A 1,153,433-nucleotide genomic window follows, 5' to 3' on the forward strand; every position below is an offset into this window, starting at 1 on the left:
ACAGAATATGGAAAGGTACACCACTCTAAGATTCAGGAACACTGTTAGCAAGGCAGAAGAGAAAAAGTCACTGGTGAGCCAAAGTCCAAAGGCTGGGCCCACTCTTAGAGAGAGCAGAGCACAAATGCGCCCAAGATCACACAGTTGCACTAGGCTTAGAAAGTCTTGTAGAGGGTTCAAAAAGAGTTTAGAGAGGCTTTAGGAAAGTTTAGCCAGGGTGTCCCAGACTAACCCAGGTTCGAAAGCCGGGGGCTAAATCTACCCCGTACAGTCGGTAGCAAGGGAAGCCAGGCGGGACACGGTACCTTAAGTGGGAAGGATCCTCCAGCGGTGGCAGTTAGGTTAGGAAATTCAGCCTAAACACAGAATTCTCCCTAACAAGGTGATGCAGGCTATCCCCTGAAGAGCTGGCTCCTCAAACCTGTACGGAACCCACAGAACAGGCACGAAGAGGAATACAATCGAGCACATACCCGTACCTGCATCGGGATCGAGCATACTTTTGGCCTTTTGAAGTCACGGTTTAGGTGCATTAGCAGGTCTGGTGGCGCTCTCCTGTATGGCCATGATAAGGTGGCCAAGATCACCATGTCACGTGTCATGCTGCACAATATGTGTATCAGACGGAATGTGCCACTGCCCCCTGAGGTTGATATGGAAGCACCTGATGAGGATGATGATGGTGATGAGGACGGAGGTGAAGGGGATGCAGGTCTTGCAAGAGGGGATGGGCAGGAGGGACGTGCTGTGAGACAGCATCTGATCAACCAAATATTCTGAGGAACATGTTTTGGTACTGTCATATGGATATGTGTGTGTAGTAATGCACTGGTGTATATTTAGAAGCACAGAATGGACCCTGTCGCCAATAAAGTACCCATACACAATGAAGAAGTCCAAGCCTGTGTTTTGTCCAAACACCAGTGTATTAAGTAACGGAAAGAAGAAAAAGTGCATGTCCCCAAACATCCCACCACCCTTCCACCCACCCCCCACAACAGAACCATAACACCCTTCCACCCACCTCCCACAACAGACCCATAACACCCTTCCACCCACCCCCCACAACAGACCCATAACACCCTTCCACCCACCCCCCACAACAGACCCATAACACCCTTCCACCCCCCACAACAGACCCATAACACCCTTCCACCCCCCCACAACAGACCCATAACACCCTTCCACCCACCCCCCACAACAGACCCATAACACCCTTCCACCCACCCCCCACAACAGACCCATAACACCCTTCCACCCACCTCCCACAACAGACCCATAACACCCTTCCACCCACCCCCCACAACAGACCCATAACACCCTTCCACCCACCCCCCACAACAGACCCATAACACCCTTCCACCCCCCACAACAGACCCATAACACCCTTCCACCCCCCACAACAGACCCATAAAACCCTTCTACCCACCTCCCACAACAGACCCATAACACCCTTCCACCCACCTCCCACAACAGACCCATAACACCCTTCCACCCACCCCCCACAACAGACCCATAACACCCTTCCACCCCCCACAACAGACCCATAACACCCTTCCACCCCCCACAACAGACCCATAAAACCCTTCCACCCACCCCCCACAACAGACCCATAACACCCTTCCACACCTCCACAACAGACCCATAACAGACCCATAACACCCTTCCACCCCCCATAACAGACCCATAACACCCTTCCACCCCCCATAACAGACCCATAACACCCTTCCACCCCCCCACAACAGACCCATAACACCCTTCCACCCCCCAACAACAGACCCATAACACCCTTCTACCCCCCCACAACAGACCCATAACACCCTTCCACCCCCCACAACAGACCCATAACACCCTTCCACCCCCCCCCACAACAGACCCATAGCACCCTTCCACCCACCCCCCACAACAGACCCATAACACCCTTCCACCCCCCACAACAGACCCATAACACCCTTCCACCCCCCCACAACAGACCCATAACACCCTTCCACCCACCCCCCACAACAGACCCATAACACCCTTCCACCCCCCCACAGCAGACCCATAACACCCTTCCACACCTCCACAACAGACCCATAACAGACCCATAACACCCTTCCACCCCCCCATAACAGACCCATAACACCCTTCCACCCCCCATAACAGACCCATAACACCCTTCCACCCCCCCATAACAGACCCATAACACCCTTCCACCCCCCCACAACAGACCCATAACACCCTTCTACCCCCCCACAACAGACTCATAACACCCTTCCACCCCCCCACAACAGACCCATAACACCCTTCCACCCCCCCACAACAGACCCATAACACCCTTCCACCCACCCCCCACAACAGACCCATAACACCCTTCCACCCCCCACAACAGACCCATAACACCCTTCCACCCCCCACAGCAGACCCATAACACCCTTCCACCCACCCCCCACAACAGACCCATAACACCCTTCCACCCACCCCCCACAACAGACCCATAACACCCTTCCACCCCCCACAACAGACCCATAACACCCTTCCACCCCCCACAACAGACCCATAAAACCCTTCCACCCACCCCCCACAACAGACCCATAACACCCTTCCACACCTCCACAACAGACCCATAACAGACCCATAACACCCTTCCACCCCCCCATAACAGACCCATAACACCCTTCCACCCCCCCACAACAGACCCATAACACCCTTCCACCCCCCACAACAGACCCATAACACCCTTCCACCCCCCCCCACAACAGACCCATAGCACCCTTCCACCCACCCCCCACAACAGACCCATAACACCCTTCCACCCCCCACAACAGACCCATAACACCCTTCCACCCCCCCACAACAGACCCATAACACCCTTCCACCCACCCCCCACAACAGACCCATAACACCCTTCCACCCCCCCACAGCAGACCCATAACACCCTTCCACACCTCCACAACAGACCCATAACAGACCCTTAACACCCTTCCACCCCCCCATAACAGACCCATAACACCCTTCCACCCCCCATAACAGACCCATAACACCCTTCCACCCCCCCATAACAGACCCATAACACCCTTCCACCCCCCCCCCACAACAGACCCATAACACCCTTCTACCCCCCCACAACAGACTCATAACACCCTTCCACCCCCCCACAACAGACCCATAACACCCTTCCACCCCCCCACAACAGACCCATAACACCCTTCCACCCACCCCCCACAACAGACCCATAACACCCTTCCACCCCCCCACAACAGACCCATAACACCCTTCCACCCCCCCACAACAGACCCATAACACCCTTCCACCCCCCCACAACAGACCCATAACACCCTTCCACCCACCACCCACAACAGACCCATAACACCCTTCCACCCCCCCACAACAGACCCATAACACCCTTCCACCCCCCCACAACAGACCCATAACACCCTTCCACCCCCCCACAACAGACCCATAACACCCTTCCACCCCCCACAACAGACCCATAACACCCTTCCACCCCCCCACAACAGACCCATAACACCCTTCCACCCCCCCACAACAGACCCATAACACCCTTCCACCCCCCCACAACAGACCCATAACACCCTTCCACCCACCCACAACAGACCCATAACACCCTTCCACCCACCCCCCACAACAGACCCATAACACCCTTCCACCCCCCCACAACAGACCCATAACAGACCCATAACACCCTTCCATCCCCCCATAACAGACCCATAACACCCTTCCACCCCCCCATAACAGACCCATAACACCCTTCCACCCACCCCCCACAACAGACCCATAACACCCTTCCACACCTCCTCAACAGACCCATAAAAGACCCATAACACCCTTCCACCCCCCCATAACAGACCCATAACACCCTTCCACCCCCCACAACAGACCCATAACACCCTTCCACCCCCCCACAACAGACCCATAACACCCTTCTACCCCCCCATAACAGACCCATAACACCCTTCCACCCCCCCATAACAGACCCATAACACCCTTCCACCCCCCCATAACAGACCCATAACACCCTTCCACCCACCCCCCACAACAGACCCATAACACCCTTCCACACCTCCTCAACAGACCCATAAAAGACCCATAACACCCTTCCACCCCCCCATAACAGACCCATAACACCCTTCCACCCCCCCACAACAGACCCATAACACCCTTCCACCCCTCCACAACAGACCCATAACACCCTTCCACCCCCCCACAACAGACCCATAACACCCTTCCACCCACCCATAACAGACCCATAACACCCTTCCACCCACCCCCCACAACAGACCCATAACACCCTTCCACCCCCCCACAACAGACCCATAACACCCTTCCACCCCCCACAACAGACCCATAACACCCTTCCACCCCCCCACAACAGACCCATAACACCCTTTCACCCCCCCACAACAGACCCATAACACCCTTCCACCCCCCCACAACAGACCCATAACACCCTTCCACCCACCCACAACAGACCAATAACACCCTTCCACCCACCCCCCACAACAGACCCATAACACCCTTCCACCCCCCCACAACAGACCCATAACACCCTTCCACCCCCCATACCAGACCCATAACACCCTTCCACCCCCCCCATAACAGACCCATAACACCCTTCCACCCACCCCCCAAAACAGACCCATAACACCCTTCCACACCTCCTCAACAGACCCATAAAAGACCCATAACACCCTTCCACCCCCCCATAACAGACCCATAACACCCTTCCACCCCCCCACAACAGACCCATAACACCCTTCCACCCCCCCACAACAGACCCATAACACCCTTCTACCCCCCCACAACAGACCCATAACACCCTTCTACCCCCCCACAACAGACTCATAACACCCTTCCACCCCCCCACAAAAGACCCATAACACCCTTCCACCCACCCCCAACAACAGTTCCTCATGTGTCTGCCATGTTTGCATTGGCCCATGCATGCATAAGAATCGCCATAAACCCCCTATTGGCCATTATCTGCAGCAGCATTTGGAGGAGGAGCAGACATGCGCCTGGTGGTGCGTGTTGAGCGGCGGAGGGGGCTTGTCTGCGTTCAACCGACGGATGACGACGTGGCAGACTGTCCTGGGAGTGTGAAGTGGTGGTCCATTGTGTCAGCTATTCGAGTGAGGGCCTGCCTTAGCCTAGCTATCTCTTCACAAAGCCTGTCAGCACAGGCCTCCATCTTCTCACTGGAGTGCCTTGACGTCTCCACATTATCCTCCCTGAGATGGGCAGCCTCCTCAACATGCTGGCCAACCAGCACAGTAAGTTCCTGTTGACGCTGCCGGATGGTGGCCAGCTCAAGGGCAGTGCTGGGTGATGGTGTAGTGGCTGCTGTGCCCTCAGATGCATCCATGACAGCAGGTGAAGCCTCCATGGGCGACATTATGTTGTCCTCACCAGTGACATCAGACCCAGGTGTCTGGAATGGTGCTGGCTCAGGAGTTGTAGGGGGGGTTGGGGTGTGCATCTGCATTGTGCCAACTGTTGTGTCCTCAAGGTCAGATAGGGGGGCAGTGGCGGCTGCCTCTCCTGCGGAGCTTGGCACAGATGAATGTGGGCCCTCGGTGGCTGGTATTTGTGGTTGTGGGTTCGCCTGCGGTGGGGGGGCTCTAGCTGGTGGTGTGGCTACTTCAATCCTGGCAGTGGCACTCCTCCGAAGCTTCACACTCATCATGTGGCACCTTCCCCCCTTGCCCCTAGATGTCGTGGGGGTGTCCTCAGAGTCCTGTGCCCTTGGTCTCTTACTTGTAGGCGGTGCCTGGGATGCATTTGCGGCATCCTCACCATCTGTATGTGAGCCTGTCAGGGACGAGAAGGGGGATGGCATTGGTTACGTTTCTATGTACATCATGCAGGATACATCAATAATGCAGTTGTGGCCATTGCGACTTAATAGTTGTGGATGCAGGTGATGTGTCAGTTCAGTGCCTCATCCATGCAGGGTTGTGTTTGGCACTTGTCTATGGTGATGTGTGCATGTGTGTGTGTTTGGGTCTGACACTGCCATGGGCAGGGATGGATGCATGTGTGGATGTGTGTCCATGCATGAGAGGATACTGGGCTCGCATTTGGGGGGAACAGTAGATTCACATAGCATCCTGTCATGTGTACACTCACCTCCATCCGAAGTGGTTCCCACGCCTAGCTCCATAGTGCCTACTCCCTCAATGGATTCCACTGCGATTAGGTTTGCACAGGTCTCCTCCCATTCAGTCTGATGGGTGAACCGGCTCCACCTTCAGTGGCTATTCGGTGGTTTTCGGAAAGGATGCCCCTCACCCGCAGTCTGAGGTCGTCCCACCTTTTCCTGCACTCACGCACTATGCGGGTGCTGGTGCCCACTGCACTGACTTTAACCGCAACTTCTTCCCAGATGGCCTTTTTTTTCAGTAGTGTCGGCCGCCGCATGTCGTTGGCAAAGACAACCTCAGCATTGTCAGCCAGGGTCTGGGTCAACATGTTCAACTCCTCTGAGGTGAATTTTTCTTTGTGCTGCCTGTCAGTGCTTTTTTTAAATGCCTCGGGCATGTTGAAGGTGTCCCGGATGTTTTGCAACAGCAACCTACTCAAAACAGGTCCAGGGGGCAGTGGATGGCAATGGATTGTGTTTTTAAAGATGGCCGCCGTGCTCTTTCCCGTTCCTGTGCGATGACGCCATTTCCGGTTCCGCAATTTAACAGTCACCGCTAATAGCGGTGACCGCTATTTGCATGCAGCGTGAGGGCGGAGGTGCTATCTGCACTTTCATCGAGGGCGGTAAGTGACTTTTTGGGGTCTTTAGCGGCTTGGCGGTAGAGTCATTACCGGCATGGCGCTATGCTCGTGTCCGCGTACTCGTAATGGTATGCTATTAGCGCCCTCTTGCGAGGGCGGACCCGTTAAGAGCGCCATGCCGGTAATTTGAGATTTTTACCACACAACGTGTAATGAGGTCCATTAACAGTCAAAGGAACACCACAAATCATGTCCAAGAGTGGGAGAAAAAGAGTCTCACTCTTGGCAGGAGAAAAAAACAAACTCCAGAAAGCTGCTGGGGGACTCACTAGGTTAGGAAATTCAGCCTAAAGAGAGGATTCTCCCTAACACTCACCCCCCCCCCCCCAGAATAAGAGACAGGAGGATTTAATCCACTCCTGGATGAATCTCATACTTCTAGTCGATGACATACATCCTAGAGAGACCATCAGCATTTTGGTGGTGACACCCTGACCTGTGCTCAATGGTGAAATCAAACCCTTGCAGGCAGATTGACCATCTCAATAGTTTTGGGTTTTCCCCTTTCATTTGCATTAACCATCTCAAGGGTTGGTGGTCAGTCTGAATGACAAAAGTAAAACCATACAAGTATGGCCTAAACTTCTTCAGAGCCCACACAATAGCAAAACACTCTCGTTCAATGGTTGCCCACCTTGTTTCAGGATCCTTCAGTTTTCTACTGATGAAGCAAATGGGGTGCTCCCTACCTTTCCCATCCAGTTGACTGAGGACTGCACCTATTCCTACATTTGAAGCATCTGTTTGCACAATGAAAGTTTGGTGGTAGTCAGGAGCTCTGAGTACTGGGGCTTGGCAAAGAGCCTTTTTCAGGGTTTCAAAGGCCTGATTGCATTCCTCATTCCACCTAACCTTTTTATTTTTATTTTTTTTTTATTTTGTTTGGCTGAAACAGTTCAACCTTTCAAAATATTATTCATTACAACATATATGATTAAATACTTTTTACATAGTTTGCAACAATTGATAATCTTTCTCATTAAAAATATACATATTGATAGACATAGCAAGTTTAACCAATATTAAAATTAAGTTGTTCTCGATTTTCACAAAAATAATTAAACAAATATTAGCGAAACATAGATTAAAAAACAAAAAACGAACAACCTATATTTTAAGAGAATTCATAAAATTGTTAATTAAACATAAGAAAAGAATTTCAAGGCAAGACTGTTTTTATGAATTGCGTAAGAGTGATATGAATGGCAGTTCGATTGCTCGTCATTAGTAAGCTCCATATTTGATTTGAGGAGTGATCGCAGTTTAATTGCAATAAATTGCGAAAGTAGTGTTTGCGTAAGCCATTCAAAGCCGGGCAATCAACCACTATATGTGCTAATGACTCTAGTTGTTTATAGTCTTTACAGAAACAACAGAAATTTTCATTTTTTGAAATTAGACCACGTCTTGCCAAAATTTGATTTGTTGGCTGAAGATTCAGACGCATTCTTAGCATTTCTGCACGTACGTAATGTGATGGAGACTTTAAGAGATAATTGGCCATTTGTTTGAACTTCTTATGTGGAAAGAGATTTAAATCAAAATCCACATAATTTGAACAAAGTTCTTGTGTTACAATCCAGTAATGCCAGTATAATCTTTTTTTTGCTTGATCAGGGTTTGTAAGTAGCAGGTCAATGGAGATGTCAGCATTTACTAATACTTTCAAAATGTCTTTTACCCATTTTTTGGGAAACACATTGTTGGAAGAGCAGATGTACATTGCAATTGGGCCTATTAAATTCTTGGTGTTAATTTCTAACAGACATTTGCGATAAAAGTTACAAAATTTCCAAAGGACTAGTGCAGATAGAGAGATGAGGCCCAATTCATACCTCAACATACACATAGGAGTACACGTAGGTAGACAAAAAACTGTTTTCCGAAAATTCCCTTCATGTCTGTCCCAATAAATTCTTGATTGTGGAAGCAGTGTTTCAGCTCCATAGATTAGAATAGGAACAACTTTTTGATTAAAAAAGTGACAACATGAGCTGAGGTAAATTTACCATACTTATGCAAGATAATTTTTGCTTGAGATATAAGAGTCATGGATTTTGCTTTCAGGGTATCATTATAAATTTGATTTTTCACAGTGCCAGAAAATGGTAACCCTAGATATTTATAAAAGGGTACAATCTTTAAAGGGGCTTTCTGCAAATACTCAAATCATGCCCAAGAGTGAGGGTAAAAGAGTCTCACTCTTGGCAGGAGAAAAAAAATAAACCCCAAAAATCCAGCAAAGCTGCTGGGGGACTCACTAGGTTAGGAAATTCTGCCTAAACAGAGAATTCTCCCTAACACTCGCCCCCCCCCCCAGACTAAGGGACAGGAGGATTTAATCCACTCCTGGATGAACCTCATACCTCTAGTCGATGACATACATCCTAGAGAGTCCATCATCATTTTGATGGTGACACCTTGACCTATGCTCTAGGGCCCAAGCAAAGGTTTTCCTTTGTAAGCTATATGACCTACAAGCCCTTGGAGGAACATCAGTCTTTTTAAAGTTATAGGGGATCTGGTTGACCAGTCCCTCAGAAGTTGTTACATCTTCTGAACCTGTGTTAGGATTTTTCAAGGGGTCCTTATAAAGGATTCCCTTAGATCTAGAGGGGCCTCCAAGGTTCCTCATCACCACTCTTGTGGGAGCAGGTTGGGTCTTAGGCCTCTTGGTTGGAGGGGTTGGGGTTAGGCAATGTACCTGCTTCCCCTTCCTCTTAGATCTAACCTTACCTACTTTAGGAGTTTCCCCCCTAATACTAGGATTTGAGTTGGGGTCTTCAGTAGAAGGTCCAACAGTCTGAAGGTTTAGCCTTAGACTTTTCTTTCCTGGTTTTCCACCAGCACTGAGAATTACCAGTTCTCTTAGGCCTAGGTAGGGACCCAGTAGGTCTATCCACCTCTTCCTCAGAAGCAGGGGGGTCACAGACTCTGAAACTGGGGGAACAATGATGGAGCTTGGTTGGGGCTCCCATATCCCTAATGTACTAGCCTGAAATGTGCCTGGGTTAGAGGTCAATTTACTAACACCAGGGCTTGTAGTGGGGGTATCAGTAGAGGTTCCCACAGGCTTAGAGGTGGCCTCTCTAGCCAATTTAGTTAGGTTCTGGTTCTCCATACTGGGAGGCCTGGGGGTATGTGACACTACTCCTAGAGTTCTCAGGTCATTCCCCAACATAACTTTCCCAGGCACCTCAGTCTGAACACTGACAGGAATCCTCACTGTCATGTTGTTACACTGAATGAGGGCTGGTAGAATAGGAACCATCTGGACAGGGCCTCCAGACATCTTAGTGGGACCTTTGGGTGCTCTTGCCACATCCTCCGGTTGAAAGAAGCTTTCATCCACTACTGTTCTGCTGGCCCCAGTGTCTCTCCTGGCAGGAGTATCCTGGCCATTGACAAGAACACTGTCCACATAATACACCTTAGAGTTAACAGGTAGGGAGTTATACACAACCCTATTCTGGGGACTAACCAGACCCATAGGCTCTAAGTTTACAGTTGCTTGAAGACCCAAGGGTTCTTCAGCAAAGAGTTAAAAGTGGGCACTGGCCATCTGTACTTCATCCTCAGGGGTGAAGGCTAAGGAGACTGTGCTGATCCCTGCCGGTTTACCCTTGCATACGGGATCCCCTTTGATATGATCAGTAGCCTTACAGATATAGCATTGTCCAAATGCTCTCTGAAAGGGTGGCTTGTTCTGACCTCCTTATGGTTGTTGACCAGAAGGTACACTAGCCTGATTCGGTTTACCCTGGGGCTTACCCTGGTTGTTTTGTTGTTTGTGGCCCTCTTTGGTAGGGGAGGTATTAGAATTCTCTGGATTCACTTTAGGTGGCTGCTTTCCCTCATCCTTTTTCTGAGTGACCCCTAAATCCTTGTGAGTGGCCCTGTTGGCAACCCACAAGTCAGCAGCCTTATCTAGTCTTCTGGAATCTAGTTCCTTTGAATCAGCCAAGTGCTGTCTGAGCTCAGGAGAGCAGGCATCATAAATCGACTCCAACATTAAAAGATTTTTCATACCTTCATAAGTGTTGACCTTGTAACCCTTAATCCATCCCTCTAAGTTTTTCAAACATTCACTCACTCAGGTAGCCCAAGGGGTACCATCATGCTTTTTGAGGGTTCTAAACCTCTTAAGATACTGGGAAGGGGTCTTCCCAAATCTAGCTATCAGAGCTAGTTTGACACATTCATACTCTTTCCTATCCTCCTCCCCCAGCTCCATTACCACATCAGTTGCAACAGGGGGAAGCCTAGAGAACAACCAGGTGAGTAAGTCATTTCCTGTGATGTTCTGGAGCCCATGATTATATTCAAACAGAGACAACCAATCCAACACATCCAACTTAGGCTCATACATAAGAACCAATTCTTAAGGCATCCGGTGTCTTTTAGGACTGGAACTTCTAGAGGAGCCAGAGAGAGAAGCATTTTTGACAGATATTTTCTTCATTTCTAGCTCATGCTTGAGCTCCATTTCCCTTAGCCTTAGTTCTTGATTCATTTCCTGATGTCTCTGTTCAGCCTGAGTATTCAGTCTCTTAGAGAGAGCAGAGCACAAATGCGCCCAAGATCACACAGTTGCACTAGGCTTAGAAAGTCTTGTAGAGGGTTCAAAAAGAATTTAGAGAGGCTTTAGGAAAGTTTAGCCAGGGTGTCCCAGACTAACCCAGGTTCGAAAGCCGGGGGCTAAATCTACCCCGTACAGTCGGTAGCAAGGGAAGCCAGGCGGGACACGGTACCTTAAGTGGGAAGGATCCTCCAGCGGTGGCAGTTAGGTTAGGAAATTCAGCCTAAACAGAGAATTCTCCCTAACAAGGTGATGCAGGCTATCCCCTGAAGAGCTGGCTCCTCAAACCTGTACGGAACCCACAGAACAGGCACGAAGAGGAATACAATCGAGCACATACCCGTACCCGCATCGTGATCGAGCAGACTTTTGGCCTTTTGAAGTCACGGTTTAGGTGCATTAGCAGGTCTGGTGGCGCTCTCCTGTATGGCCATGATAAGGTGGCCAAGATCACCATGTCACGTGTCATGCTGCACAATATGTGTATCAGACGGAATGTGCCACTGCCCCCTGAGGTTGATATGGAAGCACCTGATGAGGATGATGATGGTGATGAGGACGGAGGTGAAGGGGATGCAGGTCTTGCAAGAGGGGATGGGCAGGAGGGACGTGCTGTGAGACAGCATCTGATCAACCAAATATTCTGAGGAACATGTTTTGGTACTGTCATATGGATATGTGTGTGTAGTAATGCACTGGTGTATATTTAGAAGCACAGAATGGACCCTGTCACCAATAAAGTACCCATACACAATGAAGAAGTCCAAGCCTGTGTTTTGTCCAAACACCAGTGTATTAAGTAACGGAAAGATGAAAAAGTGCATGTCCCCAAACATCCCACCACCCTTCCACCCACCCCCCACAACAGAACCATAACACCCTTCCACCCACCTCCCACAACAGACCCATAACACCCTTCCACCCACCCCCACAACAGACCCATAACACCCTTCCACCCACCCCCCACAACAGACCCATAACACCCTTCCACCCCCCACAACAGACCCATAACACCCTTCCGCCCCCCCACAACAGACCCATAACACCCTTCCACCCACCCCCCACAACAGACCCATAACACCCTTCCACCCGCCCCACAACAGACCCATAACACCCTTCCACACCTCCACAACAGACCCATAACAGACCCATAACACCCTTCCACCCCCCATAACAGACCCATAACACCCTTCCACCCCCCCATAACAGACCCATAACACCCTTCCACCCCCCCACAACAGACCCATAACACCCTTCTACCCCCCCACAACAGACCCATAACACCCTTCTACCCCCCCACAACAGACCCATAACACCCTTCCACCCCCCACAACAGACCCATAACACCCTTCCACCCCCCCACAACAGACCCATAACACCCTTCCACCCACCCCCCACAACAGACCCATAACACCCTTCCACCCCCCACAACAGACCCATAACACCCTTCCACCCCCCCCACAACAGACCCATAACACCCTTCCACCCACCCCCCACAACAGACCCATAACACCCTTCCACCCCCCCACAACAGACCCATAACACCCTTCCACACCTCCACAACAGACCCATAACAGACCCATAACACCCTTCCACCCCCATAACAGACCCATAACACCCTTCCACCCCCCCCATAACAGACCCATAACACCCTTCCACCCCCCCATAACAGACCCATAACACCCTTCCACCCCCCCACAACAGACCCATAACACCCTTCTACCCCCCCACAACAGACTCATAACACCCTTCCACCCCCCCACAACAGACCCATAACACCCTTCCACCCCCCCACAACAGACCCATAACACCCTTCCACCTCCCACAACAGACCCATAACACCCTTCCACCCACCCCCCACAACAGACCCATAACACCCTTCCACCCACCCCCCACAACAGACCCATAACACCCTTCCACCCACCCATAACAGACCCATAACACCCTTCCACCCACCCCCCACAACAGACCCATAACACCCTTCCACCCCCCCACAACAGACCCATAACACCCTTCCACCCCCCCACAACAGACCCATAACACCCTTCCACCCACCCCCCACAACAGACCCATAACACCCTTCCACCCCCCCACAACAGACCCATAACACCCTTCCACCCCCCCACAACAGACCCATAACACCCTTCCACCCACCCACAACAGACCCATAACACCCTTCCACCCACCCCCCACAACAGACCCATAACACCCTTCCACACTTGAATGAGACCGAAGGTTTAGATCCAGGTCGCTGAATGGATGGAGTATCGGGGCTGAGTGGTGCAAGTAAGGGCCCTTTTAGTATCGGTAACGAAGCAAATCTGCTCATATACGCATCAACCTCCTTCCTAATTTCTGAACGACAATTCGCCAACATCTCTTGTTCGTGTTCAGTCGATGTGCAAGGTTGAGACAATTTTGGTTCTTTTAATGTGGAGCATTCGGCAGTCAAAATCGCAGTTTTTTGCACTGGGGTTTGTTTGTCGCTGGGTTCAACAGCCAGTGAGGGATGAAGCACTTCCAGACTCGCTTGGTGTTTTTCATAATTTTGGACTGCGTGGACCAAATTGTCCAAAGGTGCATATGAAACTGGGGGTGCAGAATTTTCAGTTATGGAGTCAAGTTTTAGTTTGCGCATTTGACTTAGTTGCGTATACTTTTTTGTAATAGCGCAGGCCGTTTGCTGACTGTGCTTGTTAGGGAGAGTAAGCTTGTTGAAAAATTGCTTGGAACTTGTTGGTACACCAACTTCAGTTTTCTTTAAATTTTTAGATTTTTTTTTTTACCACCTCTGAATTTTTCTTTTTTAGTTGGAAATTTTTCTCAGAGGATAGAGCTTTAGGGGGTAATTGAGATGTAGTTTTAGAAAAAATGGTGTACGGTTCAGGAATTCGGTCACTCATGGACTCCCCACCTGCACCTTTTTCAGGAACAGGCGCAATCTCTCTGATGACCTGGCCAATATACGGGAGAGAGCACAATATACCTGAATTGTCTATGGTGATGGGAGACAATTGCATTTCTGTTTGGGAGTGCAGATTGGACATTTCTAATGCATTCAGTGGTACTTTTACAAAAGGACTATTAGGAGCCATGGTAGAAGTCATGGTGGCAACAGACACCAGTTTGAGCGGATTTACACAATTATCAACTGGTACTGTTGGCAGCACAATAGGCTCATTAGTCATCGGCCGTTGATGCGCCCAAAGAATTTGGAGCTTCGCCTGCCAAGCTAAGATAGATAACAACTGCGCACCCTGTACATCCATTTTAGTATTCAATGTGTTAAACAATGTGATGATAGTTTGTAGAGTTAAGCTCATTGCTCCCAAAGTTAGTTCAACTACTTTAGACACATTTTGTAATGGTTGGGGCTTTTCAGCTGAAGGGCATTTGCGAGGAGTGGGAAATAGAAAAGAGGAAGTTACATTAGATTTCGTATAACCTCCATTTGAAAACATTTTAGGTGAGAAGGAAAAATTTCCAAGTGTTTCTTGTACCGTGAAATCAGAACCAGGGGAAGGTAGGTCAATCACAGCTACATCCCCTAGGGATTTTACTGAAGTGGGACTGAGTTTAGTATCCGAGATTTGAGCTATGGATTCCCCTCTTAGAACTGTGCTGTCAGACAAGGAAGCATGTAGAGTGGTGCTGCACCCCGCTTGATTATGACTAATTAAATTTGGGGGAGGCTGTAAAGTGGCTTTAGAATTTTTCAAGGTGGAGCTTTGAGTTGCACAGTTCGGATAAAAGGAGCGTATATCTTGGGTGCTTGGAGTTTGTTTCAGTGAGTTAGTTACAGGAAGAACAGTACACTTGTTTACAATGGGAAGCTTTGGAGGTTCTACTCTGTCTAGACGGGGTGTCGAGACACATGGAACAGTCTTGGCTTGTATTTTGCTGGAATTGAACAATGCACTTTGTAAGGGAGGCATCCCAGTGCGAAGTGTATGAAGATTTCGTTTCATTTAGGATAAAGATTAGGCAAGAGCCCGTAATCAAAATGTTCCTAAAAACTAGATTCTATAAGTGTTTAACACTCACAGTTTGGGGGCTCTCACAAGCTCTTTTTGTAGATGGAAACGAGAGCAATATTGGTAAAGAATTGACCGCTAGCCCGCTAGTCCGCGACGCTGCGGCAAAGCGGGACTTCACGGGGCTTCCACGTGTGCGCGCGTGCGGTGCGCGCGGTTCCTGTTCTTATAGACCCGCCTTCCAATCAAGAGTAAAGGCTATACAACAAAAAAAATTAAACAAATATAAGTGTCAGTGCACTTTTAAATTATCTTAAAATTATCTTGAAAGTCAATGTGGTGAGTTAATTCACCTCCTGGTTGTTGCAGTCCAAATAGCAGAAAATCAGCTTGCAAGTGAGTAAGTAAGGCAGCAGAAAAGCGACTCCGGGCAAAGCGGGACTTCACGGGGCTTCTAACCTTTTTAGGGAATTTAGGAGAGGAGATGACATTCAGCGGAGAAGCTACGGACCCATAGTTCTCAATGAAATTCCTGTAATACCCAGTGAGGCCTAAGAAGGCTCTCACCTGGGTCTGAGTAGTAGGTGTTGTCCAATTTTGCACAGCTTCAATCCTACTGGGCAAAGGCCTTATTTCTCCACCTCCTACCTCATGTCCAGGGTAGACCACTTTACTCTGTCCAATCTGGCATTTACTTGCCTTTATGGTCAGATTGGCCTTTCCAAGAGCCTGCAAAACATATCTCGGGTGGTCCACATGTTCTTCCCAGGAATTGCTGAACACTGCTATGTCATCCAAGTATGCCATGCAGAAGTCCTCCATCCCATTCAGAACCTGGTTTACCATCCTTTGAAATGTAGCAGGTGCATTTTTCAATCCAAAAGGCATAACCTTAAACTGGTATAAGCCAACAGGGGTAGAAAATGCAGTTTTCTCCTTGGCATGGTCTGTCAGGGCTATTTGCCAATAGCCTGACGTCAAGTCAAATGGCCTGAGGAACCTGGCTGCACCAAGTCTATCCACCAAATCATCTGTCCTTGGCAAAGGGTGGGCATCAGTCTTAGTGACTGCATTAAAGGGATGGTCTAGTAAAAATTTTTATTTTAAAAATAGATAGGCAACATAAAAAAAAAAATACTAGCATTCTCCGTTTTAAAACTTCCTATGTAAAATGTTGAGCTATTCAAGCTCAAAATTCGCAAAAGCAAGCACATGGGCGCATCCATTTTGTGAAATGGAGGCCCTCCTGTGCTGGCTTTTGCTTTTGCGGCACTAATGAAGGAAAAGCCAGCCAGCTGTAGTAAACAAAAGCTACCGCTGGGCGGCTTTCCCTTCATTAGTGCCGGGACTCGGAGGACGCGGACCAGAGACCAGAGCAGGAAAGCTGCAGCTGAATCCCGGTAAGTGCTATTTATTTTCTTTTTAAAAATAAGCACTAGCTGCGGTTTTTTTCTAAGTTTTCCGGGCTGGAGGAGCTAAAAGTAGAGTGAGAGCCTTTCCTTAGTCTTCTTGAAACTCAAGTGACCAGCCAAAGGAATCTCATGGGCTAACTGCAAGAACTGTGGTCTGTTCTCTTGGGGTACTACAAGTCGTTTGTTAACAGGATCCAGATCTCCAATGAGTTCCTGGCCTTCTACTAGCTCTTCTTCAGAGTCTAGTTCAACCACACAGGGTTGTACCTCCCTCTCAGACTCAGCTGGAGGGGGAGTTACTGGTGTAACTTTGGACAACCTAGGGGAAGTCCTTGTTGGCTGCACTGGAGTGGTGGCTGTGAGGTTCTTTTTAGACATTTTAGGTTTCCCTTTTCCTTCTAGTTTCTTAAAGACAGCAGCTGACATCTCCAGTGGGCAGGAGTGATCTCTTTCTTCATCATCTCCTTGGGAGCACCTCTCATGGTTCTCTCCCTTGCAGGTCTGGTTAGCTCTTGTAACCTTTTACTAGGAGGTCTGGGGGTATGTGACACTACTCCAAGAGTTTTTAAGTCATTACCCAGCAGAACCCTTCCTGGCACCTCACTTTGTATGCTGACAGGTATCTTCACAGTCATGTCATTACCCTAATGGCAGGAGTCTCCTGACCATTCACCTGGACACTGTCCTTATAATACTCTTTAGTATTATGTGGGATAGAATTATAGACATCTAAGTTCTGTTGTTCCCACAAACCCAGAGACACTAAAGAAACACTGGCTGAGACTCCAATGGGTTCATCAGCCAGCAATAGAAAGTTTCCACTTGCCATTTGTACTTCCTCCTCTGGAGCGAAGGCTAAGGAGACAAGCTGGACCCCTGAAGGTTTACTCTTACATCTGGGATCTCCTTTCACATGGTCAGTAGAGCCACAAACAAAGCATTTACCAAATGCTTTCTGGAATGGTGGCTTGTTCTGACCTCCTTCTGGTTTGGCACCAGAAGGTACACTAGCCTGATTTGGTTTCCCGTGTGGCTTACCCTTTTGCTTTTGTTTGGGGCCCTATTTGGAATTGGAATGATTAGAATTCTCTTTGGAGTCCTTTTTTGGATGTTTTCCCTCATCCTTTTTCTGAGTAGCCCCAGAATCCTTGTGAGTAGCCCTGTTGGCAACCCACAAGTCAGCAGCCTTAGCTAACTTCCTGGAATCTAATTCCTTTGAATCAGCCAAGTGCTGTCTGAGCTCAGGAGAGCAGGCATCATAAATTGACTCCAACATTACAAGATTCTTCATTCCTTCATAAGTGTTAACTCTGTAACCCTTAATCCATCCCTCTAAGTTTTTCAAACTTTCACTCACCCAGGTAGCCCAAGGGGTACCAACCTGCTTTTTGAGGGTCCTAAACATCTTAAGGTACTGGGAAGGGGTTTTCCCAAATCTAGCTATCAAAGCTAGTTTCACACATTCATAATCCTTCTTATCCACCTCCCCCAACTCCATTACCACATCAGTTGCAACAGGGGGAAGCCTAGAGAACAACCAGGGAAGTAATTCATTCCCTGTGATGTCCTGGAGCCCATGATTATACTCAAACATTTTTAACCAATCCAACACATCCAACTTAGGTTCATACATACCCACTAATTCCTTAGGCATCCGGGGTCTTTTGAGACTGGAACTCCTAGAGGAACCAGAGGAGAGAGAAGCATTTTCCACAGACAACGTCTTCATTTCTAGTTCATGATTAAGCTCAATTTCTCTGAGTCTTAACTCAGCTTGCTTCTGCTCAGCCTGGGCATTCATTCTTCTGAACTCTAGCTCTTGGTTTCTTTCAGATTGAGCAATAAAACGTTTGTACTCTAATTCAAGCTTCATTTTTTCAAGTTCAAAATAAGCAGGGTTACATGTAGGACCTGGTATAGGCCCAGTCGGTACAGTAGGTAAGACAGACAGAGGCTCAGAGTGGCTAACTTCATTAGGTTCACTTTCCTCTTCTGACTCATTATCAAGACTTTGATTCAGATCAATACCATCACTGTTTTCTACATTTGCTGGGGGGGTAGATTCCTCTGTACCACTCAGACTTTGGTTTTCTAACAATCTTTCTATAAGTTCTATTTTCTTGCCCTTCTCAGAGAGATTCTTATGTCTACACAATACTTTTAAGCAATCAGCAGTTTTGGCAGACAATGATTCTAGGGTATAGCTCTCCATAGCAGACATAGTTAGAAAATCATCTTTTTAGTGCTAAACCCTGTGGTTAGTTGTCCTAAAGTGTTCAAAAAGTACTCTAGAGTGTATACTGAATACAAATCCCACCACTGTACACCAGTGTTAGGCAGAAACCTGTGCAGTTCCCTCTGGGACCACTGCAAAAGATTTAAGACTACAGGTGTTTGGCAGTAAACCCACTTGGTTGCAGTCTGTACCACACAGATTCACTTGGTAGCTGTGGCTGAGCAGTCAGACTTTCCTCAAGAAGAGTTAGGCAGTATACAGAGTATTCACAATAGGTCAAAAGAACACAGTAGAACAAGTAAACACTGACCAGAGCTTGGTGTAAAAGAGATATACTTATTTATTTAAAACCACATCTAGTAAAACACACAGGCACTAATGTTAAGCAGTTCAAAAACATGGTCACTAAAAGATATACACTCCCTTAAAAGAATATTAGACAAGTCTTAAGTAAAGCCCCACTTATTTTCAGACAGCGGTGAGCGCTTAACGCAGATGGCACTCTAATAATTCATTTTAAAAGGGAGAGAAAAGCAGAGTATCATTTGAAACAGATCCCAACACTTTCACAAGAACACAACAAGAGAGGAAGGCAAAGTAAAACCGTGAAGTTAGAGTTCAGAAGCTCGGATCCACTTTAAGAGGATCAGAACGAAATGTGTCCAAGGTCACACGGTTGAAGTGCACAAAAGTCTCGAAAAGGTTCAGAAAGAGTTGGACCAAAAGAAAGGGACCAGTTAGATGGTCAAGGCGGCCAGCCCAGTCCAGAAGGTTAAGGGATTATTATTACCTTGTAGCAATCTTTAGAAAGGGAGGCCTAGCGGACACAGTACCTTAAAGTGGTGAGAATACTCCAGCGGGGGCAGTTGTTCCTGGCAGCGGATGCAAGTCGGTGCTTCGTCCGGGGGAAGAGAGGATCTCGTCGGGGAGGAAGACAGGAGTCCGTTGCACTGCCAGAGAAGAAATCAGCCGCGGAGTTCTCAGGTAAAAGGAGCGGTCCTTTTATTCGGGGTCCATTGGTAAGTGGCTATCCGGTTGCCGGGGTGCTTGGCATGGGCAATTCGACCACAAGACATCCTGGGATGCGAGGAAAAGAAGGTAAACTGGTTGCGCCAACCAGTCAGGGGAAGAAGCCTCTCCAGCCGGGAGATCTTCTCTGTCGTCGGGAAGTGGTGAGTCGGTTCTGCAGGGCTCCACCGGTGATGTCGTCGTGGCAGGTCGGCTCAGCTTCTCCCTCGTCGGATTCTCAGGTCCTGTGGCGACTTCTGAAGTTCCAGTCCCCAAAGCCCTGCTTTTATGCAGCACACCTCCATTCACTCAGCCTAGCTGTCAATCAAACATGCTAAGTGGTGAGCCGGGCGGCTCACCACTTGGGCCATTCACACCAGAGTGCGACTTGAGTTACCAAGGTAACTCAGTCCAGGGTGCCTAAATCCCCTCCCACACCCCCTGTGGTACCCAGACAGAGTGGCACCGCTTTTGGAGGCTTGTGTGGAGAAGCCCGCCAAAAAGTGGAACAAAGGGCTCGACTTGGGTTGGAGTCACAGAAGAGAACACAAACGCCATTTTAGAATCGAGTCCTGGCAAAAAATACCAACTGGCAAATTAATATTAAAATAATAAACCGGCGGTATGTTCGAGGCTATGAGAATTAAATAATTAAAGTTGGTAGCCTCGAACAATGGGAAAATCCCATAGGGATGTATTCGCGGTCGAATATAAAAAGTGGTATCCACTGCCACCAGCCAAAACTCGATCAGGGGGGGACGGAGACGTGCTCCCTCGACTAACAGACCCCGGGGCAATCGAATTGCCCTGACCAGTACATCCACAATATGATGGTTTGTACTGGTTTCTGTTAATAATTTGGGACTAGTAAAGCCAATGGTGACTTTACATGCCCTGGGAGACAGTAGTCAGTCCCAGGGTATGGAGTCTGTGGTGGGGTGTCACTATGACACCCCTGTGTCACTGCACGGAGGGTGCTGTGTAACACACATAGTAAAAACACATGAGACCCTATGGAGTAAAGGACCCCATAGCCCATAAAACACATTAACAGTCAAAGGAACACCATAAACATGTCCAAGAGTGGGAGAAAAAGAGTCTCACTCTTGGCAGGAGAAAAAAACATACTCCAGAAATCCAGCAAAGCTGCTGGGGGACTCACTAGGTTAGGAAATTCAGCCTAAACAGAGAATTCTCCCTAACACATTCCATTCATAATTTACTCATAACTTACTTCTGCAGCGTTCACCAGGTCTCTCGATTCGTTAGGTTTTCAAAATACCTTGCTTCTGTTTTATGCGGTACTCACAATTTCTCATTATCGCTTTCGTTTTTTTTCTTCAAAAGCACTTGTTTCGACATTCCAAAAGTGCTTATATATTTTATTGCAATTGTCCTCAACCAGATGTTGTTTTTCTACAGGAAACTATGTGCCAATCTCCCTTCACAATTGATCGTTTTTTTGCACACATTCAAGAGGCAACGTGTGGTCTACTGGGATGACCCTCGGATGGCCTAGCTCTTTTAATAAACACAGTTTGCAAGTGTGTTTCAAAACTGATTAGTAGGTCTCCTGTTCTCCTGGCTGTTGAACTTATCCCAGATGAAAATCCTTCCATTGTTGTTTTGTTGGTATGTATCTACTGGAATAAGTTATCCACTCCTCTTAATCTTATTTTAGATGAAATGAATCTTTTACTGGAGTCAGCCATAGCAGCCAATCCTTCGGTTAAAATAATCGTTGGTGGAGATTTCAACGCCTTTTGTTACAACGTATTGCTCCACTCTAAACATTTGACACCAAATCACTCGGTTTCGACAAAAAGAAACGGGCAAATTTGGTTAGACTTTTTTTTAGAATGGGACATCCAATCCCTTCCCTTTAATTTGAAACCCTATAATTATACTTGGCATAGGGGTAATCTTAAAACTCTTATTGATTTTTTTTTCATTTCTTCTAGTCGTTATCCATACATTGCCCCTGCTAGTATTCTAAATCCGGACCTTGGTGATCACATGATCATTAGATTGATCTTACGTCTACCTTTTGCCGTTTCTCCGGAAATCCTAGCTTAACATTGCTTGAACCGGATAGACAGTCTTTATCTGTACGCTGGAACTTTAAATGGTGTCAAAAGTTTTTGAAAAATATTGCGGCTGACTGTAAAATTATTACTAGCTTAGATGGAAGCCGTCTGTCACTGTTGGCAATTGAAGCCAGCAATATGTGTCGTATTCATTTTCATTTAACTAATTTGGCCTTAGAAAATCAGTTGCAACCTTCTCGGCACATTCATATAATACTGCACTTGCTGGCTTAAAGAAAGAAAAAAATCGTATTATTAAAGAGTTATTAAGATCCAACCTTCGCTCTAAAATTACCTTTGAATGCCTAAGGAAAATCAAGCAGACCTATAAAAACAAAATAAAAAAGTTGAAAATTTCACTGTATATAGCTGATAATCAAAACATATTTTATCATTTGCTAAAGCATGATTCTAGACAAGTATGGTCGACTTTGCGCAACATAAAATCAGACCATAAGCCTGAAATTCATTCTGTTATTCCTGCGGATGTTTGGACTGGTTAAATTAAGCAGAAATATCAGATGCCGGAAAGTTTTGCCTTTCTTAAAGGTTATCAACCTAAATTAGTTCTTAGTACACAATCGAGATGGACCATATGTGACATCATTGATGCAATAGGAAAATTAAATAACTCCAAGGCCCCTGGCCCCGATGGGCTGCCTCCATGTGTTTATAAATCAGACCCTTTTTTTTGGGCACATATTTTGGAGATACGTTTTGACTTAATTTTGCAGACAGGGATTATTTCATCATCTTGGTGTTCGGCCCAAATTATTACTATTTATAAGAAAGGCCCCCCTGATCTTCCAAACAACTACCGTTCTATAGCAATAACTGACGCTTCTTCAAAATGTTTCTCGTTACTGCTTTTACAGGAGCTACAAGCCTTTTTTGACAACCATGCCCGACTGTCTGCTTATTAGGTGGGCTTTCAAAAACAAATAGGCTGTCCTCTCAATGCCACGATGTTAGCTCATCGCCAAGCACAAACATCCAATTCTCATATGGGGCCAGTATATATGGCCAGCTTGGACCTTACAACCGCTTTTGATAGCGTGATCCGTGAAGTTTTGTGGACTAAAATGATACACCTTGGTATCCCTCCTTCTCTGGTTGCCCTGATTGCCCTTTTGCATCAACACACTACCTATCCCATTCGCCTAAATCGCAATGGAGCACTCAGTGAAGCGCTCTCTACTGAAATAGGAGTTAAGCAGGGATGCAACATGGCAGCAGTCTTATTCAATCTCTATTTGCAAGGCATAGACATGCTTTGGCAAGACCAAGTTGTTTCCCCCGCTAAATTGGGGCCTATCAAGCCAGACTGGATTGACTTTGCTGAACATCTGCTATTCTTTGACAGAACCCCTTTTGGCTTGCAAAAAAAACTTGACCTATTTGATGTTTTTGCACTGGCTAATAATTTAACCGTTAATCCTGCAAAGTCATTTATACTAATATTTGCAAGTGGTCGAAGCAAGCCGGTTAAATATTCATGGTCCTTACATGGGATTGCCCTCACTCTTGCACCTCTAATTCGGTACTTAGGTTACCCCCTCAGCGGCACCTATTCTTTAAGTATGTGGAAGACCTACCTTAATAACAAAACTAAAATGTTTACTTCTCAGATGAAAATAATTTACCACAAATACTGTTTGTATTCATTACTTCCGATCATTCTGTTCTACTTATTAAAAGTAGAACCGATTCTTCTTTACTCATATGTTCCTACGAAATTGATGTATTTTTAGATGCTCTACAGGGCAAAATGTGGAAGACTGTTTTAGGCTTAGCCCAATCTATCCCGAATGTTATCATATGCCATGAGATTAACATACTTCCATTGTCTCTAAAGAGAAATTGGAGAAACATCAAAAATCTCATAAAAATGATCACTCCACCCAAAAATACTTTATATGTTGAGCTCAACAAAATCTTGGATAATCCATGTATTTGATCACTTAAAAAAGCAACTGACAAACTGAAATCAATTCTCGAACTGATTAATGAAACTCTTGAGACAATGGCTATGCTCCTTCCTGCTCAGAAGAAAAAATATGAAATTTTCCATTGGTGTATTATGTCTGACACAATAGGTACTTACTCATCCTACCATGAATATAATGCATTCCGTAGGAAATGGGAGGATCGACCAAAAAACTTAATTCAATTCCCCTCGTCAGTGCGAAGGAACACATACCTTCGTCTTGGATTAAATCAACTACCGACCCTCTCAAAAACGAATTACTGGAATCGCTCAAAGGGAATTACTGATATTGGTTGCTGCCGATTCTGTGCCTCCGTTGAGGTCAAAGAAATGCTTAAACATTTAGTAATACATTGTTCACATTTTGCTGCGCCTCGAGCTCTAATCTTTGAGTTGAGTCCTCAGTGTCAAACATATATTACCATGGAATCGTTTTGGAAACGTTGTATGGGAGGCACTAGCCTGCGTCTCACCCTTCGTTAAATTGATTGACCTTCTCGCAATTATTGAACCAAAATTCTATGAATTTCTATTACCAATATAGAGTGTGTGAATAATCTTGTATTTGATCTGTATTAATTCTGTTTTATGGATTGTAATGCATTTGATTACCTGTATTTACTGATTTAGTTATTTCTTTTAGGGTCCTGTGTACTCAAAAAAGTAGAATTTATTGTTTTTCCTAAATCTTAGATGCTCTTAAAAAATTGCACTTCTGCTAACAAATAATGAATGTTTGCTTTGGGCTTGAACTCATATCTATTATGGTTACTTAATTCTTTCATATGGAATGAAAACTCAATTGATGCTTATCTTTGTAAATATGATCTAACATTCCCTTTTTTAAAATTCAGGAATACTCTGTTGTTCGCTTATTTTTGTTTTTATGATTGTTTAAATAAAGTTTTGTATTTTATGTCTATTCTCAATTTTTGTAAAGGTTTTTAATTGTAAATAAACCAAATACAAATGAAAAAAAGTGCTTATAACAATCTCCCATTAATTCAGTAGCTAAGACAGAGTATTTTGAGCTCACTGCGTGCCCAGTCATGAGTGTTTTCCTTGTATCACTCGCTAGCTGTGTAAGGCAGCTCCCTTCGGCTTCTTGTCTGCTTCTCACACGGCAGTCTGGCTTCCCGTGTCTCTGCTCTTCCTCTGCGGTGACGGAAGAGAGCACCCCTCACTCTCTTGCCATGCTGTGGCCACTGGTGTGTCTCTGCGCCCACATCTCATGCTGTGTGCACCCAATGGGGAGGGTTGACAGGCCTTCCAGGCCGTCTCGTGGCAAGCCACTGCCATGGCGTTCTGACACTGCTCTCGGCTCCCATGCCTCTTGCTCTCTAGCCAGCTTCTCTCCTGCTCAGGTTGGCAACCCACTTCTGGGTTGCTTTCCGTGCTCTCCCTCTTGCTGTGCAGCCAGGCTTCTTATAGCTATGGGTATTGCCAAAGCCAAGTGCGTCATTTAGTTCAACTGCCTGACCTTTCTGAAACTTAATAGTTGGACATGCCTGGCTATTCCAACGGTGTACTTCCACAGCCCTCTTCTTCTTCTCAGTGCTAAAATGGTGTTTGGGGAGGTTTGGAAAGGAAGTACGCATTACTCTGTGCTGTCTCCTACTTGTTTTGGTACTTGACTGATGTGTGTCTGTATGAACAACATATGGTGAATATGGAGTTCTCTGGCCTAAATGAGGATGTGTCCTTCTAGTTGGTCTCTTTCTCGTCCCAGTATTGAGGTGATAATTTTGGGGGACATTTTGGAAGGAAAAAAACAGAAATGGCTGACAATCGCCTATGAAGGCTTGAGGGATGGCTGATTCATTTTGGAAAGGGAATGGGGATACCATGTCTCACCAAAGATGTCCTCTCCCCACGTTCCCTCCACCCAGGTGATCCTCCCTCGCATATCCACCCTGAGAGTCGGAATGCATAAGCAAGGCCCTTTCCCTGGCCACCTGAGATGAGGATTCCAGGGGAGAAGAAGTGAGGATGCCCTCGCGTTCCTCACACCTGTTAGTTACCTCCTGAATACAGCACCTCCAAACACCTCCAAACATGTATTATTGAGGAGATGCTGAATAGACGGACGCTGGATGAACAACCACACAACAATAATATCAGTTGTAATGACAGTATTAGCACAAAGAAATTCCTCATGGAAAGATATTATATGAGGATCCTTCAACTAGCTCAAATGATACTTATAACACAGGTGAAGGGCAGAGAAATACACTATCTGAATCCAAAATTGAAGATTCTCGGCTAAATAATAACCAAACTGTGTATTTAAGGAAAGTACGTTTCTCCCATGAGCCAAGCCTGATATTGCAATATATTTTTGAAGCTGATCGGCCTTGGTCACTTAATAGATCATACATTTTAGTTTGTTCTCAGACATTCCTGAATTAAACCTAATTACTTCAGCAGATATAAAACTGGTAGACTATATTCATGCATATAGATTCGACTATGTTACACTGGTGATTCCATTATCTCTGGTAAGAGCACTAAAAGAAGCCAGAGCTCTCCAGAAAAGGGGCTTTGATATTTTTAGGTATCAACATGTCGTCTCTAATGAAGAAATTGGAATTTGTAAAATGGAGAAAAAAAAGTGTGCCTGAATACAAGAGAGATGAAAGAAATTGGAATACTCAAAGATATGCAGGAATGGGGAGTATTGGCTCTTTCGTTAAAGGACTCAATATCACAACTGAATGCGCTATGGAAACCACTTCCGCACAAATTGTAACATCCGTATAGTAACATGGAATACTAGAGGAAATTCACACCTTACATTAAATCAAAAAGTTTGTGAATCCTTGGTGCTATATAACATAATTCTACTGCAGGAAACATGGGCAAGAGGTCTCATGGTGTGGGATGGATTTGAGATCCTGAGTATACAAGCAAAATCGGGAATTAGGGATCGCCCCAAAGGAGGGCTTGCCATGGCATTTCGCAATGACAAAACATTAATTGTGGAATCAGAAGTTCATATCCTTGTGACATCTAAGATACAAACTAAAGAAGGAATAGTGTTCCTTGTGATAATTAATGCGCGCATTGCTCAAGTGGATTGCCTAAGTGGCTGCTGTCTCACTGTCTAGCGAGCTAGCGGGAAGCGGGGCCCCTCCGACTGTGTAACGTGGTTGTCGGCAAAAGTAAGGTGTTTTAAAAGTTCTGTATAATTGCTTACATGTATACATTGAAATCTAATGTGCCCAATCTAATGGATTTATTTCTAACCAGTGTTTCAAATTCACTATCTATGCCTAATATAATTTCACCTCTTAAGATTTCTAGAAAACGTTGTCCTAAAGCTCTCCAACGTTTGCTTTCGTTATCTACGGATATTAGGTCTTTTTATGAAAATTACCCAAAACAATGCAGACAGGCAGCAAAGCAAGCCCCCGAAGCCGTCATTTCTGCTTGTTCCACTGGTGAAGTTATCCTCTGCCAATACTGTAAGAAGAAGGGACGACCCAATAATCGTGTCGCCTTGTGGTGTAAAGGATTGCTCTATGCCCGTGGTGCTGTGTGGGGTGTGACGATACTCCCTGAGCAGTTGATTGAGGGCCTGCTCGAACGGTTTGTTTTGGATGTGAGCAATCTGTAGTGTTCTTTTGATGTTGGTCATGAATCTTTCGACCATGCCATTTGCCTGAGGCCATCGGGGAGTTATCTTTTGGTGTTGGAATCCCATGTATCGTGCAAACTTCTGGAACTCGTGGCTTATGAAGGTGGGGCCATTGTCTGATTTTATCACTTTGGGGATTCCGTATGCTGACAGCATCCGGTCGAGGGCGGGGATGACGCTCGATGTTGCACTGCTGTCCACGAGCTGGGCGTCAGGGTATCTCGAGTGTTCATCCATGAGTACCACGACGTGAGTTCCGTCATTCAATGGTCCGAACAGGTCCACAGCTAGTTCCTCCCATACTTTAGTGGGCAGCGGTGACATTTGTAGCGGATTTGGGTGTGGCGGCGGAGCTACCTGTGCACATATGTGGCATCCTCCTATGATTGTTTCTACTAGGTTGTCGAACTGCGGGAACCACACCTTCTGTCGGAGAAGCCGCTTCGTGGCTGCTATCCCGTGATGTTCTTCATGGGCCAGGTGTATCGTCCTTTCCCGGAGTGCTCTCAGAATGACGACCTTGCACCCTTTTAACAGTACCATGCCTTCCACCACTGTCACTTCGTCCCGGACTAGATGTAGTCCCTTGACTTCTTCCTTGACTGCGTCTGTTTCTGTCTTCGCTTGCTGTCTCATGAGGGTCCTTTTGTCCGTTAGAAGGCAATGTCTGACGATGCGTAATGCGGGGTCGGCTTCCGACTGCGCTGTTATCTCTGCCCATCCTATGGGTAGCGGCTGTAGGTGGTGAATGACATAGTTGATGTACGCATCTGCGATAGAGGGTTGAGATGCCGTGGATGCCGTAGGGTGACGAGAGAGATAGTCGGCGGGATTGTCCTCCTTTCCGGGCTGGTGCTTGACCGTGAACTGGTAGTCTTGTAGCCTCAGACCCCATCTGGCTATCCTTGGTGGCATGACAGCTTTGGGATTTCCGTAGATGGTCAGGAGGGCCTGGTGATCCGTGACTATTGTGAATCTCTTGCCAAAGAGAAACAGGTGAAAATATTCGCAGGCCCATACTACCGCCAGGCTTTCCTTTTCCACCTGGGAGTAGGCCTGTTCTGTGGTCGTCAGGCTCCTGCTGGCGTATGCGACTATGTGAGCGTTTTGCGAGTCCTCCGGATCTTTTTGTGTCAGGATGGCACGAGGCCTACTGGGCTGGCGTCTACAATCACTTTGGTGTTGCGCCGAGCGTCGTAATACGCCATGTCTTCTGCCTGTGAAATGGCGCTTCTGATGGCTTCGAACGCCTCTTGACACTCCTTTGACCATACGAACGGCGTGTCCTTTCGCGTGAGCAGTCGAAGGGGGTTGCTGACCGTTGCATAGTCCTTCAGATATCTAGAACAATATCTGGCTAGGCCCAAGAATGAGCGTAGGTCCGTGGTGTTTGTGGGGGGGGTGGCAGAGTTTAGCGCTTCCACTTTTTCCGGGTCCGGCCTCATGCCTTTCTCCGAGAAGATGTGACCGAAGAACCTCAGCGACCCCTTGGAGAATTCGCACTTTGCCTTGTTTAGCGTGAGGCCGGCCTCTTCCATTGCTTGACATACTTTGTGTAGCGCCCTGTCGTGTTCTTCTTGCGTTTTGCCATATACCAGGACGTCATCTGAATAGTTCAGACAGTTTGGTATGTGTCGAATTACTTTGTGGATCTCTTCCTGGAAGATCTCGGCCGCCGACGAGATACCGAAGCTGAGTCGTTTGTATTGAAATAATCCCAGGTGGGTGACGAACGTGGTGATGTATCTGGATTCGGCTGCGATTTCGATCTGGTGGTATCCTTTGGTTAGGTCCAGTTTTGAAAAGACTCTTGATCCGTGTAGAAGGTGGATCATGTCAGTGATCCTGGGCGCCTGGTGCCTCTCTCTGTCGATGGCGGTATTGGCTCGTCGCATGTCGACGCACAAGCGGATGGACCCGTCCGGCGACTTTTTGGGGACTGGGACAATGGGTGAGACCCAGGGGGTGGGCCCCTCCACTGGTTCAATAACGTCCATCTTGATCAGTTTGTCCAGTTCTTCTTCCACTTGTCTTTGGATGTTGAATGGAATGCCACGGTAGTGTTGGGCTACTGGTTTGACGAGTGGGTCTATGTGCAAGTGTACTTTCCGGTGTTTTAGTTTTCCTAGGCCGTGAAATAGTTTAGGGAATGTCTGTTCAATTGTATCCGGCTTGGCAAAGTACTTGTGGGCCATCAACTGATAGAGGATGTGTACTAGGCCCATCTCCACCGCTGTCCGGAAGCTTAGGATGCAGCCACTGTCTGCTTTCATTTTAAGGATGTGCAGTGGGATTCTCGCGGAGTGCTGCTTGTGAGAGCACCACGCTGTTATGGTGCCCTTGCACGGTAGGGGCGTCGTGGATCCATATGGATAAATGTCTATTTCAGCCTTCTTGATTTTTGGAGGTGGAGTTAGTGCTTCATAGGTTTGTTCATTTATGATATTCACCGTGGCCCCGGTGTCTATAAGGAATTTCACCGGCGTGTTATTTACGGTCAAAATGAGTATGGGACTGTGCTGTGTGGCTGACGTATTAGTCTTGACAGCCCATACATAGCCCTTTTTCCTTTGGTCATCCCCTGATGACGGAGTGTCGCTGCTGGTGGGGGATCGCGTTTCAATGTATCGGACGTATCGTCTTCTGTGGGAGCGACGTGTGTCCTCTGAAGAGCGCCTATCGTCCCTAGAGTAGTGGCCGGATCTGCTGCTGTCCTCTCTTTTTGTCGGCTTCCTGTCGCTCTCTCCTCTGGGTTTGGGCGGGCTTTGCCGGCTGTAACGGTGTCTGTCTAGAGTTCGGGGTCTCCCCGGTGCAGTCATGGGGGCGTTCTTGCACGTGGCCCTGAAGTGGTCCATGCCACCACATGCCGCACACTGTTGTCCTAGGGCCGGGCAGTCCCCGACGTGCGGATATTCATACCCACACTTGTAGCAGGTGGCCTCTGTGCGTCTCCCGCTCTGGCTGGGGCTTGTGTATAGTTTGTTGACGGATTCTGCGGGTTCCCCTAGCTGTTGTATGGAGACTTTCCCCAGGTTGTCTAGTTGTGAGTCCACGGCGGCCTCCATGCGAGCCAGTGCTAGGATCTCTTCAAGTGACCTTTGTTTTTGCAGGAGCTGTTTGCGGAAAGGTTGCGAGATGCAGCCTGCGATCACTTGCGATCTGAGGGCTTCTTCGTTTGAATACCTATGGAATTCGCAGTGTTTTAGTTTTATGCGCAGGCGCATCACGAAATTGTCGATGGATTCGCCCTTTTCCTGCCTGGTTGTGTGAAATATATGGCGTTCGTAGTCGACGTTTGTGTGTGGGGCGAAGTATTCGGATAGTTTGGTGTGGAGTTGACCATAGGTTACTGTGTCGACGTCGAGTAACTCTCCGGCTGTGTCTCTCACTGCAGGCCCAACCGCCATGAAGAGGGTGTTCTTTAGTCTTGCGTCATCGGTAAGTCCTATCGCCCCCGTGTAAAATTTGAAGTCCCTGAGCCATATCGTCCAGCGGGGCCCCAGGTTCGAGGTGTCTCTGATTTCAAAGGGGTTTGGCATGTGAATCACCTGCGCTGCTTCAGTGTGAGGGGGCTGATTGTCGCCACTCCCTGGCGCGGCCGCTGCGGTGCTTGCACCTCCCGTGGAAGAGGCGGGCGTGCTAGCCGTGTCCGACATCTTACCCGCTTGCCGCCGACCGGTGCGCCTTTATCGGTGGGGTGTGCCAGCGCCTCTTTGGTGGCTGTGGAGCTGTGCCTGCCGGTCCTGCCCTTGATGAGGCTGTGGTGCTATGGTAGCCGTTCCCGTGACCCTGACGTGACAGTGGGGCAGAGTTTGCGGCCGTGGGGCAGTGTCTGCCGGTTCAGCAGCACCCCTGCTGTGGTCGTGGGGGCGTCTGTGCGTGTGGTCCAGCGCAGCACCCCTGCTGTGGTCTTGGGGGCGTCTGTGCGTGTGGTCCAGCGCCGCTGTCGGCGATTTGCAGCTACCAGCTGTCGTGGAGGTGCGCCGACGCGCCGAGCCGCACGATTGCGGGCCTCCCTACGGCACACGTGGGCCGTGTTACCTCGTCGCCATTGCCGGGCCTATACGCGGCCACGGACATCAGGTGCGCACCTCGCGCGCGCGCCTCGCGGCGAATGATACGCGGGAGCCGGGGTAACAGAGAACCTTCTTTATTCAAGTGAACGCGGCAACTGCCGAACTCCCTCCCCGCCCCTCCCCTTCCCCCGACGTCACGTCCTGGACATCTTAACGTAACGGCCGCAACGGCGGCCGGCCCACGCATAACGATGCGGGTGGGCTGACAGAATCCACAGAAATGTTGGATTCAGTGCTTGTCTCCGCATGCACTAATTGCGAAATGAAATCAACGTCGTTGGGTGTTCCTTCGGTTTTACACAAGGTGCAAGCTCACTTCCATCTCTCACATTAGTGCCCACCTGTACAGTTCAAGCCCAGCACATTTTGAGAGAAGCTTATAATGGTTTGGTGGTATCCAGGCATTGCATCAAATACATAGTTTCGGATGCAAAAGTTTAGAAAATAAATGCATCGAAAAAATTATTTTTTTTTGTAGGTAAAGTTTTTTTTTACTATGATAGGTTTTAAGGGGTAAAAAAACAGGGGCTGGGGGGAACCCCCCCATTAAATTCTTTAAAAAAAAATATGCATTTTTTCGATGCATTTTTTTTCGAAACTTTTGCATGTGAAACTTTTGCATTCAATGCAATCACTAGGAACCGGCTTGGTTATAGCTGGCGAAGTGGACGATGATGCATTAGCTTTTATGGCTACGACTAATATCTCGCCACATGTCTCACCGTACATTATGTACATGTGTTCCAACACGGCGATTTGATACAATTGTATGACGTTACAGATGACTCTAAAGTCATCAACTCATCTTTTCATGAACTTAATCAGCCGCTTGGCTCTTCACATCCATCTCATCTTGATCTCTCTAAATCTCCATCTGTAGATGACAAAACAACGTACCCCTCCCCAGTTAATTCACCATCTTTTATAGCCCCAACTCTGCGGTACTCACAATTTAATGGACCTGATATGTCTAAACAATTTTTCATACAAAACCAGCAGTCACAGCGCTTCTGTTTCCCAGAAGCGCCTGCTTTGACTAATACCTTGAGGGCAATGAATACGGCACTACTTTCTTTAGCTAGGCTCTATGAAACACTGAATCAAAACTTATACTCACAGTCTCACTTATTGCTTAAATTATCGGAGACTTCTGAGCACACCCAGTCAGCTCAAAAGACCCGTCTACACTCAAGTGTCCCTGTTATACATTATTTTAAAGACTAATCTTTGAGTTCTGTTGGGGCAAGACGAATGAGAACACAATCTCAGACTTGGCTGCCGCTCCAAAGAAAAAAGTTAGCATTACGGCTGATAGCCCTGTTGCCATTAATACAAAGACGACAGGACTTATTATAAATCAAGCTACACCTACGGCTGAAACAGTGCAGACTACTTTACTTTCAAACACTACTTCGAATGTTGACAACTTTAGTCAGGCCACAAAATTACCTTCAACAGAAGTCTCTAAGTCATTTCCTAGTCAATTGGCAACCCCTGATCAAAGCATTTCGGTATGCTCAAATAACCGTTTTGACAAGTTTAATAAAACAAAGCTGTCAACTATCAATCTTTCAAAGAACAACATTTGTCAAACCAAAAACGCTAAAGCATTAATTATGAAAAAGGTAGCAGTTCAAAAGCAGAAAACAAAAACAAGACGTTTTATAAAAATCTTATCCACTCCACGAAAATGCAAATTCTCACATCAGGCCAAATTGAGTAAAAGAGTAGATGTAACAGTCTGAAATGTACCTTTGACAATGGAACATCCTCTAACACATAAACCACTTGATGATCTTGTAGCTCTGTCTACGTCGTTGAGTCTTAAAGATCCTAGTGAGACCCAGAAGCACCTTTTGGGCCATGATGGCACTCTTTCTGATACATCATTAGCAGTAGGTCATCCCACTATAGAACAAATGAGAGAAGGGATGAAAACTACTCTTAATGAGTACATTCTTCACTCACAAGAAAAAATGTTGGGGAATGAAGCAACCACCAGGCGGTCACTAGTTGTTCATCGTACAAGCTTATTTTGAAGGGTCCAGTTGCAACCACCTTACAAAAATCATTCTCAAGCAAACCTTCCCAAACAGTCCATTTTGCAAACAGTCCAACATCTCTTTTTCAAAAGATGACCTCAACCAAATCTAAGCTGGTTCCTACGAATTATAAATCTGAAATGTATGTTATGTTATTTTGCATTTATATAGCGCCTTATATACCATTGGTATGGTCTGAAGGTGCTGGTAGGTTGAACGCCCTTGGGAACTGAAGTTCAGATCAGTAGAGAGAGTAGAGAGAGTCCGAAGGTGCGTGTGAGCACCGGGTATGTGTGCAGCTCGTGCAGTATTCGTGTAATAGCTGCTTCTTAGCGGTAGGTGTGGTGGTTGAGAGATCAGGAATATGTGTTCGTTCTGGCAGGATTTATCCAGACCGGATGTGGCTGCGTTAGGCCTGAGGAGAACGCCTGGCTGGGGGGGGGGGGGTGTGTAACCAGCAGTGTTTACTTAGAATGATGTGGAGTGAGCGGCGGATGTTGGTATGAGAACAGTTATACCGAATGGTCTCATAGTATCTCTGTGTTCTAGTTGAGTGGTGAGGTAAAGGAGAGAGTAAGCGGGGTTGTGTGATATGATGGGTTATATGCTCAGTCAAACGTTCTCTGCATTCCAAACCATACTATATATGTCACGCAATTCTATGCGTTCCAGTCCGTTCCATGCACTTCTATCCACTCCATGCACTCCAGCCTGGTTCATACACTACGGTCGGTACCACGAACTCATGTATTCAAGTCCGCCCCGTGCGCTCCAGTCCTCCCTGCGTACTCCAGTCTGCCCCACGCATGCACTCTTGTCTGCCTACGCATGCACTCCTGACTGCCTCATGCTCCACGCATTCAGCAGCTCTACGTACTCATCCATTCTACGCACTCATCAGTACTGGATGCAATCTGTGTTCGTTTGTTCTACATTCTCATCCGCTCTACACAGCACGGCCGTTCACTCTGGGCACTCGTTTGCTCCAGGTACTCATCACTTTATGCCCTCACACGTACTATGCATTCACCTGTTATACGCACTCACCTCCTCTACGCACTCTCCCCCTCTACGCACTCACCCCCTCTACGCACTCACCCCCTCTACGCACTCATCCCCTCTATGCACTCATCCCCTCTATCATAACAGCCTGTTATCTTGGAATACAAGAGGTCATAGGCATTTTATCAATGCGGATACACCTGACCTCTTCAAGTATGACATCATTGTATTCCAGGAAACCTGGCTGAGAATTGATCCCATCTGGGATGCATATAAGTTGGTAACAGTCCCGGCCATACTCAATCCTAGAGGTCGCTCGATGGCTGGACTTCTTATTGCAGTTAAAAAGGCCAACCATTTCCACCTCACCTCGTTGAAATCTCCATCAGCTTATATGCAGGTCGTTAAGGTCGTACATCATCAGTATACTTTGGGTATTGTCAAAATGTGGCAGAGCTCGTTTGTCTCCAGATAGATTTTTTGAACATATTCAAAACATCCTGGATGAACTTTTACTAGATGAAACCATTAGTTATACTTTGTTACTGGGGGATTTAAATCTCCACTTGTTACATGATTCCATTCTCATGGACATGTTGGAAAAAAGGAGATGGCTCAACCTCGTGGCTGATAGACATTTTTTCATTTTAGATGGCTCTGTTCACGGTAATATTCCCACTCAATATACTTGGTGTAGAGGTTCACAACATGCTATATTGGACTATATTTACAGCGATAATAAATATATTGATCTGATAGATTCTTTAGTCATTATTGAAAAAAATAGTCTAAGTGGCCAGAGTCAACTTCATCTTTCATGGTCATGACCGGTTTACCTTTATACAAAGCCTCTCAGCTCTATTGAGTGTACACGATTGTCAATAATGCAGGCAACCGAATTAAAGGGAATTTCACCAATGTAGCAGGTAATCACAGAGCCATCATGAGGGCCTAAGGAAATGACACCAGGTGTGAACAAGGCTGCTATGTGTCTGCCATGCAATGTTTCAGACAAAGGGGGGCGCCCGATGAACATCACATCAATAAGTCGCGGCATGTTTTTGATCCATCGATAAAACACCAAAAATCGTTATTACGACAAAAGATCCGTAGCTTACACTCTCATTCGGCTCCCTCTAGAACACTTCAAATTAAATATCTGAAATCAGCATATAAGAACTGGCAGAGGAGCTGAAGAGCTATTCAGTACCTGAACGATGGTTCCCAGATGCTGACTCAAATTTTGAATAAATCATCAGCTGGCGTTTGGGCTCTGCTGAATACAGCCCTACATAAAATTCAGCATGCAGTGCAAACCAGTTCCATATCAGAACCTGCATGGCGCGAATATTATGAGAAGGTCTATCGGACGCCCTTTCCTGAGCTGAGGGTAAACTGGGATTCTGTGCATAGTCTTCACACTTTTTTTTTTTAAAGGACGATATTGTCCACTGTATTACAAAACTCAGATGGTCACGTGCCTGTGGTCTGGACGGCTTGCATAATACAACATTAAAACAAAACCTGCAGTTCTGGGCCGCAACTTTAAATGATCTCTTCTTGTTCATTATGAAATCTGGCACGGTCCCATTGTCCTGGAGAAAATCTATAATTCTGCCCATTTACAAAAAAGGCTCCAGATCTGACCCACACTCTTATCGCCCAATTGTTCTGCTGGACTGTCCAGGGAAAATGTTCTCACGGCTTGTCCTAGCCAAGTTCAATAAATGGCTTTCCATTTCAGAGTTAAGAGACCCATTTCAAACGGGCTTCGTGCCAGGTGTGGGAACGGAAATCAATCTGGCCTCGCTGACAGCAATATTAGATCACGCTAAACAGACCAAACAGCCCATATATGCAACCTTTATAGACTACAGTACGGACTTTGATTCCGTGCCTAGAGAGATACTATTCAAGAAATTGACGGCCGCTGCATGCCCTCAGCATATCCTCAAGTGAATATATGAATTTCATTATCAAACTAGCATTCAAGTTTGTTTAAACCATGAGGGTACACTTTAGAAACATAATTTCGGACTCTCCGCGGTTGCAAGGTTTTGCCATAAAATGGTTATTATACGCAGATGAAATGATATTACTTTCAAAGACTCCTAAAGGCCTGCGTTCAATGTTAACAGCTTTAGACATATATGTAAAGATCAATTGTATCACAATTAACACGACAAAAACCCAAGTCATACAATTTGGCTCTTCCAATCAACAAACAACTGTTCTGACTTGAGTGTCGTGTAGACCGATGAGACCTCCGTCCCCAAGTGACGCACAGGGGAACTAAAGAAACACGCTGTACGACCTTTGAGGCCACAGGTGGGAGATGACTCCCCAGATCCACGGAACCTCTGGAACACCGATGCTGCTGTCAAAAAGGAACGAGGTTAAGTACCAGGCAACTACAATACATATACAGTATAACAAGGATCTAAAAGGTCTTACCTATCGGGTGTTAGGAAAACCCAGGAAACCTAGTAGAGGTTCGAGACTCTGATGATGCGGCAGTCCCTGAAATAGTAGGACCGCAAGATAGCGTGGATGTAGGAACAGCCACCTGTAGGAGTGAAGGCGTGACTTGAATCCCCAGAAGGGAAATGGCGTAGGAGTTCAGTGAAGTACCAAAGGATGATCCAAAGACAAGTCAGGAAGTAATCTAAAGTCCGGCAACAGGTAAACAGTTCCAAGCAAAGGTACAAGGGGTATCCGAAGGAGTCCGAGGTAGAGTTCCGTGATCAAAAGGCAACAGTGGAGCAATGCGTAACGCCAAACAGAGTCTGAAGACAGCTGAGAAGCAATGAGTGTTCTGTCTCTCAGATCTTTATACTGTGCGTCTCTGGGTCATGTGACGTTTCTGGGTCACGTGACGTCCACCAAGGTCGCGTGAGGAACGCCACTCTGGATCACGTGATCGACGTGGAGACGTAACACCGCCCCTTCTGCTGTACGTTCTCCAAGGCAATTGCCAATGCAGAAAGGGTTGCAATCGAGCCCGTACACCATAGCTGGTACGGAGTTTCCGGTCCTTTGGGTTCACCGAATCACCTGAGCCTCGAACCGTGGGAGGAGATGTTGGGGAAATGTGAGCAGTGTTCTGGTGTGTAGCGGACTGGTGTGCAGAGGATCGCCTAACATAGCCCCTCCCCAACAGCCCACGACCCCGTGGGCAGGACGGATGATCCCTATGGAAGCGGGCCACCAACCGAGGGGCGTCCAGATCCAAGGTGAAAACCCAAGAACGCTCCTCCGGGCCGTAACCCTTCCAATCCACTAGATACTGGAGCCTACCCCTAAACCATTGGGACCCCAAAATGGCCGACACCTCAAAGACATCAGGAGAGGCTAGGGACACCGGCGCAACAGGGGTACGGAGACGGACAGAGTCGGGACAAGGCTTGAGGAGGGAGACATGAAATACAGGATGGATACGCCAAGAACTAGGAAGCACTAGACGAAACGCCACCGGGTTAACAACCTGAGAAATCACATATGGGCCGACAAAACGAGGCAGCAATTTCCGGCAACTCACTAGGCGAAGATGACGTGAAGACAACCAGACCTGAGAACCCACCACCAAAGGAGGAGCAGCTAGACGTTTTCCATCCACACGGGCCTTCATAGAAGCCTTTGCTTCAGTGAGATGGACCACAGTACTAGCATGTATAGCAGACAGATCCCTAAGACATGTCATGGCCGCAGGATTCGAAGAAAGAGAAGCATCGGGGACCGGCAAGACCTTGGGATGTTGGCCGTTGAGGGCGTAGAAAGGCGAATAACCTGTAGCCGAATGAGCCGCGTTATTATATGCGAACTCAGCAAGCCGTAAAACGGCCAACCAGGAGGTCTGGTGTTGCAATATAAGGCAGCGAAGATACTGCTCCATGGACTGATTCGTCCTTTCAGTCTGCCCATCAGTCTCAGGATGATAAGCCGAAGAATACCTGGTATCAATGCCCAACAATTTAGTCAACGACCTCCAAAAAGGAGAGGTGAACTGTGATCCTCGATCGGATATAATGACCGAAGGGAGTCCAAATAACATGAACACGTGTTCAAAAAACAAGTCCGCCAAGACCAGAGCCGAAGGAATACCCTTACAAGGAACAAAACGAGCCATTTTAGTGAACGTGTCCACCACTACCCAGATGGAGTCAAAACCTTGTGACTTGGGGAGGTCGGTAACGAAATCCATAGACAGTGTATGCCAAGGTCTGGGAGGTACCGGAAGCGGAAGTAGCAACCCAACCGGTCGGCTTCTCCGATGTTTAGCCTGAGCACACACTGCGCACGAATTGACATAACACTCCACGTCGCGCTTCATAGAGGGCCACCAACACCAGCGCTTGAGAAGATCTAAAGTGCGCTCCTGACCGGGATGGGCATTAAAAGGAGCATCATGAGACCACTCAAGGGCCAGATTACGAGTGTCAGGTGTGGGAAGGAACAGATGTTCCTGCACGAAAGGCACACCATCAGAATACACGGGGTCCCATTCTCGCAACTGTTCGGAATGAATGCTAGTCCAGGATCGGATCGAGTCTAATAATGACAATGAGGGTGTACAGAGGCAAATTACATGACTCTTTCCGAGAACAGTGTCGGGGAATGTTGGCAACTGGACCCCACCTGGGGAACGTGACAAGGCGTCTGCTTTACCATGTGAGGTTCCAGGACGATGCGTAATATGAAAATCAAAAGAGGAAAAGAAAAGATGCCACCGAACCTGTCTGCTATTAATGCACTTCAATGAAGCCAGATCCTGTAAATTACGATGATCTGAGTATACAGTGATGGGATGTTTAGCCCCCAGAAGATGATGGCGCCAAACACGAAAGGCGTCCATGACAGCCAGGAGTTCCTTCTCCGTAACGGTGTAGTGTGTCTCAGTACTGGAGAACTTACGGGAATGGTATGCCACTGGATGTAATTTGCCTGTTGTAGGACATGATTGGGACAATACCGCACCGAGAGCAAAAGAAGAGGCATCCGCCTCAACTATGAATGGAAGATCAGGGTTGGGGTGTTGGAGCACCGGTGCGGTAGTAAAAGCGTTTTTCAAAGCCTCAAAAGCCTCCTGATGTTCTCTTTGCCAACGGTAGGGTACCTGAGGGCTGGTCAGGGCCGTGAGCGGGGCAACAATTGTGGAAAAGGAGGAAATGAAACGCCTATAGAAATTGGCGAAGCCCAAAAAGGACTGCAATGACTTGAGTGTTTGAGGTACTGGCCACTCTAAGACTGCTCTGACCTTGGAATCGTTCATGGATAATGCTCCCGGAGTAATGTGAAATCCCAGAAACTCAACAGACGTTTTATGAAACTGACATTTCTCAGGTTTGGCAAATAAGGAATGTTCTCTGAGACGGGATAATACCTCTCGGACATGTTTTACATGGTCATCAAGGTTACGAGAAAAGATCAAGATGTCGTCCAGGTACACAACCATGTATACATCCAAAATAACCCTGAATATGTCATTCATAAAGCGTTGGAATGTGGCCGGGGCTTTACACAGACCAAAGGGCATGACTAGGTATTCATACAAGCCGTAACGAGTACAGAAAGCAGTTTTCCACTCATCTCCCTCGCGAACGCGTACTAGATTGTATGCGCCGCGCAGATCAAGCTTGGTGAAAACAGAAGCATGTGATAAGTGGTCCAGAAGGGGTGTGATAAACGGAATTGGATACCTATCCTTTTTTGTGATGGCATTAAGACGTCGATAATCCACACAAGGACGTAAATCCCCCTCTTTCTTAGGTACAAAAAATATAGGGCTTGCCGCTGGTGAAGTAGAGGGGCGGATGTGTCCTAAACGAAGGGCGTTCTGTACATACTCTTTCAATGCTAGTTCCTCCGAAGGAGATAAAGAATAAATCCTGCCCAAAGGAATAGAGGAATCAGGGATTAATTCGATTGGACAGTCGTATGGTCTATGCGGAGGTAGTACCTCAGCAGAGCCACGATCAAAAACTGATTCGAATGCTTTGTACTTCGATGGTATCCCAGACACCAACCCCCCAACTGTATGTGGAGTCACAAGCTCAGATCCATCAACACTCAGCATGAGTTGAGCTAAGGCTCCCAAAGCCCGAGAAGGAGTATCAGTTGTTTGATGGGTCGGGAGACAATAATTCTGACAGATCTCGGATTCGAAGAGCACAGTGCCTGATTGCCAATTAATCAATGGATTGTGTTCACGTAACCATGGTATCCCTAATATGATACCGAATTGAGGTGTGGTGATTAAGTCAAAACTTAAGGTCCCTGTGTGAATATCTTGTATGGTCAACAAGAGAGGCGCAGTTTGGTGTCTAACAGGACCAGAAACTAACTCAGAACCATCTACGGCTTGAACAGGTTCAGGTCGGGTTTTTACCACTAAAGGTAGATTGAGGGAATGGGCTAACGCAATGTCTATGTAATTTCCAGTGGCACCTGAATCAATGATGATTGTGACTGCATGAAGAAGACCTGTAGAGGGACATAGAGTAGCGTTTACAGAGACGGGTTGAACCCGAGCAAAGGCAAGAGAGGTACCCGGAGATGGAGACTGAACACTCGACCTGCTCTCCGGATCTAAGGTCGAGCTGTCCGAAAAACCTGACTCTTCTTGGGACGTCGAGGACACTCTTTCACATAATGTCCCGTGGTGCCACAATAAAAGCAGGCATTATCCACCCTTCTACGTTCCCTCTCCGATGTTGTAATAGGGCTACGTTAACCTCCCACTTGCATAGGTTCTTCCGTACTGGAAGCCGGAGTACTGGCAAGTGTAGGATGGGAAGAAACCCCCAACTCGGCTCTACGCTCCGATCGTCGTGCATCTACTTGTAGTGCAAGATCAACTAGTTCCTGATACTGAGTGGGCATAGAAGGGATCACTGCTAAAGCGTCTTTCATTATGTTACTCAACCCTCTATAAAAGACAACTGCCCGCTTGTTTTCTGGCCATGATGTTTCAGCTACTAATTGATTGAACCAGGTGATGTATTCTATCAAGGTCCTTCTACCCTGGGTTAGTTCTAACAACTCCAGATCCCTAGACTGTGCCTTGTGTCGGGTATCAAATACTCGAGACATTTCTAGAACCAACAGATCAAAGTCATAAAGGACTGGGTTATTATTCTCCAACAGAGGATTAGCCCAAGCGGCAGCTGTCCCGGCTAAATGGGAAAGGGCAAAGGCGGCTTTAGCAGTGGAAGTAGGAAAGGACAAAGGTCTGCACAAAAAATGTAACTTGCACTGGTTAATGAAGGTCCTGAATTTCTTGGGGTCACCTTGAAAACGTTCAGGAGCGGCCAGGGGGGAAGGGGTTGGGAGGATCACCGGAGTTGGGACTATAGTATTAGTCAAGGAACGAGGTTCAGTACCAGGCAACTACAATACATATACAGTATACCAAGGATCTAAAAGGTCTTACCTATCGGGTGTTAGGAAAACCCAGGAAACCTAGTAGAGGTTCGAGACTCTGATGATGCGGCAGTCCCTGAAATAGTAGGACCGCAAGATAGCGTGGATGTAGGAACAGCCACCTGTAGGAGTGAAGGCGTGACTTGAATCCCCAGAAGGGAAATGGCGTAGGAGTTCAGTGAAGTACCAAAGGATGATCCAAAGACAAGTCAGGAAGTAATCCAAAGTCCGGCAACAGGTAAACAGTTCCAAGCAAAGGTACAAGGGGTATCCGAAGGAGTCCGAGGTAGAGTTCCGTGATGAAAAGGCAACAGTGGAGCAATGTGTAACGCCAAACAGAGTCTGAAGACAGCTGAGAAGCAATGAGTGTTCTGTCTCTCAGATCTTTATACTGTGCGTCTCTGGGTCATGTGACGTTTCTGGGTCACGTGACGTCCACCAAGGTCGCGTGAGGAACGCCACTCTGGATCACGTGATCGACGTGCAGACGTAACACCGCCCCTTCTGCTGTACGTTCTCCAAGGCAATTGCCAATGCAGAAAGAGTTGCAATCGAGCCCGTACACCATAGCTGGTACGGAGTTTCCGGTCCTTTGGGTTCACCGAATCACCTGAGCCTCGAACCGTGGGAGGAGATGTTGGGGAAATGTGAGCAGTGTTCTGGTGTGTAGCGGACTGGTGTGCAGAGGATCGCCTAACCACAACATGCAATAACTGGAATCTCCAAGGCACAAAAATACAGATGGTGCTTCAATATAAATACTTGGGTGTTATGGTTAGCAACCAGATACAAGATAAACCTTATGATGAAACTATGCAATCCAAATTAGCAACAGCCATCTCCCAAACAAAAATCATTATTAGGAAATAATGCACATTTTCTTTAAGTCCAATCATCACCTATTACAAGCAGATAGTGATCCTTGTGTTGCTGTATGGAGCTGAAACAAAAAAGATGGAAACCAGATTCTTACTGGACTAAACTCGAGAGCAAGCATTGGAAGAAAGTCTTACGTCTGCCAATGTCAGAACCCATTTCAATTGTGAGACATGAATTAGGCTTAATTTCTTTATCTGCCATGTATAAATGGAAATGATATGCCTTATATCGCAAATGTCTATTGAAAGAGTCTAATACCGGGTTGTTCCTGATATTATCCTCGTACTTGCAAACTTCTGATGATACATTTCTTAAGGAATGGAGATCTAAGACCTTGGAAGTTCTGCATGACGCTGATATTTCTATCTCTCTGTTGTCGTCTAATCTGGAAAAAGCAAAAAAAAAAAAACTCTGGGAGTTCGACTGGATATGTTCAAGAGCAGAATGCATGACCTATAAACAATTTTGTGAAAATCCATTTACATTAAAAAGAAACTTGGTGTCACAACCGCATGTTTACTTAAATCTCCTAGTATGCAGCATCGTTTTAGTTTGGCTTGTGGCCTACTAAAGAATTGTTATGTAGACGCATGTTAATACCCAAGTCTGCAAGCTCATGTCGATTCTGCCGATTGGAAACTGAAACTTTGAAGCATTTGCTAACATCCTGTCCTACCTGTCCTCTCATAGAAGGTTGTATTTTAGATGTTATCTTGAAGATTTTAGAAACTCAACTGCACAATTGATATGGTTATATCTGTTTCACACAACCAGAAAATCCATCAATTATGCCACTGTAAATTGTTTGCATAGTTAAAATCTAGACATTACTGTCCAAAAAGAATCTGATGATACGTAAGAGCTATGGTTAGTTATGACCCTTTATGTGTGCGAAAAGAGTGGTAGACAAAATTACATTTGGTTGTTCTTAGTTTTTAATTGGCACTTTGTTTATGTGTATATTTTATTATTAAATCTTAGGAGGAAGTAAATTGTAATGAACATATGGAAAACGATGACAAATCATCAAACTGAAATGAATTTTGGATGTTATATGTATATACTATGTTGAAAGGTTGGATTTTATCTAGCCATAACAACTAATAATAAAAAAAAAAGATAAGTAACATATATTGGAATGCATTGGAACATAGTGACAGTGAACTGGAAGAGGCTATCGAGAAATTGGATTTTGTAATAGATGGGTGGATGGGGTTGAACCCTGGAGGTCTTATTATTCTTGGAGGTGATCTGAACGCTGACTGCAATATGTCATACAGTGAATTAGCATGGGTAAAGAACTCCAATGGCGACCGTAATTCCAACGATAGAAATAGAAAATACAGAGGCAGTCTATGGTTTACGCTAACGAAAAGCTGCGGCTTAAACATGATGTATAATCATAAACCAACTTGGCAGGCAAGAGGTGAATCCTCAATAATTTACATTATGTTTGTCAGTGCAGATTTATATCTTAGAGTTGATAATATGGAGGTTATTTTTGCAGACTTTAGTGATCATGCATTGCTCTCTTGTATGTTGCCCTGGTCAAAGTTCTGCTACAATTCACTCATCGATTGTGAGAATGTTGAAATTAACATTAAGGGTACACGTATTAAATGGAACTTGGGTAAGATCAAAAAATTCAACACCATGATGTTATATGAGTATGAAAGTATGAAGTTAGAAAGTAAACTTACAACCTATACATCGGACACATTCAGAATGTGTTGCGTAAACACTGTACAAATGAAGTTACAATACTAAAATGAAGACCTAAACACATTCATAGATTTGATCTGGAAACAAAGAACTGTAAAGCTATACTAAGTAAAGAAATTCGCTATATAAAAAAACAAAGTTCTAATAACGAGTTTATAAAAATACAAGTAAAAAGATGTAGGCAAAGATATAAGAATTGGTCTATTAATCACTGAGCTACAATTCAACAAAAAGACGCAGAAGTTTTGTTCTCTACCTTGAAAGATGCAAATTTCAGCTCTCTTTGGTCATTGATAAACAGTACAGAAACAAATACAGCTAGCAATAAATCCAATCAATACTGTGGTGTGGACAGAGCATTTTGAAAATCTATATAGACAATCAGTAACAGTACCTATAGTTGTCGAAACAAATAGGAAATGGAATTTAGACATATTGGTTAATAATATAAAGGGATTCATAATGAAATCCAAAGCATCCAATAGCCCGGGACCAAACATTTGTCTTTTGTGACACTGAAGCAGAGTGTAGATTTATGGGCCCGAATTCTGCACATTCTCTTTAATGATGTGCTAGAAAAGGAGAAAATACCCATACCTTGGAGCACGTCTTACATACAGCCAATATTCAAGAAGGGTAATAGAATGTGTCCCACCAACTTTCGCCCGATTTCATTGATGAATGTTGAAGTAAATATCTTTTCCTCCATAGTATTAGAAAGGCTACTGTTGTGGATTAAAGATAAGGATCTACTTGACGTTAGACAAATAGGGTTCAAAAAGGGCATTGGCACGGATGCTGAGGGACTGCTAGTGACTCAATTGCAACGAAAGGCACAAATAAAGGGCCAAGGGGTGTTATATGCTGCATCAATGGATTTATTAGTGGCTTTTGATATGGTCAATAGACCAACCTTATGGCTGAGAGTTAGAGAGCTGGAGATAGATCTTGCCCTACTTGACATATTGGGGAATCTTTACTCAAACACTGAGATCTGTGTAAGATTAAATAATGAAGGTCTAATGTCAAATCCAATTAAGGCTAGGAATGGCCTAAAGCAGGGATGCATGCTCGCTGCAGTTCTATTTAATCTCTGCGTATCTTCTGCTGGGTCACATTTGGATGGAAGCAAACTGGTATCACCAAAGCTGGGGAACTTTCAGGTACAATGGATAGCTTATGCAGATGACTTTCTGCTATTCGATAATACAAAAATCGGATTGCAGCGACTTATTAACGCATTTGCTAAGTTCATAAAGGACTTGAAATTAAAAATAAATGCAACAAAAACGGTTATAATAAATCTTGGCCATAGTTCTAAAAAAAACAGCTACACATACATGGCATTGCGAAGGTATACAAATCAAACAGGAATAAACCCTGAAATATTTAGGATTTACATTTGCAAGTACTCGTACAAATTATTTTATTAAAAATTGTTTGAAGTATAAGGCATTCGACGCGGCTAAACAATATCAAATCATTGAAAGGAAATATGGAAGGTACTCGTTTTATGCTTGCATTGAATTTTATAAAAAGAAAATAATTCCTCGCCGTAGTTATGGTTTAGAGTTTCTCCCGGATACATTATCATCATAATTAGGGACAATTGAAGCCATGATATGGAGAAATGTGCTGTTCTTTATGCCAAAATGTATCCCATTAAAAATAATTTGGTATGAGCTAGAATTGACCTCTCTTGTATGCTGTATGCTGTGGTAGAAAGCTGCCTTATTAAGGAAATGTATGACTTGTGAAAGTAATAATTTTTCTGAGGCTTGTGGAATCTGCTTAGATCACATGCTGTGCATAGGCCGACATCTAGTGGAAGCTGCGGAGTATTACAGTTTGTTTTTCGAAACTTGAAAAGGTGCGTCGAACTAGGGCGTGCCAGTAATACTATCCCTAGTTTGATGTCCACTGTACCCATGATCCCTCACGTGTGTTGGACCCTCAGATAGTTTTTTTCCGCAATACTTGTCGGAAGCATTGTTGCGTAGTTCCCTGGCTTTTAGCCATTTATCTTAAAATTATCAAAAAATTCCCCGTTCTCCAACCCTACGTCGAAGATCGCCGAAGATCGACATCGGTACTCAAGACTGAGGAAGAACAGCCGTCGGGACTACACAACAGACGTTGGGCCTTGGAAGGCCTCTGGCCTCGGCCCGGGCCTAGCAAGGCCTCTGGCCTCGGCCCTGCAAGTAGGGAGAGTGGGGAGTGGACATACACACACACACACTCCATTTCCTACATTTACCCACCCGCTGCCATATAATAACATATGGAGAGTACTCCATTTAAATTCTGCCCGAAGTGCAACCGTAAGTTCCCCTGGGTAGATAGACATAACACCTGTAACATGTGTCTTCCAAGGGACCACCCCGACGCAAATTGTAGAGCCTGTAAGCTCTTCAAAGCCAAGACACTTAAGGGCCGCTCCACCAAGAGTTGGGCTCACTACGCCAGGCAACTTGAGGACATGGACGCAGAGGGTTCCTTCAGCGATGGCAGCAACGTCACTGTATCGGATGGCGAGGGCACAGGGGTGATGTCAGGCACCCAAGCGCAAGGCCCCGACCTCGTAGGACCGACCGACCGACGGGTCAGTTATGGGGACAACACCCGGCGGCAAGAGCGCTACCCACACCGCTTCCACTAAACACCCTCTCCCCTCCTGAGATTCAACATGCGTGTCGAGTGATATGAAAAAGAAGGCACAGAGAGAGCGGTCCGCCAAATCGGTGTCCTCTGGACGTTCCAGGTCACGGTCGCCCCACAGCAACCATCCACAATTGCTAAGAGTGCCACACTACCTAAAGTCACGGAGGTATGGTCATCAGAAGACGATTCTGACCTCTACCCCCAGGCAGCATGTTCAACGGCTACTCCGGTAGCTCTCTCGACGTCTGTTCTGAGATTCCATGCCCCACTGCCAAGACTCCTGAATCTCGGGATCCCTCCTCCGAATCTCGATGCCAGGCGACGAAAGATTCAGCAAAGTGCAGGGGTCAGGAAAACATTCCTCTACACATGGGAAAGGGGAGAAACAACATAAAAAAACCTCTGAACACCAGGTTCAGAAGGAAAAACATCCCAAGTCTCTAGAAAAGTCCAAGGCCCCTGACCCTGTCACTAGGCCAAAAATGGTCCCTCCCACTGCCCAGGATATGGGATTAGAGGAGGAACCACAGCAGGAAAGGGTTATTATCAGTTCCAAGGAATGGAACTCGAAAGACATTGACAGAGTAATGAGGAGAATGTCTTTTTTTTCTAGATTTTTTAGAAAAAGACCCTAATTACTTTCAGAGCTATCACAATACCCCTGCTACCTCTGCCCCTTCGGGATCCAAAGACCCTCAACCTCCTTCTAAAAGACTCCATACTGAGACTCCAGTTCAGGGGCTGATTTCCGACCCTTTCAGTGTTGAACCTTACCAGCAGTATGGTGGGGATGAGGAAGTACAAATACTAGGCGATCAGACCGAGATCGATTACTATGGAGATGATGAGGACCAGGAAGAGGAGGAGGAAGACGAGGCGGAGGCCTGTAGTCTCGACTCCCCTATTCCCAAGGACACCCCGGTGAATGACTCACCGGTTGACAATCAGGCTTTGCTTAATGAAGTTTTTGCCAAGGCGGCAGCCCATTTCCAAATTGACACTCAGGGGGCCTAAGAAGAGAGAGATTTTGCAGCCCCAATTCTAGGGGATAAAAAACCCCTTGACCAGGCTATCCCCATTCTTAAGTCTATTCAACGCAGAATCGATCCTTCTCTGCTCACCCCTAATCTTACCCGGGCATTTAACCCACAAATAGAAAAGTTATTCAGGGCAGCTCCCTCCGACCCACTATATATGAGGTCAGCTAAAACCCAACTCATTAGTGGTTACAACCACCATAAAAAGAGCGGGAACACCACTAGCATCTTCAGAAGCTCCCCCGGACAAGGAGAATAATGGAATATATGGGCTAGGAAGGAAAGTGGCATCCACGTCGGCATACCCAGCACGTATTGCCAATACCACCACTCTGCTGGCGAGCTACAACTGCCACCAATGGGAACAGGTAGCTGCCCTCATTGCCTCTGCACAGGGGCGTTGCTAGGGGGTGCTAAGGGGGCTATAGCCCCTGATCTTTTGGTTGTAGCCCCGGATAGAATCTCAGCAGCTACAGCCAAAACACTAGCTAGCCCCCAGTCCCAACAGTTCTGACATCAGCGTAGCCCCAGGTCTTTTCCAGACCTAGCAACTCCCCTGCCTCTGCACCAGAACCTCTAAAGAGCCAGTTGGCCCAGATTGCATCGGAAGGAAGATTAGTGTCCGGATCCATTCTCAAGGCTAACTTCGATGCAGCAGACAACGCAGGGATGCTGATAGCAGAAGCCACTGTAATTAAAAGACACGCTTGGCTAAGGCAGTCGGGGTTTAAACCCGAGACCCAGGCCACCCTCATAGACATGCCGGTAGAGCCTAATGTCCTGTTTGAGAAAGCGGTGGAGGAAGCGCTTAAAACAGCTAAGTATGAATATGACACCTTAAAGTCCCTTGGCCAGTTAACTAATAAGCCCACTAGCCAGTGGGGAAATAGCAATTTTTGTCGCTCTCGTGGGCAAAATTCCCAGAGAGGGTCACAGTACTACCAGAACTAAGGAGCCTCGTGAGGCGGCAACCAACAAGCTACCCAGGGTTTTGCCAGAGGTCAAAAGAGGGGCCGCGGTAGGGGGAGAGGCAGCCCATGTAGAGGTGCTACGTCTCCCAATAAACAACAGTGACGTTCCGCTCCGGGTCCCTTCCCATGCATCCCCAGTAGGGGGCGCATTTCCATCTTCACCCACGCATGAGAAGGGATCACTTCGGACAGATGGGTGCTGTCCACAGTGTCTGCGGGATACTGTAATCGAACTACTGGAGCGCCCCCGCGACCATCCTCCAAAACAGAAGATACACTCCTTGGAACACCAAAGAATCCTCCTAGAGGAGATCGCCATTCTTCTTGCAAAGGACGCAATAGAACTCGTCCCGGGCAACCAGGTAAACAAGGCTATTTATTCAACTTACTTCCTTGTGCCAAAAAAAGATCTAACGATGCGCCCAGTATTAGACATACGCGACAAACAAGTATGTCAAGCCACAAAAGTTTCACATGACAACACTCCAAGAAGTAATCCCCCTACTAAAAAGAGGAGATTACATGGCAACATTGGATATGAAAGATGCTTATTTTCATATTTCCATGCCTCCAGCACACAGAAGATTCTTGCGTTTCAAAGTAGACAGCCAGCACTACCAGTTCAAAGTGCTGCCCTTCGGTATAGCCTCGGCTCCAAGGGTATTCACCAAGGTACTGGCGGTGGTGGCGGTGCACTTACGCAGGGAGGCAATCCCAGTGTACCCTTACTTGGACGAGTGGCTCATCACAGGGGAAACCTCTGTAATTTGCAGATCAAACATTCAAAGAACTATAAACCTCCTCTTCCAATTGGGCTTCTCAATCAACGAGAAAAAATCAAGCCTGGTGCCAAACACCTCCAAACAGTTCCTAGGAGCTGTCCTAGACACCAAAGAGGGGTTGGCGTTTCCGTCAGAGGAAAGAATTTGGAATCTGTTACTGCAAATTCCTCAATACCAGTCTGGTCGATAGATAAGGTTGCGCAAAGCGATGTGTTTGCTAGGCATGATGGCATCATGCATTTATCTGGTTCCCCACGCGCGCCTGCGCGTGCAACCCATGCAGGAATGGTTGGCGAAACAGTGGTCTCAGGCAAGTGGTCAGTGGGATGATCTAGTGGTCGTTTCGCCAACACTAGTACAGAGTCTTCGCTGGTGGACAAGAGAGAATCATGTGAAGGAGAAACCCTTTTACGATCCAGATATACAGGCCGTAGTCACAACAGACGTGTCCCTGCCAGGGTGGGGAGCACACCTCCTTCACCACACAGCTCAGGGTCTCTGCTCATACACAGTGGCGCAGAATCACATCAACGTGCTAGGACTTCTGGCAGTCTTCAGAGCGCTTCGGGCGTTCGAGCCCCACCTATCCAACCTGTCAGTGCAGATCCTAACAGACAGCACGGCGGCTATGTTTTACATAAACAAACAAGGGGGCACTTGTTCGCCAAATCTGTCCAGGCTTGCCCAGATAATTTGGATATGGGCACTCAGACGGAACATTTACCTATCGTCTCAACATGTTCCAGGGGATCTCAATTCACTAGCGGACGCTTTGAGCAGAAATCCCCTTCCAGAAGAACACGAATGGCGTCTACACAAAGAAGTCGTAGAAGATCTCTTCTCTCAGTGGGGTATTCCCACTATAGACCTATTTGCCACAAACGAAAACAGACATTGCCCAGAATTCGCATCCAGGTTCCCCTAGCCAGGCTCCAAGGGTAACGCGCTATGGATGAACTGGTCAGGGATGTTTGCCTATGTTTTTCCACCAACCCCTCTGATGAGGAAGGTGGTCAACAAGATACACAGGGAATTGATGACGCTCATCCTAGTTGCTCCTATGTGGGCGAGACAACCATGGTTCCCACACCTGCACAAACTGGCAGTGTTTGCGGCCCCATCAGACTCCCGTGCTGGTACAACCTGCGCTGCCAGCACGAAGGAGAAACAGTGCATCCTCAACTGAACTCGTGGAACTTGGCAGCATGGCTCCTGAAGTCATACATTTCGGCCATCTCAATTTACCCCAGAGATGTATGGATATCTTAAAGGAATCAAGAAAACCTAACACAAGGCACTGTTACTTTGATAAATGGAAAAGATGTGTTATTTGGTGCCAAAATAAACAAATCAACCCAGTGGATTGCACTCCTTCCAATATTGTTACCTACATGCTCCACTTACTGGATGCAGGGTTGGTATTTAATTCACTTAAAGTACACCTGGCGGCGCTGTCAGCCTATACCACCTCACATAACAAGGTGTCATGGTGGAAGGTGCCAGTTGTCAAAGCCTTTATGGAAGGGATAAAGAGACTCCACCCTCCAATTTCTAACCCACCACCAGGGTGCAACCTTAATGTGGTACTTGCTAAACTCATGGGCCCCCCCTTTGAACCCATGCATAAACCTAGTCTCAAACACCTTATTTATAAAACTGCCTTCTTAGTAGCCATTACATCCATAAGAAGGGTCATTGAAATTCTAGCTCTGTCAGTGCAGGATCCTTTCTTTACTGTCCATAAGGATAAACTGGTTTTACGGACTCACCCTAGGTTCTCACCTGTTTATTCCTAAATTCCATGTTAACCAGTCCATTGAGATACCGGCTTTTTCCAAGAACCCAAAAGCTCTGCTGAGGTGAAACTACACACACTAGATGTGAGAAGAGCGGTCCTCTACTACGTAGACAAGACCAGACCGCTAAGAAAGACAGATCAACTGTTTGTCTCCGTAGCTACAGGCAGAGAAGGAGATCGCGTCTCTAAGGGTGCCATCTCTAAATGGATAGTCAAATGTATCCAGCTGTGTTACTCCCTTTCAGAAAAAAACACTGCCTTTTACGCCAAGGGCCCACTCTACAAGAGGTACTGGGGCCACTCTGGCTTTCATTGCAAATGTACCCCTTGACACCATTTGCAAAGCAGCTACATGGAGCTCTATTCACACTTTTACTCAGCACTCCTGCATTGACACTCATTCCAAGACAGATATTCAAGTGGGACAAGCGGTTCTAAGACATTTGTTCGCTCATGACCCTTCTCACATCCCACCTCCTTCTGCTAACACTGCTCGCAAATCTATGCACAGCATGTGATCTAAGCAGATTCCACAAGCCTCAGAAGGGATACAATACTCACCATAATTGTATTTCTGATGCTTGTGTCTTCTTAGATTCCCATGCGCACGCCCTTCCTCCCCTCTCAGAGAAGGCGCATGGATGCTTGTAGTCTTATCTATCTATCTGAGGGTCCTACACACGTGAGGGATCATGGGTACAGTGGACGTCACACTAGGGATAGTATTACTGGCACGCCCTAGTTCGACGCCCCTTTTCGAGTTTCAAAAAACTGTAATACTCTGCAGCTTCCACTAGATGTCGGCCTATGCACAGCATGTGAATCTAAGCAGATACAAGCATCAGAAATACAATTACGGTGAGTAATGTATCCCATACAGGATGTTTATGGAAGACAATACTGGGTATTTTAGGAGTATGCTTTATGATGGAGTGAGGCAAACATGAACTTCTCTAGGATTGTCTATACAAATTTTAATAAGGAAACCAATGAAAGTAAAACATTTGATAATGGCATTTGACTGGGTAGAGAATAACTCTAAATTGTTAAACTCTAGGATGTATTGCCAAACTGTGTCGTTTTGGAAATGTTTCCCCGAGCCAGAACCATATATATTAAAATATCCTGCTCACTCAATAGGAAATTGAGTAATGAGATACAGATCAAATGTGCTAAACACACAGGAAATTCTAAATATCAGATATCCAACAGCAGGCGAAAACAAATTCTGTAGGCATTGCCTGATATCAGATGAAAAAGAAACTTTATACCATCTTCTGCTAATGTGTCCTAAATTACTCTAAAAGAAACTGGAATACTTTGCGCAGTTCGTAGTGACTACTTGCCCAGTGAATAGTGAACTTATGGTACGAAATGCTTAATGGAAAATTAATGCCAATAAAAATAAGAACATTGGCATTTTAAAAAAATGTTTGTGAATTGGAATAGATCATTTTATTTGGAGGATAGATAAGCCCTTTATGTACATCATTTTGTCTTCCTTACTCTAATAAGAGAGCTGGATGCGGGTACAGGTTTCATGAAATTAATGAATTAAAGTAGTATGGGATTTTAGTGTCTTAGATGACTAACTTTGTAATAATCACATTTTTAATGCAACACATCAATTAGGATCGATTTTTTGTATAAATTGAAGAAATAATTTTGATGATGTATTTTTAAAATGAGAATTTGAAAATGTGTAAATTTAAAACTGTATATGGATAAAATGTTGTTGTTATTAAGTTTTGTAAAGGTTTATATAAACCAAAAACAAATAAATTTAAAAAAAAATGTATACTGTTAGCCATTAGCCCCAAAATCATGGCAGGGACAGGGATTACTCAAATCCGAAGACACCACCATCAACAGCACAGCTCATGTATCAGCTCTGCTCGATGCTCTAATGCTACCCTCCCAACTTGCAGTGTGAAAAGTGCAAAGCGCATACAAAGGGGGAACGATCTAGCGGCCAGGGGAAATGTGGTGGCAGATGAGGTAGCGAGAGCAACAGTATTACCAGAACAGCTCCAGGAAACCATATCAATATTTGAGAAGGAGGTAGACAGACAAAAGAATCAGGCACATGAGCGTAACAACTAGCAGGGCGTGGCTAGTAAGTCAGAGTAAGAGAGGTGGAAAAAGACAAGTTGCGTTCAGGACAAAGAAAGGATCTGGAGGGAATTTGGGAAGCCAGTGGCCCCCACTGGAACATACTGGCATTTAGCGAGAGCAGCACATGGTATTTCCCACCTGGGGGCAAATTAAATAAAAGTCCATCTATAAGGGGGGGGTGGTACACACCAGCCATAGGGACAGTTGTGAGAACATTATAGAGCGGCTGTGTCCTCAAGCCACCAGCCCAAACCAGGGAAATTGGTTAAGGTACCCACGGCAACACATGCCTTGCCCCCAGGGCTTTTTCATGCCCACCAAATTGACTTCGTTCATGTGTCCAGGACAGCGGCTGCACTTATGCGTTGGTGGTAGTGGATGGGTGGTGGCCTACCCCAGTGACAGAGATGACTACATTATGGTTGCTAAGAACTTGTTGAGAGTTCATTCCCAGAGAGGGGATTGTGGGCCTTTACTGACAGTGACCAGTGTCCTCACTTTGCCGAATGAACTGGTTAAAGCTGTGTGTGTGCCAAGCTCTGAACATTGATAACCATATGTATGACCCTCTTGGCCTCAATCAGGTGGGCATGTGGAACTCAGAAATGGTGAGCTCAAACTATAATTGGTGAAAATATGTGCGCCCACACACAGCTATCTTGGGTGGATGCCTTACCGCTCGTCTGTATATGAGACACGCCTCTAATTGCACTGTGGAATTATCCCCATATCAAGTTGTGTTGGGCAAACCCATAAGGGTCCCAGGGGATCTGCCCCTGTACAGCCCCTACCTTTGCCCGTGTCAGAGGGGGTGATGCTATGGTACTTTTCTGGATTGTCTGCTGTGTTAAGTTCTTCTCATCTAATGTTCTAGGATAGCATGCTGGTACCAGCGCGCGAGCCACTACACGATCTGACGGAAGGGGACCTAGACTACGTCTAGGAGAACAGCTGCAAGAATTGTCTTCAGCCCAGGTAGAGGGGCCCCGTTCCTAATCTTCTGACATCTCATATCTTTGTGAAACGCGCAGGATTCCCAATCTTTATACACAGCTCTCACATGAAGCGCTACCATGGAACTAGTCCTCCTCTAAACCCAGAGTATGTGCCATTTGGACACAGTTCTGCCCTCCAGGAGCACTTAAAAGGATATGCATCCAGATTCAAACTGTGTCCACCAATTAGGGGTGCAGGCTAAACTACCAAGACAGTATACATCACTTATTTGCTCCAGTCGAATGTCCAAGGTAGGGTCGGAAGTAGAAGCGTATTTTGAGTATTTTCCAAAGCACAACAGGGGCCAGGCTGGGCAGCACTGGCAACAATCTACAGGGACCATGCTGGCCAGCAGTGGGAACAATCTGTAGGGACCAGGCTGGGCAGCACTGGGAACAGTCTACAGGGGCCAGGCTGGGCAGCACTGGGAACAATCTACAGGGACCAGGCTGGGCAGCACTGGGACCAATCTGTAGGGACCAGGCTGGGCAGCACTGGGAACAATCTACAGGGACCAGGCTGGGCAGCACTGGGAACGATCTACAGGGACCAGGCTGGGCAGCACTGGGGACAGTCTACAGGGACCAGGCTGGGCAGCACTGGGAACAATCTGCAGGGACCAGGCTGGGCAGCGCTTGGATCAATCTACAGGGACCAGGCTGGGCAGCACTGGGAACAACCTACAGGGACCAGGCTAGGCAGCACTGGGAGCAACCTTCAGGGACCAGGCTGGCCAGCACTGGGAACGATCTACAGGGACCAGTTTGGGCAGCACTGGGAACAATCTGCAGGGACCAGGCTGGGCAGCACTGGGAACAATCTGCAGGGACCAGGCTGGGCAGCACTGGGAACAATCTGCGGGGACCAGGCTGGGTAGCACTGGGAACAATCTACAGGGACCAGGCTGGGCAGCACTGAGAACAATCTGCAGGGACCAGGCTGGGCAGCATTGGGAACAATCTGTAGGGACCAGGCTGGGCAGCACTGGGAACAATCTGCAGGGACCAGCCTGGGCAGCACTGGGAACAATCTACAGGGACCGCCTGGGCAGCACTAGGAACGATCTACAGCGACCAGGCTGGGCAGCACTGGGAACAGTCTACATTCTACAGGGACCAGACTGGGCAGCACTGGGAACAATCTGCAGGGACCAGGCTGGACAGCACTAGGAACAAACTGCTGGTACTTTTTCACCTTCAAGCCCCTCTAGAGGAATATCACAACTTGAGCACTTTATTTCATGTGCCTCTTTCAGCACTAAAGGTTTCTGGAGATTCAGACCCCACCTATCAGCAATCACTGTCACTATCAGCTGTCACTCAAGTAGTACCCCAGCTCACTGCCCATGTACGAGTCCTGCTCCCAGGCCACCCTGCAATGCAAGAATCCCACCTTCCATTTGTCTAGGGGTGGCACTTTTTGCAACTGCCTTCACATTCGGGCCAGAGTATATCATTTACTGTGCGTTCTCATTTCTATCTTACATGCAGTAGGGGCTCCCAAGCACCAACCCCTGTTCTGGCACCTCCCGTCATTAGGGACCTGACACCTTTAGCAGGTGCCCACCTCATCCGTGAGCAGGAGGGCACCTGCCCCAAGCATCTGCATCTGTGCCAATTCGGTTGCTGGATAAATGGTCACCATGGGCAGACAGCAATTAACCATCCCTGCAAGATAGCAGAGTGTGCTGGCAAGGAAGGAAAGCCTATTTAACAAAAAGAATGGACACATACATATTCAATAGACATACCATGGTACCCTCAGAACTCAAACCCACAATCCACCAGCCACTTAACAAATATGGGCTGTGCATGACCTAATTAATAACATATGCAACACATCTTCTAAAAAGTCAAGTTTTAATTCAGTTAATAATTCATAGCACAAGTATCAAAAAACATTTAAAAAAACACATATACACCACATAAAAGTATACAATGTAAAAAGTAGTTTTTCCACCACACAGAGTCAAGTTAATCAGTGCTTGAAACAATAAAATCACAGTAGCAACTTAATTTCCTCTTGCTTCCCACTGTGTGAACACAGCCCAACTTATATAAGTTTCTGTCCTTATTGTTGTAAATAACTGGACATTCTTCAGGGGCAGAAATTTGTCTTGTGCATTCTGTAGGTTTTCCTATTCTTTCTTTCCTTTACAATTCCGGTTCCTATACCTGAGGGTACACACAAACATATACTACTTGGGCATTTTTGGTTAATTCACTAAACCTAGCCATCCCTAATCACCACTAGGGTGCAACAAGCATACAAATAATAATATACCTGTGTAAGACCTGGCGGGCGGAACGACACCCGCCCGCACAGTTTCATGGAAGCCCCCAGCACCGTTATTAACGGGGCCAGTGCTTCCGTGATCCCCATTCCCATATAGGACTCCACGGGAATGGGGACTTCCAAAATTACCGGCGCCTTACTTCCCGGCCACCGGGGTTGTAATACCCTGATGTTACCGGGAAGTCAGGCACCAGTAATTCATTACGAGTCCGGCGGCAAGGCACCGGTATCACCGGCAGGCTTACTGCCAGACCCGTAATGAGGCCCCATGTGAGAATATGTCACAGCTATTCTCAGGGTTTTCACAGCCCCGCGATATACGCGGGACCTTGAAGAGAGGAGAAAGCGTACACATACGCACTTTAGAAAGAATTGGGGCCAAGCGGCATGGCTACCTCCAAACTCGGGTCTGGGTCCGGCAAAAGGGGATTTACCGGACCATTCCAACCTTGGAGGGCCCGGTAATTCTCTTTCGCGGGACCCGGAACTGGTACATCCCCATTTGAGCCCATATAGGGCTCAATGGGAATGGGGAGGATGCTAACAACAGGCCCGTTAATGACGGGCCCGTTGTTAGCATCCTGGACTGCTAGCAGGTCCCGCTCTGCACGTCTGGTCTGACCAGGCATGCAGAGCAGGACCCGCTGCAGACCGCGTAATGTGGCAGCCCGTAATGAATGGTGCCAGTCCCTTACCGGCACCGTTCATTCCGTGGCCGCCTACATTGTTATGAGGCCCATTGTCCCAGACCTGGGAGAGAGGAGAGAGCGTACACGTAGGCACTTTAGAAAGAATTGGGGCCAGGAGCGCAATTCCCAGACATAGGGCCTCATTACGGGTCTGGCGGTAACCGTGCCGGTAAAACAGGCAGGTTGCCGCCATATCCATAATGAATTACCGGTGCCTGACTTCCCGGTAACACCGGGGTATTCCGACCCCGGCAGCCGGGAAAGTCAGGTGCTCGTAATTTTGTAAGTCCCCATTCCCATGGGAATGGGGACCACAGAAGCACCGGCACCACTAATAACAGGGCCAATACTCCCGTTAGAACTCTGCTAGAGGGTGTCGTCCCATCTGGCAGGTGTAACCCTGGCGGGCTTGACGGCACCCGCCCGCAGAGACGTGGTGTGCTGGCCCGGAAACAGCGGTGCCCGCTCTTACCAGACCAGCACACTCATAATGAGGCCCATATATAGAAAGCCTTGTTGACTGCGTTCATGAAAGGATGCAGTACTGCGCGCTTTCATTTGATTTCAGGCTTAACTTATTAGAATAGGTATTTCAATCGTGATCTATGCAGGCTGCACGGATTTGCATAAATCCTAACAAATAAACTGAATCCAAAGACTAATGCGGCTTGCTAATGTAAACACAACCACACATTAAATCTTTATCATTGTCAATGTATTCTCAATTGCAAACAAAGACGACTTACTGGGTCTCCTTTACATCTCAGAGACAAGAAACGTGTTTGTAAGCAACCATTTAGGATAAACCATTTATCTGTGATAACCAGCCTCTAATCACAACAACACAATCCTTGAATCAGTGATTGTGCTAATACATGCTCTCTCCAGTAGCCAACACGTGTTTCCCCCAGCAGCCACTTTCTTTTTCATTTTTGAACTGCATTTTTATTGGCGATTTGTGAGTACGACAGAGAGCACATGGGATCGAGCAAGCATAGCATGTACACCGATAATCACATGGCATTAAAACAAGCGGAATATACACAGACTTTGTATAAAATACAGGATGTGTCTGCAATTCCCGGAGTTAACTATATATGCCATTTCAGGTGTCTCTGGGGGTTCATTGGGGTGAGGGGGCATCTGGTAGTCACTGCTGACTGGATCCAGTAGTATTGGAGCAGATCACCTCCAGTGTCCCCGTGCCCGGGCTTCCATGTAGTGGGTGTAAGGAATTTCCCTTCGGTGTATAGAGCCGCCAGTGCTCTATATCCCAGACTGGATCCGGCAGTATTGGAGCAGATCACCTCCAGTGTCCCAGTGCCCGGGCTTCCATGTAGTGGGTGTAAGGAATTTCCCTTCGGTGTATAGATCCACCAGTGCTCTATATCCCAGACTGAATCCGGCAGTATTGGAACAGATCACCTCCAGCGTCCCCGTGGCCGGGCTTCCATGTAGTGGGGGTAAGGAATTTCCCTTTGGTGAATAGAGCCGCCAGTGCTCTATATCCCAGACTGGATCCGGCAGTATTGGAGCAGATCACCTCCAGCGTCCCTGTGCCCGGGCTTCCATGTAGTGGGTGAAAGGAATTTCCCTTCGGTGTATAGAGCCGCCAGTGCTCTATATCCCAGACTGGATCCGGCAGTATTGGAGCAGATCACCTTCAGCGTCCCCGTGCCCGGGCTTCCATGTAGTGGGTGTAAGGAATTTCCCTTCGGTGTATAGAGCCGCCAGTGCTCTATATCCCAGACTGGATCCGGCAGTATTGGAGCAGATCACCTCCAGCCTCCCCATGTCCGGGCTTCCATGTAGTGGGTGTAAGGAATTTCCCTTTGGTGTATAGAGTCGCCCGTGCTCTATATCCCAGACTGGATCCGGCAGTATTGGACCAGATCACCTCCAGCCTCCCCGTGCCCGAGCTTCCATGTAGTGGGTGTAAGGAATTTCCCTTCGGTGTATAGATCCACCAGTGCTCTATATCCCAGACTGGATCCAGCAGTATTGGAGCAGATCACCTCCAGGGTCCCCGTGGCCGGGCTTCCATGTAGTGGGGGTAAGGAATTTCCCTTCGGTGTACAGAGCCGCCAGTGCTCTATATCCCAGATTGGATCCGGCAGTATTGGAGCAGATCACCTCCAGCGTCCCCGTGCCCGGGCTTCCATGTAGTGGGTGTAAGGAATTTCCCTTCGGTGTATAGATCCGCCAGTGCTCTATATCCCAGACTGGATCCAGCAGTATTGGAGCAGATCACCTCCAGGGTCCCCGTGGCCGGGCTTCCATGTAGTGGGGGTAAGGAATTTCCCTTCGGTGTACAGAGCCGCCAGTGCTCTATATCCCAGATTGGATCCGGCAGTATTGGAGCAGATCACCTCCAGCCTCCCCGTGCCCGGGCTTCCATGTAGTGGGTGTAAGGAATTTCCCTTCTGTGTATAGAGTCGCCCATGCTCTATATCCCAGACTGGATCCGGCAGTATTGGAGCAGATCACCTCCAGCCTCCCCGTGCCCGAGCTTCCATGTAGTGGGTGTAAGGAATTTCCCTTCGGTGTATAGATCCACCAGTGCTCTATATCCCAGACTGGATCCGGCAGTATTGGAGCAGATCACCTCCAGCGTCCCCGTGGCCGGGCTTCCATGTAGTGGGGGTAAGGAATTTCCCTTCGGTGTATAGAGCCGCCAGTGCTCTATATCCCAGACTGGATCCGGCAGTATTGGGGCAGATCACCTTCAGCCTCCCTGTGCCCGGGCTTCCATGTAGTGGGGGTAAGGAATTTCCCTTCGGTGTATAGAGCTGCCAGTGCTCTATATCCCGAACCCTACCATCTTGATTGCACCGCCCCATCCCATGTTGGTCCTAGTTCTGGAAATGTCCACAATGGGAGCCACCTATAGTACGGACGGGCAGCCCCTGTGAGGGCAAATATTGCTCGCCAAGCTTTCAGTGTAGAGGAGACTGGATCAAATGGGCAGTTGTCTTTGTAGTGTTGGTCCAGCAGTAGTGGCTTAAGATCTGAGTGACCTGCTGTCAATGTTTCTAATTTGACATGGGGTGGAGGATCTTCCGCCACATACCAGTATGTGGTGAACTGGGCCTGGGCAGCTATCCAGTATAGTACCATATTGGGGGCTGAGAACCCTCCTTTCTCGTATGGGAAGGCCATCTCCACCCATTTCTCTGGACCACTCCGGAGTGCCACAGAAATTGTGTAAAGGAGTCCCTGCATCCTGGCAAAGTATGATTTTGCCGGCCACATTGGGACATTGGTAAACATATACAATATCTTAGGTAGTAAGGTCCTTTTTATTAGGGAAAGCTTGGCCACGGCCGATAATGGGGGTTACATGTCTTTATAGCAAAATATTGTATATTGAATGCACATTTCTCGAATAATTTATATTTAAAACTTTTATAGTGAATTTTTCTTTTGGGGGGTCCCTCCAAACCCCCATTTCCAACCCCTAAAAACACACCCGACCGTTTCCCAAAAACATGTAACCTTTTACTGCACCTTTAAATGCATTCACTATAAAGGTTTTCAATAGAATCTTATTTTATATATGGGCATTCAATATAAACAATTCGATATAAACACTGTATACCGATAATGGGATAGATTTCCATCTGTTGAGATTATTTACCACATGAGTTATGATTGCTTCGTGATTGTCCCGTAGCAAGGAAGTGCATGTACTGGAGACCACCACCCCCAGATATTTAATGTGGTCGGGGGACCATGGGAGAGGGAAGGAGCTGCAAGGCTCACCCGTGTTGTCCGTCAGTGGAAAGATTTCTGATTTGGAAAAGTTAATGGTGAAGCCGGAGAATTCCCCAATTCGTTTGATGTCATGTAAAATTGGGTCCAGGTTTGTATGAGGTTCTCTCACATATAACATCACATCGTCAGCATACAGGGAAATTATTTTGGGAGGGCCCGCAAATCATAAGCCAAGTCTGCCGTGGCGTTCTCTGATAAACTCTGCCATGGGCTGAATGACCAGGGTGAAAAGGATTGCGGAGAGAGGGCAGCCCTGTCAAGTGCCTCTTTCTAGTAGGAACTGTTCTGATATGCATGAATTAACCAGTACTCTAGCTAAGGGCTGTGTGTATAACAGTTTAATATATTGTACCCTGGCCAGCCCGAACCCCATCTTTCTGAGAACCACTAGTAAATATTCCCAAGAGACCATGTCGAAGGCCTTTTGAGCATCTATAGTCACTGCGATATCAGTAACCTCAGGATATATTCTGGCCATGATGTCAAATAGCCGCCTATTATTGAGAGCTGTAGATCTTCCAGGAACGAACCCAGCCTGATCACAATGAACCAGATATGGCATCAGTGGGAGAAGACGGTTGGCCAGGACTTTGGCGTATATTTTGGTGTCACAGTTCACAAGCGAAAGGGGCCTTTAGGAGCCACACTCATTGCTGGGCTTATCAGGTTTTAGAAGTACTGGGATAACGTCCTCACGGAGCGACTCAGGCAGAATAGAGTCACAAAGTGATTCCACCCAAACCTGGAGGAGGTTGGGGGCCAACACTGTCACATATTCTTGATAAAACTCTGTAGTGAGACTATCCGGGCCTGGAGCTGTCCCTTTGGGCAAATTGCTGATTACCGCCATGATCTCCTCAAATGTAATGGGGGCCTCATGTTCCGCCCTAGTCTGAGCATTAAGGCATGACATTGGGATATCTTCTAGCAATGACTGAAAAGCTTGTTCCCCTCTTAACAGGTCTGTAGTGTTTTGCAGAAGTCATGGAATGTCCCGACCACCTCAGCATCTGTCTAATATGTTTTACCCCGCTCATCCAGAATACAGTCCACCTGGGTCTGCCATCTCTCTGCCTGCACTAGTCTCGCCAGAGTTTTACCTGGTCTGTCGCCCTGACTGTATCTTCTAGCCGACTGCAGGTGGGAGAAATAATGGATTTCCCTCTGAGCGTGTCTCAAATTTTTCCAATTCCGTCCGCATTTGTACTATCAGCTGGGGATTTGGGGAACTGGAGTATTCAATCCAGAGCTTTTTAAATCTGGCTTCAGACTCCCCAAGTCCTTCCTAATACTTTTGAGGACTCCAGCTACTCTCACACAGTGCCGGTGCATCCATCCTCCCCATTCCCATTGAGTCCTATGGGACTCGAATAGGAATGGGGAGTTACTTTTCCCTGGTCCCCGTGATGTTCTTTTGCCCCACCAACCCCCTCCCTGGTCCCCCAGTATGTTCCCCAACCCCCTCCCCAGGCCCCCATGATGTTCTGTTGCCCCCCGCCCCGCTCCCTGGTCCCCTATGATGTTCTGTTGCCCCCATCCCTGGTCCCCCGTGATGTTTTGTTGCCCCCCCACCCTTCCCTGGTCCCCCATGATGTTTTGTTGCCCCCTTCCTGGTCCCCTGTGATTTTCTGTTGCCCCTTCCCCCTCCCTGGTCCCCCGTGATGTTTTGTTGACCCATCCCTGGTCCCCCATGATGTTCTGTTGCCCCCCACCCCTCTCCCTGGTCCCCCGTGATGTTTTGTTTCCCCCCACTGGTCTTCTGTGTTGTTTGTTTACACCCCCCCCCTGTGGACTCCCTTGTCGTTCGTTTGCCTCCCGCCCTCCCCTCCCCCCCACTTCTATACCACTATAGGACTTGATACATTAAGGTTTACCATCACCGTCCTGTTGCCAATGCTTGGATTTGACTTTCACTGACTCAATGATCTTGGTGCTTCACCCCTCTCATTTCATCTTGTGCTCAGTGTGGCTCTGAATCATGCTGTGCCCTTCTGCATCTTGAATCCAGGCCTGCATTTACTGTTCTCTTGCAACATTTTTTGTGTTTTTATTGACTTTGGCAACTGCATTCTCCCTCCCCTCCTGCTTCTCTACTCTTTTTCTCTGTTTACTGTCCCTCTCCATTCCTCCCTTTTTCCCTTCTCCCTCTCCCCCCCACCATTGTTCTATGCACTTATTCTATCTGAATTGTCCTTGGACCTAGTATGATAGCAACAATGTCTGTCTCCTCCCCCTCCCTTTACTTGTTTCTCCCCCCGCCCCCATACTATCTGAAAAGTCGTAAGGCCTGGTACGATAGTCGCTTGTTTTGTTCCTCTCCTCCATCTCATCCCTATCCCGCTCCCCTCTTGTTATTCTTCGGCTTTACCAGAAATGTTGTCAGGCCTGGTACGGTAGTCACCTTGCTAGGCCATAAAGACTGCATATGGAAACTAAGGCACAATAACCATATACAAAAGTGACACGTCAGACACGAGGTTCATTTTCCAAACAAGTCTGGTTTATTTCAAAGTATTCTCAGTCGGCCGACCGGGTCTCAACGTCTCGAAACGTGTGTTCCCAGACCCCCTGACACACGAGAGATCGAACAGCGCACAAGCAGCAATATATATACATTAGACATAATCTTTGCGAAAGGCAATTCGATCCGCCCACATACATGTCATACAGGCTAGGGTTCAGTGATTGACAATTATGACACGTTATGACAAGTCTTCATTCAGTCTAAACATAGTTATTCTAGCAAAGGCAGCACAGACAGCTTTCTGTTATGGGGAACATGGAGCTCTAGCTCGGCAAAGATATCATGTTTTTAGCAGGGAAACATTCCTTACTACGTTATCTGTGTGTTTCAGTTCATGAGCTAAGGGTCAGACAGTTCTGAAGCAGAAAATACCACTCTCCACGAAGGACCACCGCTAAGAGGATATAATTCATTTTGAACTGCCTTTTTACTACAGCGTTTGCAAGACAAGCCGGCATCTGGACTACTGATTAGATGCGGCTTCTGCTCCACTTCAAGGACTTAGTCAGAGAGAAAAACAATGTATTTCTGCACAGTTTGACATTCCTATCTCTGTTAGTATTTCAGCATTCAGGCCGTGGCCTCGCACTGTGTGTGAGTTTGAAGCATATAATACATTTTGCAAAGCGTTTTGACAGAAAAGAAAAATGCAAATGGCCGACATTTCACAAAATGGACGCCCTCTGGTTACATTGACGATTCTAGGATTGCGATGTTTGTCACATGATGCGATTGGTTTCATGCCAACATACTATACATACTATAGGGTTGTTTCTGGTCTAACAACCTGTCTGTCCCCATTTCCCTCCCACCCTTCCTTATCTGTGTTTTAGCTCTTGCACTATCTGAAATTTCGCCAGGCCGAGTATGATAGTTGATTTCATATTCTTGTTGTTCATGGCCTGTAAGAATGTCTTGTATTTTCCCTTGTTCCCTCCCTTGCCTGAAGCGCTTTGAAACACATTGTGTAGAGGCGCTATACAAATAAACCATCATATCATATCATGAGCTAACTCAATTTGAATGTCCTGTAGTGCCTTTAGCACATCTGCTAAAGGGGAGGATTCGTCTCCATTTGGCTTGGATGATAAAAGTATCCCTTTATGGGGGTGGATAATTATGTCAAAACACTGATAGGAAGAGAGTATCGACATTCTCCCCCGAACCACTGAAGCCGAAATAGATTCGACCCAAACACTGTGGTTGGCACAGGCTCCTGAAGTCAAACTACAGGGCACCACGTGGCAGCCAATGGGGGAAGCGGGAATAGGGAGAGGTTGTGGATGGGAACGGGGAATTTAGGGAAACCGAAAAGAGGTGAAGGGTAAATGCAATTGGATAGGTATGGGGGAGTAAGGGGAAAAACACATGTACCAAGAAACACCTTATCCTAACATAACTGTGACCTGACTAATCTCCTAAAACCTGATTGACTCTATACCATACTCAGACTCTTACAAGGTATACTCTCAACCTTTGGCACGAATCTTAGACATATAGCATGGAAGCAGGATGAACAATGAAAGACGTGAATTAGTATATAAAGCAAGCTGTATGGAAAACACACAAAGGGAGGCTTTCCCAAAATGAAGACACAAACACATGGCCCGTAGGGCAAGCAAATATGGCACAACACATAAATGAACAAATTAAAACTTGTAGACTAATTGGCTCTGAGCTGTACTCAAGGAGTACACTGCGTGTCTTGTTCAGGAACAAACACACACATCCTCTTAGATTGTGCGGGACCTCTACAACCTGCAGCGGACCCTCACTCCCCTTGTCCAATCACCAATAATATGAGCATAATTCTCGAGTTCAAATCCCCAGAAACCAAAGTCCTCCGATAGCAAGGGAGTGCTACTGGTGCTTTTCCCCAAATCACACGTGCCTGCCACCAATTAAACACAAGACACGCAGTCTACTTAACTGAGGGTGCAGGAGTCCCACAGGACTGCCCGGACCAGAAGTGGACCGGCGAAATCTCAGGAAGCGTGTCCTGTCACCACTGCGGCCCGGTGCTGAAATTTAGCTGGAACTGCCTTTGGAAGTAATATACGAAGGCGTCTTGGGGCAACGCTTTTTAGTGTAGTGGGATGCTTTGTACATATCGTCTGCGAAGTGCATGCTGCAGAGGCGGAAACGATTGCCCCTCACGTCTTCCAAGACATCCTTGGCTCTGCTTTCAATCTCAGACAATGGAAATCCGCAATTTGAAAGCCATGTTCTTATTAAATCTAAATCCTTTGGAAATACATGCAGGACTGTTCCAGGAGTTTTGACACGGCTCACAGTAGGGCAATCAAAAATGATACATGAAGGCATTTTTGAAATGTCCGTAAGATCTGTTAAAGAAATCTAAATAATTATTCAAATTAAAGTATCAATGTGAGCAAAGCAACGATCACATAGCTTTGTTTGTAAACTTTTTTTTACCTCTGTAACCTTGTCTAATTATCATAGCAATGAAATTAGTCAGAACTCATTGTTATACCGCAAATTGTAACGTATTACTAGTCCATTCAATAAACTTTGATCCACCAAAAGAAAACATGCGTTGAAAACATGGACTACGAAACATGACATTCTGATACAATGGTCAGTAATGAAATGCGCTAATTCCAGAGATCAAAATACATAAAACGTTCAATGATGGTGCACTCTTAGAGATAATGTACACCATATTCTCATTTTAATTTGAGCATAAAGCAATAGAAACTTACTGAGCAGCAATCGATGAAACTACAGAACGAAATAGTTGACCAACCCTTGCTTGGACAAGCAGCTTTGTATAGCATTTGTTACTAGACCTAAATAGAAGTGGGTGAATTAGAAGCATGTGTGTGTGTGTGCCTGATAACAAGTAGATCGAAGGTGATATACCATGTTAATTGCAGAGATGTTTCCTAGGTAACCATAAAGGGATTTATAAAGGCTTAGAAAAGTGGATCTGTATGTGAAGGTGTGAGGTTTTCATTGACACCCACCAAGCCTTGATGCCAATGTTTGAACTCATACCCATCCACCGAGCCCCCACAGGAGCACGCGGTCATTGGTGCGAACTGCCATTGATAATGGATGGGGATGGATGGGCATGAGAGGAGCGCAATAGGCCCAGAACAGTGTTCAAGGGATACATACATATGTTGATTACATGGATGGGTCTTCAAAGAAGTGTCTGGAGACACTGGTTCTGGGGAAGTCATGTGGACAATGGTAGCAGTGCGGTAAACCCCCTTGAGGTGTACATGGTATTCAGCACCTTTAGCGTCCCCATCCACCAAGCCGCCTCGGGAGCGCATGGTCATAGGTGCAAACTGCCATTGGTACTGGAGGGGGATGGATGGGCGTGAGGCGAGCTCAAATGTCCCGTAACAATGTTCAAGGGATACATACATATGTTAATTGCAGGATCGTATGCATAGATTTTTTAGACAATTGAAATCTTGATGGGGTATGTGCACTTGCATGTCAAAAAAGGGATCGGAAGGGCATGGGGGAGGAGACAGCTAGGAGAGAGTTAACTGCTTTTAACATTGAAGCTTCACCAGAACAGTCACATTAGAATGTGTAAAGAAGTTAGAAGCCCCCACACGAGTAAGTCTGCCCCTGCCCTACAGTCTATGAAGTTAGCCCCTCTCCTGAAATTTGAAGGATTACCCCCCCTGTAGCAAGTGGCTGTGCTCAAGCACTCCGTGATGATGCACCATGTTGGGCGGAGGTGTATGGGGCAGCACCAAAGAGGGAGAGGCACGAGTGGTGCGCCAGACGAGTTGAGAGCGTGAAGCAGACCAGAAAGGAGCACTAAAGCCTGGCTCCTGATCCTTATTCATCTGGGTGCTGTATCCTTTGTTTAGGTGATAAGAAAAGATACCAGCATGATTTGTATAGCATTTGTTACTGGACCTGGATAAAAGTGGGTGAATTAGAAGCATGTGTGTGTGTGTGAAACAGGGGCATCACATTGACGACGAGGACAGAATCCTCTAACCCTGAACAAGTTCCACACGAGCAATGCATGGAGCGCAACCTCCACCAGCATTTCTACCAAGCCCAGGAAATCCTTCCATTCCCTGGAACACAATGCTTAAACTGTTTGACATATACTTGGAAGCACTGAATGGGGCGGAATATGCTAATGCTCGGAAAAAGGCCATGCTGCTTATCAATCTAGGCGTAGAGGGTCACAGGATATTTGAAAGCCTAAGCGTATTCACAGCAGCAAACACAGATGGGGCACTGGATGTGTTCATGGAAGCAAAGATGCACATGAATATGAGGTTTGTGGAAGCCCCCAACATAATGTTGTTAGGGAGAATTCTCTTAAAAGGCTAATTTCCCAAACCTAGTGAGTCCCCCAGCAGCTTTGCTGGATTTTTGGGGTTTGTTTTTTTCTCCTGCTAAGAGTGAGACTCTTACTCCCATTCTTAGGCATGATTTGAGGTATGTCTTTGACTTTGTATGTGTTCATGGGCTATGGGATAACCTCTTTTTACTCCATAGGGCATCATCTGTTTTTCTGTATGTGTGGTACACAGCACCCTCAGTGCTGTACCACAGGGGTGTCACAGTGACCCACAAACATAGACTCCATACTGACTACTGTCTCCCAGGGCCTGTAAAGTCACCATTGGCTTTACTAGTCCAAAATTGTGACCAGAACCAGTACAAACCATCATATTGTGGAAGTACTGGTAAGGGGTAATTCGATTGCCCCTGGGTCTGTTTTCGAGGGGGCACTGTCCAGTCCCCCCTCGTCGAGTTTCTGGCTGGTGGCAGTGGTTAGCACGCGAAATATTCCTTCGGAATATTTTCTATGGGATTTTCCCATTGATTTTAAACGCACCACTTTTTTGGTGCAATGTTAAAGATACCGCCGGTTTATTTATTTAATATTAAATCCCCGGTTGGATCTTTTTGCCAGAACTCAAACTTAAAATGGCGTTTGTGTTCGTCTCTGTAACTCTTACCAAGGTCGAGCCCTTTGCTCCACTTTTTGGCGGGCTTCTCCACAGAAGCCCTCCAAATGGTGCCACTCTGTCTGGGTTCCACAGGAGGGTTGGAGGGGGGAATAGGCACCCTGGACTGCGTTACCTCGGTAACCCAAGTCACACTTTTGTTTTGCCCCTTTTCAAATGTAGTGCTGAAAGTCCCTGTAACCCATAACTGGTGTCCTGACGCTAAATCCCTGCAACACAAAACATTTACCTGCTATCCTGCCCCCATTCCGCAACACAGTACCTGCACCTGGTGTCCTGCCTTCCACAACACCAATATCTATAGCCTGCCTTGCCACCCCCTTTTATGCAAAAACAATACCTGGCATCCTACCTCACTATCGCACAGAACCACCAACCAGTACCTGTCATCCTGACTCCCCACACAGGCCTGGTATTCTGCACATCCCCTCTTTGCTAAACTCTTTACCTTCTCCCCATTTGCTTGCAGGCTTCTCTCAGCCCCCTCCTCACCTTCCCCTTTTTCTCTCCCCTTCTCACCCATAACACCTGATGAGGTCACCAAGACCGTCTGCTCTATGAAAGTCAACTCCAAACAGGTGCTTCCCTGCTCCTCTAGAACTGTCAATGACAACATTGCCTCTCTCGCTCCCTCCTTTGCTGAGTTCTGTAACCACTGTTTCACCACTGGTTCCTTCCCCCTCACCCTTCAAGCATTCCTACACTGATTGGCCCAGTGGTGAGCCGCCTGGCTCACCACTTAGCATGTGTGATTGACAGATAGGCTGATGAATGGGGGTTTTTATGCATAAAAGCAGGGCCTTTGGGACTGGAACTTCGGAAGTCGCCACAGGACCTAAGAATCCGAAGAGGGACGAAGCTGAGCCATCTGCAACAATGACATCACCGATGAAGCCCTGCTGCAGCTACCTCACCACTTTCCCGACGACAAGAGAAGATCTTCTGATGGACGAGTCTTCTTCCTCTGAGCTGGTGGGACAATCCAGTTCACCCTTTCACGCCTTCCAAAGATGGCCCTTGGTCGAATCGCACATGCCAAGCACCCCGGCGGTCGGATAGCTAAGCTCACCACTTTCGACTGCGAATAAAAGGACCGTACCTTTTAATCGGGAACTCTGCGGCTGGTTTCATCCCTGTGCAGTGCAACAACTTCAAGTTTCCTCCTCGACGTGTGTCCTGCCTGTCCTCCCTTTCTACAGATTGCAAAAGGTGACCCTTAAATCCTTTGCTTCTAAACTGGGTTGCCTCCGGGCCGTCTAACTATATCTTTTGACTCACCCCAACCTCTTTTGAACACTCTGCAAAGACTTTCAGTGCACTTTAAACCGTGTTGGGAACTGTTTTATTCTTTGCTTTGCCTTTTCTCTCCCTTTTTAATCGAAACTATTGGAGTGCCATCTAGGGTAAGCGCTCACTTCTGTCTTAACAAATAGTGCGCATTAGCCCTGACTTGTCTGATAGTTATCAAGGGAGATGGGTATATTTTCTATGACTGTGCTTTAACTTGCTTTTGATTAAGAGTGCTGGTATATGCCTTAAAGTGTGTTTTAAATAAATACTTCACAGGATTCTGCCTAACAAATGTTACACCAAACCAGATTCTACTCCAGGAAATAAGGCCTTGCAGAATCCATGAATGACTTTGTAGTAGTGCTAAGAGAATTGGCGATACCTGTGATTTCTGAAATACAGATGAAGAGAGTTAGAGACACGTTGGTGATGAACGGTAGGGATATGAAACTACAAAATGATAGCAGCAAGGAAACTGACACTTGAAGAAGCTATAGCTTAAACAGTAGAGAAGACAGCAGTAAGCAGAAAGACGGCAGCGAAGAACATGCTGAAATCATAATGATGTCAGGGTCAGCAAAGGCCAAGAATCATACAGAGTTAAAGAGCAGCAAGCAAGCCACTAAATCACAAAAGCGATGAGAGGCAATAAGGCGTTTCAGGTGTGATGACGATAAAAAATTTAGCAAATGACAAAAACTGTCACAACAGAAGACGTGCGGTAGGCTGGAACATTGGTCATCTCACTCTAAGTGCTCTACATTCAAGAAATGTCGGGAAGTACGTGTTTTAGCTGCGTCGTTGACGGACTCAGAAGAAGACGTCCCAGAGGCACCAAACATCTTGGTTAGGCATGCCATTAAGAAGAGGTTCAAGTCAAAACAGTATTGTGATGTGATGGTCAATCAAGGGAAAGTTTCTATGCTGGCGGATTCAGTGTCGTATCTCGCGATCCTTCTGGTGGAACTGCTGCAAAAGTGCGCACATCCAGATACTCTGTGCCTCAAACCCTTGGATGTGAAGACAGGTGTATATGGTGGCAATATGATCACGTTGATAGGGTACACCAAGGGCAAACTGACATTCAAAGGGAGGTACACAACGAAGAGGGAGTATGCGACAGATGTCGGGGACCCAACCGTTGGGTGGCATGAACAGAGAAGCCTCAAAATTAAATGGTATCCCTGGAAAGGGGAAAGAGTTTACGTTTTATTAAGCTATACCATGGAAGAGATTCTACAGTATCGCGAGGAGATATTCTAACAAGGAACAGGTCGAATTAATACATGTACACATCACATTATATTGAAGGACACATGTCTCATGAAGCTAAAGATGAGGCCTATCCCGGTCATGGCAACGAAAGAATTGTAGGGTTTACTGAACGGCATGGAAGCAGAAGGTACGATTGAAGCGGTGCAGGTGACTAACTGACTTAGCCCTGTGGTCCTCATGAAAAAGAAACAGGGAAGCTTATGCGTTGATCTCAGAAGCCTGAATAAATAATTGTCACAGACAACTATTCTTTACTGAACATTTCCGAACTCATGCACATCATAGGGGACGCCACTGTGTTTTCAAAGCTGCATATGAGAAACACATATCACCAATTACCTCTTCATGACAGATGTAAGCAGTGGACCGCATTTATAATGCCTGTCGGAGGGTTCCAGTTGACACACATGCCATTTGGGTTGGCCTCAGTGTGAGGAGTCAGGAAAGAAACTCGGACACAAGTCCGCCATGACTTTTGTTAAAGACTTTCATTGAAAATAAAAAGGGTTTGGGGAAATGCTCTAAGGGGAATTTCCCTACCTAAACCAAATGTAAGGATCTGTCTATGTAAGAATGTCCAAACAAAACTGTCCAGTGTCCAAGGTTCTATTCTGACTCTCACACTATAAACGTAACTCTAAGGTGAAGATGAAAATGTATTTAACATAAATGTGGTTTAGAAAAGAGTTCATAAAGAAAGAATAAATGGCTCTAACACAAAAGGTTCCTTGAGGATAAAGGACCTTGCTCCAGAGGGTGGTGCCCTTCCCCTGGATTTTTCTTTCCTCGCTGTGATTTTTCAAACAACAGTTCTTTGGGCCTACTTTGGCAAACAACACTTGCACACAAAATTGTCTGGAATGGTAATATTGTCTCTTTCAGCACATCTGGTATACTTTTCTGCCAGGTGGTGTTGGTCTTTCTTGGTTAACACAATCCTGTTTCGCAGTCCTTATACTTCTTCTCAGGACTTCTTTAATGTAATCAACACAATCCTTTAATTGCCTGGTGTACTCTCTAGCCAGGGTTTCTGGTTCACACACTTGTAATTGCCTGGTATACTCTCCTGCCAGTACTTCTGTTCTTTCACGGTATTTGCCCGCTGCCAGAGTTGCATATACATTTTCTAAGATAATCAGGATTGGCTATTGCTTCATGGCCTCATCTACTCCACAGGTTTTCTCTCTCATCCTTTCCTGATCCATGTGTTTAGTGTTCCCTAATTGCTTGATCCCTCCAATGATTTAATTGAGAGTAACTCTAGGAGTCGAAGACATAAATAGTATGATCGCCATCTTAGATCAGGCAAGTTCGCTGTGGCAGCTGGGTGGTTCTGCAGTTCTCCTCCCTGTTCCGATGGCAACTGACTCCCTCTAACATGTCTTGTACATTTTCTCTGCCCTGTTGCCTCTGCTCACTTCCTGTTCTCTGCATCCATTTTCGAAATAGCACCCCTGACGAAAAAAATGGGACAGGTTGCCAGACCTGCTTAATCGCAGGTTTTGTCCTTGAGCCTCTGGGTTTTCATGCTCTTCTCCGGGAAGAGTATAAAACCTTTGGGAATTTTAGGGCTACAAAAAAATGCAGCAGCTGTCTTCCCCCAACAGGGATAAACTGGTGCCTTTAAAAGAGACACAGTGCATTTCACTCAGGAAGCAAAGGCCCAATGGCACACTCCCCAACCCCCCGGTCTTAATGGTCAATGATAAGAACTGAGGGTGTCATTAGACATTTTTGATCAAAAGACCAAATCAAGCTCCTGTGAAATAGCCAATGCTGTGCCTTATTTAAAGACAACAGCATTTAAAGTGTCTCATGTGTTAATTTTGTGTTTTTAATTGACACAAAGAATGAGGTGTTTACATGTATACAGAAAGTAACATTGCCTTCACCCTGGCTATAAATAAGCCGGGTTCCTATAAGCAGGCGATTTATCACAGTATCTTTGGCTGTAAGACTTGAAAGAACTTTTGCAAAACCTAAAAGTACTTTTTTTTAGACTTGCATTTCTATGATTTCTGGAACTTGTATTCCTGCATTAATGGGGACCTCGGACGGGGGAGCTCCAATTATACTGTTTTTGCTTGACATATTTCTTTGAGGATTTGTATATTTGTCAGGCTATTTTATTATTCTGTGCTGTTCAAGGTTAGGCAAACATTAACATGTACCCCTAACAACTAGACCTGAGAATATATGAGACCAAGCGCTTAAGCTGTAGACCCGTTTCAAATCACAGCGAAACCACATACTACAGCGTGTGATCCTGGGCAAGTAATTGTATCTCCTTGTGCCTGATCTAAGGAGTTTTAATGAAAAATGTGTACGCTCTGCTTTTGTGCTGATAAGACGAAGGTGTGTGCAGTGTTTTAAAGGGACTGGAATATTTATACTGACCCAGGCAGAAATCCATCAGAGATGCTGAGAGTAAATTACGATTGCTGCCTTCTTTTTTTTTCAGATGTGTACCTAGTAAATGTTGTTGCGGCGTGAGTGTGTGTGGAGGGCTTTGATGGTGTGCCCCTGGCATCACGTGTGGAGGAATCAGTTCTGCGTCACCTGGTATTATATATGCGCGCTCTCCAGGCCATTGCGCAGGGGACTCCCCTCTACTGCATGCCACGGTGCGCTATGGAGGGCGAAGTGGCTGCGGGGTGGACTACCCCGTATACCACCTTCAGGGGCCCTCAGGAGTGCGTCCCTCGCACATCGCCTCCCCACAGGCACAGCGCTCCCCTCCCCTCCAGCAGGTTGAACTCTAGTAGGGCCCCCGCTGCTACGTGAGCCCACTGCGCATCCTTAGAACACGGTATCGCGCTAAACCCGCTACTGGGCGTGCGCAACAGCGCAACCAGGATGCGCACAGAGGTAACACGGGCGCTCGGCCGAGCTGCCACCTGGAGCACCCGCTACTGGGCATGCGCAACAGCGCAACCAGGATGCGCGCAGAGATAACACGGGCGCTCGGCCGAGCTGCCACCTGGAGCACCCGCTACTGGGCATGCGCAACCAGGATGCGCGCAGAGATAACACGGGCGCTCGGCCGAGCTGCCACCTGGAGCACCCGCTACTGGGCATGCGCAACAGCGCAACCAGGATGCGCGCAGAGATAACACGGGCGCTCGGTCGAGCTGGCACCTGGAACACCCGCTACTGGGCATGCGCAACAGCGCAACCAGGATGCGCGCAGAGATAACACGGGCGCTCGGCCGAGCTGGCACCTGGAACACCCGCTACTGGGCATGCGCAACAGCGCAACCAGGATGCGCGCAGAGATAACACGGGCGCTCGGCCGAGCTGCCACCTGGAGCACCCGCTACTGGGCATGCGCAACAGCGCAACCAGGATGCGCGCAGAGATAACACGGGCGCTCGGCCGAGCTGCCACCTGGAGCACCCGCTACTGGGCATGCGCAACAGCGCAACCAGGATGCGCGCAGAGATAACACGGGCGCTCGGCCGAGCTGGCACCTGGAACACCCGCTACTGGGCATGCGCAACAGCGCAACCAGGATGCGCGCAGAGATAACACGGGCGCTCGGCCGAGCTGGCACCTGGAACACCCGCTACTGGGCATGCGCAACAGCGCAACCGCCATTATGCGTATGGTAATAACACGGGCGCTCGGCCGAGCTGGCTCCTGGGAGGACCCGCTACTGGGCATGCGCACAAGCGCAATCATGATGCGCACAGTGATAACACGGGCGCTCGGCCGAGCTGGCTCCTGGGAGCACTGGGCATGCGCACAAGCGCAATCAGGATGCGCACAGTGATAACATGATCGCTCTCCCGAGCTGGCACTCGGGCACCCGCTACTGGGCATGCGCACAAGCGCAACCGCCATTATGCGTATGGTAATAACACGGGCGCTCGGCCGAGCTGGCTCCTGGGAGGATCCGCAACTGAGCATGCGCACAAGCGCAACCGCCATTATGCGTATGGTAATAACACGGGCGCTCGGCCGAGCTGGCTCCTGGGAGGATCCGCAACTGAGCATGCGCACAAGCGCAACCGCCATTATGCGTATGGTAATAACACGGGCGGTCGGCTGAGCTGGCACATGAGGGGGAGAACACAAGGCGGGCGACGTCCTAGTTCCTTATTGAACAGGGTTTTGTGCTCTGGAGGGACTGCTATTCTGTCATCAATAGTGCTTCTTTAAATTCTCAAATAACCTTAAGTTATTTGAGCATCTCCTGGCGACTAGGGCCGCATCATGTGATTAGTGCACCATGCCCTTGTGATTAGTGTCTCGCATTCTGCGCAGCCGCAGTGCGGGGCTGGGCGCTCATTGCTCTCACAAGCTCTGGGGTTCCTCATCTCCTTCTTGTTCCATCTCTCGGAAAACTGCAAGAGATCTTTGAAGGAAAACCAGCAAGAATCACTAAGGTGAAATCCATCCAAGATCACAAGAGTGAAATCCACCCAAGATCACTCAAGTGAAATCCATCCAAGATCACAAGAGGGAAAATCACTGAGGTCAAATCCATCCAAGATCACAAGAGTGAAATCCACCCAAGATCACTCAGGTGAAATCCATCCAAGATCACAAGAGTGAAATCCACCCAAGAATCACTAAGGTGAAATCCATCCAAGATCACAAGAGTGAAATCCACCCAAGATCACTCAGGTCAAATCCATCCAAGACCACAAGAGGGAAAATCACTGAGGTCAAATCCATCCAAGATCACAAGAGTGAAATCCACCCTAGATCACAAGAGTGAAATCCACCCAAGATCACTGAGGTGAAATCCATCCAAGATCACAAGAGGGAAAATCACTGAGGTCAAATCCATCCAAGATCACAAGAGTGAAATCCACCCAAGATCACTCAGGTGAAATCCATCCAAGATCACAAGAGTGAAATCCACCCAAGATCACTCAGGTGAAATCCATCCAAGATCACAAGAGTTAAATCCACCCAAGATCACTCAGGTGAAATCCATCCAAGATCACAAGAGTGAAATCCACCCAAGATCTCTCAAGTGAAATCCATCCAAGATCACAAGAGGGAAAATCACTGAGGTCAAATCCATCCAAGATCACAAGAGTGAAATCCACCCTAGATCACAAGAGTGAAATCCACCCAAGATCACTGAGGTGAAATCTATCCAAGATCACAAGAGGGAAAATCACTGAGGTCAAATCCATCCAAGATCACAAGAGTGAAATCCACCCAAGATCACTCAGGTGAAATCCATCCAAGATCACAAGAGTGAAATCCACCCAAGATCACTCAGGTCAAATCCATCCAAGACCACAAGAGTGAAATCCACGTAGGACTACCGGGGAGAAATGCCTAGACACGGCTCAGATGAGGTGAGTTGTCTTCACTGTTGTTTAATTGTGGATAAATGTCTTTGCTGCCAACTGGACTCCTGTCACAAGAATCCCTTTCAGCCATTGCCACTGCCCTTCAGAAGTTATGGATAAGAGAGATGAGGGAGCCAGTGACTTCACAGGTAGAACTGAACCAGAGAATATGATATGGTATTTATAGTGCGCCTATCCACAAGTGTTTCAAGGCGTGGCGAGGCAAGGGAGGGGAAACACAGGGAAGACAGAGACAGCAATCCTGTTAGACCAAGTGACATAGAGATCGCGCAAGTGCGCGGGAACGGGAAAAGTGCAGGGGGAAAGGGGGGAGTGCAGTGCAGTACATAGGACAACAGTAAAATAAATGGAGACAATAAAAACAAATAAATAATAAATAAAAGTGCGGCCAGCTGGTGGCAGGTGCACAGGTAAGTGCAGACATCAGGTGTCAAGTGCTAGTAGGGGCTGTAGGGATACAGAAACAGTCCCCAAGTGCAAGGGTTGCCAGGGGGGCAGTGCACACGTGCAACTGGCGGGGACGGGACCTGGGCCCGAGATTAAAGGGTAGCCAGGTAACCAGTTTCAGATTCAACTGGGAGATCAGCAGGGGAGAGGAGGAGAGAAAGCAGAAGCAAAGAGGAAGTTCTTAAGATGCTTCCGGAACCAGAGATGGTTCTCCTCAAGTTCCAAAGAGGCAAGGAGGCTGTTCCAGAGGGAGGCCTCAGCAGAAGAAAGAGATCTACCACCAACTCGCTGTTTAGAGAAGCAACTAACTCTGAGGGAGTTGGAAGCAGATGAGCGAAGAGCTTGAGTAGGAAGATATTTAGGAAGAGAGAGTTGAAGGTATTGAGGCCCCAGAAGGCCTTGTGGACAATGCAAAGGTGTTTGAACTTAATCCTGGCCGCCACTGGGAGCCAGTGCAGAGATTTCAGTCCTGGTGAGATACGATCCCTGGGCTGGAGGCCAAGGACAAGTCTTGCAGTCCTGTTTTGGATGAGTTGCAGAGGGCAGAGGGTAGAGGCAGGCAGATTAAGAAAGAGGCTGTTGCAGTAGTCCAGCCTAGAGAGAACCAGAGCTCTGGAGACAGTGAGCTTCTGGGGAAAGGAGAGGAAAGGAAGAATACCTCTGAGGAGTTGCAGTGGTAGTGTGACTTCTTAGAGACGTCATAGATGTGAGGAGAGAAGGAAAGTGTGGAGTTGAAGATGACCCGGAGGTTTATAGCCTCACAGGTGGGAGCAGGAAGAGGGCCAAGAGAGGCCGGCCAGAGAGTTATAGGAAAGGAGGGAGCAGGAGTGCCGATGAGGAGAATCTCAGTCTTACTGGCATTAAGTCGGAGATCATTGGCGGCACACCACTCCTGGATGGCAGACAGACAATCCGAGATGAGAGAGGGAGAAGAGGTGGCAGAAGGGAGCCTGAAAATTAGTTGAGTGTCATCCGCATAGCACTGAAAGTTGGGACAGAGAGTGGCAATGCAGTGGGCAAGAAGTGCCAGGTATTGGTTGAACAGCCAGGAAGAGAGGTTAGACCCCTGGGGAACACAGCAGGTAGAGATAGAAGAGAGGAAGGACCCAAGTTGGACCTGGGAGGGTCGATCGGAGAGAAAGGAGGTTAGCCAATCCAGGGCCTGATCGGTGATACCAAGGTTATCACAGAGACGGTTGAGCAGGATGGCATGGATGACCGTGTCAAAGGCAGAAGAGAGATCAAGTAAGATGAGGACACATGGGGTGTTGCAATTAAGGTTGGAGAGCAGGTCTTCACGGATGTTCAGGAGAGCAGTTTCCGTGCTTCTGGCAGCTCTGAAGCCAGACCGATGGTCATGGAGACAACTAACAGTTTCAGAGTGAAGATTAAGCTGGGAGATGGCCAGCTGTTCCAGGAGTTTGCCTAAGAAAGGAGTGATGGAGATTGGACGATAGTTAGCAGGGCAGCAAGGGTCGGCATCAAGTTTCTTAAGAAGAGGGTGCACAAGGGAGTGCTTCAGGGGGGAGGGGAAGACTCCAGTGGCGAAGGAGTGGGTGCAGAAGTCAGCCAGCGCAAGAGCCATGGTGTCAATGTGGTCCTTGATGGTTTTGGAGGAACAGGGGTGAACCTGTTTTGACAAGACTTTCAAAGATCAGACTTGTCTAGAAACCTCGTCTGAGGAAAACAGGGGAAAAGCAGAGAAGAAGGGGGGAGAGGTGGCCGAAGAAGGGCCAGAGGAAGAGCATGGAGTAGTGGCAGTAGGGGGAGAGGAAGAGCATGGAGTAGTGGCAGTAGGGGGAGAGGAAGAGAAAGAGTACAGAATGTCCTGAGTTGGATTGAGTTGAATGAGAAGCCAGGGCCATGCAGAAGGCCTGGGAGGGGACAGGAGAGGTAGCGACTGCAGCAGGATTGGCCAGCTCCTTGCAGATTTTAAAGATCAGCCGAGTTGTTAGATGCCGCAGAGACGTGGGCTTGGATGTGGGCTCTCTCCTTGGTGCGGACGGAGAGCCGGTGTTGCCTTTCGAGCAGGCGACAGGCCAGTTTGTCAGAGGATGTCCCGAAAGCATGCCATTTCCTCTCAGCCACCCTGCACTTGCGTTTAAGGGTGACGAGGTTTGAGTCGTACCAAGAGTTGCACTTGGCTTTGGGCTTCAAGTGGATCCTCATGATGGGCAAGAACATTGAGAGTATCAGATATAGCAGACTGGAGCATGGAAAGGGCTGTGTCAGGGTGTGAGTCAGCCAAGGGGGGAAGCAAAGGGTGAGAAAGTGGCAGCGAAAGCCTCAACTGACACACGCTTCATGGGACGGATAACCGAGAAGGTAGGTGGCAGTGCTGGAGTTGGCTTGGCCTGAGGGATAGAGCGGGTGAGATGGGAGGAAAGGAGAAAGTGATCACTCCAGGAGAGAGGAGTGGTGAGAGGGATCGAAAGGGGAAGGTCTGGAGAGATCAGAGCATCCAAAGTGTACCCTGCAGAGTGAGTTGGGCCAGAGGGGAGACTTGAGAGTGAGAGGGAGTCGCAGAGGTCAGGAAAGAGTCGAGTGGGAGGACAGGAAGCATCTAGGTGGATGTTGAAGTCTCCAAGAAAGAGGAGTTGAGTGCTTGAGACCAGGAGGGAAGAGGAGATGTCCGCTCACTCAGAGAGGAAGGTGGAGGTCTGACCACGTGGCCGATAGATGGTAGCCACAGTAAGGAAATGGCCAGGAGAGAGAGAGAGCCTGCAGACGAGGCATTCGAAAGAGGAGTAGGAAGAGTAGGATTCATGGAAGATCAGGGCTACACCCCCCCCCGAAACTGTTGGATCTGGGCGCGGAGAGGATCTTGTAGCCATCAGGGAGGAGAGTGTCAAAGCTGGTGACAGAGCTGGCTGTGAACTGTGAGACCGAGGACATCGAGGTCAAGTTCCTCCAGGAAGCGGCAGACGTCAGAGGAGTGTTTGACAGCTGAGCAAGAATTTAGAGTGGCAATATGAAGAAGGTTGCCATCCTTGAAAGACTTCCGGGGAGGGGTGCAAATCAGAGGTAAGCCCTGCAGAGGTGTAGAAGCAGCCCGATGGGGGCAGCAGAGGAAGGAGGAGAGGGCCAGGTAGCCAAGGGGGAGACAGCAGGGGTAGGCGAGGAAGACATGGAGGGAGAGAGGGGACAGCAGGAGAAGAAAGGAAATTGATGAGGCACGGGAAGCGTCTATCAAAGAGGAGAAGGTTGGCTTGAGGGCCTTCGACCAAGACGATACCATTCCAGTAAACATTAATGATGACCTTCGAGGAGTGGAAGTAGGCCAAGAGGGCCTCCCACTGGGTGCCACCTGTAATGGGAGAGGAAGAGAAGGGAGAGAGCACAGAGACCAAATGTAGAGTTCATAGGTCTGGCGAGGGAACGACAAAGAGGATGTCGGTGAAAGTTTGCCTGGAGGAGGCACTAGTATAGGTGTCAGCGATAGGGAGGCCTGGGTTGGAGACCAGGATGTCCTTTTTAAACTTCTTCCTACCAGATTTAGTGAGGAGAGCAGGGTAGTCAATAGAGAAGCAGTTAGAAAAGATAAAAGAGACAGAGAGCACCATAGAGTAGATAGGGAGTGGGAAAGGCGAGAACACTAGGGAAGGACACAGGGCAGTGAGCAAGCAGATGAGAAAGAGGGAGATGAGACAAGCTGACAATTGGACAATGCGATTTTTTTTAAATACTTTCAAATGCAATTTTAAAAACAGGAGAAAAAACACATCTAAGTTTGAAAGTCTGCTATAAGGACAGGTTTGCAAGGTAGAGGGAGGTTCTATACCTAACCCGGACCACTCCTGCCTTACTTAGTAGCTGCCGGCTGATGTCTGGCGTCCCCTGCTGACACCTGCAGACACTAGCAGGAGCTGTCTCTGTAGGAGCCGCCCTTAGCTAGAGGGGCTGCCGAGCAGAGGGCTGCCCTGTGAAGGTCAGTTAAGACCAACTATAGGACCAATCAGGACACAGGGGAGGGATTGGAGGAGGATGGAGGGAGGCAGTGGGAGCGGGGAAGGGGAACAGGAGCAACGGGGTGGAAACAAGGGCCTAGGGCTCAACCAGGAGCACTGAAAATGCTCACAAATCAGTCCCAAGTGGGTCAACAATGCACAATGCTCACCTGCAATGCCGCGTGGTATGGCTTGGCTTTAATAACCAAACACGAGCAGAAGACCCATGATGTCCTTCCTGCCTGTCTCTCGCAACACAAAACCCATACCTGGCATCCTGGCTTCCCACCCAACAACACCATATCTCGGAGCTCTTTTTACCTCAACTATTGTGAGACGGCACTAGAGTCCTTTTTTCCCTTGAATTCTGGGGCTTGAAGTTTTGTCTTGCCCCTTTTCAAATGTAGTGCTGAAAGTCCCAGAATCCAAAGAAGGACTGGGTGAGTTGCGTAAGCAAATTGCAATGGTACACTTGAAGGCCCTGTAACCCATAACTGGTGTCCTGACTCTAAATCCCTGCAACACAAAACAGTTACCTGCTATCCTGCCCCATTCCGCAACACAATACCTGCACCTGGTTTCCTGCCTTCCACAACACCAATATCTATAGCCTACCTTCCCACCCCCTGTTACGCAAAAACAATACCTGGCATCCTGCCTCACTGTCCCACAGAACCACCAACCAGTACCTGTCATCCCCTCTTTGCCAAACTCTTTACCCTCTCCCCTCTTGCTTGCAGGCCTCTCTCAGCCCCCTCCTCACCTTCCTCCTTTTCTCTCCCCTTCTAACCCATAACACCTGATGAGGTCACCAAGACAGTCTGCTCTATGAAAGTCAACTCCAAACAGGTGCTTCCCTGCTCCTCTAGAACTATCAATGACAACATTGCCTCTCTCGCTCCTTCCTTTGCTGAGTTCTGTAACTACTGTTTCACCACTGGTTCCTTCCCCTCACACTTCAAGCACTCTCTTGTGCATCCCCTCCTTAAAAAAAGCCGCCTGTGGACCCTTCCTGCCTGCCCAACTACCGTCCTGTCTCCACTACCTTCTTCTTGGGTAAACTTCTGGAGAAGTTGGATATCTCCCAACTAATCCATCACACTGATTCTGTTGGCTGCCTCCATGACCACCAGTCTGGCTTCAGAGCAGCCAGAGGCCCAGAAACAGCTCTCCTGAACACCTGTAATGACCTGCTCTCAAACCTTCACTCCCACTCTCCTTCTGCCCTTATTCCCCTCGATCTGTCCTCTGCCTTTGACACAGTCAATAATTCCATCCTCATAAACCGGCTCTGCGATACCCTGAGTATCACCGACAGGGAACTGCATCGGTTGACGTCTTTCCTCTTGAATCGGCACTCCCAAGTGCAAATGGCCCTTTTTCTCTCCTCTACCTCACTCTCGGCCTGCGATGTCCCTCAGGGCTCTATCCACTCGCTGTGGCTTTTCAACATTTGCCTGATGTTTGCAGTGTGGATGGGCATCCATTGTTACTCCCTTGGACCGTCATATTCTTTCTCACTCATTTACAGATCAAACGCTACATTTGTAAATAGAAAACAGAGCACAAGCTAAAAAGGAACCATTGCGACATAATTGGCTGGAGTTACCCTTGGAGTCCCGAGGAGAGTCCAGTCTTCTCCAGTCTCCATTGGTTTTTTTCCTTTTGAGGAGCTGCAGGGTCGTTGTGCTTCACTTTGACACCCCTAGGAGTGATTTTGCTGGAAAACACTACTGGAGTGCTGTACCTTTAACAAACAGCCCCTCCTATATAATCTGACTCTGGGCATGGAGCCCCGAGGAGAGTCCAGTCTTCTCCAGTCCGCTCCATGGATGCGAGCGGTGAGGTGAGACACTTGTGGGCTGATTCGACTCGAATATCGAGTCCTGTCTGTACTGTATTGTTTACACGAGACCCAATCAATCTATCATGCAGAATATTGTGCAAATTGTGGCTGCTGAATTTGGGTCTTACGTTGTGGCTCTTGAGTGCGGTAGTAAAGGTGCGCGAGGCAACGCCATTCTTGACTCCTCTGCACGTTTACCTAATTCCGGGTAACTATCAATGACAATATTGCCTCTCTCGCTCCCTCCTTTGCTGAGTTCTGTAACCACTGTTTCACCATACAGTGAAACATACTTATTCTGTGAGACATTACAACTTCATCGTGAACGATGGTAAACACTATAATGCCATTCACAAATGGCCCACTCACGCGACAAAGACTCAAAACGCTTTCAGTCACTGATGTCTCACTATCCCTTGCTGACAACCCGGATATTGACGTAGAACTGAATGCTGTTGTAACCGGCACCCGAGAGACATCCCAGAAACATGCAACACCGGAACTGAACAATGTAGAGTATTTAACCGAGGGGGACGAAGCAGTACTAGCTGTATTGATGGACCTGGCGATGGAAGGAAATATGTTTGAGTGCCCCTCCCCTAAGGGAATGGCTAATGCAGAAATGCGAAATACGTCAGTTCCTTTTGAAACCAACGTCGATTTGCATCTTTTGAATGTCTCGATTACAAATAAGGCTGACTCAAAAACAACGGAAGGCAATGCTTCTTTTTATTTTTTATTTTTATTTATTGTTGTTTTGATCATTAAAACCTGACCTTTCAACATATCATTACAAATTTTAAAAAAGAAAAAAGAAAAATATATAAAGATAAAAATATATTACATTCAATTTTACAATATTTCATAATAAACAACTGTCGAATCTTTATGCAGTTATTACATACATCACTTTTCGAAATTATAACATAAAATTAAAAGATTTATCACATCGCTCTTTCTTTAACATCGTTAATCTCTGATAATTTAAATTTCACTAATTTTTAAATAATTCACCTTCAGATTTTGCACATGATTTGGACCTGATTCACTCTCAGAGTTAAATAACATGAGATACATATAGTTGTTACATCTCTTCTTCTTGAACAGCATTAATCTCTGGTAACCTAATTTTCAATGAATTTAGATAATTCACAAGCGCATACCTTAATTGTTTTGAATGTCCTCTAAATAATATTAACCATAATTCATCATGCATAACCACCGTCTTGTTGATCAAGTGCTTAAAATAATTTATTCTTGATGATAAAAGACTAACACATTCTACCACTAAGTGTTTCATCGTTTCTATCTGTTTATGACAGAATCGACAAGTTTGAGCAGATGTCTTCTCCCATCTAAACAGAATCTCTCTTGTAGGCCAAATGTTCAATCTAAAGCGCATGAAATATGCACGATGTCTCGGATTTGGAGATTGTCTTAAATAAGTTTCTATATGGCCTTGTGCTTTTAAGGCAAAAGGATTCGACCCGAATTTAATTATTTTCATGCATGCATCACGGGTTTTGATCCAGTCGGATTCCCACAACTTAGTTTTGGCTTTATTGGGATTTTCGATAAGCAAGATTTCAGAGACATCAGCTCCTTTCAAGAATTTTCTAGCAGAAGTACGCCATTTCATTGGAAAGATTTAATCTGATAACAATAAGTAGCTAGATATGATGTCAAGTAGCCCATTAGTACTATCTTTCATGATACATTTTCGATATAATAAACAAACCTTCCATTTATACACAGTGTAAAGGGATATAAGCCCCAGTTCGTATCTAATGATAGAAATAGATTCAGAATTTGGAAGCATGAGCGATCTTTTCCGAAACTTGCTTTCATATTTAACCCAATATGTGTATGTTTGGCATATCTCGGCTTCAGAACCATACAAAATGGTAGTCACATATTTTTGCTTGTAAAATATAACCATAGGGTCAATAGAAAATTTGCAATATTTTGCCCGGATTATTCGTAGTTGAGATAGTGCACTCGAATGTTTTAGTTTTAGGCGATGTTCCTGCATTTTATCGGACAATTTGCTAGCCACACAGACCCCCAAATAGATGTATGATCTTACAAGCAGCAAATCAGTGCCTTGAAGCTGCCAACGACATGTTTTCTGACCTCTATTAACTCCAAATTGCATTACTTGAGTTTTTTTAGTATTAATGCTAATACTATTACGTTTAGCATATATATCTAATGCATTTAGCAGATTACATAAGCCAATGGGCGTTTTGGACAGTAACACCATGTCATCGGCGTTCAAGAGCCACTTAATTGCTACACCTTGTAATTTCGGAGGATCAACAATCAGCCCCTCAATACTAGTGCCAAAATCCAAAAGAAAGTAATTAAACAAGGCGGACGCTAACAAGCATCCTTGTTTCAGACCCCGAGTGGTCTGTATGGGTTCGGACAAGAGGCCCTCGTTGTTCAGGCGAATAGAGATTGAGGTGTTTGAATGTAATTGAATTATCCATTTTAGGATATGCCAGGGGCACTTTAAATCCATCAATTTTTTAAATAACAATTCCCTTGGGACCAAATCAAAAGCTGCCCTAAAATCAACAAAAGCCATATAAATTGGCTGGTTGCGTTGGTTGTTCAGGTGAATAATAGCCTTTAAAGTGATCAAATTGATGGCAGTGCCTAACCCTGGAACAAACCCAGTTTGAAAAGGATCTCTGTAATTGAGTTGATTTAACCAATGGTTAAACTCACCTAGGATCAAGCGGGCAAACATTTTTCCCGGACAGTCAAGCAAAGCAATGGGTCTATATGATGCTGGATTTGTCCTGTCTCCTTTCTTGAATATGGGGAGAATAATTGATGTTTTCCAATTCGCGGGCACTAAACCTGTTAACATAATGTGTTGAAACATATCAAATAGAATGTCTGACCACAAATGTTTATTTTGATTATCATGGCATTATGTAGCCCATCTGGTCCGGCAGCTCTGGATACACTCAATTTAGACATAAAAAACAGTATATCCTCGCGGCCAACATTAACAGTATGATTAGCTGTAATGTTATCCCAGGTTATGTCAAGATCTAGGAAAGGCGAGGTGTATATATTGCCATAGAAATCATTCCAAGATTCTTGGGGGATGGAATTCACCTGTAATGAATGTTGGTTTTTAACCGTGGTGTTATTTAACAGAGCCCATATTCCTGCCGATGATTTGAGGATGATTTGTTTCAACATCGCCTCCCCATCGAGTTGGTATTGGGAGGCACGGCGATGTCTAAGCCAATTTTTATACTCCTTTTGTAATCGTTTGGTCTGATCTTGTTTAGAGCCCGGGACAAGAGTGTACCCATTTGATAGCCTCCTAACAAGCCTTCTCAATTCACTCTTCCTATATTTTACTTCTAAATCGAAGGCATGACGATGAACCTGGGTGGAGCCTTTAGGACACGCCCTCTGTATTGAAAAGCGCTGTATGGCATGTACATAACAACCACTAAGACATTCATTATTACCAGTATACTGTTCCCACAAGGTATCTCTGAGCTGACATAATTTTCTGTGAGTCCATTTTAATCGATTACCAGCATTATTAATGTATAGATTAGTCACATTCATATTCTGAGGGAGTTTCTTCGTTTCAGCCCAATCATATTTTAGATGTAGTAAACTATGATCACTCAGAATAGTTGGTTTAATGGATAACATAGTTATATTATTCAAAAAAAGAGTATTAACAAAGATGTAATCCAACGTTACATGGTTTTTAACATTATGCCATGTAGGTTTAGGAGGTACATCCCCAGGTATAGATCCATTAACCATTACAAAATTGCAATCAGCCATTAGAGTTAACCAGCGACGTTCATCAGACATGGGACTCGAGAGATTAGGAGCTAAGAGGTGAAGATTCAGATCCCCCATTATAAACGTGTTGGTAATGGTAACATCTAATAATAATTGATCAAGGATCATGATCAAAGTTTCAAAGAAAACCTTCGAGGATATATGTTTTTTCCCCCAATAGATGTTTATCATGGCATAAAAGCTTTCTCCAACATGAAGCTTTACATACTGAAAGCAGGGTGACGGTGATCTGTGCCAAATAATTTCAATGTTCTTATTCTTTCGGAAGGCCATGAGAAGCCCGGCCATAGGTCGTCCCTTCACCGGCTCTATGGCTGGTACAAAGATATTATATTGATCCCATGTTGGTGTATCGCGAAGCCATGTCTCCTGAAACACTAGTATATCAAACTGGAAGAGGTTGTTGTTTCCATTATTAATAAAGTGTCTATGACCTCTAGTGTTCCAAGAGAGTAGACTAACAGATTCCATCTTCTGGGATGGTTACGATCTCAAATTGTCACTGTCACGGGTCCATAGATTATGTGCAGCTGCTGCCTCCGAACTTATGGAGGCTATGTTGTCACCATACATTCGACTTTTAGGATGTTGATTATTGGATTGTTTCAGATCATCATGGAGCACATCTTGTGATAGTAGAAAGCCCAAATTATAAAAGGCAGTCCGAGCCAGCCAGAGCGTGTTTAAAACCACTCTTGATTGTACATATAAACGTGCTTCTGTTAGATCTTGGTCACTAGTAAATTCAACCAAGCTAATATCAGCTGATGTTAAATCTTCGAGAGCAGCGATATCAGCACAGATATTCAAAAAGCTGGCTCGATTAAGGTAATAAGTGGGGAATGGGTGACCACAACATTTTATAAGAAGGCGATGGTGATTTTTAAATTGCGATTTACCAGCAAGTCTAGATGACCCTGGGATATGCTCACTCTGTTTGCTCATAGGTAGCATGATAGAAGATGATGAACCCCTGATTCACACATCCACAGTGTCCTGTGCTGTTATTTTTTGAAGTTTCTGAGGTCCATGTAACAAGGGTTCAGTTCTGGGTATTGCCCTTTGATAATCCTGGGCAGTTAGATCAATTTTACCCAGTGAGCCCTGGTTAACTGACCTACAGTTTGTGTAAATGCTTCATTTTCTCTAGTATATCTTGCGAAAGAAGCTTGTATCTCCTCACGCAAATCTTGTAGTATCCCATCAGCACAAAGCGCTTGCATTTTATCATCTTGCAGGTGGGTAATATTCGTTTGTTTAATCTTATTCTCATTAGTTGGCGCAATGTAACGCTGTACAAGAGCTTCATTGACTTTAATCTGTTTGTCAAAAGAGGCTCGTAGTTCAGCTCGTAAATCGTGTAAGATGTCATCAGTAGTACTTGAAGCATTTTCAAAAACAGCAGAGGATTGAACTCGATCAGCACATAAGCTCTTAGCCAATGTCCTTTCTTCAACAGATGGTGGTTGAGGACCCCTACAATTGCAGACTGGGATATAGTTGCCCCATTTTGAGTCTGAATGCTCTGATCTAATGGATTTAGAGATAATGTTGTTACACTATCAAGCAAATCATCAAGTGGTTGATATTCTAAAGCATCTTGTGTAGTCTGATTTTCAATGTCTATGCTCAATTTTTGTTTTTTCCTGACTGATGTCACAAGTCTAACAGCTTTCTTTACTTTTAATTTAGAACTTGTATTGACAAATGGTAGACACATTTTTGGTTCAAGTAGAGTTTGACCTAAGATGGACACAGGAAGAGCTTTCAAGGTACTGAATATTGGAGCAAATGATACACCTTGTACTTTTGGGATTATCCCGATCGGCATAAGAGGTGCTGACTGGATAGAAACTTGTGGAATTGGAGGCAAAATACTCTGTTCTTTTGTCATTACCTCAGAAGGATTGATAGGCACTAAATGAGCTCCAGCATCAAGGGTGATACTTGAGACTGACTTTATATTTGGTATTGAATTTGACGGCAAGCCTACCATCACATCTGGTGCATCACTTGTATTTGTTTGCATAGATTGATTTGTCATCTTGAGTATAGTAGAGCGAGATGTCAGAATGCGTGCCTTCTGTTCTTTTTTAAGAAGCATGTGTAACACATGTAGTTCGCTATTCTGGCAACGCATCTTTTCATCTAATGATTCGTAAAGCTTAGCCAAAGACAATAGGGCGGTATTCATGGCACTCAACGTGTTGTTTAAAGCTGGTGCTTCAGGAAAAGAGAACCTATTTTCTTTAAATGGCATCTGACTATCACGAATAAAATAAGGATGACTAGTATCAGGTTCTATGAACCTGGTACGTCTAGGTGTTGGGGCCACAAAAGATGTATTTGAGATTGATGATGGAGATTTGTCGAATAAGACCGGAGATTTGTATAAATCAGGATTCTCAGTCTCAACTGGTGGGGTGGTATTTAGCTTTTGAGCATGATCTATACACTCACTTGTATGGATGTGTGAGTGATCAGCCAATTGGATCAGATCACCCGTGTTTGAGCAAATATACATTATGTCAGGTGTTGCGGATTCATGAGGACTGGATGCTAAGATAGATGCTAATGTATCATCTCCAGATTCACCAACCGCTGTCAATTTAGCATATTTAGTTCGTAGTAACTGCTGAGCTTCAACAGAGCATAAAGGTACAGGGGGGGTGCATACGGTTTAGCCGCTACAGTAGTAACTGCTTGTGATGTGCATGTTTCGCCTGATGTATAGGCTAATTGAGGCATCCGCTACTTCTGTTCTCGCTTGTTGAAGTTGAACACTAGTAATACATGTTTTTGAGGCAATCACATCCATCTCCAAGTTGGTACTTAAGGGCACTGAATTTATTACAGACTCTTTAGAGACAGGAATTATGGGCGGCGAGGCTCTGCACAGAACTGTAGTGTTAGGACAGACCAAGTGCTGAATAATGGCCGTCTCAAACACATTAGGGCAAATCACCTGATTGGCCATAGCTAGCTCTGGCGCCGAGGAAACAGTTATTGACAACAGAGTTTTTTCCATTTGTAAGGTCATTGCTGAAGTTTTTTCTGATCCTACAACATCTGTGATGCAATAGGAACGAATATCCACATTAAGAGAAGTCGCTCGTTTCCTCTCTTTATTTTCTTTAATTCTTTTAGTGATCAAGGTCTTTTTAGGTAAAGGTGGCACTAGGTTATACGTATTAGCTACAGACTCAGGCATTCCCGCTTTTAGCGAGTTGATTTGACGTGACATAAAGAAAGATTGTATAATTCTTCAAATAAGAACACAGGTATATTATAAAGTAAAACCTAATAGGATCAGTCCTTCAAAAGCAGGAAAGCGTGTCCAGCAATGTGTTTGTCCGACAAGAATCCTCTGGCAACCCGGCGAGACACAGCGAGACAGGAAAGCACTTAGCAATTCACTTGTGCAATTCGCAAAAGGATTTTAACTTTCTCTTTTCGTAGTTTGCCACAAGAATCCCAACACAGTTAAATAAGATTGATACACAAAACCACTTAAAAAAATAAAGACAACTTTAACTAATAAATTAATTAATAATTAAAAAAAAAAAAGCAAGAGCCACGACCCAATCAGTAGATAGTTTCACAGGTGGAAGTCAGGCAGCTTCCCGTGCCGCGGGAAAAAAGTCTGCTCGGCGAAGACTCAGCTGTTCTACAAAGGCGGCAGAGTTCAAGAGTTCAAAACACAATCCTTAATGCAGGAGCATTCAGTCCCAGCAAACAGTACTTTCTTGTGCTTTATGTTATTCCCGGATAGCCACAAGTTGCCCAGGGGAAGCAATCCGGCCAGACAGCCAGGCAACAAAGCAGCAAACCGCCAAACAGTGAAAAGAAAATTTTAAAAAAAATTCACTTGCCCTTCTCACACTCGAGCTTTCCTTTTATAATGTAAGTTCTGGCACGCACGCCAAAGCCGCCAAACAGCTACAGATTCGCACAGCCCTTCTGCCACAGGGCTTTCGCCGCAAGGGTGCACCAGGTGTCCTAATGAGCTCAGCTGCTACACACGTGACATGCGAGTCACTGGAAGAAAAAAAAAAAAGAAAAAGTTTGTGTGCTTTTTAAAAGTAAAGGCGTCCTTTTCACCTTTCACTTTTTCTGAAGTTCTGAAGTTCCTGCCGGCTGCAGGGTGGAGCAAAGGAGACTGCTTCTTGCTGCCCACTTACTCTCCGTTCGCTCGCCAAACAATCCAATAAGTGAAGCACAGTAGAATGAATAAATAGGTCACACTGCCGCCACAGCTAAACAGATTCGCACAGCCCTTCTGCCACAGGGCAATGCTTCACAGCAGGATGAGAAATCGGAAATGGAAACAAACACAGTGGCAAACCCATGAGGGTGTCACCCCTTAAAAGAAGAAGATGCAGATACCAAGAGAACAAATGAAATACCAATTGAAAAGGGAATGAATAATTTCAAGCTCGAGCTATTCCCTCCCGCCAGTCAAATGGGAAATGTCCCAAAAAAAGAAAGCTATGCTGGCAAAACAACGATGGCACAGGAAGCATGATCAAAGAATAAAATGCAATGATGCAAGGCTCTCTGCTTTTCACACACCAAGCGCGCGTGCAGCTCGACTTTGACTCGACATAACGGAAATCGAGTTACTTATGTCGAATCACGAAAAGAGAAAAGATGTCTTTTTGAAAACTAGGAAAGCGCTTTACAACATAACAACAGGATAGACTAATGGAAGAAGCAACTTAACAATCATGAGACATACCAGCGAAACAAAATGTAGAACGGTTTCCTTGGATATTGGAGGTGAGGGAAGGGTGAGAAGGAAGGGAGAGGGGGTAGTGAAGGGAAGGGGAACAAGATTCAATTATGTGTCATGGCCACTGGTTATTGGCCAGTTACTTCACATCCTGCAGGGTCCCCATGGACCCAGTCTTAGCGCCTTTGGCACCAAGCTCATTATAAAGTGTGCTTTGCACACAAACTGTCGAAGGCATGTGCATCTGGCCAGGGCGGGGCCCTAGCAATGCATGGAAGGCACGTGCAGAAGGTAGGAGGAGTGGCAAGGTGGGGCATCAGGGCGGGGCCTAAAGGGAGTGGCTGGGCCCAGGCTATATAAGCCGGCCCCATCTGCATGCTGGTGCTTCGCGTTAGTCTGCTATAGCAGCATAACGCTTACTGCCGTTCAGAAGACCTTATCTGTTTCAGCACGTGTATCCTCCGACTCCGGAACCCTCCAGCATCTTACCTTGAGGTCAGCCAAACCATTGTTTCACTTCTGCAGCTACGCGTGCATCTTACCTGAGTCAGCCACGCCAACACTTCACTTCTGCAGCTACGTGCGCATCTTACCTGAGTCAGCCACGCCATCGCTTCACTTCTGCAACTATGCGCGCATCTTACCTGGGTCAGCCGCACCATCGCTGGAAGCGCTGCTATCGCTTCACTTCTGCAACTACGCGCGCCTCTTACCTGAGTCAGCCGCACCATCGCTGAAAGCACTCCAACGCTTCCCCCTTCTGCAGCCACGCGCATATCTTACCTGGATCTGCAGCCCCTCGAGAGTGCCGCCCGGCATCCTTACAAGTCCCGAACTTCAATCAACACAGGATCTTCTCCCGACGCACCATCCTCAGGGATCTTCATCTCCGGCCGCATGTAGGAGTTCGGAAACCGCCCATCAAGCACCGATCAGTTGCACCTTAAGGGGAAAGGAAAGACAAGGGTAGCACTTGCATAGACTTTCATCCTCTAAGCAGCGAGCTTCAGGTAGAGGCCACTTACCTCTGGTAGCTCCTCCGGAGGAGACTTTGTCATCACACGTTCCAGGGTCATCTTCATACCTAAACGAGAGAGAAAGGACAATATTTGGTTACGGACAATAATCATGGAGGAAGATTAACACAATCAATACGAACAATAATCATAGTTACAAAACTTACCTTTACGACGGAATGGTCGCAGCCGGTCTGGACCTTCACGCCAAGGACCAGTGACACAAATAGGTCCATCTACAGCGCCCCTGCTGGAAGAAAGCAGGACAGAGAGCTCATCTTTCAATCAAAACAGGTGAGCCTGCATGGTCAAACTCTTGCTCACAACTATCTGAAACAAAAGGGTTGAGGGGAATCCCGACGTCGCCACGCCATTTTCACCATCTCTCATTCCCTCTCAGGAGCAGAACCAGTATCCTGGATCCTCGATAATGCAGTGGCTGGGGGAGAGAGCTGATCCACGGGAGCCAGGTCCAGGGAGGGCTCCAACCGCGCCCCAACACCCCCACGGAGAACAGGTGAGCGTAACAGAACGCGAACCCATTCCGAATCTCTGCCTGGGCATCATGTATGCTTCAGAGACTGATCAGTTGGCCCAATTGTTGGGGGAACTAGGAGCTGAAGTACATGCCTCCAGACAAGAGACTAATTCGTTAAGAAGGGATTTTATTGTTGCACGAGCAAGAACCGACGAACTGGCAAGGCAGGTACTTCAAACACATGCAGGGCAAGTTCCGTTATCTGGAATCGCCCCAACCCCTTTGCCACCATCACCACCAGTGCAAGTGGTGCTCCCAGGGGCTGCACCGTTGGCTCCACCCGAACAGTTTACCGGCAACCCCAACAAATATGCGATATTTATGAATCAATGTCACATGCACTTTATGTTACGGGCCCCCATATCTAAGCCAGAGAGGGAAAAAAGGAGGCAACAACAGCTTTGTTTTTATTGTGGCAAGGCTGGACACTTTCTGTGAGATTGCCCAACAAAACCCCCCAGGAAAACTGTAGGTGCAACCGACAGTAACGATAACGAGCAAGACCAGGCTTCGGCTCCGGAAAACTCCAGTGCCCGACAAGGGTAGGGGTCCCCTTGTCGAGCGAAATAAAGAAAGCAGTTCAGACCTCACACCTAGTCATTCCGGTACTTATAGTTCACCCTCAGCAACCATCAAGGGTACACGTCTTGAGGCATATATCGACAGTGGAGCAGTTGGTAACTATATTGATCAGGATCTAGCTGCACGAATAGGCCTTCCTCTTCAGCATAAATCGCAGGCGGAAAACGTAACTGCAGTGGATGGCTCTCAACTAGCCTCTGGACCAGTAACGCAACACACCGAAAAAGTTATGCTGATATGTCAGGATGGTCATCGAGAAGACATCTCATTTGATCTTATTGGAGCACCACAGTTCCAGATGATCCTAGGAATGCCATGGCTGGAGGCCCATAACCCCAGAATAGACTGGAAAACACGAGTGCTGACCTTTCCGCAAGAATGCGCCAAAACCTGTTATCCTAAGAACTTGCAGAAACCCAAATCCAAAGCAAAGGCACTTCTGGCTCTTGCGAGCACCTTGCCCCCAGAATATCTGGACTATCAGGACGTATTCCAAAAGGAACAAGCGAATATGTTGCCCCCGCATAGACCCTATGACTGCCAGATCGATCTGATACCCGGGACCCAAATCCTGTGCAGTCGAATATATGCCTTGACAGAGCAAGAAAATCAACACCTACAAACCTACCTAGATCAGTACCTGGTGAACGGATCTATTCGTCCATCTATGTCCCCTGCATCCTCAGTGCTCTTCTTCGTACCCAAGAAGGAAGAAGACCTCAGAACTTGCATCGATTACAGGGCTTTGAACCAAATTAGGGTTAAAAATAGGTATCCTCTACCACTCATCTCAGAACTACTCGGCAAGGTAAAGAGCACTCGGATCTACACGAAGCTAGACCTCCGGGGTGCTTATCACCTCATATGAGTTAAAAGTGGCGACAAGTGGAAAACAGCATTTCGGACCAAATATCGACTTTTTGAGTATCAGGTGATGCCCTTTGGGTTATGCAATGCACCAGCGGCATTTCAGTTCTTTATGAACGATGTACTCCACGAACTATAGGAAGTCTGTGTTCTTGTTTGTTTACATCGACGATATCCTCATTTATTCGCAGTCCAAGGAAGATCATGTGGGCCATGTAAGAGCTGTGCTGGAAAATGGTGTCCAGTCATTTCGTTGAAAGACATTTGGTCGAAAGTCAAATGGTCGACGGAATTTGGTCGAAAGCCAAATGGTCGAATTTCTTTTTTATTTATATATATATTTTTCAGGTTTTCGTTTAGGGAAAAAAAGGGTTTTTTAGAAAAAAAAGGGGGTTGGGGGGTGGACCGCCCCAAAAAAAAAAAAAGGTAAAAAATAAAATAAAAATTCGACCATTTGGCTTTCGACCAAATTGTGTCGACCATTTGTCCTGTCGACCATTTTTTTTCGACAAAATGACTGGTAACCCTGGAAAAGCTCTGTCAGCACCGATTGCTTGCCAAACTGGAAAAATGCTCCTTCCACGTCGTGGAGGTCGAATTTTTGGGATTTATGCTTATTCCACAGGGTGTTCGAATGGACACACGCAAGGTTGGGGCTATCCTCAAATGGCCTTCCCTGACCTCTACAAAAGGGGTGCAAAGCGTGTTGGGATTTGCTCATTTTTACAGACGGTTTTTTACCACAATTCTCTCAGATCGTCCATCCGATCACATCCCTTCTAAAAAAAGAATAAGAAATTCTTATGGTCCGCTGAAGCGGAGAGCGCTTTTCAGGAATTGAAACAAGCCTTCACCTCGGCGCCTGTACTTCAACATCCTCGACCAGATCTACCCTATGTGGTTGAAACGGAAGCCTCCAGTATTGCCATGGGAGCCGTGCTATCGCAAAAGGACCCTGAGACGGGGCAACTCCATCCCATAGCATTTTGGTCTCATACATTTTCAGCACCCAAAAAGAACTATGCAATTACCGACAAAGAACTCTTGGCAATCAAAGGAGCCTTCAAGACCTGGAGACACTACCTGTTAGGGGCCAAACACACAGTTACTGCTATTACTGATCACCGTAACCTTCAATATTTAAAAACAGCTAAAGCTCAGTCCTCACGTCAACTCCGCTGGGCTTTATTCTTTGTGAGTACGATTTTATAATAACCTATTGACCAGGAGTGCATAACAGAAAGGCAGACGCCCTATCGAGAATGGGAGAGGACCAAGACGCCTTCAACCAAGTCGACCCCATTGCCATAATCCCCGAAGAACGGATTCAACACCAGATCGCCGTAACTACCTGCTGGGAAGACTTAAAAATGTATCCCCAGAGTCAGATGGACCAGACTGCCCAAAAGGAATGGTTGAGTAAGGGGGATCAATATTCTATCAAAAATAATCTGCCATACTTCCAGGGAAGAGTATATGTTCAAGACAAGGAAACACGCACCAAAATAATAGCGAACTATCACGAGTCATTGGTGGAAGGGCACCTTGGAATTGCCAAAAGACTAGAGCCAAAATCCATGCCAATTATTGGTGGCCCTCTTGGAGGAAGGATGTAACCCAGTTTGGTACCACTTGCGGTGTCTGCGCACAAAACAAAGCCCAAAAACTAAACCCTGCAGGGCTATTGAGACCATTAGGAGTACCACTGACACCATGGCATACTTTGTCACTGGACTTCATTACTGACCTGCCACCCAGTGATGGGTTTAATACGATATTGGTAGCGGTAGATCTATTCTCCAAGATGGCACATTTTATCCCACTGAAAGGACTTCCCACCGCTGCTACTCTGGCCACAGTATTTCTGGAACAAATCATTCGACTACATGGTTTCCCATCTGTACTGGTTTCTGACCGGGGAAATCAGTTTATTTCGGCCTTTCGGAAAAGATGTTGCAATATAGCCCAAATTGACCTCCGTCTTTCCACGAGCCATCACCCCCAAACCGATGGTCAAACGGAAAGGACGAACCAGACGCTGGAACAATACCTGAGATGTATGTTGCAACAAACAGGGGAGTCCTGGAAGAACATTCTCTGGTTAAGCGAATTCGCATACAATAACTCTAATCATACAAGCACCGTGCAGACCCCATTTTACACAATGAATGGTCGACAACCAAGGACATCTTCTTTGGATCCCCTTGACGAGTTGGAGATGCCGGCTGTTACATCATTGCATAATATAATCACTTAAAGAAGCCACGAGAACTTGAACCGTGCTAAGGAGCAACAAAAGACATTTGCAGACCGACATAGGAGAGAGGCTCCACAATATCACATTGGGGATAAAGTGTGGTTGGCATCCAAACACATTCCATTAAAAGGACCCTGTGCCTTTCGGCCACGATATCTGGGACCATATCCGATTAAGGCCATCATAAACCCTGCGGCCATGAAATTGGATTTACCAGCCAATATGCGAATCCACCCAGTATTTCATGTCTCTCTTCTAAAGCCAGTGAAACCAGACACACAAATTTCAACACCACCTGAACCGGAGGTTATCGCAGGGGAACTTGAGTATGAGGTAAAAAACATTCTGGACTCGAAGAAAGTACGCTGGGAACCAGCCGAATTTGTCCATGCTCCACGACTCATCAAACAATTTCACCGGAACAACCCCACCAAACCGGGACCAGAGGGAAGGACAATCCTGAGAAGGGCCTTGAGGGGGAGTGCTGTCATGGCCACTGGTCATTGGCCAGTTACTTCACATCCTGCAGGGTCCCAATGGACCCAGTCTTGGCCCCTTTGGCACCAAGCTCATTATAAAGTGTGCTTTGCACACAGACTGTTGAAGGCACGTGCATCTGGCCAGGGCGGGGCCCTAGCAATGCATGGAAGGCACGTGCAGAAGGCAGGAGGAGTGGCAAGGTAGGGCCTCAGGGTGGGGCCTAAAGGGAGTGGGTGGGGCCTAAAGGGAGTGGCTGGGACCAGGCTATATAAGCCGGCCCCATCCGCATGCTGGTGCTTCGCGTTAGTCTGATAGATCAGCGTAACGCTTACCGCCGTTCAGAAGACCTTACCTGTTTCAGCACGTGTATCCTCCGACTCCGGAACCTTCCAGCATCTTACCTTTAGGTCAGCCACACCATCGCTTCACTTCTGCAGCTACGCGTGCATCTTACCTGAGTCGGCCACGCCATCGCTTCAATTCTGCAGCTACGCGCGCATCTTACCTGAGTCAGCCAAGCCATCGCTTCACTTCTGCAACTACGCGCGCATCTTACCTGGGTCAGCCGCACCATCGCTGGAAGCGCTGCTATCGCTTCACTTCTGCAACTACGCGCGCCTCTTACCCGAGTCAGTCGCACAATCCCTGGAAGCACTGCTATCGCTTCCCCCTTCTGCAGCCACGCGCATATTTTACCTGGATCTGCAGCCCCTCGAGAGTGCAGTCCGGCATCCTTACCAGTCACGAACTTCCATCAACACGGGATCTTCTCCCGAGGCACCATCCTCGGGGATCTTCATCTCCGGCCGCCTGTAGGAGTTTGGAAACCGCCCATCAGGCAACGATCAGCAGCACCTGCAAAGGGAAAGGAAACACAAGGTTAGCACTTGCATAGACTTTCATCCTCTAAGCAGCGAGCTTCAGGTAGAGGCCACTTACCTCTGGTATCTCCCTCCTCACACGTTCCTGGGTCATCTTCATAACTAAGGGAGAGAGAAAGGACAATATTTGGTTACGGACAGTAATCATGGAGGAAGATTAACACAATCAATACGAACAATAATCATAGAACAAAACGTACCTTCACGAAGGAATGGTCGCAGCCGGTCTGGACCTTCATGCCAAGGACCAGTGATGCAACAAGGTCCATCTACAGCACCCCTGTTGGAAGAAAGCAGGACAGAGAGCTCATCTTTCAATCAAAACAGGTGAGTCTGCATGGGCAAACTCTTGCTCACAACCATCTGGCACGAAAAGGTTGAGGGGAATCCTGACGTCGCTACGCCATTTTCACCGTCTCTCATTCCCTCTCAGGAGCAGAACCAGTATCCTGGATCCTCAATAATGCAGTGGCTGGGGGAGAGAGCTAATCCACGGGACCCAGGTCCAGGGAGGCCTCCAACCGCGCCCCAACGCCCCTACGGAGACCAGGTGAGCGTAACATTATGTGATATAAGGTCAAGTGGATGTGAGAGGAAGGGAAGGGAAGGTATGGGAACAGGGGAGAAGGGGATTTGCAGCCAACTTTGGATGTATCGCATGTAGTGGACCAGAGTAAGCCCTTGAAATTAAACTACGATATTTTTGTGTCCAATCCAGGACAGAAAAAAAAGATGAAGCAGAAACAAGAGGTTAAGCCCAAATCAAAAAAGAATCAAGCTCAAGGGCCTTCCTGAGACACCTGACACTACCAGTGAAATCATCCAAAAAACAACAAAATAATACAAATAATGCCCTGGAAACAACACACAATATGCCCCAGAGCTCAACGAAAATCATGGAACTGGTGCACATGGTACCAAAAAACAGCCTTAATTGCGCAGAATGTTCCAGTCCAACAGGTAAAAGACAGTGAGACAACTCAGTCACCGATGAGTAGAAATTAGCCAAATATGAGCTCTTTGATAGTCATCGACCAGTATGACGACGATGATCCAGGAGATGTGATGATAAACTATCTGTCCTGTGAAGATATAACAGACAACGACTTTCAAGACCCCATTGCGGACTATTCATGTGAAGATGTGTCTAATGACAATCTAGAAAGTACGTATGGAAACAGATCAGAAACCATCGATCTAACTTCCAATGACGAAATTTCAACCTTGGTAACCATCTCGTCCAATAGCCCTAACCAACCAAACTCAAGAAAGAAAGTAAAGAGAACACAACTGACACAGCCCAAATTCATCGATCCTAGGAAGAAACAAGTGGAGAATATAATACAGATACAACGAATATCTGAAGACAACGAAGGTCTGATATTAAACAGACCCAACATAATACACTTGTTGCGTGTGATACCACAGCTGAACTCTATGTGTTCAAATGACAAACTAGTACAGTTCCTTGATGAAGACGCCTTGGACGACGTATGGGTGGATTTCCATGATAGAACAATAATGGTAAATATCCTGAGACATGATAACTCATTACATCAATTAGGCTTCCTTTTCACACAATACATCGATCATCAGGCTGACGAAACAGAGTCCAGCAGGAGATTGAAACCTGAACGAGACCCTGACCCAAATCAAGTAACAAGAGGTGACAAAAATACAACTCCACAGCCATCTCATAAAGGAGAAGAGAGAAAATGGAGTAATTACCCATATGAAAGAAAAGTGATTACGCATTCCTCCAAATACCCGATATGGAGAGACATGGATTACACGGATGTGCCACGACTTGAAGCAAGGACCTCTAACCATTAACAACTAATTGGAGAGTGGCTACGAGATCTCAATGTGCTCATGGAATTTGCGAGGTCATTCTCATTTTCATCAGAATAAATCAATTTTCAATCCCTTCCAGATTATCTGTCTACAAGAGACATGGCTGATGCAACAACCGGTATGTGAAAATGACCTTACTTTTATGAATCCAGCGCTACAAGGACAGAAAGGTCACCCTGCAGCCGGTCTCCTGACTCTGATAAGAGTAGACACGAATTTTGAAATCATAGATAACAGTAATGTGAACCCTTGGTTCCAAATTACCACCCTGAGTTATCAACCTGCGAGCCTTGAGGCAGAAATAGAACAACCGAGAAAAAGACGCTGACAATTATGAACCTATATTGGAATCCACTGGCGATAAATGATGAGGTTTTTATAGATGCCGTATTTACGGCTATTGATGACGCCACTGGCCGCTTTCAAAAAATGGAATTCATTATATGTGGCGATTTAAACTTACATCTTAATGATCACCAAGGGAAATGATTAGATGATAGCTCTCTTGCTCGTAGGGCAAGATGTTGGATCAAAGATATGGATTCCCGACATCTTTCGCTCACAACTAAACCCTTGAACACCAAAGGGGAAATGCAGCTGACCTGGTCGAGAGGTTCCTCTTCGGAAATCATCGATTATATCTATGTCTCTCAAGAGATTAAAGAAAATCCTACAAAAATTGACACCATCTATTCCAACAATAGTGACCATTGGATGCAACATCTAACCTGGTCAACAATATATCAAATAAGAGCAAAACTGTCTCTGCCACAAGTAGAATTGGATGGAAGACTAACGAGATTGCGTTTAAACACCAACCACATAAGCTCATTTTCTGAAACCTTCCTTGTAACACAACGGACTGGAATGGTTAAGTTAAACTATGAATGACTTTTAAGCATTTCCAGCAAAAAACTATTTGTAAGAGCAATCCACGCCTGCAACACCTTCATAGTTTTATCACCAGCGAAAAGAGAAGAAAGCAGAAATGCGCAGGAATATCAAAATTATCATCAACAGCAAGGAGGAAAACAAGCAAACGTTGATCAAGCGGGAGAAGCATAGGTATACAAATTGGAGCAAAAACAACAGATTCCTGCTAGCTCAATATGATGCAGAAAAAAGGCTTGAAGCTTTGAGAGCTAGAAACACCATAAATCAATCGAACATCCTAAATCAATGCGACAACATCAACGCAAGATTAATCTCAGATGTTTCTGAATCCATTTGGATTGCCCATTTTACCGAATTATACGAAGTGCGAGACTCCATTTCGAAGGTGGATTTGGGGAAGTAACTGGATAAATGGACACTCGAGCATAACCAAAAGGATATTTCTGCAGTTATATCCAAGCTAAATATGTCTCGCGTCCCTGGCCCTGATGGACTATCCAACACGCTCATTGAACAGAATCCCCAACACTGGACTAAATTTATGCATGCAATTGTTCGATTTGATCTCAGAACTAAACACCATACCTCGAACATGGCAATCTGCAATTCTTGTTCCCATCTTCAAGCACGGCAACAGAAAACAGCCGAATAACTATTGCCCAATCGCCCTGCTTGACCCGCTTGGGAAAGTTTTGGCTTCATACCTATTGCAAACGTTATCTAATTGGGCTGTAAAGAACCATAGGCCAGCAAAAAGACAAACTGGTTTTGTTAAAAAGGTCGGCACCAATCTCAATTTGTTCTTATTAAACCTCTTAAAACAAGAAGCCATCCAAGAATAAATTCAGATATATGCCGTCTTTGTCGATTTGAAACTTGCCTTTGACATGATCAGTAGACAAGCACTTCGGACTAAATTGAAAGCTTGTGGATGCCCCTCAGAAATTTTGGAGCCAGTCAAACTATTATACAGTAACACCAGTATTCAGATACGTATGACGGCAGATGGTATTGTTTCTGTACCAATTACAGCATTGAATGGTTTGAAACAAGGCTGCCCTTTGGTGGCGATACTTTTCAACCTTTTCACTTCTGACTTTGATGAGCATATGAATGTTCCGACCCGAAATTTGCCGAAAGTCAATGCTACTGCACTGTCACAGATGATGTATGCAGATGACATTGTGATTTTTGATAAAACACAGCGTGGTCTGCAGATATGCTTGTACCAAATGGAAAATTACATGACCTTGAACGAATTAAAGAACAATACTCAGAAAACACAGATCATGCTGTTAACCAAGAAACGGAGGAAGTTGAAATTTGCCTGGTTTCTACAGCATAATAAACGTATGCAGGTCAACACCGTGAAATATCTGGGTGTATGGATCATCCAATCCAAATCCGAGGTAGAATGGTCCATGCACCTTAAATCCAAAGCATATGCTCTGGCCAGACAAGGCAATTTTATCCATAGAAAATACGGAAAGTATTCACTGAAACCAGTGCTAACTTTTTTTCGACAGAAAGTGGTAGCAATCTTAACCTATGGAGCCGAAGCTATGATTAGCCTTGACCCTGATATATGGCAACAGTTAGAAGCCATATTCTGGCGCAAGGTGTTATCATTACAACCAACGTTCCCTATGGCAAGTATCTGCTACGAGATCGTACACAGTCACTGCAATCCATCGTAATGTGGAAACATCTTGATATGTATCGGAAAACCCAGAACGATGATCAAGTCCGAGCAATGGAGATTCTCTGTAATAACCCAGGAACAACTAAGAAAAGTGTACTGAACAACTTCAAAAAGAAAATGGAGCTTCAACTTGAGAAATGTTGATTCAACGTCTGCAGTATGCGAAAAAAAGAATAATGTTAAATGACTGGATACATACAATGCAAGCCAAGACACAATAACGCATGAATCTCAACTGTAATGCGGAAACTAGATTGATTAACCAGCTTCTGAATTATCTGAATTTGTTCCCAGATAAAGACATACAAGATCTATTTCTGCGACTACGCCTCAATTTGCTGCCAGCAGGTGAATGGTTGGCTAAAACTAAGCAAATACCGACTGCACAGGCGTATTGCAGGTTTTGCAAGGATCCAGAACATACTGGATCCCTTTTTCATGTAATAATGGAATGCAAGGAACTGACGGACAAAAGAAATTCCCACAGAGAAATGTATTTGAGACTCACGATACAGTTGGACGCAAAAGACCGATGGGACCAGATCCTGTTAGGCAATAACAATAAATTGATATACACGATCATCCAATTTTGGAGAACAATCATAAAAGAAGACATAAAGCCATAGGATACAAGTCATTGGACCCTGTTCTAATATTGTTTTAATAAGAATATGTAATTCATGAAATGTATAGAAATGAAAGGTTTAGAAATAAAAACATTTTAAATAATAAAAAACATTTACCTAGCCCCACTTGCCCACTTGATCTCCACCTTCTCTCCTCATTTCCAGTGCTATGCTGATGACACACAGCTCTCCTTTAAGCGTTCCTCCTCTTCCTCCTCCCCCTCCTCTCTCAATCCCGACTGCCTGACTGCTATTCAGGCATGGTGTGCTGGAATGATCTCTGCCTTAACCTCAGTAAGACAGAGATCCTTCTCATTGGGAGCCCTACCCCTCCTTTCCTCCTACACTCTGGCCACCCTCCTTGGGCCCCTCCCCTCACCCTTGCGTGAGGCTTAAAACATGGGTGTCATCTTCAACTTCTCTCTCTCCTTCTCACTTCATATCGCTGACCCTGCCAAGAAGGCCCACTATCAGCTTCACCTCCTCCAGAGGCATTCTCCCTTTCCTCACCTTACTGCAGAAACTCAATGGCTCTCATTACGAGTCCAGCGGTAGCTGTGCCGGTAAAACCGGCAGGTTGCCACTGGACTGTTAGGGATTTACCGGCTCTGGACTTGCCGGAATTAACGGGGCATTACAGCCCCGGTGATCCTGTAAATCCGAACCCGGCGTTCTGTAACTTCCCATGGAATGGGAAAGTGGAAACACTGGTGCCGGTGTTTCTGCATCTGTCTGCGGCTGGTGGCATTAACCCACAAGGTCAGACTGGCACCGGACCGGCCTGGTCGGACGGGCTAACTTGTAATGAGGCCCAATGTCTCCAGAGCTCTTGTTCTCTGAAGGCTTGACTACTGCAACAGCTCCTTCCTTGATCTGCCTGTTTCCTCCCTCCGTTCTCTTCAACTAATCCAGAATAGGACTGCAAGACTTATCCTTGGCCTCAAACTCAGGACCACATCTCCCCAGCCCTAAAATCCATCCACTGGCTCCCAGTGACTGCAAGGATCAAATTCAAGACCCTCTGCAACATCCACAAGGCTTTCTGGGGCCTGGGAACTCTCTACAGCTAAGCCTGTCCCCTAGATACCTCCCTGCTAGAGTCCTCTGATACTCTAGCTCCAACTCTCTGCAAATTAGATGTTTCTACAAGCAGAGAGCGGGGGTTAGATCTCTCTCCTCCGCAGGTACCTCCGTCTGGAACGGCCTCCCTGCCCCTCTCCGACTTGAGCCAGATCTCCTTAAGTTCCGAAAGCTTCTCAAGACCTTCCTTTTGTCCTCCTCCTTCTTTCTCCCCCTGTTGCCTGTGTCCCTTATGAGTCTCACCAGGGTCAGGGAGTCCTTTTCGACTAGTCTCCCCCTGCATCCCTGCCCTCGGGCACCCTCTCCTGACTAGCCTTCCGAAGCTGGTTCACCCCTGCTTGCCCTATTGACACCTGCACCTGTCCTCCTGGGCACCCTATAACACTTGGCCAGCCTCTTGGGCCCCCTCCCTCCAGCAGTTCTCCTTTCACCCTCTCCCTATCCCTCCCTTCATCCTGATATGCCCCTTCCCCCTGCACTTCCTGACGCTGCACTTGCACGATCCAAATGTCACAAGGCCTAGTAGGACAGTTATTGTTTTTTTCTCCACTGTCCCCCACTCCCTCTTTTGTTTTGTGGCGCCTGGAAACACTTTCTGCTGTATAGGTACTGTGAGGAAGGCTTGGTATCGAGCAGTAGACACAGACACAAATGATACACGTTTTATAAACCTTTTTTTACGAATTTGTTTGGGATGATAGAATTCCTAAGGTGCCCTAACTCTAAAATACGAGTAACCTTCACCATTAAACAATAACACATATGTCTCCAAGTCAGTCTGGTCAAAATAAAAAGGACTATTCTAAGAAAACCTAACATTGCCCTTCTTCTCAACATAACAAATGTGTTAAGGGAATACAAAAAGGAAAATAGTGTATCAAAAATAAATGTCAGAATGGTTTCTGCTCCAACTCCCTTCCCCAGGTTCAACCCCACAGTGTCTAGAAAGTCTCTTACTAAACAAAGGATAGGTGGATGGCACAGTTCTATCAGTCTTGCACACTTTGGCTTACTGGTACAGTTCAACAGTTCAATCTTAGGTTTTCAACCTCTGGTAGTTCACTCACTTCCTTAGGCTTCATCCATTTTACCATCAATACTCAGTTCATATGCTCTCAATTTCTCACAGTTCTGCACAGGCTTCCCTCTGTCGGGCTCAAGTCTGTCTTGTTTCACTTTATCACACAATTTCTCACAGTTCTGGACAGGCTTCCCTCTGCCGGGTTCAAGGCAGTCTTGTTCGTGGGGGTTCTCTTCCCCATGCTTTATCCAAGATATCTTTCACTGTTGAAGACTTTCAAAACTGCAAGGAATTTACATAGACGTCGGCATGACCACTTCAATCTGTCTTTCAATATTCACAATCCACACTCATCCTGTGACACTAATACTTTTTGGTACTTATAATTCTCGCTTTCTTTATCTGCCCTCTTGGTCTGTTCAAAAGTTTGTGTGTAACACCAACACCTCTTGGTATTTCTTTTCCCCCAATGCCTCTTGGCACCTGTAGTTCTCTATTCTTCTTGGCCTTTTCCAAAGTTCATATTCAGCACCAATAGTTCTTGGGATTTCTTTCCCATTAATGATTCTTGGTACTTGCTGTTCTTATATTTCACTTTTGCCCTCTTGGCATATTTCACAATTCACAACTTCTCTTTCAGCACCAATGCCTCTTGGTACTTGTAGTACTTATTCTCTTTTACTTGCCTTTTTGACCTTTTAGTTCTCATATTTTATTTTGGCTCTCATGGAATATTTCACAATTCACATATTAAATGTTCCTCTTATTCAACTTTCTTTCCTTTGATCTCTGCTTGTAATATCTTTCAAAAGTTCATAACATTTCACAGAGACTTTCCAATATGCGACTTCCTCTTGCGTGACCACTCTGCTACATTGCATCCTTTTCTTTTAACAATTATCCTCTTCACTCGTGTTTTATCGGCACACGCACAACCTTCAACTTTCAAATCACAGTCACTTTCTCTTTAACATAAGCCAGAGTGTTGTTGCTCTAAAACTCACCGGTTGTGCTGAATGACTTACATCTTTTTCCTGCACTTCAAGGTTGTTACCAGCGCCTCGTCTGTGTAACGCTCACCTGATTCCCGTAGAGGCGCCAGTCTTGACTGGGCGTATACCGTATCTTCAAAGGTGATGTGTAACACACGGCTGGCTCTTTGGGCTGGACCTCTGTGCACTGTATGTCTGACTCGAAGGGTAAAATGTCTTAGGTAAGTGAACGCCGTGCACTCCATCTGCCTCGGGGCAGGGTGCTGTAACCAGTTTCTTCACTGGATAAGGGGAGCAGGCCTCTTGACTTCAGAGGACTGCTGTCCGTCGTTTACTGCACGAACGGTAAGTTTCGAGTAATTCTAATGTCTTTAAAGTCTTTAGTAATGATGTCTCTTGTTTTGCAGGGTTCCGGCGATGTTGGATGACGGGCTGAAGTGAGTTGAAGATGGAGCCCGTGTGATGAATAGAAGCGCCTGGAAGCACGTAAGTAAGCGCTTGTTGCCTGCTTCACGATGCGCTCTAACTGTCTTTTTATTTTGCAGGTACAAGTTCGGAGCGGCTGCAGGGTGCCGGAATACCCACTGGGTTAGATGTTGAAAGGAGTAATGGCACGTGAGTATTAAAGTTCCCCAATGTCTTTAAACGCACCTTGTTTTGTCTTTCAGATGCGGGATGCAGCGCCGAAGGCCTCCGGAGCGTGCGAAGAGTTGGTAAGCTTTTGTCTTTCAGATGCCGGAATGCAGTGTAGTTGGTAAGCTTTTGTCTTTCAGATGCCGGAATGCAGTGTGAAGACCTCCGGAGCGCACGAAGAGTAGGTAAGCCTTTGTCTTTCAGATGCCGGAATGCAGTGTGAAGACCTCCGGAGCGCACGAAGAGTAGGTAAGCCTTTGTCTTTCAGATGTCGGAATGCAGCGCGAGGCGTTGGTGACAGCCGATGGACCAGGTAAGTGAAGAGCTGTCACTGAAGACCGTAATGCTAACCTGTTCTTTCTTGTCTTTATAGGTGTTGCTGAAGACTGGATTCAGGATGGTAAGCCTTTTTCCTTAGGCCCAGGATCAGATGCAGAAGACATGATGAGCGTTCTGCTGCAGAGGATGCAGAATAACGCAAAGCAAGATTCATCCATCGGGTGTGGTTTAAATAGCCTCCTGTAGTGCTTAGGTGTCTCCTTCCACAGCCACGCCTAGGTAAGAAAAGAGTTCCTGCTTTCCAGAAGAGTTCCAGTGTTCTGAACCTAGGGAGTGGCTCCTGCCCCACCCAACAGGAAAAGTAGCTCCAAACAGAAGAGGATCAGAGGCTCAACTGGCAGGCAAGTAAGCAGCATGGTCTGCTGCAGGTAAGTCCACCCAAGCATTATGAGCCCGGCGCTTCCAGCGCTGGGACTGGGCATATTTATGAGCCTGGTGCCACTGGCGCCAGGACTGGTTGGCACTCGGAACCTGGGTTATGGATCTGCTTCCAAGGGAGTTGGGAAAACCCTGACCTTTTGGAAGCAGAGATCATGACAGTCTGCTTCTCTCAAACTCTGCCGTTCCCCCGGCATGGTTGCGGGCCAGCCCTGGCACCTGGATGATTTGTTTCCTCTGCTCACTCTGCTCTGCTTTTTGAACACTCAAAGCTTCCCGAAAACTTGGAAATCTTGCCTGGCTTGCTGTCAATCCTCTAAATTGTTGATCAGCCCGTTGGCCTTTCAACTCCCTTGGCCTGGTTCGCATCAGCCTCGGAAGAGCTGTTCTTTCTCGTACCCAGCCTCGCTGAACGTGTGCCTGCGTGCATCACCTTTTATTTTCAGAGGGAGTCTTAATAAGTGGCAGGTGTACATGATTAGAGCTACGTGCCTGACTCTGCCTGGCCTCACTACATGGACAGGGCCAGTGCAAGTCAGGGGAGGCAATCCTTCTGACCTCATTCCTCATCTTCCTTTGTGCAGTACATTTGTCAAGACAAAGTGTGGAGGACTTATGGGAGTTGTAGTTTCCCATAAAATAAACAGGGGTAGGGGTTGGATGGGTTGTGGAAAAAGGGGGATTCCATTTCTCACCACTGGGTGCTTCTCCCCCACCAACTGAGGACCCTCTACCCAGGTGATCCTCCCTCGCTTGTCTACCCCCAGGGTCGGGATCCAATATCGATGGCCTTTCCCTTTCCACCGGAGTACGGGATTCCGGGGGGACTAGGTTGTGAAACACCCTCCGGTTTTTCACAGTGGCATACAAATATCTAATAAATACATAAAATAAATAAACCACTTTGCCAGACACAGCCTTCTGCAATGAACATTTTGCTCTTGGCATGTATCATAAATACATTGTACCCGTACTTAAAGGATAGTTCCGGGACTTTTTTTTTATTGTCCCTACGGGTCGGCCATGTGTTTGTAAGCATAAATCGGTAGATCGTAGGAAACTTTCCTATGGACCTTACCCGACTTTTCGCCCATTATCGCACTCGAAATCAGCCTCCATTTTGTGATAATCCTATCATTTCGCCGCATCGACCTGGCTCACCTGCCTTTGCGGCACTAAATCAAATCCCCCGCCCCTGAGCCTGACATCAGCAGACGCGTACTGCCCATTTCAAGCACGTCTCGTGTCAACAATCGCTGCGCCTCAGCTATTGACGTGTTGCCATGGAAATGGCAGGACGCCTCTTTCCCCAATAAGTATAAACAGACCGTTTCACAACATACAGCAGCAGATTTTCGATTCCATTACTCTCTCTGTGTTACTTTGAGTATTCTGTGACTCGTTTCAGTGCTCTGGTCAGCTACCTTCGCCGCTTGTAGCCCGTGTGAACACCTGTACCATCTCTGTAAATTATTTTACTATCTTTACCGCACAATGGCCACAATAATGCCGTATATGTACGAGCCCGAGTACACCGAGGAGGAACTACTGGAAAGGCAAGCACGCGAAAACGATGGGGATTCGGACGGCAGTTGGGAGGACCAGTCAACGGATGAAGAGCCTGGACCATGTCGCATGGACGGCGTCTCCACCTGGTGCACGTGCAATCGGTGCGAGCTAATGCCAACTGAGGAGGAGAACTGCTGCTGCCGTGAAAATTCCGGGTGCTTGGCCTACATTTCGGAAAGCGAGCAAAGTCTGCAGGAAGGCGAGCAAAGTCCGCAATGCATCACCGAGCTGCCAGAGTTCAGGGAAGCCTGCCTCTCACGGACAGTGTTGAGGATGATGATGGTGCTTATGCACGAACTTCGTGGCACTGTTCGTCCGCGTAATCCGAGTAACGAGTAAGTATACTCTGTTTGTGATGTCAGTGATGCCACCACTATTTCATGGTCGTCTCCCACATATAAAATTACATTTACATATCATTAGAACGCATGTAAATTGGTTCCATATAGTGCATTTTCTAGATATAATTTTTTTCTAAGAAAAATGACATGTGTTACCTGAATCGACATTGATAAAGTTTGGTCAGTTTAATACAGTTTGCATCTTTTTTTTTTCACAGGTGGTACAGGCTGGTGGCCTATCGTTGCTTCACTTGGTGGCTTCACGGGAGGCTCGGACACCGCGTTCGGAGAGTAATACCTGCCTGTGCGGTACTTGCCATTAGACAACATTTCCCCAGTGACAGTGGACAATACCGCGGATTTTCCCTCGATGTGCTGCAACCTCAACTTTACAATGTGTAATGTTTATTATTTATGTTTAATTAAAATCTAAAATAAAGCCCAACATATATTTTAACAATGGTTGTTTTGATTTTTTAAATGAATCTAGTGTGTCTCCGTTGAATAGCCTTCCAGTGCCTTGTCTTGTCACACCACATGTCTCCGGCCAGCATCCTCCCTCACGCTGGCCGCACACCTTCAATCCACATAACCGTTGAACCCATATATGCAGCAGTCATACATATATTATTTTGTGGGTTGGCATCAAGCGTTGGCAATAAAAAGCTGTTGGATTTTATTGATACAAAACATGGTTATAGGTAAATAATAAATATGGTTGATCATAATAAATCCTCTTTTTGGGCACCGGGTACAGAGATGACCCCCATATATTCTCCTGGGAGGGTGAGGTATTTATAAACTCACCCCCCTGCCTTCCATGTAGTAGATCCTGCAGCCATCCTCTTACATTCAGTTAGATGGCCTCTCCTTGGTGAGGCCCTGCGGCAAACGGGTCTTGTCTGCACGACCACCGCCCCAATCCACCCCCGCCCTATCAAAGGCAGTTCGCACCGGGGTACTTGTGCTGGCAAGTGGAGCTGTCAGGGAGCGATAAAGGCCAAGAGGTGCCAAAGACCATGTACACTTCAAAGTAGTCTATAGAGCATGGGTTGTTGTTCCCATGTCTACCTCCAGACCCCGTGTCTCCTGCCAAGCATCCCCCCTCACGCTGGACGGCCCCCTGCAATCCACATAAGTGTGTCTCCATTCACGAGTCTTCCTGTGTCTTGTCTGCACGACCACCGCCCCAATCCACCCCCCGCCCTATCAAAGGCAGTTCGCACCGGGGTACTTGTGCTGGCAAGTGGAGCTGTCAGGGAGCGATAAAGGCCAAGAGGTGCCAAAGACCATGTACACTTCAAAGTAGTCTATAGAGCATGGGTTGTTGTTCCCATGTCTACCTCCAGACCCCGTGTCTCCTGCCAAGCATCCCCCCTCACGCTGGACGGCCCCCTGCAAACCGCATAATGCCACGACATATACACGTCATTCATTCACAAACACACCCCTGTTTCGAATTCTTTATAACCCACTTCATATTTCTAATGAGAACTTCTTTGCGCTTTGCTAGTCAACCCGTGAAGGTGCTGGTTATCTGCTCTTCGTCTCTGTGAACTTCCGTGACCACTTTGAGCAAACTCGTCAGTTTGCAACCTGTGAACTGGTCCCTGTTCTACGACAAGAAACTACTCTGATCCCTGCATCCAACTGTTTGTTCGTCAAGGTAAGTCCATGTACCATAATCATTTTGCGCCCAATTTTTTAATTTATATCTATTTGCTAGTAGTCATCAAATTGCATCCATGTTTTCTTTTCGTTCACGACAGTACATGCAAGGAACTAGTCACATGTTCTGAGTTTAGTCAAATTACTTTTTCTATTTTTTGAAAGTTATTGAAATACTTATCCGCATGTGAATAACGTGTATAGTTCCAAGAACCAAAACGGACCTTGCATTGAACCTTTTATGTGTCATTTAATGTTTTAACACATTGGTATTCATAGAGAATTGTTGATCTTTACTTTTCAGAACTTTCCATAATGCCTGCCTGTTCCATTGGCGGTTGCCCTTCGAAGACCCATAACAAATCTGAAGGTACTATAATGCATGTTTTCCCTAAGACAATAGATCAGATAAGAGAATGGGTCCGATATTGCGGATATCCAGCCTCTGAGATAGAAAGTAGAGTCCTAGAAGTCTTTGCGGACAAGAGGGGTGATCGATACCGCATCTGCAGCAGGCACTTTAGCCCAGACATGTACTCCACATCATTGCTAATAAAGAAGAAAACACCGCGAGCGAGGCGAAAATTGCTCTCAACCGCTATTCCCACTCTATTCGTCCACATCCCTCCACTGGTGAGTCAAGTTTACGTATTTATCTCTCGGCATTGCGGTAGTGTGTAGCATTAGCTAACAATAATTTCCCCATTTATGTATCCACTCAATATGAAGGCGGAAGATTCTCCATCCGTGTCGTTATTGCAGTCATCAGCCACTTCAAGCGCCTATCGGGTAATCTTACTTGGCTATTCTGACACTGACTTGTTTTAGGCATGTAAATCAATAGTTTTAATTGATCGTGTAATTATTTTACCTAATGGTACACCACAGTACTCGTCCTCTAGTCTTTGTTTTCAGTTATAATTATTGTTATCCAAAATAATGCAAGTACTGTCTTTCAGGGAGATGCTGAGGAGTCCAACGCATTGACGACAACCGTAGATGTCACTCAGATGCTCGAGGTACGTTTCCGGACAGTTCCATCGATGAAGATCATCAGATCTTGCATTCTTGTAGCGTGATTGTTACACACAATGTTTCTTTCGTTTTTAGCCATTGGTATGTCCTTCTGTCGTCGCCCTCCTATGTGTCTTCTTTTTTCAATATTGTGTTCATTACTAATGAAAGTCCTATGTTTCAGGGAGTCGATGGAGCATTAGTCCAAGAAGAAGGGGGAGCATGCAGTTACGGGTCGGCGCAACAGCTTGCAGAAGTGTGCACCGCAGTTACAGCGTCCCTTGATGTTCTTATGCATTTCGAGGTATGGATACTGACAGATCAATCATGCGAGATCAAATGACGTGATTACATCCGCTATACTTCCTTCTTTATTAACGCAAGTACTATGTTTCAGGGAGCTGACGGAGCTTCTTCAACAAGAACATCACCCCTAGTAGTTGATGCAGATCTCTGGGTGGTGACACTTCCAACGATGGAGCAAATCGAATCATATTTAGATATCCATTATTTATTTTAGACAACTGATCATTTGTGCAGGTCTATTTAGATGAGCCGTTGACGCCTGCAGAAAGTTTTTGTTCTTTTAAACAAAATAGAAAACCATACTAATGCAATTACTGTGTTTCAGGGAGTTGCTGAAGCGTCATCTTCAATAATATCATCAATGGAAGTCTATGCGGAGCCCGAGGTATGGATCTTGGCAGTTCAATCTAACTAGATCAACAATGCGTGAACTATTGTCGTTTGAATGTTCTACACAATGCGTTCATTCGTGTTTTGCTATTGAGATGTACGTATGGGTATTGGTCCCCAAGTACATTTTGTGTTTTCAATATTATTGTACATACTAATGAAAGTTCTATGTTTCAGGGAGTCGATGGAGCCTCAGTGAGTGATGGATGTGCTTATCATGAAAATATAGTCGTTGCAGCGCAAGAGGAAGTGGAGACATGCACACACGAGTCGGAGCAACAGCGTCCAGATGTTGAAGTTCGAGGCAAGAAAGTTTCAAAGAAAAGAAAGCAAAAGAAGGTTAGTGTCCTGGTCACTATATTATGTTGTTTTTCAATACTGTAAGTTGTGTTTAAACTGAACATCCCTTTTCTAATCTGTCCTCTAGTTGCGAGTGGGTGTAAGAACTAGATCTACACAGACAGTGAAGCGAACGAGAGATGTTGCTTGTCAAACCTTTTGGCAGGGACTTGAGACTGGAGATGCATCGTGCCAATGGGAAGAATATGAAGTGATTGACAACGGAGCTATACCACCACCAGCCATTGATAGTGAATGTCCTCCTGGTAGTTTGGATGCAGTCGGAGATCAATTCACAGAATCCACACCCGCAAAAAATAAGAGCGCGCGAAAGTTGAAGACATTGTTTTTTTCTCCCATCTCCGGACAAGGAACAGATGTTGCAATGGAAGAGAATGAAGTGGACGACAATGAAACACCATCAATATCACTCAGCATAGCGGAAGACGATATCAGAGATTGTACCTTTCATGCGAGTGACATGTCCTCAACGTTACAGGCCGAACCAGCTGGGATGCAGAGTGACAGTATAAGGAAAGAGGCCAAATTCATTGTATTCGATAGCTGTTTGATGGATATTATTATGATGATGAAATGTGGGCATTGGGTTGGTGGGGAAGTATGTGGGGAGCCATTGATTAATGTGACTCGTGCAATTCGAGGCACTAACCTTAAAATACATGCCACCTGTACACAATATCATCCGTTCGCATGGTCTGCACAACCCATGCTGGGGCAACTGCCAGCAGGCAATCTACTTTGTGCAGCGGCCGCACTTTTTAGTGGTTCAAGTTTTAAAAAGTTACAGTATTTCTTTCAGTTTGTGGGAATCCATTTCATTGCGAAAAGTCAGTTCTACAAATACCAAACCGATTATCTATTTCCAGCCATCAGCGAAGCTTGGAGAATGGAAAAAATGTCAATGGAAAGTACATTCGCGGGCCAACGCTTCAGGCTAGCCGGTGATGGACAGTGCGACAGCCCAGGATTTTCAGCCAAGTACTGCACCTACCACTTTCAGGACATGGAAAGTAAGAAAATTGTGAGTTCGGTGGTCGTGCAGGTGTCACAAAGTACATCCTCAGTGGCCATGGAGAAAGTTGGCTTTGTAGCATCATTGCAAGAACTACAATCGCGGGGAATGGTGATCGACCTGATAGCCACGGACAGACACGTTTCAATTGCCAAGACAATGAGAGAAGAGTACAAAAATATAAATCACCAATTTGACGTATGGCATCTTGCAAAAACAATCAATAAAAAATTGTCGGCTGCAGGAAAAAAAAAAGATATGCAAGGTATTTCACAGTGGTCCAAGTCAATCAGCAACCATCTTTGGTGGAGCTCAAAAACATGTGAAGGGTCGTTGGAAATTCGACTGGAAAAATGGCGGTCAGTAATGTTGCACTGTAGCAACGTACATCGATGGTCGACAAATGAGCATTTCCACAAATGTGAACATGGCCATTTGTCCACAGAGGAGGCACGGAAGAAGAAGTGGTTGATTCCTTCATCACCCACTCACAAGGCCATTGAAAAGATTGTATTTGATAAAACTATAACAAGAGATTTGAGGGGACTCACGGAATTCTGCCACACAGGAGATTTGGAGGTGTTCCACAATATGTGCCTAAAGTACAGGCCCAAAAGATTGCATTTTGGCATGGAAGGCATGATAAATCGGACTCTTCTAGCGGTCTTGGCACATAACCATAATGTTGGCCGTCAACAAAGTAGGACGACCGGAACTTTAGGGACGCTTCGCTACAATAAGGCCTTCACTAAAAGAAGTAAACAATGGGTGATCAAACCAGTGTTTGAGGATATGCAATATGAGTTTATTGAGAGACTTATCGTAGATGTCCTCGATAGGCACATACATGGAGTGGTGAACAAACCTATGCAGGGGACAACTGCATTGCCACCCAACATTGCCTCTGTTCCATGTCCACCTAAAGCAGAGCTCATTGAGAAATACACATCACGGTTTAAATGATTGTAATTTGATTGTCTGTTCTCTCGAGTCTCCTCATGTTGCAGGCCCATTGCAATTAAACCAAACAGTAATATAAATCATTTTTACAAAAATTATAGAATGTTTCCGTATTACAAACACATGGCCGACCCATAGGGACAATAAAAAAAAAGGCACGCATACAAGATGTCCCTAAAACTAACTGCAGCTAACTAGAAATGTGTGCTCGCTCAAAGTGAAGGTCAGCTGCTTTGATGTTTTGCTCGGGTGGCGGAACGGCCCACGACCCAATATAAGGTTCTATTGTGATTTGACCTTGACAGGCCGGGACCATCCTGAAAGACTAAGAAAAGATAATGAATAAAATTTCAGAAACGAAACGATGAGCCACGTTCATTAGAAGAAGTAACGTCGGCAAAGAAGGAGTGGTGTTTCGGGTCTGCCCTACACAGAGACACAATGGAAAATGCAAATATAATGTAAGTAACTTTTGATGAGTTTATACCGCAATTTCATTACTATACAGTGGCTTTAAAGACGGGTTCAGTTGTACTTGTTCGTTCTATGTGGCATATTGTTTTCTACCGCGCACTATCTTGAGGAGAAACATCTGCTTTTACTGAAGCACCTCAAAACCTTCCTCTTTGCTTCTGCTTTCTCTCTCCCTCTCCCCTGCTACAACTGGTCCACTGTCTGCGACCTCGGTCCTGGGCCCTTCCACTCTCCACCTGCACTGCCTCCCTGTCAACCCCTGCACTGGGGGACTGTCTCAGTATCCTACAGCCCCCCCTTCCCAGCACTTGTTCTGCACTTACCTTGCACTTGCCACCAGCTGGCCCTATTTATTTATTATTTTATGCTACTTACCTTGTACTCCACTCCCCCCCCCTCCATGCCTCGCCACGCCTTTAAACACTTGTGTACACCCAGTAGCGCTGTCCTCGCTATGAAATGAATAATTTTAATAAGGATCTGATGGTGAGACTCATTTCATTTTTTATGTTTTTAGGTACATCATTCACTACTGTCTGTGTCACGAGTACCAGACACCGGCGGACGGCTTCTACAGCCGCCAGTTGCTTCTCCGCGTGAACAACGTTACCACCCTGGCCATTTTATGGGACGATCGCCAAGTACAAGTATGCCCTTACGCGGTACTAACGGTTAGATGCAACATACCTACCGTTGTGGTGGCCTAGTGCCTCGTTGTTGGAACAGCCATGCGATTATCAGTGCGACCGAAGAGCTTATTTTTATCGTAAACCAACACCCTGTGTACTGCACACGAACATCGCTTCCCTCAAGACGAACTAATTTGGATCGAGAGCAAAGAAAAATGCAAATCGCTGAATATTCTCTAAACATTTGATGTCCAATAAACGTACTTTGCCAAATGTACAATCTTGCCGTTTGCTTTTAAACCACGGTTTCACATTCCGAATTGTGGCGCTGTATTGTGAGATGCTCTAAGACCCTGTGTACAGCAAAGGACCATCGCGTTCCTCAATACGAACTTTTTGGAACGTGAGCAAATAAAAATGTAAATCGCTGAATATTCTCTAAACATTTGATGTCAAATAAATGTACTTTACCACATTTACAATCTTGCGGTTTGATTTCAAAGTACAGTTTCATATTCCGAATTGTGGCGCGCTGTATTGTGAGCTGATCTGTGTTGATTTCCGGGGTCTGTGTGGAGTCGCGTAGAAGACGCCTGGCCGCGTTTGCCTACGCAACTCAGTCACGTCACGGATAGAGGCGGGGAATATGAATGTTTTGATAGTCTGTTTCAGGGGCGGGGGATTTGATTTAGTGCCGCAAAGGCAGGTGAGCCAGGTCGATGCGGCGAAATGATAGGATTATCACAAAATGGAGGCTGATTTCGAGTGCGATAATGGGCGAAAAGTCGGGTAAGGTCCATAGGAAAGTTTCCTACGATCTACCGATTTATGCTTACAAACACATGGCCGACCCGTAGGGACAATAAAAAAAAAGTCCCGGAACTATCCTTTAAGAAGGGTGACGGGTTGTATCCTTCTAATTATCCTCCCATTGCCCGGCTAGACTTGGCCAGTGAGATGTTTGCTTCTGTGGTATTAGGAGATTTATAGTCGTGGGCCATCAATTCAAGTAGATTGACCGAGTCTCAGGTTGGATTTTGCAAAGGTGTGGGTACGTACGCCAACGACATTATCCTTTTTCATCATCAATAAACTTTCATTTGGTATAAAGCCTTTAAGTACACACATTCATACAATAATGCAAGTTAAGAGATTGTGTGCCAAACTAAAATTTGCAAGAGAGGGAAAAACCTATTAGTAATAATGATAAAACTGCATTAGAATTAATACAATTTTATATTATGCATATACGCTATAAAAAGAAACTGACATCATAAAACCCAACATAAGAAGAAATACGTTGGTAATACCAGGCTAGAGGTTGGTGAGTTGAAAAGCACGCCAATCATTCCAAGAGGAGAGCCAGGCTTGCACTCCTGAGCCTGTCTATGTGAAAATATCATGAATCACATTGCTTCCAGAGGGGGAATGTTTCTGAAACCCCAGCATTAACAACCATGCTCTGTGCGTATACCTCGCTGTGGCAACTATAACATGAAACTGCACAGACTGGCTTAAGAGATTCACTGCCTCACCTGTGTGTCGAATACCGACTTCACTCATCACCGGCTATAAATAGAGGCGTCTCTATTTTAAAGTCATTGGGCAGATTAACAAATAATGTGTCACGGTTTTGCTTACTGCCCCACACATAGGACACGCTCAAGAGCGAGTGCAGACCATGACTTGGTGAAAGATGCTATTTACAATATCCCCATTCTCAGACGTATGAACAATGCTCGTTCAAATGTCAAGATGAACATTATACCCGACCGTCATCTGTGGAGTTGAATAATCTTGCCCTAAAAAGTGTTGCTTTCATCTCATGTTGCTCCCTTGCTACAGTACTTGCTTTCTTTTTCCCGTTTGGTACATCGGGTATGTCCATGCATCACTTGCTCCTAATAAAAGGAGGGCCTTTTTTTTTACATGCGTCACCCACTTAGAGCTGTTTCCCACCTTCAGAGACTTTAAATGGGTTAGAGCATCTCAGCATTTCTCTAGATCCACCGTTTTCCAAAGTCTTAGCCAATACAGAGCAGGCTTGAGGGCTACTTGCTCACTAACTGGAATAGCGTTGAATTCCAAGTGAACCAATGTAGTTGGAGCACTTTTCGGGAGGAGTACCAGTTCTTTCAGTAATTTGTGTTCGGATATGTGCAACCTCTCAATGAAAGCATAGCCCCAAAGCTCATAGCCATGGGTAGCTGCAGGTAGCACTTGCCTGTTATCATTCTAACCGCTACCAAGGATTGCATTGCCCCACTATCATTTTCCAAAGTGATACCTACCTTAAGCATCTGCTGTGACCAACCACAGGACTTATGAAACCGAATACCTAGGTAGTTGAAGGGTTTGACTTCATCCAATTTAAAATCGTTGACATCAACTAGCAAGGGAATAGGCTTAGAGAATTGCGGCTTAAAGGTTTTGTCTGTGTTTAGGTCGAGGTGCAAATCTTTAAACGTAGACAGGAGAATGTGTCAGGACTTTGTCAAGCCTTGGGGGCTAGTGGCCAGGCTGACTGCAGCATGAGCATAAATAATGCTGGATATTTGAAGCCATCCTGGTGCAATCTTGGCACTCCCTCACCCAAGCATCTCTAATCTCCTGTAAATATATCCTTTTTGACACAACTCCCCTTAGGTTGCAGTGCAAGTTGATGGCCTTGGCAATATATGTTGAAAGAAATAACCTTATCATTAAGACCAAAAAGTCTAAAATGTGAACCTTTGCCAACTCTGCAAGATGAACTAATTGTTGTTGGACTGTAGCCCACAATTCTTCATTAGCGGTGAAGGAATGTATATATTTATGTTCTGTTTTTTCTATTTCTGAAAATGAACAGCCATTTTTTTGCCATGATTAGGGTGAAGGATATTCCTATAATTGCTAAGATTAAAAGCATTAGAAGAAAGTACTGTAGGTATTGCTCCTCAGTAGTGGACAGGAAGAAGCGTTAAGCGGAAGAAACTCCCAAACGATTCATTTTAGAACAGCTTGATCCTTCAGACAGAGAATTATTGAACAAACCAAATGTTATCAGCTTGCTCCATGAGGTCCCTCACCCGAGATTACTGACATCGAGGGATACTGAGAGTCTATTTTCATAAAAGAGGACAGAACAGACATTGGTCCACTTGACTTAAGATCTACTGCTATTGTGAACATCCTCCTCACTGAAATAGACTTGCTGCCGTCTATGGGATATGATCTTATTTCAAGATCTACTTCGGACGAGTGGTTATATAATGACCTGATGTTGCCGCCTGATGGGGATTGGGTGTTAGGGGTCCAAGGTCCATTCAAGATTACCTGTGCGGTGGGACTGCAGGGCAAGAAAACAGTAGAATTCCTAAATATTGACAGAGCGATTTGTGAAAACATTACCATTGATTGGCTGTGGCTCCCGAGAACCTCGCTAGAAATCTCTGGAAATTGGGTGACTGGAGAACTGGGCTTAAGACGACCATGGTGAATCTCGTTGCCTTTCATTATTGATTTGGAATACTTGGGGCTTCAATCGATTTTTGGGAGCACCAGAAACGTTGAATCAATTGCTGAGGAATTATTTAATTTGTTTGCATCAAAATATGGCTTACGACTAATATTAGCGTGGATGGTTACACCCTAGTTCAGCAACTGGCACCCTCCAGTTTGAGTAGTATGACATCAGGGGGTTTAATAATTGCACTTAAAAATACAATTGTGAAAAGCTATTCAATTATATCTGATGAAGATCATGGCCTACCGGCTGTTAAAGTACTTCTAAAAGAATCAATCTTGGTTCAACCTGTGCTCCTCATTGATGTCTATTGGAACACCAGGCTTTTAAATATTGGGACTGTTTAGAGTAAGCTGTCTGATATATTTGAAACTTTTTTTTAGGGTATTGGGAAGGTCTACACATTATTTTAGCGGGTGATCTTTATACTGAATTTGCCCCCAATTTGTTGGAAGGTCTCACACTGAAAAAAAAGAACTGTTGTAGATGGGAAAAGGTGGAGTGATTTCTTTCGATAACTGGAATTTAAAAATGGCAAATGGTTCTATTAGGGGAAATGTTCTGGCACATCTGACTTGGAAGAATGGGGGGAAAACACTCATGCATTAATTACCTGATTTTATCAACAGCTTTATTTGAGATGTGTGAAGAGGTTAGAGTTATGGAATCTTCCCTAACTTATCGTAATAGGATTTCCACAAAGTTTAAGTGTGTTGTGTCGACAGTTATCAATGAAGCTTACGCTGACTTGGTGGTATATCATGGTGGGACCGGAATTGCTATAAGTGTAAGGCATTTTATGAAGTTTAATAACAGGATTCACACCTTCTTTTGTGATACCACCTTGGCCGTTAAGTGTGAGCTTATAAACACTGAGCCCTTCCAGATTTATATTGATAGGCTTGAAATTCATAACTCGCACCCTATGAAAAGGTTCATGGATGTTACTCATATATCTGATATGACAATGCAAGGCCGGAATCATGCTGCTAATCTCAGTCGAGACAAAGTCCTGCAACTTTGGGGCCCTTGTCAGCGACATGTCTAGACCGCAAGAGTATGTCCAAATTAATCCCATTTCAGAGGGGACATGAAAGGTGCATTTCAATGCCCTCTATAGAAATTCAGATCAAAGGAGTAAGAGAGGGATGCATCCTGGCCCCCCAGCTGTTTTGTATATGTATAGAAGAGGTCATTAAAACATTGCTCTTGGAAGATTCCACGAGAAGGCTTTCTGGACATGCCAGCTGGAAAAGGGCTTTGTCAAACTGGAAAAATATAGTGGGGGGCCCATTCATTCTCTCAACAGACACGTCAGGGGGGAAATAAGCCCAGCCTTGGACCTCTATACGAAACTACCTTTGCTCTTTTTGGGGATTGATCACCTGGGGGTATGTAGATACCAAGAGTCTGTTGTATAAAATAAGTTCTTAAAGAATCTTCTCCCATTATCACATGGTACATCCAGTGCCTTAATCCACTTATAAACAAAATTGTGCCCCATTGATATTCTGGCCTCAATGAAGCCAGTTCTATACTGGCTACGATTATGGCATATCCCGCAGCTTGAAGCTTCTAGGAACGAGTTGATCCATGTGATGAGTCTAGTGGGGGGTATGAATTTGGCTTGGGTTGTTCATGTGAAAAAAGGCCTGAATTATCTGAATGAGCACGACCTAGGGCTGCGCCCTACGCAGATTAACAAAGTCAAGTCCATTCGAATTAAAAGTAAGTCACTTTTGGCTTATTATAGGAAGAACATGATGGACTTGTGCTGTAACTGGAAGTTGACCCCCAGTTATTTAGGGACTCAAACGTGCATTTGGTTCTGAGAAATATCTAGATTATGTCAATCCACCATTTGCTCGTGCCTTATTCATTAACTGGGTAGATTGGGTAGATTGGGTAGCCAACCTCAGTTGCCAGGTAGACATCCTTGCCAACACGCTTTGCCGATGGTCGGACCACCATATAATCTCCATCACCATCTCGCCTCTTGAGATTACCACACATGCGCGTCCCTCCTTGTCCTCAGCTTGGACACGCAGTTCAGAAAATCTCAAGAGGGATAGCATCGCAGCTCTACTGCAAGCTCTACAACCCCAACTCTTGCACTCCAATGACCCTTCTACACTGGCTGATCTTTACACAAGCCGGCTACTGTCTGCAGTGGTTGCAGTTGCCCCACTAGCTCCTAGAAAATCCCAAAAACCAAACATGCCAACTCCTGCTACACCCCAGAGCTCAATGAGCTGCGTAAATCTAAATGAAGCCAACTGGAAGAAAACACCCACAGTACCCCTTAAAATAAAATTCGCTGCAGCAGCGAAACAATACAGACAAGCAATAATTTCTGCAAAATAGACCATCTGCAATATGAGAATTGCCAATGCACAATCAAATACCTGTGAGGTTTTCACAATTCTGAGGGAATTAGAATCCCTGACTACCCCCCCTCCCATCATCATCAAAGATGATGCCTGGTGCGGTATGAGAATCCCTAGCTAACCCCCCCCTCCCATCATAATCAAAGATGATGCCTGGTGCAGAATTAGAATCCCTACCTAACCCCCTCCCATCGTCATCAAAGATGATGCCTGGTGCGGAATTAGAATCTCTACCTACCCCCCTCCCATCGTCATCAAAGATGATGCCTGGTGCGGAATTATAATCCCTAGCTAACCCCCTCCCATCGTCATCAAAGATGATGCCTGGTGCGGAATGAGAATCCCTAGCTAACCCCTCTCCCATCATAATCAAAGATGATGCCTGGTGCGGAATGAGAATCCCTAGCTAACCCCCCCTCCCATCATAATCAAAGATGATGCCTGGTGCTCCAAAATTCAAACAGCTATGATGGAGAAGCTTGAGAACCTACACAATAAAATCCACCACTAACTATCCTTGATCAAATGCACCTCTGTTCTCCTGCCTTCACGCTACCCAGTGACCTCACCTGAGACCAACCAACCCCCGTTGTTTCACTTTTCCACCATCACCCATACTGAAGTAGCCTAGGTTCTCAAGGGCCTGAAACCCTCCAGATGCAAATGCGACATTTGCCATGCATCTTTTATTAAGGACTGCATGGACGAACTGATCCCATTCATCATGAAATTCATTAATGCCTCATTCTCATTAACCTATGTGTTAGCCAACCTCGAAGAAGCATGGGTACTCCCCACTGTTCATAAAACCCTCCCTTGATGCGGCAGTCCCCAACAACTATTGGCCCATCACCACTGTCCCATTTCCCTTAAAAATTCTGGACAGAGCTACATATATACAGAATCAACAATTTCTGGAAACCCACCACATCTTGGGCGTATGACAATCTGGATTCCGACTGGGCCACAGCACGGAATTCACCCTCCTTGACCTTATAAACCAGCTGGATGAGATCAGAGACCAGGGAAACTCTGTCCTCCTCCTTCTCCCAGATCTCTCAGCTGCATCCGATCTGGTTGATCACCAGATCCTTTGCCAACACTTGACCGCAGCATGCTTCTCGCCTGAAGCCACCGCTTGGGTGGTTTCCTTCCTTGAGGACAGATCCATGAATGTTTGCCAAGAACCACAGTGCCCCACCCTCCCTCATACCTGGCTGAGTGCCCCAAGGTTCCTTTGTGTCCCTGACGCTCCACAACATATTCACCAGACCCCTCTTCGATCTACTTGAATCCATGGGCATATCCTACACAAATTATGCTGATAACACACACACACACATCCTCCTACCTCTGTCTGGCAACTACCTTGAAGACACCCGTGCAATAAACAATGTTTACACCATAATTAAGGCATGGATGGCCACTCACCGCATCTGTCTTAATGTGGATAAGACAGAGCTCCTCCTGGTGGGGCCGCCGGCCACAATCAAGAATCTAGATGCCCAATGCACATCCTTCTGTATTGACGGCATCCAAATCCTTGTTTCATCTTCAGTGAAAACCCTTGGCATGTACCTCGACACCACGCGAGAGCTCACACGGCAAGTGAATGCGATTGCCTCGTCCTCGGCACACACAACTACATTGATTAATGCCACCAGGCCCTTCCTCTCCCAGGACGGTTGTCTCACTATTGCTCATGCAATCATAGGATCAAGGCTGGACTACTGCAATACCCTATTTGCTGGCACTTTCTGCCAGAACTTTGCAAAGTTCCAGGTGATCCAGAACAATACCATTAGAGCCGCTCTAAATATCCCAAGATGCAACATATCTTGGCTGCTAGGAAAAATGTCCACTGGCCCCCAATCAGAGAGCGCATTATCTTCAAGTCACTTTCCGTTATGCACAGATTGCCCCCCCCCACCTGACCCAGAAAATCATATGGGATGAGTCGAGCACAAACTACTGAAACCGAAATTCGAACGCGTTTAAAGCTGGTGGTGCCTGCCTCCTTTCCTTCACAACAAAACAGTGCAACTTGCTTCCCTCTGCCCTGAGAGAGGAGACATCCTACCGGGTCCTCAGGAGATCACTAAAAACCTGGCTATTTGCATAAATACACAGGGTGGGGTGCATAAACCTGCCTTGAACACTGAACACACATCCCTATGATCGCTTTTCCGCATGTGTAACTGGATTTGTAACAGCGACTTGATGTCCACGGGTTTAGTGCAGTCTATAAATGAAAAATAAATAAATAAACTTCAGATTGGGCACACTCAAGCTGGCCTCCTCTACAAGGCCATGGGGGATACAGGCTTCAGGTAAATGTCCCCTCTTTGAGGAGACAATACCACACTTGTTGTTCTTCTGCTCTGAGACAAGGGCTTTGAGAGTATGTTATCTTGAACCCCTTCTGAGACTTGCAGGGATACACACCACCTCCGATGCCATGGAACTTTTCAGACGAATGATGATGTAGAAACTGTACATAGAGTAGTCAGATGTATCCATCGTGCTTGGCTACTAAGGGCCAAAGAGTAAACCTGGATACAACTTAACAAGGGAAATCATGCTGCAATGTATTCGATAATGGTAAGACTAGACGTGGGGGCTGCAAGTATCTCTCCTCCTCGTACTTGCCCTCCTACTATTCTGAGGCTATGATGTTCTCAACCGAGGTCCATTTGTATATCAAGTCCTAACCGAATACACAAATTGGGCATAGGTTGGAAGGTTTTATATGTATGAATGTGTGTCTCTCGTCTGTGAACCTGGGTAGAGACCGAGAAAAATAAAGATCTTGAATAGGGTCTATTGGACACCTGAACGACTGTACAAACGTTTCTGGGTTTGCTCCCATAAGGTGGGAATGTTGGAACATATGATTTGGTAATGTATTGGGTGAGATCCGTCTGGGGGAAAGTTTGTGGAATTTTAAACAATGTTTTGAGAGCCTTTTTGGATTTTGATTTTGTAACTCTTAATTCTGGGAGACGATGAAATGCTAAATGGCTTATGTGAAACATCAAAAAAATGGCTTTTCAGAGGATTAATGATGACCAAAAAGTTAATACTGAGAGTTTGGAGTGAGAAGAACTGGTTGAATGAAATGCTAAAACTTGCTGATATGGAAAAAGTGATATATAATCACCAGAAGGAGAGGGCTCTGTTCTAAGATATTTGGGGTAGATTTTTAGATCTGCATTGACACTATATTTTGTTTTTGTGGGTGTGGGTTTTGAATCCGTACTATTGTAAAATGTATACATTGTTAATAAAAAAAGGCAATAAAAGACAAAAATAAGCATAGGTATTGTCCAGGGGGGATTATGGAGATGAAGGAGTCCAAAATAGTCCACGATGGGTGCCAATTGGTGCGAGAGTGGCACAGTCATGACAAATGCGTTGATGAAACAAGATCCGGCGTTATGGGCACAAATTCTTTTGATATTATTCTCCTCCGTGATTGTTACTAAATCTTACCTGCCCTCTTGAAAAAAATCTGTAGTAATCCCCATATTTTTATTTTTTTATTTTTTATTGAATTTAGCTGAATTTAATCAACTTCTTTCAAAATAAAAACTCATTTATACACGAATTACAACACATAAAAATAATTAAAAGATAAAATCATGAAAAAAGATAAAACAGTTAACATATGACATTCGCATCCTATTACAATTAACTAAACGAGGACCTCAAATTACACAATAACATATACAGATTATAGTTCCATTCTGGGACACAATGAATTCAACCCAGAGATGACAACAGCACATAAGTTAGCTGGTTAAATTAGCACATAAAATGTTGAGGACCTCAATTGTACTTGATAATACACAAATACCTGGAAGTGAATTTGATTAATTAAATTCAAGAAAGCAGTAATTTTCAAGATTTACACAGACTTCAATTGGTATTACTCATTGTTCTAAGTTTAATGCATTCAAAAAAATGATTGTTGCCATTCTTATACTAATGCTATTAGTTGCAAAAATAGCAATCCATCTGTGTTCATGTCTCATGTGACAAAAATATGTCAGATGTTTTATGAAATGAATTTGCCTTAAATACATGAGGTCTGGGCAATCAACTAGAATGTGTTGTAAGGTTTCTACAATTGCCAGATTTTTACAGAAGTGACACCCTTTAATTTCAGGATCAATCAACTTTCTTCGTACCTGAACTTCTCGGGTCGCACATAGATTGAAGCGGAAACGTAAAATTGCGTTCCTGATAGAGGGAGATGGAGTTTTACAGAGATAAGAAGCCATTTCTCTGTATCGCTTAGGGCCAAACACAGATGAGTCAAAGTCTTTATACTTCAGACATGCGGATCTAGTGTCGATCCAATCCATCATCTAAAGCTTTTTCTTTGCTCTGGCCGGATTAGAAACAAGAGTCTTAATGGAGATTTCGGCATTTAACATTATGGTCAAGCTGTTTTTGAGCCAAGTTTTGGGGAACTCGTGGGGAGATGGTAACAGACATTTGCTAAACAAGCTACACAAGCGCCAGTTATACATAGCCATTAGAGATGTTAAGCCTAATTCATATCGAATCATGACCCCAGGGGTACATTGCGGGAGTTGAAGGATTGCACGCCAGAACCTAGCTTCTAGTACGTTCAAAAAGGCTGGGCGCATAACATTGTAAGTCTCTATACCATACAATATAGTTGGAATGACATTCTGAATCCAAAAAATAAGTGCTGGTTTAATAGAAAATTTACCATATTTATACATGATAAGTTTTGTTTGACGTATAGCAGCAGTTAGTTTGAATTCAATTGTAATTAATTGAGAATGAAGGGACACCTGACCATCAATTATGAGGCCTAAATAAACATAATTTGGAACCACCTCCCGGCTTATATGTTCAATTTTCCACTCCATTCTACATCTGCGCATGCCTTTTGGTGCGTACACAACAACTTGTGTTTTCGTGCTATTTATCACCAATTAATTGTGTCTGAAATACTTACACAATGCTGTCAAGAGGTTTTGAAGCCCAATGGGCGTTTTTGAGATTACCAAAGTGCTTTCACCTCAATGTTATGCAACTTAGGAGCATCCGCACGAACCACGTCAAAGACCCTTCGGACATCATTGATGAAAAAGTTAAATAAAGCCGAGGCTAGAATGCATCCTTGCTTTAGACCACGTTCCGTGGGCACTGCTGTTGACAATATCCCTTCTAAATTCAATCTTATAAATACCGAGGTATTTGAATGTAAAGCAAAGATGATATCACTTAAAGTTGAGGGGCAGTCTGCCTTTTTCAGTTTGTTCATGAATAACAGTCTTGAGACTGAATCAAAGGCAGAATGCAGATCAACGAACGCGAAATATATAGGTTGTTTGGAACTTTGCGCACAATGTTTAATGGCATGCAGAGTGATTAAATTGACCGCAGTACCCATACCAGCTACAAAGCCGGTTTGGGACGGATCACGCTGATTTACATTAACTGTCCACTGATTGAACTCTTCCAGCACTAACCGATTAAAGATCTTACTAGGAGCATCCAGAAGAGCAATTGGACGATAACATCTAGGATCTTTACGATCTCCTTTTTTATAGATGGGTACTATTAGTGATGTAAGCCATGATTTGGGTATTGTTTTGGTTAATAAAATGTGATGAAAGGTGTTATTTAATATAGTCGCCCACTCTTTTGGATTTTGTTTGAACATATAGTTCATGAGACCATCTGGTCCAGCCGCCCTAGAAGAAGACGATTTATTTATGAAGTCATGCACTCTGTCAGAGGTACAGTTCAAAGACCAACATGTAGATGTTCTATTGGTGTATTTAAAATCAATCATTTTGTTGTCTGTATATAATTTTGAAAAATGCGTTACCCATTCGGTTTCTGAGACCCCGTTTCCTTGAATCTCTACTTGAGAAGTAGAATTACATTTATTCAAAAGTTGCCACACCTGTGCAGAATTTTTATTATTGCAGGCAGACAGGAATTTTTCACTATGAATTTGGAAAAATTGGGCTTTTCGGGAAACGCGTCCAATTTCGATAGACACATCTTACTGTTTTAATGGCTTTGAGCTGCTCAAGCAGGGGCAGTTTACGTAATCTGCGTATTTCTTGCCTTAAGGCAGTTTTACGTTTTTGTAACATAAAGTCAAAGCCATGAATATGAGTGCGTGACGGCCCATTTTTAGATGGTAAAATATTTCTAAATGTGTCCAACACATCAACATATGATTCAAGATCATTAGTACTTTGATGTTTCAAAATAGCACTATTTAAAGAAGACAGGCTTTCGGGCGACCAACGAAAGCGATTTTTGCCATTGTTGATTGACACCATTTGTTTGGACCACTTTTGAGGTGGAATTGTAGTAGGATTTAAATTGGACCAATGCCACGAAAGGAGATGGTGATCACTACAGGTTTGGGTAAGAATCTCAAATTTGCTAACATTCACAAATAAGCTGTTACACACATAAATATAAGCAATTATGGAACCAGAGTCACCCCTCCTCCATGTCTGTTGGGGCGGAATATCACCCATGATGGCCCCATTTGCCATCTTTAAATTTAAATCTTCAACAAACATACTCCATCTCCGACTTGCGTTGCACACGCCCTTATTATTCGTCGGCAGGCATCTAAGATTCAAATCACCAACCAAAATCGTACCTGATGTCTTATGCTGGGCAATTGTTTCAAAGACCAGAGATGGAGCATGATAAAAAGCATCATCAGTAATGCCAGCTGGATTACGATAAAGATTGATGAGCGCATATATTTGCGATCCATGCGTGATCTTGACCAATTGAATAAATCTGTTTGGTGAGAGGCATTGTGCAATTTGGAAGTCCCTACTGGACTTTACTGCCACTAAAAGTCCTGCTGTGGGTCTACCTTTACCTGATGTAACTGCAGGCAGCAGGATAAGGGCATGATCATCCCAACTAGGTGCTTGTAGCATCCACGTTTCCTGTCAAAGCTGTTCAATTGATCATGAGAGGCCCATTGAAGATGTGAGAAGCCTCTTGTGTTCCAACTTGCCTATGACACTGTCTCGCTTTTGTTAATTTTTGGTGTAGTAATCCCCATATATAAAAGGGTGATAGAAACATCCCTTCTAATTATTGCCCGATTTCATTAATTAATTGCGTTTGTTAAATCTTTGCTTCAATAGTTTTTAGGGGAACTGGAAGCCTTGGCCGCCTCTTCGGCAGATTACAGAAATATCAAACCAGCTTTCGGCGGGAACTGTCTACTACCTTAAATGGTTTTGTTGTCGGCTGTCTGCAGGAGAAGGCTGGATAGGCAGGAGCTGTATCCATTTATTTGGACTCAATTGAATATTCCCAGGCTTTTGACTCTAGAAATCCTTCCTTTCTTCAGTGAAAGCTGAAGGAATGGCAAATTCTGTCTGCATTACTTTGAATTCTGGTGCATCTTCATGAGGACAGTTTGCTGCAGGTAAGATTGAACAGGTTCGGGACACTAACTAGATGTTTTGTGACTTTTAGAGGACTTGGGCATGGTTGCATCCTATCCCTGTGCCTGTTCAAACTGTACCTTGCGGATTTAGGAGAACATAGACTATGTACAAGCTTTGCCCCACCCAGAATATTGACATTGTTGGTCCCACACTTGACATATGCGGACAACGTCTAATTACTGGACAATACGCAGATTGGCCTCCAGAGGCAACTGGACGCCATTCAAAAATATTCTTATAACAACAAATAACTAAACAATGGAAATAAGTCCAGCATGATCTGATTCAGTGGGAACAGAAAGGTATGGGGTTTAAATGGGAAGTGAGGGACTAGGCGCTATCCCCCCGTGTACCCTCCAAGTCCTGTGTTACGTATCTTGGATTCTAACTAGATGCGTTTCTTAGTAAAGGAACCCTGTCAGCCCGGAGTCTGGCTAAGGCTGACCAGTTAGCCGCACAAATTAAAATAATTAGTAGTAAGTATTGTCACTTCTCCATCTGCGCATTGATACAATTCTATAGAATGAAAGGTATTCCGTCTCTCCTTTGTGGCATGGCGATTGCTATTACTCCAAGGTCGCTCCATTGGGGAAGGTGGAAGCGAGACTCTGGAGAAGAGCGCTGGGGTGACCAGATCGTCTCTCTATATCGGCCCTTCGTTTTGAATTGTGTTTGGTCTCCTTGAAATGTCATTTGGACTGGAAAGTCGTGACATTGTATCGGAAATGATTGGACCCGCCAAGGGGCTCATTATTTTAGGATTTGTTGAATGTAATGCTGAGGTCGTATTATGGGCCCTTAATCATTTTTAAAGGTCATGCTGAGACAATTTTGTTATCTTGTCACCAGATAGTGAGCAACTTGATTAGCAATCCTGACACGGTTACAAGGAAACTATTTGAGTATGATTGGTAGTAACTAAAAATAAAATGAGTTCCATGAAGTTATACAAAGGCTTGTCACTAATGAACAAGCATTTGGGTACTACGCCATTGTACCTTAAAAAGTTCCCTTATACCTATTGGCAGAGCCAATTTTTGAGATGTCCACAAAATCTTTTGTGAACGGAGGAGATTTGCCGAATTAAGTCAAGTGTGGGGAATAGATTGTGATGCTCTTCATCAGTTAGATGCATGAATTTGGCGAAATATGTACATAACCTGTTATATCTAAATACAGAGGAATTTTATCATCGATTAACTAGTGGGGAGGAGAAGGGTTTGACAATTGCAGCAATTAAGTTATTTCCTTGTGCAGGTTGCCCTTTAGGTGGGGGTTTGGATTTGAGCCCTGCAGTTGTGTGTTGTCTTTATTGGTGAGGAATTAAGAATGTTTTTTTAAAATTGTACTTATGAGCATTTATTAATGTTTATAATATGTTAATAATATTGTATAATATTTGTATTTTGTTTATGCTTGTCAGTAATTGTGTGTCTGGTTATCTATGTATAACCAATATCACAATATAAAAAAATAAATATTGTTACAAGGCAGAGGGAAGACACAGCTGCTGACACCACAATAAAGTGAAAGGGTTTTATTAAGCAAAGGTGAAGCATAAGGCTATTGCATGGAAATTATTTCTGGATGTCTGTCGCATAGACGTTTTTGTGAAACATATTATATGTGAAGGACAACATTTAAAATACATACAGAAAGTTCCAGACAGGAATGTTTCCTGCTTAGTGATTTCTAGATCTCTGTTATCATCTGGGGACCACAAGGCCTCTCAGCCTCTCTCAGGATTTTAGGGTTTTCTTATAGGGGCTCTCCTTCTCTCTGTTACTTACTTCCTTCTTCTGGGGCCAAGAGACTCATCAATATATTACACATCCCATCTTCTCTGGATCAAAGTCACTCTCTCTTTCTTCACTGCACCAACCCCCTCACTGGAGTGCAAGGACTCTCTTGTTCTGGTACACATCCCCTCTTCTCGGGATCAAAGTCACTCTCTCTTTCTTCACTGCACCAAGCCCCTCACTGGAGTGCAAGGACTCTCTTGTTCTGGTACACACCCCCTCTTCTCGGTTTCAAAGTCACTCTCTCTTTCTTCACTGCACCAACTCCCTCACTGGAGTATACCCCTCCTCTGAAGTGCAAGGGACTCTTTTGTTCTGGTACACATCCCATCTTTCTCGGGATCAAAGTCAATCTCTCTTACTACTTCTCAGCCCCCTTTCTCTTGGATCATGAGTCTCTTTTTTCTGACCTCAAATGGCTCTGCAGACCTCTCTTCTGGAGTCCCAGGTGCTCACCTTTTCCTCACAGGTAGACACCCCTTTTCAGGGGCTCAGTGGGTTCTTTCCCCCCTCAGTGAAGCACACGGTGCTCAAGGAATTCCCCTTCAATGGCGCTCTCCAACTTTCTCAAAGAACTGTTCTCCTCGGCTCAGAGACACTGGGCCTAATTACAAGTTTGGTGGTAAATCTGTCAAATGGAATTACTGTTACCGCCACTGGATCCCGCGGATTGGTGGTAGGCAGCGTAAGTCCCCATTTTGTGGAGGCCATACATTGTCACACTTAGACAGTAATACTGACGATTTTGCAATTTCTGGGCATTACCGCTGTATTTTCCAGCACCACCATACTCTTAGTGTGACCCACTGCCTGTGTATGTTAGCCTCAGTTGTAAAGCGCTCACCTCTTTCTCATTGGCTGAGGCAGACTTACGAAGTGGCTGGTTAATTGGCTTCCTATTCCAAGCAAGTGGAGGGAAGTCTTTAAAGGCTTGCTGCCATTTTGTATTTCTTTCAGTTTGGCTTCCATGCAGGAGCGGGTGTTTGCCTGCCGCTCTGCTCCTGCCTTGCTTCCTAGCTGTTCCCTTGCACGGAAGTTTGTTTTGTGGATTTCTGGTGTTGCAATTCCATCATAGGGGACAGAAAAATCCTGTAGTAAGTTACCACCTGTCAAAATCCTTTTTCCTTTCGGCCAGGGGAAGGAGGTATTTCTTTGTTTATATGCTGCTGGGATGGAAGAATTTGGGATAAGTTATTTTTTTTTGTTCTTTCTTTGGGGATCTGCACCTATTGACAAAGGGGTCTCTCTGGATGTGCCAGTGTTTCCCCATATCATATCCCTTCCTGAATACGTGAAAGATATTAGAGAATCCTCTCTGGGCCTTGTATCTATAAACCTGAAGCAATTTTAGAGATGCGGTCCCAAAACGCTGATGTTTTGGGACCTGGTAGTTCTGCACTAATTGCTCTTTCGGGGGTTCGTGAACAGCTCAGGGCTGGTCCCGTCAGTCCTACTCTCAGACAGACTGGGAGCCAGATACGATGCTGCACTGTGGCTTTGTCACTATATCCCCACATTACTTTCATAAAGTTTGATAAAATTAAAATTGTTCCTGCTTTATTATATGGCTTGGAAGCACAAATTGGCCATAGGTTGGAAGGTTTTATATGGAAGCATGGACTCCACTTACCGCAATTATTACTGGTTTCCATACTCTGTTAGGAACTTGAACTGATTTTATGATTCTGTGCAAATGTACTAAAATCTTTTAGATCTGTCAAAACACTCCTTATATTGTGATAAAAAAAAAGAAACAGCGTGCAATCGAGTTGCAGCAGTTACAAGGCGTATAGCTTTGAATGTGTCTTTACTTAATAAATTGCGTGTTGACGAAACGTTATTAGTGGCTGAACCCATGGAATTAAAAAGCAAACTCTAGGACCTAGATTGGTGTGACAGGAAAATGAGTATTAGTATTGACTTTTCAGAGAATATGCCGTAAACAAAGAGGACGTCTGCGATTTAATATAATCTGATTTTCCTCTCCTTCTTTAGGTTGTTATATCTTAGATTTCCTTTTGACCTTATACCTGTTCTAGAAATACTGGGTCCAAGAAGAAATATTGAATACCATCAACAAACATGCAAATTATGCAGAACACCTAATCACTCAGAGCCCACGATCCATCTTTTATTAGAATGTGATCGTTTTATGATGGGTGACCAAATATCCTTAATTATTTCATTGCTTAGATCTTTATTTAAATTGTATGAATAATTTCTGGATTGTTGTTGTGATTAGAAAGATTTGTGGACAAAATCATACCACAAACAAATACGAAAACATACACATTTACATAGTGACCGTAGCAGCTTGCCTGAAGGACTGAACGATGCAATTTAGAGGGGTAATGAGGGTCAATACATATTCAATGTTCAATTGTTGTACCTTTCAATGGGCATACATAAATCTCATATCTGTGTAGAAGGGGATGAGAGCAAGTGCAGCTGCATAATTCACACATTATTAAGATCATTATCAAAGCATTTACAACGCTCTCTTGCAGTACCCAAAACATGTGTGTTCCACTTGAATATAAGTGTGAATCAGTCAAATCTTTGTTTAGCTCGCTTCCACATTCAGGGCTTCGCCATGCATTTTGGTGGTGCAATCACTCGGGTAGAAACGCAAACAATACGTGAACAAGTTTTATACCAGCAAGATACATGTTTGCTCTGGACACCAGTGATCTTCTTGCAGGATAGGGGTTTGAATTCCTGTAGTGCCGGTTAGGTACTATGCTTTGTTACCCCCTTTTCTCACACTTGTGTGATCAGGCGGTTACAGGCCTATGTTTCAGCCAGGTGTTGGCTCCATACGGAAAATAAGCTGGATCCAACTCTAATCATGTGAAATGCATGCAATCGACTGCAGGAGCCTGTGACTCAAGAAGGAGGGCCAAGGGTGTGGCCAAGATTGTGAGTGAGTGTGACAATGACTGAGATCTGTGACCAAAGAGTTCCAATACCCTGCTCCCGAGATTCCACATGCATCTCTGCCAGCTTATCCCTGCCTTTCTGACTGTAATCTCTTTTCTGAGGGGTTATTTGGGGTTTCCTGTTGATTACCAATCTGTTTTTTTGCCGGTCTGCATCTAGAGTGCCCTGCCTTTGTGCTGTAGTCCTTTGTTTGTTTTTGGCTGTTATCCTTTCCCCACCCAACCCCTTAGCAACTGGCTTAGGCAGTCAGGTGTCTCTTTGATGGCGGACATCTCTCCCCTCTTGCCTCTGCCCTCTCCCATCCACTTACATCCATTTTCTGCCCCCCACTCCCTCCTGCCCGCCAATTTGGTTCTCAATGGTCCGTGGCCCACACGTGACCGGTACTGCTGCATTTCAGAGGCCCTTCCTTGCCCAGGCAGCCAGCAGCTAAGGGCCAGAGGCAAAGGGCAGCTCCCCTCTGGACAGCTCCCATCCCTGTTTGCCTCTGTTCGCCCATGGACGACCGGCGGAGCAACCTACAGCTACAGCTAAGGTAAGGTGGCACGAGCAGTGACCACAGCCATTACTGTGCACAATTAAAACCCTGCCACTTCTACACTACCACATATCATGGCACTGTATAGATCACCTGCATCCCGCCTAGATAACCCGATAGATGTATTGGGACCTATCTGTGTGTCGCACTTAGATGGATTGTTGGGGTAGGAAATATATCGCACTTGGATGGACCGCTGGGGGTGAGAAATGTATCGGACTTAGATGGATCATTGAGGGTAGAAAAAACTTGCCATTCTGCATACTCGCGCTCAAACACTGAACTAAACACAACCATACCTCTACCACACCACAAATCGCACACACTTCACAAAACCCAACATGAAACCAAACCATGCACAACAATCATACCTCAACACCACCTGATGGCTACCAACCGAAAATGCACGAACACTCAGTGACCGTTTATTCTGAACTCAGGCTGCCAACAGCAAATCAAAGCTCTCTTGCTCTTCTCCCTCTCAATCCCACCAATAAACACCCAACCAACACTCCTTGCATCGCAGATCCACCTGAGCACCAAGAGACCATGGAAGTGGCAACAGTGCGCGGCAGAAGACCCTGTAACATAACATAACATGCATTTGAATCAGACATGGGTTGCTCTGACTGCAGCAGCTTGATTTGTGGCCAATATCTATCAGCAGAGCTGGCATCATGGATGGCACCTACGGTGCCCTTGCTCATGTCCTCTAAGATGGTGCTAATGGAGGAATAGTGAGGGCAGCAGAGGTGATTTGGCGAGGAAGGGTGTGATGGTCCGGCTTGCAGTACAGCTATTGGCAGAAAATATCCAAAGCACATGAGCGATGAGGCCGTTCATTTCTGAGAAGGAGTAGGGAGGGGCATGTAGGTGGCTGGTATACGCCTCCACCTGTCGGGGATTGTGCAGAGTCTGCTGATCGGCACCAACCCCCTTATCCAGCAGTATTGTTTCCGAAACAAGAGTTTGGGAAATGCAAGGGACCTAATGATTTTGTCTGACCAGCAGCAGCTTTTTCAGGGGATGTTGTGTACTATGGGAGCAGCACCTCACCCCCTCACCCCCTCATGTGTACTGTACAGATCCACTACTCAAGTAGATCATCAATGGTTTTCTGATTTAACCGCCGTCGCCTCCAAAAGAGTCTGCATGTACCCACATAGAGAGATCACAAGTCTGCACATTCCCCTGGCACGAGAAGTCTGGTTGATTTGTTGTGCTAGTTATGTGCAGTGGTCACAACTGTGGAAGGGTTAAAACACTTTGGAGAAGGCCTGGTCTGTACTGGTGCACTTCTGTGGCCCCAAAGTGAGTGGGGCCTGAAGAAATCCACGTTCCAAACACTGATCACTTTGCGATGATAGCAGACAGTGAAAGAGAAACCCAGCCCCTCTGAGGCAGGGTGGAAAGGGAGGCCGTCGTCTTTGGGCTGGGAACTTCTAGATAAATATGAGGACTTTGGCATTTGTTTTTATTTTAATTTTTAATGTGGAATGGTTAAACAAGCAACCTTCCACATATTAATACAAAGTTACCAATATTATAAAGTATGCAAATCTTAAATTATTATTACAAAAATACATTAATACACAGCAGGACAATGTTTGGATAGAATGTGTGACAAATCCAGGGGATTCTCCAAGGGGAAACCCCCCCCTTTTGGGACCAGGCAGGTAAGCCAGATAAGCCTAACACCCCCTAGGGGACAATCCAAGCGGGATCCCACTTCGGGTGACACCCCCATTCCTCCTTAGAGGACAGACCATTCCTTAACAGGGATATTTGTTATTCTCCCTTGCCCCAGGCAGGTAATGTCTTCATGGGTTATGTGTGGATTACACAAGACAACTCTGTGAATATTCATACTGAATTTGCTGTTGTGGTTTCTGACCCTGTACTGTCTCTTCATGAAGCCCCAGACCATTGGGATGTTTTCCCTGCTTACAGGAAGGAACAAAAAGGGCCTGAGAGATTCAGAGGCCTGCTCAGGAATGTAGAAAAGGGCCTGTCCCACTTCGAGGTGGAGCCAAGAAGGAGTCCCACTCAGACGGCGTGGTGCGTGGAGGAGGAAGAAAGCCCCCGGAGCACTGCTCCCTGGAAAGAGGTCAGGAGATGGAAAAACGCAGGCCCGCTGCAAAGAGAAGAGACACGACTGCCCAGAAAGTGGTCCACCAGCACCTGCTGGAACCAATGCCGAATTTGGGGAAACAAAAACGCCTGGCAAGTGCCACAGAAGACGAAAGAGAAACCTGAACCATGCTGCTGCCTCCACCGAAGAGACTGCTTCCCCTGACGGAAGCCGCTACAGCAAACCTGGTATGCAGGGTGTTCTGGGAAGCTGGAGATGGGTGGACAGGCCCAGCTATACCTCATGGAAGGGTGAGGAACTGGAGATGGGTGGACAGGCCCAGCTATACCCCATGGAAGGGTGAGGAACTGAAGATGGGTTGACAGGCCCAGCTATACCCCATGGAAGGGTGAGGAACTGAAGATGGGTTGACAGGCCCAGCTATACCCCATGAAAGGGTGAGGAACTGAATAGCCCAAGAGGGGCTGAGAGACTGAAGAGGGGCTGACAAAGTGAATTGCTGAGAGGGGCTGGAAACTCGAGCAGGGTTGAGAGACTGACAAGCCCAAGAGAGCGGAAAGAGCAACTACTACAAAAGGAGGGGGGGGGGTCAAACCTGAGACTCTGGGTGGGTTTGAGCATCTGTCTGGCCCAAGCGGGCCACCATCCAATTGATGCCAGGAGGAGGGGGGGTTCTGAATCCTGAGACCCCAGGGAGGGGTAGGAACCAGACGGGAGTCTCAGTCATATGGAGACAGTGGGCCTCATTTCGAGTATGGTGGTAAGGCAACAACGGCGCCGGTATCACTACCAGCACCATTGTTACCGTACCGCCATACTAGGACTTCTGCTCGCCGGTGCCCTAGCAGCCACCTGGTCTAACCAAGTGGCCGTACCGGCACCCGCGAACAGAACATGATGGTAGCAACAGTACTGTTATGAACGGTACCGCTGCTACCATCCTCCCCATTCCCATTGAGCCCTATGGGGGCTCAATGGGAATGGGGATCTACCGGCACTGGCACCCGCGCAAGGGGAATTACCGGGTCCGCCGAGGTCGGAATGGCCCTGTGATTCCCCTTTCGCGGGTGCCGGAGCTGAGTTTGGGGGTAGCCATGCCGGTAAAACCGTAATAAGGCCCAGTGACAGGAACTGTTATACCCATTGGATCTGAACTGTGTAGGGGGCCAAGAGACCAAGAGACATTCTCTATTCTTTCATGCATTGGGCGGGAAGCCCTGAGCAGAGTTAGCAATCAGCAATGAGGGTCAAAACCCCAGAGACATTCGCTGGTGATAAAAGGGGTTTCTTGCTGAGGCTGAACAGCCTTGTGTAATCCAGAGACAGTGCAGTGGGGGTCAGCAACCAGCCACATGCTAGTCATTTGGGCAGAAGAACTGGGCGGATATATTTTTTGTTCAGATTAGATGTTTTGCTTTTTAGGGGATGGGCCCAGGATCAGGTTACTCTAGGTTTCTAGATGGTGGACACACTTTGTGTTGTATGACATCCTGAGGTGCACCCCTTTTTGAACTCTTTTCTTTCTTTGAGCATAGGGAGCCAAAGTGTAGGGTGAGTATAGGATGACGAAACAAAATAAAAAAGTAACTTTGCCCGGGCTGGTGCCAGGGCTGGTGTTGGTGCCCGGGCTGGTGCCAACGCAAAATAGGGAGACCATGGATGGAACCCAGGCTAGTGCCAATGCAGAATAGGGAGACCACGGATGGAGCCGGGCTGGTGCCAATGTAGAATAGGGAGACCACAGATGGAGCCTGGGCTAGTGCCAACGCAGAATACGGAGACCACGAATGGTGCCCGGGCTGGTACCAATGCAGAATAGGGAGACCACGGATGGAGCCCAGGCTGGTGCCAATGCAGAATAGGGAGACCACAGATGGAGCCCAGACTGGTGCCAATGCAGAATAGGGAGACCACGGATTGAGCCCGGGCTGGTGCCAACGCAGAAAAGGGAGACCACGGATGGAGCCTGGGCTGGTGCCAATGCAGAATACGGAGACTACGAATGGTGCCCGGGCTGGTACCAACGCAGAATAGGCAGACCACGGATGGAGCCCAGGCTGGTGCCAATGCAGAATAGGGAGACCACAGATGGAGCCCAGACTGGTGCCAATGCAGAATAGGGAGACCACTGATTGAGCCCGGGCTGGTACCATCGCAGAAAAGGGAGACCACAGGTGGAGCCTGGGCTGGTGCCAAGGCAGAATAGGGAGACCACGGATTAAGCTCAGGCTGGTGCCAATGCAGAATAGGCAGACCACGGATGGAGCCCGGGCTGGTGCAAACGCAGAATAGGGAGACCACGGATGGAGCCCGGGCTGGTGCCAACGCAAAATAGGGAGACCATGGATGGAACCCAGGCTAGTGCCAATGCAGAATAGGGAGACCACGGATGGAGCCGGGCTGGTGCCAATGCAGAATAGGGAGACCACGGATGGAGCCGGGCTGGTGCCAATGTAGAATAGGGAGACCACGGATGGAGCCGGGCTGGTGCCAATGTAGAATAGGGAGACCACGGATGGAGCCGGGCTGGTGCGAATGTAAAATAGGGAGACCACGAATGGAGCCTGGGCTGGTACCAACGCAGAATAGGGAGACCACGGATGGAGCCCAGGCTGGTGCCAAGGCAGAATAGGGAGACCACGGATGGAGCCCGGGCTGGTGCCAATGCAGAATAGGGAGACCACAGATTCAGTCCGGGCTGGTCCCAACGCAAAATAGGGAGACCACGGATGGAACCCAGGCTAGTGCCAATGCAGAATAGGGAGACCACGAATGGAGCCGGGCTGGTGCCAATGCAGAATAGGGAGACCACGGATTAAGCCCGGGCTGGTGCCAATGCAGAATAGGGAGACCACGGATTAAGCCCGGGCTGGTGCCAATGCAGAATAGGGAGACCACGGATTAAGCCCAGGCTGGTGCCAAGGCAGAGTAGGGAGACCACGGATGGAATCCAGGCTAGTGCCAACGCAGAATAGGGAGACCATGAATGGAGCCCGGGCTGGTTCCAAAGCAGAATAGGGAGACCACGGATGGAGCCTGGGCTGGTGCCAACGCAGAATAGGGAGACCACGGATGGAGCCCAGGCTGGTGCCAAGGCAGAATAGGGAGACCACGGATGGAGCCCGGGCTGGTGCCAATGCAGAATAGGGAGACCACGGATGGAGCCCAGGCCGGTGCAAACCCAGAATTGGGAGAGCACGGATGGAGCCGGGCTGGTGCCAATGCAGAATAGGGAGACCACGGATGGAGCCCGGGCTGGTTCCAACGCAGAATAGGGAGACCACGGATGGAGCCCAGGCTGGTGCCAACGGAGAATAGGGAGACCACGAATGGAGCCCGGGCTGGTTCCAATGCAGAATAGGGAGACCACGGATGGAGCCCGGGCTGGTGCCAAGGCAGAATAGGGAGACCATGGATGGAGCCCAGGCTGGTGCCAACGCAGAATAGGGAGACCACGGATGGAACCCGGCTGGTGCCAATGCAGAATAGGGAGACCACGGATGGAACCCGGGCTGGTGCCAATGCAGAATAGCGAGACCACGGATGGAGCCCGGGCTGGTTCCAACGCAGAATAGGGAGACCACGGATGGAGCTTGTGCTGGTGCCAAGAGACATTCTCGTGAAATTGCATGACTTTGCAGTTAAGGAGAAGATTATGAAGTCGGCAACCGCAAAGGGGAAGGGCTCTTTCCTTGACTGCAGCTATTTCTTGATGTAGTACCAGCCACACTTGCAAGTCATCTAAAAACACACGCTTATAATGGATGAATTGACAACAGGTGTTTTTATCCCATTAGATTGTACTGTACATTGAAAAACAAAAAAGTCATAGGCTTCCCTGAAGAGGGTGCCACCTCCTGAAATAGGCAAACAGGAAGTGGAACCTGCGTTTCGTTTTATCTCTGCATTTCAAAGCACCTAGTGTATTTTTCCTCTATTTGGTTATGAGATTGGTTTCGTGAGTGTGGGGGGGGGGGTCAATGAGTAGAGACATTTTTTCAATCATTGTATGCTGCATTTGCCTCTTTTAACTTATAAAAAAGGTGGGTTAAGACTGATTGCATACCCAGAGCAAACCCTGTCCCCCATATGCACTTTGCCCTGAGAAGGATTTCTGTCTGTATTCCCCTGGTTTTAGCCTGGAGAGTGTTGCGGCCAGTGCAGACTGTAGAGTTCTAGAAGCTTTGGTGGCCCAGCCCAGAGGAGGCCTATGCTAACGAGGAGTATTATTAAGGGAGAGCAGGGAGGAGCTAGAGAGATCCAGCAGAACGGGAAAGGATTCCCCCGGCCGATCATGTGGAAATGCAGGTGAGGAAGCTCGCGCAACCCTTGACAGTAGGCTTGCATTTCAAGGATTGCCTTGTGTCCCCTCTGTGCTCATCAGAGAGGGGTCCACACATTACGTTTCCATATCCACCCTTGCAGCACAGATCTGTCCGGTTGGAGCCACCTGAGAGCGAGACTGTCAGGGGTTAGACTGGGCAGAGCCTCTGGAAGGACATTGGCACACAAGGGAGGCAGGTGACAAATGACTGGACAGTTGACTTTTAGAAGCGATGTACTGGACTTAACAGGCACCTGATATGTGGAGTGTTATGATCTTGATGGTCGTGCAGATTAATGAATGCCTCCGTCCCCAAGTACCACACAGACAACTAATATACAGTGCCTGTGCAGTCTTTGAGGCCACAGGTTGGTTGTGAGCCGTCAGGTCTGGAACCGGGAACTGCCAGAAGGACCCCTTGAGCGCTGTAAGGCAATGAGTGGTTATCAGATAATGTGCGCTTTATACAATGGATACCCAGCAAGAAAACAGAGCACCTCTTACCTAGGAGTATGGGAAATGGCACCCTGATGTAAAGGATAGCGGGACCCGGGACAGAGGGCTTGATGAGCTTCCCGTAGCAGAGGGTGGATGTTTAGTATTCAAGACCCTGCAAAGTGGCACACAACGTGGTTTGTGGCAGTCCAGGTTATGCAACCAGGCAAACGCCTAGCAAGAGGCCAATGGCCAAAGTTACTGAACCAAAACGAAATCCGTGAGGCAGTCCAATCCAAAAACCGAGGTCGGGTAACAAAATGCCAGGGTGAGACAGGTCAATCCAGTAAACAAATCCAAGGTCTGATAACGTGTAGATCTGAGGTTCAAGATGCCAGGAGTAGACAGAGCAATCCAGTAGACAAAATCCGAGGTCGTAGAAACAAGGTCCAAGCAAGTGAACAAGAGCCGTACAGTCCTGAAGGATATCAGCTGTGAAGCAACGCTATCGTTTTCTGGACGCTTTTTGAACCAATGGTGATGCGTCGGAATGGTCACGTGATGCGTGTCAGATGATGCGGTTACACAAAGCGTTGTCGTCACGTGATGCTTGATGTTTCTAGCCCCCTCACGTGACGCGTGGATCTTCGTGGACAATATGGAATGTTGCGGGCCACCGGGAGTTTCCATTGCAATTGCCAGCGATGAGAAGGCTGGTAAACACCTGGTCTGTAAAACAATGTCCTGGTATAACGGGTGGGAGGACGCAGCCTCCGTATGCCTGAGTGTGCATGCGGGATACCCTGATGATTGTTTTGGACTGTAGAGGGGTTAACACGTGTACCCGTGGGTTGTTTAACAGGGACAGGGCGTGCTGTGGGAAGCGTGACATGGAGAGCATGAGAAGGCTGGAGAAGTGAGCGGATGAGTGGAGAGCATGAGAAGGCTGAAGAAGTAAGCGGAAGAGTGGAGAGCATGAGAAGGCTGGAGAAGTGAGCGGAAGAGTGGAGAGCATGAGAAGGCTGAAGAAGTGAGCGGATGAGTGGAGAGCATGATGGGCTGGAGAAGTGAGTGGAAGAGTGGAGAGTATGAGAAGGCTGGAGATGTGAGCGGAAGAGCGGAGAGAATGAGAAGGCTGGAGAAGTGAGCGGAAGAGTGGAGAGCATGAGAAGGCTGGAGAAGTGAGCGGAAGAGTGGAGAGTACGATAAGGCTGGAGAAGTGAGCAGAAGAGTGGAGAGTATGATAAGGCTGGAGAAGTGAGCGGAAGAGTGGAGAGTATGAGAAGGCTGGAGAAGTGAGCGGAAGAGTAGAGAGCATGAGAAGGCTGGAGAAGTAAGCCGGAGAGTGGAGAGTATGATAAGGCTGGAGAAGTGAGCGGAAGAGTGGAGAGTATGAGAAGCCTGGAGAAGTGAGTGGAAGAGTGGAGAGCATGAGAAGGCTGGAGAAGTGAGCGGAAGAGTAGAGAGCATGAGAAGGCTGGGGAAGTGAGCAGAAGAGTGGAGAGCATTAGAAGGCTGGAGAAGTGAGCAGAAGAGTGGAGAGCATGAGAAGGCTGGAGAAGTGAGCGGAAGAGTGTAGAGTATGATAAGGCTGGAGAAGTGAGCGGAAGAGTGTAGAGTATGAGAAGGCTGGAGAAGTGAGCGGAAGAGTAGAGAGCATGAGAAGGCTGGAGAAGTGAGCCGGAGAGTAGAGAGTATGATAAGGCTGGAGAAGTGAGCGGAAGAGTGGAGAGTATGAGAAGCCTGGAGAAGTGAGCGGAAGAGTGGAGAGCATGAGAAGGCTGGAGAAGTGAGCGGAAGAGTAGAGAGCATGAGAATGCTGGAGAAGTGAGCAGAAGAGTGGAGAGCATTAGAAGGCTGGAGAAGTGAGCAGAAGAGTGGAGAGCATGAGAAGGCTGGAGAAGTGAGCGGAAGAGTGGAGAGTATGATAAGGCTGGAGAAGTGAGCGGAAGAGTGCAGAGTATGAGAAGGCTGGAGAAGTGAGCGGAAGAGTGGAGAGCATGTGAAGGCTGGAGAAGTGAGCGGAAGAGTGGAGAGTATGATAAGGCTGGAGAAGTGAGCGGAAGAGTGGAGAGCATGAGAAGGCTGGAGAAGTGAGCGGAAGAGTGGAGAGCATGAGAAGGCTGGAGAAGTGAGCAGAAGAGTGGAGAGCATGAGAAGGCTGGAGAAGTGAGCGGAAGAGTGGAGAGCATGAGAAGGCTGGAGAAGTGAGCGGAAGAGTGGAGAGGATGAGAAGGCTGGAGAAGTTAGCGGAAGAGTGGAGAGCATGAGAAGGCTGGAGAAGTGAGCGGAAGAGTGGAGAGCATGAGAAGGCTGGAGAAGTGAGCGGAAGAGTGGAGAGCATGAGAAGGCTGGAGAAGTGAGCGGAAGAGTGGAGAGCATGAGAAAGCTGGAGAAGTGAGCGGAAGAGTGGAGAGCATGAGAAGGCTGGAGAAGTGAGCGGAAGAGTGGAGAGGATGAGAAGGCTGGAGAAGTGAGCGGAAGAGTGGAGAACATGAGAAGGCTGGAGAAGTGAGCGGAAGAGTGGAGAGTATGAGAAGGCTGGAGAAGTGAGCGGAAGAGTAGAGAGCATGAGAAGGATGGAGAAGTGAGCAGAAGAGTGGAGAGCATAAGAAGGCTGGAGAAGTGAGCAGAAGAGTGGAGAGCATGAGAAGGCTGGAGAAGTGAGCGGAAGAGTGGAGAGCATGACGGGCTGGAGAAGTGAGCGGAAGAGTGGAGAGCATGAGAAGGCTGAAGAAGTGAGCGGAAGAGTGGAGAGGATGAGAAGGCTGGAGAAGTGAGCAGAAGAGTGGCGAGTATGATAAGGCTGGAGAAGTGAGCGGAAGAGTGGAGAGTATGAGAAGGCTGGAGATGTGAGCGGAAGAGTGGAGAGCATGAGAAGGCTGAAGAAGTGAGCGGAAGAGTGGAGAGGATGAGAAGGCTGGAGAAGTGAGCAGAAGAGTGGCGAGTATGATAAGGCTGGAGAAGTGAGCAGAAGAGTGGCGAGTATGATAAGGCTGGAGAAGTGAGCGGAAGAGTGGAGAGTATGATAAGGCTGGAGAAGTGAGCGGAAGAGTGGAGAGTATGAGAAGGCTGGAGAAGTGAGCAGAAGAGTGGAGAGTATGATAAGGCTGGAGAAGTGAGCAGAAGAGTGGAGAGTATAATAAGGCTGGAGAAGTGAGCGGAAGAGTGGAGAGTATGATAAGGCTGGAGAAGTGAGCGGAAGAGTGGAGAGTATGAGAAGGCTGGAGAAGTGAGCAGAAGAGTGGAGAGCATTAGAAGGCTGGAGAAGTGAGCAGAAGAGTGGAGAGTATGAGAAGGCTGGAGAGGTGAGCGGAAGAGTGGAGAGTATGAGAAGGCTGGAGAAGTGAGCGGAAGAGTGGAGAGTATGATAATGCTGGAGAAGTGAGCAGAAGAGTGGAGAGTATGAGAAGGCTGGAGAAGTGAGCGGAAGAGTGGAGAGTATGATAAGGCTGGAGAGGTGAGCGGAAGAGTGGAGAGCATTAAAAGGCTGGAGAAGTGAGCAGAAGAGTGGAGAGTATGAGAAGGCTGGAGAAGTGAGCGGAAGAGTGGAGAGCATGAGAAGGCTGGAGAAGTGAGCGGAAGAGTGGAGAGCATGAGAAGGCTGGAGAAGTGAGCGGAAGAGTGGAGAGCATGAGAAGGCTGGAGAAGTGAGCGGAAGAGTAGAGAGCATGAGAAGGCTGGAGAGGTGAGCGGAAGAGTGGAGAGCATTAGAAGGCTGGAGAAGTGAGCAGAAGAGTGGAGAGTATGAGAAGGCTGGAGAAGTGAGCGGAAGAGTGGAGAGCATGAGAAGGCTGGAGAAGTGAGCGGAAGAGTGGAGAGCATGAGAAGGCTGGAGAAGTGAGTGGAAGAGTGGAGAGCATGAGAAGGCTGGAGAAGTGAGCGGAAGAGTAGAGAGCATGAGAAGGCTGGAGAAGTGAGCGGAAGAGTGGAGAGCATTAGAAGGCTGGAGAAGTGAGCAGAAGAGTGGAGAGTATGATAAGGCTGGAGAAGTGAGGTAACAGTTCATCCTCGGCCACAAATAGGTGTCTGATTACCCATGCAAGTTCCACTTTGCCACTTCCTGAGCTCTGCATGTGGCTTCTCTCCCACCAAGATTTGAAGCATCCTTGAGTCTGTTCCCTTAAATGTGCATTGCAAAAGGATATGATTTATCTAAGATCTGGAAAGTGCAGTAAATGTGTGAGGGGGTGGAAGTGCATTACACTGCTGCAGTGCAAAGTACCTTATCATTAAGAAAAGCTTTTGTGAGATACAGTTCTCGAGTGTCTTTTAAGTTCAAATATACCGGTCGTCGTGCAAGGAGTTACATACACAGAAGGACCCCTGTCCACCCATCATGAAATTGATTGCCATCACCTGTTGGGATATTTACTTGCAAATGACTTTGTTCTAGATAATAATGTTCGGACGTGTGATGGTAGTAAAAATGGGAGGGACGTGCTATTTTTAGATTAATGGACATTCTTTGTATACTGTATTTCACTGGAGTAAATAAATAATTTATGTCACCTTTTCTGCTGCTGGTGCAGGTCACCTTTCATGACACTCCTGCCTATTTCTCAGAAGAGGAGTGGACAGTTTTGAAGGAGTGGCAGAAGGAACTGTACAGGAATGTGATGAAGGAAGTTCACCAAGCTCTGCTATCTCTGGGTAAAGTTACACTCCTGATCTTTAATAAGCGTTTCATTGGAATGTGTGTCTGGTTGCCTTGGACTCTCAGAATGGATTCTGCAGTTCAGTCTTCTAAATCTGTATTTTAAATAATTAAATGATTGTATCATGCTCCTGATAGAGCTTTTGTGCTGGTGAGTCACAAAGTTCTATATAATGATGATAATGATGTGTTATTTATATAGCGCCTTAAACCAAAGCGCTTTACAGAGCACATATTTACATACAATATCACCCAACCGAAATTGGTACTCATTTATCGACCTCGGAAGGATGAAAGGCTGAGTTGGCCTTGCAGGGATTCGAACCTGCGACATGCAGATCACGCTCAGATCGCAGCAGCAAGCGCTCAACCCGCTGAGCTATCTTACCAGCATATAATATATAATTGCAGCAGTGCTCGTGCATCTAGACCCCCCACGATCCCCTACTGAGTAAGTCTCAACCGCCCCTCACCCCATCTCACTGGGCATCCATGTCCACCGAGCTCTCCCAGCGGTGAACGTCACGAAAAGCTCCTCCCCTCATGAAGCATGAAGTCACAGGCATCCTGTTTAATGCCCGCTCCGTAGCAAGAAACAGGCACAGCATCTTTGACCTCTTATCCTCTGACAATCCCGACCTAATTTTTATCACAGAAACCTGGTTCTCTGATGATTTTGCACCAGTCACGCACAAGTCCTTCCCCCCCCTGGCTACTCACTTATCGCCCATAACAGACCTTCTAGAGGTGGCAGAGTGGCAATCCTCTACAAACCTCATTTCTCCATCTCACTCAACGAAACCCAGACATGCAATGCTTCCTGTGAATCCCTTCTAGTAAAACTCTTGCTACCATCAACACTCACCCACAGCTTCCTACTCATCTACAGACCTCCTGGATACGACAGACATTTTGCCAACAATCTCTGTGACTCAACCGCTACCATTCAGGTAAATCACCCAACTCTTAAACTATTGGGAGACTTAAATATCTGGGTCGATGTGCCCAACAACCCAATGACACAACCTCTGGTTGACATTCTTGATACTCTCAACCTCTCCCGACATACACTGTTCCAACTCACTCAGGTGGGCACACTCTTGATGCGATCTTCAGCTCCTATGACCACGTCTCTATATCCAGTCCCAAACCGCTTATCTGGACAGACCACTCTGCCATCCCTTTCTCTATCCACACACCAGCCCCCCCTTCCACAGCTCCCCCTGCTCCCACTCTTGATCACAAATGCTGGAATGAAGGTACTCCCTGACCTAGCTGAAGCCCTGCTACTCCGTCCCCTAGCATGCTGTACTGTGGTAGACCCTTAACCATTGAATCCTTTGACTCCTGGCTTAAAGAATCACTAATTCCGCACACCCTCCTCTCCCCGCAGCCTCACGCAAAGAACCGTCCCTCAAATGGTTCACGCCCCACTTGAAGACAGACAGTCAAAAAACAAAATTACTCTCTTCAACGCAAATGGCGAGCATCTAAAACCGATCTCAGCAGATCCATGCTCGCCCTCCACCACTGCAATTACTAATGCAAGATCCAGAGGCCAAAAAGGCCTACTATAGTAAACACATTCTGAACTGTGGCAGCAGCAGCAAATAACTCTACAAGAGCATCTCCGAATTCGTGAAACCTACTTGCACATCTGTCCAAACCACTCCCACACAAACACTCTGCGACTCCGTCTCGCTACATTTCAACAACACCGCACTTAAAAGGATGGCAACCCGTAACACCACATTTTCCACCCTCACCCCTTGCCCTACATCTACCCCTCCTGATCCCGTTGCCCCGACGGCCACTATGCCAACCTTTGACCTCTTCCAACCCATCTCGAGAGATGAGTTCCTAGACCTACTATCTGGAAACAGACCCTCCGGATCCCCCCTCGACCTCTGCCCTGCCTCTCTTCTGAAAGAAATATTCTCCTCTACTTGCACAGGAGAACATGCAATATCCATACTAAACAACTCCCTCACCTCTGGCACCTTTCCAGAAGCCTTTAAAATAGCGCATGTCAAACCGCTTCTAAAAAAGGCATCCTTCGACCCCTTGACCCTAAGAATTACAGGCCGATCTCCAACACCAGTTTTCTCGCGAAACTCATTGCCTGGACTGCGTACTCCCAGCTCAACTACTTTGTAGAATCCAACAAACTCCTCGACCCCGCACAATCAGGCTTCAGACCGCGCCATGGAACAGAAACCACTCTGATCTCGGTCTGGGATGATCTCAAGGTCGCGGCAGACTCAGAGGGTTGCGCAGCGCTGATTCTCCTCGATCTCTCCGCAGCCTTTGACACCGTTAAACATTCAATCCTCCTTGTCCCCCTCCACTCCCTAGGAATCCATGGCTCGGCACTCAAATGGATTGCCTCCTTCCTCAGCAACAGGAAACAAATCGCCTTCCTCTCCCCATTTGTCTTCAGTGTTCACAGCGCGAGCAGTTGAGTACCCCAAGGCACCTGCCTCCCTGCTCTCCTTTTCAACCTCTATTTTACCACTCTACCAGGTATCATCCGCACACGCAACCTCTCCTGTTACAACTACACCAATGATACCCAAATTATCCTAGGAATTCCCAAAACAAGCACCAACCCGCATCCCGACCTTGAAGCATGTCTCAGTGATATTGACTGATGGATGACAAGTCCTTATAAAATCACAAATACAAAATACATACAAGTAACCACCTCCTTCTGAACCCAGATAAAACTGAAATGATGGTGTGCGGCAATATTGGCCTTCTCCCTCAACCACTCCCATGGCCCCACTCTCTTGGCACCCCCCGACTCCGTCCAAAATAGTCAAAAACCTTGGGTGGACTATGGACTCAGGCATAACCCTCTCCCGTCAGATCAATAATGTATCAAAATCCTGCCACTACCACCTCAAACTCCTTAGACGCATTTTTCCTTACCTCACCTATCCCAACAGACTCGCTGCTGTTATCTCTATTGTTATGTCGAGACTGGACTATGCCAACTCCTTAAACCTAGGAGCACCGGCATACCAATTTAACAAACTCCAAAGACCCCAAAACGCTGCCGCCAAGCTCCTTCTAGCCCTGGGACACAGAGACCACATCTCCCCCGCTCTCCGCACCCTCCACTGTCTCCCTGTTAGACGAAGGACCACCTTACCTCCCCTCACGCACCCTACTAGTGATTCCAACCTCCAATTCTGCCAGGATTGGAGGATCCGCCTTCTCAATCTTGGCCCCAACTCGCTCCCCCCACACATTCGATACACCCATGATTACATGGCCTGCCGCAAAGCTCTAAAAACCTGCCTCTTTCCATAATGCCGATTAAGACCATCTAAAGCCACTGAGACCTTGCAACCAGCAGACAAATGTTCAAGGAGATACCGAGCAATGTCACCACTGGAAACGACTGGAATGTCACTAATAAGGCCATTCTAACACAGCAATCGCAAAACGCGTAAATGAAATCTGGAACAGTGGGCTCCTAAGACTAAAACCTCCACTCCAGACACTCACCTCTCCTATCACTATGCTCACTCTCTACACCAACACACAATAGAGGGCAGCTACACCCCTCAATCAATTTCGGCCTAGCTGCTCACATATGAACAACACCCCAACATCCTGCTAGAACGCAGCTATACCCCACGAAACATCGGCCCAGCTGCACACATAAGCATCCTACACAGGCCTAACGCAGCCAGAATCCAGTCTCGGAGACCAACCTCCAGAATGCATACATTCAGCTGATCTCAATACTACCACACCTAATGCTAGGATGCAGCTACCATCAGGCAATCGCATCAGCTGCACACATAATCGGTGCACCCAAGCACCCTATGACTCATCACTCTCTTGACTGACCTGGACTACAGTCCCCAAGGGTGTTCAACCCACAAGCGCCTTGAGGTCATACCAATGATATATAGAGCGATATATACATTCCTAATAACAATAGCATAACAGAACAGTGGAGGCATAAGGAGGCTGATGAGTGAAAAGAGATAGGCTGCACTTATCACGGCTGCTAAGAGAGGAGGTGAAGAGGGACTGTACAGCTAGAAAGGGGCAACAGTGCAGGTATTGTGCCAGAGAGGAAGCCTAGCAGTGGCCACCCCCCAGGGCGGATAGGAGGCAAAATGCAAGCACAAAATGACAACCGGAAGCCTCCCAAGGTCTTGATATTTATTAGATGGAGTAAAATGAGTGGCCCTTGATTAGGACAGGGCCCTTGATTAGGACAGGACTGCAGTTTTCATGGACAGGGCCCTTGATTAGGACAGGGCTGCAGTTTTCATGGACAGGGCCCTTGATTAGGACAGGGCTGCAGTTTTCATGGACAGGGCCCTTGATTAGGACAGGGCTGCAGTTTTCATGGACAGGGCCCTTGATTAGGACAGGACTGCAGTTTTCATGGACAGGGCCCTTGATTAGGACAGGACTGCAGTTTTCATGGACAGGGCCCTTGATTAGGACAGGACTGCAGTTTTCATGGACAGGGCCCTTGATTAGGACAGGGCTGCAGTTTTCATGGACAGGGCCCTTGATTAGGACAGGGCTGCAGTTTTCATGGACAGGGCCCTTGATTAGGACAGGGCTGCAGTTTTCATGGACAGGGCCCTTGATTAGGACAGGGCTGCAGTTTTCATGGACAGGGCCCTTGATTAGGACAGGGCTGCAGTTTTCATGGACAGGGCCCTTGATTAGGACAGGGCTGCAGTTTTCATGGACAGGGCCCTTGATTAGGACAGGGCTGCAGTTTTCATGGACAGGGCCCTTGATTAGGACAGGGCTGCAGTTTTCATGGACAGGGCCCTTGATTAGGACAGGGCTGCAGTTTTCATGGACAGGGCCCTTGATTAGGACAGGACTGCAGTTTTCATGGACAGGGCCCTTGATTAGGACAGGGCTGCAGTTTTCATGGACAGGGCCCTTGATTAGGACAGGGCTGCAGTTTTCATGGACAGGGCCCTTGATTAGGACAGGACTGCAGTTTTCATGGACAGGGCCCTTGATTAGGACAGGACTGCAGTTTTCATGGACGGGGCCCTTGATTAGGACAGGACTGCAGTTTTCATGGAAGGGGCCCTTGATTAGGACAGGACTGCAGTTTTCATGGACAGGGCCCTTGATTAGGACAGGACTGCAGTTTTCATGGACAGGGCCCTTGATTAGGACAGGACTGCAGTTTTCATGGACAGGGCCCTTGATTAGGACAGGACTGCAGTTTTCATGGACAGGGCCCTTGATTAGGACAGGGCTGCAGTTTTCATGGACAGGGCCCTTGATTAGGACAGGGCTGCAGTTTTCATGGACAGGGCCCTTGATTAGGACAGGGCTGCAGTTTTCATGGACAGGGCCCTTGATTAGGACAGGGCTGCAGTTTTCATGGACAGGGCCCTTGATTAGGACAGGGCTGCAGTTTTCATGGACAGGGCCCTTGATTAGGACAGGGCTGCAGTTTTCATGGACAGGGCCCTTGATTAGGACAGGGCTGCAGTTTTCATGGACAGGGCCCTTGATTAGGACAGGGCTGCAGTTTTCATGGACAGGGCCCTTGATTAGGACAGGGCTGCAGTTTTCATGGACAGGGCCCTTGATTAGGACAGGGCTGCAGTTTTCATGGACAGGGCCCTTGATTAGGACAGGGCTGCAGTTTTCATGGACAGGGCCCTTGATTAGGACAGGGCTGCAGTTTTCATGGACAGGGCCCTTGATTAGGACAGGGCTGCAGTTTTCATGGACAGGGCCCTTGATTAGGACAGGGCTGCAGTTTTCATGGACAGGGCCCTTGATTAGGACAGGGCTGCAGTTTTCATGGACAGGGCCCTTGATTAGGACAGGGCTGCAGTTTTCATGGACAGGGCCCTTGATTAGGACAGGGCTGCAGTTTTCATGGACAGGGCCCTTGATTAGGACAGGGCTGCAGTTTTCATGGACAGGGCCCTTGATTAGGACAGGGCTGCAGTTTTCATGGACAGGGCCCTTGATTAGGACAGGGCTGCAGTTTTCATGGACAGGGCCCTTGATTAGGACAGGACTGCAGTTTTCATGGACAGGGCCCTTGATTAGGACAGGACTGCAGTTTTCATGGACAGGGCCCTTGATTAGGACAGGACTGCAGTTTTCATGGACAGGGCCCTTGATTAGGACAGGACTGCAGTTTTCATGGACAGGGCACGCTGATTTGCATTGGGTTGTTCCTCTCAATAGCTAAATAAGGTGTTGAAATTGTGCTCGGGGGTAGATAGCAAAGTTACAAAAATTCCTATCACGCTTTCCTACCCAGAGACCTATAACAACTGATGAATCCCACAGTGACACTGACATATGTCATGTCTGTTGCCCTCTGCAGGCCTCGAAGCCCAGGAGGGGACTGCTTTTAAGGCGAGGTGAGACCGTTTTGCATACTATTGCTTCTCTCATGGTGCAGCTGCAGGGGGGGGGGGCAAAAGGTGCATCCAACCCATCACAGCTGTGCCTTATTGTATTTGTATTTGTTTATAGAGGGAGCAGTAATCGGCTGTCCTGCACCGGGAGTCGTACAATAGAGGGAATTATGTTGAACAGATTGAGCAGTTAGTTGAGGGGAAGAAATAAAACTGTGACCGAGGATGAAACAAGACACAGATGGAGAGGGTGGGATGAGTACACGTCCCTATTTTCACAGATGGCACCAAGAACGCCCAAATCCTGAAGACAGTTCAAGGACCACCTCTCTCAATCTCATCTAGCGACAGGGGTTTTCTCCATAACCCAGGACTCCGTCGATGGCCGCTAGAGATTGATAACCCCTACTATCTCATTTCTGTTTAATAATTATTATTTATAAAATGTTATTTTTATTGTTTAAAGCCCAGACCTAGCTTGAGGGCAGCTGTAAGGGAGGCATGGTATCAAGAATAGGCAGACACAAGTGATCACAGTTCAAGGGTGTGTAAGGAAGGCCTGGCATCAAGAATAGGCAGACACAAGTGATCACAGTTCAAGGGTGTGTAAGGAAGGCATGGCATCAAGAATAGACAGACACAAGTGATCACAGTTCAAGGGTGTGTAAGGAAGGCATGGTATCAAGAATAGGCAGACACAAGTGATCACAGTTCAAGGGTGTGTAAGGAAGGCATGGTATCAAGAATAGGCAGACACAAGTGATCACAGTTCAAGGGTGTGTAAGGAAGGCCTGGCATCAAGAATAGGCAGACACAAGTGATCACAGTTCAAGGGTGTGTAAGGAAGGCATGGCATCAAGAATAGACAGACACAAGTGATCACAGTTCAAGGGTGTGTAAGGAAGGCATGGTATCAAGAATAGGCAGACACAAGTGATCACAGTTCAAGGGTGTGTAAGGAAGGCATGGTATCAAGAATAGGCAGACACAAGTGATCACAGTTCAAGGGTGTGTAAGGAAGGCATGGTATCAAGAATAGGCAGACACAAGTGATCACAGTTCAAGGGTGTGTAAGGAAGGCATGGCATCAAGAATAGACAGACACAAGTAATCACAGTTCATGAGTGTGTAAGGAATGCATGGCATCAAGAATAGACAGACACAAGTGATCACAGTTCCAGGGTGTGTAAGGAAGGCATGGTATCAAGAATAGACAGACACAAGTGATCACAGTTCAAGGGTGTGTAAGGAAGGCATGGTATCAAGAATAGACAGACACAAGTGATCACAGTTCAAGGGTGTGTAAGGAAGGCATGGTATCAAGAATAGACAGACACAAGTGATCACAGTTCCAGGGTGTGTAAGGAAGGCATGGTATCAAGAATAGACAGACACAAGTGATCACAGTTCAAGGGTGTGTAAGGAAGGCATGGTATCAAGAATAGACAGACACAAGTGATCACAGTTCCAGGGTGTGTAAGGAAGGCATGGTATCAAGAATAGACAGACACAAGATCACAGTTCAAGGGTGTGTAAGGAAGGCCTGGTATCAAGAATAGACAGACACAAGTGATCACATTTCAAGGGTGTGTAACGAAGGCCTGGTATCAAGAATAGACAGACACAAGTGATCACAGTTCAAGGGTGTGTAAGGAAGGCATGGCATCAAGAATAGGCAGACACAAGTGATCACAGTTCAAGGGTGTGTAAGGAAGGCATGGCATCAAGAATAGGCAGACACAAGTGATCACAGTTCAAGGGTGTGTAAGGAAGGCCTGGCATCAAGAATAGGCAGACACAAGTGATCACAGTTCAAGGGTGTGTAAGGAAGGCATGGCATCAAGAATAGACAGACACAAGTGATCACAGTTCAAGGGTGTGTAAGGAAGGCATGGTATCAAGAATAGGCAGACACAAGTGATCACAGTTCAAGGGTGTGTAAGGAAGGCATGGTATCAAGAATAGGCAGACACAAGTGATCACAGTTCAAGGGTGTGTAAGGAAGGCATGGTATCAAGAATAGGCAGACACAAGTGATCACAGTTCAAGGGTGTGTAAGGAAGGCATGGCATCAAGAATAGACAGACACAAGTGATCACAGTTCCAGGGTGTGTAAGGAAGGCATGGTATCAAGAATAGACAGACACAAGTGATCACAGTTCAAGGGTGTGTAAGGAAGGCCTGGCATCAAGAATAGGCAGACACAAGTGATCACAGTTCAAGGGTGTGTAAGGAAGGCATGGCATCAAGAATAGACAGACACAAGTGATCACAGTTCAAGGGTGTGTAAGGAAGGCATGGTATCAAGAATAGGCAGACACAAGTGATCACAGTTCAAGGGTGTGTAAGGAAGGCATGGTATCAAGAATAGGCAGACACAAGTGATCACAGTTCAAGGGTGTGTAAGGAAGGCATGGTATCAAGAATAGGCAGACACAAGTGATCACAGTTCAAGGGTGTGTAAGGAAGGCATGGCATCAAGAATAGACAGACACAAGTAATCACAGTTCATGAGTGTGTAAGGAATGCATGGTATCAAGAATAGACAGACACAAGTGATCACAGTTCCAGGGTGTGTAAGGAAGGCATGGTATCAAGAATAGACAGACACAAGTGATCACAGTTCAAGGGTGTGTAAGGAAGGCATGGTATCAAGAATAGACAGACACAAGTGATCACAGTTCAAGGGTGTGTAAGGAAGGCATGGTATCAAGAATAGACAGACACAAGTGATCACAGTTCCAGGGTGTGTAAGGAAGGCATGGTATCAAGAATAGACAGACACAAGTGATCACAGTTCAAGGGTGTGTAAGGAAGGCATGGTATCAAGAATAGACAGACACAAGTGATCACAGTTCCAGGGTGTGTAAGGAAGGCATGGTATCAAGAATAGACAGACACAAGATCACAGTTCAAGGGTGTGTAAGGAAGGCCTGGTATCAAGAATAGACAGACACAAGTGATCACATTTCAAGGGTGTGTAACGAAGGCCTGGTATCAAGAATAGACAGACACAAGTGATCAAAGTTCAAGGGTGTGTAAGGAAGGCATGGTATCAAGAATAGACCGACACAAGTGATCACAGTTCAAGGGTGGGTGTGTAACGAAGGCATGGTATTAAGAATAGACAGACACAAGTGATCACAGTTCAAGGGTTTGTAAGGAAGGCATGGTATCAAGAATAGACAGACACAAGTGATCACAGCTCCAGAGTGTGTAAGGAGGGCATGGTATCAAGAATAGACAGACACAAGTGATCACAGTTCAAGGGTGTGTAAGGAAGGCATGGTATCAAGAATAGACAGACACAAGATCACAGTTCAAGGGTGTGTAAGGAAGGCATGGTATCAAGAATAGACAGACACAAGTAATCACAGTTCAAGGGTATGTAAGGAAGGCATGGTATCAAGAATAGACAGACACAAGTGATCACAGCTCCAGGGTGTGTAAGGAGGGCATGGTATCAAGAACAGACAGACACAAGTGATCACAGTTCAAGGGTGGGTGTGTAAGGAAGGCATGGTATCAAGAATAGGCAGACACAAGTGATCACAGTTCAAAGGTGTGTAGGGAAGGCATGGTATCAAGAATAGACAGACACAAGATCACAGTTCAAGGGTGTGTAAGGAAGGCATGGTATCAAGAATAGACAGACACAAGTAATCACAGTTCAAGGGTATGTAAGGAAGGCCTGGTATCAAGAATAGACAGACACAAGTGATCACAGTTCAAGGGTGTGTAAGGAAGGCATGGTATCAAGAACAGACAGACACAAGTGATCACAGTTCAAGGGTGGGTGTGTAAGGAAGGCATGGTATCAAGAATAGGCAGACACAAGTGATCACAGTTCAAAGGTGTGTAGGGAAGGCATGGTATCAAGAATAGGCAGACACAAGTGATCACAGTTCAAGGGTGTGTAAGGAAGGCCTGGCATCAAGAATAGGCAGACACAAGTGATCACAGTTCAAGGGTGTGTAAGGAAGGCATGGCATCAAGAATAGACAGACACAAGTGATCACAGTTCAAGGGTGTGTAAGGAAGGCATGGTATCAAGAATAGGCAGACACAAGTGATCACAGTTCAAGGGTGTGTAAGGAAGGCATGGTATCAAGAATAGGCAGACACAAGTGATCACAGTTCAAGGGTGTGTAAGGAAGGCATGGTATCAAGAATAGGCAGACACAAGTGATCACAGTTCAAGGGTGTGTAAGGAAGGCATGGCATCAAGAATAGACAGACACAAGTAATCACAGTTCATGAGTGTGTAAGGAATACATGGTATCAAGAATAGACAGACACAAGTGATCACAGTTCCAGGGTGTGTAAGGAAGGCATGGTATCAAGAATAGACAGACACAAGTGATCACAGTTCAAGGGTGTGTAAGGAAGGCATGGTATCAAGAATAGACAGACACAAGTGATCACAGTTCAAGGGTGTGTAAGGAAGGCATGGTATCAAGAATAGACAGACACAAGTGATCACAGTTCCAGGGTGTGTAAGGAAGGCATGGTATCAAGAATAGACAGACACAAGTGATCACAGTTCAAGGGTGTGTAAGGAAGGCATGGTATCAAGAATAGACAGACACAAGTGATCACAGTTCCAGGGTGTGTAAGGAAGGCATGGTATCAAGAATAGACAGACACAAGATCACAGTTCAAGGGTGTGTAAGGAAGGCCTGGTATCAAGAATAGACAGACACAAGTGATCACATTTCAAGGGTGTGTAACGAAGGCCTGGTATCAAGAATAGACAGACACAAGTGATCAAAGTTCAAGGGTGTGTAAGGAAGGCATGGTATCAAGAATAGACCGACACAAGTGATCACAGTTCAAGGGTGGGTGTGTAACGAAGGCATGGTATTAAGAATAGACAGACACAAGTGATCACAGTTCAAGGGTTTGTGAGGAAGGCATGGTATCAAGAATAGACAGACACAAGTGATCACAGCTCCAGAGTGTGTAAGGAGGGCATGGTATCAAGAATAGACAGACACAAGTGATCACAGTTCAAGGGTGTGTAAGGAAGGCATGGTATCAAGAATAGACAGACACAAGATCACAGTTCAAGGGTGTGTAAGGAAGGCATGGTATCAAGAATAGACAGACACAAGTAATCACAGTTCAAGGGTATGTAAGGAAGGCATGGTATCAAGAATAGACAGACACAAGTGATCACAGCTCCAGGGTGTGTAAGGAGGGCATGGTATCAAGAACAGACAGACACAAGTGATCACAGTTCAAGGGTGGGTGTGTAAGGAAGGCATGGTATCAAGAATAGGCAGACACAAGTGATCACAGTTCAAAGGTGTGTAGGGAAGGCATGGTATCAAGAATAGACAGACACAAGATCACAGTTCAAGGGTGTGTAAGGAAGGCATGGTATCAAGAATAGACAGACACAAGTAATCACAGTTCAAGGGTATGTAAGGAAGGCCTGGTATCAAGAATAGACAGACACAAGTGATCACAGTTCAAGGGTGTGTAAGGAAGGCATGGTATCAAGAACAGACAGACACAAGTGATCACAGTTCAAGGGTGGGTGTGTAAGGAAGGCATGGTATCAAGAATAGGCAGACACAAGTGATCACAGTTCAAAGGTGTGTAGGGAAGGCATGGTATCAAGAATAGGCAGACACAAGTGATCACAGTTCAAGGGTGTGTAAGGAGGGCATGGTATCAAGAATAGACAGACACAAGCGATCACAGTTCAAGGGTGTGTAAAGAAGGCCTGGTATCAAGAATAGACAGACACAAGTGATCACAGTTCAAGGGTGTGTAACGAAGGCCTGGTATCAAGAACAGACAGACACAAGATCACAGTTCCAGGGTGTGTAAGGAAGGCATGGTATCAAGAATAGACAGACACAAGTGATCACAGTTCAAAGGTGTGTAGGGAAGACATGGTATCAAGAATAGACAGACACAAGTGATCACAGTTCAAGGGTGTGTAAGGAAGGCCTGGTATCAAGAGTAGACAGACACAAGTGATCACAGCTCAAGGGTGTGTAAGGAAGGCATGGTATCAAGAATAGACAGACACAAGTGATCACAATTCAAGGGTGTGTAAGAAAGGCATGGCATAAAGAATACACAGACACAAGTGATCACAGTTCAATGGTGTGTAAGGAAGGCATGGTATCAAGAATAGACAGACACAAGTGTTCACAGTTCAAAGGTGTGTAGGGAAGGCCTGGTATCAAGAACAGACAGACCCAAGTGATCACAGTTCAAGGGTGTGTAAGGAAGGCCTGGTATCAAGAACAGACAGACACAAGTGATCACAGTTCAAGGGTGTGTAAGGAAGGCCTGGTATCAAGAACAGACAGCCACAAGTGATCACAGTTCAAGGGTGTGTAAGGAAGGCATGGTATCAAGAACAGACAGACACAAGTGATCACAGTTCAAGGGTGTGTAAGGAAGGCCTGGTATCAAGAACAGACAGACACAAGTGATCACATTTCAAGGGTGTGTAACGAAGGCCTGGTATCAAGAATAGACAGACACAAGTGATCAAAGTTCAAGGGTGTGTAAGGAAGGCATGGTATCAAGAATAGACAGACACAAGTGATCACAGTTCAAGGGTGGGTGTGTAACGAAGGCATGGTATTAAGAATAAACAGACACAAGTGATCACAGTTCAAGGGTTTGTAAGGAAGGCATGGTATCAAGAATAGACAGACACAAGTGATCACAGCTCCAGAGTGTGTAAGGAGGGCATGGTATCAAGAATAGACAGACACAAGTGATCACAGTTCAAGGGTGTGTAAGGAAGGCATGGTATCAAGAATAGACAGACACAAGATCACAGTTCAAGGGTGTGTAAGGAAGGCATGGTATCAAGAATAGACAGACACAAGTAATCACAGTTCAAGGGTATGTAAGGAAGGCATGGTATCAAGAATAGACAGACACAAGTGATCACAGCTCCAGGGTGTGTAAGGAGGGCATGGTATCAAGAACAGACAGACACAAGTGATCACAGTTCAAGGGTGGGTGTGTAAGGAAGGCATGGTATCAAGAATAGGCAGACACAAGTGATCACAGTTCAAAGGTGTGTAGGGAAGGCATGGTATCAAGAATAGACAGACACAAGATCACAGTTCAAGGGTGTGTAAGGAAGGCATGGTATCAAGAATAGACAGACACAAGTAATCACAGTTCAAGGGTATGTAAGGAAGGCCTGGTATCAAGAATAGACAGACACAAGTGATCACAGTTCAAGGGTGTGTAAGGAAGGCATGGTATCAAGAACAGACAGACACAAGTGATCACAGTTCAAGGGTGGGTGTGTAAGGAAGGCATGGTATCAAGAATAGGCAGACACAAGTGATCACAGTTCAAAGGTGTGTAGGGAAGGCATGGTATCAAGAATAGACAGACACAAGCGATCACAGTTCAAGGGTGGGTGTGTAAGGAAGGCATGGTATCAAGAATAGGCAGACACAAGTGATCACAGTTCAAGGGTGTGTAAGGAGGGCATGGTATCAAGAATAGACAGACACAAGCGATCACAGTTCAAGGGTGTGTAAAGAAGGCCTGGTATCAAGAATAGACAGACACAAGTGATCACAGTTCAAGGGTGTGTAACGAAGGCCTGGTATCAAGAACAGACAGACACAAGATCACAGTTCCAGGGTGTGTAAGGAAGGCATGGTATCAAGAATAGACAGACACAAGTGATCACAGTTCAAAGGTGTGTAGGGAAGACATGGTATCAAGAATAGACAGACACAAGTGATCACAGTTCAAGGGTGTGTAAGGAAGGCCTGGTATCAAGAGTAGACAGACACAAGTGATCACAGCTCAAGGGTGTGTAAGGAAGGCATGGTATCAAGAATAGACAGACACAAGTGATCACAATTCAAGGGTGTGTAAGAAAGGCATGGCATAAAGAATACACAGACACAAGTGATCACAGTTCAATGGTGTGTAAGGAAGGCATGGTATCAAGAATAGACAGACACAAGTGATCACAGTTCAAAGGTGTGTAGGGAAGGCCTGGTATCAAGAACAGACAGACCCAAGTGATCACAGTTCAAGGGTGTGTAAGGAAGGCCTGGTATCAAGAACAGACAGACACAAGTGATCACAGTTCAAGGGTGTGTAAGGAAGGCCTGGTATCAGGAACAGACAGCCACAAGTGATCACAGTTCAAGGGTGTGTAAGGAAGGCATGGCGTCAAGAATAGACAGACCCAAGTGATCACAGTTCCAGGGTGTGTAAGGAAGGCATGGTATCAAGAATAGACAGACACAAGTGATCACAGTTCAAGGGTGTGTAAGGAAGGCATGGTATGAAGAAAAGACAGACACAAGTGATCACAGTTCAAGGGTGTGTAAGGAAGGCATGGTATCAAGAATACACAGACACAAGTGATTACAGTTCAAGGGTGTGTAAGGAAGACATGGCATCAAGAATAGAGAGACAAGTGATCACAGTTCAAGGCTGTGTAAGGAAGGCATGGTATCAAGAATACACCGACACAAGTGATCACAGTTCAAGGGTGTGTAAGGAAGGCATGGTATCAAGAATACACAGACACAAGTGATCACAGTTCAAGGGTGTGTAAGGAAGGCATGGCATCAAGAATAGACAGACACAAGGGATCACAGTTCAAGGGTGTGTAAGGAAGGCATGGTATCAAGAGTAGACAGACACAAGTGATCACAATTCAAGGGTGTGTAAGAAAGGCATGGCATAAAGAATACACAGACACAAGTGATCACAGTTCAATGGTGTGTAAGGAAGGCATGGTATCAAGAATAGACAGACACAAGTGATCACAGTTCAAGGGTGGGTGTGTAAGGAAGGCATGGTATTAAGAATAGACAGACACAAGTGATCACATTTCAAGGGTGTGTAACGAAGGCCTGGTATCAAGAGTAGACAGACATAAGTGATCACAATTCAAGGGTGTGTAAGAAAGGCATGGCATAAAGAATACACAGACACAAGTGATCACAGTTCAAGGGTGTGTAAGGAAGGCCTGGTATCAAGAACAGACAAACACAAGTGATCACATTTCAAGGGTGTGTAACGAAGGCCTGGTATCAAGAATAGACAGACACAAGTGATCACATTTCAAGGGTGTGTAACGAAGGCCTGGTATCAAGAATAGACAGACACAAGTGATCACAGCTCCAGGGTGTGTAAGGAAGGCCTGGTATCAAGAATAGACAGACACAAGTGATCACAGCTCAAGGGTGTGTAAGGAAGGCCTGGTATCAAGAATAGACAGACACAAGTGATCACATTTCAAGGCTGTGTAACGAAGGCCTGGTATCAAGAACAGACAGACACAAGTGATCACAGTTCAAGGGTGTGTAAGGAAGGCATGGCATCAGGAATAGACAGACACAAGTGATCACAGTTCAAGGGTGTGTAAGGAAGGCATGGTATCAATAATAGACAGACACAAGTGATCACAGTTCCAGGGTGTGTAAGGAAGGCATGGAATCAAGAATAGACAGACACAAGTGATCACAGTTCAAGGGTGTGTAAGGAATGCCTGGTATCAAGAATAGACAGACACAAGTGATCACAGTTCAAGGGTGTGTAAGGAAGGCATGGTATCAAGAATAGACAGACACAAGATCACAGTTCCAGGGTGTGTAAGGAAGGCCTGGTATCAAGAATAGACAGACACAAGTGATCACAGTTCAAGGGTGTGTAAGGAAGGCATGGCATCAAGAATAGAGAGAGACAAGTGATCACAGTTCAAGGCTGTGTAAGGAAGGCATGGTATCAAGAATACACCGACACAAGTGATCACAGTTCAAGGGTGTGTAAGGAATGCCTGGTATCAAGAATAGACAGACACAAGTGATCACAGTTCAAGGGTGTGTAAGGAAGGCCTGGTATCAAGAATAGACAGACACAAGTGATCACAGTTCAAGGGTGTGTAAGGAAGGCATGGTATCAAGAATAGACAGACACAAGTGATCACAGTTCCAGGGTGTGTAAGGAAGGCCTGGTATCAAGAATACACAGACACAAGTGATCACAGTTCAAGGGTGTGTAAGGAAGGCATGGCATAAAGAATACACAGACACAAGTGATCACAGTTCAAGGGTGTGTAAGGAAGGCATGGTATCAAGAGTAGACAGACACAAGTGATCACAGTTCAAGGGTGTGTAAGGAAGGCATGGTATCAAGAGTAGACAGACACAAGTGATCACATTTCAAGGGTGTGTAACGAAGGCCTGGTATCAAGAGTAGACAGACATAAGTGATCACAGTTCAAGGGTGTGTAAGGAAGGCATGGTATCAAGAATAGACAGACACAAGTGATCACAATTCAAGGGTGTGTAAGAAAGGCATGGCATAAAGAATACACAGACACAAGTGATCACAGTTCAATGGTGTGTAAGGAAGGCATGGTATCAAGAATAGACAGACACAAGTGATCACAGTTCAAGGTTGGGTGTGTAAGGAAGGCATGGTATTAAGAATATACAGACACAAGTGATCACATTTCAAGGCTGTGTAACGAAGGCCTGGTATCAAGAACAGACAGACACAAGTGATCACAGTTCAAGGGTGTGTAAGGAAGGCCTGCAATCAACAATAGACAGACACGAGTGATCACAGTTCAAGGGTGTGTAAGGAAGGCCTGGTATCAAGAACAGACAGCCACAAGTGAGCACAGTTCAAGGGTGTGTAAGGAAGGCATGGCATCAAGAATAGACAGACACAAGTGATCACAGTTCAAAGGTGTGTAGGGAAGGCCTGGTATCAAGAACAGACAGACCCAAGTGATCACAGTTCAAGGGTGTGTAAGGAAGGCCTGGTATCAAGAACAGACAGACACAAGTGATCACAGTTCAAGGGTGTGTAAGGAAGGCCTGGTATCAAGAACAGACAGCCACAAGTGATCACAGTTCAAGGGTGTGTAAGGAAGGCATGGCATCAAGAATAGACAGACCCAAGTGATCACAGTTCCAGGGTGTGTAAGGAAGGCCTGGTATCAAGAATAGACAGACACAAGTGATCACAGTTCAAGGGTGTGTAAGGAAGGCATGGCATAAAGAATAGTCAGACACAAGTGATCAGAGCTCCAGTGTGTGTAAGGAGGGCATGGTATCAAGAATAGACAGACACAAGTGATCACAGCTCCAGGGTGTGTAAGGAGGGCATGGTACCAAGAACAGACAGACACAAGTGATCACATTTCAAGGGTGTGTAACGAAGGCCTGGTATCAAGAACAGACAGACACATGTGATCACAGTTCAAGGGTGTGTAAGGAAGGCCTGGTATCAAGAATAGACAGACACAAGTGATCACAGTTCAAAGGTGTGTAAGGACGGCATGGTATCAAGAATAGACAGACGCAAGTGATCACAGTTCCAGGGTGTTTAAGGAAGGCATGGTATCAAGAATAGACAGACACAAGTGATCACAGTTCCAGGGTGTGTAAGGAAGGCATGGTATCAAGAATAGACAGACCCAAGTGATCACAGTTCAAGGGTGTGTAAGGAAGGCATGATATCAAGAATAGACAGACACAAGTGATCACAGTTCAAGGGTGTGTAAGGAAGGCATGGTATCAAGAATAGACAGACACAAGTGATAACAGTTCAAGGGTGTGTAATGAAGGCATGGTATCAAGAATAGACAGACACAAGTGATAACAGTTCAAGGATGTGTAAGGAAGGCCTGGCATCAAGAATAGACAGACACAAGTGATCACAGTTCCTGGGTGTGTAAGGAAGGCATGATATCAAGAATAGACAGACACAAGTGATCACAGTTCCTGGGTGTGTAAGGAAGGCCTGGTATCAAGAATAAACAGACACAAGTGATCACAGTTCCTGGGTGTGTAAGGAAGGCCTGGTATCAAGAATAGACAGACACAAGTGATCACAGTTCCTGGGTGTGTAAGGAAGGCATGATATCAAGAATAGACAGACACAAGTGATCACAGTTCAAGGGTGTGTAAGGAAGGCCTGGTATCAAGAATAGACAGACACAAGTGATCACAGTTCCAGGGTGGGTGTGTAAGGAAGGCATGGTATCAAGAATACACAGACACAAGTGATCACAGTTCAAGGGTGTGTAAGGAAGTCATGGTATCAAGAATAGACAGACACAAGTGATCACAGTTCAAGGGTGTGTAAGGAAGGCATGGTATCAAGAATAGACAGACACAAGTGATCACAGTTCAAGGGTGTGTAAGGAAGGCCTGGTATCAGGAATAGACAGACACAAGTGATCACAGTTCAAGGGTGTGTAAGGAGGGCATGGTATCAAGAATAAACAGACACACGTGATCACAGTTCAAGGGTGTGTAAGGAAGGCATGGTATCAAGAATAGACAGACACACGTGATCACAGTTCAAGAGTGTGTAAGGAAGGCATGGCATCAAGAATACACAGACACAAGTGATCACAGTTCAAGGGTGTGTAAGGAAGGCATGGCATCAAGAATACACAGACACAAGTGATCACAGTTCAAGGTTGTGTAAGGAAGGCCTGGTATCAAGAATAGACAGACACGAGTGATCACAGTTCAAGGGTGTGTAAGGAAGGCCTGGTATTAAGAATAGACAGACACAAGTGATCACAGCTCAAGGGTGTGTAAGGAAGGCATGGTATCAAGAATAGACAGACACGAGTGATCACAGTTCCAGGGTGTGTAAGGAAGGCATGGTATGAAGAAAAGACAGACACGAGTGATCACAGTTCCAGGGTGTGTAAGGAAGGCATGGTATCAAGAATAGACAGACACAAGTGATCACAGCTCCAGGGTGTGTAAGGAAGGCATGGTATCAAGAATACACAGACACAAGTGATCACAGTTCAAGGGTGTGTAAGGAAGGCATGGTATCAAGAATAGACAGACACAAGTGATCACAGTTCAAGGGTGTGTAAGGAAGGCCTGGTATCAAGAATAGACAGACACAAGTGATCACAATTCAAGGGTATGTAAGGAAGGCATGGTATCAAGAATAGACAGACACAAGTGATCACAGCTCCAGGGTGTGTAAGGAAGGCATGGTATCAAGAATAGACAGACACAAGTGATCACAGTTCAAGGGTGTGTAAGGAAGGCATGGTATCAAGAATAGACAGACACAAGTGATCACAGCTCAAGGGTGTGTAAGGAAGGCATGGTATCAAGAATAGACAGACACAAGTGATCACAGTTCCAGGGTGTGTAAGGAAGGCATGGTATCAAGAATAGACAGACACAAGTGATCACAGTTCAAGGGTGTGTAAGGAAGGCATGGCATCAAGAATAGACAGACCCAAGTGATCACAGTTCCAGGGTGTGTAAGGAAGGCATGGTATCAAGAATAGACAGACACAAGTGATCACAGTTCAAGGGTGTGTAAGGAAGGCATGGCATAAAGAATAGTCAGACACAAGTGATCAGAGCTCCAGGGTGTGTAAGGAGGGCATGGTACCAAGAACAGACAGACACAAGTGATCACATTTCAAGGGTGTGTAACGAAGGCCTGGTATCAAGAACAGACAGACACATGTGATCACAGTTCAAGGGTGTGTAAGGAAGGCCTGGTATCAAGAATAGACAGACACAAGTGATCACAGTTCAAAGGTGTGTAAGGACGGCATGGTATCAAGAATAGACAGACACAAGTGATCACAGTTCCAGGGTGTTTAAGGAAGGCATGGTATCAAGAATAGACAGACACAAGTGATCACAGTTCCAGGGTGTGTAAGGAAGGCATGGTATCAAGAATAGACAGACCCAAGTGATCACAGTTCAAGGGTGTGTAAGGAAGGCATGGTATCAAGAATAGACAGGCATAAGATCACAGTTCAAGGGTGTGTAAGGAAGGCCTGGTATCAAGAATAGACAGACACAAGTGATCACAGTTCCAGGGTGTGTAAGGAAGGCCTGGTATCAAGAATAGACAGGCACAAGTGATCACAGTTCAAGGGTGTGTAAGGAAGGCATGGCATCAAGAATAGACAGACACAAGTGATCACAGTTCATGAGTGTGTAAGGAAGGCATGGTATCAAGAATAGACAGACACAAGTGATCACAGCTCAAGGGTGTGTAAGGAAGGCATGGTATCAAGAATAGACAGACACAAGTGATCACAGTTCCAGGGTGTGTAAGGAAGGCATGGTATCAAGAATAGACAGACACAAGTGATCACAGTTCAAGGGTGTGTAAGGAAGGCATGGCATCAAGAATAGACAGACCCAAGTGATCACAGTTCCAGGGTGTGTAAGGAAGGCATGGTATCAAGAATAGACAGACACAAGTGATCACAGTTCAAGGGTGTGTAAGGAAGGCATGGCATAAAGAATAGTCAGACACAAGTGATCAGAGCTCCAGGGTGTGTAAGGAGGGCATGGTACCAAGAACAGACAGACACAAGTGATCACATTTCAAGGGTGTGTAACGAAGGCCTGGTATCAAGAACAGACAGACACATGTGATCACAGTTCAAGGGTGTGTAAGGAAGGCCTGGTATCAAGAATAGACAGACACAAGTGATCACAGTTCAAAGGTGTGTAAGGACGGCATGGTATCAAGAATAGACAGACACAAGTGATCACAGTTCCAGGGTGTTTAAGGAAGGCATGGTATCAAGAATAGACAGACACAAGTGATCACAGTTCCAGGGTGTGTAAGGAAGGCATGGTATCAAGAATAGACAGACCCAAGTGATCACAGTTCAAGGGTGTGTAAGGAAGGCATGGTATCAAGAATAGACAGGCATAAGATCACAGTTCAAGGGTGTGTAAGGAAGGCCTGGTATCAAGAATAGACAGACACAAGTGATCACAGTTCCAGGGTGTGTAAGGAAGGCCTGGTATCAAGAATAGACAGGCACAAGTGATCACAGTTCAAGGGTGTGTAAGGAAGGCATGGCATCAAGAATAGACAGACACAAGTGATCACAGTTCATGAGTGTGTAAGGAATGCATGGTATCAAGAACAGACAGACACAAGTGATCACAGTTCCAGGGTGTTTAAGGAAGGCATGGTATCAAGAACAGACAGACACAAGTGATCACAGTTCAAGGGTGTGTAAGGAAGGCATGGTATCAAGAATAGACAGACACAAGTGATCACAGTTCAAGGGTGTGTAAGGAAGGCATGGTATCAAGAATAGACAGACACAAGTGATCACAGTTCAAGGGTGTGTAAGGAAGGCATGGCATCAAGAATAGACAGACACAAGTGATAACAGTTCAAGGGTGTGTAAGGAAGGCATGGTATCAAGAATAGACAGACACAAGTGATAACAGTTCAAGGGTGTGTAAGGAAGGCATGGTATCAAGAATAGACAGACACAAGTGATCACAGTTCAAGGGTGTGTAAGGAAGGCCTGGCATCAAGAATAGACAGACACAAGTGATCACAGTTCCTGGGTGTGTAAGGAAGGCATGATATCAAGAATAGACAGACACAAGTGATCACAGTTCCTGGGTGTGTAAGGAAGGCCTGGTATCAAGAATAAACAGACACAAGTGATCACAGTTCCTGGGTGTGTAAGGAAGGCCTGGTATCAAGAATAGACAGACACAAGTGATCGCAGTTCCTGGGTGTGTAAGGAAGGCATGATATCAAGAATAGACAGACACAAGTGATCACAGTTCAAGGGTGTGTAAGGAAGGCCTGGTATCAAGAATAGACAGACACAAGTGATCACAGTTCAAGGGTGGGTGTGTAAGGAAGGCATGGTATCAAGAATACACAGACACAAGTGATCACAGTTCAAGGGTGTGTAAGGAAGTCATGGTATCAAGAATAGACAGACACAAGTGATCACAGTTCAAGGGTGTGTAAGGAAGGCATGGTATCAAGAATAGACACAAGTGATCACAGTTCAAGGGTGTGTAAGGAAGGCCTGGTATCAGGAATAGACAGACACAAGTGATCACAGTTCAAGGGTGTGTAAGGAAGGCATGGCATCAAGAATACACAGACACAAGTGATCACAGTTCAAGGGTGTGTAAGGAAGGCCTGGTATCAAGAATAGACAGACACGAGTGATCACAGTTCAAGGGTGTGTAAGGAAGGCCTGGTATCAAGAATAGACAGACACAAGTGATCACAGCTCAAGGGTGTGTAAGGAAGGCATGGTATCAAGAATAGACAGACACGAGTGATCACAGTTCCAGGGTGTGTAAGGAAGGCATGGTATGAAGAAAAGACAGACATAAGTGATCACAGTTCCAGGGTGCGTAAGGAAGGCATGGTATCAAGAATAGACAGACACACGTGATCACAGTTCAAGGGTGCGTAAGGAAGGCCTGGTATCAAGAATAGACAGACACAAGTGATCACAGCTCCAGGGTGTGTAAGGAAGGCATGGTATCAAGAATAGACAGACACAAGATCACAGTTCAAGGGTGTGTAAGGAAGGCCTGGTATCAAGAATAGACAGACACAAGTGATCACAGTTCCAGGGTATGTAAGGAAGGCCTGGTATCAAGAATAGACAGGCACAAGTGATCACAGTTCAAGGGTGTGTAAGGAAGGCATGGTATCAAGAATAGACAGACACAAGTGATCACAGTTCAAGGGTGTGTAAGGAAGTCATGGTATCAAGAATAGACAGACACAAGTGATAACAGTTCAAGGGTGTGTAATGAAGGCATGGTATCAAGAATAGACAGACACAAGTGATAACAGTTCAAGGGTGTGTAAGGAAGGCATGGTATCAAGAATAGACAGACACAAGTGATTACAGTTCAAGGGTGTGTAAGGAAGGCCTGGCATCAAGAATAGACAGACACAAGTGATCACAGTTCCTGGGTGTGTAAGGAAGGCATGATATCAAGAATAGACAGACACAAGTGATCACAGTTCCTGGGTGTGTAAGGAAGGCCTGGTATCAAGAATAAACAGACACAAGTGATCACAGTTCCTGGGTGTGTAAGGAAGGCCTGGTATCAAGAATAGACAGACACAAGTGATCACAGTTCCTGGGTGTGTAAGGAAGGCATGATATCAAGAATACACAGACACAAGTGATCACAGTTCAAGGGTGGGTGTGTAAGGAAGGCATGGTATCAAGAATACACAGACACAAGTGATCACAGTTCAAGGGTGTGTAAGGAAGTCATGGTATCAAGAATAGACAGACACAAGTGATCACAGTTCAAGGGTGTGTAAGGAAGGCATGGTATCAAGAATAGACAGACACAAGTGATCACAGTTCAAGGGTGTGTAAGGAAGGCCTGGTATCAGGAATAGACAGACACAAGTGATCACAGTTCAAGGGTGTGTAAGGAGGGCATGGTATCAAGAATAAACAGACACACGTGATCACAGTTCAAGGGTGTGTAAGGAAGGCATGGTATCAAGAATAGACAGACACACGTGATCACAGTTCAAGAGTGTGTAAGGAAGGCATGGCATCAAGAATACACAGACACAAGTGATCACAGTTCAAGGGTGTGTAAGGAAGGCATGGCATCAAGAATACACAGACACAAGTGATCACAGTTCAAGGGTGTGTAAGGAAGGCCTGGTATCAAGAATAGACAGACACGAGTGATCACAGTTCAAGGGTTTGTAAGGAAGGCCTGGTATCAAGAATAGACAGACACAAGTGATCACAGCTCAAGGGTGTGTAAGGAAGGCATGGTATCAAGAATAGACAGACACGAGTGATCACAGTTCCAGGGTGTGTAAGGAAGGCATGGTATGAAGAAAAGACAGACACGAGTGATCACAGTTCCAGGGTGTGTAAGGAAGGCATGGTATCAAGAATAGACAGACACACGTGATCACAGTTCAAGGGTGTGTAAGGAAGGCCTGGTATCAAGAATAGACAGACACAAGTGATCACAGCTCCAGGGTGTGTAAGGAAGGCATGGTATCAAGAATACACAGACACAAGTGATCACAGTTCAAGGGTGTGTAAGGAAGGCATGGTATCAAGAATAGACAGACACAAGTGATCACAGTTCAAGGGTGTGTAAGGAAGGCCTGGTATCAAGAATAGACAGACACAAGTGATCACAATTCAAGGGTATGTAAGGAAGGCATGGTATCAAGAATAGACAGACACAATTGATCACAGCTCCAGGGTGTGTAAGGAAGGCATGGTATCAAGAATAGACAGACACAAGTGATCACAGTTCAAGGGTGTGTAAGGAAGGCATGGTATCAAGAATAGACAGACACAAGTGATCACAGCTCAAGGGTATGTAAGGAAGGCATGGTATCAAGAATAGACAGACACAAGTGATCACAGTTCCAGGGTGTGTAAGGAAGGCATGGTATCAAGAATAGACAGACACAAGTGATCACAGTTCAAGGGTGTGTAAGGAAGGCATGGCATCAAGAATAGACAGACCCAAGTGATCACAGTTCCAGGGTGTGTAAGGAAGGCATGGTATCAAGAATAGACAGACACAAGTGATCACAGTTCAAGGGTGTGTAAGGAAGGCATGGCATAAAGAATAGTCAGACACAAGTGATCAGAGCTCCAGTGTGTGTAAAGAGGGCATGGTATCAAGAATAGACAGACACAAGTGATCACAGCTCCAGGGTGTGTAAGGAGGGCATGGTACCAAGAACAGACAGACACAAGTGATCACATTTCAAGGGTGTGTAACGAAGGCCTGGTATCAAGAACAGACAGACACATGTGATCACAGTTCAAGGGTGTGTAAGGAAGGCCTGGTATCAAGAATAGACAGACACAAGTGATCACAGTTCAAAGGTGTGTAAGGACGGCATGGTATCAAGAATAGACAGACACAAGTGATCACAGTTCCAGGGTGTTTAAGGAAGGCATGGTATCAAGAATAGACAGACACAAGTGATCACAGTTCCAGGGTGTGTAAGGAAGGCATGGTATCAAGAATAGACAGACCCAAGTGATCACAGTTCAAGGGTGTGTAAGGAAGGCATGGTATCAAGAATAGACAGGCACAAGATCACAGTTCAAGGGTGTGTAAGGAAGGCCTGGTATCAAGAATAGACAGACACAAGTGATCACAGTTCCAGGGTGTGTAAGGAAGGCCTGGTATCAAGAATAGACAGGCACAAGTGATCACAGTTCAAGGGTGTGTAAGGAAGGCATGGCATCAAGAATAGACAGACACAAGTGATCACAGTTCATGAGTGTGTAAGGAATGCATGGTATCAAGAATAGACAGACACAAGTGATCACAGTTCCAGGGTGTTTAAGGAAGGCATGGTATCAAGAATAGACAGACACAAGTGATCACAGTTCAAGGGTGTGTAAGGAAGGCATGGTATCAAGAATAGACAGACACAAGTGATCACAGTTCAAGGGTGTGTAAGGAAGGCATGGTATCAAGAATAGACAGACACAAGTGATCACAGTTCAAGGGTGTGTAAGGAAGGCATGGCATCAAGAATAGACAGACACAAGTGATAACAGTTCAAGGGTGTGTAAGGAAGGCATGGTATCAAGAATAGACAGACACAAGTGATAACAGTTCAAGGGTGTGTAAGGAAGGCATGGTATCAAGAATAGACAGACACAAGTGATCACAGTTCAAGGGTGTGTAAGGAAGGCCTGGCATCAAGAATAGACAGACACAAGTGATCACAGTTCCTGGGTGTGTAAGGAAGGCATGATATCAAGAATAGACAGACACAAGTGATCACAGTTCCTGGGTGTGTAAGGAAGGCCTGGTATCAAGAATAAACAGACACAAGTGATCACAGTTCCTGGGTGTGTAAGGAAGGCCTGGTATCAAGAATAGACAGACACAAGTGATCGCAGTTCCTGGGTGTGTAAGGAAGGCATGATATCAAGAATAGACAGACACAAGTGATCACAGTTCAAGGGTGTGTAAGGAAGGCCTGGTATCAAGAATAGACAGACACAAGTGATCACAGTTCAAGGGTGGGTGTGTAAGGAAGGCATGGTATCAAGAATACACAGACACAAGTGATCACAGTTCAAGGGTGTGTAAGGAAGTCATGGTATCAAGAATAGACAGACACAAGTGATCACAGTTCAAGGGTGTGTAAGGAAGGCATGGTATCAAGAATAGACAGACACAAGTGATCACAGTTCAAGGGTGTGTAAGGAAGGCCTGGTATCAGGAATAGACAGACACAAGTGATCACAGTTCAAGGGTGTGTAAGGAAGGCATGGCATCAAGAATACACAGACACAAGTGATCACAGTTCAAGGGTGTGTAAGGAAGGCCTGGTATCAAGAATAGACAGACACGAGTGATCACAGTTCAAGGGTGTGTAAGGAAGGCCTGGTATCAAGAATAGACAGACACAAGTGATCACAGCTCAAGGGTGTGTAAGGAAGGCATGGTATCAAGAATAGACAGACACGAGTGATCACAGTTCCAGGGTGTGTAAGGAAGGCATGGTATGAAGAAAAGACAGACACAAGTGATCACAGTTCCAGGGTGCGTAAGGAAGGCATGGTATCAAGAATAGACAGACACACGTGATCACAGTTCAAGGGTGCGTAAGGAAGGCCTGGTATCAAGAATAGACAGACACAAGTGATCACAGCTCCAGGGTGTGTAAGGAAGGCATGGTATCAAGAATAGACAGACACAAGTGATCACAGTTCAAGGGTGTGTAAGGAAGGCATGGTATCAAGCATAGACAGACACAAGTGATCACAGTGCAAGGGTGTGTAAGGAAGGCCTGGTATCAAGAATAGACAGACACAAGTGATCACAATTCAAGGGTATGTAAGGAAGGCATGGTATCAAGAATAGACAGGCACAAGTGATCACAGTTCAAGGGTGTGTAAGGAAGGCATGGCATCAAGAATAGACAGACACAGGTGATCACAGTTCATGAGTGTGTAAGGAATGCATGGTATCAAGAATAGACAGACACAAGTGATCACAGTTCCAGGGTGTTTAAGGAAGGCATGGTATCAAGAATAGACAGACACAAGTGATCACAGTTCAAGGGTGTGTAAGGAAGGCATGGTATCAAGAATAGACAGACACAAGTGATCACAGTTCAAGGGTGTGTAAGGAAGGCATGGCATCAAGAATAGACAGACACAAGTGATAACAGTTCAAGGGTGTGTAAGGAAGGCATGGTATCAAGAATAGACAGACACAAGTGATAACAGTTCAAGGGTGTGTAAGGAAGGCATGGTATCAAGAATAGACAGACACAAGTGATCACAGTTCAAGGGTGTGTAAGGAAGGCCTGGCATCAAGAATAGACAGACACAAGTGATCACAGTTCCTGGGTGTGTAAGGAAGGCATGATATCAAGAATAGACAGACACAAGTGATCACAGTTCCTGGGTGTGTAAGGAAGGCCTGGTATCAAGAATAAACAGACACAAGTGATCACAGTTCCTGGGTGTGTAAGGAAGGCCTGGTATCAAGAATAGACAGACACAAGTGATCGCAGTTCCTGGGTGTGTAAGGAAGGCATGATATCAAGAATAGACAGACACAAGTGATCACAGTTCAAGGGTGTGTAAGGAAGGCCTGGTATCAAGAATAGACAGACACAAGTGATCACAGTTCAAGGGTGGGTGTGTAAGGAAGGCATGGTATCAAGAATACACAGACACAAGTGATCACAGTTCAAGGGTGTGTAAGGAAGTCATGGTATCAAGAATAGACAGACACAAGTGATCACAGTTCAAGGGTGTGTAAGGAAGGCATGGTATCAAGAATAGACAGACACAAGTGATCACAGTTCAAGGGTGTGTAAGGAAGGCCTGGTATCAGGAATAGACAGACACAAGTGATCACAGTTCAAGGGTGTGTAAGGAAGGCATGGCATCAAGAATACACAGACACAAGTGATCACAGTTCAAGGGTGTGTAAGGAAGGCCTGGTATCAAGAATAGACAGACACGAGTGATCACAGTTCAAGGGTGTGTAAGGAAGGCCTGGTATCAAGAATAGACAGACACAAGTGATCACAGCTCAAGGGTGTGTAAGGAAGGCATGGTATCAAGAATAGACAGACACGAGTGATCACAGTTCCAGGGTGTGTAAGGAAGGCATGGTATGAAGAAAAGACAGACACAAGTGATCACAGTTCCAGGGTGCGTAAGGAAGGCATGGTATCAAGAATAGACAGACACACGTGATCACAGTTCAAGGGTGCGTAAGGAAGGCCTGGTATCAAGAATAGACAGACACAAGTGATCACAGCTCCAGGGTGTGTAAGGAAGGCATGGTATCAAGAATAGACAGACACAAGTGATCACAGTTCAAGGGTGTGTAAGGAAGGCATGGTATCAAGCATAGACAGACACAAGTGATCACAGTGCAAGGGTGTGTAAGGAAGGCCTGGTATCAAGAATAGACAGACACAAGTGATCACAATTCAAGGGTATGTAAGGAAGGCATGGTATCAAGAATAGACAGACACAAGTGATCACAGCTCCAGGGTGTGTAAGGAAGGCATGGTATCAAGAATAGACAGACACAAGTAATCACAGTTCAGGGGTATGTAAGGAAGGCATGGAATCAAGAATAGACAGACACAAGTGATCACAGCTCCAGGGTGTGTAAGGAGGGCATGGTATCAAGAATAGTCAGACACAAGTGATCACAGTTCCAGGGTGTGTAAGGAAGGCATGGTATCAAGAATAGACAGACACAAGTGATCACAGTTCCAGGGTGTGTAAGGAAGGCCTGGTATCAAGAATAGACAGACACAAGTGATCACAGTTCCAGGGTGTGTAAGGAAGGCATGGTATCAAGAATAGACAGACACAAGTGATCACAGTTCAAGGGTGTGTAAGGAAGGCATGGTATCAAGAATAGACAGACACAAGTGATCACAGTTCAAGGGTGTGTAAGGAAGGCATGGTATCAAGAATACACAGACACAAGTGATCACAGTTCAAGGGTGTGTAACGAAGGCCTGGTATCAAGAATAGACAGACACAAGTGATCACAGTTCCAGGGTGTTTAAGGGAGGCATGGTATCAAGAAAAGACAGACACAAGTGATCACAGCTCCAGGGTGTGTAAGGAAGGCATTGTATCAAGAATAGACAGACACAAGTGATCACAGTTCAAGGGTGTGTAAGGAAGGCATGGTATCAAGAATAGACAGACACAAGTGATCACAGTCCCTGGGTGTGTAAGGAAGGCCTGGTATCAAGAATAGACAGACACAAGTGATCACAGTTCAAGGGTGGGTGTGTAAGGAAGGCATGGTATCAAGAATAGACAGACACAAGATCACAGTTCAAGGGTGTGTAAGGAAGGCAGGGTATCAAGAATAAACAGACACACGTGATCACAGTTCAAGGGTGTGTAAGGAAGGCATGGCATCAAGAATACACAGACACAAGTGATCACAGTTCAAGGGTCTGTAAGGAAGGCATGGCATCAAGAATACACAGACACGAGTGATCACAGTTCAAGGGTGTGTAAGGAAGGCCTGGTATAAAGAATAGACAGACACAAGTGATCACAGCTCCAGGGTGTGTAAGGAAGGCCTGGTATCAAGAATAGACAGACACAAGTGATCACAGCTCAAGGGTGTGTATGGAAGGCCTGGTATCAAGAATAGACAGACACAAGTGATCACAGTTCAAGGGTGTGTAAGGAAGGCCTGGTATCAAGAATAGACAGACACAAGTGATCACAGCTCCAGGGTGTGTAAGGAAGGCATGGTATCAAGAATAGACAGACACAAGTGATCACAGTTCAAGGGTGTGTAAGGAAGGCATGGTATCAAGAATAGACAGACACAAGTGATCCCAGTTCAAGGGTGTGTAAGGAAGTCATGGTATCAAGAATAGACAGACACAAGTGATCCCAGTTCAAGGGTGTGTAAGGAAGTCATGGTATCAAGAATAGACAGACACAAGTGATCACAGCTCCAGGGTGTGTAAGGAAGGCCTGGTATCAAGAATAGACAGACACAAGTGATCACAGCTCAAGGGTGTGTATGGAAGGCCTGGTATCAAGAATAGACAGACACAAGTGATCACAGTTCAAGGGAGTGTAAGGAAGGCCTGGTATCAAGAATAGACAGACACAAGTGATCACAGCTCCAGGGTGTGTAAGGAAGGCATGGTATCAAGAATAGACAGACACAAGTAATCACAGTTCAAGGGTGTGTAAGGAAGGCATGGTATCAAGAATAGACAGACACAAGTGATCACAGTTCAATGGTGTGTAAGGACGGCCTGGTATCAAGAATAGACAGACACAAGTGATCACAGTTCAAGGGAGTGTAAGGAAGGCATGGCATCAAGAATAGACAGACACAAGTGATCACAGCTCCATGGTGTGTAAGGAGGGCATGGTATCAAGAATAGACAGACACAAGTGATCACAGTTCCAGGGTGGGTGTGTAAGGAAGGCATGGTATTAAGAATAGACAGACACAAGTGATCACAGCTCCAGGGTGTGTAAGGAAGGCCTGGTATCAAGAATAGACAGACACAAGTGATCACAGTTCAAGGCTGTGTAAGGAAGGCCTGGTATCAAGAATAGACAGACACAAGTGATCACAGCTCAAGGGTGTGTATGGAAGGCCTGGTATCAAGAATAGACAGACACAAGTGATCACAGTTCAAGGGTGTGTAAGGAAGGCCTGGTATCAAGAATAGACAGACACAAGTGATCACAGCTCCAGGGTGTGTAAGGAAGGCATGGTATCAAGAATAGACAGACACAAGTGATCACAGTTCAAGGGTGTGTAAGGAAGGCATGGTATCAAGAATAGACAGACACAAGTGATCCCAGTTCAAGGGTGTGTAAGGAAGTCATGGTATCAAGAATAGACAGACACAAGTGATCCCAGTTCAAGGGTGTGTAAGGAAGTCATGGTATCAAGAATAGACAGACACAAGTGATCACAGCTCCAGGGTGTGTAAGGAAGGCCTGGTATCAAGAATAGAAAGACACAAGTGATCACAGCTCAAGGGTGTGTATGGAAGGCCTGGTATCAAGAATAGACAGACACAAGTGATCACAGTTCAAGGGTGTGTAAGGAAGGCCTGGTATCAAGAATAGACAGACACAAGTGATCACAGCTCCAGGGTGTGTAAGGAAGGCATGGTATCAAGAATAGACAGACACAAGTAATCACAGTTCAAGGGTGTGTAAGGAAGGCATGGTATCAAGAATAGACAGACACAAGTGATCACAGTTCAATGGTGTGTAAGGACGGCCTGGTATCAAGAATAGACAGACACAAGTGATCACAGTTCAAGGGAGTGTAAAGAAGGCATGGCATCAAGAATAGACAGACACAAGTGATCACAGCTCCATGGTGTGTAAGGAGGGCATGGTATCAAGAATAGACAGACACAAGTGATCACAGTTCCAGGGTGGGTGTGTAAGGAAGGCATGGTATTAAGAATAGACAGACACAAGTGATCACAGCTCCAGGGTGGGTAAGGAAGGCCTGGTATCAAGAATAGACAGACACAAGTGATCACAGTTCAAGGCTGTGTAAGGAAGGCCTGGTATCAAGAATAGACAGACACAAGTGATCACAGTTCAAGGGTGGGTGTGTAAGGAAGGCATGGCATCAAGAATAGACAGACACAAGTGATCACAGCTCCAGGGTGTGTAAGGAGGGCATGGTATCAAGAATAGACAGACACAAGTGATCACAGTTCCAGGGTGGGTGTGTAAGGAAGGCATGGTATTAAGAATAGACAGACACAAGTGATCACAGCTCCAGGGTGTGTAAGGAAGGCCTGCTATTAAGAATAGACAGACACAAGTGATCACAGCTCCAGGGTGTGTAAGGGAGGCCTGGTATCAAGAATAGACAGCCACAAGTGATCACAGTACAAGGGTGTGTAAGGAAAGCCTGGTATCAAGAATAGACAGACACAAGTGATCACAGTTCAAGGGTGTGTAAGGAAGGCCTGGTATCAGGAATACACAGACACAAGTGATCACAGTTCAAGGGTGTGTAAGGAAGGCATGGCATCAAGAATAGACAGACACAAGTGATCACAGTTCAAGGCTGTGTAAGGAAGGCATGGTATCAAGAATAGACAGACACAAGTGATCACAGTTCAAGGGTGTGTAAGGAATGCATGGCATCAAGAATAGACAGACACAAGTGATCACAGTTCAAGGGTGTGTAAGGAAGGCATGGCATCAAGAATAGACAGACACAAGTGATCACAGTTCAAGGCTGTGTAAGGAAGGCATGGTATCAAGAATACACCGACACAAGTGATCACAGTTTAAGGGTGTGTAAGGAAGGCATGGCATCAAGAATAGACAGACCCAAGTGATCACAGTTCAAGGGTGTGTAAGGAAGGCCTGGTATCAAGAGTAGACAGACACAAGTGATCACAGCTCAAGGGTGTGTAAGGAAGGCCTGGTATCAAGTATAGACAGACGCAAGTGATCACAGTTCAAGGGTGGGTGTGTAAGGAAGGCATGGTATTAAGAATAGACAGACACAAGTGATCACATTTCAAGGGTGTGTAACGAAGGCCTGGTATCAAGAGTAGACAGACATAAGTGATCACAATTCAAGGGTGTGTAAGAAAGGCATGGCATAAAGAATACACAGACACAAGTGATCACAGTTCAAGGGTGTGTAAGGAAGGCCTGGTATCAAGAACAGACAGACACAAGTGATCACATTTCAAGGGTGTGTAACGAAGGCCTGGTATCAAGAATAGACAGACACAAGTGATCACATTTCAAGGGTGTGTAACGAAGGCCTGGTATCAAGAATAGACAGACACAAGTGATCACATTTCAAGGGTGTGTAACGAAGGCCTGGTATCAAGAATAGACAGACACAAGTGATCACAGCTCCAGGGTGTGTAAGGAAGGCCTGGTATCAAGAATAGACAGACACAAGTGATCACAGCTCAAGGGTGTGTAAGGAAGGCCTGGTATCAAGAATAGACAGACACAAGTGATCACATTTCAAGGCTGTGTAACGAAGGCCTGGTATCAAGAACAGACAGACACAAGTGATCACAGTTCAAGGGTGTGTAAGGAAGGCATGGCATCAGGAATAGACAGACACAAGTGATCACAGTTCAAGGGTGTGTAAGGAAGGCATGGTATCAAGAATAGACAGACACAAGTGATCACAGTTCCAGGGTGTGTAAGGAAGGCATGGAATCAAGAATAGACAGACACATGTGATCACAGTTCAAGGGTGTGTAAGGAATGCCTGGCATCAAGAATAGACAGACACAAGTGATCACAGTTCAAGGGTGTGTAAGGAAGGCATGGTATCAAGAATAGACAGACACAAGATCACAGTTCCAGGGTGTGTAAGGAAGGCCTGGTATCAAGAATAGACAGACACAAGTGATCCTCAAGGGTGTGTAAGGAAGGCATGGCATCAAGAATAGAGAGAGACAAGTGATCACAGTTCAAGGCTGTGTAAGGAAGGCATGGTATCAAGAATACACCGACACAAGTGATCACAGTTCAAGGGTGTGTAAGGTATTCCTGGTATCAAGAATAGACAGACACAAGTGATCACAGTTCAAGGGTGTGTAAGGAAGGCATGGTATCAAGAATAGACAGACACGAGTGATCACAGTTCCAGGGTGTGTAAGGAAGGCCTGGTATCAAGAATACACAGACACAAGTGATCACAGTTCAAGGGTGTGTAAGGAAGGCATGGCATAAAGAATACACAGACACAAGTGATCACAGTTCAAGGGTGTGTAAGGAAGGCATGGTATCAAGAGTAGACAGACACAAGTGATCACAGTTCAAGGGTGTGTAAGGAAGGCATGGTATCAAGAACAGACAGACACAAGTGATCACAGTTCAAGGGTGTGTAAGGAAGGCCTGCAATCAACAATAGACAGACACGAGTGATCACAGTTCAAGGGTGTGTAAGGAAGGCCTGGTATCAAGAACAGACAGCCACAAGTGAGCACAGTTCAGGGGTGTGTAAGGAAGGCATGGCATCAAGAATAGACAGACCCAAGTGATCACAGTTCCAGGGTGTGTAAGGAAGGCATGGTATCAAGAATAGACAGACACAAGTGATCACAGTTCAAGGGTGTGTAAGGAAGGCATGGCATAAAGAATAGTCAGACACAAGTGATCAGAGCTCCAGTGTGTGTAAGGAGGGCATGGTATCAAGAATAGACAGACACAAGTGATCACAGCTCCAGGGTGTGTAAGGAGGGCATGGTACCAAGAACAGACAGACACAAGTGATCACATTTCAAGGGTGTGTAACGAAGGCCTGGTATCAAGAACAGACAGACACATGTGATCACAGTTCAAGGGTGTGTAAGGAAGGCCTGGTATCAAGAATAGACAGACACAAGTGATCACAGTTCAAAGGTGTGTAAGGACGGCATGGTATCAAGAATAGACAGACACAAGTGATCACAGTTCCAGGGTGTTTAAGGAAGGCATGGTATCAAGAATAGACAGACACAAGTGATCACAGTTCCAGGGTGTGTAAGGAAGGCATGGTATCAAGAATAGACAGACCCAAGTGATCACAGTTCAAGGGTGTGTAAGGAAGGCATGGTATCAAGAATAGACGGACACAAGATCACAGTTCAAGGGTGTGTAAGGAAGGCCTGGTATCAAGAATAGACAGACACAAGTGATCACAGTTCGAGGGTGTGTAAGGAAGGCATGGTATCAAGAATAGACAGGCACAAGTGATCACAGTTCAAGGGTGTGTAAGGAAGGCATGGTATCAAGAATAGACAGACACAAGTGATCACAGTTCAAGGGTGTGTAAGGAAGGCATGGTATCAAGAATAGACAGACACAAGTGATCACAGTTCAAGGGTGTGTAAGGAAGGCATGGCATCAAGAATAGACAGAAACAAGTGATAACAGTTCAAGGGTGTGTAATGAAGGCATAGTATCAAGAATAGACAGACACAAGTGATAACAGTTCAAGGGTGTGTAAGGAAGGCATGGTATCAAGAATAGACAGACACAAGTGATTACAGTTCAAGGGTGTGTAAGGAAGGCCTGGCATCAAGAATAGACAGACACAAGTGATCACAGTTCCTGGGTGTGTAAGGAAGGCATGATATCAGGAATAGACAGACACAAGTGATCACAGTTCCTGGGTGTGTAAGGAAGGCCTGGTATCAAGAATAAACAGACACAAGTGATCACAGTTCCTGGGTGTGTAAGGAAGGCCTGGTATCAAGACTAGACAGACACAAGTGATCACAGTTCCTGGGTGTGTAAGGAAGGCATGATATCAAGAATAGACAGACACAAGTGATCACAGTTCAAGGGTGTGTAAGGAGGGCATGGTATCAAGAATAAACAGACACAAGTGATCACAGTTCAAGGGTGTGTAAGGAGGGCATGGTATCAAGAATAAACAGACACACGTGATCACAGTTCAAGGGTGTGTAAGGAAGGCATGGTATCAAGAATAGACAGACACACGTGATCACAGTTCAAGGGTGTGTAAGGAAGGCATGGCATCAAGAATACACAGACACAAGTGATCACAGTTCAAGGGTGTGTAAGGAAGGCATGGCATCAAGAATACACAGACACAAGTGATCACAGTTCAAGGGTGTGTAAGGAAGGCCTGGTATCAAGAATAGACAGACACGAGTGATCACAGTTCAAGGGTGTGTAAGGAAGGCCTGGTATCAAGAATAGACAGACACAAGTGATCACAGCTCAAGGGTGTGTAAGGAAGGCATGGTATCAAGAATAGACAGACACGAGTGATCACAGTTCCAGGGTGTGTAAGGAAGGCATGGTATGAAGAAAAGACAGACACAAGTGATCACAGTTCCAGGGTGCGTAAGGAAGGCATGGTATCAAGAATAGACAGACACACGTGATCACAGTTCAAGGGTGCGTAAGGAAGGCCTGGTATCAAGAATAGACAGACACAAGTGATCACAGCTCCAGGGTGTGTAAGGAAGGCATGGTATCAAGAATAGACAGACACAAGTGATCACAGTTCAAGGGTGTGTAAGGAAGGCATGGTACCAAGCATAGACAGACACAAGTGATCACAGTGCAAGGGTGTGTAAGGAAGGCCTGGTATCAAGAATAGACAGACACAAGTGATCACAATTCAAGGGTATGTAAGGAAGGCATGGTATCAAGAATAGACAGACACAAGTGATCACAGCTCCAGGGTGTGTAAGGAAGGCATGGTATCAAGAATAGACAGACACAAGTAATCACAGTTCAGGGGTATGTAAGGAAGGCATGGAATCAAGAATAGACAGACACAAGTGATCACAGCTCCAGGGTGTGTAAGGAGGGCATGGTATCAAGAATAGTCAGACACAAGTGATCACAGTTCCAGGGTGTGTAAGGAAGGCATGGTATCAAGAATAGACAGACACAAGTGATCACAGTTCCAGGGTGTGTAAGGAAGGCCTGGTATCAAGAATAGACAGACACAAGTGATCACAGTTCCAGGGTGTGTAAGGAAGGCATGGTATCAAGAATAGACAGACACAAGTGATCACAGTTCAAGGGTGTGTAAGGAAGGCATGGTATCAAGAATAGACAGACACAAGTGATCACAGTTCAAGGGTGTGTAAGGAAGGCATGGTATCAAGAATACACAGACACAAGTGATCACAGTTCAAGGGTGTGTAACGAAGGCCTGGTATCAAGAATAGACAGACACAAGTGATCACAGTTCCAGGGTGTTTAAGGGAGGCATGGTATCAAGAAAAGACAGACACAAGTGATCACAGCTCCAGGGTGTGTAAGGAAGGCATTGTATCAAGAATAGACAGACACAAGTGATCACAGTTCAAGGGTGTGTAAGGAAGGCATGGTATCAAGAATAGACAGACACAAGTGATCACAGTTCCTGGGTGTGTAAGGAAGGCCTGGTATCAAGAATAGACAGACACAAGTGATCACAGTTCAAGGGTGGGTGTGTAAGGAAGGCATGGTATCAAGAATAGACAGACACAAGATCACAGTTCAAGGGTGTGTAAGGAAGGCAGGGTATCAAGAATAAACAGACACACGTGATCACAGTTCAAGGGTGTGTAAGGAAGGCATGGCATCAAGAATACACAGACACAAGTGATCACAGTTCAAGGGTGTGTAAGGAAGGCATGGCATCAAGAATACACAGACACGAGTGATCACAGTTCAAGGGTGTGTAAGGAAGGCCTGGTATAAAGAATAGACAGACACAAGTGATCACAGCTCCAGGGTGTGTAAGGAAGGCCTGGTATCAAGAATAGACAGACACAAGTGATCACAGCTCAAGGGTGTGTATGGAAGGCCTGGTATCAAGAATAGACAGACACAAGTGATCACAGTTCAAGGGTGTGTAAGGAAGGCCTGGTATCAAGAATAGACAGACACAAGTGATCACAGCTCCAGGGTGTGTAAGGAAGGCATGGTATCAAGAATAGACAGACGCAAGTGATCACAGTTCAAGGGTGTGTAAGGAAGGCATGGTATCAAGAATAGACAGACACAAGTGATCCCAGTTCAAGGGTGTGTAAGGAAGTCATGGTATCAAGAATAGACAGACACAAGTGATCCCAGTTCAAGGGTGTGTAAGGAAGTCATGGTATCAAGAATAGACAGACACAAGTGATCACAGTTCAAGGGAGTGTAAGGAAGGCATGGCATCAAGAATAGACAGACACAAGTGATCACAGCTCCATGGTGTGTAAGGAGGGCATGGTATCAAGAATAGACAGACACAAGTGATCACAGTTCCAGGGTGGGTGTGTAAGGAAGGCATGGTATTAAGAATAGACAGACACAAGTGATCACAGCTCCAGGGTGTGTAAGGAAGGCCTGGTATCAAGAATAGACAGACACAAGTGATCACAGTTCAAGGCTGTGTAAGGAAGGCCTGGTATCAAGAATAGACAGACACAAGTGATCACAGCTCAAGGGTGTGTATGGAAGGCCTGGTATCAAGAATAGACAGACACAAGTGATCACAGTTCAAGGGTGTGTAAGGAAGGCCTGGTATCAAGAATAGACAGACACAAGTGATCACAGCTCCAGGGTGTGTAAGGAAGGCATGGTATCAAGAATAGACAGACACAAGTGATCACAGTTCAAGGGTGTGTAAGGAAGGCATGGTATCAAGAATAGACAGACACAAGTGATCCCAGTTCAAGGGTGTGTAAGGAAGTCATGGTATCAAGAATAGACAGACAAAAGTGATCCCAGTTCAAGGGTGTGTAAGGAAGTCATGGTATCAAGAATAGACAGACACAAGTGATCACAGCTCCAGGGTGTGTAAGGAAGGCCTGGTATCAAGAATAGACAGACACAAGTGATCACAGCTCAAGGGTGTGTATGGAAGGCCTGGTATCAAGAATAGACAGACACAAGTGATCACAGTTCAAGGGTGTGTAAGGAAGGCCTGGTATCAAGAATAGACAGACACAAGTGATCACAGCTCCAGGGTGTGTAAGGAAGGCATGGTATCAAGAATAGACAGACACAAGTAATCACAGTTCAAGGGTGTGTAAGGAAGGCATGGTATCAAGAATAGACAGACACAAGTGATCACAGTTCAATGGTGTGTAAGGACGGCCTGGTATCAAGAATAGACAGACACAAGTGATCACAGTTCAAGGGAGTGTAAGGAAGGCATGGCATCAAGAATAGACAGACACAAGTGATCACAGCTCCATGGTGTGTAAGGAGGGCATGGTATCAAGAATAGACAGACACAAGTGATCACAGTTCCAGGGTGGGTGTGTAAGGAAGGCATGGTATTAAGAATAGACAGACACAAGTGATCACAGCTCCAGGGTGTGTAAGGAAGGCCTGGTATCAAGAATAGACAGACACAAGTGATCACAGTTCAAGGCTGTGTAAGGAAGGCCTGGTATCAAGAATAGACAGACACAAGTGATCACAGTTCAAGGGTGGGTGTGTAAGGAAGGCATGGCATCAAGAATAGACAGACACAAGTGATCACAGCTCCAGGGTGTGTAAGGAGGGCATGGTATCAAGAATAGACAGACACAAGTGATCACAGTTCCAGGGTGGGTGTGTAAGGAAGGCATGGTATTAAGAATAGACAGACACAAGTGATCACAGCTCCAGGGTGTGTAAGGAAGGCCTGCTATTAAGAATAGACAGACACAAGTGATCACAGCTCCAGGGTGTGTAAGGGAGGCCTGGTATCAAGAATAGACAGCCACAAGTGATCACAGTTCAAGGGTGTGTAAGGAAGGCATGGTATCAAGAATAGACAGACACGAGTGATCACAGTTCCAGGGTGTGTAAGGAAGGCCTGGTATCAAGAATACACAGACACAAGTGATCACAGTTCAAGGGTGTGTAAGGAAGGCATGGCATAAAGAATACACAGACACAAGTGATCACAGTTCAAGGGTGTGTAAGGAAGGCATGGTATCAAGAGTAGACAGACACAAGTGATCACAGTTCAAGGGTGTGTAAGGAAGGCATGGTATCAAGAACAGACAGACACAAGTGATCACAGTTCAAGGGTGTGTAAGGAAGGCCTGCAATCAACAATAGACAGACACGAGTGATCACAGTTCAAGGGTGTGTAAGGAAGGCCTGGTATCAAGAACAGACAGCCACAAGTGAGCACAGTTCAGGGGTGTGTAAGGAAGGCATGGCATCAAGAATAGACAGACCCAAGTGATCACAGTTCCAGGGTGTGTAAGGAAGGCATGGTATCAAGAATAGACAGACACAAGTGATCACAGTTCAAGGGTGTGTAAGGAAGGCATGGCATAAAGAATAGTCAGACACAAGTGATCAGAGCTCCAGTGTGTGTAAGGAGGGCATGGTATCAAGAATAGACAGACACAAGTGATCACAGCTCCAGGGTGTGTAAGGAGGGCATGGTACCAAGAACAGACAGACACAAGTGATCACATTTCAAGGGTGTGTAACGAAGGCCTGGTATCAAGAACAGACAGACACATGTGATCACAGTTCAAGGGTGTGTAAGGAAGGCCTGGTATCAAGAATAGACAGACACAAGTGATCACAGTTCAAAGGTGTGTAAGGACGGCATGGTATCAAGAATAGACAGACACAAGTGATCACAGTTCCAGGGTGTTTAAGGAAGGCATGGTATCAAGAATAGACAGACACAAGTGATCACAGTTCCAGGGTGTGTAAGGAAGGCATGGTATCAAGAATAGACAGACCCAAGTGATCACAGTTCAAGGGTGTGTAAGGAAGGCATGGTATCAAGAATAGACGGACACAAGATCACAGTTCAAGGGTGTGTAAGGAAGGCCTGGTATCAAGAATAGACAGACACAAGTGATCACAGTTCGAGGGTGTGTAAGGAAGGCATGGTATCAAGAATAGACAGGCACAAGTGATCACAGTTCAAGGGTGTGTAAGGAAGGCATGGTATCAAGAATAGACAGACACAAGTGATCACAGTTCAAGGGTGTGTAAGGAAGGCATGGTATCAAGAATAGACAGACACAAGTGATCACAGTTCAAGGGTGTGTAAGGAAGGCATGGCATCAAGAATAGACAGAAACAAGTGATAACAGTTCAAGGGTGTGTAATGAAGGCATAGTATCAAGAATAGACAGACACAAGTGATAACAGTTCAAGGGTGTGTAAGGAAGGCATGGTATCAAGAATAGACAGACACAAGTGATTACAGTTCAAGGGTGTGTAAGGAAGGCCTGGCATCAAGAATAGACAGACACAAGTGATCACAGTTCCTGGGTGTGTAAGGAAGGCATGATATCAGGAATAGACAGACACAAGTGATCACAGTTCCTGGGTGTGTAAGGAAGGCCTGGTATCAAGAATAAACAGACACAAGTGATCACAGTTCCTGGGTGTGTAAGGAAGGCCTGGTATCAAGACTAGACAGACACAAGTGATCACAGTTCCTGGGTGTGTAAGGAAGGCATGATATCAAGAATAGACAGACACAAGTGATCACAGTTCAAGGGTGTGTAAGGAGGGCATGGTATCAAGAATAAACAGACACAAGTGATCACAGTTCAAGGGTGTGTAAGGAGGGCATGGTATCAAGAATAAACAGACACACGTGATCACAGTTCAAGGGTGTGTAAGGAAGGCATGGTATCAAGAATAGACAGACACACGTGATCACAGTTCAAGGGTGTGTAAGGAAGGCATGGCATCAAGAATACACAGACACAAGTGATCACAGTTCAAGGGTGTGTAAGGAAGGCATGGCATCAAGAATACACAGACACAAGTGATCACAGTTCAAGGGTGTGTAAGGAAGGCCTGGTATCAAGAATAGACAGACACGAGTGATCACAGTTCAAGGGTGTGTAAGGAAGGCCTGGTATCAAGAATAGACAGACACAAGTGATCACAGCTCAAGGGTGTGTAAGGAAGGCATGGTATCAAGAATAGACAGACACGAGTGATCACAGTTCCAGGGTGTGTAAGGAAGGCATGGTATGAAGAAAAGACAGACACAAGTGATCACAGTTCCAGGGTGCGTAAGGAAGGCATGGTATCAAGAATAGACAGACACACGTGATCACAGTTCAAGGGTGCGTAAGGAAGGCCTGGTATCAAGAATAGACAGACACAAGTGATCACAGCTCCAGGGTGTGTAAGGAAGGCATGGTATCAAGAATAGACAGACACAAGTGATCACAGTTCAAGGGTGTGTAAGGAAGGCATGGTACCAAGCATAGACAGACACAAGTGATCACAGTGCAAGGGTGTGTAAGGAAGGCCTGGTATCAAGAATAGACAGACACAAGTGATCACAATTCAAGGGTATGTAAGGAAGGCATGGTATCAAGAATAGACAGACACAAGTGATCACAGCTCCAGGGTGTGTAAGGAAGGCATGGTATCAAGAATAGACAGACACAAGTAATCACAGTTCAGGGGTATGTAAGGAAGGCATGGAATCAAGAATAGACAGACACAAGTGATCACAGCTCCAGGGTGTGTAAGGAGGGCATGGTATCAAGAATAGTCAGACACAAGTGATCACAGTTCCAGGGTGTGTAAGGAAGGCATGGTATCAAGAATAGACAGACACAAGTGATCACAGTTCCAGGGTGTGTAAGGAAGGCCTGGTATCAAGAATAGACAGACACAAGTGATCACAGTTCCAGGGTGTGTAAGGAAGGCATGGTATCAAGAATAGACAGACACAAGTGATCACAGTTCAAGGGTGTGTAAGGAAGGCATGGTATCAAGAATAGACAGACACAAGTGATCACAGTTCAAGGGTGTGTAAGGAAGGCATGGTATCAAGAATACACAGACACAAGTGATCACAGTTCAAGGGTGTGTAACGAAGGCCTGGTATCAAGAATAGACAGACACAAGTGATCACAGTTCCAGGGTGTTTAAGGGAGGCATGGTATCAAGAAAAGACAGACACAAGTGATCACAGCTCCAGGGTGTGTAAGGAAGGCATTGTATCAAGAATAGACAGACACAAGTGATCACAGTTCAAGGGTGTGTAAGGAAGGCATGGTATCAAGAATAGACAGACACAAGTGATCACAGTTCCTGGGTGTGTAAGGAAGGCCTGGTATCAAGAATAGACAGACACAAGTGATCACAGTTCAAGGGTGGGTGTGTAAGGAAGGCATGGTATCAAGAATAGACAGACACAAGATCACAGTTCAAGGGTGTGTAAGGAAGGCAGGGTATCAAGAATAAACAGACACACGTGATCACAGTTCAAGGGTGTGTAAGGAAGGCATGGCATCAAGAATACACAGACACAAGTGATCACAGTTCAAGGGTGTGTAAGGAAGGCATGGCATCAAGAATACACAGACACGAGTGATCACAGTTCAAGGGTGTGTAAGGAAGGCCTGGTATAAAGAATAGACAGACACAAGTGATCACAGCTCCAGGGTGTGTAAGGAAGGCCTGGTATCAAGAATAGACAGACACAAGTGATCACAGCTCAAGGGTGTGTATGGAAGGCCTGGTATCAAGAATAGACAGACACAAGTGATCACAGTTCAAGGGTGTGTAAGGAAGGCCTGGTATCAAGAATAGACAGACACAAGTGATCACAGCTCCAGGGTGTGTAAGGAAGGCATGGTATCAAGAATAGACAGACGCAAGTGATCACAGTTCAAGGGTGTGTAAGGAAGGCATGGTATCAAGAATAGACAGACACAAGTGATCCCAGTTCAAGGGTGTGTAAGGAAGTCATGGTATCAAGAATAGACAGACACAAGTGATCCCAGTTCAAGGGTGTGTAAGGAAGTCATGGTATCAAGAATAGACAGACACAAGTGATCACAGTTCAAGGGAGTGTAAGGAAGGCATGGCATCAAGAATAGACAGACACAAGTGATCACAGCTCCATGGTGTGTAAGGAGGGCATGGTATCAAGAATAGACAGACACAAGTGATCACAGTTCCAGGGTGGGTGTGTAAGGAAGGCATGGTATTAAGAATAGACAGACACAAGTGATCACAGCTCCAGGGTGTGTAAGGAAGGCCTGGTATCAAGAATAGACAGACACAAGTGATCACAGTTCAAGGCTGTGTAAGGAAGGCCTGGTATCAAGAATAGACAGACACAAGTGATCACAGCTCAAGGGTGTGTATGGAAGGCCTGGTATCAAGAATAGACAGACACAAGTGATCACAGTTCAAGGGTGTGTAAGGAAGGCCTGGTATCAAGAATAGACAGACACAAGTGATCACAGCTCCAGGGTGTGTAAGGAAGGCATGGTATCAAGAATAGACAGACACAAGTGATCACAGTTCAAGGGTGTGTAAGGAAGGCATGGTATCAAGAATAGACAGACACAAGTGATCACAGTTCAAGGGTGTGTAAGGAAGGCATGGTATCAAGAATACACAGACACAAGTGATCACAGTTCAAGGGTGTGTAACGAAGGCCTGGTATCAAGAATAGACAGACACAAGTGATCACAGTTCCAGGGTGTTTAAGGGAGGCATGGTATCAAGAAAAGACAGACACAAGTGATCACAGCTCCAGGGTGTGTAAGGAAGGCATTGTATCAAGAATAGACAGACACAAGTGATCACAGTTCAAGGGTGTGTAAGGAAGGCATGGTATCAAGAATAGACAGACACAAGTGATCACAGTCCCTGGGTGTGTAAGGAAGGCCTGGTATCAAGAATAGACAGACACAAGTGATCACAGTTCAAGGGTGGGTGTGTAAGGAAGGCATGGTATCAAGAATAGACAGACACAAGATCACAGTTCAAGGGTGTGTAAGGAAGGCAGGGTATCAAGAATAAACAGACACACGTGATCACAGTTCAAGGGTGTGTAAGGAAGGCATGGCATCAAGAATACACAGACACAAGTGATCACAGTTCAAGGGTCTGTAAGGAAGGCATGGCATCAAGAATACACAGACACGAGTGATCACAGTTCAAGGGTGTGTAAGGAAGGCCTGGTATAAAGAATAGACAGACACAAGTGATCACAGCTCCAGGGTGTGTAAGGAAGGCCTGGTATCAAGAATAGACAGACACAAGTGATCACAGCTCAAGGGTGTGTATGGAAGGCCTGGTATCAAGAATAGACAGACACAAGTGATCACAGTTCAAGGGTGTGTAAGGAAGGCCTGGTATCAAGAATAGACAGACACAAGTGATCACAGCTCCAGGGTGTGTAAGGAAGGCATGGTATCAAGAATAGACAGACACAAGTGATCACAGTTCAAGGGTGTGTAAGGAAGGCATGGTATCAAGAATAGACAGACACAAGTGATCCCAGTTCAAGGGTGTGTAAGGAAGTCATGGTATCAAGAATAGACAGACACAAGTGATCCCAGTTCAAGGGTGTGTAAGGAAGTCATGGTATCAAGAATAGACAGACACAAGTGATCACAGCTCCAGGGTGTGTAAGGAAGGCCTGGTATCAAGAATAGACAGACACAAGTGATCACAGCTCAAGGGTGTGTATGGAAGGCCTGGTATCAAGAATAGACAGACACAAGTGATCACAGTTCAAGGGAGTGTAAGGAAGGCCTGGTATCAAGAATAGACAGACACAAGTGATCACAGCTCCAGGGTGTGTAAGGAAGGCATGGTATCAAGAATAGACAGACACAAGTAATCACAGTTCAAGGGTGTGTAAGGAAGGCATGGTATCAAGAATAGACAGACACAAGTGATCACAGTTCAATGGTGTGTAAGGACGGCCTGGTATCAAGAATAGACAGACACAAGTGATCACAGTTCAAGGGAGTGTAAGGAAGGCATGGCATCAAGAATAGACAGACACAAGTGATCACAGCTCCATGGTGTGTAAGGAGGGCATGGTATCAAGAATAGACAGACACAAGTGATCACAGTTCCAGGGTGGGTGTGTAAGGAAGGCATGGTATTAAGAATAGACAGACACAAGTGATCACAGCTCCAGGGTGTGTAAGGAAGGCCTGGTATCAAGAATAGACAGACACAAGTGATCACAGTTCAAGGCTGTGTAAGGAAGGCCTGGTATCAAGAATAGACAGACACAAGTGATCACAGCTCAAGGGTGTGTATGGAAGGCCTGGTATCAAGAATAGACAGACACAAGTGATCACAGTTCAAGGGTGTGTAAGGAAGGCCTGGTATCAAGAATAGACAGACACAAGTGATCACAGCTCCAGGGTGTGTAAGGAAGGCATGGTATCAAGAATAGACAGACACAAGTGATCACAGTTCAAGGGTGTGTAAGGAAGGCATGGTATCAAGAATAGACAGACACAAGTGATCCCAGTTCAAGGGTGTGTAAGGAAGTCATGGTATCAAGAATAGACAGACACAAGTGATCCCAGTTCAAGGGTGTGTAAGGAAGTCATGGTATCAAGAATAGACAGACACAAGTGATCACAGCTCCAGGGTGTGTAAGGAAGGCCTGGTATCAAGAATAGAAAGACACAAGTGATCACAGCTCAAGGGTGTGTATGGAAGGCCTGGTATCAAGAATAGACAGACACAAGTGATCACAGTTCAAGGGTGTGTAAGGAAGGCCTGGTATCAAGAATAGACAGACACAAGTGATCACAGCTCCAGGGTGTGTAAGGAAGGCATGGTATCAAGAATAGACAGACACAAGTAATCACAGTTCAAGGGTGTGTAAGGAAGGCATGGTATCAAGAATAGACAGACACAAGTGATCACAGTTCAATGGTGTGTAAGGACGGCCTGGTATCAAGAATAGACAGACACAAGTGATCACAGTTCAAGGGAGTGTAAAGAAGGCATGGCATCAAGAATAGACAGACACAAGTGATCACAGCTCCATGGTGTGTAAGGAGGGCATGGTATCAAGAATAGACAGACACAAGTGATCACAGTTCCAGGGTGGGTGTGTAAGGAAGGCATGGTATTAAGAATAGACAGACACAAGTGATCACAGCTCCAGGGTGGGTAAGGAAGGCCTGGTATCAAGAATAGACAGACACAAGTGATCACAGTTCAAGGCTGTGTAAGGAAGGCCTGGTATCAAGAATAGACAGACACAAGTGATCACAGTTCAAGGGTGGGTGTGTAAGGAAGGCATGGCATCAAGAATAGACAGACACAAGTGATCACAGCTCCAGGGTGTGTAAGGAGGGCATGGTATCAAGAATAGACAGACACAAGTGATCACAGTTCCAGGGTGGGTGTGTAAGGAAGGCATGGTATTAAGAATAGACAGACACAAGTGATCACAGCTCCAGGGTGTGTAAGGAAGGCCTGCTATTAAGAATAGACAGACACAAGTGATCACAGCTCCAGGGTGTGTAAGGGAGGCCTGGTATCAAGAATAGACAGCCACAAGTGATCACAGTACAAGGGTGTGTAAGGAAAGCCTGGTATCAAGAATAGACAGACACAAGTGATCACAGTTCAAGGGTGTGTAAGGAAGGCCTGGTATCAGGAATACACAGACACAAGTGATCACAGTTCAAGGGTGTGTAAGGAAGGCATGGCATCAAGAATAGACAGACACAAGTGATCACAGTTCAAGGCTGTGTAAGGAAGGCATGGTATCAAGAATAGACAGACACAAGTGATCACAGTTCAAGGGTGTGTAAGGAATGCATGGCATCAAGAATAGACAGACACAAGTGATCACAGTTCAAGGGTGTGTAAGGAAGGCATGGCATCAAGAATAGACAGACACAAGTGATCACAGTTCAAGGCTGTGTAAGGAAGGCATGGTATCAAGAATACACCGACACAAGTGATCACAGTTTAAGGGTGTGTAAGGAAGGCATGGCATCAAGAATAGACAGACCCAAGTGATCACAGTTCAAGGGTGTGTAAGGAAGGCCTGGTATCAAGAGTAGACAGACACAAGTGATCACAGCTCAAGGGTGTGTAAGGAAGGCCTGGTATCAAGTATAGACAGACGCAAGTGATCACAGTTCAAGGGTGGGTGTGTAAGGAAGGCATGGTATTAAGAATAGACAGACACAAGTGATCACATTTCAAGGGTGTGTAACGAAGGCCTGGTATCAAGAGTAGACAGACATAAGTGATCACAATTCAAGGGTGTGTAAGAAAGGCATGGCATAAAGAATACACAGACACAAGTGATCACAGTTCAAGGGTGTGTAAGGAAGGCCTGGTATCAAGAACAGACAGACACAAGTGATCACATTTCAAGGGTGTGTAACGAAGGCCTGGTATCAAGAATAGACAGACACAAGTGATCACATTTCAAGGGTGTGTAACGAAGGCCTGGTATCAAGAATAGACAGACACAAGTGATCACATTTCAAGGGTGTGTAACGAAGGCCTGGTATCAAGAATAGACAGACACAAGTGATCACAGCTCCAGGGTGTGTAAGGAAGGCCTGGTATCAAGAATAGACAGACACAAGTGATCACAGCTCAAGGGTGTGTAAGGAAGGCCTGGTATCAAGAATAGACAGACACAAGTGATCACATTTCAAGGCTGTGTAACGAAGGCCTGGTATCAAGAACAGACAGACACAAGTGATCACAGTTCAAGGGTGTGTAAGGAAGGCATGGCATCAGGAATAGACAGACACAAGTGATCACAGTTCAAGGGTGTGTAAGGAAGGCATGGTATCAAGAATAGACAGACACAAGTGATCACAGTTCCAGGGTGTGTAAGGAAGGCATGGAATCAAGAATAGACAGACACATGTGATCACAGTTCAAGGGTGTGTAAGGAATGCCTGGCATCAAGAATAGACAGACACAAGTGATCACAGTTCAAGGGTGTGTAAGGAAGGCATGGTATCAAGAATAGACAGACACAAGATCACAGTTCCAGGGTGTGTAAGGAAGGCCTGGTATCAAGAATAGACAGACACAAGTGATCCTCAAGGGTGTGTAAGGAAGGCATGGCATCAAGAATAGAGAGAGACAAGTGATCACAGTTCAAGGCTGTGTAAGGAAGGCATGGTATCAAGAATACACCGACACAAGTGATCACAGTTCAAGGGTGTGTAAGGTATTCCTGGTATCAAGAATAGACAGACACAAGTGATCACAGTTCAAGGGTGTGTAAGGAAGGCATGGTATCAAGAATAGACAGACACGAGTGATCACAGTTCCAGGGTGTGTAAGGAAGGCCTGGTATCAAGAATACACAGACACAAGTGATCACAGTTCAAGGGTGTGTAAGGAAGGCATGGCATAAAGAATACACAGACACAAGTGATCACAGTTCAAGGGTGTGTAAGGAAGGCATGGTATCAAGAGTAGACAGACACAAGTGATCACAGTTCAAGGGTGTGTAAGGAAGGCATGGTATCAAGAACAGACAGACACAAGTGATCACAGTTCAAGGGTGTGTAAGGAAGGCCTGCAATCAACAATAGACAGACACGAGTGATCACAGTTCAAGGGTGTGTAAGGAAGGCCTGGTATCAAGAACAGACAGCCACAAGTGAGCACAGTTCAGGGGTGTGTAAGGAAGGCATGGCATCAAGAATAGACAGACCCAAGTGATCACAGTTCCAGGGTGTGTAAGGAAGGCATGGTATCAAGAATAGACAGACACAAGTGATCACAGTTCAAGGGTGTGTAAGGAAGGCATGGCATAAAGAATAGTCAGACACAAGTGATCAGAGCTCCAGTGTGTGTAAGGAGGGCATGGTATCAAGAATAGACAGACACAAGTGATCACAGCTCCAGGGTGTGTAAGGAGGGCATGGTACCAAGAACAGACAGACACAAGTGATCACATTTCAAGGGTGTGTAACGAAGGCCTGGTATCAAGAACAGACAGACACATGTGATCACAGTTCAAGGGTGTGTAAGGAAGGCCTGGTATCAAGAATAGACAGACACAAGTGATCACAGTTCAAAGGTGTGTAAGGACGGCATGGTATCAAGAATAGACAGACACAAGTGATCACAGTTCCAGGGTGTTTAAGGAAGGCATGGTATCAAGAATAGACAGACACAAGTGATCACAGTTCCAGGGTGTGTAAGGAAGGCATGGTATCAAGAATAGACAGACCCAAGTGATCACAGTTCAAGGGTGTGTAAGGAAGGCATGGTATCAAGAATAGACGGACACAAGATCACAGTTCAAGGGTGTGTAAGGAAGGCCTGGTATCAAGAATAGACAGACACAAGTGATCACAGTTCGAGGGTGTGTAAGGAAGGCATGGTATCAAGAATAGACAGGCACAAGTGATCACAGTTCAAGGGTGTGTAAGGAAGGCATGGTATCAAGAATAGACAGACACAAGTGATCACAGTTCAAGGGTGTGTAAGGAAGGCATGGTATCAAGAATAGACAGACACAAGTGATCACAGTTCAAGGGTGTGTAAGGAAGGCATGGCATCAAGAATAGACAGAAACAAGTGATAACAGTTCAAGGGTGTGTAATGAAGGCATAGTATCAAGAATAGACAGACACAAGTGATAACAGTTCAAGGGTGTGTAAGGAAGGCATGGTATCAAGAATAGACAGACACAAGTGATTACAGTTCAAGGGTGTGTAAGGAAGGCCTGGCATCAAGAATAGACAGACACAAGTGATCACAGTTCCTGGGTGTGTAAGGAAGGCATGATATCAGGAATAGACAGACACAAGTGATCACAGTTCCTGGGTGTGTAAGGAAGGCCTGGTATCAAGAATAAACAGACACAAGTGATCACAGTTCCTGGGTGTGTAAGGAAGGCCTGGTATCAAGACTAGACAGACACAAGTGATCACAGTTCCTGGGTGTGTAAGGAAGGCATGATATCAAGAATAGACAGACACAAGTGATCACAGTTCAAGGGTGTGTAAGGAGGGCATGGTATCAAGAATAAACAGACACAAGTGATCACAGTTCAAGGGTGTGTAAGGAGGGCATGGTATCAAGAATAAACAGACACACGTGATCACAGTTCAAGGGTGTGTAAGGAAGGCATGGTATCAAGAATAGACAGACACACGTGATCACAGTTCAAGGGTGTGTAAGGAAGGCATGGCATCAAGAATACACAGACACAAGTGATCACAGTTCAAGGGTGTGTAAGGAAGGCATGGCATCAAGAATACACAGACACAAGTGATCACAGTTCAAGGGTGTGTAAGGAAGGCCTGGTATCAAGAATAGACAGACACGAGTGATCACAGTTCAAGGGTGTGTAAGGAAGGCCTGGTATCAAGAATAGACAGACACAAGTGATCACAGCTCAAGGGTGTGTAAGGAAGGCATGGTATCAAGAATAGACAGACACGAGTGATCACAGTTCCAGGGTGTGTAAGGAAGGCATGGTATGAAGAAAAGACAGACACAAGTGATCACAGTTCCAGGGTGCGTAAGGAAGGCATGGTATCAAGAATAGACAGACACACGTGATCACAGTTCAAGGGTGCGTAAGGAAGGCCTGGTATCAAGAATAGACAGACACAAGTGATCACAGCTCCAGGGTGTGTAAGGAAGGCATGGTATCAAGAATAGACAGACACAAGTGATCACAGTTCAAGGGTGTGTAAGGAAGGCATGGTACCAAGCATAGACAGACACAAGTGATCACAGTGCAAGGGTGTGTAAGGAAGGCCTGGTATCAAGAATAGACAGACACAAGTGATCACAATTCAAGGGTATGTAAGGAAGGCATGGTATCAAGAATAGACAGACACAAGTGATCACAGCTCCAGGGTGTGTAAGGAAGGCATGGTATCAAGAATAGACAGACACAAGTAATCACAGTTCAGGGGTATGTAAGGAAGGCATGGAATCAAGAATAGACAGACACAAGTGATCACAGCTCCAGGGTGTGTAAGGAGGGCATGGTATCAAGAATAGTCAGACACAAGTGATCACAGTTCCAGGGTGTGTAAGGAAGGCATGGTATCAAGAATAGACAGACACAAGTGATCACAGTTCCAGGGTGTGTAAGGAAGGCCTGGTATCAAGAATAGACAGACACAAGTGATCACAGTTCCAGGGTGTGTAAGGAAGGCATGGTATCAAGAATAGACAGACACAAGTGATCACAGTTCAAGGGTGTGTAAGGAAGGCATGGTATCAAGAATAGACAGACACAAGTGATCACAGTTCAAGGGTGTGTAAGGAAGGCATGGTATCAAGAATACACAGACACAAGTGATCACAGTTCAAGGGTGTGTAACGAAGGCCTGGTATCAAGAATAGACAGACACAAGTGATCACAGTTCCAGGGTGTTTAAGGGAGGCATGGTATCAAGAAAAGACAGACACAAGTGATCACAGCTCCAGGGTGTGTAAGGAAGGCATTGTATCAAGAATAGACAGACACAAGTGATCACAGTTCAAGGGTGTGTAAGGAAGGCATGGTATCAAGAATAGACAGACACAAGTGATCACAGTTCCTGGGTGTGTAAGGAAGGCCTGGTATCAAGAATAGACAGACACAAGTGATCACAGTTCAAGGGTGGGTGTGTAAGGAAGGCATGGTATCAAGAATAGACAGACACAAGATCACAGTTCAAGGGTGTGTAAGGAAGGCAGGGTATCAAGAATAAACAGACACACGTGATCACAGTTCAAGGGTGTGTAAGGAAGGCATGGCATCAAGAATACACAGACACAAGTGATCACAGTTCAAGGGTGTGTAAGGAAGGCATGGCATCAAGAATACACAGACACGAGTGATCACAGTTCAAGGGTGTGTAAGGAAGGCCTGGTATAAAGAATAGACAGACACAAGTGATCACAGCTCCAGGGTGTGTAAGGAAGGCCTGGTATCAAGAATAGACAGACACAAGTGATCACAGCTCAAGGGTGTGTATGGAAGGCCTGGTATCAAGAATAGACAGACACAAGTGATCACAGTTCAAGGGTGTGTAAGGAAGGCCTGGTATCAAGAATAGACAGACACAAGTGATCACAGCTCCAGGGTGTGTAAGGAAGGCATGGTATCAAGAATAGACAGACGCAAGTGATCACAGTTCAAGGGTGTGTAAGGAAGGCATGGTATCAAGAATAGACAGACACAAGTGATCCCAGTTCAAGGGTGTGTAAGGAAGTCATGGTATCAAGAATAGACAGACACAAGTGATCCCAGTTCAAGGGTGTGTAAGGAAGTCATGGTATCAAGAATAGACAGACACAAGTGATCACAGTTCAAGGGAGTGTAAGGAAGGCATGGCATCAAGAATAGACAGACACAAGTGATCACAGCTCCATGGTGTGTAAGGAGGGCATGGTATCAAGAATAGACAGACACAAGTGATCACAGTTCCAGGGTGGGTGTGTAAGGAAGGCATGGTATTAAGAATAGACAGACACAAGTGATCACAGCTCCAGGGTGTGTAAGGAAGGCCTGGTATCAAGAATAGACAGACACAAGTGATCACAGTTCAAGGCTGTGTAAGGAAGGCCTGGTATCAAGAATAGACAGACACAAGTGATCACAGCTCAAGGGTGTGTATGGAAGGCCTGGTATCAAGAATAGACAGACACAAGTGATCACAGTTCAAGGGTGTGTAAGGAAGGCCTGGTATCAAGAATAGACAGACACAAGTGATCACAGCTCCAGGGTGTGTAAGGAAGGCATGGTATCAAGAATAGACAGACACAAGTGATCACAGTTCAAGGGTGTGTAAGGAAGGCATGGTATCAAGAATAGACAGACACAAGTGATCCCAGTTCAAGGGTTTGTAAGGAAGTCATGGTATCAAGAATAGACAGACAAAAGTGATCCCAGTTCAAGGGTGTGTAAGGAAGTCATGGTATCAAGAATAGACAGACACAAGTGATCACAGCTCCAGGGTGTGTAAGGAAGGCCTGGTATCAAGAATAGACAGACACAAGTGATCACAGCTCAAGGGTGTGTATGGAAGGCCTGGTATCAAGAATAGACAGACACAAGTGATCACAGTTCAAGGGTGTGTAAGGAAGGCCTGGTATCAAGAATAGACAGACACAAGTGATCACAGCTCCAGGGTGTGTAAGGAAGGCATGGTATCAAGAATAGACAGACACAAGTAATCACAGTTCAAGGGTGTGTAAGGAAGGCATGGTATCAAGAATAGACAGACACAAGTGATCACAGTTCAATGGTGTGTAAGGACGGCCTGGTATCAAGAATAGACAGACACAAGTGATCACAGTTCAAGGGAGTGTAAGGAAGGCATGGCATCAAGAATAGACAGACACAAGTGATCACAGCTCCATGGTGTGTAAGGAGGGCATGGTATCAAGAATAGACAGACACAAGTGATCACAGTTCCAGGGTGGGTGTGTAAGGAAGGCATGGTATTAAGAATAGACAGACACAAGTGATCACAGCTCCAGGGTGTGTAAGGAAGGCCTGGTATCAAGAATAGACAGACACAAGTGATCACAGTTCAAGGCTGTGTAAGGAAGGCCTGGTATCAAGAATAGACAGACACAAGTGATCACAGTTCAAGGGTGGGTGTGTAAGGAAGGCATGGCATCAAGAATAGACAGACACAAGTGATCACAGCTCCAGGGTGTGTAAGGAGGGCATGGTATCAAGAATAGACAGACACAAGTGATCACAGTTCCAGGGTGGGTGTGTAAGGAAGGCATGGTATTAAGAATAGACAGACACAAGTGATCACAGCTCCAGGGTGTGTAAGGAAGGCCTGCTATTAAGAATAGACAGACACAAGTGATCACAGCTCCAGGGTGTGTAAGGGAGGCCTGGTATCAAGAATAGACAGCCACAAGTGATCACAGTACAAGGGTGTGTAAGGAAAGCCTGGTATCAAGAATAGACAGACACAAGTGATCACAGTTCAAGGGTGTGTAAGGAAGGCCTGGTATCAGGAATACACAGACACAAGTGATCACAGTTCAAGGGTGTGTAAGGAAAGCCTGGTATCAAGAATAGACAGACACAAGTGATCACAGTTCAAGGGTGTGTAAGGAAGGCCTGGTATCAGGAATACACAGACACAAGTGATCACAGTTCAAGGGTGTGTAAGGAAGGCATGGCATCAAGAATAGACAGACACAAGTGATCACAGTTCAAGGCTGTGTAAGGAAGGCATGGTATCAAGAATACACCGACACAAGTGATCACAGTTTAAGGGTGTGTAAGGAAGGCATGGCATCAAGAATAGACAGACCCAAGTGATCACAGTTCAAGGGTGTGTAAGGAAGGCCTGGTATCAAGAGTAGACAGACACAAGTGATCACAGCTCAAGGGTGTGTAAGGAAGGCCTGGTATCAAGTATAGACAGACGCAAGTGATCACAGTTCAAGGGTGGGTGTGTAAGGAAGGCATGGTATTAAGAATAGACAGACCCAAGTGATCACAGTTCAAGGGTGTGTAAGGAAGGCCTGGTATCAAGAGTAGACAGACACAAGTGATCACAGCTCAAGGGTGTGTAAGGAAGGCCTGGTATCAAGTATAGACAGACGCAAGTGATCACAGTTCAAGGGTGGGTGTGTAAGGAAGGCATGGTATTAAGAGTAGACAGACATAAGTGATCACAATTCAAGGGTGTGTAAGAAAGGCATGGCATAAAGAATACACAGACACAAGTGATCACAGTTCAAGGGTGTGTAAGGAAGGCCTGGTATCAAGAACAGACAGACACAAGTGATCACATTTCAAGGGTGTGTAACGAAGGCCTGGTATCAAGAATAGACAGACACAAGTGATCACATTTCAAGGGTGTGTAACGAAGGCCTGGTATCAAGAATAGACAGACACAAGTGATCACATTTCAAGGGTGTGTAACGAAGGCCTGGTATCAAGAATAGACAGACACAAGTGATCACAGCTCCAGGGTGTGTAAGGAAGGCCTGGTATCAAGAATAGACAGACACAAGTGATCACAGCTCAAGGGTGTGTAAGGAAGGCCTGGTATCAAGAATAGACAGACACAAGTGATCACATTTCAAGGCTGTGTAACGAAGGCCTGGTATCAAGAACAGACAGACACAAGTGATCACAGTTCAAGGGTGTGTAAGGAAGGCATGGCATCAGGAATAGACAGACACAAGTGATCACAGTTCAAGGGTGTGTAAGGAAGGCATGGTATCAAGAATAGACAGACACAAGTGATCACAGTTCCAGGGTGTGTAAGGAAGGCATGGAATCAAGAATAGACAGACACAAGTGATCACAGTTCAAGGGTGTGTAAGGAATGCCTGGCATCAAGAATAGACAGACACAAGTGATCACAGTTCAAGGGTGTGTAAGGAAGGCATGGTATCAAGAATAGACAGACACAAGATCACAGTTCCAGGGTGTGTAAGGAAGGCCTGGTATCAAGAATAGACAGACACAAGTGATCCTCAAGGGTGTGTAAGGAAGGCATGGCATCAAGAATAGAGAGAGACAAGTGATCACAGTTCAAGGCTGTGTAAGGAAGGCATGGTATCAAGAATACACCGACACAAGTGATCACAGTTCAAGGGTGTGTAAGGAATGCCTGGTATCAAGAATAGACAGACACAAGTGATCACAGTTCAAGGGTGTGTAAGGAAGGCATGGTATCAAGAATAGACAGACACGAGTGATCACAGTTCCAGGGTGTGTAAGGAAGGCCTGGTATCAAGAATACACAGACACAAGTGATCACAGTTCAAGGGTGTGTAAGGAAGGCATGGCATAAAGAATACACAGACACAAGTGATCACAGTTCAAGGGTGTGTAAGGAAGGCATGGTATCAAGAGTAGACAGACACAAGTGATCACAGTTCAAGGGTGTGTAAGGAAGGCATGGTATCAAGAACAGACAGACACAAGTGATCACAGTTCAAGGGTGTGTAAGGAAGGCCTGCAATCAACAATAGACAGACACGAGTGATCACAGTTCAAGGGTGTGTAAGGAAGGCCTGGTATCAAGAACAGACAGCCACAAGTGAGCACAGTTCAGGGGTGTGTAAGGAAGGCATGGCATCAAGAATAGACAGACCCAAGTGATCACAGTTCCAGGGTGTGTAAGGAAGGCATGGTATCAAGAATAGACAGACACAAGTGATCACAGTTCAAGGGTGTGTAAGGAAGGCATGGCATAAAGAATAGTCAGACACAAGTGATCAGAGCTCCAGTGTGTGTAAGGAGGGCATGGTATCAAGAATAGACAGACACAAGTGATCACAGCTCCAGGGTGTGTAAGGAGGGCATGGTACCAAGAACAGACAGACACAAGTGATCACATTTCAAGGGTGTGTAACGAAGGCCTGGTATCAAGAACAGACAAGACACATGTGATCACAGTTCAAGGGTGTGTAAGGAAGGCCTGGTATCAAGAATAGACAGACACAAGTGATCACAGTTCAAAGGTGTGTAAGGACGGCATGGTATCAAGAATAGACAGACACAAGTGATCACAGTTCCAGGGTGTTTAAGGAAGGCATGGTATCAAGAATAGACAGACACAAGTGATCACAGTTCCAGGGTGTGTAAGGAAGGCATGGTATCAAGAATAGACAGACCCAAGTGATCACAGTTCAAGGGTGTGTAAGGAAGGCATGGTATCAAGAATAGACGGACACAAGATCACAGTTCAAGGGTGTGTAAGGAAGGCCTGGTATCAAGAATAGACAGACACAAGTGATCACAGTTCGAGGGTGTGTAAGGAAGGCATGGTATCAAGAATAGACAGGCACAAGTGATCACAGTTCAAGGGTGTGTAAGGAAGGCATGGTATCAAGAATAGACAGACACAAGTGATCACAGTTCAAGGGTGTGTAAGGAAGGCATGGTATCAAGAATAGACAGACACAAGTGATCACAGTTCAAGGGTGTGTAAGGAAGGCATGGCATCAAGAATAGACAGAAACAAGTGATAACAGTTCAAGGGTGTGTAATGAAGGCATGGTATCAAGAATAGACAGACACAAGTGATAACAGTTCAATGGTGTGTAAGGAAGGCATGGTATCAAGAATAGACAGACACAAGTGATTACAGTTCAAGGGTGTGTAAGGAAGGCCTGGCATCAGGAATAGACAGACACAAGTGATCACAGTTCCTGGGTGTGTAAGGAAGGCATGATATCAGGAATAGACAGACACAAGTGATCACAGTTCCTGGGTGTGTAAGGAAGGCCTGGTATCAAGAATAAACAGACACAAGTGATCACAGTTCCTGGGTGTGTAAGGAAGGCCTGGTATCAAGACTAGACAGACACAAGTGATCACAGTTCCTGGGTGTGTAAGGAAGGCATGATATCAAGAATAGACAGACACAAGTGATCACAGTTCAAGGGTTGTAAGGAGGGCATGGTATCAAGAATAAACAGACACAAGTGATCACAGTTCAAGGGTGTGTAAGGAGGGCATGGTATCAAGAATAGACAGACACACGTGATCACAGTTCAAGGGTGTGTAAGGAAGGCATGGCATCAAGAATACACAGACACAAGTGATCACAGTTCAAGGGTGTGTAAGGAAGGCATGGCATCAAGAATACACAGACACAAGTGATCACAGTTCAAGGGTGTGTAAGGAAGGCCTGGTATCAAGAATAGACAGACACGAGTGATCACAGTTCAAGGGTGTGTAAGGAAGGCCTGGTATCAAGAATAGACAGACACAAGTGATCACAGCTCAAGGGTGTGTAAGGAAGGCATGGTATCAAGAATAGACAGACACGAGTGATCACAGCTCCAGGGTGTGTAAGGAAGGCATGGTATGAAGAAAAGACAGACACAAGTGATCACAGTTCCAGGGTGTGTAAGGAAGGCATGGTATCAAGAATAGACAGACACACGTGATCACAGTTCAAGGGTGTGTAAGGAAGGCCTGGTATCAAGAATAGACAGACACAAGTGATCACAGCTCCAGGGTGTGTAAGGAAGGCATGGTATCAAGAATACACAGACACAAGTGATCACAGTTCAAGGGTGTGTAAGGAAGGCATGGTATCAAGAATAGACAGACACAAGTGATCACAGTTCAAGGGTGTGTAAGGAAGGCCTGGTATCAAGAATAGACAGACACAAGTGATCACAATTCAAGGGTGTGTAAGGAAGGCATGGTATCAAGAATAGACAGACACAAGTGATCACAGCTCCAGGGTGTGTAAGGAAGGCATGGTATCAAGAATAGACAGACACAAGTGATCACATTTCAAGGGTGTGTAAGGAAGGCATGGTATCAAGAATAGACAGACACAAGTGATCACAGCTCAAGGGTGTGTAAGGAAGGCATGGTATCAAGAATAGACAGACACAAGTGATCACAGTTCCAGGGTGTGTAAGGAAGGCATGGTATCAAGAATAGACAGACACAAGTGATCACAGTTCAAGGGTGTGTAAGGAAGGCATGGCATCAAGAATAGACAGACCCAAGTGATCACAGTTCCAGGGTGTGTAAGGAAGGCATGGTATCAAGAATAGACAGACACAAGTGATCACAGTTCAAGGGTGTGTAAGGAAGGCATGGCATAAAGAATAGTCAGACACAAGTGATCAGAGCTCCAGTGTCTGTAAGGAGGGCATGGTACCAAGAACAGACAGACACAAGTGATCACATTTCAAGGGTGTGTGACGAAGGCCTGGTATCAAGAACAGACAGACACAAGTGATCACAGTTCAAAGTTGTGTAAGGACGGCATGGTATCAAGAATAGACAGACACAAGTGATCACAGTTCCAGGGTGTGTAAGGAAGGCATGGTATCAAGAATAGACAGACACAAGTGATCACAGTTCCAGGGTGTGTAAGGAAGGCATGGTATCAAGAATAGACAGACCCAAGTGATCACAGTTCAAGGGTGTGTAAGGAAGGCCTGGTATCAAGAATAGACAGACACAAGTGATCACAGTTCCAGGGTGTGTAAGGAAGGCCTGGTATCAAGAATAGACAGGCACAAGTGATCACAGTTCAAGGGTGTGTAAGGAAGGCATGGCATCAAGAATAGACAGACACAAGTGATCACAGTTCAAGAGTGTGTAAGGAATGCATGGTATCAAGAACAGACAGCCACAAGTGATCACAGTTCAAGGGTGTGTAAGGAATGCCTGGTATCAAGAACAGACAGACACAAGTGATCACAGTTCAAGGGTGTGTAAGGAAGTCATGGTATCAAGAATAGACAGGCACAAGTGATCACAGTTCAAGGGTGTGTAAGGAAGGCCTGGTATCAAGAATAGACAGACACAAGTGGTCACAGTTCAAGGGTGTGTAAGGAAGGCATGGTATCAAGAATAGACAGACACAAGTGATCACAGTTCAAGGGTGTGTAAGGAAGGCATGGTATCAAGAATAGACAGACACAAGTGATCACAGTTCAAGGGTGTGTAAGGAAGGCATGGCATCAAGAATAGACAGACACAAGTGATAACAGTTCAAGGGTGTGTAAGGAAGGCATGGTATCAAGAATAGACAGACACAAGTGATAACAGTTCAAGGGTGTGTAAGGAAGGCATGGTATCAAGAATAGACAGACACAAGTGATCACAGTTCAAGGGTGTGTAAGGAAGGCCTGGCATCAAGAATAGACAGACACAAGTGATCACAGTTCCTGGGTGTGTAAGGAAGGCATGATATCAAGAATAGACAGACACAAGTGATCACAGTTCCTGGGTGTGTAAGGAAGGCCTGGTATCAAGAATAAACAGACACAAGTGATCACAGTTCCTGGGTGTGTAAGGAAGGCCTGGTATCAAGAATAGACAGACACAAGTGATCACAGTTCCTGGGTGTGTAAGGAAGGCATGATATCAAGAATAGACAGACACAAGAGATCACTGTTCAAGGGTGTGTAAGGAAGGCCTGGTATCAAGAATAGACAGACACAAGTGATCACAGTTCAAGGGTGGGTGTGTAAGGAAAGCATGGTATCAAGAATACACAGACACAAGTGATCACAGTTCAAGGGTGTGTAAGGAAGTCATGGTATCAAGAATAGACAGACACAAGTGATCACAGTTCAAGGGTGTGTAAGGAAGTCATGGTATCAGGAATAGACAGACACAAGTGATCACAGTTCAAGGGTGTGTAAGGAAGGCCTGGTATCAGGAATAGACAGACACAAGTGATCACAGTTCAAGGGTGTGGAAGGAGGGCATGGTTTCAGGAATAAACAGACACACGTGTTCACCGTTCAAGGGTGTGTAAGGAAGGCATGGTATCAAGAATAGGCAGACACACGTGATCACAGTTCAAGGGTGTGTAAGGAAGGCATGGCATCAAGAATACACAGACACAAGTGATCACAGTTCAAGGGTGTGTAAGGAAGGCATGGCATCAAAAATACACAGACACAAGTGATCACAGTTCAAGGGTGTGTAAGGAAGGCCTGGTATCAAGAATAGACAGACACGAGTGATCACAGTTCAAGGGTGTGTAAGGAAGGCCTGGTATGAAGAAAAGACAGACACAAGTGAATACAGTTCCAGGGTGCGTAAGGAAGGCATGGTATCAAGAATAGACAGACACAAGTGATCACAGCTCAAGGGTGTGTAAGGAAGGCATGGTATCAAGAATAGACAGACACAAGTGATCACAGTTCCAGGGTGTGTAAGGAAGGCATGGTATCAAGAATAGACAGACACAAGTGATCACAGTTCCAGGGTGTGTAAGGAAGGCATGGCATCAAAAATACACAGACACAAGTGATCACAGTTCAAGGGTGTGTAAGGAAGGCCTGGTATCAAGAATAGACAGACACGAGTGATCACAGTTCAAGGGTGTGTAAGGAAGGCCTGGTATGAAGAAAAGACAGACACAAGTGAATACAGTTCCAGGGTGCGTAAGGAAGGCATGGTATCAAGAATAGACAGACACAAGTGATCACAGCTCAAGGGTGTGTAAGGAAGGCATGGTATCAAGAATAGACAGACACAAGTGATCACAATTCAAGGGTGTGTAAGGAAGGCATGGTATCAAGAATAGACAGACACAAGTGATCACAGCTCCAGGGTGTGTAAGGAAGGCATGGTATCAAGAATAGACAGACACAAGTGATCACATTTCAAGGGTGTGTAAGGAAGGCATGGTATCAAGAATAGACAGACACAAGTGATCACAGCTCAAGGGTGTGTAAGGAAGGCATGGTATCAAGAATAGACAGACACAAGTGATCACAGTTCCAGGGTGTGTAAGGAAGGCATGGTATCAAGAATAGACAGACACAAGTGATCACAGTTCAAGGGTGTGTAAGGAAGGCATGGCATCAAGAATAGACAGACCCAAGTGATCACAGTTCCAGGGTGTGTAAGGAAGGCATGGTATCAAGAATAGACAGACACAAGTGATCACAGTTCAAGGGTGTGTAAGGAAGGCATGGCATAAAGAATAGTCAGACACAAGTGATCAGAGCTCCAGTGTCTGTAAGGAGGGCATGGTACCAAGAACAGACAGACACAAGTGATCACATTTCAAGGGTGTGTGACGAAGGCCTGGTATCAAGAACAGACAGACACAAGTGATCACAGTTCAAAGTTGTGTAAGGACGGCATGGTATCAAGAATAGACAGACACAAGTGATCACAGTTCCAGGGTGTGTAAGGAAGGCATGGTATCAAGAATAGACAGACACAAGTGATCACAGTTCCAGGGTGTGTAAGGAAGGCATGGTATCAAGAATAGACAGACCCAAGTGATCACAGTTCAAGGGTGTGTAAGGAAGGCCTGGTATCAAGAATAGACAGACACAAGTGATCACAGTTCCAGGGTGTGTAAGGAAGGCCTGGTATCAAGAATAGACAGGCACAAGTGATCACAGTTCAAGGGTGTGTAAGGAAGGCATGGCATCAAGAATAGACAGACACAAGTGATCACAGTTCAAGAGTGTGTAAGGAATGCATGGTATCAAGAATAGACAGACACAAGTGATCACAGTTCCAGGGTGTTTAAGGAAGGCATGGTATCAAGAATAGACAGACACAAGTGGTCACAGTTCAAGGGTGTGTAAGGAAGGCATGGTATCAAGAATAGACAGACACAAGTGATCACAGTTCAAGGGTGTGTAAGGAAGGCATGGTATCAAGAATAGACAGACACAAGTGATCACAGTTCAAGGGTGTGTAAGGAAGGCATGGCATCAAGAATAGACAGACACAAGTGATAACAGTTCAAGGGTGTGTAAGGAAGGCATGGTATCAAGAATAGACAGACACAAGTGATAACAGTTCAAGGGTGTGTAAGGAAGGCATGGTATCAAGAATAGACAGACACAAGTGATCACAGTTCAAGGGTGTGTAAGGAAGGCCTGGCATCAAGAATAGACAGACACAAGTGATCACAGTTCCTGGGTGTGTAAGGAAGGCATGATATCAAGAATAGACAGACACAAGTGATCACAGTTCCTGGGTGTGTAAGGAAGGCCTGGTATCAAGAATAAACAGACACAAGTGATCACAGTTCCTGGGTGTGTAAGGAAGGCCTGGTATCAAGAATAGACAGACACAAGTGATCACAGTTCCTGGGTGTGTAAGGAAGGCATGATATCAAGAATAGACAGACACAAGAGATCACTGTTCAAGGGTGTGTAAGGAAGGCCTGGTATCAAGAATAGACAGACACAAGTGATCACAGTTCAAGGGTGGGTGTGTAAGGAAGGCATGGTATCAAGAATACACAGACACAAGTGATCACAGTTCAAGGGTGTGTAAGGAAGTCATGGTATCAAGAATAGACAGACACAAGTGATCACAGTTCAAGGGTGTGTAAGGAAGTCATGGTATCAAGAATAGACAGACACAAGTGATCACAGTTCAAGGGTGTGTAAGGAAGGCCTGGTATCAGGAATAGACAGACACAAGTGATCACAGTTCAAGGGTGTGGAAGGAGGGCATGGTTTCAGGAATAAACAGACACACGTGTTCACAGTTCAAGGGTGTGTAAGGAAGGCATGGTATCAAGAATAGGCAGACACACGTGATCACAGTTCAAGGGTGTGTAAGGAAGGCATGGCATCAAGAATACACAGACACAAGTGATCACAGTTCAAGGGTGTGTAAGGAAGGCATGGCATCAAAAATACACAGACACAAGTGATCACAGTTCAAGGGTGTGTAAGGAAGGCCTGGTATCAAGAATAGACAGACACGAGTGATCACAGTTCAAGGGTGTGTAAGGAAGGCCTGGTATGAAGAAAAGACAGACACAAGTGAATACAGTTCCAGGGTGCGTAAGGAAGGCATGGTATCAAGAATAGACAGACACAAGTGATCACAGCTCAAGGGTGTGTAAGGAAGGCATGGTATCAAGAATAGACAGACACAAGTGATCACAGTTCCAGGGTGTGTAAGGAAGGCATGGTATCAAGAATAGACAGACACAAGTGATCACAGTTCCAGGGTGCGTAAGGAAGGCATGGTATCAAGAATAGACAGACACAAGTGATCACAGCTCAAGGGTGTGTAAGGAAGGCATGGTATCAAGAATAGACAGACACAAGTGATCACAGTTCCAGGGTGTGTAAGGAAGGCATGGTATCAAGAATAGACAGACACAAGTGATCACAGTTCAAGGGTGTGTAAGGAAGGCATGGTATCAAGAATAGACAGACACAAGTGATCACAGTTCAAGGGTGTGTAAGGAAGGCATGGTATCAAGAATAGACAGACACAAGTAATCACAGTTCAGGGGTATGTAAGGAATGCACGGAATCAAGAATAGACAGACACAAGTGATCACAGCTCCAGGGTGTGTAAGGAGGGCATGGTATCAAGAATAGACAGACACAAGTGATCACAGTTCCAGGGTGTGTAAGGAAGGCATGGTATCAAGAATAGACAGACACAAGTGGTCACAGTTCCAGGGTGTGTAAGGAAGGCCTGGTATCAAGCATAGACAGACACAAGTGATCACAGCTCAAGGGTGTGTAAGGAAGGCATGGTATCAAGAATAGACAGACACAAGTGATCACAGTTCAAGGGTGTGTAAGGAAGGCATGGTATCAAGAATAGACAGACGCAAGGGATCACAGTTCAAGGGTGTGTAAGGAAGGCATGGTATCAAGAAAAGACAGACACAAGTGATCACAGCTCCAGGGTGTGTAAGGAAGGCATGGTATCAAGAATAGACAGACACAAGTGATCACAGTTCAAGGGTGTGTAAGGAAGGCATGGTATCAAGAATAGACAGACACAAGTGATCACAGTTCCTGGGTGTGTAAGGAAGGCCTGGTATCAAGAATAGACAGACACAAGTGATCACAGTTCAAGGGTGGGTGTGTAAGGAAGGCATGGTATCAAGAATAGACAGACACAAGATCACAGTTCAAGGGTGTGTAAGGAAGGCATGGTATCAAGAATAAACAGACACACGTGATCACAGTTCAAGGGTGTGTAAGGAAGGCATGGTATCAAGAATAGACAGACACACGTGATCACAGTTCAAGGGTGTGTAAGGAAGGCATGGCATCAAGAATACACAGACACAAGTGATCACAGTTCAAGGGTGTGTAAGGAAGGCATGGCATCAAGAATACACAGACACGAGTGATCACAGTTCAAGGGTGTGTAAGGAAGGCCTGGTATCAAGAATAGACAGACACGAGTGATCACAGTTCAAGGGTGTGTAAGGAAGGCCTGGTATCAAGAATAGGCAGACACAAGTGATCACAGCTCAAGGGTGTGTAAGGAAGGCATGGTATCAAGAATAGACAGACACAAGTGATCACAGTTCCAGGGTGTGTAAGGAAGGCATGGTATCAAGAATAGACAGACACAAGTGATCACAGTTCAAGGGTGTGTAAGGAAGGCATGGTATCAAGAATAGACAGACACAAGTGATCACAGTTCCAGGGTTTGTAAGGAAGGCATGGTATCAAGAATAGACAGACACAAGTGATCACAGTTCAAGGGTGTGTAAGGAAGGCCTGGTATCAAGAATAGACAGACACAAGTGATCACAGCTCAAGGGTGTGTAAGGAATGCATGGTATCAAGAATAGACAGACACAAGTGATCACAGTTCCAGGGTGTTTGAGGAAGGCATGGTATCAAGTATAGACAGACACAAGTGATCACAGTTCAAGGGTGTGTAAGGAAGGCATGGTATCAAGAATAGACAGACACAAGTGATCCCAGTTCAAGGGTGTGTAAGGAAGTCATGGTATCAAGAATAGACAGACACAAGTGATCACAGTTCAAGGGTGTGTAAGGAAGGCATGGTATCAAGAATAGACAGACACAAGTGATCACAGTTCAAGGGTGTGTAAGGAAGGCCTGGTATGAAGATCAGACAGACACAAGTGATCACAGCTCCAGGGTGTGTAAGGAAGGCCTGGTATCAAGAATAGACAGACACAAGTGATCACAGCTCAAGGGTGTGTATGGAAGGCCTGGTATCAAGAATAGACAGACACAAGTGATCACAGCTCAAGGGTGTGTAAGGAAGGCCTGGTATCAAGAATAGACAGACACAAGTGATCACAGCTCCAGGGTGTGTAAGGAAGGCATGGTATCAAGAATAGACAGACACAAGTAATCACAGTTCAAGTGTGTGTAAGGAAGGCATGGTATCAAGAATAGACAGACACAAGTGATCACAGTTCAATGGTGTGTAAGGACGGCCTGGTATCAAGAATAGACAGACACAAGTGATCACAGTTCAAGGGAGTGTAAGGAAGGCATGGCATCAAGAATAGACAGACACAAGTGATCACAGCTCCAGGGTGTGTAAGGAGGGCATGGTATCAAGAATAGACAGACACAAGTGATCACAGTTCCAGGGTGGGTGTGTAAGGAAGGCATGGTATTAAGAATAGACAGACACAAGTGATCACAGCTCCAGGGTGTGTAAGGAAGGCCTGGTATCAAGAATAGACAGACACAAGTGATCACAGTTCAAGGGTGTGTAAGGAAGGCCTGGTATCAAGAATAGACAGACACAAGTGATCACAGTTCAAGGGTGGGTGTGTAAGGAAGGCATGGCATCAAGAATAGACAGACACAAGTGATCACAGCTCCAGGGTGTGTAAGGAGGGCATGGTATCAAGAATAGACAGACACAAGTGATCACAGTTCCAGGGTGGGTGTGTAAGGAAGGCATGGTATTAAGAATAGACAGACACAAGTGATCACAGCTCCAGGGTGTGTAAGGAAGGCCTGCTATTAAGAATAGACAGACACAAGTGATCACAGCTCCAGGGTGTGTAAGGGAGGCCTGGTATCAAGAATAGACAGCCACAAGTGATCACAGTACAAGGGTGTGTAAGGAAAGCCTGGTATCAAGAATAGACAGACACAAGTGATCACAGTTCAAGGGTGTGTAAGGAAGGCCTGGTATCAGGAATACACAGACACAAGTGATCACAGTTCAAGGGTGTGTAAGGAAGGCATGGCATCAAGAATAGACAGACACAAGTGATCACAGTTCAAGTCTGTGTAAGGAAGGCATGGTATCAAGAATAGACAGACACAAGTGATCACAGTTCAAGGGTGTGTAAGGAATGCATGGCATCAAGAATAGACAGACACAAGTGATCACAGTTCAAGGGTGTGTAAGGAAGGCATGGCATCAAGAATAGACAGACACAAGTGATCACAGTTCAAGGCTGTGTAAGGAAGGCATGGTATCAAGAATACACCGACACAAGTGATCACAGTTTAAGGGTGTGTAAGGAAGGCATGGCATCAAGAATAGACAGACCCAAGTGATCACAGTTCAAGGGTGTGTAAGGAAGGCCTGGTATCAAGAGTAGACAGACACAAGTGATCACAGCTCAAGGGTGTGTAAGGAAGGCCTGGTATCAAGTATAGAGAGACGCAAGTGATCACAGTTCAAGGGTGTGTAAGGAAGGCCTGGTATCAAGAATAGACAGACACGAGTGATCACAGTTCAAAGGTGGGTGTGTAAGCAAGGCATGGTATTAAGAATAGACAGACACAAGTGATCACAGTTCAAGGGTGTGTAAGGAAGGCCTGGTATCAAGAATAGACAGACACAAGTGATCACAGTTCAAGAGTGTGTAACAAAGGCCTGGTATCAAGAATAGACAGACACAAGTGATCACAGTTCAAGAGTGTGTAAGGAAGGCATGGTATCAAGAATAGACAGCCACAAGTGATCACAGTTCAAGGGTGTGTAACGAAGGCCTGGTATCAAGAAAAGACAGACACAAGTGATCACAGCTCCAGGGTGTGTAAGGAAGGCATGGTATCAAGAATAGACAGACACAAGTGATCACAGTTCAAGGGTGTGTAAGGAAGGCATGGTATCAAGAATAGACGGACACAAGTGATCACAGTTCCTGGGTGTGTACGGAAGGCCTGGTGTCAAGAATAGACAGACACAAGTGATCACAGTTCAAGGGTGTGTATGGAAGGCCTGGTTTCAAGAATAGACAGACACAAGATCACAGTTCAAGGGTGTGTAAGGAAGGCATGGTATCAAGAATAGACAGACACAAGTGATAACAGTTCCAGGGTGTGTAAGGAAGGCCTGGTATCAAGAATAGACAGACACACGTGATGACAGTTCAAGGGTGTGTAAGGAAGGCATGGCATCAAGAATAGACAGACACACATGATCACAGTTCAAGGGTGTGTAAGGAAGGCATGGCATCAAGAATAGACAGACACAAGTGATCACAGTTCAAGGGTGTGTAAGGAAGGCATGGTATCAAGAATAGACAGACACAAGTGATCACAGTTCAAGGGTGTGTAAGGAAGGCATGGTATCAAGAATAGACGGACACAAGTGATCACAGTTCAAGGGTGTGTAAGGAAGGCTTGGTATCAAGAATAGACAGACACAAGTGATCACAGTTCAAGGGTGTGTAAGGAAGGCCTGGTATCAAGAATAGACAGACACAAGTGATCACAGCTCCAGGGTGTGTAAGGAAGGCCTGGTATCAAGAATAGACAGACACAAGTGATCACAGCTCAAGGGTGCGTATGGAAGGCCTGGTATCAAGAATAGACAGACACAAGTGATCACAGCTCAAGGGTGTGTAAGGAAGGCCTGGTATCAAGAATAGACAGACACAAGTGATCACAGCTCCAGGGTGTGTAAGGAAGGCATGGTATCAAGAATAGACAGACACAAGTAATCACAGTTCAAGTGTGTGTAAGGAAGGCATGGTATCAAGAATAGACAGACACAAGTGATCACAGTTCAATGGTGTGTAAGGACGGCCTGGTATCAAGAATAGACAGACACAAGTGATCACAGTTCAAGGGAGTGTAAGGAAGGCATGGCATCAAGAATAGACAGACACAAGTGATCACAGCTCCAGGGTGTGTAAGGAGGGCATGGTATCAAGAATAGACAGACACAAGTGATCACAGTTCCAGGGTGGGTGTGTAAGGAAGGCATGGTATTAAGAATAGACAGACACAAGTGATCACAGCTCCAGGGTGTGTAAGGAAGGCCTGGTATCAAGAATAGACAGACACAAGTGATCACAGTTCAAGGGTGTGTAAGGAAGGCCTGGTATCAAGAATAGACAGACACAAGTGATCACAGTTCAAGGGTGGGTGTGTAAGGAAGGCATGGCATCAAGAATAGACAGACACAAGTGATCACAGCTCCAGGGTGTGTAAGGAGGGCATGGTATCAAGAATAGACAGACACAAGTGATCACAGTTCCAGGGTGGGTGTGTAAGGAAGGCATGGTATTAAGAATAGACAGACACAAGTGATCACAGCTCCAGGGTGTGTAAGGAAGGCCTGCTATTAAGAATAGACAGACACAAGTGATCACAGCTCCAGGGTGTGTAAGGGAGGCCTGGTATCAAGAATAGACAGCCACAAGTGATCACAGTACAAGGGTGTGTAAGGAAAGCCTGGTATCAAGAATAGACAGACACAAGTGATCACAGTTCAAGGGTGTGTAAGGAAGGCCTGGTATCAGGAATACACAGACACAAGTGATCACAGTTCAAGGGTGTGTAAGGAAGGCATGGCATCAAGAATAGACAGACACAAGTGATCACAGTTCAAGTCTGTGTAAGGAAGGCATGGTATCAAGAATAGACAGACACAAGTGATCACAGTTCAAGGGTGTGTAAGGAATGCATGGCATCAAGGATAGACAGACACAAGTGATCACAGTTCAAGGGTGTGTAAGGAAGGCATGGCATCAAGAATAGACAGACACAAGTGATCACAGTTCAAGGCTGTGTAAGGAAGGCATGGTATCAAGAATACACCGACACAAGTGATCACAGTTTAAGGGTGTGTAAGGAAGGCATGGCATCAAGAATAGACAGACCCAAGTGATCACAGTTCAAGGGTGTGTAAGGAAGGCCTGGTATCAAGAGTAGACAGACACAAGTGATCACAGCTCAAGGGTGTGTAAGGAAGGCCTGGTATCAAGTATAGAGAGACGCAAGTGATCACAGTTCAAGGGTGTGTAAGGAAGGCCTGGTATCAAGAATAGACAGACACGAGTGATCACAGTTCAAAGGTGGGTGTGTAAGCAAGGCATGGTATTAAGAATAGACAGACACAAGTGATCACAGTTCAAGAGTGTGTAACAAAGGCCTGGTATCAAGAATAGACAGACACAAGTGATCACAGTTCAAGAGTGTGTAAGGAAGGCATGGCATCAAGAATAGACAGACCCAAGTGATCACAGTTCAAGGGTGTGTAAGGAAGGCCTGGTATCAAGAGTAGACAGACACAAGTGATCACAGCTCAAGGGTGTGTAAGGAAGGCCTGGTATCAAGTATAGAGAGACGCAAGTGATCACAGTTCAAGGGTGTGTAAGGAAGGCCTGGTATCAAGAATAGACAGACACGAGTGATCACAGTTCAAAGGTGGGTGTGTAAGCAAGGCATGGTATTAAGAATAGACAGACACAAGTGATCACAGTTCAAGGGTGTGTAAGGAAGGCCTGGTATCAAGAATAGACAGACACAAGTGATCACAGTTCAAGAGTGTGTAACAAAGGCCTGGTATCAAGAATAGACAGACACAAGTGATCACAGTTCAAGAGTGTGTAAGGAAGGCATGGTATCAAGAATAGACAGCCACTAGTGATCATAGTTCAAGGGTGTGTAACGAAGGCCTGGTATCAAGAAAAGACAGACACAAGTGATCACAGCTCCAGGGTGTGTAAGGAAGGCATGGTATCAAGAATAGACAGACACAAGTGATCACAGTTCAAGGGTGTGTAAGGAAGGCATGGTATCAAGAATAGACGGACACAAGTGATCACAGTTCCTGGGTGTGTACGGAAGGCCTGGTGTCAAGAATAGACAGACACAAGTGATCACAGTTCAAGGGTGTGTATGGAAGGCCTGGTTTCAAGAATAGACAGACACACGTGATGACAGTTCAAGGGTGTGTAAGGAAGGCATGGCATCAAGAATAGACAGACACACATGATCACAGTTCAAGGGTGTGTAAGGAAGGCATGGCATCAAGAATAGACAGACACAAGTGATCAAAGTTCAAGGGTGTGTAAGGAAGGCATGGTATCAAGAATAGACAGACACAAGTGATCACAGTTCAAGGGTGTGTAAGGAAGGCATGGTATCAAGAATAGACAGACACGAGTGATCACAGTTCAAGGGTGTGTAAGGAAGGCCTGGTATAAAGAATAGACAGACACAAGTGATCACAGCTCCAGGGTGTGTAAGGAAGGCCTGGTATCAAGAATAGACAGACACAAGTGATCACAGCTCAAGGGTGTGTATGGAAGGCCTGGTATCAAGAATAGACAGACACAAGTGATCACAGTTCAAGGGTGTGTAAGGAAGGCCTGGTATCAAGAATAGACAGACACAAGTGATCACAGCTCCAGGGTGTGTAAGGAAGGCATGGTATCAAGAATAGACAGACGCAAGTGATCACAGTTCAAGGGTGTGTAAGGAAGGCATGGTATCAAGAATAGACAGACACAAGTGATCCCAGTTCAAGGGTGTGTAAGGAAGTCATGGTATCATGAATAGACAGACACAAGTGATCCCAGTTCAAGGGTGTGTAAGGAAGTCATGGTATCAAGAATAGACAGACACAAGTGATCACAGTTCAAGGGAGTGTAAGGAAGGCATGGCATCAAGAATAGACAGACACAAGTGATCACAGCTCCATGGTGTGTAAGGAGGGCATGGTATCAAGAATAGACAGACACAAGTGATCACAGTTCCAGGGTGGGTGTGTAAGGAAGGCATGGTATTAAGAATAGACAGACACAAGTGATCACAGCTCCAGGGTGTGTAAGGAAGGCCTGGTATCAAGAATAGACAGACACAAGTGATCACAGTTCAAGGCTGTGTAAGGAAGGCCTGGTATCAAGAATAGACAGACACAAGTGATCACAGCTCAAGGGTGTGTATGGAAGGCCTGGTATCAAGAATAGACAGACACAAGTGATCACAGTTCAAGGGTGTGTAAGGAAGGCCTGGTATCAAGAATAGACAGACACAAGTGATCACAGCTCCAGGGTGTGTAAGGAAGGCATGGTATCAAGAATAGACAGACACAAGTGATCACAGTTCAAGGGTGTGTAAGGAAGGCATGGTATCAAGAATAGACAGACACAAGTGATCCCAGTTCAAGGGTGTGTAAGGAAGTCATGGTATCAAGAATAGACAGACAAAAGTGATCCCAGTTCAAGGGTGTGTAAGGAAGTCATGGTATCAAGAATAGACAGACACAAGTGATCACAGCTCCAGGGTGTGTAAGGAAGGCCTGGTATCAAGAATAGACAGACACAAGTGATCACAGCTCAAGGGTGTGTATGGAAGGCCTGGTATCAAGAATAGACAGACACAAGTGATCACAGTTCAAGGGTGTGTAAGGAAGGCCTGGTATCAAGAATAGACAGACACAAGTGATCACAGCTCCAGGGTGTGTAAGGAAGGCATGGTATCAAGAATAGACAGACACAAGTAATCACAGTTCAAGGGTGTGTAAGGAAGGCATGGTATCAAGAATAGACAGACACAAGTGATCACAGTTCAATGGTGTGTAAGGACGGCCTGGTATCAAGAATAGACAGACACAAGTGATCACAGTTCAAGGGAGTGTAAGGAAGGCATGGCATCAAGAATAGACAGACACAAGTGATCACAGCTCCATGGTGTGTAAGGAGGGCATGGTATCAAGAATAGACAGACACAAGTGATCACAGTTCCAGGGTGGGTGTGTAAGGAAGGCATGGTATTAAGAATAGACAGACACAAGTGATCACAGCTCCAGGGTGTGTAAGGAAGGCCTGGTATCAAGAATAGACAGACACAAGTGATCACAGTTCAAGGCTGTGTAAGGAAGGCCTGGTATCAAGAATAGACAGACACAAGTGATCACAGTTCAAGGGTGGGTGTGTAAGGAAGGCATGGCATCAAGAATAGACAGACACAAGTGATCACAGCTCCAGGGTGTGTAAGGAGGGCATGGTATCAAGAATAGACAGACACAAGTGATCACAGTTCCAGGGTGGGTGTGTAAGGAAGGCATGGTATTAAGAATAGACAGACACAAGTGATCACAGCTCCAGGGTGTGTAAGGAAGGCCTGCTATTAAGAATAGACAGACACAAGTGATCACAGCTCCAGGGTGTGTAAGGGAGGCCTGGTATCAAGAATAGACAGCCACAAGTGATCACAGTACAAGGGTGTGTAAGGAAAGCCTGGTATCAAGAATAGACAGACACAAGTGATCACAGTTCAAGGGTGTGTAAGGAAGGCCTGGTATCAGGAATACACAGACACAAGTGATCACAGTTCAAGGGTGTGTAAGGAAAGCCTGGTATCAAGAATAGACAGACACAAGTGATCACAGTTCAAGGGTGTGTAAGGAAGGCCTGGTATCAGGAATACACAGACACAAGTGATCACAGTTCAAGGGTGTGTAAGGAAGGCATGGCATCAAGAATAGACAGACACAAGTGATCACAGTTCAAGGCTGTGTAAGGAAGGCATGGTATCAAGAATACACCGACACAAGTGATCACAGTTTAAGGGTGTGTAAGGAAGGCATGGCATCAAGAATAGACAGACCCAAGTGATCACAGTTCAAGGGTGTGTAAGGAAGGCCTGGTATCAAGAGTAGACAGACACAAGTGATCACAGCTCAAGGGTGTGTAAGGAAGGCCTGGTATCAAGTATAGACAGACGCAAGTGATCACAGTTCAAGGGTGGGTGTGTAAGGAAGGCATGGTATTAAGAATAGACAGACACAAGTGATCACATTTCAAGGGTGTGTAACGAAGGCCTGGTATCAAGAGTAGACAGACATAAGTGATCACAATTCAAGGGTGTGTAAGAAAGGCATGGCATAAAGAATACACAGACACAAGTGATCACAGTTCAAGGGTGTGTAAGGAAGGCCTGGTATCAAGAACAGACAGACACAAGTGATCACATTTCAAGGGTGTGTAACGAAGGCCTGGTATCAAGAATAGACAGACACAAGTGATCACATTTCAAGGGTGTGTAACGAAGGCCTGGTATCAAGAATAGACAGACACAAGTGATCACATTTCAAGGGTGTGTAACGAAGGCCTGGTATCAAGAATAGACAGACACAAGTGATCACAGCTCCAGGGTGTGTAAGGAAGGCCTGGTATCAAGAATAGACAGACACAAGTGATCACAGCTCAAGGGTGTGTAAGGAAGGCCTGGTATCAAGAATAGACAGACACAAGTGATCACATTTCAAGGCTGTGTAACGAAGGCCTGGTATCAAGAACAGACAGACACAAGTGATCACAGTTCAAGGGTGTGTAAGGAAGGCATGGCATCAGGAATAGACAGACACAAGTGATCACAGTTCAAGGGTGTGTAAGGAAGGCATGGTATCAAGAATAGACAGACACAAGTGATCACAGTTCCAGGGTGTGTAAGGAAGGCATGGAATCAAGAATAGACAGACACAAGTGATCACAGTTCAAGGGTGTGTAAGGAATGCCTGGCATCAAGAATAGACAGACACAAGTGATCACAGTTCAAGGGTGTGTAAGGAAGGCATGGTATCAAGAATAGACAGACACAAGATCACAGTTCCAGGGTGTGTAAGGAAGGCCTGGTATCAAGAATAGACAGACACAAGTGATCCTCAAGGGTGTGTAAGGAAGGCATGGCATCAAGAATAGAGAGAGACAAGTGATCACAGTTCAAGGCTGTGTAAGGAAGGCATGGTATCAAGAATACACCGACACAAGTGATCACAGTTCAAGGGTGTGTAAGGAATGCCTGGTATCAAGAATAGACAGACACAAGTGATCACAGTTCAAGGGTGTGTAAGGAAGGCATGGTATCAAGAATAGACAGACACGAGTGATCACAGTTCCAGGGTGTGTAAGGAAGGCCTGGTATCAAGAATACACAGACACAAGTGATCACAGTTCAAGGGTGTGTAAGGAAGGCATGGCATAAAGAATACACAGACACAAGTGATCACAGTTCAAGGGTGTGTAAGGAAGGCATGGTATCAAGAGTAGACAGACACAAGTGATCACAGTTCAAGGGTGTGTAAGGAAGGCATGGTATCAAGAACAGACAGACACAAGTGATCACAGTTCAAGGGTGTGTAAGGAAGGCCTGCAATCAACAATAGACAGACACGAGTGATCACAGTTCAAGGGTGTGTAAGGAAGGCCTGGTATCAAGAACAGACAGCCACAAGTGAGCACAGTTCAGGGGTGTGTAAGGAAGGCATGGCATCAAGAATAGACAGACCCAAGTGATCACAGTTCCAGGGTGTGTAAGGAAGGCATGGTATCAAGAATAGACAGACACAAGTGATCACAGTTCAAGGGTGTGTAAGGAAGGCATGGCATAAAGAATAGTCAGACACAAGTGATCAGAGCTCCAGTGTGTGTAAGGAGGGCATGGTATCAAGAATAGACAGACACAAGTGATCACAGCTCCAGGGTGTGTAAGGAGGGCATGGTACCAAGAACAGACAGACACAAGTGATCACATTTCAAGGGTGTGTAACGAAGGCCTGGTATCAAGAACAGACAAGACACATGTGATCACAGTTCAAGGGTGTGTAAGGAAGGCCTGGTATCAAGAATAGACAGACACAAGTGATCACAGTTCAAAGGTGTGTAAGGACGGCATGGTATCAAGAATAGACAGACACAAGTGATCACAGTTCCAGGGTGTTTAAGGAAGGCATGGTATCAAGAATAGACAGACACAAGTGATCACAGTTCCAGGGTGTGTAAGGAAGGCATGGTATCAAGAATAGACAGACCCAAGTGATCACAGTTCAAGGGTGTGTAAGGAAGGCATGGTATCAAGAATAGACGGACACAAGATCACAGTTCAAGGGTGTGTAAGGAAGGCCTGGTATCAAGAATAGACAGACACAAGTGATCACAGTTCGAGGGTGTGTAAGGAAGGCATGGTATCAAGAATAGACAGGCACAAGTGATCACAGTTCAAGGGTGTGTAAGGAAGGCATGGTATCAAGAATAGACAGACACAAGTGATCACAGTTCAAGGGTGTGTAAGGAAGGCATGGTATCAAGAATAGACAGACACAAGTGATCACAGTTCAAGGGTGTGTAAGGAAGGCATGGCATCAAGAATAGACAGAAACAAGTGATAACAGTTCAAGGGTGTGTAATGAAGGCATAGTATCAAGAATAGACAGACACAAGTGATAACAGTTCAATGGTGTGTAAGGAAGGCATGGTATCAAGAATAGACAGACACAAGTGATTACAGTTCAAGGGTGTGTAAGGAAGGCCTGGCATCAAGAATAGACAGACACAAGTGATCACAGTTCCTGGGTGTGTAAGGAAGGCATGATATCAGGAATAGACAGACACAAGTGATCACAGTTCCTGGGTGTGTAAGGAAGGCCTGGTATCAAGAATAAACAGACACAAGTGATCACAGTTCCTGGGTGTGTAAGGAAGGCCTGGTATCAAGACTAGACAGACACAAGTGATCACAGTTCCTGGGTGTGTAAGGAAGGCATGATATCAAGAATAGACAGACACAAGTGATCACAGTTCAAGGGTTGTAAGGAGGGCATGGTATCAAGAATAAACAGACACAAGTGATCACAGTTCAAGGGTGTGTAAGGAGGGCATGGTATCAAGAATAAACAGACACACGTGATCACAGTTCAAGGGTGTGTAAGGAAGGCATGGTATCAAGAATAGACAGACACACGTGATCACAGTTCAAGGGTGTGTAAGGAAGGCATGGCATCAAGAATACACAGACACAAGTGATCACAGTTCAAGGGTGTGTAAGGAAGGCATGGCATCAAGAATACACAGACACAAGTGATCACAGTTCAAGGGTGTGTAAGGAAGGCCTGGTATCAAGAATAGACAGACACGAGTGATCACAGTTCAAGGGTGTGTAAGGAAGGCCTGGTATCAAGAATAGACAGACACAAGTGATCACAGCTCAAGGGTGTGTAAGGAAGGCATGGTATCAAGAATAGACAGACACGAGTGATCACAGCTCCAGGGTGTGTAAGGAAGGCATGGTATGAAGAAAAGACAGACACAAGTGATCACAGTTCCAGGGTGTGTAAGGAAGGCATGGTATCAAGAATAGACAGACACACGTGATCACAGTTCAAGGGTCTGTAAGGAAGGCCTGGTATCAAGAATAGACAGACACAAGTGATCACAGCTCCAGGGTGTGTAAGGAAGGCATGGTATCAAGAATACACAGACACAAGTGATCACAGTTCAAGGGTGTGTAAGGAAGGCATGGTATCAAGAATAGACAGACACAAGTGATCACAGTTCAAGGGTGTGTAAGGAAGGCCTGGTATCAAGAATAGACAGACACAAGTGATCACAATTCAAGGGTGTGTAAGGAAGGCATGGTATCAAGAATAGACAGACACAAGTGATCACAGCTCCAGGGTGTGTAAGGAAGGCATGGTATCAAGAATAGACAGACACAAGTGATCACATTTCAAGGGTGTGTAAGGAAGGCATGGTATCAAGAATAGACAGACACAAGTGATCACAGCTCAAGGGTGTGTAAGGAAGGCATGGTATCAAGAATAGACAGACACAAGTGATCACAGTTCCAGGGTGTGTAAGGAAGGCATGGTATCAAGAATAGACAGACACAAGTGATCACAGTTCAAGGGTGTGTAAGGAAGGCATGGCATCAAGAATAGACAGACCCAAGTGATCACAGTTCCAGGGTGTGTAAGGAAGGCATGGTATCAAGAATAGACAGACACAAGTGATCACAGTTCAAGGGTGTGTAAGGAAGGCATGGCATAAAGAATAGTCAGACACAAGTGATCAGAGCTCCAGTGTCTGTAAGGAGGGCATGGTACCAAGAACAGACAGACACAAGTGATCACATTTCAAGGGTGTGTGACGAAGGCCTGGTATCAAGAACAGACAGACACAAGTGATCACAGTTCAAAGTTGTGTAAGGACGGCATGGTATCAAGAATAGACAGACACAAGTGATCACAGTTCCAGGGTGTGTAAGGAAGGCATGGTATCAAGAATAGACAGACACAAGTGATCACAGTTCCAGGGTGTGTAAGGAAGGCATGGTATCAAGAATAGACAGACCCAAGTGATCACAGTTCAAGGGTGTGTAAGGAAGGCCTGGTATCAAGAATAGACAGACACAAGTGATCACAGTTCCAGGGTGTGTAAGGAAGGCCTGGTATCAAGAATAGACAGGCACAAGTGATCACAGTTCAAGGGTGTGTAAGGAAGGCATGGCATCAAGAATAGACAGACACAAGTGATCACAGTTCAAGAGTGTGTAAGGAATGCATGGTATCAAGAATAGACAGACACAAGTGATCACAGTTCCAGGGTGTTTAAGGAAGGCATGGTATCAAGAATAGACAGACACAAGTGGTCACAGTTCAAGGGTGTGTAAGGAAGGCATGGTATCAAGAATAGACAGACACAAGTGATCACAGTTCAAGGGTGTGTAAGGAAGGCATGGTATCAAGAATAGACAGACACAAGTGATCACAGTTCAAGGGTGTGTAAGGAAGGCATGGCATCAAGAATAGACAGACACAAGTGATAACAGTTCAAGGGTGTGTAAGGAAGGCATGGTATCAAGAATAGACAGACACAAGTGATAACAGTTCAAGGGTGTGTAAGGAAGGCATGGTATCAAGAATAGACAGACACAAGTGATCACAGTTCAAGGGTGTGTAAGGAAGGCCTGGCATCAAGAATAGACAGACACAAGTGATCACAGTTCCTGGGTGTGTAAGGAAGGCATGATATCAAGAATAGACAGACACAAGTGATCACAGTTCCTGGGTGTGTAAGGAAGGCCTGGTATCAAGAATAAACAGACACAAGTGATCACAGTTCCTGGGTGTGTAAGGAAGGCCTGGTATCAAGAATAGACAGACACAAGTGATCACAGTTCCTGGGTGTGTAAGGAAGGCATGATATCAAGAATAGACAGACACAAGAGATCACTGTTCAAGGGTGTGTAAGGAAGGCCTGGTATCAAGAATAGACAGACACAAGTGATCACAGTTCAAGGGTGGGTGTGTAAGGAAGGCATGGTATCAAGAATACACAGACACAAGTGATCACAGTTCAAGGGTGTGTAAGGAAGTCATGGTATCAAGAATAGACAGACACAAGTGATCACAGTTCAAGGGTGTGTAAGGAAGTCATGGTATCAAGAATAGACAGACACAAGTGATCACAGTTCAAGGGTGTGTAAGGAAGGCCTGGTATCAGGAATAGACAGACACAAGTGATCACAGTTCAAGGGTGTGGAAGGAGGGCATGGTTTCAGGAATAAACAGACACACGTGTTCACAGTTCAAGGGTGTGTAAGGAAGGCATGGTATCAAGAATAGGCAGACACACGTGATCACAGTTCAAGGGTGTGTAAGGAAGGCATGGCATCAAGAATACACAGACACAAGTGATCACAGTTCAAGGGTGTGTAAGGAAGGCATGGCATCAAAAATACACAGACACAAGTGATCACAGTTCAAGGGTGTGTAAGGAAGGCCTGGTATCAAGAATAGACAGACACGAGTGATCACAGTTCAAGGGTGTGTAAGGAAGGCCTGGTATGAAGAAAAGACAGACACAAGTGAATACAGTTCCAGGGTGCGTAAGGAAGGCATGGTATCAAGAATAGACAGACACAAGTGATCACAGCTCAAGGGTGTGTAAGGAAGGCATGGTATCAAGAATAGACAGACACAAGTGATCACAGTTCCAGGGTGTGTAAGGAAGGCATGGTATCAAGAATAGACAGACACAAGTGATCACAGTTCCAGGGTGCGTAAGGAAGGCATGGTATCAAGAATAGACAGACACAAGTGATCACAGCTCAAGGGTGTGTAAGGAAGGCATGGTATCAAGAATAGACAGACACAAGTGATCACAGTTCCAGGGTGTGTAAGGAAGGCATGGTATCAAGAATAGACAGACACAAGTGATCACAGTTCAAGGGTGTGTAAGGAAGGCATGGTATCAAGAATAGACAGACACAAGTGATCACAGTTCAAGGGTGTGTAAGGAAGGCATGGTATCAAGAATAGACAGACACAAGTAATCACAGTTCAGGGGTATGTAAGGAATGCACGGAATCAAGAATAGACAGACACAAGTGATCACAGCTCCAGGGTGTGTAAGGAGGGCATGGTATCAAGAATAGACAGACACAAGTGATCACAGTTCCAGGGTGTGTAAGGAAGGCATGGTATCAAGAATAGACAGACACAAGTGGTCACAGTTCCAGGGTGTGTAAGGAAGGCCTGGTATCAAGCATAGACAGACACAAGTGATCACAGCTCAAGGGTGTGTAAGGAAGGCATGGTATCAAGAATAGACAGACACAAGTGATCACAGTTCAAGGGTGTGTAAGGAAGGCATGGTATCAAGAATAGACAGACGCAAGGGATCACAGTTCAAGGGTGTGTAAGGAAGGCATGGTATCAAGAAAAGACAGACACAAGTGATCACAGCTCCAGGGTGTGTAAGGAAGGCATGGTATCAAGAATAGACAGACACAAGTGATCACAGTTCAAGGGTGTGTAAGGAAGGCATGGTATCAAGAATAGACAGACACAAGTGATCACAGTTCCTGGGTGTGTAAGGAAGGCCTGGTATCAAGAATAGACAGACACAAGTGATCACAGCTCCAGGGTGTGTAAGGAAGGCCTGGTATCAAGAATAGACAGACACAAGTGATCACAGTTCAAGGCTGTGTAAGGAAGGCCTGGTATCAAGAATAGACAGACACAAGTGATCACAGTTCAAGGGTGGGTGTGTAAGGAAGGCATGGCATCAAGAATAGACAGACACAAGTGATCACAGCTCCAGGGTGTGTAAGGAGGGCATGGTATCAAGAATAGACAGACACAAGTGATCACAGTTCCAGGGTGGGTGTGTAAGGAAGGCATGGTATTAAGAATAGACAGACACAAGTGATCACAGCTCCAGGGTGTGTAAGGAAGGCCTGGTATCAAGAATAGACAGACACAAGTGATCACAGTTCAAGGCTGTGTAAGGAAGGCCTGGTATCAAGAATAGACAGACACAAGTGATCACAGTTCAAGGGTGGGTGTGTAAGGAAGGCATGGCATCAAGAATAGACAGACACAAGTGATCACAGCTCCAGGGTGTGTAAGGAGGGCATGGTATCAAGAATAGACAGACACAAGTGATCACAGTTCCAGGGTGGGTGTGTAAGGAAGGCATGGTATTAAGAATAGACAGACACAAGTGATCACAGCTCCAGGGTGTGTAAGGAAGGCCTGCTATTAAGAATAGACAGACACAAGTGATCACAGCTCCAGGGTGTGTAAGGGAGGCCTGGTATCAAGAATAGACAGCCACAAGTGATCACAGTACAAGGGTGTGTAAGGAAAGCCTGGTATCAAGAATAGACAGACACAAGTGATCACAGTTCAAGGGTGTGTAAGGAAGGCCTGGTATCAGGAATACACAGACACAAGTGATCACAGTTCAAGGGTGTGTAAGGAAAGCCTGGTATCAAGAATAGACAGACACAAGTGATCACAGTTCAAGGGTGTGTAAGGAAGGCCTGGTATCAGGAATACACAGACACAAGTGATCACAGTTCAAGGGTGTGTAAGGAAGGCATGGCATCAAGAATAGACAGACACAAGTGATCACAGTTCAAGGCTGTGTAAGGAAGGCATGGTATCAAGAATACACCGACACAAGTGATCACAGTTTAAGGGTGTGTAAGGAAGGCATGGCATCAAGAATAGACAGACCCAAGTGATCACAGTTCAAGGGTGTGTAAGGAAGGCCTGGTATCAAGAGTAGACAGACACAAGTGATCACAGCTCAAGGGTGTGTAAGGAAGGCCTGGTATCAAGTATAGACAGACGCAAGTGATCACAGTTCAAGGGTGGGTGTGTAAGGAAGGCATGGTATTAAGAATAGACAGACACAAGTGATCACATTTCAAGGGTGTGTAACGAAGGCCTGGTATCAAGAGTAGACAGACATAAGTGATCACAATTCAAGGGTGTGTAAGAAAGGCATGGCATAAAGAATACACAGACACAAGTGATCACAGTTCAAGGGTGTGTAAGGAAGGCCTGGTATCAAGAACAGACAGACACAAGTGATCACATTTCAAGGGTGTGTAACGAAGGCCTGGTATCAAGAATAGACAGACACAAGTGATCACATTTCAAGGGTGTGTAACGAAGGCCTGGTATCAAGAATAGACAGACACAAGTGATCACATTTCAAGGGTGTGTAACGAAGGCCTGGTATCAAGAATAGACAGACACAAGTGATCACAGCTCCAGGGTGTGTAAGGAAGGCCTGGTATCAAGAATAGACAGACACAAGTGATCACAGCTCAAGGGTGTGTAAGGAAGGCCTGGTATCAAGAATAGACAGACACAAGTGATCACATTTCAAGGCTGTGTAACGAAGGCCTGGTATCAAGAACAGACAGACACAAGTGATCACAGTTCAAGGGTGTGTAAGGAAGGCATGGCATCAGGAATAGACAGACACAAGTGATCACAGTTCAAGGGTGTGTAAGGAAGGCATGGTATCAAGAATAGACAGACACAAGTGATCACAGTTCCAGGGTGTGTAAGGAAGGCATGGAATCAAGAATAGACAGACACAAGTGATCACAGTTCAAGGGTGTGTAAGGAATGCCTGGCATCAAGAATAGACAGACACAAGTGATCACAGTTCAAGGGTGTGTAAGGAAGGCATGGTATCAAGAATAGACAGACACAAGATCACAGTTCCAGGGTGTGTAAGGAAGGCCTGGTATCAAGAATAGACAGACACAAGTGATCCTCAAGGGTGTGTAAGGAAGGCATGGCATCAAGAATAGAGAGAGACAAGTGATCACAGTTCAAGGCTGTGTAAGGAAGGCATGGTATCAAGAATACACCGACACAAGTGATCACAGTTCAAGGGTGTGTAAGGAATGCCTGGTATCAAGAATAGACAGACACAAGTGATCACAGTTCAAGGGTGTGTAAGGAAGGCATGGTATCAAGAATAGACAGACACGAGTGATCACAGTTCCAGGGTGTGTAAGGAAGGCCTGGTATCAAGAATACACAGACACAAGTGATCACAGTTCAAGGGTGTGTAAGGAAGGCATGGCATAAAGAATACACAGACACAAGTGATCACAGTTCAAGGGTGTGTAAGGAAGGCATGGTATCAAGAGTAGACAGACACAAGTGATCACAGTTCAAGGGTGTGTAAGGAAGGCATGGTATCAAGAACAGACAGACACAAGTGATCACAGTTCAAGGGTGTGTAAGGAAGGCCTGCAATCAACAATAGACAGACACGAGTGATCACAGTTCAAGGGTGTGTAAGGAAGGCCTGGTATCAAGAACAGACAGCCACAAGTGAGCACAGTTCAGGGGTGTGTAAGGAAGGCATGGCATCAAGAATAGACAGACCCAAGTGATCACAGTTCCAGGGTGTGTAAGGAAGGCATGGTATCAAGAATAGACAGACACAAGTGATCACAGTTCAAGGGTGTGTAAGGAAGGCATGGCATAAAGAATAGTCAGACACAAGTGATCAGAGCTCCAGTGTGTGTAAGGAGGGCATGGTATCAAGAATAGACAGACACAAGTGATCACAGCTCCAGGGTGTGTAAGGAGGGCATGGTACCAAGAACAGACAGACACAAGTGATCACATTTCAAGGGTGTGTAACGAAGGCCTGGTATCAAGAACAGACAAGACACATGTGATCACAGTTCAAGGGTGTGTAAGGAAGGCCTGGTATCAAGAATAGACAGACACAAGTGATCACAGTTCAAAGGTGTGTAAGGACGGCATGGTATCAAGAATAGACAGACACAAGTGATCACAGTTCCAGGGTGTTTAAGGAAGGCATGGTATCAAGAATAGACAGACACAAGTGATCACAGTTCCAGGGTGTGTAAGGAAGGCATGGTATCAAGAATAGACAGACCCAAGTGATCACAGTTCAAGGGTGTGTAAGGAAGGCATGGTATCAAGAATAGACGGACACAAGATCACAGTTCAAGGGTGTGTAAGGAAGGCCTGGTATCAAGAATAGACAGACACAAGTGATCACAGTTCGAGGGTGTGTAAGGAAGGCATGGTATCAAGAATAGACAGGCACAAGTGATCACAGTTCAAGGGTGTGTAAGGAAGGCATGGTATCAAGAATAGACAGACACAAGTGATCACAGTTCAAGGGTGTGTAAGGAAGGCATGGTATCAAGAATAGACAGACACAAGTGATCACAGTTCAAGGGTGTGTAAGGAAGGCATGGCATCAAGAATAGACAGAAACAAGTGATAACAGTTCAAGGGTGTGTAATGAAGGCATAGTATCAAGAATAGACAGACACAAGTGATAACAGTTCAATGGTGTGTAAGGAAGGCATGGTATCAAGAATAGACAGACACAAGTGATTACAGTTCAAGGGTGTGTAAGGAAGGCCTGGCATCAAGAATAGACAGACACAAGTGATCACAGTTCCTGGGTGTGTAAGGAAGGCATGATATCAGGAATAGACAGACACAAGTGATCACAGTTCCTGGGTGTGTAAGGAAGGCCTGGTATCAAGAATAAACAGACACAAGTGATCACAGTTCCTGGGTGTGTAAGGAAGGCCTGGTATCAAGACTAGACAGACACAAGTGATCACAGTTCCTGGGTGTGTAAGGAAGGCATGATATCAAGAATAGACAGACACAAGTGATCACAGTTCAAGGGTTGTAAGGAGGGCATGGTATCAAGAATAAACAGACACAAGTGATCACAGTTCAAGGGTGTGTAAGGAGGGCATGGTATCAAGAATAAACAGACACACGTGATCACAGTTCAAGGGTGTGTAAGGAAGGCATGGTATCAAGAATAGACAGACACACGTGATCACAGTTCAAGGGTGTGTAAGGAAGGCATGGCATCAAGAATACACAGACACAAGTGATCACAGTTCAAGGGTGTGTAAGGAAGGCATGGCATCAAGAATACACAGACACAAGTGATCACAGTTCAAGGGTGTGTAAGGAAGGCCTGGTATCAAGAATAGACAGACACGAGTGATCACAGTTCAAGGGTGTGTAAGGAAGGCCTGGTATCAAGAATAGACAGACACAAGTGATCACAGCTCAAGGGTGTGTAAGGAAGGCATGGTATCAAGAATAGACAGACACGAGTGATCACAGCTCCAGGGTGTGTAAGGAAGGCATGGTATGAAGAAAAGACAGACACAAGTGATCACAGTTCCAGGGTGTGTAAGGAAGGCATGGTATCAAGAATAGACAGACACACGTGATCACAGTTCAAGGGTGTGTAAGGAAGGCCTGGTATCAAGAATAGACAGACACAAGTGATCACAGCTCCAGGGTGTGTAAGGAAGGCATGGTATCAAGAATACACAGACACAAGTGATCACAGTTCAAGGGTGTGTAAGGAAGGCATGGTATCAAGAATAGACAGACACAAGTGATCACAGTTCAAGGGTGTGTAAGGAAGGCCTGGTATCAAGAATAGACAGACACAAGTGATCACAATTCAAGGGTGTGTAAGGAAGGCATGGTATCAAGAATAGACAGACACAAGTGATCACAGCTCCAGGGTGTGTAAGGAAGGCATGGTATCAAGAATAGACAGACACAAGTGATCACATTTCAAGGGTGTGTAAGGAAGGCATGGTATCAAGAATAGACAGACACAAGTGATCACAGCTCAAGGGTGTGTAAGGAAGGCATGGTATCAAGAATAGACAGACACAAGTGATCACAGTTCCAGGGTGTGTAAGGAAGGCATGGTATCAAGAATAGACAGACACAAGTGATCACAGTTCAAGGGTGTGTAAGGAAGGCATGGCATCAAGAATAGACAGACCCAAGTGATCACAGTTCCAGGGTGTGTAAGGAAGGCATGGTATCAAGAATAGACAGACACAAGTGATCACAGTTCAAGGGTGTGTAAGGAAGGCATGGCATAAAGAATAGTCAGACACAAGTGATCAGAGCTCCAGTGTCTGTAAGGAGGGCATGGTACCAAGAACAGACAGACACAAGTGATCACATTTCAAGGGTGTGTGACGAAGGCCTGGTATCAAGAACAGACAGACACAAGTGATCACAGTTCAAAGTTGTGTAAGGACGGCATGGTATCAAGAATAGACAGACACAAGTGATCACAGTTCCAGGGTGTGTAAGGAAGGCATGGTATCAAGAATAGACAGACACAAGTGATCACAGTTCCAGGGTGTGTAAGGAAGGCATGGTATCAAGAATAGACAGACCCAAGTGATCACAGTTCAAGGGTGTGTAAGGAAGGCCTGGTATCAAGAATAGACAGACACAAGTGATCACAGTTCCAGGGTGTGTAAGGAAGGCCTGGTATCAAGAATAGACATGCACAAGTGATCACAGTTCAAGGGTGTGTAAGGAAGGCATGGCATCAAGAATAGACAGACACAAGTGATCACAGTTCAAGAGTGTGTAAGGAATGCATGGTATCAAGAATAGACAGACACAAGTGATCACAGTTCCAGGGTGTTTAAGGAAGGCATGGTATCAAGAATAGACAGACACAAGTGGTCACAGTTCAAGGGTGTGTAAGGAAGGCATGGTATCAAGAATAGACAGACACAAGTGATCACAGTTCAAGGGTGTGTAAGGAAGGCATGGTATCAAGAATAGACAGACACAAGTGATCACAGTTCAAGGGTGTGTAAGGAAGGCATGGCATCAAGAATAGACAGACACAAGTGATAACAGTTCAAGGGTGTGTAAGGAAGGCATGGTATCAAGAATAGACAGACACAAGTGATAACAGTTCAAGGGTGTGTAAGGAAGGCATGGTATCAAGAATAGACAGACACAAGTGATCACAGTTCAAGGGTGTGTAAGGAAGGCCTGGCATCAAGAATAGACAGACACAAGTGATCACAGTTCCTGGGTGTGTAAGGAAGGCATGATATCAAGAATAGACAGACACAAGTGATCACAGTTCCTGGGTGTGTAAGGAAGGCCTGGTATCAAGAATAAACAGACACAAGTGATCACAGTTCCTGGGTGTGTAAGGAAGGCCTGGTATCAAGAATAGACAGACACAAGTGATCACAGTTCCTGGGTGTGTAAGGAAGGCATGATATCAAGAATAGACAGACACAAGAGATCACTGTTCAAGGGTGTGTAAGGAAGGCCTGGTATCAAGAATAGACAGACACAAGTGATCACAGTTCAAGGGTGGGTGTGTAAGGAAGGCATGGTATCAAGAATACACAGACACAAGTGATCACAGTTCAAGGGTGTGTAAGGAAGTCATGGTATCAAGAATAGACAGACACAAGTGATCACAGTTCAAGGGTGTGTAAGGAAGTCATGGTATCAAGAATAGACAGACACAAGTGATCACAGTTCAAGGGTGTGTAAGGAAGGCCTGGTATCAGGAATAGACAGACACAAGTGATCACAGTTCAAGGGTGTGGAAGGAGGGCATGGTTTCAGGAATAAACAGACACACGTGTTCACAGTTCAAGGGTGTGTAAGGAAGGCATGGTATCAAGAATAGGCAGACACACGTGATCACAGTTCAAGGGTGTGTAAGGAAGGCATGGCATCAAGAATACACAGACACAAGTGATCACAGTTCAAGGGTGTGTAAGGAAGGCATGGCATCAAAAATACACAGACACAAGTGATCACAGTTCAAGGGTGTGTAAGGAAGGCCTGGTATCAAGAATAGACAGACACGAGTGATCACAGTTCAAGGGTGTGTAAGGAAGGCCTGGTATGAAGAAAAGACAGACACAAGTGAATACAGTTCCAGGGTGCGTAAGGAAGGCATGGTATCAAGAATAGACAGACACAAGTGATCACAGCTCAAGGGTGTGTAAGGAAGGCATGGTATCAAGAATAGACAGACACAAGTGATCACAGTTCCAGGGTGTGTAAGGAAGGCATGGTATCAAGAATAGACAGACACAAGTGATCACAGTTCCAGGGTGTGTAAGGAAGGCATGGCATCAAAAATACACAGACACAAGTGATCACAGTTCAAGGGTGTGTAAGGAAGGCCTGGTATCAAGAATAGACAGACACGAGTGATCACAGTTCAAGGGTGTGTAAGGAAGGCCTGGTATGAAGAAAAGACAGACACAAGTGAATACAGTTCCAGGGTGCGTAAGGAAGGCATGGTATCAAGAATAGACAGACACAAGTGATCACAGCTCAAGGGTGTGTAAGGAAGGCATGGTATCAAGAATAGACAGACACAAGTGATCACAATTCAAGGGTGTGTAAGGAAGGCATGGTATCAAGAATAGACAGACACAAGTGATCACAGCTCCAGGGTGTGTAAGGAAGGCATGGTATCAAGAATAGACAGACACAAGTGATCACATTTCAAGGGTGTGTAAGGAAGGCATGGTATCAAGAATAGACAGACACAAGTGATCACAGCTCAAGGGTGTGTAAGGAAGGCATGGTATCAAGAATAGACAGACACAAGTGATCACAGTTCCAGGGTGTGTAAGGAAGGCATGGTATCAAGAATAGACAGACACAAGTGATCACAGTTCAAGGGTGTGTAAGGAAGGCATGGCATCAAGAATAGACAGACCCAAGTGATCACAGTTCCAGGGTGTGTAAGGAAGGCATGGTATCAAGAATAGACAGACACAAGTGATCACAGTTCAAGGGTGTGTAAGGAAGGCATGGCATAAAGAATAGTCAGACACAAGTGATCAGAGCTCCAGTGTCTGTAAGGAGGGCATGGTACCAAGAACAGACAGACACAAGTGATCACATTTCAAGGGTGTGTGACGAAGGCCTGGTATCAAGAACAGACAGACACAAGTGATCACAGTTCAAAGTTGTGTAAGGACGGCATGGTATCAAGAATAGACAGACACAAGTGATCACAGTTCCAGGGTGTGTAAGGAAGGCATGGTATCAAGAATAGACAGACACAAGTGATCACAGTTCCAGGGTGTGTAAGGAAGGCATGGTATCAAGAATAGACAGACCCAAGTGATCACAGTTCAAGGGTGTGTAAGGAAGGCCTGGTATCAAGAATAGACAGACACAAGTGATCACAGTTCCAGGGTGTGTAAGGAAGGCCTGGTATCAAGAATAGACAGGCACAAGTGATCACAGTTCAAGGGTGTGTAAGGAAGGCATGGCATCAAGAATAGACAGACACAAGTGATCACAGTTCAAGAGTGTGTAAGGAATGCATGGTATCAAGAATAGACAGACACAAGTGATCACAGTTCAAGGGTGTGTAAGGAAGGCCTGGTATCAAGAATAGACAGACACAAGTGATCACAGTTCAAGAGTGTGTAAGGAATGCATGGTATCAAGAATAGACAGACACAAGTGATCACAGTTCCAGGGTGTTTAAGGAAGGCATGGTATCAAGAATAGACAGACACAAGTGGTCACAGTTCAAGGGTGTGTAAGGAAGGCATGGTATCAAGAATAGACAGACACAAGTGATCACAGTTCAAGGGTGTGTAAGGAAGGCATGGTATCAAGAATAGACAGACACAAGTGATCACAGTTCAAGGGTGTGTAAGGAAGGCATGGCATCAAGAATAGACAGACACAAGTGATAACAGTTCAAGGGTGTGTAAGGAAGGCATGGTATCAAGAATAGACAGACACAAGTGATAACAGTTCAAGGGTGTGTAAGGAAGGCATGGTATCAAGAATAGACAGACACAAGTGATCACAGTTCAAGGGTGTGTAAGGAAGGCCTGGCATCAAGAATAGACAGACACAAGTGATCACAGTTCCTGGGTGTGTAAGGAAGGCATGATATCAAGAATAGACAGACACAAGTGATCACAGTTCCTGGGTGTGTAAGGAAGGCCTGGTATCAAGAATAAACAGACACAAGTGATCACAGTTCCTGGGTGTGTAAGGAAGGCCTGGTATCAAGAATAGACAGACACAAGTGATCACAGTTCCTGGGTGTGTAAGGAAGGCATGATATCAAGAATAGACAGACACAAGAGATCACTGTTCAAGGGTGTGTAAGGAAGGCCTGGTATCAAGAATAGACAGACACAAGTGATCACAGTTCAAGGGTGGGTGTGTAAGGAAGGCATGGTATCAAGAATACACAGACACAAGTGATCACAGTTCAAGGGTGTGTAAGGAAGTCATGGTATCAAGAATAGACAGACACAAGTGATCACAGTTCAAGGGTGTGTAAGGAAGTCATGGTATCAAGAATAGACAGACACAAGTGATCACAGTTCAAGGGTGTGTAAGGAAGGCCTGGTATCAGGAATAGACAGACACAAGTGATCACAGTTCAAGGGTGTGGAAGGAGGGCATGGTTTCAGGAATAAACAGACACACGTGTTCACAGTTCAAGGGTGTGTAAGGAAGGCATGGTATCAAGAATAGGCAGACACACGTGATCACAGTTCAAGGGTGTGTAAGGAAGGCATGGCATCAAGAATACACTGACACAAGTGATCACAGTTCAAGGGTGTGTAAGGAAGGCATGGCATCAAAAATACACAGACACAAGTGATCACAGTTCAAGGGTGTGTAAGGAAGGCCTGGTATCAAGAATAGACAGACACGAGTGATCACAGTTCAAGGGTGTGTAAGGAAGGCCTGGTATGAAGAAAAGACAGACACAAGTGAATACAGTTCCAGGGTGCGTAAGGAAGGCATGGTATCAAGAATAGACAGACACAAGTGATCACAGCTCAAGGGTGTGTAAGGAAGGCATGGTATCAAGAATAGACAGACACAAGTGATCACAGTTCCAGGGTGTGTAAGGAAGGCATGGTATCAAGAATAGACAGACACAAGTGATCACAGTTCCAGGGTGTGTAAGGAAGGCATGGCATCAAAAATACACAGACACAAGTGATCACAGTTCAAGGGTGTGTAAGGAAGGCCTGGTATCAAGAATAGACAGACACGAGTGATCACAGTTCAAGGGTGTGTAAGGAAGGCCTGGTATGAAGAAAAGACAGACACAAGTGAATACAGTTCCAGGGTGCGTAAGGAAGGCATGGTATCAAGAATAGACAGACACAAGTGATCACAGCTCAAGGGTGTGTAAGGAAGGCATGGTATCAAGAATAGACAGACACAAGTGATCACAATTCAAGGGTGTGTAAGGAAGGCATGGTATCAAGAATAGACAGACACAAGTGATCACAGCTCCAGGGTGTGTAAGGAAGGCATGGTATCAAGAATAGACAGACACAAGTGATCACATTTCAAGGGTGTGTAAGGAAGGCATGGTATCAAGAATAGACAGACACAAGTGATCACAGCTCAAGGGTGTGTAAGGAAGGCATGGTATCAAGAATAGACAGACACAAGTGATCACAGTTCCAGGGTGTGTAAGGAAGGCATGGTATCAAGAATAGACAGACACAAGTGATCACAGTTCAAGGGTGTGTAAGGAAGGCATGGCATCAAGAATAGACAGACCCAAGTGATCACAGTTCCAGGGTGTGTAAGGAAGGCATGGTATCAAGAATAGACAGACACAGGTGATCACAGTTCAAGGGTGTGTAAGGAAGGCATGGCATAAAGAATAGTCAGACACAAGTGATCAGAGCTCCAGTGTCTGTAAGGAGGGCATGGTACCAAGAACAGACAGACACAAGTGATCACATTTCAAGGGTGTGTGACGAAGGCCTGGTATCAAGAACAGACAGACACAAGTGATCACAGTTCAAAGTTGTGTAAGGACGGCATGGTATCAAGAATAGACAGACACAAGTGATCACAGTTCCAGGGTGTGTAAGGAAGGCATGGTATCAAGAATAGACAGACACAAGTGATCACAGTTCCAGGGTGTGTAAGGAAGGCATGGTATCAAGAATAGACAGACCCAAGTGATCACAGTTCAAGGGTGTGTAAGGAAGGCCTGGTATCAAGAATAGACAGACACAAGTGATCACAGTTCCAGGGTGTGTAAGGAAGGCCTGGTATCAAGAATAGACAGGCACAAGTGATCACAGTTCAAGGGTGTGTAAGGAAGGCATGGCATCAAGAATAGACAGACACAAGTGATCACAGTTCAAGAGTGTGTAAGGAATGCATGGTATCAAGAATAGACAGACACAAGTGATCACAGTTCCAGGGTGTTTAAGGAAGGCATGGTATCAAGAATAGACAGACACAAGTGGTCACAGTTCAAGGGTGTGTAAGGAAGGCATGGTATCAAGAATAGACAGACACAAGTGATCACAGTTCAAGGGTGTGTAAGGAAGGCATGGTATCAAGAATAGACAGACACAAGTGATCACAGTTCAAGGGTGTGTAAGGAAGGCATGGCATCAAGAATAGACAGACACAAGTGATAACAGTTCAAGGGTGTGTAAGGAAGGCATGGTATCAAGAATAGACAGACACAAGTGATAACAGTTCAAGGGTGTGTAAGGAAGGCATGGTATCAAGAATAGACAGACACAAGTGATCACAGTTCAAGGGTGTGTAAGGAAGGCCTGGCATCAAGAATAGACAGACACAAGTGATCACAGTTCCTGGGTGTGTAAGGAAGGCATGATATCAAGAATAGACAGACACAAGTGATCACAGTTCCTGGGTGTGTAAGGAAGGCCTGGTATCAAGAATAAACAGACACAAGTGATCACAGTTCCGGGGTGTGTAAGGAAGGCCTGGTATCAAGAATAGACAGACACAAGTGATCACAGTTCCTGGGTGTGTAAGGAAGGCATGATATCAAGAATAGACAGACACAAGAGATCACTGTTCAAGGGTGTGTAAGGAAGGCCTGGTATCAAGAATAGACAGACACAAGTGATCACAGTTCAAGGGTGGGTGTGTAAGGAAGGCATGGTATCAAGAATACACAGACACAAGTGATCACAGTTCAAGGGTGTGTAAGGAAGTCATGGTATCAAGAATAGACAGACACAAGTGATCACAGTTCAAGGGTGTGTAAGGAAGTCATGGTATCAAGAATAGACAGACACAAGTGATCACAGTTCAAGGGTGTGTAAGGAAGGCCTGGTATCAGGAATAGACAGACACAAGTGATCACAGTTCAAGGGTGTGGAAGGAGGGCATGGTTTCAGGAATAAACAGACACACGTGTTCACAGTTCAAGGGTGTGTAAGGAAGGCATGGTATCAAGAATAGGCAGACACACGTGATCACAGTTCAAGGGTGTGTAAGGAAGGCATGGCATCAAGAATACACAGACACAAGTGATCACAGTTCAAGGGTGTGTAAGGAAGGCATGGCATCAAAAATACACAGACACAAGTGATCACAGTTCAAGGGTGTGTAAGGAAGGCCTGGTATCAAGAATAGACAGACACGAGTGATCACAGTTCAAGGGTGTGTAAGGAAGGCCTGGTATGAAGAAAAGACAGACACAAGTGAATACAGTTCCAGGGTGCGTAAGGAAGGCATGGTATCAAGAATAGACAGACACAAGTGATCACAGCTCAAGGGTGTGTAAGGAAGGCATGGTATCAAGAATAGACAGACACAAGTGATCACAGTTCCAGGGTGTGTAAGGAAGGCATGGTATCAAGAATAGACAGACACAAGTGATCACAGTTCCAGGGTGCGTAAGGAAGGCATGGTATCAAGAATAGACAGACACAAGTGATCACAGCTCAAGGGTGTGTAAGGAAGGCATGGTATCAAGAATAGACAGACACAAGTGATCACAGTTCCAGGGTGTGTAAGGAAGGCATGGTATCAAGAATAGACAGACACAAGTGATCACAGTTCAAGGGTGTGTAAGGAAGGCATGGTATCAAGAATAGCCAGACACAAGTGATCACAGTTCAAGGGTGTGTAAGGAAGGCATGGTATCAAGAATAGACAGACACAAGTAATCACAGTTCAGGGGTATGTAAGGAATGCACGGAATCAAGAATAGACAGACACAAGTGATCACAGCTCCAGGGTGTGTAAGGAGGGCATGGTATCAAGAATAGACAGACACAAGTGATCACAGTTCCAGGGTGTGTAAGGAAGGCATGGTATCAAGAATAGACAGACACAAGTGGTCACAGTTCCAGGGTGTGTAAGGAAGGCCTGGTATCAAGCATAGACAGACACAAGTGATCACAGCTCAAGGGTGTGTAAGGAAGGCATGGTATCAAGAATAGACAGACACAAGTGATCACAGTTCAAGGGTGTGTAAGGAAGGCATGGTATCAAGAATAGACAGACGCAAGGGATCACAGTTCAAGGGTGTGTAAGGAAGGCATGGTATCAAGAAAAGACAGACACAAGTGATCACAGCTCCAGGGTGTGTAAGGAAGGCATGGTATCAAGAATAGACAGACACAAGTGATCACAGTTCAAGGGTGTGTAAGGAAGGCATGGTATCAAGAATAGACAGACACAAGTGATCACAGTTCCTGGGTGTGTAAGGAAGGCCTGGTATCAAGAATAGACAGACACAAGTGATCACAGTTCAAGGGTGGGTGTGTAAGGAAGGCATGGTATCAAGAATAGACAGACACAAGATCACAGTTCAAGGGTGTGTAAGGAAGGCATGGTATCAAGAATAAACAGACACACGTGATCACAGTTCAAGGGTGTGTAAGGAAGGCATGGTATCAAGAATAGACAGACACACGTGATCACAGTTCAAGGGTGTGTAAGGAAGGCATGGCATCAAGAATACACAGACACAAGTGATCACAGTTCAAGGGTGTGTAAGGAAGGCATGGCATCAAGAATACACAGACACGAGTGATCACAGTTCAAGGGTGTGTAAGGAAGGCCTGGTATCAAGAATAGACAGACACGAGTGATCACAGTTCAAGGGTGTGTAAGGAAGGCCTGGTATCAAGAATAGGCAGACACAAGTGATCACAGCTCAAGGGTGTGTAAGGAAGGCATGGTATCAAGAATAGACAGACACAAGTGATCACAGTTCCAGGGTGTGTAAGGAAGGCATGGTATCAAGAATAGACAGACACAAGTGATCACAGTTCAAGGGTGTGTAAGGAAGGCATGGTATCAAGAATAGACAGACACAAGTGATCACAGTTCCAGGGTTTGTAAGGAAGGCATGGTATCAAGAATAGACAGACACAAGTGATCACAGTTCAAGGGTGTGTAAGGAAGGCCTGGTATCAAGAATAGACAGACACAAGTGATCACAGCTCAAGGGTGTGTAAGGAATGCATGGTATCAAGAATAGACAGACACAAGTGATCACAGTTCCAGGGTGTTTGAGGAAGGCATGGTATCAAGTATAGACAGACACAAGTGATCACAGTTCAAGGGTGTGTAAGGAAGGCATGGTATCAAGAATAGACAGACACAAGTGATCCCAGTTCAAGGGTGTGTAAGGAAGTCATGGTATCAAGAATAGACAGACACAAGTGATCACAGTTCAAGGGTGTGTAAGGAAGGCATGGTATCAAGAATAGACAGACACAAGTGATCACAGTTCAAGGGTGTGTAAGGAAGGCCTGGTATGAAGATCAGACAGACACAAGTGATCACAGCTCCAGGGTGTGTAAGGAAGGCCTGGTATCAAGAATAGACAGACACAAGTGATCACAGCTCAAGGGTGTGTATGGAAGGCCTGGTATCAAGAATAGACAGACACAAGTGATCACAGCTCAAGGGTGTGTAAGGAAGGCCTGGTATCAAGAATAGACAGACACAAGTGATCACAGCTCCAGGGTGTGTAAGGAAGGCATGGTATCAAGAATAGACAGACACAAGTAATCACAGTTCAAGTGTGTGTAAGGAAGGCATGGTATCAAGAATAGACAGACACAAGTGATCACAGTTCAATGGTGTGTAAGGACGGCCTGGTATCAAGAATAGACAGACACAAGTGATCACAGTTCAAGGGAGTGTAAGGAAGGCATGGCATCAAGAATAGACAGACACAAGTGATCACAGCTCCAGGGTGTGTAAGGAGGGCATGGTATCAAGAATAGACAGACACAAGTGATCACAGTTCCAGGGTGGGTGTGTAAGGAAGGCATGGTATTAAGAATAGACAGACACAAGTGATCACAGCTCCAGGGTGTGTAAGGAAGGCCTGGTATCAAGAATAGACAGACACAAGTGATCACAGTTCAAGGGTGTGTAAGGAAGGCCTGGTATCAAGAATAGACAGACACAAGTGATCACAGTTCAAGGGTGGGTGTGTAAGGAAGGCATGGCATCAAGAATAGACAGACACAAGTGATCACAGCTCCAGGGTGTGTAAGGAGGGCATGGTATCAAGAATAGACAGACACAAGTGATCACAGTTCCAGGGTGGGTGTGTAAGGAAGGCATGGTATTAAGAATAGACAGACACAAGTGATCACAGCTCCAGGGTGTGTAAGGAAGGCCTGCTCTTAAGAATAGACAGACACAAGTGATCACAGCTCCAGGGTGTGTAAGGGAGGCCTGGTATCAAGAATAGACAGCCACAAGTGATCACAGTACAAGGGTGTGTAAGGAAAGCCTGGTATCAAGAATAGACAGACACAAGTGATCACAGTTCAAGGGTGTGTAAGGAAGGCCTGGTATCAGGAATACACAGACACAAGTGATCACAGTTCAAGGGTGTGTAAGGAAGGCATGGCATCAAGAATAGACAGACACAAGTGATCACAGTTCAAGTCTGTGTAAGGAAGGCATGGTATCAAGAATAGACAGACACAAGTGATCACAGTTCAAGGGTGTGTAAGGAATGCATGGCATCAAGAATAGACAGACACAAGTGATCACAGTTCAAGGGTGTGTAAGGAAGGCATGGCATCAAGAATAGACAGACACAAGTGATCACAGTTCAAGGCTGTGTAAGGAAGGCATGGTATCAAGAATACACCGACACAAGTGATCACAGTTTAAGGGTGTGTAAGGAAGGCATGGCATCAAGAATAGACAGACCCAAGTGATCACAGTTCAAGGGTGTGTAAGGAAGGCCTGGTATCAAGAGTAGACAGACACAAGTGATCACAGCTCAAGGGTGTGTAAGGAAGGCCTGGTATCAAGAATAGACAGACACAAGTGATCACAGTTCAAGGCTGTGTAAGGAAGGCATGGTATCAAGAATACACCGACACAAGTGATCACAGTTTAAGGGTGTGTAAGGAAGGCATGGCATCAAGAATAGACAGACCCAAGTGATCACAGTTCAAGGGTGTGTAAGGAAGGCCTGGTATCAAGAATAAACAGACACAAGTGATCACAGTTCAAGGGTGTGTAAGGAGGGCATGGTATCAAGAATAAACAGACACACGTGATCACAGTTCAAGGGTGTGTAAGGAAGGCATGGTATCAAGAATAGACAGACACACGTGATCACAGTTCAAGGGTGTGTAAGGAAGGCATGGCATCAAGAATACACAGACACAAGTGATCACAGTTCAAGGGTGTGTAAGGAAGGCATGGCATCAAGAATACACAGACACAAGTGATCACAGTTCAAGGGTGTGTAAGGAAGGCCTGGTATCAAGAATAGACAGACACGAGTGATCACAGTTCAAGGGTGTGTAAGGAAGGCCTGGTATCAAGAATAGACAGACACAAGTGATCACAGCTCAAGGGTGTGTAAGGAAGGCATGGTATCAAGAATAGACAGACACGAGTGATCACAGCTCCAGGGTGTGTAAGGAAGGCATGGTATGAAGAAAAGACAGACACAAGTGATCACAGTTCCAGGGTGTGTAAGGAAGGCATGGTATCAAGAATAGACAGACACACGTGATCACAGTTCAAGGGTGTGTAAGGAAGGCCTGGTATCAAGAATAGACAGACACAAGTGATCACAGCTCCAGGGTGTGTAAGGAAGGCATGGTATCAAGAATACACAGACACAAGTGATCACAGTTCAAGGGTGTGTAAGGAAGGCATGGTATCAAGAATAGACAGACACAAGTGATCACAGTTCAAGGGTGTGTAAGGAAGGCCTGGTATCAAGAATAGACAGACACAAGTGATCACAATTCAAGGGTGTGTAAGGAAGGCATGGTATCAAGAATAGACAGACACAAGTGATCACAGCTCCAGGGTGTGTAAGGAAGGCATGGTATCAAGAATAGACAGACACAAGTGATCACATTTCAAGGGTGTGTAAGGAAGGCATGGTATCAAGAATAGACAGACACAAGTGATCACAGCTCAAGGGTGTGTAAGGAAGGCATGGTATCAAGAATAGACAGACACAAGTGATCACAGTTCCAGGGTGTGTAAGGAAGGCATGGTATCAAGAATAGACAGACACAAGTGATCACAGTTCAAGGGTGTGTAAGGAAGGCATGGCATCAAGAATAGACAGACCCAAGTGATCACAGTTCCAGGGTGTGTAAGGAAGGCATGGTATCAAGAATAGACAGACACAAGTGATCACAGTTCAAGGGTGTGTAAGGAAGGCATGGCATAAAGAATAGTCAGACACAAGTGATCAGAGCTCCAGTGTCTGTAAGGAGGGCATGGTACCAAGAACAGACAGACACAAGTGATCACATTTCAAGGGTGTGTGACGAAGGCCTGGTATCAAGAACAGACAGACACAAGTGATCACAGTTCAAAGTTGTGTAAGGACGGCATGGTATCAAGAATAGACAGACACAAGTGATCACAGTTCCAGGGTGTGTAAGGAAGGCATGGTATCAAGAATAGACAGACACAAGTGATCACAGTTCCAGGGTGTGTAAGGAAGGCATGGTATCAAGAATAGACAGACCCAAGTGATCACAGTTCAAGGGTGTGTAAGGAAGGCCTGGTATCAAGAATAGACAGACACAAGTGATCACAGTTCCAGGGTGTGTAAGGAAGGCCTGGTATCAAGAATAGACATGCACAAGTGATCACAGTTCAAGGGTGTGTAAGGAAGGCATGGCATCAAGAATAGACAGACACAAGTGATCACAGTTCAAGAGTGTGTAAGGAATGCATGGTATCAAGAATAGACAGACACAAGTGATCACAGTTCCAGGGTGTTTAAGGAAGGCATGGTATCAAGAATAGACAGACACAAGTGGTCACAGTTCAAGGGTGTGTAAGGAAGGCATGGTATCAAGAATAGACAGACACAAGTGATCACAGTTCAAGGGTGTGTAAGGAAGGCATGGTATCAAGAATAGACAGACACAAGTGATCACAGTTCAAGGGTGTGTAAGGAAGGCATGGCATCAAGAATAGACAGACACAAGTGATAACAGTTCAAGGGTGTGTAAGGAAGGCATGGTATCAAGAATAGACAGACACAAGTGATAACAGTTCAAGGGTGTGTAAGGAAGGCATGGTATCAAGAATAGACAGACACAAGTGATCACAGTTCAAGGGTGTGTAAGGAAGGCCTGGCATCAAGAATAGACAGACACAAGTGATCACAGTTCCTGGGTGTGTAAGGAAGGCATGATATCAAGAATAGACAGACACAAGTGATCACAGTTCCTGGGTGTGTAAGGAAGGCCTGGTATCAAGAATAAACAGACACAAGTGATCACAGTTCCTGGGTGTGTAAGGAAGGCCTGGTATCAAGAATAGACAGACACAAGTGATCACAGTTCCTGGGTGTGTAAGGAAGGCATGATATCAAGAATAGACAGACACAAGAGATCACTGTTCAAGGGTGTGTAAGGAAGGCCTGGTATCAAGAATAGACAGACACAAGTGATCACAGTTCAAGGGTGGGTGTGTAAGGAAGGCATGGTATCAAGAATACACAGACACAAGTGATCACAGTTCAAGGGTGTGTAAGGAAGTCATGGTATCAAGAATAGACAGACACAAGTGATCACAGTTCAAGGGTGTGTAAGGAAGTCATGGTATCAAGAATAGACAGACACAAGTGATCACAGTTCAAGGGTGTGTAAGGAAGGCCTGGTATCAGGAATAGACAGACACAAGTGATCACAGTTCAAGGGTGTGGAAGGAGGGCATGGTTTCAGGAATAAACAGACACACGTGTTCACAGTTCAAGGGTGTGTAAGGAAGGCATGGTATCAAGAATAGGCAGACACACGTGATCACAGTTCAAGGGTGTGTAAGGAAGGCATGGCATCAAGAATACACAGACACAAGTGATCACAGTTCAAGGGTGTGTAAGGAAGGCATGGCATCAAAAATACACAGACACAAGTGATCACAGTTCAAGGGTGTGTAAGGAAGGCCTGGTATCAAGAATAGACAGACACGAGTGATCACAGTTCAAGGGTGTGTAAGGAAGGCCTGGTATGAAGAAAAGACAGACACAAGTGAATACAGTTCCAGGGTGCGTAAGGAAGGCATGGTATCAAGAATAGACAGACACAAGTGATCACAGCTCAAGGGTGTGTAAGGAAGGCATGGTATCAAGAATAGACAGACACAAGTGATCACAGTTCCAGGGTGTGTAAGGAAGGCATGGTATCAAGAATAGACAGACACAAGTGATCACAGTTCCAGGGTGTGTAAGGAAGGCATGGCATCAAAAATACACAGACACAAGTGATCACAGTTCAAGGGTGTGTAAGGAAGGCCTGGTATCAAGAATAGACAGACACGAGTGATCACAGTTCAAGGGTGTGTAAGGAAGGCCTGGTATGAAGAAAAGACAGACACAAGTGAATACAGTTCCAGGGTGCGTAAGGAAGGCATGGTATCAAGAATAGACAGACACAAGTGATCACAGCTCAAGGGTGTGTAAGGAAGGCATGGTATCAAGAATAGACAGACACAAGTGATCACAATTCAAGGGTGTGTAAGGAAGGCATGGTATCAAGAATAGACAGACACAAGTGATCACAGCTCCAGGGTGTGTAAGGAAGGCATGGTATCAAGAATAGACAGACACAAGTGATCACATTTCAAGGGTGTGTAAGGAAGGCATGGTATCAAGAATAGACAGACACAAGTGATCACAGCTCAAGGGTGTGTAAGGAAGGCATGGTATCAAGAATAGACAGACACAAGTGATCACAGTTCCAGGGTGTGTAAGGAAGGCATGGTATCAAGAATAGACAGACACAAGTGATCACAGTTCAAGGGTGTGTAAGGAAGGCATGGCATCAAGAATAGACAGACCCAAGTGATCACAGTTCCAGGGTGTGTAAGGAAGGCATGGTATCAAGAATAGACAGACACAAGTGATCACAGTTCAAGGGTGTGTAAGGAAGGCATGGCATAAAGAATAGTCAGACACAAGTGATCAGAGCTCCAGTGTCTGTAAGGAGGGCATGGTACCAAGAACAGACAGACACAAGTGATCACATTTCAAGGGTGTGTGACGAAGGCCTGGTATCAAGAACAGACAGACACAAGTGATCACAGTTCAAAGTTGTGTAAGGACGGCATGGTATCAAGAATAGACAGACACAAGTGATCACAGTTCCAGGGTGTGTAAGGAAGGCATGGTATCAAGAATAGACAGACACAAGTGATCACAGTTCCAGGGTGTGTAAGGAAGGCATGGTATCAAGAATAGACAGACCCAAGTGATCACAGTTCAAGGGTGTGTAAGGAAGGCCTGGTATCAAGAATAGACAGACACAAGTGATCACAGTTCCAGGGTGTGTAAGGAAGGCCTGGTATCAAGAATAGACAGGCACAAGTGATCACAGTTCAAGGGTGTGTAAGGAAGGCATGGCATCAAGAATAGACAGACACAAGTGATCACAGTTCAAGAGTGTGTAAGGAATGCATGGTATCAAGAATAGACAGACACAAGTGATCACAGTTCAAGGGTGTGTAAGGAAGGCCTGGTATCAAGAATAGACAGACACAAGTGATCACAGTTCAAGAGTGTGTAAGGAATGCATGGTATCAAGAATAGACAGACACAAGTGATCACAGTTCCAGGGTGTTTAAGGAAGGCATGGTATCAAGAATAGACAGACACAAGTGGTCACAGTTCAAGGGTGTGTAAGGAAGGCATGGTATCAAGAATAGACAGACACAAGTGATCACAGTTCAAGGGTGTGTAAGGAAGGCATGGTATCAAGAATAGACAGACACAAGTGATCACAGTTCAAGGGTGTGTAAGGAAGGCATGGCATCAAGAATAGACAGACACAAGTGATAACAGTTCAAGGGTGTGTAAGGAAGGCATGGTATCAAGAATAGACAGACACAAGTGATAACAGTTCAAGGGTGTGTAAGGAAGGCATGGTATCAAGAATAGACAGACACAAGTGATCACAGTTCAAGGGTGTGTAAGGAAGGCCTGGCATCAAGAATAGACAGACACAAGTGATCACAGTTCCTGGGTGTGTAAGGAAGGCATGATATCAAGAATAGACAGACACAAGTGATCACAGTTCCTGGGTGTGTAAGGAAGGCCTGGTATCAAGAATAAACAGACACAAGTGATCACAGTTCCTGGGTGTGTAAGGAAGGCCTGGTATCAAGAATAGACAGACACAAGTGATCACAGTTCCTGGGTGTGTAAGGAAGGCATGATATCAAGAATAGACAGACACAAGAGATCACTGTTCAAGGGTGTGTAAGGAAGGCCTGGTATCAAGAATAGACAGACACAAGTGATCACAGTTCAAGGGTGGGTGTGTAAGGAAGGCATGGTATCAAGAATACACAGACACAAGTGATCACAGTTCAAGGGTGTGTAAGGAAGTCATGGTATCAAGAATAGACAGACACAAGTGATCACAGTTCAAGGGTGTGTAAGGAAGTCATGGTATCAAGAATAGACAGACACAAGTGATCACAGTTCAAGGGTGTGTAAGGAAGGCCTGGTATCAGGAATAGACAGACACAAGTGATCACAGTTCAAGGGTGTGGAAGGAGGGCATGGTTTCAGGAATAAACAGACACACGTGTTCACAGTTCAAGGGTGTGTAAGGAAGGCATGGTATCAAGAATAGGCAGACACACGTGATCACAGTTCAAGGGTGTGTAAGGAAGGCATGGCATCAAGAATACACTGACACAAGTGATCACAGTTCAAGGGTGTGTAAGGAAGGCATGGCATCAAAAATACACAGACACAAGTGATCACAGTTCAAGGGTGTGTAAGGAAGGCCTGGTATCAAGAATAGACAGACACGAGTGATCACAGTTCAAGGGTGTGTAAGGAAGGCCTGGTATGAAGAAAAGACAGACACAAGTGAATACAGTTCCAGGGTGCGTAAGGAAGGCATGGTATCAAGAATAGACAGACACAAGTGATCACAGCTCAAGGGTGTGTAAGGAAGGCATGGTATCAAGAATAGACAGACACAAGTGATCACAGTTCCAGGGTGTGTAAGGAAGGCATGGTATCAAGAATAGACAGACACAAGTGATCACAGTTCCAGGGTGTGTAAGGAAGGCATGGCATCAAAAATACACAGACACAAGTGATCACAGTTCAAGGGTGTGTAAGGAAGGCCTGGTATCAAGAATAGACAGACACGAGTGATCACAGTTCAAGGGTGTGTAAGGAAGGCCTGGTATGAAGAAAAGACAGACACAAGTGAATACAGTTCCAGGGTGCGTAAGGAAGGCATGGTATCAAGAATAGACAGACACAAGTGATCACAGCTCAAGGGTGTGTAAGGAAGGCATGGTATCAAGAATAGACAGACACAAGTGATCACAATTCAAGGGTGTGTAAGGAAGGCATGGTATCAAGAATAGACAGACACAAGTGATCACAGCTCCAGGGTGTGTAAGGAAGGCATGGTATCAAGAATAGACAGACACAAGTGATCACATTTCAAGGGTGTGTAAGGAAGGCATGGTATCAAGAATAGACAGACACAAGTGATCACAGCTCAAGGGTGTGTAAGGAAGGCATGGTATCAAGAATAGACAGACACAAGTGATCACAGTTCCAGGGTGTGTAAGGAAGGCATGGTATCAAGAATAGACAGACACAAGTGATCACAGTTCAAGGGTGTGTAAGGAAGGCATGGCATCAAGAATAGACAGACCCAAGTGATCACAGTTCCAGGGTGTGTAAGGAAGGCATGGTATCAAGAATAGACAGACACAGGTGATCACAGTTCAAGGGTGTGTAAGGAAGGCATGGCATAAAGAATAGTCAGACACAAGTGATCAGAGCTCCAGTGTCTGTAAGGAGGGCATGGTACCAAGAACAGACAGACACAAGTGATCACATTTCAAGGGTGTGTGACGAAGGCCTGGTATCAAGAACAGACAGACACAAGTGATCACAGTTCAAAGTTGTGTAAGGACGGCATGGTATCAAGAATAGACAGACACAAGTGATCACAGTTCCAGGGTGTGTAAGGAAGGCATGGTATCAAGAATAGACAGACACAAGTGATCACAGTTCCAGGGTGTGTAAGGAAGGCATGGTATCAAGAATAGACAGACCCAAGTGATCACAGTTCAAGGGTGTGTAAGGAAGGCCTGGTATCAAGAATAGACAGACACAAGTGATCACAGTTCCAGGGTGTGTAAGGAAGGCCTGGTATCAAGAATAGACAGGCACAAGTGATCACAGTTCAAGGGTGTGTAAGGAAGGCATGGCATCAAGAATAGACAGACACAAGTGATCACAGTTCAAGAGTGTGTAAGGAATGCATGGTATCAAGAATAGACAGACACAAGTGATCACAGTTCCAGGGTGTTTAAGGAAGGCATGGTATCAAGAATAGACAGACACAAGTGGTCACAGTTCAAGGGTGTGTAAGGAAGGCATGGTATCAAGAATAGACAGACACAAGTGATCACAGTTCAAGGGTGTGTAAGGAAGGCATGGTATCAAGAATAGACAGACACAAGTGATCACAGTTCAAGGGTGTGTAAGGAAGGCATGGCATCAAGAATAGACAGACACAAGTGATAACAGTTCAAGGGTGTGTAAGGAAGGCATGGTATCAAGAATAGACAGACACAAGTGATAACAGTTCAAGGGTGTGTAAGGAAGGCATGGTATCAAGAATAGACAGACACAAGTGATCACAGTTCAAGGGTGTGTAAGGAAGGCCTGGCATCAAGAATAGACAGACACAAGTGATCACAGTTCCTGGGTGTGTAAGGAAGGCATGATATCAAGAATAGACAGACACAAGTGATCACAGTTCCTGGGTGTGTAAGGAAGGCCTGGTATCAAGAATAAACAGACACAAGTGATCACAGTTCCGGGGTGTGTAAGGAAGGCCTGGTATCAAGAATAGACAGACACAAGTGATCACAGTTCCTGGGTGTGTAAGGAAGGCATGATATCAAGAATAGACAGACACAAGAGATCACTGTTCAAGGGTGTGTAAGGAAGGCCTGGTATCAAGAATAGACAGACACAAGTGATCACAGTTCAAGGGTGGGTGTGTAAGGAAGGCATGGTATCAAGAATACACAGACACAAGTGATCACAGTTCAAGGGTGTGTAAGGAAGTCATGGTATCAAGAATAGACAGACACAAGTGATCACAGTTCAAGGGTGTGTAAGGAAGTCATGGTATCAAGAATAGACAGACACAAGTGATCACAGTTCAAGGGTGTGTAAGGAAGGCCTGGTATCAGGAATAGACAGACACAAGTGATCACAGTTCAAGGGTGTGGAAGGAGGGCATGGTTTCAGGAATAAACAGACACACGTGTTCACAGTTCAAGGGTGTGTAAGGAAGGCATGGTATCAAGAATAGGCAGACACACGTGATCACAGTTCAAGGGTGTGTAAGGAAGGCATGGCATCAAGAATACACAGACACAAGTGATCACAGTTCAAGGGTGTGTAAGGAAGGCATGGCATCAAAAATACACAGACACAAGTGATCACAGTTCAAGGGTGTGTAAGGAAGGCCTGGTATCAAGAATAGACAGACACGAGTGATCACAGTTCAAGGGTGTGTAAGGAAGGCCTGGTATGAAGAAAAGACAGACACAAGTGAATACAGTTCCAGGGTGCGTAAGGAAGGCATGGTATCAAGAATAGACAGACACAAGTGATCACAGCTCAAGGGTGTGTAAGGAAGGCATGGTATCAAGAATAGACAGACACAAGTGATCACAGTTCCAGGGTGTGTAAGGAAGGCATGGTATCAAGAATAGACAGACACAAGTGATCACAGTTCCAGGGTGCGTAAGGAAGGCATGGTATCAAGAATAGACAGACACAAGTGATCACAGCTCAAGGGTGTGTAAGGAAGGCATGGTATCAAGAATAGACAGACACAAGTGATCACAGTTCCAGGGTGTGTAAGGAAGGCATGGTATCAAGAATAGACAGACACAAGTGATCACAGTTCAAGGGTGTGTAAGGAAGGCATGGTATCAAGAATAGCCAGACACAAGTGATCACAGTTCAAGGGTGTGTAAGGAAGGCATGGTATCAAGAATAGACAGACACAAGTAATCACAGTTCAGGGGTATGTAAGGAATGCACGGAATCAAGAATAGACAGACACAAGTGATCACAGCTCCAGGGTGTGTAAGGAGGGCATGGTATCAAGAATAGACAGACACAAGTGATCACAGTTCCAGGGTGTGTAAGGAAGGCATGGTATCAAGAATAGACAGACACAAGTGGTCACAGTTCCAGGGTGTGTAAGGAAGGCCTGGTATCAAGCATAGACAGACACAAGTGATCACAGCTCAAGGGTGTGTAAGGAAGGCATGGTATCAAGAATAGACAGACACAAGTGATCACAGTTCAAGGGTGTGTAAGGAAGGCATGGTATCAAGAATAGACAGACGCAAGGGATCACAGTTCAAGGGTGTGTAAGGAAGGCATGGTATCAAGAAAAGACAGACACAAGTGATCACAGCTCCAGGGTGTGTAAGGAAGGCATGGTATCAAGAATAGACAGACACAAGTGATCACAGTTCAAGGGTGTGTAAGGAAGGCATGGTATCAAGAATAGACAGACACAAGTGATCACAGTTCCTGGGTGTGTAAGGAAGGCCTGGTATCAAGAATAGACAGACACAAGTGATCACAGTTCAAGGGTGGGTGTGTAAGGAAGGCATGGTATCAAGAATAGACAGACACAAGATCACAGTTCAAGGGTGTGTAAGGAAGGCATGGTATCAAGAATAAACAGACACACGTGATCACAGTTCAAGGGTGTGTAAGGAAGGCATGGTATCAAGAATAGACAGACACACGTGATCACAGTTCAAGGGTGTGTAAGGAAGGCATGGCATCAAGAATACACAGACACAAGTGATCACAGTTCAAGGGTGTGTAAGGAAGGCATGGCATCAAGAATACACAGACACGAGTGATCACAGTTCAAGGGTGTGTAAGGAAGGCCTGGTATCAAGAATAGACAGACACGAGTGATCACAGTTCAAGGGTGTGTAAGGAAGGCCTGGTATCAAGAATAGGCAGACACAAGTGATCACAGCTCAAGGGTGTGTAAGGAAGGCATGGTATCAAGAATAGACAGACACAAGTGATCACAGTTCCAGGGTGTGTAAGGAAGGCATGGTATCAAGAATAGACAGACACAAGTGATCACAGTTCAAGGGTGTGTAAGGAAGGCATGGTATCAAGAATAGACAGACACAAGTGATCACAGTTCCAGGGTTTGTAAGGAAGGCATGGTATCAAGAATAGACAGACACAAGTGATCACAGTTCAAGGGTGTGTAAGGAAGGCCTGGTATCAAGAATAGACAGACACAAGTGATCACAGCTCAAGGGTGTGTAAGGAATGCATGGTATCAAGAATAGACAGACACAAGTGATCACAGTTCCAGGGTGTTTGAGGAAGGCATGGTATCAAGTATAGACAGACACAAGTGATCACAGTTCAAGGGTGTGTAAGGAAGGCATGGTATCAAGAATAGACAGACACAAGTGATCCCAGTTCAAGGGTGTGTAAGGAAGTCATGGTATCAAGAATAGACAGACACAAGTGATCACAGTTCAAGGGTGTGTAAGGAAGGCATGGTATCAAGAATAGACAGACACAAGTGATCACAGTTCAAGGGTGTGTAAGGAAGGCCTGGTATGAAGATCAGACAGACACAAGTGATCACAGCTCCAGGGTGTGTAAGGAAGGCCTGGTATCAAGAATAGACAGACACAAGTGATCACAGCTCAAGGGTGTGTATGGAAGGCCTGGTATCAAGAATAGACAGACACAAGTGATCACAGCTCAAGGGTGTGTAAGGAAGGCCTGGTATCAAGAATAGACAGACACAAGTGATCACAGCTCCAGGGTGTGTAAGGAAGGCATGGTATCAAGAATAGACAGACACAAGTAATCACAGTTCAAGTGTGTGTAAGGAAGGCATGGTATCAAGAATAGACAGACACAAGTGATCACAGTTCAATGGTGTGTAAGGACGGCCTGGTATCAAGAATAGACAGACACAAGTGATCACAGTTCAAGGGAGTGTAAGGAAGGCATGGCATCAAGAATAGACAGACACAAGTGATCACAGCTCCAGGGTGTGTAAGGAGGGCATGGTATCAAGAATAGACAGACACAAGTGATCACAGTTCCAGGGTGGGTGTGTAAGGAAGGCATGGTATTAAGAATAGACAGACACAAGTGATCACAGCTCCAGGGTGTGTAAGGAAGGCCTGGTATCAAGAATAGACAGACACAAGTGATCACAGTTCAAGGGTGTGTAAGGAAGGCCTGGTATCAAGAATAGACAGACACAAGTGATCACAGTTCAAGGGTGGGTGTGTAAGGAAGGCATGGCATCAAGAATAGACAGACACAAGTGATCACAGCTCCAGGGTGTGTAAGGAGGGCATGGTATCAAGAATAGACAGACACAAGTGATCACAGTTCCAGGGTGGGTGTGTAAGGAAGGCATGGTATTAAGAATAGACAGACACAAGTGATCACAGCTCCAGGGTGTGTAAGGAAGGCCTGCTCTTAAGAATAGACAGACACAAGTGATCACAGCTCCAGGGTGTGTAAGGGAGGCCTGGTATCAAGAATAGACAGCCACAAGTGATCACAGTACAAGGGTGTGTAAGGAAAGCCTGGTATCAAGAATAGACAGACACAAGTGATCACAGTTCAAGGGTGTGTAAGGAAGGCCTGGTATCAGGAATACACAGACACAAGTGATCACAGTTCAAGGGTGTGTAAGGAAGGCATGGCATCAAGAATAGACAGACACAAGTGATCACAGTTCAAGTCTGTGTAAGGAAGGCATGGTATCAAGAATAGACAGACACAAGTGATCACAGTTCAAGGGTGTGTAAGGAATGCATGGCATCAAGAATAGACAGACACAAGTGATCACAGTTCAAGGGTGTGTAAGGAAGGCATGGCATCAAGAATAGACAGACACAAGTGATCACAGTTCAAGGCTGTGTAAGGAAGGCATGGTATCAAGAATACACCGACACAAGTGATCACAGTTTAAGGGTGTGTAAGGAAGGCATGGCATCAAGAATAGACAGACCCAAGTGATCACAGTTCAAGGGTGTGTAAGGAAGGCCTGGTATCAAGAGTAGACAGACACAAGTGATCACAGCTCAAGGGTGTGTAAGGAAGGCCTGGTATCAAGTATAGAGAGACGCAAGTGATCACAGTTCAAGGGTGTGTAAGGAAGGCCTGGTATCAAGAATAGACAGACACGAGTGATCACAGTTCAAAGGTGGGTGTGTAAGCAAGGCATGGTATTAAGAATAGACAGACACAAGTGATCACAGTTCAAGGGTGTGTAAGGAAGGCCTGGTATCAAGAATAGACAGACACAAGTGATCACAGTTCAAGAGTGTGTAACAAAGGCCTGGTATCAAGAATAGACAGACACAAGTGATCACAGTTCAAGAGTGTGTAAGGAAGGCATGGTATCAAGAATAGACAGCCACAAGTGATCACAGTTCAAGGGTGTGTAACGAAGGCCTGGTATCAAGAAAAGACAGACACAAGTGATCACAGCTCCAGGGTGTGTAAGGAAGGCATGGTATCAAGAATAGACAGACACAAGTGATCACAGTTCAAGGGTGTGTAAGGAAGGCATGGTATCAAGAATAGACGGACACAAGTGATCACAGTTCCTGGGTGTGTACGGAAGGCCTGGTGTCAAGAATAGACAGACACAAGTGATCACAGTTCAAGGGTGTGTATGGAAGGCCTGGTTTCAAGAATAGACAGACACAAGATCACAGTTCAAGGGTGTGTAAGGAAGGCATGGTATCAAGAATAGACAGACACAAGTGATAACAGTTCCAGGGTGTGTAAGGAAGGCCTGGTATCAAGAATAGACAGACACACGTGATGACAGTTCAAGGGTGTGTAAGGAAGGCATGGCATCAAGAATAGACAGACACACATGATCACAGTTCAAGGGTGTGTAAGGAAGGCATGGCATCAAGAATAGACAGACACAAGTGATCACAGTTCAAGGGTGTGTAAGGAAGGCATGGTATCAAGAATAGACAGACACAAGTGATCACAGTTCAAGGGTGTGTAAGGAAGGCATGGTATCAAGAATAGACGGACACAAGTGATCACAGTTCAAGGGTGTGTAAGGAAGGCTTGGTATCAAGAATAGACAGACACAAGTGATCACAGTTCAAGGGTGTGTAAGGAAGGCCTGGTATCAAGAATAGACAGACACAAGTGATCACAGCTCCAGGGTGTGTAAGGAAGGCCTGGTATCAAGAATAGACAGACACAAGTGATCACAGCTCAAGGGTGCGTATGGAAGGCCTGGTATCAAGAATAGACAGACACAAGTGATCACAGCTCAAGGGTGTGTAAGGAAGGCCTGGTATCAAGAATAGACAGACACAAGTGATCACAGCTCCAGGGTGTGTAAGGAAGGCATGGTATCAAGAATAGACAGACACAAGTAATCACAGTTCAAGTGTGTGTAAGGAAGGCATGGTATCAAGAATAGACAGACACAAGTGATCACAGTTCAATGGTGTGTAAGGACGGCCTGGTATCAAGAATAGACAGACACAAGTGATCACAGTTCAAGGGAGTGTAAGGAAGGCATGGCATCAAGAATAGACAGACACAAGTGATCACAGCTCCAGGGTGTGTAAGGAGGGCATGGTATCAAGAATAGACAGACACAAGTGATCACAGTTCCAGGGTGGGTGTGTAAGGAAGGCATGGTATTAAGAATAGACAGACACAAGTGATCACAGCTCCAGGGTGTGTAAGGAAGGCCTGGTATCAAGAATAGACAGACACAAGTGATCACAGTTCAAGGGTGTGTAAGGAAGGCCTGGTATCAAGAATAGACAGACACAAGTGATCACAGTTCAAGGGTGGGTGTGTAAGGAAGGCATGGCATCAAGAATAGACAGACACAAGTGATCACAGCTCCAGGGTGTGTAAGGAGGGCATGGTATCAAGAATAGACAGACACAAGTGATCACAGTTCCAGGGTGGGTGTGTAAGGAAGGCATGGTATTAAGAATAGACAGACACAAGTGATCACAGCTCCAGGGTGTGTAAGGAAGGCCTGCTATTAAGAATAGACAGACACAAGTGATCACAGCTCCAGGGTGTGTAAGGGAGGCCTGGTATCAAGAATAGACAGCCACAAGTGATCACAGTACAAGGGTGTGTAAGGAAAGCCTGGTATCAAGAATAGACAGACACAAGTGATCACAGTTCAAGGGTGTGTAAGGAAGGCCTGGTATCAGGAATACACAGACACAAGTGATCACAGTTCAAGGGTGTGTAAGGAAGGCATGGCATCAAGAATAGACAGACACAAGTGATCACAGTTCAAGTCTGTGTAAGGAAGGCATGGTATCAAGAATAGACAGACACAAGTGATCACAGTTCAAGGGTGTGTAAGGAATGCATGGCATCAAGAATAGACAGACACAAGTGATCACAGTTCAAGGGTGTGTAAGGAAGGCATGGCATCAAGAATAGACAGACACAAGTGATCACAGTTCAAGGCTGTGTAAGGAAGGCATGGTATCAAGAATACACCGACACAAGTGATCACAGTTTAAGGGTGTGTAAGGAAGGCATGGCATCAAGAATAGACAGACCCAAGTGATCACAGTTCAAGGGTGTGTAAGGAAGGCCTGGTATCAAGAGTAGACAGACACAAGTGATCACAGCTCAAGGGTGTGTAAGGAAGGCCTGGTATCAAGTATAGAGAGACGCAAGTGATCACAGTTCAAGGGTGTGTAAGGAAGGCCTGGTATCAAGAATAGACAGACACGAGTGATCACAGTTCAAAGGTGGGTGTGTAAGCAAGGCATGGTATTAAGAATAGACAGACACAAGTGATCACAGTTCAAGAGTGTGTAACAAAGGCCTGGTATCAAGAATAGACAGACACAAGTGATCACAGTTCAAGAGTGTGTAAGGAAGGCATGGCATCAAGAATAGACAGACCCAAGTGATCACAGTTCAAGGGTGTGTAAGGAAGGCCTGGTATCAAGAGTAGACAGACACAAGTGATCACAGCTCAAGGGTGTGTAAGGAAGGCCTGGTATCAAGTATAGAGAGACGCAAGTGATCACAGTTCAAGGGTGTGTAAGGAAGGCCTGGTATCAAGAATAGACAGACACGAGTGATCACAGTTCAAAGGTGGGTGTGTAAGCAAGGCATGGTATTAAGAATAGACAGACACAAGTGATCACAGTTCAAGGGTGTGTAAGGAAGGCCTGGTATCAAGAATAGACAGACACAAGTGATCACAGTTCAAGAGTGTGTAACAAAGGCCTGGTATCAAGAATAGACAGACACAAGTGATCACAGTTCAAGAGTGTGTAAGGAAGGCATGGTATCAAGAATAGACAGCCACAAGTGATCACAGTTCAAGGGTGTGTAACGAAGGCCTGGTATCAAGAAAAGACAGACACAAGTGATCACAGCTCCAGGGTGTGTAAGGAAGGCATGGTATCAAGAATAGACAGACACAAGTGATCACAGTTCAAGGGTGTGTAAGGAAGGCATGGTATCAAGAATAGACGGACACAAGTGATCACAGTTCCTGGGTGTGTACGGAAGGCCTGGTGTCAAGAATAGACAGACACAAGTGATCACAGTTCAAGGGTGTGTATGGAAGGCCTGGTTTCAAGAATAGACAGACACAAGATCACAGTTCAAGGGTGTGTAAGGAAGGCATGGTATCAAGAATAGACAGACACAAGTGATAACAGTTCCAGGGTGTGTAAGGAAGGCCTCTTATCAAGAATAGACAGACACACGTGATGACAGTTCAAGGGTGTGTAAGGAAGGCATGGCATCAAGAATAGACAGACACACATGATCACAGTTCAAGGGTGTGTAAGGAAGGCATGGCATCAAGAATAGACAGACACAAGTGATCAAAGTTCAAGGGTGTGTAAGGAAGGCATGGTATCAAGAATAGACAGACACAAGTGATCACAGTTCAAGGGTGTGTAAGGAAGGCATGGTATCAAGAATAGACAGACACGAGTGATCACAGTTCAAGGGTGTGTAAGGAAGGCCTGGTATAAAGAATAGACAGACACAAGTGATCACAGCTCCAGGGTGTGTAAGGAAGGCCTGGTATCAAGAATAGACAGACACAAGTGATCACAGCTCAAGGGTGTGTATGGAAGGCCTGGTATCAAGAATAGACAGACACAAGTGATCACAGTTCAAGGGTGTGTAAGGAAGGCCTGGTATCAAGAATAGACAGACACAAGTGATCACAGCTCCAGGGTGTGTAAGGAAGGCATGGTATCAAGAATAGACAGACGCAAGTGATCACAGTTCAAGGGTGTGTAAGGAAGGCATGGTATCAAGAATAGACAGACACAAGTGATCCCAGTTCAAGGGTGTGTAAGGAAGTCATGGTATCAAGAATAGACAGACACAAGTGATCCCAGTTCAAGGGTGTGTAAGGAAGTCATGGTATCAAGAATAGACAGACACAAGTGATCACAGTTCAAGGGAGTGTAAGGAAGGCATGGCATCAAGAATAGACAGACACAAGTGATCACAGCTCCATGGTGTGTAAGGAGGGCATGGTATCAAGAATAGACAGACACAAGTGATCACAGTTCCAGGGTGGGTGTGTAAGGAAGGCATGGTATTAAGAATAGACAGACACAAGTGATCACAGCTCCAGGGTGTGTAAGGAAGGCCTGGTATCAAGAATAGACAGACACAAGTGATCACAGTTCAAGGCTGTGTAAGGAAGGCCTGGTATCAAGAATAGACAGACACAAGTGATCACAGCTCAAGGGTGTGTATGGAAGGCCTGGTATCAAGAATAGACAGACACAAGTGATCACAGTTCAAGGGTGTGTAAGGAAGGCCTGGTATCAAGAATAGACAGACACAAGTGATCACAGCTCCAGGGTGTGTAAGGAAGGCATGGTATCAAGAATAGACAGACACAAGTGATCACAGTTCAAGGGTGTGTAAGGAAGGCATGGTATCAAGAATAGACAGACACAAGTGATCCCAGTTCAAGGGTGTGTAAGGAAGTCATGGTATCAAGAATAGACAGACAAAAGTGATCCCAGTTCAAGGGTGTGTAAGGAAGTCATGGTATCAAGAATAGACAGACACAAGTGATCACAGCTCCAGGGTGTGTAAGGAAGGCCTGGTATCAAGAATAGACAGACACAAGTGATCACAGCTCAAGGGTGTGTATGGAAGGCCTGGTATCAAGAATAGACAGACACAAGTGATCACAGTTCAAGGGTGTGTAAGGAAGGCCTGGTATCAAGAATAGACAGACACAAGTGATCACAGCTCCAGGGTGTGTAAGGAAGGCATGGTATCAAGAATAGACAGACACAAGTAATCACAGTTCAAGGGTGTGTAAGGAAGGCATGGTATCAAGAATAGACAGACACAAGTGATCACAGTTCAATGGTGTGTAAGGACGGCCTGGTATCAAGAATAGACAGACACAAGTGATCACAGTTCAAGGGAGTGTAAGGAAGGCATGGCATCAAGAATAGACAGACACAAGTGATCACAGCTCCATGGTGTGTAAGGAGGGCATGGTATCAAGAATAGACAGACACAAGTGATCACAGTTCCAGGGTGGGTGTGTAAGGAAGGCATGGTATTAAGAATAGACAGACACAAGTGATCACAGCTCCAGGGTGTGTAAGGAAGGCCTGGTATCAAGAATAGACAGACACAAGTGATCACAGTTCAAGGCTGTGTAAGGAAGGCCTGGTATCAAGAATAGACAGACACAAGTGATCACAGTTCAAGGGTGGGTGTGTAAGGAAGGCATGGCATCAATAATAGACAGACACAAGTGATCACAGCTCCAGGGTGTGTAAGGAGGGCATGGTATCAAGAATAGACAGACACAAGTGATCACAGTTCCAGGGTGGGTGTGTAAGGAAGGCATGGTATTAAGAATAGACAGACACAAGTGATCACAGCTCCAGGGTGTGTAAGGAAGGCCTGCTATTAAGAATAGACAGACACAAGTGATCACAGCTCCAGGGTGTGTAAGGGAGGCCTGGTATCAAGAATAGACAGCCACAAGTGATCACAGTACAAGGGTGTGTAAGGAAAGCCTGGTATCAAGAATAGACAGACACAAGTGATCACAGTTCAAGGGTGTGTAAGGAAGGCCTGGTATCAGGAATACACAGACACAAGTGATCACAGTTCAAGGGTGTGTAAGGAAAGCCTGGTATCAAGAATAGACAGACACAAGTGATCACAGTTCAAGGGTGTGTAAGGAAGGCCTGGTATCAGGAATACACAGACACAAGTGATCACAGTTCAAGGGTGTGTAAGGAAGGCATGGCATCAAGAATAGACAGACACAAGTGATCACAGTTCAAGGCTGTGTAAGGAAGGCATGGTATCAAGAATACACCGACACAAGTGATCACAGTTTAAGGGTGTGTAAGGAAGGCATGGCATCAAGAATAGACAGACCCAAGTGATCACAGTTCAAGGGTGTGTAAGGAAGGCCTGGTATCAAGAGTAGACAGACACAAGTGATCACAGCTCAAGGGTGTGTAAGGAAGGCCTGGTATCAAGTATAGACAGACGCAAGTGATCACAGTTCAAGGGTGGGTGTGTAAGGAAGGCATGGTATTAAGAATAGACAGACACAAGTGATCACATTTCAAGGGTGTGTAACGAAGGCCTGGTATCAAGAGTAGACAGACATAAGTGATCACAATTCAAGGGTGTGTAAGAAAGGCATGGCATAAAGAATACACAGACACAAGTGATCACAGTTCAAGGGTGTGTAAGGAAGGCCTGGTATCAAGAACAGACAGACACAAGTGATCACATTTCAAGGGTGTGTAACGAAGGCCTGGTATCAAGAATAGACAGACACAAGTGATCACATTTCAAGGGTGTGTAACGAAGGCCTGGTATCAAGAATAGACAGACACAAGTGATCACATTTCAAGGGTGTGTTACGAAGGCCTGGTATCAAGAATAGACAGACACAAGTGATCACAGCTCCAGGGTGTGTAAGGAAGGCCTGGTATCAAGAATAGACAGACACAAGTGATCACAGCTCAAGGGTGTGTAAGGAAGGCCTGGTATCAAGAATAGACAGACACAAGTGATCACATTTCAAGGCTGTGTAACGAAGGCCTGGTATCAAGAACAGACAGACACAAGTGATCACAGTTCAAGGGTGTGTAAGGAAGGCATGGCATCAGGAATAGACAGACACAAGTGATCACAGTTCAAGGGTGTGTAAGGAAGGCATGGTATCAAGAATAGACAGACACAAGTGATCACAGTTCCAGGGTGTGTAAGGAAGGCATGGAATCAAGAATAGAGAGAGACAAGTGATCACAGTTCAAGGGTGTGTAAGGAATGCCTGGCATCAAGAATAGACAGACACAAGTGATCACAGTTCAAGGGTGTGTAAGGAAGGCATGGTATCAAGAATAGACAGACACAAGATCACAGTTCCAGGGTGTGTAAGGAAGGCCTGGTATCAAGAATAGACAGACACAAGTGATCCTCAAGGGTGTGTAAGGAAGGCATGGCATCAAGAATAGAGAGAGACAAGTGATCACAGTTCAAGGCTGTGTAAGGAAGGCATGGTATCAAGAATACACCGACACAAGTGATCACAGTTCAAGGGTGTGTAAGGAATGCCTGGTATCAAGAATAGACAGACACAAGTGATCACAGTTCAAGGGTGTGTAAGGAAGGCATGGTATCAAGAATAGACAGACACGAGTGATCACAGTTCCAGGGTGTGTAAGGAAGGCCTCGTATCAAGAATACACAGACACAAGTGATCACAGTTCAAGGGTGTGTAAGGAAGGCATGGCATAAAGAATACACAGACACAAGTGATCACAGTTCAAGGGTGTGTAAGGAAGGCATGGTATCAAGAGTAGACAGACACAAGTGATCACAGTTCAAGGGTGTGTAAGGAAGGCATGGTATCAAGAACAGACAGACACAAGTGATCACAGTTCAAGGGTGTGTAAGGAAGGCCTGCAATCAACAATAGACAGACACGAGTGATCACAGTTCAAGGGTGTGTAAGGAAGGCCTGGTATCAAGAACAGACAGCCACAAGTGAGCACAGTTCAGGGGTGTGTAAGGAAGGCATGGCATCAAGAATAGACAGACCCAAGTGATCACAGTTCCAGGGTGTGTAAGGAAGGCATGGTATCAAGAATAGACAGACACAAGTGATCACAGTTCAAGGGTGTGTAAGGAAGGCATGGCATAAAGAATAGTCAGACACAAGTGATCAGAGCTCCAGTGTGTGTAAGGAGGGCATGGTATCAAGAATAGACAGACACAAGTGATCACAGCTCCAGGGTGTGTAAGGAGGGCATGGTACCAAGAACAGACAGACACAAGTGATCACATTTCAAGGGTGTGTAACGAAGGCCTGGTATCAAGAACAGACAAGACACATGTGATCACAGTTCAAGGGTGTGTAAGGAAGGCCTGGTATCAAGAATAGACAGACACAAGTGATCACAGTTCAAAGGTGTGTAAGGACGGCATGGTATCAAGAATAGACAGACACAAGTGATCACAGTTCCAGGGTGTTTAAGGAAGGCATGGTATCAAGAATAGACAGACACAAGTGATCACAGTTCCAGGGTGTGTAAGGAAGGCATGGTATCAAGAATAGACAGACCCAAGTGATCACAGTTCAAGGGTGTGTAAGGAAGGCATGGTATCAAGAATAGACGGACACAAGATCACAGTTCAAGGGTGTGTAAGGAAGGCCTGGTATCAAGAATAGACAGACACAAGTGATCACAGTTCGAGGGTGTTTAAGGAAGGCATGGTATCAAGAATAGACAGGCACAAGTGATCACAGTTCAAGGGTGTGTAAGGAAGGCATGGTATCAAGAATAGACAGACACAAGTGATCACAGTTCAAGGGTGTGTAAGGAAGGCATGGTATCAAGAATAGACAGACACAAGTGATCACAGTTCAAGGGTGTGTAAGGAAGGCATGGCATCAAGAATAGACAGAAACAAGTGATAACAGTTCAAGGGTGTGTAATGAAGGCATAGTATCAAGAATAGACAGACACAAGTGATAACAGTTCAATGGTGTGTAAGGAAGGCATGGTATCAAGAATAGACAGACACAAGTGATTACAGTTCAAGGGTGTGTAAGGAAGGCCTGGCATCAAGAATAGACAGACACAAGTGATCACAGTTCCTGGGTGTGTAAGGAAGGCATGATATCAGGAATAGACAGACACAAGTGATCACAGTTCCTGGGTGTGTAAGGAAGGCCTGGTATCAAGAATAAACAGACACAAGTGATCACAGTTCCTGGGTGTGTAAGGAAGGCCTGGTATCAAGACTAGACAGACACAAGTGATCACAGTTCCTGGGTGTGTAAGGAAGGCATGATATCAAGAATAGACAGACACAAGTGATCACAGTTCAAGGGTTGTAAGGAGGGCATGGTATCAAGAATAAACAGACACAAGTGATCACAGTTCAAGGGTGTGTAAGGAGGGCATGGTATCAAGAATAAACAGACACACGTGATCACAGTTCAAGGGTGTGTAAGGAAGGCATGGTATCAAGAATAGACAGACACACGTGATCACAGTTCAAGGGTGTGTAAGGAAGGCATGGCATCAAGAATACACAGACACAAGTGATCACAGTTCAAGGGTGTGTAAGGAAGGCATGGCATCAAGAATACACAGACACAAGTGATCACAGTTCAAGGGTGTGTAAGGAAGGCCTGGTATCAAGAATAGACAGACACGAGTGATCACAGTTCAAGGGTGTGTAAGGAAGGCCTGGTATCAAGAATAGACAGACACAAGTGATCACAGCTCAAGGGTGTGTAAGGAAGGCATGGTATCAAGAATAGACAGACACGAGTGATCACAGCTCCAGGGTGTGTAAGGAAGGCATGGTATGAAGAAAAGACAGACACAAGTGATCACAGTTCCAGGGTGTGTAAGGAAGGCATGGTATCAAGAATAGACAGACACACGTGATCACAGTTCAAGGGTGTGTAAGGAAGGCCTGGTATCAAGAATAGACAGACACAAGTGATCACAGCTCCAGGGTGTGTAAGGAAGGCATGGTATCAAGAATACACAGACACAAGTGATCACAGTTCAAGGGTGTGTAAGGAAGGCATGGTATCAAGAATAGACAGACACAAGTGATCACAGTTCAAGGGTGTGTAAGGAAGGCCTGGTATCAAGAATAGACAGACACAAGTGATCACAATTCAAGGGTGTGTAAGGAAGGCATGGTATCAAGAATAGACAGACACAAGTGATCACAGCTCCAGGGTGTGTAAGGAAGGCATGGTATCAAGAATAGACAGACACAAGTGATCACATTTCAAGGGTGTGTAAGGAAGGCATGGTATCAAGAATAGACAGACACAAGTGATCACAGCTCAAGGGTGTGTAAGGAAGGCATGGTATCAAGAATAGACAGACACAAGTGATCACAGTTCCAGGGTGTGTAAGGAAGGCATGGTATCAAGAATAGACAGACACAAGTGATCACAGTTCAAGGGTGTGTAAGGAAGGCATGGCATCAAGAATAGACAGACCCAAGTGATCACAGTTCCAGGGTGTGTAAGGAAGGCATGGTATCAAGAATAGACAGACACAAGTGATCACAGTTCAAGGGTGTGTAAGGAAGGCATGGCATAAAGAATAGTCAGACACAAGTGATCAGAGCTCCAGTGTCTGTAAGGAGGGCATGGTACCAAGAACAGACAGACACAAGTGATCACATTTCAAGGGTGTGTGACGAAGGCCTGGTATCAAGAACAGACAGACACAAGTGATCACAGTTCAAAGTTGTGTAAGGACGGCATGGTATCAAGAATAGACAGACACAAGTGATCACAGTTCCAGGGTGTGTAAGGAATGCATGGCATCAAGAATAGACAGACACAAGTGATCACAGTTCAAGGGTGTGTAAGGAAGGCATGGCATCAAGAATAGACAGACACAAGTGATCACAGTTCAAGGCTGTGTAAGGAATGCATGGCATCAAGAATAGACAGACACAAGTGATCACAGTTCAAGGGTGTGTAAGGAAGGCATGTCATCAAGAATAGACAGACACAAGTGATCACAGTTCAAGGCTGTGTAAGGAAGGCATGGTATCAAGAATACACCGACACAAGTGATCACAGTTTAAGGGTGTGTAAGGAAGGCATGGCATCAAGAATAGACAGACCCAAGTGATCACAGTTCAAGGGTGTGTAAGGAAGGCCTGGTATCAAGAGTAGACAGACACAAGTGATCACAGCTCAAGGGTGTGTAAGGAAGGCCTGGTATCAAGTATAGAGAGACGCAAGTGATCACAGTTCAAGGGTGTGTAAGGAAGGCCTGGTATCAAGAATAGACAGACACGAGTGATCACAGTTCAAAGGTGGGTGTGTAAGCAAGGCATGGTATTAAGAATAGACAGACACAAGTGATCACAGTTCAAGAGTGTGTAACAAAGGCCTGGTATCAAGAATAGACAGACACAAGTGATCACAGTTCAAGAGTGTGTAAGGAAGGCATGGCATCAAGAATAGACAGACCCAAGTGATCACAGTTCAAGGGTGTGTAAGGAAGGCCTGGTATCAAGAGTAGACAGACACAAGTGATCACAGCTCAAGGGTGTGTAAGGAAGGCCTGGTATCAAGTATAGAGAGACGCAAGTGATCACAGTTCAAGGGTGTGTAAGGAAGGCCTGGTATCAAGAATAGACAGACACGAGTGATCACAGTTCAAAGGTGGGTGTGTAAGCAAGGCATGGTATTAAGAATAGACAGACACAAGTGATCACAGTTCAAGGGTGTGTAAGGAAGGCCTGGTATCAAGAATAGACAGACACAAGTGATCACAGTTCAAGAGTGTGTAACAAAGGCCTGGTATCAAGAATAGACAGACACAAGTGATCACAGTTCAAGAGTGTGTAAGGAAGGCATGGTATCAAGAATAGACAGCCACAAGTGATCACAGTTCAAGGGTGTGTAACGAAGGCCTGGTATCAAGAAAAGACAGACACAAGTGATCACAGCTCCAGGGTGTGTAAGGAAGGCATGGTATCAAGAATAGACAGACACAAGTGATCACAGTTCAAGGGTGTGTAAGGAAGGCATGGTATCAAGAATAGACGGACACAAGTGATCACAGTTCCTGGGTGTGTACGGAAGGCCTGGTGTCAAGAATAGACAGACACAAGTGATCACAGTTCAAGGGTGTGTATGGAAGGCCTGGTTTCAAGAATAGACAGACACAAGATCACAGTTCAAGGGTGTGTAAGGAAGGCATGGTATCAAGAATAGACAGACACAAGTGATAACAGTTCCAGGGTGTGTAAGGAAGGCCTGGTATCAAGAATAGACAGACACACGTGATGACAGTTCAAGGGTGTGTAAGGAAGGCATGGCATCAAGAATAGACAGACACACATGATCACAGTTCAAGGGTGTGTAAGGAAGGCATGGCATCAAGAATAGACAGACACAAGTGATCAAAGTTCAAGGGTGTGTAAGGAAGGCATGGTATCAAGAATAGACAGACACAAGTGATCACAGTTCAAGGGTGTGTAAGGAAGGCATGGTATCAAGAATAGACAGACACGAGTGATCACAGTTCAAGGGTGTGTAAGGAAGGCCTGGTATAAAGAATAGACAGACACAAGTGATCACAGCTCCAGGGTGTGTAAGGAAGGCCTGGTATCAAGAATAGACAGACACAAGTGATCACAGCTCAAGGGTGTGTATGGAAGGCCTGGTATCAAGAATAGACAGACACAAGTGATCACAGTTCAAGGGTGTGTAAGGAAGGCCTGGTATCAAGAATAGACAGACACAAGTGATCACAGCTCCAGGGTGTGTAAGGAAGGCATGGTATCAAGAATAGACAGACGCAAGTGATCACAGTTCAAGGGTGTGTAAGGAAGGCATGGTATCAAGAATAGACAGACACAAGTGATCCCAGTTCAAGGGTGTGTAAGGAAGTCATGGTATCAAGAATAGACAGACACAAGTGATCCCAGTTCAAGGGTGTGTAAGGAAGTCATGGTATCAAGAATAGACAGACACAAGTGATCACAGTTCAAGGGAGTGTAAGGAAGGCATGGCATCAAGAATAGACAGACACAAGTGATCACAGCTCCATGGTGTGTAAGGAGGGCATGGTATCAAGAATAGACAGACACAAGTGATCACAGTTCCAGGGTGGGTGTGTAAGGAAGGCATGGTATTAAGAATAGACAGACACAAGTGATCACAGCTCCAGGGTGTGTAAGGAAGGCCTGCTATCAAGAATAGACAGACACAAGTGATCACAGTTCAAGGCTGTGTAAGGAAGGCCTGGTATCAAGAATAGACAGACACAAGTGATCACAGCTCAAGGGTGTGTATGGAAGGCCTGGTATCAAGAATAGACAGACACAAGTGATCACAGTTCAAGGGTGTGTAAGGAAGGCCTGGTATCAAGAATAGACAGACACAAGTGATCACAGCTCCAGGGTGTGTAAGGAAGGCATGGTATCAAGAATAGACAGACACAAGTGATCACAGTTCAAGGGTGTGTAAGGAAGGCATGGTATCAAGAATAGACAGACACAAGTGATCCCAGTTCAAGGGTGTGTAAGGAAGTCATGGTATCAAGAATAGACAGACAAAAGTGATCCCAGTTCAAGGGTGTGTAAGGAAGTCATGGTATCAAGAATAGACAGACACAAGTGATCACAGCTCCAGGGTGTGTAAGGAAGGCCTGGTATCAAGAATAGACAGACACAAGTGATCACAGCTCAAGGGTGTGTATGGAAGGCCTGGTATCAAGAATAGACAGACACAAGTGATCACAGTTCAAGGGTGTGTAAGGAAGGCCTGGTATCAAGAATAGACAGACACAAGTGATCACAGCTCCAGGGTGTGTAAGGAAGGCATGGTATCAAGAATAGACAGACACAAGTAATCACAGTTCAAGGGTGTGTAAGGAAGGCATGGTATCAAGAATAGACAGACACAAGTGATCACAGTTCAATGGTGTGTAAGGACGGCCTGGTATCAAGAATAGACAGACACAAGTGATCACAGTTCAAGGGAGTGTAAGGAAGGCATGGCATCAAGAATAGACAGACACAAGTGATCACAGCTCCATGGTGTGTAAGGAGGGCATGGTATCAAGAATAGACAGACACAAGTGATCACAGTTCCAGGGTGGGTGTGTAAGGAAGGCATGGTATTAAGAATAGACAGACACAAGTGATCACAGCTCCAGGGTGTGTAAGGAAGGCCTGGTATCAAGAATAGACAGACACAAGTGATCACAGTTCAAGGCTGTGTAAGGAAGGCCTGGTATCAAGAATAGACAGACACAAGTGATCACAGTTCAAGGGTGGGTGTGTAAGGAAGGCATGGCATCAATAATAGACAGACACAAGTGATCACAGCTCCAGGGTGTGTAAGGAGGGCATGGTATCAAGAATAGACAGACACAAGTGATCACAGTTCCAGGGTGGGTGTGTAAGGAAGGCATGGTATTAAGAATAGACAGACACAAGTGATCACAGCTCCAGGGTGTGTAAGGAAGGCCTGCTATTAAGAATAGACAGACACAAGTGATCACAGCTCCAGGGTGTGTAAGGGAGGCCTGGTATCAAGAATAGACAGCCACAAGTGATCACAGTACAAGGGTGTGTAAGGAAAGCCTGGTATCAAGAATAGACAGACACAAGTGATCACAGTTCAAGGGTGTGTAAGGAAGGCCTGGTATCAGGAATACACAGACACAAGTGATCACAGTTCAAGGGTGTGTAAGGAAAGCCTGGTATCAAGAATAGACAGACACAAGTGATCACAGTTCAAGGGTGTGTAAGGAAGGCCTGGTATCAGGAATACACAGACACAAGTGATCACAGTTCAAGGGTGTGTAAGGAAGGCATGGCATCAAGAATAGACAGACACAAGTGATCACAGTTCAAGGCTGTGTAAGGAAGGCATGGTATCAAGAATACACCGACACAAGTGATCACAGTTTAAGGGTGTGTAAGGAAGGCATGGCATCAAGAATAGACAGACCCAAGTGATCACAGTTCAAGGGTGTGTAAGGAAGGCCTGGTATCAAGAGTAGACAGACACAAGTGATCACAGCTCAAGGGTGTGTAAGGAAGGCCTGGTATCAAGTATAGACAGACGCAAGTGATCACAGTTCAAGGGTGGGTGTGTAAGGAAGGCATGGTATTAAGAATAGACAGACACAAGTGATCACATTTCAAGGGTGTGTAACGAAGGCCTGGTATCAAGAGTAGACAGACATAAGTGATCACAATTCAAGGGTGTGTAAGAAAGGCATGGCATAAAGAATACACAGACACAAGTGATCACAGTTCAAGGGTGTGTAAGGAAGGCCTGGTATCAAGAACAGACAGACACAAGTGATCACATTTCAAGGGTGTGTAACGAAGGCCTGGTATCAAGAATAGACAGACACAAGTGATCACATTTCAAGGGTGTGTAACGAAGGCCTGGTATCAAGAATAGACAGACACAAGTGATCACATTTCAAGGGTGTGTTACGAAGGCCTGGTATCAAGAATAGACAGACACAAGTGATCACAGCTCCAGGGTGTGTAAGGAAGGCCTGGTATCAAGAATAGACAGACACAAGTGATCACAGCTCAAGGGTGTGTAAGGAAGGCCTGGTATCAAGAATAGACAGACACAAGTGATCACATTTCAAGGCTGTGTAACGAAGGCCTGGTATCAAGAACAGACAGACACAAGTGATCACAGTTCAAGGGTGTGTAAGGAAGGCATGGCATCAGGAATAGACAGACACAAGTGATCACAGTTCAAGGGTGTGTAAGGAAGGCATGGTATCAAGAATAGACAGACACAAGTGATCACAGTTCCAGGGTGTGTAAGGAAGGCATGGAATCAAGAATAGAGAGAGACAAGTGATCACAGTTCAAGGGTGTGTAAGGAATGCCTGGCATCAAGAATAGACAGACACAAGTGATCACAGTTCAAGGGTGTGTAAGGAAGGCATGGTATCAAGAATAGACAGACACAAGATCACAGTTCCAGGGTGTGTAAGGAAGGCCTGGTATCAAGAATAGACAGACACAAGTGATCCTCAAGGGTGTGTAAGGAAGGCATGGCATCAAGAATAGAGAGAGACAAGTGATCACAGTTCAAGGCTGTGTAAGGAAGGCATGGTATCAAGAATACACCGACACAAGTGATCACAGTTCAAGGGTGTGTAAGGAATGCCTGGTATCAAGAATAGACAGACACAAGTGATCACAGTTCAAGGGTGTGTAAGGAAGGCATGGTATCAAGAATAGACAGACACGAGTGATCACAGTTCCAGGGTGTGTAAGGAAGGCCTCGTATCAAGAATACACAGACACAAGTGATCACAGTTCAAGGGTGTGTAAGGAAGGCATGGCATAAAGAATACACAGACACAAGTGATCACAGTTCAAGGGTGTGTAAGGAAGGCATGGTATCAAGAGTAGACAGACACAAGTGATCACAGTTCAAGGGTGTGTAAGGAAGGCATGGTATCAAGAACAGACAGACACAAGTGATCACAGTTCAAGGGTGTGTAAGGAAGGCCTGCAATCAACAATAGACAGACACGAGTGATCACAGTTCAAGGGTGTGTAAGGAAGGCCTGGTATCAAGAACAGACAGCCACAAGTGAGCACAGTTCAGGGGTGTGTAAGGAAGGCATGGCATCAAGAATAGACAGACCCAAGTGATCACAGTTCCAGGGTGTGTAAGGAAGGCATGGTATCAAGAATAGACAGACACAAGTGATCACAGTTCAAGGGTGTGTAAGGAAGGCATGGCATAAAGAATAGTCAGACACAAGTGATCAGAGCTCCAGTGTGTGTAAGGAGGGCATGGTATCAAGAATAGACAGACACAAGTGATCACAGCTCCAGGGTGTGTAAGGAGGGCATGGTACCAAGAACAGACAGACACAAGTGATCACATTTCAAGGGTGTGTAACGAAGGCCTGGTATCAAGAACAGACAAGACACATGTGATCACAGTTCAAGGGTGTGTAAGGAAGGCCTGGTATCAAGAATAGACAGACACAAGTGATCACAGTTCAAAGGTGTGTAAGGACGGCATGGTATCAAGAATAGACAGACACAAGTGATCACAGTTCCAGGGTGTTTAAGGAAGGCATGGTATCAAGAATAGACAGACACAAGTGATCACAGTTCCAGGGTGTGTAAGGAAGGCATGGTATCAAGAATAGACAGACCCAAGTGATCACAGTTCAAGGGTGTGTAAGGAAGGCATGGTATCAAGAATAGACGGACACAAGATCACAGTTCAAGGGTGTGTAAGGAAGGCCTGGTATCAAGAATAGACAGACACAAGTGATCACAGTTCGAGGGTGTTTAAGGAAGGCATGGTATCAAGAATAGACAGGCACAAGTGATCACAGTTCAAGGGTGTGTAAGGAAGGCATGGTATCAAGAATAGACAGACACAAGTGATCACAGTTCAAGGGTGTGTAAGGAAGGCATGGTATCAAGAATAGACAGACACAAGTGATCACAGTTCAAGGGTGTGTAAGGAAGGCATGGCATCAAGAATAGACAGAAACAAGTGATAACAGTTCAAGGGTGTGTAATGAAGGCATAGTATCAAGAATAGACAGACACAAGTGATAACAGTTCAATGGTGTGTAAGGAAGGCATGGTATCAAGAATAGACAGACACAAGTGATTACAGTTCAAGGGTGTGTAAGGAAGGCCTGGCATCAAGAATAGACAGACACAAGTGATCACAGTTCCTGGGTGTGTAAGGAAGGCATGATATCAGGAATAGACAGACACAAGTGATCACAGTTCCTGGGTGTGTAAGGAAGGCCTGGTATCAAGAATAAACAGACACAAGTGATCACAGTTCCTGGGTGTGTAAGGAAGGCCTGGTATCAAGACTAGACAGACACAAGTGATCACAGTTCCTGGGTGTGTAAGGAAGGCATGATATCAAGAATAGACAGACACAAGTGATCACAGTTCAAGGGTTGTAAGGAGGGCATGGTATCAAGAATAAACAGACACAAGTGATCACAGTTCAAGGGTGTGTAAGGAGGGCATGGTATCAAGAATAAACAGACACACGTGATCACAGTTCAAGGGTGTGTAAGGAAGGCATGGTATCAAGAATAGACAGACACACGTGATCACAGTTCAAGGGTGTGTAAGGAAGGCATGGCATCAAGAATACACAGACACAAGTGATCACAGTTCAAGGGTGTGTAAGGAAGGCATGGCATCAAGAATACACAGACACAAGTGATCACAGTTCAAGGGTGTGTAAGGAAGGCCTGGTATCAAGAATAGACAGACACGAGTGATCACAGTTCAAGGGTGTGTAAGGAAGGCCTGGTATCAAGAATAGACAGACACAAGTGATCACAGCTCAAGGGTGTGTAAGGAAGGCATGGTATCAAGAATAGACAGACACGAGTGATCACAGCTCCAGGGTGTGTAAGGAAGGCATGGTATGAAGAAAAGACAGACACAAGTGATCACAGTTCCAGGGTGTGTAAGGAAGGCATGGTATCAAGAATAGACAGACACACGTGATCACAGTTCAAGGGTGTGTAAGGAAGGCCTGGTATCAAGAATAGACAGACACAAGTGATCACAGCTCCAGGGTGTGTAAGGAAGGCATGGTATCAAGAATACACAGACACAAGTGATCACAGTTCAAGGGTGTGTAAGGAAGGCATGGTATCAAGAATAGACAGACACAAGTGATCACAGTTCAAGGGTGTGTAAGGAAGGCCTGGTATCAAGAATAGACAGACACAAGTGATCACAATTCAAGGGTGTGTAAGGAAGGCATGGTATCAAGAATAGACAGACACAAGTGATCACAGCTCCAGGGTGTGTAAGGAAGGCATGGTATCAAGAATAGACAGACACAAGTGATCACATTTCAAGGGTGTGTAAGGAAGGCATGGTATCAAGAATAGACAGACACAAGTGATCACAGCTCAAGGGTGTGTAAGGAAGGCATGGTATCAAGAATAGACAGACACAAGTGATCACAGTTCCAGGGTGTGTAAGGAAGGCATGGTATCAAGAATAGACAGACACAAGTGATCACAGTTCAAGGGTGTGTAAGGAAGGCATGGCATCAAGAATAGACAGACCCAAGTGATCACAGTTCCAGGGTGTGTAAGGAAGGCATGGTATCAAGAATAGACAGACACAAGTGATCACAGTTCAAGGGTGTGTAAGGAAGGCATGGCATAAAGAATAGTCAGACACAAGTGATCAGAGCTCCAGTGTCTGTAAGGAGGGCATGGTACCAAGAACAGACAGACACAAGTGATCACATTTCAAGGGTGTGTGACGAAGGCCTGGTATCAAGAACAGACAGACACAAGTGATCACAGTTCAAAGTTGTGTAAGGACGGCATGGTATCAAGAATAGACAGACACAAGTGATCACAGTTCCAGGGTGTGTAAGGAAGGCATGGTATCAAGAATAGACAGACACAAGTGATCACAGTTCCAGGGTGTGTAAGGAAGGCATGGTATCAAGAATAGACAGACCCAAGTGATCACAGTTCAAGGGTGTGTAAGGAAGGCCTGGTATCAAGAATAGACAGACACAAGTGATCACAGTTCCAGGGTGTGTAAGGAAGGCCTGGTATCAAGAATAGACAGGCACAAGTGATCACAGTTCAAGGGTGTGTAAGGAAGGCATGGCATCAAGAATAGACAGACACAAGTGATCACAGTTCAAGAGTGTGTAAGGAATGCATGGTATCAAGAATAGACAGACACAAGTGATCACAGTTCCAGGGTGTTTAAGGAAGGCATGGTATCAAGAATAGACAGACACAAGTGGTCACAGTTCAAGGGTGTGTAAGGAAGGCATGGTATCAAGAATAGACAGACACAAGTGATCACAGTTCAAGGGTGTGTAAGGAAGGCATGGTATCAAGAATAGACAGACACAAGTGATCACAGTTCAAGGGTGTGTAAGGAAGGCATGGCATCAAGAATAGACAGACACAAGTGATAACAGTTCAAGGGTGTGTAAGGAAGGCATGGTATCAAGAATAGACAGACACAAGTGATAACAGTTCAAGGGTGTGTAAGGAAGGCATGGTATCAAGAATAGACAGACACAAGTGATCACAGTTCAAGGGTGTGTAAGGAAGGCCTGGCATCAAGAATAGACAGACACAAGTGATCACAGTTCCTGGGTGTGTAAGGAAGGCATGATATCAAGAATAGACAGACACAAGTGATCACAGTTCCTGGGTGTGTAAGGAAGGCCTGGTATCAAGAATAAACAGACACAAGTGATCACAGTTCCTGGGTGTGTAAGGAAGGCCTGGTATCAAGAATAGACAGACACAAGTGATCACAGTTCCTGGGTGTGTAAGGAAGGCATGATATCAAGAATAGACAGACACAAGAGATCACTGTTCAAGGGTGTGTAAGGAAGGCCTGGTATCAAGAATAGACAGACACAAGTGATCACAGTTCAAGGGTGGGTGTGTAAGGAAGGCATGGTATCAAGAATACACAGACACAAGTGATCACAGTTGAAGGGTGTGTAAGGAAGTCATGGTATCAAGAATAGACAGACACAAGTGATCACAGTTCAAGGGTGTGTAAGGAAGTCATGGTATCAAGAATAGACAGACACAAGTGATCACAGTTCAAGGGTGTGTAAGGAAGGCCTGGTATCAGGAATAGACAGACACAAGTGATCACAGTTCAAGGGTGTGGAAGGAGGGCATGGTTTCAGGAATAAACAGACACACGTGTTCACAGTTCAAGGGTGTGTAAGGAAGGCATGGTATCAAGAATAGGCAGACACACGTGATCACAGTTCAAGGGTGTGTAAGGAAGGCATGGCATCAAGAATACACAGACACAAGTGATCACAGTTCAAGGGTGTGTAAGGAAGGCATGGCATCAAAAATACACAGACACAAGTGATCACAGTTCAAGGGTGTGTAAGGAAGGCCTGGTATCAAGAATAGACAGACACGAGTGATCACAGTTCAAGGGTGTGTAAGGAAGGCCTGGTATGAAGAAAAGACAGACACAAGTGAATACAGTTCCAGGGTGCGTAAGGAAGGCATGGTATCAAGAATAGACAGACACAAGTGATCACAGCTCAAGGGTGTGTAAGGAAGGCATGGTATCAAGAATAGACAGACACAAGTGATCACAGTTCCAGGGTGTGTAAGGAAGGCATGGTATCAAGAATAGACAGACACAAGTGATCACAGTTCCAGGGTGCGTAAGGAAGGCATGGTATCAAGAATAGACAGACACAAGTGATCACAGCTCAAGGGTGTGTAAGGAAGGCATGGTATCAAGAATAGACAGACACAAGTGATCACAGTTCCAGGGTGTGTAAGGAAGGCATGGTATCAAGAATAGACAGACACAAGTGATCACAGTTCAAGGGTGTGTAAGGAAGGCATGGTATCAAGAATAGACAGACACAAGTGATCACAGTTCAAGGGTGTGTAAGGAAGGCATGGTATCAAGAATAGACAGACACAAGTAATCACAGTTCAGGGGTATGTAAGGAATGCACGGAATCAAGAATAGACAGACACAAGTGATCACAGCTCCAGGGTGTGTAAGGAGGGCATGGTATCAAGAATAGACAGACACAAGTGATCACAGTTCCAGGGTGTGTAAGGAAGGCATGGTATCAAGAATAGACAGACACAAGTGGTCACAGTTCCAGGGTGTGTAAGGAAGGCCTGGTATCAAGCATAGACAGACACAAGTGATCACAGCTCAAGGGTGTGTAAGGAAGGCATGGTATCAAGAATAGACAGACACAAGTGATCACAGTTCAAGGGTGTGTAAGGAAGGCATGGTATCAAGAATAGACAGACGCAAGGGATCACAGTTCAAGGGTGTGTAAGGAAGGCATGGTATCAAGAAAAGACAGACACAAGTGATCACAGCTCCAGGGTGTGTAAGGAAGGCATGGTATCAAGAATAGACAGACACAAGTGATCACAGTTCAAGGGTGTGTAAGGAAGGCATGGTATCAAGAATAGACAGACACAAGTGATCACAGTTCCTGGGTGTGTAAGGAAGGCCTGGTATCAAGAATAGACAGACACAAGTGATCACAGTTCAAGGGTGGGTGTGTAAGGAAGGCATGGTATCAAGAATAGACAGACACAAGATCACAGTTCAAGGGTGTGTAAGGAAGGCATGGTATCAAGAATAAACAGACACACGTGATCACAGTTCAAGGGTGTGTAAGGAAGGCATGGTATCAAGAATAGACAGACACACGTGATCACAGTTCAAGGGTGTGTAAGGAAGGCATGGCATCAAGAATACACAGACACAAGTGATCACAGTTCAAGGGTGTGTAAGGAAGGCATGGCATCAAGAATACACAGACACGAGTGATCACAGTTCAAGGGTGTGTAAGGAAGGCCTGGTATCAAGAATAGACAGACACGAGTGATCACAGTTCAAGGGTGTGTAAGGAAGGCCTGGTATCAAGAATAGGCAGACACAAGTGATCACAGCTCAAGGGTGTGTAAGGAAGGCATGGTATCAAGAATAGACAGACACAAGTGATCACAGTTCCAGGGTGTGTAAGGAAGGCATGGTATCAAGAATAGACAGACACAAGTGATCACAGTTCAAGGGTGTGTAAGGAAGGCATGGTATCAAGAATAGACAGACACAAGTGATCACAGTTCCAGGGTTTGTAAGGAAGGCATGGTATCAAGAATAGACAGACACAAGTGATCACAGTTCAAGGGTGTGTAAGGAAGGCCTGGTATCAAGAATAGACAGACACAAGTGATCACAGCTCAAGGGTGTGTAAGGAATGCATGGTATCAAGAATAGACAGACACAAGTGATCACAGTTCCAGGGTGTTTGAGGAAGGCATGGTATCAAGTATAGACAGACACAAGTGATCACAGTTCAAGGGTGTGTAAGGAAGGCATGGTATCAAGAATAGACAGACACAAGTGATCCCAGTTCAAGGGTGTGTAAGGAAGTCATGGTATCAAGAATAGACAGACACAAGTGATCACAGTTCAAGGGTGTGTAAGGAAGGCATGGTATCAAGAATAGACAGACACAAGTGATCACAGTTCAAGGGTGTGTAAGGAAGGCCTGGTATGAAGATCAGACAGACACAAGTGATCACAGCTCCAGGGTGTGTAAGGAAGGCCTGGTATCAAGAATAGACAGACACAAGTGATCACAGCTCAAGGGTGTGTATGGAAGGCCTGGTATCAAGAATAGACAGACACAAGTGATCACAGCTCAAGGGTGTGTAAGGAAGGCCTGGTATCAAGAATAGACAGACACAAGTGATCACAGCTCCAGGGTGTGTAAGGAAGGCATGGTATCAAGAATAGACAGACACAAGTAATCACAGTTCAAGTGTGTGTAAGGAAGGCATGGTATCAAGAATAGACAGACACAAGTGATCACAGTTCAATGGTGTGTAAGGACGGCCTGGTATCAAGAATAGACAGACACAAGTGATCACAGTTCAAGGGAGTGTAAGGAAGGCATGGCATCAAGAATAGACAGACACAAGTGATCACAGCTCCAGGGTGTGTAAGGAGGGCATGGTATCAAGAATAGACAGACACAAGTGATCACAGTTCCAGGGTGGGTGTGTAAGGAAGGCATGGTATTAAGAATAGACAGACACAAGTGATCACAGCTCCAGGGTGTGTAAGGAAGGCCTGGTATCAAGAATAGACAGACACAAGTGATCACAGTTCAAGGGTGTGTAAGGAAGGCCTGGTATCAAGAATAGACAGACACAAGTGATCACAGTTCAAGGGTGGGTGTGTAAGGAAGGCATGGCATCAAGAATAGACAGACACAAGTGATCACAGCTCCAGGGTGTGTAAGGAGGGCATGGTATCAAGAATAGACAGACACAAGTGATCACAGTTCCAGGGTGGGTGTGTAAGGAAGGCATGGTATTAAGAATAGACAGACACAAGTGATCACAGCTCCAGGGTGTGTAAGGAAGGCCTGCTATTAAGAATAGACAGACACAAGTGATCACAGCTCCAGGGTGTGTAAGGGAGGCCTGGTATCAAGAATAGACAGCCACAAGTGATCACAGTACAAGGGTGTGTAAGGAAAGCCTGGTATCAAGAATAGACAGACACAAGTGATCACAGTTCAAGGGTGTGTAAGGAAGGCCTGGTATCAGGAATACACAGACACAAGTGATCACAGTTCAAGGGTGTGTAAGGAAGGCATGGCATCAAGAATAGACAGACACAAGTGATCACAGTTCAAGTCTGTGTAAGGAAGGCATGGTATCAAGAATAGACAGACACAAGTGATCACAGTTCAAGGGTGTGTAAGGAATGCATGGCATCAAGAATAGACAGACACAAGTGATCACAGTTCAAGGGTGTGTAAGGAAGGCATGGCATCAAGAATAGACAGACACAAGTGATCACAGTTCAAGGCTGTGTAAGGAAGGCATGGTATCAAGAATACACCGACACAAGTGATCACAGTTTAAGGGTGTGTAAGGAAGGCATGGCATCAAGAATAGACAGACCCAAGTGATCACAGTTCAAGGGTGTGTAAGGAAGGCCTGGTATCAAGAGTAGACAGACACAAGTGATCACAGCTCAAGGGTGTGTAAGGAAGGCCTGGTATCAAGTATAGAGAGACGCAAGTGATCACAGTTCAAGGGTGTGTAAGGAAGGCCTGGTATCAAGAATAGACAGACACGAGTGATCACAGTTCAAAGGTGGGTGTGTAAGCAAGGCATGGTATTAAGAATAGACAGACACAAGTGATCACAGTTCAAGGGTGTGTAAGGAAGGCCTGGTATCAAGAATAGACAGACACAAGTGATCACAGTTCAAGAGTGTGTAACAAAGGCCTGGTATCAAGAATAGACAGACACAAGTGATCACAGTTCAAGAGTGTGTAAGGAAGGCATGGTATCAAGAATAGACAGCCACAAGTGATCACAGTTCAAGGGTGTGTAACGAAGGCCTGGTATCAAGAAAAGACAGACACAAGTGATCACAGCTCCAGGGTGTGTAAGGAAGGCATGGTATCAAGAATAGACAGACACAAGTGATCACAGTTCAAGGGTGTGTAAGGAAGGCATGGTATCAAGAATAGACGGACACAAGTGATCACAGTTCCTGGGTGTGTACGGAAGGCCTGGTGTCAAGAATAGACAGACACAAGTGATCACAGTTCAAGGGTGTGTATGGAAGGCCTGGTTTCAAGAATAGACAGACACAAGATCACAGTTCAAGGGTGTGTAAGGAAGGCATGGTATCAAGAATAGACAGACACAAGTGATAACAGTTCCAGGGTGTGTAAGGAAGGCCTGGTATCAAGAATAGACAGACACACGTGATGACAGTTCAAGGGTGTGTAAGGAAGGCATGGCATCAAGAATAGACAGACACACATGATCACAGTTCAAGGGTGTGTAAGGAAGGCATGGCATCAAGAATAGACAGACACAAGTGATCACAGTTCAAGGGTGTGTAAGGAAGGCATGGTATCAAGAATAGACAGACACAAGTGATCACAGTTCAAGGGTGTGTAAGGAAGGCATGGTATCAAGAATAGACGGACACAAGTGATCACAGTTCAAGGGTGTGTAAGGAAGGCTTGGTATCAAGAATAGACAGACACAAGTGATCACAGTTCAAGGGTGTGTAAGGAAGGCCTGGTATCAAGAATAGACAGACACAAGTGATCACAGCTCCAGGGTGTGTAAGGAAGGCCTGGTATCAAGAATAGACAGACACAAGTGATCACAGCTCAAGGGTGCGTATGGAAGGCCTGGTATCAAGAATAGACAGACACAAGTGATCACAGCTCAAGGGTGTGTAAGGAAGGCCTGGTATCAAGAATAGACAGACACAAGTGATCACAGCTCCAGGGTGTGTAAGGAAGGCATGGTATCAAGAATAGACAGACACAAGTAATCACAGTTCAAGTGTGTGTAAGGAAGGCATGGTATCAAGAATAGACAGACACAAGTGATCACAGTTCAATGGTGTGTAAGGACGGCCTGGTATCAAGAATAGACAGACACAAGTGATCACAGTTCAAGGGAGTGTAAGGAAGGCATGGCATCAAGAATAGACAGACACAAGTGATCACAGCTCCAGGGTGTGTAAGGAGGGCATGGTATCAAGAATAGACAGACACAAGTGATCACAGTTCCAGGGTGGGTGTGTAAGGAAGGCATGGTATTAAGAATAGACAGACACAAGTGATCACAGCTCCAGGGTGTGTAAGGAAGGCCTGGTATCAAGAATAGACAGACACAAGTGATCACAGTTCAAGGGTGTGTAAGGAAGGCCTGGTATCAAGAATAGACAGACACAAGTGATCACAGTTCAAGGGTGGGTGTGTAAGGAAGGCATGGCATCAAGAATAGACAGACACAAGTGATCACAGCTCCAGGGTGTGTAAGGAGGGCATGGTATCAAGAATAGACAGACACAAGTGATCACAGTTCCAGGGTGGGTGTGTAAGGAAGGCATGGTATTAAGAATAGACAGACACAAGTGATCACAGCTCCAGGGTGTGTAAGGAAGGCCTGCTATTAAGAATAGACAGACACAAGTGATCACAGCTCCAGGGTGTGTAAGGGAGGCCTGGTATCAAGAATAGACAGCCACAAGTGATCACAGTACAAGGGTGTGTAAGGAAAGCCTGGTATCAAGAATAGACAGACACAAGTGATCACAGTTCAAGGGTGTGTAAGGAAGGCCTGGTATCAGGAATACACAGACACAAGTGATCACAGTTCAAGGGTGTGTAAGGAAGGCATGGCATCAAGAATAGACAGACACAAGTGATCACAGTTCAAGTCTGTGTAAGGAAGGCATGGTATCAAGAATAGACAGACACAAGTGATCACAGTTCAAGGGTGTGTAAGGAATGCATGGCATCAAGAATAGACAGACACAAGTGATCACAGTTCAAGGGTGTGTAAGGAAGGCATGGCATCAAGAATAGACAGACACAAGTGATCACAGTTCAAGGCTGTGTAAGGAAGGCATGGTATCAAGAATACACCGACACAAGTGATCACAGTTTAAGGGTGTGTAAGGAAGGCATGGCATCAAGAATAGACAGACCCAAGTGATCACAGTTCAAGGGTGTGTAAGGAAGGCCTGGTATCAAGAGTAGACAGACACAAGTGATCACAGCTCAAGGGTGTGTAAGGAAGGCCTGGTATCAAGTATAGAGAGACGCAAGTGATCACAGTTCAAGGGTGTGTAAGGAAGGCCTGGTATCAAGAATAGACAGACACGAGTGATCACAGTTCAAAGGTGGGTGTGTAAGCAAGGCATGGTATTAAGAATAGACAGACACAAGTGATCACAGTTCAAGAGTGTGTAACAAAGGCCTGGTATCAAGAATAGACAGACACAAGTGATCACAGTTCAAGAGTGTGTAAGGAAGGCATGGCATCAAGAATAGACAGACCCAAGTGATCACAGTTCAAGGGTGTGTAAGGAAGGCCTGGTATCAAGAGTAGACAGACACAAGTGATCACAGCTCAAGGGTGTGTAAGGAAGGCCTGGTATCAAGTATAGAGAGACGCAAGTGATCACAGTTCAAGGGTGTGTAAGGAAGGCCTGGTATCAAGAATAGACAGACACGAGTGATCACAGTTCAAAGGTGGGTGTGTAAGCAAGGCATGGTATTAAGAATAGACAGACACAAGTGATCACAGTTCAAGGGTGTGTAAGGAAGGCCTGGTATCAAGAATAGACAGACACAAGTGATCACAGTTCAAGAGTGTGTAACAAAGGCCTGGTATCAAGAATAGACAGACACAAGTGATCACAGTTCAAGAGTGTGTAAGGAAGGCATGGTATCAAGAATAGACAGCCACAAGTGATCACAGTTCAAGGGTGTGTAACGAAGGCCTGGTATCAAGAAAAGACAGACACAAGTGATCACAGCTCCAGGGTGTGTAAGGAAGGCATGGTATCAAGAATAGACAGACACAAGTGATCACAGTTCAAGGGTGTGTAAGGAAGGCATGGTATCAAGAATAGACGGACACAAGTGATCACAGTTCCTGGGTGTGTACGGAAGGCCTGGTGTCAAGAATAGACAGACACAAGTGATCACAGTTCAAGGGTGTGTATGGAAGGCCTGGTTTCAAGAATAGACAGACACAAGATCACAGTTCAAGGGTGTGTAAGGAAGGCATGGTATCAAGAATAGACAGACACAAGTGATAACAGTTCCAGGGTGTGTAAGGAAGGCCTGGTATCAAGAATAGACAGACACACGTGATGACAGTTCAAGGGTGTGTAAGGAAGGCATGGCATCAAGAATAGACAGACACACATGATCACAGTTCAAGGGTGTGTAAGGAAGGCATGGCATCAAGAATAGACAGACACAAGTGATCAAAGTTCAAGGGTGTGTAAGGAAGGCATGGTATCAAGAATAGACAGACACAAGTGATCACAGTTCAAGGGTGTGTAAGGAAGGCATGGTATCAAGAATAGACGGACACAAGTGATCACAGTTCAAGGGTGTGTAAGGAAGGCTTGGTATCAAGAATAGACAGACACAAGTGATCACAGTTCAAGGGTGTGTAAGGAAGGCCTGGTATCAAGAATAGACAGACACAAGTGATCACAGCTCCAGGGTGTGTAAGGAAGGCCTGGTATCAAGAATAGACAGACACAAGTGATCACAGCTCAAGGGTGCGTATGGAAGGCCTGGTATCAAGAATAGACAGACACAAGTGATCACAGCTCAAGGGTGTGTAAGGAAGGCCTGGTATCAAGAATAGACAGACACAAGTGATCACAGCTCCAGGGTGTGTAAGGAAGGCATGGTATCAAGAATAGACAGACACAAGTAATCACAGTTCAAGTGTGTGTAAGGAAGGCATGGTATCAAGAATAGACAGACACAAGTGATCACAGTTCAATGGTGTGTAAGGACGGCCTGGTATCAAGAATAGACAGACACAAGTGATCACAGTTCAAGGGAGTGTAAGGAAGGCATGGCATCAAGAATAGACAGACACAAGTGATCACAGCTCCAGGGTGTGTAAGGAGGGCATGGTATCAAGAATAGACAGACACAAGTGATCACAGTTCCAGGGTGGGTGTGTAAGGAAGGCATGGTATTAAGAATAGACAGACACAAGTGATCACAGCTCCAGGGTGTGTAAGGAAGGCCTGGTATCAAGAATAGACAGACACAAGTGATCACAGTTCAAGGGTGTGTAAGGAAGGCCTGGTATCAAGAATAGACAGACACAAGTGATCACAGTTCAAGGGTGGGTGTGTAAGGAAGGCATGGCATCAAGAATAGACAGACACAAGTGATCACAGCTCCAGGGTGTGTAAGGAGGGCATGGTATCAAGAATAGACAGACACAAGTGATCACAGTTCCAGGGTGGGTGTGTAAGGAAGGCATGGTATTAAGAATAGACAGACACAAGTGATCACAGCTCCAGGGTGTGTAAGGAAGGCCTGCTATTAAGAATAGACAGACACAAGTGATCACAGCTCCAGGGTGTGTAAGGGAGGCCTGGTATCAAGAATAGACAGCCACAAGTGATCACAGTACAAGGGTGTGTAAGGAAAGCCTGGTATCAAGAATAGACAGACACAAGTGATCACAGTTCAAGGGTGTGTAAGGAAGGCCTGGTATCAGGAATACACAGACACAAGTGATCACAGTTCAAGGGTGTGTAAGGAAGGCATGGCATCAAGAATAGACAGACACAGGTGATCACAGTTCAAGTCTGTGTAAGGAAGGCATGGTATCAAGAATAGACAGACACAAGTGATCACAGTTCAAGGGTGTGTAAGGAATGCATGGCATCAAGAATAGACAGACACAAGTGATCACAGTTCAAGGGTGTGTAAGGAAGGCATGGCATCAAGAATAGACAGACACAAGTGATCACAGTTCAAGGCTGTGTAAGGAAGGCATGGTATCAAGAATACACCGACACAAGTGATCACAGTTTAAGGGTGTGTAAGGAAGGCATGGCATCAAGAATAGACAGACCCAAGTGATCACAGTTCAAGGGTGTGTAAGGAAGGCCTGGTATCAAGAGTAGACAGACACAAGTGATCACAGCTCAAGGGTGTGTAAGGAAGGCCTGGTATCAAGTATAGAGAGACGCAAGTGATCACAGTTCAAGGGTGTGTAAGGAAGGCCTGGTATCAAGAATAGACAGACACGAGTGATCACAGTTCAAAGGTGGGTGTGTAAGCAAGGCATGGTATTAAGAATAGACAGACACAAGTGATCACAGTTCAAGAGTGTGTAACAAAGGCCTGGTATCAAGAATAGACAGACACAAGTGATCACAGTTCAAGAGTGTGTAAGGAAGGCATGGTATCAAGAATAGACAGCCACAAGTGATCACAGTTCAAGGGTGTGTAACGAAGGCCTGGTATCAAGAAAAGACAGACACAAGTGATCACAGCTCCAGGGTGTGTAAGGAAGGCATGGTATCAAGAATAGACAGACACAAGTGATCACAGTTCAAGGGTGTGTAAGGAAGGCATGGTATCAAGAATAGACGGACACAAGTGATCACAGTTCCTGGGTGTGTACGGAACGCCTGGTGTCAAGAATAGACAGACACAAGTGATCACAGTTCAAGGGTGTGTATGGAAGGCCTGGTTTCAAGAATAGACAGACACAAGATCACAGTTCAAGGGTGTGTAAGGAAGGCATGGTATCAAGAATAGACAGACACAAGTGATAACAGTTCCAGGGTGTGTAAGGAAGGCCTGGTATCAAGAATAGACAGACACACGTGATGACAGTTCAAGGGTGTGTAAGGAAGGCATGGCATCAAGAATAGACAGACACACATGATCACAGTTCAAGGGTGTGTAAGGAAGGCATGGCATCAAGAATAGACAGACACAAGTGATCACAGTTCAAGGGTGTGTAAGGAAGGCATGGTATCAAGAATAGACAGACACAAGTGATCACAGTTCAAGGGTGTGTAAGGAAGGCATGGTATCAAGAATAGACGGACACAAGTGATCACAGTTCAAGGGTGTGTAAGGAAGGCTTGGTATCAAGAATAGACAGACACACGTGATCACAGTTCAAGGGTGTGTAAGGAAGGCATGGTATCAAGAATAGACAGACACAAGTGATCACAGTTCCAGGGTGTGTAAGGAGGGCATGGTATCAAGAATAGACAGGCACAAGTGATCACAGTTCAAGGGTGTGTAAGGAAGGCATGGTATCAAAAATAGACAGACAGAAGATCACAGTTCAGGGGTGTGTAAGGAAGGCATGGTATCAAGAATAGACAGACACAAGTGATCACAGTTCAAGGGTGTGTAAGGAAGGCCTGGTATCAAAAATAGACAGACACAAGATCACAGTTCAAGGGTGTGTAAGGAAGGCCTGGTATCAAAAATAGACAGACACAAGATCACAGTTCAAGGGTGTGTAAGGAAAGCCTGGTATCAAGAATAGACAGACACAAGTGATCACAGTTCAAGGGTGTGTAAGGAAGGCCTGGTATCAGGAATACACAGACACAAGTGATCACAGTTCAAGGGTGTGTAAGGAAGGCATGGCATCAAGAATAGACAGAAACAAGTGATCACAGTTCAAGGCTGTGTAAGGAAGGCATGGTATCAAGAATAGACAGACACAAGTGATCACAGTTCAAGGGTGTGTAAGGAATGCATGGCATCAAGAATAGACAGACACAAGTGATCACAGTTCAAGGGTGTGTAAGGAAGGCATGGCATCAAGAATAGACAGACACAAGTGATCACAGTTCAAGGCTGTGTAAGGAAGGCATGGTATCAAGAATACACCGACACAAGTGATCACAGTTTAAGGGTGTGTAAGGAAGGCATGGCATCAAGAATAGACAGACCCAAGTGATCACAGTTCAAGGGTGTGTAAGGAAGGCCTGGTATCAAGAGTAGACAGACACAAGTGATCACAGCTCAAGGGTGTGTAAGGAAGGCCTGGTATCAAGTATAGACAGACGCAAGTGATCACAGTTCAAGGGTGTGTAAGGAAGGCCTGGTATCAAGAATAGACAGACACAAGTGATCACAGTTCAAAGGTGGGTGTGTAAGCAAGGCATGGTATTAAGAATAGACAGACACAAGTGATCACAGTTCAAGGGTGTGTAAAGAAGGCCTGGTATCAAGAATAGACAGACACAAGTGATCACAGTTCAAGAGTGTGTAACAAAGGCCTGGTATCAAGAATAGACAGACACAAGTGATCACAGTTCAAGAGTGTGTAAGGAAGGCATGGTATCAAGAATAGACAGCCACAAGTGATCACAGTTCAAGGGTGTGTAACGAAGGCCTGGTATCAAGAAAAGACAGACACAAGTGATCACAGCTCCAGGGTGTGTAAGGAAGGCATGGTATCAAGAATAGACAGACACAAGTGATCACAGTTCAAGGGTGTGTAAGGAAGGCTTGGTATCAAGAATAGACAGACACAAGTGATCACAGTTCAAGGGTGTGTAAGGAAGGCATGGTATCAAGAATAGACAGACACAAGTGATCACAGTTCCTGGGTGTGTACGGAAGGCCTGGTGTCAAGAATAGACAGACACAAGTGATCACAGTTCAAGGGTGTGTATGGAAGGCCTGGTATCAAGAATAGACAGACACAAGATCACAGTTCAAGGGTGTGTAAGGAAGGCATGGTATCAAGAATAGACAGACACAAGTGATAACAGTTCCAGGGTGTGTAAGGAAGGCCTGGTATCAAGAATAGACAGACACACGTGATCACAGTTCAGGGGTGTGTAAGGAAGGCATGGCATCAAGAATAGACAGACACACGTGATCACAGTTCAAGGGTGTGTAAGGAAGGCATGGCATCAGGAATAGACAGACACAAGTGATCACAGTTCAAGGGTGTGTAAGGAAGGCATGGTATCAAGAATAGACAGGCACAAGTGATCACAGTTCAAGGGTGTGTAAGGAAGGCCTGGTATCAAAAATAGACAGACACAAAATCACAGTTCAAGTGTGTGTAAGGAAGGCATGGTATCAAGAATAGACAGACACAAGTGATCACAGTTCAAGGGTGTGTATGGAAGGCCTGGTATCAAGAATAGACAGACACAAGATCACAGTTCAAGGGTGTGTAAGGAAGGCATGGTATCAAGAATAGACAGACACAAGTGATAACAGTTCCAGGGTGTGTAAGGAAGGCATGGTATCAAGAATAGACAGACACACGTGATCACAGTTCAAGGGTGTGTAAGGAAGGCATGGCATCAAGAATACACAGACACAAGTGATCACAGTTCAAGGGTGTGTAAGGAAGGCATGGCATCAAGAATACACAGACACAAGTGATCACAGTTCAAGGGTGTGTAAGGAAGGCCTGGTATCAAGAATAGACAGACACGAGTGATCACAGTTCAAGGGTGTGTAAGGAAGGCCTGGTATCAAGAATAGACAGACACAAGTGATCACAGCTCAAGGGTGTGTAAGGAAGGCATGGTATCAAGAATAGACAGACACGAGTGATCACAGCTCCAGGGTGTGTAAGGAAGGCATGGTATGAAGAAAAGACAGACACAAGTGATCACAGTTCCAGGGTGTGTAAGGAAGGCATGGTATCAAGAATAGACAGACACACGTGATCACAGTTCAAGGGTGTGTAAGGAAGGCCTGGTATCAAGAATAGACAGACACAAGTGATCACAGCTCCAGGGTGTGTAAGGAAGGCATGGTATCAAGAATACACAGACACAAGTGATCACAGTTCAAGGGTGTGTAAGGAAGGCATGGTATCAAGAATAGACAGACACAAGTGATCACAGTTCAAGGGTGTGTAAGGAAGGCCTGGTATCAAGAATAGACAGACACAAGTGATCACAATTCAAGGGTGTGTAAGGAAGGCATGGTATCAAGAATAGACAGACACAAGTGATCACAGCTCCAGGGTGTGTAAGGAAGGCATGGTATCAAGAATAGACAGACACAAGTGATCACATTTCAAGGGTGTGTAAGGAAGGCATGGTATCAAGAATAGACAGACACAAGTGATCACAGCTCAAGGGTGTGTAAGGAAGGCATGGTATCAAGAATAGACAGACACAAGTGATCACAGTTCCAGGGTGTGTAAGGAAGGCATGGTATCAAGAATAGACAGACACAAGTGATCACAGTTCAAGGGTGTGTAAGGAAGGCATGGCATCAAGAATAGACAGACCCAAGTGATCACAGTTCCAGGGTGTGTAAGGAAGGCATGGTATCAAGAATAGACAGACACAAGTGATCACAGTTCAAGGGTGTGTAAGGAAGGCATGGCATAAAGAATAGTCAGACACAAGTGATCAGAGCTCCAGTGTCTGTAAGGAGGGCATGGTACCAAGAACAGACAGACACAAGTGATCACATTTCAAGGGTGTGTGACGAAGGCCTGGTATCAAGAACAGACAGACACAAGTGATCACAGTTCAAAGTTGTGTAAGGACGGCATGGTATCAAGAATAGACAGACACAAGTGATCACAGTTCCAGGGTGTGTAAGGAAGGCATGGTATCAAGAATAGACAGACACAAGTGATCACAGTTCCAGGGTGTGTAAGGAAGGCATGGTATCAAGAATAGACAGACCCAAGTGATCACAGTTCAAGGGTGTGTAAGGAAGGCCTGGTATCAAGAATAGACAGACACAAGTGATCACAGTTCCAGGGTGTGTAAGGAAGGCCTGGTATCAAGAATAGACAGGCACAAGTGATCACAGTTCAAGGGTGTGTAAGGAAGGCATGGCATCAAGAATAGACAGACACAAGTGATCACAGTTCAAGAGTGTGTAAGGAATGCATGGTATCAAGAATAGACAGACACAAGTGATCACAGTTCCAGGGTGTTTAAGGAAGGCATGGTATCAAGAATAGACAGACACAAGTGGTCACAGTTCAAGGGTGTGTAAGGAAGGCATGGTATCAAGAATAGACAGACACAAGTGATCACAGTTCAAGGGTGTGTAAGGAAGGCATGGTATCAAGAATAGACAGACACAAGTGATCACAGTTCAAGGGTGTGTAAGGAAGGCATGGCATCAAGAATAGACAGACACAAGTGATAACAGTTCAAGGGTGTGTAAGGAAGGCATGGTATCAAGAATAGACAGACACAAGTGATAACAGTTGAAGGGTGTGTAAGGAAGGCATGGTATCAAGAATAGACAGACACAAGTGATCACAGTTCAAGGGTGTGTAAGGAAGGCCTGGCATCAAGAATAGACAGACACAAGTGATCACAGTTCCTGGGTGTGTAAGGAAGGCATGATATCAAGAATAGACAGACACAAGTGATCACAGTTCCTGGGTGTGTAAGGAAGGCCTGGTATCAAGAATAAACAGACACAAGTGATCACAGTTCCTGGGTGTGTAAGGAAGGCCTGGTATCAAGAATAGACAGACACAAGTGATCACAGTTCCTGGGTGTGTAAGGAAGGCATGATATCAAGAATAGACAGACACAAGAGATCACTGTTCAAGGGTGTGTAAGGAAGGCCTGGTATCAAGAATAGACAGACACAAGTGATCACAGTTCAAGGGTGGGTGTGTAAGGAAGGCATGGTATCAAGAATACACAGACACAAGTGATCACAGTTCAAGGGTGTGTAAGGAAGTCATGGTATCAAGAATAGACAGACACAAGTGATCACAGTTCAAGGGTGTGTAAGGAAGTCATGGTATCAAGAATAGACAGACACAAGTGATCACAGTTCAAGGGTGTGTAAGGAAGGCCTGGTATCAGGAATAGACAGACACAAGTGATCACAGTTCAAGGGTGTGGAAGGAGGGCATGGTTTCAGGAATAAACAGACACACGTGTTCACAGTTCAAGGGTGTGTAAGGAAGGCATGGTATCAAGAATAGGCAGACACACGTGATCACAGTTCAAGGGTGTGTAAGGAAGGCATGGCATCAAGAATACACAGACACAAGTGATCACAGTTCAAGGGTGTGTAAGGAAGGCATGGCATCAAAAATACACAGACACAAGTGATCACAGTTCAAGGGTGTGTAAGGAAGGCCTGGTATCAAGAATAGACAGACACGAGTGATCACAGTTCAAGGGTGTGTAAGGAAGGCCTGGTATGAAGAAAAGACAGACACAAGTGAATACAGTTCCAGGGTGCGTAAGGAAGGCATGGTATCAAGAATAGACAGACACAAGTGATCACAGCTCAAGGGTGTGTAAGGAAGGCATGGTATCAAGAATAGACAGACACAAGTGATCACAGTTCCAGGGTGTGTAAGGAAGGCATGGTATCAAGAATAGACAGACACAAGTGATCACAGTTCCAGGGTGTGTAAGGAAGGCATGGCATCAAAAATACACAGACACAAGTGATCACAGTTCAAGGGTGTGTAAGGAAGGCCTGGTATCAAGAATAGACAGACACGAGTGATCACAGTTCAAGGGTGTGTAAGGAAGGCCTGGTATGAAGAAAAGACAGACACAAGTGAATACAGTTCCAGGGTGCGTAAGGAAGGCATGGTATCAAGAATAGACAGACACAAGTGATCACAGCTCAAGGGTGTGTAAGGAAGGCATGGTATCAAGAATAGACAGACACAAGTGATCACAATTCAAGGGTGTGTAAGGAAGGCATGGTATCAAGAATAGACAGACACAAGTGATCACAGCTCCAGGGTGTGTAAGGAAGGCATGGTATCAAGAATAGACAGACACAAGTGATCACATTTCAAGGGTGTGTAAGGAAGGCATGGTATCAAGAATAGACAGACACAAGTGATCACAGCTCAAGGGTGTGTAAGGAAGGCATGGTATCAAGAATAGACAGACACAAGTGATCACAGTTCCAGGGTGTGTAAGGAAGGCATGGTATCAAGAATAGACAGACACAAGTGATCACAGTTCAAGGGTGTGTAAGGAAGGCATGGCATCAAGAATAGACAGACCCAAGTGATCACAGTTCCAGGGTGTGTAAGGAAGGCATGGTATCAAGAATAGACAGACACAAGTGATCACAGTTCAAGGGTGTGTAAGGAAGGCATGGCATAAAGAATAGTCAGACACAAGTGATCAGAGCTCCAGTGTCTGTAAGGAGGGCATGGTACCAAGAACAGACAGACACAAGTGATCACATTTCAAGGGTGTGTGACGAAGGCCTGGTATCAAGAACAGACAGACACAAGTGATCACAGTTCAAAGTTGTGTAAGGACGGCATGGTATCAAGAATAGACAGACACAAGTGATCACAGTTCCAGGGTGTGTAAGGAAGGCATGGTATCAAGAATAGACAGACACAAGTGATCACAGTTCCAGGGTGTGTAAGGAAGGCATGGTATCAAGAATAGACAGACCCAAGTGATCACAGTTCAAGGGTGTGTAAGGAAGGCCTGGTATCAAGAATAGACAGACACAAGTGATCACAGTTCCAGGGTGTGTAAGGAAGGCCTGGTATCAAGAATAGACAGGCACAAGTGATCACAGTTCAAGGGTGTGTAAGGAAGGCATGGCATCAAGAATAGACAGACACAAGTGATCACAGTTCCAGGGTGTTTAAGGAAGGCATGGTATCAAGAATAGACAGACACAAGTGGTCACAGTTCAAGGGTGTGTAAGGAAGGCATGGTATCAAGAATAGACAGACACAAGTGATCACAGTTCAAGGGTGTGTAAGGAAGGCATGGTATCAAGAATAGACAGACACAAGTGATCACAGTTCAAGGGTGTGTAAGGAAGGCATGGCATCAAGAATAGACAGACACAAGTGATAACAGTTCAAGGGTGTGTAAGGAAGGCATGGTATCAAGAATAGACAGACACAAGTGATAACAGTTCAAGGGTGTGTAAGGAAGGCATGGTATCAAGAATAGACAGACACAAGTGATCACAGTTCAAGGGTGTGTAAGGAAGGCCTGGCATCAAGAATAGACAGACACAAGTGATCACAGTTCCTGGGTGTGTAAGGAAGGCATGATATCAAGAATAGACAGACACAAGTGATCACAGTTCCTGGGTGTGTAAGGAAGGCCTGGTATCAAGAATAAACAGACACAAGTGATCACAGTTCCGGGGTGTGTAAGGAAGGCCTGGTATCAAGAATAGACAGACACAAGTGATCACAGTTCCTGGGTGTGTAAGGAAGGCATGATATCAAGAATAGACAGACACAAGAGATCACTGTTCAAGGGTGTGTAAGGAAGGCCTGGTATCAAGAATAGACAGACACAAGTGATCACAGTTCAAGGGTGGGTGTGTAAGGAAGGCATGGTATCAAGAATACACAGACACAAGTGATCACAGTTCAAGGGTGTGTAAGGAAGTCATGGTATCAAGAATAGACAGACACAAGTGATCACAGTTCAAGGGTGTGTAAGGAAGTCATGGTATCAAGAATAGACAGACACAAGTGATCACAGTTCAAGGGTGTGTAAGGAAGGCCTGGTATCAGGAATAGACAGACACAAGTGATCACAGTTCAAGGGTGTGGAAGGAGGGCATGGTTTCAGGAATAAACAGACACACGTGTTCACAGTTCAAGGGTGTGTAAGGAAGGCATGGTATCAAGAATAGGCAGACACACGTGATCACAGTTCAAGGGTGTGTAAGGAAGGCATGGCATCAAGAATACACAGACACAAGTGATCACAGTTCAAGGGTGTGTAAGGAAGGCATGGCATCAAAAATACACAGACACAAGTGATCACAGTTCAAGGGTGTGTAAGGAAGGCCTGGTATCAAGAATAGACAGACACGAGTGATCACAGTTCAAGGGTGTGTAAGGAAGGCCTGGTATGAAGAAAAGACAGACACAAGTGAATACAGTTCCAGGGTGCGTAAGGAAGGCATGGTATCAAGAATAGACAGACACAAGTGATCACAGCTCAAGGGTGTGTAAGGAAGGCATGGTATCAAGAATAGACAGACACAAGTGATCACAGTTCCAGGGTGTGTAAGGAAGGCATGGTATCAAGAATAGACAGACACAAGTGATCACAGTTCCAGGGTGCGTAAGGAAGGCATGGTATCAAGAATAGACAGACACAAGTGATCACAGCTCAAGGGTGTGTAAGGAAGGCATGGTATCAAGAATAGACAGACACAAGTGATCACAGTTCCAGGGTGTGTAAGGAAGGCATGGTATCAAGAATAGACAGACACAAGTGATCACAGTTCAAGGGTGTGTAAGGAAGGCATGGTATCAAGAATAGACAGACACAAGTGATCACAGTTCAAGGGTGTGTAAGGAAGGCATGGTATCAAGAATAGACAGACACAAGTAATCACAGTTCAGGGGTATGTAAGGAATGCACGGAATCAAGAATAGACAGACACAAGTGATCACAGCTCCAGGGTGTGTAAGGAGGGCATGGTATCAAGAATAGACAGACACAAGTGATCACAGTTCCAGGGTGTGTAAGGAAGGCATGGTATCAAGAATAGACAGACACAAGTGGTCACAGTTCCAGGGTGTGTAAGGAAGGCCTGGTATCAAGCATAGACAGACACAAGTGATCACAGCTCAAGGGTGTGTAAGGAAGGCATGGTATCAAGAATAGACAGACACAAGTGATCACAGTTCAAGGGTGTGTAAGGAAGGCATGGTATCAAGAATAGACAGACGCAAGGGATCACAGTTCAAGGGTGTGTAAGGAAGGCATGGTATCAAGAAAAGACAGACACAAGTGATCACAGCTCCAGGGTGTGTAAGGAAGGCATGGTATCAAGAATAGACAGACACAAGTGATCACAGTTCAAGGGTGTGTAAGGAAGGCATGGTATCAAGAATAGACAGACACAAGTGATCACAGTTCCTGGGTGTGTAAGGAAGGCCTGGTATCAAGAATAGACAGACACAAGTGATCACAGTTCAAGGGTGGGTGTGTAAGGAAGGCATGGTATCAAGAATAGACAGACACAAGATCACAGTTCAAGGGTGTGTAAGGAAGGCATGGTATCAAGAATAAACAGACACACGTGATCACAGTTCAAGGGTGTGTAAGGAAGGCATGGTATCAAGAATAGACAGACACACGTGATCACAGTTCAAGGGTGTGTAAGGAAGGCATGGCATCAAGAATACACAGACACAAGTGATCACAGTTCAAGGGTGTGTAAGGAAGGCATGGCATCAAGAATACACAGACACGAGTGATCACAGTTCAAGGGTGTGTAAGGAAGGCCTGGTATCAAGAATAGACAGACACGAGTGATCACAGTTCAAGGGTGTGTAAGGAAGGCCTGGTATCAAGAATAGGCAGACACAAGTGATCACAGCTCAAGGGTGTGTAAGGAAGGCATGGTATCAAGAATAGACAGACACAAGTGATCACAGTTCCAGGGTGTGTAAGGAAGGCATGGTATCAAGAATAGACAGACACAAGTGATCACAGTTCAAGGGTGTGTAAGGAAGGCATGGTATCAAGAATAGACAGACACAAGTGATCACAGTTCCAGGGTTTGTAAGGAAGGCATGGTATCAAGAATAGACAGACACAAGTGATCACAGTTCAAGGGTGTGTAAGGAAGGCCTGGTATCAAGAATAGACAGACACAAGTGATCACAGCTCAAGGGTGTGTAAGGAATGCATGGTATCAAGAATAGACAGACACAAGTGATCACAGTTCCAGGGTGTTTGAGGAAGGCATGGTATCAAGTATAGACAGACACAAGTGATCACAGTTCAAGGGTGTGTAAGGAAGGCATGGTATCAAGAATAGACAGACACAAGTGATCCCAGTTCAAGGGTGTGTAAGGAAGTCATGGTATCAAGAATAGACAGACACAAGTGATCACAGTTCAAGGGTGTGTAAGGAAGGCATGGTATCAAGAATAGACAGACACAAGTGATCACAGTTCAAGGGTGTGTAAGGAAGGCCTGGTATGAAGATCAGACAGACACAAGTGATCACAGCTCCAGGGTGTGTAAGGAAGGCCTGGTATCAAGAATAGACAGACACAAGTGATCACAGCTCAAGGGTGTGTATGGAAGGCCTGGTATCAAGAATAGACAGACACAAGTGATCACAGCTCAAGGGTGTGTAAGGAAGGCCTGGTATCAAGAATAGACAGACACAAGTGATCACAGCTCCAGGGTGTGTAAGGAAGGCATGGTATCAAGAATAGACAGACACAAGTAATCACAGTTCAAGTGTGTGTAAGGAAGGCATGGTATCAAGAATAGACAGACACAAGTGATCACAGTTCAATGGTGTGTAAGGACGGCCTGGTATCAAGAATAGACAGACACAAGTGATCACAGTTCAAGGGAGTGTAAGGAAGGCATGGCATCAAGAATAGACAGACACAAGTGATCACAGCTCCAGGGTGTGTAAGGAGGGCATGGTATCAAGAATAGACAGACACAAGTGATCACAGTTCCAGGGTGGGTGTGTAAGGAAGGCATGGTATTAAGAATAGACAGACACAAGTGATCACAGCTCCAGGGTGTGTAAGGAAGGCCTGGTATCAAGAATAGACAGACACAAGTGATCACAGTTCAAGGGTGTGTAAGGAAGGCCTGGTATCAAGAATAGACAGACACAAGTGATCACAGTTCAAGGGTGGGTGTGTAAGGAAGGCATGGCATCAAGAATAGACAGACACAAGTGATCACAGCTCCAGGGTGTGTAAGGAGGGCATGGTATCAAGAATAGACAGACACAAGTGATCACAGTTCCAGGGTGGGTGTGTAAGGAAGGCATGGTATTAAGAATAGACAGACACAAGTGATCACAGCTCCAGGGTGTGTAAGGAAGGCCTGCTATTAAGAATAGACAGACACAAGTGATCACAGCTCCAGGGTGTGTAAGGGAGGCCTGGTATCAAGAATAGACAGCCACAAGTGATCACAGTACAAGGGTGTGTAAGGAAAGCCTGGTATCAAGAATAGACAGACACAAGTGATCACAGTTCAAGGGTGTGTAAGGAAGGCCTGGTATCAGGAATACACAGACACAAGTGATCACAGTTCAAGGGTGTGTAAGGAAGGCATGGCATCAAGAATAGACAGACACAAGTGATCACAGTTCAAGTCTGTGTAAGGAAGGCATGGTATCAAGAATAGACAGACACAAGTGATCACAGTTCAAGGGTGTGTAAGGAATGCATGGCATCAAGAATAGACAGACACAAGTGATCACAGTTCAAGGGTGTGTAAGGAAGGCATGGCATCAAGAATAGACAGACACAAGTGATCACAGTTCAAGGCTGTGTAAGGAAGGCATGGTATCAAGAATACACCGACACAAGTGATCACAGTTTAAGGGTGTGTAAGGAAGGCATGGCATCAAGAATAGACAGACCCAAGTGATCACAGTTCAAGGGTGTGTAAGGAAGGCCTGGTATCAAGAGTAGACAGACACAAGTGATCACAGCTCAAGGGTGTGTAAGGAAGGCCTGGTATCAAGTATAGAGAGACGCAAGTGATCACAGTTCAAGGGTGTGTAAGGAAGGCCTGGTATCAAGAATAGACAGACACGAGTGATCACAGTTCAAAGGTGGGTGTGTAAGCAAGGCATGGTATTAAGAATAGACAGACACAAGTGATCACAGTTCAAGGGTGTGTAAGGAAGGCCTGGTATCAAGAATAGACAGACACAAGTGATCACAGTTCAAGAGTGTGTAACAAAGGCCTGGTATCAAGAATAGACAGACACAAGTGATCACAGTTCAAGAGTGTGTAAGGAAGGCATGGTATCAAGAATAGACAGCCACAAGTGATCACAGTTCAAGGGTGTGTAACGAAGGCCTGGTATCAAGAAAAGACAGACACAAGTGATCACAGCTCCAGGGTGTGTAAGGAAGGCATGGTATCAAGAATAGACAGACACAAGTGATCACAGTTCAAGGGTGTGTAAGGAAGGCATGGTATCAAGAATAGACGGACACAAGTGATCACAGTTCCTGGGTGTGTACGGAAGGCCTGGTGTCAAGAATAGACAGACACAAGTGATCACAGTTCAAGGGTGTGTATGGAAGGCCTGGTTTCAAGAATAGACAGACACAAGATCACAGTTCAAGGGTGTGTAAGGAAGGCATGGTATCAAGAATAGACAGACACAAGTGATAACAGTTCCAGGGTGTGTAAGGAAGGCCTGGTATCAAGAATAGACAGACACACGTGATGACAGTTCAAGGGTGTGTAAGGAAGGCATGGCATCAAGAATAGACAGACACACATGATCACAGTTCAAGGGTGTGTAAGGAAGGCATGGCATCAAGAATAGACAGACACAAGTGATCACAGTTCAAGGGTGTGTAAGGAAGGCATGGTATCAAGAATAGACAGACACAAGTGATCACAGTTCCTGGGTGTGTAAGGAAGGCATGGTATCAAGAATAGACGGACACAAGTGATCACAGTTCAAGGGTGTGTAAGGAAGGCTTGGTATCAAGAATAGACAGACACAAGTGATCACAGTTCAAGGGTGTGTAAGGAAGGCCTGGTATCAAGAATAGACAGACACAAGTGATCACAGCTCCAGGGTGTGTAAGGAAGGCCTGGTATCAAGAATAGACAGACACAAGTGATCACAGCTCAAGGGTGCGTATGGAAGGCCTGGTATCAAGAATAGACAGACACAAGTGATCACAGCTCAAGGGTGTGTAAGGAAGGCCTGGTATCAAGAATAGACAGACACAAGTGATCACAGCTCCAGGGTGTGTAAGGAAGGCATGGTATCAAGAATAGACAGACACAAGTAATCACAGTTCAAGTGTGTGTAAGGAAGGCATGGTATCAAGAATAGACAGACACAAGTGATCACAGTTCAATGGTGTGTAAGGACGGCCTGGTATCAAGAATAGACAGACACAAGTGATCACAGTTCAAGGGAGTGTAAGGAAGGCATGGCATCAAGAATAGACAGACACAAGTGATCACAGCTCCAGGGTGTGTAAGGAGGGCATGGTATCAAGAATAGACAGACACAAGTGATCACAGTTCCAGGGTGGGTGTGTAAGGAAGGCATGGTATTAAGAATAGACAGACACAAGTGATCACAGCTCCAGGGTGTGTAAGGAAGGCCTGGTATCAAGAATAGACAGACACAAGTGATCACAGTTCAAGGGTGTGTAAGGAAGGCCTGGTATCAAGAATAGACAGACACAAGTGATCACAGTTCAAGGGTGGGTGTGTAAGGAAGGCATGGCATCAAGAATAGACAGACACAAGTGATCACAGCTCCAGGGTGTGTAAGGAGGGCATGGTATCAAGAATAGACAGACACAAGTGATCACAGTTCCAGGGTGGGTGTGTAAGGAAGGCATGGTATTAAGAATAGACAGACACAAGTGATCACAGCTCCAGGGTGTGTAAGGAAGGCCTGCTATTAAGAATAGACAGACACAAGTGATCACAGCTCCAGGGTGTGTAAGGGAGGCCTGGTATCAAGAATAGACAGCCACAAGTGATCACAGTACAAGGGTGTGTAAGGAAAGCCTGGTATCAAGAATAGACAGACACAAGTGATCACAGTTCAAGGGTGTGTAAGGAAGGCCTGGTATCAGGAATACACAGACACAAGTGATCACAGTTCAAGGGTGTGTAAGGAAGGCATGGCATCAAGAATAGACAGACACAAGTGATCACAGTTCAAGTCTGTGTAAGGAAGGCATGGTATCAAGAATAGACAGACACAAGTGATCACAGTTCAAGGGTGTGTAAGGAATGCATGGCATCAAGAATAGACAGACACAAGTGATCACAGTTCAAGGGTGTGTAAGGAAGGCATGGCATCAAGAATAGACAGACACAAGTGATCACAGTTCAAGGCTGTGTAAGGAAGGCATGGTATCAAGAATACACCGACACAAGTGATCACAGTTTAAGGGTGTGTAAGGAAGGCATGGCATCAAGAATAGACAGACCCAAGTGATCACAGTTCAAGGGTGTGTAAGGAAGGCCTGGTATCAAGAGTAGACAGACACAAGTGATCACAGCTCAAGGGTGTGTAAGGAAGGCCTGGTATCAAGTATAGAGAGACGCAAGTGATCACAGTTCAAGGGTGTGTAAGGAAGGCCTGGTATCAAGAATAGACAGACACGAGTGATCACAGTTCAAAGGTGGGTGTGTAAGCAAGGCATGGTATTAAGAATAGACAGACACAAGTGATCACAGTTCAAGAGTGTGTAACAAAGGCCTGGTATCAAGAATAGACAGACACAAGTGATCACAGTTCAAGAGTGTGTAAGGAAGGCATGGCATCAAGAATAGACAGACCCAAGTGATCACAGTTCAAGGGTGTGTAAGGAAGGCCTGGTATCAAGAGTAGACAGACACAAGTGATCACAGCTCAAGGGTGTGTAAGGAAGGCCTGGTATCAAGTATAGAGAGACGCAAGTGATCACAGTTCAAGGGTGTGTAAGGAAGGCCTGGTATCAAGAATAGACAGACACGAGTGATCACAGTTCAAAGGTGGGTGTGTAAGCAAGGCATGGTATTAAGAATAGACAGACACAAGTGATCACAGTTCAAGGGTGTGTAAGGAAGGCCTGGTATCAAGAATAGACAGACACAAGTGATCACAGTTCAAGAGTGTGTAACAAAGGCCTGGTATCAAGAATAGACAGACACAAGTGATCACAGTTCAAGAGTGTGTAAGGAAGGCATGGTATCAAGAATAGACAGCCACAAGTGATCACAGTTCAAGGGTGTGTAACGAAGGCCTGGTATCAAGAAAAGACAGACACAAGTGATCACAGCTCCAGGGTGTGTAAGGAAGGCATGGTATCAAGAATAGACAGACACAAGTGATCACAGTTCAAGGGTGTGTAAGGAAGGCATGGTATCAAGAATAGACGGACACAAGTGATCACAGTTCCTGGGTGTGTACGGAAGGCCTGGTGTCAAGAATAGACAGACACAAGTGATCACAGTTCAAGGGTGTGTATGGAAGGCCTGGTTTCAAGAATAGACAGACACAAGATCACAGTTCAAGGGTGTGTAAGGAAGGCATGGTATCAAGAATAGACAGACACAAGTGATAACAGTTCCAGGGTGTGTAAGGAAGGCCTGGTATCAAGAATAGACAGACACACGTGATGACAGTTCAAGGGTGTGTAAGGAAGGCATGGCATCAAGAATAGACAGACACACATGATCACAGTTCAAGGGTGTGTAAGGAAGGCATGGCATCAAGAATAGACAGACACAAGTGATCAAAGTTCAAGGGTGTGTAAGGAAGGCATGGTATCAAGAATAGACAGACACAAGTGATCACAGTTCAAGGGTGTGTAAGGAAGGCATGGTATCAAGAATAGACAGACACGAGTGATCACAGTTCAAGGGTGTGTAAGGAAGGCCTGGTATAAAGAATAGACAGACACAAGTGATCACAGCTCCAGGGTGTGTAAGGAAGGCCTGGTATCAAGAATAGACAGACACAAGTGATCACAGCTCAAGGGTGTGTATGGAAGGCCTGGTATCAAGAATAGACAGACACAAGTGATCACAGTTCAAGGGTGTGTAAGGAAGGCCTGGTATCAAGAATAGACAGACACAAGTGATCACAGCTCCAGGGTGTGTAAGGAAGGCATGGTATCAAGAATAGACAGACGCAAGTGATCACAGTTCAAGGGTGTGTAAGGAAGGCATGGTATCAAGAATAGACAGACACAAGTGATCCCAGTTCAAGGGTGTGTAAGGAAGTCATGGTATCAAGAATAGACAGACACAAGTGATCCCAGTTCAAGGGTGTGTAAGGAAGTCATGGTATCAAGAATAGACAGACACAGGTGATCACAGTTCAAGGGAGTGTAAGGAAGGCATGGCATCAAGAATAGACAGACACAAGTGATCACAGCTCCATGGTGTGTAAGGAGGGCATGGTATCAAGAATAGACAGACACAAGTGATCACAGTTCCAGGGTGGGTGTGTAAGGAAGGCATGGTATTAAGAATAGACAGACACAAGTGATCACAGCTCCAGGGTGTGTAAGGAAGGCCTGGTATCAAGAATAGACAGACACAAGTGATCACAGTTCAAGGCTGTGTAAGGAAGGCCTGGTATCAAGAATAGACAGACACAAGTGATCACAGCTCAAGGGTGTGTATGGAAGGCCTGGTATCAAGAATAGACAGACACAAGTGATCACAGTTCAAGGGTGTGTAAGGAAGGCCTGGTATCAAGAATAGACAGACACAAGTGATCACAGCTCCAGGGTGTGTAAGGAAGGCATGGTATCAAGAATAGACAGACACAAGTGATCACAGTTCAAGGGTGTGTAAGGAAGGCATGGTATCAAGAATAGACAGACACAAGTGATCCCAGTTCAAGGGTGTGTAAGGAAGTCATGGTATCAAGAATAGACAGACAAAAGTGATCCCAGTTCAAGGGTGTGTAAGGAAGTCATGGTATCAAGAATAGACAGACACAAGTGATCACAGCTCCAGGGTGTGTAAGGAAGGCCTGGTATCAAGAATAGACAGACACAAGTGATCACAGCTCAAGGGTGTGTATGGAAGGCCTGGTATCAAGAATAGACAGACACAAGTGATCACAGTTCAAGGGTGTGTAAGGAAGGCCTGGTATCAAGAATAGACAGACACAAGTGATCACAGCTCCAGGGTGTGTAAGGAAGGCATGGTATCAAGAATAGACAGACACAAGTAATCACAGTTCAAGGGTGTGTAAGGAAGGCATGGTATCAAGAATAGACAGACACAAGTGATCACAGTTCAATGGTGTGTAAGGACGGCCTGGTATCAAGAATAGACAGACACAAGTGATCACAGTTCAAGGGAGTGTAAGGAAGGCATGGCATCAAGAATAGACAGACACAAGTGATCACAGCTCCATGGTGTGTAAGGAGGGCATGGTATCAAGAATAGACAGACACAAGTGATCACAGTTCCAGGGTGGGTGTGTAAGGAAGGCATGGTATTAAGAATAGACAGACACAAGTGATCACAGCTCCAGGGTGTGTAAGGAAGGCCTGGTATCAAGAATAGACAGACACAAGTGATCACAGTTCAAGGCTGTGTAAGGAAGGCCTGGTATCAAGAATAGACAGACACAAGTGATCACAGTTCAAGGGTGGGTGTGTAAGGAAGGCATGGCATCAATAATAGACAGACACAAGTGATCACAGCTCCAGGGTGTGTAAGGAGGGCATGGTATCAAGAATAGACAGACACAAGTGATCACAGTTCCAGGGTGGGTGTGTAAGGAAGGCATGGTATTAAGAATAGACAGACACAAGTGATCACAGCTCCAGGGTGTGTAAGGAAGGCCTGCTATTAAGAATAGACAGACACAAGTGATCACAGCTCCAGGGTGTGTAAGGGAGGCCTGGTATCAAGAATAGACAGCCACAAGTGATCACAGTACAAGGGTGTGTAAGGAAAGCCTGGTATCAAGAATAGACAGACACAAGTGATCACAGTTCAAGGGTGTGTAAGGAAGGCCTGGTATCAGGAATACACAGACACAAGTGATCACAGTTCAAGGGTGTGTAAGGAAAGCCTGGTATCAAGAATAGACAGACACAAGTGATCACAGTTCAAGGGTGTGTAAGGAAGGCCTGGTATCAGGAATACACAGACACAAGTGATCACAGTTCAAGGGTGTGTAAGGAAGGCATGGCATCAAGAATAGACAGACACAAGTGATCACAGTTCAAGGCTGTGTAAGGAAGGCATGGTATCAAGAATACACCGACACAAGTGATCACAGTTTAAGGGTGTGTAAGGAAGGCATGGCATCAAGAATAGACAGACCCAAGTGATCACAGTTCAAGGGTGTGTAAGGAAGGCCTGGTATCAAGAGTAGACAGACACAAGTGATCACAGCTCAAGGGTGTGTAAGGAAGGCCTGGTATCAAGTATAGACAGACGCAAGTGATCACAGTTCAAGGGTGGGTGTGTAAGGAAGGCATGGTATTAAGAATAGACAGACACAAGTGATCACATTTCAAGGGTGTGTAACGAAGGCCTGGTATCAAGAGTAGACAGACATAAGTGATCACAATTCAAGGGTGTGTAAGAAAGGCATGGCATAAAGAATACACAGACACAAGTGATCACAGTTCAAGGGTGTGTAAGGAAGGCCTGGTATCAAGAACAGACAGACACAAGTGATCACATTTCAAGGGTGTGTAACGAAGGCCTGGTATCAAGAATAGACAGACACAAGTGATCACATTTCAAGGGTGTGTAACGAAGGCCTGGTATCAAGAATAGACAGACACAAGTGATCACATTTCAAGGGTGTGTAACGAAGGCCTGGTATCAAGAATAGACAGACACAAGTGATCACAGCTCCAGGGTGTGTAAGGAAGGCCTGGTATCAAGAATAGACAGACACAAGTGATCACAGCTCAAGGGTGTGTAAGGAAGGCCTGGTATCAAGAATAGACAGACACAAGTGATCACATTTCAAGGCTGTGTAACGAAGGCCTGGTATCAAGAACAGACAGACACAAGTGATCACAGTTCAAGGGTGTGTAAGGAAGGCATGGCATCAGGAATAGACAGACACAAGTGATCACAGTTCAAGGGTGTGTAAGGAAGGCATGGTATCAAGAATAGACAGACACAAGTGATCACAGTTCCAGGGTGTGTAAGGAAGGCATGGAATCAAGAATAGAGAGAGACAAGTGATCACAGTTCAAGGGTGTGTAAGGAATGCCTGGCATCAAGAATAGACAGACACAAGTGATCACAGTTCAAGGGTGTGTAAGGAAGGCATGGTATCAAGAATAGACAGACACAAGATCACAGTTCCAGGGTGTGTAAGGAAGGCCTGGTATCAAGAATAGACAGACACAAGTGATCCTCAAGGGTGTGTAAGGAAGGCATGGCATCAAGAATAGAGAGAGACAAGTGATCACAGTTCAAGGCTGTGTAAGGAAGGCATGGTATCAAGAATACACCGACACAAGTGATCACAGTTCAAGGGTGTGTAAGGAATGCCTGGTATCAAGAATAGACAGACACAAGTGATCACAGTTCAAGGGTGTGTAAGGAAGGCATGGTATCAAGAATAGACAGACACGAGTGATCACAGTTCCAGGGTGTGTAAGGAAGGCCTGGTATCAAGAATACACAGACACAAGTGATCACAGTTCAAGGGTGTGTAAGGAAGGCATGGCATAAAGAATACACAGACACAAGTGATCACAGTTCAAGGGTGTGTAAGGAAGGCATGGTATCAAGAGTAGACAGACACAAGTGATCACAGTTCAAGGGTGTGTAAGGAAGGCATGGTATCAAGAACAGACAGACACAAGTGATCACAGTTCAAGGGTGTGTAAGGAAGGCCTGCAATCAACAATAGACAGACACGAGTGATCACAGTTCAAGGGTGTGTAAGGAAGGCCTGGTATCAAGAACAGACAGCCACAAGTGAGCACAGTTCAGGGGTGTGTAAGGAAGGCATGGCATCAAGAATAGACAGACCCAAGTGATCACAGTTCCAGGGTGTGTAAGGAAGGCATGGTATCAAGAATAGACAGACACAAGTGATCACAGTTCAAGGGTGTGTAAGGAAGGCATGGCATAAAGAATAGTCAGACACAAGTGATCAGAGCTCCAGTGTGTGTAAGGAGGGCATGGTATCAAGAATAGACAGACACAAGTGATCACAGCTCCAGGGTGTGTAAGGAGGGCATGGTACCAAGAACAGACAGACACAAGTGATCACATTTCAAGGGTGTGTAACGAAGGCCTGGTATCAAGAACAGACAAGACACATGTGATCACAGTTCAAGGGTGTGTAAGGAAGGCCTGGTATCAAGAATAGACAGACACAAGTGATCACAGTTCAAAGGTGTGTAAGGACGGCATGGTATCAAGAATAGACAGACACAAGTGATCACAGTTCCTGGGTGTTTAAGGAAGGCATGGTATCAAGAATAGACAGACACAAGTGATCACAGTTCCAGGGTGTGTAAGGAAGGCATGGTATCAAGAATAGACAGACCCAAGTGATCACAGTTCAAGGGTGTGTAAGGAAGGCATGGTATCAAGAATAGACGGACACAAGATCACAGTTCAAGGGTGTGTAAGGAAGGCCTGGTATCAAGAATAGACAGACACAAGTGATCACAGTTCGAGGGTGTGTAAGGAAGGCATGGTATCAAGAATAGACAGGCACAAGTGATCACAGTTCAAGGGTGTGTAAGGAAGGCATGGTATCAAGAATAGACAGACACAAGTGATCACAGTTCAAGGGTGTGTAAGGAAGGCATGGTATCAAGAATAGACAGACACAAGTGATCACAGTTCAAGGGTGTGTAAGGAAGGCATGGCATCAAGAATAGACAGAAACAAGTGATAACAGTTCAAGGGTGTGTAATGAAGGCATAGTATCAAGAATAGACAGACACAAGTGATAACAGTTCAATGGTGTGTAAGGAAGGCATGGTATCAAGAATAGACAGACACAAGTGATTACAGTTCAAGGGTGTGTAAGGAAGGCCTGGCATCAAGAATAGACAGACACAAGTGATCACAGTTCCTGGGTGTGTAAGGAAGGCATGATATCAGGAATAGACAGACACAAGTGATCACAGTTCCTGGGTGTGTAAGGAAGGCCTGGTATCAAGAATAAACAGACACAAGTGATCACAGTTCCTGGGTGTGTAAGGAAGGCCTGGTATCAAGACTAGACAGACACAAGTGATCACAGTTCCTGGGTGTGTAAGGAAGGCATGATATCAAGAATAGACAGACACAAGTGATCACAGTTCAAGGGTTGTAAGGAGGGCATGGTATCAAGAATAAACAGACACAAGTGATCACAGTTCAAGGGTGTGTAAGGAGGGCATGGTATCAAGAATAAACAGACACACGTGATCACAGTTCAAGGGTGTGTAAGGAAGGCATGGTATCAAGAATAGACAGACACACGTGATCACAGTTCAAGGGTGTGTAAGGAAGGCATGGCATCAAGAATACACAGACACAAGTGATCACAGTTCAAGGGTGTGTAAGGAAGGCATGGCATCAAGAATACACAGACACAAGTGATCACAGTTCAAGGGTGTGTAAGGAAGGCCTGGTATCAAGAATAGACAGACACGAGTGATCACAGTTCAAGGGTGTGTAAGGAAGGCCTGGTATCAAGAATAGACAGACACAAGTGATCACAGCTCAAGGGTGTGTAAGGAAGGCATGGTATCAAGAATAGACAGACACGAGTGATCACAGCTCCAGGGTGTGTAAGGAAGGCATGGTATGAAGAAAAGACAGACACAAGTGATCACAGTTCCAGGGTGTGTAAGGAAGGCATGGTATCAAGAATAGACAGACACACGTGATCACAGTTCAAGGGTGTGTAAGGAAGGCCTGGTATCAAGAATAGACAGACACAAGTGATCACAGCTCCAGGGTGTGTAAGGAAGGCATGGTATCAAGAATACACAGACACAAGTGATCACAGTTCAAGGGTGTGTAAGGAAGGCATGGTATCAAGAATAGACAGACACAAGTGATCACAGTTCAAGGGTGTGTAAGGAAGGCCTGGTATCAAGAATAGACAGACACAAGTGATCACAATTCAAGGGTGTGTAAGGAAGGCATGGTATCAAGAATAGACAGACACAAGTGATCACAGCTCCAGGGTGTGTAAGGAAGGCATGGTATCAAGAATAGACAGACACAAGTGATCACATTTCAAGGGTGTGTAAGGAAGGCATGGTATCAAGAATAGACAGACACAAGTGATCACAGCTCAAGGGTGTGTAAGGAAGGCATGGTATCAAGAATAGACAGACACAAGTGATCACAGTTCCAGGGTGTGTAAGGAAGGCATGGTATCAAGAATAGACAGACACAAGTGATCACAGTTCAAGGGTGTGTAAGGAAGGCATGGCATCAAGAATAGACAGACCCAAGTGATCACAGTTCCAGGGTGTGTAAGGAAGGCATGGTATCAAGAATAGACAGACACAAGTGATCACAGTTCAAGGGTGTGTAAGGAAGGCATGGCATAAAGAATAGTCAGACACAAGTGATCAGAGCTCCAGTGTCTGTAAGGAGGGCATGGTACCAAGAACAGACAGACACAAGTGATCACATTTCAAGGGTGTGTGACGAAGGCCTGGTATCAAGAACAGACAGACACAAGTGATCACAGTTCAAAGTTGTGTAAGGACGGCATGGTATCAAGAATAGACAGACACAAGTGATCACAGTTCCAGGGTGTGTAAGGAAGGCATGGTATCAAGAATAGACAGACACAAGTGATCACAGTTCCAGGGTGTGTAAGGAAGGCATGGTATCAAGAATAGACAGACCCAAGTGATCACAGTTCAAGGGTGTGTAAGGAAGGCCTGGTATCAAGAATAGACAGACACAAGTGATCACAGTTCCAGGGTGTGTAAGGAAGGCCTGGTATCAAGAATAGACAGGCACAAGTGATCACAGTTCAAGGGTGTGTAAGGAAGGCATGGCATCAAGAATAGACAGACACAAGTGATCACAGTTCAAGAGTGTGTAAGGAATGCATGGTATCAAGAATAGACAGACACAAGTGATCACAGTTCCAGGGTGTTTAAGGAAGGCATGGTATCAAGAATAGACAGACACAAGTGGTCACAGTTCAAGGGTGTGTAAGGAAGGCATGGTATCAAGAATAGACAGACACAAGTGATCACAGTTCAAGGGTGTGTAAGGAAGGCATGGTATCAAGAATAGACAGACACAAGTGATCACAGTTCAAGGGTGTGTAAGGAAGGCATGGCATCAAGAATAGACAGACACAAGTGATAACAGTTCAAGGGTGTGTAAGGAAGGCATGGTATCAAGAATAGACAGACACAAGTGATAACAGTTCAAGGGTGTGTAAGGAAGGCATGGTATCAAGAATAGACAGACACAAGTGATCACAGTTCAAGGGTGTGTAAGGAAGGCCTGGCATCAAGAATAGACAGACACAAGTGATCACAGTTCCTGGGTGTGTAAGGAAGGCATGATATCAAGAATAGACAGACACAAGTGATCACAGTTCCTGGGTGTGTAAGGAAGGCCTGGTATCAAGAATAAACAGACACAAGTGATCACAGTTCCTGGGTGTGTAAGGAAGGCCTGGTATCAAGAATAGACAGACACAAGTGATCACAGTTCCTGGGTGTGTAAGGAAGGCATGATATCAAGAATAGACAGACACAAGAGATCACTGTTCAAGGGTGTGTAAGGAAGGCCTGGTATCAAGAATAGACAGACACAAGTGATCACAGTTCAAGGGTGGGTGTGTAAGGAAGGCATGGTATCAAGAATACACAGACACAAGTGATCACAGTTCAAGGGTGTGTAAGGAAGTCATGGTATCAAGAATAGACAGACACAAGTGATCACAGTTCAAGGGTGTGTAAGGAAGTCATGGTATCAAGAATAGACAGACACAAGTGATCACAGTTCAAGGGTGTGTAAGGAAGGCCTGGTATCAGGAATAGACAGACACAAGTGATCACAGTTCAAGGGTGTGGAAGGAGGGCATGGTTTCAGGAATAAACAGACACACGTGTTCACAGTTCAAGGGTGTGTAAGGAAGGCATGGTATCAAGAATAGGCAGACACACGTGATCACAGTTCAAGGGTGTGTAAGGAAGGCATGGCATCAAGAATACACAGACACAAGTGATCACAGTTCAAGGGTGTGTAAGGAAGGCATGGCATCAAAAATACACAGACACAAGTGATCACAGTTCAAGGGTGTGTAAGGAAGGCCTGGTATCAAGAATAGACAGACACGAGTGATCACAGTTCAAGGGTGTGTAAGGAAGGCCTGGTATGAAGAAAAGACAGACACAAGTGAATACAGTTCCAGGGTGCGTAAGGAAGGCATGGTATCAAGAATAGACAGACACAAGTGATCACAGCTCAAGGGTGTGTAAGGAAGGCATGGTATCAAGAATAGACAGACACAAGTGATCACAGTTCCAGGGTGTGTAAGGAAGGCATGGTATCAAGAATAGACAGACACAAGTGATCACAGTTCCAGGGTGCGTAAGGAAGGCATGGTATCAAGAATAGACAGACACAAGTGATCACAGCTCAAGGGTGTGTAAGGAAGGCATGGTATCAAGAATAGACAGACACAAGTGATCACAGTTCCAGGGTGTGTAAGGAAGGCATGGTATCAAGAATAGACAGACACAAGTGATCACAGTTCAAGGGTGTGTAAGGAAGGCATGGTATCAAGAATAGACAGACACAAGTGATCACAGTTCAAGGGTGTGTAAGGAAGGCATGGTATCAAGAATAGACAGACACAAGTAATCACAGTTCAGGGGTATGTAAGGAATGCACGGAATCAAGAATAGACAGACACAAGTGATCACAGCTCCAGGGTGTGTAAGGAGGGCATGGTATCAAGAATAGACAGACACAAGTGATCACAGTTCCAGGGTGTGTAAGGAAGGCATGGTATCAAGAATAGACAGACACAAGTGGTCACAGTTCCAGGGTGTGTAAGGAAGGCCTGGTATCAAGCATAGACAGACACAAGTGATCACAGCTCAAGGGTGTGTAAGGAAGGCATGGTATCAAGAATAGACAGACACAAGTGATCACAGTTCAAGGGTGTGTAAGGAAGGCATGGTATCAAGAATAGACAGACGCAAGGGATCACAGTTCAAGGGTGTGTAAGGAAGGCATGGTATCAAGAAAAGACAGACACAAGTGATCACAGCTCCAGGGTGTGTAAGGAAGGCATGGTATCAAGAATAGACAGACACAAGTGATCACAGTTCAAGGGTGTGTAAGGAAGGCATGGTATCAAGAATAGACAGACACAAGTGATCACAGTTCCTGGGTGTGTAAGGAAGGCCTGGTATCAAGAATAGACAGACACAAGTGATCACAGTTCAAGGGTGGGTGTGTAAGGAAGGCATGGTATCAAGAATAGACAGACACAAGATCACAGTTCAAGGGTGTGTAAGGAAGGCATGGTATCAAGAATAAACAGACACACGTGATCACAGTTCAAGGGTGTGTAAGGAAGGCATGGTATCAAGAATAGACAGACACACGTGATCACAGTTCAAGGGTGTGTAAGGAAGGCATGGCATCAAGAATACACAGACACAAGTGATCACAGTTCAAGGGTGTGTAAGGAAGGCATGGCATCAAGAATACACAGACACGAGTGATCACAGTTCAAGGGTGTGTAAGGAAGGCCTGGTATCAAGAATAGACAAACACGAGTGATCACAGTTCAAGGGTGTGTAAGGAAGGCCTGGTATCAAGAATAGGCAGACACAAGTGATCACAGCTCAAGGGTGTGTAAGGAAGGCATGGTATCAAGAATAGACAGACACAAGTGATCACAGTTCCAGGGTGTGTAAGGAAGGCATGGTATCAAGAATAGACAGACACAAGTGATCACAGTTCAAGGGTGTGTAAGGAAGGCATGGTATCAAGAATAGACAGACACAAGTGATCACAGTTCCAGGGTTTGTAAGGAAGGCATGGTATCAAGAATAGACAGACACAAGTGATCACAGTTCAAGGGTGTGTAAGGAAGGCCTGGTATCAAGAATAGACAGACACAAGTGATCACAGCTCAAGGGTGTGTAAGGAATGCATGGTATCAAGAATAGACAGACACAAGTGATCACAGTTCCAGGGTGTTTGAGGAAGGCATGGTATCAAGTATAGACAGACACAAGTGATCACAGTTCAAGGGTGTGTAAGGAAGGCATGGTATCAAGAATAGACAGACACAAGTGATCCCAGTTCAAGGGTGTGTAAGGAAGTCATGGTATCAAGAATAGACAGACACAAGTGATCACAGTTCAAGGGTGTGTAAGGAAGGCATGGTATCAAGAATAGACAGACACAAGTGATCACAGTTCAAGGGTGTGTAAGGAAGGCCTGGTATGAAGATCAGACAGACACAAGTGATCACAGCTCCAGGGTGTGTAAGGAAGGCCTGGTATCAAGAATAGACAGACACAAGTGATCACAGCTCAAGGGTGTGTATGGAAGGCCTGGTATCAAGAATAGACAGACACAAGTGATCACAGCTCAAGGGTGTGTAAGGAAGGCCTGGTATCAAGAATAGACAGACACAAGTGATCACAGCTCCAGGGTGTGTAAGGAAGGCATGGTATCAAGAATAGACAGACACAAGTAATCACAGTTCAAGTGTGTGTAAGGAAGGCATGGTATCAAGAATAGACAGACACAAGTGATCACAGTTCAATGGTGTGTAAGGACGGCCTGGTATCAAGAATAGACAGACACAAGTGATCACAGTTCAAGGGAGTGTAAGGAAGGCATGGCATCAAGAATAGACAGACACAAGTGATCACAGCTCCAGGGTGTGTAAGGAGGGCATGGTATCAAGAATAGACAGACACAAGTGATCACAGTTCCAGGGTGGGTGTGTAAGGAAGGCATGGTATTAAGAATAGACAGACACAAGTGATCACAGCTCCAGGGTGTGTAAGGAAGGCCTGGTATCAAGAATAGACAGACACAAGTGATCACAGTTCAAGGGTGTGTAAGGAAGGCCTGGTATCAAGAATAGACAGACACAAGTGATCACAGTTCAAGGGTGGGTGTGTAAGGAAGGCATGGCATCAAGAATAGACAGACACAAGTGATCACAGCTCCAGGGTGTGTAAGGAGGGCATGGTATCAAGAATAGACAGACACAAGTGATCACAGTTCCAGGGTGGGTGTGTAAGGAAGGCATGGTATTAAGAATAGACAGACACAAGTGATCACAGCTCCAGGGTGTGTAAGGAAGGCCTGCTATTAAGAATAGACAGACACAAGTGATCACAGCTCCAGGGTGTGTAAGGGAGGCCTGGTATCAAGAATAGACAGCCACAAGTGATCACAGTACAAGGGTGTGTAAGGAAAGCCTGGTATCAAGAATAGACAGACACAAGTGATCACAGTTCAAGGGTGTGTAAGGAAGGCCTGGTATCAGGAATACACAGACACAAGTGATCACAGTTCAAGGGTGTGTAAGGAAGGCATGGCATCAAGAATAGACAGACACAAGTGATCACAGTTCAAGTCTGTGTAAGGAAGGCATGGTATCAAGAATAGACAGACACAAGTGATCACAGTTCAAGGGTGTGTAAGGAATGCATGGCATCAAGAATAGACAGACACAAGTGATCACAGTTCAAGGGTGTGTAAGGAAGGCATGGCATCAAGAATAGACAGACACAAGTGATCACAGTTCAAGGCTGTGTAAGGAAGGCATGGTATCAAGAATACACCGACACAAGTGATCACAGTTTAAGGGTGTGTAAGGAAGGCATGGCATCAAGAATAGACAGACCCAAGTGATCACAGTTCAAGGGTGTGTAAGGAAGGCCTGGTATCAAGAGTAGACAGACACAAGTGATCACAGCTCAAGGGTGTGTAAGGAAGGCCTGGTATCAAGTATAGAGAGACGCAAGTGATCACAGTTCAAGGGTGTGTAAGGAAGGCCTGGTATCAAGAATAGACAGACACGAGTGATCACAGTTCAAAGGTGGGTGTGTAAGCAAGGCATGGTATTAAGAATAGACAGACACAAGTGATCACAGTTCAAGGGTGTGTAAGGAAGGCCTGGTATCAAGAATAGACAGACACAAGTGATCACAGTTCAAGAGTGTGTAACAAAGGCCTGGTATCAAGAATAGACAGACACAAGTGATCACAGTTCAAGAGTGTGTAAGGAAGGCATGGTATCAAGAATAGACAGCCACAAGTGATCACAGTTCAAGGGTGTGTAACGAAGGCCTGGTATCAAGAAAAGACAGACACAAGTGATCACAGCTCCAGGGTGTGTAAGGAAGGCATGGTATCAAGAATAGACAGACACAAGTGATCACAGTTCAAGGGTGTGTAAGGAAGGCATGGTATCAAGAATAGACAGACACAAGTGATCACAGTTCCTGGGTGTGTACGGAAGGCCTGGTGTCAAGAATAGACAGACACAAGTGATCACAGTTCAAGGGTGTGTATGGAAGGCCTGGTTTCAAGAATAGACAGACACAAGATCACAGTTCAAGGGTGTGTAAGGAAGGCATGGTATCAAGAATAGACAGACACAAGTGATAACAGTTCCAGGGTGTGTAAGGAAGGCCTGGTATCAAGAATAGACAGACACACGTGATGACAGTTCAAGGGTGTGTAAGGAAGGCATGGCATCAAGAATAGACAGACACACATGATCACAGTTCAAGGGTGTGTAAGGAAGGCATGGCATCAAGAATAGACAGACACAAGTGATCACAGTTCAAGGGTGTGTAAGGAAGGCATGGTATCAAGAATAGACAGACACAAGTGATCACAGTTCAAGGGTGTGTAAGGAAGGCATGGTATCAAGAATAGACGGACACAAGTGATCACAGTTCAAGGGTGTGTAAGGAAGGCTTGGTATCAAGAATAGACAGACACAAGTGATCACAGTTCAAGGGTGTGTAAGGAAGGCCTGGTATCAAGAATAGACAGACACAAGTGATCACAGCTCCAGGGTGTGTAAGGAAGGCCTGGTATCAAGAATAGACAGACACAAGTGATCACAGCTCAAGGGTGCGTATGGAAGGCCTGGTATCAAGAATAGACAGACACAAGTGATCACAGCTCAAGGGTGTGTAAGGAAGGCCTGGTATCAAGAATAGACAGACACAAGTGATCACAGCTCCAGGGTGTGTAAGGAAGGCATGGTATCAAGAATAGACAGACACAAGTAATCACAGTTCAAGTGTGTGTAAGGAAGGCATGGTATCAAGAATAGACAGACACAAGTGATCACAGTTCAATGGTGTGTAAGGACGGCCTGGTATCAAGAATAGACAGACACAAGTGATCACAGTTCAAGGGAGTGTAAGGAAGGCATGGCATCAAGAATAGACAGACACAAGTGATCACAGCTCCAGGGTGTGTAAGGAGGGCATGGTATCAAGAATAGACAGACACAAGTGATCACAGTTCCAGGGTGGGTGTGTAAGGAAGGCATGGTATTAAGAATAGACAGACACAAGTGATCACAGCTCCAGGGTGTGTAAGGAAGGCCTGGTATCAAGAATAGACAGACACAAGTGATCACAGTTCAAGGGTGTGTAAGGAAGGCCTGGTATCAAGAATAGACAGACACAAGTGATCACAGTTCAAGGGTGGGTGTGTAAGGAAGGCATGGCATCAAGAATAGACAGACACAAGTGATCACAGCTCCAGGGTGTGTAAGGAGGGCATGGTATCAAGAATAGACAGACACAAGTGATCACAGTTCCAGGGTGGGTGTGTAAGGAAGGCATGGTATTAAGAATAGACAGACACAAGTGATCACAGCTCCAGGGTGTGTAAGGAAGGCCTGCTATTAAGAATAGACAGACACAAGTGATCACAGCTCCAGGGTGTGTAAGGGAGGCCTGGTATCAAGAATAGACAGCCACAAGTGATCACAGTACAAGGGTGTGTAAGGAAAGCCTGGTATCAAGAATAGACAGACACAAGTGATCACAGTTCAAGGGTGTGTAAGGAAGGCCTGGTATCAGGAATACACAGACACAAGTGATCACAGTTCAAGGGTGTGTAAGGAAGGCATGGCATCAAGAATAGACAGACACAAGTGATCACAGTTCAAGTCTGTGTAAGGAAGGCATGGTATCAAGAATAGACAGACACAAGTGATCACAGTTCAAGGGTGTGTAAGGAATGCATGGCATCAAGAATAGACAGACACAAGTGATCACAGTTCAAGGGTGTGTAAGGAAGGCATGGCATCAAGAATAGACAGACACAAGTGATCACAGTTCAAGGCTGTGTAAGGAAGGCATGGTATCAAGAATACACCGACACAAGTGATCACAGTTTAAGGGTGTGTAAGGAAGGCATGGCATCAAGAATAGACAGACCCAAGTGATCACAGTTCAAGGGTGTGTAAGGAAGGCCTGGTATCAAGAGTAGACAGACACAAGTGATCACAGCTCAAGGGTGTGTAAGGAAGGCCTGGTATCAAGTATAGAGAGACGCAAGTGATCACAGTTCAAGGGTGTGTAAGGAAGGCCTGGTATCAAGAATAGACAGACACGAGTGATCACAGTTCAAAGGTGGGTGTGTAAGCAAGGCATGGTATTAAGAATAGACAGACACAAGTGATCACAGTTCAAGAGTGTGTAACAAAGGCCTGGTATCAAGAATAGACAGACACAAGTGATCACAGTTCAAGAGTGTGTAAGGAAGGCATGGCATCAAGAATAGACAGACCCAAGTGATCACAGTTCAAGGGTGTGTAAGGAAGGCCTGGTATCAAGAGTAGACAGACACAAGTGATCACAGCTCAAGGGTGTGTAAGGAAGGCCTGGTATCAAGTATAGAGAGACGCAAGTGATCACAGTTCAAGGGTGTGTAAGGAAGGCCTGGTATCAAGAATAGACAGACACGAGTGATCACAGTTCAAAGGTGGGTGTGTAAGCAAGGCATGGTATTAAGAATAGACAGACACAAGTGATCACAGTTCAAGGGTGTGTAAGGAAGGCCTGGTATCAAGAATAGACAGACACAAGTGATCACAGTTCAAGAGTGTGTAACAAAGGCCTGGTATCAAGAATAGACAGACACAAGTGATCACAGTTCAAGAGTGTGTAAGGAAGGCATGGTATCAAGAATAGACAGCCACAAGTGATCACAGTTCAAGGGTGTGTAACGAAGGCCTGGTATCAAGAAAAGACAGACACAAGTGATCACAGCTCCAGGGTGTGTAAGGAAGGCATGGTATCAAGAATAGACAGACACAAGTGATCACAGTTCAAGGGTGTGTAAGGAAGGCATGGTATCAAGAATAGACGGACACAAGTGATCACAGTTCCTGGGTGTGTACGGAAGGCCTGGTGTCAAGAATAGACAGACACAAGTGATCACAGTTCAAGGGTGTGTATGGAAGGCCTGGTTTCAAGAATAGACAGACACAAGATCACAGTTCAAGGGTGTGTAAGGAAGGCATGGTATCAAGAATAGACAGACACAAGTGATAACAGTTCCAGGGTGTGTAAGGAAGGCCTGGTATCAAGAATAGACAGACACACGTGATGACAGTTCAAGGGTGTGTAAGGAAGGCATGGCATCAAGAATAGACAGACACACATGATCACAGTTCAAGGGTGTGTAAGGAAGGCATGGCATCAAGAATAGACAGACACAAGTGATCAAAGTTCAAGGGTGTGTAAGGAAGGCATGGTATCAAGAATAGACAGACACAAGTGATCACAGTTCAAGGGTGTGTAAGGAAGGCATGGTATCAAGAATAGACGGACACAAGTGATCACAGTTCAAGGGTGTGTAAGGAAGGCTTGGTATCAAGAATAGACAGACACAAGTGATCACAGTTCAAGGGTGTGTAAGGAAGGCCTGGTATCAAGAATAGACAGACACAAGTGATCACAGCTCCAGGGTGTGTAAGGAAGGCCTGGTATCAAGAATAGACAGACACAAGTGATCACAGCTCAAGGGTGCGTATGGAAGGCCTGGTATCAAGAATAGACAGACACAAGTGATCACAGCTCAAGGGTGTGTAAGGAAGGCCTGGTATCAAGAATAGACAGACACAAGTGATCACAGCTCCAGGGTGTGTAAGGAAGGCATGGTATCAAGAATAGACAGACACAAGTAATCACAGTTCAAGTGTGTGTAAGGAAGGCATGGTATCAAGAATAGACAGACACAAGTGATCACAGTTCAATGGTGTGTAAGGACGGCCTGGTATCAAGAATAGACAGACACAAGTGATCACAGTTCAAGGGAGTGTAATGAAGGCATGGCATCAAGAATAGACAGACACAAGTGATCACAGCTCCAGGGTGTGTAAGGAGGGCATGGTATCAAGAATAGACAGACACAAGTGATCACAGTTCCAGGGTGGGTGTGTAAGGAAGGCATGGTATTAAGAATAGACAGACACAAGTGATCACAGCTCCAGGGTGTGTAAGGAAGGCCTGGTATCAAGAATAGACAGACACAAGTGATCACAGTTCAAGGGTGTGTAAGGAAGGCCTGGTATCAAGAATAGACAGACACAAGTGATCACAGTTCAAGGGTGGGTGTGTAAGGAAGGCATGGCATCAAGAATAGACAGACACAAGTGATCACAGCTCCAGGGTGTGTAAGGAGGGCATGGTATCAAGAATAGACAGACACAAGTGATCACAGTTCCAGGGTGGGTGTGTAAGGAAGGCATGGTATTAAGAATAGACAGACACAAGTGATCACAGCTCCAGGGTGTGTAAGGAAGGCCTGCTATTAAGAATAGACAGACACAAGTGATCACAGCTCCAGGGTGTGTAAGGGAGGCCTGGTATCAAGAATAGACAGCCACAAGTGATCACAGTACAAGGGTGTGTAAGGAAAGCCTGGTATCAAGAATAGACAGACACAAGTGATCACAGTTCAAGGGTGTGTAAGGAAGGCCTGGTATCAGGAATACACAGACACAAGTGATCACAGTTCAAGGGTGTGTAAGGAAGGCATGGCATCAAGAATAGACAGACACAAGTGATCACAGTTCAAGTCTGTGTAAGGAAGGCATGGTATCAAGAATAGACAGACACAAGTGATCACAGTTCAAGGGTGTGTAAGGAATGCATGGCATCAAGAATAGACAGACACAAGTGATCACAGTTCAAGGGTGTGTAAGGAAGGCATGGCATCAAGAATAGACAGACACAAGTGATCACAGTTCAAGGCTGTGTAAGGAAGGCATGGTATCAAGAATACACCGACACAAGTGATCACAGTTTAAGGGTGTGTAAGGAAGGCATGGCATCAAGAATAGACAGACCCAAGTGATCACAGTTCAAGGGTGTGTAAGGAAGGCCTGGTATCAAGAGTAGACAGACACAAGTGATCACAGCTCAAGGGTGTGTAAGGAAGGCCTGGTATCAAGTATAGAGAGACGCAAGTGATCACAGTTCAAGGGTGTGTAAGGAAGGCCTGGTATCAAGAATAGACAGACACGAGTGATCACAGTTCAAAGGTGGGTGTGTAAGCAAGGCATGGTATTAAGAATAGACAGACACAAGTGATCACAGTTCAAGAGTGTGTAACAAAGGCCTGGTATCAAGAATAGACAGACACAAGTGATCACAGTTCAAGAGTGTGTAAGGAAGGCATGGTATCAAGAATAGACAGCCACAAGTGATCACAGTTCAAGGGTGTGTAACGAAGGCCTGGTATCAAGAAAAGACAGACACAAGTGATCACAGCTCCAGGGTGTGTAAGGAAGGCATGGTATCAAGAATAGACAGACACAAGTGATCACAGTTCAAGGGTGTGTAAGGAAGGCATGGTATCAAGAATAGACGGACACAAGTGATCACAGTTCCTGGGTGTGTACGGAAGGCCTGGTGTCAAGAATAGACAGACACAAGTGATCACAGTTCAAGGGTGTGTATGGAAGGCCTGGTTTCAAGAATAGACAGACACAAGATCACAGTTCAAGGGTGTGTAAGGAAGGCATGGTATCAAGAATAGACAGACACAAGTGATAACAGTTCCAGGGTGTGTAAGGAAGGCCTGGTATCAAGAATAGACAGACACACGTGATGACAGTTCAAGGGTGTGTAAGGAAGGCATGGCATCAAGAATAGACAGACACACATGATCACAGTTCAAGGGTGTGTAAGGAAGGCATGGCATCAAGAATAGACAGACACAAGTGATCACAGTTCAAGGGTGTGTAAGGAAGGCATGGTATCAAGAATAGACAGACACAAGTGATCACAGTTCAAGGGTGTGTAAGGAAGGCATGGTATCAAGAATAGACGGACACAAGTGATCACAGTTCAAGGGTGTGTAAGGAAGGCTTGGTATCAAGAATAGACAGACACAAGTGATCACAGTTCAAGGGTGTGTAAGGAAGGCATGGTATCAAGAATAGACAGACACAAGTGATCACAGTTCCAGGGTGTGTAAGGAGGGCATGGTATCAAGAATAGACAGGCACAAGTGATCACAGTTCAAGGGTGTGTAAGGAAGGCATGGTATCAAAAATAGACAGACAGAAGATCACAGTTCAGGGGTGTGTAAGGAAGGCATGGTATCAAGAATAGACAGACACAAGTGATCACAGTTCAAGGGTGTGTAAGGAAGGCCTGGTATCAAAAATAGACAGACACAAGATCACAGTTCAAGGGTGTGTAAGGAAGGCCTGGTATCAAAAATAGACAGACACAAGATCACAGTTCAAGGGTGTGTAAGGAAAGCCTGGTATCAAGAATAGACAGACACAAGTGATCACAGTTCAAGGGTGTGTAAGGAAGGCCTGGTATCAGGAATAGACAGACACAAGTGATCACAGTTCAAGGGTGTGTAAGGAAGGCATGGCATCAAGAATAGACAGACACAAGTGATCACAGTTCAAGGCTGTGTAAGGAAGGCATGGTATCAAGAATACACCGACACAAGTGATCACAGTTTAAGGGTGTGTAAGGAAGGCATGGCATCAAGAATAGACAGACCCAAGTGATCACAGTTCAAGGGTGTGTAAGGAAGGCCTGGTATCAAGAGTAGACAGACACAAGTGATCACAGCTCAAGGGTGTGTAAGGAAGGCCTGGTATCAAGTATAGACAGACGCAAGTGATCACAGTTCAAGGGTGTGTAAGGAAGGCCTGGTATCAAGAATAGACAGACACAAGTGATCACAGTTCAAAGGTGGGTGTGTAAGCAAGGCATGGTATTAAGAATAGACAGACACAAGTGATCACAGTTCAAGGGTGTGTAAAGAAGGCCTGGTATCAAGAATAGACAGACACAAGTGATCACAGTTCAAGAGTGTGTAACAAAGGCCTGGTATCAAGAATAGACAGACACAAGTGATCACAGTTCAAGAGTGTGTAAGGAAGGCATGGTATCAAGAATAGACAGCCACAAGTGATCACAGTTCAAGGGTGTGTAACGAAGGCCTGGTATCAAGAAAAGACAGACACAAGTGATCACAGCTCCAGGGTGTGTAAGGAAGGCATGGTATCAAGAATAGACAGACACAAGTGATCACAGTTCAAGGGTGTGTAAGGAAGGCTTGGTATCAAGAATAGACAGACACAAGTGATCACAGTTCAAGGGTGTGTAAGGAAGGCATGGTATCAAGAATAGACAGACACAAGTGATCACAGTTCCTGGGTGTGTACGGAAGGCCTGGTGTCAAGAATAGACAGACACAAGTGATCACAGTTCAAGGGTGTGTATGGAAGGCCTGGTATCAAGAATAGACAGACACAAGATCACAGTTCAAGGGTGTGTAAGGAAGGCATGGTATCAAGAATAGACAGACACAAGTGATAACAGTTCCAGGGTGTGTAAGGAAGGCCTGGTATCAAGAATAGACAGACACACGTGATCACAGTTCAGGGGTGTGTAAGGAAGGCATGGCATCAAGAATAGACAGACACACGTGATCACAGTTCAAGGGTGTGTAAGGAAGGCATGGCATCAGGAATAGACAGACACAAGTGATCACAGTTCAAGGGTGTGTAAGGAAGGCATGGTATCAAGAATAGACAGGCACAAGTGATCACAGTTCAAGGGTGTGTAAGGAAGGCCTGGTATCAAAAATAGACAGACACAAAATCACAGTTCAAGTGTGTGTAAGGAAGGCATGGTATCAAGAATAGACAGACACAAGTGATCACAGTTCAAGGGTGTGTAAGGAAGGCCTGGTATCAAAAATAGACAGACACAAGATCACAGTTCAAGGGTGTGTAAGGAGGGCATGGTATCAAGAATAGACAGACACAAGTGATCACAGCTCAAGGGTGTGTAAGGAAGGCATGGCATCAAGAATAGACAGACACAAGTGATCACAGTTCCAGGGTGTGTAAGGAAGGCATGGTATAAAGAATAGACAGACACAAGTGATCACAGTTCAAGGGTGTGTAAGGAAGGCCTGGCATCAAGAATAGACAGACACAAGTGATCACAGTTCAAGGGTGTGTAAGGAAGGCCTGGTATCAAGAATAGACAGACACAAGTGATCACAGTTCAAGGGTGTGTAAGGAAGGCCTGGTATCAAGAATAGACAGACACAAGTGATCACAGTTCAGGGTGTGTAAGGAAGGCCTGGTATCAAGAATAGACAGACACAAGTGATCACATTTCAAGGGTGTGTAAGGAAGGCATGGTATCAAGAATAGACAGACACAAGTGATCACAGTTCAAGGGTGTGTAAGGAAGGCCTGGTATCAAGAATAGACAGACACAAGTGATCACAGTTCCAGGGTGTGTAAGGAAGGCATGGTATCAAGAATAGACAGAGACAAGTGATCACAGTTCCAGGGTGTTTAAGGAAGGCATGGTATCAAGAATAGACAGACACAAGTCATCACAGTTCAAGGGTGTGTAAGGAAGGCCTGGTATCAAGAGTAGACAGACACAAGTGATCACAGTTCAAGGGTGTGTAAGGAAGGCCTGGTATCAAGAATAGACAGACACAAGGGATCACAGTTCAAGGGTGTGTAAGGAAGGCCTGGTATCAAGAATAGACAGAAACAAGTGATCACAGTTCAAGGGTGTGTAAGGAAGGCCTGGTATCAAGAATAGACAGACACAAGGGATCACAGTTCAAGGGTGTGTAAGGAAGGCCTGGTATCAAGAATAGACAGACACAAGGGATCACAGTTCAAGGGTGTGTAAGGAAGGCCTGGTATCAAGAATAGACAGACACAAGTGATCATAGCTCCAGGGTGTGTAAGGAGGGCATGGTATCAAGAATAGACAGACACAAGTGATCACAGTTCCAGGGTGTTTAAGGAAGGCATGGTATCAAGAATAGACAGACACAAGTGATCACAGTTCAAGGGTGTGTAAGGAAGGCCTAGTATCAAGAATAGACAGACACAAGTGGTCACAGTTCAAGGGTGTGTAAGGAAGGCCTGGTATCAAGAATAGACAGACACAAGGGATCACAGTTCAAGGGTGTGTAAGGAAGGCATGGCATCAAGAATAGACAGACACAAGTGATCACAGTTCAAGGGTGTGTAAGGAAGGCATGGTATCAAGAATAGACAGACACAAGTGATCTCAGTTCCAGGGTGTGTAAGGAAGGCATGGTATCAAGAATAGACAGACACAAGTGATCACAGTTCAATGGTGGGTGTGTAAGGAAGGCATGCTATCAAGAATAGACAGACACAAGTGATCACAGTTCAAGGGTGTGTAAGGAAGGCCTGGTATCAAAAATAGACAGACACAAGATCACAGTTCAAGGGTGTGTAAGGAGGGCATGGTATCAAGAATAGACAGACACAAGTGATCACAGTTCAAGGGTGTGTAAGGAAGGCATGGTATCAAGAATAGACAGACACAAGTGATCTCAGTTCCAGGGTGTGTAAGGAAGGCATGGTATCAAGAATAGACAGACACAAGTGATCACAGTTCAATGGTGGGTGTGTAAGGAAGGCATGCTATCAAGAATAGACAGACACAAGTGATCACAGTTCAAGGGTGTGTAAGGAAGGCCTGGTATCAAAAATAGACAGACACAAGATCACAGTTCAAGGGTGTGTAAGGAGGGCATGGTATCAAGAATAGACAGACACAAGTGATCACAGTTCAAGGGTGTGTAAGGAAGGCCTGGCATCAAGAATAGACAGACACAAGTGATCACAGTTCCAGGGTGTGTAAGGAAGGCATGATATCAAGAATAGACAGACACAAGTGATCACAGTTCAAGGGTGTGTAAGGAAGGCCTGACATAAAGAATAGACAGACACAAGTGATCACAGTTCAAGGGTGTGTAAGGAAGGCATGGTATCAAGAATAGACAGACACAAGTGATCACAGTTCAAGGGTGTGTAAGGAAGGCCTGGTATCAATAATAGACAGACACAAGTGATCACAGTTCAAGGGTGTGTAAGGAAGGCCTGGCATCAAGAATAGACAGACACAAGATCACAGTTCAAGGGTGTGTAAGGAGGGCATGGCATCAAGAATAGACAGACACAAGTGATCACAGTTCCAGGGTGTGTAAGGAAGGCCTGGTATCAAAAATAGACAGACACAAGATCACAGTTCAAGGGTGTGTAAGGAAGGCATGGTATCAATAATAGACAGACACAAGTGATCACAGTTCAAGGGTGTGTAAGGAGGGCATGGTATCAATAATAGACAGGCACACGTGATCACAGTTCAAGGGTGTGTAAGGAAGGCCTGGTATCAAGAATAGACAGACACAAGATCACAGTTCAAGGGTGTGTAAGGAAGGCATGGTATCAAGAATAGACAGACACAAGTGATCACAGTTCAATGGTGGGTGTGTAAGGAAGGCATGGTATCAAGAATAGACAGACACAAGTGATCACAGTTCAAAGGTGTGTAAGGAAGGCCTGGCATCAAGAATAGACAGACACAAGATCACAGTTCAAGGGTGTGTAAGGAAGGCATGGTATCAAGAATAGACAGACACAAGTGATCACAGTTCAAGAGTGTGTAACAAAGGCCTGGTATCAAGAATAGACAGACACAAGTGATCACAGTTCAAGAGTGTGTAAGGAAGCTGTGGAGTGACTACGGAAAGTCTGGAGCATAGTATCGATGGAATGGATCACATATGGGATATAAGGGGACAGAGACAAGTTCCGCCAAGAGTGGGGAAAGGTGCTGGACTACCTACGGGGAGATTACTTGATGCAATGGTGCCCCCAAAACCTGAAGATTTTGGACATAATGTAAAAAAACGAAATTTTCTTTGGTGTCACAAGAACTGGTACCAATAATGCTTCAAACTGCAGGTCGGGGGGGGGTGGGGGCTCAAGGGGGGGAATGGTTGATGTTTGTATTTTGGAAAATGCCAATAAAAATAAAGTAAAAAAAAAAGAGTGTGTAAGGAAGGCATGGTATCAAGAATAGACAGCCACAAGTGATCACAGTTCAAGGGTGTGTAACGAAGGCCTGGTATCAAGAAAAGACAGACACAAGTGATCACAGCTCCAGGGTGTGTAAGGAAGGCATGGTATCAAGAATAGACAGACACAAGTGATCACAGTTCAAGGGTGTGTAAGGAAGGCATGGTATCAAGAATAGACAGACACAAGTAATCACAGTTCAAGGATGTGTAAGGAGGGCATGGTATCAAGAACAGACAGACACAAGTGATCACAGTTCAAGGGTGTGTAAGGAAGGCATGGTATCAAGAACAGACAGACACAAGTGATCACAGTTCAAGGGTGGGTGTGTAAGGAAGGCATGGTATCAAGAATAGGCAGACACAAGTGATCACAGTTCAAAGGTGTGTAGGGAAGGCATGGTATCAAGAATAGACAGACACAAGCGATCACAGTTCAAGGGTGTGTAAAGAAGGCCTGGTATCAAGAATAGACAGACACAAGTGATCACAGTTCAAGGGTGTGTAACGAAGGCCTGGTATCAAGAACAGACAGACACAAGATCACAGTTCCAGGGTGTGTAAGGAAGGCATGGTATCAAGAATAGACAGACACAAGTGATCACAGTTCAAAGGTGTGTAGAGAAGGCACGGTATCAAGAATAGACAGACACAAGTGATCACAGTTCAAGGGTGTGTAAGGAAGGCCTGGTATCAAGAATAGACAGACACAAGTGATCTCAGTTCAAGGGTGTGTAAGGAAGGCCTGGTATCAAGAGTAGACAGACACAAGTGATCACAGCTCAAGGGTGTGAGGGTGTGTAAGGAAGGCATGGTATCAAGAATAGACAGACACAAGTGATCACAATTCAAGGGTGTGTAAGAAAGGCATGGCATAAAGAATACACAGACACAAGTGATCACAGTTCAATGGTGTGTAAGGAAGGCATGGTATCAAGAATAGACAGACACAAGTGATCACAGTTCAAGATTGGGTGTGTAAGATAGGCATGGTATTAAGAATAGACAGACAAAAGTGATCACATTTCAAGGGTGTGTAACGAAGGCCTGGTATCAAGAACAGACAGACCCAAGTGATCACAGTTCAAGGGTGTGTAAGGAAGGCCTGGTATCAAGAACAGACAGACACAAGTGATAACAGTTCAAGGGTGTGTAAGGAAGGCATGGTATCAAGAATAGACAGACACAAGGGATCACAGTTCAAGGGTGTGTAAAGAACGCCTGGTATCAAGAATAGACAGACACAAGTGATCACAGTTCAAGGGTGTGTAAGGAAGGCATGGTATCAAGAATAGACAGACACAAGGGATCACAGTTCAAGGGTGTGTAAGGAAGGCCTGGTATCAAGAATAGACAGACACAAGGGATCACAGTTCAAGGGTGTGTAAGGAAGGCCTGGTATCAAGAATAGACAGACACAAGTGATCACAGCTCCAGGGTGTGTAAGGAGGGCATGGTATCAAGAATAGACAGACACAAGTGATCACAGTTCCAGGGTGTTTAAGGAAGGCATGGTATCAAGAATAGACAGACACAAGTGACCACAGTTCAAGGGTGTGTAAGGAAGGCCTGGTATCAAGAATAGACAGACACAAGTGATCACAGTTCAAGGGTGTGTAAGGAAGGCATGGTATCAAGAATAGACAGACACAAGTGATCACAGTTCAATGGTGGGTGTGTAAGGAAGGCATGGTATCAAGAATAGACAGACACAAGTGATCACAGTTCAAAGGTGTGTAAGGAAGGCCTGGCATCAAGAATAGACAGACACAAGATCACAGTTCAAGGGTGTGTAAGGAAGGCATGGTATCAAGAATAGACAGACACAAGTAATCACAGTTCAAGGATGTGTAAGGAGGGCATGGTATCAAGAACAGACAGACACAAGTGATCACAGTTCAAGGGTGTGTAAGGAAGGCATGGTATCAAGAACAGACAGACACAAGTGATCACAGTTCAAGGGTGGGTGTGTAAGGAAGGCATGGTATCAAGAATAGGCAGACACAAGTGATCACAGTTCAAAGGTGTGTAGGGAAGGCATGGTATCAAGAATAGACAGACACAAGCGATCACAGTTCAAGGGTGTGTAAAGAAGGCCTGGTATCAAGAATAGACAGACACAAGTGATCACAGTTCAAGGGTGTGTAACGAAGGCCTGGTATCAAGAACAGACAGACACAAGATCACAGTTCCAGGGTGTGTAAGGAAGGCATGGTATCAAGAATAGACAGACACAAGTGATCACAGTTCAAAGGTGTGTAGAGAAGGCACGGTATCAAGAATAGACAGACACAAGTGATCACAGTTCAAGGGTGTGTAAGGAAGGCCTGGTATCAAGAATAGACAGACACAAGTGATCTCAGTTCAAGGGTGTGTAAGGAAGGCCTGGTATCAAGAGTAGACAGACACAAGTGATCACAGCTCAAGGGTGTGAGGGTGTGTAAGGAAGGCATGGTATCAAGAATAGACAGACACAAGTGATCACAATTCAAGGGTGTGTAAGAAAGGCATGGCATAAAGAATACACAGACACAAGTGATCACAGTTCAATGGTGTGTAAGGAAGGCATGGTATCAAGAATAGACAGACACAAGTGATCACAGTTCAAGATTGGGTGTGTAAGATAGGCATGGTATTAAGAATAGACAGACAAAAGTGATCACATTTCAAGGGTGTGTAACGAAGGCCTGGTATCAAGAACAGACAGACCCAAGTGATCACAGTTCAAGGGTGTGTAAGGAAGGCCTGGTATCAAGAACAGACAGACACAAGTGATAACAGTTCAAGGGTGTGTAAGGAAGGCATGGTATCAAGAATAGACAGACACAAGGGATCACAGTTCAAGGGTGTGTAAAGAACGCCTGGTATCAAGAATAGACAGACACAAGTGATCACAGTTCAAGGGTGTGTAAGGAAGGCATGGTATCAAGAATAGACAGACACAAGGGATCACAGTTCAAGGGTGTGTAAGGAAGGCCTGGTATCAAGAATAGACAGACACAAGGGATCACAGTTCAAGGGTGTGTAAGGAAGGCCTGGTATCAAGAATAGACAGACACAAGTGATCACAGCTCCAGGGTGTGTAAGGAGGGCATGGTATCAAGAATAGACAGACACAAGTGATCACAGTTCCAGGGTGTTTAAGGAAGGCATGGTATCAAGAATAGACAGACACAAGTGACCACAGTTCAAGGGTGTGTAAGGAAGGCCTGGTATCAAGAATAGACAGACACAAGTGATCACAGTTCAAGGGTGTGTAAGGAAGGCCTGGTATCAAGAATAGACAGACACATTGGATCACAGTTCAAGGGTGTGTAAGGAAGGCCTGGTATCACGAATAGACAGACACAAGTGATCACAGTTCCAGGGTGTGTACGGAAGGCCTGGTATCAAGAATAGACAGACACAAGTGATCACAGTTCAAGGGTGTGTAAGGAAGGCCTGGCATCAAGAATAGACAGACACAAGTGATCACAGTTCCAGGGTGTGTAAGGAAGGCATGGTATCAAGAATAGACAGACACAAGTGATCACAGTTCAAGGGTGTGTAAGGAAGGCCTGGCATCAAGAATAGACAGCCACAAGTGATCACAGTTCAAGGGTGTGTAAGGAAGGCATGGTATCAAGAATAGACAGACACAAGTAATCACAGTTCAAGGATGTGTAAGGAAGGCCTGGTATCAAGAATAGACAGACACAAGTGATCACAGTTCAAGGGTGTGTAAGGAAGGCATGGTATCAAGAATAGACAGACACAAGTGATCACAGTTCCAGGGTGTGTAAGGAAGGCCTGGTATCAAGAATAGACAGACACAAGTGATCACAGTTCAAGGGTGTGTAAGGAAGGCATGGTATCAAGAATAGACAGACACAAGATCACAGTTCAAGGGTGTGTAAGGAAGGCCTGGTATCAAGAATAGACAGACACAAGTGATCACAGTTCAAGGGTGTGTAAGGAAGGCATGGTATCAAGAATAGACAGACACAAGATCACAGTTCCAGGGTGTGTAAGGAAGGCCTGGTATCAAGAATAGACAGACACAAGTGATCACAGTTCCAGGGTGTGTAAGGAAGGCATGGCATAAAGAATACACAGACACAAGTGATCACAGTTCAATGGTGTGTAAGGAAGGCATGGTATCAAGAATAGACAGACACAAGTGATCACAGTTCAAGGGTGTGTAAGGAAGGCATGGTATCAAGAATAGACAGACACAAGTGATCACAGTTCAAGGGTGTGTAAGGAAGGCATGGTATCAAGAATACACAGACACAAGTGATCACAGTTCAAGGGTGTGTAAGGAAGGCATGGTATCAAGAATAGACAGACACAAGTGATCACAGTTCAAGGGTGTGTAAGGAAGGCATGGTATCAATAATAGACAGACACAAGTGATCACAGTTCAAGGGTGTGTAACGAAGGCCTGGTATCAAGAACAGACAGCCACAAGTGATCACAGTTCAAGGGTGTGTAAGGAATGCCTGGTATCAAGAACAGACAGACACAAGTGATCACAGTTCAAGGGTGTGTAAGGAAGTCATGGTATCAAGAATAGACAGGCACAAGTGATCACAGTTCAAGGGTGTGTAAGGAAGGCCTGGTATCAAGAATAGACAGACACAAGTGATCACAGTTCAAGGGTGTGTAAGGAAGGCATGGTATCAAGAATACACAGACACAAGTGATCACAGTTCAAGGGTGTGTAACGAAGGCCTGGTATCAAGAATAGACAGACACAAGTGATCACATTTCAAGGGTGTGTAACGAAGGCCTGGTATCAAGAATAGACAGACACACGTGATCACAGTTCAAGGCTGTGTAAGGAAGGCATGGTATCAAGAATAGACAGACACAAGTGATCACAGTTCAGGGGTGTGTAAGGAAGTCATGGTATCAGGAATAGACAGGCACAAGTGATCACAGTTCAAGGGTGTGTAAGGAAGGCATGGTATCAAGAATAGACAGACACAAGTGATCACAGTTCAAGGGTGTGTAAGGAAGGCATGGTATCAAGAATAGACAGACACAAGTGATCACAGTTCCAGGGTGTGTAAGGAAGGCCTGGTATCAAGAATAGACAGACACAAGTGATCACAGTTCAAGGGTATGTAAGGAAGGCCTGGTACCAAGAATAGACAGACACAAGTGATCACAGTTCAAGGCTGTGTAAGGAAGGCATGGTATCAAGAATAGACAGACACAAGTGACCACAGTTCAAGGGTGTGTAAGGAAGGCCTGGTATCAAGAATAGACAGACACAAGTGATCACAGCTCCAGGGTGTGTAAGGAAGGCCTGGTATCAAGAATAGACAGACACGAGTGATCACAGTTCAAAGGTGGGTGTGTAAGCAAGGCATGGTATTAAGAATAGACAGACACAAGTGATCACAGTTCAAGAGTGTGTAACAAAGGCCTGGTATCAAGAATAGACAGACACAAGTGATCACAGTTCAAGAGTGTGTAAGGAAGGCATGGTATCAAGAATAGACAGCCACAAGTGATCACAGTTCAAGGGTGTGTAACGAAGGCCTGGTATCAAGAAAAGACAGACACAAGTGATCACAGCTCCAGGGTGTGTAAGGAAGGCATGGTATCAAGAATAGACAGACACAAGTGATCACAGTTCAAGGGTGTGTAAGGAAGGCATGGTATCAAGAATAGACGGACACAAGTGATCACAGTTCCTGGGTGTGTACGGAAGGCCTGGTGTCAAGAATAGACAGACACAAGTGATCACAGTTCAAGGGTGTGTATGGAAGGCCTGGTTTCAAGAATAGACAGACACAAGATCACAGTTCAAGGGTGTGTAAGGAAGGCATGGTATCAAGAATAGACAGACACAAGTGATAACAGTTCCAGGGTGTGTAAGGAAGGCCTGGTATCAAGAATAGACAGACACACGTGATGACAGTTCAAGGGTGTGTAAGGAAGGCATGGCATCAAGAATAGACAGACACACATGATCACAGTTCAAGGATGTGTAAGGAAGGCATGGCATCAAGAATAGACAGACACAAGTGATCACAGTTCAAGGGTGTGTAAGGAAGGCATGGTATCAAGAATAGACAGACACAAGTGATCACAGTTCAAGGGTGTGTAAGGAAGGCATGGTATCAAGAATAGACGGACACAAGTGATCACAGTTCAAGGGTGTGTAAGGAAGGCTTGGTATCAAGAATAGACAGACACAAGTGATCACAGTTCAAGGGTGTGTAAGGAAGGCATGGTATCAAGAATAGACAGACACAAGTGATCACAGTTCCAGGGTGTGTAAGGAGGGCATGGTATCAAGAATAGACAGGCACAAGTGATCACAGTTCAAGGGTGTGTAAGGAAGGCATGGTATCAAAAATAGACAGACAGAAGATCACAGTTCAGGGGTGTGTAAGGAAGGCATGGTATCAAGAATAGACAGACACAAGTGATCACAGTTCAAGGGTGTGTAAGGAAGGCCTGGTATCAAAAATAGACAGACACAAGATCACAGTTCAAGGGTGTGTAAGGAAGGCCTGGTATCAAAAATAGACAGACACACGATCACAGTTCAAGGGTGTGTAAGGAAAGCCTGGTATCAAGAATAGACAGACACAAGTGATCACAGTTCAAGGGTGTGTAAGGAAGGCCTGGTATCAGGAATACACAGACACAAGTGATCACAGTTCAAGGGTGTGTAAGGAAGGCATGGCATCAAGAATAGACAGAAACAAGTGATCACAGTTCAAGGCTGTGTAAGGAAGGCATGGTATCAAGAATAGACAGACACAAGTGATCACAGTTCAAGGGTGTGTAAGGAATGCATGGCATCAAGAATAGACAGACACAAGTGATCACAGTTCAAGGGTGTGTAAGGAAGGCATGGCATCAAGAATAGACAGACACAAGTGATCACAGTTCAAGGCTGTGTAAGGAAGGCATGGTATCAAGAATACACCGACACAAGTGATCACAGTTTAAGGGTGTGTAAGGAAGGCATGGCATCAAGAATAGACAGACCCAAGTGATCACAGTTCAAGGGTGTGTAAGGAAGGCCTGGTATCAAGAGTAGACAGACACAAGTGATCACAGCTCAAGGGTGTGTAAGGAAGGCCTGGTATCAAGTATAGACAGACGCAAGTGATCACAGTTCAAGGGTGTGTAAGGAAGGCCTGGTATCAAGAATAGACAGACACAAGTGATCACAGTTCAAAGGTGGGTGTGTAAGCAAGGCATGGTATTAAGAATAGACAGACACAAGTGATCACAGTTCAAGGGTGTGTAAAGAAGGCCTGGTATCAAGAATAGACAGACACAAGTGATCACAGTTCAAGAGTGTGTAACAAAGGCCTGGTATCAAGAATAGACAGACACAAGTGATCACAGTTCAAGAGTGTGTAAGGAAGGCATGGTATCAAGAATAGACAGCCACAAGTGATCACAGTTCAAGGGTGTGTAACGAAGGCCTGGTATCAAGAAAAGACAGACACAAGTGATCACAGCTCCAGGGTGTGTAAGGAAGGCATGGTATCAAGAATAGACAGACACAAGTGATCACAGTTCAAGGGTGTGTAAGGAAGGCTTGGTATCAAGAATAGACAGACACAAGTGATCACAGTTCAAGGGTGTGTAAGGAAGGCATGGTATCAAGAATAGACAGACACAAGTGATCACAGTTCCTGGGTGTGTACGGAAGGCCTGGTGTCAAGAATAGACAGACACAAGTGATCACAGTTCAAGGGTGTGTATGGAAGGCCTGGTATCAAGAATAGACAGACACAAGATCACAGTTCAAGGGTGTGTAAGGAAGGCATGGTATCAAGAATAGACAGACACAAGTGATAACAGTTCCAGGGTGTGTAAGGAAGGCCTGGTATCAAGAATAGACAGACACACGTGATCACAGTTCAGGGGTGTGTAAGGAAGGCATGGCATCAAGAATAGACAGACACACGTGATCACAGTTCAAGGGTGTGTAAGGAAGGCATGGCATCAGGAATAGACAGACACAAGTGATCACAGTTCAAGGGTGTGTAAGGAAGGCATGGTATCAAGAATAGACAGGCACAAGTGATCACAGTTCAAGGGTGTGTAAGGAAGGCCTGGTATCAAAAATAGACAGACACAAAATCACAGTTCAAGTGTGTGTAAGGAAGGCATGGTATCAAGAATAGACAGACACAAGTGATCACAGTTCAAGGGTGTGTAAGGAAGGCCTGGTATCAAAAATAGACAGACACAAGATCACAGTTCAAGGGTGTGTAAGGAGGGCATGGTATCAAGAATAGACAGACACAAGTGATCACAGCTCAAGGGTGTGTAAGGAAGGCATGGCATCAAGAATAGACAGACACAAGTGATCACAGTTCCAGGGTGTGTAAGGAAGGCATGGTATAAAGAATAGACAGACACAAGTGATCACAGTTCAAGGGTGTGTAAGGAAGGCCTGGCATCAAGAATAGACAGACACAAGTGATCACAGTTCAAGGGTGTGTAAGGAAGGCCTGGTATCAAGAATAGACAGACACAAGTGATCACAGTTCAAGGGTGTGTAAGGAAGGCCTGGTATCAAGAATAGACAGACACAAGTGATCACAGTTCAGGGTGTGTAAGGAAGGCCTGGTATCAAGAATAGACAGACACAAGTGATCACATTTCAAGGGTGTGTAAGGAAGGCATGGTATCAAGAATAGACAGACACAAGTGATCACAGTTCAAGGGTGTGTAAGGAAGGCCTGGTATCAAGAATAGACAGACACAAGTGATCACAGTTCCAGGGTGTGTAAGGAAGGCATGGTATCAAGAATAGACAGAGACAAGTGATCACAGTTCCAGGGTGTTTAAGGAAGGCATGGTATCAAGAATAGACAGACACAAGTCATCACAGTTCAAGGGTGTGTAAGGAAGGCCTGGTATCAAGAGTAGACAGACACAAGTGATCACAGTTCAAGGGTGTGTAAGGAAGGCCTGGTATCAAGAATAGACAGACACAAGGGATCACAGTTCAAGGGTGTGTAAGGAAGGCCTGGTATCAAGAATAGACAGAAACAAGTGATCACAGTTCAAGGGTGTGTAAGGAAGGCCTGGTATCAAGAATAGACAGACACAAGGGATCACAGTTCAAGGGTGTGTAAGGAAGGCCTGGTATCAAGAATAGACAGACACAAGGGATCACAGTTCAAGGGTGTGTAAGGAAGGCCTGGTATCAAGAATAGACAGACACAAGTGATCATAGCTCCAGGGTGTGTAAGGAGGGCATGGTATCAAGAATAGACAGACACAAGTGATCACAGTTCCAGGGTGTTTAAGGAAGGCATGGTATCAAGAATAGACAGACACAAGTGATCACAGTTCAAGGGTGTGTAAGGAAGGCCTAGTATCAAGAATAGACAGACACAAGTGGTCACAGTTCAAGGGTGTGTAAGGAAGGCCTGGTATCAAGAATAGACAGACACAAGGGATCACAGTTCAAGGGTGTGTAAGGAAGGCATGGCATCAAGAATAGACAGACACAAGTGATCACAGTTCAAGGGTGTGTAAGGAAGGCATGGTATCAAGAATAGACAGACACAAGTGATCTCAGTTCCAGGGTGTGTAAGGAAGGCATGGTATCAAGAATAGACAGACACAAGTGATCACAGTTCAATGGTGGGTGTGTAAGGAAGGCATGCTATCAAGAATAGACAGACACAAGTGATCACAGTTCAAGGGTGTGTAAGGAAGGCCTGGTATCAAAAATAGACAGACACAAGATCACAGTTCAAGGGTGTGTAAGGAGGGCATGGTATCAAGAATAGACAGACACAAGTGATCACAGTTCAAGGGTGTGTAAGGAAGGCATGGTATCAAGAATAGACAGACACAAGTGATCTCAGTTCCAGGGTGTGTAAGGAAGGCATGGTATCAAGAATAGACAGACACAAGTGATCACAGTTCAATGGTGGGTGTGTAAGGAAGGCATGCTATCAAGAATAGACAGACACAAGTGATCACAGTTCAAGGGTGTGTAAGGAAGGCCTGGTATCAAAAATAGACAGACACAAGATCACAGTTCAAGGGTGTGTAAGGAGGGCATGGTATCAAGAATAGACAGACACAAGTGATCACAGTTCAAGGGTGTGTAAGGAAGGCCTGGCATCAAGAATAGACAGACACAAGTGATCACAGTTCCAGGGTGTGTAAGGAAGGCATGATATCAAGAATAGACAGACACAAGTGATCACAGTTCAAGGGTGTGTAAGGAAGGCCTGACATAAAGAATAGACAGACACAAGTGATCACAGTTCAAGGGTGTGTAAGGAAGGCATGGTATCAAGAATAGACAGACACAAGTGATCACAGTTCAAGGGTGTGTAAGGAAGGCCTGGTATCAATAATAGACAGACACAAGTGATCACAGTTCAAGGGTGTGTAAGGAAGGCCTGGCATCAAGAATAGACAGACACAAGATCACAGTTCAAGGGTGTGTAAGGAGGGCATGGCATCAAGAATAGACAGACACAAGTGATCACAGTTCCAGGGTGTGTAAGGAAGGCCTGGTATCAAAAATAGACAGACACAAGATCACAGTTCAAGGGTGTGTAAGGAAGGCATGGTATCAATAATAGACAGACACAAGTGATCACAGTTCAAGGGTGTGTAAGGAGGGCATGGTATCAATAATAGACAGGCACACGTGATCACAGTTCAAGGGTGTGTAAGGAAGGCCTGGTATCAAGAATAGACAGACACAAGATCACAGTTCAAGGGTGTGTAAGGAAGGCATGGTATCAAGAATAGACAGACACAAGTGATCACAGTTCAATGGTGGGTGTGTAAGGAAGGCATGGTATCAAGAATAGACAGACACAAGTGATCACAGTTCAAAGGTGTGTAAGGAAGGCCTGGCATCAAGAATAGACAGACACAAGATCACAGTTCAAGGGTGTGTAAGGAAGGCATGGTATCAAGAATAGACAGACACAAGTAATCACAGTTCAAGGATGTGTAAGGAGGGCATGGTATCAAGAACAGACAGAAACAAGTGATCACAGTTCAAGGGTGTGTAAGGAAGGCCTGGTATCAAGAATAGACAGACACAAGGGATCACAGTTCAAGGGTGTGTAAGGAAGGCCTGGTATCAAGAATAGACAGACACAAGGGATCACAGTTCAAGGGTGTGTAAGGAAGGCCTGGTATCAAGAATAGACAGACACAAGTGATCACAGCTCCAGGGTGTGTAAGGAGGGCATGGTATCAAGAATAGACAGACACAAGTGATCACAGTTCCAGGGTGTTTAAGGAAGGCATGGTATCAAGAATAGACAGACACAAGTGATCACAGTTCAAGGGTGTGTAAGGAAGGCCTAGTATCAAGAATAGACAGACACAAGTGGTCACAGTTCAAGGGTGTGTAAGGAAGGCCTGGTATCAAGAATAGACAGACACAAGGGATCACAGTTCAAGGGTGTGTAAGGAAGGCATGGCATCAAGAATAGACAGACACAAGTGATCACAGTTCAAGGGTGTGTAAGGAAGGCATGGTATCAAGAATAGACAGACACAAGTGATCTCAGTTCCAGGGTGTGTAAGGAAGGCATGGTATCAAGAATAGACAGACACAAGTGATCACAGTTCAATGGTGGGTGTGTAAGGAAGGCATGCTATCAAGAATAGACAGACACAAGTGATCACAGTTCAAGGGTGTGTAAGGAAGGCCTGGTATCAAAAATAGACAGACACAAGATCACAGTTCAAGGGTGTGTAAGGAGGGCATGGTATCAAGAATAGACAGACACAAGTGATCACAGTTCAAGGGTGTGTAAGGAAGGCATGGTATCAAGAATAGACAGACACAAGTGATCTCAGTTCCAGGGTGTGTAAGGAAGGCATGGTATCAAGAATAGACAGACACAAGTGATCACAGTTCAATGGTGGGTGTGTAAGGAAGGCATGCTATCAAGAATAGACAGACACAAGTGATCACAGTTCAAGGGTGTGTAAGGAAGGCCTGGTATCAAAAATAGACAGACACAAGATCACAGTTCAAGGGTGTGTAAGGAGGGCATGGTATCAAGAATAGACAGGCACAAGTGATCACAGTTCAAGGGTGTGTAAGGAAGGCCTGGCATCAAGAATAGACAGACACAAGTGATCACAGTTCCAGGGTGTGTAAGGAAGGCATGATATCAAGAATAGACAGACACAAGTGATCACAGTTCAAGGGTGTGTAAGGAAGGCCTGACATAAAGAATAGACAGACACAAGTGATCACAGTTCAAGGGTGTGTAGGGAAGGCATGGTATCAAGAATAGACAGACACAAGTGATCACAGTTCAAGGGTGTGTAAGGAAGGCCTGGTATCAATAATAGACAGACACAAGTGATCACAGTTCAAGGGTGTGTAAGGAAGGCCTGGCATCAAGAATAGACAGACACAAGATCACAGTTCAAGGGTGTGTAAGGAGGGCATGGCATCAAGAATAGACAGACACAAGTGATCACAGTTCCAGGGTGTGTAAGGAAGGCCTGGTATCAAAAATAGACAGACACAAGATCACAGTTCAAGGGTGTGTAAGGAAGGCATGGTATCAATAATAGACAGACACAAGTGATCACAGTTCAAGGGTGTGTAAGGAGGGCATGGTATCAATAATAGACAGGCACACGTGATCACAGTTCAAGGGTGTGTAAGGAAGGCCTGGTATCAAGAATAGACAGACACAAGATCACAGTTCAAGGGTGTGTAAGGAAGGCATGGTATCAAGAATAGACAGACACAAGTGATCACAGTTCAATGGTGGGTGTGTAAGGAAGGCATGGTATCAAGAATAGACAGACACAAGTGATCACAGTTCAAAGGTGTGTAAGGAAGGCCTGGCATCAAGAATAGACAGACACAAGATCACAGTTCAAGGGTGTGTAAGGAAGGCATGGTATCAAGAATAGACAGACACAAGTAATCACAGTTCAAGGATGTGTAAGGAGGGCATGGTATCAAGAACAGACAGACACAAGTGATCACAGTTCAAGGGTGTGTAAGGAAGGCATGGTATCAAGAACAGACAGACACAAGTGATCACAGTTCAAGGGTGGGTGTGTAAGGAAGGCATGGTATCAAGAATAGGCAGACACAAGTGATCACAGTTCAAAGGTGTGTAGGGAAGGCATGGTATCAAGAATAGACAGACACAAGCGATCACAGTTCAAGGGTGTGTAAAGAAGGCCTGGTATCAAGAATAGACAGACACAAGTGATCACAGTTCAAGGGTGTGTAACGAAGGCCTGGTATCAAGAACAGACAGACACAAGATCACAGTTCCAGGGTGTGTAAGGAAGGCATGGTATCAAGAATAGACAGACACAAGTGATCACAGTTCAAAGGTGTGTAGAGAAGGCACGGTATCAAGAATAGACAGACACAAGTGATCACAGTTCAAGGGTGTGTAAGGAAGGCCTGGTATCAAGAATAGACAGACACAAGTGATCTCAGTTCAAGGGTGTGTAAGGAAGGCCTGGTATCAAGAGTAGACAGACACAAGTGATCACAGCTCAAGGGTGTGAGGGTGTGTAAGGAAGGCATGGTATCAAGAATAGACAGACACAAGTGATCACAATTCAAGGGTGTGTAAGAAAGGCATGGCATAAAGAATACACAGACACAAGTGATCACAGTTCAATGGTGTGTAAGGAAGGCATGGTATCAAGAATAGACAGACACAAGTGATCACAGTTCAAGATTGGGTGTGTAAGATAGGCATGGTATTAAGAATAGACAGACAAAAGTGATCACATTTCAAGGGTGTGTAACGAAGGCCTGGTATCAAGAACAGACAGACCCAAGTGATCACAGTTCAAGGGTGTGTAAGGAAGGCCTGGTATCAAGAACAGACAGACACAAGTGATAACAGTTCAAGGGTGTGTAAGGAAGGCATGGTATCAAGAATAGACAGACACAAGGGATCACAGTTCAAGGGTGTGTAAAGAACGCCTGGTATCAAGAATAGACAGACACAAGTGATCACAGTTCAAGGGTGTGTAAGGAAGGCATGGTATCAAGAATAGACAGACACAAGGGATCACAGTTCAAGGGTGTGTAAGGAAGGCCTGGTATCAAGAATAGACAGACACAAGGGATCACAGTTCAAGGGTGTGTAAGGAAGGCCTGGTATCAAGAATAGACAGACACAAGTGATCACAGCTCCAGGGTGTGTAAGGAGGGCATGGTATCAAGAATAGACAGACACAAGTGATCACAGTTCCAGGGTGTTTAAGGAAGGCATGGTATCAAGAATAGACAGACACAAGTGACCACAGTTCAAGGGTGTGTAAGGAAGGCCTGGTATCAAGAATAGACAGACACAAGTGATCACAGTTCAAGGGTGTGTAAGGAAGGCCTGGTATCAAGAATAGACAGACACATTGGATCACAGTTCAAGGGTGTGTAAGGAAGGCCTGGTATCACGAATAGACAGACACAAGTGATCACAGTTCCAGGGTGTGTACGGAAGGCCTGGTATCAAGAATAGACAGACACAAGTGATCACAGTTCAAGGGTGTGTAAGGAAGGCCTGGCATCAAGAATAGACAGACACAAGTGATCACAGTTCCAGGGTGTGTAAGGAAGGCATGGTATCAAGAATAGACAGACACAAGTGATCACAGTTCAAGGGTGTGTAAGGAAGGCCTGGCATCAAGAATAGACAGCCACAAGTGATCACAGTTCAAGGGTGTGTAAGGAAGGCATGGTATCAAGAATAGACAGACACAAGTAATCACAGTTCAAGGATGTGTAAGGAAGGCCTGGTATCAAGAATAGACAGACACAAGTGATCACAGTTCAAGGGTGTGTAAGGAAGGCATGGTATCAAGAATAGACAGACACAAGTGATCACAGTTCCAGGGTGTGTAAGGAAGGCCTGGTATCAAGAATAGACAGACACAAGTGATCACAGTTCAAGGGTGTGTAAGGAAGGCATGGTATCAAGAATAGACAGACACAAGATCACAGTTCAAGGGTGTGTAAGGAAGGCCTGGTATCAAGAATAGACAGACACAAGTGATCACAGTTCAAGGGTGTGTAAGGAAGGCATGGTATCAAGAATAGACAGACACAAGATCACAGTTCCAGGGTGTGTAAGGAAGGCCTGGTATCAAGAATAGACAGACACAAGTGATCACAGTTCCAGGGTGTGTAAGGAAGGCATGGCATAAAGAATACACAGACACAAGTGATCACAGTTCAATGGTGTGTAAGGAAGGCATGGTATCAAGAATAGACAGACACAAGTGATCACAGTTCAAGGGTGTGTAAGGAAGGCATGGTATCAAGAATAGACAGACACAAGTGATCACAGTTCAAGGGTGTGTAAGGAAGGCATGGTATCAAGAATACACAGACACAAGTGATCACAGTTCAAGGGTGTGTAAGGAAGGCATGGTATCAAGAATAGACAGACACAAGTGATCACAGTTCAAGGGTGTGTAAGGAAGGCATGGTATCAATAATAGACAGACACAAGTGATCACAGTTCAAGGGTGTGTAACGAAGGCCTGGTATCAAGAACAGACAGCCACAAGTGATCACAGTTCAAGGGTGTGTAAGGAATGCCTGGTATCAAGAACAGACAGACACAAGTGATCACAGTTCAAGGGTGTGTAAGGAAGTCATGGTATCAAGAATAGACAGGCACAAGTGATCACAGTTCAAGGGTGTGTAAGGAAGGCCTGGTATCAAGAATAGACAGACACAAGTGATCACAGTTCAAGGGTGTGTAAGGAAGGCATGGTATCAAGAATACACAGACACAAGTGATCACAGTTCAAGGGTGTGTAACGAAGGCCTGGTATCAAGAATAGACAGACACAAGTGATCACATTTCAAGGGTGTGTAACGAAGGCCTGGTATCAAGAATAGACAGACACACGTGATCACAGTTCAAGGCTGTGTAAGGAAGGCATGGTATCAAGAATAGACAGACACAAGTGATCACAGTTCAGGGGTGTGTAAGGAAGTCATGGTATCAGGAATAGACAGGCACAAGTGATCACAGTTCAAGGGTGTGTAAGGAAGGCATGGTATCAAGAATAGACAGACACAAGTGATCACAGTTCAAGGGTGTGTAAGGAAGGCATGGTATCAAGAATAGACAGACACAAGTGATCACAGTTCCAGGGTGTGTAAGGAAGGCCTGGTATCAAGAATAGACAGACACAAGTGATCACAGTTCAAGGGTATGTAAGGAAGGCCTGGTACCAAGAATAGACAGACACAAGTGATCACAGTTCAAGGCTGTGTAAGGAAGGCATGGTATCAAGAATAGACAGACACAAGTGATCACAGTTCAAGGGTGTGTAAGGAAGTCATGGTATCAAGAATACACAGACACAAGTGATCACAGCTCCAGGGTGTGTAAGGAAGTCCTGGTATCAAGTATAGACAGACACAAGATCACAGTTCAAAGGTGTGTAAGGAAGGCATGGTATCAATGTTAGGGAGAATTCTCTGTTTAGGCTGAATTTCCCAACCTAGTGAGTCCCCCAGCAGCTTTGCTGGATTTTTGGGGTTTATTTTTTTCTCCTGCCAAGTGTGAGACTCTTTTGCCCTCACTCTTGGACATGTTTGGAGTGTGTTTCTTTGATTCTAGATGTGTTGAATGGGCTATGGGGTCTTTTACTCCATAGGGCCTCATGTGTTTTTGTGATGTGGGTTACACAGCACCCTCAGTGCCAGTAACCCAGGGGTGTCCTAGGGACCCCCCAACATAGACTCCATACCCTGGGACTGACTACTGTCTCCCAGGGCATGTAAAGTCCCCATTGACTTTACTAGTCACAAATCCTGAACAGAACCAGTACAAACCATCATATTGTGGACGTACTGGCTGGGGCAATTCAATTGCCCCGGGGTCTGTTAGTCGAGGGGGCACGTCTCCGTCCCCCCTGATCGAGTTTTGGCTGGTGGCAGTGGATACTACTTTTTTTATTCAACCGCGAATATTTTCCTATGGGATTTCCCATTGTTTTAGGCTACTACCTTTATTTAATTATTTACGGTAGCCTCGAACATACCGCCGGTTTATTTATTTATTATTAATTCTCCGGTTGATATTTTTTGCCAAAACTTGATTCTAAAATGGCGTTTGTGTTCTCTTCTGTGACTCCAACCCAAGTCGAGCCCTTTGTTCCACTTTTTGGCGGGCTTCTCCACAGAAGCCCTCCAAAGTGGTGCCACTCTGTCTGGGGTACTTAGGAGAGGTGGAAGGGGATTTAGGCACCCTGGACTGAGTTGCCTAGGCAACTCAAGTCGCACTCCATCCTGATTGGCCCAAGTGGTGAGCCGGCCGGCTCACCACTTAGCATGTTTGAGTGACAGCTAGGCTGAGTGAATGGGGGTTTTCTGCATATAAGCAGGGCTTTGGGGACTGGAACTTTAGAAGTCGCCACAGGACCAAGAATCCGACGAGGGAGAAGCTGAGCCGACCTGCTACGACGACACCACCGGTGGAGCCCTGCTGAACCGTCTCACCACTTTTCCCGACGACCGAGGAGATCTCCCGCCGGAGAGTCTTCTTCGCTTTCCTGAGGCATCCCGTGGCCGCCTTGCCTGTGCCAAGCACCCCGGCAACCGGTATACCACGTTTTACCGCAACCGCGAAGTAAAGGACAACCCTTTAACCGGAAGACTCTGCGGCTGGTTTCTTCCCTGGCAGTGCAACGACCTTCATCTTCTTCTCTACAGGGAGATCTTCTCCTTCTCTGACCGACGTCGAGACTTGCACCCGCTGCCAGGAACAACTGCCACCGCTGGAGGATCCTTCCCACTTAAGGTACCGTGTTCCGCCTGGCTTCCCTTGCCACCGATTGTACGGGGTAGATTTAGCCCCTGGCTTTCGATCCTGGGTTAGCCTGGAACACCCTGGCTAAACTTGTCTGAGCCTCTCTAACTCTTTTTCTGAACTCCCTGCAAGACTTTTGCAAACTAAAGTAACTGTGTGATCTTGGGCGCATTTGTGCTCTGCCTTCTCTAAGAGTGGGCCCTGCCTATTGACTTTGATTCCCAGAGACTTTCTCTGCTCCTGCCTTGCTAAAAGTGTTCTTAAATCCTTAGAGTGGTGTGTCTTCATATATTCTGCCTTTTTCTCTCCCTTTCTCAAATACTTATTGGAGTGCCATCTTTAGTTAAGCGCTCACCTCTGTCTGGAAATAAGTGGTGTTAACTAAGACTTGTCTAAATAAGGAATAAGGGTTGGGGTTTTCATTAATAACTGTGTTTAGAGTGTTTTATAATAATAGTGCTGGAGTGTTTCAATCTGTGTGGTTAAATACATAATTATATACTTTGATAACAAAGCTCTGGTCAGTGTTTGCTTGTGCTATTGTGTCTGGGTACCTATTGTGTATACTTTACATACTTCCTAACTCTTCTTGTGGGAAGTCTGACTGCTCAGCCACAGCTACCAGGTAAATCTGGGTGGTACAGACTGCTACCAAGTGGGTTTACTGCCAAACACCTGTAGTCCTAAATCTTTTGCAGTGTTCCCAAAGGGAACTGCACAGGTTTCTGCCTAACAACTCCTCAAACATCTGTGGCTCAAAGATATGTCCTACTAACAAAGGGTAAGTCACCAAACATCCCATGGCTCAAAGCTATGTCCTACTAACAAAGGGTAACTCATCAAACATCCCGTGGCTCAACGCTATGTCCTACTAACAAAGGGTAACTCATCTAACATCCTGTGTCAAAGCTATGCCCTACTAACAAAGGGTAACTCATCAAACATCCCATGGGTCAAAGCCATCTCCTACTAACAAAGGGTAACTCATCAAACATCCCATGGCTCAAAGTTATGTCTTACTAACAAAGGGTAACTCATCAAACACCCCATGGCTCAAAGCTATGTCCTACTAACAAAGGGTAACTCCTCAAATATCCCATGGCTCAAAGCTATGTCCTACTAACAAATGGTAACTCCTCAAACATCCCGTGGCTCAAAGCTATGTCCTACTTACAAAGGGTAACTCATCAAACATCCCGTGGCTCAAAGCTATGTCCTACTAATAAAGGGTAACTCATCAAACATCCGGTGGCTCAAAGCTATGTCTTACTAACAATGGGTAACTCCTCAAACATCCCGTGGCTAAAAGCTATGTCCTACTAACAAAGGGTAACTCCTCAAATATCCCATGGCTCAAAGCTATGTCCTACTAACAAATGGTAACTCCTCAAACATCCCGTGGCTCAAAGCTATGTCCTACTTACAAAGGGTAACTCATCAAACATCCCGTGGCTCAAAGCTATGTCCTACTAACAAAGGGTAACTCATCAAACATCCGGTGGCTCAAAGCTATGTCTTACTAACAATGGGTAACTCCTCAAACATCCCGTGGCTAAAAGCTATGTCCTACTAACAAAGGGTAACTCATCAAACATCCCAAGGCTCAAAGCTATGTCCTACTAACAAAGGGTAACTCCTCAAACATCCCGTGGCTCAAAGCTATGTCCTACTAACAAAGGGTAACTTATCAACCATCCCGTGGTTCAAAGCTATGTCCTACTAACAAAGGGTAACTCCTCAAACATCCCGTGGCTCAAAGCTATGTCCTACTAACAAAGGGCAACTCATCAAACATCCTGTGTCAAAGCTATGTCCTACTAACAAAGGGTAACTCATCAAACATCCCGTGGCTCAACGCTATGTCCTACTAACAAAGGGTAACTCAGCTAACATCCTGTGGCTCAAAGCTATGTCCTACTAACAAAGGGTAACTCAGCTAACATCCTGTGGCTCAACGCTATGTCCTACTAACAAAGGGTAACTCATCTAACATCCCATGGCTCAAAGCTATGTCCTACTAACAAAGGGTAACTCAGCTAACATCCCATGGCTCAAAGCTATGTCCTACTAACAAAGGGTAACTCAGCTAACATCCTGTGGCTCAAAGCTATGTCCTACTAACAAAGGGTAACTCATCTAACATCCTGTGTCAAAGCTATGTCCTACTAACAAAGGCTAACGCATCAAACATCCCATGGCTCAAAGCTATGTCCTACTAACAAAGGGTAACTCAGCTAACATCCTGTGGCGCAACGCTGTGTCCTACTAACAAAGGGTAACTCAGCTAACATCCTGTGGCTCAACGCTATGTCCTACTAACAAAGGGTAACTCATCTAACATCCCATGGCTCAAAGCTATGTCCTACTAACAAAGGGTAACTCAGCTAACATCCTGTGGCTCAACGCTATGTCCTACTAACAAAGGGCAACTCATCAAGCATCCTGTGTCAAAGCTATGTCCTACTAACAAAGGGTAACTCGTCAAACATCCCGTGGCTCAAAGCTATGTCCTACTAACAAAGGGCAACTCATCAAACATCCTGTGTCAAAGCTATGTCCTACTAACAAAGGGTAACTCATCAAACATCCCGTGGCTCAACGCTATGTCCTACTAACAAAGGGTAACTCAGCTAACATCCTGTGGCTCAACGCTATGTCCTACTAACAAAGGGTAACTCAGCTAACATCCTGTGGCTCAACGCTATGTCCTACTAACAAAGGGTAACGCATCAAACATCCTGTGGCTCAACGCTATGTCCTACTAACAAAGGGTAACTCAGCTAACATCCTGTGGCTCAACGCTATGTCCTACTAACAAAGGATAACGCATCAAACATCCTGTGGCTCAACGCTATGTCCTACTAACAAAGGGTAACGCATCAAACATCCTGTGGCTCAACGCTATGTCCTACTAACAAAGGGTAACGCATCAAACATCCTGTGGCTCAACGCTATGTCCTACTAACAAAGGGTAACGCATCAAACATCCTGTGGCTCAACGCTATGTCCTACTAACAAAGGGTAACTCGTCAAACATCCCGTGGCTCAAAGCTATGTCCTACTAACAAAGGGTAACGCATCAAACATCCTGTGGCTCAACGCTATGTCCTACTAACAAAGGGTAACGCATCAAACATCCTGTGGCTCAACGCTATGTCCTACTAACAAAGGGTAACTCAGCTAACATCCTGTGGCTCAACGCTATACAATGAAACTCACTGAAATGAATGCACTGCTCTTTCATGATGTGGAAGATACTTTAGATTGTGTAATGGTAGAAAACTTTAAAAAGAGTTTGGTTGCCCTTATTAAGGACAGACCAAACTAGTGAAGCTTGAGAAATCATCCAATCAGAGACTTGCCATCGCGACAGATTGTCATTTGCAAAAATTCTTCCTTTGGGCTTTCAACCCAAAACAGAGAATCTTTCTAACAATCTGTCCTGTCGCATTAATGGTCTGCAATGTTTTCAGGTGATACCCTTGGGGCATCTTTATTGTATTTATTTACTTATTTTATCTGACATTTATAACAGCGCACCAAACCCTCAGGTATCAGGGCGCTAGTTACAGGAAGTGTGAAGTGACATTCTTCAAAGTGCAGGAACATGCATACAGGTGATAAGTGTGAACCATAGTCTGGGAGAAATGCCGAATTCTACGGGGGCTACCCATTTTATACAGATGTACAGAGACAATCAGGTAGCTTCATAGACTGGCAAAGCCGCATCTCTTGGTATGGGGGGCTACATCAGGTATACAGTTATAGGAAGCAATCAGATTGGAGAGACAAATCAAGTAGGTGCATGGACTGGCAAAGTAGCGCCTCTTAGTACGGGGAGCTACATCAGGTATACAATTATAGGAGGCGATCCGATCGGAGAGACAAATCAAGTAGGTGCATGGACTGGCAAAGTAGCGCCTCTTAGTACGGGGAGCTACATCAGGTATACAATTATAGGAAGCGATCCGATCGGAGAGACAAATCAAGTAGGTGCATGGACTGGCAAAGTCGCGCCACTTGGTACGGGGAGCTACATCAGGTATAAAGTTATACGAAGCGATCCGATCGGAGAGACAAATCAAGTAGGTGCATGGACTGGCAAAGTCGCGCCTCTTGGTACGGGGAGCTACATCAGGTATACAGTTATAGGAAGCGATCCGATCGGAGAGACAAATCAAGTAGGTGCATGGACTGGCAAAGTCGCGCCTCTTGGTACGGGGAGCTACATCAGGTATACAGTTATAGGAAGCGATCCGATCGGAGAGACAAATCAAGTAGGTGCATGGACTGGCAAAGTCGCGCCTCTTGGTACGGTGAGCTACATCACGTATACAGTTATAGGAAGCGATCCGATCGGAGAGACAAATCAAGTAGGTGCATGGAATGGCAAAGCCGTGCCTTTTGGTACGGGGCTACACCGGAATAAAGTTATAGGAAGCGATCTGATCAGAGAGACAAATCAAGTAGGTGCATGGACTGGCAAAGTAGCGCCTCTTGGTACGGGGAGCTACATCAGGTATACAGTTATAGGAAGCGATCCGATCGGAGAGACAAATCAAGTAGGTGCATGGAATGGCAAAGCCGTGCCTTTTGGTACGGGGGGCTACACCGGAATAAAGTTATAGGAAGCGATCTGATCAGAGAGACAAATCAAGTAGGTGCATGGACTGGCAAAGTAGCGCCTCTTGGTACGGGGGGCTACACCGGTATACAGTTATAGGAAGCGATCCGATCGGAGAGACAAATCAAGTAGGTGCATGGAATGGCAAAGCCGCGCCTTTTGGTACGGGGGGTTACACCGGTATAAAGTTATAGGAAGCGATCACATCAGAGAGACAAATCAAGTAGGTGCATGGACTGGCAAAGTCGCGCCTCTTGGTACGGGGAGCTACATCAGGTATACAGTTATAGGAAGCGATCCGATCGGAGAGACAAATCAAGTAGGTGCATGGAATGGCAAAGCCGTGCCTTTTGGTACGGGGCTACACCGGAATAAAGTTATAGGAAGCGATCTGATCAGAGAGACAAATCAAGTAGGTGCATGGACTGGCAAAGTAGCGCCTCTTGGTACGGGGAGCTACATCAGGTATACAGTTATAGGAAGCGATCCGATCGGAGAGACAAATCAAGTAGGTGCATGGAATGGCAAAGCCGTGCCTTTTGGTACGGGGGGCTACACCGGAATAAAGTTATAGGAAGCGATCTGATCAGAGAGACAAATCAAGTAGGTGCATGGACTGGCAAAGTAGCGCCTCTTGGTACGGGGGGCTACACCGGTATACAGTTATAGGAAGCGATCCGATCGGAGAGACAAATCAAGTAGGTGCATGGAATGGCAAAGCCGCGCCTTTTGGTACGGGGGGTTACACCGGTATAAAGTTATAGGAAGCGATCACATCAGAGAGACAAATCAAGTAGGTGCATGGACTGGCAAAGTCGCGCCTCTTGGTACGGGGAGCTACATCAGGTATACAGTTATAGGAAGCGATCCGATCAGAGAGACAAATCAAGTAGGTGCATGGACTGGGAAAGCCACGCCTTTTGGTACGGGGGGCTACACCGGTGTAAAGTTATAGGAAGCGATCAGATCAGAGAGACAAATCAAGTAGGTGCATGGGCGGGCAAAGCCGCGCCTCTTGGTACGGGGAGCTACATAAAGGTATGCAGATGCCCAGGGGACAAAGCAGGTTGGTTACGGTCACGGTTAGATGCATGTTCGGCATTAGAATACAGGTCGGATCGGGTAGGGTGTAGACGAATTAGAATGCATACACCGCACTAAAGTGTGTGGCAGGTCACTTAGGTTACATTTGGGTAAGATTGTAAGTTATGCGGGTTAGGAAAGCAAGAAAGTCAAGTAGGCTGCCCAAAGGGCAGGTTCGCAAATGCGGTATTTGAATGTGAGAGATCAGTTCAGGTGTATTAGCAACTCCATTCGTCGCAAGTTGGGACGCAATACGTAGGTAGGCAGGGGAATGATCTACACTGGACATGTATGGAATTCTATGTTGCAAGTCATCTGATTGTGTATTCATTGTTTTAATTCAATCAATTGCTGATCTTACCCTATTACTTTGATTATTTTATGGAAAGGTTGTGTTTTTGCTTTCGGAAATAAACTTGGATTGATTGCAAGATTTCCCAGGGAGCAAGATCTAGCAAGATGCCAGTCTGGGCTGTGAAATGCCAGCAGTACCTGGCACTGCCTGGCATGTAACTGACTCCTGTCCACGGCTACTGATCTAGAAAAGCAAGCCGGCCTGCTGGGAAATCTGTCCGCATATATCCCACACAAACAGCCATCAAGCCAATCTTTCTATACACGCTCTGGCGGACCCGGCCTCAGGTCAAGTACTCACAAGTATTCACGTCACCTGACGTGTCGACCGCCCAGGGTCACTAGGATTATTTCTACAAAACATTGTCAAGAACAGGAGAACACCCCTTCTCCTCCAAACATGCAACAGTCAATTCACGAGAAAACCAATTCTGAGACCCAAATAATATGGTCCTAAAAAACTGAAAGTGCACGCGGTCTTCCCTGCCAAGTAGGCACACTTTACAGAGATGGGAGCTAAAGAGTAGCCTTTTCAATGGCAACATTCCCAGCCTATGCTTTGCATACAGTGATCTCTCACAGGCGTGGTTATACTGTCCATGTGCTCTTCCTTGCCTAAGGTTAGTTTGCATAGTGCGCATTCCCTTGCCTGGGCCGTCGATGTTACATTGGTCTTTGAGCCAGTATTTATGCTTAACCTGCGCCTTCCTCTGCAGATGGATTCATTCTGGGTTGGGCTATAGTTGCAGCAAGCCCGGCGAGCTCGTTCTTTCCTCACAAGCACACACCGCCGAATGCTCCTTCCACCTGGCTGCAGCAATACACCGCGCATGGCCTCTCTGTATTTAGACAATTCAGGGTTAGCCCAAAGACGTATCCAATATAAGGTGGGTCTATAAGGTGGGTCTGCTGGCCAATGCATCTGCCACCAGTGGCTGCGTTCATCCAATGTGGAGAGGCATATTCGGGGTGAACATAAGCCCAAATATCGGCTCCATAAAGAGCAACTGCTGTTGCCTGCGCATTATAAAGTATAAAGGTAGGGAGACAGTCCGACACCGCCAAACGAGCGGGCTAGTTTTAACAGGATGTTGCTTCTTCTGTCCGATGTGGTCACTTCCTTCTCTACCTGTGCAGACCATGTACCTTTATTTGTAAATCTAATACCCAGATAGTAGCTTGCCTATAGTCAGCCTGAACTTGGGGCACTTCTTGCTATTAGCCGGACAGAAGGCTTTGGTCTTTAAGATGTTCATTCTAAGGTCACTGTCGATGCCAGCCTGCATGGAATACACCAACTTGCCTTTTTAGACCTGCTGGAGTTTTGGAAATCAAAATGGCATCGTCGGCGAAGAGCAAGAGGGGTATAAGGTCAGAATCCATTCTTGGTGCTTCCGTTACTTCCTGAGATAGACCAAGAATCAACTTGTTGATGTAAATAGAGAATACTGTGGGCGCCAGTACACAACCCTGATTGATGTCAGTGGGGCGGGTGTGTTCCCTACCAAGTTCTACCTTGCCTTCCTGGTGTTACCTGTGTACAGACGTGTGATGGAACGCAAAAGGCCTGCCGGTGTACCATTATCTGCTAGCTCCCACCAGGGATTGTGATGTGGAACTCAGTCAAATGCAACCGTGAGGTCAATACAGATGGTGTAAAGTTCAGTTTCCTCAAGGCTACTTATCTTTAATGGATCAGAAAAAACCTGAAGCCCTGGTCCACTGTGCTCAGACCAGGATGCAAGCCTGCTGGCAGGTGACTCATTTCAGATGACTCCTTTGCCCATGCTGCCAGGTGTGACAGAAGTGTACGTGCAAACATTTTTCCATTAGCATCGAGCAGTGATATAGGTCTAAAATGTGTGGGATTGCCCCTCCCCCTTTCTTGTACACAGGGATTATGGGTGCTTCAGTTCATGATTTGAGTGCTTGACCAGACACAATAACTGTGTTATAGATGGCGCATACAGCTGTGGCCCAAATGTCAACGTCCTTCTTAAAGAGATCAACAGGAATTAAAATGCAACCTGGTGCTTTGCCTGCCCTCTGGGCTAGAATGGCCTCTTTCACTTCACAAATGGTAAGGCATAGATCGACAACAGCGGGCCTAGGGGTTCTTTGGAGATAATCGATGTGAATGTACAAAGCTGGGCGGCTTCAGATGCATAAAGGTCTGTCAAATGATCTACCGATACCTCTTCGGGAATACTCCCATGGGCACATATTTCAAACACAATATAAGCGTCAACACAATGGGGATCATTTTGCCATGTGTCGGAGCATAAAAGTAAAGCATAACATTTTTACACTTTACCTACATGCCTAAGCACCGTTCCGAGGCAAGGAGGGCAGCAATGCGCAGATAGCATCTGCGCTTTGCTTTCCTCCTCCGGTTCCGGAGAGCATTTGGTTTTACGCGTGCATGAGATTTTCATTCAGGCGTAAAATAATCAATTCCAATTACATCCGCCTCTCACTAGCACCTGTGAAGGAAAGGTGCATTACATTGGAATCCATTGTAAAATGCTGCCTGCAAAGCATATTTGTAGAGAGTGTTTTATTTCTCCCAAAGCCGAGAGTAAAAATGCGATTTCACCTTCATTTACTCTTTACGTTTACACTCTGCTTTGGGATTGTTTAAAATTGTTTGCAGGAGACCCGTAACACGTAAGTGCAAGTGTTTGTGGTCCCCTGCGTGCATTTTACTTAAACTGACCCCAATGTGTTTCGGCTAGCCAGGAGCTAAGCTTCCTTTTCCTCTCCAAGTAGTGCAGCCTTCATCAGGATGTATACACTAGGTGCCAATGAATGATTTGCCATGTATCAACTTTTCTACGGTATCTCATTGCTCTATACTGAAAACAAATGGATACATCTCTTGTAATGTGTGTGCTGCATGTGCAAACATCTAACTCTTAGAAGTGTATGAATTGTGGCGCCAAACTCTCTGCACCAATTAATCACAGGTCCATATCATCTTCTCAACACCAGAATCTGTTACTAGTGCCCAAATGAAAATGAAGCAATTTGAAACTTGTTACTACAGTGAATTGACTATTATATGAGTTGATGAACAGGGGCTCTCTGCAGTACTTGACCATGGTTTATATAAAATCCACAGGAAAAGCAGAAAGAGTTCCCAACAGGAAGTTCCTTTGTGAGGCCTCTTAGGTCGTGGCATGTCACTCTGCCTGACAAAAAAACAGACGACCGTGGCCCTTCTGGTCGCCATTACCCGTTGGGAATTCTTCAAGTTTTTCCACAGGCATTTCCCATCGGAACACACCGTGAACATCGCTCTTTCTCTCCAATCCACAATTATAGGCAGAGGAGAGGAGAGGAAAACACATACCGTTCATCTGTCGGAAGTGGCCACTTGGAGGTGGTGCGTCTTGATGTCCGTATGCCTCCATGAGTGCTTTCCTCTAATCTCTTGTTTGAGTTATCGGAGGCAGCAGAGGAAGATGAAGCTCTCAACGGTTCTCTCACAGCTCGACACGGGCCGCTGTGTGCCAGCAACTGCGGCAGAGATAAGGTGGAGGAGGTCATCACTTACCACTGGCCTGCCGCTATGCTGTTTTTGTGGCCCGTATTCATTTAACACCTATTACTCATCACCAGTTTACAGGAGACAGGAGGCAAGCCTTTGATAGTGGTGAGGCATGCAAGGCATTCTAAACGGGCTAACGGGCACATAGGTGTCACAGCGGAGGTGGTTGTGGTAGCTGTGTGAGACCGCAGAATGTGCCCCTGTGTAGGCAGAGTGCTGTGTCTTTTGGGGGTTTAATGTGCATTACCTGCACTTTGTGCGCTGTATATTTCCCAAAAGACCTGTACTGTCATATTTTTAAGTACATTCTTCTTCTCACTTTTTTTTTTGTTGTTTTTTTACATATTGCCTAATACAAATTTTGAAACCAAACAAGTTGTTACATTTGGCCCATGGCAGGCCAAATGCAACATGTATGGTTGGTAATAGGTTTAACCTAAATGAGGTATTCTCCCTATTTTCTGTTGTCGGGGGACCAATTTTCAAATGGGGAATTTCAATTGAGCCAAATACAGAGCACGAAAAAATGGTTGCCCCTTTCTATGCTGACAGAATATACGATAGGTGATGTTTTTACACAATCTTACATTTGCATAAACAAAGTTACTAAATCACAGCCTCTGCTTGAACGTCTCATCATTAGACCACATGTTGTTGTTAAAAACAAATGTATTTATTGATCACAAAAGAATTTTTAATAGTCACCAGACATTTTTTCATAAAAATATATATGCATATTGTCCAAAAATCGATACACACATTCTCTTTGGTATTAAAAAACAAACAATTCAAAAACCTATAACTGGCACATGTTGTGCCGGAGTAAAGGATGTCATGTATATTTCTATATATACACACTTAGATCTCATAGGAGCACAACAAATGAAACAGAGAGATAAAGAGACTGTTCTTGTTTCAAATCTCATTTAGATCATCGACATGTTTCGGCCAAAGATTACATTACACACTATCTCTAGTGTGTTTTCCTTCTGATTATGTAGGCCTTCTTCAGGACAACAATACGTCTTCATATTAATTGTTTACTCCTGTATACCCCTTTAATTGCTGGTCAGGCACAGTATTTTTTTGTCTGCTATCAGCATGAAGGTGAGAGAATCTCCACATAATTAGAGCGGAAATGCTAATTTGTTCTAGGACTTTATCTTGTCCAAATTTCAGGGCAATGTTCAGTACCTTTTTTTCTTTTCCCCAGAGAACAACATAGAAGTATTCTCCTTATTTCCTTTGAGTATTTTAGTAAAATGCTTCCAAAAGTTTTCCTGAAGTCTTGTATACGAATGACAATCCTTCTATATCCACACACGTCAGATGGCCTAGATGGATAATCCTGGGTCACCCTTCCGGATGTTGTCTAGCTATTTGGTTAGTTGTAATGATTAGTTGAGTCACAGTGTTATCGTTGGGCGGCAGAGTGGTGATTTCCACTGCCAGATTCACAACACTGTGACTCTGCTAGTTGATTAATGGGCCAGAGGTCCAAGAAGCGGGGGTAGCGGCTTCTTCTCCTCATGTCTGCTTAAGCTGTTAGTACCGCACCCGATGGAGGCAGGCAAACATTCGAGAAGGGTCTGTACCGGAAAGAGGGGTATCCGGGGGTGGAAAGCCATCTCCCCACCGACACTGAGTGCAACAGTGAAATCTTTGGAATACAAGCCAGAGTGAACCGATGGAGAGAGGCTAATATTCGAGAGGGGTCTGAGCCCGGAAGAGCTGGACATAGGGCAAAGAATCATCACCCCAAGTGCAATCCTGAAGGAAAATGTTGTTTGTTATTTGAGCCTATCAGGTCCTAAGAAGCAAGAAAGTCAGCCACCGAAGGTCCTGATATCGATAGGAACTGTTTGTGGATCTAAGCCCGGAAGATGGAGATTCAGGTGTGAAAAGTCATCACCCAATGTACATGCTGAAAGGAACTTTTGTTTATTGTTTCGAACACATCAGGTCCTCGGAGGACAGAGACTTTTTGTAGAAACGAGACTTAACCACCGACGGTCCTGATATCTGAGAGCGGAAGTGTTGTCTCGTGCTGGAAAAGCTTAAGAGTATGCTGTGCTCAGGATTCCCACCTTGTCCCGTGCTCAAAACATGAGGAAGGGAGACCCCAGTCTACCACATCCTGACTTATCATTTATGAACACTTCTTTCGTTTTTATGAACACAATTCCGCACTATTTTTGTATTTAGTTGTCAGGATTGGCAATTTTCTTTTAGTTTAGGCTCTTTTATTTTGACGCCACTACGACTGCCTTATCATGATTTGATGGTTGTAGCTTGCTCCCATCTTAGATTTATGTTTAGATTGGGCGTTTTTCCATCCTGCATACAGTTTAATAAACACTCTTCAACTGTGATCTCTTGTATCTGCCTATTCTTGATACCATGCCTCCCTTACACTGGTTATTAGTGACTAGGGACTCCTGCAAGGCTAATTCATCAAAGGTGTTTTAGAAACTGAAGTAATTCCAAGATGTCCACCATGTAGACTTTTCTTTACTTTTCAGTACCTGTGGTGGAAGGGTTCTCCCACTCCAAGATGGCCGTTGCTTAAACTGCCTCTTCCTGTCACAAGGCTTTGTAGAGTATTTAAGTAGCTAGTGACAGGACGATTGTGTCACAACTCTGGCTGCTGCTAGATTCCTCATTGATTGATTATTTGTTGGTCTTTGACGCTCAAGTCATCGCTTGTCCATAGTCCACAGCTTCTCTTCCTTGTGCTTTTTACTGGGGGATTTATGTCCCTGTGAGCCATGTGCCTACTTCTTTTCTGTCAGTGATTTGCCCCCATGTCTGCAGCTGCAGCGGTCTTGCTCTTGCTTCCCTTAACATACCCATTGTCTTGTTGCATTTCACCCTTTGCAGCATTTGTGCCATTTTCTGCTGGGTTTAAAGTGTTTTTGCCAACATTGTTTGCCACCATCTTCAGGGACAGGGGGCCTTTTTTAAAATAATTGTGCCGTGGTGTCGTCCAGCATATGCCACATGGTAAATAACAGACCGTTCTCTTTGTAGAAGGGCAATTAGGAGATGAATAATGTGTGTTTTTTTAATTTTATTAACAGGTCCACTTATTGTCACCACTGTCTTTTCTCTAAGAACCAAGGAAAAGCAAGACTTGAGTCCCACAGACAGCCAGGAGGCGGCGAGGATTCACGGTATGTTGTGCATTAGGATTTACCAGACATTTCCTCGGTAGTGCTCACCCTCTGGTCCTCCACCATTACCTCCACCCACCCTGGTTGGAAATAGAGAACGTGTCAGGGGAATTTCATTGATGGCTGGATGACAGGAAGCTGGTAGGTGACCTGAGGGGAAGAGGTGAGGCGGGAGGGATAGACTGAAAAGTGATGGAAAGTAAGGCTGTCGGGGAGCGAGGGGTGACTGAAGAAAAGAAAGCAAAGAAGGAACTAAGTGATGGGACTATGAAGCAGGAGCGGGAAACAGCACATGGTACTCATGACCGAAAGGGACCCAGTAAATTGCATGATGGGAGGCGGGGCCTGGTGACAATGAATCTGCGGAGGAGAGATGGATGAAGCACAGATTCTGCCACAGAATCGCAATCTTGAACCAGATTGTACTCGTGTCACAGATGACATAAGAATCACTCTGATACTCAAAGGTTCAAGAGATTTTATTTGAATTTGTGTGGGCACTCTAGCCCACCCCTCTCTCATCTACTCTCGAACCGCCTCTGTAACCAAAGTGTCTGTAACTCCTGTTTTTTTAAATAATTATAATACAGCCTAATCATTGCTTTTTATACAATTCTCCACAATTTAAAAGCTTCCTTCGCAATAATCGAATTAATCCAACAAACTGGCTCCCACGTGCATAGCTCACGAAAGAACATCCACACATGCATATATCTATAATGAAAATGGTCCCAACTCATAAATCATTACAATATTAATAACCGGTCATTAGCCCTTATCCACCCTGATCTAGTTCCATTAGCATTCACCTTGCCCCTTATCAGGGTTTTAATTATCAAGCACATCCTAGTCCTTTGATATATAAGGGATATCGGATTATATGTCCCAAGTGTATCTACTTCTAGTTGCTAGTAGCGTCTCTCTCCTATCGCTAGCAGGGATTTGTGTTTCAATTCATTCCGGTATTGCGCAATCTGCAGGTTTACTCTTCTTTTATCACGTGTATTCTCACGACTGAAACATCAAGAGTGTCCACCAAGTTGAATTGTATTCTTATATATTCCATACAGAGATGTGAGTTTGGGAATTCCTAGAGATACAACACTGGCTGATTTGCGAGGGCACGATAGCCAGGTGCGTCCAGTTCTGTTCTCTGGCCGTTTCTACTAGGTTATATTGTCCCCTAGTGATGCTTAGAAGATAACATCTAGCTGTTGTTTCCAGGATGTGCCTATTTTAACAATATTAGCACAAGTGGCTTTGTGATTCTCCAGCATGGGGTCTGGCATGGATTCACATGCTCATGAATATTCCCCGTTGTCAAGCTGGGAATCCTCGGTAAAAGAAAAAACTGTTTAGTTTCTAAACTGTATTTCTCTTATAAACCAATCACTGAGCTCTGGGTCATACTGCCTCCAGCCAATGACTGCCCTCTACCTAAGCCCCTCCTCTGGCAGCCATCTTCAGATTTTTACTGCATGTTCAAGTGTTGGGAATCCCCGTGCTTCGCTCTTCGAGCTTTTTGCTGCGTTTTTCATTTTTTGAGAGTTAAACTCTATTTTTCAGTAAATCGAGCCTGTGTGCTACATCGATCATCCTTCTGACTAACGGGAACCTATTTTTCAACCCCCCTCAAGGTCTGTTTTCGTCCAGTGTTCTTCTTAGAGGCTTCCAGAAGATTCTTCAGGCCTACACCGCGTGGATCATGTTAGACGAGAAGGACGGCGCTTCCCCCTTCAAGCTGTGCTTGCTCCGACTGCCGTTTGCGGAATTTATACATGGACGACAAGCATTCCCAGTGTCTGTACTGTCTGCACCCGACACATAAAGAGGAAGATTGTGTGTTTTGCTGTGGCTTCTCGAAGTGCACGTTGAGGGATCGACATCACCGGTTGGAAGCGTGGCTGCAGGCCAAGGCCTCTGCACCGGGTGGTACCCAGGGGCATGCCTCTCCTGGATCTGGGAAACCTGAGCAGGCTTCTAAGTCCTTTCAGGGTGCCCCACCTGTGTGGGCCCAACACAAGGCCAAGCACTGCGAGTCCGCTTCTGTCGGGGTCGCCGCTGCTGTGGGTCCCACAACGGGCAGGGCACGATCGTTGTCCCCATCTGCATCGATCTCCAGTTAACGCTCTGCTTCCTCATCCAAGAGAAAGTCGGATAACCTGGGTAAACTGAGGGAGAACCTGGAGAAGACCAGGCAGGAGAAGGCCAAGCAGGGTACGGTGTCTGACCTACCCGCAACGGAGAAGGCCAAAGGAGACAAAGGGTCCTATCCGGCCACCAAGGAGAAGACCAAACAGGACAAGGCTTCCAAAACGGCCGTGAATGGCAAGGCCAAGCAGGACAAGGGGCCGACCTTTCTGTGAAGGCCCTGGGGTGCCAGGCGAGATCGTCACCCTCCCTCGAGGTGGTGGTGGCGTCGCTTTCAAAGGCCGTAGGGGCGGACCTGCAGAGAGCCCCGGCGACGGCAAGGATGACCCTTCCTCCCAGGAGGGAGGCTTCAAACAAGCCCATTCAGAAGACCCCGGAGAAGAGGATGCCGGACCTCAGCCCGAGACCGACCCCTCTGGAACTGAAGAAGCGGGGAGGGGCATTGACGGCCTTCAGGGAACGGACATTTCTTCGGCTGATGAGGATGAGATAATTTCTGTCCATACCGTCCATGAGGGCAAGGACGATGAAGGAGATGCCGGGGACTTGCCCCACGACGGGGCCGACAATGATGGCAACGACTACGGCGATACCGTTGATGGAGGCGACGATGAGGGGCCTCAGGATGACAAGGGCCCAGGCCCTACCCCTACGTCCACAATGCCGCCTAGATGCCTTTCACTGGAAATCCTCTCAACCCTTCAAACGCTGGTTTCCGAGATACAGAGAAGCATGCCCGCTCCTCACTCAACGCCAGTGCCGGTCGCCCCGTTGACACCGGGGGAACCGCTGGCCAAGAAGAGGAAGAGGCACCTGATGCCTCCATGTCACCCTTCACCTCCTCTCCACTGCTCCTCCTCCCCCCTCCAAGGGGAGACGGAATCGGACACAGCAACGACCGGATGGGGAACCTCCCGTCGCCTCCGTCCAGAGCCTCTCCTCCAGACGAGATAGGATCTTTCCATGCAATGATCGCCCAAGCATCAGAGCTTTTCCAGCTCACACCGCAGGAGAAGAAGAAGGAAGGCTTCTTATATCAGCGCCGGGAGGCGAAGAGGAAGACCATCCTTTCGGTCCCTCTCCTGGATGATGTTTGGGTTTAAGGACTGGCTCTGATGAAAAACCCCTCTACAGCCCCAGCGAAGAGAGACCGGCTGGAGAAGAAGTACAGGGTGCCGGACTCTGCACCCAAGTGTTTGCGGTCTTAACCGTCACCGGACTCGGTGGTGTCGGCGGCCGCCAGAAAGAAATCGTTGAGTTCGACGTCTTCTGCGTCGTCCACCTCTCCGGACAACGAGTGGAAGAAATTGGATTCGATGGGTAGAAAGGTTATCTACTCGGCGGCGACGAGGGTCAAGGCTGCCAACGACCTCGCTATCGTGGCCAGATACGACCGGGAGCTTTGGTTTAAGCTATCTCCACTCCTGGACTACCTCCCCGACGACAAGCGGGTAGAGGCTTTGGATATCCTTCAAGAAGTCAATGTGGCGTCACATCACGCCATCACGGCGGCCATGGACATTGCAGACGTGGGGTTCCTCCAGATGGGAAACAGCATCTGCCTTCGCCGTCGTGGCTGGCTCAAGGCCACCAACTTTAGGCAGGAGGTCCAGACAAGGGTTCAGGATATGCCCTTTGACGGGGACAACCTGTTCGGAAAGGCTGTAGATGAGTCTCTCCAGGCCATCAAGACGGACACAAAGACGACACATGCCGTGGGCATGCTACAGCAATGACGGCCATCCTTTCGTTCCTCAGGAGGGAAGTCTAGCCGGTCTTCGAGGGGTTTCGGTAGGGGCTCCTCCTCTTACCGCCAGCCCTCACGCTCCTCGACCCAGGAAGCCAACAGGGGCCGCTCCAAGGCCTTCAGGGGTGGATGATGTTGTTGTCGGGGACCGCAAGGCAGCCCGTCAATCTCCAAGCAAGAGTGAACCGGCCAGGATGTCGAGACCCCACCCGTGCACCCCGGTGGGAGGCGGCTGACGAGCTTCGTCAGCGTGTGGAAGACCATCTCCACTGACCATTGGGTGCTGGGCGCTCTCACCCACGGACACACACTAGAGTTCCAACGAAAGTGTCCCCAAATACCACTGGTGGCTGCTGCTGGAGGTTTGGGCCATGTTAAAGCAAGAGGCGATAGAGCTAGTTTCAAAGCGGCTCCAGGGCTCCAGAGTTTACTCAAGGTACTTCCTTGTACGAAAGAAGACCGGGGAATGGAGGCCCGTTCTCGACCTACGACGACTGAACAAGTATATAAAGTCACAGAAGTTCAGAATGGTCACGCTTCAACATGTGCTCGGCCAGCTGGAGGAGGGAGACTTTCTGTCATCGTTGGACCTAGAGGATGCTTACTTCCACGTCCCCATCCACAAAGGGCACTGCAAGTTTCTGCTCTTCGTCGTTCAAGGGAAGCATTACCAGTTCAAGGCTCTGCCCTTTGGACTGAAGTCGGCACCCAGAGTCTTCACCAAGTGCCTGGCGCCGGTGGTGGCCCATCTATGACTGCAAGGGATCCACGTGTACCCTTACCTGGACGACTGACTCATCCGGGCCAGGTCGAAGGACATCGCCGTCGATCACACGGCGAGGACCGTCCGGTTGCTGACAGAACTGGGGTTCTGACTCCATCGCAGGACGTGCTGTTCCTGGGTTCCAGACTCAGTGCGGTGGCCTGCCTGGCATCACCTTCGGAGGATAGGATATTGGCCATCCTAGGCAAAGTGCAAAGACTGTTGGCACTCAGAGTCGCCACAGTGAGGACGATCAAATCTCTTCTCGGCATGATGTCGTCATGCATATACCTTAACCGGCTCTGCAGGTTGGCGATGCGCCCTCTACAGGAGTTCCTCAGCGCCCTTTGGGTCCAGGTGTCCGGAGGCTTCCAGGACAGGATCGCGCTCGACAAGGAGGTCCGTCGGGCGATAAGGTGGTGTGGTGTGTGCTCCAATATCACCGGGGGCACGGATTTCCATAGCTCCCCGTACCAGGAGACGGTCACGACGGACGCTTCCCTGGAAGGATGGGGAGCTCACACCGGATGTCTTCATGCCAGAGGCCGGTGGCTGCCTGAGGAGAAGATATTGCACATCAATGTCCTGGAACTAGGGGCAGTGTTTTGGGCCCTCAAGTCGTTCCTGCCGTCCCTCAAGGGCAAGGTGGCGAGGGTCTTCACGGACAATACCACCACAATGTTTTACATCCGGAAACAGAGGGGCACCAGATCCCCGGCGCTCTCCAAAGAGACGCAAGACTTGTGGCACTGGGCCGTCACCCAGGGGATGTTCCTCATTCTGTTTCACCTGGCAGGAGTAAAGAACACCGTTGACGACTCTCTCGGCAGGGAGCTGCGCTCTTGCCACGAGTGGGAGCTTTGGCAGGACCAAGTGGACAACCTTTTCCTAAAATGGGGCAGTCCCCAGATCGATCTGTTTGCGACAGCAACGAACACCAGGTGCCGGAGGTTCGCCAGCAGATTCCCCCAGCGGGGAGCCTGGGGGACGCATTCTCATTCCCTTGGGAAGGCCTGTTTCTGTATGCGTTCCCTCCGTTGTCGGTGCTTCTTCGAGTCACCAATCAACTCAGACGGTACCGGTGCAGGATGATCCTCGTCGCACCAGCGTAGCCGAGGCAGATCTGATACCCGGATCTTCTCAGCATGTCGGCGTCCCCTTCAGTCAAGTTGCCAGTGGTCGCAGATCTTCTCGCCAAGGAAGGAGGTGCAATTCGGCACCACGACCCGGGGTTGCTGAACCTGAAGGCCTGGCTCCTGCAGCGTTAGAATCCGTTGGCTATGATCTTCCGGCGGACTGCAAAGAGATTCTCGCCAAGACCAGGGCGTCATCTACCTTAAAATGCTACCGACACAAATGGAAGCACTTTACTATGTTGTGCCGTGCAAAGAAGATTAACCCTCTGAGGGTCACGGTCCCTCAGGTATTGCCATATCTACTGTCATTGGCTAAATCGGGCTGGCTCACGCCTCCATCAAGATTCATCTGGTGGCTATCTCCTGCTACACCAGATCTCCGGGACGGTCTTCTCTGTGGTCTCACCGTCTGGTCAAGAAGTTCATCAAGGGACTGTTCCACTCGTTCTCGCCGGTGAAGGCTCTGCCATAGGAGCTAAATGTGGTACTGACTAGGCTCATGGGAGCCCCATTCGAACCTATGCATTTTGCTCCGCTCGAGTTTCTGTCATGGACGACAGCTTTCCTTGTGGTCATCACCTCTGCAAGACAAGTAGGTGAGATCCAGGCCCTGTCATGCAAACAGCCTTAGTTGACTTTTCATGAAACGAGGGTGCTGCTGCGGACGCACCCCTCCTTCATGCCCAAGGTGCCGTTGCAATTTCACCTCAACGAGCCCTTGGTGTTAACTGTGTTTTTTCCGACACCTTCATCGCCGGCTGAAAGGACTTTGCACTTGCTGGATGTGGCTAGAGCACTGAAGGTTTATGTGGCCAGCACAAAGAGTTTCCGGAGAACTTCTTGTGAACCATGGGAAGGCCCTGTCCAAGGCTTCCATTTCCAGGTGGCTCTCCGGCTGTATCACTCACTGACATCGTTTGGCAAACCGACCACTGCCTGGCCATCCGAGAGCCCATTCTACCAGAGCGATCGCTGCTACAACGGCGTTCCTGTCTGGTGTGCCCCTGCTGGACATCTGCAGGGCTGCTACTTGGAGGTCGACACACACATTCATGGAATTCTACTGCGTCGACAGGGATTCCAGGTAGGAGTCCAGAGTCGGCCAAGCAGTGCTGTGCAACCTGTTCGCTTGAAGGTGAGCCTGGTGAGGAGGTAAGAGATTGCTTCTGTTGAGCCTTGCCACCTCCCGTGGTTGTGAACATGTGTACTGCTGTGTATTCTTTATTCATAAGCATGTGAATCCATATCATAAGCATGTGAGGCCATATCTACTACTGCAATCCACTTTTAATATATTTTACGAGTCTTCTGAGTAACTATAGACCCTAATTATACTTTTTATTTTATTTATTTTTTTAGGTTACGCCCCCTTTTCAAAAAAACTTTTAAAACCACTAGAGCGCGCGCTCCTGCACGTGCGCTCCGAGGAAGTGGTCTGGAAGTGGCTGTCTGCTGTGTCTGCTGTCTGCTGGGGAACGCTGCTTCACAAGACATTGCTTCAAAGGACTTCAAAGGACTTTGCTTTAAGCCTGGCTCCCTTTTCAAAAAAACTTTTAAAACCACTAGAGCCCGCGCTCCTGCGCATGCGCTCCGAGGAAGTGGTCTGGAAGTGGCTGTCTGCTGTGTCTGCTGTCTGCTGGGGAACGCTGCTTCACAAGACATTGCTTCAAAGGACTTCAAAGGACTTTGCTTTAAGCCTGGCTCCCTTTTCAAAAAAACTTTTAAAACCACTAGAGCCCGCGCTCCTGCGCATGCGTTCCGAGGAAGTGGTCTGGAAGTGGCTGTCTGCTGTGTCTGCTGTCTGCTGGGGAACGCTGCTTCACAAGACATTGCTTCAAAGGACTTCAAAGGACTTTGCTTTAAGCCTGGCTCCCTTTTCAAAAAAACGTTTAAAACCACTAGAGCCCGCGGTCCTGCGCATGCGCTCCGAGGAAGTGGTCTGGAAGTGGCTGTCTGCTGTCTGCTGGGGAACGCTGCTTCACAAGACATTGCTTCAAAGGACTTTGCTTTAAGCCTCGCTCCCTTTTCAAAAAAACTTTTAAAACCACTAGAGCCCGCGCTCCTGCGTGCGCGCTCCGAGGATGTGGTCTGGAAGTGGCTGTCTGCTGTCTGCTGGGGAACGCTGCTTCACAAGACATTGCTTCAAAGGACTTCAAAGGACTTTGCTTTAAGCCTGGCTCCCTTTTCAAAAAAACTTTTAAAACCACTAGAGCCCGCGCTCCTGCGCATGCGCTCCGAGGAAGTGGTCTGGAAGTGGCTGTCTGCTGGGGAACGCTGCTTCACAAGACATTGCTTCAAAGGACTTCAAAGGACTTTGCTTTAAGCCTCGCTCCCTTTTCAAAAAAACTTTTAAAACCACTAGAGCCCGCGCTCCTGCGCGCGCGCTCCGAGGAAGTGGTCTGGAAGTGGCTGTCTGCTGGGGAACGCTGCTTCACAAGACATTGCTTCCAAGGACTTCAAAGGACTTTGCTTTAAGCCTGGCTCCCTTTTCAAAAAAACTTTTAAAACCACTAGAGCCCGCGCTCCTGCGCATGCGCTCCGAGGAAGTGGTCTAGAAGTGGCTGTCTGCTGTCTGCTGGGGAACGCTGCTTCACAAGACATTGCTTCAAAGGACTTTGCTTTAAGCCTCGCTCCCTTTTCAAAAAAACTTTTAAAACCACTAGAGCCCGCGCTCCTGCGCGCGCGCTCCGAGGAAGTGGTCTGGAAGTGGCTGTCTGCTGTCTGCTGGGGAACGCTGCTTCACAAGACATTGCTTCAAAGGACTTCAAAGGACTTTGCTTTAAGCCTGGCTCCCTTTTCAAAAAAACTTTTAAAACCACTAGAGCCCGCGCTCCGAGCAAGTGGTCTGGAAGTGGCTGTCCGCTGCTCGCAGCACAGCAGGACAGCCTGTTAGGTTCAAACGTTGTATTCTTGTGGAAGCATTAAGCATTAAGCAGTTTGAACCTCGTATGCTGCAGTCATACTGTTTGTTCCAACACGGAAGTGATTGTTTCGCTGTTCTGCTGGCAAGCGGTAAGCCTTTTGTTTTTCAAATACACGCACAGGCTGCTTTTGCCTCGGGCTCTTACCTCTTCTGACGTTTATTTAAACAAAAGCGGCTGTCCATTACATTGTTTAATTCGCATGAGTTGCGTGAGCCGTAATGTGGACACGGCTCCTATGAGAGTATTTTGAAGATAGTGAAGTGAAGTGTCACTGGTTCACTGGTTTACGCCTTAAAGTTGTCTTTGTATTGGGTAAATAATTTTAAATGTGTAAACTGCTCACCGTCACTGTTAACTGCTGTTGGGGGCGGGTCAGAGCCCCCACGCGGTCCCGTAAGCCCCTTCACCCAAGGACTCACACGGGCACCAGTCCTTCCAGTTCGGGCTTCCCGGTCGCTCTGCCGCGGCCGGGAACGCCCCCTTTATTTATACAAACTGCGGCGGCGTGATACGTCACGCCGCCGCGTGCGCTCATCATCGGGCGGCGCCACACTCCTCCTTTTCCGGGAGGAACAACAGAACGCAATAACATTAACTTTATTAACCAGAAAATCACACATCTACTTTAAACGCTACTGCACACCCAAATAAAGAAAAGACCCCTTTAATGTCATCCACCCAGATCTGCTCACCCCAGTTCACTAGCCATCTGTCCCACGACATATTCGCTGAGGTAGGCAGGTTTCCCTCGCCCAGCCCTCTGGGGGTACCTCCTGCCTACCTCCGGCACGTGACGTGCTTCCGCCGCCTCTCCCCAGACGGGGGATTCGGGCGCCGCTTCATAGAGGCCTCCGTCAGCCGGCGTGTCTGGTGGATCCGATTCAGGTGGGGTGTCAGTTCGTGGATCACCCAGCTTCTTGAAGAAGCTCACGTTTCGGGTGACAGCTGATCGTCCATCCGAGGCCGTTACCATGGACCCCTTCACCGCCACTACATCCAGGGGCTCCGGTTCATAGGGGAGTGATAGCTTCCCGTGGGGGTGTCGATTACGGATGAGGACCTCATCCCCTAGTTCAAGTCTCTGAGGGCGGAGACCCCGGCGCAGGTTTTCTTGTTCAATTCGGACTCGCCTTTGAGCCTCTACCCGCTCATTATCGATGACCCCCGGTTCTTTCTCCCCAACTTCCGGCAGCAGCCCCCGGGGGCATCTCTTGAATAACACCTCTGCCGGAGCCACTCCCGTGGCTGCATGTAGGGTGGTGCGGTACACCCGAAGGAACTGATAGAGGGCCCGTTGTAAAGATTGGCCCTGCCCTTGAGCAATCCGGAAGGTTTTGTTTAGGGTCCGCATCAGTCTCTCTGCATCCCCGTTCGCTCAAGGCCACAGGGGGGATATCTTCCGGTGTTGTATTCCGCAGCTCTCCAGCAGCTCGGAGAATCGCTCACTTTGGAAGGGCGATCCATTGTCGGAGCATAGGGTGTGGGGAAAACCATGGGCCGCAAACATTTTCTCCATCGCTACCACCACATGCTCAAAGGCCACTGAGTCAACGAACTCCACTTCGGGGTATCTCGAGTATTCATCCACTAGCACCAGGAAATGGGTACCCACTGATGTCGAGCCAAAGTCGGCGTGGACGATCTCCCACGGCCTCGTGCCTCGGGGCATGGCCTCAATGGCAGGTTCACGTTGCAGAGGGGAGGCCGCCTGACACCATACGCAGGCCGCCACAAAGTCATCCACCCTTTTCTCTAACTCTGGAAACCAGACCTTTGAGCGGAGCCGCGCCTTGGTCTTGGCGGCGCCCTGATGTCCATGGTGGGCGAGATGGATCACCTCCGCCACCTTTGCCTGTGGGACAACAATCCTGTCACCCCGGAGCAGCAGCCCAGAGTCCGAGAACGACAGCTCCTCCTTTACCTTCCACAGCTGCTCCAATACTGTTTTGGCTTCTTGCGTGCGTCCGGCCCCTGCTTCGAGGATGGACTTCCACGACCCACTGTGCATTGAGTCTTTTAGAATTCGAAAGCACTCGTCCTCAGCTGCCGCAGCCTCCAACTCCTCTAGGGACATCGCGTTTGGTGTTGCCGCTTCCACCACCATGCGAACATGACTGTCCGCTTCCTCTCCGCAGGTGTCATATCCCTCTCCCCCGCACACGCCCGGGTGACGAGATAGATAGTCCGCGGCATTGTTGGCCCCGGGCCTGTACACCAGGGTAACAGAATATTCCAGGAGGGCGAGCATCCACCTCTCGATTCTCGCCGGTGGTTTCGAAGAGGAGCCCACCAGGATCGGAAGCAGTGGTTTGTGGTCAGTAACCACTGTCACCGGGCGTCCCAGGACGTAGAGCCGGAAGTGCCTGCAGCCCCACAGCACCGCCAAGGCCTCCCGCTCGATCTGGGAGTACCTCTGTTCAGTCTCAGTGAGGGCCTTGCTAGCATACGCTATAGGTCGAACACTCCCGTTGCGGTCCACCTGCGTCAGCACTGCTCCCAACCCGAAGGGACTTGCATCGACCACGATTTCAGATTCTAATGCTGGGTCGAAGAATGCCATCGTGTCCTCCGCTGTGAGGGCACCCTTAATGTCCTCGAAAGCGGCTTGTTCAAGGGGGCCCCACTGCCATGGTGATTCTTTCTTGGTCAGCGCCCGGAGTGGCTCAGATCTCGACGCCAAGTTCTGGATGAACCGCCCACAGTAAGTTACCATCCCCAGGAAACTCCTCACGTCGGTCACCGACTCGGGGGCTTTCGCCGCCTTGATGTCCTGGACCTTTTTCGGGTCTGGCGACACCCCCCCCTCCTTGAAGATGAATCCGAAAAACTCGATGGAGGAGCGCATGAACTCACATTTTTCCCGGTGAAGGGTGAGGCCCAGAGCTTGGAGTCGTTCTAAGGTCTTTCCCAGCCTCCTCATGTGATCCACTTCAGTTTTGGCGAACACCAGGATGTCGTCGCTAATGTTAAGGACGCCCTCCAGGTCTGCTAGCGCGCCCCTGATGATATTTTGGAACACTTCAGCGGCAGACGACACCCCGAAGCTCAACCGCTTATATCGATACAGACCCCGGTGGGTGGTGAAAGTCGTTATGTACCGGGAGTCAGGATGAAAGACGACCTGGTGATAGCCAGCTCGGAGAAAAATCGAGCCCCTTGAACATCCGCAATGATGTCATCAATCGTCGGTGTAAGATGCCGCTCCCTTCTGATCGCTTTGTTCGAGAGCCTCATGTCCACGCATATGCGCACTGAGTCAGGTTGCTTGGGCTTTCTGGCCACCACGATCGGGGACACCCAAGGGGTTGGGCCTCCCACTTTCTCGATGATATCCAGGCTCACCAGATTGTCCAGCTCCTTATCCACCAGCCCCCTCAAGTGAAAGGGTACTCGCCGGTGTTTCAGTGCGATGGGTTGCACCGACTCATCGATGTGTAGTCGAATGGGTTCCCCCGTCATCTTTCCGATGCCGCTGAAGAGGGCAGCGTACTTGTCCAGGAGGTCATGTATATCCTCAAGGTGGACGGAGTAGGCGAAGCTCACGATCCCTAATGCCTCTGCAGCTGCACAGCTGAGCAAGGTATTACTGCTCACCGGGGTCACGTAGAATCGAGCCTTAATGTGTGAGCCCTCATGTTCCACGTCAGCCACGAAGGCACCGTCCAGCGGTATCGGTTCCTGGCCCCCAAACGCAAATATGCGGGCTCTCGGTGTGGCCAGACCCGGGAGGGGTTTTAGAGAGTCAAAATGTCCTCTGGCCATCACATTGACGGAAGCACCAGTGTCCACGAGCACCGGGACTGGGGAGTGGTTGATCTCCACTACACATCTTGGCTGTCTCCTGCTTTTCCTTTTGAGCGTTTCTACGCTGGAGACAAAAAAAACGTTCTCTTCGTCTTCCTCCTCAGCTCCTTCCGCCTGGGGCTCGACCTCACCCTGCTCCACCTGGGCTACACTGGGCGGTTGGTTCTGGCGCGGAGTCCACAACCGTGCCTGACCCCTCGGCACCATCACTGGCATGGCCGCACGACATACCCGCGAGAAGTGATCGGCCAGCCCACACCTCCCGCAGGTTTTTCCGACCGCAGGGCACTCTGTCATGTGGGGGAGGTCATATCCGCACTTCTGGCACGACTCCCCACTCCTTCCTGCCCTGTCTCGGGGTCCTCCACCTGGGCGTCTCACACCTCGGCCACCTCGCCACAGCACACACACTTCCTCAGGCCTCCCCGACCGAGACCCTGCTTCCATCTTGCTGGCTCGGGCCTCCGCTACCTCATGGCATCTGCCCAGCTCCAGTATGCGGGGCAGCGTGATGCCTGGCTCTCTCAGGACTTGCCTCCTGAGCTTGCCAGAGGAGCATGCCTGGATCAGCATCGTGCGCATCATGTCGTCTGCGTCTCCCCATGCACATCCGAGGGAGAGGCGGCGTAAGCGACCGTAGAAAGTGTCCAGTGTTTCCTCTTCCTTCTGCTTAGCCGACAGCATAACGAACCTCTCATAGTCCACGTTCGCAAGGGGGAGGAAATGCGCGAGGAGCGCCGCCTTGGCCGCATCGTAGGAGTTATTGATGGGAGTAAGTGATTCAAATATTTCCTGGACTGCCGGTCCGGCCGAGTATAGCATGGTGGCAATCCGGCTGTCGTCATCCGTCACCTGAGCAGCCCTGAAATACATGTCGAGGCGACTCACCCATCTTCTCCATCGGGGCCCCATGCTCGAGGGTGGGCCCGATGCATCGAACTCAGGAATGGGCTGCAGGGCGGCATGGGCCGCAGGTGCGCGTGCTTGGGCCATGATGGGAAGCCCTGGTTGTCCAGGCAGAAGTCCTGCAGGGGCCTGGATCACCGGTGGAAGGACAGCCTGTTGTTGAGCAGCAGGCTGGCCACGATCGCGGGGACGCGACGCAGCTGCACCACCACTGTCCGAATCATCAGAGTCACCCATGGGTTTGAGCGCACAGGCACCCCCTACCTACTGACCTGAGGGCCGCAACTCAAACTTCTTCCTCTCCAGGCACCCAACTTGAGGGAGGTCTCTAGGCAGGGCACCAATGGAGGCACAACATGCAGCCAAACCTGATGATGAAGGAGCCAGCGAAGAAACCACAGCGCTTTGATGATGAAGGAGACAAAGAGAAAGCAGTGAATTCCCCTTGTCAAAGTCCACATAGGCCTGGGGGTTCCAAAAATTGAGCCTAGGCACTGGATGGGCCTGTACAGGCCCTGTGATGTTGGTCCTTCTTCTGGCTTTCACACGACGTAAGAGTCCCAAAATTGTGTAAAAATGCACAAAACCAGCATGGGCATGCAGGTCATAACTCCCACTTCCAATTTTTCCAAAAATTAGGCCCGTGATGTACTCACGCTCCAAATCGGAGCCTTGTGAAGTTTCACGGCCTACAAGACAAAATGGCCGCCGGCCGCGTGTGCGTCCCGCGACCCGGCATGAAGCGAAGCGATGCTTCGTTCCTCTTCCATTCAAAAATTCGGAATAAACAATTTCACCGCCGGGCCCGGGTCTCCCTCATCACTCGTCGCCACTGTTGGGGGCGGGTCAGAGCCCCCACGCGGTCCCGTAAGCCCCTTCACCCAAGGACTCACACGGGCACCAGTCCTTCCAGTTCGGGCTTCCCGGTCGCTCTGCCGCGGCCGGGAACGCCCCCTTTATTTATACAAACTGCGGCGGCGTGATACGTCACGCCGCCGCGTTCGCCCATCATCGGGCGGCGCCACAACTGCTAACGGTTGACCAGTAATATTGTAATCCGGTTGTTTAAGCAGCTCTTTTGCTTTTCGGTTTCGGTGCTTTGGTGCTTTGTTGTGTGTTGTGCGTGTTTGGGGTACATAATTGCTGTTATGCTCAGTGACACGAAGGAAAAAAAAACGGAGAAAAACTAGCACTTTTTATCTCTCTTTACAATCAAGCAATCGGGCATCTGCTTCACAGTGCACCTTATATCTCATCTATATCTCATTTTCTTTAGTGTTTGTTTCCAACTAATACGTCGATATGGATGATTATGAAAAAGAACTTGTTATGCATAAAAATCTGCGTAACCGTCGCATTTTTGTTCCCAAGACAATCTCGCGCCCTAAAAAAGGTGCAATTCAGGGTAACTCAATCAATGATTACTTTGGGGAACGCCTCGCGCACCCTCTGAAGCTGAGGTTGTTGAGATTGCCTCCCTCCCCATAGCATCAGTTGCCTTGCTTTCAGAGATAACTAGCGAGCTGGGCTGTCTTAGTGCAAAGTTGTTATGTGATGTGTTGTGTGGTCCTACGGCAGCCCATTTCGATTTCACTGAAGGTGGTGTAATTCATAAAGACCTCAATGCTGCCACTAGCATTCCAAGCATATTTAATCCTAAAGCTATTGATTTTGTACCTAATGTATCTTTGCCCAGCGAGCTGCAAATACCGTCTGTTAGTGCTGAGTCGTGTGCTATTAATGATAGTGATGGACCTCACGGCAATGGGTGCACTGCTGCAATTGTACTTAGGGAATTTAATAGTTCAACAACAGGTGCTACTGCTATTGATATATCGAATTCTGAGTTAATAGATTTAGAAATCGAGTATCTGGGCATTGACCCAGAAATGTCTATAGCTGATGCAGCTGCCACTCCTGTGTACTTTACCCCGCCATCTAAGATGGTTTTGGCTCCACTGCCTGATGTTAAAGAAGCCATTAACATTGAGTCAGTCTCTATGCACGCCTCGGAGTATAGCACACATTTGCCACCTGTTTTCAGCTTCACATCCAATGGACACTCTTCCCAGAAATGTGATTACAGATCCTGGGGAAGGCTCATGTGACAATGAAAATGATGCAGAGACCAGGATGAATTCGGATCACGTGTTTACTGCCCTTGAAAATCTACTTTCTATGTTACTAGAGAAGTGTTCACATCTAGAAACAAAATAGATGTGCAATCATTGCTCATCCATACTAGACTGAAAGAGTTATGCTGTAAACAATGCGCAAAAACGTGTGTGCTGCCACATGCAACTTCTTCCACAGTAGCTAATTAGAAAAAAACGACTAAAAAATGCATTGATATGAATGCTGGAAAGAAGCCTATTTTAGCCAAAAGAAAACCTTTAACCGAGCCTTTATGTATAGCAAGAGAATAGTGAAAAAGAAAACGTCTTCACATTTAGACTCCAATGCAGCTGAAATCACTGGTAGTCATGCTGTTGCGTTACCACTAGTAATCACCCCTGCTGATGATGACACACAAAAACAAGTGGGTGCTATCATAAAAACTGCAGTGCCTCAATGCAAAACTACTGATGCTGTGTCTGACTTAATTGGTGTATTAGATGAGTCTGTGGTCCATGTAGCCAAGGTTAACACACCAGTGCAGAAGCAGCTATGTGTGGCAGCGTCTGCCCAAAATGACGGTAATGCAGCAGCGTCGGTGCAAACGACTCTGCCCGATGTATGGGTGTTGAAACATTCTGGCAATGGAATACCTAAAAGCTGCACTAAGGAAGTAACTGCTGTTGGAATGATGTCCGCATTACAAATCACCCAAGTGCACATAGACGCATCTCCCCTCCCGCTGAATCGCTCAGCAATACTGAGCATATTCAAATCCATCGTGCCATTACGAGTAATCACATCCAATGATATTCGTCTAGTTGACCAGTTAGAAATAATAAACAAATATACTTCTAACATATGCTTTGAGGCAGAAGGCACTTTGAACTATGTTTTGAGCAATGAGGTGGATCTATTACACATGGGCTATGCTGTACATAAAGTAATGATACCAGCTGTAAAATCTAGAACCAACTTAGTACAGCAAAAGCCCACCCTTACTGTCCCGTATGTCCCACCTCAATTAATCCAGGAACAAGACTCAATAGTGGAAAGTGGGAATAGACTAGCAACCCATGGGTCAAGACCACCTGTTCCTTTTATAAGAAATCCCTTTGCAGTGAATATGGTTAATGGTGGCACTGACGACATTCCGGAAGGATATTGGCAATGGCTACCACTGTCTTTTAAATCCCACTTCGCGAAATCTCGTAACTGACTGCCCTCTTTACAATTGTTATACTCGTGGAACACGAGAGGCTACTCTCATTTATTCGAGGCAGGGGGCCTTATTGAACGTATGTCAATTTTTGTTGTGGCACTCCAAGCAACTTGGCTATCTTCTGAGATTCAAATAGATGACAGAAGTACCGTACATCAGGTAGCCACTAAGGGCCCTCTTTGTCGTCCATAAGGGGGATTGTTGATATCGGTTCAATCACCATGGAAGATTGTTAAGCTTCCTTAGTCTACTCAACATGTGTTAGTTGCTAAACTAACCTGGTTATTGGAAGTCATAATAGTTATTAATGTCTACGATGCACCCAATATGGTCCATACAACTGAAAATGTGTGTACTGTAGATGCTGTTCTTAAGATGTACAGTAATCGCCACTCTATCTGGTTACTAGGCGACCTGAACGCTTAAATTGGTGACCTTAGTAATAACCCTGAGACTAACGACGGGTTGATGCGATCAGCAAACATCCAGGAATCTAACAGACAAGGTTGTGAAAGGGCTAATCTCATCAATAGCCACTGTCTTGTCATACTAAATGGCCACACACCAGGTGATGCTATGATGAAATTTACCAGGGTTGAAGGAAGATCAGCTGCCATTCTCGATTACATAATCACTAATAATTTGGGCCTTGATTCCATAAGGGACATAGGCATCGTGGAACGTGAAGAAAGCGATCACCTTCCACTATGCCTTTTGTTCACTCTCCCGGGTAAATGTGATGTTGGGAACGACCACGATGATAATGGGATGATTTATGTGAATGAAGGAAATAACAGAATAGTTTGGCATGGTCGTAACCTTGAGAATGTCACCCATGTTGTTTCCAATGTGTTACCTGTGTTCATTGAGGAAGGAGCCTCGTGCCAAATGACTGCAAGCACCATCCTGTCCCAATTTAGTCTGCTAATGAAGAAAATTCGAGAACATGTATGTGAACGTAGGACCCATAAATCTGCTGGCGAACGGAGTAATATTATGATACCTCGAAAGATGGGCATTGATAATATAACTAGAGAAGCAAAGAAGCATCTCCGTAATGAAATTAGAATGGTAGTGAAGCAAACTGGTCCAATACTATCTGTCCAGGATGTTGCATGTCACATTAAAACACTCAAAACGGATTATAAAAGGTGGGTTAAGTTACACAAAAGAGAAACTGAAATACAATTATGGAAAAAAATCGCAACAATGGCTGTGTCTAATAACAACCAAGGCATTTGGCATCTTCTTAGAAAACATAAAAAACGTGATTTGTCAATAAATTGTATTTCAGAGGATACATGGGCCTTATACATCGCAGAAACATTGGGTGAAACTGAATTATCCAATAACACCCTCCCCCTACCGGAAGCTTTATGGGATTGTAATATATCTTTATCTGATACCATTAAGATCATTGACAAATTGAAAAATTCTCGGGCAGCAGGACCTGATGGTGTTTGTAATTTAGTAATTAAAAAACAACCTGCTCTATGGGGTGCAGCATTACTATTGCTATTCAAACAAGTTGGTAGGCTTGGTGAGATTCCGCCATCGTGGAAAACTAGCCATGTTCTGATGGTACATAAAAAAGGATCCTGGGACAATCCGGCTAACTTTAGAATGCTAGCCATGCTTGATGTATCTTCCAAAATCTTCACTAAAGTTTTGCTCCAGGAATTGAATGAATGGATCGCCGCCTCCAACATATTACCCTTAAATCAAATAGGTTTTCGCGATAAATCCAGTTCCACGCACAATCTTCTGCTACTTACATCTGCTATTGAGCATGCTTGGGCCAAGCGGCATTTAGACGTATATTGTGCCTATATTGACTTCTCCGCCGCATTTGATACCATCTTACGTACTAAATTGTGGCAAAAACTTAATTCATGGGGAATTCCACAAGGTCTTTTGAGGATTTTGATGCTGCTTCATACCGATACCTCAGTAAGAATCAGACTTAATGCTGCTGGCAGATTATCGAAAAATATGGCAACCTGCTGTGGGGTGAAAGAAGGTTGCATGATAGCGGCTATCCTCTTCAATCTTTACCTATCGGACATGATGAATGCTTTCAATCTAATTAATGCTAATCCTGTGAAAGTTAAAGGTGTGAGTGTTGGTTGGCTCGCCAACATATGCTTGATTCCCTGGTTTCTTACTCTGCTGCTAATGGCTTGACTATCAATATCGATAAAAGCAAAATTATGGTCTTCTCAAAAAAACGAAGACCTAAGCGTTATCTGTGGAATTTAGATTTAAAAAAATTAGAACAAGTAAAGTCATACAAATATCTTGGTATTATTGTTGACGAGAAGCTTACTTGGGAATCCCAATGGTCAGCACTTAAGAATCGGTTTATTGTGTCCACAAATGCCTTGAGTACCTTTATCGGTCGTAATAGCGGTTACTCTGCTATATCGGTCATTAACATCTATTTGGCCAAAATATGGTCAATGATTTTATATGCTGCGGAGATATGGGGTCACTCCTTTGTCAACCGCATGGTAGTATTTGAGGCTAAATTATTGAGGAAACTATTACGGCTACCATATAACCTTAGCGTTGACTACCTGTATTTAGAGTTTGCAATCAAAGGTATCTGGTGTGCCTATACATGCCAAAGCGTATTGTCTTATGAAAAGGCGGTCAACCTAGCCAATAACACGATTATTGTCCCGTATGTGCAAGCGTACCTTCGATTAGAAGGTAATATGCTTCTTGGTACCCTTGGTACTATACAACGAACTTATAGAAAGTGGTTGCCCGGGAGTACTCCAGGAATGTTAACGATTGCTGCTAAAAAAAGAGTCATTAAAAAGAAAGTGTTTGAGCTTTGGAATGAGCAAAATATAATCAATGTTGCCTCAAAGTCAAATAGTGGTCCTTATCTTGAAGAGTATTTAACTAGAATCACGCCTCCAAAATATATTGTGGCATATCCTAGCACCAGCACTTTTCGCACATATCTTGTAATGAAATTTAATATGACAAATGCATTGGCAACTAAAGGTGATTTACTTGGTATCTCAAAGGAAATGAGAAAATGTCGCTTATGTGGTAATGATGTTTACGAGTCACTTTACCATTTAATAATGAATTGTGAAAGCTTGACAGCGATTAGAACTAAATCTTTTAAATCTTTTAATAATGCAATTGACATGACCGACACAACTGAATTATAGATGTCTTTAATGCATGGTAACGATATTAACCTAATATATTATTTTGCCATCTTTTATGTAAAGATTGCGGCAATCTTAAAATGTATTGAATGATGATTTTTATATGTATGTATTGGATCCCATATTTTAGAACTGTGTATTTTTAGCCTCTGTATTGATGATTTTTGTATATGTTGTATGTCTTTGTGTTATACAAAGCCCTTTGGCTAAAAGTATATCTAATCAATAAATAAATAAATAAATAAGCCCAGAGGACCACGTATGCCCTGAGGATCACATAAGCCCAGAGGATCTTATAAGCCCGGAGGATCATATATTCCCTGAGGATTTTATAAGCCCGGTGGACCATGTATCCCCAGAGGATCATATACTCCAGGAGGATCATGTAAGCCCTGTTTACCACATACTCAAAATGACCATGTTTGAGACAGGCATGGCATCAGGAGAGATGACACAGACAACAGAAATATATTTTTAGCAAATCTTTATTATTATAATAATTATAATTGTTCTTTTATAACATGCTTAATTCCAACGAGTGGTTTCTAAGCGTGGGATCGGGATTCAAACCTGTGTTTCGATGCATTGGGCCTCATTACGAGTCCGGCGGTAACCGAGGTGGTAAAACCGCCTGGTTACCGCCGGACTCGTATTACCATTCCGCCTCCGTGATTCCCGGAATTACTGGGGCATTACAACCCCGGTTTCCCGGGAATCACGGAGGCGGAATGGTGTTAATCCCCATTCCCCTTGAGTCCTATAGGACTCAATGGAGATCATGGAAACACCGGCAGTATCTCGTAATGCTGCCGGTATTTCCTCGTCCGCCTGCAGGTGGGAGGTGTTAAACCCGCCAGGTCAGACCTGGCGGGAACATCACCTCCCGCCTGCAGGGGTCGGGATCAGGCGGTCCGGAAACAACGGTGGCGGCGGGTTTACCGCCACTGTTATTTCCGGACCGCCTGAATTGTAATGAGGCCCATTGTCTTGCTTCCAAGACAAACGCATTGCCCCTGAGTTATCCTTCCTCCCCTTATTAATGGGGGGATGATGGTGTAACACCTAATTAACCCAATGCTATGACAGGATTTCCCTGCCTAAATAAATCTAAGGAAAGTCCATGTCAATGTGTCCAAAGCAAAAACAAAGTCAGTCTGTCTCAAAACCTATGCTTGCCCTCACAACTACAACACATCCAAAATGTCAGTGTTCCAAAGTAAGTGTTCAAAGAGTGGCAGTTTAAGTTCCTCTTAAGTTCTTTGTTTCATGTTCAACACAGTTCCAATGTAACCTCTTTGCAATAAGGACTGAGCAAGTTCTGAATTTACCTTCTGTAGATTCACATGTATTACAGTTCGCATCAGATGAAGGTCTTGAAGCTCCCTTCCCGGAAGTTCAAATGTAACAAAATGTTCATACAACACTGTAGTCCTGGTACTCCCTTCCCCAAGACAAATATTCTCCAGCTTTTTCTCTCAGAGTTACCTTCCCCACTTTCAGCAGTTGACTTGTTCCTTCAATTCACAAGTTCATAAGAGAAAATGGGGCTTGCTTGTTCTTTCCTTTGGTTCACTTCATCAAAGGTTCATGCCTCTTTGCTGCTTGTCAAACCTTTAGTGGTTTCTGGTCTAGGCGCAGGTGTGAGGCCGCACGGCCCACCCATCACAGGTCACGCAACCAACAACCACATATCTTGCTTGTGATTTCAGTCTTGATGTTAGCAAGGTTGACATTATAATTATAATTGGTTATTTATAAGGTGCTTAATACCCAGAGGTTTCTAAGCACGGACCCGGGGATCAAACTTGTGTTGTTCCACGTTGTGTTGCTTCCAAGGTGAGCGCGTTGCCCCTGAGCTATACTCCCGATGGGTAACATATAGGTCTAGGCATAGTTGTCAGACCACACGGTCCACCTATTACAGGTTACACAACCATAAGTTTCCCATAACTGATATTCAATGGCAAAGAAAACAGGTTTTTACTTTTTTAGCTCTTTTGGTGATTCTCTGGCAGTATATATACACTTTCAGTTATGCATGCTCACACAGCCCCTCTTATCAAGTTTGATATTCATTTTGAAAGTGTTCGCTTTGTGGGTTCAACAACCCCTCTCATTATATTCAGCATTCAATATATGCAAGTTGAAAATGATTCAGGGACTGCAACCCCTTTCATTACGTTCGGCATTCAATCTATGCAAGTTGAAAGTCATTCGGGCTCAGCAGCCCCTTTTTTGGAGTTCCCCAGAGTTCAGAGTGTCCACAGACACTTACCTGGCTGCAGCTCTTTGCCAGGTGCCTCAGTTGAAGCACACCAGTCTTAGTGGTGTGTTCTAACTCTGCTCCTTCGCAGTGTTAGTTCTCCGCCTCCCCTCTGAAGGGCTCCCAGTACTGCACGATACTCTCGGCAGGACTCCTGGGATGTTTGTCGGCTTTCCAGCATCTCGGCTTCTCGCCCCTCTCCATAACCTTGGATTCTCTTCTCCATATGACACAGTCACAACTTCTGCATCTCCTGCACCTCTCTCTCTGTGGTTCTGAACGCAACTTTTTAATTGCTCCCTGATTGCTAATGGGTTGCAGGTGTAACAAGGTATTCCTAATTGCATGACCTTGTGTAAACCCATTAGTGTGACATGCCTGATCTCCATGGCTATATGCCTCTAAACCTCTCTTCTTTGTCACAGTACCAGAGTGGTTTTTACAATAGGAAATCTTCATTGCTCCTAGTTGCCTCTTCTTCCCAGTACTCAAGAGAAATGTATAGTGGATGATGGACTGTGGTTGGCAATAGCCCATTAAGGCTAAGAAAGATGAGGGTAGGTTAATGTCAGGAAAGGGGGGGAATACCATGTCTCGCCATCAGGTACCCTCTCCCCAATCCCCAAACACCCTCCTCTCAGGTGATCCTCCCATACTTGTACACCCCCAAGGTCGAGATCCAAAAGTGATGGCCTTTTCCTGGCCACCTGAACAGAAGATCCCAGGGGAGTACAGGTGAAGTATCTTCAGGCTTCTCACACATGCCACACGTGTTTCACCATGTCGTTTAGCCATCTTCCTGCATTCTCAGTTCAGGGAATTCCATACATTCTGAGCCCTTTCTTGGTCTCTGGCTTGGGGGTCTCAGGCAAAGTGGCGCTGTTGGGATCCTGGCCAGCTGTGAGGGGTAGGACTATCTTTCCCCAATCCACATTCCAGCAAGGGGAAGTCTGTTGCTGGGCAGGTGTGGGGCAAGACACTGTCGGGATTGAACATCCCTTGTCAGCTTGAATGGTGCAGATCCTTGCCATTGGTTGGCTGGGACAGCCCCCAGACCAGAATGTTTGAATGAAAGGAGGAGTCCTGTGGCCGTTCCCCAGATCATCAACTGGATCCAAGACGCTGAAGAAGAGGAGCTATGTACTGTAGACCCAAAGACTACTGTTAAAAATGACCAGCATTGCCGACAGCCAAGTACTAGTGATATGATATGATATGAGTGAAGCACTGCCTCTCTCCAACAAACCACTGAAGGCCCTTGTTAGTGCTTCACCCCATGGGCTGATGGGGCCTACTAGTCCGGACACATGCATGGGAAGCCTACCACCAGTAGCCTTTGTTAGTGTTCAAGAACTCTCCTGTGAGCTGACAAGCTTCATCCATGGCATCTCCTGTGCACTGGTCACCGTCCCAAGTTGCAGCCTGGGGCTTTGCAGGCCTTTAACGTGTGGCATAAAATAACCCCTGTAGCTACTGCTCTAGTTCATGACGCGTTTCCTTGTCATGATCCATCGATCACGCCGCTTCTGGTCTTCCTAGTCCCTGGCACGTCGGGGGTTACTCGCTGTAGTACACCCAACATGGCCGTATACACGGAACGCTGTCTATCGACCTTTACGTCCTATGCAGCACGTTCTATAAATTAGCCACTCCCCTGTGGTTCCGCACGTCTCAACACTACCGATAGCTGTGGCTTGACGTGTGCCGTAGTTCGCATTCGTGGAACTGTGTTGCTTCCTGGTTTCGGACTTTCCTCCTACTCTTATTCCTTCTCCCTTCCTTGATCCTGTTCTTCCCACGTTCCGCGCAGACCGCCTCGAGTGCTGCCTTCCTTCCTAAGTTTACTGGAGTTTCCCTTGATCCCGGACGAAGAAGGTGAGCGAATCCTGGAATCCGAAGACGGCCGAGCGGGCTTGTACAAGACCCGAACAGCACGGAAGAAAACCCCGGCAAAGGATTCCGCAAAACAATGAAAACAGGTGAGAAAAGGGGAAACCTGTGTCAGATTGAGACGCCACCTGACCGATCTCGATACAGACATGGAAACGGCCGTCCAGGATCTTATGAGTGGCATGCAAGAGCTGACGACCGAAGTGCAAAACTTAAAGGCAGAAAACGCTGCGTTAAAACAATTGGTGTTATCCTGTGATTCCGCCACGAAGGAGAGTGTAATACTGGGCGGCGTTGTTGACAAGTACGACGGTTCAGCAAAGAGCCTTCGTGTATTCCTAGATTCCTGGTTGGTCCACTTTACATTTAAGCCTTATTATTTTTCTACACCCAGGGCCAAAGTGGGCTTTATTATCTCGCATCTTTCCGGGAATGCCTTGACCTGGGCCACCCCATTGGTTAACGCTGGGGATGCTCTCCTGGATGACTACGACGGCTTCATAGAGGCCCTTAAGACCATGTTCGACCGCCCAGAACAGGTGTACAGTGCCCAGGAACGTATACTCGACTTCCATCAGGGTACCCAGGATATGCTCTCGTATGTCACACGCTTCAAAGAGCTGGCTAAAGAAGCAGATTGGTCCTCTGAACCTTGTTTTACTTTATTTCAAAGAGGGCTAAACGAAGACATCAAGAATGAACTAGCCAAAGTGGCACGCCCAAGTTCCTATCAAGCCCTAATGGATCTCGCTCTACAGATTGACTTTCGCATTCAGGAAAGAAGGGCGGAGAAAATGAAAAGCAAGTTACCACTCAAGAAGAACCCCATTGGGATACCCTCGAATCCCGAAGGCATTTCTAGTCCTAGCAACGATCCTGAACCTATGCAATTAGGGGCCTTCCGTGGACCCATATCAACCCAAGAAAGGATGCGAAGGATCCATACCGGATTATGTATGTATTGTGCATCTGACAAACATTTAGTAAGGTAGTTCCCGATTGCCCCCCCCACGGCGCTCGGGAAACGCCAGCTCCCGATCCTAAATGGAGTGCAGGTTCAGGAGAGAGATGTCTGATCCACGTCTATTCCATCCTTGAACTCTCCTGGACAAAATTCCTTGGTAATCTTACAGGCCTTCTTGTCACCATCCAAGAAAGAAATATACCCCATCCTGGCTCTGGTGGACTGTGGTGCTATGGGACTATTTATAGACCAAGAATGGGTGCTAAAACACCATAACCCTTACGAATCCCGGACTATCATGCAACCTGTAGAACAATTGATGGAAGACCCCTTTCTTCTGGACCCATAACCCTTCAGACCAAGGAGATCGAGCTTGCTATAAACCACCATCGAGAAAAGATAAACTTTGACATCATCAAGTCGGCCCATTACCCAATGGTTTTGGGAATGCCCTGGCTTCAAAGACACAACCCGTATATCAATTGGGCAGCGGGATCCTTTTTTTTTTTTTTTTTAAATATTTTATTGATTTTATATTTTGGAAAAACACACAACACAATACAACTGTTAATTATTTACAGAAAACACAAAAGAAAATACGAGAAAAGAGAAGAAAAAAAAAAAGAAAAAAAAACTCCCCCCACCCCCTATCAAGCCAGAGCCGGCTCCCTTGTATCCTCAGTCGGGGCACCGTCAGGAGAAACATTGTCCGTAGGCACATCTTCCGAATTCTCAGATTCGTCCAAGCCCTGTTGTGGGTTGGTCATAGAGGCCACCAATTGTCGCCAGGCCAGCAAGGGCCCTATCTCCTCCTCGCCCCCTCTAGTGACCGCTTCAAACCATATCACGGATTCAGCCTCCGCCCACCTCATAAGTTCCGCCCACCATAGTTCCACTCTCGGCCTGCTAGCCGATTTCCAGTTCATGGCAATCCTGCGTTTGGCCAGAACATATGCCAGGTCCCTCAGCTTGCTCAGGTGCCTAAGGTGTCTGGGCCTGGGGAAGATCCCAAGCATACAAGACCAGGCAGATCCCACGTCCAACACCACTCCCCCACTTGCGAGCTTCATCTTGACCTCCTCCCAAAATCTATACACTTACGGGCAGGCCCAAAACATATGTAGCAACCCAGCTTCCACCTCCCCACACCTGGGGCATTTTTGAGTGATCGAGCCTCCGAACCGTGCGATCTTCTGGGGAGTCAGGTAGGCCCTGTGAGTAATGTAGAACTGGAGTTGTTGGAGCCGTGCATTTCGGGACACCTTTTTATGATATCCCAGGACCCTCTTCCACTGACCCTCCGTCATGAGTCCACCCATCTCCTCCTCCCATTCATGCCTCAGTTGGGGCAACTCTTTCCCAGCCTTCGTTCTGAGGAGTTCGTATATCCGTGATATTTCATGCTCACCCACTGAGACATCATACATAGTCTCAAGGGTGGCATCAGGATCATCTGCCAGTGCCGTCTCCGGCCATCTCTTTCTTACTCGTTTTACTAGCCTGGCATAGGTGATGTACTGGCCTCTGTGCACCCCCGTCTCATCCTGCAACTTTTGAAAGTCCAGCGCCTCCCCCTCCCTCCATATGTCCCCAAGCGTGGCCAGGCCCACCGGCTCCCAGTGCCTACGGACAGAGTGAAACAGTTGGGTGTCGTTTTTGCACAGGGCCACCAGCGGGACCTGCCAAGATAGTGGTTCTGACTCCCCCATCAATTTCCATGTTCTGTGCCAAACCTCCCATCCCAACCTCAATAGCCGCCCTCTTCCCGTCAGTTTATTCCTTTGTAGCCACACCACCTCTCTCAGGAAGTATGGGGCCGCATCCTCACGCAGCAACCTAGATTCCGCCGAATCTTCATCAGACAACCACCTGGCCACATACAACAGTTGTCCCGCCAGATAATATAGTTCGAAGTTGGGCAAGCCTATACCCCCCTTCTCGTACGGATTCTGGAGCTTCCACAGGGCCACCCTATTCCTGGAGTTACCCCACACGAAGCCCCTACACATACTATGAAGTCGTACGAATAGGCTCTTAGGGATCAAATACGGGACGTTCACGAAGAAGTGCAGGAGTCTGGGAAGGACCACCATTTTCAGCAAAGCCGCCCTCCCCATCATGGACAGGGGCAATCTGGACCAGAATGTCATGCTGTTCTTGACCCCCTCTATGGCTCTCTCTGTATTATGCTTGTGTACCGCCTCAGTCCGGTGGTAAATATTTACCCCCAGGTACCTAAACGTGTCGGTCCGCCATGGTATTGGCAACGCAGGCAGCCTCTCCAACGGGACGTCCCTGTACCCGCCCAAAGGGAACAGGCTAGACTTCCTGGGGTTCACTGATATGCCCGAGAGGACAGCGTAATGATCCAGTACTTCCAGTACGTACTGCAGGATCTCCTCCGGGTAGCGTAGGTACAACAGCATATCGTCCGCATAGAGAGATATTAAGTGGCTGCCGCTGGCAGTGTTAATGCCCACCTCTCCGTATTGTTGCCGCAGGCATATCGCCAGCGGTTCCAGCGCAAGTATATATAACATGGGTGACCAAGGGCATCCCTGCCTGGTCCCCCTTCTAAGTTGCCAGGCATCCGAGACTGTGGCCCCAGTCTTGACCCTAGCCACCGGGCTGCTATATAGCAACTGGACCCATCTGATATAACCAGGGCCCACGCCGTATCCCTGCAGGGCCGCTTTCAGCCAAGGCCATCTCACTGAATCAAAGGCCTTGACCGCATCCAGCGACACTACCGCCATCTCGCCCGTGTCATCCTTAGTATGGTCAATAACATGGTGCAGCCTCCTATGGTTATCACTGATATTCCTTCCTGGGACATATCCCGTTTGATCCGGGTGGATCAGCTTGCCAATCACCTTCTTCAACCTGTTGGCCAGCACCGCCGTGAGTATTTTGCTGTCCTGGTTTAGCAAGGACAGAGGTCTATAAGATCCACACTCAACAGCCGGCTTGCCTGGTTTCAGTAATGGGACAATCATGGCCTCACGGAGGGACAACGGGAGTTCTCCCTGTTCGTACGCCTCGTTAAACAAGGCCAGCAGTGGCTGCAGCAGCTCCTGCACGTACACCTTGTAAAACTCACCAGGCAGGCCATCCGCTCCAGGTGCCTTACACGTGGGGAAGCCCCGGATCACCACCTCCAGCTCATCAGAAGTGATAGGGGCGTCCAGTTCCTCCCGCTCCAGGTCGTCTAGGGTGGGCAGACCAATGTCTTCCAGTGTGTTCAGGATGTCCTGGCTCCTGTCCTCCCCAGTGTCCTCATACAAACGTTTGTAGAACCTGAGGAATTCCTCGTTCACCCCATCCTGAGTGTTGCGAAGACCACCATCCTCACCACGGATCTCATGAATAACCACTCGGGGGGACTCACTCTTGTACAGCCAGGCCAACAGTCTGCCTGGCTTGTCGCCCCCCGCATGCAGCCGCTCGGTGTATTTCCTATGGTTCAGTCTACATAGTCGGTCCCACAGACCGCTGCACGCCACCTGAAGGTCTCTCATCCTAGTCTTGTCTACCCGAGTGGCATTCTCGAGACGAGCCAGGCTCTCCAGTTCCCTTTCGGTGTCCTGAAGCTCCCTCCCGATACCCCCTTGAAGTCCCTTGGATTTAGAGATGGCCACTCCGCGCACCACTACCTTAAAGGCCTCCCTCAGAGTTCCCGCAGAACGCACACTACCCGTGTTTATCTCAAAATATTCCCCGATGGCAACCCTCAGGTCTTCCCGGAATCCCTCATCCTGCAGTGCCTCCGACCGGAGCCTCCATGTGGGGACCCGAGGCCTAGGGGGTTGGTGTCGCCACTCTACCACCAGGGGTGAATGGTCAATACTCGAGCTTTGTATTCCGCCTCCACTATTTCGCCCGCTATCTCGGCAGTTCCAAACACATAATCCAATCTCGTATATGAATCGTATGGCGCCGCATAGTGCGAATACTGCCTCTCCGTGGGGTGGAGTCTCCTCCACACATCTACCAGTCCCAAGTCTCCTAACAATGTCTCGAGCGCCTTGGCCGCCGGCGACATTTTCCCTTTGGTGTCAGCGGACCGGTCGATTTTGGGATCTAAGACGCAATTGAAGTCCCCACCCCACACCATCGCACCCCCTACCAAGGGGCCGAGTTTGCCATAGAGGGATCTAAAGTAGGCTGCAGTATCATGGTTGGGGGCATACAGGTTGAGGATGTGTACTTCCCTGTTCTCCAGGAGTCCTGTTATCGCCACCATTCTACCCTCCGGGTCCACTATCGAGTCGAGCACCCGGAACGGCACGTGTGGCGCCGCCCAGGTGATGACCCCTCTAGCATACGCCGAGTACGTGGCACCCACTACCTTTCCCTTCCACTTCCTCATGACCACCTCCAATTTCTCCCTGGTGAGGTGGGTCTCTTGTAGCAGGGCTATGTCTATCCGCATCCTCTTCAGGTATAGCATTACTTTGTTTCGCTTGAGGTAACTATTGAGGCCTCGGACATTCCAGGTAACTATGCGAAGGCTATCCGATGCCATCGGTTTGGTCTGTATTCAGCCCCGCCCTCCCCACAATACCCCCTTTATCTAACACTCCGCCGGCTCTTCCGCCCTTGATCCCCATCCCCCCTCCCTGTTTCCCAACTACACACCACAGCAAACAGCCCCTCCCATCCCAACAAAAGCCCAGCTCCATCCCTGGATCTCAGGCCCACCCGCGTCTGGTCTTATCCCGTTAACCAGGAATAGGACCCCGCGGGGCGTCGCCGATCTAACAGCGACCTAACTAACTAGATATATTACTATTGGGGACAAAGGAAGCCTCTTAGAGCTCCCAATCAAGTAACCACGGGTAGGCACGCCCAATGGGCCAGCCAGTCAGCACCACATCATACGCATCACATACCGTACAAATGACTATATTCAAGTCCCAATGTCTCGGCCCCATTGCCCCAGGCGGCCCAGCCATAAGCTACTTATCTTCCGTAGTCTCTGCCTGGATGCCCGATTCTTGAGGACTGCCCAGCGTGTCTAGCCAGTCCATCGCTTCAGTTGGTGTTTCAAAAAACAGGGATCTGCTTCTGTAGAAAACTTTCAATTTGGCCGGGTAGAGTACCATGTAGCGATGGCCAGCTTCACGAAGTCTCCTTTTCACCGCTCCGAAGTGCATCCGACTCCGCTGTACTTGTAGCGTGTAGTCAGGGTAGGCCGTGATCTTGGCCGATCCTCTGTCAATCGTACCCCCTTTTCGAAAGAATTCAAGAATCTTTTCGCGATCTCGGTAGTTCAGAATTTTCGCGATCACCGGCCGCGGGGGGGCCCCAGGAGGCGGCCTCCTGGTTAGGGCCCTATGAGCTCTCTCAACTGCAAACCCCTGGGTCAGTACCCCGCCGGTAATCTCCTGCAAAAACATGGATTCCACAAATTCTGTGGGGTCTGGCCCTTCAGTTCCTTCAGGTAGGCCCACGATACGAATATTGTTGCGTCTGGCGCGTCCCTCCGCCTGCTCCGCTCTGTCCTCCAGGTTGCCCACCCGTTGCACAAGGGCATGTAGTTCCTTTTTATGAGCAGCGCAATCTGCCGTGTTCGTGGCCGTCTCCTTCTCGAAGGTCCCCGTGCGCTCCGAGACCGCCCTCAAATCCAGTCTAAGCAGATTCACCTCCTCCTGGACGGCACCGATCTTGAGGTTTAAGCCTTCCTGTAGCTCTTTCATGGCGAGGCCCAACTTGGTCTCCCATGACACTTTTAAGTCCGCAATCGCCGCCAGCACCTCCTGTAACGTGCCAGGTGACTCCGCGGTCGTCACGGGGGTCTCTTTGTTCTTGCCTCCTTCCGCCCCTGGGGGGGACTTGGCGTAAGCCTCCATCGTGGGCTGTTTGGCCTTGGGTTTCACACCTCTCGTGGTCATAGTGTTGTATGAGGCGGGCAGGGGCCCGTCCCGCGAGGCACCGAGGGGGAGTCACGCCACACAATGCCCAAAGCCTGACCCACCACACCATGGGGCATCCAACACGCCCGGAGCACCCCAACCTCCAGGCCCACGGTCCTGTCGTCACAGCCACATCCGTTCGGCTCTCCCGCTCGCTGGGCCACCGTGCGTCCTAGGCGGCGCTCATGTGTTTTAGTTTCCAAGCAAAGGGACCCAAGGGTCCTGCACTCGTGATCGCGACACTGACTTCATGATCCTCGGTGTTCGCAACGTGTCGCCGCCATTTTGTCTTGTCCGCCTGCTCAGGGCTCGTCCCAGTCAATCACATTTATTTCGGTTTCTAAGCCTTCCAGACGTCCCAAACTTTCACCGGGTGTAGTGGTGGCATTCACACACCTGGACATCAATTTCCAACGTCGGCCGGCCCCCGTGGACGTACCCCTCCATCAGGATCAGAACAGGATCAGCGGAGCTCCTCCAGAGTGCGACCTCTTACATGGCCGTCCAAGCCACGCCCTCGGCAGCAGGATCCTTGTTCCTGGGTTCTAAGTTTTGTATGTCCCACTGCTTACTTCCGGACCTTGATCCTACACCATCGGAAGGACTTCCTACAAGCCATCAAGGTACAATCTCAGTCTCAAACATCATCCGGGTTCCGGAGACTTACCAGGAATATTCTGATGTTTTCTCCTCTGCCATTGTTCAGGCATTACCTCCCCATAGATGTTCTGATCTTGGTGATCCGCCTTGATGGTCGTGCAGCTATAAACTACCTCCGTCCCCAAGTACCGCTCGAGCAGGTAAAATATACTGCCCTAGCAATCTTTGAGGCCACAGGTGATGAGTGGCGTCGTCAGTCAGATACCGGGAACACCGGAAGGACCCCTGAGTGCTGTAAGGCAAAGGTTAGGATCAGGTATACTTTGAACAAGAATGGCAGTGCAAGCAGACAAGGAAAAATGACAAAGCTTACCCTGGGGATGATAGAACCGGTGGGAAACCTGAATAGACAACAAGGGAAGACCAACAGCAGGCTGGGATGTACTGCAGTTCCTCCAACTCACACCTGCAGCCAGAGCGTGACCAGATAGCAAGTCAATCCAAGGTGCAGGTGGTGATCCCCAAATGACTCAGGAGGCAAGCGTGATAGACAGGAATTGTGTTATTCGTAGTTCGCCAAGACAAAAGGGTAATCCAGAGCAATTCCAGGGCCAGAAAGGGGGGTCAAGAGTTCCAAGGGTCCAGAAGATACGTCGAATCCAAAGGGAAATCCAAGACAAGTCCAAGTAACGTTCCGTGGTCGAATTCCAAACTGTAGCTAGGAGAAGAAGGGTAATGCCGAACAGGTCTCTGGTAGAAACAGCTGTGAAGCGCTGAGTGTTTCCTCTCGGCTCCTTTTGAAGGAAAGTTAGATCACGTGACAAGGCACGTGACCGCACAGGAGCGTCACGTGAGGCCGGACGCCATCAGTGATTGGTTTTTGTCCAATGTGGACGCCGGCGTCGGCTACAGACGAAGAACCCGTGACTAGTCACGTGATCGTCTGAGCGATACGTGTTAGGGAGAATTCTCTGTTTAGGCTGAATTTCCTAACCTAGTGAGTCCCCCAGCAGCTTTGCTGGATTTCTGGGGTTTGTTTTTTCCCTCCTGCCAAGAGTGTGACCCTTTTCCTCTCACTCTTGGACATGTATGTGTGGAATTCCTTTGAGGTGTCAATGTGTTCGATGGGCTATGGGGTCTTTTACTCCATAGGGTCTCATAAGTTTTTCTATGTGTGTCACTCTGCACCCTACGTGTCGTGACACGGGGGCGCCCTAGCAGGTCCCCCCACCATAGACTCCATACCCGGGGACTGACTACTGTCTCCCCGGGCATGTAAAGTCACCATTGGCTTTACTAGACCTAAATTTACTAACAGAACTAGTACCAACCATCTTATTGTGGACGTGCTAGTAGGGGTAATACGATTACTCCTGGATCTGTTACTCGAGGGGGCACTGTCCCGTCCCCCCTCGTCGAGTTTTGGCTGGTGGCAGTGGAAACTACTTGTTATGTTCGGCCCCGAGCATAACCCTATGGGATTCGTCCCATTGTTGAAGATTGATACTGTTTTTCGTTAATCTCCAACGTACCACCGATCTACTTATCTTAAATAAGTTTATCGAGTGGTATTTTCTGCCAGAACTCGGGTTGAAAAATGGCGTCTGTGTTTTTCTCTGTGACTCCGAAACCAAAGGTTGAGCCCTTTGTTCCACTTTTGGCGGGCCTCTGGACAGAGACCCGCGAAGGTGGCGCCCTTCTGTCTGGGTTACCTCAGGGGTGTGGGAGGGGGTTTAGACACCCTGGACCGAGTTGCCTTGCCAACTCAGGTCGCACTCTGGAGTGATTGGCCCAGGTGGTGAGCCTTCCCGCTCACCACTTAGCATGTGTTGATTGACAAGCTAGGCTGAATGAATGGGGGACGTCTGCATAAAAGCAGGGCCTTTGGGACTGGATCTGCAGGAAGTCGCCACTGGACCTAAAGAATCCGACGAGGGTAACGCTGAGCCGACCTGCACGACAAAACCTCCGGTGGAGCCCTGCGGAATCGTCTCACAATCTCCCGACGACAGAAGAGATCTCCCTGCCGGAGAGGCTCTTTCCCTGGCTGGTGGGAACAACCAGTCTTCTTCTTCTTTGCGCTTTTTGGTCGCCCAGGACGCAGTGGTCGAATTGCCCGTGCAGAGCACCCGGCAACCGGATAGCCACTACTCCTGCATCGTGATCGAAAGGTGGTGCCTTGTGACAAAGCACTCCGCGGCTGGTTTCTTCCCTGGTGGTGCACCGGACATCTTCTCTTCGACGACGAGAGTATCTCTTCTCTTGGCCAAGACCCGTCGTGCATCCACCACCAGGAACAACTGCCCCCGTCGGAGCTGTCTTCCCCCACAAGGTACCGTAAACCGCCTGGCTTCCCTTTTTGATCGGTTCGTGTGAGGTATCTGATTCCTCTCCGTTCCGTTGGGTTGCCTCCAATCTTTATTCACTCTTTGTTCTGAACTGGTTCAACCTGTCGCTAAACAATTTGCTAAACAAGACTTGAGTGCATCATCCGTAGAGACTTTCCAGGACATCGTGCCTTGCCTCTCACCGAGTGGGCCTGGCCGCCGAACTGTATGATCTAGTGTGATTAATGCTTTCTTGCCTTGCATTTTTACCCGCTTCAGTACGAACCGTGTTGACTTCGTTACCTGCCTTTCTCTTCTCTCCCTTCCTCACTAAAAATATTCGAGTGTCATCTGGGTTTAGGTATACACCTCTGTCTGAAAATAAGTGGTGCCGTAGAACCTAGAGTTGTCGATATAGTGTTTCGGGGGGTTGAGCTTTATTCCACCCTGCAGAGTAATTGTATTTTGATTTGTTTGCCGTGGTTCACTTTAGTATTTTTCGTAGACATTCTGTTATTAATAAATAACTTACTATCTTTATACTAAAGCCTGGTTGCGTGTTTACTCGTTTTGCTGCGAAGAATTACCCTATCTTGTATACTCCCTATACTGACCAACTTTTCTTGAGAGAAGTCTGACTGCTCAGCCACAGCTACCAATTGGATCTGTGTGGTACAGACTGCTACCAAGCGGGTTCATCGCAACACCTGTAGTCCTAAATCTTTTGCAGTGGTCCCAGAGGGAACTGCACAGGTTTCCGCCTAACACTGGTGTACAGCGGTGGGATTGGTATCGAGTATACAGTTTAGAGTGTTTTTCGACGCTGTAGGACGACTAACCACAAAACGTTACAAAAGCAACTTTCAAAAAACATGTCTACAATGGAAATGTACAGCCAAGAGTCTTTGTCGGATAAAAATACTGAGAGTCTGCGAGCTCTCTGTAGACAAGAGAATCTTCCTGTAAAAGGCAAGAAGTTAGAACTGATAGAGAGATTGCTGGCGAACCAAAGTCTGGGTACTGGTTCAGAGGAACCAAACTCTCCAGCAACTGTAGATAACAGTAATGGTGTTGATCTGAATCGTAATTCTGATGATAGCGATGAAGAGGCTGACGAGGACGGCGAGGCTAACGAAACTGTCTCACCTGTTCCTCTACCTGCCTTACCAACTGTGCCTACGGGGCCAATACCAGGTCCCACAAGTAACCCTGCTTATTTTGAACTTGAAAAAATGAAGCTCGAATTAGAATATAAACGGTTCTTGGCTCAATCTGAACGAAACCAAGAGCTCGAGTTCAGACGAATGAATGCCCAGGCTGAGCAGAAACAAGCTGAGTTAAGACTCAGGGAAATAGAGCTTAATCATGAGTTACAAATGAAAAAGTTGTCTATGGAAAATGCTTCTCTCTCCTCTGGTTCCTCTAGGAGCTCCAGTCCCAAAAGACCCCGGATGCCGAAGGAATTAGTGGGTATGTACGAACCGAGATTGGATGTGTTGGATTGGTTGAAACTGTTTGAATACAATCATGGGCTCCAGGACATCACCGGGAATGCGTTGCTTCCCTGGTTGTTCTCTAGGCTTCCTCCTGTTGCGACGGATGTGGTAATGGAATTGGGGGAGGTGGATAAGACGGATTACGAAAGTGTGAAACTAGCTTTGATAGCTAGATTCGGGAAGACCCCTTCCCAGTATCTTAAGAGGTTTAGAACCCTCAAAAAGCATGATGGTACCCCTTGGGCTACCTGGGTGAGTGAAGGGTTGAAAAACTTAGAGGGATGGATTAAGGGTTACAGAGTTGACACTTACGAGGGTATGCGAAATCTTTTTATGTTGGAGTCGATTTATGATGCCTGTTCTCCTGAGCTCAGACAGCACTTGGCTGATTCGAAGGAATTAGATTCCAGGGCTCTAGCTAAGGCTGCTGACTTGTGGGTTGCCAACAGGGCTACTCACAAGGATTCTGGGGTAACTCAGAAAAAGGACGAGGGAAAACAGCCTAAAAAAGACTCAAAGGAGAATTCGAATAACTCACATTCCAAAGAGGGCCCCAAACAAAACCAGAAGGGTAAGCCACCGGGAAAACCACAGCAGAATAGTGTGTCTTCTGGTGCCAAACCGGAAGGAGGTCAGAACAAGCCACCATTCCAGAAAGCATTCGGGAAATGCTTTGTTTGTGGCTCGACTGATCACGTGAAAGGAGATCCCAGATGTAAGGGTAAACCTTCAGGGGTCCAGCTTGTCTCCTTAGCCTTCGCTCCAGAGGAGGAAGTCCAAATGGCAAGTGGAAACTTTCTACTGCTAGCTGACGAACCCATTGGAGTCTCAGCCAGCGTTTCTTTAGTATCTCTGGGGTTGTGGGAACAACAGAATTTAGACGTCTATAATTCTATCCCCGATAATACTAAAGAGTATTATAAGGACAGTGTCCAGGTGAATGGTCAGGAGACGCCTGCCATTAGGGACACTGGGGCCAGCATAACTGTGGTGGATAAATCGTTTTTTCAGGCTGAGGATGTTGCTAAGGCACCCAAACGCCTCACCAAGTTAGCTGGAGGGCCTGTGCAGATGCTTCCCCAATTACCAGTTCTCATCCAGTGTAACGACATGACTGTAAAGATACCTGTCAGCATACAGAGTGAGGTACCAGGACGCGTACTGTTGGGTAACGATTTAAAAACTCTCGGAGTTGTATCGCATACTCCCAGACCTCCTAGTAAACGGTTACAGGAGCTAACCAGACCTGCAAGAGAGAGGACCCTGCGCGGTACTCTCGGGGAGATGATGAAGAAAGAAATCACTCCTGCTCCATTGGAAATGGCGGCCGCTGTCTCTAGGAACACAGAAGTCAAAGGGAAACCTAAAACTTCTAAACCGAAACCAACAGCCCACATTCCGATGCAGCCGACACGGACTTCCCCGCGGTTGTCCAATGTCACACCCGTAACTCCACCTCCAGCTGAGGCTGAGGGGGAAGTACAACCCTGTATGGTAGAATTAGACTCTGAAGAAGAGCTAATGGAAGGCCCGGAACTCATTGGAGATCTGGATCCTGTTGACCATCCTGAGCTGCAGTCGTTACTGGCAGAAGGTGGACCCAGCAGGGCAGACTTCAGTAAGGGACAGAGAGAATGTCCAACTCTGGAAGGTCTTCGCCGTCAGGCAGAAACTCAGGCTGAAGGGCAAGAGCCTGGGAAACATAGGTTGCACTGGGAAGATGGCCTCTTCTATAGTGAACCGACCGAGTCTGCACCTGGAGACTACAAACGCCTTGTAGTACCCCAAGAGAACAGACCACAGTTCTTGCAGTTAGCCCACGAGATTCCTTTGGCTGGTCACTTGAGTTTCAAGAAGACTAAGGAAAGGCTCTCACTCTACTTCTATTGGCCAAAAATGGGGGCCGAAGTAGAAAAGCACTGCAGAAGCTGCCATACCTGCCAGATCTCTGGTAAGGTTGGGTCCAAGAATGTGGCACCGTTAGTGCCTCTTCCCGTTGTGGGAGTCCCATTTGAGAGAGTAGGGATTGATATCGTTGGTCCCCTTGATCCTCCAACCTCCTCAGGCAACAGGTTTATACTTGTTGTAGTAGACCATGCTACTAGGTATCCTGAGGCAATTCCTATGAGGACTGTTACAGCTCCGGCTGTGGCTAAGGCCCTCCTTGGTATTTTTACTAGGGTCGGATTTCCTAAGGAAGTTATCTCTGACAGGGGGTCAAATTTTATGTCCCACTACATGAAAGCCATGTGGAAAACCTGCGGAGTAACTTACAAGTTCTCAACGGCTTACCACCCACAAACCAATGGGTTGGTAGAACGGTTCAACCGAACCATGAAGAGCATGATAGGTGCTCTAGAAGAACCCCTTAAGCGTAAGTGGGACCTTCTATTGCCATGCCTTCTTTTTGCTTATAGAGAAGTCCCTCAGGAGGGAGTAGGCTACTCTCCCTTCGAACTGCTCTATGGTCATCCCGTCAGAGGTCCATTGGCCCTGATTAAGGAAGGGTTGGAGAGTGCTCCTTCCCCCAAGCCAGTCAGAGTGACTGACTACGTGATAGGTCTCCGGAGGAGAATGTCGCACCTGATGACAGAAGCAAGCGATAACTTGAAAGCTGGACAAGCATTGGTCAAGCACTGGCACGATCAAAAGGCTAACATGGTTGAGTTCGCTCAAAACCAGCTTGTTCTTGTTATGATCCCCACAAGGCAGAGGGCCTTGCAAGATAAATGGATGAGACCCTACCGAGTAGTGGGTAAGCTCGGTGAGGTTAACTATCTGGTGGACTTGGGCAACCCCAAGGAGGCTCCGACAGTCTTTCACACCAACCGACTTAAAGCGTATGTCTCACGACCTGACGTAGGAGCGTTGCTTCTAGCATCGGTCGAGGAAGAAGAAGAGAGTGAAGCTCTTCCAGATCTCCTCAGAGGCCTACCGTTAGATGAAAAAATTGAAGGAGTAAATCTCTCCTCCAATCTGACACCCGAGCAACAAGAAGAGTGCAAGTCTATGTTGAATCAGTTTGCCTCCCTGTTCTCGCTCTCACCAGGCTTGACCCCTTGGGGCCAACACGAGATACTCACTGGTGACTGTCTGCCTGTCAAAAGCAGAGGATATCGCATGTCAGAAAACGTAAGACCCCACATCAAAGGTGAGGTCAGCAAGATGCTTGATCTCGGGGTAATAGAGCCCTCTACTAGTCCATGGTCTAGCCCAGTTGTGTTAGTACCAAAGGCCGGATCTAAAGAACTTAGATTCTGCGTGGATTATAGAGCTCTTAACGCAGTCACCACGACTGATGCCCATCCTTTGCCAAGAACAGATGAGTTGGTGGATAAACTTGGCGCCGCCAAGTTCCTCAGCACATTTGACTTGACGTCAGGCTATTGGCAAATAGCCCTGACCAACCATGCCAAGGAGAAAACTGCATTTTCTACCCCCGTTGGTTTATACCAGTTTACGGTAATGCCTTTCGGACTAAAAAATGCACCTGCTACGTTTCAACGGATGGTAAACCAGGTTCTAACCGGGATGGAGGACTTCTGCATGGCATACTTGGATGACATAGCAGTGTTCAGCAATTCCTGGGACGAACATGTAACCCACCTGAGAGATGTTTTGCAGGCTCTTGGACGAGCCAATCTGACCATAAAGGCGAGTAAATGCCAAATTGGACAGAGTAAGGTAGTCTACCTTGGGCATGAGGTAGGCGGTGGAGAAATAAGGCCTTTGCTCAGTAAAATTGAAGCTGTGCAAAATTGGACAACACCGACTACTCAGACTCAGGTGAGAGCCTTCCTAGGCCTCACCGGGTATTACAGGAATTTCATAGAGAACTATGGGACCATAGCTTCTCCACTGAATGTCATCTCCTCGCCCAAATTCCCTAAAAAGGTTAAATGGAACGAGGAGTGCAATCAGGCGTTTGAAAACCTGAAAAAGGCTCTTTGCCAAGCCCCAGTACTCAGAGCTCCTGATTACCGCCAACACTTCATTGTGCAGACAGACGCTTCCAATGTAGGGATAGGTGCCGTACTCAGTCAACTGGATGGGAAAGGTAGGGAGCACCCCGTTTGCTACATCAGCCGTAAGCTGAAGGATCCTGAAACAAGGTGGGCAACAATCGAAAGAGAATGCTTTGCTATCGTGTGGGCTCTGAAGAAGTTTAGGCCGTACTTGTATAGTACTACTTTTGTTATTCAGACTGACCACCAACCCTTGAGATGGTTAATGCAAATGAAAGGGGAAAACCCAAAACTACTGAGATGGTCGATCTGCCTGCAAGGGTTCGATTTCACCATTGAGCACAGGTCAGGGTGTCACCACCAAAATGCTGATGGTCTCTCTAGGATGTATATCATCGACTAGAGGTATGAGATTCATCCAGGAGTGGATTAAATCCTCCTGTCCCTTAGTCTGGGGGGGGCGAGTGTTAGGGAGAATTCTCTGTTTAGGCTGAATTTCCTAACCTAGTGAGTCCCCCAGCAGCTTTGCTGGATTTCTGGGGTTTGTTTTTTCCCTCCTGCCAAGAGTGTGACCCTTTTCCTCTCACTCTTGGACATGTATGTGTGGAATTCCTTTGAGGTGTCAATGTGTTCGATGGGCTATGGGGTCTTTTACTCCATAGGGTCTCATAAGTTTTTCTATGTGTGTCACTCTGCACCCTACGTGTCGTGACACGGGGGCGCCCTAGCAGGTCCCCCCACCATAGACTCCATACCCGGGGACTGACTACTGTCTCCCCGGGCATGTAAAGTCACCATTGGCTTTACTAGACCTAAATTTACTAACAGAACTAGTACCAACCATCTTATTGTGGACGTGCTAGTAGGGGTAATACGATTACTCCTGGATCTGTTACTCGAGGGGGCACTGTCCCGTCCCCCCTCGTCGAGTTTTGGCTGGTGGCAGTGGAAACTACTTGTTATGTTCGGCCCCGAGCATAACCCTATGGGATTCGTCCCATTGTTGAAGATTGATACTGTTTTTCGTTAATCTCCAACGTACCACCGATCTACTTATCTTAAATAAGTTTATCGAGTGGTATTTTCTGCCAGAACTCGGGTTGAAAAATGGCGTCTGTGTTTTTCTCTGTGACTCCGAAACCAAAGGTTGAGCCCTTTGTTCCACTTTTGGCGGGCCTCTGGACAGAGACCCGCGAAGGTGGCGCCCTTCTGTCTGGGTTACCTCAGGGGTGTGGGAGGGGGTTTAGACACCCTGGACCGAGTTGCCTTGCCAACTCAGGTCGCACTCTGGAGTGATTGGCCCAGGTGGTGAGCCTTCCCGCTCACCACTTAGCATGTGTTGATTGACAAGCTAGGCTGAATGAATGGGGGACGTCTGCATAAAAGCAGGGCCTTTGGGACTGGATCTTCAGGAAGTCGCCACTGGACCTAAAGAATCCGACGAGGGTAACGCTGAGCCGACCTGCACGACAAAACCTCCGGTGGAGCCCTGCGGAATCGTCTCACAATCTCCCGACGACAGAAGAGATCTCCCTGCCGGAGAGGCTCTTTCCCTGGCTGGTGGGAACAACCAGTCTTCTTCTTCTTTGCGCTTTTTGGTCGCCCAGGACGCAGTGGTCGAATTGCCCGTGCAGAGCACCCGGCAACCGGATAGCCACTACTCCTGCATCGTGATCGAAAGGTGGTGCCTTGTGACGAAGCACTCCGCGGCTGGTTTCTTCCCTGGTGGTGCACCGGACATCTTCTCTTCGACGACGAGAGTATCTCTTCTCTTGGCCAAGACCCGTCGTGCATCCACCACCAGGAACAACTGCCCCCGTCGGAGCTGTCTTCCCCCACAAGGTACCGTAAACCGCCTGGCTTCCCTTTTTGATCGGTTCGTGTGAGGTATCTGATTCCTCTCCGTTCCGTTGGGTTGCCTCCAATCTTTATTCACTCTTTGTTCTGAACTGGTTCAACCTGTCGCTAAACAATTTGCTAAACAAGACTTGAGTGCATCATCCGTAGAGACTTTCCAGGACATCGTGCCTTGCCTCTCACCGAGTGGGCCTGGCCGCCGAACTGTATGATCTAGTGTGATTAATGCTTTCTTGCCTTGCATTTTTACCCGCTTCAGTACGAACCGTGTTGACTTCGTTACCTGCCTTTCTCTTCTCTCCCTTCCTCACTAAAAATATTCAAGTGTCATCTGGGTTTAGGTATACACCTCTGTCTGAAAATAAGTGGTGCCGTAGAACCTAGAGTTGTCGATATAGTGTTTCGGGGGGTTGAGCTTTATTCCACCCTGCAGAGTAATTGTATTTTGATTTGTTTGCCGTGGTTCACTTTAGTATTTTTCGTAGACATTCTGTTATTAATAAATAACTTACTATCTTTATACTAAAGCCTGGTTGCGTGTTTACTCGTTTTGCTGCGAAGAATTACCCTATCTTGTATACTCCCTATACTGACCAACTTTTCTTGAGAGAAGTCTGACTGCTCAGCCACAGCTACCAATTGGATCTGTGTGGTACAGACTGCTACCAAGCGGGTTCATCGCAACACCTGTAGTCCTAAATCTTTTGCAGTGGTCCCAGAGGGAACTGCACAGGTTTCCGCCTAACAATACGCGATCGGGTTCTCCCGTGCGCGGGAGCTGGAGCCGATGACCCCGGAGCCGTCGGGCATGGATGAGACGCCAGGGCAAGCGCCAACACGGAAATGGGCAGAAGGAGGTGGTTCTGCCCCCTCTGACATCCCACCTGCCGTTTCTTCCCCGTTGATGTGGGTGGTGGGTATGGGAACAGATGGTGCTGGGTAAGTGTTGGGAGGAGGGCAAGATTGAGGACGTGACAATAGACCTGAAGACTGTGCTATAGAAACGGAACCTTCCGCGGTGATTCCCTTAGGTAGGATGTTCATCCTATCAGAACCTGAAAAGCAAACCCTTTGAGAGTACCTGGACACAAATCTTGCAAATGGCACCATACTACCGTCTAAATCCCCAGCAGGGGCCTCCCTGTTCTTTGTTCCTAAGAAAGACACCAAGGAACTCAGACCGTGTCTGGATTATCGAGGCCTAAATCAGTGCACCCTTAAGGAGCGCTATCTGTTGCCCTTGATCTCAGACATCCTGGAGGCAGTAAGGGGCGCAGTTGGTTTTCACCAAGTTGGATCTCAGGGGTGCCTACCATTTGATCCGTATCAGGGCAGGAGACAAGTGTAAACCAGCCTTTAGAACACCCTTTGGGCATTATGAATACTTGGTCATGCCCTTTGGACTTGCTAATGCCCCAGCGGTCTTCCAACGTTTCATGGATCAGGTGTTCTCAGACATGCTGTTCCTTTTTGTGATTGTCTACCTCGACGATATTCTAATATTCTCGAAGGACCCTCTCAAGCACGAAGAACATGTTAAGGCAGTGTTACAACGGTTACGCGAAAATAAGCTCCTGGCAAAACCCGAGAAATGCATCTTCCATACTTCTACTATTCACTACCTAGGATTTGTCCTTACTCCAGATGGCATCGGTATGGATCAATCCAAGGTTAAGGCTATATTATCCTGGTCTAGTCCCGCCTCTGTGAAACAGATACAATCTTTTCTGGGCTTGGCTAATTTCTATAGGAAGTTCATACCTTCCTTTTCCGAGATAGTCCAACCAATGATTGCCTTATTAAAAAAAGATGTTCCCTTCCTTTGGACCATAGCCCAAGAGGAAGCCTTCCAACAGTTAAAGTCTGAGTTTACACAAGTTCCCATCCTGGCTCAGCCTGATGTCAATCGACCATTCATAGTGGAGACAGACGCCTCCAACTACGCCATTGGAGCCGTTCTAAAACAGCAATTCGAGGACAGGATGGAACATCCCATTGCCTACCTTTCACCGACATTAACTCCTAGTGAAACCCATTACTCTGTCTTAGAAAAGGAACTGCTAGCCATCCGTCAAGCCTTCACAGAGTGGTGTCATCTACTCCTAGGAGCCAAACATCCCGTCCAGGTCCGCCCGGATCATTGAAACCTACAAGTTTTGCAGGCCTTGGAATGTAGGAATAGCCGTCAAGCTCGGTGGGCCTTCTTTTTTGCCCAATATCAGTTTCAGATTCACCACGTTCCTGGAACCCAAAATCTAATAGCTGACGCCCTCTCTTGACGTCCAGACTACGAACCTCCGGGAGATCGGACGTATCCCAAGATGTTTCCTCATACCATATTTGTAGCTCAAGCAAACAACCTCCTGGAAGATATTCGCATGCAAACTCAGACTTCGGAATTCTGGAAGGGACTTTCAGAGAAGAATCAATGGGACTTGAGAGTCAAGGACGTATACTTGTTCAAAGATACTAACCTGGTCATCCCCACACAGAAACTACAACAAAAGATAATAAACCTCTGCCATGATACTCTTCATTCCGGTCATCGTGGCATTTTGAACACCCACCGTCTAATACAAAGACAATTTTGGTGGCCCAGGACGAAGACCGACGTACAACTGTACATTCAATCTTGTTCCGTCTGTAATCAAAACAAACATGATAACCAGAAACCAGCAGGTCTCTTATTACAGCCTACACCACCAACAAGACCTTGGGAAATCATCGCTACAGACTTCATCGTGGAATTGCCGCCTTCCAGAGGTTATACCACTATCATGGTCACCATTGATCTGTTCACTCATATGGCTCACTTTACCCCTCTGTATAAAAACCATCCTCATCAGAACTTGCTGGAATCTTCCTGGAACACATCTTCCGACTACATGGACTTCCTTCCAAGATCATATCGGACAGAGGACCACAGTATATCTCTCAGTTTTGGAAACACCTCTGCAGGATACTAGGGATCCAACGAGCCCTTTCCTCGGGATATCATCCCCAAACCAATGGTGCCACAGAACGAGTAAATCAAACCCTTGAACAATATCTTCGTTGTTTCTCTACCAAAGTCCAGGATGATTGGTCACTTTTAATACCAGTGACCAAATTCGCCTATAATAATTAGGACCATTCGGCTGTTAAGACCAGCCCTTTTTTCTGCAGCCAAGGATTCCACCCTTCGGTCTTACCTTCTGTTCTTCCGCACCCTACACCAGTTCCAACTGTCGATTCCTGGATTGAAACACTCATCAATGTACAGAGAGAAGCCAAGGAACATCTAGAAAGAGCACAAATCCAAACCAAGCACTATGCAGATTCAAGGAGAAGTCCAGGGCCTTCTTACTCTATTGGGGATAAAGTATGGCTATCCTTGAAACTACTGCCTCGACATCTCAGACCGAATAAGTTGGCTCCCCGGTATTATGGGCCTTTCTCTATAAAAGAAATGATTAATCCTGTGGCCTTTCGACTCCAACTCCCGGACTCCTGGAAGAAGATGCATACAGTTTTTCATAAATCTCTATTGAAGCCTTTCAACCAAACCACCCGGACTAATCTTAGACCTAGTCCTTTGATTGTCAATGACCAGCTGGAATATGAAGTTTCGCGAATTTGTGACTCCCGATATAGACGAGGCCAACTTCAGTACCTGGTGGAATGGAAGGGCTATCCACCCAGTGAACGTACCTGGGAACCAGCCTCAAACTAAATTCCCCCAGATTGCTCAGAAGGTTCCACCGAATACATCCAGGTAAACCCGGTGGAACGGGTTTTAGAAGGGGGCATGCTGTCATGATCCATCAATCACGCCCCTTCTAGTCTTCCTGGTCCCTGGCATGTCGGGGGTTACTCGCTGTAGTACACCCAACATGGCCATATACACGGAACGCGGTCTATCGACCTTTACGTCCTATGCAGCACATTCTATAAATTAGCCACTCCCCTCTCAATGCTACCGATAGCTGTGGCTTGACGTGTGCCGTAGTTCGCATTCGTGGAACTGTGTTGCTTCCTGGTTTCGGACTTTCCTCCTACTCTTATTCCTTCTCCCTTCCTTGATCCTGTTCTTCCCACGTTCCGCGCAGACCGCCTCGAGTGCTGCCTTCCTTCCTAAGTTTCCTGGCGTTTCCCTTGATCCCGGACAAAGAAGGTGAACGAATCCTGGAATCCGAAGACGGCCGAGCGGGCTTGTACAAGACCCGTACAGCACGGAAGAAAACCCCGGCAAAGGATTCCGCAAAACAACGAAAACAGGTGAGAAAAGGGGAAACCTGTGTCATTCCTTCCTGAAGCTGTGTTGTTTTTCTCCACCATAAGTGTCGCTTACTGCCCCCTGGTGAGGGCTATCTTTGCTGCTGCCAGTCTCTATTGTGTCCTGGGGACTCCAGCCATGGTGGGCCCTGCTGTCGCTGCTGCCCTGTGGTGCATGGCATATTCTGCTTGAAGACATCTGGAACTGGCTCACTTGAGCGCGGATCCACCATCTATCAGGACACAGAAACCAGAACCAGCCACTGCACCCCGCGGATACTGTACTCCTTGAAACTGGACAAACAGAAGAAGCAAATGAGCCTGGCGATTCTTTGGACCACAGGCGTGGTTCCTCAGACAGTCATAATTCGGGCCAGGAACTTGCATACCTGTCTCCACCTCCCCCTGCCATAGCCAGTAAATGGGCTTAATATCTACTCCATAACTCTCCTTTGCCTGGTTGTGATTGGTGAAGTTCTGGCGAAAGATCGCCACCAGAGGTAAACGCTAGTGTGGTGTGAATATGAGAGTACCCCTAAACTGTTCTTACCTACCATCAGTCCTTTAAAGTGCATTTCTTCTGGAATTAGTTCTCACCTGTTGGCTTTGCCACTACTTATTCTGTGGCTTTTAAGACTTCCAACTCTGCACACATGTACTGACCTGGGCCATTGACGCTGTCGGAGGCACTAGACCTACTTACCTAGCAGGGAAAGACGTCTTAAGTTAGATGACTTATATTTAAATGAAAGGGTGTGTGTTTTAAGTGAATTGTGCTGTTTTTCTTCACTTTACTGCCTATAGATTTGCTTGTTTAAATATTCTTTAACTTTTGCTACTGTTGTACCTGTAAAGTATAGGTGATCTCACTTTGAGGTCCCCCAACTGTGTGCCTGTGTTTGTAGTGTGATTCAGGGATAGATCTAATAAAGTTTTCTTGTCCTCCTGTGAGGCTTGAGTTATTGGGATGTCCCATGTTGGGTCCACCACCCCCATACTTCCTGAAGTCTGCCTTACTGCTCAGTCCACAATACGGTGATAGTTTGGCTAGACCCAAGTGTTCAACTAGGGTGGCCTCTTTGAATCCTCTCACAAGGCTGTTTCTCAAAATAAAGCCATCTTAAAACTGGCCTGTATCTAGGGAAAGGTGCCTTTGGTCACATTTTGAATTTTTTCTAATTGTTTTCATCTCGCCTCCTGTATCACATATCAGATGTTAACTGTACTGATTTTTCTTTTCTGAATACCGACATTTGTTTAAGAAAAGATGAAGACCCAACTGCAATTTTTATTCATGATCTTGGAGACGGCATCAGAGGATGGAGCATGTACCCAGACACTGGTGAGTTACCAGTAGCCCTTCTGAAGCTTGGATTGAGTGGGCAAAGACCCCTTCACTGCAGCGCATGCCTGATCCTGATAGCATGCATTGCTGGCCTTGCGCATTTAGTCATCTCGTCTGAGCAGCTTGCAAACATTCTTGGTTTGTTGCATGTTTTGGATTGTTCAGCTCACTGTCTCTACTTAGCATGTTTCTGTGCTCCTGGTTTTCTGCATGGCTGTGGGTAGGTTCAGATCATTATCTCTACTCCCCATGGTTCTGTGCTCCTGGTTTCCTGCATGTCATGGGTAGATTCAGCTCATGATTACTACTCCCCATGGTTCTCTGCTCCTGGTTTCCTGCATGTCATGGGTAGATTCAGCTCATGATCTCTACTCCCCATGGTTCTCTGCTCCTGGTTTCCTGCATGTCATGGGTAGATTCAGCTCATGATCTCTACTCCCCATGGTTCTCTGCTCCTGGTTTCCTGCATGTCATGGGTAGATTCAGATCATGATCTCTACTCCCCATGGTTCTGTGCTCCTGGTTTTCTGCATGTCTTGGGTAGATTCAGCTCATGACCTTTACTCCCCATGGTTCTATGCTCCTGCTTTTCTGCATGTCTTGGGTAGATTCAGCTCATGATCTTTACTCCCCATGGTTCTGTGCTCCTGGTTTTCTGCATGTCATGGGTAGATTCAGCTCATGATCTCTACTCCCCATGTTTCTGTGCTCCTGGTTTCCTGCATGTCATGGGTAGATTCAGATCATGATCTTTACTCCCCATGGTTCTGTGCTCTGGGTTTTCTGCATGTTTTGGTAGGTTCAGCTCATGATCTCTACTCCCCATGGTTCTGTGCTCTGGGTTTTCTGCATGTCTTGGTAGGTTCAGCTCATGATCTCTACTCCCCATGGTTCTGTGCTCCTGGTTTCCTGCATGTCTTGGTAGGATCAGCTCATGATCTCTACTCCCCATGGTTCTGTGCTCCTGGTTTTCTGCATGTCTTGAGTAGGTTCAGGTCATGATCTCTACCCCCTATGGTTCTGTGATCCTGGTTCCCTGCATGTCTTGGGTAGGCTTGGCTCATGATTTCTACTTACCATCGTTCTGTGATCCTGGTTCCCTGCATGTCTTGGGTAGGCTTGGCTCATGATGTCTACTTACCATCGTTCTGTGATCCTGGTTCCCTGCATGTCTTGGGTAGGCTTGGCACATGATCTCTACTCACCATGGTTCTGTGATCCTGCTTTTCTGCATGTCTCGGGTAGAACAGCTCATGATCTCTACTTCCCAAAGTTCTGTGCTCCTGGTTTCCTGTATGTCTTGGCTAGGTTCAGCTCATGTTCTCTACTCAACATGGTTCTGTGCTGCTGCTTTTCTGCATGTCATGGGTAGGTTCAGCTCATGATCTCTAATCCCCATGGTTCTGTGCTTCTGGTTTCCTGCATGTCATGGGTAGATTCAGATCATGATCTCTACTCCCCATGGTTCTGTGCTCCTGATTCCCTGCATGTCTTGGGTAGGTTCAGCTCAGGATCTCTACTCCCCATGGGTTTGTGCTCCTGGTTTCCTGCATGTGATGTGTAGGTTCAGCTCATGATCTCTACTCCCCATGGTTCTGTGCTCCTGGTTTCCGGCATGTCATGGGTAGGTTCAGCTCATGATCTCTACTCCCCATGGTTCTGTACTCCTGGTTTCCTGCATGTCTTGGTAGGTTCAGCTCATGATCTCTACTCCCTATGGTTGTGTGCTCCTGGTTTCCTGCATGTCTTGGGTAGATTCAGACCGTGATCTCTAGTCCCCATGGTGCTGTGCTCCTGGTTTCCTGCATGTCATGGGTAGGTTCAGCTAATGATCTCTTCTCACTGTGATTCTGTGTTCTTAGATTTCTGCATGTCTTGGTAGGTTGAGCTCATGATCTCTACTCCCCATGGTTCTGTGCTCCTGGTTTTCTGCATGTCATGGGTAGATTCACCTCATGATCTCTAATCCCCATGGTTCTGTGCTCCTGGTTTCCTGCATGGCATGCATAGATTCAGATCATGATCTCTACTCCCCATGGTTCTGTGCTCCTGATTCCCTGCATGTCTTGGGTAGGTTCAGCTCAGGATCTCTACTCCCCATGGTTCTGTGCTCCTGGTTTCCTGCATGTGATGTGTAGGTTCAGCTCATGATCTCTACTCCCAATGGTTCTGTGCTCCTGGTTTCCGGCATGTCATGGGTAGGTTCAGTTCATGGTCTCTAATCCCCATGGTTCTGTTCTCCTGATTTCCTGCATGTCTTGGTAGGTTCAGCTCATGATCTCTGCTCCCTATGGTTGTGTGCTCCTGGTTTCCTGCATGTCTTGGGTAGATTCAAACCGTGATCTCTAGTCCCCATGGTGCTGTGCTCCTGGTTTCCTGCATGTCATGGGTAGGTTCAGCTAATGATCTCTTCTCATTGTGATTCTGAGTTCCTAGATTTCTGCATGTCTTGGTAGGTTCAGCTCATGATCTCTACTCCCCATGGTTCTGTGCTACTGGTTTCCTGTATGTCTTGGTAGGTTCAGGTCATGATCTCTACCCCCCCATGGTTCTGTGATCCTGGTTCCCTGCATGTCTTAGGTAGGCTTGGCTCATGATTTCTACTTACCATCGTTCTGTGATCCTGGTTCCCTGCATGTCTTGGGTAGGTTCAGCTAATGATCTCTTCTCACTGTGATTATGTGCTCCTAGATTTCTGCATGTCTTGGTAGTTTCAGCTCATGATCTCTACTCCCCATGGTTCTGTGCTACTGGTTTCCTGTATGTCTTGGTAGGTTCAGGTCATGATCTCTACCCCCCCATGGTTCTGTGATCCTGGTTCCCTGCATGTCTTGGGTAGGCTTGGCACATGATCTCTACTCACCATGGTTCTGTCTCCTGCTTTTCCGGATGTCTTGGGTAGGTTCCGCTCAGTAGCTGTACTCCCCATGGTTCTATGATCCTGGTTCCCTGCATGTCTTGGGTAGTGTTGGCTAATGATCTCTACTCACCATATTTCTGTGCTCCTGCTTTTCTGAATGTATTGGGTAGGTTCAGCTCATGAGCTGTACTCCCCATGGTTCTGTGATCCTGGTTCCCTGCATGTCTTGGGTAGTGTTGGCAAATGATCTCTACTCACCATGGTTCTGTGATCCTGCTTTTCTGCATGTCTCGGGTAGAACAGCTCGTGATCTCTACTTCCCAAAGTTCTGTGCTCCTGGTTTCCTGTATGTCTTGGGTAGGTTCAGCTCATGTTCTCTACTCAACATGGTTCTGTACTGCTGCTTTTCAGCATGTCTTAGGTTGGTTCAGCGGATGATCTCCACTCCCCAAGGTTCTGTGCTCCTGATTCCCTGCATGTCTTGGTAGGTTCAGCTCATGATCTCTACTCCCCATGGTTCTGTGCTCCTGATTCCCTGCATGTCTTGGGTAGGTTCAGCTCAGGATCTCTACTCCCCATTGTTCTGTGCTCCTGGTTTCCTGCATGTGATGTGTAGGTCCAGCTCATGATCTCTTCTCCCCAAGGTTCTGTGCTCCTAGTTTCCGGCATGTCATGGGTAGGTTCAGCTCATGATCTCTACTCCCCATAGTTCTGTATTCCTGGTTTCCTGCATGTCTTGGTAGGTTCAGCTCATGATCTCTACTCCCTATGGTTCTGTGCTCCTGGTTTCCTGCATGTCTTTGGTAGATTCAGATTGTGATCTCTAGTCCCCATGGTGATGTGCTCCTGGTTTCCTGCATGTCATGGGTAGGTTCAGCTAATGATCTTTTCTCACTGTGATTCTGTGTTCCTAGATTTCGGCATGTCTTGGTAGGTTGAGCTCATGGTCTCTACTCCCTATGGTTCTATGCTCCTGGTTTCCTGCATGTCTTTGGTAGATTCAGATCGTGATCTCTAGTCCCCATGGTGCTGTGCTCCTGGTTTCCTGCATGTCATGGGTAGGTTCAGCTAATGATCTTTTCTCACTGTGATTCTGTGTTCCTAGATTTCTGCATGTCTTGGTAGGTTGAGCTCATGGTCTCTACTCCCCATGGTTCTGTGCTCCTGGTTTTCTGCATGTCATGGGTAGTGTTGGCTAATGATCTCTACTCACCATATTTCTGTGCTCCTGCTTTTCTGAATGTATTGGGTAGGTTCAGCTCATGAGCTGTACTCCCCATGGTTCTGTGATTCTGGTTCCCTGCATGTCTTGGGTAGTGTTGGCAAATGATCTCTACTCACCATGGTTCTGTGATCCTGGTTCCCTGCATGTCTTGGGTAGTGTTGGCTAATGATCTCTACTCACCATATTTCTGTGCTCCTGCTTTTCTGAATGTATTGGGTAGGTTCAGCTCATGAGCTGTACTCCCCATGGTTCTGTGATCCTGGTTCCCTGCATGTCTTGGGTAGTGTTGGCAAATGATCTCTACTCACCATGGTTCTGTGATCCTGCTTTTCTGCATGTCTCGGGTAGAACAGCTCGTGATCTCTACTTCCCAAAGTTCTGTGCTCCTGGTTTCCTGTATGTCTTGGGTAGGTTCAGTTCATGTTCTCTACTCAACATGGTTCTGTACTGCTGCTTTTCAGCATGTCTTAGGTTGGTTCAGCGGATGATCTCCACTCCCCAAGGTTCTGTGCTCCTGATTCCCTGCATGTCTTGGTAGGTTCAGCTCATGATCTCTACTCCCCATGGTTCTGTGCTCCTGATTACCTGCATGTCTTGGGTAGGTTCAGCTCAGGATCTCTACTCCCCATTGTTCTGTGCTCCTGGTTTCCTGCATGTGATGTGTAGGTCCAGCTCATGATCTCTTCTCCCCAAGGTTCTGTGCTCCTAGTTTCCGGCATGTCATGGGTAGGTTCAGCTCATGATCTCTACTCCCCATGGTTCTGTATTCCTGGTTTCCTGCATGTCTTGGTAGGTTCAGCTCATGATCTCTACTCCCTATGGTTCTGTGCTCCTGGTTTCCTGCATGTCTTTGGTAGATTCAGATTGTGATCTCTAGTCCCCATGGTGATGTGCTCCTGGTTTCCTGCATGTCATGGGTAGGTTCAGCTAATGATCTTTTCTCACTGTGATTCTGTGTTCCTAGATTTCGGCATGTCTTGGTAGGTTGAGCTCATGGTCTCTACTCCCTATGGTTCTATGCTCCTGGTTTCCTGCATGTCTTTGGTAGATTCAGATCGTGATCTCTAGTCCCCATGGTGCTGTGCTCCTGGTTTCCTGCATGTCATGGGTAGGTTCAGCTAATGATCTTTTCTCACTGTGATTCTGTGTTCCTAGATTTCTGCATGTCTTGGTAGGTTGAGCTCATGGTCTCTACTCCCCATGGTTCTGTGCTCCTGGTTTTCTGCATGTCATGGGTAGATTCATCTCATGATCTCTACTCCCAATGGTTCTGTGCTCCTGATTCCCTGCATGTCTTGGGTAGGTTCAGCTCAGGATCTCTACTCCCCATGGTTCTGTGCTCCTGGTTTCCTGCATGTGATGTGTAGGTCCAGCTCATGATCTCTACTCCCCATGGTTCTGTGCTCCTGGTTTCCGGCATGTCATGGGTAGGTTCAGATCATGATCTCTACTCCCCATGGTTCTGTACTCCTGGTTTCCTGCATGTCTTGGTAGGTTCAGCTCATGATCTCTACTCCCTATGGTTGTGTGCTCCTGGTTTCCTACATGTCCTGGGTAGATTCAGATTGTGATCTCTAGTCCCCATGGTGCTGTGCTCCTGGTTCGCTGCATGTCATGGGTAGGTTCAGCTAATGATCTCTTTTCACTGTGATTCTGTGCTCCTAGATTTCTGCATGTCTTGGTAGGTTGAGCTCATGATCTCTACTCCCCATGGTTCTGTGCTGGTTTTCTGCATGTCATGGGTAGATTCATCTCATGATCTCAAATCCCCATGGTTCTGTGCTCCTGGTTTCCTGCATGTCATGGGTAGGTTCAGCTAATGATCTCTTCTCACTGTGATTCTGTGCTCCTAGTTTCCTGCATGTCTTGGGTTGGCGAGTAGGTTATCTCTTCTCGTCGTGGTAAGAGAGCTCTTAGTTTGGAGATGGTTTTTAGGTTGGAGAGGCATTAAGCACATCCAATTCTCCAGCAGGGGTCTAGCATGGATTCACGTGCTCACGAACATTCCCTGTCGTCAGGCTGGGAATCTTTAGTAAAGAAAAAATAAGTCTCAGTTTCATTTCGGAACTGTTTTTCTCCTAACAACCAATCACTGGTCTCTGGGTCATACTGCCCCCAGCCAATGACTGCCCTCTACTTAAGCCCCTCCTCAGGCAGCAATCTTCAGATTTTTACTGCATGTTCAAGTGTTGGGAGTCCTCATGCTTAGCTCTCAAGCTTTTACTGCATTTTGCATTTTTTGAAAGAGTTTCACTCTATTTTTTCAGTCAATCGAGCCTCGCGCTCCACCGATAGACCTTCCAATTAACAGAGGCCCGTTTTTCGAATTCTTCAGCACCCCTCAAGGGCGAATTTCATTGAGTTTCATCGTGGAGGATTCCAGAAGTTTCTTCAAGGCCTACGCCGCGTGGACATGTCGGAAGAAAATAAGGATTCGGCTCCCCTTTTCAGGATTTGTTTTTCCGAATGTGGTTTGCAGAATGTCTTTTTGGACGATAAGCATTCCAAGTGCCACTACTGCCTGTACCCGCACCCAACGCACGTGGAGGAGAACTGTGCGTTTTGTCAGGAGATGGTTCCCCGCACGCTGAAAGATTGGCATAGGCGGCGCAAGGAGTGGCTACAGGCCAAGGCGCCTGCTCTGGGTGGGTCCCAGCAGCATGCCTCCACTGCTCCGAAGAAAGCTGAGTGGGCTTCTAAGACCTTTGAGGGAACTCCTCCCATTGGGGCCCAACAGAAGGCTAAGCACCGCAAGTCCACTGCCACCGGGAGAGCCCTTGCGACAGGCTCCTCAGCGCCCAGGGCGAGTACGGCGTCATCAGCGGCATTGATCAACAGCCAACACTCGGGATCTTTGTCAAAGAGAAAATCAGACCATCCGGGCAAGCTCAAGGAGAAGCCCAAGACTGGCCCAATGGAGAACGCCAAGGGGGAGCAGGGTGCTGACTCTTCCCATAAGGAGAAGGCCGTGGGTTCGACCAAGACCGTGAAGGGCCAGGTACATCCAACGATGGCCCAACCTTCCATCGAAGGGGTGGTGGCGTCCCTCGCGAAGGCCTCTGTGGCGGAGCCGCAGGATGCAACCCTGAAGGCAACAGTATCCCTGCCTGCGAGAAGGGAGTCCTCTTTTAAGCCCATAGAGAGGACACCGGAGAAGAGGATGCCGGTCATTTCACCGAAACTGTCCCCCCTAGTCGCAGAGAAAGGTGGTGTGGGTGGTAATGCTCCAGGGCACTGATATCTCCTCAGAGGAGGAGCTTACAAGCCTCCAGACCACCCAGGAAGAGCAGTACATCGAGAGCAGGCCCTAAGGCAAGGATTCCGACAAGGGCGACGATGAAGGCGACGACGAGGAGACCGACGAGAAACAGCAGGGCGGCGAGGGCGTGGATGTCCAGCCTACACTGCAGTCACCAGCTCCACCTTCGCCTCCATCACCACAGCTGCCTCAACAGCCACCTGGAGATATCTCGGCGGACATTCTCTCAGTTGTGCACACTCTGGTCTCAGAGATCCAGACGAGGATGCCTGTTGCACCGGCGGCCCCCCCAGAAGCGCCTTTGCCGATGGGGGAACCACCGGCCAAGAAGAGGAAGGTTCCCCCTCGACCCCCTTGCCACCCATTGCCCCCTCACCCATACAAGGGATGAGACGGATCTGGAAACGGCGATGACGGGCACTGGCACGGATGATGACGGCGGGTTAGGGGACCTCCCGTCTCCACCGCACAGATCTTCACCACCTGATATGATCTCCAGGGCATCAGAGCTCTTCCAGCTTGTCCCTGAGGAGAAGAAGAAGGAGGGATTCCTATACCAGTGCCGCGAGGCCAAGCGGAAGACCGCCGTTTTGGTCTGGCTGCTGGACAACATTTGGGACTAGGGATTGGCCCTCATGAAGAACCCTTCCACGGCCCCGGCGAAGAGGGACCACTATCAGAAGAAATACAGGGTGCCAGACTCTGCGCCCAAGTGCTTGCTGACCTAACCGTCGCCGGACTCTATGCTATCGGCAGCAGCCAAGAAGAAGGCTTTGGGCTCATCCTCATCGGCAGCCTCCACCCCTCCGGACAGCAAGGGGAAGAAGCTGGATGCTATGGTGATGAGTTATCTCTTCGGCGGCAACGATCATCAAGGCCGCCAACGCTCTCGTCATCGTGGCGCGTTACGACTGGGAGATGTGGTTCAAGATCACTCCCCTCCTGGACTTCCTTCACGACGACAAGAGGTCGGAAGCTTTGGAGATCCCGCAGAAAGGCAAGGTGGCGTCGGACACAGGATTCCGTAAAATGGGTGTTTGCCTTTGTCGACGGGGTTGGCTTAGGGCCACCAATTTTCACCAGGACGTTCAGTCGAGGGTGTTGGACATGCCCTTCGGCAGGGACAATTTGTTCAGGAAGACCGTGGATGAGTCTCTTCAAGTCATCAAGGCGTACACAGAGACGGCTTGTGCCTTGGGCACGCTTCAACAGCGACGGCCGTCCTTTCGGACTTCAGGCGGACAATCCCAAGGTTCTAGCAAAGGTTTCGGTGGAGGTGCTTCGTCCTACCGTCAGCCTTCCCGTTCTTCGGCCCAGGAGTCCTACAGGGGCTGCGCCAAATCTGGAGGAGGAGGTCGTTGTCGCCAGGGCCCCCAGGGTGGCAATTCGACGTCAAAACAGGATTGAACCGGCCGTGGCGTCAGGCCCTCACTGTTAGGGAGAATTCTCTGTTAAGGCTAATTTCCCAAACCTAGTGAGTCCCCCAGCAGCTTTGCTGGATTTGTTTTTGTTTTTTTTTTCTCCTGCTAAGAGTGAGTCTCTTTTCCTCCCACTCTTAGGCATGATTTGAGGTATGTCTTTGACTTTGTATGTGTTCATGGGCTATGGGGTAACCTCTTTTTACTCCATAGGACAACATCTGTTTTCCTATGTGTGTTACACAGCACCCTCAGTGCAATAGCACAGGGGTGTCATAGTGACCCCCAAACATAGACTCCATACCCTGGGACTGACTACTGTCTCCCAGGGCATGTAAAGTCACCATTGGCTTTACTAGTCCAAAATTGTGAACAGAACCAGTACAAACCATCATATTGTGGAAGTACTGGTAAGGGGTAATTCGATTGCCCCTGGGTCTGTTTTCGAGGGGGCACTGTCCAGTCCCCCCTCGTCGAGTTTATGGCTGGCGGCAGTGGTTACCACGCGAAATATTCCTTTGGAATATTCTCTATGGGATTTTCCCATTGATTTTAAACGCACCACTTTTTGGTGCAATGTTAAAGATACCGCCGCTTTAATTATTTAATATTAAACCTACGGTTGGGTCTTTTTATAATAATAATAATAATAATAATAATTTGGCATTTATATAGCGCTACAAACCCTCAGGTATCTGAGCGCTGCTTATTTCCCACGGTGTGTGGTGCTCATTTATCGACCTCAGAAGGATGAAAGGCGGAGTTTGGCCCTGCCGGGATTCGAACCTGCGTTAGCAAGCTCTGCACAGATGTTAAAGCGAGCGATCTACTCGCTGTGCCACTTGACCGGCCAGAACTCGGTTCCAAAATGGCGTTTGTGTCCGTCTCTGTAACTCTGACCAAGGTCGAGCCCTTTGTTCCACTATTTTGGCGGGCTTCTCCACAGAAGCCCTCCAAGTGGTGCCACTCTGTCTGGGTTCCATAGGAGGGGTGGAGGGGGGAATAGGCACCCTGGACTGCGTTGCCTCGGCAACCCAAGTCGCACTCTACTCTGATTGGCCCAGTGGTGGGCCACCCGGCTCACCACTTAGCATGTGTGATTGATAGCTAGGCTGATGAATGGGTTTTTTTCTGCATAAAAGCAGGGCCTTTGGGACTGGAACTTCAGAAGTCGCCACAGGACCTAAAGAATCCGAAGAGGGGAGAAGCTGAGCCATCTGCAACGACGACACCACTGGTGGAGCCCTGCTGCAACAAACTCACCACTTCCCCAACGACAGAGGAGATCTTCTTCCAGGAGAGCCTTCTTCCCTTTGAGCTGGTGGGACCAACCAGTTCGCCTTTTTCGCCTTCCAGGACGTCTCGTGTTCGAATCGCCCGTGCCAAGCACCCCGGCGGCCGGATAGCCATGCTTCACCACTGACCGCAAATAAAAGGGATGCACCTTTTAATCGGGAACTCCGTGGCTGGTTTCATCCCTGGCAGTGCAACGACTTCCAGCTTTCTTGCTCGTCGAGATCATCTCTTCCTCTGGTCGAAGCCACGACTTGCACCCGCTGCCAGGAAAAACTGCCACCGCTGGAGCTTTCTCACCATTTAAGGTACTGTGTCCCGCCTGGCCTCCCTTTCAACGGACTGCCCAAGGTGTCCCCTAAATCCTTGCCTTTCCAACTGGGTTGGCCCCAGACCTTCTGACTTTGCCTTTCTGAACTGGTCCAACCTCCTTTTGACATTTTCTGCAAAGACTTTGAGTGCATTTCCACTGTGTGATCTTGGGCACATTCAACCTTGCTCTCTCTAAGAGTGGGCCTGGCCTATGAACTTTGGCTCTACAGTAGACCCTGCCTTTCCTGACTTGCTGTGGTTTCTTAAAAGTGTTGGTACAGTGTTATTTCCCTGCTCTGCCTTTTCTCTCCCTTTTTAACGAATTATTGGAGTGCCATCTAGGTTACGCGCGCACCTCTGTTTTGCTAATAAGTAGTGTTTTAACCTAGACTTGTCGAATAATTATTTAGGGAGGTGTATATACTTATAGTGACTGTGTTTGAACTTGTTTGATATATTAGGGCCAGTGTATTTTCATAAAGTGTGTTTTAAATAAATAATTATATACTTGTGATACCAAAGCTCTGGTCAGTGTTTGCTTGTCCTACTGTATTTTTGGCCCTATTGTGTATGCTCTATATACTGCCCTACTCTTCTTGAGAGAAGTCTGACTGCTCAGCCACAGCTACCAGGTAAATCTGGGTGGTGCAGACTGCTACCAATTGGGTTTACTGCTTACTCCTGTAGTCTTAATCTTTTTGCAGTGGTCCCTAAGGGAACTGCACAGGATTCGGCCTAACACCCACCCATGCACCACGGTGGGAGGCCAGCTGGTGAACTTCGTCAGAGTGTGGGAGACCATCTCCACCGACTGTTGGGTGCTGGACGCTCTCACCCACGGACACACCCTGGAATTTCAACTGTAGTGTCCCCGAATGCCGTAGCACAATAAACAACGGCTTTAAAGGAAGGAAGTCATTCAAATGATATGTCAAACGTGAAAAAACTGAAACAGAGTTAGAGCATATGCTAACATTCCAATACAAAAGAGAAGGGCCACCCGGCTCGGCGTATCTCACCCTAGAGAAGAACACCATGTCCCTGGCAGGGGTGCCTGTCCTTGGGTGGCGCGTGATGTAACGCCTATCTAACAGATATAGAGGCGAGAACTGTCCCTCAACCTTCTATACTAGTGGCAGTGTCTGAGGCAGACAGAATGGTCCAATGAGCAAAACAGTAAATACAAAACTTCTAAAAATGGTGCTCTCCAGAGTGGTACAACAGTATTCCACAGAGCTGTGGATTAGATTCTGTGACTGCTGTGATCTTAAGCTTCAGTACAACCTGAGGAGCAGGTCAACTGTTTATCTTCCATCCAAAGTGTTCATATTTAATACAGCCCGTAGGTCACTATGTTTGGGGTGCAAAACAGTCCGGCTGGAGAACCCACTGGAGGGTAAAGCAATAAAAGCAGCCCGAGGGCTGGGGGGGGGGTAAAAAGCTCTTGTAAAAGGCAGCTCACTCGATAGTGTAGAGTGTGCTACAGCAAGCAATTTTGACAAACACTAAGTCTCTCTGTTGATGGAGGAGAGATCACAAATGGGTCATGAGAGCCCTCATGACCGAAAGGGGTCGACCGGTTTCAATGGGATGGGTCAGTGCAGCCATCTTCTTCAGGACCGTATTTCACAAAACAGGTTCAGTTGTAAGAGTTCAGGGAATGATGAACTGAGGAGCAGTGCTGCGGTCTCCTGCATGGAGACAAAAGAAAGGGGGAGGGGGGAGAAGAAAGGGAAGGGGTCACGAGTAATAAGCAACAGAAAATTACTGCTGATGTGGGGGTGGAGATCTACATGCATTGGAGTGAGCATGCGGAAGGACCAAAGCTGCTTAGGTCAATATTTACAGGATAGGTGGGGGTGCCTGAGCACCTAATGAGAGTAAGCCCGCCGTCATGGGGGAGAGAAAGGGGGTGCAGGGGGTGGGGGGAGGGGTGGCTGAGCAAAAAGAGGCCGCCAGATGGCTATGGCGTGCAAGAAAGATGTGCATGGGGAAGTGCATGAGGCAAAACCCCCAAGCGCAAGTGCATAGGGTGTGTGGGGCAGAGCCTGTTTGTTAGGCAGTGCGGGCGTGCCCACTCGGGATCCCAGGGGTGAAGGGACCAAGGGTGCAGGTAATCAAGGCCATACCTGCTGGTCCGCGTCAAGTTTGAGGAGCAGAGAGGCGTTTGTTGGAAAGGAAACGCTCAATTGACCAAATGCAATAACAGGAAAGCTGCGGTGCAGTGCACGCTTTCAGAACATCTGTGAAAATACATGAACGAGTCATAAACTACATGGCTGGATCCAAAGAATGGGTGAATGGGCAAAAGGGACCCGGTGGGCCGTACCTGCATTGGTCTGGTAAGGGAGCTCCTTGTGCGCCGAGTGCTGTAGAGGTGTACAGCTCATCAGTGGCGAGTAAAGGAAGAGTAAGCCCTCTCGCCTATAAAAAATACGCTCATACTGGCGTCGTGGTGACGTGACTGGAGGCCCCGGAGAAGGCTTCAGTGTAGGGCAAAGAAGCCCCATCGCCTGTCGAAACAAGCGGAGAACACACTTGTTTCTGAAGCGGCCGAATGGTCCCTGAAGTTGTTAGTGGTTGCCATGGAGACGTGGGTAGGGCCGGGGAGGTGAGACCCGGTGGCCAAGGCCCTAAGTGAAGGAACACAGGCAAGCCGGCGAAGCCAGCCTCTGCTGTGTTAACGACACAAAGTGCCGGTGGCAAGGGCAAAAGTAAATTGAAAAGCTCAGCGGTGCGGGGAGGGCGGGGGAGAAAGGGAGAGAAAGGGAGCCCATGGCTCAGACGTGTGGCATGAAACCTCCATGGGGGCCAATGCAGGAGGGGAGAGGAAGAAAGGGAGCAGCAGACCCATACCCAGAAGATGGTGAGAATGGGGAGTGGGGTGGCTGACTGGGCGGGTGTGTGTTTCAACACCTGGGAAGTTACGTCAATACAGCAAGTTCGTGCCACTGGATTTGTTCGTTAAGGCCTACTGTGCAGGTATTAAGCCTAAAAATCCACATCTGTTCTTTTCTGAACAGCATGTTGTGGTGATTACCGCCTCTGCGGGGCGGTGAAACCTTCTCCAGAATTGTCCACTGAAAGTCATCCGCAGTGTGTCCATGGGATGAGAAGTGAGATATTAGGAGTGCTGTGAGCTTGTTGGTTCTTATGCATGATTTATGCTCAATCATGCGTGTGCGGGCAGGCCTAAAAAAATCCCTGAATGCCGCCAGTGGCCCAGTAGGAAAACCACATCCCCCAGCTTCTGTTGGAGGTGCGGGCCATGCTAAGAAAGGGTGCGATAGAGCTTGTCCCAAAGAGGGTACGGGGCTCCGGAGTGTACTCTGGTTACTTCCTCGTCAAAAAGAAGACCAGCGGATGGAGGCCCATCCTAGACCTTCGTCGTCTAAACAAGTATATCAAGTCCCAAAAGTTCTGGATGGTGACTCTTCAGCACGTACTCGGACAGCTAGAAGAGGGGGACTTCCTATCGTTGCTGGACTTGGAGGATGCCTACTTCCACATCCCCATCCACATGGGGCACCGCAGGTTTCTGCGCTTCGTGGTTGAAGGGCAACATTACCAATTGAAGGCCCTTCCCTTCGTACTGAAGTCAGCGCCAAGGGTCTTCACCAAGTGCCTGGTGCCAGTAGCGGTGCAGCTGCATCTACGAGGGATCCACGTCTACCCATACCTTGACCACTGGCTCATCCGGGCAAACTCAAGGGACATCGGCGTCGACCACACAGCAAGGACCATCCGACTCCTGACGGATCTGCGGTTCTCGGTGAACTATGCAAAGTCCTGCTTGACTCCATCGCACAACGCACTGTTTCTGGGGTCCCGACTCAACACAGTGTCGTGCCTGGAATCTCAACCGGAGGAAAGGATAGCCGCCATCTTGGGCAAGGTGCAACGGCTGTTGGCACTGAAGGTCGCCACAGTGAGATCCATCAAGTCTCTACTCGACATGATGTCGTCATGCATCTACTTCATCCGGCTATGCAGGCTGCGGATGCGTCCACTACAGGAGTTCCTCAATGGACGTTGGATACAAGTGTCAGGAAGCTTCCAGGACAAGATGAAGCTCGACGAGAGTTTACGTTGAGCGATACGTTGGTGGGGCGTCCGCTCACATCTGTCGGAGGCGTGGATTTTCAGACCCCACCGCACCAGAACACAGTCACGACGGCGCTTCTCTGGAAGGTTGGGGTGCCCACACCAAAAGTATTCACGCAAGAGGCCTGTGGCTGCCGGAGGAGAAGACGTTGCACATCAATGTTCTGGAGCTGTGAGCAGAGTTTTGGGCCCTCAAGTCCTTCCTCCCGAACCTCAAGGGCAAGGTGGTGCGGGTCTTCACAGACAATACTACCACTATGTTTTACATCAGGAAGCAGGGGGGCACCAGATCCCTGTCACTCTCCAAGAAAGAACAGGACCTATGGCACTGGGCCGTAGCCCAGGGGATGTTCCTCATCCCGTTTCATCGGGCAGGAGTGAAGAACACTGTCGCCGACTCTCTCAGCCGGAGCTGCGCTCTTACCACGAGTGATAACTTCAGCAGGACCGAGTGGATCACCTGTTCCGCAGATGGGGCAATCCCCAGATCGATCTGTTTGCGACAGTGACAAACACCAAGTGGCAGAGGTTCGCCAGCAGGTTTCCCCAGCCGAAGAGCATGGGGACACTTTCTCCTTCCCCTGGAATGGCCTATTTTTGTATGCATTCCGTTGCCGTTGCTTCTTCGACTCATCTATCAACTCAAACGGTCCCGGTGCAGGATGATTCACGTCACACTGGCGTGGCAGAGGCATATATGGTACCCGGGCCTTCTCGGCATGTCAGCCTCCCCTCCAGTTGAGTTTCCAGTGGTCGCAGAGCTTCTCGCCAGGGAAGGAGGTGCAATTCTGCACCACGACTCAGGATCGCTGAACCTGAAGGCCTGGCTCCTGCATCGTTAGAGTTCGGGGGCTACGATCTCCCCGCGGACTGCAAGGAGGTTCTTGCCAGGGCATTGTCTACTCTAAAAGGCTATGGACATAAATGGAAGAGGTTCGCCGTTTTGGTGCCGTGAAGATCGATCCTCTGCGTGTCACGGCTCCGCAGGTATTGCCGTATCTGCTGTCATTGGCCAAGGCTGGATTGGCCTATGCATCCATCAAAGTTCATCTGGCGGCTATCTCCCGCTACACCAGATCTGCGGGACGGTCGTTGTTGTGGTCACACCGTCTGGTTAAGGAGTTCGTCAAAGGACTGTTCCGTTCATTCCCGCCGATGAAGGCTCCAGCCCTGGCGTGAGAACTCAATGTTATGCTGACTAGGCTCATGGGTACGTTCGAGCCTATGCATTCAGCGCCACTGAAATCTTTGTCGTGAAAACAGATTTTCTTGTGGCCATCACCTCCGCATGACGAGTGGGAGAGATCCAGGCCCTCTCTTGTAAACCACCTTACTTAACATTCCAAGAGACGAGGGTGGTGCTATGGACGCACCCCTCCTCCAGAATTGTCCCTGGACCTAATATGATAGCAACCTCGTCCGTTTCCTCCACCCTCCCATTACTGTTTTTTTCCTCCCCAACCCCCCCTCCAGCAATATCTGAAATGTCGTCAGGCCTAGTATGATAGTCGCTTGTTTTGTTCCTCCCCTCCCTTTCTGCACCCCTCTCCCTCACCTTTTGTTTTTCTCCGGCTCTACCAGAAATGTCGTCAGGCCTAGTACGGTAGTCGCCTGTCTGTTTCCATTTCCTTCCCACTCTCCCCTTCCCTTCCTTATCTATGTCTTAGCTCTTGCACTGTCTGAGATGTCGTCGGGCCTAGTATGATAGTTAATTTCACATCCTTACTGTTCATGGCCTGTAAGAATGTCACTGTATTTTCCTTTGTTCCCTCCCTTGCCTTGAAGCGCTTTGAAACACATTGTGTATAGGCGCTATATAAATAAACTATCATCCTATCATATCATGCCCAAGGTGCCGTTGTACTTCCATCTAAACAAGCCCTTGGTGTTACCTGTATACTTCCCAACGCCTTTGTGCCCGGGGGAGAGGACTCTGCACTCGCTGGATGTGGCTAGAGCTCTGAAGTTCTATGTGGACCGCACAAAGAGTTTCCGGAAGACGTGGCAACTTTTTGTGAACTTTGGCCCTGTGAACCATGGGAAGGCCCTCTCCAAGGCTTCCATTTTCAGATGGCTTTCCGGCTGCATCATGCATTGTCACCGGTTGGCAAACTGACCGTTGCCTGGCCGTCCGAGAGCCCATAAAACCAGAGAGATCGCTGCAACTATGGTGTTCCTGCTTGACATCTGCAGGGCTGCTACGTGGAGGTTGACGCACACCTTCACAAGATTCTACTGCGTCAACAGGGATTCCAGGGAGGAGTCCAGAGTCGGCCAGGCAGTGCTGCGCAACCTGTTCGCTTGAAGGTGAGCCTGGTGAGGAGGTAAGAGATGCTTAATGTTGAGCCTTGCCACCTCCCATGGTTGTGCATGTGTGTACTGCTATTTATTCTTTATTCATGAGCATGTGAATCTATGCCAGACCCCATGCTGGAGAAGGAACAAGTTACTTACCTGTAACTGTTGTTCTCCAGCATGGTTCTGGCATGGATTCACATGCGAACCCTCCCACCTACCCCTCTGCGGCTCTTCTCTTGGTCCTACTGCCACTTTACGTGCTACCAAATCTGAAGATGGCTGCCAGAGGAGGGGCTTAGGTAGAGGGCAGTCATTGGCTGGGGCAGTATGACCCAGAGACCAATGATTGGTTGTTAGGAGAAAGACAGTTCAGAAGTGAAACTGAAATTGATTTTTTCTTTACTGAGGATTCCCAGCCTGACGACAGGGAATATTCATGAGCATGTGAATCCATGCCAGACCCATGCTGGAGAACAACAGTTACAGGTAAGTAACTTGTTCCTTATTCCCAGTTTGTGCATAATAGGTGAAGTGTGGGATCATGATGGTGGTTGGGGTGAAGGGAATATAAGATGTGACATGTGTGTGATGCAATGCGGGGAGCAAGCGTTCTTGTTAGTTTGTGATAAAAGTTCTCCTGAAACGGGGTGGCCTTTTATTCCTGGGGTGGTTTTGGTAAATGCTGGGGTGTGATTATTCAAGTGTATGTGGTGGTGAGGCGGAAATGGGGCGGTAAAGAAAGTGGTTACCATGAGTGTTCTGTGTCAGGGTACAGTGGTCGTCACCAGATGTGTTGTGGTCTCATCCAGATGTATGGTGAAAGGTGAAGTGAGGCTGATGGGTGTTATTGTGTGTCTAAAGCATGATGTGGCCACATCGGAGCGGGTCCTGTAGGGAGACTGGGGGACAGCGAATGGCTTCCAGAAGAAGCTATTGGCTGCGCGATGCAACGGCTGGTGGTGGAACATGGTAGATCTCACAGAGGCCACTTCCCACCTACATCAAGCTCCTCAACCACCCCGTCAGGACAGTTTGCCAGTTAAAACCCATTAAGAGATGCGTTATGTAGGCAGTATGGAAGCATGCCCTAGATCAGATACCGAGGAGACATTTATTCAAGGCACCAGGGGAACATGGCACCCCAGTTTAAGTGGACTATCACGAGAACCAAAGCACATGAGTTGAGCCTGCAGCTCTCCTTAGGCATGATCCGTTTACCTACGCGCAGAGCCAACAAACCCCACACTAAGCGCCTGAAGGCTAATTAGGCCCAGGAGTGGAGCATGGATGGGAGTCCCCAGTGAAACAAACTGACTGTAGTGGTGCAGAGTGGAAAAGATGTTAGAAAGGAAACATCACTATTAGTGATAAAGGGAGCTGGAGTGTGGGAGCGCCAGAGCACCATCTGAGTTCTGCTTGGTTTAAAGATGGCGGACAGTGTTTTGGCACTCTCGGCCAGAAGAAGCATAATCACCAAAACTGCTAGAGCACATGGACCATTAGAAAATGCGTCACACATAACTTCAGTAAGAGAAAGAGGGGCAACATATGGAAGGGAGGTAGGTCCCCGGGATCCTATCCAATACCCTGAGCAAAATCTAAGGAGAAAAGGGCAGAGGCAATCCCAGACCTTATCGAGGTATTTGAAGGCAGAAGGCTGTTGAATGCCAGTCCAGGTAGGTGATGTGTTAGCTGGAGAAGAGAATAGCCAATCAAGCCAGACCTTCAAAGAACATCTAACGCAAAGAGAGAGGTGCAATGAGCCTGCAGGGGCTACAGCCCAGACATGGTGGGACTCGTGACTTCACCAGGGTTGGGGAGAAAGTGAAGCTCTGCTACCCTGATGAGGCTGGGGCCTTGCAGGTGCTAGGAATCTTGAGAACCTGGAGAGTAGTCTTGAGTGGTCTCTAGGCCAGGAGGGTAGCAATAGCTGCAGCCTGAAAAGTCCCCAGCTGTGGGGAGAAAATGCTTCCTGTGCCCATTCAAGGGGCCCCAGGGCAGGAGAGCGGCAATGTAATCCTATGCCCATTGAAGGTGCCCCATAGCAGGAGAGTGCCAATGCAAAATGCGGTGTCCAGTTAAAGGATCGAATACAAAAGGTTTGAATGCAAAAGGTTAGAGTCAATAGAATCGAAAACAAAAGGTTGGAATTTTTTTTTTATAATATATATTTTTTTGGGGGTTTTACCACAAAAACGGGGGTTGGGAGGGGACCCCAACCCCCAAAAAAATGAAATGAAATGAAAAATTAAAAAAATAAATAAAATTTCAAACCTTTTGTTTTCGGTCCTTTTGATTCGAACCTATTGTATTTCGAACTTTTTGATTAGAACCTTTGACCTATAACCATGCAATCCTATGCCCATTGAAGGTGCCCCAGGGGAGGAGAGCGGCTATGTAATCCTATGCCCATTCAAGGGGCCCCAGTGCAGTAAAGTGGCAATGTGATTCTATGCCCATTGAAGGTGCCACAGGGCAGGAAATGGGCAATGTAATCCTATGCCCATTGGAGGTGCCCCAGGGCAGGAGAGCGGCCATGTAATCCTATGCCCATTGGAGGTGCCCCACGGCAGGAGAGCGGCCATGTAATCCTATGCCCATTGAAGGTGCCCCAGTGCAGTAGAGTGGCAATGTAATTCTATGCCCATTGAAGGTGCCACAGGGCAGGAAAGGGGCAATGTAATCCTATGCCCATTGAAGGTGCCCCAGGGCAAGAGAGGGGCAGTGTAATCCAATGCCCATTGAAGGTGCCCCAGTGCAGGAGAGCGGCAATGTAATCCTATGCCCATTGAAGGTGCCCCACGGCAGGAGAGCGGCAAAGTAATCCTATGCCCATTGAAGGTGCCCCACGGCAGGAGAGCGGCAATGTAATCCTTTGCCCACTGAAGGAACCCCAGGGCAGGAGAGTGCCAATGTACTCCTATGCCCACTGAAGGTGCCCCAGGGCAAGAGAGTGGCAGTGTAATCCTATGCCCATTGAAGGTGCCCCAGGGCAGGAGAGTGGCAATGTAATCCTTTGGCCATTGAAGGTGCCCCAGGGCAGGAGAGTGGCAGTGCAATGCTATGCCCATTGAAGGTGCCCCAGGGCAGGAGAGTGGCAGTGCAATCCTATGCCCATTGAAGGTGCCCCAGGGCAGGAGAGTGGCAATGCAATCCTATGCCCATTGAAGGTGCCCCACGGCAGGAGAGTGGCGGTGTAATCCTATGCCCATTGAAGGTGCCCCGGGGCAGGAGAGGGCAATGCAATGCTATGCCCATTGAAGGTGCCCCAGGGCAGGAGAGCGGCAGTGTAATCCTATGCCCATTGAAGGTGCCCCAGGGCAGGAGAGTGGCAATGCAATGTTATGCCCATTGAAGGTGCCCCAGGGCAGGAGAGTGGCAATGCAATCCTATGCCCATTCAAGGTGCCCCAGGGCAGGAGAGTGGCAGTGCAATGCTTTGTCCATTGAAGGTGCCCCGGGGCAGGAGAGTTGCAGTGCAATCCTATGCCCATTGAAGGTGCCCCAGGGCAGGAGAGCGGCAATGTAATCCTATGCCCATTGGAGGTGCCCCAGGGCAGGAGAGCGGCAATGTAATCCTATGCCCAATGAAGGTGCCCCACAGCAGGAGAGTGGCAATGTAATCATATGCCCATTGAAGGTGCCCCTGGGCAGGAGAGCGGCAATGCAATCCTATGCCCATTGAAGGTGCCCCGGGGCAGGAGAGCGGCAATGTAATCCTATGCCCATTGAAGGTGCCACGGGGCAGGAGAGTGGCACTGTAATCCTATGCCCATTGAAGGTGCCCCAGGGCAGGAGAGCGGCAATGCAATGCCCATTGAAGGTGCCCCAGGGCAGGAGAGTGGCAGTGTAATCCTATGCCCATTGAAGGTGCCCCAGGGCAGGAGAGTGGCAATGCTATGCCCATTGAAGGTGCCCCGGGGCAGGAGAGTGGCAATGTAATGCTATGCCCATTGAAGGTGCCCCAGGGCATGAGAGTGGCAGTGTAATCCTATGCCCATTGAAGGTGCCCCGGGCAGGAGAGTGGCAGTGTAATGCTATGCCCATTGAAGGTGCCCCAGGGCATGAGAGTGGCAGTGTAATCCTATGCCCATTGAAGGTGCCCCGGGCAGGAGAGTGGCAGTGTAATCCTATGCCCATCGAAGGTGCCCCAGGGCAGGAGAGTGGCAATGTAATCCTATGCCCATTGATGGTGCCCCATGGCAGGAGAGTGGCAATGCAATGCTATGCCCATTGAAGGTGCCCCAGGGCAGGAGAGTGTCAGTGTAATCCTGTGCCCATTGAAGGTACCCCATGGCAGGAGAGCGGCAATGTAATCTTATGCCCATTGAAGGGGCCCAAGGGCAGGAGAGTGGCAATGTACTGCTATGCCCATTGAAGGTGCCCCAGGGCAGGAGAGTGGCAATGTACTCCTATGCCCATTGAAGGTGCCCCAAGGCAGGAGAATGGCAATGTAATCCTGTGCCCATTGAAGGTACCCCGGGGGTGGCAGGAGAGTGTACAATGTAATCCTATGCCCATTGAAGGTGCCCCTGGGCAGGAGAGCGGGAATGCAATGCTATGCCCATTGAAGGTGCCCCAGGGCATGAGAGTGCCAATGCAATGCTATGTCCATTGAAGGTGCCCCGGGACAGGAGAGTGGCAATGTAATGCTATGCCCATTGAAGGTGCCCCACGGCAGGAGAGCGGCAATGTAATCCTATGCCCATTGCCGGTGCCCCACGGAAGGAGAGTGGCCATGTAATCCTATGCCCACTGAAGGTGCCCCAGGGCAGGAGATTGCCAATGTACTCCTATGCCCATTGAAGGTGCCCCTGAGCAGGAGAGTGGAAATGTAATCCTATGCCCATTGAAGGTGCCCCAGGGCACGAGCGTGGCAATGTAATCCTATGCCCATTGAAGGTGCCCCACGGCAGGAGAGTGGCAATGTAATCCTATGCCCATTGAAGGTGGTCCCACGGCAGGAGAGTGGCAATGTAATCCTATGCCCATTGAAGGTGGTCCCACGGCAGGAGAGTGGCAATGTAATGCTATGCCCATTGAAGGTGCCCCGGGGCAGGAGAGTGCCAATGTAATGCTATGCCCATTGAATGTGCCCCAGGGCAGGAGAGCGGCTATGTAATCATGTGACCATTGAAGGTGCCCCAGAGCAGGAGAGTGGGAATGTAATCCTGTGCCCATTGCAGGTGCCCCACGGCAGGAGAGTGGCCATGTAATCCTATGCCCACTGAAGGTGCCCCAGGGCAGGAGAGTGCCAATGTACTCCTATGCCCATTGAAGGTGCCCCAGGGCAGGAGAGTGGCATTGTACTCCAATGCCCATTGAAGGTGCCCCAGGGAAGGAGAGTGGCAGTATAATCCTGTGCCCATTGAAGGTGACCCAGGGCAGGAGATTGGCAATGTAATGCTATGCTCATTGAAGGTGCCCCACGGCAGGAGAGTGGGAATGTAAGGTCTTGCCCCAGTAGGAGTGCAATGGATCCAGAGCAGCAGAATCCAGAAGAATCATGTGCCTGCTGAAAGCAGCTGACCAGGCCAAGCCATGAGCATAATGGCTGCTTTAAATCCCCTGAGAATGTGAGCGAAATGTATGACACTTTCAAGGTGTGACAACTCTGCCCATCACTTGGTTACCATATGGAATGGGCCACTGGACTAGGAAACGATGTCCTTTTAGATTAGACCCTTGCACCAGATTGATAACTCCTCCATTGTCAATAGAACCTTTGCCGGTGATGGTTGCCCCGTAGCCCTGTGGGAATACCGCCAACCCTTCCTTTTTAGGTGGATAAGGCTGTTGGGCTTACACTTGTGTCGCAAGCGTTCAGTTGTATCAACCTTGTGACAGAAGGCGGTCAAGGATCAGTTTGTCTTGAGTGGCGTGTGTGCTGGCATGGTGGAGAGAGAAGCGGGCAGGGGAGATAGGGATGTAAGGGAATTGGGAAGGATTGCTGAATGAGAATGGGAAAGACGGAGGGAGGTAGTTGTCTTTTGCAGTGTGTTTAAAGCAAAGCTTATTTTGATGCAGTTTATAGCTCTTGTACTATGTGTTTACAGTATTGAGAGGACAAGGAATACACTAGAGTGAAGCTGGTAAAGAAGACACACAGGACTTAGGAGGGGAGGATGGAGGGAGGGCAGAGGGCATAATCTGCCCGTGGCATTACGGCTGCTTCTGGGTGCTTCATTCTTTCTTCTCTCTAATCCTGTACAGTAGGCAACACAGTTACTGATCCGGGGGAGCCGCTAATAAAGAGAGAGGAAAACCTACATCTGACCCACCCTCCATATGCAGAGGCAAGAGTGACCGGCAAAGACTGTCTCAGCTCAGGGCCAGGTACGGCATGTGTGGTATGCAAAGTCCCTCGACCGCGTCTGCTCCAATTCCCAATGCAAGGATAATAGTAATCTTATGCAAACCTCCAAATTAGACCAGGCAATTGTTTATAATTTTAACTTTTGCATTTTTAACGCTTGAATTCACTAACACATCTATTCCACAAGATGTTTGTAGCCATGTATTTCAAGCAATAATTCTGTTTGTTGGGTGCACCACACTTTCATTGCGTAATCATAGAAAGGCGTATGGCCGTTTTGTAGATTGTCTTTCGAGGTCACATGTGTCCTCTGAATAGATGTGAGCACAGATTGTGCCTGAGAAGACATTTCCTAGGAAGCACCGTTGCACCAGAAGAAAAGGTTCACTATCCTAAAAGGTATGATTGCCTGAAAGAAACAGACGAACCACACCTGAAGAGTGTTACACGCTTGAACAGTTCATCAATAGGTCCCTGTGCTATTTAGGAGACATTCCTGTAACCTTTACAATTTAAACATGTCACTGCTTTTATAGGATGTTGTTGTTTTAAACATGTGTAATTAATTTCTGAATTTTAACTATCATTACAATTTCTAAAGCACTGAACAATTGTTAACATGTCCTTGACGGTTTCTTTGAGGAAAGGTGAAGACCCAGCTTCACTTGGTCCTTGTGGAGAGGAAGCGGAAGGAAGGAGCTCGGAGCTAGAGTTGGGTGAGTAAACAATGACGCTGAGAACTTCATTGTGAGAAGGGGACTTTCCCTTTCACAGAAGGTTTAATTTTGTCCTAAGTGGAGATATGACTGGTGTCACTCACTTGGCAATCTCTTCTCACTACCATGGTGCGAGAAGAGAACTCCTGATAACTTGCATGTCTTGGGTTGGCCAGTTGCTGGCCACCTCTCACCATGGTTTGACTTGTTAAATGTCTTGGGTTGGGCAGTTGCTGGTCACCTCTTACCATGTTTTGAATTGCATGTCTTAGGTTGGGCAGTTGCTGATCACCTCTCACCATGGTTTGATTTGCATGTCTTGGGTTGGGCAGTTGCTGATCACCTCTCACCATGGTTTGATATGCATGTCTTAGGTTGGGCAGTTGCTGATCACCTCTCACCATGGTTTGATTTGCATGTCTTGGGTTGGCCAGTTGCTGGTCACCTTTCACCATGGTTTGACTTGCATGTCTTAGTTTGGGCAGTTGCTGGTCACCTCTCACCATGGTTTGACTTGCATGTCTTAGGTTGGGCAGTTGCTGATCACCTTTCACCATGGTTTGATTTGCATGTCTTGGGTTGGGCAGTTGCTGATCACCTCTCACCATGGTTTGATATGCATGTCTTGGGTTGGGCAGTTGCTGGTCACCTATCACCATGGTTTGATTTGCATGTCTTGGGTTGGGCAGTTACGGTCACCTCTCTCCATGCTTTGATTTGTTGCATGTCTTGGGTTGGGCAGTTGCTGGTCAACACTCAGCACTGTTTGATTTATTGTATTGGGCAGTTGCTGGCCACCTCTCACCATGGTTTGACTTGTTAAATGTCTTGGGTTGGGCAGTTGCTGGTCACCTCTCACCATGGTTTGACTTGCATGTCTTAGGTTGGGCAGTTGCTGGCCACCTCTCACCATGGTTTGACTTGCATGCCTTGGGTTGAGCAGTTACTGGTCACCTCTCACAATGGTCTTGGCCAGTTGCTGGGGGCCTCTCGCCATGGTTTGACTTGCATGTCTTGGGCAGTTGCTGGGGGCCTCTCACCATGGTTTGAATTGCATGTCTTGGGTTAGATAGTTGCTGGCCACCTCTCACCACTGTTTAATTTGTTGCATGTCTTGGTTCGGGCAGTTGCCGATCACCTCTCACCACGGTTTGACTTGCATTTCTTTGGTTGGGCAGTTGCTGGTCAGCTGTCACCATGGTTTGATTTGTTGCATGTCTTGGGTCAGGCAGTTGCCGATCACCTCTCACCACGGTTTAATTTGTTGCACGTCTTGGGTTGGGCAGTTGCCGATCACCTCTCACCACGGTTTAATTTGTTGCATGTCGTGGGTCGGGCAGTTGCCGATCACCTCTCACCACGGTTTGACTTGTTTGTGTCTTTTGTTGGGTAATCCATGATCTCTTTTCCTTGTGCTACGGGTGCCCCTGGTTTGTTGCTCTTCTTGAGGCGTTTAGTGATCTGTCATCATCTCAGGTAGGTTTAGTGACTAAAAGTTTTAGAAATCACTCTCCAGGTATGTTACATTTCTAAAGCGCACTGAAAGCAAGCATCCCCAAAAGGCAGTACTTTCCCGGCAATGAGAGGCAATAAAGGACACACCCCAGGAGGGAATGAGACCACGACCAAGTGCGGGTGAATGTAAAGGGTTTTATCTAATAAAATAGGGCATGCAAAGGACTCTGCAAGCTCCAAGAGTGCTCTGTCTGACAATAGCAAAGACAGTCATATTTATTACACAATCACGTCACAAATCATACACGCTATAGGGGGCATATAGTCTCAGAGATTATGTGGCGTCGACTATGCTATAAGGGATGCAGTGATGAGCGGCTCCAGAATTGGTGGACATCCGCGTGGTGCCAACGTGGGGTGGATGTGTCAGCTGGGCTGGCCGGGGTGGAGCTGCCAGGCCAGGCGCAGTCAGTGTCGTTGATTGATGGCTGCACTAACATTCTACCCTTGTGGCCACACACACACACAACCACGCATCCTTTAGACGATTCCTGTTGTCCTGTAAATCCTACAATATGTTACTCTAAGAAATAAAAGGAGACCGGAGAAACAACATGCAACGTGAAGCTTCACCAATACATCAGTGCACTGTTACTTTTGACCTGTTGACCGGGTGTCATAAGCCTGGGCGTCTGGTCTAAGGGCACAAGGTGAGCGGCCCTTGTCGTTCTGTCCCGTTAGATGTGGTGAGGAATTACTTTATGATATGTTAGTCCAGGGTTGAATATCTATCTTCAAAGCCCATTAACTTGGGGTGAACTGGAGTACTACTGGATCAGCGAGGGTGCACTTCGGGCCCCTAGAGGCGGTGGGGTTTAGAACCAGGTTGTAAATAATTCATTAAGCCGACCATGGTGGCCTCGGATATGGGGCAGGTGAATACTTGAAGCGGGTCCAGCAAAAGCCTTGGCAGGAGGGGGAGATGGCCTTGTGGCTATGCGCAATTGCAATTCTCTGTGCCTGGGCTGCGCCCTATACCACATGAGGGGACAGTTAATAGAATTAGTAATATTAGGATGATTACACATTTCTATTGTTTATACATTCATATACTACTTCATATGCGACTATGAGAGTCTGGCAGTGTCACATATATCACATAACATTAGTTGAATACATTTTAGTAATTACATAAGGCAACAGTTGGATAACACATGAGGTAGCATCAGGTTGGGTTGTGTACTCAGGGGCATAGAAGCAATACCTTCATTTGTGATTGTACATTTGCATTCTTGTTCATAACACTTAAACGTGTCCCACTGTATGACATACAAGTACTCTCAGTAATGCTTTTTCACCTTCCTTTGTACATTAGCAGCAATCGTTAGTTAGCACTAGGTGGGCTGTATCAAGCCCTTTCATTGAGTCTTCAAGGCACATGGTGTCTTACAACGGGCTGAGGTAATTCTTGCTTTATCAGTACTGTAAACTTTTATCCCTTTCCCACCACCCGTGTTATAATTTACGCAACAACTCTGTGAATCGTTATGCTTTGGTTTGTGGTTGACACTTCATTTGGGGGACATAGGTAGGGGTTCATACAGGGAGGGTATTGACACCATATATTTTAAACATTAGGGGTTAGATTCTGGGTCGAGGCCTGTTCAATTGGGATGGTTCTTGTTATTTTCCAGACTTGAACTGCGAGTCAAGTCACTTCGGGGAAAGTGATGTACTGCAGAAGGTAAATGATACAGTGTTTGTTCTGATATTTGTTTGTGTCTGGTTGCTCGTGAGAACGGGCCTCCAGCGGATCTGCCATGGGGTGGAGGCGCAGGGGGAGTGCATGGCTCCCTGCACGCAGTGAGCGGGGGCCAAGCTGCAGCTTTTGCAAGCAGGCTTTTTCACTGGGGTTTTGGTTGCTTCTATCTAAAATGGAGTATTGAAGCTTTTAAAATGGTGTCCGTGGTATGTTATAGTACAATCTGATTGGCCCTGTGTGTCGATCAGCAGCCACCCTGCCACCTGAGCACAGGTGCATGGTGGGCCTCTGACGAGCCACGAGCCTCACGCAGGTGGGGCATGTCGGGGAGGGGGTCCTATAGACCTATTCTCCCATACAGCACTCTAGGTTGGATATCTTTTTAAAAAGCACCCTCCAGGTGTGATAGCTTTATAAACACCCTCCATGTGTGGTAAATGTATTAGGCACCTTCCATGTTTGATAGCTTGTATTAAACCCCCTTTAGGAATGATAGCTGCAATGGCTTTATAACGCATCCTCCATGTGTGGTAAATTATAAAGTGTGCTCCAGGCTTCATGTCTTTATAAGGTGCCCTCCAGGTTTCATGGCTTTATAAAGTGCCCTCCAGGTTTCATGGCTTGACAAAGTTTGATACCTTTTTTTAAACCACCCCCTTAGGATTGGTAGCTGTAGAAAACACCCAGCAGTTGTGGTAAATGTATAAAGCACACTTCATGTTTGATAGCTTAATCTGTGAAACCAGGCTGCACATCAATTGTGTGTGATGGCAAACAGAGACAGATTTATTGCTGTCTTGCAGTACAAGAAAACCAGCATCCTGCGTCTATCATGAACGTACCCGCCCTCCAGACCCCTCACCTTTATAGGTCGCTAATCAGATGACAGATTCGACACCTAAGAACATTCTGGACATCATCGCTTGGCCTTCCGGTAGAAATAGCTTGCTGCCCGCAAAGACAGAACATCCTTTCATTACATCTAGTCCTTCAACATCAACATGTAGTTACTTCGTCACGTGAGAAGTCTTCCTTGCACGCTTCCAGGCCCGTGGCTTAGGCTTCCCCGCTATCATGTAGTCATCTATGCTCTCTGAGCGATCCGTTGTCTGTACAGGGCATGAGCTTAGTTTAGTGTAGTTTAGTTTATTATTTGTATAGCGCCTGGTCCTGGGGCATTCAGGTGTTTAGCATGGTTACAAAGTAGCAAAAATATTACAGACATGGTAAACATAGGTAGGCATTACAGAAAGTATGGACATTATAAAAAAAACAGTTGCTGCTAATATGCACATTATGACTTATAAACAAGGTTTGAAATTGTGCAGATTATACAGGCAGTATGCACATTGTGTGCGTTTTAGACTTCTTTAGCCAATAACCAGGTTTTGGCACTGTGTCTGAAACTGTAATAGGATGGTTCAGATCTGAGATCGGCTGGAAGTGAGTTCCAGAGTTTAGTGGCAAGCACAGTGAAGCTAGTGCCGTCTGCTTTTTGAAGCTTGAATCTGGGGATATTTAGGCAATGTGTTTGGGCTGATCTAGTTGGGCGGGATGGGGTGTGGTGCGTGAAGTTGTTCGCTAGGTATCTAGGTGCTTGGTTGGATAAGCATTTGTGTGTGAGAGAGAGTGTTTTATACTCGATTCTCTGCGGTATAGATAGCCATTGGCAGGAGTGTCTGGCATCAGAGATGTGCTTGTGTTTGGGTATGTTCATGGCTGCTCTTAGTGCGTTATTTTGGATAACTTGGAGCTTGTTAATGTTCTTTTAGCTGGTGCCCAGGTAGAGAGCGTTGCAATAGTCGACTTTAGAGAGTACAAGTGTTCTGGCTAAAGTGGTGCAGTTGGAGGTCGAGAGGTAAGGTCTGCTGGCATTGATGAGCTTACATGTGTAAACTGTGGCGGATGAGATGGCATTGATTTGTCTTGTCAGAGTAAGGAAGGAGTCAAGGTAAATCCCAAGAGTTTTGACGCTGTTGGAGACAGAAATGTTGTTGCCGTCGATGGTGAATATCAGGTAAAGTTTGTCGAGTCTGGATTGGGAGCCTAGGAGAAGAAGCTCAGTCTTGTCGTCGTTGAGACAGAGACCATGTTTGGCCATCCATTCTTGGATAATGGAATAGATGTTGTTGAGTACTGTATTGTCAGTAGAGTAGCCACCTGTTAGTGGGATGAGTATTTGAGTGTCTTCTGCGTAATTCGTGTAGATGACACCCAAATGGTCCTGTATGTCGAAGAGAGGTTTTGTAAACACATTGTATAGTGTAGGGCAAACACAGGAGCCCTAGGGGATGCTGCATGTAACGGGGGCTGGTTCAGCAGAGGCTGTGGAAGAGAAGACCCTCATGGATCTATTGTTCAGGAATGACTGAATCCATGCATTGGCTTTGTCAGAGAATTTGGCTGCTGAGGTTAGATGTTTGCAGAGAATATCATGATTTACCAAGTCAAAGGCGGCCAACAAGTCAAGGAGGAGAAGGAGGGCTAGTTTGCCGTTGTCTTTGAGGTTGTCCATTTGTGTCTTGAGATCTATCAGGGATGTTTCTGTGCACGTGTTTGGGGCGGAAGCCTGATTGTCCTAGTCCTAGCAGGTTATTTTTCTCTAGGTGGTCCTGGATCTGCCGGTAGGCAGCTCTGTCCAGGATTTTCAGGAGGAAGGGCACAGTAGTAATGGGTCTGTTGTTCATGGGGACACTGGGGTCTAGCGTGGGTTTCGTGAGTAGAGGTAAAACCCAGGAGTCCTTTAGGTTGTTAGGTACTGTACTGGATGTGAAGGATGACTTTATAAGAGATGTGATGAAAGGGGCAAGATCTTTGGCCGCGTCTTTGATAACTGGCGCAGGGCAGATGTCACCTTGGCATTTGGAGGGTTTCAGAGAGATAATTATGTCTTCAACCTCTTTGGTAGTGATGGTGGAGAATTTGAATAGGTTGTTATCATCCGATCGTAAGGTGTGGGTGGGGGAGATGGGGTTGTCAGTGAAGGTGAGACTTAATTTCTTCGTCTCATTTTTGGCTTGTAACATAGCAATTTTGCCAAGGAGTGCTTCTTGTATGTTGGTGCACCAAGAGATGTCTTTGGTACATGTGTCTGGGATGGGAGATGGGGACACGAGATCTCTCAGGATATTAAAGAGCTCTTTGGTGTTGGATTTGGCATTGCATATTCTCTCATTGTACATGTTTTTTTTTGTTTGGATGATAGCTGACTTGTAGATATTGAAGGCTAGGGAATAGGATGTTTTGTTATTAGCGGAAAGAGACTGTTTCCACGCCGATTCAGCTTGTCTTTTGTTTTTGTGCAGAGTGTCAGGAAACTGAAGTAGTGGGAACCTGCAGGAGTGAAGCTGGCCCACCTAGCCCCCTAAGCTTGCCTGCTCAACAATCCTGCTTCTTTAAAACTATTGGCCAGGCAAACCCAAGGGGAAAGGGGAATGGAGAAAATAACAAAAGACAAGAACTCCCACTGCAGGTACTTCAGACCGTCTTCTCAGAAAGTTTTGACTGAGATGGGATGTTCCTAAAAAGGAAATACAACTTTAAATAAATCAATCTTCTAATCACTACTGACTACTCTCTAGATTATATTTTCTCCATTTACATTTACCTGTTGCCTAAGCTTGATTTGCCAATAGGCTGCCTCAGGAAGATGTATGTTGACTGTAGATACTCTTAGCGATATCTCTTCTATTTGTCTTTCTGCTCTCTTGATCTCTTTTAATAAAATATACCCAAAAAATATTGTTGTTACTATTGTCTATTATACCTTTTGCCGTATGCTCTAGGAATCATATACTCTATAAATATGTGTAGATAATTACCTTTTGTATTCTGAAGAATCTTTGTAAAATATTCAGCTGTAAACTTTTTATACTCCAATTTCACATACGGAGTGCTTTTCAATAAATGTCTCTTGCTACACATGTATTTCTTCTGAATACTCTCTTAAAAAACAATTGCTCGCAAAACGCTGCGTAATCAGGCTGCAAAACGCTGTCCTTAAATAGATTTCTCTTCCGTTACGAGCAACAAATAAAAAATGAGGAAAACAATGAAAATCCAAAATGGCCGCGACGCACGCGCGACGTCGTTAGGTCCGTTCCTCTAAAGCGCGCTTGCAAATCCACTGAAATACGCGACGCAGGCTCGAAAACCAAACAAACCTGAAGTTAGTTAAATATATATTAAGAATTAGGTTAAATGTTTTAAACACGACAATACGAACCGCGCGCCTTATTAGTATTAAAGAAAAGATAAAATGTACACAAAAATGAATTGCTGAACCTTCTTAATATATTGTTCATTAAAGATTCCTTGACTATTTCTTAATAAATAATATAAGGATTCTATTGTTCAAAAAACGAAATGCTCAATTGAAAGTGTTTAAATAATTAACTTTTCAAAATTATTTGAGTCTTCACTTAAAAATTCAGAAGTCCACTTAGCTTATCAATGTTCATGGAACTTGACTCTTCTCTGGCTCAGCAACTGAATCTCACTGGAATTCTTCTTCTGCAGACTTCTCCTGTTACTTAACTACAATTACTACTATATTATTGGAACTCTTAAAAGGATTTTACTCTCCTTAAAAATGAAACTTTAAATGAATTTTACTGGAGCTAACCAATATGTGACCTACTCTGAAGCATACTTTAATGAAAGGCAGTTGAGAATTGTTATTAACATTCTAATGACATCACAATGCTGCATGCTGTGAACTGAACCAATCACTGTTGTGAAAATGTTCCACCATCTTGGCTTGGGGGCATTTAATATTTCTAATTGAAAGTTAGTTAAGGGAAATAGAACAAACTAAAAGAAATGCTCTATTCACAAAACAGAATTTATTTAATATTTCAACCACCTTCCCTTTCTAACTTTCCTGGAATGGTATTTGACATACCCTATTCTCCTAAGAACCTTGTCAAAGTGAGGTACACAATGTGAGAATCTGACACAGAGTTTTTAGTTCAGGAGTGAACCAGGAGTTGAGATGCAGGCGTGGTTTGGCTTTGTAAACACAGAAGCGTGGGTGGTGGCCATGTAAAGACGAACATTTAGATATTTCGATTATACTCTTTTCTAAAGTGTTATAAGCAGAGAGAAAATAAAAACTGGTCACATATGAAGTTCCAGTGGTGATGTCTTATTAAACTATTTAAATAATGTACACAAGACAAAGAGATAAATATATTTCTGATGTTTGTTAATCTGCTTAGAATCACATGCTGTGCATAGGTCCGACATCCAGTGGTCACTGCGGAGTATTGCATTTTGTTTTTCGTCGTCGAAAAAGGGGACGTCGACAAGGCGTGTCTGTAACACTATCCCTATAGTGACGTGCGTTGTACCCACAATCCCTCACGCGTCGAGGTCCCTCAGATTGTTTTTTTCCACCCAGTTTCTGGTCGCCTCTATGCGGAGCTCCTAATGAGACATTGCAAAATAGTTTTCTTCGACCTTTGGTCGTTTGTTGTTAATATTAGAACATAGATCCCTCCCTCGACGCATCGCGTTTTCTCCGCCGAGCAAGATCTTCGACGGAAGGACGAGCGGAGAGGATCCCTCGGCGCTGTCGAACACGTGGCCTGGCCTCGCCGGCCTTACACAGTAGGGAGAGTGGGGTTGTGTGGTCTTTCCTTCTCTTTGAGAATGCCTTTCTCTTTCCCCTCCCTCTCTTTCGAGGTCGTAGTCACACTTCTTGCCCTCAGCTATGGAGAGGACGCCATTTAGGTTTTGCCCGATTTGCAAGGGTAAATATACCTGGAAAGATGAGCACAAACGGTGCAACCATTGCTTACCCCTTGATCACAAAGAGGACGGCTGTGCGGCCTGTAAATTACTAAAGCCTAAAAGACCGCAGGGTCAAAAGGTGGGCGGCCTACGCTATGTCGAGGTCTGACTCCTCGCCCACTGCTGCCGCCGCCGAATGTGATGAGGACGGTGACTACACGGCCTCCATAGCGGAGGTTGTAGAGCTCTCAAAGGAGCGTTCTCACTCCTCGTCGTCCGTCCCCGGCCCCGACAAGCCCAGCTTATGGGGGTGAACACCCCGGCGACAAGGACGCACACGCAAAGGCATCTAAACACATACCCCCCGGCACGCATTCGTCGAAGACGAAGGCAGCCACAGTGCCAACGGGAGCGTCGGGCCCACCGGCACCTTCCGCCGACCGTAAGGGTTGTCAGCCCTCCCCGCCACAGCCTCCGCGACAGGCAACTGGGCATTCTAAAGATAAGGGCGCTTACACCAAAACCTCCGGCGACGTGCCTCGTAAGAGCGCTCACGTCTCCAGCAAGGACTCGACGAGCAAGGACTCGACGCGGCATAGCGCGACGGCGACCAATCCCTCGGAAGGGAAGCTGATCGCCGAAAGCCTCGCGCGCATTTCATCTAAGGACGGCCAGTCACGTACGGCAAGTGAGACGCCGAAGACCGCGCACAAGACCAAAGATACGCCGAAAACGAGTCAGGACAGCTCCCGCTGCCGACGGAAAGCCCTAGCCAGCTAGAAGGCTTCTCCGAAGGCGAGGGTTCGCTTTCTTCGCATTATGGGACAGAACAAGACGAATACAGGAGGAAGAAACTCCCTTTTCATTCCCAGAACGCCCTGGCCGGCCTCAGTGGACCCTTGAAAGGTTCCAGACCTGTATGGACAAGTTGGACAGATTCATGTCCATTACAGAAGATAGAACACCTAAAAGACCTAGGGAGGTACTCTTCGAGAGTCCAAGGGCTAAATACCTGAAGTTGTTCTACAACCCCCTTCAGGAGGATATGACCTCTTACGACCTCACCGAAGAGGACACTCACTTCCAGGAGGAGTCCTTTATTGATGAAGATCAACAAGAGGAAGAAGTCTTCCATGAGGACACTAATATAAGTGAGGAAGGGTACGAAGAAGACCCAGTTGAGGGTGACCCAAATCCCTGGCAGTCACCATCAGGGTCTATGGAGCCAGACATTATAGACATCAGGTCTCCTCAGACCACACCAGTCAGGAACCCTTCGCCAGTTGACGATCAGCCCACCGTTAATGCGCTGCTGAGGAAGGCAGCAGCACATTTCGAGCTTGCAACTAGGGAGGTCACCCCAGACATTGACTTTGTTGAAAAAATTATCAAGGAACAGCCTCCCGCCAGCCAAACTATCCCATTACTCGCCACCGTGAAGAGACGAATCAACCCGTCACTGGCCACCCCTGCACTAGTGAGAGGGGTTAATCCTAGAATCGAAAAATTGTTCGCACCCTCTCAATCAGACCCATTATATATTAGGGGTCACTCAATCCCGGATTCCTTAGTGGTTACTAACACTAGGAAAAGGGCCGGGGTTCCGCTCTCTACCAGCGAAGCACCCCCGGATAAAGAGGGGAAAAAGCTTTATGCCCTAGCCAAGAGAATTACCACCTCGGCAGCATTCTCAACTAGAATTGCCAATAATAACACATTGCTGGCCAGCTATGCGGATGCGCAATGGGGGAAGCTTAAACAAGACATCGAAGAAGTCCCTGAACCCCTGAAGAGTAGATTGCTGGCTGCAGCTAATGAAGGGTCTCTGGTCAACCAATGCATCGTTAAGAATACCCTCGATGCAGCGGAAACTGCTGGCCGCTCTTTGGTACAAGGAATTTTGCTAAAGCGCCACGTCTGGCTTTGCAATTCCGGATTTAAGGCGGAAACGCAAGCGGCGCTCATTAACAAGCCTATTGAAGAGGCTAGCCTCTTTGGAAGGGCAGTGGACGACGCATTAGAGAATGCAAAGAAAGAATTTGACACCATAAAGACCTTGGACCAAATCTCAAAGCCCCCTAACAGGCGGGGATTTGGCAACAAGCGTTCTTTTCGTGGACAACGACAACAACAAAATCAACAGAGTCAATATTCTGCCAACAACTACCAAAGTAATACTGGCCAGTACAACCAGAGAGGTCAACGCTGTGGCAAGGGGAGAGGCCGGGGTTCCACCCCTAGAGGCTCCCAAGCCACCAATAACACTAAGTGACGCGAAGATTCGTGTTCTCTCCCATGCATCGCCGGTCGGGGGCCGGTTAACATCCTTTCTTCCAGCATGGGAGGGAACAACATCAGAACGCTGGGTACTATCCACCGTAGCCCGCGGCTACTGTATAGAGTTCAACAGTTCCCCAACATACAAACCCCAGAGGGGACGACGCATGACACCAGAACACCTGGCCATCCTTCTACAAGAAGTGGACCAACTGCTGCAAAAAGGAGCTATAGAGGTCGTGCCTCTATCTCAGGTAACAAAGGGTATTTATTCAGTGTACTTCCTTGTACCCAAAAAGGATCTAACCATGTGCCCTGTATTAGATCTGCGCCCAGCGAACAAGTTTGTCAAATCCCAAAGGTTTCGTATGATGACTTTGCAGGAAGTGATCCCACTGTTATCTCAGGGAGATTACATGACAACACTGGACATGAAAGATGCATACTTTCATATTTTAATGTTGCCAGCGCACAGAAAATACCTCAGGTTCATGATAGAGGGCAAACACTACCAGTTCAGAGTGCTACCCTTCGGCATAGCATCTGCACCAAGGGTATTCACGAAAGTACTGGCAGTGGCAGCGGCCCACCTGCGCAGGTTATCCATCCCAGTATACCCTTACCTCGACGACTGGCTCATAACAGGGGACTCTTACGAGACATGCTTCTCAAACACCAAAAAGACTGTAGACCTTTTGTTCAAACTGGGCTTCTACATCAACGAGAAGTCCAGCTTAGACCCCAGCCAAGTCAAACAATTCCTAGGGGCTCTAATTCGAACAAAGGACGGCCTCGTCTTCCCCTCCAACGAGAGGGTCCAGAACATGCTGTTTCAGATCCCCCAATATGTGGCAGGTCGAGTGGTGACGTTGCGCAAAGCAATGCGCTTGCTAGGTATGATGGCGTTGTGTATTTATTTGGTACCTCACGCGCGACTGCGCATGCGTCCAATGCAAGAGTGGCTCAACAGCCAGTGGTGTCAGGCCAGCCGGACAATGGGACGATCTAGTGGTGGTCTCGCAGGCCTTAGTTCTCTCGCTGCGGTGGTGGACAAAGGAAAACCTGGTAACAGGGAAACCTTTTGCCACACCCGCAGTGGAGGCCACTCTAACCACAGACGCATCCCTCACAGGATGGGGGGCTCACCTATCCCATCAGACTGCTCACGGAGTGTGAACTCCAAGCGTAGCATCCAAGCACATAAACCTACTGGAGCTACTGGCGGTGTTCAAGGCACTAAAAGCCTTCAAGAACACCTACAATGGAAGACAGTGATGGTCCTTACAGACAGCACCACAGCCATGTACTACATCAACAAGCAAGCGGTCTGTCCAAGCTGTCCCAGAATATATGGAAGTGGGCTCTCAAACTCAACATGTTCCTACTGTCGCAACATGTACCAGGGAAACTCAATCTGCTAGCAGACGAACTCAGCAGAGACTTTCCTCTGCCCGCAGAGTACAAATGGCAGTTGCACAAAGACATCGTTCTCGACGTCTTCACACAATGGGGATTCCCCGAAATAGACCTGTTCGCAACTCTGGAGAACTCACAATGCCAAAGTTACGTCTCCAGGTACCCCCAGAACCAGTCCAAGGGGAACGGTCTGTCGATTCAATGGTCAGGGAAATTTGTTTACGCTTTTCCCCCGACTCCCCTTCTCAACAAGGTTGTACACAAAATGCACCAGGAACAAGTTACCATGATACTAGTGTCCCCAATGTGGGCCCGGCAACCATGGTTTGCTCACCTGATGGAGATGTCTCTATCTCCCCCAGTGAAACTTCCCTGCTCGTACAACATGCTGTCACAAGACAAGGGCAGGACACTGCATCCATGCCCTCAGAACATGAACTTGGCAGCCTGGCTCCTGAGATCATAGAATTTGGACATCTACAACTCCCGCAGAGATGTATGGACATCCTCTGGGAAGCCAGAAAACCTAATACTCGCCACTGCTATTCTGGCAAGTGGAAGAGATTTCTCATCTGGTAAAGAGGAAGGAGCATCAACCCAGTTGACTGCTCTCCCACACATATTGTTCTGTACCTGACCCAGGTTTAGTGTTCAATTCCATTAAAGTCCACCTAGCGGCACTTTCTGCATACACCACTTCCCAACTTAAAGTGTCGTGGTGGAAGATCCCAGTTATCAAAGCCTTCATGGAGGGGGTAAAAAGAATACACCCTCTGATAGCTAACCCAGCTCCCGGATGGGACCTAAATGTGGTACTTACCAAACTCATGGGCTCGCCTTTTGAGCCCATGCACAAGGCAACTCTTAAGGACCTCACTCTTAAGACTGCTTTTCTAATAGCTATCACCTCCATTAGGAGAGTAAGTGAACTACAGGCTCTCTCTGTTCTAGACCCCTTCGTAACAGTTCACAAGGATAAGGTGGTTCTACGCACACACCCTAGGTTTGCACCGAAATTCATCTCGAAGTTCCACGTAAACCAGTCAATAGAACTACCAACGTTCTTTCAAAACCCTTCCAACTTGGGAGAAAGAAGTCTGCATACACTGGATGTACGCAGAGCTGTCATGTTCTACATGGAAAGAACCAGGCCACTGAGAAAGACTAATCAGTTCTTTGTCTCGATGGCAGCAGGAAGAGAAGGAGATGCAGTCTCAAAGTCCACTATATTTAGATGGATTGTTCAATGCATCACCCTCTGTTACACTCTTGCTAAGAGAGAACTACCCTTTAAGCCAAGAGCACATTCTACTCTAGGCACTGGGGCATCCATAGCATTCATTGCAAATGTTCCCCTTGAGTCCATCTGCAAAGTGGCTACCTGGAGTTCTGTGCACACCTTTACAAAACACTACTGTCTAAATGCACACTCTAGATCTGACTCCCAGGTGGGACAGGCAGTATTAAAACATCTTTTCTCTACTGTTCCTTCTCATAACCCACCGCCAACTCCGGGTACTACTCGCTAGTCTATGCACAGCATGTGATTCTAAGCAGATTAACAAACATCAGAAGACAATGCATTACTTACCGTAAAAGCATTTCTGATGGTTGTATCTGCTTAGATTCACATGCGCCCACCCTTCCTCCCCGCACGGATGGAAGGAACATAGACATCTTTCTACATCTCTCTCTCTTTTCTGTACTCACTCACGTATAGAAGGCTCCCTCAGGGCAGAAAAAATACAAACAGAGGGACCTCGACGCGTGAGGGATTGTGGGTACAACACACGTCACTATAGGGATAGTGTTACAGACACGCCTTGTCGACGTGCCCTTTTTCGACGACGAAAAACAAAATGCAATACTCCGCAGTGACCACTGGATGTCGGACCTATGCACAGCATGTGAATCTAAGCCGATACAACCATCAGAAATGCTTTTACGGTAAGTAATGCATTGTCACATCCTTTCTGAGCAAAACCACAAATCAGTTGCAGCCAGGCACAGATAACTGGTATCTGCAGGAGGGGCTATGAAAGCTGTAATGCTTTGATGTTTTCCAAATGCTTCATTTCATCTCGGCCCGAGGAAGTGGAGACATTACACGAACGCTTGCAAATATGCAAAATATATGACTTTGTCAGCCTAATTAAGGTATTGACTCATTGTTTTCTTCTGGATCAACATTCTATTCAACCCTTGGCTAACACAGTACAAACAAACAGAACTATATATATATATATCCAAAGTCAAAGGTCAGGGACAGCTCCCAGTGTCGCCTCTATATATATAACGAACTAATGCTATAGCCACAAGTAAACCCTATAATTGAGAAATCCTTCTTCCTCCTACGGGCAGTAAAAAGGATTCCTCTCTTTCACCCACAAAACACTCACCATCATCGCTCTCATATCCAGAGTAGACTACGGCAACAACCTATACTTAGGAATGCCAGAACGACTCTTAGAAAAACTCCAACGCATCCAAAACACTACACCAAGACTCCTGCACAAACTACTATGAAGAGAACACATTACTCCAGCACTGAAAATGCTACACTGGTTACCAATAAAACAACGAATAAAGTTCAAATCAATGTGCATAACGCTTAGAGCAATCCACGGCCCAGGGGCAGGGTTCCTAAAAGAGAAAATAAACGTCTACCGCCCAACAAGACAATTCAGATCAAGCCAAGACATCTGCTTAGAACCAAACCCATACAACAAAAGAAGATTTGGAGGAATATCGTTCTCTCACCTGGCTCCAATAACCTGGAATGAGCTACCAAGAAACATACGTAACACAAAAGATCTTCAATTCAGAAAACTACTCAAAACTTGGCTCTTTGCCCCAGAACCAGAAGGAAACAACCAGGAAGCATATACGCAGCAGGAAAGAAGAATCCCAGAGAGTCATTATTGAACACACAGATGTTTATTCTGATCAATAGACATCTCAGTGGTACCGCCACCAATCTCCCTGGCCAGAGTGAAAAGGAGGTTCTTCATCGAATGTCCCTTTAATTCACTTCAGATGGGTGAATTATTGCCCATTAGCAAAGGATCCCAATAGGGATAAAGAAGAGACAAACCACAGAGGTGGTGAGGTGATGGCCGAAAGAAAGCTGTGTATATAATTCATATTGTTATTTTATGGGGGCTGAAAGGTGCCCACAGAAGGCACAGACGCCATCAAAGATTCTTGCCACCTATTTATTGAGCACCTCAACGATCAGTCTTCAAAGTAACATGAATTCCTTTGCGAACTGAACCTCGTTCTTAAACGTTCTTTCAGTTCTCCCATCCAGGGTGTGTCACTAAGCCCAGTCCGGACATCTTTTTCACCAGCGTACCAAAGGACCTCACTATAAGTTGGGGGGTGCGGCAATAAATTGGCGTTAATGCAGCAGTACACTGCATTACCGCTGCATTATTGCACCAGCCAACTATGCTTTTGGCAGTGGGGTGGTGAAAATGCCTCATTGCCACCTACAAACAGCCATTTTGGCAGAATTACCGCAGGCAGTAATTGATAATGATTTGTTATTTACAACATTCCTAATCCTGTTTAGATGTGACGGAAGCTAGAGTTAAGAATTCCATCTAAATGTGGCACATGCTAATATTCACAATCCTGTCTAGATGCGATGGAAGCTAGAGTTAAGAATTCCATCTAAGTGTGGCACATGCTAATATTCACAATCCTGTCTAGATGCGACGGAAGCTAGAGTTAAGAATTCCATCTAAATGTGGCACATGCTAATATTCACAATCCTGTCTAGATGCGACGGAAGCTAGAGTTAAGAATTCCATCTAAGTGTGGCACATGCTAATATTCACAATCCTGTCTAGATGCGATGGAAGCTAGAGTTAAGAATTCCATCTAAGTGTGGCACATGCTAATATTCACAATCCTGTCTAGATGCGATGGAAGCTAGAGTTAAGAATTCCATCTAAATGTGGCACATGCTAATATTCACAATCCTGTCTAGATGCGACGGAAGCTAGAGTTAAGAATTCCATCTAAGTGTGGCACATGCTAATATTCACAATCCTGTCTAGATGCGATGGAAGCTAGAGTTAAGAATTCCATCTAAGTGTGGCACATGCTAATATTCACAATCCTGTCTAGATGCGACGGAAGCTAGAGTTAAGAATTCCATCTAAATGTGGCACATGCTAATATTCACAATCCTGTCTATATGCGATGGAAGCTAGAGTTAAGAATTCCATCTAAGTGTGGCACATGCTAATATTCACAATCCTGTCTAGATGCGATGGAAGCTAGAGTTAAGAATTCCATCTAAGTGTGGCACATGCTAATATTCACAATCCTGTCTAGATGCGATGGAAGCTAGAGTTAAGAATTCCATCTAAGTGTGGCACATGCTAATATTCACAATCCTGTCTAGATGCGATGGAAGCTAGAGTTAAGAATTCCATCTAAATGTGGCACATGCTAATATTCACAATCCTGTCTAGATGCGATGGAAGCTAGAGTTAAGAATTCCATCTAAGTGTGGCACATGCTAATATTCACAATCCTGTCTAGATGCGATGGAAGCTAGAGTTAAGAATTCCATCTAAGTGTGGCACATGCTAATATTCACAATCCTGTCTAGATGCGATGGAAGCTAGAGTTAAGAATTCCATCTAAGTGTGGCACATGCTAATATTCACAATCCTGTCTAGATGCGATGGAAGCTAGAGTTAAGAATTCCATCTAAGTGTGGCACATGCTAACATTAATATTCTATCTAGATGCGGCTCAAGCTAAAAGTTAAGAATTTCATCTAAGTGTGGCACATGATAACCCATACCTCCCAACTTCTGCTCCTATCCTATCAGCAGCCAGTGGGCGTCTTGGTGGGAGGTGAAGGGAGAGAGGTAACAAATCCGTATCATGGGAATTATGATAATATGTAGGTGTCATGAGCCCTATCTCTTGACAATTTCCAATCTAAGAGGGAACTTGCAAGAAAACAACTAGGGAGAGAGACCAGGAGAGCTGCCTTATCAATCATGGCACCACCTTGCCAGGAGAACAAAGCTAAACCAAGGCCTACCTAGAAGGAGGGAGTAAAGGAGACCCAGGGACTTTGCTTGGAAATCTGTGTGCCCTATCTGAGAGAAGACTGTGGCTGGAGAGACCTGGCTGATGGATAGAGGCTTGAGGTGTGATCTGCCTGCCTGAAAGATAGTCTTAGGATCTGGGGGGCCTCCTGAGCTAAGAACAGAGATCTCCCATGTAAGTAGATATATCCCAAAGCTATCAATTGTGTGATGAGCTACCTGCCTTAATACCGTTCCCTTAGTGAGTGAAGAGGGGTGGGGGGGGGGGGGCAAAACTGGGTAGACCCAGTCCATTTTGAACTAAAAAGTTAACTCAATGAATTCTCTATAGAAGAACGCTCTATCCAGTTACATTGAATTGTGTTGGAATCTGTTTACCCCTTACCTTTGCATTGGTGGGTGCTCACCATTAGTGGGAGGGGGATGAAAGTGTGTATACCCTTAGCACAATTAACTCAAAATATAATTTAATTAGAGTGCTACTTCTGGCGGAAAGTTCTGCAATTCCCGAACTCGACTTCAACTGCAGCTGTCAGAAGGGAATTGGGCCTTCTCTCGTTGAAAGCAGTCAAAGAGGCAGGAGAGATGTCCCTGTTCAGGAAAGTGCTTTTCTCTGAATCTCCACCACTTTACAACATGATAAAATCAGAAATGAATCAAGGGAGCTGCAAGGCTTTGACAGCATGGGTCGCCAAACTAAGAGAAAGCCTGGTAAACATCGCATGCACAGAAGATACACTGATCCAGAATCCAACGAAAGTCAAAAAGAAAATGGACCAAGAAGACTGGATCGAAACCCAAGCAATCGCCGCAAAAAACAAACTACTGGTACACCTTCCTCCCCAAGCAACAAAACTTCATTCAACGACTGAAATCGTGAAAAGGTTTCCGGACAAAGCACTGCGCCTCACGTTCCTAAGGACCAGGCTGAACCTACTGCCGACTAATGAAGTGCGGGCGGTCAGGGGGCTTTCCACTTCAAACCATTGCCGCCTATGTAAAAATCCAAACAAAATGGAGTCAGTGAAGCATCTCTTGCTAAAATGCACAAAGACTATTAAATGGAGAAGAGCGTACCTAAGACCGATACTTAAACCATTCATTTTGTTTGAAGAAGAAGTGTGGTGGTCCCGGCTTATGAGTGGTTCAAAAACCTCATGGTCCATAGCAACGGCAAAAATTCTAAGGGCTGCCCTGGAAGAATGTGCTAAACAAGAGTCAGACCAACAAACTCAACAGACTAACTAAATACAAAGACTGATCCAATGGACCTAATACAGCGAAACCAATTCAGAACACCGAAAGTCAAAGCAAGATTCGGGAGAAAGAAGTAGAGAAGATAAGATAAAGATAAAGACAATAAGGAAAAAGGAGCTCATCAAAAACTCTCTTCTTTGCAAAATCATAAAAATGATAAAGGCAAATAAATAATAATAATTAATTCCTATAGGGTCATTTATCAAGGGGTGAGGTTTTTGTCAAAATGTGAAATTGGCAAAGGATTATCCCAGTGCACTGTAAATGACTCAGGTCTGAAATGCAATTGGGTAACCCTGCTGTTCAATTGAATGTGCTAGTGTCCCCAAAACGAAAATCCCAACACCTTGCATTCTCTTTGAAAACAAATTGTGCAAAACGAATGTTCCCTTTCAGTCCAAACCAGAATCCCAGCGCCTTGCATTTTCATTGGAGTGGTGCAAAACAAAATCCCCCCTTTATTCCCTTGCATCCCAAATCAGAATTCCAAAACATAGCAATTTACCTAAATGAAAAGCCCAACACGATTTTCTGTTGTATTCCCACTCCCTGTACCTTGCCTTCACATCAGAGGGGTCATATCTAATTGATGCTTGGACGGTGGGGGTTGCGGGGAGAAAGGAGGATTATGCCAAACTAAGCAATCATTGTGTGTTTTGTATTTTTCCTATTGGTTAATTTGCAAGACATCTGATGTAAACTATGACGGCAAACTTCAAAATTTTACCTGTGTCTTATAGCAAACTGAAAGTCCTTTAAACCTATATCAGTCACTTGGTGCAAGACATTTCAATTGGTTACATTGTGTGGTGCCACAGCCTTGGTGGTTGATGTTTTCTTGTGATTGCCTATGATTGTTTGCAAAAACCTAAATAAATATATATTTGTCCTATACGGCAGCTTGGTTCCTAGCTGGTTGATGATAAAGAGGGTGTTTTGACGTAGGGTAGGATAGAAGTGGAGGCCTCACTAAAGTTGAATCTATAATGCATTTTGTTGTGCGCCACCCTGCTTTGCTTGGGGGGTGGGGCAGGAACTCCCTGAATTGAGAGTGACTGTATAATAAACCGTGACATTCAAGGGTTGGCACGCGATAACGATCGCAGGGAGATACAATGGTGCTTTCCACAGCACATTCAGTCTGCAGTGGCACACTTGAGGATCTCCAGCAGCTGCCAGTGGAACACCCTACAACAAACGTCCACGCATCATGAGGCATGTCAGAACAACACATGCCAGCTTGGCTCTGCGTAACACTTTTTCATTTTAATTGTGCCCAACGAATAATCATCAAGCCTGTCTCAATGTACATGCCAGCATGGCCCTAAAAAACACACCTTCACAACAAGAATACGCGTCAGCCTTGCCATAGGCACGTGCACTCATACGCACACTCACGCAAAACACACCTTCACAACAAGAATACGCGTCAGCCTTGTCATAGGCACATACACTCATACGTACACTCACAGCGCGAGTAGGTGCCCTTCAAACTACCTGCCTCGCTTGTTCCTCCACTCCCGGTCACCAGCCCTACTTCTCAGGAGCCTGCAAACAGGAAATGGGAAGTCCTGGCCTGCAAAGAAAAGCTTACCACCACCCAATTCTGACGAACTCTGAGCTGTGCCTCGGCATTTGTGTTACTGCTTGCATAATGCCAGGACTTTACTACACCCTGAAAATCATGAAACCATCTCTGGGCCTGCTGCATGCCCAACAAGTGAAAATTGGCCTATGCTTCTAAGATTAACTGATAGACTCCAAAACCAGCCCCTACTTTGGACTAAAAAAACAGACAAACAAATGGCAATTTGGCTTCAACCCTGAACCGAATGCCCGCTGGGCCAGTCTATGCCTGGACGGGGAAGGGTCATTTTGACAACTGCTGGCTTTTCTCCTGTGAGCAGTAGTGACACCCCAGACACGTTGTTCTATCTTGCTGTGCATCATGGGTAAGGCACTTGGACTTTAGGATGCAGATGTTAAAGTGAATGGAAGGCTGAAATAATCACTCCTAGTTTGTGATTTTCTGATTCATGGGAGATATTGCAAATTGTATTATTTAGTCCAACGCTCCTGGCGCTAATTCTGGTGGGAGTGTTTTAATTGCTGTTTCCGCCAAGGCTTCGGTGTGCTTCGCCCGAGGAGCAGGAGCAGCCAGCGTACCGTGCTCTTGCCAGAGGTTGCTGCTGGCATTATGCCCTTCGGAGTATTCCATATGAATCACGAAATTGAGGCTTTAGGATTAGCTTTTTTAATTAAGACATGAGATACTACGTTGGCCATGCAGTTAGCATAGAATGTATAAACTGTTAACAAACAATATTTGTGGACATTGTTTTCTGAAATAGTTTCAGACCCTGAGAAAATGTGTAATGGGTCAAATCCGAGCTTAGGGTAGAATGTGTGTCAGTCTTCTATTGTTGGATCCAAGACACTCATGTCCTTAAATTATTGGCTGTGTAAAATAGGTCTTCTTGTGTTTGAGTATCTGACTCGTGCCATCAGTGCATGTGCAAAAGAACATAAGAGTTTAACAATTAAATGAATATTTTGCATTGATATTAATTTGTGGTCTAGTGAATTACTTTCCCCTCTATGTGTTATTTAGAAAATTGACATCGTATTTGTACGCAACCTGTTTAATTGAGCATAAAAAAGATCAGCAACTGGTGCTGTATTCCTATAGGTACATTTTGTGTTTTGCTGATCACAAATGTCAGTATACAGCATTGATGTACCTGTTTCTGATGGAACGATGTATCCATGTGATTACAGGGCATGCTGATATCCCAGCCTTCGACGCGATGAGCTTCAAAGAGGAGGCTAATGCCTATTCCACCAAGGTCCGTGTACCAGAGACCAGGGGACCTGCAAGTGAGTAGAACTGACAGATTGCCTTAAATTACTGTCCTGTCCTTCTGGCATGCATTGCATTCTTATATCATATTCGATCTCTCCATGCATACATTCTGAAGGGACCTCTCATACTGCTTGACAATGTCTCACAGTTTTTGTATCATCCCTTCCTGAGCACACCTGCTCACCCAAAGATCCTGTATCTACAAGGCATAGGGATTTCCCCCAATTACAGACATAAATGCTACAGGAGTGAGGGCATATAATGGTCTTCTAGCTACCCCAGGCACTGCAACCATGCTGCATCTTTCTTTCATTCAGCAGAGCAACAGGGATTGAGCTAAACCATGCCACATCTTTCATCCGGCAGAAAAACAGGAATTGAGCCTAAACCATGCCGCATCTTCCATCCGGCAGAGCAACAGGGATTGAGCCTAAACCATGATGCATCTTTCATCCAGCAGAGCAACAGGGATTGAACCTAAGCCATGCCGCATCTTCCATCTGGCAGAGCAACAGGGATTGAGCCTAAACCATGATGCATCTTTCATCCAGCAGAGCAACAGGAATTGAGCCTAAACCATGCTGCATCTTTCATTCAGCAGAGCAACAGGGATTGAGCCTAAACCATGATGCATCTTTCATCCAGCAGAGCAACAGGAATTGAGCCTAAACCATGCCGCATCTTTCATTCAGCAGAGGAACAGGGATTGAGCCTAAATCATGCCGCATCTTTCATCCAGCAGAGCAATAGGGATTGAGCCTAAACCATGCAGCATCTTTCCTCCAGTAGAACAATAGGGATTGAGCCTAAACCATGCCACATCTTTCAGTCAGCAGAGCAACAGGGATTGAGCCTAAACCATGCCGCATCTTCCATCCGGCAGAGCAACAGGGATTGAGCCTAAACCATGATGCATCTTTCATCCAGCAGAGCAACAGAAATTGAGCCTAAACCATGCTGCATCTTTCATTCAGCAGAGCAACAGGGATTGAGCCAAGACCATGCCGCATCTTTCATCCAGCAGAGGAACAGGGATTGAGCCTAAATCATGCCGAATCTTTCATCCAGCAGAGCAACAGGGATTGAGCCTAAACCATGCCGCATCTTTCATCCAGCAGAGCAACAGGGATTGATCCTAAACCATGGCACATCTTTCATCCAGCAGAGCAACAGGGATCGAGCCTAAACCATGCTGCATCTTTCATCTGGCAGAGCAACATAGATCGAGCCTAAACCATGCTGCATCTTTCATCCAGCAGAGCAACAGGGATTGAGCCTAAACCATGCTGCATATTTCATTCAGCAGAGTAACAGGGATTGAGCCTAAACCATGCCGCAGCTTTCATCCAACAGAGCAACAGGAATTGAGCCTAAACCATGCTGCATTTTTCATCCAGCAGAGCAACAGGGATTGATGCTGCATCTTTCATCCAGCAGAGCAACAGGGATTGAGCCTAAACCATGCCGCTTCTTTCATCCAGCAGAGCAACAGGGATTGAGCCTAAACCATGACGCTTCTTTCATCCAGCAGAGCAACAGGGATTGATGCTGCATTTTCATCCAGCAGAGCAACAGGGATTGAGCATAAACCATGCTGCATGTGCCCCATGTCTGGCCAGGCAGCGCTGCAGCCAGAGGGCCTAATCCTGGACCACTACCCGTACTGCATGTCTGATCAGGCAGTGGGCCTAATCTTGGACCACTACATGTACTGCATGTCTGACCAGGCAGTGCTGCAGCCAGAGGGCCTAATCCTGGACCATTACCCGTACTGCATGTCTGATCAGGTAGAAGGCCTAATCCTGGACCACTACTTGTACTGCATGTCTGATCAGGTAGCAGGCCTAATCCTGGACCACTACCTGTACTGCATGTCTGATCAGGCAGTGGGCCTAATCCTGGACCACTACCCGTACTGCATGTCTGAGTCTGATCAGGCAACACTGCAGCGAGAGGGCCTAATCCTGGACCACTACCTGTACTGCATGTCTGACCAGGCAGCGCTGCAGCCAGGGTGCCTAATCCTGAAATACTACCTGCACTGCATGTCTGATCAGTTTGCACTGCAGCGAGAGGGCCTAATCCTGGACCACAACCTGTACTGCATGTCTGATCAGGCAGCGCTCCAGCCAGAGTGCCTTATCCTGGACCACTACCTGTACTGCATGTCTGATCAGGCAGCGCTGCAAGGAGCTGGCCTAATCCTGGACCACTTTCCCGTACTGCATGTCTGATCAGACAGCAGGCCTAATCCTGCACCACTACCTGTAGTGCATGTCTGACAAGACAGCGCTGCATCGAGAGGGCCTAATCCCGGACCACTACCTGTACTACATGCCTGATCAGGCCTGTAGTGCATGTCTGATCAGGAAGCGCTCCAGCCAGAGGGCCTAATCCTGGACCACTACCTGTAGTGCATGTCTGATCAGGCAGCACTGCAAGGATCATGCCTAATCCTGGATCACTACCCGTACTGCATGCCTGGTCAGGCAGCGCTGCAGCCAGAGGACCTAATCCTGGACCACTACCTGTAGTGCAGGTCTGATCAGGCAGCGCTGCAGCCAGAGGGCCTAATCCTGAAATACTACCAGCAGTGCATGTCTGACTAGGCAGATCTGCAGGGAGAGGGCTTAATCCTGGACCACAACCTGTACTGCATGTCTGATCAGGCAGCGCTCCAGCCAGAGTGCCTTATCCTGGACCACTACCTGTACTGCATGTCTGATCAGGCAGCGCTGCAAGGAGCTGGCCTAATCCTGGACCACTTTCCCGTACTGCATGTCTGATCAGACAGCAGGCCTAATCCTGCACCACTACCTGTAGTGCATGTCTGACAAGACAGCGCTGCATCGAGAGGGCCTAATCCCGGACCACTACCTGTACTACATGCCTGATCAGGCCTGTAGTGCATGTCTGATCAGGAAGCGCTCCAGCCAGAGGGCCTAATCCTGGACCACTACCTGTAGTGCATGTCTGATCAGGCAGCACTGCAAGGATCATGCCTAATCCTGGATCACTACCCGTACTGCATGCCTGGTCAGGCAGCGCTGCAGCCAGAGGACCTAATCCTGGACCACTACCTGTAGTGCAGGTCTGATCAGGCAGCGCTGCAGCCAGAGGGCCTAATCCTGAAATACTACCAGCAGTGCATGTCTGACTAGGCAGATCTGCAGGGAGAGGGCTTAATCCTGGACCACAACCTGTACTGCATGTCTGATCAGGCAGCGCTGCAAGGAGCAGGCCTAATCCTTGTACACTTCCTGTAATGCATGTCTGATCAGGGAGCAGGCCTAATCCTGCACCACTACCTCTAGTGCATGTCTGATCAGGTAGCGCTACAGGAAGAGGGCCTAATCTGTACTGCATGTCTGATCAGTTAGCGCTGCAGGGAGAGGGCCTAATCCTGGACCACTACCTGTAGTGCAATACTGATCTGACAGTGCTGTAGAGAATGGGCCTAATCCTGGAACCCTACCTGTATTTCATGTCTGATCAGGTCTGTAGTGCATGTCTGATCAGGCAGCGGGGCCCAATCCTGGACCATTACCTGTACTGCATGTCTGATCAGACAGCGCTTCAAGCAACGGGCCTAATCCTGGAACACTACCTGTATTGCATGTCTGACCAGGCAGCAGGGCCTAATCCTGCACCATTACCTGTAGTGCAGGTCTGTTAGGCAGAAACCTGTGCAGTTCCCTTAGGGAGCACTGCAAAAGATTTAAGACTACAGGTATAGCAGTAAACCCACTTGGTAGCAGTCCGCACCACCCAGATTTACCTGGTAGCTGTGGCTGAGCAGTCAGACCCCCCTCAAGAAGAGTTAGGCAGTATGTAAAGTATACACAATAGGTACTCAAATACAATAGCACAAGCAAACACTGACCTGAGCTTGGTTTCAAAAGTATATAGTTATTAACACACATAAGTTGAAATCACTCTCCAAATTATAGTAAAAACACTTCAAACACAGTTAAAATGAAAGCAGTTTTAACCCTTACTCCTATCTAGACAACTCTAGGTTAACACCACATAATTAAAACAGAGGTGAGCGCTTAACGTTAGATGACACTCTAGTAGGTTCAAGGAAAGGGTAAAAAGAAACAGAAATGGGTTAAACACACCACTCTAAGGTCTAGAACACTTGCAATAGGCTCAAAGAAGCGCAAAGTCACAGGTGAGTAAAAGTTACTAAGCAGGGCCCACTCTTAGAGTAGCCGGAGCGAAAAAGTGCCCAAGATCACACTGTTATTAGGGATTCAAAGTCTTGCAAAGAGTTAGAAAGAGTTTAGAGTGATTTAGAAAGTGTAGCCAGGGTGTTCCAGGCACTCCCAGGTTCGAAAGCCGGGGGCTAAATCTACCCCGTACAGTCGGTGGCAAGGGGAGCCAGGCGGAACACGGTACCTTAAGCGGAAAGGATCCTCCAGCGGTGGCAGTTGTTCCAGGCAGTGGCAGCAAGGCTCGACGTCGGTCAGGGGAGAAGAAGTTCTCGCTGAAGAGCAGAAGAAGAAGGTCGTTGCACTGCCCGGGAAGAAACCAGCCGCGGAGTCCTCCGGTTAAAGGGTTGTACCGACTTTCGCGGATAGGGGTAAAAGTGTGGTATTCCGGTTGCCGGGGTGCTTGGCACGGGCAAGGCGGCCACGAGGTACCTCGAGAAGCGAAAAAGAAGGTGCAAACTGGTTGTCCCCACCAGTCAAGGGAAGGAGCCACTCCGTTAAGAGTTCTCCTCGGTCGTCGAGAAAAAGTGGTGAGACGGTTCAGCAGGGCTCCACCGGGTGGTGTCGTCGAAGCAGGTCGGCTCAGCTCTTCCCTCGTCGGATTCTTGGTCCTGTGGCGACTTCTGAAGTCCCAGTCCCCAAAGCCCTGCTTTTATGCAGCAAACCCCCATTCACCCAGCCTAGCTGTCACTCAAACATGCTAAGTGGTGAGCCGGCCGGCTCACCACTTGGGCCAATCAGGACGGAGTGCGACTTGAGTTACCAAGGTAACTCAGTCCAGGGTGCCTAAATCCCCCTCCACCCCCCCTAAGTACCCCAGACAGAGTGGCACCACTTTGGAGGGCTTCTGTGGAGAAGCCCGCCAAAAGTGGAACAAAGGGCTCCACTTTGGGTCAGAGTTACAGAGGCGAACACCAACGCCATTTTAGAATTAAGTTTTGGCAAAAAGTCCCAACCGGAGTTATAATAATAAATATATAAACCGGCGGTATGTTTAAGGCTACCGTAAATAAATAATTAAATGTGTTAGCCTAAAACAATGGGAAATCCCATAGGGAAATATTCGCGGTCGAATATAAAAAGTAGTTTCCACTGCCACCAGCCAAAACTTGATCAGGGGGGACGGAGACGTGCCCCCTCGACTAACAGACCCTGGGGCAATCGAATTGCCCCAGCCAGTACGTCCACAATATGATGGTTTGTACTGGTTCTGTTCAGGATTCAAGACTAGCAAAGTCTTTGGTGACTTTACATGCCCTGGGAGACAGTAGTCAGTCCCAGGGTATGGAGTCTATGTTGGGGAGTCCCTAGGACACCCCTGGGTCACGGCACAGAGGGTGCGGTGTAACCCACATCACAAAAATACATGAGGCCCTATGGAGTAAAAGACCCCATAGCCCATTTAACACAAGGTTTCACCAAGAAAACACACTTCAACATGTCCAAGAGTGAGGGTAAAAGAGTCTCACTCTTGGCAGGAGAAAAAAAGAAACCCCAGAAATCCAGCAAAGCTGCTGGGGGACTCACTAGGTAGGGAAATTCAGCCTAAACAGAGAATTCTCCCTAACACTCGCCCCCCCCAGACTAAGGGACAGGAGGATTTAATCCACTCCTGGATGAACCTCATACCTCTAGTCGATGATATACATCCTAGAGAGTCCATCAGCATTTTGATGGTGACACCCTGACCTCTGCTCAATGGTGAAATCAAACCCTTGCAGGCAGATTGACCATCTCAATAGTTTTGGATTTTCCCCTTTCATTTGCATTAACCATCTCAAGGGTTGGTGGTCAGTCTGAATAACAAAAGTAGAACCATACAAGTATGGCCTAAACTTCTTCAGTGCCCACACAATAGCAAAGCATTCTCTTTCGATAGTTGCCCACCTTGTCTCAGGATCCTTCAGTTTCCTACTGATGAAGCAAATGGGGTGCTCCCTACCCTTCTCATCCAGTTGGCTTAGAACTGCACCTATACCTACATTGGAAGCATCAGTTTGTACAATGAAAGGTTGGTGGTAGTCAGGAGCTCTTAATACTGGAGCTTGGCAAAGAGCTCTCTTCAGTTTTTCAAAGGCCTGATTGCACTCCTCATTCCATTTTACCTTTTTAGGGAATTTGGGAGAGGAGATTACATTCAGTGGAGAAGCTATGGTCCCATAGTTCTCAATGAAATTCCTGTAATATCCAGTGAGGCCTAGAAAAGCTCTCACTTGGGTTTGAGTAGTTGGTGTTGTCCAATTTTGCACAGCTTCAATCTTGCTGGGCAAAGGCCTTATTTCTCCACCTCCTACCTCATGTCCAAGGTAGACCACTTTACTTTGACCAATCTGGCACTTACTGGCTTTGATGGTCAAATGGGCCTGTTTCAGAGCCTGCAACACATGTCCTAGGTGGTTCACATGTTCTTCCCAGGAGTGGCTGAAGACTGCAATGTCATCCAAGTATGCCATGCAGAAATCTTCCATTCCAGCCAGAACTTGGTTCACCATCCTTTGGAATGTGGCAGGTGCATTTTTTAGTCCAAAAGGCATGACCTTAAACTGGTACAAGCCAACTGGGGTTGAAAATGCAGTTTTCTCCTTGGCATGGTCTGTCAGGGCTATTTGCCAATAGCCTGACGTCAGGTCAAATGTGCTGAGGTACTTGGCTGCACCAAGTTTATCCACCAACTCATCTGTCCTGGGCAAAGGGTGGGCATCAGTCTTGGTGACTGCATTCAGAGCTCTATAGTCCACACAGAATCTCAAGTCTTTGGATCCTGCCTTTGGTACTAACACAACTGGGCTAGACCATGGACTGGTAGAGGGCTCTATTACCCCGAGATCAAGCATCGTCTTGACCTCTCCTTTGATGTGGGTTCTGATATGTTCTGACATTCTGTACCCCCTGCTTTTGACTGGCAGACAGTCACCAGTGAGTATCTCATGCTGGCCCCAAGGGGTCAAGCCTGGTGACAGTGAGAACAGGGAGGCAAACTGATTTAACATAGATTTGCACTCCTCTTGTTGCTCAGGTGTCAGGTCTGGAGAGAGATTGACTCCTTCAACTTTTTCATCTAAGGGCACACCTCTGAGGAGATCAGGGAGAGATTCACTCTCTTCTTCCTCTGCAGCTGAAGCTAGAAGCAAGGCTCCTACATCAGGCCTGGAGATGTATGCCTTTAGTCGGTTGGTGTGGGAGACTCTAGGAGCTTCCCTGGGTCTGCCCAGATCCACCAGATAGTTGACCTCTCCAAGTTTTCCCACAATCTTGAAGGGTCCCATCCATTTGTCTTGCAAGGCCCTCTGCCTTGTTGGGAGCATAACTAGAACTAGCTGATCTTGAGTAAACTCAACCATGTTAGCCTTCTGGTCATGCCAATGTTTGACCAGAGCTTGACCAGCTTTCAAGTTGTCACTTGCTTCTGCCATCATGTGTGACATTCTCCTCCGGAGACCTATCACATAGTCAGTCACTCTGACTGGCTTGAGGGGAGGAGCACCTTCCAATCCCTCCTTAATCAGGGCCAATGGACCTCTGACTGGATGGCCATAGAGAAGCTCAAAGGGAGAATAGCCTACTCCCTCCTGAGGGACTTCTCTATAAGCAAAGAGAAGGCATGGCAGTAGAATGTCCCACTTTTTCTTAAGGGGTTCCTCTAAAGCACCTATCATGCTCTTCATGGTTCTGTTAAACCTTTCAACCAACCCGTTTGTCTGAGGGTGGTATGCTGTTGAGAACTTGTAAGTAACTCCACAGGTTTTCCACATGGCTTTCATGTAGTGGGACATAAAGTTTGATCCCCTGTCAGAGATTACTTCCTTAGGAAACCCAACCCTGGTGAAGATACCAAGGAGGGCCTTAGCCACAGCCGGAGCTGTAACAGTCCTCATAGGAATTGCCTCAGGGTACCTAGTAGCATGGTCTACTACAACAAGTATAAATCTGTTGCCTGAGGAGGTTGGGGGATCAAGGGGACCAACAATGTCAATCCCTACCCTCTCAAATGGGACTCCCACAACTGGGAGAGGCACTAAAGGTGCCACATTCTTGGAACCAACCTTACCAGAAGTCTGGCAGGTATGGCAGCTCTTACAATATCTATCTACTTCAGCCCCCATCTTTGGCCAATAAAAGTAGAGTGAGAGCCTTTCCTTGGTCTTCTTGAAACTCAAGTGACCAGCCAAAGGTATCTCATGGGCTAGTTGTAAGAACTGTTGTCTGTTCTCTTGTGGGACTACAAGGCGTTTGTAGTCTCCAGGTTCAGACTCAGTGGGTTCACTGTAGAAGAGGCCATCTTCCCAGTGCAACCTATACTTCCCAGGCTCTTGCCCATCAGCTTGAGAAGCTGCCTGGTGGCGGAGACCTTCCAGAGTTGGACATTCTCTTTGCCCCTTACGAAAAGCTGCCCTGCTAGGCCCCCCTTCTGCCAGTAAAGACTGCAGCTCAGGATGGTCCTCAGGGTCCAAATCTCCAATAAGGTTGGGGCCTCCTTCTAGCTCTTCCTCAGAGTCTAGCTCAACCACACAGGGTTGTACCTCCCTCTCAGCCTCAGCTGGAGGTGGAGTTACAGGTGTAACTTTGGACAACCTAGGGGAAGTCCTTGTTGGAAGCACTGGAGTGCTTGCTGCTGGCTTTTTCCTAGGGGTCTTGGGTTGCCCCTTTGCTCCTGATCTGGTAGTTACTGCAGTAAGTTGCTCCAGTGGGAGAGGAGTGATTTCTGTCATCATCTCCTGAGATAGCCCTCGCAGGGTTTTCTCTCTTGCAGGTCTGGTGAGCTCCTGTAACCTTTGGCTAGGTGGTCTGGGGGTATGTGACACAACTCCAAGAGCTTTGAGGTCATTACCCAACAGCACCCTACCTGGCACTTCACTTTGTACACTGACAGGTATTTTTACAGCCATATCATTACATTGGATGAGAACTGGTAACTGGGGACACATCTGCACAGGCCCACCAGCTAACTTGGTGAGGCATTTGGGCGCCTTAGCAACATCCTCTGCCTTGAAAAATGATTCATCCACCACAGTTATGCTGGCTCCAGTGTCCCTAATGGCAGGAGTCTCCTGACCATTCACCTGGACACTGTCCTTATAATACTCTTTAGTATTATCTGGGATAGAGTTATAGACATCTAAATTCTGTTGTTCCCACAACCCCAGAGAGACTAAAGAAACACTAGCTGAGACTCCAGTGGGTTCATCAGCTAGTAATAGAAAGTTTCCACTTGCCATATGTACTTCCTCTTCTGGAGCGAAGGCTAAGGAGGCAAGCTGGACCCCTGAAGGTTTACCCTTACATCTGGGATCTCCTTTCACATGGTCAGTAGCCTTACAAACAAAGCATGAGCCAAAGGCTCGCTGGAATGGAGGCTTGTTCTGACCTCCTTCTGGTCTGGGACCAGGAGGTACACTAGCCTGATTTGGTTTCCCTTGTGGCTTACCCTTATAGTTTTGTTTGGGGCCCTCTTTGGAATTTGTAGTATTAGAATTCTCTTTGGAGTCCTTTTTTGGCTGTTTCTCCCCATCCTTCTTCTGAGTGACCCCAGAATCCTTGTGAGTGGCCCTGTTGGCAACCCACAAGTCAGCAGCCTTAGCTAGTTTCCGGGAATCTAATTCCCTGGAATCAGCCAAGTGTTGTCTGAGCTCAGGAGAGCAGGCATCATAAATAGTCTCCAACATAAACAAATTCTTCATACCTTCATGAGTGTTCACCTTGTAACCCTTAATCCATCCCTCTAAGTTTTTCAAACATTCACTCACCCAGGTAGCCCAAGGGGTACCATCATGCTTTTTGAGGCTCCTAAACCTCTTAAGATACTGGGAAGGGGTCTTCCCAAACCTAGCTATCAAAGCTAGTTTCACACATTCATAGTCCTTCCTATCCTCCTCCCCCATCTCCATTACCACATCAGTTGCAACAGGGGGAAGCCTAGAGAACAACCAGGTGAGTAAGTCATTTCCTGTGATGTTCTGGAGCCCATGATTATATTCAAACAGAGACAACCAATCCAACACATCCAACTTAGGCTCATACATACCAATCAATTCTTTAGGCATCCGGGGTCTTTTAGGACTGGAACTTCTAGAGGAGCCAGAGAGAGAAACATTCTCAACAGATAATTTCTTCATTTCTAAGTCATACTTGAGCTCCATTTCCCTTAGCCTTAGTTCTTTGTCAGTTTGAGCATTAAGTTTCTTATACTCCAATTCTAGTTTCATTTTCTCCAGTTCAAAGTACTGAGGACTAAATGTGGGACCTGGTAAAGGTCCAGTAGGTACAGCAGGTAGAGCAGGCAGAGGCCTAGGGGGGACAGTCACAACAGCCTCACCCTCCTCTTCTGACTCTTCCTCAGAATCATCAACATTTTGCTCCATGTTAACTTCAATACTGTCATCTACAGTTGCTGGAATGGTAGGTTCCTCTGAACCATCACCCAGACTTTGGTTAGCTAACAATCTTTCAATCAGCTCCATTTTCTTGCCCTTAGTCAGGAGATCCTTATGTTTACAGAGCACTCTTAAACAATCAGCAGTTTTGGCTGCAAGGGACTCTTGACTATAGCTTTCTATAACTGACATGTTAGAGGTTTACTTTTATAGTGCTAAGCTTTGTGGTTAGTTGCACTAAGGTATTCAAGCACAATAAAATGTATACTCAATACAGATCCCACCGCTGTACACCAGTGTTAGGCAGAAACCTGTGCAGTTCCCTTAGGGAGCACTGCAAAAGATTTAAGACTACAGGTATAGCAGTAAACCCACTTGGTAGCAGTCCGCACCACCCAGATTTACCTGGTAGCTGTGGCTGAGCAGTCAGACCCCCCTCAAGAAGAGTTAGGCAGTATGTAAAGTATACACAATAGGTACTCAAATACAATAGCACAAGCAAACACTGACCAGAGCTTGGTTTCAAAAGTATATAGTTATTAATTTATTAAACACACATAAGTTGAAATCACTCTGCAAAATATAGTAAAAACACTTCAAACACAGTTATAATGAAAGCAGTTTTAACCCTTACTCCTATCTAGACAACTCTAGGTTAACACCACATAATTAAAACAGAGGTGAGCGCTTAACGTTAGATGACACTCTAGTAGGTTCAAGGAAGGGGTAAAAAGAAACAGAAATGGGTTAAACACACCACTCTAAGGTCTAGAACACTTGCAATAGGCTCAAAGAAGCGCAAAGTCACAGGTGAGCAAAAGTTACTAGGCAGGGCCCACTCTTAGAGTAGCCGGAGCGAAAAAGTGCCCAAGATCACACTGTTATTAGGGATTCAAAGTCTTGCAAAGAGTTAGAAAGAGTTTAGAGTGATTTAGAAAGTGTAGCCAGGGTGTTCCAGGCACTCCCAGGTTCGAAAGCCGGGGGCTAAATCTACCCCGTACAGTCGGTGGCAAGGGGAGCCAGGCGGAACACGGTACCTTAAGCGGAAAGGATCCTCCAGCGGTGGCAGTTGTTCCAGGCAGTGGCAGCAAGGCTCGACGTCGGTCAGGGGAGAAGAAGTTCTCGCTGAAGAGCAGAAGAAGAAGGTCGTTGCACTGCCCGGGAAGAAACCAGCCGCGGAGTCCTCCGGTTAAAGGGTTGTACCGACTTTCGCGGATAGGGGTAAAAGTGTGGTATTCCGGTTGCCGGGGTGCTTGGCACGGGCAAGGCGGCCACGAGGTACCTCGAGAAGCGAAAAAGAAGGTGCAAACTGGTTGTCCCCACCAGTCAAGGGAAGGAGCCACTCCGTTAAGAGTTCTCCTCGGTCGTCGGGAAAAAGTGGTGAGACGGTTCAGCAGGGCTCCACCGGGTGGTGTCGTCGAAGCAGGTCGGCTCAGCTCTTCCCTCGTCGGATTCTTGGTCCTGTGGCGACTTCTGAAGTCCCAGTCCCCAAAGCCCTGCTTTTATGCAGCAAACCCCCATTCACCCAGCCTAGCTGTCACTCAAACATGCTAAGTGGTGAGCCGGCCGGCTCACCACTTGGGCCAATCAGGACGGAGTGCGACTTCAGTTACCAAGGTAACTCAGTCCAGGGTGCCTAAATCCCCCTCCACCCCCCCTAAGTACCCCAGACAGAGTGGCACCACTTTGGAGGGCTTCTGTGGAGAAGCCCGCCAAAAGTGGAACAAAGGGCTCCACTTTGGGTCAGAGTTACAGAGGCGAACACCAACGCCATTTTAGAATCAAGTTTTGGCAAAAAGTCCCAACCGGAGTTATAATAATAAATATATAAACCGGCGGTATGTTTAAGGCTACCGTAAATAAATAATTAAATGTGTTAGCCTAAAACAATGGGAAATCCCATAGGGAAATATTCGCGGTCGAATATAAAAAGTAGTTTCCACTGCCACCAGCCAAAACTTGATCAGGGGGGACGGAGACGTGCCCCCTCGACTAACAGACCCTGGGGCAATCGAATTGCCCCAGCCAGTACGTCCACAATATGATGGTTTGTACTGGTTCTGTTCAGGATTCAAGACTAGCAAAGTCTTTGGTGACTTTACATGCCCTGGGAGACAGTAGTCAGTCCCAGGGTATGGAGTCTATGTTGGGGAGTCCCTAGGACACCCCTGGGTCACGGCACAGAGGGTGCGGTGTAACCCACATCACAAAAATACATGAGGCCCTATGGAGTAAAAGACCCCATAGCCCATTTAACACAAGGTTTCACCAAGAAAACACACTTCAACATGTCCAAGAGTGAGGGTAAAAGAGTCTCACTCTTGGCAGGAGAAAAAAAGAAACCCCAGAAATCCAGCAAAGCTGCTGGGGGACTCACTAGGTAGGGAAATTCAGCCTAAACAGAGAATTCTCCCTAACAAGGTCTGATCAGGAAGCCCTGCAGGGAGAGTGCCTAATCCTGGAACACTAAATGTACTGCATGTCTGATCAGGCAGCACTGCAACGAGCGGGCCTAATCCTGGACCACTACCTGTAGTGTATGTCTGATCAGGCAGCGGGGCCCAATCCTGGACCATTACCTGTACTGCATGTCTGATCAGACAGCGCTTCAAGCAACGGGCCTAATCCTGGAACATTACCTGTATTGCATGTCTGACCAGGCAGCGCTGCCGAGAAAGGCCTTATCCTGGAACACTAAGTGTACTGCATGTCTGATCAGGCAGCGGGGCCCAATCCTGGACCATTACCTGTACTGCATGTCTGATCAGACAGCGCTTCAAGCAACGGGCCTAATCCTGGAACACTACCTGTAGTGCAGGTCTGATCAGGAAGTGCTGCAGGGAGAGGGCCTAATCCTGGAACACTAAATGTACTGCATGTCTGATCAGGCAGCAGGGCCTAATCCTGGACCATTACCTGTAGTGCAGGTCTGATCAGGAAGCGCTGCAGGCAGAGGGCCTGATCCTGGACCACTACCTGTAGTGCATGTCTGATCAGGGAGCGCTGTAGGGATTGGGCCTTCTCTTGGAACACTACCTGTACAGCATGTGTTATCGGGTAGTGCTGCAGAGACTGGGTCTAATCCTGTAACACAAGCTGTACGGCATGTCTGATAGTGCAGAGCTGTGGAGAACGGGCCTAATGCTAGAACACTAACCGTACCACATGTTTGATTGGGCAGATGAGCAGGGAGGATGCCTAATCTAAAGTCAATATCCATACTACAGGAATATTTGGACATAATAGCAGAGACCAGGCCTAATACAGGAACACAACCCATATTCCATATCTGATTGGGCATAGCAGCATGGAGCAAGATCAAACTGGGAACCCGAAATGTGCCACACGTCTCATTGGTATGAGCGGCAAGTTCAATTTGGGAAACCCGAACTGTGCCACACATCTCATTGGTATGAGCAAGTTCAAACTGGGAACCCGAACTGTGTGACACGTCCCATTGGTATGAACTGTGTAGGGGAGGCATGGTATCACAAGTATGACTCTGACACAATGCGTACAATTTATAAAACCTTTATTGAAATTGTTGGGGTTTGTGAAACTCCTATTTTGCCCTATAACTAAGATGGGAGTAGTCTCGACCATCAAAAAATAAATAAGGCAGGCCTAGTGGAGTCTGTCAAATCAAAATGGCCTATGCTCACAAAACCTAATGTCTGCCCTATCTCTTTTACTGAAAAGTGTAAAAAGGTGAAATGTATGCAAAAGGAAAAATCAGTGTTCAAATAAATAAATGTGGTTGAACCAGCTCTCCTCCTCACATTAAACCTCACGGAGTAAGGCTGTCCCCGTAGGAAGGATGACACACTTTGGCTCGGCTTCCAGCATAATAAACAGTTCCAAAACGTGGTTCGAGGCCCGTCTGGCCTTCCACGTTTAAGTCTCTTTTCTTGACTTACAAAATAATGTTTCAATCAAAAAGTTCACAAAGTTCCCCCTCTGTTGGGCTTCAACCTTTCACCACACAGTTCTCGTAGATCCTCCTCTGCAGGACTCAGACCTCTCATGATAAAGTTCAACAGAAAATGGCAAGGGGGGGCTCCCTTCCCCAAGCTTATTTCACTTCAGGTCTCCCTCTGTCGAGTTCGGACCACTTTCGGATGTCAAAGGCATTCGAATGTGCATGGCTTTCTTTACAGACCACTGCAGGACCACTTTGACTCAAAGTTTACAGTTCAACTTTCACTTTACCGTTCTCTAGTAGTTAAACTTCTTTATTTCACTTTTGCTGTTCATAAGCTTTGTCGCTTCAAACAATTTACTTTTCACTGAGACATTCGAGTGGGCTACTTTCTTTCGCCGGACCACTCTGTGTCTTAGTATCGCTGTTTTCGTAGCTCTCTATTGCTTCAAAGTTCATTCACGTGTCTATCTTTCCTCGCGTTTCATTAACACGCGTGGCACCTTCACTTGCGATACAATATTCCTACTTCAAACTTTAACACACACCGGTCTTTCAGGTCGCTTACCAACTCACTGGCTGTGTGCGTCTCTTATTGGTTTTGCAATTCCCAATTAACGAGTCAAGGTTAGCACCACAGGCTTGGCCTCGCCAACTCTGCCGTTCACCCTGGAGGGTCGTTGGCATCCTTGAAACACAATGCAGTCTTCACTTGTGGGATCTGGTCTTCTCCATATGTTTTCCGCGGCCTGTTAGAGGCAACTGCCTCTGGTAGGGAACACTTGGGGGTTTTCGACCCACTGCTTTCGCCCCTTGGTCTGTCGCTCCGCTCCCGTAGGTTTGCCTTTGTCCCGGAGGTTCTGCTCATACTCGTTTTTCTGCCTTGCTCAAAGTGTGTCTGTCATGACAGGGTTGCTTGAATCCGCAGGAGCTGATGCTGATCCCACAGGCCCTCTCCAGACGTTCCCTGCTCAACCTCTAATCTACAGCTGAGTCGAGAACCCCAGGGAAGGGAAAAGGGTAGTGGATAACATAATAAACTACAGACCCATCTGGGTCACAACCTCCTGACCTGGTTCTGCATCTGTTGTGAGAGAAATACACCTGATTACTAAATGTTCAATTTTGCATTTTTACAAATTATATATGTACTCTCTCTTTAGATTAAATAACTCTCTATTTACCTGTTTTACCTCGTCTAACAACGCAGAGGTGCTGTAAGCGTTAGCTCTTTCTTCTATTCAGTAATATTCTCATAAGTTCTATTTGTTAAAGATAACGTCCTTGAGTGAAGAATCCTAACTAACTACCTCTAACTAACTACTGGGTTGCAGAAACAACAACTTTTCACATCAGAATGTGTATCCTCTCTTTGGTTCAAGAGTTCAGCAATTTTTCTGCTTGTATTTTGCTGCTTAGCATTTTTATGAATCAAATTTGGCTCTAAACAAATTTCCTGAAGCTAAGTGTAGTCCTCTTTCTTTATGAAAATGAATACAAGGATATTGCGGCCGAGAAAGGAAACGCCTCCGTCGGTGCACTGCAAGTTAATACTGGCTAGAGGCTTCTCATACTCATTAGCAGGTATTCATCAACCTCCCCTTTTTACACTCTAACTCAGGGGGACCGCTTACTGCTGGCGACCCGCAATTTTGTACATGCGCATAACTGTTGAACGCCTGCTGCTGTTCCTCTACCACCCTGCAGCTCTTATTGCGCACGGAGCCAGAATGTATCAGCTTCCCATTTAACTCTGTCTTAGGGGAACCGCTGACTGCTGTCAAGCAATAACATAGTACGCGCGCATGAGCCGACACTCGCTAGCTGCTGTCCCTCTAACAGCCCGTAGATTCTCTCATGCTCGAAGTCAGTACACACTGCCTGCTGCCCTCAAGTATACTACTTCAAAGAAACGCCAACAAAACCTTAATGAATTATTTACAAACGCGTGGTTACAGCGATTCCGCTGGACTTCTCAGTAACCAGGCTTCTCAAAGTACATGCTGTGAAGCTGACATTCGCTGCTTACACTCGCACTGCTTATTGTAGAATCTTGAAGTTGCAAACAACTTTCTGAAGTGAATACTGATCCGCTGATAAGCCATTGACTACAGAACTTCCGAACAGTTTCCATGAACCCTGCAGCGTTAACCATTCACATTAGTCTTTCCTTGCAATTTTAACATTTATTTATAACTGCTTCGCTCCCACCTATGGACTTCTGAAAATCACAAAAACCCTCTATCAGCTCAGCTTCTTCCTGTAGCCTCCTTCTTAAATCATGGACATCTTCTGTTGCACTCTTCTTACTTCTGTAGTTGAAACTCTGAGCTCGAAATTGGGTCTAAGTTAAGAAGCTTAACTATATTACAACCTGCCAAACGTCTATGCAAGAAAGGCAGTTAAAGAACACTGAGTTCAAGCTAGATGCTCCAGGCTATTGTTCTCCCAACCAATCAAACCAGTCCTCCCCACCACCATCTTGACTTGGGAAACCCTTCACACTTATAATGGTGAAAAAGGGAATGAGAATCCAACTAACACCTGACACCTTTCCTAGAAGTAAAACATCCCCCCACCCTATGAATTACCACTGGGCACCTACTAGACTTAACATACCTCACCCCAAGCTTCCTTCCAACCCTGACAGTGTCTTTAGGGACTGCCTTTTATACGTGTGAAGAGACCTAATTGGTATCAAGTGTATGCAGTTAGAGTCAAGGGCCTGACTTTGCCTGACCCGATTAGCAGGACATGTCCAGTACGATGTGTGAAAGTTAATGTTGGAACTCTCTGTCTACCTCTTCCTCGGCCCAGTGTTTGTGTAACAGGGAGGGGGGACCTCGGAGCATCCTAAAACATAGGATGGGTTGGATAAACAAAAAAGGGGAGAATACCGTGTCTCACCATTGGCTGTCTCACCCCACCCTCCGAAGAACCCTCACCTGGGTGATCGTCCCACCCTGGTCCATCCCAGGGTTCGGATCCAAAGGCAATGGCCACCTAAGAGAGAGATCCCCGGGGACTAGCGGGTGAGACACCCTCTGGTTTCTTACATACCCTTCCCCTATGCGATGTAGCCTCATCTGTTTCACAGGGAAACCTGGAAAGGAAATCGACGTTCCCCTGTTTATTAACCTTTTGGTGTTCCACAGTGAAACAGTAGGGTTGCAGGTCTAAGAACCATCGCATGACGAGGGTTAGAGTCCTTTTGTTGACTTATCCATACTAAAGGTGAGTGGTCGGTGACAAGTTTGAACTTTCTCCCTAGAAGATAGTACATTGATGGACGATTGCCCATTTAATGGCAAGGGCCTCTAATTCCAATACAGAGTAGTTCTTACCACGTGCAAAGAGTTTAGGACTAGTTAATAGGATGGGATGTCCTAATCCATCATCTATTTGTGATACAACTGCTCCTAACCCTATGAGAGAGGCATCAGTATGTAACACAAATGTTTTTGAAAAGTCTACTACTTTTAGGAATGGGTTCTGACACAAGGTTTGTTTTAGGATGTTGTAATATGCATCATCCTCATCAGTCCAATGAATTTTCTGGGGTTCAGCATTCCTAAGTTTGTTAACCTGGCTGTTCTATCTGAGAAATATGGGATAAACCTGCGGTAATAGCCAATAATTCCTAGGAATGCCCAGAGGTTCTCTTGGTCTTGTGACTGGGGGCATCTAGGATGGCTTTCACTTTTTCTTGCTGGGACTGGACACTGCCATTCACTACAGAGATGCCTAGGTATTTCAAGGCAATAGAGCAAGCTTACATTTGGATGGATTGCCAGTTAATCAGGCCTCTCTAAGGGTCCTCATAATAGTAGAAATATGAAAAGATGGTCTTCCCAAGTTTTACTATAATATGATATGATATGGCATTTGTAACGTGCCTATTCACAAGTGTTTCAAGGTGTGACGAGGCAAGGGGGGGAACAAGGGGAGACAGACAACGATCCTACTAGGCCAGGTGTCTGTCAGATCGCGCAAGTGCAAGGGTAGAGGGGAAGGGAAAAGTGCAGTACAGGATTAGTAGAATACAAGATAAATAATAGGGCCAGCTGGTGGCAAGTGCAAGGTAAGTGCCGGGAGGAGGGGCTGTAGGATACAGAGACAGTCCCGTAGTGCAGGGAGACAGTGCAGGAAGAGTGGCTGGGCCAAGGACCGAGATCGGTGAGTGTCCCAGTTGCAGATTCAGTGCAGGTTCAGTGATTATAGCAGGGGAGAGAGGGAGAGAAAGCGGAGGCCAAGAGGAAGGTTTTGAGGTGCTTCCCGAACCAGAGATGGTTCTCCTCAAGTTTCAGGGGGGCAGGAAGGCTGTTCCAGAGGGAGGCCCCTGCTGCGGAGAGAGATCTACCCCCAACTCGTTGCTTGGAGAAGCTGCTGACTCTGAGGGAGTTGGAGGTGGATGAGCGAAGAGCTCGAGAAGGAAGATATTTAGGAAGAGAGAGTTGAAGGTATTTTGGCCCAAGGCCGCAGAAGGCCTTGTGGACAATGCAGAGGGTTTTGAACTTAATCCTCGCAGACACTGGGAGCCAGTGTAGTGATTTCAATCCTGGAGAGATACGGTCCCTGGGCTTAAGGCCAAGGACAAGTCTCGCAGTCCTGTTCTGGATGAGTTGCAAAGGGCGGAGAGTAGAGGCAGGCAAATTTAGATAGAGGCTGTTACAGTAGTCCAGCTTCGAGAGAACCAGGGCTCTAGAGACAGTGAGATTCTGGGGGAAGGAGAGGAAAGGAAGGATACCTCTGAGGAGGTGTAGCTGATAGTGTGACTTCTTAGAGACATCAGATATGTGAGGAGAGAAAGAGAGTGTGGAGTCGAAGGTGACCCAGAGGTTTTTTGCCTTGCAGGTAGGAGCAGGAAGAGGGCCAAGGGAGGCAGGCCAGAGAGCTGCAGGGAAGGAGGGAGTGGGTGTGCCGATGAGTAGAATCTCAGTCTTACTGGCATTAAGGCAGAGGTTGTTGGCGGCACACCATTCATGGATAGCAGAAAGACAGTCAGAGATGAGGGAAGGGGAAGAGGAGGCCGAGGGTAGCCTGAAGATGAGCTGGGTATCGTCCGCGTAGCACTGAAAGTTGGGACAGAGAGCAGCGATGCGGTGGGCAAGAAGTGCCAGATACTGGTTGAAAAGCCAGGGGGAGAGGTTAGATCCCTGGGGGACACCACAGGTAGAGAAAAAGATGTCAGAGAGGAAGGACCACAGTTGGACCTGGGAGGGTTGATTGGAGAGGAAGGAGGTCAGCCACGCCAGAGCCTGACCAGTGATACCCAGGTTATCATGGAGACGGTTCAGCAGTATGGTGTGGTTGACAGTGTCAAAGGCAGAAGAGAGAACGAGCAAAATGAGAACACAAGGGGTGTTGCAGTCAAGGTTTGAGAGCAGGTGCTCACGGATGTTCAGGAGAGCAGTTTCCGTGCTTCTGACTATGTCGTCAATATAGGCCCCACAGAAAATGGATTGGGGCTGTAATATCCTGTCCATAAGTCGTTGGAAAGTGGCTGTGCCCCATACAGACCAAAAGGAAGGACTTTGAACTTGAATAGTCCCAGGGTGTTGAGAAAGCAGTCTTTCCCTTATTAGGTCGATATACCGGGATCTGCAAATATCCCTTGGTTAAATCTAGGGTTGATAGGAATGTGCCATTTCCAGGTTTATCTATTAACTCATCGATGCGTGGCATAGGATACATTGAAGGTGGAGATGGCGTTAACCTGCCTAAAGTCTATGCAAAACCTCTAAGAATTATCGGGTTTAGATACCAACACAATAGAGGAGGACCATATACTTGAAGAGGGCTCGATAATGTTTGCCTTCAGCATTTTGTTAACTTCCTCACTCACTATTTGTTTCTGTGCTTCTGCAAGTCTATATGGTTTCAAAAGGACCACTTTTCTCTTTGTAGTTCTGATATAATGATAAGTAACATGTAGTCTCCCTGGTTTCTCACAGAATATATTGGGGAATGCCATAATAAGGTTGTTCAAATCTTCTTGTTTCTGTCTAGATAATTCTTGGGGGAATAAGCTCAGTATTGTCTATCTCCTCCGGTACAAACAAGACAATATTGAGGAGGTGGCAGCAGATGTATTTTCTTTCCACTCCTTTAGGAGATTTACATGGTAAAGGTGGGTTTTATGCTTTCTATCCGGTTGGGCTATTTTATAGGTACACGTTCCTGTTTGCTCAAGCACTTCATATGGGCCATGACACTTTGAGACAAGTTTATTTTCAGATGTAGGTAAGAGGACTAATAACTTCTGTCCTACTGAAAAATATCTTAAATTCACCTTCTTGTCATAGGTAGACCTCTGTGGGGCCTGCGCTTTCTCCATGTGAGTGTGGAGTAGACTCTGGACGGGTTTCATGTGCTCTCGCAACTGGGTAGCTGTCTGTGAGAGGGTAATAGGTGCCTCTTCTCTCTCTTCCCAGGTCTCCCGGAGCATGTCTAGGACATGTCTTTGTTCTCTACCGTAAAGTAATTCAAAAGCAGAGAATCTGGTGGATGGCTGAGGGGTCTTTCTTACTGCAAATAGGACCCATGGGATCATGTGATCCCAGCCCTTCCAATCCTCATCTACCACTGCCCCTCAAACATTTTAAGGGTCTTGTTAAATCTACCAATCTGTCCGTTTGGGGGTGGTAAACTGAGGTTCTTAAGGTGTTAAGGTGTAGTAATTCCTTGACTTCACCCATAAGTTTACTCATGAAATTGGATCCCTGATCCGTTATAATTTCCTTGGGGAAACCAAGCCTAGAAAAGAATGGTAGTAGGTGTTTTAAAATTTGCTGGGTTGTGTTGTTTCGCATGGGGAAAGCATCTGGGTACCGGGTAGTGTAAATGATTACGAGAACATATTTATTACCAAGTCTAGAGGTTTCCAACGGTCCAATGATATCCATCCCAATTCGGGAGAAAGGGATTTCTATTATAAGTAAGGGGTTTAGAGGGGCAGGTAAGGGATTATGTGCGCTGGTTTTCTGGAATATTTCACATGTCTGAATGATGTTCTTTATAACAGCAAGCATGGATACCTGGCCAGTAGAATTTCCCACTGATGTGAGCTTGGGTTTTAGATTGTCCTAAATGTCCCCCTGTGAAATAAGAATGTGCAACATCTAGCACGATTTTACGATTGGTTTTGGTAATTACTAAGTTTTACTTAGGCCTTCTCTGGAGCTTTCCTTTCTATATAATAATTCCTGTTTCAGGAAGAAAAAGGGGCTCCCCTTTTCTTGTCCTTCTCCCTCAGGAATCACTTGTGAGTAAGCCTCTGCAAGTGCGGGAACATTTTGCCAGGCGAAGGCTAGATCGGGAAGGATGGAAGGTTCTTCTTCCCTCTTTGCCTCAGTGATAGATGTTTTATCAGCCTCTCCAAAGCCTAAACTACCTCTCTGTTTCCTCTGGTTCACTTTCTTCCTTAAAACAGGGAAATGGAGCCTTCTCAAGAATTCCCTGTGCAATTGTGTCCCCACAGTTGTCCCCACAGTGTATTTCAAATGGAGTTTTATCATGGTTCTGTAAGGGAACCTTTATGTCTCCCCGAAGGTCTGGATCAGTGATACCTGCATCTAGACCAAACTTCCAGGCCAGGCTAGATTTTGGGGCCAATCTTCTATAACAACCCGCAGGAGGTATTCAGACTAAGTCCGTGGGAATCATCCCTCTTCTCCCTGGAGGGATAGTGACTTCTCTGCTGCTGCAAATATCAAAGTCTATGAATTCTTTTGTGTTGGTAGAGAGGTCTGAGGCTCTGTGACTAAGGTTCTGGAATTTTAGGGTCCCCCAATTTGTCTCAAATGAGTCGTATCCCACTCCTGTCACCATATGTAGGGTACGCATGGTATCACAAGTAAGACACTGACACAATGGGTACAATTTGTTAAACCTTTATTGAAATTGTTGGGGTTGGAGAAACTCCTATTTTGCCCTATAACTAAGATGGGAGTAGTCTGGACCATCAAATAATAAATAACGCAGTCTTAGTGGAGTCTGTCTAATCAAAATGGCCTATGCTAACAAAACCTAATGTCTGCCCTAACTCTTGTACAAAAAAGCATTGATATGCAATAGGATGTGCCCCACTACATCAGTTATAAAAATACCTTAGGTTCAAACAGGCTAGTCCCCTGTGCATGATCAGGGGCACGGGAGGGGTTACTCGATCACCCTGTCTTGTTAGATTCGGTGAGGGATGGTATTACGATCTGTTAGTACAAGGGTGGGCGCCCCCCTTTGGGGGCCATAAACTTGGGGTTAGCGGGGATACCAACGGGCCATGGGGGGCATGTAACTGGTGCCTGAGGGGCGGTGGGATTTAGGACCAGGTAGCTCATAATTCATGGAGTCAGGCTGCAGTGGCCTTTGACATGGGGGAGGCGGATGTTTGAGATGGGTCCAGCAGGCTTGGGAGGGGAGGCGAGGCTGTGCTGTTCGAACACCAGCTATCTCTGGCGGGCCTGGGCAGGGGGAGGGGAGATGGCCTTGCCGCTCTGTGCGCGGCTCCCTGTACAGGGCAGTGTACTGTGCCGGGGGTGAGGGGCGAGTAACAACACATGGGGTCTCTAAGATGTTTTACACACATTTGCATTAGAAGGGATACCATTTTAGTACAACATTTCATATCTACAGTTGACATACGAACATGAGGTAGCGTTAGGCAGGTTTGTGTGCAAAGAGGGCAAAGCATATTATTGTATGGTTCCATCATTGTAGCCAGTCTTCATGTATTTTCACATTATAAACAATAGCTATTGCACATTACTCTTTACTCACTCGTCTCCATATTAGCAGCAAACGTTAGTCAACAAGAAATATATTACAAAAATGGTTTCTACACATTACAAGGGTTCTCGGGGTGGACGGGGGTGTGGGGCGCCACCCAGTCTAATGCAGGGGGCTCGGTGCAGGGTCAGGGCAGGCAGGTTTGAACCGGCTTCAGTTACTTCCTAATGTTTCTGGTCATGGCTGGGGCAATGATGTACTGCGGAAGGTTAACTGTTACAGTGTTTATTTTGTTGTTTGTTCGTGTCTGGTTGCTCGTGAGAACAGGCCTTCAGCGGATCTGCCATGCGGCGGAGGGTGGGGGAAGTGTGGGCCTCTGCGAGTGCGGTAGAGTGTGGGACAGGCTGCAGCTTTCAGTGTGTCCTGCCTGGGTTACATCTAAGCGCTTCTAACAAAATGGAGTTGTCTTAATACAAGATGGCATCTATGCTATGTCACATAACGTGGTTGTGCAGCCTCATGTGTCGGTCCGCAGCCGCCCTGCCGCCTGGGCCTGGGGGCAGGTGGGCTGCCGACGAGTCATGAGTCTTCACCTGGGTGGGAGATGTAAGTGGGAGGGGGTCCTATTGACCTGTCCTCCCCTACATTTCCCCCCTTACGTTACTTAAGTAAAGTATACCTTAGCTCCCCCAGCCGCTCGTGCTCCTTCTCATTTAACACTGCCTCTTCCCAGGCCGGTGACCCTTTTATTGGCATCCAAGCTCTACAAACCCCCCCCGGAGGCTTTCCCCCCTTCTAGCGTACTCATCTGGTGTGCAGGTCATATATATATACATCCTCCATCTCCCTCCAGGTCCACCCATACCTCTGTATACCATTCTAATTCTAGGGGCTCTTTTATTGTGGTGTGATATAACCTGTCCACTATATCCCCATCATAATATATAGGTACCAGTCTAGATTTGGGCTCAGAATTCTCACCAGTTTGTACGTGTGCTTCCTGTTGCATTTGTGCCCCTTCTCTGGCGTTGCCCATTGTCACCATCATCATTGCTCCATTGGGGGCTGTATTTGTGCAGCATCGAAGACCCAGCTGGCACACGCAAAAAATCACAAGCAAAAATATGATGAGGGGCATCAGTAGTTTGAATGCAAGCCCCATCCAAGAAGGCACCCATGAAAAAATGTTGTCGAACCATGTGCTCGAATCTGCACCGCCTTCTTTCTTCATGCGCTCCCCTAGGTTGTGTACTGCGGCGATGACGTGCGACAGCGTTCCATTATCGGCATCTTCAGAAGGTACAAAAGGGCAACAGGCACTTCCGATTTTTCGGCAAACACCTCCATCCATCGGCGTCAACAGGTCTAAGACATATCTGTTTTGCATTGTCATTAGTCTCCGAGCCCTCAGCTCCACCTTGATCACGTTGAACCCTTTTTCAGTGTCGTTAGCCAGTTGGATCAGCTCCCAACGGGTTATCTGCAGCCACTTTGCGTTCGTTCGTGCCTGAATTCTTGGGATGAGGTAGGCGAAGAAGGTTTCGGCTGAACTGAATAACCTATACCTATCTGGGATCTGTGCCAGGAGTTCTGAGGAGGCCCGTGATATGTAGTTTGACGACCTCCATTTTCTGGATACGATCCCTTCAGTGTTCCCTTCTGACAGGGCGTACAGTGGTGGCTCTTCAGTGGGAGGGGTGTTGGCTGCTGCTCGGGTCATTGTCCTGCCCCTTCTCCTATGTGGCTCTCCGGGATCACCATTAGAGCTGAGTGCAGTGTCGCCAGGGAACACGTGCCCCTCCATGATGGTGGGAGGTGCATGTATGCCCATTTGCCACAGACCCAGTAAGTGTCCATCAGTGCTGCCGTCCCCTTTTTCATGTCTGGGATTATGAGGGTTTTGCTGCAGTTCATGTTTCTTCCCATGTCGATCTTTCCTTCTCCTAGGAAACAAAGTTCATTTGAGATCTCTCTCTGCAGCTTGAATGGTTTTTCTATGGTGCTCACCCAGGTCAATTTAGCTACGTGTTCTGTCCAGACTGTGGTGCACGTTTTCTCAATCCATTGCAACTTTTCGGTCGGTAACCCTCGCAATGCTTCGGCCTTGCATGTCACTACATCGTCTTTCCATTTATTTTCAGAGAATAGTGTTCCCTTTATTACGAAAAAAGGTTATTTCAAACGCACCACTCCTTTGGTTCTCGAGTAGCAAGTTTTCTCATTTTGCAGCATTTCGAAAGATACCGTGTGTGCCTGAAAGGTGTTCTTAATTCTGCACAAGGTGAGATGAAGGAGACATTGGGCATCTGTGAGAGGCAATTCTTGTGGCATTAAAACTTTAGGTGTGCCTGAGGCATGGGGAATCAGTGCGCACACATAGCAACTTTCATTAGTGGTTTGTTTAGCTGTGGAACTCTTGTCTGCATACCATTTATTCGATTGGTGTGGGTGCCTGGGATCTTCTATTGTATCTAGCCCCAGGCCAGAGTATTCGTCATATTTCTTCCTACCCACCTCCCTCCTTCTTCTGCTGCTTTTAAGATATGTTTTCGCATTCCTGGCTACATGCAGTAGGGTCTCCCTTTCCCCCGCTCCCCCCTTTTCCCACTCATCATATAGAACCATAAAATTGTTAGTCATTTCCGTGTTTTCTTTCATCCTATCTCTGGTGTAATCATTTTCTATGGGAGGATCGGTTGTCGTTGTGGGCGGGGTGGCAGTGGTATCGTATAACCATGATATAACTGAGGGATGCCGGTCGTTTAGCTTATGTACACTGAAATTCATAGCATTGTGTTGGGGCTCTGGAGGGGTGGTTGACTTGTCGTTGGTGTCATTCTGGCGTATACCAACTGGAAACCATCCCATATTAAATAATTACCCTCCTTAAATGGTTTGCTTGCATTTTCCCTGCTGGTTCCACTACCTCCCCTCTCATTTATCTCAATGCAGATAAATGCTGTAATCCAATAGATCACCAGGCCAAACATGAGTATGAAAAATATGATTGCACAGACAGTCAAACCGCATTCATATGAGTATGTACGTAAATCAAGGTTAATAATTCTACTCCTAGCGTCCCTATTGCTAATTGTTGCAGGCTGCCTGTTCGTTGCCATGGTTTCTCCTATATGTTAAAACATAAAAGGCAGATTAAGCATATAATTACATTCATTTTTGCATTTCCAACTTTAGAGTGGGAAGAGAAAGCGGCAAAGAAGACAAGAGAAAATAATGCAAAACTTATAGGGCCTCATTATAAGTCGGGCTGAACGGGTGAAACAGCGCCGTAAAAGGTTGCGGCGCCGTTCATCCCGTTCCACCCGATTCCGAGTTCCCCTCGCGGGACCCGTTCTGCACGTCTGGTTTTACCAGACGTGCAGACCGTGTCCCGTGGGGGGAGGAGGGAGCAAACAACGGGCCATCTCGTAATGGCCCGTTGTTTGCTCCCTCCCCCATTCCCATTTCAGCTCTATGGGGGCTGAAATGGGAATGGGGATGAACCGTGTCTGTGTCCTCGAGTGAGGAAATACCGGACCATCCGAACTTGGAATGGTCCGGTAAGTCCTCATTCCGAGGACACGGACACGGATGAGGAAATGCCGGCAGCCATGGCGCAAATAGAGTCATGGCTACCGGCATTCCTCGTAATGAGGCCCATAGTGTTTAAATTAGGGTATTAAGAGTTGGGCAATTGAAGGAGAGAGAAAGAGAGAGAGAGTCTTATCATTTTCATTTACTACTCTTTTACTTTTTGCTGTAAACATCGTTATTACACATTGCTTATGCAGTAAATCATACATGTTCATTGCCAGTAAGAGATATATACATTATTTTTTTATTATTATTATTATTTTTTTTCCTGACGATTACTCCTCTACCCTTGTGTAGTTTCCCTGTCTGGGTTCCCTGCACTTTCTGCTGATCCCACATTGTCATAAGCTTTTCGAACGTCTGTTAAATATATCCAATACCTCAAGCCCTTCACTTTTACTGCTGTGGGCGTGCAAAACACTACTTCATATGGGCCATGAAATCTTGGAGCATTCCACCTACGAACGAAACTCCTGACGTAAATCATCTCACCTGGGTCTAGCTGACCTGCTGTGTTTCCTTGTTCTGCTGTAGGTGTTTCATCCTCCCCCTCACTTGTGAATGGCGCAGCCAGTTGTTTTGCTATCGTACGTGCTGCTTTAGTGAGTTTTGTTAGGTACTCGTTGAACTCCTCTCCCAATACAGTGGCACTTCTGTGTGCATCCGAATGTCTGCGGAGAGGTGAGTTTGCTGTGTGCATTCGTCTCCCTGTCACAATCTCATGTGGTGACAGATGGTGGTCTTTGCTGGGCTGATTTCTCAGCTCGAACAAGGCCAAGGGGAGGCAATGCACCCAATTCTTTTTAAGGGTGAAGCACAATTTTGAGAGTCTTCCCTTAAGTAGTCTGTTTATTTTTTCTACCACACCGTTACTTTGCAGGTGAAAAATCAAGCATAATTTATGTTTGATTCCTAGCATTGACGTTACTTCTTTGAAGAGATCGTTCACAAAGTGCGTGCCGTTGTCAGAGCGAATCACGTCACAAATTCCCCAGCGGGGGAATACTTCCCGTACTAGAAACTTTGCGGCGCATTTGGCATCTGGGCAGGCACAGGGACCTGCCTCCACCGATCGTGAAAAGGGACACACTACCACTATCATATACCTTGCTCCGTTGCACCTTTCGCCCATATCTGCATAACCTATATGCAGCTCTCTGAACGGACCTACCGGCTTGGGTAGCGTTCCTCTCAGTGTCCTTAGAGTCATGCCGGAATTGTATATCTGGCACGTTATACATTCCATTGTCAATTTTGAAAGCTGTTCTTGTAACCCTGGAATGAACCAGTGTTCCTGTATCTCGGCGGCAATGTGTTGTTTTGCATTATGTGCTGGGAAGTGCAGCTGTTGCAACGCTATTTCTAGTAGTTTGGTTGGCATAACTACTTTACCTGTGTTGTTTTGTCGCCATAGTAAACCAGTAGCTGACTGGCTACACCCGCTTTTTGTCCACAATTCCTTTTCTTCCTCTGTTGTCCCTTCCTGTAGCTCCAATATTTGGGACACTGGCATGGCATTGTACCCGTCTGGAAAATCGTTCTCTGATTCTTTCCGCACCACGTACTCACCTGTTCTTTCTTTTGTTAGGTATGACGCCTCTTTGGCGGTTGCGTCCGCTGCCGCATTTCCCAAAGATACAAAGTCAGTGTTGTTGGTATGGGCCTGGCATTTCACTATTGCTACCATGGTAGGTTCCTTCAAGGCTTCTATGAGTTCTTTTAGTAGTTCAGCATGTTGTACAGGCGAACCGTCTGCTCTGTTGAACCCTCTCCTTCCCCACCTGGTGAGCCCTCCATTTACTGTTGTGGCCATATATGCTGAATCTGTGTAAATGGTGACTGCACACCCCTTTGCCACAAGTAAGGCTTCAATTAGTGCTATGAGTTCTGCTGCCTGTGCAGAAAAATGGGCGTGCAGTCTCTGTTGTATTAGCACTTCGTACTCACCTTCTTCCAGTCGTACGACGGCCACCCCCAAGTGTTTCTCTCCAGTTTCTGAATTTATGGAAGCTGACCCATCTATGAAAAATATTTCACCTTCAGCTAATGCGTTTTCACTTACTACTGTCGCCCCATTTTCCTCTCCTTGATATGTTGCGCAGTCATGTGCTTGTACATCTTCCACAGTGCATGGTTCTGAAATAAATCTAGCAGGGTTGACCACTTTGCATCGTACTACATGTATATTGGCACTGGACAGGATTACCTCGTATGCAGTTGCTCTCTGAGTTGTTAATGTGCTTTTTGATCGCTCCAGTATGGCGAACAATGAATGTTCCACATACAGTGTCAGTGAGCACCACATTACTATGGTGGCGCTTTTCTCTATGGCGAACGCGGCGGCTGCGAGGGCCTGTTCGCATGCGAAGTGCCCCTGCATCACAGCATCTAGTGTTCCACTGTAGTATGCCAGAGGCTTGTGTCCCAATGATGTTTTTTGTGTCAAGACTGCAGTCACATGAGTGTGCCTTTACAATGTGAGAACAGGTAAAACTTGCGTTCATAATCTGGATTCACGAGTACTGGCGTGCTTGATATGAGTTCTTTGAGTGAGGTGAATGCATCGCACACTTCTGAATCCCACTGAATCTCTGTATTTTCTTTTTGTGCTTCTTTGAGTGCCTGAAGCAATGGGCGGGTATATGCTGCGTAATCCAAAATCCAGGCACGGCAATAGTTGCACATCCCTAGGAATTTTTGCATATCCTTCACCGTTTTTGGCCTTCCTACCGCTGAGATGGCTGCCACTCTGTCTGGGATAATTTTCTTGCCGTCTTTTGAAATTAACTGCCCTAGGTACAGCACCTCACGTTGACAGTATTGCAACTTTTCTTTGTCAACCTTATACCCCTTTTGGGCCAACAATGTCAATAGGGCAATGGAGTCTTTTCTACATTCTGCTTCGTTTTTACTGCAGATCAACAGATCGTCCACGTACTGGATTATCGTGCTGTCTGCTGTCATGTTTCCAAGATCTTCATGCAATATTCTGTTGAATATGCTGGGGCTTTCACAATAACCCTGGGGCAATCTGCAGTGTTCGTACCTCCTCCCCCCCAGGGTAAATGCTGTCAAGTATCTACACTCTTCTGCAAGTGGTATGGAAAAGAATGCATTTTTCAAATCCACCACTGTCAAGTGTGATGCTTCTTTTGGGATACTACACAGAATGGATGCAGGGTTCGGAACCAAAGGGAACTCTTTCTGAATGATGTCATTTAATGGGCGTAGGTCCTGGATCATCCTCCAGGCTCCTCCTTTTGCTTTTTTGATTGGGTAAATACATGTGTTACACAGGGAGTTTGACGGTACTATTATCCCTTGTGTCAGTAGCGCATTGATCGTTTCTTTTATTCCTTCCTCTGCTTCCCGGGACAGGGGGTACTGTTTTACTCGGGGCAGTATTGCCCCAGGTTTGAGATAAATTTTCACCGGAGTGACTCCGTGCAGCAGCCCTACATCATGTGGGCCTGCTGTCCACAACTGCCAGGGCACCGATTGCATGTCATCATTGAAAAATGACGGTGGTGCCCCCACTACCGCCATTAACTGTACTGGCACCTCTCTCTGTTGTATCATTATTTCACAAGGGATGGCTATTTCCATGATTATTTCTCCATCACTTTCTGAGTCAGTGAAAAGCTCCTCATCTGATAAATCTTGAAGTACAATGTCGGCATTCATGCATAATACTGTGCTCCACTCACAGCCGTGTATGTCCATTGCAATTACAGCTATCCTTTTGGCTGCAATTTGTACTGAATGTATGTCTAGTGACATCACTGTCCCTGGCATTATCTCTGGGTGGGCTATTGGGCAGAAAACAAATTCTGCTGGTACCCTCCACTCCAGTTTTTTCGACTCTGGAACCACCCGGGCCAATGTTTTTAACCCATGAAGGAACATGTCTGGATTCACTGGTATACCACGCACCTCTGGGCACGTGGCTCGTGAATATATCACTAACATTACTCGCATTGGACACATTCCTGGTGTCGAACAGACAATTCCTCCTCTTTTGGTGAACGAAATAGTCATGTTAAGCTTGCTAAGGAGATCCCTCCCCAGTAGATTGACAGGGGACTGTTCATAATACAATAGGGGGCCCTCACTGTCTTTCCCCCCACTGTCACATCCAAATCTTCTGTGTAAGGAACTTCGACCACCGCCCCAGAGAACCCCTGCGTCTCCAATTTACGATTAGATAGCGGAAACCGGCCTTCACGTATACATGATTTCTCGGCTCCGGAATCTACCATAAAGATGAATTGTTTATTTCCTATCTCTGCCCCTATCAATGGTTCCTCGCTTGCATTGAAGGTTGTCGATAGGATTGGACACGCGAGTGCTCTCTGTGGGCTGTCCTAAAATGGGTGCCTTGTTGTACCCCCTTGACTGAAAACATTACCTGAAACCACCGCTACTCCTCCATATGGGGCAGGTGCGCCGTTTGATGTTGTGGTGAAGGGGTTGTTTTGTGTGTAGGGGAGGTGCTCGCTACTTTGTGGGTGTTATTGTACATTATGTGGACATTCCCTGTATTGCTCTTGTCCTCTTTGAGCTTGATGTTCCCTTCCCCCGTCCCGGGGCAATCCGTATGGGCTCCCTGGATGGGGGTGCCCTTAATACTGGTCGTCTTGGTAATCTGGGTTTGGTCTGCTTCTACACTCTCGTGAGAAATGTCCACACCTCCCACAATTCCAGCAGTTCCCTTGTCCCCCTCTAGGTCCTGCTCCACCATTTCCGCCATTACCCCCGTATCCCTGTCCACTTCCCCTACACCTTTTGTACCCACCTCTTCTGTTGCTGGGGTACCACGCTTGCCACTGCGGACCTCCGTAATCCTCCTGTCCATTCCACTGTCTTTGCCCGTTGTCTGCCCAATTTGCAGCCGTCCTCCCCTGTATAGCTACCACTCCCTCCTCCTACTCTGTATCTCTATCATGTGGGAGTGCTGCTACAGCTGCGGCGACCTTCACCAGTTTCGTCTGTACTAGCTTGGCCTCATCTGCCAGCCTTTTTTGTGCCACTTCCTTCTCCCTCTCCCTGATTCTTTTGCAATGGTGCACTATTATGCTTTGTATTTCCGGCCACCCCTTCGCCTCAATCCCTGCTATTTTCTGAAACACTTTCGGGAGCCCCCTCTTTATTATGAAGTAAAATAATGATGTTGATTGCTCATACGGTGTATCCATTTCAGCTCTCCACATCTCCTGCATTCAAAAAATGTAATCCATAACCTCTTCTCCATCGTGCATAGTGCATTGCATTACTGACTGTAAATCCGGTGTGTCTGGCAATGTTTCTCTTAATGCGTCCCAAACTCACCCTCGCACTGTATTGAAAGCTGCGCCATAATGTCTGTCACTATCCAATGTTATTCCCGGGAAACCTGCTTTTGCCCACACCCGGTCCGATTGGTCACCCACTGCTGACACAAGTAGACTTTTTAAATCTCCTATTGCCAAGGGCACCCCTGCAGTGTGTTTCTCAAAGGCATATATCCACTTGCTGGCCCCCCTGACAACGGAGGCAAAGATTTTAATAAATTTGCCTTATCCATCTGTGCCCAGGGTATGTAATTTGGTCTTCCCGCCCCCCGATGTATCAGTAGGAGTTGTAATCGTCCCTTACTTCCTTTTCCAATACTTACCTTTGTTCCTTTCTTCCCCACCATGGCTATCCTTCCCATCCTGTTCCTCAATCTTCCTGTCCTCTCCTGTTCCATTACTCTCCCCAGCGGTGTCTCCCCAAACTCTATTGAGCTGCCTCCTGCAGCCATTCCCAACCTCCCATCTTCTTGCTCATCTTCCTCTATTTCACACCATAACTCTTCTCTTCCATCACCTACCACTTCTCCTCCCTCTGTACTTCCTCCGGTATTGTTTGTTCCCAGTTCTACTATCTGGGTGGGCTCCTCTTGTATCCTGAATAGTATCTCCCCTTTCTTCCACCTTTCCTCATTTGACTTATCTAATGTGTGAGATCGGGACAATCGTTCTGATTTTGTCGTACCGTGCTCACCTTGTTCGCATATGCTTTGTATCCTTGACAACTCTTCTCTGGCTATCGAGAGCCTTGCGTCTAAGTCTTCTGTTAACTTACATATATTTACTGAAGGGGTACTCACCTGTTCATTTGATCGGGGGCAATCATATGGTGGAGGTGCTGTTGGCCGTGCTGTAGGGGCAGGGGTACTGGTGGGCACATATGAGGGATCACTATACCCCTCAGCGGGTGCAGGCTTGTTCAAGAGTGGGTACAATCGGGTTACCTCTACCACTCCCTCTTTCCCCCCGCCCTCCTTACCACTCTCTGCTCTTGCTGATGGGGTGGCAGTGAGGGCAGGTTGATCGAGAGTGGTGTCTTGTTTCTTTGGTGGGGGTATTTCCTCAAATAATCGCCATAGATCTAGTATTTCTCTTCTGTTGTGAAAGTGTTTTCCCTTGTATTTTATGTATATGCAGGTGGCTACCATATCCAAAATGCTTTTATCAAATGACCCTCCTCGTGGCCACACCTGGGGGAGACCTGCTCCCTTCAGTTCTGTAACCCACTGATCATGCTACTTAGTAATTCTTTCTGCATACCCCGGTAAACTTCTACAGATGTGCGCTAACGGTGTTTCCGCCCCCATTTTTAGACCTGTGTTATTCTATCCTCTTGAGTCACTCCCTTCAATCACAACACGTGTGTAACTACAACTATGGGGCTGTTCTAACTGTCAAATCCTCACGATCAATTTAATATAAAAACAACTTCGTCGAATCTTACCAGGTCACACTTACAGCGACCATTTCACCTGGAAATCACTTCAATCACTGATAATTTATATATAGACATTTAATTGTAAAACCCATAAACACACTGTGCACAACACACAACAGACATTCACCATATATCAACTTACACGCATAGCATCTTTTACCCTCCCTGCCTGACTCTTCGCCTTTCTCTGCGGCGATGCCCAGTGACCCTCACACAACCCTCCCTTTCTTTTTATATATATATATTTTTTTTTCGTACACGGACTTGTTTTACCTCTAATAGAAAAGAAAAGAGAAAGAAAAGCTAGTTCTAACTTATTTTTTTCCATGTCTCTCTATTTAGACACCCTCAAGTTATTCTTCTATGGTTTCACTTATTCCCAGCTCTAGTCAAGATAGCACTACGTGGCGCCGCCTTCTACCCCCTTACAGAGATAGGTTCCCGTCCTGTTTTACCTTTTTCACTTTCGTATCCTAATGGCCATATGCAAAGAAAGAGAAAGTATTTAGAAATTAGAAGTCCCCTCTATGTTCCCAACTTATTTACCCTTGTCCTCTCAATTATTCTCTCTTTTAGTATCGCTCGCACTTAGTACTCACGTGCCCGTCTTGATCCGAGACCCTCCGGATTTGGTCCGTCCAAGCGGCGCAGCCTCGCACTCAATGGCCCTACCCGGCTCCGGCGAGCGGTACTAAGGTTTTTTTCAAACGGGACCCGTACCCTCTCGCCCTAACTGCATGCGCACGACTCTGCGTACCAGTTGCCATAGGTGGGCGGCTCTGTTGAGCGGGCGCGCCGTGCGTCTCCACTGCGACCGGGGCCGTCTCGTGCCAAGGGGACAGTTTAAGAATTTAAGAAAAATAAATCACGTCTATGGGGTCACCACTGAATGTAAGCGTCCCCAGAAACACACCCCCCTTAATGAGAGGCAATAAGGACACACCCCGGAAGGGAATGAGACCAAGACCAAGTGCGGGTGAGATAAAAGGGTTTCTTTATCTAAGTCAATATAGGGCATGCAAAGGACTCTGCAAACTCCGAGAGCGCTCTGTCTGACAATAACAAAGACAGGCCTACTTATTTACAGAAATGACGTCATGGGTGACACAAGCTATAAGGGGCACATAATCGTAGGGATTGGGTGGTGATGCCTAGGGGGTATACATTGTCGCCAGTTGCTCCTTCAGGATTGGGGGACGTTGGTGCAGTGCCACGTAGGGTGGAAGGTCAGCTGGGCCCATCGGGGTGGAGTGCCGGGCCGGACATGCCTTGTAGTCATGATTGGTAACTAAACTAACATTTGCCCTTGTGGCCACTCATTCACACCCATTCGTTACACTTCATGCTTCCGTTGGCTTGTATGCACTGACCTTAGATCAATAAGCAGACAGGAACATTGATATGCAATAGGATGTGCCCCACTACATCAGTTATAAAAATACCTTAGGTTCAAACAGGCTAGTCCCCTGTGCATGATCAGGGGCATGGGAGGGGTTACTCGATCACCCTGTCTTGTTAGATTCGGTAAGGGATGGTATTACGATTCGTTAGTACAAGGGTGGGCGCCCCCCTTTGGGGGCCATAAACCTGGGGTTAGCGGGGAGACCAACGGGCCGTGGGGGGCATGTAACTGGTGCCTGAGGGGCGGTGGGATTTAGGACCAGGTAGCTCATAATTCATGGAGTCAGGCTGCAGTGGCCTTTGACATGGGGGAAGCGGATGTTTGAGATGGGTCCAGCAGGCTTGGGAGGGGAGGCGAGGCTGTGCTGTTCAAACACCAGCTATCTCTGGCGGGCCTGGGCAGGGGGAGGGGGAGATGGCCTTGCCGCTTTGTGCGCAGCTCCCTGTACAGGGCGGTGTACTGTGCCGGGGGTGAGGGGCGAGTAACAACACATGGGGTCTCTAAGATGTTTTACACACATTTGCATTAGAAGGGATACCATTTTAGTACAACATTTCATATCTACAGTTGACATACGAACATGAGGTAGCGTTAGGCAGGTTTGTGTGCAAAGAGGGCAAAGCATATTATTGTATGTTTCCATCATTTTAGCCAGTCTTCATGTATTTTCACATTATAAACAATAGCTGTTGCACATTACTCTTTACCCACTCGTCTCCATATTAGCAGCAAACGTTAGTCAACATGACATATATTACAAAAATGGTTTCTAGACATTACAAGGGTTCTCGGGGTGGGCGGGGGTGTGGGGCGCCACCCAGTCTAATGCTGGGGGCTCGGTGCAGGTTCAGGGCAGGCAGGTTTGAACCGGCTTCAGTTACTTCCTAATGTTTCTGGTCATGGCTGGGGCAATGATGTACTGCGGAAGGTTAACTGTTACAGTGCTTATTTTGTTGTTTGTTCGTGTCTGGTTACTCGTGAGAACAGGCCTTCAGCGGATCTGCCATGCGGCGGAGGGTGGGGGAAGTGTGGGCCTCTGCGAGCGTGGTAGAATGTGGGACAGGCTGCAGCTTTCAGTGTGTCCTGTCTGGATTACATCTAAGCGCTTCTAAAAAAAATGGAGTTGTCTTAATACAAGATGGCGTCTATGCTATGTCACATAACGTGGTTGTGCAGCCTCATGTGTCGGTCCGCAGCCAGCCTGCCGCCTGGGCCCGGGGGCAGGTGGGCTGCCGACAAGTCATGAGTCTTCACCTCGGTGGGAGATGTAAGTGGGAGGGGGTCCTATTGACCTGTCCTCCCCTACATTTACAAAAAAATGTTTCAACCTAAAAGTTCACAAAGGTCCCCCTCTGCCGGGCTCAGAGCTCTCATGATAAAGTTCAACACACACTTGCAAGAGGGGGTGTAGGGAAGGCATGGTATCAACAGTAGGACAGACGCATGTGACCACATTTCAAGGGTGTTTATTGAACCTTCGCAAGGGTGTGATAAACACCTATCTAAACCTAAATCTACAGATGGGAGCAAGCTACGACCATCAAATAACAATAATACAGTCATAGTGGGGTCTTGTCAAAATAAAAGGGCCTATACTAAAAAGAACTATTGGCAATCCTTACCACTAATTTATAAATAGTGTGGGGTAATGTTCATAAAAAAGAAAGAGGTGTTCACAAAATGATATGTCAGGATGTTCGGCCCGTTGGCCTCCCTTCCCCACGTTTTCAGCATTGGGTAAGGTGGTTCACCCGAGCAAAGCACAAACTCTGGCTTCTGTGGCTTGAGGATACAGTTCAATTTCGAGCATCAGGACCTTCTGTGTCCAAGTCTCTTTACTTCTTAAAAAGTCTCTTGACTCAGAGGGCCTGATGTACAAAAACAAGATGCAAAAGTTATTTTCTTTTTACAAGTATTCAATTTGGCTGTTCACCCTGACTCCCCCTCAGCCGGGCTCAGATCCCTTTAAAAAACAACAGTTCCATGTTGGATCCCCCCTTCCAGGCTCAGATCCCCTTATTACACTGTTCAGAGAATTCTTTGTTGGGTGACTCACGGTTCACCTTGGATCCCCCTCAGCCGGGCTCAGAACCTTTCAAAACAAAAGTTCAACGTAGGATCCCCCTCTTCCAGGTTTAGATCCCCTTATTACAATATTCAGAAAATGCTTTGTCGAGTGACTCACGGTTCACCTCGGATCCCCATCAGCCGGGCTCAGATCCCTTTCTTTTACTCAATTAGTCCCCCTCTGGCAGGCTCAAACCAATTGTGGTGTACATTAAACTATCAAAGACTTTGAAATGTGCACAGGGTTTAGCTTGACCCGTTGCAGGACCACTTCTATCTCAAGATTTCCTTTTCTCACATTCAGCATCAGTTGGATACCTAACAGAGACTTTCAAATGAGCACCCACGTGGTGCCAGACCACTCGGTCTATGGTATCTTTTCTTGGCCTACCAAAGTTCACTTACTCCTTTGGTTTCCAATTATATTTGTGTCGCTCATCACTTACGCCTCACACACTGTTCTCTTTATGCAATGTTGCTGCTTGCAATCTTGGTTCAAAACACTGGCTGGTTTGGTATCAGTCTCTCTGACTCACTGGCTGTGCTGTCTTTACAGACACCGCTTTGTTGTAGGAGCCAAGGACAGTACCACAGCGGTAATCACTCCTCCGCTTTGGATATCGACACGGGAGAGCCCTGGGTACCTCCGACAGACTGTGCTGGTTTTGATCAGCTTTAGTTCCTGGTCTTAGGTTTCTTACTTTCCAAGCCTCGCGAAAGTAAAGGTCTTTAAAGGTCAAGGGTACTTCCCTCCTTGCAACCCTCTATGGTCTTGCCGTCTTTCTCCTCATATTAAACTGCCATCTTGGAACTGTTGTTTCCTCGTGTTCTTTGCCTCAATCAGAATGTGCTTTCGTGCTCCGCCTTTTATCCATGTGGGGAACTGTGTTGGAAGTCAGGTGTGTGTAATAATTCGTAATTGCCTGACCATGGGACATGTCAGGTCAGGGCTCTGGTGTTAGTCTGTTGTCGCTCATGGTGAGCTGTCCATGAGATAATGCTCGTGTCGGGAAAGGGGGCTGGGGTTTAGTTCCTAGGTATCCTACCTGGTAGGATGGGGAAAAGGTGTTACAGGGAAGGGGATACCGCGTCTCACCCTCCGGTGTCCCAATTCCACTCCCCGAATACTCCTCATCCAGTTGAACCTCCCGCACTGGTCCACCCCCAGGAACTCAATCCAAAAGTGATAGCTGTGTCCTGGCCACCTGGAGGACAGATCCCTGTGGATTAGCGGTTGAGACACCTTCAGGTGTCTCACAGGGGTTCCCTTCCCCAGGCTTATTTTCTTCCTCTTCTTTCCATCCAAATATTCCCAAGCTTTATCCTTCCCTTCCTTCTTAAATGGCTCAGGCAATATACTACAGTTCCCATAAATCCCCTTATTCACCTCACGATCCCTTCTGTTTTGTTTTACATCCCTATTACTTTCCCTCATTACATCAACCTTCCATAATCCTTTCCGTAGAATATTCGAATACTCCAAGCTCTTATTTTTGTTATCCAAATACTGTTTTTCAGACATATAATGTTAAACCTGTACACCTGACATGTCCTAACCCGTGGGCCAGGTAAGGTCAGGCAATTGACTCAAATCACACACACCTGATGGCCCTTCCCTTTCCCCACAGGAATAAAACATGGAGCTGGAGAAAGCAAGGAGAGTAATGTGAAGGCGAACACGAAAGACAGCACACGAAGACGGCTAAACTAAGGTGGCAGTTCCAACAAAGGAGAAAGGCAGCGGGAGATGAGAGGGAGGCGAGGAGAGAAGGAACCCTGCCCTTTTTGCCCCCGACCCACGAAACCATCATCAAAGGCAATCTGAGACTGCGTACAATAGCCCCATTGTCAGGCTACAGGTGTCAGAGTTACGCAGGGCCTGCCTATGCTGATAGGCAGGAGCGAAGGAAGCTCCCATGCCTGTGGTACCGAACTTGACTCCAGAGAAGCTGAAAGGCCAAGCTGTTTAACATAGCCGGTGAGTCGAGGGGAGAGCCCATAAGCACCGTGCTGTGTTGAGGGAAGATCGCAAAGTGGAAATGTTTGAAATAAGATAAATGAACTTTAAATGAACTGTTTGAACTGAAAGGGGGAAGCCAGCGACAGAGAGGAAAAGGCACCATGTGGGTGTTAGTGCAGGAGACTCTGGCTGAGCCCCATATTGAGAAATGACAGCAACCAGAAGGCCGTAGAGAGGGCCTGCCAAAGAGGAAGCAAAGTGGTCATACGTGAGGGTTGAGCAAAAGCCCTGTACAACTCAAAAGTCTTTCATCCACAAGTTGCAGAGGGAATTGAATCCTGCTGGTAAATGAAAGTAAAGAAAGGGACGTAAATCCCATGAACAATTGAGCTAAAAAAGCAAGAAAAGAAAGGCAAGTGTGAACCCGGAGGAGGGAATGCAGAGGGGGAGGGACGAAGCCTAAAAGTCCCAAGAAAGAGAGTGGTGAAGTGAACCCAGTGAAGGAAGGTCCACCAAACCATTCTTGAGAAAGACATTAAATAGTTGAGAAGGGTCCGAGCCCTGCGGAGGGAGATCAAGGGTGAAGCTAAACTCAGCACTGACAGTCAAGAGAGCTCCAAGCCCGGCACGAGGGAGATCCAGGGGTGAAGAAACCAGAAGGCTGCCAGTCGAGATGGATCCGAATTCGAAGGAGGAGATCCAAGGAGTTAAGCTATCATCCAAAGATTCAAATGAGCAAGGTTCGGCCCCAGAAGAGGGGGAACCCAAGAGTAAAGTCTATATCCCATTTGAATTCTGAACAAACTTTTCATTTGATAAAGGAACTTCGAGTGGATTGTGTCCCCCTTCCAGCTTTAGCTGCTTCGGAAAAATGTTCTCGGCAGAGGGTGCCGTGCGTCGATGTCGTCGAGTCAATGGTCCCTCGAAGGCCTCCGTCGAGGGTGACGTTATCGGGTATACAAGTAGCACGCACGGCGCCCGTTGGCCTCAGTTCCATTTTTCTGCGGTGCATGTTGCTTCGGAGATTAGGTGCGCCACGAGTTCTGTGAAACGCAGTGAATATTACTGATATATATCGATATGTCCTCGTCATGGACGCTGACTACGACCCCACCATCGGGTTTCAAAAAATGCAAATCTTGCGGTTCGAAAAGGTCCATCACGGACCCGCACCGAGAATGCCTGTGGTGTCTCGGGGAAGGCCACGACATGGAGGCCTGTACGAAGTGTCAGGCGATGACGGGGAAGCCTTGCGAGAGAGGAAGGGAAAACTACAGGTAGGTCGTAAATCTGACCGGAAAGCCTCTAGCGTCGAGTCGAGGTCCCGTGAGGAGAAGTCTCCTCGATGCAAAAGGCATTGGTCCAGGTCCCGAAGCGATTCCCATTGCTCGTCGTCTTCGACGAAAAAATCGAAGAAAAGACGCCACAGGTCCCACTCCACCTCGTCCTTGGACGAATCCCCAAAAAGAATTAAATGCCCCACAAAACATTCTTCCTCCGAAGAGTGGGAAGCATTCAGAGTTAAAATGATGGAGGTGTTTGAGAAAGCAAAGCCTCGGTCTGCGCCTTCTTCGGAAGCCGGCCGGGAGCGTCATCGCTCCGACACTCGCGCGCCCACGTGCCTAGGGGATCGAAGAAGGAAGGATCGAGAACCTTCTAGGACTCCGAGCGAGAAAGACCGCTCGAGTCGAGTCAACCGCTCGAGGTCACCGACGCCGTCTGAAACCCAATGCACCTCGAAGGGCAAATCTTCGAAGAGCGCCTCGACGCCCTCGAAGCCAGCTCCGTCGACGACCACTATTCTGTCGACGCCATCAACGCCTTTGTCGACATCGACCACGAAGCCCTCAGCGCCAAAGGTTCCAAAGCCTTCAGGTCAGCCAACTCAACCAGAAAAAGGAAAAGAGAAGGCTGCACAGCCTGTAATGCCTTCAGGGTCCACTAACACACCTCTCCCACCTCTCCCAGAAAAGGATTTTAAACCTCTTCCTAGGAAGGAATTTTTCAAGTCCCTGACCTCAATTTCTGAAGAACAGGAGAGATCTGATGAGGAGAATGTGCCTTTTGGACTGGAATATGGTACTCCAAATGTCACAGAATGCCTGATTTCTGAAGAAAGCAGGATGAGGGACCTGGTGGAATCCTTACATAATGCAAGTGGCATTGATACATCTCCTGAAACAGATTTTGGCAGACAAGATCCAGGAGAGCATGCCAGTCCCTCATACCGTCAACTAATGACAAAAGTGGTTGATTATTTAGGATGGGCTAGACCACCAACCCAATTCATCCAGGATGATTTGACCGATATATTGGACCATGGTCCCACCGAAGATCCAATCCTACCCTTCCATGTAGCCTTGCAAAATAAGGTGGCCAAAAATTGTGAGACTCCGGATTCTATTCCTCCAGTGAATAAATCCCTTACTTCAAAATAGCACTTGCCAGTAGCGACCGCGGCTACCTGTCTAAACATCCCACTCCTGAGAGTCTGGTGGTACAGGCAGCCACAGCTTCAAATAAAATGGCGTACCCTTCTATCCCTCTGGACAGGGACGATAAGCGTGTGGATGGCTGGGCATGCAAGGTATTTTCAGCTGTGAGTATGGCGTTAAAATCAGCCAACTCCACATGTGCCTTGGCAAAGTTTTCGTACACTCTGTGGGAGTGCATTGCAATGGCGGCGGAGCACATACCAGAAGGGGATGAGAGGGAAGGATTCCTAGCCATTGTTAGAGATGGAAAGGAAGCCATGCAGGAATCCCTTCAATCTGGATTGGATACTGCAGATAGTGTGAGCAGGTCCATGGGTACTAGCACGGTAGTACGCAGATTTGCGTGGTTACGGAAGTCGGGTTTCGCACCAGACATACAGAACCGCCTTCTGAACATGTCCTTTGACAGGTCTCACCTTTTTAGCAGCAAGGCTGACGAGAGCCTTGAGAGGTTGCAGACCTCAAAAGCAGCGGCCAAGTCTTTAGGAGCTGCTATTAGGCAACCTCAGCCTTTTCGTGCACCAGGACAATCTTGGAGGGGACGATCCTATCGTTACTACTCCTCATATGGAAAGGCGAGAGGAATGGCCAGTTAAAGGGGCCAGAGAAAGGCCACTCGTGGTGGACGAGGAAAACGTGCAAAGCCAGCTCCAGCTGCAGCCTCTTTGCCATCAGTGGCAGCAGCAACCGCCACAAAACACTTTGAGGACTTGCATCACAAGACACCTGTGGGAGGCAGGCTGTCACAGCATCTGCAAGAATGGCAAGCCATTACTTCAGATGCTTGGGCTCTAGAAATAATAGCCCAAGGTTACTGCCTTCCTTTTCTAACGCAACCTCAAAACAATCCACCAGGGAGACACCCTTTGAAGTTTTCAGACCCGCTCCTACAGCAGGAAGTTCTAACCCTGCTGGAGAAGGGTGCTATAGAGCCAGTACCTGTAGCGGAGAGGAACAAGGGATGGTACGCCCCGTATTTTTTGATTCCCAAAAAGGATGGAGGACTGAGACCCATCTTGGACTTAAGAAACTTGAACAAGTTCCTCAGGAAGGACAAGTTTAAGATGGTCACTCTTTCTCAGATCCTTCAGGCCCTTCAACTTCAGGATTGGTTGGTGTCATTGGACCTCCAGGATGCTTATTTTCATGTGCCACTCCATCTCAAGCACAGAAAATACCTGAGGTTCGTAGTTGTCGACTCACACTATCAGTTTCGAGTTCTGCGATTCGGATTGACCTCCGCCCGAGGGTCTTCACCAAGCTAATGGTAGTGGTGGCAGCGCACCTCAGGAGAGGGGGGATAAACGTCTACCCCTACCTGGACGATTGGTTGATCAGGGCACGTTCTGCCGATCAAGCACTGGATCATCTGAAATTCACCTGCCACTTCCTCCACAAACTGGGCTTCTCCCTCAATTTCAAGAAGTCACAAATGACTCCTTCCCAACAGCTTCAGTACATAGGAGCTGTATTAGACAAATCCTTGGGAAAGAGCTCGCCTCCCAAGTCGAGGGCTCAAGACATTCTTCAGAAGGTTTACAAATTCCAAAATGCCCAAAATCTCCAGGCCTACGACTTCTTAAGGTTACTCGGCCTCATGGCATCCTGCGTTTTCCTAGTGCCAGAGGCAAGCCTGAGGATGAGATCCCTTCAATGGGCTCTAAAGACTCAATGGTTCCAGTTCTCAGGTCAAATGACGGATTTTCTTCAGATTCCAAACAAAGTTTGTCAGGATCTTCTGTGGTGGACTTGCACAGAGAATATCCTAAAAGGAGAGCATTTTTGGCAACCATGGCCGGAGATTACAGTAGTGATGGACGCCTCACTCATGGGGTGGGGAGCTCATGCCAACGAACTGACAATCAGCGGTCGCTGGTCTCCATCGGAGTCCAAACTACACATCAACCTTTTAGAGCTGATAGCAATCAGACTAGCGCTGATGGCTTTTCTACAATCTGTCAGAGGAAAAAATGTCTTGATAATGACAGACAACACAGTGGCCATGCATTATCTGAACAAAAGAGGAGGTATAGGGTCACTACCTCTATGCAGAGAGGCAATGCAGCTCTGGTATTGTCTGGTATTGGGCAATTCCAGAAGGAATCTCATTAACGGCAGTACATCTAGCCGGGGAGGAGAATATGATGGCCGACGCTCTGAGCAGGCAGAACACGGTGTCCCACGAGTGGGAACTGGCTCAGGAAGTCATTCAAGAGATCTTCGCCCTGTGGGGAACCCCTCAAGTAGACCTATTTGCGGCCAGAATCAACCGGAAGTGCGAAAGGTATTGCTCAAGGGAATTTCCCATGAGAGTAGCCCTAGGGGACACGTTCGTGGTGGAGTCGAATTTCCCACTATTATACGCGTTCCCTCCGATTCCCGTCATTCCTCAGGTCATCAGGAGACTGAGACGGTTCGGAAGCCGCATGATCCTAATTGCCCCGGATTGGGCCAGGAGAACGTGGTACCAGGACCTTCTAGACATGTCCATCTGTCCCCCGGTACGTCTTCCTCAGAGAGAGAACCTTCTCTCACAAATGGAAGGTCAGGTTCTCCATCCAGAGGTCAAGACTCGCAACCTTTTCGCTTGGTATCTGGAAGGCTAAGATACAATGATTGGAACCTTCCAGGTGACGTCATGGAGGTGTTGCTTTTGGCAACAAAATCTCTATACCGTTGCCGTTGGAAAAAGTTTTGCAGCTGGTGCAGAGAAAAGAATGTTGATCCTTTTCTAAGTTCTATTCCGGAAGTACTGTCCTTCCTTCTGACCCTAGCACATAGAGGTCTAAATGTTGGGACCATTAAAGGTTATCTTGCAGCGCTTTCCATCTTCAAGCGCTCGCCGGAAGAATGCTCCTATTTCAAAATTCCTTTAGTAGTACAATTCTTAAAAGGACTCACCAATGTGTTTCCTCCTTATCCTTTCCAAGTACCAATTTGGGATCTTAATCTGGTTCTAAAATTCTTAATGTGTGCCCCTTTTGAACCCATGCACACTTGTCCATTAAGATTACTGACATGGAAAACTGCTTTCCTAGTTGCTTTAACATCCACAAGAAGAGTGAGCGAATTGCAGGCACTGTCTTCTGGGCCACCCTATACTGTGTTCCATAGGGACAAAGTAGTATTAAGGGTTAAACCCTCATTTTTACCTAAAATTGTGTCTGATTTTCATTTAAATCAGAAAATCTTTCTACCCACATTCTACCCTCCACCTCATCCTAGTAAGGAGGAGGAAAGATTGCACAGGTTGGACCCGAGAAGAGCTCTAAGCTTTTACATTTCTAGGCTCTCCAAGCTTAGAGTGGATAATCAACTTTTCATTGGCTACACCGGAATGAAATTGGGTCAATCAGTGTCAAAACAAACCATATCACGTTGGATTGTGCTTTGCATTTCAGAATGCTACAGATTAGCAGGGAAAGACCCACCAGAAGGCTTAAGGGCCCATTCCACCAGAGGCATCGCCTCTTCGACAGCCCTTCAAAGAGAGGTGTTCCCATAAAATCCTATTGTGAAGCAGCAACTTGGTCTTCGCTGCATACCTTTTCAAAATTCTATAGTCTGGATGCGTCCCAGAATTTTGGTAAAGCAGTACTATATTCAGCCATTTAAGGGTATCAAAAATCTACTAGCAATTATCGCCAAAACTAATCTCTCTATGAGAATTACCTCAACACCCGAGATTAAATCTTGTGAGTGACTATCCATCAAACTACCTACAGCCAACTCCCAAACACTAAACATCCATCTCCTCTATAGACTCCCAGGCCCGATCAATACCTTCATTGAAGACATTACTACTATTATCTCTGAGAAGCTCAAAAACTCTTCACAAACCCTAGTACTAGGAGACTTCAACTTAGGTTATGACGATATCAATGATCACCAGGCTACTTCTGTAGCTAACATGCTTACAGAATTAGGTTTCACTCAGAAAGTAAACACCTCCACCCATGCCAAAGGGAGAACTCTCGATTGGATTGCTAGTCACAATTGCAACCTCGCCATCACATCTATCTCCCCTCAAATATGGACTAACAACTACCTAATCTCCTTTGCCTCCTTCAGTCCAGGCACCATCCCGTGTAATCTAAAGGAATCCTTTGAAAAAACAAACATTAGACCCCAATATACCCACCAACTACAGGCCTATCACCACGGTGCCTTTCCTCCTAAATTTTTTAGATGTGGCAGCATACACCCAAATTCAAAACTTCCTTGAGGTGAACTTATTTTTAGGCACTCGCCAATCTGGTTTCCGACCACAACATGGCACAGAGACAGCCCTTATCGACCTAAAGACCCAAATAGATTCATTAAGAGATGAGGGAAAATTAGCACTTCTCCTCCTATTAGACCTCTCAGCTGCCTTCGACCTGGTAGACCATAGAGTCCTGTGTAATCACCTTGACACAGCAGCCCACTTCTCTAAAGAAGCTATAGTCTGGATACAGTCTTTCCTTAGCGACAGGACTATGAGGGTCTTCTCCCCATCAGCCGCAGCAGACCCGATACCTATTACTTGTGGAGTGCCCCAAGGCTCATGCGTCTCGCCTACACTCTACAATATCTTCACCCAGCCACTCTTTGACAATCTTGACAATATGGGTATCACCTACACCAACTACGCAGACGATACCCAGATTCTCCTACCACTTACCTGGGATTATGGAGAAGATCTGGCTTTGGTGAACAGAGTCTACAGCATTGTCCAGGCATGGATGGCCAACCATGGCTTATGTCTGAACGATGATAAAACAGAGCTCTTCATCTTGGGTACTGCAGCTCGCATCTCTAAACTCAACCTTAATTACTCGGCGTTCATTATTGATGGGAATACTATCAAAGTCGTCAGAGAAGTAAAAACCTTAGGCTTTTACCTAGATTCAACTTTATCTTTTACCAAACAGGTAAACTCATTGGCCTCCTCTACGGCCTACACGTGTAAATTAATACGAGCAGGAAAACAATTCCTGTCAGTTGACAGTTGCTTAATCTTATCCAGAGCCCTTATCTTATCCAAACTTGATTATTGTAATGCTCTCTACATAGGGGCAAACAAACAAACCATCCACAAAATACAAGTGCTCCAAAACAATGCTCTGAGGGCGGCTTTAAGCATCCCTAGAAGAGTACACATATCTGAAATAAGAAGGAAACACAAATGACTTTCCACTGGAGAAAAAAATAATCTCAAATCGGCCTCCCTCATCCACAAAAGTTTAAATAACAAAGCCCCTCGTTACCTCACAGAACGTTTTATCAGAAAAAATTCCATTAGACCGCCTAGAATAGCCAACCCCAACTGCCTACAAGTGCCAAGATTTAAACGGTCCACCATTAGAGGGTCCAGTTTCCCAGTCAGGGCAGCACAACTGTGGAACTCCCTACCACACACACTCAGATCTGACCAAACATTTACAAAAATTCAGAAAGAACAAAATTAAATGGCTCCTAGAGAAAGATATGTAACCCACACTCTTACTCTTCTACTGCTCTAACCTAGCCTTGCCTGCATGTAATGTATTTTTGACTTAGATCTTCTAATATTTAAATGCTGTTTTCTATGACATGTCGTTCACATATTCTACAATGTACTATACTGTCATACCCTCACCCTGTAACGCTGAGGAACCTGTTTTTACCTCTGCTCCGTAACATCTGTAACTAAGCTGTAAGTTCTCTTTTCACCTGCACCCTGATACCTTTGGGTCCGGTGCGCACAACAAATAAATAAACAAACAAAACTCCCTCCTCCAGAGAATTGTCCATACTGCTTTGATGAGGAATACGTTGGAGGACACAATCCACTCGAAGAACAAGTTACTTACCAACTGGGAACGTTCTTTCGATTGGATGTTCCTCCAACGTATTCCTCATCGCCCTCCCAGCCTACCCCTCTGTAGAGTTTTCCAGGTTATTGCCACTTCAACTCTCGCAAGGCTGATACCTGACTACCGGCACAATCTACATAGTAGAACAAGAGTGAGGGGGAAAAACAGAACTGAGGCCAACGGGGGCCACGCGTGCTACTTGTATACCCGATGATGTCACCCTCGACAGAGGCCTTCGAGGGACCATCGACTCAACGACATCGACGCATGGCGTCCTCTGCCGAGAGCATTTTTCCGAAGCAGCTAAAGCTGGATGGAATACATCTAAGCTGAGGAATATGTTGGAGGAACATCCAATCGAAACAACGATACCAGTTGGTAAGTAACTTGTTCTTTGTTTTTGTTGTGGGACCACTTCAGGCCCTAAGGCAAGAGACTCTCCAAGGAATCAAGACTTAGCCATTGATGATCCTGAGAACTGGCATTGAAGCTGTTGTCTCGTGCTGTAGAAGTCCGAGACTGTCTGCCCTTGGAACTATTGTCTCTGGCTAAGGGCGCCCCAGATTGTTTTATCTTGGAGCTGTCTTCTTGTGCTTGTGAAGCCCGAGACCACCGACTATTGGAACTGTTGTCTTGTGCTGGTGTAACCCGAGACCTTTCCAAGCTCCAACCTTACCACATGCTTATAACATGGGGAAGGGAGACCCAAAACCACCGCCTCATGACTTATTATTTAAGAACACTTCTTTGTTTCTTGAAAAATATCCCACACTCTTTTTTTTGTACTAGCTGTGAGATTTGGAAATAGGTTTCTTAGTATAGGCCCTTTTAATTTTGAGTTGACACCACTAGGACTGCCTTATTTTATCATTTGATGGTCGACATATGTCCCCATCTTAGATTTAGGTTTAGATCGGGCGTTTTTCCAACCTGCATTTCAGTTTCATTGTTTATTAAACACCCTTGAATTGTGATCACTTGTGTCTGTCTTACTTTTGAGCACCATGAGTTGCTCACATCACTTTCCCATTCTCTAGGAGTGAAACTTATTTATTTCACTTTTGCTTTTCATACGCTTTCTCGCTACAAACAATTTACTTTCATTGAGACTTTCGAGTGGGCTACTTTCTTTCGCAGGACCACTCTGTTACTTAGTATCACTGTTTTCGCATCTGTCTTTTACTTCAAAGTTCATTCACAGGTCTGCCTTTCCTCGCGTTTCATTCACACGCGTGCAGCCTTCACTTGTAATACAATGTTCCTACTTCAAACTTTAACACACGCCGTTCTTTCCGGTCACCTGCCAACTGTGAGAGACCAGAGGGTGCTTCACATACTGATCCCCATGGATTTATCATTGAGGTGGCCAGTACACGGCCATCGATGTTGAATCCAGTTCCTGGGGGTGGACCAGTGCAGGAGGATCACCTAGGTGAGGTATCCTCTGGAAGTAGGGTAGGGGCACCCAATAGTGAGACACGGTATCACCTTCCCTTTAAGACCTCTTCCCCATCCTACTAAGCAAGATCTGCTGACTTTCCAACGACCCCCCTGACCCCCTTTCCATGTAAACACTGATGAGGAAGAGAGGGATTGGGAGGATGAAGATTACTGACAGAAAACAGTCACAGAAAATCCCTCCTCCTCCATTCTCCTCCTTGAAAACTTCCCCTCTGCCCTCTCCACTTCCCCTCCTCCCCCCCACCTTTTCCCACTCCCCTTTCCACCCCCCCTCAGTTAATTGCTCTTTATACTGTTTTATTGAATGATTCACGATGTAAATTTTGCTCCCATTGTTAAATGTTGTTGTTATTCTGTATTTTGTTGTTCCATTGTACAGCGCCTTGGTGTAAAGCGCTCTATAAATAAATAAATCTATCAATCAATCAAAATAGACTCTTCCCCTTTGACAGCAGAATGTCCCAGTAATGAGGCCAGGCAAAGTCAGGCCTCCCTTTTTAACTACTCACACCGGACTCTACTTTACTCTGCCAGGAAGTATAAAAGGTGGAGCAGGAGAGCACACTTTGACCAAGCTGGGGATGCTGGAAGGTGCCGAGAAGCCAGAGGAAGACCACGTGAGCTGCAGGGACCCTGGGAGACCTGGAGGAGAAGAACATCGACCAGACACTGGCCCTCTGAGTACAGGGGAGGCTGCAGTGTGGAGAGGGAACTGTACCTCCAGAAGGCAAAACCAGGGCAGCTGGGGTTGCCTGGTGGTACCCACAGCAGAGCTCCTCCCCTGGGCCAAGTAGGCGAGCCCAGGTCTCTGAGCGGTAGGCGGCGAGACCCTGACATCATTTCAAGCTCCCCTTTTAACTCCTGCAGCTCCCAAAGCCAGAGAATACCATTTTGGGAAGCTGTGAAGTAGGAGCAAAAATAACTGGGTGCATTCTGGGATGAAGTCCAAAGACATTCTATGTTTGGAAGATAAAAAGAACTTGACGAAGGGTCCGCACCCAGCAGAGGGAGACCATTTGAGCAAGGCGATGAGCCATATGTAAGTCCCATAGGGAGTGGCAGCGAACTGCTGGCCTGCAAGTGAAACCTGGTGAAGGCCCTCCTGCGTGGCTGAACAAAGCAGGGAAGAGCTGTGGCTGCGGGAGCATCGTCTTTGGCTCTGAGAACAAAAGCCGCAGATGAAAAGGCTTCACGCAACTGGTGAGTAAAAAGCAACTGTGAGATACCAGTTTACGTTGGAAGTGAAGGCTGTGAGCGGCTAGAGTGTTGCAAAGTGAACAATTCATTTGAACTTTCCAAATTGAGAAACACAAGTAAATGCAAATGGCGAGAGGGACTTTTCAATTGAAGTGAAAAGAAGGCGATTCAGAGATAAGCTGCTGCAGAGTGGCCTGGCACCCGAGGGGGTGCCCAGACGAAAACCTCTGACAAAGGCATCTCTGAGAAAAGAAAAAGAGTTTGAAGTGGTCATGCAAAGGTCGCAGTAAAAATCCCTTTGCCCGGTCGAAAGTCTTGGAACTTACTAATACCCCAAAGAAAGCTAGAAGAGTCATAGTGGAAGGGACTTCCCCCGCTTGAGCGAGAAGTGAACACTTTGAGCCTGGATGAAGGGAACTTGTGTGAACGGAAGAGAAGAACCGAAAGGGATCTGAGCCCGACTGGTGGATCCATGATCCAATGATCCATGATCCAAGCCCGACTGGGGGGATCCGTGGTCTGAGCCCGGCTGAGTGAGATCACTTGTGTGTTCTGAAGAAAGGGGAATCCGAGCCCGATTGAGGGAAATCCTGATGTGAAATAGAAAGAGGAAAAGGTGAGAGCGCTGAGCGAGACCTAGAGAAAAGAACTTTCAATCAGTATATTGTTGTGTATGGAATAAGACATTGAAATACCAAGAGGCTTAAAGAGAAATTAAAGGATGCTATGCTATGAGATCCTGGTATGCCTTAGAGACTGCCTCCTTTTAAGAAGAAGTCAAAGTGTGCTCCAGGTGCTACACTGTTCTGCCATGTCGCGTGCTGAAACGTGGGGATGGGGAAGTTACAGTTCAGCAGTCCTCAACTACCAAGCCCTGTGGACCTTTCATTTTTTACTCACTGTTTCTTTATGCACGTCATCATCCCACACCCTTTTGTTCTTTAGAGTAAGGTATGGCAATAGGTTTATTAGTATAGGCCATCTTTGTTTTGACACGACACCACTACGACTGCGTTATTATTATTTGATTGTCGTAGCTTGCTCCCATTTGTAGATTTAGGGTTAGGTAGGCGTTTATCAAACCTCTTTTTTTTGGAATTCAATAACCACCCTTGAACTGTACTTTTTGTGTCTGTCATACTTCTGGTACCATGTCATCCTTACACAACTCACCGGCTTTGTGCGTCTCTTCTTGGTTTTGCTGTTCCCAATTCACGAGTCAAGGTTGGTACCACAGGCTTGGCATCGCCTCCCAAACTCTGCCGTTCACCCAAGAGGGTCGCTGGCGTCTTTGAAGCACAATGCAGTCTTCACTTGTGGGATCTGGCCTTCTCCACGTATCTTTTGTGGCCTGTCGGAGGCAACAACCACCAGTAAGGAACTCTTGGGGTTTTTGACACGCTGCTCTCGGCCCTTGGTCTGTCGCTCTGCACCAGTAGGTTTGCCTTCATTCAGGAAGCCCTGCTCGTACTCGAGTTCCGCCTTGCTCAGAGTATGTCTTTGGGTTTTGCCTTTTATTTGTGTGAGGAAAGCTAATTGGTATCAGGTGTATGCACTTAGAATGAAGTGCTTGACTTTGCCTGACTCAGTTAGTGGGACGTGTCCAGTACGATGTGTGAAAGTTGATGTTGTTACTCTCAGTCACCCTCTTCTTCGGCCCAGTGTTTGTGTAAAAAGGGTTTTGGGGGAGTTGGGACCTTGGAGGATACTAAAATAAAGGATGGGTTGGATAAACAAAATAGGGGAGAATACTGCCTCTTACCATCGCAGCCTCACCCCCACTCCCCGAGGACCCCTCACCCAAGTGACCCTCCTGCACTGGTCCACCCCCAGGTTCTGGATCCAAAGGCAATGGCTGTGCCCTGGTCACCTTGATGACAGATCCCCGGGGACTAGCGGGTGAGCAGGGAGTTAAATTTGGAAAACCCAAACTGTGCCACACATCTCATTGGTTTCTGGAAAACCTGAACTGTGCCACACATCACATTGGTCTGAGCAAGTTAAAACTGAAAACCCGAACTGTGCTACATGTCTCATTGATATGTGCAGCAAGTTCAATTTGGGAAACACGAACTGTGCCACACTTCTCATTGGTATGAGCAAGTTCAAACTGGGAACCCGAACTGTGCCACCCGCCTCATTGATATGAGCAGTGAGTTCAATTTAGGAAACCCTAACTGTACCACACGTCTCATTGGTATGAGCGAGTTCAAACAGGGATCCCGAACTGTGCTTTACATCTCATTGGTATGAGCTAGTTCGAACTGGTAACCCGAACTGTGCCACACATCTCATTGGTGTGAACAGTGATTTCAAACTGGGAAACCCAATCTTTGCCACACATCTCATTGGTATGATCAAGTTCAATTTGAGAAACCCGAACTGTGGCACACGTCTCATTGATATCAGCAGCGAGTTCAAACTGGGAAACCTGAACTATGACACATGTTTCATTGTATGAGTGAGTTCGAACTGGGATCCCGAACTGTGCCACACGTCTCTTTGTTGTGAGCAGTGATTTGAAAATGGTAAACCCAAACTTTGCCACACGTCTCATTGGTATCAGCAGCGAGTTCAAACTGGAAAACCCAACACATGTTTCATTGGTATGAGCAAGTTCAAACTGGGATTCCGGACTGTGCTACATGTCTCATTGATTTGAGCGAGTTTGAACTGGGATCCCGAACTGTGGCACACATCTCATTGGTGTGAGCAGCGACTTCCAACTGGGAAACCCAAACTTTGCCACACGTCTCATTGGTATGAGCAGCGAGTTCAATTTAGGAACCCGAACTGTGCCACATGTCTCATTGGTATGAGCAGCGAGTTCACTTTGTGATACCTGAACTGTGCCACACATCTCATTGGTATGAGCAAGTTCACAGACTGGGATCCCGAACTGTGCCACACGTCTCATTGGTATGATCGGCGAGTACAATTTGGGAAACCCGAACTGTGCCACAAACCTACCACTTCTCCTATGGGGCAGATCTGCAAGAAGCAAGCCTGCACCAGGAAATCTACCCGTGCCGCTTCTCCTATGGGGCAGATCAGCAAGAAGGAAGCCTGAACTAGAAACACACCAGTATTGCTTCTCCTATGGGGCAGATCAACACGAAACAAGCATAAACCAAAAACCCTACACATACTGCTACTCCTATGGGGCAGATCTGCAAGAAGCAAGCCTAAACCAGAAACCCTACACATACAGCCTTTCCTATGGGGCAGATCAGCCAGAAGCATGCCTGCACCAGAAAAACTACCCATACCACTTCTCCTATTGGGCAGATCCAAAAGAGGCAAGCCTAAACCAGAAACCCTACCCATAGTGCTTCTCTTATGGGGCAGATCAGCAAGAAGCAAGCCTGCACCAGAAACACTGCCAGTACTGCTTCTCCTATGGGGCAGATTGGCAAGAAGGAAGCCTGAACCAGAAACACTACCCGTACCACTTCTCCTATGGGGCAGATTGGCAAGAAGCAAGTCTAAACCAGAAACCCTACCCGTACCGCTTCTCCTATGGTGCAGATCAGCAAGAAGCAAGCCTGAATCAAAAACACTACCTGTACCGCTTCTCCTATGGAGCAGATCAGTACGAAGCAAGTTTAAACCGGAAACAGTACCAGTACCGCTTATTTTAGGGGGCAGACCTAAACCAAAAACACTACCAGTACTGCTTCTCCTATGGGGCAGATCATCAAGAAGCAAGCCTGAACCAGAAACACTACCCGTACCACTTTACCTATGGGGCAGATCAGCAAGAAACAAGCTTAAACCAGAAACAATACGCATACTGCTTCTCCTGTGGAGCGGATCAGCAAGAAGCGTGCCTGAACCAGAAACTCTACCCGTACCCCTTCTCCTATGGGGCAGATCAGCAAGAAGCAAGACTGCACCAGAAACACTACCAGTGCTGCTTCTCCTATGTGGCTGATCAACAAGAAGCAAGCCTGAACCAGAAACACTACCAGTGCTGCTTCTCCTATGGGGCAGATCAGCAAGAAGCAAGCCTGAACCAGAAACCCTACCCGTCCCACTTCTCCTATGGGGCAGATCCTCAAGAAGCAAGCCTGAACCAGAAACACTACCAGTGCTGCTTCTTCTATGTGGGAGATCAACAAGAAGCAAGCCTGAACCAGAAACACTACCAGTGCTGCTTCTCCTATGGGGCAGATCCTCAAGAAGCAAGCCTGAACCAGAAACCCTACTCATACCTCTTTTCCTATGGGGCAGATCCTCAAAAAGCAAGCCTGAACCAGAAACACTACTAGCGCTGTTTCTACTAGGGGGCAGATCAGCAAGAAGCAAGCCTGAACCAGAAACATTACCAGTGCTGCGTCTCTTATGGAGCAGATCAGAAAGAAGCAATCCTGGACCAGAAACACTACTAGCACTTATTTATTTATTTATTTATTCGCATTTGTTTAGCGCACAGGCAGCCCAGAGGGCATCGTGGCGCTTGTTACAGATATGAACATGACTTGTTGTACATACAGTGAAGTCATTACTTAGTTGCAAGAGAAGAACAGTAGTTACTGGAGAGGAGGAGAAGAGAGGAGAGGAGGAGGAAAGAGTAAGCTACACGAAGGAAGGGGAATTAGTTAAACAAGGTGGTTTTCAGTTTCTTTCGGAAGGCAGTGAGAGAGGTTTCTGCTCTGAGCGTGCTAGGTAGTGCGTTCCATAGCTTGGGGGCAATGTAGGGGAAGCTTATTCCACCTGCTCTAGCTCGTTTGATGCCTGGGACCCTAATTTGGTTGGTGTGGCATTGCCTAGTTGGTCTGGTGGAGTGAGATCTGGCTAGCGTATCAGACAGGTATGAGGGTGCAGACAGGTTGATACATTTGTGTGCAGTGGTAAGTATTTTGAATGTAATGCGCTCTTTGACAGGTAGCCAGTGTGCTGCCTTTCTGGCTTGCGCGATGTGGTCCCTTTTTGGTATATTGAGAGCTGCTCTTAGTGCATTATTCTGTGTTATTTGGAGTTTATTGAGATTGGAGTTGGAGGTGCCAGCCAATAGCGCATTACAATAATCTAGTTTAGCTCCAATGGTGGCTCTGGCAATCTTTGGTTAGAAAAGGTTTGATGGCATTAATGAGCTTAGTGCTCAGGGCGGAGGCAGAAACAATGGAGTTGACTTGCTTGTCCATGGAGAGTGAGGCGTCAATGTGGACTCCTAGTGTTTTAACAGAAGGTAGAACTGGGATGACACAATGGTCTATGCAGAAGTTGGTGTAGAGTGGGTCGAGGTTTGTGAGAGTGGATTTTTAACCAAGGATGAGGATTTCGGTCTTATCTCCGTTAAGACATAGGCCGTTCGTGGCCATCCATGCTTGGATGGTGGCATATATATTCTGGAGGGTGGCTGCGTCCTGATGGTAGAGACCTGGGAACGGGAGGAGCACTTGGGTATCGTCAGCGTAGTTGGTGTAGGACGGTGATCCCAAGTGCATCCAGTTTATCAAAGAGAGGTTTGGTAAAAAGATTATAGAGGGTAGGAGCCGTACATGAGCCCTGAGGGACTCCATACCTGATGGTGGTAGGCTCTGCGTTAGCTATATTGGAAAATACTTTCATCACTCTTCCTTCGAGGAAGGAGGTGATCCAATTTGTGGCTTGTTTGGAGAAATGTGCGGCCTGAGTGAGATGGTTCGTAAGGATGGCATGATCGACTAAATCAAATGCCGCCGAGAGGTCTAGGAGGAGCAGAAGGGCCGGCTTGCCTTTGTCTAAAATTAGGGTAATTTGGTTCTTCAGATCTAGTAAAGCGGTTTCCGTGCCATGACCTTTGCGGATTCCGGACTGTCTTTTACCTGGGACAGCGTTGTTTTCCAGGTAGGACTGTATCTGCATGTGTGCAGCTTTGTCTAAGATTTTTAGAAGAAATGGAACCTGGTAGGTGTTTCTCCTAGGGGGCAGATCAGCAAGAAGCAAGCCTGAACCAGAAACACTACCCGTACCACTTCTCCTATGGGGCAGATCATCAAGAAGGAAGTTGTAGTATGTGGCTTAGTGACTCTCTTGAGTGGGAGGCATCCAGTGCAGAATGTGGAACATGAAGGGCTGTGTGTTCCGGGGATGACTGTTACGACACAGATTGGGAGCCCAAACTAGAAAGATGCCTCTGTACTGCTCTCCTTTGTTGTCTTTCTAACTTGCACTGTACTTTGCTTCCTGAACAATAAAGCAGTTCTAACCTCCACCTACCAGAGTTTGGTGTGCTTCCTGACTTGCCACCTGATGCCTGGATACTACATTTTATGGCAATGAGTTGGCTAAAAGTACCCATGATATGATGAAATGTGGAGCCAGGATGTGACGAGGGACGTGGGTGATCCAGTGCTAGTACTGCTTGTGATAAGTGCTCACAGAGTTGCTGCAGATCCAAGTGTCCATGGAGCACGGTCTGGGTACCAGTAGTAGCCTGCTGTGAAAGGACTGCGTAATACTGGAACAGGAGGTATGCATCAGTATTTGGAGGGACAGAGTGTGCCGAGAACAGCAAGAAGAGGGTTATGAGAGGGACCATTGGGGCTCTGGCTGCTTGCATTCCACAGGAGCCGTTGGTGAGCAGAGATCCCCACTCAGTCTCAGAGCATATACATGAATGACGATGTCACACTGGAGCTGCAGGGTATAGTGGTCACAATCTTCTAGAATGCCATGCCTGTGGTGAGTGTTAGAGGTTCCATACTGACAAGAGGGACAGGAGATATGAGAGGCTCCAACAACGCGCTCGATACGCGCTGACAGCACGGCATGTTTATGGGAAAGTACATTTGTATTTGTATTTATTTGTGTTTTATACAGCGCCTTAAGCCAGACGCTGTACAAAGAATCAAAGTGGTACAATAAAGATCAATATCAATATCAATAAAAGCAATCTGTCATATCAACCAGGGTGAAGCAAATGGGACTTCAATGATTTGCGAAATAAAGAATAAACAGAAATAGAGCAAAGAGAATAAGGAAGAGCATTCCAGTGTAGGGGAGCCAAGAGGGTAAAGGACCGAAAGCGCGACTGAGCACAAGAAGGGCATGGAACTATGAGAAGAAATTGAGAAGAAGAGCGGAGAGATCGGGAGGGAGTGTAGAAAGAGACCAAAGAAGAGAGGTCGTCAGGTGCAAGACCATAAAGAGACTTGAAAGCAAGGCATAGAAAGTTAAATTTAAGTTGAGATTGGAAAGATAGCCAGCCAAGAGCAGAAAGGGAAGAAGAAATAGAGTCACGAAAAGAGAGAAGACAAAGAAGATGGATAGAAGCATTAAAAACTGATTTCAGGGGAACAAGTGGAGTAAGTGGAAGACCAAAGAGCGCAGTAGAAAAGTCGTGAGAAAATTAAGGAAGATCTGAACATTTTAGCGGCTTCAAAAGTCTTTCCGAATATTGTACAAATGGAAGCGACAGACACGCGAGCACAGAGAAATATGGTGGTTAAAGGATAAAGCAGAATCAAAATAGAACCCCAAGTTGCGAGCAGTGGAGGAAATAGAAAGCTGGGATGGGGGAACGAACCAAAGGAGGGAGGTGCAGGAGAACGAGAAGGAACAGTGTTAGCAGGAAAGAAAATAACTCAGTTTTAGCAGTATTAAATGTAAGATATTGAGTCGACATCCAAGATTTAATAGCTAATAGACAAGCAGACAATCTGTGGTGAACATCAGAAGAAAAAGAAAGAAAAAGCTGAGTATCGTCATCATAAAAATGGTGTGATAGACCAAACAAAGAAATAACCACGGCGAGAGGCGAAGTATAAAAGGAAAACAAGAAAGGACCCAGAACAGACCCTTGAGTAACGCCATAGGCAAGCGAGAAAGTGTCAGATGATGTTCCGGCCCAAGAAACAGAAAATGTTCTTTGGGACAGGTGTGACCGAAAACAGGAGAGGACAGGGCCAGTAAAGCCGAAGGATGAGAGAAAGGCCAGTAGAAGAGAGTGTTCAACAGTATCAAATGCAGCCGAAAGATGTAACAAAATAAGAAGAGATGAGTGTTTAGAAGAACGTTCAGTGAGTAAAGAATTCAGAACTGAAAGAAGAGCAGCTTCAGTGGAATGACAAGGAGGAAAGCCTGACTGAAATCACAGAAGAATAGAAGAATTAGATACAAAAGTAGAGACTTGCCGTTCAAGTAGTTTAGAGAGATAAGGTATTAAAGAAATAGGGCGAAAATTAGAGACATGCTCCAGTGCCCACAGCGCTGAGGAAAAGAATGGAAATCCTTGCTGGATGGTGAAAATGCGGATTAGAGGCAATCTTTTCTATGAGGACAATGCATGCATGTTCATCTACGGAAGCGTGATCTCGGTAGTCTTTCAACTGCTTTGCCCCCGTGGAGGTGAGGTGTACTTTGGAGTTCCACACTAGAACCATGGAAAACTAAACAAAGTGTGCAGCTGTTTAAGACAAGGAACAGAGCGCCCAGGGCGAGCGTTCGTAGCAGAGACATTATTTACCTTGTCTCTTTCTTATTTCTTCTTTATTGAGTGCGCACTGTCAACACGATGCGATACGTAGCTGCACGGCCTGCTCTACATTCTAACGGCATGCTTATACACTACACCTCCTGTGTTCTTTTTCCCTACTTGGGATTAACATGCTTTTGCGGGTCGGAAAATGTTGCTATGATGTGTCTACTGTAGTGAGTAATTAGTTCATCATTTCAAGAGTATGGGAGTGAGTTTTAAGTTATGGCGATTACAAAAGCTGTTTATGGATTCCCAGCAACAGCTTACAGTTTATAAGTATCTTGTGTGTAATGCATTATAAATTAATGTTTTGTGCATAATGCATTGTATAGAATGCTGATGCCTTGCTGATGAGCTGGAGTGCTAACATAGGCAGAAACACTCATGTTTCTTTTCTACATCTAGGAAAGGTCAAAGTTATAAGAGAAAAGTATGGTTATTTACACTGATATGTAATGTGGGATTACCGAGAATTCGAAAAAATATTCTGTGATGGGGCACTAACCAGGTAAAAAAGTCCAAATCGTAATAAAATATGTAGATCAATTGAAAGCAAGCGTCTCCCATAAGCCAGTAACCCCCCTCAGTGAGAGGCAATAAAGGACACACCCCAGGAGGGAATGAGACCAGGACCAAGTGCGGGTGAAGTAAAAAGGTTTTATATAAATTGGTATAGGGCATGCAAAGGACTCTGCAAGCTCCGAGAGCGCTCTGTCTGACAATAGCAAAGACAGTCATATTTATTACAAATATACGTCATGCATCCTGTAAGCTATAGGGGGCACATAGTCTCTGGGAATGGGTGGTGTTGACTAAACTATAGGCGATGTATCGAAGAGCTGCTCCAGGATTGGTGTACATCTGCGTGGTGCCAACATGGGGTGGACAGGTCAGCTGGGCTCGTCGGGGTGGAGCTGCCATGCCGGACGCGGTCTGTGTCAATGATTAGTGGCTGCGCTGACACTTTGCCCTTGTGGCCACACACACACACATCACTTTATACATTTCCAGTTGTCCTGCAAATCCTACAATGCATTAATCTAAGATCAAGTGGGAGACAGGAGAGACAGCATGCAATGTGAAGCTTCACCAATACATCAGTGTACAATTACTCTTGACCTAATGACCCGGTCTCTTAAATCCAGGTGTCTCGTCAGAGGGCACGGGGTAAGCTGCCTTGTCATTCTATTCTGTTAGATGTGGTGAGGTATTGTTCTACGACATGTTAGTACAAGGGTGAATAACTGTCTCTATGGCCCGTTAACTTGGGGTGAACTTGAGTACTATTGGATCAGTAAGGGCACATATCTGGCCCCTCAAAGGCGGTGGGATTTAGGACCACATAATTCACTTGGCCAAGCCATGGCGGCCTCTGACATGGGGGAGGTAAATACTTGAAGCGGGTCCAGCAGAAATGTCGGGAGGCGAGGCTGTGCTGTTCGAACACCAGCAAGCCCTGGCAGGCCTTGGCAGGAGGAGGGGGAGATGGCCTTGTAACTCCAAGCGATTCTGTATTCACTGGGCTGCACAATATACCCTCAGAGGGGACAGATGCTAAAGTCAGTAGCATTAGGATGATTACATATTTCTATTGTTTACAAATTCGTATATTTCTTCATTCGTAACAATGGAGGTTGGCAGTAGCACACGCGATACATAACGTTAGTTGAACACATACTGATAATTCATAGGACCGACAGACGAATAACAAACGTGAAGTAGCGTCAGGTTGGGTCCTGTACTCAGGAGCATGGAAGCAATATGTTTATTTACATTTTCGTTTATAGCAGAAACTAGCTCAACACCCTTGAGGACCGTCATGCACTTTTAAAACGTGTTTCACTACATTATACACAAGCATTCTATGTATTGCTTTTCACTTTATCCTTTGTACATTATCAGCAATCATTATTTAGCACAAGGTGGGGCCTATCGAGAGCTTTCATTAAACCTTCAGGGCACATAGTGTCTTGCGGCGGGTGGGGGTCATCCTTGCTTTGATAACTTTATACAGTTCATCCCTTTCTAACACCCATTTTATCATTTACAAACAACCCTGTGAACCGTTGGGATTTGGTATGTGTAGTTAGCACTTCGTCTAGGGGATCTGGGCAGGGGTTCATGGAGGGAGGTCATGGACACCATATATTTTAAATGTTGGGGGTTAGATGCAGGGTCGGGGCTTATTTGATTGGGATGGTTCTTGTTATTTTCCAGACCCCGGCTACAAGTCAGGTCACTTCTAGGGCAGTGATGTACTGCGGAAGGTAAACGATACAGTGTTTGTTCTGATACTTGTTTGTGTCTGGTTGCTCGTGAGAACGGGCCTTCAGCGGATCGCCCATAGGGTGGAGGCGCGGGGGAAGTGCATGGCTCTCTGTGCGCGGTTAGTGGGGGCCAAGCTACAGCTTTTGCATGCAGGCTATTTCGCTTGGGCTTGGGTCAGTACATCTAAAATGGAGTCGTGGCGTTTCCAAAATGGTGTCTGATATGTTACACTACGGGTCGTGTGGCCTTGTGCGTCGATCAGCAGCCATCCTGCCTCCCGGGCCCAGGTGCATGGGGGACCGCTGATGAGCCACGAGCCTCACGTAGGTGGGCAATGTGGGGGAGGGGGTCCTACAGACCTATCCTCCCATACATTTCCCCCCTTTCGTTACTTAAGTAACGAATACTGTAACTCGCCCAACCTCTGGCGTTCCTTCTCATTGGCAACCGCTTCATCTCATGCTGCTGTTCCCTTTATTGGCATCCAGGCCCTACATACCCCTTGAAGACTCTCCCCCCCTCCTGGCATATTCGTCCGGTGTGCAAGTCATATATATGCATCTCCCATCTCCTTCCAGGTCCACCCATACCTCTGTGTACCGTTCCCGTTCTCGGGGCTCCTTTATTGTGGTATGGTACAATCTGTCCACTATATCCCCATCATAGATTAATGGCAACATTCTATACTTGGGTTCAGCGTGCTCACCTGTTTGTACTTGTGCTTCTTGCATGATCTGTGCTGCTCCTCTAGCGTTGCCCATTGTCACCATCATCATTGCACCATTAGGCACTGCATTTGCGCAGCATCGGAGACCTAACTGGCACACACAAAAAATCATGTGTAAAAATACCACGATGGGCATCAACATTATGATTGTCAGCCCCAGCCAGGATGGTACCCAGGAAAAAATGTTGTCAAACCAAGTGCTTGTGTCTGTTCCACCTTTGTTCCTCATTCGTTCCCCCAGGTTGTGCACCGCTACAATGACGTGTGATAATGTTCCATTATCCGCATCTTCAGAAGGTACGAATGTGCAGCACGCGCTCCTGATTTTTCGGCAAACCCCTCCATCCATCGCCGTTAACAGGTCTAGGACATACCTGTTCTGCATGGTCATTAGCCTTAGGGCCCTTTTTCTCTACCTTGATTACATTGAACCCTTCTTCAGTGTCGTTGGCCAGTTGGATCAACTCCCATTTTGCGTTGGCTCGCGCCTGGATACTCGGAACTAGGGAGGCAAAGAACGTTTCAGCTGAATTAAACAGCCAGTACTTGTCAGGAATCTGTGCCAACAGGTCTGAAGAAGCTTTGGATATGTACTTGGACGATCTCCGCTGTCTTGATATCACGTCTTGCGCATTGCCCGAGGACAGGGCGTACAATGGTGGTTCTTCTGTTGGTTGTGTATTCTGTGCACGATGGGCAGCTGGCACTCCTTTTCCTCCGTCGATATGGCTCTCCGGGATTACCATCAAAGCTGAATGCAGCGTTGCCAGAGAGCATGTGCCCCTCCAGGATTGTGGGAGCTGCAAGTATGCCTGTTTACCACAGACCCAGTAAGTGTCCATGAGTGCTGCTGTCCCTTTCTTCATGTCTGGGATAATGAGTGTCCGATTGCAGTTCTTATTTGCACCCATGTTGTTTTTCCCCTCGCCATGGAAGCACAGTTCGTATGAAATTTCTTTTTGCAATTTAAACGTTTTTTCAATGGCGGTCACCCAAGTCAGTTTTGTGATGTGTTCCTTCCAAACTGGTGTACAAGTTTTCTTGATCCATTGCAGTTTCTCTTCTGGCAGTCCTCGTAGCGCTTCAGCTTTGCATGTTATTACTTCATCTTTCCACTTATTGTCCAAAAACGATGTCCGTTTAATCACGAAAAAAGGTTCTTTTAAACATATCACTCCTTTGGTTCTCGAATAGCAGGTTTCTCGTTTTGCAGCATTTCAAAAGATACTGCGTGTGCCTGCATAGAGTGAGATGAAGGAGACACTGGGCATCTGCAAGAGGCAGTTCTTTAGGCAGCAAGACTTGTGGTGTGCCTGAGGCATGAGGAATCAGGGAACAGACATAACAACTCTCATTAGTTGTCTGTTTAGCAGTGGAGCTCATATCCGCATACCATTTATTTGACTGATGTGGATGTCTAGGGTCTTCTATTGTGTCGAGGCCTAGGCCAGAATACTCGTCATATTTGTTCCTCCCCACCTCCCTCCTTCTTCTGCTACTTCTAAGGTGGCTTTTCACATTTCTTACTGGTTGTGGTATCATGGCCTCTCTTCCCACGCCCCCCTTTTCCCATTCATCATATAGAGCCAAGAACCTTTCTGCCATCTCTGCATTTTCTTCCTTCCTATTTATGGGGGGGCCAGGTTCTGCGGATGGATTAACTTCTGGTGTGGGCATTGTGGCGGAAGTGTCATATAACCATGATATAACAGAGGGGTTACGATCATTTAAACCATAGACATTGTATTCAATGCATTATATGGGGGAGTTGGCCGTGTGATTGGCCTGTTGTTGGTATCATTTAGAGGCTGTACATGAGTAGGGTTTGTATCATAACCCCATATAAGCTGAAACCCATCCCATATCAAATAGGCCCCTTCTTTAACCATTTTGTTCTATTCCCCAGATTAGTTCCATTCCTTCTTCCCTCATTCATCTCGATAGAGATGAATGCAATAAACCAGTAGACGACAAGGCCAAACAACATTGTAAAAAATAGAACAGCGCACACAAACAATCCACACTCATATGAGTATCTACGTAAATCAAAGTTCTCATTAGTATTTCTAACTGCCCTAACATTATTCGTTGCGGGCTGCCCGTTCGTTGCCATGGTTACTCCTATGTTAAAACATAAAAGTGCATTAAGCATACAGAAACAGTTCTTTTTAGCATTTTCATTACATGGTGAAAGTTGGGGAGAGAGGGAAAGAGGGAGAGAGAGAGAGTTTTCAATATTGATAGTTCAACATTATTTACAGTTTTAATGTTCCATAAACCCATTTAGTGCAGTTTACTTTCTTATTATCATGCATTATGGTGTTCATATGTAGGATGTATTCGTTTCTCTCTTCTCTTCCTTTATTGTGACATTTCTGTTGTGGTTTGTACTTCTTCGTCTTGTTCTGGTGTGACACTATCATAGGCTTTTCGTATGTCTGTTAAATGTATCCAGTATCTCAGGCCCTTCACGTTTACAGCTGTCGGCGTGCAATACACTACCTCGCATGGGCCGTGAAATCTTGGGGCATTCCACCTACGCACGAAACTTCTTACGTACACCATTTCTCCTGGCATTAACTGACCTGTGGGGTTCTCTTCTGTGGTTCTTATTTCCTCATGTTCCTCCTGTCGTGTAAACGGTGGTGCAAGCTGTCGTGCTATCATGTAGGCTGCTCTGATGAGTTTTGTCAGGTATTCATTGAATTCTTCGCCTAGGACAGTGGCACTTCTGTGGGCGTCTGAATGTCTGCGGAGTGGGGAGTGTGGTGTGTGCATGCGCCTTCCTGTCACTATTTCGTGTGGTGACAGATGGTGGTCCTTGCTGGGCTGATTTCTCAGCTCAAACAAGGCCAAAGGCTGACAGTGCACCCAGTTTCTTTTAAGGGAGAAACACAATTTTGATAACCTTCCCTTCAGGAGGCCGTTGATTTTCTCAACCACGCCATTGCTTTGCAGATGATAAATCGAGCATAGTTTGTTTAATTCCTAGCAGAGCTGTAACTTCTTTGAAGAGGTCATTGACAAAATGTGTGCCATTGTCCGAGCGAATCACGTCGCAAATTCCCCAGGGCGGAAATACTTCCCTCACCAAGAATTTTGCAGCGCACTTGGCATCTGGATGTGCACATGGCCCTGCTTCGACCCACCTTGAAAATTGACAAACTACCACTATCATGTACCGTACTCCATTGCACCTCTCTCCCATATCTGCATAATCAATATGCAGCTCTCTGAAGGGGCCTGTTGGTTTTGGTATTGTTCCCCGCAGTGTCCTTAAGGTCTTTCCTGAATTGTATATCTGTCATGTTGTACACTCCATTGCCAATTTTGATATCTGCTCCTGTAACCCTGGAACAAACCAATCGTCTTGTATCTCTGCGGCAATATGTTGCTTCGCATTGTGTGCTGGAAAGTGTAATTGTTGGAAGGCTATTACCAATAGTTTGACTGGCATCACCACCTTTCCGGTGTTATTTTGACGCCATAAGAGATCTGTTGCTGACTGGCTACATCCCCTTTTCTCCCACAAACAGAGTCACGGAGCACCCCATCACTATTGTTGCACTTTTTTCAATGGCGAACGCTGCGGCTGCGAGAGATTGCTCGCAAGCGAAGTGGCCTTGCATGACTGCGTCTAGCGTGCCACTGTAGTATGCTAGGGGCTTGTGTCCCAGGGATGTTTTTTGTGTCAGTACTGCTGTCATGAGGATCCCTTTACAGTGGGAGAACAGGTAGAACTCGCGCTCGTAATCTGGGTTCGCGAGCACTGGTGCACTTGAGATCAGTTCCTTGAGAGGCGTTAAAGCAGATCAATTCATAGGCTTCTTAGAAAATCTCTCATTTGTATTTCTGGTGCACCAGGGTTATGTCTCGAGGCCACCCGAGATTCCAAAGATAAGAGCAAAAAAAACAACAAACACCAGGTATTGCTACCTGATGACCCTGGTGTGCACTCCTCACAGGATATGTGATCCCAAAAATAATTCTAAAAATTGCCTCGGGGTAATTTCCCTTGGCAAAATATTCTTTCACTTTTTCATTATATTACACATACACTTGCATAGTAACTGAGACCCACAGTGTATATTGCTTTAAAAATTGCATTTTATAAACTAAACCATTTCCATTCTAATGATTAAGCAAAAACCACACATTGCTAAGTGCTTGTGTAGGACCAAGGGAATTTTCTTCAGTATATAAATCAGACAGGTACGTACATTTCCTTAATTCAAACCAACAACAGTAGTGTTCATGTTGGGGCCAATATGTCAAAAGATCAACCCAAAGGCACATAATACACACAGTTCCGTTACATATACATTTGTGTCAATTTAAAGGTATGAATTGACAATTTCAGGTGATCCAAAAACACTTCTTTACGAAATTAAAAATGCTGACGCGTTTCGGATCTAACAAAATCCATCTTCAGGGCTAGAAGTGTTAAGTTCCATATCGTGATTAAACTTTGTGATCCTACAAAAATGAGAATAACCTTGTTATAGTCTTATTTCGGGTACAAGAGAACCAAAATTACTATATAGAGTATAATTATATAATTGCGGCACTGACATGTTCTTCAAAAGGATGGGCAGGATAAAAGTGTTCCTACCTGCACATTAAAGTAATTGAATTAACAATATGGTTTCCCCAGAGACTACTCTTAAAAGATATGAATTGAACTACTGATAAAACATAAGTACCCGGTCAAGGACTTGTGCCAACCTTCCGGGTAGTGACAAAATACAGAGGGCACCGCACACTATGTGTACTCTAAAGTGTAAGAAATGAAAGGGACAGATGTTCGTAAACCTTTCCAATCTCGCAGACCTGTAACAGCAGCTGTTCATTTCCAGACCATACTGTCTCATATCATAGATAATACATATATGTCAGGAAGTTCTGATTAGTTGTACTTGGGGATTATTACAAGGCGGTCATATAGATCGTGGCACGCCTCCAGAGAGTGCCATCATAGATGTCAAAATGAGTTTTAAGAAGAGGTATATAACCTCGGTGGAGTCAACTCTACAAAAGATTAGATTGTTAAGCAAATCGTCTCTAGGTGCCGCTCCGGTGTTAGTGTTGATCGGCATCCCCACAGGGATAAGTAATTATATCATTCATAGATGCCCGTTCGTATGAGCCCGCTTACCTCGTAGGTTAAACAAGTCGACCGCCGAGCCGCCCATCCTCAAGACGAGCCCCTCGGCTGCCGACAATGTTTATGGTGTCCATGGATGAGAGGCCCGCGCCTCACCCCAATGAGTGAGGACTAGTCCGAGCATAGCAGGCACACTCCTGAGCATGCGCTGTATGCTCGGTGTGCATTAATGATATGGTAATCTGATGTCATGACATCAATAGGTATTAAATGGTGTGTTTGCATCAGAATTGAAGCCTGATGCCTTTGGAGCACACGGTATTGTGAATTTACAATGGATCATAGTAAATCCAATTAATATTGGCGCACGCGCGAACGGCGGGGCAAGAGCACTGTTGCAGATAGAATTCCGCCAACTTCGCTTAGCACCACCAATCACATATAAAGATTTTAAAGTTGCTTGTGGTGAGTTCAATAAATATTGACACATGTGCGAATGGCGGGGCCAAAACGCAGCAGCAGGTAGAGACTCGCACACTACGCTTTGCCCCAATGATCGCACATTTAGCTTTTTGGATTACCGAGAATTATCAGATCACAAAATGACAGAGGGAGAAAGAAAATGAAAGTTATTTTAACTTTCGGTTTCCTCTCCCACAGCCATTTCAGACTACCCGCTCCCACCCACCCCTTTGCTTACTTACCTTCTGGCGACACACAGTGAAGTGTGCTACCGCCTCACCATTCCCCTGCGACGCCGGTTCCCTTCAAGCACATGGATGAGAACCGGTGTTAGGAAAGATTTCCCATAGGTGCAATTTTCCCTCCATTTATGAACCCTCCAAACTATTTGTTTTTGTTTGGCTTACCTAACCTGACTTTTTCCAGTGGAGCCCAGCCTACAGCTGCACTCCTGGGCTTTTCCTCATCTGTTATGGGGAAACAGACATGTTCATCCGACTGTCAGTACTGGGAAACTATGTTTCCCTTAGTCTTTGGCTATGTTGCCATTTCTTGGTAACTTTTTGTCTATGTGCCAAGTACCTTACAGTACCGCACTTAGGGGTTCTTTTGTTTTATGGCCCCAGAAACCCTGTAAGGAGTTTCTGGTGATTGTACAAGTGTGCCTAGGACAAACTGGTGGCAGCAGTTTACTTTTATTGTATTTTTACTTCTTTTCAAGGAACCATATCTCATTTACCGCGTTTGGCTCAAGACTGTGGCCAGTGCCAAAAATGGCCATTCCACAAAGTCTTTTGTTCTGTCTTTTGGCCATTTTGTCCCTTTGCCTTCCCCAGGTCGAGCCAACCTGGGCTTTCCTTATTTGGGCATGCAGCCTCCCAAGAAAACCGCAACTTTTGCAGGCTCCTGCATGTCATGTGTGCTAGTGCCCAGAAAGAGGAGTGGGACTGTCTAGTCCCAATCCACACTATGGGTGCCTGTATGTCTGGTAAGCCTGAATGACTGGAACCACTGTGGGCCGTGATTGGCCCATGCCTGGCGTGCATGCAAGAGAGCAGATGTTCCATTGGCTATCCCAGATTTGAGCATGAAACGAACCTTGGATAAGAGAAGGGGCTTTGCATCCATTCCAGGTCGATGACCTGAAGTTCTCTCCGAACTACATAAGGAGCCAAGTATCCTGGAACGCTAAAGCAGACCCGTGGAACCACCAAAGACGTGCTGGAAGGTTTGGCACCCTGATCCCGCTGTTGTCCCGTTGGACCCCTGTTTTTGCATCAATCACTGAAGGCCTATAAGGCGCTTCGACCCATTGGAGTAGTGTCAGGATTCCATGGGTTCCCAGATTTCCAATGAGACATTACAGTAGAAAAACTGCATTAAGAAGATTTAAGTAAACATTTGTTTTTAGTCTTTCTCATCTTACCTTTAAGTAGGAGAATTGTTGGAGTGATGTTTGGGTTTAAATGTAGGATTTTAATATGCCAATTTCTAAATAAGTTTCCTTAATAATCTTATATACAGGAAGTGCCAATTTCCCCAAACCAAGATGGAGGTTCTGTTCAACACTAATGATTGGAGGAGAAGTATTGTGAGGTAGTTTGGAACATTCTTCAACATTCTAAACCGCCTTTCATTCCAGTTTCCTTAGAGGAAGGTTGCAGTTTTAGTAGCTCAGATAATATTCAGTATTTATATAGTTTAGTATTCTTTTAAAAGAAAGTCTAGAGTGAAGAGATAACAGAGAAGTCTTCAAGAGGAAGTCATCTTTTCAACAAGGACTCTTACATTTTTACAGATGAATCAAGCTAAGTGTTGGGAGTGAAATGTTCATAGTTTTGAATTAATTCAAGAAGAAGTCATTTTTTATGAACTAATCACAAAAAAGAAAACTGTTTATCCGCATTGATAAGGAACTTTAATCTGTGCTCTACTGTCCACGTAGTTAGAATCTATACGAGCGTTACGTTTCATTTTTTTTTATTTTTGTCGTGACACATGTTCAATTCACTATTGAAATAGTTAGGTTAGTTTCTATTGGAAGTTCTAGTTTATTGTGAGTGAGGCATTAGCATTTATTTAGTTTTATTATATTTGAAAGATTTACTCATTAAGTGCTTCTTAGTGAAGTTATTGTTTACTTGCTCTTGCTATTGCGCAGTTGAATTTGTAGCTAGAGTAAAGGACCCGCAGGCATGAGTTACGTGCATTCAGTTTCCAGAATCCTGTATTTCCTGGTTGCGTAGTACGAATTAGTTTTCTTAACGGTTCGGTCATTGGCGAAGTTATTTGATGAGTGTGCAGTCTATGAAGGTTGCGGCTTGTCGTGAATTGCAGCTTGTTTTGTATTCGCGGTTCCATTTAATTCCAAAAGGATTCGCGGGCTTCAGTTCTTCTTCGTCCTGTATGCGCGTAGCGTCGCGTGCATCATATCTGCAGCAACTCGTTTTCCAGAGCACAGAGTCAGTTAATTTTCTGCAGAGCTTTGAACAGGAAAGTGAAAAGACACTCTAGACTTGAAATTACTAATTATACTTCTTTCTCAGTAAACTTTAGAAACTTTGATTCTCAAGCAATTCAATTCAGTGTTCAGCAAGTATAAGAGTCAAGAGAAAACTCAAGAAATTCTATGCAAAGGAAAATAAAGAATACTACATAAACTATATTAAGAAGAACATGTAGAAGAGCCTATTTTTCTATATTGATTGATGCAATTAATGCCTATCAGCAATCGGGCATAGGCAGCAGGTATTGTTAGAATCTAACATTAGTAAGAGAAGACTACACTTTAGAATAGAGTACGTTGTAACCCGTGTGTTCTTGTGTTTAGATTTCCACAGGCACCACATCACACTGATGAATCATCAATCAATCCAGCTCCAGTGAAGTAATCATCTAGCAGAGTCTAACTTCTTGGGAGCCAGTGTCTGAGAGCCAGTGAAGATCTGCAGTTGTTATTTTCTCCTCCATTCCCCTTTCCCCTTGGGTTTGCCAGCTTAGTAGTTTTATCAATTAAGAGATTATTGAGCGGGCATACTTTGGGGGTCTGGTGGGCCAGCATCACTCCTGCAGGGAGAATCAAGACTGGACCTTGACAAGTAGTGGCAACAACTACTCTCAGCACCTCCTGATTACCCTCCCAAAGAGCCTCATCGGAAGTGTTCCTGGGCCATCCAGCGAACTGACCAGCTCGAACCCGGGATATCGCATAGGAGCGCCGCCACCCCGAGTCACCAGCTTGTGGTCCTGGGCCCTCTCCCGCCACATTTCGTAGTCCTAGCTGCTCTGGGTCGCGATTTGAGTGTGCCACGCTGCAAGCATTTGCGGTTCCTGTGTCACCCTGCTGTGGGGACGGTCGTTGTAGGAGTCTTACCTGCCTGCCCCCCTGTGCCCTAAGACGTGCTGCACTGGAACTGTCCTCTTTTCTTCATCAAGAGCTGAGAAAAGGCTGCTGTCCCACCACGGATGATCGCCCAGTTCTGCAGCCTCTGAGAGCCGAAGTGATGTGCAACTGCAGTGGTTGAACCTACAACCGACCTGGCCTAGACTGGTAAAGTTTGTCCCGGACTATGTCGACGGTCGGTGAGTACTTGTATCACTTACCGGTGGCCCCCTGTCTCAGCCATTGTTCTTTACGCATGACAATCCCTACAAAGATACTCACCTTAGCTGGGTTAGCCTGCGCTCCCTAGCTATTCCCAAAACTCGAAAGTCCCTTGCTTGCAAGGGTAGACCCTCCTCGAATAGTGAGACACTGTTCTTCACTACCTCAAGCCCCTTCCTGAACTGCTAGAGCTCTCTGAAGAGGACCTGCTTTCTCTCATTATGCACGACCGCGCGTTTTCAACGCGCTACTGTACTTTTGAGCACAATGCTCCCCACTTCATAGGGCTGGACTGCTTAAGTTAGGGATCGATTCTGAAGAACTGCTTAATGCTATGTTTGTGTAACCTACACTTCTGTTGCAGGTTGTGGCTTTGTTTCCCCATTACTGCATTAGGCAAAAAGTAACTTTATATATTTTAAATAGTGAAAGGCGTGTGTGGTAACTGTTTTATATTACTGTGGTTTATTCGTGTTTAATTATTGAGGCCTATAATAAATGTATATATTTTTTATATACACTTGTCTAAGTGTATTCTGTGGAGTTTTACTGTATGTGCTGATTTTGGGCTTCCGATCACTCTCACCCCTCCTGAGACTGTGATTGGTCTGGCTTGTACAGAAGGTTCCCCTGTTCCACTAAACTACGGTGGCCTCCTAAACTTCTCGCTACCACGTCAGAGTTTAGAAATCCATCTTGACAGCCGGCGCCGCAGGGTCCTTTCCTTTTTTTTTTTTGCTTGTCCCCCACTTTCCTTTTTATGGAAGCGGGGGGGACCTTGATCGACATTTTTTTCATCTGTTCTTTTTTCTAACACCATTTTCAGCGTTTTCTCACTTTCATTTTATTTCTATAATATTTGTACGGATTCTGTAATGTGTATGCTGTGATGTGCAAAATGCAGTTATGCACATAAGAGTATATGGCCCTCATTACGACCCTGGCGGTAAGTACCGGTCATTACCCGCATGGCGCAATTACTGTGTCCGTGCTGGCAATAGACCGCTAAAAGCGGCCCATTACGAGTTCGCGGGCACGAGCTTTGCCCCATGCCAGTAATGAACTCACCGCCATGCCACAGAAGCCCGAAAAATCCCCCTTTCCGGCATCGTATGCAGTGGAAATAGCACCTGCGGCATCCTAGCCATCGGCATTAGCGGTCACCTCAAATAGCGGAAACCGCTATTAGCGGTGACCGTAAATAAGCGGAACCGGAAGTAGCGTCATCGCACAGGAACGGGAAAGAGCACGGCGGCCATCTTTAAAAACACAATCCATTGCCATCCACCACAACCAAGAGCCATCTGACCCCCAGAACTCCCACACACCTCAACCACCACATGTCTGAATTTAGGATGCCAAAAGTTGTCAAAAAAACTGGAGATTGGCTGCGCCAGGAGCGCTTCTCCAGAGAGGAGCTCACCATGTTGGCTGAGACACTTCAGGAGCATGCAGACGTGGTGTTTGCAACTGACATGTCCCGACCAGCGCTGCTGTATAAAAAGCAGATTTGGGCATTGGTCGCCCAGAGGGTCAGTGCTGTCGGCACCACACCCCGCACACCAAAACAATGCCGCAAGCGATGGGACGACCTACGTCTACGTGTGAGAAGCATACAGTCGGCAAACCAAAACCTTGGGATGGCAACTGGTGGAGGTGCAGAGTCGCCCCTAAAACTCCAACCATGGGAGGAGATATGTGCCTCCACCATAGGCACCGAGTCAATAGAGGGAGTCGGGGACATGGAGAGAGGAGCCCCGTCATCAGCCGATGCAGGTAGGTGTCTCTAATCAAACAATGCCAATACCGCCACGATGATGTCCAGATGAACTGACAGTGCAATGATGTATATCAGGGTCCACCAGACACATAAGCACAAGACTGCCTACAGGCAGTGCAGAGCATCACCTTGTCCACATCCATGATGCACCCCATTTGTGTTGCAACCCAAATGCCTCCATGCATCACCCACCCAAGAGTGAGACAACCTGTATGTCACTCCCCCAATGTGACTCATCTACCAATCCATATCAATGCAGCCACCCCAATGCATGCTCAATGCCCGTAGACCCATCACTAACCCTCTCCCTCCTTTGATCCCCCACAGGCACACAATCAGACAGCGCTGATGAGGACACCGTTGCCACAACAGGGAAGAAGGCCAGGGCCGAGGAGGGACAACACCGCCCCTCCACTGCAAGAGGCATAGGCCAACCGCCACGACATCAGAAGGCCAAGAGCACACCACAGGCCACAGCACCAATGTGCTCTACGTCCCCCACTATGGCACCCACAACAGCCAGCATCACCCAAGTGTCGGCGGCAGAAGGGACTGCATCGGCTGCAAGCAGCACAATTGGCGAAACAGCTGCCGATGACGAGGAAGGGGATGTGCTGCATGTTGCAACTCCCCCCACTGGCCCCCTGCATTCCCCACACCTGTCCCCATGCAGCCTGCCCGACACCAGCAGGCACGGGCTATCTCCGGCTAACTCATGGCCAGCAACTCCCAGCCCCACCCCAACTGTGCCCGAGGAACACAGTATTTCGGGAACCCCTCAAACATCCAACCCAGCATATGTGCAGAACTGGCCGCAGTGCGGTACGGACTGTCTGAGATGGTGGCAGCAATGCGGTACATGCATCCATCCGAGCAACCAAGTACATCCTCAGCTGCTAGTTCCGCCAGGACCAGCCCCGTGCGCAGGTCTGGCAGGAACCTGCGCCGATCAGACAGGGGGGCACCTGGTGCTGGAAGAGGGGGATCCCAGTAGGCACAGCCTTGCATACTGGTGCCATGTGGTCCACTGGTGGACAGTACTGCACACCATGTGTTGGGGAGATGAGGGGGGAGTGGGTGTGTTGGGGAGTTGAGGAGGGAGGGGGGAGTGGGTGTGTTGGGGAGTTGAGGGGGAAGGGGGAGTGGGTGTGATGGGGAGTTGAGGGGGGAGGGGAGAGTGGGTGTGTTGGGGAGTTGAGGGGGGAGTGGGTGTGTTGGGGAGTTGAGGGGGTCAGGGGGGAGTGGGTGTGTGGGGTGGAGGGCTTGTTCACTTAGTTATGCTTCTTCAATACACATTTTGGTTACTCATAATTCACATGTGTGGACGTTGCTTATTGTGTACGTGTGCTTTATTGGTTAACAGACTACAGTGTCCATGTCCCTGACACACCCAGTGCCCCGAGTGCCATCTCCATGTAACACCCCCCGTCCATGTGTGCTAGAAACATTGGTTGATCGGAGTCTGACGCCTGGAACGTCCCCCCTGTGCATCGCTGCCTCCCTGAGGTGCTGCCCCATCCCCACCCTCACCCTGTTCGTCAGGTGGTTGCAGTTCAGCGTCAGGGGGCAGGGGTACATTCCGTCTGATGCACGTATTGTGTAGCATGACACATGCCATGACGATCTTTGCCACCTTCTCATGGCTGTACAGGAGTGCCCCACCAGACCTGCTGAGGCCAAATGTCTGCTCAATCACCACACGGGTTCGTGTATGGGCACGATTGTAGTCCTCCTCGTGCCTGTTCTGTGGGTTCCGGACTGGGGTAAGAAGCCACCTCTTCAAGGCATAGCCTGCATCACCTACATGTGGGCAACAATGTATGTGTAAGTTATCACATCATATTTGACCTCATTAAGTGACACCATGGCATGCATTTATTTCTTAATTTCAACCCCAATTCCATGCATGAATGGAGTCACACGATGTGACTGCTATGTGTGTACACCTCTTATGGACTGGTTTGCATGCCATCAACTAGTGGGCGCAGGGGGGTCCAGTTCCTTGCCAGTGCCCATGCACTGTGTTAGTCCACAGCGGTTGTTTCTGTGATCTGGCAGATGTCCAGTAATTTGTATGCTTTCATCCTGGCACCGTTGATGTCAGCCTCATGATGATCTCACTACGCACAACAAATGGTGTCATGCAATTCAGTTGGGCCTCTGTGACAGGGTAGTGGTGATTTGATGTATTTAACCCTCATGTGACTCCTTTGTACGCAGTAATGGGGGACTGTCCTTTCAGTTGATGGTGTTTGGTGCTGTGTATTGGCTATAGTCATTGCTTGTAGCTGCATTTTGTTGAGGGGGATGCGGTCTGATTTGGTACAGTGCACATGCAGATGGCTGTGGTATGGTTGTGACACTGCTTCATTTACATGGTAGGGCTGCTTACATCTTGCATTATTTGGTCAGGTGTCAGCTCCAGTCTGGGCTGATTTGGGGCTTGAGCATGGTCCATTCTCTCAGGCACTTGCAGCCAGGTGAAGTATGCACCTCTCCCCCCCCATCTCAGCCAGGTGAAGAATGCATCTCTCCCCCCAACTCAGCCAGGTGAAGTATGCATCTCTTTCCCCCCCCATCTCAGCCAGGTGAATTATGCATCTCTTCACCCCATCTCAGCCAGGTGAAGTATGCATCTATACCTCAATCACCTACCCACATCACATTTCCATTGGCAGAACATGCGACTCACAGAGAACCCAGGATCTCTGCCCTGCATGTCGCTCTATGTAGCGTGGTATCGTGGAGTTCCGCAGGACCATTGAATCATGGTTTTGATCCGGGGAATCGGGCACAACAATGCGTGATGATCCTGTTTGAGTCACATACCATTTGCACGTTGATTGAGTGGTATAGCTTACGGTTGCGGTACGCTACCTCCATGGCATGTGGGACCACCAATTCAACATGGGTGCAGTCGATGGCGCCAATGCAACCAGGTATGCCGGCCAGTGAATGGAAACCTACTTTGGTGTTTGAGATCTCCTGGGCAGACCGTGGTAAGGAAATGTGGTCGTCTGTGTGCTTGAGGAGGGCATCAAGCACTTGGTTCAGCGTACGTGAGAATAATGGTTGTGAAATGCCATTCAAGTGCCCCACTGTGTGCTGGTAGGTGCCTGTGGCCAGGAAGTGGAGCACAGACACTACCTTCAGTAGGGGTGGAATGGTGGTGCGTGTTTCAATCAGGCTGACAATGTCGTCATGTATCATGTCAACAATGGTGGTGATGGTGTCCCGGTCCAGACGGTACAGGGTGTGGATCTGCTCAGCGGTTAGGTTGAATGGACTGGCTCTGATGGGTGGGATTGGGGGCTGCCTGCGTGGTGCCACTGGCTGTGCTGGTGGGGCATGCTGGCCCTGCCTTGCCCTCCTTCTCCTCCTGCGTCTCCTCTGTGCTGCCTGTTGTTGTTGTTGTTGTAGCACTTCCACTGCAATCGGGTCCTCCAGCCCCAGCATTGCTAGTAGTATTGGAATCATTGTGGAGTGTGACTGGGTGTGGGAAGGGGTGGGGTGTGCTCCTTTTGTGCTTGCCCAGTCTGTATTGCCTCCACCTGTGCTGATTGAGAGCACCTGTGGCAGTTGGGAACACTGCACATGGCCGTTTACGGGTGGTCCGCGATGGCGGTATTTGCACCATGGCGGTAAGGTAGTTTACGGCCTTCACAAGGGCGTTAATTGCATGTCCGTGTGACTCGTAATGTTCCCCACTTGGCGCTTTTACCGGCACCGTTAATTACGGTGCCGCTAATAGCACTTTATCAGGTCATAATCGGCCGGAGCGGTAAGCGATGCCGGTAATCCTTTACCGGCATCGTTTTTCACTTACCGCCAGGGTCGTAATGAGGGCCTATGACTATATTCTAAGAAGAAAAGTGAACGTACAGTATGATGTGCAAAATTGAGTCATACATTTGTAGTACCTTAAGTCAATATCTCAAAGGAAAGATTGTTTAGTAAACCAAATGTAGCATGTGTGCCTATAGGGGGATTGCATAATAGAGTATGTTGCTAACTATTTTATAATTATTGCTTGAAGTGGTGACTGATCAACACTGCTTTCTTGCAGTACTTTACATTTTAAGGTAGTGACTGATCACCTCTATTTTAAATTAATGCAAGTGATGAGTAAAGTAGCTCCCTATTGGACTCCATGGAATGGGGATTACACCCTTACTGGCACAGATAATGTGGCGGTAATTCTGCCGGACTGAGTGCCAGTATCGATATTACCATTTGCCGGTATCCTGGCTGATTTACCGCCAGGATACTGGCAAAGTTGTAATGGCCCCCATTGCCAGGTGCTGTATTTCTGCATGTTCTTTTCTTACTGATAACAAATATCATGACTATACAGTATTTCTGTAGCTACGTTTATTGAACTGATCACGGCATGTGATTACAGGACATGCGGTTACCACACCAATTGACAGGATGTGTCTTAAAGATGAAGATGCCAATTCTGTGGATCCTAATGAATCGGAGATGGGGAGTCCTGCAGGTGGGTAGAAAGTACTTACCTGCTTAATGTATCAGTGTCCCTCCAGCATGCTTTGTATTCTAGGGTAAAGACTGATCTCTGTATGATGAAGCCTGCAGGGGCCTTTAATACTGTGCCATGTTAGTGGCCTCACTTTGCAGGTACCCCGGTTCACCAAAGAGACCTTTAACTGCAAGGTACAGGGCTGCACCCCGATTACAAACAGGGACAATTCCAGAGGGTTCTTTAAGATGATCAGCAGGACCAGGTATGAGGGGGAAAAGAATGGGGTCCTGCCTACACCTGGGTCTCTACCTATGCTGCATGTATCATCCAGCAGCCTAACCCTGCAATACTGGCCATTCTGTATGTCTGATTGGGCAGACCAGCGGAGAGTGAGCTTAATCATGGAACGCTACTGGTAGCAAATGTCTAATTGAACAGGGCAGCGGGGGCTGAGTTCAAAACTGGAACACTGTTATTGGGCAGAACATCCCGGAGCAAACCAAGTCTGTACCTAGATACTCATCCTTATCCAAGGAGACTATGATAAAGATGTAGAATTGATCAATAAAATGTATTTAATTATACAAACTTGGATGGCCACACATGGATTATGCCTCAACGACGAAAACACTGAGCTCTTAATAGTCGGGTCTACCAATAGACTGAACAAAATCTCACCTCAATATAGCTCTGTCACTATTGATGGAATCAAGATCAAGATCGCTAAAGAAGTAAAAACATTAGACTTTTACCTGGATTCTGCACTCAATCTCAACAAACAAGTAAATACTACAGCCTTTGGCAACCAGCTACAATTGTAAACTTTTCTACACATGCAAACAGTTCCTGACCACAGACAACTGCACCACGATTGCACGTGCATTAATCCTATCCAAATTGGATTACTGTAATGCACTATACCTGGGCACTAGCAAACACAACTCTAATAAACTCCAGAAACTCCAAAATAATGCCCTAAGGGCTGCATTAGGCATTCCCAGAAAATAGCATAGCAGAGCAGCATATCTTCCAACAAAAGACGATCTGTCAATTGGCTCGCCATAACAGACAGAATTAAATTCAAAGCATTCAACCTAACTTACAAATGTCTCACCAACAAGGCACCTATATATTTGACAGATAGATATACCAAACATACATCGGAAAGACCTATCAGAAAGGCACAAGAAAATAGCCTTAGAGTACCCAACTTCAAACTTAGAAACACAGGAGGAGCTAGCTTTCCAGTCGTGGCAGCTCAACTCTGGAACTCTATACCTGACACCTTAAGGGCGGCACCTTCTCTCCACTCCTTAAAGATTAATGCTAAGCACTGGCTGCATTCTTGCGACCAGTCATCTTTCCAGATCTATGAACCTAGATGCCCCACAGCATTACCCACCACTCTGTATAATACACCTTTGAAGCATATATTGTATTTATTCTGTACAAACCCGTAAATGTTCCACCTTATTGCGATGTAACCCCACCTGCAACTTTGAAAATTGTAAATGTCCCTTTTCTGTTTACTTACTTATTTTGATGTACCTTTGAAATGTAACCTTTGTAAAGCACCCAGATGCCGAGGGCCCGGTGTGCACTATAAATAAATAAACAATACATTACTACCCATTCAACAGATTTGATAAGGCAGAGCAGCGGGGACAGTGCCTGAACTTGGAATGCTAGCCGTACTGTCATGTGATCAGAGCAGCAGGGACTTAGTTCAGAACCAGATCACTCTTATTGGGCAGAGCATCTGGGAGCAAACCAAGTCTGTGAGTGTGACACTACCCATTCTTTTTTTAATTTTTTTTATTGTAACATACAGTTTAGTACAAACTTTTATTACAAAAGCAACACAGTCCTTATTCCACATAATCTTTGTTTCGGTTTGTGTTCATCCCTTATTCTTCCATATGCGGGATTACATATTGATACATCCAATCTTAATTTACAATTAGCCTAAGATTCTATCTATGTAGTTAGCCACAGAACAAGTTAAATGCACAGAACTCCCACTCAATATGCGCCACCACCAGTCATCAAGATTATCATTTAGCGGATCAAATTTGCCGAGATGCAAAGTTCTCAGATCTCGCAGTTTAGTGCAATCAACTATTAAGTGTCTTATATTTTCAGTTTCCTCCTGACAGTATCTATATAAATCATCTTTGGTGTCACGGTCATGACGCAACATCAGCATTTCCTTCGTTTTAATGGCGTTCACACGTAGACGCAATAAAATATTGCGATGGTGACGTGAGGGAAATTGTATCAAGTAATTCGGCATTTTGTTTTTGGTCGGTCCTAAATTTAGGGCTGTTGGTAGACCTTCTAGCTTGTCCAGATTTTGGATCCATGCCCATTCTTGCAGTTTTCTTTTTGCTATTTGTGGTTGTTCTATTAATGTCTTGCGAGTTATCTCAGCCGCTTGTAGCAGCATCTTTATTCTTTGCACCCATTGCATCAGGATGGTCTCGTTGGGTGCGTGGTGTGTTCTGCAAATATTGCATATGCTGGTTCCAAATCATTTTTCGATAAAGAGACATTGATTTCCATATAACATTTACATACAGTTCTTCCAGAGCAAGTTCATGCCTGATAATGATAATGGAAATATATTTTGGTAGCTTCAGCACTCGCCTCCAAAATGAACCTTCCAGTTTTGCCCAGATTGTATAATCCAGATTCCACCCTGCTTCTGCGCTGAATGTTAATGCTGGTATCACCTTTTGTAGGTAGAAGGTGCGTATAGGTAATAAGGTGAATTTTCCATAGAGATTGTGGATTATGGCTCCTTGTATGGCCAATATTTTAGTTCGCTTCACGATATCTTCCATCCAACTCCATTCTCTTATGGATTTGCTAACTTGTACACCCAGGTACCTTATTTCGTTGATTTCTTCTATGCAGGTGTTTTCAATAAGCCAACGAAAACTTTAATTCTTTTGACCTTTCCGTGGTCCAATTTGCATGATTTTAGTTTTTATGACATTTATCTTTAATTCGTTGTCATTCATATACTGCTGTAGCTTTGTCAACAGGCGTTGTAGCCCTATTTGTGTGGTATCCACCACTCCTAGATCATCAGCATAAGTCATGCAATTGATGGGATGCCCGTTGATCTTCGGCGGGAAGCATCTCACATCACTCAAAAACTCTGGCATATCAGCAATAAAGAGTTTAAATAGGCAAGCTGCTATTGGACAGCCCTGCTTCACTCCTTTTTGTGTATTCAATGGTTCCGATAGTTGACCTTGTTCATTTATATTAATTCTAATTGTTGTTTTCGTATGCAGAGCTTTGATTGGTTGCAAAAGGCCCTCCGGACAATTCCATTTTTCTAGTTTTTGCCATAGCAGTTTGCGATTGATAGTATCGAAGGCTTGATGTAGGTCAATAAACGCTAGAAACAGGTTTGACCTTTTATCCAAGGCATTCAATTTTAACAGGTTTACCAGGGTTAGGTTGATTTCGGTTCCGACACCTTTGGTAAAACCTGTTTGGCGTGGATCAATTATTCCTTTCTTAGTTGCCCAACTTGTAAGTTTCTGCTGTAAACTATTTGCGAATAGCTTCCCAATTGTATCAAGTAGGGCAATCGGGCGATAGTTGGCAGGATCAGCCCGATTGCCCTTTTTAAAAATTGGGACTATTATAGCAGCAGTCCAAGATTGGGGTATTGCTCTATAAACCACAATTTTTGCGAATAATCTCTCAATGAAAGTTGACCATTCTTGTTTATGTAGCTTCAGCATCATATTAGTAATGCCGTCGGGCCCTGCTGCACGTGAGTTATTCAGTTTTGTAATTAGAACACTAATATCTTCTTCTAACACTATGCAGTCCCAAATTGGCTCTACTGCTTCAACTGCTTGACTTGTTGTTAGGTTGTTCTGGGTAAAGACTTTGTTATAATGTTTTTTCCAGTCACTTTCCGAGACGCCACTGGCCACCTTTCCTGTCTGATTAGTAGTGCATTTGTTCAATATCCGCCATATTTCTCTGCAATTGTTTGTTTTGATTAGTCCCAACATATCCTCTCCTCGCTCTTGGTCCCGCAGAGAGGCGAAGGACTTTATCCAATTCCGATATTTTTGCCTCCTTTTTTTGATTTTATCTCGCATCCCTATTCCTCCTTCAGATTTTATTATACGTATCTCTCTATTGACCTTCCTTTTTTCTTCATTTACTTTCTTGCTCGAATCATGTCTATGGTCTTTGTTTGTAGCTTTTTGCCATAGCGATCTTGATTTCTGTTCTGGGAGCAATGGGAGGTAGTTTACGGATTTTTCCTGTCCACTATTTAATTTTAGGAACTCCTTAGTCAGGATGACAATCTGATTATTGGATATTCTGAGTCTATTAGAACCATTGTTTATCTCCAGATTTTGCTCAGTTCTTACAATGTTATTTTTTTTTGGTAGATTCATCGACAAAACCATTACATCGTGGTCGCTGTTTTTTGTCGGAATTGTTCTCAACTCTACAATTTCATGCCAGAAGTGATTTGATGCCCAGATGTAATCTAGAGTCTACTCCAAACCCATATTGTGCCAGGTCTTCTTTGGTGGTATGTCACCCATCACTTGCCCATTTACCATGTCACAATCACGTGCCTCCATTTCAATTTCCCAAGTGCTTCTTCTGCAGCAATACAATGGCTGTTTTTTCAGAGCCTTTTCAATGCGATCTCCATTTGTGTTGTACCATGATATGTTCATATCTCCACATGTTATAATAATGAGGTCATGATAGATGTGTTGATATTTATCTATGATCTCTGTTACTGATGACACACATTTTCCTGGATTTATCTGGGCTGGATTCCAGTATAAATTCATCAACAGCAAATGGTGCTCATTCAAGGATGTTTCTACTCGATGTCGCAATAGCGTACTTTGGACAAAAATATTCGGATTTTCTACTTCAAGTACTTCCCAATTTATCCCTGCTTAAATCGTTGTTATTAGGCCTGAGAAAGGTCGACCCTTGGAATTTTTCCCTGCGGGATTTAACATGGTCACATATCCATCTTTTACTGGTCGACTCCTCAACCATGTTTCTTGAAGACATATTGCAAGATTATTAGTCAAGTCCACAGGGAACTCGTCATACAGGTGCTGAAAGCCTCGTGTGTTCCATGATATTAGGGAAAGCGATGTTTCCTCTGGGAGTTGTGTTAGCTAATGTCTATTCACACCACGATTTATTTTTCCAAGTTTTTGTTGTGTCTTTGAGGCACTGGACAATGTTTGTCTTAAGTCCTCTCTATGTTGTTCTTGTGAGGTCCCTTTCGGTTGTGTCTGACCGTCTTTAGTATTGTTTTCTTGTGATTCAGTTGTTACTTCTGCAACCTCAAAGGCCAACATCAGCAACTCTTCTTTGGCAGACAGTATTGTTTTCCGTACTGCTAGCGATTTTATATGCAAATACACTCGATCAGCTTGGTCTTCTGAAATGTATTCGACGATTGCAATGTCATGTGAGGACACGGTGCGCAGCATTGGGACCGAGTGTAACAATCGGACCACGTTCCCTCGATTTAGATTCACATCATTTTCATCGTCAAATACATTTGCACCAAGAATTTTCATTTTTGTTTGCTTGGAATCCATTGCACTTTGTTGATTGCATATTCTTTCTTCTTTCTGTCTCTGTGCATACGTTAATTTAGGATTCAATTTTGCTGTTGATTTCTTGTTTGTTTCTCCGGGCACTAGATGTTTGCTTGTGTCCTTATGGGTGTGAATGACCACGGATGGATTCTTCGATTGTCTTTGATCATCTATGAGAGCACCATTGCCCACAGTTTTTACTTTAGGATTTGCTTTCAGGGTCCAGAAATTACGGCTGGATCTTACCGCCAGACTATCGCGGCTCATTGACTCATTACTATTTGACAGACAAACCTCCTGATCTTCATCCATATCATTGACCTCATAGTCAATCGAATATGTGGAGAGATTGCATAGGTCTTCTGAAGACGATATCGAATGGGTAGAATGTTTCTCTGAATCCAACCTCTGTCGTTTTTTTTGGTTTGCTATCCATGCTGTGGGCTTAGGTATGTTGCCTAATTTTTGGACACCTGCTTGACTAGAATTCACCGTCTCGTCCTTTTTCGCCCTTTCGAATAGACTCGATTTCTTTGGTGTAGTCAAGTTACGAATGAGCTTTCTTGAACTACTAGTCGGCTTCTTTGCGGGGCAGTTTTTCTTTTTCTCCTTTTTTTTTTATGTGTGTTTGAATCGATTCTGGCTTCGTCCTGTTTCAAATTTGTCTTTGACGTAGGTACATTTTTGGCTGCACCGGTGAATATCCCAAACGACGTTTTAGAGCAATGTGCTATGCTTGAAGGATGGTTTCCAGTTGCTTTATCAGGGATTATTTTATCATTCATTTCGGTACTTGTTGTTTTTCTGTGTGCGTCAATCGACATCGGTGGTGCATGATCACAAACTAAAATTATCCCTTTCCCAGCTTTGAATGTTATTTCGCTGATTCCCAAGGCTTCAGTGATGGTTGTTGGACAATTCTCCGGATATCCAGTATTTCTTCCTGGAGCTGCGATTCCAATCTCTGTAGGGATAACATCAAGTTGTACCACTGGTTTCTCAGTGCTCGATTGCTGGAAATCAGTTGTCGAGCCAACTGTAGGCCTACAACTGGCCTCAGGTCCTGGCACATGGTTGTAGGTCATGAGGGTTGTCACTTGTTTTAAGCACTCAATCATAACATCCAGCAGTGATTTCTTGTCCATTGTCTCACTTGCAGCTGAATTGTTGGCTTTGTTGAACCACGAAGTTATGTTAGGTTTTTCTTTATCTAATCGATCCAGCAACAACTTATTGTTGCATTCCAGTTTTAATAACTTTTCGTTCACGTGTCCTAACAATGCCCCATTATTTTGAACGGCTTTGTGTAAACTCTCATATAATTTAGTGAATGGCATTAACGCTAACGAAGACGCTGCAAGAATGTTATTGTGAATCTGTATTGAAGCCGCTACTGATAGATTTGATTTCATCGCTGCAGATGCCTCCTTTAGTACATGTGTAAGATCAATGTCATTTATTGTATTAAATTGTTCATGCTCGCTTTGAGCATCAGGTCCCACAGATCCATGCGCAGAATGTTCTAGCCCCGTCTCCTCGATCCGCGGCTTTGGAGTTGAGCAGTGCGATATGTGCCTTAGTAAGTTTTTGTTTTTAATTGATGAATTTACTGTAGGTTCCTTTGCCAAAGATGTAGATTGTCCAGGCCGTGCGTCTATTATTTCTTTTGACTGTAACACCTGTATTTGTGGTCGTTGTTTTATCAGAATCTCATGTAAATTTTGTAACCTACTACTTTCTCCTACTTTGTGTATTCCATCTGTGTTTCCGGCCAATGTTTTTTTATTTGAAGACACAAAACTTTCAGATAGACGTTCCTTCATGGCCTCAAAATCAACTCGGAGGCGTTCAGTTAGTCGTGCCTCTCGCCCGGCTAAGTCTAGCCCCTGAAAGTGGCCGGTTTCTTCTGTACATGACTGGTTCAATGGCAATTTTGAAGGTAACCCTATTACACTATTGCCTGTGTGATTTTGTATGGAAATCATACAATGGTCTGACCCTTTTTCTGTACGTACAGTATGAGATTGATGATTTCGTTTATTTCCTTCCGTAGTGGTTATCAAAGACGGCAATTTTGTCTGTTTCTGCATTGCCAAGGGAACCAATTTTTCTTTTCCTTTGGTTTGCTGTAACGGTGTAACATTATCCTTTTTTATAACAGGAAACATGAATTTTATCAGTCTGGTTTCCAAGTCTCTTGTATGGACTTCCATCTCCAAAAGCTCAGTGTCTGTAATGTCAAACGGGGATTGAAAGGCACACATATTTACCTCAACAATCTCCTCGTCTATTGATGAAGCCTTTTCGATGTTGTCATGATTGTCTTTCGCAACCTCCTCCTGTTCGAGGAACTCTCCCACAACTGCAGCCTTATCTCGTGCCGCAGCGAGCGGGATCTCCATCCCAGCCCCTGTGGCACTCTCAGCCACAGAAGCAAGAGCCTCGCCGCCTTCAGCGCCTGAAGCCGGTGGAATCCCGCCGGCCGCGCCCTCTGCTGCAGCGGGGGGCGCTCTCTCCTCGCCAGCCGCGTCTCGCTCGGCCGCGAGTGAAGCCTCCATCTCAGCCCGCAGTGCACTCGCGGCAGCGGGCACACAGCACCCGCAGTCGCCGCCACCGGAGGGCGGAGGGACCCTGCCGTCTGCACACGAGACCGCGACGGGGCCAACCGCCGCCACGTCCGCACGTCCGGTCGAGACCTCCGCCCGACGCGCAGCGCACTCGCGGCTGCCGAGGCGCGGTCCCTCCGTCCTTGGCCGCCACCACCAGACCCAGGCGAAACCTCCATGTCAGCACACGGAGCATTTTCTGCTACATGGGTAGGATCGCTATGTGCGAGTGAAATTTTATGAGAATGTGCCACATCTTTCACTTGCTGATTTACTTGTACTTGTGCTTGTGTTCGGACTTTGGGCCTCATTACGACTCAGGCGGTAAGGGGTTTACGGCAGCGTAAACAGCGCCGACCCTTACCGCCTGATTCCGAGGTCCCTTAGCGCCATGGCGGATTTAACACCTGCTTTTAGCAGGTGTTAAAATCCATGGCGCTAAGGGACCATGTTGTTAATTACGCCACCGTAATTTACGGTGGCGTAATTAATGCCTTCCCCACTCCCATTATGCCCTATGGGGCAAAAATGGGAATGGGAATGGGGAAGGGTAAATGGGGATTGGGGACTTACCGCCCCGCTGACCTCGGAATGGGGCGGTAAGTCCGCCAACCACCATGGCGTAAACGTAGTTTACGCCATGGTGGTAAAGGTACGACCCAGGCGGTAACTTACCGCCTGGGTCGTAATGAGGCCCTATATCTTGTCCATTGCAATGCATACTGGATGTTTTTGACAGCGGAATTTTACAAAGTCCTGTTGACACATTAAGATGAGCAGGGTAAGCAGGACATGGCAGAACGGTGTCACATGAGGGGAGGGGTTGTAATGAAAGTTGTAATGAAAGTTCTGTGCAGTCCAGTCCTTGAATACAGTCTGCCTGACCCTCTATCCCTCCTCTTAGCCAGTCATAGCCACCCAAAGCTCCTAGTGTCTCCTAATGTCTCAGACTGTGTCATACCATTTCCATTTTTTTGATGTAGAGTTCTGTTTGGTGGACTTTCACGCAATTGTAGCGATTGTTTTAACATGGAACGTGTCTGAGGGCCGAGGTCGGCCATGATTTTATTGCTCTTGCCTCCTTCCTCTACGTCCCGCTGCGGACTGCTGCAGACTGAACTCTGCGCCCGAACTCCGCGCGCGCTCCGCGCTCTTCAGGAATATTTAAGGGCTGTGGGGGTTGTTTTTCCTTAAGGTGAAACACTCCAAAAACACAATGTGAACGTATCCGGCACTAGTAGCTGCAGCTCCTCACACCACCAGCGCTGCTGCAGACTGAACTCTGCGCCCGAACTACCCATTCTACAGGTTTGATAAGACAGAGCAGCGGGGACAGTGCCTGAACTTGGAACGCTAGTCTTGCTATCATGTGATCAGAGCAGCGGGGACTTAGTTCAGAACCAGATGACTCTTATTGGGCACAACATCTGGGAGCAAACCAAGTCTGTTAGTTTAACACTACCCATTCTACAGGTTTGATAAGGCAGAGAAGCGGGGACAGTGCCTGAACTTGGAATGCTAGTCTTACTGTCATGTGATCAGACCAGTGGGTCCTGCATACTGAAAGAGAAGCCCAGGAGCGGCAGCGGCCCTGTGCCACTGGCAGCGGCCCTGTGAGTCACGGTGAAGCACACCGCCGTTGCTCTCACTGGCACACGCGCCTCTCCTGGTCTTCTCTCTCAGTATGCAGGACCCACTGGCAGGGGCCCTGTGAGTCACGGTGAAGCACGCTGCCGTTGTTCTCACCGGCACACGCGCCGCTCCTGGTCTTCTCTCTCAGTATGCAGGACCCACTGGCAGCGGCCCTGTGAGTCACGGTGAAGCACGCCGTTGTTGCTCTCACCGGCACACGCGCCGCTCCTGGGCTTCTCTCTCAGTATGCAGGACCCACTGGCAGCGGCCCTGTGAGTCACAGTGAAGCACGCCGCCGTTGCTCTCACCAGCACACGCGCCGCTCCTGGGCTTCTCTCTCAGTATGCAGGACCCACTGCCAGCGGCCCTGTGAGTCACGGTGAAGCACGCCGCCGTTGCTCTCACCGGCACATGCGCCACTGCTGGGTGCTTTTGTGCTCTGCTTTTTATCCGTGTGGGGAAGTTTAATGGAAGTCAGGTGTGAGTAATTGCCAGTAATTGCCTGACCTCTCCTGACCATTGTAGTGGGACATGTCATGTATACTGCTCGGGTGTTAGTCTGTTTTCTCCCAGAGCGGGCTGTCGGGGTGAAAGTGTTTTGTGTAGGGAAGGGGGGGGGGAGTTCGTAGAGTTCCCACTTATCCTACCTGATAGGATGGGGTAAAGATATTACACGGGTGGGGGATACTGCATCTCACATGCAGTGTCCCACTCCGACTCCCCGAAGACCCCTCACTCTGCTGATCCTCCCGCACTGGTCCACCCCCAGCCCCCAGGGTCTGGATCCAAAGGCGATGGCCGTGCCCTGGTCACCGGAGAGAGAGATCCGCAGGGACTAACGGGTGAGACACCTTCTGGTTTCTCACAACAGACAAGCGGAATTAGGGTGCTATGCCTGCTCAGGGAATTGACAGCAATCCTCCTCACATTAATCACAGAGGTGTGAGCCAGGCACATCCCAGCGGTAAAGAACATAGCAGCTGACGCTCTCTCTCGTTTATATTGGAAAAAGTTCAGAGAGACAAGTCCAGACGCCAACGAGAGGATGATCCCATTCAGAGAGCAGCTGTGGGATGCATTTGGCAGGATTTGACCTCCATTGTCGGTACGGCCCTCGCCCTTAACATAGAGAAGAGGTACAAGGCCTGTTGGGACACGTTTAAGATCAAGAAAGGTCTGGAGGGGGAGCATGAAAGGGTGCCAGTGAGATCATTCATCGGCCGGGTCTGGCGCACCCACAAATCCAGAGCGTGGAGTGCATACCATTTGGCAGCGATTGCCTATTAACACAAACTGTGGGGGGTGTCTGATCGAACCAAAGAGCTTTACGTAAGGATGGCAATGAAAGGATGGGCAAGGCAATCAGGAAAGAAAGAGGATGCAAGGCGCCCCATAGACAAGACATAAAGCTGCAGGGCATACTCAAAGGGCTGGGGCAGGTTTATAGAGACGCATATGGGGCATTAATATTCGGAGTGGCCTTTTTCATGGCGCTCTTCAGGCCTTTCAGGATCAGCAAGCTGGTACCAGTCAACAAAGAAGGGGGGGGGGAAATAGACTTCCTGAAGAAAGAGGATGTAGCAGTTTCAGGGGAGACAGCACAACTACACCTGCAGAGAACAAAAACGGACCAGACGGGAAAAGGCAAGTCAATAGTGCTATACTGCATAAAGGGCATCCCGTGCTGCCCGGTGTGTCAACTATCGAGATACTTGGCAAGAAGACCCTGCAGCAGTGGCGGGCCCTCCTATAATTGTATGCAGATGACTCAGCATTGAGCAAGTTTCAATTTAAAGGGGTGAAGGAGTTGGCACTCAAACATAAAGGGGTAACTGAATAAGTCTTCAGGACCCATTAATTTAGGATCTGGGCCACCACGTCAGCCACAGGAGCGGGTATGCCTCCGGAAGGCATTAAGAGAATTGGAGGTTAGAAGTCGAACTGTTTTAACAGATACATGAGAGTGGACAATGTATGATGAGACAATGTCGATCGTTGTACACACCTCTTCCCCCCCTCCCTTTTCCCCAACATGCAAGACCAAGAAGTAACAGAAGAACAGTGTGGGTAGTGGGGCACTTGTTTGTGACAAGGGCCAATGCGAGGTGGACAACTCAAAGGGAGGAAATGACCACACAAGACTTTTTTTTAAAGTGTTTTATTGGTTAATTAAACCATTTCACACAGTATCAGAAATAATAAAAATGAACAGAAGAGTACATAATTAAGAACAGTACGGAATTATAAAACTTGGGTTGTACCGAAAACACGTAACAATTACAATTTACACATTACACATTACACATTACACATTACACTTTACACATTACACTTTACACTTTACAATTTACACATTACACATTACACATTACACATTACACTTTACACTTTACACATTACACTTTACACATTACACTTTACACTTTACACATTACACTTTACACATTACACTTTACACTTTACACATTACACTTTACACATTACACATTACACATTACACTTTACACATTACACTTTACACATTACACATTACACTTTACACATTACACTTTACACATTACACTTTACACATTACACATTACACATTACACTTTACACTTTACACATTACACTTTACACATTACACATTACACATTACACTTTACACTTTACACATTACACATTACACTTTACACATTACACATTACACATTACACTTTACACATTACACATTACACTTTACACATTACACATTACACATTACACTTTACACTTTACACATTACACTTTACACTTTACACTTTACACTTTACACATTACACATTACACTTTACACATTACACATTACACATTACACTTTACACATTACACATTACACTTTACACATTACACATTACACATTACACTTTACACATTACACATTACACATTACACATACTAAACATAAGAAATCATCAAGACGTTCCTAGTACCACTACAAACAATGTATACAGTTCAATATTAAAAGGAACTCCTTTGAGTAATGCATTTCGCCCCTAGGTATCAGGAGCTATTGCAGCATCTCCTGGATTTTTGTCCACATTTGGTAAAGCATAACATTTGTCATAGTTGTTCTGCCAGAGTAAAGAGAGACCCATACACAATCAAAAGTAAAGTGTACTATTTCATATTTACGGCCAGCATAGGCTTGTTTATAGATTTCCACTAGCTTAGAACAGGAGGTAAGTAAGTGCCTGGGGGTTAGAACCGCTACTTTACATAGCCTGCAGAATCTCTGCGCATATGGGTTCCCTACCCAGGCCCCAGTCCGGGATAATGTGGGGAGCAGATCTAAACTTAATTTAATTATAAACCTACGCACCCTTACATCATATGACCTAGTGAGATAGTCACAGTGGACATTCATTGATAGGGCCTGCTCCACATAAAGTTGGTATTTTCTAAATTTGCCTAGATGGTAAACATTAGCATTTCTATCCCAGGTCTCAGCCTTCTTTTTCAGTTTCATTTCACTGACCCCAAAGGGGTCATCAGAAGAGGGCTCGAAACCTATTTCCTCCATATACTGATATACATCACACACCCATTCCCCAATTATGCGACATGGCAAATCCTGGGCCTCATTACGAGTCCGGCGGTAACCGTGCCTGAAATTCCGGCAGGTTAGCGCCGGACTCGTATTACCTTTCCTCCTCCGTGATTCTCGGAATTACTGGGGCATTATGACCCCGGTGACCCGGGAATTCCGGTGGCGGAATTTGGTAAATCCCCATTCCCATTGAGTCCCATAGGACTCAATGGGAATGGGGAAGTGGAAACACTGGCACCATCTCGTGATGGTGCCGGTGTTTCCACGTCCGCCTGCAGGCGGGTGGTGTTAAACCCGCCAGGTCAGACCTGGCGGGAATGACACCTCCCTCCTGCAGTACTCGAGATCACCCGGTATGGAAACAACGGTGGCAGCGGGTTTACCGCCACCATTATTTCCATACCGGGTGACTCGTAATGAGGCCCAATTAGTCTTTTTAATTTTTCTTGTCCACCATACGAAGGAAGAAAATTCTCATCCTTATTTTTAGTTGGGTTTCAAGTGATCTAAGTCCCAATTCACAGTTAAAGACCTCGATGGAGGTGTTTCCCGGAAGCCCTAGGGCTCTTTTCCACAGTTTCCCGACCCAAGATCTTTCTTTATTTGTAAAAACCTCAAATCTCTATGTTAAACACGGAATAATGCAGGTTTTATATAACTTTAACAGGGCCTCAATGGATCTTCCCATATTCTGTCTAACCAGATTTAATACAGTGTCAAATCGACACTCCACTTTTTGTCTTACATAGTTTTCAAGAGCCTTTACCCTCAAAGTATTAGAAATATGTACACCTAGATAGATAGATATATATATATATAAATCGACCACTTCAATATCTTGCTTATCCATCGTCCAATTCAAATGTATTTTCCCCTTTTTCTTTGCATCTATAAGCATTATTTTAGTTTTGCTATAATTAATACTTAGGTTATTCAGCCGTGAGTACTCACATAGGCTGTTCATCCTGCGCTGGAGACCAATCGGGGTACGATCGATCAGTAGGGTATCGTCAGCGTAGGCAAGCCAATTTATACATTTGTTACTGATCTTAGGCGGAAAAGAACGAATATCCTTCATATGGTATCCCATATTTGCTACATGTAGGTTATAAAGATTAGTGGCCAAGGGGCATCCCTGTTTTAACCCAAAATTGGTTTTGATTTTATCACTGAGAAAGCCTTCTTGGTTTAATAGCACTTGAGTCTCAGTGTCAGTATAGAGCTCTTGGATAAAGTGTAGGATAGTTGGATTCAACTTCCACTCACTTAGCTTTGCCCACAGTCTCTCCCTATCAACAGTGTCAAAGGCACTCTGATAGTCGATAAAACATGAATAAAAAGCGTCATCTTTTCCATTCGTGCATTGACACATCAGAAAGACCAGGGCCTATAGGTTGGATAAGGAGCCCATGCCCTGTCTAAAGCCCGTTTGAAACTTAGGCAAAAGGCTGGAATGTGTAATCCAAGATTTCATTTCCCCTAATAGTATCTGAGAAAATATCTTCGAGCATGCATCTGTCATTGCCAGGAGTCAATCATTTTCAGGATTATCCCTAGCACCTTTTTTAAACACCGGAATTAAGATAGAAGCCTTCCAGCTCATAATAGCGGGATAATAGCAGTGTTTAAGATATTCGCAAGCAGGTGGGCTAAAATAGGCCCCCAGTATTCTGGTTTATGTTTATAAATTAAATTGGGGATCCCATCAGGGCCCGGAGCTGTGGGAGGTTTCAGCTTCCGAATAATCCTTTCCACCGTCTCAATCTCCACATCAAGCATGTCCCTTACCTCACTTCTTCTATAGGCTTTTCAAGTTGTGTTAGCAATATTAGCTTTATAGTACAGGCACCTTATGTGTTTAATCCAATTTCTTTCAGAGATAGGGTTCACTTCTGGACCTGTTCTTAAGTCACAGGTTATGTGAGATTTATAGAAGCTCCAGAATTCCCGGCCATCAGCAGAGTGAAGAACTTTGTACATGTTAAACCATTGGGCAGTACCCAAGCATGATTTATGCCTTTTGACGAAATTCTTATAGTTGGTCTTTATTTCAATATTTCTTTTTTTCTCCAAAGGGCTTCCAGACCAGTTAGTTTCTTAATTTTTTTCACAGTACTAGTACATTTTTATTTCTCTTTCGCTATCACTGAATCATAACATTTTTTCCTATGTGTTGTGTTAACTCTAGGGGGCTTTCCCTAATTTTGAATCAAATTGTTAGCATTCTCAGACAACCCGAAAAACAGTTCAGACGATACCTTTTCCTTAGCTACCCATTTAGGACAAAATGAATCAAAGAAAGCAGTGTACCTTTCCATATTTTTTACAGACCAACAAATCCGATTACCTGACAAGTTAGCCCTTGCTGTGCCCAGAATCGTCGTTTTCGTCTTTAACAACAGTTCAATGGTGATTTTTTTAACCATGTGATCACTTGCTGTAGTCGGAATTATCTGCAATTTGCCCATCAATTGGCACATTGCAAAAGGAACAACGACATAATCGATCCACGATCTACAATTCCTGGCACTCCAGGTATATGGATGACCACCAAAATCCCAACTTTCGGGGAATAGTTGCAACAGGCCATTGGAATTAATAGGGATTTCCCAAGGGTCCTCATTGCCAACCACTTCCTCAGCCGCAATGGCAAAAGTAGCATTATTGTTATTGACCACAAGTTTGACATTTTCAGTAACCTTTTTTTGCTGGAATCTTGCATAATTTAGATCAACCAGAACTATAAATAGAGCCCCAGAGTCCATTTTTGTCCATTCGCACAGTATCTTGTCTAATTCAGAGATCATTTGTAAAGAAACTATATTGTTGGGTGGCTTGTAGATGTTAATTATAAGAGTTTTCTGGTGCTGGTCACCAATTGAGCACTCCAGAATACCACCCAATATATATGAGTAGGGCGGGAACTGTTTAAATTCCAAAAGGGGAAGCTCCGATCTGACCCCCAGCATAAGACCACCTGAAGGTCTTCCAGCAATACTGCGCCTTTCCCGGCGTTGAATAATTTGGTAGCTATCCATTTTAAATTCTTCCAACATACATGGCTCCTACAATGCAAAAATGTCTGCTTCTAATAGGAAGATCATCCCCACATGATTTGATATAAAGGAATTGAAACCCCTAGTGTTCCATGTAATACAATTTGGAGGACCCCCCGTCCATAGCATTGCTTCATTCAACTGTTACTCAAGACACATCTTGATTACCCAGGGAGGCGAGGTTGGCCATACCTAGGATGGTTTCTCTGAGACCCCCTAAAAGTTTGTAGTACTACCTTTTCCAAGTCCATGTCATTATTCATTATAGCGGTATCATTATTCAGTTTTAATTTAGGAACTGTTGGAGCAATCTCTCTTCTATTCTAGATGCTTCATAACCCAGTTCCACAAGTTGTGGTGTGTATGATAGAATGCATTCAGTGACAATTGGGGACAGTAGATGGACAATAGCCCATTTGGATTCATAGATCGACTTAGGCACTTCTACCCTTGTTAGATCATTGGTTTTAATAGCCCGGAGGTCAGAAAAAGTTCTAATACATTTGATCTAGTGAGAAAGGGACTACATTCGAGGAAAACATATCTCGGATTTAAATCTTCCTAGAGCCCAGATTCGGATCACATAATGGGCCTCATTACAAATCAGGCGGTCCGGAAATAACGGTGGCGGTAATCCCGCCGCCACCGTTGTTTCCAGACCGCCTGATCCCGACTCCTGCAGGCGGGAGGTGATGTTCCCGCCAGGTCTGACCTGCAGGCGGACCAGGAAACACCGCCAGCATCACGAGATGCTGCCGGTGTTTCCATGATCCCCATTCCCATTGAGTCCCATAGTAACAAAAGTGTGTTGCGCAGTTTTGACAATCATGAAGTAGAATTGAATTAGTCTGATTACTGTTTATATGTAATAAACCTGCTGCCTTTTAAGCCACAAATAATGTGCAGGCATGAGACTCATACAGGAGTGTGGGGAATATGGAGGAACAAGTGGCCAAGTGCCCAGGTTATTGCCGTGTTTGTGTGTGTGTTTAGGAGCTCTATATAGACCAAAACAACAGCAAGCTCTGCCATTAACAAAGCCAGTGTTCAGGCAGCCACATGTACTACCAGGTCTGCATGTTTGTCTGGTCCGAGCCGAAGGCCCAAGCCACAACCTGTAGCGCATGTTTGATCTGACAGAGCTGCGGCAGCGTGCCTAATACAGCGAGGAGTAAAGAGCCCGCGGTACGGCAAAGGCAGCAATGATCTGAATATAATGGTAGTGTTGCAGCACTGTCATGCAGCTCCTTATTGCATGCTCCGACTACTCATCCTCCACTCCTCTTATGCTAAATACAGGGAAGAGGAACAGACAATGTGCCAAAATACCCAGAATGGACATTGACTAAGGGTATGGAATGTTTCAATGGATGCACTGATTAGGAACAGAGGATAGCACAGGGCCAACATGTTGGTCTTGGAAGCAAGACCATGCAGAGCAACAGAGGTTTCAATCCCGGATCTGCGCTTAGAAACCAAACTCGGGTATTAAGCGCGTTATAAAAAAACAATAAAATAAATAGGAAACAGACTACACACGACAACATGGGACAGATGTAAAAGCTAACAGAATATGTGTTATTACTTTAAATGGCACTGATGCCACAGAGAGAAGATGTCAGTGATGCCACAGAGATAAGTGTTAGGCAGAATCCTGTGCAGTTCCCTTGGGGAACACTGCACGAAGATTAAGACTACGAGTAAGCAGTAAACCCAATTGGTAGCAGTCTGTACCACCCAGATTTACCTGGTAGCTGTGGCTGAGCAGTCAGACGTCTCTCAAGAAGAGTAGGGCAGTATATAGAGTATATACAATAGGACTAAAAACACAGTAGAGCAAACAAACACTGACCAGAACTTTGTATCAAAAGTATATAATTATTTATTTAACACACACTTTAGAAAATACACTAGCACTATATAGCAAAACAAGTTCAAAACACAGTCAGGTAAAGTATACACACCTCCCTTAATAATTATTAAACAAGTCTAGGTCAAAACACCACTATTTGTCAAAACAGATGTGAGCGCATAACCTAGATGGCAATCTAATAATTCGGTTAAAGGGAGAGAGAAAGACAGTTCATGGAATAAAAACAGTTCCCAACACTTTTATAAGTTCTTAGCAAGTTAGTGAAGGCAGTAAACACGGTAGAGCCAAAGTTCATAGGCGAGGCCCACTTTAAATGGAGCAAAGCAAAATGTGCCCAAGTTCACACAGTTTAAAATGCACTAAAAGTCTGTGTAGAATGTTCAAAAGAGGTTGGGGTGGTTCAAGAAGAAAAGTTAGAAGGTCTGGGGGCCAACCCAGTTGGAAAGCCAAGGATTTAAGGGTCACCTATAGCAAACCGTGGAAAGGGAGGCCAGGCAGGACACAGTACCTTAAAGAGAGAGGACGCTCCAGCGGTGGCAGTTGTTCCTGGCAGTGGTTGCAGTTCGTGGTTTCGACCAGTGGAAGAGAAGATCTCGTCGAGGAGGAAACTTGGAGTCGATGCACTTCACAGGGATGAAACCAGCCGCGGAGTTTGTTGGTTAAAAGGTGAGTTCCTTTTATTCGCGGTCAAAGTGGTGAAGCTTGGCTATCCGGCCGCGGGGGTGCTTGGCACGGGCGATTCGACCAAGAGACGTCCTTGAAGGTGAAATGGCGAACTGTTTGATCCCACCAGCTCAGAGGAAGAAGACTCTTTCAGCAGAAGATCTTCTCTTGTCATCGGGAAAGTGGTGAGGTCTTTGCAGCAGGGCTCCACCGGTGGTGTCGTCGGTTGCAGATGGCTTCAGCTTCTCCCCTCTTCGGATTCTTAGGTCCTGTGGCGACTTCTGAAGTTCCAGTCCCAAAGCCCCTGCTTTTCTGCAGAAAACCCCCATTCAACAGCCTAGCTGTCACTCACACATGCTAAGTGGTGAGCCGGGCGGCTCACCACTGGGCCAATCAGAATAGAGTGCGACTTGGGTTGCTAAGACAACACAGTCCAGGGTGCCAATTCCCCTCCCCACACATCCTGTGGAACTCAGACAGAGAGGCACCAGTTTGGAGGGCTTGTGTGGAGAAGCCCGCCAAAAAGTGGAACAAAGGACTCGACCTTGGTTAGAGTTACAGAGACAGACATAAACGCCATTTTAGAAAAGAGTTCTGGCAAAAAGATCCAACCGGGGCATTTATATTAAATAAATAAACCGGTGGTATCTTTAACATTGCACCAAAAAGTGTTGCGTTTAAAATCAATGGGAAAATCCCATAGAGAAATATTCCAGTGGAATATTTTGTGTGGTAACCACTGCCACCAGCCAGAAACTCGACAAGGGGGGACTGGACAGTGCCCCCTTGGAAACAGACCCAGGGGCAGTTGAATTAACCCCTTCCAGTACTTCCACAATATGATTGTGTGTACTGGTTCTGTTCACACTTTTGGACTAGTAAAGTCAGTGGTGACTTTACATGACCTGGGAGACAGTAGTCAGTCCCAGGGTATGGAGTCTATGTTTGGGGGTCACTATGACACCGCTGTGTTACTGCACTGAGGGTGCTGTGTAACACAATTAGTAAAACAGATGATACCCTATGGAGTAAAAAGGCTACCCCATAGCCCATGAACACATACTAAGTCAAAGACATACCTCAAATCATGCCTAAGAGTGGGAGGAAAAGAGTCTCACTCTTAGCAGGAGAACAAAAAAGAAAATCCAGCAAAGCTGCTGGGGGACTCACTAGGTTTGGGAAATTAGCCTTATAAGAGAATTCTCCCTAACACTCCCCCCCACAGACTAAGGGACAGGAGGATTGAATCCACTCCTGGATGAATCTCATACCTCTAGTCGGTTATAAACATCCTAGAGAGACCATCAGCATTTTGGTGGTGACACCCTGACCTGTGCTCAATGGTGAAATCAAACCCCTGAAGGCAGATTGACCATCTCAATAGTTTTGGGTTTTCCCCCTTCATTTGCATCAACCACTTCAAGGGTTGTTGGTCAGTCTGAATGACAAAAGTAGAACCATACAGGTATGGCCTAAACTTCTTCAGAGACCACACAATGGCAAAACATTAATGTTCAATTGTTGCCCACCTTGTCTCGGGGTCTTTCAGTTTTCTACTGATGAAGCAAATGGGGTGTTCCCTACCCTTCCCATCCAGTTGACTAAGGACTGCACCTATACCTGCATTAGAAGCATCTGTCTGTACAATGAAAGTTTGGTGGTAGCCAGGAGCTCTTAGTACTGGAGCTTGACAAAGGGCTTTCTTCAGGTTTTCAAAGGCCTGATTGCACTCCTCATTCCATTTGACCTTTTTAGGGAACTTAGGAGAGGAGATCACATTCATTGGAGAGGCTATGGTCCCATAGTTCTCTATGAAATTCCTGTAGTACCCAGTGAGGCCTAGGAAGGCTCTCACCTGGGTCTGAGTAGTAGGTGTTGTCCAATTTTGCAGAGCTTCAATCTTACTGGGCAAAGGCCTTATTTCTCCACCTCCTACCTCATGTCCAAGGTAGACCACTTTACTCTGTCCAATTTGCCATTTACTCACCTTTATGGTCAGATTGGCCTTTTCCAGAGCCTGCAAAACATATCTCAGGTGGTCCACATGTTCCTACCAGGAATTGCTGAACACTGCTATGTCATCTAAGTATGCCATGCAGAAGTCCTCCATCCCGTTCAGAACCTGGTTTACCATCCTTTGAAACGTAGCAGGTGCATTTCTCAATCCAAAAGCCATAACCTTAAATTGGTATAAGCCAACTGGGGTAGAAAATGCAGTTTTCTCCTTGGCATGGTCTATCAGGGCTATTTGCCAATAGCCTGACGTCAAGTCAAATGTGCTGAGGTACTTGGCTGAACCAAGTCTATCCACCAACTCATCTGTCCTTGGCAAAGGATGGGCATCGGTCATTGTGACTGCATTAAGAGCTCTATAATCCACACAGAATCTCAATTCCTTGGATCCTGCCTTTGGTACTAACACAACTGGGCTAGACCATGGACTGGTAGAGGGCTCTATTACCCCGAGGTCCAGCATCTCACTGACCTCTCCTTTGATGTGGGATCTCACATGTTCTGACATTCTGTACCCTCTGCTTTTTACAGGCAGACAGTCACCAGTGAGTATGTCATGCTGTCCCCAAGGGGTCAAGCCTGGTGAAAGTGAGAACAGGGAGGCAAACTGATTTAACATAGATTTGCACTCCTCTTGTTGCTCAGGTGTCAGACTTGAAGAGAGATTAACTCCTTCAATCTTTTCATCCAAAGTTAGGCCTCTGAGGAGATCAGGGAGAGGTTCACTCTCTTCTTCCTCTTCTGCTGAAGCTAGAAGCAAAGCTCCTACATCAGGTCTGGAGACATAAGCCTTTAGTCTGTTGGTGTGGAAGACTCTGGGAGCCTCCTTGGGATTGCCCAAGTCCACCAGATAGTTCACCTCTCCAAGTTTACCCACAACCTTGAAGGGTCCCATCCATGTGTCTTGCAAGGCCCTCTGCCTTGTTGGAATCATAACAAGAACTAGCTGGTCTTGAGTGAACTCAACCATGTTAGCCTTTTGATCATGCCAATGCTTGACCAAAGCTTGACCAGCCTTCAAGTTATCACTAGCTTGAGCCATCATCTGTGACATTCTCCTCCGGAGTCCTATCACGTAGTCAGTCACTCTGACTGGCTTGGGGGAAGGAGCACTCTCCAACCCCTCCTTAATCAGGGCCAATGGACCTCTGACTGGATGGCCATAAAGACGTTCAAAGGGACTATAACCTACTCCCTCCTGAGGGACTCCTCTATAAGCAAAGAGAAGGCATGGCAGTAAAAGATCCCACTTTTTCTTAAGGGGTTCTTCTAAAGCACCTATCATGCTCTTCATTGTCCCATTAAACCTTTCTCATTTGTATGAGGGTGGTATGCTGTTGAGAACTTGTAGGTAACTACACAGTTTTTCCACATGGCTTTCATGTAGTGGGACATATAATTTGACCCCCTGTCAGAGAGTACCTCCTTAGGAAACCCAACCCTAGTAAAAATACCAAGGAGGGCCTTAGCCACAGCCTGAGCTGTAACAGTCCTCATAGGAATTGCCTCAGGGTATCTAGTAGCATGGTCTACTCCAATAAGGATAAACCTGTTGCCTGAGGAGGTTGGAGGATCAAGGGGACCAACAATGTCAATCCCTACCCTCTCAAATGGGACTCCCACAACTGGGAGAGGCACTAAAGGTGCCACATTCTTGGAGCCCACCTTACCAGACGTTTGGCAGGTATGGCAGCTCTTGCAAAACGTATCCACTTCAGCCCCCATCTTTGGCCAATAAAAGTAGAGTGAAAGCCTTTCCTTGGTCTTCTTGAAACTCAAGTGACCAGCCAAAGGAATCTCATGGGCTAGTTGCAAGAACTGGAGTCTGTTTTCTTGAGGGACTACAAGTCGTTTGTAGTCTCCAGGTGCAGACTCAGTCGGTTCACTGTAGAAGAGGCCATCTTCCCAGTGCAACCTATACTTCCCAGGCTCTTGCCCATCAGCCTGAGAAGCTGCCTGGTGGCGAAGACCTTCCAGAGTTGGACATTCTCTTTGTCCCTTACGAAGGTCGGGCCTGCTGGGTCCACCTTCTGCCAGTAAAGACTGCAGCTCAGGATGGTCAGCAGGATCCAGATCTCCAATAAGTTCTTGGCCTCCTACTAGCTCTTCTTCAGAGTCTAGTTCAACCACACAGGGTTGTACCTCCCTCTCAGCCTCAGCTGGAGGTGGAGTTACAGGTGTAATTTGGACAACCATGGGGAAGTCCTTGTTGGAAGCACTGGAGTGCTTGCTGCTGGTTTCCTTCTAGAAGTCTTGGGTTTCCCCTTTGCTTCTGGTTGTTCAGCTATAGCAGTAAGTAGCTCCAGTGGAGTAGGAGTTATATCTTCTTCTATCATCTCCTTAGGAGAACCTCTCAAGGTTTTCTCCCTTGCAGGTCTGGTTAGTTCCTGTAACCTTTTACTAGGAGGTCTGGGGGTATGTGACACAACTCCAAGAGTTTTCAGGTCATTTCCCAACAGAACCCTTCTTGGTACCTCACATTGTATACTGACAGGTATCTTCACAGTCATATCATTGCACTGGATGAGAACTGGTAACTGGGGACACATCTGCACAGGTCCTCCAGCTAACTTGGTGAGGCATTTGAGTAGCCCTAGCATCCTCCCCTGCCTTGAAAAAAGATTCATCCACCACAGTTATGCTGGCCCCAGTGTCCCTAATGGCAGGGGTCTCCTGACCATTCACCTGGACACTGTCCTTATAATACTCTTTAGTATTATCTGGGATAGAATTATATACATCTAAATTCTGTTGTTCCCACAACCCCAGGGACACTAAAGAAACACTGGCTGAGACTCCAATGGGATCATCAACCAGTAGTAGAAAGTTTCCATTTATCATTGGTACTTCCTCCTCTGGAGCGAAGGCTAGGGAGACAGTGTGCACTCCTGAAGGTTTACCCTTACATCTGGGGTCCCCTTTCACATGGTCAGTAGAGCCACAAACATAGCATTTAAAATACCTTCACGAATGGTGGCTTGCTCTGACCTCCTTCTGGTCTGGGACCAGAAGGTACACTAGCCTGATTTGGTTTCCTTTGTGGCTTACCCTTATGGTTTTGTTTGGGGATCTCTTTGGAATTAGGATTATTTGAATTCTCTTTGAAGTCCTTCTTAGGCTGTGTCCCCTCATCCTTTTTCTGAGTTGCCCCAGAATCCTTGTGAGTATCCCTGTTGGCAACCCACAAGTCAGCAGCCTTAGCTAGCTTCTTGGAATCTAATTCCTTTGAATCAGCCAAGTGCTGTCTGAGCTCAGGAGAGCAGGCATCATAATTTGACTCCAACATAACAAGATTTCTCATTCCCTCATAAGTGTTCACTCTCTAACCCTTAATCCATCCCTCTAAGTTATTCAAACTTTCACTCACACAGGTAGCCCAAGGGGTACCATCATGCTTTTTGAGTGTCCTAAACCTCTTAAGGTACTGGGAAGTGGTCTTCCCAAATCTAGCTATCAAAGCTAGTTTCACACATTCATAGTCCCTCCTACCCACCTCCCCCAATTCCATTACCACATCAGATGCAACAGAGGGGAGCCTAGAGAACAAACAAGGAAGCAACTGATTCCCTGTGATGTCCTCGAGCCCATGATTATACTCAAACATAGCCAACCAATCTAACACATCCAACTTAGGTTCATACATACCCACAATCTCTTTAGGCATCCCGGGTCTTTTGGGACTGGAACTCCTAGAGGATCCGGGGAGAGAAGTATTTTCAACAGACAATTTCTTCATCTCCAGCTCATGCTTGAGCTCCATTTCTCTGAGCCTTAGTTCCTGGTGCTTTTGTTCAGATTGGGCACTAATTCTTTTGAACTCTAACTCAAGTCTCATTTGTTCTAGTTCAATGAATGCAGGACTTAGTGTGGGACCTGACAAAGGTCCAGTAGACATAGCTTGAGGAGGCAGAGCAGGCAGAGGGGCAGTGGGGACAGTTACATTGACCTCACCTTCCTCATCTGTCTCTACAACAATACTTTCAACACTTTGATTCATATCAATCTCATTACTGTTGTCCACATTTGCTGGGGCGGTAGGTTCCTCTGAACCACTACCCAGACTTTGGTTTTCTAACAATCTTTCTATCAGTTCCATTTTCTTGCCTTTTACAGGAAGATCCTTATGCCTACAAAGAACCCTTAAACAATCAGCAGTTTTTGCAGAAAGGGACTCCTGGCTGTAACTTTCCATAGTTTGACTTGTTTAAAAAAATAGCTTTTACAGTGCTAAGCTTTGTGGTTAGTTGCACTAAAGTATCAGAAGCACTCTAAAATGTATACTCAATACAAATCCCACCGCTGTACACCAGTGTTAGGCAGAATCCTGTGCAGTTCCCTTGGGGAACACTGCAAGAAGATTAAGACTACAGGAGTAAGCAGTAAACCCAATTGGTAGCAGTCTGTACCACCCAGATTTACCTGGTAGCTGTGGCTGAGCAGTCGGACTTCTCTCAAGAAGAGTAGGGCAGTATATAGAGTATACACAATAGGGCCAAAAACACAGTAGAGCAAACAAACACTGACCAGAGCTTTGTATCAAAAGTATATAATTATTTATTTAAAACACACTTTAGGAAATCCACTAGCACTCTAAATCAAAAGCAAGTTAAAACACAGTCAGGTAAAGTATACACACCTCCCTTAATAATTATTAAACAAGTCTAGGTCGAAACACCACTATTTGTCAAAACAGATGTGAGAGCGTAACCTAGATGGCACTCTAATAATTCGGTTAAAGGAAGAGAGAAAGACAGTTCATGGAATTAAAACAGTTCCCAACACATTTATAAGTTCTTAGCAAGTTAGTGAAGGCAGTAAGCACGGTAGAGCCAAAGTTCATAGGCCAGGCCCACTTTAAATGGAGCAAAGCGAAATGTTCCCAAGATCACACAGTTTAAAATGCACTAAATGTCTTTGTAGAATGTTCAAAAGAGGTTGGGGTGGTTCAAGAAGAAAAGTTAGAAGGTCTGGGGGCCAACCCAGTTGGAAAGCCAAGGATTTAAGGGTCACCTTTAGCAAACCGTGGAAAGGGAGGCCAAGTGGAACACAGTACCTTTAAAGTTGAGGAAGCTCCAGCGGTGGCAGTTGTTCCTGGCAGTGGTTGCAGTTCATGGTTTCGACCAGGGGATGAGAAGATCTCGTCGAGGAGGAAACGTGGAGTCGATGCACTGCACAGGGATGAAACCAGCCGCTGAGTTCGTCGGTTAAAAGGTGCGTTCCTTTTATTCGCGGTCAAAGTGGTGAAGCTTGGCTATCCGGCTGCCGGGGTGCTTTGCACGGGCAATTCGACCAAGAGACGTCCTTGAAGGCGAAATGGCGAACTGGTTGATCCCACCAGCTCAGAGGAAGAAGACTCTTTCAGCAGAAGATCTTCTCTTGTCGTCGGGAAAGTGGTGAGGCTTTGCAGCAGGGCTCCACCGCGTCGGTTGCAGATGGCCTCAGCTTCTCCCCTCTTCGGATTCTTAGGTCCTGTGGCGACTTCTGAAGTTCCAGTCCCAAAGGCCCTGCTTTTATGCAGAAAAACCCCCATTCAACAGCCTAGCTGTCACTCACACATGCTAAGTGGTGAGCCGGGCAGCCCACCACTGGGCCAATCAGAATAGAGTGCGACTTGGGTTGCTAAGGCAATGCAGTCCAGGGTGCCAATTCCCCTCCCCACACATCCTGTGGAATCCAGACAGAGTGGCACCAGTTGGAGGGCTTCTGTGGAGAAGCCCGTCAAAAGGTGGAACAAAGGACTCGACCTTGGTTAGAGTTACAGAGACGGACACAAACATCATTTTAGAAAAGAGTTCTGGCAAAAAGACCCAACCGGGGCATTTATATAAAATAAATAAACCGGCGGTATCTTTAACATTGCACCAAAAAGTGGTGCTTTTAAAATCAATGGGAAAATCCCATAGAGAATATTTCGGTGGAATATTTCGCGTGGTAACCACTGCCACCAGCCAGAAACTTGACAAGGGGGGACTGGACAATGCCCCCTTGGAAACAGACCCAGGGGCAATTGAATTAACCCCTTCCAGTACTTCCACAATATGATTGTGTGTACTGCTTCTGTTCACAATTTTGGACTAGTAAAGTCAATGGTGACTTTACATGCCCTTGGAGACAGTAGTCAGTCCCAGGGTATGGAGTCTATGTTTGGGGGTCACTATGACACCCCTGTGTTACTGCACTGAGGGTGCTGTGTAACACACATAGTAAAACAGAGGATACCCTATGGAGTAAAAAGAGGTTACCCGATAGCCCATGAACACATACAAAGTCAAAGGTACATCTCAAATCATGCCTAAGAGCGGGAGGAAAAGAGTCTCACTCTTAGCAGGAGAAAAAAACAAACCCCAAAAATCCAGCAAAGCTGCTAGGGGACTCACTAGGTTTGGGAAATTAGCCTTATAAGAGAATTCTCCCTAACACTAAGACGTACACAAAACAAACCTAGGCACAAGCTGAAGTATGAACAAGGACCCACCTCTGCTCATGACTATCTAAACTCTGCCTCAAATCTGCCCAGTTGGAGGTAACTGAGGGATTAAAATGCTTATGGCTGCACAGGATAAAGGAAGCTTTAAAAGGTCCTAATAAGGGTCTGTTGTGCCTAGTCACGGCAATATTGAGGGATTTTCTGGGCCATGACTACCCAATGGTAATAGTTATTGTTAAATATAAATGTATAGAGCGCACATACAACTGAGGGTTTCTTAGCACCTGGTACTGTCACAGATTGCCTCATACATCCACAGGCAAAGAGACCAGATTTAGCAGTGCTTTAATGAACTTTAAAACCACTGCTCTGGGAAGGCCGGGATGGTGGAAACTGAGGGGGTCCCTGTGGCTCCCTCCTCCCCAGTCCAGGCATCCCTAGTCTCCAGAGTGTTGCCCAATGTATTCTAAAGCCCGGCAACCCCTACTGTCCAGCTTTTTCTATTCTGGAAGGGAAAACCTTTCTTGCACCAGCTTCTTCACCACTTAGGGCAACTCCCTTGAAGTAATTCAGGGTCTCCAGTTCCCTGCTATCCCTCTCTCCTTCACCTCTTAGGGCATCACCCTTGAAGTAATTCAGGGTCTCCAGTTCCCCACTATCCCCCTTTCCTTCTCTTCACCCCTTAGGACACCTCCCTTGAAGTAATCCAGGTTCTCCAGTTCCCTGCGATCCCTCTCTCCTTCATCCCTTAGGGCGTCTCCCTTGAAGTTATTCAGGGTCTCCAGTTCCCTGCGATCCCTCTCTCCTTCACCTCTTAGGGCATCACCCTTGAAGTAATTCAGGGTCTCCAGTTCCCTGCTATCCCTCTCTCCTTCACCTCTTAGGGCATCACCCTTGAAGTAATTCAGGGTCTCCAGTTCCCCACTATCCCCCTTTCCTTCTCTTCACCCCTTAGGACACCTCCCTTGAAGTAATCCAGGTTCTCCAGTTCCCTGCGATCCCTCTCTCCTTCATCCCTTAGGGCGTCTCCCTTGAAGTTATTCAGGGTCTCCAGTTACCTACGATCTCTCTCTCCTTCATCCCTTAGGGCGTCTCCCTTGAAGTTATTCAGGGTCTCCAGTTACTTTCTATCTCTCTATGTCTTCACCCTTTCATTATCTTCTTCCCTCCAATCCTTTGTGCCAATCTCTACCCAGCCTCCAGTACTTTCTTCAGCTCCTTCTCTTCTCAAGTCAGCACCAGATGAGCACTTCCTCCTGGCTTCACTACATACTAACCGAGTGCCATTACACCAGCCCCCCTCAGGTTTAATGGGACTCGTGTATGGTATGGGGATTAGCTGCCAGGCTTCCCTCTAGGGGTGGCTTACATCCCCGGTGTGGCACTTGATATTGGCTAATCTCCCCGTCTGGTGGGTCCTTCTTCCTGACACACCCCAGCCCTGCCTCCCAGCCCCTCTTTGTGGTAAGGGAACTCTGGTGCGGCTTAGGAAGAGAGAATGTGAGAGTTGAGTTTTCTGCACCTAGCCGGATCGCCAGTGCTTGCTAGAGGCAACGTCAGGAGCTACATCCACAATATTGGACTTCCTAACTATCTCTTGCTTTCTTTTTAAGTAGATTCAAGAACAGTTTCCGGTACCTGAGTGAGGGGGGCCGAGTGTACATGCGCTGCTGGCTCTGCAAGAAAAGTACTTCTCAATTCCTTTAAAGGGCTGAAATAGCCACAGTTATGCCAGGCATATGCCGGGGCGAATGGCCATGGTAGGGCAGCGTCTGTGACTAGCAGGAAAGGCGAGCGTGCTAACCAGTCAGGTCCCCAAGCACACATCGCCATTAACAATCCAGGACAGATGCAAAGAGGTTTTATTTGCTGCCTTCTGCTCAACAGCCTAAAAACAATGAAACTTTTGTCCAGTTCGACCAGACACTGGTCAGCGGCAGGCTGACCCGACATATCCATGCCAGGTATCCCTGCATTCTCTCACTGATTTCGGTTTCGGCTCCCCCTTCCTACTGCTGCTCCATCTTCTTCCTAAAGGTTCTCCAGCACTGTTACTGGCAATTGCAAAACTCATTCAAATGAACGCTGTGGGTCGTGTCCTAGCCCTAGAGATGGCCTGGGTTTCTACTCTCGTATTTTCCCAGTGCCCAAGAAAAAGCAGGCTGGCCTGAGGGTAGTGGTGGAGCTCCCTTTCTTTAACCTTTTTCTTCCCCTAGAAAAATTCAAGATGGCAACGCCAGCACAAATTGCAGAATTTCTGCATGTGTGGGACTGGATGTTTTCTATGGAAATAAAGAACACTTATTTGCATGTACCAATTTGTTAACCACACCAAAAATACCTGTTTCTCCATAATGGACCAGGCTTTCCTCCAAAAGTCGGAGCTCTGGCCAACTCTGAACGTGACCTTTTATCGGCTTCAAATTAGACACTGCAGCAGAAAAGGTGTTTCCTACCTAAGAGAGAAAAGCAGACATATTCACTGCATCCTCTCATTTCCTCAGCAGGCCCAGCACATCGGCTTGCTGGTTTCGGAGGCTGCTGGGCCTTCTGGCCTCTTGCATCCTCTCATTTCCTCAGCAGGCCCACCACATCGATTTGCTGGTGTTGGAGGCTGCTGGGCCTTCTGGCCTCTTGCATCCTCTCATTTCCTCAGCAGGCCCACCACATCAGCTTGCAGGTGGCGGAGGCTGCTGGGCCTTCTGGCCTCTTGCATCCTCTCATTTCCTCAGCCGGCCCCGCACATCAGCTTGATGGTGTTGGGGGCTGCTAGGCCTTCTGGCCTCTTGCATCCTCTCATTTTCTCAGCAGACCCAGCACATCAGCTTGCTGGTGTTGGAGGCTGCTGGGCCTTCTGGCCTCTTGCATCCTCTCATTTTCTCAGCAGACCCAGCACATCGGCTTGCTGGTTTCAGAGGCTGCTGGGCCTTCTGGCCTCTTTCATCCTCTCATTTCCTCAGCAGGCACACCACATCGGCTTGCTGGTTTCAGAGGCTGCTGGGCCTTCTAGCCTCTTTCATCCTCTCATTTCCTCAGCAGGCCCACCACATCGATTTGCTAGTGTTGGAGGCTGATGGGCCTTCTGGCCTCTTGCATCCTCTCATTTCCTCAGCAGGCCCACCTCATCAGCTTGCAGGTGGCGGAGGTTGCTGGGCCTTCTGGCCTCTTCCATCCTCTCATTTCCTCAGCCGGCCCCGCACATCAGCTTGATGGTGTTGGAGGCTGCTAGGCCTTTTGGCCTCTTGCATCCTCTCATTTTCTCAGCAGACCCAGCACATCAGCTTGCTTGTTTCAGAGGCTGCTGGGCCTTCTGGCCTCTTGCATCCTCTCATTTCCTCAGCAGGCCCTGCACATCCGCTTGCTGGTGTTGGAGGCTGCTGGGCCTTCTGGCCTCTTGCATCCTCTCATTTCCTCAGCAGGCCCACCACATCAGCTTGCAGGTGGCGGAGGCTGCTGGGCCTTCTGGCCTCTTGCATCCTCTCATTTCCTCAGCCGGCCCCGCACATCAGCTTGCTGGTGTTGGAGGCTGCTGGGCCTTCTGGCCTCTTGCATCTTCTCATTTCCTCAGCAGGCCCCGCACATCAGCTTGATTTATCGGAGGCTGCTGTGCCTTCTGGCCTCTTCAATCCTCTCATTTTCTCAGCAGGCCCAGCACATCAGCTTGCTGGTGTCAGAGGCTGCTGGGCCTTCTGGCCTCTTGCATCTTCTCATTTCCTCAGCAGGCCCCGCACATCAGCTTGATTTGTCGGAGGCTGTTGGGCCTTCTGGCCTCTTGCATTCTGTCAGTTCCCTTTGCTATACTCAAAATGAGGCAGATCCAGCGCCATCTTCTGCAGCACTGTTTGAAGGAAACGGGCAATCAGCGGGATACAATTTCCATCCCTTTTCACTTGATGTGGGATCTCCTTTGTTTACAAGAGTCGCAGAATCTTTTGGTCGGTGCCCCATGGAAGGCTTTTACCCATTTAATGGTGATTCTCATAGATTAATTGCTGGCAGGCTGGATACTACATTACAAGGGATCTCAGTGAAAAGCCTACAGTCAGGGGAGCATCTTTCCCTGCACATCAATGTTCTGGAACTAAAGGCCATCTTCAACGTGATCATCTTCAACGTTGTTTCTCCCAAACATTCAGGTTAGAGTAGTGCCTTTGCGTAGAACGCACAACTGCTATGTTTTCGGTCAACGAGAAAGGGTGTACGAGATCCTCTGAGCTTTGTCACCTGGCAATACTACTCTGGGAGTGGGCCTTTTTGGGAGCGGCTCACATACCAGGAGATCAAACGCAGTAGTAAATGGACTGAGCAAGCTCAATGTGGGGAACCACGAGTGGGAGCTCAGTTCTTTCCATCTATATGGGGACTCTTCTCTCTGGAGCTCTCTTTTTTTGTGACAGAGGGGAATTCCAAATGCCCATCATTTGCATTGTGGATGGGCCGACCTTAAGTCTCTTTGGGATGTGACCCTGTCAGGATTCCATGGTTTAGTTTTAGAATTTAAAAAGCACATAATTACAAAGGCATCCCATGGTACATCTCTAGAATTCCAAAAGTATTTACTTACAGAAAACACTCACTTAAAAGGTCCATGTAAAGTTCACTTTTAGAATTACCAAATAACCATTTTAAATGAAAACATTTGCAATGTGATGTTTGGGGTTATGTTCTGGATAAAATTTAGACTATGTAAATTTCCTTAATGAAACTAACAGGAGGCCTTTGTTTCCCCAAGGCAAGATGGAGTTTCCTTTCAGCAACAATGATTGGAGGAGATGAATGGTGAGGTTGTTTGGAATTCTTGCTGGAGTTCTAAACTGCCTTTTATTTGAGTTTCATTAAAGGTCACAGTATCTGTAGCTCTGTATATTTGTTAATTTTAGTAACTCAGTAAGCTTAGAACCAGAGACTAACTTTATGTGAAGTTAATCTACAAAAGATGCCAATGTAATTTGAGTCATTTTATGAAGCAGAAGGCAGAAGACTGAAGAAGCAAGCTAAGTACTCTTCTGAACTTTCAAGGACAGTATATTTTTATATTTATTTAAATATTCAGAACTTTAAAACAAAAATAATTATTTCGGAGAAGATTTTAGTTTCAAGAAATTGTTATTGAAGATTAATTGAGCAACTTTGAAATTTGCAATTGTGCGCGCGTCATTACAGAACTGTCTTGGTAATGCAGAGTGCGTGTGTTGTGATTTAACATATGCGCATGTTAACGTATTAACAGTAGCGTGGGTTATGTAGACAAAAGTTACATTCTGCGATCCAGCAAGCAGTGAACTTTAGATTTAAATGCTAACCCAGTTGTCGTTTTATTTAATAAGTTCCTTGCGGTTTCCTTCGTCTCGCGTACTCACGTATTCCTCGTTCGGGCTTCATTCGAGGAAAGGACCTTCGCACATCATCTACGTACCACGCGAGCGTCGCAAGCGTCTTCAAGTCCATCAAAGGAACTTTTGAATCTAAATAAAATTAACTCTTAGCCGCCGGCTGTTGGAAAGTAATTTATATTATATGAAGCACGGAAGAAATCCAGTTTATTAATAAATATAGAGTAGTCAACCAGAAAAGGAAAGAAGTTTAATTTGAAGTCATTCTTAAATATTATTTCTAAGTTAACTTGCATAAAATTAGAATACTAAGTAAGCAGAAAGTTATATTACAGTTTAATTGCGAGTAGAAATGAAAGAAGAGATATAAAGACAATTTTTCAAGACATTTTGCAGGAGAAACAGTTTGAACATACAATAGAAGACATAATAGAATGGCTTTGTCAAAAAGGGTAGATCTCTGGGACTGGTTGTAAAATGATGAGCACTTGAATACACTTAAAAAATACCAGTGTGTACATTACATGCTATATTCATTTAAGAACACCCAGAGCTACTTAAATTTGTGCCCTTCTAGTAGACTTAGATGTTTTCTCCTTTTGTTGAGAATAGATCATTTAGCTGTCCTTGCTAACAAAGGTTGTTATAACCAACTGACAACAGAAGATAGATTTTGTCAGATGTGTAAGAACACCCAAATCATGGAAACAGCAAAATATGTATTGACTGTGTGTGCCCTTATGCTAAAAGTATACCGTCTGCACTATAGTAATCACATCCATGATATGGAAACTATTGAGGAACCTATGTTTTGGTATTATTGTGTGAACTCAAATAGTCTAAAGGTACACGTGGCAATGTACAATATATGGCTCAGGATTGAAACATTGCTAGGCATATACATCTAAGAACTAAGCAACTGTTTATAGCGATTTGCCTGTATTTTTGCACTATACCTACATAATCATTTGTTAATTATTATCCTTTGTAACTGCTTTATATATTTTTTTCTCTTGGATGCCTCTCTATATTAGTCAATGACACTTTTTGATATTAATTTATTTAAAAAATGTCTTCAGATAATATGGGATACCGTATGGTATTTAGTTTTAGTTTTATGTGATTTTATGTGCTTTAAATTTTCAATTTTTTTGTTATACATATTTTATATAATCATGTGAAAGGTTTATGTATTAACTGTAACGCATTATTAAATACATTAGATAATAGAATTTCATCACTAATAAGAAAGAGAGAGAGAGAGAGTAATCTTCAACTTAAGTCTCTGAACAGTTATTTAAAGAAGATAAAAATTGCATCTGAACAAAATCAAACAGAAGCTAATTACGGCGATCTGTCAAACACGATTGATTGTTTCCAAATATGGCAAATGTTCTATAAAAGCTGCCATCACATATTGAAATCAGAATGTAGCAGCAACTATCCTCTATGGGCTAGAAACCCAAATTATTCCACCAGGATTTTTCAACTCATTAGAAGCGAAGTTCTGGCGTGCCATTTTACATCTCCCTCAGTGTATCCCTGGAGTGTTGATTCGTTATGAATTAGGTTTAATTTCATTAACTGCTTTACATAATTGGTGCTTATGTGCCTTACTTCGTAAATGCTTGCTATCTTCATGCGATAACTCTACATTATCTTCCATCTCTAGTTATTTACTGAACTCAACTGAAGCATTTCCAAAACAATGGTCCACAAATATTTTAACAATTATGGTGAATGCTGATATATCACTTGATATCCTCGTGTCTAACCTAGAGCGAGCAAAAAAGAAATTATATTTGATGGACTGGATTGATACTAGAGCTAAATGCCTAACATACAAAGACTTTGACTGTGCAATATTCAGACCAAAACGTTATAGAGACACTGCATCCTATTTACGTTTGGCTCCCTCTGCTGCCACCAGAACTGCAATTTTACGTTTGTGGTTCAATATTTGGCCCACTCGTGAGGTTAAAACAAGAAGAAAGCAAATTCCTCCTGACCTCAATTGGTGCAGGTTTTGTAAAAATGTAGCGATTGTCGAAACGCTGCAACATGTAATAACAGATTGTTCAGCTCTCACGAATTTGAGAAGATCTCATTTTGTAAATCATCTTGCGTATTTTGCACAAATTGACCCTAGAACTAGATGGGTCGCCCTGGCAGCTACCGAATGTATGAGCATCAGACTTGCCTTTATTAACTTTTTAAAGGCTTTGAATATGGAATGAAAACAAGGAAAAAAAAAAGGGGGCAGTGAGGTATATTTCTATTTTTTTTTTTTTTTAAATAGTGTGCCTTGGAATTATGACTCTTAAATATCTCTGAAACAAAACAAAAAAAACTGTGTCGCCGTTCTTAACTCCACTAAGATAAACTCGTTTTATCTTTAAAAAAAATGTATTTGTGTATTGACATATTAATTTGTAAATCAATAAGAATGTCTTTTTCTTTTTGGAATGTAAACATTTTGTTTGTCTTATGGTTCTGAAATTATAAGAATGTATAAATTGAAAAAGTTGATGTAATTTCAACTATATTCAATAAACAATCAAAAAAAAGTTTGTTTTATGTGATTTTATGTGCTTTAAATTTTCAATTTTTTTGTTATACATATTTTATATAATCGTGTGAAAGGTTTATATATAAACTGTAACGCATTATTAAATACATTAGATAATAGAATGTCATCACTAATAAGAAAGAGAGAGAGAGTAATCTTCAACTTAAGTCTCTGAACAGTTATTTAAAGAATATTTACAGAAAAAGATCTCTGATATAAAGTTACTGACCAAGCAGCTACTGTAATTCAACAACTACTGAATTCAACTGCAACCAATTAAGAAAGCCTATCAGCAAGCAAGCATAGGCAGCAGGTACTCAGGAGCAGGGTGGCAAATTATAAAGTAATGAAAGAAGTAGGTTGAGGTTGAACAGATAGTAACATACAACTTGTTGTCTTTTAGATTTCACAGACACTGAGGCAGCTACTCCATTACCAGAGGGCATCAGTGAGAGCCAGTGAAGATCAGTATTTTTTTATTTTCTCCATTCCCCTTTCCCTTGGGTTTGCCAGCTTGGTAGTTATTTCTGCTAAGAGACTGTTAGGCAGGCAGACCTGGGGGGTCTGGTTGGCCAGCATCACTCCTGCAGGAAGATTCAAGACTGGACCTGACAGATAAAGATTGATTGGAACAATGGGACGTTCTATGCTTTTCCTCCCACTCCTCTTCTGCAGAGAGTGCTCAGCAAATTTGAGATTTCTCACCATTGCTCTGCGATATTAGTCGTCCCATACTGCCATAAAACATGTGTTTTTCTTTCACCTGCTTCATCTAGCCAAGAAAGGCCAGATTTTCTGTCAACCAGATGAGGACCTTCTTTAACAGCAGGGGAGAGGTGCTCCACTTAGCAGTCTGGTTTCTAAGGAGTTAATAAGGAGCCGTTTAAGTTTATCTCAAGATAGCCTGAGAGTCCTCCAAGCTGCTAGGACATTTTCCACCTGTTCCCAATATTAGAGCAAGTGGAGCGGTTTCTGCCCTTGGGCTTCAGATAGGAATCTCCTCTTGCTCAGAGAGGTGTACAGATTGACGCATTAAGAACGTACTTTGCAGCCCAAAAAGTGTAGAGCAACTCGATGAGTGGATTCTCTCCTCAGTGAATCCCATAGTCAAAAGACATCTGGAGGGATTGCTTAAACCTTTTCCACCGGTCATGAAGACTCACCCAAAGACTGTAAGGCAACTTACCAAAGGCTTGCGGGAGCAGAAGAAACAATGCTGAAGGACCGCCGCGAAGCCTGACATCAAGAGGGAGCGGCTGCAAAGGGAACCAGTGAGTTGGCAGAGAGTGAATGCTGACCCTGGGGCGCTCCGCACATGAATGCTGTCACCAGATGATCATTTTGAATACCGAGCAATTGAAAATGCAACAGTAAACTTTAATGAATGCCGAAAAGCTAAAGAAAACAAATTTAAGTGGCAAAGAAGAAAGTTCCCTTATAAGGGAGTACAAGAGGGGGATGTTGACAACCAGTACTATCCACAGCCAAGAGGCTGTCAAAAGACTTTGGGAAAACTACCAGTGTGTTAAGCCTCTAACTAATACTACCCACATCCAAGAGACTATGGGCATACCATATCAAGACAACCACTGGGAAAAGCTCATAACCATCATTACCATCAGCCAAGAAGATGTGAGACACTTTTAATAAAGTAACCAAAGGATAAACCCTCTTTTCAGAGATATTCCTTTGGGAAAGTCTGTATCTCACATTGCCAACAGCCAAGTGAAGGTGAAACCATACCTAAAGGTTTGTGTGGAGAATACTGGACTCAACATTACCACCAAGTTTGAAGTTATCACACAAAATGTATATAATCACGCTGCGCCAAACAATGGGTTTTTAGAATGCATAGTTATGCATAGTTTAATGGTAGATCGGATCATCCTGACACGTGTTTCGAGAATGCCTCCTCTTCTGAGGCTGATATATAGACAGTTTATATAAAACATGAATTGTGTATTCAACAATATAAAGGTTAATCAAAAACAAAATTGACAGACCCAATTGGGTAGCACAACAAAAAGTGTACCAAGGGCTGGTGCAAACTGAATCATATTACAATTATTAATACAACAAAATGTAATGCATCAACATAAATACGTACCATTTAGGTAAAGCAAGAGAAAAGAGAAAACGAAAAATGGAAGACCTGTTAGTCTATTTCAAAACTCATTTAAATCAATGATCAGTGTTGCGGTGTGTCACATCGTTACAAGAAGTAACCAAAATGCAGAGTTACCAATTCCACTAGTCTGATTTCTTGTGTTATTTCCCAAAATATAGAAAATAAGAAACAAAGCCAATTAGCATCATTAATTACAGAGCAAACTATATAAGTCCATTAGCACTTATTATTGACTCTCACTTGATAGATAAGATCGTAACTTACCATCACAAATATTTTAAGCAATAGATTTTTACTCCAAATTATCTGTAAATCAAAGTATCACGTCAAATTCACTCATAAATTGCACCCGTGCTGCTGCATTCCGTATTGCCTTAGAACTTATTAAATGCCAGAAAGCTTTGATTCCTACCACTCTCGTGCATTAGCAACACCTCTTTAGTCAGTTTCTCTGATATACATCAGCATTTGCCAGAGCACGATTCCACATGTTATCCAGACACCCCGATTGTGTTCAATGTTGACAATTGTTGCAGATAGCCAGGCAAGGAAAAGGAAAAAAGGGGAAGAAGAAAATCCCAGACGGGCACCTAATTACTCATTATTCCACCAATTACTGCTAAAGCATCCATACAATCTCTCCAGGGACCATACTCAAACTCACAGCCATCTTACTCACCAGCCTTTCGGCATCTGTCAATTTCGCAGAAGAACACGCTGTCGTATCTCCCTCATTTGTTATACTAAAGCTAGACTGTTGGTAACTGCACTGTTGCACATTGAACACAATCGGGGTGTCTGGATACACATTGATTTACAGATAATTTGGAGTAAAAATCTATTGCTTAAAATATTTGTGATGGTAAGTTACGATCTTACTCAAGTGAGAGTCAATAATAAGTGCTAATGGACTTATATAGTTTGATCTGTAATTAATGATGCTAATTGGCTTTGTTTCTTATTTTCTATATTTTGGGAAATAACACAAGAAATCAGACTAGTGGAATTGGTAACTCTGCATTTTGGTTACTTCTTGTAACGATGTGACACACCGCAACACTGATCATTGATTTAAATGAGTTTTGAAATAGACAAACAGGTCTTCCATTTTTCGTTTTCTTTTTTCTCTTGCTTTACCTAAATGGTACGTATTTATGTTGATGCATTACATTTTGTTGTATGAATAATTGTAATATGATTCGGTTTGCACCATCCCTTGGTACACTTTGGAGGTCATTACGACCCTAGAGGTAGCCATGCCGCTATTTGGGGGATGGCTACCCCCATTACGGGTCCCGGGTTCGGGTTCCTGGAATGGGGAAATACCGGGCCATTCCGACCTTGGAGGGCCCGGTATTTCCCCATTCCAGGAACCCATCCCCATTCGAGCCCTCATAGGGCTCAATGGGAATGGGGAGCATGCTAACAACGGGCCCGTTAATGACGGGCCCGTTGTTAGCATGCTGGTCTGCTCGTGGGACCCGCTAAGGACGCCTGGTTAAACCAGGCGTCCTTAGCGGGTCCCGCGAGGAGACCTAGTAATGAGGCAGTAGGGGGTTAACGGGGCTGGCAGCTCTACTGGCCCTGTTAACCCCCTACCGCCAGTAATGACCCCCTGTGTGTTGTGCTACCCAATTGGGTCTGTCAATTATGTTTTTGATTAACTTTTATATTCTTGAATACACAATTCATGTTTTATATAAATTGTCTATATATCAGCCTCAGAAGAAGAGACATTCTCGAAACACGTGTCAGGCTGATCCGATCTACCATTAAACTATGCATAACTATGCATACTAAAAACCCATTGTTTGGCGCAGCGTGATTATATACATTTTGTGTGATAGTGTTCTTGAACTGTGGAGTGTACGGCAATACGTCACACCATACTAATCGCCCGCAGCCTTATAATAAACAATTATTGAGACTGATTGCAGGGCTGGGTGTCTCTGTCTTTCCTTGCTCTATAATCTTTCAAGTTTGAAGTTACTTGTAGGATTCTTTTCTCCCTGGCAGGTGAGTATACCAGGAAAGGGCTTATAGTGGTTAGTCCTGGCAGGCGAGTGGACCTGGAAAGAAGATAGTGGTTTGATATCTTTGGTAGAAAGATATGTGGAAATAACCTTTGTTGAATTGAAAGAATTAATGTACTGTATAATTTGATTGACAAGCAGCAGCAGTACTGAAACAAGTAGCTTTTTGCTATCCTGACAAAAGTGTTTTATTTCAAAAAGAAGTGTTAAAAAAGATTGAAGTGCTATCTTGACAAGAAGTTGTTTCTCTGAAGAAAGTTTAACAGAGTAATGGAACATTTGCAATTGATTTTGAACCTGTGGTTTGGGGTAGAAATTCAATCATTCTTTCAAGAGGGACATTGTGGGAGACATTGGGCCACATTATGAGTATGCCGGTCCGGAAACAACGGTACCGGTAAGCTTGCTGGTACCGTTGTTTCTGGTCCGCTGTTAGGCGGAAACCTGTGCAGTTCCCTCTGGGACCACTGCAAACGATTTAGGACTACAGGTGTTTGGCAGTAAACCCACTTGGTAGCAGTCTGCACCACACAGATTCACTGTTGGTAGCTGTGGCTGAGCAGTCAGACTTCCCTCAAGAAGAGTTAAGCGGTATGTGGAGTATACAAGATAGGGCAATTCTTCACAGTAAGACAAGCAAACACGCAACGAGACTCAGTGTAAAGATATTAAGGTATTTATTTATAACGAAACATCTATCAAAAACACTATGGCACTATCACAGCAAACAAATCAATCACAATTACTCTACAAAGAAGAAACGATCAATCCCCCTAACAATATGTCGACAAGTCTAGGTTATTCCGGCACCACTTATTTACAGACAGAGGTGTATGCCTCAACCTAGATGGCACTCTAATATTAGTTTAGGACGAGGGAGAAAAAGAGGCAGGTTACGAAGTCAACACAGTTCAATACGGTACGGGAAAAATGCAAGGCAAGAAGACAAGAACCACAATAGATCATAAAGTTCAGAGGCCAGGCCCACTCGGAGAGAGGCAAGGTGAGATGTCCCAAAAGTCTCTTCGTGGAAATGCATTCGAGTCTTTGTAGCAAATGTTTATCGGCAGATTGAACTAGTTCAGAAAAATACGTGAGAAAGCTTGGAGGCGACCCAACGGAACGGGGAAGATTAAGACACCTCTCTCGAACCGATCAAAAGGGAAGCCAGGCGGACACGGTACCTTGTTGTGGAGGGCAGCTCCGGCGGGGGTAGTTGTTCCTGGTGGTGGATGCACGTCGGGTCTTTGCCAAGAGTAGAGATGATCTCGTCATCGAAGAAAAGTGAAGTCCGGTGCACCACCAGGGAAGAGACCAGCCGCGGAGTGCTCCGTCACAAGGCACCACCTTTTGGTTGCGGTACAGGGGTAGTGGCTATCCGGTTGCCGAGGTGCTCTGCACGGGCAATTCGACCACTGCGTCCTGAGGCGAATAAAAAGCAAAGGGGACTGGTTGTTCCCACCAGCCAGGGGAAGAGACTCTCCGGCAGGGAGATCTCCTCTGTCGTCGGGAAGTGGTGAGTCGGTTCCGCAGGGCTCCACCGGAGGTGTCGTCGTGCAGGTCGGCTCAGCGTTACCCTCGTCGGATTCTTAGGTCCTGTGGCGACTTCTCAAGATCCAGTCCCAAAAGCCCTGCTTTTATGCAAACCCCCATTCATTCAGCCTAGCTGTCAATCAACACATGCTAAGTGGTGAGCGGGGAGGCTCACTACTTGGGCCAATCACTCCAGAGTGCGACCGGAGTTGGCAAGGCAACTCGGTCCAGGGTGCCTAAACCCCCTCTCACACCCCTGTGGTAACCCAGACAGAATGGCACCACTTTGGAGGGTCTCTGTACAGAGCCCGCCAAAAGTGGAACAAAGGGCTCGACCTTTGGTTTAGGAGTCACAGAGACGAACACAGACGCCATTTTACAAACCGAGTTCTGGCAGAAAGTACCATCCGATAAACTTATTTAAGATAAGTGGACTGGGGATACGTTAGAGATTAACGAGAAAAAGTATCAATCTCCAACAATGGGACGAATCCCATAGGGTTATGTCCGGGGTCGAACATAACAAGTAGTTTCCACTGCCACCAGCCAAAACTCGACGAGGGGGGACGGGACAGTGCCCCCTCGAATAACAGATCCAGGGATAATCTAATTACCCCTACTAGTACGTCCACAATAATATGGTTTGTATTAGTTCTGTTAGTAAATTTAGGTCTAGTAAAGCCAATGGTGACTTTACATGCCCGGGGAGACGGTAGTCAGTCCCCGGGTATGGAGTCTATGACGGAGGTCCGCTAGGACGCCCCAGTGTTACGGCACGTAGGGTGCGGTGTAACACACATAGAAAAACATATGAGACCCTATGGAGTAAAAGACCCCATAGCCCATAGAACACATTGACATTCAAAGGAATTACACACATTCATGTCCAAGAGAGGGAGAAAAAGAGTCTCACTCTTGGCAGGATGGAAAAAACAAACTCCAGAAATCCAGCAAAGCTGCTTGGGGACTCACTAGGTTAGGAAATTCAGCCTAAACCGAGAATTCTCCCTAACACTCGCCCCCCCCCCAGACTAAGGGACAGGAGGATTTAATCCACTCCTGGATGAATCTCATACCTCTAGTCGATGACATACATCCTAGAGAGACCATCAGCATTTTGGTGGTGACACCCTGACCTGTGCTCAATGGTGAAATCAAACCCTTGCAGGCAGATCGACCATCTCAATAGTTTTGGGTTTTCCCCTTTCATTTGCATTAACCATCTCAAGGGTTGGTGGTCAGTCAGAATGACAAAAGTAGAACCATACAAGTACGGCCTAAACTTCTTCAGAGCCCACACGATAGCAAAGCACTCTCTTTCGATTGTTGCCCACCTTGTTTCAGGATCCTTCAGCTTGCGGCTGATGAAGCAAACGGGGTGCTCCCTACCTTTCCCATCCAGTTGACTGAGTATGGCACCTATTACTACATTTGAAGCATCTGTCTGCACAATGAAGTGTTGGCGGTAATCAGGAGCTCTGAGTACTGGGGCTTGGCAAAGAGCCTTTTTCAGGTTTTCAAAAGCCTGATTGCACTCCTCGTTCCATTTAACCTTTTTAGGAAATTTGGGCGAGGAGATGACATTCAGTGGAGAAGCTATGGTCCCATAGTTCTCTATGAAATTCCTGTAATACCCAGTGAGGCCTAGGAAGGCTCTCACTTGGGTTTGAGTAGTCGGTGTTGTCCAATTTTGCACAGCTTCAATCTTACTGAGCAAAGGCCTTATTTCTCCACCTCCTACCTCATGTCCAAGATAGACTACCTTACTCTGTCCAATTTGCCATTTACTCACCTTTATGGTCACATTGGCTCGTCCTAGAGCCTGCAAAACATCTCTCAGGTGGGTTACATGTTCTTCCCAGGAATTGCTGAACACTGCGATGTCATCCAAGTATGCCATGCAGACGTCCTCCATCCCATTCAGAACTTGGTTTACCATCCGTTGAAACGTAGCAGGTGCATTCTTCAATCCGAAAGGCATTACCTTAAACTGGTATAAGCCAACGGGGGTAGAAAATGCAGTTTTCTCCTTGGCATGGTCTGTCAGGGCTATTTGCCAATAGCCTGACGTTAAGTCAAATGTGCTGAGGAACTTGGCGGCGCCAAGTTTATCCACCAACTCATCTGTTCTTGGCAAAGGGTGGGCATCAGTCTTGGTGACTGCATTAAGAGCTCTATAATCCATGCAGAATCTAAGTTCTTTAGATCCGGCCTTTGGTACTAACACAACTGGGCTAGACCATGGACTAGTAGAGGGTTCTATTACCCCGAGATCAAGCATCTTGCCGACCTCACCTTTGATGTGGGTTTGTACGTTTTCTGACATGCGGTATCCTCTGCTTTTGACTGGCAGACAGTCACCAGTGAGTATGTCGTGCTGGCCCCAAGGGGTCAAGCCTGGTGAAAGCGAGAACAGAGCGGCAAACTGATTCAACATAGATTTGCACTCTTCTTGTTGCTCGGGTGTCAGATTGGAGGAGAGATTTACTCCTTCAATTTTTTCATCTAAAGGTAAGCCTCTGAGGAGATCCGGAAGAGCTTCACTCTCTTCTTCTTCCTCTGATGATGCTAGAAGCAACGCTCCTACATCAGGTCGTGAGACATACGCTTTAAGTCGGTTGGTGTGGAAGACTGTCGGAGCCTCCTTGGGATTGCCCAAGTCCACCAGATAGTTGACCTCTCCGAGTTTACCCACAACTCTGAAGGGTCCCATCCATTTATCTTGCAAGGCCCTCTGCCTTGTTGGGATCATAACGAGAACGAGCTGGTCTTGAGCGAACTCAACCATGTTAGCCTTTTGATCGTGCCAGTGCTTGACCAATGCTTGTCCAGCTTTCAAGTTATCGCTTGCTTCCGTCATCATGTGCGACATTCTCCTCCGGAGACCTATCACATAGTCAGTCTCTCTGACTGGCTTGGGGGAAGGAGCACTCTCCAACCCCTCCTTAATCAGGGCCAATGGACCTCTGACGGGATGACAATAGAGAAGTTCGAAGGGAGAGTAACCTACTCCCTCCTGAGCGACTTCTCTATAAGCGAAGAGAAGGCATGGCAGTAGAAGGTCCCACTTACGCTTAAGGGGTTCTTCTAAAGCACCTATCATGCTCTTCATGGTTTGGTTCAACCGTTCTACCAACCCATTGGTTTGTGGGTGGTACGCTGTTGAGAACTTGTAAGTAACTCCGCAGGTTTTCCACATGGCTTTCATGTAGTGGGACATAAAGTTCGACCCCCTGTCAGAGATTACTTCCTTAGGAAACCCGACCCTAGTAAAAATACCAAGGAGGGCCTTAGCCACAGCCGGAGCTGTAACAGTCCTCATAGGAATTGCCTCAGGATACCTAGTAGCATGGTCTACTACAAGTATAAACCTGTTGCCTGAGGAGGTTGGAGGATCAAGGGGACCAACAACGTCAATCCCTACTCTCTCAAATGGGACTCCCACGACTGGGAGAGGCACTAAAGGTGCCACATTCTTGGAGTCAACCTTACCAGAGGTCTGGCAGGTGTGGCAGCTCCTGCACTGTTTTTCCACTTTGGCCCCCATCTTTGGCCAATAGAAGTAGAGAGAGAGCCTTTCCTTAGTCTTCTTGAAACTCAAGTGACCAGCCAAAGGAATCTCGTGGGCTAACTGCAAGAACTGTGGTCTGTTCTCTTGGGGTACTACAAGTCGTTTGTAGTCTCCAGGTGCAGACTCGGTCGGTTCACTGTAGAAGAGGCCATCTTCCCAGTGCAACCTATATTTCCCAGGCTCTTGCCCTTCAGCCTGAGCTTCTGCCTGGTGGCGGAGACCTTCCAGAGTTGGACATTCCCTCTGTCCCTTACTGAAGTCTGCCCTGCTGGGTCCACCTTCTGCCAGTAAAGACTGCAGCTCAGGATGGTCAACAGGATCCAGATCTCCAATGAGTTCCTGGTCTTCCCTTAGCTCTTCCTCAGAGTCTAATTCTACTACACAGGGTCGTACCTCCCTCTCAGCCTCTGCCGGAGGTGGAGTTACGGGTGTAACTTTGGACAACCGCGTGGAGGTCCGTGTTAACTGCACTGGAATGCTGGCTGCTGGTTTCGGGATAGAAGTCTGAGGTTTCCCTTTCGCTTCTGATTTCTTGGAGACAGCGGCCGACAATTCCAGTGGAGCAGGAGTGATTTCCTTCTTCATCATCTCCTGGAGAGTACCGCGCATGGTCCTCTCTCTTGCGGGTCTGGTAGCTCCTGTAACCGTTTACTAGGAGGTCTGGGAGTATGCGATACAACTCCGAGAGTTTTCAAATCGTTACCCAACAGTACCCGTCCTGGTACCTCACTCTGTGTGCTGACAGGTATCTTCACCGTCATGTCGTTACACTGGATGAGAACTGGTAATTGGGGAAGCATCTGCACAGGCCCTCCAGCTAACTTGGTGAGGCGTTTGGGTGCCTTAGCAACATCCTCAGCCTGAAAAAACGATTTATCCACCACAGTTATGCTGGCCCCAGTGTCCCTAATGGCAGGAGTCTCCTGACCATTCACCTGGACACTGTCCTTATAATACTCTTTAGTATTATCAGGGATAGAATTATAGACATCTAAATTCTGTTGTTCCCACAACCCCAGAGATACTAAAGAAACGCTGGCTGAGACTCCAGTGGGTTCGTCAGCTAGCAGTAGAAAATTTCCACTTGCCATTTGGACTTCCTCCTCTGGAGCGAAGGCTAAGGAGACAAGCTGGACCCCTGAAGGTTTACCCTTACATCTGGGATCTCCTTTCACATGGTCAGTCGAGCCACAAACAAAGCATTTACCGAATGCTTTCTGGAATGGTGGCTTGTCCTGACCTCCTTCCGGTTTGGCACCAGAAGACACTATTCTGCTGTGGTTTTCCTTGTGGCTTACCCTTCTGGTTTTGTTTGGGGCCCTCTTTGGAATTTGAGGTATTAGAATTCTCTTTTGAGTCTTTTTTAGGCTGTTTTCCCTCATCCTTTTTCTGAGTTGCCCCAGAATCCTTATGAGTAGCCCTGTTGGCAACCCATAAGTCAGCAGCCTTAGCTAGCTCCCGGGAATCCAATTCCTTCGAATCAGCCAAGTGCTGTCTGAGCTCAGGAGAACAGGCATCATAAATAGACTCCAACATAAAAAGATTCTTCATACCCTCATAAGTGTTCACTTTGTAACCCTTAATCCATCCCTCTAAGTTTTTCAACCCTTCACTCACCCAAGTAGCCCAAGGGGTACCATCATGCTTTTTGAGGGTTCTAAACCTCTTAAGATACTGGGAAGGGGTATTCCCGAATCTAGCTATCAAAGCTAGTTTCACACTTTCGTAATCCGTCTTATCCGCCTCCCCCAATTCCATTACCACATCAGTCGCAACAGAAGGGAGCCTAGAGAACAACCAGGGAAGCAAAGCATTCCCGGTGATGTCCTGGAGCCCATGATTGTACTCAAACAGTTTCAACCAATCCAACACATCCAATCTCGGTTCATACATACCCACTAATTCCTTCGGCATCCGGGGTCTTTTGGGACTGGAGCTCCTAGAGGAACCAGAGGAAAGAGAAGCATTTTCTATAGACAACTTTTTCATCTCTAACTCGTGATTAAGTTCTATTTCCCTTAGTCTTAACTCAGCTTGCTTCTGCTCAGCCTGGGCATTCATCCGTCTGAACTCGAGCTCTTGGTTTCGTTCAGATTGAGCCAAGAACCGTTTGTATTCTAATTCGAGCTTCATTTTTGCAAGTTCAAAATAAGCAGGGTTACTGGTGGGACCTGGTATGGGCCCCGTAGGCACAGCTGGAAAGGCAGGTAGAGGAGCAGGGGAGACAGTTTCGTTAGCCTCTCCGTCCTCGTCAGCCCCTTCATCGCTATCATCAGAATTATGATTAAGATCAGCACCATCACTGTTATCTACATTTGCTGGAGAGATTGGTTCCTCTGAACCAGTACCCAGACTTTGGTTTGCCAGCAATCTCTCTATTAGTTCTAACTTCTTTCCTCTTACGGGAAGATTCTCTTGTCTACAGAGAGCTCGCAAACTCTCAGTATTTTCACCTGACAAGGATTCTTGACTGTAAGTTCCCATCGTAGACATGTTTCTGAAAGTTGCTTTCTAGTGCTAAGTTTTGTGGTTAGTTATCCTAAAGTGTCAAAAAGCACTCTAAACTGTATACCCGATACAAATCCCACCGCTGTACACCAGTGTTAGGCGGAAACCTGTGCAGTTCCCTCTGGGACCACTGCAAAAGATTTAGGACTACAGGTCTTTGGCAGTAAACCCACTTGGTAGCAGTCTGCACCACACAGATTCACTGTTGGTAGCTGTGGCTGAGCAGTCAGACTTCCCTCAAGAAGAGTTAAGCAGTATGTGGAGTATACAAGATAGGGCAATTCTTCACAGTAAGACAAGCAAACACGCAACGAGACTCAGTGTAAAGATATTAAGGTATTTATTTATAACGAAACATCTATCAAAAACACTATGGCACTATCACAGCAAACAAATCAATCACAATTACTCTACAAGGAAGAAACGATCAATCCCCCTAACAATATGTCGACAAGTCTAGGTTATTCCGGCACCACTTATTTACAGACAGAGGTGTATGCCTCAACCTAGATGGCACTCTAATATTAGTTTATACGAGGGAGAAAAGAGGCAGGTTACGAAGTCAACACAGTTCAATACGGTACGGGAAAAATGCAAGGCAAGAAGACAAGAACCACAATAGATCATAAAGTTCAGAGGCCAGGCCCACTCGGAGAGAGGCAAGGCGAGATGTCCCAAAAGTCTCTTAGTGGAAATGCATTCGAGTCTTTGTAGCAAATGTTTATCGGCAGATTGAACTAGTTCAGAAAAATACGTGAGAAAGCTTGGAGGGGACCCAACGGAACGGGGAGGATTAAGACACCTCTCTCGAACCGATCGAAAGGGAAGCCAGGCGGACACGGTACCTTGTTGTGGAGGGCAGCTCCGGCGGGGGTAGTTGTTCCTGGTGGTGGATGCACGTCGGGTCTTTGCCAAGAGTAGAGATGATCTCGTCGTCGAAGAAAAGTGAAGTCCGGTGCACCACCAGGGAAGAGACCAGCCGCGGAGTGCTTCGTCACAAGGCACCACCTTTTGGTCTCGGTACAGGGGTAGTGGCTATCCGGTTGCCGAGGTGCTCTGCACGGGCAATTCGACCACTGCGTCCTGAGGCGAATAAAAAGCAAAGGGGACTGGTTGTTCCCACCAGCCAGGGGAAGAGACTCTCCGGCAGGGAGATCTCCTCTGTCGTCGGGAAGTGGTGAGTCGGTTCCGCAGGGCTCCACCGGAGGTGTCGTCGTGCAGGTCGGCTCAGCGTTACCCTCGTCGGATTCTTAGGTCCTGTGGCGACTTCTCAAGATCCAGTCCCAAAAGCCCTGCTTTTATGCAGAAAACCCCATTCATTCAGCCTAGCTGTCAATCAACACATGCTAAGTGGTGAGCGGGGAGGCTCACCACTTGGGCCAATCACTCCAGAGTGCGACCGGAGTTGGCAAGGCAACTCGGTCCAGGGTGCCTAAACCCCCTCTCACAGCCCTGTGGTAACCCAGACAGAATGGCACCACTTTGGAGGGTCTCTGTACAGAGCCCGCCAAAAGTGGAACAAAGGGCTCGACCTTTGGTTTAGGAGTCACAGAGACGAACACAGACGCCATTTTACAAACCAAGTTCTGGCAGAAAGTACCATCCGATAAACTTATTTAAGATAAGTGGACTGGGGATACGTTAGAGATTAACGAGAAAAAGTATCAATCTCCAACAATGGGACGAATCCCATAGGGTTATGTCCGGGGTCGAAGATAACAAGTAGTTTCCACTGCCACCAGCCAAAACTCGACGAGGGGGGACGGGACAGTGCCCCCTCGAATAACAGATCCAGGGGTAATCGAATTACCCCTACTAGTACGTCCACAATAAGATGGTTTGTACTAGTTCTGTTAGTAAATTTAGGTCTAGTAAAGCCAATGGTGACTTTACATGCCCGGGGAGACGGTAGTCAGTCCCCGGGTATGGAGTCTATGACGGAGGTCCGCTAGGACGCCCCAGTGTTACGGCACATAGGGTGCGGTGTAACACACATGGAAAAACACATGAGACCCTATGGCGTAAAAGACCCCATAGCCCATAGAACACATTGACATTCAAAGGAATTACACACATTCATGTCCAAGAGTGGGAGAAAAAGAGTCTCACTCTTGGCAGGATGGAAAAAACAAACTCCAGAAATCCAGCAAAGCTGCTGGGGGACTCACTAGGTTAGGAAATTCAGCCTAAACAGAGAATTCTCCCTAACATCCAGCATACTCCGAGTTCTGGGGGCCGGTGCCCTCCCGCCTGCCAGGTCTGACCTGGCGGGTAGAACGGCACCCGCCCACAGACCTTGGCGGTAGCACCGGCACCATTCTGAATGCTACTGCCCTCTCCATTCCCATTCCCATTGAGTCCAATGGGACTTAAATGGGAATGGGGAGTAATATTTTCCGGTGCCCGGGAATGGGCAATTACCAGGTCCACCTGGGCTGTAATGCCCCAGTAATTGCCCATTCCTGGGCGCCGGAAAAAAAAATGCCTCCGGCGGCCAGGTACCGCCTAAGTCATAATGAGGCCCCTTAATTTGTTTTGAGTTATCAACCAACTGTGGTGAAAAGGACATTTGTTGTATCTCTGAAAAATACTTTTCTATTTGAACCAAACTTTTTCTGAATCGGAACTATAATTTAAGTATTCCTGAATTGATCCAGGGGAGGGGAATACAATCCTGGTCCCAAGGAGTGATTTCAAGAACATTTGAGTTTGAATTACAAGACGGTTTTGTTGTATAGTGCTTGGGATGGATGTAGAAGCCCGGTGATGTACGAGAGAATGGTATGGTCTGAGTGAGGGAATGCTTGGGATGGATGTAGAAGCCTGGTGATGTAAGAGAGAGTGGTGTGGTTTGAGTGAGGGAGTGCTTGGGATGGATATAGAAGCCTGGTGATGTAAGAGAGAGTGGTGTGGTTTGAGTGAGGGAGTTCTTGGGATGGATGTAGAAGCCTGGTTATGTAAGAGAGAGTGGTGTGGTGTGAGTGAGGGAATGCTTGGGATGGATGTAGAAGCCTGGTGATGTAAGAGAGAGTGGTGTGGTGTGAGTGAGGGAATTTCTTGGGATGGATGTAGAAGCCTGGTGATGTAAGAGAGAGTGGTGTGGTGTGAGTGAGGGAGTGCTTGGGATGGATGTAGAAGCCTGGTGATGTAAGAGAGAGTGGTGTGGTGTGAGTGAGGGAGTGCTTGGGATGGATGTAGAAGCCTGGTGATGTAAGAGAGAGTGGTGTGGTGTGAGTGAGGGAGTGCTTGGGAAGGATGTAGTAGCCTGGTGATGTAAGAGAGAGTGGTGTGGTGTGAGTGAGGGTGTGCTTGGGAAGGATGTAGAAGCCTGGTGATGTAGGAGAGAGTGGTGTGGTGTGAGTGAGGGAGTGCTTGGGGTGGATGTAGAAGCCTGGTGATGTAAGAGAGAGTGGTGTGAGTGAGGGAGTGCTTGGGATGGATGGAGAAGCCTGGTGATGTAAGAGAGAGTGGTATGGTGTGAGTGAGGGAGTGCTTGGGATGGATGTAGAAGCCTGGTGATGTAAGAGAGAGTGGTGTGGTGTGAGTGAGGGAGTGCTTGGGATGGATGTAGAAGCCTGGTGATATAGAAGAGAGTGGTGTGGTGTGAGTGAGGGAATGCTTGGGGTGGATGTAGAAGCCTGGTGATCTAGGATTGAGTGGTGTGAGTGAGGGAGTGCTTAGGATGGATGTAGAAGCCTGGTGATGTAAGAGAGAGTGGTATGGTGTGAGTGAGGGGATGCTTGGGATGGATGTAGAAGCCCGGTGATGTAAGAGAGAGTGGTGTGGATGTGAGTGAGGAAATGCTTGGGATGGATGTAGAAGCCTGGTGATGTAAGAGAGAGTGGTGTGGTGTGAGTGGGGGATTGCTTGGGATGGATGTAGAAGCCTGGTGATGTAAGAGAGAGTGGGGTGGTGTGAGTGAGGGGAATGCTTGGGATGGATGTAGAAGCCTGGTGATGTAAGAGAGAGTGGTATGGTCTGAGTGAGGGAGTGCTTGGGATGGATATAGAAGCCTGGTGATGTAAGAGAGAGTGGTGTGGTCTGAGTGAGGGAATGCTTGGGATGGATGTAGAAGCCTGGTGATGTAAGAGAGAGTGGTGCGGTGTGAGTGAGGGAGTGCTTGGGATGGATGTAGAAGCCTGGTGATGTAAGAGAGAGTGGTGTGATGTGAGTGAGGGAGTGCTTGGGATGGATGTAGAAGCCTGGTGATGTATGAGATAATGGCATGGTCTGAGTGAGGGAGTGCTTGGGATGGATGTAGAAGCCTGGTGATGTACGAGAGAGTGGTGTGGTGTGAGTGAGGGAGTGCTTGGGAAGGATGTAGAAGCCTGGTGATGTAAGAGAGAGTGGGATGTTGTGAATGAGGGAGTTCTTGGGATGGATGTAGAAGCCTGGTGATGTACGAGAGAGTGGTGTGGTGTGAGTGAGGGAATGCTTGGGATGGATGTAGAAGCCTGTTGATGTAAGAGAGAGTGGGGTGGTGTGAGTGAGGGAGTGCTTGGGATGGATGTAGAAGCCTGGTGATGCAAGAGAGAGTGGTGTGGTGTGAGTGAGGGAGTGCTTGGCATGGATGTAGAAGCCTGGTGATGTAAGGGAGAGTGGTGTGGTGTGTGTGAGGGAATGTTTGACATGGATGTAGAAGCCTGGTGATGTAAGAGAGAGTGGTGTGGTGTGAGTGAGGGAGTGCTTGGGATGGATGTAGAAGCCTGGTGATATAAGAGAGAGTGGTGTGGTGTGAGTGAGGGAATGCTTGGGATGGATGTAGAAGCCTGGTGATCTAGGATTGAGTGTTGTGAGTGAGGGAGTGCTTAGGATGGATGTAGAAGGCTGGTGATGTAAGAGAGAGTGGTGTGGTGTGAGTGAGGGAGTGCTTGGGATGGATGTAGAAACTTGGTGATATAAGAGAGAGTGGTGTGGTGTGAGTGAGGGAGTGCTTGGGATGGATGTAGAAACCTGGTGATGTAAGAGAGTGGTATGGTGTGAGTGAGGGAATGCTTGGGATGGATGTAGAAGCCTGGTGATGTAAGAGAGAGTGGTGTGGTGTGAGTGAGGAAATGCTTGGGATGGATGTAGAAGCCTGGTGATGTAAGAGAGAGTGGTGTGGTGTGAGTGAGGGATTGCTTGGGATGGATGTAGAAGCCTGGTGATGTAAGAGAGAGTGGGGTGGTGTGAGTGAGGGAATGCTTGGGGTGGATGTAGAAGCCTGGTGATGTAAGAGAGAGTGGTATGGTCTGAGTGAGGGAGTGCTTGGGATGGATATAGAAGCCTGGTGATGTAAGAGAGAGTGGTGTGGTGTGAGTGAGGGAATGCTTGGGATGGATGTAGAAGCCTGGTGATGTACGAGAGAATGGTATGGTCTGAGTGAGGGAATGCTTGGGATGGATGTAGAAGCCTGGTGATGTAAGAGAGAGTGGTGCAGTGTGAGTGAGGGAGTGCTTGGGATGGATGTAGAAGCCTGGTGATGTAAGAGAGAGTGGTGTGAGTGAGGGAATGCTTCGGATGGATGTAGAGGCCTGGTGATGTAAGAGAGAGTGGGGTGGTGTGAGTGAGGGAGTGCTTGGGATGGATGTAGAAGCCTGGTGATGCAAGAGAGAGTGGTGTGGTGTGAGTGAGGGAGTGCTTGGCATGGATGTAGAAGCCTGGTGATGTAAGGGAGAGTGGTGTGGTGTGAGTGAGGGAATGTTTGGCATGGATGTAGAAGCCTGATGATGTAAGAGAGAGTGGTATGGTGTGAGTGAGGGAATGCTTGGGATGGATGTAGAAGCCTGGTGATGTAAGAGAGAATGACATGGTCTGAGTGAGGGAGTACTTGGGATGGATGTAGAAGCCTGGTGATGTAAGAGAGAGTGGTGTGGTGTGAGTGGGGGAATGCTTGGGATTGATGTAGAAGCCTGGTGATGTAAGAGAGAGTGGTGTGGTGTGAGTGAGGGAGTGCTTGGGATGGATGTAGAAGCCTGGTGATGTAAGAGAGAGTGGTGTAGTGTGAGTGAGGGGGTGCTTGGAATGGATGTAGAAGCCTGGTGATGTAAGAGAGAGTGGAGTGGTGTGAGTGAGGAAGTGCTTGGGATGGATGTAGAAGCCTGGTGATGTAAGAGAGAGTGGTATGAGTGAGGGAGTGCTTGGGATGGATGGAGAAGCCTGTTGATGTAAGAGAGAGTGGTGTGGTGTGAGTGAGGGAATGCTTGGGATGAATGTAGAAGCCTGGTGATGTACGAGAGAGTTGTGTGGTGTGAGTGAGGGAATGCTTGGGATGGATGTAGAAGCCTGGTGATGTAAGAGAGAGTGGTATGGTGTGAGTGAGGGAGTGCTTGGGATGGATGTAGAAGCGTGGTGATGTAAGAGAGAGTGGTGTGGTGTGAGTGAGGGAGTGCTTGGGATGGATGTAGAAGCCTGGTGATGTAAGAGAGAGTGGTGTGGTGTGAGTGAGGGAGTACTTGGGATGGATGTAGAAGCCCGGTGACGTAAGAGAGAGTGGTGTGGTGTGAGTGAGGGAGTGCTTGGGATGGATGTAGAAGCCTGATGACGTAAGAGAGAGTGGTGTGGTGTGAGTGAGGGAGTACTTGGGATGGATGTAGAAGCCTGGTGACGTGAGAGTGGAGTGGTGTGAGTGAGGGGATGCTTGGGATGGATGTAGAAGCCTGGTGATGTAAGAGAGAGTGGTGTGGTGTGAGTGAGGGAGTGCTTGGGATGGATGTAGAAGCCTGATGACGTAAGAGAGAGTGGTGTGGTGTGAGTGAGGGAGTGCTTGGAATGGAATGAGAAGCCTGGTGACGTAAGTGAAAGTGGTGTGGTGTGAGTGAGGGAGTGCTTGGGATGGATGTAGAAGCCTGGTGACGTAAGAGAGAGTGGTGTGTTGTGAGTGAGGGAAGGCTTGGGATGGATGTAGAAGCCTGGTGATGTAAGAGAGAGTGGTGTGAGTGAGGGAGTGCTTGGGATGGATGGAGAAGCCTGGTCATTTAAGAGAGAGTGGTGTGGTGTGAGTGAGGGAAGGCTTGGGATGGATGTAGAAGCCTGTTGATGTAAGAGAGTGTGGTGTGAGTGAGGGAGTGCTTGGGATGGATGGAGAAGCCTGATGATGTAAGAAAGAGTGGTGTGGTGTGAGTGAGGGAATGCTTGGGATGGATGTAGAAGCCTGGTGATGTAAGAGAGAGTGGGGTGGGGTGAGTGAGGGAATGCTTGCGATGGATGTAGAAGCCTGGTGATGTAAGAGAGAGTGGGGTGGTGTGAGTGCTTGGCATGGATGTAGAAGCCTGGTGATGTAAGGGAGAGTTGTGTGGTGTGAGTGAGGGAATGTTTGGCATGGATGTAGAAGCCTGGTGATGCAAAAGAGAGTGGTGTGGTGTGAGTGAGGGAGTGCTTGGCATGGATGTAGAAGCCTGGTGATGCAAAAGAGAGTGGTGTGGTGTGAGTGAGGGAGTGCTTGGCATGGATGTAGAAGCCTGGTGATGTAAGAGAGAGTGGTGTGGTGTGAGTGAGGGAATGTTTGGCATGGATGTAGAAGCCTGGTGATGTAAGAGAGAGTGGTATGGTGTGAGTGAGGGAATGCTTGGGATGGATGTAGAAACCTGGTGATGTAAGAGAGAGTGGTGTGGTGTGAGTGAGGGAGTGCTTGGGATGGATGTAGAAGCCTGGTGCTGTAAGAGAGAGTGGAGTGGTGTGAGTGAGGAAGTGCTTGGGATGGATGTAGAAGCCTGGTGCTGTAAGAGAGAGTGGTGTGGTGTGAGTGAGGGAGTGCTTGGGCGGCTGTAGAAGCCTGGTGATGTAAGAGAGAGTGGTGTGGTGTGAGTGAGGGAATGCTTGGGATGGATGTAGAAGCCTGGTGATGTAAGAGAGAGTGGTGTGGTGTGAGTGAGGGAATGCTTGGGATGGATGTAGATGCCTGGTGATGTAAGAGAGAGTGGTGTGGTGTGAGTGAGGGAATGCTTGGGATGGATGTAGAAGCCTGGTGATGTAAGAGAGAGTAGTGTGGTGTGAGTGAGGGAATGCTTGGGATGGATGTAGAAGCGTGGTGATGTAAGAGAGAGTGGTGTGGTGTGAGTGAGGGAGTGCTTGGGATGGATGTAGAAGCCTGGTGATGTAAGAGAGAGTGGTGTGGTGTGAGTGAGGGAGTGCTTGGGATGGACGTAGAAGCCTGGTGATGTAAGAGAGAGTGGTGTGAGTGAGGGAATGCTTGGGATGGAGTTAGAAGCGTGGTGATGTAAGAGAGAGTGGTGTGGTGTGAGTGAGGGAGTGCTTGGGATGGATGTAGAAGCCTGGTGATGTAAGAGAGAGTGGTGTGGTGTGAGTGAGGGAGTGCTTGGGATGGATGTAGAAGCCTGGTGATGTAAGAGAGAGTGGTGTGGTGTGAGTGAGGGAGTGCTTGGGATGGATGTAGAAGCCTGATGACGTAAGACAGAGTGGTGTGGTGTGAGTGAGGGAGTACTTGGGATGGATGTAGAAGCCTGGTGATGTATGAGAGAGTGGTGTGGTGTGAGTGAGGGAATGCTTGGGATGGATGTAGAAGCCTGGTGATGTAAGAGAGAGTGGTGTGGTGTGAGTGAGGGAGTGCTTGGGATGGATGTAGAAGCCTGGTGATGTAAGAGAGAGTGTTGTGGTGTGAGTGAGGGAGTGCTTGGGATGGATGTAGAAGCCTGGTGACGTAAGAGAAAGTGGTGTGGTGTGAGTGAGGGAATGCTTGGGATGGATGTAGAAGCCTGGTGACGTAAGAGAGAGTGGTGTGGTGTGAGTGAGGGAAGGCTTGGGATGGATGTAGAAGCCTGGTGATGTAAGAGAGAGTGGTGTGAGTGAGGGAGTGCTTGGGATGGATGTAGAAGCCTGGTAATTTAAGAGAGAGTGGTGTGGTGTGAGTGAGGGAAGACTTGGGATGGATGTAGAAGCCTGGTGATGTAAGAGAGAGTGGTGTGAGTGAGGGAGTGCTTGGGATGGATGGAGAAGCCTGGTGACATAAGAGCAAGTGGTGTGGTGTGAGTGAGGGAGTGCTTGGGATGGATGTAGAAGCCTGGTGATGTAAGAGAGAGTGGTGTGGTGTGAGTGAGGGAAGGCTTGGGATGGATGTAGAAGCCTGGTGATGTAAGAGAGAGTGGTGTGAGTGAGGGAGTGCTTGGGATGGATGGAGAAGCCTGGTGATGTAAGAGAGAGTGGTGTGGTGTGAGTGAGGGAATGCTTGGGATGGATGTAGAAGCCTGGTGATGTAAGAGAGAGTGGGGTGGGGTGAGTGAGGGAATGCTTGCGATGGCTGTAGAAGCCTGGTGATGTAAGAGAGAGTGGGGTGGTGTGAGTGAGGGAGTGCTTGGGATGGATGTAGAAGCCTGGTTATGCAAGAGAGAGTGGTGTGGTGTGAGTGAGGGAGTGCTTGGCATGGATGTAGAAGCCTGGTGATGTAAGGGAGAGTGGTGTGACGTGAGTGAGGGAATGTTTGGCATGGATGTAGAAGCCTGGTGATGTAAGAGGGAGTGGTATGGTGTGAGTGAGGGAATGCTTGGGATGGATGTAGAAACCTGGTGATGTAAGAGAGAATGGCGTGGTCTGAGTGAGGGAGTGCTTGGGATGGATGTAGAAGCCTGGTGATGTAAGAGAGAGTGGTGTGGTGTGAGTGAGGGAATGCTTGGGATGTATGTAGAAGCCTGGTGATGTAAGAGAGAGTGGTGTGGTGTGAGTGAGGGAGTGCTTGGGATAGATGTAGAAGCCTGGTGATGTAAGAGAGAGTGGTGTAGTGTGAGTGAGGGACTGCTTGGGATGGATATAGAAGCCTGGTGATGTAAGAGAGAGTGGAGTGGTGTGAGTGAGGAAGTGCTTGGGATGGATGTAGAAGCCTAGTGCTGTAAGAGAGAGTGGTGTGAGTGAGGGAGTGCTTGGGCGGATGTAGAAGCCTGGTGATGTAAGAGAGAGTGGTGTGGTGTCAGTGAGGGAATGCTTGGGATGGATGTAGATGCCTGGTGATGTAAGAGAGAGTGGTGTGGTGTGAGTGAGGGAGTGCTTGGGATGGATGTAGAAGCCTGGTGATGTAAGAGAGAGTGGTGTGGTGTGAGTGAGGGAATGCTTTGGATGGATGTAGAAGCCTGGTGATGTAAGAGAGAGTGGTGTGAGTGAGGGAGTGCTTGGGATGGATGGAGAAGCCTGGTGATGTAAGAGAGAGTGGTGTGGTGTGAGTGAGGGAGTGCTTGGGATGGATGTAGAAGCCTGGTGATGTAAGAGAGAGTGGTGTGGTGTGAGTGAGGGAGTGCTTGGGATGGATGTAGAAGCCTGATGACGTAAGAGAGAGTGGTGTGGTGTGAGTGAGGGAGTACTTGGGATGGATGTAGAAGCCTGGTGGCGTAAGAGAGAGTGGTGTGGTGTGAGTGTGGGAGTGCTTGGGATGGATGTAGAAGCCTGGTGACGTAAGAGAGAGTGGTGTGGTGTGAGTGAGGGAGTGCTTGGGATGGATGTAGAAGCCTGATGACGTAAGAGAGAGTGGTGTGGTGTGAGTGTGGGAGTGCTTGGGATGGATGTAGAAGCCTGGTGATGTAAGAGAGAGTGGTGTGGTGTGAGTGAGGGAGTGCTTGGGATGGATGTAGAAGCCTGATGACGTAAGAGAGAGTGGTGTGGTGTGAGTGAGGGAATGCTTGGGATGGATGTAGAAGCCTGGTGACGTAAGAGAGAGTGGTGTGGTGTGAGTGTGGGAGTGCTTGGGATGGATGTAGAAGCCTGGTGACGTAAGAGAGAGTGGTGTGGTGTGAGTGAGGGAGTGCTTGGGATGGATGTAGAAGCCTGGTGACGTAAGAGAAAGTGGTGTGGTGTGAGTGAGGGAATGCTTGGGATGGATGTAGAAGCCTGGTGACGTAAGAGAGTGGTGTGGTGTGAGTGAGGGAAGGCTTGGGATGGATGTAGAAGCCTGGTGATGTAAGAGAGAGTGGTGTGAGTGAGGGAGTGCTTGGGATGGATGGAGAAGCCTGGTGATGTAAGAGAAAGTGGTGTGGTGTGAGTGAGGGAATGCTTGGGATGGATGTAGAAGCCTGGTGATGTAAGAGAGAGTGGTGTGGTGTGAGTGAGGGAGTGCTTGGGATAGATGTAGAAGCCTGGTGATGTAAGAGAGAGTGGTGTAGTGTGAGTGAGGGAGTGCTTGGAATGAATGTAGAAGCCTGGTGATGTAAGAGAGAGTGGAGTATTGTGAGTGAGGAAGTGCTTGGGATGGATGTAGAAGCCTGGTGCTGTAAGAGAGAGTGGTGTGGTGTGAGTGAGGGAATGCTTGGGATGGCTGTAGATGCCTGGTGATGTAAGAGAGAGTGGTGTGGTGTGAGTGAGGGAATGCTTGGGATGGATGTAGAAGCCTGGTGATGTAAGAGAGAGTGGTGTGGTGTGAGTGAGGGAATGCTTGGGATGGATGTATAAGCCTGGTGATGTAAGAGATAGTGGTGTGAGTGAGGGAGTGCTTGGGCTGGATGGAGAAGCCTGGTGATGTAAGAGAGAGTGGTGTGGTGTGAGTGAGGGAATGCTTGGGATGGATGGAGAAGCCTGGTGATGTAAGAGAGAGTGGTGTGGTGTGAGTGAGGGAATGCTTGGGATGGATGTAGAAGCCTGGTGATGTAAGAGAGAGTGGTATGGTGTGAGTGAGGGAGTGCTTTCGATGGATGTAGAAGCCTGGTGATGAAAGAGAGAGTGGTGTGGTGTGAGTGAGGGAGTGCTTGGGATAGATGTAGAAGCCTGGTGACGTAAGAGAGGGTGGTGTGGTGTGAGTGAGGGAATGCTTGGGATGGATTTAGAAGCCTGGTGACGTAAGAGAGAGTGGTGTGGTGTGAGTGAGGGAGTGCTTGGGATGGATGTAGAAGCCTGGTGACGTAAGAGAGAGTGGTGTGGTGTGAGTGAGGGAGTGCTTGGGATGGATGTAGAAGCCTGGTGACGTAAGTGAAAGTGGTATGGTGTGAGTGAGGGAATGCTTGGGATGGATGTAGAAGCCTGGTGATGTAAGAGAGAGTGGTGTGGTGTGAGTGAGGGAGTGCCTGGGATGGATGTAGAAGCCTGGTGACGTAAGAGAGAGTGGTGTGGTCTGAGTGGGGGAATGCTTGGGATGGATGTAGAAACCTGGTGATGTAAGAGAGAATGGCGTGGTCTGAGTGAGGGAGTGCTTGGGATGGATGTAGAAGCCTGGTGACGTAAGAGAGAGTGGTGTGGTCTGAGTGGGGGAATGCTTGGGATGGATGTAGAAACCTGGTGATGTAAGAGAGAGTGGCGTGGTCTGAGTGAGGGAGTGCTTGGGATGGATGTAGAAGCCTGGTGATGTAAGAGAGAGTGGTGTGGTGTGAGTGAGGGAATGCTTGGGATGGATGTAGAAGCCTGTTGATGTAAGAGAGAGTGGTGTGGTGTGAGTGAGGGAGTGCTTGGGATAGATGTAGAAGCCTGGTGATGTAAGAGAGAGTGGTGTAGTGTGAGCAAGGGAGTGCTTGGGATGAATGTAGAAGCCTGGTGATGTAAGAGAGAGTGGAGTGGTGTGAGTGAGGAAGTGCTTGGGAAGGATGTAGAAGCCTGGTGCTGTAAGAGAGAGTGGTGTGGTGTGAGTGAGGGAGTGCTTGGGCGGATGTGGAAGCCTGGTGATGTAAGAGAGAGTGGTGTGGTGTGAGTGAGGGAATGCTTGGGATGGATGTAGAAGCCTGGTGATGTAAGAGAGAGTGGTGTGGTGTGAGTGAGGGAATGCTTGGGATGGCTGTAGATGCCTGGTGATGTAAGAGAGAGTGGTGTGGTGTGAGTGAGGGAATGCTTGGGATGGATGTAGAAGCCTGGTGATGTAAGAGAGAGTGGTGTGGTGTGAGTGAGGGAATGCTTGGGATGGATGTAGAAGCCTGGTGATGTAAGAGATAGTGGTGTGAGTGAGGGAGTGCTTGGGATGGATGGAGAAGCCTGGTGATGTAAGAGAGAGTGGTGTGGTGTGAGTGAGGGAATGCTTGGGATGGATGTAGACGCCTGGTGATGTAAGAGAGAGTGGTGTGAGTGAGGGAGTGCTTGGGATGGATGGAGCAGCCTGGTAATTTAAGAGAGAGTGGTGTGAGTGAGGGAAGGCTTGGGATGGATGTAGAAGCCTGGTGATGTAAGAGAGAGTGGTGTGGTGTGAGTGAGGGAATGCTTGGGATGGATGTAGAAGCCTGGTGATGTAAGAGATAGTGGTGTGAGTGAGGGAGTGCTTGGGATGGATGGAGAAGCCTGGTGATGTAAGAGAGAGTGGTGTGGTGTGAGTGAGTGAATGCTTTGGATGGATGGAGAAGCCTGGTGATGTAAGAGAGAGTGGTGTGGTGTGAGTGAGGGAATGCTTGGGATGGATGTAGAAGCCTGGTGATGTAAGAGAGAGTGTTGTGGTGTGAGTGAGGGAGTGCTTGGGATGGATGTAGAAGCCTGGTGATGTAAGAGAGAGTGGTGTGGTGTGAGTGAGGGAGTGCTTGGGATGGATGTAGAAGCCTGATGACGTAAGAGAGAGTGGTGTGGTGTGAGTGAGGGAGTACTTGGGATGGATGTAGAAGCCTGGTGACGTAAGAGAGAGTGGTGTGGTGTGAGTGAGGGAATGCTTGGGATGGATGTAGAAGCCTGGTGACGTAAGAGAGAGTGGTGTGGTGTGAGTGAGGGAGTGCTTGGGATGGATGTAGAAGCCTGGTGACGTAAGAGAGAGTGGTGTGGTGTGAGTGAGGGAGTGCTTGGGATGGATGTAGAAGCCTGGTGATGTAAGAGAAAGTGGTGTGGTGTGAGTGAGGGAATGCTTGGGATGGATGTAGAAGCCTGGTGACGTAAGAGAGAGTGGTGTGGTGTGAGTGAGGGAAGGCTTGGGATGGATGTAGAAGCCTGGTGACGTAAGAGAGAGTGGTGTGAGTGAGGGAGTGCTTGGGATGGATGGAGCAGCCTGGTAATTTAAGAGAGAGTGGTGTGAGTGAGGGAAGGCTTGGGATGGATGTAGAAGCCTGGTGATGTAAGAGAGAGTGGTGTGAGTGAGGGAGTGCTTGGGATGGATGGAGAAGCCTGGTGACGTAAGAGAAAGTGGTGTGGTGTGAGTGCTTGGGATGGATGTAGAAGCCTGGTGACGTAAGACAGAGTGGTGTGGTGTGAGTGAGGGAAGGCTTGGGATGGATGTAGAAGCCTGGTGATGTAAGAGAGAGTGGTGTGAGTGAGGGAGTGCTTGGGATGGATGGAGAAGCCTGGTAATTTAAGAGAGAGTGGTGTGGTGTGAGTGAGGGAAGGCTTGGGATGGATGTAGAAGCCTGTTGATGTAAGAGAGAGTGGTGTGAGTGAGGGAGTGCTTGGGATGGATGGAGAAGCCTGGTGACGTAAGAGAGAGTGGTGTGGTGTGAGTGAGGGAATGCTTGAGATGGATGTAGAAACCTGGTGACTTAAGAGAGAGTGGTGTGGTGTGAGTGAGGAAGTGCTTGGGAAGGATGTAGAAGCCTGGTGCTGTAAGAGAGAGTGGTGTTGTGTGAGTGAGGGAGTGCTTGGGCGGATGTGGAAGCCTGGTGATGTAAGAGAGAGTGGAGTGGTGTGAGTGAGGAAGTGCTTGGGAAGGATGTAGAAGCCTGGTGCTGTAAGAGAGAGTGGTGTGGTGTGAGTGAGGGAGTGCTTGGGCAGATGTGGAAGCCTGGTGATGTAAGAGAGAGTGGTGTGGTGTGAGTGAGGGAATGCTTGGGATGGATGTAGAAGCCTGGTGATGTAACAGAGAGTGGTGTGGTGTGAGTGAGGGAGTGCTTGGGCGGATGTAGAAGCCTGGTGATGTAAGAGAGAGTGGTGTGGTGTGAGTGAGGGAATGCTTGGGATGGATGTAGAAACCTGGTGACTTAAGAGAGAGTGGTGTGGTGTGAGTGAGGGAGTGCTTGGGATGGATGTAGAAGCCTGGTGACGTAAGAGAGAGTGGTGTGGTGTGAGTGAGGGAATGCTTGGGATGGATGTAGAAGCCTAGTGACGTAAGAGAGAGTGGTGTGGTGTGAGTGAGGGAGTGCTTGGGATGGATGTAGAAGCCTGGTGATGTAAGAGCGAGTGGTGTGGTGTGAGTGAGGGAATGCTTGGGATGGATATAGAAGCCTGGTGACATAAGAGAGAGTGGTGTGGTGTGAGTGAGGGAATGCTTGGGATTTCAGGCAGTTGGAGAGCCCTGCCTGGGTGATGGGAGCCTGTGGTTCTCACAGTGACATCTTATTGTAACCAAATGCATCCTGAATAAAGTAACTTGCGGGAATCTACCTGATGTCTTGACGATCCTGCTTTACTTTAGGTTTGTTGAATCAAATGTCAGCCATATTTTCCTTGTATCATTTTGTTGTATGTGTAAGTGGGAGGGCCAGAGATATTTTGGAAACCAGGTTATTTTTCTTTAGTTTTAGTTTGCTAGGCAGGGACCTCTCTATTACGTTAGGAACAGTTAGGCATTTACCAAAACCCATTTTTATTTTAGAAAAATGGCAAACCTGGCGAAAACGTTACCTTTGTTTCTTTCTCGCTTTTCTGTTCCCTCACACTATGCAGAGGCGAGCCTCTGACGTGACCACATCCTGGATGGGTGGAGTCACGCTGCATCGTGGAGCTACCAGTGGTGTGGAGAGACCGAGACGCGGAAGGGAGATGTTGGGAGGCTGGCATCCAGAAGTGCATCATTGCAGAGGCGAAGATGGGAGAAAGACTGTCTTACCTGGTGGCGTGACCACGCTGCAGCCGTGGTGGGGCTGGGGCCCGCGAACAAATGCTGAGACCAGGGAACGACGGAAGAACACATTTTCCGTTCTCAGTACGAGAACCTAAGAAAGTGCTGAGACGGGCAGAATCGGGAAAGCACTTACTTGAGAGATGCTGAAGAGAGTGAGAACTGCATGGTCCCTGCTGAGATGCCGCTCCAGTGGAGCTCACCCGAAGGCAGGGAAGCTACCAGGGTTGCCCAGGGTGGAGGGAGGTGAGCCGAACAGAGCAAGACCAGAGAGAGAAAAGCAAGTGGAGTAACACCACACACCGGTCAGTCAGACCCCCAGAGAGATAACACCAAGCAGGGTTGTGGGAGCCCTAGAAACCCTAATGTTGGATGTGGGCAGAAGCCCAAGAGCTAAAGAAGTCAGAGGACCAAGGAATCTATGGAGCCCTAGTGAAATAGGTGAAGCATTGCAACATATAAGCAAAAGGTAACCTGGAGGGTTCAATCAGTCAAACCAGGAACAGGAACAAGAGGAACGTGGAGGCTTCTTTCGTATAAAACTAGTAGAAATAAATCAACAGAATTCGCAGAGAAAGATTAAGGGAATCATCCCTCCACTTCAAGAATTTGAGAGATTTGATTTTTGTAAAGCCTTGAATTGTTCCTTGAGGAATTTAAAGAACGATATGGGAATGTTTCTTTCATGAACTGTCAAGAACGAACATTGGAACTGTGACCTCAACTCGACCCGAGTAAGATTGGTCTGACGAAGCCTGAGCTGAGGTTATGTTGCTCTGGCTTAATTTTTATGCTGTTTTCTTAAAGTGGTAGCGCCAGATAGTGAATAGGTTTTGGACTGAGCTGCATTTTTGTTGTTTTGACAAAAGACAAGGACCTTAAGTTTAGTTGCTAGGAAGGGAAATCCCTCTTAGCAATAGGGACCGATGGGCGTTTTTCTTTTAAGTTAAATAAACACCATTGACACGATGTCCTACAGTCAGACTCCTTCTGGTTCGCCATACCATGACCAAGCTTCTTTCCTTGATCAGGCCTAATGTGTGTGTGCGGATGGGCACGGGGACCCAGCAAGAGAGGTATCCCAGAATAGAGGATCAGAAGCAGAGGACAAGAGATGGTGAACAAGAGAAAAAAGAAAGAATTGCACAGGATGCTTGAATCCCCCAGGACTGTGAGTGACTATGAGACTAGGAATGAACCTAGATGGAGATTTGACGTCTAAAAAGACTTGAACTATTACAAGCATGGGAAGCCATCTTGAATTCACTGAAGTTTTGCCTTGCCTTTTTCTTGATTTGGCCCAACCCTGTAACTAGTCCTAAAAAACCTTTGCTGAACTAAATGTTGTGTCTGCTCAGCTTCAAGACAGTGGGAAGTTAAACAAAGTTAGTTAATCAGTCTGTGTGTCATTATAGCCGATAAGATAGCTCAGCGGGTTGAGCACTCGCTGCTGCGATCGATGTGTGATCTGCAGGTAGCATGTTCGATTTCAGGCAAGGCCAACTCATCCTTTCATCCTTCCGAGGTGGATAAATGAGTACCGACTTCAGTTGGGTGATAGTGTATGTATACACATTCTATGTAAAGCGCTTAGGCGTAAGCGCTATATAAATAACACCTCATTATCACTATCCCTCTGGTTTTTTAATTTTTATTTATTGTTATATTCTAAGTAAAAAACTCAAGCCTTAGCGATTACCACATTACAATCAAATATAAAGCAAAAGATCCATTAACATTTCACAAAAGAGATCAAACAATAAATCAACAAGTAATCCAGTAAAAATTAGCACAGTCCTGTTCCAAAATAAAAACAATTAGAGGGCACCTTTGGTGTTGTCCAATTATTCCCATTACACATAAAAGTCTTAATAGTATACATCTAAGAATGAAAAAAATGTCATCCAATATATATTTAAAAAAACGAATACAAGAAAAGTGCAGATTAATCAATAAAAGCTTTACAGACTACTTTGTTATTGAACGCTTATGTTATCTCTTATATTATCCCAATTCTACCCACTCTCCCATGACACAATAGTGCCATCTTTAAGTCAAAACTGAAATGTGGTGCGAAAGCATGCCACTGTAATCCACCCGCCCTCTATCGCCCTTCCGTTAGCTGACCCCTTGCCCCGCCTAGACGCAGTACGAGGCCCACCCACCCTCTCATTCAAGCAAACAAATCCACAGACCCGAAAACAAAATGTAGAATTCTCAGTCCCCCCAATAAAGGGCATTGTCCTTGAGTCTTGAATGTTCTCCTCTCCCAAAATATTCCAAATCCATTTAAAAATCTAAAGACTAAGCAGATGACGTTCCATCTCGTCCAGAGGTCGGCCAAATGAATGATAAATGTGTTTTTGCTCTGTCTTGTTACAGAGGCAACTTTGTTGTATAACTTTTACAAAGAAGCAACATTGTGAAACATGTTTTTAAGAAACATATATTCACTTCACTGTAATAGTTTTCAATTGTTTTTTAAAAATAAAATGTTTGCTTGGCTCCTTGGATTCAAATTATGGCACTTTGTTGAAACCTCCTGAATGCTTTACTTGAAATATTTCTAAATGTATTAAAGTGTACAAGTATTATTGTCTTTGCATGTTACTCTTTATTTCTGCTTCTATACAATTGAATGTGATATGAATGTCGTGGCAGCAAAGTTGACTTCGGATTAAGACTTGAACCTTCAATTTTTTTCAGAGTGTTGTACAATTAAAAACTTGTGATAGAGAGGAGGGAAACGTTATATATAACATTATTTTAGCAATATCTTTATAGTGAATGCCCTATGATAAGCCTTGCCTTACATGGAGAAAATGGGGCACTTATCGTGATATTTCCTAGTCACCCCCCATTGCAACGTAGAGCCAGGGATGGAGACATACCACTTGGTTTGTGCTCATTGTTATATTTTTTAATTATTGCAGAATTCACTCAGCAAGTATGTTTTATTTCCTGGATGTGGGACGGGTCAAAAGTGTTTGTTTAAATGTATTGTAGCAATAAGCCTATAGACAATATTCATATTTCAGAATTGTAATTTTTATGACAAATGTAATGTGGTGGCCATGAGGCACATGGATAACGTTTGATTGTGCAGTCTGTTAGTGACAAGTGGTCTCTAGATGTCACTGGTCTACATTAGGTCGACTGTTTTTAGGCTGCACGAGGAAATGAAATAATATCTGTAACCTTTGATACTTTCAACAGGAAATGGAGTCCTTATGAAAACTGAGAGTTTGCTACTGAACCTTAGAAGATGCACAGACTGCGATCAGAGCTTTATGAATCACTCCCAACTCGTGCTGCATATGAGGGTCCACATGAAGGAGAAATCATTTATCTGCAGTGTCTGCGGGAGGTGCTTCAATAACAGGCCAAGTCTAGTCATTCACAGGAGATCCCACACCAGCGAGAGACCATATAAGTGTACAGAGTGTCACAAAAGCTTCAGAAAGAGCGTGCGTTTATACAAGCATCAGAAAATCCACACTGGAGAGCGACCGTACCAGTGTACAGAGTGTGGGAAAAGCTTCACTCAGAGTTCATATTTATGCCAGCATCAGAAGACCCATACTGCTGAAAAATCATACCATTGTACGCAGTGTGGGAAAAGCTTCACCCAGAATTCATATTTGTCCCAGCATCAGAAGATCCATTCTGGAGAACGATCATACCAGTGTATGCAGTGCGAGAAAAGATTCACTCATAGTTCACATTTGCAAACGCATCAGAGGATCCATACTGGGGAGAGACCATTCCACTGTAGCGAGTGTGGGAAAGGTTTTGCTGAAAGGTCACATCTGTACCGCCATATGAGAATCCATACAAACGAGAAGCCCTATGAATGCAACGAGTGCAAAAAAAGATTCAGCCACTCCACAACTCTGAGCAACCACCAGAGGATTCATACTGGGGAGAGGCCCTATGAGTGCACAGAGTGCAAGAAAAGATTCACCCATGCCTCAACCCTGATCCACCATCAGAGAACCCATACAGGGGAGAAGCCCTATGAATGCACCGAGTGCAACAAAAGCTTCAGTGACCCTTCATCCCGGAACAGGCATCAAAGGAATCATAGTGTGAGAATGACTATGATTTCACTGAGTGAAATGAAAGCTTCAGAAAGCTCTCAACCCTGAGCAGGCCCTCTAGGTGTCCATAATGGAGAGAACACAGAGCGTGGTAAGCACTTCAATAAAAAAGATTACATATCAGGGCACTCTAGAGGTCCAACGGGGAGGAAAGATTAAGAGGTTGCATCTGTAACATCATCAGAAGATTCAGTCCCAGGAGTGCACAGAGTGTGGGAAATACTTTAACCCTTTGAGTGTGTGAACCTCTGAAAGTCCTGCCATGCCCTTGTTGTTCATACGTTCCTGAGACTTGAGGAGGGAAGGTTATGATGAAGGAGGCAATATGGGGAGCTTTTCCTGGCTACCCCCAGCAAGCCATGGATGAGGGGCAGGGGCTTGCCACATAGTGCCATCAACAGCCTGTGCTTTACAGGGTTCCAAATGTGTGTCCTATACCCACGTTCAAGCCATTTCACAGGGATAACTCTTCCAGAAAACAATTGGGATGCTAATACAGCCCCCACTCTTTCCCAAACTTGGCAGAGAGATGCTGTGGCTCCGAGATGCTTGATTGGCTCCGGCCCTGGAGTGCATGCACAGGAGCAGTACACTCGGTGTCACACCGTACATGTTTTCTGTTTCCCAGACAGTGGACTGACTAGCTAGCTCCTTAGTATGCAGCACTCTGGTATGGCACGCCACATAACACTGGAGTAGGATGTTGTAGGTGACATGGAAGAAGGTAGAGGAGGGAGATATATTCAGGCAATGGCATAAAAAGCTACGGGCAAGAGAAGGAGGAGAGAATTGAGGAGGAGGTTGTAGAAAGGAGCGTGTCAAATCCCGAAATGATTTCCATCTCAGAAGGAGTTAAAGAGAGAGGAGTGAAGCCTTAGTCTGCATGGGGTTGGAGGAATGAGTATGTGGAGAAGCAGCAAGTAAGTGCAGGTGAAGCGTGAGGAGGGGAAGAAAAGAACAGGAGAAGTTGTTAGCTTAGGTATTAGCACGTGGTGAGATGTCAGAGAGGAAAATGAGCGGTCTGGTGTTCAATAGAACCAGCACCCTTAGGGTGGGAGGTGGTGAGATGCCTAGAGATGGCTCTGTGGGAACTGGTTTCCTCCCAGGTTCTGCAGTGCCTTCTTGAGAGTCCGACCCAGTCTTGATTCCCAGGAGATACTTAATTAGTGACGATCATGGTCGAGACCAGAGAAGGAGGGATAGTGTCCACCAGCAAGGCAAGACGATCAAGTAAAGCATGAGCAAAGACTTCAACGAGACTGTGAGGGCCCAGCGAGGGGCCGGATCAGCCATCAGGGATTTTCTAGGACATTTGTGCTAAGAACAAAGCATCTCATTTTGGTGCTCTGAATTTTGTTAACTTTCCCTTGACCCAACATGTACATAATCCCAATAAAGCCCTTTTGGACCATACTGCTGGTGTTGTACCCTTTTTTAGAGTCCACTTGACTTCAAGACAGGGCGCATAAACCTCTACCCCACCTCCTAAGTTAGGATGTGCATGTAAGCCCAGTATTAAGACCATAGATATATGTCCTTAGGACACTCAAAGGGTTAATCTGCCATTAATCCTGGCAGATGTTCTGGATCCCACCTAAGCAAAACTCATTGACAGAGGTTTACAAATCCATGCAAAGAAAACACGAATTTCTCTGTTTACAGACCACATGCTGCACTGTCAAAATCCCATTACTGACTCCGCCCCCACTTATACAGGAGATTTATAACTTTGGGTATTTTGCAGGCCTCTGTATCAATTGGGACTAATCAGAATGAATACCCATGAAACACCTCACCTATCTGGCCACTGTCTCGTTTGGGCTTAAATTACACCAGGACTCTGTTAGATATTTGTCATGCAACCCAGAAAAACTATGTAAAGTCACGTGTGTCAGAAGTTCAGATGAACAGAGTCTGGGAAGGTGGGGGAATTACGCAGTCGCTGTCCACGATTGCACTGATTTCTCTATTCAACCTACCTTCATTTTACATGAATATAGAGTCTGTGAAGATGGGGAATTACTCAGTCACTGTCCACGACTGCACTGATTTCTCTAATCAACCTACCTTCATTTTACATGAATATAGAGTCAGGGAAGATGAGAGAATTACGCTGTCACTGGCCACGATTGCACCAATTTCTCTAATCAACCTACCTTCATTTTACATGAATATAGAGTCAGGGAAGATGAGAGAATTATGCTGTCACTGGCCACGGCTGCACTGATTTCTCTAATCAACCTTCCTTCATTTTATATGAATATAGAGTCAAGGAAGATGGGTGAATTACGCTGAACTGTCCACGATTGGGCCAATTTCTCTAATAAAAAGACCTACATTTTACATGAAAATAGAGTCAACGAAGATGGGTGAATTACGCAGTTACTCTCCATCATTGCACCAATTTCTCTAATCAACATGCCTACCTTTTAGCTGAATATAGAGTCAACTAGGATGGGTGATCTCGCAGTCACTGTCCACGATTGCATGGATTTCTCTAATCAACATACTTACATTTTAGATGAATACAGAATCAAGGAAGATGGGTGAATTACACAGTCACTGTCTACGATTACACCAATTTCCATAATCAACATACCTACATTTTAGATGAATACAGAGTCAAGGAAGATGGGTGAATTACGCAGTCACTGTCCATGATTGCACTGATTTCTCTAATCAACGTACCTTCATATTTGCAGATTTTCCAAAATGTGCCAGTCACCCCTCCTTTAAACAGGGGTCAAACTTTCAAGTTGCAAGCTACTAGTCAGGCATACAATGTCACTCCCTCCCTAAATTGTTCACATACACACAGCACACCATTTCTTACTCACCAAAAGACAGTTATCACTAGCTTATGGCCAGTGGCAAGTGCACATGTTGAGGCCTCCTTTAAAGAACTACTTTCTAGGCTTATTTGAGCTGGCAAGTAGCCTACAGAGGCACTTTGCACCCTGAATGCACCCCATCCTCTGGGAGGGATGGGATGCTGGTAGTCCCTGACCTATGTCTACTATCCCATTGTGCATGCACAATCGTGCCATTTTTGTATGATTCCACACATGATTACCCCCAGGGCTCCAATACAGGGGCAGGTGCTCCCTTGGGTTACTTGTGCACACAATGTCAGGAAAAGATTCAAGCCCTTTACACAACCTGGAAAGCCACTTGTGATTAGTTAAAGCTGCAGCCGGGTTGGTCATGTACACACCCAGCTTCCTCCGTTCATTATCCGTGGGTGCGAGGTGACATTTATGTGTGCCTTGACAGAGAATATACTGCAGGGGGTATTATCGCGCTTGGTGACGTTGCTGGAAAAGGTGGTAGACTCATTGACTTAATGGTTTTATTTCTGACTGCAAAATACCTGATGATCAACTTGCCAGTCTTTTTTCAAGTGACTAAAGCCTCCTTGCAGGTCTAGTAGATCACTGTTCTTAGAGATAAACCACACCGATTCTGGAACCTTTATAGCTTGGCGTAGAGACCCTCTGTTCTGACTTTGCATGAGCCAGGTGGGAGGCATATCTTGGACAAGCAATCACCAGCGAGGATTTATAGCTGGCATGCTGCCAATCCAAGGCAGCCTTTAAGAACTAGACCTAAACGGCTACATTGGAAGTTCCTCCGCAGATTTATTTTGCACCTTGCATGCTGTGTTGTATCTGCCCTGACATGCTTGATGCATGCAGTCGATGTGGCGCAATAGCGGCAGGTTTCCTTCACTTCGCCTGGGAGCGGTCCATAATCGCTGAATATTGCTCCTGTATATTATCGGCTGCGGCAGTACCTTAGCCCCCTGTATTGCTCCTGTTGTATTGTTACAATAGAACTACTTAGCATAGATCTACCATAGGAGGGAATGGCAGAATAGCCATGTCCTGGCTCAAAGCTACCCCTCCCCCTGACTCGCGGCACTTGACATTCTGTGATGACATTCAAGACGCATGTTGTAACTTGATTATACATGCACCCACTCTCTGGGCATTCTTGAGAGATTGTGTTACTCAGTGTGTTCCACATGTACATACAGTTTGATCTTGATTTGTTCTGGCCATTATGCTTGGCCAACAGTATGAATGTGTCGTCAAGATTGTTTGACCATCCCTTACTTTCATGTACCTGCATTGTTGTGTGTTATGTATTTTATAAAAAATCATTCAACATTTAAATAATACAAATTACAGGAGTTACAGAACGCTGTAGTGCGTCTTCTCCGCCTCGTCAATAAAAAACAATCACATCACCCCGGAGCTCTGCTCACTGCACCGACTGCCAGTGTCCAGGTGAATAGAGTTGAAGACCCTGCGTATGACCCATCAGCCAATGAATGCTTCAGGAGCTCTAGCCCTTTAACACAAAGTAACTTCCTACACCCTCATACGTGCATCAAGATCATCCAAGGCCAATCTGGCCTTGGCTCCAACAATAAGGGAACAACCTTGTGGAGGCCGCTCCTTTTCTTTGCTGCTGTTCTAGAGCTCACTACTCGATCAAATCAGTGAAACCTTGCGCAGATTTAAGAAATGCTGCTGTGTATTGATGTTCTTAGCACTGTAATAAAGAAGCAAGTCCAATGCGGTATAAAGGAACGCACTTACCAACTGTGAGAGTAGCACTGTAAAAGGGGAGGGGGGCTCTTTCTGATTTCTGTGCAACAGAACCCATAATAAAACGAATCCATAAATACAGGGGCACAGGTAAGCAAATCAAACTTAGTGGTATAACGAAACGCAGTAAATAGACCTTAAAAGCTTGCTTTGCAGAAAATGTGTGTTAGTATTTTGTGTGCGGAAAAAGCCGCTGTGGCTGGTGATTTAGTACTGAGTCCGCGATCCAGGCCAGTGCTGAAGGAAGTGTACAATGGTTGTTATTTTTTGAGGTCACAGATTAGAGCTCACGGGTTCTGCCAATGAATAATGAATGCATGACCATTTTATAATTCAAAATCATTTATGAAATAATATTTTCTATGGATCCGAAAAGAACCATAGCGGTTTCAAATTGCCCCATATCACATTTTCCCCGGGAAACAACATTTGGGTAGAAGTACATCAGTGATTCAAGGCTCTGGTTTTGACATGGTGGAGGGCTCTTCTCGTGAGAATCAGGAGGAGGCGACCAGTGCAGTTGATTAAAGTTCTGCTGGTCGTCTCAAATGTTTCAATGAATTCATTTTGTGCTGCAGGAATTTGGGGTGGATTGTGACAATGTTCGTGGACCCAATTGTTGAACGCAATGTATGCTTTTCTATTAGGGTCCAGAGTGTGAAGTCCAATCAGCTTCGTGTGGGGAGATTTTTTCATGTTACATTATCACAAATACTAATTACTTGCATTGTATAAAAGTTCTAGATTTAGTGGCGTTTGACAGCGTCTATTCATGCAGGTTTGTTCCACGATCTGTTTGAATTTGCTGTCCCAGCTGTGTCTGGGGCCCTGAATAGAACTGTGTTACTTCTTGCACCGGCGTGCACTCCTTTTTGACTACTTTCGTAATATTTTGGTGAGTTTTTTCGAGGCGACCCCCAACACATTTTTGGAGGACCCAGTGAGATTTCCCAGCATTTCGACCACGGCGTGAGAATTCAGCAAAGTGCAGGACAGCGTTCGTTGGCCAGTACTAAGAGCTCAAGCAAGAGGAGGTCCGTGGACGCAGAGTTCCCGAAGGTCCACCTTGTGCGGCGCTGCCTTCCCTCCGACTGAAGTGCAGGCCTTTAAAGGGAGACTCTGAGGTCGAGAGAAGTGAAGAATCTCACAAAAGGATATGTGAGTGTACCCATGCACAAAAGCGCAAGGGGCGGGAGGTATTATTTCTTGGTGTATAGGACGCACCCTCATTAGGGTTGGAGGGCGATTGATTGTAGTAGTCTTATATGTTAGGTCTGCTGTTCTGTCTGGTGGCGCATCTGCCTTAGAGCAGAGGGTTGCGTAGTAAGTGGCAACCTTGTTAGACAAGAGTTGCGCATAGTGCATGCAGTTAGTATAGTTGCGTCATTTTATTTTCTTGGGTGAAGAATTCTTTTGAGGGACATGCACACACGTGTTTTGGTTACATGTCTTGCCATCGAATTATTTACATCGAAAATAAAATCCATCGAAATGTATCCATCTAAATGTTTTCCATCGAAAAACTATTAATACAATTGAAAGTCCATATTCATCCAAACAAATTAATCGAAAATGACTGCAGGTTCGATGAATCACCGTGAATTATTAGGAAAGGACCCTATACAAGCACGTCAAGAGAAGTGACAGTTGCTACTATCGGTGCTTTCACATTTGCCGACTATCCAGTGAGACGATAGTAAATAAACCGGAAAGCGCTTTAGTTAATAACTTTTGCAAATAATACTGGTAAATTATTCATTTATAATAAAAGTTTTAGCATTAGACAAGTATTATACTGCAATAACTGTAAAACGACGTACTGTAAAAAGTATTTCTCTTTCATTTTCTAGTCAGTCGAATTGACAGAATGTATTGATTTTGTGGTTTCAAAAATGGGAAAGAATCAACTGGCATTTAAGGGCTATACATGTAACAGAGCAAAACAAATGAACGAGAAAATATACTAGAAATGTACTGAATATTTCACAAACAAATGGAAAGGCAGGACAGTCACGCATGATGGTGATAAAGTGATTCATCAAATGGAACACAACCACTTACCGGATGGCACCAAAATTATGATTAAAAAAACCATAACTCAAATGAAAGAAAGGGCAAAAGAAAATATAGGTGAGGCAAGTGGATCAGTAATAATAAGTGTGTGCCTAACTCTTGCTTTTCATGTGGCTGCTCAAATGCTGCAAATTAAAACATTGCAACGACAAATAATTAAACAATGACAAGTACAAACGAAATTTTCCAAAACACCAGAAACATAGGCACAAATCAAACTACCACCAGAATTAAAAGTAACGGAAAATAATGATAACTTCGTATTGTTGTATAAAGAAATAAACCATAAAAAATTAAGGATATTTGGCACATCTCGTAAAATGGAATACTTAAAAAACTCCCAAGTATGGCACTTGGATGCAACATTCAAAATGTGTCATAAACCTTTTATGCAATTTTACAGCATTCATGCAATGATTGAAGAGTCTCTAATTCCTTTGATATATGTACTAATGCCAAGCAAGTCCGAAGAAATGTATAAACACATTTTTAGATTAATTCAACAAAACATTCCCCCAAAAACACCCCAAATCATAATTCTGGATTATGAGATACAACAACTCACGGCATTTAATGACATTTTCCAATCATGTAGAATCCAAGGCTGTTTTTTTCACTTCACACAATCAGTTTGGCAGAAATTACAGAACATTGGGATGCAATCAATGTACATTGAAGATTTAGATTTCCAACACAACATCAAATTATTATTCTCATTAGCGTTTGTACCTATTAATCATGTAGAGGACTATTACGAATACTTAATGGTATCACAGTGTTTTAAAGACAATGAACAATACTTGGAATCACTGCTAGATTATTTTGATAGTAATTGGATCGGACAATTAACGAGAATTGGGTCAAGAAGGAGATCATGATTTGACAAAAAACGATGGAATTGCTATGAATCAGTATTAAATGGACATGCCAGAACAAATAATAAAATAGAAGGATGGCACAATGGACTAAATCAATCCTTCAAAACCCATAGTCCAACATTGTGGTCTTTTCTAAGACACTTAAAATTGGAACAAGAGAAGCAGGAAATGCAAATAGCCCAAGTTATATCAAAGGAAAAAACACAAACACAGAGAAAAAAGTATAGAGACGCGGACGAAATTGAAACCATGCATACAGGAATTCAAAAAACAAGACAAATGAACCTATTTAAACAGTGTTGCATTTAATATAAAATGTTAACATAACCAAAAAAGAATTTACCACGGCACTCTGGATACCAAGAATGTTGGTCAAAAACCTGTGATGAACAATCCAAACAACCATAATCGAAATAAGAATCCACGAAAAAATTAATAAATGGCATGCCAATCCACGGAAAAGGAACAATATTCCAATAAAACTACAGAACGATCCCCGAAATGAAATCCCAAATCCAGCAAAATCCACAGGCAAATCCACAAAATTGAAATCAAATCCAGGCAAAATCCACAGGTGAATCGCGAAATAGTTGCCATAATCCAAGAGAAATCCACAGGTGAATCCAAGAAATCAAAACCAAACTCCATGCGAAATCCGGGGGTGAATCCACGAAAATAAAACCCAGGAAAACATCTGAAGAAAACAGCAACCCAAGGTGTAGAAAAATGTTTCCCAAAAAACAAATCCACAGGAAAAAAGCCATTCTGAAGAAAAAGTAAACAAGAACTCCACGAGAAACCTCCTATCCGTAAAGAAGAACTTCCAAAATGGCGATTACGTATTACGTACAATGGAAACACATTGAATCCTATGGGTAAAATGACCAACACATCGACACCAAGAGGCGAAAAAATATATGTACATTTCTAAATACAGTTATTATATAATATATATTAATGAACAATGAATTAAATAGTTATATAAGTTAAAAATCCTCATTATATTCATTATATGTTACAATGTTTTAGTTACAATTCTATAAAAATACATTCTATGAAAGTTATATTCGATGGTATTGCAATTCAATTAATAAAATTCGATTGATAATCATTCTATGAAAATTATTTCGATGGAAAGACTGCATAGCACGTGTTTTGTGAGTAGCAGTAGTTCGTTTTATTATTGTGGAAATTGAATGTAGTATTCGTTTAATATTTGGCTGTGGGAAAAATCAGAAGAGCCAGAGCCGAAATAACGTGTAAATAGCACAGAGCCACGTAGCGCGAGTAATCGATGCAGTTGATAGAGAGGAGGAGTAGCCCTTTTTTCTAAAGTACTTACAAACGGCTTTGTTGTTAAGATGGTGGGCCTGGGGAGAAGGCCATTTCTGTACTAATACGATATAACAAGGCAGGCCTGTGGAGAAGGCCATTGTGTGCAAGCACTGAGTGCGAGGTGTGAAAGGGGAGGGCCTATAGAGAAGGCCAGCGCAAAGGAAAATAGGGCAATCGAGTGAAGTGGTAAGTATAAAATTGAGCGATTGTGACTTCCTGAGCAAGAGTGAGAGTTTAAAGGCTTAAAGGAATGGTGCGGTCAGGAATATTATTGTCCCTATGGTTCGGCCATGTGTTTTTAATCATACGTTGATCGATCGTACAAACATTTCCTATGCACCTTACCATAGTTTTCGTCTTTTATACACAAGCGAAATCAGGCAGCAGAGCGCGGCCATCTTGTGATAATCTTATCAGTTGCCGCATCGCCCAGGGTGGATTGCCTTTGCGGCACTAAATCATATCCCCCGCCCTTGAGCCTGACATCACCAAATCATTGATATTCTCTGCCTCTCTCCGTGACGTTACTGGGCAGCGTAGCCAAACGCGCCCAGTCGTCACCTACGCGACTTGATGCAGAACCCAGAAAACAACACACATCATCTCACAACACAGCGCAACACAATTCAGAATATGAAACTGTACTCTAAAAGGACACAGCAAGACTGTACAATGGGTAAAGTACATTTATTTCACATTAAATGCTTCGAGAACATTCGGCGATTGACATATTCAATAAAAATTGAACTTTTTCTTTGCACTCGATCCGCAAATGTTTATCGTGAGTCACGCGCTGTTCCTTTTGGGTACACAGGGTGTTCGTTTTGGGTAAATGAATCACTTTGGTCGCACAGTGAATTGCAAGGCTGGTGCATCAACTTGACATGTAGCTGCAGCTGGCGGTTGAAGAAACCATCGGTCGGGGTCTGGAATAGATGACAATCGCAGAATGGCAGGATGTACCTGTTTGCAAAACATAAAAATAGAAATGTGTCTCAGTAGCCGATCTTTATTACAATGAATCATTTTACTTATTAGCACAGATGTGACACAATGTGAACCGAGAGAACACAACGTGGAAAGTACTCCGCTTTTCGCTTCCGGGGATAGTGCAATGGAGTATGTTCAGCTCTAAACGTAATGCGTAAACCGAGGCAACAATTCGAGGTGCACAATGTAATGATTTATTAGGGTTGAACCAGGGGGAAACGAGTGGTGGTCTACAAGCGTGTCAACGCTGGACTACCCACGTGCCCGGTAGAAAGACCAGCACACAAAGGTTGTACTTGCGCTTCATTGCAATATGCCACACAGAACGAACGAGTACAATGTAACACAGCAATAACAGTCAGCTATTGATATTTGGACTAGTTCTGGTATAAAATCGTCTAAAGAGAAACTTACTTTATATTCGGCATTTCCATTCTCTTGGCGTAATGCAGAGCGTAACGCAGACTCCGTTCGTGTCAATGATTTTTCATAAACTGAGCTGACATGTAACTAAGTCCAGTTTTGGAATGGACAACCTTATCATATCTTACGTTACTACACCCCTCCTTCAATTCAATCCCTTTCGCAATGGTCCCTGTCTCTCAAGGTCAAAAAACAATAGAACCTTATACTGTGTGTGCGACGCGTGGGCCTCCCCAGCTCCCAAGCAAAAATTCCAATCTGGTGACCTTCACTCACAATGAACATACATTCTCAGTTTGCAACATCTCGTGTCAACGCATCCATGAGAACTGGAATTGTGAAGCACGGGCCCTGGAGGAAAAAATTAGGGGCTGTCACTGCTCACTGTTTGTGGCGCTGCTGAGGGGTAGGGGAAACTTGACAATGACCGAATGCGCCCTATTCCAAAATTGTAGTCGAGGAAATACAAAAACGGAGTCAAAGTGTGTCTAGTAATAGCCCCACCTCTGCTTATCTCACGGCCTCCTACCCCATGGCATGTTTTCACATTCAGTACTTCTTGCGTGCCTAGTATCTTATGTAGCCTAGGTCTCATCCCTTTTGTGTGACGAGCAGTTATTCAGCTGTTTGGGGAACTGTTTGGCAAGGCAACTGCCGAAACCCAAAGATTCTTACACACTGTTATCCATCGGGCCCTACCACGATAAATGAAGGTCCCACAGTAGCTCGACGAAACTGTGAAATGTGAAAGCACAGTGTTACATTGTATGGCAATCGTAAAAATTGTACTATTCGAAAAAAAAGGTCAAAGAGGATAGATTTCAAAAGAGAAATTGCATACTTTATTTGAACACTTCATAAAAATATTTTTGGCAAAAATAAAAACAGATGGTAATCATTTGTACCGGGATTTGAACTGTTCAACGAGCTCTGCTTTGGGTGGACATGGCACGTTGGCAATGTTTTGTGGCAATGTATGTGTGCTCTGAACAAAATTGCGCGCAATTCCATGAGTTTGCATCTCTAAGACATTAATAATAAGATATTTAACAAAATCGAATTCCATTTCCTCATATACTGGCTTGACCACCCATTTTTTGCTTCTTTTCATAAAGGCCATAGTGTAGCGAAGCATCCCTAAGTTTCCTGCAGTCCTAGATTGTTCACGGCCTACATTCTCATTATGCGCTAATACCGCTAGTAATGTCCTATATTTCATCCCTCCGATGCCAAAATGCAATCTCTTTGGCCTGTACTTTAGGCACATATTGTGGAACACCCACAAATCTCCTGTGTGACAGAATTCTATGAGTTCCTTCAGATCTCTTGAAAGAGTTTTATCAAACACAATCTTCTCAAGTGCTTTGTGTGGAGGTGAAGATGGAATCAACCACTTCTTCTTCCGTGCCTGCTCCGGGGACAAAGGGCCATGTTCACATTGGTGGAAATGTTGGTTTTCTGTCCAGTGGTGAACGTTGGAACAGTGGTGCATTAGTGACCGCCATTTTTCCAGTAGAATTTCCACAGACCCATCACATGTTTTAGAGCTCCACCAAAGATGGTTGCTGAAAGACTGGGACCACTGTGAAATACTTTCCAAACCTTTTTTTTTCCCTGCAGCCGAGATTTTTTTATTGATTAATTTGGCAACATGCCATTCATCAAATTGATGTTTAATATTTGGAAACTGCTCTCTCATTGTCTTGGCTGTTGAAACATATCTGTCAGTGGCTATGAGGTCGATTTGCATTCTCCTCGATTGTAGATCTTCCAGTGATTTTATAAAACCAAGTTTCTCCATGGCCACTGAGGATTTACATTCGGATACCTGCACGACCACCGAACTCACAATATTTTTACTTTCCATGTCCTGAAAGTGGTATGTGCAGTACTTAGCAGAAAATCTGGGGCTGTCACACTGTCCATCGCCGGCTAGCCTGAACCGTTTGTCGGAGAATGTACTTTAAATAGACAATTGTTCAATTTTCCAAGCTTCACTAATGACAGGGAATAGATAATCACGTTGATATTTGTAGTACTGCGTTTTAGTAAATTAAATGGAGTCCCACAAACTGACAGAAACTGGATAACTTCCTAAAACTAGAGCCACTGAAAAGTAAAGCTGCTGCACACAGTAGATTGCCAGCTGGCAGTTTCCCCAGCATCGGTTGAGCGGACCATTAAATTGTTTTATGTAATATTTCACAGGTGGCATGTATTCTGAGGTTACTGCCTTGTGTTAGACGAGTCACATTCACCAATGGCTTCCCACATACTTCCCCTCTCACTGAATGCATACATTTCAGCATCTTTATAATCTCCATCAAGCTGCTGTCGAATACTATGGCCCTCATTACGACCCTGGCGGAAAGGGTTCTACGCCAGCGTAATGCATGGCGTACCTTTCCGCCAGACTACGAGTTCCCGTAGCGCCATGGCGATTTATACGCCTGGTTTTTCCGGGCGGAAAAATCCATGGCGCTACGGGACCTGTTGTTAATTACGCCACCGTAATTTACGGTGGCGTAATTAACGCCTTCCCCACTCCCATTATACCCTATCGGGCAAAAATGGGAATGGGGAAGGGTAAATGGGGATTGGGGACTTACCGCCCCGCCTAGGTCGGAATGGGGCGGTAAGTCCGCCAACCCCCATGGCGGAGTTGGCAGCTCTGCGCCATGGATCATGGTGCAAATTGCACCATGGTCCTCCGCCAGGGTCGTAATGAGGGCCTATGTATTTGGCCTCCATTATTAGACTGTCATCCTGCATTAATGTTGTTTCGGACTGAACCGTTCTGGACATATCAGCCAAACTGGACATATTATATACTGGATATACTCTGTCATTTCAACATCTGTTACTTGACGGTGAATAGGAGAAAACATCAATGTCGAATGCTTTTTGGGTGTCATTTTTTTGGCGGGTGTCGATTGTGTCAAGTGCTCTGCGACTAATGTAAAAATATCTTCTATATATTCAGTTTCATCTTCATCTGGTGGAGCAGGCGCATTGTAGCAATGGTCCAAAAACACTTTGCTGGATTTGCCGGTCACATTAAATTCATTTTCTGGCCATTGGACGAAGGCATCTCGAGTGTGAACACGCTGCACCTCAATTAATAGTTCCTCCATGGTGAAAACAGTTTGGCAAGAAGCATCTCTCATTTGTGTCGCTGTCTGTGTCTACATAGTCTGTACTCCATCGGGCAACTACAGGACAGATAGGAAAAAGGATGTTCAATGTAAATCCAACATACAGTATCGTACAATTTACATTTAAAAAAGCATATAATGAAGGCCTCAGCACAAAACAATTGCTAAAAATAGAAACTGTTTATAAATAACCTTATTTTTCTTTCTTTTCGTTGAAACCTTCTTTACTCTAACATCACCAACAGCAAGCTGGTGCACCGACTCAGATCCACGTGCCTCCCTTTCAATATACGGATCTTGTATATATCCCTAGAAAAGAGTATCCATTTAAAATAAGTAATTTGTATTACAAATAAAATTACACTGACTTTCTTTCATTAGAGGGTACTGTCAGTACCCATACCTCTGGCTCTGGCTCAGGATCAACTACAAAGGATGTTGTAATTGTAGAGGACACTCCAGCATCTCCCTGAAACACAGTACTTGCATTAATAAGGATGAAAAATATTGGAAATTGAACACACACATTGGGACGCGGACAAAGGTACATATCAATAGCAAACCACAAAAGAAACATTGTGTAAAAGAATTAGACGATACGTAGATATGATCACATTATCTCAAATTCCATGCATAAAACAAGTCTGGAACCGAATAGCTAAGTAAGATTACATGATACACGCTCGAAGTGGTTGATGACTCCAGGCAAGACATGGATGTTGAATCTTGTTGCTTCATATTCGGTGGATAGTCATGGAGTTGTAAAGGGAAAGTATTATTTGATTTAGAAATGCTAATATTAAAAATTGGCATGTAAGGAGACCGAATACAAGAAAATTATGCTTATGTAAATGCATAATATAGCATAGTTATCTGTGCCCATAAATCAATTTTCTATGAGGGTTCTAAAAACAAGGACTGATGTTTAGCAAAATGGTCATTATTTAAAAAGCTATACAATCATATAAATATCGAAAGTATTATAAGTGACATTTACACCTAAAATACCAATCAATCCATTTGGTTACCTGCACACTACCGCAAGGCCTAAAGCTAAATCCGGAAGCAGGACTCACCTGTGGCGGCATGTGAACGAATAAAGTCGGAATAGCGTTTGGGAGCAATTTTCTAGTCGTTCTCAGTTGATTCTTCTTTGTGTACAAGGATGTGTCGTACATATTCGGGTTAAAGTACAGGCTGCAGATGTGGTATCGATCACCCCTCTTGTCCTCCAAGACTTTTTTGTCTCTACTTTCAAGCTCTGCCGGTGCATATCCGCAATATCTGACCCATTCTCTAATTCGATCTACAGTCTTAGGGAATACATGCATTGTAGTGCCTTCAGATTTGTCATGGGTCTTCGAAGGGCAACCGAAATCGAACATGCATTGTTGTAAATTCTGCAAAAAAAAGGTCAACATTATTCGAAATTTACTTTGCATAAAAATGTGAGAAAGAAGGAATTAGACCATACATTTTCAATGCAAGCTTTGTTTTGGTCACCACAGCAAAACCAGTGCAGCGTGGGCGGCTGTATTATAGGATAACTTTCATAAACAATTCATTGATGTGATGAAAATCAGAACATGTTACTCAACCTTTGAATGTACTATCGTGCATGAAAAGGAAACATGCTTATATTATAGACACGGTCCGCGAAGGGTGCAATTCGATGCCAATTGACACTGATGAAAATTGATATATCGATAACATAACAAATGAAACTCAAGTCAATAGCAATGAGACAAATGAACATAGCACTACTGAGTATGTTAGTTCGAATAGATAGAAATTTACAGATGAAGGAGATATGATTAGGATACATGTCCTTACCTTGACCAACAAACAGTTAGATTCAGCAAGCAGAGTAGTTAGTGGCAGGAGAACAATCGAGATGTTCACAGGTAGCACACTGACGAGTTGACTCGCAGCGATCACAGAAGTTCACAGATAACACGACGACAAGCAAGATGAGCATCGGTCACCGGGGTTCTCAGGTAGCACGTTCACGAGTTCACTTGCAGTGCTCAAAGATGTTCTCATGATAAATATGAAGTTGTTTATAAAGAATTACAAAAAGGGGTGTGTATGTGAATGAATGACGTGTATATGTCGTGGTATTATGTGGATTGCAGGGGCGCGGCCTGCTTCAAGGGGAGCCTGCCTGGAGATACGGGGTCTGAGGAGGGCATGTGAATAATGCCCCCTGCACGAAAGATAGCTTTGAAGTGTACATGGTGTTTGGCACCTTGGCCGTTCGTGCCCCTGACAGCACCTCTTGGCAGCACACATCCACTGGTGCCAACTGCCTTTGATAATGGAAGGGGGGTGGATGGGCCTGGGGCGTGCAGGCAAGGCACCGGAACACTGCTGAATGGAGACACACTTATGTGGATTGCAGGGGCGCGGCCTGCTTCAAGGGGAGCCTGCCTGGAGACACGGGGTCTGAGGAGGGCATGTGAACAATGACCCCTGCGCGAAAGATAGCTTTGAAGTGTACATAGTGTTTGGCACCTTGTCCGTTCGCGCCCCGGACAGCACCCCTTGGCAGCGCACATCCACTGGTGCCAACTGGAGAGGGGATGGATGGGCCTGGGGCGTGCAGGCAAGGCACCGGAACACTGCTGAATGGAGACACACTTGATTCACTGAAAAACTGAAACAAGCATTGATAAAAAATATGTTGTGTTTTATTTTGTTTCTTATTTTGATGGCACACAACTACTACACATTGTAAAGGTCTGGTTGCAGCACAGTGAGGGAAAATACCCTGTACTGCCCGCTGTCACTGGGGAAAGTTTCTCTAATGGCACCAACGACACAGGCGGGTATTACTCGTCGAACGCGGAGTCCAAGCCTCCCATGAAGCCACCATGTAAAAGAACGATAGGCCACCAGCCTGTACCACCTGTGAAAGAGAAAGATACAAACTGTTTTTAAATGACCAAGATAAGTGTATTAAACCTTAGTTGTCAATGACAATTCTTGTATCCAATGGCATTTTTGCCAGGACAGATGCTACCTCGACACTGCACAATATTGAATGACTTTTATACGACTATTACTAGAGAATTGCAAGACTAAATTGATATGACAATGATATATTGAAGTTATGACAATATAGGAGACAACCATGAAATAGTAGTGGCCTAACTGACATCACAACCAGAGTATACTTACTCGTTACGTGGATTACGAGGGCGAACTGTTGCATGAAGTTTGTGCATATGCACCATCAAAATCCTCAACACGGACCGTGTGAGGCAGGCTACCCTGAAGTCTGGCAGCTCGGTAACGCATTGCAGGCGAGGCTCGCCTTGCGATATGTAGGACAAGCATCCAGAGTTTTCTCTGCAGCAGCAGTTCTCCAACTCGGTTGGCATTAGCGTGCACCGATTGCAGGTACACCAGGTGGAGACGCCGTCCATGCGACTAGGCTCAGGCTCTTGATCTGTTGAATCGTCCTCCCAACTGTCGTCCGAAGCCCCATCGTTTCCGCATCTTTCTCTTTCCAGTAATTCCTCCTCGGAATACTCGGGCTCGTACTGGTAGGGCATTATTGTTGCCATTGTGTGGTAAACAAACGAAAATAATTTATAGCGATGGTACTGGTATCTGTTCGGACGGGCTACAAGCAACAAAGGTAGCTGACCAGAGCACAGAAACGAGTCACAGAATACTCAAAGAAATACAGTGAGAGGAATGGAATAGAAAATCTGCTGTTGTGTGTTGTGAAACGGTCTGTTTATAGTTATTGAGGAAAGAGGCGTCCTGCCATTTCCATGGCGACACGTCATTAGCTGAAGCGCAGAGAATGTTGACACGAGACGTGCTTTGGCGTTGTGAAATGGGCGGTACGCATTTTGTGATGTCAGGCTCAGGGGCGGGAGATATGATTTAGTGCTGCAAAGGCAGTCCACCCAGGGCGATGCGTCAACTGATAAGATTATCACAAGATGGCCGCGCCCTGCTGCCTGATTTCAATTGTGTACAAAAGACGAAAACTCCGGTATGGTGCATAGGAAATGTTTGTACGGTCGATCAATGTATGGTTAAAAACACATGGCCGAACCATAGGGACAATAATATTTCTGACCGTACCATTCCTTTGAAATAATAAGGGAAAGGTGAGAAAATGGAACAGAAGAATATTTTAATTAAAAAAGGATTAAGGCTGGAACAATAAAGTCCTATTGGATGGATGCCCCATTTAATCACATGTGCAGCAAATTGCCCAATAATGTGATAAATATCAAAATACCATTTCGAGTGGGTACACGACAAAGTGAGGAAGTGTTATAAAGAGTGGCCCGGGTAGGGATTATACTCTGCAGCTACCTACAAAGGAGCAAAGCCTACAAAGAGCCAGGATATTCTAGGGCTTTGAAAATTGTACCAAGACAAGGAAAAAGAGACAGAGAAGGGGAAGGAGGAGGATGAGCACAGAAGTGCACCGCCCACTCCCTATATGCTATATCTGTTATTAAAACCAGCTGCAGGGTTCTACAAATCTTAAACGAGTGTCTCAAGACAAGGAAGGAACACAAAAAGAAAGAGGAGGACGACACAAGCATTATTAGCAAGGACAAGAAACGAAGGAGGAAATATTTAAATGACATTAAAAAGAGCATGCAGCAGCAACTTGACAGTGTGTTCAAGGAAGCAGAAAAAGCAAAGGAAAGGGAAATAGAGGAAAAAGGAAAGGAATAGAAGAAGGGGGCCAACAAACGGGTGGACAGCGGGACGCATAGCGTTTAAAATAGACATTTGGGGACAGGACTCAGACCATAGTGAAACTGATACAGCAGAAGAAGGGCACACCATATCGGACTGGGAAGATAGCGGTGACAGAGATCATGGGGAAGACGAAACAGACACGCACAGTTTGACAGAAAGGAGACTGGACAGGAGAAGAAATCAGAGAGAGGAGGAGGAAAGAGAAGAATCGCTGGGTGACTGGGGAAATAGGCTTCGGAGCAGGAAAACCAGAATAATTGTAGCAAAGAGACCACAACATGGTAATAAACGTAGAGCACATACCCAGAGGCCCCTGTTGCAGAAAGCATGGGGTGAGATACATTACATACCATGGCAGACAATGGACAGGCACAATTTAGTTTACAGTTTACCTTCATTAATGGCGGGAACCAGCAAGTGGATTTATGTTTTTCAAAAGGAGACCACGGGAATCCCATTGGCCATAGGAGACATAAAACATTTATTGACAGTATTGGTCGGGGAGAGAAGTGACAAAATATGGCAACAGGCCTGATTCACAGTGGTAAAATTAAGCTCTAATATACACAATGGAGCACCCTTTAACAACTATCGCGCACATGTTTGGAAGGCTGTAAGAGAGCTGTATCCAGATATGTCAGACATGGGTTCTATATTGGCTCGTAAAATGAAGCCTGATGAGGACCCTGCGGAATGCATATGATCTATGCAAGAAATTTGGACACAGGAAAATAAACAGTCATGGGACAAATACATACCCTTGTTTTACCACGTTCTAGTGAGGGGCCTCCACTCAGATGTGCAGACCTCTTTAGAAAGGATAGTGGGAATCGAGGCAAAGGGTGGCTTGAGATGCAGGCCACAATTGTACACTATTGCAAAAGGAAGCAGGAGACGGATAAGGAGACAGTTGATGATGCTACAAAAGCAGAAAACAAATTAGTTCAGAAAGAAAACGTGAAAATACATATGGAAGGAGCAGTACTCAGGGCTAGCTGTTGTTCCACAAGCTCAGCAAGGAGGGCTTCCAGCGGCCGCAGTAATGCAGCCAGGAGGTTACACTCATGTGCCACCCAACCAGCATTGGGGAACGGTACAGATGCAGCAGCAACCCACATTCATAAATGTGCTGCAGCCAGGGGTCATTCACGTAGGTGGAGGCAATGGATACATGGGGCAGTATCAGACTGGGAGAGAATACTATTCACATGGAAGGGGAAGGGGATACAGGGGAATGATGCCATGTTTTGGGGTACAGTGCTTTGTGTGTGGGAATTTTGGACATTTTGCATGAACATGCCTACTTATTGCACAGGCAGGTCAACAACAGCAGATATACATGCAGCAGACTCCTCAACAGGTGCAGGTAATGCCACAGCAACAGCAATTACAGATACAGCCCACAAAAACACAAGGTATTGCTACCCAGGGCCAAGTGCAGGTACAAGGTGGGCAAATGTCAGGACCTCAAGGTACAGTGAGCGAACTTCAGGCACCAGTACAGACACAAATCCCTGAAGGGGTAACAATATTGGGACAGATTACTGTGTCCCAACACCCTGGAGTGACAGTGGTGTGAGGTAACCCATTTATGTCATCCGCAAACACATTTTCCCAATAGGGGATGCCCACAGGGAGTGCGAGTGTGTCCTGTTCTATCAGTAACTGAAGTCCCTCAGGAGGAACCAGTGGTAGCAGTTCAGATAGGACTTTCCTTTCTTATAGATACTGGAGCAACTAGATCATGTATCAAGGAAGAAGGATTTCCATTATCTATTAAAAGTTTGAACACACAATGCTTTTCGGGGACAATTTTGAAAGTTCCTATGATAAAAGATTTACCCTTGACAATAGGGAAACTGCATATTGTAGCACCTTTGCAGTACTCAAAAGATGCCCCCATCAATATTCTGGAGAGGGACCTACTCAGCAAATTGAATTTCACAATTTCATTTTCAGAGAAAGGGATGTTGTGAACCACACCCGGACTGGAATGTATCTAGCTCGGGTGGCAGTACTGATGCATGCGATGCACACAGCACAATGAGAGGGTTACCCACACACATAGAGGTGTTTGTGTACGGGGTACACATGTTGGGATGGTTGCCAGGGCTTGAGGAAAAGGTGCTTCGGCTGACTGACACATTTCTGTTCAGGCCTCAGTGTCCCTCCACCGTTAGCTCAGATGCACACACTCTACTGTACTTAGAGGAAGTAGTGGTCCGAAACGACATGATTATACTGGTTGCCACTGATGAGAACAACATGGAATGTCGCTCAATATTTCTGTATTGATCCCACACTGACATTGACAGGAGTAAGTGACAAGGAGTTGTTTGCAACAAAAGACAATGAAGAAGGAGAGTTAGTGTTCGAGCATACCTTGCCCAGTACATATAAAACAAAGGGCAGTGTCTCAGATGTCTCAGATAACTAAAAAGAGAGCACAATATTTTCAGGAAGATTTGGAAAAGGTGCTCAAAGGTTTGCAGGCAACAGGACCCCACGATGTAGGAATACTTAAAGGGGCTGGGGCAGTACACATCACGTTGAAAGAAGGAGCACTATTGCCACGAGTAAAGCAGTACCTACTTTCTCGAGAAGCAGATGAGGGCATATACAAGACACTGCATGCCCTGTGGCAGCAAGTCAAAATACAGAAGAGTTCATTAACTTGGAACAAAGCAATCTATCTACTAAAGAAAGCAAAGGGAATGACGTGGTGTTTTATACAGGAGTTACACCCTCTGAATGATATTATTGAGGCAGTGTATCCATTGGCCCCCAACCCTGCAACGATTCTTTTGAACGTTTCTGCGGATGCACACTATTTCACAATAGTTGACTTAAAAAAATCCTTTTTCTCCATTGCACTACATCCAGATTTCAGGTATCTCACTGCCTTTACATATCGCCTGACACAGTTTGTACATACTAGAATGCCTCAGGGGTACTGCGAGGGGCCTAGCATCTTCAACAGAGTAATACAAATGGACTTCAGCAATTCTCAGGTCGCTAGTGCAGTAATACAGTATGTTGATGTGTTGGTGTGCAGCCCGACAGAAGAGGAGTGTAGAAGGGACTCAATGACACTACTGACTTTGCTAGCAGAAAAAGGATACAGAGTGGACAGGGAGAAGTTGCAATACTGTCAAAAAGATGTGGTGTACTTGGGGCAGATTGTGTCAGATGATGGGAGAAAAATAACACCAGAAAGAGTGGAGGCCATACACAAGACTCCACAACCAAAAACAGTGAAAGAGATGCAGCAGTTGGGTTTTTGATTACTCCACATACACCAGGCCATTGTTGCAAGCACTAAAAGAAGCACAAAAAAACAAAACACACATAGAATGGACAGCTGAAAGCATAGGTGAGCTAAAACACAAGTTAGCACATGCACCAGAGTTAGCAACTCCCAATTACAAAGAAAGGTTTCACCCGTAATCACATTCAGATGGAATAGTAATGACAGCAGTACTGACACAGAAAAAGGGAAAGGGACACAAGCCACTTGCATATTACAGTGGATTGCTGGATGCAATAATGCAGGTACATTTCCCATGTGAGCAGGCACTTGCTGCTGCTGCTGCTGCATTTGCTATTGACAAGGCTTCCACGATACCTATGGGGTGCTCAGTAGTTTTGTATGTGGAACATGCATTATTTTCAATACTGGAGAAAACAAAATCACCACTGACAACTCAGAGATCTTCAGGGTATGAGGTGATACTAACCAACCCAGCAATAGAAGTGGTGAGATGCAGGACAATAACCAAGCAGAGTTCATTGCGCAGAGAAAGTAGAAGAAGGGGATTATGTACATGACTGCATAGCATGCATAGACAGAAGTGAAGGTAACCCCCTGGTTAAGGAAGTCTTCGAATGGGGGCATGATTTTTATTGATGGTAGTTCCAGCATTGACCAGACCATGGAGCAAAGGCATTCTGGTTGCGCAGTGGTGGGGCATAGATGAGAAATACACAAAGTGGAGGATTTAATAGTGTACTCACAGACACGACTGCCAAAACATGACTCTGTAGAAGCAGCAGAGCTAGTGGCCCTGATTGAAGCACGAAACTTGTCACAGGGCCAAGCAGTAAACATCTTCTCTGATTCGGCCTATGTGACCTCTACAGTGCACTCAGGGTTAGCAAGATGGGAAAGGAGAGGGTTTAAAAGAAGTGATGGTACTCCCGTTCATCATGCAGCATTACTGAGTAAACTACTAGAAATGTTACCTCTCCCAGTAGAGTTGGCATCAATAAAGTACAAAGCCTATACAGGAGGGCAAGATTTGATCTCACTAGGAAACAAAAGAGCATACACAGCAGCAAAGGAAGCAACATATCTGCCAGAGGGGCCACATGTGCTGTACCCTGCGAGGAAGACAACCCCTAATAGCAGTACTGAAAGTGAGCAAAGAGAAAGATGCATTGCCAGAAAACATCAAAGCAACACTAATATTGCAGATACTTTAGTTGCAGGGAGAAGCATCAGATGCTGAAAAAGAATTGTTGAAGAGGCGAGGATGTTCTTTGTCCCCAACTGACCCGGTTTGGCTGCATGATAGCACAGGAAAGGTTGTCATGCCGAACAAATTATTACAATTGGCATTGGAACAGCTTCACTACCCTACCCACGTATGGAAAGAAAAGAGCATGTGGCTGCAGGAATAAGTGAAGACTGGCTTGTTCCAAATCTGTATGAATATGTCACAGAGTATGTAAATAACTGCATGACCTGCCAGACATTTCTGCCAGGTCACACATTGAGAGAGAACATTGCCGCGAACGGAAGGCCCCTTCCGGCACTTGCATATTGATTATGTTAATATGCAAGAGAGGTGTACTTCTTACACGTACCTGCTTGTAGTATTGTGTCCATTCTCACGTTGGCTTGAGGCATGTCCAAGTGCCCATAATGACACCCGCTCTGCTGCTACATTTCTTGTGAGGGAGATGTTCCTGAGGTGGGGTATTCCAGATGAAATTAGTTCTGATAATGGGCAGCACTTTGCTAACGATTTAATAAAGGAGATAACGACACTCCCAGGGATAAAGCATAAACTATGGGGGTCATTACAACCCATGCGTTAACCATGGTGCTATTAGCGCCAGTATTTTTCTGATTGCGCCATGGTGGATGGCGGAATTACCACCCCATTCCAACGTTGGCGGGGTGGTAATTCCCCATTCACCACTGGCTCTTCCCCATTCCCATGTTTGCCCCCATAGGGCTCAATGGGAATGGGGAAGGCGGTAATTACTGTACCGCAAATTGCGGTACCGTAATTACCTCGAAAGTTCCTTTGCGGGTTCCTTCCTTAACGGCTGGTAAAACCAGCCGTTAAGGTAGGGACCCGCAAAGGGACCTCGTAATTAGGCGGTAAGGGGTTAACGGCGCCGACACCTTTTACGGCGCTGTTAACCCCTTACCGCCTGGGTCATAATGAGGCCCTATGTCATCAAATAGCTTGTATTCGACTTATCATCATTCACCATAACATGCATATACAGAGAATCACTGTAATAAAATAAGAGACAGTACAAGGATCATGTGCAACACAATGCAAGGATAAAATGACTTAGGTGAAATGGCAATTCATCATTTGAGTCCCAATACTATGTGTTACAATAGTAAATGGTCAAACACCTGAAATAAAGTCCCCCTGTTAAAACGATATTCACTGGTTTCATTACCCCAATTAAAACATATCTGTGTTATAAATGTCATTAGCTTTGTTATGATATGATAGGTTATTTATAACGTGCTTAATACCCAGGGGTTTATAAGCGTGGACCCGGGGATCGAACCTGTGGTGCTACGTGTCGTCCTGTTTCCAAAGCGAGCACGTTGCCCCTGAGCTATCCTCCCGAGACAAGGGCGATTTTACTAATCCATTAGTAGCAGTTAGTTGGTGAGAGTAGTGAAGGGCCTAAGCAAAAGAGATCACGTTTCCAAAGCTAGAAGGAGCCTCCATTGGCTTCCGATTGGGGCAAGAGTTCGGTTTAGGCTTCTTCTTATTACCCATAAATGCATCATGGGTCAAATGCCATCCTACCTGAAGGAAGTTATCATCCTGAAAGACAACGCGAGGACACTCAGATCAGATAACACCAATATTCTTAAAGTCCCCCTTAGTAATACCAACAAGGCAAGACAGGGGTCATTCGAAGTAGCAGCTCCAACCGCCTGGAATGCTGTGTCACCTACGCTAAGAACGATAGCCTCAACAGAACTCTTCAAGAAGCAGCTGAGCATAACATAACAGTTAATCTGCTTGTACACTACTGTCGATGGGGATTAACTGGCATACCTTAAATCCACGATTCCAACTCACATTACTTTTGGTCTTATACGCCAGGCTACGTCAAGGTAATTGGCTACACAGTAGACCACCTTTACTTCATCACATGTTTTACAAAGTGTGAGGGCTTGCCTTATGTGCTGTATACCATGGGTTTTACAAAGGGTTTTTAGGAACTTACAATGTGCTACCTGGTAGCTTGGGCAAAAAGACAAGAAGTGGTTAAAAGATTCTCTATCCAAGCCACAGGCTGGGCACGTTTGGTTTCCATTCAATACCCATTTTCTGGGTGGAGAAGCCAGGTGCAGTTGAGAAAACCTAAATTGAATGTAGAGGGTGTGGGCCAGAGGGGGCCAGACATAATCCAAGTATTTCTCAAAGCCCCTTGTTGGCTTGTTAGACAGATAGATTATGCCCGTGGCCAGTTTAATGTCGTCGTTTACCAACTCAACCTCTATTAAGCTCTGTGCCCTCGTTTTGGCTTTGCCTATATCTTTGTGCATCACCCCCTGGGGGTTTAGCCATAGGTCTCCCATCCCAGTCTCGTCAAGAGTTTTTTGACATGCTGGAACCACACCATGGATCTACAGCAGGGATCTACCACCCTCTATCTCCATGAGGTGTGTGGTCACCTCCTGATAAACCTGCAACTCAGGCACCAACCACAATCTCAGCCAATACTGCACCGGTTTAAGAACGACCCCACTCTCATTTGGTCTAAGGCCCAATTCCAGGTAAGCAGGCATACTCTGGCATGGTTTCGACAGACCTGATATTTTTTTTCAGAAAGGATCTGTCAACCCCACCCAAGTTCTTAGTGTCCGAGTAGTCCCACATTTCCGCCCCATACATTGCTGCAGCCCTGGCCTGGGCTTGGTACATTGTTACTGCTGGTGTGATTGGGCCTTAAAATACCCCCACCATATTTTTCCAGTGACAGGCTGGATTTCGCCATCTGTAGGGACCAATTCCCTTCATCATTGAACCTCACCCCCAGGTAATCATATTGTTGGACCTGTTCCAAGGCAGTGTTGTCAATGGCATCCAGTATGTTTTGAATATTTTGAATTTTGGCCGAACTACCAACATTTAGGTTTTTCCCATATTGATCTCCAGGAGTAACTCAGACCATATCTCTATGAAGGCCTTCATGGTGGTTGTGAGGCCTTTCACAGAGGTGGTCAATAACACTGCATCATCTGCAAAGAGTAGGATCGGACAGGCCTAGCGACCCAGCTTACAGGGATTGAAACACTTCAACCTGACGTGTCAAACCACCTTATCAATGTATAACAGGAAAAGCAGTGTGGCCAAGATACATCTCTGTCTAACACCTCTGTTGACTTCAAATGGCTGGGTTAATTCCCCCATCCCCCACCTTACTGAGGCAGTTTTGTTCGAGTGACAATTGATTATGATCTGTAGGAGCCCCTGGGGAATCCCTTTTCTGTCCAAAATTGCACAAAGTTTAGCCCTGGAGACAAAATCAAACACGGTCCTGAGAACGACAAAGACTACGAAGATCTTCATCTTTCTCAGGGCCACGTACTTAGACGTGATCAGCTGTAGGTGAAAAGCTTGGTCCAGTGTGCTAATCTTTGGTAGAAGCCCAGCCTGTAAGTGGCCAATGACATTACACTGATTAACCCATTATTGGGGATGTAAAGGGATTGCTCTAGCAAAGCTTTTCCCCACCCCATCTAAAAGGGAAATAGGTCTAAAGTTTGCTGGGTCCTCCCTCCCCCCTTTTTATAAATCGATATTATCGTGGCATTTTGCCATGAGGGGGGACCCTGTTCAAGGTAAGGCAGCCTTAAAACGGGCACCCATACTCCTATTTCATCTTTTATTAGATTGTTAGGCAATAGGTTTGGTCCGGGTGCTTTCCCCCACTTCTGGGATGAGATTGTTTTACAAACCTCCTCCAGTTCTAGGGAAAGTGGGGCTATAACCATCATTATAGCCCCACTACAGGTAACACTCCCTCTCTCAGTTGTTTTGTCACCCCTTCCATAAAGGTCCCTAAAGTGATTCAACCAAATATTTGGGCTTATATTGGCCATAACCCTCCCTCCTGCCCCTCGTTTGATCCACACACTATGTTCCAGAATTTGCGTGAATCCCCTATTTAGACAGCTTCCTGCATTCTCTCCCATTCCGAGTGAACATGTCTATCTTTATTAGTTTTAACAAGGCTTTGTAAGAGACCCTGCATACTCTTAGCTCAGTTTTATCTGGGCCATGGCAGTTCAGTATATAAAATGTTGCCAGTCTGCAGTCCTCATCAAACCAAGGCTGGGATTTTTTAAGCATAAACTCTGTACGGTTTACCATCCTCAAGCCAATGGTTTGGTAGAGAAGATGAATGGACTGCTCAAAATGCGATTGGCTAAGCTTATGAAAAATGCTTGAAAAATCATGGGTGCACTGCTTGCCTCTTACTTTGTTTGCGCTAAGAAATACGTCTGGAGGAGATCATCACCTGACTCCTCACAAAATTGTTACAGGGCGGAGAATGCATGCTCCTATTCCGCCGTCACGTACAATCGCTGATGCTCACTCTACCTCTGCTATTCTGGGAGTTGCGGGGGAATTTGATACGTATTCCAAAGAATTTACCAAGCCCCTTAAATATATCTCCTTGCAGAAGAGTCCGAAAAACCTATCTGGACAATCAGTTGACTCAAACTGACATTTCCCGTCAAGCAGCACCTCTTTATCCAGGTGATCACGTCCTTGGGAGGAACGGTGAGAAACCTGAAGGTGTCTCGCCCACTAGTCTCCAGAGATCTGTCATCCAGGTGGCCAGGACCCACCAAAAGGTTTTACTGGAGATTGCACATTCCCATTTTAGCAGGTGGCACTTAGGACAATCCAAAACCCAGGCACAGATTAGTGGGACGTTTTACTGGCCAGGTATCCATGCTGATATGAAAACCTTTATCCAGACGTGCAAAATATGTCAAAGAAACCAGCACGCACATCCCATTACCTGGCCTTCTGAACCCTTTACCAATCATAGAAGTCCCTTTTTGAAGAATCAAGATGGACATCATTGGACCTCTAGAAACATCCAGACTAGGCAACAAATAAGTCCTTGTGATTGTTGATTATGCAACCAGAGACCCTGAAGCATTCCCAATGCGAAATAATACCACACAGCAAATCCTTAAACACCTCCTACCATATTTCTCCAGTGTCAGCTTTCCCAAGGAAATACTAACCGATCAAGGTTCAAATTTTATGAACAAGATTATGGCAGAAGTCAAGGAGCTACTCCATATTACCACCTTGCAAACTTCTGTGTACCAACCCCATACCGATGGCGTGGTAGAAAGATTAAATACGACTCTGTAGTTAATCTTACAAAAATTGGTAGATAAGGATGGGAAAGACTGGGACCGAATTATCCCCAGAGTACTATTTACAATAAGGAAAACCCCTCAGGCCTCTACGGGATTCTCTTCTTTCTAACTACTTTATGGTAGAGAACCTAGAGATGTCCTGGACATGCTGTGGGAAACCTGGGAAGAACAAGAAGAGGCGCCCATTCCCATCTCGAAAACCACTACCAGAATGCGAGAGGATATGAGACTTGTTAGAGGTCTAGCCTGTACCCATATGGAAAAAGCCCAGAGCCAATAATAAAAAAACTTACGACAGGAAGGTGAGGTTAAGATCGTTCTCCATAGAACAGAAAGTACTGGTCATCTTACCCACCTCAGAAAACAAGCTTGTCTCTAAGTGGCATGGGCCCTTTGAAATTATAGAACGAACGGAAACCTGCACTTATAAAGTAGCCCAACCAGACAGGAAACAGAAGGTCCATTTATATCACGTAAATCTCTTAAAAGAGTGGAAAGAGAACCTGTCAGCCATCCATGCCAAAGTACTATCCTGTTTGGTTCCAGAAGAAATAGATACATTTGAATGAATTCCTCCAGAGCTATCTATTCAACAACAAGAGGATCTAAGAGATGTAGTTACATCATTTCCAGATGTATTTTCAGAAAAACCAGGAAGAATAAAAGGTACTTATCACTATATTAGAGCATCTAAAAGAAAAGTGGTTCATTTAAAACCGTATAGACTCCCTGAATCCCGTAAACAGTTAGTGGTCGAGGAAGTAAATTGATTGTTGAAAGCTAATATTATCGAGACTTCATCTAGCCCATGGTCCTCCCCTATGATGTTGGTCACTAAACCTGACCGCTCCTGGAGGTTTTGCATAGATTTCTGTAAAGTTACTGCCATTTCTGACTTCGATGCCTACCCCATGCCATGCATCGATGACCTAACTGATAAACTCGGAGCAGCCACCTTTCTATCCACCCTAGAGAAATAGAGGAAAACCCATCTATATGCACCAGAGCATGGCATTACGCCCCACTGACCCCTCCTCCAGTACCCAATTGAGAAATAGAGGAAATGCATCTTTAAGCACCAGAGCATGGCCTTACTCCCCACTTCCCCCTTCTCATGTACCCAATAGATAAAATACATCTCTACGACAAAAGCATGGCCTTACTTCCCACTGCCCCCTTCTCCTGTACCCAATAAAGGAATACTGGAAATGCATCTCTATGCACCAAAGCATGGCCTTACCCCCCAATGCCCCCTTCTCCTGTACCCAAAAGAGAAATAGAGGAAATGCATCTCTACACAGCAGAGCACGGCCATATTCCCTACTGCCCTCTTCTCCTGTACCCAATAGAGAAATAGAGGAAATGCATCTCTACGCACCAGAGCATGGCCTTACGCCCCATTGCCCCTTCTCCTATACCCAACAGAGAAATAGAGGAAATGCATCTCTATGTACCAGAGCATGGCCTTACTGCCCACTGCCCCTTCTCCTGTACCCAATAGAGAAATAGAGGAAATGCATCTCTATGCACCAGAGCTTGGCCTTATTCCCTACTGCCCCCTTCTCCTGTACCCAATAGAGAAATAGAGGAAATGCATCTCTACGCACAAGAGCATGGCCTTACTTCCCACTGACCCTTTCTCCTGTACCGAATAGAGAAATAGAGGAAAACGCATCTCTACACACCAGAGTATGGACTTGCTCCCACTGCCCCCTTCTCTTGTACCCAATAGAGAAATAGAGGAAATGCATCTCTACGCACCAGAGCATGGCCTTAAGCCCCACTGCCCCCTTCTCCTCTACCTAACAGAGAAATAGAGGAAAATGCATCTGTACGCATCAGAGCATGGCTTTACTCCCCACTGCCCGTTTCTCCTGTACCCAATAGAGAAATAGAGGAAATGCATCTCTACGCACCAGAGCTTGGCCTTATTCCCTACTGCCCCCTTCTCCTGTACCCAATAGAGAAATAGAGGAAATGCATCTCTACGAACCAGAGCATGGCCTTACGCCCCACTGCCCCCTTCTCCTCTACCTAACAGAGAAATAGAGGAAAATGCATCTGTACGCATCAGAGCATGGCTTTACTCCCCACTGCCCGTTTCTCCTGTACCCAATAGAGAAATAGAGGAAATGCATCTCTACGCACCAGAGCTTGGCCTTATTCCCTACTGCCCCCTTCTCCTGTACCCAATAGAGAAATAGAGGAAATGCATCTCTACGCACGCGAGCATGGCCTTACTTCCCACTGCACCCTTCTCCTGTACCCAATAGAGAAATAGAGGAAATGCATTTCTACGCACCAAAGCATGGCCTTACTCCCTACTGCCCCCTTCTCCTGTACCCAAAAGAGAAATAGAGGAAATGCATCTCTACGCACCAGAGCATGGTTTCACGGTCCACTGCCCCCTTCTGTACCCAATAGAGAAATAGAGTAAAATGCATCTCTACGAACCAGAGCATGGCCCTACTTCCCACTGCCCCTTCTCCTGTACCGAATAGATGAATAGTGGAAATGCATCTCTATGCACCAGAGCATGGCCTTACTCCCCACTGCCCCTTTCTCCTGTACCCTATAGAGAAATAGAGGAAAATGCATCTCTATGCACCAGAGCATGGCCTTACTCCCTAGTGCCCTCTTCTACTGTACCCAATAGAGAAATAGAGGAAATGCATCTCTACGCACCAGCGGATGGCCTTACGCCCCACTGCCCCCTTCTCCTGTACCCAATAAAGAAATAGAGAAAATGCATCTCTAAGCACCAGAGCATGGCCTTACGCCCCACTGCCCCCTTCTCCTGTACCCAATAGAGAAATAAAGGAAAACGCATCTCTACGCACCAGAGCATAGCCTTACTCCCCACTGCTCCCTTCTCCTGTACCCAATAGGGAAATAGAGGTAATGCATCTCTACACACCAGAGCATGGCCTTATTCCCCACGGCTCCCTTCTCCTGTACCCAATAGAGGAATAGTGGAAATGCATCTCTATGCAGGAGAGCATGGCCTTACTCCCCACTGCCCCCTTCTCCTGTACCCAATAGAGAAATAAAGGAAAACGCATCTCTACACACCAGAGCATGGCCTGACTCCCCACGGTACCGTAATTACCTCGAAAGTTCCTTTGCGGGTTCCTTCCTTAACGGCTGGTAAAACCAGCCGTTAAGGTAGGGACCCGCAAAGGGACCTCGTAATTAGGCGGTAAGGTGTTAACGGCGCCGACACCTTTTACGGTGCTGTTAACCCCTTACCGCCTGGGTCATAATGAGGCCCTATGTCATCAAATAGCTTGTATTCGACTTATCATCATTCACCATAACATGCATATACAGAGAATCACTGTAATAAAATAAGAGACAGTACAAGGATCATGTGCAACACAATGCAAGGATAAAATGACTTAGGTGAAATGGCAATTTATCATTTGAGTCCCAATACTATGTGTTACAATAGTAAATGGTCAAACACCTGAAATAAAGTCCCCCTGTTTAAAACGATATTCACTGGTTTCATTACCCCAATTAAAACATATCTGTGTTATAAATGTCATTAGCTTTGTTATGATATGATAGGTTATTTATAACGCGCTTAATACCCAGGGGTTTATAAGCGTGGACCCGGGGATCGAACCTGTGGTGCTACGTGTCGTCCTGCTTCCAAAGCGAGCACGTTGCCCCTGAGCTATCCTCCCGAGACAAGGGCGATTTTACTAATCCATTAGTAGCAGTTAGTTGGTGAGAGTAGTGAAGGGCCTAAGCAAAAGAGATCACGTTTCCAAAGCTAGAAGGAGCCTCCATTGGCTTCCGATTGGGGCAAGAGTTCGGTTTAGGCTTCTTCTTATTACCCATAAATGCATCATGGGTCAAATGCCATCCTACCTGAAGGAAGTTATCATCCTGAAAGACAACGCGAGGACACTCAGATCAGATAACACCAATATTCTTAAAGTCCCCCTTAGTAATACCAACAAGGCAAGACAGGGGTCATTCGAAGTAGCAGCTCCAACCGCCTGGAATGCTGTGTCACCTACGCTAAGAACGATAGCCTCAACAGAACTCTTCAAGAAGCAGCTGAGCATAACATAACAGTTAATCTGCTTGTACACTACTGTCGATGGGGATTAACTGGCATACCTTAAATCCACGATTCCAACTCACATTACTTTTGGTCTTATACGCCAGGCTACGTCAAGGTAATTGGCTACACAGTAGACCACCTTTACTTCATCACATGTTTTACAAAGTGTGAGGGCTTGCCTTATGTGCTGTATACCATGGGTTTTACAAAGGGTTTTTAGGAACTTACAATGTGCTACCGGGTAGCTTGGGCAAAAAGACAAGAAGTGGTTAAAAGATTCTCTATCCAAGCCACAGGCAGGGCACGTTTGGTTTCCATTCAATACCCATTTTCTGGGTGGAGAAGCCAGGTGCAGTTGAGAAAACCTAAATTGAATGTAGAGGGTGCGGGCCAGAGGGGGCCAGACATAATCCAAGTATTTCTCAAAGCCCCTTGTTGGCTTGTTAGACAGATAGATTATGCCCGTGGCCAGTTTAATGCCGTCGTTACCAACTCAACCTCTATTAAGCTCTGTGCCCTCGTTTTGGCTTTGCCTATATCTTTGTGCATCACCCCCTGGGGGTTTAGCCATAGGACTCCCATCCCAGTCTCGTCAAGAGTTTTTTGACATGCTGGAACCACACCATGGATCTACAGCAGGGATCTACCACCCTCTATCTCCATGAGGTGTGTGGTCACCTCCTGATAAACCTGCAACTCAGGCACCAACCACAATCTCAGCCAATACTGCACCGGTTTAAGAACGACCCCACTCTCATTTGGTCTAAGGCCCAATTCCAGGTAAGCTGGCATACTCTGGCATGGTTTCGACAGACCTGATATTTTTTTTCAGAAAGGATCTGTCAACCCCACCCAAGTTCTTAGTGTCCGAGTAGTCCCACATTTCTGCCCCATACATTGCTGCAGCCCTGGCCTGGGCTTGGTACATTGTTACTGCTGGTGTGATTGGGCCTTAAAATACCCCCACCATATTTTTCCAGTGACAGGCTGGATTTCGCCATCTGTAGGGACCAATTCCCTTCATCATTGAACCTCACCCCCAGGTAATCATATTGTTGGACCTGTTCCAAGGCAGTGTTGTCAATGGCATCCAGTATGTTTTGAATATTTTGAATTTTGGCCGAACTACCAACATTTAGGTTTTTCCCATATTGATCTCCAGGAGTAACTCAGACCATATCTCTATGAAGGCCTTCATGGTGGTTGTGAGGCCTTTCACAGAGGTGGTCAATAACACTGCATCATCTGCAAAGAGTAGGATCGGACAGGCCTAGCGACCCAGCTTACAGGGATTGAAACACTTCAACCTGACGTGTCAAACCACCTTATCAATGTATAACAGGAAAAGCAGTGTGGCCAAGATACATCTCTGTCTAACACCTCTGTTGACTTCAAATGGCTGGGTTAATTCCCCCATCCCCCACCTTACTGAGGCAGTTTTGTTCGAGTGACAATTGATTATGATCTGTAGGAGCCCCTGGGGAATCCCTTTTCTGTCCAAAATTGCACAAAGTTTAGCCCTGGAGACAAAATCAAACACGGTCCTGAGAACGACAAAGACTACGAAGATCTTCATCTTTCTCAGGGCCACGTACTTAGACATGATCAGCTGTAGGTGAAAAGCTTGGTCCAGTGTGCTAATCTTTGGTAGAAGCCCAGCCTGTAAGTGGCCAATGACATTACACTGATTAACCCATTATTGGGGATGTAAAGGGATTGCTCTAGCAAAGCTTTTCCCCACCCCATCTAAAAGGGAAATAGGTCTAAAGTTTGCTGGGTCCTCCCTCCCCCCTTTTTATAAATCGATATTATCGTGGCATTTTGCCATGAGGGGGGACCCTGTTCAAGGTAAGGCAGCCTTAAAACGGGCACCCATACTCCTATTTCATCTTTTATTAGATTGTTAGGCAATAGGTTTGGTCCGGGTGCTTTCCCCCACTTCTGGGATGAGATTGTTTTACAAACCTCCTCCAGTTCTAGGGAAAGTGGGGCTATAACCATCATTATAGCCCCACTACAGGTAACACTCCCTCTCTCAGTTGTTTTGTCACCCCTTCCATAAAGGTCCCTAAAGTGATTCAACCCAATATTTGGGCTTATATTGGTCATAACCCTCCCTCCTGCCCCTCGTTTGATCCACACACTATGTTCCAGAATTTGCGTGAATCCCCTATTTAGACAGCTTCCTGCATTCTCTCCCATTCCGAGTGAACATGTCTATCTTTATTAGTTTTAACAAGGCTTTGTAAGAGACCCTGCATACTCTTAGCTCAGTTTTATCTGGGCCATGGCAGTTCAGTATATAAAATGTTGCCAGTCTGCAGTCCTCATCAAACCAAGGCTGGGATTTTTTAAGCATAAACTCTGTACGGTTTACCATCCTCAAGCCAATGGTTTGGTAGAGAAGATGAATGGACTGCTCAAAATGCGATTGGCTAAGCTTATGAAAAATGCTTGAAAAATCATGGGTGCACTGCTTGCCTCTTACTTTGTTTGCGCTAAGAAATACGTCTGGAGGAGATCATCACCTGACTCCTCACAAAATTGTTACAGGGCGGAGAATGCATGCTCCTATTCCGCCGTCACGTACAATCGCTGATGCTCACTCTACCTCTGCTATTCTGGGAGTTGCGGGGGAATTTGATACGTATTCCAAAGAATTTACCAAGCCCCTTAAATATATCTCCTTGCAGAAGAGTCCGAAAAACCTATCTGGACAATCAGTTGACTCAAACTGACATTTCCCGTCAAGCAGCACCTCTTTATCCAGGTGATCACGTCCTTGGGAGGAACGGTGAGAAACCTGAAGGTGTCTCGCCCACTAGTCTCCAGAGATCTGTCATCCAGGTGGCCAGGACCCACCAAAAGGTTTTACTGGAGATTGCACATTCCCATTTTAGCAGGTGGCACTTAGGACAATCCAAAACCCAGGCACAGATTAGTGGGACGTTTTACTGGCCAGGTATCCATGCTGATATGAAAACCTTTATCCAGACGTGCAAAATATGTCAAAGAAACCAGCACGCACATCCCATTACCTGGCCTTCTGAACCCTTTACCAATCATAGAAGTCCCTTTTTGAAGAATCAAGATGGACATCATTGGACCTCTAGAAACATCCAGACTAGGCAACAAATATGTCCTTGTGATTGTTGATTATGCAACCAGAGACCCTGAAGCATTCCCAATGCGAAATAATACCACACAGCAAATCCTTAAACACCTCCTACCATATTTCTCCAGTGTCAGCTTTCCCAAGGAAATACTAACCGATCAAGGTTCAAATTTTATGAACAAGATTATGGCAGAAGTCAAGGAGCTACTCCATATTACCACCTTGCAAACTTCTGTGTACCAACCCCATACCGATGGCGTGGTAGAAAGATTAAATACGACTCTGTAGTTAATCTTACGAAAATTGGTAGATAAGGATGGGAAAGACTGGGACCGAATTATCCCCAGGGTACTATTTACAATAAGGAAAACCCCTCAGGCCTCTACAGGATTCTCTTCTTTCTAACTACTTTATGGTAGAGAACCTAGAGATGTCCTGGACATGCTGTGGGAAACCTGGGAAGAACAAGAAGAGGCGCCCATTCCCATCTCGAAAACCACTACCAGAATGCGAGAGCATATGAGACTTGTTAGAGGTCTAGCCTGTACCCATATGGAAAAAGCCCAGAGCCAATAATAAAAAAACTTACGACAGGAAGGTGAGGTTAAGATCGTTCTCCATAGAACAGAAAGTACTGGTCATCTTACCCACCTCAGAAAACAAGCGTGTCTCTAAGTGGCATGGGCCCTTTGAAATTATAGAACGAACGGAAACCTGCACTTATAAAGTAGCCCAACCAGACAGGAAACAGAAGGTCCATTTATATCACGTAAATCTCTTAAAAGAGTGGAAAGAGAACCTGTCAGCCATCCATGCCAAAGTACTATCCTGTTTGGTTCCAGAAGAAATAGATACATTTGAATGAATTCCTCCAGAGCTATCTATTCAACAACAAGAGGATCTAAGAGATGTAGTTACATCATTTCCAGATGTATTTTCAGAAAAACCAGGAAGAATAAAAGGTACTTATCACTATATTAGAGCATCTAAAAGAAAAGTGGTTCATTTAAAACCGTATAGACTCCCTGAATCCCGTAAACAGTTAGTGGTCGAGGAAGTAAATTGATTGTTGAAAGCTAATATTATCGAGACTTCATCTAGCCCATGGTCCTCCCCTATGATGTTGGTCACTAAACCTGACCGCTCCTGGAGGTTTTGCATAGATTTCTGTAAAGTTACTGCCATTTCTGACTTCGATGCCTACCCCATGCCATGCATCGATGACCTAACTGATAAACTCGGAGCAGCCACCTTTCTATCCACCCTAGAGAAATAGAGGAAAACCCATCTATATGCACCAGAGCATGGCATTACGCCCCACTGACCCCTCCTCCAGTACCCAATTGAGAAATAGAGGAAATGCATCTTTAAGCACCAGAGCATGGCCTTACTCCCCACTTCCCCCTTCTCATGTACCCAATAGATAAAATACATCTCTACGACAAAAGCATGGCCTTACTTCCCACTGCCCCCTTCTCCTGTACCCAATAAAGGAATACTGGAAATGCATCTCTATGCACCAAAGCATGGCCTTACCCCCCAATGCCCCCTTCTCCTGTACCCAAAAGAGAAATAGAGGAAATGCATCTCTACACAGCAGAGCACGGCCATATTCCCTACTGCCCTCTTCTCCTGTACCCAATAGAGAAATAGAGGAAATGCATCTCTACGCACCAGAGCATGGCCTTACGCCCCATTGCCCCCTTCTCATATACCCAACAGAGAAATAGAGGAAATGCATTTCTATGTACCAGAGCATGGCCTTACTGCCCACTGCCCCTTCTCCTGTACCCAATAGAGAAATAGAGGAAATGCATCTCTATGCACCAGAGCTTGGCCTTATTCCCTACTGCCCCCTTCTCCTGTACCCAATAGAGAAATAGAGGAAATGCATCTCTACGCACAAGAGCATGGCCTTACTTCCCACTGACCCTTTCTCCTGTACCGAATAGAGAAATAGAGGAAAACGCATCTCTACACACCAGAGTATGGACTTGCTCCCACTGCCCCCTTCTCTTGTACCCAATAGAGAAATAGAGGAAATGCATCTCTACGCACCAGAGCATGGCCTTAAGCCCCACTGCCCCCTTCTCCTCTACCTAACAGAGAAATAGAGGAAAATGCATCTGTACGCATCAGAGCATTGCTTTACTCCCCACTGCCCGTTTCTCCTGTACCCAATAGAGAAATAGAGGAAATGCATCTCTACGCACCAGAGCTTGGCCTTATTCCCTACTGCCCCCTTCTCCTGTACCCAATAGAGAAATAGAGGAAATGCATCTCTACGCACCAGAGCATGGCCTTACGCCCCACTGCCCCCTTCTCCTCTACCTAACAGAGAAATAGAGGAAAATGCATCTGTACGCATCAGAGCATGGCTTTACTCCCCACTGCCCGTTTCTCCTGTACCCAATAGAGAAATAGAGGAAATGCATCTCTACGCACCAGAGCTTGGCCTTATTCCCTACTGCCCCCTTCTCCTGTACCCAATAGAGAAATAGAGGAAATGCATCTCTACGCACGCGAGCATGGCCTTACTTCCCACTGCACCCTTCTCCTGTACCCAATAGAGAAATAGAGGAAATGCATTTCTATGCACCAGAGCATGGCCTTACTCCCTACTGCCCCCTTCTCCTGTACCCAATAGAGAAATAGAGGAAATGCATTTCTACGCACCAGAGCATGGCTTTACGCTCCACTGCCCCCTTCTGTACCCAATAGAGAAATAGAGTAAAATGCATCTCTACGAACCAGAGCATGGCCCTACTTCCCACTGCCCCCTTCTCCTGTACCGAATAGATGAATAGTGGAAATGCATCTCTATGCACCAGAGCATGGCCTTACTCCCCACTGCCCCTTTCTCCTGTACCCAATAGAGAAATAGAGGAAAATGCATCTCTATGCACCAGAGCATGGCCTTACTCCCTAGTGCCCTCTTCTACTGTACCCAATAGAGAAATAGAGGAAATGCATCTCTACGCACCAGCGGATGGCCTTACGCCCCACTGCCCCCTTCTCCTGTACCCAATAAAGAAATAGAGAAAATGCATCTCTAAGCACCAGAGCATGGCCTTACACCCCACTGCCCCCTTCTCCTGTACCCAATAGAGAAATAAAGGAAAACGCATCTCTACGCACCAGAGCATAGCCTTACTCCCCACTGCTCCCTTCTCCTGTACCCAATAGGGAAATAGAGGTAATGCATCTCTACACACCAGAGCATGGCCTTATTCCCCACGGCTCCCTTCTCCTGTACCCAATAGAGGAATAGTGGAAATGCATCTCTATGCAGGAGAGCATGGCCTTACTCCCCACTGCCCCCTTCTCCTGTACCCAATAGAGAAATAAAGGAAAACGCATCTCTACACACGAGAGCATGGCCTGACTCCCCACTGCCCCATTCTCCTGTACCCAAATGAGAAATAGAGAAAATGCATCTCTACGTACCAGTGCATGGCCTTATGCCCTGCTGCCCCCTTCTCCTGTACCAAATAGAGAAATAGAATAATTGCATCTCTACACAGGAGAGCATGGCCTTACTCCCCACTGCCCCCCATCTCCTGTACCCAATAGAGAAATAAAGGGAAACGCATCTCTACACACCAGAGCATGGCCTTACTCCTCACTGCCCCCTTCTCCTGTACCCAATAGAGAAATAGAGGAAATGCATCGCTATGGCAGAGCATGGCCTTATGCCCCGCTGCCCCCTTCCATACCCAATAGAGGAAATGCACCTCTAGTCACCAGAGCATGGCCTGACTCCCCACTGCCCCCTTCTCCTGTACCCAATAGAGAAATAGAGGAAATGCATCTATACGCATCAGAGCATGGCCTGACTCCCCACTGCCCCCTTCTCCTGTACCCAATAGAGAAATAGAGGAAATGCATCTATACGCATCAGAGCATGGCCTGACTCCCCGGTGCCCCCTTCTCCTGTACCCAATAGAGAAATAGAGGAAATGCATCTCTATGCACCAGCGCATGGCCTTACGCCCCACTGCCCCGTTCTCCTGTACCCAATAGAGAAATAGAAGAATTGCATCTCTACACAGGAGAGCATGGCCTTACTCCCCACTGCCCCCTTCTGTACCCAATAGGGAAATAACGGAAAACGCATCTCTACACACCAGAGCATGGCCTTACTCCTCACTGCCCCCTTCTGTACCCAATAGAGAAATAGAGGAAATGCATCTCTTCGCACCAGAGCATGGCCTTACACCCCACTGCCCCCTTCTACTGTACCCAATAGAGAAATAGAGGAAATGCATCTCTACGCACCAGAGCATGGCCTTACTCCCTACTGCCCCCTTCTCTTGTACCCAATATAGAAAATGCATCTCTAGTTACCAGAGCATGGCCTGACTCCCCATTGCCCCCTTATCCTGTACCCAAAAGAGAAATAGAGGAAATGCATCTCTACGCACCACTGCATGGCCTTATGCCCCACTGCCCCCTTATCCTGTACCCAATAGAGAAATAGAGGAAAACACATCTCTACGCAGGAGAGCATGGTTTGACTGCCCACTGCCCCCTTCTCCTCTACCTGACAGAGAAATAGAGGACATGCATCTCTACACACCAGAGCATGGCCTTACTCCCCTCTGCCCCCTTCTCTTATACCCAATAGAGAAAATGCATCCCTAGTCACCAGAGCATGGTCTGACTGCCCACTGCCCCCTTCTGCTGTACCCAATAGAGAAATAGAGGAAATGCATCTCTAAGCACCAGAGCATGGCCTTACTCCACACTGCCCCTTTCTCCTGTACCCAATAGAGAAATAGAGGAAAATGCATCTCTACGCACCAGAGCACGGCCTTACTCCCCACTGCCCCTTCTCCTATACCCAACAGAGGAAATGCATCTCTACGCATGCGAGCATGGCCTTACTTCCCACTGCACCCTTCTCCTGTACCCAATAGAGAAATAGAGGAAATGCATCTCTACGCACCAGAGCATGGCTTTACGCTCCACTGCCCCCTTCTGTACCCAATAGAGAAATAGAGTAAAATGCATCTCTACCAACCAGAGCATGGCCCTACTTCCCACTGCCCCCTTCTCCTGTACCGAATAGATGAATAGTGGAAATGCATCTCTACGCACCAGAGCATGGCCTTACTCCACACTGCCCCTTTCTCCTGTACCCAATAGAGAAATAGAGGAAAATGCATCTCTACGCACCAGAGCACGGCCTTACTCCCCACTGCCCCTTCTCCTATACCCAACAGAGGAAATGCATCTCTACGCATGCGAGCATGGCCTTACTTCCCACTGCACCCTTCTCCTGTACCCAATAGAGAAATAGAGGAAATGCATCTCTACGCACCAGAGCATGGCTTTACGCTCCACTGCCCCCTTCTGTACCCAATAGAGAAATAGAGTAAAATGCATCTCTACCAACCAGAGCATGGCCCTACTTCCCACTGCCCCCTTCTCCTGTACCCAATAGAGGAATAGTGGAAATGCATCTCTATGCACCAGAGCATGGCCTTACTCCCCACTGCCCCTTTCTCCTGTACCCAATAGAGAAATAGAGGAAATGCATCTCTACGCACCAGAGCATGGTTTCACGGTCCACTGCCCCCTTCTGTACCCAATAGAGAAATAGAGTAAAATGCATCTCTACCAACCAGAGCATGGCCCTACTTCCCACTGCCCCCTTCTCCTGTACCCAATAGAGGAATAGTGGAAATGCATCTCTATGCACCAGAGCATGGCCTTACTCCCCACTGCCCCTTTCTCCTGTACCCAATAGAGAAATAGAGGAAAATGCATCTCTACGCACCAGAGCATGGCCTTACTCCCTAATGCCCTCTTCCACTGTACCCAATAGAGAAATAGAGGAAATGCATCTCTACGCAGGAGTGCATGGCTTAACGCCCCACTGCCCCCTTCTGTACCCAATAGAGAAATAGAGGAAATGCATCTCTACGCACCAGCGGATGGCCTTACGCCCCACTGCCCCCTTCTCCTGTACCCAACAAAGAAATAGAGGAAATGCATCTCTAAGCACCAGAGCATGGCCTTACTCCCCACTGCTCCCTTCTCCTGTACCCAATAGAGAAATAGAGGAAATGCATCTCTACACACCAGAGCATGGCCTGACTCCCCACTGCCCCATTCTCCTGTACCCAATTGAGAAATAGAGGAAATGCATCTCTACGCACCAGTGCATGGCCTTATGCTCTGCTGCCCCCTTCTCCTGTACCCAATAGACAAACAGAAGAATTGCATCTCTACGCAGGAGAGCATGGCCTTACTCCCCACTGCCCCCCATCTCCTGTACCCAATAGAGAAATAAAGGAAAATGCATCTCTACACACCAGAGCATGGCTTTACTCCTCACTGCCCCCTTCTCCTGTACCCAAAAGAGAAATAGAGGAATTGCATCGCTACGCAAGAGCATGGCCTTACACCCCACTGCCCCCTTCTCCTGTACCCTATAGAGAAATAGAGGAAATGCATCGCTATGGCAGAGCATGGCCTTATGCCCCGCTGCCCCCTTCCATACCCAATAGAGGAAATGCACCTCTAGTCACCAGAGCATGGCCTGACTCCCCACTGCCCCCTTCTCCTGTACCCAATAGAGAAATAGAAGAAATGCATCTATACGCATCAGAGCATGGCCTGACTCCCCACTGCCCCCTTCTCCTGTTCCCAATAGAGAAATAGAGGAAATGCATCTCTACACACCAGAGCATGGCCTGACTCCCCACTGCCCCCTTCTCCTGTTCCCAATAGAGAAATAGAGGAAATGCATCTCTATGCACCAGCGCATGGCCTTACGCCCCACTGCCCCGTTCTCCTGTACCCAATAGAGAAATAGAAGAATTGCATCTCTACACAGGAGGGCATGGCCTTACTCCCCACTGCCCCCTTCTGTACCCAATAGGGAAATAAAGGAAAACGCATCTCTACACACCAGAGCATGGCCTTACTCCTCACTGCCCCCTTCTGTACCCAATAGAGAAATAGAGGAAATGCATCTCTACGCACCAGCGCATGGCCTTACGCCCCACTGCCCCGTTCCCCTGTACCCAACAGAGAAATAGAGGGAATGGATCTCTACGCACCAGAGCATGGCCTTACTCCCCACTGCCCCCTTCTCTTGTACCCAATAGAGAAAATGCATCCCTAGTTACCAGAGCATGGCTTTACTCCCCACTGCCCCCTTCTCCTGTACCCAATACAGAAATAGATGAAAATGCATCTCTACACACCACAACATGGCCTTTACGCCCCACTGCCCTCTTCTCCTGTACCCAATAGAGAAATAGAGGAAAACGCATCTCTACACACCAGAGCATGGCCTTACTCCCTACTGCCCCCTTCTCTTGTACCAAATATAGAAAATGCATCCCTAGTTACCAGAGCATAGCCTGACTCCCCATTGTCCCCTTCTCCTCTACCTGACAGAGAAATAGAGGAAATGCATCTCTACGCACCAGACCATGACCTTACTCCCCTCTGCCCCCTTCTCTTTTACCCAATAGAGAAAATGCATCCCTAGTCACCAGAGCATGGTCTGACTGCCCACTGCCCCCTTCTCCTGTACCCAATAGAGAAATAGAGGAAATACATCTCTACTCACCAGAGCATCGCCTTACGCCCCACTGCCCCGTTCTCCTGTACCCAATAGAGAAATAGAAGAATTGCATCTCTACACAGGAGGGCATGGCCTTACTCCCCACTGCCCCCTTCTGTACCCAATAGGGAAATAAAGGAAAACGCATCTCTACACACCAGAGCATGGCCTTACTCCTCACTGCCCCCTTCTGTACCCAATAGAGAAATAGAGGAAATGCATCTCTACGCACCAGAGCATGGCCTTACTCCCTACTGCCCCCTTCTCTTGTACCCAATATAGAAAATGCATCCCTAGTTACCAGAGCATAGCCTGACTCCCCATTGTCCCCTTCTCCTCTACCTGACAGAGAAATAGAGGAAATGCATCTCTACGCACCAGACCATGACCTTACTCCCCTCTGCCCCCTTCTCTTTTACCCAATAGAGAAAATGCATCCCTAGTCACCAGAGCATGGTCTTACTGCCCACTGCCCCCTTCTCCTGTACCCAATACAGAAATAGAGGAAATGCATCTCTAAGCACCAGAGCATAGCCTGACTCCCCATTGTCCCCTTCTCCTGTACCTGACAGAGAAATAGAGGAAATGCATCTCTACGCACCAGAGCATGGCCTTACTCCACACTGCCCCCTTCTCCTGTACCCAATAGAGAAATAGAGGAAATGCATCTCTACGCACCAGAGCATGGCCTTACGCCCCACTGCCCCCTTCTCCTGTACACAATAGAGAAATAGAGGAAATGCATCGCTACGCCAGAGCATGGCCTTTTGCCCCACTGCCCCCTTCCGTACCCAATAGAGGAAATGCATCTCTAGTCACCAGAGCATGGCCTGACTCCCCACTGCCCCCTTCTCCTGTACCCAATAGAGAAATAGAGGAAATGCATCTCTACGCACCAGCACATGGCGTTACGCCCCACTGCCCTGTTCCCCTGTACGCAACAGAGAAATAGAGGGAATGGATCTCTACGCACCAGAGCATGGCCTTACTCCCCACTGCCCCCTTCTCTTGTACCCAATAGAGAAAATGCATCCCTAGTTACCAGAGCATGGCTTTACTCCCCACTGCCCCCTTCTCCTGTACCCAATACAGAAATAGATGAAAATGCATCTCTACACACCACAACATGGCCTTTACGCCCCACTGCCCTCTTCTCCTGTACCCAATAGAGAAATAGAGGAAAACGCATCTCTACACACCAGAGTATGGACTTGCTCCCCACTGCCCCCTTCTCCTCTACCTAACAGAGAAATAGAGGAAGATGCATCTCTACGCACCAGAGCACGGCCTTACTCCCCACTGCCCCTTCTCCTCTACCTAACAGAGAAATAGAGGAAAATGCATCTCTAGTCACCAGAGCATGGCCTGACTCCCCACTGCCCCTTCTCCTGTACCCAATAGAGAAATAGAGGAAATGCATCTCTACGCAGGAGTGCATGGCTTAACGCCCCACTGCCCCCTTCTCCTATACCCAACAGAGGAAATGCATCTCTACGCACCAGAGCATGGCCTTACTCCCTAGTGCCCTCTTCTACTGTACCCAATAGAGAAATAGAGGAAATGCATCTCTACGCACCAGCGGATGGCCTTACACCCCACTGCCCCCTTCTCCTCTTCCTAACAGAGAAATAGAGGAAAATGCATCTCTACGCACCAGAGCACGGCCTTACTCCCCACTGCCCCTTCTCCTATACCCAACAGAGGAAATGCATCTCTACGCACGCGAGCATGGCCTTACTTCCCACTGCGCCCTTCTCCTGTACCCAATAGAGAAATAGAGGAAATGCATCTCTACGCACCAGAGCATGGTTTCACGGTCCACTGCCCCCTTCTGTACCCAATAGAGAAATAGAGTAAAATGCATCTCTACCAACCAGTGCATGGCCTTACGCCCCACTGCCCCCTTCTCCTGTACCCAATAGAGAAATAGAGGAAAAGCATCTCTACGCATCAGAGCATGGCTTTACTCCCCACTGCCCCCTTCTCCTGTACCCAATAGATAAATAGATGAAAATGCATCTCTACAGACCAGAACATGGCCTTTACGCCCCACTGCCCTCTTCTCCTGTACCCAATAGAGAAATAGAGGAAATGCATCTCTACGCACCAGAGCATGGCCTTACGCCCCACTGCCCCCTTCTCCTATACCCAACAGAGGAAAAGCATCTCTACGCATCAGAGCATGGCTTTACTCCCCACTGCCCCCTTCTCCTGTACCCAATAGAGAAATAGAGGAAATGCATCTCTACGCACCAGAGCATGGCCTTACGCCCCACTGCCCCCTTCTCCTATACCCAACAGAGGAAAAGCATCTCTACGCATCAGAGCATGGCTTTACTCCCCACTGCCCCCTTCTCCTGTACCCAATAGATAAATAGATGAAAACGCATCTCTACAGACCAGAACATGGCCTTTACGCCCCACTGCCCTCTTCTCCTGTACCCAATAGAGAAATAGAGGAAATGCATCTCTAAGCACCAGAGCATGGCCTTACTCCACACTGCCCCCTTCTCCTGTACCCAATAGAGAAATAGAGGAAATGTATCTCTACGCACCAGAGCACGGCCTTACTCCCCACTGCCCCTTCTCCTATACCCAACAGAGGAAATGCATCTCTACACACCAGAGCATGGCCTTTACGCCCCACTGCCCTCTTCTCCTGTACCCAATAGAGAAATAGAGGAAATGCATCTCTAAGCACCAGAGCATGGCCTTACTCCTCACTGCCCCCTTCTCCTGTACCCAATAGAGAAATAGAGGAAATGCATCTCTAAGCACCAGAGCATGGCCTTACTCCCCACTGCCCCCTTCTCCTGTACCCAATAGAGAAATAGAGGAAATGCATCTCTAAGCACCAGAGCATGGCCTTACTCCACACTGCCCCCTTCTCCTGTACCCAACAGAGAAATAGATGAAAACGCATCTCTACAGACCAGAACATGGCCTTTACGCCCCACTGCCCCCTTCTCCTGTACCCAATAGAGAAATAGAGGAAATGCATCTCTAAGCACCAGAGCATGGCTTTACTCCCCACTGCCCCCTTCTCCTGTACCCAATAGATAAATAGATGAAAATGCATCTCTACAGACCAGAACATGGCCTTTACTCCCCACTGCCCCTTTCTCCTGTACCCAATAGAGAAATAGAGGAAATGCATCTCTACGCAGGAGAGCCTGGCCTTACTCCACACTGCCCCCTTCTCCTGTACCCAATACAGAAATAGTGGAAATGCATCTCTAAGCACCAGAGCATGGCCTTTACGCCCCACTGCCCCCTTCTCCTGTACCCAATAGAGAAATGGGTCAAAGACAACTGTGTTTGAAAACTAAGCTTTATTTAACGTCAATGGGTTGGAATGGTGCTGCTGCCTCTTTGGGATCAGAGGGTGATGTCGAAAGTAAAAGGCCCTGTCCATTGTCCATCTGATGCAGTGTCCAGGGAGAGACCACTCCACATGATGTCTAGGCTAATGTGGACAATGAAGAAGCACACAAACAGGAGTTCCACGGTGTGGGGCACAGAATGCAGGATGAAGTTAATCACGTGGCAAGCCTGCCAGGGAGAGGGGAGGAGAACAGGTGTGGGATTTTGTAACTACCTCCCCGGCGTGGCAGCTTGGGCACAGGGCCCTGTTGGGTTTGGGGTATGTGCTCTGCCAAGGGTGGGTGAGGGGCTGCTCTGCAGACGTAGGAGCAGTGGGTCGAGGTTGAGGCAGCCTGATCAAGGCAATGTGTGACAGTGCATGTCCTGCATAGTGCCGAGGGACTACCCCTAGCAGATCAGTGTGACTGTGCATGTCCTGCATAGTGCTGAGGGACTACCCCTAGCAGATCAGAAGCCTGGTCAAGGCAAGGTGTGACTGTGCATGTTCTGCATAGTGCCGAGGGACTACCCCTAGCAGATCAGAAGCCTGGTCACGTTAATGTGTGACTGTGCATGTCCTGCATAGTGCCGAGGGACTACCCCTAGCAGATCAGAAGCCTGATCAAGGCAATGTGTGACTGTGCATGTCCTGCATAGTACCGAGGGACTACCCCTAGCAGATCAGAAGCCTGGTCACGGCAATGTGTGACAGTGCATGTCCTGCATAGTGCCGAGGGACTACCCCTAGCAGATCAGTGTGACTGTGCATGTCCTGCATAGTGCTGAGGGACTACCCCTAGCAGATCAGAAGCCTGGTCAAGGCAAGGTGTGACTGTGCATGTTCTGCATAGTGCCGAGGGACTACCCCTAGCAGATCAGAAGCCTGGTCACGTTAATGTGTGACTGTGCATGTCCTGCATAGTGCCGAGGGACTACCCCTAGCAGATCAGAAGCCTGATCAAGGCAATGTGTGACTGTGCATGTCCTGAATAGTGCCGAGGGACTACCCCTAGCAGATCAGAAGCCTGGTCACGGCAATGTGTGACTGTGCATGTCCTGCATAGTGCCGAGGGACTACCCCTAGCAGATCAGAAGCCTGGTCACGGCAATGTGTGACTGTGCATGTCCTGCATAGTGCCGAGGGACTACCCCTAGCAGATCAGAAGCCTGGTCACGGCAATGTGTGACTGTGCATGTCCTGCATAGTGCAGAGGGACTACCCCTAGCAGATCAGAAGCCTGGTCAAGGCAAGGTGTGACTGTGCATGTCCTGCATAGTGCCGAGGGACTACCCCTAGCAGATCAAAAGCCTGGTCAAGGCAATGTGTGACTGTGCATGTCCTGCATAGTGCCGACAGACTACCCCTAGCAGATCAGCAGCCCGGTCAAGGCAAGGTGTGACTGTGCATGTCCTGCATAGTGTCGAGGGATTACCCCTAGCAGATCAGAAGCCTGGTCAAGGCAATGTGTGACTGCATGTCCTGCATAGTGCCGAGGGACTAGCCCTAGTAGATCAGAAGCCTGGTCAAGGCAATGTGTGACTGTGCATGTCCTGCATAGTGCCGAGGGACTACCCCTAGCAGATCAGAAGCCTGGTCAAGGCAAGGTGTGACTGTGCATGTCCTGCATAGTGCCGAGGGATTACCCCTAGCATATCAGAAGCCTGGTCAAGGCAATGTGTGACTGCATGTCCTGCATAGTGCCGAGGGACTACCACTAGCAGATCAGAAGCCTGGTCAAGGCAAGGTGTGACTGTGCATGTCCTGCATAGTGCTGAGGGACTACCCCTAGCAGATCAGTGTGACTGTGCATGTCCTGCATAGTGCCGAGGGACTACCCCTAGCATATCAGAAGCATGGTCAAGGCAACGTGTGACAGTGCATGTCCTGCATAGTGCCGAGGGACTACCCCTAGCAGATCAGAAGCCTGGTCAAGGCAAGGTGTGACTGTGCATGTCCTGCATAGTGCCGAGGGACTACCCCTAGCAGATCATAAGCCTGGTCAAGGCAAAGTGTGACTGTGCATGTCCTGCATAGGGCCGAGGGACTACCCCTAGCAGATCAGAAGCCTGGTCTAGGCAATGTGTGACTGTGCATGTCCTGCATAGTGCCGAGGGACTACCCCTAGCAGATCAGCAGCCTGGTCAAGGCAATGTGTGACTGTGCATGTCCTGCATAGTGCCGAGGGACTACCCCTAGCAGATCAGCAGCCTGGTCAAGGCAATGTGTGACTGTGCATGTCCTGCATAGTGCCGAGGGACTACCCCTAGCAGATCAGTGTGACTGTGCATGTCCTGCATAGTGCTGAGGGACTACCCCTAGCAGATCAGCAGCCTGGTCAAGGCAATGTGTGACTGTGCATTTCCTGCATAGTGCCGAGGGACTACCCCTAGCAGATCAAAAGCCTGGTCAAGGCAATGTGTGACTATGCATGTCCTGCATAGTGCCGAGGGACTACCCCTAGCAGATCAGTGTGACTGTGCATGTCCTGCATAGTGCCGAGGGACTACCCCTAGCAGATCAGAAGCCTGGTCAAGGCAAGGTGTGACTGTGCATGTCCTGCATAGTGCCAAGGGACTACCCCTAGCAGATCAGTGTGACTGTGCATGTCCTGCATAGTGCCGAGGGACTACCCCTAGCAGATCAGAAGCCTGGTCAAGGCAAGGTGTGACTGTGCATGTCCTGCATAGTGCCGAGGGATTACCCCTAGCAGATCAGAAGCCTGGTCAAGGCAATGTGTGACTGCGCATGTGCAGCATAGTGCTGAGGTACTACCCCTAGCAGATCAGTGTGACTGTGCATGTCCTGCATAGTGCCGAGGGAGTAGCCCTAGCAGATCAGAAGCCTGGTCAAGGCAAGGTGTGACTGTGCATGTCCTGCATAGTGCCAAGGGACTACCCCTAGCAGATCAGAAGCCTGGTCAAGGCAAGGTGTGACTGTGCATGTTCTGCATAGTGCCGAGGGACTACCCCTAGCAGATCAAAAGCCTGGTCAAGGCAATGTGTGACTGTGCATGTCCTGCATAGTGCCGACAGACTACCCCTAGCAGATCAGCAGCCCGGTCAAGGCAAGGTGTGACTGTGCATGTCCTGCATAGTGTCGAGGGATTACCCCTAGCAGATCAGAAGCCTGGTCAAGGCAATGTGTGACTGCATGTCCTGCATAGTGCCAAGGGACTACCCCTAGTAGATCAGAAGCCTGGTCAAGGCAATGTGTGACTGTGCATGTCCTGCATAGTGTCGAGGGACTACCCCTAGCAGATCAGAAGCCTGGTCAAGGCAAGGTGTGACTGTGCATGTCCTGCATAGTGCCGAGGGATTACCCCTAGCATATCAGAAGCCTGGTCAAGGCAATGTGTGACTGCAAGTCCTGCATAGTGCCGAGGGACTACCACTAGCAGATCAGAAGCCTGGTCAAGGCAAGGTGTGACTGTGCATGTCCTGCATAGTGCTGAGGGACTACCCCTAGCAGATCAGTGTGACTGTGCATGTCCTGCATAGTGCCGAGGGACTACCCCTAGCAGATCAGAAGCATGGTCAAGGCAACTTGTGACAGTGCATGTCCTGCATAGTGCCGAGGGACTACCCCTAGCAGATCAGAAGCCTGGTCAAGGCAAGGTGTGACTGTGCATGTCCTGCATAGTGCCAAGGGACTACCCCTAGCAGATCATAAGCCTGGTCAAGGCAAAGTGTGACTGTGCATGTCCTGCATAGGGCCGAGGGACTACCCCTAGCAGATCAGAAGCCTGGTCTAGGCAATGTGTGACTGTCCATGTCCTGCATAGTGCCGAGGGACTACCCCTAGCAGATCAGCAGCCTGGTCAAGGCAATGTGTGACTGTGCATGTCCTGCATAGTGCCGAGGGACTACCCCTAGCAGATCAGCAGCCTGGTCAAGGCAATGTGTGACTGTGCATGTCCTGCATAGTGCCGAGGGACTACCCCTAGCAGATCAGTGTGACTGTGCATGTCCTGCATAGTGCTGAGGGACTACCCCTAGCAGATCAGAAGCCTGGTCAAGGCAATGTGTGACTGCGCATGTGCAGCATAGTGCTGAGGTACTACCCCTAGCAGATCAGTGTGACTGTGCATGTCCTGCATAGTGCCGAGGGAGTAGCCCTAGCAGATCAGAAGCCTGGTCAAGGCAAGGTGTGACTGTGCATGTCCTGCATAGTGCCAAGGGACTACCCCTAGCAGATCAGTGTCACTGGGCATGTCCTGCATAGTGCCGAGGGACTACCCCTAGCAGATCAGAAGCCTGGTCAAGGCAAGGTGTGACTGTGCATGTCCTGCATAGTGCCGAGGGATTACCCCTAGCAGATCAGAAGCCTAGTCAAGGCAATGTGTGACTGCATGTCCTGCATAGTGCCGAGGGACTACCCCTAGTAGATCAGAAGCCTGGTCAAGGCAATGTGTGACTGTGCATGTCCTGCATAGTGCTGAGGGACTATCCCTAGCAGATCAGAAGCCTGGTCAAGGCAAGGTGTGACTGTGCATGTCCTGCATAGTGCTGAGGGACTACCCCTAGCAGATCAGTGTGACTGTGCATGTCCTGCATAGTGCCGAGGGACTACCCCTAGCAGATCAGAAGCCTGGTCAAGGCAAGGTGTGACTGTCTATGTCCTGCATAGTGCCGAGGGACTACACCTAGCAGATCAGAAGCCTGGTCACGGCAAGGTGTGACTGTGCATGTCCTGCATAGTGCCGAGGGACTACCCCTAGCAGATCAGAAGCCTGGTCAAGGCAATGTGTGACTGTGCATGTCCTGCATAGTGCCGAGGGACTACCCCTAGCAGATCAGAAGCCTGGTCATGTTAATGTGTGACTGTGCATGTCCTGCAAAGTGCCGAGGGACTACCCCTAGCAGATCAGAAGCCTGGTCAAGACAAGGTGTGACTGTGCATGTCCTGCATAGTGCCGAGGGACTACCCCTAGCAGATCAGTGTGACTGTGCATGTCCTGCATAGTGCCGAGGGACTACCCATAGCAGATCAGAAGCCTGGTCACGGCAAGGTGTGACTGTGCATGTCCTGCATAGTGCCGAGGGACTACCCCTAGCAGATCAGAAGCCTGGTCAAGGCAATGTGTGACTGTGCATGGCCTGCATAGTGCCGAGGGACTACCCCTAGCAGATCAGAAGCCTGGTCACGGCAAGATGTGACTGTGCATGTCCTGCATAGTGCCGAGGGACTACCCCTAGCGGATCAGAAGCCTGGTCAAGGCAATGTATGACTGTGCATGGCCTGCATAGTGCCGAGGCATCATCAGCAGCCTGCTCCCGGGCCCGTTCGGCAACTTCCCTGGGCTGTGCACAGGCTGCTGCAGATGCCTCTACACCTGCATCACCAGCAGCCTGCTCCCGGGCCCGGGCCTGTTAGGCAACTTCCCTGGGCTGTGCACAGGCTGCTGCAGATGCATCTACGCCTGCATCACCAGCAGCCTGCTCCCGGGCCCGTTAGGCAACTTCCCTGGGCTGTGCACAGGCTGCTGCAGATGCATCTACGCCTGCATCACCAGCAGCCTGCTCCCGGGCCCGTTAGGCAACTTCCCTGTGCTGTGCACAGGCTGCTGCAGATGCATCTACGCTTGCATGACCAGCAGCCTGCTCCCGGGCCCGTTAGGCAAGTTCCCTGGGCTGTGCACAGGCTGCTGCAGATGCCTCTATGCCTGCATTACCAGCAGCCTGCTCCCGGGCCCGTAAGGCAACTTCCCTGGGCTGTGCACAGGCCTGTTAGGCAACTTCCCTGGGCTGTGCACAGGCTGCTGCAGATGCCTCTAGGCCTGCATCACCAGCAGCCTGCTCCCAGCCCGTTAGGCAACTTCCCTGGGCTGTGCACAGGCTGCTGCAGATGCCTCCAGGCCTGCATCACCAGCAGCCTGCTCCCGGGCCCGTTAGGCAACTTCCCTGGGCTGTGCACAGGCTGCTGCAGATGCCTCTAGACCTGCATCACCAGCCGCCTGCTCCCGGGCCCGTTAGGCAACTTCCCTGGGCTGTGCACAGGCTGCTGCAGATGCCTCCACACCTGCATCACCAGCAGCCTGCTCCCGGCCCGTTAGGCAACTTCCCTGGGCTGTGCACAGGCTGCTGCAGATGCCTCCACACCTGCATCACCAACAGCCTGCTCCCGGGCCCGTTAGACAACTTCCCTGGGCTGTGCACAGGCTGCTGCAGATGCCTCTATGCCTGCATCACCAGCAGCCTGCTCCCGGGCCCGGGCCCGTTAGGCAACTTCCCTGGGCTGTGCACAGGCTGCTGCAGATGCAGCTACGCCTGCATCACCAGCAGCCTGCTCCCGGGCCCGTTAGGCAACTTCCCTGGGCTGTGCACAGGCTGCTGCAGATGCATCTACGCCTGCATGACCAGCAGCCTGCTCCCGGGCCCGTTAGGCAACTTCCCTGGGCTGTGCACAGGCTGCTGCAGATGCATCTACGCCTGCATTACCAGCAGCCTGCTCCCGGCCCGTTAGGCAACTTCCCTGGGCTTTGCACAGGCTGCTGCAGATGCCTCTGCACCTGCTTCACCAGCAGCCTGCTCCCGGGCCCGTTAGGCAACTTCCCTGGGCTGTGCATAGGCTGCTGCAGATGCCTCTACACCTGCATCACCAGCAGCCTGCTCCCGGGCCCGTTAGGCAACTTCCCTGGGCTGAGTACAGGCTGCTGCAGATGCCTCTACACCTGCTTCACCAGCAGCCTGCTCCCGGGCCCGTTAGGCAACTTCCCTGGGCTGTGCACAGGCTGCTGCAGATGCCTCTACACCTGCATCACCAGCAGCCTGCTCCGGGCCCGTTAGGCAACTTCCCTGGGCTGTGCACAGGCTGCTGCAGATGCCTCTACGCCTGCATTACCAGCAGCCTGCTCCCGGCCCGTTAGGCAACTTCCCTGGGCTGTGCACAGGCTGCTGCAGATGCCTCAACACCTGCTTCACCAGCAGCCTTCTCCCGGCCCCGTTAGGCAACTTCCCTGGGCTGTGCACAGGCTGCTGCAGATGCCTCTGCGCCTGCATCACCAGCAGCCTGCTTCCGGCCCATTAGGCAACTTCCCTGGGCTGTGCAAAGGCTGCTGCAGATGCCTCTGAACCTGCATCACCAGCAGCCTGCTCTCGGGCCCGTTAGGCAACTTCCCTGGGCTGTGCACATGCTGCTGCAGATGCATCCACAGCTGCATCACCATCAGCCTGTTTGCAGGCCAGCTGGGCAACTTCTCTGGGCTGTGCACAGGCTGCTGCAGATGCATCCACAGCTGCATCACCAGCAGCCTGTTTGCAGGCCAGCTGGGCAACTTCCCTGGGCTGTGCACAGGCTGCTGCAGATGCCTCTACACCTGCATCACCAGCAGCCTGCTCACGGGCCCGTTAGGCAACTTCCCTGGCCTGAGCACAGCTGCAGCAGATGCCTCTACGCCTGCATCACCAGCAGCCTTCTCCCGGCCTGTTAGGTAACTTCCCTGGGCTGTGCACAGGCTGCTGCAGATGCCTCTACACCTGCATCACCAGCAGCCTGCTCCCGGGCCCGTTAGGCAACTTCCCTGGCCTGAGCACAGCTGCAGCAGATGCCTCTACGCCTGCATCACCAGCAGCCTGCTCCCGGTCCGTTAGGCAACTTCCCTGGGCTGTGCACAGGCTGCTGCAGATGCCTCTACGCCTGCATCACCAGCAGCCTGCTCAAGGCCCGTTAGGCAACTTCCCTGGGCTGAGCACAGGCTGCTGTAGATGCCTCTGCGCCTGCATCACCAGCAGCCTGCTTCCGACCCGTTAGGCAACTTCCCTGGGCTGTGCACAGGCTGCTGCAGATGCCTCTGCGCCTGCATCACCAGCAGCATGCTTCCGGCCCGTTAGGCAACTTCCCTGGGCTGTGCAAAGGCTGCTGCAGATGCCTCTACGCCTGCATCACCAGCAGCCTGCTCCCGGGCCCGTTAGGCAACTTCCCTGGGCTGCGCACAGGCTGCTGCAGATGCCTCTACGCCTACATCACCAGCAGCCTGCTCCGAGGCCCGTTTGGCAACTTCCCTGCGCTGCGCACAGGCTGCTGCAGATGCCTCTACGCCTGCATCACCAGCAGCCTGCTCCCGGGCCGTTAGGCAACTTCCCTGGGCTGAGCACAGGCTGCTGCAGATGCCTCTACACCTGCATCACCAGCAGCCTGCTCCCGGGCCGTTAGGCAACTTCCCTGGGCCGAGCACAGGCTGCTGCAGATGCCTCTACGCCTGCATCACCAGCAGCCTGCTCCCGGCCCATTAGGCAACTTCCCTGGGCTGTGCACAGGCTGCTGCAGATGCCTCCACACCTGCATCACCAACAGCCTGCTCCCGGGCCCATTAGGCAACTTCCCTGGGCTGTGCACTGGCTGCTGCAGATGCCTCCACGCCTGCATCACCAGCAGCCTGCTCCCGGCCCGTTAGGCAACTTCCCTGGGCTGTGCACAGGCTGCTGCAGATGCCTCCACGCCTGCATCACCAGCAGCCTGCTCCCGGCCCGTTAGGCAACTTCCCTGGGCTGTGCACCGGCTGCTGCAGATGCCCCTACGCCTGCATCACCAGCAGCATGCTCCCGGCTCATTAGGCAACTGCAGATGCCTCTACGCCTGCATCACCAGCAGCCTGCTCCCGGCCCATTAGGCAACTTCCCTGGGCTGTGCACAGGCTGGTGCAGATGCCTCTACGCCTGCATCACCAGCAGCCTGCTCCCGGGCCCGTTAGGCAACTTCCCTGGGCTGATGACGTTAATGAGGGGCCCGTTGTTAGCATCCTGGTCTGCTAGCTGGTCCCGCTCAGGACGCCTGGTCTGGACCTGCAGCAGACCTCGCAATGAGGCAGCCCGGAATGAACAGTGCCGGTCCCTTACTGGCACCGTTCATTCCGCAGCCGCCAGGGTCCTAATGAGGCCCATTATCTTCTTTGAGCCAGGCACACAGTTACCGTCATCACGGACCATCGGAACCTACAATATCTAAAGACCGCAAAAGCTCAATCATCACGTCAACTCCGCTGGGCTCTCTTTTTTGCGGAATATGATTTTGTCATTACCTACAGACCCGGAGTACGCAATGGAAAAGCAGACGCTCTATCAAGAATGAGCGAAGAGGAAAAGGCATTCACCATGCCTGACCCCGTGGCAATCATCCCTAAAGAGCAAATCCTAAAACCTATTGCAGTCACTGCCTCTTTAGACGACTTAAAGATCGACCTGCAAAACCTGATGAGCCAAACCGAACAACAGGATTGGCTTTCAAGAGGAGAGCAATACACTATCGTAAACAATTTCCCATACTTTCATGGAGGACTGTATGTTCCGGACAAAGACCTGCAAAAGCAGAGCATAGAAAGCATTTGTGACTCTTTAATAGAAGGACATCCCAGAATTGCTAAAACTCAAGCCAAGATAAAAAGGAATTATTGGTGGCTGACTTGGAGAAAAGATATCGTCCAGTTTATCACAACCTGTGGTGTTTGCGCACAGCACATGTATCAGAAACAGAGCCCCGCAGGTCTTCTACGTCCTTTGATGGTACCCCCAGCGCCTTGGCATACACTGTCTATGGACTTTATTACTGATCTTCCTCCATGCAACGGATACAACACCATTCTGGTTATCGTGGATCTCTTTTTTTAAATGGCTCACTTCATCCCTATAAAAGGGGTCCCAACTGCCTCTACCCTGGCTACTGTGTTTTTGGAACAGATTGTTTGGCTACATGGGTTCCCATCTATAATAATATCTGACCGCAGAACTCAGTTTGTCCCAGTAGTCTGGAGAAGGTGTTGCAAAATCGCCAAAATCGACCTTCGACGGTCCACAAGTCATCACCCCCAAACCGATGGTCAGACCGAACGGACTAACCAGACTCTAGACCAGTACTTACGATGCATGTTACAACAAACCGAAGATACCTGGAAGAACATACTCTGGTTAGCCGAATATGCATACTATAATTCTATCCACTCTAGCACAGGACAAACACCAGTCTACATAGTGCACGGCCGACATCCACGAACCTCTGCCTTTGATCACTCGAAACACTGGAAATGCTGGCGGTTGCGACCTTGCATGAAACCATCACTCGTGTTCTTAAGGAGGCAACTGAACATCTGACCCAAGCCAAAGAAAAGCAGAAGCAGTTTGCAGACCGACACCGAAAAGAGGATCCAAATGATCAGGTTGGGGACAAGGTTTGGTTGACATCCAAAAACATTTCTCTGAGGGGACCACGGGCCTTCCGTCCCAGGTACCTTGGACCCTATCCCATCAAAGCCGTGATCAACCCCGCTGCCATGAAATTGGAACTACCATCTCATATGCGGATCCACCCGGTGTTTCATGTCTCACTTTTGAAACCAATGAAACCCGGTACACAAATCCATTTTCCGCCAGAGCCCGAAATCATAGAAGGGGAACCTGAATACGAGGTCAAAACTATTCTGGACTCCAAAATAGTCTGATCCAAGTTGTATTATCTCATAGACTGGAAAGGTTATGGACCTCAAGACTGTATCTGGGAACCCAGTGAATTTGTCCACGCACCACGACTGATTAAACAATTTCATCGTAATAATCCCAACAAACCAGGGCCAGGAGAAAAACCACCCATGAGAGGGGCCTTGAGGGGGAGTGCTGTCATGACTACAGGCCCAACAATGCAGAAACCATGCCATCTGATGATGGGAGCCAGGAGTAACACATCACCTCACGTCCCTTTGAGACATTTCGTCACAGGGGGCCCAACTCGACTCTGTCCTGGCACCTTTGGCGAATGAATGACAAACAGAGACTGTATTCTGATGCAGGAGTGCTTTATTTTATTCATTGGAATCCTCCATTAGCACACTGTTTGGGCGTGACTATTTAAAACTGGAAGGCACGTGCAGAGAACCTAAGTGGGGAGGCTGAAGGGCACGTGGAGAATCTAGGAGGGGCAGGGTGTGGCAGGCAGGCCAGAACCAATGGGTGTTAGGGAGCATTCTCTTATAAGGCTAATTTCCCAAACCTAGTGAGTCCCCCAGCAGCTTTGCTGGATTTTTGGGGTTTGTTTTTTTCTCCTGCTAAGAGTGAGACTCTTTTCCTCCCACTCTTAGGCATGATTTGAGGTATGCCTTTGACTTGTTATGTGCTTATGGGCTAGGGGGTAGCCTTTTTACTCCATAGGCTATCATCTGTTTTTCCTATGTGTGTTACACAGCACCCTCAGTGCAGTAACACTGGGGTGTCATAGTGACCCCCAAACATAGACTCCATACCCTGGGACTGACTACTGTCTCCGAGGGCATGTAAAGTCACCATTGGCTTTACTAGTCCAAAATTGTGAACAGAACCAGTACAAACCATCATATTGTTGAAGTACTGGAAGGGGTTAATATATTTGCCCCTGGGTCTGTTTTCAAGGGGGCACTGTCCAGTCCTCCCTTGTCGAGTTTCTGGCTGGTGGCAGTGGTTACCACGCAAAATATTCCACAGGAATTTTCTCTATGGGATTTTCCCATTGATTTTAAGCGCACCACTTTTTGGTGCAATGTTAAAGATACCGCCGGTTTATTTATTTAATATTAATTCCCCGGTTGGGTCTTTTTGCCAGAACACGGTTCCAAAATGGCGTTTGTGTCCGTCTCTGTAACTCTGACCAAGGTCGAGCCCTTTGTTCCACTATTTTGGCGGGCTTCTCCACAGAAGCCCTCCAAGTGGTGCCACTCTGTCTGGGTTTCACAGGAGGGGTTGAGGGGGGAATAGGCACCCTGGACTGCATTGCCTTGGCAACCCAAGTCGCACTCTACTCTGATTGGCCCAGTGGTGAGCCACTCGGCTCACCACTTAGCATGTGTGATTGACAGCTAGGCCGATGAATGGGGGTTTTTCTGCATAAACGCAGGGCCTTTGGTGTCAATCTGGAAAAGTGAATACCCTTCATTTTGGATGATAGACGTATCTTGATGGCCGAAGGCCAACCGTCTTATGTACGGAATGATAGAAATACAGATTACTATACTTGACCAACGAGCGGCCATTTTAAATATAGCAAGAATCGCCATTTTGCCTGTTAACCATTGCTCATTGCTTTTCTGTCTAAAACTGCTTTGCAGCTTGCGATTCTTGCGAATTCTGCTTACTCTGCTCAACTGTTAACATTGTTCTCTGAATATGAAAGGGCAAGGCCGCAGGACTGAGGAGTTCGTTGAAAACTCCTCATGAGCAGCCCCAAAAGGAATGCTCAAGCTCCCTCTCTGTAGCCTTGAGGGAGAGCCGCAGGGTATTTAATCATTTCGCAGCTGCCAGCCAGTCTTGTACTATGGTAAAATATGTTAGAATAAAGCAGCTAAAGGCTTGAATAATGCTCTTCTTACGGCCCCCCTTCACTGAACCCCTTAGAGCGTGTCGGCTCCCAGGACACGAATAGCACCTCATAGATAGCACAGCTTGGAATGTGACTCTTCCCCCGTGTGTAGCTCGCTTCCAAGAACAGAAGCACTGTGTTCTGTTCAACAACTAAAAGATGCCTCCGCACTTGCTAAATTTCACATTGCTACTAGAATAGATATTGGAAGTGTCATAATTGTCATGCTCGTCAGAAATGGCCATCATTACCCCGAGTTCAAAGAAACCCAAGAAAGGGGAGTGTTAAACATGACATAGCTGATTGTATGATATGCATTTTGTATATATGTAACTGATGTATGTTGTTCGCTCTCTTGCGTCCCTCGAGGTCTAGAGAATACACGTCGCGGGGCGTGAGTCCTGAGTTGGCCAACTGAGTATTTTTCTTGCAAATAAACCCTAGCATTGGGAAATACAACCTTGTGTCTGACGTATCCTTTCGTGTATGGTTGTTGCCTTGCTTCCATATCGCGAGGGACCCCTAAGGGCCCCTTTCAAGATGGTGCCCGAATAGGGACCCTCCCCTACTTGCCCCATCGTAGACGTGGTAACGGAGTAAAGGCGGAAGAACGGCGAGGACGGGACGATCGAGCCAGGATCAAGAGGTGTACGGGGCGCCCTGTAGAAGTGAGGAGAGATTCCTTCGCAGATCTGCACACATCTGATCCCTGATCGACGTACCGGGCCAGAGGGCAAGGAGGCGAGGGTCCCGAAATGAGGCAGAAGCCAGAGAAACGCAGACACAACGTTATTGGTTGCGTTAGGATACAGGCGATTTGTTCTATCAGGTGAGTCATTCCCGATTCAAACGAAATCCTGATTTTTGGTTGAGTGTTGATTTTGCAAATTCAAACATCCAGAGTAAGGTTGGTTAGCCAAGGGGAAGGTTAAAAACATGCCTGGAGTACTGTCCACTTTAGCGGGGCTTTTCCGCTGCGGAAGACAGTCCTTGGAAAATGGCCAAAGTGCACCGCCTGGGGGAACGCCGGCTTATGACATGTATGCGAAATACGGTGTGGGTGCGATAATATTTTGTGAAATTTGGCATAGGCAAACTAGAAAGCAACAGGACCATCAGTGGCCGATTAATGGTAGTTTTGAGATTGCGAGGATAGATAACCTGGAAAGGGTGTTGGTAAGAAAACAAGCGCGACCCGCAGCTTTTGAAACTATTAAGGACTGGAGGAGGGAAGCAATGCTCCGACTTAGGAGTAGAGAGAAGCATGCGCCTAGGCACAAATCAAAGCTTGAAGTAGCGAAGGAAAAGGAGGGGGAAGAGTGGACGGCAAGTCTAAGAAGGGAAGGGAGACGCGAACAAATGAACATAGAGGGAATATACCCGCAGCGGGAACTACACATAGCAGACAAATTAATGGAACATTTGTTAACCCCTACGGGCCAAGGCCCAAAACCAGGATCGAAACCAAACACACCAGTAGTGTTTGCACAGGCCGCACCAGTAACTATCACACTCCCTCCCGCAGCCCAAGCACCTCCTGCCACCCAAGCATTAACGCAAGCCCCACCCGTAGCTCGAGCCCTCCCACAAGCACAGACCGCACATGCAGCATTTCCCAGCACCCAGCAAGGCCCATCACAGATGCCACCCGTGCCACTTGTCCCATCTGCACCTCCCACTCCGGAGACAGATTCAGCACCGTCTGCCCCTCCCGAAGTTGAAATTGAGACCGGGGAGGCGAGAGGCGGGGCTGAAGGAACGGGATTTGTACGGGTAACTCGCAGCGCGATCAGCAAGGAAAGAAAGGTTGAATTACAGCAAGAGGCAGAAATGTACATAGAAGGAAATGACGGGACGGCAGCATTGGCCTCATTGTATGGGTACAGCAGAAGCAACGAGAGACAGGTAGTGTTGGAATGCATGGGGTAATTTTTGGTGGGAAAATGGAAACAGTTACTTGGGAGATTACCACCACGACGATTGTTAGATTTGAATAAATTAGCACGCTGTGAGCAAAAAGATGAAGACGTAAGGGAACATGTGTATAAACTTATCGAGCTTAAAAATGAAATGGATGATGAATATGCTGAAATGTTTGCTACACCTGAGTACAGCAGAGACGATATAAAAAAAGGTAGGAAGGAGGCGTCGAAGTTGTATATGCAAAAATTATGGCCGACAGTTTTTTCGGGTGGCGCAAAGTGTTTGCCGCCCCCTGGACAGATAGGTGATAAACGAAGATTGCAGGCATGGGTGGGGGAAACAATGTGATGGATGTTGAATAAAAGAACGTCAGTGGAAGAAGTAAGTGAGATGTGTAATGGGTACCCAATGGAGATGAGAAAAGAAGCGATGCGAACGATAGTAGGGGTACTACTGGAGCAGGTAGTTGGATAAAATAGAGGAAGAGGAAACATACAAGGCAGGGGAAATTCGAATAATATGCATGGGGTATCATTTGGGATTAAATCAATGTGCCTATTGTAAAGAGGAAGGCCACTGGCGAGCGCAATGCCCGCATCTACAAAGTAGAGGTGGGTTTGGCCAGAGAAGGCATAATAGAGGGCATCAAGGGTCGAGTGGCCCAAACAGAAATAGCATGCAGCAGCAGCAGGATTATAGCAATGGAGGTAATCGAAACCAATCCTATGTTCAAAACCAATCCCAACAAAACCAGGCCTTGCACCAAAATGTTCCGAACCAAAATCAGGGCGGGCAGGGCCAACAGAGAAATGATCAGAGTGGAGGACACCGAGGGGGAAATGGGAATATTTTTGATACACAGCCAAACACGTATTATAGCAGCAGCAGTGACTACACATCGGACGATCTGTTGTTTTTGCAATAGGACAGCCCACGACAGGGGTCGGAACCAGTGTCTATTCCCGTGAATCAGAGAGGACCCTACGTAGAAATGAAAATCGTGAATAAAGAGCACCGTTTCCTTGTAGATACAGGGGCACAAAAGTGTCCGATAGACCACCACTTGGTTCCGGAGATACCACTGTCGGGGCAAAATAATGTTTCTGTAGGGTTCGCAGGTACACCAGTCATTAACCCAGTGTCCGAATCTGTCCCAGTCACAATAGGACCATTTACAGAGCAGTGTCCATTTCTTTTGACAGAAAATTGTGGAGAGAACTTGCTAGATTTACATTTGTTGAGAAAATTGGGGGCAGTTATACATTGTACGGCAGACGGGGTGTTTCTCACGATTTGGCCACATGATCCACCGGTGACGAAATTTATGTCCGAAGCATTACCAAAAGAGCTAAGTAGAGTACCAACTTGTCTGTGGGCAATGCATGATAACGATGTAGGATGCTTGAAAATAGAGCCTGCGAAAATAACTTTGAAAGATGGTATTACATTGCTACGAATTACCCAGTACAAAATTTCTGTTGAAGGTGAGAAGGGTTTGAAAAGTATTGTGACCGATATGGTGAAATTGGGGGTGCTTGAAGAAATTGCAGGCAGCACGTGCAACAGCCTGATTCTCCCAGTTTATAAGAAGGGAGGCAATGAAGTACCATATCGTTTCATAATTGATCTGCGCGCATTAAACAAAGTGGTAGACCCACAATTCCCTTTGGTCCCAGATGTCACAACAATATTGACAATGATGCCTGCTACAGCAGAATACTTTAGTGTAGTTGATTTAAAGAATGCGTTCTTTAGCATTCGAGTGGACAAACGCAGTAGATATTTGTTCGCGTTCACTCTAGGAGGACGATCATTCACATTCACGCGCATTCCACAGGGATACACAGAAAGCCCGAATATTTACACTAGGGCACTAAAGGAACAGCTAGATATGCTAGAATTACCTACAGGTTGCGTACTGTTGCAGTACATAGATGATTTATTGCTAGCTGCTGACACAGAGGAGATATGCAAGGAGAGTACTGTATTACTATTGACACACCTAGCGACGCATGGTCACAAGGCAAGTTTGAAGAAACTCCATTATAATCGAAAGGAGGTGTCTTTTTTGGGTTACCTACTTTCGAAAGAAGGGAGAAGACTAACGCCAGAACGCATAGAAAGTATTTCTAGTATGCCTATTCCAAAAACTCAAAAAGGTGTGAGAGCTGTAATAGGCATGGCCTCTTATTGTCGGCAGTGGATCAGTAATTTTGTGTTGATTGTGAAGCCGATGATAAAGTTACCTAAAAAGGATGCAGTGATGCCTTTACAGTGGAATGAGGAATGTCAGAAAGCGTTTGAGCAGTTGAAAGTTGCATTGTGTTCCGCGCCAGTTTTAGGCACGCCGTACTATGCCAAGATCTTTAGATTGTTTATAAGCGAGAGTGAAGGATGTGCGTTGGCGGTTTTGACACAGGAACAAGGTGGAAGAAATAGGCCACGCGGCTATTATTCTTCTGTGCTGGACCCTGTAGCGCGTGCACTACCACGATGTTTGCGATCTGTTGCAGCGGCTGCTGCGTCAGTGAAACAAACGGAAGGAATGGTATTGGGGCACACTTTAATTCTGATGGTGCCACATGCCATAGACGTTCTATTAAATAGAACCCATACGCAACACCTGACCTCTGCGAGACTAACAAGATATGAACTCATCTTGTTTGCACCCCACATCCAAATTATGAGGTGTAGCCATTGAATCCTGCAGAATTAATGCCACTGCCCATAGCAGAAATTGGTGACAACGAATCACCACCCCATGATTGTCTAACGGTCACTGAAGAAAAAACAAAGGGAAGAGTTGATTTGAGTGATACACCACAGAATGAGCCAGATGGGGAGTTGTTTTGTGACGGCTCCTGTTTCAAATTACCTGATGGCACGTCAACTGCCGCGTATGCTATCACTACTCTAGAAAGGGTTGTAGAGAGTAAAAGAATTCCCTATAACTCAGCACAAGCCGCAGAAATTATAGCACTGACTAGAGCCTGTGAACTCTCTGAGAATTTGAACGTAAACATCTATACTGACAGCCAGTACGCCTTTGGCATGGTTCATAACTTTGGTCGACTCTGGGCTGAGAGGGGTTTCTTGACATCACATGGGGCCAGGATTCAGCATGGCCCTTTGATTGTGCGATTGTCTGCATTCACGGTTCCAAAACGCCTAGCGATAGTAAAATGCGAGGCGCAAAAAAAGTAACATGCAAAATAGGAGAAGGAAACGCATTTGCAGACAGAATTGCGAAACAAACTGCCACTGATTTACATAATAAAATGATACATCAGACAGAGGAAGTACCCTGTATGATAGAGGATGGAGTTGCCACTGTCAAAGAAATGCAGGCCGAGGCCACGGCCGAAGAGATTCAAGGGTGGGATGAGGGCTCTGCAGAGGTAGATTTGGAGGGTTGTTGGGTGGACAAAGAAACAAAGAACTGGATGTTGCCAAATTGTTATGTGACTGCAATGGTCACAATGGCGCACAGCCCTACTCACATCTGTGCGAAGAAGATAGTACAGCATTTATCCACAGTATGGAAGAATGGGCACATAAAAAAAATGCAGAAAGATTGGTGCAGAATTGTATTACGTGCTTGCAACACAATGTAGGGAGGGAACCGTGAATCCAACAGGCAGTTTTGGCCCATCATCTATGCCATTTGAGGTGATCCATTTTGATTTCATAGAAATGGAAAGATGTCAGAACTACAAGTATGTGTTAGTGGTGATTTGTGCATTCAGCAAGTGGGTGGAGGCATATCCCTTAAAAGATTGCACTGCGATGTCTACAGCAAAAGTAATGCTGAAGGAGTATTTCTCCAGGTTTGGGCTGCCCCGTGTCCTGTGGTCAGATAACGGCCCACATTTTGTGGGCGCAGTGGTATTACAGATCTGTGCAGGTCTACAGACAAACGATTCCACAGTTCCAGGCATCCCAGTTCCGCCGGACTTGTTGAGAGACATAACGGTATCCTCAAGTCCAAGATCGCAAAAATATGTGCGGGAAGCAAGTTGAGTTGGGTAGATGCATTACCCCTAGCACTGTTATGCATGCGTACGTCTGTGCAGGCTAAAACTGGGCTCTCTCCCTATGAAATTGTCATGGGGAGACCAGCAAATGTATGGTGTGCACCACAGCCAAAAAGATTGTGCGAGGTAGAACATCCTGTATTAAGTACATACTGTGGCCTTTTAATGCAGAAGTTGTGTTTGATTCATCAGCAGGTGCAGGAGGCATTACCAGTACGTTACACCGGACCGGGGCACGCGCTGGAGCCAGGAGACTGGGTGCTGATAAAACATTTCGAGCGGAAGACATCATTAGCACTCAGGTGCTAATGATGATGAGGACAGGATGAGGATGATGAGGACAGGACCCCTACCAAGTACTTTTGGCGACGCAGACGGCCATTCGAGTAGACGGCCGCAAGGCCTGGATCCATGCGACGCATGCCAAAAGATTCCCAGGTCTGCTGAACATTTCGCTTGACCCAGACGACCAGAGAAAGGAAACGGTCTTGGAAGAAAAAGAAACTACTGCCAGTCGACTGCCACAGCATCAGCCCGAGCGACAAGTGAAACTCGAAACGAAGCCTGAGCAAGAAGTGAAACTCAAAACAGATCCTGGAGAGACTGCCAAAAAGGGGGTAGGGTGCCCCAACGCTGCCCAGCAGAAACAATACCATTGTTGAACGACACGGAATCAACATTGTCAACATTAGCAAAAACGGAGCGTGTACCCCTTTGGCAACCATCAGATCTTGTAGGCACCCAAGAGCCAAAAACAGAATCTGCATCATTGCCGTGGCGCTCCTCGTCACCTGTCATTGCACCGCAGGCTGACACTGAGCCTGATACTGGAAGTGCATCGGCACTGTTCACAGATCACACTATACCAGGAGTGAGAAGGTATAAGCTCAGGCCTCGGAGGGCGAAGTGATCCACTGATTCTTGGTGCTTTTGCCTTTGGTTCCACTCACGGACGGAGAAGGAACCAGGGGTGTAGAGAAGAGAGGTATGACAATTGTGCAAATCGGACAATTCAAGACTCACGGCTCCTCGGTGCGTTTATGACAGAGTACATGTGTCCTAAGCCAGAACAGGACAAACTGGATGCACATAGTACTCGGTCACTAGAAACTGTTCGGAAATAGTCTGAGCAGTGAAAAAAAAAAGGAATACTACTAATCTTGCCCAAACAAATGGTAAAAGCTGTGGAGGGCTGACAGACTGGACTATGACATTTTTCCGTCAAACTTTTGGCATCAGAGCAAGTGTAACAACGAGAGATATCGACGACGAACTTTTGCAGTAAGAAAAAGGACGATGAAAGGCAAATCGAAACTGGTTCCAGCTTCCTCCTGCACTTCTGCTGAGAAAATGATAGTTATAGAGACTGTAAATTCAGGAAAAGGTATGTACTAATTTGGACACTGGTCCTGTGTATGGTAGTACCAATGACAATAGCGATTGTGTTATGGTGCATGGAGTCAAAACACCCATTAGAAACACTCTTACCAGAAACGAATGTGTCCACTACTGGAAGCCCAGTTCATGTGATCACTGGTACATTATCACCAACTGAAGAGAGACAGAGAGAAGGGTATGGCAACACGTTGTTGCTCATTATGAATATGACCCATGCAGTTTTAAAGAAAAGAAACTGCTGGGTGTGTGCACATTTACCACAACATGGTGGGAAAGGGATAGGATGGTATGTACAATCGTTGCCATTAAGTTCTGCATGCAGAGCATCTTTAGGTGCAATATTTTTTGGGAAATGGAACAGAAGCAGTACGGGTCAATTAGATAAAACAAATATGAATGAATTCGAGGAAATTATCATGAGACCTGTGGGCTGCTCCATATTCCATAAAACACGCGTAATAATGCCGAAACCAACACCAAAGAGTACAGGGAAAATAATAAAACAATATAGGCAGGATAGATTGTCCCCGCCAGAAAAAACATCAGTAATGACGTTCCGCTTACTCTGCTCAACTGTTAACATTGTTGTCTGAATATGAAAGGGCAAGGCCGCGGGACTGAGGAGTTCGTTGAAAACTCCTCATGAGCAGCCCAGAAAGGAATGCTCATGCTCCCTCTCTGTAGCCTTGAGGGAGAGCCACAGGGCATTTAATCATTTCGCAGCTGCCAGCCAGTCTCGTACTATGGTAAAATATGTTAGAATAAAGCAGCTAAAGGCTTGAATAATGCTCTTCTTACGGCCCCCTTCACTGAACCCCTTAGAGCGTGTCGGCTCCCAGCACACGAATATCACCTCATAGATAGCACAGCTTGGAATGTGACTCTTCCCCCGTGTGTAGCTCGCTTCCAAGAACACAAGCACTGTGTTCTGTTCAACAACTAAAAGATGCCTCCGCACTTGCTAAATTGCACATTGTTACTAGAATAGATATTGGAAGTGTCATAATTGTCATGCTCGTCAGAAATGGCCATCATCACCCCGAGTTCAAAGAAACCCAAGAAAGGGGGGTGTTAAACATGTCATAGCTGATTGTATGATATGCATTTTGTATATATGTAACTGATGTATGTTGTTCACTCTCTTGCGTCCCTCGAGGTCTAGAGAATACACGTCACGGGGCGTGAGACCTGAGTTGGCCAACTGAGTATTTTTCTTGCAAATAAACCCTAGCATTGGGAAATACAACCTCGTGTCTGACGTATCCTTTCGTGTATGGTTGTTGCCTTGTTTCCATATCGCGAGGGACCCCTAAGGGCCCCTTTCATTGGGACTGGAACTTCAGAAGTCGCCACAGGACCTAAGAATCCGAAGAGGGAAGAAGCTGAGCCACCTGCAACCCGATGACACCACCGGTGAAGCCCTGCTGAAATGAACTCACCACTTTTCCAACGACAAGAGAAGATCTTCTGCTGGAGAGTCTTCCCCTTTGAGCTGGTAGGACCAACCAGTTCGCCCTTTTTCGCTTCCAAAGACGTCACTTGGTCGAATCGCCCGTGCCAAGCACCCCGGCGGCCGGATAGCCAAGCTCACCACTTTTGACCGTGAATAAAAGGACTGCACCTTTTAATCGGGAACTCCGCGGCTGGTTTCATCCCTGTGCAGTGCAACGACTCCAAGTTTCCACCTCGACGAGATTCTCTCTTCCCCTGGCTGGAACAACGAACTGCAACCACTGCCAGAACAACTACCCCCGCTGGAGCTTCCTTTCCATTTAAGGTACTGTGTCCTGCCTGGCCGCCCTTTCTACAGATTGCTAAAGGTGATCCTTAAATCCTTGGCTTCTATGCTGGGTTGGCACCTTACCTCTAACTATATCTTTTGAATCACCCCCAACCTCTTTTGAACACTCTGCAAAGCTTTTAGTGCACTTTAAACCGTGTGATCCTGGGCACATTTTGCTTTGCTCCACTTAAAGTGGGCCTGGCCTATGAACTTTGGCTCTACAGTATAACCTGCCTTTCTTCCCTTGCTCTGAACTCTTAAAAGTGTTGGGAACTGTTTTAATTCTATGCTCTGCCTTTTCTCTCCCTTTCTAACCTAACTATTGGAGTGCCATCTAGGTTAAGCGCTCACTTCTGTCTTAACAAATAGTTGTGCTTTAACCCTGACTTGTCTGATAGTTATCCAGGGAGGTGTGTATACTTTACCTGACTGTGTTTTAACTTACTTTCCATTGAGAGTGCTAGTATATTGCTTGAAGTGTGTTTTAAATAAATAACTCTATACTTTTTTATACAAAGCTCTGGTCAGTGTTTGTTTGCTCTACTGTGTTGTGGCCCTATTGTGTATACTCTACATACTGCCCTACTCTTCTTGAGAGAAGTCTGACTGCTCAGCCACAGCTACCAGGTAAATCTGGGTGGTACAGACTGCTACCAATTGGGTTTACTGCTTACTCCTGTAGTCTTAATCTTTTTGCAGTGTTCCCCAAGGGAACAGCACAGGATTCTGCCTAACAATGGGCGTGGCCAAGACTAGACTATTTAAACCCCACCCTTCCCTCAGACAAGCGCTTCACTTTACTTTGCACCTCCATGCAACATGACGCTCACCGCCGCCTGATCCAGCTAAGTTACCTTGTGGGATCTTACAATGGCTGCAAACTTACCTGGACTCTGTTCTCGGCACTCCGGCAGCATCCCATCTTCTTGGAGGACCTCGGATCCCACGCCGCAGCATCCATGCTCTTGCTCTCGATACCTAAGACCTGAAACGAAAAAGAATAAAAAAACAAGGTTAGAAGAATTAAAAACATCCAGCCCTAGGTTGCGCCTTGTTTTAAATCATACGCGCATCTTTACGGATTGCTTACCTGCTGCCGGACCTTCGCTGCTCCGTTCCTCTGCACCCCCGGCTCAGTTTCCATCACTGCAGCTACCGCCAGGACTGCTACATCACCTGCAAACCGCCGCAGCTACCGCCAGGACCGCTTCATTACCTGCAAAGGGAAAGAGCAGAAAAAGAGACATTACATACAGAACGGACATTGGTTAAGAACGAACTTTATTGATACAATTGCAAAAAGAAGACGGAAGACAAGCCGGCAAGTGGAAACAAGGGAAACACTTACCAGCTGAAGAAGTGGATAAGTCGCAGCTGGTCTGCACCTCCACAACAAGGGACCAGTGAAGGAACTCGGTTCCCTTCGCCAAGCGCCCCTGCCAGAAGCAGCAGGACGAAGAGCTCATCGTCATCATTCAACAGGTGAGCCTTCTACAATAGCACAACCCAGGGAAGCCACAGCAAGGGAGAGTAGGTCTGGAGAAGGGGTTAGAACCACAGCCTGCATATTCTCACAATCCCACTTTATATTCACGCAGGAGCCGTGCTGCTCATCACCGCCATTCCTACATAGGCGCAGAGGGAGACGTACTACCAGAGGTGTCATCCCTGGGATGGCTGCGACCGTGCCCCAACACCTCCGCAGAGACCAGGTGAGTGTAACAGAAGCATTACTTTTGACTTGGAGTTGTTCAGAATTAGGTGGCGTATGGTGAAATAAGCGGATACTGTATGACGTGCTATAAGAGCATTTGGCATCCTGGCTAGGAGGACTGAGTCGTCGGCATAAAGTAACATCGGCACCAGCTTCCCAGCAATGGAGAGAATGTTATGTGACACTTTTGACACATTCGGGCACATTGTTTATGTACAGACAGAAGCGAACTAGTGGAAGCAGGCAACCCTGCTTGATGCCTCTCCCTGTTGGTATTTTCCTTGTAAATTGGCCATAGGGGACAAAACTAATCTGTACTGAAGTTTTGAAATAAAGGACCATTATTTATTTATTTTTGTATTTATAGCAGCGCACAAAGCCCATGGGCATCTGGGTGCTAGCTACAGGAAATGCACATCAGGCAAGATACAGGAATAGTAGCTTAGGCAGGGAGCAACAGTTTACCAAAACAGGCGAGTCTTGAGGTTCTTTCTGAACGAGAGGAAGGAGGGTTCAGCTTGAACGGTAAGGGTTCAATTGTTCCAAAGGGTGCTTTGAAACTGCATTTTAAAATGCATTTTATGTATGATGGGTTAGCATGTGATTAATCCATTTCATCCATTCATTAGTCATATATTCATGCATGCATTCATTTTGCACTCATCTGGAATAGGCCATGTTTGAGCACTATAGTTTTGGTCTAAGCTATAATGGTTCAATATATGCTAGAGAGCCATGTGATTATGTACACTTGTCATTTTATAGCACAATGTAGTGTGCTTCTAGGCGCTAGAAGATGATCTGCCTTGTGTCTCTGTCTGTATGAATTCAGCTTGTAGCTGTGCGCAGAGAATTGTTTTCGCACCGTGTGAAATGTTTTCATAACAAATTAGTTTTGGCAGACAGTTACTCCTTGGCACAGAGAAGCGACCTTGCTGAGTGATGAAAATTCTTGTTTTGGGTTTCTGCAAATGAACGAGACTGTGTCAATGAGAAAAAGACACGATATGCTTGTCCTTAGAATGTAGAATGTAGAGAAAATGGCACCATGAACTAGAACAATATGATTATAATGGCTGAAATGTATGTAGTACGCACATAATATGCTATGCACGCAGTTTTGAAATAAAATGCTTAGTACACACAATTGCACAATGAATGCGTCATTGTAATGTATAACTGTGGTGGGGTTTCTGTTGAGTAGATTCAAATGGTGCGATGCAGCACAGTCTTAGAGAACTGGCTGTGAGGGGTGTAGAGCTAATGCTGAGAGCTAGATAGGGGTTTTGCTATTTGCTAATGCTAGAGAGCATTGCTAGAGAGAGGCCGGAAGGGCTGGGTTAGTTGCACTTATGCTTAGAGAGTGCTGATTTGCTCGCTTATGTAGTGATTAGTGGCATGCAATGCAAGGCATGAATAAAGATGCAATTTTGCTTTGAAATGAACCGATTGCTGTGTCCTTGTGATTCTGCCATTCTGATTTTGTTCACATAGTATCACAGTGCACCATTTCCAGTTTTACAGTGGCTGTGCAGGCTGGGAAGCTGGCACCACCTGTTTTTTTCTGGCAGAACCTGGGTGCAGTGAGGAGGTGGCTGTCAGAAGAGCATAGCAGTCTAGCAGATGAGTATCTGCATAGTTCTGGGTGAGGTAAGAGGGTGCAATGTAAGGGTGAGGTAAGAGGGTGAGGTAAGAGGGTAGACATTAGGAGTCTACCTCGACTCCTCGCTTACCCTCTCTCGGCAAGTCAATGCCATCACCTCGGCATCATCTTACACTGCTAAACTTATCACTGCATACAGACCATATCATATTCTTAAGACAAGCGCCCAGATGCCTGAGGGTTAGGCGCGCGATACAAGTGTAATAAATAAATAAATGAAATAAATAATGTGAGAGGGGTGGGGTACTGGGATGAGCAAGATGCCTGTAAAGTAAGGTGAGAGCCAGGCATGTCCTCTTAATCAAAGGCAGGCAAACCTAATGAAGGGTTTTCCCCTGTAACCTGTTCGAGGCTTGCAAGTCTATAGAATGAGAGCCAGAGAATGGTATTCAGAGGGAGAAGGAAACGGAGAACGAGAGAAGCAGGGAGACCTGTGGGAAACCCTTCCCAGGCAGAGGCAGCCGTGGCGGGACCTGTGGAGGAGCCCGGACGCCAGCCAGAAGCCCGAAGAGGGAGCCTCTGTGTTGCTGCACTGTGCAGGAGGAAGGAGAACACCGTCTGCGTCTCCATCGAAGCAACGGCTCGCAGCGTGTGAGAGGCTGGCCCTGGTGTGCGAGCGGGGCTCCTGCTGACCTACAAGAAAGAGAGAAGCAGCGGGAGCCGTTCAGGAACACTGCCAAACACTGGTGAGTGTTGGGGAGAGGTGCTCAATGACTGGGGCATTCCAAACGGGCTGCTAGTGGGGATTTAATGCATTCCAGGTACCGGCCTGCACGGAAAGCTGAAATTAAGCATAATTAACATTTATTGAATACCGAACTAAATAACAATTTGAACTTAAACCATATCAAGTGTATATTGAATACCAAATAAAAAGAGAGCTTCAACGAAGGCATATCTATAAGCACTTTAACCAATGCGTATCTATTGAATATCGAACTGGAAAATATACCAGATGCATATTTAACATAGTGAAGAAAGGCTTGAACTCAAGTATAACAAATGCACAGCAAACATCACACTGAATTAAAGATTGAAAATAAGGAAAGTGAATATTTGTTGGGTGTCGAATTGAATGCAGCCTTACACTTTCATTTATTAAATATGGAATTGAATAACACCTTTTTATGGGCAAAGCAGAGGTCAGCCAAAGAGACAGTGCCCATGGGAAAACAGCGCATAGGAAAGAGTGCACATGTGGAAAAGTGTTATAACAAGGTGGGACACGAGCAAGACAACCACAAAGTGAACTTTATGGACAGTTACAGTGTGGCAAGGCCTAAAGACTGCCCACAGGTGTGTGACACTTTGGGGCAGAGCCAAGAGGCTAATCAGAAGAAGCCAAAGGAGTGTGAACATTGCACATAAGACAAAAGGCCAATCAAGAGAGACTACAAGAACACAACTCTGTACACAGGGATAAGCTTGGAAAACATGTATGCATCAAGGAACCTAGGGATCCTGGTTGTGCGACATGTGATGGGTGGACTGTGTGGTCTGACACTACACCTAGACCAGTGAGCCCGGAACTGTGTGAGTCCAAAGACATTGGGCCTCATTCAGACCTTACCGGTCCGGAAACAAGGGTGCCGGTAAGCTTACCGGCACCGTTATTTCCAGACCAGCATATTACAGGTCTGCTTGCCGAAGCCGCCGTGCCCACAGTAGGCAGACCCGTCACGGAAGCTAACCAAGGTGCCGGTTCTTCCGTGTCCTCATTCCCATAGAGTCCTATAAACACCACCGTCCCACCTATTCATTTCACAAACCCAACCAAACACATGCTTCCAAATTCACCTACCTCCTAGGACAAAGAATATAATTTCTCATGACACTCTACCCCCCCCTTTTCCGACACAAATACATTCTACACCACGAAAGACAACAGACTAACACTAAAGTGGTTTACCTGACATGACCCAAGGGTCAGGCAAAGTCAGGCAATTGACCCAAACCACATACACCTGACGGCCCTTTCCTTTCCCCACAGGGATACAAGGTGGAGTACGAGAGCACACTACGAGCAAGGCAGACCGCACAACGAGACAGATATCCCAGGGCGGCAGTTCAAGAGGAGGAGAAAGGCGGCGACAACCGAAGGGGTAACAAGGAGAGAAGCGCATTTGCCCTTTCCGACCGAGACCCGCAGAGCCTCCGTGGAAGGAAGCATAAGACAACGTACAATAAACATCGTGTGTTGCAGCAGATGTCAACGGTACATGGAGCATGCCTATGCTGATAATCAGGATGGAAAGAGAAGCTTTATACCGTGTTACCGTCCTTGATTCCAGATACAAGGAAAGCCAAGCGGTTCATCAAAGCTGGTGAGTCGAGGGGAGAACCGATAAGAAACTGAACTGTGTTGAACGAAAGTTGCAAAAGACAAGTTAAGGGGAAAACCAGCTGTAGAAGGGTCCGGCACCACATGGGTGCTCATCAAGAGACTCTGGTTGATTCCCTGTTTTGTTGAAACTACCAATACCAGAAGGCCTTAGGAGAGCCGCAAGGAAGAGGTCAAAGTGGTCATACAGAGGTCTAGCAAAATCCCCTGTACAGTCGAAAGTCTTTGACCGGCACGTAATTGGAAAGCTAAGGGAGATGAATCCTGCACAGGGAGAAAGAGAAAGAACTGTGTGAATGGCCAGACTGAACCCGACAGAGGGATGCCAATGTACAGGGGCAAAGCATGATGCCTCAATGAACATTGTATTAACATAGAGTAAACCCGACAGAGAACTGTTTAAAAAGACATTAAGACTTGTGAATGTCATAGGTGAAATTGATCTGGGAAAAGCCGTAGTCAATTCGACAGAGGGAGGCAAACATTCGAAAAGAGTCTGAGCCCGGAAGAGGGTGATCCAGGGGTGAAAAGCCATCACCCACTGACACGTGAATGTAACAGATAAAAATAGTTTGACTGCAGCCCATAGTGAAGACAGCAGAGGGAGGCTGATATTCGAGAGGGGTCTGATCCCGGGAAGAGGGGGACCCAGGGTTGAAGAATCATCACCCCAAGTGCAATTAGAAAGGGGGTTTTGTTTGTTATTTTGAACATACCAAGCCCTCGGAAGTAAGATACTTAACCACCGATGGTCCTGATATCGCTAGGAACTTTTTGTGGATTTGAACCCGGAAGACAGGGATCCAGGGGTGGAAAGTCATCACCCAACGCACATAAAGCCGGTGGGAACCCAACAGAGGGAGGCTGCTATTCGAGAGGGTCTGAGGCTGGAAGAGGGGGGCCCACGGGTGGAAAATCATCACCCAACGTACATACGGAAAGGAACTTTTAGTTTATTATTTTGAACACATCAGGTCCTCAGAGGCACGAGACTTTTTGTAGAAAAGAGACTTAACCACCAGAGGTCCTGATACCTGAGAACGGAACTGTAGTCTCATGCTGGGAAAGCTTGTGCGTGTGCTCAACCCTACCACATCCTGACTCATCATTTGTGAACACTTCTTTCTTTCTCGTGAACCCTATCCCACACTCTTTTTGTATTTAGTAGTAAGGATTGGCAATAGTTTTCTTTTTTAGTATAAGCCCTTTTATTTTGACAAGATGCCAATAGGACTGCCTTATTATTATTTGATGGTCGTAACTTGCTCCCATCTTAGATTTAGGTTTAGATTAGGCATTTTTGCAATCTACCTATACAGTTTAATAAACACCCTTGAACTGTGATAACTTGTGTCTGTCTTTACTGTTGCCACCATGAGTTCCTTACAACTCCGCTCGGCAGATGAGACAGACCTGACACGGCATCTCCAGATTGTTTGCAAATTCAATGGAACTTGTTAACAGTACGTGGATATTGCCATGATGGTTGTCCACACTGAAGGACCCTGTCGCAGCAACGTCTAACAGGTGAACCAAATCCTTCACCCACATACATAAGCAGGCAATGAAAATGTTGCAGGCCAATGGAGCAATGGTTATGCCACGATTGGGGGGAGGAGTATTATACCAACTGTAAAATTTTCCATGCGCCTGGTTTTCCTTACAATTCAAAAAATGTTGCAGCCAGTGTGGTGCAGAAAAAAGGGGGACTTTTGACCCCAACCCCTTGTGAAAACAGTTTACAGTATTGCCCCACACTTTAGAAGACTGCGCCACACTTGAATAATGCTAATGAGGTAAAGTATCTTTATTGTATTACCCGTTGTGGATAACACGTGTTTCGACACACAGGTGTCTTTTTCAAATCAGGGCTAATAACGTAGCTAAGTCAAAAATAAGAAATGAATATATCATTCATGTGGGTAATTTCACAAAATAGACATATGTTAACAATTAATCATGTCAAAGTAAATCAAATAAAAATAGAAAACATGAATAAATACAAGTGAAGTAAAGTAAACATGATGTAATGATGTCACAGAAAGTTAGGAGGGTTGAAAAGGGAGGAAGTTGAAGGTAAGTACAAAGAACAAAGAAACCACATTAATTGGTATTCAAAAATAAAGGATTATAAATGAAGATCATACAACCAACATATCATTAAACCTAGGTAGAAAACCCCAGAGATGGCCCTTACCTGTATTCCAAATCTAGATTTGCAATTAGTGGGAGCAAAAGTAGTAACGGGTTAAATCCCCCTGTAGAAAATGGTGCCAAAAAAGCCCCACATTAGGTATCAGTGAAATTCCATGTAAGTAAAATCCTAAATATCTTATTATTGAGGTTAAAGAAACAATGATATCACTCTTCGGTACATAACTGGGCTCTTTACAGAGAAATGCCCAATGAATTATGCTAAAAATGATCTAAACGAGTATCCAAGCGGTGGACGGCATTTCAAATTTGCTCGCAGTGATTAAGCTTGAATGGTTAAATGCATGAGGTGCCGTAATGTGAATGCCGGTAAATGAATGAGCCATAGGTTTAAGGGTCCTGGCAATGCGATCGCCATCGGATCAATAATGTTAATCATCGGGCTGTTCATGATAACAGTTTAAAGTACGGTCTTATGATTACCGTTATTGAGAAAAGTGCTCGTGCATATACATTGCTGCCTAGCGCGTATGTTTATAGAATGGTGGTTCCCCACGCGAAGCGGCAAGAGAGAATGCTACGAGTGCGATCATATTACAAACATTTGTGCGATCGCGCTCGTGCGAGTAGTTTAAGATACGGTCTTATGATTACTGTTAATAAGAAAAGTGCTCATACATATTCATTCCTACGTAGCGCGTATGTTTACAGAATGCTGGTTTCCCATGCGAAGCGGCAAGAGAGAACGCTGCAAGTGCGATCGTATTACAAACATTCGTGTGATCGCGCTCATGCGGGTAGTTTAAGATGAGGAAGAATATTGCCTAAGTGAGTGCAGCGGGTTGAGCATTCCAGAGCTTACCTTACACCACGTACACAATTTACTGCCGTCTGAGTGAAACGCTGTACCATTAGGTCCACGTTTACATATGTTGTCTGGGCAACCAAAGTCCTGCAACCATTTCTATTAGGTCCCAGATGGAAGGTCAGGCAAAAGAACAAGCGCCATATTAGAGTGAAATAGTATTAATCTTGTGAATAGCATTAGTTATGGGATAGGAGGTAGTGGTCCCAGGGGTTAGCTAGAGTGGTACAGAAATTAGATACACTCAAAATGGTAACTTAAGCTGATTAGAAAAAAGGGGCTATGTAAGACTAATACATGATAGTAATTAGGATGAATTGCAATCATCCCACGTGTAAAGCATTGCCAGTTGGTGGTCGAATTCTCGAAATAAATGCACGTTCCCGTGCATAATGGGAAATGAATATTGGAAGAACAGTGAGGAAATAAGGGACACATTCCAGGAGTGCATCTAAAGTTGCATAATTAGTAGAAAACAAGGATGTTGTAAAACATGATTCATTATTGTGTTCGAGCTAGAGCACTGTCAAATTCAATGAAATACAAAATAATATAATTTTTGAAAGTATTGGTTACATGTGAAGTGCATCAGAAAATGTCAGTGTAAGTAACAAGTAAAACTTCATATAGGGAAATTCTAAAGAAAATACGCCATCTCATGGTCCTGGTTCAGGCCAAACTCTGTAGCTCGGAATTTACAAATAGTTCGTGCTTCGATCTGGCGTAGAAGGACTTCTCTGTCTCCGTCTCTTTCACCCAGAGAAACCTGTCTAAGTCCAATAAATCTCACATTCATTTTATCGTCCAATTGGTGCTTATTTAGCCAATGTTGGGCAAGCGGTAGTGTTGAATCAGTTTTGCTCATTGTATAAACATGCTCACGTATTCTGTATCTCAGTTCCCTGATAGTGCTGCCAATATATTTAAGTGCACATGTGCATATTATGGCATAGACTACGTATTTGCTGCGGCAATTGATAGTATATTTAATCAAAAGCTTGGTTCCTCTAGAATCAATAAAGGTCTCTGTATCCTTGTGCGCCATTTTGCACATGGCACATGACCCACACTTTCTAAATCCTGTTAGTTTGGGCAGCCACGTATCTGGTCTGGGTGTTGGTAACTTTGGCAGTAGGGAAGGGCTAAGGATGTTTTTAAGAGATCTGGCTTTTTTTAAAATTAGATTGGGTTTTTCATCAATGAGGTCTTTCAAATGATCATCAAGTTTGAGTAGATGCCAGTTCTTGTTGAGTATTTTTCTAATTTCAAAGTTATTGTGTGAAAAGGTTGTAATGAAGCTTATTTTATTGTCTACTTCTGTTTTTTGGCGATTTTTAGGTATGAGGGTTGTGTCCCTGCTCATATTCTTGACTTTTATATATGCCAGTTCTATATGCTTTTTGTTATAGCCTCTCTGGCTAAATCTGTGTTTAAGAAGATCACATTCTTGAGTGAAGTCAATGGTGTTGCCACAATTTCTCCGGGCTCTTACAAACTCACCGTTAGGTATATTTCGTATCACTGATTTATGATGACAACTTGATGCGAATAGCGTTGAGTTTGCCTAAGTTGCTTTGCGAAATGTTTTCGTCAATAAGTGTCCATCCATCACATATATGGTGAGGTCCAAGAAATCTAAACTGGTGTCACTTGATGGTCCTGAGAGGAAGACCCCTTCTGTATTGCTGTTGAGTCGATCTTTGAATTCAATTAGGTCTTGTTCATTACCATTCCAAATAAGCAAGATATCGTCAATGAATCTGGTCCACATCACGATTTTATCTTGTGCATTGAGATCCGTGTAAACATATTTGTCCTCAAATTGGCTCATAAACAGGTTTGCAAGGGCAGGTGCATATTTCACACCCATAGCCACTCCCTGTATCTGCTTATAGTAGTTTTGATTAAACAAAAAAATATTGTTTTCCAACGTTATTGTCATCATTTCTTTCAACATGGTCACATACTGGTAATGTGAAGCTGTTTCCCCACAAAAGGTGTAATCAATGGTTTGAATAGCTGCCTCATGTCTGATGGAGGTATATAGGGCTCGGACATCCCAGGTAACAAGTTTGTATGTGTCCTTCCAATCGATGAGTTGAAGTTTCTTAATTACATCGGTAGAGTCTTTACAGAAAGCTCTGATTGCAGGTACACGTGGACTAAGTATGTTGTCGATAAACTCGCTGATTTTCTCTGTGGCCCAACCCATACCGCTAACAATCGGTCTTCCTTCCGGTATCTTATCAAATGTTTTGTGCACTTTGGGTAGAAAATAAATGGTCGGGACCACAGGGTACGAGACAGATAAGTAGGCTTTTTCTTCTGCAGTTATAAGACCTTTCCTTTCCCAGGATTGTAACTGTTCAGTTATCTGATTTTTAATTTTCACAGTAGGGTTCGACCGAAGTTTCTCATAGCAAATGGCGGTTGTTAAATGATTTAAGGCCATCTGTATATAGTCTGTACGGTCCATGATTATTATTTTACCCCCTTTGTCAGCTTCTTTAATAACTATGGACTGGTCCATTTGTAAGTTGTTCAAAGCTCTGGTCTCTTCCGATGTAAGATTATTCTGTTTAGTGGTGAATCTGTAGCTGGACTTACTCTTGCGTTCAAATAGGGTGTTGATGTCCATTTGGACTACCTTGTGGAAGGCATTGATCATATTGTCCTGGCTCAATTGCGGAGTAAACTTGGATTTAGTTTTCAATTGTTTGGTGGATATACTGATAGGTTGGATTCTAAAATCATGAAGTGTTTCATGTACTTTCAAATCATCTGATTCAAGACTGCGTAGTAAATGGATGTTCTCAATGTCTTGGATAGACAGCGAGGTTGGTACTGGCTTCTCTTGTCTGGGACGATATTGTTGTACTTGCGTGGCAAAGAACTTTTTCAATTTCGATTTCCTGGTGAATTTGAACAAATCAATTTATGTTTGAAAATGGTCATATTTATATGTCAGTGCAAAGGAAAGGCCTTTGTTGAGTAGTTTTATTTCATCTGCTGTCAGGTCTTTGGATGAGATATTCATCACAAGGTTATCGTTGGGTTTATTCCCGTAGCTAATCGGGCCCTAGCTCTTGTCAAGCGTCTGTAATCTTCCAAAGCATCTGGATTTCCGCTGTCTTGAACCCCCCCTCCTTCCTCTCCTCCTGTTGGAATTGGTTTGGGGTTTGTTGGTAGGTTGCTTTGAAAATGGACTTGCTTGGTGTTAATCAGTCTACTTCCCTTCTTAAATCGTCTAATTTGGTTAAAAAAACCAGAACCAGCGATATTATGTTCTCCTTCCTTAGGTTCATCCTTATCGGTCTCAGAGTCAACATCAGAACTACCTGGTGAAGGATTGGGTGTGCTCTCTTTGGAAGATGGTTTCGGTAATTTATTGTATTTTTCTTGAAAAGTGCACACTTTGTCTTCACGATAATCTCGTTCATCTCGATAGAATTTTCGAACTTTCCGTATCTTAATCTCATCTTGATATTCCATTCGTATTTCATGCACCCACTTAGGCAATATTCTTCCTCATCTGAAACTACCCGCAGGAGCGCGATCGCACAAATGTTTGTAATACGATCACCCTCGCAGCGTTCTCTCTTGCCGCTTCGCGTGGGAAACCAGCATTCTGTAAACATACGCGCTACTTAGGAATGAATATGTACGAGCACTTTTCTTATTAACAGTGATCATAAGACCGTATCTTAAACTACTCGCACGAGCGCGATCGCACGAATGTTTGTAATACGATCGCACTCGTAGCATTCTCTCTTGCCGCTTCGCGTGGGGAACCACCATTCAATAAACATACGCGCTAGGCAGCAATGTATATGCACAAGCACTTTTCTCAATAACGGTAACCATAAGACCGTACTTGAACAGCCCGATGATTAACATTATTGATCCGATGGCGATCGCATTGCCAGGACCCTTAAACCTATGGCTCATTCATTTACCGGCATTCAGATTACGGCACCTCACACATTTAACCATTCAAGCTTAATCACTGCGAGCAAATTTGAAATGCCGTCCACCGCTTGGATACTCGTTTAGATCATTTTTAGCATAATTCATTGGGCATTTCTCTGTAAAGAGCCCAGTTATGTACCGAAGAGTGATATCATTGTTTCTTTAACCTCAATAATAAGATATTTAGGATTTTACTTACATGGAATTTCACTGATACCTAATGTGGGGCTTTTTTGGCACCATTTTCTACAGGGGGATTTAACCCGTTACTACTTTTGCTCCCACTAATTGCAAATCTAGATTTGGAATACAGGTAAGGCCCATCTGTGGGGTTTTCTACCTAGGTTTAATGATATGTTGGTTGTATGATCTTCATTTATAATCCTTTATTTTTGAATACCAATTAATGTGGTTTCTTTGTTCTTTGTACTTACCTTCAACTTCCTTCCTTTTCAACCCTCCTAACTTTCTGTGACTTCATTACAGCATGTTTACTTTACTTCACTTATATTTATTCATGTTTTCTATTTTTATTTGATTTACTTTGACATGATTAATTGTTAACATATGTCTATTTTGTGAAATTACCCACATGAATGATATATTCATTTCTTATTTTTGACTTAGCTACGTTATTAGCCCTGATTTGAAAAAGACACCTGTGTGTCGAAACACGTGTTATCCACAACGGGTAATACAATAAAGATACTTTACCTCATTAGCATTATTCAAGTGTGGCGCAGTCTTCTAAAGTGTGGAGCAATACTGTAAACCAATGGAGCAATGCTTCACTTTGCATGAAGTGCAAATTCATCCCATTGATGCTAGTCTAAAGGCATATTCGGCCAAGGCCACTTCAATAGGGATGTATGGTGCTGCTATTTGGCGGTTTGTGGAAGCAGGCAAATGGCAAGTGGGACAGAATATGTTCTTGTGTAATATTCTAGGCCTTAAGACATAATGAACCTAATTCACAGAAGCGTTTCATAATGGCAAAACCCCATTGGAAAACGCTCTGTGATTAAGGACCAATATGACAATTTATGATGTTCACTTGGAATTAGGAATTACTTTTTTGAGTGATCTAATTGGCATGCAATCATTGTTGTTCTGGGTTAGTGTTTGGAACAACCATGAAACTGTATTTACAAACAAAATGCTTAGATATGTATGTAGGAGACTCTTTATGGGTAGAATACACTGGCTGAATTATGTAATAAAGCATCTGTATGGACTAGGTTTAGAGCATACAGGCTACCATTCTCGAGCACCAGGCAGCAAGAGTTTGCGACAGAAAGCGGGAGAGAGGAATTTTCCCATAGGGTTGCATTGGGGATTTCATTATTTTAGGCAGAGTGTTGGCATGTGTGGTGTAGAGACCTAGTTATTAAGCCCAGATAGTATCCCCCAAGGTGCCAAGAAATATATTAAGGGAACATTCTGGAATGAACTGAGATTGGAATGTGAATTTTCAGTAAGGGTCAAGGTTAGTGTGAGATCCTACATACTGTTGGCACTGCAAACACCATCCGCAGAATATTTTAAATGAGTGACTTCAAAGCATCACAGATTGGTCCTGAACTTGGTGTAGATTAGGACTGCTACCTTTAAGCAAACCAGTGTGCATATGCTGGCCATGTGATATCAGTACAAAGAATGATATGTGCCTATGTGGATATGGCTGTCAAACGGCACCTTATGCTATTTCGCACATTATATAAGGACATTCAGAGTGCAAATGACACATGAACTAAGCAACCATAGATTAGCTCTAACACACCGTTGAATTTCGCCTGATCGATTTACCTGTGTTGCAGTGTTCAGATTTTTACCATTGGTGTTAAGGAGGAGAAATAATGTTTAAATAGTTTACAGGCTTATTTTATTCTGGAAGTTGTATGTATTACCTGCAAATAGAGTTATGTTTTTAAAGTGTTATAGATTGTAAAATATTTTCAAATTGCTATATGTGCTGTATGTATTTACTTTCAAAGATTGATATAATCTGAAATAAAGTTTTAACTATCATGTTATTATATGCTATTATTTAAAAAAAACTCACTGATGATTTAATGACTATAGAGTTGCTTCATATATAACAATAATAGTGTAATTACTTGACCAATAACGGGTGGGTTGTCCACCTATTCGCAAAACTGGCCCCGCCTGCTCAGGTCAAGCAGAGAGGGATGATGCATCTGTGGAAATAGTCTCAGTCTTTATTCCGGCAGTCCATGCATGTCAGTCTTCTTATGCAGAGGACGTTCCACTGACACTGCACACCATGAATAGGGACGGAGCAGTCATTGATTTGACTAGAGAATCGCCTCCGCCCTCTAAACCATGCAATCAGAGTGTGGTTGCTGAGGTACGAAACTCGCTAAGTGCCACTAGTACTATTAACAATTCGACCCAAGTAAAAATTGCTAAAATTGTGAAGAAAAGACCTCTGAACACCCGGAAAAAGACTCAAAGTACGTTGAGCCTCAACTCCAATGTAGTAGCTTATAATGTTTCCCAACCTTCTGTCATGTCTCCATTATTCGAAGAAATTATCACGCATGCAACAACTTCTCCCAAGCAACCTACAATGGGTTTTTCTACTCAGACGGTCTTTAATCTCCAGTTAAGCAATCCTAACTTCCTTTTGTCATCACTGGCTACATTACCTCTAAGATCAAGCATTGGAATTATGTGCGATCTACCTCTTGGGTTTCTCCCTGCTCAGGCTGTTCATTGTGACTCGCCCTCTACCAATGGAGCTGAGACCCCAAAAATCCAGCCAGAGCAGGTTTCAACATTAAATGAACTGAATCAAGACATGATATTGCGCAGGATTGCGAATAATCTAGAGCAGCTGAATCAGCTACCATCTAGTGCTAAATATGCCACCACCGGAGATGCCTTTCACCCTGTTCAATTGAATATTAATTCCCGACTGTTACGATGTAGACTCTGGACACAGAATATAGTTAACAAGGGTTCTTTATTCAAGCATGAAGGCTGACAACCCCAGCCAGGGACAACCTCCAACTGGTTACTGGCTGGAACCTCTACTCTCTAGATTCCATTCTAGAAGTTCACCAGCAACTGCCAGATGCACACAGTAACAGTGGCTAGATGACAACACCACATTCCGGGCAAAGCATGTCAGACTTACATTACAACACAAATACCATAACACACACGAATCCCACTCCTAACACCTCTCCTCCTTCTTGCTCTAACACAAAACAAAATGAAGAAATGGATTGTACCTCACCTCGGCATGGCTTTTGACTCACCAGACCTGAGAAGAGCTACCCTCTCTTTATTCTAAACTCTGCCTCCTTTGACCAAAATGGAGGACCCTAAGTCTTTAACCACTTGCTTGGCCTCAGAAAACACTGAGGCCCCCTTGCGAACATTGGAGGGTAATTATAACTTAACCCAATCTCCTTCATTCACCTGTAAATCCCTACAACAGTGTATAACATCATACCGCTCCTTGGCCCTGACGCCACTCCCACTCACCTTCTCCCTCATGCCCTCTACATCAACCTCCACCATTCTGGACTTGCCCAACCATCCCGGGCAAAAATGATAATTCGGCCTCCTACCACGCAGAACCTCAAATGGAGACACTCCAGTGACGCTATGTGGAGCTAACCTATACTGGAACGTCCTTTCCATAACCGAACGAGTCCAATCCCCACCTGTGGCAACCGCAATCCTTATCACTTCCATCAACGTCCTATTAAAACGCTCCACACACCCATTACTCTGGGGATGATAAAGAGAAGTAGTAACCTGCTCAAAACCATATTTATCCAAAAACTCCCTGAATTCCTTAGAAACAAACTGGGACCCAGTGTCCGATAAGCATTTCTTGGGAAAGCCTTCTCTCCAAAATAAGTGTTCAAGAATCTTAATGATGCTGCTACTAGAAATATCCTTCAAAACACAAACCTCTTGCCGTTTTGACAATAAGTCCATCACCACCAGCAAATATGTATTCCTGGATCCTCTAATATTGAACGGACCCAGAAGATCATATGCCACTTCGTCCCAGGGCACTTTGGGCACACTCCTTAAAACCATAGGCACCCTTTTTACGACCAACCCTTTATCTCCTTCAACACACTCCACACATGACGACACTTGCTCCTCAACATCTTTGTCCACCCCAGGCCACCAAAATTCCGACCTCCCTAACCCTTTTGTCCTGGCCACACCCAAAAAGCTCCACCATGGGCCAAATCAACCACCAACTTCCTGATCCCATCAGGTACCACCAGTTGGTGACCTCTACACAAATAGTCCCCATGTAGGCACAACTCATTCTGCACCCTGCCATAGCGCTTTGAAACACATTGTGTATAGGCGCTATATAAATAAACTATCATATCATATCATATCATATATCATATCATATCATACCCTTCCATGGATTTAGCCTCCAACATGACCTTACCACCACTAATAGATGCCATGACATATCTTCAACACACGCTGCATCCCATTCCTCCTTCCTCAAACTGCTGTGCACCTGAAGAATTTCACCCGCTTCATCAACATTCATCTGCATTCAAATTTTGTCCTGCCTGTTCTATGCCAGACACACCCTGCTCCACTGACCTGGAAAGCGCGTCCGCAACAACAATACTCCTGCCCTGTATGTGTACCATCTCAAATCGCAAACCCTGTAAGGCACTCACCCATTTCATGATGCGCCTCAAGACACCTTCAAGTCCCCCTTTTGAGAAAATACTAACTAAAGGTTTGTGGTCAGTACAAATAGTCAATTCCCTACCCCCCAAAAACCTTTTAACCTTCTCAACGCCCCACACACATGCCAATGCTTCTTTCTCCACCACCGAGTACCTGCATTCTGTATCCTTTAAGATCCTGGAGGCAAAAGCAACCGTCTAACTCTCCCCCATCCTCTTGCATCAAGACCGCCCCAAGCCAAAGTCACTAGCATCTAAAAAAATCTATGTCTTTTTACTTTCTTCAAACATCTTTAAAATGGGTGATTCAAGATTGCCTCCTTGATATCAGCAAATTCCCTAGCACTTTGCTAATCCCACACAAAAACCACCTCCTTGCGGGTGAGTCTCCTCATAGCTCATGTCCTTCCAGACAAGCCCCTCACAAATTTCCCATAAAATTCTCTTAAACCATGAAACGATAACACGTCACCCTTACTCTTGGGAACCAACATGGACCTGATGGCCTCTACAGCATCCTCCTTGGGTTTAACTCCTTGACCCAAGATTTCATGACCCAAATATACTACCTTGTCAGATTTAAACGTGCACTTTTCCATAGTCACAGTCAAACCCGCCTCATGCAAAATAGTCATTACTCTCCTCAATCTCTCGTCATGTTCGCTCTCATTGCGACCACACACAAGAACATTGTCCTGATAAAACATAACTCCATGCTCACCTCCCAACAACTTATGCATAACACACTGAAACACGCTGGTAAGCTGACTTCAAATCCAAAATGGAGAATACATTTGCCCCAGCTACACCTGCTAACAAGTCATCAATTCTGGGCAATGGAAACTTATCTGCGATAATCATGCTATTAAGATGTCTCAAATCAATACACAGTGTGATCTTCCCATTGGACTTTCTAACAATAACAATGGGACGAACCCACTCAGATGACTGTATCCTCTCTATCACACCATCACTCTCCATCTTGACTAGCTCACTCTCCACCTCTTTTTTAAGGGCCAACGGTACTGTACGCAACTTAGCTATTTTGGGTTCAAATCCCTCTTCAACCGAATTTTATATACAAAACCCTTCAGGCATCCCAATATTGTCATTAGAACATTTAATCATGAGTTGATCCCTTAAGTGCTCATCATGGCAGTGGGTAAATCTGCACTTTACAGCCAACCCCCTAAGAGCCGTAATGAAATCCTCTACGTTCTCTCCCACCTTTTGCTCCCTGGTGGCAAACTTAAACCGTTCCAAAATAATATTTTGTTCAACCTGATAATGTTTGTCCAGCTTGGCAGTGTTTTTTCATATGGACTAACATCACCCACATCCGTAGGTTCCGGTAATTTTCTCAGCACATCTTGCCCTGCAGGGCCTAAAAAATGAAAGAGCAAGGCTTCTTTTCTTTCATTAGAATAATTTGCCCAAACATGGCTAATGCATACTTGACAAATCTTTCTCTCCATCCTGCCCACCTCACTCTGGGCTCCCCAACCCTACTTAAGAAGAACACAGGTGCAGGAACATTTGCCATGGTGCTCGCAGCAGATGACAATCAATGTACACGAGAGTTTGATGCCTCACTGCCCCATCCCTGGATTGCCCAACGAGTTAGTTGAGCCTGCACTGAAACTTCACCACTATGAAACAGCTGAGCCAAGCGAAATCGAAATGCCACACTGCTTGGCTCTCAATCTCCCTTGTTCTCTTTCCCACTCACCGGCAAAGAACAGTCACAGTCACTACTCCATAGCACAAAAGAGAAAACTGTTGTGGTCACATCCAAAGCGCTGATCCGCACAACAAAACCTCTCCAAAAGCCTCTCCGTAATGCTGCGCTGTGTTGCCGGGAAAACTCAATCAAACAATATGGCTGTCACGTAATTTACGCAGCTAGGTCCTTTCCTCTAAAGGACCGCGTCACCTCTACTTCTCGGAGTCCTGGCCGCACGTCGTTGAGAGTTAAGCCGCACGTCACAGATACAAGGTAAGAAACGCTGCTGACATCACAGTTCGGCAGAGTTGCTGGGGAAGGCTGGGTCATTCAAATGTATACAACTCGGTATACAACTCCGGCTACGTTGCCATTCCCCACAGCAACCTCCGTACAAGCTACCCAGGACATAGCTTACCATGTCATGCACACGGGGGTTCAATCTGCATGCAGGGCACATCCAAATGCAATCGCACACGTCTCCAGTCCCTTTCTCTCCTTTGCTCGTCCCACAGAAGCGTGTTCCCTTCTTCCACTTCCTGCTGCACTGCGCAGCACCACTGGGGTTGTCCTGAAGGCACAATCTTCGTCGCCAATGTTACGATGTAGACTCTGGACACAGAGTATAGTTAACAAGGGTTCTTTATTCAAGCATGAAGGCTGACAACTCCAGCCAGGGAACACCTCCAACTGGTTACTGGCTGGAACCTCTACTCTCTAGATTCCATTCTAGAAGTTCACCAGCAACTCCCAGATGCACATAGCAACAGTGGCTAGATGACAACACCACATTCCGGGGCAAAGCATGTCTGACTTACATTACAACACAAATACCATAACACACACGAAACCGACTCCTAACACCTACCTCCATTTCTTTCAAAAGATCAGAAGACTTTGTTGAACAAATTCTATTGTCCAGGGTCCCTTGTTTTCTAGCAGCCTTCGAATATCAGTGCTGGGGCAACTGTAGGCTCTAATCAACCTTCTGATTTAGGGGACATTTATAGGGAGCAATTATATTCAAATCTGTATCCAACGATTGCCACTGGGGTGGAGCAACTGTTGGAGAGGTTACATATGTCAAAGATACAACCTGGACCAAGCGTGTGTATGAACGGTTTGGAAAAGCTTAAACCCAAACCATTTAGTATACTCCGTCAGGCCAGGGAGTCTGATGATCTGAGGGGCCGAATGGCAGAATCCAGTTATTGGCAAGCAGGAAAGAGTTGCGACCAACCAAGAGTGAATTTAACCTAAAAGTAACCAGTTTACTGGGCTCTGATGTCCCGGTGTGTCTAAACAGGACTAATATTCTATTGATCTTTTCCGAATTACCCGCTCTGGGTTTATTAACGTCTGCTGACATAGAGCGGGTTGCTTTTCCTGACCGTAGTCACCCTGAAACTTCAATTATATATTTCAAATCTAATCTGGTGAAAGAGTTGGTTTAGTCCGGTAGGATAAGCTTACAGGCCCTTGGTTTTGATGTTAGCTATGTAACTCAGCAGGAGGGAACGGGCACAGGGCATGGTGGGGGTCTCCAGATATTGGTAAGATCTGTGCAAAATTCTAATGACCTTGTGGATGGCAATAATGTAGATTGGCCTGCACTCACATCAACACTTTGGCGGAAAATTGACCCATAGCCCTCCGACCCCCCAACAGGAGTTTCCACTGAGAAGAGAGACCTGGTTTTGAGTGTTAAATCATGGAATACTAGAGGGAGGTTCCCTGTTGTTCAATAATCCCGATGCTATGTGTGTGTTAAAATAATCCGATTGCATCTTTTTACAAGAGGCTTGGCTGACTGCACCCCCGGTATTAGGTGCCTTCCAGGTGTTTCAAGCGTCAAACCATCTAGTGGGGGTGGTAGACCATTGAGGGCTTCTAATTGCAGTTGATGTGTCCATGGTGTTGACAGTGGTACCCTTTCCCGACCTCCCCTTTGGGGTGATGGCAATTTCGCTCATGTCTGAGGATTTTCAGTTTAAACTGTTATTGCTTAATGTTTACTGGCATCAGGGGGTGGCCGAACTCAACCCCTTTCTAAGTGTGATTGTCGAGATCATTCAACTGTGGTCAACTAATAATGATAATGATAGGGTCATTGTGGTTCGGGATCATAATGCAAACTGTTTGCGACAAGCTCCTGGAATTGATCTCTTTGAAATGCCTGCGGACATATTCCTACGTAACTTGAAATTTCAAACTGGTAGGAGTTACTGTATGGCGGTAGAGACGTTGGGGCTCTACCCATTAAATGGGCTAGATTTTGGTTAAGAATCTAACATGCATACATGGTTTAGAGGAGACAGTGCCTCGATTTTAGATTACATTTTTATTGATGCTTGCAGGGATGCCATTTAGGGGTCGCCAGAGGTCGCAACTGCGACCTCTGAGGTCTCCCGTGCAACCTCTAAAAAAAATTATTTTTAAAAATACTTTTGTTTTAATGCAAACTCCTGGGCTGTGGCCTGCACCATGTGGCTCTTTACTTCTGGAGTGGCTGGCTTTCTTGTTCAGGCCACTTAAATAAAAGAAGAAAAAGAAGAACAGGAGTGCCACAAGTCTAGCACTTTCAGCACTGACCCTAAATAAGAAAGAATAGAAATACAAAATAATGTGTCTTTCTGGAATTCTATACAATAATTGCTAGACTCATTAAAGGTTTATTTCAGGCACACTTCAGGGGGTGAGTCACTGATTTAGTCTGTTCTTAAACGCCTCAACTCAGCTTTTTATCCTTCTAAGGTCGATAAATGAGTACCAACACAGGTTGGGTGATATTGGCTGTATATTTTTTCTATATAAAGCACATAAGCGCAAGTGCTATATAATAACACATCATTATCAATTGGTCATGGACGTCTGTTTGCATTCACAGTAATTTGGTAATATGGGCCTATACACACTGATCTTAACGATACATATGGCGATCCATTCTTGTATGAAATGTACATCACATTATAGTGATATCCTAACCATATTTTTCATAGTGTACAATGCTATGTGATGCCACTTCCTGTTTTGTCAACGGGTGAAAGGTTGTGTTCCATCGCTTCCCGCGATATCACTTCGGGGTGGGGTCAAATGATCACTTCCTGTGATGTCATCAGGGGTCAAGGGTCGTGTGATGTCACTTCCGCTACCCCTGACATTTTGATGAAATGACGTGCCTGGATGCTTGTTTGTTGAATTTTTGTTCCTCTTTTTCTATTTTTAAGAATGTTTGGAGTGACCACGGTATCTTAAAAGCTGAATTTAACATTTGGATTAGTACCCGGTAACAGGCTAGATTGTCAATCGTTATTATAGATCTATTCTGCTAAAAACAAAGGAAATCTTACTTAGAAGAAAGATCATTACTGAAAGTAATAGTGGTTGCAGATTCTGTAATGTATCTATTGAAACTATTAAGCATTTGATGCTCGATTATAATGCCTTGTCCGAATCTAAAAATACGTTTTTGGATAAACATCAAGAGAATCGCACTGTACTGGCAGATGCATTCTTCTGGAGGAGATGTTTAAATGTCCAGAGTGTTACGGAAGGCCTATCAGTGGCTGCTTTTATTAAGAGTATGAATTTAATGTAACATTACCGTGGTTCATCAAATTTATTCTTATGTATTTTATGTAGATTTATTGTATTTGCTATGGATAATTGTTTTTCTAGTTCTTTTTGATGAGTATTTTCTTTTGTACTATTTATCCAATATGATTTGTAGTTTCTATTTTTGTGAAGGTTTTTTTTTTTTTAAATACAAATAAATACAAAGAAATTACAAAAAAAACATATTTTCTGTATTTCACACCACAAAGTTATTTGCCACTCAACTTACTCATGGCAACTTCTTGTAATGTAAGAAAAAGAGGGTGAGGAGGGCACCACGTATTATAGTAGTTGCTTATATTAAGAAAATCATAAATTCACTATACAGTAAGTTCATCGTAATGTTCTCGCCTGGAGCTGCCAATCCAAAAACGGTCCTGTGGCACTAGGACCTAATCGAACAAAAAACTTCCAAGAAACAAAGTGAATCCACTTTGTTAGGAAAGGCGCATCTCAGTTAGCCCCAAATAGGTTGCTAATGTTTAATATGTTGTAGATTAGGTATCCAGTTTACGATATAAAAGTAATGAAGTTCAAAGAAATATTTTAGCAGGAATTGTTAAATTCACATTTCTGTAATATTTGCCGCCAAAATTTGTTTTTGTAAATCACACAATGAGTTTGCATCTCAAATTGCCCATAATACTCTGGTGCCAATGCATTTCGGATTTAATCCTTCTTCAGGGCGGTATTATAGCAAAAAACAAGTAGTATAGCATGACTCGGTCATGCCGAACGCTGAAATCGTGGTGTTGTACGAGGGTACAACAAGATCTACAAGAAAGTTAAACAAAAATGCTAAGTCATCCTCAAGTCCTTCCGTAGGTAAGGCATGTGAAATCTAATTGTTACTGCTGTACTTACTAAGCTTCTGTTGTGCACAAAGCATGACCGCAGAGTGAGCCGCTTGCAACGCGCTCGCGTTAGTTTACCTTTCGTTTTAAAGGTTACCATGGAGACGGTGCGAGGCGTCGTGGTCCTGCCTGGAGCACGTACGCCTCGCGCCCCACCCTCGGGCGCGAGCCAGGGGGCGGGGATGTCTCCATGGTGACCAACGCATTGAAAGTCAATGCGCGTGATTGTAATCTCATGTCTACTGAGCCTAAAGGCGCAATAGCTAGAGCAATTAGGGGACTAGCAGTGTGTATTCATTTAACGGATCGTAATGATGTATGCAAGACTATAGGTCCACATTGACTAAATATGGGAAGTAGGGCGTATGAAATAAAATAATCCATAGTAATCCAACTCTGGGACATGTATTCTATCACTATGGTGTCATTTAAGCAATGAGTTTTCCACTATTATGAAGACATAAACCTAGGTATAGTGCAATCTTAGAGAAAAACATGGCAAGGAATGTAAAATGCGGTTAAATAGCGGAACAATAGCAACAGTTGTTTTCATGGAAAATATCGATCTTCTGTGAATAAAATATCGATCTTCTGTGAATAAAATATAAAGTTAATTCTATTCTACAGAAATGATTCTACAAGAAACACATGAAGTTTATTTCTTCATTGAGCCCCCTTGGAGTAAGGGAACTCAGACAGTCTATCCAAAAGGATTCTCTTTGATCCATTTTCCTTTGGAAATTCTCGTGGGTGTCTCTTTTAGAAACCACTTCTAGGATAACAGAGCGGATCTGAGCCAGGTTGTGTTTCTTCTCATCCCAATGTCTAGACACCGCTGAGTTCAGATTGTGGTTCCTTATGCATGATCTGTGTTCGTTCCACCTAATTTTTGCTACTCGCAATGTCTGACCCACATAGTACAGTCCACACGGACACTTGATGGCATATATCACGTTAATAGAGTCACATGTAGCAAAATCTTTCAATCTGATTGTCTCTCCTGTATGGGGATGTTTTACTGTTTCTCCTTTCATCACATAGCTACAATTGCTACAATTCAAACAAGGAAATGTTCCAATTCTTTCTGTGAGTTTCTTCTTAAGTGCTGGTTTAGTTTGAACTAGTCTATCTTTTAGGTTTTGACTCCGCTGATAGGCAAATGTGGGTACTTCATTAAACAGGTGTTCTACTCTCTGATCACATAATAATGTTTTCCAATGTTTTTTAATAATGCACTTAATACGGTTGCTTTGACGTGAGTATTTGGACACAAAGACCAGTGGGGGAGCCGACTCTTGCCTAGTCTTTATCTTCAATAGGTCTTCTCTGCTTTGTGTGGCTACTCGTGATTGAGCTGTGTTTATTTCTTCTTCCGAATATCCTGATAGCCTGTGTTGGTAATCTTAATGTCTACATCCAGAAAGTGGATGTTAGTTAGGGAGTGTTCTTGAGTAAATTGGATACGGGCATCTATGTTGTTGAGATATGTGAAGAAGTTGAGCAGTTCTTCTTCTGTATCTTTACTCTTATTCCGATTTAGGGGGTGAGGCGGTGGAATGGATGCTACTCAATGCTGAAGAGATACCAGCTCAGAAAGAATTCATAATGGTACTCCTGGAGTTTATTAGCAATAACTCATATTTCCGATATAAGAATGACTACTATCTCCAAGTGGCTGGGACAGCCATGGGAGCCACTATGGCCCCCTCCTATGCTAACTCATTCATGTACAAATTTGAATTTGAAAACATACTACAAAATGAACATTGGTACCCAAAATTGTGTCTTTGGATCAGGTATATCGACGACATATTTGGAATATGGAAAGATACAGAAGAAGAACTGCTCAACTCCTTCACATATCTCAACAACATAGATGCCCGTATCCAATTTACTCAAGAACACTCCCTAACTAACATCCACTTTCTGGATGTAGACATTAAGATTACCAACACAGGCTATCAGACCACCATCTTTCGAAAACCCACAGATCGGAACAATCTATTACAACGCCTTAGCTTCCATCAACCGAGTCTCATAAAAAACCTTCCATACAGCCAGATGCTCAGGGTAAAAAGATTGGTAAGTGACCCAGAAGACTACAAGATAGCCATCCAAGAGATGGGGAAAAAGTTCCTGGAGAGGGGATATTCGGAAGAAGAAATAAACACAGCTCAATCACGAGTAGCCACAGAAAGCAGAGAAGACCTATTGAAGATAAAGACTAGGCAAGAGTCGGCTCCCCCACTGGTCTTTGTGTCCAAATACTCACGTCAAAGCAACCGTATTAAGTGCATTATTAAAAAACATTGGAACACATTATTATGTGATCAGAGAGTAGAACACCTGTTTAATGAAGTACCCACATTTGCCTATCAGCGGAGTCAAAACCTAAAAGATAGACTAGTTCAAACTAAACCAGCACTTAAGAAGAAACTCACAGAAATAATTGGAACATTTCCTTGTTTGAATTGTAGCAATTGTAGCTATGTGATGAAAGGAGAAACAGTAAAACATCCCCATACAGGAGAGACAATAAGATTGAAAGATTTTGCTACATGTGACTCTATTAACGTGATATATGCCATCAAGTGTCCGTGTGGACTGTACTATGTGGGTCAGACATTGCGAGTAGCAAAAATTAGGTGGAACGAACACAGATCATGCATAAGGAACCACAATCTGAACTCAGCTGTGCCTAGACATTGGGATGAGAAGAAACACAACCTGGCTCAGATCCGCTCTGTTATCCTAGAAGTGGTTTCTAAAAGAGACACCCACGAGAATTTCCAAAGGAAAATGGATCAAAGAGAATCCTTTTGGATAGACTGTCTGAGTTCCCTTACTCCAAGGGGGCTCAATGAAGAAATAAACTTCATGTGTTTCTTGTAGAATCATTTCTGTAGAATAGAATTAACTTTATATTTTATTCACAGAAGATCGATATTTTATTCACAGAAGATCGATATTTTCCATGAAAACAACTGTTGCTTTTGTTCCGCTATTTAACCGCATTTTACATTCCTTGCCATGTTTTTCTCTAAGATTGCACTATACCTAGGTTTATGTCTTCATAATAGTGGAAAACTCATTGCTTAAATGACACCATAGTGATAGAATACATGTCCCAGAGTTGGATTACTATGGATTATTTTATTTCATACGCCCTACTTCCCATATTTAGTCAATGTGGACCTATAGTCTTGCATACATCATTACGATCCGTTAAATGAATACACACTGCTAGTCCCCTAATTGCTCTAGCTACTGCGCCTTTAGGCTCAGTAGACATGAGATTACAATCACGCGCATTGACTTTCAATGCGTTGGTCAGCATGGAGAGATCCCCGCCCCCTGGTTCGCGTCCGAGGGTGGGGCGCGAGGCGTACGTGCTCCAGGCAGGACCACGACGCCTTGCACCGTTTCCATGGTAACCTTTAAAACGAAAGGTAAACTAACGCGAGCGCGTTGCAAGCGGCTCACTCTGTGGTCACGCTTTGTGCACAACAGAAGCTTAGTAAGTACAGCAGTAACAATTAGATTTCACATGCCTTACCTACGGAAGGACTTGAGGATGACTTAGCATTTTTGTTTAACTTTCTTGTAGATCTTGTTGTACCCTCGTACAACACCACGATTTCAGCGTTCGGCATGACCGAGTCATGCTATACTACTTGTTTTTTGCTATAATACCGCCCTGAAGAAGGATTAAATCCGAAATGCATTGGCACCAGAGTATTATGGGCAATTTGAGATGCAAACTCATTGTGTGATTTACAAAAACAAATTTTGGCGGCAAATATTACAGAAATGTGAATTAAACAATTCCTGCTAAAATATGTCTTTGAACTTCATTACTTTTATATCGTAAACTGGATACCTAATCTACAACATATTAAACATTAGCAACCTATTTGGGGCTAACTGAGATGCGCCTTTCCTAACAAAGTGGATTCACTTTGTTTCTTGGAAGTTTTTTAACTTCTTGTAATGTCACATCTCATGGCGTCTATAAGTATCAAAGACGGATACTTCTTGCAGTACACTTTTCTGTGAAGCCACTTAAGTTGGTGTCAATAAATGTGCAAATTAGGGTGTTTGCATGTATTTTGCAGGCCACGGCCTGGATGAGTGTCATACATGTATAATGGCCCACGGCTTTGTTATTTTTGTGCTTTGTATGTGTTAAAATGCTATATGCCAAAAGATGTTACCAAAAAGGTGGATTGGGGGAGTCTGGAGGGGGTGCGAATCACACCATACAGAACGGCAGGGTGGGGTGCAAATCATACCAAGTGCTAGCAGTCCTCTTCTGATGCACTACTATTTATAGTGTCCTGTGAAATCATTTTGTAAAATTGGCCACCCTAGATTTGCCACTTGTCCAAATTGAGCAAACCTGGGCCTAACATCACCTTGTTATCAAAACCTGGTGAGGTGGTGTTATGTTTTATCCACATGATGATGTTTTCATTGTGAAGTGTTAACATTCTATGTTAAGTCTCTTGTTTACATTCTAGTCTGAGCTCTAGAGTGTTGGAGCTCAGACAGTTGATGAAGGTTTTTCTCCCTGCAGCTGTGTCTGCTGCCTGCTCCCTTTAGCTTTAAATAAACCTCCCCATATCCATATCTCAGTGTCCTCGTTATTCAACACTGGCGACCAGGATCTTACGCGAAGACGAAAGCAATCCTGACTCACCTGCGATCACACTGCATTGCTCCATGGGAGGGTGCCGCCACCTGCTTACTGCCCTGGAGGCGAGCGTGGAGCAATTGGAGTGCTCGGAGCACTTGCATAAGGCTCTGTGAGGCAGCAGACACTGCAGCCCCCCGCCCGGTGACAGGATAGGAGAGGGGTGCCGTCCGGGCGGGGCAGAGCCAACTGTTGGACATTTGGGCTTGTGCGCCCAATCAATTGAAAAGAAAAACGCACACGGCAATGCCTGGACTCGCGCATTCAATCTACGACGAGCAACCCGGCACTTTTCTCTCTTCCTAGTGATTGTGGTTACTAAGCAACTACAAACACATTGTTAAACGCTGCATTTGAGTGTGCTCATTCATCATTAAGAACTCTTCATTGTGAAGTCACAAAGCATTCAGCAGCCAGAACGTTCCTTCATTATTCTACAATCTAAAAGTGCTACACTATTAAGTCATAAAGTGGCCCACAGCCTGTACATTCCACCAAATTGCTCAGGCACTAAAGTTCTGAATGGATTGATGTTGTGTTCTTCTGAGTCAATAGAGAAGTCCCACTACTGCAAATTGGACTCATTGTTCCACACAGTGAAATAATAGAAACATGGCTGCAGCAATTCCTCCACCTGCACCTTTTCTCACCGAACCAGGCCGCCCCCCAGTGAGATGGGACAGATGGATACGCATGTTTGAAAATTACATTGTAGCCATTGGGGGAGACAGATATAGTGCAGCCAGAAGAAAGGCACTGCTTCTCCACAATTTGGGTCCTGAGGGGTGTATTGTTTTTGATGGCCTCACACCAGGCGCAGAAGAAGAGGCAGGTGATGTTGATGAATACCTTGTAGCCATCAAAAAGATTGATGAGCACTTTGAGCCCAAGAAAAATGTGACATTTGAGAGACACAGATTTTTTCAACGCGCCCAAGACAGCTCTGAATCAGTGGAATCATATGTAGCATCTTTAATGACCTTAAGCCACACATGGTGATTTGACAGATTCCCTCATAAGGGACCAGTTGGTAAGATGTACCAATAGTCTCAGGGTCCAGGAAAAGTTACTTGCAAATGACGTGACTTTGGAACAAGCCATAGAACTTACCCGCAGTATCGAACAAACCTCTCAATATATGAGGGAAATGAAAATAGACAAGTAAGCTGCACAAGGTTTTGCACAAGGTGTGTGTGCAATGGCACCAAGGAAAAAGTCAACGTCCAGAAGAGAATGGTGGAATCAAAGGTGTTCCAGGTGCGGCAGTCCCAAGCACTCGATCAACACTCCTAAATGCCCAGCCAGATTTGCGGACTGTTTCAAGTGCAAACGCAAAGGACATTTCGCCAATGTTATGTTATGTTATGTGTTTGTTTATAACGCGCCGATAGCCCGCAAGCATCAGGGCGCGGGAGTGTCTGGGGTAATTCAGCGGGGGTAATTCAATATGTGTAAAGAATCTTCAATAAACTTAGTGGATCAGAGGGAACAGAACAGTCAAATACCCAGTCAGCCCATCACCAGAACATTGGAAGGTCCGCCTCTCCAAGAAGGAAATACAAGACATATCTTTCACATCTATGCTGTTTCAGGCGAATATAACAGACCTGTTGATAACTTTTTAGTTGACGGATGTCACCTAAAGATGAAAGTAGAATTGAGCGTCACCTTGGACCATAATTTCAGAAGACAAGTTCAAAAATGTTCTTGGCAAGGATCCTGAAATTCTAGTTCCTGCTAAAGTCCAACCTTGTGGCTATGGAGAATCCACCATTATCCTGATTGGTGAATTTCAAGGCCATGTGTCATATAAGGGAAGGAAGTGCACTGCAGAGATATTAGTGGCAAAAAAGGGGGCATCTCTTCTAGGTTGGGACGAACAGAGGAAACTGGGAGTTTGCATTCAGGCGAGTGCTGCAAATCCTATAACAATTGCAGAAGTGGATGATAAATGGACAAAGGAATTTCCGGAAGTGTTCACTTCAAAGTTAGGAAAAGTGACCAATTTTGAACATGATATCAAATTTAAAGGGAGAGTGCAACCTGTTGTGCACAAAGTGAGGCCAGTTCCTCTGAAATTACGGCAGCAGCTTAGAGAAGAACTTGATGACTTAACCCAAAAAGGTGTTATTGAGCGCATTGAGGGTACCGAGTGGCTTTCCCCGGTGGTACTTGTCACCAAGAGCAATGGCAATTTGAGACTTTGTGTAGACCTCAGGGACCTTAATAAAAATATATTTATAGAGAGACATCCCTTACCTGTTATAGCTGAGACATTAGCCACTTTAGGGGAGCCTAGCTGGTTCTCGGTGATTGACTTAACGGCCGCTTATCATCAAGTGCCCCTATCCAAGAACTGTCAGCATGTCAAAGCCTTTGTCACTCCTGAAGGGACTTTCAAGTATTTACGTATACCTTTTGGCTTGGCATCTGCTGCCTCAGTTTTTCACAGAGTTATGGAGGAAGTACTAAGGGGACTTGAAAAGGTTGCGGTGTTGCAGGACGATATCCTAGTGTATGCTGATTCTGAGAGTGAGCATGATTGTATATTGAGACGCGTGCTACAGAGATTGAGAGAGGCTGGTCTAACTGTACAGAGAAAGAAATGTAGAATTGGCGTCAGGGAGGTTGAATACCTTGGGCACAAAGTATCTGTTCGAGGAGTGTCACCCAAGGCTAGCCTGGTTGAGAACATTTGTAGAGGGCCAGCACCAGTTGACAAGGATCAACTTAGATCATTCATGGGGATGGCTGAATTCTACCACAAATTTGTTGATAAATTGGCCACCATTTCCACACCCTTGAGGAATTTACTGAAGAAAGGCATACATTTCAAATGGTCTGAAGATTGTCAGGTAGCTTTCACAGCCATTAAAGAAGGTATCTCTAAAGCTCCTTCGCTAGGTGGTTTTGTAAGCAGGAGGAAGATACTACTTATGGTGGATGCCAGTTTGTAAGGTTTGGGTGCCTCATTGTGTCACACAGATTCAGGAAAAGAAGTACATGTAATAGCATTTGCCTCCAGACCCTTGAGTGGAGCTGAGAGGAACTACTCAGTGATAGAGAGGCCCTAGCAGTATTCTGGGCCATTCTACATTTGAAATGTTTTCTTTGGGTACAGGAATTCCAAGTGAAATCTGACCACAAGCCCTTGATGCAACTTTTAAGTAGTAATGATTGGGCTAAAGGTTCCCAGAGAATTTCTAGATGGATGGTAGGGTTACAAGGGTATAATTTCAAGATGAGCTATATCCCTGGTAGAGATAACGTGGTGACTGACTGGTTATCTAGGCTTCCACTGGAAGGTGCTGAGGACTCAACAGGAATGGTCAAGGAGGAGGACATGACTATTTCAGGTGTTGCAGGGTGTGCTGTAAACAAAGATGAATGGCTGGAAGCAGACCGGGAAGACACAATTGTGTCTAAAGTAAAGGAATGGACGAAAGGGGGATGGCCCAACAAAGAAGTGTTGGACAGGAGTTTTGATCGCTATTACGAGGTCAAATTGGAATTAAGTTTGTCAGAAAATGGGGTTAAACTAAGGAGGGGTTCCAAGATGGTTCCCCCTTTGGGTATTAGACCCCGTTTGGTTAACTTAGCTCACCAGGGCCATGTAGGCATGAGTGGCACCAAAAGATTACTGAGACAAACTTTTTGGTGGCCCGGTATGGATAGTGAGGTTGAGAAGAGTGTTCAAGTGTGCAAGGAGTGTGAGAGAGCAGATAAAGGAAAGGTGGTCAGGGAGATTCCACTTAGTCCAGTTGAGGTTCCCAGAGAACCATAGAAAAAACTTGCTGTAGACATAATGGGTCCCATGCAAGGACTAGGTGATGGGTTTAAATATTTAGTGGTGTTAGTAGACTATCACTCCAAATGGCTGGAATGGAGAACTTTAAGGGAAGCCACTAAGAATGTAATGATTGCCTTCTTTGAAGATATTTTTTATGGAGAAGGATTTCCCACTGAGATAGTCACTGATAATGGGGTGCAGTTCTGCTCAGACAAGATGAAGGAGTTCCTAGGGCGTTTCGGTATTAAACATTTACGCACTGCATTATATCACCCAAGGGAAAATGGTTTAGTCGAGAGAGCTGACAGGTTTATTAAAGGAGGAATACAGTTAGCGCTTTGTTCTGGTCTAGAGTGGACCGGTGTGTAAAAAGAAATGGTTTGGAGCTACCGCACGATACCCCATTCCATCACTAAGATTTCACCTTTTGTGTCTTTGAAGGGCCGCCAACCAGCCACAAAATTGTGTGCAGGTTGGTTGGAGGTTGCTGGGTGTGTTGAGGTAAATAGACACGAAGTGATTAAATTAATTGCTGACGCCCAAGATGAATATAGACAAAGATTCGATTCCATCTTTAAAGTTAAAGATGTGGAGTATGAAGTGGGGGATTTGGTATTAATAACGTATCCCAGTTTTGGATTTAAATGTTTGGAAAGTAGGTTCCTAGGTCCCAAAAGAATTGCAGCAATGCGTGGAAGTGTGGTGATACTTGAAGGTGGCGAGTGCTGGTCGAAAGCGAAATTGGTTGAGCCCGGCAACCCTTGGTAATGAAGAGATGGGGGTGAATAAAGAGGATTCTGAAGTGAATGAAGATTTGAGTGTGGAGTTACGCAACCAAGTAAAGAAGGTGTTGAGAGTCAAGACACCAGTATGGAGACATCCAAGGGGAGAATAAGGAAAACACCTAACCGCTTTAAAGATTTCTGTCTTGAATAATCCTGTTAATGATTCATTGTAGATAAGGAGGGAGATGTGCTATGTTTTGTCCACATGATGATGTTTTCATTGTGAAGTGTTAACATTCTATGTTATGTCTCTTGTTTACATTCTAGTCTGAGCTCTAGAGTGTTGGAGCTCAGACAGTTAAAGGTTTTTCTCCCTGCAGCTGTGTCTGCTGCCTGCTCCCTTTAGCATTAAATAAACCTCCCCTATCCATATCTCAGTGTCCTCGTTATTCAACAAGGTGACTATGCTGTTTCCAGGCTGAGTCCTACCCCAAGACAACAGAACTCCAATAGTAAAAAGTACAACTTGAAAAGCATGGAACATTTGTCCCAAAAGTTCATCATTGTTGCACTCCTGACACCCATTAACTCCTCTCGCCCCACGTCCTGCCTGCCCTGGCCCTAGCTTTAAGTATGCCACTTGGTGCACATCCTGTTTCCTTCTCTCCCCTGCTTTTCTCACTGCTGGACCCACCCGGGAACCCTGCTAAATAGCGCATGCGCAAACAAATGAAAGCAGGGGACCACAGTGTCCTGTGCGTGAACTTCCCAATTACCACCGATGCTCTCAAGAAGCGCCATGAAGCTCTTAGTGGTCTCTAACCGCCCCCTAACCCGTAGGAGCATGTTTGTACACAACGCTACATGGCGAGCCCGCCCCGTTGTTGTTTGGTCTTACTGCGCATGCGCTAGTTGAAGCGTCTACCACTCGACGTACCAAGAACCGGGCACCGATTTCCTGGCAGTTAGAAGGTCACGTCATATAACGAGCATGCGCACTGGCACACCTTTCTATTTCTGAGCACTTGCGCAGTGAGAGGGGCAGCACATGGCGCGCATGCGCACTAGCACTGTACGCTTAATGTTTAGGAGGGAAAACGGGAAACAGAATCCGCGACTCCATAGAGGGACCGAATTTAAAGAGAGCTTTAAGTGCATGGGCGCTCTCGTTGAACATTCACCAGCCTTTCACACGGAGGAGGAGGATACTAAAATATCACTCCAGCAATAGTGCTTCTACTGGGGCTGAGCATCTTCCGGTGACTATGCATCATAGCATGTGATAGTGTCTCCTAGTCTGCGCAGCCGCAGCGGGGGCAGTGGGATGCTGGGTTCTTCATCTCGCCTCTAGATTTTCCTGTGAACCCTGAAACGATCACTGGGAAGAAACCCCCCTACGAGATCACTCTGGAGTAGCCCAGTCACTTTCACTGGGGAGAAATCCCCCCCAAGATCACTCTGGAGTAGCTCAGTCCCTGTCACTGGGGAGAAATCCTCCCAAGATCACTCTGAAGTAGCTCAGTCTCTGACACTGAGGAGAAATTCCCCCAGGTTCACTCTGGAGAAGCCCAGTCTGTGTCACTGGGGAGAAAACCTCCCAAGACCACTCGGGAGAAGTCCAGTTACTGTCAGTGGGTAGAAATCCATCTAGGATCACTCTGAAGCCCTCTCACTGGGTAGACATCCATCCAGGGTCACTCTGGAGAAGCCCTGTCTCTGGGTAGACATCCATCCAGGATCACTCTGGAGAAGCCCTGGCACTGGGTAGAAATCCATCCAGAATCACTCTGGGGTAATCCCTATCACTGGGTTGAAATCCATCCAGCATCACTCTGGAGAAGCTCTGGCAAAGGGTAGAAATCCACCCAGAATTACTTTGAAGCCCTGTCACTGGGTAGAAATACATTCAGGATCCCTCTGGAGAAACACTGTCACTGGGTAGAAATACATTCAAGATCACTCTGGAGAAGCCCTGTCACTGGATAGTAATCCATTCAGGATCACACTGGAGAAGCCCTGTCACTGGGTAAAAATCCACGCAGCATCACTCTGGAGAAGCCCTGGCACTGGGTAGAAATCCATCCAGGATCCCTCTGAAGCCCTGTCACTGGGTAGAAATCCATTCAGGATCCCTCTGGAGAAACACTGTCACTGGGTAGAAATACATTCAAGATCACTCTGGAGAAGCCCTGTCACTGGATAGTAATCCATTCAGGATCACACTGGAGAAGCCCTGTCACTGGGTAAAAATCCACGCAGCATCACTCTGGAGAAGCCCAGGCACTGGGTAGAAATCCATCCAGGATCCCTCTGAAGCCCTGTCACTGGGTAGAAATCCATTCGTGATCATTCTGGAGAAGCCCTGTCACTGGGTAGAAATCCACCCAGGATCACTCTGGAGAAGCCCTGACATTGGGTAGAAATCTATCCAGGATCACCCAGGACAAGCCCAGCCACTGCATGGGGAGGAATCCATCCAGGATCACTGGGAGGAATCCACCCAAGATCACTCTGGAGAAGCCCAGTCACTGCCACTAGGTAGAGATTCATACAAGATCACCTGGGAGAAGCTCAGCCAGTGTGACTGGGGAGGAATCCATCCCGGATCACGCAGGACAAGTCCAGCCACTGTCAGTAGGGAGGAATCCGCCCAGGATCACTAGGTGAAATCCACCCAAAATCTCTCAAGTGAAGCCCAGCCATTGTCACTAGGTAGAAATTCATCCAGGATCACTGGGAGGAATCCATACAATATCACTCGAGTGAAACCCATCCACTGTCACTGGGTAGAAATTCATCCAGGATCACTGGGAGAAATCCATCCAGGATTATTGGAAAGAAATCCACCCAAGAGTACTCGGGAGGAATCCAAGGTCACTGGAAAGAAATCCATACATCCAAGATCACGGGATAAATACATTAGAAGTCACTGGAAGAAATGCCTGGACTTGGTTCAGAAGAGGTGAGTTGGCTCCAATGTTAATTGTGGATAGTAGTCGTTGAGGGAACCCAGACCATGCTACAAAGTTCACATTTAGCCAACTGTATCTACCCATGGGAAGGTCACTAAATATATTATGTTCCTTTGTGTATGCACAATAGAGGTGGGGGAGACAAAGAATGCATGGGTAGAGCTGAACAAGACATCTGGCTTGGCTGTATTAGCCAAGCACAAGACGAGTTGGCAAAAGAGCCAAAGCATTCTGTCTCTGTGTCTTTCTCCCGGGCACGTAGAACACAAACCAAACATCCTCCACCTCTGCAACAGAAAATTCAGATCTGATTCCCTGCCACCCACCCAACAACACAAAACCAGACCTGGTGTTCTACCGCCACACCCTCACAACACAAAACCAATACCTGTCATCCTGCATTCCCCTCCTAATGACACACACCGTACAGCTCTCAACGTTGTCCTTGCTATGCTTAAAAAGATAATCTTTTCCTGTCTTTTTCTTTGAATTCCAGACATGTAGTTTACTCCTTCCCATTTTAAATTTAGCGCTATAAGTCTCAGGATAAAAAAAAATGGGACTGGGTGACTTTCTTAAGCATAGCAGGGGGGAAATCTGAAAGCTCCATAAACCATATCTTGTCCTGCCTCTACACCACCTCAACACACCAGAAACCAATGCCTGGCATCCTGGCCGCCACCCAACAAACAAAACCAGACCTGGTGTTCTGCCTCCACTCCCCCACACCACAAACCAAAGCCTGGCATCCTGACCGCCACCCAACAAACAAAAACAGACCTGGTGTTCTGCCTCCACTCCCCCACACCACAAACCAATGCCTGGCATCCTGACCGCCACACAACAAACAAAACCAGACCTGGTGTTCTGCCTCCACTCCCCCACACCACAAACCAAAGCCTGGCATCCTGACCGCCACCCAACAAACAAAACCAGACCTGGTGTTCTGCCTCCACTCCCCCACACCACAAACCAATGCCTGGCATCCTGGCCGCCACCCAACAAACAAAAACAGACCTGGTGTTCTGCCTCCACACCCCCTCAACACAAAACGAATATCTCTAACCTGACACCCGCCCAACAACATAAAACCAGACCTGGTGTTCTGCCTCCGTTCCCCCACAACTTAAAACCAATACCTTCATCCTGCCTCCCCACCACCCTATAACACAATACCAATATCTGCAACCTGACACCCGCCCAACAACATAAAACCAGACCTGGTGTTCTGCCTCCACACCCCCACAACATAAAACCAATACCTTCATCCTGCCTCCCCACCACCCTACAACACAATACCAATATCTGCAACCTGACACCCACCCCACAGCACAAAACCAATACCTTCATCCTGCTGCCCCACCACCGTACAAAACAATCCCAATATCTGCAACTTGACACCCGCCCAACAACATAAAACCAATACCTTCATCCTGCCGCCCTACAACTGTACAAAACAATCCCAATATCTGCAACCCTAAAACCCACCCCACAGCACAAAACCAATACCTTCATCCTGCCTCCCCACCACCCTACAACACAATACCAATATCTGCCACCTGACAACCGCCCAACAACACAATACCAATATCTGCAACCTGACACCCGCCCAACAACACAAAACCAATACCTTCATCATGCCACCCTACTACCGTACAAAACAATCCCAATATCTGCAACCCTAACACCGACCCCACAGCACAAAACCAATACCTTCATCCTGCCGCCCTACAACCCTACAACATAATCCGACTATCTGCAATCTGACACCCGCCCAACAACACAAAACCAGACCTGGTGTTCTGCCTCCACTCCCCGACAACACAAAACCAATACCTTCATCCTGCCGCCCCACCACCGTACAAAACAGTCCCAATATCTGCAACCTCACATCCACCCAACAACACAAAACCAGACCTGATGTTCTGCCTCCACCACCCCACAGCACAAAACCAATACCTTCATCCTGCCGCCCCACCACTGTACAAAACAATCCCAATATCTGCAACCTAACACCCATCCAACAACACAGAAACAGACCTGGTGTTCTGTCTCCACACCCCCACATCACAAAACCAATACCATCATCCTGCCTCCCCACCACCCTCCAACACAATCCCAATATCTGCAACGTAACACCCACCCAACAACACAAAACCAATACCTTCATCCTGCTGCCCCACCACCGTACAAAACAATCCCAATATCTGCAACCTAACACCCACCCAACAACACAAAACCAATCCCATCATCCTGCCACCCACCACCCTACAACACAAACCCAATATCTGCAACCTAACACCCATCCAACAACACAGAACCAGACCTGGTGTTCTGCCTCCACACCCCCACAACACAAAACCAATACCTTCATCCTGCCTCCCCACCAAACTACAAAACAATCCCAATATCTGCAACCTGACACCCACCCCACAGCACAAAACCAATACCTTTATCCTGCCACCCACCACCCTACAACACAATCCCAATTTCTGCAACCTGACACCCATCCAACAACACAGAACCAGACCTGGTGTTCTGCCTCCACACCCCCACAACACAAAACCAATACCTTCATCCTGCCGCCCTACAACCCTACAACACAAACCCAATATCTGCAACCTGACACCCACCCCACAGCACAAAACTAATACCCTCATCCTGCCGCTCTACCACCCTACAGCACAATCCCAATATCTGCAACCTAACACCCGCCCAACAACACACAAAACCAGCCCTGGTGTTCTGCCTCCACACCCCCACAGCACAAAAGCAATACCTGGCATCCTGGCTGCCACCCAACAAACAAAAACAGACCTGGTGTTCTGCCTCCACGCCCCCACAACACAAAACCAATACCTTCACCGTGCCTGCCCACCACCCTACAACACAATGCCAATATCTGCAACCTGACACCCACCCAACAACACAAAACCAATACCTTTATCCTGCAGCCCCACCACCGTACAAAACAATACCAATATCTGCAACCTAACACCCACCAACAACACAAAACCAGACCTGATGTTCTGCCTCCACCACCCCACAGCACAAAACCAATACCTTCACCCTGCCGTACCACCACCATACAAAACAATCCCGCAGCCCCACCACCGTACAAAACAATACCAATATCTGCAACCTAACACCCACCAACAACACAAAACCAGACCTGATGTTCTGCCTCCACCACCCCACAGCACAAAACCAATACCTTCATCCTGCCGTACCACCACCGTACAAAACAATCCCAATATCTGCAACCTAACACCCATCCAACAACACAGAACCAGACCTGGTGTTCTGTCTCCACACACCCACATCACAAAACCAATACCTTCATCCTGCCTCCCCACCACCCTCCAACACAATCCCAATATCTGCAACCTAACACCCACCCAACAACACAAAACCAATACCTTCATCCTGCTGCCCCACCACCGTACAAAACATTCCCAATATCTGCAACCTAACACCCACCCAACAACACAAAACCAATACCATCATCCTGCCACCCACCACCCTACAACACAAACCCAATATCTGCAACGTAACACCCATCCAACCACAAAGAACAAGACCTGGTGTTCTGCCTCCACACCCCCACAACACAAAAGCAATACCTTCATCCTGCCTCCCCACCAACCTACAAAACAATCCCAATATCTGCAACCTGACACCCACCCCACAGCACAAAACCAATACCTTTATCCTGCCACCCACCACCCTACAACACAATCCCAATATGTTATGTTATGTTATGTTACTTTGCATTTATATAGCGCCTTATGTACCATTGGTATAGTCTCAAGGCGCTGGTAGGTTGAACGCCCTCGGGAACCGAAGTTCAAGTCAGTAGAGAGAGTATAAAGGCGTCAAAGATGCGTGTGCGCACCGTATATGTGTGCTGCAGGTGTAGCATTCATGTGGAGGCAGCTTCTTAGCATTAGGTGTGGTGGTTGAGGGTTGAGGAGTATGTGTTCGTTCTGGCCGGATTATCCAGATCGATTGAGGCTGCGTTAGGCATGAGGAGAACGCCAGCTGGAGGGTGTAACCAGCAGTGTTTAGTTAGAGTGATGTGTAGTATGAGGAAGATGTTGGTATGAGAACAGCTATACCGAATGGTGTCATAGTATCGCTGTGTTCTAGTTGGGTGATGGTGTAAAAGAAGAGAGTAAGCGTGGTGATGTGATATGATGCGTATGAGATCGGATTATATCTACATACTTCCTAATTCGTCGCTCATGCGTTCGTTCGATCATGCATTCAACTGCACTAAGGAATCACCGGCTCTACTAGCTGGTACTTCGTCTGGTCTGCGCACACATACTTCTGATCTATACACAGGTGCCTGCTCTACATACATATTGCCACCCAATATCTGCAACCTGACACCCATCCAACAACACAGAACCAGACCTGGTGTTCTGCCTCCACACCCCCACACAACACAAAACCAATACCTTCATCCTGCTGCTTTACCACCCTACAGCACAATCCCAATATCTGCAACCTAACACCCACCCAACAACACAAAACCAGACCTGGTGGTCTGCCTCCACCACCCCACAGCACAAAACCAATACCTTCATCCTGCCGCCCCACCACCGTACAAAACAATCCCAATATCTGCAACCTAACACCCACCCAACAACACAAAACCAGACCTGGTGTTCTGCCTCCACACCCCCACAGCACAAAAGCAATACCTGGCATCCTGGCTGCCACCCAACAAACAAAAACAGACCTGGTGTTCTGCCTCCACACCCCCACAACACAAAACCAATACCTTCATCCTGCCTCACCACCACCCTAAAACACAATGCCAATATATGCAACCTGACACCCACCCAACAACACAAAACCAATACCTTCATCCTGCCGCCCCACCACCGTACAAAACAATCCCAATATCTGCAACCTAACACCCACCCAACAACACAAAACCAGACCTGGTGTTTTGCCTCCACACCCCCACAGCACAAAAGCAATACCTGGCATCCTGGCCGCCATCCAACAAACAAAAACAGACCTGGTGTTCTGCCTCCACATCCCCACAACACAAAACCAATACCTTCATCCTGCCTCTCCACCACCCTACAGCACAATGCCAATATCTGCAACCTGACACCCACCCAACAACACAAAACCAATACCTTCATCCTGCCTCCCCACCACCCTACAACACAATGCCAATATCTGAAACCTGACACCCACCCAACAACACAAAACCAATACCGTCATCCTGCCGCCCCACCACCGTACAAAACAATCCTAATATCTGCAACCTGACACCCACCCAACAACACAAAACCAATACCTTCATCCTGCCGCCCCACCACCCTACAACACAATGCCAATATCTGCAACCTGACACCCACCCAACAACACAAAAACAATACCTTCATCCTGCCGCCCTACCACCCTACAACACAATGCCAATATCTGCAACCTGACACCCACCCAACAACACAAAACCAATACCATCATCCTGCCACCCACCACCCTACAACACAAACCCAGTATCTCCAACCTAACACCCACCCAACAACACAGAACCAGACCTGGTGTTCTGCCTCCACACCCCCACAACACAAAAGCCATACCTTCATCCTGCCTCCCCACCAACCTACAAAACAATCCCAATATCTGCAAACTAACACCCATCCAACAACACAGAACCAGACCTGGTGTTCTGTCTCCACACCCCCACATCACAAAACCAATACCTTCATCCTGCCTCCCCACCACCCTCCAACACAATCCCAATATCTGCAACCTGACACCCACCCAACAACACAAAACCAATACCATCATCCTGCCACCCACCACCCTACAACACAAACCCAGTATCTGCAACCTAACACCCACCCAACAACACAGAACCAGACCTGGTGTTCTGCCTCCACACCCCCACAACACAAAAGCAATACCTTCATCCTGCCTCCCCACCAACCTACAAAACAATCCCAATATCTGCAACCTGACACCCACCCCACAGCACAAAACCAATACCTTTATCCTGCCACCCACCACCCTACAACACAATCCCAATATCTGCAACCTGACACCCAGCCAACAACACAGAACCAGACCTGGTGTTCTGCCTCCACACCCCCACAACACAAAACCAATACCTTCATCCTGCCGCTCTACCACCCTACAGCACAATCCCAATATCTGCAACCTAACACCCACCCAACAACTCAAAACCAGACCTGGTGTTCTGCCTCCACCACCCCACAGCACAAATCCAATACCTTTATCCTGCCGCCCCACCACTGTACAAAACAATCCCAATATCTGCAACCTAACACCCACCCAACAACACAAAACCAGACCTGGTGTTCTGCCTCCACACCCCCACAACACAAAACCAATACCTTTATCCTGCCTCCCCACCACCCTACAACACAATACCAATATCTGCCACCTGACAACCGCCCAACAACACAATACCAATATCTGCAACCTGACACCCGCCCAACAACACAAAACCAATACCTTCATCATGCCACCCTACTACCGTACAAAACAATCCCAATATCCGCAACCTGACACCCACCCAACAAAACAAAACCAATACCTTTATCCTGCCACCCACCACCCTACAACACAATCCCAATATCTGCAACCTGACACCCAGCCAACAACACAGAACCAGACCTGGTGTTCTGCCTCCACACCCCCACAACACAAAACCAATACCTTCATCCTGCCGCTCTACCACCCTACAGCACAATCCCAATATCTGCAACCTAACACCCACCCAACAACTCAAAACCAGACCTGGTGTTCTGCCTCCACCACCCCACAGCACAAATCCAATATCTTTATCCTGCCGCCCCACCACTGTACAAAACAATCCCAATATCGGCAACCTAACACCCACCAAACAACACAAAACCAGACCTGGTGTTCTGCCTCCACACCCCCACAACACAAAACCAATACCTTCATCATGCCTCCCCACCACCCTACAACACAATACCAATATCTGCCACCTGACAACCGCCCAACAACACAATACCAATATCTGCAACCTGACACCCGCCCAACAACACAAAACCAATACCTTCATCATGCCACCCTACTACCGTACAAAACAATCCCAATATCTGCAACCTGACACCCACCCAACAAAACAAAACCAATACCTTTATCCTGCCACCCACCACCCTACAACACAATCCCAATATCTGCAACCTGACACCCATCCAACAACACAGAACCAGACCTGGTGTTCTGTCTCCACACCCCCACATCACAAAACCAATACCTTCATCCTGCCTCCCCACCACCCTCCAACACAATCCCAATATCTGCAACCTGACACCCACCCAACAACACAAAACCAATACCATCATCCTGCCACCCACCACCCTACAACACAAACCCAGTATCTGCAACCTAACACCCACCCAACAACACAGAACCAGACCTGGTGTTCTGCCTCCACACCCCCACAACACAAAAGCAATACCTTCATCCTGCCTCCCCACCAACCTACAAAACAATCCCAATATCTGCAACCTGACACCCACCCCACAGCACAAAACCAATACCTTTATCCTGCCACCCACCACCCTACAACACAATCCCAATATCTGCAACCTGACACCCAGCCAACAACACAGAACCAGACCTGGTGTTCTGCCTCCACACCCCCACAACACAAAACCAATACCTTCATCCTGCCGCTCTACCACCCTACAGCACAATCCCAATATCTGCAACCTAACACCCACCCAACAACTCAAAACCAGACCTGGTGTTCTGCCTCCACCACCCCACAGCACAAATCCAATACCTTTATCCTGCCGCCCCACCACTGTACAAAACAATCCCAATATCTGCAACCTAACACCCACCCAACAACACAAAACCAGACCTGGTGTTCTGCCTCCACACCCCCACAGCACAAAAGCAATACCTGGCATCCTGGCTGCCACCCAACAAACAAAAACAGACCTGGTGTTCTGCCTCCACGCCCCCACAACACAAAACCAATACCTTCATCCTGCCTCCCCACCACCCTACAACACAATGCCAATATCTGCAACCTGACACCCACCCAACAACACAAAACCAATACCTTCATCCTGCTGCCCCACCACCGTACAAAATAATCCCAATATCTGCAACTTAACACCCACCCAACAACACAAAACCAGACCTGGTGTTTTGCCTCCACACCCCCACAGCACAAAAGCAATACCTGGCATCCTGGCCGCCATCCAACAAACAAAAACAGACCTGGTGTTCTGCCTCCGCACCCCCACAACACAAAACCAATACCTTCATCCTGCCTCCCCACCACCCTACAACACAATGCCAATATCTGCAACCTGACACCCACCCAACAACACAAAACCAATACCTTCATCCTGCCTCCCCACCACCCTACAACACAATTCCAATATCTGCAACCTGACACCCACCCAACAACACAAAACCAATACCTTCATCCTGCCGCTCCACCACCGTACAAAACAATCCCAATATCTGCAACCTGACACCCACCCAACAACACAAAACCAATACCCTCTTCCTGCCGCACCACCACCCTACAACACAATGCCAATATCTGCAACCTGACACCCACCCAACAACACAAAACCAATACCTTCATCCTGCCGCCCCACCACCCTACAACACAATGCCAATATCTGCAACCTGACACCCACCCAACAAAACAAAACCAATACCTTCATCCTGCCGCCCCACCACCCTACAACACAATGCCAATATCTGCAACCTCACACCCACCCAACAACACAGAACCAGACCTGGTGTTCTGCCTCTACCTCCCCACAGCACAAAAGCAATACCTTTATCCTGCCTCCCCACCACCCTACAACACAATGCCAGTATCTGCAACCTGACACCCACCCAACAACACAAAACCAATACCTTCATCCTGCCGTCCCACCACCGTACAAAACAATCCCAATATCTGCAACCTAACACCCACCCAACAACACAAAACCAGACCTGATGTTCTGCCTCCACCACCCCACAGCACAAAACCAATACCTTCATCCTGCCGCCCCACCACCGTACAAAAATCCCAATATCTGCAACCTAACACCCACCCAACAACACAAAACCAATACCTTCATCCTGCCGCCCCACCACCCTACAACACAATGCCAATATCTGCAACCTGACACCCACCCAACAACACAAAACCAATACCTTCATCCTGCCGCCCCACCACCCTACAACACAATGCCAATATCTGCAACCTGACACCCATCCAACAACACAGAACCAGACCTGGTGTTCTGCCTCCACACCCCACAACACAAAACCAATACCTTCATCCTGCCGCCCTACAACCCTACAACACAAACCCAATATCTGCAACCTGACACCCACCCCACAGCACAAAACTAATACCTTCATCCTGCCGCCCCACCACCGTACAAAACAATCCCAATATCTGCAACCTGACACCCATCCAACAACACAGAACCAGACCTGGTGTTCTGCCTCCACACCCCACAACACAAAACCAATACCTTCATCCTGCCGCCCTACAACCCTACAACACAAACCCAATATCTGCAACCTGACACCCACCCCACAGCACAAAACTAATACCTTCATCCTGCCGCCCCACCACCGTACAAAACAATCCCAATATCTGCAACCTGACACCCACCCAACAACACAAAACCAATACCCTCTTCCTGCCGCCCCACCACCCTACAACACAATGCCAATATCTGCAACCTGACACCCACCCAACAACACAAAACCAATACCTTCATCCTGCCGCCCCACCACCCTACAACACAATGCCAATATCTGCAACCTGACACCCACCCAACAAAACAAAACCAATACCTTCATCCTGCCGCCCCACCACCCTACAACACAATGCCAATATCTGCAACCTCACACCCACCCAAAAACACAGAACCCGACCTGGTGTTCTGCCTCCACACACCCACACCCCCACAACACAAAACCAATACCTTCATCCTGCCGGTCTACCACCCTACAGCACAATCCCAATATCTGCAACCTAACACCCACCCAACAACACAAAACCAGACCTGGTGTTCTGCCTCCACACCCCCACAACACAATACCAATACCTTCATCCTGCCTCCCCACCAAACTACAAAACAATCCCAATATCTGCAACCTGACACCCACCCCACAGCACAAAACCAATACCTTTATCCTGCCACCCACCACCCTACAACACAATCCCAATATCTGCAACCTGACACCCATCCAACAACACAGAACCAGACCTGGTGTTCTGCCTCCACACCCCACAACACAAAACCAATACCTTCATCCTGCCGCCCTACAACCCTACAACACAAACCCAATATCTGCAACCTGACACCCACCCCACAGCACAAAACTAATACCTTCATCCTGCCGCCCCACCACCGTACAAAACAATCCCAATATCTGCAACCTGACACCCACCCAACAACACAAAACCAATACCCTCTTCCTGCCGCCCCACCACCCTACAACACAATGCCAATATCTGCAACCTGACACCCACCCAACAACACAAAACCAATACCTTCATCCTGCCGCCCCACCACCCTACAACACAATGCCAATATCTGCAACCTGACACCCACCCAACAAAACAAAACCAATACCTTCATCCTGCCGCCCCACCACCCTACAACACAATGCCAATATCTGCAACCTCACACCCACCCAAAAACACAGAACCAGACCTGGTGTTCTGCCTCTACCTCCCCACAGCACAAAACCAATACCTTTATCCTGCCTCCCCACCACCCTACAATACAATGCCAGTATCTGCAACCTGACACCCACCCAACAACACAAAACCAATACCTTCATCATGCCGTCCCACCACCGTACAAAACAATCCCAATATCTGCAACCTAACACCCACCCAACAACACAAAACCAGACCTGATGTTCTGCCTCCACCACCCCACAGCACAAAACCAATACCTTCATCCTGCCGCCCCACCACCGTACAAAACAATCCCAATATCTGCAACCTAACACCCACCCAACAACACAAAACCAATACCTTCATCCTGCCGCCCCACCACCCTACAACACAATGCCAATATCTGCAACCTGACACCCACCCAACAACACAAAACCAATACCTTCATCCTGCCGCCCCACCACCCTACAACACAATGCCAATATCTGCAACCTGACACCCACCCAACAAAACAAAACCAATACCTTTATCCTGCCACCCACCACCCTACAACACAATCCCAATATCTGCAACCTGACACCCATCCAACAACACAGAACCAGACCTGGTGTTCTGTCTCCACACCCCCACATCACAAAACCAATACCTTCATCCTGCCTCCCCACCACCCTCCAACACAATCCCAATATCTGCAACCTGACACCCACCCAACAACACAAAACCAATACCATCATCCTGCCACCCACCACCCTACAACACAAACCCAGTATCTCCAACCTAACACCCACCCAACAACACAGAACCAGACCTGGTGTTCTGCCTCCACACCCCCACAACACAAAACCAATACCTTCATCCTGCCGCCCCACCACCCTACAACACAATGCCAATATCTGCAACCTGACACCCACCCAACAAAACAAAACCAATACCTTTATCCTGCCACCCACCACCCTACAACACAATCCCAATATCTGCAACCTGACACCCATCCAACAACACAGAACCAGACCTGGTGTTCTGCCTCCACACCCCACAACACAAAACCAATACCTTCATCCTGCCGCTCTACCACCCTACAACACAATCCCAATATCTGCAACCTAACACCCACCCAACAACACAAAACCAATACTTGGCATCCTGGCCGCCACCCAACAAACAAAAACAGACCTGGTGTTCTGCCTCCACACCCCCACAACACAAAACCAATACCTTCATCCTGCCTCCCCACCACCCTACAACACAATCCCAATATCTGCAACCTAACACCCATCCAACAACACAGAACCAGACCTGGTGTTCTGTCTCCACACACCCACATCACAAAACCAATACCTTCATTCTGCCTCCCCACCACCCTCCAACACAATCCCAATATCTGCAACCTAACACCCACCCAACAACACAAAACCACTACCTTCATCCTGCTGCCCCACCACCGTACAAAACATTCCCAATATCTGCAACCTGACACCCACCCCACAGCACAAAACCAATACCTTTATCCTGCCACCCACCACCCTACAACACAATCCCAATATCTGCAACCTGACACCCATCCAACAACACAGAACCCGACCTGGTGTTCTGCCTACACACACCCACACCCCCACAACACAAAACCAATACCTTCATCCTGCCGGTCTACCACCCTACAGCACAATCCCAATATCTGCAACCTAACACCCACCCAACAACACAAAACCAGACCTGGTGTTCTGCCTCCACACCCCCACAACACAATACCAATACCTTCATCCTGCCTCCCCACCAAACTACAAAACAATCCCAATATCTGCAACCTGACACCCACCCCACAGCACAAAACCAATACCTTTATCCTGCCACCCACCACCCTACAACACAATCCCAATATCTGCAACCTGACACCCATCCAACAACACAGAACCAGACCTGGTGTTCTGCCTCCACACCCCACAACACAAAACCAATACCTTCATCCTGCCGCCCTACAACCCTACAACACAAACCCAATATCTGCAACCTGACACCCACCCCACAGCACAAAACTAATACCTTCATCCTGCCGCCCCACCACCGTACAAAACAATCCCAATATCTGCAACCTGACACCCACCCAACAACACAAAACCAATACCCTCTTCCTGCCGCCCCACCACCCTACAACACAATGCCAATATCTGCAACCTGACACCCACCCAACAACACAAAACCAATACCTTCATCCTGCCGCCCCACCACCCTACAACACAATGCCAATATCTGCAACCTGACACCCACCCAACAAAACAAAACCAATACCTTCATCCTGCCGCCCCACCACCCTACAACACAATGCCAATATCTGCAACCTCACACCCACCCAACAACACAGAACCAGACCTGGTGTTCTGCCTCTACCTCCCCACAGCACAAAACCAATACCTTTATCCTGCCTCCCCACCACCCTACAATACAATGCCAGTATCTGCAACCTGACACCCACCCAACAACACAAAACCAATACCTTCATCCTGCCGTCCCACCACCGTACAAAACAATCCCAATATCTGCAACCTAACACCCACCCAACAACACAAAACCGGACCTGATGTTCTGCCTCCACCACCCCACAGCACAAAACCAATACCTTCATCCTGCCGCCCCACCACCGTACAAAACAATCCCAATATCTGCAACCTAACACCCACCCAACAACACAAAACCAATACCTTCATCCTGCCGCCCCACCACCCTACAACACAATGCCAATATCTGCAACCTGCCACCCACCCAACAACACAAAACCAATACCTTCATCCTGCCGCCCCACCACCCTACAACACAATGCCAATATCTGCAACCTGACACCCACCCAACAAAACAAAACCAATACCTTTATCCTGCCACCCACCACCCTACAACACAATCCCAATATCTGCAACCTGACACCCATCCAACAACACAGAACCAGACCTGGTGTTCTGTCTCCACACCCCCACATCACAAAACCAATACCTTCATCCTGCCTCCCCACCACCCTCCAACACAATCCCAATATCTGCAACCTGACACCCACCCAACAACACAAAACCAATACCATCATCCTGCCACCCACCACCCTACAACACAAACCCAGTATCTCCAACCTAACACCCACCCAACAACACAGAACCAGACCTGGTGTTCTGCCTCCACACCCCCACAACACAAAAGCCATACCTTCATCCTGCCTCCCCACCAACCTACAAAACAATCCCAATATCTGCAACCTGACACCCACCCCACAGCACAAAACCAATACCTTTATCCTGCCACCCACCACCCTACAACACAATCCCAATATCTGCAACCTGACACCCAGCCAACAACACAGAACCAGACCTGGTGTTCTGCCTCCACACCCCCACAACACAAAACCAATACCTTCATCCTGCCGCTCTACCACCCTACAGCACAATCCCAATATCTGCAACCTAACACCCACCCAACAACTCAAAACCAGACCTGGTGTTCTGCCTCCACCACCCCACAGCACAAATCCAATACCTTTATCCTGCCGCCCCACCACTGTACAAAACAATCCCAATATCTGCAACCTAACACCCACCCAACAACACAAAACCAGACCTGGTGTTCTGCCTCCACACCCCCACAGCACAAAAGCAATACCTGGCATCCTGGCTGCCACCCAACAAACAAAAACAGACCTGGTGTTCTGCCTCCACGCCCCCACAACACAAAACCAATACCTTCATCCTGCCTCCCCACCACCCTACAACACAATGCCAATATCGGCAACCTGACACCCACCCAACAACACAAAACCAATACCTTCATCCTGCCGCCCCACCACCGTACAAAATAATCCCAATATCTGCAACTTAACACCCACCCAACAACACAAAACCAGACCTGGTGTTTTGCCTCCACACCTCCACAGCACAAAAGCAATACCTGGCATCCTGGCCGCCATCCAACAAACAAAAACAGACCTGGTGTTCTGCCTCCGCACCCCCACAACACAAAACCAATACCTTCATCCTGCCTCCCCACCACCCTACAACACAATGCCAATATCTGCAACCTGACACCCACCCAACAACACAAAACCAATACCTTCATCCTGCCTCCCCACCACCCTACAACACAATTCCAATATCTGCAACCTGACACCCACCCAACAACACAAAACCAATACCTTCATCCTGCCGCCCCACCACCGTACAAAACAATCCCAATATCTGCAACCTGACACCCACCCAACAACACAAAACCAATGCCCTCTTCCTGCCGCCCCACCACCCTACAACACAATGCCAATATCTGCAACCTGACACCCACCCAACAACACAAAACCAATACCTTCATCCTGCCGCCCCACCACCCTACAACACAATGCCAATATCTGCAACCTGACACCCACCCAACAAAACAAAACCAATACCTTCATCCTGCCGTCCCACCACCGTACAAAACAATCCCAATATCTGCAACCTAACACCCACCCAACAACACAAAACCAGACCTGATGTTCTGCCTCCACCACCCCACAGCACAAAACCAATACTTTCATCCTGCCGCCCCACCACCGTACAAAACAATCCCAATATCTGCAACCTAACACCCACCCAACAACACAAAACCAATACCTTCATCCTGCCGCCCCACCACCCTACAACACAATGCCAATATCTGCAACCTGACACCCACCCAACAACACAAAACCAATACCTTCATCCTGCCGCCCCACCACCCTACAACACAATGCCAATATCTGCAACCTGACACCCACCCAACAAAACAAAACTAATACCTTTATCCTGCCACCCACCACCCTACAACACAATCCCAATATCTGCAACCTGACACCCATCCAACAACACAGAACCAGACCTGGTGTTCTGCCTCCACACCCCACAACACAAAACCAATACCTTCATCCTGCCGCTCAACCACCCTACAACACAATCCCAATATCTGCAACCTAACACCCACCCAACAACACAAAACCACTACCTTCATCCTGCTGCCCCACCACCGTACAAAACATTCCCAATATCTGCAACCTAACACCCACCCAACAACACAAAACCAATACCATCATCCTGCCACCCACCACCATACAACACAATCCCAATATCTGCAACCTGACACCCACCCAACAACACAAAACCAATACTTGGCATCCTGGCCGCCACCCAACAAACAAAAACAGACCTGGTGTTCTGCCTCCACACCCCCACAACACAAAACCAATACCTTCATCCTGCCTCCCCACCACCCTCCAACACAATCCCAATATCTGCAACCTAACACCCATCCAACAACACAGAACCAGACCTGGTGTTCTGTCTCCACACACCCACATCACAAAACCAATACCTTCATTCTGCCTCCCCACCACCCTCCAACACAATCCCAATATCTGCAACCTAACACCCACCCAACAACACAAAACCACTACCTTCATCCTGCTGCCCCACCACCGTACAAAACATTCCCAATATCTGCAACCTGACACCCACCCCACAGCACAAAACCAATACCTTTATCCTGCCACCCACCACCCTACAACACAATCCCAATATCTGCAACCTGACACCCATCCAACAACACAGAACCCGACCTGGTGTTCTGCCTACACACACCCACACCCCCACAACACAAAACCAATACCTTCATCCTGCCGGTCTACCACCCTACAGCACAATCCCAATATCTGCAACCTAACACCCACCCAACAACACAAAACCAGACCTGGTGTTCTGCCTCCACACCCCCACAACACAATACCAATACCTTCATCCTGCCTCCCCACCAAACTACAAAACAATCCCAATATCTGCAACCTGACACCCACCCCACAGCACAAAACCAATACCTTTATCCTGCCACCCACCACCCTACAACACAATCCCAATATCTGCAACCTGACACCCATCCAACAACACAGAACCAGACCTGGTGTTCTGCCTCCACACCCCACAACACAAAACCAATACCTTCATCCTGCCGCCCTACAACCCTACAACACAAACCCAATATCTGCAACCTGACACCCACCCCACAGCACAAAACTAATACCTTCATCCTGCCGCCCCACCACCGTACAAAACAATCCCAATATCTGCAACCTGACACCCACCCAACAACACAAAACCAATACCCTCTTCCTGCCGCCCCACCACCCTACAACACAATGCCAATATCTGCAACCTGACACCCACCCAACAACACAAAACCAATACCTTCATCCTGCCGCCCCACCACCCTACAACACAATGCCAATATCTGCAACCTGACACCCACCCAACAAAACAAAACCAATACCTTCATCCTGCCGCCCCACCACCCTACAACACAATGCCAATATCTGCAACCTCACACCCACCCAACAACACAGAACCAGACCTGGTGTTCTGCCTCTACCTCCCCACAGCACAAAACCAATACCTTTATCCTGCCTCCCCACCACCCTACAATACAATGCCAGTATCTGCAACCTGACACCCACCCAACAACACAAAACCAATACCTTCATCCTGCCGTCCCACCACCGTACAAAACAATCCCAATATCTGCAACCTAACACCCACCCAACAACACAAAACCGGACCTGATGTTCTGCCTCCACCACCCCACAGCACAAAACCAATACCTTCATCCTGCCGCCCCACCACCGTACAAAACAATCCCAATATCTGCAACCTAACACCCACCCAACAACACAAAACCAATACCTTCATCCTGCCGCCCCACCACCCTACAACACAATGCCAATATCTGCAACCTGACACCCACCCAACAACACAAAACCAATACCTTCATCCTGCCGCCCCACCACCCTACAACACAATGCCAATATCTGCAACCTGACACCCACCCAACAAAACAAAACCAATACCTTTATCCTGCCACCCACCACCCTACAACACAATCCCAATATCTGCAACCTGACACCCATCCAACAACACAGAACCAGACCTGGTGTTCTGTCTCCACACCCCCACATCACAAAACCAATACCTTCATCCTGCCTCCCCACCACCCTCCAACACAATCCCAATATCTGCAACCTGACACCCACCCAACAACACAAAACCAATACCATCATCCTGCCACCCACCACCCTACAACACAAACCCAGTATCTCCAACCTAACACCCACCCAACAACACAGAACCAGACCTGGTGTTCTGCCTCCACACCCCCACAACACAAAAGCCATACCTTCATCCTGCCTCCCCACCAACCTACAAAACAATCCCAATATCTGCAACCTGACACCCACCCCACAGCACAAAACCAATACCTTTATCCTGCCACCCACCACCCTACAACACAATCCCAATATCTGCAACCTGACACCCAGCCAACAACACAGAACCAGACCTGGTGTTCTGCCTCCACACCCCCACAACACAAAACCAATACCTTCATCCTGCCGCTCTACCACCCTACAGCACAATCCCAATATCTGCAACCTAACACCCACCCAACAACTCAAAACCAGACCTGGTGTTCTGCCTCCACCACCCCACAGCACAAATCCAATACCTTTATCCTGCCGCCCCACCACTGTACAAAACAATCCCAATATCTGCAACCTAACACCCACCCAACAACACAAAACCAGACCTGGTGTTCTGCCTCCACACCCCCACAGCACAAAAGCAATACCTGGCATCCTGGCTGCCACCCAACAAACAAAAACAGACCTGGTGTTCTGCCTCCACACCCCCACAACACAAAACCAATACCTTCATCCTGCCGCTCTACCACCCTACAGCACAATCCCAATATCTGCAACCTAACACCCACCCAACAACTCAAAACCAGACCTGGTGTTCTGCCTCCACCACCCCACAGCACAAATCCAATACCTTTATCCTGCCGCCCCACCACTGTACAAAACAATCCCAATATCTGCAACCTAACACCCACCCAACAACACAAAACCAGACCTGGTGTTCTGCCTCCACACCCCCACAGCACAAAACCAATACTTGGCATCCTGGCCGCCACCCAACAAACAAAAACAGACCTGGTGTTCTGCCTCCACACCCCCACAACACAAAACCAATACCTTCATCCTGCCTCCCCACCACCCTCCAACACAATCCCAATATCTGCAACCTAACACCCATCCAACAACACAGAACCAGACCTGGTGTTCTGTCTCCACACACCCACATCACAAAACCAATACCTTCATTCTGCCTCCCCACCACCCTCCAACACAATCCCAATATCTGCAACCTAACACCCACCCAACAACACAAAACCACTACCTTCATCCTGCTGCCCCACCACCGTACAAAACATTCCCAATATCTGCAACCTGACACCCACCCCACAGCACAAAACCAATACCTTTATCCTGCCACCCACCACCCTACAACACAATCCCAATATCTGCAACCTGACACCCATCCAACAACACAGAACCCGACCTGGTGTTCTGCCTACACACACCCACACCCCCACAACACAAAACCAATACCTTCATCCTGCCGGTCTACCACCCTACAGCACAATCCCAATATCTGCAACCTAACACCCACCCAACAACACAAAACCAGACCTGGTGTTCTGCCTCCACACCCCCACAACACAATACCAATACCTTCATCCTGCCTCCCCACCAAACTACAAAACAATCCCAATATCTGCAACCTGACACCCACCCCACAGCACAAAACCAATACCTTTATCCTGCCACCCACCACCCTACAACACAATCCCAATATCTGCAACCTGACACCCATCCAACAACACAGAACCAGACCTGGTGTTCTGCCTCCACACCCCACAACACAAAACCAATACCTTCATCCTGCCGCCCTACAACCCTACAACACAAACCCAATATCTGCAACCTGACACCCACCCCACAGCACAAAACTAATACCTTCATCCTGCCGCCCCACCACCGTACAAAACAATCCCAATATCTGCAACCTGACACCCACCCAACAACACAAAACCAATACCCTCTTCCTGCCGCCCCACCACCCTACAACACAATGCCAATATCTGCAACCTGACACCCACCCAACAACACAAAACCAATACCTTCATCCTGCCGCCCCACCACCCTACAACACAATGCCAATATCTGCAACCTGACACCCACCCAACAAAACAAAACCAATACCTTCATCCTGCCGCCCCACCACCCTACAACACAATGCCAATATCTGCAACCTCACACCCACCCAACAACACAGAACCAGACCTGGTGTTCTGCCTCTACCTCCCCACAGCACAAAACCAATACCTTTATCCTGCCTCCCCACCACCCTACAATACAATGCCAGTATCTGCAACCTGACACCCACCCAACAACACAAAACCAATACCTTCATCCTGCCGTCCCACCACCGTACAAAACAATCCCAATATCTGCAACCTAACACCCACCCAACAACACAAAACCGGACCTGATGTTCTGCCTCCACCACCCCACAGCACAAAACCAATACCTTCATCCTGCCGCCCCACCACCGTACAAAACAATCCCAATATCTGCAACCTAACACCCACCCAACAACACAAAACCAATACCTTCATCCTGCCGCCCCACCACCCTACAACACAATGCCAATATCTGCAACCTGACACCCACCCAACAACACAAAACCAATACCTTCATCCTGCCGCCCCACCACCCTACAACACAATGCCAATATCTGCAACCTGACACCCACCCAACAAAACAAAACCAATACCTTTATCCTGCCACCCACCACCCTACAACACAATCCCAATATCTGCAACCTGACACCCATCCAACAACACAGAACCAGACCTGGTGTTCTGTCTCCACACCCCCACATCACAAAACCAATACCTTCATCCTGCCTCCCCACCACCCTCCAACACAATCCCAATATCTGCAACCTGACACCCACCCAACAACACAAAACCAATACCATCATCCTGCCACCCACCACCCTACAACACAAACCCAGTATCTCCAACCTAACACCCACCCAACAACACAGAACCAGACCTGGTGTTCTGCCTCCACACCCCCACAACACAAAAGCCATACCTTCATCCTGCCTCCCCACCAACCTACAAAACAATCCCAATATCTGCAACCTGACACCCACCCCACAGCACAAAACCAATACCTTTATCCTGCCACCCACCACCCTACAACACAATCCCAATATCTGCAACCTGACACCCAGCCAACAACACAGAACCAGACCTGGTGTTCTGCCTCCACACCCCCACAACACAAAACCAATACCTTCATCCTGCCGCTCTACCACCCTACAGCACAATCCCAATATCTGCAACCTAACACCCACCCAACAACTCAAAACCAGACCTGGTGTTCTGCCTCCACCACACCACAGCACAAATCCAATACCTTTATCCTGCCGCCCCACCACTGTACAAAACAATCCCAATATCTGCAACCTAACACCCACCCAACAACACAAAACCAGACCTGGTGTTCTGCCTCCACACCCCCACAGCACAAAAGCAATACCTGGCATCCTGGCTGCCACCCAACAAACAAAAACAGACCTGGTGTTCTGCCTCCACGCCCCCACAACACAAAACCAATACCTTCATCCTGCCTTCCCACCACCCTACAACACAATGCCAATATCGGCAACCTGACACCCACCCAACAACACAAAACCAATACCTTCATCCTGCCGCCCCACCACCGTACAAAATAATCCCAATATCTGCAACTTAACACCCACCCAACAACACAAAACCAGACCTGGTGTTTTGCCTCCACACCTCCACAGCACAAAAGCAATACCTGGCATCCTGGCCGCCATCCAACAAACAAAAACAGACCTGGTGTTCTGCCTCCGCACCCCCACAACACAAAACCAATACCTTCATCCTGCCTCCCCACCACCCTACAACACAATGCCAATATCTGCAACCTGACACCCACCCAACAACACAAAACCAATACCTTCATCCTGCCTCCCCACCACCCTACAACACAATTCCAATATCTGCAACCTGACACCCACCCAACAACACAAAACCAATACCTTCATCCTGCCGCCCCACCACCGTACAAAACAATCCCAATATCTGCAACCTGACACCCACCCAACAACACAAAACCAATGCCCTCTTCCTGCCGCCCCACCACCCTACAACACAATGCCAATATCTGCAACCTGACACCCACCCAACAACACAAAACCAATACCTTCATCCTGCCGCCCCACCACCCTACAACACAATGCCAATATCTGCAACCTGACACCCACCCAACAAAACAAAACCAATACCTTCATCCTGCCGTCCCACCACCGTACAAAACAATCCCAATATCTGCAACCTAACACCCACCCAACAACACAAAACCAGACCTGATGTTCTGCCTCCACCACCCCACAGCACAAAACCAATACTTTCATCCTGCCGCCCCACCACCGTACAAAACAATCCCAATATCTGCAACCTAACACCCACCCAACAACACAAAACCAATACCTTCATCCTGCCGCCCCACCACCCTACAACACAATGCCAATATCTGCAACCTGACACCCACCCAACAACACAAAACCAATACCTTCATCCTGCCGCCCCACCACCCTACAACACAATGCCAATATCTGCAACCTGACACCCACCCAACAAAACAAAACTAATACCTTTATCCTGCCACCCACCACCCTACAACACAATCCCAATATCTGCAACCTGACACCCATCCAACAACACAGAACCAGACCTGGTGTTCTGCCTCCACACCCCACAACACAAAACCAATACCTTCATCCTGCCGCTCAACCACCCTACAACACAATCCCAATATCTGCAACCTAACACCCACCCAACAACACAAAACCACTACCTTCATCCTGCTGCCCCACCACCGTACAAAACATTCCCAATATCTGCAACCTAACACCCACCCAACAACACAAAACCAATACCATCATCCTGCCACCCACCACCATACAACACAATCCCAATATCTGCAACCTGACACCCACCCAACAACACAAAACCAATACTTGGCATCCTGGCCGCCACCCAACAAACAAAAACAGACCTGGTGTTCTGCCTCCACACCCCCACAACACAAAACCAATACCTTCATCCTGCCTCCCCACCACCCTCCAACACAATCCCAATATCTGCAACCTAACACCCATCCAACAACACAGAACCAGACCTGGTGTTCTGTCTCCACACACCCACATCACAAAACCAATACCTTCATCCTGCCTCCCCACCACCCTCCAACACAATCCCAATATCTGCAACCTAACACCCACCCAACAACACAAAACCACTACCTTCATCCTGCTGCCCCACCACCGTACAAAACATTCCCAATATCTGCAACCTAACACCCACCCAACAACACAAAACCAATACCATCATCCTGCCACCCACCACCATACAACACAATCCCAATATCTGCAACCTGACACCCATCCAACAACACAGAACCAGACCTGGTGTTCTGCCTCCACACCCCCACTACCCCACAATACAAAACCAATACCTTCATCCTGCCGGTCTACCATCCTACAGCACAATCCCAATATCTGCAACCTAACACCCACCCAACAACACAAAACCAGACCTGGTGGTCTGCCTCCACCACCCCACAGCACAAAACCAATACCTTCATCCTGCCGCCCCACCACCGTACAAAACAATCCCAATATCTGCAACCTAACACCCACCCAACAACACAAAACCAGACCTGGTGTTCTGCCTCCACACCCCCACAGCACAAAAGCAATACCTGGCATCCTGGCTGCCACCCAACAAACAAAAACAGACCTGGTGTTCTGCCTCCACACCCCCACAACACAAAACCAATACCTTCATCCTGCCTCCCCACCAAACTACAAAACATTCCCAATATCTGCAACCTGACACCCACCCCACAGCACAAAACCAATACCTTTATCCTGCCACCCACCACCCTACAACACAATCCCAATATCTGCAACCTGACACCCATCCAACAACACAGAACCAGACCTGGTGTTCTGCCTCCACCCCCCCCCCAACACAAAACCAATACCTTCATCCTGCCGCCCTACAACCCTACAACACAAACCCAATATCTGCAACCTGACACCCACCCCACAGCACAAAACTAATACCTTCATCCTGCCGCCCCACCACCGTACAAAACAATCCCAATATCTGCAACCTGACACCCACCCAACAACACAAAACCAATACCCTCTTCCTGCCGCCCCACCACCCTACAACACAATGCCAATATCTGCAACCTGACACCCACCCAACAACACAAAACCAATACCTTCATCCTGCCGCCCCACCACCCTACAACACAATGCCAATATCTGCAACCTGACACCCACCCAACAAAACAAAACCAATACCTTCATCCTGCCGCCCCACCACCCTACAACACAATGCCAATATCTGCAACCTCACACCCACCCAACAACACAGAACCAGACCTGGTGTTCTGCCTCTACCTCCCCACAGCACAAAACCAATACCTTTATCCTGCCTCCCCACCACCCTACAATACAATGCCAGTATCTGCAACCTGACACCCACCCAACAACACAAAACCAATACCTTCATCCTGCCGTCCCACCACCGTACAAAACAATCCCAATATCTGCAACCTAACACCCACCCAACAACACAAAACCAGACCTGATGTTCTGCCTCCACCACCCCACAGCACAAAACCAATACCTTCATCCTGCCGCCCCACCACCGTACAAAACAATCCCAATATCTGCAACCTAACACCCACCCAACAACACAAAACCAATACCTTCATCCTGCCGCCCCACCACCCTATAACACAATGCCAATATCTGCAACCTGACACCCACCCAACAACACAAAACCAATACCTTCATCCTGCCGCCCCACCACCCTACAACACAATGCCAATATCTGCAACCTGACACCCACCCAACAAAACAAAACCAATACCTTTATCCTGCCACCCACCACCCTACAACACAATCCCAATATCTGCAACCTGACACCCATCCAACAACACAGAACCAGACCTGGTGTTCTGTCTCCACACCCCCACATCACAAAACCAATACCTTCATCCTGCCTCCCCACCACCCTCCAACACAATCCCAATATCTGCAACCTGACACCCACCCAACAACACAAAACCAATACCATCATCCTGCCACCCACCACCCTACAACACAAACCCAGTATCTCCAACCTAACACCCACCCAACAACACAGAACCAGACCTGGTGTTCTGCCTCCACACCCCCACAACACAAAAGCCATACCTTCATCCTGCCTCCCCACCAACCTACAAAACAATCCCAATATCTGCAACCTGACACCCACCCCACAGCACAAAACCAATACCTTTATCCTGCCACCCACCACCCTACAACACAATCCCAATATCTGCAACCTGACACCCAGCCAACAACAAAGAACCAGACCTGGTGTTCTGCCTCCACACCCCCACAACACAAAACCAATACCTTCATCCTGCCGCTCTACCACCCTACAGCACAATCCCAATATCTGCAACCTAACACCCACCCAACAACTCAAAACCAGACCTGGTGTTCTGCCTCCACGCCCCCACAACACAAAACCAATACCTTCATCCTGCCTCCCCACCACCCTACAACACAATGCCAATATCGGCAATCTGACACCCACCCAACAACACAAAACCAATACCTTCATCCTGCCGCCCCACCACCGTACAAAATAATCCCAATATCTGCAACTTAACACCCACCCAACAACACAAAACCAGACCTGGTGTTTTGCCTCCACACCCCCACAGCACAAAAGCAATACCTGGCATCCTGGCCGCCATCCAACAAACAAAAACAGACCTGGTGTTCTGCCTCCGCACCCCCACAACACAAAACCAATACCTTCATCCTGCCTCCCCACCACCCTACAACACAATGCCAATATCTGCAACCTGACACCCACCCAACAACACAAAACCAATACCTTCATCCTGCCTCCCCACCACCCTACAACACAATTCCAATATCTGCAACCTGACACCCACCCAACAACACAAAACCAATACCTTCATCCTGCCGCCCCACCACCGTACAAAACAATCCCAATATCTGCAACCTGACACCCACCCAACAACACAAAACCAATGCCCTCTTCCTGCCGCCCCACCACCCTACAACACAATGCCAATATCTGCAACCTGACACCCACCCAACAACACAAAACCAATACCTTCATCCTGCCGCCCCACCACCCTACAACACAATGCCAATATCTGCAACCTGACACCCACCCAACAAAACAAAACCAATACCTTCATCCTGCCGCCCCACCACCCTAAAACACAATGCCAATATCTGCAACCTCACACCCACCCAACAACACAGAACCAGACCTGGTGTTCTGCCTCTACCTCCCCACAGCACAAAACCAATACCTTTATCCTGCCTCCCCACCACCCTACAACACAATGCCAGTATCTGCAACCTGACACCCACCCAACAACACAAAACCAATACCTTCATCCTGCCGTCCCACCACCGTACAAAACAATCCCAATATCTGCAACCTAACACCCACCCAACAACACAAAACCAGACCTGATGTTCTGCCTCCACCACCCCACAGCACAAAACCAATACTTTCATCCTGCCTCCCCACCACCATACAAAACAATCCCAATATCTGCAACCTAACACCCACCCAACAACACAAAACCAGTACCTTCATCCTGCCGCCCCACCACCCTACAACACAATGCCAATATCTGCAACCTGACACCCACCCAACAACACAAAACCAATACCTTCATCCTGCCGCCCCACCACCCTACAACACAATGCCAATATCTGCAACCTGACACCCACCCAACAAAACAAAACCAATACCTTTATCCTGCCACCCACCACCCTACAACACAATCCCAATATCTGCAACCTGACACCCATCCAACAACACAGAACCAGACCTGGTGTTCCGCCTCCACACCCCACAACACAAAACCAATACCTTCATCCTGCCGCTCTACCACCCTACAACACAATCCCAATATCTGCAACCTAACACCCACCCAACAACACAAAACCAATACTTGGCATCCTGGCCGCCACCCAACAAACAAAAACAGACCTGGTGTTCTGCCTCCACACCCCCACAACACAAAACCAATACCTTCATCCTGCCTCCCCACCACCCTACAACACAATCCCAATATCTGCAACCTAACACCCATCCAACAACACAGAACCAGACCTGGTGTTCTGTCTCCACACACCCACATCACAAAACCAATACCTTCATCCTGCCTCCCCACCACCCTCCAACACAATCCCAATATCTGCAACCTAACACCCACCCAACAACACAAAACCACTACCTTCATCCTGCTGCCCCACCACCGTACAAAACATTCCCAATATCTGCAACCTAACACCCAGCCAACAACACAAAACCAATACCATCATCCTGCCACCCACCACCCTACAACACAAACCCAATATCTGCAACCTAACACCCATCCAACAACAAAGAACCAGACCTGGTGTTCTGCCTCCACATCCCCACAACACAAAAGCAATACCTTCATCCTGCCTCCCCACCAACCTACAAAACAATCCCAATATCTGCAACCTGACACCCACCCCACAGCACAAAACCAATACCTGTATCCTGCCACCCACCACCCTACAACACAATCCCAATATCTGCAACCTGACACCCATCCAACAACACAGAACCAGACCTGGTGTTCTGCCTCCACACCCCCACTACCCCACAACACAAAACCAATACCTTCATCCTGCCGGTCTACCACCCTACAGCACAATCCCAATATCTGCAACCTAACACCCACCCAACAACACAAAACCAGACCTGGTGGTCTGCCTCCACCACCCCACAGCACAAAACCAATACCTCCATCCTGCCGCCCCACCACCGTACAAAACAATCCCAATATCTGCAACATAACACCCACCCAACAACACAAAACCAGACCTGGTGTTCTGCCTCCACACCCCCACAGCACAAAAGCAATACCTGGCATCCTGGCTGCCACCCAACAAACAAAAACAGACCTGGTGTTCTGCCTCCACACCCCCACAACACAAAACCAATACCTTCATCCTGCCTCCCCACCACCCTACAACACAATGCCAATATATGCAACCTGACACCCACCCAACAACACAAAACCAATACCTTCATCCTGCCGCCCCACCATCGTACAAAACAATCCCAATATCTGCAACCTAACACCCACCCAACAACACAAAGCCAGACCTGGTGTTTTTCCTCCACACCCCCACAGCACAAAAGCAATACCTGGCATCCTGGCCGCCATCCAACAAACAAAAACAGACCTGGTGTTCTGCCTCCACACCCACACAACACAAAACCAAACCTTCATCCTGCCTCCCCACCACCCTACAACACAATGCCAATATCTGCAACCTGACACCCACCCAACAACACAAAACCAATACCTTCATCCTGCCTCCCCACCACCCTACAACACAATTCCAATATCTGCAACCTGACACCCACCCAACAACACAAAACCAATACCTTCATCCTGCCGCCCCACCACCGTACAAAACAATCCTAATATCTGCAACCTGACACCCACCCAACAACACAAAACCAGACCTGATGTTCTGCCTCCACCACCCCACAGCACAAAACCAATACCTTCATCCTGCCTCTCCACCACCCTACAACACAATGCCAATATCTGCAACCTGACACCCACCCAACAACAAAAAACCAATACCTTCATCCTGCCGCCCCACCACCCTACAACACAATGCCAATATCTGCAACCTGACACCCACCCAACAACACAAAACCAATACCTTCATCCTGCCGCCCCACCACCCTACAACACAATGCCAATATCTGCAACCTGACACCCACCCAACAACACAAAACCAATACCTTCATCCTGCCGCCCCACCACCCTACAACACAATGCCAATATCTGCAACCTCACACCCACCCAACAACACAGAACCAGACCTGGTGTTCTGCCTCCACCTCCCCACAGCACAAAACCAATACCTTTATCCTGCCTCCCCACCACCCTACAATACAATGCCAGTATCTGCAACCTGACACCCACCCAACAACACAAAACCAATACCTTCATCCTGCCGTCCCACCACCGTACAAAACAATCCCAATATCTGCAACCTAACACCCACCCAACAACACAAAACCAGACCTGATGTTCTGCCTCCACCACCCCACAGCACAAAACCAATACCTTCATCCTGCCGCCCCACCACCGTACAAAACAATCCCAATATCTGCAACCTAACACCCACCCAACAACACAAAACCAATACCTTCATCCTGCCGCCCCACCACCCTACAACACAATGCCAATATCTGCAACCTGACACCCACCCAACAACACAAAACCAATACCTTCATCCTGCCGCCCCACCACCCTACAACACAATGCCAATATCTGCAACCTGACACCCACCCAACAAAACAAAACCAATACCTTTATCCTGCCACCCACCACCCTACAACACAATCCCAATATCTGCAACCTGACACCCATCCAACAACACAGAACCAGACCTGGTGTTCTGTCTCCACACCCCCACATCACAAAACCAATACCTTCATCCTGCCTCCCCACCACCCTCCAACACAATCCCAATATCTGCAACCTGACACCCACCCAACAACACAAAACCAATACCATCATCCTGCCACCCACCACCCTACAACACAAACCCAGTATCTCCAACCTAACACCCACCCAACAACACAGAACCAGACCTGGTGTTCTGCCTCCACACCGCCACAACACAAAAGCCATACCTTCATCCTGCCTCCCCACCAACCTACAAAACAATCCCAATATCTGCAACCTGACACCCACCCCACAGCACAAAACCAATACCTTTATCCTGCCACCCACCACCCTACAACACAATCCCAATATCTGCAACCTGACACCCAGCCAACAACACAGAACCAGACCTGGTGTTCTGCCTCCACACCCCCACAACACAAAACCAATACCTTCATCCTGCCGCTCTACCACCCTACAGCACAATCCCAATATCTGCAACCTAACACCCACCCAACAACTCAAAACCAGACCTGGTGTTCTGCCTCCACCACCCCACAGCACAAATCCAATACCTTTATCCTGCCGCCCCACCACTGTACAAAACAATCCCAATATCTGCAACCTAACACCCACCCAACAACACAAAACCAGACCTGGTGTTCTGCCTCCACACCCCCACAGCACAAAAGCAATACCTGGCATCCTGGCTGCCACCCAACAAACAAAAACAGACCTGGTGTTCTGCCTCCACGCCCCCACAACACAAAACCAATACCTTCATCCTGCCTCCCCACCACCCTACAACACAATGCCAATATCGGCAACCTGACACCCACCCAACAACACAAAACCAATACCTTCATCCTGCCGCCCCACCACCGTACAAAATAATCCCAATATCTGCAACTTAACACCCACCCAACAACACAAAACCAGACCTGGTGTTTTGCCTCCACACCCCCACAGCACAAAAGCAATACCTGGCATCCTGGCCGCCATCCAACAAACAAAAACAGACCTGGTGTTCTGCCTCCGCACCCCCACAACACAAAACCAATACCTTCATCCTGCCTCCCCACCACCCTACAACACAATGCCAATATCTGCAACCTGACACCCACCCAACAACACAAAACCAATACCTTCATCCTGCCTCCCCACCACCCTACAACACAATTCCAATATCTGCAACCTGACACCCACCCAACAACACAAAACCAATACCTTCATCCTGCCGCCCCACCACCGTACAAAACAATCCCAATATCTGCAACCTGACACCCACCCAACAACACAAAACCAATGCCCTCTTCCTGCCGCCCCACCACCCTACAACACAATGCCAATATCTGCAACCTGACACCCACCCAACAACACAAAACCAATACCTTCATCCTGCCGCCCCACCACCCTACAACACAATGCCAATATCTGCAACCTGACACCCACCCAACAAAACAAAACCAATACCTTCATCCTGCCGCCCCACCACCCTACAACACAATGCCAATATCTGCAACCTCACACCCACCCAACAACACAGAACCAGACCTGGTGTTCTGCCTCTACCTCCCCACAGCACAAAACCAATACCTTTATCCTGCCTCCCCACCACCCTACAACACAATGCCAGTATCTGCAACCTGACACCCACCCAACAACACAAAACCAATACCTTCATCCTGCCGTCCCACCACCGTACAAAACAATCCCAATATCTGCAACCTAACACCCACCCAACAACACAAAACCAGACCTGATGTTCTGCCTCCACCACCCCACAGCACAAAACCAATACTTTCATCCTGCCGCCCCACCACCGTACAAAACAATCCCAATATCTGCAACCTAACACCCACCCAACAACACAAAACCAATACCTTCATCCTGCCGCCCCACCACCCTACAACACAATGCCAATATCTGCAACCTGACACCCACCCAACAACACAAAACCAATACCTTCATCCTGCCGCCCCACCACCCTACAACACAATGCCAATATCTGCAACCTGACACCCACCCAACAAAACAAAACCAATACCTTTATCCTGCCACCCACCACCCTACAACACAATCCCAATATCTGCAACCTGACACCCATCCAACAACACAGAACCAGACCTGGTGTTCTGCCTCCACACCCCACAACACAAAACCAATACCTTCATCCTACCGCTCTACCACCCTACAACACAATCCCAATATCTGCAACCTAACACCCACCCAACAACACAAAACCAATACTTGGCATCCTGGCCGCCACCCAACAAACAAAAACAGACCTGGTGTTCTGCCTCCACACCCCCACAACACAAAACCAATACCTTCATCCTGCCTCCCCACCACCCTCCAACACAATCCCAATATCTGCAACCTAACACCCATCCAACAACACAGAACCAGACCTGGTGTTCTGTCTCCACACACCCACATCACAAAACCAATACCTTCATCCTGCCTCCCCACCACCCTCCAACACAATCCCAATATCTGCAACCTAACACCCACCCAACAACACAAAACCACTACCATCATCCTGCCACCCACCACCCTACAACACAAACCAATATCTGCAACCTAACACCCATCCAACAACAAAGAACCAGACCTGGTGTTCTGCCTCCACATCCCCACAACACAAAAGCAATACCTTCATCCTGCCTCCCCACCAACCTACAAAACAATCCCAATATCTGCAACCTGACACCCACCCCACAGCACAAAACCAATACCTGTATCCTGCCACCCACCACCATACAACACAATCCCAATATCTGCAACCTGACACCCATCCAACAACACAGAACCAGACCTGGTGTTCTGCCTCCACACCCCCACTACCCCACAACACAAAACCAATACCTTCATCCTGCCGGTCTACCACCCTACAGCACAATCCCAATATCTGCAACCTAACACCCACCCAACAACACAAAACCAGACCTGGTGGTCTGCCTCCACCACCCCACAGCACAAAACCAATACCTTCATCCTGCCCCCCCACCACCGTACAAAACAATCCCAATATCTGCAACCTAACACCCACCCAACAACACAAAACCAGACCTGGTGTTCTGCCTCCACACCCCCACAGCACAAAAGCAATACCTGGCATCCTGGCTGCCACCCAACAAACAAAAACAGACCTGGTGTTCTGCCTCCACACCCCCACAACACAAAACCAATACCTTCATCCTGCCTCCCCACCAAACTACAAAACAATCCCAATATCTGCAACCTGACACCCACCCCACAGCACAAAACCAATACCTTTATCCTGCCACCCACCACCCTACAACACAATCCCAATATCTGCAACCTGACACCCATCCAACAACACAGAACCAGACCTGGTGTTCTGCCTCCACACCCCCACAACACAAAACCAATACCTTCATCCTGCCGCCCTACAACCCTACAACACAAACCCAATATCTGCAACCTGACACCCACCCCACAGCACAAAACTAATACCTTCATCCTGCCGCCCCACCACCGTACAAAACAATCCCAATATCTGCGACCTGACACCCACCCAACAACACAAAACCAATACCCTCTTCCTGCCGCCCCACCACCCTACAACACAATGCCAATATCTGCAACCTGACACCCACCCAACAACACAAAACCAATACCTTCATCCTGCCGCCCCACCACCCTACAACACAATGCCAATATCTGCAACCTGACACCCACCCAACAAAACAAAACCAATACCTTCATCCTGCCGCCCCACCACCCTACAACACAATGCCAATATCTGCAACCTCACACCCACCCAACAACACAGAACCAGACCTGGTGTTCTGCCTCTACCTCCCCACAGCACAAAACCAATACCTTTATCCTGCCTCCCCACCACCCTACAATACAATGCCAGTATCTGCAACCTGACACCCACCCAACAACACAAAACCAATACCTTCATCCTGCCGTCCCACCACCGTACAAAACAATCCCAATATCTGCAACCTAACACCCACCCAACAACACAAAACCAGACCTGATGTTCTGCCTCCACCACCCCACAGCACAAAACCAATACCTTCATCCTGCCGCCCCACCACCGTACAAAACAATCCCAATATCTGCAACCTAACACCCACCCAACAACACAAAACCAATACCTTCATCCTGCCGCCCCACCACCCTACAACACAATGCCAATATCTGCAACCTGACACCCACCCAACAACACAAAACCAATACCTTCATCCTGCCGCCCCACCACCCTACAACACAATGCCAATATCTGCAACCTGACACCCACCCAACAAAACAAAACCAATACCTTTATCCTGCCACCCACCACCCTACAACACAATCCCAATATCTGCAACCTGACACCCATCCAACAACACAGAACCAGACCTGGTGTTCTGTCTCCACACCCCCACATCACAAAACCAATACCTTCATCCTGCCTCCCCACCACCCTCCAACACAATCCCAATATCTGCAACCTGACATCCACCCAACAACACAAAACCAATACCATCATCCTGCCACCCACCAACCTACAACACAAACCCAGTATCTCCAACCTAACACCCACCCAACAACACAGAACCAGACCTGGTGTTCTGCCTCCACACCCCCACAACACAAAAGCCATACCTTCATCCTGCCTCCCCACCAACCTACAAAACAATCCCAATATCTGCAACCTGACACCCACCCCACAGCACAAAACCGATACCTTTATCCTGCCACCCACCACCCTACAACACAATCCCAATATCTGCAACCTGACACCCAGCCAACAACACAGAACCAGACCTGGTGTTCTGCCTCCACACCCCCACAACACAAAACCAATACCTTCATCCTGCCGCTCTACCACCCTACAGCACAATCCCAATATCTGCAACCTAACACCCACCCAACAACTCAAAACCAGACCTGATGTTTTGCCTCCACACCCCCACAGCACAAAAGCAATACCTGGCATCCTGGCCGCCATCCAACAAACAAAAACAGACCTGGTGTTCTGCCTCCGCACCCCCACAACACAAAACCAATACCTTCATCCTGCCTCCCCACCACCCTACAACACAATGCCAATATCTGCAACCTGACACCCACCCAACAACACAAAACCAATACCTTCATCCTGCCTCTCCACCACCCTACAACACAATTCCAATATCTGCAACCTGACACCCACCCAACAACACAAAACCAATACCTTCATCCTGCCGCCCCACCACCGTACAAAACAATCCCAATATCTGCAACCTGACACCCACCCAACAACACAAAACCAATGCCCTCTTCCTGCCGCCCCACCACCCTACAACACAATGCCAATATCTGCAACCTGACACCCACCCAACAACACAAAACCAATACCTTCATCCTGCCGCCCCACCACCCTACAACACAATGCCAATATCTGCAACCTGACACCCACCCAACAAAACAAAACCAATACCTTCATCCTGCCGCCCCACCACCCTACAACACAATGCCAATATCTGCAACCTCACACCCACCCAACAACACAGAACCAGACCTGGTGTTCTGCCTCTACCTCCCCACAGCACAAAACCAATACCTTTATCCTGCCTCCCCACCACCCTACAACACAATGCCAGTATCTGCAACCTGACACCCACCCAACAACACAAAACCAATACCTTCATCCTGCCGTCCCACCACCGTACAAAACAATCCCAATATCTGCAACCTAACACCCACCCAACAACACAAAACCAGACCTGATGTTCTGCCTCCACCACCCCACAGCACAAAACCAATACTTTCATCCTGCCGCCCCACCACCGTACAAAACAATCCCAATATCTGCAACCTAACACCCACCCAACAACACAAAACCAGTACCTTCATCCTGCTGCCTCACCACCCTACAACACAATGCCAATATCTGCAACCTGACACCCACCCAACAACACAAAACCAATACCTTCATCCTGCCGCCCCACCACCCTACAACACAATACCAATATCTGCAACCTGACACCCACCCAACAAAACAAAACCAATACCTTTATCCTGCCACCCACCACCCTACAACACAATCCCAATATCTGCAACCTGACACCCATCCAACAACACAGAACCAGACCTGGTGTTCTGCCTCCACACCCCACAACACAAAACCAATACCTTCATCCTGCCACTCTACCACCCTACAACACAATCCCAATATCTGCAACCTAACACCCACCCAACAACACAAAACCAATACTTGGCATCCTGGCCGCCACCCAACAAACAAAAACAGACCTGGTGTTCTGTCTCCACACCCCCACAACACAAAACCAATACCTTCATCCTGCCTCCCCACCACCCTACAACACAATCCCAATATCTGCAACCTAACACCCATCCAACAACACAGAACCAGACCTGGTGTTCTGTCTCCACACACCCACATCACAAAACCAATACCTTCATCCTGCCTCCCCACCACCCTCCAACACAATCCCAATATCTGCAACCTAACACCCACCCAACAACACAAAACCACTACCTTCATCCTGCTGCCCCACCACCGTACAAAACATTCCCAATATCTGCAACCTAACACCCACCCAACAACACAAAACCAATACCATCATCCTGCCACCCACCACCCTACAACACAAACCCAATATCTGCAACCTAACACCCATCCAACAACAAAGAACCAGACCTGGTGTTCTGCCTCCACATCCCCACAACACAAAAGCAATACCTTCATCCTGCCTCCCCACCAACCTACAAAACAATCCCAATATCTGCAACCTGACACCCACCCCACAGCACAAAACCAGTACCTGTATCCTGCCACCCACCACCCTACAACACAATCCCAATATCTGCAACCTGACACCCATCCAACAACACAGAACCAGACCTGGTGTTCTGCCTCCACACCCCCACTACCCCACAACAGAAAACCAATACCTTCATCCTGCCGGTCTACCACCCTACAGCACAATCCCAATATCTGCAACCTAACACCCACCCAACAACACAAAACCAGACCTGGTGGTCTGCCTCCACCACCCCACAGCACAAAACCAATACCTTCATCCTGCCGCCCCACCACCGTACAAAACAATCCCAATATCTGCAACATAACACCCACCCAACAACACAAAACCAGACCTGGTGTTCTGCCTCCACACCCCCACAGCACAAAAGCAATACCTGGCATCCTGGCTGCCACCCAACAAACAAAAACAGACCTGGTGTTCTGCCTCCACACCCCCACAACACAAAACCAATACCTTCATCCTGCCTCCCCACCACCCTACAACACAATGCCAATATATGCAACCTGACACCCACCCAACAACACAAAACCAATACCTTCATCCTGCCGTCCCACCACCGTACAAAACAATCCCAATATCTGCAACCTGACACCCACCCAACAACACAAAACCAATACCTTCATCCTGCCGCCCCACCACCCTACAACACAATGCCAATATCTGCAACCTGACACCCACCCAACAACACAAAACCAATACCTTCATCCTGCCGTCCCACCACCGTACAAAACAATCCCAATATCTGCAACCTGACACCCACCTAACAACACAAAACCAATACCTTCATCCTGCCGCCCCACCATCGTACAAAACAATCCCAATATCTGCAACCTAACACCCACCCAACAACACAAAGCCAGACCTGGTGTTTTTCCTCCACACCCCCACAGCACAAAAGCAATACCTGGCATCCTGGCCGCCATCCAACAAACAAAAACAGACCTGGTGTTCTGCCTCCACACCCACACAACACAAAACCAATACCTTCATCCTGCCGCCCCACCACCGTACAAAACAATCCTAATATCTGCAACCTGACACCCACCCAACAACACAAAACCAGACCTGATGTTCTGCCTCCACCACCCCACAGCACAAAACCAATACCTTCATCCTGCCTCTCCACCACCCTACAACACAATGCCAATATCTGCAACCTGACACCCACCCAACAACAAAAAACCAATACCTTCATCCTGCCGCCCCACCACCCTACAACACAATGCCAATATCTGCAACCTGACACCCACCCAACAACACAAAACCAATACCTTCATCCTGCCGCCCCACCACCCTACAACACAATGCCAATATCTGCAACCTGACACCCACCCAACAACACAAAACCAATACCTTCATCCTGCCGCCCCACCACCCTACAACACAATGCCAATATCTGCAACCTGACACCCACCCAACAACACAAAACCAATACCTTCATCCTGCCGTCCCACCACCGTACAAAACAATCCCAATATCTGCAACCTGACACCCACCCAACAACACAAAACCAATACCTTCATCCTGCCGCCCCACCACCCTACAACACAACACCAATATCTGCAACCTGACACCCACCCAACAACACAAAACCAATACCTTCATCCTGCCGCCCCACCACCCTACAACACAATGCCAATATCTGCAACCTCACACCCACCCAACAACACAGAACCAGACCTGGTGTTCTGCCTCCACACCCCCACAACACAAAAGCAATACCTTCATCCTGCCTCCCCACCAACCTACAAAACAATCCTAATATCTGCAACCTGACACCCACCCCACAGCACAAAACCAATACCTTTATCCTGCCACCCACCACCCTACAACACAATCCCAATATCTGCAACCTGACACCCATCCAACAACACAGAACCAGACCTGGTGTTCTGCCTCCACACCCCACAACACAAAACCAATACCTTCATCCTGCCGCTCTACCACCCTACAGCACAATCCCAATATCTGCAACCTAACACCCACCCAACAACTCAAAACCAGACCTGGTGTTCTGCCTCCACACCCCCACAACACAAAACCAATACCCCAATACCTGGCATCCTGGCCGCCACCCAACAAACAAAACCAGACCTGGTTTCATGCCTCCCCACGCAGTCCAGGCACTGACATATGCAATAAACATTCACGTAGTAAACTCTGGAGCATAGCATGAAAAGCTGAAAGAGAAAATGCATAAGCATAGTCAGTATCCGTGTAGTATATTCTGTGCGCAATTAGTGTATACACATGGATGTTAATACATATCATATCCTGCCCTACAGACTAGGGCTCTATTCGCCACGTTGCTCCCTAACAATTGGCCAATACTCTCACTAGGTGTAAGGAAATATTTATTACAAATACTTTTATTTTACAGTATTTTTACTAGTTTATAAAATAATCTGATTACGCATAGGATTTACTTTTTTACTCCATAAAAAATCCTTTTACTCCCAACTTTAAAAAATAGGGAGTATCTTTCTCCCACGTCAGCATCTCATGCTGAGCTTTACCAGGCAAGGGCAGCAGCTTAATACAGAGGATTATCACTGCATTTAAAACGCGCTCTTGGATTACTTCCCGAACATGCATTCTACTCGAATAGAAAGTGGGACTCCTAATTGCGTTCAGACATCTGCATGGCTCATTTCCCCAGGCATGGAATCTGCCATGAGTTTAATGTTGCAATCGCACAAACCCAAACAAACGATATAGCAGCAAGATAGCTCAGTGAGTTAAAAGCTTGCTTTGGACACTAGTGTTCTCCCCGAAGGACATATTTGTCCGGAATCCCTTTATTGCCAGGCCCAATGTTTGTATTCCCGTCCACCATTGTTTGCAAAATGTTTAACCTTTTGTTGTTGTAAGCAGGCGGTGCCTGGCCTGTGTTTCGGCCAGCACTGACTCGAAATTCGAATTAAGCTACAGCCAACTGTTTGGCCTGGGATGCCGGTGCCACACTTGGCATGCCTACCTGTAAAGTTTAATGCATGGAGAACATTGCAGGCTTCTGTTACTCAAAAAGGTATGTCATACAGCCAAGAAGGCGGCAGGGTGGTGACAAGAAAGCTGGGCTCCCTGACCGACGAGCCCTGATCCTCTAATCCCGAGCGAGGCTCCAAGTGCAGGTGTACAGGACATGGCGGCCTGGGGATGGCTCTGACTGATATGTGACCAAGGTCTCACAGTGGAACTATGGTTGGGGGAGGCACCTGCTCTGCACCCTCTGAGGTCTTATCCAAGATGGTGCCCATGGAGGGACAGCGGAGGCAGCAGAGGTGAGCAAGTAAGGGAAGCCTCTGGCTAGCAGTGTGGCTTCTGGCTGGGAATACCAGGGGTGTACCAGCAACAAGGTTGGCAGTAGCTGTGAAGGCATAGAAGGGCGAGTGCCACGGGAGTTCCCAACTGGCATCTCGGTGGCTGGTGCTCACCGGATGCAGTGACTCTGCTGACCACTGCCAACTCCTGAACAGAGTTGTTTCCAAATACGGCAGTGGAAAATGTGATTCTCTTAGTGACTCTCTGTGTCTCAGCTGCAGGGGGGGTTGAGGGGCAAGGGTGGCCTTGGGGCAGCAATCCTCCCTCCCCCTTTTCGCATTATGCTGTAAACCCCTCAAACATAGATGCACACTTGTTTTGCGGATTGACCCTCCTTAAGATTTTTCATGGCCGCGCTGCACACGCAGAGAGGACCACTAGCCTGCACATTCCTCCTGCATAAGAAATCTGGTTGGTATGGATGATATGGTATAGTGTGGTGTGATGTTTATAAAGTATGAGCTAGGGCCCAAAGGAATCTAGGTGCTAGGCGGAGATTAACAGGTGGGCGCAGAAGCTACGACTAGAATAGGTGTGTTTTCAGCACTTTCTGAAACTGAAGATCGCCAATCCTGTACATAAAAGGGGCAAGAGCGTTCCACAGAGTGGGGGTGAGCACAGAAAAAGAGCATCCACCTGACGAGCTCTGTGATAACGCTGGATTTTTGAGTGTAGGCGTCTGGTAAGACAATAACAGGCCAGTTTAGCTTGCAGATAGTCTGCGCCTGTATTGTGAATGGCCCGATGAGCAGTAGAGGGGGATTTGAATTTCACCTGCAGCCAGGGAAGCAACCACAGCACAGGCTGAGAGGGAGTGAGTCCCGGTGCATCTAGAGCCGGTCGAGCTGCCGAGTTTCGAAGAGTTTGTAAAAGCTGGATCTGATGAGCAGGTTGCCCAAGGTATATTCCATTGCAATAATCTAACAATCCCATAATGAAGGATGTAACCACCTTTGCCCAGCATTTTGTAGGAAGGAAAGGGAGAATTTTTCAGAGAACCTTTAGTTTAATGAACTTGCGTTAAACATTGAAGTGATCTGAGCTACTCTTGACACAGACGTCAGACGTTTCATGCCCGCTTTTACTGCAGTGCTGCGGACTGGACATGGGCCTAACAAGTCTGGCCAATTCTCTGCACCCTAATCAGTGTTAGAATCAGGGGCGTTGCTAGGGGGGGGCTAAGGGGTCTATAGCCCCTGGTCTTTTGGTTGTAGCCCCGGATAGAATCTCAGGAGCTACAGCCAAAAGTCTAGCTAGCCCCCAGTCCCAACAGTTCCAACATTAGCCTAGCCCCGGGTCCTTTCCCGACCTAGCAACTCCTCTGGTTAGCATGAGGAGGGCCAACCACCAGGACATCTGTCTTTTCCGCAGATTTAACTTCAGCCAATTATTTGTCATACAGTTCACAATTGCAGATGGACAATCTTTCATCTTGTGTGGCGGCTCCGCCGTAGGGTAGTCAAGACCACTGTCGGTGTCAACCCTTACCTCTTTAGTTTTGGTGTCCTTTCCAGCGAAAAGGTAAGGCCTGTCCTTCCAAGTAGCCACTGTGCAACACAGTAGCTAGGAACTGGTGGGTACCGTGGCTACCCAGACAGCCAGGTACCAGGGAAAAAAAAAACCTGGGGGGGGGACCCCGAAGTGAAAAGAAGCCTTCCAGGTAAGGTGTTTGTCCAAATAAACTCCTTGTGTTGAGTAGCTGTTGGCTCCGATTTCCAGGATGTGAAGCAGTGGACTCCAATCCCCAGGAAGTGCAGCGGTGGATTCTCGAATCCTAGGATGTGTAGCTAAAGACTCCGATTCCCAGGATGCACTTAGTAACTGGAGGAGTTCCCCAGGGTGAGTAGCGGTGGACTCCACTTCCCAGCATGCATTGGAAAGTAGTAATGGATGAACCCACGGGAGAGCGCAATGGAAAGGTGAAAAGACACTAGCAGCCAGAGTCGAAGCCGGCGAGAAGGCAGCAAAGCAGAGCGGAATGAGCCGCAAGGAATAGGAGAGAAAGCAGGAAAAAACAGTGCTGCCATGAGAGTCCGGGGGAAATCAGAGCAGAGAAGCAGACACAGGTGAATCCGTGAGTGAGAGGGAGAAGACGCCGGCAACCCAGCAGGGAGGCGGCACAGGAACCTGGAGGGCGAGCAGGAATCCAAGAGAAGGAAAAGTAGAAAGAGCTTTCACAGGCGTAGAATCGCCGGGCAAGGGAACAAACAGGACACTAGCGTATAGCAATGAAAAGCAATTGCAACACAAGGAGAGCCAAACCTGAGAGCTTCTTATTTCCGGGTAGCCGGAAAACTGGAGGCACGTATGCATGATGATCCCATCACGCGATTCAAACGTGTGGACCGCATCTTGGTATGGGACAACACCCAAAGGCTTTTCAAAAGGGAAACACGATCAGAGAGTCGCCAAGAACGAGGAAGAATGACATTGACACACTAACTGCGTATCCTCGGCATAAGTACAAAAGTGTACCCCATGTTCAAATATGAGGTCAACCAAAGGACGTAGATAAAGATTAAAAAGAAGCGGAGACAGAGAAGATCCCTGCAGGACACCGCATGAGAAGGTAGTGGGGGTGGAGCGGCAGGAACTAAGAGAAACAGTTTGCTTGCGATCCATGAGAAATGAGGAAAACCAAGCTAATGGAATAACAGAGATCCCAGCTTGTTCCAGATGGCGTAGAAGAATGCTATAATCCACTGTATCAAAGGCTGCAAAGAGGTCAAGAAGGATCAACTTCCTTCTCCTTCCCGCCCCTCTCCCCCTCTTCCAGCTCTGCCAACTTGTCCACCTTTTCTCCTATCACCCCTGCATGTTTCTCCGACCTCCTGTCCAAAGCTCACCCTACTGCTCCCCCCTTGCATCCCATCCCCACCTCCCTCATCCCTAACATTTACCCTCTCCTTATTTCCTACCTAACCACCTTCTTCAACATCTGTCTCTCCTCCACCACCTTTCCTTCAGCTTTCAAACATGCTACCATAATCCCTATACTGAAGAAACCTTCTGCTAATGCTCTTCTTACCTCCATCTTCCAGCCAATCTCCCTTCTCCCCTTTATCTCTAAGATCCTCTAGTGCCTTGCCTGCTCTCAACGTTCTGCTTTTGTCTCATCCCACTCCCTCCTCCCACCTCTCAATCTGGTTTCCGCCCTAAACACTCCACTGAGACTGCCCTGATCTATGTCCTCAACTCTCTCCGCACTGCTCGCTACGCTAAGCAATCTTCAATTCTCATCCTCCTTGATCTTTCTGCAGCTTTTGATACCGTAGATCACCCCTTACTTCTTAGCACTCTGTCCTCCTTCAGCTTCAAAGACTCTGTTCTCTCCTGGCTCACCTCTTACCTCTCCAATCGATCCTTCACTGTCTCCTGGGGTGGCCGCTCCTTCTCCAGCCTCCCCCTGAACTATGGCGTCCCTCATGGTTCTGTGCTGGGACCCTTTCTTTTCTCTCTCTATACCTCCCTTCTCTCACCAGTCATTTCTTTTTTCGGCATTTCCCACCACTTCTACGCTGATGAGACCCAACTCCTTCTTTCCTTCTCTTCCTTCACATCTGACCACCACCTCACTCTTTCTTCCTGCCTCACGGCCATAAAAGATTGGATGTCATCCCCCTTTCTTTCCCTCAATACTGACAAGACTGAGGTGCTTTTCTTCCCTCCTAATACTCTCTCCCCTTCTCCCCCTCCCTTCATCCACTTTCCACCTTCCAACCTCCCCATATCTTCCCATGCCCGCAATCTCGGCCTCCACCTCGACTCCTCTCTCTCCTTCTCCAACCACATCTCTCTAACCTCTCGAGCCTGTCGCCATCACCTCTACAACATCTGCAAGATCCGCTCCTCTCTCACATTCCATGCTTCCAAACTCCTAATCTCCTCCTTTATTTTCTCCCGCCTCTTCTACTGGTCCTCTCTCGTCTTTGGACTCCCTCTCTCTCACCTAACTCCCCTAAAATCCATCTACCACTCCTCTATTTGTACTCTATGTCTCCTCAGCCCTCGAGACTCTATTTCCTCCTCTCTCTCTCAACTTGACTGGCTTCCCTTCCTCTCACAACTGAAATTTCAATTCCTCTGTCTTGTCTACAAATCTCTCCATGACCTTCCCCCCCTTCCTTTCCTCCCTCCTCTCATTTTACTCCCCCTCCCGCTCTCTCCGCTCAGCAAACCTCTACCTCCTCACTGTACCCCAGCCCCATGTGCCTCCTCACGCTTCCGCTCCTTCCAACTCTTGTCCCCCCTACACTGGAACTCCCTCCCGCTCTCCATCCGCTCCACCCCCACCTACTCATCCTTCCTCCACTCCCTGAAAGCCCATCTTCTTCACTCCCCCCTGACTTCCCTTCCCTACCCCTCTCCCCTTCTACCCTTGCCCTCCGTCCTTCCCCTCCATCCTCTCCCCTTCCCCACTGATCTTAAATTGGTAACTAATACCACTAAGGGGCATTGAGGAACCCAGATCACTCCCCCTTCCCTTTCCCTCCCCCCTCTCCCCGACCTCAAATCCAACACCATAACTCCCTTCAGCTACCCCCTCCTCTACCCTCCCCCCACCATCTCCCCCCCTGTAAATTGTGCTACATATTGTTCTAATGACCTGTTTCATGTTTGTAAATATGCTTCTCTCACTTTTGTACCTGTTGTTATATTGTAAAGTGCTTTGGCTTAAAGCGCTATATAAATTCAATAAACATAAACATAAACATCAACGCCCGACCTCCCAGCGGTCCCGAAGCATCACAAGACCATGACAGACTCAGTTCACATCCGTGGTCTAAAACCAGACAGCAAAGAACGGGAGAGTTGCAGAGTTATGATTGCTTCCATAGGTGTCTTAAGAACTGGCAATAGTGATGTAGGATAGTAATGAACGGCTAGAGAAGGATCAAGGGGGGGCTTCTTCAGAAGCGGGGTAATCAAAGCGTGTTTCAAAGGAACAGGAATCATCCAGAAGAAAAAGAATGGCAAAGTGCTTTAGTGATCAGAGGAAGGACATTCTGAGGAAGGGCCTGTAGAACATGGAGAGGAAAGGATTCCAAAGGAGAAGCTGATTAAGAGCGGTGGATACTGCCTTGTTGGTGACCAGTTCAAATTGAAATGACTCCACTACATTAGGCAAAATAGAAGATGGCAGCCCATGCCTAAAATCAACCCGAGGCAGGCTCTCGTAGGAAATGGATTGTTGAATCTTACAGATCTTCTCTGCAAAATATATGCTGATGGAATCGCATTGAGTTTGAGGGCAGGAGGAATTATCCTCTACTGGAGGAAGAGAAGATAGCTCTGTAGCCACTCTGAAGAGTTCCTATGAAGAACATGATGAAGCAATGATGCGATTCGATAAAGAACACAGATTTGGCTACTTAGATCGCCCTGTCATAGTGGTTCACCGGTTACAGACTTGTTTTGACTCCTAGTTGTAATTAGAATGTCATCTGCCTTCTAAACAGCGGCAGGCCTGCTTACAGGCACGATGATTTGGCGTAAACCATAGTGCAGAAGGTCTGGAGCAACAAGATCATGTCTGAATTGGGGCAAAACTGTCAGACACATCTCTTAGGGCATTTAGTAAGACAGTATAGGGTTCCTAACCAGTAGTTGCCACAAAATAATTGGTATTGTCCAGAAAATGGTCAGCCAAAGCGTGACATTGAACCCCACCCCAGAAACGGCACGCTTGCAGAAGTTTGGGAGACCTGTGAAGAAGGGCTGCGAGGAATATAGCAAAGAGCAGGAGAAAATGGTCAGACCACAGCACAGGAAGTCGATTAAAAGTGGGCGTCAATACTTTTTTCTGGAAAAATCAAATCCAGAACATTGCCTCGACAATGTGTAGGAAGAAACTTGCGCAGAGAAATAGAAATGCCATCTACATTAGTGACAAGGTTTCTGCCATATGACTAATCAGCAGGATCATTAGGGTGAACATTAAAACCCCCCAGGAGAACCAGATTGGGGTGAACTAAAACCAAATCTGCAGTAAAGTGAGAAAAATGAATAGCAAAATTAGCCAATGCTTGAGAGGGCGGACGGTAAAGCAGCAGAATGTGAATGGACGTATTGGGTGTAGACTTGAGCCGAACAAGGCAGATCATGAGCCACAGGAACTGAGCAACAGTTAAGAGGTCAAGTGAATCAGGGCTAGACCACCTCCTATAGAAGGTGTGGGTCTATCCAGACACTGCAATGTGTATGTTGCTGGTAACATCTGCAAAATGTCAGGGTCGGTCGTGGAGTTAAAGCATAACAGGTCAGGGGAAGAATCCTCTAACAAAGTGTAAATGTCAGCGCAATGCGCCACTGCTGATCTTGCATTAATCAGAAAGCCTGGAAGGACTGCGGGCGAGGTGGCCCTCACCATCTGAGCGTTGTCCCTGAAGGAGGCCTTTGGTGCCGTCCCGTTTGCAGTGTCAGTAGTGTTAACCTGAGTCTCAGTATTAAGCGAAGGCTATTTAAGTGGTTCTGGATGCAAAGAAGTATCTAGTGGTGCCAAGGCTAATACCTTGCTACACGAGTAGAACTGTCTCGGGCTGTGGAGATCTAAACTCTTCACTTTGGGAAGCAGCGGCGGCCCATGGCCCATACTTGGCCTGGACGGACACAGACTGGTTGGACCTGTACCTGCCTTACTGGACCTGAAAAACCGATTGGATGACATCAAAGACACTGGCAAACTCTCTCTGCTCCTCATGCTGGACTTATCTGCAGCGTTCGACTTCTTCTCACCCACGCCAGTAGCTGCGGAGTCCCACAAGGATCATGCATCTCCCCCACTCTGTATAATATTTATACGAAACCCCTCTTTGAGCACTTGGATGTCCTTGGCATATTTTACACGAATTACGCTGATGACACCCAAATCCTCCTCCCTCTCTCAGGTACCTACCAGCGAGATGCCGCGGCCAACAATTCAGTCTACAACAGCATCCAAAACTGTATGGCAAGCAACTGGCTATGTCTAACAACGACAACACCGAGATCCTTATTGTAGGCTCGCACACCACACTCCGCAACATGGATCCAGCTTACAAAGCCTTCAACATAGATGGAAACCTGATCCAAACCTCACCTGCAGCCAAAACCGTGGACATCTTCCTAGATGCTACCCTCGACCTCCCATGCCATCGCCTCTCCTGCTGCCTACACCGCCAAACTACTCAATGCCAGCAGGCCCTTCCTCACCACGCCTAACCACCTTGCCAGAGCCATCACCGGAGCCAAACTGGACTACTGCAATGCCCTCTTTGCAGACACTTCTGAGCAAAAAGTGTGCAAGCTACAAACTATTCAAAACAATGCCCTTCAGGACACCCTGGGCTTGTTCAAGCACAACCATGTCTCAGAAACCAGAAGAGATGCCCACTGGCTTCTGATCTGTGAGCGAATCAAATTCAAGACTCTATCGCACACAGGTGCCTCACCCACACTGCCCCAGCATACTTCTCACACCGTGTGGAAAAATAAACTCCCCCACGCCTACTAAGATCCAGGAACTGCCACTTCCTAAGGGTACCTAACTTCACTCGAAAGACTGCAGGAGGATTCAGCTTTCCTGTCATGGCCGCAAAGCTCCAGAACACTCTCCCCATCATTGTGAGAAAAGAACCTTCCTGCTGGGCCTTTGAGGAGGAAGGATAGCAAAGTGCAGGAAACGGGTGGATTGTTAAATACATTTATGACTAAACAAGAAGTTGAAACAATAAAGCTTTTCTCTAATGTAGTCCTTGGGTACGTGTTTTTTTTGGGTCCGTTTTGAAGTTTCACATATGCATGGAGTTGCATACAAATAAGCACCCCAGCCGGCCCTGTCTTTTAACCAGTCGCCATATCTTCCTGTTAGAGAAAACAAGACCTATATTGATTTGAAAATGACATAGGCTTTTATTATAGAAAATGATGGTTGATGACAGAAGATAGTAAAATAGGAAGGAACCTCTTTTTTAATAAATGGACACACATTTGATCCTGTATTTCATTGACAGGAACAAATAAATAATTGATGTCAAATGTTCTTCTCCTGCCGCAGGTCACTTTCCATGATGCTCCTGTCTTTTTCTCTGAAGAGGAGTGGGAGGCTTTAAAGGAGTGGCAGAAGGAACTTTACCACAATGTGATGAAGGAAGTTCACCAAGCTCTGCTCTCTCTGGGTAAAGTTACACCCCTGATCTTTAACTGGTGGCTTTAGAGTCTATGAAATTGCTGCCTAATTATCTCATATTCTCAGAATTGGCCTTTGAGGGAAGTAGCTTAATTAAGGAAAGATCTTATCTTGCTCCTGATACAGATCTTGAGGAAGTGAGTCGGAAGCTCGACAGATTAGCAGTAATAAAAGGCATACGGAGGGATAACAGTGAAAAAGGAAAGACTGTTCATGTCCCAGCTGCTGAGAGAGGTGGTGAAAATGTTGGGTCTTGATTGCTGTACTGGGAAAAATATGTTCTGTGTGCTTCAGTGTGCATTACCCAAACTATACGATGAATTGCTTTGGTGTGCCAGACCTTCTGGTAAAGCTGTTTAGATACTATTGGGTTCCATTAAGAATCTTTAAAACCATTTTCTACCCACTATCGTAGGCCAATTTTGCATCCCCTTACTATGTATTCTGAATCAGAAAAGAGACAATAAATGTGGGCTTGTGTGGAACAACATGCTGAAGTGCCATTAGAATACCTTGTAACTCCTCTGTCTGGGCTGATGTGTCTCCCAAGTTCTTTATTTTGGTGGCTAGTGTGAGAACCCTGAAGGTGTCTTTCTAGCTAGTGCCCAGGGATCGGTCATCTAGGTGGCCAGGACATGGCTATCGCTATTGGATCCAGTTCCTGGGGGTGGACCAGTGCGGGAGGATCACCTGAAGGGGGCGTCCTCGGGGAGTGGGAGTGGGATGCCAGCGGGTGAGACACAGTATCCCCTTCCTATAACACCTTTTCCCCATCTTACCATGCAAGATATTCAGACACTCTACCCCCTTTTCTGACACAAACACTTTCTTGCACCATGAAAAACAAAGGACTAGCACTAGAGCTGTTTACCTAACATGTCCCAACACAAGGGTCAGGCAAAGTCGGGCAATTGACCCGAATCACACACACCTGACGACCCTTTCCCTTACCCACAGGGTTAAACGATGGAGCAAGAGAGCACACTATGAGCAAGGCAGACTGCACAACGAGACAGCTATCCAAGTACGGCTATTCAAGAAGAGGAGAAAGGCGGTGCTTACCGAAGGGACACCAAGAAGAGATGTGACCTTGCCCTTTTCGACCCGGAGCCACGAGGAAAAGGTCAAAGTGGTCATACAGGGGTCTAGCAAAACCCCCTTTACAGTCGAAAGTCTTTGACCAACACGTAATTGGGAAGCTAAGGGAGATGAACCCTGGATAGTGAGAAAGGAGAAGGAACTGTGTGGTTGGCCAGAGTGACGGCGACTGAGGCATGCCGCCAAAAAGGGGCAAAACATGATTCCTCAAAGAACATTGTGTTGACAAGAGTGAACCCGACGGAGGCATGTCCAGTTTAAAAAGACATGAATGCAAAAGGAGAAATCTTGTGAATAAAAGCCATTGTGAACCCGACAGTGGGAGACTGCAATTCGAGAAGGGTCTGAGCCCAGAAGAGGGGGATCCAAGGGTGAAAAGCCATCACCCAACGACTTGTGAATACCACAGGCGAAAACATTTTGAATACCACATTCGAGAAGGGTCTGAGCACGGAAGAGGGGGATCCAAGGGTGAAAAGCCATCACCCAATGACTCATGAATGTAGCAGGTGAAATTTTATGAATAAAAGCCGGAGTGATCCCAACGGAGGGAGGCTGACATTCGAGAGGGGTCTGAGCCCGCAAGAGGGGGACGCAGAGGTGAAAACCAATCAACCAACATGACTAGATGAAATCTTGTGAGTCAAAATCATAGTGAACCCGACACAGGGAAGCTGCTATTCGAAAGGGATCTGAGCCCAGAGGAGGGGGATCCAGGGGTGAAAAGTAATCACCCAGTGTACATACAGAAAATACATTTTTGTTTGTTGTTTTGAATACATCAGGTCATTGGAGGCTAGCGACTTTTTGTAGAAAAGAGACCTGACCACTGAAGTTCCTGATAGCTGAGAACAGAACTGCCGTCTCGGGCTGGGAAAGCTCGAGAGTGTGATGTGCTCAGGAGTCCCGCCTTGTCCCGTGCTCAAAACGTGGGGAAGGGAGACCCCCGGCTACCGCATCGCGACTTATCATTTGTGAACACTTCTTTCTTTCTTGTGAACCCTATCCCACACTCTTTTTGTATCTAGTTGTAAGGATTGACAATCGTTTAATTTTTAGTATAGGCCCTTTTATTTGACAAGACACCACTAAGACTGCCTTAGTATTATTTGATGGTCGAAGCTTGCTCCCATCTTAGATTTAGGTTTAGATTAGGCATTTTTCCAACCTGCATATATAGTTTGATAGGAATAGGCCAAAATGACCGTATCCAAATTACTGACCCCACCAAAAGACCTAAAACACATACTACAAAAAGTTTGAACTATCAAAAGTTTGAACTTTTTGTGGTATTGGGTCTTTTGGTGGGGTCAGTAAAAAAAAACACAAAGGCTGTGGGATTTGCAGGGGACTATACTACACAGTATAGTGAGTGGGGTGTTACAAGGTACACCCCCCCCAGCTCACCCAATCAAATGGAAAAAAGGAAAAAAAAGATAAGGACCCTACGGTGCCGGTTCCCGATCATGGAAGTGAAAGGGAACCGGCACTGCAGGGAAACAGCACGTCGGAAGGAAAGGTAAGTTGGGGTAGGGGTGTGGGTGGGGGTTTGGGTAGGGGTTTGTGCACATCGGGAATTTTTCAGGGGAGAAATGACTGAATATTATTTCAGATTATAAATCATACAGATTTTCTGCATAAACACCCTTGAACTGTGAACACTTGTGTCTGTCTTTACGCCCAATTTCCAACGAGCTAAAGCAGGGGGCCGTAGTTTCCCAGTAGTGGCTGCCAAACAATGGAATGCCTTACCACTCTCGCTCAGATCTCACCCCTCGCTCTATTCCTTCCCACTCTCGCTCAGATCTCACCCCTCGCTCTATTCCTTCCCACTCTCGCTCAGATCTCACCCCTCGCTCTATTCCTTCCCACTCTCGCTCTGATCTCACCCCTCGCTCTATTCCTTCCCACTCTCGCTCAGATCTCACCCCTCGCTCTATTCCTTACCACTCTCACTCAGATCTCACCCCTCGCTCTATTCCTTACCACTCTCGCACAGATCTCACCCCTCGCTCTATTCCTTCCCACTCTCGCTCAGATCTCACCCCTCGCTCTATTCCTTCCCACTCTCGCTCAGATCTCACCCCTCGCTCTATTCCTTCCGCAAAAAACTAAAAACCTGGCTCTTCACACAAGACCTCTACCTCACTGTACCCAGCTGTGCCACCTCTATCAGTGCTATATCAGACTTTTCCTACCTCTTCTATACTATGCACTGTAACAATTTCTGTTATGTACTGCAACCAGTGCCCAGATACCTGCGGGACTCAGGCCGCTTTACAAATGGAAATAAATAAAATAAATAAAAACATGTTCCAGTCTTGAAGAGGAATGCTTTGAGTTGTGTGAGAAACTTGAAGGTGTCTCCTTAGCTATTGAAGGCGAGCGTCCCCAAATAGCACGACCCTCCCCTCAATGAGAGGCAGTAATGGACTCTCCCAAGATGGGAATAAAGCTAGGACCAAGTGCGGGTGAGAGTAATGGAGTTTATATAAGTCAAAATAGGGCATGCAAAGGACTCTGCAAACTCCGAGAGCGCTCTGTCTGACACTCGCAAAGACAGGCGTTTATATTTACCAAAATCGTCATAGGAACCTACACACTATAAGGGGCACATGGTCATGGGGATTGGGTGGCGTTGACTAGCTATAGGTGCAGCTGTGACAAGTCTCTTTGTGGTTGGTGGACATCACTGTGGTGCCAAAGTGGGGTGGAGAGGTCAGCTGGTCTCATCTGGGAGGTGCCGCCAGGCCAGGCGCGATCGGTGTCATTGATGAACATCTTTCTTGGCTTTCTGCCCTAGGGGCCATGCACACACCACTCACACACTATTCGAACTCTGGTTGTCCTGTAAATCCTACAATAGGTTATTCTAAAGGTTAATAAGACACAGGAGGAATTCACATTAAGTCATGCTTTCTATCGATGCATCACGACACGGTTACTCTTATCCTGTTGACTAGATATCATGGACCATGGGGTTAGGTTTTAGGGCACGGGGTGAGCTGTCCGAGTTTCGAGTCTCGTTGAAAGTAATGACAAATGTTTTTAAACAATGTTGGTACAATATTGGGTGTCTTGTTTTACAAGGGCCATTAATTTGGGGTGAACTGGTGGGCCATGGGGATCTCTAAGGGGGCACCTCTGAACCTTGGTTAGGGCCTGGGTTTACTGCTAGGTTGTAAATACTTCAGGTGGCTGACCATGGCTCTGTGGGCTGCAGGGGAACATGAATGCTTGAAGCGTCTCCAGCCGAATTGGGGGAGGTGCGGCTGTGCAGCTCAGGCCTTAACCTTCCCTGGCAAGCTTCAATGGGAAGGGAGGGGAGGTGACCTTGGATATGTCTGTGATGATACTCTTCGCGTATGCTCTACATTATATTCAAGACAAGACAATGTGTAGGACATATAATGCTTATTGAGTTTCTAAAAGGGTTATACATCTACATCACTTACACTTTTACATTCTCGTTATGCATTTAGCTATATCAATGTATGTATGTATGTATGTATGTATCATATTTTTGTATACCGCCGGTAGCCCGAGGGCATCAGGGCGCTTGGACGAACAAACGGATACACAACACCAAAGAGACACAGCCCAAAGCTACACCCTGCAACGGGTATGCAACAATAGAATGTTTCTATTAATCACTACAGAATAAGCTCTGTGTAGAATAGCAGCTTTCATGTTGCATGTGAAGGCATACGCCCCCAAATAGCACGACCCTCCCCGCAATAGGAGACAATAATGGAGACTCCCAAGATGGGAATAAGACTATGACCAAGTGCGGGTGAGCTTAAAGGGAGTTTATCTAAGTCAAATAGGGCATGCAAAGGACTCTGCAAACTCCGAGAGCGCTCTGTCTGACAATCGCAAAGACAGGCGTTTATATTTACAGAACACGTCATAAGAACCTATACACTATAAGGGGCACATGTTCACAGGGATTGGGTGGCGTCGACTAACTATAGGTGCAGCTGGGATGTGTTGCTTCGTGGTTGGTGGACGTCACCAGGTGCCAACGTGGGGCGAGTAGGTCAGCTGGGCTCATCCGGGCGGTGCTGTCATGCCAGGCATGGTCAGTTGTCATTGATGGACGTCCTTCTTGGCCTCCTGCCCTATGACCACGCACACCTCATTCATTCAACACAGTCATACCAGCTCTCCTGTAAATCTTGCATTGGGTCAGCCTGCAGGTTAATGCAACACACATGGAATGCACATTGGGTGGGATACTTTGACAATATATCAGTACATGGTTACCATCATCCTGTTGACCAGGTATTGTGGGTCATGGGGCCGGGTCTCAGGGTATGGGGTGGCCAAGGCAATGCTTCAAGTCTTGTTAGAAGTCGTGACAAATAGCTTTAAACGATGTTGGTTCAATATTGGGTGTCTTATCTTACAGGGGCCGTTGATCTGGGGTGAGCCAGTGGGCCATGAGACCTCAGTGGGGGCCCCTTTGGCCTTTGGTTATGGCCGGGGTTTATTGCTTAGTTGTAAATACTTCAGGGGGCTGACTGCGGCCCTGTGAGCTGCGAGGGAACGTGGATGCCTGGAGCGGGTCCAGCAAGATTGGGGGAGGCAAGGTGGCGCGGCTTGGGTCTCCGCGTTCCTCTGGCGGGTTTCAGGGAAGAGGGAGGGGAAGTGGCCTTGGATGTGCCCACAGTGAAATTCTCTTTACATATTGCAGTTTATAGTGGAGACATAAAAGTATATAAAACATATAGTACTTGTTACGATTCAAATGGGTTACATTCCGGCACAGTTCATGCCTCTGTATAATCATTTTTGCATGCATTAGTTATATTACTAATGTTCATTAGACCACTACAGAGTGAGTGTTTGCACACATAGCTGCTCTGGGATTACATATAAACGTAGTGTGCGAGGTAGCATTAGGGTTGGTGGAGTACACGGGAACAGAGATGCATATTGCACTTGTACGATTAAATTTGCTCTTGTCTGTAGCAACACGCATGTTCTTCCAGCATTATTTACACTTGTGTTCCATTGTACTCTAGCAGCATTGGTTTTAGGTAGTGCACAAAGACTTAGCATGGCTTCTATGTACATTTCCCCTTGGTGCAACACATAACGTGGGATCTTTGGGACAATTGTTATATGCACATAACTGGAGTGATTTGGACATCGCTCGACCTGTTTGTCCCATACTGATACATTCTACTGCAAACACTCGATACTCATGGGTTTTGACAGGTACTTGTATAGGAAGGTGGTTGGATGCAATACGTATAACATGGGGGCAACCTTTTGGTACTGCATTGGGGCCTCGTTTTGCTAGAGAATGAAATGCAGTTATTTTCCAAGCCGGGCCCGCTGACCCGGTCACGCTGTTCAGTGGTGATGTACTGCGGAAGGTGACTGATACAGTGTTTGCTTCTAGCACTAGCTCATGTCCAACTAGTCGTGGGAACGGGCTGTCAGCGGATCTGCCAGGGAGCGGAGACAACAGGGCATGCGAGGAGTCTCTAAGGGTGGGGGCCGTGCTGCAGCGCACGAGGGCCTATGTCTCACAATGGCGGTTTGGCTTTCAAAATGGTTTCCAGGTCCTCTCCCTTTACAGCATTTTCTGTCGATGTGTCGGTCAGTGGCCCCCCAGTCACCTGGGCCCCGGTGAGAAGGGGGTCTCCGATGAGCCATGGACGTCAGTGAGGAGGGGACTGCAGGGGAGGGGGAGGTCTCTTCGGACCTGTCCTCCCATACATTTCCCCCCTTTTGTTACTTAAGTAACGAATACTTTAAATCCCCCAGCCTCTCGCATTCCTTTTCCTCAACTACTGCCTCGTCCCATGCCGGTGTGCCCTTTATCGGCATCCAAGCCCTGCACACTCCTCTCAGGCTCCCCCCTCTTCGAGCATATTCATCTGGTGTACAGGTCAAGTATATACATTCCCTATCTCCTTCCAGGTCAACCCATACTTCCTCATACCACTCTAGTTCATGGGGTTCTCTGATTGTTGTGTGCCATAATCTATCTATTATATCTCCATTGCGGTATACCGGAACCATTTGGTATTTTGGCCCACCCTCTTCACCTGTTTGCACTTGTACTTCTTTTACGGTTTCCACTATACCTCGAGCATTGCCCATTGTCACCATCATCATTGCGCCATTTGGCACTGCATTTGCACAACAGGGAAGACCCAACTGGCACACACAAAAAATGAGGAGTAAAAATACCACTGTGGGCATCAGTAGTTTAGCTGTCAGTCCCAGCCATGACAGGACCCATGAGAAGAGGTTGTCTAACCATGTACTTGCTTCTGCTCCACCTTCAGTCTTTTCTCCCAGGTTGTGTACTGCTGCGATCACGTGAGACAGGGTGCCATTATCCGCGTCTTCAGAAGGTACAAAAGTGCAGCAGGCACTTCCAATTTTTCGGCAAACACCTCCGTCCATGGCTGTTAATATGTCTAAGACATGCCTATTCTGCATTGTCATTAGCCGTAAAGCTCTCAGCTCCACCTTAATTACGTTGAATCCTTCTTCAGTGTCGTTGGCCAGCTGGATTAGCTCCCAGCGGGTGATTTGGAGCCACTTAGCATTTGCCCGTGCCTGGATGCTTGGAATCAGTGAGGCAAAGAAAGTCTCTGCAGAGCTGAACAATCGATACCTGTCTGGGATCTCTGCCAGCAGTTTTGACGATGCATCAGATATGTAATTTGATGAGCGCCTCGCTCGAGACAGCGCTTCTTCCTTGCTGCCGGAGGACAACACATACATCTGTGTCTCTTCTGTTGGTTGTGGCCTCCTTTCGCGGGGGGCATCATGCATCTTCTTGCTTCCCCTGATGTGACTTTCTGGAATCACCATTAACGCAGAATGGAGTGTGGCTAGTGAGCAAACGCCGCTCCATGATTGTGGAAGGTGCAGGTATGCTTGGCTGCCACACACCCAATAAGTGTCCATAAGTACCGCGGTCCCCTTCTTCATGTCTGGAATTGTGAGAGTTTTGTTGCAGTTCTTATTTCTCCCCATTGCGATCTTCCCTTCTTCTTGGAAACATAGTTTGTATGTTATCTCCTTCTGTAGTCTGAATGGTTTTTCAATGGCAGTTACCCATGTTAGCTTTGCAATGTGTTCTGTCCATACTGGCGTACACGTTTGTTCTATCCATTGCAGCTTTTGTGGTGGCACTCCTCGTAATGCTTCAGCTCGGCATGTGAGTTCTTCATCCTTCCATTTGCTTTCCGTGAATAGAGTCCCTTTTATTTTAAAAAACGGTTGTTTCATGCATATCACTCCTTCAGCTTTCGGGTTGCAAGTTTTCTCGTTCTGCAGCATATTAAAAGTTACCTTGTGTGCCTGAAAGGTGTTCTTAATTCTGCACAGCGTGAGATGAAGGAGACATTGGGCATTTATAATGGGCAGCTCTCTTGGTAGTAGCACCTTAGGTGTCCCTGAACCATGGGGGATAAGAGAGCAAACGTAGCAGCTCTCATTTGTTGTTTGCTTTGCAGTTGCACTCATGTCTGCATACCATTTATTTGTCTGGTGTGGGTGTCTAGGATCTTCCATCTTATCTAAACCTAAACCATAATATTCATCATACTTTCTACCTCCCACTTCCCTTTTTCTTCGATTATTTCTGAGGTATCTCCCAGCTTCGTAGGCAGCACGTACCTTGTGCCCCCTTTCCTCCCTCCACCCCCATTTTCCCATTCTTCATATAGAGATGCAAATGTTTCCGCTATATCTTTATTCTCTTCTCTGATCCTGCCATATAGTGCGTTTTGTGTTGCGGGGGTGGTGGCATCCGTGAGCATGGTAGTGGGGGTTGCGATCATTTAAACTATGGGCATCATAGACAGAGGCATTGGGCTGAGCAGTTGTGTTCGCATGCATTTTAACCATTGTTTTTTTAGATGGGGTGGTTGTATTGAGTGGTTTTGTGTTATACCCCCATACAAGCTGGAATCCATCCCATACCAAGAAATCACCTTCCTTTGCATGATGAACAGTTGTCAATGTCATGTTTGTTGTGCTGTTTCCACTGTTATTTCCCCCTCGATCATCTCGATAGAGATGAACGCTAATGTCCAATACCCGAATATACTGAACAGTATTGCAAAAATAGTACAATGCATACAGTCAGCCCACACTCATACGAATAACTACACCTCTTCGCTATCATATCTCTATATCTAATTATTCCACTAACAATCGTTGCGGGCTGCCCGTTTGTTGCCATGGTTGTTCCTGTTTAAAACATAAATGTGCATTAAGCATATGCATGTAAACATTCATCATTTTTTTTTTTTTAGAGGGAGAAAGAGAGAGAGAGAGAGAGAGAACACATGTGCATCAGCATTTACATATTATTATTACTTTTTTACCGTCGTTCAGTCATTTAGTAATTTCTATATATACACATTTTTTTTCTTTCACTATTGCTGCTTCATCATTACCAGTATGTAATTTTCTTTTCCTTTCGATCTCCTTTACTCAATTCTTTCATTGTTTTCATTTGCTGTTGTCTGTGCCTCCTCACTTACTCTTTCCTCTACTCTATTGTACGCCCTTCGCACATCCGTCAGGTGGATCCAATAGCGGAGTCCCTTGACTTTGACAGCAGTTGGTGTGCAAAACACTACCTCATATGGGCCATGAAACCTTGGAGCATTCCACCTGCGCACAAAGCTTCTCACATAAATGAAATCTCCTGGCATTAGTTGTGCTTGGGGGTCCTCAGGTACAAATGACACAGTAGTGTTCCCTTCCTCTCTTATAAATGGTGGTGAGAATTGTCGAGATATTGCAAGCGCTGCTCTAGTTAATTTTTTCAAATATTCAGTGAATTCATCCCCCAATATTGTGGCGCTTCTGTGTGCATCAGAGTGTCTGCGCAGTGGTGAATGTGCCGTGTGCATCCTTCTCCCTGTCACGATCTCGTGCGGGGACAAGTGGTGGTCCTTACTTGGCTGATTACTTAGTTCAAACAGTGCAAGTGGTAGGCAATAATCCCAGTTTTTCTTCAATGAAAAACAGAGTTTAGATAGTCTTCCTTTCAATAGGCCGTTGATCTTCTCGACAATGCCGTTGCTTTGCGGGTGATAAATGGAACATAGCTTATGTTTTATTCCCAACAATGCAGTCACTTCCTTGAATAGTTCATTCACAAAGTGAGTGCCATTGTCTGAGCAAATCACATCGCAAATCCCCCAGCGCGGGAACACTTCCCACACTAAGAACTTTGAAGCGCATTTGGCATCAGGGCGTGCACATGGGCCAGCTTCCACCCACCTGGAGAACAGGCATACCACCACAATCATGTATCGTGCCCCATTGCATCTTTCTCCTATGTCTGCATAATCAATATGCAGTTCTCTGAAGGGCCCTATTGGTTTTGGAATTGTCCCTCTGAGTGTTCGCAGCGTCATGCCAGAGTTATATATATGACAGGTTGTGCATTCCATTGCCAACCTTGAGATATGTTCTTGTAAGATAGGCACAAACCAATCTTCTTGTATTTCTGCCGCTATGTGTTGTTTGGCGTTGTGTGCTGGAAAGTGCAATTGCTGAAATGCTACTTCTAGCAAGTTAATGGGCATTACTACCTTACCTGTGTTGTTTTGCCTCCACAATAAGTCAGTTGCTGATTGGCTGCACCCCCTTTTCTCCCACAATTCTTTCTCTTCCTTACTTGCACCATTCTGTAATTCAAGTATTTGTGATATAGGCATTGTGTTGTACCCTTCGGGTGGCTCCTCCTCTCCCTGATGTTGTAATAAGTATTCACCTGTGGTTTCTTTTTGGAAATAAGAGGCCTCTTTGGCGGCGGCATCCGTGGCCGCATTTCCCAAAGATACAACGTCTGTATTAGACGTATGTGCTTGGCACTTAACGACTGCTACCATGGTTGGTTCTTTGAGGGCCTCAATTAATTATCTTAGTAGTTCAGCATGTTGCACCAGCGTTCCATCTGCCCTACGAAACCCTCTCCGGCCCCACCGTGCTAATCCTCCATGTACCGTGGTTGTCATATAGGCTGAATCTGTGTATATCGTCACTATGCATCCTTTAGCTGCGTGTAGTGCTTCTATCAATGCTATTAGCTCTGCTGCTTGGGCGGAGTAGTGTGAAGGTAAGCGATATTGCATTAACACTTCATACTCGCCTTCTTCCAATCTCACCACTGCCATTCCCACATGTTTTTCCCCTGTGTCTGTGTCAATTGATGCTGATCCGTCTACAAAGTATACCTCTCCCTCGCTTAGTGCATTTTCGCTCACTATTGTTCCTTCCCCTTCTTCCCCCGTGTATGTTGCACAGTCGTGTTCCTTCATATCTTGCAGTGTGCAGGGTTCTGTAATAAATGTAGCTGGGTTTACTGTTTTGCACCTTACTATATGAATGTTAGCGCTGGACAGTATGATCTCATATGCAGTCGCCCGCTGTGTAGTCAGTGTGCTTTTTGATCTCTCCAGTATTGCAAACAATGAGTGTTCTACGAACAATGTTAACTGAGCATCCCATCTCTATTGTAGCACTTTTTTCATTCGCAAAGGCGGCAGCAGCGAGAGACTGCTCGCACGCGAAATGTCCTTGCATTACTGCGTCAAGTGTGCCACTGTAATAGGCCAATGGCTTGTGCCCCAGGGAAGTCTTTTGTGTTAACACTGCTGTCATAAGAGTTCCTTTACAGTGGGAGAACAGGAAAAATGTGCGTCCATAATCTGGGTTGGCGAGTACTGGGGCACTAGAAATCAGTTCCTTCAATGAGATGAATGAGTCCCTCATTTCTTTGGACCACTTTATCTCCCTGTTCTCCCACTGGGCCTCTTTGAGTGCTTGAAGTAATGGTCTGGTGTATTCTGCGTAATCTAGTATCCATGCTCTACAGTAGTTGCACATTCCTAGGAATTCTTTCATCTCTTTCACTGTTCTTGGTTCCTTTACTGCTGAAATTGCTTCTACCCTGTCAGGTATGATCCTTTTGCCGTCCTTTGATATTAGTTGTCCCAGATATAATACCTCTCCCTGACAATATTGTACCTTCCCTTTGTCCACTTTGTATCCTTTCCTTGCCAGCAGTGTCAGGAGGGCAACTGAGTCTTTTCTGCACTCGTCCTCATTCCGTGCGCAGACGAGTAGATCATCTACGTACTGAATGATTGTGCTTTCAACTGTTATGTTTCCTAGATCCTCGTGGAGGATGCGATTGAATATGCTCGGGCTCTCACAGTAGCCTTGTGGTAATCTACAATGTTCATATAATTTCCCCCCTACTGTAAATGCTGTCAAGTACCTACTTTCTTCTGCTAGAGGTATTGAGAAGAATGCATTTTTCAGGTCTATAACTGTAAAATGTGATGCATCTTTCGGTATGCTACACAATATAGATGCTGGATTTGGGACTAATGGGAACTCCTTCTGTATCACATCATTTAATGGGCGTAGATCTTGGATCATCCTCCAGGCCCCTCCCTTTGCTTTCTTTATTGGATAGATACAGGTGTTACATGGGGAGTTTGAGGGCACTATTATCCCCTGTGCTAGCAATGCCTCTATTGTCTCTTTTATTCCTTCTTCAGCTTCACGGGATAATGGGTATTGTTTCACTCTTGGCAGTATTGCCCCCTGTTTCACTTTTATTATAACGGGAGCTACTTCATGCAAAAGCCCTACATCGTGGGGCCCTGTGGTCCACACGCTGCTTGGCACGAGTTTCATGTCATCATCAAAAAATGCAGGAGGTGCCCCTACCACTGCCATCAATTGTACTGGTGCTTGTCTTTTCTGTATTAGTATGTCACATGGTATTGCTATCTCCATTATTATCTCACCATCACTCTCTGAATCCGTAAAGAGATCCTCGTCTGACAAATCTTTCAACTCAATGTCTGCATTAATGCACAGCACAGTGCACCACTCGCATCCTTCCACATCCATCCCAATTACCGCAATTCTTTTTCCTGATATTTCTACAGCATGCAAGTCTAGTGATACTATCGAACCTAGGGCAATGTCCGGGCGCACTATTGGACGAAAGATAAATTCTGTTGGCACTCTCCAGTCCAGTTTCTTCAGTTCGGGCACTACTCTGGCTAGTGCTTTCAACCCTTCAATAAACACACTCTCGTTTACTGGTATACCACGTATTATTGGTGCTGTTGCTCGTGCATGTACCACCAGCATTACGCGCAATGGGCATACTCCTGGGGCTGAGCAAACTATTCCTCTCTCTGTGAATGATATGGTCATGTTAAGCTTGCTAAGAAGATCCCTTCTGAGCAAATTTATTGGTGATTGTTCATAATACAGTAGGGGTGTCCTCACAGTTTTGCCCCCCACTGTCACATCCAAATCTTCTGTGTAAGGAACTTCAATGACAGCCCCAGAGAACCCCTGCGTCTCCAACATACGGTTAGAAAGCGGAAACCGACCTTCACGTATACATGACTTTTCGGCTCCCGAATCCACCATAAATATGAATTGCTTGTCTCCTATATGTGCCCCTACCAATGGTTCCTCCGCTGCATTGTAGGTGGTCCATAGGACGGGACACGCAAGCGCTCCCTGTGGGCTGTCCTATGCTGGCAGTCGCATGTTCCCCCCTTGGCTAAAAACATTTCCTGAAACCACTGCTACGCCGCTATAGGGGGCTGGGGCAGGTGCTCTGTTGGCAACTGTTGCAAATGGGTTCCCTGGTGTATACTGCATTTGTTCATCATTCTGTTGGTGGCCCTGTGTTCGCTGCGGTCCACTAGGCCTTTGTCCCAAGTACTCTTGTCCCTGTACCCCTTGCTGTCTTCCCATAATCGAAGAAAAAGGGAAGTGGGAGGTAAGAAGTATGATGAATATTATGGTTTAGGTTTAGATAAGATGGAAGATCCTAGACACCCACACCAGACAAATAAATGGTATGCAGACATGAGTGCAACTGCAAAGCAAACAACAAATGAGAGCTGCTACGTTTGCTCTCTTATCCCCCATGCTTCAGGGACACCCAAGGTGCTACTACCAAGAGAGCTGCCCATTATAAATGCCCAATGTCTCCTTCATCTCACGCTGTGTAGAATTAAGAACAACTTTCAGGCACACGAGGTAACTTTTAATATTATGCAGAACGAGAAAACTTGCTACCCGAAAGGCTTAACATGACCATATCGTTCACAGAGAGAGGAATAGTTTGCTCAACCCCAGGAGTATGCCCATTGCGTGTAATGCTGGTGGTACATGCACGAGCAACAGCACCAGTAATACGTGGTATACCAGTAAACGAGAGTGTGTTAAAAAACATGTCCCAGAAAGCCTTATTATAGCTTCTAATTCCAAAAAATCTTCCTCCTATGAGACAAGACCCAGAAAGAAAGGTCTCATAGGGAGGAGCCTACCCCTTCCAAGGAAACTGTCCCACAAGAGGAGGGGGAGGGTCCATTAAGAGTGGCCCTACATAATTTGTATCCTTTCCTTGCCAGCAGTGTCAGGAGGGCAACTGAGTCTTTTCTGCACTCGTCCTCATTCCGTGCGCAGACGAGTAGATCATCTACGTACTGAATGATTGTGCTTTCAACTGTTATGTTTCCTAGATCCTCGTGGAGGATGTGATTGAATATGCTCGGGCTCTCACAGTAGCCTTGTGGTAATCTACAATGTTCATATCGTTTCCCCCCTAGTGTAAATGCTGTCAAGTACCTACATTCTTCTGCTAGGGGTATTGAGAAGAATGCATTTTTCAGGTCTATAACTGTAAAATGTGATGCATCTTTCGGTATGCTACACAATATAGATGCTGGATTTGGGACTAAAGGGAACTCCTTCTGTATCACGTCATTTAATGGGCGTAGATCATGGATCATCCTCCAGGCCCCTCCCTTTGCTTTCTTTATTGGATAGATACAGGTGTTACATGGGGAGTTTGAGGGCACTATTATCCCCTGTGCTAGCAATGCCTCTATTGTCTCTTTATTCCTTCTTCAGCTTCACGGGATAATGGGTATTGTTTCACTCTTGGCAGTATTGCCCCCTGTTTCACTTTTATTATAACGGGAGCTACTTCATGCAAAAGCCCTACATCGTGGGGCCCTGTGGTCCACACGCTGCTTGGCACGAGTTTCATGTCATCATCAAAAAATGCAGGAGGTGCCCCTACCACTGCCATCAATTGTACTGGTGCTTGTCTTTTCTGTATTAGTAAGTCACATGGTATTGCTATCTCCATTATTATCTCACCATCACTCTCTGAATCCGTAAAGAGATCCTCGTCTGACACATTTTTCAACTCAATGTCTGCATTAATGCACAGCACAGTGCACCACTCGCATCCTTCCACATCCATCCCAATTACCGCAATTCTTTTTCCTGATGTTTGTACAGCATGCAAGTCTAGTGATAGTATCGAACCTAGGGCAATGTCCGGGCGCACTATTGGACGAAAGATAAATTCTGTTGGCACTCTCCAGTCCAGTTTCTTCAGTTCGGGCACTACTCTGGCTAGTGCTTTCAACCCTTCAATAAACACACTCTCGTTTACTTGTATACCACGTATTACTGGTGCTGTTGCTCGTGCATATACCACCAGCATTACGCGCAATGGGCATACTCCTGGGGTTGAGCGTGTGGACCCATTCTCCCATACATTTCCCCCCTTTCGTTACTTAAGTTACTTAAGTAACGAATACTGTAACTCCCACAATCTCTGACGTTCTTTTTCTTCAGCCACCGCCTCGTCCCACGCTGGGGTTCCCTTTATGGGAATCCAGGCCCTACACACCCCTCTCAGGCTCTCCCCCCTTCTAGCATACTCGTCTGGTGTACAGGTCATGTATATACAGTTCCCATTCCCTTCCAAATCCAGCCACACCTCCTCATACCATTCAAGTTCACGGGGCTCTCTAATTGTTGTGTGCCATAATCGGTCCACTATGTCCCCATTGCGGTGTATTGGCACCACTTTATATTTGGGCCCATTTTCTTCACCTGTTTGTACCTGTGCCTCCTGCATAGCGTGTGCTGCTCCACGAACATTGCTCACTGACACCATCATCAATGTACCATTTGGTACTGCATTTGCACAACATCGAAGGCCCATCTGGCACACACAAAAAACTAAGAGCAAAAAGACCACTGTGGGCATCAGTAGTTTGACAGTCAGCCCCAGCCATGATGGGACCCAAGAGAAGAGGTTGTCGAACCACGTGCTGGCTTCAGCCCCACCTTCAGTTTTCATCCTTTCTCCTAAATTGTGTACTGCTGCAATCACGTGAGACAATGTACCATTATCAGCATCTTCAGAAGGTACAAAAGTGCAGCAGGCACTCCCAATTTTTCGGCAAACACCTCCGTCCATCGCTGTTAATAGGTCTAAGACATACCTATTTTGCATTGTCATTAGCCGCAAAGCTCTCAGTTCCACTTTGATCACGTTGACATCTTCTTCTGTGTCATTTTGCTAACTGGATCAGCTCCCAGCGAGTTATTTGGAGCCATTTAGCATTTGCCCGTGCCTGGATACTTGGAATAAGCGAGGCAAAGAAAGTCTCTGCAGAGCTGAACAACCAGTATTTGTCTGGAATCTGCGCCAATAGTTCTGAAGAGGCCTTGTATATGTTATTAGACAATCGTCTTTTTTGTGACAGCATTTCTTCCTTGTTGCCAGAGGATAGGATGTACATTTGTGATTCTTCTGTCGGTTGGACCTTGTTCTTGTGGGGGGCATCTTGCACTTTATTGCCTCCACCGATGTGGCTCTCTGGTATTAAGATTAGATCAGAATGCAATGTGGCCAATGAACAAACGCCGCTCCATGACTGTGGGAGATGCAAGTATGCTTGACTGCCACACACCCAGTAAGTGTCCATGAGTGCAGCTGTCCCCTTTCTCATGTCTGGAATAGTGAGGGTCCTGTTGCAGTTCTTGTTTACCCCCAGCAGTGTTTTCCCTTCTCCTTGGAAACATAATTCATATGTTATTTCTTTCTGTAGTTTGAACGGCTTTTCAATGGCGGTTACCCAGGTTAGTTTTGCGATATGCTCCTTCCACACCTGTGTACACGTTCTTTCAATCCATTGCAGTTTTTCTGGTGACACCCCCCGCAGCGCCTCAGCTTTGCACATCACTTCTTCATCTTTCCATTTGTTCTCCGTAAACAATGTCCCTTTTATTATAAAAAATGGTTCTTCCAGGCATAACACTCCCTCCACTTTCGGGTAGCACGTTTTCTCGTTTTGTAGCATGTTAAAAAATATTTTGTGTGCCTGAAAGGTGTTCTTAATTCTGCACAGCGTAAGATGAAGGAGGCATTGGGCATTTATAAGAGGCAATTCAATTGGTACCAGCACTTTGGGTGTACCTGAAGCATGGGGAATAAGGGAGCAAACGTAGCAGCTCTTACTTGTTGTCTGTTTGGCAATTGCACTCATGTCTGCATACCATTTGGTAGTCTGGTGAGGGTGTCTCAGGTCTTCCATTTTGTCTAACACCAGACCATAGTACTCGTCATACTTTCTACTCCCCACCTCCCTCTTCCTTCTATTGTTTCTAAGGTGTCTCCCAGCATCCGAGCGAGGTGTACTCTGGACCCCTCTTCTCCCACGCCCCCCTTTTCCCACTCCTCATACAGGGATGCAAATTTTGCTGCCATCTCTTCGTTTTCCTCCTTTTTTCTTGGAGGTAGTGTGCTGTCTTTTGCAGTGGTGGTTACGTGTGTGGGCACGGTAGTGGGGATATCGTAGAGCCATGATATGACAGAAGGGTTGCGGTCATTTAAACTGTGGGCATTGTAGTCAGAGACATTTGGCGGGAAGGTTGTGCTAGCATTCATATTAACACTACTTTCCTTTGACGGGATAATTGTTTTGGGCGGTTTCGTGTTATAACCCCATACAAGTTGAAATCCGTCCCATACCAAAAAATCACCCTCTTTTACCATTTTGGCCATTTTGGTTTCATTTGTCCTGTTGCTTCCATTCCGCCCTCCCCCCTCATTCACCTCAATAGAGATGAATGTAATCAGCCAAAACATAACTAAACCAAACATTATTAGGAAAAACAATGCAGCACTCACAACCAGTCCACTTTCATACGAATATCTACACCATCTTAATATATAATCTCTACATCTAAACACTCTACTGCTATCCGTTGCGGGTTGCTCGTTTGTTGCCATGTTTGTTCCTATTTAAAACATAAAAGTGCTTTAAGTATATTCATGTAAACGTTATTTGTATTATATGTACCAGAGCATTATACAAAAGAGAAAGAGAGAGAGAGAGAGAGAGAGAGAGACATTTGCATATTTATAATCTTTTTCTTTTTCAATTTTCAATCTTATTATCTCTGTCATGCAGTTATTATATTCATTTACCTGGAAGGAAAGTATTTTGTTAACATACTTATATACCATTTACACTTCCTTTTAACTGTTTCCTTTCCAGTTGTTGTTTCAATTAACATTTTCATTATTATTGTTTGCTGTTGTCTGTACCCGTTCACTTACTTCTTCTTGAACATTATTGTATGGCCTCCGCACATCTGTTAAATGGATCCAGTACCGCCGTCCCTTCACCTTTACAGCGGTGGGCATACAATAAATTACTTCATATGGGCCATGGAACCTTGGGGCGTCCCATCTGCGCACAAAGCTTCTAACGTAAATGAAATCCCCTGGCATCAGTTGTCCTTGGGGGTTTTGTTCCACAAATGTCACAGCTGTGTTCCCTTCTTCCCTTGTAAATGGCGGAGACAACTCTCTGATATTGCACGTGCTGCTCTAGTCAGTTTTTTCAGATAAACAGTGAACTCATCTCCTAATATTGTGGCGCTTCTGTGTGCATCAGAGTGTCTGTGCAGTGGAGAATGTGCTGTGTGCATTCGCCTCCCAGTCACGATCTCGTGCGGGGACAAGTGGTGGTCTTTGCTTGGCTGATTGAACAGTGCAAGGGGTAAACAATAGACCCAATTTTTTCTAAGTGAAAAACACAGTTTGGACAATCTCCCTTTTAACAGGCTGTTGATCTTCTCAACAACGCTGTTACTTTGTGGGTGATAAATCGAGCAGTTCTTATGTTTTATCCCCAACAATGCAGTTACTTCTTTGAATAGCTCGTTTACAAAATGAGTGCCGTTATCTGAGCGAATTACGTCACAAATTCCCCAGCGCGGGAATACCTCTCTCACTAGGAACTTTGCGGCACACTTAGCATCAGGGCATGCACATGGACCAGCTTCGACCCATCGTGAGAACGGACATACAACCACTATCATGTGGCGTGCCCCATTACACCTTTCCCCCATGTCTGCATAATCAATATGCAGTTCTTGGAAGGGCCCTGTAGGTTTTGGGATTGTCCCTCTTAGTGTCCGTAGGGTCATCCCAGAGTTGTATATCTGGCAGGTTGTGCACTCCATTGCCAATCTTGAAATATGTTCTTGAAGCCCAGGCACAAACCAATCTTCTTGTATCTCTGCTGCTATATGTTGTTTGGCATTGTGTGCTGGAAATTGTAATTGCTGGAAGGCTATCTCTAACAGCTTGACCTGCATTACTACTTTACCAGTGTTGTTTTGGCGACACAATAAGTCCGTTGCGGACTGACTGCACCCCCTTTTCTTCCTCAATGCTCTTTCCTCATTACTCGCTCCTTCCTGAAGCTCTAGTATTTGTGATATGGGCATGGCATTATACCCTTCTGGTAGTTCCTCACTTGTTTGTTGTTGCAATATGTACTCACCTGTAGTTTCTTTCTCAAAGTAAGAAGCTTCCTTGGCGGCCGCGTCCGCTGCCACGTTCCCCAAAGATACAACGTCCGTGTTGGACGTATGTGCTTGGCATTTCACTATTGCCACCATTGTAGGTTCCTGAAGTGACTCGATTAACTCCTTTAGGAGCTCGGCAGTTGTACTGGAGACCCATCTACCCTGCAAAACCCTCTCCGCCCCCACCGGGCCAGGCCACCGTGTACAGTGGTTGTCATGTATGCTGAATCTGTGTATATTGTCACTGTACATCCCTTAGCCGCATGTAATGCTTCTATTAGGGCAACAAGCTCTGCTGCTTGTGCCAAGAAGTGGGACGGCAGGCGGTATTGTACTAACACTTCGTACTCACCTTCCTCTAATCTCACCACTGCCATTCCCACATGCTTTTCCCCTGTGTTCATGTCAATTGATGCTGACCCATCTACAAAGTATACTTCTCCTTCGTTGAGGGCATTTTCACTTACCACTGGCCCATCTCCTTTTTCTCCTGTGTAAGTTGCACAATTGTGTTCCTGCATGTCTTCTAATGTACATGGTTCTGTGATGAATGTCGCTGGGTTTACTGTTTTACACCGTACTATATGGATGTTGGCGCTGGACAATATTATTTCATAAGCAGTTGCTCGCAGTGTGGTCAATGTGCTTTTGGACCTTTCCAGTATTGCGATTAGGGAATGTTCCACAAATAATGTAACGGAGCACCCCATTACTATTGTGGAGCTTTTCTCAATGGCGAACGCGGCGGCAGCGAGTGACTGCTCGCACGCGAAGTGACCTTGCATTACTGCATCTAACATGCCACTGTAGTAGGCCAATGGCTTGTGTCCCAGGGATGTATTTTGGGCCAACACAGCTGTCATGAGGGTCCCTTTACAGTGGGAGAACAGATAAAATTTGCGTTCATAGTCCGGATTGGCGAGTACTGGAGCACTTGAAATTAACTCTTTTAGTGAGGCAAAGGAGTCACTCATTTCTTTTGACTACCTTATTTCTCTGTTCTCCCGCTGTGCCTCTTTGAGAGCCTGTAGTAATGATATGCTGTACTCTGCGTAATATAGTATCCATGCTCTGCAATAGTTGCACATTCCCAGGAATTTTTGCATTTCTTTCACTGTGTTTGGCTCTCTTACTGCAGTAATGGCTTCAACTCTGTCAGGTATTATCTTTTTGCCATCTTTTGATATCAGCTGTCCTAGGTATAATACTTCTTGTTGACAGTATTGTAGTTTTCCTCTGTCTACTTTGTAGCCCTTGTGGGCCAGCAGTGTTAAGAGGGTAACTGAATATTTCCTACATTCTTGCTCATTCTGTGCACAAATGAGCAGATCATCTACGTACTGAATGATTGTGCTGTCGGCTGTCAAATTTCCCAGGTCTTCATGGAGGGTGCGATTAAATATACTTGAACTCTCGCAGTACCCCTGGGGTAACCTGCAATGTTCATATCTCTTCCCACCTAGTGTAAAGGCTGTCAGGTATCTGCTTTCTTCTGCCAAGGGAATGGAGAAGGATGCATTTTTCAAATCCACTACTGTGAAATGTGATGAATTTATTGGGATACTGCAAAGAATTGATGCAGGGTTCGGGACAAAAGGGAGCTCTTTTTGTATGACGTCATTTAGTGGGCATAGGTCCTGGATCATCCTCCATGCCCCTCCCTCTGCTTTTTTGATCGGGTAAATGCAAGTATTACATGGGGAGTTTGAGGGCACTATTATCCCCTGGGCCAACAAGGCACTGATTGTTTCCTTTATCCCTTCCTCAGCTTCGCGAGACAATGGGTATTGTTTGACTCTGGGCAAGAATGCACCTGGTTTAAGCTTTATTGTGACTGGGGTGACCCCATGCAATAACCCTACGTCATGGGGCCCTGTGGTCCATAGATTGTTTGGTACTAGTTTCATGTCATCATCAAAAAAGGCAGGCAGTACCCCTACTACTGCCATCAGCTGTACGGGCACTTGTCTTGTATCAAGATATCACATGGTATTGCTATTTCCATTATTATTCCACCATCACTTTTCGAGTCAGAGAAGAGGTCTTCGTCTGACAGATCACGTAGGGCAATGTCCGCATTGATGCACAATACAGTGCACCATTCGCATCCATCTATGTCCATCCCAATTACTGCAATTCTTTTGGCTGATATCTGTACAGCATGCAAGTCTAGAGATATCACTGAGCCGGGTGCAATGTCTGGGTGCACTATTGGGCGAAAGATGAATTCTGTTGGCACTCTAGGTTTTTGAGCTCAGGTACTACTCGTGCTAATGTTTTCATTCCTTCAATAAATACATTCGGTTGTACCGGCATGCCGCGTATTTCTGGCGCCATTGCTCGCGCATGCCCTACCAGCATTATGCGCAAGGGGCATACTCCTGGCGTCAAGCAAACTATCCCTCTTTCTGTGAATGAAATAGTCATAGTGAGCTTACTCAGAAGGTCCCTTCCGAGTAAGTTGATTGGCGACTGTTCATAATAGAGTAGGTGTCCCCTAACTATTTAACCCCCCAATGTCACATACAAATCTTCTGTTTAGGGAACTTCAACGACAGCCCCAGAGAACCCCTGCGTCTCCAACCTACGGTTAGATAGCGGAAACCGGCCTTCACGTTTGCATGATTTTTCGGCTCCCGAATCCACCATAAATATGAACTGCTTGTCTCCTATCTGCGCCCATTCTAATGGTTCCTCCGCTGCATTGTAGGTGGTGGATAGTACAGGACACGCAAGTGTTCCCTGTGGGCTGTCCTATGCTGGTTTCCTCGTGGGTCCCCCCTGACTGAAGACATTTCCTGAAACTACTGCCACACCAATGTATGGGGCTGGGGCAGGTGCCCCGTTGGCAACTGTTGCGAAGGGGTTTCCTGGTGTGTATTGCATGGGTTTATCGTTCTGGGGGTGGCCCTGTGCTCTATTCGGGTGGACTGGTCTTTGCTCCACATACCCTTGCTCTTGTTCCCTCTGCTTTCTTCCCATTGGAAGGCTGTATGGGCTCCCTGGGTGGGGGTTACCATATTGTTCCATATCCTGATACCCATTGTTTGGTCTGTTTCTGCATTCTCGAGAGAAATGTCCCGACCTTCCACAATTCCTACAACTCCCTTGTGCACCACTGGGACGTTGGCCCCCATATCCTCCATTCCCTCCGTACCCCTGCCCACCCCCTCTGCGGCCCCTGTACCCACCTCGTCCCCCTCGAAGGGCCCAGTCTTGCCACTGGGGACCTCCGTATGGCTCCTGTCCGTTCCACTGTGGCTGTCCTGCTCCTGCCCATGCCCAATTTGCTGCCATCCTCCCTTGTATCGCTACCAGCCCCTCCTCCTCCTCATCTCCCTCCCTGTTATGTGGGAGCGCGGCTACTACTGCAGCGACCTTCACCAGTGTCTTCATTTGAACTAACTTGGCCTCATCTGCCAATCTTTTTTGGGCTATTTCCTTCTCACGCTCCTTTATTCTTTTGCAGTGGTGGACAATTATACTTTGTATTTCAGGCCATCCCTTCACCTCAATTCCTGCAATTTTGTCAAGTGCTTTCAGTACCCCTTTAGGCAGTCCTCTCTTTATTATGAAATAAAATAATGATGTTGACTGGTACCAGAGCGTGCCCGTTTCCGCTCTCCACATCTCCTGTACCCGAAAAATGTAATCCATAGCATCTTCCCCATCATTCATTGTACACTGCATTACTGACTGCAAGTCTGGCGTATCTGGAAATGTTTCTCTTAAGGCATCCCACACCCTTGCACGCACTGTGTTGAAAGAGGCGCCATCATGGCGGTCACAATCTAGTGTTACTCCTGGGAAACCACCCTTTGCCCACACCCTATCCGCTTGATCCCCAACTGCTGACACTAGCAAACTTTTCACATCACCTACTGCTAAGGGCACTCCTGCGGTGTGTTTTTCAAAGGCGTATATCCACTTACTTGCCCATACCCGACAACGGTGGTAGTAACTTTAACAAATTAGCTTTATCCATTTGAGCCTAGGGTATATAATTGGGTCTCCCACCTCCCCTGTGTATTAATGGGAGTTGTAACTTCCCCTTTTTTGCTTTGCTTGTACTCACCTTCGTTCCCTTCTTTCCTAATGGGGCCATTTTCCCCAGTCTGTTCCTTAACCGTCCTGTCTATTCCTCATCCATTGTTCTCCCTAGAGATGCGCCATCCATTCTCCCTCTTTCTCCTCCCATTGCTGCACTCAATCTCCCACCTTCCTCTTCATCATCCTCAATGTCACACCACAAGTCTTCTTTACCCCCAGTAGCCATTGTTTCATCATCAGCATGCTCGTCCATCTCATCTAGCTCTATGATTCGCGTTGGCTCTTCCTGTATTCTGAACAGTATTTCCCCCTTCTTCCACCCCTCCTCAATCGTCTTGTCATGGCTTTGTGCCCTTGGCGTTTGTTCTGATCGGACAACGTTAGTCCCACTTTGTTCACAAATGTTTTTTATTCTTGATAATTCTTCTCTTGCTAAAGAGGGCCTGAATCTAAATCCTCTGTGAGTTTTTCTATGTCTACTGTGGGCGTGCTTACCTGCCCACGCTGCCTAGGCTCTCATATGGTGGGGGTGCAGTTGGGCCGGGGGTGGTTGTAGCTGTGACCGGGGGTACATATGTAGGATCACTATATCCTTCTGCGGGCACTGTCTTTGTTAAGTATTGGATACAGTCGTGTTACTTCACCTGGTTTTCCTTCTTCTACCGTTTCTTTACTTTCTTTAGGTAGTAGTAATGGGTTATCGATAGTGGACTGCAAATAGGTCCCTGACTCCTTCTTTTTGAGAGGGGGCACTTCTTCGAAAAGCCTCCATAAGTCTACTATCTCCCTCCTATTGTTCAACTGTTTTCCCTTATAGTTCATAAAAATACAGGTTGCTACCATATCAAACGATCCCCCTTCTGGCCATATCTGGGGTAACCCTTCCCCCTTTAACTCTGTGATCCACTGGTCGTGATACTTTTTGATGTGTTCAGCATACCCAGGCAAATTCTTACAAATATGGGCCAGGGGTGTTTCCGCCCCCATGGTGAATTTTTTTTTTAATGTATATATATATATATATATATATATATATATCTCAGTGATATGGGAGTGGGTATGCACAGCTTATGCCTTAAATCTCTTAGGGGCACATACAAGAGCAAACCACTTTTTGTACACGGTCGATTTCTTTTAACGCAAATATTCAATGAAAAACAGCTTCAATACATTGGGCTTACCACCTCGGAATGTTCTCCTGGTCACACTTACCATGACCACACCATAATTACCATTCACTAAAATTACCACAGCATAACTAGTTTTTACCAGGTATAATAAATATATATAACGATTATTAGCTGTTACGCTCACCTGGACCCCACAGGGGTGTCGATCGGACCCGGACAGCTGCGGTCTCCGTCAACGTGATGCGTAGTGCAGAGATGACTGTCTGGACTGGCCCACCTAGTCTTGTCTGCTGGACCCGAAGAAGGATTTTCCTGCAAGTGGAGACAGGGATTAGCCACCTGTGGGTTTTAGTGATGGCCTCCCAGCTGTTCTCGCTCTCCCCCACCAATCACCTCCGATATCCCCTTAGTAACCTCACCTTATGTTTGTAAAAGATGAGCTCTCCATCCTGCGTGTCTTGCAGGGGCGCGTAGATACCAGTTACTTCACTGGTTTGAAGGCGTTGGGAGAGTTCCGGTGAGCATTGACTCTGAAGTCCCAGGCGGGATTGGTAAGTATCAAGTTCAAAGAGTTCAATGTGCCCGATGTTCACTCTTGTCCCCTTCCTTCCTTAAGTTGCAACTGAGTTCGTGAGAAGAAGGTCTCATAGCTGCTGCTGGCGTTCAGGTAAGAGTCTGTGTTACCCAACGCTGTCCGGTAACTATTGCATGCGTTAACGTGTTGTTTCTCTCCCTCTTTACAGATGCGGCATATGAAGATATGGAGAATAATACCGCTGGTGGTAAATCAGGTAAGTCTATGGTGGTAAGAGGTATTTGTTGATTCCCTTGGCGCACCTTGTTATTCTTGTGCCCCTAGGTGCTGGAGTATGGCGAAGAAATGATGGAGACAGTGCCGGATCGAAAGATGCTGTGAGAACTGGTGAGTATGGCGCCGTGCTGGAGCTGGCGAAGCGACGCGTGCAGGACTGATGTACTTTCCAGTTCGGGAGATGAAATGGATCCGGAATCAGGTGAGGAATTTGAAATAAGTTTGTTTTCTAACCTTGTCCTTTTCTTCCTCTTTATTCTAGGAGCTCTGGATTCGAGGCGGGCGTGGCAGAAGACTGGATGCTGGCTGCAGGCATGCGGGCGTGGCAGAAGACTGGATGCTGGCTGCAGGCACGGTGAGAGTCACGCTGCTGGATGCAGAATAACACGAAGCATGTGCTGCTGTTCGGGTGTGGTTTAAATAGCCTCCAAAGTAGTTCCAGGAAAGAAGTTCCCCAGGACCACACCCGAGTAAAAAAATAGTCCCTGTAGTAAAATAGTCCCATCCAGGCCTCACGTTGGCTTGGATTTATTTGCAGTATGGTCTGCATGAGGTAACTAATGTCTATGAGCCTGGCGCCAATGGCGCCAGGACTGATTTTTATTATGAGCCTGGTGCCTACGGTGCCAGGACTGAACCCAGACAGCCCCTAGCTGGGGCTGCTGGGGTTTTTGTAAATGTCTGGATGCCTGCTCCCGGGGCTGATGGGCTTGATCCGGATGCCCGGGGGTAGGCATCATGACAGCACTCCCCCCCAAGGCCCCTCCTAAAGTTGTTCTTCCCCTTGGCCCTGGTTTGTCTGGGAAGTTCCAATGGAATTTCTTCACCAACCGAGGTGCATGAACGTGGTCACTAGGCTCCCACGACCTTTCCTGTGGTCCGTAACCTTTCCAGTCGATTAAATAAAAAAGTCTTGATTTAACCAACTTAGAGTCTAGGATATTCTTTACCTCGAATTCAGGTTCTCCATCTATTAGGATGGGGTCAGGTGGTTTGGCAAGTCTTGTCCCGGGTTGGACTGGTTTCAGAAGTGAAACATGAAAGACAGGATGGATCCGCATATTAGAGGGTAATTCCAACTTGACGGCCACCGGGTTGATAATGGCCTTAATAGTGGAAGGTCCCAAATACCTAGGATTAAAAGTCTGAGTTCCTTTTAGAGGTATGTGTTTTGTAGCCAGCCAAACTTGATCCCCAATCTGATATCGTGGAGCATCGCTTCTATGTTGATCAGCATTTTCTTATATTTCTCTTTCGCTTGTTTCAAATGTTCTGTTGCCTCTTTAAAGGCTTGTGTAATAGTAGAGTGTAAATGACTAACTGCAGGCATTTCTAAGTGCTGAGGCGAATCGAGTTCTGAGGTTCGAGGGTGATTTCCGTATATGGTATAGAAGGGGCTTTGTCTGGTTCCAGAATGTACTGAGTTATTGTATGCATATTCGGAAATCCATAAAATATCCTTCCAATTGCTTTCGGTCTGGTGCAGCATGCAACGTAGGTACTGTTTAAGGGTCTGGTTGGTCCTCTCCGTCTGACCATCGGTCTGGGGATGGTGACTGGTTGATAACCTCACCTCGATTTGCGCCAATTGACAACATTTCTTCCAAAATTGTGAAATTGACTGCCTCGGTCAGAGACCAATACAGAAGGAAATCCGTGTATTCGAACAATGTTTTCGAGGAACTCCTTGGCCAAAATTGAAGCGGAAGGTAATCTTTTTAAAGGAATAAAGTGGGCCATCTTGGAAAAAAGATCCACAATAACTAGGATGGTGTTAAATCCATTACATGGAGGTAGATCTGTAATAAAGTCTAAAGACAAGGAGTGCCATGGTGTAGGTGGAATATCCAAAGGTTGTAAAAGGCCAGCGGGTTTTTACTTCTGGCTTTTGTTTTGGGCACAACTGCCACAAGACATCACAAATGACTTTACGTCTTTTCGCCAAGTGGGCCACCAGAACTGTCTCTTAATTTTTGCTTCAGTTTTTGCGATACCTGGGTGCCCTTCCATCAGGGTGTCATGGTAATTGGAGATGACTAGTTCTTGTATTTCCTTGTGTGGTAGAAATAGTCGTCCTTGATAGTAAGGTAGGTCATTGACGACCGAGTAGTCCGGGCCTTTCTTTACCCAGTCCTGCAGGGTTGCTGGATCAAAGAGTTGTTGGATTTTTGAATGAATATCTTCTAGTGTCTGTAGAGTAGTTATACCAAGAATTCTTTGCTCGGGAATTATTGGCACCGGTTCCAGGTTTGCATATGCTTCTCCCATCCCTATTCCGGATAAGACATCTGCTTTGCCATTTTTGCGCCTGGTCGATAAGTGATCACGAAATCGAATTCAGCAAAGAACAATGCCCATCGAAGTTGTTGCGATGATGGGCTTTGGCTGTTTTTAAATACTGCAGGTTCCGGTGATCAGTGATTACGGTAATGGTATGCCTGGCACCAAGAAGGTAGTGCCGCCAAGCCTTAAAGGCGGATTTGATAGCTAATAGCTCTTTATCGGTAATCGCATAGTTTAACTCAGGTGCTGAGAACTTTCTGGACCAAAACGCTACTGGGTGAAGTTGACCGGTTTCAGGATCCTTCTGGGACAGGACAGCCCCCATGGCTAAACTGGATGCATCAGTTTCTACTATGTATGGAAGCTCAGGGCGTGGATGCTTTAAGACAGGTGCTGAAGTGAATTTCGCTTTCAGCTCTTGGAAGGCCTTTTCAGCCTCTTCGGTCCACAAGAAGCGTTTGTTTTTTCGTAAAAGTGCTGTGATGGGGTGTACAACATGGGAGAAGTCCGGAATGAATCTGCAATAGAAATTAGCAAATCCGAGCATGCTTTGTACCCCTTTGACTGAACTGGGTGATGGCCACTTGAGAATTGTGTCCACCTTTCGAGAGTCCATTCGGACTCCCTTTGGAGTCAGGATAAATCCAAGAAATTCAACTTCCGTAGCATGAAAAACACATTTTTCCAATTTTGCATATAACTTGTGCTGGCGTAGTTTTTCAAGGACTGCACGCACGTGCTTAACATGGTCTGATTCCGAGGAGGAGTATACTCGAATATCATCTATGTATACGACGACACAGACGTCAATGAGTTCACGAAGGACATCGTTCATAAAATACTGGAAGGCTGCTGGTGCATTGCACAACCCGAAGGGCATCACCTGATATTCGAATAATCCGTACTTGGTGCGAAAGGCAGTCTTCCATTCGTCGCCTTTGTTGACACGTACCAGATGATATGCCCCTCGGAGATCTAACTTAGTGTAGATACAAGCATCCTTTACTTGGTCTAGTAATTCGGGGATCAGAGGCAATGGGTACCGTTTTTTTACCGTAATCTGATTTAATGCGCAGTAATCTATGCACGTTTTAAGGTCACCTTCCTTTTTTGGCACGAAGAATAAAGCTGAGGATGCAGGAGACTTGGAAGGACGAATAAAGCCATTAGCAAGGTATTGGTCCAAGTATTGCCATAGGTGAAGATTTTCAGGTTCCGTCAGGGCGTAGATTCTACTGCATGGGGGTTGTGCATCGGGTAGGAGGTTGATTTGACAATCGTATGATCTGTGAGGAGGTAATGTATTGGCCTGTTCTTTTTGAAAAACATCCTGAAATTCTTGGTATTCCTGAAGTAACTGCACGATTGGGTTAACGACTGTAGCCAGGCCTTTGTTCAAAGTTTTCTCCGGGTAACAGGTGTGTGCACAATCCGGGAAGGTTATTCTCTTCTCTCGCCATTCTATACAAGGATTATGTGTTTCCAACCATGGCATGCCCAGTATTATCTGGAACTGTGGGGCTTTGATTAGATCAAACACAATAGTCTCTCGATGCCCATCCTGACTCAACAGTGTCATCTCTGTAGTGGAATGAGTTACAGGCCCCGAGGCAATCTCAGTTCCATCAACTGTGGTGATGACATCCGAAGTGGTCTTTTTGCAAAGAGGTAGATTCATCCTTGACACCAATTCGGGGTCCATATAGTTTCCTACGGCCCCGCTATCTATGTATGCCCTTACTGCGTGCATACGTGATGGCTGCCTAGGATCAAGTAGGACCATTGGGATGATCAGATGCGAGGTCTGAGTGTCCTTCTTTAAGCTCGGCAAGCGGACCTCTACGCTTGTCGTGCTTGGTCGTTTCCCGAATCAGGCTCTATGTGGCTTTTATCAGCAACTCCTACCACCTTCTTGGGTGGTTTTGTAGGGCAAGCCCGTAGAAAATGTCCTGAGGTTCCACAGTACAGACACAACTGCATCTGTCGTCTTCTTTCTCTTTCCTTTTGAGTTAAGGGTCCTTTAACCCCCCCGATCTGCATAGATTCAGATGCATCTGTTCCTTTGGGGGCAACGTTGGGTTTAACCAATACCCGATTCTCGAACTTAGCTCGATCAGTCTTTCGGTTCTGAAGTCGGTGGTCTAGCTGGACCACTAAGTCTATAAATTCTGTGCAATCCTGAGGTGGGTTCACAACTTGAGCCAAGACGTCTTTGAGTTCTCCCCGAAGTCCACGATGAAACAATGTAATTCGTTTTTCCTCCGGCCACCCGGTTTCCACCACCAACCTATTGAAGGTTGCAATATAGGTTAGCAGATCCTGGTTACCCTGTTGTAAGGATAACAGTTCGTTGTCCAGGGCTTGACCCTGTGAGTGTCTGGCGAATAGTTTTTCCATGCTCCTTTGAAAACCCTGAAAATCCCGGAGAAGAGGATCATCCTGGTTGACTAACGGAATGGACCAATCCGCTGCGCTGCCACTAAGATATGACAATACAAAGGCTACTTTGGCTTGGTCATTTGGAAAGGCTCCCGGTCTGCATAAAAAGTGCAAGCGGCATTGGTTCAAAAACACGGCAAACCTTTTGGGGTCCCTAGCAAAGCGTTCGGGTGGAGCTAACGGAATATTTCCTGGTAAAACCACTTGCACAGGATTGCTTGATGAAACGGGGGTTGGGTTTCCCCCATATCCAGGTAGGGGCGTTTGCCCAGCTTGGTTTTGCAGTAGTTGCCTAGCCAGATCATCGGTGCGCTCCTTTGAGTCAATCAGTTCTCTTCTGAGGGCATTAGTCTCTTGGCGAGCGGCATGTATTTCCACCTTAAGTTCCCCCAATAATTGGGCCAGTTGGTCGGTTTCCGAGGTTTCCATAACACCCGGGTGGGTATTTTTAGAAAGGCTTCGTGTTCTGTTATGCTCACCTGGACCCCACAGGGGTGTCGATCGGACCCAGACAGCTGCGGTCTCCGTCAATGTGATGCGTAGTGCAGAGATGACTGTCTGGACTGGCCCACCTAGTCTTGTCTGCTCGACCAGAAGAAGGATTTTCCTGCAAGTGGAGACAGGGATTAGCCACCTGTGGGTTTTAGTGATGGCCTCCCAACTGTTCTCGCTCTCCCCCACCAATCACCTCCGATATCCCCTTAGTAACCTCACCTTATGTTTGTAAAAGATAAGCTCTCCATCCTGCGTGTCTTGCAGGGGCGCGTAGATACCAGTTACTTCACTGGTTTGAAGGCGTTAGGAGAGTTCTGGTAAGCATTGACTCTGAAGTCCCAGGCGGGATTGGTAAGTGTCAAGTTCAAAGAGTTCAATGTGCCCGATGTTCACTCTTGTCCCCTTCCTTCCTTAAATTGCAACTGAGTTCGTGAGAAGAAGGTCTCGTGGCTGCTGCTGGCGTTCAGGTAAGAGTCTGTGTTACCCAACGCTGTCCGGTAACTATTGCATGCGTTAACGTGTTGTTTCTCTCCCTCTTTACAGATGCGGCATGTGAAGATATGGAGAATAATACCGCTGGTGGTAAATGAGGTAAGTCTATGGTGGTAAGAGGTATTTGTTGATTCCCTCGGCTCACCTTGTTATTCTTGTGCCCCTAGGTGCTGGAGTACAGCGAAGAAATGATGGAGACAGTGCCGGATCGAAAGATGCTGTGAGAACTGGTGAGTATGGCGCCGTGCTGGAGCTGGCTAAGCGACGCGTGCAGGACTGATGTACTTTCCAGTTCGGGAGATGAAATGGATCCGGAATCAGGTGAGGAATTTGAAATAAGTTTGTTTTCTAACTTGTCCTTTTCTTCCTCTTTATTCTAGGAGCTGTGGATTCGAGGCGGGCGTGGCAGAAGACTGGATGCTGGCTGCAGGCATGCGGGCGTGGCAGAAGACTGGATGCTGGCTGCAGGCACGGTGAGAGTCACGCTGCTGGATGCAGAATAACACGAAGCATGTGCTGCTGTTCGGGTGTGGTTTAAATAGCCTCAAAAGTAGTTCCAGGAAAGAAGTTCCCCAGAACCACACCCGAGTAAAAAAATAGTCCCTGTAGTAAAATAGTCCCATCCAGGCCTCACGTTGGCTTGGATTTATTTGCAGCATGGTCTGCATGAGGTAAGTAATGTCTATGAGCCTGGCGCCTATGGCGCCAGGACTGATTTTTATTATGAGCCTGGTGCCTACGGCGCCAGGACTGAACCCAGACAGCCCCTAGCTGGGGCTGCTGGGGTTTTTGTAAATGTCTGGATGCCTGCTCCCGGGGCTGATGGGCTTGATCCGGATGCCCGGGGGTAGGCATCATGACATTAGCACTTTTTTGACAGTTAACATGAAGCACCCCCCCTCCCCGCTTTATTATTATTTTTTTTAATCGGCCTCCTTTTTCTTTATTTTATATGAGGTCCCCCTTTCTTTAATCTTTTTCTTTTTATTTATTGCTCAGTTCTAACCTATTTTTACCCACAGAAAAAGAAAGAATGAAAGAGTAGCAGTTACTAATATATTCACCATGTCTCCCTTTTTTACCAGACACCTTTATCTTATTCTCCACTTATTCATATATTCCCAGTACTAGTTTAGATAGCACTATGCGGTGCCGCCTTTACCCCCTTGCAGAGCTAGGTTCCCGTCTCTTATCTCTTTTCCCCTTTTGATCCTAATGGCCATATGCAAAGAAAAGTAAAGAAGATATAGAATAGTTCTCAATTTAAGGTACCCCTCTTTATAATCACCTCGTTTTATCCTGCTCCCTTCCCATGCTCCCTTTACGTTCACTCGCACTTAATACTCACGTGCCCGTCTTGTACCGAGAATCTCCGAACTGGGTCCGTACAGGCGGTGCCGCCACACACTCAACAGCCAGCCCCAGCTCCGGCGAGCAGTACTCAAAGGGGATTTTTTGAAAAGGGATCCCGTACCCTCTCTCTATTGAGTGCGCACTTCTAAGTGTACCAGTTGCCGTAGGTGGGCAGCTTCCAGAGCAGGCGCACCGTGCGTCTCCCTTTTTCGACCGGAGATTTTTTTGTGCCAGAGGGGACGGAAGGGATAGTTTAAGAACTGGAATCACGCAATCGGGGTCACCACTGAAGGCGAGCGTCCCCAAATAGCACGACCCTCCCCTCAATGAGAGGCAGTAATGGACTCTCCCAAGATGGGAATAAAGCTAGGACCAAGTGCGGGTGAGAGTAATGGAGTTTATATAAGTCAAAATAGGGCATGCAAAGGACTCTGCAAACTCCGAGAGCGCTCTGTCTGACACTCACAAAGACAGGCGTTTATATTTACTAAAATCGTCATAGGAACCTACACACTATAAGGGGCACATGTTCATGGGGATTGGGGGGCGTCGACTAACTATGGGTGCAGCTGTGACGAGTCTCTTTGTGGTTGGTGGACATCACTGTGGTGCCAACGTGGGGTGGAGAGGTCAGCTGGTCTCATCTGGGAGGTGCCGCCAGGCCAGGCGCGATCGGTGTCATTGATGAACGTCTTTCTTGGCTTTCTGCCCTAGGGGCCATGCACACACCACTCACACACTATTCGAACTCTGGTTGTCCTGTAAATCCTACAATAGGTTATTCTAAAGGTTAATAAGACACAGGAGGAATTCACATTAAGTCATGCTTTCTATCGATGCATCAAGACACGGTTACTCTTATCCTTTTGACTAGATATCATGGACCATGGGGTTAGGTCTTAGGGCACAGGGTGAGCTGTCCGAGTTTCGAGTCTCGTTGAAAGTAATGACAAATGTTTTTAAACAATGTTGGTACAATATTGGGTGTCTTGTTTTACAAGGGCCATTAATTTGGGGTGAACTGGTGGGCCATGGGGATCTCTAAGGGGGCACCTCTGAACCTTGGTTAGGGCCGGGGTTTACTGCTAGGTTGTAAATACTTCAGGTGGCTGACCATGGCTCTGTGGGCTGCAGGGGAACATGAATGCTTGAAGCGTCTCCAGCCGAATTGGGGGAGGTGCGGCTGTGCAGCTCAGGCCTTAACCTTCCCTGGCAAGCTTCAAAGGGAAGGGAGGGGAGGTGACCTTGGATATGTCTGTGATGATACTCTTCGCGTATACTGTACATTATATTCAAGACAAGAAAATGTGTAGAACATATAATGCTTATTGAGTTTCTAAAAGGGTTATACATCTACATCACTTACACTTTTACATTCTCGTTATGCATTTAGCTATATCAATGTTTCTATTAATCACTACACAATAAGTTCTGTGTAGAATAGCAGCTTTCATGTTGCATGGTTAAAACGACCTTTTGAGGTAGCATTAGGTTCGATGGAGCACGCAGGAACAACAGACCAATATGGTAGACAGCAGAAATACATACTAACCAGATACACTTGCATATGTCATAACCTTCTATGTATTTCGTCAAACGGTTTACATGTGTTCACAGTACTATTGTGTTTGCATTCCTTTGCGCTCTAGCAGCATCGGTTTAGTCATGGCATGAGGACCTGGTGTACTGTATTTACTGTATACATAGAAAGTCACATAATAGAAAGCCAGGGGCACTGATTGTTTGTACACAGCCAAGACGGTTTGAGTATCCTTAATGTCAGGTCCAATGATAATAACACTTATACACTCTTTTGGTCTTACAGTATGTGTAGGTTTTGACAAGGGATCATACAGGAGGGTTGTTTGTGCAATGCAGCTTACATATTGGTGGCTTTTGGTAAAGGCTTGGGGCTTTATTTTGTTGGGGATGATTTACAGTTATTTTCCAAGCTGGCCCTGCTAACCGGGTCACGCTGAGGGTGATGATGCACTGTGGAAGGTGAATGATACAGTGTTTGCTATAGTACTAGCTCATGTCCGATTGCTCGTGGGACTGGGCTTTCAACGGATCCGCCAAGGAGCAGAGGCAACAGGGGTAGGCGAGGACTCTCTGTGGACAGGGCCGTGCTGCAGCGCACGAGGACTCAGGTTTTCGGATGGCATTCTGGTTTTAAAATGATTTCCAGGGCCTAGCATAATACAGCACGTTTGGTCAATGTGTCTGTCAGTGGCCCACCCGCCACCTGGGCCCTGGTGGCAGCAGGGCCCCTAACGAGCCATGGACTTCACAAGGAGGGGACTGCAGGGGAGGAGGGGGTCTTTTGGACACATTCTCCCATACACTAGTCCCGGTGATCTGTCATCCAGGTGGCCAGGACATGGCCATCGCTCTTTGATCTAGTTCCTGGGGGTGGACCAGTGAGGGAGGATCACCTTCATGGGGGTCCTCGGGGAGTGGGAGAGTGGGACACTGACTGTTCTTTCAACACCTTTTCCCCACCCTTCCACGTAGGATATTCCAAAACACTTCCCCCCCTTTTCCCCACACAACCGCTTTCACACAACACAAAAGACAACGGACGAACACCAGAGCCATTTACCTGACATATCCCAATACAGGAGTCAGGCAAAGTCTGGCAATCGACCAGAATCACACACACCTGACGGCCCTTTCGCTTCCCCACAGGGATAAAAGGTGCAGCACAAGAGCACAGGAAGAGCAAGGCAGACCACACAATGTGAGAGCTAACTCAGCACAGCAGTTCAAGAGGAGAAGAAAGACGGCGCAGACCGAGAGGGTGACAAGGAGAGAAGCGACCTTGCCCTTTCCGACAAACCTCTGCAGAAGGAATCATAAGTCCGCAAACAATAACCAGCGTGTGTTGAAGCAGATGTCAACGGTACACGAGACCCTCTTCCGCTGATTTCCAAGCCAGGGAGAGATGCTTGTCTCTGTGGTACCAACCTTGACTCCAAGGAGAAAGAAAGCCCCACGGTTGATCACAGCCGGTGAGTCGAGGGGAACGTCGATAAGAAACTCTACTTTGTTGAATGTAAAATAGCCAAGGGCTAATTTGAACTTTAAAAAGCTTAAAGATATGATTGATGAAAGAGGGGTGAAACCAGCAACAGAGGAGTCCGTCACCACATGGGTGCTCAAGCAGGAAACTCTAGGCGATTGCCCAATGTTAGAGACTACCGTAACCAGGGGACCTTGGGAGAAGGTGAGAAGAGATCAAAGTGGTCATAGAGGGGTCTTGTAAAATCCTCTGTACCGTCGAAAGTCTTTGACCAACAGATGATTGCAAAGCTAAGGGAAATTAATCCTGTTTGGTGAAATTGGTGCATGAACAGCAAAGGTTGGCAAGAGTGAACCCGGTGGAGGGTCCTAACATGAAGGGGAGAATGCCTGAAGCGCATGAGCAATGTGTTGACAGGAATGAACCCTATCGAGGGATGGTCCCAGTGAATTTGTTTGAAAAGACATTAAGATTGGTGAATGCAAGAAGTATTGGAAGAACAGGGTAAGTGAATTGTCCCCCTTGTCAGTTGGGTCTGAGACCCGGCCGAGGGAGATCCAGGGGTGAAAAGTTATCACCCAAAGTCCATTTGGAAAGGAACACTTAGCTGTTGAATACATCAGGCCCTCGAAGGCAAGAGACTTTTATTGAAAAGAGACTTAACCATTGAAGAACCTGATAGCTGGGAAAGGTCGAGTGTGTGCTGTGCTCAGGAGATCCGCCTTGTCTCGTGCTCAAAATGTGGGGAAGGGCAATTCCATCCTGACTTATTATTTGTGAACACTCCTTTCTTTATTGAAACCCCATCTCACACTCTTTCTGTAATTAGTTGTAAGGAATTGGCAATAGTTTTTTATAGGCCTTTTTATTTTGACAAGACGCCACTAGTACTGCCTTATTTTTCATTTGATGGTCGACGCTTGCTCCCATCTTAGATTTAGGTTTAGATTAGTCGTTTTCCACCCTGCATTTACACTTTAATAAACTCGCTTTAACTGTGATCACTTGTGTCTGTCTTTACTGTTGCCACCATGAGTTCCTTACAGTTATTTGATTGAAAAGGGGTTGCAGAATGTTTGGGTGTTCTGGTGTCCAGTCTGATGGACGGAAATTCAGTTTCACTAATGTGTAAATAGCTTTACATATGGTGCATAGTTGGGCACACATGAGCGCCATAAACCCAGTAATGGCTGAAGCTTTCCGAGTGTTCAAAGATTTTGCAAGTGTGATAATTCGTTTTCTAGATCTCGTGAGGCAAGCTCCATCCCCTCATCTGTCAATGAAAAGCACAAAAATGTAATTTCTCTGTGCAATTTTTGATTTTTAAAAATTACATGTATATCGTTTTGTAGCAAATGTGTTCATGGTTAAAGCCACTTTTTCTAGATGGCTTTTTACATTTTTATCAGTACAATATTTTTCATCTACTTACTGCCAACATAGCAATGTCCTTTAGTAGAGTCTGTATTCTGCGTGAGAATGTTCCTGGGCTGGTTTTGTGGCCCAGAGGAATTCTTCTCAAACAGTAATGTCTCCCTTGGAAGGCGGTACATTTGAAACACTCTGGGTGTAAAGGCTGTGTGAAGAATCCATTACCCAAATCTAACACATATCTAACACTGTTTTGTCTTTGCACTACAGTCCAGAAGTGTGAGGATTGTAAGCCTGCTGAGTGCGTGTGTGCACATTGATGAATCATTTAACAAGACAGATGGAGCAGACTCAGTTTAACACTGACTCCATCAAGTGCTTGGCACGGGTGCCTCTCCCACTCCACATGCTGGAGCACAGTGTGCACTGATGGCTTGGTGGTACACTGTGCAAAGAAGAGCTTTCCTGATCTTTGCCAGGAAGTTAATCCCTGCAGCATATGGGATTCTAGCGGCAGCCATTACTGGTGAATGTTTATTACTGCATGTTGGCCAGTGCAGCTTTACATACATCCTTCCATGTACATAGGCCATGATTGGACTTCTTTTGCTTTGCAGTGCATTGTGGTACAGAGAAAAAGGATGGCATGCCATTGGATCAATCAACCAGTTGTTAAAGGAAAAGGAGAAACATATGTCATATTTATAATGACTGCAACATTGATATTAGCTTATTTCTGTTATGTTAATGACTAGTTATGTATGTTGTAAATAGATTAATTATGAAATTGCAGTGCTTAGAGAATGGATTATATTAAAAGGTTTTTGTAATGGTCTTTTTGAAAAATAAAGTCATGAATGTATTAATTGAATTATATAAGGTATGTTGACTTGCGTTCAGAAATACATTTACATCCTTTTGTTGTGATAATGAAAAGTTTGAACAAACCACTAACATAGTTTATTACAATATTGTTTAAAATAAGAATCTTTTTTGACTCTTTTCAGTAACCTGGCACAAAATCAGGTTCCATAATGTTGTGAGTAGCCTAGAGGACACGACAAATGTAGCTCTCCATCTCTAAAGCCTTTAATTATAATTTCCAGTAGGGAGGCTTTGTTTATGTCAGTCCCACCCTTAGCGCACTGTGCTCAGGGGCAACTAAGGGGGAGCCAATAGAAGAACCACTGGCTGAGCTAAGACATGAATGGATCTGACACCCAGCAAGGCTGCTGCTCTCAGAAGTCTGATTGCAATGAAACCCCATTCAGGTGCTATCTGGCTGGAGGGCATGATGGAAGCCATGAACTCGGAACACTGGAACAGAGGAGGAATTTAGGAATTATGAGACCTTTTATTAATATCTGGTTAGAAGAAAGGTCTCAAGGAAACCGCAACACGTGAAAAGAAATGTAGATAGAAGCCAGTAAAACATGATGGCAGCGAGAAACGCTGTAATGATCCTCCACTGGTGAGGCATGAGAACTAGAAACTTCAGGCATCAGAACTAATCTTAGTGATGTAGCTCGGTTGGTTGATATCCCTCCTTTGGGACTCCATGTGCATCCTCCACTGGTGAGGCATGAGAACTAGAATCTGACGGGTTCAGATCTAATCTTAGTGATGTAGCTTGGTTGGTTGATATCCCTCCTTTGGGACTCCATGTGCATCCTCCACTGGTGAGGCATGAGAACTAGAATCTGACGGGTTCAGATCTAATCTTAGTGATGTAGCTTGGTTGGTGGATATCCCTCCTTTGGGACTCCATGTGCATCCTCCACTGGTGAGGCATGAGAACTGGAAACTGCAGGCATCAGAACTAATCTTAGTGATGTAGCTCGGTTGGTTGATATCCCTCCTTTGGGACTCCATGTGCATCCTCCACTGGTGAGGCATGAGAACTAGAATCTGACGGGTTCAGATCTAATCTTAGTGATGTAGCTTGGTTGGTTGATATCCCTCCTTTGGGACTCCATGTGCATCCTCCACTGGTGAGGCATGAGAACTAGAATCTGACGGGTTCAGATCTAATCTTAGTGATGTAGCTTGGTTGGTGGATATCCCTCCTTTGGGACTCCATGTGCATCCTCCACTGGTGAGGCATGAGAACTAGAAACTGCAGGCATCAGATCTAATCTTAGTGATGTAACTCGGTTGTTGGATATCCCTCCTTTGGGACTCTTGTGCATCCTCCACTGGTGAGGTATGAGAACTAGAAACTGCAGGCATCAGAACTAATCTTAGTGATGTAGCTCTGTTGGTTGATAGCCCTCCTTTGGGACTCCATGTGCATCCTCCACTGTTGAGGCATGAGAACTAGAAACTGCCGGGTTCAGATCTAATCTTAGTGATGTAGCTTGGTTGGTGGATATCCCTCCTTTGGGACTCTTGTGCATCCTCCACTGGTGAGGTATGAGAACTAGAAACTGCAGGCATCAGAACTAATCTTAGTGATGTAGCTCGATTGGTTGATATCCCTCCTTTGGGAGTCCATGTGCATCCTCCACTGGTGAGGCATGAGAACTAGAAACTGCTGGCATCAGAACTAATCTTAGTGATGTAGCTCGGTTGGTGGATATCCCTCCTTTGAGACTCTATGTGCATCCTCCACTGGTGAGGCATGAGAACTAGAAACTGCAGGCATCAGAACTAATCTTAGTGATGTAGCTCGGTTGGTTGATATCCCTCTTTTGGGACTCCATGTGCATCCTCCACTGGTGAGGCATGAGAACTAGAAACTGCAGGCACCAGAAATAATCTTAGTGATGTAGCTTGGTTGATATCCCTCCTTTGGGACTCCATGTGCATCCTCCACTGGTGAGGCATGAGAACTGGAAACTTCAGGCATCAGAACTAATCTTAGTGATGTAGCTCGGTTGGTGGAAATCCCTCCTTTGGGACTCCATGTGCATCCTCCACTGATGAGGTATGTGAACTAGAAACTGCCGGGTTCAGAGCTAATCTTAGTGATGTAGCTCGGTTGGTTGATATCCCTCCTTTGGGACTCCATGTGCATCCTCCACTGTTGAGGCATGAGAACTAGAAACTGCCGGGTTCAGATCTAATCTTAGTGATGTAGCTTGGTTGGTGGATATCCCTCCTTTGGGACTCTTGTGCATCCTCCACTGGTGAGGTATGAGAACTAGAAACTGCAGGCATCAGATCTAATCTTAGTGATGTAGCTCGGTTGGTAGATGTCCCTCCTTTGGGACTCCATGTGCATCCTCCACTGGTGAGGCATGAGAACTAGAAACTGCCGGGTTCAGAGCTAATCTTAGTGATGTAGCTCGGAGGGTTGATCTCCCTCCTTTGAGACTCCATGTGCATCCTCCACTGGTGAGGTATGAGAACTAGAAACTGCCGGGTTCAGAGCTCATCTTAGTGATGTAGCTCGGTTGGTTGATATCCCTACTTTGGGACTCCATGTGCATCCTCCACTGGTGAGGCATGAGAACTAGAAACTGCAGGGTTCAGAGCTAATCTTAGTGATGTAGCTCGGTTGGTTGATATCCTTTGGGACTCCATGTGCATCCTCCACTGGTGAGGTATGAGAACTAGAAATTGCAGGCATCAGAACTAATCTTAGTGATGTAGCTCGGTTGGTTGATATCCCTCTTTTGGGACTCCATGTGCATCCTCCACTGGTGAGGCATGAGAACTGGAAACTGCAGGCATCAGAACTAATCTTAGTGATGTAGCTCGGTTGGTTGATATCCCTCTTTTGGGACTCCATGTGCATCCTCCACTGGTGAGGTATGAGAACTAGAAACTGCAGGAATCAAAACTAATCTTAGTAATTTAGCTTGGTTGGTGGATATCCCTCCTTTGGGACTCCATGTGCATCCTCCACTGGTGAGGCATGAGAACTAGAAACTGCAGGCATCAGAAATAATCTTAGTGATGTAGCTTGGTTGGTGGATATGCCTCCTTTAGGACTCCATGTGCATCCTCCACTGGTGAGGCATGAGAACAAGAAAGTGCAGCCATCAGAACTAATCTTAGTGATGTAGCTTGGTTGGTGTATATCCAACCTTTGGGACTCCATGTGCATCCTCCACTGGTGAGGCATGAGAACTAGAAACTGCAGGCATCAGAACTAATCTTAGTGATGTAGCTCGGTTGGTGTATATCCCTCCTTTGGGACTCCATGTGCATCCTCCACTGGTGAGGCATGAGAACTAGAAACTGCTGGGTTCAGAGCTAATCTTAGTGATGTAGCTTGGCTGGTGTATATCCCTCCTTTGGGTCTCCATGTGCATCCTTCACTGGTGAGGCATGAGATCTAGAAAATGCCGGGGTCAGAGCTAATCTCAGTGATGTAGCTTGGTTGGTGGATATCCCTCCTTTGGGACTCCATGTGCATCCTCCACTGGTGAGGTATGAGAACTAGAAACTGCCGGGTTCAGAGCTAATCTTAGTGATGTAGCTCGGTTGGTTGATATCCCTCCTTTGGGACTCCATGTGCATCCTCCACTGTTGAGGCATGAGAACTAGAAACTGCCGGGTTCAGATCTAATCTTAGTGATGTAGCTTGGTTGGTGGATATCCCTCCTTTGGGACTCTTGTGCATCCTCCACTGGTGAGGTATGAGAACTAGAAACTGCAGGCATCAGATCTAATCTTAGTGATGTAGCTCGGTTGGTAGATGTCCCTCCTTTGAGACTCCATGTGCATCCTCCACTGGTGAGGCATGAGAACTAGAATCTGACGGGTTACAGAACTAATCTTAGTGATGTAGCTCGGTTGGTGGATAGCCCTCCTTTGGGACTCCATGTGCATCCTTCACTGGTGAGGTATGAGAACTAGAAACTGCAGGCATCAGAACTAATCTTAGTGATGTAGCTCGGTTGGTTGATATCCCTCCTTTGGGACTCCATGTGCATCCTCCACTTGTGAGGCATGAGAACTAGAAACTGCAGGCATCAGAACTAATCTTAGTGCTGTAGCTTGGTTGGTGGATATGCCTCCTTTAGGACTCCATGTGCATCCTTCACTAGTGAGGCATGAGAACTAGAAAGTGCCGGGTTCAGAGCTCATCTTAGTGATGTAGCTCGGTTGGTTGATATCCCTCCTTTGGGACTCCATGTGCATCCTCCACTGGTGAGGCATGAGAACTAGAAATTGCAGGCATCAGAACTAATCTTAGTGATGTAGATCGGTTGGTTGATATCCCTCTTTTGGGACTCCATGTGCATCCTTCACTGGTGAGGCATGAGAACTAGAAACTGCAGGAATCAAAACTAATCTTAGTAATGTAGCTTGGTTGGTGGATATCCCTCCTTTGGGACTCCATGTGCATCCTCCACTGCTGAGGTATGAGAACTAGAAACTTCAGGCATCAGAAATAATCTTAGTGATGTAGCTCGGTTGGTTGATATCCCTCCTTTGGGACTCCATGTGCATCCTCCACTGGTGAGGTATGAGAACTAGAAACTACAGGCATCAGAACTAATCTTAGTGCTGTAGCTTGGTTGGTGGATATGCCTCCTTTAGGACTCCATGTGCATCCTCCACTGGTGAGGCATGAGAACAAGAAACTGCAGTCATCAGAACTAATCTTAGTGATGTAGCTTGGTTGGTGGATATCCCTCCTTTGGGACTCCATGTGCAATCTCCACTGGTGAGGTATGAGAACTAGAAACTGCCGGGTTCAGAGCTAATCTTAGTGATGTAGCTCGGAGGGTTGATCTCCCTCCTTTGAGACTCCATGTGCATCCTCCACTGGTGAGGCATGAGAACTAGAAACTACCGGGTTCAGAGCTAATCTTAGTGATGTAGCTCGATTGGTTGATATCCCTCCTTTGGGACTCCATGTGCATCCTCCACTGGTGAGGTATGAGAACTAGAATCTGACGGGTTCAGAACTAATCTTAGTGATGTAGCTCGGTTGGTGGATAGCCCTCCTTTTGGACTCCATGTGCATCCTCCACTGGTGAGGTATGAGAACTAGAAACTGCAGGCATCAGAACTAATCTTAGTGATGTAGCTCGATTGGTTGATATCCCTCCTTTGGGAGTCCATGTGCATCCTCCACTGGTGAGGCATGAGAACTAGAAACTGCTGGCATCAGAACTAATCTTAGTGATGTAGCTCGGTTGGTGGATATCCCTCCTTTGAGACTCTATGTGCATCCTCCACTGGTGAGGCATGAGAACTAGAAACTGCAGGCATCAGAACTAATCTTAGTGATGTAGCTCGGTTGGTTGATATCCCTCTTTTGGGACTCCATGTGCATCCTCCACTGGTGAGGCATGAGAACTAGAAACTGCAGGCATCAGAAATAATCTTAGTGATGTAGCTTGGTTGATATCCCTCCTTTGGGACTCCATGTGCATCCTCCAATGGTGAGGCATGAGAACTAGAAACTGCAGGGTTCAGAGCTAATCTTAGTGATGTAGCTCGGTTGGTGTATATCCCTCCTTTGGGACTCCATGTGCATCCTCCACTGGTGAGGCATGAGAACTAGAAACTGCCGGGTTCAGAGCTAATCTTAGTGATGAAGCTCGGTTGGTGTATATCCCTCCTTTGGGACTCCATGTGCATCCTTCACTGGTGAGGCATGAGATCTAGAAAATGCCGGGGTCAGAGCTAATCTCAGTGATGTAGCTTGGTTGGTGGATATCCCTTCTTTGGGACTCCATGTGCATCCTCCATTGGTGAGGTATGAGAACTAGAAACTGCCGGGTTCAGAGCTCATCTTAGTGATGTAGCTCGGTTGGTTGATATCCCTCCTTTGGGACTCCATGTGCATCCTCCACTGGTGAGGCATGAGAACTAGAAACTGCAGGGTTCAGAGCTAATCTTAGTGATGTAGCTTGGTTGGTTGATATCCTTTGGGACTCCATGTGCATCCTCCACTGGTGAGGTATGAGAACTAGAAATTGCAGGCATCAGAACTAATCTTAGTGATGTAGCTCGGTTGGTTGATATCCCTCTTTTGGGACTCCATGTGCATCCTTCACTGGTGAGGCATGAGAACTAGAAACTGCAGGCATCAGAACTAATCTTAGTGATGTAGCTCGGTTGGTTGATATCCCTCTTTTGGGACTCCCATGTGCATCCTCCACTGGTGAGGTATGAGAACTAGAAAATGCCGGGGTCAGAGCTAATCTCAGTGATGTAGCTTGGTTGGTGGATATCCCTCCTTTGGGACTCCACGTGCATCCTTCACTGGTGAGGCATGAGATCTAGAAAATGCCGGGGTCAGAGCTAATCTCAGTGATGTAGCTTGGTTGGTGGATATCCCTCCTTTGGGACTCCACGTGCATCCTCCACTGGTGAGGCATGAGAACTAGAAACTGCAGGCATCAGAAATAATCTTAGTGATGTAGCTTGGTTGATATCCCTCCTTTGGGACTCCATGTGCATCCTCCACTGGTGAGGCATGAGAACTGGAAACTTCAGGCATCAGAACTAATCTTAGTGATGTAGCTCGGTTGGTTGATATCCCTCCTTTGGTTCTCTATGTGCATCCTCCACTGGTGAGGTATGAGAACTAGAAACTGCAGGCATCAGAACTAATCTTAGTGATGTAGCTTGGTTGGTGGATATGCCTCCTTTAGGACTCCATGTGCATCCTCCACTGGTGAGGCATGAGAACAAGAAACTGCAGGCATCAAAACTAATCTTAGTGATGTAGCTTGGTTAGTGTATATCCAACCTTTGGGACTCCATGTGCATCCTCCACTGGTGAGGCATGAGAACTAGAAACTGCAGCATCAGAACTAATCTTAGTGATGTAGCTCGGTTGGTGTATATCCCTCCTTTGGGACTCCATGTGCATCCTCCACTGGTGAGGCATGAGAACTAGAAACTGCTGGGTTCAGAGCTAATCTTAGTGATGTAGCTCGGCTGGTGTATATCCCTCCTTTGGGTCTCCATGTGCATCCTTCACTGGTGAGGCATGAGATCTAGAAAATGCCGGGGTCAGAGCTAATCTCAGTGATGTAGCTTGGTTGGTGGATATCCCTCCTTTGGGACTCCACGTGCATCCTCCACTGGTGAGGCATGAGAACTAGAAACTGCAGGCATCAGAAATAATCTTAGTGATGTAGCTTGGTTGATATCCCTCCTTTGGGACTCCATGTGCATCCTCCACTGGTGAGGCATGAGAACTGGAAACTTCAGGCATCAGAACTAATCTTAGGGATGTAGCTCGGTTGGTTGATATCCCTCCTTTGGGACTCCATGTGCATCCTCCACTGGTGAGGCATGAGAACTAGAAACTGCCGGATTCAGAACTAATCTTAGTGATGTAGCTCGATTGGTTGATATCCCTCCTTTGGGACTCCATGTGCATCCTCCACTGGTGAGGCATGAGAACTAGAAACTGCTGGCAACAGAACTAATCTTAGTGATGTAGCTTGGTTGGTGGATATCCCTCCTTTGGGACTCCATGTGCATCCTGCACTGGTGAGTTATGAGAACTAGAAACTGCAGGGTTCAGAGCTAATCTTAGTGATGTAGCTTGGTCAGTGGATATCCGTCCTTTGGGACTCTTGTGCATCCTCCACTGGTGAGGTATGAGAACTAGAAACTGCAGGCATCAGAAATAATCTTAGTGATGTAGCTTGGTTGGTGGATATGCCTCCTTTAGGACTCCATGTGCATCCTCCACTGGTGAGGCATGAGAACAAGAAACTGCAGGCATCAGAACTAATCTTAGTGATGTAGCTTGGTTGGTGTATATCCAACCTTTGGGACTCCATGTGCATCCTCCACTGGTGAGGCATGAGAACTAGAAACTGCAGCATCAGAACTAATCTTAGTGATGTAGCTCGGTTGGTGTATATCCCTCCTTTGGGACTCCATGTGCATCCTCCACTGTTGAGGCATGAGAACTAGAAACTGCTGGGTTCAGAGCTAATCTTAGTGATGTAGCTCGGCTGGTGTATATCCCTCCTTTGGGTCTCCATGTGCATCCTTCACTGGTGAGGCATGAGATCTAGAAAATGCCGGGGTCAGAGCTAATCTCAGTGATGTAGCTTGGTTGGTGGATATCCCTCCTTTGGGACTCCATGTGCATCCTCCACTGGTGAGGCATGAGAACTAGAAACTGCAGGCATCAGAAATAATCTTAGTGATGTAGCTTGGTTGATATCCCTCCTTTGGGACTCCATGTGCATCCACCACTGGTGAGGCATGAGAACTGGAAACTTCAGGCATCAGAACTAATCTTAGTGATGTAGCTCGGTTGGTTGATCTCCCTCCTTTGAGACTCCATGTGCATCCTCCACTGGTGAGGTATGAGAACTAGAAACTGCCGGGTTCAGAGCTCATCTTAGTGATGTAGCTCGGTTGGTTGATATCCCTCCTTTGGGACTCCATGTGCATCCTCCACTGGTGAGGCATGAGAACTAGAAACTGCAGGGTTCAGAGCTAATCTTAGTGATGTAGCTCGGTTGGTTGATATCCTTTGGGACTCCATGTGCATCCTCCACTGGTGAGGTATGAGAACTAGAAATTGCAGGCATCAGAACTAATCTTAGTGATGTAGCTCAGTTGGTTGATATCCCTCTTTTGGGACTCCATGTGCATCCTCCACTGGTGAGGCATGAGAACTAGAAACTGCAGGCATCAGAACTAATCTTAGTGATGTAGCTCGGTTGGTTGATATCCCTCTTTTGGGACTCCATGTGCATCCTCCACTGGTGAGGTATGAGAACTAGAAACTGCAGGAATCAAAACTAATCTTAGTAATTTAGCTTGGTTGGTGGATATCCCTCCTTTGGGACTCCATGTGCATCCTCCACTGGTGAGGCATGAGAACTAGAAACTGCAGGCATCAGAAATAATCTTAGTGATGTAGCTTGGTTGGTGGATATGCCTCCTTTAGGACTCCATGTGCATCCTCCACTGGTGAGGCATGAGAACAAGAAACTGCAGGCATCAGAACTAATCTTAGTGATGTAGCTTGGTTGGTGTATATCCAACCTTTGGGACTCCATGTGCATCCTCCACTGGTGAGGCATGAGAACTAGAAACTGCAGGCATCAGAACTAATCTTAGTGATGTAGCTCGGTTGGTGTATATCCCTCCTTTGGGACTCCATGTGCATCCTCCACTGGTGAGGCATGAGAACTAGAAACTGCTGGGTTCAGAGCTAATCTTAGTGATGTAGCTCGGCTGGTGTATATCCCTCCTTTGGGTCTCCATGTGCATCCTTCACTGGTGAGGCATGAGATCTAGAAAATGCCGGGGTCAGAGCTAATCTCAGTGATGTAGCTTGGTTGGTGGATATCCCTCCTTTGGGACTCCATGTGCATCCTCCACTGGTGAGGTATGAGAACTAGAAACTGCCGGGTTCAGAGCTAATCTTAGTGATGTAGCTCGGTTGATTGATATCCCTCCTTTGGGACTCCATGTGCATCCTCCACTGGGGAGGTATGAGAACTAGAAACTGCAGGCATCAGAAATAATCTTAGTGATGTAGCTCGGTTGGTGGATATCCCTCCTTTGAGACTCCATGTGCATCCTTCACTGGTGAAGCATGAGAACTGGAAACTTCAGGCATCAGAACTAATCTTAGTGATGTAGCTCGGTTGGTGGATATCCCTCCTTTGGGACTCCATGTGCATCCTCCACTGGTGAGGTATGAGAACTAGAAACTGCCGGGGTCAGAGCTAATCTTAGTGATGTAGCTTGGTTGGTTGATATCCCTCCTTTGGGACCCCATGTGCATCCTCCACTGGTGAGGCATGAGAACTGGAAACTTCAGGCATCAGAACTAATCTTAGTGATGTAGCTCGGTTGGTGGATATCCCTCCTTTGGGACTCCATGTGCATCCTCCACTGGTGAGGTATGAGAACTAGAAACTGCCGGGGTCAGAGCTAATCTTAGTGATGTAGCTTGGTTGGTTGATATCCCTCCTTTGGGACCCCATGTGCATCCTCCACTGGTGAGGCATGAGAACTGGAAACTTCAGGCATCAGAACTAATCTTAGTGATGTAGCTCGGTTGGTGGATATCCCTCCTTTGGGACTCCATGTGCATCCTGCACTGGTGAGGTATGAGAACTAGAAACTGCAGGGTTCAGAGCTAATCTTCGTGATGTACCTTGGTCGGTGGATATCCGTCCTTTGGGACTCTTGTGCATCCTCCACTGGTGCGGTATGAGAACTAGAAACTGCAGGCATCAGAAATAATCTTAGTGATGTAGCTCGGTTGGTGGATATCCCTCCTTTGGGACTCCATGTGCATCCTGCACTGGTGAGGTATGAGAACTAGAAACTGCAGGGTTCAGAGCTAATCTTAGTGATGTACCTTGGTCGGTGGATATCCGTCCTTTGGGACTCTTGTGCATCCTCCACTGGTGAGGTATGAGAACTAGAAACTGCAGGCATCAGAAATAATCTTAGTGATGTAGCTCGGTTGGTGGATATCCCTCCTTTGGGACTCCATGTGCATCCTCCACTGGGGAGGTATGAGAACTAGAAACTGCAGGCATCAGAAATAATCTTAGTGATGTAGCTCGGTTGGTGGATATCCCTCCTTTGGGACTCTTGTGCGTCCTCCACTGGTGAGGTATGAGAACTAGAAACTGCAGGCATCAGATCTAATCTTAGTGATGTAGCTCGGTTGGTAGATGTCCCTCCTTTGAGACTCCATGTGCATCCTCCACTGGTGAGGCATGAGAACTAGAATCTGACTGGTTACAGAACTAATCTTAGTGATGTAGCTCGGTTGGTGGATAGCCCTCCTTTGGGACTCCATGTGCATCCTTCACTGGTGAGGTATGAGAACTAGAAACTGCAGGCATCAGAACTAATCTTAGTGATGTAGCTCGGTTGGTTGATATCCCTCCTTTGGGACTCCATGTGCATCCTCCACTGGTGAGGCATGAGAACTAGAAACTGTAGGCATCAGAACTAATCTTAGTGCTGTAGCTTGGTTGGTGGATATGCCTCCTTTAGGAATCCATGTGCATCCTTCACTAGTGAGGCATGAGAACTAGAAAGTGCCGGGTTCAGAGCTCATCTTAGTGATGTAGCTCGGTTGGTTGATATCCCTCCTTTGGGACTCCATGTGCATCCTCCACTGGTGAGGCATGAGAACTAGAAATTGCAGGCATCAGAACTAATCTTAGTGATGTAGATCGGTTGGTTGATATCCCTCTTTTCGGACTCCATGTGCATCCTTCACTGGTGAGGCATGAGAACTAGAAACTGCAGGAATCAAAACGAATCTTAGTAATGTAGCTTGGTTGGTGGATATCCCTCCTTTGGGACTCCATGTGCATCCTCCACTGGTGAGGTATGAGAACTAGAAACTTCAGGCATCAGAACTAATCTTAGTGATGTAGCTCGGTTGGTTGATATCCCTCCTTTGGGACTCCATGTGCATCCTCCACTGGTGAGGTATGAGAACAAGAAACTGCAGGCATCAGAACTAATCTTAGTGATGTAGCTTGGTTGGTGGATATCCCTCCTTTGGGACTCCATGTGCAATCTCCACTGGTGAGGTATGAGAACTAGAAACTGCCGGGTTCAGAGCTAATCTTAGTGATGTAGCTCGGAGGGTTGATCTCCCTCCTTTGAGACTCCATGTGCATCCTCCACTGGTGAGGCATGAGAACTAGAAACTACCGGGTTCAGAGCTAATCTTAGTGATGTAGCTCGATTGGTTGATATCCCTCCTTTGGGACTCCATGTGCATCCTCCACTGGTGAGGTATGAGAACTAGAATCTGACGGGTTCAGAACTAATCTTAGTGATGTAGCTCGGTTGGTGGATAGCCCTCCTTTTGGACTCCATGTGCATCCTCCACTGGTGAGGTATGAGAACTAGAAACTGCAGGCATCAGAACTAATCTTAGTGATGTAGCTCGATTGGTTGATATCCCTCCTTTGGGAGTCCATGTGCATCCTCCACTGGTGAGGCATGAGAACTAGAAACTGCTGGCATCAGAACTAATCTTAGTGATGTAGCTCGGTTGGTGGATATCCCTCCTTTGAGACTCTATGTGCATCCTCCACTGGTGAGGCATGAGAACTAGAAACTGCAGGCATCAGAACTAATCTTAGTGATGTAGCTCGGTTGGTTGATATCCCTCTTTTGGGACTCCATGTGCATCCTCCACTGGTGAGGCATGAGAACTAGAAACTGCAGGCATCAGAAATAATCTTAGTGATGTAGCTTGGTTGATATCCCTCCTTTGGGACTCCATGTGCATCCTCCACTGGTGAGGCATGAGAACTAGAAACTGCCGGGTTCAGAGCTAATCTTAGTGATGTAGCTCGGTTGGTGTATATCCCTCCTTTGGGACTCCATGTGCATCCTTCACTGGTGAGGCATGAGATCTAGAAAATGCCAGGGTCAGAGCTAATCTCAGTGATGTAGCTTGGTTGGTGGATATCCCTTCTTTGGGACTCCATGTGCATCCTCCACTGGTGAGGTACGAGAACTAGAAACTGCCGGGTTCAGAGCTCATCTTAGTGATGTAGCTCGGTTGGTTGATATCCCTCCTTTGGGACTCCATGTGCATCCTCCACTGGTGAGGCATGAGAACTAGAAACTGCAGGGTTCAGAGCTAATCTTAGTGATGTAGCTCGGTTGGTTGATATCCTTTGGGACTCCATGTGCATCCTCCACTGGTGAGGTATGAGAACTAGAAATTGCAGGCATCAGAACTAATCTTAGTGATGTAGCTCGGTTGGTTGATATCCCTCTTTTGGGACTCCATGTGCATCCTCCACTGGTGAGGCATGAGAACTAGAAACTGCAGGCATCAGAACTAATCTTAGTGATGTAGCTCGGTTGGTTGATATCCCTCTTTTGGGACTCCATGTGCATCCTCCACTGGTGAGGCATGAGAACTAGAAACTGCTGGGTTCAGAGCTAATCTTAGTGATGTAGCTCGGCTGGTGTATATCCCTCCTTTGGGTCTCCATGTGCATCCTTCACTGGTGAGGCATGAGATCTAGAAAATGCCGGGGTCAGAGCTAATCTCAGTGATGTAGCTTGGTTGGTGGATATCCCTCCTTTGGGACTCCACGTGCATCCTCCACTGGTGAGGCATGAGAACTAGAAACTGCAGGCATCAGAAATAATCTTAGTGATGTAGCTTGGTAGATATCCCTCCTTTGGGACTCCATGTGCATCCCCCACTGGTGAGGCATGAGAACTGGAAACTTCAGGCATCAGAACTAATCTTAGTGATGTAGCTCGGTTGGTTGATATCCCTCCTTTGGGACTCCATGTGCATCCTCCACTGGTGAGGTATGAGAACTAGAAACTGCAGGCATCAGAACTAATCTTAGTGATGTAGCTTGGTTGGTGGATATGCCTCCTTTAGGACTCCATGTGCATCCTCCACTGGTGAGGCATGAGAACAAGAAACTGCAGGCATCAGAACTAATCTTAGTGATGTAGCTTGGTTGGTGTATATCCAACCTTTGGGACTCCATGTGCATCCTCCACTGGTGAGGCATGAGAACTAGAAACTGCAGCATCAGAACTAATCTTAGTGATGTAGCTCGGTTGGTGTATATCCCTCCTTTGGGACTCCATGTGCATCCTCCACTGGTGAGGCATGAGAACTAGAAACTGCTGGGTTCAGAGCTAATCTTAGTGATGTAGCTCGGCTGGTGTATATCCCTCCTTTGGGTCTCCATGTGCATCCTTCACTGGTGAGGCATGAGATCTAGAAAATGCCGGGGTCAGAGCTAATCTCAGTGATGTAGCTTGGTTGGTGGATATCCCTCCTTTGGGACTCCACGTGCATCCTCCACTGGTGAGGCATGAGAACTAGAAACTGCAGGCATCAGAAATAATCTTAGTGATGTAGCTTGGTTGATATCCCTCCTTTGGGACTCCATGTGCATCCTCCACTGGTGAGGCATGAGAACTGGAAACTTCAGGCATCAGAACTAATCTTAGTGATGTAGCTCGGTTGGTTGATATCCCTCCTTTGGGACTCTATGTGCATCCTCCACTGGTGAGGTATGAGAACTAGAAACTGCAGGCATCAGAACTAATCTTAGTGATGTAGCTCTGTTGGTTAATGGCCCTCCTTTGGGACTCCATGTGCATCCTCTACTGGTGAGGTATGAGAACTAGAAACTGCAGGCATCAGAACTAATCTTAGTGATGTAGCTCGGTTGGTGGATATCCCTCCTTTGAGACTCCATGTGCATCCTCCACTGGTGAGGCATGAGAACTAGAAACTGCAGGCATCAGAACTAATCTTAGTGATGTAGCTCGGTTGGTTGATATCCCTCCTTTGGGACTCCATGTGCATCCTCCACTGGTGAGGCATGAGAACTAGAAACTGCCGGGTTCAGAACTAATCTTAGTGATGTAGCTCGATTGGTTGATATCCCTCCTTTGGGACTCCATGTGCATCCTCCACTGGTGAGGCATGAGAACTAGAAACTGCTGGCATCAGAACTAATCTTAGTGATGTAGCTTGGTTGGTGGATATCCCTCCTTTGGGACTCCATGTGCATCCTGCACTGGTGAGGTATGAGAACTAGAAACTGCAGGGTTCAGAGCTAATCTTAGTGATGTAGCGTGGTCGGTGGATATCCGTCCTTTGGGACTCTTGTGCATCCTCCACTGGTGAGGTATGAGAACTAGAAACTGCAGGCATCAGAAATAATCTTAGTGATGTAGCTCGGTTGGTGGATATCCCTCCTTTGGGACTCCATGTGCATCCTCCACTGGTGAGGTATAAGAACTAGAAACTGCAGGCATCAGAAATAATCTTAGTGATGTAGCTTGGTTGGTGGATATGCCTCCTTTAGGACTCCATGTGCATCCTCCACTGGTGAGGCATGAGAACAAGAAACTGCAGGCATCAGAACTAATCTTAGTGATGTAGCTTGGTTGGTGTATATCCAACCTTTGGGACTCCATGTGCATCCTCCACTGGTGAGGCATGAGAACTAGAAACTGCAGCATCAGAACTAATCTTAGTGATGTAGCTCGGTTGGTGTATATCCCTCCTTTGGGACTCCATGTGCATCCTCCACTGTTGAGGCATGAGAACTAGAAACTGCTGGGTTCAGAGCTAATCTTAGTGATGTAGCTCGGCTGGTGCATATCCCTCCTTTGGGTCTCCATGTGCATCCTTCACTGGTGAGGCATGAGATCTAGAAAATGCCGGGGTCAGAGATAATCTCAGTGATGTAGCTTGGTTGGTGGATATCCCTCCTTTGGGACTCCATGTGCATCCTCCACTGGTGAGGCATGAGAACTAGAAACTGCAGGCATCAGAAATAATCTTAGTGATGTAGCTTGGTTGATATCCCTCCTTTGGGACTCCATGTGCATCCTCCACTGGTGAGGCATGAGAACTGGAAACTTCAGGCATCAGAACTAATCTTAGTGATGTAGCTCGGTTGGTTGATATCCCTCCTTTGGGACTCCATGTACATCCTCCACTGGTGAGGCATGAGAACTAGAAACTGCCGGGTTCAGAACTAATCTTAGTGATGTAGCTCGATTGGTTGATATCCCTCCTTTGGGACTCCATGTGCATCCTCCACTGGTGAGGCATGAGAACTAGAAACTGCTGGCATCAGAACTAATCTTAGTGATGTAGCTTGGTTGGTGGATATCCCTCCTTTGGGACTCCATGTGCATCCTGCACTGGTGAGGTATGAGAACTAGAAACTGCAGGGTTCAGAGCTAATCATAGTGATGTAGCTTGGTCGGTGGATATCCCTCCTTTGGGACTCCATGTGCATCCTCCACTTGTGAGGGATGAGAACTAGAAACTGCAGCATCAGAACTAATCTTAGTGATGTAGCTCGGTTGGTGGATATCCCTACTTTGGGACTCCATGTACATCCTCCACTGTTGAGGCATGAGAACTAGAAACTGACGGGTTCAGATCTAATCTTAGTGATGTAGCTTGGTTGGAGGATATCCCTCCTTTGGAACTCCATGTGCATCCTCCACTGGTGAGGTATGAGAACTAGAAACTGCAGGCATCAGAACTAATCTTAGTGATGTAGCTCGGTTGGTGGATATCCCTCCTTTCGGACTCCATGTGCATCGTCCACTGGTGAGGCATGAGAACTAGAAACTGCCGGGTTCAGAGCTAATCTTAGTGATGTAGCTCGGAGGGTTGATCCCCCTCCTTTGGGACTCCATGTGCATCCTCCAATGGTGAGGCATGGGAACTAGAAACTGCAGGCATCAGAACTAATCTTAGTGATGTAGCTCGGTTGGTTGATCTCCCTCCTTTGGGACTCCATGTGCATCCTCCACTGGTGAGGCATGAGAACTTGAAACTGCAGGCATCAGAACTAATCTTAGTGATGTAGCTCGATTGGTTGATATCCCTCCTATGGGACTCCATGTGCATCCTCCACTGGTGAGGCATGAGAACTAGAAACTGCAGGCATCAGAACTAATCTTAGTGATGTAGTTCGGTTGGTGGATATCCCTCCTTTGGGACTCCATGTGCATCCTCCACTGGTGAGGCATGAGAACTAGAAACTGCAGGCATCAAAACTAATCTTAGTGATGTAGCTCGGTTGGTGGATATCCCTCCTTTGAGACTCCATGTGCATCCTCCACTGGTGAGGCATGAGAACTAGAAACTGCAGGCATCAGAACTAATCTTAGTGATGTAGCTCGGTTGGAGGATATCCCTCCTTTGGGACTCCATGTGCAACCTCCACTGGTGAGGTATGAGAACTAGAAACTGCCGGGGTCAGAACTAATCTTAGTGATGTAGCTCGGTTGGAGGATATCCCTCCTTTGAGACTCTATGTGCATCCTCCACTGGTGAGGCATGAGAACTAGAAACTGCAGGCATCAGAACTAATCTTAGTGATGTAGCTCGGTTGGTGGATATCCCTCCTTTGGGACTCTTTTGCATCCTCCACTGGTGAGGTATAAGAACAAGAAACTGCAGGCATCAGAAATAATCTTAGTGATGTAGCTCGGTTGGTGGATATCCCTCCTTTGAGACTCCATGTGCATCCTCCACTGGTGAGGCATGAGAACTAGAAACTGCAGGCATCAGAACTAATCTTAGTGATGTAGCTCGGTTGGTTGATATGCCTCCTTTGGGACTCCATGTGCATCCTCCACTGGTGAGGCATGAGAACTAGAAACTGCAGGCATCAGAACTAATCTTAGTGATGTAGCTCGGTTGGTTGATATCCCTCCTTTGGGACTCCATGTGCATCCTCCACTGGTGAGGTATGAGAACTAGAAACTGCAGGGTTCAGAGCTAATCTTAGTGATGTAGCTCAGTTGGTTGATATCCCTCCTTTGTGACTCCATGTGCATCCTCCACTGTTGAGGCATGAGAACTAGAAACTGCCGGGTTCAGATCTAATCTTAGTGATGTAGCTTGGTTGGTGGATATCCCTCCTTTGGGACTCTTTTCCATCCTCCTCTGGTGAGGTATAAGAACTAGAAACTGCAGGCATCAGAACTAATCTTAGTGATGTAGCTCGGTTGGTGGATATCCCTCCTTTGGGACTCCATGTGCATCCTCCACTGTTGAGGCATGAGAACTAGAAACTGCAGGCATCAGAACTAATCTTAGTGATGTAGCTCGGTTGGTTGATATCCCTCCTTTGGGACTCCATGTGCATCCTCCACTGGTGAGGTATGAGAACTAGAAACTGCAGGGTTCAGAGCTAATCTTAGTGATGTAGCTCAGTTGGTTGATATCCCTCCTTTGTGACTCCATGTGCATCCTCCACTGTTGAGGCATGAGAACTAGAAACTGCCGGGTTCAGATCTAATCTTAGTGATGTAGCTTGGTTGGTGGATATCCCTCCTTTGGGACTCTTTTGCATCCTCCACTGGTGAGGTATGAGAACTAGACACTGCAGGCATCAGAACTAATCTTAGTGATGTAGCTTGGTTGGTGGATATCCCTCCTTTCGGACTCTTTTGCATCCTCCACTGGTGAGGTATGAGAACTAGACACTGCAGGCATCAGAGCTAATCTTAGTGATGTAGCTTGGTTGGTGGATATCCCTCCTTTGGGACTCTTGTGCATCCTCCACTGGTGAGGCATGAGAACTAGAAACTGCCGGGGTCAGAGCTAATCTTAGTGATGTAGCTTGGTTGGTGGATATCCCTCCTTTGGGACTCTTGTGCATCCTCCACTGGTGAGGTATAAGAACTAGAAACTGCAGGCATCAGACCTAATCTTAGTGATGTAGCTCGGTTGGTGGATATCCCTCCTTTGAGACTCCATGTGCATCCTCCACTGGTGAAGCATGAGAACTGGAAACTTCAGGCATCAGAACTAATCTTAGTGATGTAGCTCGGTTGGTGGATATCCCTCCTTTGGGACTCCATGTGCATCCTCCACTGGTGAGGTATGAGAACTAGAAACTGCCGGGGTCAGAGCTAATCTTAGTGATGTAGCTTGGTTGGTTGATATCCCTCCTTTGGGACCCCATGTGCATCCTCCACTGGTGAGGCATGAGAACTGGAAACTTCAGGCATCAGAACTAATCTTAGTGATGTAGCTCGGTTGGTGGATATCCCTCCTTTGGGACTCCATGTGCATCCTCCACTGGTGAGGTATGAGAACTAGAAACTGCCGGGGTCAGAGCTAATCTTAGTGATGTAGCTTGGTTGGTTGATATCCCTCCTTTGGGACCCCATGTGCATCCTCCACTGGTGAGGCATGAGAACTGGAAACTTCAGGCATCAGAACTAATCTTAGTGATGTAGCTCGGTTGGTGGATATCCCTCCTTTGGGACTCCATGTGCATCCTGCACTGGTGAGGTATGAGAACTAGAAACTGCAGGGTTCAGAGCTAATCTTAGTGATGTACCTTGGTCGGTGGATATCCGTCCTTTGGGACTCTTGTGCATCCTCCACTGGTGAGGTATGAGAACTAGAAACTGCAGGCATCAGAAATAATCTTAGTGATGTAGCTCGGTTGGTGGATATCCCTCCTTTGGGACTCCATGTGCATCCTGCACTGGTGAGGTATGAGAACTAGAAACTGCAGGGTTCAGAGCTAATCTTAGTGATGTACCTTGGTCGGTGGATATCCGTCCTTTGGGACTCTTGTGCATCCTCCACTGGTGAGGTATGAGAACTAGAAACTGCAGGCATTAGAAATAATCTTAGTGATGTAGCTCGGTTGGTGGATATCCCTCCTTTGGGACTCCATGTGCATCCTCCACTGGGGAGGTATGAGAACTAGAAACTGCAGGCATCAGAAATAATCTTAGTGATGTAGCTCGGTTGGTGGATATCCCTCCTTTGGGACTCCATGTTCATCCTCCACTGGTGAGGCATGAGAACTAGAAACTGCAGGCATCAAAACTAATCTTAGTGATGTAGCTCGGTTGGTGGATATCCCTCCTTTGAGACTCCATGTGCATCCTCCACTGGTGAGGCATGAGAACTAGAAACTGCAGGCATCAGAACTAATCTTAGTGATGTAGCTCGGTTGGAGGATATCCCTCCTTTGGGACTCCATGTGCAACCTCCACTGGTGAGGTATGAGAACTAGAAACTGCCGGGGTCAGAACTAATCTTAGTGATGTAGCTCGGTTGGAGGATATCCCTCCTTTGAGACTCTATGTGCATCCTCCACTGGTGAGGCATGAGAACTAGAAACTGCAGGCATCAGAACTAATCTTAGTGATGTAGCTCGGTTGGTGGATATCCCTCCTTTGGGACTCTTTTGCATCCTCCACTGGTGAGGTATAAGAACTAGAAACTGCAGGCATCAGAAATAATCTTAGTGATGTAGCTCGGTTGGTGGATATCCCTCCTTTGAGACTCCATGTGCATCCTCCACTGGTGAGGCATGAGAACTAGAAACTGCAGGCATCAGAACTAATCTTAGTGATGTAGCTCGGTTGGTTGATATGCCTCCTTTGGGACTCCATGTGCATCCTCCACTGGTGAGGCATGAGAACTAGAAACTGCAGGCATCAGAACTAATCTTAGTGATGTAGCTCGGTTGGTTGATATCCCTCCTTTGGGACTCCATGTGCATCCTCCACTGGTGAGGTATGAGAACTAGAAACTGCAGGGTTCAGAGCTAATCTTAGTGATGTAGCTCAGTTGGTTGATATCCCTCCTTTGTGACTCCATGTGCATCCTCCACTGTTGAGGCATGAGAACTAGAAACTGCCGGGTTCAGATCTAATCTTAGTGATGTAGCTTGGTTGGTGGATATCCCTCCTTTGGGACTCTTTTCCATCCTCCTCTGGTGAGGTATAAGAACTAGAAACTGCAGGCATCAGAACTAATCTTAGTGATGTAGCTCGGTTGGTGGATATCCCTCCTTTGGGACTCCATGTGCATCCTCCACTGTTGAGGCATGAGAACTAGAAACTGCAGGCATCAGAACTAATCTTAGTGATGTAGCTCGGTTGGTTGATATCCCTCCTTTGGGACTCCATGTGCATCCTCCACTGGTGAGGTATGAGAACTAGAAACTGCAGGGTTCAGAGCTAATCTTAGTGATGTAGCTCAGTTGGTTGATATCCCTCCTTTGTGACTCCATGTGCATCCTCCACTGTTGAGGCATGAGAACTAGAAACTGCCGGGTTCAGATCTAATCTTAGTGATGTAGCTTGGTTGGTGGATATCCCTCCTTTGGGACTCTTTTGCATCCTCCACTGGTGAGGTATGAGAACTAGACACTGCAGGCATCAGAACTAATCTTAGTGATGTAGCTTGGTTGGTGGATATCCCTCCTTTCGGACTCTTTTGCATCCTCCACTGGCGAGGTATGAGAACTAGACACTGCAGGCATCAGAGCTAATCTTAGTGATGTAGCTTGGTTGGTGGATATCCCTCCTTTGGGACTCTTGTGCATCCTCCACTGGTGAGGCATGAGAACTAGAAACTGCCGGGGTCAGAGCTAATCTTAGTGATGTAGCTTGGTTGGTGGATATTCCTCCTTTGGGACTCTTTTGCATCCTCCACTGGTGAGGTATAAGAACTAGAAACTGCAGGCATCAGACCTAATCTTAGTGATGTAGCTCGGTTGGTGGATATCCCTCCTTTGAGACTCCATGTGCATCCTTCACTGGTGAAGCATGAGAACTGGAAACTTCAGGCATCAGAACTAATCTTAGTGATGTAGCTCGGTTGGTGGATATCCCTCCTTTGGGACTCCATGTGCATCCTCCACTGGTGAGGTATGAGAACTAGAAACTGCCGGGGTCAGAGCTAATCTTAGTGATGTAGCTTGGTTGGTTGATATCCCTCCTTTGGGACCCCATGTGCATCCTCCACTGGTGAGGCATGAGAACTGGAAACTTCAGGCATCAGAACTAATCTTAGTGATGTAGCTCGGTTGGTGGATATCCCTCCTTTGGGACTCCATGTGCATCCTCCACTGGTGAGGTATGAGAACTAGAAACTGCCGGGGTCAGAGCTAATCTTAGTGATGTAGCTTGGTTGGTTGATATCCCTCCTTTGGGACCCCATGTGCATCCTCCACTGGTGAGGCATGAGAACTGGAAACTTCAGGCATCAGAACTAATCTTAGTGATGTAGCTCGGTTGGTGGATATCCCTCCTTTGGGACTCCATGTGCATCCTGCACTGGTGAGGTATGAGAACTAGAAACTGCAGGGTTCAGAGCTAATCTTCGTGATGTACCTTGGTCGGTGGATATCCGTCCTTTGGGACTCTTGTGCATCCTCCACTGGTGCGGTATGAGAACTAGAAACTGCAGGCATCAGAAATAATCTTAGTGATGTAGCTCGGTTGGTGGATATCCCTCCTTTGGGACTCCATGTGCATCCTGCACTGGTGAGGTATGAGAACTAGAAACTGCAGGGTTCAGAGCTAATCTTAGTGATGTACCTTGGTCGGTGGATATCCGTCCTTTGGGACTCTTGTGCATCCTCCACTGGTGAGGTATGAGAACTAGAAACTGCAGGCATCAGAAATAATCTTAGTGATGTAGCTCGGTTGGTGGATATCCCTCCTTTGGGACTCCATGTGCATCCTCCACTGGGGAGGTATGAGAACTAGAAACTGCAGGCATCAGAAATAATCTTAGTGATGTAGCTCGGTTGGTGGATATCCCTCCTTTGGGACTCTTGTGCATCCTCCACTGGTGAGGTATAAGAACTAGAAACTGCAGGCATCAGAACTAATTTTAGTGATGTAGCTCGGTTGGTTAATATCCTTCCTTTGGGACTCCATGTGCATCCTCCACTGGTGAGGCATGAGAACTAGAAACTGCTGGGTTCAGAGCAAATCTTAGTGATGTAGCTCGGTTGGCTGATAGCCTTCCTTTGGGACTCCATGTGCATCCTCCACTGGTGAGGTATGAGAACTAGAAACTGCAGGCATCAAAACTAATCTTAGTGATGTAGCTTGGTTGGTGTATATCCAACCTTTGGGACTCCATGTGCATCCTCCACTGGTGAGGCATGAGAACTAGAAACTGCAGCATCAGAACTAATCTTAGTGATGTAGCTCGGTTGGTGTATATCCCTCCTTTGGGACTCCATGTGCATCCTCCACTGTTGAGGCATGAGAACTAGAAACTGCTGGGTTCAGAGCTAATCTTAGTGATGTAGCTCGGCTGGTGCATATCCCTCCTTTGGGTCTCCATGTGCATCCTTCACTGGTGAGGCATGAGATCTAGAAAATGCCGGGGTCAGAGATAATCTCAGTGATGTAGCTTGGTTGGTGGATATCCCTCCTTTGGGACTCCATGTGCATCCTCCACTGGTGAGGCATGAAAACTAGAAACTGCAGGCATCAGAAATAATCTTAGTGATGTAGCTTGGTTGATATCCCTCCTTTGGGACTCCATGTGCATCCTCCACTGGTGAGGCATGAGAACTGGAAACTTCAGGCATCAGAACTAATCTTAGTGATGTAGCTCGGTTGGTTGATATCCCTCCTTTGGGACTCCATGTGCATCCTCCACTGGTGAGGCATGAGAACTAGAAACTGCCGGGTTCAGAACTAATCTTAGTGATGTAGCTCGATTGGTTGATATCCCTCCTTTGGGACTCCATGTGCATCCTCCACTGGTGAGGCATGAGAACTAGAAACTGCTGGCATCAGAACTAATCTTAGTGATGTAGCTTGGTTGGTGGATATCCCTCCTTTGGGACTCCATGTGCATCCTGCACTGGTGAGGTATGAGAACTAGAAACTGCAGGGTTCAGAGCTAATCTTAGTGATGTAGCTTGGTCGGTGGATATCCGTCCTTTGGGACTCTTGTGCATCCTCCACTGGTGAGGTATGAGAACTAGAAACTGCAGGCATCAGAAATAATCTTAGTGATGTAGCTCGGTTGGTGGATATCCCTCCTTTGGGACTCCATGTGCATCCTCCACTGGTGAGGTATGAGAACTAGAAACTGCAGGCATCAAAAATAATCTTAGTGATGTAGCTTGGTTGGTGGATATGCCTCCTTTAGGACTCCATGTGCATCCTCCACTGGTGAGGCATGAGAACAAGAAACTGCAGGCATCAGAACTAATCTTAGTGATGTAGCTTGGTTGGTGTATATCCAACCTTTGGGACTCCATGTGCATCCTCCACTGGTGAGGCATGAGAACTAGAAACTGCAGCATCAGAACTAATCTTAGTGATGTAGCTCGGTTGGTGTATATCCCTCCTTTGGGACTCCATGTGCATCCTCCACTGTTGAGGCATGAGAACTAGAAACTGCTGGGTTCAGAGCTAATCTTAGTGATGTAGCTCGGCTGGTGTATATCCCTCCTTTGGGTCTCCATGTGCATCCTTCACTGGTGAGGCATGAGATCTAGAAAATGCCGGGGTCAGAGCTAATCTCAGTGATGTAGCTTGGTTGGTGGATATCCCTCCTTTGGGACTCCATGTGCATCCTCCACTGGTGAGGCATGAGAACTAGAAACTGCCGGGTTCAGAGCTAATCTTAGTGATGTATCTCGGAGGGTTGATCTCCCTCCTTTGGGACTCCATGTGCATCCTCCACTTCTGAGGTATGAGAACTAGAAACTGCAGGCATCAGAACTAATCTTAGTGATGTAGCTCGGTTGGTGGATATCCCTCCTTTGGGACTCCATGTGCATCCTCCACTTGTGAGGGATGAGAACTAGAAACTGCAGCATCAGAACTAATCTTAGTGATGTAGCTCGGTTGGTGGATATCCCTACTTTGGGACTCCATGTACATCCTCCACTGTTGAGGCATGAGAACTAGAAACTGACGGGTTCAGATCTAATCTTAGTGATGTAGCTTGGTTGGAGGATATCCCTCCTTTGGAACTCCATGTGCATCCTCCACTGGTGAGGTATGAGAACTAGAAACTGCAGGCATCAGAACTAATCTTAGTGAAGTAGCTCGGTTGGTGGATATCCCTCCTTTCGGACTCCATGTGCATCGTCCACTGGTGAGGCATGAGAACTAGAAACTGCCGGGTTCAGAGCTAATCTTAGTGATGTAGCTCGGAGGGTTGATCCCCCTCCTTTGGGACTCCATGTGCATCCTCCAATGGTGAGGCATGAGAACTAGAAACTGCAGGCATCAGAACTAATCTTAGTGATGTAGCTCGGTTGGTTGATCTCCCTCCTTTGGGACTCCATGTGCATCCTCCACTGGTGAGGCATGAGAACTTGAAACTGCAGGCATCAGAACTAATCTTAGTGATGTAGCTCGATTGGTTGATATCCCTCCTTTGGGACTCCATGTGCATCCTCCACTGGTGAGGCATGAGAACTAGAAACTGCAGGCATCAGAACTAATCTTAGTGATGTAGTTCGGTTGGTGGATATCCCTCCTTTGGGACTCCATGTGCATCCTCCACTGGTGAGGCATGAGAACTAGAAACTGCAGGCATCAAAACTAATCTTAGTGATGTAGCTCGGTTGGTGGATATCCCTCCTTTGAGACTCCATGTGCATCCTCCACTGGTGAGGCATGAGAACTAGAAACTGCAGGCATCAGAACTAATCTTAGTGATGTAGCTCGGTTGGAGGATATCCCTCCTTTGGGACTCCATGTGCAACCTCCACTGGTGAGGTATGAGAACTAGAAACTGCCGGGGTCAGAACTAATCTTAGTGATGTAGCTCGGTTGGAGGATATCCCTCCTTTGAGACTCTATGTGCATCCTCCACTGGTGAGGCATGAGAACTAGAAACTGCAGGCATCAGAACTAATCTTAGTGATGTAGCTCTGTTGGTGGATATCCCTCCTTTGGGACTCTTTTGCATCCTCCACTGGTGAGGTATAAGAACTAGAAACTGCAGGCTTCAGAAATAATCTTAGTGATGTAGCTCGGTTGGTGGATATCCCTCCTTTGAGACTCCATGTGCATCCTCCACTGGTGAGGCATGAGAACTAGAAACTGCAGGCATCAGAACTAATCTTAGTGATGTAGCTCGGTTGGTTGATATGCCTCCTTTGGGACTCCATGTGCATCCTCCACTGGTGAGGCATGAGAACTAGAAACTGCAGGCATCAGAACTAATCTTAGTGATGTAGCTCGGTTGGTTGATATCCCTCCTTTGGGACTCCATGTGCATCCTCCACTGGTGAGGTATGAGAACTAGAAACTGCAGGGTTCAGAGCTAATCTTAGTGATGTAGCTCAGTTGGTTGATATCGCTCCTTTGTGACTCCATGTGCATCCTCCACTGTTGAGGCATGAGAACTAGAAACTGCCGGGTTCAGATCTAATCTTAGTGATGTAGCTTGGTTGGTGGATATCCCTCCTTTGGGACTCTTTTCCATCCTCCTCTGGTGAGGTATAAGAACTAGAAACTGCAGGCATCAGAACTAATCTTAGTGATGTAGCTTGGTTGGTGTATATCCAACCTTTGGGACTCCATGTGCATCCTCCACTGGTGAGGCATGAGAACTAGAAACTGCAGCATCAGAACTAATCTTAGTGATGTAGCTCGGTTGGTGTATATCCCTCCTTTGGGACTCCATGTGCATCCTCCACTGTTGAGGCATGAGAACTAGAAACTGCTGGGTTCAGAGCTAATCTTAGTGATGTAGCTCGGCTGGTGCATATCCCTCCTTTGGGTCTCCATGTGCATCCTTCACTGGTGAGGCATGAGATCTAGAAAATGCCGGGGTCAGAGATAATCTCAGTGATGTAGCTTGGTTGGTGGATATCCCTCCTTTGGGACTCCATGTGCATCCTCCACTGGTGAGGCATGAGAACTAGAAACTGCAGGCATCAGAAATAATCTTAGTGATGTAGCTTGGTTGATATCCCTCCTTTGGGACTCCATGTGCATCCTCCACTGGTGAGGCATGAGAACTGGAAACTTCAGGCATCAGAACTAATCTTAGTGATGTAGCTCGGTTGGTTGATATCCCTCCTTTGGGACTCCATGTACATCCTCCACTGGTGAGGCATGAGAACTAGAAACTGCCGGGTTCAGAACTAATCTTAGTGATGTAGCTCGATTGGTTGATATCCCTCCTTTGGGACTCCATGTGCATCCTCCACTGGTGAGGCATGAGAACTAGAAACTGCTGGCATCAGAACTAATCTTAGTGATGTAGCTTGGTTGGTGGATATCCCTCCTTTGGGACTCCATGTGCATCCTGCACTGGTGAGGTATGAGAACTAGAAACTGCAGGGTTCAGAGCTAATCTTAGTGATGTAGCTTGGTCGGTGGATATCCCTCCTTTGGGACTCCATGTGCATCCTCCACTTGTGAGGGATGAGAACTAGAAACTGCAGCATCAGAACTAATCTTAGTGATGTAGCTCGGTTGGTGGATATCCCTACTTTGGGACTCCATGTACATCCTCCACTGTTGAGGCATGAGAACTAGAAACTGACGGGTTCAGATCTAATCTTAGTGATGTAGCTTGGTTGGAGGATATCCCTCCTTTGGAAATCCATGTGCATCCTCCACTGGTGAGGTATGAGAACTAGAAACTGCAGGCATCAGAACTAATCTTAGTGATGTAGCTCGGTTGGTGGATATCCCTCCTTTCGGACTCCATGTGCATCGTCCACTGGTGAGGCATGAGAACTAGAAACTGCCGGGTTCAGAGCTAATCTTAGTGATGTAGCTCGGAGGGTTGATCCCCCTCCTTTGGGACTCCATGTGCATCCTCCAATGGTGAGGCATGGGAACTAGAAACTGCAGGCATCAGAACTAATCTTAGTGATGTAGCTCGGTTGGTTGATCTCCCTCCTTTGGGACTCCATGTGCATCCTCCACTGGTGAGGCATGAGAACTTGAAACTGCAGGCATCAGAACTAATCTTAGTGATGTAGCTCGATTGGTTGATATCCCTCCTATAGGACTCCATGTGCATCCTCCACTGGTGAGGCATGAGAACTAGAAACTGCAGGCATCAGAACTAATCTTAGTGATGTAGATCGGTTGGTGGATATCCCTCCTTTGGGACTCCATGTGCATCCTCCACTGGTGAGGCATGAGAACTAGAAACTGCAGGCATCAAAACTAATCTTAGTGATGTAGCTCGGTTGGTGGATATCCCTCCTTTGAGACTCCATGTGCATCCTCCACTGGTGAGGCATGAGAACTAGAAACTGCAGGCATCAGAACTAATCTTAGTGATGTAGCTCGGTTGGAGGATATCCCTCCTTTGGGACTCCATGTGCAACCTCCACTGGTGAGGTATGAGAACTAGAAACTGCCGGGGTCAGAACTAATCTTAGTGATGTAGCTCGGTTGGAGGATATCCCTCCTTTGAGACTCTATGTGCATCCTCCACTGGTGAGGCATGAGAACTAGAAACTGCAGGCATCAGAACTAATCTTAGTGATGTAGCTCGGTTGGTGGATATCCCTCCTTTGGGACTCTTTTGCATCCTCCACTGGTGAGGTATAAGAACAAGAAACTGCAGGCATCAGAAATAATCTTAGTGATGTAGCTCGGTTGGTGGATATCCCTCCTTTGAGACTCCATGTGCATCCTCCACTGGTGAGGCATGAGAACTAGAAACTGCAGGCATCAGAACTAATCTTAGTGATGTAGCTCGGTTGGTTGATATGCCTCCTTTGGGACTCCATGTGCATCCTCCACTGGTGAGGCATGAGAACTAGAAACTGCAGGCATCAGAACTAATCTTAGTGATGTAGCTCGGTTGGTTGATATCCCTCCTTTGGGACTCCATGTGCATCCTCCACTGGTGAGGTATGAGAACTAGAAACTGCAGGGTTCAGAGCTAATCTTAGTGATGTAGCTCAGTTGGTTGATATCCCTCCTTTGTGACTCCATGTGCATCCTCCACTGTTGAGGCATGAGAACTAGAAACTGCCGGGTTCAGATCTAATCTTAGTGATGTAGCTTGGTTGGTGGATATCCCTCCTTTCGGACTCTTTTCCATCCTCCTCTGGTGAGGTATAAGAACTAGAAACTGCAGGCATCAGAACTAATCTTAGTGATGTAGCTCGGTTGGTGGATATCCCTCCTTTGGGACTCCATGTGCATCCTCCACTGTTGAGGCATGAGAACTAGAAACTGCAGGCATCAGAACTAATCTTAGTGATGTAGCTCGGTTGGTTGATATCCCTCCTTTGGGACTCCATGTGCATCCTCCACTGGTGAGGTATGAGAACTAGAAACTGCAGGGTTCAGAGCTAATCTTAGTGATGTAGCTCAGTTGGTTGATATCCCTCCTTTGTGACTCCATGTGCATCCTCCACTGTTGAGGCATGAGAACTAGAAACTGCCGGGTTCAGATCTAATCTTAGTGATGTAGCTTGGTTGGTGGATATCCCTCCTTTGGGACTCTTTTGCATCCTCCACTGGTGAGGTATGAGAACTAGACACTGCAGGCATCAGAACTAATCTTAGTGATGTAGCTTGGTTGGTGGATATCCCTCCTTTCGGACTCTTTTGCATCCTCCACTGGTGAGGTATGAGAACTAGACACTGCAGGCATCAGAGCTAATCTTAGTGATGTAGCTTGGTTGGTGGATATCCCTCCTTTGGGACTCTTGTGCATCCTCCACTGGTGAGGCATGAGAACTAGAAACTGCCGGGGTCAGAGCTAATCTTAGTGATGTAGCTTGGTTGGTGGATATCCCTCCTTTGGGACTCTTGTGCATCCTCCACTGGTGAGGTATAAGAACTAGAAACTGCAGGCATCAGACCTAATCTTAGTGATGTAGCTCGGTTGGTGGATATCCCTCCTTTGAGACTCCATGTGCATCCTCCACTGGTGAAGCATGAGAACTGGAAACTTCAGGCATCAGAACTAATCTTAGTGATGTAGCTCGGTTGGTGGATATCCCTCCTTTGGGACTCCATGTGCATCCTCCACTGGTGAGGTATGAGAACTAGAAACTGCCGGGGTCAGAGCTAATCTTAGTGATGTAGCTTGGTTGGTTGATATCCCTCCTTTGGGACCCCATGTGCATCCTCCACTGGTGAGGCATGAGAACTGGAAACTTCAGGCATCAGAACTAATCTTAGTGATGTAGCTCGGTTGGTGGATATCCCTCCTTTGGGACTCCATGTGCATCCTGCACTGGTGAGGTATGAGAACTAGAAACTGCAGGGTTCAGAGCTAATCTTAGTGATGTACCTTGGTCGGTGGATATCCGTCCTTTGGGACTCTTGTGCATCCTCCACTGGTGAGGTATGAGAACTAGAAACTGCAGGCATCAGAAATAATCTTAGTGATGTAGCTCGGTTGGTGGATATCCCTCCTTTGGGACTCCATGTGCATCCTGCACTGGTGAGGTATGAGAACTAGAAACTGCAGGGTTCAGAGCTAATCTTAGTGATGTACCTTGGTCGGTGGATATCCGTCCTTTGGGACTCTTGTGCATCCTCCACTGGTGAGGTATGAGAACTAGAAACTGCAGGCATTAGAAATAATCTTAGTGATGTAGCTCGGTTGGTGGATATCCCTCCTTTGGGACTCCATGTGCATCCTCCACTGGGGAGGTATGAGAACTAGAAACTGCAGGCATCAGAAATAATCTTAGTGATGTAGCTCGGTTGGTGGATATCCCTCCTTTGGGACTCCATGTGCATCCTCCACTGGTGAGGCATGAGAACTAGAAACTGCAGGCATCAAAACTAATCTTAGTGATGTAGCTCGGTTGGTGGATATCCCTCCTTTGAGACTCCATGTGCATCCTCCACTGGTGAGGCATGAGAACTAGAAACTGCAGGCATCAGAACTAATCTTAGTGATGTAGCTCGGTTGGAGGATATCCCTCCTTTGGGACTCCATGTGCAACCTCCACTGGTGAGGTATGAGAACTAGAAACTGCCGGGGTCAGAACTAATCTTAGTGATGTAGCTCGGTTGGAGGATATCCCTCCTTTGAGACTCTATGTGCATCCTCCACTGGTGAGGCATGAGAACTAGAAACTGCAGGCATCAGAACTAATCTTAGTGATGTAGCTCGGTTGGTGGATATCCCTCCTTTGGGACTCTTTTGCATCCTCCACTGGTGAGGTATAAGAACTAGAAACTGCAGGCATCAGAAATAATCTTAGTGATGTAGCTCGGTTGGTGGATATCCCTCCTTTGAGACTCCATGTGCATCCTCCACTGGTGAGGCATGAGAACTAGAAACTGCAGGCATCAGAACTAATCTTAGTGATGTAGCTCGGTTGGTTGATATGCCTCCTTTGGGACTCCATGTGCATCCTCCACTGGTGAGGCATGAGAACTAGAAACTGCAGGCATCAGAACTAATCTTAGTGATGTAGCTCGGTTGGTTGATATCCCTCCTTTGGGACTCCATGTGCATCCTCCACTGGTGAGGTATGAGAACTAGAAACTGCAGGGTTCAGAGCTAATCTTAGTGATGTAGCTCAGTTGGTTGATATCCCTCCTTTGTGACTCCATGTGCATCCTCCACTGTTGAGGCATGAGAACTAGAAACTGCCGGGTTCAGATCTAATCTTAGTGATGTAGCTTGGTTGGTGGATATCCCTCCTTTGGGACTCTTTTCCATCCTCCTCTGGTGAGGTATAAGAACTAGAAACTGCAGGCATCAGAACTAATCTTAGTGATGTAGCTCGGTTGGTGGATATCCCTCCTTTGGGACTCCATGTGCATCCTCCACTGTTGAGGCATGAGAACTAGAAACTGCAGGCATCAGAACTAATCTTAGTGATGTAGCTCGGTTGGTTGATATCCCTCCTTTGGGACTCCATGTGCATCCTCCACTGGTGAGGTATGAGAACTAGAAACTGCAGGGTTCAGAGCTAATCTTAGTGATGTAGCTCAGTTGGTTGATATCCCTCCTTTGTGACTCCATGTGCATCCTCCACTGTTGAGGCATGAGAACTAGAAACTGCCGGGTTCAGATCTAATCTTAGTGATGTAGCTTGGTTGGTGGATATCCCTCCTTTGGGACTCTTTTGCATCCTCCACTGGTGAGGTATGAGAACTAGACACTGCAGGCATCAGAACTAATCTTAGTGATGTAGCTTGGTTGGTGGATATCCCTCCTTTCGGACTCTTTTGCATCCTCCACTGGTGAGGTATGAGAACTAGACACTGCAGGCATCAGAGCTAATCTTAGTGATGTAGCTTGGTTGGTGGATATCCCTCCTTTGGGACTCTTGTGCATCCTCCACTGGTGAGGCATGAGAACTAGAAACTGCCGGGGTCAGAGCTAATCTTAGTGATGTAGCTTGGTTGGTGGATATTCCTCCTTTGGAACTCTTGTGCATCCTCCACTGGTGAGGTATAAGAACTAGAAACTGCAGGCATCAGACCTAATCTTAGTGATGTAGCTCGGTTGGTGGATATCCCTCCTTTGAGACTCCATGTGCATCCTCCACTGGTGAAGCATGAGAACTGGAAACTTCAGGCATCAGAACTAATCTTAGTGATGTAGCTCGGTTGGTGGATATCCCTCCTTTGGGACTCCATGTGCATCCTCCACTGGTGAGGTATGAGAACTAGAAACTGCCGGGGTCAGAGCTAATCTTAGTGATGTAGCTTGGTTGGTTGATATCCCTCCTTTGGGACCCCATGTGCATCCTCCACTGGTGAGGCATGAGAACTGGAAACTTCAGGCATCAGAACTAATCTTAGTGATGTAGCTCGGTTGGTGGATATCCCTCCTTTGGGACTCCATGTGCATCCTCCAGTGGTGAGGTATGAGAACTAGAAACTGCCGGGGTCAGAGCTAATCTTAGTGATGTAACTTGGTTGGTTGATATCCCTCCTTTGGGACCCCATGTGCATCCTCCACTGGTGAGGCATGAGAACTGGAAACTTCAGGCATCAGAACTAATCTTAGTGATGTAGCTCGGTTGGTGGATATCCCTCCTTTGGGACTCCATGTGCATCCTGCACTGGTGAGGTATGAGAACTAGAAACTGCAGGGTTCAGAGCTAATCTTCGTGATGTACCTTGGTCGGTGGATATCCGTCCTTTGGGACTCTTGTGCATCCTCCACTGGTGCGGTATGAGAACTAGAAACTGCAGGCATCAGAAATAATCTTAGTGATGTAGCTCGGTTGGTGGATATCCCTCCTTTGGGACTCCATGTGCATCCTGCACTGGTGAGGTATGAGAACTAGAAACTGCAGGGTTCAGAGCTAATCTTAGTGATGTACCTTGGTCGGTGGATATCCGTCCTTTGGGACTCTTGTGCATCCTCCACTGGTGAGGTATGAGAACTAGAAACTGCAGGCATCAGAAATAATCTTAGTGATGTAGCTCGGTTGGTGGATATCCCTCCTTTGGGACTCCATGTGCATCCTCCACTGGGGAGGTATGAGAACTAGAAACTGCAGGCATCAGAAATAATCTTAGTGATGTAGCTCGGTTGGTGGATATCCCTCCTTTGGGACTCTTGTGCATCCTCCACTGGTGAGGTATAAGAACTAGAAACTGCAGGCATCAGAACTAATTTTAGTGATGTAGCTCGGTTGGTTGATATCCTTCCTTTGGGACTCCATGTGCATCCTCCACTGGTGAGGCATGAGAACTAGAAACTGCTGGGTTCAGAGCAAATCTTAGTGATGTAGCTCGGTTGGCTGATAGCCTTCCTTTGGGACTCCATGTGCATCCTCCACTGGTGAGGTATGAGAACTAGAAACTGCAGGCATCAAAACTAATCTTAGTGATGTAGCTTGGTTGGTGTATATCCAACCTTTGGGACTCCATGTGCATCCTCCACTGGTGAGGCATGAGAACTAGAAACTGCAGCATCAGAACTAATCTTAGTGATGTAGCTCGGTTGGTGTCTATCCCTCCTTTGGGACTCCATGTGCATCCTCCACTGTTGAGGCATGAGAACTAGAAACTGCTGGGTTCAGAGCTAATCTTAGTGATGTAGCTCGGCTGGTGCATATCCCTCCTTTGGGTCTCCATGTGCATCCTTCACTGGTGAGGCATGAGATCTAGAAAATGCCGGGGTCAGAGATAATCTCAGTGATGTAGCTTGGTTGGTGGATATCCCTCCTTTGGGACTCCATGTGCATCCTCCACTGGTGAGGCATGAAAACTAGAAACTGCAGGCATCAGAAATAATCTTAGTGATGTAGCTTGGTTGATATCCCTCCTTTGGGACTCCATGTGCATCCTCCACTGGTGAGGCATGAGAACTGGAAACTTCAGGCATCAGAACTAATCTTAGTGATGTAGCTCGGTTGGTTGATATCCCTCCTTTGGGACTCCATGTGCATCCTCCACTGGTGAGGCATGAGAACTAGAAACTGCCGGGTTCAGAACTAATCTTAGTGATGTAGCTCGATTGGTTGATATCCCTCCTTTGGGACTCCATGTGCATCCTCCACTGGTGAGGCATGAGAACTAGAAACTGCTGGCATCAGAACTAATCTTAGTGATGTAGCTTGGTTGGTGGATATCCCTCCTTTGGGACTCCATGTGCATCCTGCACTGGTGAGGTATGAGAACTAGAAACTGCAGGGTTCAGAGCTAATCTTAGTGATGTAGCTTGGTCGGTGGATATCCGTCCTTTGGGACTCTTGTGCATCCTCCACTGGTGAGGTATGAGAACTAGAAACTGCAGGCATCAGAAATAATCTTAGTGATGTAGCTCGGTTGGTGGATATCCCTCCTTTGGGACTCCATGTGCATCCTCCACTGGTGAGGTATGAGAACTAGAAACTGCAGGCATCAAAAATAATCTTAGTGATGTAGCTTGGTTGGTGGATATGCCTCCTTTAGGACTCCATGTGCATCCTCCACTGGTGAGGCATGAGAACAAGAAACTGCAGGCATCAGAACTAATCTTAGTGATGTAGCTTGGTTGGTGTATATCCAACCTTTGGGACTCCATGTGCATCCTCCACTGGTGAGGCATGAGAACTAGAAACTGCAGCATCAGAACTAATCTTAGTGATGTAGCTCGGTTGGTGTATATCCCTCCTTTGGGACTCCATGTGCATCCTCCACTGTTGAGGCATGAGAACTAGAAACTGCTGGGTTCAGAGCTAATCTTAGTGATGTAGCTCGGCTGGTGTATATCCCTCCTTTGGGTCTCCATGTGCATCCTTCACTGGTGAGGCATGAGATCTAGAAAATGCCGGGGTCAGAGCTAATCTCAGTGATGTAGCTTGGTTGGTGGATATCCCTCCTTTGGGACTCCATGTGCATCCTCCACTGGTGAGGCATGAGAACTAGAAACTGCCGGGTTCGGAGCTAATCTTAGTGATGTATCTCGGAGGGTTGATCTCCCTCCTTTGGGACTCCATGTGCATCCTCCACTTGTGAGGTATGAGAACTAGAAACTGCAGGCATCAGAACTAATCTTAGTGATGTAGCTCGGTTGGTGGATATCCCTCCTTTGGGACTCCATGTGCATCCTCCACTTGTGAGGGATGAGAACTAGAAACTGCAGCATCAGAACTAATCTTAGTGATGTAGCTCGGTTGGTGGATATCCCTACTTTGGGACTCCATGTACATCCTCCACTGTTGAGGCATGAGAACTAGAAACTGACGGGTTCAGATCTAATCTTAGTGATGTAGCTTGGTTGGAGGATATCCCTCCTTTGGAACTCCATGTGCATCCTCCACTGGTGAGGTATGAGAACTAGAAACTGCAGGCATCAGAACTAATCTTAGTGAAGTAGCTCGGTTGGTGGATATCCCTCCTTTCGGACTCCATGTGCATCGTCCACTGGTGAGGCATGAGAACTAGAAACTGCCGGGTTCAGAGCTAATCTTAGTGATGTAGCTCGGAGGGTTGATCCCCCTCCTTTGGGACTCCATGTGCATCCTCCAATGGTGAGGCATGAGAACTAGAAACTGCAGGCATCAGAACTAATCTTAGTGATGTAGCTCGGTTGGTTGATCTCCCTCCTTTGGGACTCCATGTGCATCCTCCACTGGTGAGGCATGAGAACTTGAAACTGCAGGCATCAGAACTAATCTTAGTGATGTAGCTCGATTGGTTGATATCCCTCCTTTGGGACTCCATGTGCATCCTCCACTGGTGAGGCATGAGAACTAGAAACTGCAGGCATCAGAACTAATCTTAGTGATGTAGTTCGGTTGGTGGATATCCCTCCTTTGGGACTCCATGTGCATCCTCCACTGGTGAGGCAAGAGAACTAGAAACTGCAGGCATCAAAACTAATCTTAGTGATGTAGCTCGGTTGGTGGATATCCCTCCTTTGAGACTCCATGTGCATCCTCCACTGGTGAGGCATGAGAACTAGAAACTGCAGGCATCAGAACTAATCTTAGTGATGTAGCTCGGTTGGAGGATATCCCTCCTTTGGGACTCCATGTGCAACCTCCACTGGTGAGGTATGAGAACTAGAAACTGCCGGGGTCAGAACTAATCTTAGTGATGTAGCTCGGTTGGAGGATATCCCTCCTTTGAGACTCTATGTGCATCCTCCACTGGTGAGGCATGAGAACTAGAAACTGCAGGCATCAGAACTAATCTTAGTGATGTAGCTCGGTTGGTGGATATCCCTCCTTTGGGACTCTTTTGCATCCTCCACTGGTGAGGTATAAGAACTAGAAACTGCAGGCATCAGAAATAATCTTAGTGATGTAGCTCGGTTGGTGGATATCCCTCCTTTGAGACTCCATGTGCATCCTCCACTGGTGAGGCATGAGAACTAGAAACTGCAGGCATCAGAACTAATCTTAGTGATGTAGCTCGGTTGGTTGATATGCCTCCTTTGGGACTCCATGTGCATCCTCCACTGGTGAGGCATGAGAACTAGAAACTGCAGGCATCAGAACTAATCTTAGTGATGTAGCTCGGTTGGTTGATATCCCTCCTTTGGGACTCCATGTGCATCCTCCACTGGTGAGGTATGAGAACTAGAAACTGCAGGGTTCAGAGCTAATCTTAGTGATGTAGCTCAGTTGGTTGATATCCCTCCTTTGTGACTCCATGTGCATCCTCCACTGTTGAGGCATGAGAACTAGAAACTGCCGGGTTCAGATCTAATCTTAGTGATGTAGCTTGGTTGGTGGATATCCCTCCTTTGGGACTCTTTTCCATCCTCCTCTGGTGAGGTATAAGAACTAGAAACTGCAGGCATCAGAACTAATCTTAGTGATGTAGCTCGGTTGGTGGATATCCCTCCTTTGGGACTCCATGTGCATCCTCCACTGTTGAGGCATGAGAACTAGAAACTGCAGGCATCAGAACTAATCTTAGTGATGTAGCTCGGTTGGTTGATATCCCTCCTTTGGGACTCCATGTGCATCCTCCACTGGTGAGGTATGAGAACTAGAAACTGCAGGGTTCAGAGCTAATCTTAGTGATGTAGCTCAGTTGGTTGATATCCCTCCTTTGTGACTCCATGTGCATCCTCCACTGTTGAGGCATGAGAACTAGAAACTGCCGGGTTCAGATCTAATCTTAGTGATGTAGCTTGGTTGGTGGATATCCCTCCTTTGGGACTCTTTTGCATCCTCCACTGGTGAGGTATGAGAACTAGACACTGCAGGCATCAGAACTAATCTTAGTGATGTAGCTTGGTTGGTGGATATCCCTCCTTTCGGACTCTTTTGCATCCTCCACTGGTGAGGTATGAGAACTAGACACTGCAGGCATCAGAGCTAATCTTAGTGATGTAGCTTGGTTGGTGGATATCCCTCCTTTGGGACTCTTGTGCATCCTCCACTGGTGAGGCATGAGAACTAGAAACTGCCGGGGTCAGAGCTAATCTTAGTGATGTAGCTTGGTTGGTGGATATCCCTCCTTTGGGACTCTTGTGCATCCTCCACTGGTGAGGTATAAGAACTAGAAACTGCAGGCATCAGACCTAATCTTAGTGATGTAGCTCGGTTGGTGGATATCCCTCCTTTGAGACTCCATGTGCATCCTCCACTGGTGAAGCATGAGAACTGGAAACTTCAGGCATCAGAACTAATCTTAGTGATGTAGCTCGGTTGGTGGATATCCCTCCTTTGGGACTCCATGTGCATCCTCCACTGGTGAGGTATGAGAACTAGAAACTGCCGGGGTCAGAGCTAATCTTAGTGATGTAGCTTGGTTGGTTGATATCCCTCCTTTGGGACCCCATGTGCATCCTCCACTGGTGAGGCATGAGAACTGGAAACTTCAGGCATCAGAACTAATCTTAGTGATGTAGCTCGGTTGGTGGATATCCCTCCTTTGGGACTCCATGTGCATCCTCCACTGGTGAGGTATGAGAACTAGAAACTGCCGGGGTCAGAGCTAATCTTAGTGATGTAGCTTGGTTGGTTGATATCCCTCCTTTGGGACCCCATGTGCATCCTCCACTGGTGAGGCATGAGAACTGGAAACTTCAGGCATCAGAACTAATCTTAGTGATGTAGCTCGGTTGGTGGATATCCCTCCTTTGGGACTCCATGTGCATCCTGCACTGGTGAGGTATGAGAACTAGAAACTGCAGGGTTCAGAGCTAATCTTAGTGATGTACCTTGGTCGGTGGATATCCGTCCTTTGGGACTCTTGTGCATCCTCCACTGGTGAGGTATGAGAACTAGAAACTGCAGGCATCAGAAATAATCTTAGTGATGTAGCTCGGTTGGTGGATATCCCTCCTTTGGGACTCCATGTGCATCCTGCACTGGTGAGGTATGAGAACTAGAAACTGCAGGGTTCAGAGCTAATCTTAGTGATGTACCTTAGTCGGTGGATATCCGTCCTTTGGGACTCTTGTGCATCCTCCACTGGTGAGGTATGAGAACTAGAAACTGCAGGCATCAGAAATAATCTTAGTGATGTAGCTCGGTTGGTGGATATCCCTCCTTTGGGACTCCATGTGCATCCTCCACTGGGGAGGTATGAGAACTAGAAACTGCAGGCATCAGAAATAATCTTAGTGATGTAGCTCGGTTGGTGGATATCCCTCCTTTGGGACTCCATGTGCATCCTCCACTGGTGAGGCATGAGAACTAGAAACTGCAGGCATCAAAGCTAATCTTAGTGATGTAGCTCGGTTGGTGGATATCCCTCCTTTGAGACTCCATGTGCATCCTCCACTGGTGAGGCATGAGAACTAGAAACTGCAGGCATCAGAACTAATCTTAGTGATGTAGCTCGGTTGGAGGATATCCCTCCTTTGGGACTCCATGTGCAACCTCCACTGGTGAGGTATGAGAACTAGAAACTGCCGGGGTCAGAACTAATCTTAGTGATGTAGCTCGGTTGGAGGATATCCCTCCTTTGAGACTCTATGTGCATCCTCCACTGGTGAGGCATGAGAACTAGAAACTGCAGGCATCAGAACTAATCTTAGTGATGTAGCTCGGTTGGTGGATATCCCTCCTTTGGGACTCTTTTGCATCCTCCACTGGTGAGGTATGAGAACTAGAAACTGCAGGCATCAGAAATAATCTTAGTGATGTAGCTCGGTTGGTGGATATCCCTCCTTTGAGACTCCATGTGCATCCTCCACTGGTGAGGCATGAGAACTAGAAACTGCAGGCATCAGAACTAATCTTAGTGATGTAGCTCGGTTGGTTGATATGCCTCCTTTGGGACTCCATGTGCATCCTCCACTGGTGAGGCATGAGAACTAGAAACTGCAGGCATCAGAACTAATCTTAGTGATGTAGCTCGGTTGGTTGATATCCCTCCTTTGGGACTCCATGTGCATCCTCCACTGGTGAGGTATGAGAACTAGAAACTGCAGGGTTCAGAGCTAATCTTAGTGATGTAGCTCAGTTGGTTGATATCCCTCCTTTGTGACTCCATGTGCATCCTCCACTGTTGAGGCATGAGAACTAGAAACTGCCGGGTTCAGATCTAATCTTAGTGATGTAGCTTGGTTGGTGGATATCCCTCCTTTGGGACTCTTTTCCATCCTCCTCTGGTGAGGTATAAGAACTAGAAACTGCAGGCATCAGAACTAATCTTAGTGATGTAGCTCGGTTGGTGGATATCCCTCCCTTGGGACTCCATGTGCATCCTCCACTGTTGAGGCATGAGAACTAGAAACTGCAGGCATCAGAACTAATCTTAGTGATGTAGCTCGGTTGGTTGATATCCCTCCTTTGGGACTCCATGTGCATCCTCCACTGGTGAGGTATGAGAACTAGAAACTGCAGGGTTCAGAGCTAATCTTAGTGATGTAGCTCAGTTGGTTGATATCCCTCCTTTGTGACTCCATGTGCATCCTCCACTGTTGAGGCATGAGAACTAGAAACTGCCGGGTTCAGATCTAATCTTAGTGATGTAGCTTGGTTGGTGGATATCCCTCCTTTGGGACTCTTTTGCATCCTCCACTGGTGAGGTATGAGAACTAGACACTGCAGGCATCAGAACTAATCTTAGTGATGTAGCTTGGTTGGTGGATATCCCTCCTTTCGGACTCTTTTGCATCCTCCACTGGTGAGGTATGAGAACTAGACACTGCAGGCATCAGAGCTAATCTTAGTGATGTAGCTTGGTTGGTGGATATCCCTCCTTTGGGACTCTTGTGCATCCTCCACTGGTGAGGCATGAGAACTAGAAACTGCCGGGGTCAGAGCTAATCTTAGTGATGTAGCTTGGTTGGTGGATATTCCTCCTTTGGGACTCTTGTGCTTCCTCCACTGGTGAGGTATAAGAACTAGAAACTGCAGGCATCAGACCTAATCTTAGTGATGTAGCTCGGTTGGTGGATATCCTTCCTTTGAGACTCCATGTGCATCCTCCACTGGTGAAGCATGAGAACTGGAAACTTCAGGCATCAGAACTAATCTTAGTGATGTAGCTTGGTTGGTGGATATCCCTCCTTTGGGACTCCATGTGCATCCTCCACTGGTGAGGTATGAGAACTAGAAACTGCCGGGGTCAGAGCTAATCTTAGTGATGTAGCTTGGTTGGTTGATATCCCTCCTTTGGGACCCCATGTGCATCCTCCACTGGTGAGGCATGAGAACTGGAAACTTCAGGCATCAGAACTAATCTTAGTGATGTAGCTCGGTTGGTGGATATCCCTCCTTTGGGACTCCATGTGCATCCTCCACTGGTGAGGTATGAGAACTAGAAACTGCCGGGGTCAGAGCTAATCTTAGTGATGTAGCTTGGTTGGTTGATATCCCTCCTTTGGGACCCCATGTGCATCCTCCACTGGTGAGGCATGAGAACTGGAAACTTCAGGCATCAGAACTAATCTTAGTGATGTAGCTCGGTTGGTGGATATCCCTCCTTTGGGACTCCATGTGCATCCTGCACTGGTGAGGTATGAGAACTAGAAACTGCAGGGTTCAGAGCTAATCTTAGTGATGTACCTTGGTCGGTGGATATCCGTCCTTTGGGACTCTTGTGCATCCTCCACTGGTGAGGTATGAGAACTAGAAACTGCAGGCATCAGAAATAATCTTAGTGATGTAGCTCGGTTGGTGGATATCCCTCCTTTGGGACTCCATGTGCATCCTGCACTGGTGAGGTATGAGAACTAGAAACTGCAGGGTTCAGAGCTAATCTTAGTGATGTACCTTGGTCGGTGGATATCCGTCCTTTGGGACTCTTGTGCATCCTCCACTGGTGAGGTATGAGAACTAGAAACTGCAGGCATCAGAAATAATCTTAGTGATGTAGCTCGGTTGGTGGATATCCCTCCTTTGGGACTCCATGTGCATCCTCCACTGGGGAGGTATGAGAACTAGAAACTGCAGGCATCAGAAATAATCTTAGTGATGTAGCTCGGTTGGTGGATATCCCTCCTTTGGGACTCTTGTGCATCCTCCACTGGTGAGGTATAAGAACTAGAAACTGCAGGCATCAGAACTAATTTTAGTGATGTAGCTCGGTTGGTTGATATCCTTCCTTTGGGACTCCATGTGCATCCTCCACTGGTGAGGCATGAGAACTAGGAACTGCTGGGTTCAGAGCAAATCTTAGTGATGTAGCTCGGTTGGCTGATAGCCTTCCTTTGGGACTCCATGTGCATCCTCCACTGGTGAGGTATGAGAACTAGAAACTGCAGGCATCAAAACTAATCTTAGTGATGTAGCTTGGTTGGTGTATATCCAACCTTTGGGACTCCATGTGCATCCTCCACTGGTGAGGCATGAGAACTAGAAACTGCAGCATCAGAACTAATCTTAGTGATGTAGCTCGGTTGGTGTATATCCCTCCTTTGGGACTCCATGTGCATCCTCCACTGTTGAGGCATGAGAACTAGAAACTGCTGGGTTCAGAGCTAATCTTAGTGATGTAGCTCGGCTGGTGCATATCCCTCCTTTGGGTCTCCATGTGCATCCTTCACTGGTGAGGCATGAGATCTAGAAAATGCCGGGGTCAGAGATAATCTCAGTGATGTAGCTTGGTTGGTGGATATCCCTCCTTTGGGACTCCATGTGCATCCTCCACTGGTGAGGCATGAAAACTAGAAACTGCAGGCATCAGAAATAATCTTAGTGATGTAGCTTGGTTGATATCCCTCCTTTGGGACTCCATGTGCATCCTCCACTGGTGAGGCATGAGAACTGGAAACTTCAGGCATCAGAACTAATCTTAGTGATGTAGCTCGGTTGGTTGATATCCCTCCTTTGGGACTCCATGTGCATCCTCCACTGGTGAGGCATGAGAACTAGAAACTGCTGGCATCAGAACTAATCTTAGTGATGTAGCTTGGTTGGTGGATATCCCTCCTTTGGGACTCCATGTGCATCCTGCACTGGTGAGGTATGAGAACTAGAAACTGCCGGGTTCAGAACTAATCTTAGTGATGTAGCTCGATTGGTTGATATCCCTCCTTTGGGACTCCATGTGCATCCTCCACTGGTGAGGCATGAGAACTAGAAACTGCTGGCATCAGAACTAATCTTAGTGATGTAGCTTGGTTGGTGGATATCCCTCCTTTGGGACTCCATGTGCATCCTGCACTGGTGAGGTATGAGAACTAGAAACTGCAGGGTTCAGAGCTAATCTTAGTGATGTAGCTTGGTCGGTGGATATCCGTCCTTTGGGACTCTTGTGCATCCTCCACTGGTGAGGTATGAGAACTAGAAACTGCAGGCATCAGAAATAATCTTAGTGATGTAGCTCGGTTGGTGGATATCCCTCCTTTGGGACTCCATGTGCATCCTCCACTGGTGAGGTATGAGAACTAGAAACTGCAGGCATCAAAAATAATCTTAGTGATGTAGCTTGGTTGGTGGATATGCCTCCTTTAGGACTCCATGTGCATCCTCCACTGGTGAGGCATGAGAACAAGAAACTGCAGGCATCAGAACTAATCTTAGTGATGTAGCTTGGTTGGTGTATATCCAACCTTTGGGACTCCATGTGCATCCTCCACTGGTGAGGCATGAGAACTAGAAACTGCAGCATCAGAACTAATCTTAGTGATGTAGCTCGGTTGGTGTATATCCCTCCTTTGGGACTCCATGTGCATCCTCCACTGTTGAGGCATGAGAACTAGAAACTGCTGGGTTCAGAGCTAATCTTAGTGATGTAGCTCGGCTGGTGTATATCCCTCCTTTGGGTCTCCATGTGCATCCTTCACTGGTGAGGCATGAGATCTAGAAAATGCCGGGGTCAGAGCTAATCTCAGTGATGTAGCTTGGTTGGTGGATATCCCTCCTTTGGGACTCCATGTGCATCCTCCACTGGTGAGGCATGAGAACTAGAAACTGCAGGCATCAGAAATAATCTTAGTGATGTAGCTTGGTTGATATCCCTCCTTTGGGACTCCATGTGCATCCTCCACTGGTGAGGCATGAGAACTGGAAACTTCAGGCATCAGAACTAATCTTAGTGATGTAGCTCGGTTGGTGTATATCCCTCCTTTTGGACTCCATGTGCATCCTCCACTGGTGAGGCATGAGAACTAGAAACTGCTGGGTTCAGAGCTAATCTTAGTGATGTAGCTCGGCTGGTGTATATCCCTCCTTTGGGTCTCCATGTGCATCCTCCACTGGTGAGGCATGAGAACTAGAAACTGCCGGGTTCAGAGCTAATCTTAGTGATGTATCTCGGAGGGTTGATCTCCCTCCTTTGGGACTCCATGTGCATCCTCCACTTGTGAGGTATGAGAACTAGAAACTGCAGGCATCAGAACTAATCTTAGTGATGTAGCTCGGTTGGTGGATATCCCTCCTTTGGGACTCCATGTGCATCCTCCACTTGTGAGGGATGAGAACTAGAAACTGCAGCATCAGAACTAATCTTAGTGATGTAGCTCGGTTGGTGGATATCCCTACTTTGGGACTCCATGTACATCCTCCACTGTTGAGGCATGAGAACTAGAAACTGACGGGTTCAGATCTAATCTTAGTGATGTAGCTTGGTTGGAGGATATCCCTCCTTTGGAACTCCATGTGCATCCTCCACTGGTGAGGTATGAGAACTAGAAACTGCAGGCATCAGAACTAATCTTAGTGAAGTAGCTCGGTTGGTGGGTATCCCTCCTTTCGGACTCCATGTGCATCGTCCACTGGTGAGGCATGAGAACTAGAAACTGCCGGGTTCAGAGCTAATCTTAGTGATGTAGCTCGGAGGGTTGATCCCCCTCCTTTGGGACTCCATGTGCATCCTCCAATGGTGAGGCATGAGAACTAGAAACTGCAGGCATCAGAACTAATCTTAGTGATGTAGCTCGGTTGGTTGATCTCCCTCCTTTGGGACTCCATGTGCATCCTCCACTGGTGAGGCATGAGAACTTGAAACTGCAGGCATCAGAACTAATCTTAGTGATGTAGCTCGATTGGTTGATATCCCTCCTTTGGGACTCCATGTGCATCCTCCACTGGTGAGGCATGAGAACTAGAAACTGCAGGCATCAGAACTAATCTTAGTGATGTAGTTCGGTTGGTGGATATCCCTCCTTTGGGACTCCATGTGCATCCTCCACTGGTGAGGCATGAGAACTAGAAACTGCAGGCATCAAAACTAATCTTAGTGATGTAGCTCGGTTGGTGGATATCCCTCCTTTGAGACTCCATGTGCATCCTCCACTGGTGAGGCATGAGAACTAGAAACTGCAGGCATCAGAACTAATCTTAGTGATGTAGCTCGGTTGGAGGATATCCCTCCTTTGGGACTCCATGTGCAACCTCCACTGGTGAGGTATGAGAACTAGAAACTGCCGGGGTCAGAACTAATCTTAGTGATGTAGCTCGGTTGGAGGATATCCCTCCTTTGAGACTCTATGTGCATCCTCCACTGGTGAGGCATGAGAACTAGAAACTGCAGGCATCAGAACTAATCTTAGTGATGTAGCTCGGTTGGTGGATATCCCTCCTTTGGGACTCTTTTGCATCCTCCACTGGTGAGGTATAAGAACTAGAAACTGCAGGCATCAGAAATAATCTTAGTGATGTAGCTCGGTTGGTGGATATCCCTCCTTTGAGACTCCATGTGCATCCTCCACTGGTGAGGCATGAGAACTAGAAACTGCAGGCATCAGAACTAATCTTAGTGATGTAGCTCGGTTGGTTGATATGCCTCCTTTGGGACTCCATGTGCATCCTCCACTGGTGAGGCATGAGAACTAGAAACTGCAGGCATCAGAACTAATCTTAGTGATGTAGCTCGGTTGGTTGATATCCCTCCTTTGGGACTCCATGTGCATCCTCCACTGGTGAGGTATGAGAACTAGAAACTGCAGGGTTCAGAGCTAATCTTAGTGATGTAGCTCAGTTGGTTGATATCCCTCCTTTGTGACTCCATGTGCATCCTCCACTGTTGAGGCATGAGAACTAGAAACTGCCGGGTTCAGATCTAATCTTAGTGATGTAGCTTGGTTGGTGGATATCCCTTCTTTGGGACTCTTTTCCATCCTCCTCTGGTGAGGTATAAGAACTAGAAACTGCAGGCATCAGAACTAATCTTAGTGATGTAGCTCGGTTGGTGGATATCCCTCCTTTGGGACTCCATGTGCATCCTCCACTGTTGAGGCATGAGAACTAGAAACTGCAGGCATCAGAACTAATCTTAGTGATGTAGCTCGGCTGGTTGATATCCCTCCTTTGGGACTCCATGTGCATCCTCCACTGGTGAGGTATGAGAACTAGAAACTGCAGGGTTCAGAGCTAATCTTAGTGATGTAGCTCAGTTGGTTGATATCCCTCCTTTGTGACTCCATGTGCATCCTCCACTGTTGAGGCATGAAAACTAGAAACTGCCGGGTTCAGATCTAATCTTAGTGATGTAGCTTGGTTGGTGGATATCCCTCCTTTGGGACTCTTTTGCATCCTCCACTGGTGAGGTATGAGAACTAGACACTGCAGGCATCAGAACTAATCTTAGTGATGTAGCTTGGTTGGTGGATATCCCTCCTTTCGGACTCTTTTGCATCCTCCACTGGTGAGGTATGAGAACTAGACACTGCAGGCATCAGAGCTAATCTTAGTGATGTAGCTTGGTTGGTGGATATCCCTCCTTTGGGACTCTTGTGCATCCTCCACTGGTGAGGCATGAGAACTAGAAACTGCCGGGGTCAGAGCTAATCTTAGTGATGTAGCTTGGTTGGTGGATATCCCTCCTTTGGGACTCTTGTGCATCCTCCACTGGTGAGGTATAAGAACTAGAAACTGCAGGCATCAGACCTAATCTTAGTGATGTAGCTCGGTTGGTGGATATCCCTCCTTTGAGACTCCATGTGCATCCTCCACTGGTGAAGCATGAGAACTGGAAGCTTCAGGCATCAGAACTAATCTTAGTGATGTAGCTCGGTTGGTGGATATCCCTCCTTTGGGACTCCATGTGCATCCTCCACTGGTGAGGTATGAGAACTAGAAACTGCCGGGGTCAGAGCTAATCTTAGTGATGTAGCTTGGTTGGTTGATATCCCTCCTTTGGGACCCCATGTGCATCCTCCACTGGTGAGGCATGAGAACTGGAAACTTCAGGCATCAGAACTAATCTTAGTGATGTAGCTCGGTTGGTGGATATCCCTCCTTTGGGACTCCATGTGCATCCTCCACTGGTGAGGTATGAGAACTAGAAACTGCCGGGGTCAGAGCTAATCTTAGTGATGTAGCTTGGTTGGTTGATATCCCTCCTTTGGGACCCCATGTGCATCCTCCACTGGTGAGGCATGAGAACTGGAAACTTCAGGCATCAGAACTAATCTTAGTGATGTAGCTCGGTTGGTGGATATCCCTCCTTTGGGACTCCATGTGCATCCTGCACTGGTGAGGTATGAGAACTAGAAACTGCAGGGTTCAGAGCTAATCTTAGTGATGTACCTTGGTCGGTGGATATCCGTCCTTTGGGACTCTTGTGCATCCTCCACTGGTGAGGTATGAGAACTAGAAACTGCAGGCATCAGAAATAATCTTAGTGATGTAGCTCGGTTGGTGGATATCCCTCCTTTGGGACTCCATGTGCATCCTGCACTGGTGAGGTATGAGAACTAGAAACTGCAGGGTTCAGAGCTAATCTTAGTGATGTACCTTGGTCGGTGGATATCCGTCCTTTGGGACTCTTGTGCATCCTCCACTGGTGAGGTAGGAGAACTAGAAACTGCAGGCATCAGAAATAATCTTAGTGATGTAGCTCGGTTGGTGGATATCCCTCCTTTGGGACTCCATGTGCATCCTCCACTGGGGAGGTATGAGAACTAGAAACTGCAGGCATCAGAAATAATCTTAGTGATGTAGCTCGGTTGGTGGATATCCCTCCTTTGGGACTCCATGTGCATCCTCCACTGGTGAGGCATGAGAACTAGAAACTGCAGGCATCAAAACTAATCTTAGTGATGTAGCTCGGTTGGTGGATATCCCTCCTTTGAGACTCCATGTGCATCCTCCACTGGTGAGGCATGAGAACTAGAAACTGCAGGCATCAGAACTAATCTTAGTGATGTAGCTCGGTTGGAGGATATCCCTCCTTTGGGACTCCATGTGCAACCTCCACTGGTGAGGTATGAGAACTAGAAACTGCCGGGGTCAGAACTAATCTTAGTGATGTAGCTCGGTTGGAGGATATCCCTCCTTTGAGACTCTATGTGCATCCTCCACTGGTGAGGCATGAGAACTAGAAACTGCAGGCATCAGAACTAATCTTAGTGATGTAGCTCGGTTGGTGGATATCCCTCCTTTGGGACTCTTTTGCATCCTCCACTGGTGAGGTATAAGAACTAGAAACTGCAGGCATCAGAAATAATCTTAGTGATGTAGCTCGGTTGGTGGATATCCCTCCTTTGAGACTCCATGTGCATCCTCCACTGGTGAGGCATGAGAACTAGAAACTGCAGGCATCAGAACTAATCTTAGTGATGTAGCTCGGTTGGTTGATATGCCTCCTTTGGGACTCCATGTGCATCCTCCACTGGTGAGGCATGAGAACTAGAAACTGCAGGCATCAGAACTAATCTTAGTGATGTAGCTCGGTTGGTTGATATCCCTCCTTTGGGACTCCATGTGCATCCTCCACTGGTGAGGTATGAGAACTAGAAACTGCAGGGTTCAGAGCTAATCTTAGTGATGTAGCTCAGTTGGTTGATATCCCTCCTTTGTGACTCCATGTGCATCCTCCACTGTTGAGGCATGAGAACTAGAAACTGCCGGGTTCAGATCTAATCTTAGTGATGTAGCTTGGTTGGTGGATATCCCTCCTTTGGGACTCTTTTCCATCCTCCTCTGGTGAGGTATAAGAACTAGAAACTGCAGGCATCAGAACTAATCTTAGTGATGTAGCTCGGTTGGTGGATATCCCTCCTTTGGGACTCCATGTGCATCCTCCACTGTTGAGGCATGAGAACTAGAAACTGCAGGCATCAGAACTAATCTTAGTGATGTAGCTCGGTTGGTTGATATCCCTCCTTTGGGACTCCATGTGCATCCTCCACTGGTGAGGTATGAGAACTAGAAACTGCAGGGTTCAGAGCTAATCTTAGTGATGTAGCTCAGTTGGTTGATATCCCTCCTTTGTGACTCCATGTGCATCCTCCACTGTTGAGGCATGAGAACTAGAAACTGCCGGGTTCAGATCTAATCTTAGTGATGTAGCTTGGTTGGTGGATATCCCTCCTTTGGGACTCTTTTGCATCCTCCACTGGTGAGGTATGAGAACTAGACACTGCAGGCATCAGAACTAATCTTAGTGATGTAGCTTGGTTGGTGGATATCCCTCCTTTTGGACTCTTTTGCATCCTCCACTGGTGAGGTATGAGAACTAGACACTGCAGGCATCAGAGCTAATCTTAGTGATGTAGCTTGGTTGGTGGATATCCCTCCTTTGGGACTCTTGTGCATCCTCCACTGGTGAGGCATGAGAACTAGAAACTGCCGGGGTCAGGGCTAATCTTAGTGATGTAGCTTGGTTGGTGGATATCCCTCCTTTGGGACTCTTGTGCATCCTCCACTGGTGAGGTATAAGAACTAGAAACTGCAGGCATCAGACCTAATCTTAGTGATGTAGCTCGGTTGGTGGATATCCCTCCTTTGAGACTCCATGTGCATCCTCCACTGGTGAAGCATGAGAACTGGAAACTTCAGGCATCAGAACTAATCTTAGTGATGTAGCTCGGTTGGTGGATATCCCTCCTTTGGGACTCCATGTGCATCCTCCACTGGTGAGGTATGAGAACTAGAAACTGCCGGGGTCAGAGCTAATCTTAGTGATGTAGCTTGGTTGGTTGATATCCCTCCTTTGGGACCCCATGTGCATCCTCCACTGGTGAGGCATGAGAACTGGAAACTTCAGGCATCAGAACTAATCTTAGTGATGTAGCTCGGTTGGTGGATATCCCTCCTTTGGGACTCCATGTGCATCCTGCACTGGTGAGGTATGAGAACTAGAAACTGCAGGGTTCAGAGCTAATCTTAGTGATGTACCTTGGTCGGTGGATATCCGTCCTTTGGGACTCTTGTGCATCCTCCACTGGTGAGGTATGAGAACTAGAAACTGCAGGCATCAGAAATAATCTTAGTGATGTAGCTCGGTTGGAGGATATCCCTCCTTTGGGACTCCATGTGCAACCTCCACTGGTGAGGTATGAGAACTAGAAACTGCCGGGGTCAGAACTAATCTTAGTGATGTAGCTCGGTTGGAGGATATCCCTCCTTTGAGACTCTATGTGCATCCTCCACTGGTGAGGCATGAGAACTAGAAACTGCAGGCATCAGAACTAATCTTAGTGATGTAGCTCGGTTGGTGGATATCCCTCCTTTGGGACTCTTTTGCATCCTCCACTGGTGAGGTATAAGAACTAGAAACTGCAGGCATCAGAAATAATCTTAGTGATGTAGCTCGGTTGGTGGATATCCCTCCTTTGAGACTCCATGTGCATCCTCCACTGGTGAGGCATGAGAACTAGAAACTGCAGGCATCAGAACTAATCTTAGTGATGTAGCTCGGTTGGTTGATATGCCTCCTTTGGGACTCCATGTGCATCCTCCACTGGTGAGGCATGAGAACTAGAAACTGCAGGCATCAGAACTAATCTTAGTGATGTAGCTCGGTTGGTTGATATCCCTCCTTTGGGACTCCATGTGCATCCTCCACTGGTGAGGTATGAGAACTAGAAACTGCAGGGTTCAGAGCTAATCTTAGTGATGTAGCTCAGTTGGTTGATATCCCTCCTTTGTGACTCCATGTGCATCCTCCACTGTTGAGGCATGAGAACTAGAAACTGCCGGGTTCAGATCTAATCTTAGTGATGTAGCTTGGTTGGTGGATATCCCTTCTTTGGGACTCTTTTCCATCCTCCTCTGGTGAGGTATAAGAACTAGAAACTGCAGGCATCAGAACTAATCTTAGTGATGTAGCTCGGTTGGTGGATATCCCTCCTTTGGGACTCCATGTGCATCCTCCACTGTTGAGGCATGAGAACTAGAAACTGCAGGCATCAGAACTAATCTTAGTGATGTAGCTCGGCTGGTTGATATCCCTCCTTTGGGACTCCATGTGCATCCTCCACTGGTGAGGTATGAGAACTAGAAACTGCAGGGTTCAGAGCTAATCTTAGTGATGTAGCTCAGTTGGTTGATATCCCTCCTTTGTGACTCCATGTGCATCCTCCACTGTTGAGGCATGAAAACTAGAAACTGCCGGGTTCAGATCTAATCTTAGTGATGTAGCTTGGTTGGTGGATATCCCTCCTTTGGGACTCTTTTGCATCCTCCACTGGTGAGGTATGAGAACTAGACACTGCAGGCATCAGAACTAATCTTAGTGATGTAGCTTGGTTGGTGGATATCCCTCCTTTCGGACTCTTTTGCATCCTCCACTGGTGAGGTATGAGAACTAGACACTGCAGGCATCAGAGCTAATCTTAGTGATGTAGCTTGGTTGGTGGATATCCCTCCTTTGGGACTCTTGTGCATCCTCCACTGGTGAGGCATGAGAACTAGAAACTGCCGGGGTCAGAGCTAATCTTAGTGATGTAGCTTGGTTGGTGGATATCCCTCCTTTGGGACTCTTGTGCATCCTCCACTGGTGAGGTATAAGAACTAGAAACTGCAGGCATCAGACCTAATCTTAGTGATGTAGCTCGGTTGGTGGATATCCCTCCTTTGAGACTCCATGTGCATCCTCCACTGGTGAAGCATGAGAACTGGAAACTTCAGGCATCAGAACTAATCTTAGTGATGTAGCTCGGTTGGTGGATATCCCTCCTTTGGGACTCCATGTGCATCCTCCACTGGTGAGGTATGAGAACTAGAAACTGCCGGGGTCAGAGCTAATCTTAGTGATGTAGCTTGGTTGGTTGATATCCCTCCTTTGGGACCCCATGTGCATCCTCCACTGGTGAGGCATGAGAACTGGAAACTTCAGGCATCAGAACTAATCTTAGTGATGTAGCTCGGTTGGTGGATATCCCTCCTTTGGGACTCCATGTGCATCCTCCACTGGTGAGGTATGAGAACTAGAAACTGCCGGGGTCAGAGCTAATCTTAGTGATGTAGCTTGGTTGGTTGATATCCCTCCTTTGGGACCCCATGTGCATCCTCCACTGGTGAGGCATGAGAACTGGAAACTTCAGGCATCAGAACTAATCTTAGTGATGTAGCTCGGTTGGTGGATATCCCTCCTTTGGGACTCCATGTGCATCCTGCACTGGTGAGGTATGAGAACTAGAAACTGCAGGGTTCAGAGCTAATCTTAGTGATGTACCTTGGTCGGTGGATATCCGTCCTTTGGGACTCTTGTGCATCCTCCACTGGTGAGGTATGAGAACTAGAAACTGCAGGCATCAGAAATAATCTTAGTGATGTAGCTCGGTTGGTGGATATCCCTCCTTTGGGACTCCATGTGCATCCTGCACTGGTGAGGTATGAGAACTAGAAACTGCAGGGTTCAGAGCTAATCTTAGTGATGTACCTTGGTCGGTGGATATCCGTCCTTTGGGACTCTTGTGCATCCTCCACTGGTGAGGTAGGAGAACTAGAAACTGCAGGCATCAGAAATAATCTTAGTGATGTAGCTCGGTTGGTGGATATCCCTCCTTTGGGACTCCATGTGCATCCTCCACTGGGGAGGTATGAGAACTAGAAACTGCAGGCATCAGAAATAATCTTAGTGATGTAGCTCGGTTGGTGGATATCCCTCCTTTGGGACTCCATGTGCATCCTCCACTGGTGAGGCATGAGAACTAGAAACTGCAGGCATCAAAACTAATCTTAGTGATGTAGCTCGGTTGGTGGATATCCCTCCTTTGAGACTCCATGTGCATCCTCCACTGGTGAGGCATGAGAACTAGAAACTGCAGGCATCAGAACTAATCTTAGTGATGTAGCTCGGTTGGAGGATATCCCTCCTTTGGGACTCCATGTGCAACCTCCACTGGTGAGGTATGAGAACTAGAAACTGCCGGGGTCAGAACTAATCTTAGTGATGTAGCTCGGTTGGAGGATATCCCTCCTTTGAGACTCTATGTGCATCCTCCACTGGTGAGGCATGAGAACTAGAAACTGCAGGCATCAGAACTAATCTTAGTGATGTAGCTCGGTTGGTGGATATCCCTCCTTTGGGACTCTTTTGCATCCTCCACTGGTGAGGTATAAGAACTAGAAACTGCAGGCATCAGAAATAATCTTAGTGATGTAGCTCGGTTGGTGGATATCCCTCCTTTGAGACTCCATGTGCATCCTCCACTGGTGAGGCATGAGAACTAGAAACTGCAGGCATCAGAACTAATCTTAGTGATGTAGCTCGGTTGGTTGATATGCCTCCTTTGGGACTCCATGTGCATCCTCCACTGGTGAGGCATGAGAACTAGAAACTGCAGGCATCAGAACTAATCTTAGTGATGTAGCTCGGTTGGTTGATATCCCTCCTTTGGGACTCCATGTGCATCCTCCACTGGTGAGGTATGAGAACTAGAAACTGCAGGGTTCAGAGCTAATCTTAGTGATGTAGCTCAGTTGGTTGATATCCCTCCTTTGTGACTCCATGTGCATCCTCCACTGTTGAGGCATGAGAACTAGAAACTGCCGGGTTCAGATCTAATCTTAGTGATGTAGCTTGGTTGGTGGATATCCCTCCTTTGGGACTCTTTTCCATCCTCCTCTGGTGAGGTATAAGAACTAGAAACTGCAGGCATCAGAACTAATCTTAGTGATGTAGCTCGGTTGGTGGATATCCCTCCTTTGGGACTCCATGTGCATCCTCCACTGTTGAGGCATGAGAACTAGAAACTGCAGGCATCAGAACTAATCTTAGTGATGTAGCTCGGTTGGTTGATATCCCTCCTTTGGGACTCCATGTGCATCCTCCACTGGTGAGGTATGAGAACTAGAAACTGCAGGGTTCAGAGCTAATCTTAGTGATGTAGCTCAGTTGGTTGATATCCCTCCTTTGTGACTCCATGTGCATCCTCCACTGTTGAGGCATGAGAACTAGAAACTGCCGGGTTCAGATCTAATCTTAGTGATGTAGCTTGGTTGGTGGATATCCCTCCTTTGGGACTCTTTTGCATCCTCCACTGGTGAGGTATGAGAACTAGACACTGCAGGCATCAGAACTAATCTTAGTGATGTAGCTTGGTTGGTGGATATCCCTCCTTTTGGACTCTTTTGCATCCTCCACTGGTGAGGTATGAGAACTAGACACTGCAGGCATCAGAGCTAATCTTAGTGATGTAGCTTGGTTGGTGGATATCCCTCCTTTGGGACTCTTGTGCATCCTCCACTGGTGAGGCATGAGAACTAGAAACTGCCGGGGTCAGGGCTAATCTTAGTGATGTAGCTTGGTTGGTGGATATCCCTCCTTTGGGACTCTTGTGCATCCTCCACTGGTGAGGTATAAGAACTAGAAACTGCAGGCATCAGACCTAATCTTAGTGATGTAGCTCGGTTGGTGGATATCCCTCCTTTGAGACTCCATGTGCATCCTCCACTGGTGAAGCATGAGAACTGGAAACTTCAGGCATCAGAACTAATCTTAGTGATGTAGCTCGGTTGGTGGATATCCCTCCTTTGGGACTCCATGTGCATCCTCCACTGGTGAGGTATGAGAACTAGAAACTGCCGGGGTCAGAGCTAATCTTAGTGATGTAGCTTGGTTGGTTGATATCCCTCCTTTGGGACCCCATGTGCATCCTCCACTGGTGAGGCATGAGAACTGGAAACTTCAGGCATCAGAACTAATCTTAGTGATGTAGCTCGGTTGGTGGATATCCCTCCTTTGGGACTCCATGTGCATCCTGCACTGGTGAGGTATGAGAACTAGAAACTGCAGGGTTCAGAGCTAATCTTAGTGATGTACCTTGGTCGGTGGATATCCGTCCTTTGGGACTCTTGTGCATCCTCCACTGGTGAGGTATGAGAACTAGAAACTGCAGGCATCAGAAATAATCTTAGTGATGTAGCTCGGTTGGTGGATATCCCTCCTTTGGGACTCCATGTGCATCCTGCACTGGTGAGGTATGAGAACTAGAAACTGCAGGGTTCAGAGCTAATCTTAGTGATGTACCTTGGTCGGTGGATATCCGTCCTTTGGGACTCTTGTGCATCCTCCACTGGTGAGGTATGAGAACTAGAAACTGCAGGCATCAGAAATAATCTTAGTGATGTAGCTCGGTTGGTGGATATCCCTCCTTTGGGACTCCATGTGCATCCTCCACTGGGGAGGTATGAGAACTAGAAACTGCAGGCATCAGAAATAATCTTAGTGATGTAGCTCGGTTGGTGGATATCCCTCCTTTGGGACTCCATGTGCATCCTCCACTGGTGAGGCATGAGAACTAGAAACTGCAGGCATCAAAACTAATCTTAGTGATGTAGCTCGGTTGGTGGATATCCCTCCTTTGAGACTCCATGTGCATCCTCCACTGGTGAGGCATGAGAACTAGAAACTGCAGGCATCAGAACTAATCTTAGTGATGTAGCTCGGTTGGAGGATATCCCTCCTTTGGGACTCCATGTGCAACCTCCACTGGTGAGGTATGAGAACTAGAAACTGCCGGGGTCAGAACTAATCTTAGTGATGTAGCTCGGTTGGAGGATATCCCTCCTTTGAGACTCTATGTGCATCCTCCACTGGTGAGGCATGAGAACTAGAAACTGCAGGCATCAGAACTAATCTTAGTGATGTAGCTCGGTTGGTGGATATCCCTCCTTTGGGACTCTTTTGCATCCTCCACTGGTGAGGTATAAGAACTAGAAACTGCAGGCATCAGAAATAATCTTAGTGATGTAGCTCGGTTGGTGGATATCCCTCCTTTGAGACTCCATGTGCATCCTCCACTGGTGAGGCATGAGAACTAGAAACTGCAGGCATCAGAACTAATCTTAGTGATGTAGCTCGGTTGGTTGATATGCCTCCTTTGGGACTCCATGTGCATCCTCCACTGGTGAGGCATGAGAACTAGAAACTGCAGGCATCAGAACTAATCTTAGTGATGTAGCTCGGTTGGCTGATATCCCTCCTTTGGGACTCCATGTGCATCCTCCACTGGTGAGGTATGAGAACTAGAAACTGCAGGGTTCAGAGCTAATCTTAGTGATGTAGCTCAGTTGGTTGATATCCCTCCTTTGTGACTCCATGTGCATCCTCCACTGTTGAGGCATGAGAACTAGAAACTGCCGGGTTCAGATCTAATCTTAGTGATGTAGCTTGGTTGGTGGATATCCCTCCTTTGGGACTCTTTTCCATCCTCCTCTGGTGAGGTATAAGAACTAGAAACTGCAGGCATCAGAACTAATCTTAGTGATGTAGCTCGGTTGGTGGATATCCCTCCTTTGGGACTCCATGTGCATCCTCCACTGTTGAGGCATGAGAACTAGAAACTGCAGGGTTCAGAGCTAATCTTAGTGATGTAGCTCAGTTGGTTGATATCCCTCCTTTGTGACTCCATGTGCATCCTCCACTGTTGAGGCATGAGAACTAGAAACTGCCGGGTTCAGATCTAATCTTAGTGATGTAGCTTGGTTGGTGGATATCCCTCCTTTGGGACTCTTTTGCATCCTCCACTGGTGAGGTATGAGAACTAGACACTGCAGGCATCAGAACTAATCTTAGTGATGTAGCTTGGTTGGTGGATATCCCTCCTTTCGGACTCTTTTGCATCCTCCACTGGTGAGGTATGAGAACTAGCCACTGCAGGCATCAGAGCTAATCTTAGTGATGTAGCTTGGTTGGTGGATATCCCTCCTTTGGGACTCTTGTGCATCCTCCACTGGTGAGGCATGAGAACTAGAAACTGCTGGGGTCAGAGCTAATCTTAGTGATGTAGCTTGGTTGGTGGATATCCCTCCTTTGGGACTCTTGTGCATCCTCCACTGGTGAGGTATAAGAACTAGAAACTGCAGGCATCAGACCTAATCTTAGTGATGTAGCTCGGTTGGTGGATATCCCTCCTTTGAGACTCCATGTGCATCCTCCACTGGTGAAGCATGAGAACTGGAAACTTCAGGCATCAGAACTAATCTTAGTGATGTAGCTCGGTTGGTGGATATCCCTCCTTTGGGACTCCATGTGCATCCTCCACTGGTGAGGTATGAGAACTAGAAACTGCCGGGGTCAGAGCTAATCTTAGTGATGTAGCTTGGTTGGTTGATATCCCTCCTTTGGGACCCCATGTGCATCCTCCACTGGTGAGGCATGAGAACTGGAAACTTCAGGCATCAGAACTAATCTTAGTGATGTAGCTCGGTTGGTGGATATCCCTCCTTTGGGACTCCATGTGCATCCTCCACTGGTGAGGTATGAGAACTAGAAACTGCCGGGGTCAGAGCTAATCTTAGTGATGTAGCTTGGTTGGTTGATATCCCTCCTTTGGGACCCCATGTGCATCCTCCACTGGTGAGGCATGAGAACTGGAAACTTCAGGCATCAGAACTAATCTTAGTGATGTAGCTCGGTTGGTGGATATCCCTCCTTTGGGACACTTTTGCATCCTCCACTGGTGAGGTATGAGAACTAGACACTGCAGGCATCAGAACTAATCTTAGTGATGTAGCTTGGTTGGTGGATATCCCTCCTTTCGGACTCTTTTGCATCCTCCACTGGTGAGGTATGAGAACTAGACACTGCAGGCATCAGAGCTAATCTTAGTGATGTAGCTTGGTTGGTGGATATCCCTCCTTTGGGACTCTTGTGCATCCTCCACTGGTGAGGCATGAGAACTAGAAACTGCCGGGGTCAGAGCTAATCTTAGTGATGTAGCTTGGTTGGTGGATATCCCTCCTTTGGGACTCTTGTGCATCCTCCACTGGTGAGGTATAAGAACTAGAAACTGCAGGCATCAGACCTAATCTTAGTGATGTAGCTCGGTTGGTGGATATCCCTCCTTTGAGACTCCATGTGCATCCTCCACTGGTGAAGCATGAGAACTGGAAACTTCAGGCATCAGAACTAATCTTAGTGATGTAGCTCGGTTGGTGGATATCCCTCCTTTGGGACTCCATGTGCATCCTCCACTGGTGAGGTATGAGAACTAGAAACTGCCGGGGTCAGAGCTAATCTTAGTGATGTAGCTTGGTTGGTTGATATCCCTCCTTTGGGACCCCATGTGCATCCTCCACTGGTGAGGCATGAGAACTGGAAACTTCAGGCATCAGAACTAATCTTAGTGATGTAGCTCGGTTGGTGGATATCCCTCCTTTGGGACTCCATGTGCATCCTCCACTGGTGAGGTATGAGAACTAGAAACTGCCGGGGTCAGAGCTAATCTTAGTGATGTAGCTTGGTTGGTTGATATCCCTCCTTTGGGACCCCATGTGCATCCTCCACTGGTGAGGCATGAGAACTGGAAACTTCAGGCATCAGAACTAATCTTAGTGATGTAGCTCGGTTGGTGGATATCCCTCCTTTGGGACTCCATGTGCATCCTGCACTGGTGAGGTATGAGAACTAGAAACTGCAGGGTTCAGAGCTAATCTTAGTGATGTACCTTGGTCGGTGGATATCCGTCCTTTGGGACTCTTGTGCATCCTCCACTGGTGAGGTATGAGAACTAGAAACTGCAGGCATCAGAAATAATCTTAGTGATGTAGCTCGGTTGGTGGATATCCCTCCTTTGGGACTCCATGTGCATCCTGCACTGGTGAGGTATGAGAACTAGAAACTGCAGGGTTCAGAGCTAATCTTAGTGATGTACCTTGGTCGGTGGATATCCGTCCTTTGGGACTCTTGTGCATCCTCCACTGGTGAGGTATGAGAACTAGAAACTGCAGGCATCAGAAATAATCTTAGTGATGTAGCTCGGTTGGTGGATATCCCTCCTTTGGGACTCCATGTGCATCCTCCACTGGGGAGGTATGAGAACTAGAAACTGCAGGCATCAGAAATAATCTTAGTGATGTAGCTCGGTTGGTGGATATCCCTCCTTTTGGACTCTTGTGCATCCTCCACTGGTGAGGTATAAGAACTAGAAACTGCAGGCATCAGAACTAATTTTAGTGATGTAGCTCGGTTGGTTGATATCCTTCCTTTGGGACTCCATGTGCATCCTCCACTGGTGAGGCATGAGAACTAGAAACTGCTGGGTTCAGAGCAAATCTTAGTGATGTAGCTCGGTTGGCTGATAGCCTTCCTTTGGGACTCCATGTGCATCCTCCACTGGTGAGGTATGAGAACTAGAAACTGCAGGCATCAAAACTAATCTTAGTGATGTAGCTCGGTTGGTTGATATCCCTCCTTTGGGACTCCATGTGCATCCTCCACTGGTGAGGCATGAGAACTAGAAACTGCAGGCATCAGAACTAATCTTAGTGATGTAGCACGGTTGGTTGATATCCCTCCTTTGGGACTCCATGTGCATCCTCCACTGGTGAGGTATGAGAACTAGAAACTGCAGGGTTCAGAGCTAATCTTAGTGATGTAGCTCAGTTGGTTAATATCCCTCCTTTGTGACTCCATGTGCATCTTCCACTGTTGAGGCATGAGATCTAGAAAATGCCGGGGTCAGAGCTAATCTCAGTGATGTAGCTTGGTTGGTGGATATCCCTTCTTTGGGACTCCATGTGCATCCTCCACTGGTGAGGTATGAGAACTAGAAACTGCCGGGTTCAGAGCTCATCTTAGTGATGTAGCTCGGTTGGTTGATATCCCTCCTTTGGGACTCCATGTGCATCCTCCACAGGTGAGGCATGAGAACTAGAAACTGCAGGGTTCAGAGCTAATCTTAGTGATGTAGCTCGGTTGGTTGATATCCTTTGGGACTCCATGTGCATCCTCCACTGGTGAGGTATGAGAACTAGAAATTGCAGGCATCAGAACTAATCTTAGTGATGTAGCTCGGTTGGTTGATATCCCTCTTTTGGGACTCCATGTGCATCCTCCACTGGTGAGGCATGAGAACTAGAAACTGCAGGCATCAGAACTAATCTTAGTGATGTAGCTCGGTTGGTTGATATCCCTCTTTTGGGACTCCATGTGCATCCTCCACTGGTGAGGTATGAGAACTAGAAACTGAAGGAATCAAAACTAATCTTAGTAATTGAGCTTGGTTGGTGGATATCCCTCCTTTGGGACTCCATGTGCATCCTCCACTGGTGAGGCATGAGAACTAGAAACTTCAGGCATCAGAACTAATCTTAGTGATGTAGCTCGGTTGGTTGATATCCCTCCTTTGGGACTCCATGTGCATCCTCCACTGGTGAGGTATGAGAACTAGAAACTGCAGGCATCACAACTAATCTTAGTGATGTAGCTTGGTTGGTGGATATGCCTCCTTTAGGACTCCATGTGCATCCTCCACTGGTGAGGCATGAGAACAAGAAACTGCAGGCATCAGAACTAATCTTAGTGATGTAGCTTGGTTGGTGTATATCCAACCTTTGGGACTCCATGTGCATCCTCCACTGGTGAGGCATGAGAACTAGAAACTGCAGCATCAGAACTAATCTTAGTGATGTAGCTCGGTTGGTGTATATCCCTCCTTTGGGACTCCATGTGCATCCTCCACTGGTGAGGCATGAGAACTAGAAACTGCTGGGTTCAGAGCTAATCTTAGTGATGTAGCTCGGCTGGTGTATATCCCTCCTTTGGGTCTCCATGTGCATCCTTCACTGGTGAGGCATGAGATCTAGAAAATGCCGGGGTCAGAGCTAATCTCAGTGATGTAGCTTGGTTGGTGGATATCCCTCCTTTGGGACTCCACGTGCATCCTCCACTGGTGAGGTATGAGAACTAGAAACTGCAGGCATCAGAAATAATCTTAGTGATGTAGCTTGGTTGATATCCCTCCTTTGGGACTCCATGTGCATCCTCCACTGGTGAGGCATGAGAACTGGAAACTTCAGGCATCAGAACTAATCTTAGTGATGTAGCTCGGTTGGTTGATATCCCTCCTTTGGGACTCCATGTGCATCCTCCACTGGTGAGGCATGAGAACTAGAAACTGCCGGGTTCAGAACTAATCTTAGTGATGTAGCTCGATTGGTTGATATCCCTCCTTTGGGACTCCATGTGCATCCTCCACTGGTGAGGTATGAGAACTAGAAATTGCAGGCATCAGAACTAATCTTAGTGATGTAGCTCGGTTGGTTGATATCCCTCTTTTGGGACTCCATGTGCATCCTCCACTGGTGAGGCATGAGAACTAGAAACTGCAGGCATCAGAACTAATCTTAGTGATGTAGCTCGGTTGGTTGATATCCCTCTTTTGGGACTCCATGTGCATCCTCCACTGGTGAGGTATGAGAACTAGAAACTGAAGGAATCAAAACTAATCTTAGTAATTGAGCTTGGTTGGTGGATATCCCTCCTTTGGGACTCCATGTGCATCCTCCACTGGTGAGGCATGAGAACTAGAAACTTCAGGCATCACAACTAATCTTAGTGATGTAGCTTGGTTGGTGGATATGCCTCCTTTAGGACTCCATGTGCATCCTCCACTGGTGAGGCATGAGAACAAGAAACTGCAGGCATCAGAACTAATCTTAGTGATGTAGCTTGGTTGGTGTATATCCAACCTTTGGGACTCCATGTGCATCCTCCACTGGTGAGGCATGAGAACTAGAAACTGCAGCATCAGAACTAATCTTAGTGATGTAGCTCGGTTGGTGTATATCCCTCCTTTGGGACTCCATGTGCATCCTCCACTGGTGAGGCATGAGAACTAGAAACTGCTGGGTTCAGAGCTAATCTTAGTGATGTAGCTCGGCTGGTGTATATCCCTCCTTTGGGTCTCCATGTGCATCCTTCACTGGTGAGGCATGAGATCTAGAAAATGCCGGGGTCAGAGCTAATCTCAGTGATGTAGCTTGGTTGGTGGATATCCCTCCTTTGGGACTCCACGTGCATCCTCCACTGGTGAGGTATGAGAACTAGAAACTGCAGGCATCAGAAATAATCTTAGTGATGTAGCTTGGTTGATATCCCTCCTTTGGGACTCCATGTGCATCCTCCACTGGTGAGGCATGAGAACTGGAAACTTCAGGCATCAGAACTAATCTTAGTGATGTAGCTCGGTTGGTTGATATCCCTCCTTTGGGACTCCATGTGCATCCTCCACTGGTGAGGCATGAGAACTAGAAACTGCCGGGTTCAGAACTAATCTTAGTGATGTAGCTCGATTGGTTGATATCACTCCTTTGGGACTCCATGTGCATCCTCCACTGGTGAGGCATGAGAACTAGAAACTGCTGGCATCAGAACTAATCTTAGTGATGTAGCTTGGTTGGTGGATATCCCTCCTTTGGGACTCCATGTGCATCCTGCACTGGTGAGGTATGCGAACTAGAAACTGCAGGGTTCAGAGCTAATCTTAGTGATGTAGCTTGGTCGGTGGATATCCGTCCTTTGGGACTCTTGTGCATCCTCCACTGGTGAGGTATGAGAACTAGAAACTGCAGGCATCAGAAATAATCTTAGTGATGTAGCTCGGTTGGTGGATATCCCTCCTTTGGGACTCCATGTGCATCCTCCACTGGTGAGGTATGAGAACTAGAAACTGCAGGCATCAGAAATAATCTTAGTGATGTAGCTTGGTTGGTGGATATGCCTCCTTTAGGACTCCATGTGCATCCTCCACTGGTGAGGCATGAGAACAAGAAACTGCAGGCATCAGAACTAATCTTAGTGATGTAGCTTGGTTGGTGTATATCCAACCTTTGGGACTCCATGTGCATCCTCCACTGGTGAGGCATGAGAACTAGAAACTGCAGCATCAGAACTAATCTTAGTGATGTAGCTCGGTTGGTGTATATCCCTCCTTTGGGACTCCATGTGCATCCTCCACTGTTGAGGCATGAGAACTAGAAACTGCTGGGTTCAGAGCTAATCTTAGTGATGTAGCTCGGCTGGTGTATATCCCTCCTTTGGGTCTCCATGTGCATCCTTCACTGGTGAGGCATGAGATCTAGAAAATGCCGGGGTCAGAGCTAATCTCAGTGATGTAGCATGGTTGGTGGATATCCCTCCTTTGGGACTCCATGTGCATCCTCCACTGGTGAGGCATGAGAACTAGAAACTGCAGGCATCAGAAATAATCTTAGTGATGTAGCTTGGTTGATATCCCTCCTTTGGGACTCCATGTGCATCCTCCACTGGTGAGGCATGAGAACTGGAAACTTCAGGCATCAGAACTAATCTTAGTGATGTAGCTCGGTTGGTTGATATCCCTCCTTTGGGACTCCATGTGCATCCTCCACTGGTGAGGCATGAGAACTAGAAACTGCCGGGTTCAGAACTAATCTTAGTGATGTAGCTCGATTGGTTGATATCCCTCCTTTGGGACTCCATGTGCATCCTCCACTGGTGAGGCATGAGAACTAGAAACTGCTGGCATCAGAACTAATCTTAGTGATGTAGCTTGGTTGGTGGATATCCCTCCTTTGGGACTCCATGTGCATCCTGCACTGGTGAGGTATGAGAACTAGAAACTGCAGGGTTCCGAGCTAATCTTAGTGATGTAGCTTGGTCGGTGGATATCCGTCCTTTGGGACTCTTGTGCATCCTCCACTCGTGAGGTATGAGAACTAGAAACTGCAGGCATCAGAAATAATCTTAGTGATGTAGCTCGGTTGGTGGATATCCCTCCTTTGGGACTCCATGTGCATCCTCCACTGGTGAGGTATGAGAACTAGAAACTGTAGGCATCAGAAATAATGTTAGTGATGTAGCTTGGTTGGTGGATATGCCTCCTTTAGGACTCCATGTGCATCCTCCACTGGTGAGGCATGAGAACAAGAAACTGCAGGCATCAGAACTAATCTTAGTGATGTAGCTTGGTTGGTGTATATCCAACCTTTGGGACTCCATGTGCATCCTCCACTGGTGAGGCATGAGAACTAGAAACTGCAGCATCAGAACTAATCTTAGTGATGTAGCTCGGTTGGTGTATATCCCTCCTTTGGGACTCCATGTGCATCCTCCACTGTTGAGGCATGAGAACTAGAAACTGCTGGGTTCAGAGCTAATCTTAGTGATGTAGCTCGGCTGGTGTATATCCCTCCTTTGGGTCTCCATGTGCATCCTTCACTGGTGAGGCATGAGATCTAGAAAATGCCGGGGTCAGAGCTAATCTCAGTGATGTAGCTTGATTGGTGGATATCCCTCCTTTGGGACTCCATGTGCATCCTCCACTGGTGAGGCATGAGAACTAGAAACTGCAGGCATCAGAAATAATCTTAGTGATGTATCTTGGTTGATATCCATCCTTTGGGACTCCATGTGCATCCTCCACTGTGAGGCATGAGAACTGGAAACTTCAGGCATCAGAACTAATCTTAGTGATGTAGCTCGGTTGGTTGATATCCCTCCTTTGGGACTCCATGTGCATCCTCCACTGGTGAGGCATGAGAACTAGAAACTGCCGGGTTCAGAACTAATCTTAGTGATGTAGCTCGATTGGTTGATATCCCTCCTTTGGGACTCCATGTGCATCCTCCACTGGTGAGGCATGAGAACTAGAAACTGCTGCTGGCATCAGAACTAATCTTAGTGATGTAGCTTGGTTGGTGGATATCCCTCCTTTGGGACTCCATGTGCATCCTGCACTGGTGAGGTATGAGAACTAGAAACTGCAGGGTTCAGAGCTAATCTTAGTGATGTAGCTTGGTCGGTGGATATCTGTCCTTTGGGACTCTTGTGCATCCTCCACTGGTGAGGTATGAGAACTAGAAACTGCAGGCATCAGAAATAATCTTAGTGATGTAGCTCGGTTGGTGGATATCCCTCCTTTGGGACTCCATGTGCATCCTCCACTGGGGAGGTATGAGAACTAGAAACTGCAGGCATCAGAACTAATCTTAGTGATGTAGCTCGGTTGGTTGATATCCCTCCTTTGGGACTCCATGTGCATCCTCCACTGGTGAGGCATGAGAACTAGAAACTGCCGGGTTCAGAACTAATCTTAGTGATGTAGCTCGATTGGTTGATATCCCTCCTTTGGGACTCCATGTGCATCCTCCACTGGTGAGGCATGAGAACTAGAAACTGCTGCTGGCATCAGAACTAATCTTAGTGATGTAGCTTGGTTGGTGGATATCCCTCCTTTGGGACTCTTGTGCATCCTCCACTGGTGAGGTATAAGAACTAGAAACTGCAGGCATCAGAACTAATTTTAGTGATGTAGCTCGGTTGGTTGATATCCTTCCTTTGGGACTCCATGTGCATCCTCCACTGGTGAGGCATGAGAACTAGAAACTGCTGGGTTCAGAGCAAATCTTAGTGATGTAGCTCGGTTGGTTGATAGCCTTCCTTTGGGACTCCATGTGCATCCTCCACTGGTGAGGTATGAGAACTAGAAACTGCAGACATCAAAACTAATCTTAGTGATGTAGCTCGGTTGGTTGATATCCCTCCTTTGGGACTCCATGTGCATCCTCCACTGGTGAGGCATGAGAACTAGAAACTGCAGGCATCAGAACTAATCTTAGTGATGTAGCTCGGTTGGTTGATATCCCTCCTTTGGGACTCCATGTGCATCCTCCACTGGTGAGGTATGAGAACTAGAAACTGCAGGGTTCAGAGCTAATCTTAGTGATGTAGCTCAGTTGGTTAATATCCCTCATTTGTGACTCCATGTGCATCCTCCACTGTTGAGGCATGAGAACTAGAAACTGCCGGGTTCAGATCTAATCTTAGTGATGTAGCTTGGTTGGTGGATATCCCTCCTTTGGGACTCTTTTCCATCCTCCACTGGTAAGGTATAAGAACTAGAAACTGCAGGCATCAGAACTAATCTTAGTGATGTAGCTCGGTTGGTGGATATCCCTCCTTTGGGACTCCATGTGCATCCTCCACTGTTGAGGCATGAGAACTAGAAACTGCAGGCATCAGAACTAATCTTAGTGATGTAGCTCGGTTGGTTGATATCCCTCCTTTGGGACTCCATGTGCATCCTCCACTGGTGAGGTATGAGAACTAGAAACTGCAGGGTTCAGAGCTAATCTTAGTGATGTAGCTCATTTGGTTGATATCCCTCCTTTGTGACTCCATGTGCATCCTCCACTGTTGAGGCATGAGAACTAGAAACTGCCGGGTTCAGATCTAATCTTAGTGATGTAGCTTGGTTGGTGGATATCCCTCCTTTGGGACTCTTGTGCATCCTCCACTGTTGAGGCATGAGAACTAGAAACTGACAGGTTCAGATCTAATCTTAGTGATGTAGCTTGGTTGGAGGATATCCCTCCTTTGGAACTCCATGTGCATCCTCCACTGGTGAGGTATGAGAACTAGAAACTGGAGGCATCAGAACTAATCTTAGTGATGTAGCTCGGTTGGTGGATATCCCTCCTTTCGGACTCCATGTGCATCGTCTACTGGTGAGGCATGAGAACTAGAAACTGCCGGGTTCAGAGCTAATCTTAGTGATGTAGCTCCGAGGGTTGATCCCCCTCCTTTGGGACTCCATGTGCATCCTCCACTGGTGAGGCATGAGAACTAGAAACTGCAGGCATCAGAACTAATCTTAGTGATGTAGCTCGGTTGGTGGATATCCCTCCTTTGGGACTCCATGTGCATCCTCCACTGGTGAGGCATGAGAACTAGAAACTGTCGGGTTCAGAGCTAATCTTAGTGATGTAGGTTGGTTGGTGTATATCCCTCCTTTCGGACTCCATGTGCATCCTCCACTGGTGAGGCATGAGAACTACAAGATGCCGGGTTCAGAGCTAATCTTAGTGATGTAGCTCGGAGGGTTGATCTCCCTCCTTTGGGACTCCATGTGCATCCTCCACTGGTGAGGCATGAGAACTAGAAACTGCCGGGTTCAGAGCTAATCTTAGTGATGTAGCTCGGAGGGTTGATCTCCCTCCTTTGGGACTCTATGTGCATCCTCCAATGGTGAGGCATGAGAACTAGAAACTGCAGGCATCAGAACTAATCTTAGTGATGTAGCTCGGTTGGTGGATATCCCTCCTTTGGGACTCCGTGTGCATCCTCCACTGGTGAGGCATGAGAACTAGAAACTGCCGGGTTCAGAGCTAATCTTAGTGATGTAGGTTGGTTGGTGTATATCCCTCCTTTCGGACTCCATGTGCATCCTCCACTAGTGAGGCAAGAGAACTAGAAACTGCAGGCATCAGAACTAATCTTAGTGATGTAGCTCGGTTGGTTGATATTCCACCTTTGGGACTCCATGTGCATCCTCCACTGGTGAGGTATGAGTACTAGAAACTGCAGGCATCAAAACTAATCTTAATGATGTAGCTCATTTAGTTGATATCCCTCCTTTGGGACTCCATGTGCATCCTCCACTGGTGAGGTATGAGAACTAGAAACTGCCGGGTTCAGATCTAATCTTAGTGATGTAGCTCTGTTGGTTGATGGCCCTCCTTTGGGACTCCATGTGCATCCTCCACTGGTGAGGTATGAGAACTAGAAACTGCAGGCATCAGAACTAATCTTAGTGATGTAGCTCTGTTGGTTGATGGCCCTCCTTTGGGACTCCATGTGCATCCTCTACTGGTGAGGTATGAGAACTAGAAACTGCAGGCATCAGAACTAATCTTAGTGATGTAGCTCGGTTGGTGGATATCCCTCCTTTGAGACTCCATGTGCATCCTCCACTGGTGAGGCATGAGAACTAGAAACTGCAGGCATCAGAACTAATCTTAGTGATGTAGCCCGGTTGGAGGATATCCCTCCTTTGAGACTCCATGTGCATCCTCCACTGGTGAGGCATGAGAACTAGAAACTGCAGGCATCAGAACTAATCTTAGTGATGTAGCTCGGTTGGAGGATATCCCTCCTTTGGGACTCCATGTGCATCCTCCACTGGTGAGGTATGAGAACTAGAAACTGCAGGCATCAGAACTAATCTTAGTGATGTAGCTCTGTTGGTTAATGGCCCTCCTTTGGGACTCCATGTGCATCCTCTACTGGTGAGGTATGAGAACTAGAAACTGCAGGCATCAGAACTAATCTTAGTGATGTAGCTCGGTTGGTGGATATCCCTCCTTTGAGACTCCATGTGCATCCTCCACTGGTGAGGCATGAGAACTAGAAACTGCAGGCATCAGAACTAATCTTAGTGATGTAGCTCGGTTGGTTGATATCCCTCCTTTGGGACTCCATGTGCATCCTCCACTGGTGAGGCATGAGAACTAGAAACTGCAGGCATCAGAACTAATCTTAGTGATGTAGCTCGGTTGGTTGATATCCCTCCTTTGGGACTCCAAGTGCATCCTCTACTGGTGAGGCATGAGAACTAGAAACTGCAGGGTTCAGAGCTAATCTTAGTGATGTAGCTCGGTTGGTTGATATCCCTCCTTTGGGACTCCATGTGCATCCTCCACTGGTGAGGCATGAGAACTAGAAACTGCCGGGTTCAGAACTAATCTTAGTGATGTAGCTCGATTGGTTGATATCCCTCCTTTGGGACTCCATGTGCATCCTCCACTGGTGAGGCATGAGAACTAGAAATTGCAGCCATCAGAACTAATCTTAGTGATGTAGCTCGGTTGGTTGATATCCCTCCTTTGGGACTCCATGTGCATCCTCTACTGGTGAGGCATGAGAACTAAAAACTGCAGGGTTCAGAGCTAATCTTATTGATGTAGCTCGGTTGGTTGATATCCTTTGGGACTCCATGTGCATCCTCCACTGGTGAGGCATGAGAACTAGAAATTGCAGGCATCAGAACTAATCTTAGTGATGCAGCTCGGTTGGTTGATATCCCTCTTTTGGGACTCCATGTGCATCCTCCACTGGTGAGGTATGAGAACTAGAAATTGCAGGCATCAGAACTAATCTTAGTGATGTAGCTCGGTTGGTTGATATCCCTCCTTTGGGACTCCATGTGCATCCTCTACTGGTGAGGCATGAGAACTAGAAACTGCAGGGTTCAGAGCTAATCTTAGTGATGTAGCTCGGTTGGTTGATATCCTTTGGGACTCCATGTGCATCCTCCACTGGTGAGGCATGAGAACTAGAAATTGCAGGCATCAGAACTAATCTTAGTGATGTAGCTCGGTTGGTTGATATCCCTCTTTTGGGACTCCATGTGCATCCTCCACTGGTGAGGTATGAGAACTAGAAACTGCAGGCAACAGAACTAATCTTAGTGATGTAGCTCGGTTGGTTGATATCCCTATTTTGGGACTCCATGTGCATCCTCCACTGGTGAGGTATGAGAACTAGAAACTGCAGGAATCAAAACTAATCTTAGTAATGTAGCTTGGTTGGTGGATATCCCTCCTTTGGGACTCCATGTGCATCCTCCACTGGTGAGGTATGGGAACTAGAAACTGCCGGGTTCAGAGCTAATCTTAGTGATGTAGCTCGGTTGGTTGATATCCCTCCTTTGGGACTCCATGTGCATCCTCCACTGTTGAGGCATGAGAACTAGAAACTGCCGGGTTCAGATCTAATCTTAGTGATGTAGCTTGGTTGGTGGATATCCCTCCTTTGGGACTCTTGTGCATCCTCCACTGGTGAGGTATGAGAACTAGAAACTGCAGGCATCAGATCTAATCTTAGTGATGTAGCTCGGTTGGTAGATGTCCCTCCTTTGAGACTCCATGTGCATCCTCCACTGGTGAGGCATGAGAACTAGAAATTGCAGGCATCAGAACTAATCTTAGTGATGTAGATCGGTTGGTGGATATCCCTCCTTTGGGACTCCAGGTGCATCCTCCACTGGTGAGGCATGAGAACTAGAAACTGCAGGCATCAGAACTAATCTTAGTGATGTAGCTTGGTTGGTGGATATCCCTCCTTTGGGACCCCATGTGCATCCTCCACTGGTGAGGTATGAGAACTAGAAACTGCCTGGTTCAGAGCTAATCTTAGTGATGTAGCTTGGTTGGTGGATATCCCTCCTTTGGGACTCCATGTGCATCCTCTACTGTTGAGGCATGAGAACTAGAAACTGCAGGCATCAGAACTAATCTTAGTGATGTAGCTCGGTTGGTTGATATCCCTCTTTTGGGACTCCATGTGCATCCTCCACTGGTGAGGCATGAGAACTAGAAACTGCAGGCATCAGAAATAATCTAAGTGATGTAGCTTGGTTGATATCCCTCCTTTGGGACTCCATGTGCATCCTCCACTGGTGAGGCATGAGAACTGGAAACTTCAGGCATCAGAACTAATCTTAGTGATGTAGCTCGGTTGGTGGATATCCCTCCTTTGGGACTCCATGTGCATCCTCCACTGGTGAGGCATGAGAACTAGAAACTGCAGGCATCAGAACTAATCTTAGTGATGTAGCTCGGTTGGTGGATATCCCTCCTTTGGGAGTCCATGTGCATCCTCCACTGTTGAGGCATGAGAACTAGAAACGGCAGGCATCAGAACTAATCTTAGTGATGTAGCTCGGTTGGTGGATATCCCTACTTTGGGACTCTTGTGCATCCTCCACTGGTGAGGTATGAGAACTAGAAACTGCAGGCATCAGAAATAATCTTAGTGATGTAGCTCGGTTGGTGGATATCCCTCCTTTGGGACTCCATGTGCATCCTCCACTGGGGAGGTATGAGAACTAGAAACTGCAGGCATCAGAAATAATCTTAGTGATGTAGCTCGGTTGGTGGATATCCCTCCTTTGGGACTCTTGTGCATCCTCCACTGGTGAGGTATAAGAACTAGAAACTGCAGGCATCAGAACTAATTTTAGTGATGTAGCTCGGTTGGTGGATATCCCTACTTTGGGACTCCATGTGCATCCTCCACTGGTGAGGTATGAGAACTAGAAACTGCCGGGTTCAGAGCTAATCTTAGTGATGTAGCTCGGAGGGTTGATCTCCCTCCTTTGAGACTCTATGTGCATCCTCCACTTGTGAGGTATGAGAACTAGAAACTGCAGGCATCAAAACTAATCTTAATGATGTAGCTCATTTAGTTGATATCCCTCCTTTGGGGCTCCATGTGCATCCTCCACTTGTGAGGTATGAGAACTAGAAACTTCAGGCATCAAAACTAATCTTAATGATGTAGCTCATTTAGTTGATATCTCTCCTTTGGGACTCCATGTGCATCCTCCACTTGTGAGGTATGAGAACTAGAAACTGCAGGCATCAGAACTAATCTTAGTGATGTTGCTCGGTTGGTTGATATTCCACCTTTGGGACTCCATGTGCATCCTTCACTGGTGAGGTATGAGAACCAGAAACTGCTGGGTTCAGAGCTAATCTTAGTGATGTAGCTCGGACGGTTGATCTCCCTCCTTTGGGACTCCATGTGCATCCTCCACTGGTGAGGCATGAGAACTAGAAACTGCCGGGGTCAGAGCTAATCTTAGTGATGTAGCTCGGTTGGTGTATATCCCTCCTTTGGGACTCCATGTGCATCCTCCACTGGTGAGGCATGAGAACTAGAAACTGCCGGGTTCAGAGCTAATCTTAGTGATGTAGCTCAGAGGGTTGATCTCCCTCCTTTGGGACTCCATGTGCATCCTCCACTGGTGAGGCATGAGAACTAGAAACTGCCAGGTTCAGATCTAATCTTAGTGATGTAGCTCGGAGGGTTGATCTCCCTCCTTTGGGACTCCATGTGCATCCTCCAATGGTGAGGTATGAGAACTAGAAACTGCAGGCATCAAAACTAATCTTAATGATGTAGCTCATTTAGTGGATCTCCCTCCTTTGGGACTCCATGTGCATCCTCCACTGGTGAGGCATGAGAACTAGAAACTGCCAGGTTCAGATCTAATCTTAGTGATGTAGCTCGGAGGGTTGATCTCCCTCCTTTGGGACTCCATGTGCATCCTCCAATGGTGAGGTATGAGAACTAGAAACTGCAGGCATCAAAACTAATCTTAATGATGTATCTCATTTAGTTGATATCCCTCCTTTGGGACTCCATGTGCATCCTCCAATGGTGAGGCATGAGAACTAGAAACTTCAGGCATCGGAACTAATCTTAGTGATGTAGCTCGGTTGGTGTATATCCCTCCTTTGGGACTCCATGTGCATCCTCCACTGGTGAGGCATGAGAACTAGAAACTGCCGGGTTCAGATCTAATCTTAGTGATGTAGCTCGGAGGGTTGATCTCCCTCCTTTGGGACTCCATGTGCATCCTCCAATGGTGAGGTATGAGAACTAGAAACTGCAGGCATCAAAACTAATCTTAATGATGTATCTCATTTAGTTGATATCCCTCCTTTGGGACTCCATGTGCATCCTCCACTTGTGAGGTATGAGAACTAGAAACTGCAGGCATCAGAACTAATCTTAGTGATGTAGCTCGGTTGGTTGATATCCCTCCTTTGGGACTCCATGTGCATCCTCCACTGGTGAGGTATGAGAACTAGAAACTGCCGGGTTCAGAGCTTATCTCAGTGATGTAGCTCGGTTGGTGGATATCCCTCCTTTGGGACTCCATGTGCATCCTCCACTGGTGAGGCATGAGAACTAGAAACTGACGGGGTCAGATCTAATCTTAGTGATGTAGCTTGGTTGGAGGATATCCCTCCTTTGGGACTCCATGTGCATCCTCCACTGGTGAGGTATGAGAACTAGAAACTGCAGGCATCAAAACTAATCTTAATGATGTAGCTCATTTAGTTCATATCCCTCCTTTGGGACTCCATGTGCATCCTCCACTTGTGAGGTATGAGAACTAGAAACTGCAGGCATCAGAACTAATCTTAGTGATGTAGCTCGGTTGGTTGATATCCCTTCTTTGGGACTCCATGTGCATCCTCCACTGGTGAGGTATGAGAACTAGAAACTGCCGGGTTCAGAGCTTATCTCAGTGATGTAGCTCGGTTGGTGGATATCCCTCCTTTGGGACTCCATGTGCATCCTCCACTGGTGAGGCATGAGAACTAGAAACTGCAGGCATCAGAACTAATCTTAGTGATGTAGCTCGGTTGGTGGATATCCCTCCTTTGGGACTCCATGTGCATCCTCCACTGGTGAGGTATGAGAACTAGACACTGCAGGCATCAAAACTAATCTTAATGATGTAGCTCATTTAGTTGATATCCCTCCTTTGGGACTCCATGTGCATCCTCACTTGTGAGGTATGAGATCTAGAAACTGCAGGCATCAGAACTAATCTTAGTGATGTAGCTCGGTTGGTTGATATCCCTCCTTTGGGACTCCATGTGCATCCTCCACTGGTGAGGTGTGAGAACTAGAAACTGCCGGGTTCAGATCTTATCTCAGTGATGTAGCTCGGTTGGTGGATATCCCTCCTTTGGGACTCCATGTGCATCCTCCACTGGTGAGGCATGAGAACTAGAAACTGCAGGCATCAGAACTAATCTTAGTGATGTAGCTCGGCTGGTGGATATCCTTCCTTTGGGACTCCATGTGCATCCTCCACTGGTGAGGCATGAGAACTAGAAACTGCCTGGTTCAGAGCTAATCTTAGTGATGTAGCTCAGAGGGTTGATCTCCCTCCTTTGGGACTCCATGTGCATCCTCCACTGGTGAGGCATGAGAACTAGAAACTGCCGGGTTCAGAGCTAATCTTAGTGATGTAGCTCGGAGGGTTGATCTCCCTCCTTTGAGACTCTATGTGCATCCTCCACTTGTGAGGTATGAGAACTAGAAACTGCCGGCATCAAAACTAATCTTAATGATGTAGCTCATTTAGTTGATATCCCTCCTTTGGGACTCCATGTGCATCCTCCACTGTTGAGGCATGAGAACTAGAAACTGCAGGCATCAGAACTAATCTTAGTGATGTAGCTCGGTTGGTTGATATCCTTCCTTTGGGACTCCATGTGCATCCTCCACTGGTGAGGCATGAGAACTAGAAACTGCCGGGTTCAGAGCTAATCTTAGTGATGTAGCTCGGAGGGTTGATCTCCCTCCTTTGGGACTCCATGTGCATCCTCCACTTGTGAGGTATGAGAACTAGAAACTGCAGGCATCAGAACTAATCTTAGTGATGTAGCTCGGTTGGTGGATATCCCTCCTTTGGGACTCCATGTGCATCCTCCACTTGTGAGGGATGAGAACTAGAAACTGCAGCATCAGAACTAATCTTAGTGATGTAGCTCGGTTGGTGGATATCCCTACTTTGGGACTCCATGTACATCCTCCACTGTTGAGGCATGAGAACTAGAAACTGACGGGTTCAGATCTAATCTTAGTGATGTAGCTTGGTTGGAGGATATCCCTCCTTTGGAACTCCATGTGCATCCTCCACTGGTGAGGTATGAGAACTAGAAACTGCAGGCATCAGAACTAATCTTAGTGATGTAGCTCGGTTGGTGGATATCCCTCCTTTCGGACTCCATGTGCATCGTCCACTGGTGAGGCATGAGAACTAGAAACTGCCGGGTTCAGAGCTAATCTTAGTGATGTAGCTCGGAGGGTTGATCCCCCTCCTTTGGGACTCCATGTGCATCCTCCAATGGTGAGGCATGAGAACTAGAAACTGCAGGCATCAGAACTAATCTTAGTGATGTAGCTCGGTTGGTTGATCTCCCTCCTTTGGGACTCCATGTGCATCCTCCACTGGTGAGGCATGAGAACTTGAAACTGCAGGCATCAGAACTAATCTTAGTGATGTAGCTCGATTGGTTGATATCCCTCCTTTGGGACTCTATGTGCATCCTCCACTGGTGAGGCATGAGAACTAGAAACTGCAGGCATCAGAACTAATCTTAGTGATGTAGTTCGGTTGGTGGATATCCCTCCTTTGGGACTCCATGTGCATCCTCCACTGGTGAGGCATGAGAACTAGAAACTGCAGGCATCAAAACTAATCTTAGTGATGTAGCTCGGTTGGTGGATATCCCTCCTTTGAGACTCCATGTGCATCCTCCACTGGTGAGGCATGAGAACTAGAAACTGCAGGCATCAGAACTAATCTTAGTGATGTAGCTCGGTTGGAGGATATCCCTCCTTTGGGACTCCATGTGCAACCTCCACTGGTGAGGTATGAGAACTAGAAACTGCCGGGGTCAGAACTAATCTTAGTGATGTAGCTCGGTTGGAGGATATCCCTCCTTTGAGACTCTATGTGCATCCTCCACTGGTGAGGCATGAGAACTAGAAACTGCAGGCATCAGAACTAATCTTAGTGATGTAGCTCGGTTGGTGGATATCCCTCCTTTGGGACTCTTTTGCATCCTCCACTGGTGAGGTATATGAACTAGAAACTGCAGGCATCAGAAATAATCTTAGTGATGTAGCTCGGTTGGTGGATATCCCTCCTTTGAGACTCCATGTGCATCCTCCACTGGTGAGGCATGAGAACTAGAAACTGCAGGCATCAGAACTAATCTTAGTGATGTAGCTCGTTTGGTTGATATGCCTCCTTTGGGACTCCATGTGCATCCTCCACTGGTGAGGCATGAGAACTAGAAACTGCAGGCATCAGAACTAATCTTAGTGATGTAGCTCGGTTGGTTGATATCCCTCCTTTGGGACTCCATGTGCATCCTCCACTGGTGAGGTATGAGAACTAGAAACTGCAGGGTTCAGAGCTAATCTTAGTGATGTAGCTCAGTTGGTTGATATCCCTCCTTTGTGACTCCATGTGCATCCTCCACTGTTGAGGCATGAGAACTAGAAACTGCCGGGTTCAGATCTAATCTTAGTGATGTAGCTTGGTTGGTGGATATCCCTCCTTTGGGACTCTTTTCCATCCTCCTCTGGTGAGGTATAAGAACTAGAAACTGCAGGCATCAGAACTAATCTTAGTGATGTAGCTCGGTTGGTGGATATCCCTCCTTTGGGACTCCATGTGCATCCTCCACTGTTGAGGCATGAGAACTAGAAACTGCAGGCATCAGAACTAATCTTAGTGATGTAGCTCGGTTGGTTGATATCCCTCCTTTGGGACTCCATGTGCATCCTCCACTGGTGAGGTATGAGAACTAGAAACTGCAGGGTTCAGAGCTAATCTTAGTGATGTAGCTCAGTTGGTTGATATCCCTCCTTTGTGACTCCATGTGCATCCTCCACTGTTGAGGCATGAGAACTAGAAACTGCCGGGTTCAGATCTAATCTTAGTGATGTAGCTTGGTTGGTGGATATCCCTCCTTTGGGACTCTTTTGCATCCTCCACTGGTGAGGTATGAGAACTAGACACTGCAGGCATCAGAACTAATCTTAGTGATGTAGCTTGTTTGGTGGATATCCCTCCTTTCGGACTCTTTTGCATCCTCCACTGGTGAGGTATGAGAACTAGACACTGCAGGCATCAGAGCTAATCTTAGTGATGTAGCTTGGTTGGTGGATATCCCTCCTTTGGGACTCTTGTGCATCCTCCACTGGTGAGGCATGAGAACTAGAAACTGCCGGGGTCAGAGCTAATCTTAGTGATGTAGCTTGGTTGGTGGATATCCCTCCTTTGGGACTCTTGTGCATCCTCCACTGGTGAGGTATAAGAACTAGAAACTGCAGGCATCAGACCTAATCTTAGTGATGTAGCTCGGTTGGTGGATATCCCTCCTTTGAGACTCCATGTGCATCCTCCACTGGTGAGGCATGAGAACTGGAAACTTCAGGCATCAGAACTAATCTTAGTGATGTAGCTCGGTTGGTTGATATCCCTCCTTTGGGACTCCATGTGCATCCTCCACTGGTGAGGTATGAGAACTAGAAACTGCAGGGTTCAGAGCTAATCTTAGTGATGTAGCTCAGTTGGTTAATATCCCTCATTTGTGACTCCATGTGCATCCTCCACTGTTGAGGCATGAGAACTAGAAACTGCCGGGTTCAGATCTAATCTTAGTGATGTAGCTTGGTTGGTGGATATCCCTCCTTTGGGACTCTTTTCCATCCTCCACTGGTAAGGTATAAGAACTAGAAACTGCAGGCATCAGAACTAATCTTAGTGATGTAGCTCGGTTGGTGGATATCCCTCCTTTGGGACTCCATGTGCATCCTCCACTGTTGAGGCATGAGAACTAGAAACTGCAGGCATCAGAACTAATCTTAGTGATGTAGCTCGGTTGGTTGATATCCCTCCTTTGGGACTCCATGTGCATCCTCCACTGGTGAGGTATGAGAACTAGAAACTGCAGGGTTCAGAGCTAATCTTAGTGATGTAGCTCATTTGGTTGATATCCCTCCCTTGTGACTCCATGTGCATCCTCCACTGTTGAGGCATGAGAACTAGAAACTGCCGGGTTCAGATCTAATCTTAGTGATGTAGCTTGGTTGGTGGATATCCCTCCTTTGGGACTCTTTTGCATCCTCCACTGGTGAGGTATGAGAACTAGACACTGCAGGCATCAGAACTAATCTTAGTGATGTAGCTTGGTTGGTGGATATCCCTCCTTTGGGACTCTTGTGCATCCTCCACTGTTGAGGCATGAGAACTAGAAACTGACAGGTTCAGATCTAATCTTAGTGATGTAGCTTGGTTGGAGGATATCCCTCCTTTGGAACTCCATGTGCATCCTCCACTGGTGAGGTATGAGAACTAGAAACTGGAGGCATCAGAACTAATCTTAGTGATGTAGCTCGGTTGGTGGATATCCCTCCTTTCGGACTCCATGTGCATCGTCTACTGGTGAGGCATGAGAACTAGAAACTGCCGGGTTCAGAGCTAATCTTAGTGATGTAGCTCCGAGGGTTGATCCCCCTCCTTTGGGACTCCATGTGCATCCTCCACTGGTGAGGCATGAGAACTAGAAACTGCAGGCATCAGAACTAATCTTAGTGATGTAGCTCGGTTGGTGGATATCCCTCCTTTGGGACTCCATGTGCATCCTCCACTGGTGAGGCATGAGAACTAGAAACTGCCGGGTTCAGAGCTAATCTTAGTGATGTAGGTTGGTTGGTGTATATCCCTCCTTTCGGACTCCATGTGCATCCTCCACTGGTGAGGCATGAGAACTACAAGATGCCGGGTTCAGAGCTAATCTTAGTGATGTAGCTCGGAGGGTTGATCTCCCTCCTTTGGGACTCCATGTGCATCCTCCACTGGTGAGGCATGAGAACTAGAAACTGCCGGGTTCAGAGCTAATCTTAGTGATGTAGCTCGGAGGGTTGATCTCCCTCCTTTGGGACTCTATGTGCATCCTCCAATGGTGAGGCATGAGAACTAGAAACTGCAGGCATCAGAACTAATCTTAGTGATGTAGCTCGGTTGGTGGATATCCCTCCTTTGGGACTCCGTGTGCATCCTCCACTGGTGAGGCATGAGAACTAGAAACTGCCGGGTTCAGAGCTAATCTTAGTGATGTAGGTTGGTTGGTGTATATCCCTCCTTTCGGACTCCATGTGCATCCTCCACTAGTGAGGCAAGAGAACTAGAAACTGCAGGCATCAGAACTAATCTTAGTGATGTAGCTCGGTTGGTTGATATTCCACCTTTGGGACTCCATGTGCATCCTCCACTGGTGAGGTATGAGTACTAGAAACTGCAGGCATCAAAACTAATCTTAATGATGTAGCTCATTTAGTTGATATCCCTCCTTTGGGACTCCATGTGCATCCTCCACTGGTGAGGTATGAGAACTAGAAACTGCCGGGTTCAGATCTAATCTTAGTGATGTAGCTCTGTTGGTTGATGGCCCTCTTTTGGGACTCCATGTGCATCCTCCACTGGTGAGGTATGAGAACTAGAAACTGCAGGCATCAGAACTAATCTTAGTGATGTAGCTCTGTTGGTTGATGGCCCTCCTTTGGGACTCCATGTGCATCCTCTACTGGTGAGGTATGAGAACTAGAAACTGCAGGCATCAGAACTAATCTTAGTGATGTAGCTCGGTTGGTGGATATCCCTCCTTTGAGACTCCATGTGCATCCTCCACTGGTGAGGCATGAGAACTAGAAACTGCAGGCATCAGAACTAATCTTAGTGATGTAGCCCGGTTGGAGGATATCCCTCCTTTGAGACTCCATGTGCATCCTCCACTGGTGAGGCATGAGAACTAGAAACTGCAGGCATCAGAACTAATCTTAGTGATGTAGCTCGGTTGGAGGATATCCCTCCTTTGGGACTCCATGTGCATCCTCCACTGGTGAGGTATGAGAACTAGAAACTGCAGGCATCAGAACTAATCTTAGTGATGTAGCTCTGTTGGTTAATGGCCCTCCTTTGGGACTCCATGTGCATCCTCTACTGGTGAGGTATGAGAACTAGAAACTGCAGGCATCAGAACTAATCTTAGTGATGTAGCTCGGTTGGTGGATATCCCTCCTTTGAGACTCCATGTGCATCCTCCACTGGTGAGGCATGAGAACTAGAAACTGCAGGCATCAGAACTAATCTTAGTGATGTAGCTCGGTTGGTTGATATCCCTCCTTTGGGACTCCATGTGCATCCTCCACTGGTGAGGCATGAGAACTAGAAACTGCAGGCATCAGAACTAATCTTAGTGATGTAGCTCGGTTGGTTGATATCCCTCCTTTGGGACTCCAAGTGCATCCTCTACTGGTGAGGCATGAGAACTAGAAACTGCAGGGTTCAGAGCTAATCTTAGTGATGTAGCTCGGTTGGTTGATATCCCTCCTTTGGGACTCCATGTGCATCCTCCACTGGTGAGGCATGAGAACTAGAAACTGCCGGGTTCAGAACTAATCTTAGTGATGTAGCTCGATTGGTTGATATCCCTCCTTTGGGACTCCATGTGCATCCTCCACTGGTGAGGCATGAGAACTAGAAACTGCCGGGTTCAGATCTAATCTTAGTGATGTAGCTTGGTTGGTGGATATCCCTCCTTTGGGACTCTTTTGCATCCTCCACTGGTGAGGTATGAGAACTAGACACTGCAGGCATCAGAACTAATCTTAGTGATGTAGCTTGGTTGGTGGATATCCCTCCTTTCGGACTCTTTTGCATCCTCCACTGGTGAGGTATGAGAACTAGACACTGCAGGCATCAGAGCTAATCTTAGTGATGTAGCTTGGTTGGTGGATATCCCTCCTTTGGGACTCTTGTGCATCCTCCACTGGTGAGGCATGAGAACTAGAAACTGCCGGGGTCAGAGCTAATCTTAGTGATGTAGCTTGGTTGGTGGATATCCCTCCTTTGGGACTCTTGTGCATCCTCCACTGGTGAGGTATAAGAACTAGAAACTGCAGGCATCAGACCTAATCTTAGTGATGTAGCTCGGTTGGTGGATATCCCTCCTTTGAGACTCCATGTGCATCCTCCACTGGTGAGGCATGAGAACTGGAAACTTCAGGCATCAGAACTAATCTTAGTGATGTAGCTCGGTTGGTTGATATCCCTCCTTTGGGACTCCATGTGCATCCTCCACTGGTGAGGTATGAGAACTAGAAACTGCCGGGGTCAGAACTAATCTTAGTGATGTAGCTCGGTTGGAGGATATCCCTCCTTTGAGACTCTATGTGCATCCTCCACTGGTGAGGCATGAGAACTAGAAACTGCAGGCATCAGAACTAATCTTAGTGATGTAGCTCGGTTGGTGGATATCCCTCCTTTGGGACTCTTTTGCATCCTCCACTGGTGAGGTATATGAACTAGAAACTGCAGGCATCAGAAATAATCTTAGTGATGTAGCTCGGTTGGTGGATATCCCTCCTTTGAGACTCCATGTGCATCCTCCACTGGTGAGGCATGAGAACTAGAAACTGCAGGCATCAGAACTAATCTTAGTGATGTAGCTCGTTTGGTTGATATGCCTCCTTTGGGACTCCATGTGCATCCTCCACTGGTGAGGCATGAGAACTAGAAACTGCAGGCATCAGAACTAATCTTAGTGATGTAGCTCGGTTGGTTGATATCCCTCCTTTGGGACTCCATGTGCATCCTCCACTGGTGAGGTATGAGAACTAGAAACTGCAGGGTTCAGAGCTAATCTTAGTGATGTAGCTCAGTTGGTTGATATCCCTCCTTTGTGACTCCATGTGCATCCTCCACTGTTGAGGCATGAGAACTAGAAACTGCCGGGTTCAGATCTAATCTTAGTGATGTAGCTTGGTTGGTGGATATCCCTCCTTTGGGACTCTTTTCCATCCTCCTCTGGTGAGGTATAAGAACTAGAAACTGCAGGCATCAGAACTAATCTTAGTGATGTAGCTCGGTTGGTGGATATCCCTCCTTTGGGACTCCATGTGCATCCTCCACTGTTGAGGCATGAGAACTAGAAACTGCAGGCATCAGAACTAATCTTAGTGATGTAGCTCGGTTGGTTGATATCCCTCCTTTGGGACTCCATGTGCATCCTCCACTGGTGAGGTATGAGAACTAGAAACTGCAGGGTTCAGAGCTAATCTTAGTGATGTAGCTCAGTTGGTTGATATCCCTCCTTTGTGACTCCATGTGCATCCTCCACTGTTGAGGCATGAGAACTAGAAACTGCCGGGTTCAGATCTAATCTTAGTGATGTAGCTTGGTTGGTGGATATCCCTCCTTTGGGACTCTTTTGCATCCTCCACTGGTGAGGTATGAGAACTAGACACTGCAGGCATCAGAACTAATCTTAGTGATGTAGCTTGGTTGGTGGATATCCCTCCTTTCGGACTCTTTTGCATCCTCCACTGGTGAGGTATGAGAACTAGACACTGCAGGCATCAGAGCTAATCTTAGTGATGTAGCTTGGTTGGTGGATATCCCTCCTTTGGGACTCTTGTGCATCCTCCACTGGTGAGGCATGAGAACTAGAAACTGCCGGGGTCAGAGCTAATCTTAGTGATGTAGCTTGGTTGGTGGATATCCCTCCTTTGGGACTCTTGTGCATCCTCCACTGGTGAGGTATAAGAACTAGAAACTGCAGGCATCAGACCTAATCTTAGTGATGTAGCTCGGTTGGTGGATATCCCTCCTTTGAGACTCCATGTGCATCCTCCACTGGTGAGGCATGAGAACTGGAAACTTCAGGCATCAGAACTAATCTTAGTGATGTAGCTCGGTTGGTTGATATCCCTCCTTTGGGACTCCATGTGCATCCTCCACTGGTGAGGTATGAGAACTAGAAACTGCAGGGTTCAGAGCTAATCTTAGTGATGTAGCTCAGTTGGTTAATATCCCTCATTTGTGACTCCATGTGCATCCTCCACTGTTGAGGCATGAGAACTAGAAACTGCCGGGTTCAGATCTAATCTTAGTGATGTAGCTTGGTTGGTGGATATCCCTCCTTTGGGACTCTTTTCCATCCTCCACTGGTAAGGTATAAGAACTAGAAACTGCAGGCATCAGAACTAATCTTAGTGATGTAGCTCGGTTGGTGGATATCCCTCCTTTGGGACTCCATGTGCATCCTCCACTGTTGAGGCATGAGAACTAGAAACTGCAGGCATCAGAACTAATCTTAGTGATGTAGCTCGGTTGGTTGATATCCCTCCTTTGGGACTCCATGTGCATCCTCCACTGGTGAGGTATGAGAACTAGAAACTGCAGGGTTCAGAGCTAATCTTAGTGATGTAGCTCATTTGGTTGATATCCCTCCCTTGTGACTCCATGTGCATCCTCCACTGTTGAGGCATGAGAACTAGAAACTGCCGGGTTCAGATCTAATCTTAGTGATGTAGCTTGGTTGGTGGATATCCCTCCTTTGGGACTCTTTTGCATCCTCCACTGGTGAGGTATGAGAACTAGACACTGCAGGCATCAGAACTAATCTTAGTGATGTAGCTTGGTTGGTGGATATCCCTCCTTTGGGACTCTTGTGCATCCTCCACTGTTGAGGCATGAGAACTAGAAACTGACAGGTTCAGATCTAATCTTAGTGATGTAGCTTGGTTGGAGGATATCCCTCCTTTGGAACTCCATGTGCATCCTCCACTGGTGAGGTATGAGAACTAGAAACTGGAGGCATCAGAACTAATCTTAGTGATGTAGCTCGGTTGGTGGATATCCCTCCTTTCGGACTCCATGTGCATCGTCTACTGGTGAGGCATGAGAACTAGAAACTGCCGGGTTCAGAGCTAATCTTAGTGATGTAGCTCCGAGGGTTGATCCCCCTCCTTTGGGACTCCATGTGCATCCTCCACTGGTGAGGCATGAGAACTAGAAACTGCAGGCATCAGAACTAATCTTAGTGATGTAGCTCGGTTGGTGGATATCCCTCCTTTGGGACTCCATGTGCATCCTCCACTGGTGAGGCATGAGAACTAGAAACTGCCGGGTTCAGAGCTAATCTTAGTGATGTAGGTTGGTTGGTGTATATCCCTCCTTTCGGACTCCATGTGCATCCTCCACTGGTGAGGCATGAGAACTACAAGATGCCGGGTTCAGAGCTAATCTTAGTGATGTAGCTCGGAGGGTTGATCTCCCTCCTTTGGGACTCCATGTGCATCCTCCACTGGTGAGGCATGAGAACTAGAAACTGCCGGGTTCAGAGCTAATCTTAGTGATGTAGCTCGGAGGGTTGATCTCCCTCCTTTGGGACTCTATGTGCATCCTCCAATGGTGAGGCATGAGAACTAGAAACTGCAGGCATCAGAACTAATCTTAGTGATGTAGCTCGGTTGGTGGATATCCCTCCTTTGGGACTCCGTGTGCATCCTCCACTGGTGAGGCATGAGAACTAGAAACTGCCGGGTTCAGAGCTAATCTTAGTGATGTAGGTTGGTTGGTGTATATCCCTCCTTTCGGACTCCATGTGCATCCTCCACTAGTGAGGCAAGAGAACTAGAAACTGCAGGCATCAGAACTAATCTTAGTGATGTAGCTCGGTTGGTTGATATTCCACCTTTGGGACTCCATGTGCATCCTCCACTGGTGAGGTATGAGTACTAGAAACTGCAGGCATCAAAACTAATCTTAATGATGTAGCTCATTTAGTTGATATCCCTCCTTTGGGACTCCATGTGCATCCTCCACTGGTGAGGTATGAGAACTAGAAACTGCCGGGTTCAGATCTAATCTTAGTGATGTAGCTCTGTTGGTTGATGGCCCTCTTTTGGGACTCCATGTGCATCCTCCACTGGTGAGGTATGAGAACTAGAAACTGCAGGCATCAGAACTAATCTTAGTGATGTAGCTCTGTTGGTTGATGGCCCTCCTTTGGGACTCCATGTGCATCCTCTACTGGTGAGGTATGAGAACTAGAAACTGCAGGCATCAGAACTAATCTTAGTGATGTAGCTCGGTTGGTGGATATCCCTCCTTTGAGACTCCATGTGCATCCTCCACTGGTGAGGCATGAGAACTAGAAACTGCAGGCATCAGAACTAATCTTAGTGATGTAGCCCGGTTGGAGGATATCCCTCCTTTGAGACTCCATGTGCATCCTCCACTGGTGAGGCATGAGAACTAGAAACTGCAGGCATCAGAACTAATCTTAGTGATGTAGCTCGGTTGGAGGATATCCCTCCTTTGGGACTCCATGTGCATCCTCCACTGGTGAGGTATGAGAACTAGAAACTGCAGGCATCAGAACTAATCTTAGTGATGTAGCTCTGTTGGTTAATGGCCCTCCTTTGGGACTCCATGTGCATCCTCTACTGGTGAGGTATGAGAACTAGAAACTGCAGGCATCAGAACTAATCTTAGTGATGTAGCTCGGTTGGTGGATATCCCTCCTTTGAGACTCCATGTGCATCCTCCACTGGTGAGGCATGAGAACTAGAAACTGCAGGCATCAGAACTAATCTTAGTGATGTAGCTCGGTTGGTTGATATCCCTCCTTTGGGACTCCATGTGCATCCTCCACTGGTGAGGCATGAGAACTAGAAACTGCAGGCATCAGAACTAATCTTAGTGATGTAGCTCGGTTGGTTGATATCCCTCCTTTGGGACTCCAAGTGCATCCTCTACTGGTGAGGCATGAGAACTAGAAACTGCAGGGTTCAGAGCTAATCTTAGTGATGTAGCTCGGTTGGTTGATATCCCTCCTTTGGGACTCCATGTGCATCCTCCACTGGTGAGGCATGAGAACTAGAAACTGCCGGGTTCAGAACTAATCTTAGTGATGTAGCTCGATTGGTTGATATCCCTCCTTTGGGACTCCATGTGCATCCTCCACTGGTGAGGCATGAGAACTAGAAATTGCAGCCATCAGAACTAATCTTAGTGATGTAGCTCGGTTGGTTGATATCCCTCCTTTGGGACTCCATGTGCATCCTCTACTGGTGAGGCATGAGAACTAAAAACTGCAGGGTTCAGAGCTAATCTTATTGATGTAGCTCGGTTGGTTGATATCCTTTGGGACTCCATGTGCATCCTCCACTGGTGAGGCATGAGAACTAGAAATTGCAGGCATCAGAACTAATCTTAGTAATGCAGCTCGGTTGGTTGATATCCCTCTTTTGGGACTCCATGTGCATCCTCCACTGGTGAGGTATGAGAACTAGAAATTGCAGGCATCAGAACTAATCTTAGTGATGTAGCTCGGTTGGTTGATATCCCTCCTTTGGGACTCCATGTGCATCCTCTACTGGTGAGGCATGAGAACTAGAAACTGCAGGGTTCAGAGCTAATCTTAGTGATGTAGCTCGGTTGGTTGATATCCTTTGGGACTCCATGTGCATCCTCCACTGGTGAGGCATGAGAACTAGAAATTGCAGGCATCAGAACTAATCTTAGTGATGTAGCTCGGTTGGTTGATATCCCTCTTTTGGGACTCCATGTGCATCCTCCACTGGTGAGGTATGAGAACTAGAAACTGCAGGCAACAGAACTAATCTTAGTGATGTAGCTCGGTTGGTTGATATCCCTATTTTGGGACTCCATGTGCATCCTCCACTGGTGAGGTATGAGAACTAGAAACTGCAGGAATCAAAACTAATCTTAGTAATGTAGCTTGGTTGGTGGATATCCCTCCTTTGGGACTCCATGTGCATCCTCCACTGGTGAGGTATGGGAACTAGAAACTGCCGGGTTCAGAGCTAATCTTAGTGATGTAGCTCGGTTGGTTGATATCCCTCCTTTGGGACTCCATGTGCATCCTCCACTGTTGAGGCATGAGAACTAGAAACTGCCGGGTTCAGATCTAATCTTAGTGATGTAGCTTGGTTGGTGGATATCCCTCCTTTGGGACTCTTGTGCATCCTCCACTGGTGAGGTATGAGAACTAGAAACTGCAGGCATCAGATCTAATCTTAGTGATGTAGCTCGGTTGGTAGATGTCCCTCCTTTGAGACTCCATGTGCATCCTCCACTGGTGAGGCATGAGAACTAGAAATTGCAGGCATCAGAACTAATCTTAGTGATGTAGATCGGTTGGTGGATATCCCTCCTTTGGGACTCCAGGTGCATCCTCCACTGGTGAGGCATGAGAACTAGAAACTGCAGGCATCAGAACTAATCTTAGTGATGTAGCTTGGTTGGTGGATATCCCTCCTTTGGGACCCCATGTGCATCCTCCACTGGTGAGGTATGAGAACTAGAAACTGCCTGGTTCAGAGCTAATCTTAGTGATGTAGCTTGGTTGGTGGATATCCCTCCTTTGGGACTCCATGTGCATCCTCTACTGTTGAGGCATGAGAACTAGAAACTGCAGGCATCAGAACTAATCTTAGTGATGTAGCTCGGTTGGTTGATATCCCTCTTTTGGGACTCCATGTGCATCCTCCACTGGTGAGGCATGAGAACTAGAAACTGCAGGCATCAGAAATAATCTAAGTGATGTAGCTTGGTTGATATCCCTCCTTTGGGACTCCATGTGCATCCTCCACTGGTGAGGCATGAGAACTGGAAACTTCAGGCATCAGAACTAATCTTAGTGATGTAGCTCGGTTGGTGGATATCCCTCCTTTGGGACTCCATGTGCATCCTCCACTGGTGAGGCATGAGAACTAGAAACTGCAGGCATCAGAACTAATCTTAGTGATGTAGCTCGGTTGGTGGATATCCCTCCTTTGGGAGTCCATGTGCATCCTCCACTGTTGAGGCATGAGAACTAGAAACGGCAGGCATCAGAACTAATCTTAGTGATGTAGCTCGGTTGGTGGATATCCCTACTTTGGGACTCTTGTGCATCCTCCACTGGTGAGGTATGAGAACTAGAAACTGCAGGCATCAGAAATAATCTTAGTGATGTAGCTCGGTTGGTGGATATCCCTCCTTTGGGACTCCATGTGCATCCTCCACTGGGGAGGTATGAGAACTAGAAACTGCAGGCATCAGAAATAATCTTAGTGATGTAGCTCGGTTGGTGGATATCCCTCCTTTGGGACTCTTGTGCATCCTCCACTGGTGAGGTATAAGAACTAGAAACTGCAGGCATCAGAACTAATTTTAGTGATGTAGCTCGGTTGGTGGATATCCCTACTTTGGGACTCCATGTGCATCCTCCACTGGTGAGGTATGAGAACTAGAAACTGCCGGGTTCAGAGCTAATCTTAGTGATGTAGCTCGGAGGGTTGATCTCCCTCCTTTGAGACTCTATGTGCATCCTCCACTTGTGAGGTATGAGAACTAGAAACTGCAGGCATCAAAACTAATCTTAATGATGTAGCTCATTTAGTTGATATCCCTCCTTTGGGGCTCCATGTGCATCCTCCACTTGTGAGGTATGAGAACTAGAAACTTCAGGCATCAAAACTAATCTTAATGATGTAGCTCATTTAGTTGATATCTCTCCTTTGGGACTCCATGTGCATCCTCCACTTGTGAGGTATGAGAACTAGAAACTGCAGGCATCAGAACTAATCTTAGTGATGTTGCTCGGTTGGTTGATATTCCACCTTTGGGACTCCATGTGCATCCTTCACTGGTGAGGTATGAGAACCAGAAACTGCTGGGTTCAGAGCTAATCTTAGTGATGTAGCTCGGACGGTTGATCTCCCTCCTTTGGGACTCCATGTGCATCCTCCACTGGTGAGGCATGAGAACTAGAAACTGCCGGGGTCAGAGCTAATCTTAGTGATGTAGCTCGGTTGGTGTATATCCCTCCTTTGGGACTCCATGTGCATCCTCCACTGGTGAGGCATGAGAACTAGAAACTGCCGGGTTCAGAGCTAATCTTAGTGATGTAGCTCAGAGGGTTGATCTCCCTCCTTTGGGACTCCATGTGCATCCTCCACTGGTGAGGCATGAGAACTAGAAACTGCCAGGTTCAGATCTAATCTTAGTGATGTAGCTCGGAGGGTTGATCTCCCTCCTTTGGGACTCCATGTGCATCCTCCAATGGTGAGGTATGAGAACTAGAAACTGCAGGCATCAAAACTAATCTTAATGATGTAGCTCATTTAGTGGATCTCCCTCCTTTGGGACTCCATGTGCATCCTCCACTGGTGAGGCATGAGAACTAGAAACTGCCAGGTTCAGATCTAATCTTAGTGATGTAGCTCGGAGGGTTGATCTCCCTCCTTTGGGACTCCATGTGCATCCTCCAATGGTGAGGTATGAGAACTAGAAACTGCAGGCATCAAAACTAATCTTAATGATGTATCTCATTTAGTTGATATCCCTCCTTTGGGACTCCATGTGCATCCTCCAATGGTGAGGCATGAGAACTAGAAACTTCAGGCATCGGAACTAATCTTAGTGATGTAGCTCGGTTGGTGTATATCCCTCCTTTGGGACTCCATGTGCATCCTCCACTGGTGAGGCATGAGAACTAGAAACTGCCGGGTTCAGATCTAATCTTAGTGATGTAGCTCGGAGGGTTGATCTCCCTCCTTTGGGACTCCATGTGCATCCTCCAATGGTGAGGTATGAGAACTAGAAACTGCAGGCATCAAAACTAATCTTAATGATGTATCTCATTTAGTTGATATCCCTCCTTTGGGACTCCATGTGCATCCTCCACTTGTGAGGTATGAGAACTAGAAACTGCAGGCATCAGAACTAATCTTAGTGATGTAGCTCGGTTGGTTGATATCCCTCCTTTGGGACTCCATGTGCATCCTCCACTGGTGAGGTATGAGAACTAGAAACTGCCGGGTTCAGAGCTTATCTCAGTGATGTAGCTCGGTTGGTGGATATCCCTCCTTTGGGACTCCATGTGCATCCTCCACTGGTGAGGCATGAGAACTAGAAACTGACGGGGTCAGATCTAATCTTAGTGATGTAGCTTGGTTGGAGGATATCCCTCCTTTGGGACTCCATGTGCATCCTCCACTGGTGAGGTATGAGAACTAGAAACTGCAGGCATCAAAACTAATCTTAATGATGTAGCTCATTTAGTTCATATCCCTCCTTTGGGACTCCATGTGCATCCTCCACTTGTGAGGTATGAGAACTAGAAACTGCAGGCATCAGAACTAATCTTAGTGATGTAGCTCGGTTGGTTGATATCCCTCCTTTGGGACTCCATGTGCATCCTCCACTGGTGAGGTATGAGAACTAGAAACTGCCGGGTTCAGAGCTTATCTCAGTGATGTAGCTCGGTTGGTGGATATCCCTCCTTTGGGACTCCATGTGCATCCTCCACTGGTGAGGCATGAGAACTAGAAACTGCAGGCATCAGAACTAATCTTAGTGATGTAGCTCGGTTGGTGGATATCCCTCCTTTGGGACTCCATGTGCATCCTCCACTGGTGAGGTATGAGAACTAGACACTGCAGGCATCAAAACTAATCTTAATGATGTAGCTCATTTAGTTGATATCCCTCCTTTGGGACTCCATGTGCATCCTCACTTGTGAGGTATGAGATCTAGAAACTGCAGGCATCAGAACTAATCTTAGTGATGTAGCTCGGTTGGTTGATATCCCTCCTTTGGGACTCCATGTGCATCCTCCACTGGTGAGGTGTGAGAACTAGAAACTGCCGGGTTCAGATCTTATCTCAGTGATGTAGCTCGGTTGGTGGATATCCCTCCTTTGGGACTCCATGTGCATCCTCCACTGGTGAGGCATGAGAACTAGAAACTGCAGGCATCAGAACTAATCTTAGTGATGTAGCTCGGTTGGTGGATATCCTTCCTTTGGGACTCCATGTGCATCCTCCACTGGTGAGGCATGAGAACTAGAAACTGCCTGGTTCAGAGCTAATCTTAGTGATGTAGCTCAGAGGGTTGATCTCCCTCCTTTGGGACTCCATGTGCATCCTCCACTGGTGAGGCATGAGAACTAGAAACTGCCGGGTTCAGAGCTAATCTTAGTGATGTAGCTCGGAGGGTTGATCTCCCTCCTTTGAGACTCTATGTGCATCCTCCACTTGTGAGGTATGAGAACTAGAAACTGCCGGCATCAAAACTAATCTTAATGATGTAGCTCATTTAGTTGATATCCCTCCTTTGGGACTCCATGTGCATCCTCCACTGTTGAGGCATGAGAACTAGAAACTGCAGGCATCAGAACTAATCTTAGTGATGTAGCTCGGTTGGTTGATATCCTTCCTTTGGGACTCCATGTGCATCCTCCACTGGTGAGGCATGAGAACTAGAAACTGCCGGGTTCAGAGCTAATCTTAGTGATGTAGCTCGGAGGGTTGATCTCCCTCCTTTGGGACTCCATGTGCATCCTCCACTTGTGAGGTATGAGAACTAGAAACTGCAGGCATCAGAACTAATCTTAGTGATGTAGCTCGGTTGGTGGATATCCCTCCTTTGGGACTCCATGTGCATCCTCCACTTGTGAGGGATGAGAACTAGAAACTGCAGCATCAGAACTAATCTTAGTGATGTAGCTCGGTTGGTGGATATCCCTACTTTGGGACTCCATGTACATCCTCCACTGTTGAGGCATGAGAACTAGAAACTGACGGGTTCAGATCTAATCTTAGTGATGTAGCTTGGTTGGAGGATATCCCTCCTTTGGAACTCCATGTGCATCCTCCACTGGTGAGGTATGAGAACTAGAAACTGCAGGCATCAGAACTAATCTTAGTGATGTAGCTCGGTTGGTGGATATCCCTCCTTTCGGACTCCATGTGCATCGTCCACTGGTGAGGCATGAGAACTAGAAACTGCCGGGTTCAGAGCTAATCTTAGTGATGTAGCTCGGAGGGTTGATCCCCCTCCTTTGGGACTCCATGTGCATCCTCCAATGGTGAGGCATGAGAACTAGAAACTGCAGGCATCAGAACTAATCTTAGTGATGTAGCTCGGTTGGTTAATCTCCCTCCTTTGGGACTCCATGTGCATCCTCCACTGGTGAGGCATGAGAACTTGAAACTGCAGGCATCAGAACTAATCTTAGTGATGTAGCTCGATTGGTTGATATCCCTCCTTTGGGACTCTATGTGCATCCTCCACTGGTGAGGCATGAGAACTAGAAACTGCAGGCATCAGAACTAATCTTAGTGATGTAGTTCGGTTGGTGGATATCCCTCCTTTGGGACTCCATGTGCATCCTCCACTGGTGAGGCATGAGAACTAGAAACTGCAGGCATCAAAACTAATCTTAGTGATGTAGCTCGGTTGGTGGATATCCCTCCTTTGAGACTCCATGTGCATCCTCCACTGGTGAGGCATGAGAACTAGAAACTGCAGGCATCAGAACTAATCTTAGTGATGTAGCTCGGTTGGAGGATATCCCTCCTTTGGGACTCCATGTGCAACCTCCACTGGTGAGGTATGAGAACTAGAAACTGCCGGGGTCAGAACTAATCTTAGTGATGTAGCTCGGTTGGAGGATATCCCTCCTTTGAGACTCTATGTGCATCCTCCACTGGTGAGGCATGAGAACTAGAAACTGCAGGCATCAGAACTAATCTTAGTGATGTAGCTCGGTTGGTGGATATCCCTCCTTTGGGACTCTTTTGCATCCTCCACTGGTGAGGTATATGAACTAGAAACTGCAGGCATCAGAAATAATCTTAGTGATGTAGCTCGGTTGGTGGATATCCCTCCTTTGAGACTCCATGTGCATCCTCCACTGGTGAGGCATGAGAACTAGAAACTGCAGGCATCAGAACTAATCTTAGTGATGTAGCTCGTTTGGTTGATATGCCTCCTTTGGGACTCCATGTGCATCCTCCACTGGTGAGGCATGAGAACTAGAAACTGCAGGCATCAGAACTAATCTTAGTGATGTAGCTCGGTTGGTTGATATCCCTCCTTTGGGACTCCATGTGCATCCTCCACTGGTGAGGTATGAGAACTAGAAACTGCAGGGTTCAGAGCTAATCTTAGTGATGTAGCTCAGTTGGTTGATATCCCTCCTTTGTGACTCCATGTGCATCCTCCACTGTTGAGGCATGAGAACTAGAAACTGCCGGGTTCAGATCTAATCTTAGTGATGTAGCTTGGTTGGTGGATATCCCTCCTTTGGGACTCTTTTCCATCCTCCTCTGGTGAGGTATAAGAACTAGAAACTGCAGGCATCAGAACTAATCTTAGTGATGTAGCTCGGTTGGTGGATATCCCTCCTTTGGGACTCCATGTGCATCCTCCACTGTTGAGGCATGAGAACTAGAAACTGCAGGCATCAGAACTAATCTTAGTGATGTAGCTCGGTTGGTTGATATCCCTCCTTTGGGACTCCATGTGCATCCTCCACTGGTGAGGTATGAGAACTAGAAACTGCAGGGTTCAGAGCTAATCTTAGTGATGTAGCTCAGTTGGTTGATATCCCTCCTTTGTGACTCCATGTGCATCCTCCACTGTTGAGGCATGAGAACTAGAAACTGCCGGGTTCAGATCTAATCTTAGTGATGTAGCTTGGTTGGTGGATATCCCTCCTTTGGGACTCTTTTGCATCCTCCACTGGTGAGGTATGAGAACTAGACACTGCAGGCATCAGAACTAATCTTAGTGATGTAGCTTGGTTGGTGGATATCCCTCCTTTCGGACTCTTTTGCATCCTCCACTGGTGAGGTATGAGAACTAGACACTGCAGGCATCAGAGCTAATCTTAGTGATGTAGCTTGGTTGGTGGATATCCCTCCTTTGGGACTCTTGTGCATCCTCCACTGGTGAGGCATGAGAACTAGAAACTGCCGGGGTCAGAGCTAATCTTAGTGATGTAGCTTGGTTGGTGGATATCCCTCCTTTGGGACTCTTGTGCATCCTCCACTGGTGAGGTATAAGAACTAGAAACTGCAGGCATCAGACCTAATCTTAGTGATGTAGCTCGGTTGGTGGATATCCCTCCTTTGAGACTCCATGTGCATCCTCCACTGGTGAGGCATGAGAACTGGAAACTTCAGGCATCAGAACTAATCTTAGTGATGTAGCTCGGTTGGTGGATATCCCTCCTTTGGGACTCCATGTGCATCCTCCACTGGTGAGGTATGAGAACTAGAAACTGCCGGGGTCAGAGCTAATCTTAGTGATGTAGCTTGGTTGGTTGATATCCCTCCTTTGGGACCCCATGTGCATCCTCCACTGGTGAGGCATGAGAACTGGAAACTTCAGGCATCAGAACTAATCTTAGTGATGTAGCTCGATTGGTGGATATCCCTCCTTTGGGACTCCATGTGCATCCTCCACTGGTGAGGTATGAGAACTAGAAACTGCCGGGGTCAGAGCTAATCTTAGTGATGTAGCTTGGTTGGTTGATATCCCTCCTTTGGGACCCCATGTGCATCCTCCACTGGTGAGGCATGAGAACTGGAAACTTCAGGCATCAGAACTAATCTTAGTGATGTAGCTTGGTTGGTTGATATCCCTCCTTTGGGACCCCATGTGCATCCTCCACTGGTGAGGCATGAGAAAAGGAAACTTCAGGCATCAGAACTAATCTTAGTGATGTAGCTCGGTTGGTGTATATCCCTCCTTTGGGACTCCATGCGCATCCTCCACTGGTGAGGCATGAGAACTAGAAACTTCAGGCATCAGAACTAATCTTAGTGATGTAGCTCGGTTGGTGTATATCCCTCCTTTGGGACTCCATGTGCATCCTCCACTGGTGAGGCATGAGAACTAGAAACTGCAGGCATCAGATCTAATCTTAGTGATGTAGCTTGGCTGGTGGATATCCCTCCTTTGGGACTCTTGTGCATCCTCCACTGGTGAGGCATGAGAACTAGAAACTTCAGGCATCAGAACTAATCTTAGTGATGTAGCTCGGTTGGTGGATATCCCTCCTTTGGGACTCCATGTGCATCCTCCACTGGTGAGGCATGAGAACTAGAAACTGCAGGGTTCAGAGCTAATCTTAGTGATGTAGCTCGGTTGGTTGATAGCCTTCCTTTGCGACTCCATGTGCATCCTCCACTGGTGAGGTATGAGAACCAGAAACTGCAGGCATCAAAACTAATCTTAGTGATGTAGCTCATTTAGTTGATATCCCTCCTTAGGGACTCCATGTACATCCTCCACTTGTGAGGTATGAGAACTAGAAACTGCAGGCATCAGAACTAATCTTAGTGATGTAGCTCGGTTGGTTGATATCCCTCCTTTGGGACTCCATGTGCATCCTCCACTGGTGAGGTATGAGAACTAGAAACTGCAGGCAACAGAACTAATCTTAGTGATGTAGCTCGGTTGGTTGATATCCCTATTTTGGGACTCCATGTGCATCCTCCACTGGTGAGGTATGAGAACTAGAAACTGCAGGAATCAAAACTAATCTTAGTAATGTAGCTTGGTTGGTGGATATCCCTCCTTTGGGACTCCATGTGCATCCTCCACTGGTGAGGTATGGGAACTAGAAACTGCCGGGTTCAGAGCTAATCTTAGTGATGTAGCTCGGTTGGTTGATATCCCTCCTTTGGGACTCCATGTGCATCCTCCACTGTTGAGGCATGAGAACTAGAAACTGCCGGGTTCAGATCTAATCTTAGTGATGTAGCTTGGTTGGTGGATATCCCTCCTTTGGGACTCTTGTGCATCCTCCACTGGTGAGGTATGAGAACTAGAAACTGCAGGCATCAGATCTAATCTTAGTGATGTAGCTCGGTTGGTAGATGTCCCTCCTTTGAGACTCCATGTGCATCCTCCACTGGTGAGGCATGAGAACTAGAAATTGCAGGCATCAGAACTAATCTTAGTGATGTAGATCGGTTGGTGGATATCCCTCCTTTGGGACTCCAGGTGCATCCTCCACTGGTGAGGCATGAGAACTAGAAACTGCAGGCATCAGAACTAATCTTAGTGATGTAGCTTGGTTGGTGGATATCCCTCCTTTGGGACCCCATGTGCATCCTCCACTGGTGAGGTATGAGAACTAGAAACTGCCTGGTTCAGAGCTAATCTTAGTGATGTAGCTTGGTTGGTGGATATCCCTCCTTTGGGACTCCATGTGCATCCTCTACTGTTGAGGCATGAGAACTAGAAACTGCAGGCATCAGAACTAATCTTAGTGATGTAGCTCGGTTGGTTGATATCGCTCTTTTGGGACTCCATGTGCATCCTCCACTGGTGAGGCATGAGAACTAGAAACTGCAGGCATCAGAAATAATCTAAGTGATGTAGCTTGGTTGATATCCCTCCTTTGGGACTCCATGTGCATCCTCCACTGGTGAGGCATGAGAACTGGAAACTTCAGGCATCAGAACTAATCTTAGTGATGTAGCTCGGTTGGTGGATATCCCTCCTTTGGGACTCCATGTGCATCCTCCACTGGTGAGGCATGAGAACTAGAAACTGCAGGCATCAGAACTAATCTTAGTGATGTAGCTCGGTTGGTGGATATCCCTCCTTTGGGAGTCCATGTGCATCCTCCACTGTTGAGGCATGAGAACTAGAAACGGCAGGCATCAGAACTAATCTTAGTGATGTAGCTCGGTTGGTGGATATCCCTACTTTGGGACTCTTGTGCATCCTCCACTGGTGAGGTATGAGAACTAGAAACTGCAGGCATCAGAAATAATCTTAGTGATGTAGCTCGGTTGGTGGATATCCCTCCTTTGGGACTCCATGTGCATCCTCCACTGGGGAGGTATGAGAACTAGAAACTGCAGGCATCAGAAATAATCTTAGTGATGTAGCTCGGTTGGTGGATATCCCTCCTTTGGGACTCTTGTGCATCCTCCACTGGTGAGGTATAAGAACTAGAAACTGCAGGCATCAGAACTAATTTTAGTGATGTAGCTCGGTTGGTGGATATCCCTACTTTGGGACTCCATGTGCATCCTCCACTGGTGAGGTATGAGAACTAGAAACTGCCGGGTTCAGAGCTAATCTTAGTGATGTAGCTCGGAGGGTTGATCTCCCTCCTTTGAGACTCTATGTGCATCCTCCACTTGTGAGGTATGAGAACTAGAAACTGCAGGCATCAAAACTAATCTTAATGATGTAGCTCATTTAGTTGATATCCCTCCTTTGGGGCTCCATGTGCATCCTCCACTTGTGAGGTATGAGAACTAGAAACTTCAGGCATCAAAACTAATCTTAATGATGTAGCTCATTTAGTTGATATCCCTCCTTTGGGACTCCATGTGCATCCTCCACTTGTGAGGTATGAGAACTAGAAACTGCAGGCATCAGAACTAATCTTAGTGATGTTGCTCGGTTGGTTGATATTCCACCTTTGGGACTCCATGTGCATCCTTCACTGGTGAGGTATGAGAACCAGAAACTGCTGGGTTCAGAGCTAATCTTAGTGATGTAGCTCGGACGGTTGATCTCCCTCCTTTGGGACTCCATGTGCATCCTCCACTGGTGAGGCATGAGAACTAGAAACTGCCGGGGTCAGAGCTAATCTTAGTGATGTAGCTCGGTTGGTGTATATCCCTCCTTTGGGACTCCATGTGCATCCTCCACTGGTGAGGCATGAGAACTAGAAACTGCCGGGTTCAGAGCTAATCTTAGTGATGTAGCTCAGAGGGTTGATCTCCCTCCTTTGGGACTCCATGTGCATCCTCCACTGGTGAGGCATGAGAACTAGAAACTGCCAGGTTCAGATCTAATCTTAGTGATGTAGCTCGGAGGGTTGATCTCCCTCCTTTGGGACTCCATGTGCATCCTCCAATGGTGAGGTATGAGAACTAGAAACTGCAGGCATCAAAACTAATCTTAATGATGTAGCTCATTTAGTGGATCTCCCTCCTTTGGGACTCCATGTGCATCCTCCACTGGTGAGGCATGAGAACTAGAAACTTCAGGCATCGGAACTAATCTTAGTGATGTAGCTCGGTTGGTGTATATCCCTCCTTTGGGACTCCATGTGCATCCTCCACTGGTGAGGCATGAGAACTAGAAACTGCCGGGTTCAGATCTAATCTTAGTGATGTAGCTCGGAGGGTTGATCTCCCTCCTTTGGGACTCCATGTGCATCCTCCAATGGTGAGGTATGAGAACTAGAAACTGCAGGCATCAAAACTAATCTTAATGATGTATCTCATTTAGTTGATATCCCTCCTTTGGGACTCCATGTGCATCCTCCACTTGTGAGGTATGAGAACTAGAAACTGCAGGCATCAGAACTAATCTTAGTGATGTAGCTCGGTTGGTTGATATCCCTCCTTTGGGACTCCATGTGCATCCTCCACTGGTGAGGTATGAGAACTAGAAACTGCCGGGTTCAGAGCTTATCTCAGTGATGTAGCTCGGTTGGTGGATATCCCTCCTTTGGGACTCCATGTGCATCCTCCACTGGTGAGGCATGAGAACTAGAAACTGACGGGGTCAGATCTAATCTTAGTGATGTAGCTTGGTTGGAGGATATCCCTCCTTTGGGACTCCATGTGCATCCTCCACTGGTGAGGTATGAGAACTAGAAACTGCAGGCATCAAAACTAATCTTAATGATGTAGCTCATTTAGTTCATATCCCTCCTTTGGGACTCCATGTGCATCCTCCACTTGTGAGGTATGAGAACTAGAAACTGCAGGCATCAGAACTAATCTTAGTGATGTAGCTCGGTTGGTTGATATCCCTCCTTTGGGACTCCATGTGCATCCTCCACTGGTGAGGCATGAGAACTAGAAACTGACGGGGTCAGATCTAATCTTAGTGATGTAGCTTGGTTGGAGGATATCCCTCCTTTGGGACTCCATGTGCATCCTCCACTGGTGAGGTATGAGAACTAGAAACTGCAGGCATCAAAACTAATCTTAATGATGTAGCTCATTTAGTTCATATCCCTCCTTTGGGACTCCATGTGCATCCTCCACTTGTGAGGTATGAGAACTAGAAACTGCAGGCATCAGAACTAATCTTAGTGATGTAGCTCGGTTGGTGGATATCCCTCCTTTGGGACTCCATGTGCATCCTCCACTGGTGAGGCATGAGAACTAGAAACTGCAGGCATCAGAACTAATCTTAGTGATGTAGCTCGGTTGGTGGATATCCCTCCTTTGGGACTCCATGTGCATCCTCCACTGGTGAGGTATGAGAACTAGACACTGCAGGCATCAAAACTAATCTTAATGATGTAGCTCATTTAGTTGATATCCCTCCTTTGGGACTCCATGTGCATCCTCACTTGTGAGGTATGAGATCTAGAAACTGCAGGCATCAGAACTAATCTTAGTGATGTAGCTCGGTTGGTTGATATCCCTCCTTTGGGACTCCATGTGCATCCTCCACTGGTGAGGTGTGAGAACTAGAAACTGCCGGGTTCAGATCTTATCTCAGTGATGTAGCTCGGTTGGTGGATATCCCTCCTTTGGGACTCCATGTGCATCCTCCACTGGTGAGGCATGAGAACTAGAAACTGCAGGCATCAGAACTAATCTTAGTGATGTAGCTCGGTTGGTGGATATCCTTCCTTTGGGACTCCATGTGCATCCTCCACTGGTGAGGCATGAGAACTAGAAACTGCCTGGTTCAGAGCTAATCTTAGTGATGTAGCTCAGAGGGTTGATCTCCCTCCTTTGGGACTCCATGTGCATCCTCCACTGGTGAGGCATGAGAACTAGAAACTGCCGGGTTCAGAGCTAATCTTAGTGATGTAGCTCGGAGGGTTGATCTCCCTCCTTTGAGACTCTATGTGCATCCTCCACTTGTGAGGTATGAGAACTAGAAACTGCCGGCATCAAAACTAATCTTAATGATGTAGCTCATTTAGTTGATATCCCTCCTTTGGGACTCCATGTGCATCCTCCACTGGTGAGGCATGAGAACTAGAAACTGCCGGGTTCAGAGCTAATCTTAGTGATGTAGCTCGGAGGGTTGATCTCCCTCCTTTGGGACTCCATGTGCATCCTCCACTTGTGAGGTATGAGAACTAGAAACTGCAGGCATCAGAACTAATCTTAGTGATGTAGCTCGGTTGGTGGATATCCCTCCTTTGGGACTCCATGTGCATCCTCCACTTGTGAGGGATGAGAACTAGAAACTGCAGCATCAGAACTAATCTTAGTGATGTAGCTCGGTTGGTGGATATCCCTACTTTGGGACTCCATGTACATCCTCCACTGTTGAGGCATGAGAACTAGAAACTGACGGGTTCAGATCTAATCTTAGTGATGTAGCTTGGTTGGAGGATATCCCTCCTTTGGAACTCCATGTGCATCCTCCACTGGTGAGGTATGAGAACTAGAAACTGCAGGCATCAGAACTAATCTTAGTGATGTAGCTCGGTTGGTGGATATCCCTCCTTTCGGACTCCATGTGCATCGTCCACTGGTGAGGCATGAGAACTAGAAACTGCCGGGTTCAGAGCTAATCTTAGTGATGTAGCTCGGAGGGTTGATCCCCCTCCTTTGGGACTCCATGTGCATCCTCCAATGGTGAGGCATGAGAACTAGAAACTGCAGGCATCAGAACTAATCTTAGTGATGTAGCTCGGTTGGTTGATCTCCCTCCTTTGGGACTCCATGTGCATCCTCCACTGGTGAGGCATGAGAACTTGAAACTGCAGGCATCAGAACTAATCTTAGTGATGTAGCTCGATTGGTTGATATCCCTCCTTTGGGACTCTATGTGCATCCTCCACTGGTGAGGCATGAGAACTAGAAACTGCAGGCATCAGAACTAATCTTAGTGATGTAGTTCGGTTGGTGGATATCCCTCCTTTGGGACTCCATGTGCATCCTCCACTGGTGAGGCATGAGAACTAGAAACTGCAGGCATCAAAACTAATCTTAGTGATGTAGCTCGGTTGGTGGATATCCCTCCTTTGAGACTCCATGTGCATCCTCCACTGGTGAGGCATGAGGACTAGAAACTGCAGGCATCAGAACTAATCTTAGTGATGTAGCTCGGTTGGAGGATATCCCTCCTTTGGGACTCCATGTGCAACCTCCACTGGTGAGGTATGAGAACTAGAAACTGCCGGGGTCAGAACTAATCTTAGTGATGTAGCTCGGTTGGAGGATATCCCTCCTTTGAGACTCTATGTGCATCCTCCACTGGTGAGGCATGAGAACTAGAAACTGCAGGCATCAGAACTAATCTTAGTGATGTAGCTCGGTTGGTGGATATCCCTCCTTTGGGACTCTTTTGCATCCTCCACTGGTGAGGTATATGAACTAGAAACTGCAGGCATCAGAAATAATCTTAGTGATGTAGCTCGGTTGGTGGATATCCCTCCTTTGAGACTCCATGTGCATCCTCCACTGGTGAGGCATGAGAACTAGAAACTGCAGGCATCAGAACTAATCTTAGTGATGTAGCTCGTTTGGTTGATATTCCTCCTTTGGGACTCCATGTGCATCCTCCACTGGTGAGGCATGAGAACTAGAAACTGCAGGCATCAGAACTAATCTTAGTGATGTAGCTCGGTTGGTTGATATCCCTCCTTTGGGACTCCATGTGCATCCTCCACTGGTGAGGTATGAGAACTAGAAACTGCAGGGTTCAGAGCTAATCTTAGTGATGTAGCTCAGTTGGTTGATATCCCTCCTTTGTGACTCCATGTGCATCCTCCACTGTTGAGGCGTGAGAACTAGAAACTGCCGGGTTCAGATCTAATCTTAGTGATGTAGCTTGGTTGGTGGATATCCCTCCTTTGGGACTCTTTTCCATCCTCCTCTGGTGAGGTATAAGAACTAGAAACTGCAGGCATCAGAACTAATCTTAGTGATGTAGCTCGGTTGGTGGATATCCCTCCTTTGGGACTCCATGTGCATCCTCCACTGTTGAGGCATGAGAACTAGAAACTGCAGGCATCAGAACTAATCTTAGTGATGTAGCTCGGTTGGTTGATATCCCTCCTTTGGGACTCCATGTGCATCCTCCACTGGTGAGGTATGAGAACTAGAAACTGCAGGGTTCAGAGCTAATCTTAGTGATGTAGCTCAGTTGGTTGATATCCCTCCTTTGTGACTCCATGTGCATCCTCCACTGTTGAGGCATGAGAACTAGAAACTGCCGGGTTCAGATCTAATCTTAGTGATGTAGCTTGGTTGGTGGATATCCCTCCTTTGGGACTCTTTTGCATCCTCCACTGGTGAGGTATGAGAACTAGACACTGCAGGCATCAGAACTAATCTTAATGATGTAGCTTGGTTGGTGGATATCCCTCCTTTCGGACTCTTTTGCATCCTCCACTGGTGAGGTATGAGAACTAGACACTGCAGGCATCAGAGCTAATCTTAGTGATGTAGCTTGGTTGGTGGATATCCCTCCTTTGGGACTCTTGTGCATCCTCCACTGGTGAGGCATGAGAACTAGAAACTGCCGGGGTCAGAGCTAATCTTAGTGATGTAGCTTGGTTGGTGGATATCCCTCCTTTGGGACTCTTGTGCATCCTCCACTGGTGAGGTATAAGAACTAGAAACTGCAGGCATCAGACCTAATCTTAGTGATGTAGCTCGGTTGGTGGATATCCCTCCTTTGAGACTCCATGTGCATCCTCCACTGGTGAGGCATGAGAACTGGAAACTTCAGGCATCAGAACTAATCTTAGTGATGTAGCTCGGTTGGTGGATATCCCTCCTTTGGGACTCCATGTGCATCCTCCACTGGTGAGGTATGAGAACTAGAAACTGCCGGGGTCAGAGCTAATCTTAGTGATGTAGCTTGGTTGGTGGATATCCCTCCTTTGGGACTCTTTTGCATCCTCCACTGGTGAGGTATGAGAACTAGACACTGCAGGCATCAGAACTAATCTTAGTGATGTAGCTTGGTTGGTGGATATCCCTCCTTTCGGACTCTTTTGCATCCTCCACTGGTGAGGTATGAGAACTAGACACTGCAGGCATCAGAGCTAATCTTAGTGATGTAGCTTGGTTGGTGGATATCCCTCCTTTGGGACTCTTGTGCATCCTCCACTGGTGAGGCATGAGAACTAGAAACTGCCGGGGTCAGAGCTAATCTTAGTGATGTAGCTTGGTTGGTGGATATCCCTCCTTTGGGACTCTTGTGCATCCTCCACTGGTGAGGTATAAGAACTAGAAACTGCAGGCATCAGACCTAATCTTAGTGATGTAGCTCGGTTGGTGGATATCCCTCCTTTGAGACTCCATGTGCATCCTCCACTGGTGAGGCATGAGAACTGGAAACTTCAGGCATCAGAACTAATCTTAGTGATGTAGCTCGGTTGGTGGATATCCCTCCTTTGGGACTCCATGTGCATCCTCCACTGGTGAGGTATGAGAACTAGAAACTGCCGGGGTCAGAGCTAATCTTAGTGATGTAGCTTGGTTGGTTGATATCCCTCCTTTGGGACCCCATGTGCATCCTCCACTGGTGAGGCATGAGAACTGGAAACTTCAGGCATCAGAACTAATCTTAGTGATGTAGCTCGATTGGTGGATATCCCTCCTTTGGGACTCCATGTGCATCCTCCACTGGTGAGGTATGAGAACTAGAAACTGCCGGGGTCAGAGCTAATCTTAGTGATGTAGCTTGGTTGGTTGATATCCCTCCTTTGGGACCCCATGTGCATCCTCCACTGGTGAGGCATGAGAACTGGAAACTTCAGGCATCAGAACTAATCTTAGTGATGTAGCTTGGTTGGTTGATATCCCTCCTTTGGGACCCCATGTGCATCCTCCACTGGTGAGGCATGAGAAAAGGAAACTTCAGGCATCAGAACTAATCTTAGTGATGTAGCTCGGTTGGTGTATATCCCTCCTTTGGGACTCCATGTGCATCCTCCACTGGTGAGGCATGAGAACTAGAAACTGCAGGCATCAGATCTAATCTTAGTGATGTAGCTTGGCTGGTGGATATCCCTCCTTTGGGACTCTTGTGCATCCTCCACTGGTGAGGCATGAGAACTAGAAACTTCAGGCATCAGAACTAATCTTAGTGATGTAGCTCGGTTGGTGGATATCCCTCCTTTGGGACTCCATGTGCATCCTCCACTGGTGAGGCATGAGAACTAGAAACTGCAGGGTTCAGAGCTAATCTTAGTGATGTAGCTCGGTTGGTTGATAGCCTTCCTTTGCGACTCCATGTGCATCCTCCACTGGTGAGGTATGAGAACCAGAAACTGCAGGCATCAAAACTAATCTTAGTGATGTAGCTCATTTAGTTGATATCCCTCCTTAGGGACTCCATGTACATCCTCCACTTGTGAGGTATGAGAACTAGAAACTGCAGGCATCAGAACTAATCTTAGTGATGTAGCTCGGTTGGTTGATATCCCTCCTTTGGGACTCCATGTGCATCCTCCACTGGTGAGGTATGAGAACTAGAAACTGCAGGCAACAGAACTAATCTTAGTGATGTAGCTCGGTTGGTTGATATCCCTATTTTGGGACTCCATGTGCATCCTCCACTGGTGAGGTATGAGAACTAGAAACTGCAGGAATCAAAACTAATCTTAGTAATGTAGCTTGGTTGGTGGATATCCCTCCTTTGGGACTCCATGTGCATCCTCCACTGGTGAGGTATGGGAACTAGAAACTGCCGGGTTCAGAGCTAATCTTAGTGATGTAGCTCGGTTGGTTGATATCCCTCCTTTGGGACTCCATGTGCATCCTCCACTGGTGAGGTATGAGAACTAGAAACTGCCGGGGTCAGAGCTAATCTTAGTGATGTAGCTTGGTTGGTTGATGGCCCTCCTTTGGGACTCCATGTGCATCCTCCACTTGTGAGGTATGAGAACTAGAAACTGCAGGCATCAGATCTAATCTTAGTGATGTATCTTGGTTGGTGGATCTCCTTTGGGACTCCATGTGCATCCTCCACTGGTGAGACATGAGAACTAGAAACTGCAGGGTTCAGAGCTAATTTTAGTGATGTAGCTCGGTTGGTTGATAGCCTTCCTTTGCGACTCCATGTGCATCCTCCACTGGTGAGGTATGAGAACTAGAAACTGCAGGCATCAAAACTAATCTTAGTGATGTAGCTCATTTAGTTGATATCCCTCCTTTGGGACTCCATGTACATCCTCCACTTGTGAGGTATGAGAACTAGAAACTGCAGGCATCAGAACTAATCTTAGTGATGTAGCTCGGTTGGTTGATATCCCTCCTTTGGGACTCCATGTGCATCCTCCACTGGTGAGGTATGAGAACTAGAAACTGCCGGGTTCAGAGCTAATCTCAGTAATGTAGCTCGGTTGGTGGATATCCCTACTTTCGGACTCCATGTGCATCCTCCACTGTTGAGGCATGAGAACTAGAAACTGCCGGGTTCAGATCTAATCTTAGTGATGTAGCTCGATTGGTTTATATCCCTCCTTTGGGAGTCCATGTGCATCCTCCACTGGTGAGGCATGAGAGCTAGAAACTGCTGGCATCAGAACTAATCTTAGTGATGTAGCTCGGTTGGTGGATATCCCTCCTTTGGGACTCCATGTGCATCCTCCACTGGTGAGGCATGAGAACTAGAAACTGCTGGGTTCAGAGCTAATCTTAGTGATGTAGCTTGGTTGGTGGATATCCCTCCTTTGGGACTCCATGTGCATCATCTACTGTTGAGGCATGAGAACAAGAAACTGCAGGCATCAGAACTAATCTTAGTGATGTAGCTCGGTTGGTTGATATCCCTCTTTTGGGACTCCATGTGCATCCTCCACTGGTGAGGCATGAGAACTAGAAACTGCAGGCATCAGAAATAATCTTAGTGATGTAGCTTGGTTGATATCCCTCCTTTGGGACTCCATGTGCATCCTCCACTGGTGAGGTATGAGAACTAGAAACTGCAGGCATCAGAACTAATCTTAGTGATGTAGCTTGGTTGGTGGATATCCCTCCTTTGGGACTCCATGTGCATCCTCCACTGGTGAGGCATGAGAACTAGAAACTGCCGGGTTCAGAGCTTATCTCAGTGATGTAGCTCGGTTGGTGGATATCCCTCCTTTGGGACTCCATGTGCATCCTCCACTGGTGAGGCATGAGAACTAGAAACTTCAGGCATCAGAACTAATCTTAGTGATGTAGCTTGGTTGGTGGATATCCCTCCTTTGGGACCCCATGTGCATCCTCCACTGGTGAGGCATGAGAACTAGAAACTGCAGGCGTCAGAAATAATCTTAGTGATGTAGCTTGGTTGATATCCCTCCTTTGGGACTCCATCTGCATCCTCCACTGGTGAGGCATGAGAACTGGAAACTTCAGGCATCAGAACTAATCTTAGTGATGTAGCTTGGTTGGTGGATATCCCTCCTTTGGGACCCCATGTGCATCCTCCACTGGTGAGGCATGAGAACTAGAAACTGCAGGCGTCAGAAATAATCTTAGTGATGTAGCTTGGTTGATATCCCTCCTTTGGGACTCCATGTGCATCTCCACTGGTGAGGCATGAGAACTGGAAACTTCAGGCATCAGAACTAATCTTAGTGATGTAGCTCGGTTGGTTGATATCCCTCCTTTGGGACTCCATGTGCATCCTCCACTGGTGAGGCATGAGAACTAGAAACTGCCGGGTTCAGAACTAATCTTAGTGATGTAGCTCGATTGGTTGATATCCCTCCTTTGGGACTCCATGTGCATCCTCCACTGGTGAGGCATGAGAACTAGAAACTGCTGGCATCAGAACTAATCTTAGTGATGTAGCTTGGTTGGTGGATATCCCTCCTTTGGGACTCCATGTGCATCCTGCACTGGTGAGGTATGAGAACTAGAAACTGCAGGGTTCAGAGCTAACCTTAGTGATGTAGCTTGGTCGGTGGATATCCGTCCTTTGGGACTCTTGTGCATCCTCCACTGGTGAGGTATGAGAACTAGAAACTGCAGGCATCAGAAATAATCTTAGTGATGTAGCTCGGTTGGTGGATATCCCTCCTTTGGGACTCCATGTGCATCCTCCACTGGTGAGGTATGAGAACTAGAAACTGCAGGCATCAGAAATAATCTTAGTGATGTAGCTCGGTTGGTGGATATCCCTCCTTTGGGACTCTTGTGCATCCTCCACTGGTGAGGTATAAGAACTAGAAACTGCAGGCATCAGAACTAATCTCAGTGATGTAGCTCGGTTGGTGGATATTGAAGGCAAGCGTCCCCAAACAGCACGATCCTCCCCGCAATGAGAGACAATGAAGGACTCTCCCAAGATGGGAATAAGGCCAAGACAGAGTGCGGGTGAGCGTAAATGGGAGTTTATCAATCAGAATAGGGCATGCAAAGAACTCTGCAAACTCCGAGAGCGCTCTGTCTGACAATAGCAAAGACAGGCGTATATATTTACAAAAAACGTCATAAGAACCTACATACTATAGGGGGCACAAGTTCATGGGGATTGGGTGGCGACGACTAACTATAGGTGCTGCTGTGATGTGGTTGGCTTTGGCTGGAAGACATCACTGGGCAGCCTCGTGGGTTGGGCTGGGCCTGGCAGGGTGGCGGAGTTCATCCAGGCGGTGTTGTGGGGCCATCGCGGCCAGTGGCAGAGATGAATGTCTTCTCCTGACTTATTAGCCCTAGGCCATGCACACCGCAGTCATTCAAACATTTTTTTGGTATTATCTTCTTTAGTAAATCTTACAATAGGTTATACAACAGGTTAATGCAACACAGGAGGAATGCACCTTGTGCGGGGACTGGAGGTAATACGTCAGGGCATGGTTACCAGTGTCCTGTTGACCGGGGCCATAGGTCGAGGGGCTAAGCTTCAGGGCCTGGGACGGGCGGTACATGTCTTTCTGCCTTGTTAGAAGTTGTTATGGATGTTCCGCTGTGTGTTGTCAAAGTGTTGGGTGTCTTGATTGCACAGGGCCATAAGTCTAAGATGGTCCGGTGGGTTGTGAGGTTTACGAGGGGGCGCGTGTGGTCAGGCAGAGGTTTACTGCTGTGCTGTAAATAATGCATGTGGCAGGTGGTGGCCTTGAGTGCTACAGAGGGGGTTACAAATCTTTGAAGTGACTCCAGTCTGGCTGGGGGAGGTAACGCAGCGCGGCGCGGTCTCTGCTCTCATGCCTTGGCAGCCTTCGCAGGGTGGGAGTGGGAATGGCCTTGCACGTATTTCACAAAGGTATCTCCCTCGTGTGTTGCCGATTTAGGTAAAGACATCACAAACATTTGAACACTCTATAATACCTATTCAAAACATTACAAAACATGCATTTAAACTTTGCTGGATGTGTCTTGATTATACCCAGTCTGAGTACCTTATTCATACATTATGTTTTAACAAGTGCAGTATTTAGTTATATGCATATATATATTTGCAGTAAGTGAGGTAGAGTTAGGGTTGGTGGAGAACATAGAAAGTAACCCGCCACTTGTTCGTGACGGTGGTGGCGCATGTGGGGCCTAGACATGCACACATGACATGCGCCTTCCCATGCATTCTTCACATGGGCCCTTTGTATGGTTACATTCGTTTTCTTGTGTCCTCTAGCAGCATTAGTTCAGTTATGGCACGAGCCCATGGGGTGTAAGTTTTCCAGACACACACGTAACAAACAGATTCCTGGTGCGTGCCGTTATTATTAGTACCCAACTGCAATGGTATATGCTCACCATCGCTTATATCATGGGGGCATGATCTCTTGTAATTATACATCTTACAGGCTTTTGTAATATAAGGGATTTTATGAGAGAAAAGCATCCTTTGCAAGTAGTCTCAACATTAATATACAAAGATTGTCTGGCATGTAACGACCATTTTACTGTTCTTTTCATTTGCCTAGGCCTGTTGGCCGGGTCATGCTGGGAGCGATGATACATTGCGGGAGGTGAACTGTTACAATGTTAGTGTATTACACTAGCTCATGTCCGTCTTGTTCGTGGGAACGTGCTCGCAGCTGATCTGCCAGGGTGCTGCGGCAACAAGGATGACTGAAACCCTCCAAGGGTGGGGGCCGCGCTACAGTGCGCGGAGCTCACACCATCTTTATCAGACAAAATGGTTTCTAGGCCTGGCTACATTTTAATACATGTGGGCAATTAATACGTGCGGGCAATGTCTCCAGTGGGTGAACCCTCCACCACCTGGGCCCGGGTGGCATGAGGGGACGCCCAAGAGAGCCATAGTCCTCACCTGGGGAGAAAGTGTAGGCGAGGGGGGGTCTTCTTGGACCAGTCCTCCCCTACATTTCCCCCCTTTCGTTACTTAAAGTAACGAACTCTTCAAATCTTCTATCCTCCTACACTCTGCCTCGTTCATCACCGCCTCATCCCATGCAGGAGTTCCTTTTATGGGCATCCATGCTCTGCACACCCCCCTTAAGCTTTCACCTCTCCGGGCGTATTCATCTGGGGTACACATTAGATATATGCACCCACCATCTCCTTCCAAATCTACCCAAACTTCCTCATACCATTCTAGTATACGGGGCTCTTTGATTGTGGTGTGCCACAACTTATCTACAATATCTTTATCGTGGTATATAGGCACCAGTTGGTACTTGGGCGCGTTATCTATCCCTGTTTGCACTTGTGCTTCTTGCATCGTTTTTATTGTTCCGTGTGAGTTGCCCATTGTCACCATCATCATTGCACCATTTGGTACTGCGTTAGCACAAACTCGAAGACCCACCTGGCACAGGCAAAAAAGTAGAAGGAGGAACACAACAGCTGGTATTAAAAATTTCACAGTTGTTCCAAGCCATGAGAAGATGTTGTCAAACCATGTACTCGCTTCTGCTCCGCCTTCCATTTTCATTTTTTCTCCTAGGTTGTGGACTGCTTCAATCACATGGGACAGGGAGCCATTCTCTGCGTCTTCAGAAGGTACGAAAGTGCAGCAGGCACTTCCTATTTTTTGGCAAACACCACCGTCCATCGCCGTCAACAGGTCCAGAACATACCTGTTTTGCATGGTCATTAGTCGTAAAGCTCTTAGTTCCACTTTGATAATATTGAAGCCTTCTTCAGTGTCGTTCGCCAGCTGAATCAATTCCCAGCGTGTTATCTGGAGCCATTTTGCGTTTGCCCTTGCTTGGACACTTGAGACGAGTGAGGCAAAAAATGTTTCTGCTGAGCTGAATAATCGATATTTGTCTGGGATCTGAGCCAATAGTTCTGACGATGCCTTTGATATGTAATTTGATGCTCGCCTGTTACGGGTCAGCACTTCTTCCTTGTTTCCAGAAGACAGGACATATATTTGTGTCTCTGCAGTTGGTTGAGCCACACTCTGCATGCGTTCCTGTGTCCCATCGACGTGGCTTTCTGGTATCACCATTAGGGCTGAGTGCAGAGTGGCCATTGAGCAGCTGCCACTCCATGACTGGGGGAGGTGTAGGTATGCCTGTTTGCCGCACACCCAGTACGTGTCCATCAGGGCCGCTGTCCCTTTCCTTAGGTCTGGGATGGTGAGGGTCTTGTTGCAGTTCTTGTTTGTTCCCATGGGGGTTCTCCCTTCTCCTTTAAAGCACAGTTTATAGTCCATTTCGCTCTGCAGTTTGAACGGCTTTTCAATGGCAGTTACCCAAGTTAGCTTTGAAATGTGTTCTCTCCATACTGGTGTGCATGTTTCCTCTATCCACTGCAATTTATCCGGCGCCACACCTCTTAGTGCTTCCGCTTTGCACAGTACTTCTTCATCCTTCCGCTTGTTGTCAGAAAAAAGTGTCCCTTCTATCACAAAAAATGGTTCTTTCAAACATACTACTCCTGCCGTTTTTGGGTAACACGTTTTCTCGTTCTGCAGCATTTGAAAAGTCACTTCGTGTGCCTGGAAGGTGTTCTTAATCCTGCACAGCGTGAGATGAAGGAGACATTGGGCATCCACAATAGGCAACTCTTTAGGTAACAACACTTTGGGTGTACCTGATGCATGGGGGATGAGGGAACAGACATAACAGCTCTCGTTTGTTGTCTGTTTAGCTGTGGCACTCATGTCTGCATACCACTTATTTGTTTGATGGGGGTGTCGTGGGTCTTCCATCTCATCTAGACCTAGCCCATAGTACTCATCGTACTTTCTCCTCCCTGCTTCTCTCTTTCGTCTATTGTTCTTGTTACTCATGTACTTCCCACCCCCCTAGGCAGTGGACAAACTAGACCCCCCTTTCTCATTCCCTCCCCCCTTGACCCATTCATCATATAATATTTCGTGCACTTCTAGTAGTTTTTCGTCTTCTTTCCTGACATTAACTGGTAGATTATTTTCTGGGATGGGGGCAAGCTGGCTGGTGGGGGTGTTATACAACCAGGATATGGCAGACGGGTTTCGGTCATTGAGACTGTGGGCATTGTAAGTGGATACCCCTGGTGGAGATACTGTGTTGCTCTGTATTCCACCTTGTGGCTTTTCTCTTTGTGAGGTCACAACACTGGATGGTGTGGTATGATACCCCCACACAAGTTTAGTTCCGTCCCATATCAAAAAATCACCTTCCCTGGTATTGACACTTGCAGTTGTATTGGGCCCGGTGGTACTGTTACTTGGTCCAGTAGTGTTGTTACTCCCTCCCCCCTCGTACATCTCGATAGAGATGAACGCTATAAACCAATATGTAACCAAGCCAAACATTATCATAAAAAACAATGTGATGCATACTGATAATCCACACTCATACGAATATCTACATCTCTCATATACTAATTCTCTCATTCTACAAATTCTATCCGTTGCAGGCTGCCCGTTAGATGCCATGGAAGCTCCTGTTTGAGATATAAAAGTGCATTAAGTGCATGCATGTAAACGTTTTGCTGGCACCATCTGTGCCAATACATTTGACGGGGAATGGAAGCGGGTAGGGATGCGGGGGAGGGGTATTCACAGACAAGGGTATATACAAGCTATAATATTATTATTTCATTAATTATATACCACTCAACAAGATAAAAAAAGAAATCCCACACACACTCTTTTTTTTTTTTTTTTTTGTAATATCCTTGTCAGTCATTATTTCATTCAATTACAGTGCTGACATTATTCCATTCAGGTCCAGTGCTAACACACACACTCACGCAAGTCGATATTTAGACATCCTACTCATTTGCATCGTTTGCTGTTGTCTGTGCCTCCTCATCTATCTCCTCGTGTACATTGCTGTATGCTTTTCGTACGTCGGTCAAGTGCACCCAGTACCGCAAGCCCTTTACCTTCACTGCTGTGGGCGTGCAAAATATTACCTCGTATGGACCATGGAATCGTGGTGCATTCCACCGACGTACAAAGCTTCTGACATAAATTGAGTCCCCTGGCATCAGCTGTAGCTGTTGCTCTGGTTCCGTGACAGGTCCTGTTATGTTTCCCTCTTCTCTAGTGAAGGGTGGGGAGAGTTGCTTTGATATTGCGCGCGCTGCCCTTGTTAATTTTCTTAGATAGTCTGTGAACTCATCTCCCAATATTGCGGCGCTTCTGTGAGCATCTGAGTGTTCGCGCAGTGGAGAGTGTGCTGTGTTCATTCGTCTCCCAGTCACGATCTCGTGCGGGGACAAATGGTGGTCTTTGCTTGGCTGATTTCTTAGTTCAAATAGCGCCAGGGGTAGACAGTAAATCCAATTTTTCTTCAATGAGAAGCATAGTTTGGATAACCTGCCCTTTAACAGGCCGTTCATCTTTTCCACTATGCCATTACTTTGAGGATGATAAATCGAACATAATTTATGTTTTATACCCAGTAATGTGGTCACTTCCTTGAAGAGTTCATTCACAAAGTGAGAGCCGTTGTCTGAGCGAATCACGTCACAAATTCCCCAGCGCGGGAACACCTCCCTTACTAGGAACTTGGCGGCGCTTTTGGCATCAGGTCGCGCACATGGTCCCGCTTCCACCCACCTTGAAAATGGGCACACCACCACGATCATGTACCGCGAGCCATTACACCTTTCCCCCATGTCTGCATAATCTATATGCAGTTCTCTGAAGGGGCCAATGGGTTTTGGAATTGTTCCCCGGAGTGTGCGTAATGTCATTCATGAGTTGTATATTTGGCATGTTGTACATTCCATTGCCAATCGAGACACATGCTCCTGGAGACAGGGCACAAACCATTCTTCCTGTATTTCTGCTGCAATGTGCTGTTTAGTGTTATGTGCTGGGAAGTGCAGCTGTTGAAATGCAACTTCTAGTAACTGCAGTGGCATTACCACTTTCCCTGAGTTATTTTGCCGCCATAGTAGGTCTGTTCCTAATTGGCTGCATCCCCGTTTTGTCCACGTCAATTTTTCTTCTGCACTCGCTCCTTGCTGTAATTCTAGTATTTGTGATAAGGACATCATGTTGTACCCTTCTGACAGTTCTTCGGTTGTTGTGGTCTTGATCATAAACTCACCTGTGTCGTATTTCTGAAAATAGGAAGCCTCCTTGGCGGCAGCGTCCGCTGCCGCGTTCCCTAAAGACACAACGTCTGTGTTGGCTGTATGGGCCTGGCACTTCACTATTGCTACAGCAGTAGGGTTTTGTAGGGCCTCAATTAATTCTTTTAACAATTCTGCATGCTGCACTGGTGTTCCGTCTGCCCGTCTGAATCCCCTACGGCCCCATCTTGCTAGACCTCCATGTACTGTCGTCGTCATGTAAGCTGAGTCTGTGTATATTGTTACTGCACAGCCTTTTGCTGCATGTAGTGCTTCTATGAGCGCAATCAGTTCTGCTGCCTGTGCAGAATAATGCGACGGGAGGCGGTACTGTACTAATGTTTCAAACTCACCTTCCTCTAATCTCACTACCGCCATGCCAACGTGTTTTTCTCCCGTGTTCATATCAATTGATGCGGACCCATCCACAAAGTACACTTCCCCCTCGCTGAGAGCGTTTTCACACACCAATGTGTCCTCCCCTCCTTCTCCTGTGTGGGTTGCGCAGTCGTGATTTTGCATATCCTCTAATGTGCACGCTTCTGTAATGAATGTGGCGGGGTTCACTGTTTTACATCTCACTATGTGGATGTTGGCGCTGGACAATATGATCTCGTATGCTGTTGCCCGCTGTGTGGTCAGTGTGCTTTTCGATCTTACAAGTATTGCAAATAATGAGTGTTCCACAAACAATGTCACAGGGCATCCCATTACTATTGTGGCACTTTTCTCAATCGCGAATGCGGCTGCTGCGAGCGATTGTTCGCACGCGAAATGACCCTGCATCACGGCATCCAAAGTACCACTATAGTACGCCAGGGGCTTGTGTCCTAAGGATGTTTTTTGTGTTAGTACTACTGTCATAAGTGTTCCTTTGCAATGGGAAAATAGGTAAAATTCGTGTCCATAATCAGGGTTTGCTAGTACTGGAGCGCTTGAAATTAGCTCTTTCAGTGATTGAAACGATATGCTCATTTCTTCTGACCATTTTATTTTTCCATTCTCCTGTTGTGCTTCTTTGAGTGCTTGTAGGAGGGGCTTGGTGTATGCTGCATAGTCTAGTATCCATGCTCGGCAATAATTGCACATCCCCAAGAATTTCTGCATGTCTTTCACTGTCGTGGGCTCTCCTACTGACCTTATTGCCTCCACCCTGTCAGGAATTATTCTCTTTCCATCTTTTGATATGAGCTGTCCCAGGTATAGGACCTCAGTCAAGCAATACTGTAGCTTCTCCTTGTCTACCTTGTATCCTTTGTTGGCTAGTAAAGTCAGGAGCGTTGTTGAATCTTTTCTACATGTCGCTTCGTCTTGTGCACACACCAATAAATCATCCACGTACTGAATAATCGTACTCTCTACTGATAGGTTTCCCAAGTCTTCATGCAATATGCGGTTGAATATGCTCGGGCTCTCACAGTATCCCTGTGGCAGTCTGCAATGTTCATATCTTTTTCCCTCCAGTGTAAACGCTGTAAGATATCTACTCTCTTCCGCCAGGGGTATTGAGAAAAATGCGTTTTTCAAGTCCACTACTGTAAAATGTGATGCTGCTTTTGGGATACTGCATAGTATTGATGCAGGGTTCGGGACTAGAGGGAACTCTTTCTGTATTACATCATTGAGGGGGCGTAAGTCCTGTATCATCCTCCAAGACCCCCCTTTCGCTTTTTTGATTGGATAAATACATGTGTTACATGGTGAGTTTGAAGGCACTATTATCCCTTGTACTAGTAGTGCATTTATCGTTTCTTTTATCCCTTCTTCAGCCTCACGGGACAATGGATACTGTTTTACTCGGGGCAAGATAGCTCCTTGTTTTAGTTTTATTATCACAGGTTGTACTCCATGCAACAGCCCTACATCATGGGGGCCTGTTGTCCATAAATTGTTTGGTACTAACCTCATGTCGTCATCAAAAAATGACGGTGGTGCTCCTACCACTGCCATCAATTGGACGGGGATCTCTCTGGCTTGGATCAAAATGTCACAGGGCATCGCTATTTCCATTACTATCTCACCATCTGCTTCTGTGTCTGAAAAGAGATCCTCATCTGTTACCTCGCGTAGGGCGAGGTTGGTGTTTGTACACAGCACTGTGCGCCACTCACATCCTTCTCTGTCCATTCCAATCACAGCGATCCGTTTCGTTGATACCTGCACAGCGTGCAAATCCAACGACACCACTGATCCTGGTGCTGCGTTTGGACACACTATGGGGCGGAAGAGGAACTCTGCTGGAATCCTCCAATCCATGCTTTTTAGTTCGGGAACTATAAGGGCCAAAGTCTTTAGCCCTTCAACAAACATCTCTTCATTCTGTGGCAGCCCTCGTATTTCCTGTGTGGTTGTGTAGGCTTGCACTACCAACATTGCACGCAAGGGGCATATCCCGGGTGTAGAACACACTATTCCTCCTTCGGTAAATGATATGGTCATGTTAAGTTTACTCATAAGGTCCCTTCCCAGCAAATTTATAGGGGACTGTTCATAATACAGTAAGGGTGCCTTTACAGTCTTGCCTCCTACGGTTACATCTAAAACTTCTGTGTAAGGAACTTCAATTACAGCCCCAGAGAACCCCTGCGTCTCTAACTTCCTGTTAGATAACGGGAACCGGCCCTCCCTGACACATGATTTCTCCGCTCCCGAATCAACCATGAATACAAATTGCCTGTCTCCTATCTGCGCCCCTACCAATGGTTCCTCTGCTGCACTGTGGGTGGTAGATAGAACTGGACACGCAAGTGTTCTCTGTGGGCTGTCCTATGCGGGGTGTCTCATCGCCCCCCCTTCATTGAATACGTTACCTGAGACCACTGACATGCCGTTGTAAGGTGCTGGTGCGGGGGCCCCGTTTGCTGCTGTCGCAAAAGGGTTGCCTGGTGTATATTGCATACTGTCGTTGTTTTGCATGTTTTGTGGGTGGTTCTGTGTTCTATATTGGGGTCCCTGTTGCTGGCCGGCATTACCTTGGCTTGGGTTTCTTAGTTGTTGTTGTCCCATTGGGAGGCCATATGGGCTTCCCGGGTGGGGATGGCCATATTGTTCTACCTCTTGGAACCCGTTATTGGGTCTGCTTCTGCACTCTCTAGAATAGTGCCCCCATCGCCCGCAGTTCCAGCAACTTCCTTGTGCACCTCTAGGGCCCTGCCATCCATTTCCTCCCATTCCCCCATACCCCGTTCCGCCTCCTCTTCGGCCCCTGTACCCACCTCGTCCCCCTCGAGGGGTCCACTCTTGCCACTGCGGACCTCCACCTTGCTCTTGCTCATTCCACTGCCGCTGTCCTGCTCCCGCCCAATTAGCTGCCATCCTTCCTTGTATTGCTATCAGCCCCTCCTCCTCATCGTCTCCCTCCCTGCTGTGTGGGAGTGCAGCTACTGCTGCTGCGACCTTCACCAATTTTGTCTGTACTAACTTTGCTTCGTCCGCCAACCTTTTCTGTGCCACCTCCTTCTCCCTCTCCTTTATTCTTTTACAATGGTGTATTATTATGCTTTGGATTTCTGGCCATCCCTTCGCTTCAACGCCTGCAATCTTGTCGAGCGCTTTCTGCACTTCCTTGGGGAGCCCTCTTTTTATAATGAAGTAAAATAAAGATGTCGATTGATACCAGGGCGTGCCCGTCTCCGCTCTCCACATCTCTTGAACCCGAAAAATGTAATCCATAGCCTCCTCCCCCTCATTCATGGTACATTGCATCACCGACTGCAAGTCCGGTGTATCTGGGAATGTTTCGCGCTAGGCGTCCCACACCCTAGCCCGCACTGTGTTGAAGGAGGCTCCATCATGGCGGTCACAATCTAACGTAACTCCTGGGAAACCGGCTTTAACCCATACTCTTTCAGCCTGATCGCCCACCGCTGATACGAGCAGACTTTTTACATCTCCTATAGCTAGGGGTACCCCAGCAGTATGTTTTTCAAAGGCGTATATCCACTTACTTGCCCCTCCTGATAACGGGGGCAATAGCTTTAATAAGTTGGCTTTGTCCATTTGTGCCCATGGGATATAGTTAGGTCTCCCTCCTCCTCTGTGTATCAACGGGAGCTGTAGCTTCCCTTTCTTTATGGCACCCGGACCCGATGTGGGTGCTGATGCTTCTAGTGATGCCATTTTCCCCACTCTGTTCCTTAGCCGTCCCGACCACTCATCGTCCAGTGTTCTCACTGAACATGTGCCACCCCCCCCTTCGCTTCCCTCTCCCATAGCCATGCTCAATATGTCACTTTCTTCTAATTCGTCCCTTATATCGCATAGTAATTCCTCTCTATCCCCCATAGGCCTTTCATCATTGTCAGGATCTCCCTCACGTGTCTCTATTTCAATTATTCGGGTTGGTTCTTCCTCAATTCTGAACAGTATCTCACCTTTCTTCCACCCTTCTTCAGCTCTTCTTGTCTCGCCTGGCGCTCTAGACGTGCGCCCTGATCTAGTCGCATTAAGTGCTGTTTGTCCGCACATGTCTTTTATTCTTGAGAGCTCATCTTTTGCTATTGAGAGTCTTGACTGTAAATCATCTGTGAGTTTCTCTATGTCCACCCTTTGTGTACTCGCCTGGCCTCGCTCCCTTGTGCTTTCATATGGTGGGGGTGCAGTGGGCCGGTGGGGTGTAGTAGTTGTCGGGGGAGGTACATACGTTGGATCACTGTATCCTTCTGCGGGTACAGGTTTCTTTAATATCGGATATAAACTTATTACCTCTACTGGTGGCGCTACACCTGGCACTTCTTTGATATCTTTATGTATCATCAGTGGATTGTCTGTAGTGGATGGGAGATCAGGATTTGGTGCTGGCGCTTTAGGCGGTGGTACCTCTTCAAATAACCGCCAAAGATCTAATATTTCCCTCCTATTCTGCAGCTGCTTCCCTCGGTACTTCAAGAAAATGCATGTCATCACCATATCCAGAACGCTTTTGTCAAATGACCCTCCCTCTGGCCATATCTGGGGTAGCCCCTCTCCCTTCAACTCAGTTACCCATTGGTCGTGATATTTCTTAATCCGCTCCGCGTACCCTGGAAGACTTTTACAAATATGTGATAAGGGTGTTTCAGCCCCCATTTCTGTGTGCCCTCCTAGTGCTTATGTGTCTCTGTGTGTCTGCAACTCCAATGTGAATGTAGTATCAATATTATTTTTTGTGTTCTACTTCACATTCAATGTTATGCTCGGTTGGGTTTTCCCTCCCTTGGCTGCACAATACAAAACTGACTGTACACAATTTCTACTTTGTTTTCTTTGGGGGACACATACAAGAGCAACCCATCATTTATTTTGACAATAGCAACCCGGAAATCAAAAGGTACCCACTCACGTCACTGTATCACCGTTGCCTTCAAAAAAGTTTCATCCGGTCACACTTACCATGACCGTTTGACAACTATACATTTATAGCCGTTTTACACATTCGCAACCTCAAATTGTCCCCTGACACATACGAGGTGCACACACCTCTTGGTAACACTCAGTACACCATTCACGCTGTCCTCCCTTTCCTCCCTAGCCGGCTGTCCCTGTCTATCTTACTTAGATAGATGAATGCGCATATGCATATATTTATATGTTTTAACCTGCTCTCCCCCTTCTAGTAGGCCCCCTTTTCTCTTATTTCTTCCCAAGTTCGTGCTAATCTTGGTTTTTATTCTCCCCCTACCCTTAAAGAAAAAAAGAAAAGAAAGAAGTAATAGCGATCACTAATATATTCTCAGTGCCCCCTTTTGCTGAGCACTTTTATCTTATATTTCACTTCGTCATATATTCCCAGCACTAGTCAATATAGCACTATGCGGCGCCGCCTTCCACCCCCTTTCGGAGCTAGGTTCCCGTCACTTCTATCTCTTATTCACCTCGTAATCCTAATGGCCATATGCAAAGAAAAAGAAAGGAAATTTTAGAATAATCTTTAGTGTCTCTTCGTATCCCCTTTTCGTTCCCTGTCCTACACTTCTCTCCCCGCTCCCTTTACAATCGCTCACACTCAGTACTCACGTGCCCGTCTTGAACCGATAGTCTCCGAAACTGGGTCCGTCCAGGCAGTGTCGCCGTCAGCTCAACAGTCAGCCCCGACTCCGGCGAGCGGTACTCAAAGGGGATTTTTCAACCGGGATCCCGTACCCTTTCTCTATTGAGTGCGCACTTCTTAGTGTACCGGTCGCCGTTGGCGGCAGCCTCCCGGAGCCGGCTCACCGTGCGTATCCCTTTTCGACCGGAGATTCTCGTGCCAAAAGGGGACGGTTATAACGAGTTTAGGAAGAAATAATATCACGCTATCGGGGTCACCACTGAAGGCAAGCGTCCCCAAACAGCACGATCCTCCCCGCAATGAGAGACAATGAAGGACTCTCCCAAGATGGGAATAAGGCCAAGACAGAGTGCGGGTGAGCGTAAATGGGAGTTTATCAATCAGAATAGGGCATGCAAAGAACTCTGCAAACTCCGAGAGTGCTCTGTCTGACAATAGCAAAGACAGGCGTATATATTTACAAAAAACGTCATAAGAACCTACATACTATAGGGGGCACAAGTTCATTGGGATTGGGTGGCGACGACTAACTATAGGTGCTGCTGTGATGTGGTTGGCTTTGGCTGGAAGACGTCACTGGGCAGCCTCGTGGGTTGGGCTGGGCCTGGCAGGGTGGCGGAGTTCATCCAGGCGGTGTTGTGGGGCCATCGCGGCCAGTGGCAGAGATGAATGTCTTCTCCTGACTTATTAGCCCTAGGCCATGCACACCGCAGTCATTCAAACATTTTTTTGGTATTATCTTCTTTAGTAAATCTTACAATAGGTTATACAACAGGTTAATGCAACACAGGAGGAATGCACCTTGTGCGGGGACTGGAGGTAATACGTCAGGGCATGGTTACCAGTGTCCTGTTGACCGGGGCCATAGGTCGAGGGGCTAAGCTTCAGGGCCTGGGACGGGCGGTACATGTCTTTCTGCCTTGTTAGAAGTTGTTATGGATGTTCCGCTGTGTGTTGTCAAAGTGTTGGGTGTCTTGATTGCACAGGGCCATAAGTCTAAGATGGTCCGGTGGGTTGTGAGGTTTACGAGGGGGCGCGTGTGGTCAGGCAGAGCTTTACTGCTGTGCTGCAAATAATGCATGTGGCAGGTGGTGGCCTTGAGTGCTACAGAGGGGGTTACAAATCTTTGAAGTGACTCCAGTCTGGCTGGGGGAGGTAACGCAGCGCGGCGCGGTCTCTGCTCTCATGCCTTGGCAGCCTTCGCAGGGTGGGAGTGGGAATGGCCTTGCACGTATTTCACAAAGGTATCTCCCTCGTGTGTTGCCGATTTAGGTAAAGACATCACAAACATTTGAACACTCTATAATACCTATTCAAAACATTACAAAACATTCATTTAAACTTTGCTGGATGTGTCTTGATTATACCCAGTCTGAGTACCTTATTCATACATTATGTTTTAACAAGTGCAGTATTTAGTTATATGCATATATATATTTGCAGTAAGTGAGGTAGAGTTAGGGTTGGTGGAGAACATAGAAAGTAACCCGCCACTTGTTCGTGACGGTGGTGGCGCATGTGGGGCCTAGACATGCACACATGACATGCGCCTTCCCATGCATTCTTCACATGGGCCCTTTGTATGGTTACATTCGTTTTCTTGTGTCCTCTAGCAGCGTTAGTTCAGTTATGGCACGAGCCCATGGGGTGTAAGTTTTCCAGACACACACGTAACAAACAGATTCCTGGTGCGTGCCGTTATTATTAGTATCCAACTGCAATGGTATATGCTCACCATCGCTTATATCATGGGGGCATGATCTCTTGTAATTATACATCTTACAGGCTTTTGTAATATAAGGGATTTTATGAGAGAAAAGCATCCTTTGCAAGTAGTCTCAACATTAATATACAAAGATTGTCTGGCATGTAACGACTATTTTACTGTTCTTTTCATTTGCCTAGGCCTGTTGGCCGGGTCATGCTGGGAGCGATGATACATTGCGGGAGGTGAACTGTTACAATGTTAGTGTATTACACTAGCTCATGTCCGTCTTGTTCGTGGGAACGTGCTCGCAGCGGATCTGCCAGGGTGCTGCGGCAACAAGGATGACTGAAACCCTCCAAGGGTGGGGGCCGCGCTACAGTGCGCGGAGCTCACACCATCTTTATCAGACAAAATGGTTTCTAGGCCTGGCTAAATTTTAATACATGTGGGCAATTAATACGTGCGGGCAATGTCTCCAGTGGGTGAACCCTCCACCACCTGGGCCCGGGTGGCATGAGGGGACGCCCAAGAGAGCCATAGTCCTCACCTGGGGAGAAAGTGTAGGCGAGGGGGGGTCTTCTTGGACCAGTCCTCCCCTACAATATCCCTCCTTTGGGACACCATGTGCATCCTCCTCGCCCAGGGTAAAGACCAAGAATATAGCCATGCACGTTAATGTACAGACTTCTGAGATGTGTGTGTGTCTGCACTGCATCTTTTGTCCATGAGTGGTCTCCAGGATAGCGTTGTCATATTGTGGGCTGTGGCAGTGAGAACTTCACAACAGTCGGTTGCACCTAGTTCATTGTGGCGGCCTTAGCCGTCATAACTTGCTTAGCTTGCGGGACCTGGGACCAGATTGCAATGTAGGAATTTGGTGTTGTTTCTCCACTGGCGACGATTGGTGGCAAGTGGAACACCTGATGCTTGGTGATCCACCATGTAGATGTTTCCTTCCTTTAGGTAGTTGCAGAGGAAGGGTTCTCCCAGTCCAAGTTGGCTGTAGCTTAGCTATCCTCTTTCTGTTACAAGGCTTGGTAGACTATTAATGGAGCCAGCACTGAGATGCCAGAACTCTTCGAGCATTGATGGTAGCCATCAGACTCGCCGTTGCTTTACCACCAGCTGCTTGCTGGCCTTTGAAGCTCAAGTTAGCACACGCCGGTGGTCCATAGTTCATCTGCTTTGTTATTCAGTACTGTCTCCTAGCACATGCTAGATGGTTAATAGCATATTGCTGCTTTTGAACGAGGGCAAGTAGAAGAATTCATATGTGTTTTTTTATTTCTTTAATAGGTCCCCTAATTTTCACTACTGTCTGTTCATTAAGAATCAAAGAAAAGCAAGATTGGAGCAGCCAGGAGGCGGCGAGGATTCACGGTATGGATTCACTCTTATGGGACAGTAGTACTGGCTCCTATCCTCTCAATTCCAAAACATTTGAATGCAGACCCTCTGCTCCCCCATCACCTCCACCCGCCAATGGTGGGAATGGGAGAAAGTGTGAGGGGGATTTGGGGGATGGTTTGGTGATAATAGAAGTCAGCTGATAAAAACTGCATATTTAGGAAGGTGAAATGAATCGCAGCAAGAAAGGCCAGGAGAGACGGATGGAGAGAAAGAAAAAGGAAAGTAAGGATATCGGAGAGCAAGGGATGAAAGGAAGAAAGAAGGGAACAAAGGAACTAAGGAAATCACTATGCAATGTGGGTTCTTAAAAGAATGGAGGAAAGGGAGCTGACTTAATGATAGAGAGGGAGAAGGATGGATGGGTAGAGGGATGGATAGATGGATAGATGGATGGATGGATGGATGGATAGAGGGATGGATGGATGGATGGATGGATAGATGGGGAGGGAGGGATGGATGGATGGGGAGGGATGGATGACTGGGGAGGGCTGGATGGATGGGGGATGGATGGGTGGATGGGGGATGGATGGAGGGAGGGAGGGAGGGAGGGATGAATGGAGGGAGGGATGGATGGAAAAAGGGATGGAGGGGTGGAGGGAGGGAAAGATGGATAGAGGGATGGAGGGAAGGAGGCATGAATGGAGGGATGGATTAATGGAGGGATGGATGGATGGAGGGATGGATGGATGGAAAAGGGGAGGGAGGGTGGAGGGTGGGGGGGCGAGATGGATGGATGAATGGAAGGATTGAGGGAGGGAGGGATGGATGAATGGAGGGATGGATGGAGGGAGGAATGGATGGGAAAAGGGAGGGAGGGAGGGAGAGATGGATGAATGGAGAGATGGATGGAAAGGTGGAGTTATTAGGCGTCGGGAGCCTCCAAGCACCATAGGGGCTCAGTTTGGAAGTGAACCGCTGATTCCACACACTACACACCTCCTGCCGTTTCTAGAACAGAGTCTTATACTGGCCACTCACACGTTGCGGCAGAGGGCGCCCAATTTCTGGCCTGGAGAGGGGCTCATTCCTCTTGTCTCCAATTTCCAGCTGAGGAATGGGGGAATTTCTCCACATATTCCTCTGGTCTCCTTGCTCCCTCGGTTGGAGCTTTGCCTGTTGAAGGTGGTGGAACTGTGGTGAGTAAAGGCAAGACGATGGGGCACCCTTCTATGATTTCCATTAGATAATCCCGCTAAATGAATTCCCTAGGTTTTTGTTTCATCAGTTCTCCAGTGTTTCCTGCCGTACACTTTTGCTTGTCAATGACGTCACTGTTAGGTTATACCAGGGTTTGCAACCTGTGGCTCACTAGGAGGTGTTCTTTCGAACCACAAATCCCATCATCTATGACTCGCCCTGATGGGAGTTATTGTCTAAAACATCTGACGAGCCAGAGGTTGCTGACCCATTTGTTTTACAGGTCATGCCATAGATGCATGCTATACCATTCTTTTATCCCAACACGTGTCTGCTCCCAGACGTACGCATGTTATAGTTTTGATTTCTTCCTTTGTTCTTGGTCTTGTGTTAAGACATACATGACATATATATATTTTTTAAATACATTACTGTTAAGGTGTGTGTCCCTGGGTCGGACAACACCTGTAGTGGCGGGACTCTTGGAAGACGTCTGTACTGGAGAGGCCAGACTGAAGGACTGATCACTGGCTTCAAGTACCAGGTAAGTGCACCGATTCTTCTGGGAGCGGGGACAACCAATGGGTTAGATAACATGAAGGGGCAAGGTACCACAGAGAGCCAAAGGAAAACCCAGTAGGCAGGAGATCAGGAAATTGGGATTGGCTTGCCGATGGTAACAGGAAAGTCTTAGAAGCCAAGGGGTGAACGAATGCAGTGTGAAAACAAAAGGCAAGGGAAACTGATTCCTGGTAGGCAGCAAGGAAAGGCTCCACAATAACCCAAAGAGGGCTGGAATCCGGGAGAGCCAACTTGGACCGGACCCAGGAAGGCAAGCAGGCAAGAAGACCAAGAACAGGAACCCAGGCTGGAGGCAAAACAGTTGCAAAACAGAAGGTAGGCGCTGCTGCGGCTGGTCAGGAACGAACCGCGTTAAGACGCGATTCGTTTCCCGACACAGCCGCTATTTACATCCCTCGGCATGAAGCCGAGGCGTGGAACGCAGGCCGCCTTGCGCATGCGCAGCCCATAACCCCGGAGCGACAACGAGGCTTGAAGCGCAAGCCGTTGGCCTCCACGGGCTGAGGCGCATGCGCGCAATGGATACTATCCGAGGATTCGGGCGCCCGGAGACTCCTCTCCCTGCTAACCGAAACCTCGGATAGATCCGCCAGGACCGGGAGCGTCTCGTCTCCCCCCAGGTAAGTGGCCTAACAATTACCATAGATTGCTAATGACCATTTTCTTGAGTAGCAAATTAACCTGTCTGTTGAGCTATTTTGGACAATTATGTGTGTGTACCTCTGAAATGAGACATCAGTGTGATGAAAGTCAGCAGGACGTAACGTTCAACTGCATGAAAGGACACAGGGAACTGTGACGAATCTGGATAGCGTGTCTCGTCTCCCCAGAGGGGAGTGTTACACCACGCTTTCCACGTGACGGCGGGCACCTGCACCATTCAAGCCGTCGCTTGACTGCTTCAGTTTGGCAGCGTTGGCGGTTGCCTTGGAGACGGTTCTCAACTCTGTTCTCCAGGTTACGAACACATACGTCACGTCCGGCATCAGCTGATCCCAGTCGCGACGCAGGCCCTAATCGCCTTTAAGATCCTGGCTCTGCAGTGACTCGTTGCTTCTATTTGTAGCGTTATTTGCCATTATTGTGATTAGTTCAAGTAAATCAGACCCGGTTATCCGTCCTTCGACCTGCTTTCGCCTCATCCCCGTACAGTGACTTCGACCGGCTAAAGACGACTCGGAACGGGCACAGACTTCTCCTGCTTTCATCCAATTACAGTTTCCTATCGGTAGTGCTCCGAAGCTTTTCCTGCTCCCGCTGAACTCATTTCTGCACCCGAAAGACTCCCTGCTTCCTGGCGATTCCCACGGTACGCTTCTACCGTCTACGGAGAGGACGAGTCCTCTCCGTGCGCTTCAGCCCAGAAGCTGCATCTTGATGCGTGCTGATCGGTAAGCCATTTCCTTGCCTTATTGCTTCCAGAGGCAACATTACACAAACCCGAAGCCGTCCATTATTTACAACCCATGTTCAGGGGTTCACGTGTGATTGTCACTTACCATGCAGCGGTTCCTACTGTTTCATGCAAGCTGCCACTCATCTACGAACCTCCAGGGAACTGAACTTACATTCATCCAGACCTTAAATAAAAATGCGCACCACGAACTCTCTGCAGCATAGTGCACCGACTCGGACTTAGTGCGACCCTCGTGCCGCCTGGGAAAGGTATCCATACTAACATTCCCCTTCGTTATTTTCTCTACGCCGTTGTCTCTGGACTTTTTTCTGCCTTGATTGATTCCACTTTGAGGACCCTATGGTAAATTCAATGCCCTCTTCTTCTTTACTTTACTTTACTTTATTGCATTTATATAGCGCACCTAATAACCCGAAGGCGTGAGGGCGCAGCCAATACAAACAACATAAATACATATAAGAACCTGTGACAGAATAAAATCAGGATGGGTTAAGGCATAACAATTCTACTATCACTATACCTTAACAACTGGATCGAGGGGGCAATCAATGTCTCTTAGTCTTCTCTAGGTTCCCAGTCACACGTCACAAATGCCAACAGCTTAAGGTATACAAAGGGCTTGGGTGGCTGTTTAGCCAAGCTACTGCTGAACTGATGTTAACCTGTTCTTTTTTACCTTTTTACAGCTTTGGTTGGTGGTGCACGTGTTCCCCGCTCTTTTGTGCGATCAACCCATCTGTCTGTCCAATCTGTAACAGCACAGGGGCGCATCATAAAGAAGAGTTCCCTCAAGTTGAGGAGGCCGGGGTTCTGGGAGAACCCGGCTTTAGAGTCGAAACTCGAGGAAGTCACCACCAGGATCTTTCTGACGGCCAGAAGCCTTCTGGTCACCACCCCAGCCCCATCCGTGGTGAGTTACAGTGAGCCACCCCATGTGAGGCTAGGGAGGTGACCCAACTCTGCAAGACCCTCCCCAGGGTATCTGGGCTAGTGGGACCTCACTGGCAGTGACTTCCCTGTCAGGCACAAGCACTCCCAGTCCAAGGAGGACCTCCCCGAATGGACTACATTGTCCGCCTACATGGCACTTGATAGAACTGTTTGCTCTCCAATTTTAACTACAAATACCATCAATCCTCCTTCCACGCTGTTGGCTTCAGGTAATGCTGACTTTCATCTGAAGGCCGCCGTAAAGGAAGAAGGACACACCTTTTTTGATTGTGAAGAAGATGCTGTGTGCGACTCCTACAAAGGGAGGAGATTCCACAGAATGCAATGGCAAGCCTCTGTGGACAGGTCCTGTAGAATCAGTCCTATGCGCAGATGCGGAACCAGCGGTGGAATCCTGGGAATGAGACCCGCTAGCAGAAGGTTACAAAGCTGGCACACTAACTGATCAGGGGGCTCCTGTCAGTAAAGGAGCCTAGATGGAAAGCAAACAGTCTTTCCTGGTGTCACTACCACTATTGCAAAGTGGTGGGCCGGGCACCCAGCAACTGACACCAAGACCAAGGTAATGCAAGGAGCCCAAATCCTGAGTTCCATACTGTGAGTGCCGGGACTAGCGAGACGAGCACGAAGAGGGTGGTGAATGACCCCACCGTGAGGACGCCAGCGGGGGTGGTAACCTGTAAGGTCCAAGGCTGTGAACGGGTGCAGAAGGAGGTGACTGACACACAGGTGGCATGATGATTGCTATAGGCTTTTATTAGTCAGGAAAATAGAGAGAAACCTAACTTTCTCCATCTCTAAGAGGGGTTTCCCTGCCTCAACTAAAACACTAAGGGTTCTGTCAGAATGTCCTTGTAAATCAAAAGTCTACCGTCCTGTGTCAAAAATCCTACTTCTGTCCCTTACACGTAAAACTAAACTAGAGATAAAGTCGAGTTACTCTTGAGTTACTTGCAGTCTTGGCAGTGCAGAATCTGCTCTGTCTGTTTGCTGTTGCCTGGAGGTGTGGCTAAACTACAAAGACTGCCTCGCTACGCGGAGCGTACCCCGCAGTTACTGCTGAGTTACTTGCAGTCTTGGTAGTGCAGAGTCTGCTCTTTCTGTTTGCTGTTGCTTGGAGGTGTGGCTAAACTACAAAGATTGCCTCGCTACGCAGAGTGTACCGCGGAGTTACTGCTGAGTTTCTTGCAGTCTTGGCAGTGCGGAGTCTTCTCTTTCTGTTTGCTGTTGCCTGGAGGTGCAGCTAAACTACAAAGACTGCCTCGCTACGCGGAGCGTACCGCGAGTTACTGCTGAGTTACTTGCAGTCGTGGCAGTGCAGAGTCTGCTCTTTCTGTTTGCTGTTGCCTGGAGGTGTGACTAAACTACAAAGACTGCCTCGCTACGCGGAGCGTACCGCAGAGTTACTGCTGAGTTACTTGCAGTCTTGGCAGTCCTGGCAGACAAGGCAGCTGAGGCAGCTGCCGAGTGGAGAATGCAGGAGAATGACGAGGGATGTCGGCTTCGGAGCAGTCGCCCGAGGAGAGAAGATCCAACCTATAAAGACGTGTCTCTGTCGCCGTCTGCAGTCGTATCTAAGCAGGTGGAGCTGGGGGAAGAGACAACAGCTCGACGGGAAGAGGCAGGTAAGTCATATGATCTGAATGCTGTGCTGCCTCTTCCTGTATTGCTGCCCATTTCCCTGGAAAGTAGACGTCGTTTGGTTCGGCCGGTAAAAGCTCTGATGCCAGGCAAAACTGTTAAACCGGTCCCCAAACTAGTGGTTCAAAAGTTACTGCGACAAAGTCCAGCGTCACTGAGTGAACAGGCAGTGGACCGTGATCCCGATCATCCTACCAGTTCCTTTCTCTTAGCTAGCAGGGGCTGCGAGGCTAGCGCGGAGAGGGAAGATGATGGTGCACAAACTTTGGTAGTACCTCTCCAAGAGACGCCGACGGAATTAACCTCAAGGCTCCTACAAGTTCAAGGTAAATCGATCCATAGCGTTTGTTCTAGAACATCGGATTTGAGAAGTGCACCAACAGCGACCGTGTTATGCTTTGATTCAAGACAATTAAACAAAATGAACACCAGAGAATAACGCAAGGTTTGTAAAGGATACAGGCTTGTAGTAACAAAGGATACACTCGAAGACTTCTTCCAACAGGGACGTCGGAGGTAGAACGTAGCGTATCAAAGAGAACCTTCTAACTAATGTCACTCTCTGACTAGTACGATCTACAGTCAGATAGAGCTATTAGTGGGAAGGGCATGAGTGGACCAAGATTCACCAAGCTGTAGAAAAAGAGGAGCTATTTAGAACTCTGTTTGCAAAGTAGGACAATATGAACCTATGTTGTAAGCACTGACCTGGATATGCAGCCAAGGAAGTCCTAGGAAGTCCAAAGAATCCAAGGAAACAACGGCAAGGGAAGGGTAGTGAGGGTTCTAACCCGAGCGAAACGAGGGCCGCACTAGAGACGGGTTGGTGCACACGCAGGAGAGCGTCCACAGTCCCGTGCACATGTAGAAGATGTGAGGAAAGTCTTGATCCTGGAAAGTATGCTCAAGCAGTAGGAGTTCGGTAAGTAAGGTAGAGCTGAGTCTTGGTAGACTGGAGCGGAGTGGAATGCAGAGATGGCCTCTGCAAGGTCTGAAATAGAGCAGTATGCAGAGCGGGACTCTGCAGGGTCTGAAATAGATAGAGGCAGAGCGGGTTGAAGGTGTATCCTGGAAAAAGGGCTGTGCGGCGACTCCGTCGGGGAAGAGCAGAGGAGTGCCGTCTAGAGTACGGAAGAGACCGAGCTCGAGGAGGAACTGGAGTAGCGGGAAAACTGCGTCGGAACGCAGGAAGGCAACCGTGCCCTGGTAAGTAAGGCAACTGCAAGGAAACAGTAGCAGAAATCTCCGAAATAAATGCCTTGGAAGGCAGGCATCTGCGAGAAACAGCAGACAAGCTCCGGAACGCGAGGATCATAAACAACGATCAGAAGCGCATGTGTGAAGATTCCGCTTCCTTAAATAGGGTCAGCTGACATGCGTACGTACGTAGACGTCACTGCGCTGGTCATGTGATAAGTATTTTAGCAATAGCGTTTCCCGGACAGCTTCCACTGAGTATAGAACGGTCTAGCCGTTCTCAAAGCTGATGACACCGGGAAACCGGAACGTGTAGGTGTAGCAATGGAGCCGGATGGGGAGGCAGGTATGACAGTGCCATCCCCCAAAGAACGCCCCACCCCTCTCGCCGCATGGAAGCGACGCAACAAAACGGGGGCATGGATATTCGACAAAGGCTCCCAGGACCGATCTTCCGGACCGTAGCCTTTCCAATCAATGAGATAGTGAGGAATTCCGGATCGCATTCTCATACCCAGAATAGCACGAACCTCATATTCATCGGTGCCTTTCACAGAAACCGCCAAAGGTCGGACAGGCAACCGGGTTCTCGATGCACACGGTTTGACCAATGACACATGAAACACCGGGTGTACCCGCCAGCGTGCGGGCAGATCCAACCGAAGAGCAACAGGGTTGATAACCTGTGTGATCCTGTATGGCCCGATAAAACGAGGCAACAGTTTTCTTTTCCCTGGGATCCTTAGATTTCTGGTAGACAACCAGACAGACATACCAGCTGTGTATCGTGGGGCAGCCGTACAGTGCCGGTCAGCATAGTATTTTGCCCTGGTTTGGGCCTTCAATAGATGTCCCCTCAGACTGATATGAAGGGAGGCCAGGGTTTTCAATTTGTCAGTCGCCTCAGGCACTGTGTCGGTCAGTTCCAAATCCATCGGAATGGATCGCGGGTGTTGTCCGTAGAGAGCATAGAACGGGGACATACCCGTGGAGGAATGGCAAGAGTTATTGTAGGCGAACTCAGCTGCTGGCAACATTGAAAATCAAGAAGACTGGTATTGAAGACAAAGACAGCGTAAGTATTGTTCCATGGTACCGTTAGCCCGTTCTGTCTGCCCATCAGTTTGAGGATGATAGGAACTGGACATGCGATCTTCCATGAGCAGGGCAGACGTTAGTGCTTTCCAGAATCGGGATGCAAATTGCGAGCCCCTGTCTGTGACAATAACCGAGGGCAAACCAAAAAACCGGAAGACGTGCTTTAGGAACATATCGGCCAGATCCTTAGCAGTAGGAATACCTTGAGTAGGTACGAACAAGGCCATCTTAGTGAAGTAATCGACTACTACCCAGACCGTGTCGTAACCTTGGACAGAAGGCAGTTCGACTACAAAGTCCATGGAAACCATGAACCAGGGTCTGTGAGGAACCGGTAACGGTTGTAGTAATCCCATAGGTTTACTCAGTGTTTTTTTACATTGTGCACATAGGGCACACGAGGAGACGTAATCCACAACATCTCTAGTCATCTTGGGCCACCAGCACCATCGTTGTAGAAGTTCCAACCTTTTCCTTTGACCCGGATGAGCTGCGACCAGAGAATCGTGACCCCAATGCAAAGCCTTGGTACGCGTTTCCTCTGTCGGTAAGTACAGGAGTCCGTTCATGAACGGAAGACCTCTTTTGACATCGAGATGAAGGTCATGTATCTCCCGGGGATTAAGATTAACCCACTCTAGTATATCCTTCTTTAATGTAGGTTGAACAGAACAACCACAGACTACATGGTCTGCCAAGAGAAGCGGTTTAATGCTGTCTGAGTCGTCCTCCCCAGAGTGCAGACGGGATAAAGCGTCGGCCTTGGTATGGTCTCTTGCGGGTCTGTAGGAGATGCGGAAGTCAAACTGGGCAAAAAACGAGTGCCAACGGGCCTGGCGGGCCGTAAGGCATTTCATGGTTTTGATGGCCTGTAGATTGCGGTGATCGGAGTAGACAGTCACCAGGTGTTTTACACCAAGAAGATGGTGACGCCATGCGAGCAACGCGTCTTTGATGGCCAGCAATTCTTTCTCGGTCACCGTGTAGTTCTTTTCGTATGAGGCTAGCTTGCGGGAAAAAAACGCCACTGGCACTCGTTTTTTGCCCAGTTTGACTTCCGCATCTCCTACAGACCCGCAAGAGACCATACCAAGGCCGACGCTTTATCCCGTCTGCACTCTGGGGAGGACGACCCCGGAATCTTTGCATACCTGAGAAAGGATTGCACCTATGGCCAAATTAGAAGCATCCGCCTCGATGATGTATGGCAGATCAGGATCCGGGTGCTGCAGGATCGGAACCGTGGTAAAAGCCTCTTTGAGCAGATCGAATGCCCTCTGAGCTTCTGTTGTCCAGCGAAATGGAGTCTTAGGACTGGTTAGCGCGGTAAGCGGTGCCCCCACTCTTGAGAAGGAGTGGATAAAGCATCTATAAAAGTTCGCAAATCCAAGAAAAGACTGGAAGGATTTGTTGGAAACAGGTACCGGCCAGTCCAAGATGGCTTTTACCTTGGATCGACTCATTCTGACGCCATGACTGGTAATATCATACCCCAGGAATTCCACGTCCTGTGAGTGGAAGACACATTTCTCTGCTTTGACAAAGAGATGGTTCTCTCTTAGTCTTTGAAGTACCTTGGATACATGCTGTATGTGTTCCTGTAAGGATGTTGAGTATATCAGAATGTCATCCAGGTAAATGACCACAAATTGATCCATGTAATCACTGAATATATCGTTCATAAAAAACTGAAAAGTTGCGGGGGCGTTGCACAGGCCGAAGGGCATGACAAGGTACTCATATAAACCATGTCGGGTTTTGAAGGCGGTCTTCCACTCATCTCCTGCCCTAATCCTTACAAGGTTGTAAGCACCCCTCAAGTCTAGTTTGGAAAAAACCACTGAAGAGCCCAACTGATCCAACAGGACGTCAATCAAAGGTAGGGGATACTGGTTTTTAACCGTTATGGCATTAAGAGCCCTGTAGTCAATGCAGGGTCTTAAGTCCCCTTCTTTTTTAGGGAAGAAAAACAAAGGAGAAGCAGCCGGGGACTGAGACGGGCGAATAAACCCAGTCTGAAGTGCTTTGTTGATGTAGTCCTTCAGGACAGCGTCTTCCTGTTTGGTAAGGGAATAAACCCGACCGGTAGGAGTTTTGGCTCCAGGAATCAATTCGATAGGACAATCGTACTGGCGATGTGGCGGCAACACCTCAGCCTTGCCTTTGTCGAACACATCGGCAAACTGTCGATATTCCGGAGGTATCAATGATTTAGGTGATGCCATAGCATTTATTCTGGACAACCCTTCGAGAAAAGCCAAGACTGGGGTATTATGAACCCCACCGGAATCCAGAAAGCAGTGTTCGTTACAATGGTCCGAAGGGTACTGGATATGACCGGTGACCCAATCGATCACAGGGTTGTGTAGCTTCAGCCAAGATAGACCCAGAATCACTGGATATTGGGGTGCCGTAATTATGTCAAAAACCATCTTTTCAGTATGACCATCAGGTAAGGAGACCGTTATAGGCATTGTTTCCTCCGTTACCAGACCAGAAGATAGTGCAGAACCATCGACCGTTTTAACTGACTCGGGTACCGGTTTAGTGGACATAGGAATAGATGACTGTCTGGCGAAAGCAATATCCATGTAGCTGTTCGTTGCACCGGAATCTATCATGGCTTGGGTCTGAACAGTGATGTCGTTGAAGTATAAAGACATCACTACGGCAATGGAAGCATTAAGTGACAAAGCGGAGTCCGTCTTGGTACCCGGCATAGGGACTCCCACTATTGCCGAGCTCTGGCGTTTCCCGGCTTTTTTGTTGGCTTTTTAGGGCAAGCAACCAGTAAATGCTCCGCTGAACCGCAGTACATGCATAGGTTATTCTTGCGACGGTTTTCTCGCTCAGCGGTGGATAAACGACCCCGAATAGCGCCTATTTGCATGGGTTCAGGTTCGCCAGAAGAGGGCTGAGAAACTCCTGGAAGATTTGGTGCGGACAGGAAGGGTTTCTTTTCGCCTTTTCTGGCGGTTCTCCGAGCATCGATTTGTAGAACAAGATCGATCAACTCCATGTATCCTGAGGGTACAACAGGGACTGTTGACAAAGCGTCTTTCAATTCCTCAGACAGTCCTTTATAGAAGAGTGCAGTCCTCTTATCGTCTGGCCATTGTGTTTCTGCTGTCAACTGGTTGAATCGTGCAAGATAGGCCACTAAAGTTTGGCTACCCTGTTGTAGATTCAACAGTTCTAAATCGGTGGCCTGAGTAGAATACCTCATGTCGAAAACCCTGCTCATGGCTGACAACAGTTCATCGCAGTCATATAGCAGAGGGCTGTTGGTCTCCAACAATGGATTCGCCCATGCAGCAGCAGTGCCCCCCAAATGCGACAATACGAAAGCCGCTTTGGTTGTCAAATCCGGAAACGAATTGGGTCTACACAAGAAGTGGAGACGACACTGATTAACGAACGTGCGATAGTTCTTTGGGTCTCCAGTAAATCTTTCAGGTGGAGCCAGAGGCAATTGGGTTGGCATCAACACCTGGACAGTTTCCCTTTGCGGTACAGACGCGCCTGAAGTAGAGGCAACGGGAACTGGGGCAACCCTTCCTAGTGAGGAAGTATGTATGGCGTCTTGCATTACGTCCATACGATGGCGCATGGTGTCCTGAGCAGTGATCATTTCTTGCCTTAAATCAGACACCAATTGGGTGAGAACAGACAGAGGATCAGACTCCTCCAACATGGCTTCTGATTCTGTTATGCTTTGATTCAAGACAATTAAACAAAATGAACACCAGAGAATAACGCAAGGTTTGTAAAGGATACAGGCTGGTAGTAACAAAGGATACACTCGAAGACTTCTTCCAACAGGGACGTCGGAGGTAGAACGTAGCGTATCAAAGAGAACCTTCTAACTAATGTCACTCTCTGACTAGTACGATCTACAGTCAGATAGAGCTATTAGTGGGAAGGGCATGAGTGGACCAAGATTCACCAAGCTGTAGAAAAAGAGGAGCTATTTAGAATTCTGTTTGCAAAGTAGGACAATATGAACCTATGTTGTAAGCACTGACCTGGATATGCAGCCAAGGAAGTCCTAGGAAGTCCAAAGAATCCAAGGAAACAACGGCAAGGGAAGGGTAGTGAGGGTTCTAACCCGAGCAAAACGAGGGCCGCACTAGAGGCGGGTTGGTGCACACGCAGGAGAGCGTCCACAGTCCCGTGCACATGTAGAAGATGTGAGGAAAGTCTTGATCCTGGAAAGTATGCCCAAGCAGTAGGAGTTCGGTAAGTAAGGTAGAGCTGAGTCTTGGTAGACTGGAGCGGAGTGGAATGCAGAGATGGCCTCTGCAAGGTCTGAAATAGAGCAGTATGCAGAGCGGGACTCTGCCGGGTCTGAAATAGATAGAGGCAGAGCGGGTTGAAGGTGTATCCTGGAAATAGGGCTGTGCGGCGACTCCGTCGGGGAAGAGCAGAGGAGTGCCGTCTAGAGCACGGAAGAGACCGAGCTCGAGGAGGAACTGGAGTAGCGGGAAAACTGCGTCGGAACGCAGGAAGACAACCGTGCCCTGGTAAGTAAGGCAACTGCAAGGCAAACAGTAGCAGAAATCTCCGAAATAAATGCCTTGGAAGGCAGGCGTCTGCGAGAAACAGCAGACACGCTCCGGAACGCGAGGATCATAAACAACGATCAGAAGCGCATGTGTGAAGCTTCCGCTTCCTTAAATGGGGTCAGCTGACATGCGTACGTACGTAGACGTCACTGCGCTGGTCATGTGATAAGTATTTTAGCAATAGCGTTTCCCGGACAGCTTCCACTGAGTATAGAACGGTCTAGCCGTTCTCAAAGCTGATGACACCGGGAAACCGGAACGTGTAGGTGTAGCAATGGAGCCGGATGGGGAGGCAGGTATGACAGACCGGACCAGTCCCAGACTCGAAGAATGAAGAAACGTCTGGGTTCATTTTGCATTACACAAGGAACGACTTGCATTCACTCACGGCAATCCAGACTAAGGATGTAAAGCTGGACACGGGAAACCAAGTGAAAATACAATTGAAAATACCAATTGACATACATCCCCCTATTGAGAGGGAAGATTTGAAAAGCCCTCAGAACACGAGTCCAACATGTAAAAGCCTGATGGAAGAAACTACGTGCCTTTGGACCGAAAACAGGGAAGAAACTATAAACCATGAAATAAACACCACGGAGCAGGAAATCAAACATGGGAAATGCTCCTGAAATTCAGACATTTTGGGGGCTGCAATAATTAAGGAGAAACCGTCAGTGAGTGTGGAACCAACCCTAGAAACTCCATCTGAGGTGCCGGATGAAACTAAGAAGTCAGAGGGGCAGTTGAAGACTAGAGACCAGCAAAAAGAAAATAGGTTGATTACTCGGCCGATTAATAAGCAAAAATCACCTTCAGTGGTCAGAGCTCCTAGATTCAAGTATAGCCATGACGCAAGAAAGGCCTTTGCGAACCGCCGATCTTTGAAGATGTTTGGTCCACTAAAAGCATCAAAAAGTCAGGGATCAAACCTTCTAATGAGCTTCTTTAAGAGAAGATGTGATGACCCTTGAGTCAACACAAGAGGAGCCGTCGGATGCTGAAATACTAGAGAGTATGGAGAATTTACAAGAGACTGAAACCTCAACCATGAATAAGAAGGAAAAAAGTACAAGAGATACAAGGAAACCCCCTGAAACATAGACGGGAAACTTGCTAATGACTATAAAATGGCATTTTGGCAAGCCCCTGGTGGCACCATCTAAAAATCAAACAAAGGGAGAAAAACCTAATCTAGGGGAGCTCAACATCTGCCCAGTTAAAGTAGATCTAAATGAAGAAAAACGAGTAAGCTTACAGTCTGAAGTAAATCAAATTACGACATCAAATAAATTGTCTAAAACCTTTCTAGAGGATGAAATCAATCCGGAATTGCAAGAAGAAATTGAGACCGAAGAATCCGTCAAAACTCTCACAGAGGGGATCAGAGAGCTGAGGGACGGAAGCAGAGACAGAACAAAATCTCCACGATTAACAGAAAGAAGCCTTGAGGAAATAAACACAAGTAATGCCATCCCCACCCACAAACTTTATGCCCTCCCGGGTACGCCTCCACAAAATAGGAGACTAAGTGAAATCTCCAACAATGTATCTAAAGAAACACCACAGAAGAAAGTGGACCTGATGCCGATCATGTCTACAGTGACCATCGCGTTAGCACCCTTCAGTAAATTGTATGAAGCAGTAAATGATTCCCTCAAGGATCAGAAACCCTGATCGCGCTAATGCCTACAACGTTGGCATATTTGGAGGGTTAAGTAATGGCAAAAGAAACTAAATCCAATCAGAGAAGAGCTCAAGATCCAGAGAGACTCCGATGCTTCAGCGATGGTCAGGATCAAGGCAGGAATCATCAAATTTACCTTATAGGAACTCGTACAACAAGTTCTCAAACTAGGGGTGGCTTGGTCGAAGAGGCAGGTTCCATAAAGACACGGATCACGCCGGACACTGCAATAAATCCAAACGAGATGTCACCACACCAGGCTCCTGTAGTAACAACAACACAGGTGAAGTGTCGATTACCCGAAAAAAAGGGCCTTCCCTGAGTTAACAGAAAAGGGCAGAAAAATCGACTAAGCCCAATCATAGCAGGTGCATAGTTACTGAGACCCCAGACAAAGTGACGAACTTGATAATAGGGAAAAAAACTAAACAAAAACCTAGATCCCATAAGTGGAAATAGCCTTAAAAAACTGAAACGATATGGAATATTTACCAAAACCAAGCAATCAGAACAGGGAAATAAATCCCAGCAGGAGACTAAAAATAACCATCAGGAGCAAAGTACAGTGGAAATACTTAAAGACACAAAGACAATTTCATTAAAAAATACTTATGGAACTAACAAGTTGGGAGCAACTTTAAGTAAACAACGCATTGTCAGGGAGGAGAATAAGAAAGAAATAGCAGGAGCAGCCAGCCCGAAGGAGCAACAGAATGATTGCTCGCTGGATTTAATGGACATAAGTTTGTACACTGTGGAGAACTCTGAATCTGAGCTTTATGAAATTCCTGGACAGAAAAGAAAAGCAAAGGAGCTACCATCAAATACAGAGTATTTGGAACCAAAAAAGAAAGTGATAATAATCGATCCGGTTTCGCTGACTTTCCCTACATTGGATGAAAAAAGGAAAAAAATACTTAGGAAACAACAAGATTTTTCTCCCGATTTCATCAAAGACAAATCAAGCGGGGACAAGGTCACCACGAAGTCTGTGCTAGATTTAAAGCATTCCTACTTGACAACACAAAATACAATGAGAACCATAAAGCGGAAGACTTGTAGCACGAGCCAAAAGGATCTAGGGATAAATTAAACGAGAAGAAAGACAGAAGATGTAGATATTTTAAGAGAAACTAGACCACCAAACATAACTCGAAAAATCCAGAGCAGTTGTATTTTGAAAATGGACCGCCTTTTGGACCTTGATGACGGTTTAATCCTCAATAGGAAAACAATAATCAGACTCTTTAAGTACATACCAAGTCTGAGAAATATCCACTCAGAAGATCTTTATATAGTGGAACTGTCTGAAAATGGCCATTCAGATTGCTCATATCTTCACATTACTTCCAGTACTTACCAGTAGTGAAGAATTTGCTTCTGGAAGCAGCAGAAAATCTACTACTCTTGGGATATGACCTGAGAGAAGTTAGAAAACATATGGAGAGAAATGAGCATCGGGAAGAACAGGAAGAGATTGGTATAGACAAAGGGAGCCACCGTGATTTAAGCAACAGAAGCCATAGAAGAGAGAGAGATCGCCTAAAGAGCAGGTGACTAACGAAGCAGATAGTAGAAGAGGAGTCTCTACACATAATGACCAGAAAAGATCACATAAAGACGAAAATTCAGTCGCTATGCCCTCAGAAGAAAATGGAGTAGAGGAAATCGGGATAATTCCACAGAAACAGTTAGAAACAGTTAGAGGCTCAGATAGGAGACTGCAGGTCCCCCAATTGAAATTGAAAATAACAGTCGACCAAGACCAAACGAGAAAAAAAAAAAAATCTAAGATCATCAAAGGGATCGGTGCCAGATTGCCATATTGCAACACAAAACAAGTGTGCTTGGCTCCCGGGAGCTCTTGACAATGACCTAAACAACTAACCATCATTAATCAAGATCAATGCTCAGAAAACAGGAAAGCTATTAACAGAGGGAAAGAATCTACTATAAATAAGCTTCTGATGGCCTCCTGAAACACTAGAGGTTTTAATCACCTCACCATAAAGAGCGATGTTAATCTTGGAAAGTTTAATTTTCTCAGCTTGCAGGAAACATGGCTCACTGCAAAACCACATTTGGATGGTTATTGAATTGCCTTTACACTAGCGGTTTTGTAAATCGAAACTATTCTGGACGAAGCTTACACAATCCATCAAATTGATTACATAATAATAACCAGAGACTTAAATTCGATCGGCCCGGAAATCAGGGAGCAAAACGTCCCCTCGACAAAAGCATCCCTAAGTTTGGAGAGAGAAAGGCAATGGGCAAAGCTCATGGATGCCCGTGATCTACATAACCTCCACTGGTTACGGACAAAAGCAAATTTAACAATTGAACTTTTAAGGTACAAAAAATTAGAAATAGTGACCATTATATTCTAATAACAGCATGGAATGCACCGCAGAATCAAAGAGAACACATGGAAGCTGACCTGGAAATGAATGAGGGAGGCACAACTCTCGGAAAAGGTCATTACTCAAATCTCAAGTCAAAATGAACTTTATAAGATGGATCCAATAAGACGGATCCAATAAACATCTTAACCCAAACTAAATCCTCGGTAGACTATGTACCACTTCCTTTGGTACACCGACTTGGGAAAGTAACAAAAAGGGGCCCTTTACAAACTCATAACCACATATATGATCAACAAGTGGTTGAACAAAGGAGGACCTTACGACAACTTAAGCAGCTAGCAAGGAAAATTCGATCACCGGAAAACCAATTGAAGGCCAAGACCGCTGAAAAAGTATATAAAAACGGGTTGATCCAACATCGATCAATAATGTACCAGCATGATGCAGAGGCGATGCTTCAAGTGATCTCCGAAAGAAAATCTCGCGAATTTTGGTCCTTAGTAAGAACAACAAAGAAAAATACCATAGATCCCATCTTAAATAACGTGGGGATAAAACAATGGTTGGACCACTTTGAAAATCTATATAAACACCCAGAAAAGGACACCTTGGCATCACCGTCCCAGATCGATGGCCCATGGTTGGTACCTTGTGACACAGAGTCCATTATACTCAAAATGACTAAACTTAAGAATTCAAGGGCTCCGGGCCCGGATGGGATTTCTAATATAGATTTTAAAAAGTATCCCCTAGTATGGGCTAAATTAATGTCAAAAGGTTTTGAAAATTGTAACAGACTCAATCTAATTCCCCCCACATGGAAAACGGCGAATATAGTGCCTATATTCAAAAGGGCAGCTAAGGACGATCCACGCCAATACCGACCTATTGCTTTACTTGACGTGATTGGTAAAGTATTTGGGGCCCTTCTTTTGGATGAATTACAGACCTGGTTACAAAAGGCTGGCTACATCGACCCGTTTCAGACAGGGTTTGTGAAACACACAGGAACTACAGCAACATTCTACTCTTAAGTAGCGTTAAAGCAAGAATCTTGCAGGGTATAATGAGAGTATTTATGGTGTTCGGTGACCTGGTACAAGCTTTTAACCAGATCAACCGGGACCGCATGTGGAGAAAGCTGAAGCAAAGAAACTGCCCAGAATCCCTGTTGGCCCCACTCAAAGCCCTTAATTCAGGAACAACTATGAAAGTAAGGATAAGTCGGGAGGGAAATTTAACAACAGATATCCTGACAGCTAGAGGCGTCAAACTGGGATGTCCACTTGCGCCGACCCTTTACAATGCCTATATGGCGGATTTCGAGAATAGTGAAAAAGGAATTAGAGCTTTTGCACCGACAGTAGGCGGCTCAAAGATCTCGCGTCTTCTTTACGTCCACGATATCATTTTGATGGACCAAACTGAGGTAGGCCTACAAAGGCAAATAAACAACTTAATGAACTATTTGAAGGAAAACGATTTGGAATTAAATAAAACGAAAACAAAAATAATCACCTTCGAAAAGACCTCAAGAAAACTGAAGACATCGAAATGGCACGCCGACTCGGTTATTCTGGAAAAAGTGACACATTTAAAATATTTGGGAATAACCTTAAACAACAATGCCTTGGAGAAACCTATGCAAACATACATGTATGCAAAAATTAAATATTTAATATCGCAAGCAAAGGCGCTAGACAAGAAATTCTGTTGCTCCTGTCTGATTCCAATCTTGAACTACTACAGGGTAAAAGTGGTCCCAAGTGTAACATATGGAGCTGAAGCTATGCCTAAGATTCCCGCAAACATATGGCCCAAACTTGAAGGTTTGTTTTGGCATCAGGTACTGGGTCTACCAGCCTCTACCCCAGTGACTTTGGTTTGAAGAGAACAGAGCTTGACATCACTAAAAACAATAATTGAGCGAAACTCCTTACTGTTGTATCGAAAGGTCATCTTACAACCGAAGCCAAATAATGTCGAAATAATTGCAAAAGAACTCAAAGAAGGCAAAAACAACATGCCAACAAAATGGGCATTGGACAACATTCATTTACTGGAGGAAATATGTTAATCGGAAGAGGAGCTTTTAAACAACCCGTGCAAAACGATAAAGAAGTTAATAGAATTAGACTGGAGTAAAACCTTAGAAGAGGCGGCGACCTACAAACTTGCTGTGAAGGTCTCAACTGACCTAAAGAAGGTTAATGAAGTAAGAGGTTACCTGATAAAATTCCCAAATAAAGAAGTGAGCCGAACATTCATGCGAATGCGCCTAAGCTTGCTGAAAACCAGAGAAATAATAGCCATTAGAGATAAATCCAGTGCAAACGAATGTCGTTTTTGCAAAAACACTAACCAAATAGAAACTATGCAACATCTTTTGATGACCTGCAATGGTACACGGGCAGCCAGAAAGATTTATTTGGGAAAAATCTGGAGATCAACAAAATCGCTTGACGAAGAAGCATGGTGGTCCCTTCTGATGAGTGGTGAAAAAACACAGTGGGTTATTGCAGTAACATTATTTATGAAAAATATTGGTTTGGAAAATGTAGACAGTTAACTGGATTTTCTACTGGGAGAAGACTGCTGGAGGACGGATTATGAAGAATGAGGATTTTATGTGAAGACTAAGAATATGCAATATGGATCTTTTTGTTTGGATTGCTTTCTTTTGTAAAAACTGTAATACAAATAATACAGATTTTTTTTTTTTAAATAAATAAAGTAGACCTTCTTGGTCCAGAAGAATGATTTCCTTCTTCTGGACTGGGGATAAAAGTTCACCTCCAGGCTTTGACTTCTTAGTGGAATAACTCCCTTCCCAGATCAAAATTATCCTCAACACAAAAGACAAAGTTCCGTCATGTCTCTCTGTGAGGCACACTGCTTATCTTTTAACACTTTGCATTAGAAAGTCATTTCAGCTTTTGTTCACAGGCGAAGGACTCCCTTCTCCTGGTATCCGGATTTCACAGTTCAAGACAACCATGGGGAATGACTCTCTTCCCCTGGTCTCTCGTTCACTTTGGTTTCACAATTCAACACTTTCAGTCTTTCAGTTCGAGGGCCCCAGACCCAGGCTTCCCAGTCTCCAGGCTTGGGCAAACTTGTTTCACTCTTCTGCCAAGTACTGCCACAAGGAAGATGGGTTGTACTTCTCTTCTCTTGTGAGTGCAGGTCCCAGACTGGATATATCTACTACTTTGATTTGGCAAACCTGCTGCACTCTCCTGCCAGGTACTGCCACGAAGAAGATGACTTGTACTTCTCTCTTATGGATGCAGGTCCCAGACCCGACTTTCTCTTCGACTCTGATTTGTCAGACCCGGTTTACTATCCTGCCTGGTACTGACATGAAGAAGATTACTTGTACGTCTTCTCTCTTGTGGATGCAAGTCCCAGACCCGACTTTCTCTTCTGCTCTGATTTGTCAGACCTGGTTCACTCTCCTGCCAGGTACTGCCATGAAGAAGATGACTTGTAGGGATCTTTTTTTATGGGTGGTGGTCTGGTCTCTGTGCCCCTTTACTGTGAGCCACCCACGTACCTTCTGCATAGCAGTCCCCGCTCCAGTGAGTGACACAGTGATGATGGTGTTCTCCCCAGCTCCTGGGTGTCCATTCCTGAACACAAGCAGGAGTGCTTTTTTGCTCACCGCTATGTGGCTCTCTCTCTGGTTTCGCGTAGTGCGAGAAGGGGACTTGTGCCTCTCTTGCTAGCCATGTTCAGCGTTGTTTACTGGGCTCCAGGACCACCATTTCCTCTGTGTTGTCACCCCTTCCCCCTGGGCCGCTCTGCTCGGCCTCGTTGACTCCACACAGCCCTGTGCCTCATCTGTTATGTTTCTCGTTCTCTCAGGCTTCTCTCCAGGGACTCATTACAGACCTCCTGCGGGTCCTTCTCTGTGCCAAAGTCTGGTCCGTTCGGCAGCGGCGCTCTGCCTCCCAATGACGTTGGTATGTCGGAGGCTTGCTTCTGAGTATCGCTTCTCCTCCATTCAAGGGGGAAAGTCCTTTTATTCTTACTACCAGATACCAAAGGGCTGTGTTTAACTGTCAAGCCCATTGAGAGGCCAGCATTGCCTTAAGCCAACTGTTCAAATGCACTTTCTACATTATTTGGAGTCGATAGCTGACCGTCAGATCCACTACTGGTATTTCCATATATGCAGAGAATGTCTCAGTAGTAGCGAGTTCCTTACTGGAATGGGAGCGATTGTCCCCTAGAGGGGAGTCACTCCTAGTGAGATCCCACTTTCCCAAACCCCTGGGGGGGGGTTTGTTTAGTGGGCTCACCGCCCTAGACTTAAAGGGGATGGCTCCCTCCAAGGAAGAAGGGAAGAAATCTCCTGATTCGTCACAGTACTTAAATCGTAAAAGGTACAAAAGAATGATTAAAGTAATTAGCAGACCTCTCTGCTAAATCACAGATTGCAATGCAGTAGTGCTTATAATATGCAGGTCTTGCATATTCCAGAACTTGGAGCCTTTGCAGCGGGCAGTGTTCGAGGGCTGGCAGTTGCGCGAGCTCAGCGACCAAGTAGATGCTACACAAAGAGACAACTACCTGTCACCTACAGTGTCTGCACCAAACTATTTCAAGACAACCAAGCTATTTCATTAAACAGTCTTTGCTGGGACCAGTTAAATAAAGCTAGCAGAATCACAAAAAAAGGAAGCAGAAACAAATAACTCCTTCTGTTTTATAGAAGTGCTTTGCCTCTTTACGGGAGGAAGTCCCGCCGTTAGTAAAGCCAGAGGGTCCTCTTTGTGAGGAGCACAAAAGAGCTGATGGGCTGTTCTGGCAAAAATAAAATGACTAGTTACTAAATGAAAGGCTATCTATTTTGGTAAGAATTTTTAGCCTTGGCTATAGGACGCAGGATGAATTTGATGTATTGTTCCTCGATTGATGTGGCAATTGGAGCAAATCCGAGTTTGTCCTTGCATGCATGCTTGATGTTCTGCTGCATTCCCGTTCAATAACAATTCATTTCACCCCTTCTGATGAACACCATTCGAGTAGACTCACAATGTTTCTGAAATGGTGGAGATGTAACTTTTTATTACCTTGCCTATGTCTAGGGAATGATGTAATTAGTTTAATTTTGCATTATTACATTAGTTTAAACTCATCATCTGAAGCACATAACGGTCCTTAACAAGTTGTACCTGTTTTTCTTTTCTAAATACTGACATTCCTTTGAGGACAGATGAAGACCCAGCTTCAATGTTCATTCATGATCTTGGCGATGAAATCGGAGGAAGGAGCTTGGACCCAGACCCGGGTGAGTTGCCAATGCCCTGAGTGCTCCTGAAGCGTGGACTGGGCGGGGAAATGCACACCTGATCCTAATTGGCTGTGCATCTGGCCCTGCTCAGTTAGTCATCTTGGCTGAGCAGGGTGCAGACACTCCTGGTTTGGAATGAATTGGCTCATGATCACTACTCATTCTAATCAGTGGTCCTGGTTTTCTGCATGTCTTGGGTTGGACAGTGGGGTATCTCTTCTCACCATGGTACTGGCACTCCTGTGTTTCTGCATGTCTTGGGTTGGACAGTAGATTATCTTTCTCACCATGGTACTAGCACTCCTGGTTTGCTTCATGTCTTGGGTTGGACAGTACATTATCTCTTCTCACCATGGTAATGGCACTCCTGGTTTTTTGCATGTCTTGGGTTGGACAGTACATTATCTCTTCTCACCATGGGACAGGCACTCCTGGTTTGCTTCATGTCTTGGGTTGGACAGTACATTATCTCTTCTCACCATGGTAATGGCACTCCTGGTTTTTTGCATGTCTTGGGTTGGACAGTACATTATCTCTTCTCACCATGGTACTGGCACTCCTGGTTTTCTGCATGTCTTGGGTTGGACAGCAGGGTATCTCTTCTCACCATGGTACAGGCACTCCTGCTTTTCTGCATGTCTTGGGTTGGACAGTACATGATCTCTTCTCACCATGGTACAGGCACTCCTGGTTTGCTTCATGTCTTGGGTTGGACAGTATATTATATCTTCTCACCATGGTACAGGCACTTCTGGTTTGCTTCATGTCTTGGGTTGGACAGTACATTATCTCTTCTCGCCATGGTACAGGCACTCCTGGTTTTCTGCATGTCTTGGGTTGTACAGTACATTATCTCTTCTCACCTTGGTACTAGCACTCCTGGTTTGCTTCATGTCTTGGGTTGGACAGTAGATTACCTCTTCTCACCATGGGACAGGCACTCCTGGTTTGCTTCATGTCTTGGGTTGGACAGTACATTATCTCTTCTCACCATGGTACTGGCACTCCTGGTTTTCTGCATGTCTTGGGTTGGACAGTACATTATCTCTTTTCACCTTGGTACTGGCACTCCTGGTTTTCTGCATGTCTTGGGTTGGACAGTACATTATCTCTTCTCGCCATGGTACAGGCACTCCTGGTTTGCTTCATGTCTTGGGTTGGACAGTACATTATCTCTTCTCACCAGGGTACGGGTACTCCTGGTTTGCTTCATGTCTTGGGTTGGACAGTAGATTATCTTTCTCACCATGGTACTGGCACTCCTGGTTTGCTTCATGTCTTGGGTTGGACATTAGATTATCTTTCTCTTCATGGTACAGGCACTCCTAGTTTGCTTCATGTCTTGGGTTGGACAGTACATTATCTCTTCTCACCATGGTACTGACACTCCTGGTTTGCTTCATGTCTTGGGTTGGACAGTAGATTATCTTTCTCACCATGGTACTGGCACTCCAGGTTTTCTGCATGTCTTGGGTTGGACAGTACATGATCTCTTCTCGCCATGGTACGGACACTCCTGGTTTTCTGCATGTCTTGGGTTCGACAGTAGATCATATCTTCTCGCCATGGTATGGGCACTCCTGTTTTTCTGCGTGTCTTGGGTTGGACAGTACATTATCTCTTCTCGCCATGGTATGGACAATCCTGGTTTTCTCCATATCTTTTGTTGGACAGTAGATTATCCCTTCTCACCATGTCTCGGGTTGGGCAGTAGACAATCTGTTCTCACCATGGTATAGGCACTTCTGGTTTTCTGCATGTCTCCGGTTGGACAATAGATTATGTCTTAACATGGTACGGGCACTCCTGGTTTTCCGAGTGTCTCTGGTGGTTGAGACGAATCGCGGGATTCAGTCTCTTCTCCCTAGGGCGCAGCCTTTTCCTGTGTGGCTAGGGAGATGAGCTTGCTATGCAATACCCTTCCTAGTGGTAGAGGCTAGCAAGACCTCACTGGGAGAGATTCCCCCCATGGGGGCAAGGACTCCTGTTCCGCAGAGGAACTGCCTGAGTTACTCACTCACAAACCACCAGTAACAATCACTCTTCAGAATGACCAAGAGGATCAAGCTACTGTATGTTACTGTGCAAGAGAAGGATGAGCTCCATCTTTGGGAGAAACCCAGGAGTTTCAAATCAGCGTTGCAGAGAGAGAAGCCTGGTAGTTTCAGGTCAGCGTTGCAGAGGGAGCTGACAGAAACCGGGAAGGTCTGCCTGTCGACGTGGCAGACAGCCGGCGTGTGAAGCAACCATGATGAAAGCTGTAATCGGGAGACAGGGAAAGGGAACCCCAAAGAAGAAACCAAACTGTGAGTGGAAGCGTGACCAAGACACGATGGGCTGTCCAGTACGACGTTGAGACCACACAGCCTCTGACATCACGGAATGGATGCAGAGGGAGAGAGCGAACTGAAGAGAAGACAAAAGCCAACCTGACAGCGAGAGAATACTTTCCCGTCCTGCAGACAAACCCGGTAACGTTAACCCCAAGGAAAGAAGGTAACAGGAACAGCGAGAGACCCGGGAGGGACAACTAACATAGCGACATATCAATCATACTCGTACCAGTAATTGTGAAGAGAAGAAGTCAAGTGTGAATCATTACTGGTACAATCATACTCGCCCCAGTAATATTGTAGAATGGAAGTTACTTGGGAATCATAATTGGTACAGTCATACTCGTCACAGTAATACTAAAGAATGGAAGTTACTTGTAAATCGTTACTGACACAATCATACTTGTCCCAGTGACAGTGAAGAGTGGAAGACAAGTAAAAATCGTTACTGGCACCATCATACCCATCTCAGTAACATTAAAGATTGTAAATCAAGTGATACTCCTTACTGGAAGAATCATATTTGTCCCAGTAAAAGTACAGAGTGGGAACCAAGTGAGGATTATTACTGGAACCTTCATACTTATCTCAGTAATAAGAAAGAGTGCAAAGAAAGTGAGAAAGCTTTTTGAAAGTGTTGTTAACTGGCCCAGCCAGGAAAGAGAGTCAATAGTGTGTCAAGAAAGAGCAATAAGGATGTTGTCAAGAGAAGGAGACGGAACATCAGAAGGGAAAAAGCAAGGTGTTAAGAACACATTAGAAAAGCTGAAGAATCCTATTTCTGAACTGTGTGAACTCATCAAGGTAGTTGCTAAGAACTATCTCGGACTCCACTACTAAAGTGACTTTGCTGAAGACATTCTCCTGTGCTTTGGCTATTTTGAATAGTGGTAGGGGTACAGTAGTCTAGATTTGGACAGAGGACAGTTCTTCCTTTGAGACTCCATGACGACTGACGAGCACCCCAGTTAGTTTGTTTTAGGTAGGGAAACCCCATAGATTAGAGATAGCTAGGAGTTACACATTTTTATGTCATTGAATAGAATCCTTAAAAATGGAAACAACTCCTCGCTGTCCTTTATTTTCTGACCCAGATATGGTGTCAGAGTGGGATCAGGGCAACCTGATACAAAGTTGACCCACATAAGTTTTCCCAGAAACTAAACGCAGTAGGTTGGGCATACGTTTTAACAATTAGGGCCCTGAAACCATTCTACCTAGTATGAAGAGTATAGAAGGGAATGATTTTAAGATCTTTAGTCCCTATGAGCATTGGATACCTGCACAAGATAAGGCTATTTTGAGATTAGGTTTCCATATTAGCAACCCTGCATATCGTCTATGCAGTTCCACCAACAAAACCTTGGTGAGAAACCAGACTAATTGTACTCTCTCTTTTACACTATGAAGAGGAGTTCCAACTCATCCTCCTAAATTTTCTAGTGAACCCATCAAAATCAAGGGGTGAATCTTATGAATTAAGTCCCCCTTCAAGAACTATTAAAACTGGAAACCAGTGAGAAAACTCTATAAAACTCAGTGAAACCAGACCTTAGAGGTGTACCTACAGAAATTGCTTTTCTTTTCAAGGCGTTGGAGATACATTCCAACAACGTTCAGGCAAAATTTGCCATACGTTTAGGTTGAGATGGAATCCTGGGTTTCTAAAAAATCCCAGGAAATCTCTCCCTGAACAGTAGAAAAGAATTCTGAGGGTTTGGAGGTAACAACTATTTGGTCTTTCCACTGAAATATGTTTACCATTGGAAATTAAAAAAAAGGGAGAAGAACAACTTGTCCACAAAAAAACAATACATAGCTCAGAAGGGTTGGAGACAATGAAATCAGTAAAACCCATAGAGCTATCCCAATGTAGTGAACCCACCATAAAACTCTCTGACGGATCATTGCAGGACAGCTACCAAACATATACTCTTCCCTTGCAACTATCAATGCACTAGCATGTTATTCCTGTAGAGAAGCAGGACATTCTACTCGACACTGTGCACAGACTTTCTTATCCACCCCCTCATCCAGAAAATAGACCAGAGACCGAGAACCAGGAATAGAAACTCAAAGAACTAGTTTGCTTCCACCTTATATGCCAAAGATACAACAATCCCAACCTTGAGAGGAAAGGATCCATCTGTAGCTGCAGTTGGAAATGTGAGATCCCATAAACAAGTCAAAACCCTGTATCTATATGCAGGAAACCATACTGTGCATTCGTTCCTTGCCACGTTTCAGAGATAAAGGATTTGGGCTACACTCAATACTGGGAGTGAGGGATGTGCTGTTCACCCAAGACTACTATCATTGGGGCAGGAAGAGCCCTTTGGGGGGCCTGTACATTGTGGTCATGGGGATATTCAAGATTACCCCTTTACTCCGATTTCATTAAACACTCTTGTCTGGTTTTGACTGGTGTTGGAGCGTCTAAATCTGAATCAGGGCTGTCCACTTCCTTCAGCGGTCTCCCCCATTACTACATTGCATTGTGGTCCTTGTAGTTCTGAACTAAAACAAAGAATGCTATGGCCAGATGTCAGGGTGATGGACATTGGTACCAGTGTGAACAGTCAAGGCACATGCATAGGGTTCAGCGACTGGGCCTCTCCCAACTCCCTCACCCCACACCTGGGGTAGCACCGACTCTGGCATAGGCTGTGATAGGCCTCATAGCAAGCCTCTGAAGCTGTCACAGTTGCTCTTATGTTCATGGTAAATTATCCCTAGTTATTATTTTTTCTAAATAATTGTATTTCCTCTGTTGGATTCCAAAGGGCTTTTTTTTCTTCCTATTTTTTACAAATGTAATCTATTTTGCAGTTCTAAAATCCAATTCTTTATATATATAGTGGACTTTTTTATTGTTCGAATTCCAATCCTGTTCGCTAATACTTGTGTAATCAAACATGCCTGAGCATGTGTGCTCACAGCAGCCTGTAGACTGCTTGGTATTGGCATTTGTTTTTGATGAAAATGACATTAGAGTGTAACCAAAGGAGACAGATCCATGATAGATGGCCGGAGGCCAGGTTCATCGGATCCTCTTTTCCAGAAGATAATTTTGCCCACTGTGACCATCTATTGTGGTCATTCCCTGCTCCCCCCAATCCCTCATCTTGTGCAGGAGACACCCCTGCAAACCCCATACAGGCCTCTCACACCACCCGCTCCTAGTTCCCTTTACCCTGGGATCTAACCCTCCCGCTAGTCTGCCACCTCCCTGCAGTCCTCCTCCTTCATGCCCCTGCCATACCTGTGTTCCGTTCACCTCCCCCAATCCCCCCTCCACAGCCCACTCCTTACCTTACCGGTACCCCCTGCTGCTCCCTGGTCCTCCGAGCCACTCCCTTGACCTTGCATACATGCGCTGTAAGCACATCCTCTAATACCCGACAGGGAACCATCTGGGCAAGGAGACCGTTTGGTGAGTTTGAGGGGGGTTCTGATGAAAGTGGGCGTTTCCGAGGATATTTTATATCAGGATGAAAGTAATAGAAACATATTTGTAAAACAGATGCATAACATCAAACCCATACCTATTTATGAGAAACTCTGCTTTTCTATTGAAACAAGAATGTTTAAACACTGTGGACAATTAAGGGTTAAACCTGTAACCATTACAATTCAAATATGTAATGCTTTTGGAGGATGATGTTAGTTAAACATTTTCTTTATAAGTTAAAGCTCCCAATCTGAATTTTTTAAATCGCTGATCATTTGTAAACTTGTTTTTCATGTTTGAGGGAAGATGAAGACCCAGCTTCAATATTCATTGGATGCTGCAAAGAGGAAGAGGAAGGAAGGATGCTGGACCCCGAGTTGGGTGAGTTACCCACACCCGAGACATCCTCTATTGGTGAGAAGGGAAGGGAAGGTTGAATCTGCTCCTGAATGGATCCGTTGCTGGTCTCACTCACTTGACAATCTCTTCTCACTATGGTACAAGAGCACCTGGTGTGCTGCATGTCTGGATGCAGGCGAATTGTGATCTCTCCTCATCACAGGAAGGTTTAATTACTCAAAGGTTTAATAAAGCACCTTCCAGGTTTGGTACCTTTATGAATCACCCTCCAGATGTGATACCTTTAGAAATCACCCTCCAGATGTGATACCTTTAGAAATCACCCTCCAGGTTTGATGCCTTTCAGAAATCACCCTCCAGTTGAATCACTCTCCGGGTTGGATACCTTCAAGAATCACCCTCCAGGTTTGTTACCTTTATGAATCACCCTCCAGATGTGATACCTTTAGAAATCACCCTTCACATGTGATACCTTTAGAAATTACCCTCCAGATGTGAAACCTTTATAAATCACCCTCCAGGTTTGATGCCTTTTATAAATCACCCTCCAGTTGAATCACCCTCTGGGTTGGATACCTTCAAGAATCACCCTCCAGGTTTGATACCTTTACGAATTACCCTCCAGGTTGGATACCTTTATGAATCACCCTCCTGGTTGGATACCTTTATAAATCATCCTCCAGATTTGATACCTTTATGAATCACCCTCCATGCTTGATACCTTAATGAATACTCATCCTCCTTTGATACCTTAATGATCACCCTCCAGGATGGATGGCTTTATAAATCATTCTCCAGGTGAGATACCTTTATGAATCACCCTCCTGGTTGGATACCTTTATAAATCATTCTCCAGGTGTGATACCTTTATGAATCACCCTCCAGGTTGGATACTTTAATGAATCACCCTCCAGATTGGATACCTTTGTGAATTTGTAAATCACCCTCAAGATGCAATACCTTTTATAAAGCTCCTTCCAGGTTTAATATCTTTATAAACACCCTCCAGGTTGGATACTTTTATGAATCACCATCCAGGTTTGATACCTTTATAAATCTCCCTCCAGGTTTGATACCTTTATGAATCACCCTCCAGGTTGCATACTTTTATGATTCACCCTCCAGGTTGGATACCATTATGAATTGGCCTCCAGGTTGGATACCTTTATGAATCACCCTCAAGATGCAATACCTTTTATAAAGCTCCCTCCAGGTTTAATATCTTTATAAGGCACCCTACAGGTTTCATACCTTTAGAAGTCACACTCTAGTTTGGTAGCTTTTACATCTTTCATTCAATGTAAAATAAATGGAAATACAACTGTGGGGTATGCATAATCACAATAAAACAATTAGGATTGGGTTACATACCTATTACAGAGTATTTATAGTCTCCCTTGCTAAATACATTTTCTATAGTGAAAAAGAGCAATGGTGTTTTTCTGGTGTACACATTTGAAAGGATCGGGGAATAAGGATGAGGGGCTCATTACTAATAATGATGACATAGAGAGGATTTCGTCTGATGTATAATAAGGGCACACAATGTGCCCACAAGGTGAGCTTGTAGTGATAGCAACTGTATGGGCCTCATTATAACTCGCCCGGTATGGAAACAATGGTGGCGGTAAACCTGCCGCCACCGTTGTTTCCATGCTGGGCGAGCACAACTCCTGCAGGTCTGGCCTGGCGGGTTTAACACCGCCCGCCTGCAGGCGGACGAGGAAACACCGGCAGCATTACGAGATGCTGCCGGTGGTTCCATGATCCCCATTCCCTATAGGACTCAATGGGAATGGGGATTAACACCAATCCGCCTCCGTGATTCCCGGGAAAACCGGGGTTGTAATGCCTCGGTAATTCCGGGAATCACGGAGGCGGAATGGTAATATGAGTCCGGCGGTAACCAGGAGGTTTTACCGCCGCGGTTACCGCCGGACTCGTAATGAGGCCCTATGTCTACTTATGCCAATATGCAAACCATATTGTTAAGTTGGCTATCTCGCTATGCATGACACTCACACCCTGGTAGGAACAGGAAACATCGTCACTAAGTACCAGCTCTGGGTACAGGGTACAGGAATACATTTAGGCCACATCAGGTACATTACTTGGACAGACATCCACTGGCTTCCTCTCTGTCAACCCATCTTCTCAACTGACATTCACAGAACCATTCAGAACATAACATTCTCACACACAGCATTCCATGTCAGTCACTCCTAGCATTCCAAGCATACAGGGCAGGGTAAAGGGAAAGACACAACATATATCATTTTTAAAGATCTCACATCACTGCCAAACAGAACTTCTGCATGCTGGATTAGAGGTCAGCATATGCTTCCAGATTTTAAAGCATTAACTTACAAATGAATAACCAGTTACCCATTACACTACCACAATATATAGTTGCAGTGTGATACAGAACTGGCTTTGCGCAAGCCCATGTTGCAGATCCATATTTGTAAAATGTGCGGGACGCTTGATATATACAGTGCACTGTGGCAGACCAGAAGGAGTCTGACGCACAGAGGACATTTTAAGGATTTTACTTAAATTATAAGGAAAATGCTTAGTTTTCCCGGTAGCTACGGGGATGTTCCCTGCCTAACAAATCGAACTAAATCGAACTAAGGGTGCTCGTCCGTCATCAAAAGTGTAAAGGAAAGGCCCTCCATTCAAAACCTACGTCTAACTAGCCCTACCACTATATCTAGCCACTATAGAAAGCTGGATGAAAGCCCACTGGATGTGCCTGAATAGTTCAAAAACAGAACTTATGACATTCGGATCTTCGAAAGCTTTATCCAGTCTAGGCCCAGCCTACTCATCATTTCTTATCAAGGACTCTAGCATCACAGTCTCAAATAAGGTAAAAACACTTGGCATATACCTACAATCCTCACTAGGAGCAGATGCTCAGGTCACTTTTCTTAAAAAAAACTGCCAATACTACCAGAGACTACTACGCCGTATTAGGCCATATCTCAACGTCACAAATTGCGCCACCATTGCTAGAGCTACGATTTTGTCCCGACTGGATTATGGGAATGCGCTGGTGCTCGGTGCAAGTATCTCTTGCATTAAACAATGCCAGATTATCCAGAATAACGCTGTCAGAACTATTACCGGGAAGTCCAAGCACGAGCACATCACCCATGACCGAACAGGCCTTCACTGGCTCGCCATTGAGGAGCGTATTAAATTCAAATCTCTGACACTTGTTCACCGATGTCTATTTGGCACGGCTCCTTCATACCTAAAGAAAGAATTTATTTGGTATGAACCAAGCCGTTGCCTTCGATCAGCAAAAAAAGGGCTACTCAAAGTTAGCCACACTAGAGTCAAAGCTACTGGTTTCGGGAGAGCTTTCCCCACCAAAGCTATTGCGCTCTGGAATGAGCTTCCTGACAATCTTAGATTGGAAAGTAGCTACTCGCTATTTAGGAAGCAGCTGAAAACGTTACTTTTTAGATAATTCATTACATTTTTAACATGGACTCCCTTGAGTTCTCTGTCCTCTCTTTTCTATGTTGTCCCGTGATTTGTCCCTTCGTGTGCTTGTCGCGCCCTGATGCTTGCGAGCTTCGGCGCGTTATAAATATAAAGTAAAGTAAAGTAAAGTAGCCACTAAATAAGACCAGAATGCTCAGCTTCTGGTCGGACTCACTGGGCTTTTTCTCAAGGTGAAAGTTTGGAGTTCAGGAAAAAAAACAAAGTTCTTTTGATCCAAAATGAAGGGGTTTAAAGTCAATAAAAGAAAACATCTTTTAAGCTTTGTTGGGTACTTCGTATCCGACTTCACAATTCTGGTTATAGGTTAATAGGTTTAGCCGCTTCAGGGGCTCTGGAGTCCTCTTGTATCATTCTTACAAACCTTTTGGCTTTTAACTTTAATCTTCTCTTTCACACTTAAAATCCCTCCAGATTCCTTAAGTTTCACACTGTCTCTGATAGGGAGCTCTTGCCCCTCTTGGTTAAGTTGTACACTGTCTCTGATAGGGAGCTCTTGGCCCTCTTGGTTGTTTCACACTGTCTCTGATAGGGAGCTCTTGGCCCTCTTGGTTAAGTTTCACACTGGTTCTGATAGGGAACTCTTGACCCTCTTGGTTAAGTTTCACACTGTCTCTGATAGGGAGCTCTTTGCCCTCTTGGTTAAGTTTCACACTGTCTCTGATAGGGAGCTCTTGACCCTCTTGGTTAAGTTTCACATTGTGTCTGATAGGGGGCTCTTGACCCTCGTGGTTAAGTTTCACACTGTCTCTGATAGGGGGCCCTTGACCCTCTTGGTTAAGTTTCACATTGTCTCTGATAGAGGGCTCTTGACCCTTGTGGTTAAGTTTCACATTGTCTCTGATAGGGGGCTCTTGACCCTTGTGGTTAAGTTTCACACTGTCTCTGGTAGGGAGCTCTTGGCCCTCTTGGTTAAGTTTCACACTGTCTCTGAATGGAAGTTCTTGGCCTCTTGGTTAAGTTTCACACTGTCTCTGGTAGGGAGCTCTTGACCCTCTTGGTTAAGTTTCACACTGTCTCTGATAGGGAGCTCTTTGCCCTCTTGGTTATGTTTCACACTGTCTCTGATAGGGAGCTCTTGCCCCTCTTGGTTAAGTTTCACACTGTCTCTGATAGGGTACTCTTGGCCTTTTTGGTTAAGTTTCACGCTGTCTCTGATAGGGAGCTCTTTGCCCTCTTGGTTAAGTTTCACACTGTCTCTGATAGGGAGCTCTTGACCCTCTTGGTTAAGTTTCACATTGTCTGATAGGGAGCTCTTGACCGTCTTAGTTAAGTTTCACACTGTCTCTGATAGGAAGCTCTTGCCCTCTTGGTTAAGTTTCACACTGTCTCTGATAGGGAGCTCTTGACCCTCTTGGTTAAGTTTCACACTGTCTCTGATAGGAAGCTCTTGGCCTCTTGGTTAAGTTTCGCACTGTCTCTGATAGGGAGCTCTTGGCCCTCTTGGTGAAGTTTTGCACTGTCTCTGATAGGGAGCTCTTGGCCCTCTTGGTTTCTTGGCCCTCTTGGTTTCTTGGCCCTCTTGGTTTAGTTTTGCACGGTCTCTGATAGGGAGTTCTTGGCTCCCGTAACCAACCTTAATGTTTACTTTGGTTGACATTAGGAGGAAGGAATCGTAGAAGGAATCGTAGGTCCGCGAACAATAGCCAGTGTGTGTTGCAGCAGATGTCAATGGCACACAAGACCCTCCTCTGCTGATTACCAAGCCGGGGAGAGATGTTTGTCTCCATGGTACCAACCTTGACTCAGAAGAGAAGGAAAGCAAATCGGTTCATCACAGCCGGTGAGTCGAGGGGAGAATCGATAAGAAGCCGAACTGTGTTGAACTAAACGTAGCAAGCGGCTAATTGAACGTTGAAAGCATAAAGAGCATCTAATATCTCCCTGCTTATCTTCGCTCCCTTCATGGAACCACTTGCCAGCAGGATCCGGAGCAACCCGACAATCCAGGGCTTGGAACTTAAGGGAGAATCCTATAAAACAGCCCTCAACGCGGACGAATATACTGCTCACTCTCACTTGAGCAGAGGGGTCCATGCAGGCCCTACGGGAAGAACTGGAGGAATTCAGAGAAGCCTTGGGGTTCAAGATAAACATCGGCAAGTCCACAGCCATGGGAGTCAACGTGCCGGACCGCCTCATGGAGCGATTGCAAGCCTCCTATCCGATCCAGTGGGCTAAAGCACAGATAAACTACCTGGGGGTGCAGATCCCGTCCAAGCCGGAAAACATATACAGAATACATTTCCCAATTTACCAATTTCCCCGGTTTCTACTAGAGTACTCCTGTCCTTCTTGGACCGCTATAGTTATACTCTTGTACTTTCTCGCAAGGTTTGTATTTCCGAGTTTCACATTCAAGTAACTTAGTCTATCATTGTCTCTCCTAGAGCGCTGTCGGCCCCCTTCAATCCATGTATCGTGGGCTTCCCCAATGTCTCTTTTCAATATCCCTCATAAAGTGTGGTCAGCCCCCTTAATTCCTCATATCAATATCCAAAACAGAGAGTGGGCATAGCTTGTCACTTTGTGCCACAAAACAAAACATGTTTTTCCTAAATTCTTCACCTTGCCTGTCGCTCCTTCTGGGTGCCTTAAGGTATACCCAATCCTTAGAATTCATAAAGACTGTGATGCCGTACCCCGAATGGTGCGCCAGATGCTCCAAAGTTATCAAGAATGTGTTATTAGATAAAGACAATGCACCAAATTCTAACACTTAGATCCAAACAGACATTTTTATTTTGTCAAAATGCCCATTATCTTATGCCCATATGTTGACATGTGTTTCGGCCTCACTTAGGCCTTTTTCAAAACTTGGCTGTACATATCAAACAAAATTACATAGATTTAAAATATTGCATCATCATGATATCAACCCGTATCAGTGAACAGCATATTAAGCATAAAATCAAAGTTTATGGAACGGTGGACACACAGAAAAAATAGGGTTGGCAAAGCGAGGATTGTTAGGGAAAGAGAAAGGTATAAAAACAAAAATCACAATCAGTGTACGCCCATGTACTGTGAAAAACCTGAAGATGTCTCCCTAACTAGTCCCCGGGATCTGTCATGCAGGTGGCCAGGACACGGCCATCGCTATTGGATCCAGTTCCTGGGGGTGGACCAGTGAGGGAGGGTCACCTGGATGGGGAGTCCTTGGGGAGTGGGACACCGACGGGTGAGACACAGCATTTCCCTTCTTTCAACACCTTTTCCCCATCCTACCACGTTGGATATTCCAAAACACTGCCCCCCCTTTTCCGACACAAAACACCTTTGCACAACACGAAAGACAACAGACTAACACCAGAACCGTTTACCTGACATGTCCCCCCAATACAAGGGTCTGGCAAAGTCACCAAAATCACACACACCAGACGGCCCTTTCTCTTCCCCACAGGAATAAAAGGTGGAGCACGAGAGCACAGTACGAGCAAGGCAGACCGCACGACGTGAGAGCTAACTCAGCACGGCAGTTCAAGAGGAGAAAGACGGCGCATACCGAGAAGCTGACAAGGTGAGAAGCGACCTTGCCCTTTCCGACCAAGGCACATGAAACCTCTGCAGAAGGAATCGTAAGTCCGCGAACAATAGCCAGTGTGTGTTGCAGCAGATGTCAATGGCACACAAGACCCTCCTCTGCTGATTACCAAGCTGGGGAGAGATGTTTGTCTCCGTGGTACCAACCTTGACTCAGAAGGGAAAGAAAGCCACTCGATTCATCACAGCCGGTGAGTCGAGGGGAGAATCGATAAGAAGCCGAACTGTGTTGAACGAAATGTAGCAAGCGGCTAATTGAACTGTGAAAGCATAAAGAGCATCTAATATCTCCCTGCTTATCTTCGCTCCGTCCATGGAACCACTTGCCAGCAGGATCCGGAGCAACCCGACAATCCAGGGCTTGGAACTTAAGGGAGAATCCTATAAAGCAGCCCTCAACACGGATGAATATACTGCTCACTCTCACTTGAGCAGAGGGGTCCATGCAGGCACTACTGGAAGAACTGGAGGAATTCAGAGAAGCCTCGGGGTTCACGATAAACATCGCCAAGTCCACAGCCATGGGAGTCAACGTGCCGGACCGCCTTATGGAGCGATTGCAAGCCTCCTATCCGATCCAGTGGGCTAAAGCGCAGATAAACTACCTGGGGGTGCAGATCCCGTCCAAGCCGGAAAACATATACAGAATAAATTTCCCAAAACTAACCAGAGAAATCAGAGACGACCTGGGACGCTGGTGCAAGCAGGAAATCTCCTGGTTCGGCTGCATAACAGCGCTGAAAATGAACCTGCTCCCGAGACTGCTCTACTTCTGTCTGGCGCTCCCCACAACCGTCCCCACGAAAGCCTTGCAAAAACTGCAAAAAGCCATTCTGAAATATATCTGGGAGGGCATGAAACCGCAAATCCCAAGACACATCATGCTCCGCGGGCCTGCCATCGGTGGCCTGGGGGTCCCAAACGTGGCCAGAAACTGCCTCGCGGCCCAGCTTTCCCACGCCTTTGCTTGGAAAACAACCACCAATCGGGCCCGATGGCTGAAGCTGGAAGAGGACTGGAACACCACCCCGATTGAAGCACTTCCCCACATGAAAGTAAGCAACATGTCCAGGCACATGGTCCCGCTACCGGCAACGTGGAACACGGTGTCGAATTGGAAGAAAGCGGCTCACCTCTGGAAATGCAGAAGCCCGACCGGTCCGCTCACCCCAATCTGGGACAACCCTGACTTCTCCCCGGGACTCGTCCCAAACACCTTCAACAGATGACAGGTGGGTGGCCTGAGAATCATGGCGGATTTCTACAAGAACGGGAACCCGCTAAACTTTGAGGAATGCAAGGCCAAAGTCTTGATCCCCGAGACGGAAAGATTCCGTTATGCCCAGCTCAGGCACTGGCTATCCAGCGGAGCGGCCATGAAACTAGGCAGCAGAGAGCTAACAGCCCTGGAGCAGACCCTCACGTCGAACCCCCCCAAAGGGAAAAGTTCGACCTTATAAAAACTGCTCGACAGGTATGACCTGTCCAAAAAAGAACCGTACATGCTCAAATGGGAAAAATACATTGTCAGAACCATGGAGCCGGAGGAATGGAGTCAGATCTGGTCCCGGGCCCACAAATGCTCTAGATGCACGACAAATAGAGAGGGCGCCTACAAGGTGTGTTACAGATGGTACCGTACCCCAGAGGCTATGAACAAATTCAACCCGGCCATACCCCACAATGCAGAAAGGGGCTGCCCCGACTGGGGCACGCTGCTCCACCTGCTCTGGACCTGCCCGAAGTCCACGCTGTTCTGGAGGGAGGTCCTGGATCAAATCAAAGGGATAACGGGCCTCACAATCCCCTGGCACCCAAGCATCGTCCTCCTGGGAGCTACGGGCGAGGGCCAGTTCCCGCTAACAGGCCGCATAGCGAACTTATGCAACCAACTCTTGATGGCAGCAAAGATCTCCCTGGCCAGACTCTGGAAGAACCCTGAGGGCCCAGCCATAGAAATGTGGTGGTCCAAATGTTGGGAGACAGTGGTGGCAGAAAAAATCACGGCCATAAGATTCGGCAATACCTCCAAATTCGAACAAATCTGGTCTCGCTTCCTGGATTACACAAGGAAATATCCAGGCCTAACGAGACAGCCCCCCAACCTTCGCTGGATGGGGAAACAGGCTTAAAACACACACTCCGAGGAAGTGTAAACAGGACACAACACTGCCACCAGCAAACAGTCTCAGGCCCGGCCCAACCCCCTCCTGTGCCCGAGACCCGGGGAAGTCTGCACCTCGTCTGAGCCCTGCACCGGTGCAAGAGGAATGCTCCGCCCCCCCTTAACCCGTCAACCTAAACAATCAGCTCCCCCCTACACCCTGCTATTGACATTCCCCCCATCTCACTCCCCCCTGGAACCCCAAAGACTCGCCCACCGTTGGGCTTACTTGTTTTCCGTTCATGTTTTCTGCTCTGTTTCTCTTCTTCGTTGTAATATCTTACTCGCATGCCTACTGTGAAAGGCTTCTGACGATGCACTGTTAAGCTTGCATGCATAAATACCAATAAAAACATATTTTTAAAAAAAGAGCATCTAATATAAAGAGCTATTGATGCTAGAAGGTGGAAAACCAGCAACAGAGGAGTCCAGCACCACCTGGGTGCTCACTCAGGAAACTCTGGGCGATTACCCGATTGTTGAAACTACCATAACCAGAAGGCCTTGGGAAAGGCGAGAAGGGGGTCAAAGTGGTCATACAGGGGTCTTGTAAAATCCTCTGTACAGTCGAAAGTCTTTGGCCGACTGATGATTGTGAAGTTAAGAGTTAAGGGAAGTGAATCCTGCATCGTAAAAATTTAATGAGAAAGGTACGATTGACAAGATTGGCAAGAGTGAGCATGAAGGAGGGATGCCGATAAAGGGGGGCAAAATCTAAAGTCCCGAAATATAGTGTGTTGACAGAAGTGAACCCAACCGAGGGATGTCCACAGTGAACTGTTTAGCAAAAGTTGGCAAGCGTGGACCCGGCAGAGGGAGGCTGACAGAAAGGAGCGAAGCCTGAAGAACTGTTTGAAAAGACATTAAGATTTGTGAATGCAAGAAAAGCCATAGTAAACCCGACTGAGGGAGGCTGACCTCGGAGAGGGGTCCGAGCCCAAAAGAGGGAGATCCAGGGGTGGAAAGTCATCGCCCAAAGTGCATTTGGAACTTTTTGTTTGTTTTGTTGAATATATCAGGCACTCGAAGGCGAGAGAATTTTATTGAAAAGAGACATAACCATCGAAGAACCTGATAGCTGGTACGGATCTGTCAGCACGTGCTGGGAAAGCTCAAGTGTGTGCTGTGCTCAGGAGATGCACTTTGTCCCGTGCTCTAAACGTGGGGAAGGAAGACCCCTGGCAATCACATCCTGACTTATTATTTGTGAACACTTCTTTCTTTATTGAAAACCCTATCCCACACTCTTTCTAAAATTAATTGGAAGGATTTAGCAATAATTTATTTTAGTATAGGCTTTTTATTTTGACAAGACGCCACAAGGACTGCCTTATTTTTCATTTGATGGTCGATGCTTGCTCCCATCTAAGATTTAGGCTTAGTTTAGGCGATTTTCCAACCTGCATATACAGTTTGATAAACACCCTTGAACTGTGATCACTTGTATCTGTCTATACTGTTGCCACCATGAGTTCCTTACAGTACACACTTGGATCCCAAGTAGCTTCCCATGACCTTTTCTGATAATCATTGTAAGAGTGTAGTTTCCCATGCATACCCATCTGTCTTGTCAATTATCGATATACAGTGCCTTCTTAAGTGCTTGGTGGTGGTTAAGTTCCCGAAGCTGGTCTATAACGGGTGATGCATTTAGCATTGTTCTTTAATGGTCCAACATTTCCTATTTCACTTAAATCCGTGCCTATTGCGTACTTGCTAGTACCAATGTCCTCAAAACGCGGCATTCTGGATCATACATTTAACATTCATCTTCATTACTTCCTTGTTTGAGATACAATCACACATGCGTGCTCACCTTCTTGTCTTAGAGTTCATGGATGATGTCAATGTGGAATTATTCCATTAAAAATATATGGGATAGTTCCCTTGGCTCTACCAGTCCACCATATTGAAACTGCGTATCAGTAAGCACATTTATTGTGTCGCCATTGCAAAGAAACCCGGCATTCTAATGGTTTTACATGTTATCCTATGTGCTGCACGCACAATCTATCCTGTCAAACCCAGGAAGTTAACCGGTATCTAACAAATTCCGATTCACTAGTTGCTAAAACTCTTACATTCCTCTGCCACTTGCTTGAGAAATCCATCTATACTTAAAAGTGTATGAATACTTTAGGCTGACAGTGTCATTTATCATTGTAAAGTTATTTGTGTTTGTTCAAACTGCATGTCCCGGATAGCTACCACCATTGTATGCAATACATTAATGCGATATCTTTACAGTACCCCAAAGCATTCTAGGCCATGTTGCTGTAATTAGCAATAAAAAACAAAAAAGTGAAAATAAACCACTTACCTTATTCTTAGGGAAGGTTCGCCTGCTTTCAATAGCGCTCTGCGTGCGAGGTTGCGCTGCGGGCGCCATTTTGGAATGCCGATTTATTTCATAAACAATGAATAACGTCACGTGTTGTGCGTGTGACGTCAGACTTTCCGGCGGCCATCTTAAATAGCCTTAGTTTCGGCCGGACATATCTGAAATCTTTCCCTCACATCATTTTTGTTTTTATTATATAGCCATAGCTACATGCTGACATATTTGTTATAAATAATATATATGATAATTTAAGGCTAATATTGCCTAAATAAATGTTGCCAAGGTCTTACCTATAGTCTGGAAGTAAATTTACTCGAAAATGGGCGTACCAGTACTATCATCTTGTTCTCTATTTAAAGCACATCAGGCTCGGTTTATGACACATTTCTAAGATTAGATTAATATTCAGAACCCCAAAAGCCGCGATACGAGTTATATCACGAATTACTCTTTGATATGAACAAAGCTATATCAATAATCAGTTCATCTTCCTAAATTCCATTACAAAGCTACTGCATACAGATACCCATACATGTCTATAGGAGCTCTGATCCTACTTTAGGTCTATAAGGGTCTCTGAATAGAACCTGCCCCTTCTGGCTCAGTATAGGTTCAGTCAATTAAAACCGTTTATAATTCTCCATTCTTCATACAGTGCCACCTGCTCAGTTATTACTTTTGAAAAATGTGGTCAAGACTCTGTTTGGACACCGTTGTTATGGGTGCATTTTTACAATGATGCCTTGAGTGAAAAGGCTGATAAGAAATTCCCTGGTGTCAGCTAGCACTTGGTGTTGTCTTTTGCAAATTACAATAGCATTGTTGCACCTACTGTATAGGTAGTCTAATTCCACAGCGTACCACTAAGCCTACTGTGTCCCTCAACCTGTAGAAATATTTACAATATTCAAGAGCCATTACAGCAAATTACAGTATTAGATTATTGTTCACAGGAAATCTCGTTATCAGTGTTCAGTCCGTGTTCGGTTGATCGCATTTTGCATATTCATTTCTATTCCATTTTTCAAAGTTTCCGTTCTTTGTCCCCTCCCCTTTTCCACAGGGTGATTTTTTTTCAGGCCAATAAATCGCAAGTCTTTTTTCTCTTCCATTTGGTGTGCTGTCTGCCAGTGTATGGCCAGTGGAAATTTAGGATCCTGACTTCCAATAGTTGCTATGTGTTCTCGTATCCTGATTCTCAATTTACAAATTGTACTTTCGATGTAGATGAACACGAGTGAGTCCCAGTCACACTGCGCCAAGAGAAAAATGCAAATAATAGCTTGTAGTCCAAAGAATTTATTCAGCACAGGAACAGCCTGACACGTGTTTCGAGCAGAAACCAGCTCTTCATCTGAGGCTGTGATTGCAAATAGATAACATGGATGTATTAACACAAAAAGTATTTTTTGTAACATGTAAGGTTAAAAAATGAACAATAAATGGCACAACATACAGGGACAAAAAACGGGGTAAGTTAGCCAAATTAGTCTGTACTAGAGGAGGGCTTGGCCGGCCCTCCTCACAAGGCCCACTCCTAAGGCCCTGTCTACCCCTGTCCACCGCGGTACGCCGGATCGCCGGCCCCATGTGAGTGTTTGTCTACCCCCCGTGAGTATCTGTGTGCCCCCCTGCCCCCGTGAGTATCTGTGTGCTCCCTGCCCCCCGTGAGTATCTGTGTGCCCCCCCTGCCCCCTGTGAGTATCTGTGTGCCCCCCCTGCCTCCCGTGAGTATGTGTGCCCCCCTGCCCCCCGTGACTTTCTGTGTGCCCCCCTGCCCCCGTGAGTATCTGTGTGCCCCCCCGCCCCCGTGAGTATCTGTGTGCCCCCCTGCCCCCCGTGCCTATCTGTGTGCCCCCCCTGCCCCCCGTGAGTATCTGTGTGGCCCCCTGCACCCCGTGACTATCTGTGTGCCCCCCTGCCCCCCGTGAGTATCTGTGTGCCCCCCCTGCCCCCTCTGCCCCCCGTGAGTATCTGTGTGCCCCCCCTGCCCCCGTGAGTATCTGTGTGCCCCCCTGCCCCCGTGAGTATCTGTGTGCCCCCCTCCTGCCCCCCGTGAGTATTTGTGTCCCCCCCTGCCCCCCCCGTGAGGATCTGTGTGCCCCCCCTGCCCCCCCTGCCCCCGTGAGTATCTGTGTGCCCCCCTGCCCCCCGTGACTATCTGTGTGCCCCCCTGCCCCCCCTGCCCCCTGTGAGTATCTGTGTGCCCCCCCTTACCCCCTGCCCCCCGTGAGTATCTGTGTGCCTCCCCTGCCCCCCGTGAGTGTCTGTTTGCCCCCCCTGAGATTCTGTTTGCCCCCCCGTGAGTATCTGTGTGCCCTCACCCTGCCTGCCCCCCTCTTGCTCTGCGCTCCACCCCCCTCCTCATTTCCATCCTCTTCAACTTCCCTCCTACTCCCCCCTTCTTTTCTCCCCCCTCTTAGACTTCCCGCTCCTAGCACTTACTCCTATCATCTGTTCTGTGACTCTTGATAGCAGCTTGTCTGTCTCCCCCCCTTTTGTTCTCCCCCTCCCCCTCCCCTACTTTTCAATTTGTCACTGACTTTTTGCTCAGTAGTGTGTCTTGTTCTCCTTCCCCCCTCCGTCCACCTGCCCCCCCTCCCACCCCGCCTCTTGTTACCACCTGCACCGCGTAAATTGTCGTCAGACTTAGTAATGTTACTGCTTGCTCTGTTTTCCTTCCTTTCCATCACCTCTTGCCTTACTTGTTCTATGCACTTGCACTATCAGAAATGTCGACTGGCCTATTATGATAGTTATTTTCACATTCTGTATTGTTTCAAGGACTTTTGCTGAATGTAACTGTATTTTTCCTATGTCCCCTCCCTCCTTGAAGCGCTTTGAAACACATTGTGTATAGGCGCTATATAAATAAACTATCATATCATATCATATCATATCAAATTGCATTAATACAATTTCCAGAACAAATAAGGCAAGAGCAATTAGCAAAACAAATATAAAACAAAGAAAATTGTCAATACCGTGTTTTAGACGGAGTTCAAAGGTAAGTTGGTGTTCAATAGCCAAAAGGAACAAAACAAAAGGAACAGAAATTGCAAAATTACAAAGTTGTAAAGAAAGTGACTGCAGCAGCGCATTCCAAAAACAAGAACCCTCTTAGGTGTTAGACATTTCAACTTTTATTAAAAGAAATTGTGGAATGAGCCCAAGGTTATTACCTGAGCTTGAGTATGGACCTGGTAATTGTGAAGTGCGGACAGTGCCAAGCAAAAACTCTGCAAAGGTAAAAATTACCAAATGGAAATTTACGAAATGAAGAAAAATAATGAATGCGAAAGTGAACCAAAAATTAAAACGAACTGCATACCTCAAAGCTTCGCAATTGCGGAATTTCTAAATGGAGAAGGAAGAAATGAGAGGAGCACGGATGCTATGTCAGTAATACTGAAGGAGCCCGTATGGAGATAAAAAACAATTAGGTACACATTGATGTCAACCCATCCTGAGTTGTTCAATTAAAGTATCATCAATAGACTAGGAGCGTAGCAAAAATTATTATGTTGAGGCACATAACTAAATTGCAAGTTAATTAAGTCCAACCAAATGGACAAGCATGAATTGCTTAATTAAGTAACCAAGATTAGTCAATTGAACTAAATTGGGTATGTGAAGCTCACAGGGAGCATACAATAATTTCTTACCTGGACGGCCGTAAAGAATGAATGATAGAAAATGACTGCGGTGATCGCCAACATAAAGAAGGGACTTAAGAAGGTACAGGCTCTCTCGTGTAGGTAAAGGTAAAGGCCTTATATTAGCACATAGTAACTAATTGTGGCTGCCATATTGGGTGTGAGATTCGCATAAAGGCAATGGCTGATGCCGGAAAAGGACTTGGATAGCAAATAGTATTACATATTACTGATAAAGAATCCACAATATTTTGAGGAAACACTGGCACCTGTTACACCTTGATTCTGACATTGCTAATTGGCTTGATCCTCATGTTAGTATTACGTTCAGCAAAGGCAAGTCGCTAAAAAACAAATTATGTCCTTCGTTCATGAGCATGCCAAATCCGACCACTACCTGGTTGCCCTCAGCACGCGTTACAGGCTTTCACAAATGTGGACACTGTAACATGTGTAAGTTTACATTGGAGACGTCACAGGTCTCCTTTGGAACAAGAGGTGGTCATGAAATTAAGTCATTCCTCAATTCTAATTCCAAATTTGTCGTCTACTGTATTATTTGTACATGTGGCCTCAAACATATTAGGAGTACCATCAGACCACTTAAGATCCGTATTCGTGAACATTTAGCCACAATTGGCAGTCAAGATCCTAAATATCCTCTCGCCAATCATTGGCAAAAATCACACCAACTGGATTGCAAAGATGACATTTGCTTTGTTGGCCTATGCAAAGTGACATTGCTCCCTAGAGGAGGTAATTTGACGCTTAAATTACGCCAATTAGAAGCCAGATTAATTTGTAAATATTGCACTGTATTCGTAGGATTAAATTCAGATAATGAATTTGCCACCTTTCTGTAATATCACTGTTGTCCTCATTCTCATTTATGTCGATTGGTGCCATTGTAACCTCTGTATTTTGGTCTCTTATGCATACAATATGTACTGATTCCAGCAGCACACTCATTAACAGTATCTTTTGTACCCCTTTTAATTTTACTTCGCTTCACTGAATCGGATTTTCTCTCTTCATCCTTTTCTTAGTTTTCTTTGATACAGGCTTTGCCCTTATCTCTTAATTGGCTTTTTTACAATTATTAATTTTTTCAGGAGAAATTGGTCTTCATCGCAAATTAAATTTTCCTTCATTTTCAAGCTGCAAATTCTTTTCACCAGGTGCGCGTAGTTATATCTGCGATTGCAAACTTTTTACCCTTTGATCGTTTCCTTGCTACTAAGTGCATGGCTGGCATGTTTACATTCTTTATCAGTAATATGTAATACTATTTTCTATCCAAGTCCTTTTCTGGCATCAGCCATTGCCTTTATGCAAATCTCACACCAACATAGCGGCCACAATTAGGTACTATGTGCTAATATACGGCCCATTCCTCTATACCTACACACAAGAGCCTTTACCTTCTTAAGTCCCTTCTTTATGTTGGCGATCGCCGCGGTCATTTTCTATCATTTATTCTTTACGGCCGTCCAGGTAAGAAATTATTGTATGCTCCCTGTGAGCTTCACATACCCAATTTAGTTCAATTGACTAATCTTGGTTACTTAATTAAGCAATTCATGCTTGTCTATTTGGTTGGACTTAATTAACTTGCAATTTAGTTATGTGCCTCAACATAATAATTTTTGCTACGCTCCTAGTCTATTGATGATACTTTCATTGAACAACTCAGGATGCGTTGACATCAATGCGTACCTAATTGTTTTTTATCTCCATACGGGCTCCTTCAGTATTACTGACATAGCATCCGTGCTCCTCTCATTTCTTCCTTCTCCATTTAGAAATTCCGCAATTGCGAAGCTTTGAGGTATGCAGTTCGTTTTAATTTTTGGTTCACTTTCGCATTAATTATTTTTCTTCATTTCGTTAATTTCCATTTGGTAATTTTTACCTTTGCAGAGTTTTTGCTTGGCACTGTCCGCACTTCACAATTACCAAGTCCATACTCAAGCTCAGGTAATAACCTTGGGCTCATTCCACAATTTCTTTTAATACAAGTTGAAATGTCTAACACCTAAGAGGGTTCTTGTTTTTGGAATGCGCTGCTGCAGTCACTTTCTTTACAACTTTGTAATTTTGCAATTTCTGTTCCTTTTCTTTTGTTCCTTTTGGCTATTGAACACCAACTTACCTTTGAACTCCGTCTAAAACACGGTATTGACAATTTTCTTTGTTTTATATTTGTTTTGCTAATTTCTCTTGCCTTATTTGTTCTGGAAATTGCATTAATGCAATTTGGCTAACTTACCCCCTGTTTTTTGTCCCTGTATGTTGTGCCATTTATCGTTCATTTTTTAACCTTACATGTTACAAAAAATACTTTTTGTGTTAATACATCCATGTAATGTATTTGCAATCACAGCCTCAGATGAAGAGCTGGTTTCGGCTCGAAACACGTGTCAGGCTGTTCCTGTGCTGAGTACATTCTTTGGACTACAAGTTATTATTTGCATTTTTCTCTTGGCGCAGTGTGACTGGGACTCACTCGTGTTCATCTTGAACTTTCACCAGTGGAAATATACTGCCAGTATATCCACACTTCCCAGTTTTCTGAAGCCTTGTTGCACAATTTCTCTGATCTTTACAAGCGCTGTGGATTCGTGACTTTTTCTGCAAATAGTTTTTTTTTTACTTTTGATGTAGATCTGTTGACAAACACATTTCGATCTACAATTGATACTTTCTGTGATTTTCACTCTGCTTCCTCTAGAGTCAGTACATTCTGTGTACTTGTATGTTCATACTTGCACATCGTACATGTACCGCACTTTTCACTCTGCTTGCTCTACAGTCAATACATTCTTCTGCACTTGTATGTGCATACTTGCACATTGTGCATGTTTCGCACGTTTTACTCTGCTTCCTCTAGAGTCAGTGCATTCTTGTGTACTTGTAGGTGCATACTTGCACATCGTACATGTAGCGCACTTTTCACTCTGCTTCCTCTAGAGTCAGTGCATTCTTGTGTACTTGTATTTGCATACTTGCACATCATGCATGTTCTGCACTTTTTACTCTGCTTCCTCTATAGTCAGTGCATTCTTGTGTACTTGTATGTGCATACTTGCACATCATGCATGTTCTTCACTTTTTACTCAGCTTCCTCTAGAGTCAGTGCATTCTGTGTACTTGTATGTGCATACTTGCAGATTGTGCATGTTCCGAGTTTGGAGAAGCCCTTTCTTGGAGGCTGCAACCAGCTGGTAGCTGGTCCCATGCCAGTGCTTGGTAAAAAAGAAGGGCTCAATGTGTTCTTTAGTGTTGATGCCCTCGTCAAAATAAAGTTTTGGTGTGTCATCCAACTATCTTGTGAGTTCTTTATCTAAGTGTAAAAGATACCAATGTTTTCTTAAGATTTTGGTGATGATGTTATTTTCCTTACAATATTTCATGATGAATTTGGTTTTATGTAATCGATGTTGTCTTCCCTCAACTTTTGTATGAGTTTGCAATTCCTTTAATTCCCTGTACCTTCTTATGAGCTTTGTCAATGCATTGTGCCGAGTATCCTCTATCCTGAAACCTGCTGGTCAAGAGGTGGTATTCCTTTTCAAAAACAAGTGGATCCACACAGTTACGTCAGGCTCTTATAAACTCCCCTTTTAATATGCTGTTGATCACTGTTTGATGGTGGCAGCTTGTGGCATAGAGGGTCGAGTTAACCTCAGTTGACTTTCTGTATGATTGTGTTTTCAAAATCGCACCAGCTACATATTTTGTCAAATCTAGAAAATCTATTTCTTTCATGTCACAGGAAAATGAAAGTTGAGTCTTTCAACAAATAACTCCCACCCCCCTTTTGCCCCTATGATGTCGCCATCTCCCCCTACCCCACTCTTGCCCCTGTGATGTCTCGGTATGCCCCCACCCTCCTCTTGCCCCATGTGATGTCTCCATTTGCCCCACCCCTCTTGCCCCCTGTGATGTCTCTGTATGCCCCCCACCCCCTCTTGCCCCTGTGATGTCTCTGTTTGCCCCCCACCTCCCTCTTGCCCCCCGTGGTGTCTCGGCATGCCCCCACCCTCTCTTGCCCCCCTGTGATGTCTCCGGTTTCCAACCCCACCCCCCTCTTGCTCCCCATGATGTCTCTGTATACCCCCACCCCCCTCTTGCCCCTGTGAAGTCTCTGTCTGCCCCTTACCCCCTTTTGCCCCCATGATGTCTCAGTTTGCCCCCACCACGCTCTTGTCCCTGTGATGTCTCTGTATGCTCCCTACCCACTTTGGCCACCCGCAATGTCTCAGTTTGCCCCCCACCCCCTCTTGTCCCCTGTGATGTCTCTGTATACCCCACACCCATTTGGGCCACCCATGATGTCGCTGTCTGCCCCCCAGCCCCCTCTTGTCCCCTGTGATGTCTCTGTTGGCCTCCCATCCCCCTCTTGTCCCCTGTGATGTCTCTGTTTGCCCCCCACCCCCCTTTGGCTACCCGTTATGCCTCCGTAGGCCCCCACCCACCTCTGTACTTGCTCTCCTCTCTGGTCTTTTCTCTGTTTTCCTCTCTGTCCTCCTCTCCTCTCCTTTCCCCCTTCCCACTCGCCTCCCCCTCCCTTACTTTTGTCTTTGCACTTACTCTATCTGAATTGTCCCTGGACTTAGTATGATAGTTACAACGGTTGTGTCTCCCCCCCTTACTTGTCATTCTCCCCCTCCCACCTCCAGCACTACCAGAAATGTCGTCAGGCCTAGTACGATAGTTGCTTGTTTTGTTCCTCTCCTCCTTTCTCCTCCCCTCTCCCTCACCTCTCGTAATTCTCCGGCACTGCCAGAAATCTCATCAGGCCTAATACGGTAGTCGCCTGTCTGTTTCCATTTCCTTCCTATCTGTGTCTTAGCACTTGCATTATCTGAAATGTCAGCAGGGTGAGTACGATAGTTAATTTCACATTCTTGTTGTTCATGAACTGTAAGAATGTTTTGTATTTTCCTGTGTTCCCTACCTTGTCGTGAAGCGCTTTGAAACACATTGTTTGTAGGCACCATATAAATAAACAATCCTATCATAAGTCGTTCAGGTTTCCTTTCCATATTAGGAGAATGTCATCAATGTACCCGTACCATGAAATCACTTTTCAACGAAACCCTGATCTGTATACACTTGTGTGTCTTCAAACAAACCCATAAATAAAATGGCCAAACCTGGTGCATATTTGGCACCCATCGCTACACCCTTCGTCTGCTGGTAGTATGTATCATCAAAAATAAATGTATTATGAGCCAATGTAGCTTGTAGCATTTCCTTCAGTATTTCCACATGTTGGTAGTATGATGCCGAACTCTTGCACGGTGTATTTATTCTAGAGTCTTAATAGCCAGATCATATTTTATTGAAGTATATGCCTTCAGATCTAAAGTGCCAGAAGGTAATCTGGTTCACATACGGTTTCCTTTATTATATTCAAAACTTGTGTAGTGTCTTTCAAATATGATGGTAGTTTCAACACTAAAGGGTGAATTATGTTATCTAGATATTCTGATATTGGTTCTGTTGCCTACCCTATCCCACTCAGGATAGGTCTTGTTTCCGGAATGCCTTGATATTTCTTATTAATTTTCGGCACAACATAGATAGTGGGCATGGTTGGGTCTTTTACAGTGAGATAGGCTTTCTCTGAGTCTGTCAGGAGGCCTTGACTGTGCCATTTCAAAATGAGTTCATTCAAGTCCAGTAGAACTTGCTGTCTGGGCTTTATCTTCAAAATCTTGTAACAATCTGGTGTCTGTAGATGTGTTCTAGCCATTGTGATGTAGTCTTTAAGATTCATTATCACAATATTGACCCCTTTGTCAGCTTCTTTTATAACTGTTAGGCAGAAACCTGAGCAGTTCCCTTAGGGGCCACTGCAAAAGATTTAGGACTACAGGTGGTTGGCAGTAAACCCAATTGGTAGCAGTCTGTACCACCCAGATTTACCTGGTAGCTGTGGCTGAGCAGTCAGACTTCTCTCAAGAAGAGTTAGGCAGTATATAGAGCATACACAATAGGTACAGAGACATAGTAGCACAAGCAAACACTGACCAGAGCTTTGATGTAAAAGTATATAATTATTTATTTGAAAGACACACTTGTAAATTACACTAGCACAAAAAGGTAAGTAAATTCATCACACAGTCACTATTATATATATACAACCCTGATTACTTATTAGACAAGTCTTAGTGAGAAACACCACTTATTTTCAGACAGAGGTGAGCGCTTAACCTAAAATGGCACTATAATAAGTTATATAAAAAGGGAGGGAAAAGACAGAATTAGGAAAGCACACAATCTCAATACTTTTACAAGAACCACAGTAAGGCAGGATAGGCAGAGTCTACTGGAGAGCAAGGAAGTTCAAATGCCAGGCCCACTTTTAGAGAGAGCAAGGAGAAATGTGTCCAGGATCACACAGTGGGGTTATGCCCAAAGAGTCTTTCTAGATAGTTCAAAAAGAGTTGGATCAGTTCAGAGAAAGTTAGTTAACATGCCCCAGGCTAACCTAGGTTAGAGAGTCAAGGATTTACTGTCATCTCGAGCAATCTCTCGCAAGGGAAGCCAGGCGGGACACAGTACCTGAAATGGTGAGAACGCTCCAGCGGGGGCATTTGTTCCTGGCAGCGGGTGCAAGTCGGGGTTACGTCCAGAGGAAGAGGATGTCTCGACGTGGCGGAAAGATGAAGGTCGTTGCACTGCCAGGGAAGTTGAGTTCTCCCGTTAAAAGGTACTACTCTTTTATTCGCGGTAGTGGTAAACCGTGGTATTCCGGTTGCCGGGGTGCTTGGCACAGGCAAGGCGGCCACGAGGTGATCCGGGAAGGCGAAAAAGAAGGCAGACTGGTTATCCCCACCAGTCAAAGGAAGAAGACTCTCCGGACTGGAGATTTTCTCTGTCGTCGGGAAGTGGTGAGGCGATTCAGCAGGGCTCCACCGGTGGTGGTGTTGTTGTAGGTCGCCTCAGCTTCTCCCACTTTGGATTCTTTGGTCCTGTGGCGACTTCTAAAGTTCCAGTCCCAAAAGCCCTGCTTTTATGCAGAAAACCCCCCTTATCAGTCCTAGCTGTCACTCAAACATGCTAAGTGGTGAGCCGGGCGGCTCACCACTGGGCCAACCAGAGAAGACTCCGACCTGAGTTGCCAAGGCAATGCAGTCCAGGGTGCCTAAACCCCCCTCCATCCCTCCTAAGGAACCCAGACAGAGTGGCACCACTTTGGGGGCTTCTGTGCAGAATCCCGCCAAAATAGTGGAACAAAGGGCTCGACATTTGTTGGAGTCACAGAAGCGAACACAAACACCATTTTGGAACAGAGTTCTGGCAAAAAATACCAACCGGCGAATTAATATTAAATAAATAAACCGGCGGTATGTTCGAGACTATATTAATTATATATTAAAAAGTGGTAGCATCGAACAATGGGAAAATCCCATAGGGATATATTCGCGGTCGAATATAAAAAGTAGTATCCACTGCCACCAGCCAAAACTCGATCCGGTGGGACAGAACCGTGCCCCCTCGACCAATCGAATTGCCCCTACCAGTACATCCACAATATGATGGTTTGTACTGGTTCTGTTCACAATTTAAGACTAGTAAAGCCAATGGTGACTTTACATGCCCTGGGAGACAGTAGTCAGTCCCAGTGTATGGAGTCTATGTTTGGGGGTCACTATGACACCCCTGTGTTACTGCACGGAGGGTGCTGTGCAACACACATTCCAAAAACACATGAAGCCCTATGGAGTAAAAGACCCATAGCCCATAAAACACATACAAAGTCAAAGGAACACCTCAAATCGTGTCTAAGAGTGGGAGTAAAAGAGTCTCACTCTTAGCAGGAGAAAAAAATAAACCCCAAAAATCCAGCAAAGCTGCTGGGGGACTCACTAGGTTTGGGAAATTAGCCTTTACAGAGAATTCTCCCTAACAATAACAATCCTTTTGTCATTAGCCAGATGTTTAATAGCTTTGTATTGTCTTTTATAGGTTATCCGTGTGTATGTTCTTCCCCCTTTTCCGTTTCTAAATTCCTTTGTTTATATCCTTAACCACTGCCTTCTGAAAGGTGTTGATTACATTCAACTGGCATTGGTGGAATAAATCTAGACTTGGGTCTTAGTTCTTTCATCTCTAAATTTCTTGGTCTGGTGTTAAGTTCTTGCAAGGTATCCCTCATCTCAAAGTTCTCTCCTTCTTCAACTGATCTCAATAAATGGGTGTTCTCAATATCAGAAATGGAAAGAACTAAGACCCACGTCTAGATTTATTCCACCAATGCCGGTTGAGAATGTAATTGGCACCTTTCAGAAGGCAGTGGTTGAGGATATAAGCAAAGGAATTGAGAAATAGAAAAGGAGGAGGAACATACAAATGGATAACCTATCAAATACAGAATATGAAGCCATTAAACATCTGGCTAATGACAAAACAGTTGTTATAAATGAAGAAGTCAAAGGGGTCCATATTGTGATCATGAATCATAAAGACTACATCACAATGGCTAAAACACATCTACAGACACCAGATTGTTACACGATTTTGACTGGACTTGAATGAACTCATTTTGAAATGGCACAGACAAGGCCTCCTGACAGACTCAGAGAAAGCCTATCTCACTGTAATAGGACCAACCATGCCCACTATGTATTTCTTGCCAGAAATTCTTAGGAAATATTAAGGCATTCCAGAAGCAAGACCTATCCTGAGTGGGATAGGGTGGGCAACAGAACCAGTATCAGAATATCTAGATAACATAATTTGGCCTTTAGTGTTGAATCTACCATCATATTTGAAAGTGTGAAAAACCAGAGTGTGTTTCATTGCCTAAACCCCAGAGATCAATGTAGTGATACACGAAATTGCAACCTTGCCAATCAGGGCTTTAGATGACAGCATTAGCCGCTGAAAGCCAATAGTGTATTCAAGGTATGTGCTAAAAATGCTGACAGTAGTCTGTTGCAGCACTTCCATTATGCAGTAGTGAGCTACAAGGAATATGCAGGCCTAGTATGAAATAGGTCAAATTAAGCATTGTTGATAGACAGGCAGGGAGGGCCCCTAGCTATGTAGCTAATAGGTATTTTTGGAGTGTTTGGAACATCATGGCACCTATATAGCGCTTAGATAGCCAGTCTTAAGCGCTATAAACACTAAGCTATGAGTGCATGCCTTTTAGAGCTTGCAGATGGGGTTAATACATCCCTGCTTCCCTTAGAATATTCAGCCTCACTAACGGTAGGCCTGGCTCCAAGCTAATCTTCCTTTTCTCTGGGAAGGTACTGATAAGACATTCCTCAGCCAGCGCAGATGGGAACCAAGGGAGGGGGTAGGAGCGAGCAGGGAGCATCTCAGAGAGAGCTGGGTTTTTTCCATGAACCAGCCTCACAGAGAAAGTTCTGGAACTATGCGTCATGGTGACTGACAGCAAGAGATTATAAAACATCCATGCACACATGGGATCAGGGGGAGATCGCCTGTGGACTTGATTCGTGCAGAAACAGGTGCCCGGCATTGGCTCATACGGTGTCCTTCAGCATTGTCCTCTGAGCGGGGCTTGTTTACAGCTAGCTTATGAGGGCCCAAGGTCTCCCCAGTGCTGATTAAAGGGACGTAAGACTGTGTTTCTCTATGTTTCTCTATATTTCTCTATGTTTCTCTATGTTTATCTAAGTTCCATGTTTCACTATATTTTGCATTGCTCTTTGTTTTATGCTTTGTAATATTCTCTAACTTGAATCCCAAATGTATATGAAATTCACTGCTTAGAATAAATATGCTAAAGCTTTGAGGGTGTCATTTGTCACTAGCATGAGATCACTGCTCAGCACAATAGAACCTGTATTTTGGGCTGAATTGGGTATTTTTGCTCTCAAAGGGCTGGCCCCGAGGAAGATTTTGCCCAATATCAAGACAATCCCTTACTCAGGCGGCCGGGGCACGGCCATCGCCTTTGGATCCAGACCCTGGGGGTGGACAAGTGCAGGAGAATCACCTGGGTGAAGGGTCCTCAGGGAGGAATGCCCGATGGCGAGACATGGTTTCCCCCCTTTCCAAATACCCATGTCCATCCTATTTTATAGTATATTCCAACTTCCCAGATCTCCACCCCTGTTTCCTAAACAAACATTGAGCCGAGGAAGAGGAGATCTGAGGCTATAACAAGTACCACCCATGCAATACATTGGACATGTCCCACTAATAAGATCATGCAGGGTCAGGACCTTTATCTTAATTACATACAACTGGTACTTATTTGCTCTCCCCACATGGTTAAAAGGTGGAACACCGAAACACAATCTGAGCAAGGCGATGCACGAGAAGGAGCAGTTCTTCCAGGGTGACGGCAAACCAGGTGGAACAGAGTGACAGGCAGAGGGATGGTACCGAGGTACGGAGAAACCTAGGACAACCCGGCAAAAGATAGTTACCTCCGAAGGGCCTTGAAGGTTGCACAAAGAAGCCCAGTTGGAGAGAAAAGAGAAACCTTTTTTGTGTTTCAAGGATACCAGCCACCCTTGCGGGTGAATGGCAGAGTTGGGGAGGTGCAGCGGCAGTTGTGGTATCAGCCTTGGCTTCAGGATCAAAGCCTCGGAAGACGAAAATGAATTAACACAGCCGGAGAGTTGATTATAGCAATGAAAGTTCAGGATGTGTTAATGAAGCTTGATGTCAACAGTATCCAATGAATGGAGGTTGCGCGTGTGCCGATAAGATGCAAGAGAAAGCAAAGCATTGTAAAGAGCTGTAAATTAAAGATACCAAGTAACAGAGTGGTCCGGCGAAAGAAGAATGCCCAATCGAAAGTCTCTGTGAAATGTCTGATGCGGTAGAAGTGGGGGGAAGAGAAAGAAAATGAGTTACAAGATTTGAACTGTTGTTAGGTTTGATTCCGGCAGAGGGAAACCTGAATGTGAAAGATATATTTGAACTTTGAAATCAGTACTGTGCTCGAAAGTACATATACTAAGAGGCGTTGGTGAAGGAGAGAAAAAGTGACGTATAAGGAAAGAAGGTCGAAGTGGTCATGATGAGCTAAGACCAAAAGCCTTCCAGTTTTGAAAGTCTTCGAGAGCGTAAAGAAAGTGAAAGGAGGCTTGAGCTCGACGGAGGGAACCCTCTGAAGGTGTGATTGAAGCTTGGGGAAGGTAACCCCCACAAATTGTGATTGAACGGTTTGACCCCGGTGATGGGAAACCTGTACTAAGTTGTGGTAACCAGAAGGAGAAGGAACTTTTGTTGAACTGTATTACAAACTAAAAGGTGACCTGAGCTGGAGTGAGAGAAAGCCGAGAGATCCAGTGGATAAACTAGTGACTTTTCATGGAAAACTGCATGCTTGTGTCCGCAGCCAGAGTGTGTTGCAAGGTCCAAGTCCAAGTGTGCCACCTTACCCTGTGCTACAAAACGGGGGGAAGGGAGTTTGCTCAGCCATACTGACATTTCTTTTCAACTCCAATATCTTTGAAATTTCATTTTACTGTGACAGTGACACAAAAGATATAGATTTTCTAGATTCGACAGTTTTTGTAGCTGGTGCAATTTTGAAAACACGCACATTCAGAAAGGCAACTGAGGTTAACTAGACCCTCTATGCCACAAGCTGCCACCATCAAACAGTGATCATCAACATACCAAAAGGGGAGTTTATAGGTGCCCAATGTAGCTGTGTGGATCCAGTTGTTTTTTTAAAAGGAATGCCACCCCTTGACCAGAAGGTTTCAGGAAAGAGGATACTCGGCACAATGCATTGACAAAGCTCATAAGAAGGTACAGAGAATGGAATGATGTAGCACACTTGCACAAAAATTGAGGAAAGACGTCTTCGAATTACATAAAACCAAATTCATCACAAAATATTGTAAGTATAATAACATGATCACCAAAATCTTAAGAAAACATTGGTTTCGAAGGGATTGTGTCCTCCGACGTATTCCTCATCTTAGATATATCCTTCCAGCTCTGCTGGCCTCGGAAAATTTTTTCTCCAGAGGGCGCTGCGCGTCGACGTCCCTCGAGTCGATGTCCTTCGACAGCCGCCGTATCGACGCTCGACGTCATCCTGCCTATAAAGGCCGCGCGCAGCGTCCGTTGCTCAGTTCCGTTTTTCCGCGCTTACTCGGTGCCTCGGAATACCGTGCTCAGTTCTTAGTCAGATTAATCCTATTTACCTCGAGTTATTCGATCCGTACTCGATGGCTTCCTCGTCGGAACCGACAACTCCTCGATCCGGCTTCAAAAAATGTCGAGATTGTGGGAAAAAGATGTCGTTGACCGATCCTCACAGAAATTGTCTGTGGTGCTTGGGAGCTGAACACCATTGTTCGGAATGCGAGGACTGTGTGTCCATGACAGCTAAGGCCCTGAAGGAGCGTAGGGGGAAGCTGGAGAAAGGTAAGACTTTTAAAGCTTCTTCTTCGTCGACGAAGTCGAGACATTCGTCTCCTCGTCACCATTCGCGCTCCAGGTCTCGGAGTGGGTCTCATCACTCCTCGAGATCGAAGCACTCGAAGAGGAGACGTCGAAGATCCCCTTCTCCGTCTTCCTCTTCCTCTGTTTCGCCAAAAAGAATACCTTGCCCCACGAAACATAGTTCCCGGGCTGAATGGGAGGAATTCCGAAAAAATATGATGAGCGTCTTCGAGAAAGCGGCCTCGACCCCCTCGAAGACTGCCGAGAGCGATGCTCTGGTCGAAAGACCCGAAGGTCAAAAACGCCGCGAGTCGCAGTACCTGGCGAAAGAAACCTCTCGAGCGCGTCTCGAACCCTCGAGCAGGACTATGACCTCCAAAGGTTCCTCGAAGGTTCCGTCGACGCCGTCGACGAAGGTTCCGTCGACGTCGAGGTCGATGTCTTCGACGCCGTTGTCGAAGGGACCTTCGACACACGGGTCTGTCGACTCGACGCCGGCCTCGACACCGGCGTCGACGCCAAGAAAAGTCACGGTGACCACACATCCAGTGACTATCCCCAGGCCCTCGACGTCGATGGCGTCGATATTGTCGAGTAGAATTCCAATTCTGTCGAGGTCCTCGAGGCCTCCACCTCTGTTTTCGATGCCACGCTCGAAGCCTTCGACGTCGGCGTCGACGACATCGACGTTTTCGAGGTCAATAATGACAAGTTCGGCACCCTCTGCCTTGGAAATGGGATTTACTCCCTTTATGAGTTCAGAACAATTGAGAACTATATCCTCAATTTTAGAAGAGGGTGAATTGTCTGAACAAGACACATTTGAGTTACAGGGACCTGTAACCCCAGTTAGAGAGGAATTTTCCTCTGAAGAGCGCATATTAAAGGATCTTCATGATTCTTTACATGAGGCAAGTGGATTAGACACTTCCCCTGAGGTGGATTTTGCTAAGCCAGAACCGGGGGAGCATGCTGAAACCCCCTACAGAGCCTTAATGGCCAGGATTACAGAGTTCATGGGGTGGTCTGCACCTTCACAATCTTTCCAGCAAGATGACCTCACGGATATTCTTGACAAAGGCCCACAAGAGGATCCGGTGGTGCCCTTTCATAAAGCTCTTCAGAGAAAGATCATGACAAACTGGGAAACCCCAGATGTAATACCAGCAGTAAATAAAAAACTGTCTGCAAAGTACAGGGTATCTTCCACAGACCCAGAGTTTTTGTCTAAACATCCATCCCCAGAAAGTCTGGTGGTACAAGCAGCATCCTCTACCGATGTCAAGACGGCTTATCCTACAGTCCCACAGGACAGGGACGATAAAAAATATGATGCTATGGCAAAGAAAGTCTTTTCAGCATGTAGCATGGCGTTAAAGTCGGTTAATGCTACGTGCACCCTTGCTAGGTTCAGCCATACACTTTGGGAGTGTGCTTCTACAGCGGCTGACTGCATCCCGGAGGGAGAAGAAAGGGATGCGTTCCTGAATATTATACAGGACGGTAAAGACGCTATGTGCGAATCCCTCCAGACGGGCATTGATTCGGCTGACAGTATCAGCAGAGCAATGGCGGCAAGTACATCAACCAGGAGATTCGCTTGGTTGAGAAAGTCGGGTTTTGCCCCAGATGTGCAAGCCAGGCTCTTGAACATGCCATTCGATGGCTCTTCTTTGTTCGGGAAAAAGGCGGATGACAGTTTGGAGAAACTGCAAACTTCAAAAGCTGCAGCAAAATCCCTAGGAGCTGCAATCCGTCAGACTCCTTTTCGTCCCACAGGAACCTCTGCGAGGGGCAAGTCCTTTCGCTTCTACTCCGCATTCGGAAGAGGTAGAGGACGACCGGCTCAAAGGGGTCAAAGAAGAACTACCCGAGGTGGACGGGGTAGATATTCTAAAGCCGCAGCAACAGCAGGTGCCTCTTTACCATCGGCATCTGCATCAGCCGCCCTAAAACCACTCTGAGGACTCCCCTCACAGGACACCTGTAGGATGCAGGTTGACTCAACATCTGACGGTATGGCAGGCTATCACGTCAGATGCTTGGGCATTGGAAACAGTCGCCCAAGGTTACTGCCTGCCTTTCCTACGTATACCTCAGAGTCATCCACCGGGGATCAGCTCTCAGAAAGCTCCAGATCCGCTCCTCTTGCAGGAAATTTTGGACCTGCTAGAGAAAGGTGCCATAGAACTGGTACCTGTAGCGGAGAGGAACAAGGGCTGGTACTCCCCTTACTTTCTCATTCCGAAGAAAGACGGAGGACTGAGACCCATCTTGGACTTGCGAGAATTGAACAAATTCCTCAGGAAAGACAAATTCAAGATGGTCACTCTTTCTCAGATCCTCCAGGCCCTTCAGTTTCAGGACGGGTTGGTATCTCTGGACCTTCAGGACGCTTATTTCCATGTGCCTATCCATCTCAAACACAGGAAATACCTGAGGTTCGCAATTGGCAACTCTCACTATCAATTTCGAGTACTGCCATTTGGGCTGACCTCCGCCCCGAGGGTCTTCACCAAGTTAATGTCGGTAGTGGCTGCAAGTCTAAGGAGGGAAGGGATTCACGTCTACCCCTACCTGGACGATTGGCTGATCAGGGCTGTTTCTCCGGAGCAAGCTCAGATCCAGCTAAATCACGTGTGCTACTCCCTTCACAAACTGGGCTTCTCCCTCAATTTAAAGAAGTCTCAAATGATACCATCGCAGAGACTCCAGTTCATAGGAGCGATCCTGGATACTTCCCTGGGAAAAGCCTCGCCACCAGAGGTGAGGGCTCAAGATATTCTACAGATGGTTACCAAGTTCCAACATGCCCAACGTCTCCCAGCCTTCGACTTTTTGAGGTTGCTAGGCCTCATGGCATCCTGCATTTTCCTTGTGCCAGAGGCTCGCCTGAGAATGAGATCCCTCCAGTGGGCACTGAGGACTCAGTGGTCACAATTCTCAGGGAGAATGACAGATCTTCTTCAGGTTCCCGGCAGGGTGGCTCGAGACCTTCAGTGGTGGGCCTGTCAGGAGAACATTCTGAAAGGAGAACAGTTTTGGCAACCCTGGCCGGAGATAACAGTAGTCACGGATGCCTCACTCACGGGGTGGGGAGCCCACGCCAACGACTTGACCATCAGCGGTCGTTGGTCTCCATCGGAGTCCAGACTACACATCAACCTGTTAGAGCTGAGAGCCATCAGACTTGCGCTGAAGGCTTTCCTGCCAGCTGTACAAGGGAAGAACGTCCTGATAATGACGGACAACACGGTGGCCATGCATTACCTCAACAAAAGAGGAGGCGTAGGATCACTACCCCTGTGCAGAGAGGCGATGCAGCTCTGGTTTTGGGCAATCCAAGAAGGAATCTCTCTTTCGGCAGTTCACCTAGCCGGAGAGAAGAACTTGACAGCGGACGCTCTGAGCAGGCAGAACACAGTCTCCCACGAGTGGGAGCTAGCTCAGGAAGTCCTTCAAGAGATCTTCGCTCTTTGGGGAACCCCTCAGGTAGATCTGTTCGCCACCAGCCTAAACAGGAAATGCGACCTGTTCTGCTCAAGGGAATTTCCTCCGAGAGGAGCTCTGGGAGACGCGTTCATAGTGGACTGGGAGTTTCCGCTTCTGTACGCGTTCCCACCGGTCCCTGTCATTCCTCAAATGATCAGGAGGTTGAGAAGATTCCGGCGAACCATGATCCTAATTGCCCCGGATTGGGCCAGGAGAACGTGGTACCCGGACCTTCTAGACTTGTCCATCTGCCCTCCAATTCGACTTCCTCTCAGAGAGAACCTACTCTCACAGAAGGGAGGTCAGGTTCTCCATCCAGACATCAAAACCCTCAACCTTCACGCTTGGCTTCTGAACGGCTGAGGTACAAGGATTGGGACCTCCCTGATGATGTTATGGAGGTGTTGCTTTCGGCAAGGAGGCCAGCAACAAAGTCTTTATACCGCTGCCGTTGGAACAGATTTTGCAGCTGGTGTAGAGAACAGAATATCGACCCATTTTCATGTGGTACACCAATGGTTTTGTCCTTCCTACTATATTTGGCAAATTCAGGCCTTCAAGTTGGCACCATTAAGGGCTATCTCGCAGCGCTATCTATCTTTAAGCGTACTGCGGAAGAACCATCCTATTTCAAATTACCCTTGGTAATACAGTTTCTAAAGGGGTTAACCAATGTTTATCCCCCAAGACCATTCCAAGTTCCACTATGGGATTTAAACTTAGTACTAACTTTCCTGATGGGTACACCTTTCGAACCTCTCCATTCTTGTTCGTTAAGATTCCTTACCCTTAAAACTGTTTTATTAATAGCACTTACATCTGCTAGAAGGGTGAGCGAATTACAAGCTCTTTCTTGTAAACCCCCTCATACAATCTTTCACAAAGACAAAGTTGTCCTGCAAGTGAAGCCTAATTTCCTCCCAAAGGTAGTTTCTGAATTCCATATCTCTCAGAAGATTACCCTACCATCTTTCTATCCTCCTCCTCACCCGGGGAAGGAGGAAGAGAGGTTACACAGACTAGACCCTAGGAGGGCTTTAAGTTTTTACATTAGTAGACTAGCCAGGATAAGACAGGCAGACCAGCTGTTTGTAGGTTACGCAGGTCACAAGCTGGGGTTACCAATAACTAAGCAGACCATTTCCAGATGGATCATTCTAGCCATTCTGGAATGTTATAAACTGGCAGGGAAAGAGCCCCCTCAAAACCTTAGGGCTCATTCGACCAGAGGTATTGCAGCTTCATCGGCCCTCAAAAGAGGCGTGCCGGTTAAAGACATATGTGCGGCCGCTACATGGTCGTCTGTCCATACCTTTACACGTTTTTACAATCTGGATTCCTCCTCTAGTCAAGAGACTAGGTTTGGAAGGGCTGTACTGCATTCTATTCATCAATAGAAGACAGCGTGAAGTCAGTACTCCCTCCTCCGAATATAGAATACTGCTATGGGAGCCTATCTAAGATGAGGAATACGTCGGAGGACACAATCCCTTCGAAGAACAAGTTACTTCTTACCTTTTAACGTTCTTTCGACGGGATGTTCCTCCGACGTATTCATCGACCCTCCCATCCATCCCCGCAGTTCTACTTCCCTTGTTGTTGCAGCTTACGCTCCTTCAGGGTGATTAGTCTAGTCCAGACAGTAATACTGTGGGCTACAAAACGGAACTGAGCAACGGACGCTGCGCGCGGCCTTTATAGGCAGGATGACGTCGAGCGTCGATACGGCGGCTGTCGAAGGACATCGACTCGAGGGACGTCGACGCGCAGCGCCTTCTGGAGAAAAAAATTTCCGAGGCCAGCAGAGCTGGAAGGATATATCTAAGATGAGGAATACGTCGGAGGAACATCCCGTCGAAAGAACGTTACAAGGTAAGAAGTAACTTGTTCATCTTTTACACTTAGATAAAGAACTCACAAGATAGTTGGATGACACACCAAAACTTTATTTTCACGAGGGCATCAACACTAAAGAACAAATTGAGCCCTTCTTTTTTACCAAGCACTGGCATGGGACCAGCTATCAGCTGGTTGCAGCCTCCAAGAAAGGGCTTCTCCAAGTGCGACGCATGCACGTTGTGCAAGTATGCACATAAAGTACACAGAATGCACTGATTCTAGAGGAAGCAGATTGTCATGGGTTCCAGGCCGAATCACACATCAATGTTACTTCCGTTCTTAATTCACAGTGGTAGAAGGGAAGGGCAAGCAGGAGCGTTGTGGGTGAAGGCCTGGCAAGCCAGGAACAAAACATCATTCATTTCATCCCATAGGAATCCCAGCGCCCATAAGTTATAATGACACTTCCTGTTTCCACCAACATGTGTTCTTTGGTGCCAGTTCAGATTTGTGCTGAACCCTCTAGTCTCTGGGCATGGCTGCCTATATAAGCCACGCCCAGAGAATAAACCATGCTTAATGTGCATTCTGTAACCTGAGGCTCACGCTTACCTGTTCCCAGACTCCTGATTCATCGACCAGCGTTTTTGCGGCTCCGGGCACTCTCCTGAGGATTCCAAGTACCTGAAAGAAGAAGGAAAGAAGAAGTCAGACCGCTACTGAAGCTCAGCGCTTTCATACTTACATCTCCAGCAACCGTGGGCTGTAAAACCATTCCGTGGGACTCCAGTTGATTCTTCCTGAAGCTCTGACTATTCGGGTCGCACCCGATCCGCTTTTCTTCAGCCGCCGTTCACCATGCAGCTCCACTGCAACTCCTGGAGACCTGCAAAAAAGGGTAAAGAACAGAGCAAACAGGTTAGAACTTTGACACGTATCTCCTGTATAAACTCCATCGAACTTTACAAACTTACCTGGACAATCTGCACACCTTAACCCAGTGAAGCAACTGGGAGGTCGCAAAACCAAACTTACCTGTACCGGATACAGTGATTTCAACTGTGTTCACCACCTCTCCCGCAGCACAGAGGAACCAGTGCTGTAACTGGCTCCCAGACTCTAATCCTGGAGAGTGAAGTACAGTGGCCAATTTGCTGTAACCCGACATCAGCCCATTCACGGCAGTGGCAGCAGTGACTACAATCTAACCCCATGCAGAGTGAAACTAGGGACCATAGCGCCCCTGCAGATGCAGGATGGAGAGCCCACCATACTAAACCACAAGGTGAGCCATCCTTTCCTAGCACCACCACCACAGCATTCCAGTATTTAGGGGGCAAAGGGGGTGGAGGGTTTCCAGGGCTTTTTCCGGCATTACCCTCAACCTATCACTCTCTTTACAGGTAGCCTCCCCATCACCCCGGGTGGTGTAGAAATCCGAACTGGGACCAGAGGGCTTCATCGCTCCTGCAGAGACTCAGGTGAGCGTGACACAGAGTGAAAAGTGCGGAACATGCACGATCTGCAAGTATGCACATACAAGTACACAAGACTGCAGTGACTCTAGAGGAAGCAGAGTGAAACGTGCGGAACATGTACGATGTGCAAGTATGCACATACAAGTACACAAGAATGCACTGACTCTAGAGGAAGCAGAGTGAAAAGTGCGGAACATGCCCGATGTGCAAGTATGTACATACAAGTACACAAGAATGCACTGACTCTAGAGGAAGCAGAGTGAAACGTGTGGACAATGCACGATGTGCAAGTATGCACATACAAGTACACAAGAATGCACTGACTCTAGAGGAAGCAGAGTGAAAAGTGCGGAACATGCATGATGTGCAAGTATGCACATACAAGTCCACAAGAATGCACTGAGTGAAAATCACAGAAAGTATCAATTGTAGATCAAAATGTGTTATTTATGCAATCCAGTGTGTTTGTCAACATATCTACATTGGAAGTACAATTCGCAAATTAAGAATCAGGATCCGAGAATACATAGCAACTATTGGAAGTCAGGATCCTAAATTTCCATTGGCCATACACTGGCAGACAGCACGTCAAATGGATGAAAAAAAACGACTTGCGATTTTTTGGCCTGAAAAAAAATCACCCTGCGGAAAAGGGGAGGGGACAAAGAACGGAAACTTTGAAAAATGGAATAGAAATTAATATGCAAAATACGATCAACCGAACACGGATTGAACACTGATAACAAGATTTCCTGTGAACAATAATCTAATACTGTAATTTGCTGTAATGGCTCTTGAATATTGTAAATATTTCTACAGGTTGAGGGACACAGTAGGCTTAGTGGTACGCTGTGGAATTAGACTACCTATACGGTAGGTGCAACAATGCTATTGCAATTTGCAAAAGACAACTCAAGTGCTAGCTGACACCAGGGAATTTCTTATCAGCCTTTTCACTCAAGGCATCATTGTAAAAATTCACCCATAATGAAGGTGTTAATCTGCATTTATATGGTTAGTATGAGCTAATCCATTCATTCATTAATGTAAAATCTGTTTAGCACTATGGTTTGCTCTGAGCTATCATGGATCAACATTTGCTGAGAGCCATGCAGAAAGATATACTTGTTATTTTGTAAAGCGCACATCCTAGTTTCTAAGCGCGAAATGTGGTCTGCTTTTGTCCATTATAAATCAGGCTTTGCTGAGTACATAAAGGAAATGTGTTCATGATAAATGTTGAATCCAGCTGAACACAGCGAATAGATGTTATTATAACAGCGTGTCTGTTGGCAGACTGTTAGCTATCCTTTAGCACAAAACTGCCTTGACTGCAGAGATAGCATGACAAATGTTTTTGTTTCTGCAGAGTTAGGGTGTGTTGTACGAAAGACAGGAATGCTCGCAATATGCCTTGCTTTCTTAGAATATGCCCAGTACAGTACATTGCTATGTTGAAATGTATGCACGTAGGTAGAAGCATGTTGTTTCCATGGAATGCATGTAATCTACGTCAATGCCACTACATATAAACAGTGGATTTCTGTTTAGTGGAGGAGCGAGTGAGCTCTCAGTGCTATGGTGTGCTGGGTGGGTGTGCTAGAGGGCTCATTGCTAGTGTGACAGCTGAGTGCTGGGGTCTTGGCTTGTTAGTGAGCAGCTTACTTCTCCACCATGCACAATAAAGTGTGTTCCCTTTAAATATCGATCTCTGTGTCTTGTGAGCTTATTTTGTTTCCATAGTATATCATTTTGTGACTTACAAAGGTATTTATTTATTTTGTTTATTTGTTACATGCCCTGACCCTGGGGTATCATGGCGAGGTTATAAGACAGCTTTAAGATTAATACAAACATCATTACATTAGTTACATTACATTATTGGTGAGCAATTGGTGCTAAAAACAATCTACAAAAATCACGGAGGTGTACAGTGGTAGAGGAGACTTATTTATAGATACTAATATTGGTTGAATAACCATGTTTTTAGCAGTTTCTTGTAAGCCGTGAAGGAGGGCTCTTTTTTGATATTGGTGGGTAGGTGTTCCAATGTTTGGGGGCTAGTGTGGTGAAGCTACTTCCCCCCGCTCTGGTGGTTTTAAAGCGAGGGAGGGTCAGGTGGAGTTTGTTGTTGGATCTTAGAGGTCTCCTGTCAACTTTGGGATGTAGAGTGTTGTTGAGATAGATGGGTCCTTTTTTGGTCAGGCATTTGTATTTGATACATAGTGTTTTGAAGATAATTCTGGCTTTGATGGGGAGCCAATGGGCGTTTTTTCTAGTCTTGGAGATATGGTCTGATTTTTTTATGCCTAAAGCTGCCCTTAAGGCTTTATTTTGCATTAGTTGCATTTTGGCTAGGTTGGTGTTGGATGTGCCTAGTAGTAATATATTGCAATAATCTAATTTTGATAGTACCAGAGCCCTTGCTAGGGTGAGGCAATTAGCTGGGGTGAGAAATTGCCGGCTGAGAGCAATTAGTTTAGCAGTGTATGCCGTGGAGGAAAAGAGCGCATTGATCTGTTTGGTCATGGTCAGGCTGGCGTCAATGTACACGCCTAGAGATTTGACTTGCTTCAGCACGGGGATATTGGTGCCATCAATGTTGATGGTTGAGTATTCTGGGTCGAGGTTTGCTATTTTGGCTGGAGATCCTATGATGAGGACTTCCGTCTTTTCATCGTTAAGACACAGGCTATTTAGTGCCATCCAATTTTGTATGATGGCGTACATTTTGTTGATTGTTGCAGTGTCCTGCTCATAGTTGCCTGTGAGAGGTATAAGGATCTGGGTGTCATCTGCAAAATTTGTGTATATGACACCCATGTCATCTAGTGCTGAGAACAGTAGTTTAGTGTATGCGTTGTACAGTGTAGGGGAGAGGCAAGAGCCTTGGGGTACTCCTATGGGGACTGGAATGGGGTTGGCTGCTTCTTTGCCTATGGACACTCTGGAAGTGCAGTCGGATAAGAAGGATTTTACCCAAGCAGTAGCTTCGCTAGAGAAGTTTAAATCGCTGATGAGTGAGTTGCATAGTTTGTCATGGTCCACCAGGTCAAAAGCGGCAGAGAGGTCTAGCAGTAGGAGAATGCAGAGTTTCCCAGCATCTCTGATGGAATCCATCTGGATTTTGAGGTCCAAGAGGGCTGTTTCAGTACTGTGATTGGGCCTAAAGCCTGATTGTCTGGTGCCGAGGAGGTGGTTAAATTGCAGATTGGTTTGAATTTGGTTATAGGCTAGTTTGTCTATGATTTTGAGTAGAAAAGGGACCATGGTTATTGGGCGATAATTGGTCGGAGTGGTGGTTTGTTTTTTTTAGAAGCGGGGTGACCCAGGCTTCTTTAATGCAGGTAGGAACTGTATTGGAGTTGAAGGAGGCATTGACAAATTTGGTGATGATAGGGGTCAGTGTGGAGGCACAAGCTTTGACTAATTTGGCTGGGACCGTGTCTCCTTTGCAGTTGGACGCTTTTAACTTGGAGATCGTGTCAAGTACAAGATCTTGGGAGACGGGTATGAATTTGAACGGGGGGTTGCGGTTGTCGTTGGGAGAGGCGAAGGGGTTAGGGGTGGGGGAGTTTTTAACTGCTAGGAGTAGTCTTTTGGCATTAATTTTATTTTATCCAAACAGAGTCTTGACCACATTTTTCTAAAGTAATAACTGAGCAGGTGGCACTGTATGAAGAATGGAGAATTATAAACGGTTTTAATTGACTGAACCTATACTGAGCCAGAAGGGGCAGATTCTATTCAGAGACCCTTATAGAACTAAAGTAGGATCGGAGCTCCTATGGGCAGTAGCTTTGTAATGGAATTTAGGAAGATGACCTGATTATTGATATAGCGTTGTTCATTTCAAAGAGTAATTCGTGATATAACTCATGTATCGTGGCTTTTGGAGGGCTGAATATTAATCTAATCTTACAAATGTTTCATAGACCGAGCCTGATGTTCTTTAAATAGATACCAGAGGATAGGACTGCTACGGCAATTCTGGAGTTAATTTACTGGCAGACTATAGGTAAGGTCTTGGCAACATTTATTTAGGCAATATTAGCCTTAAATTATCATATATATAACAAATATGTCAGTATGTAGCTATGGCTATATAATAAAAACTAAAATGATGTGAGGGAAAGAAATTCAGTTATGTCTGTCCGAAACTAAGACTATCTAAACTGGCCACCTTAATGTCTAATGTCACGCGCACAACACGGGACGTCATTCATTGTTCACGAAATAAATTAGCATTCCAAAATGGCTCCTGCCGTGAAAGGTTACACGCATAGCGCTTTTGGAAGCAGATGAACATTTCCTAAGAAGAAGGTACATGTTTGTTTCTTCCATTTTTTGTTTTTTTTGCTAATTACAGCAACATGGCCTAGAATGCTTTGGGGTACTGTAAAGATATTGCATTAATGTATTGCAAACACTGGTGGTAGCTATCCTGGCATGAGTTTTGAACAAACACAAATAACTTTACAATTTATATGACACCAGAAATAGTCTTTGGGTATCAGCCTCATGGATTTATACACTTTTTTAGTTGTAGATGGATTTCTCAAACAAGTGGCAGAGGAATGCAAGAGTTTTAGCAACTAGTGAATCAGAATGTGTTAGATACTGGTTAACTTTTTGGGTGCGACTTGATAGATTGTGCGTGCACATCAGCACATAGGATAACACTTAAAAACATTAGAATGCCGGGTTTCTTTGCAATGGTGACACAATAAATGTGCTTACTAATATGCAGTTTATAGGTGAGCACGCATGTGTGATTGTATCGCAAACAAGGAAGTAATGAAGATGAATGTTAAATGCATGATCCAGAATGCCCCGTTTTGAGGACATTGGTACTAGCAAGTACGCAATAGGCATGTACTTATGTGAAATAGGAAATGTTGGACAATTGAAGAACAATGCTAAATGCATCACCCGTTATAGACCAGCTTTGGGAACTTAACCACAACCAAGCACTTAAGAAAGCACTGTATATCGATAATTGACAAGACAGATGGGTATGCATGGGAAACTACACTCTTACAATGATTATCAGAAAAGGTCATGGGAAACTACACTCTTACAATGATTATCAGAAAAGGTCATGGGAAACTACACTTTTACAATGATTATCAGAAAAGGTCATGGGAAACTACACTCTTACAATGATTATCAGAAAAGGTCATGGGAAACTACACTCTTACAATGATTATCAGAAAAGGTCATGGGAAGCTACACTTTTACAATGATTATCAGAAAAGGTCATGGGAAGCTACACTCTTACAATGATTATCAGAAAAGGTCATGGGAAGCTACACTCTTACAATGATTATCAGAAAAGGTCATGGGAAGCTACACTCTTACAATGATTATCAGAAAAGGTCATGGGAAGCTACACTCTTACAATGATTATCAGAAAAGGTCATGGGAAGCTACACTCTTACAATGATTATCAGAAAAGGTCATGGGAAGCTACACTCTTACAATGATTATCAGAAAAGGTCATGGGAAGCTACTTGGGATCCGCGTGTGTACATGGATGTATATTGATTGTGATTTTTGTTTTTGTACCTTTCTCTCTCCCTATCAATCCTCGCTTTGCCAACCCTATTTTTTCTGTTTTTACCGTTCCATGAACTTTGATTTGATGCTTAAAATGCTGTTCACTGATACGGGTTGATATCATGATGATGCAATATTTAAAATCTATGTAATTTTGTTTGATATGTACAGCCAAGTTTTGAAAAAGGCCCAAGTGAGACCGAAACATGTGTCAACATATGGGCATATGACAATGGGCATATTGACAAAATAAAAATGTCTGTTTGCATCTAAGTGTTAGAATTTGGTACATTTTCTTTATCTAATAACAAATCCTTGATAACTTTGTAGTGCCGGGCGCACCATTTGGGGTACAGCATCACAGTCTCTAGCCTCATATCATACAACTCTTGTTTGGCCTCTCTCAGTGCCGATAGTTTGGATTTCTCTGGTTCCAGTAACTGGTATTGTAACTCCTGTAACTCGTTTCATACAGTTCGCTGAGTCCCAGTTGCCTTCCCCTTCCCTGAACCACACAGGTTCCTTCTCTTGAGTTGGGCTGGTTCACATGTATTGGCGTCAGCATACATGGTGACATTGCCTTCTTTTGTTCTCTACTTTCTCTGGTCTATTGTCGCCTCGCTCTCAGCATCTGTTCACTTTGGTAGGCTCTGCACATGTCAGCAGATCTGAGATTTCATTCCCTCAGGTTCGACTGGTCTCTGCATTATTTAGCGGACCTCAGGCCCACCCAGATTTCCTCGTGGTCACGCCACCAAGCGGGACGGTCTCTGTGGCTCCGTTCCAGTAGTGGTTGCTCCACTGCTCGTAACACGCAGATTCCAGCGTTCTCCTCGGGCATTCTCTCATTCTCAGGCTGCCGCTGGTTATGCAGCTGCACAGCGCTCCTCCCCATCAGGGCGTACGCACGTCAGAGGCTTTCGCTTGCGTAAGGTTCTCACTCCTTGATTCAAAGTTTCTCTTGGTTTGAAGTAGGTTATCCGAAACAAAATGGGTGTGTCCTTCCTCTTTTACTGTGGAGTTCAGGCGAGATCCAACATTACTTTTAACTATAGATATGGAGGAAATGTCACTACTTGGTGGATTACAAGCAGAAGTATTAGAAACTGAAGTAACACCAGTTTTTTCCGTTTCCACGTAGTCAGGTAATGTTCTCTGGCCTGGGAGCTCCTTATGGCAATGGGAGTCCTTGTCCCCATGAGGAGAGTCACTCCCAGTGAGGTCCCACCGCCCAGACTCCTAGGGAGGGTCTTGCTTAGTGAGCCCACCACCCTAGCCTCAAAGGGGTGGCTCCACCCTGGCGAGAAGGAACAAATGCACTAGATTTATCACAGAACACAGCAGCCCAATTTAGGATGCAAAGTATATTCATTAGCCAATTACTTCCTAAAGCTCTTATTTTAGTTCTCACGTGTAACCTTTGCTTTGCAATATGCTGTCTGGCTTCTGCCAACTTAACTATGTCTTGAACATTTCCAAACTCCACTTTCCCATGGGAATGTGAATGTGCCCAAGAAAAGCAGCAGCTTTAACTCATCCGTGAGAAAGGAGTATTCCAGCTGCTGGGAAGTCATAGACCTGACAAAGGCAGTCGATTTCAGGTGCAGTCCTAACTCATCAGTGAGAAAGGAGTATTCCAGCTGCTGTGAAGTCATAGACCTGACAAAGGCAGTCGATTTCAGGTGCAGTCCTAGTGCATGTTCGTGATCTGGAGAAGTGTCAGCTACGTGTTTCAGGCCATCAATCCAAGTTGACAATGAAGTAACCATTGCAGAACCAGCTGCCATGATCCTGACTAGATTTCAATGTTGCATTAACAACTCGTTCACAAAAATGTTTCTTTAAATAAAGCGGGTCCATTGGTTGTAGCTGGGGATGGAAAAAGCCAAACAATAATGTAAACCTTCGAACAAAATAATTGTAAGTCCATGGAAAGAAATTGTAATAGTCCCAGTTCTGAAAAGGGATTCTCTTGCTCTAGTTGCATGAAGGTGGAACAGCGCTTTTGCTTCTATGCTTCGCTGGGGAGGTTCCTCCGACAGGTAGTAAATGTGTGGCTGAATACAATGGACATCTGGATACACATGTTTATTCCTTAACTGTTGCTTGTTTTATGAAATAGTTTCAGATATGAAAGGTGTGATGGATCAAATAAGTGCGAAACACATGTCGGCTTCTAGTCTTTGAGACTTAGACACCTGTCTTTATCGGTTGTATAGAAGTGTACGTCTAGTGTTTCAGCTTCAGGCAGATATGTCTTCAGTTCAGTGAATATGTAAAAGAACCCCGAATTGAATAGTTAAATGCTTCTTGAATATTAGTCTGAAGTGGAGTACATTTATTTCCCCCGCTATACGTTACATTATAATGCAGCATAAAACAGAACAGCATCAGGCTCTGTATTCCCACAGCTTTTGCTGATCACAAATGTTAATTTACTGCATATATGATCCTGTCTTCAATGGAACGACTTCTCCGTATTCTTACAGGACACGCCGGCATCACAGACATGGAAATACTGTGCATTAAAGAGGAGGCGGGTGACTATTCCATGGAGCCCCATGGACTGGCGACCGGAAGTCCTGCAGGTGGGTGGAAAGGACTTACCTGCTTAAAGTATCACACTGTCTAGCTTATGTTGATTGTTTCATTGATGCCTGTAATGCTGCTTGACAATGGTACTCAGTGTTAGTCTGTTTACTTCACATGCACACACCTACTCCGCCGAGAGGCCGCTAACTGCAAGCTTTAGGGATTCACCCACTTATCGACAGAGAAGAATCTATGAGTAAGGGCAGAGGAATGGGTTCCTACCCACACCTGGGACTCTAACCATACTGAATGCCACACCCAGCAGAGCAACATGGAGTCAGCCTGGTGCGGGCCTAATCCTGGAACGCTACCCATACTGCATGAATGATTGGTAAGGCACCAGGGTGCAGGCCTAATCCTGGAACGCTACCCATACTGCATGAATGATTGGTAAGGCAGCAGGGTGCAGGGCCTAATCCTGGAATGCTACCCATAATGCATAAATGATTGGTAAGGCATCAGGGTGCAGGCTTAATCCTGGAACGCTACCCATACTGCATGAATGATTGGTAAGGCACCAGGGTGCAGGGCCTAATCCTGGAATGCTACCCATAATGCATAAATGATTGGTAAGGCATCAGGGTGCAGGCTTAATCCTGGAACGCTACCCATACTGCATGAATGATTGGTAAGGCACCAGGGTGCAGGCCTAATCCTGGAACGCTACCCATACTGCATGAATGATTGGTAAGGCATCAGGGTGTGGGGCCTAATCCTGGAACACTACCCATACTGCATGAATGATTGGTAAGGCACCAGGGTGTGGGGCCTAATCCTGGAACGCTACCCATACTGCATGAATGATTGGTAAGGCACCAGGGTGCAGGGCTTAATCCTGGAACGCTACCCATACTGCATGAATGATTGGTAAGGCACCAGGGTGCAGGGCCTAATCCTGGAATGCTACCCATAATGCATAAATGATTGGTAAGGCATCAGGGTGCAGGCTTAATCCTGGAACGCTACCCATACTGCATGAATGATTGGTAAGGCACCAGGGTGCAGGCCTAATCCTGGAACGCTACCCATACTGCATGAATGATTGGTAAGGCAGCAGGGTGCAGGGCTTAATCCTGGAACGCTACCCATACTGCATGAATGATTGGTAAGGCAGCAGGGTGCAGGGCCTAATCCTGGAACGCTACCCATACTGCATGAATGATTGGTAAGGCACCAGGGTGTGGGGCCTAATCCTGGAACGCTACCCATACTGCATGAATGATTGGTAAGGCAGCAGGGTGCAGGCCTAATCCTGGAACGCTACCCATACTGCATGAATGATTGGTAAGGCAGCAGGGTGCAGGCCTAATCCTGGAACGCTGCCCATACTGCATGAATGATTGGTAAGGCAGCAGGGTGCAGGCCTAATCCTGGAATGCTAACCATACTGCATGAATGATTGGTAAGGCACCAGGGTGTGGGGCCTAATCCTGGAACGCTACCCATACTGCATGAATGATTGGTAAGGCACCAGGGTGCAGGCTTAATCCTGGAACGCTACCCACACTGCATGAATGATTGGTAAGGCAGCAGGGTGCGGGGCTTAATCCTGGAACGCTACCCATACTGCATGAATGATTGGTAAGGCAGCAGGGTGCGGGGCCTAATCCTGGAATGCTACCCATACTGCATGAATGATTGGTAAGGCACCAGGGTGTGGGGCCTAATCCTGGAACGCTACCCATACTGCATGAATGATTGGTAAGGCAGCAGGGTGCAGGCCTAATCCTGGAACGCTACCCATACTGCATGAATGATTGGTAAGGCAGCAGGGTGCAGGCCTAATCCTGGAACGCTGCCCATACTGCATGAATGATTGGTAAGGCAGCAGGGTGCAGGCCTAATCCTGGAATGCTATCCATACTGCATGAATGATTGGTAAGGCAGCAGGGTGCGGGCCTAATCCTGGAACGCTACCCATACTGCATGAATGATTGGTAAGGCAGCAGGGTGCGGGCCTAATCCAGGAACGCTGCCCATACCGCATGAATGGTTGGTAAGGCAGCAGGGTGTGGGCCTAATCCTGGAACGCTACCCATACTGCATGAATGATTGGTAAGGCACCAGGGTGTGGGGCCTAATCCTGGAACGCTACCCATACTGCATGAATGATTGGTAAGACACCAGGGTGTGGGGCCTAATCCTGGAACGCTACCCATAATGCATGAATGATTGGTAAGGCAGCAGGGTGTGGGGCCTAATCCTGGAACACTACCCATACTGCATGAATGATTGGTAAGGCAGCAGGGTGCACGCCTAATCCTGGAACGCTACCCATACTGCATGAATGATTGGTAAGGCACCAGGGTGTGGGGCCTAATCCTGGAACACTACCCATACTGCATGAATGATTGGTAAGGCAGCAGGGTGCAGGCCTAATCCTGGAACGCTACCCATACTGCATGAATGATTGGTAAGGCACCAGGGTGTGGGGCTTAATCCTGGAACACTACCCATACTGCATGAATGATTGGTAAGGCACCAGGGTGGGGGGCCTAATCCTGGAACACTACCCATACTGCATGAATGATTGGTAAGGCAGCAGGGTGCACGCCTAATCCTGGAACACTACCCATACTGCATGAATGATTGGTAAGGCAGCAGGGTGCACGCCTAATCCTGGAACGCTACCCATACCACATGAATGATTGGTAAGGCAGCAGGGTGCAGTCCTAATCCTGGAATGCTACCCATACTGCATGAATGATTGGTAAAGCAGCAGGGTGCACGCCTAATCCTGGAACGCTACCCATACTGCATGAATGATTGGTAAGGCACCAGGGTGTGGGGCCTAATCCTGGAACGCTACCCATACTGCATGAATGATTGGTAAGGCAGCAGGGTGCAGGCTTAATCCTGGAACGCTACCCATACTGCATGAATGATTGGTAAGGCAGCAGGGTGCAGGCCTAATCCTGGAACACTACCCATACTGCATGAATGATTGGTAAGGCACCAGGGTGTGGGGCCTAATCCTGGAACGCTACCCATACTGCATGAATGATTGGTAAGGCACCAGGGTGTGGGGCCTAATCCTGGAACACTACCCATACTGCATGAATGATTGGTAAGGCAGCAGGGTGCACGCCTAATCCTGGAACGCTACCCATACTGCATGAATGATTGGTAAGGCACCAGGGTGTGGGGCCTAATCCTGGAACGCTACCCATACTGCATGAATGATTGGTAAGGCAGCAGGGTGCAGGCCTAATCCTGGAACGCTACCCATACTGCATGAATGATTGGTAAGGCAGCAGGGTGCAGGGCTTAATCCTGGAACGCTACCCATACTGCATGAATGATTGGTAAGGCAGCAGGGTGCAGGCCTAATCCTGGAACACTACCCATACTGCATGAATGATTGGTAAGGCAGCAGGAGGCAGGCCTAATCCTGGAACGCTACCCATACCGCATGAATGATTGGTAAGGCAGCAGGGTGCAGGGCTCAATCCTGGAACGCTACCCATACTGCATGAATGATTGGTAAGGCACCAGGGTGTGGGGCCTAATCCTGGAACACTACCCATACTGCATGAATGATTGGTAAGGCAGCAGGGTGCAGGGCTTAATCCTGGAACGCTACCCATACTGCATGAATGATTGGTAAGGCAGCAGGGTGCAGGCCTAATCCTGGAACGCTACCCATACCGCATGAATGATTGGTAAGGCAGCAGGGTGCAGGGCCTAATCCTGGAATGCTACCCATACTGCATGTTATGTTATGTTATGTTACTTTGCATTTATATAGCGCCTTATATACCATTGGTTTGGTCTGAAGGCGCTGGTAGGTTGAACGCCCTTGGGAAGCGAAGTTCAGGTCAATAGAGAGAGTAGAGAGATTCAAGCGGCGTGTGAGCACCGGATATGTGTGCAGCTGGTGCAGTATTAGTGTAATAGCTACTTCTTAGCGGTAGGTGTGGTGGTTGAGCGGTCAGGAGAATGTGTTCGTTCTGGCAGGATTTATCCAGATCGATTGTGGCTGCGTTAGGCCTGAAGAGAACGCCAGCTGGGGGGTGGGTAACCAGCAGTGTTTATTTAGAGTGATGGGGAGTATGAGGCAGAATGTTGGTATGAGAACAGTTATACCGAATGGTGTCATAGTATCTCTGAGTTCTAGTTGAGTGGTGGTGTAAGGAGAGAGTAAGCGTGGTGGTGTGTTATGATGTGATATAAGCTCTTTTGAACGTTCTCTGCATTCCAGACCATACTCTATATGTTACGCATTTCTCCAGCATGGGGTCTGGCATGGATTCACATGCTCATGAATATTCCCTGTCGTCAGGCCGGGAATCCTCGGTATAGAAAAAATCAGTATCAGTTTCGTTTCTGATCTGTCTTTCTTAGTAGTAACCAATCACTGATCTCTTGGTCATACTGCCCCCAGCCAATGACTGCCCTCTCCCTAAGCCCCGGCCTCTGGCAGCCATCCTCAGATTTTTACCGCACATTCAAGTGTTGGGAGTCCTCGTGCTGTAGCTCTCGAGGTTTTGCTGCATTTTCGTGCTTTTTCAGGAGATTTTTCTCTTTTTTCGGTTAAATGGAGCCTCAAGCACCACCGTTTCTACATCTGATCAACGGGGACCCGTTTCAGAGTTTTCTACGCCCCTCAAGGGTGAAGATTTCGTCGAGTTACGCTTTTGGAGGATTCCAGAAGTTCTGAGGCCTACTCCGGACATGGCCCAGGAGAAAGGAAGCTCGACGCCCGGGAAGCTGTTCAGGACCTGCCCTGGATGCCAGCTTCAAAACGTGTTCAAGGAGGACGAGCATTCTTTATGCCTTTACTGTCTCCATGAGGACAAGACGCACGTGGAGAAGGACTGTGCGTTTTGTGGGAACATGTCGGAGCGGACCATGAAGGATCGCCACCTCCGTCTCGCCAACTAGCTGGAAGGAAAGAGCCTGTCAGGTGAGAAGAAGAAGAAGAAGAAGTCAGAGCGGTCTTCTAAGTCCTGTGAGGGCGCCCCGGCGACGGGGGCCCAACAAAAAGGCTAAGCACCGCGAGTCCGCGGGCACCGGGAGTGCCGAACGGTCGGGCTCCTTGGCTGCCAGGCAGGGCGCATCCTCCCCGGCGCCATCAACCACGAGCCAACGCTCTGGCTCGGGTAAGAGGAAGCCGGGGACACGGCGAAGCTTCTGGAGAGGCCCCGGTCGATCTCGAAGGCTCCGGCAGAGGGGGAGCGAGGATTGGACCCTCCCCCCAGGGTGAAGGCCTCAGGCGTGCAGACGAAGGACTTAATTCACCCTACTAAGACCTCGATTGAGGATGTCGCAGCGGCCCTGGCTCAGCCTGTGGAGGCTACGCCAGTGGAGGCGACCTCAGGAACCAGAGTCTCCCTGCCTCTGCGGAGAGAGTCGTCTTTCAGGCCCATCGAGATGACCCCCACGAAGTCCCCATTGGAAAAAGAGGGGGGGCAGGTGGCCGTCGTGGATACAGACACGACCTCTGAAGAAGAGCTTATTGAAGTCTTGGAGGAAGCCCAGCCCATCGGGAGGGACCCCGACGAGGACGACGACGAGAGCGACGGTGGCGCCGACGAGGTTCCTGACCAGCCCTCGCGCCCGTCGTTTCCGGTGCCGCAGGACACTTCGGCTGCCATTTTGTCAGCGAAACAGTGCTTATGCTCGGAGATAAGGACAAGGTTGCCCCTCCCCCCGACGGAGGTACCTGAGCCAGACCCGATGGGGGAACCGGAGCCGGGACCTTCGGGAAGTCCACTGCATAAGAAGAGGAGGACGCATCCTCCACCACCTCTTCCACCTCTGCGGCCTGCTCTGCCTTCTCCCCGGTCAACAACCCACGGGGATGATACGGGCACGGACACGGCTACGACAGGTACAGATGACGACGGAGGTGACGACGGGACGATTCCCCCATCGCCCCCTGTTTGGGCGTCCCCGCCCGACGAGATTGGATCCTTCCATGCCATGATTTCCAGGGCATCTGAGCTCTTCCAGCTCTGCCCCGAAGAGAAGAAGAAGGAAGGATTCCTTTACCAACGGCGCGAGGCTAAAAGGAAGACGGTCCTCGCCGTACCACTTCATGATGACATCTGGGATGAGGGGCTCTCCCTCCTCAAGAACCCTGCCAGGGCGCCTGCAAAGAGGGACCGGTATGAGAAGAAGTACAAGGTCGCCGACGCTGCCCCCTTGTGCCTTCGGGCGCAGCCTACCCCGGATTCGGTCGTCTCGGCGGCGGCCAAGAAGAAAGTGGGGGGGGGCATCGGCCTCGACATCAACTTCCCCGCCGGACGGCGAGGGCAGGAAGCTGGACGCGATGGGACGACGGATCATCTCATCTGCAGCGACGACAATCAAGGCGGCCAACGCCCTGGCCATCGTAGCCGGCTACGACAGGGAGTAGTGGTTCAAAATCGCCCCTCTGTTGGACTTCCTTCCGGATGCCAAAAGGGCTGAGGCCCTTGAAATCTTACAGGAAGGTGAGATTGCTTTGGACCACGCCATAACGGTGGCAACAGACATCGCCGACACCGGTTTCCGTCAGCTGGGCAACAGCGTTTGCCTGAGACGACGAGGATGGCTCAAGGCAACGGATTTCCGCCAGGACATACACACCAAGGTTTTGGACATGCCCTTCGACGGGAACAACCTGTTTGGGAAGGCGGTTGATGAGTCCCTTCAAGCTATCAAGATGGACACGGAGACTGCCCGGGCACTGGGAGTGCTCCAACGACGACGGCCGTAGTTTCGGAGCCCCGGAGGCAGACAAGGTGCCTCCAAGGGATCCGGCAGTGGCTCCTCGACGTACCGTCAAGCGGCAAGATCTTCATCTCAGGAGGCCTACAGGGAACGCGGCAAGTCAAGTGGTTCCTGCCGTCGTCGCTGTTAGGGAGAATTCTCTGTTTAGGCTGAATTTCCTAACCTAGTGAGTCCCCCAGCAGCTTTGCTGGATTTTTGGGGTTTATTTTTTTCTCCTGCCAAGAGCGAGACTCTTTTACCTTCACTCTTGGGCATGATTTGAGTGTATTCCTTTGAATCGATATTGTGTTTAATGGGCTATGGGGTCTTTTACTCCATAGGGCCTCATGTGTTTTTGTGATGTGTGTTACACAGCACCCTCAGTGCAGTAACACAGGGGTGTCCTAGGGACCCCCAACATAGACTCCATACCCTGGGACTGACTACTGTCTCCCAGGGCATGTAAAGTCACCATTGACTTTACTAGTCACAAATCCTGAACAGAACCAGTACAAACCATCATATTGTGGACGTACTGGCTGGGGCAATTCGATTGCAATTCGAGGGGGCACGTCTCCGTCCCTCCTGATTGAGGTTTTGGCTGGTGGCAGTGGATACTACTTTTTATATTCAACCGCAAATATTTTCTTATGGGATTTCCCATTGTTTTAGGCTACTATCTTTATTTAATTATTTACGGTAGCCTCGAACATGCCGCCGGTTTATTTATTTATTATTAATTCTCCGGTTGGTATTTTTTGCCAAAACTTGATTCTAAAATGGCGTTTGTGTTCTCTTCTGTGACTCCAACCCAAGTTGAGCCCTTTGTTCCTCTTTTTGGCCGGCTTCTCCACAGAAGCCCTCCAAAGTGGTGCCACTCTGGGGTACTTAGGAGGGGTGGAGGGGGATTTAGGCACCCTGGACTGAGTTGTCTAGGCAACTCAAGTCGCACTCCGTCCGAATTGGCCCAAGTGGTGAGCCGGCCGGCTCACCACTTAGCATGTTTGAGTGACAGCTAGGCTGAGTGAATGGTGGTTTTCTGCATAAAAGCAGGGCTTTGGGGACTGGAACTTCAGAAGTTGCCACATGACCTAAGAATCTGACGAGGGAGAAGCTGAGCCGACCTGCTACGACGACACCACCGGTGGAGCCCTGCTGAGCCGTCTCACCACTTTTCCCAACGACAGAGGAGATCTCCCACCGGAGAGTCTTCTTCCTTTGACTGGTGGGGATAACCAGTTTCACCGTCTTTTCGCCTTCCCGACACATCTCGTGGCCGCCTTGCCTGTGCCAAGCACCCCGGCAACCGGAATACCACGTTTTACAGCGACCGTGAAATAAAGGGTAAACCCTTTAACCGGAAGACTCCGCGGCTCTTTTCTTCCCTGGCAGTGCATCGACCTTCATCTTCTTCTCCAAAGCGAGATCTTCTTCTTCTCTGGACAACGTCGAGACTTGCACCCGCTGCCAGGAACAACTGCCACCGCCGGAGGACCCTTCCCACTTAAGGTTCCGTGTTCCGCCTGGCCTCCCTTGCCACCAACTGTACGGGGTAGATTTAGCCCCCGGCTTTCGAACCTGGGTTAGCCTGGGACACCATGGCTAAACTTTTCCGAGCCTCTCTAAACTCTTTCTGAACTCTCTACAAGACTTTCAAAGCTTAGTGTAACTGAGGGGTCTGGGGTGTAATTGTGCTCTGCTCTCTCCAAGAGTGGGCTCAGCCTATGGACTTTGGCTCCCAAGTGACTCTTGCTCTTTGCCTTGCTAACAGTGTTCCTAAGTCTTAGAGTGGTGTGTCTTCACATATTCTGCTTTTTTTCCCTCCCTTTTTCAGGAACTTATTAGAGTTCCATCTATAGTTAAGCGCTCACCTCTGTCTGGAAAGAAGTGGTGTTAACTAAGACTTGTCTAATAAGGATTAACGGTTGTATTATAAAAATAGTAACTGTGTTTGGAGTAATTTACCATTAGAGTGCTGGAGTGTTTCAATCTGTTTCAATCTGTGTGTTTTTAAATAATTATATACTTTGATACCATTGCTCTGGTCAGTGTTTGCTTGTGCTATTGTGTCTGAGTGCCTATTGTGTATACTTTACATACTGCCTAAATCTTCTTGAGGGAAGTCTGACTGCTCAGCCACAGCTACCAGGTAATTCTGGGTGGTACAGACTGCTACCAAGTGGGTTTACTGCTAACACCTGTAGTCTTAAATCTTTTGCAGTTTTCCCAAAGGGAACTGCACAGGTTTCTGCCTAACACTGGTGTACAGCAGTGGGATTTGTATTGAGTATACATTTTAGTGTCCTTAAGGTACCTTAGTGCAACTAACCACAAAGCTTAGCACTGAAAAAGTAATCTTCTAACCTGTTAACTATGGAACGTTATAGTCAAGAGTCCCTTGCTGCAAAAACTGCTGATTATTTAGGAGTTCTCTGTAAGCATAAGAACCTCATGACTAAAGGCAAGAAAATGGAGCTAATAGAAAGGTTGTTAGCTAACCAAAGTCTGGATGATGGTTCAGAAGAACCTACCACTCCAGAAACTGTAGATAACAGTATTGAGATTGAAACTGAACAAAATATTGATGATCTTGAGGAAGAGTCAGAAGAGGAGGGTGAGGCTGTTGTGACTGTCCCCCCTAGGCCTGTCTGCTCTACCTGCTGTACCTACTGGACCTTTACCAGGTCCCACATTTAGTCCTCAATATCTTGAGTTAGAGAAAATGAAACTGGAATTAGAGTTTAAACGAATTAGTGCTCAAACAGAACAAAAGCACCAAGAATTAAGGCTAAGGGAAATGGAGCTCAAGCATGAGTTAGAAATGAAGAAATTGTCTTTTGAAAATGCTTCTCTCTCTGGCTCCTCTAGAAGTTCCAGTCCTAAAAGACCCCGGATGACTAAAGAATTGGTTGGTATGTATGAGCCTAAGTTGGATGTGTTGGATTGGTTGTCTCTGTTTGAATATAATCATGGGCTCCAGAACATCACAGGAAATGACTTACTCACCTGGTTGTTCTCTAGGCTTCCCCCTGTTGCAACTGATGTGGTAATGGAGTTGGGGGAGGAGGATAAGAAAGATTATGAATGTGTGAAACTAGCTTTAATAGCTAGATTTGGGAAGACCCCTTCCCAGTATCTTAAGAGGTTTAGGAACCTCAAAAAGCATGACGGTACCCCTTGGGTTACCTGGGTGAGTGAAGGGTTGAAAAACTTAGAGGGATGGATTAAGGGTTACCAAGTGAACACTTATGAAGGTATGAAAAATCTTTTTATGTTGGAGTCAATTTATGATGCCTGCTCTCCTGAGCTCAGACAGCACTTGGCTGATTCAAAGGAATTAGATTACAGAAAACTAGCTAAGGCTGCTGACTTGTGGGTTGCCAACAGGGCCACTCACAAGGATTCTGGGGTAACTCAGAAAAAGGATGGGGAGAAACAGCCTAAAAAGGACTCCAAAGAGAATTCTAATACTGCAAATTCCAAAGAGGGCCCCAAACCACACCATAAGGGTAAGCCACAAGGGAAACCGAATCAGGCTAGTGTACCTTCTGGTCCCAGACCAGAAGGAGGTCAGAACAAGCCTCCATTCCAGCGAGCCTTCGGCTCATGCTATGTTTGTAAGGCCACTGACCATGTGAAAGGAGATCCCAGATGCAAAGGTAAACTTCCAGGGATCCAACTTGCCTCCTTAGCCTTCGCTCCAGAAGAGGAAGTACATATGGCAAGTGGAAACTTTCTATTACTGGCTGATGAACCCACTGGAGTCTCAGCCAGTGTTTCTTTAGTCTCTCTGGGGTTGTGGGAACAACAGAATTTAGATGTGTATAATTCTATCCCAGATAATACTAAAGAGTATTATAAGGACAGTGTCCGGGTGAATGGTCAGGAGACTCCTGTCATTGGGGACACTGGGGCCAGCATAACTGTGGTGGATGAATCATTTTTCAAGGCAGAGGATGTTGCTAAGGCACCCAAATGCCTCACCAAGTTAGCTGGAGGGCCTGTGCAGATGTGTCCTCAGTTACCAGTTCTCATCCAGTATAATGATATGGCTGTGAAAATACCTGTCAGTATACAATGTGAAGTACCAGGTAGGGTCTGTTGGGGAATGACCTGAAAGCTCTTGGAGTTGTGTCACATACCCCCAGACCACCTAGTAAAAGGTTACAGGAGCTCACAAAACCTGCAAGAGAGAAAACCCTGCAAGGGTTATCTCAGGAGATGATGACAGAGATCATTCCTCTCCCACTGGAGCAATTTACTGCAGTAACTACCAGATCAGGAGCAAAGGGGCAACCCAAGACTCCTAGGAAAAAGCCAGCAGCAAGCACTCCAGTGCTTCCAACAAGGACATCCCCTAGGTTGTCCACAGTTACAACGGTAACTCCACCTCCAGCTGAGGCTGAGAGGGAGGTACAACCCTGTGTGGTTGAGCTAGACTCTGAAGAAGAGCTAGTAGGAGGCCAAGACCTTATTGGAGATCTGGACCCTCCGGACCATCCTGTAGTAGACCATGCTACTAGGTACCCTGAGGCAATTCCTATGAGGACTGTTACGGCTGTGGCTAAGGCCCTCCTTGGTATTTTTACCAGGGTTGGGTTTCCTAAGGAAGTAATCTCTGTCGGGGGTCAAACCTTATGTCCCACTACATGAAAGCCATGTGGAAAACCTGTGGAGTTACTTACAAGTTCTCAACAGCATACCACCCTCAGACAAATGGGTTGGTAGAAAGGTTCAACAGAACCATGAAGAGCATGATAGGTGCTTTAGAGGTACCCCTTAAAAAGAAGTGGGACCTTCTACTGCCATGCCTTCTCTTTGCTTATAGAGAAGTCCCTCAGGAGGGAGTAGGTTATCCTCCCTTTGAACTTCTCTATGGCCATCCGGTCAGAGGTCCATTGGCCCTGATTAAGGAGGGATTGGAAGGTGCTCCTCCCCTCAAGCCAGTCAGAGTGACTGACTATGTGATAGGTCTCCGGAGGAGAATGTCAAACATGATGGCAGAAGCAAGTGACAACTTGAAGGCTGGACAAGCTCTGGTCAAACATTGGCATGATCAGAAGGCTAACATGGTTGAGTTTACTCAAGACCAGCTAGTTCTCGTTATGCTCCCAACAAGGCAGAGGGCCTTGCAAGACAAATGGATGGGACCCTTCAAAGTTGTGGGAAAACTTGGAGAAGTCAACTATCTGGTGGATCTGGGCAGACCCAGGGAAGCTCCTAGAGTCTTCCACACCAACCGACTAAAAGCGTACATCTCCAGACCTGAAGTAGGAGCCTTGCTTCTAGCTTCAGCAGCAGAGGAGGAAGAGAGTGAATCTCTCCCTGATCTCCTCAGAGGTGTACCTTTAGATGAAAAGATTGAAGGAGTCAATCTCTCTTCAGACCTGACACCTGAGCAACAAGAGGAGTGAAAATCTATGTTAAATCAGTTTGCCTCCCTGTTCTCACTTTCACCAGGCTTGACCCCTTGGGGACAGCATGATACACTCACTGGTGACTGTCTGCCAGTCAAAAGCAGAGGATACAGAATGTCAGAAAATGTAAGAACCCATATCAAGGGGGAGGTCAAGAAGATGCTTGATCTCGGGGTAATAGAGCCCTCTACTAGTCCATGGTCTAGCCCAGTTTTGTTAGTACCAAAGGCAGGATCCAAAGACTTGAGATTCTGTGTGGACTATAGAGCTCTTAATGCAGTCACTAAGACTGATGCCCACCCTTTGCCAAGGACAGATGAGTTGGTGGATAAACTTGGTGCAGCCAAGTGCCTCAGCACATTTGACCTTACGTCAGGCTATTGGCAAATAGCCTTGACAGACCATGCCAAGGAGAAAACTGCATTTTCAACCCCAGTTGGCTTGTACCAGTTTAAGGTCATGCCTTTTGGATTAAAAAAATGCACCTGCTACATTCCAAAGGATGGTGAATGAAGTTCTAGCTGGGATGGAGGACTTCTGCATTGGAATACTTGGATGACATTGCAGTCTTCAGCTACTCCTGGGAGGAACATGTGAACCACCTAGGACATGTTTTGCAGGCTCTTGAGCAGGCCCATTTGCCAATCAAGGCCAGTAAATGCCAGATTGGTCAAAGTAAAGTGGTCTACCTTGGGCATGAGGTAGGAGGTGGAGAAATAAGGGCTTTGCTCAGCAAGATTGAAGCTGTGCAAAATTGGACAACACCTACTACTCAAACCCAGGTGAGAGCCTTCCTAGGCCTCAGTGGGTATTACAGGAATTTCATTGAGAACTATGGGACCATAGCTTCTCCACTGAATGTAATCTCCTCTCCAAAATTCCCTAAAAAGGTCCAATGGAATGAGGAGTACAATCAGGCCTTTGAAAAACTGAAGACAGCTCTTTGCCAAGCTCCAGTACTGAGAGCTCCTGACTACCACCAAACTTTCATTGTACAAACTGATGCTTCCAATGTAGGTATAGGTGCAGTTCTAAGCCAACTGGATGAGAAGGGTAGGGAGCACCCCATTTGCTTCATCAGCCGTAAGCTGAAGGATCCTGAGACAAGGTGGGCAACAATCGAAAGAGAATGCTTTGCTATTGTGTGGGCACTGAAGAAGTTTAGGCCATACTTGTATGGTTCTACTTTTGTCATTCAGACTGACCACCAACCCTTGAGATGGTTAATGCAAATGAAAGGGGAAAATCCAAAACTATTGAGATGGTCAATCTGCCTGCAAGGGTTTGATTTCACCATTGAGCACAGGTCAGGGTGTCACCACCAAAATGCTGATGGTCTCTCTAGGATGTATGTCATTGACTATAGGTATGAGATTCATCCAGGAGTGGATTAAATCCTCCTGTCCCTTAGTCTGGGGGTGGGGGGGGGGGTGCGAGTGTTAGGGAGATTTCTCTGTTTAAGCTGAATTTCCTAACCTAGTGAGTCCCCCAGCAGCTTTGCTGGATTTCTGGGGTTTATATTTTTCTCCTGCCAAGAGTGAGACTCTTTTACCTTCACTCTTGGGCATGATTTGAGTGTATTCCTTTGAATCTATATTGTGTTTAATGGGCTATGGGGTCTTTTACTCCATGGGGCCTCATGTGTTTTTGTGATGTGTGTTACACAGCACCCTCAGTGCAGTAACACAGGGGTGTCATAGTGACCCCCCAGTATAGACTCCATACCCTGGGACTGACTACTGTCTCCCAGGGCATGTAAAGTCACCATTGACTTTACTAGTCACAAATCCTGAACAGAACCAGTACAAACCATCATATTGTGGACGTACTGGCCGGGGCAATTCGATTGCCCCGGGGTCTGTTAGTCGAGGGGGCACGTCTCCGGCTGTCATGATGCCTGCCCCCGGGAAACCAGACCAGGCCCAGCAACTCCGGAAGCAGACATCATGCCATTTGGAGCAAGCCCAAAAACCCCAGCTAGGGGCTGTTTGGATGCAGTCCTAGCGCCTATGGCACCAGGCTCATAAGAATAGAGTCAGTCCTGGCGCCATGGGCGCCAGGCTCATAGTAGAAAACATACCTGATGCAGACCATGCTGCAAACTTACCTGATGCAGACCATGCTGCAAGAAGCCTCAAGCCAAATGAGGCTTAGGAGGGACTATTTTACCTAAGGGACTACTTTTTGCTCGGGTGGGGCTGTGGAAGAATACTTACCTGGGACTACTTCCAAGGCTATTTAAACCACGCCCGGACAGCAGCACACGCTTCGCGTTATTCTGCATCCAGCAGCGTAACGCTCACCGTGCCTGCAGCAGCTTCCAATCTTCAGCCACGCCCGCCTCGAGTCCGGAACTCCTGGAAACAAGAAGAAAGAAGGAGAAAAGGTCAGAACAGGAGTTTTACCTTGAATCCTTACCTTAGTCCTGATCCATCACGCCACGGAGCTGGAAGAAAGAAGTCTTTAAAAGCGCCTCACTTCGCATCCTGCAGCGCCACGCTTTATTCACCTGCCTCGCAGCACTTCAGCATTCCATCACGCTCTTCTCCATCTCGCGGCCGCTCTCCGACACCTAAGGAGACAAAAACAGCAAGGTGAGCCAAGGGGATACTCTAAGACTGTACAAGCTACCCCCCAAGACTTACCTGATTTACCACAGGGGGTACTTACCTCATTTCGGGTCGGCGCAGCCTCCGCTGCATCTCCGCCGTGCGCCGGCCCCTATGGGGAAACAACAGAACAGCAAGGCGCAATAAGGGGAAACCGATTTTTTCCCAATAGACTTACCTGGTTTTACCGCCGGAGTCATCAATCCCCAAGACCTCATACCACATCAGCGCCTGAATGGGGAAAAGCCACATGTTATACTTTGACACCATTTTATCGAACTGAGCCGAATAATATAAACCCTTACCTGCATCTTACCGGTTGCCACGTGGAACTCTTCATAAGGGCAAAGCAGCAACGTAAAAGGAATTGGACAGAGTGAAGGTCAGACGTTTTTTGAACTCTTACGAACTACAGATTTACGGCGTCTCGCCGGCATTCTTTGAGTCAATACCGCTCTGGAACTCACCAACTCCTCCACGCCAGTGAAGAAACTGGTCATCTACGCGCCCCTGCACTCGAAGCAGGATGGCGAGCTCATCCTTCCAAACCATCAGGTGAGAGCATAGAGGGAATCCAAAAGTGGCCTGTGGGAAGAACTACGGGAGAGGGGAAGGTGGGGATAGCGCTCGAACTCCACAGGTGGTTAATTCCTTTCTCCATTACAGAAGGATATTCCTACGAGCCAAACAAACAAAGCTGGGTGGGCCAGCCCAGTCCATCATCTCGGCACTACGTGTCTCACTGGTGAAGACAACAGCTGGCCAGTTCAGATCGACGCCCCCGTGGGAGCCAAGTGAGCGTAACACCGTCCCCCCTGATCGAGTTTTGGCTGGTGGCAGTGGATACTACTTTTTATATTCAACGCAAATATTTTCCTATGGGATTTTCCATTGTTTTAGGCTACTATCTTTATTGAATTATTTACGGTAGCCTTGAACATACCGCCGGTTTATTTTTTTATTATTAATTCTACGGTTGGTATTTTTTGCCAAAACTTGATTCTAAAATGGCGTTTGTGTTCTCTTCTGTGACTCCAACCCAAGTCGAGCCCTTTGTTCCACTTTTTGGTGGGCTTCTCCACAGAAGCCCTCCAAAGTGGTGCCACTCTGTCTGGGGTTCTTAGGAGGGGTGGAGGGGGATTTAGGCACCCTGGACTGAGTTGTCTAGGCAACTCAAGTCGCACTCCGTCCTGATTGGCCCAAGTGGTTAGCCGGCCGGCTCACCACTTAGCATGTTTGAGTGACAGCAAGGCTGAGTGAATGGGGGTTTTCTGCTTAAAAGCAGGGCTTTGGGGACTGGAACTTCATAAGGCGCCACAGGACCTAAGAATCCGACGAGGGAGAAGCTGAGCCGACCTGCTACAACGACATCACCGGTGGAGCCCTGCTGAACCGTCTCACCTCTTTTCCCAACGACAGAGGAGATCTCCCGCCGGAGAGTCTTCTTCCTTTGACAGGTGGGGATAACCAGTTTCACCGTCTTTTCGCCTTCCCGACACATCTCGTGGCTGCCTTGCCTGTGCCAAGCACCCCAGCAACTGGAATACCATGTTTTACCGCGACCGCGAAATAAAGGGTAAACCCTTTAACCGGAAGACTCCGCGGCTGGTTTCTTCCCTGGCAGTGCAACGACCTTCATCTTCTTCTCCAAAGCGAGATCTTCTTCTTCTCTGGACAACGTCGAGACTTGCACCCGCCGCCAGGAACAACTGCCTCCGCCGGAGGACCCTTCCCACTTAAGGTACCGTGTTCCGCCTGGCTTTCCTTGCCACCGACTGTACGGGGTTGATTTAGCCCCCGGCTTTCGAACCTGGGTTAGCCTGGGACACCCTGGCTAACCTTTTCCGAGCCTCTCTAAACTCTTTCTGAACTCTCTACAAGACTTTCAAAGCTTAGTGTAACTGAGGGGTCTGAGGTGTAATTGTGCTCTGCTCTCTCCAAGAGTGGGCCCAGCCTATGGACTTTGGCTCCCAAGTGACTCTTGCTCTTTTGCCTTGCTAACAGTGTTCCTAAGTCTTAGAGTGGTGTGTCTTCACATATTCTGCTTTTTTTCCCTCCCTTTTTCAGGAACTTATTAGAGTGCCATCTATAGTTAAGCGCTCACCTCTGTCTGGAAATAAGTGGTGTTAACTAAGACTTGTCTAATAAGGATTAAGGGTTGTATTATAAAAATAGTAACTGTGTTTGGAGTAATTTACCATTAGAGTGCTGGAGTGTTTCAATCTGTGTGTTTGCTTGTGCTATTGTGTCTGAGTGCCTATTGTGTATACTTTACATACTGCCTAACTCTTCTTGAGGGAAGTCTGACTGCTCAGCCACAGCTACCAGGTAAATCTGGGTGGAACAGACAGCTACCAAGTGGGTTTACTGCTAACACCTGTAGTCTTAAATCTTTTGCAGTGTTCCCAAAGGGAACTGCACAGGTTTCTGCCTAACAGTCGCCCAGGAGGTCAAGGAGGCAAGGTGGCCTCCAAACGAGATTGAACCGACCTTGGGGTCGGGCCCCCGCCGAAGCACCCCGGTGGGAGACCGGCTGACGAGGTTCGTCAGCGTGTGGGAGTCCATCTCCACCGACCGTTGGGTGCTGGATGCCCTGGCCCAAGGGCACGCCCTCGAGTTCCAGAAGAAGTGCCCCCGCATTCCACCTGTGGCCAGGAAGGAAAACCACATCCCTCAACTGCTGTTGGAGGTAAAGGCGATGCTCAAGAAGGGCGCCATCGAGCTCGTTCCAAAGAGGCTCCGGGGCTCCAGAGTTTACACAAGGTACTTCCTGGTAAAAAAGAAGACAGGAGGATGGCGCCCCATCCTGGACCTACGACGACTGAACAAGTACATCAAGGCTCAGAAGTTCCGGATGGTCACCCTCCAGCACGTGCTGGGACAGCTGGAGGAGGGCGATTTCCTGTCGTCGTTGGATTTGGAGGATGCATACTTCCACATCCCCATTCTAAAAGGACACCGAAAGTTCCTTAGGTTCGTGGTCCAAGGACGGCACTACCAGTTCAAGGCCCTCCCATTCGGATTGAAGTCAGCACACAGGGTGTTCACCAAGTGCCTCGCACCGGTGGCGGTGCGGCTGCGCCTGCAGGGGATCCACGTCTACCCCTACCTGGACGACGGGCTCATCCGAGCCAGGACAAGGGAGCTTGCCGTGGAACACACTGCGAAGACCGTCCAGCTGCTCACGGACCTGGGGTTCTCCATCAACTTTCCCAAATCCCACCTGGTCCCGTCTCAAGTCGCCCTGTTTCTGGGAGCCAAGCTCGACACAGTGGCGCGGCTGGTCTCGCCGTCGGAGGAAAGGACCAGGGCCATCCTGGGCAAGGTGCAGCGTCTGCTGGCCACGGACGTGGCCAGGGTAAGATCTATCAAGTCCCTCCTCGGGATGATGTCCTCCTGCATCTATCTGGTGCGCCTTTGCAGACTTCGGATGCGCCCCTTCCAAGAGTTCCTCTTCGCCCGCTGGATCCAGGCCGGAGGTTCGCCAGCAGGTTCCCCCAGCCGAGGAGCATGGGTGATGCTTTCTTATTCCCCTGGGACGGCCTATTCCTTTATGCGTTCCCTCCGTTGCCGTTGCTACTCCGGCTCATCAACCAGCTCAAGAGGTCCCGTTGCAGGATGATCCTCGTCGCACTGGCGTGGCCGAGACAGATCTGGTTCCCGGACCTTCTGGACTTGTCAACGTCCACACCAGTCAAGCTGCCGACGGACGCAGATCTTCTCTCCAGAGAAGGAGGCGCCATTCTTTATCACGACCCAGAGTCGCTGAACTTGCAGGCCTGGCTCCTGCAGCACTAGAGTTTGGAGGGTACGACATCCCGGCCGTCTGCAGAGAGGTTCTTGTAAAGGCCAGGGCGTCCTCAACTCTCAAGTGCTATGGACATAAATGGAAGAGGTTCTCTGGTGCCGTGCACAGAAGATTAACCCTCTGTGGATTAAGGCCCCTCAAGTATTGCCGTACCTACTGTCATTGGCCAAGGCTGGACTAGCTCACGCTTCCATCAAGATGCATCTGGCTGCCATCTCACGATACACCAGAACTACAGGGCAGGCGTCCTTGTGGTCTCATCGGCTGGTGAAGGAATTTATGAAGGGATTGTTCCGGTTGTTCATGTAGTGGGACATAAAGTTTGACCCCCTGTCAGAGATTACTTCCTTAGGAAACCCAACCCTGGTAAAAATACCAAGGAGGGCCTTAGCCACAGCCGGAGCTGTAACAGTCCTCATAGGAATTGCCTCAGGGTACCTAGTAGCATGGTCTACTACAACAAGGATAAACCTGTTGCCTGAGGAGGTTGGGGGATCAAGGGGACCAACAATGTCAATCCCTACTCTCTCAAATGGGACTCCCACAACTGGGAGAGGCACTAAAGGTGCCACATTCTTGGAACCAACCTTGCCAGAAGTCTGGTAGGTATGGCAGCTCTTACAATACTTATCTACTTCAGCCCCCATTTTTGGCCAATAAAAGTAGAGAGAGAGCCTTTCCTTGGTCTTCTTGAAACTCAAGTGACCAGCCAAAGGTATCTCATGGGCTAGTTGTAAGAACTGTTGTCTGTTTTCTTGGGGTACTACAAGGCGCTTGTAGTCTCCAGGTTCAGACTCAGTTGGTTCACTGTAGAAGAGGCCATCTTCCCAGTGTAACCTATACTTCCCAGGCTCTTGCCCATCAGCCTGAGAAGCTGCCTGGTGGCGGAGACCTTCCAGAGTTGGACATTCTCTTTGTCCCTTACGAAATGCTGCCCTGCTGGGCCCACCTTCTGCCAGTAAAGACTGCAGCTCAGGATGGTCCTCAGGGTCCAGATCTCCAATAAGGTCTTGGCCTCCTGCTAGCTCTTCTTCAGAGTCTAGCTCAACCACACAGGGTTGTACCTCCCTCTCAGCCTCAGCTGGAGGTGGAGTTACAGGTGTAACTTTGGACAACCCAGGGGAAGTCCTTGTTGGAAGCACTGGAGTGCTTGCTGCTGGCTTTTTCCTCGGAGTCTTGGGTTGCCCCTTTGCTCCTGATCGGGTAGTTACTGCAGTAAGTTGCTCCAGTGGGAGAGGAGTGATCTCTGTCATCATCTCCTGAGATAACCCTCGCAGGGTTTTCTCTCTTGCAGGTTTTGTGAGCTCCTGTAACCTTTTACTAGGTGGTCTGGGGGTATGTGACACAACTCCAATAGCTTTCAGGTCATTACCCAACAGAACCCTACCTAGCACTTCACACTGTATACTGACAGGTATCTTCACAGTCATGTCATTACACTGGATGGGAACTGGTAATTGGGGAAGTATCTGCACAGGCCCTCCAGCTAACTTGGTGAGGCATTTGGGTGCCTTAGCAACATCCTCTGCCTTGAAAAATGATTCATCCACCACAGTTATGCTGGCTCCAGTGTCCCTAATGGCAGGAGTCTCCTGACCATTCACCTGGACACTGTCCTTATAATACTCTTTAGTATTATCTGGGATAGAATTATATAAATCTAAATTCTGTTGTTCCCACAACCCCAGAGAGACTAAAGAAACACTGGCTGAGACTCCAGTGGGTTCATCAGCCAGTAGTAGAAAGTTTCCACTTGCCATATGTACTTCCTCTTCTGGAGCGAAGGCTAAGGAGGCAAGCTGGATCCCTGGAAGTTTACCTTTGCATCTGGGATCTCCTTTCACATGGTCAGTGGCCTTACAAACATAGCATGAGCCAAAGGCTCGCTGGAATGGAGGCTTGTTCTGACCTCCTTCTGGTCTGGGACCAGAAGGTACACTAGCCTGATTCGGTTTCCCTTGTGGCTTACCCTTATGGTTTTGTTTGGGGCCCTCTTTGGAATTTGCAGTATTAGAATTCTCCTTGGAGTCCTTTTTCGGCTGTTTCTACCCATCCTTTTTCTGAGTTACCCCAGAATCCTTGTGAGTGGCCCTGTTGGCAACCCACAAGTCAGCAGCCTTAGCTAGTTTCCAGGAATCTAATTCCTTTGAATCAGCCAAGTGCTGTCTGAACTCAGGAGAGCAGGCATCATAAATTGACTCCAACATAAACAAATTCCTCATACCTTCATAAGTATTCACCTTGTAACCCTTAATCCATCCCTCTAAGTATTTCAACCCTTCACTCACCCAGGTAGCCCAAGGGGTACCATCATGCTTTTTGAGGCTCCTAAACCTCTTAAGATACTGGGAAGGGGTCTTCCCAAATCTAGCTATCAAAGCTAGTTTCACACATTCATAATCCTTCTTATCCTCCTCCCCCATTTCCATTACCACATCAATTGCAACAGGGGGAAGCCTAGAGAACAACCAGGTGAGTAAGTCATTTCCTGTGATGTTCTGGTGCCCATGATTATATTCAAACAGAGACAACCAATCCAACACATCCAACTTAGGCTCATACATACCAATCAATTCTTTAGGCATCCGGGGTCTTTTAGGACTGGAACTTCTAGAGGAGCCAGAGAGAGAAACATTCTCAACAGATAATTTCTTCATTTCTAAGTCATACTTGAGCTCCATTTCCCTTAGCCTTAGTTCTTGGTGCTTTTGATCTGTTTGAGCACTACGTTTTTTATACTCCAATTCTAGTTTCATTTTCTCCAGTTCAAAGTACTGAGGACTAAATGTGGGACCTGGTAAAGGTCCAGTAGGTACAGCTGGCAGAGCAGACAGAGGCCTGGGGGGGGGACAGTCACAGCAGCCTCACCCTCCTCTTCTGACTCTTCCTCAAGATCATCAACATTTGGTTCAGTTTCAATCTCAATACTGTTATCTACAGTTGCTGGAGTGGTAGGTTCCTCTGAACCATCATCCAGACTTTGGTTAGCTAACAACCTTTCTATCAGCTCCATTTTCTTGCCCTTAGTCATGAGATTCTTATGCTTACAGAGAACTCTTAAATAATCAGCAGTTTTTGTAGCAAGGGACTCTTGACTATAGCTTTCTATAGCTGACATGTTAGAGGATTACGTTTACAGTGCTAAGCTTTGTGGTTAGTTGGACTAAGGTATCTAAAGCACACTAAAATGTATACTCAATACAAATCCCACCGCTGTACACCAGTGTTAGGCAGAAACCTGTGCAGTTCCCTTTGGGAACACTGCAAAAGATTTAGGACTACAGGTGTTGGCAGTAAACCCACTTGTGTATAGGCGCGTTACAAATGCCATATCACCACCCAGATTTACCTGGTAGCTGTGGCTGAGCAGTCAGACTTCCCTCAAGAAGAGTTAGGCAGTATGTAAAGTATACAAAATAGGTACTCAGACACAATAGCACGAGCAAACACTGACCAGAGCTTTGGTATCAACATATATAATTATTTATTTAAAAACACACAGATTGAAAACACTCCAGCACTCTAAACACAGTTAATATGAACACCCCCAACCCTTATTCCTTATGTAGACAACTCTCAGTTAACACCACTTATTTCCAGACAGAGGTGAGTGCTTAACTATAGATGACACTCTAATAAGTATTTGAAGAAGGGAGGGGAAAAGGCAGAATGTGGGAAAACACACCACTCTAAGATTTAGGAACACTTATTGCAAGGCAGAAGCACAGAAAGTCGCAGGTTGACTTTACTAGTCTCAAATTCTGAACAGAACCAGTACAAACCATCATATTGTGGACGTACTGGTCGGGGCAATTCGATTGCCCCGGGGTCTGTTGTTCGAGGGGGCACGTCTCCGTCCCCCCTGACCAAGTTTTGGCTGGTGGCAGTGGATACTACTTTTTATATTCGACCGCGAATATATCTCTATGGGATTTTCCATTGTTCGAGGCTACCAACTTTAATTATTTAATTCGTATAGCCTCGAACATACCGCCGGTTTATTTATTTAATATTAATTCACTGGTTGGTATTTTTTGCCAGAACTTGGTTCTAAAATGGCGTTCGTGTTCACTTCTGTGACTCCAACCCAAGTCGAGCCCTTTGTTCCACTTTTTGGCGGGCTTCTCCACAGAAGCCCTCCAAATTGGTGCCACTCTGGGGTACTTAGGAGGGGTGGAGGGGGATTTAGGCACCCTGGACTGAGTTGTCTAGGCAACTCAAGTCGCACTCCGTCCGAATTGGCCCAAGTGGTGAGCCGGCTGGCTCACCACTTAGCATGTTTGAGTGACAGCTAGGCTGAGTGAATGCAGGTTTTCTGCATAAAAGCAGGGCTTTGGGGACTGGGACTTCAGACGTCGCCACTGGACCTAAAGAATCCAAGGAGGGAGAAGCTGAGCCGACCTGCAACAACGACACCACCGGTGGAGCCCTGCTTCCAACAAGGACATCCCCTAGGTTGTCCACAGTTACAACGGTAACTCCACCTCCAGCTGAGGCTGAGAGGGAGGTACAACCCTGTGTGGTTGAGCTAGACTCTGAAGAAGAGCTAGTAGGAGGCCAAGACCTTATTGGAGATCTGGACCCTCCGGACCATCCTGTAGTAGACCATGCTACTAGGTACCCTGAGGCAATTCCTATGAGGACTGTTACGGCTGTGGCTAAGGCCCTCCTTGGTATTTTTACCAGGGTTGGGTTTCCTAAGGAAGTAATCTCTGTCGGGGGTCAAACCTTATGTCCCACTACATGAAAGCCATGTGGAAAACCTGTGGAGTTACTTACAAGTTCTCAACAGCATACCACCCTCAGACAAATGGGTTGGTAGAAAGGTTCAACAGAACCATGAAGAGCATGATAGGTGCTTTAGAGGTACCCCTTAAAAAGAAGTGGGACCTTCTACTGCCATGCCTTCTCTTTGCTTATAGAGAAGTCCCTCAGGAGGGAGTAGGTTATCCTCCCTTTGAACTTCTCTATGGCCATCCGGTCAGAGGTCCATTGGCCCTGATTAAGGAGGGATTGGAAGGTGCTCCTCCCCTCAAGCCAGTCAGAGTGACTGACTATGTGATAGGTCTCCGGAGGAGAATGTCAAACATGATGGCAGAAGCAAGTGACAACTTGAAGGCTGGACAAGCTCTGGTCAAACATTGGCATGATCAGAAGGCTAACATGGTTGAGTTTACTCAAGACCAGCTAGTTCTCGTTATGCTCCCAACAAGGCAGAGGGCCTTGCAAGACAAATGGATGGGACCCTTCAAAGTTGTGGGAAAACTTGGAGAAGTCAACTATCTGGTGGATCTGGGCAGACCCAGGGAAGCTCCTAGAGTCTTCCACACCAACCGACTAAAAGCGTACATCTCCAGACCTGAAGTAGGAGCCTTGCTTCTAGCTTCAGCAGCAGAGGAGGAAGAGAGTGAATCTCTCCCTGATCTCCTCAGAGGTGTACCTTTAGATGAAAAGATTGAAGGAGTCAATCTCTCTTCAGACCTGACACCTGAGCAACAAGAGGAGTGAAAATCTATGTTAAATCAGTTTGCCTCCCTGTTCTCACTTTCACCAGGCTTGACCCCTTGGGGACAGCATGATACACTCACTGGTGACTGTCTGCCAGTCAAAAGCAGAGGATACAGAATGTCAGAAAATGTAAGAACCCATATCAAGGGGGAGGTCAAGAAGATGCTTGATCTCGGGGTAATAGAGCCCTCTACTAGTCCATGGTCTAGCCCAGTTTTGTTAGTACCAAAGGCAGGATCCAAAGACTTGAGATTCTGTGTGGACTATAGAGCTCTTAATGCAGTCACTAAGACTGATGCCCACCCTTTGCCAAGGACAGATGAGTTGGTGGATAAACTTGGTGCAGCCAAGTGCCTCAGCACATTTGACCTTACGTCAGGCTATTGGCAAATAGCCTTGACAGACCATGCCAAGGAGAAAACTGCATTTTCAACCCCAGTTGGCTTGTACCAGTTTAAGGTCATGCCTTTTGGATTAAAAAAATGCACCTGCTACATTCCAAAGGATGGTGAATGAAGTTCTAGCTGGGATGGAGGACTTCTGCATTGGAATACTTGGATGACATTGCAGTCTTCAGCTACTCCTGGGAGGAACATGTGAACCACCTAGGACATGTTTTGCAGGCTCTTGAGCAGGCCCATTTGCCAATCAAGGCCAGTAAATGCCAGATTGGTCAAAGTAAAGTGGTCTACCTTGGGCATGAGGTAGGAGGTGGAGAAATAAGGGCTTTGCTCAGCAAGATTGAAGCTGTGCAAAATTGGACAACACCTACTACTCAAACCCAGGTGAGAGCCTTCCTAGGCCTCAGTGGGTATTACAGGAATTTCATTGAGAACTATGGGACCATAGCTTCTCCACTGAATGTAATCTCCTCTCCAAAATTCCCTAAAAAGGTCCAATGGAATGAGGAGTACAATCAGGCCTTTGAAAAACTGAAGACAGCTCTTTGCCAAGCTCCAGTACTGAGAGCTCCTGACTACCACCAAACTTTCATTGTACAAACTGATGCTTCCAATGTAGGTATAGGTGCAGTTCTAAGCCAACTGGATGAGAAGGGTAGGGAGCACCCCATTTGCTTCATCAGCCGTAAGCTGAAGGATCCTGAGACAAGGTGGGCAACAATCGAAAGAGAATGCTTTGCTATTGTGTGGGCACTGAAGAAGTTTAGGCCATACTTGTATGGTTCTACTTTTGTCATTCAGACTGACCACCAACCCTTGAGATGGTTAATGCAAATGAAAGGGGAAAATCCAAAACTATTGAGATGGTCAATCTGCCTGCAAGGGTTTGATTTCACCATTGAGCACAGGTCAGGGTGTCACCACCAAAATGCTGATGGTCTCTCTAGGATGTATGTCATTGACTATAGGTATGAGATTCATCCAGGAGTGGATTAAATCCTCCTGTCCCTTAGTCTGGGGGTGGGGGGGGGGTGCGAGTGTTAGGGAGATTTCTCTGTTTAAGCTGAATTTCCTAACCTAGTGAGTCCCCCAGCAGCTTTGCTGGATTTCTGGGGTTTATATTTTTCTCCTGCCAAGAGTGAGACTCTTTTACCTTCACTCTTGGGCATGATTTGAGTGTATTCCTTTGAATCTATATTGTGTTTAATGGGCTATGGGGTCTTTTACTCCATGGGGCCTCATGTGTTTTTGTGATGTGTGTTACACAGCACCCTCAGTGCAGTAACACAGGGGTGTCATAGTGACCCCCCAGTATAGACTCCATACCCTGGGACTGACTACTGTCTCCCAGGGCATGTAAAGTCACCATTGACTTTACTAGTCACAAATCCTGAACAGAACCAGTACAAACCATCATATTGTGGACGTACTGGCCGGGGCAATTCGATTGCCCCGGGGTCTGTTAGTCGAGGGGGCACGTCTCCGGCTGTCATGATGCCTGCCCCCGGGAAACCAGACCAGGCCCAGCAACTCCGGAAGCAGACATCATGCCATTTGGAGCAAGCCCAAAAACCCCAGCTAGGGGCTGTTTGGATGCAGTCCTAGCGCCTATGGCACCAGGCTCATAAGAATAGAGTCAGTCCTGGCGCCATGGGCGCCAGGCTCATAGTAGAAAACATACCTGATGCAGACCATGCTGCAAACTTACCTGATGCAGACCATGCTGCAAGAAGCCTCAAGCCAAATGAGGCTTAGGAGGGACTATTTTACCTAAGGGACTACTTTTTGCTCGGGTGGGGCTGTGGAAGAATACTTACCTGGGACTACTTCCAAGGCTATTTAAACCACGCCCGGACAGCAGCACACGCTTCGCGTTATTCTGCATCCAGCAGCGTAACGCTCACCGTGCCTGCAGCAGCTTCCAATCTTCAGCCACGCCCGCCTCGAGTCCGGAACTCCTGGAAACAAGAAGAAAGAAGGAGAAAAGGTCAGAACAGGAGTTTTACCTTGAATCCTTACCTTAGTCCTGATCCATCACGCCACGGAGCTGGAAGAAAGAAGTCTTTAAAAGCGCCTCACTTCGCATCCTGCAGCGCCACGCTTTATTCACCTGCCTCGCAGCACTTCAGCATTCCATCACGCTCTTCTCCATCTCGCGGCCGCTCTCCGACACCTAAGGAGACAAAAACAGCAAGGTGAGCCAAGGGGATACTCTAAGACTGTACAAGCTACCCCCCAAGACTTACCTGATTTACCACAGGGGGTACTTACCTCATTTCGGGTCGGCGCAGCCTCCGCTGCATCTCCGCCGTGCGCCGGCCCCTATGGGGAAACAACAGAACAGCAAGGCGCAATAAGGGGAAACCGATTTTTTCCCAATAGACTTACCTGGTTTTACCGCCGGAGTCATCAATCCCCAAGACCTCATACCACATCAGCGCCTGAATGGGGAAAAGCCACATGTTATACTTTGACACCATTTTATCGAACTGAGCCGAATAATATAAACCCTTACCTGCATCTTACCGGTTGCCACGTGGAACTCTTCATAAGGGCAAAGCAGCAACGTAAAAGGAATTGGACAGAGTGAAGGTCAGACGTTTTTTGAACTCTTACGAACTACAGATTTACGGCGTCTCGCCGGCATTCTTTGAGTCAATACCGCTCTGGAACTCACCAACTCCTCCACGCCAGTGAAGAAACTGGTCATCTACGCGCCCCTGCACTCGAAGCAGGATGGCGAGCTCATCCTTCCAAACCATCAGGTGAGAGCATAGAGGGAATCCAAAAGTGGCCTGTGGGAAGAACTACGGGAGAGGGGAAGGTGGGGATAGCGCTCGAACTCCACAGGTGGTTAATTCCTTTCTCCATTACAGAAGGATATTCCTACGAGCCAAACAAACAAAGCTGGGTGGGCCAGCCCAGTCCATCATCTCGGCACTACGTGTCTCACTGGTGAAGACAACAGCTGGCCAGTTCAGATCGACGCCCCCGTGGGAGCCAAGTGAGCGTAACACCGTCCCCCCTGATCGAGTTTTGGCTGGTGGCAGTGGATACTACTTTTTATATTCAACGCAAATATTTTCCTATGGGATTTTCCATTGTTTTAGGCTACTATCTTTATTGAATTATTTACGGTAGCCTTGAACATACCGCCGGTTTATTTTTTTATTATTAATTCTACGGTTGGTATTTTTTGCCAAAACTTGATTCTAAAATGGCGTTTGTGTTCTCTTCTGTGACTCCAACCCAAGTCGAGCCCTTTGTTCCACTTTTTGGTGGGCTTCTCCACAGAAGCCCTCCAAAGTGGTGCCACTCTGTCTGGGGTTCTTAGGAGGGGTGGAGGGGGATTTAGGCACCCTGGACTGAGTTGTCTAGGCAACTCAAGTCGCACTCCGTCCTGATTGGCCCAAGTGGTTAGCCGGCCGGCTCACCACTTAGCATGTTTGAGTGACAGCAAGGCTGAGTGAATGGGGGTTTTCTGCTTAAAAGCAGGGCTTTGGGGACTGGAACTTCATAAGGCGCCACAGGACCTAAGAATCCGACGAGGGAGAAGCTGAGCCGACCTGCTACAACGACATCACCGGTGGAGCCCTGCTGAACCGTCTCACCTCTTTTCCCAACGACAGAGGAGATCTCCCGCCGGAGAGTCTTCTTCCTTTGACAGGTGGGGATAACCAGTTTCACCGTCTTTTCGCCTTCCCGACACATCTCGTGGCTGCCTTGCCTGTGCCAAGCACCCCAGCAACTGGAATACCATGTTTTACCGCGACCGCGAAATAAAGGGTAAACCCTTTAACCGGAAGACTCCGCGGCTGGTTTCTTCCCTGGCAGTGCAACGACCTTCATCTTCTTCTCCAAAGCGAGATCTTCTTCTTCTCTGGACAACGTCGAGACTTGCACCCGCTGCCAGGAACAACTGCCTCCGCCGGAGGACCCTTCCCACTTAAGGTACCGTGTTCCGCCTGGCTTTCCTTGCCACCGACTGTACGGGGTTGATTTAGCCCCCGGCTTTCGAACCTGGGTTAGCCTGGGACACCCTGGCTAACCTTTTCCGAGCCTCTCTAAACTCTTTCTGAACTCTCTACAAGACTTTCAAAGCTTAGTGTAACTGAGGGGTCTGAGGTGTAATTGTGCTCTGCTCTCTCCAAGAGTGGGCCCAGCCTATGGACTTTGGCTCCCAAGTGACTCTTGCTCTTTTGCCTTGCTAACAGTGTTCCTAAGTCTTAGAGTGGTGTGTCTTCACATATTCTGCTTTTTTTCCCTCCCTTTTTCAGGAACTTATTAGAGTGCCATCTATAGTTAAGCGCTCACCTCTGTCTGGAAATAAGTGGTGTTAACTAAGACTTGTCTAATAAGGATTAAGGGTTGTATTATAAAAATAGTAACTGTGTTTGGAGTAATTTACCATTAGAGTGCTGGAGTGTTTCAATCTGTGTGTTTGCTTGTGCTATTGTGTCTGAGTGCCTATTGTGTATACTTTACATACTGCCTAACTCTTCTTGAGGGAAGTCTGACTGCTCAGCCACAGCTACCAGGTAAATCTGGGTGGAACAGACAGCTACCAAGTGGGTTTACTGCTAACACCTGTAGTCTTAAATCTTTTGCAGTGTTCCCAAAGGGAACTGCACAGGTTTCTGCCTAACAGTCGCCCAGGAGGTCAAGGAGGCAAGGTGGCCTCCAAACGAGATTGAACCGACCTTGGGGTCGGGCCCCCGCCGAAGCACCCCGGTGGGAGACCGGCTGACGAGGTTCGTCAGCGTGTGGGAGTCCATCTCCACCGACCGTTGGGTGCTGGATGCCCTGGCCCAAGGGCACGCCCTCGAGTTCCAGAAGAAGTGCCCCCGCATTCCACCTGTGGCCAGGAAGGAAAACCACATCCCTCAACTGCTGTTGGAGGTAAAGGCGATGCTCAAGAAGGGCGCCATCGAGCTCGTTCCAAAGAGGCTCCGGGGCTCCAGAGTTTACACAAGGTACTTCCTGGTAAAAAAGAAGACAGGAGGATGGCGCCCCATCCTGGACCTACGACGACTGAACAAGTACATCAAGGCTCAGAAGTTCCGGATGGTCACCCTCCAGCACGTGCTGGGACAGCTGGAGGAGGGCGATTTCCTGTCGTCGTTGGATTTGGAGGATGCATACTTCCACATCCCCATTCTAAAAGGACACCGAAAGTTCCTTAGGTTCGTGGTCCAAGGACGGCACTACCAGTTCAAGGCCCTCCCATTCGGATTGAAGTCAGCACACAGGGTGTTCACCAAGTGCCTCGCACCGGTGGCGGTGCGGCTGCGCCTGCAGGGGATCCACGTCTACCCCTACCTGGACGACGGGCTCATCCGAGCCAGGGCAAGGGAGCTTGCCGTGGAACACACTGCGAAGACCGTCCAGCTGCTCACGGACCTGGGGTTCTCCATCAACTTTCCCAAATCCCACCTGGTCCCGTCTCAAGTCGCCCTGTTTCTGGGAGCCAAGCTCGACACAGTGGCGCGGCTGGTCTCGCCGTCGGAGGAAAGGACCAGGGCCATCCTGGGCAAGGTGCAGCGTCTGCTGGCCACGGACGTGGCCAGGGTAAGATCTATCAAGTCCCTCCTCGGGATGATGTCCTCCTGCATCTATCTGGTGCGCCTTTGCAGACTTCGGATGCGCCCCTTCCAAGAGTTCCTCTTCGCCCGCTGGATCCAGGCCGGAGGTTCGCCAGCAGGTTCCCCCAGCCGAGGAGCATGGGTGATGCTTTCTTATTCCCCTGGGACGGCCTATTCCTTTATGCGTTCCCTCCGTTGCCGTTGCTACTCCGGCTCATCAACCAGCTCAAGAGGTCCCGTTGCAGGATGATCCTCGTCGCACTGGCGTGGCCGAGACAGATCTGGTTCCCGGACCTTCTGGACTTGTCAACGTCCACACCAGTCAAGCTGCCGACGGACGCAGATCTTCTCTCCAGAGAAGGAGGCGCCATTCTTTATCACGACCCAGAGTCGCTGAACTTGCAGGCCTGGCTCCTGCAGCACTAGAGTTTGGAGGGTACGACATCCCGGCCGTCTGCAGAGAGGTTCTTGTAAAGGCCAGGGCGTCCTCAACTCTCAAGTGCTATGGACATAAATGGAAGAGGTTCTCTGGTGCCGTGCACAGAAGATTAACCCTCTGTGGATTAAGGCCCCTCAAGTATTGCCGTACCTACTGTCATTGGCCAAGGCTGGACTAGCTCACGCTTCCATCAAGATGCATCTGGCTGCCATCTCACGATACACCAGAACTACAGGGCAGGCGTCCTTGTGGTCTCATCGGCTGGTGAAGGAATTTATGAAGGGATTGTTCCGGTTGTTCATGTAGTGGGACATAAAGTTTGACCCCCTGTCAGAGATTACTTCCTTAGGAAACCCAACCCTGGTAAAAATACCAAGGAGGGCCTTAGCCACAGCCGGAGCTGTAACAGTCCTCATAGGAATTGCCTCAGGGTACCTAGTAGCATGGTCTACTACAACAAGGATAAACCTGTTGCCTGAGGAGGTTGGGGGATCAAGGGGACCAACAATGTCAATCCCTACTCTCTCAAATGGGACTCCCACAACTGGGAGAGGCACTAAAGGTGCCACATTCTTGGAACCAACCTTGCCAGAAGTCTGGTAGGTATGGCAGCTCTTACAATACTTATCTACTTCAGCCCCCATTTTTGGCCAATAAAAGTAGAGAGAGAGCCTTTCCTTGGTCTTCTTGAAACTCAAGTGACCAGCCAAAGGTATCTCATGGGCTAGTTGTAAGAACTGTTGTCTGTTTTCTTGGGGTACTACAAGGCGCTTGTAGTCTCCAGGTTCAGACTCAGTTGGTTCACTGTAGAAGAGGCCATCTTCCCAGTGTAACCTATACTTCCCAGGCTCTTGCCCATCAGCCTGAGAAGCTGCCTGGTGGCGGAGACCTTCCAGAGTTGGACATTCTCTTTGTCCCTTACGAAATGCTGCCCTGCTGGGCCCACCTTCTGCCAGTAAAGACTGCAGCTCAGGATGGTCCTCAGGGTCCAGATCTCCAATAAGGTCTTGGCCTCCTGCTAGCTCTTCTTCAGAGTCTAGCTCAACCACACAGGGTTGTACCTCCCTCTCAGCCTCAGCTGGAGGTGGAGTTACAGGTGTAACTTTGGACAACCCAGGGGAAGTCCTTGTTGGAAGCACTGGAGTGCTTGCTGCTGGCTTTTTCCTCGGAGTCTTGGGTTGCCCCTTTGCTCCTGATCGGGTAGTTACTGCAGTAAGTTGCTCCAGTGGGAGAGGAGTGATCTCTGTCATCATCTCCTGAGATAACCCTCGCAGGGTTTTCTCTCTTGCAGGTTTTGTGAGCTCCTGTAACCTTTTACTAGGTGGTCTGGGGGTATGTGACACAACTCCAATAGCTTTCAGGTCATTACCCAACAGAACCCTACCTAGCACTTCACACTGTATACTGACAGGTATCTTCACAGTCATGTCATTACACTGGATGGGAACTGGTAATTGGGGAAGTATCTGCACAGGCCCTCCAGCTAACTTGGTGAGGCATTTGGGTGCCTTAGCAACATCCTCTGCCTTGAAAAATGATTCATCCACCACAGTTATGCTGGCTCCAGTGTCCCTAATGGCAGGAGTCTCCTGACCATTCACCTGGACACTGTCCTTATAATACTCTTTAGTATTATCTGGGATAGAATTATATAAATCTAAATTCTGTTGTTCCCACAACCCCAGAGAGACTAAAGAAACACTGGCTGAGACTCCAGTGGGTTCATCAGCCAGTAGTAGAAAGTTTCCACTTGCCATATGTACTTCCTCTTCTGGAGCGAAGGCTAAGGAGGCAAGCTGGATCCCTGGAAGTTTACCTTTGCATCTGGGATCTCCTTTCACATGGTCAGTGGCCTTACAAACATAGCATGAGCCAAAGGCTCGCTGGAATGGAGGCTTGTTCTGACCTCCTTCTGGTCTGGGACCAGAAGGTACACTAGCCTGATTCGGTTTCCCTTGTGGCTTACCCTTATGGTTTTGTTTGGGGCCCTCTTTGGAATTTGCAGTATTAGAATTCTCCTTGGAGTCCTTTTTCGGCTGTTTCTCCCCATCCTTTTTCTGAGTTACCCCAGAATCCTTGTGAGTGGCCCTGTTGGCAACCCACAAGTCAGCAGCCTTAGCTAGTTTCCAGGAATCTAATTCCTTTGAATCAGCCAAGTGCTGTCTGAACTCAGGAGAGCAGGCATCATAAATTGACTCCAACATAAACAAATTCCTCATACCTTCATAAGTATTCACCTTGTAACCCTTAATCCATCCCTCTAAGTATTTCAACCCTTCACTCACCCAGGTAGCCCAAGGGGTACCATCATGCTTTTTGAGGCTCCTAAACCTCTTAAGATACTGGGAAGGGGTCTTCCCAAATCTAGCTATCAAAGCTAGTTTCACACATTCATAATCCTTCTTATCCTCCTCCCCCATTTCCATTACCACATCAATTGCAACAGGGGGAAGCCTAGAGAACAACCAGGTGAGTAAGTCATTTCCTGTGATGTTCTGGTGCCCATGATTATATTCAAACAGAGACAACCAATCCAACACATCCAACTTAGGCTCATACATACCAATCAATTCTTTAGGCATCCGGGGTCTTTTAGGACTGGAACTTCTAGAGGAGCCAGAGAGAGAAACATTCTCAACAGATAATTTCTTCATTTCTAAGTCATACTTGAGCTCCATTTCCCTTAGCCTTAGTTCTTGGTGCTTTTGATCTGTTTGAGCACTACGTTTTTTATACTCCAATTCTAGTTTCATTTTCTCCAGTTCAAAGTACTGAGGACTAAATGTGGGACCTGGTAAAGGTCCAGTAGGTACAGCTGGCAGAGCAGACAGAGGCCTGGGGGGGGGACAGTCACAGCAGCCTCACCCTCCTCTTCTGACTCTTCCTCAAGATCATCAACATTTGGTTCAGTTTCAATCTCAATACTGTTATCTACAGTTGCTGGAGTGGTAGGTTCCTCTGAACCATCATCCAGACTTTGGTTAGCTAACAACCTTTCTATCAGCTCCATTTTCTTGCCCTTAGTCATGAGATTCTTATGCTTACAGAGAACTCTTAAATAATCAGCAGTTTTTGTAGCAAGGGACTCTTGACTATAGCTTTCTATAGCTGACATGTTAGAGGATTACGTTTACAGTGCTAAGCTTTGTGGTTAGTTGGACTAAGGTATCTAAAGCACACTAAAATGTATACTCAATACAAATCCCACCGCTGTACACCAGTGTTAGGCAGAAACCTGTGCAGTTCCCTTTGGGAACACTGCAAAAGATTTAGGACTACAGGTGTTGGCAGTAAACCCACTTGTGTATAGGCGCGTTACAAATGCCATATCACCACCCAGATTTACCTGGTAGCTGTGGCTGAGCAGTCAGACTTCCCTCAAGAAGAGTTAGGCAGTATGTAAAGTATACAAAATAGGTACTCAGACACAATAGCACGAGCAAACACTGACCAGAGCTTTGGTATCAACATATATAATTATTTATTTAAAAACACACAGATTGAAAACACTCCAGCACTCTAAACACAGTTAATATGAACACCCCCAACCCTTATTCCTTATGTAGACAACTCTCAGTTAACACCACTTATTTCCAGACAGAGGTGAGTGCTTAACTATAGATGACACTCTAATAAGTATTTGAAGAAGGGAGGGGAAAAGGCAGAATGTGGGAAAACACACCACTCTAAGATTTAGGAACACTTATTGCAAGGCAGAAGCACAGAAAGTCGCAGGTTGACTTTACTAGTCTCAAATTCTGAACAGAACCAGTACAAACCATCATATTGTGGACGTACTGGTCGGGGCAATTCGATTGCCCCGGGGTCTGTTGTTCGAGGGGGCACGTCTCCGTCCCCCCTGACCAGGTTTTGGCTGGTGGCAGTGGATACTACTTTTTATATTCGACCGCGAATATATCTCTATGGGATTTTCCATTGTTCGAGGCTACCAACTTTAATTATTTAATTCGTATAGCCTCGAACATACCGCCGGTTTATTTATTTAATATTAATTCACTGGTTGGTATTTTTTGCCAGAACTTGGTTCTAAAATGGCGTTCGTGTTCACTTCTGTGACTCCAACCCAAGTCGAGCCCTTTGTTCCACTTTTTGGCGGGGTTCTCCACAGAAGCCCTCCAAATTGGTGCCACTCTGGGGTACTTAGGAGGGGTGGAGGGGGATTTAGGCACCCTGGACTGAGTTGTCTAGGCAACTCAAGTCGCACTCCGTCCGAATTGGCCCAAGTGGTGAGCCGGCTGGCTCACCACTTAGCATGTTTGAGTGACAGCTAGGCTGAGTGAATGCAGGTTTTCTGCATAAAAGCAGGGCTTTGGGGACTGGGACTTCAGACGTCGCCACTGGACCTAAAGAATCCAAGGAGGGAGAAGCTGAGCCGACCTGCAACAACGACACCACCGGTGGAGCCCTGCTGAACCGTCTCACCACTTTTCCCAACGACAGAGGAGATCTCCAGCCCGGAGAGTCTTCTTCCTTCGACTGGTGGGGATAACCAGACTACCTTCTGTTTCGCCTTCCTGGAGCATCTCGTTGTCGCCTTGCCTGTGCCAAGCACCCCGGCAACTGGGATACCACGTTTTCACCACTACCGCGAACCAAAAGGGTAGTACCTTTGTACCGGAGAACTCTGCGGTTGGTTTCTTCCCTGGCAGTGCAACGACCTTCATCTTTCCTCCACGTCGAGATCTTCTCTTCCTCTGGACGACGCTGCGACTTGCACCCGCTTCCAGGAACAACTGCCCCCGCTGGATGATCCTCTCCATTTAAGGTACCGTGTTCCGCCTGGCTTCCCTTGCAACCGATTGCACGGGGTGTATTAAATCCTCGTCTCTCAAACCTGGGCTAGTCTGGGACACCTTAGCTAACTTTCCTGAACTGAACTAAACCTTTTTTGAACTACCTCCACAAACTTCGAAGACTCTGTGTAACTGTCTGATCTTGGGCATCTTCCGCCTGGCTGCCTTGAAAGTGGGCCTGGCGCCTAAACTTCCTTGCTCACCAGTAGACTGTGCCTTCCTAACTTGCTGTGGTTCTTTAAAAGTGTTTTGTGTCGTGTGCTTCCATAATTCTGCTTTTCCCTCCCTTTTTATTTAACTTGTTGGAGTGCCATCGAACGTTAAGCGCTCACCTCTGTCTGGAAATAAGTGGTGTTAACTAAGACTTGTCCAACAAGTAATCAGGGATGTACATATGATAATAATGATTGTGTTTTGAACTTATCTTACTAATCTAGTGCTAGTGTGTTTTATAAGTGTATGTTAAATAAATAATTATATACTTTGATACCAAAGCTCTGGTCAGTGTTTGCTTGTGCTACGGTGTCTAAGTACCTAATGTGTATACTCTATATACTGCCTAACTCTTCTTGAGGGAAGTCTGAATGCTCAGCCACAGCTACCAGGTAAATCTGGGTGGTACCAACTGCTACCAAGTGGGTTTACTGCTAACACCTGTAGTCCTAAATCTTTTGCAGTGGTCCCAGAGGGAACTGCACAGGTTTCTGCCAAACAGGGTGAGAGAGAACAGAGCACAAGAGGGGCTGATGCTTCATATACCATGAGACGTGGCGAGAAGCTAAATACCCCACCCCGGGGTGAGAGACAGGAAACCACGTGAAGGGCTGAGAGCCCAAAGAGCCCGAGAGAAGCAGAGAGAACAAACAGCCCAAGCGGAGCTGCAAGAGTGAAAACCCCACGAAAGGGGCTGTAAATCTCTACAACCTACGGAAGGCAGGAAATGAGGGAGTTCCAAACCAAGCCAGAAGATGCCCTACCACATAAACACACTTGAAGAGTTGAATATTTCTCTACAGGACAATGCAAATATTTTAAATGCATATTCACTTTCTTCTTATAATATGATTCTAGGTATAACAAATCATACCATTACAGATACTCACTTGGCAACTATTCATCTATAATATTCAAATGTAATCTAAATCCTCCTGACGAGAGACTGCGCATGTGCGCGTGACGCATGCAGACCTAAGCACTTCGGCTCCCGGCGGCCGCTACATTATCCTTAATTATTACCCTTTTTTTTGCTGCATGAAGGTACCCCATCTGCCCATGAGCAGCGACGGATATACTTGGGCTGCCGTCGCTGCAATTTGGGGATGAACCAGACCGGGGGACGCCAGTAAACAGATGGAAGACTGCCGCCGGCTTGTAATCTGCGGTCAGGACAACGTGTGCGGAAGCTTCCGCCCACCCCTCCCCCGCCGAGACACCCCGCCACGTAAGAGCTTGGGCAGCAGGACGTGCCGGAGAAACGCCGGCAGACTGACGGAGGAAATCCTGTGGCGCTCCTCCGGTACCACCAGAGTTACAACTGGGCTCACCCCCAACCGCCTGCTCCCGCCTGAACCTGGGGATACCGCGGGGTGCTGGGTTTGGAGCGGTCCCTCCCACTGACACACCGCGCCCCTCCCTTGCCCCGGCGGTGCGAACACTCGAGAAGCCCCCTCCCTCCTCCCTGGATTTGCAAGAGGAACGCAAGGGCCCGGCTCCAACGCTCCCCACATACAGGCCTACGAGTGGCCCGGGCGCCCGCCATAGACCCGGGCCCACAGTGCCAGCCTTCCCCCAGTGATTCTCCCCCTCGCCCCCTCAGTGAGACTGTATCACCCAGGGTCGAGTCACGGCACGACTGGAGGATCGAGTGCTGCGCTCCCCTGTGGGTGGTCAATACAAGGGAAACGGACCCAACTACAACAAAGTGTGCCATTCACAACGGCACCCCTTTTGGCCTAGACTGCACTACGGACAAGCGGGGCCCTGAAAACCATTCACCCGCGGCTCGGGCCCACATTGCCGGCCTTCCCCCAGGGAAGCCCCCTCCACCTTCCCCCATCAGAGAGACTACAACGCCCGAGGTCGAGCTGCAGCACGAAAAGGAGAGCTGTGTGCTGCGCTCCCCTGCTGATGGATGAGCCGCTGCAGATGGACACTTCTCCGATAAGGTACGCGGGTGTGTGGGGTGGGGGTTCTGCCCCATCTCCCCATTGAGGCCCTGTATGCCACTCAAACCAGCTGAAAAGACTGCGGACCTACGTGGGCTACTATACACAACGGAGATAGGCTCAGGCCAGCTCCACACTAGTGTATGGAACAGGGACACGCTCCTCCCCACGAGACTTATGCGCAATGGACCTGAACTGCGAACAGGGGGACGAGACGCACTTCTCCATACAACCAATTGGGTCCCCCATGGTTCACGGGGGATCCCCAGACTTTCTCCCCCTTCGCTGAGCAGCGTCCGCAATCTGGGGGAACACGAGCCAGAACGACCCTCACGGGGCACTACTACTAGAGGAGCGAGTTCTCCCCCGCCCAGGCTGCGCCCTTCACTTGCGCCTTGTGACCCCAGGAGGGAGACCAATATCCACAGGGACCGCGTTTTTCGGTCTTTGGCGCAGCCCCCACACAGATACATGGCAGGCACCTCACGCAGCCCCTACACGGTCACTTGACCCACGCAGACCATTCCCACACTTACCTCAGGAGCGACAACGGGAAGCACCCGGACCCCCCTGCCATACAGGGCCGACCAACCACGACATGGGGAATGAAAAGTCCAAGCGGCAAACTCTACAAAGCAAAATGGACCTCTACACCGTGGGGGCTCCTCCCCGCCTTGGGACTCAGTCTGCAGAAGAGGAGGGGGCCTGCGAAGAGCCCCAGAACCCCCCAGTCTCTTTGATAGACCTCATGAAGGCGATTGGGGACTCAAGGTCATCATTGGAACTCAAAATAGGTGGCCTATCCACATAGGTGTCCCTCATACGCCAGGACCTCCGCAATTAGTCGGCCAGGATTGGCGAGGCGGAACAAAGAGTGTCAGTCACAGAAGACACTGTCCACCGACTGGAGCAACAACTCACCACAATTACCCACAAAGTTACTCAACTGGAATTCCGTTCCGAGGACAGTGAGGGGAGGGCTCGGCACAATAATCTTAGGATCCTCGGGATACCAGAAAGGGAGGAAGGCCCCAGCGCTGAACTTTTCCTCGAAGATTGGCTCTCTCATGTTTTTGCCCCCAAAAAACTATCCAAATTCTTCTCCATAGAAAGGGCACACAGAGTCCCCAGTGGCCAACCTACCCCGGGAGCCCCACCTAGAACAATAATTGCACGCCTACTGAATTATCGCGACCGAGATGCGATCCTACAAATGGCGAGGGCCTCCGGCCCGATCACATACAATGGCTACAAGGTCGAGTTCTACCCAGATTATACCAAAGAAGTCCAAAAGGCTTGCCAGTCATTTGACTCTGTCAAGAAGACACTCCAGTCGCTATCTATTAAATATGCCCTGTTCTTCCCGGCATTGCTCAAAGTCCAATATGAGGGCACCACTCATCTATTTTACAACCCCAAAGATGCAAGGGACTGGCTTGAAACCCAAGTCCTCACGGATTCCAGAGCGTGGCATGCACTGCCGGCCCCGCCCACACAGAAGCCTTGGTCTGGGCGGCCCTCGCCCCATCGATATCCGACCAATGCGGATGGTGACACGGCGCTGCACCTGGCTGGGAGTCCCACGGAAAAGGGATAAGACCTACGCAAAGGTGGGGGTTAATCTGCAGTATAATAACATGGGAACGCCTAATTAGCGGCCGCCGCTCCCCATGCAGCGCGGGCACTATCTCAGTCCGGGTTATCCCGAAGAAGTTCATTAAGTTATAAGTTTAATGTTTGGGCGACAGGTGCTCCCAGTTGGGGGGGGAAGTACAGGGTGGGGGGAGTTTTAAGGATGTAAGGAAACAGACGAGAAGGCATGACACCGACAAACTCTGGCAAAAGAAACAGAATCACGGGACGAGAAGGCATGATACCGACAAACGCTGGCAAAAAAATCAAGCACTGTCTATGGGCAAGACCGTTGACACTAAAATCATCCAGTCATCAGGCACACCACTACGGAGCGACCCCCCGAACGTCTCACCCGAAGGAACATCTCTACACACCTCCGGCAGATACGCACCCGCCATTGATCCTTCCATATGCCCCGACAAGAGACCCACGCAGATAGAATGAACTCCAACAAGATATCCTTACTTTCCTGGAACGTTAACCGCCTCGGCTCCAGCATAAAGCGAAGATTGGTGCTCCAGTACCTCAACCGGTACTCGCCAGACATAGCTTTCTTAAATGAAACACATTTGATCAGAACGAGCACCAACTTTTTCAAAAGATCCAACTACCAAAAGGCAAAAGAGGCTCTGTTCACGGCACAAGATACTCTTAGCAACCTGGCTCTAGACAATGCACGAACAGCCCATCAGCTAGTCTGGAGCTAAATTTATGAACGAGGCGACAAAGCAAATAAGACCCTGGCCTGGTTTGAGAGACGCGAACAAAGCAGGGGACATGTACGTGCCATTAAATCTCCGGATGGAACACTGCTGACAGATGACTCTGACATTGTTGAAGCATTTGCTGCCTACTATAAGAATCTTTATACCCCACCCACCGGGAGCTCGCCATCCGAACCCTCACGCTACCTGGACCGGATTGAGATCCCGAAACTCTCCCAGCACCAATCAGATCTCCTGATCGTTGAAATCACAGAAGCCGAGGTGCAAGAAGCGCTTGCACAGCTCCAACCCAGGAAAACTCTGGGTCCCAACGGATTCCCTACAGAGACATGGACATGCCTCAGTGGTACACTATCCACCCACATGCAACGTATGTTCCTACATAGCAAAGAGCTAGGGTTACTCCCCCCGGACCTCAGGAAGGCATGCATAGTAGTCATACATAAACCTGGGAAACCTCCAGAGGAATGTGCCTCCTATCGTCCCATATCCCTGATCAATGGCAAAGCCAAAGTCCTCGCCAGAACACTCGCGAACAGACTACTGCAGGTGATTGAGACCCTCGTCCACCCAGACCAATGTGGATTCATGCCCTATAAATCCACTCGCATGATCCTACGCAGAATCCAACTGGCGTTGAGTAGAGCCTAAGAAATACCTGCCCCACTAGCCCTCCTGGCGGTGGACTTGGGATGGGATGCTCTGTGGGCAATCATGGCTCGGCTGAACCTGGGGCAAACATTTATATCATGGGTTAAACTTCTCTATGTATCCCCGGAGGCCACGGTAAGGGTGAACGGCAGGTCCTCTAAATCATTTCCCTTGGGTTGAGGTACGAGGCAGGGGCCCGCTGTCCCCGCTTCTCTTCCTCCTGGCCATCGAACCACTCGCAATTGAGCTCAGAGCTAACACTAACTGGACCGGATTTGTTTGGCCCGGGAGGGGGAGGAGAGGACTGCCTCTCGCTCTACGCGGATGACCTCCTCATATACCTTAGTAACCCGAGCACTTCATGCCCGACTGTCTCCCTCATCCTTAGGGAGTATCAGAACTTTGCGGGCCTAAAGGTGAATGAAGCCAAAACCATCTACTTCCCGATCCAGGGTGGCGAGTCTGCGATCCCTGAGACCTGCCCATACCATATCTCTATCAGGGAATTTAAATATCTGAGCATACGGTCTCGATCCAACACTTGAAGGGTTCCTCCAACTCAACCTTCAGCCAGTAATAGAGTGGTTTAACAGAGATACCTCCCACTGGCAATCACTCCCCCTATAGCTAATGGGTAGAGCCATGCTATTCAAGATGATGACCCTCCCCAGACTTTTGTACGTTCTCCAAATCGCCCCATTTATCATCCCCAGAGAAACCTTCTGTTACGTTTCCCACGACATGCCCTGTTCCTGCCAGACAACCCACAGGCACACGTGCTAACCCCATACGTACTAACCCCTCTACACTTCGAAACAAGGGTATCCCACGCACACATTCTGGCTTACGGAGGTTGCGGCCTCTCACCCGTTATGCCAGGACATGGTAATTTGGATCAGGTGTTTACCGGCCTTCGTATCGCTGGCGTCTACAATGGAAACATCTGCTGGCCCGCAACGTTACACGTTGTCAACGAAGATCTACACGTCACGTGATCGGGCCAAACGTCACATGACGACAACATCTCACGTGACTGCATCACCTGACGCATGTCATATGATCAATCCAGCATCAGGTGACCTTCCCTATTGGCTTAAAAGGCGTCCTGAAATCGATAGCGTTGCTTCACAGCTGTTTACCTTCAGGACTTTACGGCGTTTGTTCGCATGCTTGAATCTCGCTACTACGACCTCGGATATTGTCTACTGGATTGCCTTGTCTACCGGACTGCTTTGTCTACTTCTTGCTTCTTACACGTTACTAGACCTCGGACTCTGTTTACTGGATTGTTCTGTCAACCCCTGGCATTTGTTACCCGACCTTGGTTTTTTGGAATTGGACTGTCTTACGGATTTCATTTTTGGATTCAGTGACTTTGGCCATTGGCCTTCTGCTAGGCGTTTGCCTGACCTACATTACCACAAGCCACGTGTGTGCCGCCATCCAGGGTTTGGATACCACCCACTTTCCACACCGAGAAGCTCACCAAGCCCTCTGTCCCGGGTTTCACTGCCTCTTCCATCAGGGTGTCACCTTCCGTATTTCTAGGTAAGAGGTGCTTTATCTCCTTGCTGGGTATACCTTGTAACAATCGCACATTATCTGATAACCATTGCCTTACAGCGCTCAAGGGGTCCTTCTGGCAGTTCCCGGTTCCAGACCTGACGGCTCATAAACAAAAACCTGTGGCCTCAAAGACTGCACAGGCATTCTATACCAATTGTCTGTGTGGTACTTGGGGACGGAGGCATTATTAATCTGCACGACCATCAAGATCTTAACACCTTCACACTTATTGACAGAAACCTTTGCACGCTGTTATGGTGAGGGAAACAACCCAGAATCGCCCTTGACACGCTCCAGAGATCAGTATGACAGGGAGGCATCGGTTTACCCTACACACACACACGTATTACCTTGCGGCACAGATCGGGGTAGCAAACGACTGGATACACGCAGACCCCACACTACCACACATCCGTATTGAACAAGAAACCATGGCCCCGTTAACCCCGCCGCAGATCCTGTACGCCACCCACAACCAGCTCCCGACGTTACCAAAAACGACACACCATATCCGTCGTGCCTGGGGGGGTGCACACAAACTAATCGGCTGGAAAGGAAAGCAAACATTATCCCAAACCATATGGCACAACACGCTCCTCCCGAAAATAGTAAAAATGGGCTCTTTTGGTCACTGGCGTGCAAAGGGGATACACACACTAGCACATGTGATACAAGGGGGATAACCTCCTGGACTTTGAGACCATACAAGAGCAATTTGACCTGGCACTCATGGACCGGTTTTGACATGCACAGCTGGCCCATGCCATCCGCACCCAATTCCCTGACACGACAAACATACCCCCCTGCTCTCCCATTGAGACCAATATCCTCCCGCAACGCAGCTCCTCTAAGGTCACTTCCACTCTCTATCAGGCCCTCAACTCCTTCGGGGCTACACAGCTTGATGGGCTCAAAGCAAAGTGGGAAAGAGATGTAGGCCAACTGGAACCAGAAGACTGGGTTGATGCATTAATGTCCCCCAGGGAAATTGGGATAGAATCTAAACTCAGACTAATACAATTGAGAATCCTTCACCGTTCATATCACTCGCGTACTGCAATGGCCAGATGGGGGGGATTAGAAGATGGGACATGCATCAGATGCAAAACTGAGCCTGCCACCTTCTACCATATGGGACTGCCAGGTGTTGCAGGTCTTCTGGGAGAACTGTATTAACACGATCTCTGCTGCCCTGGCGGCGCCAATTCCTAGGGACCCCAAAATGGTACTCTTAGGCATCTGGGGAGAAGTAGACCTGTCAAAATACCAAAATATGTTTCTGGCGATTGCGTTGGGGGCAGGCAAAAGACTCATTGCGGCTAAATGGGGCTCTGCTGACCCACTGTGCTTGAACCGCTGGAGTAATGAGCTGGACAGATGCGCAGCTTCAGAACGTCGTATCTAAAACGCACGAGGTTGCCCCCGCAAATTCGAAAAAATATGGGGCAAATGGCTTGATGCTCACTGAAATCCGCTGGTGGAAGTAGCTCAGTACCACTGTTAACATTGTTTACCTGCCTTGTCTCACAACTGTCTTACGGCCCTTGGCCCTGCAGGGCCCCTCTCGCTTTTTGATACTGCCATGTTGCCTTCATCCGTTGTATGCCTATGATTCATGTTTGTTTTTACGTTGTGTTGTTTAAACTCAATAAACAGAGTTATAAAAAAAAATCCTCCTGACGAGCCGGCTTTGGTGAAACACCTGTTGAGGATAGTTTAAGAATATGTATCAATTAAAAATCAAAGCCATGAGGAATCATTAAAGAAGCAATTGTACCATTTGAAAATTGAAATTATAAAATGTCTTTAAGACCCCCTTTCTCTCTTCATTCATTCAATCCCAATACATTGCACCCCTCACTCTATCTGCTGCTTACACTCGCTCTCTCCCCATTCACTCAATCCCAATACAATGCATTACTCACTCTACCTACTGCTTCCACTCTCGCTCTCATTCACTCAATCTCAATACCATGCATCCCTCACTCTTCCTACTGCTTACACTCAGCTTCTCATTCACTCAATCCCAATACCATGCATCCCTCACTCTACCTACTTTATTTATTTATTTATTTATTTGTTTATTTGTAGTGCGCCGACCGCTCGCAAGCATCGGGGCGCATACGAGGAGACAGAGACACAAACGAGGATAGTACATTGGACGTGACAGATTGACACATAAGGAAGTTAGCAGTAGGTGGCGAGGGTTCTAATCAGGGATTACTTGAAGAGCAGAGTTTTAAGTTTTTTGCGGAAAACATGGAGATTAGTTTCCAGTCTGAGACATGTCGGAAGATTGTTCCAGAGGGTTGCCGCGCGGGTAGGGAAAGCTCTTCCTAGACCTAGTTCTTTTTTGAATTTAGTAGTTGTTATCAAGCCCTTAGCTTCGGATCTTAATGTTCTGGTCGGGATGTAGGGTGTAAGTTTAGTCTTAAAGTAGGCGGGTGCTTTTCCATAAAGGCATTTGTGGGTTAGACACAGGGACTTGAATTGTACACGGTCTTCCATTTTTAACCAGTGCAGGTCACGTCTGAAATCGCTAATGTGATCTCTCCTGGATTTTTGTTTAATGATTCTTATCGCCTGATTTTGAATCAGTTGGTACTTATGTAGGTTTTGCTTGCTGGTGCCAGCAAGGAGTGCATTACCATAGTCCAAACGTGATAGGATGGTAGCTCTGGCAATGGTGGCACAATTCTTTTCATTAAGAAGAGGTCTAATTGCCTTGAGTAGTCTAATGTAGTAATTGCAGGTCTTGGTGACGTACAAAGCTTGAGCATCAGCGTTGAGTGAAGCTCCGAGGGTCATACCAAGTGTTTTGACCTTATCAGCTACTTCGATGTGGGATTCCTTGATTTGAAATGCCTTGTAGTCGGATGTCAGTTTGGCGCGCGCCTGAGAGGATCCAAATACCATCAACTCAGTTTTATTGCTATTCAGGCACATCCAGTTGATGTTCATCCACACTTCGATGTTCTTGTAGAGGATTTTCAGTGTGATACTGTCCTTGGCATAATCACCGCTCAGTTCCATAACTAGCTGAGTATCGTCAGCGTAGTTAGTGAAAAACACTTGGAGTTGTTCTAATAATTCACACAAAAGGCGAATGTAGATATTAAATAGCAATGGTGACAAGCTAGCTCCCTGAGGAACTCCGCACGAGATGTTATGTTCGGTTGAGAATTTGTCTCCCCAATGAACACGTGATCTTCTATTCTCAAGAAATGAGGTGAGCCAGCTTATGGCTTCATTGGAACAGTTTGCAGTTTTGGCTAGTGCTTGTTGTAAAAGTTGGTGGTCTAACAGATCGAACGCGGCACTTAGGTCTAAAAGCACTAGTAAGCCAGTTTTGCCCTTGTCCATGATTTCCAGCATTTTTGTTTGGAGGTCTAGCATTGCTGTCTCAGTGCTGTGTGCAGCTCTAAAACCGGATTGTTGTGTGTGTAGTAACTCGTTTTTATCAACGAATTCCTGTAATTGTGCTGTAGCGACTTTGTCCATGATTTTAAGGGTGAAATTGCAATTCGTAATAGGCCTCAAATTATTAGGGTCGCGTTGGTCTAAGTTGTTTTTTTTTACTAAAGGAGTAATGGTGACTTTTTTTATATTTTCCGGCACTATTTTATCTCGGAAAGATGAGTTTACAATTTTTGTGAATAAAGGAGCAAAAATGTCCGAGTGTTCAAGTATTATTTTGGGAGGAAGCTTATTTTCCGCACATGACGATGGTTTCATTGAAGCCAGTGTTTTCCTCATGGTATCGATAAATATTTGCTGGAATTGGAATTTCTCTTTCCCCTTGTCAGTTGTTGGTTTTACTGAGGAGTTAGGTTGGGGCTTAGTCTCGAGGGCAGATGCAATTTGTTCTCTAGCCTTGATGATTTTATTGGCAAAAGCTATCTGGGTGCTTTCACATTCCTGTTGGGAAGGGTTGAAATTGGGAGCCAGAGCCTGAGGTTTGTCAATAGATTTTAATATGTCAAAGAGTTTGCTGGTAGAACTCGATGATGCTTCGATTTGATTATTGACTACTGCTTACACTCTCTCTCTCTCTCTCTCATTCACTCAACCTCAATACTATGCATGTCACTCTACTGCTTATACACTCACTCTCTCCCATTCACTCAATCCCCATACCATGCATCCCTCACTCTACCTACTGCTTACACTCACTCTCCCATTCACTCAACCTCAATACAATGCATCCCTCACTCTACCTACTGGTTATACTCATTCTTTTTCTCATTCACTCAACCTCAATACAATGCATATGTCACTCTATTGCTTATACACTCACTCTCTCTCTCCCATTCACTCAACCCCAATACCATGCATCCCTCACTCTTCCTACTGCTTACACTCACACTCTGGGCCTCATTCCAAGGTTGCTGCTAGTCATGGCGCTATTAGCTATTAGCGCCATGATTAGCACCAATACTGGTACCGTGTCCGTCCTGGTTCGATAGGGATTTACCGGTCTAGTCCGACCTTTGCGGGACCAGTAAATTCCCATTAAAAATGTCAATCCCCATTCCCATTTGAGCCTCCATAGGGCTCAATGGGAATGGGGAGGGTGCTAATAACAGTACCGTAAATTACGGTACCGTTATTAGCTCTGAAGTCCCTTTGCGGGTCCCGTCCATAATGCTTGGTAAAAGCAGGCATTAAGGACGGGGCCGCAAAGGGACCTCAGAATAGGGTGCAAAGGGATTACCGGCACTGGTCTCCTTACCGGTACCGGTAATCACTTTTGCGCCCACCTCGGAATGGGGCCTTCTCTCTCTCATTCCCTCAATTCCAATGCCATGCATCCCTCAATCTACCTACTGCTTACACTCACTCTCTCATTCACTCAACCTCAATACAATGCATCCCTCACTCTACCTACTGCTTACACTAACTCTCGCTCCCATTCACTCAACCTCAATACAATGCATCGCTCACTCTACCTACTGCTTACACTCACTCTCTCATTCACTCAACCTCAATACAATGCATCCCTCAATCTACCTCCTGCTTACACTCACTCTCTCATTCACTCAACCTCAGTACAATGCATCCTCACTCTACCTACTGCTTACACTCACTCTCTCATTCACTCAACCTCAATACAATGCATCCCTCATTCTACCTAATGCTTACACTCACTCTCTCATTCACTCAACCTCAATACAATGCATCCCTCACTCTACCTACTGCTTACACTCACTCTCTCATTCACTCAACCTCAATACAATGCATCCCTCACTCTACCTACTGCTTAAACTCACTCTCTCATTCACTCAACCTCAATACAATGCATCCCTCAATCTACCTACTGCTTACACTCACTCTCTCATTCACTCAACCTCAATACAATGCATCCCTCACTCTACCTACTGCTTACACTAACTCTCGCTCCCATTCACTCAACCTCAATACAATGCATCGCTCACTCTACCTACTGCTTACACTCACTCTCTCATTCACTCAACCTCACTACAATGCATCCTCACTCTACCTACTGCTTACACTCACTCTCTCATTCACTCAACCTCAATACAATGCATCCCTCACTCTACCTAATGCTTACACTCACTCTCTCATTCACTCAACCTCAATACAATGCATCCCTCACTCTACCTACTGCTTACACTCACTCTCTCATTCACTCAACCTCAATACAATGCATCCCTCACTCTACCTAATGCTTACACTCACTCTCTCATTCACTCAACCTCAATACAATGCATCCCTCACTCTACCTATTGCTTACACTCACTCTCTCATTCACTCAACCTCAATACAATGCATCCTGATTCTACCTACTGCTTACACTCACTCTCTCATTCACTCAACCTCAATACAATGCATCCCTCACTCTACCTACTGCTTACACTCACTCTCTCATTCACTCAACCTCAATACAATGCATCCCTCACTCTACCTACTGCTTACACTCACTCTCTCATTCACTCAACCTCAATACAATGCATCCCTCAATCTACCTCCTGCTTACACTCACTCTCTCATTCACTCAACCTCAATACAATGCATCCCTCACTCTACCTACTGCTTACACTAACTCTCGCTCCCATTCACTCAACCTCAATACAATGCATCGCTCACTCTACCTACTGCTTACACTCACTCTCTCATTCACTCAACCTCAATACAATGCATCCTCACTCTACCTACTGCTTACACTCACTCTCTCATTCACTCAACCTCAATAAAATGCATCCCTCAATCTACCTACTGCTTACACTCACTCTCTCATTCACTCAACCTCAATACAATGCATCCTCACTCTACCTACTGCTTACACTCACTCTCTCATTCACTCAACCTCAATACAATGCATCCTCACTCTACCTACTGCTTACACTCACTCTCTCATTCACTCAACCTCAATACAATGCATCCTCACTCTACCTACTGCTTACACTCACTCTCTCATTCACTCAACCTCGATACAATGCATCCCTCACTCTACCTAATGCTTACACTCACTCTCTCATTCACTCAACCTCGATACAATGCATCCCTCACTCTACCTACTGCTTACACTCACTCTCTCATTCACTCAACCTCAATACAATGCATCCCTCACTCTACCTACTGCTTACACTCACTCTCTCATTCACTCAACCTCAATACAATGCATCCCTCACTCTACCTACTGCTTACACTCACTCTCTCATTCACTCAACCTCAATACAATGCATCCCTCACTCTACTTACTGCTTATACTCACTCTCTCATTCACTCAACCTCAATACAATGCATCCCTCACTCTACCTATTGCTTACACTCACTCTCTCATTCACTCAACCTCAATACAATGCATCCTGACTCTACTTACTGCTTACACTCACTCTCTCATTCACTCAACCTCAATACAATGCATCCCTCACTCTACCTACTGCTTACACTCACTCTCTCATTCACTCAACCTCAGTACAATGCATCCCTCACTCTACCTACTGCTTACACTCACTCTCTCATTCACTCAACCTCAATACAATGCATCCCTCACTCTACCTTCTGCTTACACTCACTCTATCATTCACTCAACCTCAATACAATGCATCCCTCACTCTACCTACTGCTTACACTCACTCTCTCATTCACTCAACCTCAATACAATGCATCCCTCACTCTACCTACTGCTTACACTCACTCTCTCATTCACTCAATCTCAATACAATGCATCCCTCACTCTACCTACTGCTTACACTCACTCTCTCATTCACTCAACCTCAATACAATGCATCCTCACTCTACCTACTGCTTACACTCACTCTCTCATTCACTCAACCTCATTACAATGCATCCTCACTCTACCTACTGCTTACACGCACTCTCTCATTCACTCAACCTCAATACAATGCATCCCTCACTCTACCTACTGCTTACACTCACTCTCTCATTCACTCAACCTCAATACAATGCATCCCTCACTCTACCTACTGCTTACACTCACTCTCTCATTCACTCAACCTCAATACAATGCATCCCTCAATCTACCTACTGCTTACACTCACTCTCGCTCCCATTCACTCAACTCAATACAATGCATGTGTCACTATCTACTGCTTACACTCACTCTCTCATTCACTCAACCTCAATGCCATGCATCCCTCACTCTTCCTACTGCTTACACTCACTCTCGCTCCCATTCACTGAATCTCAATACAATGCATGTGTCACTCTCTACTGCTTACACTCACTCTCTCATTCACTCAACCTCAATGCCATGCATCCCTCACTCTTCCTACTGCTTACACTCACTCTCGCTCCCATTCACTGAATCTCAATACAATGCATGTGTCACTCTCTACTGCTTACACTCACTCTCTCATTCACTCAACCTCAATGCCATGCATCCCTCACTCTTCCTACTGCTTACACTCACTCTCGCTCCCATTCACTGAATCTCAATACAATGCATGTGTCACTCTCTACTGCTTACACTCACTCTCTCATTCACTCAACCTCAATGCCATGCATCCCTCACTCTTCCTACTGCTTACACTCACTCTCGCTCCCATTCACTGAATCTCAATACAATGCATGTGTCACTCTCTACTGCTTACACTCACTCTCTCATTCACTCAACCTCAATGCCATGCATCCCTCACTCTTCCTACTGCTTACACTCACTCTCGCTCCCATTCACTGAATCTCAATACAATGCATGTGTCACTCTCTACTGCTTACACTCACTCTCTCATTCACTCAACCTCAATGCCATGCATCCCTCACTCTTCCTACTGCTTACACTCACTCTCGCTCCCATTCACTGAATCTCAATACAATGCATGTGTCACTCTCTACTGCTTACACTCACTCTCTCATTCACTCAACCTCAATGCCATGCATCCCTCACTCTTCCTACTGCTTACACTCACTCTCGCTCCCATTCACTGAATCTCAATACAATGCATGTGTCACTCTCTACTGCTTACACTCACTCTCTCATTCACTCAACCTCAATGCCATGCATCCCTCACTCTTCCTACTGCTTACACTCACTCTCGCTCCCATTCACTGAATCTCAATACAATGCATGTGTCACTCTCTACTGCTTACACTCACTCTCTCATTCACTCAACCTCAATGCCATGCATCCCTCACTCTACGGTCGCCTCAGAACTGAGTGTGCTGTGCCCAGAGAAGAGGGGGGCTGCGAGTACTGCTGACAGATTCCAGTGAATAAGAATTCTGCATTAGAGATGTACAATGTGCTGGACCCCTTCAGTGAAGTAAGAGCGGGCCTCTGAGGGAGAGGGGTAACCAGCGGTCATATCTGCATGGCACGGACCGGACAGCTTGGCACAGGATCACCGCAAAAGCTGCCTAGGCCTTACCAGACACATTACATTTTCCTGTAGTACTGGTATGGAAGCAGTAGCCTTGCCAGCTCTACCCTGTATTTAATCCAGTTCCTACTGGTGAAATTGGTGGCTATTTTCAAAGGATTTTATATAAAAAAAACGACTTTGTCCCATATGTGAGGAAGCGCGCAGGTCAGGCTCTGCCATGATAACATGCCGAGCACTAGATGATGAGCGCATGTGCCACGCATGTGCCACACATGTGCCACACATGTAGAATGATGGCCGAAAGAAAGCTGTGCGATGCGGATTACCCACACTATGGAATGGGTGCACGCAGTCACGCCAGGCCCACAGACAATCAGTACAAATGCGGCCTGGATTTACAGATCCCTAGGCTCGCTGCAGCACAGCATCTGGAAAGTGGTGGGGGTGGCGCCTGCCCCATACCCGGGAACATTCACTTATTGTCTTGTAATAAAAGAAAACCAGCATCACAGTCCCAGGCTTGCTTCACTCTTCAACCAGATCCAAAGCAAGTCTGTCACCATGCACCCCGAACAGGCCCGCCCAACAACCGCCACAGCGAGTCTTCACAGCCTGGGGCGGGGTGCAAAGGCCCTGCCCGAACTGGTCCGAGCTAATAAGCGTGCCAAGGTGCAATGATGCTTACACGGGCACAGACCTCTGCAGAATCGGGTAAGAAGGCACACAATCTCTGAGCGGTTCTGTAGGGAAACACTTCAGCCTTTCCCTGGGCGTGAGGAGCACTCAAGCACCATCTCCCCACACACAAACACGCCCACATACCCTTGCATATAACCTATCCCCACCAGCCATCGGCCCACACAGAGTCACCATTATCTCTGAACCTTGCACACACAAGACCGGAAACCCCCAGGCTGCAAAGGAACTGTGAGCACTGCCCCATCTCAACCAACACCGAGCTGTCCCACAGCACATGCAACACTGCACCCACTTGCGCTCAGGCAGATCAAAGCTATGCCTCAACCTTTCTAGGCTGTCCCCTGAAGGCCGCATCCAGCAAGTGCAAGATGTCTCCAGGCTCCCATGTTTAACCCTAGGCCCCCAGCTGGCCCCCATGCTTGTCTACACCATGGCTTATCGGCTTTGACCTTGTGCTGAATGTCTGATGGACCAGTCCAAGGAGGGGGGGGGGGTGAAATGAGACTAGAACACCAGCTTAGCTAGAGCTTAATTCACCAAATGAAAGGAGTTTAAGAAAGTCTTTCGAGTGACTGAGGCGGGAAATAGTTTATCAGTGCATGGGATGGGATCATGAATATGTTTTATAGTTGAGGTCATTGTACCATGTTTTCTCTTAAGATATGGAGACATGAGCAGGAAGGTACATAGCTTTGTATATGTTCATGTAGTGTGCTGCCCTTTAGGAAATAAGATGGTAAAGTGAATGGAGTGAGTGCCTGGAAAGTGAATGGAGTGAGTGCCTGGAAAGTGAATGGAGTGAGTGCCTGGAAAGTGAATGGAGTGAGTACCTGGAAAGTGAATGGAGTGAGTGCCTGGAAAGTGAATGGAGTGAGTGCCTGGAAAGTGAATGGAGTGAGTACCTGGAAAGTGAATGGAGTGAGTGCCTGGAAAGTGAATGGAGTGAGTGCCTGGAAAGTGAATGGAGTGAGTCCCTGGAAAGTGAATGGAGTGAGTACCTAGAAAGTGAATGGAGTGAGTGCCTGGAAAGTGAATGGAGTGAGTGCCTGGAAAGTGAATGGAGTAAGTGCCTGGAAAGTGAATGGAGTGAGTGCCTGGAAAGTGAATGGAGTGAGTGCCTGGAAAGTGAATGGAGTGAGTGCCTGGAAAGTGAATGGAGTGAGTGCCTGGAAAGTGAATGGAGTGAGTACCTGGAAAGTGAATGGAGTGAGTACCTGGAAAGTGAATGGAGTGAGTGCCTGGAAAGTGAATGGAGTGAGTGCCTGGAAAGTGAATGGAGTGAGTACCTGGAAAGTGAATGGAGTGAGTGCCTGGAAAGTGAATGGAGTGAGTGCCTGGAAAGTGAATGGAGTGAGTGCCTGGAAAGTGAATGGAGTGAGTCCCTGGAAAGTGAATGGAGTAAGTCCCTGGAAAGTGAATGGAGTGAGTACCTAGAAAGTGAATGGAGTGAGTGCCTGGAAAGTGAATGGAGTAAGTCCCTGGAAAGTGAATGGAGTAAGTCCCTGGAAAGTGAATGGAGTGAGTGCCTGGAAAGTGAATGGAGTGAGTGCCTGGAAAGTGAATGGAGTGAGTGCCTGGAAAGTGAATGGAGTGAGTGCCTGGAAAGTGAATGGAGTGAGTGCCTGGAAAGTGAATGGAGTGAGTGCCTGGAAAGTGAATGGAGTGAGTGCCTGGAAAGTGAATGGAGTGAGTACCTGGAAAGTGAATGGAGTGAGTGCCTGGAAAGTGAATGGAGTGAGTGCCTGGAAAGTGAATGGAGTGAGTGCCTGGAAAGTGAATGGAGTGAGTACCTGGAAAGTGAATGGAGTGAGTGCCTGGAAAGTGAATGGAGTGAGTACCTGGAAAGTGAATGGAGTGAGTACCTGGAAAGTGAATGGAGTGAGTGCCTGGAAAGTGAATGGAGTGAGTGCCTGGAAAGTGAATGGAGTGAGTACCTGGAAAGTGAATGGAGTGAGTGCCTGGAAAGTGAATGGAGTGAGTGCCTGGAAAGTGAATGGAGTGAGTGCCTGGAAAGTGAATGGAGTAAGTCCCTGGAAAGTGAATGGAGTAAGTCCCTGGAAAGTGAATGGAGTGAGTACCTAGAAAGTGAATGGAGTAAGTCCCTGGAAAGTGAATGGAGTAAGTCCCTGGAAAGTGAATGGAGTAAGTCCCTGGAAAGTGAATGGAGTGAGTACCTGGAAAGTGAATGGAGTGAGTGCCTGGAAAGTGAATGGAGTGAGTACCTGGAAAGTGAATGGAGTGAGTACCTGGAAAGTGAATGGAGTGAGTGCCTGGAAAGTGAATGGAGTGAGTGCCTGGAAAGTGAATGGAGTAAGTCCCTGGAAAGTGAATGGAGTAAGTCCCTGGAAAGTGAATGGAGTGAGTACCTAGAAAGTGAATGGAGTGAGTGCCTGGAAAGTGAATGGAGTAAGTCCCTGGAAAGTGAATGGAGTAAGTCCCTGGAAAGTGAATGGAGTGAGTGCCTGGAAAGTGAATGGAGTGAGTGCCTGGAAAGTGAATGGAGTGAGTGCCTGGAAAGTGAATGGAGTGAGTGCCTGGAAAGTGAATGGAGTAAGTCCCTGGAAAGTGAATGGAGTAAGTCCCTGGAAAGTGAATGGAGTGAGTACCTAGAAAGTGAATGGAGTGAGTGCCTGGAAAGTGAATGGAGTGAGTACCTGGAAAGTGAATGGAGTGAGTGCCTGGAAAGTGAATGGAGTGAGTGCCTGGAAAGTGAATGGAGTAAGTCCCTGGAAAGTGAATGGAGTAAGTCCCTGGAAAGTGAATGGAGTGAGTACCTAGAAAGTGAATGGAGTGAGTGCCTGGAAAGTGAATGGAGTAAGTCCCTGGAAAGTGAATGGAGTAAGTCCCTGGAAAGTGAATGGAGTGAGTGCCTGGAAACTGAATGGAGTGAGTGCCTGGAAAGTGAATGGAGTGAGTGCCTGGAAAGTGAATGGAGTGAGTACCTGGAAAGTGAATGGAGTGAGTACCTGGAAAGTGAATGGAGTGAGTACCTGGAAAGTGAATGGAGTGAGTGCCTGGAAAGTGAATGGAGTGAGTGCCTGGAAAGTGAATGGAGTGAGTACCTGGAAAGTGAATGGAGTGAGAGCCTGGAAAGTGAATGGAGTGAGTGCCTGGAAAGTGAATGGAGTGAGTGCCTGGAAAGTGAATGGAGTAAGTCCCTGGAAAGTGAATGGAGTAAGTCCCTGGAAAGTGAATGGAGTGAGTACCTAGAAAGTGAATGGAGTGAGTGCCTGGAAAGTGAATGGAGTGAGTCCCTGGAAAGTGAATGGAGTAAGTCCCTGGAAAGTGAATGGAGTGAGTGCCTGGAAAGTGAATGGAGTGAGTGCCTGGAAAGTGAATGGAGTGAGTGCCTGGAAAGTGAATAGAGTGGAACCTGGAAAGTGAATGGAGTGAGTGCCTGGAAAGTGAATGGAGTGAGTGCCTGGAAAGTGAATGGAGTGAGTACCTGGAAAGTGAATGGAGTGAGTGCCTGGAAAGTGAATGGAGTAAGTCCCTGGAAAGTGAATGGAGTAAGTCCCTGGAAAGTGAATGGAGTAAGTCCCTGGAAAGTGAATGGAGTGAGTACCTGGAAAGTGAATGGAGTGAGTGCCTGGAAAGTGAATGGAGTGAGTACCTGGAAAGTGAATGGAGTGAGTACCTGGAAAGTGAATGGAGTGAGTGCCTGGAAAGTGAATGGAGTGAGTGCCTGGAAAGTGAATGGAGTAAGTCCCTGGAAAGTGAATGGAGTAAGTCCCTGGAAAGTGAATGGAGTGAGTACCTAGAAAGTGAATGGAGTGAGTGCCTGGAAAGTGAATGGAGTAAGTCCCTGGAAAGTGAATGGAGTAAGTCCCTGGAAAGTGAATGGAGTGAGTGCCTGGAAAGTGAATGGAGTGAGTGCCTGGAAAGTGAATGGAGTGAGTGCCTGGAAAGTGAATGGAGTGAGTGCCTGGAAAGTGAATGGAGTAAGTCCCTGGAAAGTGAATGGAGTAAGTCCCTGGAAAGTGAATGGAGTGAGTACCTAGAAAGTGAATGGAGTGAGTGCCTGGAAAGTGAATGGAGTGAGTACCTGGAAAGTGAATGGAGTGAGTGCCTGGAAAGTGAATGGAGTGAGTGCCTGGAAAGTGAATGGAGTAAGTCCCTGGAAAGTGAATGGAGTAAGTCCCTGGAAAGTGAATGGAGTGAGTACCTAGAAAGTGAATGGAGTGAGTCCCTGGAAAGTGAATGGAGTAAGTCCCTGGAAAGTGAATGGAGTGAGTGCCTGGAAAGTGAATGGAGTGAGTGCCTGGAAAGTGAATGGAGTGAGTGCCTGGAAAGTGAATGGAGTGGAACCTGGAAAGTGAATGGAGTGAGTGCCTGGAAAGTGAATGGAGTGAGTGCCTGGAAAGTGAATGGAGTGAGTGCCTGGAAAGTGAATGGAGTGAGTGCCTGGAAAGTGAATGGAGTAAGTCCCTGGAAAGTGAATGGAGTAAGTCCCTGGAAAGTGAATGGAGTAAGTCCCTGGAAAGTGAATGGAGTGAGTACCTGGAAAGTGAATGGAGTGAGTGCCTGGAAAGTGAATGGAGTGAGTACCTGGAAAGTGAATGGAGTGAGTACCTGGAAAGTGAATGGAGTGAGTGCCTGGAAAGTGAATGGAGTGAGTGCCTGGAAAGTGAATGGAGTGAGTCCCTGGAAAGTGAATGGAGTAAGTCCCTGGAAAGTGAATGGAGTGAGTACCTAGAAAGTGAATGGAGTGAGTGCCTGGAAAGTGAATGGAGTAAGTCCCTGGAAAGTGAATGGAGTAAGTCCCTGGAAAGTGAATGGAGTGAGTGCCTGGAAAGTGAATGGAGTGAGTGCCTGGAAAGTGAATGGAGTGAGTGCCTGGAAAGTGAATGGAGTGAGTGCCTGGAAAGTGAATGGAGTAAGTCCCTGGAAAGTGAATGGAGTAAGTCCCTGGAAAGTGAATGGAGTGAGTACCTAGAAAGTGAATGGAGTGAGTGCCTGGAAAGTGAATGGAGTAAGTCCCTGGAAAGTGAATGGAGTAAGTCCCTGGAAAGTGAATGGAGTGAGTGCCTGGAAAGTGAATGGAGTGAGTGCCTGGAAAGTGAATGGAGTGAGTGCCTGGAAAGTGAATGGAGTGGAACCTGGAAAGTGAATGGAGTGAGTGCCTGGAAAGTGAATGGAGTGAGTACCTGGAAAGTGAATGGAGTGAGTACCTGGAAAGTGAATGGAGTGAGTGCCTGGAAAGTGAATGGAGTAAGTCCCTGGAAAGTGAATGGAGTAAGTCCCTGGAAAGTGAATGGAGTGAGTACCTAGAAAGTGAATGGAGTGAGTACCTGGAAAGTGAATGGAGTGAGTACCTGGAAAGTGAATGGAGTGAGTGCCTGGAAAGTGAATGGAGTGAGTGCCTGGAAAGTGAATGGAGTAAGTCCCTGGAAAGTGAATGGAGTAAGTCCCTGGAAAGTGAATGGAGTGAGTACCTAGAAAGTGAATGGAGTGAGTGCCTGGAAAGTGAATGGAGTAAGTCCCTGGAAAGTGAATGGAGTAAGTCCCTGGAAAGTGAATGGAGTGAGTGCCTGGAAAGTGAATGGAGTGAGTGCCTGGAAAGTGAATGGAGTGAGTGCCTGGAAAGTGAATGGAGTGGAACCTGGAAAGTGAATGGAGTGAGTGCCTGGAAAGTGAATGGAGTGAGTGCCTGGAAAGTGAATGGAGTGAGTACCTGGAAAGTGAATGGAGTGAGTGCCTGGAAAGTGAATGGAGTAAGTCCCTGGAAAGTGAATGGAGTAAGTCCCTGGAAAGTGAATGGAGTAAGTCCCTGGAAAGTGAATGGAGTGAGTACCTGGAAAGTGAATGGAGTGAGTGCCTGGAAAGTGAATGGAGTGAGTACCTGGAAAGTGAATGGAGTGAGTACCTGGAAAGTGAATGGAGTGAGTGCCTGGAAAGTGAATGGAGTGAGTGCCTGGAAAGTGAATGGAGTAAGTCCCTGGAAAGTGAATGGAGTAAGTCCCTGGAAAGTGAATGGAGTGAGTACCTAGAAAGTGAATGGAGTGAGTGCCTGGAAAGTGAATGGAGTGAGTCCCTGGAAAGTGAATGGAGTAAGTCCCTGGAAAGTGAATGGAGTGAGTGCCTGGAAAGTGAATGGAGTGAGTGCCTGGAAAGTGAATGGAGTGAGTGCCTGGAAAGTGAATAGAGTGGAACCTGGAAAGTGAATGGAGTGAGTGCCTGGAAAGTGAATGGAGTGAGTGCCTGGAAAGTGAATGGAGTGAGTACCTGGAAAGTGAATGGAGTGAGTGCCTGGAAAGTGAATGGAGTAAGTCCCTGGAAAGTGAATGGAGTAAGTCCCTGGAAAGTGAATGGAGTGAGTACCTGGAAAGTGAATGGAGTGAGTACCTGGAAAGTGAATGGAGTGAGTGCCTGGAAAGTGAATGGAGTAAGTCCCTGGAAAGTGAATGGAGTGAGTACCTGGAAAGTGAATGGAGTAAGTCCCTGGAAAGTGAATGGAGTGAGTACCTGGAAAGTGAATGGAGTGAGTGCCTGGAAAGTGAATGGAGTGAGTGCCTGGAAAGTGAATAGAGCGGAACCTGGAAAGTGAATGGAGTGAGTGCCTGGAAAGTGAATGGAGTGAGTGCCTGGAAAGTGAATGGAGTGAGTACATGCAAACTGAATGGAGTGAGTGCCTGGAAAGTGAATAGAGTGAGTGCCTGGAAAGTGAATGGAGTTAGTGCCTGGAAAGTGAATGGAGTAAGTCCCTGGAAAGTGAATGGAGTAAGTCCCTGGAAAGTGAATGGAGTGAGTACCTAGAAAGTGAATGGAGTGAGTGCCTGGAAAGTGAATGGAGTAAGTCCCTGGAAAGTGAATGGAGTAAGTCCCTGGAAAGTGAATGGAGTGAGTGCCTGGAAAGTGAATGGAGTGAGTGCCTGGAAAGTGAATGGAGTGAGTGCCTGGAAAGTGAATAGAGTGGAACCTGGAAAGTGAATGGAGTGAGTGCCTGGAAAGTGAATGGAGTGAGTGCCTGGAAAGTGAATGGAGTGAGTACCTGGAAAGTGAATGGAGTGAGTGCCTGGAAAGTGAATGGAGTAAGTCCCTGGAAAGTGAATGGAGTAAGTCCCTGGAAAGTGAATGGAGTAAGTCCCTGGAAAGTGAATGGAGTGAGTACCTGGAAAGTGAATGGAGTGAGTGCCTGGAAAGTGAATGGAGTAAGTCCCTGGAAAGTGAATGGAGTGAGTACCTGGAAAGTGAATGGAGTAAGTCCCTGGAAAGTGAATGGAGTGAGTACCTGGAAAGTGAATGGAGTGAGTGCCTGGAAAGTGAATAGAGTGGAACCTGGAAAGTGAATGGAGTGAGTGCCTGGAAAGTGAATGGAGTGAGTACCTGGAAAGTGAATGGAGTGAGTACCTGGAAAGTGAATGGAGTGAGTGCCTGGAAAGTGAATGGAGTAAGTCCCTGGAAAGTGAATGGAGTAAGTCCCTGGAAAGTGAATGGAGTGAGTACCTAGAAAGTGAATGGAGTGAGTGCCTGGAAAGTGAATGGAGTAAGTCCCTGGAAAGTGAATGGAGTAAGTCCCTGGAAAGTGAATGGAGTGAGTGCCTGGAAAGTGAATGGAGTGAGTGCCTGGAAAGTGAATGGAGTGAGTGCCTGGAAAGTGAATAGAGTGGAACCTGGAAAGTGAATGGAGTGAGTGCCTGGAAAGTGAATGGAGTGAGTGCCTGGAAAGTGAATGGAGTGAGTACCTGGAAAGTGAATGGAGTGAGTGCCTGGAAAGTGAATGGAGTAAGTCCCTGGAAAGTGAATGGAGTAAGTCCCTGGAAAGTGAATGGAGTAAGTCCCTGGAAAGTGAATGGAGTGAGTACCTGGAAAGTGAATGGAGTGAGTGCCTGGAAAGTGAATGGAGTAAGTCCCTGGAAAGTGAATGGAGTGAGTACCTGGAAAGTGAATGGAGTAAGTCCCTGGAAAGTGAATGGAGTGAGTACCTGGAAAGTGAATGGAGTGAGTGCCTGGAAAGTGAATAGAGTGGAACCTGGAAAGTGAATGGAGTGAGTGCCTGGAAAGTGAATGGAGTGAGTGCCTGGAAAGTGAATAGAGCGGAACCTGGAAAGTGAATGGAGTGAGTGCCTGGAAAGTGAATGGAGTGAGTGCCTGGAAAGTGAATGGAGTGAGTACATGCAAACTGAATGGAGTGAGTGCCTGGAAAGTGAATGGAGTGAGTGCCTGGAAAGTGAATGGAGTTAGTGCCTGGAAAGTGAATGGAGTAAGTCCCTGGAAAGTGAATGGAGTAAGTCCCTGGAAAGTGAATGGAGTGAGTGCCTGGAAAGTGAATGGAGTGAGTGCCTGGAAAGTGAATGGAGTAAGTCCCTGGAAAGTGAATGGAGTAAGTCCCTGGAAAGTGAATGGAGTGAGTACCTGGAAAGTGAATGGAGTGAGTGCCTGGAAAGTGAATGGAGTAAGTCCCTGGAAAGTGAATGGAGTGAGTACCTGGAAAGTGAATGGAGTGAGTGCCTGGAAAGTGAATGGAGTAAGTCCCTGGAAAGTGAATGGAGTAAGTCCCTGGAAAGTGAATGGAGTAAGTCCCTGGAAAGTGAATGGAGTGAGTACCTGGAAAGTGAATGGAGTGAGTGCCTGGAAAGTGAATGGAGTAAGTCCCTGGAAAGTGAATGGAGTGAGTACCTGGAAAGTGAATGGAGTAAGTCCCTGGAAAGTGAATGGAGTGAGTACCTGGAAAGTGAATGGAGTGAGTGCCTGGAAAGTGAATAGAGTGGAACCTGGAAAGTGAATGGTTGAGTGCCTGGAAAGTGAATGGAGTGAGTGCCTGGAAAGTGAATAGAGCGGAACCTGGAAAGTGAATGGAGTGAGTGCCTGGAAAGTGAATGGAGTGAGTGCCTGGAAAGTGAATGGAGTGAGTACATGCAAACTGAATGGAGTGAGTGCCTGGAAAGTGAATGGAGTGAGTGCCTGGAAAGTGAATGGAGTTAGTGCCTGGAAAGTGAATGGAGTAAGTCCCTGGAAAGTGAATGGAGTAAGTCCCTGGAAAGTGAATGGAGTGAGTACCTGGAAAGTGAATGGAGTGAGTGCCTGGAAAGTGAATGGAGTAAGTCCCTGGAAAGTGAATGGAGTAAGTCCCTGGAAAGTGAATGGAGTAAGTCCCTGGAAAGTGAATGGAGTGAGTACCTGGAAAGTGAATGGAGTGAGTGCCTGGAAAGTGAATGGAGTAAGTCCCTGGAAAGTGAATGGAGTGAGTACCTGGAAAGTGAATGGAGTAAGTCCCTGGAAAGTGAATGGAGTGAGTACCTGGAAAGTGAATGGAGTGAGTGCCTGGAAAGTGAATAGAGTGGAACCTGGAAAGTGAATGGAGTGAGTGCCTGGAAAGTGAATGGAGTGAGTGCCTGGAAAGTGAATAGAGCGGAACCTGGAAAGTGAATGGAGTGAGTGCCTGGAAAGTGAATGGAGTGAGTGCCTGGAAAGTGAATGGAGTAAGTCCCTGGAAAGTGAATGGAGTAAGTCCCTGGAAAGTGAATGGAGTGAGTACCTGGAAAGTGAATGGAGTGAGTGCCTGGAAAGTGAATGGAGTAAGTCCCTGGAAAGTGAATGGAGTGAGTACCTGGAAATTGAATGGAGTAAGTCCCTGGAAAGTGAATGGAGTGAGTACCTGGAAAGTGAATGGAGTGAGTGCCTGGAAAGTGAATAGAGTGGAACCTGGAAAGTGAATGGAGTGAGTGCCTGGAAAGTGAATGGAGTGAGTGCCTGGAAAGTGAATAGAGCGGAACCTGGAAAGTGAATGGAGTGAGTGCCTGGAAAGTGAATGGAGTGAGTGCCTGGAAAGTGAATGGAGTGAGTACATGCAAACTGAATGGAGTGAGTGCCTGGAAACTGAATGGAGTGAGTACCTGGAAAGTGAATGGAGTGAGTACCTGGAAAGTGAATGGAGTGAGTGCCTGGAAAGTGAATGGAGTAAGTCCCTGGAAAGTGAATGGAGTAAGTCCCTGGAAAGTGAATGGAGTAAGTCCCTGGAAAGTGAATGGAGTGAGTACCTGGAAAGTGAATGGAGTGAGTGCCTGGAAAGTGAATGGAGTAAGTCCCTGGAAAGTGAATGGAGTGAGTACCTGGAAAGTGAATGGAGTAAGTCCCTGGAAAGTGAATGGAGTGAGTACCTGGAAAGTGAATGGAGTGAGTGCCTGGAAAGTGAATAGAGTGGAACCTGGAAAGTGAATGGAGTGAGTGCCTGGAAAGTGAATGGAGTGAGTGCCTGGAAAGTGAATAGAGCGGAACCTGGAAAGTGAATGGAGTGAGTGCCTGGAAAGTGAATGGAGTGAGTGCCTGGAAAGTGAATGGAGTGAGTACATGCAAACTGAATGGAGTGAGTGCCTGGAAAGTGAATGGAGTGAGTGCCTGGAAAGTGAATGGAGTGAGTACCTGGAAAGTGAATGGAGTGAGTGCCTGGAAAGTGAATAGAGTGGAACCTGGAAAGTGAATGGAGTGAGTGCCTGGAAAGTGAATGGAGTGAGTGCCTGGAAAGTGAATAGAGCGGAACCTGGAAAGTGAATGGAGTGAGTGCCTGGAAAGTGAATGGAGTGAGTGCCTGGAAAGTGAATGGAGTGAGTACATGCAAACTGAATGGAGTGAGTGCCTGGAAAGTGAATGGAGTGAGTGCCTGGAAAGTGAATGGAGTAAGTCCCTGGAAAGTGAATGGAGTAAGTCCCTGGAAAGTGAATGGAGTGAGTACCTGGAAAGTGAATGGAGTGAGTGCCTGGAAAGTGAATGGAGTAAGTCCCTGGAAAGTGAATGGAGTAAGTCCCTGGAAAGTGAATGGAGTGAGTACCTGGAAAGTGAATGGAGTGAGTGCCTGGAAAGTGAATGGAGTAAGTCCCTGGAAAGTGAATGGAGTGAGTACCTGGAAAGTGAATGGAGTAAGTCCCTGGAAAGTGAATGGAGTGAGTACCTGGAAAGTGAATGGAGTGAGTGCCTGGAAAGTGAATAGAGTGGAACCTGGAAAGTGAATGGAGTGAGTGCCTGGAAAGTGAATGGAGTGAGTGCCTGGAAAGTGAATAGAGCGGAACCTGGAAAGTGAATGGAGTGAGTGCCTGGAAAGTGAATGGAGTGAGTGCCTGGAAAGTGAATGGAGTGAGTACATGCAAACTGAATGGAGTGAGTGCCTGGAAAGTGAATGGAGTGAGTGCCTGGAAAGTGAATGGAGTTAGTGCCTGGAAAGTGAATGGAGTAAGTCCCTGGAAAGTGAATGGAGTAAGTCCCTGGAAAGTGAATGGAGTGAGTACCTGGAAAGTGAATGGAGTGAGTGCCTGGAAAGTGAATGGAGTAAGTCCCTGGAAAGTGAATGGAGTAAGTCCCTGGAAAGTGAATGGAGTAAGTCCCTGGAAAGTGAATGGAGTGAGTACCTGGAAAGTGAATGGAGTGAGTGCCTGGAAAGTGAATGGAGTAAGTCCCTGGAAAGTGAATGGAGTGAGTACCTGGAAAGTGAATGGAGTAAGTCCCTGGAAAGTGAATGGAGTGAGTACCTGGAAAGTGAATGGAGTGAGTGCCTGGAAAGTGAATAGAGTGGAACCTGGAAAGTGAATGGAGTGAGTGCCTGGAAAGTGAATGGAGTGAGTGCCTGGAAAGTGAATAGAGCGGAACCTGGAAAGTGAATGGAGTGAGTGCCTGGAAAGTGAATGGAGTGAGTGCCTGGAAAGTGAATGGAGTGAGTACATGCAAACTGAATGGAGTGAGTGCCTGGAAAGTGAATGGAGTGAGTGCCTGGAAAGTGAATGGAGTGAGTACCTGGAAAGTGAATGGAGTGAGTGCCTGGAAAGTGAATAGAGTGGAACCTGGAAAGTGAATGGAGTGAGTGCCTGGAAAGTGAATGGAGTGAGTGCCTGGAAAGTGAATAGAGCGGAACCTGGAAAGTGAATGGAGTGAGTGCCTGGAAAGTGAATGGAGTGAGTGCCTGGAAAGTGAATGGAGTGAGTACATGCAAACTGAATGGAGTGAGTGCCTGGAAAGTGAATGGAGTGAGTGCCTGGAAAGTGAATGGAGTAAGTCCCTGGAAAGTGAATGGAGTAAGTCCCTGGAAAGTGAATGGAGTGAGTACCTGGAAAGTGAATGGAGTGAGTGCCTGGAAAGTGAATGGAGTAAGTCCCTGGAAAGTGAATGGAGTAAGTCCCTGGAAAGTGAATGGAGTAAGTCCCTGGAAAGTGAATGGAGTGAGTACCTGGAAAGTGAATGGAGTGAGTGCCTGGAAAGTGAATGGAGTAAGTCCCTGGAAAGTGAATGGAGTGAGTACCTGGAAAGTGAATGGAGTAAGTCCCTGGAAAGTGAATGGAGTGAGTACCTGGAAAGTGAATGGAGTGAGTGCCTGGAAAGTGAATAGAGTGGAACCTGGAAAGTGAATGGAGTGAGTGCCTGGAAAGTGAATGGAGTGAGTGCCTGGAAAGTGAATAGAGCGGAACCTGGAAAGTGAATGGAGTGAGTGCCTGGAAAGTGAATGGAGTGAGTGCCTGGAAAGTGAATGGAGTGAGTACATGCAAACTGAATGGAGTGAGTGCCTGGAAAGTGAATAGAGTGAGTGCCTGGAAAGTGAATGGAGTGAGTACCTGGAAAGTGAATGGAGTGAGTGCCTGGAAAGTGAATAGAGTGGAACCTGGAAAGTGAATGGAGTGAGTGCCTGGAAAGTGAATGGAGTGAGTGCCTGGAAAGTGAATAGAGCGGAACCTGGAAAGTGAATGGAGTGAGTGCCTGGAAAGTGAATGGAGTGAGTGCCTGGAAAGTGAATGGAGTGAGTACATGCAAACTGAATGGAGTGAGTGCCTGGAAAGTGAATGGAGTGAGTGCCTGGAAAGTGAATGGAGTAAGTCCCTGGAAAGTGAATGGAGTGAGTACCTGGAAAGTGAATGGAGTGAGTGCCTGGAAAGTGAATGGAGTGAGTGCCTGGAAAGTGAATGGAGTAAGTCCCTGGAAAGTGAATGGAGTAAGTCCCTGGAAAGTGAATGGAGTGAGTACCTGGAAAGTGAATGGAGTGAGTGCCTGGAAAGTGAATGGAGTGAGTGCCTGGAAAGTGAATAGAGTGGAACCTGGAAAGTGAATGGAGTGAGTGCCTGGAAAGTGAATGGAGTGAGTGCCTGGAAAGTGAATAGAGCGGAACCTGGAAAGTGAATGGAGTGAGTGCCTGGAAAGTGAATGGAGTGAGTGCCTGGAAAGTGAATGGAGTGAGTACATGCAAACTGAATGGAGTTAGTGCCTGGAAAGTGAATGGAGTGAGTGCCTGGAAAGCGAATAGAGTGGAACCTGGAAAGTGAATGGAGTGAGTGCCTGGAAAGTGAATGGAGTGAGTGCCTGGAAAGTGAATAGAGTGAGTACCTGCAAATTGAATGGAGTGAGTGCCTGGAAAGTGAATGGAGTGAGTGCCTGGAAAGTGAATGGAGTGAGTGCCTGGAAAGTGAATAGAGCGGAACCTGGAAAGTGAATGGAGTGAGTGCCTGGAAAGTGAATAGAGTGGAACCTGGAAAGTGAATGGAGTGAGTGCCTGGAAAGTGAATGGAGTGAGTGCCTGGAAAGTGAATAGAGTGGAACCTGGAAAAGTGAATGGAGTGAGTGCCTGGAAAGTGAATGGAGTGAAACACGAATTCTGGTTAATTGATTTCCAGATTCATGAGGGATTCTCCAAACTGTATTCATTGGTCCAACTCTCCAGCAATATCTGGTGAGAGACTGGTATGACAGCCACTCCTGCCAAGGCTTTGCTCCATAGCCGCAGTGGGAGCAGCCACCATGCCGCTCTCTCGCCAGTGTTGCACATGAGCTGGGAAGGCAAGGGATTAGGATTAAGACTCAAGATTTAATTTAAGAGAAACCTCACCAAAACTAGCAATATTTTGAAATGACAATAAGGAGTTATTTGGACATAAAACTAAAGAAGGATTTATTAACGTGAATATTTACATCATTAATATTAGTGTGCGTTGTTTAATGAACTAGTTTGAGCCCTTGAGAAAGCGTGTGGTGCCTCAGAGGACCCCTCAGTGCTAAACACGAGTCAGTCTTCTAGTGTTGGAGTCTTCCACGCTCAAGCATTTGAGTCTCTGAATGTGCCATCAGTTCTCTGAGTGTCTGAAAGAACACAGAATGTAATCATTGAATAGATGTGGGCTGCACATTAGCTCGAAGTGCTTTACATGACCTTTGCCACTATGCATTATCTTGTGTATGCACACACCGCTGTATTGTGCATAAAACAGAGCAGCGGCAGGTGCTGTATTCATACAGGTTCTTTTTCGCAGATCACAATGGTCAGTTTGTAGCATCTATGTACTCATTTGATTGGATCAATACTGCCATGTGATTACAGGATACGCCAGGATCGCAACCATGGACACGATGGGTGTTAAAGACGAGGCTGCTGCCTGTTCCATGGAGCCGCATGACGCAGCGACTGGAAGTCATGAAGGTAGGTAGTGAGGACTGATGAGGCTGATGCATCCCGGTGCCCCCCTTCCCTCCACCCCCTGCTTGGATTGTATTTCCAGATAATGTCTGACATCTAAATTGATAAGTCCTGCGGGACCTTTAATGCTGCTTGACTGCTCACTTCATGTGCACACCTGCTGACCTGAGACACCTTTCACAACAAGTTACAGAAATGTACCCCAAGCATTATTTATTTATGGTATACGGTTTACAAAAGAAACCTTTAGAATTATATTCAATAAGAAAAGAAAAGAACAGTTAAGTGCATATATACACACATTACCATAGATGTGATTAAAGATACAATGCAACCCCAGGAGCCTTCTTCTACAAAAGTAGGAAACATAGAACAAGCCACTAAAGTCAGTGCAGGAGTAAAACCAATACAAAATTCCAAGTCCTACTTCCCTCAAAAATATCAATAAAATATCACATTTATATACATATGCAGGACATTAGATGGTATAAAAGGATTAGAAATTCATCATACAGGTAGATCATAGAGAAGGTGCATACAAATCTAATGATTTAATAAAGCCCGCCACCGCAAGTCCATCTATGGTTTTATAAATAGAGAGACAGTGAGACCAGATAAGATTTTCTGCCCCCAAGAGTCCCAGGGTATTGAATCTGCCTAAATAGGTGGCCCTAAGACCTTTCAGTGCTGCACAGTCTAAAAGAAAAAGTGACAGGCAGATCCAATAGCCCCAGGGTTGTGGCAGAAACGACATGTAAGATCCAAGTCACTTATCTCCTTCCTTCTATGCAAGACTTCCTTAGGAGGCAAAATATTCCATCTAAGTTTCAGGAGTAGTGAATGGTGGTGGCAGTTAGGAAATTGTGTCAGAATAAAAGACAAGCAGTCTCTCTTCTTATGATGAAATTGTAAGTCGCAAAGAGATGGATAACTATGTAATTTTTCCAGCATATCATTCCAGTCACAACAGAAAAGGAGCTGTTTAACTTTGTTCGGATTGGTCAACAAAGTATCCCTATCAGTAGACAAATCTAATAAGGTCTTGTCACAGAGGTCCCTACATTTTAAAAGAAATAGGTTTCGGTCTAGGGATCCCTGTGAGAAGAGAGTCTTACCCACATCATCATAGAGTGTGTCATGTTTAGGACAGAGCAGGGCAGAGAAAAGTGCGAGAGCTCTCCAAAGGATTCTGGCTCGCAGAGAAACTAAACCCAATTCAAACCTTATAGCCGCTATCGGGACACAATTGGGCAATTTCATGACCTTTTTCCAATAGATACCCTCAAGGGTGTCCCAAAAGGTCAAGAGAACCAAATAGTGTAGTTCCATTCCATATATTAATTTTGGAATCACCTTTCCCTTGAAGAAATCTACCACTGACTTAAAGGAGAACCTGCCATATTTGTTATTTAACTTAATGGACTGTGAGACAAGCAGGAGTACTTTATGTCTGAGTGAGCATCTTAATTCAGTGGCCGATGGTTGGGCCAAAATAAGGAATCCCAGATAGACAATTTTATGTGCTCTCGTGATGTTTTCACTGCCAATTTTCCACACTTGTTTATTCCCTTTTTTCCCCTTAGAAAAGACCATCGTGTGGTTTTACTCAGGTTGATTTTTAGCCCATTAAGTGTAGAGTATTCTTCAAACTTGCATGCAAGTCTTTGCAAGCCCACTTTGGTCTGATCAAAGAGAAGGAAATTATCAGCATATGCCAACCACGAGAGCCTGAGATCCCCCAATTTTGCATTCACCAAGCCTGCATTTCCGAGAAACTCCCCTAAATCTGCCAAGTAGAGAATAAAAAGGCATGGAGCTAAGGAACAAACCTTTCTGACCCCAGTACGTGTCCTTATTCTTCTAGAGAGGGTTCCTTCTAAATCAATCCTAATATGGACTCCCGAGTTCTCATTTATTGCCATAATTAGGTTGAGAAGACCTGCCGGAATCCCCCACTTTGATAATTTTGCCCAGAGCCTTGACCTAATTACCAAATCAAATGCATTTGACAAATCGATTGAGGCAACATAGAGAGTACCAACAAATGTTCCCCATGTTGTGCTTTGTAAGGCAGTTAGAATAAAGCAGTTAAGGTTAGTTGAATGGCCAACCCTGAAGCCTGTTTGTTGTTTCGGAAGGATATGGTTTTCCTTGATCCAAACATTGAGATGAGAAAGAAGCATGGAAGCAAAAAGCTTACAGTCCGCATCAATAAGAGAGATTGGTCTGTAGTTCTTGACCAGAGTTCGTTGACCTCTCTTAAAAATGGGAACAATGTGGGCAGTCTGTCAACTAGCTGGGACATGACCAGTATTAACTACATCTTGAAATAGCAGACACAGAAGTTTTGCCCAGATTTCTGGTTCCGCTTTCAATGTATTTTTCGTCAGGCCGTTAGGACCAGGAGCCCTGGATTTCTTAGCTTTGGCAATTAACCCTACTATTGTCTCATAATCAATGACGGGCTCCCACCTAACGTTTGGTACATCCTCCCTAGTTGTACATGTTCTAGCCCCTCTTCCCCTCTACCAAAGAGTTCGGTATAATGGTCTACCCATTGAACCTCTGGGGTGGCATTCAGTTGGTCAACAACCGCATCCTGGTCTTGGGCTGAAAAGATAGCCCAGAACGCCCTAAGATCTCTTTTGACCAGGACTCTAAACATAAACTACGCATCATTTTGCAGCAAACTAGATTTTCTTGATTTGCAATAATTTTTATATTTTTGACGAATGGATTTTATTTTTGCTTTTTTGTTATCCCAGTCAATGTCAAGCAATTGGACTTCTCTGATAAGTTTCCGAGTATGGGCCTTTTCATTGGCCAACTCCTGATCATACCTATGAGCATGCGATCTTTTAGGATTACCCTTCCTGAGTGAGTCATAGATACTACTATGGAGAGCATTCAGAAAAGTGTCAAAGTGTAAGGTGTTAAAAACCACTTGTTTCCACAAAAGGGAAGTATGATTGAACGAAGAGATAAGTTGACAATTGAGTAGATTAATGTTAGCCGACGACCAACGTACCCCGGTCCCTTGTCCCACAGTGTTAAGTTGTTGTGGTCCCGCTAGGGCAGTAACTTGAGGGGAAAGGAGATAGAAAAGTAACCAACAAAGACCCATGGTCACTCCATGGGTTGAAAGAGACCTGAACCTCAGACGAGAGGGAAGACAAGGAATGGTCTACGAAGACTTACAGGCCGATTCATGGAAAACGCGGCGCACGCATGCGAAAACGTGCGATTCGCAGTGGCACAGAAAAAATCGCAGAAAATCGCACAGAAAACAGCGCACATCCATTCATGGAAGCACGGGCACGAGCAAAATGTGGGATGTGCGCTGAAAAAGTGCGCGCCGCATGCTAGCGCACAGGTCACCTAACGCTGTGCGATAAAGCCACAGCGAATTCGCACATAGCGCGGCGCACATCCCAAAAGTAGGCGGAAAACGGGGCGTGACACGCGGAATGGGGAACAACTCGTGAAAATGTGGGCGGCACAGGGGAGGTCCAGGAGGCAAGTGCGCGGAACGCCCAGACGCTCGCCTACAACAGGCATTCATGGAATCGAATCGGGTAAAACAGCGCACGGCCAAAGACGCGCACAGGCCCATACCCGTACGCCACAGAAAGCAGGCGGTAGCATCCCAATACATGTGCGCCAAAATGTGCGCTTGAAAAATACCGTATACACAGCTCAGCGATTGTGCCTGGGGGAGCGTGTGCGTGCATTTCAGGGGTGCGCGCGAAGTCATACACGCGTTTTGGCTGGGTGCGTGTATATCAGGGGTGCGCAAGAAGTTTCACACGCGTTTTGGCTGGGTGCGTCTATATCAGGGGTGCGTGGGAAGTTTCACACGCGTTTTGGCTGGGTGCGTGTATATCAGGGGTGCGCGAGAAGTTTCACACGCGTTTTGGCTGGGTGCGTGTACATCAGGGGTGCGCAAGAAGTTTCACACGCGTTTTGGCTGGGTGCGTGTATATCAGGGGTGCGCGAGAAGTTTCACACGCGATGGGGCCTGGGGGAGCGGGTGCGTGTATTTCAGGGGCCTGCGGGTGGTTTCACACGCGATGGGGCCTGGGGGAGCGGGTGCGTGTATTTCAGGGGCCTGCGGGTGGTTTCACACGCGATGGGGCCTGGGGGAGCGGGTGCGTGTATTTCAGGGGCCTGCGGGTGGCTTCACACGCGATGGGGCCTGGGGGAGCGGGTGCGTGTATTTCAGGGGCCTGTGGGTGGTTTCACACGCGATGGGGCCTGGGGGAGCGGGTGCGTGTATTTCAAGGGCCTGCGGGTGGTTTCACACGCGATGGGGCATGGGGGAGCGGGTGCGTGTATTTCAGGGGCCTGCGGGTGGTTTCACACGCGATGGGGCCTGGGGGAGCGGGTGCGTGTATTTCAGGGGCCTGCGGGTGGCTTCACACGCGATGGGGCCTGGGGGAGCGGGTGCGTGTATTTCAGGGGCCTGCGGGTGGTTTCACACGCGATGGGGCCTGGGGGAGCGGGTGCGTGTATTTCAGGGGCCTGCGGGTGGCTTCACACGCGTTTTGGCTGGGTACACGAATCCATCGGACCAAAGGCCCTTACAGCGCAGGCGCGTCTGTGACGTGAACTGCACGTCCTAGTCACAGCTCATGTAATAGGTCCTTAGCACGTATACGCGGAAGTGACGTTGGACGTGTGATCCGGTTTAAAAGGTACGTGTAGGACGTCATTTCCTTGTACGTGCTTTTCGTGGAGAGCGAGTGGGTGAAATCTGTACTTCTTGTCGGTTCACACGCGAATTACTTCACAGCGTTTCGAGTCCGTACTCCCTGTTACCTCTGTCAGTTTTTCTTTTCCTCTTTTTCTCTGGACCTGTTTCCTCAGACAGCGTTCACTTCTCCTGTAGTCCTGTCTCCTCAGACAGCGTACAATTCTTCTTTTGGCGGGGGTGTTGCCAACGCGTGGGCGCGCACGCGCGTCTACTTCACGCACTTTTTCCTGGCAGACGGTGAGTTGCGCACCTATTTTCCAACAGTGCTTGCCCCGTGTGTCGCCTACCCCTTCAGAGGTCATTGTAGGCTGCGTGTGACACGCATACGTTCATTATTGTGTTTCTGGGTGCCACAGCGTAGTGCGTGTTTTTGTTTCCACGCACGTGGTCTACGAGGGGTCGCTTGCACGTCATTTTCTGTTATTGGGGTGCCTGTGCTTTGCGTGACCCGTCATCTTTCCCCAGGGGTTCCATTCAGCCTTGCAAGTGCACTAGGGTATGAATACCATCTAGTACCCTACCCCTTTGACCCCCAATTGCCCAGGACAATACTTCCCTGCTACTCCCATACGCACAGCTACATCAGTGCCATGTCTGGGAGGCGAGCAAGAGGTAAGGGTGGCAAAGGTGGCCGACCCTCAAGAGGTGGGCGTGGCGGGCGCGGTAGGGGACGTGGCCGGGATTTGCAGGCTACCCCTAGCACCCCACGTGTGGAGGACCAGTCAGGGAGACCCATGCCCCCCCCCATGGTTGAGGAAAACGTGGCTGACACCATCGATGCTCAGCCCTTGTCGGACCCGTCCATTGTGGCACCTGACCTGGCACAGGCCGACTCCCAGGCTGATTTCCAGGTCCCCAAGTCTAGGCCACGGGTGGCCGTGCCAGTCAGTGTCACCAGGCCACGTGTATCAGGGGCAGCCATGTCATCAGCTGCCCCAAGTAGGTGGAGTGGGAAGGCTGCAGGGGCAGCTGCAGCTCCATCCACCCCAGCTCTGTCTCTCCCAGCCAGGACAGTGTTGGTCCCAGTCCGTCAGTCTGAGGTTCCCCCTGCCACTATCACACTCGAGCTAATGCCTGCAGGAAGTCAGATGGTCAGTGTGCCATTGCACACTACGACACAGTCCACCGGTGCTCCTGCCCCGAGTGGCCAGAGCGGCATATGCCACTCACAGTCCCCACCACCTCACAAGAGGAAGAGGAAGAGTGCTCGTGCACTACAGGCTGATGCCCCAGACACGGCTACACAGTCCGGCACGCCGAGGAAGCCTAGCTTCAATGATGCCGAACTGAATCAACTTGTGCAGTATGTGTCCGATCATGACGCCGAAATGTTGAGCACTCCAGGGTCTAGGATCACACCTGCTTGGCGTCAGGCACACTGGCAGGCCGTCGCGGACAGCATAAGTTCCCTTGGGTTCATGAGGCGCACAGCTACTGAGTGCTACAAGCGATGGAATGACCTAAAGCGCAGGGCAAAGAGTAAGCTGGCCTCAAGTCATGCCGCAACTCTGGTGACTGGAGGTGGGTCTCCAGTAGAGGACATTGAGCTCACTCTACATGAGAATGTTGCTGGGACCTACGTCACAGAGGAGCAGATCCAAGGTGTGGGAGAACTTCCAGATTACGAGGCATTGTCCGGTGAGTGCACATGCATGTGTGTGTGATCCATGTGTACGTTGCATGTGGGAGGGGTCCAGGGTGGGTGCCAGGTCAGGGTGTGTGTGCCTGAGTGGTTTGGGTCACCCATGTGCTTCATCCAATGCATTTAGCCCCCCGGGATTTGGGTATTGCAGTGTCCCTTCTGGCCACAGCAGGAATTGCCACTATATTGCGCCAGTTGACCTTGAAGTGGCAACATGCAACAACATTGTACCGTATTTTGCTGTGCACGTTCCGGCTGATTGTTGAAATACCCCCAGTTCTATTGCACATCACTCTGCCCTATTCTCACATATATGACATACCTATGGTACATGCCAACTGTGGGATGGCACTGCTAGCCAGCATGCATCTGATGTGTTGCCCTTCCATCTTGGTTCCATCAGTGTCTGACATTTTCCTCCCCTTCCAACTCAGTGACTGTGCATGCATGGGAGGGTCATAGTCATGTGGGACATGTGTCTATCATGTACTGTTTCTGTTGCTTGTCTGGCCTAATTGTGTGCCATGGTGCTAATGCTTGTTTCCATTTTCTGTCTTTCATGTCTTTTCAGAGGATGACGCACTTGATGCTGTTGAGGGTGAGGAGATGGTGCTCACCCAGGAGGGATCCCTGACACGTCCGAGCACGAGTGGGGGACGTGGTGTGTTGGTGGGTGAGGACCCACTCTTGCTGCAGGGCATTCTCTCCAGGGCTGTATATGGGTGCACCTCCCCAGAACTCTTCACAAGTGTTGATTCGGATGAGACCCATGTGGATTCGCAGGTATGTGATCATGGAAGGGATACTGTTCTGTCCGACCCACCTGCACCAGGGGTAGAGCCCACTATGGGGATGTCAGTGTTGGTAGGTGCGCCTGTGGTGGTTACGGATGCAGGGCCACACTCCGCAACATCTGATCCTGTTCCTGGGCCAGCAGATCAGAGGGGAAATGCAGTCCTGCAGCCTCAGGCAGTGCCGACACAGCGAGGCGCAGTTTGCCTTGCCCCAGACAGGTGTGGTGCCCGCCAACGTGGTGGCCGTCCGCCACCTGGCAATACCGTATGGGAGCAATCCATATATGGTATGGCCAACCAACAGGCAGCATCATCTGAAATGATTGCTCAAGCCATGGACAGGGTGGCCACTTCCATTGTCCCCCCAGAAAGGCAGAGGGAGCTACTAGAGCAGGCAACAGCCTCCATTTGCCAATCAGTAAGGGAGGACATGTTGGCGTCCAACAGGGACAGACAGGCGGCCCTGGACAATCTGAGGGAATCAATTTCTCTAGATGCCCAGGGACAGAGGGAAGCCCTGAGGGGAGAGGTCCAGCATCTCAGGCAGACTCTACTGGACCTTGAGGCTTCCACTGTCACCAGGACAGAACAGCTGCTGGAGCGCCTCACCCGTACGCTCTCAGCAGAGATGCAGGCAACTCGGGCGGAGGTCCGGGCAACACGTCGGGTGTTGCATGGGGATCTCCGCACCATATCCCTCCAGAACGAGGCCTTCCAGACCCGCATGCTTGCTGCAGTGGAGGACCAAACCAGGGCTTTGCGTGGGCTGCCTCCCATAGCACCACCACCTCCTGTGGCAGCAGCAGAGGTTGAGGAGAGCGAATCCAGCAGTGATTCTCCCACAAATTAGTAGCCGTGCAGGCCATGAGCCCATGGAGGTGTTTTATTTTCGCAACATTCACCCAGGTGGCTGTTGGTGAGCATCCTGTCCTCGGACCTCCTGGGTGGCCTCCCCCACCCCCCCTGGCCCCCACATGGCCATTTTTGATTTTTGATTTTTGAGGTGCAGTGTGTTGCCTTGTGTGGCTCCCGTGGGCATCCACTGTATTCCGTTGGGCACATGCAGGCTTGTCCTGAGTTTGGGTTAGATGCTTGGGTTTGTGAGACACATACCCCTCCTGCTTCCCGTTTCCATGGGCTTGCAAAGGGTGTGCCCAAGTGACAGTGACTTACACAGTGATGTTGGACTCCCATGAGCTATGTGGCCAGTCTGTAGTCAATACTGTGTATACATTCCTATTGCATATTGTAGTAGTATTGTACACTGCATGGTGTATTGATGTGTGCTTGTGCTTCCATGTCTCCCTCCTAATTTGCAGGGTCAGTCCTCATGTCTTCACAAGCCCGTCTACTTTGGAGATGGAGTTCATGTTGTAAGCAGTGCACTCACAGATGTGGCTGGCACCAACACTGTACAGTAAGAGGTGGTCGATGTGCTGGCATCATCAGGTTGTAGGTCAACGTATCCTTTAGTATTTGGTCTTGTTTGTTGTTATTGCTACATATTTGTGGCCATATTGTTTGTGGGCAGTTTCCATTCGGGACACTGTACTTCGTGGCACTTGTGTAATGTTTGGGGTATGAATTTGTTTGCTCTCACATTGCATGACATGCCATGGTGGAGATGAGAGTGGGCCTGCTGGCAGGTGCAGGGGGACATGGATGGGGGCCTGGGGGGGGAGGTGTTGGGTGACATGGCACTGTTGTCATGTAGTATCTTGGATGGTGGTAGTGATATTGGCATCATTGAAGTGTGTCTTTTGATGACACAGCATTGGTGGTGTTTGTGTAGGTAGGGTGGCACACAATGGTACACTTCCAGATGTACAGTCTCAGGCTGGTATGGTTGTGACAGGTGACTCTCCATTGAGGCATCATCTTTGTCAGAATGAGTCATCATTGATTGTCAGCTGGTATGTGCCAGGGCTGTGCCCACTCCACAGGGGTGTGATATTATGTGAAGTAATTAGCCACCAGCTGCGTACGGGCTGCCTCCCCGTGCCCTTTCCCCGCCCATGCGCAGCGGGCGTGCATGTGGTTGGGGGTGTGGGGGCACCACCATGTCCACGGCCAGGCCCAGGCGTGTTGCAACGTTGTGCAGGACACATGCTGCCACTATGATCCTGCACACTACTGGGGGAGCGTATAGCAGCTGCCCGCCAGAACGGTCAAGGGAGCGAAAGCGTGACTTGAGCACTCCGAATGTGCGCTCCACTATGCCCCGGGTTGCAATGTGGGCTGTGTTGTATCTTACCTGGGGTGGCGTGGTGGGGTTCCGAATTGGCGTCATCATGTGGGTGCTGAGAGGGTAGGCACTGTCCCCTGGGGAGGTGGTGATGGGTATAATTAGTGGGGTTGTGGCATTACTCAGTATCTGACATGCATGCACGCGCAGTGGCATTTATACTCACCGAGCAGCCATGTATCGCCATGCCGCCCAGCCTCTATGTCCCGGTTTAGGGTAGACATTCTGTAGATGAAGCTGTCGTGGGTGGAGCCTGGATAGTTTGCATATACTGAGGTGATGATTCCCTTGGCATCACATACTACCTGGACGTTGATGGAATGCCAGTGCTTGCGGTTTCTATAGATGTGTACATTTGTTAGTGGCCATGGGATTAGTTGCTGGGACAAGACTCTTAAGGGAATACTCATTTCCACAGGCCAGAGGTAACTTGGGCTCAGTTTCTGGCATCACCATTGAGTCTGGGCGTAAATTGCCTCTGTTGGGGCTGCAGAGCCCTTTCCTGGTGATACACCATTGTAAGATTTCCCCTATACTCTTCAGACCCTCCATATTTACTGAAGAGCTGGTTAGATTGTAGCAAACTTACTTCAAAACCAAGCTGCATTAGGCCCTCTTTTTGGCCCATTATTAAGTCCAATACCACTCTTGATTTCAAAACAAGATTGCTCATATCTACACGTTCTTTAGAGGGAAAGAAAATCCTTTCCATGTCATAGCTAGAGATAAGAGAAAGAGGTGTAAATTGATGAAACATTTTCAGGATATTTCCACGGTTCAAACAAATAGGCATATCCTGACCCCAAAGCAGGGGCGTTGCTAGGGGGGGGCTAAGGGGGCTATAGCCCCTGATCTTTTGGTTGTAGCCCCGGATAGAATCTCAGGAGCTACAGCCAAAAGACTAGCTAGCCCCCAGTCTCAACAGTTCCGACATCAGCTTAGCCCCGGGTCTTTTCCAGACCTAGCAACTCCCCTGCCCCAAAGACTAGTGAGTTGCAGGGTCTCCAAAGAGTCTTTAACCCCCAAAGGTTGGGGTAGTGAATCAGCTATACATTTAGTAAATTGACTTAAAGGGTCAACTTCCAAATCAGTACCCCTTGCACCCCTTAAAATGGTCCTATTTTGGGGAAATGCGGCCCAGCAGGAGATCGTTCATGACCATTGAAAGAGGTCCTATTTTTGAATACATGAGGCCCAACAGGAGATCTTTCATGACCATTGAAAGAGCCCCCATTTGATGGCTTTAAATGAACGGGGTAAAGGAAATTAGGAACATAGAGATCCCCCTCTGGTCTAAATCCCATAGCACGCTCCCCTGATAGGGAATCTGCATTAGCCAAATGACCCTCGGGGGGGGCAAAGTGATTGACCATCTCTACTCGAGGAACTAGTTGTGGAGGCCGTGGCCTGAAATGAACCTGGAGTTGGATTAGTGTCCACCACGGTGGGAGGTTTTGTGCTATAGAGCTCCTGAAATAATTGTTTCACCATATCAAGGTTAACCAGGGTCGCAGATATGGGAGTAATAATAGACACAGGATGAGTAGGATTTAAACCGGGTAGCAAGTTACCAGGGATAATTAAGGGTTCTGCAACCGAGGAAGAGGCCACGGAATTGCATTCAATTTGAGCATTGGGGGTAACTACAGCACTATTATTTATAGGCTCAGGGAGGGTTGAAATTATTTTTGGGTTAAAAATGGCATGAGTTTCCTCAGCCAAAACAGCATTCCCCACAACCACAGGGGGACTTTTATCATTCAGCACAGAACTAACTGTCAATGATTCAGTTTGACTGCCTACAGCTAAAGTAGTAGGTAATAGAATTGTCCCAGCGGGAGCAGGAGCAGCAGTAAGTATGGCAATCAGAGGTACTGCTGCTTCCACCGGAATATTAACCCCCTTAGAAGGGGTAATAATAGTCACACATGGGGAAGCACTTGGCAGAACCAGATTTTTAAAAAATTGATTAGTAAATTAATTTATTTTTTTCATATTTTTCAGACTTTTAGTTTTCTTTATTTGTTGAGTTTTTTTTAACCTATATGAGCAAAGCCCTTTAAGTGTACTGTTTCTTTAGTGAGGTCAATGAAGCCAGAGGACATCTCCAGATTGGGATGAGGTTTAGAGTCTAAAGATGGGGCAACAATATCTCCCTTGTGTTATTTAACCGTTTCTAGTGTAATAGATTCGCAGGCAAGCACGGGAAGAATGGGACCAGAGGAATTGACGGCCAACCCATCTGGGAATTTTCCCAAGGGGGGAATGATAGTCACCTTTGCAGGAGTAATTGGCGGTTTTGCACCTAAGGCGTGATCCGAGTGGACTCCGTCATCCTTCAGAGAGGGGGTATGGAAGGTTTGAGCACATACTCCACTCTCTGGGCAGAGTGAGGTGATTGTAGATCAGATCTTATTAGTATCTTCCCTCGAGGCGTTACCCATTCCACATTAAGGCCCTTCTTATCTAACAGCCCTTCCATATTAAATTGGTTTGGCCGAGTAGAATCCGGGCACTGTTTAGTTATAGAGGGGTTATCTTCCTTAATAATTTTTTACCAACTCTTCAAACCTATCAAGACCCTCCACCCTGGTGTAAATCTCAGAAAGTAAAAGAGAATGTGATCTAACCTGCGCCCAAATATTGTCATAAAGACTAACAAAGGAACTTAAGACCATATTCAGGGCGGAGACTGTAGGTTGAGTCAGTCTTATTCTATCATCAGCCTCTTTGAGGGTATGGTGCAGTATGGACTCACTGGCATGTTCCTTTTTCATATCTGGTAGTAGACCCCTTTCTCTGAGCCAGTTTTGCTTCTCTGTATACTCATCAATGAAATTAGTGAGTTCAGAGGGAGAGCCCACGTAAGAGGCATCACAAGTTTGTTGGGTTACATTATCAGTATTAGTAGAATTAGGTTCCAGCTCACTCTCAGCTATTGCCTTATCTGCACATTCGATAATACTGATATCATCAATATCATTGTCTGCAGGATCATCAGTCTCTAATTTCTTTCTACATCCGCCAGGTGCAGGTGGTCCAGAGTAGCCACTGTCAAAGCTGAGTGCAGAGGTTTAATAAGGGTACTAGTAGCTGTTCTTTTCCCAAAATAATGGAGATTTTTTTCCCTTGAATTGGTTTACCTAAAGTGCCCATATTAGATTTTATTTTGGGAGTGTAAATCAATGGTTTCGTAAGTGGTGTTTTAAAAACTGTAGATTTCATTGTAGGAGTGGCGGCATTACCAGCAGGAGTAGCAGAAAGGTTCCCCTGAATAGAAGAGGTATGATTAACAACCCCACCAGAAGAGGACACCTCCCCAGATAGATTAGCGGGGGAAATAGTGTGATTATTGTTGCCCTCTAACAGGGAAGATTGTGGAGCAATAACCCCATTAGGGGCAACAGGAGGTTCTATAAAATTTGAACCAGAGCTATCCAACATAGAGGCAGATAGAAGCAGCTTTGTTTGTGGCAGGATGGGAGTCAGATGGATAGTATTCACTGTATTATTGTTCAGATAGTCGGAACAGGTCCTCGCCCTTAATGAGCTGCCACCATCCTCCAAATTCGGAGATGTAGTAGCTGCTAGACGTTCTTCCTGGGCATCAATGGAAATATCCTGTTTTCCATAGAAGATACAGCTATTATCGACTGGAGTGCGTGGAGTGATGCCCATCATGTTAAGTTCCTCACTCCTATCTTGGGAGTGAATTTGAGCATGAACCATGCTTTTCAGAAAAATAGAGTCCAAAGAGCCAACCACTGGTGTATGAGGAAGCTTACCCAGAGAGATAGGACGGGAATTCAAAGGAGGGGTAACTACTTTCGAAACGGGAGAGGGAACCACCACAGCAGATTGAATGGAGTCCATAGAAGCCTCCATAACTGACGGACTCCTAAGGCCCTTACGTGTCATCCAGAAGAGGGGCTAAGCCTAGGGAATCAAGTGACAGAGAACCAAAGAATTAGCAGCAAGACAACTCTGTAAATAGCAGAGGGGGAAAGCTTCAAAACTAAATGTTTAAAATCAATATCACAGACAAGTAAAGTACAGTTTGGAAGAATAATACCCAAATGTTTGTGACGCTACACAGTAGTAAAATAGTAGAAGTGGTAGCTAAAATAGGTCAATAGATAGAAATCAATAAAAACTACCACTGATACACATTAAAACACACAAGTATGGATCCTACCATAAATTCAGGAAATACATAGGGAGGGGTGTATAATAGATCAGTATTATTTGAATAATGTGATAGAGAGCTCATAGCGGTGAAAAAAAGTCTCATAAGTCTGCGGATGTCCGAAAAAGGCCCCAAGTCACAGGGTAAGGAACACCCAACAGCTTGAGGAGCTGCCAGAGTCGACTCTTCCCCCCTTAACCTAGTGACGAGTATAAGTTAGAGAGTGTCGAAAGGCAGCCTGAGACCCTGGCCTAAGGTACTCACAGAGTCACTGTTGATGAGTAAAGTGGCCGTTGCACAGGGGCACAGGTCACAGCCAAACAGCAAAACAGAAGCTCCAGGCCTTACTGCCCCCAGGGCTTAACGCCGCAAGGGTGGTTGGGCTGGCCGGATAGAGCAGCAAGAGCTCTGCTCGCAGTGCTGCTGTAGACTGATAGACTGCAGGCAGGAGAGAGCGTTCAAAAGGCAAAAGCGCTCCTTCAAAGATTCAGAAAACAGAATTCAGAATGTACCCCAATTACAAACAGGGAAGATTCCAGAAGGAACCCAAAGAGGGTCAGCAGAGGAGGAGCAGGCGTCCGGGCAAAGTAGGTTTCTACCAACCCCTGCAGCTGTAACCATGATGTATGTCGCACCCAGCAGAGCAACAGGGATTTACCCCAATTACAAACAGGGAAGCTTCTAGGAGGAACCTAAAGACGAGCAGGCGTCCAGGCTAAATAGGGTTCTACCAAGCATGCACTACTTTGCATCCCACATCTTTGATCAGGCTGAGTAGCGGGCCTCGTTATGGAGCACCACAACAAACACTTAGATGGTCAGATAGCACAATAAGCTAAGTGCTCCCCCCTGATATCTGTGCGCAGCCTACTGTGGCAGGCTCAAATCCTGGCTGGGTCAACTCAGCCTTTCATCCTTCCGAGTTCAATAAATTGAGTAACACTCTGGGGGATAATAATGTCTTCTGTCATTTCAGTGCTCTGAGACCTATGGGTGTGTAGCGCTATATGAGAAATAAATGATTATTATTAATATAATAAATAGCTACAATAAAACAACTACCTCAAATGGCATTTATATATTTATTTCATTTATAAAGCGTACTAACAACCCACATACATGGATGCAATGTTACAGATACCAGCTATTTTCAAACAATAGAACAACAATTGGCAGGCGGATCAGATATAGGCTTAGAGGAGAAAGGACCATCAAAGAAAACAGCCAGGTTTTGGGGGAGCTTCGGAAAACCCAGTATGAAGGTTCAGCTCTCAGGGTGGAAGGCAGGGAGTTCCACAGTTTGGCTACAATTTGGTATGCAGTGATAAAATCGCAGCAAAAATGTCACCTATACAAAAAACGCGGCAAAAATGCAGAGGTTTGACCCGGTAAAGGTGTGCCCCATTATACCATTTAAGAGGAGCGGGCGTTGCAGGGGTGTCCCCCGCATCCTTTACATGGATTGCGGTGGAAAAACCACAGCATTTTTTCCGCGATATTTTGTAACCACAGCAATTTTTGCCAGGATTTTAACACATGGAATATACAATATAGGGGAAACTCAAACCTCAAGCTTTAGATCCTCTTTAGATCCTCTGACTTTCGGTTGGAGAAGGCGGTGCGCTTATGGGGTCCTATTTGGCCTGGACGAATTGGGCTCTGGAGATTTCCTGAGAGAGGTGTGGGGGCAGCATTGGAGAGGCACGTATGGGTACTGGACAGTGTTTGGAAGGTGATACGTTCGTATATACGTAGCCAGTGCACTGCTCTCCTGGCTGCAGAGATACGTACTCTCTTTGGGATATTAAGGGCTGCTCTGAGAGCATTATTTTGTATGGTTTGCAACTTCTGAAGGTTTTTGGACAAAGTGCCAGTGAAGAGGACGTTCCAGTAGTCACGCCTAGAGCTGATGACTGCTCGAGCAATGGTTAGGCAACTATCTGTCGATAGAAAGGATCTAGATGCATTTAGTAGTTTGGTCGCAGAGGCTGCTGAGGGGGCGATTGCACTCACTTGGCGGGACAGTGAGAGATTGGTATCGAAGTAGACACCTTTCTAAAGGCAACAGGAACCAAGATATTGTCGATATAGAACGCTGAACATTAGTCGTTGAGATTTTTCAGTTGGGCAGGAGGCCTTACCAGCAGGAGCTCTGTCTTATCCCCATCCAGGCTTGAATTGTGGAGTAGGCGATATTGAGAGTGTTTGAGTCTTAATTTGTGTCATCCGCATAGTTGGTGTAGGCTATGCATGAGTCCAGAATGTCAAAGAGGGTTATACTGGAGATGTTATAGAGTGTGGGGGATATGCACGAGCCTTGAGGTACCCCACATGGGATAGGTGTTGGCGATGGACTAGCTCTCTCAGCAAACACTCTTATGACTCTCCCCTCTAAAAAGGAGGCGATCCAAGTTGTGGCTTCAGGGGAGAAGTTAGCAAGCACATGCAAGAATGTAGGTCTGCAAATCCTGAATGGGAGAACGAAAGGCAATGCCTTCGGACAACTTAATTTTAATTAAACTAAGGGCAGTCGAGTAATCAATGATGCAATCACTGATTTAGCCAGCTCTGACATTGGTGGTTATATTGTCAACGAGCAATCACCACTCTCAGACCCGTGCCACCTGTGTTTATAAATTAAAACAACACTGGCATAACAAATGATAACATCCCTATGAAGGAACTTTCCAATTACCCCCACTTGGCTTGACATGAGAGGGTAAACACGAATTCATCATTAATAGCCATTGATAAAGTGCGCTGCTAACACAAGGGGCCTCCTACTGCTGGCTCGCATGAATACACCATTAACAGCTCCTAAGCTTATAAAGACTCCTTTGAACAGGTAGGTTTTAAGCTTGCGATGAAAGATAATGGTGGATGTGCCTATTTTCAGTGCAAAAGTATTCCATAACTGGGCAGGAAACACCAAAAAACCACAACCTCCTTCATGGGCCTGTCAAAGTTGAGGGATCACAAGCAAGCCAATGTCATCTGGCTAAGAGCGGTGGGATATGACTAGACACTGATGAAAAAAGAAGTTCTGAATCACTTGGAGTCGCTCAGTCTAGTAGCCTGGTAGCCCCCTCCAGTACAGAGAATTGGCATCATCTAGACACAAATCAATGATTGATGATGACACAGAGACTCTCTCTCAAGGAGGCAAGAAAGGGAACATTTGACAGAGGCGCCTCGGCTAAAAAAGAAAAAGGCAGGCAGTTGACACCGGATTTATTTGAGGGCCCTGTCAGCACGTCATCCAATTTAAACCCCCCACCCCCTGTATTTCACACATTGTGCATCGCTCCAACCCATTGTGCTGTTATGTAGAAGTCGGAGGTCCACCTGAAATAATCCCAGTTATGCTGCAGTTCCAAAGGAGAGAATTCCTACTTATTCACGATCTGATCCAGCACCCGCTCCCCATCCAACAGATGAGGGGCTGCACGAGAGTCCAAATGAAGCCCCAAACAGCTAGGGGATAATGATGACAGCGGGGGGCCCCTACATACCACAGAGTGAGGCTCTCCAGGGGGGGAATCAAATGGACAAAGAGCATCAGTGGATCTTGCACAGATACCAGGGGCTGGCGATGGCTGGATGATGCATAATACTTATGCACACAATACAACTATAGCGCCTAGAGTTAGAGCACAGGCCCAACACAGCCAGAAGAGCAGGCTATATATCTAGTTAGTCAGGCCCTAGGCCGCAAAGGCCACATCACACACCAAGGAGGGCAACAGAAGCACCCCTGTGAAACATGCTTCCGTCAAAGTCTGCGAGCGGGGGCCGTTCCGCTTGCCAGGTCACACCTGGTAGGTGGAAAGGCATCCGGCTCGCAGACTTGTAATCTGCCGGTCTGGTAACAACGGTGCCAGTGAGCCTGCCGGCACCATTGTTAGCGGACCGACAGGGTCATAATAAGGTCCAATGTCTGTAGACTGACGTAGGGTGGAAACCCAGGTAAGGCCCAGTTCCTTTCCATGTGTACCCAGAACAAAGCAATCGACCCCCACGGGATACCAGTGGAGACCCAGAAGAACAGATCCAGTGGAATGCTCATGATCCAGCAGAAACAGAGGGTGGCCATGCTGCTCCCATCTTGGACTTTCTGCATCCAGCCAAAGGGACCGAAGGCCCCATTAATTTTGCGACCGATGAGCCTGAGCTCGAACCAGACTGTCAAGTTGTAGATTCCCAAAGCGAACACTCAACTAACATGAATCTGGTCCATAACCAGAGACAGTCTGTCTCAGGCACGGAGAGCTCCGAGGGCCCTATGAAGAACCAACCTGCCCCAAAACTTTGGAAAAAAGTCAGGACCATAACCAGGGACAGTCTGTCTCAGGCACGGAGAGCTCCGAGAGCCCTATGAAGAACCAACCTGCCCCAAAACTTCAGAAAAAAGTCAGACCATAACCAGGGACAGTCTGTCTCAGGCACGGAGAGCTCCGAGAGCCCTATAAAGAGCCAACCTGCCCCAAAACTTCAGAAAAAAGTCAGGGCCATAACCAGGGACAGTCTGTCTCAGGCACGGAGAGCTCCGAGAGCCCTATGAAGAACCAACCTGCCGCAAAACTTCGGAAAAAAGTCAGGGCCATAACCAGGGACAGTTTGTCTCGGGCACGGAGAGCTCCGAGAGCCCTATGAAGAACCAACCTGCCCCAAAACTTTGGAAAAAAGTCAGGACCATAACCAGGGACAGTCTGTCTGAGGCACGGAGAGCTCCAAGAGCCCTATGAAGAACCAACCTGCCCCAAAACTTCAGAAAAAAGTCAGGACCATAACCAGGGACAGTCTGTCTCAGGCACAGAGAGCTCCGAGGGCCCTATGAAGAACCAACCTGCCCCAAAACTTCAGAAAAAAGTCAGGACCATAACCAGGGACAGTCTGTCTCAGGCACGGAGAGCTCCGAGAGCCCTATGAAGAACCAACCTGCCGCAAAACTTCGGAAAAAAGTCAGGGCCATAACCAGGGACAGTTTGTCTCAGGCACGGAGAGCTCCGAGAGCCCTATGAAGAACCAACCTGCCCCAAAACTTCGGAAAAAAGTCAGGACCATAACCAGGGACAGTCTGTCTCAGGCACGGAGAGCTCCGAGGGCCCTATGAAGAACCAACCTGCCCCAAAACTTCGGAAAAAAGTCAGGACCATAACCAGGGACAGTCTGTCTCAGGCACGGAGAGCTCCGAGAGCCCTATGAAGAACCAACCTGCCCCAAAACTTTGGAAAAAAGTCAGGACCATAACCAGGGACAGTCTGTCTCAGGCACGGAGAGCTCTGAGGGCCCTATGAAGAACCAACCTGCCCCAAAACTTCGGAAAAAAGTCAGGACCATAACCTGGGACAGTCTGTCTCAGGCACGGAGAGCTCCGAGAGCCCTATGAAGAACCAACCTGCCCCAAAACTTCATAAAAAAGTCAGGACCATAACCAGAGACAGTCTGTCTCAGGCATGGAGAGCTCCGAGAGCCCTATGAAGAACCAACCCACGCCAAAACTTCAGAAAAAAGTTTTACCAAAGAAGAGGGGAAAAGAGAAATTGCATCGCCAGCCCCAAGTGGGCATGCTTGGAAGCCGATCCATCGCCACATCTGAAAATATAAGAACAAAATAGCTGGCGCCAAATAGAAAAGGTGAGGCGGGCAAGAGCATCCTTCCCAGTCCCCTGCTTTCAAATGCCTTAAAAGACTTCTTCAAGAAGCACTGTAAAAGAAAACTGGATTCATCCGTTGAACTATCAGACGTAGACATTTTGGAGGCAGTACAGGGACAATTTCCTGTAAACAAAGCACGTAAATTGGAGCTGCAATCGACAAATAAAGACTGTGCACCCTCATCACCCCCACATCCCCCTCTCTACCTCTCGCCTCAAGAGAAGTTGGACAAAGGACAAGATCGCTGAAGGAGCTTGGGTGGGGTTGTGGGGGTGATGTTCAGATCGACACACAACATGGAGAGAGTCTGGATACACAGCCTAAGACGTCCGGTGTCTCAGTGGGCAAGAACCTGCAGTCCGATCCTCCTAACTTGCAGAGGTTACATCCTAAGAAAAGACCTGAGTCGGGGGAGAGCAAGGTCTAGTGGGCTTGCCACTACCACCACGAGACTCAAATAGCGAAATAACCCCGAGCCCAGCCTTTTGCCATCTAAGGGACAAATCTAAGGAGTTTGGTTCATCCAAGGTAAAAGCTGTTGAAGTGCCAACTATCCTCATACTTCGCTGACAGATCGAGACTCACCTCCGATGGTACTGAGTGCAGGAGTGTCGAAGCCTTGTGAACCTCCTAGTATCACTCTTAGTCCCAACCATCACTGGACCTCGTTGGTGTGCACTCCAACTAGAAACCGACGAACGAGTGAAATCCCTTGCACAACATCAAAAGACACTCCTTCAAAGAAGCCAGATCTCTTGACCATCATGTCAACCGTAACAATTGCTCTGGCACCTTTCAGCAAGCTGTACGAGTCAGTAAACGACACCCTGAAGGACCAGACAACCATCATCGCGATGATGCACTCAAAGCTCGTCTATCTTGAAGGCTATACAATAGCTATGGAGAAAGAATCGGCAGAACAACAATCATTATGGGAAAAGAAATTCCTTTTGTACCAAGCTCCACCAAACCTACGATCCCCAGTGCGACAGAAAAAGATCCAAATAATGGAGTCTGAAACCCAAACGTCCCCTGTGCCACCCTGGGCGACGTCCCTTTCAGCACATAAGGGACTGGTGAATAGTGCCACTCAATGTAAGTTAAATCTTACTGAACAACTGTCCTTCGATCAGCTCGACTGCACTTCAGGAAAACCATATCACCATCAAAATAAGGGTCCAGTCTTGAACCCATTGACTCAGAAACCTGTCCATCAACTGAAAAAACCCACTGTGGAGTAGTTGTCAAATCTTTCTCCTAAAACGCAGGTCTCGGTTAATGTACCTAAAGGGTTCTCGATTTTTGAAAATATGAAAATAAAGGCAAAAACGGGTAAAGACAAAAAGTGCTGAGTGATGCTTTGCCTAGCAATAAAGGAACATCCAGCCTCGGGCCACTACATACCTGTACCGAGTACCAGTACACTGAAAATCCGCAAGTAGTCTACCAAACCACAAGTCTTAAAAGATAAGCCCACGTGGGAGGGAGGCGTGGTGGACCTGGTGAAATCACCAGTAACAGTTGAAGATTTCATGGCGGACCAAGGTCTAATGGACACAATGCAACATCTCTCCCAAGACCTCGACCTACAAATAGAGGAGTCCTCTTCCCCGGTGATGAGTGAAATTAATGGTCCTCGCTGGACCGAGGAAGTGATACGACCGAAGTCGCATGACGAAGAAAAAGGAATCCTTGACTCAACCTTTACGACGCTAGAAGCCAAATCTAAAGACTTAGGCCACTCAGTAGACTGGACCTCAACCTCTGACAAATCTATGTAGCCACATAAAAAGATTGTTCCTGCGACCCAGCACAACAACTCAACTCCTGGCAAACAGGACCAGAACTAGTGACGATACCTGGTCGAGTCCAATCGATCTAACTGGCGGTACCACGTCCAGGAAACATCACAGAAGAGAAAAAGAGCCAGGCACGCGGAAGCCCCGCCACAAGCCAAAAACCACCATAGACCCTCTGAAGAGACTCGAAAATTCAAATTAGAACAAATGTCGAGCAACAAGGAAGATCTGGTTCTGAATAGAAGAACCGTTCTACGCTTACTCTCTAATGTTCGGAAACTGAGATCTCTGAAGACGGATGACTTCATATTGATCGAACCCTATCACAGGGAGAACAGGGAGCCGAAGGCTAAAGCATATTGTTAGGCAGAAACCTGTGCAGTTCCCTCTGGGACCACTGCAAAAGATTTAAGACTACAGGTGTTTGGCAGTAAACCCACTTGGTAGCTGTGGCTGAGCAGTCAGACTTCCCTCAAGAAGAGTTAGGCAGTATACAGAGTATTCACAATAGGTCAAATGAACACAGTAGAACAAGCAAACACTGACCAGAGCTTGGTGTAAAAGAGATATAATTATTTATTTAAAACCACATCGAATAAAACACACAGGCACTAATATTAAGCAGTTCAAAAACACGGTCACTAAAAGATATACACTCCCTTAAAGGAATATTAGACAAGTCTTAAGTAAAGCCCCACTTATTTTCAGACATCGGGGAGCGCTTAACGCAGATGGCACTCTAATAATTCGGTTTAAAAAGGGAGAGAAAAGCAGAGTATACATTGAAACAGATCAAGCACTTTCACAAGAACACAGCAAGAGAGGAAGGCAGAATCAAACCGCGAAGTTAGAGTTCAGAAAGCCGGATCCATTTTAAGAGGATCAGAACGAAATGTGTCCAAGGTCACACGGTTGAAAAGTGCACAAAAGTCTCGAAAAGGTTCAGAAAGAGTTGGACCAAAAGAAAGGGACCAGTTAGATGGTCAAGGCGGCCAGCCCAGTCCAGAAGGTTAAGGGATTATTATTACCTTGTAGCAATCTTTAGAAAGGGAGGCCTGGCGGACACGGTACCTTAAAGTGGTGAGAATACTCCAGCGGGGGCAGTTGTTCCTGGCAGCAGATGCAAGTCGGTGCTTTGTCCGGGGGAAGAGAGGATCTCGTCGGGGAGGAAGACAGGAGTCCGTTGCACTGCCAGGGAAGAAACCAGCAGCGGAGTTCTCAGTTAAAAGGAGCGGTCCTTTTGTTCGCGGTCCAGTGGTAAGTGGCTATCCGGTTGCTGGGGTGCTTGGCACGGGCAATTCAACCACAAGACGTCCTGGGATGCGAGGAAAAGAAGGTAAACTGGTTGTGGGAACTGGTTGGGGAAGAAGACTCTCCAGCAGGGAGATCTTCTGTGTCGTCGGGAAGTGGTGAGTCGGTTCCGCAGGGCTCCACCAGTGGTGTCATCGTAGCAGGTCGGCTCAGCTTCTCCCTCGTCGGATTCTCAGGTCCTGTGGCGACTTCTGAAGTTCCAGTCCCCAAAGCCCTGCTTTTATGCAGCACACCCCCATTCACTCAGCCTAGCTGTCAATCAAACATGCTAAGAGGTTAGCCGGCCGGCTCACCACTTGGGCCAATCACACAAGAGTGCGACTTGAGTTACCAAGGTAACTCAGTCCAGGGTGCCTAAACCCCCTCCCACACCTCCTGTGGTACCCAGACAGAGTGGCACCACTTTTGGAGGCTTCTGTGGAGAAGCCCGCCAAAAGTGGAACAAAGGGCTCGACTTGGGTTGGAGTCACAGAAGAGAACACAAACGCCATTTTAGAATCGAGTCCTGTCAAAAAATACCAACCGGCGAATTAATATTAAATAAATAAACCGGCGGTATGTTCGAGGCTATGAGAATTAAATAATTAAAGTTGGTAGCCTCGAACAATGGGAAAATCCCATAGGGATATATTCGCGGTCGAATATAAAAAGTAGTATCCACTGCCACCAGCCAAAACTTGATCAGGGGTGACGGAGACGTGCCCCCTCGACTAACAGACACTGGGGCAATCAAATTGCCCCGACCAGTACGTCCACAATATGATGGTTTGTACTGGCTTCTGTTCATAATTTGGGACTAGTAAAGCCAATGGTGACTTTACATGCCCTGGGAGACAGTAGTCAGTCCCAGGGTATGGAGTCTATGGTGGGTTGTCACTATGACACCCCTGTGTCACTGCACGGAGGGTGCTGTGTAACACACATAGTAAAAACACATGAGGCCCTATGGAGTAAAAGACCCCATAGCCCATTAAACACAATATAGATTCAAAGGAATACACTCAAATCATGCCCAAGAGTGAAGGTAAAAGAGTCTCACTCTTGGCAGGAGAAAAAAATAAACCCCAGAAATCCAGCAAAGCTGCTGGGGGGACTCACTAGGTTAGGAAATTCAGCCTAAACAGAGAATTCTCCCTAACACTCGCCGCCCCCCAGACCAAGGGACAGGAGGATTTAATCCACTCCTGGATGAATCTCATACCTCTAGTCGATGACATACATCCTAGAGAGACCATCAGCATTTTGGTGGTGACACCCTGACCTGTGCTCAATGGTGAAATCAAACCCTTGCAGGCAGATTGACCATCTCAATAGTTTTGGGTTTTCCCCTTTCATTTGCATTAACCATCTCAAGGGTTGGTGGTCAGTCTGAATGACAAAAGTAGAACCATACAAGTATGGCCTAAACTTCTTCAGAGCCCACACAATAGCAAAACACTCTCGTTCAATGTTTGCCCACCTTGTTTCAGGATCCTTCAGTTTTCTACTGATGAAGCAAATGGGGTGCTCCCTACCTTTCCCATCCAGTTGACTAAGGACTGCACCTATTCCTACATTTGAAGCATCTGTTTGCACAATGAAAGTTTGGTGGTAGTCAGGAGCTCTGAGTACTGGGGCTTGGCAAAGAGCCTTTTTCGGGGTTTCAAAGGCCTGATTGCATTCCTCATTCCACCTAACCGTTTTAGGGAATTTAGGAGAGGAGATGACATTCAGTGGAGAAGCTATGGACCCATAGTTCTCAATGAAATTCCTGTAATACCCAGTGAGGCCTAAGAAGGCTCTCACCTGGGTCTGAGTAGTAGGTGTTGTCCAATTTTGCACAGCTTCAATCTTACTGGGCAAAGGCCTTATTTCCCCACCTCCTACCTCATGTCCAAGGTAGACCACTTTACTCTGCCCAATCTGGCATTTACTTGCCTTTATGGTCAGATTGGCCTTTCCAAGAGCCTGCAAAACATATCTCAGGTGGTCCACATGTTCCTCCCAGGAATTGCTGAACACTGCTATGTCATCCAAGTATGCCATGCAGAAGTCCTCCATCCCATTCAGAACCTGGTTTACCATCGTTTGAAATGTAGCAGGTGCATTTTTCAATCCAAAAGGCATAACCTTAAAGTGGTATAAGCCAACTGGGGTAGAAAATGCAGTTTTCTCCTTGGCATGGTCTGTCAGGGCTATTTGCCAATAGCCTGACGTCAAGTCAAATGTGCTGAGGAACTTGGCTGCACCAAGTCTATCCTCCAACTCATCTGTCCTTGGCAAAGGGTGGGCATCAGTCTTAGTGACTGCATTAAGAGCTCTGTAATCCACATAGAATCTAAGTTCCTTAGATCCTGCCTTTGGTACTAACACAACTGGGCTAGACCATGGACTAGTAGAGGGCTCTATTACCCCGAGATCAAGCATCTTGCTGACCTCACCTTTGATGTGGGTTCTTACATTCTCTGACATTCGATATCCTCTGCTTTTGACTGGCAGACAGTGACCAGTGAGTATGTCATGCTGTCCCCAAGGGGTCAAGCCTGGTGAAAGTGAGAACAGGGAGGCAAACTGATTTAACATAGATTTGCACTCTTCCTATTGCTCAGGTGTCAGGTTTGAAGAGAGATTTACTCCTTCAATCTTTTCGTCTAAAGGTAAGCCTCTGAGGAGATCAGGAAGAGCTTCACTCTCTTCTTCTTCCTCTGATGATGCTAGAAGCAAAGCTCCTAAATCAGGTCTGGAGACATACGCTTTTAGTCTGTTGGTGTGGAAGACTGTTGGAGCCTCCTTGGGGTTGCCTAAGTCCATCAGATAGTTGACCTCTCCAAGCTTACCCACAACCTTGAAGGGTCCCATCAATTTGTCTTGCAAGGCCCTCTGCCTTATTGGAATCATATTGGAATCATAACGAGAACTAGCTGGTCCTGAGTAAACTGAGTAAACTCAACCATGTTAGCCTTTTGGTCATGCCAGTGCTTGACCAGTGCTTGTCCAGCTTTCAAGTTATCACTTGCTTCTGCCATCATTTGTGACATTCTCCTTCGGAGACCTATCACATAGTCAGTCACTCTGACTGGCTTGGGGGAAGGAGCACTTTCCAACCCCTCCTTGATCAGGCCCAATGGACCTCTGACCGGATGACCATGAAGAAATTCAAAGGGAGAATAACCTACTCCCTCCTGAGGGACTTCTCTATAAGCAAAGAGAAGGCATGGTAGTAGAAGGTCCCACTTTATTTTAAGGGGGTCCTCTAAAGCACCTATCATGCTCTTCATGGTTTTGTTGAACCTTTCGACCAGCTCATTTGTCTGAGGGTGGTATGCGGTTGAGAACTTGTAAGTAACTCTGCAGGTTTTCCACATGGCCTTCATGTAGTGGGACATAAAATTCGACCCCCTATCAGAGATCACTTCCTTAGGAAACCCAACCCTGGTAAAAATACCAAGGAGGGCCTTAGCCACAGCCGGAGCTGTAACAGTCCTCATAGGAATTGCCTCAGGGTACCTAGTAGCATGGTCTACTACAACAAGTATAAACCTGTTCCCTGAGGAGGTTGGAGGATCAAGGGGACCAACAATGTCGATCCCTACTCTCTCAAATGGGACTCCCACTACAGGGAGAGGCACTAAAGGTGCCACATTCTTGGAGCCAACCTTACCAGAAGTCTGGCAGGTGTGGCAGCTCCTGCAGTACTTATCTACTTCAGCCCCCATCTTTGGCCAATAAAAGTAGAGTGAGAGCCTTTCCTTAGTCTTCTTGAAGCTCAAGTGACCAGCCAAAGGAATCTCATGGGCTAACTGCAAGAACTGTGGTCTGTTCTCTTGGGGTACTACAAGTCGTTTGTTGTCCCCAGGTGCAGACTCCGTTGGTTCACTGTAGAAGAGGCCATCTTCCCAGTGTAAGCTCTTGCCCTTCAGCCTGAGCATCTGCCTGGTGGCGAAGACCTTCCAGAGTTGGACATTCTCTCTGTCCCTTACTGAAGTCTGCCCTGTTGAGTCCACCTTCTGCCAGTAAAGACTGCAGCTCAGGATGGTCAACAGGATCCAAATCTCCAATGAGTTCCTGGCCTTCCACTAGCTCTTCTTCAGAGTCTAGTTCAGCTGGAGGGGGAGTTACTGGTGTAACTTTGGACAACCCCGGGGAAGTCCTTGTTGGCTGCACTGGAGTGCTGGCTGTGAGGTTCTTTTTAGAAGTTTTAGGTTTCCCTTTTCCTTCTAGTTTCTTAGAGACAGCAGCTGACATCTCCAGTGGAGCAGGAGTGATCTCTTTCTTCATCATATCCTTGGGAGTACCTCTCATGGTTCTCTCCCTTGCAGGTCTGGTGAGCTCCTGTAACCTTTTACTAGGAGGTCTGGGGGTATGAGGCACTACTCCAAGAGTTTTTAAGTCATTACCCAGCAGAACCCTTCCTGGCACCTCACTTTGTATGCTGACAGTTATCTTCACAGTCATGTCATTACACTGGATGAGAACTGGTAATTGGGGAACCATCTGCACAGGCCCTCCAGCTAACTTGGTGAGGGGTTTGGGTGCCTTTATGGAGTAAAGGACCCCATAGCCCATAAAACACATTAATAGTCAAAGGAACACCATAAATCATGTCCAAGAGTGGGAGAAAAAGAGTCTCACTCTTGGCAGGAGAAAAAAAACAAACTCCAGAAATCCAGCAAAGCTGCTGGGGGACTCACTAGGTTAGGAAATTCAGCCTAAACAGAGAATTCTCCCTAACACATAGCTGCACATAAAAGCTTGTGTGGTGCAGGTCCTACCGTCAGATGTCGACAGAGATCTTCAGCAAATGGGATTTCGGCTCCCTGAAATCAAAAAGACTCAATCGGGAAACCCCACCAGCTTGAGTGGGGGAGCGATGGTGAAAAGAAATTCCCGATACATATCCAAAACCGAGGGGCTATACAAAAATTCAAGATGGGGCAACCAGCCCCGATCAATTCGGGAACCAAATTACAGTCTGACTCATCAAACACCAAAAAGATCTGACCCAGATAACTTCACCCATCCTCAAAAGGAGGAAAATCGATCTAGAGCCAGATGTCTGTGTTCCGTGAAAAGGGAAGACCTGAGGCCAGAAGGGGCATTCGAAAAAAAGGCATCTGGAAGAGGTCCGTGGACCTCCGAAACTAAAACCACTGAACCTGAGTACAAAACATACACAAGAGAACCGACGAGAAAAGCAGAGGAAGAAAAAGCAAGCAAAGGAATATGGACCTGGCTCCCAAAAATGGTGGTCAGTCATAATGTAGAATCCAATAATGTAGAAAGTCAAAATGTTGATTTTTTTTTTAGAAAACAATAATGTCGAAAAACAATAATGTCGAATTGTTTCTACATTATTTAGAATTTTTTTGAAAAAAATAAATAAATATATATATAATTTAAATGTGTTGAGTATGAGTGTGGTGGGGGGTTGGAGGGGTGGCCGGGGGGTGTTGGGTGAAGGGGGTTGGGGGGGGGGGCCCTAGTAAATGATACTCTTCTTGTTTATGTATTTATTGATAGTGCTAATTGAGATTTTTTTCGACATTTTTTTTCCAAAAAATTGACTCTTTTCATTATATGTATAGGTTTTCGACATTATTGTTTTCTACATTTTTGTAAGTCGACATTTTTTTTTCTACATTATGACTATAAACCCCCAAAAATCCTTGCAATGAAGTCAACAAGATAGCAATCACTAGATTTAACTCAGAGGAGCTGGGACGGAACTTTGCATGCCCCGGACATCATTACAATATCATCATTGACAATGGGGTCATGGAACACCAGAGGCCACACGCATTTTACCCAACCAGGAGGACCTGATTTAGGGGCATTTGACATTCTGTGTCTGCAGGAGACCTGGCTGGAGGAAAAGCCGCACGCAATGTTTTCATGATTGTAATTTCGCCCGCTGTTAAAGGGCTATTAGGCCAACCATCATCAGGCCTCCTTTTAGCGGTGCGTGCCGCTCAGGGGTTAACATCACAAAAAAAGATATCGGAGTCCTACGGGCAGCTTGTAACACTTCTAACCTGGGAACACCGCAGACCACTGAGTACGAAGTTGGAAACGACTCAACTGGCCATTATCACTCTTTATTGGAACCCCAAAAGAACGACGATTAAAAACTTTTGTGCATCAGTGGCAGAGTCAATAGATGAGCTATATGTAGACCATCAGGTAACGGGCATAATTATCTGCGGCGACCTGAATGCCAAATGTGCAAAACTTAGTTTGACCAAAGTAACGGAAAATCTGGGGTTGCACGCAGAGGAACGAGGGGCCGCGTGGATAGACCTAATGAACTCACAGAACTTCCATAACGCAGCTGTGGTGCAGGCCGACATCCATCAGATACCTTCGTGGGAAAGAGACACCTTGTTGGCTACGTTAGACTATATTTTCATTTCCCACGCACTACTTCCTTTAACTGAAGAAAGACCACAATTTGCTGACTATGTCCTGGAAAGCAAGGCGCCCTCTAAACCCATCCTACAAGCCCAACATTGAAGTCAATAACCAACAGACTCGGCTGCGGCTCACGACAAACAGCATTGCTGACTTAACAAGAAAGTATAGGAAACAAGTTCCCGGCAGGGAAGAAGGTGTATTTGCGTCAGCATTGAATTACCAACCTCTGCTATCAATATACAGAGTGGGACAGACCTCAAGAAGGAAGCCTAGTTTACCAAGAAATCATGGCTATGACAAGGTTCTGGTCGAAAGAAGGCACAAACTAAGAAAACTAAAAAGGACGGCAAGCAAAATACGCTGCAATCCAGAACGGCTCTACTTGTGGAGATTAAGAATTACAAATCATGGCTCAAAAATCACCGGATTAGTCTTTACCAACACGATGCTGAAGAAATGCTGAAAATTGTGAGCAGTAAGAAATCCAGAGAATTCTGGGCTCTAATAAAGAACATAGATTCCCGAACCAACGACACGCTCACAAACTTGGTAGGTGAAAATAAATGCGTGAACCATTTTACGAGCTTACTCGAACTCCCAACAGGGCATTCTCCGACTCCTGGAAAAAACAACATGAAGACATCAAAACAGTTATCCAGAAACTGAAATCGTCCAGAGCCCCAGGTCCTGATGGTCTGATAAACATAGACCTACAACTTCACCCAGAGGAGTGGACAAGTCTTATCAGTCAGATCTTTAGTCGCTGCAAGGAACTTAAAACAATCCCGACTTTGTGGACCTCGGCGGTGGTGGTGCCAATCTTTAAGAAGGGCAGTAGGGAAGACCCAAACAACTATCGCCCAATCTCCCTTCTAGACATCATTGGAAAGGTTTTCGCATCCCTCCTTCTCTCAAGATTTCAGGCATGGGCTAGACTCTCCCCATGTGCTGACCCGTTCCAAACTAGTTTTATGAAAAACGCGAGCACATCAGTGAATATTATGCTTTTGAACATCATTAAAAGCAAGATCAGAACCGGCGCCCCGGGATTGTTCCTAGCCTCATCGACCTAACTCAAGCATTCGACCGAGTGGACCGCGAGAAACTCTGGAAGAGGCTTGAAGCCTGGGAGTGCCCACCTTCCATCTTGGGCCCTTTCACCGCACTACATACCAACACTAAAATGTGTGTGCGGCTCAGTCAACAAGGCCTTCTGTCGGCCGAAATACCCTCCAAAAGGGGGGTTAAGCAGGTCTACCCTCTGGCTCCTGCTTTGTTCATCGCTTTCCTGGGGGACAATAAAGAATCCACAACAACAGTAAGATCATTTCTGCCCAAAATTGGCAATTGCAGTGTCCCTCGGTTGCTCTATGCCAACGACATGATATTGTTGGATCAAACCCCCATCGGCCTCCAAAGGTAATTGAATAACTTGGCACTATACATTGAACAAAACGACCTGGAAATAAACAAGAACAAGACTAAAATCCTGACTCTGGAGACATTTCCAAAAAGAGGCGCTATATTGAGATGGACTTTGGACGGTTCTGAAATTGAATCTGTCGCTACTTCAAATACCTGGGAGTCACGTTTGATAGCTCAAAATCTGAAGGCAGAATGCAGCAAGTCCTCTGGGATAAAACGCAAAACCTAACCTCGCAAACCAGACCAATTGACAAAAAATTTTGAAGGTTTTCTTTGTTGCCTGCAATTCAATTTTACAAAACCAAAGTGGTACCATCTATTGTGTATGGGATGGACGCATGTCCCTCTAGCCCAGTAACAATATGGCCTAAGCTGGAAGGTTTCTTGTGGAGATCCGTTCTCAATATACCTAAGTCGACCTCTATTGCAGTCATCAGACGTGAATTGGGCTTGCTCTCGTTGTCAGCAATGGTAGAACAGAGCAGTGTGCAACTTTACAGGAAGATCCTAATGATAGAAAGCCCGCCAGCCTACCAACTGATTGCTGAAGAGGCCAAAAAGGGACACTGCAACATGTTAAATACCTGAGTGACCGCAAAAAACTTCAATTGGAAACTACAACCTGCACTGAAGAAGATTTAATTTCCAACCCCCAGAGAGTCGAAAAAAAAATTGAAGATCTGGAGTGGATCAACGCCCAAGAATTGGCAGCAAGTAACAAACTGCTAAGTCACCTGTCCAAGACGGCTAGAAAATTAAAAGAAACCAAAGCATACATTAACAAATTTCCAGATAAAACTCTAAGAAGCACATTCATGAGAGCACAACTAAATCTTCTTCCGATACACGAAATCTTGGAAATAAGATCAATGTCAAACTCACACGAATCAGACTATGTGCAGAGGAATACCATTGGGAAACCGTAAGACACCTACTGATGTCCTGTCCGGCAACCAGAGGAGCGAGAGCCATATACCTTACTCTGTTGTTTTCAGACTGCAATTTATGGGAAGAAGAGACTTGGTGGGCCCGCTTGATTTCAGGTGAAAGACCAGATGGACTATCGCTGCAGGAAAAGATTTTAAAACTAGGCATGGACAACATAGAAGCTCTACCTACTTAATCAGATGGAAATATCTTCATGATCTCTTATTCTTCATCATCTCTTGTAAAAGTCATACTGACTAAATACAAGTCATAAAATAAATCTTTAAAAAAAGAAGGGCGAACCTGCACACAGCAAGCCCTGGTAGCACAGAAGGCAAATGTGGATGGCACACCAGAAGAAAGAGCCCCTACAGCAAGACAATGGTCGTGGCGACCAAGATGCCCAGACAAGTAGATTTAGCCCTTTCTGGTGGCAGCTTCCAAAACCAAGGCAGAAGAAAACGCTGATGAATGACTTACAGAATGGAAGGCCTGGCCCAAGCGCATGAGGAGGACCAGCAGCATGATGAGGAAGATCAGGGAGGAGGACCAGCAGCATGACGAGGAAGATCTGGGAGGAGGACCAGCAGCATGACGAGGAAGATCAGGGAGGAGGACCAGCAACATGACGAGGAAGATCTGGGAGGAGGACCAGCAGCAGGACCAGGAAGATCAGGGAGGAGGACCAGCAGCACGACGATGAAGATCAGGGAGAAGGACCAGCAGCAGGACGATGAAGATCAGGGAGGAGGACCAGCAGCAGGACGATGAAGATCAGGGTGGAGAACCAGCAGCAGGACGAAAAAGATCAGGGAGGAGGACCAGCAGCAGGGCGATGAAGATCAGGGAGGAGGACCAGCAGCAGGACGATGAAGATCACGGAGGAGAACCAACAGCAGGACGATGAAGATCAGGGAGGAACACCAGCAGCAGGACGAGGAAGATCAGGGAGGAGGACCAGCAGCAGGGGGATGAAGATCAGGGAGAAGGACCAGTAGCAGGGCAAGGAAGATCAGGGAGGAGGACCAGCAGCAGGTCGATGAACATCAGGGAGGCGGACCAGCAGCAGGACGCGGAAGATCAGGGAGGAGGACCAGCAGCAGGACCATGAAGATCAGGGAGGAGGACCAGCAGCAGGACTATGAAGATCAGGGAGGAGGACCAGCAGCAGGATGATGAAGATCAGGGAGGAGGACCAGCAGCAGCACAAGGAAGATGAGGGAGGAAGACCAGCAGCAGGATGATGATCAGGGAGGAGGACCAGCAGCAGGACGAGGAAGATCAGGGAGGAGGACAAGCAGCAGGATGAGGAAGATCAGGGAGGAGGACAAGCAGCAGGACGCGGAAGATCAGGGAAGGATGCTCAGCAATCAAAACAGCAAACCAGAGGACAGACGAGAGACACCAGTGCCACCTGTATGTCCAGCCTGGGTCTGCAAAATGGCTGCAACAGTTTTCGATGGCTAAATCATCCTGCAGATAAGCAGACTTTCACAACGGCCAAAAATCCAGCAGAACTGAGTATAGGGACAACATTTCCCCTATATGTACCTTCACTCACAGGGGCTAGCTTCTGCCAGCCCACTAATCCCACTAGGGTATGTAAAACAAAGACTGGCCTTAAAAATTCCAAATACCCAGGCCCAACCACACAGGAAGTGTAGTGGCCTGCCCAGGGCCAGGAACAGGCCTAAACCATTGCAAACCTACATGGAGAGGGCATCTTGGACTCACAAAAAGCCCACGTGGGTAGAACGGCCATTTCAGTCTGCCTCATTGAATCCCTAAAAAATGGCAGAGAGTAGGACTTAGAAAACACATTAGTACCCCAATGGCTACCATACAGGTACACAGGGCTACTAATGTGGTAAATTGGCTTGCACGCCTGGTGAAGCCAAAGTTAAATATCAGCTGCCACCGTCCTACTTCCTAAAGCCAATGTAGGGTGCAATAATCCCCATTAGGCAAAATGGGTGGCTGAGGTAGAACTCTTGGACGTAAGAGCCTTCTGGGTGGCCATGGACCATATACTCTAATGGAGTGAAAAAGGAATGACGGGGCAGGGAAACTTCAACACCAAAAAAATAAAGGGGGGAGCAAAAAGAGTAGGGGTCCCCTAAAATTGGACTGCAAAAGCCCCAAAAATTCATTTCTGCCCTTACACACACTCTCTGAAGACCTCTCCCAGGTATCGGATCCTGCGTTTCGTTGCGCCGGGTTCCTTCTCGTAGGTTCGATCCCAGCCTCTGGTTTATTCATTGTAAACAGTGTTTCCCCTCGGGTTTCACAGTTTTAGCAGTGGGTCTCTCTAAGACCATGTGTTTCACAGCTTTGGCAGGGGGTCTATCTGCGACTATGGGTTTCACAGCTTTGGCAGTGGTTCTCTCTCAGACCATGGGTTTCACAGCTTTGGCAGTGGTTCTCTCTCAGACCATGTGTTTCACAGCTTTGGCAGGGGGTCTATCTGCGACCATGGGTTTCACAGCTTTGGCAGTGATTCTCTCTCAGACCATGGGTTTCACAGCTTTGGCAGTGGTTCTCTCTCAGACTGTGAGTTTCACAGCTTTGGCAGAGGGTCTCTCTGTGACTGTGGGTTTCACAGATTTGGCCATGGGTCTCTCTCACACCGTGGGTTTCACAGCTTTGGGAAAGGGTCTCTCAGAACGTGGGTTTCACAGCTTTGGGAAAGGTTCTCTCTCAGACTGTGGGTTTCATAGCTTTGGCAGTGGGTCTCTCTCAGACCGTGGATTTTTTAAAGCTTTGGGAAAGGCTTCCTCTCAGACCATGGGTTTCACAGCTTTGTCTATGGATCTCTCTCAGACCGTGGGTTTCACTGCTTTGGCCATGGGTCTCACTCAGACCGTGGGTTTCACAGCTTTGGCCAACGGTCTCCCCCACACCTTGGGCTAGCTTTCACAATAGGTCTTTCTGAGACCCTGGGTTTCTGTGTTTCCACACTAGGTCGTTCTCAAACTTTGGGTTTCACAGCTTTCACAATAAGTCTCTTCCAGACCGTGAGTTTCACAGCTTTCACAATAGGTCTCTCCCACACAGTGGGTTTCACAGCTTTGGCAATAGGTCTCTCCCAGACTGTGGGTTTCACAGCTTTCACAATAAGTCTCTCCCAGACCGTGAGTTTCACAGCTTTCACAATAGGTCTCTCCCACACAGTGGGTTTCACAGTTTTGGCAATAGGTCTCTCCCGGACCGTGGGTTTCACAGTTTTCACAATAGGTCTCTACCAGACCGTGGGTTTCACAGCTTTCACAATAGGTCTCTCCCACACAGTGGGTTTCACAGCTTTGGCAATAGGTCTCTCCCAGACTGTGGGTTTCACAGCTTTCACAATAAGTCTCTCCCAGACCATGAGTTTCACAGCTTTCACAATAGGTCTCTCCCACACAGTGGGTTTCACAGCTTTGGCAATAGGTCTCTCCCAGACCGTGGGTTTCACAGTTTTCACAATAGGTCTTTCCCCAGACATTGCATTTGTACGTTGTCACAATAGGTCTTCCTCCAGCATGGGGTCTGGCATGGATTCACATGCTCATGAATATTCCCCGTCGTCAAGCTGGGAATCCTCGGTAAAGAAAAAATCTGTTTCAGTTTTGTTTCTGAACTGTCTTTCTACTAGTAACCAATCACTGATCTCTGGGTCATACTGCCCCCAGTCAATGACTGCCCTCCTCTGGCAGCCATCTTCAGATTTTTACCACACGTTCAAGTGTTGGGAGTCCTCGTGCTTTAGCTCTCAAGCTTTTACTGCGTTTTGCGTTTTTTTGAAGAGTTTACTCTTATATTTTTGGTCAATCGAGCCTCAAGCTCCACCGACTTCACTTCCGATTAACGGGGACCCGTTTTCGGAATTTTCTACGCCCCTCAAGGGCATCTTTTCATCGTGTTTTCCACTTCTCGGAGGATTCCAGAAGATCTTTGAGGCCTACCCCGCGTGGTCATGGCCCAGGACAAGGGAAGCATGATGGCTGTTGGATCCAAGCTGTTCAGGAGTTGCCCTGGATGCGGACTTCAGAACGTCTTTCAGGAGGATGAGCACCCTTGGTGCCTCTACTGCCTTCACAACAACAAATCACACGTGGAGAAGGACTGTGCATTTTGTAAGAACATGTCCGAACGGACAATGAAGGATCGTCGTACCCGACTCGCCAACTGGCTGGAGGGGAAGAGCCCAGCAACAGGTGAGAAGAGGAAGAAATCCGAGCGGTGTTCTAAGACCTTTGAGGACGCTCCGGTGACGGGGGGCCCAACAAAAGGCAAAGCACTGCAAGTCCACGGGCACCGGGAGCGCCGATCGGTCGGGTTCCTCGGCTGCCAGGCAGGGCGCACTATCACAGACGCCATCAACCACGAGCCAACGCTCTGGATCGGTTAAGAGGACGTTGGAGAACCCAGGTAAGCTTCGGGAGAAGCCACGGTCGATCCCGACGGAGGCAGCCGAGGGGGAGCGAGGCAGTGACCCTGCCCCCAAGGGGAAGGCCTCAGGCACGCCCAAGGTCGTGAAGGCCCTGATTCACCCAGCTAAGGCCTCGATTGAGGGAGTTGTGGCGGCCCTGGCTTCCCCAGTGAAGGCGACTTCAGGGGCTAGAGTTTTCCTGCCGCCCAGGAGGGAATCATCTTTTCTGCCTATCGAGAAGACCCCCGTGAAACCCCAGCAGAAGAAAGAGGAGGGGCACGGTAGCCATAACGTACACGGATACCACCTCTGAGGATGAGTTGGCGAGCGTCCAAAGGATCCTGGACAAGAGGTTTGAGGAATCCAGGGCCCACGGGAAGGATCCCGACGAGGCCGACGAGGAGAGCAACGGGGCGGCCGACGAGGAAGATAGGGCCGCGGAGGAACCCACGCCCCGAACGTCGGTCCTGTCGCAGCTGGTTCCCGTACCACAGGACAATTGTAACGCTCACCTGATTCCCACGGAGGCTGGGCTGCTATCGTTTCTTCAATTGAGAAGCGTAGAGCTCGGACGACTCTCAGGACTGGGCTTCCTCTTATCGAATGTCTGACTTGCAGGGTAAGTTTTCTGCAGGTGGAAGAAAAAGGGTTAATCACCGTTTGATGGGATTCCTTCTCCCACCAATCGCCAGTTTCTCCCACAGCCTAGCTTTCTACTTGTCTCGGCGAGCTCTCACCTTAGGCGTATAAATGCTGGGCTCTCCATCCTGCGACTTATGCAGGGGTGCGTGGGTTCCAGTTACGTCACTGGAGGTCCTCAAAGTCTTTTGTGGCCTTAGAAGTGGCACAGGTGCTGAGATGCCAAAAGGTGATGCCGCCGTTACTGCACGAGCGGATGCCAGTAGGTATAAAGAGTTTATAGTCTTGAAGAGATGGGCACCTTTAATGAAGTCTTTGCATTGTCTTTTTCAGGTGCCTGGATGCTGAGGGCGTGGTCACTGAGAACGCGACACGTGCGGTTGTTCGTAGGTATGGGAATTTCAATGACACCTCAATAATGTCCCTTGTTTTCTGTTTTCAGGTCTTAAGATGTTGCGGGCGTTGTTCGTCCGTTGCCGTTGCACGTGCGAAGTACGTGAGTATAATGATCTGTGACCTTATTATAGCACCTCTAACAATGTTCTTTTCTTATTTGCAGGTGTCGGGACCTTGCGGGCGTTTTCCCAGTCGCGGATGCACGTGGGGAAACACGTAAGTGTTAGGCTTTCTTGCAGTCTTTAATGGCACTTCAATAATGTCTTTTCTTGTTTTCAGGTGCCGAGCTGCTGCAGTTGAAGAGATCGTAATACGCGCACAAAAGCAGGTAAGAAAAGTAAATGCGGCTGCCTTCACCCGATTCCTACTTAACAATGTTCTTTGTCTTTACAGGTGCCGTTAGGCTGCTGAAGAGAAGGCCGCGAAGAATCCGTGAAAGCACAGATGGATCAGGTAAGCGAGCGCGGCTGCGAACGTGTTGCAACTTGCTAACCTTATGTTTCTTTTGCTTGCAGGTTCTGCCGGTGTCTGGATTCCTGGATGGTAAGTATAGTTCTTGTGTCTTTCTTCCACAGGTTGCTGAGCTGAAGCTGGAGATGTCACTGGAATGCTGGAGCTGACTCGGTGAGCGTCCTGCTGCAGATGCAGAATAACGCGAAGCACGTTTTCCCAATCGGGTGTGGTTTAAATAGTGTTGGAGTGATTGGGTGTCTTCTTTCTCAGCCTCGCCCAGGTAAAAGAGTTCCTGTGTTCCAGAGCTAAGGAGTGGCACCAGCCCCACCCAGGTCAGAAAGTAGTCCCAGTTCAGGGAATAGTTCCTCCCAGCAGAAGGCTGGGGACATCATCCTGCCAGCATTTGCAAAGGTGAGTATGCAGCATGGTCTGCTACAGGTAGGTCTACCCAAGCACCTTTGCAAGAATTATGAGCACTGAGGTTCCTTATGAGCCTGGCGCCAGAGGCGCCAGGACATGGTCCAAAGGGCCCCAATAGGGGTTTGCTGGAGCCGGGGACGAGGGTCGTGAGCCTGCTTCCGGGGATGCTGGGCTTGACTTGGCTTCTCGGGAGCAGTGCTCATGACAACAATTCAGAAGCTATCTTGATGGCTATTCAGACCCTGTGCGTGGAGATAAGGACAAGGATGCCCTTATCCCCCACCGACGACCCAGCGGGACCTGGTCCGTCGGGGAGCCCACCTAACAAGCGGAGACGAGTCCATCCTCCTCCCCCCTTCCAGCCTTCACCCCCATCCCCTCCTCCGAGGGATGAGATGGGAACGGAGACGGCAATGACGGGGACGGACGACGACAGTGGTGACGAGGGAATGGACCTCCCTTCACCACCTCCTCGGACCTCCTCCCCCAACGAAATTGGCTCTTTCCACGCCATGATCGCCAGGGCATCTGAGCTCTTCCAGTTCTGCCCCGAAGAACAGAAGAAGGAAGGTTTCCTGTACCAACGGCGGGAGGCCAAGATGAAGACTGTCCTCTCAGTCCCGTTACTGGACGACATCTGGGATGAGGGGCTGGCGCTCCTGAAGAACCCGTCCACGACCCCTGCTAAGAGAGACCGGTATGAGAAGAAGTACCGGGTCCCGGACTCCGCCCCTATGTGCCTCAGGGCACAGCCGTCCCCGGGTTCGGTGGTCTCTGCGGCGGGCAAGAAGAAAGCGATGGGGGCGACGGCTTCAACTGCAACATCCCCACCGGACGGCGAGGGGAAGAAGCTGGACGCCAAGGGACGACGGGTCATCTCGTCGGCGGCGACGATGATTAAAGTGTCCAACGCCCTCACGATTGTGGCACGCTATGACAGGGAGCTGTGGTTCAAGATCGCTCCCTTGCTGGACTTCCCCCCGGACAAGAGGGCTGAGGCCCTGGAAATCCTACAGGAAGGCGAGGTGGCTTCGGACCATGCCATTACGGTGGCCACGGACATCGCCGACACCGGTTTTCGTCAGATGGGCAACAGCATTTGCCTTCGCCGGCGCAGTTGGCTCAAGGCCACCGACTTCCGCCAAGACGTGCAGACCATGGTTCTGGACATGCCCTTCGACGGGAACAACCTATTCGCAAGACAGTGGATGAGTCACTACAGGCCATCAAGGCGGACACCGAGACAGCTCGGACCTTGGGTGTTCTTCAACAACACCGGCCTCCAATTCAGAACTCCGGAGGCAAGCAAGGTGCCTCCAAAGGATTCGGCGGCGGTTCCTCGTCGTACCGCCAAGCTGCCCGCTCCTCGTCGCAGGAGGCCTAAAGAGGAAACGGCAAGACAGGAGGATCTCGTCGTCGTCACCAAGGAGGCCAAGGCAGCAAGGCCGCGACGAAACAGGATTGAACCAGCGGTGGCTTCGGGCCCCCACCTGAGCACCCCGGTGGGAGGCCGGCTGGCGAAATTCATTGGCGTGTGGGAGTCCATCTCCACCGACTGTTGGGTGCTGGATGCCCTGGTCCGCGGGCACACCCTGGAATTTCAAAAAAGGTGTCCCTGTATTCCACCCGTGTCCAGCAAGGAAAACCACATCCCTCAACTGCTGCTGGAGGTATGGGCGATGTTAAGAAAGGGAGCTATCGAACTCTTCCCAAAGAGGCTCCGGGGCTCTGGAGTGTACTTGCGATGCTTCCTCGTCCGGAAGAAGACCGGCGGTTGGCGACCCATCCTGGAACTTCGTCGTCTAAACAAGTACATCAAGTCCCAGAAGTTCCGGATGGTCACCCTCCAGCACGTGCTGGGACAGCTGGAGGAAGGCGACTTCCTATCCTCGCTGGACTTGGAGGATGCCTACTGCCACATCCCCATTCTAAAAGGACATCAAAAATTCCTGCAATTTGTGGTCCAGGGGCGGCACTATCAGTTCAAGGCCCTTCCCTTTGGATTGAAATCGGCGCCCAGGGTGTTCACCAAGTGCCTAGCACCAGTGGCGGCGCGGCTGTGCCTGCAGGGGATCCACGTCTACCCCTACCTGGACGATTGGCTCATCCGAGCAAAGACAAGAGAACTTGATGTCAATCACACAGCGAAGACCGTTCAACTGCTCACGGATCTGGGATTCTCGATTAACTTTGCGAAATCCCACTTGGTACTGTTGCAAGTCGCCCTGTTCCTGGGAGCCAGGCTCGACACAGTGGCGCGATTGGCTTTGCCGTCGGAGGAAAGGACGAGGGCTATCCTGGGCAAGGTACAACGGCTGTTGACCATGGACGTGACCAGGGTGAGGGCCATCAAGTCCCTACTCGGCATGATGTCCTTGTGCATCTACCTCGTGCGCCAATGCAGGCTGCGGATGCAACCACTGCAGGAGTTCCTCAACGCCTGTTGAATGCAAACGGCGGGCAGCTTCGAAGACAGGATCTCACTCAATGAGACTTGCCGCCAAGCGATCCGGTGGTGGGGCACCTGTGCGCATCTGGTGGCGGGTATGGACTCCCAGACCATGGCACATCAGGAAATGGTGATGACGGACGCCTCCCTGGAGGGATGGGGAGTGCACATCGGAGATCTCCATGCAAGAGGCCTTTGGCTCCCGGAGCAGAGGTCACTACACATCAATGTCCTGGAGCCCCGAGCCGTGTTCTGGGCCCTCAGGTCATTCCTTCCGTACCTCAAGGGCAAGGTGGTAAGGGTCTTCACCGACAACACCACTACGATGTTCTACATCCGGAATCAGGGGGGCACCAGATCCCCAGCCCTATCCAAGGAAGCGCAGGATCCGTGGCACTGGGCCGTCGCCCAAGGGATGTTTCTGGTACTCTTCCATCTGGCAGGAATAAAGAACACCATCGCCGACTCACTCAGCAGGGAGCTGCGCTCGTTCCACAAGTGGGAGCTGTGACAGGACCAGGTGGATCTCCTATTCCGACGATGGGACAATCCCCAGATCGACCTATTTGTGACGGCGATGGATGCCAAGTGCCAGAGGTTCGCCAGCAGGTTTCCCCCAGCCGGGGAGCATGGGCGATGCCTTCTCATTCCTCTGGGACAGCCTGATCCTGTATGCGTTCTGCGACTCATCAGTCAACTCAGACGGTCCCGGTGCAGGATGATCCTCGTCGCACCGGCGTGGCCGAGGCCGATTTGGTTCCCAGACCTTCTGAACATGTCGGCGTCCCCCCCAGTCAAACTGCCGACAGACGCGGGTCTTCTCGCCAGAGAAGGAGGCGCCATCCTCCACCACGACCAGGGGTTACTGAACCTGCAGGCCTGGCTCCTGCAGCACTAGAGTTTGGAGGGTACGATATCCCGGCAGACTGCAAGGACGTGCTTGCAAAGGCCAGGGCGTCCTCGACTCTAAAAATGCTATGGACACAAATGGAAGAGGTTCGCTATCTGGTGCCGTGCACAGAAGATTAACCCTCTGCGGATTACGGCCCCTCAAGTGCTGCCGTACTTGCTATCGCTGGCCAAGGCGGGGCTGGCACATGCCTCTATCGAGATCCATCTAGCGGCTATCTCCCGCTACACCAGAACTCCGGGGAGATCATCTCAATGGTCTCATCGCCTGGTGAAGGAGTTCATGAAAGGACTGTTCCGATCATTCCTGCCGGTGAAGGCCCCGGCCCCGGCCCCGGCGTGGGAACTCGACGTGGTGCTGACCAGGCTCATGGGGCCGTCATTCGAGCCGCTGCATTCGGCACTGTTGAATTTCCTGTCGTGGAAGACAGCGTTTCTTGTGGCCATCACCTCTGCACAACGAGTGGGAGAGATCCAGGCCCTCTCTTGTAAACCTCCATACCTGACATTCCACGAGACGAGGGTGGTGCTGAGGACGCACCCCTCCTTCATCCCCAAGGTGCCGTCGGACTTTGTTCTCAACGAGCCCTTGGTGTTACCTGTTTTCTTCCCGTCGCCTTTGTTGACGGCTGAGAGGACTTTGCACTCGCTGGATGTGGCTAGAGTGCTGAAGTTCTACGTGGACCGCACAAAGGGTTTTCGGAAGACATCACAGCTGTTTGTGAACTTTGGACATGTGAACCAAGGGAAGGCCCTCTCGAAGGCTTCCATTTCCAGATGGCTCTCCGGCTGCATCATGCACTGTCACCGGTTGGCAAACCGACCGTTGCCCGGCTGTCCGAGAGCCCATTCAACCAGAGCGATCGATGCTACCACAGCGTTCCTGTCTGGTGTGCTCCTGCTGGACATCTGCAGGGCTGATACGTGGAGGTCGACACACACATTCACGAGATTCTACTGCATCGACCGGGATTCCAGGGAGGAGTCCAGAGTCAGCCAGGCAGTGCTGCGCAACCTGGTCGCCTAAAGGTGAGTCTGGTGAGGAGGTAAGAGATGCTTAATGTTGAGTGGCTGAAATGCTTAATGTTGAGCCTTGCCACCTCCCGTGGTTGTGTATGTGTGTACTGCTATGTATTCTTATTTTCATGAGCATGTGAATCCATGCCAGATCCCATGCTGGAGAAGGAACAAGTTACTTACCTGTAACTGTTGTTCTCCCGCATGGGTCTGGCATGGATTCACATGCGAACCCTCCCGCCTACCCCTCTGCGGCTCTTCTCTTGGTCCTACTGCCACTTTACGTGCTTCCAAATCTGAAGATGGCTGCCAGAGGAGGGGCTTAGGTAGGGGGCAGTCATTGGCTGGGGGCAGTATGACCCAGAGATCAGTGATTGGTTACTAGTAGAAAGACAGTTCAGAAACTAAACTGAAACTGATTCTTTCTTTTCCGAGGACAGGGAATATTCATGAGCATGTGAATCCATGCCAGACCCATGCTGGAGAACAGCAGTTACAGGTAAGTAACTTGTTCCTTCTCAGACTGTGAGTTTCACAGCTTTCACAATAGGTCCCTCCCAGACCTTGGGCTTCACAGCTTTCACAATAGGTCTCTACCAGACCGTGAGTTTCACGGCTTTGACAATAGGTCTCTCCCAGACCATGGGTTTCACAGATTTCACAATAGATCTCTCCCAGAACGTGGGTTTCACAGCTTTGGCAATAGGTCTCGCCGAGACCATGGGTTTCACAGCTTTCACAATAGGTCTCTCTGAGACCTTGGGTTTCTCAGTTTTTACAATAGGCCTCTCTAAGACTGTGGGTTTCACAGCTTTCACAATAGATCTCTTCCAGACCATGGTTTTTACAGCGTTGGCAATAGGTCTATCCCAGACTGTGGGTTTCACAACTCTCACAATAGGTATCTACCAGACCATGAGTTCCACAACACTTGTGATGGGTCTCTCCCACACCTTAGGTTTCTCAGCTTTCACACTAGGTCTCTACCAGACCGTGACTTTCACAGCTTTCACAATAGGTCTCTCCCAGACCATGGCTTTCACAGCTCTCACAATAGAACTCTCCCAGACCATGCGTTTCACAGCTTTCACAATAGGTCTCTCCCAGACCTTGGGTTTCTCAGTTTTCACAATTGGTCTCTCCCAGACCATGGGTTTCACAGATTTCACAATAGGTCCCTCCCAGACCTTGGGCTTCACAACTTTCAAAATAGGTCTCTACCAGAACGTGAGTTTCACGGCTTTCACAATAGGTCTCTCCCAGACCATGGGTTTCACAGATTTCACAATAGGTCTCGCCTGGACCTTGGGTTTCACAGAATTCACAATAGGTCTCTACCAGGCAGTGAGTTTCAAAGCTTTCACAATAGGTCTCTACCAGACCGTGAGTTTCACGGCTTTCACAATAGGTCTCTCCCAGACCTTGGGTTTCACAGCTTTCACAATAGGTCTCTACCGGACCATGAGTTTCACAGCTTTCACAATAGGTCTCTACCAGGCAGTGAGTTTCACAGCTTTCACAATAGATCTCTCCCAGAACGTGGGTTTCACAGCTTTGGCAATAGGTCTCGCTGAGACCATGGGTTTCACAGCTTTCACAATAGGTCTCTCTGAGACCTTGGGTTTCTCAGTTTTTACAATAGGCCTCTCTAAGACTGTGGGTTTCACAGCTTTCACAATAGATCTCTTCCAGACCATTGTTTTTACAGCGTTGGCAATAGGTCTATCCCAGACTGTGGGTTTCACAACTCTCACAATAGGTATCTACCAGACCATGGGTTACACAGCACTTGTGATGGGTGTTAGGGAGAATTCTCTGTTTAGGCTGAATTTCCTAAACTAGTGAGTCCCCCGGCAGCTTTGCTGGATTTTTGGGGTTTATTTTTTTCTCCTGCCAAGAGTGAGACTCTTTTACCCTCACTCTTGGACATGATTTGAGTGTGTTCCTTTGACTCTAGATGTGTTTAATGGGCTATGGGGTCTTTTACTCCATAGGGCTTCATGTGTTTTTGTGATGTGTGTTACACAGCACCCTCAATGCAGTAACACAGGGGTGTCATAGTGACCCCCCAGTATAGACTCCATACCCTGGGACTGACTACTGTCTCCCAGGGCATGTAAAGTCACCATTGACTTTACTAGTCTTGAATTCTGAACAGAACCAGTACAAACCATTATATTGTGGATGTACTGGCTGGGGCAATTCGATTGCCCCAGGGTCTGTTAGATGAGGGGGCACGTCTCCGTCCCCCCTGATCGAGTTTTGGCTGGTGGCAGTGGATACTACTTTTTATATTCAACCGCGAATATTTCTCTATGGGATTTTCCCATTGTTCGAGGCTACTATCTGTATTTATTTAATTACGATAGCCTCGAACATACCGCCGGTTTATTTAATTATTATTAATTCTCCGGTTGGTATTTGTTGCCAAAACTCGGTTCTAAAATGGGGTTTGTGTTCTCTTCTGTGACTCCAACCCAAGTCGAGCCCTTTTGTTCCAGTTTTTGGCGGGCTTCTCCACAGAAGCCCTCCAAAGTGGTGCCACTCTGTCTGGGGTACTTAGGAGGGGTGGAGGGGGATTTAGGCACGCTGGACTGAGTTGCCTAGGCAACTCAAGTTGCAATCCATCCTGATTGGCCCAAGTGGTGAGCCGGCCGGCTCACCGCTTAGCATGTTTGAGTGACGGCTAGGCTGAGTGAATGGGGGTTTTCTGCATAAAAGCAGGGCTTTGGGGACTGGAACTTCAGAAGTCGCCACAGGACCTAAGAATCTAACGAGGGAGAAGCTGAGCCGACCTGCCACGACGACACCACCGGTGGAGCCCTGCTGGACCGTCTCACCACTTTTCCCAACGACAGAGGAGATCTCCCGCCGGAGAGTCTTCTTCCTTTGACTGCTGGGGATAACCAGTTTCACCGTCTTTTCGCCTTCCCGACGCACCTTGTGGCCGCCTTGCCTGTGCCAAGCACCCCGGCAACCGGAATACCACGTTTTACCACGATCGCAAAATAAAGGGTAATACCTTTAACCGGAAAACTCTGCGGCAGTGCAACGACCTTCATCTTTCCTCCAAGTCGAGATCTTCTCTTCCCCTGGACGACGCCGAGACTTGCACCCGCTGCCAGGAACAACTGCCACCGCTGGAGGATCCTTCCCACTTAAGGTACCGTGTTCCGCCTGGCTACCCTTGCCACCGACTGTACGGGGTAGATTTAGCCCCCGGCTTTCGAACCTGGGTTAGCCTGGGACACCCTGGCTAAACTTTTCTGAGCCTCTCTAAACTCTTTTCGAACTCTCTGCAAGACTTTCAAAGCCTAGTGTAACTGTGTGATCTTGGGCGCATTTGTGCTCTGCTCTCTCCAAGAGTGGGCCCAGCCTATGGACTTTGGCTCCCAAGTGACTTTTGCTCTTCTGCCTTGCTAAAAGTGTTCCTAAATCTTAGAGTGGTGTATCTTCCCATATTCTGTCTTTTTCCCTCCCTTCTTCATGAACTTATTGGAGTGCCATCTATAGTTAAGCGCTCACCTCAGTCTGGAAATAAGTGGTGTTAACTAAGACTTGTCTGATAAGGAATAAGGGTTGTATATATTATAATAGTAACTGTGTTTAGAGTGTTTTACAATAAGAGTGCTGGAGTGTTTCAAACAGTGTGTTTTTAAATAAATAATTATATACTTTGATACCAAAGCTCTGGTCAGTGTTTGCTTGTGTTATTGTATCTGAGTGCCTATTGTGTATACTTTGCATACTGCCTAAATCTTCTTGAGGGAAGTCTGACTGCTCAGCCACAGCTACCAGGTAAATCTGGGTGGTACAGACTGCTACCAAGTGGGTTTACTGCTAACACCTGTAGTCCTAAATCTTTTGCAGTGTTCCCAAAGGGAACTGCACAGGTTTCTGCCTAACAATGGGTCCCTCCCACACCTTGGGTTTCTCAGCTTTCACACTAGGTCTCTCCCAGACCGTGGGTTTCACTGCATTCACAATAGGTCTCTCCAAGACTGTGGGTTTCATAACTTTAACAATATGTCTCTCCCAGACCTTGGGTTTCACAGCTTTCACAATAGAACTCTCCCAGACCATGAGTTTCACAGCTTTCACAATAGGTCTCTCCCAGACCTTGGGTTTCTCAGTTTTCACAATTGGTCTCTCCCAGACCTTGGGTTTCTCATTTTTCACAATAGGTCTCTCCCAGACCATGGGTTTCACAGATTTCACAATAGGTCTCGCCTGGACCTTGAGTTTCACAGCATTCACAATAGGTTTCTACCAGGCAGTGAGTTTCACAGCTTTCACAATAGGTCTCTCCCAGACCTTGGGCTTCACAGCTTTCACAATAGGTCTCTACCAGACCGTGAGTTCACGGCTTTCACAATAGGTCTCTCCCAGACCATGGGTTTCACAGATTTCACAATAGGTCTCGCCTGGACCTTGGATTTCACAGCATTCACAATAGGTCTCTACCAGGCAGTGAGTTTCACAGCTTTCACAATAGGTCTCTCCCAGACCTTGGGCTTCACAGCTTTCACAATAGGTCTCTACCAGACCGTGAGTTTCACGGCTTTCACAATAGGTCTCTCCCAGACCTTGGGTTTCACAGCTTTCACAATAGGTCTCTACCGGACCATGAGTTTCACAGCTTTCACAATAGGTCTCTCTGAGACCTTGGGTTTCTCAGTTTTTACAATAGGCCTCTCTAAGACTGTGGGTTTCACAGCTTTCACAATAGATCTCTTCCAGACCATGGTTTTTACAGCGTTGGCAATAGGTCTATCCCAGACTGTGGGTTTCACAACTCTCACAATAGGTATCTACCAGACCATGGGTTCCACAGCACTTGTGATGGGTCTCTCCCACACCTTGGGTTTCTCAGCTTTCACACTAGGTCTCTCCCAGACCGTGGGTTTCACTGCATTCACAATAGGTCTCTCTAAGACTGTGGGTTTCTTAACTTTAACAATAGGTCCCTACCAGACCGTGACTTTCACAGCTTTCACAATAGGTCCCTACCAGACCGTGACTTTCACAGCTTTCACAATAGCTCCCTACCAGACCGTGACTTTCACAGCTTTCACAATAGGTCTCTCCCAGAACGTGAGTTTCACAGCCTTCACAATAGGTCTCTCCCAGACCATGGGTTTTACAGTTTTCACAATATTTCTCTCCCAGGCCATGAGTTTCACAGCTTTCACAATAGGTCTCTCCCAGACCTTAGGTTTCTCAGTTTTCACAATAGGTCTCTCCCAGACCGCGAGTTTCACAGCTTTCACAATAGATCTCTCCCAGACCGTGGGTTTCACAGCTTTACAGCTTTCACAATAGGTCTCTCTGAGACCTTGGCTTTCTAAGTTTTCACAATAGGTCCATTGTAGACAGTGGGTTTCACAGCTTTCACAATAGATCTCTCCCAGACTGTGGGTTTCACAGCTTTCACAATAGGTCTCTCCACAAGCTTGGGTTTCTCAGTTTTCACAATAGGTCTCTCCCAGACCTTGGCTTTCTCACTTTTCACAATAGGTCCATTCCAGACAGTGGGTGTCACAGCTTTTACAATAGGTCTCTCCCAGACCTTGAGGTTCACATCATTCACAATAGATCTCTCCCAGACCTTGGGTTTCACAGCATTCACAATAGATCTCTCCCAGACTATGGGCCTCATTACGAATCAGGCGTTAAGGGGTTAACGGCGCCGTAAACGGCGCCGACCCTTAACGCCTGATTACAAGGTCCGTTAGCGCCATGGTGATATTAACGCCTGCTTTTTGCAGGCTTAAAATCCATGGCGCTAAGGGACCATGGTGCTAATTACGCCACCGTAATTTACGGTGGCGTAATTAGCGCCTTCCCCACTCCCATTATGCCCTATGGGGCAAAAATGGGAATGGGGAAGGGTAGAATGGGAAATGGGGATTTACCGCCCCACTCACCTTGGAATGGGGCGGTAAATCCGCCATCCACCATGGTGTAAACATAGTTTACACCATGGTGGTAAGGGTACGACCCAGGCGGTAACTTACCGCCTGGGTCGTAATGAGGTCCTGTGGGTTTCACAGCTTTCACATTAGATCTCTTCCAGACCATGGTTTTTACAGCGTTCGCAATAGGTCTCTCCCAGACTGTGCGTTTCACAACTTTCACAATAGGTCTTTCTGAGACACTGGGTTTCTATGTTTTTACACTAGGTCTCTCCCAGACCGTGGGTTTCTCAGCTTCCACACTAGGTCTCTCACAGACTGTGGGTTTCCCAGCTTTCACAATAGATCTCTCCCAGACGGTGGGTTTCACATATTTCACAATAGGTCTCTACCAGACCGTGAGTTTCACAGCATTCACAATAGGTCTCTCCTAGACCGTGGGTTTCACAGCTTTCACAATAGGTCTCTCTGAGACCTTGGGTTTCTCAGTTTTTAGAATAGGCCTCTCTAAGACTGTGGGTTTCACAGCTTTCACAATAGGTATCTACCAGACCATGGGTTCCACAACTCTCACAATAGGTATCTACCAGACCATGGGTTCCACAGCACTTGTGATGGGTCTCTCCCTCACCTTGGGTTTCTCAGCTTTCACACTAGTTCTCTCCCAGACTGTGGGATTCACTGCATTCACAATAGGTCTCTCCAAGACTGTGGGTTTCATAACTTTCACAATAGCTCCCTACCAGACTGTGACTTTCACAGCTTTCACAATAGGTCTCTCCCAGACCATGAGTTTCACAGCTTTCACAATAGGTCTCTCCCAGACCTTGGGTTTCTCAGTTTTCACAATAGGTCTCTCAGAGACTGCGAGTTTCCCAGCTTTCACAATAGATCTCTCCCAGACTGTGGGTTTCACAGCTTTACAGCTCTCACAATAGGTCTCTCCGAGACCTTGGCTTTCTCAGTTTTCACAATAGGTCTATTGTAGACAGTGGGTTTCACAGCTTTCACAATAGATCTCTCCCAGACTGTGGGTTTCACAGCTTTCACATTGGGTCTCTCTACAACCTTGGGTTTCTCAGTTTTCACAATAGGTCTCTCCCAGACTATGAGTTTCACATCTTTCACAATTGATCTCTCCAAGACCGTGGGTTTCACAGCTTTCACAATAAGTTTCTCCGAGACCTTGGCTTTCTCAGTTTTCCCAATAGGTCCATTCCAGACAGTGGGTTTCACAGCTTTCACAATAGGTCTCTCCCAGACCTTGAGGTTCACAGCATTCACAATAGATCTCTCCCAGACCTTGGGTTTCACAGCATTCACAATAGATCTCTCCCAGACTGTGGGTTTCACAGCTTTCACAATAGGTCTTTCCGAGACACTGGGTTTCTATGTTTTCAGACTGTGGGTTTCCCAGCTTTCACAATAGATCTCTCCCAGACCGTGGGTTTCACAGCTTTACAGTTTTCACAATAGGTCTCTCCGAGACCTTGGCTTTCTCAGTTTTCACAATAGGTCCATTCCAAACAGTGGGTTTCACAGCTTTCACAATAGATCTCTCCCAGACAGTGGGTTTCACAGCTTTCACAATAGATCTCTCCCAGACTATGGGTTTCACAGATTTCTAAATACATTTCTCATAGACTGTGGGTTTCACAGCTTTCACAATAGATCTCTCCCAGACCATGGGTTTCACAGCTTTACAGTGTTCACAATAGGTCTCTCCGAGACCTTGGCTTTCTCAGTTTTCACAATAGGTCCATTTCAGACAGTGGGTTTCACAGCTTTCACAATAGATCTCTCCCAGACAGTGGGTTTCACAGCTTTCACAATAGATCTCTCCCAGACTATGGGTTTCACAGATTTCTAAATACATTTCTCATAGACTGTGGGTTTCACAGCTTGCACAATAGATCTCTCCCAGACCTTGGGTTTCACAGCATTCACAGTAGATCTCTCCCAGACTGTGGGTTTCACAGCTTTGGCAATAGGTGTCTCCCAGACCGTGGCTTTCACAGCTTTCACAATCGGTCTCTCCTAGATCGTGGGTTTTTCAGTTTTCACAATAGGTCTCTCCAGACCATGGGTTTCACAGATTTCACAATAAGTCTCGCCTGGACCTTGGGTTTTAGAGCATTCACAATAGGTCTCTACCAGACCGTGGTTCTCACAGCTTTCACAACAGGTCTTTCCCAGACATTGGGTTTCACAGCTTTTACAATAGGTCTCTCCCAGACCTTGGGTTTCACAGCTTTCACAATAGGTCTCTACCAGACCATGAGTTTCACAGCTTTCACAATAGGTCTCTCTGAGACCCTGGGTTTCTCTATTTTCACAATTGGTCTCTCCCAGACTGCGGGTTTCACAGCTTTCACAATAGATCTCTCCCAGAACGTGGGTTTCACAGCTTTGGCAATAGGTCTCGCTGAGACCATGGGGTTCACAGCTTTCACAATAGGTCTCGCCTAGACCTTGGGTTTCACAGCATTCACAATAGGTCTCTCCCAGACCGTGGGTTTCACAACTTTCACAATCTGTTTCTCTGAGACCTTGCATTTCACAGCTTTCACAATAGGTCTCTCTGAGACCTTGGGTTTCTCCGTTATTACAATAGGCCTCTCTAAGACTGTGGGTTTCACAGCTTTCACAGTAGATCTCTTCCAGACCATGGTTTTTACAGTGTTGGCAATAGGTCTCTCCCAGACTGTGGGTTTCATAACTTTCACAATAGGTCTTTCCGAGACCCTGGGTTTCTATGTTTTCACACTAGGTCTCTCCCAGACTGTCGGTTTCCCAGCTTTCACAATTGGTCTCTCCCAGACCTTAGGTTTCACAGCATTCACAATAGGTCTCTACCAGGCAGTGAGTTTCACAGCTTTCACAATAGGTCTCTCCCAGACCTTGGGCTTCACAGCTTTAACAATAGGTTTCTACCAGACCATGAGTTTCACGGCTTTCACAATAGGTCTCTCCCAGACCATGGGTTTCCCAGATTTCACAATAGGTCTCGCCTGGACCTTGGGTTTCACAGCATTCACAATAGGTCTCTCCCAGACCGTGGGTTTCACAGCTTTCACATAGGTCTCTCCCAGACCTTGGGTTTCACAGCTTTCACAATAGGTCCCTACCGGACCTTGAGTTTCACAGCTTTCACAATAGGTCACTCTGAGACCCTGGGTTTCTCTGTTTTCACAATTGGTCTCTCCCAGACTGTGGGTTTCACAGCTTTCACAAAAGATCTCTCCCAGAACGTGGGTTTCACAGCTTTGGCAATAGGTCTCGCCGAGATCAAAGGTTTCACAGCTTTCCCAATAGGTCTCTCTGAGACCTTGGGTTTCTCGGTTTTTACAATAGGCCTCTCTAAGACTGTGGGTTTCACAGCTTTCACAATAGATCTCTTCCAGACCATGGTTTTTACAGCGTTGGCGATAGGTCTATCCCAGACTGTGGGTTTCACAACTCTCACAATAGGTATCTACCAGACCATGGGTTCCACAGCACTTGTGATGGGTCTCTCCCACACCTTGGGTTTCTCAGCTTTCACACTAGGTCTCTCCCAGACCGTGGGTTTCACTGCATTCACAATAGGTCTCTCCAAGACTTTGGGTTTCATAACTTTCACAATAGGTCCCTACCAGACTGTGACTTTCACAGCTTTCACAATAGGTTTCTCCCAGACCGTGACTTTCACAGCCTTCACAATAGGTCTCTCCCAGACCATGGGTTTCACAGCTTTCACAATAGGTCTCTCCCAGACCTTGGGTTTCTCCGTTTTCACAATAGGTCTCTCCCAGACTGTGGGTTTCATAACTTTCACAATAGGTCTTTCCGAGACCCTGGGTTTCCATGTTTTCACACTAGGTCTCTTCCAGACTGTCAGTTTCCCAGCTTTCACAATTGGTCTCTCCCAGACCTTAGGTTTCACCTCTTTCACAATATGTTTCTACCAGACCTTAGGTTTCACAGCATTCACAATAGGTCTCTACCAGGCAGTGAGTTTCACAGCTTTCACAATAGGTCTCTCCCAGACCTTGGGCTTCACAGCTTTAACAATAGGTTTCTACCAGACCATGAGTTTCACGGCTTTCACAATAGGTCTCTCCCAGACCATGGGTTTCCCAGATTTCACAATAGGTCTCGCCTGGACCTTGGGTTTCACAGCATTCACAATAGGTCTCTCCCAGACCGTGGGTTTCACAGCTTTCACATAGGTCTCTCCCAGACCTTGGGTTTCACAGCTTTCACAATAGGTCTCTACCAGACCCTGAGTTTCACAGCTTTCACAATAGGTCTCTCTGAGACCCTGGGTTTCTCTGTTTTCACAATTGGTCTCTCCCAGACTGTGGGTTTCACAGCTTTCACAATAGATCTCTCCCAGAACGTGGGTTTCACAGCTTTGGCAATAGGTCTCGCCGAGATCAAAGGTTTCACAGCTTTCACAATAGGTCTCGCCTAGGCCTTGGGTTTCACAGCTTTCCCAATAGGTCTCTCTGAGACCTTGGGTTTCTCGGTTTTTACAATAGGCCTCTCTAAGACTGTGGGTTTCACAGCTTTCACAATAGATCTCTTCCAGACCATGGTTTTTACAGCGTTGGCAATAGGTCTATCCCAGACTGTGGGTTTCACAACTCTCACAATAGGTATCTACCAGACCATGGGTTCCACAGCACTTGTGATGGGTCTCTCCCGCACCTTGGGTTTCTCAGCTTTCACACTAGGTCTCTCCCAGACCGTGGGTTTCACTGCATTCACAATAGGTCTCTCCAAGACTTTGGGTTTCATAACTTTCACAATAGGTCCCTACCAGACTGTGACTTTCACAGCTTTCACAATAGGTTTCTCCCAGACCGTGACTTTCACAGCCTTCACAATAGGTCTCTCCCAGACCATGGGTTTCACAGCAGCGCCAGTTATACCCCCAAGAATGCCCTCACGCAAGGAAAAGCCATCAAAATTCCCAATTCATCGCAAATGTCTGCGCTAACCCTGGACCAGTCCACAGGGCTGCCAAACAGCAAACGCCAAGCGGGGAACGTGTATTTCATTGGTTCGCGGGAAGTTTCACACGCGAATGTCCTGGGTACGTGTACATCAGTGGTGCGTGTGAAGTATTACACGCGAATCCATCAGGGCACGTGTATTCCAGGGGTGCGCGGTAAGTATCACACGCAAATTCAGCAGGGTACGTGTATTTCCGGGGTGCGTGGGAAGAATCACATGCGATTCCATCAGGGCACGTGTATTTCAGGTTTGCGCGGGGAGTACTACACGTGAATTGTCTGTGTGGGTCCTCCCAGGTGGTCCCTCTACACCCTCCACGGCCCTTGCAGGCAGCAGCCCACACCACAGGGGACTACCCTGCACCCCTGCTCATGTCCCGCAGGCAGCCCATCCACCATGGGCATGCCCCCTGGCCAACCCACAAGTCACCTTGCACCACGGATCAACAACGCATGTCTCCCAGCACCCTCACCCCCCCAGCACTGTGGGGCACCCTCCACCAGGCCCCCACTCCTGTCTCCCTGCACCCCCACCTCCCTGCATCCAGGGGCACCCTCCACCAGGACCCCACTCCTGTCTACCACCCCCCCGAACCCCCCAGCAGTGCGATCCACCTGGGTACGTGTATTTCAGGGGCGCGCGTGTAGTCTGACACGCGAATTCATCAGGGTACGTGTATTATGGTTCCGCGTGAACTTCCACACGCGATATCAGCAGGGTACGTGTATTATGGGGTTCGCGTGAAGTTCCACACGCGATTGCCCTGGGTAGCGTGTATTCAGGGGTGCGCGGGAAGTTCCACACGCGATTGCCCTGGTTACGTGTATTTCGGGGTGTGCGGGAAGTTCCACACGCGATTGCCCTGGTTACGTGTATTTCGGGGTGCACGGGAAGTTCCACACACGATTGCCCAGTGTACGTGTATTTCGGGGTGCGCGGGAAGTTCCACACGCAATTTCAGCAGGGTACGTGTATTCCAAGGTGCGCGGGAAATTCCACACGCGATTGTCCGTGGTGCGTGTATTTCTGGTTGCGCGTGAAGTTTCACACGCGATTTTAGCAGGGTACGTGTATTCCAAGGAGCGCGGGAAATTCCACACGCGAATCCAGCAGCCTACGTGTATTCCGGGGGTGCCGTGGAGTCCTACACGTGTGGGTCCTCCCAGCTGTTCACTCTACGGCCCCTGCAGGCGGCCCACACCACAGGGGACTACCCTGCACATGTCCCGCAGGCAGCCCATCCACCATGGCCATGCCCCCCAGCCAACCCACATGTCACCTTGCACCACTGCCCACCAACGCAAGTCTCCCAGCACCCCCACCCCCCAGCACTGTGGGGCACCCTCCACCAGGCCCCCACTCCTGTCTCCCTGAACCCCCACCCCGCACCAGTCAGGGGCACCTGCCAGCAGGCCCCCACTCAGGTCCAACCCATGTCTCCCTGCACCCCCACCCCCCAGCAGTGCAGGGCACCCTCCACCAGGCCCCACTCATGTCCAACTCATGTCCCCCTGCACCCCCACCCCCCAGCACTGTGGGGCACCCTCTACCAGGCCCCCACTCATGTCCAACTCATGTCTCCCAGCACCCCCACCTCCCACCAGTCAGGGGCACCTGCCAGCAGGCCCCCACTCAGGTCCAACTCCTGTCTCCCTGCACCCCCACCCCCCAGAAGTGCAAGGCAGCCTCCACCAGGCCCCCACCCCTGTCTCCCTGCACCCCCACCCCCCAGCAGTGCAGGGCACCCTCCACCAGGCCCCCACTCCTGTCTCCCTTCACCCCCACCCCCCTGCATCCAGGGGCACCCTCCACCAGGCCCCCACTCCTGTCTCCCTGCACCCCCACCCCCCAGCAGTGCAGGGCACCCTCCACCAGGCCCCCACTCCTGTCTCCCTGCACCCCCACCCCCCACCAGTCAGGGGCACCTGCCAGCAGGCCCCCACTCCTGTCTCCCTGCACCCCCACCCCCAGCAGTGCAGGGCACGCTCCACCAGGCCCCCACTCCTGTCTCCCTGCACCCCCACCCCCCAGCAGTCAGGGGCACCTGCCAGCAGGCCCCCACTCAGGTCCAACTCATGTCCCCCTGCACCCCCACCCCCCAGCACTGTGGGGCACCCTCCACCAGGCCCCCACTCATGTCCAACTCATGTCCCCCTGCACCCCCACCCCCCAGCACTGTGGGGCAGCCTCCACCAGGACCCCACTCCTGTCCCCCTACACCCCTACCCCCCAGCACTGTGGGGCACCCTCCACCAGGCCCCCACTCATGTCCAACTCATGTCCCCCTGCACCCCCACCCCCCAGCACTGTGGGGCACCCTCCAGCAGGCCCCACTCCTGTCCCCCTGCACCCCCACCCCCCTGCATCCAGGGGTACCCTCCACCAGGCCCCCACTCCTGTCTCCCTGCACCCCCACCCCCCAGCAGTGCAGTGCACCCTCCACCAGGCCCCAACTCCTGTCCCCCTGCACCCCCACCCCCCTGCATCCAGGGGCACCCTCTACCAGGCCCCCACTCCTGTCTCCCTGCACCCCCACCCCGCTGCATCCAGGGGCACCCTCCACCAGGCCCCCACTCCTGTCTCCCTGCACCCCCACCCCCAGCAGTGCAGGGCACCCTCCACCAGGCCCCCCTCCTGTCCCCCTGCACCCCCACCCCCCTGCATCCAGGGGCACCCTCCACCAGGCCCCCACTCCTGTCTACCACCCCCCCGACCCCCCCAGCAGTGCGATCCACCTGGGTACGTGTATTTCAGGGGCGCGCGTGTAGTCTGACACGCGAATTCATCAGGGTACGTGTATTATGGTTCCGCGTGAACTTCCACACGCGATATCAGCAGGGTACGTGTATTATGGGGTTCGCGTGAAATTCCACACGCGATTGCCCTGGGTAACGTGTATTCAGGGGTGCGCGGGAAGTTCCACACGCGATTGCCCTGGTTACGTGTATTTCGGGGTGCGCGGGAAGTTCCACACGCGATTGCCCTGGTTACGTGTATTTCGGGGTGCACGGGAAGTTCCACACACGATTGCCCTGTGTACGTGTATTTCGGGGTACGCGGGAAGTTCCACATGCAATTTCAGCAGGGTACGTGTATTCCAAGGTGCGCGGGAAATTCCACACGCGATTGTCCGTGGTGCGTGTATTTCTGGTTGCGCGTGAAGTTTCACACGCGATTTCAGCAGGGTACGTGTATTCCAAGGTGCGCGGGAAATTCCACACGCGAATCCAGCAGCCTACGTGTATTCCGGGGGTGCCGTGGAGTCCTACACGTGAATCGGCCGTGTGGGTCCTCCCAGCTGTTCACTCTACGGCCCCTGCAGGCGGCCCACACCACAGGGGACTACCCTGCACATGTCCCGCAGGCAGCCCATCCACCATGGCCATGCCCCCCAGCCAACCCACATGTCACCTTGCACCACTGCCCACCAACGCAAGTCTCCCACCACCCCCACCCCCCAGCACTGTGGGGCACCCTCCACCAGGCCCCCACTCCTGTCTCCCTGAACCCCCACCCCCCACCAGTCAGGGGCACCTGCCAGCAGGCCCCCACTCAGGTCCAACCCATGTCTCCCTGCACCCCCACCCCCCAGCAGTGCAAGGCACCCTCCAACAGGCCCCACTCATGTCCAACTCATGTCCCCCTGCACCCCCACCCCCCAGCACTGTGGGGCACCCTCCACCAGGCCCCCACTCATGTCCAACTCATGACTCCCAGCACCCCCACCTCCCACCAGTCAGGGGCACCTGCCAGCAGGCCCCCACTCAGGTCCAACTCCTGTCTCCCTGCACCCCCACCCCCCAGAAGTGCAAGGCAGCCTCCACCAGGCCCCTACCCCTGTCTCCCTGCACCCCCACCCCCCAGCAGTGCAGGGCACCCTCCACCAGGCCCCCACTCCTGTCTCCCTGCACCCCCACCCCCCTGCATCCAGGGGCACCCTCCACCAGGCCCCCACTCCTGTCTCCCTGCACCCCCACCCCCCACCAGTCATGGGCACCTGCCAGCAGGCCCCCACTCCTGTCTCCCTGCACCCCCACCCCCAGCAATGCAGGGCACGCTACACCAGGCCCCCACTCCTGTCTCCCTGCACCCCCACCCCCTAGCAGTCAGGGGCACCTGCCAGCAGGCCCCCACTCAGGTCCAACTCATGTCCCCCTGCACCCCCACCCCCCAGCACTGTGGGGCACCCTCCACCAGGCCCCCACTCATGTCCAACTCATGTCCCCCTGCACCCCCACCCCCCAACACTGTGGGGCACCCTCCACCAGGACCCCACTCCTGTCCCCCTACACCCCTACCCCCCAGCACTGTGGGGCACCCTCCACCAGGCCCCCACTCATGTCCAACTCATGTCCCCCTGCACCCCCACCCCCCAGCACTGTGGGGCACCCTCCAGCAGGCCCCACTCCTGTCCCCCTGCACCCCCACCCCCCTGCATCCAGGGGCACCCTCCACCAGGCCCCCACTCCTGTCTCCCTGCACCCCCACCCCCCAGCAGTGCAGTGCCCCCTCCACCAGGCCCCCACTCCTGTCCCCCTGCACCCCCACCCCCCTGCATCCAGGGGCACCCTCCACCAGGCCCCCACTCCTGTCTCCCTGCACCCCCACCCCCCTACATCCAGGGGCACCCTCCACCAGGCCCCCACTCCTGTCTCCCTGCACCCCCACCCCCAGCAGTGCAGGGCACCCTCCACCAGGCCCCCCTCCTGTCCCCCTGCACCCCCACCCCCCTGCATCCAGGGGCACCCTCCACCAGGCCCCCACTCCTGTCTCCCTGCACCCCCACCCCCCACCAGTCAGGGGCACCTGCCAGCAGGCCGCCACTCCTGTCTCCCTGCACCCCCACCCCCCAGCAATGCAGGGCACCCTCCACCAGGCCCCCACTCCTGTCTCCCTGCACCCCCACCCCCCAGCAGTCAGGGGCACCTGCCAGCAGGCCCCCACTCAGGTCCAACTCATGTCCCCCCGCACGCCCATGCCCCAGCACTGTGGGGCACCCTCCACCAGGCCCCCACTCATGTCCAACTCATGTCCCCCTGCACCCCCACCCCCCAGCACTGTGGGGCACCCTCCACCAGGCCCCCACTCCTGTCCCCCGTCACCCCCACCCCCCAGCACTGTGGGGCACCCTCCACCAGGCCCCCACTCCTGTCTCCCTGCACCCCCACACCCCACCAGTCAGGGGCACCTGCCAGCAGGCCCCCACTCCTGTCTCCCTGCACCCCCACCCCCACCAGTGCAGGGCACCCTCCACCAGGCCCCCACTCCTGTCTCCCTGCACCCCCACCCCCCAGCAGTCAGGGGCACCTGCCAGCAGGCCCCCACTCAGGTACAACTCATGTCCCCCTGCACCCCCACCCCCCAGCACTTTGGGGCACCCTCCACCAGGACCCCACTCCTGTCCCCCTGCACCCCTACCCCCCAGCACTGTGGGGCACCCTCCACCAGGCCCCCACTCATGTCCAACTTATGTCCCCCTGCACCCCCACCCCCCAGCACTGTGGGGCACCCTCCACCAGGCCCCACTCCTGTCCCCCTGCAACCCTACCCCCCTGCATCCAGGGGCACCCTCCACCAGGCCCCCACTCCTGTCTCCCTGCACCCCCACCCCCCAGCAGTGCAGTGCACCTGTCATGATCTCTGCTTCCAAAAGGTCAGGGTTTTCCCAACTCCCTTGGAAGCAGATCCATAACCCAGGTTCCGAGTGCCAACCAGTCCCAATTGGGACCTTTTGGACCCAGTCCTGGCGCCAGTGGCACCAGGCTCATAAATATGCCCAGTCCCAGCGCTGGAAGCGCCAGGCTCATAATGCTTGGGTGGACTTACCTGCAGCAGACCATGCTGCTTACTTGCCTGCCAGTTGAGCCTCTGATCCTCTTCTGTTTGGAACTACTTTTCCTGTTGGGTGGGGCAGGAGCCACTCCCTAGGTTCAGAACACTGGAACTCTTCTGGAAAGCAGGAACTCTTTTCTTACCTAGGCGTGGCTGTGGAAGGAGACACCTAAGCACTACAGGAGGCTATTTAAACCACACCCGATGGATGAATCTTGCTTTGCGTTATTCTGCATCCTCTGCAGCAGAACGCTCATCGTGTCTTCTGCATCTGATCCTGGGCCTAAGGAAAAAGGCTTACCATCCTGGATCCAGTCTTCAGCAACACCTATAAAGACAAGAAAGAACAGGTTAGCATTACGGTCTTCAGTGACAGCGCTTCACTTACCTGGTCCATCGGCTGTCACCAACGCCTCGCGCTGCATTCCGGCATCTGAAAGACAAAGGCTTACCTACTCTTCGTGCGCTCCGGAGGTCTTCGCACTGCATTCCGGCATCTGAAAGACAAAAGCTTACCAACTCTTTGCACGCTCCGGAGGCCTTCGGCGCTGCATCCCGCATCTGAAAGACAAAACAAGGTGCGTTTAAAGACATTGGGGAACTTTAATACTCACGTGCCATTACTCCTTTCCACATCTAACCCAGTGGGTATTCCGGCACCCTGCAGCCGCTCCGAACTTGTACCTGCAAAATAAAAAGACAGTTAGAGCGCATCGTGAAGCAGGCAACAAGCGCTTACTTACGTGCTTCCAGGCGCTTCTATTCATCACACGGGCTCCATCTTCAACTCACTTCAGCCCGTCATCCGCCATCGCCGGAACCCTGCAAAACAAGAGACATCATTACTAAAGACTTTTAAAGACATTAGAATTACTCGAAACTTACCGTTCGTGCAGTAAACGACGGACAGCAGTCCTCTGAAGTCAAGAGGCCTGCTCCCCTTATCCAGTGAAGAAACTGGTTACAGCACCCTGCCCCGAGGCAGATGGAGAGCACGGCGTTCACTTACCTAAGGTGAGAGCATTAACCTTTGGGGTTCTACAGGGGAAGAGAAAGGGAAGAAGAGAGAGACATTCAATAACCCAGTTCATTAATCCCATATTTTCTGTCTGCAGACATCTTACCCTTCGCCTCAGACATACAGTGCACAGAGGTCCAGCCCAAAGAGCCAGCCGTGTGTTACACATCACCTTTGAAGATACGGTATACGCCCAGTCAAGACCGGTGCCTCTACGAGAATCAGGTGAGCGTTACAGAACGCAAAGCCTACCGCAAAACTCCCGTCCAGGCGCTATGGAAACCTCGGATTCCGACCAGCTAGCCCAGTTACTTGGGGAACTAAGGGCAGAAGTGCATGCCGCCCGTCAGGAAACGAACGCTCTAAGAAGGGAACTGATTATTTCCAAGGAGCGAACAGATGATCTCGCTAGACAATTGCTACAGTCACAAGCCGGACAGACCCCGTTACCCGCATCTGGGGGAAATCTTCCTTCTACATCCTCTATGAATCCAGTGCAGATAAACCTACCTGGGAATGTACCTCTGGCTCCGCCCGAATGATTTTCTGGTGACCCAAAGAGGTTTGCAGTATTTATCAATCAGTGCCGGTTGCATTTCTTATGCCGGCCAGCAGCCTTTCCAACTGATCAAGCTAAAGTAGCTTTCGTGCTTTCGTACCTTAGTGGCAATGCGGCAGACTGGTCGATCCCTCTAGTAAATCAAGATGATCCGGTCCTCCATGATTTTCAAGCTTTTCAGCTCAGTATGGAAAAACTGTTCGCAAGACATTCACAGGGGCAGGCTTTGGACAATGAGCTTCTTTCGTTGCGACAAGGTAATCAAGACCTTTTGGCTTATATTGCGTCTTTCAACAGACTGATAGTGGAAACTCAATGGCCTGAGGACAAAAGGATTACGCTGTTTTATAGAGGTCTACGTGGAGAGCTCAAAGATGTGTTAGCCCAAGTAGTGAATCCCCCACAAGATTGTTCGGACTATATAGACTTAGTCGTTCAAATAGATCACAGACTGCAGAACAGGAAGGCCGATCGTTCCAAGTTTGATGCTCGAGTATTTTCCAAACCGCCAACTCCTTCCAAAGGAGTAGACTCCGGGGAACCCATGCAAATAGGGGGCCTGAAAGGTCCTCTAACACAAAAGGAGCGGGAAAGGAGAAAACAGTTGCAATTATGCCTCTATTGCGGAAACTCAGGGCACTTTCTTCGAGACTGTCCGGTGAAACCTGCCAAGAAGGCAGTAGGAGCTGCAGTTACCAAAGTTACAAACTCTGAGCAGGGAAACGACCTCGCCCGACAAGAATAGAGGTCCTCTTGCCGAGCGTGAAAACCAGTTCCGTGACCTCGCATTTCGTGATACCTATGGTCCTCATTAGCCCTGATAATCCGGATCGATTACATGCAATTGAAGCTTACGTCGACAGCGGTGCCATCGGCAATTATGTGGATCATGAAATGGTTTTGAGGATGAATCTAACTCTTTGTCCCAAGGCTGTAAAGGACGTCATTACTACGGTGGATGGAACGGAGATAGCCTCCGGACCAGTAACGCATACCACTCAAGAAGTGACGCTAGTAAGTCAAGATGGACACCATGAGAAGATCGTGTTCGATGTGATCAAGGCTCCTCAGTTTCAGATTATTCTAGGAATACCTTGGTTAGAGAAACACAATCCTCTGATCGATTGGCGAGCAAGAACGGTCCAGTTTCCAGAATGTGTCTCTACTTGTCACCCTCCACCTGGTGTTGCACTGGCAGCAATTTCTTCAGAGACTCCCCAGTTACCTCCCGAATACCTAGAATACCAAGATGTTTTCCGGAAGGATCAGGCTAACTCTCTACCTCCTCATAGGTGTTATGACTGCCAGATAGACCTAATACCTGGATCTACTCCTCCTTGTAGTAGAATTTATGCCCTCACCGAGCCTGAGAACCTTCACCTTCGACAATACCTGGATCAATACCTGGCAAATGGGTTTATTCGTCCTTCCAAGTCCCCTGCTTCTTCAGCTTTGTTCTTCGTTCCAAAAAAGGAAGGAGACCTTAGAACTTGTATAGATTATCGCTCCCTGAACCAGATCACCGTCAAGAATAGATATCCGTTACCTTTGATCCCTGAACTCCTGGACCAAGTCAGAAAAGCATGCATATATACAAAGCTGGATCTTAGAGGAGCCTACCACTTGGTACGAGTAAAAGAGGGCGATGAATGGAAGACAGCCTTCCGCACCAAATATGGGCTATTTGAATATCAGGTCATGCCCTTCGGACTTTGCAATGCCCCGGCCGCCTTTCAATATTTTATGAACGATGTCCTCAGAGAGCTCATAGATGTGTGTGTTGTTGTTTACATTGACGACATCCTCGTTTATTCTTCATCGGAATCTGAACATCGGAAACACGTGAAAATGGTCCTCGAAAGATTGCGTCAACACAAACTTTTCGCTAAGTTGGAAAAATGTGTTTTCAACGTGACTGAAGTTGAATTCTTGGGATTCATATTATCACCTAGCGGAGTGCGTATGGATTCAAAGAAGGTCGATGCAGTTCTCAAATGGCCATCACCATCCTCCGTAAAAGGTGTGCAAAGCATGTTAGGCTTCGCTAACTTTTACCGCAGGTTTATCCCCGAATTTTCTCGAATAGTCCAGCCCATCACTGCCTTGTTAAAGAAGAACAAATGTTTTGAATGGTCTACCGAGGCGGAACAAGCTTTCCAGGATTTGAAGACTAAATTTATCTCTGCACCAATCTTAAAACACCCTCGCCCCGAACTCCCCTACATCGTGGAAACTGATGCTTCAAGCCTTGCCATGGGGGCAGTTCTATCACAAAAGGACCCGGTAACCAATCAGTTGCATCCCGTGGCATTTTGGTCCCGCAAATTCTCGCCTCCTGAAATCAATTACACGATTACTGACAAGGAACTTCTGGCTATCAAGTCTGCCTTTAAGGCTTGGCGGCATTATCTGCTGGGGGCCCGACACACCGTTACTGTGATTACGGATCACCGAAACCTGCAATATTTGAAAACCGCAAAAGCCCAATCCTCTAGGCAACTCCGTTGGGCATTATTCTTTGCCGAGTTTGACTTCATAATTACCTATCGACCTGGTACAAAAAACGGTAAAGCTGATGCCCTTTCTCGGATGGGAGTGGAAGAACACTTGATCAACCCTAAACCTGTACCAATCATTCCCGAACAAAGAATTCTGGGTGTAATCGCCACACAATCCATAGAGGAAGTTAAGGATAAAGCCAGGCAACTTGTAACTCCAGCAGACATACAGAATTGGCATCTGCAGGGAAAGGACTTTGCAGTAAAGGACAACTTATTGTATTTCCAAGAACGATTATACCTGCCCAGCACAGATTTACAGAAAAAAGTAATTTCTTGTTATCACGATTCTTTAATGGAAGGACACCCCGGTATGGCCAAGACCTCAGAAAAGATCAAGCGCTACTTCTGGTGGCCGTCTTGGAAAAAAGATATCAGAGACTTTATAATGTCCTGTGGAGTATGCGCCCAAAACAAGAGTCAAAAGGAAAGACCAGCAGGCCTCTTACGCCCTATTGACATCCCACCTCGCCCTTGGCATACGCTTTCTATGGACTTCATCACCGATCTACCTCCATGCTCCGGATACAATACGATTCTAGTAATCGTGGACTTATTCTCCAAGATGGCGCATTTCATTCCGCTCAAAGGCTTGCCAACAGCTGCAACTCTGGCCCGAGAATTTCTCGAAAACATCGTCCGACTGCACGGTTTTCCTTCGGTTCTAATTTCGGATCGAGGTAGTCAATTTGTTTCTCATTTTTGGCGAAGTTGCTGTCGGTCGGCTCAAATTGATGTGAGACTATCGACCAGTCACCACCCTCAGACCGACGGACAAACCGAGAGGACCAATCAAACTCTGGAACAGTATTTACGCTGCATGCTGCAACAAACTGAAAAAACTTGGAAAGGCATCCTTTGGATAGCCGAATATGCCTACAATAACTCTGTCCATTCGGGAACTGGGAAAACCCCGTTTTTTCTTTTATACGGCAGTCACCCTCGAACCTCAGAGTTGGATTCCCTCCAAGATCTTGAAACACCAGCAGTAGACTACCTGCATTCTACAATCACCCAAGTCTTTAAGGAAGCTGTTTCTCACCTTCAAAGGGCTAAAGAACAATACAAGAAAGGAGCAGATCAACATCGGAAGGAAGCCCCTCAATATCAAGTAGGGGATCAAGTCTGGTTATCCACCAAATATCTATCTCTAAAAGGGCCACGCACATTCAACCCAAGATACCTTGGTCCCTATTCCATCACTACCATAGTAAACCCAGTAGCGGTCAAGTTGGACTTGTCCCCGCACATGAAGATACATCCGGTCTTCCACGTCTCTCTATTAAAACCCGTGCAACCTCAAACCCGACTAACTAAATCTCCAAAACCCATCCTAGTTGATGGAGAACTCGAGTTTGAAGTCAAAAGCATTCTGGACTCCAAGATCTCCAAATCTAAACTATTTTACCTAATTGACTGGAAAGGCTACGGCCCCCAAGAGAGATCCTGGGAACCTGCTGAATGTGTCCACGCTCCTCGCCTAATCAAAAGATTTCACCGAACATTTCCTGACAAGCCAAAACCCCCGGAGAAGCCCGGTTTGGGAGGGGCCTTGAGGGGGGGTACTGTCATGATCTCTGCTTCCAAAAGGTCAGGGTTTTCCCAACTCCCTTGGAAGCAGATCCATAACCCAGGTTCCGAGTGCCAACCAGTCCCAATTGGGACCTTTTGGACCCAGTCCTGGCGCCAGTGGCACCAGGCTCATAAATATGCCCAGTCCCAGCGCTGGAAGCGCCGGGCTCATAATGCTTGGGTGGACTTACCTGCAGCAGACCATGCTGCTTACTTGCCTGCCAGTTGAGCCTCTGATCCTCTTCTGTTTGGAACTACTTTTCCTGTTGGGTGGGGCAGGAGCCACTCCCTAGGTTCAGAACACTGGATCTCTTCTGGAAAGCAGGAACTCTTTTCTTACCTAGGCGTGGCTGTGGAAGGAGACACCTAAGCACTACAGGAGGCTATTTAAACCACACCCGATGGATGAATCTTGCTTTGCGTTATTCTGCATCCTCTGCAGCAGAACGCTCATCGTGTCTTCTGCATCTGATCCTGGGCCTAAGGAAAAGGCTTACCATCCTGGATCCAGTCTTCAACAACACCTATAAAGACAAGAAAGAACAGGTTAGCATTACGGTCTTCAGTGACAGCGCTTCACTTACCTGGTCCATCGGCTGTCACCAACGCCTCGCGCTGCATTCCGGCATCTGAAAGACAAAGGCTTACCTACTCTTCGTGCACTCCGGAGGTCTTCGCACTGCATTCCGGCATCTGAAAGACAAAAGCTTACCAACTCTTCGCACGCTCCGGAGGCCTTCGGCGCTGCATCCCGCATCTGAAAGACAAAACAAGGTGCGTTTAAAGACATTGGGGAACTTTAATACTCACGTGCCATTACTCCTTTCCACATCTAACCCAGTGGGTATTCCGGCACCCTGCAGCCGCTCCGAACTTGTACCTGCAAAATAAAAAGACAGTTAGAGCGCATCGTGAAGCAGGCAACAAGCGCTTACTTACGTGCTTCCAGGCGCTTCTATTCATCACACGGGCTCCATCTTCAACTCACTTCAGCCCGTCATCCGCCATCGCCGGAACCCTGCAAAACAAGAGACATCATTACTAAAGACTTTTAAAGACATTAGAATTACTCGAAACTTACCGTTCGTGCAGTAAACGACGGACAGCAGTCCTCTGAAGTCAAGAGGCCTGCTCCCCTTATCCAGTGAAGAAACTGGTTACAGCACCCTGCCCCGAGGCAGATGGAGAGCACGGCGTTCACTTACCTAAGGTGAGAGCGTTAACCTTTGGGGTTCTACAGGAGAAGAGAAAGGGAAGAAGAGAGAGACATTCAATAACCCAGTTCATTAATCCCATATTTTCTGTCTGCAGACATCTTACCCTTCGAGTCAGACATACAGTGCACAGAGGTCCAGCCCAAAGAGCCAGTCGTGTGTTACACATCACCTTTGAAGATACGGTATACGCCCAGTCAAGACCGGTGCCTCTACGGGAATCAGGTGAGCGTTACAGCACCCTCCACCAGGCCCCCACTCCAGTCCCCCTCCACCCCCACCCCCCTGCATCCAGGGGCACCCTCCACCAGGCCCCCACTCCTGTCTCCCTGCACCCCCACCCCCCACGAGTCAGGGGAACCTGCCAGCAGGCCCCCACTCCTGTCTCCCTGCACCCCCACCCCCCAGCAGTGCAGGGCACCCTCCACCAGGCCCCCACTCCTGTCTCTCTGCACCCCCACCCCCCAGCAGTGCAGGGCACCCTCCACCAGGCCCCCACTCCTGTCTCCCTGCACCCCCACCCCCCAGCAGTCAGGGGCACCTGCCAGCAGGCCCCCACTCAGGTCCAACTCATGTCCCCCTACACCCCCATGCCCCAGCACTGTGGGGCACCCTCCACCAGGCCCCCACTCATGTCCAACTCATTTCCCCCTGCACCCCCACCCCCCAGCACTGTGGGGCACCCTCCACCAGGCCACCACTCCTGTCCCCCTGCACCCTCACCCCCCAGCACTGTGGGGCACCCTCCACCAGGCCCCCACTCATGTCCAACTCATGTCCCCCTGCACCCCCAACCCCCAGCACTGTAGGGCACCCTCCACCAGGCCCCCACTCCTGTCCCCCTGCACCCCCACCCCCCTGCATCCAGGGGCACCCTCCACCAGGCCCCCACTCCTGTCCCCCTGCACCCCCACCCCCCAGCTGTGCAGGGCACCCTCCACCAGGCCCCCACTCCTGTCCCCCTGCACCCCCACCCCCTGCATCCAGGGGCACCCTCCACCAGGCCCCCACTCCTGTCTCCCTGCACCCCCACCCCCACCAGTCAGGGGCACCTGCCAGCAGGCCCCCACTCCTGTCTCCCTGCACCCCCACCCCCCACCAGTCAGGGGCACCTGCCAGCAGGCCCCCACTCCTGTCTCCCTGCACCCCCACCCCCCAGCAGTGCAGGGCACCCTCCACCAGGCCCCCACTCCTGTCTCTCTGCACCCCCACCCCCCAGCAGTGCAGGGCACCCTCCACCAGGCCCCCACTCCTGTCTCCCTGCACCCCCACCCCCCAGCAGTCAGGGGCACCTGCCAGCAGGCCCCCACTCAGGTCCAACTCATGTCCCCCTACACCCCCATGCCCCAGCACTGTGGGGCACCCTCCACCAGGCCCCCACTCATGTCCAACTCATTTCCCCCTGCACCCCCACCCCCCAGCACTGTGGGGCACCCTCCACCAGGCCCCCATTCCTGTCCCCCTGCACCCTCACCCCCCAGCACTGTGGGGCACCCTCCACCAGGCCCCCACTCATGTCCAACTCATGTCCCCCTGCACCCCCACCCCCCAGCACTGTGGGGCACCCTCCACCAGGCCCCCACTCCTGTCCCCCTGCACCCCCACCCCCCAGCTGTGCAGGGCACCCTCCACCAGGCCCCCACACCTGTCCCCCTGCACCCCCACCCCCCTGCATCCAGGGGCACCTCCACCAGGCCCCCACTCCTGTCTCCCTGCACCCCCGCCCCCCACCAGTCAGGGGCACCTGCCAGCAGGCCCCCACTCCTGTCTCCCTGCACCCCACCCCCAGCAGTGCAGGGCACCCTCCACCAGGCCCCCACTCCTGTCTCCCTGCACCCCCACCCCCCAGCAGTGCAGGGCACCCTCCACCAGGCCCCACTCCTGTCTCCCTGCACCCCCACCCCCTGCATCCAGGGGCACCCTCCACCAGGCCCCCATTCCTGTCTCCCTGCACCTCCACCCCCCAGCAGTGCTGGGCACCCTCCACCAGGCCCCACTCCTGTCTCCCTGCACCCCCACCCCCCAAAACTGTGGGGCACCCTCCACCAGGCCCCCACTCATGTCCAACTCATGTCCCCTGCACCCCACCCCCCAGCACTGTGGGGTACCCTCCACCAGGCCCCCACTCCTGTCCCCCTGCACCCCCCTGCATCCAGGGGCACCCTCCACTAGGCCCCCACTCCTGTCCCCCTGCACCCCCCTGCATCCAGGGTCACCCTCCACCAGGCCCCCACTCCTGTCTCCCTGCACCACCCACCCCCCAGCAGTGCAGGGCACCCTCCACCAGGCCCCCACTCCTGTCCCCCTGCACCCCCACCCCCTGCATCCAGGGGCACCCTCCACCAGGCCCCCACTCCTGTCTCCCTGCACCCCCACCCCCCACCAGTCAGGGGCACCTGCCAGCAGGCCCCCACTCCTGTCTCCCTGCACCCCCACCCCCAGCAGTGCAGGGCACCCTCCACCAGGCCCCCACTCCTGTCTCCCTGCACCCCCACCCCCCAGCAGTCAGGGGCACCTGCCAGCAGGCCCCCACTCAGGTCCAACTCATGTCCCCCTGCACCCCCACCCCCAGCACTGTGGGGCACCCTCCACCAGGCCCCCACTCATGTCCAACTTCTGTCCCCCTGCACCCCCACCCCCAGCACTGTGGGGCACCCTCCACTAGGCCCCCACTCCTGTCCCCCTGCACCCCCACCCTCAGCACTGTGGGGCACCCTCCACCAGGCCCCCACTCATGTCCAACTAATGTCCCCCTGCACCCCCACCCCCCGCACTGTGGGGTACCCTCCACCAGGCCCCCACTCCTGTCCCCCTGCACCCCCCTGCATCCAGGGGTCACCCTCCACCAGGCCCCCACTCCTGTCTCCCCTGCACCCCCACCCCCAGCAGTGCAGGGCACCCTCCACCAGGCCCCCACTCCTGTCCCCCTGCACCCCCACCCCCCTGCATCCAGGGGCACCCTCCACCAGGCCCCCACTCCTGTCTCCCTGCACCCCCACCCCCCACCAGTCAGGGGCACCTGCCAGCAGGCCCCCACTCCTGTCCTCCCCTGCACCCCCACCCCCCAGCAGTGCAGGGCACCCTCCACCAGGCCCCCACTCCTGTCTCCCTGCACCCCCACCCCCCAGCAGCCAGGGGCACCTGCCAGCAGGCCCCCACTCAGGTCCAACTCATGTCCCCCTGCACCCCCACCCCCCAGCACTGTGGGGCACCCTCCACCAGGCCCCCACTCATGTCCAACTTCTGTCCCCCTGCACCCCCACCCCCAGCACTGTGGGCACCCTCCACTAGGCCCCCACTCCTGTCCCCCTGCACCCCCACCCTCAGCACTGTGGGGCACCCTCCACCAGGTCCCCATTCATGTCCAACTAATGTCCCCTGCACCCCGACCCCCAGCACTGTGGGGTACCCTCCACCAGGCCCCCACTCCTGTCCCCCTGCACCCCCTGCATCCAGGGGCACCCTCCACCAGGCCCCCACTCCTGTCTCCCTGCACCCCCACCCCCAGCAGTGCAGGGCACCCTCCACCAGGCCCCCACTCCTGTCCCCCTGCACCCCCACCCCCCTGCATCCAGGGGCACCCTCCACCAGGCCCCCACTCCTGTCTCCCTGCACCCCACCCCCCACCAGTCAGGGGCACCTGCCAGCAGGCCCCCACTCCTGTCTCCCTGCACCCCACCCCACCCCAGCAGTGCAGGGCACCCTCCACCAGGCCCCCACTCCTGTCTCCCTGCACCCCCACCCCCAGCAGTGCAGGGCACCCTCCACCAGGCCCCCACTCCTGTCTCCCTGCACCACCACACCCAGCAGTCAGGGGCACCTGCCAGCAGGCCCCCACTCAGGTCCAACTCATGTCCCCCTGCACCCCCACCCCCCAGCACTGTGGGGCACCCTCCACCAGGCCCCCACTCATGTCCAACTCATGTCCCCCTGCACCCCCCACCCCCAGCACTGTGGGGTACCCTCCACCAGGCCCCCACTCTTGTCCCCCTGCACCCCCCTGCATCCAGGGGCACCCTCCACTAGGCCCCCACTCCTGTGCCCCTGCACCCCCCACCCTCAGCACTGTGGGGCACCCTCCACCAGGCCCCCACTCATGTCCAACTAATGTCCCCCTGCACCCCCACCCCCCAGCACTGTGGGGTACTCTCCACCATGCCCCCACTCCTGTCCCCCTGCACCCCCCTGCATCCAGGTCACCCTCCACCAGGCCCCCACTCCTGTCTCCCTGCACCTCCACCCCCAGCAGTGCAGGGCACCCTCCACCAGGCCCCCACTCCTGTCCCCCTGCACCCCCACCCCCCTGCATCCAGGGGCACCCTCCACCAGGCCCCCACTCCTGTCTCCCTGCACCCCCACCCCCCACCAGTCAGGGGCACCTGCCAGCAGGCCCCCACTCCTGTCTCCCTGCACCCCACCCCCCAGCAGTGCAGGGCACCCTCCACCAGGCCCCCACTCCTGTCTCCCTGCACCCCCACACACCAGCAGTCAGGGGCACCTGCCAGCAGGCCCCCACTCAGGTCCAACTCATGTCCCCTGCACCCCCACCCCCCAGCACTGTGGGGCACCCCTCCACCAGGCCCCCACCCATGTCCAACTCATGTCCCCCTGCACCCCCACCCCCCAGCACTGTGGGCCACCCTCCACCAGGCCCCACTCAGGTCCAACTCATGTCCCCCTGCACCCCCACCCCCAGCACTGTGGGGCACCCTCATCCAGGCCCCCACTCATGTCCAACTCATGTCCCCCTGCACCCCCACCCCCAGCACTGTGGGGCACCCTCCACCAGGCCCCCACTCCTGTCCCCCTGCACCCCCACCTCCCTGCATCCAGGGGCACCCTCCACCAGGCCCCCACTCCTGTCTCCCTGCACCCCCACCCCCCAGCAGTGCAGAGCACCCTTCACCAGTCCCCCACTCCTGTCTCCCTGCACCCCCACACCCCTGCATCCAGGGGCACCCTCCACCAGGCCCCCACTCTTGTCCCCCTGCACCTCCACCCCTGCATCCAGGGGTACCCTCCACCAGGCCCCCACTCATGTCCCCCTGCACCCCCACCCCCCTGCATCCAGGGGCACCCTCCACCAGGCCCCCACTCATGTCCCCCTGCACCCCCACCCCCAGCATTGTAGGGCACCCTCCACCAGGCCCCCACTCCTGTCTCCCTGCACCCACCCCCCAGCACTGTAGGGCACCCTCCACCAGGCCCCACTCCTGTCTCCCTGCACCCCCACCCCCAGCACTGTAGGGCACCCTCCACCAGGCCCCCACTCCTGTCCCCCTGCACCCCACCCCTCTGCATCCAGGGGCACCCTCCACCAGGCCCCCACTCCTGTCTCCCTGCACCCCCACCCCCCAGCAGTGCAGGGCACCCTCCACCAGGCCCCCACTCCTGTCTCCCTGCACCCCCAACCCCCAGCAGTGCAGGGCACCCTCCACCAGGCCCCCACTCTTGTCCCCCCTGCACCTCCACCCCCTGCATCCAGGGTACCCTCCACCAGGCCCCCACTCCTGTCCCCCTGCACCCCCACCCTCAGCACTGTGGGGCACCCTCCACCAGGCCCCCACTCATGTCCAACTAATGTCCCCTGCACCCCCCACCCCCCAGCACTGTGGGGTACCCTCCACCAGGCCCCCACTCCTGTCCCCCTGCACCCCCCTGCATCCAGGGTCACCCTCCACCAGGCCCCCACTCCTGTCTCCCTGCACCCCCACCCCCCAGCAGTGCAGGGCACCCTCCACCAGGCCCCACTCCTGTCCCCCTGCACCCCCACCCCCCTGCATCCAGGGGCACCCTCCACCAGGCCCCCACTCCTGTCTCCCTGCACCCCCACCCCCCACCAGTCAGGGGCACCTGCCAGCAGGCCCCCACTCCTGTCTCCCTGCACCCCACCCCCCCAGCAGTGCAGGGCACCCTCCACCAGGCCCCCACTCCTGTCTCCCTGCACCCCCACCCCCAGCAGCCAGGGGCACCTGCCAGCAGGCCCCCACTCAGGTCCAACTCATGTCCCCCTGCACCCCCACCCCCCAGCACTGTGGGGCACCCTCCACCAGGCCCCCACTCATGTCCAACTTCTGTCCCCCTGCACCCCCACCCCCAGCACTGTGGGGCACCCTCCACTAGGCCCCCACTCCTGTCCCCCTGCACCCCCACCCTCAGCACTGTGGGGCACCCTCCACCAGGTCCCCATTCATGTCCAACTAATGTCCCCCTGCACCCCGACCCCCCAGCACTGTGGGGTACCCTCCACCAGGCCCCCACTCCTGTCCCCCTGCACCCCCCTGCATCCAGGGGCACCCTCCACCAGGCCCCCACTCTGTCTCCCTGCACCCCCACCCCCCAGCAGTGCAGGGCACCCTCCCACCAGGCCCCCACTCTGTCCCCCTGCACCCCCACCCCTGCATCCAGGGCACCCTCCACCAGGCCCCCACTCCCTGTCTCCCTGCACCCCCACCCCCCACCAGTCAGGGGCACCTGCCAGCAGGCCCCCACTCCTGTCTCCCTGCACCCACCCCCAGCAGTGCAGGGCACCCTCCACCAGGCCCCCACTCCTGTCTCCTGCACCCCCAACCCCCAGCAGTGCAGGGCACCCTCCACCAGGCCCCCACTCCTGTCTCCCTGCACCACCACACCCCAGCAGTCAGGGGCACCTGCCAGCAGGCCCCCACTCAGGTCCAACTCATGTCCCCCTGCACCCCCACCCCCCAGCACTGTGGGGCACCCTCCACCAGGGCCCCCACTCATGTCCAACTCATGTCCCCCTGCACCCCCACCCCCAGCACTGTGGGGTACCCTCCACCAGGCCCCCACTCTTGTCCCCCTGCACCCCCCTGCATCCAGGGGCACCCTCCACTAGGCCCCCACTCCTGTGCCCCTGCACCCCCACCCTCAGCACTGTGGGGCACCCTCCACCAGGCCCCCACTCATGTCCAACTAATGTCCCCCTGCACCCCCACCCCCCAGCACTGTGGGGTACTCTCACCATGCCCCCCACTCCTGTCCCCCTGCACCCCCCTGCATCCAGGGTCACCCTCCACCAGGCCCCCACTCCTGTCTCCCTGCACCTCCACCCCCAGCAGTGCAGGGCACCCTCCACCAGGCCCCCACTCCTGTCCCCCTGCACCCCCACCCCCCTGCATCCAGGGGCACCCTCCACCAGGCCCCCACTCCTGTCCTCCCTGCACCCCCACCCCCCACCAGTCAGGGGCACCTGCCAGCAGGCCCCCACTCCTGTCTCCCTGCACCCCCACCCCCAGCAGTGCAGGGCACCCTCCACCAGGCCCCCACTCCTGTCTCCCTGCACCCCCACACACCAGCAGTCAGGGGCACCTGCCAGCAGGCCCCCACTCAGGTCCAACTCCATGTCCCCCTGCACCCCCACCCCCCAGCACTGTGGGGCACCCTCCACCAGGCCCCCACCCATGTCCAACTCATGTCCCCCTGCACCCCCACCCCCCAGCACTGTGGGCCACCCTCCACCAGGCCCCACTCAGGTCCCAACTCATGTCCCCCTGCACCCCCACCCCCCAGCACTGTGGGGCACCCTCATCCAGGCCCCCACTCATGTCCAACTCATGTCCCCCTGCACCCCCACCCCCAGCACTGTGGGGCACCCTCCACCAGGCCCCCACTCCTGTCCCCCTGCACCCCCACCTCCCTGCATCCAGGGGCACCCTCCACCAGGCCCCCACTCCTGTCTCCCTGCACCCCCACCCCCCAGCAGTGCAGAGCACCCTTCACCAGTCCCCCACTCCTGTCTCCCTGCACCCCCACACCCCTGCATCCAGGGGCACCCTCCACCAGGCCCCCACTCTTGTCCCCCTGCACCTCCACCCCCTGCATCCAGGGGTACCCTCCACCAGGCCCCCACTCATGTCCCCCTGCACCCCCACCCCCCTGCATCCAGGGGCACCCTCCACCAGGCCCCCACTCATGTCCCCCTGCACCCCCACCCCCCAGCATTGTAGGGCACCCTCCACCAGGCCCCCACTCCTGTCTCCCTGCACCCCCACCCCCAGCACTGTAGGGCACCCTCCACCAGGCCCCCACTCCTGTCTCCCTGCACCCCCACCCCCAGCACTGTAGGGCACCCTCCACCAGGCCCCCACTCCTGTCCCCCTGCACCCCCACCCCTCTGCATCCAGGGGCACCCTCCACCAGGCCCCCACTCCTGTCTCCCTGCACCCCCACCCCCCAGCCCCTGCATCCAGGGGCACCCTCCACCAGGCCCCCACTCCTGTCTCCCTGCACCCCCACCCCCCAGCAGTGCAGGGCACCCTCCACCAGGCCCCCACTCCTGTCCCCCTGCACCCCCACCCCCCTGCATCCAGGGGCACCCTCCACCAGGCCCCCACTCCTGTCTCCCTGCACCCCCACCCCCCACCAGTCAGGGGCACCTGCCAGCAGGCCCCCACTCCTGTCTCCCTGCACCCCCACCCCCAGCAGTGCAGGGCACCCTCCACCAGGCCCCCACTCCTGTCTCCCTGTACCCCCAACCCCCAGCAGTGCAGGGCACCCTCCACCAGGCCCCCACTCCTGTCTCCCTGCACCCCCACACCCCAGCAGTCAGGGGCACCTGCCAGCAGGCCCCCACTCAGGTCCAACTCATGTCCCCCTGCACCCCCACCCCCCAGCACTGTGGGGCACCCTCCACCAGGCCCCCACTCATGTCCAACTCATGTCCCCCTGCACCCCCACCCCCAGCACTGTGGGGTACCCTCCACCAGGCCCCCACTCCTGTCCCCCTGCACCCCCCTGCATCCAGGGGCACCCTCCACTAGGCCCCCACTCCTGTGCCCCTGCACCCCCACCCTCAGCACTGTGGGGCACCCTCCACCAGGCCCCCACTCATGTCCAACTAATGTCCCCCTGCACCCCCACCCCCCAGCACTGTGGGGTACCCTCCACCAGGCCCCCACTCCTGTCCCCCTGCACCCCCCTGCATCCAGGGTCACCCTCCACCAGGCCCCCACTCCTGTCTCCCTGCACCCCCACCCCCAGCAGTGCAGGGCACCCTCCACCAGGCCCCCACTCCTGTCCCCCTGCACCCCCACCCCCCTGCATCCAGGGGCACCCTCCACCAGGCCCCCACTCCTGTCTCCCTGCACCCCCACCCCCCACCAGTCAGGGGCACCTGCCAGCAGGCCCCCACTCCTGTCTCCCTGCACCCCCACCCCCCAGCAGTGCAGGGCACCCTCCACCAGGCCCCCACTCCTGTCTCCCTGCACCCCCTCACCCCAGCAGTCAGGGGCACCTGCCAGCAGGCCCCCACTCAGGTCCAACTCATGTCCCCCTGCACCCCCACCCCCCAGCACTGTGGGGCACCCTCCACCAGGCCCCCACCCATGTCCAACTCATGTCCCCCTGCACCCCCACCCCCCAGCACTGTGGGCCACCCTCCACCAGGCCCCACTCAGGTCCAACTCATGTCCCCCTGCACCCCCACCCCCCAGCACTGTGGGGCACCCTCATCCAGGCCCCCACTCATGTCCAACTCATGTCCCCCTGCACCCCCACCCCCCAGCACTGTGGGACACCCTCCACCAGGCCCCCACTCCTGTCCCCCTGCACCCCCACCTCCCTGCATCCAGGGGCACCCTCCACCAGGCCCCCACTCCTGTCTCCCTGCACCCCCACCCCCCAGCAGTGCAGAGCACCCTCCACCAGTCCCCCACCCCTGTCTCCCTGCACCCCCACACCCCTGCATCCAGGGGCACCCTCCACCAGGCCCCCACTCTTGTCCCCCTGCACCTCCACCCCCTGCATCCAGGGGCACCCTCCACCAGGCCCCCACTCATGTCCCCCTGCACCCCCCTGCATCCAGGGGCACCCTCCACCAGGCCCCCACTCATGTCCCCCTGCACCCCCACCCCCCAGCATTGTAGGGCACCCTCCACCAGGCCCCCACTCCTGTCTCCCTGCACCCCCACCCCCCAGCACTGTAGGGCACCCTCCACCAGGCCCCCACTCCTGTCTCCCTGCACCCCCACCCCCAGCACTGTAGGGCACCCTCCACCAGGCCCCCACTCCTGTCCCCCTGCACCCCCACCCCTCTGCATCCAGGGGCTCCCTCCACCAGGTCCCCACTCATGTCCCCCTGCACCCCCACCCCCCTGCATCCAGGGGCACCCTCCACCAGGCCCCCACTCCTGTCTCCCAGCACCCCACCCCCCAGCATTGTAGGGCACCCTCCACCAGGCCCCCACTCCTGTCTCCCTGCACCCCCACCCCCCAGCACTGTAGGGCACCCTCCACCAGGCCCCCACTCCTGTCCCCCTGCACCCCCACCCCCCAGCACTGTGGGGCACCCTCCACCAGGACCCCACTCCTGTCCCCCTGCACCCCTACCCCCCAGCACTGTGGGGCACCCTCCACCAGGCCCCCACTCATGTCCAACTCATGTCCCCCTGCACCCCCACCCCCCAGCACTGTGGGGCACCCTCCACCAGGCCCCACTCCTGTCCCCCTGCAACCCCACCCCCCTGCATCCAGGGGCACCCTCCACCAGGCCCCCACTCCTGTCTCCCTGCACCCCCACCCCCCAGCAGTGCAGTGCACCCTCCACCAGGCCCCCACTCCAGTCCCCCTGCACCCCCACCCCCCTTCATCCAGGGGCACCCTCCACCAGGCCCCCACTCCTGTCTCCCTGCACCCCCACCCCCCACCAGTCAGGGGCATCTGCCAGCAGGCCCCCACTCCTGTCTCCCTGCACCCCCACCCCCCAGCAGTGCAGGGCACCCTCCACCAGGCCCCCACTCCTGTCTCCCTGCACCCCCACCCCCCAGCAGTGCAGGGCACCCTCCACCAGGCCCCCACTCCTGTCTCCCTGCACCCCCACCCCCCAGCAGTCAGGGGCACCTGCCAGCAGGCCCCCACTCAGGTCCAACTCATGTCCCCCTGCACCCCCATGCCCCAGCACTGTGGGGCACCCTCCACCAGGCCCCCACTCATGTCCAACTCATGTCCCCCTGCACCCCCACCCCCCAGCACTGTGGGGCACCCTCTACCAGGCCCCCACTCCTGTCCCCCTGCACCCTCACCCCCCAGCACTGTGGGGCACCCTCCACCAGGCCCCCACTCATGTCCAACTCATGTCCCCCTGCACCCCCACCCCCCAGCACTGTGGGCCACCCTCCACCAGGCCCCACTCAGGTCCAACTCATGTCCCCCTGCACCCCACCCCCCAACACTGTGGGGCACCCTCCACCAGGCCCCCACTCCTGTCCCCCTGCACCCCCACCCCCCTGCATCCAGGGGCACCCTCCACCAGGCCCCGACTTCTGCCCCCCTGCACCCCCACCCCCCAGCTGTGCAGGGCACCCTCCACCAGGCCCCCACTTCTGTCCCCCTGCACCCCCACCCCCTTGCATCCAGGGGCACCCTCCACCAGGCCCCCACTCCTGTCTCCCTGCACCCCCACCACCCACCAGTCAGGGGCAACTGCCAGCAGGCCCCCACTCCTGTCTCCCTGCACCCCCACCCCCCAGCAGTGCAGGGCACCCTCCACCAGGCCCCCACTCCTGTCTCCCTGCACCCCCCAGCACTGTAGGGCAGCCTCCACCAGGCCCCCACTCCTGTCTCCCTGCACCCCCACCCCCAGCACTGTAGGGCACCCTCCACCAGGCCCCCACTCCTGTCCCCCTGCGCCCCCACCCCCCTGCATCCAGGGGCACCCTCCACCAGGCCCCCACTCATGTCCCCCTGCACCCCCACCCCCCTCCATCCAGGGGCACCCTCCACCAGGCCGCCACTCCTGTCTCCCAGCACCCCACCCCCCAGCATTGTAGGGCACCCTCCACCAGGCCCCCACTCCTGTCCCCCTGCACCCCCACCCCCCAGCACTGTGGGGCACCCTCCACCAGGACCCCACTCCTGTCCCCCTGCACCCTTACCCCCCAGCACTGTGGGGCACCCTCCACCAGGCCCCCACTCCTGTCCCCCTGCACCCCCCTGCATCCAGGGGCACCCTCCACCAGGCCCCCACTCCTGTCTCCCTTCACCCTCACCCCCCAGCAGTGCAGGGCACCCTCCACCAGGCCCCCACTCCTGTCCCCCTGCACCCCCACTCCCCTGCATCCAGGGGCACCCTCCACCAGGCCCCCACTCCTGTCCCCCTGCACCCCCACCCCCCTGCATCCAGGGGCACCCTCCACCAGGCCCCCACTCTTGTCTCCCTGCACCCCCACCCCCCACCAGTCACGGGCACCTGCCAGCAGGCCCCCACTCCTGTCTCCCTGCACCCCCACCCCCCAGCAGTGCAGGGCACCCTCCACCAGGCCCCCACTCCTGTCTCCCTGCACCCCCACCCCCCAGCAGTGCAGGGCACCCTCCACCAGGCCCCCACTCCTGTCTCCCTGCACCCCCACCCCCCTGCATCCAGGGGCACCCTCCACCAGGCCCCCATTCCTGTCTCCCTGCACCTCCACCCCCCAGCAGTGCTGGGCACCCTCCACCAGGCCCCCACTCCTGTCTCCCTGCACCCCCACCCCCCAACACTGTGGGGCACCCTCCACCAGGCCCCACTCATGTCCAACTCATGTCCCCCTGCACCCCCACCCCCCAACACTGTAGGGCACCCTCCACCAGGCCCCCACTCCTGTCCCCCTGCACCCCCACCCCCCAGCACTGTGGGGCACCCTCCACCAGGACCCCACTCCTGTCCCCCTGCACCCCTACCCCCCAGCACTGTGGGGCACCCTCCACTAGGCCCCCACTCATGTCCAACTCTTGTCCCCCTGCACCCCCACCCCCCAGCACTGTGGGGCACCCTCCACCAGGCCCCACTCCTGTCCCCCTGCAACCCCACCCCCCTGCATCCAGGGGCACCCTCCACCAGGCCCCCACTCCTGTCTCCCTGCACCCCCACCCCCCAGCAGTGCAGTGCACCCTCCACCAGGCCCCCACTCCAGTCCCCCTGCACCCCCACCCCCCTGCATCCAGGGGCACCCTCCACCAGGCCCCCACTCCTGTCTCCCTGCACCCCCACCCCCCACCAGTCAGGGGCACCTGCCAGCAGGCCCCCACTCCTGTCTCCCTGCACCCCCACCCCCCAGCAGTGCAGGGCACCCTCCACCAGGCCCCCACTCCTGTCTCCCTGCACCCCCACCCCCAGCAGTGCAGGGCACCCTCCACCAGGCCCCCACTCCTGTCTCCCTGCACCCCCACCCCCCAGCAGTCAGGGGCACCTGCCAGCAGGCCCCCACTCAGGTCCAACTCATGTCCCCCTGCACCCCCATGCCCCAGCACTGTGGGGCACCCTCCACCAGGCCCCCACTCATGTCCAACTCATGTCCATCCCGCACCCCCACCCCCCAGCACTGTGGGGCACCCTCCACCAGGCCCCCACTCCTGTCCCCCTGCACCCTCACCCCCCAGCACTGTGGGGCACCCTCCACCAGGCCCCCACTCATGTCCAACTCATGTCCCCCTGCACCCCCACCCCCCAGCACTGTGGGCCACCCTCCACCAGGCCCCACTCAGGTCCAACTCATGTCCCCCTGCACCCCCACCCCCCAACACTGTGGGGCACCCTCCACCAGGCCCCCACTCCTGTCCCCCTGCACCCCCACCCCCCTCCATCCAGGGGCACCCTCCACCAGGCCCCGACTTCTGCCCCCCTGCACCCCCACCCCCCAGCTGTGCAGGGCACCCTCCACCAGGCCCCCACTTCTGTCCCCCTGCACCCCCACCCCCCTGCATCCAGGGGCACCCTCCACCAGGCCCCCACTCCTGTCTCCCTGCACCCCCACCCCCCACCAGTCAGGGGCACCTGCCAGCAGGCCCCCACTCCTGTCTCCCTGCACCCCCACCCTCCAGCAGTGCAGGGCACCCTCCACCAGGCCCCCACTCCTGTCTCCCTGCACCCCCCAGCACTGTAGGGCAGCCTCCACCAGGCCCCCACTCCTGTCTCCCTGCACCCCCACCCCCAGCACTGTAGGGCACCCTCCACCAGGCCCCCACTCCTGTCCCCCTGCACCCCCACCCCCCTGCATCCAGGGGCACCCTCCACCAGGCCCCCACTCATGTCCCCCTGCACCCCCACCCCCCTCCATCCAGGGGCACCCTCCACCAGGCCCCCACTCCTGTCTCCCAGCACCCCACCCCCCAGCATTGTAGGGCACCCTCCACCAGGCCCCCACTCCTGTCTCCCTGCACCCCCACCTCCCAGCACTGTAGAGCACCCTCCACCAGGCCCCCACTCCTGTCCCCCTGCACCCCCACCCCCCAGCACTGTGGGGCACCCTCCACCAGGACCCCAATCCTGTCCCCCTGCACCCCTACCCCCCAGCACTGTGGGGCACCCTCCACCAGGCCCCCACTCCTGTCCCCCTGCACCCCCCTGCATCCAGGGGCACCCTCCACCAGGCCCCCACTCCTGTCTCCCTGCACCCTCACCCCCCAGCAGTGCAGGGCACCCTCCACCAGGCCCCCACTCCTGTCCCCCTGCACCCCCACTCCCCTGCATCCAGGGGCACCCTCCACCAGGCCCCCACTCCTGTCCCCCTGCACCCCCACCCCCCTGCATCCAGGGGCACCCTCCACCAGGCCCCCACTCCTGTCCCCCTGCACCCCCACCCCCCACCAGTCAGGGGCACCTGCCAGCAGGCCCCACTTCTGTCTCCCTGCACCCCCACCCCCCAGCAGTGCAGGGCACCCTCCACCAGGCCCCCACTCCTGTCTCCCTGCACCCCCACCCCCCAGCAGTGCAGGGCACCCTCCACCAGGCCCCCACTCCTGTCTCCCTGCACCCCCACCCCCCTGCATCCAGGGGCACCCTCCACCAGGCCCCCATTCCTGTCTCCCTGCACCTCCACCCCCCAGCAGTGCTGGGCACCCTCCACCAGGCCCCCACTCCTGTCTCCCTGCACCCCCACCCCCCAACACTGTGGGGCACCCTCCACCAGGCCCCCACTCATGTCCAACTCATGTCCCCCTGCACCCCCACCCCCCAGCACTGTGGGGTACCCTCCACCAGGCCCCCACTGCTGTCCCCCTGCACCCCCCTGCATCCAGGGGCACCCTCCACTAGGCCCCCACTCCTGTCCCCCTGCACCCCCACCCTCAGCACTGTGGGGCACCCTCCACCAGGCCCCCACTCATGTCCAACTAATGTCCCCCTGCACCCCCACCCCCCAGCACTGTGGGGTACCCTCCACCAGGCCCCCACTCCTGTCCCCCTGCACCCCCCTGCATCCAGGGTCACCCTCCACCAGGCCCCCACTCCTGTCTCCCTGCACCCCCACCCCCCAGCAGTGCAGGGCACCCTCCACCAGGCCCCCACTCCTGTCCCCCTGCACCCCCACCCCCCTGCATCCAGGGGCACCCTCCACCAGGCCCCCACTCCTGTCTCCCTGCACCCCCACCCCCCACCAGTCAGGGGCACCTGCCAGCAGGCCCCCACTCCTGTCTCCCTGCACCCCCACCCCCCAGCAGTGCAGGGCACCCTCCACCAGGCCCCCACTCCTGTCTCCCTGCACCCCCACCCCCCAGCAGTCAGGGGCACCTGCCAGCAGGCCCCCACTCAGGTCCAACTCATGTCCCCCTGCACCCCCACCCCCCAGCACTGTGGGGCACCCTCCACCAGGCCCCCACTCATGTCCAACTTCTGTCCCCCTGCACCCCCACCCCCCAGCACTGTGGGGCACCCTCCACTAGGCCCCCACTCCTGTCCCCCTGCACCCCCACCCTCAGCACTGTGGGGCACCCTCCACCAGGCCCCCACTCATGTCCAACTAATGTCCCCCTGCACCCCCACCCCCCAGCACTGTGGGGTACCCTCCACCAGGCCCCCACTCCTGTCCCCCTGCACCCCCCTGCATCCAGGGGCACCCTCCACCAGGCCCCCACTCCTGTCTCCCTGCACCCCCACCCCCCAGCAGTGCAGGGCACCCTCCACCAGGCCCCCACTCCTGTCCCCCTGCACCCCCACCCCCCTGCATCCAGGGGCACCCTCCACCAGGCCCCCACTCCTGTCTCCCTGCACCCCCACCCCCCACCAGTCAGGGGCACCTGCCAGCAGGCCCCCACTCCTGTCTCCCTGCACCCCCACCCCCCAGCAGTGCAGGGCACCCTCCACCAGGCCCCCACTCCTGTCTCCCTGCACCCCCAACCCCCAGCAGTGCAGGGCACCCTCCACCAGGCCCCCACTCCTGTCTCCCTGCACCCCCACACCCCAGCAGTCAGGGGCACCTGCCACTAGGCCCCCACTCAGGTCCAACTCATGTCCCCCTGCACCCCCACCCCCCAGCACTGTGGGGCACCCTCCACCAGGCCCCCACTCATGTCCAACTCATGTCCCCCTGCACCCCCACCCCCCAGCACTGTGGGGTACCCTCCACCAGGCCCCCACTCCTGTCCCCCTGCACCCCCTGCATCCAGGGGCACCCTCCACTAGGCCCCCACTCCTGTCCCCCTGCACCCCCACCCTCAGCACTGTGGGGCACCCTCCACCAGGCCCCCACTCATGTCCAACTAATGTCCCCCTGCACCCCCACCCCCCAGCACTGTGGGGTACCCTCCACCAGGCCCCCACTCCTGTCCCCCTGCACCCCCCTGCATCCAGGGTCACCCTCCACCAGGCCCCCACTCCTGTCTCCCTGCACCCCCACCCCCAGCAGTGCAGGGCACCCTCCACCAGGCCCCCACTCCTGTCCCCCTGCACCCCCACCCCCCTGCATCCAGGGGCACCCTCCACCAGGCCCCCACTCCTGTCTCCCTGCACCCCCACCCCCCACCAGTCAGGGGCACCTGCCAGCAGGCCCCCACTCCTGTCTCCCTGCACCCCCACCCCCCAGCAGTGCAGGGCACCCTCCACCAGGCCCCCACTCCTGTCTCCCTGCACCCCCACACCCCAGCAGTCAGGGGCACCTGCCAGCACGCCCCCACTCAGGTCCAACTCATGTCCCCCTGCACCCCCACCCCCCAGCACTGTGGGGCACCCTCCACCAGGCTCCCACTCATGTCCAACTCATGCCCCCCTGCACCCCCACCCCCCAGCACTGTGGGCCACCCTCCACCAGGCCCCACTCAGGTCCAACTCATGTCCCCCTGCACCCCCACCCCCCAGCACTGTGGGGCACCCTCATCCAGGCCCCCACTCATGTCCAACTCATGTCCCCCTGCACCCCCACCCCCCAGCACTGTGGGGCACCCTCCACCAGGCCCCCACTCCTGTCCCCCTGCACCACCACCTCCCTGCATCCAGGGGCACCCTCCACCAGGCCCCCACTCCTGCCCCCCTGCACCCCCAGCAGTGCAGGGCACCCTCCACCAGGCCCCCACTCCTGTCTCCCTGCACCCCCACACCCCTGCATCCAGGGGCACCCTCCACCAGGCCCCCACTCTTGTCCCCCTGCACCTCCACCCCCTGCATCCAGGGGCACCCTCCACCAGGCCCCCACTCATGTCCCCCTGCACCCCCACCCCCCTGCATCCAGGGGCACCCTCCACCAGGCCCCCACTCATGTCCCCCTGCACCCCCACCCCCCAGCATTGTAGGGCACCCTCCACCAGGCCCCCACTCCTGTCTCCCTGCACCCCCACCCCCCAGCACTGTAGGGCACCCTCCACCAGGCCCCCACTCCTGTCTCCCTGCACCCCCACCCCCAGCACTGTAGGGCACCCTCCACCAGGCCCCCACTCCTGTCCCCCTGCACCCCCACCCCTCTGCATCCAGGGGCACCCTCCACCAGGTCCCCACTCATGTCCCCCTGAACCCCCACCCCCCCTGCATCCAAGGGCACCCTCCACCAGGCCCCCACTCCTGTCTCCCAGCACCCCACCCCCCAGCATTGTAGGGCACCCTCCACCAGGCCCCCACTCCTGTCTCCCTGCACCCCCACCCCCAACCCCCAGCACTGTAGGGCACCCTCCACCAGGCCCCCACTCCTGTCCCCCTGCACCCCCACCCCCCAGCACTGTGGGGCACCCTCCACCAGGACCCCACTCCTGTCCCCCTGCACCCCTACCCCCCAGCACTGTGGGGCACCCTCCACCAGGCCCCCACTCATTTTCAACTCATGTCCCCCTGCACCCCCACCCCCCAGCACTGTGGGGCACCCTCCACCAGGCCCCACTCCTGTCCCCCTGCAACCCCACCCCCCTGCATCCAGGGGCACCCTCCACCAGGCCCCCACTCCTGTCTCCCTGCACCCCCACCCCCCAGCAGTGCAGTGCACCCTCCACCAGGCCCCCACTCCAGTCCCCCTGCACCCCCACCCCCCTGCATCCAGGGGCACCCTCCACCAGGCCCCCACTCCTATCTCCCTGCACCCCCACCCCCCACCAGTCAGGGGCACCTGCCAGCAGGCCCCCACTCCTGTCTCCCTGCACCCCCACCCCCCAGTAGTGCAGGGCACCCTCCACCAGGCCCCCACTCCTGTCTCCCTGCACCCCCACCCCCCAGCAGTGCAGGGCACCCTCCACCAGGCCCCCACTCCTGTCTCCCTGCACCCCCACCCCCCAGCAGTCAGGGGCACCTGCCAGCAGGCCCCCACTCAGGTCCAACTCATGTCCCCCTGCACCCCCATGCCCCAGCACTGTGGGGCACCCTCCACCAGGCCCCCACTCCTGTCCCTTGCACCCTCACCCCTCAGCACTGTGGGGCACCCTCCACCAGGCCCCCACTCATGTCCAACTCATGTCCCCCTGCACCCCCACCCCCCAGCACTGTGGGCCACCCTCCACCAGGCCCCACTCAGGTCCAACTCATGTCCCCCTGCACCCCCACCCCCCAGCACTGTGGGGCACCCTCCACCAGGCCCCACCTCCTGTCCCCCTGCACCCCCACCCCCCTGCATCCAGGGGCACCCTCCACCAGGCCCCGACTTCTGCCCCCCTGCACCCCCACCCCCCAGCTGTGCAGGGCACCCTCCACCAGGCCCCCACTTCTGTCCCCCTGCACCCCCACCCCCCTGCATCCAGGGGCACCCTCCACCAGGCCCCCACTCCTGTCTCCCTGCACCCCCACCCCCCACCAGTCAGGGGCACCTGCCAGCAGGCCCCCACTCCTGTCTCCCTGCACCCCCACCCCCCAGCAGTGCAGGGCACCCTCCACCAGGCCCCCACTCCTGTCTCCCTGCACCCCCCAGCACTGTAGGGCAGCCTCCACCAGGCCCCCACTCCTGTCTCCCTGCACCCCCACCCCCAGCACTGTAGGGCACCCTCCACCAGGCCCCCACTCCTGTCCCCCTGCACCCCCACCCCCCTGCATCCAGGGGCACCCTCCACCAGGCCCCCACTCATGTCCCCCTGCACCCCCACCCCCCTGCATCCAGGGGCACCCTCCACCAGGCCCCCACTCCTGTCTCCCAGCACCCCACCCCCCAGCATTGTAGGGCACCCTCCACCAGGCCCCCACTCCTGTCTCCCTGCACCCCCACCTCCCAGCACTGTAGAGCACCCTCCACCAGGCCCCCACTCCTGTCCCCCTGCACCCCCACCCCCCAGCACTGTGGGGCACCCTCCACCAGGACCCCACTCCTGTCCCCCTGCACCCCTACCCCCCAGCACTGTGGGGCACCCTCCACCAGGCCCCCACTCCTGTCCCCCTGCACCCCCCTGCATCCAGGGGCACCCTCCACCAGGCCCCCACTCCTGTCTCCCTGCACCCTCACCCCCAGCAGTGCAGGGCACCCTCCACCAGGCCCCCACTCCTGTCCCCCTGCACCCCCACTCCCCTGCATCCAGGGGCACCCTCCACCAGGCCCCCACTCCTGTCTCCCTGCACCCCCACCCCCCACCAGTCAGCGGCACCTGCCAGCAGGCCCCCACTCCTGTCTCCCTGCACCCCCACCCCGCAGCAGTGCAGGGCACCCTCCACCAAGCCCCCACTCCTGTCTCCCTGCACCCCCAACCCCCAGCAGTGCAGGGCACCCTCCACCAGGCCCCCACTCCTGTCTCCCTGCACCCCCACCCCCCAGCAGTCAGGGGCACCTGCCAGCAGGCCCCCACTCAGGTCCAACTCATGTCCCCCTGCACCCCCACCCCCCAGCACTGTGGGGCACCCTCCACCTGGCCCCCACTCATGTCCAACTCATGTCCCCCTGCACCCCCACCCCCCAGCACTGTGGGCCACCCTCCACCAGGTCCCACTCAGGTCCAATTCATGTCCCCCTGCACCCCCACCCCCCAGCACTGTGGGGCACCCTCCACCAGGCCCCCACTCATGTCCAACTCATGTCCCCCTGCACCCCCACCCCCCAGCACTGTGGGGCACCCTCCACCAGGCCCCCACTCCTGTCCCCCTGCACCCCCACCTCCCTGCATCCAGGGGCACCCTCCACCAGGCCCCCTCTCCTGCCCCCCTGCACCCCCATCCCCCTGCATCCAGGGGCACCCTCCACCAGGCCCCAACTCCTGTCTCCCTGCACCCCCACCCCCCACCAGTCAGGGGCACCTGCCAGCAGGCCCCCACTCCTGTCTCCCTGCACCCCCACCCCCCAGCAGTGCAGGGCACCCTCCACCAGGCCCCCCCTCCTGTCTCCCTGCACCCCCACCCCCCTGCATCCAGGGGCACCCTCCACCAGGCCCCCACTCATGTCCCCCTGTACCCCCACCCCCCTGCAGCCAGGGGCACCCTCCACCAGCCCCCACTCATGTCCCCCTGCACCCCCACCCCCCTGCATCCAGGGGCACGCTCCACCAGGCCCCCACTCCTGTCTCCCAGCATCCCCACCCCCCAGCATTGTAGGGCACCCTCCACCAGGCCCCCACTCCTGTCTCCCAGCACCCCCACCCCCCAGCATTGTAGGGCACCCTCCACCAGGCCCCCACCCTGTCTCCCTGCACCCCCACCCCCCTGCATCCAGGGGCACCCTCCACCAGGCCCCCAATTCTGTCTCCCAGCACCCCCACCCCCCAGCCGTGCGATTTGCCTGGGTACGTGTATTCCAGGGGTGCGCGGGTAGTCTCACACGCGATTCCATCAGACTAGATGTATTATGGGTCTGCGTGAACTTCCACAGGCGATACCAGCAGGGTACGTGTATTACGGGGTTCACGGGAAGTTCCACACGCGATTGCCCTGCGTAAGTGTATTTCGGGGTGCGCGGGAAGTTTCACACGCAAATTTGCAGGGTACGTGTATTTCGGTGTGCGCGTGAAGTTCCACACGCGACTGGGCCTGTGAGAGTGGGGTACGTGTATTCCAGGGGTGGGCGGGAATATTTACTCGCGACTGGGCCTGGGAGAGCGTATTACGTGTATTCCTGTGGTGGGCGGGAAGATTTACACGGTCGCCTACAACGCGCCCAAAAATAAAAGGTCCAATCCTGAAACACGTACGCCAGCATGAAGCAGGCGCACGTCCCGCGCAGCATAAAAGAGTGCGCAAACAACAAACAAGCTCAGACGCCAGGATGAATATACCGTTCCTAGCAGCAGTGGCTGTGGGATACCGCAGGAGGAGGACAAGGATAGTCAGGGCCAGAATCTTCACACCCAGAACCAGCCTATTTGGTATGCCTGATGACCAGGTGTATGGGAGGTACAGGTTTCCACCACACATAATACTCGACCTGGTCAGTGAGTGGGAGGATGACCTCACATCACCCACCCTGTGCTCCCAAGCACTCAGCCCCCTGGAGAAGGTCCTCAATGTACTGCACTTCTTGTGCAGAAGCAGGATCCAAAGCCGGCACAAATGAGTGCGGAGGAAAAACAAACAAAGCGCCCAGATGCAGGCATCCGTGTCTATTTCAGCTTTGCAGACCTAAAAAGACATGGGTCCCAAGGGAAAATCACAGGAACCTCCAGCACCGTCCCAGAAACCGAAATCGGCCCACTTGCTAGCAGCCATGGAGGCAGCGGAACTCTACGGCTGGGCCTGGGTCAGAGAAAATATGTACGGCTTACCAAACGAAGGGGTCCCCCTATCAACCAGCCATGAGGACCAGACAACACCGGGAAAGAGAAGGAAGTCTGCAGAAGGCATGGAAAAAGGTAACAAAAAAACTGTCTACATTTTACGAGAACCTGAGTGAGATGCAACAGTTATTGCTAGAAATAAGGGGCAAACAAACACTTCCCACAGCCGAGTCCAGGCATGCAGACCCCACCACTAGTACCGGACATCACAGTTACCGCCTCCCAACACCAGCAGCTACAGCAGCACCAGTTCCAGCAACACCAATAACAGGTGCCAACAACACCAACTTCAGCCATCACAATGGTAACTACGCCAATAACGGCAGCTCCTGACACAACGGGTGCTTTAAAAGCATGGTTAGTCCCCAATACGAATACCCCTGGACAGTCAGGAGCGAGCAACAGTAATGATTAGTAGTTCCCAATTAGACCAAAAACTTAAATCTTTTCAAGCAGAAATATTGAACAGATACAAAAGGTGTTTAGCATGGAATATTGATGTAACAATCAAAGAAGCCATATGGGCAAAAGAGTTCATTGAAATCTTTTCACTGATAGAAGCCCAACGCAAAGGAAAGGATGCTTTTAGAGATCCAAAAAAGATAGAAGAGAAACCCATAGCCAGAAATGCCCAGGTAGAACAGAATTGGGACAACTGGCTACAGGCTTTCGCCATTTTGGCAACTATTTATGAAGAAAAATTCCGCCACGATGGCAGAAAATTATAGGCATACGTGAACAAAATCAGAGAAGTAAAAATTGCTCAGAAAGGAAAAACCTGGTTAGCATACGATATTAGATTCAGGAGAAGCATGTCAGAGAGGCCAGCCATAGAATGGGACGAGGTCCAGAACGACTTATACATGTTAAACGCAGAGCCTCCTTCAGAAGAAGAGACTGCGCAGATAACAACCAAAAATAACAAAAACTCACAGGGCCCCAGACCCTCCGACAATGAAAACCACCAAAAAGGGGAGCAGCCCTTTCGGAAGAACCAGCCTTGGGGGGCTAAATCTAATACCCACAGGCAGAACAAAAACCATTCTCAGAAAGCTAACACCCCTTGTAAAAACTTTGGGAAAAACCAATGCACATGGGGAAAAGAATGGTGTTACAAACACACGTGCACAAACTGCAACGGTGACCACGCAGAAAGTAACTGCACCAGACTACCACCCAAAAATACAAAAGAATAGCATCAGATGCATCCCGCCAACCCCATGTCTAATCCCGGGCTGCTCACCCATCAATCCAGACAATTTTAGAGAGGCTCTCATGAATTATCCAGACAGAGAAACCAGCGAAACAATCCGACAAGGTTTCACCCAGGGGTTTGTCATCCCGTTAAAGGGCATTGGGTCCCCGAATGTTCCAAACAACCTGAAGTCAGCCAGGGATAACCCACAAATGGTCGAAAGAAAAACTGAGAAGGAATTACTACTAGGCAGGATTGCAGGATCCTGGGACTGCATGCCTCTCAAAGAGTACATAATATCGCCTCTAGGTCTGGTCTCCAAAAAAGAACCTGGGAAAATGAGGCTAATTCATCACCTATCTTATCCCAAAGGCCAATCACTAAACAATGGCATTCCACACACGGAATCAGCGGTATCATACACACACTTTCAAGAAGAAGTAAGACTCATACAGGAATGCAGCACGAACGCCTGATGGCCAAACTGGACATTGAATCCGCTTTCAGATTACTGCCAGTTCACCCAGACTCACAGCAATGGCTAGGTTTCACTTTCAATAACAAATTCTATGTAGACAGGTGCCTCCCCATGGGATGCGCAGTATTTTGCGCCCTATTTGAACAATTCAGTTCCTTTTTTCAATGGGCCTTTCAAAGACAGAGACCAGGGTCCAGGATAGTACACTACCTTGATGATTTCATGTAATGGGGCCAGCAAACTCTGAAGAATGCAGCAGAGCCCTGGCGACGTTAGAAGAAATGGCCGCGCAATGGGGCATCCCCCTGGCAGCCGAAAAAACGACCAAACCAGCCACCAACATAATTTTTCTAGGCATTGAAATAGACTCCATAAAGGGCCTATGCAAAATTCCAGAAACAAAAATAGCAGAACTCCTGGAAAAAATACAAAGCTTGACAACAAAAGACAAAGGCACAGTGAAAGAAATCCAGTCACTAGCCGGAAGCCTCAACTTCGCAGCCCGAATTATCCCTCAAGGGAGGGTATTCTCCAGAAGTCTGGAACTAAAAATCAAATCTTACACCAAACCCCACCTACACATCCGACTAGGCGCAGAGGTGAAACAACATCTGGAAATTTGGGGAAATTTCCTTAAAGATTTTAACAGGACAACACTTTGGCCTACGCCATTGAACACTTCGACAAAAAGGGTCCTTTTCACCGATGCAGCCGGGAGCATGGGGTTTGGAGCCATACTAGACGCAGAATGGGTGGCAGGACACTGGCCCATAACATGGCAAGCTGCTGGGTGGACAAGAAACATCACCCTCCTAGAAATATTTCCCATCTGGCTTACTTTACACATCTGGGGCAGGCAGCTAGCGGACACGGAACCCTTGGTCTGATGCGACAACATGGCCGGGGTAGGCTCCATAAACAGAAAATCCACTAAATCCCCTTTAGTGCTGAAAGTCCTACGAGCCATTACAGCGGTCACACTACAAGAAAACATTGTGGTCAAAGCAAAGCACATTTCAGGAGCAGACAATAATATTGCTGATGATTTATCTCGCTTTCAGTGGCCAAGATTCCGGGAGCTAGCGCTGCACGCCCAGGAACAGGTGACGCCAATATCAGCGGAATGCTGGGCAATAATGGGAACTCAAAAATAACGGCATCAACGCCAGCGCCAAAGAGCAATGGCCGGGGTGCTCAAAAAGAACCAGGCACCTCAAAAACGGGTGCCAACAAAATAGCGGCATCAACGCCGGCACCAAAGAGCAATGGCCGGGTTGCCCATCTAGAATCAGGCACCTCAAAAACTGGTGCCAACAAAATAAGGGCATCAACACCGGTGCCAAAGAGCAATGGCTGGGGTGCTCAACAAAAAGCAAGTACCTCAAAAATGGGGGCCTCAAAAATTATGGCATCAACGCCAGCGCCAAAGAGCAATGGCCAGGATGCTCAAATAGAAATAGGCACCTCAAAAACAGGTGCCAACAAAATACCGACATCAGCGCCAGCGAGCCCAGGCCGGGATGTTCAAAATGATACATGCACCTTTAAAACGGGTGCCAACATCTCGCTGCCCATAGAAAATAAGAATACTGGCACAGGGTTCTTAATAGAGATGGCAGAGAGAGCACTGGCAAGCGCTACTGCAACCCAGTACAGTAAGTGCTTACAAACGGTATTTAGAGCCACAGGTTTAAACCATGTTGAGTTAATAACGATTAAAGACATATAAATATTCCTAAAATGGGTGCATGAGCGGAGCTTTAAGAGGGAAAAGACACCTAGTAGCAATCTCATATTTCTCAAAATTACGGGGTGACTCAGATCCCACCCAGAACGCCCTCATTTCCTACGCTATGAAGGGATGGGTCAGAGTGGAAGGGCCCCAGGTAGACACCCGCCGCCCCCTCGATTTCCACAAACTGGTACAAATAGCAGATCAGTTGGAAGCCATATGCTGGCACTCATATGAGATCGTACTATTCAAAACAGCATTTTTTCTGGCCTACTTCGTGGCCTTCCGGGTGGGAGAGCTCATCGCCTCCAGCACCAAGGCTGCAAACGGTTTAGGCGTCATGGAAGTCAGGGTCAGACAAGACAGCGTCAACATAGAAATCCAACAGACTAAAACTGGGGCCAAAAGAACCATTGACATTTGTTGCATCATCGCATCGATGATGCAACAAACTGCCCAGTATGTATCACCAACCTATACTACGCACAAAGGCCCAAGGTTGGGGGGAGGTTTTTAATGCATCGAGATGCCTCGGCACTAAGCCGCTACCAGTTCAAAGGGGTGCTGATGAAAGTGATCAGCAACGCAGGGTGGGACCCAAAGGACTTTGGTACCCACTCATTCAGAATAGGTGCCGCCACCTCGGCGTAGCAGGGAGGCCTGGCACCACAACAGCTAAAAAGCATAGGGGGATGGAAGTCAGATTGCTACAAAAGATACATCAGACCACAGCTAATATAGCCATCTCTGTTTTTTCTCCTCCTCTTCCCTCCCCCCCGCAGAACCTACAGGCGACAGGAAGACCTTGCTCAACTCAGCATGGATTGTTAGCCACTCATTCGTCTTCAGGACAGGCCGATGGGCAGAAGAAACCAAAGAAGGTCCGCCTTTTAGAAATACCATTGCCTCATGGTGGGTTTACAGGGGCCTACGGTGGACCTACATCCATGAAACATTAGCAGAGCTGGTCGCATACAGAGACCTGCCTGAATTTCTCATAATACACTTAGGGGGCAATGACCTGGTGAACTCAGGAAGGAGAAATATTTTTGAGGAAATCTGCTCCTCCTTGGCGGGCATTTCCCTCAACTGGAGGGAAACGGAAATATATTTTTCGGCCATCCTTCCCAGAAAGAAATGGCTGGGGGCCCACTGTTACAAATCCATAGACATTGCTAGAAGAAAACTCAACAGGGGATTAAAGAAATTCTGTACAGCAAGACGGCTGGGTTTCATAAAACACCCGGCCATTACCCTGGGTGACCTGGATCTTTTTCACAAAGACGGCATCCACCTATCAATCCAAGGCATGGAACATTTCTTTCGGGAAATCTCAGCAACTCTCGCGTCTAGAGGCTGTTATTAGGAGATACTTTCGGGGGAACACAGCAAGCCGGTAACCTGCCCGTGTGTGGCAGCACGGGCCAGAGGGGGTAACCTCAGGCCCCGGGGCCCAAAAGTATGATATTATTATGATATGTGATTATTTGTTTATCTGCATAACCATATCTGTACAATAAAATACTACAGCCTTTTATTGCCAACACTTGACAAAATGTTGTGAGACAAATAATTTCGGGTGAGGGTCGGGGTTCGGCCTACAATGATGCATACATATGGGTTCATCAGTTATGTGCAATGATGCAGGGCCGCCCAAGTCGAGGAAGAGTAAATGATGTTACCATTCGGCAGGCTTGGAGAGGGGCAGCCCCCGCCCCCACGCCTGCTCCTCTCCCCCACAAGCGCAGAGACACGCAGTCTCTGTCACACAATGCCGAGGAAGGGTGTGGTGTGAACAAGCGCCTCGCCCTTCCTCCAAACAACAAGGTGCTAAGCACCTACGGAAAACCAACAGGCACGCTGGGCCAAGGTTCAAAGACCTGCCCCCTCCTCAGGGGGCCAGACATGTCGGCTATCCGGCCAGGGGCTGGCGCACAGCCCCCACTACTATACACATCAAAGACCCAGGGCTTCCCTTGGTCTTAAAAATAAGGGCAGAATGCTCTAAGACAACACAATCTGTTTGTGGTTCCTGAACGGGGACCCAAACGGACAGGAGGTTCGCTGTTTACTCAGCGTCTTCCACACTTTGCTTTTTACCACAAAATCCTCCCACCCTACAAATAAGGGAGAAGAACAAAGGGAAGTACAGGGCACTGTACGGTGTCCACAACAAGTCGTGGGACATGAGAAGGCGGCACGGGCCAGAGGGGGTAACCTCAGGACCCGGTGCCCAAAAGTATAATATTATTATGATATGTGATTATTTGTTTATCTGCATAACTATATCTGTACAATAAAATACTACAGCCTTTTATTGCCAACACTTGACAAAATGTTGTGAGACAAATCATTTTGGGTGAGGGTTGGGGTTCATGCATATGGGTTCATCAGTTAAACACTAGCATTATGACAACATGTATTGAAAAATTAGTTATATTGGCACCCAGGGTGGCGCAGCCAGTCAATCAGGGTGCTCGGTTAGCGAGCTGAATCCCACAATCCTAGATAACCTAAAGGCTGCTCTCACCCACCCGAGCATCTTCCCCCCACCCTCCCCTTCCTTCATCCCAACTCTTCCTTCCCTTCACACTGCCCTACTCCACTTACCTTCATCCTTGGTTGGCAGCGGCCACTGCCTGCACCGCTCTGCATCCGGTGCCACCATGGAAATGGAAGAGAAGCCCTGACTTTTTATTTCCAGGGCGCCCATTTTAGGTAAATTTGTGTTTGAATTAACGGGATGCAGAGAGAGTGGGTTTGGTTCATTCAAACAAAATAATTGCTATCCGCGCTTTGAATTAAAAGCCTGTGGTGCTAATAGCAATGAAGCCCAATGCGCAGGTCGGGCCGGGTGGTAACGGAGCTAGGGCCACTTGTAACTTATATAGAACTGCAAATTCAAGACACACCCACTTCTAGGCAACAGAACATCAACATTCTAAGCAATGAAAACATGTACGCAGGTACGCATTTATATATGCACTGACAAGCAAAAAACAGTACTCATTCATAACACGTGTCACTCAAATTGAGACAAACACCATCTTGGACGCACGTGTTTACAAATTATATGTACATGTAACATACACATACAAATACATTCATATATCAGTAATTTATATTCTGAAATTAGCACAATGGCAATATGTACAGATTAACACCTGTACGTACAAATCAAACAAAAACAGCATCATCGAAACAAACTACACACCAATGTTGCTAACTTCAATGTTTAAAAAAGGCACACATGTACGCTCTGACACATTCACGTACAACCACCAAAAGCACAGTGACGTATCTATGTTCAAGCTATATGTTCAGGCGACATTTTTGCTGCGATTTTATCACTGCACACCCATAAAGATATACATAATTTCAAAAAGAGTTGTCTGTCCAAATGACACATATGTACACATTTGTTTCCAAACATGCACGTTATAATAACTTAATTAAATATTATTCATATGATCAGATACAGAATAGATAATGCTAAAAAAAAATGTAATTGCAACTAAATGTGAAACTACACACATGTTTGCGTTCAAATTACATACATGTGCATTTTAATGTTTAGTTATAAAACAAAGGCACAAATACTGGCATGCTAACCCATACACATCCCTTTTAAAAATTAAAATATGAACACAATCCCCCCCTTTCAATTCCATCAGAGTTGGAGGATCATTGTTCTCAGTCCAAGCTCCCATCCTCTGGAACTTCCATCCACTCAGCGTCCATCGTGAAGGCCCTCAAAACCTGGCTCTTCCCTCCAGCAACCTGACAAACCTTCCCCACTTCATGTTTATCTTCATGACACCTAGACCATGAAACTGTTTCTGCCTGCCAAGTATATCCTCAAACACAAGGTAAAGTATAATCTCGGAGCAGACCAGACAAACCGATTCCACAGGCATTTCTAAGCAAAATGCCAACTGATGCTCAAGGTATGTAGTCACGTACCACTTCTGTGGAAACTAGCTGCAGGCACGGTCGCACACCCGCCCACATTTTCTTCCATACACCAGACTAAAACACAACATCTCTGCCATCAGAATGCAGCGAAGTCCCATGACAGAAATGTGGACTAGTTGGACACATAACGAGTCTCTTGCACTCGGGCACTCTCATGACCACCTCTCAGCACCCGTACACATGCTTGACCATCACGGGTAGCTTACTGGGGCTTGGCCACCGTCCTTTTTTCTATTTGGCCAAATTTACTCACGCATTCCATCCTTCTGAAAATGTTCCCATACCTTGGACTTCGGTCCCCCGACGCTGATCCCCCACAAGCGCATTGAGGCCTTACTAATGGGATAAAGGCAGTTTATAAATGACAAACTACTACTACTACTAGTCAATTTAAAGCCTGTATTCGACACCGCGCCTAGGCCGCAGTTCTAGAAGACACTGATCGCTCTTTCTATAAATACAGAGCTGGCCATTGCCATCAAGAATATTTATCCCAATAATTCTGCAGTAGTTCATTGGGGTGCAGTGGGGAGATCAATCAACCATTTGCTGTTAACAATGGGGCCAGGCAAGGGTGTGCTTTAACCCCCTATTTCTTTCTCTTCATGTCAACGATATTGCTATCAAGATTAACAATGTATTTATTGATGCACTGAACTTACGCAGGGAAAGATCGGCATAATATTGTTTGCTGATGATACTATTTTAAGACCCCAATATTATTAGCTCAAAGAATTCCATTGTCTGTGTGCTCCAAAGGGCTTGTCTATTTGCAGAAAAATAAATGCATAGTATATAGTGCGAATCAGCCACTTTTCTTTGCAGGGAAAAGGATTGAGTGTGTCATAAACTATCTGGCAGTTCGTATTAACAGTAACCTAACGTGGGATGTTCAGTTGCCAAAAGCTCACTGGCTATGGCCAGAAGGGGAGGGTCCATTGTCTTTCTTTAAGCAGTATGGTGGCAATGCAATAGGACCAGCCCAGCAAAATAAATATACAGGGCCCAAGCCCTGTTGTTAGGCTTTTATTGGTCCAAGATCTGTGGTGCATGTCATTTTAGCAGACTAAATCAAGAAGAAAATACATTTTGTAAGCATTTGTTAAGTTTGCCAAATAGCAGCCTGAGCAATTCCTTGTTCTTGGAACGTTGCTTTCTGGGAGTGGTCTTTTATGTTAATTTCAAGATCTTTTTGTACTGGATAAAGGTGTGGAGTTCCCCATGTTTGCTCGCCTATAGGCAGTCTTTGTAGGACAGAAATCTGCAACCCTTTGCTTCCCAGATGCAATGGTCTACAACTCCCATCAGCCCAAACCAGCACAGGCAATGGTGAGGGATCATGGGAGTTGCAGTCCAAAACATCTGAAAAGCCAAAGGTTGCAGACCCCTCCTGTAGCATTTGCTATCAATTGGAGGTACCTGATCCACCCTTGGTCAAGTTTTGTCGAGCATTATTCTAAGGTTTTGAACCTTGAACATTTTCTGCAATCCCCTTTGCAAATGATGGCTGGTGATAGCGGTTTACCATGATTTGTTTTTGGGTGCTTTTGTGATTAGCTGTAGACCTGAATGTTGTCTTTCAAAATATTTTGTTTTAATAATACCCCCATCCTGAACCATACACGGACCTTAACGAGATTTTGCACAGTAGGGCATTGTATATTAAGATTAGATTGGGTATTTTACATTTGGTAACATTTACTGCATTATGAAATAAGTCAACTCAAACTATATTCCAATTTTGTTTGGTGAGTACAGAAGACATGGCACATTTCCTTCTGAGTTGAACGCTATAACAAAGCCACAGGAGTACTTGGCTAAGAGCACTCTTTAAGACAGCAAATGCAGCTACAGTTATTAGTGCCTTGATTTTATGTATATCAACAACCTTATGTAACATAATTCTTGGAGTATATGGTGTAAGGTTATGAAAGAGTAAATTAATTAAGCAATGTGTTTTTAATTATTTGTATGTATATTAATAGTAACATTCTATAATGTTCAAGAATGAATGTTTCTGTATTGGGTAGTTTATATTATATATGTTTCTTAATTTTGTATTTTATATTGTACTTTTATATTTTTTGATGGACAAAAAAACAAAATTGAGTGAGTATATTAATGCATTTTCTATAAATAATGTTTCATTACTTTAATAGAGGAAACAACGTATAATGGAGGGAAAGTACAAGACATTGATTCTTCACTTACTGAAGAGGTGTCCCCGCAGAAGAAACATCACCATTACACTCGTACGTAATAGTGTGTAATTATAGAAATAAAGTAGTTTAGAATATTTTTATAACATTAACATCTTACACCTGCGTTTTTGTTTCACACTTTCAGCTTTAAAACATAAATATCATCCAAAACAGAAGAAACACCACGAACAACATCATTCCCAGCAGAAACATGAATATCAAAAAAGGGATAAAGGAGAGAAGGAAATAATAAGCTCTCCTACACTGGAGACCCAAACTACTCATACATATTTACCAGTCCAAGAGGAACCATCAGTTCAACTTAAATATCCACAACAGCGAGAAGAATCTGCCCATAAGAAGCTATCTGAATTTGAAATTCCAACACACCAAGAAAAAATTGTGACAGAATTGGAAATATTTAACCTAAGTCAAGAAAAAGATGAAGTTGATGGTAAGTACTTTATGTATTAATTAATACAAACAAACATAGGCAAACATATGTATTACAATTGACAAATATACTTGTTTTTACTGTATTAATTTTACAGTTGGTACAATAAAAAAGGACATGTTAGTTACTGTTAGTACTATGCAAAATTAATTAACATACTATTGTATAACTTCATTATTAGAAACAAATGGATATCACATGAATGCATATGTAAAAAAATATTTTCTTTGTATACAATATTTACATATCTTTTGTAGAGTCAGCTGTTGATGTGCCTGAAAAAAGTACCACAAGTACCTCAACAATCACAGGACAAGAAAGAAAGACATCAGTGCAACTTAAAAAAAGAAATACAACATTAAGAACAATGCAGAGTCACATACAATGTTCCTCATTTTACAACGAAAAAGAGATACATTTCCCTACCTGTACACTACCTATTATTTCCACCAGTGCAATAGGTAGTGTTCAGCAAAACGCCGCCACCCTGGTACCTAGTTCTGGTATAGTACCATTTGGCAAATTACGGTCATGGTTGTGGAAATTCTTTGAGAGCCCTGAACCAAATGATGTGAAAAATGTGTCCCAGGTAATTTGCACGATTTGTAAAGTATATCTAAAAAGAGGGAATCCCCAAAAATATAACCTGGGAAATTCAGCTATGTTGTCACACATGAAAAACAAGCACAAACGTATATTTTTAGAAAATGTCCAAAGATATAAAACCTCCAGAAGTACAAGAAACACACCTGTAACTACCACTGCAGGAGGAAAACATACACATAAAACAAAACACACAGAAGGAAGTTGAAATGATCCCACTGGAGAAATTACGCTGGAAAAAAGGGCAGAATACTTCTCAGGTTGGTGACTATTACACTTTGGCAACAACACTACCAGTACTAAATATGGACTATGCCAACAGTATTATAGGATGTTTCAAATGTGGAGCAATTGCTGTTGGTGAAATACATTCTGCAACTAGAGTACTACTTTGTCACAAACTAAATCATGCTGGGTAAAAGTAAAGTATTTTTTATATGTGTACATTATTTATTTTGGATATTTGTATTTCAAAGGAATGTGCAAAACAATGGACACGTACATAATCCTGTACAATATGGTATCACATTTTCATTTGTTAAAACACTTTGTTAATAAATATTGCAAATCAAATGTAAACAGAGGCAAAATTGAAATTTTGCAACAACTTGATCATGTTAGTGGCGGCATACGGCTTATGAAGACATTATATTTCTTGTTCTTCTGGAAAACATTGTAATACTTCATTTAATATAATTCACAGGTCAGTGGTACATAATATGTATATTAGACATTTAGTATGAAAAATATATAAACAAATATTTTTACAGTTGAAACCAGCAATGGAAAGTGAAACTTTAGAAAAATAAATGAAAGAGGTGTGATGATATGCAGGGCCAATATCATGGAGTTGAACATTTGTAAAACACAAATGAAGATGAACCTTTACAAAATACACAAGAAGAAACATCTATTATCCAAGTATTTTCTAAATATGGCAAATAGAAACGTATACAGTAGAAATGAATAAATATCCCCTACATGTATGTGCGTGCTGCAGACGCTCTTACTATAAAATGTTTTTTACATTTATTAATGTAGATGAAAAGAACAGTTATATAAACAACAAAATGTGGCATGGACCTATTATATATTTATTTATTGAACAACAAATCCCATAAAATGAAAACCTAAAATGGTATTTGTATTGTTGTTAACATTTAGAACTTAACTAAACTAGTGATGCATTCAATTGCAAATAATATGAAACCACAACCCATTTCCAAAATATTACAACATTTAAACTTGTATGAAATTATTATCACATAACTTATACGTCCTTTCCAAACCATTGTGAGGTTACAAACTAAATCTGGTGAAAGACCACTTAGTGAATTAGCAAAAGCTTTAGGAGGTGAAGTTGTATAAGTCGTTTTTCAAAGAAACGAGCTGGAGGTAGATCTCTGACTTCGGCTGGGGCCTCCCTTTGGAACTGCCTCCCTGCCACCTTGAAACTTGAGGAGAACCATCTATGGTTCCGGAAGCTCCTCAAGACCTTCCTCTTCGCTTCTGCCTTCACCCCGCTTCTCCCCTGCTGATCTGCCTTTTTCCCTCTGCACTCTGCACCTGGCCACCTTCTGCCCTTCGAACCCAGGGACCTGCTCACCCTGCCATCCTCCTGCACTGCCTCCAGGCCACCCCTTGCACTGGGGCCTGTGTCTGTACCCATATAGTTCCCCACCCACTCTTCTTCTGCACTTATCAGATACTCCCTATCTGACTAACCTAGCACCTTTGCCTCTTATAGGCTGCACTACCACTGTTAACACTCTATTTAATTATTTATGTACTTACTATTTATTTTGTTTCTCTCCTATGCTCTGCACTTTCCCCCTTTTTCCGTTCCCCATGCACTTTCCCCCTTTTTCCCTTCCCCATGCACTTGCGCGTTCTGAATGTCACTGGGCCTAGTAAGATCGTTGTTTTTGTTTCTCCCCTGTTCCCCTCCCTTTGCCTGGTCGCGCTCAGAAACACCTGTGTAAGAGCGCGATATAAATAAAATATCATATCATATCATACTTAACTTTAGATATACATTTTCTTTTATTAGTTAAAGCACAAGCCTAAGTCAAGAGCAGCCGAGCACTGTTCAGAGTGTGGGTAGCCAGTGTTAAGGCTGATATGTTAACAGTAGCGCAGTACTGTGACTTGCAGTCTGTGCGTCCATCAGGAATTGTTCTTGCTCATGTATTGTTGAAAACGACCCATTTTCTAGAGCTTTGTGGAATTGGAGAATTTTGAGGGCATTTTGAGCCGATAAAGGGATCGAGTTCCAGCGTGTGGATGCGCAACAAGCGTAGGATTGAATCCTGTCATTTCTTTGTGAGCAACCTACAAGCTGGAGGAGTTAATCATGCAATGGAAAACACGCTATGAATTTTAATAAATAGCCAACAAAAAGTAAACCAATCTGTCAACAATTTGCATTTTTGCATAGTGTCCACCAATGTTGGACTTGGTTGAAAACACAATAAGAATTACCAAGATGAAGAACATGAATTTAAACCTTGAACATGTTCATGAAACAAAAGGTCGGTTTCAAACTATTGAACTAGAAAGTAGAGAACATATATGAACAATACACAATCCACCCTTTACATTCCAGAGAGATTATTTTTTCTGTGGAATTAATTTAAATGAAACAAGCAAATGTGCATGGAAAAAACACTTATAAGAAGCATGTTTTACCAAATTGTTCCATTTTCTCTATGAAAGTGAGTTATCCACATTATGTTATGGAGTTTCTCATACACCTAATACAGGAAGATTTTAAGTTTTAGAAAGCACCATGACAAATATGTTAGTAAATATGTGAGGAACAAAAGAATACTGCTTAAGGAATCTATCATAATTAAACTGTATATTGGTTAACCGTGGACCACCAATGTGGTGTTTAGCTTTAACAGGTGCTGAATATGCACGGGAAGAACAAAATTGACTTTTTAAAAGAAGCAAATGCACAACTTGATAACATTAACAGCCTAAGCCCAAATGAACTGTGTGCTCTTGATACAGTTAATTTGCTAAAACATTTTCATCATCATTGCTTTGCAATGTTAAACTTAATTGTAACTCAGAATGTCCACCGTTAGGCAAAGTAACACATTAAATTTGGAGAAACGAATACCACGCTCGGGAAGCTATACATATCCATATGGGTTTATGGTTTGAAGCAGCTCCATGATATGGAGAAGCTACCTGTAAATATTCCACAACAAAGTAATATATTTTCCAACACACAAATACACATTTTACGGTAAACAACCATACAAAAAACAGATTGGTTTTACAAACGAGTTTGAGTTGGCTGCTCTAGAAACAACACGTAGAAATGATTATTGACCAACTTTCAGCCCCTAGAGACAATGTAGCATGAAAAACAAAAGATATTATGAATTAAATTGAGATTCGAAAAGTGCTAACATGAATGAATATTCAATTCTTTTAAGCATGTGGAATACAAATATCAATATGGAATTTGCAGTGGATAATTCAATGACCTCCTACATTTCTAAACCTGAAAAATGTCAGTTAGATCTTTTGGAAGAAATGACAAATGAGAAGTCACCATCTGGTCATTTAATTTGTTTGGGAGTTAAAACCCTTTCTCATTGTGGCACATACAGATGCAGCTTATAGGTTAGCCAGAACACACCTTTATGGTAAAAGTGTAAACATCAGGTTTATTACTTTAGAATACCCTCTAAATAGACATAAAGTCATAAACCCTTATCAGCAACTAGAAATGTGTGTGCTAATAATTGTGAGGTCCCAGCTCATCTTTCCTGCAGGAGTAGACGATGAATACTCCAGACATGTTGCACGCGCCCTCTCTACAATCTTTGATTTACTAATTGCAGAGTTGGCAACCCCGAGGGGATGACTCTGGTGACCTGGAAGTGAAAAACAAAAATTAATACTGCGTTATTCCTAACTCTGACCTCTCTGGATGCCTTTAAATATATATGTATATTCTCCAGTTACCTGACTGACTTTGCTAAGAGGTGAAAGCCTCCTTTGAGAAATATTCTGCTCCTACAACTCTGTATTTTGCTTTCCAAAATAAAATGATTGTGTTTATTTTTCATTTAGTAATTCTTTCTCTCAGGCTTGCTTGGTTAGTTCAAAGCTTCCTGTCAAAACAAACTATTTACAACTGTGGACTGCTGTACACTGTTGCTGCTATCTGCACGGCGTGCTCTCCCAAAGATCATTTGAAAATTGCCTGACGCGTGACTCACAGTCCACTGCCTTCCATGCAGCTTGTAAACACCTGCCTCTGAAGTTTCTGACAGGGCCTTGAGGACTACGCGAGACCTGCACACACGTCTGCTGGTCCTTTCCTTTAAGGATTGCAAGACTTAGGGAGAATTGCGCGATGAACGGCTTTCAGAGTTAACTCTTCCAGCCTAAGCCCTGCGCCATTATTATTATATTTATATATATATATATATATATATATATATATATATATATATATATATATATATATATATATATATATATATATATATATACACATACACACAAACCACTTGACTCCAAAGAAAGCTGCTCTGCCTTCATTCAAGCCGGTGCCGTATGAAAAGTAGGAGAGCCACTCCAGCTGCTATGAAAACCACTTACTTCCGGATCTAACAGGACATACTTGCAAGTCCGTTCGGAAAAATGAATCCCAGCACTCCACGGATCTTGGAAAAAGTTTAGGTTTAATCGATTCTTGACATAGTGAATCACAAAACCATGACAGAGTTACATGAGAACTCCTAAAACAAAACCGCCATGCTTTCCACCCAAACGGGGCTTCGTCAGGCTGCTATCAAATGTAAATTAGCAAGCTTTTATTTTTAAACATCGTGATGTCTAGGTGCAAGTTCACAGGTTATCAAACATAGAAAGAGGACTGTTACTCCAAACTGGTTCTAACAGCAAACATAAGTGCAAAATATGAGTGCCATTTTAGACTAGTGTTTATATCACATAGATTGTTCAGATTAAATATAAACCAGGAATACATAACACAAGATATCCAGTCCATTGCAAGGCACCTAGAAGATCAATTACCATAATTATCATATTACGCTTTAATGTGCACCTTATTGCAAAAAATAAAAGTCAAAGTTGAGTAAAATATGGGACAAATCCACTTATATATTCAAGGTAGTTCTTAAAAGAAGAAAACAGGCAACTAAGCAGCAACAAATTAAATTGGCATCTGGTTATGTCAATCCTGATGGGCAATTGTAATCAATCTCACAATCAACCCTATGAGCAGATGCACAGCCCACAATGACAATTCAATGCTGTGTTATCATGGTGTAATTTTACAGTTCAGTTCAGAGAGTAATATTAGCACCAGGTTTCTATCAGAAATAGTATATGTATGTAGCTGTCATTAAAACATCCAAATGTGCAAAATAGCAATCTTAGCAGCTCATTTTTCAGATCATTCAATGTCTAAACACACAAGTGTGCAAATAGCAATAGTTGCAGCTGTTTTCTAGGTGAGAAGTATATATGTCAATGTGCCAAATATGCAAAAATGTGCAAACTAGCAATAATAACAGCACACCTTATTTATCGATGTTAAATAACATAGATGTTCAAAATAAGCAATTTAGAAGCTTTTTCTTAAAACAAAATTGAAAATATATGTAAACAAATATAGTCCTCAATATAAAGTGCAGATTGCATAGTTAAAAGCTCATATTCCAAACAGCATAAAATGCAACGAATGTGACTTTGCCGTACATATAGAACTAGACAAACCAAACATTCTTAAAGTGCCAGTGCTCTTGAATCATAAAGCGACTGTCCTAATATGCACAAATATACAATGGAAGATTATGACGGTCTAACAAAGAAAAGAATAAGATGCATAAATACAGTGGCAGGCATAATCATTTCATAATAAAACTGGTGGATCCATGAAAGTGTCATTCCACTGTAAACCACCTGTCAGGAACTAAAAGTATTTGTTCAAAATCCCAATTTCAATGGTAAAAGTGAAAAAATCAAAACATTGGAAGACATAATTCATTGTCCACATTATAACCATGGGGTTGCAACTTATCGAAAAGAAAATGAGCTTAGGTTCAAGTTTACGTAATTTTAACTCTCGATTACCATTTCTAATGTGCTCCGGTACATGGGCCAAACCTGAAGATGTCATACTTTCCGGATCCCCATTGTGCTTTTCAAAGAAATGCTTAGCTAGGGAATAGGCCTCATCTTGCTTCTTTATAGCACAATACTATTGTAGTATACTAATTTATGAACTACATATGGTAGAACCAATGTACGCTGGTTTACAAGGACAAAGTATAAAATACACAACAAATTTGGTCTGACATGTAATTCCTTGCTTCATTTTCCATTTGACTTTTTCATGCAGATTGTCAATTTATATAATTTACCTTTACCGCACTGATGAAAACCATGAGGTCTAGGTTGTCGTGCAATCCGATTAGGTTAATTCAAAAGAAAACTGTTGATCATACTAGGAGCCACCACATTTCTATATTCATTGCTTTGGAGAAGGTGACCAAAGGATGGGACACTTACCATCTATACAATGCCTTGATCAGACTGTAATATCACCAATGTCTCTGTAGTATCTTTCTAACATTAACTGCTTGTGTAGTGTATTTGGTAATGAACCTGATGTGTCCATCATTTTCCTTTTTAAATTACATGTTGTTCTTGTTGTTCTTCAGGCAGTCGACACAACTACGTTTTTGTGCTTTCTCAAAGGCATGAGTAACAACTTGTTTTGAGTAGCCCCTGTTGTTGAAGCTTCCTGCAGAAAATGTATTTCCCTTGAGCAATGTCACCTTGCTTTAATAAACTCTCCAAAAGGTATGCTCTTAATGAAAGATTTAGCACATGAATGCTATTTCCATGGAGTATACTATTGACATTGGTGGGTTTTATTTATAGTCGACTTTCTAATCTCCCATCTACAATTTCAAAGCAGACATCAAGGAATTCTAGCTTGTTGGTACTCATAGACACAGTCAATTGTAAGTTTGAGTCATTACAGTTTAATATAGAAACAATATAGAATATATAGAAACATATGAACAGATTAGAAACAGGTCATCCATGTATTTGTCGAGTACCAATGACCAAGCTATACATTCCTCCCACCAACCCAAATATAAATTTGCATTGGTTGCGGCCACGCATAATCCCATGGCAGTACCTCTTTTTTGTATGTATAGCTTTTCTTTAAAAAGAAACATATTGGGCCTCATTACGACCCAGGCGGACTTCGCGGTGCTAAATGCACCGCGAAGCATGGCGGAAAGCCGCCGATAGCGCCATGGGGGTTGGCGGATTTACCGCCCCATTCCGACCTCGGCGGAGCGGTAAATCCCCAATCCCCATTCTGCCCTTCCCCATTCCCATTTTCGCCCCATAGGGTATAATGGGAGTGGGGAAGGAGTTAATTACGCCACCGTAAAATACGGTGGCGTAATTAACAACGAGGTCCCGTAGCGCCATGGTTTTCTCCGGCTGGTAAAACCAGGCGGAGAAAACCTCCATGGCGCTACGGGAACTCGTAGTATGGCGGAGAGGTACGCCATGCACTACGCTGGCGTAACACCCTCTCCGCCAGGGTCCTAATGAGGCCCATTGTTATTCAAACAGAATGTTGAGATCACAATAATTACTTAATTTTGTTGTTTGAAACTTATAGACCTCTGTTTCAGAAAAGATTCACATGCTTGGATCCCTGCTACGTGTATATGTAACATTATTTGCATAAATCTCTCCAATTCTCCATCGGTGAAAATCAGTATTAAAACTTCTGTAACTACTTTTAAAGCTCAATACTTCTTGACTACTTATTCCCTTGCTTTTCTTATACAATTACATACAACAACTATTTTCCAGTACTTATCTCAGTCCAACTGGAAATCTCTAACGTCTTCTTTCTTTCTCTAATCACTCCTTCTTCAATGCTTCTTTGATGTTGATTTTTCTTGAAGTGTTTTCTATGGTTTTCTCAGGAACTCTGATAGCTGTGACCTTCACTTGTCAAGGTTTGAATGAAAAGTAGTTTGGAATCTTTTACAAGATTCCAAACTACTCCACTGATACTGCACAGCCAAACAACATTGACATTCATCCCACCATCTTGGACAAGAACTCCTACATAGGTAATGTTAAGGAAAAAAGAATGTTTGCCAAATACCCCATACTTAACAATAGACTATTGCCCCTGCGCCTCACACATGCCTTGTGTACCAGACCCTTTTCTTAGCTTGAATGCACAGGGGGAACCTGACAGTACCAACTCCCCCGTAACGCCCTGTCCAAGTGCCAGGTTTCTCAGGCCTGTGACGTTGAATTCTCTTGACCAACCTCAGGGCATGAACGTCTTCAGCTACCTCCCAAGAACTCTCTTCTGGGACGTACCCATTCCAATCAACCAGATATTATAACCTTCCATGCACCATTCTCAAGTCCAGTATTGCCTGTATTTCTTACTCATTCCCAGCACTCTCTGATAACACCGGGCCCGGTACCCCTTGTAATCTAGTTCCCTCTCTACAAGACTTCAAAAGACTAACCTTAAACAGTGAGATGCACCTTAAATCCTTGCAGCAACCTTAACTTTGCAGAAACTGGGGAGATTACTTGCTCAATTTCAAATGGACCAATAAAACGTGGACTGAACTTGTTCTTTCCTTTCAGGGCAATATTCTTAGTGGACAGCTCACCAATTCTCCCACTTGCTAAATTTTAGCCAGTCTACGCTTGAGATCAGCACATTTCTTGTAACTCAACTTGCTCTTTTGCAAAGCTTCTACTGCCCTTTTGTGGTTCTCCCCCATTGCTTTAATTCTACTCTCTACATCAGGAACTTCTACCTCCTCTAGAACCACCTCTCTAAGAAAACATGGATGGAACCCCTGATTCACAAAGAACAGAGACATAGAGGGGAAATCCTAAGTTGCGTTATTATAAAAGAATTCTGCTAACCACAACAACTCTACCCAGCCGGTGCCTGACTTAGAGTAGCATCGTAAATCCTTTTCTAACTCCTGGTTAACCCTTTACGTCTGACCATTTGCTTCTGGATGATAACTTGTGGTTAAACTGATCTCAATTTTCAACTGCTTACAGAATGCTTGCCAGAACTTAGAACCAAATTGTCAGAAATCACCTCACTGGGTAAACCATGAAATTGTTCAATATTCTGCAAGAAGGCTTGTGCCATTGACAAAGCTGTAGCTTCTCCCTTGATAGGCATAAACTACTCAACTACTACCAATATGATAATACACCGCTTATCCAGGGGAAGATCCACAATATAATCCATGGATACAGTGTGCCAAGGACTAGGAGGAATCAGTAACAAAACTAAATGGACTGCTGGCTTTTGATTTTCAGACTTGACCCAGTCACAAACCTCACAGGTTCTCACATAGTTTAAGACATCCTCACGCATTCCGTTCTACCAGAATTCTCTTTGGAACAAATCAAGGGTTTTCCTGTAACCTGAATGTCCCGCCAAAGGGGAATCATGACAAAACTTCAGCGTCTCCTCTCACAGATCTTCAAAAGGTAAATACAGTCTAGAATCAACATATGGCAGACCCTCCTTAACTTATTGAGTGGGATCACCTTCCGCCCACTTGTAAAGCTGCTCCATTTGTTGATGGTTCTGTTCACCAAAATCTGTAGTCTTTTACACCTCCCCAACTACAAAGATCTTCTCTGCCAACAGAAGAAGTGGGGTTAAGGAATCTTCCTTGGAACTCCCTGTATATAACCTCAACACACGCGCCAACCTTGCCATTTTGACGTCCTGGCTTGAACATGATCACAAAATAATATTCTGCAAAAAATAAAGACCATCACAGTTGTCGTGACATAAGGGTCTTGGCAGAATGTAAGAAGGTTACATTTCTATGCTCTGTTAATACTGTCACTTGATGTCTGGCTCCAATAAGATAATATGTCTCAATTCTTTGAACGCTATTTTTATAGCCAAGAGCTCCCTATTGGAGATAGTGTAACTTCTTTCTGCAGGAGAAAATCTTTTGGAGAAGAATGCTACTGAATGAAGCGGTCCTGTTTCCTGATGTCTTTGCAACAGCACCGTTCCTGTGGCTACGTCAGAAGCATCTGCCTCCACAAAAAAAGCTGATCCGCATCCGGATGAAGCAAAACAGTTCCTGTGGTGAACTTCTCCTTAAGAAAATGAAAAGCTTCCTCTGCCTCTTCACTCCACACAAATTTCATTCCCTTCTTCAAGAGCCTGGTAATAGGCACCACAACCTGGGGCAATTCACAGATGAATCTGCGATAAAAGTTTGTGAATCTAATTAAACTTTGAATGTCCTTGACACAAGTTGGAATTGGCCACTCCTGAATCACTTTGATTTTACTTGCATCCATTTCCAATCCGTCAGGGGAGATGACAAACCCCAAAAACTCCACTCAAGAAGTGTGAAGCTGCCTCCTTCCCAACTTCACAAATAAATGCTTCTCACTCAGCCTAATCAATACCTTACGAACATGGTCTTCATGTTGAGTGAACTCCTTCAAGATAATCAAGATGTTGTTGATTTATACAACCATAAAAACATCTAGGTATTCACAGAGCATCTCATTAATGGAGAACTGAAATGCTGCTGGAGCATTACCCAGGCCGAATGGCATCACCTGATAGTCAAAGAGTCCAAAACGAGTTTGAAACGGTGTGTTCCTTTCGTCACCCTCACAAATCCTCACGGACTGGTAAGCACCTCTGAGATCTAACTTCCTGAATACCTTCGCTCCTTATATCCAGTCCAACATACTGATAACAACAGAAGGGGGTAATGATTCCTGACGGTGCTCTAGTTCAAGGCTCTGTAGTCTATGCAGCTTTATTTTATTGTATTTATTTTATTTATTTTATTTGGTTATATGGCCAAACCCTGAGGTATGACGGCATAGGTTACAAGCATATTTACATTCTTACATGTTACAAGAATACTTGCATACATGACATAGGTTACAAGCATATTTACATTCTTACATGTTACAAGAATACTTGCATACATGACATAGGTTACAAGCATATTTACATTCTTACATGTTACAAGAATACTTGCATACATGACATAGGTTACAAGCATATTTACATTCTTACATGTTACAAGAATACTTGCATACATGACATAGGTTACAAGCATATTTACATTCTTACATGTTACAAGAATACTTGCATACATGACATAGGTTACAAGCATATTTACATTGTTACATGTTACAAGAATACTTACATAAATTACAGGTTACAGTACAATACAATACAGATCCCCAACGTGTTGTCCTTCTTATGCACAAAAAATAAAGGCGATGTGGCTAGTGAATGTGAATGGCGAATTAAACCCTTGGCCAGTTTCTCTTGTAAATACTCCTTCAAATGCTCATTCTCTTTCTTAGTTAAAGCATAAATTCTACCTCAGGCAATTGACGCCCTATCTTGCAGGTCAATCTTACAATCGTACGGGCGATGCAGGGGTAATTCACTAGCCTCCCGCTAAACACATCTTCAAACTCACTAACATTCAGGCATGACTCTCAAAATGGCTCGCACTTCATCCTCTACTGCTACCCCTCCAGCTAAACACACTCCCAGAACCTCTCCAACCTTTTGTTTGCTCCACTCAGACCCTTCCATACTACACCATTCTTGGCAAAATTTTGATTTAAATTCTACGGTTCTTTTTTCCGAATCAAAGGATTATGCAGAGTCAGCCACGGCATACCCAGAATGATTTGCAGTTGAGGAGCATCAATCAATTCAAAAATAATCTCATCCCAGTTGGCGAGTAGCATGCGTAATTGGACCAGACGAAAGCTGTTTGCCATCCACTGCTCTAACCTGTTCGGAGCATCCTTAATGACTACGGGAACCCCTAGACAGGTAGTTAAATTCCTATCCAGGAGGTTTCCTGTTGCACCTGAATCTAACACACAAGGACCACGACACGTCAACTTGCATTCCCAATCCAAGGATACGTTAAGGTTATATCTGGCACTGCAGTATGTATCGTGTTCGGCCACCAGCTGGCACTTTCCTGTAGGTGTTGTGAATCTTTGAGGTATGCGGGGCGACATATACCCACACAATGATTGCAATCTCTACAATAGAGACAACGATTTTACTTGCACCTCCTCTGCTTCTCTCCCTTAGTAAGAGGTGGCCTTAACTGACTGTCCCTCGGGGGACTCTTAATCTCCCTAGACACGAACTCTCCCTTAGGACATTCACTCCTGAACCAAGTCCTACCTTCAGGGAAATGATTTTTTTGCTCGGCCTGTCTTTCAGACAATCTAGCATAACCAGACGTAGCCCTCTCAACAATACCTGCCAAAGCATCTTTAAATTCCTCCTGTAACCTCCTACAAAAGAGGGAGGCTCTTTTCTCCTCAGGCCAACAACTCTCAAGAACCAATGCCATAAATTGAGTTGTATACATAATTATCTCTCTACTCCCCTGCTTCAACTCTAGCAACCCTCCTTCCATACTCTGAGACTGGGTACATCGATCAAACATTTTGCTAAACTCTGCTTTGAACAGGGACCAATCTTGCAATTCTAGTGATCGCTTTACTTCTAAAGAAACTGGCCAGGCTGCTGCCTCACCTGTTAAATAAGAAATTAAAATGCCACCTTAGTAGCCTCTGTTGGGAAGGATTCAGGCCGACACAAGAAATGCAACTCACATTGCATAAGGACAGACTTAAATTTACGCTGATCACCACCAAAATGCTCAGGAGAAGCTAATGGCGTGGTAACCAAAGAAATACCTGGAGTCAAACTAACTCTCTTTTCCACTACCTTGTTTCTGAAGCCCAATACCCGGTTCCGGACACAACACAGGAGGTGCAACCTCGGTATCCCAACTCGAGGAGGATGGCCCAGATGTCTCTGTAGATTTGTGCACCTTAAGACTTAACTCCTCCATCTTTGCACTAAGTGAAAGAGTATCCCTTCTAGCTGCCTTCATCTCTTACCTCATTTCCATCAACATCCTTTCCAAGGAACTCAATGTTAAGTCTGAATCCAGCTCTACCCAGGTAGGTCTAAAAACGTGGGTCTTTCATTCTGTAAGGTCTGAGCTCATCGATGAATCCTCCAGACCCCTTGGACTCACCCGCTCTACAATCTTTGATTTACTAATTGCAGAGTTGACAACTCTGAGAGGAAAGGGGAAGAGGATCAAATAAAAAAAAGGGGTAGATCTCTGCTTGTCACCCTCATGCGCACCTGGACACTGACTGATTACTCGGCTGACCTGGATGTGAAATACGATAATTAATACTGCGTTATTCTTAACTCTGACCTCTCTGTATGCCTTCTCCTTTATATGTATATTCTCTAGTTACCTGACTGCCTTTGTTAAGAGCTGAAAGGCGCCTTGGTGAAATTCTGTGCTCATGCAACTTCTTATTTTGCTTTCCAAAATAAAACTATTGAGTTTCTTTTTCTTTTAGTATTTTTATCTTTTAGGCTTGCTTGGTTAGTTCAAAGCTTCCTGTCAAAACAAACTCTTTACAACTGTAGACTGCTGTACACTGCTCTCCATGCTGCTTGCTTTCCCAAAACTAATCCGAATACTGCGTGATGCTTCAAGCACAGTCCGCCGCTTTCTGCAATGCTTGTAAACATTTGCGCACCTCCTTTATACTCTTTTCAGAACTACTGTGCTAAACGAATCGGCGTCCATGCTGTGCTTCAGCCCTTTGAAGCTTCTGACAGGGCCTGGAGGACTATGCGAGAAGTGTGCACACATCTGCATGTCCTTTCCACTAAGGATCGCAATGCTTAAGAAGAACTGTGCAATGAACGGCTTGCAGAGTCAACGATTATTATCCAAGTTACGTGCCAGTCTTAGTTTGTTAGTACAAGTTGCTTGCGCACCGCCTGTTCCAGACCGCTGAAAAATATTATTTACATAAATGTCTCCAATTCTCCATCTGTGAAAATCAGTATTAAAACTTCTGTAACTACTTTTAAAGCTCAATACTTATTGACTACTTTGTCCCTTGCTTTTCTTATACAACAACTATTTTCCAGCACTTATCTCAGTCCAGCTGGAATTTTCTGATGTCTTCTTTCTTTCTCTGATCACTCCTTCTTCACTGCTACTTAGATGTTGACTTTTCTTGAAGTCTTTTCTATGGTTTTCTCAGGAACTCTGATGTTAAGGCTGTCTCAAACGTCCCAAACAGACTCAGAGGAACTGGAGTCAGTCCAAACCAAACACAATGACAGAGTAGACAAAGTGCAAGGCAAAACCCAGCTTTATTATGATTCAAATAAAACCGGGACAGAATACAAGCATTAGAATCGTGTGACTCTCAGTGTGTTAATGGGAAACAATTATTAAATTACTAAAAACATGCCATCTATGATGTCATAATATCATCATGAAAAACCTATGGGGATTGGTTATTGTGTTTGGCTGCATATAGATTATATAGGATTTAAACATTTCATGGGTTTACACATGTCTGATGGTTCCACCAGGACTACCCCTAAATTGATAAAAATAAGAATGCATCATTTGTACAGTAAATAATTGGTTGGACTAATATTCGATGGGTGGCATGACATTAAGGATTTTGATAGGTTGGCTTCTAGCAACCAACCTTGGACAATTGACAGGTCGTCAAGATATGGGCAAGACGGAGAGTAGGGGGAGAAAGGCCCCTGGACTGTCCTTTGTTCAATTAAAGGAGTTACCATCCTTCATTCTCAGGCCATGAGACTGGGTAATCTCTTTATACTTGACCTTGTAGGGCAGCTTGTGTCTGTGTTTGCTTCTAGGGGAAATTGCAGGTGTCCTATCTATGTTGGTGTCTAATCAATAGTCAGTGTTCTCCAATTGTAGGCCACGTGCTGGAAGACCATGTATGAAATTAAATGATCTATATATTGAGATTTTAGCTAACATTAACGTGTGTGTCATGTTTTCTGTTTCCACCAGGGACACTCTTGAGGTATTCTACATGGCGTATTTTAGCTTACTGTGTTACTGCACCTGGCTAGCAAAGACTGGTTGTGTTCTTATAAAACTTGAATTAATCTGGGAGTATTCTGCTTGAGTCTTGGGAACTGATATCTTGTATCTTTGTTCCTCCGTTCCCATCCTCCCTTATTTCACATTAACCTTGTCACTAATTGTCAGCTTCCCTCTGAGCTCTGCACTGCTGTGTATTTCTGTGGATTCATCTGTTTCAGTGTTTCCCAGTTTCTTAGGCCCTTACTAATTTAAAAGCATGCTACGGCTTCCATTATTAAGAAGATGGCTGCCCAATTATTCTCTTGTTTCTATGTTAGTGAGCTATATGTGTATGTTCCTCATGTTGCATTCAACGTATACGCGTATACATTGGTTATGTTAGTGTTCTTTACGTTTCATGGATCCTATGGTAATATTCTTCATGTATAAATGCATATATTAACTAGTGTACGTGTTCTTCATGTGGAGTGCATGTTTGCTTCATGTCTAATGCATGCTCTTGTTACTGTTGCAACATTAGCTTAACTGCTTTTGCCATCTTCAGCTCAAATTGTTAACATGTCTTTCTGTACCTGACTGGGCTACGGGTGGTACGGTTGTCTCAGTGAGTACCGTTTCTTACCTGTGCGGTATTGGGGAGGGGCAGAAGCTATAGATGATATATTCATCTGCCTCCCAACATTCCCCCCTCTGGTCGAGTCTTCAACCACACTCTTCCTTCTGCTCTCCTCCAGATACGGCTCTTTGGGTATCCATATTTTGCTCACCCCCTCAAGCTCCCTCCATATCTCACATGTTCGTCAATACTCCTCAACATGTAATTACATGCACCAGTGATGTCACAATTTACCCAGTCCTCTGTGTAAGTATGGGGATCTGGAATATATTTAAATTTTCACCCTGGAGGGGTGATAGGATTTTCAACTGCTTGGGTATGGGGTAAGTCCTCTGTTTGTGTATCCAAGTTTATCACTATTTTCATTCCCAGTGCCTTTTTGGCAATCTTTTTTGCATTGGCTTATTGCTGTTCTTAGAACACAGAAAGCTGGTAGTACTAGTACCATTATTGCCACTAGTATGTTGACTGTGTTAGCCAAACAGGTGGGTATCCATGAGAACAGGTAGATAAACCAGTCATCATCTGCAAAGTCTTCCACCGTTTTTGTGTGCAGTTCTTTCAAGGTGGCCATGGCCTCTGTAAGGGTCCCATTTTCCTCATTGTGGGCGGGTAGGTATGTGCAGCAAGAAGGCCCAATTTTTGCTCACATGTCCCCCTCCATGGCCATTATCAGATCGAGGGCATATCTGTTTTGGAGGATGATGAGCCTGATTGCTCTCAGCTCTTCCCTTATGGCATTGATGCCTTTTTCAGTTGTACTCATGGTTTGCAACAGTTCCCATCAGGTTATTTGCAACCATTTGGCATTTGTATTAGCCTGCAACCTGGGATTAAAGAAGGATGTAAAGAACATGTGTGTTCTACTGAACAATTTATGCTCATCTGGTATGCCTTTGCCATTTTTTCTGAATCATAGTTACACCTTTTTGTGCGTAAAAGGGATCTGGACATCTTATTTCTTAGGTGTACGTTCATTCGGGGAAACTCACCAATCTGCACTTCACTCTGGGGCACTACTAAGGCCGGTGTACTTATTATCACCAGGGAGCACAGGCCTTCCCAACTTGGGGGAAGCTGCATGTAGGTCTTTTAAC

At 47.3% G+C, this 1,153,433-nt stretch overlaps 2 protein-coding genes across 4 annotated transcripts; both read left to right on the forward strand.

Annotated features, from left to right (window-relative positions):
* Window positions 1–75,832: 75,832 nt before the first annotated feature.
* On the forward strand, window positions 75,833–594,306 carry LOC138489479 (zinc finger protein 154-like). 3 transcript variants are annotated; one of them, XM_069617215.1, is made up of 10 exons: window positions 75,836–76,661; window positions 76,817–77,350; window positions 147,086–147,206; window positions 356,553–356,645; window positions 403,400–403,474; window positions 426,459–426,581; window positions 427,209–427,277; window positions 449,031–449,129; window positions 525,939–526,034; window positions 592,010–594,306. In XM_069617215.1, the coding sequence occupies exons 2-10, from the start codon at window positions 77,327–77,329 to the stop codon at window positions 592,939–592,941; spliced, it is 1,632 nt and encodes a 543-aa protein (XP_069473316.1). In that variant the 5' UTR covers window positions 75,836–76,661; window positions 76,817–77,326; the 3' UTR covers window positions 592,942–594,306. The 3 variants fall into 3 exon arrangements, with proteins under 3 accessions (XP_069473317.1, XP_069473316.1, XP_069473318.1); XM_069617216.1 differs by lacking the exon at window positions 525,939–526,034 and having other exon boundaries at window positions 75,833–77,350; XM_069617217.1 differs by lacking the exons at window positions 75,836–76,661; window positions 76,817–77,350 and having other exon boundaries at window positions 147,177–147,206; window positions 403,395–403,474.
* Window positions 594,307–694,463: 100,157 nt separating this feature from the next.
* On the forward strand, window positions 694,464–1,140,767 carry LOC138489480 (uncharacterized). Its single transcript, XM_069617218.1, has 10 exons — window positions 694,464–696,136; window positions 743,519–743,639; window positions 902,006–902,089; window positions 923,982–924,056; window positions 930,150–930,224; window positions 972,680–972,778; window positions 1,038,592–1,038,690; window positions 1,135,584–1,135,676; window positions 1,135,771–1,136,079; window positions 1,136,337–1,140,767. Exons 1-10 carry the CDS (start codon window positions 696,113–696,115, stop codon window positions 1,136,888–1,136,890), a joined length of 1,533 nt encoding a protein of 510 aa, XP_069473319.1. The 5' UTR covers window positions 694,464–696,112; the 3' UTR covers window positions 1,136,891–1,140,767.
* The last annotated feature ends 12,666 nt before the right edge of the window (window positions 1,140,768–1,153,433 follow it).

Source organism: Ambystoma mexicanum, chromosome 9 (assembly GCF_040938575.1).
Source record: "Ambystoma mexicanum isolate Mex_15411 chromosome 9, UKY_AmexF1_1, whole genome shotgun sequence".
Classification (NCBI taxonomy): Eukaryota; Metazoa; Chordata; class Amphibia; order Caudata; family Ambystomatidae; genus Ambystoma; species Ambystoma mexicanum.

What these genes read in the sequence shown, in the direction of transcription:
- LOC138489479 (XM_069617215.1), top strand. Translation starts at nt 77,327, where the DNA reads ATGCCTAGACACGGCTCAGATGAG. An exon ending in CCAAGCTCTGCTATCTCTGG is followed by an intron (nt 147,207 to 356,552) that starts GTAAAGTTACAC and finishes TTTTATTAACAG; the next exon opens with GTCCACTTATTGTCACCACT. An exon ending in GAGCATGTACCCAGACACTG is followed by an intron (nt 403,475 to 426,458) that starts GTGAGTTACCAG and finishes AATCCTGTACAG; the next exon opens with TAGGCAACACAGTTACTGAT.
- LOC138489480 (XM_069617218.1), top strand. Translation starts at nt 696,113, where the DNA reads ATGCCTGGACTTGGTTCAGAAGAG. An exon ending in CTGGACTTGGTTCAGAAGAG is followed by an intron (nt 696,137 to 743,518) that starts GTGAGTTGGCTC and finishes CTCCTGCCGCAG; the next exon opens with GTCACTTTCCATGATGCTCC. An exon ending in AGAAAAAGATGAAGTTGATG is followed by an intron (nt 1,136,080 to 1,136,336) that starts GTAAGTACTTTA and finishes TATCTTTTGTAG; the next exon opens with AGTCAGCTGTTGATGTGCCT.